Raw genomic sequence first — 1153433 nt, 5'->3', positions numbered from 1 at the left:
CATTTATTTCAGTTAATTTTTGTGAAAGGTATAAGGTCTGTGTCTTGATGATTTTTTTTTTTTGGTTTTGCATGTGAAAGTCCAATTATTCCAGCACCATTTGTTGAAATGACTAATTTTTTCCATTGAATTTCCTATGCTCCTCTGTCAAAGATAAGTTAGATATTTTTGCATGGGCCTATTTCTGGGCTCACTATCGGGCTCCATTGATCTGTCTGTGCATTCTTTTGCTAACATGTATGGTCTTGATGATCACAGCTTTACAGTAAGCCTGGAAATTTAGTAATGTCAGTCTTCCAACTTTGATTGTCTCCTCCAATATTGTGTTGTCTATTCTGAATCTTTTGCCTTTCCATATAAACTTCAAAATCATTTTATTCATATCCACAAACGAATTTTCTGAGATTTTGATTGGGATTGCATTAAATCTATAGATCAAGTTGGGAAAAAGTGACATTTTGGCAATATTGAGTCTTCTTTTCTGTGTACATGGAATAGCTCTCCATTTATTTAGCTCTTCTTTGATTTCATTCATCAGAGATTTATAGTTTTTCACATATAGGTCTAGTACCTATTTTGTTAGATTTATACTTAAATGTTTAATTTCTTATTGCTGATGTAAGTGGCATTACATTTTTAATTTTAAACTCCAGTTGTTCATTGTTGGTATATAAGAAAGAACTGTCCTTTGTGTAATAATGTCATATGCTTAAATTTTTCTATAATCTCTTATTAGTTCTAGGAGACTTCTGGTTGATTTTTGAGGGTTTTTTTTTTTTTTTTTACATAATATGTCATCTGCAAACAAAGATAGTTTTATTTGCTCCTGCCCAATCAGTATACCTTTTCCTTTTCTTGTCTTATTGCATTAGCTAGTACTTCCAGTACAATGTTAAAAAGGGATGATGAGAGGGCACATTCTTGCCTTGTTTTCCATCTTAGAGGGAAAGTTTGGAGTTTTGTTTTGTTTTGTTTTTGTTTTGAGACAGAGTCTCACTTTGTCACCCAGGCTGGAGTGCAGTGGCACCATCTCGGCTCACTGCAACCTCTGCCTCTGGGTTCAAGAGATTCTCCCACCTCAGCCTCCCGAGTAGCTGGGATTACAGGTGCCTGCCACTGCGCCCAGCTAATTTTTGTATTTTTAGTAGAAACAGGGTTTCATCATCTTAGGCAGGCTTGTCTTGAACTCCTGACCTCGTGATCCACCCTCCTCAGCCTCCCAAAGTGCTGGGATTACAGGCATGAGCCACTGCACCCAGATGAAAGCTTGGAGTTTTTCACCGTTAAATATGATGTTAGCTATAGGGTATTTTTTTGCAGATATTCTTTATCAAATTGAGGAAGTTTTCCCCTACTGTTAGTTTACTGGGAAGTTTTTAAAATCATGAATGGGTGTTGATGTTGTCTAATGCTTTTTCTGTATCTATTAATATGATCATATAATTTTTCTTCTTTAATCTGTTGATGTGATTGATAACATTAATTGCTATTCAAATATTGATCCAGCCTTGTATTTCTGCAATAAATCCTACTGGTTATGATGTATAATTTTGAAAAACAAATTATTGGATTTGATTTGCTAATATTTTGTTGAGGATTTTGAATCTATTTTCATGAGATATATTGGTCTTTAGTTTCTCTTTCTTGTAATGTTTTTATTTGGTTTTGGTATTAGGGTAAGCCTGGCCTCATAGAATAAGTTAAAGTTTTCCTCTGCTTCTATTTTCAGGAAGAGAATATGGAGAGTTGGTTTTAATTTTTCCTTAAACGTGGAATTTGTTAGTGAACCCATCCAGGCCTGGTGTTTTCTGTTTTGAAATATAATTGATCATTGATTTAATTTCTTCAATAGATATGGCCCTCTTCAGATTATCTATTTATCCTTGTGTGCGTTTTGGTAGATTCTGCCTTTCAAGTCTTTCAAGTAATTAGCCCACTTCATCTAAATTAAAATTGGACATAGATTTCCTTAATAATATTCCTTTATTATCCTTTTCATGTCCATGGAATCAGTAGCTACTGCCTCTTTCATTTCTGATATCAGTAATTTGTGTCTTCTCACTTTTTTCTTACCTGACTAAAACTTTATCAATTTTATTGGATGTTTTCCAAAAGCCAGCTTCTAGTTTTGTTGATTTTTCTTTATTGATTTCTTGTTTTCAATCTAAATCCCTTTTCAAATTGCCTTTAATTCTTACCTTCAACGAAAGAGATGAAAAGACAATTTATTTACTTCAATGAAACAACTGTCACTTCTTATCTGAATCCCATTGAATCTACAGGTATTTTAAGGCACTATTGACAGTCTGAGGAGTGGAGCAGTCGTGTCAGGAGTGAAAGGTCTTTCCCCTGGGAGCAGGAAGCACTTCAGCTCAGCTCAGGTGTTCATGGCTCCCCTTCTCCTCCTCTCCCACTGGGTAAATGTGATGACCAAGCAATGTTTAAAATAAGCTAGTGACTGGACACACACAAGAGAAACTTAGTGGAGTCCTCATCATTCACAGCCCAAGACTGGGCCATCAGACCTGAGAAGTGGGACGGATCTGCCAAAGTGCCCAGATTTCACTTTTCCAGAATCACGCGGAAGATCCCAGAAAGAAGAACAGCTGTTCTACTGAGATGTCAGGAAAGCCACTATGAGACCAGATACTGATTTAGTTAGCAAGTGTGCTGAGGGTGCTGGAGGAAGGGGTGCATCTCAAACAAAGCCAAGCAGTTCTCATTATCAATCCTAGCACTATGTTCCAGCTTTCCTACTGAAATCAGAAAACAAGTCTGTGAGCATCTTTGTGAGAGAAATACTCTCTAGGAGAAGACAAGAAACTCTGGTAGAATGTGAACTCCCATAAAATAGAGTATAGCCAGAACACAGAAATCTTAAGGAACTCTGCTGGAAAATAATTTAGCAAAGTGGCAGGAAGTCCTTGCGCCCTTAGGAAATATTTTATAATAATGGTATTGGTGTCTGGAGAAATAAGGGCTGCTCTATCTATGTTACCAACTGAAATGAAATGAGTCTGGCCCCTTCCCAGGTTTTTGGTGATGCCAGTGATTGTGAGACCAGAAATTCTGTGGTAGACAATTCATTCATTATGGCAGCTTCGTCACTGATGTGGACTCTCATATATGAGGAATGGGGCATGAGATGAATCCTGGAGAGGGTCTGTCAGACCAGTCAGCCTGTCATCCCTCTTGTCTCTAATGCTGGGAGGCCGTTTACCCACTACTGCTCTAATTCTGAACTTCTGTGAACAAACATTATCACAAATTGCTTCAATAGATGTTTGACCCCCCTGTTCCCCTCCAGGTGAAAATTATAGAACTTTTAAGCAAAAAACCTCTGTGCTCAAAATAATTGTTGCTATCTTAACTCATTTCATTGGAACATTTCCAAAAGACTGGAACCATTTCAGTTCATCTTACTTTTTTTTTTTCTCTCAGAGAAATAAAGAGGATCATGAATAAAGATTAAATTCTCTTTTCTCTCAGTTCCCTTAGGAGCTCACATGAGATCAAACCCTAGCCAGGAACATGATTATTTATCGTGAGACACTCTCCCTCAAAAGGAGAAAAGTGTTTGTTTTCTCAGACATTATCTATAACGAGTCAGTACTTTCATAGATTAAAATACTCTTCCAGATACGCTGTACAAGTTTTTAAAAATTATAATTGTTTTCTGAGCAATCATAAATTGTTTTTTCTATTTTACAAATGAAGAATTAAAGATGCTTGGGGAAAAACAGTAATTCCACATCAAAGACGAGAAGAGGTTTTAAGACGTGTTCATCGTCACTTGAGGGAAAGGAGTCAAATAAGTATCATTTGTTTGTTAGCTCTTGTGTGTGTGTGTTGGGGGGGATAGCTCTTTTGTTTCCAATATCTAATTATTAAATTGAACTGAGTCTGAAAAGATAAGAACCAGCTAGGAGTTGTGGGAATTTGAATTGCAGACCAATTTTAATGGACATTTTATTACTTCCATGTATTTACAATAACAGGAGCTTTCGAGTTATCTAGGTTGCTGAGCCTGTTTTCATGAAGGTGTTGTTAGCACGCTCTTGTTTTGACGGGAATATGAGTCACTGATGTTCTTTAAAATATGTTCTCAAGTAAAATGTTCCCATCACAATCTTGCTTACATCTGTAGAGTCACATGGTTAAAAAGGCAAACCTCTGTAAATCTGGCTGAATTATCCTACAATTCCAGAGAATTGGGTTCTGTAGTAATGAAGCTTTAGAACGATTTGCAAAAATCGGTGGACTGACAGCCTGGTCGCAGTCCCGGTCATGAAGCAAGCAGATCCCCACCTCCCCTTCTCCCTCAAGCTGTCCTCTGGTCTCCTGTGGACAGGGCAGACCACAGAGAACACAAGGTCTGCTCCCAGGAAATCAAGACAGAGCCCTCTTTAAGTGAAAAAAGGTGGAAGGAGACTGCTGGGAGACTTGGCTCACTTTTTAAGCTCGTTGGGCAACCACCTGATTCATCCAGGCTGTGCACCATGTATATTTCCACAATTTTGTATGACATATTGGAAATGCAGAGCTCCAATGCATGAATCTACCTTTCTATTCCATGGGGCTTCACAAACAAGGCTGTAGAATTTCTTTCAGAGCTTTCAGGCTGACATAGTTCCCAGTAAGTCATTTCCCATTCCATCCCTTCATGTCTCAGACCACTCTCATTCTCATTGCGTGTCACCAGCTCTGTGGGAACTGTTTCCCTCCTATCACTTGAACTCATCACTGACCCTTCTTTATAATAGTCTCTGTATTCTTTACAAATAGTAATCTTTACAAATAGTTTCTGTATTCTTTCCTCTTTTTTCCCCCTTCACTGTTCCTTGGTAATTTGTATGATAAAATGGGGAAGTTAATACTCATTCTGGGTATCTGACAAGATTGTTGCAGGGATTAAATGAGTTAATGGAAGTGTGAGAGATTCTTTGTGTTTGTCTTGTATTTATCTCACTCTGATACCTGTGAAGTCACCTTTTCCAGCAACCAAAACTAGCCTGATAGGAAAAAAACAACAACAAAAAACTATTTCCAAAAAAATAAAAGGCCTTGTATGTCTAGCTTTTGACCATTTCCCAGTATCAGTAAGTACCTCCACCATGGTTTATTTCAAGTGATTCATGTGACATGCATAAGTTGGCAGAATTCCTGAAGATACTTACCAATCAGCACTCAGGAATATGTATGGGCCAACTCTAGCTCAACACTGAATATGGCCCAGATTTCAAGGTTATCAGCACACAACAGCTTTGCTGCCCAAACCGTGTCCTGTTCCAGCTTCCTAACCTGTTGTGGGAAGACAGGGACCCTGAATGGAAGGACCAGCTGAAGCCATGGCAGAAGAACATAAATTGTGAAGATTTCATGGACATTTATTAGTTCTCCAAATTAATACTTTTGTAATTTCTTACGCCTGTCTTTATTGCAATCTCTGAACATAAACTGTGAAGATTTCATGGACATTTGTCACTTCCCCCAATCAATACTCTTGTGATTTCCTATGCCTGTCTTTACTTTAATCTCTTAATCCCATCATCTTCGTAAGCTGAGGATGTATGTTGCCTCAGGACCCTGTGATGATGGCGTTAACTGCACAAATTTTTCATAAAGCATGTGTGTTTAAACAATATGAAATCTGGGCACCTTGAAAAAAGAACAGGATAACAGTGATGTTCAGGGAACAAGGGAGATAACCATTAAGTCTGGCTGCCTGAGAGCCAGGCAGAACAGAGCCATAGTTCTCTTCTTTCAAAAGCAAATAGGAGAAATATCGCTGAATTCTTTTTCTCAGCAAGGAACAGCCCTGAGAAAGAGAATGCGTTCCTAGGGATAGGCCTCTGAAATGGCCACTCTGGGAATGTCTGTCTTTTACAGTTGCAGATAAGGGAAGAAATAAGCCCTGGTCTCCCGTAGCGCTCCCAGGCTTATTAGGACAAGGAAATTCCCGCCTAATAAATTTTGGTCAGACCAGTTGTCTGCTCTCAAACCCTGTCTCCTGATAAGATGTTATCAATGACAATGCATGCCCAGTGGGACATGAAACTTCATTAGTATTTTTAATTTTGCCCCGGTCCTGCGATCTTGCCCTGCCTCAATTTGCCTTGTAATATTTTATTACCTTGTGAAGCATGTGATCTCTGTGACCCACACCCTATTCGGACACTCCCTCCCTTTGAAAATCACTAATAAAAACTTGCTGTTTTTGCGGCTTGGGGGGCATCATGGAACCTGCTGACATGTGATGTCTCCCCCAGATACCCAACTTTAAAATTTCTGCCTTTTGTACTCTTTCCCTTTATTTCTCAGACCGGCCAACTCTTAGGGAAATAGAAAAGAACCTGCGTGAAATAACGTTAAATTATTGGGGCAGGTTCCCCTGATACTAACCCCAGACCAATTCTGCTACCTCCTCTGGTAATGAACTTCATGAGGGGCTGCCCCTCTGGACACAGCTGTCCCCTACCTACACCCCTGCTGTGTCCATTCTGGCCTGGATGGGGGAGTCAGGAGGAGGTGGTTTCCTCAGCATGTGCTGGCTCACAAGGACACATTGTTAAGTAATGAGGAATTCTGAAGCCAGATGTTAAACCATTGGTAGCTTGAAATAGGCTGTAGTGGGAGTATTTACACCACAGAAATTGGCAAGTGCTGGAGATTGGGAGAGCCAGGTTAGCAGCAAATCACAAGACTAAGATTTTCTCTTTCATCTACTGCAGCTGCCTGAGACCTGGATTTAATCTCTAACAAAAATTGATGGAAGGGAAGTTCATGATACAAAGACAAGTCTGTACTTGCGACAAAGACTCTCAATCTCAGAGTTCCCCCTGGACTGTCTCTTTGTTCTACTTTCTCTTCATAATGCTGAGAAGCAGCCCACTCTTTCATTGCTAGAAAGCATGCTGGTATATCCATGATGAGTCCTTTGTAGCAGTGACTCTATCTGCCGTAGAAAAAGGACATTTTTCCTGTCCTTTAGTCTCAGACCAGCCTCTAGAGTCATTTTCCGGCACAAGAGTGATCTCTTTCCAGAATGATTAATAGCATAAAATCATTCCCTCCAAGAAACTTGAACCTACACCCAGGGGCTCTGGAATGGCTTTGTGGTTCCAACAAAACAATCATGCAATAACCAAGCCTTGGAACATACCCCCAAACCAGAAACAGCCTTAGAGGCCCCACTCTGGGTTCAGATTGGCTTCACCTTGTTTAGACCAATTATTTTTCAGTCTTTTTTTATTAAATATTTTTAAAAGTCTCAGTCTCATCTTAGTGTCACCAGGTTACACAGACCTGTTCAACACTCTTTTAGCCCATGGCTGTTATGTTTTTATGATGCAATAATGGTTAATAGAAAATGTTTTTAGCCTGAAGTATGAACTTAGTGTTGAACATCACAGAGTTCTAGGAACCCATGCACCACGGAGAGGCCCTTGGGAAGAACGAGTCTGGAACCCTAAACCAGCTTTAACTATTCATGGAGAGTTGGCCAGCTTTAGAAAACCCAGAAATTGCCCCTCTATGAAATTTTGCCTGGGTTGATAGGTGCAGCAAACCACCATAGCACACGTTTACCTAGGTAACAAACCTGAACATCCTACACATGTAGCCTGGAACTTAAAAAAAAAAAAAAAAAGTAAAGAAAAAAAAAAGAAATTTTGCCCAGCATCCAAGCCAGATTAACTCCTACTGTAGACCTTTATGCCTTTGACCCTTAAACTAAAGGCACCTCCCTGGCAAAGCTACACCTGAACACATAGCAGGCTTGCCCTTTGGGATGACTAAAGAACCTAGAAACAGTGAGGAAAAGTGAAGGGGTGTCTATATCAGGGAGAGAAGCATTTGCAAGGCCAAAAAAGCAAGGAAACCTTTTCTTTGATGCCAGCTGTGAGATGAGGTCTTGAAAGGAAGATGGCAAAGGCCATGAAGCAACCCAGGACGGGGCTGCAGTCAGATTCAGGGGATTTAAGACCCTGCCACAGGTGGGATCCCACCTCTGGGGGCAGCCACCACTGACGGTGGCCCTAGAAGAAGTATGCAGAAGAGTTATGTGGCAGGAAGGGGCCCACATTTTTCTTATGATTTTCTTCTTATGATTTTCTCTGGGCCTCCTTTAACTTCTGATTGGCTCTGGGATATGGATCAGTTTAAGTTTGCCTGGTAAAAGTAAATCCTCCAAAATCATAAACACTTATGTTGAAAGTGCCCCAGGCACATTTTCCTAAGGTAACCCTAAGTATACTCAGCCCTCGGTATCCTCAGTTTCTGCAGCCATGGATTCAAACAACCATAGGTCAAAAACATTAGAAAAAAAAAATTTTTTTTAATAACAATAAAAAATAATACAAATTAAAAATGCAATATAACAAGTATTTACATAGCATTTACATTGTATTGGTATTATGTCATATAGAGATGATTTAAAGTATACAAAAGGATGTGAGTAGGTTATATGTAAATGCCATGTCATTTTACATAAGGGACTTGAGCCTCCTCCTGGAACGAATTCCCTGTAGACACCAAGAGACGACTTCATTTTGCAAGTAGCGTCTCTCTAACATTCCTTAAGACAGAAAAGCAAGCTGGAGAAACTATGATTTCCCATTTCTCATTGTGGAAACTGTCATGTGAATGTGATTTATTGGAAGTGGTGAGAGAGTAAGGAATGCTGCCTTGCCAACCATTCATTCTACATATTTCTTTCACAACAACCACGGGCCTTGCCATGCACCATCTTGGGAAGGATGACAGAAGGGACTCATACATTTCTAAAGGCAGCAGCAGCAGCCTTTGAAGGCAGCTCATCTGGGAAGCCCAGTGTGTGGGCATCCGTGTGGATCCTCCAGCTGACAAAAGCTAATGGGCTGGTGATAGAGAACTGGAAGGCAGTGAAGCAGAACATGAAACCTGCTCAACAGACCACATCCCTGGACAGAGGCAAACATGGTGTGTCTAGGCCATTTCAACCACAGGGTTAAAAAACATGCTTTCAAGTGTCCTTATTGGTAAAGTTGCCAATCAGAGACTCAACAAAATTTTTCTCTCTTTGGCAACTAAGTCCTCACCCACACGAGAGACTGTGTGACATTAAAAAAGACACAACCTTGAGTACCAGTGTTTGGCCTCTCTGCAAGTACTGTGATGGCTCAGCTAGGAACAGAGTCCTTGTGCATAACCACTCTCACAGTAAGAAAGATCATCTATAAATTTCTGTGTAGTCAGTTCACCCCAAAATGTACAGCTGATTGTTCAAAATAGCCTGGGACCATCCCCCTCTCTCTTGCTCCCTTCTTCATCATGTGGCCCACCAGCTTCCCTGCCTTTTCTGCTACAACTTCCTGAGGTCCTCAGAAGAAGCAGAGACTGGTGCCAAGCTTCATGTACAGCCTGAAGAACAAAATAAACCTATTTTCTTTATAAATCATGAAGCCTCAGGTATTTATCTATAGCAACACAGGCTGGCCTGAGTGTCCTCACAACACCAAAGGGGGTGATTCCTGCCTTATCCTGTGAGAGGGGCAGTGGGATGCTTCAAAGCATACAAGATGGAACCATAAAGCCTATATTCAAAATCCAAGATGTCCACCAGGGTGACCTTGAGGTTAAACTCTTTCTGCTTCAGGTTCACTGTTTGTAAGGTGGAGGGCAGTAATGGTACCCAACTCATGGGCCAATTAACTTAATGAGCTAAAGCATCTCAAGCTCTGAGACCAGTGTCTGGCTGATACAAGCACTCAGTAAACACTGCTAATAGTATTACTACCAATTAGCTAATTAGCCCTGTCTTTTCATGTAGGGATTTGTGGGGTTTGTTAACTTTTATTTAAGTTCAGGGGTACATATGCAGATTTGTTATATAGGTAAATTTGTGTCCTGGGGGTTTGTTTTACAGATAATTTTGTCACCCAGGTATTAAGCCTAGTACCCATTAGTTCTTTTTCCTGATCCTCTCCCTCCTCCCACCCTCCACTCTCTGGTGAGCCCCAGTATATATTCTTTCCCTCTATGTGTCCATGTGTTCTAATCATTTAGCTCCCAGTTATAATTGAGAACAAGTGGTATTTGGTTTTCTATTCCTGCATTAGTTTGTGAAGGATAATGACCTCCAGCTTCATCCAGGTTCCTGTAAAGGATATTATCTCATTCTTTTTTATGGCTGCATAGTATTCTATGGTGTTGATGTACCACATTTTCTTTATCCAATTTATCACTGATGGGCATTTATATTGATTCTGTCTTTGCTATTGTGAATAGTGCTGCAATGAACATATGCACGCATGTGTTTTTACGACAGAATGATTTATATTTCTTTGGGTATATACCCAGTAATGGGATTGCTGGGCCAAATGGTATTTCTGTCTTTAGGCCTTTGAGGAATTGCCACACTGTCTTCCACAATGGTTGAACTAATTTACACTCCAAACAACAGTAAATAAGCATTCCTTTTTCTCTGCAACCTCACCAGCATCTGTTGTTTTATTTACTTTTTAATAATTGCCATTCTGACTGGTGTGAGATGGTATCTCATTGTGATTTTGATTTGCATTTCTCTAATGATCAGTGATGTTGAACTTTTCTTCATATGCTTGTTGGCCACATGTATGTCTTCTTTTGAAAAGTGTTCGTTCATATCCTTTGCCCACTTTTTAATGAGGTTGTTTTTTTTTCTTGTAAATTTGTTTAAGTTCCTTCTAGATGCTGGATATTAGACCTTTGTCAGATGCATAGTTTGCAAAAATTTCCTCCCATTCTGTAGGTTGTCTTTTTAATCTGCTGATAGTTTCATTTGCTGTGCAGAGGCTCTTCAGTTTAATTAGATCCCATTTGTCAAATTTTGCTTTTGTTGCAATTGCTTTTGGCATCTTCGTCATGAAATCTTTGCCCATTCCTATGCCCTGGATGGTATTGCCTAGATTGTCTTACAGGGTTTTTAAATTTTGGTTTTACATTTAAGTCTATATTTCATCTTGAGTTAATTTTTGTATATGGTGTGAGGAAGGGGTGCAGTTTCAATCTTCTACATGTGGCTAGCCAGCTATCCCAGCACCATTTATTGAATAGGGAATCCTTTCCCCATTGCTTGTTTTTGTCAGATCAAATAGTTGTAGGTGTGTGGCCTCATTTATGGATTCCCTATTCTATTCCATTGGTCAATGTATCTGTTCTTCTACCAGTACATGCTGTTTTATTTACTGTAGCCCTGTAATATAGTTTGAAGTTCACTAAGGTGATGCCTCTAGCTTTGTTCTTTTTCCTTAGTATTGCCTTGGCTATTTGGGGTCTTTTTTTTTGGTTCCATATGAATTTTAAAATAGTTTTTTCTACTTCTGTGAAGAATCTCAATGATAGTTTTATAAGAATAGCATTGAATTTATTAATTGCTTTGGGCTGTATGGCTATTTCTAAGATATTGATTCTTCCTATCTGTGAGCATGAAATGTATTTCCATTTGTTTGTGTCATCTCTGGTTTCTTTGAGCAGTGTTTTGTAGTTCTCCTAGAAATCTTTTACCTCCCTGGTTAGCTGTATTTCTAGTTATTTGTTCTTTTTGTGGCAATTGTGAATGGGATTGCATTACTTATCTGGCTCTCGGCTTGACTATTGTTGGTGTATGGGAATGTTAGTGATTTCTGCACATTGGTTTAGTATCCTGAGACTTTGCTGAAGTTGTTCATCAGCTTAAGAAGCTCTTGGGCTGAGACTATGGGGTTTTCTAGATATAGGATCATGTCATCTGCAAACAGGAATAGTTTGACTCCCTCTCTTTCCACTTAGATGTCTTTAGTTCTTTCTCTTGCCTGATTGCCCTGACCAGGACTTCCAATACTATGTTGAATAGGAGTGGTGAGTGAGGACATATTTTTTGTGCCAATTTTCAAGGGGAATTCTTCCAGCTTTTGCCCGTTCACTATGATGTTGGCTGTGGGTTTGTCATAGGTGGCTTTTATTATTTTGAGATATGTTCCTTCAGTACCTTCATGTATGGGTTTGAATATGAGAGCACTGACACCACTGATCCTAGAAAGTCTTAGAACATAACCAAGTGAGTCTAAAACTTTCTCTTGTACAAAATGACACCAGTTTGGGTTTTTATTTTTTTTTTTTGTCAAAATATTTTGTGAAATTACTGAGGTCACTGACTCTTTGTAAATAAAAGCTTTTAACAAATTTTATAACATTTCCATAGACTTAGGACTCCCTAGACTGTGCCTGGGCTCTCTCAGTCCCCGATGTCCCCAACAAAGTTTACAGAAAAAACAGAAACAACATTGGAGGTGAATGTTGGAGGGCAGGAGAAGCTGGCTGAGAACAAGATGAATAGTTAGATAAAGCAACTCTCACTGTCTTCTGTTCGGACCTAATTTTACTTCCTGCGTTAGAGAAGGGCTGAGTGTGGGAGCTCTGGAGTCACCAGGTGGGGAAAGGGGTTCTGCTCTGAGCATTTCAGGACTTACGAAGACAGGGCCTCTCATCCAGACTGCCAGTGTCCTTTTATCTGCACTGAACTGTCCCTCCCTGGCACTCTGTCTTATGTCCAGTTTCTTTTTTCTTTTCTTTTTTTCTTTCTTTTTTTTTTTTTTTTTTTTTTTTTTTTGAGACAGAGTCTCGCTCTGTCACCAGGCTGGAGTGCTGTGGCACGATCTGGGCTCACTGCAATCTCTGCCTCCCAGGTAAAAGTGATTCTCCTGCCTCAGCCTCTTGAGTAGCTGGGATTACAGGCAAGCGCCACCATGCCTAGCTAATTTTTATATTTTTGTAGAGACGGGGTTTCACCATGTTGGCCAGATGGTTTCGATCTCCTAACCTTGTGATCCACCCGCCTTGGCCTCCCAAAGTGCTGGGATTACAGGTTTGAGCCACTGCGCCTGGCCCTTACGTCCAATTTCTAAAAACTGCTTTTGTTGTTGTTATTATTGGTTGGAGTGTTTTTGTTTGTTTGTTTTTGTTTGTTTGTTTTGCTTGATTTTAAGAAATGCATTTTGGTTATCTGGTCACATATCCCAATGCATTTGACCAATTACATGACTCGAGTCCTTAGAAAGTATCTTAAAAGACTGACCCCTGCACAAGACATTTAAGGAAGGACTTAGAACATAAGGAAATGTGGCTGTTGTCAAGGCAGTGTGAGCACTGCGCAAACTCTGACAAAGGACATGCCACTCGGCCAGTCATCTGTTTCAGAAAATGGCTTGGGGAAGAGTTTATGTATTTACAAATCTCTGCTGAGTAATAAAAGGAGCAAGCGGTGCACAGTATATGGAGCTGAATAAATAACACTGAAGCGAGGAGGGCAGAGCCCATAAAGTGTGCCACCTTATGTCACGGGAGCCACTGCTGGCTTTGCTAATTTATGATTGTTCGTGAAGCATCAAGGACACATGGCTGGGCTGCCTTGGAGGCAATGTGGATTCTGCAGCATCTGGTATGTGGAGGGAGAGACACAAAACATCAAAAGCCTTATGCAGAACTTTAGTGCCAGGTTGGACAGAACACACATTTCAACATCTCCATTCACACGTGATGTGCATTCACTTTGTTTGAATGCTGAAAATTACCACTTACTTCTGCCTTGTTGCACTTAGTTCAAAAGCACGTGACATAAGCATGTTATATTATCCTCTATTCTGGATCAATGACCAACTCAGACCCAAGGGCATAAATTAGAATTTTGCATTCCCATTTATATTATGTTCAAATTGTGACCTCTATTTTTAAAAAGTGAAATAATTTTAAAAAAAATCCAAGAAAGTTGAACTCCAAATTTGACTGTTTTTACTGTTAAATGACATGGTATGGTTTTCCTACCATTGACTCTGAAATCTTAAATAACTGGCCATTTAAAGCATGTCCATCCTTACTCACTAGGATGCGGAATAGCTGTCATCCCCTATGGCATTATCTGAACATCTGTGTTATGCTCCTGCAGTGCCACTAGAGGGAGCACAAGTTAGCTAACATACCCTGTTCTCAGCACTTGGCATCTTCGAAGATGCTCACAATTTGACTGGGGAGGACATAGCATGCATCCATCTTGGCACCTGTTCTGCAAAAATACTGAGTGAACTGGAAAAGAACTAGGTCACAGGACTCGAAGGACATCACTCTCCATCGGAGTGCCCTTCATTCCTGGAAATTCCAGGGCACATCAAGAGCTGACAGCAAGATGATACAGGGCTGTATCATCCGGTTAAGGAGTTTTAGGGCAGAGCATCCAGAGACACACAGGCCTCAAGAAGGGCAATGTGTCCAATTACCCTTTCCTGGGGTGGGGGTGGGGGTATGGATTCTGATGTGGAATCCAGCAAGCACCTTTGGAGAGAAGCGTAGTAGAGAAAGGGAGGTGTGAATGTATGTGTGTGTGTAGAGCAGGACACAAACTCTCTGATTGATGCGGTTCTTTCTGATGTCTCTTGTCAGATCAGCAACCAGGAAACATCTCCTGAAGTCTAACAACCGGAAAGAGTTTTCCAGTGAGAGCAGCAGCAGGGAAGCCTTTTGTTTGTTTGTTTTTAAACAATAGGTTCCTAGGAAATACCATCTACACTAATTTGGTGAAATTGATAAGTAATTTTTTTCTCCCAGGAAGAAAATAGAATGTCCAGGTTATGTTATCACTTTCTCGTCTATTTTCTACTAAGGAGGATCCCTCTTTTTTTATACTCAAATTAGACTGCAGAGTATGTTAGAATTCCCTAAAAGGATCTTGATGGTTTAAAAAAGGAGCCCAGAAAGTCCATTTTAGGGGCAGTACCTCTTTGGGAAGGCATTTTTTCGTTTAGCCATCACTTACAAAGTGCAGACTATATGCCAGTTGGATAAGACGCTCTTCAGGGGCAGGCAGACAGATAATTCAGTGTCTGGTATGTGGGAGCCACTCAGTAAGTGTTTGTTAAATGAATGAATGAGTGAACAAATGAATGAATGTCCTGATAGAAGAAAGTACAGACTGCTGAGGAATCATGAAAGAGAGATACATAACTTTTGCTGGGGTAGGAGGCACTGTGACTCTTGGGGGAAGCTAAGGCCTGAGCTGAGTCCTGAAGGCTGACTGCAAGGTGGGGATCAGGGGAGATGGGGGTGGTCGGAAGAGGTGGGGTGGGGAATTCTCGGCAAAGGGAGCAGTGTATCCATAGTGCTGAGATGTGAGGGAAAAAGTACCTTGAGGAAATCACAGGTAACTTAGGATAATGGGGACAGAGAGTTGAGCAAAAGATTACAGAGGTCTTCAGTAGCAGAATGAACTTCTAGGTAAGTTTGACATTGGATAGCATTCATAATAGTAATAGCAAACCACAGACTCAGTACTGGAGGCTTTATGCATATTAAAGCCTCACAAACCTCACAAAATTGAGATGGAGTTTTGCTCTTGTTGCCCATGCTGGAGTGCAATGGCACGATCTCGGCTAATTGCAACCTCTGCCTCCTGGGTTGAGGCGATTCTCCTGCCTCAGCCTCCCTAGTAGCTGGGATTGTAGGCACCTGCCACCATGCCCAGATAATTTTTGTATTTTTAGTAGAGATGGGGTTTCACCATGTTGGCCAGGCTGGTCTCGAACTCCTGACCTTACGTGATCTGTTCACCTCAGCCTCCCAAAGTGCTGGGATTACAGGTGTGAGCCACTGTGCCCAGTGACTACTTTTTTAACATAGAAAATTTACTTTTCTATGTTTCACAAACAAATATGTGTTTGTGAGTGTTAGACTCACAAACAGAGAAGGTCAGTTTTCTTTCTCCTTCCTTCCTTCCTTCCTTTTTTTGAGACAGGGTCTCTCTGTGTTTCCCAGGCTGCAGTGCAGTGGCACAATCCCATCACGGCTCACTGCAACCTCAACCTCCCAGGCTCAAGTGATCCTCCCACCTCAGCCTCCTGAGCAGCAGAGATCACAGGCACACACCACCACACCCAGCTAATTTTTGTAATTTTTGTTGACACAGGGTCTTGCTGTGTTGCCCAGGCTGTTCTGGAACTCCTGTGCTCAAGCAATCCTCCTGCCTCAGCCTCCCAAAGTGCTGGGATCATAGGCATGAGCCATGTACCCAGCCAGTATTCTTATTTCTTATTATCCCAGTTTTACAAATGAAGAAACTGAGGTGCAGAGGATTTAAGAAACACGCACAAAAATCGCATGGATTTAATGTATTATTGCTAGATACTTAAAGATGTGTCAAAAAAGGACAACAACTTAGCAGAAGTGTGTAATAAAGAGGCATTCCTACAGTCTTTCATAAGCTATTTCTTGGAGTAACTTTCAAAAATTGAAATGAATCAACCACTGGTTTGACAGACTCTGGCTTTATTGGTATTTAATTGGAGAAAAGTTATATGAGTCATTCTGTCTAAACAAAGAAGACCTCCACATCTTAGTCTAAATCATTCTCTAGAACTTGAATCTTGTATGGGGAAGTATAATATTACATATGACTTAAATTACTCAATTATGAGTACTAATAGCCAATTCAAAGATAACATAATGAAATAAATCTTCAAAGTTGAAAGAGAAGAGTTGGGAAAAGAAAACTAATCAATATTTGAACCCAGGGCAACTGCTTAACTCTTAGGGAAAGTATATACATTTGTATAATATAAAACTATACCCCTACCTCATACAGTTTAAAAAATTGAATTTCTAGATGGGCCAATATTTAACCATTAAATAATGAAACTATAAGAAAGCATAAATATACACATTTGTGTAATCTTACAATAAAGGAAGCATGAACATAAAGATCAATAAAGTTAATGAAAAGTTAAGTAAATTTTCTATGTTAAAAAAGTAGTCACTGGGCACAGTGGCTCACACCTGTAATCCCAGCACTTTGGGAGGCTGAGGTGAACAGATCACGTAAGGTCAGGAGTTCGAGACCAGCCTGGCCAACATGGTGAAACCCCATCTCTACTAAAAATACAAAAATTATCTGGGCATGGTGGCAGGTGCCTACAATCCCAGCTACTAGGGAGGCTGAGGCAGGAGAATCGCCTCAACCCAGGAGGCAGAGGTTGCAATTAGCTGAGATCGTGCCATTGCACTCCAGCATGGGCAACAAGAGCAAAACTCCATCTCAAAAAAAAAGTAGTCAAACTTTAAATGTATGCAAAAAAAACTGAGAAACAACATTTGCACCCTATTTGATACTTTTGTAAATTAATAAGAAAAATAAATGTCTCCCAATACAAAAAAGAAAGCAGGCAACAAAGCAAGAATAGAACATTTGTTTAAAAAACAAAAAGAGTTATATAAGTAACGAATGACCTAAAAAATGTTTGAACTGACTAGCTCACTAGTAATAAAAGAAGCTCCAATTGAAATATAATACCCAGTGAAATGGTCATCTTTTGTGTGTGTGTGTGAGAGGGTCTTGCTCTGTTGCCCAGGCTGGAGTGCAGTTGCATGATCACGGTTCACTGCAGCCTCAACCTCCTGGGCTCATGTGGTTCTCCCACCTCAGCCTCCCAAGTAGCTGGGACTGCAGGCACGTGCCAGTATGTTCAGCTAAGTTTTTATTTTTATTTTTTGTAGAAATGGAGTCTCACTATGTTGCCCAGGCTAGTCTCAAACTCCTAGGCTCAAGCCATCCTCCTGCCTCAGCATCCCAAAGTGCTGGGATTACAGGCATTAGCCACTGTGCCTGGCCTGAAATGGTCATCTTAATACATTATTGGTAAGATAGTGAATTGGTTTTAAATTTTTGAAGGAAAATTTGGAATATATAAAATATTTACACTAAAAATTTTTTTATTATGCTTTTAAGTTCTAGGGTACATGTGTACAACGTGCAGGTTTGTTACATATGTATACATGCGCCATGTTGGTGTGCTGCACCCATTAACTCGTCACTTACATTAGGTATGTCTTCTAATGCTATCCCTCCCCGCTCCCCCTACCCCACAACAGGCCTTGGTGTGTGGTGTTCCCCACCCTATGTCCAAGTGTTCTCATTACACTAAAGTATTGAAGGATTCAAACTCTGTTGTCAACATAGGTGATCTGGGTGGGAAGAATGGGGTTCACACATACGTGGATGTGGTAGGATGAAGGTGTTGAAGGGGAAAGGAGACAAATGAAAAGAAAAAAGGGCTGAACTAAAATGTGTGTGTGTGTGTGTGTGTGTGTGTGTGTGTGTGTACATAAGGGAATAGGGAAGAAGAGCGGGGAGACTTAGCTAAAAACTTTGAAAGAATAAAGTGTGATTTCTATTCCATATCAAAGACATTTTAAAAAGTTTATTGATATCTTTTCACCTAGTAATTCCATTTCAAGGAATTTATTCTAAGAAAATAACCAGAGATGCAAACAAATATTTATTCTCAAGGATATTTATTGTAGCATTATATATTCTAGTAAAAGCTAGAATCAAAGTCAATATGCAATAGGATGGCTTATAGTTACATGAAATATTACACCTGTAGGTGATAAATTATGATGTAGCCACTGAAAATCTTGATTTAAAATTATTTAAATTCATGAAGAAATGTTAACTACATGATTGTTCAAAGGTTTAAAGCTTTGTCTAGTATTATCCCAGTTTTATTTTTTTAAATTATATATTGAAATATAAGTCAAAAAACAACAGGGAAGTAAATCCAGGGCGAGCCTAGTAGCAGTTGGGTATAAGAGGCCATTTCAGGGCCGGGTGCAGTGGCTCACTCCTATAATCTCAGTACTTTGGAAGGCCGAGGTGGGCAGATCATGAGGTCAAGAGACGAAGACCATCCTGGCCAACATGGTGAAACCCCGTCTCTACTAAAAATACAAAAGTTAGCTGGGCGTGGTGGCGCACGTTTGTAGTCCCAGCTACTCAGGAGGCTGAGGCAGAAGAATCACTTGAACCCGGGAGGCGGTGCAGTGAGTCAAGATCATGCCACTGCACTCCAGCCTGGCAACAGAGTGAGACTCTGTCTCAAAAAAAAAAAAAGGGGGGCCATTTCAGAATTACTTTTAAATGTCTTCTATATAATTTTCCTTTTTCACTAAACTACAGAAGCTATGCACTCTTTTTCTGATTTGTAAAAAAAAAAAAAAAAAAAAAAAAAAAAAAAGTGAAGCATGTTTCCTGTAGTTTGCAAAGAAGAAAAAGTCTTGCCATCGAGTTTGTTCAGCTGAAAGTCACCCAGCCCTCATGTTTAGGAACTCTGGGACTAAATTGTGTTGGATTTCTCATGACAGAGAAGCGCCCTTTGTTTTTGCTTGGCATTAAACAATTCTAACTCAAATTTCATTTACAATTAAGTGGAATGTCTCATTGAGTAATGCGTTCTCATCTTCCTTGCCTTTGACTTTACTGAACTCCAGGCTGGTGCTTTGGGTCAGCGGTTCAAATTGCCATATTACTTGTACACATCATTCCAGACTTCCCTGTAAAATGGCAATGCCATTTTAAAATTTTATTTTTATGTTCTTTGGAAAGTCCTAGAACATTTTGCATAGTATAGTAGCAATTAAAAAATAAAGGCTCACATTCCCCTTGAGTAATGAATCATTCACAGACTGATGTTTCCCTTGTAAATGAGCCCATTGGCTAAGTGTAGTATATAAAATTCAACCTCTGCTTCACAAAAGTTTATTGCATCTATGTCGTAAATGGTATTTATAATTTATACTGAAGTTGTATGTGGAAAAATTTAGAATGGTTTATGATAAAATATGTGTGTATTTATATATACATGCATATACCCATTAGAACAGAATATGCACTTTTTTATGTTACTTTAAGTTCTGGGATACGTGTGCAGAACGTGCAGGTGTGTTACATAGGTATACGTGTGCCATGGTGGTTTGCTGCACCTATCAACCCGTCATCTAGGTTTTAGACCCTGCATGCATTAGGTATCTCTCCCAATGCTCTCCCTCCCCTTGCCTCCCACCCCCTAAAAAGCCCAGTGTGTGATGTTCCCCTCCCTGTGTCCATGTGTTCGTATTGTTCACCTCCCACCTATGCGTGAGAACATGCGGTATTTGGTTTTCTGTTCCTGTGTCAGCTTGCTGAGAATGATGGCTTCCAGCTTCATCCATGTCCCTGCAAAGGACATGAACTCTTCTTTTTATGGCTGCATAATATTCCATGGTGTATATGTGCCACATTTTCTTTATCCAGTCTATCATTGATGGGCATTTGGGTTGGTTCCAAGCCTTTTCTATTGTAAATAGTCTACCATAAACACACATGGGCATAGAACATGCACTTTCAATGGGGGTGATATCACTACCAGCAGGGTGAAAACCAGTTCATGGTTGGTGGGAGCATATAAAAAAATCTTAGCATATTATAATGGTTTGTGGCTCTTGGAAGCTCAACCCTATGAACAAAGTCTTATTCCTTAGTATTAAGCTTCTTTCATTATAAAGACAGGTAGCCTAATTTAAATCTAAATTAATTTATTCAGTAAACATTTAAATTTAATTTAAATTTGCTAACTTAATAAATATTTAAATTAAATTAAGCCTAATTAATTTTTCTCTTTAGCAATGCAAAAGTGAAAAAAATGGCTGAGAAACGCTGTGACAGAAGGCTAGATGACCCAGGTAGCAACAGAGTTTTGCAGTTACAATCTTCAATCAAGGGGACATTAAAATGAGAGTGGGAAAATGCAAGGTAAGTGATACAGGTGGAGGTAGAATATTATAGTCACAAGCTGGAGTTTTGTTTTATCATTGGCTCATCTATGAACATGGACCGCACCTCTTATCCACGCATAACATTCACTTACACACCTGCCTCTGTGATATTTTACCCACTGATCACATGGTAAGTATAAATACCAAGCTAGCAGGTGTACCCAAGCTCTCTTCATAGGATAATCATGGCCCTGACATACCAATGCTCTCACAATGTTGCCCCGATCTTAGTATCTCTAGGAGCATCTCTCCTGGCCTTGCCACTTTATAATGTGAACCTATGCACACCTCACTGGGTGACTTTCCAATTGTGTAACTGCCACAGAAGTAAAACTGCCCACAAAACTGTCACGCATTTCTGTCTCTGCGTGGTCTTCCCTAACCTCTATTTAGCTGCTTTGCTTCTCACCGAACTCCATTCCCTCTCTTCTCTAACTGTAACAGAAGATGTGGCGTTCCCCAAACCCAGCAGACGCCTGTGTCCCCACATTTGTTCTGTCTGCACTTTTACTTTTGTAGCACATCCTCCTCTCTCCCATCACTTCCTGATGAAATTTCACCTCATCTGTAAGATTCAACTCAGATGTCAGCTCCTGTAGGAATTCTTACTCAATTTTCCACACCCTGTCACCAATTTGTAATGAATATCTTCGTTTCCTGTGCCCTTGGTAGCTCATTACAGCACCTATCACATTCTGCTCATCTCAGGCTTGTGTGAGTGCATCTCTCTCCCACTTGCTTGCCACTTTTTGCAGGAAGGACAGCGCCTCGTGGATATTTCTTTTTGTGTGTGTGAGACAGAGTCTCGCTTTGTCGCCCAGACTGGAGTGCAATGGTGCGATCTCAGCTCACCGCAACTTTCGTCTCCCGGGTTCAAGCGATTCTTGTGTTTCAGCCACCAGAAACACAAACAATTTTTATCCTTTTAAACATGGAGAATCTCATCAACAGGGGTTTAAAAATAACCACCAGAACCTGGGTGGTCAGTGTTAATTGAGGACCTACCAAACAGATAGAATTCTGCCACATTGCCATCTACTTTGTTTTGTCTAAATTTTGAGAAACTAGGCCAAGGAAGAAGCTCATGAGCACGGTTCGCAGAAGGCACAGGCGCAGTTAATTCACTGAGTGTATGCTTTTCAGCCCACTGTGAACAGCTCTCTGTGACCCTTAAATGTGTTGAATGATCCAAGCCTTTATTTATTTATTTATTTATTTATTTATTTATTTATTTATTTATTTTATTGAGACAGGTTAGCACATTTTGAAAGGTGGGTTGGATTATTTATATTTTAATCTCTGCCAGTCCCTGGGATATAATTTTTTTAAAGCAAACATGGCTTTCAGAGGTAATACAGCCGTGCACCACATAACAATTTGGTCAATGACGTACTGCATATGTGTCGGTGGTACCAAAAGATTATAATGGAGCTGAGAAATACCTATTGCCTGGTGATGTCGTAGCCATGGTAACGTCATAACATCACATTGCTCGTGTGTTTGTGGTGATGCTGCTGTAGAGAAACCCACTGCACTGCCAGTTGTATAAAAATATAGCACATACAATTATGTACAGTTCATAATACTTAATAATGGTAAAAAATGACTTATAGTATGGTAAGGTAAATATATACTATTAGTCATTTATTACCAGTGTTAAATGCATACTGGTTTATGTATCTATCATACATACTTTTTTGTCATTATTTTAGAGTGTACTCCTTCTACTCATTAAAAAAAAAAAAAAAAGGTAACTGTTCAACAGCCTCAGGCAGGTCCTTCGGAGGAATCCAGAAGAAGGCATTATTATCACAGGAGATGACAGCTCCATGAGTGTCATTGTCCCTGAAGACCTTCCAGTGGGACAAGATGTGGAGGTGGAAGGCAGTGATAGTGATGATCCTGACCCTGTGTAGGCCCAGGCTAGTGTGTGTGTTTGTGTCTTAGTTTGTAACAAAAAAGTGTAAAAAGTTAAAAAAAATTTAATTGATAAATAGCTTATACAATAAGGACACACAAGATATTTTTCATACAGCTGTACAATGTTTGTGTTTTAAGCTGTTATCACCAAAGAGTTAAAAACTTAAAAAAAATTAGAAATTTATAAAGTAAAAAAAAGTTACAGTAAGCTAAAGTTAATTTATTACTGAAGAAAGAAAAATATTTTGTAGAAATGTTAGTGTGACTTAGGTATAAAATGTTTGTAAATTCTACATTACAATAATGTCCTCAGCCTTCACATTCACTCATCACTCTTTTACTGACTCATCCAGAGCAACCTCCAGCCCTGCAAGCTCCATTCATGGTGAGTGCCTTATACATGTATTATCATTTTTAATCTTTTATACCACATTTTACCGTACCATGTCTGTGTTTAGATATATTTGGATATATAAATACCCACCATTGGGTTATATAATTACCTACAGTATTCAGTACAGTAATGTGCTGAAAACATTTGTAGCCTAGAAGCAATGGGCTATATACCACAGAGTCTAGATGTGTAGTAGGCTTCACTTTCTAGGTTTGTGTGAATATACTATGATGTTCACACAATCACAAAATTGCCTAATGAAGCATTTCTCAGAATGTATCCCTGTCTTTAAAAATCATATGACAATATGGCTGTCTCTCTCTGTAATTTTTTTTTTTTTTGAGACAGGGTCTCATTCCATTGCCCAGGCTGCAGTGCAGTGGCGTGATCTCAGCTCACTGCAACCTCCACCTCCCAGGTTCAAGAAATTCTCCTGCCTCAGCCTCCTGAGTAGCTTAGACTACAGGCACACACCACCACACCTGACTGATTTTTGTATTTTTAGTATTTAGACGGGGTTTCACCATGTTGGCCAGGCTGGTATCCAACTACTGACCTCAGGTGATCCACCCGCCTCGGCCTCCCAAAGTGTTGGGATTACAGGCATGAGTCACTACGCCTGGCCTGTATGTCTCTCTTTTGATAATTACTTTTTGCTTTCAAACAAGATGGCTGGATATTAGCATCTGTGGTTTTGCAAATACAGCCTGGGTGATGCTCCCTAAATCATGATTGAAGAAAACAAAAAAACCCTTAAAAACACCCTTAAAAACATTATTTAAGTACAAATGTATCGGAGTCTGGAGTGCTGTACAGTCAGGTAAAACATGAATTCTTAAAAGAACTTCCATCTAGATAATGAAAATAATTGGAAAATTTGGTACAAGAAATACGTTTCTCGCAAATGCACAGCCCTCTGAGCATGCATGGGTAAAGGAGGCATAGAAACAGGGCTGGATACTCTCACTCTCTGCCTTATTGTTGCATAGGGCTTCACAACTAATCAAGTTCCTGGGCTGGAAGTCAGGAAAATAGAACACTAATTTTCCAGCTTAGCATGGACCAGGCTTGCTTGTTTGTCCAGCAATCGACGGTCACCCACTGTTGTAGAAGTATTCACTAAGTACAAATGTGCTAGGCATGGCTGAAGCAAGGAAAGATGTACAAGAAACCTAAACATTAAATTGAGAGGTAAGATCTACATACAAGAAATTTAAATATTGCTGTGATAGAGCATATGCTTAAGAACAATAATGAAACTTAGAGATGGTAAAATGCCCTAAAAATTCAGAAAAAAAGAAGCAACCAGGATTGTCTTAGTCAATCTGGGCTGTGTTATCGAGGAACTGAGTTTGAGGTCTGTGCAGATGGTTTAGGAACACAGCTACTCACCCTGGGTATTGCTTGTGAAGTAAACTCGATGCAGGTTTTAGAAATTAGAATAATGAGAAAGAATAATGCACTTTCCGAAGTCTAAATCCTTAAAACTAAAACATGTTCACGAGACACTCAGGTTCATCCCAACACTTGCACAGTCGAGGACAAGGGTACAAATACAGGCTACATACCAGATGACTAAAACATATAAGTGACAAAGGCAACCCAATCACCTTAACTAAAATCTGTTTTCTCTTCTGGGCTGGAAGATGATGGAACAGGTAACACTGGCCCCAGACCCATAGCTCTGGCCCAGCTTCTTCTCTTCCCACCTCTGGCTTCATGCTACTCTGCCAGGCTCTTATGTGCATGTGTTTGCCACTCCCTCCCCCACTATTTGGACAAGAACACAGCCATGTTCTGTCAACACTTCCTCACATCTACAGATTCAATGCAATTCTTATTAAAACGCCAACATCATGTGTCACAGAATTAGAAAAACCAATCCGAATTTCATGTGAAAGCAAAAAAACAAACAAACAAACAACAACAACAAAAAAAAACAAGAGCCTGAATAGCCAAAACAATCCTAAGCAAAAAGAACAAAGCTGGAGGCATCATATTACCTGACTTTAAATTATACTACAAAGCTACAGTAACCAAAACAGCATGGTACTGATGTAAAAATAGACACATGGATCAATAAAACAGAATAGAGAGCCCAGAAATAAAGCCTAAAGCCACATACCTACAGACAACTGATCTTTGAAAAGTAGGCAAAAACATACACTGGAGAAAGGACACCCTATTTAATAAGTGGTCCTGAGAAAACTGGATGGCCATATGCAGTAGAATGAAACTGGACCTCTATCTCTCACCATATACAAAAATTAACTCAAGATAGATTAAAGACTTAAATGTGGCTGGGCACAGTGGCTCATGCCTGGAATCCCAGCACTTTGAGAGGCTGAGGTGGGCAGATTGCTTGAGCTCAGGAGTTTGAGACCAGCCTGAGCAATATGGTGAATTCTTCACTCTACCAAAAATACAAAAATTAGCTGGGCATGATGCCCTGCGGTCTCAACTACTCGGGAGGCTGAGGTGAGAGGATTACTTGAGCCTGGGAGGCAGAGGCTGCAGTGAGCTGAGGTCACACCACTGCACTCCAGTCTGGGTGACTTGGTGGCACAGTAAGACTCCATCTTAAAAAAACAAAACAAAGCAAAAAAACTTAAATGTAAGAGTAAAAACAATAAAAATTCTAGAATAAAACCTAGGAAAATAAAACCTAGGAAAAACATTGGCCTAGGCAAAGAATTTATCACTAAGACCTAAAAACTAAAAAACAAATTCAACAAAAACAAAAATAGACAAATGGGACTTAATGAAACTAAAGAGCTTCTGTACAGCAAAGGAAGTAACAGAGTAAACAGATAACCTATGGCATGGGAGAAAATATATGTAAATGATGTATCTGGCAAAGGACTAATATCCAGAATCTATAAGAAACTCAAATAATTCAACAACAAAAAACAAATAATCCCATTAAAAAGTGAGCAAAAGATGTGAACAGACACTTCTTAAGAGAAGACATATAAATGACCAACAAATATATGAAAAAATGCTCAACATTGCTAATCATCAGAGAAATGCAAATTAAAAGCACCATGAGATATTATCTCACACCAATCAGAATGGCCATTATTAAAAAGGCAAAAAAACAACAGATGTTGGTAAGGATGCAGAGAAAGAGGAATGCTTATCCACTATTGATAGGAATGTAAATTAGTATAAACCCTATGGAAAACAGTATGAAGATTTCTAAAAGAACTAAAATAGAGCTGCCATTTGATTCAGCAATTTCTCTACTGGTTATATATCAAAAGGAAAATAAATCATTATATCAAAAAGACAACCTGCACTTGTATGTTTATCACAGCACCATTCACAATAGCAAAGATATAGGCCAACTTAAGTGTCCATCAACCGATGATTGAATAAAGAAAATGTGGCATATACATATAACTCACTGTAACTTTTGAACTCCTGGGCTCAGTTGATCTTCCTGCCTCAGCCTCCCGAGCAGCTAGGACTACAGGTGCATGCAAACACACTCTGACAGATTTTAAAATTTTTTGGTAGAGACAAGATTTATATAAATATATATATACTCCCAGGCTCAAGTATATATATATATTCTTTTTTATGGCTGAGTAGAATTCTATGGTATATAGACATAGAATACTACCGAGATATATATATATATATATAATATACATATATATAATATACATATATATATATACCATAGAATACTACATAGAATATACATAGAATACTACTGATATATTATATATATATATATATATACCATAGAATACTACTCAGCCATAAAAAAGAATGAAATCATATCTTTTGCAACAACATGGATGGAACTGGAGGACATAATGTTAAGTAAAATAACTCAGAAACATTCAAATACTGCATCTTCTCACTTAAAGTGGAAACTAAATAATGTGTACACAGGGACTTTGAGAGGAGAATCATAGGCATTGGAGGTGGGAGGGTGGAAGGGGGCTAAGGGATGAGAAATTACCCAAGAGGTACAATGTACACTATTCAGGCGATGGTTACACAAGAATCAAAGAAGCTCGTTAAAATTCAGATTTCAGGTTCCTGCCACTCAGAGATTTTGATTCAGTAGCTCTGAGGTGGAGACAAGTAACCCTCATTTTTACTAAGCACCCAAGATAATGTTTTGTTTCTGAGATGAGCTTTTACTATGTTGCCCAGGATGGTCTCAAAGTACTGGGCTCAAATGATTCTCTAGAGTAGTCGGGACTACAGGCCCATGCCACCACATTTGGCTCACCCAGGTAATGTTAACAGGGGTGGTCCACTGAGCCCACTGATAATGAACTTGTCTCGAGTAGCACCTTTTATGAAAATCTAACTACATTTGGCTTGAGAGTCTGCTCATATTAAAGGGTCAGATGACCCCTAAATTTGAGCAGGTTTGGGAATCTAGATTTCCTTCAACTTCTTTTAACCCTCATTAATGCCGTAATTGTTTACTGGGTAGATTAATATATGCAAACTGCTTTGGGTGCCTTGAAAGGGGGGCATTGTCTCAACATGGAAATAGATAAGTGAGTATTTGTTATAGGCTCTGAGGTTCCCAGAGGAAAGAAGAGCTGTGTGAATGCAAATCAGTGTTGTGCCCTGTGTAATTGCTGTTTTTAGCAGCTCTGAAGTACTGAACCTCAATGCTCAGTTAGACTCCTGGGAATCTGATTTTTCCAACTGGGGTAAGAACATGCAGTTTCTATCAAGCTTACTCTTTCAAAAATGTTAAATATTGGCTCTGGGCACCAATATCTGGAGAACATTATTACTGTACCTCTAAATCAAACTGTCCTTTTTGGTAACAATAAAAAAAATATGAACAACAACAACAAAAGGTATAAACCCAGCAACTAGGATACCTGGTGTTTCTAGGTTCTGATCTGTTGCTAAGTAGTTTTGTGACTGGGCAGTAGAATTACTTCTTTTCACCAGTTTGTGGATCAAATGAGATAATGGCTATGGAATCCATCTGGACATTGGGAAAGCATTCTTTATGTCATTCTAAATAACAATATCTCTCAAAATGGTACTCATGAAGTTTCTCCAGAATCTGTCAAGACTAAATGTTAGAAGATCCTAGGAAAGTTTAGGATGGCTGGAAGTAAGGGTTGGGGAGTCATGATGGAAAGGAATTGTGGCAGAGGCAGTGTCTGAAGGAAGGACAGCAGAGGTTGTGATTATTGTACCTACCACTGAAGATATCATTGAGTCAGAGTTTCTGTATTGACTCAAATCACAGGGCATAAAGGAGAAAAGAACTACTGGAAGCCAGCCACCTGTCAAATCTCATCAGCTCAGATGGTGGGCCAGGGAAGGCGATCCAAAGATGAGACACATCCAAAGGGTGGAGAGAGGTGGCAACTGCTGCTATCAATACTTGCAAAGCTGTTCTGTCCATCTAACTTAACTTCCCTGTTTATCCTTTTGTCTCTCATTCCATTTGGTTGTCTTAGATTTATTTCTTGTTTATATTGCAGTCGCTACAGTGGTTGCTTCAAATGATCCCCTCTCATTGCAAGCCATTGGTATCAATTTTGCCTCTAAGCTAGTGATTTCCACTCGGAATTTCCTAAATTACAAATGTAAAGGTAAATTGGTGTGGGCACGTTCTGTGGTCTCCTTTCTGCCAGCGTCTCTCTCTGTAATAAACACTGTGGGCCAGGCGCAGTGGCTCATGTGTATAATCTTAGTGCTTTGGGAGGCCAAGGTGGGTGGATTGCTTGAGGCCAGGAGTTTGAGACCAACCTGGACAAAATAGCAATACCTTGTCTCTACAAAAAAAAAAATTTTAATTATCAGAGTGTGGTGGCATGCAGCTGTAGTCCTAGCTACTTGGGAGGCTGAGGCAGGAGGATCAATTGAGCCCAGGAGTTCAAGGTTACAGTAAGCTATGATTGTGCCACTGCACTGCACTCCAGCCTGGGCAGTGGAGTGAAACTGTGTCTCTTAAACAAACAAAGAACAACAACAACAAAACACTGGCTTTGATTTGAATCCTGCTTTCTCACCTGTCTTCTCTCATGCTCTTTTTCTCTTTCCCTATTATCATGTGGAAAGTTATTCTTCCTCTCACCTCCACCCTCCATCTCTCCTCCTTTGTACCACCAGCCTGGCACTTTCTCTTCAAAGTTCCAAAATTATATTGCCTCCTAGGGATTACACATGATAGTCCAACATTGCCTCAAACTCTGATAATGAACCCATGCATCACTCCCCTCTGTCCCCTACACAATAAAACAAAACAAAACAAAAACCTAGATTGTCTTCTAGAGAGCTTCATTTCTTTTTGCTGTCCAGGCTCCAGACTCCAGAATTCAGAACCATCATTATTATTATTGTTATTATTATTTTAGAGACAAGGTCTTTCTCTGTACCCAAGGCTGAAATGCAATGGTATAATCACAGCTCACTGTAGCCTTGACCTCCTGGGCTCAAGCAATCATCCTGCCTCAGCTTCCCAAGTAGCTGGGACTACAGGTGCATGCCACCATGCCTGGCTAATTTTTAACATCTTTTATAGAGATAGGGTCTCACTATGTTGCCCAGGCTGATCTTGAACTCCTGGCCTCAAGCAATCATCCCTCTTTGGCCTCTCAAAGTGTTGGGATTACAGGCGTGAGCCACTGTGCCCAGCCCAGAACCATCTTCGACAACTCTGTCAACCCTTATATCTAAGAGGCTGATTATTAGGATTTTTTGTTTTAAGACTTTATACAGCTTTAGGAGAATTATACATCCAGTTTGAAAAGAATAAAAACTTAAGTCTAACCATGTGACTCACCTTCCGCCAAAATTGAAGCTGCTCTGGATCTAGTTAGGCTGTGATATGATTTGGATTTGTGTCCTCACCAAATCTCATGTTGAATTTTAATCCCCAGTGTTGGAGGTGAGGCCTGGTGGGAGGTGACTGGATCATGGGGGCAGGTTTCTCATGAATGGTTTAACACCATCCCCCTGTTGGTATCATCCTCGTGATAGTGAGTTCTTGGGAGATCTGGTCATTTAACAGTGTATAACACCTCCTCTACGTCTCTTGCTCCTGCTCCTACCGTTTGAGGTGCTTGCAACTTGTCCTCCTTCCACCATGATTGTAAGTTTCCTGAGGTCTCCTCAGAAGCCAAGCAGATACCAGTGTCATGCTTCCTGTACAGCCTGCAGAACTGTGAGCTAATTAAACCTCTTTTCTTTATAAATTACCCAGTCTCAAGTATTTATTTATAGCAATGCAAGAGCAGACTAATACAGGCTCCCTATGCCTACTGTCTTCTGCTCAGCACAGAAATGTGCAGGGCTGCTCTCATGTTCTCCACAGCCTGCTGATGTTAGGCTGGTGTAGCTCTTGCACTGCAATAAAAACAAGAGGGCCATCCACCTCTCAGAGTAGCATCAGAGAGAGAAGATGTTTGTAGACAAAGCTCTCCCTACCCAGTTTGATGTCCCTGAGGACTTCCTCCAGTGAGAAATGAATGTCTACATTCATTTCTCAGGTCTTCTTTAACCAGCCTGCTGTGTGTGTGTGTGTGTCTGTGTGTGTGTGTGTGTGTGTCTGTGTGTGTGTATGATCTCCAAGGGTGAGATCCAGAGAAAAACAGCAAACTTCAGACTCCCATCATTTCCAAAACAATAAAAACACTAAGAAAGTGGAATAATAATACTAATAAATAAAAGTTTCAGAAAATGAAAGTCTTCTAAGTTATTAAAATGAACAAAATTTAAAATAAACATTTCACATAAAGAAAACCTAAAAATAAAGGCAAAAAAGGCAAAACGACCTAAGCAGAATAGATAAACAAATGATATCATGAATACAATACTAAGAGACACAATCCATGAAAGAAAGAATTGATAATTTGGATTTCATTAAAATGTAAAATGTTTTTCACTTGACAGTGAAAAACACTGTCAAGACAATGAGAAGACAAGCCACAGACTTGGAGAAAATATATCTGATCAGGAACTGTTTTACAAAATATACAAAGAACTGTTAAAACTCAAGAATAAAAATAAAACAAGCTGATTTGATAAGACCTTAACAGATACCTCTCTAAAAAGATATATAGATTGCAAATAAGCTATAAAAAGATACTTCATATCATATGTCATCAGGGAAATGAAAATGAAAACAATGAGGCACCACTACACATGTATTAGAAAAGTCAAAACCCAGAACATGGACATCACCAAATGCTGGCGAGAATATATGGAGTAACAGGAACTCTCATTCCTTGCTGGTGGAGATGCAAAGTGGTATAGCCACTTCTGAAGACAGTTTGGCAGTTTCTTAGACATCTAAACATACTCTTACCATATGATCCAGCAATCATACTTCTTGGTGTTCACCCAAAGAAAAGATGTGAAAACTTATGCCCACATAAAATCTTGCACATGGTTGTTTATAGCAGCTTTATCCATAAGTGCCAAAAAGTGGAAGCAACCAAAATGTTCTTCAGTAGGTGAACAGATAAACTGTGGTACGTGGAACAATGGAATATTATTTGATGTTAAAAAAGAAATGAGCTATAATCCATGAAAAGACATGGGTGAAATGTAAAGATACATTACTAAATGAAAGAAGCCAATTACTAAATGAAAGAGGCCATATATTATAAGATCCCAAATATATGACATTCTGGAAAAGGTAAAACTACAGAGACAGTAAAAGGATCAGTGGTTTTTCAAGGATTAGAGGGGAGAGAAGGATGACTAGGTGGAGTCCGGATGATTTTTTAGAGCATTGAAACTACTCTGTATAATACTATAGCTGTGGATTCCTATTTATATGATTTGGATGTTTTTCCCCTCCAAATCTCATGTTGAAATTTGATCCCCAGTGTTGGAGGTGGGGTCTGGTGGGAGGTGTTTGGGTCATGAGGATTCCTCATGAATGATTTGGTGCCCTCCCCATGGTAATGAGTTCTTGCTCTATTAGTTCACACAAGAGTTGGTTGTTTAAAGGAACCTGGCACCTCCTCCTCCCTCTTTTGCTCCCTTCTCTCTTGCTCTCTCTTGCCATGTGACACACCAGCTCCCACTTTGCCTTCTGCCATGAGTAAAATCTTCCTGAGGTCCTGACCAGAAGCAGAGGATGGTGCTGTGCTTCTTGTACAGCCTGAAAACAGTGAGCCAAATAGACCTCTTTTCTTTATAAATTACCAGTCTCAGATATTCCTTTACAGCAATGCAAAATGGACTAACAAACCTATCATTACACATTTTTCAAAACCAATAGAATATACACCAAGAGTGAGCCCCAATGTAAACTATAAACTTTGGGTGATGATGCATCAATGTAGATTCAGCAATTGCAACAAATGTACCATTCTGGTGGGGGAGGTTGATAATAGGGTAGATTATGCATATGTGGGGGCAGGGGGTACATGAAACTTCAACCTTCTGTTCAGTATCGCAGGGAATCTAAAGCTGCTCTAAAAATAACATCTCTTTATAAAAAGATATACAAATAACTTTAAAGCGTAGAAGAACAAAAATAAAGAATAATAACTAAAAAGGCAATTTTTTTAAAAAAAACAAGGAATCATGAGGATGAGAAAAACATAGTGAAGATGGATGAGAACAGAAAGGAAGAAAAATGTAAAACATAAATCACCAGCACAAAGACAAACTCAAAACTGTAAAAGATTTTTTAACAAAAATTCATAGTAAAATAAATAATTATAAAACTCATAAAAATACAAAAACCCTTGGAAATGAGTCTTCAAAATGCTTTTTTAAGCTAGAACTTGTTTACCACAATGGGGATTGTAATGGTTAATATTAAGTGTCAACTTGATTGGACCGAAGATTACAAAGTATGGTTCCTGGGTGTGTCTGTGAGGATGCTGCCAAAGGAGATTAACATTTGACTCAGTGGACTGGGAGAGGCAGACCCACCCTCAATCTGGGTGGGCATCATCTATTCAGCTGCCAACATGGATAGGATAAAAGCAGGCAGATGAATGTGGAAGGACTACACTGGCTGAGTCTTCTGGCCTCCATCTTTCTCCTGTGCTGGATGTTTTCTGCCCTCGAACATTGGACTCCAAGTTCTTCAGCTTTTGGACTCTTGGATCTACACCAGTTGTTTGCCAGAAGCTTTCCAGCCTTCAGCCACAGACTGAAGGCTACACTGTCGGCTTCGCTACTTTCGAGGTTCTGAGACTTAGACTGGCTTCCTTGCCTCTCAGCTTGCAGAGGGCCTATTGTGGGACTTCACTTTGTGATCGTGTGAGCCAATACTCCTTAATAAACTCCCCTTCGTACGTACATCTATCCTGTTAGTTCTGTCCCTTTAGAGAACCCTGACTAATACAGGGATTCTGGAAGTAGAATAACAGAGGAGGAGAGCCTTCGGGATGAAGTTGTATAGCACAGTGTCTATACTCATGCCTATATCACATGACTAAAGGACACAGACTCTGGAGCTAGACTAGCATGAATCTAGTCCCTGGTTTTCCAGTTAATAGCTATGCTGCCTTGGGCACATTAGTTAACTTTCTGTGCTTTACCCAAATATAAAGATGCTGGTGCCTTCTTGTACAGCCTCTAGAACAGTGAGCCAAATAAACCTCTTATCTTTATAAATTACCCAGTCTCAGGTATTCGTTCATAGCAATACAAAGTGGACTAACATACCTGGCATTATACATTTTTCAAAACCCATAGAATGTACACCAAGTGAGCCCTAATGTGAACTAAACTTTGAGTGATGACACATCAATGTAGCTTCATCAATTGTGCAATGTAAAATGATTACCCAAATATAAAATAATGCTAATAAGAGTATTTATTTCACTGGAGTTCTTATAAGAATTAAATAGATAGACTGCTTAGGATAATGTTTGGACATCCTATAAGTGCTTTATAAGTTAGTGGTTATTAGTTATGGGTCTCAAACAAAATAGTTGATCTAAGTCTCCAAAATACCCAGGGCTTGTACAAGTTCTTGTACAAAAACAAAGTCTTATTCTATTATTATTCCCTTTAGACCCTAGCACGTAAAACATGTACTCAACAGCATTCGCTAAACTGAAAATAATTGAATTTTTAAATTTTTCTTGTCTAACAATTTTTTGGAGACTCACATTATACAAATGAGAGGTAGTTCTGTTCCTTTTAAAGTGAAAAAACCAAAGCTATTTTTTACTAAATATCAGTATATCCTGAAAGGTATACTTCAAGGGAACATCATCAACAACTACACTTTTTCTCATGATTCATTCTGTTGTAAGAAAGTTTCACTGATATTACCCATTGAATTCTTGACAATAATGTTTTAGTCTGTTTTGTGCTGCTTTACTAGAGTACCAGAGACTAGATAGTTTATAGAGAACAGAAATTTATTTCTTACAGTTATAGAGGCTGAGAAATCCAAGATCAAGTTACCAGCATCTGGTGTTGGACCTTCTTCCTCACATGGCAGAAGGGGGAAGTGCAAGAGAGAGCACACTCCCAGGAGCACCTTTTATAACAGCATGAATCCACTCTGCCCTCATGACCTAGACACCTCCCTTTAGGTCCCATTTCCCAACACTGTTACCCTCATGATTAAGTTTCCAATACATGAATTTTGGAGGGAATAAAAACATTCAAACCATAGAAGATATCATAATTCATTGTGTATCCTATAAGGGAGTTCCTTATTTTTTTTCCTAGTCAAAGACAAATTTCAGTTTTAGAAATATTACTATTATTTATGCCATATCCTTAAAAGCAATTATTTAAAAAAACCAAAGCCAAAACTAAACAAAGTGCATTGGCCTAGTACCTTCTGGATGTGTATGCATTTGCACATGTATATATGTATGCACACATAAATGAGAGTACACTGTAGGAACTGATGTGTATTCTTTCCTTTGTTTTATTATAAACATTAATTAACATCAGTAAATAATCACCTGTAGATTTTTTAAAACATATTATTACCATGACTTTTGAACTTCTTTTAGTACCAAAGGAAAGATAAGCCAAATGAAAAATGTTGAAAATTCCAGGATTCTGTTCCAAGATGGCCAAATCGCTCTGGTCTACAGCTCCCAGTGTGATCAATGCAGAAGATGGGTGATTTCTGCATTTCCAACCGAGGCACCTGGTTCATCTCATTGGGACTGGTTGGACAGTGGGTGCAGCCCTCAGAGGAACAAAAACAGGGTGGGCCATCTCCTCACCTGGGAAGCTCAAGGGGTCAGGGGATTTCCCTTTCCTGGCCAAGGGAAGCCATGACAGACTGTACCTGGAAAATCAGGACACTCCTGACCAAATACTACGCTTTTCCAATGGTGTTAGCAAATGGCACACCAGGAGATTACATCCCATGCCTGGCTTGGCAGGACCCACACCCACAGAGTCTTGCTCACTGCTAGGGCAGCAGTCTGAGATCGACCTCTGAGGCAGCAGCCTGGGAGGGGGAAGGGCGTCTGCCATTGCTGAGGTTTGAGTAGGTACACAAAGCCAGCTGGGGAAGCTCAAACTTGGTGGGGCCCACCGCAGCTCAGCAAGGCCTGTTCCCTCTGTAGATTCCACCTCTGGGGGCAGGGCATAGCTGAACAAAAGGCAGCAGAAACTTCTGCAGACTTAAACGTCCCTGTCTGACAGCTCTGAAGAGAGCAGTGGTTCTCCCAGCATGGTGTTTGAGCTCTGAGAATGGACAGACTGCCTCCTGAAGTGGGTCCCTGAACCCTGTGTAGCCTAACTGGGGAGAGACCTTCCAGTAGGGGCTGACTGACACCTCATATAGGCAGGTGCCCGTCTGGGACAAAGCTTCCAGAGGAAGGATCAGGCAGCAATATGTGCTGTTCTGCAGCCTCCGCTGGTGATACCCAGGCAAACAGGGTCTGGAGTGTACCTCCAGCAAACTCCAACAGACCTGCACCTGAGGGACCTGACTGTTAGAAGGAAAACTAACAAACAGAAAGGAATAGCATCAACATCAACAAAAAGGACATCCACACCAAAACCCCATCTGTAGGTCACCAACATCAAAGACCAAAGGTAGATAAAACCACAAAGATGGGTAGAAACCAGAGCAGAAAAGCTGAAAAATTTAAAAACCAGAGCACCTCTTCTTCTCCAAAGGATCACAGCTCCTCGCCAGCAATGGAACAAAGCTGGATGGAGAATGACTTTGATGAACTGACAGAACTAGGCTTCAGAAGGTCAGTAATAACAAACTTCTCCGAGCTAAAGGAGGATGTATGAACCCATCACAAGGAAGCTAAAAATCTTGAAAAAAGATGAGATGAATGGCTAACTAGAATAAACGTGTAGAGAAGACCTTAAATGACCTGATGGAGCTGAAAACCATGGCACAAGAACTATCTGTTTCATGCACAAGCTTCAATAGCTGATTTGATCGAGTGGAAGAAAGAGTATCAGTGATTGAAGATCAAATTAATGAAATAAAGCAAGAAGAGAAGTTTAGAGAAAAAAGAGTAAAAAGAAATGAACAAAGCCTCCAAGAAATATGGGACTATGTGAAAAGACCAAATCTACATTTGATTGGTATACCTGAAAGTGACAGGGAGAATGGAACCAAGTTGGAAAACACTCTTCAAGATGTTATCCAGGAGAACTTCCCCAACCTAGCAAGGCAGGCCAACATTCAAATTCAGGAAATACAGAGAACACCACAAAGATACTCCTCGAGAAGGGCAACTGCAAGACACATAATTGTCAGATTCACCAAGGTTGAAATAAAGGAAAAAATGTTAAGGGCAGCCAGAGAGAAAGGTCGGGTTACCCATAAAGGGAAGCCCATCAGACTAACAGCGGATCTCTCTCCAGAAACTCTACAAGCTAGAAAAGAGTGGGGGCAAATACTCAACATTCTTAAAGAAAAGAATTTTCAACCCAGAATTTCATATCCAGACAAACTAAGCTTCATAAGTGAAGGAGAAATAAAATCCTTTACAGACAAGCAAACGCTGAGAGATTTTGTTACCACCAGGCCTGCCTCAACAAGAGCTCCTGAAGGAAGCACTAAACATGGAAAGAAACAACCAGTAGCAGCCACTGCAAAAACATGCCAAATTGTAAAGACCATGGTTGCTAGGAAGAAACTGCATCAACTAACGAGCAAAATAACCAGCTAACATCATAATAACAGGATGAAATTCGCACATAACAATATTAACCTAAAATGTAAATGGGCTAAATGCCTGCAATTAAAAGACACACACTGGCAAATTGGATAAAGAGTCAAGATCCATCAGTGTGCTGTATTCAGGAGACCAATCTCACCTGCAGAGACACACATACGCTCAAAATAAAGGGATGGAGGAAGATCTACAAAGCAAATGGAAAGCAAAAAAAAAAAGCAGGGGTTGCGATCCTAGTCTCTGATAAAACAGACTTTAAGCCAACAAAGATCAAAAGAGACAAAGGCAGCCATTATATCATGGTAAAGGGATCAATTAAACAAGAAGAGCTAACTATCCCAAATATATATGCACCCAATACAGAGCACCCAGATTCATAAAGCAAGTCCTTAGAGACCTACAAAGAGACTTAGACTCCTACACAATAATAATGGGAGACTTTAACACCCCACTTGCAATATTAGAGAGATCAACGAGATAGAAGGTTAACAAGGATATCCAGGTCTTGAACTCAGCTCTGCACCAAGCGGACCTAATAGACATCTACAGAACTCTCTACCCCAAATCAACAGAATATATGTTCTTCTCAGCACCACATTGCACTTATTCCAAAATTGACCACATAGATGGAGGTAAAGCACTCCTCAGCAAATGTAAAAGAACAGAAATCACAACAAACTGTCTCTCAGACCACAGTGCACTCAAATTAGAATTCAGGATTAAGAATCTCACTCAAAACCACACAACTACATAGAAACTGAACAACCTGCTCCTGAATGACTACTGGGTAAATAACAAAATGAAGGCAGAAATAAAGGTGTTCTTTGAAACCAATGAGAACAGAGACACAACGTACCAGAATCTCTGGGACACATTTAAAACAGTGTGTAGAGGGAAATTATAGCACTAAATGCCCACAGGAGAAAGCTGGAAAGATCTAAAATCAACACCCTAACATCCCAATTAAAAGAACTAGAGAAGCAAGAGCAAATAAATTCAAAAGCTAGCAGAAGGCAAGAAATAACTAATATCAGAGCAGAACTGAAGGATATAGAGACAGAAAAAAATCAATGAATCCAGCAGCTGGTTTTTTGAAAAGATCAACAGAATTGATAGACTGCTAGCAAGACTAATAAAGAAGAAAAGACAGAAGAATCAAATAGACACAATACAAAATGATAAAGGGGATATCACCACTGATCCCACAGAAATACAAACTACCATCAAAGAATACTATAAACACCTCTACACAAATGAAAATCTAGAAGAAATGGATAAATTCCTGGACACATATACCCTCCCAAGACTAAAGCAGGAAAAAATTGAATCTCTGAATAGAACAATAACAGGCTCTGAAATTGAGGCAATAATTAATAGCCTACCAACAAAAAAAGTCCAGGACCAGATGGATTCACAGCCGAATTCTACCAGAGATACAAAGAGGAGCTGGTGCCATTCCTTCTAAAACTATTCCAATCGATAGAAAAAAAAAGGGAATCCTCCCTAACTCATTTTATGAGGCCAGCATCATCCTGATACCAAAGCCTGGCAGAGACACAACAAAAAAAGAGAATTTTAGACCAATATTCCTGATGAACATCGATGTGAAAATCCTCAATAAAATACTGGCAAACTGAATCCAGCAGCACATCAAAAAGCTTATCCACCACGATCAAGTCAGCTTCATCCCTGGGATGCAAGGCTTGTTCAACAAACACAAATCAATAAACGTAATCCATCACTTAAACAGAACTATCGGGAAAAACCACGTGATTATCTCAATAGATGCAGAAAAGGCCTTTGACAAAATTCAACAGCCCTTCATGCTAAAAACTCTCAATAAACTAGGTATTGATGGAATGTATCTCAAAATAATAAGAGCTATTTATGACAAACCCACAGCCAATACATACTGAATGGACAAAAACTGGAAGCATTCTTTTTGAAAACTGGCACAATACAGGGATGCCCTCTCTCACCACTCCTATTCAACGTGGTGTTGGAAGTTCTGGCCAGGGCAATCAGGCAAGAGAAAGAAATAAAGGGTATTCAATTAGGAAAAGAGGAAGTCAAATTGTCCTATTTGCAGATGACATGATTATATATTTAGAAAACCCCATCATCTCAGCCCAAAATCTCCTCAAGCTAATAAGCAAATTCAGCAAAGTCTCAAGATACAAAGTCAATGTGCAAAAATCACAAGCATTCCTATATACTAATAACAGACTAAGCGCCAAATCATGAGTGAACTCCCATTCACAATTGCTTCAAAGAGAATAAAATACCCAGGAATCCAACTTACAAGGGATGTGAAGGACCTCTTCAAGGAGAACTACAAACCACTGCTCACAAAATAAAAGAGGATACAAACAAATGGAAGAGCATTCCATGCTCATGGATAGGAAGAATCAATATTGTGAAAATGGCCATACTGCCTAAGGTAATTTGTAGATTTAATGCCATCCCCATCAAGCTACCAATGACTTTCTTCATAGAATTGGAAAAAAACTACTTTAAAGTTCATGTGGAACCAAAAACGAGCCCGCATTGCCAAGTTAATCCTAGGCCAAAAGAACAAAGCTGGAGGCATCACGCTACCTGACTTCAAACTATACTACAAGGCTACAGTAACCAAAACAGCTTGGTACTGGTACCAAAACAGAGATATAGATAAATGGAACAGAACAGAGGCCTCAGAAATAACACCACACATCTACAACCATCTGATCTTTGACAAACCTGACAAAAACAAGAAATGGGGAAAGGATTCCCCTATTTAATAAATGGTGCCAGGAAAACTGGCTAGCCATATGTAGAAAGCTGAAACTGCATCCCTTCCTTACACCTTATACAAAAATTAATTCAAGATGGATTAAAGACTTAAATGTAAGACCTAAAACCATAAAAACCCTAGAAGAAAACCTAGGCAATACCATTCAGGACATAGGCATGGGCAAGGACTTCATGACTAAAATACCAAAAGCAATGGCAACAGAAGCCAAAATAGGCAAATGGGATCTAATTAAACCAAAGAGCTTCTGCACAGCAAAAGAAACTAACACCAGAGTGAACAGGCAACCTACAGAATGAAAGAAAATGTTTGCAATCTACCCATCTGACAAAGGGCTAATATCCAGAATCTACAAAGAACTTAAGCAAATTTACAAGAAAAAAACAAACAATACCATCAAAAAGTGGGCAAAGGATATGAACAGACACTTCTCAAAAGAAGACATTTATGCAGCCAACAGACACATGAAAAAATGCTCATCATCACTGGCCATCAGAGAAATGCAAATCAAAACCACAATGAGACACCATCTCACATCAGTTAGAATGGCGATTATTAAAAAGTCAGGAAACAACAAATGCTGAAAAGGATGTGGAGAAATAGGAACACTATTATACTATTGGTGGGAGTGTAAACTAGTTCAACCATTATGGAAGACAGTGTGGCGATTCCTCAAGGATCTAGATCTAGAAATACCATTTGACTCAGCGATCCCATTACTGAGTATATACTCAAAGGATTATAAATCATGATACCATAAAGACACATGCATACATATGTTTATTGTGGCAATAAACACAATAGCAAAGACTTGGAACCAACCCAAATGTCCATTAGTGATAGACTGAATAAAGAAAATGTGGCACATATATACCATGGAATACTATGCAGCCATAAAAATGGATGAGTTGATGTCCTTTTCAGGGATATGGATGAAGCTGGAAACCATCATTCTCAGCAAACTATCACAAGGACAGAAAACCAAACATCGCATGTTCTCACTCATAGGTGGGAATTTGAACAATGAGAACACTTGGACACAGGGCGGGGAACATCACACACTGGGGCCTGTCATGGGGTTGGGGGCAGGGGGAGGGATAGCACTGGGAGAAATACCTAATGTAAACGATGGGTTGATGAGTGCAGCGGGCCAGCATGGCACATGTATACCTATGTAACGAGCCTGCACGTTGTGCACATGTACCCTAGAACTTAAAGCATAATTATTAAAAAATGAAAATTCCATAACACCTTTCAGGGTACAGCCTGCAAATGTCAGGCTTTCACTTCTACTTGGCTAAAATAGATTATTACAAGTGATTGACATTTTGTTAAAGAATGACGATAGTCTTGTCAGACCCAAATGAAATGATCGTTCAGCTCTTTTGACAATAGCTTGTGCCTTCTAGGCATATACACTCATAAATGTGCCTTCACAGACATCAATAGTTCGTAAATCATTCAGGCTTACATTTTAAAGAACAGATGCCAACAAATTTAAGGCCTTGAGTTACTTTATTTTGTCTTCTTCTACAGCTGAAGGCTGCTCCAAAGTTAAGACTGTCATCTGTTAAGTCACAGCAGAGATGAAATGGAAGAGAGTGATTGGGCTAAAGCAATTGGAAAAAGGAACAGTATACTTTTATTCTGGGTGCTTAGAGAAGGATAATTTAAGTACCTGCTATATAAAAAAAAACACCTCAGTGTGGTATTGGACAAATGTGTTTTTTGGTTAATTAAATATGAAGTTGTTTAATAGCTAGAGTTTGTCATATTTATTAGGAACATATTCTAGGGGTGAAGTTTTAGGGCAGAGTTTTTTTTTAAAGGAAAACTTTATATTTTAAAATAGTATTAGGACCAAATTATTACTAAACGTCACTTTTACTTTACATTAACTTCTGTCTCTATGATTCTTTACTTACTATTTATAGCATAATTCAAAGAATTAATCTGTTAATGCCTATAAAGTACTTTTTCTATCCCAAAATACCATGATAGGCAAAATAATCTAACTTAGGTTTTTTCTTTTAATTGTAAATTCACTAAAAAGAAATCTACTGCAACAACTTTGTGAAATAAGTGCAGAAACCAAAAACAAAAAGATTTTTCAGAATGTTCTCACATCATCTGTACTAGATAATAAATCAGATTCTTGGTAAAACTGTATAATTATAGACAAACTGAGAACTGAAATTGTTTGGTTCAACTGTAAAAGGAGTTAAACAGTCTGAGTTTATGAAAGCTCTTTAAGGGTATAATGAGAGGACTTGCTTCTATCACTTACATCACGCAAGGCTTTTACCTTGCATTTTACAAGTATCATAATCATCTTCTCACAGGCAGCATAATTCAACTGCATTTTGAAATTCTTAAAGATAAAGTAGCTTTGGAGAAAAATAAGTGAGGACAGCTGTAACTTATGCCAATGATGTCAAACTGGAAATGACAGTGTTTGTTATATAATCTGTTCATGCAATTGTTCTTTCTCTCTCATAGAAAATAATGTTGGTAAAGAAAATGTAGAATATAAGTAAAAACTAAAATTATAATCTCATCATTCAGAAGAATGTAAAAATGTAATCTCATTATTCAGAAAAATGTCATGTATTTGGTGCATTTCTTGAAAAATATAGATAGATAGATAGATCAGCAAAATTGAGACCATGCTGTATTTTCAGTTTTGCGTCTAATTTTTTGTATTTACATTATATTAGAAAATTTTCTCACCATTGGATTTGTTCTTTAACAGCTTATTTTTTTAATTGCTGAGTGACATAACATCATAGGTATAGACTATAATTTATTTAAAACATCTATTTTTGAACATGTAGGTTATTTCCATTTTTGATTTTACAAATGTTGATAAAATTGATGTTTGTGCATTAAAATCAATGAAATCTAAATCTTGTCAGTGATAACTGTTAATTATCTCTCAAATCCATCCATTTTTCTCCATTTTCACTGTGATTTCCATATTTACCTCATTTGTAGTATATGACTCTATAAATAGTTTCTTTGCCCTCAGACTTTCTCTCCTTGAGTTCATTTTCCACAATTCAGTCAAAGTAATCTTTATCTTTAATATTTCTTTACCTTACAAGGTTTGAGAACACACCATGTGTAGCAAGGATATGGGAAAACTGGCACTCTCATTTATTGTCAGTGGGAGTCTAAATTGGTACATTGTCTGTGGGAGGGAAATTTGTCATATCTATAGAAATTTTAAATTATGAATTAAAAATACAATAGCATTTGCTATAGTATAACTGAGAGCAATCCCACTATTAGAAATTTATCCTGCAAATACACACACATACATATACAGGTATAGAATAAAATTAATTTGTATAAAGTTTTTTCTGGTAACTTTTTTTTTTGTAATACCAAAGATTGGAACCAACCAAAATGCTCATCAAGAAACAAAGTAAATCTTGATGCATCCATCCAATGGATTACTATGCCACTAATAAAAAGGATAAGGAAGTGCTGTATAACCAAGTACAAATTCATATGGAATGAACTCCACGGTATATTTTTCAATGAAAAAAAGAAAATGCAAAATAATGTTCATAATATGCTACAAATTTTGTAAATTATAAAATAAGAAAGAACAAAGACCTTTATTGAATATGCACAGAATAACACAGGAAAGATACATAAGAAACTGGTAAAATTGGTTGCCTTCAGGGAAGTAAATGGCTTCCCAGGGGATAGGGTTGGAAGATAGAATTTTTGCCACATAACTTATTATTATCTTTTGAGTTTTGTGCCATGTGAAAATATTATTAATCAATAAAATTAAGTGTTTAGAATTTTAAATGAAGAATATTTAAACATGGTGAGAGAGAACATTATAAACAACATTCATGTATTGAATGAATAACACTTATTGTTGACAGATCTGAACATTTTGCTATGGACATGGTTGAATTGCCCACCTTCCTTCCTTGATCTCTCTTCCTAGCTTACCAGAGGCAGCCATGTTCTTGAACTAATGTTTATCATTCCTTAGATATATTTTAATTATATATGTATATAGTTATGTATATATACATAAACAATATTATAATAGTTCTTTACAATTTATCCAAATGTTAGGTTCGTTCTGCAATTTGCTTTCCCCCTCAACTTTATATCTTTAAGATTTATTTTTGTTTTGATAATATAGCCCTTGTTCACTCATTTTAACTGCTAGAGACTATACTAAGCCACAATTTATGTATTCATTCTCCTGTCATTTTCAAGTTTTTGCTATCAAGCAAAAGTGCAATAAACATTCATTTACTTATTTGTCCCATTCCATTATTGAGCAACTACTATATGCTGGGCTCTGTTTCAAGAGCCACAGATACAGCAGAGAAGAAAACAGATAAAGAGCTTGGCCCAAAGTAGAGCTTACATTTAGAAGAGACAATAAACTTTATTTTAAGATATTGCGTGTTAAAAAATGTTAAATCTGTAGAAAACATAGAGAATAGTAAGGATTATTGGAAATGATAGACGTAAGAGCACAATTTTAAATAGTTGGTCAGGGAGGGTACACGACTGACCTATTTCCCTGATAATGCTACATAGAAAATAATCCGCAAATCTCAATTGTTTACAATAATCTTTGGTCAGTGGGTCAACTGGACTTGGACTATGCTGTGGGTCGAGTTCAGGTCTGTCTCATATATGTCCTCATTCCTCTTGAACAAGGATGTGTTTTTCTCATGGTCAGTGCCAAATCACCTAAACATATTCAAGACCTCTGTGTCTTTTTTGCTAGCATTCTAATTTATAAGCAAGTCCCATGAAATAAGCCCAGGTAGGAAGGAAGCATACCACCCCCTACTTTAATGAGATTTGATCACCCAGATGTCAATGTTTAATTCTGTAGCAGAGAGGTAGTGAAGAGTTGCAAACTATATTCCAATCTGCTTCAAAGAACCTCACCGTGCAGGTAAAAACTGAGCAAGCACTTGAATAAGGCTGTGAGGTCAGTCTTGAAAATGTCTAGGAGAAGAACATCCAGGGAAAGTAATTAAGACAGTGCAAAGTCCCTGAACCTGGAACATGGCTGCAACATTCAAAGAACAATAAAGAGTCCAGAGTGATTGAAGTGGTATAAGTAATAGGAAGAAAGTAAGACATTAGCATAGAGGCATAATGAGGGGCCAGACCTTGGAGGACCTTGTCTGATATTGTAGAATTTTACTTTGAGATGGGAATCATTACAGGATTTTGAGTAAAGGAGTGAGATAATCTGGCTTCTGTTTTGAAAGGACTAAGGAGAATGGATTGTAGCGGGGCAAGGAAAGAAAGAGAGCATCTTGTTCAGAGGCTGTTGTAACTAATGCAGAGAAGTCTTCATGACTTGGACTAGGGTTATAGCATAGAAGTGGTGAGAAGTAATCAGGTTCTGGAGATGTAATGTGGAAAAATTTAAACATATACACAAGTATGCATAATAGTACCCATAGATACACCTTTCATCCATCTCAACAATTTACCTGGTGAGTGACTCACTAAACCTGGACGTATTTGTAGTAGCTACTTGAAAGTCCTGGTTGCTAATTCCAACAGATGTGTTATCTCTGTATCTGTTCCTATTGTTTATTTTCCCTGGTTATGAGTCACTTTTTTTTTTTTTTTTGCTTTAGCACTACTAATTTTTTAGCATATCTGGACATTGTGAATACTGCTTTGTTGAGAGTTTGAATATTATTTTCTTGTACAAAGTGTTGAGTTTTTTTGGCAGGAAGTTAACTGGAAAATGGGCTGGATCCTTCAGAGTTTTTTTTTTTTTTTCCAGATGGAGTCTTGCTCTGTTGCCCAGGCTGTAGTGCAGTAGTGCGATCTCAGCTCACTGCCACCTCCTCCTCCTGAGTTCAAGCAATCCTCCTGCCTCAGCCTCCCAAGTAGTTGGGATTACAGGCACCCACTGCCACGCCTGGCAAATTTTTGTATTTTTAGTAGAGACAGGGTTTTACCATGTTGGCCAGACTGGTCTCGAATTCCTGACCTCGTGATCTGCCCTCCTCAGCCTCCCAAAGTGCTGGGATTACAGGCATGAGCCACTGTGCCTGGCCTCTTTTTAAAATTGTTGTTTAGCCTATATTTCTAAAGTATACCCTTTTTTTTTTTTTTTTTTGAGATGGAGTCTTGCCCTGTTGCCCAGGCTGGTATGCAGTGGCAGGGTCTCAGCTCACTGCAACCTCTGCTTCCTGGGTTCAAGTGATTCTCCTGCCTCAGCCTCCTGAGTAGCTGGGATTACAGGCACCCATCACCACGCCTGGCAAATTTTTGTATTTTTAGTAGAGACGGGGTTTCACCAAGTTGGTCAGGCTGGTCTCAAACTCCTGACCTCAGCTGATCCACCCACCTCAGCCTCCCAAAGTGCTGGATTACAGGTGTGAGCCACCATGCCCGGCCAGGCAAACCCAATGTTTAAATTCAAACATCATTTGGCTGTATATTGCCTTATCTTTTTTCAGACAAAATTCATTTAATCTCTGCCTTCTCTGCCAATTCCCAACGTGCTCTATAGTGAAAAAACAAAGAGGCAAATTATAGGAGAGATTTATAACATAGAAAATGATTAAATTTTTACTCTATAACAATTTGTTCTTTCCTCTAAATTAGGCTTTCTTTGCTTTGACCTGAAAACGCAATTTGAAAATTCAATAGTGATTTAACCAATTCTCCTCAGAGTTAAACCAACATTACTCTTCTTGAGTTACAAATGGAGAAATTAAGGCACACCCACATGCTAAGGACATTTTGTCAATCTTGTAATTATTCAGGCATAGTAACACTATTATGTCAGTATTTTATTCCAGTAAATAAATTCTTAGAGGATCAGTAGTTCACATACCCTAGTTAATAACACTAGTAACATACACAATAAAGAAAAACCCAACTCAATACCAGTAGCATAAAATTGCAATTTAGATGTTTATAAAAAGCTCTCCAAATGCACATTATAAAAAGTCATAACAGAAGAACACAAATTAAATTCAGACTCTTTGATTGCTAGGACTACACCTCATTACAAGCTGTCATGTATTTCCTGGCTGAACTTTTGCATAATTGCTCTTGATTTCCCCTAATGAAAACTTAGAAATAGAAGATTATATTGTGAAATCCAAAAAATAAAACCTTCCAAATGATTACCTTGCAGTTCAATCCATTGGGTCATCAGTTTTCCTAGGGATGAGACATCAGGACTGTTTGACAATTGGGAACCAGGATAAGGGTTTACCTGGCTACTAGCTATGCAGGCAGCCATGCTGAGTACATTTTGATCTGGGGCTTCAAAGGAACTCCCAGGGGTCCACGTATGAGCTTCTGCAATTGTCTTCAAAATGTGATATCTATGTAGGCAAGTTTAACTTTCATCAAACTGTCACCTGATTCATGTACTCTTGCAGTTACTCAACAATAGTACTGCTAGGAGTGGTCAAATCAGGAGTGGAGGTGAGGGGCAGTGGGATTGTGAAGACAGAAGACTAGCTTAGACCCTGGTCAGAACAGGGGTGCACCGTGCGTTTCCTTGCCCTCGCTATCACTGCCTGGAGCCTGGAGCACTTTCCAGTAGTGATACCTGAGGAGCACAGCCATCAAGCCCCATCTGTGCCCTGCCCTTGCCCCTTAGGCTGTGCTACTTCTGTGCACTCCAGCCAACATTCAGCCCCCAGATTCATGTATCCATGTCCTCTTCTAAAACCAAGAGAGGCAGCTCTGTCTCCTTGCATGCCAAGCCCAAAGTACTAAGGAGTGCACCTGCCCTGGAAGCCTCCCTTAACCAGTGCCTCTTGGTAGCCAGTGTATAAGTACTCCAGCCTTCTCACCTCTCAGATGAGATAATTCTGAAATGTGTGTTTTATACCACTTCTCAGAGTTCCCCCATAAGAGTAAGCCCTGACAGCCCCCTGTGGTAGCTGACTTACTAACGCACATCAATTGGGAAATGGAATCAATTTTCCATCCCTGTATCACTTCCCCACACCTTTGTTTGTCTTCCCTGTACCTTCCAGGCAAACTATTTGTACTTGAACCCTTGTCTTAGGAGTCCACTTCTGGGGAAAACAGGACTAAGACCAGCCAACCCCTGATCTTTGCCCTTCAGCACTAGCAATTCTTTAGCAACCATCGGAATTTCTGGACAGTCGTCTTGAATTTACCACAGGAGTTTCCAAAGGTCTCAAGAAGAGCAGGTTTCAGAGAGAGCAGATGGTATTCTGTTCTCTTAAGAGGTGTAAGTTTCTTAGTCGATCTCTCTTAGATTGGGGAAAGCCCTCGCTGCATTAGTGGAAATTCTCTACAGATGCAAAATATCAGCCACAAAAGATGGCTTTGCAAGGTTATTTCAAAATATGTCAAAGAAATATATTTTGGGTAAAATATGTTGATTTCCTTCATGATCATGTGATGCTATACAAGAGTCAGGTTGGAATTTGTTCTTATTGCCAAAGAGTCTGTTTTGTCAGTCTTCAGATCTCTATTTTAACATTAATGCTCGTTAGTTTTGTCTAAACTCCAAAAGGTAGAGAATATCCATTCAGTTGACTGGAGGGTTTAGGATTTTATTTTTGGTTTACAATATTGTGATTTCAAAACATAACCTTTGCATTTATCTTCTATGTCCTATGTAAACTAAATACCAAATGGTTTGATACCATCATTCAATTCCTTCCATTTTATTATGAAACATTTCAAACATACAGAAAAGTCAAAATAATTTTACATTAAGCACCTATATACTCTCCACCTTGGCTCAACAATTAAAATTTCTCTACTTGATTTACTATGTATCTATCCATCTCTCCATTTCTCTATCCAACCATCAAGCCATCTTATTTTTTATGCATTTCAAAGTAAATAAAAACCATCAAGCTCTCCTCCTCAAAAACTTCAGCATATGCATCATTGAGAATCAATATTTGCTTATATATTTTTTTCTTTTGAGAAAGTGCAGAAACCTTTTAAGCATGTTACTTGAACCTCAAACCCTCATCAAGTATATTGTCTTTATCTTAGAAATGAACTCTCCATCCCCATTCCTTCAAAGTTCTGTTTTTTTTCTTATACATTAGTTTTACCTATTATAGAATTTCATATAAATGAAATCAGACAGCATGTACTTTTGCACTAAGCATAACATTTCTGACATTCATCCATAAGGTTTTGTGTTAGTAGTCCATTCTATTGTATGGCTGAGTAGTATTTCATAGCATGAATTTACAACAATTCCCTTATTGGTGGATACTGGAGTGTTTCCAGTTGGGGCAATTATAAATAAAGCTGCTATGAACATTCTTGTATAAGCCTTTTTGTGGATACATGTTTTTACTTCTTTTGGGTAAATACCTAGAAGTAGAATTTGGAGTACGTTGAGTTTTATAAGAACCCAAAGAGTTTGTACCACTTTACATGCTCAACAATAATATATGAGAGTCCTGTGTGATATTGTTAGGTTTTTTTGTTGTTGTTGTTGTTTTATGTTAACCATTCTGGTGGATGTATAGTGTTATCTCATTGTTGTTTTGTTTTGCAGTTCTCTAATGACAAAGAATGTTGAGCACACTATCTTAATTGCTGAAACTTTGTAGTAAGTTTTGAAATCAGGTGATGCCATTTCTCTATTTGTTTTCAAAACTGTTTTGCTATTTTAAGTCCTTTGCATTTTATATAAATTTTAGAATTCAGGTGGCAAATTTTTACAAAAAATATCTATGGGATTTTTATTGGGATTGCACTGAATCTATAGATTATATTGAGAAGAATTGACATTCATTATGATGTTAACAGCATGAAGTCTTCTAATTCATAAACATGGCATACTTCTCCATTAGTTTAGTTATTTTTTTATTTCTCTCAACAATTTTTGGAGTCTTCAATGCAGTGACTTCTGTTAAACTTATTCCTAAATAATTTTTTAGTGGTCTTAAAAATAAAGTTTTATCAATTTTATTTTTCAGTTGTTTTCTGTTAGTATATAAAAATACATTTAACCTTGTATCCTGCAACCTGATTTGCAAAGCACTTACATCATGAAAGATACTGAATTTTGCTAATTATTTTTACTACCACTATTGAAATAATCATGATTTTCTCTTTTATTCTATTAATATGACAAATTAAATGACTAATTTTGAATTTTAAATTAAGCTCCTATTCCTGAGATACACCTTATATGATCATGATGTATTATTCCTTTAATGTACAACTAGATTTGATTTGCTAATTTTTTTTGTTAGGGAATTTTGTATCTTTGTTCATAGTGATATTGGTCTGTATTTGTTTTCTCTTCTATTTATTTCTGCCAAGTTTTGTTATTGGATTATGCTAGTCTCATAAAATTAGTTAAAAAGTGTTCCTTGTGTTCTTTCCTTTATTTGCTGAAATAAGTTTCATAAGATTAGTATTATTTTCTCCTTGACTATTTGATAAAATCTACTATTGAAAGTCTCTTTGCCTGAAGTTTTCTTTGTGGTAAGGTTTTTGATAATTCAGTTTCTCTAGTAGACATAAGGCAATTTTGACATTCTCTCTCATCTTGTAAATTTTAGATTTCAAAGAATTTGCCTATTTCATCTAATTTGGCAAACTGTCAACTTCAAACAGTTATATTTCTTAAACATTCTTTTGATGTTTGTGGGGTCTGTAGTGATAACTTTTTTCATTTCTGGTATTAGTGATTTGTGTTTACCTTTCTTTTTCTTTCTTTTGTTAAATCAGTCTTGCTTTGGGTTTATCAATTTTGTTGATCTTTTTAAAAGACCGTCTTTTGGCTTTGTTAATTTTTTATTTTCTATTACATTGGTTTGTGTAATCTTTTTTATTGCTTTCCTTGTACACATGTTGGTTTTTAATTGCTTTTCTTTTTGTAGCTTCTTAAGATAGACTTTTAAATCATTGATTTGATGCATGTCTACATATTAAATAAAAAGAAATCTTTGTATTTTGAGAATATTTTTACATATGGAATACTTCCTTCTGTATTGTCATCAAATCAAAACAATTATGTTTTCTAACCAAAGAGTAGTCTCCCTCTAACATACATAGAAATGTATAAAAGGGTTTGGGTGAAAAAACTATTCAACACTTAACCTGTAATATAAATTGCTATACAATGAAATAAACCAACATTGGTTCTCTTTAATTTAAAAAAATCAGCTGGACATGATGGTCCACCTGATTTTTTAAATTAGGACTTGCAGTCCCAGCTACTCAGGAAGCTAAAGTGGGAGGGTTGCTTGAGCCCAGGAGTTTGAGGCTGCAGTGAGCTAAGAAGTTGCCACTTTACTCCTGCCTGAGTGACACAGGGAGATCCATTTCTAAAAAAAATTATTTACATGCACATATGAACAAATAAAATGATAATGAATGAAAAGATATATCTCTCTCATTCACACATTTATCTTTGATGTAATACATGCTCAGTATGAATATATTATGTACAATATACTCTAGATATTTTAGGATAAGGGCTAAATAGTGGGGGAAATAGGCATGAATGTGAAGAGTGAGGGTATTTCCCTCATCAAATGTCAGTGCATTTATGAAATGAGTGCAATGGCAAATAAAGATTTAATGAGAACATTGTAGAGGCCCTTGGAGATTGGACTGAAGAAAAGCTTGAGTAAATTATGGGTTGAACAAAATTTCAAGGCATTAAAAAAATGTACAGTAATCACAAGTCACTACTGCTTTCTCCTAACCTATTGTAAAGATGCAGCATGCACAAAAAGTATCATCTAGCAACCATCAATTTTCTCAGTCATCTTCTGGAGAATTCACCTTTATATCAATCAAAGATGTCATTCAATTTGCCAACTTTGGTACTTACACTTACCATATGTTTATGGTTTAGTGAGATTAAACTTTGCAATTTCCTAGCTAAAAATAGTTTTAGAATATCAATAAATAATACTGTTTGCTGTCTGTGTAGCATATTCGCTTGGATAATTAAGCACTGATTGTATTTTTAAATAAGAATACTTTCAAATTCCAAAAGTAGGGTTCCTGTGTCCATTTATTTTTTTAGGCAATTAGAGAACTTCTTCACTTTGATTATCTTATTTTAATTTTAGGCATCATGTATATGTTACCCTTTAGTGGGTGTCTTTATGGGAATCATGACTAAATCTCACAATAGGCTTATGAAATAGACATTTTTATTTCTAATTCATAAGTGATAAAACTGACATCCAGAGAGATTAACTGACTTCTCTGAGGCTCAACAACTGTGTTAATAAAAAGTATGTTGCTTAAAAAAGATTTAAATAAATGGAAATACATCCCATGTTCATGGATGAGAGGACAATATTATTAAGATGGCAATACTCCTCACATTTATCTACAAATTTTATGCAAGTATTATTTTTTAAAAACTCAGCTGCCTTTTTGGAAGAAATTGACAAGCTAATCCTAAAATTCATATAGAAATTCAATAAATTCATAAAAATCAAAACTATATTTTAAAAGAAGAACAAAGTTGAAGGACTCATACTTACTTATTTCAAAACTTCCTACAAAGCCACAGTAAACAAGACTTTGTGGTATAGCATAAGGACAGACATATATATCAATGGAATAGAATTGACAGTTCAGGAATAAACCCCTACACTTATGGTTGATTGATTTTTGACAACAGTGCCAAGACAATTCAATGGAGGGAAGAATAATCTTCTAAACAAATGTGCTGAGACAAGTGAATATCCACATGTAAAAGAATGAAGGTGGACCCTTTCCTCACACTATGAACAAAAATTAACTCAAAATGGATTACAGACATAAATGTTAGTGTCTAAAACTATAAAACTCTTAGGAGAAATGTAAGAGCGAATCTTCACAAACTTGGGTTAGGCAAAAGCACAAGAAACCAAATGCAGAAGTAACAGAAGAAAAGATAGATAAACTGAACTTTATAAAAATTAAAAACGTTTGTGCGGCAAATAATTACTAAGAAAGTGAAAGACAACCTACAGAATGAGAGAAAATATTTACAAACTATATATCTTGTAAGACTTGTAACCAGAATATGTAAAAACTTACACAATAATGAAAAAAATAACCCAATCTAAAGATGGATAAAGGATCCCAACAGACATTTCTCCAAAGATGATATACAAATTGTCAATGAGTACACAAGAAATTCCCAACATCATTAATCGTTAGAGAACTAAAAATCAAAAGCACAGTTAGGTATCATTTTACTCTCATTAGGATGTCTATAATAAAAAAGATAGACAACAAAATTGTCAAGGATATGGAGAAACTGGAATCCTCAACACTATTGGTGAAATGTAAAATGGTACAGCTGTTGTGGAAAACAATTTGGCAGTTCCTCAGAATGTTAAACATGAAGGAGCCACATGAGCCAACAATTCTACTTCTCGGTATATACCCAAGAGAATTAAAAACAGATATTCACACAAATATTTGTATGCAAATGTTCATGGTGGCATTTATTTATAGTAGCTAAAAAGTGAACACAGTCCAGATGTACATAAACTGATAAATGGACAAATAAAATGTGTTATATCCATATAATGAAAGATTATTCAGCCATGAAGAGAATAAAGCTCTGATTCATACTATCACATGTATGAACTTTGAATACATTATGTTAAGTGAAAGAAGCCAGTCACAAATGACTACATGTTGTATAATTGAATTTATATGAAATGTCCAAAATAGGAAAATCTATAAGAGACAGAAAGTAGATTAGTCGTTTCCTAGGACTGGGGTGGGGTAGCTTGGGAGGGGAATGTAGAGTGACTGCTAATGAGTATGAGATTTCTTTTTGGGGTGACAAAAATGTTCTAAAATTAGATTGTAGTAATGGTTACACAACTCTGAATATACTAAAAATTATCACATTGTATATTTTAAAAGGGTGAATTGTATAATATGTGAATTACACTTCAATATTGTTAAAAATTGAGATCGTATTTCTGACATTACAAACATAATAAATTTAACTTGTATTTATTCCCATTATTAGGAAAACATTTTTAGGGGTAGGTAAATCTGTGTCAAATATTTCATGTGCAAAAACTTCAGAAGCAAGACAACATTAGAATGATAACATATATGTAAACACAAGTCTATTGTACAAATGTGAACTTTGACTGGATTTGGCTACGATGTGTATAGAACTCATCAAAAGAAGTATATTTAAAATAATAACACTGGGTTTCATTTTTTCATATGGCTTTGATAGTTTTAAATCCATTGTATAGCTTTTACATGGACACATTGATCCTCTAGCATGCACAAACATAGCTGAGCTTCACTCTGACATTTTTCTTGAGGCTATTGTCATTTATTATTTCACAGAGTCAACAACATCACAGTTTCTCTGCTTTGGGAGAATTTGCCCTTCTTACAGAGCTATAATCAGATGGCTGCTGCTATTTCTTCTAATTCCTAAAACTATTACAGAGTGATTTACATTTTATTTTCAGCTCTTCTCCACTTGGACTAGATGCAAAATGGAAGCAATTTAAAATGCAGTCAATGAAAAACAGATCAGCAGGGTGTCTCGTTTTTGCATCCTGATGCAGGTTCCTTCTTAAAGCACTGTGCCAGGCTTGGGCCTAACTCTCTTTTGGAAATAGCCAATTTCATCTGGCTAAGTGAAGGATGAAGTGAGGTCATAACAAGGATTGCTGCAAAATGGTGACCAGAGGCCAGAAACATGGAGTATCTGATTGAGTTTGATGTTTCATTCCTTAACTGATTCTATTCTGTGTAAGATCTATTATTTTCCCATATTGTAGGGCTTTGAGGCACATGAACATAATACATTGCCAGTCATTCAGGAATCTCCTTTTGTGATTATTTCTGAATCTCTTACAGGGATATATTCCACAAAGGCACAATTTGGGTCACATTTTATGAAATTGTTGAGTCATATTTTTCTTTCTAGATTACAGAGATGAATCTAAATTTTCTATGGAAACTTAAAGGAAGAATAAATAAGAAGCTTGAGAGTGATTTCTAGGATGTCATTTAAAAGAGCTAGGCAATTCTTGATATTAGAAAAAATTAATTTCTGATGACCTCATCTTTAAGTAAATCCTTATAAGCATGGTTTCTACCAACGCATGCAAGTTCAGTGCAGCACAGAGAATGCCTGGGATCATGGCTTCTGTGTGTCTCCCAGTTTGGCTTCCAGTTAAATAATACACAGCCAGCTCTCTGATGATGCTCCACTACTGCCCATATGTGCCCCTCACCACTCCACAAAGAGTAGGCTAAGGTAGTTGGAAGGAGGTGGGATCTGAAAAATGTCTGAGTATATGGCTTGTCCTTATTGGGGTGTGTGTGTGTGTGTGTGTGTGTGTGAGATTTCCTAGCACCCTCAATACTCTCCCTTTTAACGGTCAGCACAGTACTGTTGCTGTCTGTTTAATCTCAGCCTCCTTTTACTACAGCATTCCTTCCAGGATTGGCCTCACCACGGTGCACCTTTACATTGCATGTTAGGACAACAATCTCATTAAATTCTGTTATTACACTATCATGAAAATATAGTTCTTTTTAAACCTTATGACTCTTGAATTCCTGTCCCTTCTTATTCATTTGTGTTAGGCAGTTCTTGACCTGAGGCCGGGTAATTTATAAGAAAAGAGATTTAATTGACTCAAGGTTCTGTGAGATATACAAGCATGACACCAACATGGCTCAGCTTCTGGGAGGCCTCGGAGCTTTTACTCATGGTGGAAGGCGAAGTGGAAGCAGGCATGTCACACAGTAAAAGCAGGAACAAGAGAGAGAGGTGCCACACTCTTTTAAACAACAAGATCTGGTGAAAATTCACTCACAATCACAGGGACAGCACCAAATGGATGGTGCTAAACCATTCATGAAAAATCTGCCCCCATGATTTAATCACCTTCACCAGGCCCCTCCTCCAACACTGGAGATTACCTTTTTTTTTTTTTTTTTTTTTTTTTTTTGAGATGGAGTCTTGCTCTGTCGCCCAGGCTGGAGTGCAGTGGTGCGATCTCGGCTCACTGCAAGCTCCGCCTCCCGGGTTCACGCCATTCTCCTGCCTCAGCCTCCCGAGTAGCTGGGACTACAGGTGCCCGCCACCATGCCCGGCTAATTTTTTGTATTTTTAGTAGAGACGGGCTTTCACCGTGTTAGCCAGGATGGTCTCGATCTCCTGAGCTCGTGATCCGCCCGCCTTGGCCTCCCAAAGTGCTGGGATTACAGGCGTGAGCCACTGTGCCCGGCCCGAGATTACCTTTTAACATGAGATTTGGGCTGGACACACATCCAAACTATACCATCATCCTTCCAGCTACTGATTCCTTAGAAGTATGGGCTATCTGTGAATATAATACATTCGAGAAGACTTTGTTGAAGGGAAGTAGGGATGGAGAGACAGCTACTTATTTTCCCAACTCCCCTGGGCCCTGGCTTATTGTATTCCCAAGCGATAAGAATTATAACAAAATGATCACTGGCTTATCATTTGGTCTTCAAACAAATGCCTCATACTTTGGATTTTTAATATGGCAGCACCCCACTTCTAGGTACCAGTTTTTGTATCAGCTAGTTACTTCTATACAAACCACTACCAAAATAAGTGGGATGAAGGAACAGTGATTTTTTTTCTTTTTTTTTTTTTTTGAGTTGGAGTTTTGCTCTTGTTGCCCAGGCTGGAGTGCAGTGGCACAATCTCTGTTCATTGCAACCTCTGCCTCCCAGGTTCAAGTGATTCTCCTGCCTCAGCCTCCTGAGTAGCTGGGATTACAGGCATCCACCACCATGCCCGGCTAATTTTTTATTTTTAGTAGAGACGGGGTTTCTCCATGTTTCAGGCTGGTATTAAACTGCCGACCTCAGGTGATCTGCCCGCCTCGACCTCCCAAAGTGCTGGAATTACAGGTGTGAGCCACCACAATGATTTCTTTAGTCCACAAGTCTGAGTGGATTGGGCCAGGCTTGGCAGGTCTCAGCTGGACTTACTCATGTATCCACGGTCAGCTCCCGGTTCAGCTAGAAGGGGCTTGTCAAATGAAGCCTCAGCTGAAAAAAGTTCTTCTGTGATCCATGTGGTCTCACCCTCTAGCACACCAGTTCAGACTCAACAAACAACAGCTGGACAGACTTATGAGACAGACATGCAGAAGCACCCAAAGCTTTCTGAGATCAAACTCTGGGGCCTTCAATTCTGCAGCATTTGTATTGGTCAAAGCAAGAGGAAATTCTAGCCCAGAGTCAGGGGGCGGAAAATAGGCTCTTGACAGAATAGGCTGTGAAGTCACATGGCAATGGGATATGGAGAGAGAGAAAGAAACAACGGCAGCTATTGTAAGGGGTGAGGAGACAGCAAATTATTTCCCAATTTTTCCAGAGATATAGCTTATTCCAAGGAGATTTTTTTTTTTAAAGATCTTCCATTTCCACATATTTGGAATGATAGAAAGTTAGTTCCTGACATCTTAGAGTCAGTGCAGCTTAAGGAAAAGCAGAAGCACATCTTCATTAAATTCAGACGGTTGGAGGCTGGGTACGGTGGCTCACATCTGTAATCACAGCGCTTTGGGAGGCCGAGGTGGGTGGATCACCTGAGGTCAGGTGTTCAAGATCAGCCTGGCCAACATGGTGAAACTCCATCACTACTAAAAATACACAAAAAAAATTAGCCAGGCGTGGTGGTGCAAGCCTGTAATCCCAACTATTCAGGAGGCCGAGGCAGGAGAATCGCTTGAACCCGGGAGACGGAGGTTGCAGTGAGCCGAGACTGTACCACTGCACTCCAACCTGGGCAACAGAGCGAGACTCTGCCTCAAAAAGAAAAAAAAAAATCAGATGGTTGGAAATGGGAGACCGGTGCAGCAAGCACATGCTATAGAGAGAACCCAGAGCTCAGTGATTCTGCCCTCAGCTTCCTTACCCCCTTGCAAAGGCTGTCTTTTTCAACCTTGTGCAGACATGCTTCATTTCATTATATAAATACAATATTAGTAATTCTCATTTATGAAAAAGAATTTTTCACTAGACTCTAATTACTGGATTGTAGAATAACAAGGTCTGTGCCAGATTCTGTCAACTACGTTTTATTTTATGCAAACATTAAACTCTCTTTCTATATACACAGCCTTCATAATTTGTTATTATCATAGACCGTCCTTTTCCAACTTAAAATATTGTAGTAAATATTGGCTGTAAGACAAAATTCAGCCGCTCCTGTGCTGAGACTTGACTGTCTAAGTCCTTGTCCTTCATCTGTTCAGGATCAGCAAAGCTTCTAAATTAGGGTTGCTAGATTAAGAAAACTCAGGATGACACTTTGCACGGAATCTACTTACACTAAACACTTACTCATTGTTTATCTGAATTTCAAATTCAACTGAGTATCCTGTATTGTATCAGCAACCCTATTCCATACGAGCAGGAAAGACACAGAGGAAAAATACAGGCATTGGGAAAGTAGCCCCTGATGAAGAGAGTGACACATTTAAGGCAGTAATAATAGGGGACTGACCGGAATTTCTATTATAATAATAATAATATCGTTAGAAGGACAGAACATTGTGAAAAAAATTATATTTCCTGGATTAGACATTGATAAGAGATTTGAGTGGTAGACATGATTCTGTTGTTAATTTTTATATGACTCAGGCAAATTAACATTTTTCCAGGTATTAAGACATTTAATATGCACAGTTTGTGATGAAAGATAGAAAAACAAGACTAATTCCTAAACTGAAAACTACTGCTCTTTTCTTCTTTTAGAGGTGAGGTCTCACTATGTTGCCCAGGCTGAGCTCAAGTTATCTTCCTGCCTCAGCCTCCTAAAGTGCTAGGACCACAGGTGTGAGCCACCACGCCTGGCCGTGGAAACTCCTGCTTTATATAAACAAGTAATTATGTTATTTTTTTTTCTTTTTTCTTTTTTTTAGAGACGGAGTCATCAGGCTGTCAGCAGGCTGGAGTGCAATGGCACGATTTCGGCTCACTGCACCCTCCTCCTCCCAGGTTCAAGTGATTCTCCTGCCTCAGCCTCCTAAGTAGCTGGGACTACAGGTGTGTGCCACCCTGCCCAGCTAATTTTTGTATTTTTAGTAGAGATGGAGTTTCACCATGTTGGCCAGGATGGTCTCGATCTCTTGATCTCGTGATCTGCCCACCTCAACCTCCCAAAGTGCTGGTATTATAGGCGTGAGCCACTGCGCCTGGCCCCAATTATGTTATCTTATTTTACACTGTGCTTTGCATTTTTTCTGAATCCGTTACATCTGTTTTACTTTTTCTCACAAAGATGCTGTGAGAAGCTATTCTGCATCCATTGATTTCTGTTATCAACACTGAGGTCCCTGTAGGTCCATTTGAATATCCTGAAGTCCGTAGTGAAGAGACTCCTTCCTGATGTCCAGTCTGGTGCTGTATCCATGTGACCACACAAACTCATAGAGAGGTGAGTTTTCAATTTTGCAGGCATTTTCCTTACCACCTTTCATGTAACACTTACGATGTCCTGCCTGCCTCACATTTGTCATGGCTAACATTGGAGGGGCTTTGAATTACCTCGCTTTCCTTCTCCATCCTCCCCCAACAGGAAAAGTAAAAGGACAAATAATCTCTCCTATCAGCATTGACCTTTATGCATCTCAGACCTTACACAAGACATTTCATATTGATTGCCAGCTCACAGAATTTACATGCTAACCTACCACATCAGTGTATTTTGTTGTCTTCTCTGACTGAGTTTGGAACTTGCTTTTACTAATGTGGTGATTTATTGCTACTTCAAGTTTAGTCCAAAACAAAAGTGCTTGTTTGAAGATAAAAAATTAAAATCTTCAATTTAGCAGTGAGATAATAGAGTTCAAAAACATTACCTTGGTTCTATTTTAAAAAGTATATGAGGCAGCAAAAGCACGATTCCTTTATCTCTAGTATGTTGTTTACAAACTGTCAGCTTTGAAGGTTTTTTAATATGCATTTTGAAGAGACAAGCACATTGAATATACCTTCCATTAGAAAGTAAATTGTAAGTTTTCAGGAGGAAAAGATCTATGGAAGAATTCATTGAACTATCTACACCATGAATAAGAGCACTTCTGGCATCACAAGCATTTATACAATACCGTTTATCTCAAGGGCAGTATAGTGGATTAGGAACTAGCAAACGTTATGTAATTCAATATAACCCTAATTAACCAGAATCACATTCTGGAATTCAGTCAGAGAAGTAGCTAAAGATACAGTGCTTTCTGTTCACAGTAGAAAAAGAAGGGGTCCCCAGTAGACACTGACTGATATTTATGAAACATCAGAGCCAGGTGCTATACTAAAAGCTTTACATGTAAAATTTTATTTTATTCTCACAAAAACCTTGTAGCTTAGGAACTATTATCACCTTCATTTTACAGATGAAAATATTAGAACACAGAAAGATTGGCCAAGATCCCATAATTAAATGTGACAGGACCAGGATGCAAACCCAGATGGTCTAAGTCAAGATTGCAAATGCAGAATCTACCCCTGATCTGCCTTTTAAATTAAATCACAGGTTCCAACTTCCAGTAATAGTGGAATAACTTGTATCTGACTACCCTTCTATAAACAACAATTATAAACACTGGGATAAAATACTGAAAACTGCTTGAACACACTAATAGACAAAAGCAAGCTGACAACAGAGAGGATGTGATCGAAGAAGGTAACTACATTTTTGCTATGCGCATTTATTTAGCTTTTTCCCTAAGTGCACATATTAGTACACTGATAAATATACCCGAGACTGTGTAATTTATAAAGAAAAATAGGTTTAATGGACTCACATTTCCACATGTCTGGGGAGACCTCACAATCATGGCGCAAGGTGAAAGACGCATCTTACATGGCAGCAGACAAGAGACAATAACAGAATCGTGCAGAGAAACTCCCCTTTATAAAACCATCAGATCTCGTGAGACTTATTCACCATCACGAGAACGGCACAAGAAAGACCCGCCCACATGACTCAATTACCTCCCACCTGGTCCCTCCCATGACAGGTGGGAATTGTGGAAGCTACAATTCAAGATGAGATTTAGGTGGGGACACAGCCAAACCATATCAGTGCACTTCTGGGTCTGTACAGTCTGTAACAAACAGAACTCAAGTAGAAAAGTCCACTTGCATTGGCCTAAGGAGTCAGGAAATGAAAACAGAGGAAGAAAATCCTAGAATAGAAAAAAAACTAAGGGAAGGGGAGCCCCTAGTCCTTGACTGACAGCTGAACTACATGTCTGTGGAATAAATCAAAGAATTCACTCTGAAAGGCTGAGTTGCTGAATAGTAGTTTCTGGAAACCAAGTTTCAGTTTGTGTCCAGTTTAGTTATAAAGGCTTGGGAAACGCATCTTGCTTTTTATTAGACGTCAGAAAAGACATGCCTTAGACGAGAAAAGCTGTCATGTCATGACTAAAAGATTTGCCCTATCCCCAGCATTAAAGGAAAAATAAAGACCTATTCTAACAAAGCTTAAAACCATGCCCATACAACAAGATCAGGGTCTTTTCCAGTCTATCTCTTGGATAGACCCTATGTTGGGCAATGAAATAAGTCCCAGTAAATTTCAGAGGACTGAATTCATATAACACATATATTCTTCGATTACAACATAATTATACTTGAAATCAATAATAAGGACATTTGAAAGGAAGCAACAGTCTTCAAAAGAAGCTCATGGGTCAAAGAAGAAATCACCAGGAAAATTTTTAAAAATTTAAAACACTATGCAAAAGAAAGCTGCTGTGTCTATATTAATACCTAACATTATAGACTTTAAAACAATGAGGGGTCTTTAGTAATAATGAAAGGCTGAATTCATTAAGAAGATGACAAAAATCCTACATGCCTGTGCATCTAATAAGTGTGCCACAAAGCAGAAATCAGCAGAACTGAAGGGAGAAAAGAACAATCACACAATTATGATGGGATATTTTAAAACCCCACCTATCTCAGTAATTGATAGAGCACTTACCTAGAAAAACCAATAGGGATATAAAAGATTTTAGCAGCGCTAATAATCGACCTGATCTGATTGAAATTTATAGAACATTGCACCCAACAACCGGAGAGTAAACATCCTTTTTAAATTCACTTGAAACATTCTCCAAGATAGATTACATGCTGGATCATGAAATACATTTCAAAGGATCAAAATAATACAGAGTATGCTCTGTGATCACAATGGTATTAAATTATAATAAGATATCTAGAAAATTGAAGAATATTTAGAAATTTAGCAACACATTTTTTAAATAACTGATATAGGTCAAAGAAGAAATCACAAGACAAATTAGAAAATAATTTGAGCCTTGGTGCAATGGTTCACACCTGTAATCCCAGCACTTTGGGAGGCTGAGCTGGGAGAATCACTTGAGGCTAAGAGTTTGAGACCAGCCTGGGAAACACGGCGAGACCTGTCTCTACAAAAGAAATTAGCCAGCCATGGTGGCGCGCATCTATTGTCCTAGCTACTCGGGAGGCTGATGCAGAAGGTTTGCTTGAGTACAGAAGTTTGAGACTGCAGTGAGCCACAATCATGCCACTGTACTCCAGTCTGGGTGACACGGGAGACCTTGTCTCAAAAAAAAAAAAAAAAAAAAAGAACCTCTATGAAAACCTACATCATACAAAATGGTGAACTATTGAATGCTTTGCCCAAAGACCAGGAACAATCTTTGGATAAGTATATCCAATTCCATAACTTCTATTCAAGAGTGGAATGGGATCCTAATCAGTAAAAGAGAAGGAAAATAAATAAAAGGCATTAAGATTAGAAAATAGAAATAAACTTTATTCATAGATGACATGGTCATGTGCATAAGTAATGCTAAGAAATCTACATAGCAACCACTAGAATTAAGTGAATTTAACATGATTGCATGATACAAGGTCAAGATAAAAAAATTTATTGCACTCTACATAATAGGCACAATTAGAGATTAAGATTTAAAAGTGGTACCTTTTATAAAATTATTTAAAAATTAAATGCTTAAGAATAAAATTAACAAAAGACAAGCAAGACCTGTATGCTAAAAAGTACAAAATGCGTGCAAAAAGTGTAGAGAGAAATTTTAAAAAGCTCTAAGTAAAAGGACATATATAACATCATGGATTGAAAGGCAGTATTTTTAGTATGTCAATTTTCCCCAAAGCTACTGGTTCAATACAATCACTACCTTATTCCCAGTAGCTTTTTTTGGTAGCTATTAAGTTCATTCTAAAATGTATATGAAAATGCTAAGGTTCTAAATTAGCCAAAAGAATCTTGAAAAAGAACTCAGTAGAACTTACTCCAATTGATTTAAGCACTAATTATAATACTACAGTATTTAAGATAGTTTGATACTGATATAAGACAGACAAGTAGATTAATGCTACTGGAAGAGTCCAGAAATAGACTCACATATTCAATTAATTTTCAACAAAAGAAGGCACCAAGGCAATTCAAAAACAAAAGTCTTTTCAACAAACAAAGCTACAATAATCAAATAAACATATAGGAAAATGTGATCCATGATCTCTATTTTAGACTATGAACAAAAATTACTTGGGGATGGATCATAAGCTTAAACATGAAGCTCGAAAACTTATAGATGAAAGCAGAGACTATCTATGCAGCTTTGAGTAGGCAAAAATTTCTTAGGTGGGCCATCAAAAGCACTAACTGTAAAATAAAAATTATTAGTCAATTGCAGTTCATCAAATCAAAAATATCTTTTTTGACACCATTAAGAAAATAAAAGGTGAGACACAGAGTGAAATTCTTGCAATACATGTATCTGACATATGTTCAGGAATATATCCAGAATATATATCCAAAATGTATAGAGAACTCCTATAATCAATATTTAGGCTTGGTGGGGTGAATCACATCTGCAATCTTAGCACTTTGGGAGGCCAAGGTGGGCAGATCACTTGAGGTCAGGAGTTTGAGACCAGCCTGGCCAACATGGTGAAACCATGTCTCTACTAAATAAAAAAAAATAAAAATAAAAAAATAAAAAATAAATAAAAATTAGCCAGGTGTGGTGGTGCACGCTTGTAGTCCCAGCTACTAGGGAGGCTGAGGCAGGAAAATCACTTGAACTCAGGAGGTAGAGGTTGCAGTGAGCCAAGATCACACTACTGCACTCCAGCCTGGGCAACAGAGTGAGACTTTGTCTCAAAAATAGATATAGATATAGATATAGACATAGATATAGATATAGATATAGAGAGATATAGATCTATACATAGATATATGTATATTTAAAAGGCAAGCAACCCAATGTCAATTGAGCAAAGAACTTAAAATGAACACGTTACAAAAAACAATATGAAATGTTTGTAAGCACATGAAAAGATGCTCAGAGTTACTAGTTATTATGAGGATGCTTGGTAAAACCCCCATGAGATACCACTATCCACCAGTATAATGGTAAAAGAAACAGAAACAAAAATCTGACTACCTCAAATGTTAGTAGGATACAGAGCACATGGAATTCTCATACATTGCTAGTGGGAGTGTAAATTAACCCAACCACTTTGGAAATGTTGACAATTTACCCAAGAAAGTCAAACATATATCTATTCTCTGCCTTAGCAATTCCACTCTTACATATTTCTTCAAAAATTAAAAAGTGAAAAGACATGACTCTGAAAAGCCTTGTGAAACAGAAAGAAGGTTCATAGCAGCTTTATTCATAATAGCCAAAAATTTAGAAACTACTAAAAGGGCAAGTGAATGGCTTTCATTTGGAATCCTACTCAGCAATAAAAAAGCAATAAACTATCAACACAACATGAATGCATCGTAAAAAGCATTATGTTATGTGAAAGAAACCAGGCCCCCAAAGAAGTGTGTAACGTTTGATTCAATTTTTTGAAAGTTCTAGATCAGGCAAAACTAAGCTATATTATTAGGAAACAGAATAGTAATTGACTCTAATGAGAGGACTGACCAAAAGAACAGGTGAGGAAACTTTCTGGGGTAGTGGAAATGTTTTAACATCTCTATGGGTGGTGATTCCACAGGTATACATGTGTGTCAAAATTCACTAAGTAGTATGCTTAAATGGGTGTATTTTATTTTATCCCAATGAAGTACTTAAAAGTTATGTAACAATTAAATTATGAATGGCTGATGCTTCTGCCATATCATCTCCCTTGAAGCATAAATGCATTTTTTTTTTTGAGACAGAGCTTCTGCCTTGTTGCCCAGGCTGGAGTAGAGTGGCAGGATCTTGGCTCATTGCAACCTCCGTCTCCCGGGTTCAAGTGATTCTCCTGCCTCGGCCTCCCAAATAGCTGGGATTACAGGCACATGCCACCACGCCTGGAAATTTTTTTTTTTTTTTTTTTTTTTGTATTTTTAGTAGAGACAGGGTTTCACCATGTTGGCCAGGCTGGTCTCGAACTCCTGACCTCAGGTGATCCACCTGCCTCGGCTTCCCAAAGTGCTGGGATTACAGGCGTGAGCCACCGTGCCTGGCCTGAAGCGTAAGTGCATTCTATGGCTTGAGAAAGCAGGATGCCACGCCCTTGAAGGGCACAGATATTCTGGTGTAGTGAAGAGGGTAGTGTCCTCGGGACAACTGCATGTGCTGCTTCTACCACAGGCCATGGCATGGATGCTCACTTGTCAGTCTGCAGTTCAGCTCCACAATCCCTCAGATTCGCCCCACTTACCATCCATTTTCCAAGAGGGGCAGCTCTCTGCTTGGAATGGTTTCCCCAGTGTCCCCGAAACTGAGTTGAAGCCTAAAACGCACATCTGAGCATCCATCTTCCTTCAGCCTTTTCCTTTCCTATACAAGTTTTGAGTTAGGCCTTACAATTCTGGACCCTGGATAGCAAATGTTGTCATTCTAGGTGACTCTAAGGAAGCTTCAGGTGTTTGTCTACTAACTCCGCATTCCGTGACATGTCCATCTCCTAAAGTAATTTTTAAAATAAGCAAATAAACAAATAATAACCTCTCTCAAACCCAAGAACATAGCTTTACAAAGCTTTAATACTAGGCATGATCGCTTATTGGTAATGACTTAATTCTAGAATCAAAGAATCCCCAAACATCCTTCTCACAACCAAGTATCAATCGCTCAGGAAATGTTGCAAAAGTTTCTTCTTAGTTCGGCTAAAACCAGGCTCTTGTCACACGACCAGGAAAGGTTAGGCTCGTGGACACACAGAAGGGTGAGGAAAATGGAATGTACTGTTCAAAAAAAAAGGAAAAATAATTCTCAGCAAAGCGAGAAAGAGTCATGTTAGCAGGTTTCCCGCCTCACAGATTGAATCCCAGGTCACCACGCAGGAATGTGAGAGGCCAGGCTCCTCCCCTGGGCAAACGATGCTAACTTCCCTAGGCTCCACCCCATCCTCCCAGCCCGTGGGTGGGCATTATTCAGAATCAGACGGGAAGGGGCGGGAGTCATCCGGGACCCACAGTACGGTTTTTCCGCCTTCCGGCTGTTTTAGACTTGGAGGCGGGGTTTCGCCAGGGACTCTTGGCTACCTTTTGTCTCTATAAGAAACAGTCAAACCATGATGATTTTCCAGTTTTAAGTTTTGATCATTAACATTTGCTGTGAATAACCGTGTTTCTGATACAAACTTCCTGGCTAATTTTCTTATATTTAATTTCTATTCAAAACATTTTTTCCTATGAATTATCATGTCCATTCTTATTTTAAAGCTCATTCGCTCAGCATTTATGGTAAATATGGCCTTAGCAGCTATTCTCACGTGAGTAGTTGGACCTAGGAGAATGCATACGGGGCTGGCAATCTGGAAATCTGGATTCTAGTGTTGGCTGTGTTATAAGGTAGAGATTTTGGGCGACTTCCAACCTTTTTGGATCTCTGTGTCTACAAATATAATACAAAGGAATTGGACTAAGCATTCTCTGAATTTTCCCCTCTATTGAAACCTTTGGTGACAGCGTAAACCCTAAAAGGGAATTATTTTATTTCTATTTTTCCGGCTATCATACAAGGATTCAGACGAGATGAGGTGGCGAAAATATTCAGGGACTTTAGCAGGGAAAGAAATGCTGCCTTTTTCATGAGGTTTTCTTCACTTAAAAGTATCACTTACTGAGCAGAGGGGTCTATTTTGTTCACAACTGTGTCCCTAGCACTTAAACCAGCGCCTGTGTAGACACTCAGTACACATTTGAGTGAAATGTAATTAAACATTTGCATAGGTAGTACAAGAAGGTTGTCCATAAGTGCAAGCACCCTATCTGTCTTACTCACTGCTGTACCCTGATGCCCAGAATGTGCTTGGTATATAGCATATGTGCAATTACTGTTCATGGGAAAAATAAATGAAAGAAAAATAGTCATTCTCACAAAAGTGTTACAGAGCAAGGGCTGAAATTCAAAATATCTGTATCTTCTTTGAATGGTTTTAATATCCAGATCAAGTGCAATGCCAACTATAGCGAACTCCCCTGAGGAGGCCTGGAAAGCTATTTGTACTTCTCCTTTGGTGGAATCCTGGTGGGCATATCTGAGATAAGGAAGGAAAGGACAGTGATGAGTACAGCGAAACATAAGCAGCACCAAAAACTCTTTAGAGGTTCTGGATGTGGCTTGATCTTTGCTTTACAAATATGCTGGGTCTAGAAAAAGCAAAAGTTAAGAAAGAAGTAGAAGCCAGTGGTGAAGATTTCTTTCCTAAGGTTGGAAACAAAAGCGATTGGTAACTTTTTTCCTAACGGCAGTAACCTCCTTTGAAATCTTTACCATTGGTTTTTACCTATTAACTTTTGCTTTATAAGGTCCTGGCACCTTATCTTTTATAACAACTATGTGGTTGGGAAAGACAAAAGAGCAACTGGGGCATTTCTAGCCCTGAGGATCTTGTCTTAGCTTCACTGAGCTACATACAAGTTATTCAGCATACCAATCAATTGCCTATGCTTCAGTCCTCTCCTCAAGTGAAGAAGTAAAAGTGTAAGCTCTTATAACAATTTAATGTAAAAGAGCTATTAATCATCATCATTGTTATCATGTTCCCAAAAAGCAAGACCCAACTATATGGTGTCTGAGGGATACCCACTTTAAATACTAAAGCATATTTAAGAGAGGTACAACTTGTAAGTAGTTAAAAGAATGAAAAGTACAAAACTGGAACAAAAGCAGAAATTTGTGGGGTACCTAACATAGCCCCAGGAAAGTCAGGGATGAGGCTTGCCTCAGGGAGCAGCTAACCCAGGGATACAGGGTGGTAGTAAGGCATTGCTATCTGTTTTTGTCTGTCTCTGGCCTCTTACTTTCTCCACTGTAGTTTTTCTTAGCTCTGATTATCTTTCTCCAATGGGCAGCGAACAGGGATGGGAAATGGCAGCTACCATTTCTCACAAAATGTACTGAAAGTTTATTGTGTGCCCAGTATTGTTCTAAATTTTTTAGATGTATTCACTAAAATTTCACCACTTTATCAGGTTAAGTGCTACTATTATCCCTATTTTACAGAAGGAAACTAAGAGACAGAGTCAAAATAAGTTGCCCAAGGTCACACAGATAAAAGTGGTGAAACTGGGATTCCTAGGTTTAGCCCCAGAGAGACGCTGTTTTTTTTTTTCCTCTGGCTTCAGTTGGGAAATCCTTAAAGCAAGACTCTTGAGTTGGTGACGGTCACCAGTCCTCTTCCGTCTTCTTCCCTTTGCCCAGGTGTATTCTCTAATGACAAAGCTGCTCCCACTAAATCAATATGCTTGGAACAGAAGAAGGTGCATTTCCCAGAGGAGAAAGGAGAGCTGGATTATAAAATCAGTATGCATTCACGCAGAGTCACCTGGAAATGAACCAATCAAAGGATACCTTTTGAGATGTGCAGGTTAAAAGGGGTAAATGACACCAGTCTCCTTGCAACTTGCTTCTCTTTCTCCTCAACAGTAACTTCCACTATACTTTGGAGATTTACCTTCTACATATGTGAGAAAGGAAAGAAGTGTGTGTGTGTGTGTGTGTGTGTGTACACATGTATGTATATACACATGGATATATATACCATTTTATATATATATAGGTATACATGGATATATATACATACATGTGTACTAAACTTATAAAATTTGCATTGCTTCGGTTTTTATACCATGCTAATGTTTCAGTAAAACAGGGCTCTGCCAAGATCACGCCACTGCACTCCAGCCTGGCGACAAAGCAAGACTCCGGCTCAAAAAATAAAAAACAAACAAACAAAAACAGAGCTCTGTTTTTGTAAACTAGCCATCATCAGACAGGCCTGTAGCATTTTATTGTATTTTGTCACCACATATTTGCTTAATATTCACAGCTGATAGAGGCACTTAACTGCTTCCAGTCAGTGTGATTCAGAAAAGATAAATGTTAATAACCTGTTAGAGAAGTTATGCCGAGGCATTATTGTAGAAAGGGAACTGCTCCTGTATCTAACTTAGCAATCTTATTTAGACATTCCTTTCTCAACTGAACATATCATTCTCTGTTTCTCAAATATTCTCCTAAGCAGCTCTTTTGTCTTTCTGTTGGTTCAGCCAGTTAAACTTTGGTATTTCTATCCAATACGTTTGAATGTTGCCTTAACATATGGAAGGCACATGCATTTTTTGACCTAGATAAAAGCTATGATGTTGGCTGTATAATACCCCTTCCCCTCTTCTGATGGAGGAAGTGCTGCCGAGTACTGGATTGGGCATCTTGACACCATCAGCCACCTCCCCACTTCATGAAGGGGTCCTCCTGTGGCGAAGGAGCCCTAGATGGGGAGACAAGGGTATGGGAACAAAAGGTAGGGGTCAGCTGGCCATGGGTGGGGAAGGTCCAGTCTGAGAGCTGCTATTCTGAAGTACAACCTTAGGGCATTTGCTATTCCTAGCATTTTTGCTGTCCTGAGGCTGTCCAGACATTAAGGCTGAGTTATGCTCCTTGCTTCAAAAGAAGATAAAATCTAAACAAGAGCAAGGGAATTAAATGGCCCCCTTTTGGCATTCAAAGCACTCTTGAAGCCCTTTTCAGAGACAATAGTTGCAAAAAGCTAGAGCTAGACTTTTTTGAGAGAAAAAGAGATTTTCAAGTCCCAGTGAGCCAAAACTTCCTGGAATCTAGGTTTATAAACTAAACATAGGTAGGAAAGATGAGGATATCATGTTCGAACATTTCCCTGGCTCAAAATGTTACCGGAAAGGGGTCTCAATCAGGACCTCAAGAGAGGGTTCTTGGATCCCACACAAGAAAGAATTTGAGGTGAGTCCATAGAGTAAAGTGAAAGCAAGTTTATTTATTAATAAAGTGAAGGAATAAGGAATGGCTACTCCACAGGCCCTCAGGACTGCCGGTTGTCTATTTTATGGTTATTTCCTGATTATATGCTAAACAACAGGTGGATTTTTCAAGAGTTTTCTGGGAAAGGGGTGGGCAATTTCCGGAACCGAGAGTTCTCCCTTAGACCATATAGGGTAACTTCCTGACGTTGACCATGGCATTGGCAAGCTGTCATGGCTCTGGTGGGAGTGTTTTTTAGCATGCTAATGCAATATAATTAGCACATAATGAGCAGTGAAGACCACCAGAGGTCGCGAAGTGAAGACGACCAGAGCAGTGAAGACGACCAGAGGTCACGTTCATCATCTTGGTAGGTTTTCGCTGACTTCTTTACCACATGCTGTTTTACCTACCCTGTTGCCAATTCTAGGTCACTGTCCCAACCTGTCATAAGTGAGGGGAACACACTCTTGTGTTGACCTTGTCCCTCATCTTGTGACTTAGAATGCAGCCCAGTAGGTCTCAGCCTTATTTTACCCAGCCCCTATTCAAGATGGAGTCGCTCTGGTTCAAACACCTCTTACAAAAGGAAGGCATGGAAACTTTTTCTGACCTGCACAAGGATGCAGGAGCTATTTGAAGCTAAGGAGCAGATGGTAGACTGAGTAGGGACCCAGTGCCTCAGCCACCCTGGCCCTTGTGTATATGTGTAGGTGTGTGTATGAGGGATGGGGCAGCAGATGATAGATTAAAGAATTGATAGGGCTTGTTTTTTATTTTTTGTTTGGAACTATCGGAAGGAAACCATCTCAAAAGCTTCCCCATACTTATGACAGGTTGGGACAGTGACTTAGAATTGGTAGTTGGTAGGCTGCAGAGAAAAAAAGCTCAAAATAGTACCTCTCTGGCCTGCCTGAATGAGGAGAGAGGCAGGTGTTTCCGCAAGTCTAGTGAGGGTCGAAGGAATGTAGAGGGGATTGGTGGATTGGAAGAGGCCTGAGGCCGGCAAGAGAATGCTGCAGAGTGTGCAGGCTTTGTGGTCCCACACCTGACAGAGAAAAAATGATATCAGCAATAGGCGCACTGTCCCCTCTGGAAGACTAGGTGGGACCAAGGAGATCTGCAGCAGGTGCGGAAGGACTAGAGATCACCTTACAAAGATCAAGAGTTTATGCAGATCAAAGCTGGTAGGACCCAGAGGACAGCACCAGGACGTGAACCCTGCTGTACACAGATGCCGTCCTAGGAGACAGGCAATACACAACAGAACTGATAGAGAATCTGAACTTTAAGTTTAAAGCTTGGATGGAGTGAGTAATTACCCCAAAACGGGATGTACTTCTAAACCAAAGAAACCAAATCTTCCTAGGCAGAATTAAGTGGGAACTTTGGAGCTAAGAAAAGTTCATTTTCCAGAAAAATGTCCCATCTCTATGAGAACTAAACTCTGTCCTTTTTTTCTCTTTTGCCCAAATTTTTTTCTTTTTTCTTTTTTTTTTGATACAGAGTCTCTGTTGCCCAGGCTGGAGTGCAGTGGCGCGATCTCGGCTCACTGCAAGCTTCGCCTCCCAGGTTCACGCCATTCTCCTGCCTCAGCCTCCCTAGTAGCTGGGACTACAGGCGCCTGCCACCACGCTCGGCTAATTTTTTGTATTTTTAGTAGAGATGGGGTTTCACTGTGTTAGCCAGGATGGTCTTGATCTCCTGACCTCATGATCCGCCCGCCTCAGCCTCCCAAAGTGCTGGGATTACAGGCGTGAGCCACCGCGCCCGGCCTTTTGCCCAAATTTCTATCTAAGCGGCCTGGGAGTCATGCTCTACACACCATAAAATCTTGCCAGATGGGTTGCATTTAACCCTATATAATACTTTCCAACCTGACTCTGGCATAACATCACATGACGGATAAAGAGGAAATCAAAATATTTTAACACAAAATATGTTTCTTTGCCATACTTTGAAATGATTCTGTGGAGTTGTCTTTTGTTGGGGGGAGATTTGCATCCTGTAAAGAATCTATTAACACAATGAAATATTTTCCCTTCCAGACCCTCCCAATCCTGAAGAGATTGAGAGTCTAGCACTTTTTACAGGTCTGAATAGGAAATATTTGCCACTTATTATCTCTAAGAGTGGCCAGTTCTGACATTTGATCTACATAATAAGTACTTTGGTCTCCACAACCCTTTCTCTTAACACAGACACTTCTTTCTGTTGATTCCAGGCTTTCAGATCATAACTTAATTGTTTCAACCAATTGACAATCAGAAAATTTTTTGGTTTTGCGTGTTTGTGTTTTTTTGGTTATTTTTTTGAGACAGTCTTGCTGTGTTGCCCAGGCTGGAGTGCAGTGGTGCCATCTTGGCCCACTGTAACCTCTGCCTCCCAGGTTTCAAGTGATTTTCATGCCTTAGTCTCCAGAGTAGCTGGAATTACAGGCATGTGCCATGCTGGGCTAATTTTTGTATTTTTAGTAAAGATCAGGTTTCACCAGGTTGGCCAGGCTAGTCTCAAACTCCTGGTCTCAAGGGATCTGCCCACCTCGGCCTCCCAAAGTATTGGGATTACAGGCATGAGCCACCGTGCCTAGTTGCCAATCAGAAAATCTTTAAATCTACCTATGACCTGTAAGCCTCCACTTCAAATTGTTCTGCAATTCTGGACCAAACCATGTATCAATGATTAATGTCTTATGTCTTCCTAAAAGGTATAAAACCAAGCTGTAACCCAACCACCGTGGGCACATGTCCCAGGACCTCTTGAGACTGTGCCTTGGGCCATGGCCACTAATATTTGGCTCAGAATATATCTCTTCAAATGTTTTACAGAGTTTGGCTCTTTTTTTGACATCTACATATATCAGCATTCACACAGAATTCACTCACAGAATCATAAGATATTCATAAGATACAGGAGACTTCAGCCCCAGATCAGTCTTACCAGTATCAGATCTAACCTATGACTGTACAAATAAACTAAAAGATCTAATTTTTAAGATAGCTTTTAACCAAAGGCAAACCCTCTTATTAAAAAGTCTTTCTTAGGATAAACAAGCTTGCTTGCTTTTTTCTTTTTTTTTTCTGAGACAGGGTCTCACTTTGTCACCCAGGCTGAGTACAGTGGCACAACCTTGGCTCACTGCAACCTCCACCTCCCCAGTTCAAGCGATTCTCCCACCTCAGCCTCCTAACTAGGATTACAGATGAATGCCACCATACCCAGCTAATTTTTGTATTTTTTGCTAGAGACGGGTTTTCACCCTGTTGGCTAAGCTGGTCTCGAACTCCTGATCTCTGGTGATCCACCTGCCTCAGCTTCCCAAAGTGCTGGGATTACAGGTGTGAGCCACTGCACCTGGCCCAAAGCTTATTTTGTACTAGATATCTCAGTTCACTTGTACAGCAGTGTCTTGTTGGTTGTTTTTGTTTTTGAGACAGAGTCTCACTCTGTCACCCAGGCTGGAATGCAGTGGCATGATCTCAGCTCACTGGCTCACTGCAACCTCCACCTCCCAGGTTCAAACTATTCTCATGCCTCAGCACCCTGAGTAGCTGGGATTACAGTCATGTGCCACCATGCCCTATTAATTTTTGTATTTTTAGTAATGACGGGATTTCACTATGTTGGCCAGGCTGGCCTCAAACTCCTGAGATACAGAAGGAAGATAAGGGGGCCTGGAGAATCTTCCACTGGCCTGCCCACTGGGTGGATGGGGTGGAGCCTTGGGAAGTTCCTGCCATTTGCAGGGGGAGGAGCGTGGTTCCTTCTCAATCTGTGAGATGGGGGCCTGTTAACAGGAACCTCTCTCACTTTGCTGAGAGTTTATCTTCCTTTTCACCCAATAAATTCCATTCTCCCTCACCCTTAAAAGCGTCTGCGTGTCTAACTTTTCCTGGTCGTGTGACAAGAACGCAGTTTTTTTTTTCTATGATATTTTTGGCATCCAGACATAGGGCGTGAGGGAGGGTGAGTATCACGCAAACCAAAAGATCATTTTTTTCTTTTGCTTCTAAGCCTTTTTGTCCTCATACCTCTTCTGAGGATAGAGAAAACTGTACCCCACCCCACCACAACAGCTGCAGGTGCACGTGGGATAGATCAGTGAATGGTGGCTCTCCTGCTCCCCTCCTGGCCAGGGCTGGAATGCATGGCCCAAGGGTGCCCAAAGGCAGGCTGGCCAGCTCCCTGCCACACAGCCACAGAGCCTTCCCCTCCCCCAGCCAAGGGGTCCCACTCCATCGGACAGCAATTAAGTTACTCTCCCTGGTGGAGGAACTCATTTGCAAAAGAATAAAACGTTCTTCCCCAGGCATCTTTTTTCTTTTCCCTACCCTGTCAGCAGTTGACTTTTAAGTGAGTTTTTTTTTCCCTTTTGGAAGACATTTTGATGTGCCAAAAATAATAGAGATCACTGTTTATATTCTCTGTAAAGTTTTAATTATGAAAAAGGATTTATGAGGTTGGTCTTGAGTTGTAGCCAATCTGGTGTGCTTTCCATGTCTTTCTGTATAGTCCGCAGCAAACTCTGTGGCAGGCCTCCATCTTGTTTCACATCTTTGGGAGTGTGGCCTGCAACCACGTGACAATGGTTTTGTTTTGGCCTCCGCCATTTTACAATGGTGGCCTGGGGTTCAATCCTGGTGTAGGGAATGAGTCCTTTCTGGTTTGGTATCTACGCAACCTTTGCTCTCTGTTCTCTTCCCCTCCACAAACAGCCTTGAATTTTCCTTTCTCTGAGCCTTTAATGAAGTTTGAAAGCCAGAAATATTGGCCCCCTGGCGTGGCTAAATTAAGGTTATAAGAGAGTTAAAAAGATTTTCTTAAAGAGCACCCAGGTTAATTATAAGTGGATATAAGTCATAAGTATATTTAAAAGGCCTTTACGTTTTTCTTTTCTTGGATCTTGTTTTGCTAGAAAGAGGTTTTTTTCTCAGTCGACTGAATTATTTTTCTCCATTTGGCCTTGCCACTCTCAGTGCCTACATGAGAGAAGAGAGACCTCTGTTTTCCTCACGGAAGCCCAGAAATTAAAAGTGGATAGATACCTCTCAAAATCTGTTTTTTGCCCCATTTATGGCTGTTTATTAGGCCTTAGAAGCTGCATGTTTTCCTAGCCCTGTTTCTTATTTTTTTTTTTTTTGAGACGGAGTCTCGCTCTGTCGCCCAAGCTGGAGTACAGTGGCGCGATCTCGGCTCACTACAAGCTCCGCCTCCCGGGTTCACGCCATTCTCCTGCCTCAGCCTCCCGAGTAGCTGGGACTACATAAGGCGCCCACCACCACGCCTGGCTAATTTTTTTTGTATTTTTAGTAGAGATGGGGTTTCACTGTGTTAGCCAGGATGATCTCGATCTCCTGATCTACCTGCCTCCCAAAGTGCTCCCAAAGTGCTGGGATTACAAGCGTGAGCCACCGCGCCCAGCCAGCCCTGTTTCTTTTTTTTTTTTTTTTTTTTTTTTTTTTTGAGACGGAGTCTCGCTCTGTCGCCCAGGCCGGACTGCGGACTGCAGTGGTGCAATCTCGGCTCACTGCAAGCTCCGCTTCCCGGGTTCACGCCATTCTCCTGCCTCAGCCTCCCCAGTAGCTGGGACTACAGGCGCCCGCCACCGCGCCCGGCTAATTTTTTGTATTTTTAGTAGAGACGGGGTTTCACCTTGTTAGCCAGGATGGTCTCGATCTCCTGACCTCATGATCCACCCGCCTCGGCCTCCCAAAGTGCTGGGATTACAGGCGTGAGCCACCGCGCCCGGCCGCCAGCCCTGTTTCTTAAAGGGCTCCACCTAGAGGCCAATAATCCAATTAGGAGATTGGCAAATGAAAGATCTTATGGTGACTGGGTTTTCTTCTGCCTGTCTCTGTAGCTATATATGTGTTGTGTGTGATGACTATAAAAAGACCTCTAATTGACCTAAAGGAAGATAAGCGCTTAGATCAAATATTTTTTAAAGGGAAGATAAAAAGCTGTGGTACCTTTCAGTTCATGTGACTTTAATCTTTGAGAAATAAAAACAGTATTAAAGATTACTGGCTAAAAGCAGATGTTGTCAAAATATAAATAGATTGGCTAAATTATGCAGGTCAGGTGCCGGGTTTGCTAAATGTTTTAAGGTTATAAGCTGCTTTTTGGATTTTGACAACTGTTTGACTTGCCTTCTCCACATTTGGTAAGGCCTGAGGACATACAGAACTAATCACACAATTAATTATGCTGGAAGGAGTAAAACCTTCGCTGCACCTGGCACACAATCAAAACAACTTGCCAAGTTTTACATTAAAGTTAAAAATTGCTAGGAGTTACCATTATAACATGTAATTGAAACTACTGGAAATAAATTTATATGCTAGGTGTGCAGGAACAGTAAAACGTGTTTTAGTGTAAGACTATAAGAAGGCATGGAAATGTAAATTCTTGCCTAGGGTTAAAGCCTTGTTTCGAATTAGACAGAATAAAGCTAAAAATTTGAATAAGTGGTGGCAAGACTGTCAAAATTAATCTTGCAAAAATTCTGTGTGTGAACATATGGACTAAATTCGAAAAGGTATTATATGGCTTTTCTGTAAATTGAACATTGAAATAAAGGCACAATAAGGTACTCTTAAGGCACGAATCTGTGCTAGCAAAATTTTTAAAGGGTTATAGAAAGTTTTTGCTTTTTATAAATTTCTGAGTCATCATTTTGGCAAAATAAATAATTTATGATAATCTGGAATTCTATTTCCTAACATCAAGTATTTTAAATCTCTAACACTTAACAGGCTTCCCAAAATCAAACCTCAGTTTCAAAATTGTCTTTCCTCACCCCTGGCTTTTGGATGCTTCAGAGGGCCCCTGGAGTATCCAAAAGAGGTAAACAGGATTATTTGACATGTTTAGGTACATGGGATTGCCAAAATGGTGTTCAATTATCTTTAGGTTAAATTTTGGTGAATGATACTAACGTAAGTTCCAAAATTGTATGGGATTTCTAAAATTCTAATGTCTAAAATATATGCTATTAACCATGATTAAGGTTATGTTAATTTATTGTAAACTGCAGAGATAACCAAACTTCCTTTTCAATTGTGTTTCCAACTGTAACTACCCTGGACATTTTGTTATTCACAGAAGATCATTGTCTTGTTTTAATCCTTTTCAAAAGATGGTTTATAGTAAGCTATAGGACTTGGACAGGTGCTCTCAAATACAGGTTTCTGATAACTTAGGAGATTGTGACAATGGAATAAAAGAAAAATGTACAGGACTCATGAAGAGCTAAAATCTTGACAAGTATCAAGCAAAACAAGGAGTTAACTAAATGACAGACTGAATTCAGAATGCTGAACCAATCTTTTTAACTTTTGCTTGGAATATTGCTAATCCTTGTTTTGTTTTTCAGAGTCAAGGAAACTTATTTTGAACTATTTATGGCCTTTAATAATTGAGTAAGTTATACTCCTGTGGACAAAATTTGGAGTATGTTTGTTTCTCTTTGCCTGGTTCCTGTAGAATTTGGAAACTATCGTGAGTATTCTCAATTTATGGCAATATAGTTGTTTGCATCAATGCAATTAAGAATCCATTTTCTTTTGCAAGAGAAACTGGTTTTTCTCTTTTTAGAGAAAAACTCAATTTAGAGAAACTGGTTGTTTTACCAAGGCTTTGACTAGAAGGGTATGCTTCCCTTTAAGGAGTCAAGCTCAACTTGCAGAGCCAATAAAAGGCCCTTGAGAAAACTGGCCTCATACCCTTGTCTACACAGTCCCTGTACAGGGTTCCTGGCCTGTGGTTAGTAAAGCATGTCACTTTCTAACAGGCCCAGGAGCTCCACGTTTATTTTGGGACCTTTAGAGGAGAGGATCATCCAACTCACAGGTATTTGAGGATACAAACCCATGGCTGGCCTTGGCTTCAAAGGTCTTGTAAACCCATGGCTGGGCTCAGCTTAAAAGGTCTTATCTGAGATTCCTTGTGGAACAGAGTTTCATCAAAGCCAGTCTAAAAGGCCTATGTAGAAATAGTTATTCTTGCTGCACTTTATGCAAATAATCAGGCCAAGTATAAGCCTAAATTTATTTTGCAAACAACACAGTCTTCTCATTTTTTTTAACAAAAATGAGGACCTGAGAGATAGAAATTATGTTTCAAAACTTACATCTGTCATTAAATTCTAAACTCATTAGTTATTTTTAAGTTTTTGCCTGCATTTTAGACTAACCCTACCTGGTTCTGTAAACCAACCAGCAATCTCTGGCTGTAGCTCAGAAAGAACAAAAGGGATGGGTAATGTAGAAATATGGATCAATATTCTAGTTCTAAACAATTGTCCTGCAAATCCTATCAGGTGATGGGAATAAATAGGATGCCCATCCCTGGAGGTTTTTTTTTTTTTTTTGGGAAAGTAAGACCAGGAGTGTTAACCAAAGCCAAGCACCACACACCCAAATCTTAGAAAGCACAACTATAGCCACCAGTTATCTGGCCATGTCACAAGACACCCTTTTTTCTCCCTTGTTAGAGGAGGACTCAATTCCACAGCTCACCTTAGCATTTGGATTACGATAAGGAGTCCACGCAAACCCCCTGAGACAAATTTTTGTCTGAAACTCAATGTCAAGCTTCAAGTCAAAGCTCTAGGAAAGAAAACTGTATCTGAGGGATCCAGAGGCAGATAATAACAGAAATTAAAACGCACAACACAGGTGAACATGGCTGATTGCTGCCAATTAAGCCAAGCTTCCCATTTCATGGATAAAGCTCACACTAGTATCACACTTATCCATAAATGAAGTCTAGGGAATTCAAGGCTATTGACTGCAGAGGATATTGGGCATATGTGGGTAAGAGCAGATCCTCCCACCTACTAGGCCCCCTGTTAATATGGTGAAAGCTGCTTTAACGCTTATGTGTGGCGCCCTGTCGCAGTCACCAGGACTCAGGGATACAAGGTCAGAACAAAGAAAGAGGAAGGCCTCACTTTCCCTCCCTCACATACCCCAAGTTTTTGCTAGAAAGAGAAAGAAACCAGGGTCACCTGCTGCACTCTTTCTAGAGGAGTAGCCATTCATCTTCAGTCTGTAACTGCTTTCAAATGCATCCTGAACCCCTGGGACTCCTTTGAAAATGAGTGTTTTTTTTTCCTTCCTCCTCTTCTGTCCCCTCTTTACTGATAAGTAATTGTGTCTCCGTACTACAGGACACTCCCCTCAGATGCATCCTCTAAACTAGAAACAGTTAACTTCCCAAACCTTAAACTGGTTGCCTTAGGATTGGGCTCAGTGGAAGAAAACCCAGAAACCTGACATGCTCCCAAACGGGCCTTTGGCTTCTCTTTCCCTGTGCAAACTGGTAAAAGGCCTTGGGATTTTTGAGTTGTCGTTACCCGCCCCCAGCCCAAACCTTATTTCGTTTTGATACATGTTTTCTAATAACCCGGTTTGTCTCTTCTTGCCTTCAGGCCATCCCACTCCAAATGGTCATGCAGTTGAAGCCTTGGATGCTGGCCCCTTCTGCCAAGGACCCTTACATAGACCTCTGAGGGAGCTCTGACTACCATTTCCTCAAAACAGTGCCCCCTGTCAGCAGGAAGCAGTTAAGATTGATCTTCATCCTTATCCTTACTCTGATGGCAGTGACATGTACTTCTTCAGAGGGAGGAATGATAGCTGCAGGAGGAAAATAACGGTGAATATCCCCAGAGAATCTCCCACCGGCCTGCGTGATGGAGGGATGGGGTGGAGTCTCGGGAAATTTGCGCTGTTTGCACTGGGGGAGGCTGGCCCCTTCTGTTCCTGGGTAGAACCTGGGATTCAAACTGTGAAATGGGGCCCCGTTAACAGGAACTTCTCTCACTTTTCTGAGAGGTTTTCTTCCTTTTCACACAATAAATTCCATTCCCTCTCCCCTTCAAAGTGTCTGTGTGCCTAACTTTTCCTGGTCGTGTGACAAGAACCTGGCTTTTTTTCCTACAACACTGGCCTCAGGTGACCCACCCGCCTCAGCCTCCGAAAGTGCTAGGTGTGAGCCACCGCTCCCAGCCTGCAGCAGTTTTTGACTTATTGCAACCACCAGACACACCATTAACTCCCAACACTCTTATTCCTTGAAAAGGTAAATAATTTTAGAGCTGGGCATGGTGGCTCACACCTGTAATCCCACACTTTGGAAGGCTGAAGAGGGTGGATCGCCTGAGATCAGGAGTTCCAGACCAGCCTGGCCAACATGGTGAAACCCCGTCTCTACTAAAAATACAAAATGTTACCTGGGTGTGGTGGCGGGCGCATGTAATCCCAGCTACTGTGTCCGGAATTGGCGGGTTCTTGGTCTCACTGACTTCAAGTATGAAGCCGCGGACACTTGTGGTGAGTGTTACAGTTCTTAAAGATGGTGTGTCCAGAGTTTGTTCCTTCTGATGTTCAGACGTGTCTGGAGTTTCTTCCTACTGCTGGGTTTGTGGTCTCGCTGACTTCAGGAGTGAAGCTGCAGACCTTCGCGGTGAGGGTTACAGTTCATAAAGCTGGCACTCCAGAGTTGTTCGTCCCTCCCGGTGGTCTCCCTTCGTGGTCTCGCTGTCTTCAGGAGTGAAGTGCAGACCTTCGCAGTGAGTGTTACAGCTCATAAAGATTAGCGCAGCCCCAAAAAGTGAGCAACAGCAAGAGTCACTGAGAAGAGCGAAAGAACAAACCTCCCACAGACTGGAACTGGACCCCAGCAGGTTGCTGGTGCTGACGCGGGTGGCCTGCTTTTATTTGGCCCCACCCACATCCTGCTGATTGGTCCATTTTACAGAGAGCTGATTGGTCCATTTTACAGAGTGCTGATTGGTCCGTTTTACAGAGTGCTGATTGGTCCGTTTTGACAGAGTGTTGATTGGTGCATTTACAAACCTTTAGCTAGACACAGAGTGCTGATTGGTGCATTTACAATCCTTTAGCTATACACAAAAGTTCTCCAAGTACCCTACCCGATTAGCTAGACACAGAGTGCTGATTGGTGCATTTACAAACCTATAGCTAGACACAGAGCCCTGATTGGTGCATTTACAATCCTTTAGCTAGACGGAAAAGTTCTCCAAGTCCCCACCTGACCCAGAAGCCCAGCGGGCTTCACCTCTCACTGCTGGAGAGGCTGAGGCAGGAGAATCACTTGAACCCAGGAGGCAGAGGTTGCAGTGAGCTGCGATCGCACCATTGCACTCTAGCCTGGGCTATAAGAGCAAAACTCCGTCTCAAAAAAAAAAAAAAGAAGAAAGAAAAAGTAGATCATGTTTTAAATATTTGCCTCGTGTAATGCAGAATTACTATTTACCTTTTGAGATTTTATTTTATTTATAGACCTTTTCTTAAGCTCAAAGAAGATGGTGTGACCCTATAACCATAGGCCAGAGGAATGAGAATGCCAACAGTGAAAGGAGGCTAAGGTGGTAAATCAGACAGGAGCTCGACGCAGAATGCAGCAGGCTGAAGTGCCGCTGACATGGCTTTCTTATTTGCCATGCAAGCTTAAAAAAGGAGAAATAAGGGGCATGCTCTTCACGGGGCCAGCTCTTATCTGGTGGGATGAAGAGTTACACAGCTCCGTGTTATCCTAACTGGGCAGCCTTCCCTGGCACCTCTCAGGCTAGCTGAATGCCTTTTCTCCTTCTTTGTCATCCTAGTATGACACTGTATTATGATGGCCTGTTTGTGTGTCCAGCCCTCTAATAGGTGAGCTCTTTTAAGTCAGTGATTTTTATTAATAACTTTAATAATCCTGATGCCTCGCACACTGCACAAAATTTAATAATGTAACTGTGGGACCAGAACAAACTGGGCCTACTCTCATGACAACAACATGTCAAGTTACCTTGTAGGTATAACAGAGCGAAATAACTGCATGTCATGTAGCCCAAGGATGCTCAAGGGAAAAAGCTTTGACCTCTGATAATGTCCGTAACCAGCCAATTTTCTCAGAACCAAGACTAGGATATGACCAGAACCTGAATACTGGAACTCTTTCAGAAGCAAGAGGTTCATTGGCCTGGAAGATCTTGTGCTAAGATCTGTCTCAGCATACTTCCAATCAGACCCTGTCAAGTCAGCATTCCTAAATTCTATCCCTAGCCTCTGATCCCTTAAAACTTTCCCCAGATCCCAAGTCAGGGAGCCAGATTTGAACCTACTTCCTGTCTTCCTGCTTGATGATTTTGCAATAAAGCCTTCCTTTTCTCAAAAGCCGGTGCCATGGTTCTTGGTTTCTGTCTACATCAGGCAGAGAGCCCATTTGCTCAAAAACAGTAAAAGCTCATTAACTGAGAACTGAGTAGAAGGAAAATAGGGAGGAAGAAGAAAGAGAAAAGAAGGGAGGAAAAAAGGAAGGAAGGAAAGAAAGAAGGGAGGAGGAAAAGGGAGAACAAAAGAAGAGAAAATAAGTAAACGGGAAAGAGTGGGAACTTCAGGGCATTGTGCCAAACCTCTGATCCCAAGGCATCATCCTGGCCTGACGTGAACTTGAAATTCTCTGGACACGGGAAGCCAGGACCTCTGTGCACTAACCTTGCTAAAATTCTCTCCTGCCTCTGCACTTTGCCAAAGTTGAATTGAATAGCATCCATTCTTTTCAGTTTCCACCCTAGAGCAACATTTTCAGTAGTAGAGTTATTCTGGGTTCTACAGGCAACAGAAATCAATGTCTGCCTCGTCTCTTTGACCTTGCATGTGAAGGGGAGCTTTTTTAGGTGATGCAAGTACAAAGGGAGAGTGAAGCCATAGGCAATTTGGACTGCTAAATATAGAGTGGCGCTTTTAAAAATGCTGTCTTGGCCGCTCTGAGTGTCTGGAAAGACCTGCCGGTCACTGGCAAGGACAAAGGATCAGCTTTGACTGGACTATCTGAGGATTCAAGGACCTATATGGAATTGAGAAAGATTATTTGTAGCATATCTTTGGAAATTGCCATGGCCAATTATATGCATCTTGCCTCCTGGCATAATTTCCCTGCAGGTGACCAATATAACTGTTTTTATCCCTGTTTCACAGCAGCCCTGAAAGCAGCCTGGAGTGACTAATCTGGTTTTATAAAAAAGTGTTGGGGCTCAGGAAATGACTTCCCAAAATATGGAACTAAACAAAAAGTCTCAAGATCCCTCTGACCTTTCCCCGACCCCCATCTCTCACACCTTTGTCTCTCCCAAAGCAGATGACGAGGCTATTCTCTGAAGTTCCCTTATCTGCCCAGAAACCGGACTTCCAAAGAGAAATCCAATTGCCTGCAATCCCTTCCTGGAAATTTCATTAAGCAGGGAAGATTAAAACTCATCACAGAGAAAAAGACTAAAAATTAAACACCAAACCTAGAGCTCAGACAAACTTTGAACTGTGTTTGTTCTCCAGTCCCATTCAATTCCCTAAGAGAATTATTTAGTTATCCCTATCTGAATATTGGGTGCATTCATTCTCCCTAAAATTTATTTACTCCTGCATTCCCCTCACCCCTTCTCCTATGAAGAAAGGTTTATAAGCACCTGGACCCCATTGGATTATTGAATAATCATTCTCCTGCAATTCTCCCATGCTATACATGTTAAAATAGATGTGTATGCCTTTTTCTCCTATTAATCTGCCTTTTTTTAGTTCATTTTCAATGAACCTTCAGAGGATGAAGGGGAAAGCTGTCCTTGCTCACCCCTGCACAAGGTAAACAACAACTGTGAGCTAGTGTCATTGCCCTGGGCATAGCTGCCATATAAGGGCATCCTGGGGAAGAGCACGTTGCTATGAGAAGAGAAAGTGTTACGAAATGATAGAGCATGACAAAAAAAGAGCAGATTGTTCATAATGGTAATAAATTGCCTAGAAGCCAGTAAAGTGAACTCTTCAGCTAAAGTCACTCTAGGCCACACAGTGTCACTCAGTCAGGTCCCTTTTAGGTAATGGCAGAAACTGGAAATTGACAAGGAGTTATTTCTCTGTGATACAGCTTTTACCTCCTAGCCTGTCATGTGACTCCTACTCCAAAGTCAGGAAAACTGGTTGCTGAATCAAAGCCAATGAGCTGAGCTTCCTCGGAGGTCTCCACAGGTGAGTTGGGCATATGAATAAAGAGAAGAGCCTGATTTGGAATTGCATCATATCCAAACGCCTTTAACAAGATAGACAAAGCTTGCTTTTCATCAAAATAAAAATCTGCCACATGCTTCTATCCTTGTGTCATGGTACTAAATTGTGTACAAAGAAATATGCACAGGCATTTTCTTGCTTTCTTTCTTTTTTTTTTTCTTCTGTTTTTGAGACAGGGTCTTACTCTGTCGCCCACGTTGGAGTGCAGTGTCATGATCTTGGCTCACTGCGACCTCCGCCTCCCAGGTTCAGGTGATTCTCCTGCCTCAGCCTCCCAAGTAGCTGGGATTACAGGCGTCCGCCACCACGCCCAGCTAATTTTTGTATTTTTAGTAGAGATGGGGTTTCACCACATTGGCCAGGCTGGTCTCGAACTCCTGACCTCAGGTGATCCGCCCACCTCGGCCTCCCAAAGTGCTGGGATTACAGGCATGAGCCACTGTGCCTGGCCCATATTTTTGCTTTCTAAGATAACTGAGTCAGATACGAAATATGAGAGGCAAGATTTTATTATGGCACGAGTTCTGGTGCCTGAATAGGTTCAAATTCATTTCCATTTCTCATTTTCAAGGTGGCATTGGGCAAGTTGCTTAAGTTCTATGACTCATCTGAAAAAGGGAGGCAAAAAGAATGCTCATTCATAGATAGGGTTGCACTGAAGATTAAGTCAGTTAATAATGTGCAAAGTGTTCAGAAATGTATCTGGCATGTGGTAAATCATGGATAAACAGCTGATATTCTAAATGCACAGAGCATAGGGCAATTTGAAGACCTTAATTGTGCAGAGTTGTACAGACAGGGACAGGCACAGAAAGAATTCACCCATGATCTGCATTCACTCATGAATTCCAGCACTCACTCGTGACCGGAAGCCAGGGCCAGCTGTCCAGGAGAGCCTGTCATCCCTCAGGCAAGCACAACCAGATTCTGTGGGGTGCAGGTGTACCGCATGTACTTGGCAAAATGTTGCTCTTATTTGTATGAATGGAACAGGCTGTCTCATATACTGAACCATAACTTGCTATTGCCTGGTTCCTCTCTCCTAGAGAACTTCAAGGAGATTGTGGTGGGCAAATCAGATGATGCCAAAACTCAGATATTTAGGGCCTAATGAATGCCCAGAAGGAATAGGAGTTGGCACTTGCCAGGTTTCTGTCTTTGAACCAAGTGCCAAATGTTTGAACAGTTTTCATAAGTATGTCCCAAGTCCTTCCCTTGATGTGTTAGACACTTTAGTGACAGCAGTGTGGCTGTGCAGATGAGTCCTTGGATTGAGCACAGTGTGGCTGACATGTGACTGTAGGCACTTCGGGGCAGACAGAATTAAAGGTATCCAAGTCTTATGCAGAGGGAGCTGTAGGTTTTGTCCTTAGCTCTGGGCCTTCCAGAACAAAGATCAGATCAAATAAGGTAGTTAATGATCCTTCCTGGCAGGAGGTTCCTTTAACTCATTGAAACAGTGTCTGGAAAGGTAGGATAAGGAACCTAGATACAGTATCCTGAATAGGATTACAATTGCATGAACCCATAGGACATCCATTCATTCGGCCAACAAATACTTATTCAGTGCTGACTATTCAAAAGGCACTGAGGTAGATACTCAGGTGGTTCAAATTTTCTTTGGCAAGATATTGAGCCTCTAAAAACAGTCACCAATAAAGGCACAGCCAGCAGCCAAGCAGTCCTGGAGTAGTGACTCCTATCCCCTAATGGAAGGGACCACCCACATTCTATGGTGATTGGTATCTCTGGAGCTGCTTGAAAGTGGTTCTTAGGGACACAAAATCTCCATTTAATAGTCTTATTTACTTGAAATAAATATATACACTGAAGCACAGCAGGCATCCCAGCTAGTATTGAGAGATCCACAGAAAGAACTCCAAAGTTTAAGCTGTTAATACTGTTGATCAGGTGATTTCTCTTGCCATACCTCTAAAGTTAGCTGAGATTCTCTTTGGAAGAGGATCACAAATAAGAGGGAGGGATTGTTAACGTTGTTTAGGAGCTGAATTATCATCAATTATCATCAAGAAGCTTGACTCTTCAGAGGGCTCAAGGATTAAGGCAAATTAAAATGCTTTCTTCTTCATCCTACCAAGAAGTTGAGTGTTCTTTCTTTATTCCTTTAATTGGTAAAAGAGTTTTATTTTGGCTTTATTTTATTTTATTTAACCTCTAAAAACCTGGAAATGTCATTTTAAAGCCTTGACATCAAAAGGTGACAGAGTCTCAGTGATGGGATGTGAGAAATATACTCTGCTGAGATCTACACAGAACTTTCCTCAAATCTTTACGCATGTAAATCCTTCAGTGCTCCATACTTCATATTTTTTTAAAAAGTACTAGAGGTAGAAATCTGTAAATTTAGTTCCTTGGAAATTGGAAAGAATTGTCTCTAAAAACTGATAATCAAGTTCTTAGTCCTCAAAAGTATATTTAAAGAAAACAGAATCATTCTAAAAAACCTAATCCCTATTTTTGAGATAATAATAGGGGAAGAGGCTGGGCGCAGTGGCTCACACCTGTAATCCCAACACTTTCGGAGGCCGAGGCAGGTGGATCACCTGAGGTTGGGAGTTCGAGACCAGCCTGACCAACACGGGGAAACCCCTCTACCAAAAATACAAAATTAGCCTGGCGTGGTGGCACATGCCTGTAATCACAGCTACTCAGGAGGCCGAGTCAGGAGAATAGCTTGATAGAGAGCCTCTAAAAGGACTCCCAGTTATCCCTGGCTCTGGACATTTATGCCTTTAAGCAAGACCCTCTCCTTGAGTGTGGGCAGGAGCCTAGGGACTCACTTGTAATAAACAGAATATGACAAAAGTGCTGACTATTCAAAAGGCATAGCGGATGTCCTTTCTCACATTAGGTTACAAAAAGACTGTGTAACCTAATGTGTAAACTGCCACCTCCCCACTTGCCTCAGATATCCCTCTGATCCTCACTCTATGGAAACCAAGCTGCTATGTTGTGAGTAGTTCCATTGAGAGACCTGCATATCAAGGAATTGATGTCACCAGCCAACAGCTGGCGAGGAACTGAAGCCCACCTGCTGGCTATTTGGCTGGTGACATCAATTCCTTGATATGCAGGTCTCTCAGTAGAACTACTCACAATATAATGTGTGAGTTAGAAGCACATCTTTCCCCAGGCAAGCTTTCAGATGAGACCACAGCTTCAGCCAACAGCCTTGTGAGAAACCTGGAGCAGAGGACCCAGCTAAGCTGCACTCAAATATCCAACCCACAAAAACTGTGAGATAATAAATGTTTTTGTTGTTTTAAGCCACTAAGTTTTCAGATAATTTGTGACACAACGATAGATAATGAATGCAACTATCAAGCCCTTAGAAGTGTTTTTAGCAGCATACTGGTGGTTTCTTGATACAGTATTTTGGTTAAGAATATAGTTTCTGAAGCCTATTTGTCTGGAATTAATTTTCACCCCTAAATCTTGTCATTTGTACAACCCTGGAAAACTTACTTAGCTTTTCAGTGTCTTAATTTTTAAAACTTTAAAATGAAGATAATAACTGATAGGGTTATTGTGAGAATGAAATGAGTCACTACATGTGAAATATTCTAAGAACTCAAACTCAGTAACTATGAGCTACAATTATTTTGATCCTCACAATAATTTTGTAAGGTAGTTAATGTTATTCTTCTTTAGTAGACAAGAAAATTGAGACCTAACCAGAAACTTGTATGCAAAATAGAACCTTCTCACTTACCTGAATATGCAAAAATCAACTTGAAATTGATCACAGACCAAAATGTAAGAGCTAAGACAGTAAAACTTACAGAAAAAACTTAGGAGAAAATCTTTGTGACCTTGTATTAGGCAAAGATATCTAGGTGTTTTTCTGCCTACTGGCTATTCTGAATAATGCTGCTATGAGGATGGATGTACAAGTATCTCTTTGAGATGCTGCTTTTAGTTCTCTGGGGTAACATATCCAGACCTGAGATTGCTGGACCATGAGGTAGTTCTATGTTTAGTTTTTTGAGGAACCTCCATACTGTTTTCCACTGTTTTACATTCCCCAAGAGCACAAGGGTTCCGATTCCCCAAAAGTGCACAAGCTTTCTGATTTCTCTCCATCCTTGCCAACAAGGCAACATAGCAAGACCTTGTCTTTACAAAAACTTTGTTTTTTAGTTAGCTTGGTGAAACAGTGTGCACCTGTAGTCCCAGCTGCTCAGGAGGCTTGAACCCAGGAGATCAAGGCTGTAGTGAGCTATGATCATGCCACTGTACTTCAACCCAGGCAATAAACTCTGTCTCCAAAAAAAAAAAAAAAAAGGGTACAGCAAAAATATGGTATTATAATCTTATGAGACCACCATTATATATGCTATCTGTCATTAGCCAAAAATCATTATGTCATTCATGACTGTAGTTGATAAAAAATATTTGTCCTATAAATGAGTGAAAGCAATGATCACCTATTAATATTCATTATTGTCAGCACATTTCTAACAATTTACTAGTGAGGGGGGCTTCTGGCTGATGAGATGGGGGGATATGGGGTTTGGGACAGAAGATCCAGACAGTCTGGGACTCACATAGACCCAGAGCCTAGGGGTTATTGCTAAGTCCTTGCAGAGAGGAACCCATTATTTTACTTGTAGTGGATGTTGCTATTCCTTTGGGGGCCTTCTCTTGGGCTACATTTTGGTTAAGCTTTGGTTCATTTTCAGTGTGACTTTGTTGCTGCTCAGTTTGTGTGTGTCCTATTAAAATATAATAAAATAAGTGGCTCTGGAACATTGGAGTAGTGAGACTAGCTTTTCAGCTGCAAGTGGAAAGATGGAGCCCTTGGTAGAGAAACGTTCTTTGATAGACACCCAGAGTAATTGCCAGCAGCAGAAGGTGGAGAAAAGCAAATACGTGTGATAAGCATACCCCACCTTTATTCTCCCCAGGTGATTTTGAAGAGTTTTTTTTTTGTACAAGCACAGGATGTAAGGAATAAAGTGCATTTGTATTAAAAATAGGTGCAGAATCAAACTTTCTAGCAACTAACAATGGTGAAAGTGATAGTTATCGGCCATCTGCTGAATGTGAGCACACGTGGATAATGGAGAGCTGAAGTGATTAATTGGGGTGGGCAGAGGTATTCTTAGAATCTGAAGAGTACTTAAAGGAACTGTGTACAGTTATTAAATGAAGTATTATTAAAGGGTATCCATTTAGTTGTTAAACTATTAAAATGTATCCATATAGCGTTGGTGAACGATATCAGACATTCAATACATAAATAAAATTATAATACTTGTGCAAATTCACAGAGCTTTCTCTCTCACCTCCAGTATCATTTCCCTACCTAATTATGTTGTGGCCATTCCCCAGTAGTGCTCCTGTTACATTGTCAGTATGGTAACTTACTTTTAAAGTTCTTTAGAATAAACATGTGATGTGTGTGCTAATTAGTTTTAATCTGAACATGAAAGGTGCTTAGTTAGCATGCAAAGTTTCTTAACCATCCATTGACATGTACTTGTTCATTCATTCAACTGTCAAATATGTACAAACTGCTTAAAGTTGTTGAGGCACTATTCTAGGAGACAAAACAGGTTAAAGCACCTGCCTCAGTAAAGCTCATGGTCTGGTCACAACTGATCATGACTTGAGGTGCTTACTTAGGACCTCCCAATATGGCTATCATATCCAGGGATTTGATAATTTGAAGGGATTTTAGAAATAATTTTTATATTGATAAATAGGTGGTGCTGAAAATATTTGGTGGACCAAAAAGATTCTCCAGCCCCTGCTTATATATGAAGACCAAGGTCTAAACAAGGGACAGACCCAGCAGCCTTATATGTTCAAGGCAGGCTTGAAGTGTAAGTTCCTGGTGCTCCCATTGGTCAGAGCCCTCCACTTCTTGGAGGACTCTGTCACCTGATCTGATTCTATGGCTGGCTGACCTTGCCCTCAGAGTATTATTGCCTCGACTTTGGAGCAAACAATTTATGCCAGGTGCCTGTTGGAGTGCCTGAAAACAGAGTGGAGCTTTGCTGAGCTTCCAAGAAAGGTTGTCTGAGGTTTCTGCAACTGCTTGCTGAAAGTGTTTGTACACTTGGCATAATTTGATCAAATATTTGCTTGCATTGTAATCTACTGTCTGAAAACAACATTATCAGGGAAGGGATATTTAAACCCTACCTTCCTCTCATTGCTAGAGGATACCCGCATTTACCAGAAACACATGCCAACTCAATTAGCCAAATGAACTGGATCAGTTCCCGAAAGCCCTGTGCTTTCTTCCTCACCAGACCTTTAGTCTTCAAAATGGTCGTGCCTGTGATCTCAGTTCCTTTTTTCTGCTGGACTCTAAGGGGTTAGTTAGATCTGCCAATTATTATTAACTATGCAGAACACTCACACTTTAATAGTTTAGGTCAGTTAGAGCTGAGCTCAATAGGGTAGATTTCAGGCACTGACAGTTGCTTAATCAGAGCTTGAAGTGATTAGGCAGCTGGGTCTTTTGATTTCTCCCAAAATATTCAACTCAGGAAGCTGTTCACTCTCCCAGGGTCATCCCAAAACATCGTCCAATGCCATGGCACTAACTTCATGGAAAATGACTCTTAATTCAGCCATTTTCCACAGAACTGCTTAATTTCCCATTAGTAGCATTTATAGAGTATTTTTTTTCTTGGGCATAGAATACCTTATTAAATGTTGCAATAAATCATCATTAATGATGACAACAAATAATTACTGAAAGTCACCTGTAGTCTCTTGAGAGTAGGGGTGAGAGTGGGCAACAGTGAGGTGCCTAAAGTACTTAGAAATAAACCCTCTGTATCACAGCAGGGATACATAAGCTCCTGTTAAGGAGACAGAGCTCTGAGATCTATGGCTGATGAACCTATTGAAAGTGAAATGCACATCCTGACATAATCACTGAGAAGTGGGAATGTGGTCCTGGAAATAGAAAACTTAATGACCCAGTGCTAAACAGACTCATGATACACATTAATAAATCTTGTGAATCTACAATATTTACAGCATTTTATTATATGGTATATACAATATAAATGCCATTAAAGGTTTATTGGCTGATTTCTATATCTTCTCTGCATTCTTTAGAATTGTTTTAGTGATTCTCTTAATCTGGGCAGGGTGCTATAACAAAGCACCATAGACTGGGTGGCTCACAAATAAGGGAAATTTATATCTCACAGTTCTGGAGGTGGGGAAGTCCAAGATCTAGGTACCAGCAGATTCAGTGTCTGGTGATGGCCTTTTCCTGGTTCATAGATGACTATCTTCTCACTGTGTCATCACATGGTGGAAGGGATGAGGGAGTCTCCAGGGTCCCTTTCATTAGGACACTAATCCCAGGGACTGAATCAACTACAAGAGGTTCCACCTCCTAATGCCATCACCTAGAGGGTTATAATTTCAACATATTAATTTTGAAGGACACAAGCATTCAGTCCATAGCTGTGATGGATCTACTTAATTCTAGAACATGACCCATATCCCCCTAACTACTTAATGTGAGCACAGTGTGTCGGGGGGGTCCTTGCCAAGGAGGAAGAGATGGGCATGGAACTAGTGCTTGCTTTAGAGTGATGCCGATGACCTCTATCCTTTATCAATGCTGCATGCAGCCTACTAAACATGGCAGGCCTGTGTTAACAAACACCAAAAAAAAAAAAAAAAGACTGGGTCAGAAGGAGTTGGGTAGCAAGGATGCGGAGAAAAAGGAGAGTCTCAAAGTTGGCAGTATCCATCTGTATTAGTCCGTTTTCATGTTGCTGATAAAAGACATACCCAAGACTGGGTAATTGATAAAGAAAAAGAGGCATGGCAGCAGGGAAGACAGAATGAGAGCCAAGTGAAAGGGGAAGCCCCTTATAAAAACATCAGATCTCGTGAGACTTATTCACTACCACGAGAACAGTATGGAGGGAACTGCCCCCATGATTCAGTTGTCTCCCACCGGGTCCCTCCCGCAACATGTGGGAATTATGGGAGCTACAATTCATAATGAGATTTGGGTGGGGACACAGCCAAACCATATCACCATCCAACTAATGTCTGCTTATTAGTCAGAGAAACAGAAACCAATAGGATATGTCTAGATACATAAGAGGAGATTATAAGAATTGGCTCACATGATTGTGGAGACTGAAAAGTCCCACAACATGCTGTCTGTAAGCTGGAGAACAAGGAAAGCCAGGAAGTCATTCGGTTTGAGTGCAGGAGAAGATGGATAGCCCAGATAAGAAAAGAGAGAATTTACCCTTTCTCCACCTTTTTGTTTATCTGGGCACTCAGTGGATTGTGCTCACTGACTCTGGGCAGTGAGGAGGATCTTCTTTATTCAGTCTATTGATTCAAATGCTTATTTTGAAACGCCTTCCAGAAATACCCTTGCAGACACACCCAGAAATAATGTTTCACTAGCTATCTGGGCATCCTTTAATTCCATCAAGTTGACACATAAAATTAACGATCACAGTCAGAAAGAAGATTCACTCTACCTTTATATATCCCTGCTGTGGAGGTGAACATAACAAGCTTTCAGAGCCTGATGACATTGAATATTCATATTACATAAATAACATCCCTTGTTTTCCTTCTTTTCTCCCTAAGCCATCCACTGATTATTCAAGTTCTATTGACATTAAGGCAAATTTTAATATTCTTTAAAATACTATTGTGTTCTGTTGGAAATGAAACACTCTACAGCCTTACATGAAAGTGGAGTCACAAAATTGAATGAGCCTAGATCTTGAATCACTATGTGAAAAGCCACCCACTCAACACACATTGGACTGCTACATCTTAAACTTCTACTGTATAAACCTCTGGATTTTTAGATTTATTGGCACAGAAGCTTTCATTACCTTAACTAATACAGGGCCCTAGCAAATCCCTCATCTTCTTAAACTTAATGACTTTTTACTTCTCTTTTCTGCTTCTGATAATTGTGGTGGGAAGATTTATAATCCCAGAAGAATAGAAAAGAATTATATTATTTCAAATGACACTGTTACAATGCAAATACTATGAATGTGGATCTACTGAGTGTACCACAGCACCTCTCTCCAGCATACTGTATGCTCAGCCAGCATCTGGAAACTAATGCTCTCTCAAAATTGGCCTATTACGTTTGAAAGTGCATTGACATATACAAGCCAAAAAATGTTTATGATGGAAAATTTCATCCTATATAATTTCCTTCACAAATCAAGGGTAATTTCTAAGATCACATAGGTATAGGATTTATAGATTTTATTTTGCTGGTAGCATAGGAATTACTAAGTAAATGATAGACTTTCTGTTTAATACAGTCCATTCCATGAAAATAACAGAGCGTAGCCTCTGCAGAGGAATTTAGATATAATAGGAGATAATGAACTATTATGTAATCTGTGCAATGAATTAAAATGAGTGCAATCAAGTATAATTTTGATGCCTTGAGAAAAAAGGTATTTGGTAACCAAAACGGTTAATAATGCTTCTTAAGGAAAAGCTCCTTAAAAATAAGCTTCCAAGTGCTTCAACAAAGCAAAATGACAACATATTGTGAATAATAGATTATTGCTGGGACAAATATGAAAATGAAGAACATCAGGATAGCATGATTGGCAACCAGCTTGTTTTTCTCTGTCTTCCTTGAGCATTTACAAGAGCAGAGATCTGGTGTGTTGGAACATCAGCTGGAAGGTGTAGAGGACTGTGTCCAAGGACAAGGGCTCTGGAGGCAGACAACCTTGGTTTCCATCACTCCCTGGTTACATATCATTGAGAAATTGACTTTTCTCTGTGCTAAACTTCATTTTTTCTCTCTATAAAATGAGAACATAAGGGTGTCTATTTTTTAGATCTGTTGTGAAATGTAAGACAAAATTACAAAAGAAATTCCACAGCAAATTACCTACCCAAAACTAAGCACTCACTAACCTTAGCTAGATGTACATTCAGAAAAAGACTAATACAAATACAAATAATAGAGAGTTGTCATGTCCTGAGATCCATCACAATGAGCCAACACTAGGTTAATCTGAGTACTGAAGATGATGGAGACTTTTTAATATTTCAAAGCACTTTTCACACTCTTTCATTTTGTTCCTCAGTTTTCACTGTACAACCCCCCCCCCTTTCTTATGAATGACAAAACTAAGGCATAGGCAAATTAAGTAAATTATATAGATTACATGCCTTGTTAATAGCAAAAGACTAGAATCTAGGTCTACTAGTTCCCATTATACTTTTTAACACTAACAGGAAGCATAATTTTGTGTAGTTAGCCTCACAGAGATTGTGTTATTGCAGAACTGTAATAAAGCACCCATATTAAATACCCCAGAAAGAAGAGAGTTTACATACACAGGATTTTGGGGTCTGTGCTGGAGATGGAATGTAGGTAAATGGCCCCAGTGTCCAGAGTTTTTACTGGGGTTTCATTACTGAGGCAGGAATGATTAAATCAATCAAGCTGGTCCAAAGTGTCAATCTTCTAATAACGTGGCTGATCTTTCTGGGGACCAGCCCCCATCCTGAAGCAATGTAGGGGGCCCATCAGGAGTTTCTTCCATAGCATAGTAAGAGCACTCCTGTCAGTCAGGAAAGCTCTAGGGTTTTTGAAGCTCAAGTTGATAACCAGCCACAAAGACCAGATATATTTTTTGTTATACCACACGGTATTTCTTTGAAAAACCCAAGCCACCACCTCAAGTACTTGGGAGGGAATTTATTACTGATTAAACCAAAGAAATACCCAATCCCCTGATATGGCTTTTAACAACTTCTTTTGACATTTGTCACTCATACAGTTTGTACTGATTTCAGAGGTGGAATGGTATTTTAGAGGCCCATCTGAGCCCCTGAGATAAGCTCTCATCAACAACTCTCTCTCTCGAGGGCTGGACAATGGGTCTTCTTAGAGACAGCTTTCCATTGGGCAGCCTTATCAAGTAGTCCCAAAGTGTAATACACCATCATGGATACATTTTACTCTATAATTCTTGCCTATGTTTACCAGGTTTTCAATGATGAACACAAGTGACTTGTTAACAGGAAATATTTTTTTAAAAAAAAGGAGTAGCAGCCTAATTATGGTATATCCATACAATGACACTATGCAGCAATTATGAAGAATGGAAAGAAGTCCAAAATATAGATTTAGATAAAAACATCAATGCTATATAGAATCATTATTAAATTTAAAATATGTATCTACCCTTACATATACATACACATATATATCTAACCATAATATAGCTTTAGATAAAAACATCAGTGCTATATAATCATTAACTTTAAAATATATATCTACCCTTATATGTACACACATACATAAATGTACCCTTACATATACATATAAACACACAAATATGTATCTCTATCCTTACATTATACATATATGTACATATACATACATACATATTTAACATATACATATTAAAAGTATGTATATGTATACATATATTCTTATATATACATATACACATATGTATGTATATGTAATAGGTATATATACACACATATATGTATAATATGTTAGGATATATATATATTTTAAAGTTAATAATGGTTATCTCTGGTAAGTGATATTGGGAGAGTCAGGAAACATGGAGGAAAATTGGCTTCTTCCCACTGGATACTCTTCTATAGGTTTAGTTTTTAATATATAGGTAAATGCAAATATGCCTTATTGTCATATTTTCTTCTTTATCTTTTTTTTGAGATAGGGTCTTATTCTGTCACCCACACTAGTGTGCAGTGGCTCGATCATGGCTCACTGCGTCCTTGAACTCCTGGCCTCAAGCAATCCTCCCACCTCAGCCTCCCAAAGAACTGGGATTACAGATGTAAGCCACTGTGAACAGCCTGTGCCAAGTTTTCTCTTTGTCAATGGCAGGGGGTAGCCACAATTAAGAAGTGGAAAAAAGGTATCTTCCCTACTTAGAGGAACTTACAAGCACTTAGTAAAGTCATATTTTGTAATAAAAAGCAAGATAGAAAAAAGAAGCAAGGAAGAGAGGACAGGAAAAGGAGAGGAATGGAGGGAAGGAGAAAGAGAAGGGGCAGGCATGAGTTCCATGACTGTGTACCGCATGTTGTGTAGAATGTGACAAATAACAACTATAACTAGTTCCTTTATAGAAACATAGCAAACTCAGTCATCATCCCTGACGTTATCATTATGTAGGTATCTAAGGTAGGTTTTCGCAAAAACTGTTCTTTTCTCTCTCTCTCTCTTTTTTAAATACAGGATCTTCCTTTGTTGCCCAGGCTGGAATGCAGTGGCATGAACTCAGTTAGTGGAAGCTTCTACCTCCCAGGCTTAAGTGATCCTCCTTCCACAGCCTCCCAAATAGCTGAGACTACAGGCGTATGCCACCATGCCTGATTAATATTGTTTATTTCTTGTAGAGACAGAGTCTCCCCATGTTGTCCAGGCTGATCTGAAACTGCTGGGCTCAACTGATCCTCCTGACTCAGCCTCCCAAAATGCTGGGATTACAGGCATGAGCCAACATGCCCGGCCAGCCACTGTTTTTGTAGTCAGGAGATTGCCACCATAAATTGTGTAGCCAAGGTGACAAAGAAGTTATTAATAATTTTATGACACATTTCCCTTTCCTTCTATGCCCCTTCTAAGATGTTTAAATTTATTAGCATAGTAATATGGATTTAATGACAACACAATGGAGAAATCTGGAATTGCAGAATGAATGGTGATGTTTCACTGCTTTCTGTACAGATAATTTTATCTTCATTAAAAGCTAGTGATTTAGGGGTACTCTTAAGATTATAAGCCTCCTTTTATAGAGCTTTGGAACAAACAAATGTTCTTAATAAAGAGCAGGAAGTGAGGAGGGGCTGGACTCAGAGGGGTGAGCTGTTAGGAGGCATTGTCTAGTCTCGGGACAGCAGGCAGAGTAATTGCTAACTGAAGGAAACTTCCAAGGATAACTCTGGGAGTCCTCATCTGGGCTGAAGACAGGACTACTACCAGAGGGGCAGTGGGATCAATGGGACTCCAAGCGAGTGCATGTCACAGAAGCCCTGGCCCTGGTCTCCCAAGGCAGGGATGCCTGAGTTCTACTTGTCATGTGTCTCTCTGGCTGACCACAGCTGGCTGTCAGGCCCAGCAAACATCTCTGCAGCTCTTTCCGGGGCAAAACGTCTCCCCTTCCAGACATCCAACTTCTTAATTCTCCTGACCTTAGAGCCCATCTTAAAACAAAATGAAAAACAAACCAGGGGATCAAGTTGCTGGATGACTCATTGCAGAGTTTCTCCTTCTTTCCCAATTACACAGGGTGTCTAAGATTAGATTAGCCAAGGCCAACAGTGCAGACTATTGTGCACCTGGCTAGCAGAGTCTTCCTTAGGCATTAAAGTAAAAACACTTGATCACATAACACCACCTGCCAACATTCAGCCTCCTCTGCCCATCAGCCTTGCTGACACAGGGAGTGGAGATTTGTGTAGAGAAATGACTCATTCAAATATGACTTAATCTAAACCGTAAGTGTATGATTTATTAATGTGCCACCAGGCCTTACACCAAGAGAGCCATTCCAGAGAAAAGTCCTTTTTCTCCTGAGAACAGTGCCAGCAGCTGGCTTCGTGACATTCTGGAAGCCCCGTGCAATGCTGTCAGGAGCATAGGGATTTTACTTTATCTCCCTTGCTTATGCTCCACATAACTGAAATATCTCACTGGAAGCTGCAGCAGTGCTGGCCCCTTGCACAGCCATATGTGACCACTGCAGAACAATCAGTTGGAGAGACAGTTTGGACTACATGGAGGGTGGAGATAAGGACAAAGTGAAGAATACACAGGAACCAGTGCCTCCTCCTGGAACTATGCAACTCCAAGCTGCTTCCATCAGCTGCTAGGTCCAGTAGGGAGGGACCTACTGAGAGGTGATTGGATTATGGGGGCGGTTTCCCCCATGCTGTTCTCATGATCGTGAGTGAGTTCTCATTTGATCTGATGGTTTCACGAAAGGCTCTTTCTCCTTTGCTTTCTCTTCTCTCTCCTGCTGCTATGTGAAGAAGGTGCCTGCTTCCCTTTCCGCTGTGATTGTAAGTTTCCTGAGGCCTCCTCAGCCATGTGGAACTGTGAGTCAATGAAACCTGTTTCCTTTATAAATTACTCAGTCTCTGGTATTCCTTTATAGCAGTGTGAAAATGGACTAATATACTTGCCCTTCATCCCAACGATGGATTTAAGACTAGAGACATTTCAAATAGTAGGTTTTTTGCCAAATGCCTTTCGCTGTAGAAATTCTATACATGGCCTTTGTCTGTTACACTGGAAGTCCTGCCACTTCTTAGATGGTGGAGATTAAAACAGCGATTTCTTGTGGTGGTGGCGGGGCTGGGGTTGGGAACATTGAGGATAAGGTGGGAGCTGCCCATCTCAGACACTACTGAGATAGTGGGATGGGCCACATAAATGTCTATGGAAGAGATGCCTTTGCCATACAATTCCTTCAACAAATACTCATTGATCACACACCATATCTGGGGGTGTAGCTGAGAACAAAACAAAGCTCCTGTTTTGAGGAGCTTTAGGCTGTAGAGAAAACAGAAAATAAACAAGCAAGCAAATGGATGTTTTTAAGTGGCAAAAGTGCTATAAAGGAAACAAGTAGTGGGATGAGATGAGGGGAGGAGAACTTCAGGTAAGGTGGCATCAGAGCAGGAAGCTGAACTGAGGGTGAGTGAGCTGAGCTCAACAGAAAGGACTGTTGGACTGAGCCAGCCACATGGAGATCTGGAGAAGGGAAGAGGGCACTACCATTTTGTTTTTGTTTTTTATTGGATTTAAGACGTCACTATTGTACCTCTAAAAGAAAAAAAAAAACTGTAATTATAATTGTAAATTACAAAATTGATTGTAAAACACATTTTGATAACAATGAATTAAAATATGTTAAATTACATGCCTTAGCATCAATATATTAGTTCAAAAGCCCAGAAGTGTTAAACAAGCTTAGTGCTTATCTAAGCAACTGAAAAGAATCTGATATGTTTATAGTTGGTGAATGACAGAGAAAAAGATATGAGGTTTCAGGGGGGCAAAAGGATAAATCTTGAGGTCTTAGTTTAATTAAAAACGGGTGATGATACCATTTACTGAGATAGGAGAGATTTCAGGTTGCCAAGATGTCAATTTCAGACATATTTTATATATGTTAAGTGACAATTAAGAGAAGGAGGGTTAAAAGGAGACTTAAGATTCAGTGAAAACTCAAGGTTTATGAAGACTTTTGCTCCATATCCATCAGGAAACCAGAAATCCCTGAAATTAATAGCTGAATAAATAGAATAAGGTCAACATTATTTTTAACACATATTTTTATGTCATATGCATACTATGTCACCATAATCAGTAAACTGTTAAAGTGCCAGAAAATGCTTCTACATCATTTTCATTCTGACAGGAAGTAGATAGAAATGGCATGTATCTACGAAGCCAAGTTCTTTCAAAATTTACAGCTTAATTTCTCCAATTGTTTAGAGTGATAAATTTTTCACTGAGGCCATTGACCAGCACAATAATTGTGTCTACACAGCATGTTTATATCAAATACCATTGCATCTGTTATGTCCTGTTCATGCTGTGACCTTCCCAGAAGGCAGTTAGGGATTGAAACTAGTACGCACAATAGTGTAGATCAGAAAACTGATGTCAGGCTCTAGTGACATGTGTAGGTACTGGCAGAACTGGAATTAGAACCAGATTTCTACAGTTGCACCCCTGGTTCTTTGCTCCAAATGCTAAAGCCCTTGGTTATTTGATTTTCCTGTTGTCTTTATCCTATCCCCAGGCTCTATTTGGGTTTCTGTAGTGAAATTAAGGATAACCTCATCTGCATGCTGTACTTTCTTAAATAGATTTTTCTAATCTCCCATACTCCCACAACCATAAATGACAAAATACAAGCATGCTTAGGATCATTGTGCCCCACAATAAAAAAAGCTGTTGCTATGTTTTGGAAACAGATCAATCTTGGTATTTAAGTGTTGTTTGAACAAAGATTAACTGAGCCTGTTCTCCTCCCCCAGGTACTCAGACCCAGAACATACTGTTTTCACTCCAAGAGTCTGAATGTCTCTTTTCTGAGAAAGATGAAGAAAAAGTACTTTTTTCATGAATTTAATACTCATTAAAGTCAATAGTCGGAAAGCCTGGCTAATTAGCAGACTTCTTCAGAGGACTTTAAATAATATAGTTACTGTATTTTTATTATATTGAAATCTCCAAATATATAAAGTTAGAATCTTCAAGGTGGGAGGAAGAGGAGAAATTGGATTTCTCTAAGCTCCCTAGTGATTCTGATGATGACTCATTTGGGGAAGTGCAGCATTGAATGGCCCTTCTAAAATGAGGACAGCTATTTTTTGGACTAAGCACCCCTCCCGACTCTCCCCATTCCTCATCCTCTCAGAGACTTCTCTCTCTCAGATTGCCCCATCTGTCTCATGTATTATAATCACTTCCCCTCTACTGGTTTCTTCTCATACGTTTAACTTGTTCAAGTGCCTTCCATCTTTAAAAACAGTCAAGGCACAGCCCTTGATTTAACCATAGGAAGCCCGCTCCCCACCACCCTGCCATCAGCTCTCTTCTTCCTGTGTAGTGAGCACTGCTTCTTTGAGCTTCTGAAAGCTGTAGTCACTGCCTCTTGCTGGTAACTGAAAGCACATTTCTAAGTTCGCATATTCCCTGACTTCTTGACAGCACTCATGACTCGCCATCTCCTTTTCTGGAACACTGTTTGCTTGGCTTTCACAATATCATGCTTTTCTAGTTCTTTTTCCTGTTTTGGACACTGCTTTACAGAGAATTAACATTCCTCTTTTTCCCGCTGACCCTGAATCAAGAAAGAATCATGTTTCTTTCTTTATTTTTTATATCTTAACTTTTGAGGGGTAGATTTTCAAGCATACATAAAAGTGAAGAGAACAGGATAATGAACTAGGTGTACACATGACTGCATCTTATCAGTGCAATACACACTCATATTACTTTTTCTATACTTCATCCATTTTCTCCCTGCTCCCTGACTTGGATCAAATCCCAGACATTACATTATTTAACCTGCAAATATTTCATCATATATATGTGGGAATATATAGATCTCTATCACTATATATAGTGAGAATTTCTTTCAAAGAAAAGATAATCACAATATTATAATCTCATCAAATGTAGTTGTTATAATTCCTTAATGTCAGTCTAATAACAATCCTGTTTTCACAATTTCTTCTCTTGTAGATTTTTAAAAATTAATTTTGTTGAATTGAAATCTAAATAAGATACAGAGATAAAGATTCATTGACATGTCCCTTAAGTATTTTAGTTTATAGGCTGTCCTACTATATTCCCTGCCTCTTCTTGCATTTTATCTTGATTCAGTTGAAAACTCTGGGTCATTTGTCTTATAAAGTTCATGGGGTCTGCAATTTGGTGAAGGTGTCCTTTTGGCATTATTTAACATGCGTCTCTGTTCCTTGTATTTTCTAGAAATTATTGGTTATATCTAGAGGTTTGATCAGATTTAGGTGAAATTATAAAAAGATTCCGTCATAGGTGATTTTGTGAAGTTCCATCAGAAGGTACCCATCTGGTTTTCTCTCCTTTTGTGATGCTAGCAGCCACTGAATATGGTAATCTACTCCAATCATTAACTAAATTTCTTTTCTGGAATTATTCCAAAAGAGAAACTTTTTTCATCATGCATTTGGTTGTCCTGAGGTATGATTGTATAGGAAAAACAGGATAACCTACTGATACTTTCTGTTTAAACTAGTATTCAAAATAATAAAAGTAGTCCCCTAGTATTATCTAAAGATTTCAAAAGACTTTTAAAAAAATTATTGATGATTTTATGAGCTCAGGGATTAAACATAGTCAATCTGTTTCAATCCCTTGCAGTTATTCCAATTAATAATCAAATTTTCCTGCCTTTGGCTTGCGGCAGCGTATTCATGTTGAATTCTGGGTCACTTTGACATGACTCCAGTTGTCTTTGATGGTATCCTTTTTGTGACAAAATGTCCCAGGATTATAATTTCCTGTCCCATACTGGGAAACAGCCAGTTCTCCAAAGAGCTCTGGAACCATTCAGTGAGAAATGTATTTAGATGCAACATTCTGGGTGCTAAGCATGCCCATTAACCTGATCAATCTCACGTCTTTCCTTTCTTTCAGCATTGCCAGAAAACTCATTTCTCAGTGACACCATTGTAATTACTCATTTGATTATCCCGCAATACACATATAAGAGTCTCAGGAAAACAGTACCATCAGCATTATATGGTAATATCTACAAGCACTTTAATATTTTCTTATTGGGGGTACACTTTTTTCCATAGAGAATATTTTACTAGGTAAGAACAATAATATTGATATGTTTTAATTTTTCTTGAAGTGGTTCTTCTGTATGAGGTTATATCACCAAGTAGATATACAGTTATAATGTTTGATTATTACACATTGCTTTTCTTAAAATTTAATTTTGTTTTAAAGCTATTAAAATCAGGTTTCTTAAAGAAAGATCCTCATTCTATCTGGATCAAAATCACTTTCAGAGCTAATTAAAAATGTGGTGTCCTGGACTCACGAAGCCAGAATTGCTGAGGAGATAGCCCGAGAATCTGAATTTTTAGCAGACATTTTTTTAGGTAAGAACTTCCCAATGATTTTGCCGCAAATGAATTAAAGAAGAATAGACACCCTCAGCTTTCTAGTGGCTTGTGGCAAAGAAAGGCACAAGCCCTGGGCTGATTGTCTTCCTGCATGAACGGCCTCATTCATTTCTCTCAGGTACCTTACCCGCAGGATCATTTCTGTGAATATCCATGAGGTGAAAAAGTCTGGGAAACACTGTCCTAGGTAACTTTTTAAAAAAATTTATTTCATTTTAATTTTTTTTTTTTAGAAATGGAATCTCGCTCTGTCACCCAGGCTGGAGTGCACTGACACGATCACAGCACACTGCAGCCTCAAACTCCTGGGCCTCAAGCAATCCTTCTGTCTCAGCCTCTTGAGTTGCTGGGACTACAGGCATGAGCCACTGTGCCAGGCTCTAGGCAACTGCTATGCACAGTGAAATTTGAGGACCACTGCCTTAAATATTGGTGTCCTTGGGTTCTTCTGTCTGGGCTAGATTCCTTACTCACTATTCTGCAACCCCAGCTGGGACAATTCCATCACTCCATAGCTTCATTTCCCATAACCACAGATTTGCTGGGTCTCATACCTGGAATCTACAGCCATGCCCCTCATTGTCTTTTGGCCATCAACTTTTAAATGTGTCCCAAAGGCTCCAAACCAATATGCATCAGCCCCAAGGTGGAAGACAAATCTCCATGTGTCCTAAATCAACTCACCTGGACTGTATCCCACCTTTCTGCAGTCTAGCAAATCATTTTAATTATAAATGAAACATTTCACCCCCACAAGACTATATTGTTATTAATGGCAAGAACTTTATCTTCTTCAGTGTAAATATTTCTCAGTAGTGTTATATTACATTTTACATGAAGGATACTCAACAGACAATAACGTCCACCTGAACTCATTTCTGAGCTAGCAGCAGAATTGGAAAGGAGTTTAAATTCACCCCTGCTGCTTAGTAGCTAAGTGACTTTAAACAAGTTATTCTACTAGTCTGATAATTAGGGTTTTCACCTGAAAACTGAGGGAAGCCAATTCATTTCATAGGGCTGATGAGGAAAAGCTTAAAAAACACCTGGAAAAAACCGCTAGGCTATGGTAGGTGCTCAACAATTATCAATGTCTTCCCCTGACATTTATCTTATGAGGGAGGCATTGGCCGCCAGTCACAGATGACAAAGTGAAGACTCAAACAGGCAACAAAAGAGGTTCTCAGTGTTATTTGGGGGTGGCACCCACCTTATAGGGTTCACGTGAGGATTTAATTAGATAACTCACGTACATTATCTAAGCTGAGCCTAGCTTGTAGTATGTATCCCCTTAAATGTAAGCTTCCTAAGAACAAGAATTTTGTCTCTTCTCTTCATTACTGGGTCCCAAGCACCTAAAATTGTGTATGCTGCATTGTAGGAACTCAATACATATTTGTTGATAACACGAATACTAATTCCCAATCCCCATTTTCAATATTTCATTCATTGTGAACCTAACATTGAGACACTTCTGCTCACCATGTATCCTGCCTGTGTTGGTGTATATTCAGCTCACCTTTGCTGGACACAAGAAATAAGGAGAAAGGGCTCCTGTTTAGTGGCTTGACAAATCAGCTAATAGAAAAATATTAAAATCCACCTGGGCAAAACAAAAAAGAAAGACATAGTGTGAGATGTAGCCAATCCCTGTGGGAGAAGGGGTTAAGAGAGAATATTGGAGTTGAACAGCACGACTCAAGGGAGCAGCTTTGAAACAATGAAAGAATCTAGAAATGATTATGATGTGGGTACATAGCAGGTGGTGGGGTAGAAAGGAGGCTGGGGGAAGAGAAAATTAGAAACAGCAGGGACAGGGCTGGCACTAGCACAGACAGTGAGGTGAAAGCTGGCACTGGAATAGGATTAGGCTATTAGAACAGCAGCTGATTGCAGTCAGGACAAATGGGCACTGAGCTGGTGCCAATAATGGCAGAAAATAAAGAAGAAAGCAAATAGAACCTGAAGTGGCAGTAAATTTAAAATTAGACAGATGAACATGTAGTCTAAGACCCATTTATTAATCCCTGCATTCACTCTTCCGTAGTAATATATACAGTCTTTACAGGGCAGGTTTCTTTCCCCTCCAATAACATGCTTGTATTTCCCCCAAATACCTTGAAGGAATAAACAAAAGAATATAAATTATGGCTTTTTTGAGCACTAAGCAATTTCTAAAGGAGTGCAAGGATCCCCTAATCAAGTAGCTGTGTATCAATAATAGGAGTTTTTAAAGGAGCAGATCTGTTGTGTGGGATAAGTCAGAGATTAGTGTGCCAGTGCTCCAGAGAAATGAGAGGAAGGTAGAAGAAGGTCTGCAGTAAGTAGATTTCAGTTTGTGCGTAATCAATGAGAACCTGCAACCTGGTAGAGAAGTTTAACATGCACTCTCAACCTTTGAAATGTTAAAAAATAGGATTGCTGTCAGAAAGTAAGACTCGTCTTACAAGATAAGTTTTTATCTCTATCTTTATTCAGACAGGAAACGCCACGAAGTGTCTGGATCAAAGAACAGACTATTGCTCACAGAGCACCTTCATAGCATTGTTCCTCATGCCCCCGTTGCCCAAGGGGATGGCAGGTTGAGGACCAGATGTACTTGCATGTTCAGGGGATGCAGCACAGAAGAGGAACTCCAAAATTATTATTATTATTGTTATTATTATTATTTTTGAGATGGAGTCTCGCTCTGTCGCCCAGCCTGGAGTGCAGTGGCGTGATCTCGGCTCACTGCAAGCTCCGCCTCCCGGGTTCACGCCATTCTCCTGCCTCAGCCTCCCGAGTAGCTGGGACTACAGGCACGCACCGCCACGCCCTGTTAATTTTTTTTGTATTTTTTTTTAGTAGAGACAGGGTTTCACCGTGTTAGCCAGGATGGTCTTGATCTCCTGACCTCGTGATCCACCCGCCTCGGCCTCCCAAAGTGCTGGGATTACAGGCGTGAGCCACCGCGCCCGGCCGAACTCCAAAATTATTAAACTCTGAGCGTCTGCAGGTGACTGACACATCTGCGCTTCCTTTCTTCCAGGGTGTGGGGAAGAGCGAGAAAAAGATTTCCGCTCTGGAAGGTAAACAAATACTCTCTGGAGAGAGAAGAGGAATGTCCCTAGCAGATGTCTCCAGAGAAGACAAGACTTTAAATTCCGCCAGGGAAATATACAATGTCTAACTTCTAAGGCACATTTGCCATTCAATCATGCTTTAACCCACGTTGCCAGAAATTTTTGCTCACTAGGTTTTGACTGTACAGGAATGTGAAAATATTCATGAAGAGTTGTTTTCCAATGCTAAAGAATTGATGTGTTTTAACAGTTGAATTAATTGTATTGATTATGATCACACCTACTTTTTATATATCTTCATTTCTAACGTTTCTGTACAATCCTGCCTTTCCACCTGATATAGTTAGGCCTTGTGTCATCAACCAAATCTCATCTTGAATTGTAATCGCCATAATCCCCACGTATTTAGGGAGAGACCTGGAGGGAGGTGTTTGGATCATGGGGGCGGTTTCCCGCATGCTGTTCTCATGACCATGAGAGTAAGTTCTCAAGAGATCTGATGGTTTTATAAGCGTCTGTCATTTCCACTGCTTGCACTTCTGTGTCCTGCCACCTTGTGAAGAAGGACGTGGTTGCTTCCCCTTCCACCATGATTGTGTTTCCTGAGGCCTCCCCAGCCTTGCAGAGCTGTGAGTCAATTAAACCTCTTTCCTTTATAAATTACTCAGTCTCTGTATTCCTCTGCAGCAGTGTGAGAACAGACTAATACATCACCACTTTATTTACTTTACTCTCTCCCCATACCGAGGTTTTCTACATTTTCTTTCTAGGTCTCTACAGTTTCTGCAAAGATCCTTTATGGAACTCTTAGGGAAGCTGGGATGTATAATAAATAAAGGGCTCTTTTCTTTGAGTCCCACACCCATTTTCTGTGTATAAAAATCTTCAACTCCACTTTTGTCTGTTCTATTTAAATGTGTGCACATTTCCTTCTAATGTTGTATATGAAAAAGAGACACCTCTTAGCAGTCTTTCATAGAGCAAAATTTTTTACTTTGATAAAATCTAATTTATCAATATTTTTAAATTTTATGGATCAATCATGCTTTTGAGGTTGAATTTAAGAATGCTTTGCCTAGCCCTAGATCCCAAGTATCTTTTAAAAATTATTTTTCTAAATGCATTATTTATGTTTTACACTTAAGTCTATAATCCATTTTGAGTCCATGTGTAAGATTTAGGTTAAGGTCAAGATTTATCTGTTTTTGTTGTTTTCTCTATAAATGTCAATTGCTCCAGCACTATTTGTTTAAAAGCCAATCTTTCCTCCGCTGAGTTCTTCCTATAAGTTTGTCAAAAGTCAATTTGGCATCTTTGTATAAGTTTATTTCTGGATTCTCTATTCTGTTTTATTGATCACTGCATCTATCCCTCTTGATTAGCTAGATAATAAATCCTACAATAAGGTAGAATTCTTCCCACTTTATTCATATTCAAAATATTTTAAAGCTATTCTAGTTTCTTTTTATTTCCATATATATTTTAGGATAATCTTATCTATATTTACAACATATGTTGCTAGGATTTTGATAGAATTTGTTTTAAATTTGTGTATCAATGTAGGGAAGACCTGACATCTTTACTATTACGTTGATCTTCCAATCAATGAATATGGTATATCTCTCAGTTTATAGCTATTGTCTTTAATTTATTTCATCATGGTTTTTAGTTTTCAGCAGAGAAGCTTTATACATGTTTTGTTATACATGTATAACAAAAGAAGCCTTATACACTGACATTTTATATTTTGAACAATTGTAAATGGTATTGTTTAAAAATTTTGTTGTCTATGATAGAAATAAAATTGATTTTTGTAGGTTTATCTTGTAACCTATGACTTGCTGAGCTCGCTCATTAGTTTTTTTATTGTGATAAAATATACATGAGATAAATTTCATCATTATAATCATTAAGTTTAGACATCAATTGCATTAAGTACATAAATGCCTTATGCAACCATCATCTCTATCCATCTCCAGACCCTTTGCATCACCCTAAAATGAAACTCTGTGCCCATTAAACAATAACTCCCCATTCTGCCCTCACCCCAGCCCTTGGTAATTACCATCCTACCTTTTATCTCTATAAATTTAACCATCCCAGGTAACTCATATAAGTGGAATCATGCAGTGTTTGTCCTTTTGTAACTGGTTTATTTCACTTAGCATGATGTCTTCAAGGTTTGCCTATGTCATAGCATGTGTCAGAATTTCATCCCTTTTTAAACTTAAATAATATTCCACTGTAGGCATATGCCACATTTTGTTTATTTGTTCATCTGTTGATGGGCATTTGGGTTGTTTCCACCTTTTGGCTACTGTGAATAATGCTGCTGTGATCATGGGTATGCAACTGTCTCCTGGAGTCCCTGCTATCAATTCTTGTGGGTATATACCCAGAAGTGGAATTGTTGCAACATATAGTAATTCTATGTTTAATTTTTTGAGGACCTGCCATAATGTTTTCCACAGTAGCTACATTGTCTTATATTCCCATTAAGAGTTCCAATTTCCTCACATCTTCACCAATACTTATTGTTTTCTGTTTTTTTAAATAATAGCCATCATAATAAAAGTAACATGGTATCTCATTGTGGTTTTAACTGCATTTCCCTTTTTACTGGATTGTTTGTAATATTGCTGTAATTGAGTTGTAGGAGTTTTTAAATATGTTCTGAATAATTAATTTCTTATCAGATATGTCATTTGCAAATATTTTCTGCCATTCTCTGGGTTGTCATTTCACTCTCTTGATAGTGTCCTTTGATGCACAGAAGTTTTGAAATTTGATAAAGTTTAATTTGCGTATGTATTTATTTTGTTGCTTATGCTTTTGGTGTCATATCCAAGAAATTATTGCCAAATTCAGTGTCATGAAGATTTTCCCCTGTGTTTTCCTCTAAGAGTATTATAGTTTTAACTCTTGCACTTAGATTGATCCGCTTTGAGTTAATTTTAGTATATGGGGTAAGACAAGGGCTCAAATTTGTTCTTTTGTTTGAAGATTCTAGGTCATTTGTGATCTTTAGGATTTTCTATGTAGACATTAATGTCATCTTCAAATATGAACAGTTTATTTCTTCCTTTTGTATATGTATGAATTTACTTTCCTTTTCTTGCCTTATTGCACTGGCTAGAGTTTTCAGTACTATGATGAATAAAATCAGTGAGAGCAGACACCCTTGCTTTGTTTCTAATCTTAGGAGGAAAGCTTTCAGTCTTTCATCATTAGGTATACTGTTAGTTGTAGGCTTATTATAGATGCTCTTTATCAGGTTGAGGCAGTTTCCTCCTTGGTTAAGACTTTCTATTTTTCATTTTCAGTTATGACCAGGCATGTTCATAACTGCTCATCAAAACTTTGAATTAGTGGCTGCTTTAACATCCTTCTCAGACAATTCTAACATCTGTTTTGTTGGTGGTGGCATCTATCAATTGTCTTTTTCATTCTGTTTGAGATCTTCCTTGCGTTTGGTATGATTTTTTTAAATATTATGTCATGAAACTGCATCTTATTTAAATCTTCTGTTTTAGTTGGCTATGTCTGACATCACTTCCCCAGGGGAAGGTGTTGTTACTGCTAGTGGAGGGTGAGAATTATGGCTCTCCACTGACATTGTGGTGGGATTGGTCCCATTACCACTGGGCAGGGTTGAAAGTCCTGACTTTCTGCTAGGCCTTCTCTGACTTCATCGCAGCAGGAGGAAAAGATGCCTCTGGAGTTGAAGTCAGGTTGCACTGACACTGTGTGTGTATGGAGGTAGGCTGGGGTGAAAGTGGAGACTCATTACCACATGGTGAGTAGTTTCCAGCTCTCTATTTGGCCTTCTCTGATACCACCCAGACAGGGACATTGGGGATACCTCATTACAGCCTAGTGAGGGTCAAACTCTAGGCTCCCCACTCAGTCTTTGCTATCATGGACACTGTAGGACCATAGTTTTTTCTGTGCTGTTTGCTTGATGTGTCTTCCTTGGACCCTGAGTTCCATAGCTGGTCTGCATTCCTCTCTCCACCTTTAAGACGTCTTCTTATGTTTATTTCATATTTAACATCCAGGGTGGTAATTAGAGGGAAGAATAGAGGGAAAAGTACAGTTGCACTTTGTTGTTCAAAGAGCAGTTTTGAACTGCACAGACCCATTTCTCTGAGCACACCCAGGGATGATTGTACTTGTATAAAATTTTTTTCCTGGATGCAGAATTCTCAATTGACTGTGAAAGTTCATAACAAAGAAAACAGTGGGGAAGACAAATCTGGAAATGAGGAAAATAAAAATTAAATAGTGAGACCACCCATGGAGCTTGTGGCAAAGCCTGAATTGAATCCGCTGTATCTTAAGATTGTGCCTCATTCTAAATTTAAGTCACCCTTCTCATTATGAAAGTGTCACAACTTCTCAGTAGGTGAGGAGACAGTCTAAATTTGAGAAAAGAAAGTTACAACAAAGGTTTTGAGCAAGCTGCTAAGTGGATTTATTCATGTTTGAGAAATCAAATATATGGTTAATGAGCTCTTTAACTAGAAGCCAACACTAGGGAGGAGTAGACAGAAGTCACGGGGAGGGAGCCCCCGGACATTTCAAAAGACTTTGCCCTGCAACATCTCCTCCACATTTAAGCTTTTAGGTTATTGTAGCCACATCACAAGCATGTTACCTACCCAGATATTGTCTGCGCATCATTCCCAAAAGCTTCCCTGGGTCTTCATAATATTAATGAGATTCTCCCCCAGGTTAGACCCCTTTGGCTTGAGTCAGAAACAGAATTAATCCGGGGGACAATCCAGCAGCACCCATCTCTGGGTTGCAGAAATATCTGAGGTGACCAGGCAGTGTTTGGAGTCCCCTCAGTTAGCTAACAAAGTGAGTTCACAGCTTCCAAGACCCCAGGCTTTCCAGGCTAATAAAGAGCTGAGGTTATAGGCTCTCCTTATCAAACGCTCTTTGGCAGCTGCCATAACCATTCCAAGTCTAGTCCTAGAATAGAAATGACGCGGTTTCAGGAGCTGACAGATGGAACTTTAAGCCTTCCTTCCTGCCACATCTGAAGTTCTTTTTTAAAAAAATAGAAAACCATGACAATAAACACTCCTTGAATGCCCTGTGGAAAAGTGTACTCCTCAGAATTCACTAAAGTGGGGTGAAGCAGTGGGTTGTGGTGCTGAGAAAACATCTCTTCCCCTCGGCAGTATATTGGAATCTCATAGAAACTTCTGTGGCTGGGAAGCAAACATGCTCTCTGCCCCATTGCTCTTATTCATCTTTAGACCTGATAATACAGTTTGAACTTCAAGTTGCACTTTAAATGGCATGCATTTTTAGCCAGGCACAGTGGCTCATGCCTGTAATCCCAGCACTTTGGGAGGCCGAGGCAGGCAGATCACTAGGTCAGGAGATCGAGACCATCTTGGCCAACATGGTAAAACCCCGTCTCTACTAAAATACAAAAAATTAGCTGGGCTTGGTGGCACATGCCTGTAATCCCAGCTACTTGGGAGGCTGAGGCAGGGGAATTGCTTGAACTCGGGAGGCAGAGGTTGCAGTGAGCTGAGATCACGCCACTGCACTCCAGCCTGGTGACAAAGCAAGACTCCGTCTCAAAAAAAAAAAAATTAATTAATAAAGGGCATGCATTTTTTAATTTTACCTAAGGAAAGCATCCATTTAAAGAGGCTGAGAGACCTAGTGTAGGAGCACTCAAATGATGTTTTAATTGTATTTTATTGCAATGTATATTGTTGTAAAGAAGTATGAAAGGTAACGAGGTGAGAGAGCTGCTCAGAGAAATAAAATAATGCCTCACTTGAAGAGAACAAAAGGAGACAGCTTTTTCATGCAGTTGGTTGGAAGTAGCTGAATGGAGGATCTAAAAAGTCAGATTCTGTTTCTTCAGCCTGGAGATGGCCACATGGTCAAGGATGCCGAAGGAAAGCAGCTCTCAAGAAAAACGTTGCTTACTCTAAACACGTCGGAACAAGCCAGTATCACACAAGCATTTATCTCTATGGATAAAACTAAATACATATTATGTTTTTTGGAACATTTTTGCCTTTACCCCTGAGATAATGACAATGACTTAGCTCATGGAAAGGTTGTGGGCATTAATTAATTAATTTTGAGGCAGAGTCTCACACTGTCACCCAGGCTGGAGTGCAGTGGCAAGATCTCGGCTCACTGTAACCTCTGCCTCCCGGGTTCCAGCGATTCTTCTACCTCAGCCTCCTGAGTAGCTGGGATTACAGGCATGTGCCACTATGCCCAGCTAATTTTTGTATTTTTAGTAGAGACAGGGTTTCACCGTGTTGGCCAGGCTGATCTCAAACTCCTGACCTCAGGTGATCCGCCTGTCTCGGCCTCCCAAAGTGCTAGGATTACAGGAGTGAACCACCGCGCCCAGCCTGTGGGCATTAATTTAAATAAAGTGTATGTGAAGTACTTACTTACCATCCACAAGGAGACCTAGACCTGAGGTTGTTTTTCTTATTCTCATATAATAAAGGTTGCATTCTGTGATGTAATATGGCTTCAATTTTAATTGTTATTTAGGCAACAAATAATTCTTCATCTGCACATGATTTTTATCAGCCAGGTGACAAGTCAAGTGCTATATAGAGGACGACCAGATGTCAATCAGAAAACTCGGTTCTGCTTATTGATGTCACTAATTGTATTTTGGACAACATATTTTCTTGCTTTATTGTTTGTTTCTTTTTGTCTTTGTTTCCTAAGTTACAATTGTTTCATACCTGAAAATCGAATACTTGTGAGTTGCTTTGAGATCTCCTGGTGATGGCTAGAAAAAAAATCACAGAAACAAATGCAATATCAGGATGAGAACAATTAAATACTGACAGGGTTGGTCCAGAAAAACATTCCTACTTATTTTTTAACCACACCATCCTTTGCTACTGCATTTCTTTCTACAATTTTGTCTCTCTGACATCTATGTCCCCCAATCTGACAACACCTCTCTTCTCTCAGGAGGACTAAGATCTTTCCAGACCCAAAAGGGTAAAAGTTCCCAGCTCTTTCCCTTCAGAAACAGAAAGTCAGATTCACTCATCTCTGTGGAAAGTACTCTTAGCAAAACGTTCAATGACAAACTTACTTTACCTTTCTTCTCACTTAATAGCCCTCTCGACCAGGCGCGGTGGCTCACGCCTATAGTCCCAGCACTTTAGGAGGCTGAGAGGGGTGGACCACCTGAGGTCAGGAGTTTGAGACCAGCCTGGCCAACATGGTGAAACCCCCTCTCTATTAAAAATACAAAAATTAGCCAGGCGTGGGGGCAGGAGCCTGTAATTCCAGCTACTTGGGAGGGTGAGGCACGAGAATTGCTTGAACCTGGGAGGTGGAGGTTGCAGTGAGCAGAGATTGTGCTACTGCACTCCGGCCTGGGAGATAGAGCAAGACTGTGTCTCTCACACACACACACACACACACACACACACACACAATAGCCCTCTCTTGACAGCAAGGCTTTCTGCTTTCCTGGGTAAGGGATCTCAGCACGGTTTTTTGACACAGGGAGGGTTTGGAAAAGGTCCCAAACATCTATGTGCCTGCAAAGTGATGGGCTCTAGAGGCAATGTCTCAGGGATCACATTATGAGTTTTCAAGCTCAAGATGACTTAACAGGCCTTGTACCCACCCTCAGTGCACTTGGCTCCCTTTTTCATCCAACAATTACTGGAACCAGTAGTGGTGTCCACTCAGACTGCACATGCCTGGGCACCATCCAGAAGAGGAAAATGTTTTGTGAGGCTCCCAGCCCTGAGGCTGCAGAGAAACCATGGAAGACCTGCTCATGAGCTCTGCAGTGGCCCTACATGGGGGTGTCAGGGGAATAGCCACGAAGGGTAGGACCTCAGAGGCTCATCACCCCATAATTGGCATATAACATTCAGAAAATAAATATTAATTGAAGAAATGGAGGGTGAGAGGGAATAGCAAAGCAAAAGAGACAGGTGACAAGAGAAGGGCTATTGGAGGTGTCAATTGATGTCAAAGAATAGAGAATTCCCCCACCCCCATCTCTTTTCTTTACCTTAAAAACAAAACACATTCTTTGGATATGACGGTATAAAATGTAAAATCCTGTTTTCCTGTAATTATCATGCTGACTCTTTCCTTCCAGGCTTTAATTGATTTGGCAGAAGCTCTTTGACCCCCTGCTTATAGGCTTAGCCATGTTCCAAACTAGGCTGATACTGGCCCTAGGTGTTGGGGGAGTGGCCAGGGGAGGGGGTTGGCGCATAAGACCTGGGCCAGTGTCCAGCCTTCTATTATCCTTGCTTGCTACTGGCTCTAAGGTAACTGTGGCATCTTGCAAATTTCATCCCCTACACTTGGGGATCTGTAGGGTCCTGTTACTCCCCTGCCTAAAAGCCTTCACTGGCCTCTCATTGCTCTTAGGATATAGAAAATCCTCCATCCCTTGACCTGGCGGGCTGCCTCTGTGGCCTTAGCTTTTAGCCTGCCTGCTCCTATTACTGTCAATGCTTGGGTCACATTCGGTCCCTCCTCATCACCATAATGGTCTTCTCCACTACAGGGCCATTGTTCATGCCATTGGCTGTGCCTAGAACACGTTGCCTTTCTTGTTTGCCTAGTTAATTCCTGTTCACTCATGATGTGCTGATTAGGTCAGATCTCTTTCTCTCTCAGGTTCCCACAGTGCTAGGCACCTTTCCCTCTGAGCACCTGGCACAGTTGCAATGTTAGATGTTGGTCACAGGTTGGCTTCCCTGGGGACTGACTCTGGGACTCTGAAGTTTGTTTAAAAGAGGTATGTTGGTGAGGAATCCTAGGAACAATCAACGTGTGTGAGAGAGGCACAAGGAGGAGTTGAACTGTGATGCAGTTGAAGCAGGCATCTCATGAGCCAATAGGGTGCACTGGAGCTAGAATGGCCCTTGAAGTTGCCTGGAATGGAACAGGAGGGCTGGACCTTTGTAACTCACATTGGCCATCACTGCATCAAGACTCTCCAGGTAGGAGATACAACCTTGAGCAGGAAAGCTTTCTTCAGTAGAGGGTGATTACTAGAACAGACTCAGCAGTGAGCCATTAGTAGGCAACACTCCCACCAGCTAGGGAAGGATGGGCCTCAGTCCTGAAGGGGTCCACTGCAGGGTGCACTACAGCATTTGTGTTATTTAGTCAATGCCTTATTCAATCACCATATTGCAAGCTTCTCCAGGAACTTTTTGTTTTATAAAGGCTTAGTGTAGTACTTGGCACAGTGCAGGATCTCAGTAAGTGTTTGTCCAAAAAAAAAAAAAATGAATCCAGTCTTGCTGTGACCCCTAATTAGGGCAACCGACTATTCAGGTTTGCCCAGAACTATCCTGGTTTTAGCACTGAAAGTCCTACATTTCAGGAAACCTTCAGTTCAGGGAAAACTGGGGCAGTTGGTCACTCTACCTTTAATATTCTTAAGTACTGTTTACTGACCCAGAACAGAACTCACCAAAACTGTTGGCATGCTCTGCTAATAATCCGTTTTCCAGGGATTGGCTGGAATTACTTCACTACTCTGCTCACCGTTAAATGGGCCAGTATCAACCCAGTTTGGAACATGGCTAAGCCTATGAAGAAGGAGTCAGATACTGACTTTAGTTTGGCTTTTCTACTTTCTATAAATAGGTCCTATCCTCCCTTTCTTTCAACATCAAGCCTCTGGTTTCTGACCTACTTAGCCCTTTCTGCTAACCCTGCAAGTCTGTTCAGATTCCTGATCTCAGGGCTCTCTATTGGGCCTATCCTGTTATCGCCAGCATACCTCTTATTCTCTTCCCACTCTTTTCCCATTCACGTGAAAACATGGACATGGTGTGATTTGTGGACTCCTGTTAGGTGTTGGAATGACTGTCTATCTTTTCAAAACTGTAGACTCAGTGGGAATTGCAGGCTTTCTGGATCAGAAGCAAGGTCAACAGTACAGAGAGGACACTGTGATCTGTGTCTCCATTGTGAGTCTGATCCATTCAGAGATAGGAAGATAGAAAACCTTGGGAATTCTGATACTGATGGCAAATCAGTCTTCCTAATTTGCTTTTGATGAAGTGCTGGGAGATCACTTATTCATTCAACAAATATTTCTGATCTTGGTAATTGTCAGGCCTTTGAGCCCAAGCCAAGCCATTGCATCCCCTGTGACTTGCACATATACACCCAGATGGCCTGAAGTAACTGAAGAATCACAAAAGAAGTGAAAAGGCCCTGCCCCGCCTTAACTGATGACATTCCACCATTGTGATTTGTTCCTGCCCCACCTTAACTGAGTGATTAACCCTGTGAATTTCCTTCTCCCGGCTCAAAAGCTCCCTCACTGAGCACCTTGTGACCCCCGCCCCTGCCCACCAGAGAACAACCTCCTTTGACTGTAATTTTCCATTACCTTCCCAAATCCTATAAAACGGCCCCACCCCTATCTCCCTTCGCTGACTCTCTTTTCAGACTCAGCCCACCTGCACCCAGGTGAAATAAACAGCTTTATTGCTCACACAAAGCCTGTTTGGTGGTCTCTTCACACAGACGTACATAAAATTTGGTGCCGTGACTCGGATTTGAAATTGGTGAGATGTTTCTTGGGCTGGTCGGTCTGAGGACCTGAGGTCATAGGTGGATCTTTCTCATGGAGCAAAGAGCAGGAGGACAGGGGATTGATCTCGCAAGGGAGAGTACCCCAACCCCTTCTCTCCATGTCTCTACCCCTTCTCTGATTTTCTGGGGCAGGGGCAAGAACCCCTCAACCCCTTCTCCTTCACCCTTAGCGGCAAGTCCCGCTTTTCTGGGGGAGGGGCAAGTACCCCAACCCCTTCTCTGCGTGTCTCTACCCCTTCTCTGCTTTTCTGGGGCAGGGGCAAGAACCCCTCAACCCCTTCTCCTTCACCCTTAGTGGCAAGTCCCGCTTTTCTGGGGGAGGGGCAAGTACCCCTCAACCCCTTCTCCTTCACCCTTAGTGGCAAGTCCCACTTTTCTGGGGGAGAGGCAAGTACCCCAACCCCTTCTCTCCATGTCTCTATCCCTTCTCCTTCACCCTTAGCGGCAAGTCCTGTTTTTCTGGGGGAGGGGCAAGTACCCCAACCCCTTCTCTCATTGTCTCTACCCTTTCTCCTTCACCGTTAGCAGCAAATCTCGCTTTTCTAGGAGTGGGGCAAGTGCCCCAACCTCTTATATCTCTGTGCCCTGATCCTTTATTTCCGCACCCCGACCTCTTATATCTCTGTGCCCCGATCCCTTATTTCCGTGCCCCAACCTCTTATATCTCTGTGCTCTGATCCCTTATTTCCATGCCACGACCTCGTATCTCTGTGCCCCGACCCCTTCTCTGCTTTTCTGGAGGGCAAGAACCCCCCACCCCTTCTCCGTGTCTCTACTCTTTTCTCTGGGCTTGCCTCCTTCACTATGGGCAAGCTTCCATCTTCTATTTCTCCTTCTCCCTTAGCCTGTGTTCTTAAGAACTTAAAACCTCTTCAACTCTCACCTGACCTAAAACCTAAATGCCTTATTTTCTTCTGCAATGCCGCTTGACCCCAATACAAACTCGACAGTAGTTCCAAATAGCCAGAAAATGGCACTTTGAATTTTTCCATTCTGCAAGATCTAAATAATTCTTGTCGTAAAATAGGCAAACGGTCTGAGGTGCCTGACGTCCAGGCATTCTTTTACACATCAGTCCCTTCCTAGTCTCTGTGCCCAATGCAACTCGTCCCAAATCTTCCTTCTTTCCCTCCCGCCTGTCCCCTCAGTCCCAACCCCAAGCGTCGCTGAGTCTTTCTAATCTTCCTTTTCTACAGACCTATCTGACCTCTCCCCTCCTCACCAGGCTGCTCCTCGCCAGGCCGAGCTAGGTCCCAATTCTTCCTCAGCCTCCGCTCCTCCACCCTATAATCCTTTTATCACCTCCCCTCCTCACACCCGGTCTGGCTTACAGTTTCGTTCTGTGACTAGCCCTCCCCCACCTGCCCAGCAATTTACTCTTAAAAAGGTGGCTGGAGCTAAAGGCATAGTCAAGGTTAATGCTCCTTTTTCTTTATCCCAAATCAGAAGTGTTTAGGCTCTTTTTCATCAAATATAAAAACCCAGCCCAGTTCATGGCTTGTTTGGCAGCAACCCTGAGACGCTTTACAGCCCTGGACCCTAAAAGGTCAAAAGGCCGTCTTATTCTCAATGTACATTTTATTACCCAATCTGCTCCTGACATTAAATAAAACTCCAAAAATTAGAATCTGGCCCTCAAACCCCACAACAGGACTTAATTAACCCACCTTCAAGGTGTACAATAATAGAAAATGTTGCAATTCCTTGCCTCCACTGTGAGACAAACCCCAGCCACATCTCCAGCACACAAGAACTTCCAAACGCCTGAACTGCAGCAGCCAGGTGTTCCTCCAGAACCTCCTCCCACAGGAGCTTGCTACAAGTGACGGAAATCTGGCCACCAGGCCAAGGAATGCCCGCAGCCCGGGATTCCTCCTAAGCCGCGTCTCATCTCTGCGGGACTCCACTGAAAATCGGACTGTTCAACTCACCTGGCAGCCACTCCCAGAGCCCCTGGAACTCTGGCCCAAGGCTCTCTGACTGACTCCTTCCCAGATCTTCTCAGCTTAGCAGCTGAAGACTGACACTGCCCGATCGCCTCGGAAGCCCCCTAAACCATCACGGACGCTGAGCTTCGGGTAACTCTCATAGTGGAAGGTAAGCCCGTCCCCTTCTTAATCAATACGGAGGCCACCCACTCCACATTACCTTCTTTTCAAGGGCCTGTTTCCCTTGCCTCCATAACTGTTGTAGATATTGATGGCCAGGCTTCTAAACCTCTTAAAACTCCTCAACTCTGGTGCCAACTTAGACAATACTCTTTTAAGCACTCCTTTTTAGTTATCCCCACCTGCCCAGTTCCCTTATTAGGCTGAGACACTTTAACTAAATTATCTGCTTCCCTGACTATTCCTGGACTACAGCCACACCTCATTGCCACCCTTCTTCCCAATCCAAAGCCTCCTTTGCGTCCTCCTCTTGTATCCCCCCACCTTAACCCACAAGTATAAGATACCTCTACTCCCTCCTTGGCGACCGATCATGCACCCCTTACCATCTCATTAAAACCTAATCACCCTTACCCCACTCAATGTCAAGATCCCATCCCACAGCACGCTTTAAAAGGATTAAAGCCTGTTATCACTCGCCTGCTACAGCATGGCCTTTTAAAGCCTATAAACTCTCCTTACCATTACCCCATTTTGCCTGTCCTAAAACCAGACAAGGTTTACAAGTTAGTTCAGAATCTGCGCCTTATCAACCAAATTGTTTTGCCTATCCACCCCGTGGTGCCAAACCCATATACTCTCCTATCCTCAGTACCTCCCTCTACAACCCATTATTCTGTTCTGGATCTCAAACATGCTTTCTTTACTATTCCTTTGCACCCTTCCTCCCAGCCTCTCTTTGCTTTCACTTAGACTGACCCTGACACCCATTAGGCTCAGCAAATTACCTGGGCTGTATTGCGGCAAGGCTTCACAGACAGCCCCCATTACTTCAGTCAAGTCCAAATTTCATCCTCATCTGTTACCTATCCTGGCATAATTCTCATAAAAACACACGTGCTCTCCCTGCTGATCATGTCCGATTAATCTCCCAAACCTCAATCCCTTACAAAACAACAACTCTTTTCCTTCCTAGGCATAGTTAGTGCACTCAGAATTCTTACACAAGAGCCAGGACCGCACCCTGTAGCCTTTCTGTCCAAACAACTTGACCTTACTGTTTTAGCCTAGCGCTCATGTCTGCGTGCAGCGGCTGCCACTGCTTTAATACTTTCAGAGGCCCTAAAAATCACAATCTATGCTCAACTCATGCTCTACATTTCGCATAACTTCCAAAATCTATTTTCTTCCTCATATCTGACGCATATACTTTCTGCTCCCCGGCTTCTTCAGCTGTGCTCACTCTTTGTTAAGTCCCACAATTACCATTGTTCCTGGCCCAGACTTCAGTCTGGCCTCCCACATTATTCCTGATATCACACCTGACCCTCATGACTGTATCTCTCTGATCCACCTGATATTCACCCCATTTCCCCATATTTCCTTCTTTCCTGTTCCTCACCCTGATCACGCTTGATTTATTGATGGCAGTTCCATCCGGCCTAATCGCCACACACCAGCAAAGGCAGGCTATGCTATAGTACAAGCCACTAGCCCACCTCTTAGAACCTCTCATTTCCTTTCCATCGTGGAAATCTATCTTCAAGGAAATAACTTCTCAGTGTTCCATCTGCTCTTCTACTACTCCTCAGGGATTATTCAGGCCCCCTCCCTTCCCTACACATCAAGCTCGAGGATTTGCCCCCACCCAGGACTGACAAATTAGCTTTACTCAACATGCCCCGAGTCAGGAAACTAAAATACCTCTTAGTCTAAATAGACACTTTCACTGAATAAGTAAAGGCCTTTCCTGCAGGGTCTGAGAAGGCCACCGCAGTCATTTCTTCCCTTCTGTCAGACATAATTCCTCAGTTTAGCCTTCCCACCTCTATACAGTCTGATAACAGATGAGCCTTTATTAGTCAAATCGGCCAAGCAGTTTTTCAGGCTCTTGTATTCATTGAAACCTTTATATCCCTTACAGTCCTCCATCTTCAAGAAAAGTAGAACGGGCTAAAGGTCTTTTAAAAACACACTTCACCAAGCTCAGCCACCAACTTAAAAAGGACTGGACAATACTTTTACCACTTTCCCTTCTCAGAATTCAGGCCTGTCCTCGGAATGCTACAAGGTACAGCCCATTTGAGCTCCTTTTTATTAGGCCCCAGTCTCATTCCAGACACCAGACGAACTTAAACTGTGCCCCCAAATAACTTGTCATCCCTACTATCTTCTGTCTAGTCATACTCCTATTCACCATTCTCAACTACTCATACATGCCCTGCTCTTGTTTACACTGCCGGTTTACACTGTTTCTCCAAGCCATCACAGCTGATATCTCCTCGTGCTATCCCCAAACTGCCACTCTTAACTCTTGAAGTAAATAAATAATCTTTGCTGGCAGGACTATGCTGAACCTCCTTAGGCACTCTCTAATTAGATGTCCTAGGTCCTCCCAATTCTTAGTCCTTTTATATCTGTTTTTCTCCTTCTCTTATTCCATTTAGTTTTTCAATTCATACAAAACCGTATCCAGGCCATCACCAATCATTCTATACAACAAATGTTTCTTCTAACGTCCCCACAATATCACCCCTTACCACAAGATCTGCCTTCAGCTTAATCTCTCCCACTCTAGGTTCCCACGCCGCCCCTAATCCCACTTGAAGCAGCCCTGAGAAACATCGCCCATTATCTCTCCATACCACCCCCCAAAAATTTTCGCCGCCCCAACACTTCAACACTATTTTGTTTTATTTTTCTTATTAATATAAGAAGGCAGGAATGTCAGGCCTCTGAGCCCAAGCCAAGCCATCGCATCCCCTGTGACTTGCACATATACGCCCAGATGGCCTGAAGTAACTGAAGAATCACAAAAGAAGTGAAAAGGCCCTGCCCCGCCTTAACTGATGACATTCCACCATTGTGATTTGTTCCTGCCCCACCTTAACTGAGTGATTAACCCTGTGAATTTCCTTCTCCTGGCTCAGAAGCTCCCCCACTGAGCACCTTGTGACCCCCGCCCCTGCCCACCAGAGAACAACCCCCTTTGACTGTAATTTTCCATTACCTTCCCAAATCCTATAAAACGGCCCCACCTCTATCTCCCTTCGCTGACTCTCTTTTCAGACTCAGCCCACCTGCACCCAGGTGAAATAAACAGCTTTATTGCTCACACAAAGCCTGTTTGGTGGTCTCTTCACACGGACGCACATGAAAGTAATCACTCCCAATATAAGATTCTAAGACAAAATATGAAACACAGAGAACTTGGTTTTCCTGGCAACTATGATTTTTTACTTCACTGGCACATTTCATTCTTACACTAAAAATCAAAACAATGAAAATAAAAATAGCCCCTTTTTCCCTCCACGTAGCTCATTGCATGCTGTACTTCTGTACTTCCTAAATGCAGTAGCCCTTCAATAATCTCCTTCATCTCTCTCCTTCACCAAAAAAAAATTGTTTTTCTATCCCTTCTCAATCTTTATGAATATATCTAAAATGGCTACTTAATTAATTTTGTTCAATGTTGTCCCGATGAATTCAGAGATTATTGGTATTTGTTCCATTCTAAGGAAGAATAAATTAAACTAATGAAGACATAGGCAGCCAGTCTGGCATCACTGAGCACACAGACCTAGTATTATTGACAGAGCAGGTGGAAATCTCCTGAGTTCTGGGCATATCTGCGGATGAAAACACAGTGCCTTCATTTTAGAGAGGTGCAAGACAGAAGGGCTATTGGAGACGTAAATTTATGTTAAAGAACAGAGAATGTCCCCTCTCTTTTTTCCTTACCTTAAAAACAAAACAAATTCTTTGGATATGATAGTATAAAAATACAAAACCCTCTGCTTTCCTGTAATTATAATGCTGGCTCTTTCCTCCCAGGCTCTCATAGCAATGTTCCCACAGATATCCAATAAAAGAAAGAAAAATCAGAGACATTGCAGTTCTTAAGCGCTATTAGGCAACTTTAAGGAATGTTCACGAGTACATATTTGTACATTATTTTATGTAGACGTGGCTAAGGAATAGTGTATGCAATTAGCAGAGTAACCCAAACTATTCATTATCAAAGAATCAGTGTGCACTGAGGTCCCTGCAAGACTATAACTCTACTGGATATCTTTCTTTGATGCTTCAGAAGGTACTGCCATCTTCTGCGTGGTCCCAGGATCACTTGTGAGCACTAATTATCAGTATGCAGCAAGAGCCAGTTCAAATAAATTCCGAGTTGGCGGCTTGTTTGTTATTACCTGGAAATACAGCTCATAAACTACAGCATTTAAATCCTGATGGGGCATAAAGAAATGTTTTAGAATTATGTGGGGAAATCTTTCCCTTGGGATAACTGATTTTTAAAGTGATCTTCACTCTGATCAGGTTTCACCTCAAGGACTGAAGAGCTAGCTCTCACTGCAGGCCCTGGGGGTGACCTCTATAGTCTGAACTCATATCAAGGGCATCTCGTGTCAAATGCTCAGTCTGCAGGGTGTCTTGGATAGACAAATAATTTTGGAAATGGATACATTTGACAAATCACCTTCACTGGTTAAATGAGGTGAAATAAAAATAAAATATGTTGCATAATGCATTATTATAAAATATCTGTAGATGCAATTGGTTCTGTAAGTAGCTGAGAACATTTTACCAAATAAGCCTTCTGAAATTAACACCATAACCACATAAGAATAAAATAGAATGGTATTAGATGTTACATTTGTGTGTGTGTGTGTGTGTGTGTGTGTGTGTGTGTGTGTGTGTGTTGGGTAAACCGGAATTTTATGCAGGACACAAACACAATGTTTGAATTATTGCTAAAAATTTCAGAAAGTACAGGTAAGCATTAAATTATACTATTTGAAATGTTTATCAGCACTATTATCTTGTAGGCAATTATTACGGTCACTATCCCTTCAATTTGGGTATCTACACAGACTCTCCTAGTCTTTTCATTCAAATTCTGCTATCAGAAGTCACCAAGTCCACCTTGTAGTTAAATCCAATGTCCTTTGCATCAACCTATTTGGACATTTTTCAGCAGTTGACACTTTGACCATTTTCTGAGTCTTAATATCTTCCTTCCAAATGTCAGACATTGTAGCCAGGCCTAGCGGTGCATGCCTGTGCTTCCACTACTTGGGAGGCTGAAGCAGGAGGATCCCTTGAGCCCAGGAGTTCAAAGCCAGCCTGGGCAACATAGCAAGATCCCATCACTGGAAAAAAGAAAAAAGTCAGGTCAGGCATTGTGATAGGTATTTAGCCCAGGTAATCTAATTTAATCTGTGTGAAAGTTTCCATTATACCAAACCCAACATTACCATGAAACAAACTTCCCTTCCCTTCCCTACATTTTTTGTTAAAGCACCATTATCTTAGTTTCAGGTTGGAAACTTCAGTATGTTTCTGCATCATAATCATTACGGGTTAGGAAGACATGTTAATTATGCGTTAAAACTGCCCTCAGCATTATTTCCCCCTTCTATCTGCTCTTCTTTGCTTCCCTTTCGGACTTTCATTACTAGAACTGCGTCCCAGCTGTATTTGCCAGCTCCAGTACCCCGCTCAATGATCCAGCCTGTGCATCACTGGGTGGGCCAGCCTTCCTAACACCATGCCTTCCATATTCATTTTCTACACACTAATGACAGTCTCACTTGACTGCACTCCGGACTCAGGTCAATCCTCAGGTCAAAGTACTCAGGAACTTCCGTCAAGTCTTCAAAAGCCCCCATCTCTCACTCTCCTGAACTGATGCGAGCTGTCACTACTCCTCAACATACTTTAGTTGCCAATATTATTATTTAATAAACAGGCTGAATGAAAAAATTCAGAATGGTCATTCGATAACACTGGCAATTAAATTGTATTATGATACATAATGGACCAGGCACTGTGCTAAGCGCTTTCCAAGAAGTCACTATGATCTTTATATCCCCCAAGGGGGTGGCTAGTAGGTGAGGAAGCTGAGGTTGAGAGGCTTGCCCAGGGTGCCACATCTGGAGACTGGCACAGGTGTGCCTGGTGGTGGCATCTCCACCTTGAGCCACTATGCTGTATCCCAAGTAACCATTCTACTGCTGCCTGGCTGGGGCCTTCACTTTGGCTTGTACTGGCCTCCTCAAATGCCCTCACTCTCAATCTCCAAGGACCAGGTGTCCCGCAAAACCTTTCCTAATGTTGGAATCAGAAAACAATACCCCAAATGAAGGCCTCAGAAGCAAAAGTTATTCTCTGACCTTCTTCTACCCTCCTGTCTTTCAATCCCAACTCCCCCAAGGCTACCCATAGAAACTAGAATCCCTCTTCTCCAAGGCAGGTCATAGAAACCGGAACTCCTTTTCCCCACAGCCAGCCATAAAACCGAAAAATATGACTTTGTGTCCCCCTCCAGTCTTTCTGTGTAAAAACTGGACATAAATAAATTTCCTGACCTATCTCATTTAATTGTAGGTCATAAGACCTCCATTCCAGGGAGGGCGCTGCCTCACACCCACAAGGAAGGAATGCGTGCTCAGAGAGGCTGAGAAGAATCTAAACAGACAGGTCTTGCTGGGTTTCCCCTCTTAGTCTACTAGCATTCGATCATTCCCTTTTGGTCCAATTATATTTCTATACAGCCATCCATACTTCGTTGAACTAAAGCATAAGAACTGACAATTTTACCTGTCTCTTTGGGTCCCCATTCTGAAGGCTCCTGTGTCACATAAAACTATGATCGAATAATTGTGTATGCTTTTCTTCTATTAAGCTGCTTTTATCAGCTGATTTTCCACAAACCTTCGGAAAGAGAAGAAGTTTTCCTTTGGCCTTGACATTATCCACCGGAACCCCCAGGGACCTCCCCCTCCCTTGAGTTTATTGTTTCGCTGACTCCTTGCAGGACACCAACTAGCACTGGAATTTCATGACCCTGTGTTGCTAATTGGTGTGTGTTTATACTCCAAATAAAAAACGGGCAATTTCCTTGAAGATCTGTGCCACATTTCACTTCCACAGCAGCGGGTATCATTTTGTGTTTTAGAAAAATGACTAAAATTGGTTTTAATAGTAGCAGCTAACAATTGTGAAAAGTGTTTGCTAAGCACCAGTTAGCAAACTGATTGCTTCGCATTCATTATTACAATCTGCCCCCAGAAAAGCTCCCTTCTTTTAACACTTGAGCTCTAACACTTTTAGACAACGCTTAGATTTACCTGTTTCCAGAAGAACTAAGCTCCCTTTAGAAACCATTTAATTCCATTGTCGTAGAACAGATGGGGGTATAGCGCTTAACGCGGACCCCTTCACGGCCTCCACCAGCTGACTAGGGGCTCCATGGCTGATCTGAGAGGTCTGGAAATATATAGCCACATGCAAAGGAACTGGGAGCGACAGCCCATAACTTAAGTGTGCAAATGGTGTAATATTACATTGAATTGTTTGCACAGAGATTCTATTTACCCATAAAGATAATGATTCACTGTTATTTATAGTTGTCTCAGAATACTGATTTTTAGTCATTGCTTAGAATTAAAAAAATTTAATAAGCCCAGGCTTTTAAATGAATGTAGTAGCTTAAATTGAATTTTTTAGAATGTTCCTTAAAAAGTGTTCACTTATTCAATGAACTCTACATTCTTTCTCTAGCCTCATTGATTGCATCTTTTTCTTTTTCCTTGGTTCACAGGTATAATTGTCAGGAAAATCATATTCACATCCATCTCTTCTCAGTGGGTTGTTTGTTTTAATTATTTTTTTTTCAGAGACGGGGTCTTGCTTTGTTGTCCAGGCTGGAGTGCAATGGCATGATCATAGCTCATTTCCACCTTGAATTCCTGGGCTTACGCGATCTTCCTGTCTCAGCCTCCCAATTAGTTGGGACTACCTGTACATGTAACTATGCTGGGTCAATTTTTTTTAATTTATGGGGTTATTTTATTGTTGTTTGAGACAAAGTCTTGCCCTGTTGCTCAGGCTAGAGTGCAGGGGCACCATTACGGCTCACTGTAGACTTGACCTTCTGGGTTCAAGTGGTCCTCCCACCTCAGCCTCCTGAGTGTGCACCACCACAGCCAGCTATTTTTAATATTGTTCGTAAAGATGGGGTCTTGCCATTCTCAGTGGATTTCACTGGGTCTGAGTGGCATCTTGCAACTGGACTTTTTACATATTATGTATGAAGGGAAATAAATACACAGGATGCTCTCATTTTACAACTTGGGTGAAAAGCTATTTCATAATCACTCGGCCAGATATTCTGCGTAACACTCATAAAATACTTCTCCTCTTTTTACCTTAGATATAGCCATGGAACCTTGAAATCTACAGACGTAAGTAACACAGATGATCAGCTGGAAAGAAAACAAATGTGAGTGCAGTGATTAGTCTCTTTAAGACCCTCCATAGTGACCGGAGAAGTGTTCCAGGTGGCACAGCTAGGTTTCCACATTGACCCACTGTGCTTGTCGTCCTTCTCCAGCCAGTGCCCCTTTTGGAGGGAGTCACCAACAGAAATGTGTGCTGTCAATGTCTGGCTATGCCCATGCCCTGGGCTCTGCTTCACTCTCCCAAGACAGGGGTCCCTGGGGCAGCCTGATCTCCTTTTCAGTTCCCCAAAATCTGAGGGAAAAATGATAGACTGTGACAAAAAGGCAATCTATTATTTTACTTTTTAATAGAGTTCTGCCAGCTCTAGCATGTGCCATAAATTACAGTGACCTTTAAAATCTCGCTTGGTCACTGCTGAATGGGTGAGAATAGGCTTGGTTCCAGTTTTTAAGGTCACACTGTCCTAATTTGCAATGCATCACACCATGTACTAAGTTGGTAACAACCGCTTAGAGGAAAGCTTTCGTTATGCAAGGGAGAACATCAAAAAGGGCACTTATCCCAAATGAATGCAGCAATTTAAACCAAAGATGTTTACGCAGGGCAAGAACAAAGTAAGGCAGGAGTTTGGGGTCAACTAGGCTGATGTCTTTGAACACCCATGAGCTCACTGGAAGGTCTGAATATCTGGTGGCCGATGGGCTCGGGGTGTCTCGTCATTGCTTAGAAGCGAAAATTAAATGCTGAGTTATGTGGGTGAAAATATGTATGTTTGCAATTACACATGGAATGTAAACCAAAGATACAATTCTAAGCCCCCTAACCACTAAATGGATCCCTCCTCTCAGCCAAGGGCATTCCAAAGTTAACCTGAAACACTAGTTCAGGCTGTGATGGAAATGAGTGGGTGGACATGCCTCCATGGAAGGAATTCAGACACAACTGACCAGCATGAACATTCAAACAGAGACCTTAAGTCTAACAAAACAGACTCTTTGTAGCAATAAGATGCTGATATGACAGCAGGCCCTGAAAGCAATAGAAATACTTTACCCCAAAATATATTTCTTTGATATATTTTGAAATGGCCCTGCAAAGCTGTCTCTTGTGGGGAAAATCTACATTTTATAGAGAATCCTCTTCTCTTTCTGGGTATTTTTTCTGATCTAGGAGAGAATTAACTAAGTCTGGCACCTTTTTAAGTCTAATAGGAAACCATTTACAAGCTATTCTCTCGGAAGCCTGCTACCTGGAGACTTTATCTGCAAAATAAGAACCTTGGTCTCCTTCACCCCTTATTTTAAACCAAACACACCCTCCTATTGACTCTGGGTCTTTAGATAAACTCTTTCAACTCATTACCAATCAGAAAAATCTTTGAATTCACCTATGACCTGGGAGCCCGCCCATCTTGAGTTGTCCTCCCTTTCCAGACCAAACGAATGTATATCTTACATGTATTGGTTGATGTCTTATGTCTCCCTAAAACATATAAAAGCAAGCTGCAGCCCAACCACCTTGGACACATGTCATCAGGACCTCCTGAGGCTGTGTCACAGGCACGTCCTTAACCTTGACAAAATAAACTTCTGCATTGATTGAACCTGTGTCAGATACTTTTTGGCTTACAGTCATTTATATAAATAATAAAACCAAGAGGATGAAAAAGACTCTCAAAACTAAGCTAAATTCTTCACCTAAAATAAATAATATAGACATTTATTTATGCAAGATTTTAGCAGTAGTGTCATCTTCATATGTAGACAGCAAGTTACTTCATGGTGGAAGATAAGATGTTTAGCCTGAGGGAATTTTCTAAGCAAAGAGAATTACCACTTAAAAAGGAAACATCTTAAAGCAAATTTTAACCATTTTGCATGGAAATACTATTCACTTACTTTATGTCTGTAAACATCATTTAATGTTGTCATGAAAATTGTGTTAATAACATTTCATTATGAAAATAATGAAAATCTTATCACAGTAGTGAAATCATTATGAAAATAATGAAAATCCATTTTTTTTCCGCAAGTTAAGTATTCATACTTTGTAATCATACTGACCCGAGTATGTTCTGTCATTGGCTTAAAATGTGGGTTTTCCACATTGGTAAAAATTTGCTAGGCCACCTGTGTGTGGTTTGTGGCTCTGAGTACACTGTGGCGCCCCCTTTGAGAGCAGCATGTTAGCTGCCATGAGGCTCCAGACTTAGTCAAAAATTGCTTTCAGTAAGACAGGTGGTCATGTCTCTAGAGGGTGTGACCATTTCTCCTTCTCAGTATAAAATAGAGTGGTCAGACTGTTCTACGCAGATGCTGAGTGCCACAGGATGCTAAGGGAATGGTGCAAGTGCTGTGGATGCTTTTACAGAAACTGAGAGACTGCTTACTATTTTAAGGCCGCCTAAGTGATTGCACAGTAATTATTGCCAAGTTGCATATGGAGACTTTTAAATTCTTTAATTGTGTCACCACAAATTGTAACGTCATTTATGTTGACACAAAATTTGGGTAGCAATTGTTAAAATAATTGAGAGGCCATTAGGCTGAGATGGCCTCAGAGCCCTTTGTTTCCTAGGTGAACAAATCCAGCCAAGCCCAATTCAACATAAACAGTTAAACAAACAAACAAAAAACCTTTACCAGTCAGAAACCACCAACAAGCCCAGGGATTTTCCAGTAGATCATATTCAATTAAGACAAATACGTAGCTGTAGCCAATCAAGCAATTGCTTTGCTTTGCTTGCATGTTCCGCCTATAAAACCCCACACCTCTTGCTGCTACAGTGAAATTCTCTGAACCTCTTCAGGCTTTGAATGCTGTCCAGTTCATGAATCCTTTAATTTCAAATAAACTCTGTTGAATTAATTTGTCTTAAATTTGCCTTTTAATACAACTCTCTCCTTTATTTTCTGTGGGTTGGAAAAACAGAGTAATAATTTTGTTAGAACTGTGTGCAAAGTAAGTATGTGTATGCCATGAGTGAAGCAAAGAGAGGGCTTACTTCTTTTTAAATGTGCTTTCCTACCAGGGCATGAAAAATACTTTAAAAAGCATTTTTATTTACTTCTGGGTCCTTTACTGCACTCCAAAAAGCTGAGTTTGCCTGACAGTACATATTAGATAAGAGAGATGTTAGGAAAATTGACTTCAGCAATTTTACATCTTGCCTCACACAAAAGGCTTTGATGCACCAAATTTCCACAATGTAAGACCCTTGCAAAATAAAAAAAAAAGTCACAATAGGAAAATCTCAAACATGCTACAGAGACAGATTTAAAAAGTTACTTGGCATAGTCAAATAAAGTAAATGGTATACTGTCTCATTTCAATTTCAACTATAAGTTGCTAAGAAACTTTTGTTTCTAAATTTGCCATATATACATTGCTGAAACTACATCCTAAAGGGACTGCCTTCCTAAATTGAGGATATCAGTATTTATCACAGCTCTTCCCAGCATGGAGGCTTTAACAACAACAAATACCAAAATAAATGTATTATGCCAGACAATCAGGAGGCTCTGCTCTCACTGAATTCTGAATAAGAGACAGATAATACTGTTCTAATTCTCCAACATGTGCTTCTGCCAATTTAAAACTTTTCTTCTTTGAAACAAATAGCTGTTTTTAGTAAGAGGTCAGTGTACTTTAAAGAGTTAAGAAGGTTTTGCATTGCCTATTTCCGTTATCTTGAGGTCTCCAGATTTGTAAATATCTCCTCATTCATTTTCCAAAAGGCCCATAAAGCTGGTTTGGAGAAAGTATGAGTGTGATTTTTTTCTCAGGTAAAAAAAAAAGTGACCCCATGTCAGTAATCTAAACATTACTCGATTTTTTTTGAAGTCAGACCAAATTTCTGTCTTCAGAAAATGTTTCTTTTTTCTCCCACTTGTCTTCTTCAACTTTTGAACAAATACTTTCAAAATATCTTGGTGGCATGACTACTATAGAAAGAAACCAGTGTCATAAATGGAGTGATCTGGGCTAAACTTTATCTGTCCTGGGAATCTTTTACATGATTCATTTAGAGACTACTCCCACCCCTTGGTCTCTCTTCCCTTGGATTTCTGAGAGCTTAGGAACTCCCACTCTGAGATACTCTGTGTTCTCTCCTCACGTGGAGTGTATCTGCTACTTTGAAATCAACATCCCTACCAGACACGTGTCACATTTAAGTTCACGCACAGGACCATGTCCTGGAATGATAAGGCTTTCTGCTGCTGTTCTACCCTGAGGGCATTCCGCAGGCATCTTAGGAACTCAATCTTGAAGGCTCAAGCTAAGCAAGTGAGTTCAGCTTGTACTCATCACCCAGAATTCTCTAGTAGTCACTTTTACCTCCAACTTCCCACTCTCTCGCCTCCAACTAAAGGGTTCCCAAGGTCAGTTCTGGCTTAGCTACACTGTTCATCTTCCACCTCCTTGTCATGCCTGCAGCAAGCCGAATTTCTGTTCTCTGAGAGGCTGACCCAGAGCTCCTCCTGGGTGACCAAGCTCGCTTCTCCCTGGGGACCAAAGGGCAGCATCATCGGCCAAAGACAAAAAGAAACCCTGGGGAAGACATCCTCCCTTACTTTCCTGCCTGCTAGGGTGGGGGCCGAGGCAAAACTTGCTCCTACTTTTCTACTTTGCCCTTCACATTAACAACAATCTGAAGGGCATTAAGGTTTAATGTGTTCTCTGCGGATTCAAACGAGTTCCTAAAATTAAGTACTACACTCTATTACTTATTAATCACATCTGATTCAGAAGTTTTTCTTCACGTACTTCCTCATTTTCTGGACTTTGAACTTCCCTCTCATGTTAGAGCCAAGCAGCTGTAGCAAACTAGCCATTATTTTTTCCTGCATTGCATAAAATAGAATAACACTCTCCAAGTGTAATCCAGCTTCTGTGATTTATATTGATGAGCATCTCAGGACTCTGCTCCACACCAAGGCTTGTGACCATCGGAAATGTTGCAGATCCAGTTATGGCAGGATGCATGCCTCTATTCTCCAAGGATTCTCTATTCTACCCTTAACCAATGATCTGGCCTCATGACAGCAGTCTTCTATTGCAGGGACATGGTCAGCAGGGAGGAAATATGCTTACGGGGCAGCACACTTGGATTCCTCTAAAAATCATATACTATCCCTCTAAAATCACCTATATTTTTCCATCTCCCTGTCCTCTAATCAGTAAGATATTTAAGCATGTGAACCCCTATTGAGATATTGGACAATCACTCTGTAATTCTTTCTGTGTGCATGGTAGTTAATAAATGTGTATGCCTTTTCTCATTAATCTGCCTTTTTGTGAGTTGATTTTTCAGCAAATCTTCCGAAGGGTAAGGGGATGCTTTCCCTTTGCCCTGCAGTTGGTAATAATTTACTCATGGCAGCACATGGTACAGAAGGTAGAAGGTTACTGAGCGAGTGACCCACTGTCAGGAGACTGGCCCGCGATCAAAGTGCTTGGCTGGCTCATCAGAGGGCGCTGATTTTGCACTGATTTTTACCAGCCCCTCAACCACCAACTCCTGGGCAGCCACCCATGGGAGGTAAGGCTCCATTGCGGGGGTCAGTGGACATTCATTATCACACAGGGGCTTTCTCATTTTCTTTTCTAAAATCCTTAATATAATAGTATCCTGTGTACGTCATCTAAATGTGACCTTTATGTTTTCTATGAAGGACTATATATATATATATACGTATATATATATATATATATACACACATATATATATATATACATATGTATATATATACATACATATATATATGTATATACACACACATATGTATATATATTCTACATAGAGGCACACTTCTGATATATGAAAGCATAAGATTACAACCAGCTGTGATTTTTATTTATTTTAGCTTCTAAATTTAAAATTCTCAGATTAATGTAACATAATCTGTTCATTTAGGGATTCGTGTTTAAGTTCTATGCTTTAGTGCTAGGTGGCTGCAAATCACAATGTACTTTCAAAACAAAGTATCTTAACCTTTTAATAAATCCTTTTCATAACCTGTTCAATTCAAAAAAATGTTTATAAACATGTTAGACATCTGACACCATTCTATCGCAAGAGGGTAGAAACATTTATTGCAGCAGAATACTATGGTTATTCACTCTCAAGTTTATTATTCCCCTTATTTTATTGTAGCAACTCTGGATTCTTTAGTATAAAGAGAAATCAAAAGAAACAAAATATCTATAGTCTTAGTTTCAGAACTACACTAGGATCTGGTGACCTAAACCATATGTACAGAATATAAACATATTTATACTTTATATGTACATAGTTAATGGTTACCTATGCATTATAAATAGTAAGTTTAACTTAGATTCTACAAAAATAATCATTTTGGGTGGGTACATGCAAACCAGTACACATAAACCTATTTATAAAACACATCTCTATGCTTTTTTTTTTTGCTTCTAAATATAAATTTTGCTATTTAGCCATCAGCTAAATGATCTAAATGCAAACCCCAAAGTTTCCAGTTAAAAGTATAAAATCTGCTTCTAACCACAGCAGCATACTGCTTCAAGTATTCTCCTCCTATGTAAGGTCGAGATAATTTTGTCACATATGAATTTTAGGTGGACATCTCATTTCCTCACATATTAGACATCCTGCTGGGGTCACAGCTTCTTTGTTCCATTTGTCTTTTTTTGTTGTTTTTTAATAAGACATTGCAAACAGTAGCTATTTCTTAAAGTGACATAATTTTCGCTTTTGCATTCTGATAAAAATGAACATACTTAAGCCTCTTCCTTGCACCCTGACCCTGGTGCTCTAGCATAATGCAACAAATCCTACGCTCAATGGTTTGCAGGGCCATCCACGCAGGCAGATGACTGGGTGGCCACAAAAGGCTCATTTTGCTTCTGGTCCTCTTTCATGCCAGCTGCCTGGTCTGTGATCGAGGAGAAGGACAGTTGGTCATGCTCTATGATGTGCACCTGATCCTCGTCCTTGTCCTTCTTCACATAGAACATTTTTCTGAATTTTTTCAGCTCATGGAGTTCACAGAAGGTTTCCAGAACTACCAACATGGCAATAAGGCCAAGTAGCAGGTAACCTGTGTGAGAAACAGGACACTGTCTTAGTGTGATCTCAACATGGATAAATCAAGTAGCGAGTGATTTACCTCCCCACCTCATGCCAACACAGTGTTTGTTAAGGAATAAACTCATTGCCAGTTTCTTAATTTTTAGAAGTGTTTTTAAGTTCATGGTTCAAAGAGGAACTACCCATTATTAAAGAGTGAAAGACAATGAAGAATGATTTAACCTCCTATGAACTTGGATTAGTTAGAATCACAGGCTGCAATTTTTGAGAAAAAAAAAATACTTGGGGCTGATGTGGCATTATTAAAGACACATAACATACTGCACTTACCCAAGTGTGATATTTTATGCAAGGAGGGTTTGCCACCTCTGCTTTATAATCAGTGGCTCACAAAAAGCCAGTGATGTTTTAGAAAAGTTTTTGTTTTATCATGGGGTGCTCGGAAGATTTTAAGCACTCAATACTCTTACAATTTCTATTATAGAATAAGAGTTTATAATAGAAATTGCAGTCTTAAATGCTATGGTTTGGCTGTGTCCCCACCCAAATCTCATCTTGAATTCCCATGTGTTGTTGGAGGGACCTGGTGGGAGGTAGTTGAATCATGGGGGTAAGTCTTTCCCCTGCTGTTCTCATGATAGTGAATAAGTCTCACGAGATCTGATGGTTTTAAAAAGAGGACTTCCCCTGCACACATTCTCTCTCTCTTTGCCTGCTGCCATCCATGTAAGATGTGACTTCCTCCTCCTTGCCTTCCACCATGATTGTGAGGCTTCCCTAGCCACATGGAACTGTAAGTCCAATTAAACCTCTTTCTTTTGTAAATTGTCCAGTCTCGGGTATGTCTTTATCAGCAGTGTGAAAACAGACTAATACACTAAACTAAATCAAAAATTTAAGAATGTATGTTGATATTAAATAGGTCCTTGTGCATGGCTATCTACACTTGCACCTAAATCCAGCAACAAAGCCAAGCTCTTCATTATCTCTCAGTTGTTTTTGGACATGTGGACTATTCACTGGCCAACATTACCAGTTTGTTACTGGGAAAATGAAGGATAACTGTTGACTCAAGTAAAATGTATTGCTTGGAATCTGTGATGGGAAATGGTGATTTAAAATTCCTTCCATCATTTTAAAAATGAGTTTTCAGAAAAAAAAATCATAAAAAGGAACAGAAATGTGAAGATGAAAACTCCAAGAATAACAAAAATTCTGATTTTATGTCCCAGTGGTAAAACATTTGAGAAGGATTTTCGAAAATGTATGAAGTAGGGAAGCTAAAATTGGCAGCATAACAGGAATAAGGAAACTAATTAACCACAGAATACAAAGTTTTAGTATCTTCAGAATCTGACTATAGGTTTTGAAAACAATATCGTGCATTCAGTGTGCTCTCCTGTACTTTAAAAATAGTAATGACATTGTTAGACTAATTGATGGATCTCTGTGTCTTTTCCTTTATTATTCTTATTACTATTTTTTGAGACAGAGCCTCATTCTGTCACCTAAGCTGAAGTACAGTGGCATGATGTTGGCTTACTGCAACCTCCGCCTCCCAGGTTCAAGTGATTTTCAGCTAATTTTTGTATTTTTAGTAGAGATGGTGTTTCACCATATTGGCCAGGTTGGTCTCGAACTCCTGGCCTTAGTGATCTGCCTGCCTTCGTCTCCCAAAGTACTATGATTACAGGCATGAGCCACCGTGCCCAGCCTCCTTTATAATTATTTTGTCAAACTCTTGAATGCTCACAAAAATATCCATGGGGTTTCAGACAAAAACAGGGGTATTTTATCCTGCCCACATCTAATATATCTTTGGAATATTCATTTGTTAGATACTCAGGTTCTTGATGCTCAAAACATAAACTAATTCTATGTAGATTGCTTTTTAAAAAATGATCCACATTGTAAGAAGTGATAAAATGTTATGCAAGGATTTAGTATTATATGAAACACTGAAGAAGTTAAGTGGTTGGGCAAAATTTATGAGAAGACAATTTATATAAGAGAAAATTATTGTAGCTAGCAAACATAATTACAGAAACATTCTACTTTCCAAGTCACAGAATAAAATAAAATAAAACAAAACAATCACCTATAATATGAAAAGAAAGTTAAGATAATGTTTATTTGGCTATCAAACTCACATACACAAAAAACATCTCTAATGCTACTGGCCATCACCACCCCAGGAGTGCTGAAACTGTCACACTCAGATAATGCTGGTGACGTGTCAACTCATAACAACATTTGGAAAGCACCAGGTCATTATGTTCTATGAGTCACAAAAAGGCGTATTCACTTTGCACCAGCAATCTCATTTCTTGGAAGAATATCAGAGGAGGAAATGTGTATATATACAAAAATATTCTTGGCCAGGTGGGGTGGCTCACGCCTGTAATCCCAGCACTTTGGTAGGCTGAGGCGGGCAGATCACGAAGTCAGGAGTTCGTGACTAGCCTGGCCAACATGGTGAAACCCTGTCTCTACTAAAAATACAAAAAATTAGCCGGATGTGGTGGCAGGTGCCTATAATCCCAGCTATTTGGGAGGCTGAGGCAGGAGAATCGCTTGAACCCGGGAGGTGGAGGTTGCAGTGAGCTGAGATCGTGCCATTGCACTCCAGCCTAGGCAATAAGAATGAAACTCCATCTCAAAAAAAAAAAATTCTCTACAATGTCATTTATAATACCCCTGAATTAGAAGAAAGCTAAATAATGAGCAATAGAGGCATGATTGGATTATGGTTTTGCCACCTGGTGAATACCATATGGGCTCTAAAAATAATACCTATGGTAGCTACAGGAAATATAAAATTATCCTAAGTAACCATTTGGCAAAAAAAAGTCTGTCGAACTTGTATGGTAGCCAGGCACTGTTCAAAGCATTAGGGATTTATGAGTAACGTCTGTTTTGGCTGAGCCCATGGTTTAAAGGAAATGTCAAAATACACACAATTCAACTAAGCATTTTGTAGGGTTAAGAATTACAAGACAGGGCCAAGACAGAGCATCTGGCTGCTTGAGTATCTACTATGATTCGCTAGAAAACGTGACCTGAGCCAAGTCGTAAATTGAAAAATTCTTAAGAAGGCAAGACAGAAATGAAAACAGTAGGTACATTATAACTGCAACTGTGTGCATGCTGAAAAGGACAGGAGGGCTCACACAGAAATGAACAGTTTCTTGAAAATGGATGGTTAAGTTTTCTATGATATTACATTGAATTTAAAATGAAAACTGTTAAAAAATTATAAATCCCTGACCATCTGAATTTGAATGCCCATTTTATTTTCCACACACAAAATTCTGGAAACAGTTAATAGAGGCGAACTTCTTCTAAAAAGAACCAGATGGACAAATGAGGTAAGCAGCTCTTTTAAGACTTTTCTGGTAAATTAAAGAGCATGATTGATAACACGCTCTATCCGAGGCCTAGTTTTCTTGGCCTTAAAATATTTAATAAAGTAGAGCAATCTTTTTTTTTAATTAACAGTTGGTTATCAAGTACATTCTGTATGATGTATTTTTTTTTTTTTTTTTTTTTTTGAGACGGAGTCTCGCTCTGTCGCCCAGGCTGGAGTGCAGTGGCGCGATCTCGGCTCACTGCAAGCTCCGCCTCCCGGGTTCACGCCATTCTCCTGCCTCAGCCTCCCGAGTAGCTGGGACTACAGGCGCCCGCTACCACGCCCGGCTAATTTTTTGTATTTTTAGTACAGACGGGGTTTCACCGTGTTAGCCAGGATGGTCTCGATCTCCTGACCTCGTGATCCGCCCGCCTCGGCCTCCCAAAGTGCTGGGATTACAGGCGTGAGCCACCGCGCCCGGCCTGTATGATGTATTTTTACACTGTCATTTATAACGCCTACATTATTAGTAAGAAATTCGTCTGTAATTTTAAGGTGTTGTGAAAAATATCTCAGTAATAAGATTTTTGCATAAACAGTTTTGAAGGAAACCATAAAATGAAATGGTTGAGAAGGTGGTAAATTCGGAAAACTTCTCAATGAGAAGAAAGCAATCAGTGCTTTTATGAATGACCCCTCATTGAGAGGTGAAGTGGAGCTTGCAATGGCAAAATAGAGACAGAAGCCTGTAAGCCCAGCTACTTGGAAGGCTGATGCAGAGAATCCCTTGAACCCGGAAGGCGGAGGTTGCAGTGAGCCAAGATCGCACCACTGCACTCCAGCCTGGGCAACAGAGTGAGAGCTGGGCTCAAAATAAATAAATAAATAAATAAATAAAATAAAGGAGACAGAAGGAGCAGCCAGGGAGCTGTAATACTCACACGTGATCCCAATCTTATAGAGCTCTCTGAATTTTTGATTGTAGCCTTCCCCAGGCACATAATCCCCCAGGCCAATGGTGCTCAGGGAAATAAAACAAAAATAAAAGGATTCCAGGAAGTTCCAGTCATCCTCCAGGACTGAGAAGACAGCGGCCGGGATGAAGAAGAAGCAGGACACAGTGACAAACCCAAGGAGCACGGCATGGACGATGGCCACCACCTGCTTGGAGAAGCCCCAGCGGATGTGGAAGTAGAGGACCGGCCTGCGGGTGACGTGCACGGTGATGCGCTGGACCACAGCCGTCAGGAACAGGAGGGTGAAGGGAATGCCAATGACGGAGTAGATGATGCAGAAGGCCTTACCTCCATCTGACAAGGGCACGGTGTGGCCATAACCTGCAAGGAGAACAAGGTCACTGAGGCGAAGAGGAAGAGACAAAGTGGCAAACACGTTTTTAAACAATATATGCCTATCATCTGCCCTTATTCCCCTCAAACCAAAGAGAACAGCGAGACTTCAGGTCTGCCACTTTAGGGGCTCTAGTATAATTGTCATGTCCCAGTAAAATTCAACAGTGGTCACCATAAGTTTGAAAGTCCACCATTCTTTGTAAAATCCAACCAGCAATTCCAACACATCAGGGTCTCTGGTCTTGAATTCACTATCAGGCTCAAACACAAGTTCTGTGTACTAAGAAGCTAAGGCCCACACCCATCTTAGACCATCAGGAAAAACTCATCCGAGGCTACCCACTTCACCAGGGCCAGTCTATCCCCTCCACCCCTTCAGTTCACTTTCCCCAAGCATCCTCATTAGTGTGTAAACCTCAGTCTACACTCACCTCCCAAACTACTCAGAATGTTCTAACAGGAATGACTGACAAATAAAGGTGTGTGAATAGAACCAAGATAATATGAGTCCAGTAAGAGGGTGGAGTAGAATCAATGAAGATAGAGATATCAAAAAGCGGAAGAAAAATGAAGATTAAAGCATGCCATGTCACAGGATCAAGCACTTGTATACAGCACCCTTGACATGAGTAACTCCATCTTAGAAAAAGACTCCATCTTACATTTCATAGGGCACTTTGCCAACGTGGACAAGATGTTATGCTTAATAAATAAAGTCTGCATCCAACCAGATAAGGGCAAAAACAAGCACATTCTGTCACTATCAGTCCTCGCCAGAGGACTCTGTGGCCATAAAAAGAGCAGGACATTGGTAGCTCAAAACGGCCATCTCAACTGACACTGCCTTGCTGTCAACTGTGATTAGCACTTGGCATTTGCCGGGAAGGCTCTGCCCCCACTGAAGACTCTTTGTTGCAAAACCTGTGGACCACTTGCCTGGCCCCGACCAGGGGATTCTTTGGGTCTTTGTTGCTCTCCCAGTCTCCCTTGACTGGTTTGTTAACCCTTCTTCTTGTCCCTTTTCTCTTGATGTTATATGTTACTTTGTTTGTTGTGAAATGTTTGATCTGTAACACTTATCTATTGATTAAGTATACTATTATGTATGGCTTGCAATACAATTGACTTGTGAAGTGGCTTGTGTGCCTGCAGCTCTGACTACCGAGTGAACAGAAGGTACTAGGGAGAATTCCCTCCTTGGAATTCCATGCAGCTCCTGGCTTTTGTGACTGAAATAGCATCAGTAAAAGTGTGACACTATGGAAAGGCACAAATGTGCATGGACGTGGTTATCTCTTACTCTGTACCGCTCATGAGAATACTTCTTGTAAAATATTTTGCCCAGTTATCTGGTTAAATGGCACATTCATAAACTGACACATTTCCCCCACCCCCCGGTCATTTCTGTATTTTCAAAGATGTCATAAATTCCACAAACATTGAAAAAATTACATTAGGACCAGTGGTTGAAACACATGTCTGTTTTACTTTCTACCTGGTTGAAGTTTTTCCCAAATCTAGCTAATCAGGGGACTCTTCATCCAACCAACGCCAACAGAGAACCCAGCTGGGCATGGGGCCTGGTGGCTATTTTTAAAATCTCATGAGCACTTCATCTTAAAAGAACTAACATGTCTGAACAAGTCAATTCAGGAAAAAGCCAGCTAAATACATTTTTTTTAAATGAAATTGGATTCTGAGAAAAATCCACACAGGTGATTATAATTGAAAAGTAGTTTCAAAATCTGATCTCTAAAATACACTCAGCTTAAAAATAAACAAACTCCTTAGTTGCAAATCCCCCAAATTCTCTGCCTTATACTTAAGGCTTATACAAGTGTGTGTGGTTATTAAAAAGCTTCCTTGATTATTCCCATGTACGGCCTCACCACGGCAGAGGCAGGGTTCTTGACCCACTGTCCCAGAAGGTACACAGTTTATGAATGAACTACGGCAAGGCCCAGGAATCCTCTGAGATTGTACATCCACTTTCCCATGGAGAGATTCCAGGGCTTTGATTCTCTCAAGGGGTACGCGTCCTCAAATGGTTAAGAACTACTCTTGTTCTGAGTGTTGGCTCCTGAATCCATCTGGTCCCTGCACACCCAACTGCTCCTGGAATGCGGTGACTAATTTTGGGCATCATATTGAAAGAGGGAAATGGGCAAGTTGGAGAGTGCCTTGAGAATAACATGAAGGATGGTGCCAAATAATGTTCATGCTACATATGGAAGCAGGAGCCTTTGAATGTTTCATTTTGAGAAAAAAAAATATGTGAAGGAAGAATGAGACTCGTTCTGAGGAAGGCAGCTGATATTACAGAACCACCTGAACTAATGGGAGCTACAACTTCAGCGAGGCACCAAGGAGGGATGATCCGATGATTGCAGAGATCTGGAAATAGAATCTGAAAAATGGAACTTTATTTAACCATAAAAAAGCCAACTGAAGGCCGGGCACGGTGGCTCACCCCTATAATCCCAGGACTTTGGGAGGGCGAGGCGGGCGGATCACGAGGTCAGGAGTTTGAGACTAGCCTGGCCAACATGGTGAAACCCCATCTCTACTAAAAATACAAAAATTAGCCGGGCATGGTAGCGGGCACCTGTAATCCCAGCTACTTGGGAGGCTGAGACAGGAGAATTGTTTGAACCCGTGAGGCGGAGCTTGCAGTGAGCTGAGATCGCGCCATTGCACTCCAGCCTGGGTGACACAGCGAGACTCTGTCCCCACCCCCCCGCAAAAAAAAAGCCAACTGAAAAGCGATTCGCAAATGTAGTTACCAGCTTGTGACTGAAAGTGTTAGGAGATATTAACAACAGTGCTCACATGACCAGAAGGTCAAACAGAAACTGCAAGAGATGAATTTAGCTTTGGCACTGATTTTGTCGAGAAAACATAAGATCAGCTGAGTCAGTTGGACTCCACGAAGGCCTTTAAGTCTATGATTTTATTACTTTTTTTGGTAGCCTTTTTATAAATTTTTATAAATCAGCTTTACTAAAACTGTAACACACAATCCAAATTTTCCATACCATCTGTTGCAATAAATTACATAATTTAGGTTCTAGTAGAGAAAAAAAAGTAAACAAACTTCTAGTTTAAAAATATTTTAGCTTAGGAATTTTCTCTCAAATTATGATAGCTCTTTTCATTAGAATGTTAACTAAATCTCATTTACTAAAATGTTATCTCCAAGCAATGAAGATAATCATTATAAGACTCTAAGACCTCTCTCTGCAGTAATGGCATTTTTATGCTAGTACTGTAAAAATATTATATATTCCCACTAAGAGATTAAAAATCACCACCACGCAGATCCTTACTGAAAGTAATTTTCCTCTCCTGATGTGTACATAAATAATTTTTTGGTAATGGAAAGTAAAATATAAAATTTACATCTCATTTGCATTCCATACACTTAGCACAGGCCACATTGAGTAAACCACCCTCTGCACCAACTACAACACAGCGCTTCGTTTGCAGTAGACGGCTTAATGCATCTGACGGAAACTTTCAGTCCTATTGAATTTTAATGAAGTCGTGAATAATTTACTCAAGTCCAGTCAATTGAACCTTCAGATAGATCATGAAGCAAAATTCATATTTTTAAATCTTATAATCATATTTAACTCCATTACAAACCACGAAGAATTTAGCAAAATGTTAATAGACCAGGCTTACTTGGGTTACATTTTTTTAAGGCCAGTCATCACATAATTTTTGGAACCAAAAGATTGAACATAACAAAGACTGCTGAAAAAACTGACCTCAAAATTAGTTATAATCCTGAGGCAAAGCTCTCACTCACTAATGTTCTTGTATTCTAGCCTCCTACTCCACAACTGCTGGGTTTCCTGTTATGAGCTTGCATCTGTGAGGCATGTATGAGTATACGTATAATGGGTGGTTGTAATGATGACAGTCCCCTACTAAATTTGCCTTCCCATCTGGCTACTCTAATTACAACAGCCCTGACACTATGCTGGCTAATATCCAATCAGGGGCTATGCTTCGCTAGATTTTTCTGGTATTTAAATGCTCCTTAATGAGGGCCAAGACAGAGAACCTTTCTGGGCTCCTATAGAGTACATCAGAGCAAGTCACTGATATGCAACTTCTTCACATACACCAGATGCTTTTGAGAAAGGTGTAGCTTACAATGGCCCCACGTTGTGACCCTGAGTCTGTAACAGTATCACTTATTTGCATTATTTAGTATGATATGGAACAATGTATACATTCTCCATTAAGTTAGCTTGATACATGCAAAAAGAAGAAGAAGAGGAAGAGGAGGAGGAGGAGGAGAAGAAGAAGAAGAAGAAGAAGAAGAAGAAGAAGGAGAAGAAGAAGAAGCAGCAGCAGCAGCTACGAAAGAAGAACCTCAGCCTCTCCACCTCAGCAGAGATACTGAAATCAGTCGCAATGTTTCCCCTTCTGTAAAACAGAATTTACTTTGCAGTCCTCGACTTCAGCTTATTAATTATCTCTTTCCCGCTGGACTGTGTGGCCCTGGAGGTAGACCACATCCTCTCCTACTTTAAATTTCTCCAGGATCCCCAAACACAGTGCTGTCCAATCTACAGTGAACCGTAACACCGGTGCTGTTAGTGACTTCAATGTCACATGGGTCAGAAACTCACTGTATGGTGAAACTCATTGCACGGTGATGAATAAGCTTCAGGTCAGGTTGACTTTTTCTGTGATTTTCATTTTGCACTTTGCTGGAAATAAGTTGTTTCATATTTTTAAAAAGTTAACTTCAAGATATCTTGCATACAACATGTCTTCATAATTCCCTTTTTTGACAGCCATACTTTTCATGGATAAACTCCGTTCATCCTTCCCATCCATGCCATGCACACAACAAGGAATGTACATCTTCCGTTATTTTGCTTATGTTATAAAAAGAAGTTTGCCAGAGAGAGAAGGCTCAAGGGAGCTCTAAATAGACTGAAGAGAAATGCTGACAGAATGAAAGTGGGCTACAGTCAATACACGCGACCAAGGAGGCACAGATGGTAAGAGGTCACAGAGGTAACAAGTCATGGCAGGTGCAAGTGGTCTAGGATTTTCTTGGGATCACTTTTTACTGCCTCATTCATTTAATACTTTTCTAAACACTTATTGTTGTTTCTACTCATTCATGAATCGTTTCTTGCTAACAAGCAAAGACAGAGAGGCAATGGCATTCCTAGTTGGGACATGGCATCAATTCTTTACCTTATAGTGGACATCTGAGAGAGGGACTAAATTAATACACCACACTTAAAAGCTAGGGGAGCCAGCAAACAACTCAAGTTCCACAGATGAGAACCTTGCACTTTTTGCAATGAAGTTTCCACTAAAAATGGCAGCGCAGTGAAAGAACGATTAGAAATAATAACTTAGGCAAGGGGAACTCATCATGCATCCATCAGTCTGAGGAGGTAGGTTCTGGAAAGGAGGGAAACGGGCTCAAAACACTCAATAAAAACAGCCACACCTAGCTGCTTGCCATATGTGTATAAGCTGTAGTGTATGCAGAATAATTGTGAACCTTCATAACAATTTCCAAATCCTAGAGTTGTTATTTCTACTCTATAAATAAAAAGACTGAGTATTTGAGAGTTTAGACAATTTGCTCAAAGTCATACAAATAACAAGTTGAGCCCATAATCTTTGCACTCTACCAATCCAGATATATTATATGATACAAAGGACACGGATGCATCAAAAGTCAACTCAAGTCCTAACATTATTTCTTAGGTGCTCTCAGTGAGAGGGTGGTGTTACTCGCTACCTGCAAAAGAAGAACAATGATGTCTTTCCTGTGGTTCCGTGAAGCTGATTCTAAGATAGTGAGACTGAAATGAGAGGACAGGAGAGCGCAAAAACAACGTTTAGTAATGAACAAAGGACCGTGCAACTCACACACAGAACTGGTTGGTGGAAGGTGGAGCCTAGGGTAACTCTACAGATATCAGAAGGTGGGTCAGCAAAACATCTATCAAGGGTCCGAGAACGTAGGCATAACCTACATGCCTTTCATATTCTTGAAATAGAGTTTGGAGCCACATAGATGAACTTCTGTGGTAAATAGTAAGGTCATCAATGAAGACTGTCCCTAAATTGTGACAAACAAACATGAAACATAACAAATTAGTGGTGATCTTCAAAAGTAGAGTTTCTGTGGCAATAATTAATATCAGTGATATAAGCATAAACTAAATTCCAATAAAATACTTATCTTCCTATTTAACTATTTAATGTAAACGATAACTCTCAAGGAATCCCTGTTTATAAATAAATATCTAATTGCAGAGATACCAGCTAAGTAAGATAGGATGTCCAACAGCCCAAAGAATGAGTTATATTCTAAAGACATTAACGTAAATATCAGGTAAAAGTAGAAATCAAAATTGTACATTATGATTATAAATTACTCAATATATAAGTATATTTTCATTGTAAAATATTCAAACAACACTGATGCAGCAAATGTCCCCTTGACTACTCATGTCCTCTTCAATTCTAGTTCTCTCCAGAGGTTACTGTTAGGAGTTTTCTTTTAACAGTATATCCTGGAGATGGCTCCATTCTGAAACATGAAAATGGCACTCATCTGGCTGCAGTGTGCAGTACTGTGTCTTCCAGGTGAGAACCAGCCCCTTGCCCTGATGTAGCTTCCTTTTCCTAAGAAGGTTCTCTTATCATCCTTGGCCTTTCTTCTGGACTTCTCATGTTTGTTTGTGTTTATTGTGTTTGTTTACTTAAATAGGAGCTTGCCGGCAGTGTAGTCAATGTACCACATAACGACGTTTCAGTCAATAATGGGCCACATATATGACAGTGGTCCCATCAGACTATACCAGACCTGAAAAACTCCCATCCCCTAGCAATGTCGTAGCCATGGTAACATCATAAGGCGATGCATTACCCAAGTGTCTGTGGTGATGCTGGTGTAAACAAACCTCCTGCGCTGCTATTTGCATAAAAGTATAGCACATACGATTATAGTGTATGTATATATATTGACAATGATAATAAATGACTGTTACTGGTTTATATAGTTACAATTTTTTACTAATTTTTATCATTATTTTAGATTGTATTCCTTCTACAGGACTTGCCTGAAGCTGGTTTACATTTGACATTTTTTTTAATAAAAAATATTTAAAATAAAAAAAATGTCAAATGTAAACCAGCTTCAGGAAAGTCCTTCAGGAGGAATTCAGAAGAAAGCATTGTTATCATAGGAAATGACAGCTCCATGCGTGTTACTGCCCCTGAAGACCTTCCAGTGGGACAGATGTGCGGGTGGAAGATCCTGACCCTGTGTAGGCCTAGGCTAGTGTGTGTGTTCGTGTCTTAGTTTTTAACAAAAAAAATCTAAAAAGTAAAAAAAAACTGAAAAATTTAAAAATAAAGCTTACCAAATAAGAATATAAAGGAAATACTTTTTCAGCAGTATAACATGTTCGTGTTTTAAGTTAAACGTTATCACAAAAGAATCAAAATTAAAAACATTAAAAAGTTTATAAAGTAAACAAGTGACAAAAGCTAAGATTAATATAATAAATTAAAGAAAGAAAATAAATTGAAGAAAGAAAACAATTTTAAATAACTGAACTTAGCCTAAGTGTCCAGTGTCTAGAAAGTCTACAGTAGTGAACAGTAATCTCCGAGGCCATCACATTCACTCACCACTTACTCACTCACCCAGAGCAACTTCAATTCCTGCAAGCCCCATTCATGCTAAGTGTCTCATACAGGTGTCCCATTTTAAAAAATCTTTTATACTGTATTTTTACTGTATCATTTCTAGGTTTGGATATATTTAGATCTCCAAATACCATGTGTTACACTTGCCTACAGTCTTCAGTACGGTAACATGATATACAAGTTTGTAACCTAGAGCAATATGCTATAGCATTCAGCTTTGTACACTCTACGTTGTTCACACAATGACAAAAACACCTAAGGATGCATTTCTCAGAACGTATCCCTGTCGTTAGGTGACGCTTGACTGTAGTCTCATGTAGTCTCATTTTCTCTCTTGGCATCTAGGAGTTAGCATACAGTCTCTTATATAAGGAACTGTTTTTGTTAGATGATTCTTGCTTAATATGTAGGTTTTTCCTTTTAATCTACCTGCTTATTAATTATGTGTCCAAAATTATGCAATCAAAAAAATCGAATTTTCTAATTTTAAAGTAAGCAATTTGGCCAAATTAAAATTTCTATTATACATGCTTTCTTTTCTAAGCATTAAACATTTTCAGGGTTCATTCTCTATGATTTAAAAACACATATAATTATTTATTTTGCCCCTCAAACTAGTAAATGAATGATATCCAACTCTAATGGATCCCTGTTGTCCCATTTCTGTATGGTTTCTTTTCCCTAACACTGTTTACAATTTAACTTTGAAATGTGTTGAACCTTTCTTAGCTTGAGAATTTAAATTATGATTATTTGTCCTTATTTTTTCATATTTTTAGAACTGTTTTTCCATCCATTTTAAAAATACGAATCCCTGCCATGTCTTTTCACACCACCCTCTGCATACTCTCACAAATGAAGATCATCTCATCAGGCCTTGCTTCCTAAAACTGAAATTTCAAAAGAAACACGTATGTTACATACAATTATTCAAATTCTTTATACTCCTTTTCTCCATTCTCTCTAAGCTGGTGAGTACCTGGTTGACAGTCCAGCTTTTGATCAGTCACCTTCTGCTGTAGGAGGCTAAGTTTGTCAAAGTGATAAAAAAAAAAATTAACACTTTTAAGTTATAACTTAGTAAAATTTGCAGTAAGATATTAAATGCTATAGTAGGACAGCATAGGTAACAGACCAGGCTGTCTTTCTCTCTCTCTCTCTTTCTTTCTTTATTTCTCTTTCTTTCTTTTCTTTCTCTTTCTTTCTTTTCTTTCGTCTTTCCTTTTTCTTTTTTCTTTCTTTTCTTTTCTTTCTTTTTCTCTCTTTCTTTCTTTCTTATTTCTTTGGCTAATCATCATAATTACACAGTTCCTTATGAAAACAAATTCTGTAATAATCTCTTTATCATCTCAGATCCCTGCAGACAATATGGCTTGGCTTGTTCAACGGTACCATCTACTGCACACTGTGATTTGATGTCTTGCTAGGTTACTGCGGGCAGATCATGGTAGCACAGGAACATGACCCACTACTGGATATGGGTAATAACCACATATCCAGCTTTTACCACATATCCAATTTTAATACAGCTTTCCCCCAATTCCAATCAGTCACATTTCGAAAACATAAGAATCCTACCTAAGGCTTTTCCATCCCAAAATTTACTGACACTGCCTTGGCTGCGGGGGTTGTGGATGAAGGGGGACAAAAAGCGATGAGAAAGCAGCTCTCGTGAAAAGGTGGATTTGTCCCCCTCTCACCAAGCTAAATTAAACTCATCCTCACTCATCCTCACTGCCCATCCTCCCAGACACAAACCAAATGGGCTTCTTACTCAGTACTGGCCATCTCTCGGGCAAGATTTCCCTTTAATATTTTCTTACTAAATTACATGAACAGATTAATTAGAAAAGACTTAAAAAACAACAAGCTATCTAATTCTCTGACAGAGTATATTTACAATGTGTTATGACTAGGACCAAAAAAAGTAAATAAAAGAGACTTAAAACGAAGCTTTGGGCTGGGCATGGTGACTCACACCTGTAATCCCAGCACTTTGGGAGACTGAGGTGAGAGGATTGCTTGAGGCCAGGAGCTCAAGATCACCCTAGTCAACATAGTGAGCTCTGTCTATACAAAAACTAAATAAATTAGCTGGGCATGGTGGCATGTGCCAGTAGTCCCAGCTATTCGGGAGGCTGAGGTGGGAGGATCAATTGAGGCTGGGAGGTTGAGGCTGCAGTGAGCCATGATCATGCACCACTGCACTCCAGCCTAGACGACGAGAGACTCTGTCCCAAATTAAATAAATAAATAATAAAGAAATAAATAATTGAAGCTTTGTCACCCTTGTGTGAAAGCTGATCACATGAAATGAGTCATTCTTGTCATACCCAACAAAGAATCAATAAGCCAAGGGGAAAAAGCACTCAGGGTGAAGAACATTGCTCCAAAAAACATAATTTTCTGCAGGCCTGGCAGCTGACACTGCCTGCAGTAACCTGAAACCAGTTTTGTCTAACGACTACTGAGACGACCTGCTGCAACTCTCAGACTGGGTTTACGCACCACCCTCACTTATCAGTTGAAGCCTGCCAGCTCCTCAAAACCTTACTGGTGCCAATGAAACTTCTCAAAGAGCAATATGCAACATTTCTCCTTTTTATAAAACCTCTAACCTTCTCTTTGTTCTTCAGAGAGAGCATTTTCAGTTCACACCGGAGACTCTCTCTTCCAGGTTTGTAAACCAGTATTGCCAGTGAAACTCTCTTTTCTGTTATCTAGCCATCCTGATGGTCCTTTGGATGACACTTGTTTAATCCTGTAACCCATTTGAATGCAGAGGTGTCAACATTACAATTACTGATGGTCTCACAAAACTGTCGTTTCCTTCAGCATCCTTTCCTAGGGACTTGAAATCCACAAAAGTAGAATGCTTTACGATTAACTGAAAATGATGAGAAGCAACCACCAAGCATAAGTTAAAGAGCTGTCCAGTATGCCCTTGGCATTGGAGCCGTTTTTTTTTTTTCCCACTTTACCTCAGTTGCTCCTCATCCAAGGGTATCTTAGTCTGTTCAAGCTGCTACAAAAGAATACCACAGGCTTATAAACAACAGAAATGTATTTCTCACAGTTTTAGTGGCTGGGAAGTCTCTGATCAAGGCACCAGCAGATTCAGTGTCTGGTGAGGGCTGCTTCCTCATAGACTTCTCACTCTAATCTCACAAGGCAGAAGGAGGAAGGAGTCCCTCTTATGTCTCTTTTATAAAGGCACGAGTCTCATTCACGAGGCCTCCACCCTCATAACCTAATCACCTCCCAAAGGCTCTACCTCCTGATACCATCACCTTGAGAGGGTGGGGGTTAGGATTTCAACATATAAATTTGGGAGAGACACAAACACTCAGACCATAACATTCTACCCCTGGCATCCCAAAATTTCATGTCCTTCTCACACGCAAAATGCATTCAGTCCATTCCAATGGTTCCAAAAATCTTAACTCATTCCAGTATCTACTTGAAGGTCTGTAGTCCAAAGTCTCATTTAAACAGCACCTACATCATATATGGGTGAGACGCAAGGTATGATTCATTCTGAAGCAATTTCCCCTCCAGCTGTGAGCCTGTGAAATTAAACAAGTCAAGGGGCTTCCAAAATACAATGGTGGGACAGGCATAGAATAGACATTTCCATTTCAAAAGAAAGAAAAGAATAGAAAGAAAGAAAAGAAGAAAGGATAGGTCCCTAGCAAAGTCCAAAATTTTGTCTGGAGAATAATCTTCTTTGGCTCAATGCTCTGTCCCCCAGGCCCACTAGGGCTGTGGTCCTGCTTTCCCAACCCACGGGCGTGGTGGCCCTCCCCAAAGGTTGCTCTGTGCCCTTGTGGCTCCAAGAGCTAGAATCGTGTCTATGACTCTACAGGTCTGGGGCTGCTGGGGTGGTCCTACCACTCGGCTATCCTGGATGTTGCTCTAGTAAGGGCTCTCTGTGGAGGTCCCATGCTTGCCTGCTCAAGCTTTTGCACATTGGAGCTGTGATGGAGGTGGCAGCCCCAATTACTTCTGAATCACCTTGAGCAACAGGTTCCACTTGGTTGACTAATCTCCTTATCAGATGGTCATTTGGCCGCACCCTTGGTGTTCTTTCCCAATGTGCCTTCTCATTTATTTATTTATTCTTTTTTAAGAGATGGACTCTCACTATGTTACTCAGACAAGTCTCAAACTCCTGGGTTTAAGGGATCCTCCTGCCTCCACTTCTCTAACAGTTAGGACTACAGGCATGAACCACTGTACCCGTTATCTCATTCTTCATAATATGGCTAGGGTGAGAATTTTCCAAATCTTTAAGTGCTGCTTCTCTTTGATTAACAATTCTGTCTTTAAATCTTTTCTCTCTTTTCACATTTTAATGTAGGCTGTCAAGAGAAGCCAAGCCACAACTTTCACACTTTGCCTAGAAATTTCCTTATCCAAATATGTAATTTCAGTGTTCACCGCTCTACCTTCTGCAAAACACTAGAATACAGGCACAATTCAGCCAAGTTCTCTGACGCTTTTTAAAAAAATTTGTTTTCTTTTACTTTAAGTTCTGGGATATATGTGCTGAACGTGCAGGTTTGTTACACAGGTATACATGTGGTTTACTGCATCTATCAACCTGTCATCTAAGTTTTAAGCCCTGCATGCATTAGGTATTTGTCCTGATGCTCTCCCTTCCCTTTCCCCCCCACCCCGATGGCTTTTTCTCCATTGTCCAATAACATGGTCCTCATTTCCCTCTGAGACCTTATCAGACTGGCCTTTATTACCCATATTTCTGCCAACGTTCTGTTCATGATCACTTAGGTATTTTCTAGGAGGATTAAGGCTTTCTTTATAGCTCTCCTCTTTTCTTTCTGAGCCTTCACCAGAATCACCTTTAAAGGTCAATTCACAGCAATGTAGGCTTTTTCTAGTGTGCACCTCCGAACTCTTTCCAGTTTCTACCCATTACCCATTTCCAAAGCCACTTCCACATTCGTTAGAAGCACTCCCACTTCTTGGTATCAATCTTTATATTTGTCAGGACTCTCTGAAGAAACAGAAGCAATAGGATATATATAGATATATAAGAAGAGATTTATTATGGGAATTGGCTTATCCAATTACGGAAGCCAGCAAGTCCCTTGGCATGCCGTCTGCAAGCAGAAGAACCAGGAAAGCCGGTGGTACCATTCTGCCCAAGTTTGAAGGCCTGAGAACCATGGAGGCCAATGACATAACTCCCAGTCCAAGGTCAGGAGAAGAGAGAAGTCTCAACTCAACAAAAGACAAATAGCCCTTTCTCTCCCTTTTTGTTCTATTCAGGCCCTTCATGAATTAGATAACGCCTACCCACCTTGGTGAGGATGGATCTTCTCTACTCAGTCTACTGATTCAAATGCTAATCTCTTCCAGAAACACCCTCACAGATGCACCCAGATGTAATGTTTTACCAGCTACCTGGGCATCCTCTAGCCCAGTCAAATTGACACAACAATTAACCATCAGTCAGGGAAGAGGTTTCAAAATGTAAGTTTTATTATTATTCAGGTATAGTGAGGCCAACAGACCAGGGGATATCTGTAATTGAAAAGACAGCTTGTTCAGGTTTCAAAAGTGGGGCATGCCATGCCATGCTGTGGGGGCACCTAGGGAAACATCAGTTGGTCAGGACACAAAGGAATCAAGGGGGGAACTTTACTGTGGTTTCTGCAGGAATAAATGGGTGAAGCAGCATAAGCAGGTTTAGGGTTAGCTAGTTTGAATCATTTCAGCAAGCTTTGGAATATAGGAGTTGTCCCAGTTGTCTGGTACCAGGCTCTGGGGTGACTGAGGCAGAGAATTAGTGGCTCAGAAGGTGAAAGCCTGATAAAGAAGGTGGCTGGGGGATGGGGCTCCAGAGTGTTCAGTTTGCATAGGAAAGGCATGCTCACAGGTGAGTCCTTTACTGTCCTTAGGAATTGGCCAGCCCTGGGAAGGGCAGTTCCTTCAGTGTCAGCAAAACCCAAGATGTCAAAGCATCAGAATAAAAAGATAATACAGAAGGAGTGTGTGACCAGAGCCAAGCTCTGCAAAGGCATGTCCACCAGCATGGCCTAGAAACAGTCCCAACCCAACCCTGAGGAGCTTGTTCTAGTAACCAAACCAGGAAGCATCCAGTGTACTGGATAGTTACAGGGGAGACGTGCTTGAAAGCATTTAGGAAAAAGTCAGGGAATGTGGTCTATGGATAGTTATGGCATGAACAGCATGAGCTCCTGAAACCTTTAAATCACCCCCATGTTTGTTACTTGTTAACTCTTGTTCCCCCTCACTCCAGACCTGTGAAGAGCATTCCAATGAAAAAATGAAAGGAAAGCATTCGGTATGTTATGCTTTAAAGGCATAACCTCCTTTAATCTTCACAGCAGCTCTTTCAGATAAGTATGCATATCCCTATTTTACAGATAAAGAGACTAGGGGGTTAAATAGTTTTCCAAAGATCTGAAAGCAGATGCATGATGGGGGCAGGATTTGAACCATGGGTTTATCAATCTATTATGTCTGGCCTCAGGGGTAGCGGTAAGGAAGAACAAGGAAAAATCAAAGAGGGGTGATGGCCAATGTAGAAAACAAAAGCTGGAGAAAGAAATCCCTGGATGTTTCCAGAATTTACTCTGAGATAGAATGGACCTAAGACAACAACCAAAGATCTAACCCACCCAAGCAGGAGCTCCCAGGAAAAACAGGTCTCAGCCCCCATGATCCCATGGCCTTCAGTAAGAATTAGGCTACAGCTTCAGAACACTTGTCCAGTCCTTCCTGGATCTGAGCCTGATTGTTGCTTGGCCCTGTTTGCTTTTAACTCATGGTGGCCTCTGCCTTGGGGTTACTCTCAGGTAAAGGCTACCTTTGTTGCCTCATCACCTTTGTTCACCTTTGGTCTAATCTAAATGAAATGTCCAGGTCATCCCTTGTCTTCCTGTTCCCAATTCCATGAGAATAGGAATAAGAGGGTTTATACAACCTCATGTGAATGTAATCCACATAAACGTCTTGTAGGAGACAGCAGCCTGCCAGAGATGAGGCAATGCCATCAACGTGTCCTGGCGTTCTCACACCAGCTCCTGCTGCCATGCATTTGACAGCACCTACCTCCACTTCTGTGTAGGAGTCAGCACACTGCACACGTCCTGCTCCCATCTGCCTGTCTATCAAACACAGACCCACCTTTCTATCTGGGACATTCGAAGAGAGAGTTAGAAACCTGACCCTGATTATTGCATAAAACAGAATAGCAAAGGGAGAATCATATACTATGTTCTAGTATGCCCCTTTTTCTTTCTTTTTGATATTTTCCCCTCTCACTTTCTTTACCATTTCTTAGAAATTTTAACAACAGGACAACAGAGTGAAGATAAGATAAAGAAGCTAACAGAGAGGATAAATCTAGTTTTTCCTAAAGCCTCAATATTTTAAACGAGGTTGCAAATCTATTAACCAAAGTGGTATTTCTTCCACATGCCACCTCCTCTGGGTTTGCTTTCAGGTTTGACATAATTATCCTGCAGCCATCACTACCCTTAGGTTTAAAAGTTATTATACTGTAAAGCCTTTTCAGTAATGCACTTTTAGAATGAGGTTTTTAAATTCGTGCTGTAGGCATTTTTCCCTGGGGCATAGATGCTGTGCAGGCAACTCAGGATTTAGATTTCTTTTCCTTCAAGAACAGTTGGGCACACTTTACCCAATGGAAGACAGATTGCAGAGGTAATGGGGGCAAACGCTGGATGACAAGAAGACGCACCGTTTACTTGATGCTGAATTTCCACACTCCAAACCTGCAAGTAATGAATATAGCTCTTGCTTGGTCCCAAAGCTTAACTGAGACTAGAAAGCAAAGTAGTCCTAAATTCTCGTATTATGTAAAGGGATGCGGGAACCCTGGATGCTCTGTAGAATCAAACCCAACCTCTGAGCCTCCATCCACAGGAACTCAGAGCAGCCACCTGCTAAGGCTTCTGGTGCCCCCGGGAGGGAAACGTGGCGTCCATTTTGCCCTGGTGGGAATCTCTGTATCTTTTGGAGGAAGACACTCTTGAAATGAAGTCAACAGTTTTTTTTTTTTTTTCTATTGTTCGAAAGACTTTATTTAGGGGAACGGGCTGAGGAATCACATTTGCTAAATTTGAATCCTGGTTCTGCTTCTTATTAGCTATGTCTCCCTGAAAAATTTGATGCCTTAGTTTCCTCATCTGTCAAATGTGAAGACTATTTCCTATCTCATGCAGGTGTTATGAGGGTTAAATGAAACAATCCATGTAAAACATTTAGTACAGACGCTGCACATAGGAAGTACCATGAAGTTAAACTCTTCTATTGCTGTGGAAAGAAAAAACTAATTGAATTATCTCCACAATAGGCACACCCTTTCATATTGGCCACACTCTTCCTAGCTATACTAGTTACAAATGAACTATATGCTCCCCTCTGTTCTCTGCACACGTTTTAATATTCCCCAAGTCCTTTAAGAGACCTTCTCCCACACTAACAGATGTTATTAAAGTGGTCCCTGACAGTAATTAAAGACTTAACAACAGTGCTTGGGAACGAATCTGATATAGAGGAACTGTGTGGCCACTCTGTAGTTTAGAATGACTACAATGACTCCCCAACAGAAAAATCCAAATGCGCTCTCTCAAATTCTTACTCCCCTCATTGCAAACTGACCCACTATGATAGCTGCTCACCAAGATCACATTCTTATCAGTAGATGCTGGTAAATTCTAATGATTAAAGGTTGGTGAGAACTGTAGGTCTCCTCTCCTAAAAGTTCTCTTCTAGGTGGCATATTACAAGGACAAGAAAGTGTCACATCACCTGGTGTACTCTCAGGGAAGTTCAAGCTCTCTCCTTTAGGCACTTGAAAGGCTCTCACAGCCAGATTCAACAATCTTCTAACCAAATCAGGAGATAAAACCCTCAGGACCCATCATTTAGTGGCAGAACACAGAAGAGGATGGTGTTCTAGACCTAGAATCCTGTTCTTAAAGATATCCATTTGCTGGGTGCCCAAAGATTTCATTCCCTGCTACAGTCTGAATGTTTGTGTTCCCCCAACTTCCAGATTCATATGTTAAAGCCTAATCCCCAATGCAATAGTATTAAAAGGTAGGGCCTTTGGGAGGTGATTAGGTCATAAGGATTCTGCCCTCATGAATGAGATTAGTGCCCTTATATCAGAGGGCAGAGGGAGCCTATTTGCCCCTTCCACCACATGAGGATGCAACAAGGCACCAGCAGAGAGCAAGCCCTTATCAGACACCAAAGCTTCTAGTACCTTGATCTTGGACTTCCCAGCCTCCAGAACCAGAAGAAACAAATGTATTCTTTATAAATTACTCAGTCTAAGGTAATTTGTTATAGCAATCCAAAGGGATTAAGACATATTTCTTCATGCAAGAGTAGAGGAAAAATATCTCCAGTCTATCTACATTAAGACATATTTCTTCATGCAAGAGTAGAGGAAAAATATCTCCAGTCCATCTACATAACTTGAAAACCACCCATTTCACCAATGAAAAATCACTTCCAGCACTCCTCATGCTTATGAAGGGAATTTCTAGTCTAGATACTTAAGCACTTGCTGAGACAGCCTCTGGAAAGTGGATTTCTAGTTAGAGTTTTTCAAACGCTAACTTTCCCTGAGGAGTAGATTCTTACTGAGAAAAATTCAAATGTTAACTCTTTGTCCCTAGGGTGCAGATTAATTGATAAAAATGTGATCACACCATCTATGCAGAAAAATACACCTTTTTACTCCTCCTAAGTGTTTGACTATGCTGACAGGACTTTCTCCTAGCAAATCTGGCTTCTCTTGGCTCTAGGTTATGGCTCAATCCATGTGAGATCCCTTTCAGAACAACCCTGAGTGGGGTCTTCCAAGGTCTTCCACAGATAGAGACTCATCTCTCCAGCTTGGTCCCAGAATAAAGAAGGTATGGAGCAAGGGCCCCTGTACCCACAAAGGACATGTGACTTGAGCAAGAAATAGACCTTTGTTGGCCAGGCATGGTGGTTCACGCCTATAATCCCAGCACTTTGGGGGGCCAAGGCAGGTGGATCACCTGAGGTTAGGAGTTTGAGACCAGCCTGGCCAACATGGTGAAACCCCATCTCTACTAAAAATACAAAAATCAGCCGGGTGTGGTGGTGCGCGTCTGTAATCCCAGCTACTCAAGAGGCTGAGGCAGGAGAATGGCTTGAACCTAGGAGGTGGAGGTTGCCCAGTGAACCAAGATCACACCACTGCACTCCAGCCTGGGTGACAGAGTGAGACTCTGTCTCAAGGGAAGAAAAAAAAAAAGCAAGCAAGCAAGAAAGAAAGAGACCTTTGTTATTATAACCCACGGAGAGTTTGGGACCATGTTACTACAGCATCTCATGGTTAAAAAAAAAATGTACTGACATGCCAGAAAAAAATAAAAAGAAAGTGGGTGAGGTATGTGGGATGGATGAAACAAGGATGGCAGGATTCAGACAGTTGACAGCTGGCTTGTGTATGCACTGTGTATTTGTTATCTAATTCTCTCTTATTTTGTATATGTTCGAAAATAACCATAATAAAAAGTTAAAAAGTTGCGGCTTGGAAATATGGACATAGGAACACAGTTTTTCATTTGGACAACCTCAGTAGGAAGTTCTAGATTTTCTTTATGCCTTAAAATTCTGCTTTTATAGAGACAGTACTACAAGTATATCTTACCACATAAACAGGAAATGAATTAGAATACAGAGGTATGGCACTTACAAAACATTAAAGTATAGTCAAATGTGATTTCTTAATTTGAAACCCTCCAAATCTGTGATGATTCCATAATATCTTCAGATGGAAGAATTAAATTTTTGGAATGTTCTTTGAGAGCACAAACTCCCAGGCTATAAGCAATTCAAAAGCACAGGGGCCAAATGGATGGAGGAGAATATACTTGGGGTTTTTTCCTCAGTACAGTTTGCAGAGATTTAAAGTAAATCAGCTGTCAGCTCTTGTGCAACATGGAACAGAATTCTTGGAAGAGCCCAGGCTCATCTGCCAGGCTGGAGGGGTGCAGACCAGGGAGCACCTCCTGGTCTTACCAACCTGTTCCTGGTGTGCAGTGCTCCAGAAAACGCAATTTCACTAAAGCTACAGGAGCTCACCCACACATGCTGAATCCGACTTCCAACATCCTGTTAACTACCATGGATGCACCAGGATCCTTCCAGAGCAGACAGCCAGAGTGGAGCAGAGAATTCATAGCCAAAACTTAAATGACAAGGCAGCCCTCCCTCCCTGTTGAGCATCGTGAGGCCCTAAGGAGAGCACCGAGGACTGAACAGACGATGAGCAGGTAACAAGGACAGGAGTTGGTAAAGGGCAGAAACTCTCCAATCCACAGCCATGGCTCCTGTGCCCTCCTCTGAAGAGACCTCAAAACATTCACCTCACCCTCCCCAAGGCAGCTGCAGTGTCCACCACAGGGTTACTTTCACCCTAAGTTTCTTCAACTCATGTTTCCTGAGCCCCAACTACATACTAGGCAATGAGGTTTGACAGCACCACTGACATTCACGTCTGAAGCAGCTGTGATTCATTAAACCAGAACAGCCTCCCTCAAGATGAATGGCTAGCAACGCTAAACCATCACACATACCCAGGAAAATACCAAGAGGATTTCATCTGGAACAAAGTCAAAAGAAAACGATTTAGAGGAAAGAAACAGAAGCACAGATGACATGCCGTTTATAAAACTGACACATTAATAAGTGGATCCATGTACTACATTCCAGAAGATTAAACATCTGCTTCAATAAAGTCACTTTGAATAAAATTTTCTAACTCTCAGAAATGCCAGATTTTAAGGGGAAATAGCAGAAGCAATGTGCCAATAAGAGGCGTCACTCACTGCTTCGAGTTTGGTGGGAAGATCTATAGGCTCAAAATGCACTCGCTTCCCCTCAGCTGGTTCAATGTGAGCTTCCATCCAAGCCGCTCTTCTCAAACAGGTCTGTCGTCTCAAGGCCACCAGTGGCTTCTATCTTCACAAATCCCTGAATTAATTCTATCCTCATCTTTCTCAACTTCTAAGGACCACTTGACTAAACTGAGTCCCCTGTTCTGCCTGAAACACTTTCTTCCTCTGGCTTCACACATGCCACATTCTCACTGCTACCTCCCAGTTCAAGAATTTCTGTCTGTTTCCCGTGTTGGTTCTTTCTTCTTGGTGACCCCACCACATTAGAACCCTCCAGGACTCGGCCTTCAGACCTTCCATCTGCTCTCACTCCCTGCACTCGGCTTTTCCTATCTCTTTCACCTCATGGCCTACCAAAATAATAATAATAATAATAATAATAATGGTGCCAACACCAAAACTGCGGCCACCTTGAGAGCTGAGGAGGATCAGTCTGGTCTACCTGTGACATATTAGCAGCATCTTATCCTCTAGGCAGCTCTCCCTGCGTGATTCCGTCTAGATCCATGCCTTTAAATACGGTGCTTACATTTGTGGTTTTTCCACCCTGGCTGCCCCTAGCCTCACCTGGAGAGTTCTTAAATACTTTAGAGATTTCATCTTAATCAGCCCAGGATGGAGCACAAGTATGGGTATCTTTTTTGGAAAGCTCTTCAAGAGACTCCATTATAGAGCTAAGGTTGAGACTCATGGATCGACACACAAATGACTCCTAACTTACTGACCTTCATCTCTTTTCTGAGCTCCAAATTCATACCTGACATCCTATTCAAACTTCCACCTTGAATGTGACGTAGGCATCTCAAAATCAATACGTCCATGAAAGAAGTCTTCACCATGTTACACCCTAGGCAACCTCCATCCCCACCATCACCTCTCACCTCTCACCCTGAAAACCTCAGCCCAAATTGTCCCTCCCCTAGTCTTCCTCATTTCAGGTAACAGTATTAGGCAATCTGTTTAGTTCTTCAGACCAAATACCAAGAAGCTTTTTTTTCTTTCCCTTGTCTCCAACATCTAATCTATCAGCACATCCTGTTGGTTCTACTTTCAGAATGTTCTAAATAGAGCACTTCTCGCTATTCCCACTGCTGTTGATGCAAGCCACGTGATTTTTCTCTTGGATTAATTTATCAGCTTCTGTTATTTCCCCCATGATTCCAATCCTCCACCCCCTAATGTACGCCAAGCCTATGAGACACTGGTATTCGTTTCCTGTGGCTGCTGTACAAATTACCATAAACTTAGTGGCTTAAAGCAACAGAAATGTATTGTCTCAAAATTTCTGCAGGGCAAAAATCTGAAATCAAGGTATTAGCAGTGCCTCGAAGCAGTCCCTCCGAAGGCTGTAGGGGAAAAGGCTTTCTTGCCTCTTCCAGTTTCTAGTGGCTCCAGGCTTCCTTAGCTTGTGACTGCATAACTCCAATCTCTGCCTCTGTCTCCACATGCCTTCCCCCTCTGTCTCTTCCCCTTTTCTGTCTTTTATAAGAATACTTCCCATTGGATTTAGGGCCCATCTGGATAATCCAGGGTGACCCTATCTGGAGATCCTTAACTTAATTATTTCCACAAGGACGTTTTTTCCAAAGAAGGCCACATTCACAGTTTCCAGAGGTTAGGGTATGCACCCATCTTTTTAGAGTCACCATTAAACCCATTACAACACTATAGGCTTATCTTTTAACAATAAAAATGATGTCATATCTCTTTTTTTTTTTTTTTGAGACAAAGTCTCACTCTGTCACCCAGGCTGGAGTGCAGTGGCATGATCTCCGCTCACTGCAACCTCTGCCTCCTGAGTTCAAGCAATTCTCCTGCCTCAGCCTTCCAAGTAGCTGGGACTACAGGCGCCCGCCACCACACCCAGCTAATTTTTTGTATTTTTAGTAGAGATGGGGTTTCACCATGTTGGCCAGGATGGTCTTAATCTCCTGACCTCGTGATCCACCCGCCTTGGCCTCCCAAAGTGCTAGGATTACAGATGTGAGCCACCTCACCCAGTCTACTTTTGAAATTAAAATCCCCCAATGATTTCCCATTGCAAATACTGGAAATAGAATGTAATCTTAAATTTCTTGAAATGGGTTACAGAACTCTACAAGATCTGGCCCCCGACAACCTCTTTGACCAAATATCTTACCACTGTTCCTCTTACCACATCCCTCTGGACAGAAGGGCCTTCTGTCTACTCTTCAAAAAGCTTGAGATCCTAGCTCAGGGCCTTTGCACTCACTGTTCCCCTGGTTTGATGCCTTCTGCACTCAGTCTTACATGACTGGCACCTTCTCTTCACTCAGACCTCAGACTAATATCACTGTCCCAAGAGAAGGCTTTCTGGTCACCCTTCCTATAATAGCCTCACTCCCTCCCCAGTCATGCTCAAGCTCAGTATCCTGTTTCAATTTGTTGTAGCCCCCACTACTATCTAATTGAATTATGTACTGATTGCCTTCCCAACTAAAATGGGGACAGGGAACTTGTTTGTCTTGTTTATCATTGTATGCCTAAGTGCTAAGAGCTGCTTAGTCAGAAGTATGTGCTTAACGAATATTTGTTGAATATATGAATTAGTAGGTACTATGGTCTGACCGTGTCCCCCACAATTCATGTCCTGGAAACTGAATCCCCAGTCCAACAGTGTTGGGAGTTGGGGCCTTCTGGGTGGTGTGTAAGCCATGAGGGCTCTTTCCTCATTAATAGGTTAAAGCTGCTATAAAAAGGGCTTGTGGGAGTGGGTTTATTCTAGCGCTCTTCTGCTCTTCTGCCATGTGAGAATGCAGGAAGAAGGCCTTCATCAGAAGTTGGTACCTCGATCTTGGACTTCCCAGCCTCCAGAACTTTGAGAAATAAATTTCTGTTTTTTATAAATCACCCAGTGGTATTCTCTTACAGCAACCTCAAATGGACCAGGACAGTAACTGGTCTGTTTAAGAAGCACCATGAACCCTCCTGAAATGGGTGGCAGTTTTATTGCAAAGAAATGTGAACTGCAACAGTTGTCTGAGAATTGTGGGACCCCGGGTAATTTTTGTCTTGTTATGCCATTTTTGTTTTTGTTTCTGTTTTCATATTCTAAATATTATTTGTTGACTATGACCAGGAGGCTGGGTTTGGGGTCGGGTAGAGGGGTGGACAGGAATTAGGTGAATTTAAATGCTGCCCTGTCTGGAGATGCTGCCAGCGGTGGTATAAGTGAATCCAGCCCTACCACATTCATGCACTAAGTAAGAAGAAGTGAAGCAGTTTTGGCTCCTCCTGCCAACCTGGTCTAAGACCTGGTGGGCAGCCCACACCCATTTATGAGGTCCAAGTCTCCATCTCTCTTCTTCTAACTTCTGTAAATAGGAAACAACAGGAAACACAGCCTGAGGATAAGATAAAGAGAAGCACTGCCTGGGAGGAGGTACAGTGTTTAAAGAGAACTGACCATAGGGAAAGTGCTGCACTCACAATAGAAGCTCATCACAGAAAATGTTTTACTGTGAAAGAAAATGCAAAACCGTGAGCTCATACATAGACATGGATTCCAGTTAGAGTGTAGTGAGTGGACCAGCTGCTCACCCCGAACATGCCCATTGGCCATTTTATTTCAACTAGTACCCACAGCCTCCCCACTCTCTGCTCAAAGTCCCTTACTTATACTCTTTAAGTCCCCACTTCTCTCACCAAATCCAGTCCTCTACTCCTAACCACTGTGGATGTGCCATAGCCACCTATAACCCCACATATGCATGACTGAACTAGCAAGCTCCCCTCAAACCTGCTGTGGCTCAGAGATCAGCTCTACTTCCCTGACTCCTCCTTCCTCATCACTGACATTAAAATGGCACCAAGAGGCTGGGCACAGCAGCTCACGCCTGTATACCAGCAATTTGGGAGGCCAAGGCAGGTGGATCACCTGAGGTCAAAAGTTCGAGACCAGCCTGGCCACCACGGTGAAACCCCATCTCTACTAAAAATGCAAAAAAAAAAAAAAAAAATTAGCCGGGTGCGGTGGCGCATGCCTGTAGTCCCAGCTACTCATGAGGCTGAGGCAGAAGAATCGTTCAAGCCCAGGAGGCAGTGGTTGCAGTGAGCCTAGATCACGCCACTGCACTCCAGCCTGGGTGACAGAGTGAGACTCTGTCTCAAAAGAAAAAAAAAATGGCACCAAGAGCCAGTGACTTTGGAATGATTTCCCGAATTCATTGCTTTTACTCTATCACCGCTGCTGTGTTTTAGTTTGGGTTGTTCTACCCGTCCATCCCCCACAGCATCACTTCCCATGGCCACAGGCTAAAGGGCAGATCCTGCAGGTCCTCTCAGTGTCCCTCACAAACAAGCCCTGCCCACCTGTCCAGCCTCAATGCTTGCCTGCGCCTGCATCAGAGAACCAGGACGTGGTCTCAGAACACCCCCTGCCCTTTCACACTTGCATGATTTTGTACATGCTGCTCCCTTTCATCTTTCTGACCTGTCTTCAAGCCCCTCAGGGCCAGTATCTGCTCACCTGCCCTTGTCCCCTGTCTGTCCCTACCATGGAGCAGAGGAAAGCTACACAGTTCCTTTTCTCACCTCCCGGGAAGGTTGCAGTGACCACATGACAGAGCTCTGGCTGATGAGATAGAAGTGGAAACCTGGAGGGAAGTTGGTTTGGGGGAATCTTTGTTTCTTCTTGCCTTTAACACAAACAACACATCTGCAGCTGAGCAGGCATCTCATGAGGTAGAGTGACTAGCATGAGGTCAAACCTAGAGTGAGAGACCAGAACATGACTCCCCAAAAGCAGGAAAAATTGCTGAGCTGAAGACAATGAAGAAGACGCAGGGGAGCTCTCTGCCCTCCCTCTGTTTGCCTAAAAACAGGAGACAGATGATTGACAAACACATAAGGTATCCTGCCCACCTCTCCACCAAAAGCTAACCACTGAAGACAGCTTTGACCCTCATCAAACTTGAGATGACACCAGAGGAACTGATATCAACAAATTTTATTCACTAATTTTTATCTGCCCTGCCATTTGTTCATCTGCTGCCCAAGCGGCTCCCTGCAGACACTCAAAATCCTTTTCCTTTGTCCTGTCACTTGCCTTGAATTTGTTGTTCTTTGTTGAAGATGCTATCTAAGCCACTGCTTTGAGTTACCATTCATGAGGTTTCTCTCATGGGACATGCACTGCTTGTGTTAATAAACTTGCTTGTTTTTCTCTTGTTAATCTATCTTTTGTTACAGGGATCTGTCTCATCAACTTATGAACTTATGAGGGTTGAGGAGAAATTCCATTTCCTCCCTGACCCCAGCACAGGAAGAAGGAATGGCAAGCCAGGAAGTGCCAACAGGACCCTGCCGTGTTAAGTGGGGATATAACACCCCATCCGCTTACTGCCAGACCTTACAGTGTGAGAACATTTACGTGTCCCTCCTATAAATTTAAGCCATTATAAATTGGGATTTTTGTTTACTGCAGCTGCAAGCAATCTTAATTGTACATCACTTGTATTACAATAATCAGTTTAGATGTTTCTCTAAGATACGAGCTGCTTGATTACTGAGTCTATCTGTATCTCTAACCCTGAAACCCTGGCATAGGGCTCTGCATGGAGCAAGCTTGTAGAAGCCTATGAAATTTGAGAGGACTCAAAATATAGAGGAAAGCAGCACTTTAATTAGAAGGTGGTGTGCTCTGGCTGAAGATTCTTCATTGTGACTCAGCCCTCCGACAGGCAGAAAGTAGAGTGAAAACACCTGGTGAGAGCCATACTCTAAGGACCTACAGAGTGTCCTACATAGAAAGTCTTCCGGCTTGTTTGTGCTTCCATTTATTTGCTGAAGAAACTTACCATCTCAGGATAAACTCACTAGATTTTAAGAGAGATGCCAATTTAGACCGACACCCTCGGGCATCGCCTATGAGAAAAGTAGAGCCTGTTGGCCAGGGACAGTGTGGCTCACACCTATAATCCCAGCACTCTGGGAGGCCAAGGCGGGTGGATCACCTGAGCTCAGGAGTTCAAGACCAGCCTGGCCAACATGGCAAAACCCCGTTTCTACTAAAAACACAACAATTAGTTGGGTGTGGTGGCACAAGGCTTTAATCTTAGCTACATGGGAGGCCGAGGCCTGAGAATCACTTGAACCTGGGAGGTGGAGGCTGTAGTGAGCTGAGATTGAGCTACTGCACTCCAGTCTGGCGACACAACGAGACCCTGTCTAAAAAAGAAAGAGAGAGAGAAAAGCAGAACCATAGCACAAGAGCCAGACCTGACCTTCATTCTCTACGTTATCCCAGAAAACCACTTCTTTTGGAACAATTTACAGGAGTACTTACTTAAGAGATTAAAAATACAAATGTAAAATGTTACCAAAGTTCCATCACAGGGAAATCAGTTCACATGAAAATGACTTTTGAAGTCAATTCACTTGATCATTAATATCTAACTATAATTAATTACTTCTAAGTCTGTTTTATCTTTCAATGGAGATGAAATTAGAATATAATGAGTCCGCTGAATTCAAGCTAATCAGTAGGTCAAAAGCAAGGTTAGGTTTCCTGAGAGTCCTTTAGAGTTCAGCAATAAGAATTCCAATTATTTCTTTATTACTTCACCTGCCCACCTGGCAATAAGTCAGTCTCGGCAGTTAAGTCCACACTGACACCAACACTGCATAATTGGTATTTCTTATAAATGTTTCCACGCCTTTTAGAAACTATCTATGGTGCAAAAAAAAAATTCTCAGAGGAATATGTTTCCAATTTATTCAAATGTTACCAAGAATATTTAACTCTTCAAACCAGGATTATTTGGTTTTCTCACTGCAGCTTCCCACACACCTGGTGGGATTCCAGTCTTTCTCATTTGGAGAAAAGAATTCTTACCTCAGACCTCTCTTCGGATGGAAAGCTTACAGTCCCCTTTGTAAATCCTCACTTGAAAAATGAGAATATTGAAGTAATAGCAACAACGCCTTTCCTCCTCAGCTTCTTTTCTATATGTCCCAATGCCCCAGACCACCAACTGCCCAGAGCAGGAAACAGGCATGGGAAGAGCCCCACAGAGGAGTCCCACCAGGTGTGTTCTGACGTGGCTCATGTGTAAGAAGGAACCAGCATTCAGGCACTCTGCAGGAAGGAGCTCTCCGGATAAATGCCAGGAGTACAAAAGCAAAAATGAGCAAACATGCAAACCACAATGCCACGTTCACGAGATGACCAATTGCCTCACAGTTGTGTGGTTTTCTTTGTTGTTTTTTTTGTAATTGAACAGCTTAAGAAGCATCAACTCTCTCCCTTATGATATTAACAAGAAAGAGAATCAAGTATTTGACACAAATATAGAAAGAATGTTCAATGCTTTGTCAGACGTTAGGATTCTTCTAGTTTAAATACTCTTGCCAGATAAATGAGAAGGACGCTTAGAAGTGAAAAAGAAGGTGCTGCTTATGGGAAAAATGGATTCAATTAGGCAACATAAAAGTCAGAAAATCAACCCTTCTCATATCTAATCAAAATACACAGGAATACACTTTGGTTCTGATATTCACATCCCTATGACATATCTACTATTTATCCAACTATTTGAAATGTTGCAGATTCTTCAAAGAAACACAGGACTAGATCCATGTTCTTGTCTTATGAAAAATATACTTGTAGAGTCAAAAAGCAAAGAACATTTAAAAATGCAAAACAGGATATTAGGGGCCAAATGAGTGGTTAAAAATATGCTATATAAGAAAGAAAAAGGAGAACAAGTACTGTGTGAGGTCAGTTAGCCCCTTCTTTGGACTTTGTCCTAATTCAGGATCATATGAGTGAAAAACTCAAGCCCTATATATTCATCTGTTTTTTGGGTGTGTTAGGACTGGAGCCCATCAGCCAGGACAAACCCACACATGGGTGCACAAATGTGGAGAGAAGACTTCCAAAGACTTGGATCAGAGGAACCTAATCATCCCTAGGCTTATTTTTTAATTTTCCCAAACAGTGAGTGTTATTTTTTTGTGGACATTTACCCCGAGGTAGTGGGAAACATGTAACTGCCACTTCCAGACATACACACTACCCCACAGAGCCAAATGTAGGAAGAACAAGCTGCTCAGCAGAATCATATGAGTTCCTCCCTTTCCAAAAATATTACTCTCTGGCATAAAACGTTTCCCTGCACATGGATGGCCTCACTTAGTCATCGAGCCCATGGATGCAGAGCTGGAGTGCTCATCACATGCTGTGTGTCCTCGGTTGGCTCCCCACAGCCCTGCACCTGTGCAATATGGCCACTCAGCCCCAAAAGGATGGCCCAGGGAGCCTCCTCAAGGGGAGGCCCTGAGGCTGGCGTCACCGTGGCCATCACTGCTCTGCAGCCTCCACAATCGGTCAACGATTTGCTTCACAAAGCTGCTGCAGAGCACAGTTTACCCTGCAGTGCTCCAGTCCAATCAGGCCTGGGGAAGAAAAACATTCTCCCTTCTGCAAAACCCTCATTTCTTGAGTTGACAATTTCATTCTTTTTTTTTTTTCTCTCTTTTTTAGGTATTGGTCATCAAAAAACAAGAGAAACAAGGAAAAGAGCCATTTTTAATTTTTAACTAATTTAATTTTTTCCATTTAAAATTTTAAAAAATTAATTATTTTTTTCCTGATAAAACCATCAGACCCTTCTTTGTGGGACCTCAGGAAAGAGCTTCAGGTGGGCTCACTGTCCAGGGCAGGAATACTGGAGTCAGGGGAAGAAGGAGCACCCAGGCCTCCCGGTTTTAAGGATCTCACATCAGACACTTACTTGGCTTTGTTTGTACCACTTAAGACATATAAGCTAACAAAGGTGAATAGCCACACCAGTATTTTACTAACTGTTATAATCAATGCCCCCTTTGGATAAACAACATAACAAAAATAAATATAACAGAAGCAGGAGAGGACAACCCTGTGTTTTTTTTTTTCATTTTTCCACAGCCCACGACATTGTCAAGCATTCATTTCTATAAATTGCATGATAAATAGTAAATATTAAATATACTACTGAGTCTTCAAATTGCCTATCCCTCTCCCTCCACAACCCATTGAGAATCACTGGTCTTAAGGGTTTTAAATATTGAGTCTATTCAGCCCAGTGAATAGAACCATTTAAAACGTAAAATGAGTTTCTTGCTCCTCCAATGATTGAATTGGGTTTGCTCTCAATCCTGAGGTTCCCAAAACGACATTACATTCCAACACTACATTGCACCAGAAAGCAGAATTCCAATCTGTAGGTTTTACACAGATGCAAACCTCATCACTGGTCACGTCATTGGAAGACACCAGAGTCATAAAATCTTCCATCAAAAGGCTGGTCATTCCGTCTTTAAGAAAAGATAAACTTGCATTGCCAAATGGAAAATTTTAATTTGAAGGAGCTGAGAGTCTAGCTTGAAAGAAAGGATGGTGAAAATTGAGAGATAGGCAGAAAAATTGGTATGTATATTGGTGAGTTTTTAAAAGTCCTTTGTTTCTAATTTTCCTTACCTTCTCACCTTACTGAAGAAATGGATGCCAACTGACATGAGCTCTTCTAAAAACCCACCAGCACATCTCCCATCCATAAAAATGACCTCAGTCTTCTGCTTCTGATGCCAGCTCGCTTCCTGGGTATGGGGTCTTAGCCCCATTCACCTGCTCAAAAACACAGCCCAGTGAACCTGCCTTGTTTCCATAACCATTACTGCTCTTCCATGTCACCATCTTTTTTTTTTTTTTTTTTTTTTGAAACAGAGTCTCACTCTGTCGCCCAGGCTGGAGTGCAGTGGCACGATCTTGGCTCACTACAACCTCCGCCTCCTGGGTTCACGCCATTCTCCTGCCTCAGCCTCCCAAGTAGCTGGGACTACAGGTGCCCGCCACCACTCCCTGCTAATTTTTTGAATTTTTAGGAGAGATGGGGTTTCACCATGTTAGCCAGGATGGTCTTGATCTCCTGACCTCATGATCCTCCCGCCATGGCCTCCCAAAGTGCTGGGATTACAGGCGTGAGCCACCACACCTGGCCCCATCTCACCATCTTAAACACCATCTCTTGATCCTCCACTTCCCTGCCACCTACTGCCCATTCTCCTGTGCCCCTTTGCAGGACAACATGTAGAAACCATGATCCCCCTGCTGCCTTCAATGCCTCTCCACCTCTCTCGTGATCCCTTGTCCTAGAGGGATCACCTGTTTTTCCTATGACATCACTAACCACCCCCCAGTCTTGTGATCCGATTCCTCCCTGTTCAGATATCTAATGTGAGGGAGACCAGACCCACACACCCAACTTCTTCCTCTGCATCTCCACTTGGCCATCACACAGGCATCTAAACTTAACAGATCCACAGCTGAGCACCTGGATTTTTTTCACCACCTCCCAACTTGGCTCTACTGGGGTTTAGCTCTTCTCAGTCAGTGGCACCTTCTTCTCACTGTTGCTCAAGCCAAAATCCTGCAGCCTCACTTATCTCTTGTTCTCTCTTTCACTCATTTCCAATCCACCAGCAAATCTTACTAGCTCTACCATTGAATGACATTCAGAATCCACCAACTCTCACTCTCCTGCTGTAGCCCAAGCCACGGAGATCTCTCTGAGGATTACAGTAATAGCTTCCCAGCTGGTCTCCCTGATCGGCCCCAGCCTCCCATAAACAGGAGCCACAGCAACCCTAAGAAAACAAGGATATCATGTTACTCCTCAACTTCACTCAACTAGGATATCATGTTACTCCTCAACTTCACTTGCTTACAACAAAACCTAACATCCTTATCAGGGCCCATAAGGTCCTACATGATCTGACTCCACTACTTCCCTAATCTCATCTGCTACGACTCCCCACTGTTTATTCAGCTCCAGCCACACTGGCCTCTTAGCTCGATACTAGGTATACTCCTGGCTCAGGGCCTTTGCACGTGGCTGCCCGCATGGCCTGAATGGTCTTTCCCCTATTATGCAGAGCTGGCTTACTCACCAACTTCAGGTCGCCTACTCAGAGAAGCCTACCCAAGTCACTGTATATAAAATATCAACGTTCTCTTCAATGCAAACCTTATATCACCTTTCAATGCTTTATTGTATTTTTTCTTAACACTTATTTTATGTAAAATATTTTATGCTTTATTTATTTATATTATTGTCATTCTTGCCTTCTGAAATAGATATTACATAGCAGGAATTTTAGTCTGTTGTTCCCTGATGTTCCTCAGCATCTAAAAACATGCCTGGCACACAGTAGGTGCCCCCAAAATATTTTGCCCAAGTATGAATAAATGGATCAGCAAATGATTGAATAAATTTCATTCGGCAAAAGCAAATTCATAGCTTAGTTTTTAACAAAAAAAAATTATTGGCTTATGGCTTATTAACATGTTATTAATCAAATCATATATAAAGAAGTATTATAATTTGAAATAAAAAATATATATAGTCGTGATGCCCTACTGGCTTAAAGCTTCCATTTTTACTCAACAATTCAAAAGCATGAAAAGCAACAAAAATGTTATGATCTTGGAGGCAGATTCCAGGTTGCCTTTAGACAAAGACTATCTGTTGTTTATTACCATATTTCAAGCCTAGCAGAGACAGGCTCACAGTGGAACTCAAAATATATGTGTGACCTGAATAAACACTAAATATGGCTTTTATTTTCTAGCGAAATATCATTATTTATTGTGCTTTTCTGTGTTGACTATACCCTCAGGGATATTCCCCATCCAACCAAGTACATACATAAAACATTTATATAAAAAAGATGATAATTTTTCCTTTCACAAATTGATAACTGCTGTTAACACAATCTTAAAGTAGTTTCTAAAAGAAAAAAAACACTTGGATATTTACCTGTTTTGGCTATTAGGAGAATTCTGTTTTAAAGAATTGGCCTAAGCGGTCCATAGGTTGGACTAGAGAATTATTTATAAGTAAACACTCTTCTTTCTTTTGGAGCTGGGCCAAGGAGTAGAAGCCTGAGTACGAGTGAGGGTTATAATATATATCAATTTAACTTGGAAAAGAAACACTTATTTCTTTGATGAAGTGTTCTGTCTGGACATAATGACCACTTCATACTCATATGCCTCAGCAGGACATACTGGCAAATTGAAAAACTTAATCAGGCTTCTGTCTGCTCCCAACAGATGATCTTGCTTTTCCTTCAGCTTTTCATTAAGTGATTCTAAGGAAGTGTAAATGCATGAGCATTAGCAACAGAAGTTTCCCTAGTGACCCTTATTACTAAAGAATAACCAGGGCACTTAATAAAGCTAAAGTCACTGTTGCAGAGCATCTGGTGGGCATAACAATCCCATGAGCCCTGCTTTGCTAAAAACTCTGCCTTCAGCCTCGTTGACTCTCTCCAACAGCCTCCATCCGGGACTGTCTGAGCACCTGGGTTTGAGTACCTGTACTGCCACTTCCAACTGCTGCACATTAAGCAGCCATTTATTGATACATTTTCTGGCCTCAGATTTCACATCTGAGAAACAGGAGTCATTAGTGTCTGCCCTGTTGTCCGCACATAAACATTTTAACTACCAAGAGAAGTGAAGTTTGTGAAAGCAGTTTAAGAACCTGAAAAGCTATACCAAAATGTATTTTCTTTTTCTTTTTTTTTTTTTTTGTTGTTGTTGTTGTTGAGACAGAGTAGCTCTGTTACCCAGGCTGGAGTGCAGTGGCGAGATCTCAGTTCACTTCAACCTCCGCCTCCTGGGTTCAAGCAATTCTCCTGCCTCAGCCTCCCAAGTAGCTGGGATTACAGGCACCCTCCACCACACCCAGCTAATTTTTGTATTTTTAGTAGAGACAGGGTTTCACTGTGTTGGCCAGGCTGGTCTCAAACTCCTGACCTTGTGATTCGCCCGCCTCGGCCTCCCAAAGTGCTGGGATTACAAGTGTAAGCCACTGCGCCCGGCCCAAAATGTAAATATTCTTATTGTGTGTGTCTATTTCTCATAGTCCCCTTCTCATCGTAGTCATTGCCAAGCACATGTCTTCACAATTTTTTTGTACCCAGCTATTAATAAATGAATACACTACTGCTGTGTTGCGGATGTGTGACTATGTTAATTTCACTCCCTCATGCTAGAGGCTAATGTTAGGGTTTTCCCCTAACACCTACCATTAACGAGGCTTAATGTTTTCTTCTTAAATCATGGGCTGTTTGTATCTCTTCCTTTAAAATCCTCTCTTCCAAGCCCAAACAACAACCAAAAACTATCCCTCCTAAAATGAAAAAAACATGGAATTTTAGACACTGGAAACTGCAATACTAAAGCTTGTGTCCTTTTCAGAGTTTTCCTAAACACTAAATAAATTTAGTATTTTACAGGGCATTAATCAAGATTTTAGACAAATTAGCACCATGACTTTATTTTTCTAGAGAGATAGGCCTATTTGATAATAGGACTTCAAATTTCACCTTACAGAATTGGTGGTTTAGGAGTGTAATGAAATCACATATTCTCAGATTCAAGAATATCCCTTGAATCCTTCAGAAAAACAAACATTAAGTTCATTGGGCTATCATCATTTCCCAAGGACATTATGTTAATCTAGCTTATTTTAACATGATAACCTACATGAAAATGCTCTGCAGAAGAATCCTATAATACATACTCCAATGGAGCTTTCTTCTAAAAATGTGGTGTGGTTTTTTTTGTTTGTTTGTTTGTTTACATACTTTGACAATTTCATACCTGTCAGAAGAAGGCAAATGGCAAATCCATCTAGTATGGGATAGATTTCTCAGGGTCACAAAAGAAACCAGTATTGCTTGTAACCTCCTCTTCTCCACCCCATGTTTCTCCAGGCTCTCATTGCTATTTTCATATGATTCACTCACTAAAAATCAACACAGTTATCATTGAAATGGCAGACAGAAGCAAACCCAAGTCAACAAAAATGAACCTCGTCTTTGTAAAGGCCAAGGAGGAAGATCTGGTTGGGAGCTGCAGGCAGACACAAGACACTGAGAAAACAGGTTTCAAAACATTTCTGAGAATAGAGAGGATGCTCTCCTTCCGAATGTCTTTACATGAAAAGACTGCCTAAGAGATGGGATGCCCCAAAAAACTAAGTCCTGAGAGCTGAACTGCTAATGAACCTGATGAGGGAGAACAGCAGGAGGACAAAGAAAGCAGAGTTGCCAGTCAGGAAGGTGCACACTGGGCTCCTTCTGAAAAGAGGCCCAAACCCACGATCCTCAGGAAGAAAAGCCAGGACCTCTAAGACCAGTGAGTGGACAGCAGAAGCACCAATGCAGGGAAGGACAAAAAAGTCACATCCAGTGTGCAGCACACACTATGTGGTCACCGAGTGGTAGCCATTACTGGAATCACTGAACCAGAGCCCCTTGTGAAGCCCACACAACAGAGATCAAACCACCACCAGGACAGCCAGCAGCAGCATCTACATTGAATCCTGACAAGAACTGTTGGCAGCTTAAGAAAAAAAGAAAGAAAGAAATCCAGTCCCGGTAAGGTTATAAAAAAATGAACCCTGAGGTTCATTAGTTCATTAACTGACCTTACCATCCTATCTGGTCAAAATTACTAATAAAATATTCTCCTTGCTCTATCCAGTAATTTGGTTGCTTGCATGTCAAAACTTATTAGCTTCAAATTAGAGCTCACATTTTTAGGGAGAAAAAAAAGAGTAGAAAACAGAGCAACGATGTTAAAGTGAATTCATGCAGAACCTGTCATCAAAGAAATCATTAACTTAAGCAGCAGCCTGTGGGAATAAAATGAGAGAGTTCCCTGAGCTGAGTGGACAGAGCACATATTAGCCCATGATAAGAAGCTTTTCAGCCAAATGTCCTATTCCCACTTAGCAGAAGACAACGCAATGTTTTCCTGTTCCAGTAAGCACAGCAGCACGCACGTGGAAGAGGGAACAGGATGGGTAAATTTTGTCATGGCATCTTGGGCAACTGCTGTCCAACTGACTTCCAGGGCTACAGCCAGGCTGAACTATGAGACCTCTGTCAAGCCTAATGCAGTGGTTCCCTCTGTTCGAGCCAAAGAGGACCAACCTAGAAGACAGTCTCAATCAGGGACATTTCCGGATGAAACTCCTCCCTCTACCTCTGCATTTAATGGGAAAAGGAGAATTACTTGCTTAAAAAAAACCAGAATCTATCAGCATGTAATCAGACCCAGCATAGGAACAAGGCTAATGTGTGAAAACAGTGAGCACATTTCTTTAGGAACACACAGCTAAATTCTAGCTCAGCCTCACTGCACAGATGAGGAAATGAGTGGAGAATGGAAACACTTAAAAATAAATGAATTGTCTTACTGTGTACCCTGACACACGCCACATTTTTAGACTTGCAGAGTAGAGATGATGAGTGAGGGTAGGGTAACTTTAGTGCACTCTTAGAAGGCTGTTTTCAAAACCATAATGTCTACAAGCAGGGAGAAATTCAGTTAGATTAATGGCAAGCTCACCTATTGCACATTCTTCAAGATACCAGGGCACAAACGGGAATGAACATTTTCTGCTTTTGAGCTGATAACCGTTGAGCTTAAAATCCTATCATTAAAGAGAAACACAAAGAAGCAGGCCTAATTAAATTCTGTGTCTCAGGGCAGTGATTCCCATTCTTCCCCAACAGTTAAACACACATTAGGGGTTCAGTGAGTGACAACCTTTCATATCTTGATGTTGTCAGAAACCCGCACCTGGTGGCAAAGGGAAACACAATGATAATCGGTCACCATCACGCCTATTTGAGTTAGCAGTTACCACGTAGGTATAAATAAAATAGACTGTGGATGATGGACAATTCTGAGAGCCAGAGATGAGGCACGGTCTTTTCCTTGTCAGAACATGTAAGAACAGAAGTAAGGGTGACATTATTATAGGGCTCATATTCAACCTACTATAATTGTTTTAAGTAGCTCTTTTGGAAATGCTAATATCTACCTCTCTCTTTTGCTGCAAACAAGCTATGTATCAAGTTTCTATGGTGCTCTCACTGCTCTGAAAGTGCACTTGACCAAGGTGACCTGGAGAGGTAGCATGTCTGACGTTGACATTTACCAGAGTGGACCCTCAGAGGTTAGATGACAGGTTATCAAGAGATTGAAAGTCTCATCAACCTGGTTTTGCTTTTCAAACATTTCCACATACCTGTGTATCTCCAGACTTGGGCATGAGTGTGGAAATGACTTGGCTAAAAGAATCACCTGCGCACATGTAGATTCAACATGGGACCTACTTCTTGAGTTCACAGCTTCTAAATAAAGTAACAAGAAGGAAAAGAAGACTTCGCAAGTGTGATTCTGTGCGTAGTTAAAAAAAATTCCTATCTGATGAGGAAGAAAACAGAACCAAAGGTCTGCACTTCTGAGCATTTCTGAGTTTTCATACAGTAGTTCTGTCATCCCAACTTCCTTGTCAAGAACAGACTTGTAATATTGGGAGCCCTAGAGCAAAAATGAAAATATTAAGAGATTAAAGAGAAGCCAGATATCCTTAATCTGAGGCCAATGTACCAAGAAGTTATCTTGAACAATTACAAAATGCAAAGCATTGTACAAAATGCAAAGAATGCCTGTTTCTTTTAAAGATGAGAGTAAACTAAAGCTTAGTTAAGTTACAACTCAGTGACGTAGGAACTGAACTGAAGTTGGGGTTTTGCTCTGACAAAAAATAATTTATTTAAAGCCAATTAACAGTATAAACACGATTGCAGCAACTACTCAAACGCTTCCAAAACTACTTAGAAGTACCCATTTGTAACTAACTGACACAGTAATTACAAGCAGCATCCTACAGGTACACCCTTGAGAGGTTACTCATCATTTTACGGCTGAATCCATGAGAATTCAGATGGTGGAACCAGCTCCCATTGCCCACCTCTCAGAAGAACACCTGATGTCTGGGGTCAGGCCGGCCCACACAGGTATCAGGAGGTGAAGAGACACAGAACTGGGGTTGTTCCCTTCTATATCCCCTGCCACATACACATCCAGAAAAAACTTATATTCCTACGTACAGCAACAACTTCGCTACTCACCCAGGCTTTCTAGTCGGGTTTGGGTTGTGAAATTCTTGGTGCGGCCGTCCAGGGCCGTCTCCCTCTTCCCGCCGTGCCCCAGAACCAATGAGTTTCCATTTATGTCCACCTAGGAGCTGTCCATGACAAGCTCCGCCCATGGTTTTCCTTCATCCCTGCGACTACGGAGCATCACACCCTGGCGGTCCTCTGGTCAGTGCAATCTCTTCTTCCGTGCTTGTGTTTGAATGACTGAGAAAGCTAGGCACTCTGTTGCCTAACTCCGGCTTTCCCTGTTTTAAGCCAGGTTGCAGGACAGGCTATTTATCACGGTGCAGGACCAGGAGCCCACAGAGGCTCCCCATTTTCTACTGACTCAAGTGCCAGATCTGCTTCCCACGTCTCACCTCCACCTTCAGTGCCTGTCGCCTGCTGCTGTGTGCCAGCAGGGAGCTTTGGCTCTGAGAGGCTGGCACCCTCACGGTCTCTCTAAGGCAAGGCTGCCTTCCACTTCTGGATGGGTGTGCTGAGTATATGTCCCTTTCCTTAACAACCCTCTTCCCCGGCCCACTCTACCTAACCTTACCATACTGCCTGTTTATCTCAGTGCGCCTACTCCATAAAGCTTCCCTGACCACTTCAGCCATCTCCCTATCAAAGTCCTACAGATGTTACCCACTTACCCAATTACCCAATTACCATGGGGTCCCATACAATTCAACAGTTAGGTCTCTACACCCTATGCAGCTTTCTGGGACTTTGATGTTTCAGTCGAGTCTCCCCAGCTGGCTGTGGGCTTTTATATTTCAGTGATTATCCCTTTACAGTATTTTTTAATGCATCCCCACATGTTGGGATGTACTCAGTAAATATTCCAAAGACCTAGGATTATAAAATGTTAGAGTTAGAAGGGGGTCTTACTTAGCCTTTTCATTGTATAGCTGAAGCAACCGAAATCTAGAGAAATCCACAATGAATTCTTGTCTGAAGAGAACCCAGGCCACCAATCCCCAGTTCAACGCTTTCACACTTCCAATCCGCACATTCACTTCAGTCTATGTAAGGTCATTCAGTATCTCTGAACATAAACATTTTCCCTAAAAATAATTCATGATTCTCACTTTTCACTACATTAGGTTGGGCTTTTAAAATTTATTATTATTATTATTATTATTTGAGACAGAGTCTTGCTCTGTTGCCCAGGCTTGGAGTGCAGTGGTACAATCTCAGTTCACTGCAAACTCTGCCTCCCAAGTTCAAGCAATTCTCCACCTCAGCCTCCCAAGTAGCTGGGATTACAGGCACCCACCACCACGCCTGGCTAATTTTTGAATTTTAGTAGAGATGAGGGTTTCACCATGTTGGCCAGACTGGTCTCGAACTCCTGAGCTCAGGTGATCTGCCCACCTCGGCCTCCCAAAGTACTGGGATTCCAGGCGTGAGCCACCACATCCGGCCGACTTTTTAAATTGTTACAATTCTTTTGTACTTTAGGTTCGGGGGTACGTGTGCAGGTGTGTTACTTGGGTATGTTGCATAATGGTGAGGCTTGGGCTTCTCATGAACTCATCACTCAAATAGTGAACATAGTATCCAATGGGTAGTTTCTGGACCCTGGCCCTCCTTCCATCCTTCCCTCTTCTGGATTCTCCAATACCTACTGTTTCCATCTTCGAGGTTGGACTTTTCAATAGTATTCATTCAGCCTGATATCACCGATGACAATTTGATTTGCCAGCTCCATTCCCCAAGCCAGTGATGGTTATGAGGGAATGCTCCCGTGAGATGGCACCACCCTTAGCTGAGCTTGTGTAGAGACTGGGACACTGAAGACAGGCAGAAGAAATTCTGAGGGCACACATACTCCACTGCCACTGGGTCAATGAGACACAGCCCAGACATCTGGGTAGAGATGACTAACACAAGTCAACGCACAAAACATAGTTCTGAGTGAAGCGAAACAGAGAATCTAGACAGGCAAGTTCAGGTGCCAAACATATCCTTTTAGCCTCATTCAGATTACAAATAACTCTGGTGTTCCACCAGAGTTGCTGAAAGAGCAAATATTGCTTTAGGTCACATCCCATCAACTACTAACAGAAATTTGCTTTTTTGTGCTCCCCAACTTTCTTAAAATTTTAGTTTTTTTTCCTTATTCCATCTTGGTTGGTTGGATTTTCAAACATCAGCTGCTCTGCAGTGGAGGGGAGGGTGAGATGGGAGTAGCAGTGGATGACAGATTGTGGATCCACACAACAGTGCTCTTCCCTGCTGTCTGGGGGTGCGAAACGGCTCAGCTCATCCGCACCCGCCCACCCTCCCACTGCGAGGTGCATCTGCTGGAGCTGGCCCGTGGGCGACAGACTGTTTTTCTGAGATGGCTCGTGTCAGAGCACTGGGTGGCAGGTAGGTAGCGATGTGGGCGCTTTGCTACTCAGAATTTCTGAGTCAGAATTTCTGAGTCAGTCTGACACCTAGGCAGCTGCGGAACAGCCTCTCCAGGTTCTTTAATTAACTTAATCCATCTAACCATGGTTTTTAAATAATTAAGTGCCTTGGTAACCCGTGTTCAAACATTTGAAGAATGTGAGTTACAACCATATTTTAACCTTTTAATTCTAGTTTAAAACACTTTATTTCCCTTCCTGTTATTTACAAGCTGTGGCTTCATAAAAAATACAGTATTTGAGGGAAATAAAGAAGATGTTTAGATGATCAATAATGAGCAAGGAGCCAGCCCTGTTATACTCATGGGATCATTTCAAACAGTAAAGCAACAATGCAGTAAAAATGAAAATCACTCAGGTGTTTTTCTGAGAGTCACATGAAAATCCTCCCATCAGTACAAACTGTAAAAATCGTCAATGTGTTTATTTGAACCTGACACACTCCTAAAATGTTTAGATTGTTTGTGAAAAAAAAAATCATGTTTTACTTACTTACTTCCTAAAAACAGAAACCACCTAGATTCATTCCTTGGTGGCTTTATTTAATATTAGCTACTCCTTAAAAGAGTACTGGAGATATTTATTTATTCTTTGAATTATATAAAATATAATTTTTATTAAACGATTATATCAAATACTAAATATCCTACTGTTAATTTTAAGAAAATATGAAGCAAATACTTCATTTGGGGGCTTTCTCTACAGTTTCCCAAACAACCTTTTGTAATATTAAATTAGAAAACAATATTACAGTTTAGGTACTCTTTCTTAGCCTGGAAGTATTTAACGCTGTTGTTAAATGTATTCATTAAATGGCAGATCAGCCCAGGGAACTCACATTCTCAGTCTGAATGACCTCTTCTTTCTTTTCTACTTACTGACATTCTAGTTTTCCTTCAAGGTCAAAATCAGATATCACCCCCAAAAGCCTTCTTCAGCCTCTGCAGTGAGTTAATCGATGTGTGTGATACAACATGACATCACGGCATGCTGTACCAACAGAAGGCACTGTCACCTACACTCCGAGTGTGGCCCTCATCACGCCCCATTAGGGTTTACTGTGTGCCTTGTGTAGATAGATCCTCCTGGACACCCAAAAGGGATCTCAAGTTCAGCAGGTTCTGGAACCTGCTTGAGATTCTTTATCCAACACCTTCTCCTTCCATGGCCTTCCTTTGGTCTGTAAAGAAGAACCACATTGCCAGGGGCTCAGGTCAGAAACCCGGGGGTCATTCTTCACTCTTCTTTCTTTTACCCCTCACATCCAATCCATCAGCAAAGCCAGATGGTTTGGCCAACAATATGAATCCAGAATCTGACCACTTCTCATCACCACTTTTCTGAGTCACCGAGAGGCATCGGTGGTCCGATGACCCCCTGGGTCATCAGAAGAGCCTCCTTTTAGTCTCAGCCTCAGCCTTGCCCTCCTACACCAGCCAGAGTGAACGCGTTGGAACAGTCAGTCAGATTGTGTCAACCCTTTGCTCAAAATCTCCTGGTGCTTTTCCCCTAGCTCAGATAAAAGCCAGATGTTTTGCAGTGGCCTAGGACATCCTACAGCATCTGCTCCCTCCCCTTCTTCCTGACCTCATCACTCCCCTCTTACTCAGCTCCAGCCACAGTCACTTTCTAGCTGCACCTCCAATAGGTGCCTTTGTTCTGGAACACAGCTCCCCAGAAAACTGCATAAGGCACTCCCCACCTCCTCTCACTCTTTACGTAAGTGCCATCTTCTCAGTAAGGCTTTCACGGGCAACTTTATGGAAGACTACGATCCTGGACTCTGCCCCCTTCACCATACACTAATCACACACTCCCCATCTCCTTTGCTCTGCATTGTTGTTCCTGAGCACCTATCACCACCTAACATCCTGTGCATTTCCCTTAGTTATCTCTTTGTTCATGCTGGAGCTCAGAAAATGATAACCCAAAATCAAGGTCCCAGAAGCAAAAGTTTTTCTCCGACCTTCTCCTGCCCTCCTATCTCTCACCCCTCATCCTCCCCCAGGCTAGCCATAAAATCTGGAATACCTCTTCCCCAAGGTGGATCCTAGAGACCAGAACCCCATTTCCCCAAAGCCAGCCATAAAACCATAAAACTTTTCCTCCACCTTTCTATGTAAAACTGGCCAATGAAATTATATGACCCATCTTGTTTGACTGTAGGTCATAAGAATCCCCATTCCAGAGAGGGTGCTGCCCCACACCCAGAAGGAAGGAATACATGCTCAGAGAGGCCGAGAAGATTCCAGACAGGCCTTGCTGGGCTTCCCCGCTTGGTCTTATAAGATTTAGATCATTCCCTTTTGGTCCAATCCTATTTTTTACACACCTGTTTATACTTTGTTGAACCTAAGCATAAAAGTGAATGGTTTCCCCTGTGTTTTTGGGTCTTCATTCTGAAGGCTCCCATGTCACATAAACTATGGTCAAGCAACTGTATATGCCTTTTCTCCTATTAATCTGCCTTTTATCAGGTGATTTTCAGTGAAACTTCAGAGGGTGAAGGAGAAGTTTTCTCTTGGCCCCTACAATTGTATCTCCGATCCCAACCCAGACTGACACATCCAGGAGGGCAAAAGTGATTTTTGTGGTTTTGTTCCCTGACATATCCCTAAGTGCCTGGAGTAGCACCTAGTAACCAAAGTGCTCCACAAATACTCAGAGAGGAATGAATGCCTCTCTTCTCTTTATATCACTTAGGGCCTTTTGTGGTGCACCGAGTACACATGAGGCCCCCCAGATATCATTGTTTTTATATGAATAGCTTCAAAACCCATTTTGGCAATGCAGGCCTCTGTTTCCTCATCAAGAGAATAAAGTTATATCTAAGGTCTCTTGAATAGAAGTAACATCTTTAGAACCTTCTTCATTTTTCAGAAAAGGCACAGATTCAGACATATGAAGAAATGTGCCTTAAGTTGCTCCTTTTGAGCACCTGTTGAGTGCTAGGGATGCCAAGTGAGGCCAAGAGAGGTGCTATGGGAACCAGGTGCCAGGTGAGGCCAGGTGAAGACAGGTGAGGCCAGGTGAAGATAGGTGAGGCCAGGTGAAGACAGATGTTACGGGAACCAGCAGGTAGAAAGCTAAGTGCTGTGGAGAAAGAGCGGGAAGAAATGGAGGAGGTGTCTGGGACAACAGAACTTGAAAAGAACCTGCTTCTCAGTAGCCCCAAGTCCTGTGTGTGCCTGGCTCAGCGCATCCTGGGGAGCACACTTTCCTGGGATAGGGCACTTCTGCCGCCTCCCTCCTCAGTGCATACTTCCACCAAAGACTCTTCAGACTCTATTCAGACGAAATGATGAAACCATTGTCTAAATAAGCCCCAAGAGGCTTCAGTGAAGCAGAGTGAATAGGGAACTGGGGCATCGACTTGAGTAAATAGCTTAACTCAGGTCACAGAGCCCCCCACATAACAAGAGATGACCGTAAACAACTGGAGCCTCCAACTCCAACTCTATTGATCATACTCAGAGAAATGAAACCTAACATGTTTTACTCTCTCTAAATCCCTTAGAAACATTCTACCTGCTTTTGTTTTGTTTTTTGACTTGAATAGTTTCAGGTTTACTTTCTTTTTTTTAAAGAAAGCTTTTTTGGCAAGGTGCGGTGGCTCACGCTACCTGTAATCCCAGCACTTTGGGAGGCTGAGGTGGATCACCTGAGGCCAGGAGTTCAAGACCAGCATGGCAACCAACATGGCAAAACCCTGTCCCTACTAAAAATACAAAAGTTAGCCGGGCATGGTGGCATGCGCCTGTGGTCCCAGTTACTCAGGAGGCTGAGGCAGGAGAATCACTCGAACCTGGGAGGTGGAGGTTGCAGCGATCTGAGATCACGCCACTGCACTCCAGCCTGGGTGACAGAGCGAGACTCCGTCTCAATAACAAAAAACAAAAGGTTTCTTTCTTCTTTTTAAAACTGACACGTAATAATTTTACGTATTTATGAGGTACACAGTGATACCTCAATACACATAATGTACAGTGATCACATCAGGGTAATTACCATATCCATCATCTCAAATGTTTATCATTTCTTTGTGTTGGGAACATTTAATACCTTTCTTTTAGTGACTTGAAACTATATATTACTGTTAACTATAGTCATTCTACAGTGGTATAGACAACCAGAACTTATTCCTCCTATCTAGCTGTAATTTTGTATCCTGTAACAAATCTCTCCCCATCCCCCCTCCCCGTACCCTTCCCAGATGCTAGTATGCTCCATTTACTTTTCACTTCTATAAAGCCAACCTTTTTTTTTTCTTGCTAACCATTTCCATTTGTTTTCATTATCTTCCATTGTTTCTTTTTGAAAAGATAATCCCAGAAGTTAGTGCATTAGAAAAACTGTTTGAGATTAACTTTTTTTAGCTTCCACATATGGGTGAGAAAATGTTGTATTTAACACTCTGTGCCTGGCTTTCTGTCCTCTGAATGCATCAGCCATGATTTCACCGACTCTCTCTGAGTTCCCTGAGAGCTTTCTGCCTAAAGCCCTTCCATGGGTACTAATAACTGAGTCTCAGAGGCAGCAGCGGGCAGGCTTTTATTTCACAAAGTTGGTCAATCCCAGTCAGAGGAGCTAATGCAAAAAGTTAGACTCTGATCTGGGATCAAGCAGACGGTAGCAAATTAAAAACACTCCCATGTCTAACCTAAGCAAATTAATCTCATCAATATAACAATCAGCTGTTTTCCAAATTAAAGAAGGCAAACATGAAAACCAGTAGAAAGTCACAGATAAGCCCTTCTGATCTGACTCAAGTTCAAGGAGACAATCCCACAGTCCTTTCAGGTGCACAAACTCTACATCTCCAACTCCCTATTCTCTTTCTTCCTCCATTCAGCCTCAGATCGGGGGCATCACCTTGCAATATGCTGCTGACAGAGAGTGGGCCACCAACTTTGGGGATTGAACAAAAAATAAGGGATCCATGCAAAAGAAACAAAGAAAGTCAGAGTACAGACTGAGTCTAGGAGATAGAAGTATCACAGGAGTCAATAAAACACCTCAAAAGTTGCTTGCTTTCCAATAAAGTGACAACCTTTATCTCCTGCCTTGAATAAGCCACCTGGGCATGACACAGTCAATGGAGAACTTCAGCACCTTAGTATTTCACGGATTTGTCAATAATACAATTGGAAGATGTCTTTGGAGAATAAAAGCCAGCAGGTGCAACTCTGAGTATGTCAGAGTATATGAGGCAGATGAGATTTCTGTCCCTGAAACCAACCTTGTAGTAAACTGAACCTTCTGGAATTGCCATTTTTATGGGTCAAAACAATTGAGTGTCGGCAATTCACATGCTCCAAAGACAATAGACACTCACACACAGCAACAGTCCAATGAGCAATGTCATAAAACAACTTGTTCTCAAAGCACCGGAGTTCCCAATAGGTTACTGCTTCAATCAAAGATTCTGTTCTTGATAGGACTTACAGTTATGTCATAAAAGAAGAGACATCATTTCTTCCAAGTTATTGATAATAGTAGCAGTATCTTCCGGGGGCTATAAAATGACAGTCACACACAGTAACACTCCAATGAGCAATGTCATAAAATAGCTTGTTCTGAGAGCACCAGAGTTCCCTTAGGATACTGGTTCAATCAAAGATTCTGTCCTTGATAGGACTCACAGTTATGTCATAAAAGGAAAGACATCATTTCTTCCACGTTATTGATAATAGTAGCAGTATCTTCCAGGGGCTATAAAATAGGCATAGATAATAACAAATTTATAGTTAAAAAAAAACCCCAAACCTTCAAAATACTAAAAACTGGTATGTTTTATAGACAGGTATGAGTTCACAGATTTAAACACTAAGAATCTCTTCTCTTTGACCATTATTGGGTGGAAATGTTTCTAGAATTTATTATACACTTCCCTGCCTTCTTAAGTAGAAACATGTTGAGATATTTTTCTTGATGATTCAAGGACGTGGATTACTATATTGCGCTCTAAAACAATGACATCCCATTCAGGTATATAAAATTGTTCGTTGCAAGACTAAAGACTTAAAAGATTCTGTCTCTTGTCCTCCACTATTTGTATGGGTTTTGTGCAACTAAATAAAAACTATCATGTACCTCTATATTAGTTTGCTAGGGCTGCCTTAACAAAATATCACCAGTGGGTGGCTTAAACAACAGAAATTTATTTTCTCAAAGTTCTGGAGGCTTCAAGTTCAAGATCAATGTGTCTGCAAGCTTCATTTCTTCTGAGGCCTCTCTTGGCTTGCAGATGGCCACCTTCTCACTGTGGCCTCATTTTATCTTAATCACCTCCTTAAAGATGTTATCTATAAATACAGTCACATTTTGAAATACTGAGGGTAGAACTTCGACATAAGAACTTGAGGGAGACGATTTGGCCCATAACAAGGTCTGATGCCCAGATGCTATTAAAGCTCAGGTTCTTAGACATAACTGCATTCAAATTAAGACCATGTCACTTCCGGCTTTGGGACCTAAGTAGAGAAGTTGTTCAACCTATTAATTTCCGTTTCATCCTCTGTAAAGTGAAGACAATGATACCTATATCTCATCAGTTTATTGCAATGCATGGAAATGAATATGTGTAAACATTGCCTGGCACATATAAAGGGTTCAATAAAGATGTTATTTTAAAATAAAATTTTAGTTTGGAATTTTTTAACTATTTATCTTTTTATAACCTGCCATGTCTATTTCCCCATAGCTGTGCCTTTCCCTCTGTAATTTCTTATATTATAGGCTTGAAAACCAGATAATTAAAACTTCTAGAATTAAATGTAAAGGCTCAAAATCAAGACCTGTGAATACAGAGCACAAACATCAGAATATGGGATTTTGGATCTCTCTTCTGGCTAATACAGAGTTTGCTTGTTTAATTTTATGTAAATTCTATAGTAGATATAATTTAGTATTTATTGCACATTTTAGATAAGATAATCACAATGTGAAGTGTAGACTGTCATCATTAAAGGAAAAAAAAAGCAGTGACACAAATTGGATCACAAGTAAGTGGCATCTGAAATAAACATTTGTTTTGAAAGTGGTTGGTGGTGATACATAATTTATTCAATGTTGCATACCACTTAGAACAACAGCACAAAGAAGTCTGAGAAGCTGAACTTTCTTACACAAAGTTTCCCAGAAGAAAGTGAAATATTCAGAATACTCTTAGCGTACCTTTCAAGTATCATTCTGAAGCAGATGTCAGCAAACTTTTTTTGTGAGACAGTAAATATTTTAGGTTTTGTGGCCACATGGTTTCTGTTCAACTATTCAACTCTGCCACCTTAGCCGCTAAGCAGTCATAAATGATACAGAAGCAAACAGGTGTGGCTGCACACCAATAAAACTGTGTTTATGGACAATGAAATTTGATTTTCATAAAACTTGACTGTGTCAGAAAACATTCTTTTTCTTTTTCTTTTTTTTTGTCCCAACCATTTGAAAATATAAAGCCATTCTTAGCTCAGGCAGTACAAAAACAGGTGGTGGGCTAGATTAGGTCCAGGGGCCCTAGTTCGCCCACTTCGTTCTACTCTTCACCCCCCTGCCCCCCCGCCCCCCCGCCCCCCTCGCTTAGACGGAGGAGTCTCGCTCTGCTGCCCAGGTTGGTGTGCAGTGGCGTGATCTTGGCTCACTGCAATCTCCACCTCCCAGGTTCAAGCAATTCTCCTGCCTTAGCCTCCCGAGTAGCTGGGATTACAGGTGTGCACCACCACGCCTGGCTAATTTTGGTATTTTTAGTACAGATGGGGTTTCACCGTGTTGGCCAGGCTGGTCTTGAACTCCTGACTGCGTGATCCACCTGCCTCGGCTTCCCAAAGTGCTGGGATTACAGGCATAAGCCACCGTGTCTGGCCCACTTCACTCTATTCTAAAAGCGCAACAAGTATTTGTTGATGGTAACAACACATTTGTACTACTGAAAATAATTTGACAACTAAGGATCAGTCCAGCATCCCCCACTGCCTCTTCCCATCTTCTTTATTTGAAAACTACCTATGTTGTAGCAGCTCCCTACCTGCCTTAATCAAAAGCCACTGTACACCAAGCCCAATTAAGTTCACTTACTGAACACTTTAACTAGAGTTTCAATGCATCTCTTCATAAATAGGGATAAAGCAGCATCCTGGCTAAAGGCACCAGGGTTACCAATGGCAGGAACAGGGGCCAGGCATGGTGGCTCATGCCTGTAATCCCAGCACTTTGAGAGGCTGAGGTGGGAGACAGCTTAAGGCAACAAGTTTGAGACCAACCCAGGCAACAAAGCAAGACCACGCTCTCCAAAGAAAAATGAAAAAAAAATTGGCCAGGTGCGGTGGTGTGCGCCTGTAGTCCCAGCTCCTCAGGAGGCTGAAGTGGGAGGATCAACTAAGCCCAGGAGTTAGAGGCTGAAGTGACCCACGATAGTGTCACTGCACTCCAGACTGAGTGAGAGAGCGAGACCCTATCTCCAAAAAATAAAAATAAACAAAAAGGAACAGGAACTGAGCTGTCACATGGATCCCACATTTACAAAGCAGCAAAAGGTACTAAAAGTTTGTATACTGCATGAATACAAAAATTATTTTTTGTTTTGTTTTGTTTTTATGTTTCTTTGTTTTTTTGAGATGGAGTCTTGCTCTGTCGCCAGGCTGGAGTACAGTGGTGCAATCTTGGCTCACTGCAACCTCCGCCTCCCGGGTTCAAGCCATTCTCCCACCTCAGCCTCCTGAGTAGCTGGAACTACAGGTGCATGCGAACACACCAAGCTATTTTTTGCATTTTTAATAGAGATGGGGTTTCACCATGTTGGCCAGGATGGTCTTGATCTCTTGACCTCGTGATCTGCCTGCCTCGGCCTCCCAAAGTGCTGGGATTACAGGCGTGAGCCACCGCGCCTGGGCAAAAACTGTATTTTTACCCAACAGTTGTCATCATAACATGGCCTTGCTTTGGGGAATGAATAAAGAAGTAAACTTTAGTAAATCAACATCACAAATTGTTCTTAAGAATGAACGACACTGTCCAAAGTTTTAGATGGCTACCAAAGTTTAATAATTATTTCTTACTCCCCAAATATCACCTGGACATTATTTCCTCAATCCTTGGGGAAAAAAAAAAAACACAGTATAGAAGTTCTGTGGGAAATTCTGCAGTCTATAATACCTCCTTTTTTTTTGTATACAACTCTTCTTTCTGAAAAGCTCAAAACTGTATTGCAGTGTTTCACTCATTCTCATAAGATTCCTATGCAGATGTTGCCGTATCTTTTAGAATGAAGGGTGATGGAGTTCAGGGCATGCGACCCCCAAACAGGGCACCTTAGCATTTGAGAAAACAGCAGAAGCAGGAAGATCATTCTCGCCTTCCTCTTAACCTTCTTCCCTGAAGCTCTGCCCTTCCTTTGAAGAAGACCCTCATTACAAGGGAGCCCATCCTATATCCTGAGAAAAGGAATGCTCTATCTTTGAAGACACAGAGATTCCAAGAAAAATCTGAACAAATAGGCCTTGCTAAATTCCTCCAGTTATTTAGCTTTTTAGATCATATCCTCTTTGTTCTTTTTTTTTCCCCCTCCAAGACAGAGTCTTGCTCTGTTGTCCAGGCTGGAACACAGTGGCTCAATCACAGCTCACTGCAGCCTCAAACTCCTAGACTCAATGCCTCAGCCTTCTAGGTAGCTGGGACTACAGGCACACGCCATCACTCCGGGCTAATTTTGTTAACTTTTAGTAGAGATGAGGTCTCACTCTGTTGCCTAGGCTAGAGTGCAATGGTGCAATCATAGCTCACTGCAGTCTTGAACTCCTGAGCTCCAGCAATCCTTCCACCCTGGCCTCCCAAAATGCTGGGAGTACCTGTGTGAGCCACCGTGCTCAGTCAGATCATATCCTTTTGTTCTCCAATCATTCGTCTACACAACTGTCCTAAAAATACATAAACTTCCCTGTTTCTTGGGGTCTTCATTTCTAAAGGCGTCTATGTCATCTAAAACTTATATTAACTAAATGTGTGTGCTTTTATCTTGTTAATTTGCATTTTATTATAAGTTCCCCGGCCATGAACCTTATGATGGGTGAGAAATCTTTTCTTTCCTACAAAGGGAAATAAAGAGATGTTAAATTGTTTGCTGGAAATAATTCAGAGTCTTTGGCAAAGCACAGAATGAGAAGACTATTGCTGAATTACCAACCTAAGCCTTCTTCCAAGTAGACCATGAAGACTTTACTCAGTTCCTTCCAGAAACGGAAGTTTGTACATTCTGGGGTGAGAAGATTCTGACATAAAAGCACTCATGGGCCTGTGTTACAACAATGACTACCAATAACAGCATCTTTGTAATGCTCATTGTTAGCATTCTGAATAAGTCAAGGATTGACTGTACTGATTAATTAGGTAACAATTATCTCAGTGATTTGCCTTCAAAAGGACTAGAAGTGTTAAGAAAAGAAAAAAAAAAAGCACAACATGTCTAATATCCACCCAAAAAACGAAAAGCGATTGCAACTCATTTTATTTGGTTGGCGCTTTTCCAGAAAATATTTTCCTAGTAATGAAGCACATCAGCTTTACTCTAAAAAATTGTCTGCTTCCAGCAAGTGATTTAAAATATTGTTTGTTTCCAGCACACAATTTAACATCTCTTTATTTCCCCTTGTAGGGAAGAAAAGATTTCTCACCCATTATAAGATTCATGGCCAGGGCACCTATGATAATTTGAAGACTTTAAAAAACATCAAATGAATCAAATAATGGGTAATTATAATTTTGAAACCTTAAGAAATATCAAATGTGTCAAATAATGGGGCAGTACAAAGCCAACAGAAGAGTACTTTTCATTTAGAATAGTTGTATTCATATAACAAGAATTCATTGATGTGCTAACTTTACAAACCAAGAGGCACCTTTTTCATTTAGTTTATCCTTAAGTGCCCCTTGCACTGATTTCTTAAATGAACACTTGTTTTGCATGAATACAGACTTTCTTAGGAACTACAAAGCAATCTGAATACCAATAATAAGACGTCTATTCCCACCCCACCCCTTTCTTAAACAGAAACTATCCCTTTTTCTAATTCTCCTCTGGGAAGAATATTTCATCTATTCAAGATTATAAACTAATTTTTAACATTTAATTAGACAATATGATGTTAAGACTATACATGAGTCACGAAAAATCCCACCCAGATAAAAGCAAACCTTTTTCCTCAAAACTGTTCTTATTCTTGTTCTATCCTCACAATATCATTAGTAAGAAAACACCACACGCTATAAGCATCCTTCGAAATGTTTACCCAACATTGTGACCCAGTTGTAAACTTTCTGTAGCCCCATGGAAACACTTACTTCTGGGAAGAATGAATGACTCTCAATATAGCACAAATATACTCCAAAGGAAAGGCATGGTGACTCCTAAATGATCTGAGGAACAGAGGACTAGGTAAAGACAATGGAGGCAGAGTTATGGAAAGAAAAATTAAATTGTATTGGCAAGGGAACAGGCATTCTTTGGAAAGTGAGATAACAGGTCTGTCTTGTCTAGCGCTACATTTAACAGTTTTTTAGATCTCACAATACAAGCTAGAATTCCACTTCTGTTTATTTCAGGGTAGATTTACATCAGTTTAGTAATTCACCCCAGACCTCTGAATAATTGTTTCATGTGATCTACATGAATAGTGTATTATTACTCATTACCAAGTAATTACCAAGATAGTCAACAAGATATAGCCCAAAGGGAATTATACACAATAATTTGGGTGGTGGAGGGGGGTGGGGAGGAAGGAAGAGTTGGGAGTCACACAAAGGGATGTGATTCACCTGTAAAGGTTGAGGGTGGGGGGTTACAAAGTGGTCCTGGCAGAGAAATCACAAGGCCCAGGTTCCAGGACGACACTGGTAACTAGGAAGTGTGTGACCTTGTGCATGACGAGATGGATTATTTCAAAGATTGGATCTCATAGATCAAAAGAAGGGACTGTGCTGAACGCTCTTTCAGATTCCTCCCACTGTCCAAATACCAATTGATATCTCCACTCTGGGTATGTGCCTTACTAGGTCCGGCTGGGGAAATTCGGCCTTCATTCATCTGATCTGGCACAGTGACCGAGCCCTGGGGCATGCGCCCGGCCTCATCTTTCACCTGAGGAGGCTCCTCCATGGCCGGGCGCCCCGCGGGTGAGTCGTACGGGGACGTGGCGCTTCGAAGTTTATGGGGAGCCTCGCACACCTCAAGTTGAAGGAACTGCTGAATCAGGGTGCCCCAATTAAGTCAGATCTTAGGCAATCCTATGGTTCCTTTACTCTCCCTCACCCTTCCTCCTACTCTGAAAAGAAACCGGATCGGCCTGTCCGCCCAGAGGTCACCTGGGAAGAGCAGAGTGATGTCACTCGGCTACCCCCAAAACTGCCTCCAAGGTACAAAAGAGCTGGAATATCTGTGCATGGTCCAAAGGGACGGCACACTCCGGAAGGTGACCCTTTAGAAGGTATTATTACCAGACTGCAGCCTCGGCCTCTGGGATGGGTGCGGGAGGAAGGTGGTGAGTTTCCATCATCCCGCTGCCTTGCCGCACGGCGGCCAGGTGCTGCTACACATTCAAACCCGACAGTTTGGCTTAGTGGGTTGCGAAAAAAGAACTCAAGGGGAGGAAGCACCTGCAGCCACCCAGGCCGAAGTTAGGGACCACTTCCCCAGAGTTACGGACGGCAACAACCAAGTCACGTCTGGAGTCACCTCTCTGGCTTCCGGCTCCGCAGGGCTTGCCCTCCCGAGTCACCCAGGCAGAGGCCGGGGACGCCAGTAAGGGGAAGGTCGGAGGGTCGGGAGGACAGTGAGGGGAGGCGGGCTGGAGGAGCCGGGATGGCGAAAGGTGGGGGGTGGGGTGGGAGGGTTAGAGGGGCCCGGGGCGCCGGGGCCGGGGTGTGTGGGTTGTGGGCGAGGTGGCCGGGGCGGCCAGGGGGCGCGCAGGATACCCTACCTGTGGTGGAGAGCACGGTGCTGGCGAAGAAGAGCGCGGAGGTGAAGTCCCAGTTCCAGTTGCCCGAGGCGTTGCTGAGCACCGACACGCCGTAGTTGCTGGCCTCCAGCACCCGGCCCAGGAACTGCTCCAGCTGCTGCTCAGACAGGCACTCGTGCTCCTCCAAGAAGCGTCGCTTCAGCTTGCGCAGCTCCTGGCGCAGCAGGTCCTCATAGGGCAGCTCCACCGAGGAGAAGACCACTGCGCCGAAGACCAGGTAGAGCAAGTAGCCCAGCACCAGGAAGCCGAAGCACCAGGCCGAGCGGTGCCGCTCCACCAGGCGCACGCACGAGCTGCCGGCCAGGGACTGCAGCATCTTCTCCACCGCCGCCGCCAAGGCCAACGCCGCAGACCGGCCGGAGCGCGGCCCGCCGCCTCTTCTGGCCCCGCCGCCCCCGCCCCCGCCCGGGCCTGGCTCCCGCCCGCCGCCCGCTCCCCCGCGCGCCCGCCCGCCCCGCTCCTCCGGGCAGCGCCGTCTTCCTGCGATTGGCTCTCTCGGGCGATGTTTTTCTTCCTTCTTTTCCTGTTTCCTTGCAATATAAAAAGCCCAGATGATGTGGCGCTGACGTGGTTGCCGGCTCAGGTAACCCGAGAGTCAGCGGAGACCGCGCGCAAACTTGGCCAGAGCGCCTGGGCTGGGCTGCCGGGGCCCGGGACGCACCGCCTTCTGCGCACTCCAGAGGTGGGGCGGGCGCTCGGTGGCGCCCAGACCCCGACCCGACAGCCACCAGCTCCTCCCGCTCCCTCCCTTCCTGGGTCCAGTAGCCAAACTCTAGCTGACCGCGCGCGGCGTGTGCGTGTGTGTGTGTGTGTGTTCGCGCGCGTGTAGTGTGGGCCGCTTCTGGTCAATGCGCTGGCCGTCCAAGCCCCCTGTCCAAGCTACTCTTGTTTCCCACTTATTTTCTCCCAATCAAAGCCAGTATTACAAAACAGCAAGCGCTGAAGTACTTTCCTTCTTTGTCTTATTGGTCGAAGGATTGAGCAATCTGGTGCCAGTAATGACGGTGAAAATACCAGAACATCAGAGTTGGAAGGCTCCTTGAATCAGTCTCCTCTCTCCCACCCATCCCCCTCACAAAAAGGACTTGAGGGAAAAGGAGAGTCTCAGAGAAGTCCTATTTCTGAGTTCGAATTTTCTAAAACATGACCTTAGGTTTTTTGGTGAAAAAACATCCCAAATGTGTCAACTGCCAGAAGAAACTGAGCTTTCCCAACTGTCACTTCTTTTTAAAGTGACAAAAATGTGGGCGAGGGTCAGCGAGCCGCCTGCTTGTGGATGAAAATAAAAATTGGTACACCCTTTCTGGAAAGGCAATTTAGCGACACGTCTCAAGAACCTTGAAAGGGTTTATTTGTTCTGATTCAGTGATATGTCCTAAGAAAAAACAATCAGAGAGGCACTTACTTACAAAGACTGGTCATAGACGGTATCTATATATACATACATGTAGTTGTATAATATAGTGCATACACATGTGGGACACACACACACACACACACACACACACGGTATAGATGAAATAATGAAGACTCAGAACAATCTAAATATTCCAAAATAGAGAATGGTTAAATAAGTTATGGCATCTCTACAGCATGGACACCATATAGACATTAAACACATTAAAGTTGTGTCTAAAGACTATTGAAGCAAAACTGTGTAGAATCTCAAATATGTAAAATATTTGTATTTTGTTACAAAATAAAATGACATCTGCATTATTAATCAACTGCATAGGAATAAAACTATCTCCTTGCAGTTGTCTTTGGGTAATAGTAGAGTATATAGATGACTTTCCTTTCTTGTACCTTTTAATATTTTTCAAATTTTCTACAGTGGATATATATTATTTTTGTAATCAGGAAAAACATTTAAAATACACAAAACTGAATTGTACAATTAATCATTCCAACACCTAGCTGAACATTTGCCTACTTTACTGAAGTTCTCTAAACAAGTCATATTTTGTATTTTCATAGAAACTTGTGCAAATGTCTAACATATATATCAGTGATTTTTCACTTTTAGTCAATAGCCTTACCTCCTACGTTACTCAAAAGATTGAAGCCAGCCCTCCACTTTACTTCTCTGTACTTCAAAATTTACTCATCGGTAATCCATTTCTTCCCTTTGCTCTTACCCCTAAGGAAAAAATGTACCTCCTTATTTTCAAGGTGAAAGGAAGCACTTACCACTCTCAGTCCTTCCGCCTCTGGGAACCCTTCCCCATCAGCAAGTGCCCTACTCTTTTAGAACTTGAATTCCTCCTTCTCCCTCAAGTCTCCATCCTACAATGTCCTTCCCTGTCCTGCTCTGTAACCCTTGCTTGCCCTATCCTATCCTTGATCTTTGCCTATTTGCCCTGTTCAGAGACCTCTTCATTCATGAGGCTACCCCCGGCCGTAGCAGACCCTCAGAATTCTCCTCCTGCCTGTCATGATCATTTTTCTCCCTATGTCTCTGCTCACCTGATTCCTTCTGCTTGGACAGTTCCTCCTCCATCTCCATCTGTAACACAGTTTATATCCTTCAGGACCTGGCTCACTCATGAAACCTGTGATTCCCCAACAGGATGTGAGTTCCTCTTCCCAAGACATACAACCCTTTGAATGCCAGATTGTGTGGGGTACTTGTGATGAACTGCAGGTGCAGGTGTGGTTATATCATCACACTCAAATATACATACATGTATTGTGGGAAAAAGAGTTTCTGGAGTGCCAGTTGAGTTGTTCTCCCCTGTGTGAGACACCCATGGGGAGCCATGGGTGACCTCTGAGGAGAAAAGTCTCCTTATTGCCTTCATGTCTTTATGCCCTGAGAGCATAACTGCTCGGGGGCATTCCACAGGCTGCTCAGGGAGATAACACGCCCTGGAAGCAGTGGAGTATAATCAAACATCTTGGCTCCTCCTGAAACCCGCTCCCACCCCTTTCAGTCCCAATAAGTTAAAGATCTTAAGTAGTTTAGACACACGCAATCTTAAGTAGTTTAGACACACGCCTTTGCTCAAGGAAATTCACAGAGACCACCACTGCTGTACATCTTATTGAATGACTCACAAGTTCTCCTTCACTGATTAATCCTTTTCCTCATCCCTTCCTCCCCCTCCCATCTGCCCTAAGAACAAAGAGCTTGTAAAACAATAAATTAGTTGGAGCCCAAGAGCTCTGGGCCATGAGCAAGCCTCCTACACAACGGTCCCCTGGACCCACCTTTTAAATGCTTATTCTGCCTCTTTCTAACTCCTGTGTCTCCGCTGGACTCGGGGTACCCGCCGGTTGGTGTGGGGCTGGTTCCCCCAACATGTATATGGCAGCTTTGAAATATGGTTGCAAATTCTTTGACAGTCCCTCACCAAAGGGTAGGGTTTCTGTCCCCTATCCTTGAAACTTGTGACTACTTCAACTGACAGAGTACATAAGAGATGATACTAGGTAATTTCCAAGGTTAGATGATAAAAGACCAGCAGCCTCCAACTTTGTTCACTGGAACAATCCCCTCTTGGAGCCCTGAGCCATCACATAAGATGTCTGATTAACTTGAGGCTGTCATGCTGGAGAGGCCACATGTAGGTGTTTCAAGGGACAGCCCAGTGAGCCCAGCTTCCTTATCATTCTCGCCAAGACACCAGATAGATGAGTGTAGCCATCTTCAACTCTCAAACCAGGGCATCCACCTGCTGAATACCACTGGGTGTCTTACCTCTGTCTATCTACCCAGGAACAGAACTCCCAGCTGAGTTCTGCCTGAATCCTGAGATATCATCAGATGGCTGTCTTAAGCCATCGAGTTTTTGGCTAGCTTGTTATACAATAATAGATAACTGGAACAACATGCATCTTGACTACATTGAATTTTAAAAATTATTATTAGAAGTTTTCTTCAGACAAATTTGCCATTTTCTCCATAGTTCACTTCTCTGGCTGAGACTCTGCCCCAGCTCTACATCACAACTAGGCCAAGGATACCAAATATTTTTAAATCATATTATCCTCAGACTACAAGTAGAAACTGGAAATATCATGGAAGTGGTCTGATGGGGGCATAGATCTCATCCTGCAGGACGAGGTACGTTGAGTGGAGCCTGGATATGGGGCTGGGAAATGCAAAGACTTCTGAGGTTCTGGCTGTCTGAGTTGATGGGAATCCTGATAACACAGGTTGGCTGCCTTCCTTCCTCGTCCTGGGCCACTGCTCTAGACAGATGCTCCTGTCTTCAAAGAAGTTAGCAATCTCGGAAATGTTAGAATTTTTTCTTCTAAAGTTTGAAATCTTTACTCCACATGATCTGTGTGTAACTCACTGCTGACTAGCTACTTCTCTCTGGACCTCCCAACACGGATTAAAGGGACCATACAAGCTGACATTTCTGCTGACTCACCCCCACCTAGCATGCCACACGCTATCCCCAAGCATGTTTTAGAAGAGAATGGGAATATGGAAGAAAACTCAGAGAAGAGTGCAGAGATACAAAAGAGGGGATCAAGGGGAGTAGGAGTGGGGGAGTAAAGAGAGTGGGGGAAGAGGCCATGGCTTCTTTCTGCTTCCTGCATCAGTGTCCCCTCTAACTGACATAATTTGTGGACTGGTGACCATGCTTTCTGAGAAACAAACTCTGGGCTTGGCACAGAGCCTTGCAAGTTAATCTGATGTAGAGCTAATGATGTAAATGATCACTACTGTGTTGTATGATACTTGGGCATCAATGGGCTTCATGACCTCAACAGGTTGAGATGATGAGAATAATTTGTAGAGACAGTGGTTCTATAGGAACTTGGGATCAAAAAGTGAAATTTACAAATACAGGGTTGGGAAAATCCAGTCAATCAGCAACAAGTACAAAAAGTTAGCATTTGCAATTCCACCTCTGGGTATGTACCCAAAATAATTGGAAGCAGGGACTTGAACAGATATTTGTATACTCATGTTCATAGCAGCATGATTCACCGTAACTGAAAGGTGGAAGCAACCCAAGTGTCCATCCGCAGATAAACGGATAAAAATTATGATACATACATACAGCCATATAGTATTCAGTCTTAAGAAGGAGAGAAACTCTGACACCTGCTCTACATTTGATGAACCTTGAGGACATTATGCTAAGTGAAATAAGTCATTCACAAAAAGACAAATACTATATGATTCCACTGGTATGTGTACCTAGAGTAGTGAAATTCACAGAAACAGAAAGCGAAATGGTGGTTGCCAGGGGCTGGAAGAAGAGAGAAGGGGGATTGATTGTTTAATGGGTATGGAATTTCAATTGTTCAAAATGAAAAAATTCTGAAGATAAATGGTGGTTGTGATTGCGTAACAATGTGGATGTCCTTAATGCCACTGAATTGTACACTTAAAAATGGTTAAAATGCTAAATTTTATGTTATGTGTATTTTATGGCAATCCTAAAAAAAGAAAAAAGTTAGCATTCGGATGGACAGAGGGGCCACATGCATTAATAGCAAGCTGAAGCTCTCCCACCAGCTGATGAGCTCCCAGGCTCTATCTGTGACATGGGGCCCTTGAAGAAGCAGACAGCCACCACTTCCAGAGAGTGCTGGGTGGTTCAGGTGGGGCACAGTACAAAGAACCTGAAAGACCTGGCACAGACGCAGATGCGAGGCACATGGCTGGTGATGGGTCTGGAAATTCTGCTTAGAGAAGTGGCTGAAGGATTCCAGGTGCTTTCCCTGAGAAGAGAAAACTTAGGAGGATCTGGTAGCTACACATGGAAAAAAAAATGTGAGTTTATTTTGTATGTCTTCAAAGGGCAGTGCTAAGATTAATGGGTGGAAGATACAGAATGTAACATTTAAAATTCACTGTACGAGAGAACATTCTATTCATTTGAGTTGACTGTCAATGGAATGAGCTGCTTCTAGAAACAGTGAGCTCCCTTTCATGAGTGTTCAAGCCGAAGGCAAACAATGACAAATTAGAGAGGTAGAATGAAGAGCATTCAGCCGATGTCATTTAAGGTTCTTTCCAAGTCTGAGATGTTATGGTTCCAGCATCTATAAGGTCAAGGGGAGGAGGAGGGAAAGAATGAACCAAGTGAAGCAAAAAGTCACCCTGAGATGCCTCTGAAAATTTTTGGATTCACAAGCAGGGATACCCAGAATGTTCTAGCCCTGAATCTCTAACTCCCCAGTGGTGCCACGTCCAGTTGTCAGGGAATACAGACGGAGCAGGCGCTCAGCTTCTCTGTTACCTTTGGCTGAGGGTGTTGCCAACTCCTCTTATTGTGGTAAGGTGGCTATGCTCTGAGGTGTGCAGATCAGGGCTCAGCCTCCAGACAGGGCCTGCCAGGAGGCAGCAGTGACAGATGATGCCCCTTCATATCCTCTTCCTGCCCACACAGGCCCATGGTGGCCTGACCACCGGTGGCCTGAGTGATGCTTATCATTTTCCTGCCTTCATCACTGTCTCTTACCCATGCCCTCCAATCACACTTTGCCTGTGAGTGTTAAATCATAATTGGTCCCTGCTCATGTCTCATTCAACACATACTCCATGGGTATGAGAGGTAAGGAGAGGAAGGAAAAGAAGAAAGGGCTGTCCTAGAAGCAAGTGAAGAAAGATGGATGAGAAACAGATCAAATGACAGGGGGAGGAGCTGAGGGTATTCCAATGCCATCCACTGCTCTGTCCTGTCATGCATATTTGGAAGGTGTCCCCAGCCCAGCCATGCACTCTCCCACCCTCCCTGTCCTCAGAGTACTCCCGTGCTGAAGTGAGATGGTCATCTCAATATTCACTCAGCTGCCTCATTGCTTTCTCCCAAACAGGCCCTATGTGTCAGCGCTTGGAATGGGCTCGCCCACACTTGTTTGCTCCCACGATTTCAGACCATGACTATATCGGGGGCGGTGGCCTTGATGCTGAAAAAGAGAAAGAACACAAAAGATGGATGATCTTTTTTGCCTCCTGGAGCAGTCTAGCCCTGGCTGCCAGTTATTATCTGTGCACTGAGTCTTATGGGCACTGGGCTGACACCTGGATGAACAGCACCTGAGCTGTAAGCTCTTTGACAACACTGGGCAATACACTTCATAAACCACTGTATTTGCATGTGACACGTGTCAGCAGCACAAACACAGGGCACTGTGTGGCATCAGGAAGCTTGCCAGCAGAGGGTAGTTTGATGCTGAAGGTCAGCTTTTTATCTTTTCAGGAACCTGCATATTCAGAAAAAAATTTTTCAGATCTGGGGACACTGGGATTCACCACTTCCTCCTGCTGAATTCTAGTGCCTGAATGAGATCTGCAAACATTCACTCCATACAGTTTTGAGTTTGCTACATTAGCAACTCCCTTAGATCCTAGAACAGTTCTGTTCCTTCCCTCTTCAGTGCCACTTTCACTGGAACTTTCCGTTACTTCAAGATCCCATTCGAATTGGCCCTTCAGGTAACCTCCTTTAACTACGTAAACATGCAAAAACCCATCTCTCCTCCATCTGAATTCATGCTACACATGCTCTCTGTTTGAGTCACTGGGTCCCTAACATGCACCTCCTAGTGTTGTTATTCACTAGGTCCCTAACATGCACCTCCTAGTGTTATTATTATTATTATTATTATTATTTGAGATGGAGTCTCACTCTGTAGCCCAGGCTGGAGTGCAGTGGCATGATCTCGGCTCACTGCAACCTCCGTCTCCTGGGTTCAAGTGATTCTTCTGCCTCAACCTCCCGAGTAGCTGGGACTACAGGCACTGTAGTCCCACCACACCCGGCTAATTTTGGTATATTTAGGAGAGATGGGGTTTCACCATATTGGCCAGGCTGGTCTCGAACTCCTGACCTCATGATCTGCCCCCCCGCCCCCACCTCAGCCTCAGCCACCGCACCCAGCCTGTTATTTTTATGAGCAAATGTATTGTCTCTCCACTGGATTGTACACTCTTAGGAGGAAACACATTAAAGATGTGTCTAAAGACTATTGAAGCAAAATTGTGTAGAATCTCAAATACGTAAAATATTTGTATTTTGTTACAAAATTAAACGATATCCGCATTATTAATCAACTGCATAGGAATAAAACTAGCTCCTAGCTGTTGTCTTTGGGTAACAGTAGAGTATATAGATGACTCTCCTTTCCTGTACCTTTTAATATTTTTCAAATTTTCTATGGTGGATATATATTGTTTTTATAATCAGGAAAAACATTAAAAATAAACAAAGCTGAATTGTACAATTAATTACTGCATCTCTTAGTTCTTTTTATTTTCTATAATATTCTTTCCTGTGATATGTATACAGTAAATATTTTTCATTTTTAAATTAATAAATATTCACAATAATTACACTTCCCTCAGGCAGCAGTGTATTGTTCAGTGGGAAGTATTTGTAGAACCATGGTTAACCACCCAGTGCTTATACCTAAATATTTGTTATTGTATTTAATGTGAGGAAATTTGCTTTTAGCACAGGACATGCCCAAGGAGTTCTAGACAGGGAATGATTTATTTGCGGAGTGATTCTGCTCTATTGGATTTTAGGATTCTCCATATACGATTGACCTTTGAACAACATGAGTTTGAGCTGTGCAGGTCCACTTACACATAGATATTTTTCAATAAGTATATTGGAAAAATTTTCAGAGAACTGCAGCAATTTGAAAAATCTCACAGATGAGTTGCGTAGTCTAGAAATATTTTTCAATTAAGAAAAATTTAGGTATGTTATTAATGCATAACACACATGTAGATACTAGTCTATTTTATCACTTACTACCTTAAAATATATACAAACTATTATATTAAGAGTTAAAAATTATGAAAAGTTGCACACACAAATACTTAGACCATATATGGCATCATTTGCAATTGAAAGAAATGTAAACAAATGTAAAAATGCAGTACTGAATCGTAATTTCATACAATTCACTGTAGTACTCACTACAGTGAATTTTATGCAATTAAAAATTTTGTAGTTTAAATCTTAAATTTATGCAGTTAAAAATTGTATAGCCACCTCCTGTTGCTATTGCAGTGAGCTCAAGGGTTGGGAGTATCAAACACTGAAAATGCCATACGATGCTAATCATCTCTGCGTGAGCAGTTCATCTCTCCAGTAAATGGCATATTGCAGTAAAAAGTGATCTCACAGTCTCACATATTTTTCATCATGTGTAGTGCAATATAATAAACCTTGATTAGCACCATGGGGCCCATAAAAAGTGCCACTAGTGATGCTTGGAGTGCTCACAAGAAGCAGAGAAAACTCATGATATTACCAGAAAAAGCTGAATTGCTTAATATGTACCATAGATTGAGATCTGCAGCTGTGTTTGCCCACCATTTCAAGATAAAAGAATCAAGCATTGAGAACCATTGTAAAAAAAAAGAAAAAGAAATTTGTAAAGCCATTTCTGCAGTTAAACTGCCATGTGTGAAAATCTTGCATTTTATGCAAACTATGTTTTTATCTTATATTGAAAATGCAGCAGCTGGGTGCAGTGGCTGACACTTGTAATCCCGGCACTTTGGGAGGCCAAGGCAGGTGGATCCCTTGAGTCCAGGAGTTCAAGACCAGCCTAGGCAACATGGTGAAACTCAGTCTTTCTACAGAAAAACCCACAAAAATTAGCCAAGCATGGTGCCAAGCCTGTAGTCCCAGCTACTCCAGAGGCTGAGGTGAAAGAATCGCTTGAGCCTGGGAGGCAGAGGTTGCAGTGAGCTGAGATCATGCCACTGCACTCCAGCCTGGGTGACAGAGTGAGACCCTGTTTCAAAAAAGAAAGAAAGAGAGAAAGGAAGGAAGGAAGGAAGATGCAGCTTTTTTGTGGGTGCAGGATTGTTATAAGAAAGGCATACCTGTAGAGGCTAATATGACTTAATAAAAAGTAAAGTTATTATATGACAACTTAAATAAAAAGGAAGGTGAAGGATCTAAAGCTGGAGAATTTAATGCCAGCAAAGGATGGTTTGATAGTTTTAGAAAGAGTTTCGGTTTAAAAAAGGTCAGGATAATAGGAGAAGCAGCTTCTACCAGCCAAGAGACAGCAGACAAGTTCCCAGACACCAGTAAGGAAATCATGGAGGAGAAAGGATATCTGCCTAAACAGGATCTTCATGCAAATAAAAGTGCCTTATTCTGGGGAAAAATAATGCCGCAAAGGATGAATATTTATTAGTACAGAAGAGAAGCAGGCACTAGGATTTAAGTCAGGAAGGGATAGGATAACTCTACTGTTTTGTGCAAATACAATTGTGTTTATGATCAGGACTGCCTTTATCTATAAAGGCACTAGCCCCTGAGCCTTGAAGGGAAAAGATAAACACCAGTCACCGGTCTTTTGGTTATATAACAAGAAGTCCTGAAAAGTGGGAATGCTTTTTCTGGATTGGTTTTATCAGTTCTGTCCCTGAACTCAGGAAGTACCTTGCCAGTAAAGGACTGCATTTTAAAGTTCTTTTGATATTGGACAATGTTCCTGGGCACCCAGAATCCCCTGAATTCAACATGGCAGCCATTGAAATGGTCTAATTGCCCCCAAACACAATGTCTCTAATTCAGTCCCTAGATTAGGGGATCATAAGGACCTTTAAGGCTCATTATACACAGTACTCTATGGAAGGATTGTCAATGCTATGGAAGACAGCCCTGATAGACAGAACATCATTTATTCTGTCTGGAAGGATTACACCATCAGAGATGCCATTGTTATTACAGAAAAAGCCACAAAAGCCATCAAGTCTGAAATAATACATTTATGCTGGGGAAAACTGTCCAGATATTGAGCATGACTTCCCAGGATTTATGATAGAGCCAATCAAAAAAATCATAAAAGAGACTGTGGAGATGGCAAAAAGGTGGGGGGCAGGGGTGAAGGGTTTCCAGATGTGGGTCTTGGAGGAATTCAAGAGCTAAAAGACACCACACCGGAGGAATTAACAGACGATGACTTGATGCAGATGAATGCTTCCAAACCAGTGCCAGATGATGAGAAAGAAGGCATAGAAAAAACAGTGCAGTGCCAGAAAACAAATTGACATTAGATAATCTGGCAGGCGCATTCTGATTATTCAAGACCATTTTTGGCTTCTTGTATGACATGAACCATCTATGATATGGGCACTGAAACTAAAGCAAATGGCAGAAGAAGGATTGATACCATATAGACTTTTTTTTTTTTAGGCGGAGTCTCGCTCTGTCACCCAGGCTGAAGTGCAGTGGCACAATCTCGGCTCACTGCAACCTCACCCTCCCAGGTTCAAGCGATAGAATCACTTTTTGAGAAATAAAAAAGCAAAAGACAGAGAGAAATTATGAGACGTTTCCATAAAGTTACACCAAGTGTTCCTACCTCTCCTGCCTCCCCTTCCACCTTCATGTCTTCCACCTCTGCCACCCGTAAGACAGCAAGACCAACTCTTCCTTTTCCTCCTCAGCCTACTAAACATGAAAATGATCCACTCCCACTTAATGAATAGTAAATATATGTTCTCTGCCTTATGATTTTCTTAATAACATTTTTTCTGTATCTTATTTTGTTGTAAAAATACTGTATATAATACATGTAACACACCAAATATGTGTTAATTGACTTTGTGTTATTGGTAAGGCTTCTGGTCAACAGCAGGATATTAATAGTTAAGTTTTGGGGGAGTCAAAAGTTATACGTAGATTTTTGACTACATAAAGGGTCAGTACCCCAACTCTTATGGTGTTCAAGGGTCAGCTGTATAAAAAAGATCTTTTGCGTTCTATTTAACCCAGTGGAAGGCAAAATTCCTCCATTAGACATTTAATTATCAATGTCTGCTGTGTCCTTAACAAATAATACAGGTTGAAGAATATAAACAGACAATTGATAATGGCAAAACTTTGTAGACAATTAACAGGCTGATATGAAAACTGAGAACTTGGCATTCTAAGCCAGATCATTTAGGCTCAACTACCGCTTGCAGCCACCTACTCTTAGTGCAGCCTTTGAAGAATGAAACAACCTTTCTAAGCCTTAGTTTCTCTTTCTGTAAAAACGCCAATAATAACCATACCAACCATTTAGGATTGGGAAGATAAACGAGGTATGCTTGTAAAGTACTTAGCACAATGTTGGACACAGAATAAGTGCTCTATAAATTTTTTCCCTTGTAAAGTTACAAAACAGGAAGGGCTGCCTTGTTTTGCCAGTGTGGAATCTCAGCACTGTATGTGGTGCCTGTCACAGAGTAGGCAAGAAATAAATATTTGTGCAATGAATACATGGAGGGATCAGGAGGAGGCCAAGAGTAGGAAGAGGGAATTGGGGTGGGGGGACTCTTTAGTGTGAATTCAGTGGGAGCCGCCGGGCGTGGTGGCTCATGCCTGTAATCCCAGCACTTTGGGAGGCTGAGGCGGGCGGATCACTTGAGTTCAGGAGTTCGAGAGCAGCCTGGCCAACATGGGAAAACCCTGTCTCTACTAAAAACACAAAAATTAGCTGGGCGTGGTGGCAGGGTAGTCCCAGTTACTCGGGCTCAGAAGGCTGAGGCAGAAGAATCGCTTGAACCCAAGAGGCAGAGGTTGCAGTAAGCCAAGATCATGCCATTGCACTCCAGCCTGGGTGACAGAGCGAGACTTCATCTGAAAAAAAAAAAAAAAAAAAAAAAATTAAAAAGAATTCAGTGGGAGCAAAGCTGGCTTTACTTTGTTTTCCCCTCTGCCTTTGCTGTCTTTCATCCTCTGGCCAAGCACTTCTTAGTGATGGCCTCTTTGTCTTCAAGAGCTCCATGTACATTCCCACTCTCCCTCCTGCTGAGGCATCTCTCTGCCTGAAATGACTGTCCTTCTCTTCTCTGGTAATCCCCAGTCCAAGTCTCCTGACTCCTCCAGGAAAGTTTCCCTATATGTCTTCCACTTCTGACCTCAACTCCTGCAGTGCTTAGGGCGGTCATTCATTTGGCATCATGACTCTTGCTTGTGAGGCACCTTTTTATCTCTCCATCTCTTCTCCTTGGCTGAAAATCTCTTACAAGATGCTCTCATAAAAAGAAGAGGAAAGAAATTTAGGCAATATAAACAAGCCAAGTCTACTACAGAGAACAAGTGGGAAGTGGAACCTGGAATTTGCCCAGTAGCTTCCATTTTATCTATGAAACAGGAGGGGAGATAATTGCTAAGAGTGATTAAAAAGAGGTTGAGTAGTGGGCTTGAGGAAAGATAAATGGGAGAGAAAACTGACAAGAAACAAAAGAGAATGTTGAGATGTGTTGAGAACACCACTGAGTCAGAGACTGCACATGTGCGGTGGTAATCACCTCTTCTGTTTTGCCATTTTCTTGGTTTTTTTTTTTTTTTTTTTTTTTGACACGAAGTATCACTCTGTTGCCCAGGCTGGAGTGCAGTGGCATGATCTCCGCTCACTGCAACCTCCACCTCCCAGGTTCAAGCAATTCTCCTGCCTCAGCTTCCCAAGTAGCTGGGACTACAGGCACCCACCACCACGCCTGGCTAATTTTTGTATTTTTTTTTAGTAGATACGAGGTTTCACCATATTGGCCAGGCTGGTCTCAAACTCATGACCTCGTGATCTGCCTGCCTCAGCCTCCCAAAGTGCTGGGATTACAGGCGTGAGCCACCGTGCTCAGCCCAGTTTTGCCATTTTCTGCAGCAGATGTCAGTTCTTTGAGTGACATGAAGATAGAGATTTGCTAGGTGAGGGGAAGAGTAAAGGAACTAGTGAATTGAAAGGCCTCTTTAAAAGGAGATTAGTTAAAATAATGGACCACAGTGTCTACACTGCATAGAGAAGGAAATAAAGGCAGTGAAGAGCTAATAAATCAGAAGGAAATGGAAGAATTACACAGCTGCTGGATTCCATGTGGTGGGAGACTGGTTATAGTTGGCAGATGGGAATGAAAGATGAAAAGAGAGGAAGCTGTAGTCGTAGGGGAGAAGACTTAGTTCAGAAGAGAGGGGTGAGTCCTGGGTTATGGCCATCTCTAGCAGTTAGCTATTGCCAAAGTGGAGGGAAGAAAGTCACTAGAGGGGCTGCAAGTCTAGTGTTCTGTTTATCCACGTTGAAGATGCATGACGAAGCCTGGACCGGGAGAGAGGAAGCCAACATGGCAAGAGCAGAAATCTTCAGGGTCTCAAGAATGAGTGGGAGGTTAGTGGATGATAGAGACAGTGGCTGAAAGAAGAAATACTGCGGTCAGAAGTGCCTGGCCAATTGAGGGTCCTTTTACTGAAGAAAGGAAGGGCAATTGTTTGAAAATTGATTCAGGGACTTTAGAAGGATGCGAATCCCATCTGCAGCCCTGAGGGGTAGTCAAATTAGCATCCTCCTCCAAGGGATGCCAGGACTATTCCAGGACAACCGAGCTTCAGGAAGGCAAAGAGGTAGAAGGTATTCTGTGTAGGCGTAGGTGCAGAAGTAGGTGAAATGGATTTGACTAAAGGGTCCCAGAGGGTACATGGAAAACTTTTCATAGGAGAGGAGCCATGGGAACTCTAGTTACAGGAAGCCCAGAAGAAACTGCAGGTGGGAGCAGAGGAGAGGAAGGATACATGGAGAGTTTACATTTTGCAAGGTGAGCAAGACAGAGAAATGCTGCCGCACAGAATGAACTGGTCTCGAGGTTTCAAAGTCAACTGTGGTAGCTTGAATGAAGTGCAGCTGAGGCTCAAGGTTGAGTGGCCCTGGCCACGGTCCACCTGGCTAGCAGGCAGTGTCTTCTGCTAACCCATCCGGTGTCCTCTACCCCCTCACCTAGTCTTCCCCCAGGCCCCACTGGATGCAAGAACAGGGTCATTTTCAACTTCAGGAATAATGTCACCGTAAACCAAACACCAACCTTGGCTGGTCTTTGTTACTATTCCCTTAATGCAGGCTGCACACTAGAAATTTTCATTCTAGATGTCCCAGTCACTTAATTTCAGAGCACTTATTTTTCTTTTAAATACTTTCACTTTTCTCTTTGCCTTTTTTCTTAAATGACTTCACTTTTATTTCATGCTTTAAAGTTTGTAGATCATTTCCATGAAATAATTCATTAGACAAATTCATTATTGTAATTTCATTACAATAACTAAGCAGGCCAGGCAGCATTATTCAATTTCCACAGATGAGTAAACTCAGACTTTGGGAAATCGTTTTTCAAGGGCATCTTTAGTTCAATGCTCTTTGGTTGTCACGAAGGGCCTGTCCTTTGAACTGCAAAGTCACAGCACATACTGACAGAGTTACTCTGAAACATGCAAAACGATTATGATGCCGTTGTGTGATATATTTAAAAATGAAACCTAAGAGTTTAGTAATAATAGCTTCCTGTTACTATTACTTTGTCATCTCTCAAGGACTTTTAAATCACTGAGAAATATATTTGTTCTTTTCTGAAAACCACATGAATGCAGATGACAGCGACAGATAATCAATCACGAGAATGATAAAGTGTGGTGGCTGCGCTGGAAACAATGAGTACGTTTAAAATCTGTTTAAGGTGACAGTTGTCTCTGAAAAATAGGAGTTGATGGGCCTCAGCCAGTGCTTCTAAGATTTTTATCATTCTGAGAGAGTAACTGCCTTTTCAATCCAGATTTTAAAAAGTCAGAAACTTCCTGAATGAGCAACTCTTAGAATGAACTTGGCACTTAACATGTTTGGAGATCTGGGAAGAAGGAAGGTTTTCATGGTTGTTTTCAATCTTATCTAAACATACTTGGCCAGAATTATAAGAAGTAAAAATACCCAAAGTGTTCATCCCTTAAAGCAAAACAGATGTCAATTAGGGATGCAGCATATACATTGTGATCAACTTGTAATGACCCCAAATCTTTATTGGGCTTTTTAGTAAGTATTTTGTATTTTACAGTATTCACCTGACTCATGATATTGTTGTTTTTGTAGGTAGGATGATGGTCTACCTGCAATTACATGGTTCAAAGTAATGTTTATCTAAAATATAAGACAGTTAAAGCTCATTCTTTGATACTCACTCCTCTATGCTACCTGAAAAATATCTTCAGTTCTCCTTCTCAATTTTTTATTCTTTTTTCAAGATAGGTAATCTGTAAGGCTCATACAAACACACATCAAAGATCTGCACCTGGACTCTTTTTTTTTTTTGAGATGGAGTTTCTCTCTTGTCTCCCAGGCTGGAGTGCAATGGCATGATCTAGGCTCACTGCAACCTCAGCCTCCTAGGTTCAAGCAATTCTCCTGCCTAAGCCTCCTCAGGAGCTAGTATTACAGGTGCATCACCATGCCCGGCTAACTTTTGTATTTTTAGTAGAGACGGGGGTTTCACCATGTTGGCCAGGCTGGTCTCGAACTCCTGACCTCAGGTGATATGCCTGCCTCGGCCTTCCAAAGTGCTGGGATTACAGGTGTGAGCCAACGTGCCCAGCCTGCACCTGGACTCTTGATCCTTTGGCTGACATTCCTCTCCACATCTAGATCACACTCCACAGCTCATTTCCTAGAGGAAACCTGTCATCCAGAGAGAAGGGAGAAAACAATTAAGAGACCTAAAAACCTGCCCAAGAAATTCTTAAATCCAGCTATAATCAACTAACACATTATTGCTTTATATTTATTCATCAGCCATAGTCATTTAAGTGTTAAATAAACAATGCAAACTCTGTCCTCTCCTTTAGTTACTTTTTATAGAGTTAAGGGGAACAAGAATAAAATACTCTTCTCCTCCCACCACCACCACCCCAGCATCATATCATACCCAGCTTGAGGGATTTCTTTACATAATCTGAAATGCTATAAATATATACTGTGGTTAGCTGATTCACATAACAAAAAAAAATGATTAAACATGTGTTATGCATCAGGAGACTGATGAAATATCACCATGGAAACTTTGATGCTGAGTTTATACGTGTAAAATTTTCACTTGCAAGATTACAGTTGCAAGTATCTTTGCCCAGATAATTGGGCTTCTTCATCAGAAGCAGGGAATCACCTTCCCATTTTACTAACCACCTACCTTGAACATTAGTCTAAATTGTCAGTATGATTTGTCATTTTTTTCACAGCTGAAGTGACAATAACAATCGTCCTCACATCTGTATTTTTCTATAAAGTTAACAGAGATAATTCACATGAAAGCATGATTATTTGGCCAATATGCATCACCTCAATGCGTGTTATAGTGTTCCTAACAGTGGTTTTATATCTTTCTATCTGTATATATATATATCTCCATTCTTCACCCCAGAATAGTGTACATTCAAGATTTCCAGCAGATTTTGGCATTCCACTTTTGACAATCGATTGACGATTTTCTTTTAAAGAATTTAAATGATGATATGAGGAAAGGAAGACAGGAGACCTGAAGTCAAAATCTCATCAGCCCATGATCAACAAACTCATCTAGTACAGATATTTACATGGGTTGTGCTTTATAATCAACCAACTGACAGAGATTACAACATCTCTGTCATGAGAAGCTTACAAAGAATGCATTATAAGAGTAATATCATTTTCTCCAAATGTTTTAGAAACATTAACAATAAACAGAAATACAACCAATAGGATTTGTAGTTTTTCATATAAGATAATAGCATATTTATGTATGTACAAATATCCTGTATTAAGCGTTAATAAAGTCCTTTATATAACTTAGATATGTATATATATGCATACCTACCTACATCAGTGTCCTTTAATTACACTAATATTAAGCAGAATTCTTCTACTAAATATTTAATGCCAACCAACCACAATCTATTGCATTAAAGTGCATTTGTCCTAAACATGATTTTAATTCATTCTGCAATAATAGTCATATCACTATTATCTATAAACTCCTGTCTGAATTTGTCAAGTCCACAGAAATTTTTAAATAAATGTTATATAGGAACTGGATTTAGACAACCCATGGTTATTATGTGTAAACGTCCTGTTGTGGAAATCTGATAGAAATATAAACAGTGAAAAAGAAAGAAATGACAGCTAGGTCACTACCAAACTGAGTTGAAATTCAGCCAGGCAATTTACTAAATTCAGTCTGTTTTTTATTGTTGTCCTCTTGCTGTCCATTTCAAATTGATTAAATATTTCTTTGAATCCTATACAAATTTTCATTAAAGATACAGTCATAAATAAGAAGCTTACTAATATCTGCTCAGTTTCCAAGTTTTAGCCTGCATTCCACCCTCCCCACAAAAGTTCATTATAGAAAGCTTCTAAAACACAAGAGAAGCCAGGCATGTGGGTTGCACCTGTCACCCCAGCACTTTGGGAGGCTTAGGAGGGAGGTTCACTTGAGGCCAGGAGTTCAAGACCAGCCTGGGAAACAAAGCAAGACCTTGTCTTTGAAATAAATAAATTTTGAAAATGCAAAATAAAACAGAAGACACATGAATACAGAACTGATTAAGGAGCACAAATATATTTCAGCTACATTAAAGATTGTATATAAGTGTATACAGTTATTAGCTTTTTGACAAAGGAGCCAAAGCAATCCAATGGAAAAATAAAGTACTACTAAACAAATGGTACTGAAATATCTAGATATCCTTTTTTTTTTTTTTTTGAGGCAGAGTCTTGCTCTATCACCCAGGCTGGAGTGCAGAGGCATGATCTCAGCTCACTGCAACCTCCGCCTCCCCTCCCAGGTTCAAGCGACTCTCCTGACTCAGCCTCCTGAGTAGCTGGGATTACAGGTGCGTGCCACCATGCCTGACTAATTTTTTGTATTTTTAGTAGAGGCGAGGTTTCAACATGTTGGCCAGGCTGGTCTCAAACTCCTGACCTCGTGATCCCCCCACCACGGCCTCCCAAAGTGCTGGGATTACAGGTGTGAGCCGCAGCGCCCGGCCAATATCCATATTTTTAAAAATGAAGCTCAGTCCGGGTGCGGTGGCTCACGCCTGTAATCCCAATACTTTGGGAGGCTGAGGTGGGTGGATCACGAGGTCAGCAGATCAATACCCTCCTGGCTAACACGGTGAAACCCCGCTCTACTAAAAATACAAAAAAATTAGCTGGGCATGGTGGCAGGCACCTGTCGTCCCAGCTACTCGGGAGGCTGAGGCAGGAGACTGGTGAGATCACGCCACTGCACTCCAGCCTGGGCGACAGAGCAAGACTCTATTTCAAAAAAAAAAAAGAAACTCAACCTCTATCTCTCACCATATACAAAAATAGATTTGAGGTAGATGATATGCCTAAATATAAAAGCTAAAATCATAATGCTTTCAAAGGAAAAGAGGAGAGTCTCTTCATTACTTGCTGTGATCTTTAATTGTATGGATCCACTTGGCTAGGCCACAGTATCTTACCCAGATATTTGGTCAAACACTAGTCTAGATGTTGTTGTGAAGGTATTTTGAGATGAGGTTAAGATTTAAAGCAGTAGACTTTGAGTAAAGCAGATACCCTCCATAATGTGGTAGACCTCATTCAATCAGTTAAAGATCAGTTAAAGGCCTTTAGAATAAAAGATTGAGGTCCGCTGAAGAAGAAATAATTCTACCATTGGACTTGAGCTGCATCAACCCTTCCTTGGGTCTCCAGCCTGCTGGTCTACCCTGCAGATTTTTGTACTTGCCAACCTCTACAATCTTGAAAGCCAATCCCTTAAAATCTCTCTCTTTCTCCCTCTATATGTGTGTGTATATATATACACACACATAATATATATGTATAGGTATTTATGTATATATACACATAATATATGTATGTATTTATGTATATATATACATAATATATGTATATGTATCATGTATATATACACATAATATATGTATATGTATTTATGTATATATACACATAATATATGTATATGTATTATGTATATAATATAATTTATGTATATAATATATGCATATGTATTTATGTATATATACATAATGTATATGCATATGTATTTATGTATATATACATAATGTATATGCATATGTATTTATGTATATATACATAATGTATATGCATATGTATTTATGTATATATACATAATGTATATGCATATGTATTTATGTATATATACATAATGTATATGCATATGTATTTATGTATATATACATAATGTATATGCATATGTATTTATGTATATATACATAATATATATGCATATGTATTTATGTGTATATATACATAATATATATGTATATGTATTATGTATATATATACACAATATATATATACACACACATAAAATGTGTCCCACCAAAGCATAGAAAGAGAGGTAAGAAGTCGTAACGTGTCTGTTGCATTTCATGAATGAATGAATGAATGAAAGAGTAAATGAATTCTGACTAAGAGAGATTTATTTATAAACACAGTACCATTTACATTAGAACCAACAAGAATGAAGTACTTAGAAACAAATTAAACAACATATATATATACACACACGCACGCATACACACACGTGCACATATACGCACACACACACCCTATTTGTTCTGTTTCTCTGGAGAATCTAGATAATACATTCAGGGATAGACAAAAGTTTCCTAGGTCATAGAAAGCAATAACCATAAAATAAAAGTAAAAACTAAAAAAATTTAAAATTATACTTCATAAAAATTAAAACTTTTGTTCATCAAAAGCCACTGTGTAAGAAACTATGAAAGCTACCACTGTTAAGAAGCTAGGCAAGCTATCGATAAGGGTAAAATGTTCACAAGATGTAATATCTGGCAAAGAACCGACATCTAAATACGTAAAGAAATCCCACGAATCAATAATAAAATAACAACCCAATAAAAACATCCAAATGATTGTAGCAGACATTTCACAAAAGAAGATGTACAGATAGCCAATAAGCACAGAAAAAATGTTCAATATCATTAGTCATCAAGAAAATGCAAATTACAACTATAATGAGCTATCACTTGACGCCCACCAGAATAGCTAAAATTAAGAAGACCCACATGTTGGCAAGAACCTAAAGCAAACATTGTTGGTGGAACTTTAAAATGGCACAACCACTTTGGAAAAAGGTCTGGAAGTCTCCTATAAAACTAAACTCACAGTTAACCTATGGGCATAAGCCATTTCATTCCAGGAGAAATGAAAATATATGCTCCCCCGCCAAAGACTTTGGTAAGAATCTTCATAGCAGGCTTATTTATATAACAGCTAAAATTGGGAACCACACAGGTATCCATTAATAAGAGAATGAATAAATAAACTCAATTGCCCACACACTGGAATACTACTCGGCAATGTGAAGGAAAAGAGAGATGGCTGATACACAAGACAGCATGGGAAGACGAAAGGAAAATTAACAGGGAAGGGGAATGAGAGAACTTTCTGTGGTGATGATAATCTTCTATATCGTGACAGGGGTTTAGATTACACTCATGTATAAGGTTGTCAAAACTCAGCAAAGCAGGCTGGGCATAGTGGGTCACGAAAAAAGAACAAATAAACTCCCCATTACACTTTATTGGAAAATATTATCTGTTTTTCCTAATTCTCTCTTAATCGTCACTAGCCCTTTAATTAAACATTGCTTTTAGTTTTTAAATGTGAATTTGAGAATGTTGACAATTTTCCTAATTTAACTTAAATTGGAGAAAACGCAGAGTTTTGCTTTAGAACTAGTGAATACACTATTTTGTGTTTTCTAATGTGTCCCACCAGGGCATAGAAAGAGAGGTAAGAAATCATAACATGTGTTTGTTGCATTTCATGAATGAATGAATGAAAGAGTAAATGAATTCTGACTAAAAGAGATTTATTTATAAACACAGTACCATTTACATTAGAACCAACAAGAATGAAATACTTAGAAACAAATTAAACAAAATATGTATACACTGTGTATGAGGAAAACTATAAAACTGTTAAAAGGAATCAAGTTTCTAAGAAATGGAATAAATGGTATTCTATGTTCATGGCTAGGAAGACTCAATATTGTTAAGATCAGTTTTTCTCAACTTGATCTATAGATTCAATGCAACCCCAATCAAATCCCCAGCAAGTTATTTTCTGGACATCAACAAACTAATTTTAAAGTTTATATGGATAAGCAAAAGACCTGGAGTAGCCAACGTAATACTAAAGAATAAAGAGAAAAGTTGGAGAAGTTACACTTTAACTTTACACTTTAACACTTACTATAAAGCTCTGATGATCAAGATAATATGGGTATTGGTGAAAGAATAGACAAATAGATCAATGGAACAGAACAGAGTCCAGAAATAAAACCACAAAATTATAAGTCAATTGATCTTTGACAAAGAAGAAAAGGTAAGGCACCAGAGAAAGAATAATCTTCTAGTTCTGTACAAGAACAACTGGACATCCACATGTAGAAAAAAATTAATCTAGACACTGACCTTATACCTGCCACAAAATTCTCTCAAAATGGATCATAGATCTATAATGATAATTTATGTAAATGTTTTAATACTGTTGAGATCATTATAAAGCAAAATATAAACCTTCAAGAAGACAACACAGGAGAAAAACCTATGGGACCTTGGGTTTGGTGATAGTTCTTACTATAACACCAAAAGCAGGATCTATGAAAGAAAAAATTGCTCATTTGCACTTTGCTGAAATCAAAACTTTCTGCTATGTGAAAGACACTATTAAGAAAATGAAAAGACAGACCTGGCATGGTGGTTCACACCTGCAATCTCAACACTCTGGGAGGCCAGGGCAGGAGGATTGTTTGAGCCCATGATTTTGAGACCAGCCTGGGCAATATAGTGGGACCCAATTTCTACAAAGAAAATGAAAAGACAAATCACAGGTTAGAATGAATTATTGCAGAATACATTTATCTTTCTATTTTTCTATCTCTCCTGGGGATCAAGGGGTTTTCTGATGTAAGGCTGATGGTGCCTTCTGTGGGAAGAAAAATGTCCTGTGTCCAATTCATGTCTTAAGAGAGACAGTCCATGAGTTTTGCTGGGACAGAGGCTTTAATGTCCGGGGTAAAACAGTCTCTGACACAGGGGGCAAAGTCACCTTCAGTGGCGAGATCTTGTGTTGGGATGATGTTTTCTGAGGTGATCTCCATCATCTCCAGTGGTGAGATTTTGGGCCAGGATGTCGCTGTCTGAGATGTGGGACTAGGATATCCTTTTCAAGTGGGTACCCACTTGAGTTGACACAGGCCTCACCAATGGCCATGTTTGGTTGAAACAATGGGGTACAGGAGGGTTGGGATCTCTGGATTGTAACCAATAAAAGCACCCAAACCAGTATTAATAAGACCAACAGTTAATAAAATGGTGGGTAACTGCACCCAAAAAGGTATTTTTGTTTGTTTGTTTGTTTTTGGTGGAAGTTTCGGTTCAAATGGGTCTCATACTAGATGAGCAGCTGTCTGACCTGTGAGACAATCTGTGGTTATTGAGTCCCTCTATCTGGCCTCCAGGCCTTATGGGATGGGAATAAAATATAAATTCATTTTAAATAATAGGTTAAGGCCTGGGGCAAGATAGATAACTTTGGGAGTTTATCTGTTGTATTGGAATTTGAAAAAGTTGTTTGAGGAGATTATTATGTCCCTCTGTTAAACCAGTTACCTGGGACCAATTAGGGATATGGAAGTTCTATTGAACACCTTTTGTAAGAGCCCAGTATTGATTCATTGAGTATTCCAAGAAGTAAAATGTGATCTTGGTTACCACCAGTATTTTCTGTAACTTTGAATGGAATAAGGCTTGCACTAGGAAGGCCTTAATATATGTGGAGATGTGATTTTGCTTTCTATTTTTAGTGTCTGTGAGGCAAGAGATTCCCAGAGTTTTTTTTACCTTAAAGGGGATAGTTTTCAAGTAACAGCTCAACAGTTTATAATAAATGGGAAGATAGGCCATTTGTTGACCAGGGCATCCAGTGCTAAGATGACTGCCTGAAGTTTGATCAAATGTGTTGTTTCTTGGGTCCCATCCTTTATCAGGGACATCCTGGTTAAGCAATGGAAAGCAGCCACATTCCACTAAGCTCCATGTGTATGATGGTTAACAGTGACATTTGCATTGTCTACCAATTCCCATTACTGTTCACTCAGTTAATCCCAAGGGGCTTTGCAGGTGATCAAGGGCTCTGGGGGAAGGGTGACTCCCTCCAATACCCTGGCATCTGGTAAGAGACTAAATTAAAGGAAGCCACACCCTTCTGCAGGTAGAATATGTCCTGGAGCCTAGGTTTGGCTGCATCCTGTCTTAAGAAGGTTTTGGTGGCCATGCCTAGCTTGTGGGGTGCTGTTTCCATGACCCAAAGCACAATGGACAGTGGGGCATGGAGGGCCTTAGGCTCAGGGTCTGTGAAAAAACTCTATTTCCAGGAAAGCTCCTAAGTGGCCAGCCATTTATTTTAATGGTGCATAGCATGAGGCTGAGAGGGACAATTTTCTTTTCTTTTCTTTTTTTTTTTTTTTTGCATCAGGAGCCTTGGGGCCACTAATGGCCATAATGCAGGGTTTAGAGACTCCAGGAGGCCCAGAAGAGATTACCAATGCCTCTACAGTGAAGGAGTGTTTTTTGTGAAGGCACTAAGAGGAGTGCCTGTTGATCTTAACTTATAAGTAAAGTTTGTAAATAAAGAAGATGTTACCACCAGAACCCAAAAGTACTAAGGGATATTGGGCTTATGTTTTTAGTGAGTGCATCAAATATACCTCCTTGCAACAGGATGTCATCGACGACTTAGTGTCCTGCCTGTGCTCTTGGAGAAGGTGAATGTCACTGAGATCTTGTTTGTAAAGATTGTGTGGAATGGCAAGGCTGCTGCAGTACTCCATGGATGGCCTGGAAAAGCTGTATTATGTCCCTTAGGAGGTGGAGACAAACCGCAGCTGAAAGGCTGTTGAACTGAATAGAACATGTTAGCCAATCTATAGAGCAAAATATTTACTGGTAGTTGATTGAATAGAATCAATAATTTTAATAATACTGGACATTGGGTATAGGGCCCTAATGGATAGGACCACAGCATTAACGTTGTAGTAATCCATCTTAAGGCACTTATTATTTTTCCCAGTTCGAGAACAGGCAAAATTCAAATGGACAAGCAGTGGAGATAATTACCTCTTAATTAATTAAGTTTTATATGTATACTGTTTTAATCCTTGGAGGTCTTGTTTTAACTTACATTGGGCCGTATTAACTATTTTAATTGGGAGTGCACAGGGTCCTGTTTTATGAAGCCAATTTGTAAATGCCAAAAAGTTAATTTTAATTTATTAGTCATTATGTTAGAACATCTCTGCCCAATATGGCATATCTTAGAGCAATGGGTACTATGACTATGAGAAATTTAGGCAAGGCTACGGGTAAAGTGAGGCATATCCACTTTTGTCTATATTATGGTTAGTTACCCTGTTAAAATTAAGCACTGTGTTTAAACATTTAGTGGGATCCGCAGGTATAATTATAACTCAAGTTCCAACACTGATTAAGTCCACGAACTTTTGTCAATCAGTGCATTTTGGCAAATGTTGAAGTTAAGTTAGAAACTATGTTGTATAGATACATAAGTCAATCAGAGCTTCTTAAAATCATTTTTGTTACATAAATTATTGAGTGTATAAATTTACTATATAAATTTTGGATTTCTCGTTTAATAATTAGAGAACTTTGTTTCAATTTACCTATATATTATATATACATATACAGAATTTATCATATATTTATACTAAAATATTTTGTATATGTATATATGATTGATTTAATTACCTTTTATCCTCCCCCCCATATCTAAGGGTTTGTTTACAAACCAGTAAATAATCTAGGGTTAGCATTGCATTCTATGTGCTAGACCTCGCATTTGCTTGGTAGAAAATGTTTTAAGTTTCCTTTTTTTTTTTAATCCTTGGACTTGTAGCTTTGTTGTTGTTTGGGAGATTGCTGTTGTTTTAGGCTTTTAAATCTGGAAGCAGCAATTTTGGTTTCTGTCTCTGGTTGATGAGAGGAAAAGAGTGGTAAGCAGCCGGGTGCCTCTAGGCAGTAGCCTCTTCTTGGGATGCCAGTAAACACCAGATTATCACTCCCTTTCTCTCCTTTTTCTTTTAAATAAAACCTTAATGGCCTGTGTTTAGAAGCGGCTGAAATGTTTTTCCTCTCTCTTCTGATGTTTACCTGACAAGCTCCTGGTGGTCCAGAGTGGCCCCTGCTGCGAGTTAATTAGGGTCGTAATTAAGGTCCCTTAGAGTCAGGGAGAAAGCAAAGGAAGGCGGCGCAGAGAGATTGTTATCGGCGACGTGCCAGGACCTCTCTCGGTGCTGCCTCACTAACGCAGTGGGCAGTCAGACTGTGATGTCCCTCTTGCGATCTGCTCAGCCTCTGCACTGATCCAGTGCACCCCCAGGCACAGGTTACCCCTCTCCAGGCACAGGTTACCCCTCTCCGCCTCTCGGTGACAAGCCATTCACCTGAGTGAGACCTTCAAAATACAGTCAATTTCACTGTGATTGGTACTTCTCATTAAGGGGAGTGATAGCAATCATTGTGTCCCCTCTTGCGGTGCTAAGGCTGTCAAGTGGTAGGTCCCAGGAAGGACTCGGACTTTCTAGGACCCACCCAGCTGAGGGAGGGGAGTTTTGGCAGCGCTCAAAAACAACAGGCTGTCAAAGCTGCTAACATACTTAAGCTTTATGAACTTAGGGATTTTCCTCCTCCTCCTCCTCTCTCTCTTCCATCTTTATTCATTGCTGTATCCTCAAAGCCTGGGATGGTACATGGCAAATAGTAACCACTTGATCCTTCATCCTTCAGTGGAAGAATTCCATTCTGAAACTATGACCAAATCTTCAGTGCTGTCCATAACTTGGTTCTAGAAGTTCAATTCTAGTAAATAATATTTATATTATTATGATTTTGTAAATACTGTTCACGGCAGGACCAAGGAGTATGCTAGCATAATGTTTCATTCTCTAAGAGACCAATGTTAGGATCCCAGAACCACTTAAAGAAAAATGTTTATTACATCAGTGGATTTTATTTTATTATACTCCGTCAGTTACATACAACTAGGCCACATTTCAGTTTGCTTTCTATTTGGACAAGTGGGTTTTTTTCACTATAGTTTTTGTTATCCTGAAGTTTTTCATTATTCTTCCACCTTGCATTAAGTACCTTTATTATAAAAAGTTTTTCTATCCTTTCAATCACACTACGTGTTGTTCTGGGGAGTGACATTTTCCCTGGCAATCCCTCTGGTGCTCCGGTCTTCCTACTCCAAACAGCGCTGGTGAATCTTTAGCTCTGCAGCACAGTGTTCACTCTGAGACTTTGCTGCTTTCCTGGCAGAAACCCCTGTTCCTGGTACCCCATACCTTCCACTTTCCGGGGTGATTTTCTAGTGCTCTAGAGTACATCTTCAGGTAGCTCCCAAAGAAAAGAGAAAGAATGAGAGGTTAACTCAAATGTGTGAAAATATCTTTAGTTCAGTCTTCGAGTTGCTAGTGTGGCCGAAACATACGATGCTGCATAAAATCATTTTCTATTACAGCTTTGAAGGCATTGTTCCATTTCTCCAACACACAGTGAAATTGATCAGAAATATGATGTCAGGGCTCACTCCTCCTCTGTTTTGAGTGACTCGTTTTCCTCTTGGAGAAATTTTAAGATTTTTCTCTTTATTCTCAGTGTCTATAGCTTTGCAAATATCCATCTTGCTTGGCACTTAATAAGTCCTTTCTATTTGAAGACAGGTCTTTTTTCAGCTCTAATGAAAGTCACCTGTTTATTTGATAATTTCTGCCTCCATTCTATCTACTGTTTTTGGAAATCCATTATAATTATGATTATGATTTTAGATTCAGGGGTACATGTGCAGGTTTATTACATGGATATATTTTTTAACAATGTGGTTTGGGCTTCTAGCATACTCATCACTGAAACTGTGAACATGATACCAAATAGGTAAATTTTCAACCCTCACTCCCCCTGCTCTGTCCCTTTTGAAGTCTTCAGGGTCTATAATTTTCATCATTATGTCTATGTATACCCCGTTGTCTAGTTCCCATTTATAAGTGAGAACATGTGGTATTTGATTTCCTGTTTCTGAGTTATTTTACTTAGGATAATGGCCTCTGGCTCCACCCTTAATGTTGCAAAGGACATGATTTTATTCTTTTTTATGGCTGCATAGTATTCCATGCTGTAAACACGCCACATTTTCTTTATCCAGTTGACTTATCCTATCAACTGTTGATGGACCCATAGGTTAATTCCATGACTTTGCTTTTGTGAATAGTGCTGTGATAAACATACAAGTTCAGGTTTCTTTTTTATATAATGATTTAATTTCCTCTGGGTAGATGACCAAAGTGGGGATTTCTGGGTCAAATGATAGTCCTATTTTTAGTTGAGAAATCTCCATATTGTTTCCCATAGAGGTTATGCTAATTTGTGTTCCCACCAACAATGTGTGTTTCCTTTTCTCTGCATTCACATCAACATCTGTTGTTTTTTGACTTTTTAGTAATTGCCTTTCTGATTGGTGTGATATGGCATCTCATTGTGATTTTAATTTGCATCTCTCTGATGATTAGTGATGTTGAGCATTGTTTTTATGTTTATGGGCCACTTGTATGCCTTTTTTTGAGAAATGTCTGTTCCTATCATTTGTCCAGTTTTTAATGGGATTGTTTGTTTTTATCTTGTTGCTTTGTCCAAGTTTCTTACAGATTCTGGTTATTACTTCTTTGTCAGAGACATAGATTGCAAATATTTTCTCCCATTCTGTAGGCTGTGTGTTTACTCAGTTGATTATTTATTTTGCTGTGTAAAAGACACATAGATCAATGAAATAGAATAGAGAATCCAAAAATAAAACCACACGCCTACAACCAACTTATCTTTGACAAAGTCAACAAAAATAAACAATGGGGAAAGAACACCCTATTCAATAAATGGTGCTGGGAAAATTAGCTAGCCGTATGCAGAAGAATGAAACTCCAGCCCTCTTACCATATATAAAAATTAAGATGAATTAGAAACATAAATGCTTGACCTGAAACTATAGAAATCCTAGAAGAAAACCTCGGAAAAACTCTTCTGGACATTGGCCTAGTCAAATAAGTTTTGACTAAGACCCCAAAAGCAAATGCAACAAAAACAAAAATAGGAAATCCCATTATTATTCAAATCCAGAATTTCCTAGGCCTATTTTTTACTCAAATTTTTTCATCACTTTCCTTGTGGCTCTGTGTTTTGTGAGATGTCTTTTACTTTGCTTTCTATTTTACTCATTTTTAAACTTAAAAGCATAAACTTAATGTCTAAAAACATAAACTTTATGTTCTCTGTTCTATTTTCATAGACTTGCTATTGTTTAATGGCTGAAATATCCTTTTGATTCTTGCTAAGTATCAGAGCAAAAGCTTTTATTCAGTTACATTATGTGCTCTGCACTATCTGTTTCCTCCAGGGCCCATTTTAATCTTTATTTTAATCTTTCTTCTTCATGCTGTGGTCTCTTTATATACACCTATCTACTTAAGTTGAAGAAAGCAAGCCTGAGATAATGGGTATGAATTATGTATGCAGGATTCCCCAGCCTAAGCTTCTCCCTTGATGGGAAATACTGATTGGGAACCTAATGTGAACATGGGGACTGTTTGCTTGGCTTCCTCTGATGGCAAGAAGACAGGTAGCAAGCTATTGAGTTATAGTCCCTGAAGATTCCAAAAACTAAGAGGAATTTACTTTCAGAACCAACATTATCTACATTGGAAGCCTCAACTTTCACTTATTTTGTTCAGTCTCTCAATTAGACTCGCTAATGGGGGCTATTTTTTATTAATTAATTAATTTATTTATTTTGAGACAGCTTCACTCTGTTGCCCAGGCTGAAGTGCAGTGGCATGATCTTGGCTCACTGCAACCTTCACCTTCAGAGTTCAAGTGATTCTTGTGCCTCAGCCTCCAGAGTAGCTGGGGACTATTGAGGATGGAAGGCAAACCACTTGTGCTCAGTGAAGCTAATCTGCTATTGACACAGGAAAATTTCCTTGACCCCTTTGCAGGCCTTGTGACAGGGGTGCCTCGCTTACTCAGCCCGCCACAGGTGAGTGGGTGCAGGAGCCACAATGAGTGCTTTTGGGTGCTGGCAGGAGCAAAACTTTGTGCAGCTCTGTGGCAGCGCCTAGAGGGGTACCTGCAATCCCTGAAGCCCCAGAAGGTGTGTGTTACAGTGCTCTTTTAGCTTTGCCATCCACAGATGGGTTAAGTGTTAAACAGCTCGGTGAGCCCTCTGCCTTTTCACAAGGGCAGAGGGTCAGTGTGACAGCCTTCAGTGTCTGCACCTGTGGCACCTGAGCTCTTGTTTAGCATCCAGGAGAATCCAGGTCACACAAACAAATTGAAGGGTGATGAATACAAAGTATTTTATTGCCAATGAACGTGGCTCTCAGCAGGAAGAGGAGCTGGAAGGGAGATGGAGTGGGAAGGTGATCTTCCCCCAGAGTCCGGCTGTCCCGGCCAGACTCCTCTCTGAAGCAACGTCATCAAGCCATCTCTCTGAAGTCAAGCTGCTTCTCTCTGATGTCAAACCACAGTCTCCAATGTCCAGCTGCTTCTCCTCTTCTCCCCTTCTCTGCCCTTTGGCAGTCGAGTCAGGAGTTTTATGGGTATAGGACGGGGAGCAGGGCAGGCCATGGTGGTTTTGGAAAAGGCAACATTTGAGTGGGAAAAACAGAAATACATGTTCTCACTTTGGGCCATGGTTCCAGGCTTGGGGGTGGGGCTTTGCCAGGGAGCCTGCCCTTTCCTGCCTAGAATTTCTCTGCCTCCTGTTCCTATCACTATTGCAAAGTCTCCCATTGATACAGTGCCTTAGACATCAAGAATTTCATTTCTCTTACATAACAGTCCAGTTCTGCTCCATGAAGTCATTCAGGGACTTGAGGTCCTCTTATCTTGTTTCTACACCATCTCCTAGAGCAGCACTTCTCAAATGTTAATGTGCATAGGAATCACCTGGAGGTCTTATTAAACTGCAGATTCTAATTCAGTTGGTCTATGGAGGTGCCAGGTATTCTGCATCTTTAATGAGCAGGAGCTGCTGCTGATGCAGATGCTGCCAACTGGAGAAGAATTTAAAAACCAGGCACTAGCATTGTTCTCATCCATACCATTGAATTTCCATTAAATTCTGTATTCCAACCAGGTGCAGTGGCTCACACCTGTAATCCCAGCAACTCAGGAGACTGAGGCAGGAGAATCACTTAAGCCTAGGAGATCTAGACCAGCCTGGGCAACATAGTGAGACCTCATCTCTAAAAAATTTTTTTTTTAATTAGGCAGGGGTGGTGGTGTGTGCCTGTAGTCCTAGTCACTTGGTGGGAGGAGGAGGGAGGATCACTTGAGCCCAGGAGTTCATAGTTACAGCGAGCTATGATTGCACTTCTGCATTCCAGCCTGGGCAGCAGAACAAGACCCCATGTCTATAAAATAATAGTAATAATGAACAAAATTCTGTATTCCAGCACAAGAGATGGTGAAGGAGTGAGAAGGCCCAAGCCTGAAAGCAACATCTTCATTTTCACTCCCCTGCCACTGGCGAACTTATAGTAACAGGCACACTAACCCAGCTATCAGTCTACCACTGTGGAGAAAAGAAAGACTGAATGTTGACAAACAACTGGCAGTCTCCACTATGTAGTGAGACTGAACTGGAAGTTTTAAATTTTTTTGATTTTTTAAAAATAAGTTGTCTTCATTAAATATTAAGTAAGAAAGCATTTATGTGTGTAAGATATAAAGAAAAATAGTAGAATGAAAACTGATATATTTATCACCTGAGTTTAACAAAAAGGATTACTCCCACTTTCTTTGAAGTGCCTTCTGAAGCCATCTTCACTTCTCTTCACTTTGATTTCTGTTCCTCCCACATGCAAAATACATTCACACTCTCCCAAGATTCCCAAGGGTCTCATCCCATTATAGCATTATCTCAAAGTCCACAAATTCATTCAAATCATCTAACCCAGCTGAGAATGAGTCCCCTGGGTATAATCCGTCCACTGACCTGTGAACTAAAGAGACAAGTCGTCTGGCTCCAACACACTGAAAATAATATGATGGGACTTGTGCAGGATAATTATAGACAATTATAGCACAAATAGTGAAAAAATGGGAGGTAAAAAGCAACCACTAGCTTATAAAATTCTGAAATAGAGCAAAGCAAATGTCGATTTTTTTTTTCAAGGCCTGTGATGTGGTTGGGATGTGTGTCCACTCCAAATCTCATGTCGAAATGCAATCCCCCATGTTGGAGGTGGGACCTGGTGGGAGGTGTTGTATCCTGGGGGTGGTTCCCTTCAGCACCCCCTTGGTGATGAGTGAGTTCTCACTCTATTCGTTCACATGAAAGCTGGTTGTTTAAAAAAGCCTGGCATGGCTCTTGCTCCCTCTTTTGCCGTATGATACCCCCCTGCTCCCCCTTTGCTCTCCTCCATGATTGTAAGCATCCTGAGGCCCTCACTAAAAGCAGATGCCAGCACCACATTTCCTGTAAAGCTTGCGGAACTGTGAGCCAAAAAAGCCTCTTTTCTTTATAAATTACCCAGTCTCAGGTATTCTTTTATAGCCACACTAATGGACTAATATCGCCTGAGAACAATCATTTGTAGTGTTTGGCCCCACGCCCCAGTTTCTTGGCTCTGCCTTCTTGGTGATTGACTCCACCCTCTAGGCTCTTAACCCTGCCCTCTAAGCACTTGGCTCTACCCCTTAGGCTCTGTGCACACCGTCTCACTCCTTCTCCATCCCTTGTGCTGTAATACAAATTTTATTTTTATTTTTATAGAGATGGGGTCTCATTCTGTCACCCAGGCTGGAATGCAGTGGCGCAATCACGGCTCCACCCTCTGAATTATCCTTAATTATTCATAAAATGTAGCAGGTGTTTGCAGTTGAGTTATTTATCAGCCTGCTTCCTGCTAGCAGAATTTGGGGGGATCCCACATTCCCTTTCATTTTATATTTTCTTTTTTCCTTTTTGTCTAAGATGGTAGTGTTTCTGCTGAAGCAATTTTCTCAAGAACATTGTGGATCCTGAATTTATTTCACAGGGATTCGCTCCGTTAGACAAAACCCACACTCCTAATATTTTTTTTATGTGAGCCCTTCTTTACCTTTGGCTTCTGCTGAGATAGCTGAGGGGCAGCCCTGTAAGTTTGCTAGAGGCCCTCTGTGTTGATTAAGAGGATCTGAGGGGGCACACCCTTCATCTCTTGATGGGGCCTCTTGTGTGATCTCTTGATATTTCTGTGGTTTTAGAAAAAGATGTGTTGTCAATCACACACCCAGCCTTTTCTCTACACCACACTTTTAGCAGTCTTTTCTGACACTTAGCACCTAATGCCATCTGGAAAGGCTGAACATTTTCAAAATCTCCTAGTCTTGTTTTTTTTTTCTTTTTATTGTTGTTGAACTGTTCTCTCCTCAATTTATCTTCCTCCTCTTGCATATTACAAGTGCCAAAAAGAAGCCAGGCAGCACCTTCAAATCTTTGCTTTGAAATTTCCTGAGCTATATATTCAGCATGACACATTCTGTTTTCCACAAAAATTCTGTTAAACTTTCTGCCTTTACAGAATAAGGATTCCTTTTCCTACAGTGGATGGGAAACGGTGAAGAAAATCACCATTAGAAATACACCAAAGTAATAGCATGCAACATCCTCCTAAGTATGCTCGAATCAATGAGTGAAAATCTGAGGAAAAACAGGATATTAAGATGGTTTCAAAGTTTCTTTCTCATAATGTTTATCAATCACAAAAGGAAAAAATGGTAACTCTACAGTAATGAAATCGGATGGACATCACTTAACCAAGTTATCAAGGACAACACTAAGGTAATGAGACATATTGAGATCATGTACACCAAAGAACACAACATCACTTCTGTATTATTTTTGCCCAAAAAGCGTAATGTCATTATAATAATGAGGAAATTTCAGAAAAATGCAAATTAAGATATATTCTCCAAAACAGCTGACCAGTGCTTGCCAGAGGTGTTATGGTCATGAAAGACAAGAACAGATGGAGGAAGGGTCCTGGATTGGAGGGAACGAAGAAGACACAGCCACCAAATGCAGTGGGGGATCCTGGATTAGATGCTGGAAAAGAAAAAGGACAAAAGGAGAAACTGGTGTCATTCAAATAATGTCCATAGTTTACTTAGTAGGATCATATCAATTGATAATCTCCTGGTTTTTATCATTGCATGATGGCTATGTAAGTTGTTAACATTAGGGGAAGCCAGGTGAAAGAGTTTACATGAGCTCCCTGTAATATTTTTGAAACTTTTCTAATTTAAAAATAAAAGCTGAAAAAAAGCAAACAGAACCCAGGAAAATACAACAATGACAATACATCATGGCCAAATGTAGCCTATTCTAGGCATATACATTTGATTTAATATGTGAAAATTAAATAAGAAATAGGCAGCAGTTGTGCTATCTATTTGCCCTCTCTAGGGGTATGTCCAGGGAAGAAGGGGTTCACCTAGTCATATCCCCTTATAAACTTGATAATAACAGAACGCCTAGGAAGCACGCTAACAGTATTTATTAGCAGGAGAATCCTTATCTGTTTTTAGCAATAGCAGATCTGTACTAATTATTTGTTATGAATAAAACATAAGATTAATGTATACATGGAGCATGATTTTTGGAAAATATTACATAGACTGTGTACCTATCTGATATGGTTTGGCTCTGTGTCCTCACCCGAATCTCATGTGGAATTTTAATCTCCATGTGTCAGGAGAGGGGCCTGGTGGGAGGGGATTGGATCATGCGGGAGGTTTCCCCATGCTGTTCTTGTGGTAAGAGTGAGATCTCTCAAGATCTGATGGTTTAAAGATCTGGTGGTTTAAAAGTGTGGTACTTCCTTGCGAGCTCTCTCTCCTGCTGCCATGAAAGACCTGCCTTGCTTCCCCTTTGCCTTCTGCCATGATTGTAAGTTTCCTGAGGCCTCCCCAGCCATGCAGAACTGTGAGTCAATTAAACCTTTTTTCTTCATAATGTACCCAGTCTAGGGCAGTTCTTTATAGCCATGTGAAAACAAACTAATACGGTATCTAAATATAAAAGGCAGATTTTAATTACCAAAATCACTTCTGTTTATGTAGGTGATATTCCAAATGCATTACTCTCTAAAACTCATGTGTTAAAATTGCGCCCATTGTGTTAAGATTTTTGGAGTTGTCTTGGTGATTGTAAATGTCTCTATGCTTAGCCTGTGCAAAGATTAAGAAAAAAATGAATGATAACATATTTTAGGACACCAGGAATACAATGCAACTTTCTTAAAATATTGAAAACTTTCCCTCTGATAGTCTGAATGAGATAGGGCATTATACTAGAGGTCTTATGAATGCAATAAGACAAGAAAAATAAATAAAAGGTATAAGAATTGAAAAGAAAGACATATAAAAATTAAAACTGGGAAATGCTTCTGACTATTAAACAATTACATGACTGTATATAAATTCCAAAATATCTAAAGATAAGACTTTTGATTCTAGGTAAGATGTGTTCGGTCATGGGAGGCTAACATTTTATCTATCTATAAGAACTAACTAAAAATGGATAAATTACAAGAATTAATTGTTAAATACAACAGGCAATGTTGGAAGTAACAAGTACAGGTGAACTAACATTCTGTGGAGAGAAGAGCCCATTCTAGGTGAGCTGATGACCACCAGCTGTTTCCTTCCCCGGTGGCATTTGCCAAGTCTGGGCCTGGGCTGAGGGTCATATTTAGCCCATGCAGGAACACAACATATAGGGAAAGAAAAAACAGAAAAGCTCTTGACAGTTGTTTCAGGATGGTGTGACAGATTGGACACTAGAGGAAATAAAAATGCTTGGCTATTTTCCCTACATGCAATGCTTCTTGAAATCTCAAGGTGTACAGGAAGCTAGGAGCCTGATGTGGAAAGGTGGAGTAAAATATCCCCCATTTGGGCTTGAGAAACAATGTCCCACTGTGAACAAAAACAAAACCAACTCCCTACTCCATCCCTTTAAGACATTTGCCTGATTTTGATTCTGTACTACATGAGGTGAGAGACTAAAGAGTCAGCTCTAAACTTTTGAAATGAAGGATTCTCATGAAATAGAACTACCAGTATTTCAATCAAAATTCTGTAAGGTTCATGCCTGAGAAAGCAGTGAGGGCCAGGCATGAAGGCTCATGCCTGTAATCCCAGTACTTTCAGAGGCCAAAGCAAGAGGATTGCTTGAGAAAGGAGTTCAAGACCAGCATGGGCAACATAGTGAGACTCCATCTCTACAAAAATAATTTTTTTTAAAGGCCGGGCACAGCGGCCTCAGCCACTCAGGAGGCTGAGGTGAAAGGATCGCTTGAGCTCACGAGTTCAAGGCTATAGTAAGCCATGATCATGGCACTGCACTCTAGGCTGGGCAATAGAGTGAGATTCCAACTCTAAAAAAAGAAAGAAAGAAATGAATAGAAGTGAAACTGATATGGATTGAGCCTCACTAAAACTGTGCCCAGTCCTAATCCTGCTCAAGCTCTAATTGGAATGAGGTGATGTTCCTCAGCCTATCTGTCTCAGAGAGAATTCAAAATGAAGGAACGCTTACCAACTCATGTTATAAGGCTAGTATAACTCTGACACAAAACTAGAAAAGACATAACAATAAAGAAAAATTATAATGCCAATATTCCTCAGGAACACAGATGCAAAATAATAGCAAATCAAATCCAGCAAAGTATAAAAAGGATAATTTCTTATGATCAAGAGGCATTCATTCCAGGAATTCATAACATAAGAAAATCAATCTTATTGACCATGTTAATAAGATAAAGAAAAATTTATATGATCATTTAATACATACAGAGAAAGTATTCACAAAATCAACACCCTTTCCTGATGAAGATTTAGAGTAAACTAGGAATATCAGGACAAGGCAGAAAGATCTTCTGGTGGAGGTTATCTATAAAATACTCATCACTAACTTTATAAGTAATAGTAAGATATTGAATGCTTTCCTCCTGAGTTATGTAAACAAAGATGTTCCTTATTAAGCACTTCTATTTAACATTGTACTAGAGTTTCTAGTTAGCATAACAAGCAAAGTACATATAAATTATAAATGACATGAACTTTAAAACTGTCATTCATAAGCAATATAATTATATACATAGAATATACAAAAGTCCAACACATATTTGAAGTAGTAAATGAACTTAGAAAGATCATTAGACACCGGGTTAATATGCAAGCATCAACTAAATTTCTATTTCCTAGAGACAAACAATTGAAAATTGAAATTATAAAAACATTTCCAGTCGCATCAAAGAACATCAAATGCCTAGTAAAAATTTAATGGAAGATGTTATGGTAGAAAGAACAATGGCCTCCTAAAGATGTTCATGTCAGAATCCCTGGAACCTGTGAGTTAATGCCTTACATGGCAAAAGGGGCTTTGCAGATGTGATAAAGTTACAGACTTTTTGATGGAAAGACTACTCTACATTATCCAGAAGGTCCCAGTCTAGTCACATGAGTCCTTAAAATCAGAGAACCTGGTTACTGAAAGAGATATGAGGGTAGAAGTAGGGTCAGGAAGATGTTACATTGCTGGCTTTTAAGATAGAAAAAGGAGACCATGAATCAAAGCATTCAGGTGGCTGCTAGAAGCCAGAAAAGGCACTGAAATAAACTGTTGCCTAGAACTTCCAAAAAGAATGCAACTCAGCTGCTACCTTGAGTTTAGCTCTGTAAGACCTATTTTGGACTACTGACCTCTAAACCTGTAAAATAATAAAAGTTTGTTGTTCTAAGCCACTATGCTTGTGGTAATTTGTTACAGCAGCAATAGGAAACTAACATAGATCTTGGTTCCAATACGCCATACTTTTGATACCAATACTCTATACTGTATACTTTTGTTGCTGCTGTAACAAATATTTAAAATTATGGAGAGATCTTTGGACTTAGGCAGTGGGTAGAGGATGAAGGAATTTTAAGGGACATTATAGAAAAAGCCTAGAGTGCCTTCACCAGGCTGTTAGGAAACTATTCCTAGTTTATTCTGAAACTTCATCATGAAAAGGTGTTGAACTTGTGAAATACCTTTTCTGTATCTATTAAAATGATCCTATAATTTTTTTCTTTATCTTACTAACATAATAGCATTGATTGATTCTTTTATGTTATGAATTCCTGGAATAAATGCATCTTGATCATAAGAAATTATCCTCTTATGCATTGCTGGATTTGATTTACTGTTATTTTGCATCTGTGTTTCTGAGGAATATTGGCATTATAATTTTTCTTTATTGTAATGTCCTTTTCTAGTTTTGTGTCAGAGTCATACTAGCCTGATAACAAACACTTGTAAGTGTTTCTTCATTCTGAATATTAATGTAATGACTGCTAGTGAGGACTGAGAAAGAAGTGAGCAGGATGGTGGAGAAAACCTATGATGTCTTATAGAATATAGAAATTGTCATAAACAGGCTATCGGTGGAAATATGGATGCTAAAGCATTGCTAATAAGGGTTCAGGAAGAAATGAATACAATGAGACTGGAGGAAATTACAACCTTGTCATATAGTGGTAGAATGTTAAGCTGAACTACATTCTACAGTTATGTGGAAAACAGAATTTGTTACGAACTTGGATATTTAGCTGAGGATATTCCCAAGCAAAGTATTGAATATGCAGCCTGGTTTCTCTCTGCTTTTCATTATAAAATGTGAGAGGAAAGAGAACTGTTAACCCAAAAGAAATCAGCACTTGATGATTTGGAAAATTCCCAGTCATTCTAGGTTATGAAAGATGCTAAACTTCAAAGAATCACAGGAAAGCTTGCTCTGGAGGGCAAATCAGGGGAGTAGCTGGACAACATTTCCCTCGTGGTTTGGAAGGAACAAAATATCTTCGAAGGAAGAAGGCATGTGATTCATGGATTTCCTTAGCTATCTCAGCAGAAGCCAAAAGTAGATATGGGGTTATCTAGAAACGACCTGTGGATGAGCCTCTTGTCTAATGAGTAAATCTCCATGACATATACCAGTGACTCACATTGTCCTTGAGAATTTTATACCAGCAAAAACACTGCCAACTTAGACTGAAGGAGACAGCGTGAAATGAAAGGCTATTGGACTCCTAAAAGTCTACAGGTAGAAAGAAGGCCGTAAAACTACTCAGCTGCAAACACGTGCTAGCCTTCATTGCAAAGGATAACTCAGAGGGCAGAGCTGATAGTCCAGAGGGTAAAACCCTAAGCCCAGAGGGCAGAGTTGTGAACCAAAGAGGTTTATCTGAAGGACTTAAACCTAATGTTGTTTTCCCAGCTTAATTTTGAAATTGCTTGGGACTGACGATTCCTTTTTTCTTTCCATTTTTCCCCTTTTTGAACAGGAATGCTTGTAACTGGTATTCATACCTGTACCATTTTATATTTTGAAAAAAACACATATTTTGAGCCGGGCGAGGTGGCGGGCGCCTGTAGTCCCAGCTACTCGGGAGGCTGAGGCAGGAGAATGGCGTGAACCTGGGGTGCAGAGCCTGCAGTGAGCCGAGATCGCTCCACTGCACTGCAGCCCGGGCAACAGTGAGACTACGTCTCAAAAACAGAAACAAAAACAAAAACAAAAAACAAACAAAAAAACACAAATATTTTCTCATATTTTCTAGTGTCACAGGCCCACAAATGGAGAAAAATTTGCCTTATGATAGCTCATATCCAGAGTCTCACCCATATCTGACTTAAATAATTTAGATGAGATTTTGGACTTTAAGTTGATGCTGCAATGGGCTGCAAATTTTGGGGATATTGTGTTAAAGGAAGCATATTTTGCACATGGAACAAATGTGAACATTTGAGGAGCAGGAGGTGGAGTATAGTAGGTTATGTGGGGAGTCACTGAAGCCTCTGTCCAACCACCAGCAAGGAACTGAGATCTGACAACAGCCATGTGAGTGGGTCTTCATGATGACTTCTTCAGAGGATTGCAGCTCCAGGTCACAACTTGACCGAACCCACATGAGTGACACTGAGCCAGAACCACTTAGCTAAGATTTATGACCCTCAGAGAACTATGTGAGATAATTAATATTTGTTGTTTAAAATTGCTAAGTTTGGGGGCAATTTGATATGAGGCAACAGACAACTAATATAATTTAGTAATTTTATGTAAAAAATAATGCAAGTATGATCCAAATGTCCATCCATTGATGCACGAATAAGTAAAATATTTCTACAATAGAATATTATGTAATCATAAAAAGGGATGAGATAGTGATACATACTGCATGATAGATTAACTTTGAAAGCATTAGGCTGTGTTCTCGCTTATAAGTGGGAGCTGAACGATGGGAACACATGGACATATAGAGGGAAACAGTGCACACTGGGGCATACTGGAGGGTGGAGGGTGGGAGGAAGGAGAGGATCAGGAAAAATAACTGATGGGTACTAGGCTTAATGCCTGTGTCACGAAATAATCTAAACAACAAACCCCCATGACACACATTTACTTATGTAACAATTCTGCCCATTCTGCACATGTAGAACTTAAAATAAAAGTTAAAAAAAAAGAAAAGAGAACCTTATGCTGAATGAAATAAGGCAGGCATGAAAGACCATATGTTTTTGATTCAGTTCAATGTATATAAAATGTCCAGAATAGGCATACGCATAGAGACAGAAAGTAGAATCGTGGTTGCCAGGGACTAGAGGAGGGAAAATGCAGAGTGACTGCTGATAGGGGCAAGACTACTTTTTGGGGTAATGAAAATGTCCTGGAATTAGATAGTGGTGATAGTTGCACAACTTTGCAAATATATTAAAATCTGCTAAATTGTACGCTTTTTAAAAGGGTGGGTTTTGTGGTTATGTGAATCTTATTTTGACTTTGAAAAGGAAGGGGAAAGAAAGAAGACAAGAAAAGTCTTTTGACATATGTATGCAAAAGTTAGAATTGAGTTAGAATTAAGAATTTTGTTTGTCTTTTATTTAAGAGATGCAGAAATTGTAGTGATGTGGGATGGCAGGGATGGGAGAGAAACAAAGGGAGCATTAAAAAAAATGGCTGAAGACTGTATTTCCTTCATGGTATTTAATCAACAGAGGCAAAAGACAGGTTAATTGAAAATACTTTCTGTGGCCAGCTCACGCCTCTAATTCCGTCACTTTGGGAGGCCAAGGTGGGCAGATCACTTGAGGTCAGGAGTTTGAAACCAGCCTGGCCAACATGGTGAAACCCCGTCTCTACTCAAAATACGAAAATTAGCTGTGTGTGGCGGTGTGCGCTTGTAATCCCAGCTACTCGGGAGGCTGAGGTGTGAGAATCGCTTGAACCCGGGAGGTGGAGATTGCAGTGAACCGAGATGGTGCCATTGCACGCTACCCTGGGCAACAGAGCAAGACCCAGTCAAAAGGGAAGGGAAGGGGAGGGGAAGGGAGGGGAGGGGAGGGGAGGGGAGGGGAGGGGAGGGGAAGCAAGGGAAGGGAAAGGGAGAAAAGACTTTTGTGTGTGTGTGTGGACTTTACACAACAACCTTCAGGTCTAATACTTTCTGAGACTGAAGCACAGAAGCCCTACTTTTATAAATATTGCAGAAGTATAAGACATGGTCTCTGAAATCAGGGCATTTAAAATTTATTTGGGGGGAAAAACTAAGAAACAGGTAACAAAATGTGATACAGAACTGAGTGCTAAGTTTCAAGATACAAACTATAAATCTGTAGGACCTTAGAGAGAAAGATCCAAGAGGGCAATTTCAGTCATTTCATCTTCAGTTGTTGTTATTTGAATAAGTTATATCTTTTATAAGAATCCAAGGGGTAAGCAGAGGTCTCAATTGAGCAAAATGGCTGTTCTACCAACCCCCTCTAAATGCTGATTAAATTTTCAAATATTAAAATAGAACCAAAAGCAGGTTTAATTTTTTAAGTAATACATGTTTATACAGTGTACACAATTTTAGACAGTACATAAGTTCCTCATATGTGGATATAAGCTCCTTGAAGCCTCTGGGTTTTGTGTCCCTCAATTTCTACCTGTACCTTACACATAGTAAGTAGCCCATACATCAGTTATTGAGTACTGAAACCCAAGCCTTTCTGGAACTCACCCTCTATCAACCCTTTCTGGGAATTAAGAATTACAATTCTTTCACTAAATGCATTCCACTAAAATGCCTAAAACAGTGTGTATCTTTAGTGAAGCATTTCCCTAAAATGCCTAAAACAGTGTTTGTCTGGTGTGAAAAAGTATGTCCTGTGAATACCCCTGATTATATTTAGCAGCACTCTTACACACTAAAATGGTCAAGATATAAAGAGCCTAGGGATCCTAGAGAAATAGGATTTCCTTCACAGAATATACTCCTGATTGTCCACTCTGGGTGTTCTCCTCAGCTTTCCTCCTAAATATTTATATACACTGCTCATACCTCCAATTTCCTTGACAGGTAAAGAGAGATCATTGTCAGAGCCTCATGCCGTGCAAAGCCAAATCACTGTGGAAATTTTTAAATAAATATAAGTCAACTTTCTCATGATCGATCTTGCTTTTCAGACCTCTTTGAGCTCTCTTATGTTTCTTCATTACACTTGTATTCTGGAATCCAATACTACAATATTGGGACCCAAAGCTGGGGAATGCCTATCAAATAAACCTTCTTTTATTTATTAATTTTTTTATTTGTTTTTTAATTTTAATTTTAATTTTTGGAGACGAGGTCTCACCATGTTGCCCAGGCTGGTCTCAAACTCTTGAGCTCAGGCCGTCCTCCCGCCTCAGCCTCCCAAAGTGCTGGGACAAACCTTGAGAGTGAGTGTAGCACTGTGGTTCAGAGCAAGGATACTGGTGCAGGACCCCCAACTCTGCTACTTACTACTTAACCTTAATTGCTCTGTGCTTTGCTTTCCTTATCTATGAAATGGGTATGCTACTAGTATACCTATCTCTCAGGCTTGTTTAAGTATTAACAGACACAATACATAGCAAGTTCTTAGAAGAGGACTTGGACACAGTAAGAGTTACACAGGTATTAGCTATTATTATGACTATACCTGGAAACTGCAGCATCTAACGGAACGATCTGAAAAATCTCTGCTCCAAAGTATTGAAACATTTATTATGTAGCTCTATATTGCAAGCCTGGGGCAGGTGTTAGGGGAATGTTTGTCACTATATTTATGTCAGATAACTTATGCTTGATTCCTGATTGTGAAGAAGCAACAGAGAAATAAGTATTAATCAAGGTACACTATTAACGGAAGGCATTAAGCTGAGTGATGCAACCTATAAATTCCTCATTCTGCATTTCTTTATTTTTTCTCCTCCTTACTTTCTCACCTCATTTCCCCTCTTCCATTCCTTTTGCATTTCTTTGATTAAAATCTCTTAAATCTACACTAATTTGTTTTTCTATGCTGAAACTGAGAAATGAGGAACTCCCAAAAAGGTAATATTAAAAGCAGAGTTAGTCTGATGTTGTAACCAGGACATTAAACTTTTAATTTGTTGTTCTATCTTGAAATTATTTTCCTTATTCTTAACTATAAAAAAAGAATGATCTACTTTAAATATGGCTGCATTTTACTGCAGAGGAAATTGCTTTGCCTTTGAAGTTTGCAAATCTGAATCCATTTATATTAAAACATGTCAAGCCATCTTAGTTTCTTACAGGCTGCCATCCAAGAAGAACGCATACTCCATTTGTTCTCTTTTATGACAATCCCCTTCACCACATACTATCATCCTGGCTTGCTCCTATTTTGGAGTTTTAAAAGCAACATAACGATTGAAGGTGCAAGAGAAGAGTGAGCACACGCTGTTGGAAAAAAAATGGCGCCAATAGACTTGCTCAATGCAGGGTAGCCACAAACCTTCAATTTGCAAAACACACACACACAAAATGCAGTATCTGTGAAGCACAATAAAAGACGGTATGCCTGTGTGTAAAATTATAGATGAAAACCAACTTTGGGGATTAAAAGACATTATAAAGACATGGCATCACAATTTAAAATGTTATTTCTTAGTTTTAAAATGGTGCTGGGGTTTGAACAGTGACCTGTCATTGTATTGCCAACTCTTTTTCCACATATGGAACACAGAAGCGGTTATATTGAAGCTAGAAAACAAAATAACGGGAAGGCAGTGATAAGTTATAATCACCATGGTAACCCAGCAGAGTGCATACATAAAAAATCTAGTAGTACCATCACAGAACCCTGTGTGCATAAAGATAGGGTTTAGCAATCTAGCTGTAAGAAAAAAATAACAGAAAAACCCCAGCTCATTCACAGCATCAGTATTTTTGAGAGCTCTCTGGAGTACTAGGCAAGTTTTATGTGAGATGAACAGTTAGAAAAAAAGAAAAAGAAAAACGTTGTCTGCCTTTAGGGGCTTTCCCTGTAGTTCACTTAATGGTGAATTTATTACACTTTTTGCCTTTCAATTAATTATCCCAACTGTTCTGTAAGCCCAAAACTATTCTGGGAACTAGTAGAAAAGATACAAGACACGGACACCACACTTTAATAGAAAATTAAAATATAGTACAAGGACAGCGCATCATTAAGTCCTAAAGGTGTTCTGTTCCTTCTATTCTTGTTTTCAATGTTTTCAAGTTCAACTTCCTCAAGGGAGAAGATAGTGTCTAGTTTATTGTTTTATTTCCAATATTCAATTCTGTGCTTGGTATGTGGTAAAGATTCAGGAAGTGTATGTTGAAGGAATGAACACATTTCTTGAAAAAGCTAAAGCTACCTCTGAGCAAACAGCTCATTTCCTGGGCACTATGCCAGCCTTATGCAGATTTGGAATTTTTCTCTGACTTTTTAAGTAGCTATTCTTAATAATAAATTGGGAATAACTATACCAAATATTAGCAAATCTTTGACTGTGATAATCATTGTTTATTATCTGAAATATCTCATTTCCTTAAGATGAGTAAGTAATTAAAGTCTGGAAATCACAGAAATCAGAAGAAATAGGATTACAGCTCTAATTTAATCTCATAGCTGTCCTTGTGTGATAGCTTAATAATATGTTAATCGTTTTTGCTTTGGTCACATACTGCCAGGTTCAAGAAAACATACACCACGTCTCTGCACATGAGTAAATCTATAAAAAGGTTTTTGCTTCTAGAGGCTGTACTGAAATATATTGATTTTTAAATGTATAAGGTTGCTTTTAATGCAGTTAGCACATCATTTATTCTATGAATGTAATGGAGCACTGTTAATGAAGCATGCAAGACCTAAAGTAAGTCTCTAGCCATGTGAATATTTAGAAAGGCGCTTTTCCCCCCTCTTTGCAAGTATGGAGCATATCCCAGAAAGCAAGCAAACTTATAGGAATTGCAAACCCGCATGCCTGCCTGATATGTTGGAGCACCCCCAGGGCAGGGCATGGGGACTCAGCGAAAACTGAAAGAGTTGGAGCTGGGCTGGGCCTGGTGGCTCACGTCTGTAATCCCTGCACTTTGGGAGGCCAAGGCGGGAGGATCGCCTGAAGTCAGGAGTTCGAGCCTGGCCAACATAGTGAAATCCTGTCTCTACTAAAAATACAAAAAATTAGCTAGGCGTGGTGGCGGGTGCCTGTAACCCCAGCTACTGGGAAGGCTAAGGCAGGAGAATCGCTGGAACCTGGGAGGCGGAGGTTGCAGTGAGCCGAGATAGCGCCATGGCACTCCTGCCCTCCAGCCTGGGCAACAAGAGCGAAACTGTCTCAAAAAAAAAAAAAAAAAAAGAATTGGAGCTGACCATTGGCCCCCAGGGACTAAAACACCCAGGATTTCCCAAAATAAGTTTCACTTCTCAACACATTTTGCATTGTCTGATTGGCAAACAAACTCACTCTGAAGAGTAAAAGACAAAGATGCAGCCAGGGGACATTGATACCAAATCACATAGTAAAGGGTGGACGTGAATCTTTTGGTCAAAGATCTTACTTTACATTCCCACAGGGTCAATTCCTTCCCTGCTGCTTTCTCTAAAATGTGTGCGTATTCTTCTCTCACTCGCAGCAATGCCTGATTCAACACACTGAAATCAAACACATTCATATATAATATCCACACCAACTGGAATAAAGATTACAAGTAGCCTCATATTACTTCAAGTCAGTTTTTGCTGCCAAATGAGTTCAGGTGAGGTGAGATTTTGCTGTCCAATGAATCTCAAAAAAAAAATTGGTGTTCATATCATTTTGGATTCTGGATTTGCAAGCGAGGGATTATGAAGCACTCAGCCACTCCCCACCACGTCTTATTATCCAGCCCTACCTCTGCCTTATGCCTGCTATGACTGAGAAGTTTACCAAAATGATGAAGGAGTCACATTCTCGTTTCATGGCTGCTATATCCAGGAAGTGCTCACATGGGATTCGATTCTCCAGGGTCAATAGCTTGGTGAAGGGCACCATTTCCCCCTCATACAAAAAAGCAGGGTGATTTTCTTGAGCATTCGAGTGTAGTCTACAACTGAGGGTCTGTGATGAGATGGTGGTTACTCAGCCAAGGAACAGGAAAGAGCTTCTAGACAGAGGCCCCAGCATGTGCCAGGGCTGAGGGGCCCAAATACAGGGTAGTTGTGAGGAATTGCAAGTGATGACGCTAAGGACAGACACAGGGACGAGATTGGAGCAAAGAATGGAAGTAGTGACGAGACTTGAGTTAGGGGTGGACGTAGACAATTCAGAGATGGCCTTGTATGTCATATGTCTCTTTATTCTGAAGGGCGTTGAGGAGGCGTGGACAGGATTTAAGCAGGTAAGGGACATGCTGAGATTTGTGCTCTTTTGAATATCCTATTGAATTTGGTATATCATACAGGATTTGTCATCAGATGCATCACAAGGAAGGACTCTATTATTGTTGCCTTTATTTGAATTATAACAAGGAAAGGCCATGAGGGTGTAGATATAGAAAACACTGGTGGTTACTTCCCAGTGTTAATCTTTTCTTTCTTCTTTAGTAATAGAATCTATGGACAGAGGGAATAATGACTACATTTCTTAATAATGCATGGGTCTAGGTATTGTGGTGAAGAAAGATATAAAAATCAGATTTTAAATTAAGATTTTTATTTGTTCCTGAATATATCAAAATTCCAGGCTTTCTTTCATGAGGAGTTTAATTTAAGAACCATTCTAGGAATTGCTTGTGATGACCGAGGGACAGAGGTCCCTGTGTTTAATAGCAGAAAGCAAAAAAGGCTTGGTTCTACTCACCAGGGAAGGAAAAGGTGGAGATTGTAGTTATAAGTCAGGAAGCTTCAGAAAGATTACTGGGAAAAGGTGTTGATAACTCACATACACTGGCCAGGGTTTGTCCAGTAAAGTATTAGGGGTTTATCACATTGTTGAAGCTTTTCTAACTACTGACATATATCACTGTTCTATTATGGAGGGTCATGGGGCTAAGCTCTGGCCAACGTGTTGTAAGTAGCCATGGTGTTTTCAGGGAAGGTACTTGTATTTCTCTCTTTCCTCCTTGCTGGGAGGCAGATGGTGAACAGCAAGAAAGAGGAAGCCTGGGCTCTCAGCCCTGTGGAGATGCAACACCATTCCCGGAATATCTATTTCTGGACTTCTGTTATATAAGAGAATAGTACATTTTATCTTGGTTAAGCCAGTTATTTTGTACTATCCCATACAGTCAATCTATTTCTAATCAGTGTGAGGTTACTGATAATTTGAGGTTTTAGTGGTAAAGATATCATCTCTTTTGTTACAAACACTCTTAGTTTGGAAATTTTCTCTTTTTTTTTTTAATAGCACTTTGAGTTGCTATTGTATTGTTTGGAAATTTTCAAAAAAGACTTAAAAAATATTTTCAATTACTATATAATAATTGTACATATTTATGGGGCACAGTGTGATGTTTCAATACATGTATACAATGTGTAATGATAAAATCAGGGCAATTAGCATATCTACCACCTCAAACATTTGTCTTTTCTTTGTGTTGAGAACATTTAAAATCTTCTCTTCTAGATATTTAAAAATATACCATAAATTATTCTTAACTATAGTCACCCTACAGTGCTATAGAACACTTCTAGAAATTATTCCTCCTATCTAGCTGTAATTCTGTATACATTAACCAACTTCTTCCTATCCCCACCTCCCTTCCACCTTTTGCAGCCTCTAGTAACCACTATTCTATTCTCTACTTCTATGAGATCAACTTAGATCAATTTTTTTAGCTTTCACATGTGAGAGAGAATACACAGTATTTATCTTTTTTTGCCTGGCTTATTTCACTTAACATAATGTTCATCAGGCTCATTCATGTGGCCATGAACAATGGGATTTCATATTTTATGGCTGAATTATACTCCATTTTTTATGGCTGAGTAGTATTCCATTGTACACATACATCACATTTTCTTTATTCATTTATCTCTTGATGGACAGTTAGATTGATTTCATATCTTGACTATTGTGAAGAGTGCTGCAATAAACATGGGAAAGCAGATGTCACTCTGACATACTGGTTTCCTTTCTTTTGAATATATACCCAGTAGTAGGATTGCTGGATCACATGGTAGTTCTATTTTCAGGTTTTGTGGAAACACCATACCATTTTTCATAATCATACAAATTTACATTCAGACCAAAAGTGTATAAAAGAGTTCCCTTTTCTCCACATCCTTGTCAGCAATTTCTTTTTTGTCTTTTAGATGATAGCCATTCTAACTGGAGTGAGATGATATCTCAGTGTGGTTTTGATTTGCATTTCTCAGATGTTTAGTAATGTTGAGCATTTTAAAATATACCTGTTGTTGATTTGTATATGTTCTTTTGAGAAATGTCTATTCAGATCATTTTCCTCTTTCTAAATTAGACAATTTAGGGTGGGTTTTTTTTTCTTATGAATTGTTTGAGTTCTTTGTATATTCTGCATATTAATTCTTTGTCAGATGAATAGTTCAGAAGTATTTTCTCTCATTACTCAGGTTGTTTCTTCACTCTGTTGATTGTTTGCTTTGCTGTACAGGAGCTGTTTAGTTTGATATAATCCTATTTGTCTGTTTTTACTTTTGTTTCTTTTGTTTTCGGGGCTTTGTCAATAAAATCTTTGCCTAGACCAATTCCGGAAGCATTTTCCCTATGTTTTCTTCTAGTACTTCTTATGTTTAGGTCTTTAATCCATTTCACATTTTTTTTAAAAATATGGTGCTAGATTGGGCTCTCATTTAATCTTCTGAATATGGATATCTAGTTTTCCCAGCAGCATTATTGAAAGACTATATTGTGATGCCTGCCACTTTATTCTTTTTGCCCAAAATTGCTTTAGGCTATTTGGGGTCTTTTGTGGTTTTATACAAATTTTAGCATTGTTTTTTTCCATTTCTGTGAAGAATGTTATTGAATTTTGATAGAAATAACATTGAATCTGTAGATTGCTTTAGATAGTATGGTCATTTTAATAATATTAATTCCTCCAATCCATGAACATGGGGTGTCTTTCCATTTGTGTGTGTGTCCTCTTCACATTCTTTTATCAGTATTATATATATATTATACAGATTTTTTTATCTCCCTTGTTAAATTTATCCTTAGGTTTTTTTTCTGTAGCTGTTGTAAATGGGATTCCTTTTAAATTTCTTTTACAGCTCATTCATTATTGGTATATAGAAACACTACTATTTTTGTGTGTTAATTAGGTATCCTGCAACTTTACCAAATTTATTTATCAAATCTAAGAGTTTTTAAATGGAGTCTTTAGGTTTTTCTATATATAAGATCATATCATCTACAAACAGATAAAATTTGACTTTCTCCTAACCAATTTGGATGCCCTCTCTTTGTTACTCCTGCCTAATTGCTCTGGTTAGGACTTCCAGTACTATATTGAAAAGGAGTGCTGAAAGTGAACATCCTTGTCTTCTTCTAGCTCTGAGAGCAAAAGCTTTCAACTTTTCCCCATTCATTATAATGCTGGCTGTGGTTTTGTCATGTGTGCCCTTTATTGTATTGAGGCAGATTCCTTCTACACCTAATTTGTTAAGATATTTTATCATAAAGAAATAGTTACATTTTCTGCATCTATTAAATGATCGTACGGTTTGTGTACTTCATCCTATTGATCTGATATATTATGTTTATTGTTTGCACAAGTTGAACAATCCTTTCTTTCCTGGAATAATACTATTTGATCATAGTATAAAAATATTTTGATGTGTTTTAAGATTTGGTTTGCTAGTATTTTGTTGAGGATTTTTGCATTTCTATTCACTAGGAATATTGTACTTCAGTTTTCCTTTTGTTGCTGTGTTCTTGTCTGATTTCAGTGTCAGGGTTATGCTGGCTTTGTAGAATGAGTTTGAAGAATTTTCTCTCATTCAAATTTTTGGAATAATTTGAGAAGAATTAATGTTAGTTTTTCTTTAAATGTTTGATAGAATTCAGCAGTGAAGCCATCTGGTTCTGGGCTTTACTTTATTGGGAGACTTTCTATTACTGATTCAATCTTGTTACTCATTATTGGTCTACTTAGGTTTTCTATTTATTTTTTGTTTAATGTTGATAGGTTCTATGTGTCCAGGAATGCATCCATTTCCTCTAAGTTTTCAAAATTGTTGATATATAGTTGTTCCTAACAGTAACTAATGATTTTTTAAAATATTTCTGCGGTACTAGTTGTAATGTCTCCTTTTCATTTCTGATTTTATTTGAGCCTCCTATTTTTTTTGTTCAGCTAATAGTTTTGGATATTGTTTATCTTTTCAAAAAACCAACTTTTTCTTTTGTTGATCTTTTGTATTTTTAGTTGATATTTTGTTTACTTTTGCTCTGATCTTTATTATCTCTTTCCTTCTAATTTTGGGTTTGATTTTTTCTTGGTTTTTTAGTTTTTTGAGGTGCATCATTACATCATTAATTTAAAATCTTTCTATCTACTTCTTTGATGCAGATGTTTATTACTATAAACTATTCTCTTAAGTACTGCTTTTGTTGTACACCATAGGTTTTGGTGTGTTTGTTTCTGTTTTCACTTGTTTCAAAAATTTGTAATGTCTTTATTACTTTTTAAATTGACCTATTGGTCATTCAGAAGCATGTTGTTTAATTTCAATGTATTTGTATGGTTTTGAAAGGTCCTCATGTTACTGTTTTTGTTTGTTTGTTTGTAGTTTTATTCCTCTGTGGTCAGAAAAGATACTTTATAAAACTGATACTTGTTTTGTAGCCTAACATGTAGTCTATGCTGGAAAATGTTCCATGGGCTGATGAGAAGAATATGTATTCTGTAGCTGTTGCATGAAATGTTCTGCAAATGTCTGCTAGGTCCATTTGGTCTAGAGTGTAATTTAAATCCAATGTTCTTGTGTTGATTTTTCTGTCTAGATGAACTATCCAGTGCTAAACGTGGGGTGTTGAAGTTCCCAAATATTATTGTATTGAGACTGATCTTTCCCTTTAGATCTAAAAATATTTACTTTATATATTTGGGTGCTACACTGTTGAATTCATATATACACATAGATACAATTATTATGTCCTTTTGCTAAATTTATACCTTTATCTTTATGTACTGATCTTCTTTGTGTCTTTGTATAGTTTTTGATTTACAATCTATTTTATCTGATATAAGTGTAGTTACTCCTACTTGTTTTGGTTTCTGTTTGTGTGGAATATATTTTTCCAATTCTTCATTTTCAGTCTATATGTCTTAACAGGCAAAGTCCAGTTTCTCATAGGCAGCATATAGTTGGGTCTTGTTTTTGTTTATTCAGCTAGTCTATATTTTTTAATTGGATAACTTAATCTGTTTACATTCAAGGTCATTTCTGTTGGCAAGAAACTACTCCTGCCATTTTATTAATTGTTTTATTGTTATTTTGCACATTTTTATTTCTTTCTTCCTTATCTATGGTTTATCTTTATGCTTTGGTAGTTATCTATAGTGATAAGAGTTGATTCTTTTCTCTGTCTCATTTGGGTGTCTTTACCAGTGAGTTTTACAGCTTCACATGTTTTTATGATGGTAGTCATTGTTCCTTTTGCTTCTATATGTATAAATATTTTTAGCATTTCTTATAATACTGGTCTAGCAGTGATACATTCCCTTAATTTTTGCTTTATTTCTGCAGGATAATTTTGAGCAATATTGTGTTATTGGCTGGCAGTTTTTTTCTTTCAGCCTTATCAATATATCATCTCATTCTCTCCTGGACTGTAAAATTTCTGCTGAGAAATCTGCTATTAGTCTAATGTAAATTACCTTATATGTCACTTGAGTCTCTTTTTCTGCTTCTAGAATTCTCTTTGTCTTGAAGTTTGATTATAATGTGCCTTGGAGAGAAGATTTTTGGTTGAATCTATCTGGAGACCTTTGAGCTTCCTGGCTCTAGATGTCCATATCTCTCTGAAGACTTGGAAAATTTTCAGCTATTATTTCATTAAATAGGCTTTCTATGATTTTCCCATCTTTCCTCCTTCTGGAAAACCCACAATACAAAGATTTGTTTACTTAATGGTGTTCTGTTGGCTTTCTTAATTTTTTTATTCTTTTCTTTTTATCTATTATTTCAAAAGCCCTATCTCCATTTCAGAAATTCTTTCTTCTGTTTGATCTAGTTGGTTGTTGAAGCTCTTGACTTTATTTTTTATTTCATTCATTAAGTTTTTCAGCTCCAGATTTCTATTTGGTCCTTTTCAATGATACCTATCTGTTTGTTGAATTTCTCATTCAGATCATGAATTGTTTTTGCTGATTTTGTATAATTATTTATTTTTATTCTCTTCTATGTCATTGAGTTTCCTTAAGGTCATTATTTTGAATTACTGCAAAGGAATTTCATAGATTTTTTCCTTGGAGTCTGTTAATGAGGAATTTTTGGAGGTGTCTTTTTTACTTGCTTTTTCATGCTTCTTGTGTACATACATTGATATCTGCCCATCTGGTGAAATAGTCACCTCTTTCAATTTTATGAAGTAGCTTTAGTAGGGAAAAACTTGTTCTTATAGGTGTTTCCTATCGTGTCAGTTGGGTAAGGTGCTTTGGTTTTGATTTTGGGTAGGTGCAGTAGTTTAGTCTCCTTCTCATTTCTTTAGCTGCAATCAAAGTCAGCAGTATCTATGAACTCCTCAGTGGTCTAGAATTTGGATATTTGTAGAAACAGTGGTGTGGATACACTGGGGGTTAGGGCCCAAAGGCAGGTCAGTTTTCAAGCCTTGGTAGAGGGATGTGCATCAGGTGCAATGGCTCTGCTTATTGTGAGGGTTGGGTTGCCAGTGGCAGCTGGCACCAAGTATGCCACCTCCTGGCCCCTGGGAGGCACATGTGGTATGTAGCAGCCCCACTGGCTAAAGAAACAGTCACTGACAGCAGTGTGTGCTGATCTGGCAGTTCTCAGGCCCTGGAGAGCACATACATAGGCTTCACTGGTCTTGGAGGTAGCCTTCCTGCTGTACTGGACTGCCTATTCCCTGGGGTATACAGTGCTGCATGGACTTGCATGCTGGGGTCATGGCTGTACCTCTGAGTCTACCTGGGGTTTTAGCATTGCAGCCTTTTGTGAGGGCACGGTAGTACAATGGCAGAGGTTTGTAGAGGCTGTTGGGCTCCAGGGTAAGACACACTCCAGCAGTAGCTCTGTTCTTAAAATGGTGCCATGCCATAGCAGTTTGAGTCCTGGTGGGGTGTGCGTGGGGGGGAACCAAACATGAGTTCTTTCTCTGGAGTAATACACCTGCATGGATCCAGACAGCTCTCTATACTGATCTCAGGGCCTGTACAGACTGTAAGGCCCTTCTGTAGCTAGAATTGTAGCCATCCACATTGGAGATGGGGACGGATGGAGCTTTCACACTTACACTTTCCCTCCAGTGGGGAGTCTCTCTTAGTTCCAAGCCAATCTTAAATAAGTGCTTTACTTCCCTCTCTGTGATGCTATCCCAAATTTCTGTGTTTCAGAGGATTTTTGTCTCTCCCTTGCTGAACTTCAGTGGTCTCCCTTAGACATTCTATTTAAAGTGCAGTTATTTAAAAAAAAACTGTAGAGATGGGGTCTCGCCATAATGCCCAGGCTGGTCTTGAACTCCTGGAATCAAGTAATTATCCTGCCTCAGCCTCCCAGAGTGCTGGATTACAAGCGTGAGCCACTGCGCCTGGCCAGAAATACAATTATTTCTTTGTTGTGCTGGTTCTTCTTTGCATCTCTAGTTTGCCATCATCTCTCAGATTAAGGTAGGCTTTTTAGTTGCACAAATGTAAGCCAAATATACACTCCCCATTGGAAGAGAAACCCATGTTGCCACCTCTTTGTGTTGCAGTAAGATTAAATGAGATAACAGTACCTTGAATACAATATAAACTCAATAATTTTTCTTCCTTTTTATACTTTTGATATTTAAAAGGAAATTTAGGTGATTCAGTAAGATAAATGATCATTTCTGATTTGCCATTTGTGGAAATCCAAATTTTCGTTGAGTCTGGTTAAAGATAATTACATCTGTACCTGAATGAATTTTTAAATGGTGTTATTCATCTTGATGAGTCTTATATTTGTGTGACATAAAAAGAAAAAAAATCTGCTGAAGAAAAAAGGCATCCATTGAACAAACTTGAACAATTTTTAAAAATACTCTTTGTTCCTTGGTATTAGGGAAATTCAATAAATAATTTTAAGCAAGTTAAGAACATGAAGAAAATAAACCTTCACATATGTGATCAAATGATTTTCAACAAGGGTGCCAGAATACTCATTGGAGATAAGGACAGTTTTTTTCAACAAGTGGTGCTGGGAAAACTGGATATCCACATGCATAAGAATGAAATTGGACCCTTACCCTAAAACATAAAGAAAAAAACTCAAAATGGATTTAAAAGCTCAAGTAGGACAAACCCCTATAAAATTTAGGAAAAAAACATAGGGGAAATCTTCATAATATTGTATTTGGTAATGATTTATTGGAAATGATACCAAAAGCTGTACAGACAGCAAAGGCAAAAATGAACACACGGTACTGGATGAAATTTAAAAACTTCTGTGCGTCAAATAACACTATCAACAGAGTGAATAGGCAATCTATGAATTGTAAGAAAATATTTACAAATAATATATCTGATAAGTAGTTAACACCCAAAAACATATAAAGAACTCTCACAACTTGAGACCGAAAATTAAGCTGGGAATGGTGGCTCATGCCCATTATCCAGCACTTTGGGAGGCCTGGGTGAGAGAACTGCTTGTGTTCAGGGATTTGAGAAAAGCCTGACCCATCCAGTGAGACCCCATCTCTAGAAAAAAAAAAATTTTTAAATAGCCAGGTGTATTAGTCCATTTTCACACTGCTATGAAGACATACCTGAGACTGGATAATTTATAAAGAAAAGAGGTTTAATTGACTCACAGTTTTGCATGGCTAAGGAGGCCTCAGGAAACTTACAATTATGGTAGAAGGCAAAACAGACACATATTACACGGTGGCAGGTGAGAGAAGTGAGAGCCAAGCAAAGGGGTAAGCCCCTTGTAAAACCATCAGATCTCGTGAGAACTCACTCACTATCACTAGAACAGTATGGAGGAAACTGCCCCCATGATTCAACTATCTCCAGCTGGTCCTGCCCTTGATACATGGAGATTATTAAAATTCAAGGTGAGATTTGGGTGGGGCCACAGAGCCAAACCATACCACTAGTTGTGGTGGCATGCACCTGTTGTCTCAGCTACTCAGGAGGCTGAAGTGGGAGGATCACTTGAACCTGGGAGGTTGAGGCTGCAGTGAGCCGTGATCATGCCACTGCACTGCACCCTGAGTGGCAGAGTGAGAACCTGTTTGTTTGTATGTTTATTTGTTTGTTTTTAATAAAGAACAAAGAAAATCCAAATAGCACCATTAAAAAGAGCAAAGGATTTAAATAGACATTTCTCCAAAGATGTTATACAAATTTCCCACAAGCATATAAAAAATTTTCAGCATCACTAATCATTAAAGAAATGTGAATTAAAACCACAATGAGTTATCACTTCATATCCATTATGATGGTTGCTATCAAAAGCCAAACAAAATAAAAAAACCCACAACTGTTGGCAAGTATATGGAGAAACTGGAACCCTTGCCCCACTGCTAGTGGAATATAAAATGTTGCAACCACTATGGAAAACATATACCTTCAAGAAATTAAAGGTAGAATTACCACGTAATCCAGCAATCCTACTTCTGGGTATATATCCAAAAGAATTAATAGCAAAATCTGGAAGAAATATTTGCACACTCATGTTCATAGCTGCATTCGTCAGAGTATCTGAATGGTGGAAGCAACCAGGCATTCATCTACAAATGAATAAATGACAAAATGTGATATATAAATATAACGGAATACTGATCGGCCAGAAAAAAGAAGGAAATTCTGACACATGCTACAATATGGATGAACTTTGAAGATATTATGCTAAGTGAGATAAGTCAATCACAAAAGGACAATACTATATTATTCCAATCATATGAGGTATCTAGAGTGGCCAAATTCATACAAAGAAAAGGTAGAATACTGTTTACCTGGGGCTAGAGAGTGGGGGAAAGAGGGAGCAATTGTTTAATGGGCAGAAAGTTTCAGTTTTGCAAGATGAAACATCTGGAGATCTATTGTACAGCAATGGAAATATACTTAACACTATTGAACTGTGTACTTAGAAATGGTTAAGATGGTAAATTTTATGTTATGTGTTTTTTTGCCACAGTTAAAAATAATAATAACTTTTAAATGGCCCCCAACTCTACTCTCTAAAAAAATGAATATTTTTACACATATTTTGCCATGATATAGAACCATTTGGAGCTAGGACATTTATCCTGAAATTGAATTCATAGGTAAAACAATTGGTCTTAAGTGGTTAGGAATTGGTCCAGTTTTCTGTATTGACATGCTTCCTGGTGCCTCTGTGAATGTGAATAGTTTCATTTATATTTCCCATCCCCTTTTCTCTGGTTTAACTGAGCTCACTGTCTTAGTACAAACAAGTTACTGACTACATCCACAGCAAAATAATTCTTAGCAATAAAAGAATTTCACAAAATTTAAAGATTTCATTTATTTGTGAAATTCTCCAAAGGGAGGGCAAGGTTTGAAGCAGGCTATCATTCTTTAATAAATTCAGTTCACCTGCATGCCACAGAATATAGGGTGTTCATTTTGACCTCTTGAGCGTGCAAATAAAGGGATTCACTACATAATTCTGACTTCTTAGAAATAATTGGTAGAAATGCATTGTCCAAATCTTACCACCCTCAAGATCAAATCACCCTTGTCTCTGATCTTTCTCCAGTAACTTCAGGTCCTAGTGTTCCCTTTTGTTTCTCTACCTAATAGAACTCATAAGTGAATGGTAAAATTGGTTGAATGCTATGGAGATCTTGAATAAAAGATCTTGATTGAAAGATCTTTGAGAGCAGTGACCATAGTTTATATCTCTTCTATGACTCTGGTGCTAGCACACTGTTTGTCATGTGATCATTCCGTTGTTCCTGCATTACCTATGACTAGTGCCCCCTTTAATCTTCAAATGTTACAGTTTACTCATGAGCTACATTACATGAGAGGGATATTAGTCCGACTCTGTAGAGTGGGAACTGGGATCTGGGGATTGTTCCTTTCCAAAGACATTAGTCAGCTCTCCTAGTTCTCTTATCCACCATGTGCCCATGCTTTCAGCTTTACCTAGTGCCTTCATTCATGATCTTTCCAGAGTTCTGTGTTTCCAACCAGCTTGCTTCTTGTTGGCTTCCACACACCAATTCTCCACAGGCTGAGGATTCATCTTTGCCTGACTGCCACTCAGTTACCACTTGTCCATCACTTTTCCATCTTCCCAAAGTTGGTAAGCGTGTTGACTTTTTTTTCCTTGTGTGTTTATGCCTTTGGTTTTTAAATTCATTCATTTATTTAAAACTATTAGGCCAGGTATGGTGGTTCACGTCTGTAATTCCAGCACTTCGTGGGGCTGAGGCTGGTGGATCACTTGAGGTCAGGAGCTTGAGAGCAGCCTGGCCAACATGGTGAAACCCTGTCTCTACTAAAAATACAAAAATTAGCTGGACATGGTGGCATGCACCTGTAGTCCCAGCTAATCCAGAGGCTGAGGGAGGAGAATTGCTTGAACCCGAGAGGCGGAGGTTGCAGTGAACCAAGATCACACCACTGTACTCCAGCTTGGGTGGCAGAGCGAGACTCCGTCTCAAAACGAACAAACAACCAAACAAAAAAAAAATTCATTTTCTGTCATATTAGTATGATTCAAGAGACAAATTTGTGTTTTTAATCTATCATGTTTAGCTGACCACCTCACTGTACCTTTACTGTCAAAGCAAAGTTTAATCCCGAGAATGTTCTATTCAGAGAAAAGTGGCATGGCTGTGAAGTTTGGAAATGAGGAGGGGCAAGAGATAAGATTTCAAGGGGATTCCTTTGCACTGACAAGGATTTCACACTAAATTCAGAAAGCAATGCAGAACTTCTGAAGAAATTTAATTAGAAATCTAAGACACTTTTATATGGTTTGGTTTCTCTCATCTTTAAACTCCCATTGGATTTTTGGTCTCCAGCCCAGCACAATCCAAAAGAACTATCTGAAATGATACAAATGTTCTCTATCTACACTATCCAATATGGTAGCAACTAGCCTCAACATATGATTATTAAGAACTTGAAATGTGACTAGCAAAACTGAGGAACTGAATTTCAAATTTTATGCAATTTAATAACAAATTTAAATACACACATGTAATTAGCATCTCTTGAATTAAACACCACAGCTCTTGCTTTTGAGATTTGATTTCATAATTTCCTAATTATTTCATTTGTTTCCATTGTGTAACCCCAAACAGAGTCTAAGACTCTAAAGATAGTGATCTGTTCTAATAATAACCTTGACTCACAGTTCAATAGCACATAGCAGGCTGGGCACAGTGGCTCACGCCTCTAATCCCAGCACTTTGGGAGGCCTAGGCGGGCAAATCACCTGAAGTCAGGAGTTCGAAACCAGCCTGGCCAACATGGTGAAACCCCGTCTCTACTAAGAATATATAAATTAGCTGGGCGTGGTGGTGTGTGCCTGCAATCCCAGCTACTCGGGAGGCTGAGGCATGAGAATCACTTGAACCCGGGAGGCGGAGGTCGCAGTGAGCCGAGATCACACCACTGTACTCCAGCCTGGGTGACAGAGGAAGACTCTGCCTCAATAAATAAATAAATAAATAAATAATGAAAAATAAAAAGAAATCAATAGCATGTAGCACAGAGCTATACATTGGACTTCTCCCTGATTATGATGCCCAGGGAAGAATTCTGAGCTGAGAGTCAGGAGTTCCAGTTTGGTCCTGCCACTAACAAGCTAGGTGACTTTGGGAAAATTTATTAATTTCTTGAGTCACAGTCACGTCAAAAAAATGATTAACAACTGGGTCCCAAATTATTTGTTACCAATAGTAGTTGCAGTGTTATTGCTTTTATCAATAAATGAGAGGAGCTGTGCAACCCTCTGAGTTTTGCATTTCCAGTGCAATTGAAGGGAAAGCTAGAGTGCTTGGAATTCCCTTGGGAGGACATGCTAGAAAAGGTTTGGGGCCGGGCATGGTGGCTCACACCTGTAATCTCAGCACTTTGGGAGGCCGAGGTAGGCAGATCATTTGAGGTCAGGAGTTTGAGACCAGCCTGGCCAACATGGTGAAACCTGGTCTCTAAGAAAAATACAAAAATTATCTGGGCATAGTGGAGCGCATCTGTGTTCCAGCTACTTGGGAGGCTGAGGCAGGAGAATCGCTTGAACCCAGGAGGTGGAGGTTGCAGTGAGCCAAGATTGCACCATTGCACTCCAGCAGAAAAAAAGAAAAAGAAAAAGTTTGGATCTAGTATTAGGAAGTTAAACAAGGAATCTGCACCGTGTATCGTCCCCTTCAGGGAGCCTCAGCACCTGTGTGCATCAGCCCTCTTCTGAAGAATTTCTGACAAATTGGCCAACATTCTGTATACCTCAAAGAGCCTCAGTACTTTGAAAATGTGAATTTGCCTGACCTGGCATCCTTCAATGGGCAAAGGAGGAGCATCTATGCAGTGTGTTAACTTCCTGAACCCATCAGACTTTTTGGGGTGGTGGAGGAGTTTGAATTTGATTTGTAGAAAGATCATAATCACTAATAGTATGGACAGATGCTGAAAGATATCTAGAAAGACAGTGGAAGCCCGAGAGCAGTTGAAACTATGAGTAAGTAAACAACCAGCAGAGAAAGAGAAGGACAGTAAAGAAAAATGATTAGTCACAGTAGAGCAATTGAATCACTGTAATAATAAAGTAATGGGGTAGTGAGTAAAGACCACCGGTGATTAAAGAGACTTCAAGATGACCTGATCACTAATTACCTCCTGATGACCTAATTATATCCAGTGTCCCTGAAGCCCAGCTATGTCACTGTATTTCTCACTTCCCAAGTCCTTACCTTGAGGTGACCCATAGACTCCTACTTTGAGGTAATCTAAGTACCCTGTGTTCCCTTGCATGCTAAAGAAAACCTAAATACAGAAATAAATGCTGACTTAATCAGTCTCTCTGGGCTCACTCACCTCAGTGCAACATTTTGGGGTTGAGCCAGATGACCTTCAAAGCTCTTTTCAGCTATAATTTTTATTTCAACACAAGATTATACTGGGGCAAAGTAGATGGTTTGCACAGCGGTGCTCTAAGAATATGAAAGAAAAAGAGGTCACCACAGCCTGGAGTTGTCAAAAAGGCTTTGTGGAGGGGTCACGGGCGTAAGAATGCTGCCTGGACCTCTAACTGATTCTAAATTTGACAGAAGCTCAGGTGAAGCGCACCGCAGTGTGAGCTGGTTCAATCCTTTTGTGAGCCTGTCTCTGCATAATAACTCTATTTTAAAATGTGGGTTTTTTCTCAATTACAAATATCTATTTATTGGAGAGGAAAATAAAAGAACAAAAGTAAAATCATAATTACCTCCATTACCTAGTGATGGTGATTATTAATAAATTCAACTATTTATCTCCTTTTCATGCTGTTTTCTTCTCTCTATCTCTCTCTCTCTCTGTTTAAAGTGATAGACAGAGTCTTGCTCTGTCACCCAGGCTAGAGTGCAGTGGTGTGATCACCTATCACTCACTGCAGCCTCCTGGGTTCAAGATGTCCTGCCACCTCAGAGTGCTAGAGTGCAGTGGTGTGATCACCCATCACTCACTGCAGCCTCCTGGGTTCAAGTGGTCCTCCCACCTCAGCCTCCCAAGTAGCTGGGACTACAGGCATATGCCATCATGCTTGGCTAATTTTTTCATTTTTTGTAGAGACAGGATCTCACTATGTTGCCCAGGCTGGTATTGAACTCCTAGGCTCAAGCAATCCTCCCTCCTTGACCTCCCAAAAGTGCTGGGATTACAGGTGTGAGCCACTGTTCCCAGCCTTCATGACCTTTTCACCCAACATGCATTGTAAATATTTTTTGGTCATTAAGCTTTTTATGAAAATTAGACTTTAATAGCACACAGAATTATGTCACATGGCTATACCAAAATTTAACTAAAGTTTCTCTCATTTTTCAATATTTTAAAAAATGCCTTGAAGAATATACATGAATCATGTACATTTTTGATACTTTTCTTGGATAAGCCACTGAACACAGATGTCTTCATCTGTTCAGGCTGCTATCACAGCATACCACAGATTGGATGGCTTATAAAAAACAGAAATGTCTTTCTCATAGTTCTGGAGGCTAGAAAGTCCAGGTCAAGGTGTTGATAGATTCGGTGCCTGGTGAGGGCCTGCTCCCTGGTTCATAGATGGCATCTTCTCGCTGTGTCCTCACATGGTGGAAGGGGCGAGGGAGCCCTCCAGGGCCTCTTCTGTAGTGGCACTAATCCGATTCATGGGGCCTCCACTCTCATGATCTAATCACCTCCCAAACCCTCCCCCAAATCCTACTACCATTACCTTGGGAGCTAGGATTTCAACACAAAATTTTTGGGGTGAGGACACAAACATTCAGCCCATAATGGCAGAATTTTGAACCTTCATAAAATGTTTCTGAGACTCCCTGCTAAAGTGTCCACCAGAAAAGTGGTGCCAACTTATGCTCCTACCGGAAAAGACTATGAAAGTTTTACACTGGGGTCGGTATTGAGTATTACCTTTTTCTCCAAAACTTTTGTCAGATTGCCATGTGATTATAAAATCTTATTCTATTGTCCACTTCTTTGATAATTAATGCAATAATCTGCCTTCATGTTTGATGGACATTTAAGTTTCTCCTTTTGTGAATCATCTCTTCAAACCATTTACCTGTTTTTCTATTGTTGTGCTTATCTCTTTCTTGCTGATTTGTAAGAACTCCCTGTATATAAAGGATATTCTTATTCTCATTTGTCTGTGTAAGAGTAAAAACATTGACATTTCCCTGCGGCTAAAAGGGAAAATGACTTCTCCCCCTCTTTTTTTTTTTTTTTTTTTTTTTTTTTTAGAACATTTTCTTAGAAAAAAAAAAAACTAGTATTTATAAATCCTTCCCCTGTCCCCTTGATATACAGGTAAATCTTTTTAAAGGCTAAACAAATTTCTTGTGAGCTTTATAACCCATCAATGTTTTTCTTAAGGGCCTGAGAGGCATTTCTTGGAAATATAAACATTAAGGAAGATAGTGCCCCTATTTTCTGGTTCCCGTGGGAGCTTGCTGTAAGCTTTGACTGATACTTGTCCTAGAGATAAGAGAAATTTTATTTTCTTTCAAATAAAGGCAATTAACCAGCACAGATGTCTACCCCAATTACCAGGTGAATATTAAGCAAATGGCTCTTGTCAAGTTCTCTTACATAAGGGCAGTTTATCATTATTCCTGGGAACATGCATGTGGTAGATTGCATCTACTTGGCTATATTAAAAAGATAGATTACTTTCTGGTTTGTAATCTCATTAGCATATCACCTGTGATGTGCATCACAGTCTGTGTTAATGCTTACTTAATAATAAGTTTGTTAGGCTGGGCGTGGTGGCTCATGCCTGTAATTCCAGCACTTTGGGAGGCCAAGACAGGAGAATCACTTAAGCCCAGGAATTCACAATGAGCCTGAGCATAGTAGGAGATCCCGTCTCCACAAAAATTTTTTAAAAATTTAACCAGATGGGGTGGTGTGTACCTGTAGTCCCAGCTACTGAGAAGGCTGAGGCAGGAAGACTGCTTGAGCCTAGGTGGTCAAGGCTGCAGTGAGCCGTGACCATGCCACGGCACTCCAGCCTGGGTTACAGAGCAAGACTCTGTCTCCAAAAAAAAGACCCCAAAAAGCCCAGAAAACATGTAAAGCACTTAGAACAATGCCTGACACCAGTAGGCACTCAAAAATATTAATTAATACTATCATAAAATCTCATTATTGCTAATATATTTAATATGGGAATATTTCTTTTTCTTTTTTTTCTTTTCTTTTTCTTTTCTTTTCTTTTTTTTTTTTTTTTGAGATGGAGTCTCACACTGTTGCCTGGGCTGGAGTCCGGTGGCACGATCTTGGCTCACTGCAACGTCCGCCTCCTGGGTTCAAGCAATTCTCCTGCCTCAGCCTCCCGAGTAGTTGCGATTATAGGCATCTGCCACTACATTAATTTTTTTGTATTTTTAGTAGAGATGGGGTTTTACCGTGTTGGCCAGGCTGGTCTCGAACTCGTGACCTCGTGGTTCGCCCACCTCGGCTTCCCAAAGTGCTGGGTTTATAGGCGTGAGCCATCGCGCCCAGCCGGGAATATTTCTTTTCTTCTGGAATAGCTGTTCTTAAACCAATGTCAGCATTATAATTGTTAGCATGTTAGAACAAAGAGATGGAGTTTGTTGTGTGAGCCTGTGAGCCTCAGTTTTTTCATCTGTTAATTCCTCACGGAATTATTGTGTGAATGTGAACATTGAGGGACATGGTATATTAGTTTGCTAGGGTTGCTGTAATGATGTACCACAAGCTAGATTATTGATGACTGTTGTGAGACTTCAGTTCTTGTCCTCTTAGTTTAAAGGAATTGAAACAGAGACACACAGCAAAAGAAGTGCAGCATACAGTAATTAATTGAAAAGGAAAAAGAATATTCTGAAAGTTAAGTGCAGAATAGACAGCACACCCTGAGAGAGAAAGAATTCAGAGCAGTCTGCTCATAAAGATGAGAGAGCAGAGACTGGCTCTAGGGAGACTCCCCTTATGGATTATTCACAAGGAGATGGAAACAGGTGTAACTGGTAAGCATGTTCTGGGTGGTCCTTGGGGTGCACCTGCGCAGTAACTGTACATGCTTGTTCATAGATTGCATGTCACATTAACATCTTAAATATCCACGCAAGGGTGTGTTTTTTACTATTATAATGAGCAAAGTGTCAGTTTGAGGACAAGTAAAATCAAAATGCTCATGCTTTCTAGAAGGGAAAGTCCCTACTGAAGATAGTTTTGCTTGAATGAGCTTGATTACAATGCAAATGATAAGGCTTATTGTGTTGACTGTACGGTCACTACCATTGCTGCATGCCAAGGACGTAGTCACTTCTTTGACTACCTATCCTGCCTCAGGATGACTTACACAAGAAAAATTTATTTCTCCTAGTTCTGGAGGATGGAAGTCTCAGATCAAGGTGTCAGCAGGGTTAATTCCTTCTGAGGGCTGTGAAGGTAGGATCTGTCATTGATTTGTAGGTGGCAGTCTTCATGTACACATGGAGTTCTCCTGTATGGCTGTCTATGTCCAAATTTTCCCCTTTCATAAGGACACCAGTTATACTGGATTAGGTCCTACCCTAATGACCTTATCTTAACTTGATCATCTCTTTAAATTTGTATTTTCAAATAAGACCTCATTTTGAGGTACTGTGGGTTGGGACTTCCAACATGTGAATGTGGAGATTGGGTACACAGTTCAGTTCATAACACACAGCAAAATCCTCTGTTCGTGGATAATGACAACTGTACCCAGGTGGAGTCATTTCCAGAGGACAACTCTCGTGTCCTATAAATAGAAGACTTGGAAATATTCCCAATTCAATTTTAAAGAGGTTTCATTTTGACTAGAGGAAATGGCCTTTGCTAGAGAAACAGTCATTTAAATTAAGTTCCTTTCTTCACCTTGTCTTTCTGCATCTGTTAACTAAGAATAAAATATCACACATGTGAACTCTACATAAAATTTAGAGGAACTTAGACATCTTTTAGGTTTCACTCTTATTAAACCCTTATGTATCCAGGAAAATTGTCTAGTTCTTAGCATGATTAATGCTAAATCTGCATGTCTGCGTAGATTTTTCACATTTTGATAACAGACTGTGCTTGAATTCAATTTACCAACACCAGAGCAAGGATGAATGGGGAAACAATACAATCAATAGATTTTTTTCTACTAAAGACAGCTGTGAATCACATAAAGGTCTTCATGGTAATTATACCCTGTGGCAACGGAACTCTACAAAAATCCCATCAATTTTACAGCACTTTGGTGTCTGCCCCATGGCTTAATATATGAATTATTGGGGAGCTTGTGTGGAGAATCAGTCATGAGCATGGATAGAAAAAGAAAAAGCTGTAGCTAGGCAGGAGAAATCTGCAAAACATTTTGTTTACTTGTACAAGGGAGGATGTTGGTGGGACCACTCCTAATCCTCCTTTTCATCCTCCCATTCTACCTGCCCTTTCTCCCAAGATTAATTTGGGATTTGCACTCACAACATAAGAGAATGCAAATGAAAAGTTCACAGAGTCAGGGAAAAAAGTGAAAAATAGCCAAGAGACACAATGGAATGCAATGAAAAGTCTGAGTGTCAGAGGAGATGTGGGCTCATATTTCTCCACTTTGAAGGATCTGAGCTCAAGATCATACAGTTGTTTCATCTGAAGTCAGACAAACCTAGGTTGCAATTCTATTCCTTTCATTAATAGACTTTGAATAATCACTTCATTTCTCTGAGCCCAGGGGTGAGTAATGCCCACCCTGCAGAAATACTATGATGACTGACATGTTCACACAGATGTGAGAGCAACCAATAAACGTCCAATCTGAATGTCTGATTCATTATCAGGCAAGTAAGGGATACTAATAACAAAGGCAAAATAGTAGCCAGTGATGATGGCCAACAACTTCAACATAGGAGCTGGCTTAAGGCCTCATGATATGCTCAATAATTTGCAACTAAAAGTCTCAGCTGGCCACAGAGCAGGGCTTTGCTACATGGTTGGACTTCTACGTTTTCCCTGCCTCCCTACTTGGCCAATGCTTGGTAAGAAACAAATGAATCAATAAAACAGTGTCGTAAACTACAGCAAGAAAACTGTGCTGTGCTTCTTTTGGTTGGGTAGATACAGGGTTTGATTTCTTTCAAGGATGATGGAATAGAAGCAAATGTCATGAACCTGAGAGGAACTAGCAGAGTTAGAAAGTGAGTCTATCCACAGAAGCTAGAATAAGGACTTTCAACAGCAATTTGCAAAGACATTTTCCCCTGTTTAGATTTGTCAGGAAGTGGATTAATAGAAAAATTCTCAAGTAATGGATCAACAGTTAATTCATTATTTGAATGCTATCCACACAGGCAAAAAGCTATAATATAACTGTAATCACCACCACACTGTGATTTCTTTAAAGAAAGTTCTTGTTTTGCTGGTTCCACAGCCACCTGGGAAAAAGGACTGTGAGTGTAGGAGGTGACTATTTCACTATGCACTTAATTCTGTGTGGATACAGAAAGTGGGTAGGCTGGAAATGAAAATTCTGTCATTGTCATCTTCGTAAAGACTAAGCTAAGTGGAGGAGGTGGAAGTCATTTGGGTGGCTGCTGATACAGAAAATGCAGTCTCTAAAATAATATAACATTAAACACATTAAATAAACAATGCACTTTCTTGAATGCATTTTATTTGATCTTTGATTATTTGCATTCCAGTTTATTCTGCATGCTATAACCTTTATTTCTCAGTTTTTTTCTTGTAGGCAATTTATACTTGACTTTGCTAATTTTTGCATTGGCAGTTATTCATCCTGGAAACCAGCATCCTGGAGGTGCTATTAACATTTTTGTCTTAAATATATCCATTTCAAAAACATGGGATGAGTTTGTATCATGTTCAGAAGACTATGCCATAATGAAAGCAGTAGAGATGGCTGAGACACAGTTCATATCCACTAGGATATCAAGCATCATTCCAGGGGAAGATGAGATTACTCACAACAGTGCAGGGAGAAGGTGTCTGGAATGGTTCTTGAAGAGATTGGTGCTTGCATTGAAATTTGAAGGATGGATAAAGCTGAAAGAGTCGTTCTAGACAGAAGAAGCAGATTGAACCAAAACTAAGAAGTGAGAAGGGCTGATGGATGAAACAATTCAAGCCATCTTGTTAATGAATCATCATCACCTTTTGAGATCTTCAGCGAAATTGCTGTAATAAGACAGATCAACAAGAAAAAAACAAACAAGTTATTAATATGTATATCTCATATATACATGGGAGAGAGAGAATCAGTGGTTCTCAAACAGGTGGCTTAGAACTCTGGCTTATATAACATCTTCACAAAGAACAATAAATTTTTGAAGAAATTAGAGGACAAAAGAAAGGGATCTTGAAACTTTAGAGGCAGCAAATTGTGGGAAGGCAAATATGGTGGATAAAGGCTGGTTAGTAAAGTTTGTTATGTAAATTCCTCTGGTACTGATTTTCAGGCTAAGAACCTAAGTCATCTCCATTGAGAAACCTTTGTCCTTCTTGGTAGAGGGGAAAGGAGGATGCCTTTACAAATTTAGGTCCTGCTTTTTTAGGTAAATAAGAGCAGAGCAGAGAGTTTTTCTTGTATCTACTTCTCAATTGCCTTCAGCTCAAAATAATCCTTATGCCAAAGTGGCATATTCTGCTTTCAAGTGCTATCATATTGTTTTGATTTAAAAAAAAAAAAACACCTTAAACAACCATACACAAAATATAACAAAAACTTCAACTGGGGTGAGTGACGGCCCATACTGGTCAAATAACTAAATGCAGTCAACATGATATATAAAATTACAAAGTAATATGCAAATGTAAAACATTTTCATTATCTTTAATCTGTTCTCACATATGCCTACTCCTGACATCTTTTTTTTTTTGAGATGGAGTCTTGCTCTGTCACCCAGGCTGGAGTGCAGTGGCGTGATCTTGGCTCACTGCAAACTCCCCTTCTCGGGTTAAGCAATTCTCTGCCTCAGCCTCCCAAGTAGCTTGGATTACAGGCGCCCGCCATCATACGTGGCTGATTTTTGTATTTTTTTATAGAGACAGGGTTTCACGATCTTGGCCACGCCAGTCTTAAACTCCCGACCTCGTGATCCACCCGCCTGACATCTTTTAGAGAGAAGATTTCTACACTGGACTGGCTCTGAAAGAGACTATATACAAGAAATATCGACACTGCCTACTTCCGGTTTTAGGTTTCTGGAATTCCTCCTCACTTATAAAGCTTTTGCCCTTTTAGACATCTGCGATTTCTGCCCACTTTTACAGGGATGGTGTATGTAAGAGTTAGCAAGATGTTCCCTATTCAAGTTCCAAAGGTAAAGGCTCTTTTGCCCCAGGACAGAAGCGAGAGAATCCGAAGAGCATCCTGGGGGTACTGACTAGAAAACAGCTAGTTTAGCCAGTGGAATGGGATAGGGAAGAAGAGAATAGAAATACTATTAGACTTGTTCTTGTAGAAGCAAAATCCTCACTGTTCTACATAACATAGGAATTATGTATTTTTCTAGCCTATAATTCTCAAACATAAATCTGATGTGTTACTTTCACTAAGAACCAGCTTATTTCCTGGTGATCGTCAGCTATATTTACATACACATGAGCAGAATTAGAAAAATATAAAATAATTTGAGACTCAAGTAAGAATAAGATAGCCCATTTTCTCTTATTTGTTCTATAGACAATATATACTATTGTCATTTTCTTTTTATTGCCTTAAATTCAGCTATAACAGGCCAATAGATCAATAAATGTCATTTTCTTATTTGACTAAAATCACAAAGTGAATACAAATTTCAGCCTTCCAGGCACAGAAATATACTAAATATCAAAGCATTAGGCACCCCATAGTATTACAGCAAGATACGATAGTATTACATTCCATTACAAGAAATGATGCTCATTTTTATTCCTTTTCTTATGAACAATTTCCTTTAGAATTTTTTTTTACTTTAAAATTTTAATCTAAGTGAGAATTACTATAAATGAAGCAATGAGATTAACAGCAAAAACCAACCTTACCATGTTCATCTGTCTTAGACACAACTGAAAGGGGCATTAAAGATTGTTGGTCCAGAGCCGGGTGCGGTGGCTCACGCTGGTAATCCCAGCACTTTGGGAGGCAGAGGCGGGCAGATTATCTGAGCTCAGGAGTTCGAGACAAGCCTGGCCAACATGGTGAAACCCCATCTCTACTAAAAATACAAAAATTATCCAGGTGTGGCCATCCATGCCTGTAATTCCAGCTACTCGGGAGGCTGAGGCAGGAGAATCACGTGAATCCAGGAGGCAGAGGTTGCAGTGAGCCAAGGTTACGCCACTGCACTCTAGTCTGGATGACAGAGCAAGAGTTGGTCTAAAAAAAAAACAAAAACAAGATTTTTGGTCCAACCAAAATCAGAAGATGGGAAGCATCATCTGTCAGAGTATCTGATATCCAAAGACAAGGGTATGGCACAAGGTCACACAGGATATTTTTTAGCGGAGCCCTAACTAGAGGTGGGCAAGTGTGAGCTGAGTGTGAGAGGATAGGCAGCCAGAGAGACACAGGTTCGGACAAGTATTTTCAGTGTGTTGCCGATGAAGGGGATGAATGGTAAGGGAGAGGCAGGGAAGATGTGTTATTATTTTTCATCTAAGGGAGGAGTGGTCAACTTAATGGCTGAGAAGAGAAGATGACACAGGGAGGAACCGAAGACTCCAAGCAGCGGCACAGGGAGAAGGAACCAGGAAAACTTGGAGGATGTGAATCAGGAGCAGAGGGAAGGAGTTTTCAACAAAAGTCAGACAGAAGTACCTCTTCCTTAGAACAAAGAGACAAGTACCTTGCTGAGCAGCCTAGAACAAAAGTGAAACCTGAGGGCACACGAAGTCGATACTAAAAATAAAAAATCAGCAGCCAGGTCCAAGGCTGTGGTCCAAAATCAGAGTCACAAGGTATCAGGAGGAGGCTGGGAGCTGCTAGGTGATGCCAAGAGCCCAAGGTGCTCGAAGTCACAGTTTGCATAAGGGCATAAATTAGGGAAAGCCAAAGGCATCAAGGAGTTAGGGACTGGGAAGATAGAAACTCGAACACTGCAAAAGATGAAAGAAGGGTCTAACCAATATGCCAAATAGTGTGTTCCTTGCATGGGACTAGAGTTTTTTGGGGGAGGACCACATTTATGGAGCACTTGTTATATGCCAGAACAAACCTGTGAAGTAAGGACTATGATTATCCCATTTGTACAAATGAGGAAAGTTAAGCACAGGGGGTGTTAAGGCGCTTGTCCCAGCTGATGTTGATAAGCAGTGCTGGAAATGAGATCCAAACCTGGTCTGACTCCAGAGCCTCAACTGTGCCAGGATACTGCCTCCCTGGTTCCACTAAGGTCTACTAAGAGGCAGAAGATACCACCTGGCACATGAGAAAAAAAAAGTCTCTGTGGTATACACATAGTGCCGAGAAGATAGGTGATCAAATCAGGGTTATTTAATGGAAAGGATTTGCAACAGGAAGACAGTACTAGGGATGACTAGAGCAACACATGAGTCATCCTTGCTTCCAGAGGCTGAACAAGCCCGGGTGTGGAGAGTCAAGGACTGTCAAGCCTGATCGCAGAGAATGTTAATGGGAGGGATGTGTCATCCCTACTCCCACGTAGATGGAGCTCCGTCAGCAAAACACTCCCAGCCTCACCCAGGGAAAGTGAGAGTCTTCCTTGATTGGGAGTTTGGAAGAAAAGTAAGGCATTATTTTAATCCTCTTATTCTTTCCTTTTTGAAAGGGAACCTGACTGCAGAGAGAACGTATTGTTGATTACTGTCAGCCCTGCAGAAGTTTACACACAGAAGCCTTGCCTGGTGGTGGAGGGCAGAGTGACCCAGCACTGCCTTGCAGGGGACCAGGCCCTGGGCCTCCTGAAGGTTCACTGAAAAATCAACTCACAAAAGGCTGATTAAGAGGATAAAAGGTATACACATCTATCTAATATATATACACGGGAAGCTTCAGAATGAAGATACAGCCCCACAGTGGGTACAGAAGCTTATATAGCATCTTGAGGTGACAAAAGAATGGGGGCTTGGATCCTGACAAAATAAGGATGGGAAAGGGGGAGGAGAGGAAACCTGTTGAAGGGCAATATGTGATTACTAGGGAGAATGAAGGGAGGGGGAACAGAGATTAACTGGTAAATAGTTCTTTTTGGAATTTGAGTTGGAGAGACAGACATTGTCTTATAAAGGATCTGTTCAGGTGTGGTCACATGTGGGTCTGCTTTCCTGCAGTAGATAATGAGATAACAGGAAAGAGAAGAAAAACCAATTGTTCTCCTTGGTGGTTCTGGACTTTAGGCAGATAAAGGAACTTCAGAGAGCAGCTTTTTCCCATGTTTTGGGAGAAACTGTGGAGGCTGGGGGAGGTCTGAGGGACCTTGAGGCTGCTTTAGTTCAGTTTGTCAAAATGCCGTATTTTGGAGTATTGGTTTCTGAGCCCCAAAATCCTCTAAGTGGATCGCAGCTAAGTATTAGGAAGCCTACTTGCCTGCAGATCTAAGCTGCATTCACCAACGCCATTTACTCAATAAAAATTCACCTGATATTTATCCCATTTCTCTATTGGCTTATAATGCTGGTGAAGAATAGAAGTATGATATTATCGTGCCTTCTTCAAGACCTTAAAGAGATAACAAGAGAAAACAATAGGGAAATAGTGTTTGACCCCAAATACCCTGTAAATGGCTTGGACCCTAAGGATCATTTTCACCAGGCAAAGAAAACTGAATGGCTCAGAGAATCTTGGCTGTCATTTAGCTTTGTCTGCTGAAGTTTTCTTGTAGTGCTTTTTCTTTATGAACACATGATGTGTTTCCCTGGGGATACACAGCATCACATTCCAAAACTGCTCTTTTTGTCACTTGTCAGTTAATTTTGACAGAATTCCTTTTTCTTGTCCATGAAGGTAAACACACAATAGATCGAGTTTCTTAGTCATCCAAGACAGCAATTACCTGGATCTTTCTTCTAACATTCAAGAATCTCAATCCAGTGACCAAGTGTGTATCCTGAGGTCCTCTATATTCCCTCCAGGAAGCCTATTGTGTCTTCTGAAGTTGAACTCAAGTTGGCATTCCCCGATATGCCAGAACTGCCAAGATGGTAGATTTCTTAACTCGGATGAAAAAGATAAAAGGTAGAGGAGAGGGGAATGGCAGTTAGCCGGTTTGTTCATGAGATTTCGTTTACCATAAAGCAACAAATTAACCCAGCTTTTGAATCATGATTTACATACAATAAAATACAAACCTAAGGCTGGGTGCAGTGGCTCACGTTTGTAATTCCAGCACTTTGGGAGGCAGAGGCAGGTGGATCACCTGAGGTCAGGAGTTCGAGACAAACCTGGCCAACATGGTGAAACCCCGTCTTGACTAAAAACACAAAAATTAGCGGGCATGGTGGCAGGCGCCTGTAATGCCAGCTACTTGGGAGGCTGAGGCAGGAGAATCACTTGAACTCAGACGGCAGAGTTTGCAGTTAGCTAAGATCGCACCATTGCACTGCAGCCTGGGCGACAAGAGCAAAACTCCGTCTCAAAAAACAAATCTAAGTGTACATTTTGATGAACACAAATTTAACCACATACAAAACAAAGTATAGAATATGTCCATCGCCCTTTACAGTCAATTTCTACCCCTATTCCCACACACGGAGGCCACTACTATTCTGATTTCTGTTTTTTAATTTTTCCATCACGTCAAGCATTTATCATTTCTTTGCTAGAAACATTCCAATTCTACTCTCTTTGTTATTTGAAAATATACAATAAATTATTGTTGACTATAGTCACCTTTTTGTGCTATCAGATACTAGGTCATATTTACTCTATCTAACTATATTTTTGCACTCATTAACCATCCCCACTTTTTCCTCCCTCCCGAATACCCTTCCCAGCCTCTGGTAATCATCATTCTACTGTCTATTTCCATGAGTTCAGTTGTTTCAGTTTTTGCCTCCCACACATGAATGAGAACATGTGAAATTTGTCTTTCTGTCACCATAGTTTAGTTTTGTTTGTTCTAGAACTTCAGAGAAATAAAACAAAATAGTATATACTCCTGCAAAGGAAAATAGAATCTTGGGACTCCAAACTTACCATGCCAACGGGAAAGTTAAGCTTGGAAACAGAGTGAAGCAAAAACTGCCTTCCTTTTGTTCCCAAACAGATAGCTGTAATTTCACAACCATATGTCACAGCCTCACATATATAAACCAGATTCTCACAACAATATAAGGTCGCATATCTCCCTAGATGGTCTCCCTCACAAATTGCTCACGAGGAAATTTCTTGTGGGCCCCCAGATCTTTCAAAATACATAATCCCCCTATAAAGTAGCCCTGAAACAGAGTTCTGTTAAATCTCACCCTGACAATTTCAATTACCAGCTTATCTTCACAGTATGGAACAAGGACTAGAGTAGAAATCATCCCTCTGCCCCTTCCCCACAGATGAATGCACATCTCGGCTTATCACATGTTTACTTTATCTCATGTAAAATGTAGATTTACAGAGCAGGAAATGAATGCATAATTGACTTTTTCCTCTACTCCCTCTTTTCACAAGTAAAATATAGATTTACTGATTGTTAATTAAAGCCTCTCAAGACTGTAACCGCTTGCCTCATTGCCTATTGATTTAGTTTGGATGTTTGTCCCCTCCAAGTCTCATGTTAAAATGTGATCCTCAATGTTGGAGGTGGGGCCAGATGGGAGGGGTTTGGGTCATGGGGACAGATCCCTCATGAATGGCTTGGTGGCCTACCCAAGGTAATGAGGGAGTGCTCACTCTATTAATTACCACAAGATCTGATTGGTAAAATATCTAGTGTCTTTCTCACTCCCTCTCTCACCATGTGACATACCTGCTCTCTCTTCACCTTCTGCCATAATAGCATCCTGAGGATTTACCAGAAGCAGCTGCTAGTGTCATGCTTGTACAGCCTGCAGAACCATGGGCCAAATAAACCTCTTTTCCATATAAATTACCCAGCCTCAGGTATTCCCTCATAGCAAGGCAAAATGCACTAATACACCCAACCCTCCTTCCTTTTATTTTTTTCTCTTTCCCCTCCTGCTTGCCCCTTTCCCTTTACGTACTGAAGTTCTTGAAACCCTCTTTAGAAAAAGCATGGATCACAGATGCTCTTGTGATTTGTGGTTTTCCCAGGCATGTCTTCAACTTTGGCAAACTAAAATCTCTAATGGATTGAGACTCCCCTCAGACACTTTTTCATTTACAGTCTTTTGTGTGAGACTTCTTTGTGCATTGTTTAGATTGATTTATGTCATTGTGTATATCAGTAATGCATTCTTTTTTATTGCTAATTTGCATTTCATTGCATGGCTATGTCATAATTGTTTATCCGTCATCCTGTTGAGGAACATGTGAGCACTGTCCCTTTTTTGGCTATTATGAATAAAATTACTATGACTATTCATGTACAAGATGTTTGTGGGCATAATATTAATTTCTCTCGGGAAAGGAGTCAGATTGATGTGTCATAGGGTAGATGTATGTTAACTTTATAAGTATTTGCCAAAGTATTTAAAAAAGTGCTTGTAACATTTTATACTCCTGCTAGTAACCTAGGAGCCTTCCAGTTGCTCCAGTTGTTCATATGGTTTTGTCAGTCTTTTAAATTTTGGTCATCTTAGTTTCTACAAAGTGATATGATAATATTAATTTGCATGATAATTTTAATTTGCATTTTCCTGAAAACTAATGATGTTAGTTTAGAACATCATATTAGAACACAGTTAGAACATATTTTCCTATGCTTATTAGATATTTTTATATCATCCTTTTTAAATTGCCTGATCAAGTTTTCTGCTTATTTTTAAAATATTGGTTGTTTGCCTTTTTTATTATTGAGGTGTATGAGTCACTTATATGTTCTCCATATGAGTCCTTTGTTAGATATTTGTATTAAGAATATTTTATTCTACTCTCTAATTTGCCTTTCAACTTTCTTAACAGTGTTTTAAAAAGAGTATAAGTCCTTGTTTTATCATGAAGTAGAAATAAAGTAGAATTTTTTTGAGATTAGTGTTATTTGTGTCCTAAGAGTTTTTTGTGTACTTTAAGCTCACAATATTTTTCTATGTTTCCTTCTAGAAGCTTTATGATTCTAGCTTTTATGTGTAGAACTATGATTTCTCTTTCTGTGTAGAATGAGGTAGGGCTCATTCTTTTGCCCTATGAATATCCAGTTGATATAGCACAATTGAATTGATTGGGAACCTTGGTTGAAAACAACCACTATATATACATATGTATGTACTTCTGGGCTCTGTAAATCTTTTCAAATGATCAATTTATCTATTTTTACCAGTATTATAAAGTCTTGATGTCTATGTCCTTATAGTAATAAATTAATGTCTTTTAATGATACTTTTTGTTTTTAAGATTGTTTTGCCTAGTCTCAATTTTTTTGTGATTCCATATAAATTTTAGAATCAGCTTGTCAATTTCTACCAAAAGGCGTGCTGAGTTTTTGATTGAGTAGTGTCAAATTTATAAATTAATTCATGAAATATTTGTACCTTAATATTATTGAGTCTTCTAATTTGTGAAATGTAGCACACTTTCTTCTACATGTGTTGTAAACCTTTAATATATTTGTATTATTTTTACTTTACATTGCCAATTAACTTTTAAATTTTTAAAAAATATATATAAATAACATTTTATATTTACCCACATGTTCACAATTTCCAATAAATTCAATTGTTTCATCAGGTATCATTTCCCTTCAGCTTTAAGAACTTGGCTTTAGCATTTCTTATAGGGCATGTGTGTTTGTGACACATTATCTCAGCTTTTGATTATCTGAAAATATGTCATTTTGCCAGACATATAGAAATCTAGGTTAAAATTTTTCCTATCACTTCAAAATACCATTCCAGTAACATCAAGTTTCCACTATTTCCCATGAGAAGTTAACTGCATCCTTATTGCTGTTCCTCTTTAGGTAATGTGTCTTTTTTTCTCTGTTGCTTTTAAGGTTTGCTTTTGTATCTTTGGCTTTCAGGAGTATGATTATGATGAATCTAGCTGTGGTGCTCTTCGTCCTTATTCTATCTAGGATTCCTGAATCTATGGGTCAGCATTTCTACCAAATTTGGAGAAAAGAAAAGCATTTAGCCAATAACTCTTGAAATATTTTTTCTGTCTTATTCTCTCTCTCATTGCCTTAGTTTGTTTGGGATGTTATTACAAAAGTACCATGGACTGGGCAGCTTATAAACAACAGAAACTTACTTCTCACTCTCTTAGAGACTGAAAGTCAAACGCAAAAGTGCCAGGAGATTTGGTGTCTGGTGAGGATCCAATTTCTGATTTATACACAACCATTCTCTTGCTGTGACCTCACATGGGAGAAGAGGCAAGAGAACTCTTTGGGTCTCTTTTATGAAGGCACTGGTCCCATTCCTAATCACCTAATCACTTCCAAATGGCTCCATCTCTAAATACCATCACATTATAGATTAGGAGTCAACCTAAGAACTTCGGGGGTATATAAACATTCTGTTTAGCCCTTGTTTCCTTTTGGGACTACCCATACTCATAAATTAGACTGCTTAATATTGTTCCACTAGTCACTAATGCTCTATTCATTTTTTCCCAATCTTTCTCTCTCTGTGCTTCACTTTAAATTATTCTATTGACCTGCCTTCAAGTTCACTAGTCCTTTCCTCTGTTTTGTTTAAGCTGCCAATGAATTATTGATTTCAGATGTGTTTTCCAATTATAATTTTTGTTATCTTTGTCACTGTTCAAACATCTCCTGACATTCTCAGCTTTTCACTCACTTTATCAATATTTTCCTGTAGACTTTTACATATATTTAGCATAAAGTCCTTAGCTGCTGATTGCAAAATCTAAGGCATGTATGGGTCTGTTTATTTTGTCTTTTTTTTCTTTTGCCCATTGGACACATTTTCCTCTTTCTTTATGTTTGTAGTAATTTTTTTATTGTGTAATAGAAATTCTGAATCGTGTTGTAGAGACTCTGGATTCTTTTATTTTCTTATGAAAAGTGTTGAGTTTTGTTTTAGCAGGCAATTAAATTACTGATGGATCATCTTAAACTTGCAGAGGTTTTCTTCGGGCAAATTAGCTTCAGTTCTGCCCCTAGTCCTAGGATTTATTCCCTAGCCCTTGGATGCCGTCTGCACTGTTAAGGCATGGTCCTTTTAGGTTCAATGGTAAATTCAAAGTGATACCAAGTCCCTCTATGTTAGCACTCCCAAACTGTATCTCCCCTGTGATAGGCATCAGCTGAAATCTCTGATAAACACTTTCAGACTTCTGGCTCTTGATTCTCCCCTGGCTCCTTGAGTTATTGCATATGGACTCAGCCAAGTGGGCTGTCTTGAGCCCCCTGTCTTGAGCCCCCTGTCCTGAGCCTCCTGTCTTGAGCTTCCTGTCTTGAACCCCCTGTCTTGAGCTCCCTGTCTTGAGCCCTGTGCTTCAAGTGACCGTGCACTTCAGAGTACTTTCCTTGAAATGTTCGAAATCTCCCTTTAGTGCTTGGGACTGGCTGGGTTCTCCAGTGCTGTCTTGGAGAACTATCTCAAGCTTGGACTGAGACCTGCATGGAGACAGATTCTAATTTCTCTTTTGGAGGAACTCTGTAACTCCCTATCATACAATAGGATTGACCAGATGGCAGAAGAAAGTTTGGGGCTTGTACCTATGGGGCCATGCTGGTCCCTGTGGCCAGCTTCAGTTCCCTGAGAATATCATGGAGAGCAGATCATGTCCACTAACTGGTGCAGTATTTCTTTTATGGGACAGCATGAGATCGAGCTGTCAGAATGGTGCTGACACACCTGGAGTCCTGTGCACCCTGGGGAAGCCCTTAAATTCTTGCCCATGTAATTTAATTGTACTTTCTTGAGAAAATAAGTGGCCTTGCTCTACATCAGTGTCATCAGCATCATCAATGAAGAGAACATTACTTCTGCTCCCTCCATCTTTCCGGGGGCATCTGTACACTCCTGTACTTCTGTCTTTCTCTACACTCCTTTTATTGGCTACCCCCGCCCCCACCCCACCTCAAACACATTCACCACAAGAGAAGGAATTTCTATTCTGTTTGTCTAGTGTCTAAGGAATTCCGTAGCAGCACTTTACTATGCACAGAGTTACAGGACCTTAGAAAGACTAATGAGAGGCACATTCCCTCTAGTGCTTCTAAAGTAAGCAGAGCCTCAGCAGACCTGGCCAAAGCCCCTCTCCCTATCCCAACTCTGATACAAGTCCTCTAAATTTGCAATTAAGAGGGTAAGGCAATGGCCATTTTAGATTATGGAGTGAGTGAGGAAGAAAGAGACCTCACCTTGGTTTCAAACGTAAGCCAGAACTTTCAACTTAGAAGATAAAAAACTTGATTGATAAACTTACTGATATTGATCAAGTGACACTTCATTTCTCATTTGGCAGTTATTTCCTGTTCGCATGTTCTCCCAGGCAAAAAGTGCAGAAGAAAAAGGGATAAATATATGTAGGATTCTGGTCCCCATACTCTCTGTATCCCTAACAATGATACAGGAGTTAAGAAGAAATCATTTAGGCAGATAGTAAGGGTATGGGAGTACTCAGTGAGGCTTTTCTCTTTAATAAAAAGCAGCCCCAAGTATTTTTTTTTTTTGAGACAGAGCCTCGTTCTGTCACCCAGGCTGGAGTGCAAGTGGCACGATCTCGGCTCACTGCAGCCTCCACCTCCCGGGTTCAAGCAGTTCTCTGCATCAGCCTCCCAAGCAGCTGGGACTACAGGCACCTGCCACCATGCCCAGCTAATTTTTGTATTTTTAGTAGACACAGGGTTTTACCATCCTGGCCAGGCTGGTCCTGAACTCCTGACCTTGTGATCCACCCGCCTCAGCCTCCCAAAGGGCTGGGATTATAAGCGTGAGCCACCGCGCCTGTCCCCCAAATCATTTTCTAACAAGGAGCAGCCTGTAAAGTTGAGCTGCAGTCAAAGACAAGCAAACTGGGAGCTTGCACGGGGGAATGCTGGCAGGAACTAGGGCCTAGACATGTTCAAGATGGCCGCTCTATCGTCCCTTCTCTTTGTGAGCCACGTGTACAGTAAAGAAGAGCAGACAAGATGGCAGGGATCAACTGGAAAGCCTATTTGCATAGTATGATTAGTGTGGGGCCGCCAGCCTTCCCAATCCTATGTAAACATCAGGCCTGATTGAACCAATCTATAAGCCCTGTGTAAATCAGACATTGCCTCCTCAAACCTGACTGTAAAACTCAGCCCATCCATCACCCACCGGTTCTTTACTCTCAGAGACCCCTTTCTCTATAGAGAAAGCTATTTCTCTTTCTCTTCTCTTCTGCCTGTTAAACGTCTGCTCCTAAACTCCTTATGTGTGTCTGCATCCTCAATTTTCCTGGTGTGCAATGACAAACCCCAAGGTATATACCCCAGACAACATAGCCACTTCAACAATTGTTATCATTCAATATCCAGTAATATCCATTTATTTTAGTTATTTGAAAAAGTTAAATAAATGGTCCTCAGCTGTGGCTGATTTTGTTCCTCACGGGACACTTGGTAGTATCTGGAGACACGTTCAATTGTCATGCCTGGAGGTTGCTGCTAGTGAGCATCTAGTGAGTAGGAGCTAGGGATGCCACTAAACATCCTATAATCAACGAGACAGTCCCCCACAGCAAGTACTAGGCTCAAAACGTCAATAATGCAGACATTGAGAAACTCCGAGTTAAATGAATCAAAACAAGGCTGTCATGCTGAATGTGTTTTTCCTTCTGTATTTTTCAAGAGAAAAATTTTAAATTATTCTATCCTAAAATATTTGCAAAGAGAATTTCAGTGGCAATGAAATACAGTTAAAAAAAGATGGAAAAAAGTAAGACAAATCTGCAATGTGTTTAGTACCTATGCTGGGCCCTTTGGTATACTTTCTATGATTAGGTTACATACTTGTCTTTTATTTTTGTAGCATTATTTATGACAGCAACATCATTCTCACAGCCCAATCTCAAATCAGGTAACTTAAATCAGGGAATATTATGACATTTTATGACATCGTATAAACAACAGTGAACGCTACTTTTGGAGGTTCTAATCTGTAAAACAAATTAATTTAGGTATGCAAAAGAAAATTATTGAAATTATTGAAATTCAACACAGATTGTTTATTTGTCGAAAGACCATTTATTCCATTTGAAATTTCAAAATATCAATTGGAGAGTTAGTAAATAATAAAAGAGTGAAGTTTCTTCACTCTTTTATTACTGCTTTCACCACTGTTATATTAAATAATGAATTTGACCTTTGATTGTTTAACTAGTACTCTAAAGCATCATACTTTGTATGTACAATTTGGTTAAATTGTCTTCAGCATAAGAAGAAACCATGAAAGGTTTTTTTGACCATTGTGTGTTTCAAGTGAACTTAAATTGGCAACCCCCTTAACACATTGAATAGATTTTTTTCAATTTTATTTTTTAGGTTTGAGAGAAAGACGTGGAGGAGGGAATCAATAGAAACTACATTTGAAACATTAGTAATTCCACAATAAATCTCCAGTTGTTCAGCAGCCTAGTAATTACAGGGCCAGAACCAAAGCAAACTATGAAAATATTCATGAACATCTAAAAGTCCAAGGCTCTATGTCTTTCCTTTTTACCACACGTATTGCTTTGTCGGTAAAGCTCTGCATAAACTATTGCATATGATGCAGTGAGTTACTCCCTGAGGCTCTGCTGTGGGGTCAGGGCCCGGCCTGAGAAGAGTGTGGTGACTGGCTGGCTGCCTTGTGGGCTCCTATCATCTTTAGCTGCTTCCCCTGACCATGAAGTTCATACTCCATGGGATTCCAGCTGAATTCTTTGGACAGAATTTTAAATCCTTGTTCCCCTTCCCCAGTAGGAAAAGCATCAAAAAACAATAAAAATAGTGCATCTGACTTTTTTTACCTAGGGAATGCCTAGAGGAGAAAATGATTTAATGAATCAAAGACTCTGGTTACCAGTGGGGCAGGATCCAGAACGACGAGGTCATCCATGTTTGCCTTTGGCGCTCCCAGTTTCGCCTCCTCCTCCTGTGTTGGTGCACCCCTGTGCTCTCTAGAATCGTACCCCACAACTCTCAGAGCACCTCACCTCACAGTCTAAACATCCTCTTCCTCTTCCCTCCTTCTGACTACAGGCGATGGTTATGAGGGCCACGTTCATTGTGCTGCATGTAAAATAATCAGGTAACCAGTTTTAGAAGACTGAATTTTAACAGGCGTTCTCTTTTGGAATGACAGATACCTAACTCATAGAAATGACCTGTAATCATGGCCTGGGTTAGGAACAAGGATTTGGAGGAAGAAAGTGCCTTCAAATCACCCTGCAAATAGTGTTGTCTACTCAGCCACAGGAAGACAAGCCCTGGGGATGCATTCAGCAGGCAGCAGGTCCCGCGGGTTCTACAGCTTCAAATTACTTGGAGCAAATGAGGCTTTTCAGGTAACACTATACTGAGTTCTAAAACATAATTAAAACGGATTTTGTACCAAATTCTATAAAATGTCAAAATATCTTGCCTAAGTAGCTTAACCAAATCACTCATAATAAGTGTCTCCAGGAATGGAACCTAAATTGGCAGAAAACAAGTTATAAGAAGGTGTGGTAGACAGAGTAATGGCCTTAAAAACTGTACACGTCCTAATTCCCAGAACCTGGGAATATATTCACAGTACATGGCAAAGAGGAATTAAGGTTGCTGATGCAATTAACTTTGCTAATCAGCTGGCCTTAACATAGATTTATTATAGTTTATCCAGATGAGGCAAACATAATGATAAGGGTCCCTATAACTGGAAAAAGGAGGCAGAACAGGTTGGAGTGATATGCTATGAGAAAGACTCAATTTACCATTGCTGGCTGGGAAGATGGCAAAAGGGGATCATGGCTCAAGAATGTGAGAAGAGCTGAGAGAGGTGGTTCACGCCTCTAATCCCAACAGTTTCGGAAGCCGAGACAGGTGGATCACTTTACTTCAGGAGTTGAGGACCAGCCTGGGCAACATGGAGAAACCTGTCTACCAAAAAATACAAAACTTAGCCAGGCATGGTTGCTCACACATGTAATCCCAGCTACTTGGGTGGTTGAGGCAGGAAGATTGCTTGAGCCCAGGAGTTTGAGACCAGCCTGGGCAACATGGCAAGACCTCATCTCTACAAAAATAAATGAAAAGTTAACTGGGCATGGTGGTGCACACCTGAAGCCCCACCTACTTGGGAGGTTGAGGCAGAAGGATCACTTGAGCCCAAGGAGGTCAAAGTTGTAATGAGTCAGGATAACACCACCACACATCAGCCTGGGTGACAGAGTGAGACCGTTTCTCAAACAAAACAAAACAAAACTAAACAAAACAAAAGAAATATGAGAAGCTTCTAGGAGCTGGAAAAGGCAAAAAAATGATTTTCCCATAGAACCTAGAAAGGAATGTAGCTTTGCCAACACCTTGATGTTAGCTCAGCACTATGTGAGACTTCTGACCTCCAGAAATACAAGATAATAAGTTTATGTTGCTTTAAGTCATTAAAATCATGAGAATTTAGTGAGAATCACTAAATTCCTACAGCAACCCTGGGAAACTAAAACAGATAGGTGTTGGAGCAAATGGTTCTGCATAGGAACCACTGTGTCTGAAATGCAGGCCTTGAGAAAGACACCCACCAGCAACTTGTGGCTATGGTCTGCAAGCTTAGCCCTTGGTGCCTACCTATGGGATAGAGGAAGCACCTTCTCTACCACTCCTAAATAGCCTGCAGATTCTGACTCTCCATTCCCACTGTCACCATCTCAGTCTAAGCCTTTGTCATCTTCGGTGTAAATTTGTGGGGGTTCAGTCAGGCTGGTGGGAAAAATTTTAGTTATAGAAAATATACACAAACCCTATTGGAAGGCCTGGGGGTTATTACATATAGTACTTGCCTGAAGGCAGCTTTGTCCCCTTAGTTAAATTAGAGTAGAAATGAAGGAATGTGGGGAGTTTATCTAGCTAGCTTGTTTACTCATATGGTCCTAAGACTAACCTTTGATTTATCACAGGTGATTAATTACTTTCTATTTGGGAAGTCTGCAATGTCAGTTACACTCTAGTGGTGTTGACTCAAGCCTTTGTCAATTAATCTTTACTGAATAAATGCTAGTCTTGCTGGCTAGCCGAGGCCTTGGTCGCAACTGTTTACAGCACTCTTCTGGGAGTCTGTAAGTGGCCCAGACACTCAGCCAAACTGGCTAAGCAGAATATCTGTGTCAGTGTACTGTATTGATTTATCATTGGGTCAGGGTCTGTGGGACAGACATCTACATAAATTATTTCAACAGCTCCTTGACTGGCTTCCCTTCTTCCAGCTTTGCTTGCTCAATGCCAAGCTCCACACTTTAGAAGGGGATCCTTGTATACCTGACTCACCACCCGAAGGAAATGTCTTCAGAGATGTTCACTGCCCCAGGTAGGGCCCATGCTCCACGTAAGGCCATCCGCTCCAGGTGTAATCGTGCCAGGCTCCATTGCCCAATATGTGGCAAGTCAATACATGGAGACACAAAGAATTGTAGCAGAGAAAGAAGTTTAATCATCAGGGATTCAAACAAGGAGGTAAGAGGAAATCTCACATCTGTCTTCCCAAGGAGTTTGGGGATAGGGATCTTAAGGGGTTTAGGATGGGTTGTGGACCTGGGGTCATGGATTAATGAAAGAGTAAAAGGTGAAATCAGGGGACAGGGAGATGAAGAAACTGTATTTTTGTGTTGACTTAGTTTTGGGGTCTTCAGACTAGCTGGCATCAGCCATTTTGCTGGTACTCAGGATCTGAAAAACATCTTAATTAATTTTTAAGCAAAACAGTCTTATGATTTTAACGTTAGAGATTCTATCTATAGAAATGATGGGGAAGCAAATGGTCAGTATCTAATGCTAGAATAGCTATAGGGACATAGGCCAGAAGGCTACCTGATTAATGCTTAACTGTACTTTTGCCTAAAGTCTGGCATGTAATTTTCCTTACCATACGGACACAGTTTCATGGGTTCACCTTAAAGAATACTAGGGCCAAGAATGAAATTAAGGCCCGCATAAAATGTGTTATAAGTCACATTAACAAACTGAGAAATAAAATATGTTATATTCTCCTGCCTTAGAAATCCAGACCCAAATTTAGAATTATCAGACTTCTCAGAGTTTCAGGCCAGAACATTTCTACATGAGGAAAGCTGGTACCCAGGCCCTCTATGTTCATGTACCAAGTCCTAAGTCCCTGATCGGCACCTGATCCCCTTCTCTCTTTATCCCTGGCCTGTTTCATATCATGAGGGATCATGCCAACTCCCTTCAAACTCCATTCCAACCCTTCACCAACAGCCACCCCTTGGCTACTCACCATGTCTACGAATACATGTTGGTGGAATGTCCTGACCTTGGAGGATGAACCCAGGGAAGAGGCTGCCCAAGACACAGGGGCAGATGCAGGGCCATAGTGGAAGGAATTCTGGGGACACCGGGACCCAGAGCATGACCTGGAAGGTAGGACAATGGGTTCCAGATGGAAACGTGTTCTTGGTCCTGCAGAGCATACTCCCCATGGGGAAGAACAACAAGAAGAGCATGTCCTAATATGTGAGGACCAGGGCACGAGCTCTTTTTCAATGGTACTGCTTCTCCACCTACCCAGCCTTACCACTGACCACCTCATAGCTGTGCTTAGTAAGAACAAAGCACATCTCACATCCTGTACCTAACAGGATACCTTTCACCTCTCTGCTCTTGCTGGAGCAATACTCATGTATGTGCTGTAAAGCCATTGATTCTTCATCTTTTTAAACTGTATTTTCTATTTTTTTGTGCCCCTAAACTTTTGGGCACAGCAAGCTGTTAATTACTGGTAATTGATTAACTGGCCTGATTTTGTGACATGAACATGGAGAGCATTAATTAAATTAAAGAATTGAAAGGCACCATGTTTTATTCATTAACAATGGGTAGAAAATATCAGACAGTCATGAGGAATATAATCCACTCAAGGGTCAGCTGTTTTCCCACCAGATATGAGGGCATTAGAAAGTGACAATAATAAAGACATGCCATTCTGGAACTAGAAGAGATATTCAGATCAGTGAAGTAAAATTATATAGGAACAAAAAGGTCTGTGCTAGCATCATGATCTCAGCAAGGTAAGCAGGACAGTATTAAAGGTGCTCTCACTCTCTGCCTGAAGGCTTCCTGAAAGTGTTAACAATATAATTACTAGACACTGAATCTTGGGGAGTAGTTGGAGTCTAGGTGCCCATTCTGACCAAGGAATCTGTTGACAGTGCTCACCTTGGTTTACCTTCACAAAGGCAGCATTTCCTTACTTTCAAGAAGCTTGATGTCTAACCTGGCCTCTTCACCATGGATAAAACACACACAAAACGAGAACTCAGTAGAACAGTGGCAACCCTACTGATTTTTAAAGGATGCGGATTTCAACAAAGAATCTACCCTGTTCTTCCGTAGAAGAGCCCAGTGGGTGGAATGATGCCCCTCACTCAAGGTGAGGGCAGAGCTTGCAAGAGAACTGATCATTAAGTCCTGAAAAAGGCAGTGAGAACTTACAAGGGCATGGTACGTTTTGTAAGATCTCACAGAAGACCCAGGTCACTGAAAACTGGAAGATGCATTTGCAGTGTAGAAAGCATTTTAGCTGGGTGAAACTGCACTAATTAAGATGCATCATGGGTAGAGGGGAAATTAAAGAACCAGAAAAGAAACAATTACTGTTTTAGAGACATAAGTGTCTGCATTCAAATACCAACTCTACCATTTATCATTTGTACTAACTTTGGATGACTTTGAGAATTTTTTTTTGTCTCAGGATTCTTATTTTTAAAAATGCAGAGGCTATTTGGTATCAGCATCATAATGGGATGCAAAATGAAACAGAATAATAATTATAAAAAAGTTTAGGACAATTTATGAAGAACTTGCATGTACTTCTTCTCATGTGGGATGCTGTTGCAATATATCCTTTTTTTTAAGGTAGATTGATCAATTCAAAGCATAAAATAAACTGATAAAAGTGGATGGTACGGGCACAACTGTAGATAATCACTAACTTGCAAACAACAATCTGGAAAGAAGAGGTGTTTTGTCCACCTTGCACACGTTATAAGTTTCCTCTAATCTGGCAACTTTATTATCCCCAACATCTATGGAATAAGTCAAATTCACGTATTACATAGACTCAGAGAATCTCAAAGGGCATAGAATGCATCCAAGGATGCCAATCTAACTCATGCAACCATATGTTGATGATCTGGGGGAGGAAAGCTTATAAGCATTGCAAATTGCTACCAGGCTATTGCAGCTTCAACGGCAATGTGGAGACTTATTCTTCCCACATTTTTGTTCCCTAAAGCAGAGTATATTTCAAACTTTTGAATCTTTCATTTCCATTTCTCTACCACAAGAAGATATAAAGCCGCTCAGACACTTGCCGGTTAAAGTACTTGAGCTCCAGGATAAATACTTAGGAATAGAGCCAGTCAGATTTGTCTCCCAGCTTTTGTCCCTTTTCTCTTCTAGTGAGGAAATTGCACCTCATTAGCTTTGTGACTTTAGAAAGCCACTTCACCTTTCTAAATCTCAGTTTCTTCAATTGCAAAGTAGTAATGATATTTAAAACACATCACTGCTATTAGGGTTGCACAGAGTAACCCTTAGCTTTTAAATCACTTCCAGAGTGCCTGGTGCATAAATAGAAGCCATAACTCTTATTATACCCTTTGCTCTTCACACTGTATTGTTTAGCTTCCTTGTTTTATAAATTATGGCATTGTTTATATAAAAATGAAATGCTTAGATATTCAAGTTAATGAGTTCTGACAAATGTATATACCTGTATACCCACTTCATACAACAAGATATTGTTTCCAACATTCCTGAAAGTTTTTTTGTGTACCCTTCCAGTAAGTTTCCCCACCTCCCATTGAAAATCATTTCTAAACTCTAGCAGATTTCTAGCTTAATCTAGCATCGATTACTTTTGCCTGTTTGTATGGTATATCAATGAAATTATATGACATCTCATCCTATGCATCTGCCATGTTCACTCAATTTAATGTTTTTGAGATTCATCATCCATATTGTTGCATATATTAAGCTAGTAGATTTCTGATTGCTAAGTATGAATATATTACAATATATTTAGCTATTTTCCTGTTGATTGACATTTGGATTATTGCTAATTTCAAGCTATTATTAATAAAACTGCTAACATTCTTTTCTTGCACAAGTTGTTTTGTTGATATATGTTTCCTATTTTTCTTTTTCTTTTTTTTTTTTCAGAGAAAGAGTCTCTCTCTGTTACCCAGGCTGGAGTGCAGTGATGCAATCATAGCTCACTGCAACCTCAACTTCTTGGGTTCAAGTGATCCTCCAGCTTCAGTCTTCTGAGTAGCTGAGATTATAGGTACTCACCACCCCACCTGGCTAATTTTTAAAAATTTTTTGCACGACAGAATCTCGCTATCTTGCCCAGGCTGGTCTCAAACTTCTGGCCTCTAGTGATCATCTGCCTTGGCCTCCCAAGTGCTGGGATTATAGGCACGAGCCACTGTGCCCAGCCTGTATATATGTTTTTATTATTATTCAGGGTAAATATTATTATTATATTAAATTAAATATTACTCAGGGTAAATGCCTAAGTGTTGAATTTCTGGGTCATAGAGTAGATACATGTTTAACATTATATATGCTAAATCGTTCCCTGAAGTGGTTGTATTATTTTTCACTTCTGACAGCAAGGTATAGGAAGCTCAGTTGCTGCACATCTTTGCCAGCCTGTGCTATTCTCAGTCTTTCTGTTATAGCTGACCTAGTGTATGTAAAGTGGTATTTTATTATTGCTTATTTTGAATTTCCCTGACTGCAGTGATTTTGAGCACCTTTTCTTGTGCTTACTGGTCACTGAGTTAGCTCCTTCTCACTAGGGTCTTTTTGAGACCTTATCTATTTTTTTTTTCAAAACTGGGTCTTTCTTTTAATTATTGATTTACAGGAAATTTTTAAAATATGTTATGAGTAAGAGTGTTTTTTTAGATATATAATGAATATTTTCAGGCTGTGATTTACCTTCTTATTGTCATAATGATATGTTTTTAAGAGAAAAAATTTTAATTTTGACATAATTCAATTTATGTAGTTTTTTCTTTCATTATTAAGGCTTCTTTTTTTCTAAGAAATCTGGCTAAACTCAGTGTGGAAAGATATTCCTTTATGTTTCTTTATGGAAGTTTTTTTTTTTTTAATTCAAGCTTTTACATTCATGGCTCTGATCCATCTTGAATTAGTTGTTACACACGGAGTGAGTAGGGTACAATGTTCAGCTTTTTCCCAACAGAGTATTCAGTTGTTCCAATACATTTTGTCTATAAGGCTCCTTTTTGTTTTTGTTCTTTCATAAAAATTTAAGGGGTACAAGTGCAGTTTTGCTACATGGATATATTGTGTAGTGGTGAAGTCTGGGCTTTGGTGTACCCATCACCTGGATGATGTACATTGTACCCGTTAAGTAATTTCTATCCCTTGCCCCTCCCACCTTCCTACCCTTCTGAATCTCCAGTGTCTGTTATTCTACACTGTATGTCCCCATGCACGCATTATTTAGCTCCCACTTATAAGTGAGAACAGGAGGTATTTGGCTTTCTGTTTCTGAGTTGTTTCATTTAAAATAATGGCCTCTAGTTCCACCCATGATGCTGCAAAAGACATGATTTAATTCTTTTTAATGGCCGAATAGTATTCCATTGTATACATTTATCACATTTTCTTTATGTAATCACTTAGGTTGATTCCATGACTTTGCTGTTGTGAATAGAGCTGTGATAAACATGTGAGTGCAGGTATTTTTTTTTACATAATTTCTTTTCCTTTGGGTGGATACTCGGAAGTGGAATTGCTGGATCAAATGGAGGTTGCAGTTTTAGTTCTTTGAGAAATCTCTATACCATTTTTCAGAGAGGTTGTACTAATTTACATTCCCACCAACAGTGTATAAGCATTCCCTGTTCTCTGCATCCTCACTGATATCCATTGTTTTTTGACTTCTTAGTAGTAACCATTCTAACTGGTGTAAGATGATATCTCATTATGATTTTGATTCACATTTCCCTGATGATTAGTGATGTTGAATATTTTTTTTCATATGCCTGTTAACTGTTTGCATGGAAAAGACTCCTTGGCAACTTGGACATAAAATAATTATTGGTTAATTTGCAGGTCTATGTCTAGACCCTGCTCTTTTTCATTGATTTATTTGGTTTGTCCTTATACAAATACTACATTTCCTTGATTGCTGTAGTTTTGTAGTAAATCTTGTTTAAGGTCACTAAAATAGGCCTATCTCTTCTTTCCAACCTATATGGCTTTTTTTTTCTTGCCTTATTATCCTACCTATGACTATCAGCATAATGTTGAATAAAAGCTATGAGAGTTGGTGTCATTACTGTTTTCTGGTTTCATGTAAAATATATCCAATATTTCACCATAAGTTATGATGTTAACTATTGGTTTTTCATAGATATTATGATAGATTAAAGAAGTTGCTTTTATTCCTAGTTTTCTGAGAGTTTTAAAAAATCATGAATAGGTATCAAGTTTTGTCATGTGCCTTTTCTGTATCTATCAAGTTACTCGTAAGATTTTTTATTCAGTTAATGTAGTAAAATATGCTGATTTGGAATGTAAGTAAGCCTTACATTCTTGAATTAAGTGTCATGCAAATGATATGTTATCCTTTTTATGTAAGGCTGGATGTGATTTACTAATTTTTGTTAAAGACTTATACATCTATGCTCATGACAGATATGGTCTATAATTTACCTCTTTGATGTCTCAAGTTTGGAGTCAGGGTATTGCTAGACTCATAAAATAAATTGGTACAGATTGACCTAAATGGAACTCTGAAAAATACTCACTATATAATCTAATTGCCAAGTCCAACCCCCATTATCAAATTAATGAGCAAAACGCAGAATAATTTTTGTCAGAAAAATATTCCTTTATTTTTCAATTCAAATAAACATTATTGATATGCACTCCTTTGATAACCGTCTTCTAAATTATAATTCTAAGATAGATAGGTAAATAAATAGATTTAGATGAAGACACACACCTTTGTTGCTATAAAAGTGACACACCCTTGCCTTCAATATTCCTTATAGATATTTTCTTTGCTTTGCCCTCAAAGACTCATCCTCAATAGCAATACAGTCTTTGACAAGACCAAAAGAGGGAAGACATAAGGACACACGCAAATAAAAGTTGTTAAAATTCTGCTATTCCATTCAATAATATAGCTGTACTCCAAGCATTGACAACATTTTAAACCTAAACCCGTCATTTCTAATACCACGATTTGCTCTGAACAGAAATATGCATAATGTGTGGAAAGTCTAGAAGTCCAACCGGGATGATTCAACTTTAAATAAAGAAGGCTACTGAGGCTATTCATACCATTATTTTGTCTCTTTGACTTTATCCTGGAGGTTTTTATATCCCCTGGGCAACACACCCCAGTAAAATTCAGGGTGGTGATAGGCATGCAGTTCCTTTGCAAGGTGGGAAGAGGGCTGCTTAAAAAGTGGGGACGGTAAAATAGAATTGTTGTTATGCCTTCGCCTCAGATGCTTTTGTAGATAGATCACTTTTAGAACACACTATATCCATGGAAGTTGAAAAACTGGAAAATGATTTCCAAGATTTTCTTGGAAAGTCTTCATGTGCCCCACAGCTATGCCTACAAGTGGGTGAAACCTTTCGGCCCTCTCAGTATCTCTTCTTTCCATTGTTATTAACAGAATCCCAGTTTCCTTTGGGGCATTGTGCACAGCTAAAATATTCACCTTGCAAGACTGACTTGCATTATGACCCAGTTATTGCTGATGAAATCTAAACTGAGTTGCTGGGATGGGGATGGAGTGCCTGTCTTTTGAAGCAATTGTTTTTCTAATAAAATGGAACCAATTCAGCTGGCACGTCCCCTCGTCTTTCACTTTCCCTCCTTTGTCTCCCTGGAATGCAAACAATCTCTGGAGGTGTAGCAGTCATCTCATGACCAGCAAAACAAAAACCACATGTTCATAATGGAAGAACAGATAAATCCAAGGAGACTGGGTCTTTGTTGATCACCTTAGGAGCCTGCACCAGCCTCAAGCTGGTACATCCAGATTTTTAATGCATGAGAAAAATAAGCCCCATTGTTTAAGCCCTTGTTGTCAGAGTTTTCATTTATTGGCTCCAAATCCTGAATGAAACAAGGGATGCTTTTCTTATCCATGCCTTGAGGAATACATGATTTAAATTTCCGGCCTGAAAGATTTTGCTAAATGCTATAGGGAATGCTAATGAACTGCTATGCAATTATATTTACATATTATTCTAGATGATAGTTTCTCTAATATAAATAAGACAAATTTATAAAATAAATGTTCTGAACATCAACTGAAATATTACAAGGTTTTTGTAGGCATCACTTTCTTATCATTTTCGTTCTTGGAAATAGTAAGCAGTCAGTAAATATTTTCCCAACAAATGACACAAAGGAGTAAAAAGGCCGATTTGAACATTATTTTTTTACTTAATAATAAGGACTATAATTAATGTTTGAGAGTAACTTGGGAAAAAAACTATAAATTCAATTCTACTGTTCATAAAGTAGTTATACATCACAATATCTGGGGGACTGGAAATAAAATACAATATAATTTAATATTTGAGTAATGAGGGAAACATCACCTGAAATGAGAATGATGATTTAAAACTTGCAACCTAATACATTTGTGAAAATTTATTAGTGAATTTCATCTAGTGCTATCCAAGATGATAGATCGTCAGAAAATTTGAAATGAATCACAATTATTATTCATTGAGGAAACAGCTAAATGTATTAGGAAAAATCTCAAAAATGGCATAAAAATAACATTCTCAGATATTCAATGATAATTTTCCCAAGTGTTTTATATGAATTATGTCATATAATTATTTCCATAACCCTAAATATGGATAATATTTTTTTCTATTTTATAAATAAGGAAACTAAGACATAGGCAAATTAAGTAAATTGCCTAAGTTCACACAGGTAATAAGTGATACAGCAGGATTAAAACCAAAGCAGTCAGCTCTATTGATGGTCTGGAAGTTACTTCCTATGCCTAAAGATGGCAATTATCAACACCAGATGCAACATAAAAATAACAACTGGCCAGGTGCAGTGGTTCATGTCTGTAATCCCAGCACTTTGGGAGGCCAAGGCGGGTGGATCACGAGGTCAGGAGTTCGAGACCAGCCTGGCCAATATGGTGAAACCCCATCTCTAATAAAAATACAAAAATTAGCCAGGCATGGTGGCAGGTGCCTGTAGTCCCAGCTACTCTGGAGGCTGAGGCAGGAGAATTGCTTGAACCTGGGAGGTGGAGGTTGCAGTGAGCCGAGATCACGCCACTATACTCTAGCCTGGGCGACAGAGCGAGACTCCATCTCAAAAAATAATAATAAAATAAAATAATGACCTGAGTACTTTGGAGAGTAAATAAAATCAGGCAGCTTCTGAAGAGAAGCCAACAGTTGGAAGAAGGAAATGGCACAGAGTCAGTTTCTCATTTTGAAATGGCTCTTAGCCTAATGTCAGGCTATAGCTGGTGCTGCACAGGGCAACTAAAACCCAGATAAAAACCCACAGTCTTTGTGGTTTGAGAAACCAGGGAACAGAGTTCAGGACACTCATATTCACTAGAAAGTGAGGAGAAAACTCTGGAGAGCAAAGGGCAGAGAGGGAGACACCAAGTATATGAAATTTTTCTAAGCCTTTGGTTGACCCCTGAATACACATCAACGTTGATGCACCTGGAGGCAACAGCTGGATGTGACTTGGAGTTGTCTCAGGTTGAGGAGATGATGTGAAACTTGTGATTTTATGTGCAATAATTAGGTTATGTTAGGCAAAGACACCTTTGGATATATGAGAAGAAAGGTTTATTGGGGTGGGTAGCCCACAGGTGTGATTTCAGAGAGGCATTTTGAAACAATCCTCCCTATTGGTAACTGCTCCTGGCATTCATGAGTGGTCCTGCATCAGCCATGGCTTCTGTATCAGTCAAGGTTCTCCAGAGAGACAGAATATGTATATATATGAAAGACAGTGTATTAGGGAGAATTGGCTTACACGATTACAAGGGCAAAGTCCCACGATAGGCCACCTGCAAGCTGGAGAATGAGAGAAGCTGGTAGTGTGGCTCCTAGGGAAGGCAGTAGGTAGCTCAGTCCCAGTTTGAAAGCCTCAAAACCAGGGAAGCCAGCAGTGCAGGCCCCAGTCTGAGACCAAAAGCTTGAGAGCCTCCAGGAGGCTCCAAGAGGTTGTTAGTGCAAGTCTCAGGTCCAAAGGCTGAAGAACGGAGAGTCTGGTGTCCAAGGGCAGGAGGAGAAAAGGTGTCTTGCTCCAGAAGGGAGAGAGAGAGAGAGAAGCAGCTAAGAAAACTGCTTGTCCTCCTTCTGCCTGCTTTGTTTAACCAAGCTCCCAGCCAATTGAACAACGTGGGCAGGTCTTCCCCTGCCTTTCCACTGACTCACATGCCAGTCTCCTCTGGAAACGCCCTCACAGACACACCCAGAAACAATGCCTCACCAGCCATGCAGGCATCCCTCAATCCAGTCAAGTTGACACCTAATATTAGCCATCACAGCTTCCTATGTCACTTTGGGTCTCTGGTCCTAGTGAAACAGGTTCTATCAGATTCTCTCTCCTAGAAAATTGGAAATTCATGAGAAAGCACATAAAGAATGGGGTCTCTGGGGCTGAATCACGCAAATAGCAGTGCTAGAGAGGAAAAGTTCACAAACTGGCTGAGTTCCCGGGAAGAATCTGCTTTTACCCTTCCCAACAGGGCTGAGTTGCTCACTTCTTCCCCGAATTCAGTGAATATGCCACTATTCTGTCAAAGAATATATATACATATATATATACATTTTGTCCCTTAAACTACTAGGAGTCAGCTTCTGTTACTTGCAGTCAAATGAGCCACACTTTGGTTATTTAGAGCCCAGAATTAATGAGGAATAGCCCTCAGTGATATGAATTTGAGAGTGGTCAAAATGTCACAACCATTGACATTCATCACCATGGTACTGCTGGAAACCTTTTATTCCCACCATTAGAATAACTTTGGGGATTAAAAGCATTGTCTCTAAAATGTCTTTTTTAAAGAATTAAGATTAATAGTAATGTTGGGAGTAGAACCCCCTAACGTATGCATGATACAACTCAAACTCATTTTTCAGGGCAAGTGGTCCGAGACAGGAAAGCTTTGCCCCTGAGGGGCAGGAAAAATGCAGCACAAGAAGCAGAGAGGCCAGCACACTGAGGGGGCAATCAAGGGAGGGGGGCTTTGGGAGTCTTAACTTTCTCAGCTTTACCTAGGAGGCAGCATAATGACTGCTATAAAGCCAGTATGTGATGTCCAGAAGATGAGGTCAGAGAGAGTGTCAGAGCCAGATCACTTAAGACCTTGCAGGCCTGGGCAGAGAGTTTGGATTTTTAAAAGTGTAATGGTAAGTCATTGAGAGCTGAGCATAGAAGAGTAAAATCATCGGATTTAAGTTTTCGAAAGATCACTCCAGGCTGGGTGCAGTGGCTCACACCTGTAATCCCAGCACTTTGGGAGGCCAAGGCAGGTGGATCACGAGGTCAGGAGATCGAGACTACCCCAGCTAATATGGTGAAACCCCGGCTCTACTAAAAATGCCAAAAAAAAAAAAAATTAGCTGGGCATGGTGGCGGGTACCTGTAGTCCCAGTTACTCTGGAGGCTGAGGCAGGAGAATGGCGTGAACCTGGAAGGTGGAGCTGGCAGTGAGCCCAGATCGCGCCACTGCACTTTAGCCTGGGTGACAGAAGGAGACTCCATCTCAAAAAAAAAAAAAAAAGATCACTTCCACTGACCCATGCACAATTGGGGGCAAGGGCAGATTCAGAAAATCAGGTAGGAGTTAAAACAATAATCCAGGCAAAGAGTAATGGCATCTTAGATGAAGGTGGTAGAAATGGGGGTGACAAGAAGTGCTCAAGTGCAAGATGTACTCCAGAGGTAGATCTTTAAGGATTTGCTAATGGATTGACAATGTGGTATAAGAGAAAGATAAATCAAAGATGATTTCTAAGTATTTGGCATGAGCAAGTGGGATGATCATTTGTTTCACCAAGATGGGGACTGTATCAGTCAGGATCCAGTTAGGAGGAAGAAACTATACCTGTTATTTTAACAGAGATTATTTAATATAAAATTTAATATTAAAAAATAACCTAGGCAAAGTGAACACCATGGTATCACTGAGGTAGCAACTGCAGGAAGCAACCACCACTCCCAGGGATGGAAAAACAAACAGAAGGGGTTGGAATTATGAATATTCAGAAGCGTGGAAGCAGGTCCGATGTAGCTGAGTACGATGAGAAGGGGGCACTGCTTAGCTGGTGCTATTGTCTCTCAGCTTAGAGGAAAAGCACTGCAGAGCTGGGACCCAGACCTCCCAGGTGATTGGTGTTGTTGGTTTCTCCAAGAAGACATAACAAAAGCTGGGAAAAACTGTGATCACTACTGGCATCAGGATAAACCACTGCTGCCAGGTGGAAAAGCATTGCCAGGGTTAGATTGACAGGAACAGGAAGTCAAAACAGGAAGAGAAAGTAAACCAGGAAGAAACCCAAAAGGAAGGAGGAGCAAGTTCCTTCTGTCTTCTCCAGAGTTAAAGTTTTTTTTCTCTAGCGCCCCCTCCTGGCAAAGCCTAACAGGGACCCACTGGCTAAACAAATGTGAGGAGACAGGTGGGGTTCAAGCTGAGAAATAGCTTAACAGCTGATAGAATTTGGATTCGGGGGCATGTTTTGGTAGGAAGAATCAAGACTTCTATTTGAGGGATCTATTGTGATGCCGAATGGAGATGTTGGGGAGAGAACAGGTTATACAACCAAGAGATGAAGGAAAGGTTGAAGCTGGGGTAGAAATTTGAGATTCAATAATTACCATGCTTGATTTGTTTCCATAAAAAAAGGAAACCAAAATAAGAATTAAAAACTAAATTATCAACACTGAATACTTTCCTTACTGAGCTATGTAAAAGCATGCTATGATTGTGATTTTACATAGGCTATGTACAGATAATTTTTCTTTTTGCTCAAAATTTGATAATGAAAGATTTAGAAAGAAATGGGACGATCCAAATAAAATGTTTCAGTGTGGCAAGATAAATTTAGGGCTTCGTATAATGAGGGGAAGAATCTCTAAATGTCCTCTGTTCCATGTGTTTTCTTTCAGTAAGCACTATATAGAAATAATCCCAGAAATATAATTGTTCTCTTTATTCCTCTTGATTTAAAGAGAGAATGTTTCTTTTCATGGCATTTTAATAAAATGCGGCATTATACAAAATATTGAGACATTCATAAATTTCTTTAACAGGACAAAAATAATATGATATATAGTAATTAGATATTTCCTACTTACATCATCCTCATTTGAAATGACCTTGAAACACTTTACAAAAGCTCTGAGTAATTAATAATAAAAGGAACCCTAGACATTGATAGATATTATAATTCTTCCCATTATAATTATGGAAAAAGCAAGATATTACACATCTTCCACTGTCCTAAGAAGTACTCATTTTAGGATTTAGACAGATTGAGCATGTTTGTTTATAGGGCTGTGTTGGGATGGCTACCATGGGTTTATAGAGTGGAAGATGAAAGAGTCTCCTGAGAAAGAATACATCCAGGAAAAGAGTTGGTACACAGCTATGTCTAATATTAGAGCCTTGGTCACAGTATGGGACAGGAGACTCAGTAGAGTCAGCGACCAAACTGTTCTTTTGACCTACCTCCATGGATTCATCTCTGAGTTCTAGAGAGAGATGAGCAGCAAATAAAAACTTACAATTTTTCTCACCAAAAGCTCTGTAAGATATTTATTTTTTTAACCGAGCATTTATTGCTTTTTTCTGCCCAGCATCCCTTACGTTCATATTCCGATAGCAGTACCTTTCCTTCTTTGTGGAATTTTTCTTACCCTCTCTTTTGTGAGGCTTTAATGGTACTCTCCATTTCAATATCTTATCCTCGGGCCACCACGATTGATGCAAGCAAAAGCACCTGACCCAAACTGTATCAAACAGTATCTTTGATAAGATTTTACATATCGTTACAGGATCTTTGGGGTGTTGCTTTTCTGGCCAGAAACCTCTGTGGCTGGTGGCACCTTTCCCTGAGTGTTGCTCGGGCCCACTGAGCTTGTTCCACTCACTTGGCCTGGCAGGCCACGCTCGGCTCACGCCACCAGCCTGGACCCCACGACTCTGAGTGGGAGTCAGGCATGGAACAGCAAGGGGTGTGTGAACGAGTGTGGGGTCCAGCCACTGCACACAGTCAGACACGACAGCTGCTGCCATGGCACAGGCAGCTCCAGGTGCTGGGATGGGTGCCCACTCTCTGTGAGACTGCAGCTGGACCAGGTGCACCACAAGCAGCTTCCCTGGCTGGCACCAGGGAATGCAGTGGTGCCCGGAAGCCTGGAGACATCAGGAACCACAGGGCCCCAAAGAGGGAGTCACAGACCTGGCTTTGGGAGCCTCCAGGGCTGGGATCCCTGAAGGGCTGCATCTTTTCTCTCCTTCTCTTCACCTGCAACATAGCAAGTAAGGGGCATGTTTCAGCCCTGTTTGTGTTACAGCTCTTTTAGCCTCATTTGGCAAGTCCCAAGTTCTTGTCCCTTGACCAGAAAGAATAAGGTATACAAACAAGTGGAGGGTGAGCAAAATGAAGAGGAGCTATATTGAGCAATGAAACAGCTCTGAGGAGACTGGCAGTGGGCAGCTTCTCTCCCTAGCCAGGGTGTCCCAACAAGTGTTCAACTCTCAGGAGAAAGGGTAGCTCATCTCTGCAGCTGGTCCTCTAGTCATCTCCCCATTGTCTCCCCATCCTCTGCTTGAGTCTGGCTGAGTCTGGAGGATTTTATGGGCCTCAGAGGGGAGGAAGTGCATGCTGATTTGTCCATGGGCAGCCATGGGTGGGCACAGGGAAAAGCACCATAAGATCCCCCTCTGGTCCACCAGACTGATGGCCTGGCTCCCAGGCTTCAGGTCCTCCCTGCTTGAAGGTGGGGCCTCTCTGGAGACCAGCCCATTCTGCCCAGGAGCCTGTCTGCCTCCACTATGGTTCACAGCACCCAGGCTGTTCATGGCATCCAGGCTGTTCATGCTAAGGGGCGCCTGAAGGCCAGTGTGGGGCTGTCCCCAGGGCCCCCTTTGCCTCCCTCCCGTGCTTATTGGTGCCCGAAGTCCACAGGGGCTGAGGTGGCAGGGGGCTTGCATGTCAGTGCTGCCCCGAGTGTGTGAACGCAGCTGGGCTGCAAAAGTGTGCAGGCTCATCCCCCAACTTTGCTCAGAGATTGGGAGAGGCACCAACAGCTGGGCCAGGCCATGGGAGCAGCCACTTCTGAGCCTGTGGAAGGCAGGGGGTCTTCCCAGACCCCGAAGAGCACAGAGATGCCTGGGTCTGGAGCCGTGGCAGGGCACCTGCAGCAGCACCCAGGGAGTTCCCACCCCACCAACTAGAAAGGGGCAGGGCTCCCACTTGTCCCCTGCTCTGCCAGCTCCCTGGAGTGACCTCGCCACACCTCTTTGCAGCCTGGGGCGGGAGCCTGGCAACTGGGGGAAGGATGACGTTGCTGTGAGTTCTTTCTGTGTCCCCGGGCTCAGGGGAGGCCTGAGGTTCCTCCTCACCCAGCTGGCAACTCTGCCTGGGTGTGCCTCTGGGAGCGCCTCTGGGAGCCCATCATGAGCACCAGTCCGGCCTTCGGGAGCTTCAGGCTCGGCAGTCACCCCAATGTGGGGCCGACCCTGAGGACGTGGCCCTGGGTGGCCCCGCCAGGGCTTTCTCCCAAGGTGCATGACTGGTTTGTGGGCACGGTGGCTGGCTGCTCCCTGGTTCCTGTAGTGGGAGCCCCTCCCACTTCCCACCCCGGGCCCCTGAAGCATGGCCCCAGCTCCGCCCCCCGCCGGCCCCCACACTCCCCGTGGAAGCGTGGCACCACTCCAGGCCCAGCTCTCCCTCAGGGCCCCTCTCTGCCTGCCCCTTCCGTACCCGACTGCTCTGCTCCCCCACCAGCTGGAGACTCAGCCCGGCCCCATCACGGCGGCCCGCAGGACGGGGGGCTCCGGGGACTGTCCACCTCCTCCCCATGCTCTCCCTGCAGCCGCAGCGGGTGACAGCAGTGACGTAGGGCCACAGTCTAGAGCAGTGGAGGCTCCGGGCCTGGGAGTGGTCCAGCCTGGCTCCGTGAGGGTGGGGGTGGCACAGTCGGCTGCCCCAGGACTCGAGGCACAGGGGACTCGAGTCACAGCGGTCCCACCTATGGTGGCAACCACATTACTTTGAAAGAGAAAAAGTAGTATCCCTCCTCTAAGGTTGCTAAGCTAGGATGATGTGAGCCTGGGTCAATGGCAGGCCATTTCTCAACAAACTCATCACATTCCCCATGAAAGAAATAACTTCATAGCAAGTGGGAATGAAAGCAATAGAAAGAGAGAGATGTGGGGCTTTGAAATGGGTGGAGATAAATATTGACACCAAGGAGGGAGGGAGTGAGGGAGGAAAGAAGAAAATGAAAGAGCAAAAGTGAGTCTAACATTGTTGAGGCTCTGAAGATTCTAAACCCATATTGTGGATTTTCTGATTATATATGATTCAAGAACTTCCCAGTTTCTGAAGTCCAGAGAATTAACAGAGATCAGCATAAAAGTGGAGGAAGGGCCAGGTGTGCACTGGCTCACACCTGTAATCCCAGCACTTTGGGAGGCCGAGGCAGGTGGATCATTTGAGGTCAGGAGTTGGAGATCAGCCTGACCAATATGGTGAAACCCCATCTTTATTTAAAAATACAAAAAAAATTAGCTGGGTGTGGTGGCTCATGCCTGTAGTCCCAGCTACCTGGGAGGCTGAGGCAGGACAATTGCTTGAACCCGGGAGGCAGAGATTGCAGTGAGCCTAGATGGCACCACTGCATTCCAGCCTGGGGGACAGAGCAAGACTCCATCTCAAAAAAAAAAAAAAAAAAAAAAAAAAGACAGTGGAGGAAGAAGATTTTTCCTGTTATACCAGAAAATAGCTGGCCCCATGGAGCCTTTATAGGATACGGCCACTAGCACCTCGAGTGCCTCAGCACATTGATAACTGCATCCCTGCAGGGACACATCCAGAGCACGCGACTGTCACAGGTCAGAGCCTGAAAACGGGCATCTGGAAAAACAGATTTAGTAGTAGCAAGATGCAGCAAATGTCATTAAAATTGCTACGGTCTGAATGTTTGTGTCACCCCCAAGTTCATATATTGAAACCTAATCCCCAATGCAATAGTTTTAAGAGATGGGGACTTTTAAATCATGTGGATAGAGTGCTCATTAATAGGATGAATGCCCTTATAAAAGAGGCCTGAGAGAGCTTGTTTGCCCCTTCTTCCACATGAAGACACAGAGAGAAAGCACCATCTAGGAACTAGGAAATGAACCCTCACTAGACACCAAATCTGCTATAACTTTGATCTTGGACTTCCTAGCCTCCAGAACTATGAGAAACAAATTTCATTGCTTGCAATTACTCAATCTTACCCAGTCTAAAGCATGTTGCAATAGCAGCCTGAGTATTCTAAGACAGAAATAGTAAAAAGAAGCTTTGAAAGAAGTTGGGGTGGGGGTGAGAGTGTTTTGACATATATAATAGCACCCTTGATGCTGACCAGACATGGCAATTCTCACAAAGTATATAATCATTGATGTACCCAGTTGTAGACATATTAAAACAGGGGTGGGCAGAGTATAGAAAAGGAGAGGAAAAAAATTAATGGATGTCATATGGAAGCATAAGTGAGACACCCTCTGAGGCCTCCTACAAATAGATCCAAATAGGAGCAGGTCTTTGAAAGGAAAGCAGTCTTTTTGGTGGTTATAACTGTAATTGGGACTCTGTTTTGTTTGTTTGTTTGTTTGTTTGTTTTGAGACAGAGTCTCACTCTGTCGCCCAGGCTGGAGTCCAGTGGCGCGATCTCGGCTCACTGCAAGCTCCGTCTCCCGGGTTCACGCCATTCTCCTGCCTCAGCCTCCCAAGTAGCTGGGACTACAGGCACCCGCCACCACACCCGGCTAATTTTTTTTTTTGTATTTTTAGTAGAGACGGGGTTTCACCATGTTAGCCAGGATGATCTTGATCTCCTGACCTCGTGATCTGCCCGCCTCGGCCTCCCAAAGTGCTGGGATTACAGGCGTGAGCCACCGCGCCCGGCCTGGGACTCTGCTTTGACTCTCAGACGAAAAGATCTGAGAAAAATGAATTACACAAAGCTTCACATTCCCAACTGGCAAAAAACAAAAAAGTAACCATGCCCATGATAAAAGGAAGAATAAGGTGCTTTTCTTGAGTCATTTTGAGAGGCAAGAATCACTGAGCAAATAAGATTGACACAGGCATGTCAATAGTACTAAAAACAGGTACTGACTAAGATTGCATCCTCGGGAGGATCATCTAAAACTGAGCTGAGCCAAGGTCAGGATCAGAGCCAACACCTAGAGGAAGCAGGGCAATCAGACTGTGAGGACTGATCCAAGGATAGCGCTCACAGGGGCTGGCAGAAGAAGCAAAGACAAATTTATTGCAGCAGGGCCTCTTTCAATTCCTTGAATGGAAGACTGAATTCACATAGTGTAAGGGCAAGAATATCTCAATCCAGAATCTGGGACACAAGTTTATTTCCAAGACCTCTTACAGAGGAAGAAGGTATTTGACTTGAGAACTAAGACACCCTTATAATCTCACCTTTCCAGTCTACTACTTAAGCTATAAAGTAAGAATATTGCTATATTTGTCTTTAAGGATAAAATGAGATGGGATGAAAGCACCATGAAAAGCTAAATGCATCAAAAATATGGAAATCATTGTAATGAGCAAAGCGTGGCAATGCCCTGTAGCCAAACTTGGCTGGACGCCGTCTCCCTCACCTTTCCATCTCTTTCCTCTCTTCTCTTGGTCTATGCTAACTCCATTTAACATAGAAAGGAATCCCATTCCTTTCTCAAATCACACAGGCCATACATATTGGCACACACACACACACCCTGGTATGTCATGGATGATGCTTGTCTTACCAAATCTGCACTAGTCTAGGAGTAGCTGCTGGTGGCTGATGTCTGTTCTGATTGACAGTGTCTTGCAGTACCAGTGATGAAAGATTTTGAAGGTCATCCCTGTTTGCCTGCATAGTGGTTTCTTTTTGCACAATTTTATATATTTTTTAAATTTTACTTGGGAGAGATGGACTATTGAATTTGCCCCTGTTCTCAATATACTCCCTGCCCTCCCACAAGGCCTTTTTGACTGGAGTTGAGGAGCATTTTACTGCTCAACTTGCACTAGGATATTTTAAAGAGAACAAATCTCTAAATAAATAATGGGGCTGCAAATAGACATGATATGATTTTACACTTTACTAATTGTAGACAAGAGACTGGGCGTGGTGGCTCACACCTGTAATCCCAGCACTTTGGGAGGCCGAGGTGGGCAGATCATCTGAAGTCAGGAGTTCGAGACCAGCCTGGCCAACATGGTGAAACCCCATCTCTATTAAAAATACAAAAATTAGCCAGGCGTGATGGTGTGCATCTGTAATCCCAGCTACTTAGGAGGCTGAGGCAGGAGAACTGCTTGAACCCGATAGTTGGAGGTTGCAGTGAGCCAAGATCGCGCCACTGCACTCCAGCCTGGGTGACAGAACGAGACTCCATCTCAAAAAAAAAAAAAAAAAAAAAAAGGAATTGTAAACAGGCATGTAGGCAGTCAACAGGAGTGCATTTAGAGAGTCTAGTCACTGGTGAGCAATATTTTCACCCCCTCCTCCTCCTGCCCCCTGGCTGCCCTTTAAGTGGAAGTGAAAGTTCCTAAGAAATTTATTGTTTAACATTTATAGGAAATTGCTCTTCTCATGTTACTATATGAACTTTGGTGAGAGGTAAGGATGAGAATTTTCTATCTCTGCCAACAGTTAATGTTGATAAAGGTTTTAATTTGAGGAGTTTTGCTAATTAAGTCATTAACTGATGTGAGAAAACTCTTAATGAGACAAATATTTTGGATGAGGGAATTCCACAGCATTTTACAATGCTTTTATTTAGAGCAGAAGTGGGAAACATGTTTCCGTTTACAACCACCATCATATTCAATACAGTAAAATAGATGCGGGTCATAACAGCAAGTGCCCCCATGTTGTCATGAAAAAGATGCTGGTGCCAAAGAGCCAATTAGTTGCAGCCCTTACTCTTTAAATAACCACCAGACATCATTTTCCGTCTGAAACCTCCTTATTCTGAAATATAAATGAGTAACTGATGAGCCAGTGAAGGAGAGAGATTTCCATCCTTCCAGAAATTCAGGTGTAAATGAATGGGGCTTCGGCTGGTGAAACCTACTCACAGGGAAAACATTAACATTTTAACAAAAGTGTAGGTAACTTTATTTTATTTTGGAGAGAAATGGAGTTAACAGTGAGGCATGTTGGATTTGAAAAACTGGTGATAATAGAAAGAAAAATATAATACATCAATACAGAATTTCTGCCTGCAAGAAGACTGAAAAAAAAGGGAAAAAGGCTTTTTCCTTCTCCCAACATCTGCCTCCAGGCTGAGAACAAATTATCTGTAACCATCAGAAAAGGGGCGGCTTTCTCTCTAATGTCAGTCAAGATGTGAGGATGAAAGAGACGGATGGAGCTGGAAACCATCATTCTCAGCAAACTATCACAAGGACAAAAAACCAAACACCGCACGTTCTCACTCATAGGTGGGAACTGAACAGTGAGAACACTTGGACACAGGAAGGGGAACATCACACACCGGGGCCTGTAGTGGGGTGGGGAGAGTGGGGAGGGATAACATTAGGAGATATACCTAATGTAAATGACGAGTTAATGGGTGCAGCACACCAACATGGCACATGTATCCATATGTAACGAACCTGCACGTTGTTCACATGTACCCTAGAACTTAAAGTATAATAAAAAAAAAACATATATATATATATATATATATATATATATAAAAGAGCACATCCAAGGGGCATCACTGAGGAGAGTTTTAATGAAGGGGCTACGTCAAAACTATGTGAAGGTCGATGAAAACCAACAAGGGGTTTATTGTACCTTGTAGGGCTATTGCCACCCTTAGACCCAAGGGACAAGCAGAGGGAGCCCACAGAGGAGCTCAGAGGGCACTTGAGGTTGGAGAAAGGGCCAGCTGATGGGAGTATGACCTTTGATGAAGATGTGCACTCGCTCAGGGTATCCTGGCAGAGAGGGATCCAGAAAATGCACTTGACCTTGCCTTTCTACCACTCTCTGACCTCTTCTCAGTGCTTCCAATGGTCCAACTCTAAAAGAAACCAGAGAACAAGGAACCTATTGATGCAGCACAAATGAATCAGCCTCCCAGGAACAAAACAAACTCAAGAAAGGCAGAGTGCATGCAGGGAGGTAAGCTGAAAACCTCCAGCACAAGTCTATGGGGTGCTTGATGCTTTCTAAGGTTGCAGTAATATATGCAACAGATGTACGCTTTCCCTCTCACTCTCTCTCTACACACACACACGAACACACACACACTGAGTTTTACCCTCTCCCCTAATTCTGCTATCCGTGCCTCTATTTATTCTGAAACTAATACTGTCTCCCAAACAGCTAAGGAAAAGAAAGGCAGAGGGAGAGTTCTTTAACCACAATTAAATTAAGTCTGAAATCACTTTGTATGTGTGTGTGTGTATTTATATATTCATATGGAAAATCACTCAATCAGTAATCAATACACACATAAATTTAAACTAAATGAAAATAAAAACACAAATATCAAACTTTCTGGAATGCAAGTAACCCAGTGCTTACAGGGAAATTGTAGCATAAAATACATATATTAAGGAGGAAGAAAATTCGAGTAGCTAAGCTTCCTCCTTAAAGATTGAGAGGAAATGAGCAAATCAAGCTTTAGAAAAGTAGAAAGAAATGGAATAACAAAGATAAGAGAAGTAATCAGTGAAATAAAAAGCACATGACAGATAAAACTAATACAAACAACAGCTGGTTATTTGAAAAATTAAACAAAATTAATAAAATTCTATTTAGACTGATAAAAAAGAAGGAAGACATGTTTTCCAATATCAGAAATTTAAAGTGATGCAAGGAGATCATCATAGATAGTACAGCTATTAAAGATAATAGAATATTATAAATAACTTTGTATCAATAAATTCAATAGCTTAGAAGAAATGGAACAATGCATTAACAGACACAAATTTCCAAAACTGACTCAACAAGCAAAAGAACATTTGAATAGCCTAATGTCTATTTTTAAAAATTGTATTTGTAATCTAAAAACTTTTCAAAAAAGAAAATTCCAGACCTCTACAGCATCACTGATGAATGCTCTCTAACATTTAAAAAAAGAGATAGAGGGCCAGGCGCGATGGCTCACACCTGTAATCCCAGCACTTTGGGAGGCCGAGGAGGGCAGATCATGAGGTCAAGAGTTTGAGATCAGCCTGGCCAACATGGTGAACCCCATCTGTACTAAGAAAACAAAAATTAGCCAGGTGTGGTGGTGCATGTCTGTAATCCCAGCTACTCAGGAGGCTGAGGCAGGAGAATCACTTGAACCCGGGAGGCGGAGCTTGCAGTGAGCTGAGATTCGCCACTGAACTCCAGCCTGGGCGACAGAGCAAGACTCCATCTCAAAAAAAAAAAAAAAAAGAGAGAGAGAGAAGTAGAATTCACCCTACACAAACTCTTTCAAAAAATAGAGGAGACAATGCTTTCTAGATTTATTTAATGTTACCAAGGCTACCATGGTTATAAAATCAGAGAAAGACATTATTAAAAAAAAAAAAGAAGAAGAAGAAAACCATAGCTCACTCTCCCTCTTGGACATAGACACAAAATTCCCTAGCAAAATATCAACCAATTGAAACCAGCAATTTATAAAAACAACAGCACTGACATTAGAGGCTCTGGAACTCTCAGTGAAGCCAAGGTAATGGGAGAAGGCACAAAAGGAAGCATCATCCCCATGGCACCTACACAGGTCTAGGGCTCAGCTGCTGAGCCCCTGCGAAGATGACAGCGTTGAGTCTCCACTCTGGTCTCTTGCCTCCCACTTCCCCACTCTGCCTATAGATTTCTATGGCAGCAACCGTGTTGATGCACTCAGAAGAGGATTCCACCTCTGTAAAAACATTTACTTTGAGGACATGGCCATGTATTTCTCCCAAGAGGAGGGAAGGTTCCTCAGTGATGGTCAGAGACTCCTATACCATGATGTGATGCTAGAGAACTTTGCACCATGGCCTCACTGGGACTTGCATCTTCTAAGTCTCATGTAGTTGCCCAAGTTGAATACGAGGGAGACCTCATGCTTCAGCCTCAGAGAAAGGGCCTGGGACAGAACCCACTCCTGTGCTCTCAAACACTGGCCTACACTGAATGTCTCTGGAGGTATGCACATATGCCTTTAGCAGTCCTTGGACACCAGCTTGTCAGTTGCAGTCAGATTTTCCTGAGTCTAGGCACCACCTCTGCACTGTGTTCAGCACCCCCACCACTGGTAAAACCCATTTGCAGAGGAGTATGTTGGAGGTCAGCCTCTCCACCTGTGCTACAGCTCAGCCATGTGCCCACTCTCTGGTTGTTGGTATGAAACAGAGGCTTAGGAGGCACTTCAGCAGAGGAATTCTGTGGAAGGAGAGTCACAGTGAGTCCCAAGCCCAGCTCATCCACCCAGAAGGCCCGCTGTGTGAAATGTGGGAGAGGGTCTTGAAAGATATTTGACCCGTGTGCCAGGGAAGGCATCCCGGAAATGGTACACCTATGGGGCATGAGGAAGATGGTTATGAGTCACTGCAAGCCTTCACCAGCATCAGGAGTGGTACAGTGGGGAGAAACCCTCAAGAAATTTTAAAAACATCTGCTCTTCTAAAGATACCATGGAGATAAAAAGCAAGCTACATACTGGGAAAATTATTCTTAATGCAGATATCTGATCCTAAATGTGGATCCAGAATATATAAAGAGCTCATAAAACTCAATAGCAAAAAATAATAATAATAATTTATTTAACAAAGGGCAAAATATTAGAAGACACTTCCCAGAAAGGTATGTAGAAATAAGAAACAGGCACATGAAAATATGCTGAATATCATTCGTCATGAGGCGAATACCATTTTTCTCATCATGGAATCTTTCACTCACGAAATATTCATAAGGCATCTATTATGTTCCAAACACTCTAGGCACTGAGAAATGATAAAAAAGATAAATGACTCCTCTCATACCATACACAAAAATTAACTTAAAATAAATAATAGGTTTAAATGAAAAGGCTACAACTATAAAACTTAGAAAAAAGCATAAGAGTAAATCTTCATGCCCTTGGGTTAAGCAAAGCCTTCTTATATATGACACCAAAAGCACAAGTGACAAAATAAAAAGTAGATAAATTTAACTTCATCAAAGTGAAAAATTGTTGTGCTTCAAAGAACATCATCAAGAAAGAGAAAACAACCTACAGGATGGGAGAACATTTTCACAATCTATCCATCTGACTAAGGTCTAGTATCCAGAGTTGACAAATAACTTAAACAAATTTACAAGAAAAAAACAAACAACCCCATTAAAAACTAGGCAAAGCACATGAACAGACACTTCTCAAAAGAAGACATTCATGCAGCCAAAAAAAATATGAAAAAAAAGCTCAACAACACTAATTATTAGAGAACTGCAAATCGAAACCAAAATGAGATACCATCTTACACCAGTCAGAATGGCAATTATTAAGAAGTCAAGAAGCAACAGATGCTGGTGAGGTGGCAGAGAAAAAGGAACACTTGCACACTGTTGGTGGGAGTGTAAATTAATTCAACCATTGTGGAAGATCTAGAAGCAGAAATACCATTTGACCCAGCAATCCCATTACTGGGTATATATCCAACGGAATATAAATTATTCTAATACAAAGATACATGCATGCATATGTTCATTGCAGCATTAGTCACAATAGCAAAGACATGGAATCAACCCAAATGCCCATCAATGATAGAAAAGAAAATGTGGTACATATACACCATGGAATACTATGCAGCTATAAAAAGGAATGAGATCATATCCTTTGCAGAGACATGGATGGAGCTGGAAGTCATTATCCTCAGCAAACTAACACAGGAACAGAAAACTAGACACCACACGTTCTCACTTATAAGTGGGAGCTGAACAATGGGAACCCATGGACACGTGGTGGGGAACAACACACACTGGGACCTGTCAGGGGGCAGGGGGAGGGAGAGTATCAGGAAGAATAGCCAATGGATGCTGGGCTTAATACACAGATGGGTTGATCTGTGCCACAAACCACCATGGCACACGTTTACCTATGTAACAAACCTGCATATCCTGCACATGTACCCAAGAACTTAAAATAAAAGTTGAAGAAAAAAAGAAAAGAAAAGAAACTTCACAAAATGGGAGAATATATTTCCAAATTATAAGTCTGGCAAATGACTTGTATCTTGATATATAAAGAATTCTTATAACATATAAATTGGAAAATCTAATTTAAAAATGTACAAAGGATCTGACAGATATTTCTGCAAAGAAAATATACAAATGGCTAATAAGCACATGATGAAATGCTCAATCTCATTAACCATCAGAGAAATGCAAGTTAAAACTACAATAGGATACTCCTTCACACACTTGAGGATGGCTATAATAAAAAAGACAGATAATAATAAGTGTTGGTAAGGAGGCAGGGAAATTGCAACATGGTGCAGCCACTTTCTAAAGCAATCTGGCAGATCCTTAAAGGGTTAAATATGGAGTTGCTATATGACCCAGCAGTTTCACTCTTAGGTGTATACCCAAGGGAAATGAAAGCATATGTCAACACAAAAACTTGTACATGAAAGTTCATAGCACATTATTCATAACAGCCAAAAAGTGGAAATAATCCAAATGTCATTGACTGATTATTGAATAAATAAAGTGTGATACAGTCATGCAGTGGAATGAAGTACAATCAGCTCTCCCTTTCTGTGGGTTCCACATCCACAGATTCAACCAAATGCAGATTGAAAATATTTTAAAAAACAATAAAAAATAGCAACCAACAATAAATATAATACAAATTTTAAAAATACGATATAACTATTTACATAGCATTTACACTTTATTAGGCATTATAAGTAATCTAGAGATGACTTAAAGTATATAGGAGAATAGGAGGATGTGCATAGGTTATATGCAAATATTATACCATTTTATATAACAGGCTTGAGCATCTGTGGATTTGGGTATCCACAAGGTGTCCTAGAACCAATCCCCCACAGATACCTAGGGACCAGGGATGACTGTACTGATATCATGTTAGGATGTTGAAACATTGTACTAAATAAAAGAAGCCAGACACAGAAGACCCCATATTGTGTATTCCATTTATGTGAGATATCCAGAATAGGCCAATCTAAAGAGACAGTAAGTAGATGAAGAGTTGGTTAGAAATTAGGGAAAGGGGTTGGAAGAATGAGGAGAGAGGGCTGATGTGTGAGTTTTCTTCTGGAATGATGAAAATGTTCTAAAATTCATTGTGGTGATGGTTGCACAACTCTGAATATACCAAAGACCATCTAAGTGTCCACTTTAAATGGATGAATTGTATGATATGTGAATTATATCTCAATAAAGCTGTTACATTTTTTAGAAGATACAGGAGGTCCTTCTTCATAATAGGACTTCATAACTAAAATGTCTGAATGTAGTGGGATTGGAATGGAGAAAACAAAAAGCAAACAAATAAGTATTCCATGAAATTTTGGATAGTGATAAATACCACTGAGACAACAGAGCAGGGTGATGCCATAGCACTGACTGCAGAAAGGTGTAATTTAAAGTGGATGGTCAGGAAGTACCTCTTAAGGCAGGAGTGGTGTGATAAAACGGGGAAGCCCTACAAATATCTAGGTTCAATGACTGCAGATTCACAAAGCCCACTTCATTACAACTCTTCAGAAAAATATGACGTCCCTATTGACACAATGTACATAATTGAAACTCAATGTGGGTAAGAGAAATGAAAATCTGGGACTATGATTACTAATTCCCTGAGCCACTTACATATTCAGTTAGTGGGTGAGAGATGGTATAACTAATTCTAAATAGTAGATAATCTCAGACTTTAGAAAGAAGCTGAAAGGCACCCCCTCCCAACATACACACAAAAAGCACCTACCATTCTCACACAGAAGTCACTTTCCCTTTGGTTCTGTCTCTGTGGCAGGCTGCCAAAGCCCCCCATTGAATGATGATGGTGGTGGGAAATGTTATAAATATTTCACAAAATAAAATTCATGTCATGGCTGCCACAGTGGTGTAAGGTCCAGGGAGCATATGCGTCAAGCTTAGTCACAGGCAGCTCTGCCAGTGTTGGGAATATGGTATTGACAGAGATGAGTGATGTGGATGCCAAAATGATGAAATTTATTTATGCACGCTTGGTCAAAATATAATTAAAAAGAATTGATCTATTTCAGCAAAGCCCAGTTTCAAGCGGATCTGCCCCCACTTGGAATCTCAGCATCACATGCTGCTGACACAGCCCTTGACCTGGAGCGGCGCTGAGCACAGATGGCTCCAGAATGCAGAAGCCATGGAAAGTTAGGGAAATGGCTCTGGGAAGTCCAGCCTGCATGCAGAAAGCCAGGTTCTCATAGAGGAGTTTTATCTTTAATTTATACTTCATGTCCTAGTTCTGACTTCATGGCCCAGGACACAATGTTGTTAGAGACAGAGTAATACCTTATGCTTTCTTTGAAGCTCAGTTTATCTATGAATTGGCTAAAATAATTTATTCACTGACATGCTCTCAAAAAATTAAAAAAATAGTTTACAAACAGAATTTAAAAGATATGAGATTGTGTTGAAACAGAGAACCACAGGATTTTAGGCCAAGCTTCATAGATTCCTTTGAAGAAAGGCGTTTAATGTGCTATGCTTCATTACTTTCAAATTGTCCCTTGTCACAGGCATAGAAAACAATTCACCTGTGTGCCCTACTACATTCATGAAGATAAAGAGGTACTATTCAAGGAAATGTTTAGAATAAAAATGTGTGGGCCAGGCATGGTGGCTCACGCCTGTAATCCCAGCACTTTGGGAGGCCGAGGCGGGTGGATCACCTGAGGTCAGGAGTTCGAGACCAGCCTGGCCAACATAGTGAAACCACGTCTCCACTAAAAATAAAAAAAAAAATTAGCCGCGTGTGATGGTACGTGCCTGTAATCCCAGCTACTTGGGAGGCTGAGGCAGGACAATCTCTTGAACCTGGGAGGTGGAGATTGCAGTGAGCTAAGACTGTGTCATTGCACTCCAGCCTGGGCAACATGAGCAAAACTCCATCCAAAAAAAAAAAGAAAGAAAGAATAAAAATGTGTGTATGCTACTTTTATTGAACTGAGTGCTGCTTTCAGCAAGATCTAATATAATAATCTACATTTTCAAAATATGTGTATTGAGGATGATGATTATTGTAGGACAGGAGTGGGACCTGGAGGGGAAATAGAAATGAAGGCATGTTGATGCCTAAATATTTGAAAATGATTAGTGAAGCTCTTAAACCATTAAGTGCAATATGTTCTACCCTGACATAGTGTCATGGAAGGCTAGATTTAAATGTAAAATTTTTGGACCAATGGAGTCTTGCACCAGAATGTGAAGAGACATGACCCCTGGCCCACCTTCCTTCTACACTGTCCAGAATCAGAGGGCCCTCACACCCTTGTGTGGTAGCACAGCTCATTTGTCCAAGCTCTGGTCCCAATAAAAGCTGCCTCTTGGCTACTCTTCAAACACTTGGATGGAAGGGCCTAGAGAGAGTCCTGTGTAGGTTGAAGGAGTGCACCTGGATTGGTGGCAGGGAATTCCAGCACTCTGGTTCCTGGAGTGTGGCCTCGAGGGGGACAGCAGCCACTGGGGTTGTGTCCTTGGCTCTGCTGACTCCTGGACCCATGGAGAGGAGTTCTCGCTGGAGGATAGCCGGAGTGGGACCCTTTCAAGCATAAGTACTGGGGTGGTAGCCTCTCATACCCAGGTCTAAGGCAGGACTGTTCACCTGCAAAGGATCAACTTTTTAAGGAAATTTCCCCAATGTTTTCTTAAAATAGAACATTTTTTGGCTGTGCGCCATGGTTCATGCCTGTAATCCCAGCACTTTTGGAGGTCGAGGCAAGGGGAATCGCTTTAGCCCAGGAACTCTAAATCAACCTGGGCAGCACAGGGAGACAGGTCTCCACACACGAAAAATTTTTTTTAATTAGCCAGGTGTGGTGACACATGCCTGTATTCTCATCTACTAAGGGAGGCTGAGGCAGGAGGATCCCTTGAGCCCAGGAGGTTGAGGCTACAGTGAACTGTGATCATGCCAGTGCACTCCAGCCTGGGCAACATAGTGAGATCCTGTCTTAAAAACAAAAACCAAAAAAAAGAGAGATTTGTATTGAATTTAAAAGACTTCAATTTTTTAAAAAAGAGAAAACACAGGTAATATGTGTCGTCAGTATGCTCAGTGCATAAAGGAATTTTCACATAGTGTAGGCTTTTATGTTTATAAGCTAATGCTTGATGACTTCATTTGGACAATTTAGTCTAAAGCACTGTTACATTGATCAGGCAGAAATCAGGTTTGTGTATGAATTATAAAGATAACTGATCTTGTTTTCTTTGCTTTGGAAGACCTGACCAATTAGTGTTGAGATTAGAATTCTGTAGAAATCTTCCTGTCTGAAAGGCCATCTGTTGGTGTTTGTTAAATTTATTCCCATATAGCTAAAAGAGAAGTTATTTCTAATTGCTATGCAGAAACAGCCACTGCCTAAAAGCTGACTACGTCTCTTAAGAATATATAGTCCTTACCTCGCTGGGCCCTAAGCCTGGAGAATATGGCAAATGTATGGAAAAGAATTTTTTATTCAAGTCGTTCACCCAAAGCATTAACAATCTCCTTTAATCCATGAGCACCAATGAGATTCCACAACCTTACTCTTCATTAAGGTGGCTCAGTAGAACTGGGCTGTCCTGGATGACCCATAGTCCTCTTAGCCTTGTCCAGGAGCAATTACTCAGTGTCCTTAACCCTTGCTTTGCTTTCAGTTGGCTGTGACTTGCGTGTGTACTTGTGTCTCTTGCAATTCAGATCAGTGATGTCGCAGAAAAGGACAATCTACAAAAGAAATAGTACTGTTTACAGTCATCAAAACAACTCAACTTACAGCAATTTTATTTGGCTAAAAAATGTGTATTGCACTTCTCCTTCCATTCTATTTTTCCTTGAAAGCCTTTCTATCTTCTTCAACTGAGACTTTCCTAGGATAAAGAGAATACAATCATCCTATGTGGCAGATATTCTGGCTAGCTATCCAATTTCCACATACTTTCTAAGAGAAAAGAGAACCATATTTTATTGGGGGTGTCAATGTGCTGAACTAAAAATACTTATTTGCTCAGATCTCCTTCCAGCTAGGGTTTGCCATGGGGCACAGTTTGGGTCCATAAGGTATGGGCAGATTTACCTGGAGAGCGTGTTCTTTCCTGAGTAATATTTGATTTGGAGAAAGCCCATTGGCCTTTAACTTTCACCTTTATTTCTGCGAGGAATCTGAATGTAAAGCATTTATCTTGCAATTAGGAGGACAAAAGCCACATGTTAGGAAGAGCAGAGTAGAAGCTGGAAAGAACCTGTGCCTTTGATTGCAAACTTGAGGAGCTGCTGTAGTAGCCTAAACTTCCTACAACCAGACTTTTAACCATAACAATCTAATGCTGACAGACTTGCTGTTAATCACAGCCAAGTGCATTCCTAATTCATACGTCCTTCCTGAATCAAAAGCCTATTTGGCGCCAAATAAACACAGAGTCCTGCCAAAAGAGCAAAACAGAAGAGAAAATTCTACTATAGACCTGGTGTATTATTCAAGAGTTGAAATGGTGTACAGGGAGGTTTTTTGTTTGTTTGTTTATTTGTTTGTTTGAGATGGAGTCTCCCTCTGTCGCCCAAGCTGGAGTGCAGTGGTGCGATTTTGGCTCATTGCAACCTCTACTTCCCAGGTTCAAGCGATTCTCCTGCCTCAGCCTCCCGCGTAGCTGGGACTACAGGCACATGCCACCATGCCCAGCTAATTTAGGGGAGGTTTTTATGGTCAATGTACTTTACTGTTTTCTAAGTCTTTGAAAATGGGTAATTAAATAACAAAACAAATGACAACTCTTAGTTAAACAGAATGCAACCAGAATGGGGTATCCTTCTTATGTTAAAAAGCAGAATTTATACTGAAGAAAAATATAACCTCACAATGATACATTTGAAGGAATAGTTACATCTCTATATGAATCACAGAAAGTATCTGGACTTTTGGAAATGAACTGCGTTATACTTTTCTTCTTTTTTTCTTTTTAATTTTGCCACACCTCACCTGGGTGCTATATACTTTTCTATAGCTCAGAAATTGTTAGCAAATAACTTGGTTTATCAGGTTGAATCTGCTCACCACAATACAAATAACATTCAGAGTTTGGAGAGAGTTGGTACCTTTAATAAAGAAAATGAATATATCTTTTTAAATCGGTCTTAATTGCTACTGGCAGACAATGGGGGGAAAGGCAGCTAACACAAGAACACAAAAGAAGCCTATGGGAGGAGAAACAGGGAGGGTATGAAGATTCAGAGCTTTGGGGACCCAGGTTCCTTCTGCCTTTCTGTTTCATTCTTCTTAGCTTATCTTCTGTTCTCAGTATCCTTCTGAAACTTGGGAGCTAGTGTTGCAGTCATGTCAGTTGCCCCGAGTTAAGTTAGGGTTTTCTAAGGAAGAAGGGAAATAGGTACATTGGGTAGACCAGCCGCAGTCTCTTCACTTCTTGGATTTTTAGTGCCTTTGGGCATTGTTCTCTGTGGCTTCTCATTTGCCCTCTGTGAGGTCCTTCCTCAGCATAACCCTCTTCCACTTTCCTCCGTGTCTGTATCCAAGGCAGGCATTGGAGAGTACTCTCTTCTTGAGGCTTCAAGATTTGCAGCACATTTTGTGCAAGGGGAGGAGAGGTAGGGGCAGGGCAAATTCATTGCTTTGGTTATCGACAGACTATTAATGCATTAATAGATAAGAGAAACCCAAAGCAAAGTGTTTTTTCTTTTTTTATACACACTCCTGACACCAAATATAGGCTATAGGAAAAATTGAACTACGTTTTTCTAGTCCACACTCTCACATAGTCACTCAATACCACTTGTGACACCAAATGTATGGGGGGTTTTCCCTACACACCGGAAAAAAAAATCCTGCAGATTCTGTAGTGGATTCTGCAGTAGACACAAGCTGGGTGTCCTCTAATTCAATTCAATTCTGACTCTATCTTCCTGGAGATGGCATCAGATCCCACAGGTCAGAGGCTCAGTCCCACAAGAATGCTCCCTACTTAGACTCAGTCACAAGTACTAGGTTGTCAACTACTCTTCTGCCTGGCTATGAATCAAGGTTCCAATAACTCCCTCCTGGAATTTGATGAATTTGTTAGAGTGACTCACATAACTCAGGGAAACACACTTATCAGCTTATTACAAAGAATGTTACAAAGGGTACAGATGACAAGATGCACAAGGTAACGTATGGAGAAAGGGGCACAGAGCTTCCATGCCCGCCTTGGGTACACCACCTTCCAAAACTCTCCCTGTGTTCTGCTACCTAGAAGCTCCTGAACCTTGTCTTTTGGAGTTTTTATAGAGAATTCATTACACAGATGAGACAGAGTACATACAAGACTTGCCTCCCACCCACTGCACCCCACCAAGGACCCCTAATGTAAGCTGGTGGGGAGGGGAGCCATGGTCAGCAAGGACCATCCAGATCTTGCACCATTAATCTTGCTCAACGTGCCATGCTCACTGATCAAGGGGCCTTAAGGAGACTAAGATAAGAAATGGCCCACCATAAGTCTTACTCAAGGTGCCATACTCACTGACTGTGGGACCTCGAGGAAATTTAAACAAGCAGCTCCCACTTTAAAACTTACTCAAGGGCATTAGCCCTATCTCCTGCATGCGTACAAGACCAGAAGAATGACCAATCCTTTACCTTAGCTTCATTATAACACTAAAAAATCACATCCAGGGGTGGAGATTTAACATGTGAATGAGATATGCAATGCATGAAGAAGCATATTATCAAACTGTGCAGGTGCCGGAAGTTTCCAGCCTCTACATGCTTAAACATCACTCCCAGCCCACTTTAGCTCCTTTAAAATTACTCTCCGTACTCTCTTCAGGGAGCCAGCCAGATAATTATCTCGCTTGTGCTGCCTCCCTTGTATTCAAACATAAGACCCAATAAAAGCCTTGTCTGGGAAACTTGCTAGACCTCATGTCAGTTTCTATAACACAACAGCCAAGAACCTGTGGTCAGTTACATAGCCATGAATGATTAATGACCAGTGATTATCATTGGTCATCAGTGATCAACTTAATCTTCAGCCCCTCTTCCTGCTCTGGAGGTTAGGGGTGAGAATGAAAGTCTCAACCTTCTAATCCTGAAGCTGACTAGGGGCACCTAGTTATTTCATTAGCATTCAAAAGACATTCTTATTACTCCTGAGATTCCAAGGGTTTTAGGATCTATATGTCAAGAAACTGGGATGAAGAACAAATATATACAGACATGCATCTCATATAATAAGGTGGTCCCATAAGATTATAATGCCATATTTTTACTGTACCTTTTCTATGTTTAGATACACAAAGAATTACTATTGTGTTACAGTTGCCTGCAGTATTGAGTACAGTAACATGCTATACAGGTTTGTAGCCTAGGAGCAATAGACTATCTACCATATAGCCTGGTGTGTAGTAGGCTATGCAATCTAGGTTTGAGTAAGTACACTCTATGATGTTCACACAACGCTAAAATCACTCAATGATGCATTTCTCAGAATGTATCCCTGTCATTAAGCAACATTTGACTGTGTTTCACAGTGTCACAAGATAGACTGGGGTTTCTTTGGAAATACTGTTTCCTCAAAAACTGAATCAGCTTCCAGTAATTTTGCTTTCAGTCAAGTTTTTTGCCTAAGTCGTCACAGTGAAAAGCTTTGCCTAGAAACATTTTAAATAATAGAGCTGGTTATTTTAATATATACCAAACTATTCTGATTTACTATTTATTTTTTCTTTCCATTTTGTTAAGGTATGTCTTTTGAGAATCGATGCTGCCCTCCCACCCAAAAACAAATAACAATCATGACTCAGGCTCCAAGGGGAATTTAAATTCTGCTGGCCAAAAAAGGTTGAAGCAACCATCCATCGCCAAAGTAAGTAGGGAAGGCTGGCAGGGAGATTCCAGAGGAAAAACAAAATAATCCAAAAGTGCTCAGAAAAAAAATGCAATGGAGTAAAAGCATTATAGACAACAGAAATTTAAGCCAGTTTCCTTCAGAACATGGAGAGCTGCAAAACCTTCTAAAAAGGTTGCTTGTGATTGACAGAATAATAGGCCCCCCGAAGAGATCCATGTCTTAATCCCTAGAACCTGTGAATATGTACGTTGCATGGAAAAGAGGAGTTCAGGTTGCAGGTGGAATTACATTTGCTAATCAACTGGCCTTGAGCTGGAGAGATGATTTTGTAAAATGCTGGTGGGCACATTGTAATTTCAAAGTTCTTAAATGGTGAAGAGAGAGGCAGAAGTGTCAGAAACAGAGATGGCATCATGAAAATGACCTTATGGGCCATTGTTTGCTTTGAAGATGAGAGAAAGAACATGAGCCAAGAAATGCAGACAGACACTAGAAGCTGGAAAAGTCAAAGAACAGATTATCCCCCAAGACCCCCCGAGAAAGAAACCTAGAACTGCCTATACCAGCCAGGCATGATGGCTCTCTCTTGTACTTCCCAGCACTTCGGAAGGCGGAGGCAGGAGGATCACTTGAGCCCAGGAGTCTGAGACCAGTCTGGGCAACATAGTGAGATCGTGTCTCTACAAAAAATGAAAAAATTAGCCAGCCATGGTGGTGCACACTTGTAGTCCCAGCTACTTGGAAGGCTGAGGCAAGAGGATCACTTGACCTGGGGAGGTCAAGGCTGAAGTGAGCTGTGATAGCACCACTGCACTCCAGCCTGCGCAACAGAGCCAGACTCTGTCTCGAAATAAAAAAGAAAAAGAGAAAGAAGAAGACAGAGAGATCTACCTACACCTTGATTTTTAGCCCAGTGAGACCCATCTTGGACTTCTGACTTCCAGAACCGTAGATAATAAATTTGTGTTGCTTTAAGCCACGTTTTGTGACTATTTGTTACAGTGGCAAATGGAAACTAATACATTGATCTATAAAGATCAGTTGGGATAATTTTTGACTATTTGCAGATTTAAGGCAAGAAGCAGACTTTCCAGCAGAGGAAGAATGGAATAAAGTAGTGTAGCATGCATCAACAGAAAAAAATATAAGGCTGGGCATGGTGCACATGCCTGTAATCTCAGCACTTTGGGAGGCTGAGGTGGGAGAATCCCTTGGCTGAGGCGTTCTAGACCAGCCCAAGCAACATAGTGAGACCCCATCTCTACAAACGATAAACATAAAAAACACAAATTAGCCAGGTGTGGTGGTGAATGTCTGTAGTCCCAGCTACTCAGGAGGATGAGGTGGAAGGATCACTTGAGCCCAGGAGGAAGAGGTTGCAGTGAGTTGAAATTGCACCATTGCCTTTCTGCCTGGATGACAAAGTGAGACTCTATCTAAAAACCAAACAACCAAACAAATATATATATGTATGTAAGACCAGAGCAGAGGCCACTCTGTAATCCTCATATGTATAGTAGGGCTGCTATCAGATTCTTAAGGGAGTTTGGTGACTTGCATCCTTTAAGGTTTTTAATATGCATGCATAATGTTGATAGCTTTTAATTTTTAAATTATATAATTAATGAATCAATACTGATATATTATTGGGAACCAGTATTCACATTTCCTTGGCTTCTTCCTAATGTCATTTTTTGTTGTTGTTCAATAATCCCATGCAGACAGCACCTTCCATTTAGTTGGCATGACTTTTTAGGATCTTCTTTGTGACAGTTTCTAAGACTTTCCATGTTTTCAATGATCTTGACAGTGTGAAGAACTACTGGCCAGGTATAGTGTAGAATGCCCTGTATTAGAATGTATCTGATATTTTTGTCATGGTTAGTATAGACTCATAGGTGCTTATTTCATACTTTGGGTTATAATCCAATACTACTTTAAGCAGGAGATAAGCTTTAATTGAGAAGAGTTGGCCTGATGCAGTGGCTCACGCCTGTAGTCCCAGCACTTTGGGAGGCCGGGGTGGGTGGATCATGAGGTCAGGAAACCGAGACCATTCTGGCTAACATGGTGAAACCCCGTCTCTACTAAAAATACAAAAAATTAGCCCTGGTGGCAGGCGCCTGTAGTCCCAGCTACTCGGGAGGCTGAGGCAGGAGAATGGCGTGAACTGGGAGGTGGAGCTGGCAGTGAGCTGAGATTGTGCCACTGCACTCCAGCCTGGGTGACAGAGTGAGATTACATCTCAAAAAAAAAAAAAGAAAAACAAAAAGAAAGAAAAGAGTTAGTGAAGCAAGTCCCTTGGAGTGAAAAAGTGTTTTATTTATTTTTGGCTCCAAGTTGTAAATCATTTCCTCTTTTTCTAGCGGAGAAGCCAAAGATACTGCATATTAACCACCCAGGAAACCAAACAAAAAACAAGGCTTCTAAGTAATTGGGTTGAAACACATTTCCAATAAGGCTAAAATTCAACTCTTTGATTATAGAAGGCAGATTTCCTGTGTTGTTTTTCCTCTCCTTCAATGCAAAACAAGAATCAGATTGTTGTTACTGTTGAATTGCTTTATTATTCATCCAAAATGTGAACATGGTTAGACAATTGTGAGAAGTAATAAAATATGGCAGGGACAGAAGGCAATGATTGTTCTTACTGTTAACTATTTTCCAATGTAGCTAAACTTTAATAAACATAATGGGGTGTTAAAAAATAATTTCTCACTTAAAATCTTGTCATTTTCCCCCAACGCTATAATAATCTCAGTATGATTTTTAATATTCATTGCAGTAGTTTGACAGTTGCCTCCCTATAGCAAACATTAAAAGTAAGTTTAAATAGTTTTCTAATATATTTAGAACCAAAGCATAATGAATAATTTTGTTTATACAAATAAAGTGTGTAGCAAGTTACAGATGAGTTAATGAGGAACTAGAAAGAAGATGGTGGCAAATAAGGAGGAGAGATACATGAGAGAGAAATTCAGAGAAGCTGACAGACAGACAAATGTGATTCTAGTTTTCTAAATGGGGAGAATGACCAGATTTCAGGTACTGAAGACTTTTGAGATTGACGTTCATCTCTGGGAACAATTGAGAATAAATTATTAAATAAACAGATTGTGATCCATTAAAAAAAATGGGTTGTTCCTGGAGTCCAATATGGATTTACTAAGAACGAGATATTTAAAATAATGATTTCTTTGTCATTAGGCTTAGGATAGATTAGAGGTATACCAAGGCTACTATACAACTTGAGTTCAGCATACCATTCAACAGAAAGCCCTGTGATATCCCTTTGATTAAGGAGTTGCTGGGAGGGTAGGAGGACAGCCGTTTTCATTAGATGCCTCATGTTAAAGAAAGCTACTGGCAGAGACATTATCCGATGGCTTCTTTTCAACCTGTAAAAGGTCTCTAGCAAAGCATCTCTAGACTCATTGTTTTTTTCTTTTTTTGGGACAGAGTCTTACTCTGTTGCCCAGGCTGGAGTACAGTGGGAAGATCTCAGCTCACTGCAACCTCTGCCTCCCAGGTTCAACCGATTCTCCTGCTTCAGCCTCCCTAGTAGCTGGGATTACAGGTGCCCTCCACCATGCCTGGCTAATTTTTTGTATTTTTAGTAGAGACAGGGTTTCACCATATTGGCCAGGCTGGTCTCAAACTCCTGACCTCAGGTGATTCGCCAGCCTCGGCCTCCCAAAGTTCTGGAATTACAGGCATGAGCCACCGAGCTTGACCTAGACTTACTTCTTGGACCTAGGTCCTTTGCCATTTTTATTTTTGATTGAAGACAAAGCAAAGTCGATAAATGTAGATGTGCCTCATCGTTTGGACGGATATCTCCTACGGTAAACTCTTAATTCAAAAGTCAAAATCATCCTACCAAAGAGATTGAAACCAATGAAAGGATACTCAACAGAAATGAAAACGTAATCTGGCATTTAATATAAAAAAATTAGAATCACAAATACAAAATGAAAGAGATCTGACTTTGCAGCAATACATTTTAAAAGGAATCTGACTTTTTTGGGGCCACAATTTAAAAATGGGTCAATTGTATGAGGTAATTAATTCACCCCCACCTCCCTGTTCCCTGCCCCTCCCTGCCAAAAAAGCCAATATTGTCATCCTCTGTGTCCAAGGGATAGAAAGTAAGATTATAGATCAAAATTCTATGCCCATCTATTGTAACTGTAACATTACCTGTTCCATTTTAATTTCTATATTTTAAGAGAAATATTTGCTCAGTATGATATGCTCAGAGAAGGTGTATTTAGAGATCTAGGAAGCAGAAGTAGTTTGTTTACCCCCAACAAGAGAAAACTGAAGGCAGATAGGATCATTGCCTTCAAATGTTTGGAGAGTTGTCTGGTAAAACAGCAGATTTGTTTGCGGTTAGAAGCAGCATCTACTTTAGAAAGCTAAGAGAAGTGAGGTTTTGTTTCAACATGCGGTAGTAATTAGAATTGCAGAGTGGGGGTAAGGAGGCCAGAGAGGGGATTGCCATGCTAAATGGGAAGCAGGTCTGGGGATTGATTTCTGAATTTTCCCCTATAAAGATATTCAGCATAGCTAAACTAAACTGCTTCTTTACACGCCTGCCTCACTCCTTTCCCACAAAAGAGAAAACAGGTGATCTCTTGCCAGGTCAACATTCCACAGATGGTTACCAGATGCGTACAGGTGCCACGTCCTGTGTGAGCTGCTGGTTTCCTGAGCACAGGGAGCTTATGCTCTTACAGGGGTGAGCTCGGAGTAGAATCCTTCCCCCTAAAAGCAGCTATGTTACTAATGGGAGTAATATCAAAGTCAACTCCCTCCGAGCTCAGAAGACTTTATCAGTGGTTGTTCTCTTAAGACTTCAACTGCAAACCTTCCTTTCTTTCTCTGTTTTTAATTGATATATAATATTGTTACATATTTATGGGGTAATGTGGTATTTTGATACATGCATACAATGTGTAATGATCAAATCAGAGTAATTAGTATTATATAATCCATCACCTCAAATATTTGTCATTTCTTTGTTTTGGGAACATTTTAATTTTTCTCCTCTAGTTATTTTGAAATATGCAATATATTGTTGTTAACTATAATATCAAACAATAGAACTTATTCCTTCTATCTAACTGTATGTTTATACTTATGAACCAATCTTTCTTCATCCCCACTTCTGAAACTGACAAATTGTATCAATCAATTGTATTTTGTATTAGGATACAAAATCAACACACAAAAATCAGTCATGTTTCTATACACCAGTAACGAAGTAGCTGAAAAAGAAATCAAGACAACAATTCCATTTACAATAGCTACAAAAATAAAACACGGCCAGGCACAGTGGCTCATGCCTGTAATCCTAGCACTTTGAGAGTCCCAGGCAAGAGGATTGCTTGAGCTCAGGAGTTCAAGACCAGCCTGGGCAACATAGCAAGACCTCTTCTCTATTAAAAATGAAAATAATTAACCAGGCAAGGTGGTGTATGCCTTTGTCCCAACTACTCAGGAGGCTGAGGTGGGAGTATAGCTTGAGCCTGGAAGATCAAGGCTATGTGAGCCATGATCGCTATTGGGGTATGAAGCAGCTTCCTAAATTTAGCAGTACTAAATTCTGGATACATACGCCTTTAATCTATTCCCTCCTCAAAGAGCATTTTTCCTCTTCTCCACGATTTTTATTCTTAACTACCCATCTTAATTATTTTATCTTCTTGGAAATTATATTTGAAAAGGCTGAAGGGGTATTCCATTTAAAAGTTTTCTGATTTTGTTGTGTGTGTAAAGGATGAGAAACATACACCCTGGAAAATCAACCTCTTTTTCTTCTCCCTCACTTCAGGGCATCTTGGGATTTCAAGATGCACACTGAGAGACTGTATTGGTCTTTCTAGCCTGCCCATCACGTTAATGTTCAGCTCAATACTTTTTTCTCTGTCCAAAAAGTCATATTGCTTTAGTATAAAGAGCATAATCTTTTCAGTTTTATCCTAAAAACTCTTTTTCATTTAGATTCATTTTTGCAACTGGCTGGCAAGCCCCACAGGCTCTGTCCTTGAGAAGCACATGGCCATCTGCTCCTTCTCTGCTCCTGGGAAGAGGGTGTGGGCTGCCACCCTCTGTGCCTGGTGCAGTGGCCGAGAAAAAGCCACCTGGTCTGTGCAGTAAAAGCCAGGTCTCCATGGGAACAGACCCAAGCACTGACTATCTGATCTCCCTTAGCTTCAGGCACCTTGCTGAGCCCACCCCAGGGCTACAGTGGTGCAGAGAGGAGGCAGAGCGAAGGAGGAGACAACCACTCCTCTCCACTGCTACTTTCAAACAAATGTATATGAGTCCAGAGAGGGTGCCCCATGTTGGAACCCAGCTCATTATTATTACTGCAAGTGTAGCTAAAAGCAGAAGCCACGTCCTCCAGCCAGCAGCTCAGGGCCATAAGTACCAAACTAACTAGTAACTGTTGAGCTATTCTTTAAAAAAAAAAAAGATTCCTTTTCTAAATCTCCTCCATACCTGTTCCTGTACCTCCAGAGTTTAAAATCTTTATGAAACCAGGAAACTTCAACACAGAGTTCACAGAAGAAACCTGGTAACTGCCTAGTTGGGAGTCCTCCTTAGAAGAAAGGTCTTCTGAATTCTTGCACTTGCATGTGAACCCCATTATTTTATTCTCTCTGCAATGGCACCCTCTATTCTCAGATGAGACCACAAGTTTTTGCATTCCTCTGATATCTGAAATGCAATCAGCATTGATTTGTAAGAGATGCTTTTGTAACCTTGAAATAAAGTAAAGAAATATACAAAAAAAATGCTTTTTTTATTTCATATGTTCTTCTCACCCTAAATATTGAAAGTATGTGTATTGAATACCTAGCATAGACTAGTTTCCGGCTAAATAGTTGTTTTGAATAATACTTTGTAATCACCCAATGGGTTCTTCTTGCCTGCTGCACAGGCAAAATCAATCCACTGAGACTGCAGCATGGCAGTTGAGAAAGAGGTTAACTGACAGAAGACCAGCCCACACAGAACTGGAGTTACCACTCAAATCAGTCGCCCTAAAGACTTAGAGACTACGGTCTTTATGGAAAATTTGGTGGGCAGGGGGCTAAGGAATGAGTGTTGCTAATTGGTTGGAGATAAAATCATAGAGGTGTGGAAAACGATACTTCTGTGCTGAGTCCCCTTCAGAGTGGAGGTCACAGGTGCAGTGGAGTCATGAGTCATGAGTCTGGGTGGGGTCAGTCTGAAAGATATCTCAAAAAAACAATCTTAGGTTCTAAAATAGTGATGTTATCTATAGGAGCAATTGAGGAAGTCACAAATCTTGTGACCTCTGGCCACACGATTCCTGAGCAGTAAAGGATTATAGAAACTATACCTACATCTTAGCAGAGTTCAGGCTTATCCCATGATCCTATTCTTGTGGCTTTTCATTAGTCTTACAAAGGTAGTTTCAGTCCCTGAGCAAGGAAGGAGTTCATTTTAGGGAGAGACTATTATCATCTTTGCTTTCAAATTAAACTATAAACTAAATTCCTCCCAAATTTGGTAGCTGGCCTACACCCGGGAGTAACCAAGGACAGCTTGGAGGTCAGAAGCAAGATGGAGTCAACAATGTCATATTTCTCTTGCTGTCATAATTTTGCAAATGTGTTTTCAAATCCCAGCTTGTGCTTCAGCACACCTCAATCCAGAGCTGTGAGCTACGGAGATAAGAAAAGGTCAAAAATTTCTCTAACTTCTTCCTGTTGACAGGAGGCATAGTTGGGGTATGGATCACCCCCAGGGTAAGAGGAGTGAAACCATCTTGTAGTTGTCTGTATGTATTCATGGGTGGCTGGTTGGAGTCCCAAGTTCTGCATGACAAAAAGCTCTTATCCGGAGCTTTAGGACAGCACTCAAGTAAGCAGTGGGCTATAAGACAAATAATGAGTCCTAACATAAAGAATGAAAACTCTAGCTTCAGGAATTCCTGCAGAACTGATATGAAGTCTTAAGGGATCCAGGTGAATGACCCCCAAGAACCAATCAGATATGAGGTAATCAGCAGAGACTCAACAACAATGGACAAAGCTGGAATTTAATAACAGGTATACTATGGTTTTTCTCCTACAGAATTTTTCTCTCCCCAGTCACCCATTTGTATCAAGGACAAATCATAGTAGGACAAATTTATTTGCAAAATAAGTTCCAACCCCATTATATGTGGCCTGATTATTTGCATAAAGTACAACAAAAATAATTATTTGCTGTATAGGATCTTTTTTTTAAAAAGTGGCTTTTTTTGGAATTGTTTTAATAAAGAATCTCAAATTAGGCCTTTTAAAAGCCTCTTGATACCAGACAAGGATTTATTTGTGCCTCCAAATACCTGTATGAATTGGGTGAGTTCCTCTCTTCTTGAGGTCTCAAAATAGCTTAGGGTTTCGGGGTCTGTCAAAAAGTGACATGCTACAGTTGCCACAGGTCAGGAACTCTGTACAGGATAAGGTATGAGGCCAGTTTTTTCAAAGGGCTTTTGCTGGCTTTATAGGTCAACCTCAATTCCTCAAAGCAATCTGAAGACATGTCATTCCAGTCAGAGCCTTGATAAAATAAGCAGTCTCTCCAAATGCGTCCTGCTACAAAAGAAAACTGATTCTTACTGAACTTCTGCAAGTAACTATATTGCCATAAGTTAAGATTATTCACATATCGTTTCCAAATTCTGGAGAAATTTTTAATGGCGGATGTGATACCTCAGTTCTTGTCTTCTGGTTTAAAAGAATTTAAGCAAGAGACACACAGCAAAAGAAATGCAGCATAGAGTAATTTATTGCCAAAGAAAAGGAATATTCTGAAAGTTAGGTGCAGAATAGACAGTACACCCTGAAAGAGAGAATTCAGGGCAGGATGCTCGTAAGGATGAGACAACAAAGACCAGCTCTAAGGAGACTCCATTTATGAGGGTCTTACATGATTATTCATAAGGAGGTGGAAACAGGTGTAACTAGTAAGCATGTTCTGGGTGGTCCTCTGGGTGCACATGTGCAATAGCTGTACCTGCTTGTTCATATGTTGCATGTCTCATTGGTATCTTAAATCTCCACCTAGGGTGTGATTTTTACTATTATAATGAGGAAAGGGTCAGTTTGAGGACAGGTAAAATCAAAATGTTCATGCTCTCTAGAAGGGAAAGTCCCTTCTGAAGATAGCTTTGCTTGAGTGAGCTCTATTACAACATGAATGATCAGGCTTGTTGTGTTAACTGTACAGTCACCATGGTTGCTGTGTCCCAAGGACATGATCACTTCTTTGACTACCTATCCTGCCTCAAAATCAGGTAGAGAGAAAAAAATGTGCTTCAAATTTTGCTCACAGGAGTATTTACTCAATTGTCAAAAACTGTAAATTACTCAAAAGAAGCTTGCTTGACTCTGAAAACAAAACAAAACAAAACAAAAAGAATCAGCAACATTTGTTTTTTGTTTTGTTTTGTTTTTTAAGACAGGGTCTCACTCTGTCACCCAGGCTGGAGTGCAGTGGTGTAATCTTGGCTGGCTCACTGCAACCTCTGCCTCCTGAGTTCAAGTGATTCTTATGCCTCAACCTCCCAAGTTGCTGGGACTACAGGCGCATGCCACAATGCCCGGCTAATTTTTTGTATTTTTAGTAGAGACGGGGTTTCATGATGTTGGCCAGGTTGGTCTCGAATTCCTGAGCTCAGGCAATCCACCTGCCTCTCCCTCCCAAAGTGCTAAGATTACAGACGTGAGCCAAGAATCAGCAACGTTTTAAGCAAAAAGTTATAAAAAGATTATTTCAGTCTTCTATTAGTTCAGGTCATGCAATTAATTCCTGTTCTACTAGATATTGGGACAGTAGTCCTTATGGATGCATTATCTCTCCGTGAGCATCCTGGAAGTTTTCCCTCTATTCTAATGACACAATTTCCAAAGATATCAGGAACCTGCATTCAAGTGCATCCCTCCTCCTCCCATAATCTTGTGACCTCTCATTAGTTTTACAAAGGTGTTTTCAGTCCCTGAACAAGCTGAACAAGGAGGATATCAGTTTTAGGGAGGACCTATTATCATCCTTGCTTTTAAGTTAAACTATAAACTAAATTCCCCCGAAAGTTAGGTTGGACCAAGGACAGCTTGAAAATCAGAAGGAAGATGGAATCAACTATGTCATCTTTCCCTTACTGCCATGATTTTGCAAAAGCAGTTTCAACTTCATCCCCACAACTGTCACAATATATCATGAAAGGCCAACATGAGATAGTTTGAGCAACTTTTTTCATTTTCCTCTTTGGAATATCAGAGTTACTGCTGTGAGAAGCAAGAGAAAAAAGCTCAGCAATTTGGAGAACAAAAATGCCTCCTAGGGATGTCATCATTTACATTTTTTTCTAATGAGGTCCCTTTTGATTGCTGGTAATGTTTTAATATACCACTGTTAAAAGAATCAATGAAGTTTCCTTATCCTTCTGGGCCTAAAGGATGTTGAGATTTTTCAAAAGTCAGAGCACACCATGGGATCTTAAAAGTAAGTCATTAGACTTGCAACAGCTCACTTAATCAGGCCACCTACTCCTAAATTATAGTCGTCAATTGAGTAGAAAATGAAACTTGGCACCTTCAACAAAAAGGATAGGATCGATATACTCATTTGTGGATTAGGCACTGAAATCAATATTTGCTTGCTAGAGTTTTCAGTGCACTGAAAATCATACCTATTTGCCCTCTGGTTTCTTATTTCTCTTTCAAATTGATCCAAGGTTTCATAAGAATTAGAATTACCTAGTTTTCTTATAGGCCCTACTGTGTCATCACTAAAGAGAAACTGGACCATGTGCCCACAGCTCAATCATGACATTGTAGGACAAACCAAAGGCATGCCAATCTCTAATCTCAGCAAACGGAATGCACATTTGCTTTAGTTATGTATCATCTTCTTTACCCTTGCAGGAAAATTTTAATTAAATAATAAAAGGGTTATCTAGAAAATGTACTATACTATTCAACACTCTAAAGAGACTGCTGAAAACTATGAACCAAAGAAAGTCTTTATCTCTTTAACCACCAGCCCCAAGCATAGGAGAATTTGGAAAGAAACACCCATGTATGTGCACACAAATACACACACACACATACACACATATGCTTCCAAGCAATATGGAGGGTTGATGGGAGGCTCAGCTTCTCCTACTTTAAATAACCACCCCTCTAATTGGTGGTTTCTGTGGTGGCATCCACTCATATGCAATGGGATTTGTTTAAAACTGGGGAAGTGAAAGAGTTTAGTAATGGGTAAATCTCAGAAGGAGAAGAGGAAAGAAGACAGCAGAGGATACAAGAACCATGGCATCTGCTCTCTCCCTTTGGACTGAATTTCAGCAACTGTAATTAAGAAGATGAGCCACAGAGGTAAGCAACCTGTTTTCATAAGAGATTTTTGGAAACTCTAGGTAAGGGCTGAGACAGATGGAACTGTTCTCATATACATGATTTAAGACTCCAGGCATAAGCAGTAATGACTTGAAGTCTATATAAAATAAAATAGGGGCTGGGCATGGTGGCTCACACCTGCAATCCAAGCGCTTTGGGAGGCCGAGGCGGGTGGATCATGAATTCAAGAGTTTGAGACCAGCCTGACCAGCATGGTGAAACCCTGTCTCTACTAAAAATACAAAAACTAGCTGGGCATGGTGGCATGCACCTGTAATCCCAGCTACTCAGAAGGCTGAGACAAGAGAATCGCTTGAACCTGGGAGACAGAGGTTGCAGTGAGCTGAGATTGCGCCACTGCACTCCAGCCTGGGAGACAGAGGAGACTCCATCTCAAAAAACAAACAAACAAAACAATAACAAGAACAACAAAAACATAAAATAGGGCAGGGGGATGGAAAGAGGGCATTTCTGTACATGCCCGCATAGAACCCAGAAGTGGTCCAGCACACCAGTGGCTGACCATTTGGCAAGCATCATGAGATCATTTTCTTGGCTTCTCTTAATTGGAACACAGTGGCCATGGTGAACAGCAGACAGGGCGGTGGAACTCTGCATGTCTCATAGTGGTTATAGAAAAGAGTCTTGTTTCCAGGCACATATCACACTTAACTAAAATGCTAGAAACAAATAACTAGGAGTCACTTTGAAAATGGTCTTGAGTTACTGAATATATGGAAGTTTGCAGTTATTGCAATTTTTCCATAAATGTATATGGCCTGATGAGCCTAGGCACTACTTAGAGGAGATATACTTCCACACATACATGCATACACACAGCCACACAAACCTATAGGGCTATATTCATGTTTTCATACCTATGTTTGTTGACAAGTTTATTCTGAGTGGTTATTTTATATACATTATTGTACTAGAAATTTCAGAGAATATGTGAAAAGTTGAAAATTGACTTCCGCTTCAATATGGCAAATGGACCATGGATGTTTAGGTCCTTTCTTTGCCAAAGCCCTGCTAGAAGGAAATGAAAGAGAATGTTCAAAATTATTATCCCAAAAGAGCAAAAATAATAAAAGAGGTGACAGAAGCATATGAAAGAGTCAAACTTACTTTTGGAATTTCCAAGAAGTTTGGAAAATTGGAGATGGAGTGAGCTACATGTCAGTCCTTTCAGCAAGGAGGTCCCATGGGAGTGAGGCTGTGGGTTCCCCAGAAGGCCCTACAGGCTTATTAGCTAGAGGTGCCATGTGGGGCAAAAAAGGCTGGAAACGGGGACCTTGGGTTGTACCCAGGGCTGTTGGCCCTCCCCAAACCTCTACTGTCAGAAACTTTCCTTCTTCTTCCCTGCAAGGGAACAGAGGTTCATTTTCTAGAAAAACTTAACTGGAGAAATCTAGAACTCTGTGACACTGGGTGGAGAGGGATGTGGGTTGAGACTGTGAGACTGCAGGTGGAGCAGTGAGTATCTCTATATTGAACCCAGAGCACATCAACTTGCTTCCTCTAACCCTGCTCCATGATGACACACAGGCCAGAACATACTCTCCCAGGCAAGATGTTGAAAACTCCTCTCTGGAGAAACTGAAAGGTCTCCTGTGGAGAAAAACTCTCCACCTACTGTCATTTAATGGTCCCCCAGCGAAAAGTTCAGTTCACTGACCCATTATCCCAGGTGATCCCCGGGAAGAAAGCCCACTAGTCAGTCAGTCCCATCAAACACATAGAGCTTCCAATCAGCCTTTTAGTGCCTCACTCTTATACAGGAGTGGACAGTTAAGGACCACAGCATTTGAAGAAAGCCTCAAACAAAAAGGAGAAAAACCAACACAGCAGCCTCAGAAAAGTAACTCGGAGAAAGCAGAGACAGCACAGACAAAAGAAGAAAACTAAAACGACAAAACAAATGATAATGAATACCCAGAGAAACAAGAAAAATATTGCACCCATAAAATAAAAACAGTTGGCTTAGGAAAAGGAAAAATGAGAGAAAAAAGAAAAAAGCCTGTAGAAATCAAAACTATGATTAACAAAAAGTCCTACCAGCACAGCTGCAATTGGGGCTTCTCAACCATGCCTTCAAAGAGGTAACCAGTCACCAAAGCTGGTGGAACCTACAACTTAGTGTTAAGTGCTTAACACTTTTTGTCTTTTGTTAATATCTGGGTTGCCACTTCCATTGTCTGCACCAAATACCATCTGGCTGCATGTGCTGGGAGAGAAACCTCACGGAGGAAAAGAACATGCAAAGGTCATCTTAATTTTCCTCAGGTTGGGATAATTTGTGTTCATGTTTCTGACTTGAAACCGACTTTAGTGATACAGCTGCATGTCTTCTTTTGATAGTAATTCCCAAACAGAGAAATTCCAGATACTTATGAAAGCTTCTAGACCAAGCTTGTTCAACCCATGGCTCACAGGCCACATGTGGCCCAACACAAATTCATAAACGTTCTTAAAACATTATGAGATTGTTTTGCCATTTTTTGGGTGTGTGTGCATCAGCTATCATTAGTGTAAGTGTATTTTTTGTGTGGCCCAAGACAATTCTTCTCTTTCCATGTGAATCAGGGAAGCCAAAAGATTGGGCACTCTGGTGACCATAGTTTGGAAGTGTGATGCTTCTGTACTAATGCTACTCACACTGAAATTAAAGCCATTAGTCTAAAAAACAGCTTTGATATAGTACTCTAATGTTACTTGTATTATCAAGCTATTATTGCAGCAATGTTGGATAACAAAACACCCAAAACTCAGTGGCTTAAAAAACTCTCATTTCTTCACATAATCAAAGGTCAGCAGGTTGGGATAGGCTGGACTCCTGCCTTGGAGCTCTCAGTTCTGAGCACCAAGCTTCTAGTGCACTCAGGTTTTCTCCATCCCGAGCTCAGGCATGGAGTGTCTCATACGTCTAAACCCAGCAGATCCCGGTGCATATAATCTGCTCCATGGGTTTCAGTCCTGGGCCCAGTCTAAGGGAGCAGCTAAAGTGTTCACTTTGGGAATGTTTTTCTCTGGAGCACACGAGTAAAAGTCTAACCATAGGAGCAAATGCCTGCTCACATTTTTTCAACGATCATCTCACTGGCCAAGGCAAGCCACATGCCAAAGACTAAAGTCAAGATGCAGGGAAGTGTATCCACCCTCTTAGAGGCCATGGTGATGGCAAGTGTGTAGATATAAGATATTGCCACCAAGGAGTGAAGAATTGGGACCAGCAATTTAATTTACCATGGTCTGCCCTATAGGTCCCAATTATTAACATATACCCCCACCTTCAAAATGCACTCACTTTCCATCATTAGACCCACAAAATCTCATCCAATCGCAGCACTTGACAACAAATCTGATCCTCATGAGGTCAAGATTTTATGTACAAATATATATGTGTAATATATATTTAATATGTACTATATATAATATATAAGTACATAGTTTATATGTTTATATAACATATAAAACACATTTAAACATATGTATTATATATAAATATATAAATAAGTATATATTATAGATATGTTTTATATATAAAAACATTTATATTTATAAACACATATTTTTATACAAAAAAAATATATATATATACATATATATATATATATGCCCTTCTTGGCAATAAGCAGATTTCTGTATAGGCTTTCTGACTATGGAAAGTTGGAGGGTATTTTGTAAAAATAAACAAATAACTTTAACAAAATTTTCACTAATCTGATGCTTTTGTAAAATAAATAAATTTTAAAAAGAAAGAAAATTGGAGGGCAAAGTTCTTTATTTTTTAGACGTGGTCTTGCCCTGTTGCCCAAACTATAGTGCAGTGACACAGTCATAGTTCACTTTTACCTGGAACTCCTGGGCTCAAATGATACTCCCATCTCAGCCTCCCAAGTATCTGGGACTACAGGTGTGTGCCACCATGCTTCGCTAATTAAAAAAAAAAATTTTTTGTAGAGATAGGGTCTCACTATGTTGCTCAAGGCTGGTCTCCAACTCCTGGCCTCAAGCAATTCTCCTGCCTCAGCCTCCCAAAGCACTAGGATTAGAGGTGTGAGCACCTGCCCAAGAGGTGTTTTTACATCTCTAACAGTCTTCGTCTCTTTTCATCAGGCTGGCAGGGTTTTTGCCAATAGAGCTCTCTCACAAATGTGGATTTTCTATGAAAGTGATTTTAGTCAACTCCATTTTGGAGTTGACTTAATTATGGGTACTTCTGAGACATCAGACTTCTGTAGGAACAAGTCTTATAACCTTTTCTAAGAGCCTCTTTGCCCACCTGAAGAGACCTACTAGCTTCCATCTTAAGCCTTTTCAGATGTCTTAACAAAAGATGTTACCCTTGACACACTTTTCACTCCAAGACTGTGTCATATTAGCAGCACCTTGGGTTTGGTCTGCGCCCTGAGGCTCTGTTATAATGGCCACATCTTTTATTTTGTAAGAAACAATTTCATTGTATAACTCTGCCCTGCAATTTCTGAACTCCCTAATATCCTTCTCAGTTCTGTTTGCAAACTGGCTGGTTCTTTGCTGAGTTTCTCTCTTCTTACCTGCAGTACCTCACAAAGCTCATCTAGTAGCAACCAGTTTCTGCTTTCAACATTCTTCCTTCATACTTCCTCACCCAAAACTAAAAGTTTTTTAGGTATGTTTTCTTTTTCCAGAGTCCCAAAGGCAAGCAGTTTTACCAAATGCTTTTCCACTACATGGTGTGTGGGTTACCATTGTTTAGCCTTCCATGGCAGTTGGCTTGATTTCTGCCTCTTATTATCAAAACTAATTCCAGAAATTTTGGTTCTTGTTATGGCAGTACCCCATTTTCAGTGTTAGTCAGCAAGTTCCACAATAATGATGCATAAAAATACTCAACGCTCATTGGCTGAAAAAGCCAAAATGTGTAGTTTCAGGTCTGTGGGTTGAGTGCAATATAGTTGAGCTTGGCTCGACTCCAGGCTCGTAAGGGTTTAGTGTGGCTCCACATGCCTCTCATGCCTCTTAATTTAGGAACCGGCCAGGACATGTGGTTGGCTCCATGTGCCTCCCTCTCAGACACGAGCTGAGGGCAAGGAAGAACTTGGAGCATGTTCTGCTCGTGGCAGGCTACCACGCTGTGTGGATATAAGCCCAAAGGCACAAACATATCTGAATGTCTCTGTCTGAACCATGTTCACCAACATCTTACTGGCCAAAGGAAGTCAAATGGCAAGATTCAAAGTTAAGGGGTACGGAAGTACACTCTCCCTACCTTGAAACCACAGTGAGGTTGTAAACCTACAATACAACTATAGGTGTGGGAAGTTGGGGCTCAAATTCCATATACCTCAGTGCTCTGTTTTGGTAAGATTACAAACTTAAATGTCCAAATTATTAAATCAAAATTCAGTTGCCAGTGTTCCTGAGAAATCCTTCTTGTTTTGTTGAAAGTGTGATCATACTAGACCAACTTAACTATTTCCTGCCTCCTCCTCTCATCAGAGACTAGATCATGTCTGTCTGTCCCTTCCCAGCTGCCTGGAATTTTTGCCACAGGCAGACAGATTTAAAGAATCAAGACTGATATCGACCTGTATGTCTAATATTTGATCCAACAGATTTCTGAGCTCTTTTTGAAATTCACCAGACCCACCCTACCCTCTGCCTTCTGGGTGGCCAGACTTCCGTTTCTGCCCATTTCTCTTTGACAGCCCTACCTAGATCTCATTTGTCATATTCAGTAGGTCCAAAGTTGTGTTGACTCACTGCTTAGTGAGGCTGGTTATTTACCTAGTGAAGGTCTTGTTTCTGTTTTCAATACTTGATGCCAATGTTCAGAAACTACTAAATTTCCTAGGTTTTTCTAGCTAAATAGATTTTGCATTTCCTAAAGATAATGAGTTTGAAGTCTTTTCCCCTGGAAAAATAGCTAATTTTGGCCCTATGGCACTCAGGAACAATCTTGTAAACATAGTGTGTGTCACTGAGGTAAACAGTGGTACTATCATTACAGGAATGGCGACAGGCTTCAGTGGCAAATGTGGACCCCTGGTGGATATGAAATGGTGGCATGAGGGAGGAGAGGAGCAGGGTATTCCTTGAATGGGAATAAAATATTGTTTTGTGTCTAGAGGGCAAGTGCAGCAGGTGTAAAGTTAATGAAACACAGGGCTCCTGCAGTTTGGATATTTGATTAGTAGGAAGAGAATAAACAAATTAGTCAAATATGTTTTCACTACCGAGCTAAGCACAGCAATGGATCTAGGTATTGTGAGGCCTGAAGCTAATATCATTTAAGACATCTCTTTAAGAAAAAAATACAAAATTGAGTTCAAAAGTGACTTTTTTAAGAATGTATAAAGAATTCATAACAAATTACAGGAATTTAGAAATTCCAGGCCTTTTTCTCCTCAGATCCCTTTAGATTTGCCAGAAATCTACAGAGAAATGCCTCCTCATTTCACCCTGGCTTTTCCTTTCCACCCAGAACATTCTATGGCTCCCATCGGCTCCCTGCTGGTGAGCTCTTGGGCAAATGAGAGTCTCTGAAGCTTAAGGTTTGCTAGCTTCACAGTAAACCTGCTTTTAGTCTGAGCAAACACATCATCAAGACAGGCCTGGCCAGCATCCATGCCTTAACATCAGGGCTGGCTTCATCAGCATGTGGCCTGTACAGTTGTCCAGTGCTTATGTTCAGAGGAGCCCCTGATATGGTTTGGCTCTGTCCCCACACAAATATCATCTTTAATTGTAATTCCCATAATCCCCATGTGTCATGGGAGGGACCAGGTGGAGATAATTGTATCGTGGGGGTAGTTTCCTCCAACCGTTGTCATGATAGTAAGTTATCACAAGAACTGATGGTTTTCTAAGAGGCTTCCCCCTTCACTCGGCTCTCATTCCTCTCTTTCCTGCCATCTTGAAGAAAGACATGATTGCTTCCCCTTCTGCCATGATTGTAAATTTCCTGAGGTCTCCCCAGCCATGCTGAACTGTGAGCCAATTAAACCTCTATCCTTTATAAATTACCTAGTCTTGGGTGTGTCTTTATTAGCAGCATAAGGATGGACTAATACAAGCCTGCGTCTTGGCTTACTGCTCTACTGTTAGCCATCATCTAGAAACTCCTAATAATTTTGTCTTTCAGCTGGTGTCTGGAAGTAAAGTGGATGGGTTAATGGAGCATGCATATGGGCAGGAGATATTCATGTCCACCCCTATTCCTTGCCACCCCATTCACATATAGCATTCCCAAGGTTCCATGAGTACAGAATGCTAGTGGACCCAGAATTCGTGGGAATCAGGGAGACTCAAAGAAGTGCATATGTTATGTCTATGCCTGAGTAAGTAAAGACTATGACAGCCATGAGAAGCTATGCTTTCTGTTCAAATCAGAGCTTGCTTTGAACATAGAAAGAAGACAATGGAGTTCTAAGAAACCCAAATGACCAAGAAATCCTCTTATAATCTTTCTTACTTGCATAATAACTTCCCTATATTAGCCAACCACTTATGCTGAAAATGACGTAGAAGGAAAAAGAAAGATAGGGCAACTACAGTCTTTTTTTCTTTCTGTCCTTCCTTGCTCATCAGTAAGCCAAAAGTGAAGAGTGCTGATGGCAATTGTACTTATTCAGAAGTGACATAGAAACAGTTGAGTAAGTTTTGTGCAGTTTTCACTGTTCTGCTAAGAACAAAATACTATTTGTGAAGGGCAAACACCCTCTGAAGATTGGCTGAAAATTGAACAGAAAAAAAAAACAGATTAATAGGAGGAAAGGTAATTAACATGCAGAAGAGTCCTACAAAATGAAAGAACTCAAGGAAATGGGCAGATAGCTGATGCTTTTATGCCATCTTGAGGTTACAGGAAAAAATAGGGGGTTGGAGCTTAGTAAATCAGGTTATGGTGGTGAAACAGGTTATGAGAGGGAGAGAGGATGAGATGTGGCTGGCAAAGGTGCTCTTGTTATGTGGATAACAGGTAGATCTCACAGGTAGCAGCTCTCAGAGAGAAGAGATGCTAAATGTTTCTTTCAGACCTTTTAAAGTGTCAGACTCTCAGATAATCTTTCCTAGCCTGGTGCCATCAATGCAGATTCTCTAAAGAGGCTAATATCCCCCACAGAAAACAGCTTTTCAAGGCTACTTCTGTAACCACCTGAAGGGTTCATTTTGCCCACTGCCCAGATAGAACTGATTTATCAAGACAGAGGAATTGCTATACAGAAAGAGTTTAGTTCATGCAGAGCTGGCTGAATTGGGAGACTGGAGTTTTATTACTTGAATCAGTCTCTGAAAATTTGAAGGCTAGAGTTTTTCAAGCATAGTTTGGGGGGAGGTGGTGCCTGGGGAATGGGTGCTGCTGATTGGATGGGGCGTAATCACAGGGGTGTGGAAAATGGTCCTTGTGTGCACCGAGTCCACTTCTGGGTGGGGCCACAGGACAGGTTAATGGGTCTGGGTGGACCCATCAGTAGTCAGAAATGCTAAAACCTGAAAAGACATCTCAAAAGGCCAATCTTAGATTCTACACTAGTGACTTATCTGCAGAAGTAATTGGGGAAGTTGCAAATCTTGTGGCTAATTTGTTAGTCCTACAAAGGCAGTCTAGTCCCCAGGAAAGAAGGAGATTTGTTTCAGGCAATGGCTGTCCTCTTTGTTTCAAAGTTAAACTATAAACTAAGTTCCTCCCAAAGGTAGTTCTGCCTATGCCTGGGATTGAACAAGGGCAACTTGGAGGTTGGAACAAGATGGAGTTGGTTAGGTCAGATCTCTTTCACTGTCCTAATTTTTTCACTATCACAATTTTTGCAAGGGTGATTTTATTTCTTTTTGCAGTCTCTCTGAATAGTCATCTCAAAATGTGTCAAAAAAGTATTTTTGCGGATGTAGTATTTTTATTTCCCTCAATACATATGCATATATGAGCTAAGAAATACGAATCATGTAATCTTGGTGATTTTGCATATCCGTTAAATGCTGTTACGTTTGCATTTAAAACTAGCATTCAACAACATAAATATGAATGGTAAAATTAACGCTAATAACATAATTTTTATTACTTAGAACATCATTAAATGACAAATTTTAAAATACCAGAACAACTCGAGAGACAGCAACCGTGGAAGAAAGAAAAGAAATGTGTATTTTAGTACCTTTACTTGTACGTTCTTTCTTTTGTTTTTTTCCTTTGCCCTGGACCCTACAAATTCCATACCCAGCCCTGCTTAATATGGATGGGTACTGTGCAGACAAGTACTTGTTGAGGTATACACTTTGCATTTTTACTTCTCTAATTCTTTGTCTACATCAGTCAATAGGAAAACAGAAAGATTATGACCAGACCAATAGATTTAAAGAATTTATCTTTTACTTTAGAGAAAAGATATGTAAACCAAAAATAAAATTCTAAGCCCTCCAACCAAATGCATGGATCCCCTCTTGGCTAAAGGGATCCCAGAGAAAGGTGGAAAGCTGAATTTCTGGTCATGATGGGAAGGGGAGGTTAGACATGCCTTGTTATATTCTCTCATTCTTGGAGTTTAGGCACATCTGACCAGCATTAACATTAAAATTGAGATCATACAACTGGCAAAACAGACTCTTTGTGGCAATAAGATATAGCATATCCAACCTGACTCTGCTATAGCATCACATGACAGACAGCAGACCCTGAAAAAAAATCAAAGTAGTTTATCCCAACAGATATTTCTTTGACATATTTTTAAATGGCCCTGCAAAGTTGTCTTCTGTGGGGAACATTTTGCATCTGTAGGGAATCTCCATTAATGCAGTCAGGCCTTTCCCTGATCTAGGAGAGATTAACTGAAAGTCTGATAACTTCAGAGAATAGTTACCATCTATTCTCTCTGAAGCCTTCTACCTATGAGCCCTCCTCTGCATAACAAGAACCTTGGCCTCCACAGCCTCCCTTATCTTAATTCAAGCATTTCTTTTCACTGACTTCAGGTCTTTAGATGAAGCCTAACTCTTTCAATGAATTGCTAATCAGAACATCTTTGAATTCACCTATGACCTGGAAGTATCCCTCCACTTCAAGATGTCCTTCCTTTTCAGGCCAAACCAATGTATACCTTCCATGTGTTGATTTATTATTTTTGCCTACAATTCCTGTCTCCCTAAAATGTACAAAACCAAACAGTAATCCAGCTGCCTTGGGCACACTTTCTCAAGACCTCTTGGGGCTGTTCCCCAGACCATGGTCATTCATATTGGCTCAGAATAAACCCCCTTTAAATATTTTACAGAATTTGGGTATTGTTTTGGTCAAAAAATAATAGGAAAAATGTGAAGAAATATTAGCATAAAGTATAGGGCCAATATTTACTGGCTGACCAGCTGATTCTCTACTTCCATTTTCTAATTCTTACTTTCTATGGAGTATTACAGCATAAGATCCTCACGTTGAATTTAAGTAGATATTGTGTATTTCCTTAAGATCATGCTTACTCAATAAATTATGATGCATCTGTGTGATGCATAATTATCCAGAAATTAAAATGGCATTTCCAAAAATAGTTAATAACATGGAGGGGAAAATAGGATGGAAATCTCTAAGTATAATGTCATCTTATCTTATTAGAAAAAATGTATGTGCATAAAAAACACAGAAAGAAAAATATCAAGTTTTCTTTTTTGAGAATTGAGATTTTGGATGATTTCTGTTTTTTACATTGTAACTTTCCATATTTTAAATGCTCTTCAATGATTGTGAATTGCTTTTGTAACAAGAAAACATTTCAGCAACATCTTATGCATCTTCCCCTTTTTAGTGTTTAGCATTCTGCTTAAAAGATAGAGGGGAGTCAGTCATTACTTCATGAATTTGAATCATCTCTAATTTGCAAGTGAAGCAGTTGAAGCTCCTCACATGTATGTGTAATCCTAAGTAGGGGAAAAGAGTTGTCTGGTATGACTAAGGGAAAGCAGAAAGAAAAGGCAGATAAGCTGCAAGCCTCTTTTCTTCATGGTTCAGGACACATAGCCCACCTGCACAAATAACTCACAATCTTCCTGCACCCAGATATCACCATTGCAAGTTAGCTCACTGCAACCTTGGTGTTTGTTGGGGTTCAATCAGGCTGGTGGGAAAAATATTAGAGATAGCTATAGAAATAGACACAAAACTCTCTTTGAAGGCCTGAGTTTGTGTAGCTTCAGATTGCTTGGCCGAAGGCAGCCAGGGTCTCTTTATAGGAGCCAGAAAGATTAGGGTGCAAGTACAAAGGCATGTGGGAAGTTTATCTTACTAACCTGTTTACGTATATGGGCTTAAGACCGACCTCTGTCCTACTGCGGGTACTTTCCTGCCTCCTACTCAGGGGTGGGCAGAAGTTTATTTATTATGGTGTTTGCTTTAGGCCCGGGAACCTGGCCTTTAATCTTTACCCTCTACTGGTGTTTACTCACAACTTTGGTTAATTAGTCTTAGTGAATAAATGGGAGCCTCACTATCTGATGGGGCAAGTTGCAACTGTTTACAGAACTCAGCTTGGAGCTTGTAAGTGGCTGGCACCCTCAGCTGGACTGGCAAAGCAGAATACCTGTGTGTCAGTGTACTTTATTCATCCGTCGCCAACAGGGGTCTGCAGGAACAGACACCCAGCAGCTAGTGCCCCCGCAAAAGGAGCACTGCCTCAGATGTTACCAGTGCTGCACGTAGCACTCTGCACCCTAAGAGCCACCCTATAACATTCCCTGCAAGTCTTTGTTTCCTTGCAGTCAGCTCCTCTTCTGCTGGTCTGCCCGTTGCCTCCTCGCAATATGTTTTCATTCTTTCTCCAATAAATCTGCCTTTCTTTACTTACAACCGTCTTGGTAAATTCTTTTACCCCTACACCAGCAGCCCAATAGTCATCACTCACTCATGATAATATACTTTTATATACCTGTAAAGTAATGTCTTAATAGTGAATCTTCATGTAAATATTGAAATTCTATCTCCTCCATTGTACAGTTTTTTTGGTGGAAAATCTTGCCTGGATTTACTTCACAAACTTTCAACTCCATACCCTTACAAACCTAATGTCACTGACCCTGTCCTTCCTTTCTTTGCTGTCTTGTCAGAGAAGGCTGCCTCTTCTTGTCAATCTCCCCAGGCCCACAGGGTTCACGCATGACCCTATTTTGCCAGTTAACCCCCTCTTTCCCATGCCCACTTTGTCAGGCCTCTGAGCCCAGGCTAAGCCATCATATCGCCTGTGACCTGCACGTATACATCCAGACAGCCTGAAGCAAGTGAAGAATCACAAAAGAAGTGAAAATGGCCGGTTCCTGGCTTAACTGATGACATTCCACCACTGTGATTTGTTCCTGCCCCACCTTAACTGAGCAATTAACCTTGTGAAATTCCTTCTCCTGGCTCAGAACCTCCCCCACTGAGCACCTTGTGACCGCTGTCCCTGCCTGTAAGAGAAAAACCCCCTTTGACTGTGATTTTCCACTACCTACACAAATCCTATAAAACGTCCCCACCCCTGTCTCCCTTCACTGACTCTCTTTTTGGACTCAGCCCGCCTGCACCCAGTTGACTAAAAAGCCTTATTGCTCACACAAAGCCTGTTTGGTGGTCTCTTCACACAGACGCACGTGACACACTTTTCCACTGGCTCCTTCTCCTCAGGGCATTCAACTTTCAGCATCTTTGCAAAACAGAGACTCTTCTCCAACCTCTACCTCCTTCCCTGCACAGTGAAAGTTTGAGAAATGTAGTCTATATTTGCTATCTCTACTTCCTTACTTCAATTTTCTCTCTTCAACTTCCTCCAATGTGACTTATGTTATATTAACAGGAAAACCAAACTCTGTAAAATATTTTAAAGAGATTTATTCTGAGCAATATGACAGACCATGGCCCAGAGAACAATCTCAACAGGTTCTGAGGAAGTGTGTTTGAGGTGGTGAGTTTACAGGAAAGCAATCTGGATCCAGACCCCAAGAGAGGGTTCTTGGATCTCATGCAAGAAGGAATTCAGGGCGAGTCTCATAAACAGAAAGCAAGTTTATTAGAAAAGTAAAGGAATAAAAGAATGGCTACTGTCACACACGTCCATGTGAAGAGACCACCAAACAGGCTTTGTGTGAGCAATAAAGCTTTTTAATCACCTGGGTGCAGGCGGGCTGAGTCCAAAAAGGGAGTCAGCAAAGGGATATGGGGTGGGGCAGTTTTATAGAATTTGGGTAGGTAGTGGAAAATTACAGTCAAAGGGGATTGTTCTCTGGCGTGCAGGGGCAGGGGTCACAAGGTGCTCGGTGGGGGGAGCTTCTGAGACTCATTGTCCAGGAAAAGGAATTTCACAAGGTAATGTCATCCGTTAAGGCAAGAACTGGCCATTTTCACTTCTTTTGTGGTTCTTCAGTTGCCTCAGGCTATCTGGATTTATAAGTGCAGGCTTGGGCTCAGAGCCCTGACAGCTCCTCCATAGACAGAGCAGCCCCAAGGGCTGCTGATTGCCCATTTTGATGGTTATTTCTTGATTATATACTAAACAAGGGGTGGATTATTCATGCCTCCCCTTTTCAGACCATATAGGGTAACTTCCTGACATTGTCATGGCATTTGTAAACTGTCGTGGTGCTGGTGGGAGTGTAGCAGTGAGGATAACCAGAGGTCACACTCTTCACTATCTTGGTTTTGGTGGGTTTTAGCCACTTACTTACTGCAACCTGTTTTATCAGCAAGGTCTTTATGACCTGTATCTTATGCCGACCTCCTATCTCATCCTGTGACTTAGAATGCCTTAACCGACTGGGAATGCAGCCCAGTAGGTCTCAGCCTCATTTTACCCAACTCCTATTCAAGATAGAGTTGCTCTGGTTCAAACGCCTCTCAAAGTCAGGATACAGTTTGGTTTTACACATTTTAGGGAGACACAAATTGCGGGTAAAACCACAAATCAATACATGGAAGGTGTACATTGGTTTAGCCTAAAGAGGTGGAATATCTTGAAGTGGGGGCTTATAGGTCACAGGTGGATTCAGAGATTTTTCTGATTGGCAATTGGTTGAGAGAGGCTTCATCTAAAGACTCGAAGTCAGTAGAAAGAAACGCTTGAATTAAGGGGGATTGTAGAGGCCAAGGTTTTTGTTATGTAGATGAAGCCTCATAGGTGGCAAGCTTCAGAGAGAATAGATGGTAACTGTCTCTTTTCAGACCCTGAAGGTATCAGACTTTCAGTTAATCTCTCCTAGATCAGGGGAAGGCCTGGCTGCATTAATGGAGATTCCCTACAGATGCAAAATGTTCCCCACAAAAGACGACTTTGCAAGGCCATTTAAAAATATGTCAGAGAAATATCTGTTAGGGTAAACTACTTTGATTTTTTTTCAGGGTCTGCTGTCTGTCATGTGATGCTATAGCAGAGTCGGGTTGGATATGCTATATCTTATTGCCACAAAGAGTCTGTTTTGCCTGTCCTATGATCGCTGTTTTAATGTTAATGCTGGTCCATTGTGCCTAAACTCCAAAAAGGAGGGGTATAACGAGGCATGTCTAACCTCACTTCCTGTCATGACCCATGGGAATTCAGTTTTTCTGAATTTTCCCAGGTTTCTCTGGGATACCCTTGGCCCAGAGGGAGTGTGTTTATTTGATTGGAGGGACTTAGGACTTTATTTATGGTTTACATTCTTTATATTCCATGGAAAGAATTCCTGCTAAAGTCTTCAGTGAGCACACAGCTGCCAGAACTGAGGATCACTTTGAGTCCCCTCACCTGGCCCTCCCTGCCAGCAGCACTTGCTGGTTCCCTTCTCTTTCTTGAAGCTCTACCTCAGCACTCGTCCTCCCACTTGCCCCCATCTGCTTCTGCTCTGTCTCCTTCACATGCTGACTTTTCTCTACCCACATGTTAAGTGATGAATTTTAAATTATATAATTAATACATTTCTATAGGTGTACAAGTTAAACATTGCAGATAAGGGTAAAGTTCTCCTTAAGAAGCCATTTCAATTGCCCAGGTCCATCCCCAGAGACAACCACTGGTATCGGCTGAAAAAATAATTTTCGTTTGAGGAATGTGAGTCCTTTTAAAAGACTCAGCAATGATACAGAATCAAACTGTGTCCTCGACAAATGGCTGGATAAAGAAAATGTGGTATATATACACAATGGAATACTATTCAGCAATAAAGTCATGTGACTTTTGGTTTTTTTTTGCAACAACATGGATGGAACTGGAGGCCATTTATTTATTTACTTATTATTTCATTTATTTATTTTTTTGAGACGGACTCTCGCTCTGTTGCCCAGGTTAGAGTGCAGTGGCACAATCTCTGCTCACTGCAACCTCCACCTCCCAGGTTCAAGTGATTCTCCACCTCAACCTCCCCAGTAGCTGAGATTACAGGCACCTGCCATCATGCCCGGCTAATTTTGTATTTTTGTAGAGATGGGGTTTCACCATGTTGGCCAGGCTGTTCTCAAACTCCTGACCTCAGGTGATCTGCCCACCTCGGCCTCCCAAAGTGCTGAGATTACAGGCGTGAGCCACTGGGCCCGGCCGAGGCCATTTATTTTTAAGTGAAACAACTTACAAACAGAAAGCCAAACAACACATGTTCTCACTTATAAAGGTGGGAGCTATTAATAAATAATGTGCACACATGGATGTAGAGTGTGGACTAATAGGCCCTGGTGTCTCAGAAGAGTGTGAGAGTGGGTGAGGGGTGAGAAATTACTCAGTTAGTATCATGGACATGATTCAGGTGATGGCTACACTAAAAGTCCAGACTTTACCTCTATACAATATATTCATGTAACAAAACTGCACTTGTACTCCTTAAATTTATGCAATTAAAACAAAATATCAGGCCCAGAGAGACATTAAAATGAGACAGCAACTGTGTCCTACTGTGCCCTTGGAGCTATGTATTCTTCTGTTGAAACTGCTTGCTGTTGCCACAGATTACTATAAATTAACCTAATAATGCTGCACTGGACACTATAACCCACACCGTAACTTAGCAGTGTATCACTAATCAATGTTATTTCTAGAAACCAATGAAAATTCCTAACAAACAACTTTGTATTAGCCCACTCCATGTCTCTCTTTTTTGCCTTTAAAAACCCGCTTGTAACAAAGGCAGAAGGGAGCTCATATCCAGGGTTAATTGGGCCTATGTCTTCCAGGCAGTTGTCCTCTCTTAGGCTCAAGTAAACTCTCTAAATAACATTACATGCCTCAGCCTCTTCCTTTTTAGTCAATAATGCTTTCTTTGTTTCCTTCCAGACATTTCTTCTGCCTTCACGTACATAGATGAAATGCATATTTCTATAGGAATATATAGTGCTTTGGGTCCTGTTTTTTCTAAGTGGAATTATACTGTACATTTTTTTCTAGGTAATAATTTTTTCCTTAAAGATTGTTTAATGCCAGTTAATATAAACCAAGCTCTTTTCTTTCCTGTTCTTACCTGCTACATGACATCTATGTTCCACTGTCAGTTTAAAATTTCTCATATGATGTCCATGTAAGATATTTCTAATATTTCATGATCGTAAATAAAGCTGCATTGAGCTCTCTGTGTGTGTATAGTTTTTGTGCACATTTGTGTTTCTCTAGGGTGGGTACTTACATTTTAATAGATATTCCAAAATGGTTTTCAGATAGACATACAAATTTACACTACAATTTGTGAGTATGCTCATTTATAACACCTACTTGCCAATGTGAAATAGCATAAAATTTGTTAATATTTGCCATTCTGATGGCTGTAAAATAGCATCCTTTGTTTTCATTTGCATTTCTCTGTGTGCCAATTATTAAGTTCATTTTCATTTGCTTTTAAGCCACTTGTAATCTCGCTTCTGTGAATTATCTGTTCTGTCCTTTGCTTATTTATCTTTTTTTGCTATTTGCATTTCCCTTGTTATTTTTAGGCATTTTTAAGACAGCCTTCATCTAGGCATGTGTTCTTTATTATGGATATTACAAATGTTTCTCCCTGTCCATGTGTTTTAACTATTATATATTTTGCCATTAAGATTTTTTTATTGTACTCCAAATAACATGTCTTTCCTTTCTGACTTTGCATTTGTGCCTTGTCTAATAAAGAAATAAAGGTTATCAGTATATATCTTCTGATTTTTTTCCTACAATGCTTTCATAGCCCTTATTGATTTATTTATTTATTTATTTTATGTATTGGTCTTTATACCATCTGCAATTTGGTTTTGTGTGAATGGTTCAAAGCAGTGATTGCATGTAAATTGTTTACACAAATAAAACATTTTCCCAATGCTAAATTCCCTTAGATGTATTCATGTATGTCTGGGCCCTATGTCCATTTGTCTAATCCCCCACTATGCCACCGTCCTAGTCATTCTGGCTTTGTAACACATTCACACCTAGTGGGCTATGGTCCCCCCATCCCTTCCCCACACACAATTCTCACACATACACACTCTGGATTTTTTTTGTTTTGAAAATTGTCTTGGCCTCTCTTACATACTTACTGTCTTACATGGATTTTAGAATGGCTTCGCCAAATTCCTCGAAAAAGTCATGTTATAATTTGTATTATGCTTGCATTGATTTTATACATCACTTTAGGAGAATCGATCTCTTTGCAATCTTGATATCCCAATTTACAAACATGATAAATGTCTCCATTTATTTAAGACTTGTATGTCTCAACTTTATGTGAATTTTTCTGGTCTTTTGTCACATGGGCCTTTTCAGGCTTATGTCTAGGTATTTTAAGGCTCTCCCCTCTTAGAATGTTGATTTTCCTTCATAGTCAGCCGTTGGTCTGCTTCTGGCCCACTAAGTCTCCTTGGATGCTCCAACTGTTACCATTATCATCTATATGTCGTTACCTCATCAACACCTGGGTTTCAGCTTAGACCCCATTGGCCTGACCTCCACATATAAACGTTCACCTGCAAACCAGAGTTTTCCATATAGATTTTCTACTGACACCTCAACCTCAACCACATCATGACTGCCCTTTTCCCACTCCCTGACACCTTCTGTTCCCTGTCTCCCACCCTCCTTGATGGAATCCCTTCCTTAGTGAATGATATCACCAATCACCCATGCAAAACCTTAGAGTCCTCATCACCTTTTCCTTCTCCTTCACCCTCTGCATGAAGTCACTTAAATCAGTCTTGTGGATTCAGCCATCTCAAACTATTGCCATATCCTCTATCAGTCTCACCCCTGCCAACCAATTCTTACTACCATTTTATCATCAACAACAACTTTAAATAGCTTTCTACATTATCTAGAGTAGATCAAGATGCTATAACTAATAGGCTACATAATGTACCATGTTGCTAATACAACAGATGTTTGTTTCTTGCTCCCACAACAGTTCAAGATATGTGTTCTGGATGGCAGATAGCTCCTACAATCTTGTCATTCCACCATCCCCTAGGGTCTTGGCATTTTCTGCACTTAGCTGGGAAAAAAAGGAAGAGTAATTAAGGGTGTATCATACCCACTGTTTAAAATCCTTGGTGCAGAAATGTATCTTCTGTGCACAACCTATTGAAAACCAGTCACATGACACACCTAATTGCAAAGGACACTGGGAAAGGGAATTTAGCCATACACTGGGCTACAATGTAAATATTTCTGTTGAAGGAGATAATGAATTTTCGGTGACAAAATATGGTTCCTTGACCTTGACATTGTCTTGCATAACCTCCATGACATTTTTTTTTTAAGAGATGGAATCTGACGCAATCACCCTGGCTGGAGTGCAGTGGCATAATCATAGCTCCATGCAACCCAGAGCTTCTGGGCTCAAGATGTTTCCGGAATTGGTAGGTTCTTGGTCTCGCTGACTTCAAGAATGAAGCCGCGGACCCTCGCAGTGAGTGTTACAGTTCTTAAAGATGCTGTGTCCAGAGTTTGTTCCTTCAGATGTTCAGACGTGTCTGGAGTTTCTTCTTTCTGGTGGGTTCGTGGTCTCACTGGCTTCAGGAGTGAAGCTGCAGACCTTCGCAGTGAGTGTTACAGCTCATAAACGCAGTGCGGACCCAAAGAGTGAGCAGAAGCAAGATTTATTGCAAAGAGGGAAAGAACAAAGCTTCCACAGCATGCAAGAAGATGGTGGGCGGGGGGCCAAGGCCAGGGCAGGGGCAGCGGCAGGCTCAGGCATGGAGGGCTGCAGGTCCCGAGCCCTGTCCCGCAAGGAAGAGGCTGAGGCCCGGCAAGAATTCGAGCATGGCGCAGGCGGGCTGACAGTGCTGGGGGAACTGGCGCACCCTCCGAAGCTGCTTGCCTGGGTGCTAAGCCCCTCACTGCCCTGGGCCAGCGGCGCCGACCGGCCGCTCCGACTGCGGGCCACTGAGCCTGCACCCAGCCGGAACCCGGGCTCGCCACAAGCTTCACGTACAGCCCTGGTTCCCGCCCGGGCCTCTCCCTCCATACCTCCGGGCAAGCAGAGGGAGCCAAATTCGGCCTCGGCCAGCCCAGAGAGGGGCTCCCACAGTGCAGCGGCGGGCTGAAGTGCTCTTCAAGCGCAGCCAGAGTGGACACCGAGGCCGAGGAGGCGCTGAGAGTGAGCGAGGGCTGCTAGCATGTTGTCACCTCTCAAAGAGATCTTCCTGCCTCAGCCTCTTGAGTAGCTAAGACTACAGGCATGTGCCACCATGCCCAGCTAACTGTTTTAATTTTATTTTTAGAGACGGGACTTTGCTTATGTTGCCCAGGCTGGTCCTGAATTCCTGGGCTCAAGTGATCTTCCCACCTCAGTCTCCCATTCATGAGGGATTCATTCCCCGCCCTCCATGACCTAAACACCACCCACTAGGCTCCACTTCCCAAGGTCACCATATTGGAGATCAAATGTCAGCATGAGGTTTGATGGGGATAAACAAATCTCATCCAAACAGCAAAGAAGGAATGAGGCACAGAAGCCCTGAGAGAATAAAGAGGTTCCCAGCAGAGAAAACATGGAGCAAGACCAAAGTGTGGCACTTTTGAAAATGATTTGTCTAATTGGAGTAAGAGATACAGTTGGCAGAGTAGCGAGGAAGGCAGAGGCCAGACCAAGTACAATGTCATGTGCTAGTCTCAAGAATTTTGCTTTAATCCTGAAGGAAGCTTTGAAGTGTATTTAGCAGAGACGTGATGGAATCCAGAAGTTTAGAGGGAAACACTAGAATGCAGTACGGGAGGAGCATCTCCCAACCCTGGAAGACTGGAGTCCAACCAGCATGTGCCAGGTTGTCTCTTCTCTCTGCTACAGTTCTTTATTCATTGCTACAGTTCCTTATTCACATGTAACTGTAGGCTCCCTTCATCAGTTTAGGAAAACAAATGAGGTCACATATCTTTCTAACTAGCTTCTTGAGCCACCACACAGTCAAATTAACTGGAACCCCAGGGTCTCCTTCTTAGGACCTTTTTCCAATTGTAAAAGAATCTTGGTGTTTGCTCTGCTTAATGGGGCGAATCCAAACAGTGTTCAGGAAAAAAAATATATAAAGAATGTCCCGAGCCTATGATAAGACCTTGGCTTTTATGTGCCATTTCTCCTATAGCTATTGGTCTGATCCATGCCTTCTCCAATATCATTCCAGGACCCCAAGGAAAACAGAGCTACATAGGAAGGAACTCCAATAAAGTGGCAACAGTGATCAGATTTGGGATTTCAAAAGGTTGCTCTGATGTCAGAGTACACAGGGTTGGACCAAAAGGGAACACAGCTAGAGGCAAGGAGATCAATGAAGTTGCCCATGCAGTGTTTTAGATGGAAAGTAATAGAAGCCTGAAGAAGGGAAGTGGGGATGGAGAAGAGGGCAGAAGCATGATATAGGTCAAAAGCATAAAATTGACAGCATCTATTGACTGTTTGGATGTAAGGAGTAAAAGGAAAATAAAGTTGATAGTTTATATAGACCTTCCTTGGGAACGGGGTAGATGCCAGTGAGATTCCACAAGATTAGGGATGCAAGAGTCAAGATAGGCTTGGGAAATGGTGAAGGCAGTTGATGATCTCAGGTTTAAGCGTGTGAAGTGGGGTGCATGGGGAAAAACTATAGGAATGTGTCTCAAGGTAGTCAGGTATATAAGCATGGAACTCATGAGAAACGTCTGGAGATAGGGATTTCAACTCACTGGTTTGTAGGTAATAGTTGAATTGGTGTGGACAAGAGCTGCAGGAAGAATTGTTGAATGGGATGAGGGCAGAACACTGGGGAACCCAAACTCTAAGGATTGAGCAAAGATGTCTGAGAAGGAGCACTACAGAGGTTGGAAAAGGAAGACTTCAAAAAGACAGCAATCAGCATCCTGCACTGCAAGAAGGCAGGTCAACTAACAAGGACCTGAAGTGCTTCATTAATGATCTTGGTGAGAGTGAGGAGTGGGCACAGAAGCTTGACCAAAGTAAAAGAGGAGAAACAATAAGGCCAGGGTTATTTTTCAGAAAACCAGGTGATGAGGGACAGCATGGAATAAAATGACAACTGGAGAGGGAGGTAGGGTCAAGAAATGGTGTGTGGTGTGGTGTGTGTGTGTGTGTGTGTATGTGTGTGTGTGTGTGTGTGTGTATGTGTGTGTGTGAATTTCTCTGCCACTTTTTTAATCCCACAGAGAGTGGCGTTCGTTTGATGTCTACAAGTCTTAGAAGGGCCACTGACTCCCCAGATGCCCCTCCTTCTCCCTTTACCTTAGGGTTATAACTGGGCATTCACTCGTCTTAGAATCCCCCTCTTTTTTCATAGGGTTTTGGGGACATCACATAGGATTCTAGGCCTTGGTGGGTTTGACACATCATAGCAGTCAGCTTATTCAGTCTCTTTTTCTTATTTAACTAAAGCTCTGCCCATGTCTTCTATAGTTATGGGAAACTACTCTCATCAGCCAGCCGTGGCGTAGCACCACACCCAGGGCTGTCCATGCTTGTGTGGTCCATATAAATAATCATTTCAACTGGGAAATTTTGAGAATAAAAGGAGTGTTGTTAGCAATGACTGACAGACAACAGGTGCAAATGGAAATTGTCCCCGTCAAATGGAGACATAGTCATAGACAGTCAGATGATCCCTACTCATTCTTCATATTTGCATTGTCACAGCTCAAAACACATGAAGGGATTTTATATACATTGTATTATTTGAGGCTTTTTAAGTAGCACACATTATTTTATTTTATTATGAGATGGAATCTCCCTCTGTTACCCAAGCTGGAGTGCAATGGCACGATCTCAGCTCACTGCAACCTCTGCCTCCTTGGTTCAAGCAATTCTCCTGCTTCAGCCTCCTGAGTAGCTGGGACTGCAGGTGCATGCCACCACACCCAATTAGCTTTGTATTTTTAGTAGAGACAGGGTTTCACCATGTTTGCCAGCCTGGTCTTGAACTCCTGACTTCAAGTGATCCTCCTACTTGGTCTCCCAAAGTGCTGGGATTACAGACGTGAGCCATCGTGCAGGCCCACGCATTACTTTAGAAATAAATAGGTAAAGGAAATCATGTTTGCAGAATCTGAGCTGGCACGGACTGCCTGGTGCAAACCCCTCATTTTATAAATGAAGATCCCAAGGCCCAGCTCTCTGGAAGCTCCAGTAAGACCTGAATAACTATCAGATTTGAGGTCCCTCCTACTTTAGATCCATTCCCCCAGCCTCCACCAATTGGGAGGGGAGCCAGAGGGGAGGGTGTCCATGGATTTGCCTTGGGAGGAAGAGCTATGAGGAAGTCTTCATGAATTTGTCCCTGAATGGCAGCCAAAGCAGGAAGCCTCCTAAGTTTGGAATGGGGGTCAGTGGAGCTCAGGATCTATATCCCGCAGAGCATATGGAGGCCCAAATCACTGTCTCCTCCTCTGGCTCAGAGTTTCCCTATTTCAGTCTGCACCTGCATCTTACATCCCACAACGAAGTGGAGCCTCTGTAGCAGTGGCAGACTACAGGTCTGTATTTACATGGGTCCGTATTTCATCTGCATCGTGACACCAGCCTCCACCACTTTCTGTGCCACCCAGTTCTGGGAGGGAAGAGATTTCATGGTTTTGATGGACTCTCTTAGAGCTATTTACATGCATGAAACAATTAGGAAAACAAAAATAAGGGAGCGTGATGATTAAGTTTTGATGTTAATTTGACTGGAATAAGGAATACCTAGAAATCTGGTAAAGCGTTTTTTTTCTGAGTGTGTCTGTGAAGGTGTTTCCAAAGGAGATCGGCATGTGAGTCTGAGAGGACTAAGTGGGGAAGATCCACCCTCAATGTGGGCAGGCACCATCTAGTCTACTGGGGACCTGCAGAAAACAAAAACAGAAAGGGCAAATAGGTTAATCTCTCTACTAGAGTTGGGATATATTGTCCCTCTCCTGTCCTTGGACAACTTCAGGCTCTCTGATCTTTGGACTCCACGAGTTACACCAATGACCCCTGGGTTCTCAGGCCTTTGGCCTTGGAATGAGAGTTACACCATCATCCTCTGGCTCTGATGGCATCACTCCTGGCTCTGATGCCTTTGGACTTGTACTGAGCTGTACTACCAGAATTCCCAGGTCTCCAGCTTGCAGACAACCTGTCCTGGGACTTCTCAGCCTCAATAATCATTTGAGCCAATTCCCCTAATAAATCCTCTCCCATCTACCTATCTATATCTACATCCATATCTAATCTATGTCTATATCCATCTCCTATTTGTTCTGTCTCTCTAGAGAATCCTGACTAATACAGAGAGTAACAAAGCATTTTTCTCATGTTTTATCTTTCATCTCAGAATCTAATTAATCACTTCCTTAATTACTTGAATGAGCCACTGGAGGTTTGGGGTCATGATTCCTGCTCTATTTATATCACCTTGTTTTTGATGAGATGACCCTACCTCTGAATACTGAGTCTAAACATACCAATAAAAAGATGAGAGACGGCCGGGCACGGTGGCTCACACCTGTAATCCCAACACTTTGGGAGGCCAGGGCGGGTGGATCACTTGAGGTCAGGAGTTCAAAATTGGCTTGGCCAACATCTAATTTAATAGAGATGACATCTAATTTAGTAGAGACGAGTGAAACCTCGTCTCTACTAAAAATACAAAAATTAGCCAGGCATGGTGGCAGGCGCCTATAATCCCAGCTACTTGGGAGGCTAAGGCAGGAGAACCACTTGAACCCAGGATGCAGAGGTTGCAGTGAGCCGAGATTTTTGCACCACTGCACTCGAGCCTGGGTGACAGAGCTTCATCTCAAAAAAAAAAAAAAAAAAAAAAAAAAAAAAAGATGAGAGACCTGTTCCAGGCCCTGTAGTTTTCACATTCTCTCTGAATTCATTATTCTTAAAACACTGTCTATTATCCACCCCTAGTCAATCAAAAATAAATAAAAATCAAAAAGAAAACAAGGAACAGGCTTCTCTTGTAATTGGAAGAGAGCTGTGAGCAAGACGAATGATCTGTGGGGACCTCCACTACGAATTACAGCAGAAGGCTTGCAATTACTTAGAGAAAGAAACTGCATGTTTATAATGTTTGAGTAGAAAGAAGCATCTCAGTACTCTTCACACTTAGTATTCAGCACAGTGATATTGCAGTGCTGGGCCAGTGGGGCAAAGGCCAGCCTTTCTGGAATTGTAACACTCTAAAGTGTCTCTGTACACTGTGAGACACGACCAGGTTCATCAGTCTGGGATCCCCAGGACCTCCAAGCATAACAAACGTGGCAGCAAGTCTCAGGGGCAGAGCCCCAGGCTGCACTTGCCAAGAAGCAGCTTCTGGGCTGCAAAGTCTGTGATCTGAGCAGAGAGAAGGTACAGAAGGAGAAGCTCTGGGTAGAGAGGTGTGATGCTGAACAAGGCCCCCTGCCTGCCCCATCTTTTAGCCTTCCATGCCCCTCTCCACTTCTCAGGTTTCCCTGAGGCTTCTCCCTCCTACTAATCTCCACAACAAAAACCATATTCCAACTCTAGCGACTGAGTAACAATAATGAGATCTATATTATTATGATCATGACTCTTCTTCTTGCTTGTTAACTGCTTAAGCAAACATGCTTTACTAGAAGGAAATCTAACACTCTTCTCTTGAGTCTTTCTCCCCTCTTCCCTCAAATTGCCCAAGCACCCTGGAGGTTTGGTCCAAGCAAAGTTGACCAAAGTGGGAGGAGAAGTGGTGTCTTTGGGGCCATTTGTGGCCTCTCATCAGCACCACATAATGTTGCTGACGAATACTGGCCCCTAGCCACAAGACCCACACTTGTCTGCTCTGAGCACAGCCTTGCTGCTCCACATTCCTGACATTCCTGCAGGGGGCTATGAAATAGCATAACAGGGCACCAAGTGATGCTCTCTTAGTTCACGTGTCTACGTGTAGTCACAGAAACATAACACTGAGCCCAGGGGCAGGTTCCAAAAGATCATTAACGCCTCCCAAGTGCTATTCTGTACACAAGCCAACCCTTTCCATGACCGCTGAAGCCCTTGTCTTCAGCCTGGGCCATCAGTATGTGTTTTAACATATAGTGTATTAGTTAAAAATTCAAAGTAGAGTAAGGCCAACAGATCACAAGATGACTATTGTTGAAAAGAGAAGTTGTTACTCAAGGTTCCCAGGAGGAGAGGCCACCTGGGGAAGTACCAGGGCTGGTCAGAGGCAGAGGGGGCAGGGGACTGTGGGTAAAAGACTTTACTGTGGTTTCTGCAGGAAGGAACAGGTAAGGCAGGGCACATGGGCTTATGATTGGCTGGTTTGAATAATTTCAGAGGGCTATGGGCTGTAGCAGCTGACCCTAGTTGTCTGGGGTGACTAGGGTAGGTGGAGAGTGTCCCAGAGTATGAGAACCCATGAGAAAAAAATATGGCTAGGGGTATGAGCTCTGGTTTGGTTGATTTGCATTTGAAAAGCATGCTCATGGGAAAATGACTGATGCTCTCTAGAGATCAGCAAACCCTGGGACGGCAGTCTCCCCAAGGTCAGCAAGGCCCCAGATGTCAAAGCACCAGCACACAGACCATAAAATGCATGGTTACCATACCATGTTGATGTTTTCTTTACTTAAGATTGTTTTATACCTGGGGCCTTATTTTCTCTTCCTGTCACTGGACACAGTTCAGGCCTTCCCTGTCCACTATCTCCCTGACATTGAGACTCAAAACTCCGGGCTTGGCCAGGCTCAGTGGCTCACACCTGTAATCCCAGCACTTTGGGAGGCCAAGGCTGGTGGATCACAAGGTCAAGAGATCAAGACCATCCTGGCCAACATGGTGAAACCCCGTCTCTACTAAAAATACAAAAATTAGCTGGGTGTGGTGGCGCACGCCTGTAGTCCTAGCTACTCGGAGGGCTGAGACAGGAGAATCACTTGAACTTGGGAGGTGGAGGTTGCGGTGAGCCGAGATTGTGCCACTGCACTCCAGCCTGGTGACAGAGCAAGACTCTGTCTCAAAAAAATAAGTAAATAAACAGGGCTTGAGTCTATTCCATTTTACAAAGGTCTTGGATTCCTTGATCTCTTAAAGAATCATCTCTCATACTAAAAGGTAAACTAGATTTTGCTAATGTACTTGAGAAATTAAAGCTCCTATATATACCTTTACTGCAGTCCAAATAAAAAAATATATAATTTTTTATTTTTTGAGCAACTATCAAGCACTGCCCCAGCACATTCATTTCTCTTTATAGTATTGGGCCAGACACAGATCTAAACCATTCCTTTCACACAGCTATGCCAGACCAGCATTTAAAAAATAAACGCTGCTACATACCAAGGGAAAATATTTCGTTAATTTTACTTCTACTTTAAAAAGCATCATTTTGTGGTACATTGTCTAATGTTATCTATCTTTACAAAAACCATGAGATACGTAATATCATTATCCAAACTTTACAGAAAACAAAACAAAACAAAACTGAGCTTAGAGAGGTAAAGTTACTGACAAAAGGCCGCCTAGCAGTTGGTTAGTATAACAATCAGTGCAAAGACCCAAGTTTTTATCCAACCCAGTCTTCTTTTCACTAATCCACTGCTCAGAAAACACAAATAGGGCAAAAACAGTTGTTTGCAGGGAACATATTTCTGATCCACTCTCTTTTACCTCAATGGATTAAAAAGGCATAATAATTAGAACAACTCATTGAAGCATTGTCCACAATGGAGAAGATTTGGAATCAATCTAAGTGTCCATCAATGGATAAAATGTATAAAGAAAATATGGTATATACATACAGTGTAATATTATTCAGCCCTTTAGAAGAAGAAATCCTGTCATTTATGACAACATGGATGAACTTGAAGGACAGAATGTTAAGTGAAATAAGCCAGGCACAGAAAGACAGATACTGCATAATCTCACTTATATAGAGAATCTAAAAAAGTAGAACTCATAGAAGCAGAGAAGAGAATGGTGATTGCCAGGGGCTAGCATGGGGTGCAGGGGAGAGGTGTGATTAGAGAGATATTGGTCAAAGGGTTCAGAGTTTTAGTTATGCAGGTTAAATACATTTTGGACATCTAATGTACAGCATGGTGACTGTAGTTAGTTAACAATACTGTATTGTATACTCAAAATTTGCTAAAAGAGTAGATCTTAAGTGTCCTCACCCCTACACACACACATAAAAAAATAGCAACTATGTGAGGGTGAATATGTTAATTAGCTTGCTTGTGGTGATCATTTCACAATGTATGCATGTATCCAAACCTCATGTTGTACACCATAGATATAAGCAATTTTATTTATCTATTATGCCTCAATAAATCTGGAAACTTAATTAATTAGCTAATTAATTGATTTTAAAATTAGTTGGAAGAATTTTGAAGCCAGAGAGATCTGGGTTCTGATCCCAGCTCTGCCACTTGCTCATTACATGACTTTGAGTTGCTTTCTCTGAGCCTCATTTTCCTTATCTATAAAACGAAGATGATAATAATAATGTCGTCCTATTAGCACTGCTGGGAAGATACATCTCAAAAGGCTCTGGCACAAAGTGGACATGCCACAATAATGCAATATTATTATTATATACAGAGGGTGGATATAACTTCACAGAAGTTCATTTCATTCATTCAACAAAAGTTTATTGAACATCAACTATGTGTGAGGAACAAGGAAAGAATTTCTAAATTAAAGATAGACAGTTAGGAAGGTGGAGACTGACAAACAAATAAATGCAATAAAGTGTCCTCAGTTGCAGGCCAGAGTGGTGGCTACACGAGAGAGCCCATTTGTCCCTGAGAGTGTCAGGAAACGTTCCACAGAAGAGGTATGTGGCTTCCAACAGGAGGGCAGGAGGGCAGGAATTAGCTTATAAAATGCCTCCCTTAATTTGATATCTCATTGTTTAAAAGATCAAGTTGAGAGCTAAAGTGAATTTTCAAATGGCAAAACTAGATTGAAAGCAGGCAAATTCACTGGGTTGTCCCAAAACCACCTAAGGGCCACATGAATTATCACTGCTTCAACTCGTTGTAGGAAACATGCATTTTCAACCAATTTATTTTTTTATCTTGCTCCAAAGACAACATTAAAACTCATAAAAACTAATAAGACAGGCCAAACACGGTGGCTCATGCCTGTAATCCCAGCACTTTGGGAGGCCGAGGCGGGCGGATCACGAGGTCAGGAGATCGAGACCATCCTGGCTAACAGGGTGAAACCCTGTCTCTGCTAAAAATACAAAAAATTAGCCGGGCATGGTGGCGGGCGCCAGTAGTCCCAGCTACTCGGGAGGCTGAGGCAGGAGAATGGCGTGAACCTGGAAGGCAGAGCTTGCAGTGAGCCAAGATTGCGCCACTGCACTCCAGTCTGGGCAACAGAGCGAGACTCCGTCTCAAAAAAAAAAAAAAAAAACTAATAAGACTGGAGATGGCCAAAAAAAAAAAAAAAACATGAAAACATTGCCAAAGGCACATCAAGAAATATCTGCAAACAGGACAATGCCAAAAGGAAGAAAACTACTCTGTGAGAATCTCACCAAAGTTAGCAACAAGCTCCTGGAAAATTCCAAAATGTAGACAAAAGTTATTACAAGCATAAATTATTTGACAAAAACAGCCTCCACAATCCATAAGAGTTATCAAAGAATGAAAAAATGACTGAAAATATTTATTTTTACCAATTAATTATTTTGGCCTGTTTTTTGTTTGTTTTTACTAAATTATTCTTTCTGTCCATTGCGTGCTGAGGGGAATCAGAAGAAATAGAATTTGGGCAGAGATACAAAGAGTCAGCGGGGAAGGAGGATGATGAGAGGAGGAGAAGCAGAGGAAAAGAAAAAAGAAGTAGACAGGTGTTTACAATGTTAAAAGTGAAGCAAAACTTAGAAGACATTCCATACAAACCCACATACGTACGTAGACTAACTTATTTTGTGATAGAAGCCAAGTCTCTCATTCTGTACTTTCCTCTCGGAGTGGTGTGTGATCTGCAGATACACTTTTCTCTCCATTTTCACCCGACATTTAAGTGGAGACAACTCTCCCATCTCTGCTGTTAGAGACAGTGAGGTTGTCTAGGCACACACTGTTCTAACACAACTGAGGGTTCGAGGCAGTCAGGGCACTGCATGCAAAGTCACCAGCATGTCAGCCCACAAAATTGAACACCCAGAGAAGCTCAGGGCTGACCCCAAAAGAGCCAAAAAGACTTCCTCCCCAAAATGCCTTCTTGCCTCACCCCCCCACCTGCTTTTTTTTTTTTTTAGACAGATTCTCACTCTGTTGCCCAGGCTGGGATGCAGTAGAGTGATTATAGCTCACTGCAGCCTTGAACTGCAGAGCTCAAGGGATCCTCCTGACTCAGCCTTTCACATACCTGGGAGTACAGGTGAACCCTACCACACACAGCAAATTTTTAAAATTTTTTGTAGAGATGGTGTCTCACTATGTTGCTCAGGCTGGTCTCAAACTCCTGGCCTCCAGCAATCTTCCCATCTTCCAAGTGCTGGAATTACAGGCTTGGGCCGCTGCACCCTGCCCTGCTCCATTTATACATGGCAACTCCCACTGTTAAAAATACGCTAACAAAGAACAAGCAAAATGTGACAAGATCATATTTTCACTTCCTTGCATTTCACAAATCGACTACAACCAGCTAAGTGGGACCTCAGAAAAAAATGTGGGCATCACTGTCTGTCCCGCAGCAAGGGCCAACCTTAGCCCATTCATTTGTCCAATAAGTGTGTGTTGAGCACCTACTACCTGCCAAGCCCTGGGGCGAGAGCAATACAGACTATGACCTTTCGAACAAAAGAGACTGGGTCCATGGGGAACGCTGGTGACAGCTGACCTTATGGGAAGGTGCTGCTGAGAACCAGCCCAGGGGAGATTCCAGCGCACAGACGGGCTGTGCCCCACATGTGGGTAAGGGGAGTCTTCTCAAAGAGGGGTGTCAGGAAGCAGGGGCAAACTGCAGTTTGTTCCCCAAGACTAGAGCCAAAAGCCTGTTGTGAGGCCGTTGCAGTGACGCAGCTGGGAGACAGACCATCAGAGCCCCAGCTGCAGCAATGGGTCTGGGAAGAGATTTAAAACACATTATGGGTGGGGAGAAGTAGCAGAGCTTGTGGCAGCCCCCAGGCCAGAAACGGAAAAGACAATTCCAAATATTTAGGGTATCAAAGATTTAACCAACTCAGAATTTAGTGACAATTACTGATTTGCTGCTTGATTTGAGCCAGGCTCATCTGCACGTTTGGGGCCTCTGCTGAGACAGGCTTCTGTCTGCACATGGTTTCTCTTCCTCAAGGAGACCAGCCTGGAGATAATCTCAGTGGAGATTATTGACAGATGACAATTTTCCCTACCTTGTTCAGGAGGCAACAGCATTGCAAGAGGGGAAGAGGGAAGCTGCAATGCCTCTCGAGGCCCCAGCTTAAGACACACACGGCATTCCTGTGCTGTGTTCTGTCAGTCTCAGTGGTCACAGGGCCAGCCCAGATGGACAGGTGGACCAAGAGGTTCCATCTGTACATAGGAGGAATGGCAAAGAATTTATGATCATTTTTAATTATCAGTCAGGATTCAGTAAGGATCTGCAGGTCCTGAGCCACCCACTCTATGTCTGACTTTCCCTCAAAGATACTCGGCTTCCCCCGTGTTTCCACCACTCAGGTGCGCTGTGACCAGGTGGCCTGTATCGTCAATGCCTGCCCCAGTTCAGAACTCCCCCAGGCCTCAAAATGCCAGATTGCCAGTGAGCCAGTGACTCCAGACCCCTCCTAAGGCTGGTTGAATAGGAAAGCAAAACCTTTGCATTCTGTCTGGCCATCAATCCAAGCCCTAACCTGCTTCATTGCTTGGTAGCCTCTTGATTGACTCCCTCTGTTACCCAAAAAAAAAACCGGGGTTCATTTGCCTGGCAAGTAACAAATGCCTCCTTAAGAGAATGCAGGGTTTTTTTAAATCAATTGTTTGTTTGTTTGTTTGAAAGGAGGTCTAATTCTGTCACCCAGGTTAGAGTGCAGTGGTGCAAACTAGTTCACTGAAGCCTTGACCTCCTAGGCTCAAGTGATTCTTTCACCTTGGCCTCCAAAAGTGCTGGGATAACAGGCATGAGCCACTGCACCTGGCCCCATAGGATAATTATTACTTGGTACAAGTAAGGAGTATAAACCAAAAAGTGTCTGAGACAGGTCTCAATCAATTTGGAAGTTTATTTTGCCAAGGTTGGGGACACACCCATGACACAGCCTCGGGAGGTCCTCAGAACATGTACCCAAGGTGGTCTGGCTGCAGCTTGATTTTAGGGAGACATAAGATATCAATCAAGACCTGGTTTGGTCAGGAAAGGTGGAACAACTCTAAGCAGAGGCTTTCAGGTCATAGGTGGACTCAAAGATTTTCTGATGGACAATTGGTTGAAAGAGTGTGTCAAAAGACCTGGAATCAATAGAAGGGAGTGTCTGGATTAAGATAAGGGGTTGTGGAGACCAAAGTTCTTATTTTGCAGATGAAGCTTCCAGGTAGCAGGCCTCAGAAAGAATAGATTGTAAATGCTTGTTATCAGACTTAAAAAGGTACCAGACTCTTAATTTGCTTCTGGATCAGGAAAAAGACCTGGAAAGGGAAGGGGATTCTTTACAGAATGTAGATTTTTCCCCACAAAAGACATCTTTGCAGGGACATTTCAAAGTATATCAAAAAATATATTTTGGGGTAAAATGCTTTGATTTCTTTCAGGGACTGTTATTTTTCATGTTGGTTTCTAATTGCTACAGAGTCTCCTTTTTAAAGTCTCTGTTTTAATGTTAATGCTGGTCATTTGTACCTAAATTCCAAAGAGAGGAGAGTATAATGAGGCAAGTCCAATCACCCATCCCCATCACAGCCTCAACTGGTGTTTCAGGTTAACTTTGGAATACCCTTGGCCAAGAGGGGTCCATCCAGTTGGTTGTGGGAGCTTAGAATTTTATTTTTCGTTCACAGGAGGATGCTGGGGTATGCTCCAAGCCAGTGTCTCCAGGAAGGAAAGTGACAGGAGGGTCTTATGGGGAGATGGAGAGGGGGGAGGGTGTGTCATTGCATGTGGAGGAGGTGTCCCAGTGGCACAGCCACAGTGAGTCATTGAGCCATCACATATGTTGCATGTTATGATAATGAAGCTATAGCTCCTCCCTGGAGTGGAGACTTTAGCATGGTAATGAGGAAACTTCACTTAGGTTTGTCTGTAAATTGCTGGAATCTGTCAGGAGCTGGTTTTCACCAAGTAGGTGACTGCATTCCACACTGGACTTAGGAAGAAACAGACTGCAGGGCAGGAAGCTGTAAAACAGGCTGATTGCTCAAATCGATTAAATTTCTATAATTGCTGGAGATCCTCCCTGTCTGCTTATACCTCCTCTACTTTTGATGATGGAAAAAACAAATTCTGCCAAAATGTATTTAAAGAGGTTTATTCTAAGCCAGTATGAGTGACAGAGGCCTGGACTACACAATCTCAAGAAGTTCTGAGAAAGTGTCCCCAAAGTGGTCAGGTTATGACCTGGTTTTATACATTACAAGGAGATGGGAATTTCAGGTAAAACCACAAATCAGTATGTGGAAGACATACTTTGGTTTGGTCGAAAAAGGCAGGACACCTAAGCAGAAGTTTGCAAGGCATAGGTGAGTTTTAGGAAATCTTTAGTTGACAATTGGTTGAAAGAGTTAAGCTATTGTTTAAAGGCTTGAAATTAGGAGAAAGGAATGCCTGAGTTAAGGTAAGGAGGTTGTGGGGGCCAAGGTTCTTATTATGTAGGTGAAGCCTCATAGGTGGTGGCCCTCAGAGAGAACTGATGGTACATGTTTCTTTTCAGACTTTTAAAAGTGTCAGACTCTCAATCTCTCCTAGATCTGGGAAAGACATAGAAAAGGGAAAGATGGCTGCATTAATGGAGATTATTGATAGATAATAATTTTCCCTACCTCAGTCTGCTGGCCTTGCAGCAGTCATTTCAAAATATGTCAAAGAAATATATTTGAGGGTAAAATATTTTGATTTATCTTATGATCTGCAGTCATGTGATGCTATACCAGAATCAGCTTGGAAAGTAAGCCACATTATATAGGGTTAATAAAATCCCATCTAAAGAGATGTTATGATTTGTAGGGCATGACTCCCCAGACCACTTAGATAGCAATTTGGGCAAGAGAAAAAATAAAAGATCAGAGTTTAGTCCTCACTTTAAATCAATCTCATTTTCCCACATTCCTCCTCAACCCATTCTATACCCATTCCCCTCGTCTGCTAGGAGCACCCCACCTCCATCCCCTGACCTTCAGCCTCCCGCTGCACCTGATTTTTCTCTGTGGACTCCTCTCTTAGTCTCAGACTTCATCGTAATGTTCCTAGTGTGGATACTTGCAATGCTTTTTAACATAACAATGAGGACACCTTGAAGATAAAGGTACTTGTTGACTTGATACAGATACTATAAAGAGAGCCCATTTTAAAAACTCCCCCAAATAATGAGTCATTTTGTAGCTCTTGTAGCATTATATCCTTTAAGATTTTATCCTTTGGTTGTTGCTATTTTTTTTAAATGTATGCAACCCTTTCTTCTGTGAGGATGAAATTTAAAGGCACATAAGAAGATTTTGAAAATTTTATACACTTTGAAGACAAAAAAATCTAAATATATGTTCAAAGCTAAGATAGTTGAGATTGGAGTCAAGGAAAAAGAGAATTTTCCCTTGCATTTATTTGGCATCATAGAAAATAAGCCATTTCACTCAAGTGAATTTTGCAGTCAATGAAAACATAACCCTTTAAGTACTTATTTAAATCATTTCTAATCAGTTAAGGAAAAAATGTATTTCCTTTTTTTCTTAACTGATGTCCTTGAGCCATAGGAAAAATGTATTTTAAATTCAGCCTTTGAATATTTAGGTGAGGTATAGTAATGCTAATTTAATATTTATCCTCCCTGAGTCAGGATCCCAACTGTGATGGCCGGTAGCCCCCAGACTGTGACAGAGGGATTGATATGGGTTGGCTGTGTCCCCACCCAAATCTTATCTTGAACTGTAGCTCTCATAATCCCCATGTGTCAAGGGAGGGACCTGGTGGAAGGTAATCGAATCATGGGGGTGAATCTTTCCTGTGCTGTTCTTATGATAGTGAATAAGTCTCATGAGATCTGATGGTTTTATAAAGGGCAGTTCCCCTGCACATGCTCTTTTGCCTGCCGCCATGTAAGATGTGACTTTGCTCCTCCAATGCCTTCCAACATATTGTGAGGCCTCCCAAGCCATGTGGAACTGTGAGTCCACTGAACTTATTTCCTTTATAAATTACCCAGTCTCAGGTATGTCTTTATTAGCACCATGATGAGAACAGACTAATACTGGGATAATCTGGGGCCAGTAAGGAGCAGCATGCTCTGCAGAAAACAGCACCAGACTACAATCTCAGTTCATGTGCCTAATTGCATAGTTTTAACTTATCTTTTTTTGTCTATTTTTTGAAGCCACAATAGCAAGAATTGATTGTTGTTTTCTCTTTCAATCATACACTATTTGTGCCAGCAAACTAGTCAATTAAATGTGTGTATTATGTAGATGGGCAATTAAAGACTCATTTTATTGAGTCCCTAACAGTCTCTCCTGCTGAATAAGTGCATGGGCTTTTTTTGTTTTTCTTGATGGTGATTAGTTTATCACTCAGATTTCTCCCCTACTTCCTCTTTTTATTTATTTATTTTTTAAATTTTGGGCTTCACAGAGCATTGGTTGCCTAAAGACTGAGATGTGCCTACAATGCTTGTACTTTACCTTGCTCTCAGAGAAAAGATAGATGTACATCTTCCTGTTCTTGGTGCCCTTCTATCCTTTCTCTGAGATTAAGGTAAATTGCAAATATTGTTATCAGTAGTGAATCTCTATGTGCCTGTAGCAACCTCAATTCTCGCCTCCTCAGAAGAAAGAATTCACCTAAGGGGAATAAGGCAGAAAAAGAGACAGAGGCAAGTTTCAGAGCAGGAATGGAAGTTTATTAAAAAGCCTTACCAACATAGTGAAACCCTGTCTCTACTAAAAATACAAAAATTAGCCGGGCATGGTGGTGCATGCCTGTAGACCCAGCTACTCAGGAGACTTGAGGCAGGAGAATCGCTTGAACCTGGGAGGTGAAGGTTGCAGTGAGCCAAGATCATGCCACTGCACTCCAGCCTGGGCAACAGAGTGAGACTTCGTCTTTAAAAAAAAAAAGCGGGGGGAGGGGAGAACAAAAGAAAGCAAAATACACATGGAAGAGGCTCAAGCAGGCATCTTGGAGGTGAAGTGTTCCATTTGACCTTGAACCTAGGATTTTATATGCTGGCCCACTTCCAGCATCTTGTGCCCCTTTCCCTTGGTTGTTCCCTTAGGGTGAGCCACTCACATGCACGGTTTCCTGTTTGCACATGGAAGGTGAGCATGCTCAGTGCGTTCACTGGAGTTGTGTGCATGCTTACCTGAGGCTTTCTTCTCTTTTCCAGTGGAATGCCCCGGGAAGGTCATGCTCTGCCATTTTGCCTCTTAATGGGCATGCTCGAGCCCACTTGCCCAATTCCTGAGATCTTATTGGAAGTTGCCGAGTACCAATTTCAGGTGTTTTTATCTGTTGGGAAACTGCCTTTCCCTGGCACCACCTGCCACCAATTATCATGTTAGAGAGGCAAGTGTAACAACTGCTGGACCATCACCTGATGGTCACCTGACATTCCTGGTGGGTGGGGGGAGCCCTCTCCTGTCCCACTCATGCCTGACTAGCTACCTACTGTAACAGTATAAGCAACTTTGTACCCTGCACTCCTGAGGAAGCCGAAGACGACAGGTAGTACATAGATCTCACTCCTTAGATGGAGAAACTAAGGCATCAACATGTGAGGGGATTTACCATTGACATGATTATTAGCCAGCAACATCAGGAATAGAATTCAGCCCAATATTTGAAAGAATGTTATAAAAACAATTCTTTCTTCCACCAATAGATATTTCCCCTTGAGGCCAGTAACCTGATTATGTATTCCTTTTGGACCCCATAATAAGCAGGACCTACTTCACCAGTTCAGCTCAGTATATGTCTCATCTCCATGGGGCACTCCCCAGTGGGCAATTTGGTCTCACAAGTGAGTTCTTGGCCATCCCCAACAGGAGATGAATTCTCAGGGGAGCTCAGCGGGATGCCATCGAATCTTTGTCTGATCAATTTCCATTGTTCTGATTTTACCCACCTCAACAGCCTTCACATCCTGAGCAAGCTGGCAGCTTTGTGAAGTGGCAGTATCATAGCCAGTGAGGTTTATCCAAGGCACGATTATTGCTAACTGAGCAGGCTTGCCTCATAAGTCCCTCAATAGTCAGAAAATCCACTGGTCATACAAATGTGAGTCTTCTGTTCCTTAATAATTTCTCAAATGAATAAATAAGTTGGTGTTCAGCCTTTTACTATCAGTTCTTTGAGCTTATTAGTCTGCCTCTAAGAGACAGGCGCAAAATTAAATTTCCAAGCTTGTAGGCTGAGGCTGGGCCCGGGAAAGTTGCCAAGAGATGGCGGGCCACCATGTGAGGCCTCTGGGGAAACATCAGGCAATCTCTCCTCTCTGGTGACAATGGACAGCTGCCAAAGGGCAGTTTAAATTTTTTCAGATACCTATGTTCCCTATTTATACTTATATGCTTTTTCTTTCACAGTGCAAATTTCCAAAAGGCAGCAATTATCCCTGATGGATCTTGTAAATCTCGCACAATGCTGAGTGCAAATGTGGGCTTAAATTCTAACTAATGGGCAATTGGTTTTCACTAGAGACCACATTTTGTCTTTCTAGCTGTACTGGCCTAAGAAATAAAATGTTCACATGGCCTTGTAAATACAAATAACCTCAAACAGCTGCAGTAATTTGTATATCAGTATGGAGCTGAGGTCCACAAACCCCACTAGCATTTATGGAGTGGTTTTGGTGTGCACAGATGACAGTTGGGCTCTTTGAAATGGCATAAAATAGAAAAGGGGTAGAGATGAGATATTGATGAGCTACTTTTGGGAGTTGACCGCATAAGGCAGCACTCACTGCCCAGTTCTGTAGAATTCAGACAGAAGTATCACAGAGTCAAGTGTAATACCTGAATAAAGGCCCATGGCTTATTTTTTTTTCCTCTCTTAGTTTGGGAAACTCCAACTATGTGTGGATTTATTTTTTATTTTATTTATTTTTTAAACAGCCTTTGCAAAATATGTGTGTATTTTTAAGGAGTTAAACAACATATGATTATTGTGAATACATTAAATAATAGGGAATCTTTCAAACATGGTTGCTGCTCTCAACAGTCTCTTAGGAATAGGCTTCCTTGTCAGGACACAGACTTATTTATTCTTTTTCTCAGCTGCAGGGTATCTCATGGGAATGAGGGGGTCCTTGGTTACAATGCACAGGGGAATCTCCTGTCCAAAAGTCTGGTCTCCCTCTGTTGTGTGACAGAATTAGAGGCCCACAAGCCTTGATAGGTCTGCATGGCTCTGGCTGGAGGTTATAAGTTTAATGTGGCCCTGGTCAGTAGCAGTCCTGCCTGCTCAGGAGCCTGGCTGCTGTGTCACTGATACAAGAGTGGGGCAGGGAAGTGATGGATAGAGAAAGGTGGGTCCCTGGCTAGGTCTCTACCCCCATGGACCTCGGTGAGGACAGGCACTCCTGCTTTCGTGCTAAAATGTTGCATTTTCCAAGACCACCCTGGCCTACCACACCCCCATCCTGGGCCTATAAAACCCAAGTGCCAGTGGGCAGACACACAGGCTTCCAAATGTTGAGAGCAGCACATCGGCGGAAGAAGACACAAGAGGCTGGATGGTGAGAGGAGGTTTAGGGAGCATGCCAGTGGAAGAACACACTGACAGACACCGGCATGCTGGCAGGCCATCCATCAATGGGACGAGGTGGAGTTTGGCTGGAGCAGTTGGAGAAGAGCCAGAGCCACTGAACGGCCCAACTCCAGGGGAAACCATCTCCCTTCTGGCTCCCCCATAGGCGGAGAGCTACTTCCACTCAATAAAACTTTTCACTCATTCTCCAAGCCCACATGTGATCTGATTCTTCTGGTACACCAAGGCAAGAACCCGGGATACAAGAATCCTGTCCTTGCAACAAGGTACAAGGTCTAATTGAGCTGATTAACATAAGCTCCCTATAGATGGCAAACTGAAAAAGCACCCTGCAACACACGCCCATTGGGGCCTCAGAAGCTGTAAGCATTCACCCCTAGACACTGCTGTGGGGTCGGAGCCCCACAGCCTGCCCATCTGTATGCCCCCCTAGAAGTTTGTGCAGTGGGGCACTGAAGAACTAAGCCACTCCCCCATCGCAGGCCCTATGAGGGGGACAGTGGAATCTTTCCCATTTCATTACCATCATCTGTCCCTTCCTACAGTGGTGACTTCACGTGGCAGAATGATAAAGATGAGAGACTCACACATAAAACAGACCCTTCTGGCTGAAGCAGGAAATCTCCTGCCCTCAGTGACTGCTGACTTTGTGGTTTGGACCTCTTATTTTTCCTTTTAGTCTCTCATTTTTCTATACTTGCTGTACTTTTGTGACCAGTGGCAAATCCATGTGAGCCTGCAGCAAACTTGATCCTTGCCTCCTCAGAGGAGGGAATTCGGCTAAGTGGCAAAAGTAGGTTTAAGACAGAGGGAGACACCAAGGCAAGTTTTGGAGCAGGAGTGAGAGTTTATTAAAAAGTTTTAGAGCAGGAGTGAAAGGAAGCAAAGTACATTTGGAAGAGGGTCAAGCAGGCAACTTGAGATCCAAGGGCCCCATTCAGCCCTTGGCTTGGGGTTTGGTACATTGGCATGGTTTCATGGTTTTCTTTTCTACTCCTGTCATTCTTCCCTTCAGGTGTGTTGTCACTCAACTGCCACATGCGCAGTGTCAGTCAGCACTCGGGATGGTGACTGCATGCGTACTGCATTTACTGAGGTTGTATGTATGCTTTCTAGGGGCGATTTTCCTTTACTGGTGGAATGCCCTCAGAGGAAGGTCATACATCCACCATTTTGCCTCTTAGCGTGCATGGATGGGCCTGATTACCCAACTCTTGAGATATTATCAAAAAGTTGTTGGTCACCATCTTGAGGTGTTTTCTATCTATTGGGAGACCGTCTTCCTCTGGAGCTGGCTGTGACCAATTATCATTTCAGACAGACAGTTTAACAACCAGCTGACCATCTCTTGATGGTTGCCTGACATTCCTGGGGAGGCCCTCTCCTGTCTTGCAAATGTCTGCCTAACTACCTAATCTAACACTTTCATTTACAAACTATCCCTTTGTTCTAATTTTCTACCAAGTTCAATATTAGTAGCTGAAATCTTCTTAGAATTAAATTATTTTCCATTTCCACCTGTTTTTGATTTTGATTTTGACCCCTATTTCCTGCAGACTGTGTATTTGAACTCTCCCTGAGGCCAAAGGACTGACAGCAGAGAGTTCTGCTCTTGCCTCTGTTGCCCTAGAGGGAGGGAAATGGGCTGGTCCAGCTACTGTCTAAAACTAATTTTGAAATCTTCCAACAGTTGGGAATCTAATCAATCAAAACACAACGGGAAACAAAAGCTTTTATCCTTATCCATTTTCAGCAAACGCATTATTTAAAAAACATTCGGTTTCCAGAGCTTCAGACAGAAATCCGTGTAGTTTGGGCAAGCACAATGATAAGCGATTTTCAGATGTTAATTGTAATTATGTTTCCTTTTCACCGAAACCTTCACAAGCAAATTCTGTGAAATCAAATGAAATTTTCAGTAGACTTTTCCAGACTTTTTTTTTCCATGTTGAAAGATGTAATATTTTTCAGCTGTGTTATAGCTCCAGTGAAATTACCTCCAACTGACAAGGTTAATGGAGAACTCATAATCTGTATATTTAATTCTAAGAAAATTTCAGCTGCTAATCCTGAGCTCCACAGGAAATTATAACAAAGACATATCGTTTCTAAGTGAAAGTATAGAAATTTTTTTCTTCTTCTACTTATAATTTAGGTTCCAGGGGTACATATGCAGATTTGTTACATGGGTAAATTGTGTGTCACTGAGGCTTAGTGTATGAATGATCCCATCCCCCAGGTAGTGAGCATAGTACCCAGTAGTTTTTCATTGCTTGCAGGCCTCCCACCCTCTTCTCTCAAGCAGTCCCCAGTGATATTTTTGCCGTCTTTATTTCCATGTCTATTCAACGTTTAGCTCCCAGTTATAAGTGAGAACATGCAGTACATTTGGTTTTCGATTCCTGCATTAATTTGCTTAGGATAATGGCTTCCAGTTGGATCTATGTTACTACAGAGGACATGATTTTATTCCTTTTTATGGCTGCATAGTATTCCATGGTGTATATGCACCACATTTTCTTTATCCAGTCCACCACTGATGGGCTTCTGATTGGTTCCATGTCTTTGCTATTGTAAATAGTGCTGCAATAAACATATGAGTGGTTGTGTCTTTTTGGGAGAGCAATTTATTTTCCTTTGAATATATATCCAGTAATGGCATTACCAAGTTGAATTGCAGTTCTGAATTCTTTGAGAAATCTCCACACTGCTTTCCACAGTGGCTGAATTAATGTATATTTCCACCATCAGTGTATAAGTGTTCCCTTTTCTCTGCAACCTCACCAGCATCTGTTGTTGTTTGAGTTTTTAATAGTAGCCACAGAACTTTTCAAATGTGTGATTAAGGCCAGATGTAGTGGCTCATGCCTGTAATCCCAGTACTCTGGGAGGCTGAGGCTGGCAGATTACTTGAGTCCAGGCGTTCAAGACTAACCTGGGTAACATAGCAAAACCCTGTCTCCACTAAAAATGCAACAAATGAGCCAGGCATGGTGGCACGTGACTGTAGTCCCAGCTACTCAGGAGGCTGAGGTGGGAGAATCACCTGAGCCCAGGGCATTGCGGCTGCACTGAGCCAAGATGGCACCACTACACTCCAGCCTGGGTAACAGAGTGAGGCCCCATCTCAAAAAACAAAAAAAAAAAACGAAAAAGAAAAAAAAAGTGTGATTAAGTCTCCGCTGCTCCCAGTCTCATCTCCAAATCCTTAAACTCATCTTGTACACTAAAGACAAGTGACAATTGGAAGTAATTGTTTGTCACATTTTGTTATCCTAGTCATTGGAAGAAAAGGAAGGCTGTAGAGACAGAGCTGCTTTGGACTTGGCCTTAGCTGGTGCAGGTGCTCTGGCCTATCCCCGGAGAGCTGCTTAGGCTCCGGAGAAGCAGGTGCATGTCAAGGCCCACCAGGCCCATGGTAGTGACATTTATCAGACACTGCCCTTGCAGCCTAGGGGAGCTAGTTTCTTTCAATCCACCCTGGCTGACTGGGGAAGAAAGGACAGGTTGAGGTCATCTGTCATGAGCATGGTATTTGCTCCTCATTGGCTCCCAGAGGCTTTCTGGAGGCTGCCTCTCATGGCCTTTCACTAGGCCAAAGGCATGGGAGGAAGACACCAGAACCAGAGTCAGCATGTGTGCCATTAAGTCCTGACTAGCCACTTACTGTCTGTGAGATTTGGGGCTAAATACCTGAAATCTCTGAGCCTCAAATTCTTCATTCTTAAAATGATGAAAATGTATGCTCTTTTGAAGGATCAGGTGAAGTCATAGAAATGGAACTACTTTATGCATTTTTGAATCCCTTTGTAAATGTCAGATTTGTATAATTGTTGCTAATGAAAGTCTCCTCTGGCAATAGTTCAAAGGCTGCCAACAACTGAGTCATATTTTTGACTTTAATCCAGGATCCTCCTGGCTGGAAGGCTGATTCTGAAGGAAAGCGAGTTTCCTCTGAGGAACTTGGAATAGAAAATTAAATTTATTGAATTAGTCATGTAATGCAGAGTGAAACACCACCCAGGAAGCACTTAACATGCTAGAGCAACCATCTCAAGTTTTCTTCTGATTATTTTAGCCTTAAAATGCTTAGTAGTGGCCAGGTGCGGTGGCTCACACCTGTAATCCCAGCACTTTGGGAGTCCAAGGCGGGTGGATCACAAGGTCAGGAGATCGAGACCATCCTGGCTAACACAGTGAAACCCTGTCTCTACTAAAAATACAAAAAATTAGCCTGGCGTGGTGGTGGGCACCTGTAGTCCCAGCTACTTGGGAGGCCGAGGCGGGAGAATGGCATGAACCTGGGAGGTGGAGCTTGCAGTGAGCCAAGATCACGCCACTGTGCTCCAGCCTGGGCGACAGAGTGAGACCCTGCCTCAAAAAAAAGAAAAAAAAAAAAAAAAAATGCTTAGTAGTGAACCAGGGTCAGGGATAGTGAGAGTTAATATTAAAACAATTTTTGTGGCTGCACCTGTAGTATTTATCTAAAGCATTCTGGCACATGCACATGGACACGTACACAGTATTTGGATGAATATACACAGCATGGAGGAAGAAATGAGCACGTAGATTTGTGTGAAGAGACAGAGGTTAAGGAATGTGATGAATCAGGACCTCTTTATAGCCATGGATGTTTTTCTCTTGGGGAGTTTTCATGTTCTTTCACCCACTTTGGTTTTGGTGGGGAGATACTGCTTTGACAGAACGGGTAGTGAGTGTGTTACCATTCTGAAACCTGGGGCTCGGGGTGACCTACTGTCTTAGAGAAGCGGGGGGGCTTATCACCAGCAAGGGAAGGAAAAAATGGGAAAAGCAAACACATTCTTGAAATGATAGCTTCTGGCAAGTCCCTGGTACATCCCCCAAAACTCCAGATTTTTTTAAGGAAATCCAGGCTTTAGTAAGAAACCAGGAATGTTCTGGAAACATTAAGGGAGGATAAAACCTCTGCTCCCGCTTAACCTCCTTTCACAGCCCTGAGGGAAGAATTGGCTGAGCTAGGCAGACAGATGGGAGAGAGCCAAGAACTAGGATAAGACAGCCAGCATCCTGGACACCACGTTCAACCATATTTACAACTTAAAATGGTGGTAATAAGTAGGTGTCTCCTTTTCAAGTGAACGTGATTTAACCTTCCAGCTTCTGTATGGTATTTGTGGAAAGGGTTATGAATTTAAAGAACTACCTCTATTCTATCTCAGAAACCTGACTCCAGTTTTACCACATTAGGAAGACAGTACAATATTCAAAACTGCATAAAACATGAACAATTCTCACCCTATACTAAATAAATTATCTGAATTTAAGATATTGAAAATGTATTCATCCGCCCATTCAGCAGCTAATTGACCCATGATGTAAAGATGCTTCTAAACTCCTTGGGAAAACAGACAGTTACCAAAACCGTGTGCCAGGTGTTTTGATGAGGGTACAAACATAGTCAAGGTGGAAGGGTCGAGGGAGGACTGGGCAAGGTTTCCCAGAGGAGAGTGTTTCAGCCCTGTACTAAGGCAGACTCACTGAAAGTGCCAGGCTGTGACAAGAGCTTGTGTCAAAACGTAAATCAGTACACTGCTTCCTTCTTCAAGAGAATCTCACTAAAAAAGAGAACGAACTGAAATAAATGGTCTGCTTAGAGATTTAGTTCACTTAGGTTCTGACACAAGCTCATCTTGTCGTAAACCAGTAACAAAGGGTCCTGGCCAGCAGCTGGTGTGTGCACCATACTTTGAGCACTTGTACTAAAAGACAATCAAGAGTCATCCAGGGGAAAGGAAGGAGGGGTGCCCCACAGAGAGAACAGCAGGGGCGAAGGCCTAGAGGCAAGAGAGGGTCTTCCATATTAAGAGAACTGCACAGTAATTCCTCTAGCCCCAGAGGGTGAGAGACCAGAAAGTTCAGCAGGGGCCAAGCTTGTTTTAAATTAAGGAAGCATGGACTGAAAGAAACCTAATTCTTGCCTTCATCACAAGCTCACGTCAGCCTCCCGAGAAAAGCCTTTCCGAAGCAAGCATTCAGCAGAGCTCTTAGCCTTGAGGCCAAAGGCGCCATTCCTTCCACAACTCTTGTTTCAAGGAAGCACAGGAAACCTTGCATTTAAGCAGAGAAACCCGCTAAGATGAGTCCAACAGCGACATCTATAGACCACATCTAAAAGTCTTGGTTTCGGAAAAACCCAATTTCTCTGTTATCGGAGTTATGTGAGTTATCAGAGCAGTGAGAAAGGTTTAGCTGCTTTTCAAGGAAAGAGAAGGAGAGAGAGAAGAGTTAGAGGGTTAGAGTTGCCTTTGTCCACAGTCTTTATCCCTGAGATCAGACATCAAGCAACCTGTGTGCGTATGGAAAAGGGTGTAGGGGTTACTGTTAGGACCACTACCCTTTTTTTTTTTTTTTTTGAGACAGGGTCTCACTCTGTCGCCCTGACTGAAGTGCAGTGGCGCAATCTCAGTTCACTGCAACCTCTGCCTCCCAGGCTCAAGCAATTCTCCTGCCTCAGCCTCCCTAGTAGCTGGGATTACAGGTGCACACCACTACTGCCCGGCTAATTTTTGTATTTTTAGTAGAGATGGGGTTTCACCATGCTGGCCAGGCTGGTCTTGAACTCCTGATCTCAAATAATCCACCTGCCTCAGCCTCCCAAAGTGCTAGGATTACAGGCATGAGCCACCGTGCCCAGCAAGACCACTACCATTTAAAGCTTGACTTAGCTTTAAATCCCTAAACAACCGAGACTCATTTATTAGCTTCTTTCTTGTGGGAACAAAGATATTAAGCCAATGTTGGTTTTCAGGTTCTCTGAGACAGAAGTGGAAAGTCGGGAAGTAAAAACGTACATAAAACAGGCCAGGTGCAGTGGCTCACACGTGTAATCCCAGTGCTTTGGGAGGCCGAGGCAGGAGGATCGCTTGAGGCCAGGACTTGGAGATCAGCCTGGGCAACATAGTGAGACCCTATCTCTATAAAAAATTTTAAAAAACTGGTCAGGTGTGGTGGCTCATGCCTGTAGTCCTAGTTACTCCGGAGGCTGAGGCTGGAGAATCGCTTAAGCCCGGGAATTTAAGTTTACAATGAGCTATGACTGCACCACTGCACTCCAGCATGGGCAACAGAACAAGATTCTGTCCCAAGAAACAAACAAAAAGCACACACAAAAATAAAACAAACCACGTATGGCCCATTGTGCCCAGGTCCAATCCCAGGAATTTCCCCTGGGAACACATCCCGATGAAGCATCTGTGAAAATTAGATGCTTATTTTCTTTTGCCTTCTGACCAACTTGTACATTCTTTGGATTCACGGAACAGTTTTTCTTCAGATGTTGTGAATATGACTCATTGATGCCCTTTCCAAGAATATTCAGCATTAAGTGGGTTTCCCAGGAATTTTTCTTCAGAATCCCAAAAAATAGGACACTGAATTTCTTCTCTTTTCCCTCCCCTTTCTGGCAGCTGTGCTCAGAAGGCAAGGACAGAGCTCTTCAATGTTCATGGGCCTGTGAGCTGCTTCCTGAGATGTGTAGCTTCTACTTAGGCATGGCAGGTAATAGATGGAATATACATATTTTTAAAAAGAAAAGTTAACTGTAGTAAAATGAGACTGTACTTAAAATACAGCCCTGGCCCGGCATGGTGGCTCACGCCTGTAATCCTAACACTTTGGGAGGCTGAGGTGGGAGCATCACTTGAGCTTAGGAGTTTGAGACCAGCCTGGGCAATATAGTGAGACCCCATCTCTACAAAAAAAAATTTTTTAATTAGCCAGGTGTGGTGGCACATTCCTGTAGAACCAGCTACTCGAGAGGCTGAGGTGAGAGGATCACTTGATCTCAGGATGTTAAGGCTGCAGTGAGCCATGATTGCATCACTGCACTCCAGCCTGGGCAACAGAGTGAGACCTTGTCTCAAAATATATATATATAGCCATGTTTCCCACCCATGAGGGCACTGGAGAACGTGCAGATCCAGAGGTGCTGAGATTCTGAGAGGAAATGATACCTTCTCATCCCTTATCTGGTAGAGAAGGACTCCTGGAAGATGAGGCTTTTACACATGACGCTCTCCAAGGACATTAAAGAAACAAAGGTAAGGTCAGAAGAGGCCAGTCTAGAAGGTCAAATTAAGGAGCTTGAGGTCCATTCTGCTTGTGATAGAGACTAGAGTTTTGTGGAGGAAAAGATAAGAGGAACGCATGACATCAGTAATTGTCCTTAAATCACCTGCTGTGTGTTCAGCAACAGGTTGAGCCATCTACACACAGAAACTCAGTTTCTAGGGCTCCTTACCTTCCAGGAGATCATGTATAATTTAGTTCCTGCTGAGTGGAACTTGACTTGACTGAATAGGTCTTTTCCTAGAAATTTCTATGCATATGGAATATTTTGCAACTAAAATTTTCAACAATTTATCCTCAATAATGCCCAGCGCTGTGATGAATACTTCATACAAATTTTTGTTATTATCATACTCACTTAAAAATTTTGGAAATTTGAGCTTTGAAGCTTTTAAATATTGCCCAAGATAAAGTAGTAAATGACATAGAGCTGGAATTCAGACTCCAGTCTTTCCTACTCCAGAAAACTCACTGTTATTAAGACTCTTCTCTGCCTCCAATAAGCATAATTTCAGAAATACATTATCAGCTTTTGGGGCTAACCCTCCCCTGGCAGTGGCTTACAATCCTTTGAAGATCATTTGCCTACCTACTCCTAAGTGAGGTTCTCTGCTCTAAAACAATTCTCATACCTCAGGCTCCCTTGTGGATGTTTGATATGGCTTGGCTCTGTCCCCACCCAAATCTCATCTTGAATTGTAGCTCCCATAATTCCTATGTGTTGTGGGAGGGACCCAGTGGGAGATAATTGAATTATGGGGGCGATATTCCCCATACTGTTCTCGTGGTAGTGAAGTCTCACGAGATTTGATGGTTTTATAAGGAGAAACCCCTTTCACTTGGCTCTCATTCTCTCTCTTGCCCACGCCGTGTGAGAAGTGCCTTTCACCTTTTGCCATGAGTGTGAGGCCTCCCCAGCCATATGGAACCATGAGTCCATTAAACCTCTTTTTCTTTATGAATTACCAGTCTTAGGTTTGTCTTTATCAACAGTGTGGAAATGGACTAATACAATATTTAAAGAAAAGTACAAATTTTAGCCTCATCAGATAACTAGCACCTTATATGCTGGAGATAGAGCTTCGGGACCGCTAATTATTAAATGCTTCACCTTTGAGATCATGCTAAAATCTGTAATCATGTGAGATATAAGTTGATCACACAGCTATCTTCCTCTCTCGAATTTCTTCCAAAAACAACTCACATTAAAAAAACATTTAGAAGTAATGTCCTTTTCTCTTGGTTTTTAGGGGAAAATATATCTAGGTAAGAATCATCTATGTAGGTGATAAGTGATGTAGTACATGGGTGATAAGAAGGCCTTTTTCTTTCTACTTTATGTAAGTTAGTATTAGAGCAATTTGGTATCATGGGAAGAACCCCAGATTAGAGGACAGGAGACCTGCATTTTGTCTCCTGCTCAGCCATCAGTGTGAACTTGTGGCTAGTTGCTTCACTCCCAAGGGCCTTCATTTTCTCATGGATTACATAAGGAGGGAATGGACTACATCATCTCCTAGGGTGTTTTCAGCTCCCCATTCTATCATTGTAAACATCCAATATCAATAAAAATTTTAAGGGTCTTATTAACACAGATCTTTCTCTTAGGTGATAAGTGTCCTATTTGTTTGATGGAAGCCATTTCCCTCCAAGAGTCTGCCATATGCTAATAAGAAAGAGTTTTATTTATTTATTTTTTCCTACCTGGCCACCTGCATTTGCTTTTCAAAGCTGGCAAGAAGAAACACACATGGCAAGTAGCTCTTATGTACCAGGCACTGTGTTAGGCACGTGCATTATGTCTTTGTTTCAAAGATGACGGGTGGAGAGGACCATGTCTAATATAGGTACTCACTCACCTGTGAAATATTTCTTGAGAACATCGGCTGGGTGCGGTGGCTCACGCCTGTAATCCCAGCACTTTGGGAGGCCAAGGCAGGCGAATCACCTGAGGTCAGGAGTTCGAGACCAGCCTGACCAACATGGAGAAACCCTGTCTCTACTAAAAATACAAAAATTAGCCAGTCATGGTGGCACATGCCTGTAATCCCAGCTACTTGGGAGGCGGAGGCAGGAGAATTGCTTGAACCCAGGAGGCAGAGGTTGCAGTGAGCTGATATCCTGCCATTGCACTCCAGCCTGGGCAACAAGAGTAAAACTCTGTCTCAAAAAAAAGGAGAAAGAAATATTTATTGAGAACTTCAAACCTGCTGATGATGTTTTAGGTGCTAGAGATACAGTAGCAAATGAGAGAGACAAAACTATAACGTGACATCATATAAACACCAATTAATCCCACTGATATTTACTGAATGCCTACCATATACCAAATACTGTGCTAGTTGCTGGAGGTACCAGAGTGAACAAATTCCTGATCTCATCAAGTTTTACAGCTCAGCCAACTGAAACAATGAATGGATAACACTTATAGCATAGAGTAATCTGGAAATACCAAAGAGATATGTAATAGAAGGAAACATACCTTTACCTTCACCAAGTCAAACCGTGAGTTAATCAAGCTGCTTGTGATGCTACTAATCTAAAATGATCTCTTTGTTTGGTTACTCAAGTACAGGACTGCTGCCGTTGATCTGGTTGCTTTTAGAATAGAAATTTAGGGGCTGGGCACAGTGGCTTACGCCTTTAATCCCAGCACTTTGGGAGGCAGAGGAGGGCGGATTATGAGGTCAGGAGATCAAGACCATCCTGGCTAACATGGTGAAAACCCGTCTCTACTAAAACTACAAAAACCAGGTGGGCGTGGTGGCAGGTGCCTGTAGTCCCATCTACTCTGGAGGCTGAGGCAGGAGAATCGCTTGAACCCGGGAGGCAAAGGTTGCAGTGAGCCGAGATAGCGCCACTGCACTCCAGCCTGGCGACAGAGCAAGACTCCATCTCAAAATTAAATTAAATTAAATTTAATTTAAAAATATAAATTTAGGTAGGCAATAAGATCTACAGCATCTCCACCTGCATGTCTTCATTTCTCTCCCTCTTCTTTTACAAACGATTTTTTTAATCACTACTCCCCTTCTCTCTTTCTGAGAGAAGCACTGATATACTTATTGTTCAAACCGCATTCCTTGAAATATTGGATTCCAAATAGTCTTGGGTCATCACCAGCACAGCATATTATGAATTACCCACAGGGAGCAAGGTCAAGAAGACAGCATTATCCTCCTTGATTCAGCTCAACTTGAAATTACTGGGAAGTGACCCTATTTTACATTCTCTTCAATCTTCCCAAGATTCTGGAACTGTATATAGTAAAGCCAGATGGTTGATATGCCTGGAAATTTTCCAAGCTCACTCAGGTCTAGATTTATGTAATTGATGGTATTTAAAAAAAGAGAAAAAAAGAGTCTAGTCAGTATTGAGAAAGCCATAAAATTGGAGCATTTCAGTAAATCATAGTGGGCTTGGTAGCCTGACTTCCCCAATTAACAAAATAAGACATTTTAAGAGGTTTGCTGTGGAAAATTCAAATAAGCTCTGAAAACACAGTATTAAATTACATTTATTTCATTATTTTTTATTGAAGGCTCTAAATTAGACTTCAGTTTTAAATACCTAGTTATGAGAATTTTAAATTCAGGACTATGAGAGTTTATACAATTGGGATTGATTCACTTGTGTGCCTTTTTATGTTAATCCAACAAACATATATTGGGTGCTTACAAAAGATAGAACAACTGGCTACAATGTGTAGGAGTTTACCATGAGAACAAGATGTACTTTAGCAGTAGAGGAGGGAAGAGACAGAGACATGAGATGAAGGAAAGTTAGGAGAGGCGGCCCAGGCAGATGTGAGAGTCTGTGCAATAGTCAGAGGTACGAAACCGCATTGCAATTTGAGGGAGCCACAAGTTGGAAATGTGGGGGAATAAGAAAGCAGTGGAAGGCATGGCTCGAAACCCCGGCCGCCACTAATGAAGGCGCTCCACACCAAGCCAATGGAACTACTGCCAAATTCTGTAACTGATAGAAGACACTAATATGTTTTAAATCAAAGGGATACAGGATCAGATTGTGTTTTAGGAAGGTTCATTGTTACCATTATTATTATAAATTTATCATCATATACCTAAGAGTTGATTTTGGGTCTGCTCTATCTTTGAAACTGCCTTTGCAAAAACTGTAACAGACTGGGTGCAGTGGCTCATGCCTGTAATCCTAAAACTTTGGGAGGCCCAGGCAGAAGAATTGCTTGAGTCTAGGAGTTCAAGACCAGCCTGGGCAATGTAGTGAGATCCCATCACTATAAAATATATTTTTTTTAATTAGCTGGACATGGTGGCGCATGCCTGTAGTCCCTGCTCCTCAAGAGGCTGAGGTGGGAGAACTGATTGAGCCCAGGAGGTCGAGGCTGCAGTGAACCATGATTGTGCCACTGCACTCCAGCCTGGGTGAAACAGTGAGACTCTGTCTCAAAAAATAAAAATAAAAAAATTATAACAGTGAGAAAATTATGGCAGTGAAAGAGGTCTGACCTAACCAATCCCCATTATGCCTTTAGCCTTCAAATTGCTCTTAATTATTCTTGGGCTTGGGCCAAGCTAACTTTGGGAGACATTTAGTTTACAGTTTAAATGATAATAGCCCTTCCTCAAAATTCAGCCACCTTTGTAATGAGAGACTACCAGACTAGGAGGATGAGAGGAGCCTGAATTCTGCTAAGGTGTAGACATAAACAATGACCTGTCATTATTCCAGAGGTCACGGATATGCAACTTCCTCAATTACTACTGCAAATGACATCACTATTGTAGAACCTAGAATTGGGCTTTTGAGATGTCTTTTCGGATTTTGCATTTCTGATGACCAATGGCTCCACCTGGACCCACTAACCCCCACCAACCACACCCCCATCCCCTCCACTCCTGTGTGCATGACTCCCTGGCCTGCCAAACTATCCTTGAAAAACCCTAGGCTCCGAAATTTCAGAGAGACTGAGTAATAATAGAATTCCAGTCTCCCTTTCAGCTGGCTCTGCATGAACGAAACTCTTTCTCTATTGCAATTCCCCTGTCATGATAAATCAGCTCTATCTGGGCAGTTACGTCGTCATGTTGATTAACTTTCCCTTAGCAGTAACTTCTCTGACTCTCCACCCCCTGGAAGCTGCAGTGGCCTTGTGCCTTCCTGTCAGTGGTTAACATCTTTAATGCAATCCAAAACCAAAAAGCAAATATATCTATTTAAAATAACTCAAAAGCTTAATGTTTTTGTAAGGCAAAGGATTATCTACTTGATTTTTATCTATTTTATGAATTTTGAGTTTTTTGAATGTGAATTAAAAACCAGTGAAGACATGTTTTCTGGTTTCAAAAGGCAATTACACATGTAATAATGAGTATGTCTACACTAAACTATTAAGCAGACTTTACTGCATCATAGGCTTTTAGCTGATAGAATTGACTCTTTATTTTAAGTGGCATAACCTAAGCTTGAAGGAATTTGTTTGGATAAGGACATCAGACCAGACTGATAAGTGAAATTGGTTAGTGCTGTCTCATCTGGAGGGTTTAACTTCTAAGACATTGGAACATAGATTGGGCCATGGCAATTTGCTACATTTTTTCTCTTTTTCAAAAGCCCAGTGATTCCCAAATAAGAAGATCTTGGCAGCTAATAAATGCCTCACCTATTTGTGATAGCAGACTTCAGGCAATTTTAAACTTTCTAATAAAACGCTTTGCAGATGATCTGGAGAAATTGTGCTTGGCATTGACAAATAAGTGTTATTATCATTCCATGAGGAGCCAGCACAGACCTGGCTGACAACTGATGTTCACTGACTGAATGAGCACAGATTTCCAGGGATTAGAGACTAGTGATATTTGGGCTCTGACAGTCTTTTACTTACGGTGAAAAAAAAAAAAATACAAGAATTAGATAATTAAAGAAAGGAAAAACTGGGAACAGGGACAAGGAAATACCATAGTACCTTGATTCTCAGCCAAAATGTGGGCTTTCATATGCAGAAGAATGAAACTGGACCCATAACTCTCACCATGTACAAAAATTAACTCCAGATGGATTAAAGACTTAAATGTGTGTCCTGAAACCATAAAAATTCTAAAAGAAAACCTAGGGAAAACTCTTGGCCTAGAGTTTGGCCTAGGCAAAGAACTTATGACTAAGACCTCAAAAGTACATGCAATAACAACAATAAAAAAAAAGGCAATGGAACTTAATTAAACTAAAGAGCTTCTGTACAGCAAAAGAAACATCAACAGAGTAAATAGACACCATACAGAATGGGACAAAATATTTGCAAACTATACCTCTAACAAAGGACGAATATCCAGGATCTATAAGGAATTCAAACAAATCAACAAGAAAAAAAAACAAACAACCTCATTAAAAAGTGGGCAAAGGATCTTCTCAAAAGAAGACATACAACCAGCCAACAAATATATGAAAAAATGCTCAACATCACTAATCACCAGAGAAATACAAATACAAGTACAAGAAAGCACCATCTCATATCAGTTAGATTGGCTATTATTAGAAGGTCAAAAAATAAATATGTCAGTGAGGATACAGAGAAATGGAAACACTTACATGCTGTTGGTGGGAATGTAAATTAGCTCAACCCTTATGGAAAACAGCATGGAGATTTCTCAAAGAACTGAAAATAGAGCTATCATTTGGCCCAGGAATCCCACTACTGGGTATCTACCCAAGGAAAAGAAATCATTTTATCAAAAGATACCTGCAATCATAAGTTGATTGCAGCATTATTCACAATAACAAAGTCATGGAATCAACCTAAGTGTTCATCAATGGTTGATTGGATAATGAAAATGTATACACTAAGGAATACTATGCAGCCATAAAAAAGAATGAAATCATGTCCTTTGAAGCAATGGATGAGGCTGGAGGCTATTATCCTAAGTGAAATAACTCAGAAACAGAAAATCAAATACTCTGTGTTCTCACTTATAAATGGGAGCAAACAATGAATATGCAGATGGAGATAATAGATACTGGGGACTTTAGAAGTGGGAAAGTGGGAGGGGGCTCAGGGTTAAAAAGTGGCCCATTGGGTACAATGTTCACTATTTGGGAGATGGTTCACTAAAAGCCCAAAACTCACCATTACGCAATATATCCACATAAGAATCCTGCACATGTACCCCATGAATCTAAAATTGGATTTTTTTTCCAGGCACGGTGACTCATGTGCATAATCCAGCACTTCAGGAGGCTGAGACAGGCGGATCACTTCAGCCTAGGAATTTGATACCAGCCTGGACAACATGGCAAAAACCTCATCTCTACAAAAATTAGCCAGGCATGGTGGTGTGCACCTGTAGTCCCAGCTACTCAGGAGGCAGAGGTGGGGGAATCAATTCAGCCCATGATGGTTGAGGCTGCAAGGAGCCATGATTGTGCCACCGCACTCCAACCTGGATGACAGAGTGAGACCTTGCCTCAAAAACAAACAAACAAACAAACAACAACAACAAACAAATGAACGAACATACAAAAAACATTAATAAAGATTATAAAACCGTCAAAAATAAATAAATAAATGAAATTTGGGCTTCGATATATTATCAAACGTAAGACAATTCCTTACCCAAAATGTAAAATAAAATTCTGTAGCTAGCCCTGATATTCACAGCACGTTATCAATACTTGGAACATTTACCAGCTGGTGAACAGCCGCTCCAACTTTCCCTTTGTTTTTTCTTTCCTCTATGACTTGCTGGTCAATAACATTCTTCTGTAAAGTTCTTCATAGACATTTTCTTTGGCAAGACTGTTCCTCACTTGGCTTTCTTCTACCTCACCTTTCTTTTTTGTCTTATGTTACAGTGGCAACATTTTATGATAGCAACAGTGTGGGTGTGATGGAATTCTGTTTTTTGTTTTTGTTTTTGTTTTTGTTTTTGTTTTCGAGACAGAGTCTCACTCTGTCGCTCAGGCTGGAGTGCAGTGGCACGATCTCGGCTCACTGCAACCTCTGCCTCCTGGGTATAAGGGATTCTCCTGTCTCAGTCTCCCAAGTAGCTGGGATTACAGGCACACACCACCACATCCAGCTAATGTTTGTATTTTTAATAGAGACAGGGTTTCGCCATGTTGGCCAGGCTTGTCTCGAATTTCTGACCTCAGGTGATCCACCTACCTCAGCCTCCCAAAGGGCTGGGATTACAGGCATGAGCCACTGTGCCCTGCCAGGTGTGATGGAATTCTAATCTCTCATTAAATAGTGCTTTTGGTGTTTAAAAAAAAAAAAAGAAAAGAAAAAAATCAACATTAAGACAAAGACAGGCTTTCTGGTTTCTCATTTTGATACTTTTATAAATATTCTCTACTAAAGCAGGCATTTAATAGACGACACCCTGCCAAGGTTTGTCTTCAACTCCTAGTTCCTTTAATATCACAGTGATGAGTAAAATTAAAATAAAATTATTAGAATAAAAATGTCACCTCAATAATTGAGTATAGAAGAGGAAAAATTATGCCACAAACCCATCTTTGTATGTTAATGATTTGAAGGATAAAAAGTAACTTATCTGTGGATAAGTGGATGTGTTAATTTCTTCAAGTAATGGAGCTATGCTTTAGCTATTGGGAGATGGAAGATATCAGAGCTATTTGTTTTCTGCTTATGACAATGCTGGGTTAACCTGATTGAAATTAACAGTCTTGCTAAGAAAACAACACAAACTGTAATTTTAAAAACCTAACAAGGATTTGAAAATAAAATTATACACCAATCACCCTTACTTACATTGTTGCAAAAATCTTAAATAAACTATCAGCTAGTCAAGTCCAGTGCTATATAAAAAGAAAAATACATCATGACCAAATTAGTTTATTCTGAAGTTGCAAACATGGTATAATATTAAAAAAAACTATCAATGTGATTTTCACGTTAACAGAAAAAAAGGAGGAAAAATGGTGCATTTATCTTAAATAAAAAAATCTTTTGGTAAACTACAACACCTGTTTTGGAATCAAACTAGGAAAAGAAGGGAAATTCCTTAATCTGATCAAAGATATCAACAAAAACTTACAGTGAATATCATTTGTAATAATGAAGGTTTTTTTTTGTTTTTGTTTGTTTGTTTTTGAGACAGAGTCTTGCTCTGTTGCTCAGGCTGGAGTACAGTGGTGCGATCTCAGCTCATTGCAACCTCCGCCTCCCAGGTTCAAGCGATTCTCCTGTCTCAGCCTCCTGAGCAGCTGGGATTACAGGCGCCTGCCACCACCCTTGGCTAATTTTCGTATTTTTAGTAGAGATGGGGTTTCACCATGTTGGCCAGGCTGGTCTCAAACTCCCGACCTCAAGTGATGACCTGCCCACCTCAGCCTCCCAAAGTGCTGGGATTACAGGCATGAGCCACCATGCCTGGCTATAAAGATGAGTTTTTAAAAGCTTTTCACTTTTCTACCTTTTGCACCTTGATCAGGAACAAGACAAGATTACATATCTGCACCACTGCTATTCAACATTGTCCTGGAGTATTAATGACTTTAACAAGTCAACAAAAATATGTAACAGAATAAATACTGGAAATGAAAAATATTATCATGATCATTTTAATAGCATATCCAAAAATTCTACAGATAATTATAGTTTACAAATGATGTTAATAAATCATTGTATTCTTATTCAATATAGAAAGCAATTCTATTTCTGCATACCAATAACAAAAGAAAGAAATTTAAATACCACTTACAATAGTATAAAATATCATCAAATGCCTAAGAATATATAGACGTAATCTCAACACTGAAAACTTCCAAACATCATTGATAGAAATTAAAGAAAACTTAAATAAATATAGGAACTTGTTATGTTTGTAGATCAGAAGACTCAAAGTTGTAAAGATGTCAACTATTCACAAATTGATGTAAATCCAAAGCAATCCCAACTTTAAAAGATCCCACAACGTGTGTGTGTTTGTGTATGTGTGTGTGTGTGTGTGTCTCAAAACTGGGAAGCTGATTCTAATATTTATATGAAAATAGAGAGAGTTGAGAATAATAAAAAAAGAACAAAACCTAATTTATAATTCCTATAAGATATTAAAACTTATTTTAAGCTACAGTAATTAACTCTTACTAGTGGAAGGGTAAACAAATAGAACAAACTAGACTTCAGAAACATATCTACATGTATACAGACTTCTGGTTTAAGATTTGATTTGCAGCATGTGACATTTACAGTTTTGCTCTAATGCTGTGCTCACTCTTCCACCCTCCATCATAATATAGTCAGATGAGATCCAGGCCATTTGGACATCCTGCAGAACGTCACATTGTTGTTGTACATGTGGACATTGTGTTGATTCAGTCAGATAAGCCCCAAGGTAGCTAGAATTCTGGAATCCTTAAGAAACACGCACCTGAATTGGGGTAGACCTGATTCCGAGCCCACACAAGTGGTTGTTGGCGGGACTAGTTCCTTTAGGATTGTTGGTCTGTGGGGCCTCAATTCCTCACTGGCTGTTGATCCAAGGCCATCCTTAGTTCTGTGTCTTGTGGTCCTGTTCACGGAGAAGCTCACAATATAGCAGCTGGCTTCCATCAGCATGGGCAAGGCAAGAAAGAGTAAGCAAAAGGGGACATGGTCTTTTGTAACCCAATCTAAGAAGCAACATCCAATCACTTTTGCCCTATGCTCTTTATTATTAGAGGAGTCACTAGGTCAGTCACTAAGACCAGCCCACATTCAAGGGTAGGGAATTGCATAAGGATATGAATACTCCAAGGGGAGAGTTGTTGGGATTCATTTCAAAAGCTGCCTGCAACAAACTCTGAATTGCCAATGTAGAAATGTTAAATGGGAAAAATTTACTTTGGCCCCTGTAGCCTTAACTCTTGGTTTAATGCCCTGCTGCAACTAAAATATTATTTTTAAGATTTACCATAGAGGAAATGAGGAAAAGAGGCTTATTCAAGTTTATCTTATCTAACATAAGAGGCACATGACTTAAGCTCACATTCTTGCTGCTATCTCAACATGCCAGCTCTTACTTCCTATGAAGAAGAAGGAAAGAGGGAAGACCTTCTTACCTACTGACAGATGTTAAAACTAAGCCGAGGTTTCCATGGAGTAGATGTACTTTTACCTATTCCTCCTACTAGATACACTAACCACCCCCCCCCAAGAGTTATATATAAAACAAATATCAGAAGACTCTAAACAATGACAAAAAGGAGGCAGTCTGTCCAGGGACCTTAAGATCCAAAGAATCACATGATTACATGATGGTGAGTTCCCTGGGGTTGTTTGCTTCATCTTCTGTTTTTGTTTCGTTTTGTTTTTGCTTTATATACTCCAGACCTAGAGATGAAGAAGCCAGCAACCTGGAATTGCCATCAAATGCTGACACAAAAGTTCCTACAAAAGCCAAGGAAAAGGGGAATCTAGCAAACCAGAAAACTTTTACACAACTACCACTCTACTTCAACAAGTATCACAGGTAAAACTGTACCTCCACTCACATCCCTACCAGCAAAGGCCAAGCAGAGAGTTCAGACTTTTACCCTTGCCCAGTTATAAAGAGGGTCCCCAACTCCCCCACTGCCATAGTGTCAGAGAAGGCTTATTAGGGAGCTAGAGCTTTTATCTCCATCAGGTGGTAATGAAGTTGTCTTCAGTTGTCAGTGGAGACCATGTTGGAAGCCTGGACTTCTATCTACCCCCACCCAACAGTAATGTGATGCCCCTCTCCTTCCTGCTGGACTGGTATTAGGGGAGGCCTAGTGAAGAGTCAGGATTTTTAACTATCAAAGGAGGCTAAGGGGGAACACAGACTTCTACTCCCACTTGGCAATAACAAGGTGGTGACCCACTTTCCCTGTCAAAGCAGTGTCCGAAGAAACCAGCTAAAACAGAAGGTATAAATAAGATCTAGAATCTCACAATGTAATAACCAAAATGTTTAATTATCAATAAAAATATCACTCATTCTACCGAAAACCAGGAAGATCTGAAATTGAATGGAAAAAAGGGAATCAATAGATACCAAAAACAAGATGGCAGGTATGTTAGAATTATCTGATAAATATATTATCTAGCAGATTCTACAAAATTAACAAATCTGATAAATTATCTAACAAAGCAGCCATCATGAAATGTTTCCATAAATAATTACAAATATGTTTGGAACAAACAGAGAACAGAGCCTCATCAAGGAAACAGAAAGTCTCACCAAATAAACAGAACATATAGAGAAAAATCAAATGAGAATTTTAGGACTGAAAAATGCAATGATCAAAATTAGACACTCTTCAGCAGCATACAGACATAAAAAAATTAAGAATTTATGGATAGGATCAGCCAGGTGTGGTGGCTCATGCCTGTAATCCCAGCACTTTGGGAGGCCAAGGCGGGCAGATCACCTGAGGTTGGGAGTTTGAGACCACCTATCCAACATGGAGAAACCCCGTCTCTACTAAAAATACAAAATTAGCCGGGCGTGGTGGCACATTCCTGTAATCCTAGCTACTTGGGAGGCTGAGGCAGGAGAATTGCTTGAACCTGGGAGGTGGAGGTTGTGGTAAGCCGAGAATGTGCCATTGCACTGGGCAACAAGAGTGAAACTCTGTCTCAAAACAAAAAAAACCTCATGGATAGGATCAATAGCAGAATGGAGGGGACAGAAGAAAGAATCAGTGAATGGGAAGTTAAACAACAGAAATTCCCCAATCTGAAATACAGAGAGAAAATAGACTGGAAACAAAACAAAACAAAACAAAACATGAAGAGCCCCAGGGCTAGGTAAGGCTATAACAAAAGATCTAACATTCATGTCATTGCCATTTGAGAGAGAAGAAAGAAAGTGAGGCTGAAAAAGTTCTCAAAGAAATAATAGCTGAGAATCTCCCAAATTTTGCAAATGATATAAACCTGCCGACCCAGAAGCTAAGCAAACACCAACAGGATAAACCCAATACACGTCAAGACACCATAATTAAACATCTGAGAACAAAGACAAAGAAAAACTCAAAAGAAATCAGAGAAAACAATACATTACCTATAGGTGAAAACAATTTGAATGCTAGCCAATTCCTCATCAAATATACTAGAGATCTGGAGGAAGTGGCACAATTTTTTCTGCAAGTGCTGACAGAAAAGAACTGCAATCTCAGAATCTTATATCCAAATAATGTTCAGTAATGACAGAAAATCAAGACATTCTCAAATGAAAGCAAACAGAATTTGTTGTTGACTGATCTACTCTAAAAGAATGGCTAAAGAAAATAATGTAAACCCAAAGAAAATAATAAAAGAAGGAAAGGAGGGGCCTATCAAGCTAGAATACTTTTAGACAAGAACCACCCTATTTTAGCTAAACATCACTGAAAAACCTGCGGCTCCATATCAGGACAACCAGCAGGAAAAAAGAATGTGGTAAGCAAAAATATAGGTAAATATGATAGATATTCATTCTTCCCTCTAGTTAGCTGAATTATGTTTGAAGTTGTAAGGGAAAAAAATGGCACTATCTGATGAGGTTCTAAATGAATATAGAGGAAATATTTAAAACAATTATAAACAGGGAAGAGTAAAGATGTGTAAAGTATGGAAAGTTTTCTATACTTTACTCAAACTGGTAAAATGACTACACCAGTAGACTATGAGAAATTATACAGTGTAATACCTGGAGCAAACACTAAATAAGCTCTGTTAAAAGGATACACTCAAAACCACCACAGATAATTAAAAAGGAAATTATTTACAATATTCAAATAACATATAAGAAAGCAGGTAAAAGAAAACTAGAGAAACAAAAAAATAGCAGAAAGATGATTATTAGTTTTAAAAAACAGAAAATAAGTTGACAAGGATATGGAAAAGTGTGCATTGCTGATGTGAATGTAGGAGCGTACAGTCACTATGGAAAATGGTTTGGTAGTTTCTAAAAAAAATCAAACATGGAATTATCATATGACCCAGCAATTCAATTTCTGAGTATATACCCGAAATAATTGAAAGCAGGGACTAGAATAGATATTTGTACATGCATGTTTATAGCAGCAGTACTCATAATAGCCAAGAGAGGGAAGCAATCCATGTCCATCCACACATGGAGGGATAAACAAAATGTTATACACACATACAGTGAAATTCAGCCTTAGAAAAAGAAAGAAAATGCTGACACATGCTACAACACGGATGAATTTTGATGATGTTATGCTAAGTGAAATAAGTCAGTCACAAAAGGGCAAACACTGTATGATTCCAATTACTTGAGATATCTAGAGTATCAAATTCATAGAAACTGAAAGTAAAATGGGGGTTGCCAGAGGCTAAGGGGTTCAGGAATGGGGGTTAATCTTTGATGGGTGTAGCGTTTCAGTTGGGGAAGATAAAACATTTCTGGAGGTGGATAGTGGTAGCAGTTACACAAAAGTGTGAATGTACTCAATACCATAGAACTGTACACTTAAAAATAATAAAGTTTATGTTATGTAAATTTAACTACATGAAAAAGTAGAAATGGAAAATAAAAAATAACATGGCAAACTTAAGTCCTGACATACCAGTAATTACTTTAAATTAAATAGTCAAGTATACCATTAGAAGACATATTAGTAATGTGGATGAGAAAACATGACTCAACTACGTACTATCTACAAGAAACTCACCTTAAGTATAAAGATATAGGTAGGTTGAAAGCAAAAAGATGGAAAAAAGTATATTATGCAAACATTAATCAAAAGAAAGTAGGAATGGCTATACTAATCAGATTAAGTTAACTTCAGAGCAAAAAAATTTACCAGAGGCAGAGACAGACATTATATAATGATAAAGGGATCAGTGCACCAACTGGACATAGTAATCTTAAGTGTGTATATACCAAACAATGGAACTGCAAAATATGTGAGGCAAAAACTGATAGAAATGAAAGGAGAAAAAGACAAATCTATAAGTATAGATGGGGACTTCAATGTCCCTCCCTCTATAATTGATTTAAAAACAGCAACAGAAAATCAGCAACCATAGAAAAATTCAACAAAATCATCAACAGATAAATTCTACTTGACAGTTACAGAATATTCCAACCCAAAACAACAGAATATGCATTATTTTCAATTGCCCATGGAACATATACCAATATATATCGTATCTTGAGCCATAAAACAAACCTCAAAAATTGTAAAAGAATTAAAATAATAAAAAAGTTCTCTGATCACAATGGAATCAAATAAGAAACCTATTATTTTCCTGTTGATAAATACATCAATTGATTTATTGATCTATTGATATATTGTTACTTTAGTTTGGATGTTTGACTCCTTCAAACCTCATGTTAAAATTTGATCGCTAATGTTGGAAGTGGGACCTAATGGGAGATGTTAGGGTCATGGCGGTGGATCTCTTATGAATGGCTTGGTGCCTTTCTTGCATCAGTGAGTGAATTCTCACTCTGTTAGTTCCCAAGAGAGCTGTGTTTTTTTTGTTTGTTTGTTTTTGTTTTTTTGTCCTTTTTTTTTTTTTTTTAACAGCTCTCTCTTGCTTCTTCTCTTGCCATGTAACCTCTGCACACACTGGCTCCTCTTCATCTTCTGCCACAATGGAAGCAGCCTGACACCCTCACCAGAGGACAAGCAGCCTGCAGAACGGTGAGCACCATAGTTCTTGTATATCCTACAGAACTGTGAGCCAAATAAACTTCTTTTCTTTATAAATTACCCAGTCTCAGATATTTCTTCATAGCAACACAAATGAACTAAGACAATTGTTACAAAAAAAATTATAGAAAAATTCCAAACACTTGGAAACTAAACAAATACTTCTAAATAATAAATGATTCATAGAAGAAATTTCAAGAGAAATTAAAAATGCATTGAACTGAATGAAAATGAAAATCAAAATTTGTAGGACGCAGCTCAACTTGTGCTGAGAAAGAGAGTCTCAGCACTAAAATACATGTATTCCGAAAGAGGAAAAGTCTCAAAGCAATCATTTAAATCTACCTCAAGAATCTACAAAATAGGAGCAAAATAAACAAAAATCGAGCAGAAGAAAAGAAATAATAAAGATAAAAGCAGAAATCAATGCAATTAAAAACAGAGAAGCCGGGAGAAAAACAAAGAACAAAGAGCTAATTCTTTAAAAAGATAGATAAAGTTGACAAACCCCTACCAAGACTGAGAGAGATTGAGAGAGATAGGAAGAGAGGGAGAGGATGCAAATTACCAAAATCAAGAACAAAATGAGGGATATAACTACAGGCCCTGAAGCATGGAAATGATAAAAGACAAATGCTGCAAAAAATTCTACAGACATAAATTTTATAACTTAGATAAAATTAACAAATCTCTAAACATGTACACACAACTTATTCAGCTTGCTAAATATGAAATCAACAATTTGAACAATGCTATAATTACTAAGGAAATTCATAATTGTAAACTCCTACAAAGGAAATCTTTAAGTCAAGATAGGTTCTGTAGAGAATTCTATCAAATATTTAAATAATTAACACTAATTCTACACAAACTCTTTTACAAAATAGAAGAGAAGGGAAACCTTCCCAATCCATCTTAAGAAGCTAATTTTATCCTGACACCAAAACCAGACAAAGATAGTGCAACAAAAGAAAACTGCAGACTAATATTCCTTGTGGTTATAGACTCTAAATATTAGCAAATTGAATTCAGCAATACAGAACTAAAGTGGAGCTGTCTCAACCTGATAAAGAGTATATACGTAAAACCTAAGCTAATACCATACTTAATGGTGAAAGACCGAATGCTTTCCTCTAAGGGTAGGAACAAAGCAAGGATGTCTGCTTCTACCCTTCTTATTTCAACATAGTCCTGGAAGTCCTGGCCAGTGTAATACGGCAAGAAAAAAAAAAAAAATAAAAGGCATACTAACAGGAAAAGATGAAAAAATAAAATAAAAGATGAAAACTGTCTCTATTTGCAAATGATTTAATTATTCATGTAGAAAAGCTCAAGAAATGTACAAAATCCTTCCAGGTCTAATATGTGAATTCAGCAAAATCACACAATTATAAGATAAACATACAAAATCAATTGCATTTCCATATAGTAGGAACAAACAAAGGGACACCAAAATTATAAATACAATAAAATTTACAATTGCTCAGAAAAATGAAATACTTTGATGTAAATCTAGTGAAATATATACAGGACTTGTATGTTGAAAACTATGACATGCTGATGGAAGAAATCAAGAACTAAATAAATGGAAAGAGTTGGATTTTCATGGACTGAAAGACTCAACATCTTTACTGATGTCTGTTCTCCCCAAATTGTTATACATATTTAATTAAATTTTTATCAAAACTCAATAAGATTTTTTGTAGATAGAGACAAGATTATTCCAAAATTTACATGAAAAGCAAAAGGATTTGAATAGTAAAACAATTTTGAAAAATAATAACATTGGAGGAATCAGTCTACCCAATTTCAAGATTTATTATGTATCTGCAGTAATTAAGACTGTGATATTAAAGGAGGATAGACACATAAATGAATGGAACAGAATAGAGAATTCAGAAACAGACCAGCACAAATATTCCCAAATGAATTTTTGCCAAAGGCACAAAGGGCAAGTGCACATTCACAGTCAAAAAGAAAAAAAAAAAAGAACCCTGATCAAAGTCTCATAGCTAATAAAAAAAGTAACTGAACATGGATCATAGACTTAAATGTCAAATGTAAAACTTAAAAGGAAAAAAATGAGAAAGTATTCTGGCTCTAGAGCTAGGCCAAAGTACTTAGGCTGAACACCAAACACATGATTCATAAAAAGAAAAATTGATGAATTGGACTTCATCAAAATTTAGAACTTTTGCTTTGTGTAAAACCTTGAGAAGAGGATAAAAATACAAACTACAGACTAGGAAAGATATTTTCAATCCATATATCTAATGAAAGACTAGTATCTTCACTTTGTAAAGAACCCTCCTAACTTAATGGTGAAAAAAAAATCAGTTTAGAAAATAGACAAAAGACATGAAGAGATGTTTCACTGAAGGGGACATACAGATGACAAATAAATCCATGAAAAGATGATGAACAACATCAGCCAGTATGGAAATGCAAATTGAAGCCACAATGAGATATCACTGCACACCTATTAGAATGTCTAAAGTTAAAAAAAAAAAAGAATAGTAACAACACCAAGTGTTGGTGAGAATGAGAAGAAACTGGATTGCTAACACCTTTCTGATAAGAATGTAAAATGGTACAGCCACTGTGGAAAATAACCTGGCAGTTTTTAAAAGCACTAAATATGCAGCTATCATATGACTCAGCCATGACACTCCTGGATATTTACCCCCCCTCAAAAAAATTAAAACTTATGTTCATGTAAAAACCTATACACAGTTGCTTATAGTAGCTTTATTAATAATAGTCAAAACCTGGAGGCCGGGCACAGTGGCTCACACCTGTAATCCCAACACTTAGGGAGGCCAAGGCAGGTGGATCATCTGAGGTCAGGAGTTTGAGACCAGCCTGGCCAACATGGTGAAACCCCATCTCTACTAAAAGTCCAAAAATTAGCTGGGCATGGTGGCGGGTGCCTGTAATCCCAGCTACTCAGGAGGCTGAGGTGGGAGAATTGCTTGAACCCGGGAAGTGGAGGTTGCAGTGAGCCGAGATCACACCACTGCACTCCAGCCTGGGTGACAGACCAAGACCCTGTCTCAAAAAAAAAAAAAAAAAATCTGGAGACAACCTAGATTTCCTTCAATGGGTGAACGTTTAAACAAACTGTGGTATCACCATATTATGAAATACTACTCAGCAATGAGAAGGAATCAAGTCCTGATACACACAACCAGTGAAATATGCTGAGTATAAACAAAGCTAATCCTAAAAGGCTGCGTCGTATTGTATGATTCCACTTGTATTACATTTTTAAAATTAAAAAACTGTACAAATGGAAAATAGATTATTGGTTGCTGGGGAAAGTTTGGAGGGAAGAGGAGATGCAGAGAGCAGTGAGTGTGTTTATAAAAGAACAATATTAAAAATCCTTGTAGAGATGGAAATGCTGTTTCTTGACTGTGTCAATGTCAGTATCCTGCTTGTTATATTATACTGTAGTTTTGAAATATGTTACTACTAGGGGAAAATGGATAAAAAGTACATGGGTGTTTATGTTTGCATGTGAATCTAGAATTATAGTAAGATAAAACACTTAATTAAAAAAAAAAAGCTAAACGGCCGGGTGCGGTGGCTCGTGCCTATAATCCTTGTGCATCATGAGGTCAGGGGATCAAGACCATCCTGGCCCACACGGTGAAACCCTGTCTCTACTAAAAATACAAAAATTAGCTGGGCGTGGTGGCGTGTGCTTGTAATCTCAGCTACTCAGGAGGCTGAGGCAGGAAAATCACTTGAACCAGGGAGTTGGAGGTTGCAGTGAGTCGACATCACGCCACCGCACTCCAGCCTGGCAACAGAGCAAGACTCTGTCTCAAACAAACAAACAAACAAACAAAAACTAAACATACAATTCAGGAATTCTGCTTGTTTCAAACTGATATATATTTGCTGTAAAATGGATAGGGAATTTAGTTTAACCATTTCTCATCTTAGGAAAAATTTCCCTAAGCACAGTCAGTAGAATATTCTGAGTACCTAGAGGTACCCAGCAAGATAAAAATTTGCTTTGATGGCAGCAGTTTTGTGCACTGTTGCTCTTAAAAACTACTGCTGTCTCTTTAATGTATCTGTCTCAAATATCAGCAAGTATTCAGACAGATAAGAGTTACGCTAATCAAGGACCCTCCAAACTTTCAAGAGTTGTTGTATCTTCTTTGGAGAAACAAGTCTTTTCCCATTAAAAAATATTATGAGTATATATATATATTTAAATTTGAATAAGTCTTTGTTCTGAGAATAATTTGTGAATTTTATCCCATCACTTGAGCTAACTAAAAAAATCTCTATGGTATAAAATATTCAAATTGGACCATTTCTTTGCATGTACTCTCTACTTGTATATTTCAACTTTGCATATGATTATTTTCCTCAGCCCCTTCATAGTTTCTTCAAAGCCAGCAAAGATGCAACTGCATCCACTAGCATTATGGGTAATAGTCTGATAGCCTGCAGTTTATTCTTTCATAAATGATGGTAACTAATAGGCTCTGGCAAAAAATATTCTTGGTGGCATTATTTTTAGGGTATGCTAGGAAACTGCTCCTTATGTTAACTTACTAGCACAAAGAAAATAGGTTGGATGTGGTGGCTCACACCTGTAATCCCAGTACTTTGGGAGGCCGAGGTGGGTGGATTGCCTGAGGTCCAGAGTTCAAGACCAGCCTGGCCAACATGATGAAACCCTGTCTCTACTAAAAATACAAAAATTAGCCATGCCCACCTATAGTCCCAGCTACTTGGGAGGCTGAGGCAGGAGAATCACTTGAACCCAGGAGGCAGAGGTTGGAGCGAGCTGAGATTGAGCCACTGCACTCCAGCGTGTATGACAGAGCAAGACTCTGTCTCAAAAAAAAAAACAAAAAAACAAAAAAACAAAAAAAAGAAAAGAAAAGAAAAAGAAGGCTTTGATTATGTCAGAACAATGATCATGCTAATTTTCAGATAATTAATTTAATTTTGAAATAAAAAAATTGTAATCACTATTGTCTATGGCCTTCACCTACATGATTAAAACAATTTTAAAAAGCCTTCAGCTAGGGCCAGGCATGGGGATTCATGCCTGTAATCCCAGCACTTTGGGAGGCTGAGGTGGGGGGATCACTTGAGCTCAGGAGTTCGAGACCAGCCAGGCCAACAATGGCGAAACCCCATCTCTACTGAAAACACAAAAATCAGCCAGGCCTGATGGCAGGTGTCTGTAGTCCCAGCTACTTGGGAGGCTGAGGCAGGAGCCTGGGAGGTGGAGATTACAGTGAACTGAGATTGTGCCACTACACTCCAGCCTGGCCGATAGAACGAGACACTGTTTCAAAAAAAAAAAAAAAAATTATAGTAGTCCCTCTTACTTTTACTCCTTCACACTTCCAACAGTCTCATAAGCACCTAATTCTTACCCCAAATCTCTTTCTACTTGAAACACCTAGGATGGTTTCTATGTACCTTTCCTAATCCTTATTGAAACAGAGATACTTTATTTAAATTACTTTAAAAGGTTAAATATTAACACCTCTTTTTAAGATTACATATCATACATTGTTAAAAGATAATTTAAATTTGTTGGAATTAATCCATTCTGTTTGCTTTTACAAACTAACAATTTACTTACAAAGAAATTAAACCTTTTTGTATACTTTTACTTTAACTTAGTGGTACATTACAAAATTAAGGTCTCTAGGAATGCCTCTCTTTGCAAAGTATGAGAGTTTTAAATCAATGTCCTCACAAGGAGGGGATGGCTGAAATTGCTCCCCAAAAATACCTGGAGATGTTTTTGGTTGTCAAACTGGGAGTGAAGATGCTACTGATAATCTCATGGATGGTGGCCAGGGATGTTGCTAGACATCCTATGAAGCACAGGAGAGCTCCTTACAGTGAAAGACTATCAGGCCCAGAATGTCGATAGTGCCAAGGCTGAAAAACTATGGTTTAAAGAATGCCTTTCTATAGTTTCATACTTACTGATTCTAGTCTTGGACCCTTCCACTGGCCTTTACTATAGTAACCCAAACTACTCATTTCCTTCTTATTTTATATCTGATAAAACTACTTTGGCTCCTCTAATTCCCAGAAAGTTTTGCTGCTTATCAGTTTATCCTTTCCTCTTGTGAAAACCCAGTTTCCACCAGGTATGTCATGGCCCATCACTGTGTGTTTCTTTGAAACATGATAATTAGATATGGGCAGCTGCCAGGATAGTCCAAGCAGATGAGACGAGACAGAAGGAGAACTTATTTATTTCTGTGCACAGGGTCACAAAATTTCAGGATTGGAAGGAATCTTAGAGAATGTCTCAACTCACATGCTCACATTAGATTCTAGAAAACGGAAACCCAGAGAGGCAAATTAACTCCTTCAGAGCTATTTTTTTTTTTTTTTTTTTTTTTTTTTTTGAGACGGAGTCTTGCTCTGTCGCCCAGGCTGGAGTGCGGTAGCGCAATCTTGGCTCACAGCAAACTCTGCCTCCTGGGTTCACACCATTCTCCTGCCTCAGCCTCCCAAGTAGCTGGGACTACAGGCACCCACCACCGCACCCGGCTAATTTTTTTTGTATTTTTAGTAGAGACGGGGTTTCACCGTGTTAGCCAGGATGGTCTCGATCTCCTGACCTCGTGATCCGTCCGCCTCGGCCTCCCAAAGTACTGGGATTACAGGCGTGGGCCAGAGCTATCTATTTCTATGCTAAAATTCTATCTAATAGCATTCACAGGACTTGTAAAAGCTCCCACCTTATTCCAGGATAGAATGTTCCTGAATAGAATACTTAACCAAAGATAGAAAAAGGTATTTTTCCCAATGCCAAGCCCACTCTTCTGGTCATTTAACCCCCAATACATCTTAACTCTGGATTAATTTGGCTTTGAGAAGTAGGTTTTTCATGCTCTTTGGGCTAGACACACCTCAGGACAGAATGATAGAGAAGGCCAGGTGCTTAAAATGTCTAATTCGGACCTTGCCAGCTCTTCTCCCAAGAGAATCTGTAAGAAACCTAGGATTAAACTCTGAATTTTTTATCTTTCCCAAATTCCTATCTAAGGGGTCTGGGAAGTCATGTCCTACAAATCATAAATTCTCATCAGATGGGTTTTATTCAACCCTATATATCATGACTTACTTTCCCTGACTCTGGCATAACATTTTCAGACAAGGAAGAAAATCAAAATATTTTACCCCCAAACATGTTTATTTGCCATATTTTGAAATGGCCCTGCAAAGCTGATCTTTGTGGGGGAAAATTTACATCTGTAAAGAATCTCTATCAACATAGCTAGATCTTTTTCTTCCAGACCCTCTGAATCCTAAAGAGATTAACTAAGATCTGAATAGGAAACATTTGTCATCTATTGTGTCTAATGGCAGCCACTATAAGACTTCAAAAGAACTTTGGTCTCCACAATTTTTATATTAACCTGAACACTCCCTTGTATCAATCCCAAGTCTTTAGACAAACTCAACAAATTGTCAACCAGAAAATGTTTAAATTCACCTATAACCCGGAGTCCCTGCCCCTCCACCCGCCCTCCCGCCCATCTTCACTTCGAATTCTCCAGCCTTTCTGGACCAAACCAATGTATTTCTTAAAGGTATTTGATTGATGTCTCATGCCTTCCTAAGATATATAAAACCAAGCTGCACCCTGAAGACGTTGGGCACGTGTTCTCAGGACCTCCCGAGGGCTGTGTCATGGGCCATGGTCACTCATATTTGGCTCAGAATAAATATCTTCAACTATTTTACGGAGTTTGACTCTTTTCGTCTACAAACCCATTGGTTGATATTACTCTTACATAAGTTTCAGCCACATTGATAATATACCTTTAAAAATGGAAATATCCTAAATGCCTAACAATGGGAAAGATATAAAAATAGATTTTAATGTATCAGTTTGATCACATTTGCTGGCATGAAAAAAGCTGATGCAGAAGAATAGTATTTACTGGCCAGAGATATCTAGAGATGTATTTGGTTGTCAAACTGGGAGCAGGGGTGCCACTGACATGTCATAGGTAGTAGCCAGGGATATTGCTAAACATCCTGTGAAGGATGTCCTAGAAAATATCCATAATACATCAAACATAAAAAACCAGATGATCAAAGAATATGTAGAGTGATCCCAATTTTGATTTAAAACTGTGTATATTATGGGAAAGATATCACAAGAATATGAACCAAAATACTAACAATGAATGTCTCTGGGTGTTGTAATTACAGGTGAGGTTTTACCTTTTCTGCACTTTTCAAATGTCCTTAAGTGAAACTTTTGTAATTTTTTTTTAAGAGATAGTTTCTCACTCTGTCTGCACTGTAGTGCAGTGGTATGAGCACAGCTCACTGTAACCTTGAACCCTGGGCTCAACCCATCCTCCAGCTTCAGCCTCCTGAGTAGCTGAGACTATAGTTGCACGCCACCATACCTGGATAATTGTTTTATATAGACAGGGTCTCGCTATGCTATCCAGGCTGGTCTCCAACTCTTGGCCTCCAGCAATCCTCCTGCCTCAGCCTCCCAAAGTGCTGAGATTACAGGCATGAGCCATCATGCCTGGCTGGTGTAGGCATCTCTGAGTTTCTTTCTGGGGGTTCGTGCAGAAAATCTGTTCTCTTGCCACTTCGAGCTTCTAGTGTCTGCCTGCATTTCTTGGTTCGTGTTCTTTCTCTCATCTTCAAAGCAAAGAGTAAACAGTGGCCATAAGGTCATTATCATGATGCCATCTCTGTTTCTGACCCTTCTGCCTTCCTCTTCCCACAAGTCACCACACCTGGCCTTTTATAATTTTAAAGAAATATTTTACTAGCAATGTTAACACAAAAGAGGCCAAAAGAATAAGAACTGAAAAGGGAACACAGGTCTTTGCAATCAAGAGGTCACTGATTTCCTCAGAACTACAATTTCTGTGGAGTGGGGAAGCCACATTTGTAAAGGATCCAAAATCCAGCATTTAGGAAATGGGATGTGGCCACAGACCACTGATACCTAAGATAGAGAACGACATCAGAAAATGAAGATGATGACCAGAGGCGGCACTGGGGTCCAATAAAATTATAAATTTGTTTCTGGTTTTTTGTTTTGTTTTCTTTTTGTAAGAAGAAACAAGACGCACTCATTTTTCTTTTCTTTATTTTTTTAAATATAGAAAATGACCCTGTATTAGATAAATCAAAAGAGATTTATTATAAAGGATTAGCTCATGACATTATGGAAGCTAAGTCCCAAGACTTTCAGGTTGAGTTGCAAGCTAGAGACCCAGGAGAGCTGATGATATAATTTCAGTCCGTAGGCCTGTAGGCTTGAGACTTAGGCCAAAGTGATGTTTTAGTTTGAGTTTCAAGGGAAGGAATAAAAATAATGCCCCAGCTTGAAGGCCATCATGCAGGAAGAGTTCCCACTTCTCAGCCTTTTTGTTCTATTCAGACCTCAGCTGGTTGGATTGCGTCCCCCGACCCCCACATTAGGGAGGGCAATGTGCTTTACTCATCCAGAAACACTTGCACAGAAACACCCAGAATGATGTTCAGCCCAATGTCTAGGGTACCCCCTGGCCCAGTCAAGATGACACATGAAATTAACCATTATAGACTCAATAGATAGAAATACACTGAATAAGGAGAGAAAGATCAGTTTGATGACACAAAGTTTTGGCAGAGAAGGGAAATCACAGAAGTGAGCATCAGGAGGTTAAGCTTATTAAGACAGGAGCCACTCACAGAGATAATTATAGCACAGAGGTGGGAAGCTATGGCACATTCAAGGGAATAAATAACTTTTCACATTTCAAGATAAAAAAGTTAGTAGTTTTAGGGACGGAATCCCACTAAATCCAATTCTTTCTAAGTGAAAAAAAAATGCATTTGTTTTAACATTCATTTGCAAAGTGGCTACGGAAATCACAAATTAACTGTTAAATTTCTTAATTTTGTTCTGTGTCTGAATACCCTAAAGAAGAATAAACAAATTATTGGTCTCCTTGAGTCTGTGTCTTACATTGCCATTTTCATTTTAGTCAAATTTTATTAAATTATATTAAATGCATTGTATTAGTCAGGGTTCTCTAGAGGGATAGGACTAATTGGATAGCTGTATATGTGAAAGGGAGTTTATTAATGAGAATTGACTCACACAATCACAAGGTTAAGTCCCACAATAGGCTGTTTGCAAGCTGAGGAGCAAGGAAGCGAGTCCGAGTCCCAAACCCTCAAAAGTAGAGAAGTTGACAGTGCAGCCTTCAGTCTGTGGCTGAAGGCCCAAGAGCCCCTGGCAAATCACTGGTGTAAATCCAAGAGTCTAAAAGCTAAAGAGTCTGATGTTCGATGGCAGGAAGCATCCAGCACAGGAGAAAGATTGAAGACCAGAAGACTTAGCCAATCTAGTCCTTCCACGTTATTCTGCCTGCTTAATTCTAGCTATGCTGGCAACTGATTACATGGCACCCTCCCAGATTAAGGGTAAGTCTGCCTCTCCCAGTCAACTGACTCATATGTTAATGTCCTTTGGCAACACCCTCACAGATACACCCAGGAACAATACTCTGCATCCTTCAATACAATCAAGTTGACACTCAGTATTAACCATGACCTGCATTTAATGATTTATTTAATTAAATATTATTTAAAACTAAAGCCTGAAGTTTCTATTAAAATTTATCCCTAAAGCAGATCCAGGATTCACAAATCACAACTCCAGTGCCCTGATCATCGCTGCCGCAGAAAAAGTTAATACCAAGGATTGTAAAAGTGTGAATGTTCTTTTTTTATTTTGGTAGGAAGACTTAGAAACATTTTTATACAAGAGAGAAAGTTCATAACCAAGACTACTTTAAAGAATCCTATCAAATTATCCACATGGAATATGAGTGAGCATAGCCCTGAGATGCTTCTTTCTACTCAATTATTATAAACATGTAATTTCTTTCTCTGAGTAATTGCAAGCCTTCTCCTGTAATCTGCAGTGGAGGTCTCCATAGATCATTCATCTTGCTCACAGCTCTCTTCCAATTATGAAAGAAGCCTATGCTTTATTTCTCTTTTGATTTTTATGTATTTGTCTATTGACTAGGGGTAGATAATAAACACTGTTTTGAGAGGAATAATGAATTCAGAGAGAATATGAAAACCACAGGGGCTGGAACAGGTCTCTCATCTTTATATTGGCATGTTTAGACTCAGCATATAGAGGTAGGGCCCCTGTTTATATACACAATTTTATTTTTAAAAAATGTATTGCAAAGTTCTTGAGCTCATATGAGGTATAGTGATTTATTAATGAAGATTTAGAATGATGTTTATTGTTCTATTCATGAATATAAAGATTCTTTGTAGTGTCCGGCCATCATTTCTTCTTGTACAGGTCTATAGCTATCATTTTATCACTATGTTCTTTGTTGTTAAATGTGTCATTCCTGGCTCATTTTATAGCTGCAATCACAAGAAAGAAGTAGCAAAGCTGTTATTACTCACAATGCCATGGCTCTTTGGAAGCTGTTGGGTTGAAGCAATATCATCCTTCCTGCTTCTGCAGTTCCCTAATAGCATGTATTTAACGCTGGGTATATCATCACTCCTGACACTGCTCTGCCCACCATGTCACTTACGATTATGGGTGTCAGTAGTTCTCACCAAGGTTGTTGTCGTGCTCCACAATAATGACCACTAAATGCAATTCTTACCTGCAGGAAAATCTGAATTAAAATTCTTTTTTTTTTTGGTCATGTTAATGTATTGTTTGGAATTTTTTAGCATAGATGTAGAGCAATACAACTTCCAACTGTGTCTTCTTTTCAACTCTGTAGGCCATCCAGGCTGGGTGCATTCCTAGGATGTGATTTCCTTCAGTGTGGAGTAAACCCTGCCTTTTACCCACCAACACCAGCAAGGAAGTATAGAAGACCAGTACCATTTACTCAAGGAATGTCCATCTTTCATTTGGAATGCCTTAAGACTTCCAGGAAGAGCATGCTATCACTACATCAATTGGAGGTGAGAGAGGACATCAGTTGGAGGGGACTGTTAGCTTATGGACAATGATGTTGAAAGCCTTGAGAAGGTGCAGAAAAGATAGGTAAGGCCATCCCCAGAAAACTGCCTGATATGGTATGGAGTCTGCAGAGGGCAGAAGGTGACCGCCCTAGGTCCCTGCCATGGGGGAGTAGGGGCATAGGGTAAAGGATACCTACCGACACCCCCCCCCCAGTGCCTTGGAGCTATAGATGAGAAGGGCCTGTGGTCAGTTGAGAGTCAACAGATGGGCCCAAACTTGGCTCAGAATGCAAAAGTAGGCAGTGGACTGTTGGAATCCAAATCCCTGCACTCCTCACTTCCAATGTGACTCACCCCAAACTAACTACTGTTCCTTACAGCTCAATCTTACCCAATACCGCAAAAGAAATACCATACTGGCCAACAGGAACTATCTGTTTGGGGCAGGAGGGAAAGGTGTACAGAGCAGGCACTGAATGCAGCCTTAGGAAATTTCTAGGAAGACACTTTCAGCAACCGGGACCCACACGTGACCAAGCGCCTTGCTTGGATGCCCTGGCCAGTCCCAGTCACTGGAGAGGGTATTTCTTCAAGGAAGATACTGCAATGCACTGGGGATGGGTGGTCCTCAGACACAAGACCTGGACAGGAGGGAAGCTTTCCTGGGTCCAAGAGTGGTACTAAAATTTGTGGTCAAATGCAGGGTTTGGAAGAAGCTGGAAGGAAACCTGGAGCCCTGATTTTCTAGCCATCTTATACTCACCAATAAAGAATGTTAATTCTATATTAATATTAAAAATTGTGCATATGTGTGTGTGTGCATGTGCATATATGCTGGGGTGAGTGGGGAGAGGAGAGCAAAAGAAAATACAAACATATTGATTTGAGTGCATAAGAGTATATCAAATATTACCATCATTCAAAAAAACTTCTATAAAACTAAAGACATCGAAACTTAGCTTCTGGTTTTACCACTCCAAACATCTACTACAGCTTACATTTATACAATTTTCCAGTGGAAGTTAGAAATAAAAGGTGTTTTCTACCAAACATCCAATGTGCCTTTTTGCCACTCTTTCTGATTTTCAGCTGTGCCTGAATCAATAGCTTCACCATTTTGATAAAGTCTGTCTTGGTGCCAATGCAAACTTTGATTAAAAGAGAAGAGAGTCTGTTAATCCTTCTTTCTCTAAAAGAATTTTTCATATTGTCATGATCTCCCTCAGTGTCCTCAGATTCCAGCCTAATTCCCTAGTTAAGAGGTTGTGTTATTTTTTCCTGGGGTAGTAAAACTTTAGTCGGCTTCAACAAAGTATCATCTCATCTGCACCTCCACCACCTGTCTATGATGCTGATTTCCAAACTCATGCTGAACATTAAGACGGTCTCCACGGTGGCAGGCTGGGGTCAATTTATGAAGCAGCAGGGAGTAGGTCCACATGACTGGACTCCAGGGTTTTCAATCAGGTAGGAAAGGTGAGATTAAGTTTCAGATGAAAAATAAAACAATTATGGTGGATTCTAAAACTAGAGCTGTGGACCCAGAGAAAAACAACCAAAATAGAAACCAAGCAGAAGTAAATATAAAAGCTGACAACAGGTGCATTCTTGGAAAATGTGAGAAAATGTTAACAGAAAACTGGCAAATATTTGTTTTAACTTTTTCCTTCTATAATCAACACAAATAGATTTTCCTACCAGACGGTGTGACTACACTGAGAAGAGGAACCAGGAAATGATTTTTAAAGAGGTAGTAGTCAGCATTAACGGCAGAAAATTAGTTGGTACTAGAAAATTTTTCACAGCTACTCACCCAATTACTTTACAATTGAGAAGAATTATTTCAAAATAATCAGCTATGTATCCCACAGCAAATTTACCAACAGAATTGGAACCATTTTTAGAAGAAAAAAGTTAATAGATTAAAATAAGAGTAGTTTATAATATATTCTTACATTCTGCAAGTGTTATTTTTTAAATTACAAACTGAGAGTGCACAGTTTTATACAATTAAAAGCAAAAACAGGAAACACATATATAGTGAGGGCTTTGTCAGCAAGATCAATGACTACACAAGTGACTGCATGTATCAAGGATGTGAAACACAAGCATGAATGTTAAAAGAAGAAAGACATAGATTATATTCACAGTATATTTAAAATAAAAAGCACCAAAGGCGTTAAAGATAAAAAAAGGAAAATGAAAAAGGAAACAATACTATTTCAGGGTAGGGGCATAGTTTAAATACTTTTGGTATTTGCCTTCTCAACAATGCACTCTGTATTAGTCCATTTTCACACCACTTTAAAGAAATACCAGAGACTGGATAATTTATAAAGAAAAAAGGTTTAATTGACTCACAGTTCCACATGGCTGGAAAGGCCTCAGGAAACTTAACAATCATGGTGGAAGGCAAAGCAGGCACATCTTACATGGCAGCAGGCAAGAGCGAGCAAAGAGCAAAGTGGGAAGAACCCCTTATAAAACCATCAGATCTCGTGAGAACTCACTCACTACCACAAGAACAGCATGGGGAAACCATCTCCATGATCCAATGACCTCCCTTCATTGACACATGGGATTACAATTCTAGATGAGATTTGTGTGGGGACACAGAGGCAAACCATATCACACTCTAAACAAAAAGTAACTATAGTAACAAAAATTGCTGTGAAAGAATGCAATATATTGAAAGAGCCAGGGTTTTTACTAAGATTCATGCTATAAATAAAAAATTCTGGCCAGAAGAAGAAAAACAAATATCTACAGATACCTAGAAAAGAAAAGAAAAAACAGATCTTGCTGCCTTTTTCTGTACTGGTTTCCTTAATTTCATACTGTTACTTTTAACACCTGTACATTGTAAAATGTTTCTGAGGAGACGACTTGGTTTGAAGGCTGCTCCTGGCAGTCATAGTTGAGTATTTATTTATAATCTCCTTCCTTAATTCCTGAGACATCAAGATTTTAATTCATGCAGGAAGGAAAACATGCTTTGCACTTTTCTTTTCTTTCTTTCTTTTTTTTTTTTTGAGATGGAGTCTTACTCTGTCACCCAGGCTAGAGTGCAGTGGCGCAATCTTGGCTCACTGCAATCTCTGCCTCCCAGGTTCATGCCATTCTCCTGCCTCACCTCCTGAGTAGCTGGGACTATGGGCACCTGCCACCATGCCCAGCTAATTTTTTGTATTTTTAGCAGAGATGGGGCTTCACTGTGTTAGCCAGGATGGTCTCGATCTCCTAACCTCATGATCCGTCTGCCTCAGCCCCCCGAAGTGCTGGGATTACAGGCATGAGCCACCATGCCCAGCCTCTTTGCACTTTTCTAACCCAAGTTCACAAAGGTCATAAGCTTTCTCTAAATTTTATTATCTTAACTCTCACATTTAGGTTTGTCATTCATTTTTAGTCAATTTTCATATATGGTGTGAGGTAGGGGTCTAAATATATTCATTTATGTATTGCTAAAAAGAAGAACTTCTGACAAATTAAAGGTAACACAGTTTGAGCAAAGAACAATTCATGAATTGGGAAGTCTGAGTTATGGTTTCAGACAAGGTAGGGAAAAGTAGAAATAACTACCCATTCCCCAGGCACTATTAAGTTCCAGGGTCAAGGGCAGCTAAGGCCAAGCCAAGAACACCATTTATTTAGATTGCATGTTTATTTGAGATGAATTTGATGAGGGGTAGATAAGACAGAAAGACCAGTGCTCCTCTGGCCCCTCATTCTTAGGTGGTACATTAGAGGGGCACAAAACAAGACCTGCTAATCTCTGAGATTTTGTTTTTTTGAGATGGAGTCTCGCTCTGTCTCTCAGGCTGGAGTGCAGAGGTGCAATCTTGGTTCACTGAAACTTCTGCCTCCCGAGTTCAAGCGATTCTCCTGCCTCAGCCTTCTGAGTAGCTGGGATTACAGGCGTGTGTGCCACCACACCCAGCTAATTTTTGTATTTTTAGTAGAGACGGGGTTTTGCCATGTTGGTCACGTTGGTCTTGAACTCCTGACCTCAGGTCATTCACCCCCTTGACCTCCCAAAATGCTGGGATTACAGGCATGAGCCATTGCACCTGGCTAACATAGACTTTTGGACACTTTGTTTTTTTGAGCAGTAGGAAATTTCTGAAACTTATTTTCAATTACCAAGAGAACAAAACGTTCAAAACCCTGATTTCCTTGTAAAGAAAATGTGTCATTCCACCACATGAATGACAAGCAGCATTTGAATATTTCATTAAAGAATGAGAATTCTCTGAATTAGCCAGAATGAAAGTACTCAGAACACCATGTGGTAGAATTTCAAAAGAATGACATCACACATATATCTACAGGCTCTTGTGTTACACACTTCATTATTCAGCAGGAAACTCACTGGCTACATTAACTGTTAAAGATTCCTTCTGTGATGAGAATATAAATTGCATACCAGAAAACAATCTTTCCCCTCAAGACACAGAGTCACTAAATCAAATATGTTTTGGTATTAAAAGTCCACCAAGAGTTATGATAGACAACAGCTAGACAAAGAATGAATTTTTCACAATGTGTACACCAATGAAAGAGAAATATTCATCATTGCTAGGAAACTTGAGCCAGTAGCTGGTAAATATCAGCAGGAATTCAGAATCTGATGTTAGAGCAGTAAATACCGCAAGTGCGTCTGCCCAGTGCACAAGATCTCGTCTACAGAGTAAGCATCAAGAGTTTAGCGTATGGTGTTAGGTTGCATTCTCAGGATGCTTTGAAGGTTCTGCCTGTTTCAAAATGAAGTTTTAAAATCACTTTACTGACATAAGAAGCAGAAAAGCAGCCTTTGACCCTGGGAGCCAGCCTGGTACTCACTGACAGGTCTTAGTGTAGCTGTGAGCAGACATGCACTCAAAGGTAAGCCTTGGTTAAGCCTGACATCAACATCAGACAAGGCTATTCTGTGACTGGGGTGGATCAAGACATAAACCAGACAATTTCATAATCATGTTTGAACACATGCAAAGCATGCACACTGTTCAGGCCACAAAAATAGAATTACTCCAGCTGCCTGATACTATACTCTCCAGGGCAAAGCCCTGCTTCCTTAAACCCTCCCCAAAACCACCTAATGCAAGCTCAAATCATGTATGCCCTTTCTAACAGCCTCTTAGAAGGGCCATTCAGAGACACCCCACAGTCCCTATGGTGTGGGTTCTCCCTTGCTGCAATGAACAATAAAACTAACTTTTTCAACTGCATGTGTGTTCCTGGATGGAGGATATTGATGGAGATACAGTTTACATTTGACAAAATACATATATTTTAAACATAAAGCTCAATGGATTTTGGCAAATATATACACCTATATAACCCCCACCAAAATATAAAAATGGAACATGTCTACCATTTTTGCCACTTTCCAGTCAAACTCCATATCACCTCTAGCCCCAGGCAATTCAAATGACCTGCTAACTCTCTTCTTGGGGTCCAAATACAGCATGTACTGCCTGGCTTCTTTCTCTCAGTTTATGTTATGTTAATGCAGACAGGTTTTGTTTTTTGTTTTTTGTTTTTCCCAGTAGGTGTGTAGTCTGCTTTCTTTCCTTGTCAAATTGCCCAATTTGGACCTCTTAGACAAGTGACGAAAGTAAACATCTTTGTCTTCTTATTACTGATTTTAGATTCATGGATTCAGTCTTTCACTATTAACTGTGATATGACCTGTAGATTTTGCATAGATTCCCACTATCAGGTTGAGAAAGTTCTCTTCTTTTTCTAACTTGCTTAGAGTTTTGATTATTAAGAAGTGCTAAACTTCATCAAATGCTTTTTATGCATCTGTTGAGGTGATCATATAGGTGTGTTCAAAAAATCTTCTATTCAGTGAATTACAGTCACTGATTTTTGAATGTTATACTAACCTTACAATTTAAATATAAATCCCACATGATTCAAGTGATCTCACTGGAATAGGTATGATCCTATTGATATTTAGCTGGATCAAATTTGCTAACACTCTGTTAAGGAATTTTGTGTTGATATTAGTGAGGGATATCAGTGCATAGTTTGCTTTTCTTGTCTTTGTCTGGCTATTGTATGAGAGGATGTTGATCATATAAAATGAATTGGGAAGTGTTTCTTATTCTTTTGTTTTATTTTTTAAAACATTTGTGTAGAATTGATAATACTGCATTCTTGAATGTTTGATAATATTCACCAGTAAAGCCATCTGAATCTGGAGTTATTGTGTTGTAAGGTTTTAACTATGAATTCAATTTATTTAATTTATATAGAGCAGGTTTTCAATTTCTCCTTGAGTCAATTTTGGTAATTGTGACTTTCAAAAAATTTGTCCCTTTCATCTAGCTTATCATTGGCATAAAGCCATTCATAATATTTTCTTATTATGCATTTAATACCTGTCAGAACTATAATAACATCCTGTAGTTCATTCATGATATTGGTAATTTTCTTATTCTAAAGAGGTTCTCCAATTTTATTTATTGTTTCAAATAACTGGCTTTGGTTTCCATATTCTGACCTTTTCTAGGTGATTGATTTCCACTCTTTTTTATTATTTTCTTCCTTGGCTCTTATTATTCTAGCTTCCTGTGGTAGAAACTGAGGTCACTGATTTCAGAATTTTTGTCCTATACAATGTATTTAAATCTACAAATTTCCCTTTGTAGCTGCATCCCATAAATTTTCATATATTGTATTTTCATGTTCATTCCATTCAAACTATTTTCCACTCTTTTGTGATTTATTGTGATAAATAATATTTATTTATTTATGGATTATTTGGATGTTTTGTTTAATTTCCACATATCTGGGGATTGTTTAAATATGTTTCTGCTGTAATTTTTTTAAAAATTGTGTTGTGGTCAGAAATCAATATATAATTTCAATTCTTTAAATATTTTGGGACTTATTTTATGTTACAGAATATGGTCTATCTTAATGAATGTTTCACATGTAATTGTAAAGAATGTGTAGTTTCTGGGTTTGGAATCAAGTTTTATATAAATGTTAGGCCAAGTCAAATGATAAGACTTCTTATTAAAATTTCTGCCTACTTTTTCTGTCAAGTATTGAGAGAGGGTTGAAATCTCTGACCATAATTGTGGATTTGTCTATTTCTCTTTCAATCCTATCAATTCTTGCTTCATGAGTTTGAAGTTCTGTTACCATGTTGTCTTAGTTCATTTGTGTTGCTATACAGGAATACATAAGGCTGGGTAATGTATGAAGAAAAGAGGTTTATTTGGCTCACAGTTCTGCAGGCTGTACAAGAAGCATGGCACCAGCATCTTCTTCTGGGGAGGGCTTCAGGCTGCTTCCACTCATGGTGAAAGGTGAAGGGGAGCAAGCATCATATGGAGAGAGAGAGGTAGAGAGACGGGGGAAGAGGTGCCAGGTTCTTTTCAACAACCTGTTCTAGTGGAAATGAATTGAGTGAGAACTCACTCATTACCACAAGGTGGCACGAAGTTATTCCTGAGGGATCCACCCCCATGACCTAAACAGCTCCCATCAGGCACCAACTCCAACACTGGGAATCCAACATCAACATGAGTTTTGGAGGGGACAAATATTCAAAGGATATCAAAGACACATACATAATTAGGATTTTTATGTCTTTTCCATGAATTGTTTCCTTTATTATTATGGAATGTCTCCCTTCATTCCTGATAACATCCCTTGTTTCATTTTATGTATTTATTTATTTTGAGATGGAGTTTCTCTCTTGTCACTCAGGCTGGAGTGCAGTGGTGTGATCTTGGCTCACTGCAATCACCACCTCCCAGGTTCAAGTGATTCTCCTGCCTCAGCCTCCCGAGTAGCTGGGCTTACAGGTGCCCACCAACATGCCCGGCTAATTTTTGTATTTTTTTTTCCTTTTTTTAGTAGAGATTGGGTTTCACTATGTTGTCCAGGCTGGTCTCGAACTCCTGACCTCAGGTGATCCACCCCCCTCTCGGGCTCCCAAAGTTCTGGGATTACAGATGTGAGCCACCACACCCAGCCACATCGCTTGTTTTAAAGTTTACTTTGCTTGTATTATTGCAGTTCCTCCAGCATCCTTATATTTGTGTAACAGATCTTTATTCAACTGGGTTCCTTTCAGGAAGACTTACTTTTTTAAATCCAGACTAACAATCTCTGTTTTTAATACGTTTTGAATATTTCTATTTATTGCAAATATCAGTATGGTTAAAATAAATCTGTATTCTCTTCCTTTTTGTTTTTTTTTTCTTTTTCTGCCTTTTGTTGAATTAATTGATTGATATTTAGTATTCGACTATTGCAGCTATTGTTTTATTAGTTATACCTCTTTGTTTTACTTTCATAATGATAACTGCATGGTTAGCTATATGCGTGTTTAAATTTTCAAGGTCTATAATTAAATAATATTATACCCCTTCACATTTAATCTAAATACTTTATAACTTTATAATTCCATTTCTTCTTGTAATCCTTTGCACTATCATTGTTATACATGTCACTTCTATATGTTTTGTGAAACCTTTACAAAACATGTAGAAGTAAAATGTATAACAAAAACATTTTAAAATAAAACTTTATTATTTTTACTTTAAAGGGTAAATAACCTTTCAAAAGTTTTTTTGAATGAGAAAAATGTTTTTAATATATGGGTTATTTGCAAGAGACTTACTATCTTTGATGCTCTTCATATCTTTCTAAGGATTCATATTTTCACCTGGTTTCCTTTCAGTGAACAACTTGCTTTAATGTTTCTTGTAGTGCAGATCTGCTAGTGATTTCTCTCTGCTTTCGTTTGTTTGAAAAAGCCTTTATTTCGGCCCATTTTTTTCTCAAATATTTTTTTCTGTCCTCTCATTTCTCTTACTTCTGGGACTCCATTTACATGGTAGGCTCCTTGATACTGTCATGGAGGCTCTATTTTTTCTGGTATTTTCTCTCTTTGATAGCTCCTATTGCCATAAATACAAGTTCACTGATCGTTTCTTCTCTACATCCTAATTGACTGTTAATCCAATTCAATATATTTTTCAAGTTAGATTATTGTATTTTCCACCTTTAGACATTTTATGTTGTACTTTGTTTTAGTTGTGGTAAAATATACATAACCAAAAAAGTTAGCATTTTAACCATTTTTAAGAGTATAGTTCAATGGTTTTAAACATTGCTGTCCAATCATCACCACTATCCACCACCAGAACTTTTTCATGATCCCAAATTAAAACTCTATGCTCATTAAACACTCACTCCCCATTTCCTCCTCCCCTCTGGCCTTTGGCAACCACCATTCTACTTTCTGTTTCTGTGGATTTTGCTACTTTAGAAATATCTTAAGAGTGGAATCATACAGTATTTGTTATTTTGTGACAGCCTTCTTTTACTTAACTAAATGTCTTCAAGTTTCATCCAGGTTAGAGCATGTTTCAGAACTTCCTTCCTTTTTAGGACTGAATAATATTTCATTGTATGGATATATCACATTTTGTTTATACGTTCATCCATCTATGGACACTTGGGTTGCTTACACTCCTTGCCTATCATGAATAACATTGGCATCAACATGGGTGTACAAATATCTGTTCAAGTCCCTGCTTTCAAATATTTTGTGAATATAACAAGAAGTGGAGTTGCAGGATCATATAGTAATTCTATTTTTAATTTTCTGAAGAATTGCCATACTGTTTTCCACAGTGGCTGCACCATTGCCTACCAGGAGTGCACAAGTTTCCTAGTTTCTCTACATCCTTGCCAACACTTGTTATTTTTTGTTTGCTTGCTTATAATATCCATCCCAGTTTTTGCAAAGTGATATCTTATGGTTTTGATTTATATTTCTCTAATGATGAATGACATTAGGTATCTTTTCATGTGCCTATTAACCATTTGTTTTTTGTTTATTTATTTATTTTGATACAGGGTCTTGCTCTGTCACCCAGGCTGTTGTGCAATGGTGCAATCACGGCTCACTGCAGCCTCAGCTTCCTGGCTGCAGCCTCAGGCTCCCAAGTAGCTCAGACCACAGGCACACGCCACCAGGCCTGGCTAATTTGTATTTGTATTTTTGGTAGAGATGGGGTTTTGCTATGTTTCCTAGGCTGGTCTTGAACTCAATTGATCCACCTGGATTGGACTCCCAAAGTGCTGGGATTACAAACCTGAGCCACCACACCTGGCCAGTTGGCATTTTGTGTTCTTCTTTGGAGAAATGTCTATTCTCCTCCTTTGCCCATTATAAAAAATAAATTGTCAGTATATTGTTTTTGTTGAGTGCAGGAGTTCTTTATGTATTCTGGGTATTAACCCCTTAACAGATAGATGATTTGCAAATATTTTCCCCCATTCTGGGGTTACCTTTATACTCTGTTGATAGTACCTATTGTGTATTTTATTTTATTTTAGACGGAGTTTCACTCTTGTTTCCCAGGCTGGAGTGCAGTACTGCGATCTCAGCTCACTGCAACCTCCACCTCCCGGGTTCAAATGATTCTCCTGCCTCAGCCTCCCAAGTAGATGGGATTACAGGCATGCACCACCAGCCCCGACTAATTTTTTTTTTTGTATTTTTAGTAGAGATGGGGTTTCTCCATGTTGGGCAGGCTAGTCTCGAACTCCTGACCTCAGGTGATCCACCCGCCTCAGTCCCCCAAAGTGCTGGGATTACAGGTGTGCGCCACTGCGCCCGGCCCCATTGTGTTTTTTATATCTGCCATTTCTGTTCTCATTATGCTCATGTTTTCTTTTAAATATTTGAGCATTTTCATAACAGCTTTTTAACTTTCATTTTCTGATTCTATCATCTCTGTCATCTATGAATCTATTTCTACAGATTATTTTTTTCTCTTGGTAATAATGAGTTGTATTTTCCTGCTCTTAGCATACCCACTAATTTTTGTTGTTGGTGCTGGACATTGTGAATTTTACATTGATGAATTCTAAATTTTGTTGCATTTATTTAAGCAATATTGGGCTTTTTCCTGGCAGGCCACTTCATTATTTGCAGATGTGTTTGGTCCTTTAGAGACTCATTTTTAATCATTTTTACAGTGGATCTATAGTAGCTTTTATTCAGGGGCTGGCTTAGCTCCTCTCTTAGTAGATGGCCCTTCTGGGGTCTCTACTGACTATCTTCTTTTCAGTAAGGTCTCTCTACTATAGCTTGGTGAATGTAAACAGCTCATAACCTTGTGTGTCTGGGATGAGTAGGCCTACAGCTCCCAGCAAGTGCTATCTCCTTGGAAGTTGTTTGTTCCTCTGGCCTCCTTGGAGACTTTTCCAATGCACGTGCAAATTGGGATTTAGCCAAAAACTCAACAGGAGTTTGGAGACCACCTATGTAAGTTAGCTTATTTTGCGCTTGGTAGCAAACGTCTCCTGTCATCTATGTATCTGTTCTTGAATTTATTATAATTGTTGTACCATTTGAAGAGTAAAGTCCTGTACTTTGTATCTAAAAAACAGATTTCTGCATAACTTCTTACATAAAATTGCATGTGCAAGTTATTACTCTGGTACACATGCTTTATTCTCAAATAATTGCTAGAGAAAGGTGAGTCTCTGCATGGCTCATGCTCTTGTTAAAGATAAGGTTCAGCAGCACAATTTGAGAAAATAGAAAGTATGATAACTTCGGCACTTATTGTAAGTTTTAGGTTTCTTGCTGACTTTTATATTTATGATATGAAATGCATCAATCATTAGATATAATTAATACATCAAATCTAAAGAAAAATAATTCTTATTCCTTTTTCATTCTGGTAAGCCAACTTAAAATGTGTTTTGAGATTGCAAAGCTAATTTTTGGCAAAATCTTCCCATTCGTTGTTACTTATGTTTGAATGAGGATTTTCTCAATTCTGGTTTAACCAAAAACTACTGAAATAAATTGTGTGTTATTACTAATTTAATACCACAACTTTTATTTACTAATTCAATTTAAAATGTTATGTTCTTTAAAAAAGACATAGTTCTCACTCATCAGTTTTATAAAAGATACATGTTGTAATTTTACATATCTAATATTTTTACTGATTAAAAAAAGCATTTAAAAATTTATTTGCCTTACCAAAGATTTCATTTTATAAAAAGGTTTTACAGCTGAAAAAAAAGTTAGAAAATATGGGACCTCAATTCATTTCTTAGAAAGCTCTAATTTCTGACCATTTGGTTTCAAGAAAGGTTCTAGGCACCCCTAACTGGTGGAAAACAAATAGAAAAAAAGTTTAAGTGCCATGATTTGAATACTTATACATAATGTAAAGTTATTGATCTCATTTTCTATTGTCATAAAAAGCCCATCTGAAATTAAGAGGAAAATATCACTGATGGGACTGCATGACCAAAGGAAATGTTGATGCTGTATAAATGTCCTCAGACAATAAATATAGATACAATTCCCTATAAATATATTACAACATGGAAAAGGTAGTTGATTACCCACTGAAATCAGTGTGTCTTAATGTGAGATCCAAGAAATATTAAATGATCCATAAACGGACTTTAGGGGTTCCATGGATCACCCAAAATGGTATCGAAATTTTGCGTACATAAATATTTTTCTCTAGGGGAGAAGGCCCATGGATTCCATTGAATACTCAAAGAAGTCAGTGCCCCCAAAGTGTTAGGTGTCACTCACTTTTTAACATTAAAGGGATAACTTTTAAATAGGTATCAATAACTGCACATACCCTTGACCAAGTAATTATCATGCATGGGAATCTATCCAAAGGTAATATTTGATGTAAGCAGATAGATATTTAATCATAGTAATGGTTAATATTGACTGATGGCTTACTGTGTGCCAGGGATTGTGCCAGGCATGCATTTTCTTATTTAATCCCCATTTGAACTGTATAAGATAGATACTATTATTATTGTTATATCATCTTAGCAAAATGAGGCTTTTGGAGTTTATAAAACTCACCCAAAGACACAGAACTTAGTAGGGTCATAACACTGTGAAAATTTGAATCCAGGCAATCTGACTTAGATCTGGACTCAACAATTGCAAGAAGCGGAAAAAGAATGCTTATCAGACTGTTTTATACAATGGTGATAAATGCTAAGTTATGATACAACCATAAGATAGGGTACCATATGGCCATTAAAACTCTTGTTGTAGAAAAATGTTGATTGACAATGGCAATGTTCTCCATAGATGGCTGCATGAAAAACAAGAGCAGTATGTTTTGCTTTTAGACGCCTATTCTTGTAACTATATACATAGAGAAAGAAAATGGAAAAAAGTAGACCAAAATGTTAAAATGTTAACAGTGTTTATCTCTAGGTGATATAATTTCACATTATTTTGTGCTTTACTGCCATGTCCATATTTTATCAATTTAGATTTATCTCTTTTGTAATTATCGTATAGAACACAGCAGTACTGTTATTTCAGTCCATTTCAGTGGATAGTGAGATGTGTGGACAAAATGTCACATTTAAAAGGTAGTTGTCCAGGCACGGTGGCTCACGCCTGTAATCCCAGCACTTCGGGAGGCTGAGGCGGGTGGATCACAAAGTCAGGAGATTGAGACCATCCTGGCTAACACAGTGAAACCCCCTCTCTACTAAAAATACAAAAAGATTAGCCGGGCGTGGTGGTGGGCACCTGTAGTCCCAGCTGCTGAGGAGGCTGAGGCAGGAGAATGGCGTGAACCCGGGAGGCAGAGCTTGCAGTGAGCCGAGATCCCGCCACTGCACTCCAGCCTGGGCGACAGAGCGAGACTCCTTTTCAAAAAAAAATAAAAATAAAAGGTAGTTTATGTAACCTCATTTCCTCTCAATTTTTTATTTATTTATTTTGGAGGGAGTGTGTGCTCATGGATCTTTAATATGTGATATTGGTCCCAGGAAAGTGAGTATCCTCAGGCATAATAACCATGTATAAAGCCAATACCTGTCTTTACCTTAAAAGAAGAATTGTGTTGTTTTGCATTACTGTTAATAATTATGAAATTCTGCATGACATATAACGGAATCAAAAGAACTGACGCACTGTCAGACCTGGATCAGTAAGACATGGGGTGTTGGGATGGAAAACAGTGATGCCACCAATTCACACATCCTTGGACACCAAATGTAACAGGCCTTGTTATAACACTGGACACGCTTTATAAAGAACCTTCAGGGCCAGGTGCAGTGGCTCACGCCTGTAACCCCAGCACTTTCGGAGGCCGAGGCGGGAAGATCACCAGGTCAAGAGATCGAGACCAGCCTGGCTAACATGATGAAACCCCGTCTCTACTAAAAATACAAAAATTAGTTGGTGTGGTGGTGCACACCTGTAGTCCCAGCTACTCGGGAGGCTGAGACAGGAGAATCTCTTGAACCCAGGAGGTGGAGGCTGCAGTGAGCTGAGATCTTTCCACTGCACTCCAGCCTGGTGACAGAGTGAGACTCTGTCTCAAAAAAAGAAAAAAGAGAGAAAAAAAGAAACTTCAGAAGGAAAGGAACTATACCCGCCCAGAACATTTCAGGATGATTTGTAATAATTAAAAGCACCAAAGAGAATCGTAAATGCAGTGATGTGAAACAAGCAAATTGAGGGAGATTTCTACCATTATCTCACATATATTTTTATGATGCACAAGACAGATTGCCATCTTTAAACTACATAAAATATTAATGCATTCTTTAATTTTGTTAGTCTTCTGTTAGTGAGAAAAATTTCCATATTCTGTAAGCAGGAGATGATGACCAGAGGCGAAGGAGACTTGTTGTCTAAGGAGTCCCTTCTCCACCCTCTGTCATTTTAAGTGCTATCCTCCTTTGAAAGTGAATCATTTTGGTAAGCTAAATAATCTTGATATTGGGGTGTGAGTGTATGTGAGTGTATGTGTATGAGTATTTATGTGTTGTGTATACTGGGTGTGTATAAGTGTGTTATAAGTTTGTGTATTGTATGTGTTTACGTATACATTGTGCATATAAGTGTGTATTATGTGTGTGTTTGTGTTTACGTGTGTTATGACTGTGTTGTGTGTATAAGTGTGCATTGTGAGTGTGTTCTGTGTGTTTTCATGGTGTGTGCATAAGTGTGTGTATAGGTGTGTGTTATGTATATGTGTTATGGATATTATGCATTGTGTGTGTCTTTTGTGTGTTTGTGTGGTGTGTATGTGTGTGTGATATCTAGAGTGATAAAATTGTATCTCCTGGGTCCTTGTCAGTAACCAGTTTTTGGCTGTGCCTATAGATGTGAAGTAGGGGTATCTCTTGCTGGGAGGTGAAGCCGGCTGGGCTTCTGGGTCGGGTGGGGACTTGGAGAACTTTTCTGTCTAGCTAAAGGACTATAAACACACCAATCAGTGCTCTGTGTCTCACTAAAGGTTTGTAAATGCACCAATCAGCACTCTGTAAAAACGCACCAATCAGCACTCTGTGTCTAGCTAAAGATTTGTAAACACACCTGTCAGCACGCTGTAAAAACGGACCAATCAGCAGGACGTGGGCGGGGCCAAATAAGGGAATAAAAGCTGGCCACTAGAGCCAGCACCGGCAACCCGCTCGGGTTCTCTTCCATGCTGTGGAAGCTTCGTTCTTTCACTCTTCATAGTAAATCTCGCTGCTGCTCACTGTTTGGGTCCGCACTACCTTTATGAGCTGTAACACTCACTGTGAAGGTCTACAGCTTCACTTCTCAAGTCAGCGAGATCACGAACCCTCTGGGAGGAAGAAACAACTCCAGAGGCGGCACCTTTAAGAGCTGCAACACTCACTGCGAAGGTCTGCGGCTTCATTCCTGAAGTGAGCGAGACCATGAACCCACCAGAAGGAGGAAACTCCGGGCACATCTGAACATCTGAAGGAACAAACTCCGGACACACCATCTTTAAGAAGTGTAACACTCACCGCGAGGGCCTGCGGCTTCGTTCTTGAAGTCAGAGAGACCAAGAACCCACCGGAAGGAACTAATTCCAGACACATTGCCACTGAGTAAATAGCGTGTTGAGAGTGTGTGTTGTGTGCTCCCAGTGTCCAGTATAAGACACAGCCTGTGACCAGTTTTCATTTATAAAATGACTATTAGAGGACATTTCTTAAGCAGGTACTATTTTTAGATGGGTTGTTGAGTGCAGCAGGGAAGTCCGCTTTCATCCTCTGTCTGAGGGTGATGGGCCACCTACTACTTGAAACATTTTGGTTCACTTCCACCTAGGCTGAATTTGGAGATCTAACCTAGCTGGGAAACTCCTTCCCTACTCAGAACAGATGTACAGAAAAGATACGTTTATAAACACCTCCCTGTTGTTTCTGTGTAAATATTACTGAAAAACCACTTCCTTTGCTCCCCTCATCTTTCCAGTATCTTTCTAAATCACTTCCACTGTTATTATGCTCTTTTCTTCTAAGGCTATAAATTCGGCTGCAATTCAAATAATCCACTGTGTTGGGCTTCCTTGTCTGTGAAGTAATATGAATGGAGTGCCATCTAGTGATCAGAAAGAAGACAGCAGAAACCCAGCCCAAAGGGTTCCACAGGAGTCTTTCATGTTTGCAAACAGATATGTTGAGTTTGGGTGATAAAGAGATGGGAGGAACAATTATTACCAAATTCACGAAATCATGTTTGCCGTTCTATAAATGCCTACCTGTTTCAGAGAAAAAGACTTGGCTATTTGAAAAATTCAATACCTGTTAAGCAATAAGACCTACACATTTTTCCAGTTTTTACACAACCATGGGTCACTATGGCTCACATGATCAAATGTAAGTAAAAAAACTTATTGGTCTTTTGACAGAATCTTTTTTTCAAACAAATAACATTTTCCTATAGATTTATGCAATACATTTAAATTTGTATTTTCTGTAGAAAACATTTCTTAATAGAATACACTAAAACTTTTTGGAGAGGGTATATTAGAATATGTTCTGGCTTTTTGACATTTAGAGTGATAAAATTGTAACTCCTGGGTCCTTGTCAGTAGTCCAGATTTTGGCTATTTTTATAGATGTGACATAGCAGTATCTCTTGCTACTAAGCAACTACTGCCAGGCTAGACTAACACCAGGAGGGACATGACATTGCTGACAGAGATCCTGCAGCCATCTGTAGGCAGCAGATGGGGTGGGGCAAGGTGGCCACTGAGGCCTGGAAAATTAATCACTATGTCTGAGGTCAAATGATGATCAAATAAAATATTGGTTCTCTGACCTATAGTTTTGGGGAATGGGGAATTTTAAATATGGTGTGTGCAGTATGCTCGCTCTCTCTGTACACTTGAGAAAAGAACAGGAAGGAGAAAAAGTAAGGAGTGATAGCATGATCTAAATCATGGTGTCATATTTCTGGATTGACATTGCCCCCTTGGGATTTTGTAGGTAGGTGGAGCTCCATAGGGCTGCTGCTTTTAATAAACCCGATGCACACCTAGCTTCTCTTCCCACTTCCACTTAGCGGGGACATTAAGTGCTGATAGCTCCAGGGAGTGGCATAATTCTTAGATAATATTAGCCCAAAAATTTTTGCTATGAATTAAGAAAAGTATTTGAGAAGTTTGATGTGATCTTCACTGCTTTCTACTTTCTGAGTCTTTCTTACCCACAAGTTATCATTCCTCTTTGCATCTCCTCTGGTTCTTTTTACTCTTTCCAAAAGAGCTTTCCTCAGTGTTTTTCTCTTTACATTCTTTCCCTGAGCTATTTAACATCTTCAACGATCACCAAAATTCCGATGACTCCAGAATCTCTGTCCAAGTCCGACTTCTGTCTCAAATTCCAGCTCCACCTGGAATTTGCTCGTTGGATACCTGTAACTTTTTCCACCATTCAGAACTGCAGACGTTGCCTGTCCAAAACCGAGCACCAATCTCCTCATGTTTCCTTTCCTGTGGGTGGCCCAGAATCTCCCAGCTGACTCAGCATTCTGCCCTAATGAACCTCTTGTTCTTTGCTTTCCACAGCCAGTTGTGCTGTTTGGAGATTGAGCGGTTCCTCTCACATACCCCAGTCCTCTTTATTCTTGCTAGAAAAGCTGATTAAAAAAAAAATCTTTTCCTCAATGGCTCCAGTTTTCCCTTCTCAGATCTACTTGACATACTAAATATATGGCACTCTGTTATGGGCTGCGTTGTTTTTTATGGACTAAGTTTTGTACCCCTCAAATTTATCTGTTGAAGTTCTAATTCCCAGCCCCTCAGAATGGGACTGTATTTGGAGATAGGGCCTTTACAGAGGCGATAAGGAAAAATGAGGTCATATGGGTGGGCTGATATGACTTCATTTTACCTTAATTACCTCATAAGAGTAAATGTAGACACAGACACATAGAGAGGGAAAACTATATTAGGACACAGTACAAGACAGGGAGAAAGGCCTCAGGAGAAACCAGCTCTGCAGACACCTTGATCTTGTTGATCTTGGATCTCTCACCTCCAGACTGCCTTCGGACTCTATCTGCAACAGCAGCTCTTCTCTGGGTCTGCAGCCTACTGCCCTGCCCTGCACAATTCACACTTGCCAGGCTCCACAAACATGTGAGCTAATTTCTCTCCTTCTTTGTTTTCTTCCTTTCTTTCTTTCTTTGTTTCTTTCTTTGTTTGTTTCTTTCTTTCTTTCTCTTTCTTTCTCCTTCCTTCCTTCCTTTTTTTTTTTTTTTTTTTGACACAGAGTCACGCTCTGTCACGCAGGGTGGAGTGCAGTGGCATGATCTTGGCTTACTGCAACTTCCACCTCCCAGGTTCAAGCAGCTCTCTGCCTCAGCCTCCTGAGTAGCTGGGATTACAGAGGCCCGCCACTACACCAGCTAATTTTTTGTATATATATATTTTTTAGTAGGGACAGGGTTTCACCATGTTGGCCAGGCTGGTCTTGAACCCCTGAAGGAGAAGGAAAAGGAAAAGGGGAAGGGGAAGGAGAAGGAGAAGAAGAAGAAAGAAGAAGGAGGAGGAGGAGGAGGAGGAGGAGGAGGAGAAGAAGAAGAAGAAGAAGGATAAGAGGAAGAAAATAATAATAATAATTGCTTCTCAGGCTGGATTCAAATCCAGCAATTTATTTGATCTCTCTAAGCTTCCATTTCATCATCTATAAAATGGGAATAATTCATTCATTCATTCTTCAAAAACTTACTGAATAACTCTTAATGATACCAATACATTCATGATATTGCAACTTCAGAGTGACTTGGTAAAGGGAGACCTGTAATTTCCAGATGCTGTTGCTCTTTACTAAAAAGACTGAAGGAAGAGAAAATTCACTGGTGGGAGTGAATCCAGAACTTCATCTGGGCTGTGTCCAGTTGAGATGTCTTTTAGACATCCAAGAAGAGGCAACGGCTAAGCAGCAGGATATATACAAGTGGAGTTCTAAGAATAGGATGGGTCGAGAGACAGAAATTTGGGGGAAAAAATGTATTTAAAGCCTATGGGATAAAAAATGTGAATTTAGATGTGTGATGTTAACATGGGCCAATCAGAAAGAAAAACTTCAAAAAGGATTTGTGATCAGCTTTGTGAAATATTACCAACTTACAAGATGGCAGTGTGAGGAGCTCTGAACCCAGTCTCCTGGGAAACAAGCATAACTCGTTAAGAAGAAAAAAAACTATTTGGAAAACAAACACATTTAAAGCGTCTGGAAATTGTCTTAAGCACATATAGCAAAAGAAGCCATCTTTATTTATTTATTTTTTAAACCTACTAAATCTTGGTAAAAACAGCAAGAGTCCATGACATTTGAGCTATGTTCTACTCCCTGTCTCCCTGCATACAACTCCTGAAATCCTTGCAATCTTCCTCACTACATCCCCACCCCCAATCCCAACTCAGCTTGGCAGAAACTCCACTCCAGACAGATTTGGACAAAAAGACAAAGCTGTTCCCTCAGCTCGCAACCATGGGATATGGTATTTCACTGGGTGACACAGGACACTAGCATTTCTTATCTCTTCCAACTCCACATTTAAGAGGCTAAATTTCTGGTGAGTGTGACCAAGAGGTCAAAGTCTCCTTTCCTCCATCCAGGCTCTACTCACAGGGTGGAGGCTCTATCCCAGGAAGAATCCTGGTTTCCCAACTGTCCTCACATGAGCTCACTTGGAGAGCAGAGATTCCACTCTGGGAGAGGCAAGCCAAGAAGATTAGAAGTTGCCATCCCACCCAACACTCAACATATGGCTCAAATATTTTGGCCAGAGGGAAAGATATTTCACAGGAACAGAGAGTTCCAAAGATGTCACCAAAGGAACTGATTTTATGTGAAAGTGTGGTGACGTGCAAGCCTCAGAACAGTCTCAAAAACCATGCTGTTCATTAAGAGCAACAAGCTAAACCATAGGCCATGGAGTTTATCAGAGAGAATTGTGAAAAAAGAAAGTTAACAGGACCCCTCCTGGGTCAGAACAAGCCTTAAAGATAGTCCCAAAACTACCCCTGCCTGAAATTAATTGGAGTAGACTGTGGAGCAAGATATGCCCCAGGGCATAAGCAAAAATAATAGAGCAATCAGCCAGCAATTACTTGGTGTGATGTCAAATGAAGCAGACAGCTTATCAGAGAGATCACGGAAAGAGACAGTTAAAGAGAGCTGTGCTAAAACCATGTCATCCCAGGGGGTTGTGTGCAAGGCCAAGCCTGAACCTTCTAAGGTGTGACACCAAAGGCTTCAAAGGCTTCACTTGGTGAAGGAAATAGATTTCTCTAAAATAGTCTAACAAATCACCATACAAATGAGCAAACAGCAACAAAAACAAGACCTGGAGAGAGGGTGAAGGGAATTAGTATCCACAGCTGCTACATTATACAGTTGACCCTTGAATAACATGAAGGTTAGGAGCAGCAATACCCAACACTCTTGAAAATCCACACAAGACTTTTGGCTTCTCAAAAACTTAACTACTAATAGCCTACTGTTGACTGGAAGCCTTATTGATAGTGTAAAAAGTCAATTAACACATATTGTGTATGTTATATGTATCTTATACTATATTCTTACAATAAAGTAAGCTAGAGGAAAATGTTATTAAGAAAATCATAAGGCAGAGAAAATGTCTTTACTATTCATTAAGTGGCAGTAGATCATCATAAAGGTCTTCATCCTTATAGTCTTCATGTTGAATAGGCTGGAAAGGAGGAGCAAGAGGAGCAGTTGGTCTTGCTGTGTCAGAGGTGGCAGAGGCGGAAGAGGTGGAGGAGGTGGAAGGGGAGGACGGAGAGGCAGGTGCACTAGGTATAACCTTTACTGAAAACTATCTGAGCTAAAATGGACCCACGCAGTTCAAACTTCTGTTGTTCAAGGGTCAACTGTATTACTGAATTGAAGAAAGAAATTCAATTTTTCCTACTGTGCACTCACAACATGCTTCTGACACCAGATGGAGCTTGGGGGGATTTTCTGACACATCAAGCAAGTAATCATTTCTGCAGCAGACACCAGATGTGTGTCCTCTAATTCAACCCAATTCTGCCACTATCTACTTGGAGATCAGATCCCATAGGTTGAGGGCTCAGTCTATCATACCTATCATCAGATCCCATAGGTTGAGGGCTCAGTCTCACAACATTGCTCTCTAATTTTGGTGCCAATAGCAAGCCCCAGGGTTTTTTTCACCTGTGCTTCTGACCTAGGAGCTATAAATCAGGGTTCCCAGGACCTCCTCCTTGGGTTCAATTAATTTGCTAGAGCTGCTCACAGAGCTTAGAAAAACACTTTTTGTTTACTGTAAAGGATATTACAAAAGAGAGAGATGAAGACATGTTTAAGGGGAGGTCAGGGGGGAGGCTTGTGGAGCTTCCATGCTCTCCCTGGGTTTGTCACCCTCCAGAAACCTCCACAAGTTCAGCTTTCTGGAAGCTCCCAAACTCTGTCCTTTTGGGATTATAAGGAGGCTTCATTACATAGGCATAATTGATTAAATCATTGACCACTGGCAACCAACTTAACCTTCAGCACTAGTTGAGGCTGAAAGCCTCAACCCTCTAATCATGCCTTGGTCTTTCCAGTGACCAGCCCCATCTTGAAGCCATCTAGGGGCTGACAGCCGCTAGTCAACTCATTAGCATACAAAAAGGCAGTTAACATTTTGGAGACTGCAAGGATTTTAAAAGTTGTATGCAGGGAGACAGGGATGAGGAACAAATATATATTTCACAATATCACAATTACCTAAACTGTTCAGTTTTCAGCAAAAAAATGTGAGTCATACAAAGAAACAGGAAAGCATAACCCATACACCAGGAGAAAAAGCAAACAAATAGCTTGTGAGAGGGCCCAGATTTCAGATTTAATAGCAAAGACTTCCAAGCAGCCATTATCAATTGTTCAATTTACTAGAGGAAAACATGTTTAAAGAAGTACAGGAAGGTCTGGTGACAATGTCTCATCAAATAGAGAAATACCAACACAGAGATAAAAAAAGAACCATATGGAAATCATGGAGGTGAAAATGTAATAGCCCAAATGAAAAATTTACTAATGTTTTGACACTAAATTTGAACTCAAGAATCAGAGTTTGAAGACAGATCAATACAGATCATATAATCTGGAAAAAAAAGAATGAATGAAAATAAGCAGAGCCACAGACAAATGCTGGATTCACTAGGTACACCAGCATGTGTAATGGGAGTAGCAGAAGAAGAGAGGAAAAGAAGAAGAAAAAAATATTTGAAGATATAATGGCTGAAAACTTCTCAAATGTGCTGAAAACATGGATCTACACATTCAAGAAATTCAACAAACTCCAAGAAGTATATATGCAAAGAGATCCATAACTAGATGTGTCATGGCAAAAATGCTAAGAGCCAAAAACAAAGAGAAAATATGGAATGCAGCACAAGAAAAATGACTTAGGACTTTTCACAAGCTAGCAACTCTGCATGGAGCATTCCTCATCCAGTGGACATCCTGGCTTCCTCAGACACTTCCCTGACACCTCCCACCCACCCAAGATTAGATGAACTCCTTTAATGCTATCAAAGCCCCAGTGACTTCACCTTTTTTTAACACTCCCTTCGCTTGTTGTCAGAATTGGCCGCATAGCTTGTGAGGCCCTGTGAAAGATAAAAATGAGGGCTCCCTCTTTAAAAATTATTAAGAATTTCAAGATGATGTTCACAGAGCATGAAAGTCAGGCTCAGGGACCATCTGAGTGTGAGGCTCTGTGTGACTGCACAAGTCACATGATGTCCATGCAGTTGCCCTGAGCACAGTTTCTCATTAAAACCATCCAGGCAGGGGACAAGCCTCATCTTCCTTGCTCTCCGCTACATCTGGTGTCTCTTTCGTGGTGCCTAACACAGTAGCCACTAAACGAGTTTGTCAGTGTGTGGAAGCTCCTCAATCTAAACTACTTACAGGAAGTCCTCACTTAACATTGTCTATAGGTATTTGGAAACTGTGACTTTAAGCAAAACAAGGTAACACAAAACCAATTTCACTACAGGTGAATTAATAAAAACAGCAGTTAAGTTCCTAGGGCATATTTCTGGTCACGAAAACACCACTAAATCGCTAAATAAAGACCCCAAACACTTCTAACACTAAACATTGAAATAAATGTTATCTATACATACATCTAAGATTAATGAAAACAATTTAAGGTAATTATATACCCAGTGATTCTGGTTCAGGGTCGCAGGTGGCCAGAGCCCATCCCAGCAGCTCAAGGCACAAGGTGGGAATCAACCCCATTCTATGGCAGGGCACACTCACACACCCACACTCTCACACTCAGACAATTGAGACACACCAGTTAACCTGGCATGCATGTCTTTGGGATGTGGGAGGAAACCAGAGTCCCTGGAGAAAACCCACGCAGACATGGGGAGAAAGTGCACACCCCACAGACAGCAGCCCTGGCTGGGAATCAAATTTTTTTCCTCGTTAATATTATAACAGAATGACATTGAATGAAAAAATGTTATGTGTGGACCTGCTATATTTTGCTTGGTTGTAAAAACAATAGCTAGTTTTGTTGTTGTTGTTGTTTGTTTGTTGTTTGTTTTTGAGATGGAGTCTTGCTCTGTTGCCCAGGCTGGAGTGCAGTGGCACAATCTCGGCTCACTGCGAGCTCCACCTCCTGGGTTCATGCCATTCTCCTGCCTCAGCCTCCCGAGTAGCTGGGACTACAGGCGCCTGCCACCACAAACAATAGCTAGTTTTTGTTCCACTCTCTGGTACCGATTACATTGTTTCATTCACAAATACTTCATCTTTCACTATGTTTCAGCATGTTGATCTTTGCAGAAGTAAAGAATAGAGACAGCTTAAGCCCAATTAAATTATTTTATGTGTATATTGCAGTTCTTACATAATTTCACCATATTTATTGTCTTAGTCCATCTGGGCTGTTATAACAAAATAACATAAAGTAGGTGGCTTCTAAACAACACACATTTGTTGCTCACAGTTCTGGAGGCTGGGAAGTCCAAGATGATGGTGCTGGCAGACTCTGTGTCTGCTGTGGGCCTGTTTCCTAGTGTATATATAGCAGTTTCTCACTGTGTCCTCACATGGTGTAAAGGGATAACAGCTTCCTTCAGGCCTCTTTTAAAACAGCATTAACCCCATTCATGAGAATTCATGATCTAATTACCTCCCACCTCTTAATTCCAAAACTTTGATGGTTACGATTTCAACATAGGAATTTTGAGGGACATATTCAGACCATGGCATTTATGAACCTATTGAACAGAATACCTCATTTCTCTGAGTTGATCTATCAGATATGCATATTTTACTCCTTTCTATTGCATTTTCCATTGTATTAAGTGTTATTAGCTAATAGTGTTTTATTTTTAAATAAGTACTGTGAAAGTTAATAATACAAATTGGGCAATTCTTGTCATACATACTCAGTTAAATCAGAACTGAGGGGCCAGAGAGGAAAACATACGTGGGGGACATAGCACCTACTCCACGAATGTATTTTCTCCAAGCCCAGCTGCTGAAATGGCCTGCTGTCACCCCAGGGCCAGTTTTACCTGGTAGCTGCTGAAGCAACAATTTGTGACTCTAAGACTTGTTTTAATTCCTGCCATGACTCACCAACCAGAGCTTGCCAGAGTCCAAAAGCTTCTCTAGTGCCAATGAGCTTTCTTTCAAAACAATATGTAACAATTCTTTAATAAAACTCCTGTCTCTTTGTTCTTTGGACATACTGAAGATCACCTGGTCTCTGTGTATGTCCTGAATTGCAATTCTTGCTTCCTAAATAAAATGTTTCAAATTTCAATATTTATCTCTATATCTTATTTAACTTCAATGGTACTCATACATTTTTAGACTTTTGACTTTTTGATGAGAGAGAAACTACCTTAGCTTTAGATAACATTTACAAAGCTCATTTGCAAGATGTCCTCATCTTCTACACCATGCTTACAACTATTAACCACAGGTGTGAACAGGTAGATGGTGATCACTTGACTCAGACTGGGTCTTTGGAAATTTACCAAACCTTTCTGTGTCTGTTTCATATCTAATGCGATAGGAGTAGTATTACTTATCTCACAGTTTGTTTTTTTTTTTTTTTTTTTTTGAGATTAAGTCTCACTCTGTCACCAGGCTGGAGTGCAATGGTGCGATCCCGGCTGACTGCAACCTCTGCCTCCCAGATTCAAGCAATTCTTCTGCCTCAGCCTCCTGAGTAACTTGGATTACAGGCGGGCACCATCATGCCAGACTAATTTTTTGTATTTTTAGTAAAGAAGGGGTTTCACCATGTTGGCCAGGATGGTCTCGATCTCTTGACCTCTTGATCCGCCCACCTCAGGTTCCCAAAGTGCTGGGATTACAGGCGTGAGCCACCATGCCTGGCTTTCTCTCACAATTTTTATTAAAGAGAATTACAGGAGTTGTCTTCTATAGGCACCTAGGAGGGTTCCCCATACTTAACAGATATTCAATGCACATTACGTTTTGCTCCCTCCCATGTGGTGGGGTAATGCTATGATCTCCATGAAGTCCTGCGATCTGCTTTCCTCATTCACTCAAGCTTTTATCACTTAGTAAGAATTTCTACATGTTAAGTGGTGTTTGAAATTCCTCTGATTTAAACATAAAATTAAACAATAAAATCAACATGTCTCCTTAATCACTGAGATTTTTTTCTCATACTCATTTCACTCTGCAAAAGTGTGTCTTCTGAAAAGCTGGACTTGCAAAACGCTCACCATGAAATATAACTTTTCAATGCATATGTAAACCAAAAAAATTTGAAATAAAACATTTCATTCTACCTTTTTTGATGTATTTAATTGAATGACTCATTTAGTGATTTTCAGTTTAATATATTTAGCAGGTTAATACCTGGCTTATTAAACAATAATCTTTATTAACACAATTTTTCTTATTGAATACAAAATAAACCATTGCAAACTATAGTCACAATAATCAAGAGAGGATCAAAGCTACTGAGCAAATAGACCAGCTATAAAAGTTTATTAAAAAAATAGACAACATATGTAAACATATTTTTCAGTCACAAGGCTTCATAATACAGCACATTAGGCCCAGGCCTTAAATCTCTGCAGTGAGAGTACCTTAATTTTTTACTAACAGTAATTGACTTATCTTTCAGTGAACATTAAGCCTACACAAAAATAAATAACCAGATTCTGCTAAGTTTACTAACACAGAAAATTGCAAATGTACAATAGATTGCAGCAAAAGTTAACTATCTGCAGTAACATGTGAGATTGAATTGTTATATTACAATTATTTTAATACAGCTTCATTTTGAAATTCATCATAATGTAGAGTTGACTAAAATAAAGCTAAAGGGGAATAATAACAGAGATAAACAAACACCCAGATCACATACACTCCCCAACACACACATGCAAACACACATTTACTAATATGCATGCACACACACACACGCCAACATACATGCACACACATACAGGGATGTTTTGGTAGAAGTAAAACTGAGGACATAGTTTCCATCCTTTTTCTTTCATGTATTGATGATTTTAGGTATATATTTCTCTACCCTTAAGCTGGAAGCTACGTGTTCCAAAAGGACTGAACACAAAGCAATCATAGTTTCAAATGTGATAACATTTTGGGAAAACCAAATCTCTGTTACATAATTCAATAACCACACAAAGTGAAGCCGAATCATAGAACAGATGATAAAACAAGAAAACGTATTAAGTATCTGAGACTTTGCTGCAAGAATCCAGAATGCAAGATCGTTTTCCTTAGGGCAAAACTTACCATGTTAATACAATCCTTTCATACTGTTTCTCATCTGCTGGATATACCTGTTAGGCAACCACAATGCTGCAAAATTGCCAAATAATATGATTTTCCTTTTCTTCTATTATAGGTGAGATATTTTATCACACAATTGAATTTATTTTAAATTGCTGACATTTCAGTTATTCAGTAAACCTTAAGCAAGGTGCAATTTTAAATGAAATATCAAGCAATGTTTTTAATTTAGTTTTTCATTGTTTGGAAAAATTTAAATGTCGATTGTCTGTCTTCTGAAGAGCCACATTCTAGAGACAGAAGGGAAGCACAATACATTTAACATAAGAAACCAAGGCAAATTTACCAAGCTCTCGGGTAGCCATTTCTGCACCAATAACTCTGGATTTGTATCATATATGTATGACCATAAAAGTGATTCATAGATAATTTTATTATTTAAATCCTGATCTGCTATTCAAAGATCCATTTCTGAAAATAATTCATAATATAGTTGTCGTTTCCACCATATGAGCTTATTTCAACAGATGTCTAACATTTATCCACAATTAAATGAAATGTGAAATAACAACAACATACTTAACTTCTAATAGTACTGTACTGCTGTTCCTTGAGTTGTCAGTGTCTTTGGGATTATTAGGATAATTATGCACTCAAATAGAGAAAATAAAATTAAGACACATGACTGTTTACAGTACATGATATCTGTGAAGAGCTAGGTATCTGTAACAATTTTTAAAAGTTCTACTGGAGAATGAAAAAGCTTTCCACTTCTGAATATCAAATAAAGGGCTACTGATGGAGGAAGAATGTTTTCTATAGGAAAAACCTAAAGATTAGCCTCACTCAAGGGGCACACCATGTGGTCTCAGTCAAATGGCAAGGACTGAACTTTGAACATCTATTTTGGAGTTCTAATGAATAAAATGCTTATAACTTATATTCAGTAAAGCTTTTATAAGTTACATTCCGTATAATTTCCTCAGAGAGAAATATCATTGCATAATTTAAGTGAGAACTGGACATATGCATTATCGGCCCACAGCCAAGGTTAGGTAGTTTAAACAGGACTTTATATCTATTCCAGTCGTCAGACTTTTAAGACCTTTACTTACTAATATCACATTATTCTTGCCAAGAAACTAAAGCTCTTTCTTGGCTTTTTGTTGCAAAAATGACAATTAAGAAAAGAAACTACAAGAAAAAAAAACAAGAAACAAGACAAGAAAAAGGAAAGAAAGGAAAAAAGAAAAAAAAGGAAGGAAAGAAACAAAAATAGTGAAGCTCATTACAATTTCTGTTGTGTGCAAATGGACAAAGGCATAAATGAGAACAAAAACATTAACATTGTGCTGAAGGTAATTCGACCCAGCATAGTTTTCATTGGTGCACATCTCTTGTTTTACACTTTTGTGTATTCCAAGTTATAAGAAAAGAATCCAGAGGAAAAACAATAGACATGGCTAACAGCAATCATATACATTTTTTGAGAAGCTGGATATATCTTACTAATTTAGGAACATGGCCACAGCTTTTGAAAACACAGCAGCATGAAACAGTTCAAAGGTAGATACATTGTGTTCATTTGTTCACCTTAAAAAAATGCTTAAACAACAGTAAGGCACTTAGTTTAAGACAGGAATTCTTTCTCCAGTTCATATATAGATGGCCGGCTGGTTTTGCTCCTCATTCTGCACAGTGGCACAGTGTAGTCCCTGCTCTGACCTTCCACGTCAGCATCCAGTAATGAAGGCACATGGGATTTAGTTCTCTCCTTGGCAGCGAGGAATTGGGTGGGATGTGGTCCTGGGCGACCCACTACACAGGCAGTCTGTGCCAGCTGAGACACTGCTGTCTGTGGGTAAGCCTGAGGCAGATCTGAGCGGCTTCTCAGGGAGGCAGGGCGACGCTGAGGCACGATGTGGACAGTGCTGTGCTTCTTGGGTGAGACCTCCCTTGGCAGATGACTGTGAGGAGCAGGTGAGGGGCAGAGTGGCAGTGCAGAGGCTCCAGTGGCTGAGATAATAGTTGCACCAGCTGGTTGAGAAAGCCAAAACAGTATGCAGTTAGAAAGAAAATGAGTTCTAAAACAATGAATATCAAGAAAAATAATTATGATGGCAATTCAACAAAGTGATAGCTTTAAAATGAGCTTCAACAAAAAACATGCATTCACAGGCATGATCATAGCACACTGCAGCCTCGAACTCTTGGCCTTAAGGACCAAGGAACTCTGCCTTAGCCTCTAGAGTAGCTGGGACCACAGGCATGTGCCACCACACCTGGCTGAAGTCCTGCAAGTTTGCAAAGAGTACTTCAACCTATGGAAATTATATTTGTAAACAGAGCTAAATAATCCTCACAGTGCTTAGGCCAATAAAAATTATGAGTCATTATAATGATATTATAACGGTAGCTTTCAAAATGGACTAGACTGGAATAAATTTAAGAGGTTTAAAAATGATGGTCAACATGATTAAACTTCACTGTAGATTATGATTTGACAAAACTGATGAAAATGGAAAAGCAGTTAGACTTTTACACGTCACCTCTTTTCTTGTTTGTACTGAAGAACTGAATAATGTTATTACCACTTTAGCAAATAATTATTGGCTTATAAGTTAGAGAAAAATATGCTTTCATATGGGATTACTGTGCTAGAATTTCTCCTTGTGCAATTATAAATTACCAATACTTATTGACCTACAGAAAGATAATAAACCAATTTATCTAAAGGCAATGAACAATAATATAGAAAATATCATATCCAGATATAATATTTAAAAAGAAGTAAAGGAAAAGATAAAAAGGATGAAAGCAGTTTGTCTTAATATAGCTTTATAACCAATGCTAGCATAGCATTTTACAATTTAGAAAGCATTTTTTGTATATATTACCTCACTTAATATTCATGACAGGTATATAAGGTTATTGCAATTATGTTCACATACAAAATAAATAATACTCAAGCTCTACAGAGCACTTAGTGTGCCATCTGACTTTTACCACGATCTCAATTGTACAGATTAGGTAAGTATAGTATTAGGTATGTATATTGTTACTGTCCCCATTTTATAGATGAAGAAACTGAGGCACAAAATGTTTAAGTGATTCGCCCAAATTCACTCAGCATATAAGCAGAGATATGAGCCCAGCTAGCTTCCATACTATTAACCATGACACTACAATGCTTTTTAAGACATTCAAACAAGAAAGCAGTCTACGTAATTTCCCCAGCATCACAAACTTACCAAATAGTACAACTAGAACTTGAACCTTTGTTCTATGACTCAAAATCCCCCATTCTTCCAAAGTACCCATATTATCTCCTCAAATGTCAGTATTTCAGTGCCACTTAACCCCAGAAATCTCAAAGCTGAGTACATTCTAGCACATGATAGCATGATCCAGTCACATCAATACTCACTGAATTTTAGGAATGGAAAAAATACCGCAGTGAGGAGGAGTGAGACACTGTGATACAGCAGAAGGATCCCGGGTTTAAATTCTGACACCACTACTTCCTAATTGTGTGACCTTGAATAACATTAATTTTCCGTAAGTTTGAATTCTCTTGCATATAATAGAGTTGCCATAAAAACTAAGAGACAATTTATGTCCAAGTGCTTTAACATCTATAAAGTGCTGTGGAAATACCACTGGTTGCCTTCTGCCCAAGCCCCTCTTGTTGAATAGACTAAAAAACTATTTAAAAATTTGATTTTCTTTTCTTTCAGAGATTCCACATCTGGACATAAACCTCATGGAACTGTCTGGTATAACATACATCAACAGGGTAATACTTGCTGTCATGGGGTGAACTGTGTCCCCACAAAATTCCTAAGCAGAAGCCCTAACCCTCTGTCCCTCAGATGTCACTGTATGTGGAATAGGGTCTGTACAGAGGTGATTAAGGTAAAATGAGGTCATTAGGGTGGGCCCTAATCCAATGTGACTGATGTCCTAAAAAGAGATTAGGACACAGATGATTAGGACACAGATGCACTCAGAGTGAAGACTGTGTGAGAACACAGGGAGAAAACGGCCGTCTAGAAGTCAAGGAGCCAGGCTGAGCTCAGAAGGAACCAACCCTTCAGACACCTTGATCTGACTTCCAGCCTCTGGAACTGCTGGACAATGAGTTTGTGCTGAACATCTCTCCATGCTGTGGCACTCTGTTATGGCAGCCCTAGCAGGCTGATCACCTGCTACACACAGTCCCAACAGAAACAGAACAATGACATGTACAGCAGTGGAGGAGACAAGGCCCGCAGGGAGGCGAGAGGCCAGTTTCAGTTCCAGCCCTCCCACTCATCCGTGGTTCTAACTGGGGCAGCTGGCTTGTCTTTCCCGTAACGTGAGGGGGCTGGGTGGTTATTCTCCATGTGTTCTTTCTGCTTTGATATGCTATTATAGGTTTCAGTTACTGAAATTCAATTACACTTTTCCCAGAATCCAAATCATAGTTAAAATCAAATAAGAGAAGGGTAAGGTTCAAAGATCTACATGAACAGTAAAAACAAATTATTAAATGTCATCACCAGGAAAAGATAAAATCATAAATCCATACTGTTTCACATACTAATCTCTACAGCAGTGTTTTATGCTTTTACCTAATTAATGCAACCTACTTGGGGTCGGATTTCCATCAGACATGGTCCGTCTGTGATGTGACGGTCTATGTTTTGAAGAAGCACAGTAAGGTACATTCCCACATGTCTGCTGTAGGAAGGAAGACGGCAAGTTTCTTGATACACTACAATCAGTGTCAAGTCTTGGCATGAGGGCTGGCTCACGACCACTTCCTGGGGCAGTGGGACAAAAATCCGGAGTGAGCATCTCAGAGTCACAAGTGACAGGTGCACTGTCCACCAGTGGATCTTCACTGTCCATCTGCAGCAGGCACTTTGTGGAGAAAGAAGGTGTGGAGAGGATGCCCAGGGCACTTGACAGTGGCAGGGAGGGTGGGCTGCTGGCCTCCCCACAGGTGGATGGCAGGCTTGTGGGAGGACTGGCGCTTCTGCGGGACTTGGAAGCCCGCTGGAAGATTCCCTCTCGTTTCTTCTTCTCTTCCTTGGGCAACGGTTCTTCAGCAGCCTGTGCTTTATGAAGCTCTCTGAGGTCCAGTCCCAGAGCCACCGATGCCAGAAGGACGGTGCACCCATACAGAGCTGACTCCGTTTTCTTTCTCTGGGGGGATCTACTCAGACTATTCGTAGGAGTCATCTCAATGGAGACTGTGGCAGCATTCGCAGAGGCTGCCTCCTCCCAGCTTTCAGCTTCTGCAGGATTCTCTCTCTGAGCATCTTTCCCAAGAGGTAGATCAATGTAGGCCTGACTAGGCAATTTTATTTGTTTTGGTTTTCTGTGTTCTAATCCATCAGGGGAAAGTTTTGGCTCTTCACAGGACCCTAAATAAAGGTATAAGTACATACACTGTAGTATCATTTTACAGCAAAAGTCATTTAAACAAGATTGTAAAATAAAGCTAAAATATAATAAATACATATTTTAAATCAAAACACATGCAGCCCTTTTCATTTCTGCAAATGATTCATCCAGGAGGGCTCCATGGAGCAAGAGTCTAGGGCCCTACAACTTCAGGTTCCCTGCAGATGAACCAGCAAGCTAGCCATCTGCTGTTTCCTATGCTTCGGGAAGCTGTTCTTCATCAGCTTCAATAATAGACACTATTGTAGAAACAGTCATCAAAACACAAAAACGCACAACCATAGGCACAAAATCACTAAATATGTCACCAAATGTGCTCTTTTCCTCACTTCACCTAAATACATGCATCAGGCTCCATTATCTACAGCTTTCCTGTGTATAAACTAACTGTTCTGTAGCAGATCAGCAGTTCTCAAAGTGTGTGGCCTGGACTGGCAGCATCTGCATCCCCTGGGAATTTGTAGAAATGTAAATTATTGGCCCACCCCAGACTATGGAATCAGAAATTCTGAAGAGTGGAGTCCAGCAGTCTGTGTTTCAGCTAGCCTTTACTGAAGTTTGGGGACCATTAAAATAGAAGATTCTCCCAAGAGGTTACAGAATCCCAAAGGTTACAAATTATACCCGCTTAAGAGGAAGCTAACATTCTTATCACAAAAGTGACAGCGCATAATTAAACAACAAACTCATTAATCTGATTTCCAAATAACATCTCTAATTTTTTCCAACACTACATCCTAGTATACCTAAACATGCTTGATGATCTAGACCAGGGGTCCCTGAACCCCAGGCCATGGACTGATACCGTGGCCTGTTAGGAACCAGGCTGCACAGCAGGAAGTGAGCAGCAGGTGGGCGAGTGAAGCTTCTTTTGCATTTACAGCCAGTGCCCATTGCTCACATTACCACCTGAGCTCCGCCCTGTGTCAGTTCAGCAGAAGCATTAGATTCTCATAGGAGCATGAACCCCATTGTGAACTGCACATACAAGGGATCTAGGTTGCTCCTTATGAGAATCTAGGATCTGATGATCTGTTGCTGTCTCCCATCACTCCCAGATGGGACCATCTAGTTGTAGGAAAACAAGCTCAGGGCTCCCACTGATTCTACATTATGGTGAGTTGTAGAATTATTTCATTATGAATTACAATGTAATAATAATAAAGTGCACAACAAATGTAATGCGCTTGGATCATCCTGAAACCATCCCTACCCCACTGGTCCATGGAAAAACTGTCTTCCATGAAACTGGTCTCTGGTGCCATAAAGGTTGGGGACTGCTGATGTAGACAATTTGGGGTGCCAGCTTTCTTTCTCCAAAGAACCCTGTGCTCTTCCCTGTGGTGCCTTTTGTTTGGGGTACCCTCTTTTTCCTTCCACTCCCTGACGTTGCTGACCCAAGCTCCCTTTTCCTTCATAAAGGAGAACCTTCAGAAGGAGAAGCTGAACCCAGGTAGTGAGTGCAAAGGTGCTTGTGAAATTGAGCACAGTACCAATAACAAATTCAATACATTTACATTGTGTCTTGCTAAGGCATCTTTAATTTGATCAAAGTACCAAAGAGTCTGCCTAAATGGTCAAGTATAAAGACCAATTTTATTTTCTGTGTTAGTAACCGTGCTTGAAGTTTTTCAACGATTTCCATCTCTTCAATCTTTTAATACTGAATACTGAATACAAATATAGAATATTGAAAGTAAATCATTATGATTCATTTAAATTAAATAGAAATTCCAGTGTAAAACTCTCCAAGGAGTCATTTTTCTTATTTATTTATTTATTTATTTATCTAGAGATAGAGTCTCATTCACTCTATTGTCCAGGCTGGCATGCAGTGGCACAATCTTGGCTCACTGCCACCTCTGGCTCCCAGGTGCAAGTGATTCTCTTGCCTCAGCCTCCTGAGTAGCTGGGATTACAAGCAAGCACCACCATGCCGGCTAGTTTTTGTGTTTTTCATAGTTAACCTGTTTCATTGGATTTCCTCATGTCAACAGGTGGCACTATAGCAAGAAGCCATACCCCTTAATCTCAGCAGAACTTTCAGGGGGGTCTATATTTTTACATCTAATATTTCCCATACTAAATTGATTTGGTTTTACATAATTAATTGTGATAATAATGTTTCTGGTAAGGAAGAAGAGTTACAAATTCCCAAAACCACGTGAAGCCTAATTACTTCCTGCCATAAATACTTGACGGAAAATAACTTCTGAATTTAAGTAAAGCTATAAGAAATGCCATTACTTGCTAATCTCCCCTCTGCTACTTTAATGACCACGTAAGACTGTAAAAGCAAAGCTTCAGCACAATCAGATGCCAAGGACTGCTCAAGCAAATCCTACCTCCTGAAACACATTTACCTGGCTGGTCCACAAACAATGAAGCCAAGGGCATGGTTTTCTGATTTTTTATTAAGATAGTTGACCAAGGACTGTTGCCATCGGAGAGAGGTCTTATCCTACAAGAGAAAAATGTTTCTTTTCATAAGATAGAAGCACACAACACACCAATTAGGTTTTGGTGGATACAGACCAACAATATTTTTAAGGTAGTAAAGAGAACACATTTGTACTCAGTTTTGAAGGGCTGACAAAGTACAAATAATACCTGAAAGTGAGACAGGAAAAATCTCAGAAATATTCTAACTGCTTAACTAAATAATAGTTAATTTAGCATGATAAATTCATCCTAGAAAATTGTTGATATTTATAAATCTCTCTATTAATTTACTTGCTTTTTGAAAGTCTGGCTGATGTGATATTAACACAGGAATGGATTTGTCATATTACACAATGAATACCACCAGATACCACACACGTACCTTTCTTTGCAATCTGTTCTATCTTTCATTTGAATGGAATTTGGTCCCCAGGTACAACCTTTTTTCTTAAAATTCCTTTTTACATCCTCAAATTCTTCTTGTCGAAAGACTGTGTTCCTTCCCCAAGTTTTATTGCTTTCATCTGAAGTCACTAAAAAGAACATTATTAACCATATTAACCACAACAATCATATTAACCAATATTGGCTTTGTTAAAAAAGCTAAATGAATCATATCAGTTGTGAAACTACCTTACTCAAAACATGAAAACAATGAGAAAATTATTTATTTCACCCAATCTCTGGTAAGTTTCTTTCTCTGATCATAAAAACATCAAGAAAAATGGAGTAAGTTAACAGAAAAGATACAAATTCGAGGTAAATTAGCAGCAAAGATTTGATTACTTTTTAATCTATTTATTTAGCATTTTGCAACAATTAGGATTTCATTGTAATTGGGAGGGAAATCACCAAACTAAACATGTAACTTAAAATGAACTTAGTACTCTAATTTTTTAACCAAATCAGTTAAAGTTTTGACCTAGAGGCACAAACATCATATATTTTTAAATTGTAATTTCAACTAATTTTTCATAAGTCGTCACAATTTATTTCTTTCTTTATTTTTTGGTCATCACAATTTTGCTCAGTCATGACAACACTTTGGTTACGGTTGCCTTTTAAAACTTGAAAATATTTAACAGTTTTCCATGTCTTGCTTTTTTCACTACCTCACAGGACGATGTATATTCCTCTTTAATATCCACATTTTGCTAAACACTTAGATGCTGTCCCTCTAATTTAAGTGCACTTGAAAGTGATTTGGGGCCAGGCGCCATGGCTCACGCCTGTAATCCCAGCAGTTTGGGAGGCCGAGGCGGGCAAAACACAAGGTCAGGACTTCGAGACCAGCCTGGCCAACATGGTGAAACCCGGTCTCCACTAAAAATACAAAAAAATTAACTGGGCATGGTGGCGGGCGCCTGTAATCCCAGCTACTCAGGAGGCTGAGGCAGGAGAATTGCTTGAACCCAGGTGGCAGAAGTTGCAGTGATCCGAGATCGCGCCACTACACTCCAGCCCAGGTGACAGTGCAAGACTCCGTTTCAACAAAAAAAAGGGATTTGGAAATCACTGGGGAAAATTGCTATTATTACTACACACTTAGGGGAAAAATATCTGAAACATACTAGATGTTCTAAAAACAGTTTGAAATATTATGATATACAATGGAATACTCTGTGACCATAATAAAAATGAGGTACAGATGATACATAATGTTTATATTATATTTAATATTACATATAATAAATACATTTTCATTAAAAATTATGTGTTTATAGATGCCTGTATATACACACATACATACACAGAGGAGAAGTTACTAAACACAGATACCAAACTTACTAAAGTGTTTAAATTTAATAGAGAGGATTGCTATGTAGAGGGAAATTTAACTCCTTTATATCACTTTGTAAAATTGGACACATTGTGGATGATGTTTGGTTACTTACATGTGTTTCAATATTTTCCAAATTTTAAAATACACATATATGTGTGTATATACACGTGTCTGTGCATATAAATGTGCTTAGGCCGGGTGCGATGGCTCACGCCTGTAATCCCAGCACTTCAGGAGGCCAAGGCGGGTGGATCATGAGGTCAGGAGTTCAAGACCAGCCTGGCCAAGGTGGTGAAACTCCGTCTTTACTAAAAATACAAAAATTAGCCGGGCGTGGTGGCGGGCACCTGTAATCCCAGCCACTCGGGAGGCTGAGGCAGGAGAATCACTTGAACCCAGGAGGCGGAGGTTGCAGTGAGCCGAGATGGCACCACTCCAGCCTAGGCAACAGAGTGAGACTCCATTTCAAAAAAAAAAAAATGTAGATGCATGCCTAAATGTAAGTGTGCATGTGTAACAATCTTGAATCAGCTGTTCATTCTTTTTATTAAAAGAGTTTTACAGTAGAATGACAGATAAACGGATCAGCAGTTTTCATTTAAGTGAGGGCAGCAGAACCGGAAAAGCTTTCAGCTGGGGGTTATTAGACCCAAGTTCATCTCGGCTATATGACTGACTGACTGATCTACACTCCCAGAGCTATCTACACTCTCGGCTTTAGTCTCCTCACCTTCGTCCCTTCCTACTTTCCTTCCCCTCTTGATTTGCTCCTCTGGTTTCTCTTTTGTTTCCACATTGATTGAACTTTTCCTGTACTAAGAGGCCGGAAACGGATGGTGAAATCTACACTCAGATGTGTCTGAATCCAGCTTCACCAGTTAGTAGCTACCAACTTGGGTCAGCTTAATGGTAACTTCTCTGTCCCGCATTTGGGGATCATAAAAGGGTCCACTCAATGAGGCTGTCAGAATTGAATGGGGGTGTGCACACACATGAAGACAAGAGGCATTCTTGGAGCACCCAGGGTCACAATGAAGATGAGCAACATCCAGGCTGGAGAACTTGAGCCAACAGCTGCCACACACAAAGCTGGCCCTGTGTGGACTGTCTCGATTAGAACCTTTCCACCATGTTACTTCTGAGAAGGAGCGCCAAGGATGCGCCTCCCTAAGCTGGCTGCATTTCAACTTTGGAGGGTTGGAATTCATTTGAAGTCCCAAATTATTTACTTTAACTGGTACACATCTTGGGCCCAGCCAGGCCTTCCCAGTACCACTTCCTGGCTTCTGTGAGGTGGTTTTCCCCAGAGCAGAAGGTGAAGACACAGGAAAGAGGGCAGAGGAGTGGCCAGGCAAAAGCAGGGGTGGCACGGTGTCCCATCTGCTCATCCCTTCGTGGAGCTGGGAGACCAGCCTGGGACCCTTTCTCTCTCCGTTAATTAGGCCTTTGCCTAGGCAAAGGCAAGGTTTGAGGTACGGTTTTATGCAAAATGCATTCTCAGAAAACCAAATCAGTTATAATAAATGACAGTCCTTTAAGCTCTAAAACTACAGCCTCATTTAGATCCAGTTTCTCTGTGGGGATCCTGGTGTCCGAGAACTTGCAAAAGAAATCTCTGCTGGTGCCAAGGTTTTCATTATCAAAAGAGGAAAAAAAAATGAGATTCCATGCAAGCCTCATTAGACAAAATTTTCTTTTGGATTTTTTTTTTCTCCAAATAAGGATGAGTAAACAGCAGGGAATTAAGTTTGGTGGAGGAAGGAGAGGATCCAAATGAATGGTTTACCACAGACTTAGGCTAATTACCACATTACTTACAGACATACGCATTAATCACATTCTTCTTTCGCTTAGCCTACTTTTAGGGGTTTATCTGGACTCACCTTTGAAAAAAATTAGTAATTTTATTTCATCCGCTACATTCTGATTCATAGCCTAACTGAAACTCTCACAATGCAAAGGTGCCAGGCGAATCAGCTGTCTGTACTGTCTCCTCCAGGATGAATGCTTGTTCTAAAACCAAAACACTACAAGGAATTTTTAAGTATTAGGTTGGTCAAACCTAAAGTGAATTAAAGTTAAATCCTGAAAAGCAAAAATTTTTTCCCCTCACGAAACAAAGAAAGAAACAGAAGTAATCCTGAATTCCTGATTTCATTTTTCAAAGTACCCTGACACAAATGGCTGATGATAGAATTAGGTTATGCTAACGTTGCGTGCAAGTGTTTAACAGAATGTCTCGAGATGTGGTGTTTCACTTTCTACTCCGGGGCCAGGTCGCATCACCAACTGCATAGCATCTAAAATTCATTTTTTGTGAGTAGAAGAAAATTAGACTAAGGAACCTATGCTCAAGTTTTGTTTCTCAAATAGTTGTGGCACCTACGAAATGTCCTACACTCATCTACAACCTGCTATGAAAACACATCTGCTCAATTTGAATCCAAGTCAAGTGAAAGGAGAGAAGTCAACACAGGAGCCCCCGTGGCAGTGCAGAAAGCTCACACTGTATGGCTCGGAGTCGGGGCATCATTGTGGGGCTGCTCGGGGGACTGGAACTGCTGCTGTTCAGGCTCCGCCGTTTGTCCAAGTTGGGAGAGGCCTGCACGGTTATCTTGTGCTGGAAATCTGTTGGAGGCAAAAAGGGAGAACTGGTATTTCATGGTTTTCCTTTATCTTCATAGCCATGTATTTAGCACACAGCAATAAAAACAAAAATGGTCAGACCCTAACTGCAAAGAATATTGCAGGATCGATTTCTTATTTTGGTTTCTTACTTCTCGGGGTTCAGGTCAATAAATAATGATTCTGAGCTTATATGTTGGATATAGTCACACAAATAATGAATCAGAGCTTATATGTTGGATATAGTCACACACATACACACACACACACACACACACACACACACACACAAAGGAAAATATGAAAGCCACGAATCATTGAAGAATTTATAACCTGGGAAAAAAGAGTTATCTGCATTCAGTCTGAGATAGTTAAAATTAAGTCTGAACACGGTGGCTCATGCCTGAAATCCCAATACTTTGGGAGGCTGAGGTGGGCAGATCACTTGAGGCTAGAAGTTCGAGACCAGCCTGGCCAACATGGCAAAACCCCATCTCTACTAAAAACACAAAAATTAGCCGGCATGGTGGCACACATCTGTAATCCCAGCTACTCGGAAGGCTGAGACAGGAGAATCACTTGAACCTGGGAGGTGGAGGGTACAGTGAGCTGAGATTGTGCCACTGCACTCCAGCCTGGGCAACAGAGTGAGACTCTGTCTCAAATAAATACACAAATAAATAAATAAAATTAAATTGAAATGGCCCTGGATTTAAATGAGTCCTGGTTCTCATAACATAACACGCTATGGACCTCAAACCAGTAAGGAACTGCTCTGAGCCTGTTTCTTCACCTGCTAAAGTGAACAACAATATTTCACATGGTGGTCGTGGTGTTGAATAAAACAGAAAATGTAAATTAAAAGCATTTTGTGCTCTAGGCATTCTACAAATGCTGGCTCTTATTATCTAACTGTAATATGGTAGAGATATACCAAGATCTATAGGTTCATATGGAAGAGAAAGCAATATTACCAGAGGAAAGAGGGGTGTGTCTGGGGAAACTTTATAAACTATCAGGAAAATCATTAACAACTTGGAAGGAGGTAAAAGACATTACTGGATATTCTTTCAGTGCAGAGCTGAGCTTAAGCTTTGATTGATTGCTTTTCTATGGACTGAGTTATTTTTATAACTAGGTAAGAGCAGAGGTTAACTTGTAGATTTTGTCTGGTGATGATGCAAATAACTTCCGTCTGGAGAAAAAGACAATCCCAAATGGTTCATTGCCATATTAGACATCAACCAGGTCTGCGTTTAACCCAGCAATCTAATCCTGCATTCCTCTATTAATTTGCCCATAAATATCTCACTCCTCAAATTCTCATTTGAACTGGTTCTACCTGATTCCTCAACGATTAATGAGTTTAATAAAAATCTTTGACATATGTTCATTTCATATTTGCAAGAGACCTATAACTTACCTTTTTGGAAGTTATACTTTAAAGAACTTTAATGAATGAACTGCTATTTGAGATGAAGAGGATTTGGAAGTTGGTAGGCAAGGACAGCTATCCAATTATTCATACTAGAAATCTGAATACTTTTCTTGATATTGTCTTTTCTGTTACCCTACATATCCACCAAGCACAAAATATCAGGTAAATTCTGTGCTATATATTTTTCTGCAGTAGAGAAATTTATATTCCAGGTTATGGAGTTAGCAAACTTAGATCTGAATCCCATTTCTACCACAGCCATATGAATTTCAAGAAAGTAACTTAAGGTCTTGAAGTCTCAGTATCTTTACTGACAAAAATGGAAAAGAACTAATTATTCCTATTTCACAGGACTGCTATGAAAAATTCAGTGCAAAGAAGTATAAAAAGTACTTACCACAGGGGTTGGGACATAATAAATGCTCAATAAATGTTTTTTTCCTTTTGTTCTCTCCATCTGCACGGCCAATCACCATGTCATCCCTAGCCTGCTACAATGCCTTGTGTCCATCTTCCTGCATCCACATTTGGCCCCCCAAGTCCACTTCACAGCAGCCAGATGCATTTTTAATATGCCTGACTGACATGTCATTCCCCTGCTTAAAATCCTTCAAAGGCCTCTCATGATTCTTAAGTTACAGATTAAAACTGTAACACATTCTGGAAGTCCCTGCAAACCTGAGCCTGAGTTCTTCTTTCTGCTCCAGCCTCATCTTGCCCTATTCTCCTCTCACTCGTCACAGCCTGGAAGAGGGGTCAGCTCACTTCTTCTGCAAAATGCCCCATTTTAGGCTCTGTGAGCCACACAGTCTCTGTAACAACTGCCTGACTCTGCTGATGTGAGAGAAAGCAGCCACAGTCAACACAAAGATGAATGTGTCCCAGTAAAATGATCTTTATGGATATTGAAATTTCATATCAGTTTCATATCATGTCAGGTGCAATGAAGTATTCTTCTTCCTCTTTGATTTTTTTCAAGCATTTAAAAGTGTAAAAACCATTCTGAGCTCATGGCTGTACAAAGCGGGTAGAGGCGGGATTGGGCCCATAGGGCAGTGTGCTGAACCCTGTTCAAACCACACTGAACTTTTTTCAATTCCTGGAAGAAACCAAGTTTCCTCCACATGTGCTCTCAGCCTATTCTCTTTCTTCATCTTCTGTATTTGGTAAATTCCCATATCACGTCTCAATTTAAATGTTACTTCTTTTTTTGGAGATGGAGTCTTGCTCTGTCACCCAGGCTGGAATGCAATGGTGCGATCTCAGTGCACTGCAACCTCCACCTCCCGGGTTCAAGCAATCCTCCTGCCTCACCCTCCTGAGTAGCTGAGATTACAGGCGCACACCACCACACCTGGCTAATTTTTTTTTTTTTTTTTTTTGTATTTTACTAGAGACGGGGTTTCACCGTGTTGCCCAGGCTGGTTTCGAACTCCGTTAGGAAGCCTTCTATGATCACCTTAGACCAGGTTACATCTCTGCACTAGTCACTGTCATGTGACTTTTCCCTCACAGCAGCTAATGATTATAGAAGCAAATAAGTATTGAATTATTAGCTTAAGTTCTGCCCCCTCCCTCAATATAAGGTAAGTGCTCTATGGGCAGTGACCATGACAGTCTCCATGACTTCAGACTGGCACAGTGCCTTGCACATTACAGGTACTTAGAAAACTTTGCTGAATGAGTACTTTCTCTGTGGGAAACATGAGTGCAGAGACTGCATATATGTTTTATAATCACCCCTAGTACTGGGGACACAGCAGATCCTCAGGTGTTTGTTGACGGAGAAAGTTATGCAGGGTTCATCTACAGGATCAGGCTGGTGCTTGAAGTGAGTTGCTGAGGAATACACAGCAGGCTGGAGGAGATTTGGAAGACAAACCAAACGGAAAGGAAAGACCAAATGGGAGGCTCCTCCATCTGCTGAGTCATACTTTTTTTTTTTTAAAGACAAGATTTTACTCTGTTATCCAGGCTGGAGTGCAGTGGTGCAATCTCAGTCCACTGCAGCCTTGACCTCCCCTGGCTCAAGCAATTTTCCTGTCTCAGCCTTCTGAGTAGCTGGTACTACAGGCATGCACCACTATGCCCAGCTAATTTTTGTATATTTTTGTAGAAATGGGGTTTCACCATGTTGCCCAGGCTGGTCTTGAACTCCTGGGCTCAAGCAATCCACCTGCCTTGGCCTCTGAAAGTGCTTGGGATGACAGGCGTGAGTCACTGCACCTAGCCCCAAGTCATTCCTTTTGAAAGACTTGACCAGGGCAGAGCAGTTGAGGTAAAAAATTGACTAGACTAGGTGGTGGTAGTTGGGGGAAAGAGGTGGTCAAAGAAAAAAAATTCTTAACCATAGAAAGGAAACAGTTTAGACTAAAGTCATTTATAAATGTTCAGCTAGCCACCTGATTGTTACAACACGACAGAAACAAATGCTCTGAGAACTTTTACAGCAAGAGGAGCCCTCCTGTCAATAACAGAAGAAAGCCAAGAACCAAGCCACAGGATCTGATTGACAAGTTATTTGGAACAAATGATGGGACAATAAATACTAAGCACAGATCAGGAAACCAACATGGAACACGTGGAAAGCCACGGGTGAGAGCAGCAAAGATACAAGGCTGCATTTTAACAACACCTAAGATTCAGAGTGCTTCCAACCTTCCAAAAACACCTAAATACTTCCACTTGAAAAGCATACTTTATGTTGTAAACAGAAAGAAAACATTCTTTTTTTTTTTTTTTTGAGACGGAGTCTTGCTCCTGTCACCCAGGCTGGAGTGCAGTGGCGAGATCTCAGCTCACTGCAACCTTGCCTCTTGAGTTCAAACAGTTCTCCTGCTTCAGCCTCCTGAGTAGCTGGGATTACAGGTGCCTGCCACCACGCCCATCTAATATTTGTACTTTTAATAGAGATGGGGTTTCTCCATGTTGGCCAGGCTGGTCTCGAATTCCTGACCTCAGGTGATCTGCCTGCCTTGGCCTCTCAAAGTGCTGGGATTACAGGCATGAGCCACCACGCCCAGCCAACATTCTTTATCGTAAACATCCTTGTCCCTTTGAAGTAGGGAAAGGTTGAGTCTGTGCCAGCTAAACATTTGGGAAAACTAAAGCTGAATTGTTAAAATGCCTGTGGCCTGTGCTCAGATTTTCTTTGTACTCACTAGAATAATGGTTCTCAAGATGCCTGGTCATAGCAGCTATAGTTCAATCACAGGCTTGAGTAAAACCTATCCTAGTATTTTTGCTGGCAATATGAATATTTCACTAACAAAGCTAATTGCCTCAGTGGGAGGCTTCCATTTGCAGATGAAAAGGAATGTATTCTCTAAAGAATCCAGGTGAGGTTATATGCTCTCTCCCATCCACCCTTCTACTCACTCGCATACCTGTGAGGTAGATGGTTTTTGCAGGCTTTGGACACTTCTGAAGCAATCAAAGTTAGAATGCCACTGCTTTAGTGACATACCAACTTTTGGAGGCTTTAAAGCTTTTGTCTTGTATTAACGTGTCCAAAAAACACAACTTCAGTTAAAAGTAAACATAAACAGAAGGAGCAATCAATATAGAGTACTCACAAAATAAAAAGATGCACTGTGACCATGCTTTTTTCTCTTGCAAATTCCAAGAAAAATACTACATAATCACAAAGTATTGTTTTAAAATTATTATCCTAGATTATTACTGTCTTACTTTTTAAGCATTAATCTTCCTTATTTGGTAGCCAGCCATGAAGAAATTCCAGGAGGAAAAAAAAATCACTTTTGAGGTTTCTATCACTAAATCACCATAGCTATAAATACCCATAAGATTAAAAACGATCAGCAGTAATTCTCGAGGACAAAGTTACAAGAGAATGTAATGATTCATATTTAATACCAAGTTTTTGAAAGATCTGCAGGCACAAATATTAAAGGTCAGCTTGGAGGACTCTAGAATATGTTTCGGAGAAATTCTCTAAGCTTATTATGCATAGGGAAAAATCCTGCAAAAGGAGTTCAAGAAGTTGGTAACTCCATGAAAGGACAGCATCGCTGTTCCATCTACCACTTATCACGTTTCTCCCTGAACAGTGTGCCATTTAACAGTATTAGAATTTGTTTCTCTTCGTCTTTTTGTTGACCCATAAAAATTATACATATTTATGGGGTACAGAGTGATATTTTGGTACTTGTTTACAATATATAATGATCAAGTCAGAGTAATTAGCATATGTATTACTTTGGGTATTGATCATTTCTTTGTGTTGTGAACATTCAATATCCTCTCTTCTGGCTTTTTGAAAATATACAATAAATTACAGTTAACCATATTCACCCTATAGTATTGCAGAATACCAGAACTCATTCCTCCTACCTAGCTGTACTTTGGTATCCATTAACTAACCTCTCTGCAACCTCCCCTCCCCTCAAGCCCTTCCCACCCCAATAACCACAATTCTACTCTCTATTTCCACGGACTCCAATTTTTTTCGCTCCCACATATATGTGAGAACATGCAGTATTTATTTTCTTGTGCCTGACTTACTTCACTTAACATAATGTCATCCAGGCTCATCCACGTTGCCACAAAAGATAGAATTTTATTCTTTTTTATGGCTGAATAGTGTTCCATCAGGTAAACACACCACATTGTCTTAATTCATTCATCCATTGATGGACACTTAGATTGATTCCTTATCTTTGTCATTGTGAATAGTGTTGCCATAAACATGGGATTGCAGACATCCCTTTGATATACAGATTTTCTTTCCTTTGAGTAAACACCTGGTAGTGGAATTCCTGGATCATACAGCAGTTCTATTTTTAGTTTTTTTTTTGAGAGACCTCCATACTGTTTTCCACAATGGCTGTACTAACTTACACTTCCATTAGCTATAGATAGCCATAAGATTTAAAATGATCAGCAATAATTCTCAAAGACAAAATTACAAGAGAATGTGTGTAAGAGTTCCCTTTTCTCCACATCCTCACCAACATTTACTATTTTTCGTCTCTTTGATAACAGCCATTCTAACTAAGGTGAGCTAGCTCACTGTGATTTTCATTAGCATTTCCCTGAGGATTAGCGATGCTAAGCATTTTTTCATATGCTTGCTGGCCATTTTTATGTCTTCTTTTGAGAAATGTCTATTCAGTTCCTTTGTCCAATTTTAAATCAAATTATTTGTGTTTTTGCCATTGAGTTATTCGAGTTCTGTGTATATTCTGTGCTAGTCCCTTGTCAGATGAATAGTTGACTAATATCTTCTCCCATTCTACAGGTGGTCTCTTCACTCTGTTGATTGTTTCCTTTGCTGTGCAGAAGCTTTTCGGTTCAATATAGTCCCAATTGTCTATTTTTGTTTTTTGTTGCCTGAGCTTTTGAAGTCTTAAGTCATAAAATTTTTGCCTAGGCCCATGTCCTGAATTGTTTCCCCTATTAAACAATACTAACTTAAAGAATTTTCTAGCAGATAATATTGAATGCAACTAACTCCCTGGATTTTAAGTTACACATGCTTGCTTTCTCTTCTATACTAAGCGGAATTCTCCAAGAAAAAAATAATTATTTTTATAGTTATCATTTCCCTTTTTGGATGTCTGTCCCATTCTAGGATATTGTACAAGTAAATATGCGTGCATGTGTGTGAGTTTAGGGTTGGAGCATTCTAATAGAAATTTCCATATTGGTACCAGTATTATTAATATTAAGATGATAATGTAGTGCCATCTTGTGGGCAGAAGAGGTAACTGTCATGCTAAAAATTCCAGAAACCAAATTTCATTCCTTGGTGATGGGTCAGGATTATAGCAGTAGATTTCTTGGTTATGTTTTAACTGGAATCTTTCATTAAGTGCCAAAAAGTAAATAAATGTGTAACTAAAATTTCTCCTCTCTTCTCAGGAAAAGAAAAGCTGTATAATACAATACAGGAATTAAAAAAACAACTCAGGTAAAAATAGTCAAATAATATTCAGTCTGCTTTGAATAAACTCAGGGTATTAGCCAAGGAACATTTGAGAAGAAAAGCAAGACTGAAAATCTGACCTCAGGAATGCTAAGATTTTGATTTAATCATTTTACCACTGAAGAGGAAAGAATCATTGGAACGATTTTCATTTTTTATCCCAAATTTACTTCCCTTTCCATCAGCTTCTTAATCCTTTCCACCTTCCCCAAAGTTTCCCAAGGGAAACAATAAATATTAATTTGGATAACACAATCAAATCACAGCTAGAAGAAAACTGACATAACTGAAAAATGGAGAAGAAAACTCACATCTAGTGCACCTCTGGATTTTTCTTTCCTCTATGTGTGAAGGCAGAAGCCTCATCATAAATAAATAGTCTATTCTCTATGGCTGACTGACACGTAAGACAGACCAGTCAGTGACCCTGCAAGCAACACTCCAGCTAAGGAAAACATCAGAAGAGAGCCTGGAAAAGGACCTTCCCCCAACACCCAACCCCAGAGAGGTTGAAGGTAAAAGTGATAAGGATCCACAGTCTATTCTCACCCCATCAAACCAAATAATCAATAACATATACTGGACTCTCATGATGACCACCTCATACTAGCACTTTTCTTTCTTTTTTTCTCTTTTTTTTTTGAGACAGAGTCTCATTCTGTTGCCCAGGCTGGAGTGCAATGGCACAATTTCGGCTCACTGCAACTTCCAGCTCCCGGGTTCAAGAGATTCCCCCGCCTCAGCCTCCCAAGTAGCTGGGATTACAGGCACCCGCCCCCGTGCCCAGCTAATTTTTTTTTTTTTGTATTTTAGTAGAGACAAGGTTTCATCATGTTGCCCAGTCTGGTCTCAAACTCCAGATCTCAGGCAACCCGTCCACTTCAGCCTCCCAAAGTGCTAGGATTACAGGCGTGAGCCACCATGCCCAGCCTTCTTTCTTTCTTTTTTTTTTTGAGACAGAGTTTCGCTCTTGTCACCCAGGCTGGAGTGCAATGGTGTGATCTCGGGTCACTGCAACCTCCACCTCCCAGGTTCAAGTGATTCTCCCGCCTCAGCCTCCCGAGTAGCTGGGATTACAGGCACCTGCCACCATGCCCGGCTACTTTTTGTATTTTTCATAGAGACGGAGGGGGTTTCACCATGTTGGCCAGGGTAGTCTTGAACTCCTGACCTCAGGTGATCCACCCACCTCAGCTAACCAAAGTGCCGCGATTACAGGCATGAGCCACTGCACCCAGATGTCATACTAGCAATTTTTTGATCAACTGAGGACATCTGCAATAACCTAAATTAGTCACAGGATTCTGCAAGCTTTCCAGTGTTTCATAATACATATTTTATAAGGCAATTTATACACACTCGACATAAAACAAAACTGTCACTGTTGCACTTTAAATCAAATTACCATGCCATTAACAAACATCTTAGGAAAACACTAGAATCCGTCCGAGCACTCTAATATATAATACATATAACACATAGGCAGGTATAGACATAGACATAGAGATATTTCATACAGATTCTATAAAAGTGAAGTCTGCATTGCTCTGTCATCATCCTGCTCTGGTACTAGAAAGAATCACAAAATACCATGGAGGTATTTGTTTTTTCCTTACAACAAGTAGAATATATAATATTAAAGAACTTAATTTAGTGAATCAAGCTATGTCTGCTATATTGATCGATATATTTTGATTATCAGTCAATAATATCTATATGTATTGATTGATTGATATATTTTCTATTCCCTTTAGTTTCTCCTAACACATTACTAAAATGATTTAGTAATCCTTGTATGTTGTTATCACAATGTTTAAAAAAGCTTCCCTAGATTTACTGGGTGATTTTTGTGTCTGAAGGATTTTAAACCTTCATGGGAAAGTACCTCAGGGTACTTGATATATTTTATTGAAAGTGCTGACAACAATATCAGTGTCCCAGATACCAGATGACATCCTAGATCCTTGTGGAAGCAATGAACGTAATGATGAAATATTAACAGTTTCGTTGTTTTGCATCTTCACAATGCCACATGACATTGGCTCAGTACGCTCAGCTAAAAAATGGTTCTGCTTCAATTTCAAAAGGAGTCAATCAGTTAATCCATCAATATGAAAGTACGCTGAGGGTTAGATCCTCGTGTGCTGTGACTACCACGTGCTCCTAATGCTGTTTCCTACATGGAATCTCATTAGGCCATTACATTAGAACCATGAATCTAAGCCTACAGCTGAAGATACTCATTCATTCACTGTTTTACAAAGTTACTTCCCTATCTCTTTCCTGGTTCTGATGAACAAAGAAAACTGATTAAAAGGAGGACACACAAAAATCTTTCAAAAACATAAAAACAAGATCATACCTGAAGGTAAACTGATTCGATGTCCATCTTTGAGCTTTAAACGACTTCTCTTAAACTTGCCCTTCCTCTTCTTTACCTTGGGCTTCTCCTGGTTTAGCTGGAATATCAGAATGTTAAGTTCCCGCTCCAGCACGTCGATCTCGCGCTCTGCCAGCTGCTGCTCACGCCGCTTTAGCAGCTCCTCCTGAGACTTCTGCTGCAGAGCCGCCCGAGTCAGCTCCTCTTCCCGGGATCGCAGCTCCTGCGACACAGATTCACACCCACCGGAATCATTCCCAGCAGGAAGAAGGGAATTCCGTCTATTACACTACACTGGCGACCCCTCGGCCACGGGCTCCTCCTGTGCACAAGGAGAAGCTGAAATTCCCTCTTCCTCTGCTCAAGCCCTGGTCACTCAGGTCCTCATGGGACGAAGGTCTTTGCAGTCAGGACAATCCAAGCCGAAACCTTTTCAGCGGATTATTCACTTAGATGACAGCCCAGGCCTCTGCACAAACGCCAGTCTCCTCTGTTAGTTTTATGATCCTAAAAGAGGCATCATAAATTTTCTACACTTGGTTTTTCACATTTCTCCCTCTTCATCTCTCACCTGACACATAAAATATGCATTAACACAGGGCAACAAAGTGCAGATGTGAATGACCCATTTCAAAATAAAGCCAAAAGTTCAAGCTCAATTAATTAAAGCATAATTATTTTAGTTACACAAGACTGCAGTTCAGACGACTTAGAATTTCTTTAGGGTATTTACAACTTTGCTTAAGGAATAAAACATCTTGGTGGAGAGAGTAAGGGAGAAAATCAAGCTAAGGTGTTAGGAGTCTGTTGAAGACCTGCTGGAAATGAAAATGAAGCCACCTCTAAAATTGCAAGCCAAAGGAAAATATATTCTGTATACAAAGAACTTTTCAGATCCCGCTGATACATGGAAATTATCACTTCATTACACATCTCAGGAGTTAGCTAACAAAAGTTCCTCTCTTATGATACTGATTAAAGTTAGACCTCATCTTGGTTTTGGTTTTTGAAGTACTGAACTTCTAAGAAAGAGAAAATCTAAGAATTAAAAATACTTTTATTCCTATTAGGAAAAATTATTAAACAGTAAAACTGAGGACTCTACAAAGTTTTAAAATTATATCCCCATTTTTATTTCATTTCCATAAAGTGTTCTGTTCTTTACCAGAGACATAAATATTCTTTGCAGTGCTGAACCAGTTTCTATTCTAAATTACTCTGCTAAGAAATCAAGCACTCACATAAAAATCAACGCATCTGCAAGCTTTTATTTACACTGTTCCAGATAAACTTAATCTTAGAATACCCTAATACCACAATCTTTGTTGGAAACTGCAGATGCCTTCTCAGGTGGAGTGTTGGGCTCTGAGCTTTGAGAGCTATGAGTACTGTGCAAACATTTCCTACTTTATATAAACAGGCCACACTTTAAATAGGCCCACCTCAACGATTCTGATCCATGAAAAAACACAGTAAGATTAGGGCTCCTGGAAGAAACTAGACCCAAACCAAGGGACTAGAATGCAATTCAAATCTACTAATACTTGGACTTTTTACAGACGGACTCAAAGAGTAATCTGAGCCTATCAGTACAATTATCGTAAAGAAAATAAACAGGAAGACCATCCTCCCACAAATAAATGGGACAATATCACGAAGAGACTAGGGAGAGCTAATAATAAAGAAATGTATTTATTCAGGTCAAACTGATTACGAATTTGGGGTGATTCTAACCAAAGTGGACTGAAATTCAGTTTTGAAACTTTCTTTAAATTTATTTCTTGAAACAAATTTCACAAGAAAAACTGCAGGAGAAATGATTTATTTTAGACCAAATGATGTTTAAATCACTTCAGCTAATATGCCTATCAGTTGGTTTTTATTTATAGACCAGGTGGGTGTTTCTTCATTACACCGTGTCAGATATAAATTATTATTTACTACTTGAAAAAAAGGGGAAAATGTTACATGTTAAAAAATCTGTAATCCATTTTTTAACTAGTGACTTTTGTTCAACTAGTTTGTCCAAATTGGACATTTTACTATAGTGTATTTGGAGGCAGAGGATAATTTCCAGTCACCTTTCAATTTCTAACTCATTAAAACTTTTTGTTAAGATATTACTTTTCAGTGATGTTGATATCAATCCAATTAGCTATTGTTAAATGAGATGGCATGAGAAAGCGATCAGAACAGCAAATCCAAGTAGGTTGTGTGTTGCTACGATAGTAATTGAATAAAAAAACATTTTTAATTCCAGGTCCCAAGCTAAATCATGAATCCCTGTGAACAAATTTGTGAATAATAAACAAAAAATCACTTGCCTAAGACTTCAGAAAAGAAAAAAATAAGATTGAAGAGAAAGCAGCAAAAGTAATCTTCCTTCTGAATAAATTTGAACACATTCAAAAGTAAATTTTAAAACTGGGGTATTAGAACCCTTTGAATACTTCAAAAGTATGAAGCACAAAAACATTCTTTCGGTTGATGAGATTACTAGCAGTAATATTTGTTGAATTGCTTGGCACAGGCCACTCTGGTAATGGCAAATCCAGATCCCTGGCAGTGGCTGTTAATCATTAACGGTGGCATGCCTCTGTGTGGGGGGTCACAGACAGGTGCATGCACAAAATGCACAAATACAGACACACAGAGATAAGGAGCCAGGAGTTTAGGGAGGACCCAGTATCTACGGAGGCTACGGCTTACTGAATAACACAGACCACAGCCAAGTTACTCACCATTAATTCCAAGTCTGATGCCTCCTACCTTAAGCAATCTGTGGACAAGAAAGGGAGATAGGGCACGTACACTATGCTTTTTACTTCATCAAAAAAGATGCAGCTGGAAACTTCGAAGCCAAAAAAAAGCATTATATATTCTTTAATTGTAAATCCAAAGGCTTACAGGGTAACATAAATGCTGTATTTCAAGGAACAATGCACAAAAATAAAACACAAAGTAAAAATAGACACTACTACATGGTAGCTCAAAAATCAACCAAAAAATAAATTACTACAAATCGCAAAGTAGAGAAAGAGCTGACATCCACCCTTGAAGCATGCTTTTATTTTAATACAACATATAATTATGAACTCACTAGAGATGCCTATATCTTCCAGTTTTATAAATAGTTGTCAATAATTAAAATACGTTAAAATAAGGCCGGGCCTGGTGGCTCATGCCTGTAATCCCAGCATTTTGGGAGGCCAGTGTGGGAGGATCACCTGAGATCTGGAGTTTGAGACCAGCCTGGCCAACATGGTGAAACCCCGTCTCTACTAAAAATACAAAAAAAATTAGCCGGGTGTGGTGGTGGGCGCCTGTAATCCCAGCTACTCGGGAGGCTGAGGCAGGAGAATCACTTGAACTCGGGAGGTGGAGGTTGCAGTGAGCCGAGACCACACCACTGCACTGCAACCTGGGTAACAGAGTGAGACTCTGTCTCCAGATAATAACAATAATAATAATTTTTTTTTTTGAGACAGGGTCTTGCTCTGTCGCCCAGGCTGGAGTGCAGCAGTTTAGTCATAGCTCACTGCAGCCTCAACTTACCAGGCTCAAGCAATCCTCTCACCTCGGCCCCCAACAAAGTGCTGGGACTACAGCTGCAAGCCATCACACCCAGCCAGTAACTAATTGTGAGTAACATCATTTCCAAATTTTAGATTCTATGATTTGAAGCTTTATTTCTTTCTCAAACGCTTTTCCTGCTCTTCAAAATCTTTTTCATTTTTGTAATTAAACACCTAATTTTAGAATTCCTGAAAACAATTTGGGGAAGTGTTAAAAAAAAAAAAAACAAATTAGAGTCTTTCCTGTATCATTTTAAGTCAACAAAGTGCATAAAAGTTTCCAAGAAACATGTCAATGATATCACTGGTAGTAATGCTTCACAGAACTGCAGGATGTCAAACCTATTCCAGTCAGTGGTGCTCCAGCCAGTTTTCCAAGAAAGCCTGGGCTAGGGAAACTCAGCTTCTGTGAAAGGTCACCACTTTCTTTTTTTTTCCTGAGACTAACACTTAATTTAGCACATACTAAGAGGTAGGGCTCTGGCTGCTTTGCATACAGGACTCACTTAAGCCCCGCCCAAGCCCTGAGGGACACAGGGTTACAGTGATGGCTCCAATGATGAGGAGGTACAGAGTAACAGAGTCAGAGGCCTCAAAACCATCAGGCACACCTAGAACTTAAAGTATAAAAAAAAAAAAAACCCATCAGGCACAAGAGCCCGAATGCCAACAGGGCTGTCTGACTCAGAGTTCCTGGTGGGGGGTGAGGGAGGTCTATCATATTTTTCAGAATCCCATAAAGACTTCCCATTCAGTCTTGTCCTGGAGAAGGAAACAGGCAGTCACCCAAGCAGTCTATTTCTCTGTCAGCCAGCTCCAAGTGCTAGCAAGTCGTTGACTTGGAGACCAGATTGCCATCCCTGCAGCATTCACCCAGAAGTCCTACTGCGTAACTCTGGAATAACAAGCAACTGGTTTCTTCTCTCCCTACTTGAAAGTCCTCCCCATGCATGGGCAGCCCCAGCAGTCCCCACCCCCTTGTGTGCTGTGTGTTCTTCCTGTTCTTGGACTCCCAGGCTCCCCCATCCTCTCCCATGCATGCCAGGAGGCTCCTTAGGACATGATGCTCGCAGTCAGACGCAACTCCATGGGTTTGAGCAGAACAGGGCAGGTGGGATTGGTGCCTCTCCTTGATGAACTCTAAGTACTCATTAGTGGTGTCATGGTCTTACGTTGCATTTACCTGTTGTGCATTTTTCAATGTAACCAAATACTGAAAAATCTAAGGGACAGAGTGAATTACCTGTATGTCTACTTTATTTTTTTATTTTTATTTTTATTTTTTCTTTTTTTTTTAATTATACTTTAAGTTCTAGGGTACATGTGCACAACGTGCAGGTTTCTTACATATGTATACATGCGCCCTGTTGGTGTGCTGCACCCATTAACTCATCATTTACATTAGGTATATCTCCTAATGCTATCCCTCCCTCCTCTCCTGACTCCATGACACACCCTGGTGTGTAATGTTCCCCTTCCTGTGTCCAAGCGTTCTCATTGTTCAATTCCCACCTATGAGTGAGAACATGCAGTGTTTGGTTTTTTGTCCTTGCAATAGTTTGCTGAGAATGATGGTTATGTCTACTTTAAAAAATGTCTTTAGAAGAAGTTGATTAGAAGAAGGCTGGTCTCAAACTCCTGACCTCAGGTGATCCACCTGCCCCGACCTCCCAAAGCACTGGGATTACAGGCGTGAGCCACCACACCCGGACATTAGTCTTTCTTAAATGTTACGTATAGCTCACATTTGTTTCAATGTTTAATATTAGAAGGGCTTTGGTCTTTATTTCAAAGTTTGGAGATGTGTTTGCAACCAGAAATATGTCGTGGGAACTTAACTGTTTCTATCAATCAGCCTATAGTAAAATTGGTTTCATTATACATCATTTCATTTATAGTCAGTTTCCAAGAGCCTATCCACAACATTGAGTGAGGACTTACTGAACTATACATTTTTGCATTGCGTAAGAATACAATAGGTTAGGCATCTGTTCCCCTGTTAATGGATATTCAGGTTGTTTTAAGCTTTGCACTATTACAAATGATGCCTAAGTGAACAACTTTAAGCACGTTTCCTTGGGCACATGTGTGAGTTTCTGAAGAATCTGTAAGCGGAAGTGGAACAGCTGAGTCATATGCCTCTATTACAGCGTAAGATTCATAACAGGAATCATAATATGTATATACTATAAAATTCATTGTTCACTTTCAATAATAATAATAATAATAATTGCTCATTAAAACAGTAATAATAATGATAATGGCCACTATCTCAATTATTAAAATAGACATCAGGCATATATTAACAAACTGTACTTAGGTTCATTAATGCCTGCCATGTGCTGAGTCCCATGTTCAATGCTGTGTATGCAAATGAAGAAGAATGTAAAAGCATAGTTCATGAACTTATTATCTAGCAGAAAGGACAGATCAAGAACAATTACGTCAGCAAGTATTAATACAGTATGACTTATGCCATGATAAGAGAAGCACAAGACACTCTGATCACCCACAGTTTACCCGATGGAGTAGAGTAGGGGAGGGAGCTATCAGGGACTGAGAACGGAGGGGCCACCATTCATGAAATGGGCACAGAAGCTAGGGAGGAAACAGGATCCTCAGCAGAGGAAAGAACGTGTGCCAAGGTTACAGGTCAGGAGCATGACATCATGGGGACTGGAAGAAATTCAGTATGGCTGGGGACAGGGGCGGTGGAGATGTAAGGCAAAATATGTGAGGAGAAAGGGAGTGAACATGGCAAAAAAGTGGGCAATGGAAACAAGGCTGATCAGATTTGCATTTTAGAAGGAGAAGGGGACAGATGAGGGAAGAAAGGCTGCACAGAGAGTGCCCAGTAAGGATGGTCCAGCAGCCATGCTGGTGATGAGTGAGGTTGGCAGGGATTAGGGCAGAAAATTGCCACTGATGGTCTTTGTCACACAGAAGACCACAGGAACACTGCAAAAAGACCCTTGAGACTGGGTACCTGGGAGAACAGTGATCCCATTACCACAAATAAGGGAAAGAAGGAGGGAAGGCACAGCGGGAGTCGGGGGAGCTTCTGCTTCAATGTCTGGCTTCAAGAGATTATATGCAGCCCCTTTTAAAAACTTGTCAACAAGGTCCAAATCACTAGCCTGGCATTCAAAGAATCATTCAAGGGTACAAACACCACATCCATCTCTGAGTTCTAGGACTCTGGCACTGTCCCAGCATGTAGTAAGAAAAATGGCATAACACTGAAACTCAAAACAATCTCCAACAGACACGTTCTTAAATCGCATTTTTAAGAAAACATTCTGTATTTCAGGGAATGCCTATGACATACTTTGTATTAATTTCTATGCCAGCATGCCAAGAGATAATGGGGAAGGGAGACAAATAAAATGATAAAATAATGACAATAAATGAAGCTGATTAATGCATACAAAGTGTCCATTATGCTATTTGCTCTCTCTCTCTTTTTTACTTTGAAAATTCCTCTAATAAAAGGGTATTTTCCCCAATTATACATATTGAGTACCCTTCTGTTTTATTTTTGTTTTATTTTTAACCTGAAAGAAGGTGAGAATCAACAAATATTGATATCTAAAGATATTTTTGAATAATGCTAACAGTGCTTCTTGCCTCATATTTTCCATAGTTTTCATAAATTTGAGTACATTATGCTGTTTAAAAATTTCTCTCACCTTTTCCTTTGTTCTCAACTCATCAAACATTTGTTGAATTTCTAGTTTCCAGTCATCTTGCATGGAATGAAAAGATTCTTGAGGCATCTCAGTCATCACTGCCCCTTCAATAGCAGTCAACTGTTCGAGAATTAAGGCAAACGATGGACGAATATGAGGGTCTTGTTGCCAGCATTCTAAAATAAACAAAAATCACATTAATACCATCTCTCAACGCAGTTTAGAGTTGCTAAGAAATGTTTTACACTGAAGTGTATTTCAACTTAACATTTGTCATTCCAAACTGGAAGCTTCCATTTATAGTATCTGCTCCTGAAGATTTTAAGAATCCATTGGTAATAGTTTGAATAGTTTATTTTACATAGTGTCCATGTCACAGGCATGCATAATAATGACCATTAGAGAAGGCTGTTGCTGTCTATATTATACCGCATTTAATAAATGGACGTGTGCTTCCCATGCTTTACTATGGATACCATGTTTCAGGGGGTTAAGCCACCATAACCAGATCATTTACTGATATGGAGTCATGTAACTCAAACAAAGCCTCTAAAATGTTATATCCACATGAGAAGTTCTAAAAATCAAAAATAGCCTAACAATGAAGGAAGGCAACTTGCGGCTTACAAAAAGAGTTAGTTAACAATTTTTAAAGATAAGGATAAAATAGACATGATCCTGGCAAAATCACACCTGTTAAGACCATAAGGCATTTCTGATCACTAATTCAAATTTAAAATAGCAGATTTGGAGCCAATTCAATACTGTATTTGAACTCTACTCATGTACCTAGTGAAAATGTTACTACTTTTCAGTTGAGTTTTATACATAAATAAGTCACTGATAAAACTGGATTGTAGGTAAGCTACTTAGTTCTTCAAAACTTTACCAGACATTCCAGATCAAAGACTAGGTTTCCAATTCTTAAAATACTAGGGTTACTTAAAAGTACTTGGAAATTAGAGTCACAGAAAATGCTTTTTCTGTTTTTTAAAAAATGATATTCTAATGAGAAATTCTTGCCCCCACAAAGACACACACACACACACACAATACCTTTCATGAGCTTGGCAAACGGCTCAGGGCAGGTGGATGGAATGGGCAAAGTGAGTTTATTGACTGCTACCCCATAAGCCACGGCGAGGCCATCAATGCCCCGATAGGGGACTTCTCCGGTGAGCAGTTCCCACAGCAGCACTCCATAGCTAGAAAGCAAGGATTTCATATGCTCAATGGGCTAAACAGTGTCTTTTCCTTATGACACACTTAGTGAGATAAACCCTTCAGTACCTTCATCCATTCCTAATAGGACACTCTATTCCAGAAAAGCCCCTAAATGGCTGACATCCCAAGGTGGGAGGTGGATTCTTCCCATCAACAATTCAAACACATGTAAATACATTCCATCCCAGAAATCCAGTATGCATTCATTCTAGGAATTAAAACTACTTCATGAATAGGAAAGCGTAAGAGTAGTACACAATTGAATTAAACAGGGTCCAGAACCAGGTCACACTTTAGGAGTAATGTGGCTGTTTTCTGTTTCTCTTTCTATCTCATTTTTCCCACACTTAAATAAAACCTCTTGAGGATTATTAGGACACCAAAGAGCACAGCCCCACAGAGATCTCATGGTGCATGCCACAGGGCTGACATGGAATCATGTTGATTAACTATTTTTAAATAGTTTTTTGAAACTGTTTATCTTCCTGCCTCTCTATATTTAGATGTGTTACTAATGTTTCTACCATATTGCTGAACAGTAAAGAACAGAAAGACATCAGTGTGGGCCCCCTTACACCTGCTGGCAGGACATACGTCTCTTTTTTGTAATGGAGGAAGCCAGGGTGAAATGGGAATAAAAAATAAGGCACAACTGCAGTCCCTGAGTTCTCCAAAGCATCATCACATGTGATGCAGATACAGCCACAAACAAGAACAAGCAAAGGCACAGAAGAGGATTTCTACATGAATGTTTACCATGAAGAGCCGAATTTCACTACATATCCATACCACATCCATACCACAGACTGATAGCCCAAATTCAATTTAGTACACAGGGACATAGGCACGAGTCTTCTGCATTGTATATATTTATTCTCTTCTGCTATCCAAGTCAGTACCTTAGTTTTCTCTTATTCTTCTTCAAAACATAAAGTACACGCAGATATCTTTTGTTAAGTAAATTTAAAGAATGAGAGTCACTCCAGATGATTCACTTGACTTCAGATTGAAACACATAAGCATATAAGTAACACTGTCTTGTCAAAAGACACAAAATTGCCAGGTACAGTGGCTCACACCTGTAATCCCAGCACCTTGGGAGGCTGAGGTGGGTGGATCACCTGAGGTCAGAAGTACAAGACCAGCTTGGCCAGCATGGTGAAACCCTGTTTCTACTAAAAATACAAAAATGACCCGGGCATGGTGGTGCGTGCCTGCAGCCCCAACAACTCGGGAAGTTGAGGCAGGAGAATCACTTGAACCTCAGAGGCAGAGGTTGCACTGAGCCGAGATCACGCCACTGCACTCCAGCCTGGGTGACAGAGCAAGACTCAAAAAAAAAAAAGACACAAAATTACAGCCAGATAATAGGAATAAGTACCCCTGTTTTAACGCACTGTAGGATGGCTACAGTTAGCAATAATATATCATATAGTTTCAGATAGCTAGAAGAGAGGATGTTCCCAACACAAACAAATGATAAATGTTTGAGATGAAGGATATGCTAATTACCCTGATCCGATCACCACACATTGTATGTATTGGAACATCACTATGTACCCCATAAATATGTACAATTATTTCAATTAAAAAATAAAAATAGCTGGGCATGGCAGTTCACGCCTGTAATTCTAGCATTTGGGGAAGGTGAAGTGGGCAGAATGCTTGAGCCCAGGAGTGCAAGACCAGCCTGGGCAATATGGTAAAACTCGTCTCTAAAAAAATACAAAAATTAGCTGGCCATAGTGGCAGGTGCTTATAGTCCCAGCTACTCAGAAGGCTGAGGTGGGAAAATCACTTGGGCCCGTGTGGATGAGGCTGCAGTGCGCTGTGATTGCACCACCACAGTCCAGCATGGGTGGCAGAGCAAGACCCTGTTTCAAAACTAAATAAATAAAATAAAAATTAATTAAAAGGAACAGTCATATTTGGTTTCCTTTTAAATTCTACTAATATAACTAGTGAAGCTCTATTCACTTTCCTAATCTTTTAAAACCTCATTAGCTTTAACTTTTTTTAAAATGTGAAATGTAGAAGCCACTGAATTATTTCTTAAGTGTTGGTTATACATAACCTTTTTTTTTTTTTTTTGAGATGGAATCTCGCTCTGTCTCCCAGGCTGGAGTGCAATGGCGCGATCTCAGCTCACTGCAACCTCCGCCACCTCCTGGGTTCAAGTGATTCTCCTGCCTCAGCCTCCTGAGTAGTAGCTGGGACTACAGGCACCCGCCACCACACCCAACTAATTTTTGTATTTTTAGTAGACACGGGGTTTCACCATATTGGCCATGCTGGTGTCCAACTCCTGACCTTGTGATCCACCTACCTTGGCCTCCAAAAGTGCTGGTATTACTGCTCACAAGCTATTTCTCCACTAACAAGGCCCTTAAAGCTGATCTTCAGTGAACTCTTCTATCAAATAATAGTGAGATCCACTCTACCATCTCAAAACATTGTTTTATCTCAAAAAGGAAATATATAATATATTTAATGTACTACTTGTAAATTATACAATGCTGTAACTATTAGCTAAAGTTAAAATCATTATTTTCCAAAGCTTATGTGTTTCCTTTTGATAATTTTCTTAAAAATCATCTATATTATAGTTAATTATAGGAGACATCTTCATAATTTCAAAAATAAGTAAACTTAACTCATAGATCATTCAACAAAAACAAAAAAAACTTACATAGAATAACTAAAATTGTCTAAATTCAAAGAAATTCCTATTAACAAATAACAAAACTTAAAAAAATAGCAATATAACTCTGCTTCTTGCAAGTTTCAGGAAATGAATAATCTAGGATGGATCATCTTTCCAGAGAGAGGAGGGCTTATCCCATGAAAAACCAATGTGAAAAGAAATGTAACTTTTTCAATGGAACTACTTCTAAAGTATAGTACACATTTTTCTGTTCTCTTAAACCAGGTAGAAGATAGTATAATGAAACGCTCTCCTGAGAACTCAGAATTGTAATGACTCAGGGCTGTGAGTCGGGAGTCATGGATCTCAGCCCTGGACCTAAAATCTGCTTCTTAGTAGTTTTACAACTCTAAGCAAATTTCTTAACTTCTCTGTGCCTCGGCTACTTAACCTGCAAAACCAGGATAATAAGAGCTGTAAAAATTAGATAACAATATCTAAGTGCATAAGACAATTACTCTGTAGTACAGTAACTGTTAGAAGGAAGGGAGGAGAAGAGAAGAAAATCAAGAAATATAAAATCACCAATCCCTAGCACTGCATAGGTAAAGCCATGCTTTTTGAATGAAACTTTTTTTTATGGAAATATCATCGAAAGAGACTTTACAGCAATGGTATCTATAATTCAAAGAGATGACCTGCCCTGCTTTTGCCCATCCGGATATCCTACAATGTGCTTTTGTATATGAATGGGTTCCGGAGATATGCAGAAATGTTTGACCCTACAACTAAGCAGCGCCAGGGATCGGTAGTTTCTCAGTTTTTTTAATAATACAGTCAGCTCTCCACATCTGCAGATTCAAGCAATCACGTGTGGAAAATATTCAGAAAAAAAAACAACAAAAAATAACAATACAACTTTCGAAACAATACAGAACGACAGCCATTTACACCACATTCACATTGTATTAGGTAATAATAAGTAATCTAGAGATGCTTTAAAGTACACGGGAGGATGTGCACAGGCTATATGCAAACACTATGCCTTTTTATATCAGGGACTTGAGCTAATTAGAAGAGGGGAGAGGGATGCCAAGCTAGTAACGGGAAAAAACCTCAGGTGAAAAGTAGGTAATGGAAAGAAAAACATATTAAATACAGAGGACCATTTCTGTATTTCATCTTTCGCCTTTTTTTTTTTCTTTTTTGAGACAGAGTCTTGCTCTGTCATCAGGCTGGAGTGCAGTGACATGATCTCGGCTCCCTGCAACCTCTGCCTCCAGGGTTCAAGTGATTCTCCAGCCTCAGCCTCCCAAGTAGCTGGGACTACAGGCGTGCACCACCACACCCAGCTAATTTTTGTATTTTTAGTAGAGACGGGGTTTCACCATGTTGACCAGGATGGTCTCGATCTCTCGACCTTGTGATCTGCCCACCTCGGCCTCCCAAAGTGTTGGGATTACAGGCATGAGCCACCATGCCCGGCTGGTATCTTCTGCTTTTAATGAAAATCAGATCATCGCACTTTGTAAATAAATCAATTTTGAGAGGTGACTTCTCTAGAGAATGTGTGGGGCTTAAAGGCCCATATTTTGGTTGGTTTTAGCAACTTTCTTTTCCTTTTTTTCTCTTCTGCTTACTTCTTGATTCTCCCCTGTTTATGATAGACAAGGTTGCTATAGAGCATGACCGCACAGCATTCGTATACCTGGTAATTACATAGTTTCTAATAAAAGCATAGTTTGTAATAAGATCTCATAGTCTTAAGATACATTATTTTGAATGTAATTGATTTACGATGTATTTTAATAGTTTTTAGAGTCTTGAAGTATAATATCTTAAAAAGATAGCCAATGTCACTTATGTAATTTGATATTTTCATATGGTTAGAAAATTACTAAATTAAATTACTAAATTACTAAAATTAGTCATTAACTCAATGAAAACACATTTAACGGTTTATAAAAACACACACGCTCAGCCTTCACCAGTAGACAGTCTAATTCATCAAGGGGTGAGGCTCAAGCACTTGTATTTTTCAGACTGGCCCTAAGACACTATAGAACCCTGATCCAACTGATAAATTTCTTAGAAGCTTTAAGTAGAACAATTAAATCATAATTTTAAATGCAGAAGATAAGCTTTAAATGGAAGGCAGTTTTATGGAACTTTTACTGACAGGGGTCTCTGCCACTGACTTCAGCTGTGAATTTGAGGGACTAACTTCTAGTGTTTCCAAAGATTTAAAAGGAAAAACAATTTTTGTGGAGCATGAATCTGAGAGCCAGGCAGACCTGGGTTCTTAAAAGGTTCCGGCACTTACAAGTACTGGACTCTTAGCAAGTATTTCTCTCTCTCATTCCCAGTTTTCTTTTATGTAAAAAAAGGGAAAAAAAAGTAATAACAAAATCCTAAAATTGTAATTTTAACCATGAGATACCACTTTACACCTACAAGGACGGCCCGAATCAAAAGGTCAGATGACAAGTGACAAGGAAGATGGAGAGAAATCGGAACCCTGACACTCTACTGGTGGGAATAAAAAAAAAGAAGGTGCAGCCACTTTGGAAAATGGTCTAATGCTTCTTCAAAGAATTAAACACAGAATTACCATATGGCCAAGCAATCTCACTACTACTCCTAGATATATAGTCAAGGAAACTGAAAACACACGTTCTCACAAAAATGTGTTCAGGAATGTTTGTTATCAGTTCTATTTGCAGTCGCCAAAAATTGGAAACAACCCAAATGTCCATCCAGAGATAAATGGGTAAACAAGATGTGGTACAGTAATACTCTATGATTAAGCCATAAAAATGAAGGAGGTATTGATCCATGCTCTGACATAGATGAACCTCAAATCATTAGGCTCAGTGAAAGAAGCCAGTCACAAAGGAATATTCTAAGATTCCACTGACATAAAATGTTCAGAATAAACAAAAGTCAAGATACAGAACATAAATGAGTGGTTGCCTAGGGCTGAGAGGGAAGGGGGAGTTGGGGACAATAGGTAAGGGGTGACAGGTTTTCTTTCTGCATGAAAGAAAATGTTCTACAATCAACTGGGATGATGGACACACAACTTACTAATATACAAAATGCCATCAAACTGTACAATTTAAATGCATCAGTTTCGTGGTATGTGAATCATATCTCAACGAAGCTGTTAAAAACAGAAAAAAATGGAACTTTAATGATTAACGCAGGATTTTATTTTGTTTTTTTACATCTATCCTTTTTTAAATTCTTTCTCAACTTTTATTTCAGATTCACGGAGTACACATGCAGGTGTATTACCTGGGTATGTCGTGTGATGTTGAGGTTTGGGATACAAATGGTCCTGTCACCCAGGTACTGAGCATAGTATCCAAGAGTTACTTTTTCAGCCCTTTCCCCGCTCCTTCCCTCCACCTTCTCTTAGTCCCCAGCGTCTACTGTTGCCATCGTTATATCCCTGAGTACCCAATGTTAAGCTCCTACTTATAAGTGAGAACATGTGATATTCGGTTTTCTATTCCTGCATTAATTCACTTAGGATAATGGCCTCCAGCTGCATCCATGTTGCAAAGGACGTGATTCCACTCTTTTCATGGCTGTGTAGTATTCCATGGTGTACGTGCACCACATTTTCTTTATTAACAGGATTTTATGAGCACTAAACAATGGCAAGTAAGTTCTAGGTGCATCATAACTATTAAACAGTGTGATTTTTCTTTGTTATTTTGTAATTGTTAGCATCCTTCTAATGAGACAAAGCTGAATGGAAAGTCAAAATAACCTGGTAATCCATTTGAGTGCAGCTCCCAGTCTTCAAATAGGAGACTTTAATCTTTAGATGATGCAATCTATAAAATGAAGGATAGGTCTAAATTTTTTTCTTAAATTCCTTCCATGCTAATATTGCCTGTGAGTCACAAGGAATCAAAAGTTTGTTAAAAATGTCAATTCAGGCTGGGTGCAGTGGCTCACACCTGTAATCCCAGCACTTTGAGAGGCTGAGGTGGGTGGATCACTTGAGTCTAGAAGTTCAAGACCAGCCTGGGAAACATAGTGGACACTCTCCCTCCTAAACCCCCGCTCCTCTACACACACACACACAAATTAGCCAGGCATGGTAGTGCACACCTGTGGTCCTAGCTACTCAGGAAGCTGAGGAGGGAAGATCACTTGAGCCTGGGAGGTTGAGGCTACAATGAGCCATGATTGCATCACGGAAAATTCACTTTAATTTACTGGCGCATCCTACAAAATCTTGGGAATTTAGTGTTAATTCAAATTATAACCAGTTTTAACTAAACTTGTGATTTAACTAGAAAGTTCTCCTCTGAAATGGAGTCATATGACAATGCAAACATCAAATTATCTGTTCCGTTGTCATTACAATTATTTTGATCAAAACCATAAAAATTCATTCAAAAAGGCCTCGACTATTTATGCTGAGAATTACTGAATACTTTGGGACTTACTGAAATAAAGCATAGCAAGCAGTTTCTGCCGATGTTTGCAAAAGGAAAGGCTCACCTCCAGATGTCGCTTCCCTTAGAAAACAAGGAAGACTTGATCACTTCGGGGGCCATCCAGGCATAGGTGCCTGCTGTGCTCATTTTGGTGGTCCTGTGCCATTCCCTCGCCAACCCAAAATCTGTAATCTTCAAAGTTTTATTGCAGATGTCATCATGTTCTATCTTCTCAAGTAGCAAAACTAAAGAAAAATCAAAAGTGAGACATTTGCATATTCTTTTAATTTTTCTGTCACAATTTTTCTGTGGCATGTAAAACACAATCTTCACTGTAGTTGGCAGAATAAACAAGAATAAACTTGCATTTTACCATTTTACTTACAGCACAGATTTTGTAGTCTTTAGTGGGTTATCTGTGCCTGAAGTTACAAGTTATTTTAAGACACAACTTAGAGCTCTTTATGAGTAGTTCTCTTTCTGAGAAAGTAAATGATTTCTAAGAGCAAGAAACATTTCCTGAGATATCACAAGTAGGATCAGAAGTCTGTAAAAATTTACCTGATATGAAAAAATACATTATTTTCTGACCTAAGTACAGAATGTTTTCTACTGAAGTGGAGAATATTGAAATTAGATGATATATTACCATAGCTGATTATTATCAAACATTATCTTACATTAAATTTGCAAAGTGCTTATAGATTCTTTAACTGATAAAGATAATGTAGGAGATATAATTGCTTTACTGGAGCTCAAAATGTAGCAAAAAGTAAACACAGTGGTCATCCAGTTGCTGGTTTTCTCAATGCCAGCCTCCTGCCAATGTAGAGGATGCACAGGGGGAACTCCCGGGAGTGAAGCTGATGCCAGCATCTGTCCCTGAGCTCTTGTGTAGCTCTGCAACTACAACAAATGTGCTTTTATTATTATTATTATTATTATTATTATTATTATTATACTTTGAGTTCTAGGGTACATGTGCACAAGGTGCAGGTTTGATACATAGGTATACATGTGCCATGTTGGTTTGCTGCACCCATTAACTCGTCATTTACATTAGGTATTTCTCCTAATGCTATCCCTCCCCCTGCCCCCCATCCCATGACAGGCCCCCGTTTGTGATGTTCCCCACCCTGTGTCCAAATGTTCTCATTGTTCAATTCCCACCTATGAGTGAGAATATGCAGTGTTTGGTTTTCTGTCCTTGTGACAGTTTGCTCAGAATGATGGTATCCATCTTCATCCATGTCCCTGCAAAGGACATGAACTCATCCTTTTTTACGGCTGCATAGTATTCCATGGTGTATATATACCACACTTTCTTAATCCATTCTATCATTGATGGACATTTGGGTTGGTTCCAAGTTGTTGCTATCGTGAATAGTACTGCAATAAAGATACGTGTGCATTTGTCTTTATAGTAGCATGATTTATAATCCTTTGGGTATATACCCAGAAATGGGATTGCTGGGTCAAATGGTATTTCTAGTTCTAGATCCTTGAGGAATCGCCACACTGTCTTCCACAATGGTTGAACCAGTTTACACTCCCACCAACAGTGTAAAACCGTTACTATTTCTCCACATTCTCTCCAGCATCTGTTGTTTCCTGACTTTTTAATGGTCGCCCTTCTAACTGGTGTGAGATGGTATCTCACTGTGGTTTTGATTTGCATTTCTCTGATGACCAGTAGTGATAAGCATTTTTTCATGTGTCTGTTGGCTGCATAAATGTCTTCTTTTGAGAAGTGTCTGTTCATATCCTTTGCCCACTTTTTGATGGGGTTGTTTGGTTTTTTCTTGTAAATTTGTTTAAGTTCTTTGTAGACTCTGGATATTAGCCCTTTGTCAGATGGGTAGATTGCAAAAATTTTCTCCCATTCTGTAGGTTGTCTGTTCACTCTGATGGTAGTTTCTTTTGCTGTGCAGAAGCTCTTTGGTTTAATTAGATCCCATTTGTCTATTTTGGCTTTTGTTGCCATTGCTTTTGGTGTTTTGGTTATGAAGTCCTTGCCCATGCCTATGTCCTGAATGGTATTGCCTAGGTTTTCTTCTAGGGTTTTTATGGTTTTAGGTCTAACATTTAAGTCTTTAATCCATCTTGAATTGATTTTTGTATAAGGTGTAAGGAAGGAATCCAGTTTCAGCTTTCTACATATGGCTAGCCAGTTTTCCCAGCACCATTTATTAAATAGGGAATCCTTTTCTCATTTCTCATTTTTGTCAGATTTGTCAAAGATCAGATGGTTGTAGATGTGTGGTGTTATTTCTGAGGCCTCTGTTCTGTTCCATTGGTCTATCTCTCTGTTTTGGTACCAGTACCATGCTGTTTTGGTTACTGTAGGCTTGTAGTATAGTTTGAAGAGAGGTAGTGTGATGCCTCCAGTTTTGTTCTTTTTGCTTAGGATTGTCTTGGCAATGTGAGCTCTTTTTTGGTTCCATATGAACTTTAAAGTAGTTTTCTCCAATTCTGTGAAGAAAGTCATTGGTAGCTTGATGGGGATGGCATTGAATCTATAAATTACCTTGGGCAGTATGGCCATTTTCATGATTTTGACTCTTCGTATCCATGAGCATTTCATTCACTCCTCACCTGCACCCTCCTACCTGGCCCTTCCAAGCACCTTCAGCTCCTCTCCCTTTGGCTGATCTGCCTCTGCCTAGAACCATGCAGAAATGTTCCCTAGGTTGTCCACGAGGCTCTAATGCAGCTGGAGGCTGCCACCCTCTCCTCTAGCTAATCCCTTCTATAGAAAGAGGAGAGGGTATCTGGTTTGCAGAACATAATCATAAAGAGGGTCATTTTTTTCAAATGTTAGTTTTAGTAAAAACTAACACTCCTGAGTATATTCTACCTGTCAGGTGAGGTTGTAGGTATTTTAATTACATAACCCATACGACAATGCTATAGGTAGATACTATTATCTCCACTTCATACATAAAGACACTGAGGAACAGAGATGTTCAGTAATTTGTCCAGGGTCACAGAGCTAAGGAGCAGTGAAGCTCAAGCAGTCTGACTCCAGAGCCTATGGTCCTAACCACTATGTACTCATTTAGTTGACAGCTTTTACTAATTTTTCACAAAATCTTTATTTATCCTTTGGAAATCTCTCTCTACTCAGGTGCCCATTCTCCTCCCTTTTGATTTCCTGCCATTGGTCAATTATTAACTGATCTAAATAGAGGCAGTGTAGAGTGGTGAGGAAATGCATGCAGTCTAGGGCCAACCCGCCTGGTTTGGATCCCATGTGCTTCTGCTTCCTTGCTTGTCTTGTGAATTACCATAGTACCTACATCATAAGATTGTAGGGAGGAGTAAATGAATACATGTGAAGTGCTCAGAACAGTGGCTGAGACATGGTAATTACTCTATAAGAATTTCACACACACACACTTTTATTAATGGGTTTGAAAGTGTTTTTAGCAAGCCTTCAAAATCAATTTCATGAACTTCAGGAAATCCTGCCTCTTTTTCAAGGCTTGAGATTTCACAATGGATGTGCATTTTGATTGTATTACATTGTCAAACATTTATAATATCAGGCAGTCATAGGAGCTAATGCAATTGGAGGGAACCCAATTGGAGGAAACCAACACTAGGTTTAAATGTGGAGGGTTATTTGAGTAGGGGCTTATTAGGTAAGTAATTGATACTGAATAAATACTGTTGGGTTACAACTTTTTTCCCCGTGTCATCTTGTAACTGAAATTTAGAGAGCAAGAACCATCTCTTCTATTCTTATTTCCATTATAGATATGAAGAATCCGATTTAGGATGGCTATATGTCCATGGTTACACAGTGGCTAAACAGTAAGGCCAACATGCTACCATTCTTACTCTTAATGCTATACTACATGGGGAGGGATGGAGAAAAGGAGGGTGAGAGAGGCAGGGAGGAAGGAAATCAGAGACCCACTTCCATTTGAAATAACCTTTCATTCTTCCTATCCATCTATACTGTCCCAATTTTCAAGGACCAGCTTCCTTAGAAAAACCCCCTAAGCATTCCACAAAATTGTGAATGATTTTATCTTCCCTATCATTTGCTACTCACATATGACATTATTTTGTCAGTTATCTTTTTACCTAAGACTTCTCTAACAAAGCTATGTACAAGCTACTTTAATCGCAGGAAATGTATTTTATAGCATTCTGCGAATCCTCCATATCGCCTAACATAGTTCCTTGTACATCACAATGTTCAATGGAATATCTTTTGTTAATGATACTTATCACCAATTCAAATAATAAGAATATTGCCCACCATTTACCAACCCTCTGCTATGCAGAGTTGTTTCCACACATTTAATATTTCATTTGATTGTGACACTAGTCTACCAGGCAGGAATATAATCTCCAGCTCAGAGCCTAGAAATGTTATCCAAGATCAAAGGGCTGAAACACAGAGCTGGAGCTCATCCCCAGCCCTTTTCTGTTCTGCTCAGAAGCTATTGGTTATAAGAAGAGGGCAAAGCAACCAGAAATCTCATTCTGTGAGATTAATTTTTGAATGTTCCATCCACATCAGTTAAAGGTATATTTATTTCTCAGTCCTTATTCCCTATGAATATAAAGAAAAATAAATACCTACAGAAAAAGAGATTTAGATCCCCAATCCTTTAAACCCTACATACTGAAACCACAGAAAGCTGAAACAACAACAACAACAAAATACAGGGGAATTAATTAGCTTTTTTTTTTCATCAGCTGCATTATGTTTTCCTTCTAGAAATACCATTAATTTCACCTTTAAACAATAATTGTTCCTATCACCAAAAGACCCCAAATTAATGATCAAAATGGCTTGCAGTTCTATAAAACTTTGTTTCTCAAAGCACTTTTATACACATTATCTCCTCATTCTTACAAACCTCCAGGCAGGCAGACATGAGAAACGACTGATGAAAATAGGCCTCAAAACACTTCCTTGCCTCCTTATCCACACCCAGACCCCAAGTAAGGGCTGGCAGCCCTTGCGATGCAAAGGTCAAAGAAAGTCTGCTCTAAATAATAAAAACAGAGTCAAAAGTGAGAACTAAAAACCAAACACTAACAAACTTCATTCCCAAATAAACGGATGGCAGCGTATGATATTAGCAGACTTGGTTCTGACAGTTTCAGAACACCAGCCCCCATTCCCCAGGTCCAGAGTTTCCATAGGAGCCAGGCACCTCCACACTGCAGGCTCACGGAAAACAAGTTCAAATCACACTCCAAATGTCAACCCTTTAGGGTACCATGAAAAGCCCATTGTTTTGGATTCCATCTCAGAGGTGTTCAGCAGAATTCCTGGAATTCCATATCTTTTGGACAAAGTGACTGAAACCAAAAATAGCCCATCTCACAACAGGTAATATAATGGGGCACACTGCCAGGTTTCAGCCTAAAGACACATGGTTGGCAGCCAACTTCCGCTTCCTGTCATTCACGCAGGAAGAACCACAGTGCACTAGCTGGTCACCACTGATTTTAATGTACAAACCAGGCAAACTAACCTTTTTGGCCACAGAAATGGTAAATTCTTGTGAGTATCCTAGCAACAACTGTTTGAGCACCCTTTCCTGTGACTTCAGTAAAGATTTTTGACCCTCGTTAGCCCCATTCTTTAACAATTGGCCTCTACAACCTTGTACTTAGCCTACTTATTCAACCATGAGGCACAGAATTTTTTCAGCTCCTTTGAAGTTTCACATTGGTATTTTCAGAATTATAGTATATAATGTATATTTTTAAAAAAGCAATTATTATGTACATCATGTTCTCAACATTGATGGGATCACTGTGTCCAAATTATTTAATGAGTCAAATGAGTTTCGATTAATCTTTAACTGGAAATGTATTATCCAAAAAAAGTCATAAGCAAGAAAACAAGTTGAGAAAAGCAATAATGTGAAAGAATATATTAACAAAAAACTTCATGAAACTTTATAAATTTCAACTTTGAGGACAATCCACAATTTATATGGAATGAATGATAACTTTCTCAATTTATCACATAGCATAGAATGTTTCTCATATTTCTTTTCACCCATTTCCTAGTGGCACCAGTTCCCCTTCACCCCTAGCACCATCTGCCTCCCCCTTCCCCTGACTCCCACCCCGGACACATACCCCACTCACTATCCAGCCTAGGGAGTAAAGCCCACACTTTCATTTTGGCCTCCGTCCCTTCTCAATCTCATTCTAAATGATCCTTCCAGCTCTCTTTTGTACTCTCCTGAATGAACCCTATATTCTAACAATTCTGTGTGCCATTTCTAAAATCTACAGCATTGCCTTTTTCTGTCTCCCCACTGCCCTGTGCCTCCTTACAGAATGGAATGCCTTCCTCTTCCGCCCTCTATAAAACTCACACTTCCTACTGGACCTCCCACTCAATCAGGGCACCAGCACTGAGCTCTTAGTCCAGGCTGCCATGGCATTAACTGTGAAGCCACTTACAAGTCCACTGGCCTTTGGAATCTGGACACTTCCTGCTCCAATATTAGATGAGTCTATAAGCAACATCTCCCCATTGCCTTTTGCCTAACCTCAGCTACTTCTCTGCATTCTAATACACTTAGACTGTACCTTGCCCGTTACACTTAAATCCTGCCTTATCTTCCTTATTACAATTTCATCTTATTAAATTGTAAGCAGCTTGAGGATAGAACTTGTGCCTAATTAATCTTTTTTTTTAATACTGCACAGCAACTGGCATTTTAACAGGCTCAAGTGTTTGCTGAATGAATGAGGAAATTAATAATGAATACTCTTAGGGAAGAATGAATATGAAGAAGATGAATTATTATAAGCTTTTTCTTTCATGTTAAGTCAGCTGCTAATTACAGAAAATCGATTCACCTCTACCCTCCTAAAAATGTATTAGGATCTGGACATTAAGAAATGAAGACTCTTGGCCAGATGTGGTGCCTCAAGCCTGTAATCCCAGCACTTTGGGAGGCTAAAGCGGGAGGATCACTTGAGCCCAGGAGTTCAAGACCAATCTGGGCAATACAGTGAGAACCAACCCCTACAAAAGAACTTAAAAAGTGGCTGGGCATCATGGTACTCGCCTATATAGCCCCAGCTATTTGGGAGGCTGAGGTAGGATTATGACTTGAGCCCAGGAGGTTAAGGCTGTCCTGGGCTGTGATAGCACTGCTGCACTCCAGCCTGGACAACAGAGAAAGACCCTGCCTCAAAAAAAAAAAAGAAGAAGAAGAAGAAGGAGAAGGAGGAGGAGAAGGAGGAGGAGAAGGAGGAGGAGAAGGAGGAGGAGAAGGAGGAGGAGGAGGAGGAGAAGGAGGAGAAGAAGGAGAAGAAGGAGAAGGAGGAGAAGGAGAAGAGGGAGAAGAGGGAGAAGAAGAGGAAGAAGAAGAAGAGGAAGAAGAAGAGGAAGAAGAAGAGGAAGAAGAAGAAGAAGAAGAAGAGGAAGAAGAAGAAGAAGAAGAAGAAGAAGAAGAAGAAGAAGAAGAAGAAGAAGAAGAAGAAGAAGAAGAAGAAATGATTGTTTTAAAAATAATTGTAGCAAAACAGTTATTTGAATATTCATCTATCAGTGGCATTTGATACGGTTGATCATTCTTCCCTGAAATACTTTCTTCACTGGTCTCCACACTCCTGATTTTACCCTTTACTTCTAGCTATTCTTGGGTCCTCCCTGTCTCCCTGACCTCTAAAGACTGGAGACTACGAGGACTCAGTCCGTGGACCTCTGTCTAGTTTTTTCTTATTTACACTCACTCCCTAGATAATCTCAGCCAATCTCAGGGCTTTACATACCTTTTCATGCTGATGACTCTCACATTCATATTTCCAACCTGGTTCCCCTTCATCAAATTTCAAAACTGCTGCCAGTATAGTCCTGTTAATATGTAAATCAGACCACAGCTCTCCTCTGTTCAAAAGTCTCTTGCGTCGTAGTAAAAGTCAAAGACCCTGTAGGGCCCCCAAGACTGCATAGTCTGAGGGATCCCTGCTTCTCCCTCATGTGCTGCTGTTCTGCCCACCTTCACTTTTCTCCCAGCACACTGGCCTCTTGTTTTAGAAATCTTGCAATTTCTGTTCTCTGTAACAAGCATGTTCTTTCCCAGATGACCCATTTCCTCACTTACTTAGATACTGCTGAAAATCCATCTTTTCTGCAAGACTTTGCTTAGACACACAATCTTTGACTGCTCACTTCAACATTTCCATCCTCCTTTGCAACTTTAGTTTTTATACTAAGCACTTACCACTCTCCAAGATACTACACATTATTTATTTTGCTTAATGTCTGTCTCACTCACTAGAATACAAGATCCTTAAGGGAGGAATTTGTGTCTGCTTTGTTCACTACACAATACCAAGCGCCTAGGAGAGTTCCGCATATAATATATGATCAACAAGTAACTGTTGTATAAATGAAAGAGCTAGCATACCAAATACAAGAAGACAGGCTTCTGTAAAGAAAAAACAGATGTGATAAGCTAAAACAGAACTTCACATTGCTCATATACTGAAATAAAATCCATCTTTCATGGGACAAGCCTTTACATGGACATGTAGTATACTCAGTTTTAATGAGAAAATCACTTACATTTCATTGTATGTAAAGTCTAGCTCTAAATTTCTATCATGTTAGTATTTTAATAGTCAAGGTACATAATAAAGCATACTGAGGCAGAAATCTTTCATAATATTCTACATTAATATATTAGCAAGAACATAACATATTTAATACAACCAGATGCATTATTTGCAGAAAATCTGAAACAAAATAAACCACTTAAAATCACGTGAAGCCAAATCTTCAGAAGTAACAATTCAAACATCCTATATGCCATCAAGATACTTCCCGAAATGGAATGTGATTTGCTCTTTTTCCAATAGCTTAAAAAATGCACAAACTAGTAATGAACCGTGGTAGTGAAACAGTTACAAGAGCAATTTAATACTTTATGCCTCCACCTTGACCCAACTTATCAACCCAAGTCACCAGCAGGCCTGCCAAAGTGTACAGATCTCAGCACACCTGCAGGGAACAAGGCTCAGAACTGTTTCCTCATACTGCAGGCTGCCTGGAATCACCCAAGTTAGCCAAATTAAAAAGACCCTCACCTCCAACCAAGATGAACAAATACCTGATTAAGTGACACCTGATTTTGCAGAAAGAATAAAAATAGTAACGTTATTAGGCTGTAAAGAGTTGTAGAAAATGTTTAGGTATCAATGAGTTCACACACACACAACATTAGGAAATATTTAAAGCACAAATATTTTAAATGTAAAACACTTAGAAGTGTTTCTAAGTAAAATATTAAAATGAATATAGTCAACAGCTTGCATTTAAATTTTGTCTTACAGTTTACTAAATTCTTTGACATATATGAGGAATTGGCAAACTAGAGCCCACAGGCTAAATCCAGCACAATGCCACTTTTGTAAATAAAGTTTTATTGGAACACTGCCACATTCATTTGTTTACATATTGTCAAGGATTTTTTTTGGCTACAACAGCAGAATTACATAGTTGCAAACAGAGACCATATGGGCTGCAAAACCAAAAAGATTTACTATCCGGCCCTATACAGGAGAAATTTGCCGACCCCAGACATACACTGTCTCACTTAATCCTCACGTCACCCTATTCAAAAAGCTAGTGGAGTCAGACAGAGCTCAAACCTACTACCACAAATAACACCATTTGTCCTCCAATGTGAAAGGAACAAACGCTCTGAGATGTTCCTTTTCCCAGAGTCATACGCCAGAATACATCAGGCATACTGTCACCTGGCTCCTGCTATGACTTACCATACATTTATCAGCAGACAGTTACTTGATTTGGATATAGTCTGTAGCCATGGAAGAATTTCTATATCAACCCAGATAACATATAAGAAGGAATCCATAAATCTGGTCCTCAGAACTGTAGCTTTCAAACTTTGCTGTATATCTATATTTGCTGAATCATCTGGAATCTTCAAAGAAAAATTATTGTTTCCTCATAAAGTAAGATAGACTAATGAATGCATATGGGTTAAATCTATGTTAAAGCACATTAGTGAAATGTTAATGGTAGAATCTAGGCAGTGGGATTATAAGTGAAATAATTTTTGTAAGTGAATAATTTTAAGGGATTTTTTTATTTTATTTTATTTTATTTATTTATTTATTTATTTGACGGCATCTGGCTCTGTTACCCAGGCTGGAGTGCAGTGGCACAATTTCAGCTCACTACAACCTCCACCTCCTTGATTCAAGCAATTCTCCTGCCTCAGCCTCCCAAGTAGCTGAGATTACAGGCACCCACCACCACGTCCGGCTAATTTCTGTATTTTTAGTAGAGACAGGGTTTCACCATGTTGGCCAGGCTGATCTTGAACTCCTGACCTCAAGTGATCCACCCACCTCAGCCTCCCAAAGTACTGGAATTACAGGTGTGAGCCACCATACGCAGCCTTAAGTAAAATTTTAATTTTCACTTAAAACTATGTCAGTTCTATATATTCCAAGATTTTCCAAATAAAATATTAGGGAAAAAATGCATCGCTTATTCCTAAGGTTCACTGAAGCAGAATATCCAAAAATGAGGCAGAACATGTTATTTTTAAAAAGTTCTCAGAGAGATTCTGACGCCACAATAGGTGTGGGAACTACTGCTAAAGAGTGTCATTCTGGATCAACAGAACTAATCATTTAGCCTAGAGGTTCTCAAAGTATAGTCTAGGGATCCCTGGGGTTCCCTAAGATGGTGACAGTGTGAATGCAGAAGCAGATATGAACATCCATCTGTCTTCTCCCAAAGTCTGGCATTAAAGTGAACTCTACAAGTGCAAATAAATGCCACCATCCTCATTAAATTTGTTTGGGAAAATATGGGGGTTTTCCCATTACAAATGCTACGTTAAGATGTAATGGGGTCTATTGTTATATTCATATTATTAAACATTTTTAAAATGTATCATTTTAAATTTCTAATATGATAAATATTAATTGCTATAAACCAAAGCTCTTTGGGAGTCCTGAAAGCAAATATTTGAGAACTGTTAATCCAGGCAATATACGGAGACAATAAAACACAAGTTCCAGGATCAGAGGTCCCAGATTTAATTCTTAGCACTCCCCTCTGATGGGTTGAATGACTTTGATCAAGTCAGTTAATCATTGAGTTCAGTTTTTTTTTTACCTGTAAATTGGGGATAATTAGAGCGCCACCTCAAAAGGTTGTAGTGACAAATAAATGAGGATAAATTGTGAGTAGTGCTCGGCATCTAATATGCCCTAAATAAATGTTAAAAACTCATCTTGTTACTATTAGGTTGGTGTACAAGTAATCGTGGTTTTGCAATTATTAATACTATTATTTAGTTAAAAGCACTCAACGTGAAGCAATATTTGGAGAAGATGAATTTTAAAAACTAAATTCACACTGCCAAGGGGTCAACTGTACAAATTTAAGTTTCAGGCTCCAAAATAAAGCCATCACAGCTCTCCCAGGTCCCCCACAAAACCCTCTGCCCATTAAAATTCCTTCATTGGGGTGCTTCTATTTTTCGGGAGCCCTGGATTGCCTCAGAGGGTTTGGGGAGCCTCAGAGAGTTTGGGGACAGTCATTAACATTTGGAGTTAAGATCATCAGCCTGACACGGTAAAGCTAGAGAATATTTTCCAATTTTGGAAGTAGTTAGAAATGTAACAAACCTGCACATTGTGCACATGTACCCTAGAACTTAAAGTATAATAAAAAAAAAAAAGAAAGAAAGAAATCAGAGAGAAAATGTAGTCTAAATTAATTCAGTAAACAAATTGTGATGCTAAAAACTAGGCTTGAATTGTAAATGATAAACAATGTGGTCAAACCAATGTCTAAGTAAGTTATTTTAGTTTTTATTATTGCCATTCTGACAATCTATGATAGTACAGTCATAAAGCAATGACCGCAAGCTTATGTTTCTCTCTCTGTAGATGTGTTTTCTTGCAGCAGATCATACTACACTACTCCTCAATAACCATCAATGGCTCTCCCTTGCCTCTTAAATAGTCCACACATCTTAGTATGGCATCCATGGCACTCACTGCCTGACCACATGCGAAATGCCTGTTTCCTTCCCCCCCAAAAAAACCCTTTCTCCACTTTTCATTCTAGTTACACCTAACTACTCATTGTTCCCTGAAAAAGCCATATGTTTTTATGCCAGTATTTACCTAATTGGCTTTAATGGGTTAAGAAACATTAAACAGATTTTCCCTACAGGACTTCTGACAGATCTCCCAAGAAACGAATACAGTATCAGAAATCAAGACAATCAGTCTCAATGAAGTTATATAACTTGCTCAAGGTCACACAGCTAGTAAATGAGGACACTGATATTCAAATCCAGATCTGACTGACTTTAAAGGCAATGCTAGATAGAGCCAGAGGTGGTGTCTCTTACATGTAATCCCAGCACTTTGGGAGGCTGAGGAGGAAAGATGATGGCTTGACTCCAGGAGTTTGAGACCAGCCTGGGCTACACAGCAAGACCTTGTATTAAAAAAAAAAAAAAAAAAAAAGTCCAGGCACGGTGGCTCACACCTGTAATCCCAGTACTTTGGGCGGCCGAGGCGGACGGATCACGAGGTCAGGAGATCAAGACCATCCTGGCTAACACGGTGAAACCCCATCTCTACTAAAAATACAAAAAAAAATTAGCTGGGCGTGGTGGCGGGCGCCTGTAGTCCCAGCTACTCGGGAGGCTGAGGCAGGAGAATGGCGTGAACCCGGGAGACGGAGCTTGCAGTGAGCCAAGATCGTGCCACTGCACTCCAGCCTGGGGACAGAGCGAGACTCCGTCTCAAAAAAACAAAAACACACACAAAAAAGCCAATGCTGTTTCCCTTAGCTGCACTATTCTGGTAGGTTTAGCACTTAAATGCTAGTGTGAAAAAGCAGGGCTTACAAATGACCTTCTTAAATGGGTAGAGCAGATAAATACTTTCCTCTGTCTCCTTTACCCTGCTTTGATATACTTGATAATGATTACAAAACTGATCAAATACGGATACTTTGCATAATTCAGAACTAACTAGCTATACCCCTCACAACTACAAAAAAATAAGACATTGCCTATTTTTTTTTTTAATTTTAATATTTGTAGTCCAGGGTCTCACCATGTTCCCCAAGCTGGTCTCAAACTCCTGGGCTCAAGCGATCCTCCCACCTTGGCCTCCCAAAGTGCCAGGATGATAGATAGGTATGAGCCACTACACCTGGCCAGCTACTTACTTTTTAATACGCAAACATGAAAATGATGGGGGAAGATGTGGTGACTCTTTTGTGATTGCCATTCTTCTAAAAGTCTAATCTTTCACTAACTTTGTTTCAAAAGCAGATGTAGATCTCAGTTACCATTGGGACATCTGGACTGACTTCTCTGTGCCTCCTGGAATAGGAAGCAGCTATAGCATGAAGCTACATGTCCTGAGTATAAGAACAGAAGAGAGAAGGAACTTATGTCTTACAACTGATAATAGTGAAATTAGTAGCTTCCCCAAATCACTCTGATGAGCTATTTAAACATCTTATCTGGAGATTACATTTTCCATAATTTTCTCAGATAGTTCTTTTATTTACACAGTACTAATGAAAAAAAGCTAAAACAAAATTTATATTCCTTTTGCAGTTTGTCATAGTAAGAGCTCCAAATGGCATTTCATAATAAATACAACTATTGTAGTTGTAAATAATACTGTAGATAGATAATAATTATTCCTAAAAGACTAAAAAAATTGAGATAATAAATGCTTAATCACTGACATAAAAAGTATAAAAGTAAGTAGCTACCATAATTTGTGGCTCAGTTCCCCATGGAAAGTTTATTTCCTCTTAAGAAAAAAAAAATAGAACACAATAAGCAACATCAAAAAAGAAAAAGGAAACCATACATGATGCCACATAATCTTACTTCAATCTTGCACTTCTGCAATTTGATAAATAAAACTCTTAAACAAAATTCTAATATTTCAAACCATCCTTGGGAATTCTTATATTGCAGTATTTTATCTTCACTGCCCCCTGGTAACCTCCCTGCAAAATACTTCCATTGCTACCACTCTGGGCAGAGTCGGTGCCTCCTCTCATATAGACAACCTTGAAAGCCATCACTTGAGCCCACTGCAGTCCGTTCTTCACAGAAGCCAGCACCATCACTCCAAGTGAAACCTCCATGTGCACAGCAGAGGGAGGCCTGCCAGGCCTGCCCCACGCATGCCTCTCCTCACCAGCCTTCTCCTTAGGCCTCCAATATGGAAGGCTCATTTTTGCTTCCTCTTTCCTTTGCCTGGGTCTTTGCTTGACGAATTCGTGGTCCTTCCTCGGAGTGCCTTCCCTGGAGAGCCCCTGTGTGAAACAGCACCCCCATCCTCCACTCTACCACTCTCCACCCCTTACCATGCTTAATTTTCTTGATGGCATTTTCTAATCTATTTGTTATTACGTGACTGCCATCTATCTTCCCCGTTAGACTAAGCTCTATGATGGCAGATTTGTTGTCATTGATGTCTGGCTTGCCAGTGTCCCTGAGGCCCAGAAGTGACTGGCACAGGGTGGGCATTCCAACAGTGTTGAATGAGTTCCAGCTCTCCACAATGTTTCTCTCTTCTGTAAATGCGCATAACACTGGCGATTTTCACAGTAACTCAAAGTTGCCTTGTATTGTTCTCTGGGGGGTGCCTATAGGTAGACTTATATAAAGTATTTTCTACTTATTTTGCATCCAGAAGGGAGTTACAGGGCCTAGTATTTATTTAAAACATAAATGTTGCTTAAAGCTTGCTAACTTGGCACAACTTTCAACCTGTTGCTACCTGTTAGAAAAGGGACAAAGTTGTTTATATCATTCACAACATATCAGCTATTATCTAGACACAGACATTCCCTCACAAGATATGATAAAACTTGAGAAGATCTACTAGAAAAGATAAAAGAAAATCTGTCAAGAGTAACATATTCTCTAGACAAATTTAAATATTTGTTTAAAACAGTAATTTCCACTGAATTGGCTCCAAGTAGTCTTCTATTAGCTCTTTGGTACATGAGTACACTTCGGAGTGAAAATAAAATTCAATATTGATTTTTAAAACCTTGTTTACGTTATCACTAACTCACTACCACCATTAGCAAATATCCAATAAAATCAAACAAAACATACTGCAATAGAGTATCTGTTATACTTAAAAGTCTAAACAAGAAGTCATAGCTTCATATATCAGCAGAGAATTTCAAATCTGCATTTATTCATTGAACAAATAAAATCAGACATTCAGGATAAAGACCATGTATGAGGCACCATGGTTTGCACATTCTAGACCCCAGTCAAACTCTTCACTTTATAGTAATTAAATAACTATGATAATGGTCATATTGTAACAAATACTTGGCCAGGCTAGTGACTAGCTAATTAAGTCTTTTATAAGAGTGCAACAATTTAAAGCAAAGGGAATCCTGCCTGACAATTATAGAAATTAAAATACTCCGGGAAGTTTGGCAATTTATTCTGAGACTGAAAAGTCTTTCAAAAACTAAGTAGCAGCATGTAATCACCATCAAATTATGTAATATCTACTGAATACACAGTAGTCTATACTCCACTATACAAGTTTTTCTGGTGTCAGTAAAAACTGTTCGGCCATAGTTATTATTCCAGGGTCATGTTATTTCTTTTTACCATTTAATAATATTAGGAGTTCTTTAAACATTTATATTTTATAAAAGTTTATAAAACTTTATAAAACTTTATAAAAATTTACTATTTGCAATAATTGCTATGGATTGTTGATTGATCCATAAATCCTATGGATTAACCCATAGGAATGGATAAACATCCTTTAAAACATGCTTTAAAAACACTAGCAAACATTCTCTACCCTGTGTTGTATGAACTTTGAAAAGTATTGCAACCAAACAAAACTAAGTGCAGTGTAAAAGTAATAGCTATAGGCCCTTTAACTTTTTAGCCTAAGGACCAGTACAACCCAAGTGTTTGCTTGTGTTGATGATTTGGATACATTTGCAGAATGTTGGGTTCTGTGTTGTCACAGAGTTGCTGCAACTGCCAAGAGGCAGGGGAAAGAATGAATGGTGCTGTTGATGTCCTTAAAATACCTGGTTCTGCAGAAAACTCCTAACAGACGCAGGCTTTCAGGACACCATTGGAAATAGGGCTTATGGAACACATGGACAAGTCACCCATTCTATGGCAGCACCTGGTCAGACGTTTCTTTTATTGAAAAAAATATATATATATTATCGAAAGAAAAGTATATTTTAGGAAATTGCGCTCTGTTTTTACTGTAACACAGTTCAAAAGCAAGCAATGCTATAGTCCTTCATGTGGTCTGTCAAAGTACTAAGAATACACCGCTACCAGTAACAACATATTTTGTTAGACTTTGCTCTCATCACCTAAGCAGATGCAATCTAAATTATAGAGAGACTTGGGGGGAAGGAGGATCATGAAATAAAACCTAATGCTTATGCTTAGCTACAACATTCCAATTATTTACAATTCCCAGTGAAAATGCTACATTAGTAATTTTCAAGTAAATTTCTTCTTGTCACTCTTCTTTAGGGACAATGTTTTCACTTGAGCTAGCTCCTGTCCTAGCAGGTTTCACAGGATTGAAAGACCTCCAGCTGTTGTAGGCCAATGCCAGGGCTGGCTGCATCCTTTAACCTTCCCTGGGATTTCATCTCATTATAAGAATATGAAGCGATCTTCAATATTAAAGAACCAACATCAAACAGCAATTCTATAGGCTCTTTTATACAGCAAAGTTTCATAGGATTTGCATTTAAGTCATTTGTCAGTTCTTTATTGACATCTGGAAAATCCACCCTGATTTATAAACAAAGTCAATGACACTGGCCAGGTCTTCAAGGTTTCAAGTACCTGTGCAAGGACAATGCACTTGTTATTAACCCAAAAGTGCATTACGGTGCACACCAGTGCCTCTTGTCTGGAGAAAAGAAGCCATTGAACCAATAATAAAATCATATTTCACGTAGAGACACTTTTTTTTTTTTTGAGACAGAGTCTCACTCTATCTCCTAGGCTGGAGTGCAGTGGCGCGATCTTGGCTCACTGCAACTTCCGCCTCCCGGGTTCAAGTGATTCTCATGCCTCCGCCTCCCGAGTAGCTGGGATTACAGGCGCCTGCCACTACGCCGGGCTAATTTTTGTATTTTTAGTAGCGACAGGGTTTCGCCATGTTGGCCAGGCTGGTCTCAAACTCGTAACCTCAGGTGATCCGCCCACCTCGGCCTCCCAAAGTGCTGGGATTACAGGTATGAGCCACCGCGCCTGGCCCATAGAGAGACATTTGAATGAAAACAGTCTTTGGAAAAGGTAAGAGACATGAAGTCATATTTTGAATAGGCAAACAGCAACCTCAATACAGCACTTGTAAAGTTGACGTCCCCGAGTGCATTCGGGGACTTTGATGAAGGCCACCGGGTGAAGACGGTCATGGGTTCCATATAATCTGCAGAAGGCCTCGGTTTGCAAAGTCCTACCCAGATGAATCACCTCTGGTATTGAAAGGCCAGACTGCCCCCTGAGGTTTCTAGGAGATCCAGGTATTTTACAAATGTTTCCTCTACAAGCAAGTCTGGTCTGAACTTTTTTAAAAAGCACCCAAAGGCAAGTCAAGGTTAAGCGTGTCACCAGCCCCAAAGCAAGTAACCAAGGACTAGCTGGACTTCCGAGCCCTGAAGGCCTGGGCATGAGTTGCTGCTGGCGCCCTAAGGCTGACTCCCACCTCTTTCCATCTGGTACTATGTCCTGTGGAGCCCGCCTGGGCTGGCACGGAGGTAGTCTTCCCCCACCTCCCTCTGGCCCCACTTACTGTTGCTGGACTTGAGGTCCCGGTGCAGGATGGGCACGAAGGCCTCCTCATGCAGGTAGAGCATGCCCCGCGCTATCTGCACGGCCCAGTTGACCAGCACGTGCGGAGGGATGCGGCGCGCGCGGCGGGGGCCGGGCGCGCGCGGGTCCGGGGCGGCGTTGGCAGCGGCCAGCGCTCGGTTGAGCGCTCCGCCGCGGGCGAACTCCAGCACCAGGCAGAGGTGCGGCTGCTGCAGGCACACGCCGCGCAGCTCGATGATGTTGGGGTGCCGCAGCATGGCGAAGAGCCGAGCCTCGCGCCGCACGCTCTCGGCAGCCGCCGCCGCGTCCTGCTCCGGGTCCTGGCGCGCCGCCTTCACGGCCACCTCCTGGCCCTGCCAGGTGGCGCGGTACACCTGCCCGAAGCCCCCAGCGCCGATGAGCTCCTTCAGCTCCAGCCGCTCGAAGGCGACGTGTACCGGGGAGCTGGGCCGCGAGGGCGGCGGCGCGGGGCTGGCGGCCGGGCGGCAGGGAGCCACGTAGTTGGCGGGGAAGATGCCGAGGCGCCGCTGCACCTGGCCTGCCCACCAGCCCTCGTCGCCCGACACGGCGGCGTCCTGCGACAGCACCTCCACCAGCTGGCCGCGCCGCAGGCTCAGCTCGTCCTCGCCGCGAGCCTCGTAGTCATAGAGCGCGGCCCACAGCCCCGCGCCCGCCGAGGCCGAGCCGCCCGAGGAGGTGGACGACGAGGACGCTGAGCCGCCGGGGGCTCCCCCGGCCGAGGACACCGGGGTGTCGGTCGCTCCCGCGGCGCCCCGCAAAGCCATGGGGGCAGCTGCGCGGGGAAGGCGGAGCGGGAAGCTGGGCTCAGCCTCCCGGGCGGCCGCGGGCGCGCATCGTCCGGCGGTGTGGCCGTCGGCGCCGGGGGAAGGCGAGGGGGTAGGAATCGCGATCGGTGACGGCAGAGATCACGGGCTAGCTGCCCAAAGGGTCCAGCCTCGGCCCGCGTTCCTGGCCAGCCGCCTCTGCTGCCGCAGCGGTCCCCGAAGCCGCGGGCGACGTCCCACCATGGTCGTGCCCAGGCCCTGCGGCCGGCCCGCCCGCCGCGCGCTCCTTAGCCAGAGCCTGGGACGCCCCACCCCACCCTAGCCGCGCCAGGGCCGCCCCGCCCCCTCCGGCTCCATTCCGCACCGCCCCCCCACCCCCCCGGGCCCGCCCCTAGGCCAGTCCCCAGGGCCTTCCCGCCCCTCCCCCAGCCGCCCCGCCCTCTCCAGGTTCATTCCGCCCTCCTTGACCCGTCCCGGGCGCCCAGTCTGCGCCCGCCCTATGGGACCGCCTTCCTAGGTTCGCCCCACCCTTCCCCACCAACTGCACCATCCCGCCCCGCCCTCGCCAGGTTCACTTCCCTTTTCTGTGCCAGTCCCCAGAGCCTCGTCCCGCCCCTGGCGCCCGGGCCCGTCCCCCACCACCTTGGGCCGGGCCCGCCCCCTGGGCCCGCCTGGCTGGTCCCACCCCGCCCCCGCCGCAGGTGCTCCGGAGCAATGGTGAGCCGCGCCCACATGGTCTGGGAGGCGGGATCGGCCGTCATCCGCTATAAATTTTCGGGAGAGTTTAAATTAAGCCAAAGGTAAGACTGAGGGAGGGGACGCTTCTCCAAGAAGCGGTGGGAGAGGGTTGAGAAGATGTGGGGCTTTAGGGTGTGGCGGGGAGAGAGAGAGTTGCAGTTCAGGGAGAGTGACAGAATCTCAGAACGGGCTACAGAAGAAATTGTAGCGCGGTGCCAGACCTGGGCCAGTGCGAGTGGCAAGTCACCATGCTAAGTGCGTTTGAGCCACCGTGCATCTCAGAACTGACTAGGTTACAGATCGCAGCGCAGAGTGACCCGTGGTCGGTATAGTCCCAGAAGCTCCATGATGGTAAATCCTTTGCTTATTTTTACTGTCTACTCAGATGGAAAATGCCCCAGTCTCCCTGGAAACCCACAGGTTTGGGTTTAGGAAGCATTGGCAATGGCTGGGTGCCAGACGTTGGTAGGTTACTGTGGCAGGTGATGAGGCTAAAAAGATAGAAGAGCTTAGTTATTAAAATTCTAAAATATTAGATTATCCTGTAGTAGGCCAGAATTTCCTAACGTGTGGATCCTGTACTTCCAATAACAGAAGGGACAATTTTAGATATTATGAGGATAGGACATACAGTAACATTCTGAGTTACATAAAGATAAATTTATTGTCTTTTCAGTTTTCTTTGTCTCTCAGATCAAACTATTTATTGGCTGTGTGACCTTGAGCAAGTTTCTTTATTTCTCTATGACTCAGTTTTCTCATCTATAAAATGGGAATATAATAAATAGTACCTACTTTATAGGGTTTTTAGGAAGACTAAATGAGTTAATAGTTTTACAGTGGGTCTTCTGCATCCACAGAATCAACCAACAGCTGGTCAAAAATGTTTTTTAAAAACCCAAAAAATAACAATACAAATAATACAAATAAAATACAGCATAACAACTATTTACAGAGCATTTACATTATATTAGGTATTATAAGTAATCTAACTATTTAAAGTATGGGCATACTTTGGAGATACTGCAAGCATGGTTCCAGATCACTGCAATAAAGCAAGTGACATGAATTTTTTGATTTCCCAGTGCATATATATACAAGTTATGTTTCCAGTATACTGTAGCGTATAAAGTGTGCAATAGCATTGTGTCTAAAGAATGTTTATACCTTAATTTTAAGTACTTTATAGGTAAAATGTGCTAATGATCATCTGAACCTTCAGCAAGTCATAATCTTTTAGCTGGCAGAGGTCTTGCCTCTATGTTGATAGCTGCTGACTGATCAAGGCAGTGGTTGCTAAAAGTTGGAGTGGCTATGGCAAATTCTTAAGGCAACTATGAAGTTTGTCACATGGATTGACTTTACCTTTCACGAAAGACTTCTCTGTAGCATGGGAAGCTGTTTGATACCATTTTAACAACAATAGAACTACTTTCAAAATTGGAGTGATCCTTCTCCCACCCTGCTGCTATTTTACCAACCGAGTTTGTGATATTCAAAATCCTTTTTGTCGTTTCAAAATGTTCATAGCATCTCCTCTGGGAGTAGATTCCATCTCAAGAAACTACTTTTTTTGCCTCTCCATAAGAAGCAACTCCGCTCCTCATCTGTTCAAGTTTGATCATGAGATTGTAGCAATTCAGTCACATTCTCAGTCTCCACTTCTCGGCTCATGCAAGCTCCGCCTCCTGGGTTCGCGGCATTCTCCTGCCTCAGCCTCCCGAGTAGCTGGGACTACAGGTGCCCACCACCACGCCCAGCTAATTTTTTTTGGTTTTTTTTTTTTTTGTATTTTTAGTAGAGACAGGGTTTCACTGTGTTAGCCAGGATGGTCTCGATCTCCTGACCTCGTGATCCGCCCCCCTCGGCCTCCCAAAGTGCTGGGATTACAGGTGTGAGCTATCGTGCCTGGCCTCAGTCTCCACGTCTAATTCCAGTTCGCTTGCTATTTTCACCACATCTGCAGTTCCTTTCTCCTCTGAAGTCGTGAACTTCTCAGTCATTCACGAGGGTTAGAATCAACTTCTTCCAAACTCCTGTTAATGTTGATATTTTGATCTCCTCCCATGAATTATGAGTGTTTTTAATGGCATCTAGAATGGTGAATCCTATTTACCTTGCCCATATCTCATAGCAGAGCAATTGCTATCTTTGGCACCTATGGCCTTACAAAATGTATTTCTTAAATAATAAGACTTAAAAGTCAAAGTGACTTTGTAATCCATGGGTTACTGAACGGGTGTTGTGTTAGCAGGCATGGAAACAACATTTATCTCCTCGTGCATCTCTAGCAGAGCTCTTGGGTGACCAGATACATTGTCAATGAGTAGTAATATTTTGAAAAGAATCATTTTTTTCTGAGCAATAGCTCTTAACAGTGGGCTTAAAATATTCAATAAACTGGCCAGGTGTGGTGGCTCACACCTGTAATCCCAGCACTTTGGGAGGCCGAGGTGGGCAGATCACCTGAGGTCAGGAGTTTGAGACCAGCCTGGCCAACAATCTCTATTAAAAATACAAAAATTGGCCAGGTGTGGTGATGCACACCTGTAATCCCAGCTACTCTGTAGGCTGAGTCAGGAGAATCACTTGAACCCGGGAGGTGGAGGTTGCAGTGAGCCGAGATCATGCCAGTGCACTCCAGCATGGACAACAGAGCAAGACTCCGTCTCAAAAAAAAAAAAAAAAAAAATTTCAGTAAACCATCCTGTAAACAGATGTGCTGTCATCCAGGCTTTGTTGTGCCATTGATATGGCACAAGCAGAGTAGATTTAGCATAATTCTTAAGGGCCCTAGGATTTTCAGAATAGTAAATGAGCATTGGTTTAAACTTAGTTACTGGCTGCATTAGTCCTTAACAAGAGAGTCAGCCTGTCCTTTAAAGCCGGGTCTGGACTTCTCTCTAGTTATGAAAGTCCTAGATGGCATCTTCTTCCAATAGAAGACTGTTTTGTCTACATTGAAAATCTATTGTTTAGTGTATCCACCTTCATCAATTATCTTAGCTAGATGTTCTGGATAACTAGTTGCAGCTTCTACATTAGCACTTGCTGCTTCACCGTGCACTTTTACGTTGAGATGACTTCTTTCCTTAAACCTCATAAGCCAACCTCTACTAGCTTTCTAACTTTCTCACCTCTCTCAGCCTTTCTAGAATTGAAGAGAGTTAAGGCCTTGCTTTGGATTAGGCTTTGGCTTAAGGGAATGTTGTAGCTGGCTTGATCTTTTATCCAGACTGCTAAAATTTTCTTCATATCAGCAATAAGCTTGTTTGTCTTTCTTATCATTCATGTGTTTATTGGAGTAGCACTTTTAATTTCCTTCAAGAACTTTTGCATTCATGACTTGGGCAACTGGTGCAAGAGGCTTAGCTTTCAGCCTATCTTGGCTTTTCACGTGCCTTCCTCACTAAGCTTAATCATTTCTAGCTTTTGCTTTAAAGTGAGATAGGTATGACTTTTCCTTTCACTTGAACACCTAGAGGTCATTGTAGAGTTATTAATTGGACTAATTTCAATATTGTCCTGTCTCAGAATAGGGAGGCCTGAGGAGAAGGGAAAGGGACAGGGAATAGCCAGTCAGTGGAGCCAGCCATTTATCACATTTATTAAGTCCACTGTCTGATATAGGTGTGGTTTGTGGTGCTCCAAAACAATGACAATTAGTAACATCAAAGATCACTGATCACAGATCACCATAATACATATCATAGTAATGAAATAGTTTGAAATATTGTGATAATTGCCAAATGTGATACAGAGACACAAAGTGAGCAAATGCTGTTGGAAAAGATGGCACCAAGAGACTTGCTCTTGGAGTGTTGCCACACACCTTCAATTTGTAAAAAATGCAGTATCTGCAAACCACGATAATTTGAAGCATGCCTGTATACAGGAGGATGTGCATAGGTTATATGAAAATACTATACCAGTTTACATATGGGACTTGAGCATCTGATGATTTTAGAATTTGGGGGACTTTAGTATGATAGTACACAAAAAAACATTAACACTTTCCCCAGTGGGGTATGAGGCAGCACCCTATAATCAAACACATTAATATTTCTGTCCTAAAATGTAAGACTATTCTCAGCAAGTGGGATAAATCAACACCACAAACAGCCTTATGTCATTTCAAGTCAAGTTTTGATGCCAAATGAGTTCTGGTGCCACCTTCCAAAAACAGGTTTTTATTTTCAGAGCTTCTTGGGTTTTAGAATTGTGGATGTTTATGGGAAGTGTTCAAGATACTTCTTCCCAGGCTTTGAGCTTGGGCAACTAGGTGGATATTAATGATATGAAATGACCTGGAATATTGTTTTAGAGAAAAGGTAATTTATTGGTGTGTTGCTCTGAGGCAACTGATTATAAAGATGGAACGGGAGAGAACCAGGAACTCAGAAAGACGAAGAAGGGTAGAGGAAATCGTATTTTGGAAGAAGTGTCCTAAGCAGCATGTCAGGTACTGAAGCAAACTTCGCTCTTGGGTCATGCAGAGATCAAGGGTGGGGAAGTGCTGGGGCAGGGTGGGGGTGCCTTTGACTTAGAACGTCCATCTGAAACTATATCCGTTTCATTCATGCTGGCTGACTCTGTGCTCTGCCCTTCTGCTGCCTGCCAAAACAAATCTCATCACGTTCCAGAGGAATCCAGTCTGCAGAATCTTCTAGGTTAGGTAGACTTTACCCCTCTCTTGAGTCGAACGCCTGGTACTAAGAGGAGTGCCAAGTGTCTGTAACCCTCCACACCACAACTCAGATTCCTCCTCCTTGATCACCGACCAGTGTGATTCTCTGGGACCTGTTCCCCATCTGGTACCTCTGAGCAGGAAACTGTCCCAGATGAGAGTCTGTCTTGTGCTTGATTATCCTAAAATGTATCATTTGTTGCTTCGGTGCTATTTTTAACCCCCCAAATCTGGCATTTGGAGAAAAGCATTGGTGTCGTGCCCTACTCATAGGCATGTACTGTAACCACATCTGCTCTTTCGAGTCCAGCACAATCCACCAAGGACATATATCGCAACACAAGAACAGAGAGCTAAGACAGAAATCGGGTGGCAAATGTATATTTAAACAGATGGTGGCAAGAATGAGAAAAGGAAAGAGTTTAAAAGAATTAGACAAAGAGGACAAAAAGTTAGTGTCCAGGAAAGAAGGAATGGCTGTATGGGGTTGCTCTTTTATATATGTATTTGGATTCTCCAATGCTGGTCTTGAAAGAAGAATCAACCCTTAAGAACCACCTTCTGTTTGGGAATCTTTAACTAATTACTGCTTCGCTTATTATCTTAGCTCAGCAGTTCTTAGTGTGATCCGAGGCCCCTGAGAGACCCCTGAGATCTTTTCAGGGGGTCTACAAGGTCAAAACTGTTTTCCTAATTCTAGGAAAATGTTATTTGCTTTTATTCACTCTGTTGACATTTGCACTGATGATGCAAAAAGCAAGGATGAGTTGCACAAACCAAGGTAGTGGCTTCAAACTGTAGTATTCTTCAGTGTCATGCACATGCAGTACAAGAAAAATGCCAGGTTCACTTTAAAATGTCCCTGACAAAGCAGTAAAAAATACCGATTTTATTTACTCTCAAATCCTCAGTACAGGTGATTAATATTCTATATGACAAAATGAGAAATGCATATAAAGCATTTCTGCACACCCAAGTATGATGACATTTTAAAGAAAAAGCACTTGACTGGGCGTGGTGGCTCATGCCTATAATCCCAGCACTTTGGGAGGCCAAGGTGGGCGGATCACTTGAGGTCAGAAGTTCCAGACCAGCCTGGCCAAAATGGTGAAACCCCATCTCTACTAAAAATACAAAAATTAGGCAGGCATGGTGGCTCCCGCCTGTAATCCCAGCTACTTGGGAGGCTGAGGCAGCAGAATCACTTGAGCCTGGGAGGCAGAGGTTGCAGTGGGCCGAGATCATGTCACTGAACTCCAGCCTGGGTGACAGAGCAAGACGCTGTCTCAAAAAAATAAAAAGAAATAAAAAGCGCTTGGGTAATTCTTTGAGTTGTACATTGATCTCACCTGCTTTTTTAATGGAACACCATTTTTACTTGAAAGAATGATTGATAGACAAATTATAATTATTCAGACTTGGATATTAAGAAGACATTTCACCTATAGTTCCAGCTACTCGGGAGGCTGAGGCAGGAGAATGGCGTGAACCCCGGAGGCGGAGCTTGCAGTGAGCAGAGATCGCACCACTGCATCCAGCCTGGCGACAGAGCGAGACTCCATCTCAAAAAAAAAAAAAAAAAAAAAAAAAGAAGACATTTTCTTGAAAATGAACAAAGTGAATCTCTTATTCCGTGGAAAACCACTGGCAGTATTTGTTACCAGTGTTAAAATTTGAGCTTCCAAGCAACAACCAGGATTTTAGAAAGCTTTTAGCTGCTAATATGAGCTCAACAACTTTTCAAATACTTACAAGACTTTCCTGATAAGATTGGTAGTGATATCAATTAATGAGATTTTTGATATTGGGTAATGAGATGTGGCAACATTTGGAAAATCTAAATAGCTCAGAGAACCAATATGTTCCAAACGACCAATGTCATTTTGGTATCTCCAAAGTATGCAAAAAGATCCATTCAAAGTGTATTAAAGAAAAGTTCATTAACAATGGTTTCACATTCCACACTGCAACTAATCTTTAAGCGACTACTACTTTTTTATGGTATCAAAGAATATCCATGGTTACCTGAAAAGGCTGTTAAAGATACATCTGCCTTAGAAAAGATTAGTGGTTATCAAGAGTTAGAGAGGTGAGGAAGGAGAAAGGGAGGAAAGGAACAAGTATAAAAACAGTAGCATGAGAGACCTGTGGGATGGAACTGTACTGTGTCTTGACTGTGATGATGGTTACATAAATCTGCATATGTGATAAAATCACATAGAACTAAATATACACACACACACACACACACACGAATGTATGTAGGACTGGTGAAATCTGAATAAAGTCATTGGATTTTATCAATGTTGACTTCTTAGTTGTGATATTGTATGGTAATTATGCATGATTATTGCATAATTATTGCATAATAATTATGCATAATTCCATTGGAGAAAATCAGGTGAAAGGTTTTAGGATTCCTCTGTATTATTTCTTACAATTGCATGTAAATCTACAACTCCATCCAAACAAAAAGTTAAAAAAATGCTTTGCCTTTTGCAAATACATATCTTTATGAGGCTAGAATTTCTCCATATACTTCAGCCAGGACAATATATTGCAACACGTTGAATGCAGAAACATATAAGACAATGCAGCTGTCTTCTATTAACCCAGGCATAAAAGAAATTTATAAACATATGAAACAATACCAGTCAACTTACCTATATGTTTTAGTTTGGGGAAAATGAATTATTTCTAAAAATGTATTTAATGTTACCATGTAATGGAATTATTAATGTTATCTTTAAAATAAAGCTATAAATAAATATTTTAGATGTCTCTGTTTTAATTTCCAATACAGAAGTGATTGATAGTTATGAAGCACATACACAAAAACTCTTTGAGGTTTTTAATAATTTTTAAGCACATTAAGAGATCCTGAGATCAAAAAAATTTGAGAATTGTCCACAAAGGGAAATAAACTCTGCCGATAAAGCACTTGTTCAAGTGAGGGCATAAGACCCTTTGTTCAAAACCTTGTGATAACACGGGCAGTACAGACAAAGCTGGGTCATTTAAGAAAGATGTTACTAAAGGCAAATGAGACTACGAAATGGAATTCAGCCCTCACATTAACCCAGAACACCTGGCTTTCTCTCTTGGGCTTCCACTTAGACCTGACGACCATAAGCTCAGAGCGTGATTATGCTTTTCCTCTCTCTTGCACCTGCTTTGACTTCAGTTTCCTGTCTGAAAGGAGCCTCAGTAGCTAATACCAGAAAAGATAATCCCTTTCATAGGAGATCTAATCTACCTGCGGGAGCAGTCATGACCCTAGAGAGGAAGAAGAGGAAAAAGTTGCCACGGGAATTGGTGGTGAAGAAACCTCTGACGTTTACAAATTCAGCTTCAGTAGTTCAAAACCATGGGGGGGTGTGGTTTACAGTGAAAAAATGAGGGATGAGGAAGTGGAGATGGTGGGCATTAATCCAGAGTTGTCCTTGCCATCGAGGGTCTTACAGAGTCAAGATAAACCAGTATAAGGAGATAGCAACCCGAGAGAGGGACAGGCTTTGTGGAGTGGATGGAGTTGTGGAGCAGCTGAAAGATGGTGGGTATCAGTGAGGAGGGTTGTGTGAGGTGGACAAATGTCCTGGATTCCTGGTCACAGGACATTCAGTGCTGAAGTCTTGGGGTGGCTGGTCACCCTCAGTATGAGAGAGTCTTGCAGATGAAACGTAAGTGGGGACTTCTGGGTGGGTAGGATTAGGTAAGTGAAAAGGGATGGGAATGGCTGGGCGCAGTGGCTCACGCTTGTAATCCCAGCACTTTGGGAGGCTGAGGTGGACAGATCATCACTTCAGGTCGGGAGTTTGAGACCAGCCTGGTCAACATGGTGAAACCCCATCTCTACTAAAAATACAAAACTTAGCCAGGCATGATGGCAGACACCTGTAATCTCAGATGCTCAGGAGGATGAAGCAGGAGAATCACTTGAACCTGGGCGGGGGCGGAGGTTGCAGTGAGCTGAGATTGCATTACCGCACTCCAGCCTGAACAAGAGTGAGACTCTGTCTCAAAAAAAAAAAAAAAAAAAAGAAAAAGAAAAAGAAAAAGATGGTGGGGGAGTGATGCAATCATGAGGAGATGGAGGAAGAAACTATTCATAGAGACACAGAACAATGATTATGGGTTCACCAGCCATTGAGGTCACTCAACTAGAGAAAAGGATATTTTCTTGGAAGGAGCTGAGAAAGGAAATATGAATAGAAAGACCTTAAAAATGGTCTGAGATATCTGGATATGAGGAGAGATGAAAAACTGCAGCGGTTAAAGGGAGGGGTGAGGAAAAATAGTCCCTCAAAAACTGTATGTGAATTCTTTAAAAAATGGAAAACTTTCTGGGATATAAAATGTTTCCCCCAACTTTTAGTTATTTTTCCCCAAACCTTTCCATTTCTAGAGGTAAAACACACAATTTTAGAGATTATTAGTAGCTCAATAGGATTGCCCATATCAGGCCCCGTGCCAAACTTCTTGAGACAAAAAGCATCTGGATTGGTATCCTGAAACTTTGGAAATGCCAGCTGTCATACTTACCTTGGATTACACTTGGGAGATAGGGCAAGTGTGTATGTGTGTGTGTTTTACCTGGGTGGTATAATTTGGTGTAACCCACCATCAGTTGCTGAGCAATACAAGGGAATATAACACTGCGATTAACAGCAAGCATATGCAGGAAGACATGGACTCCAATCTTGGCTTCGCCTTTGTTACTTGAAACCTCGTCTTTATTCCCCTTTGTAAAATGGTGGAATAATAGTATCTGCCCTGTGGTGTTGTTTTGAGGATTCATTGAGCTAATGCATTAAAGCATAGCATTTAACTAGTGCTAATACATATTAGCTGTTATTTTAATATTAGGTATTGTTTATGAAGGACTTATTGAAACAGAAAATTCAATAGAAGGCATATTTATCCCTTCTCCCCCCGCCCCTCATTTAGTATATTTTCCTACACCAAAGATCAATTTCACTGTGCCAAAAAAATTTAAACATTTTCCTTAGGATAGTCAGAATTAAAAGTTGGATTAGTAACTTCCAAGACTCTCAAGTATATCACATCTAAAAACATAATGCTTTCTGAGCAAACCAAATTATACATATATGAGATTAATTGTAACTTTTATCTTGTTGTCATCAGTTTTTTTTGTTTTGGTTTGGTTTGTTTGTTTGTTTGTTTGTTTTTGAGACAGAGTCTCGCACTGTTGCCCAGGCTGGAGTGCAGTGGCACGATCTCAGCTCACTGCAACCTTTGCCTCCCAGGTTCAAGCAATTCTCCTGCCTCAGCCTCCAGAGTAGCTGGGATTACAGGCACCCATCATCACGCCCAGCTAATTTTTGTATTTTTAGTAGAGACAGGATTTCACCATGTTGGCCAGGCTGGTTTTGAACTCCTGACCTCAGCTGATTCGCCTGCCTCAGCCTCCCAAAGTGCTGGGATTACAGGTTTGAGCCTTTGAACCCAGCCCTGTTGTCACCAGTATTCTGACTTACTCATCATGAACAATGCTGCAATAAATCCAAGTAATAAGAATATTCACTTGGTTTGTAACAGATTGGACAGAATATACAGAAAGATTAGTTTCATCATTTGATACCTATTTTTGTGAACGTCAAGCATTAATTCTAGTTATTTGGAATATAATGGTGAATAAAACAAAGTTGCCTGTTACCATGGAGCTTATATTTTAGCAGGATCAGATGAAAAATAGACAGGATGAATAAGTAAATTATGTAGTATGTTAGATTTGATAATTTCTTTATAAACATTAAGAGGAGTGTAAGAAAAGATGGGTAAGATGAGTCAGGAATGGGGAGGGGGTTAACCTGGTATTCAGTAGGGAGGACAGAGTAGCCTCATTGAGAAGATAAGATTTGAGCAAAGACTTGAGGGACAGGAGGGGTTTGGCAAGCAATTATCTGGAGAAAGTTTAAGTGAACAAATACTACAAGGGAGTGTTTCGACTTTCACATTATCTGAAGGCCCAGTTCATTATGTCAGTATGACAGCTGAGTAATTATAAATGAAGGAGGTGTTAGTAAAAAATAGCATGAAGTTCTTTTTGAAGGTCTTGTGAGCTTGTAAATTAGCCTTTTTCTCTTGACTCTGCTTCTCTGGTTCATTTTCATGCATTTAAAGATGTGGGGTCTTGAGCTTCAGTTTAGTGACAGGTTAAAACAAACAAACAAGTGAAAAAAAAGTGCAGTTAAACAAGTAAGAATAATGACAACAATGCTGATGGTGGTGATGATACGGTAACAGTAATAAGTTAACATTTATTGGCATCTGTTGTTAGTGTCAAAGCTTTGAATTCAGCCTGTGTTAGGTTACTCTTTATTCTCATAGCTTCAGCTACCTTTCAGCTTTAGACAGAGTAATTGTGATTTTTAGAATTTTTGTAACTTTAATCAGTGGACAGGACTGGAGCCCTGCCTGTTCATGCTTAAAGTTACAGATTATAGCAAGGGCCGCTGAAATGGACAATGAGCTACTTCATTCAATAATGCAACAATGTAAAAACCTGAGTGGTTCCAGAAAGCCCAGATCTTTTGTAAACCCTGGAAGATATCCTTTCTGAAGTAAACTATCAAGCTCATGACCTTGGACCTGAGATAGGAAGGCTGCCATTTACCCTGAGTTGCCATTTTTGCACATTTGTCTGATGAAAATTGGTTTTATTGTATTTACAATTCATTGGACTCTTTTCAAACATAATGACTAATTCTTCACAACCTGCTAGAAATATTAAACAAAGGACACAGAGGACAAAGATTTTTTTTTTAAAAAAAGGTTAGTCATCCTTCTAAGGTCACAGAGAATAAATCATAGAGAAATTGGTTTATACTTGCTTTGTTTGTTTTTTAAATGCCAAAAGTTGGTCATACTACCTGTTTTTGTGAGTTAACTTTCTTTCCCTGCGCAAATTTACTCTGTAGTGACTTATATCTTATTTGTTCTATGAAAATGATGGTTTTCTGTATATCAGGTCTATTTTTGGGAGGTGTAACTCCCTCAAAGTGGACTGCGACATTCATTAAAAGCTGAACTTACACCACTGACCATTTTAGAGACCTTGAGATTTTATTCAATTCTCCAAATTTTTCATCCACATATAAAATTAGACTAATATTAACATACCCCTTTAAGAATACTATATAATGACTACAATGAGAAGTAATGAGATGATAAAATTGAACAGCTCTTTTGAAATTCTCAGAAGAGAAAGACTAAATAAATCCAATCATTTATTTTGTTAATGCATGAAGCGTATGTTAATTTAGCACAATCTGTGTAGTTCCGGTTTCTTTCATGAAATAATCTCTGTTTTTTCTGCAGTATTTTAAAATATTTTCTGACATTTCTAAAGCACTCTTAAATTAACTTATCTGACCTTTTCTTCTCTTATATGTGAATGCGGAACATACCAGCTATGACTGCTCTGTTTGAATCCATTCCCGTTGCTGCTTTATCTAACCTCATGGTTATCACTTATTCTCTGTAAGAATTTTCAGTGCCCAAAGACATAGAATCTGCATTACGATGTGCCCTTCCTGAATGTATGGATGTTGTTGTTACCCTATAGGGTCGTCTTTGTTATCCTGAAGGCACTGGTGAATGTGAAGTACTTTGAAAACTATAATGTGCCATATAAATGTGAAGTATTATTTGTGGTTGCTACTTAATCACAGGGTCATTTGAAGTCTTCCTAATCTTTTACAATGTCACTTGATAAAGGTGAGGGTTCAATGAGTGAAAGTTTCCAGTAAGTATCCCTTTCAGGGGTATTTCCTTACCTGAAAATTATCTTGGACAAACTGGTTTTCTGTAATAACGTAAGAATATCTTTTTTTTTTTAAATAAAAGCCCCCAGCCTAATGCAAAGATTTCAAATTAAACATCTTGAAAAAATATTGACAAATTATGGTTTTGAGCCACAGCTTCCATTTATACAGAATATTGATTCTCCTTCATATTAACTTTGGTACTGAAAACTTTATTTTTCCTACTTAGATGGATTCTAACCCTACTTTTGAAAGCAAAGTTAATATTCTCTTAGCTGTTAATTATTCTCTTGATCAGTTGCCTCCATATTTTTAAATGTTTTCCACGTAGAAGTAACCTAGAAAAACTTGTATGTGTGTTCTCTTAGTTATTTTTATATACATATCTTTAAATAAAATGAAATAAAATACACATTTTGAAAAGGTCATATACACAAAAGGATAATTTGAAAAGTTAAAATTCTCCCCCACACTGTTTACTCCCCAGCCATCCATTTTCTTGCTTAAGAATTTAATTTGTATCTTTCCAGAAATAGATGTACACAATACATCCAGAGATAGATGTATGCATCTCTCTCTCTCTCTAAATATATATGTATCATATAAATTTAAAGGCAGGACATTAAAAGTTGCCTCATTGTCTTTAACTTTTCTGTAGTACTCACTGTCTGCTGCATAATCGTTTCTTTAATGACTGCCTTTGATGGAAATTTAGGCTACTTTCAATTTTCTGTTATCACATACAGCCCTGCAGCAAATATCTTCATAATTTGCCATTTGCACAAGTGCCTGCATACAAGTAGGTTAAATTCCTGCGAATGGGATTCCCGAGTCAAAGGGCACATGCATTTGTAATTTTGACAGATGTGGCTAAATGGGCCTCCACAGGAGCTAGGAAACTTTACACTCCCACCAGCACCTTTCTCAACACAGCAACAACTTGTCTTTTCCCAGTCTGATAGTGGCAGCTGGTCTCCCATAGTTGTAAAGTGCGTTGCTTATTGTGAGTGAGATTGCACATTTTTTCCTATGTTTGGGTCATTTAATTACCCTTACTGTGAACTACCTGTTATTTCTTTGTCCATTTTTGGTTGGTCTTTTCTTACTGATGTTTAGGAGGTCTGTGTATACTAACTTATATGTCTTGGTCATGAGGTTCACATATTTTTCCTGATTTGTCTAGATTTTTTCTTTTTCTTTCTTTCCTCTTTCTTTCTTCATTCCCTCCCCACTTTCTCTTTTTCTGTCTTGCTTGCTTGTTTTCTTGCTTTTACTTCTACATAGTTGAATCTGTTGTTGAATCTGTTCCTTTATTGTTTCTAAGTTGTAGTACAAATAGTCTTTCCCATTTACTGAAAATTATTTTCCATAGGTTTTCTTCTATTCCATACCACTTCCTGGTTCTCTGTTCCATCTCACTGACAAGTCTGTCTACCTATCCCCCCATGCCACAATATTATAGTGTCTGCTGGGACTAATCTTGGCTAATATTTTTTTCTAGAATTTTCCTGGCAATTCTTCTTTGCTTATTTATTCATACTGAATACAAACTACACTCATGCATGTGAGCAGTTCACAGATCAAGGAGCGGAGCATTGCCAGAAGCCCAGAAACTCCCTGTGCTTCCTTCTAATTGCTGGCCTGTCATAGCAAATTAAGTTTGCCTGTTTTCTAATTTCATATAAACAGAATCATATACTCCTTTGAGCTTATTGAGATCAACATTTTATTTCTAAGATCCATCCGTGTTGTGATGTGTAATTTTAGTTTCTTCCTTTAGGTTTTCAAAATTGAGATAATGTTAGAGTTATAAGTCAGTTTAGCAAGAGTTAGTATGACACTGAATCTTCTGGGTACACAGTGTCTATGCCTTTCCATTTGCTTAGTCTTTTTTTTTTCTTTCGGTTACATTTTAAGGTTTTCTTCATATGAATTTTTTTTCTAATCCATTGACTGATGGCCCAGAACAATATAAATAATAGTCTTACTAATGGACATCCAAAATTTCCCTATTTTACTAGACATCCTTTACATATTGACCATCCTTGTACTCTGGGGATGAACTCTCTTTGGAGTTTTATGTGTTGCTACATTTGTTTCTAATACCTAATTTGGATTTTTACATCATCATTCATAATTGTGATTGAGTGTAGTTATGGATTTTTATTGAATTTTTGGAATGTTTTATGCTACCTTCATACAGAGAATTTGGAAGGGTTTTTCGTCTTGTTTAGTGTTCTGAAATAGCTTAAGTTACATTGGAATTACCTATTTCATATTTCATAAAAGTTGATGTAAAAATCTGCTGTGAAATAACTTGGGCCTGGTGCTTCTTGAAATTATAGTTTTGTAATAATATTCTCTATTTCTTCTACAGATCATTTTTCTCTTATTTCAATAAATAAAGACTTTTAGTATCTTCTGGGGTATGATTTGACAATGTATATTTTTCTAGATAATTATCCAATTATATCTAGATTCTACATTTATTTGAATACTCAAAAGCAAAGTATTCTCTTACGATGTTTATATTTCTTCTTGTTCTGTTTGTTTTGTCCTTTTCATTTCCTTTGTGCCTATTTGTCCTTTGCCCTTTGTTTCTGCTTAAGTTGGCTATTAATTTATCTATTTTATTGTTTCCTATGCCCACCCCCACCAGCTTTGTAATTATTATTATTATTGTTATTTTGAGACAGAGTTTTGCTCTGTAGCCCAGGCTGGAGTGCAGTGGTGAGGTCTTGGCTCACTGCAACCTCCGCCTCCCGGGTTCAAGCAAATCTCCCTGCCTCAGCCTCTCAAGTAGCTGGGACTATAGGCGCCTGCCACCACACCTGGCTAATTTTTGTACATTTAGTAGAGACTGGGTTTCACCATCTTGCCTAGGCTGGTCTCGAACTCCTGACCTCAGGCCTCAGGTGATCTGCCCGCCTCAGCCTCCCAAAATGCTGGGATTACAGGTGTGAGCCACTACACCCGGCTGTAATTATTTTTAAGTTCTATTTGTTTTTGTATTTTCTACTGCAATTATAGTTATCAATACATTCCATCTGTCTTCCCTGGGTTTTTTGTTATTATTTTTCTTAATTCTTGATTTCAATGTCTAATATGTTTATTTTTATTGTTTCTTGTATTAATTAGGATAGGCTAAGCTGCAGTAACAAATGGATCCCCCAAATTTTGGTGACTTAATGCAGTAAAAATTCATTTATTTCTATTGTAATTTATTTCCATGAAAGAAGCGGATATTTGTGTGTATTACTCAGTTTTTCCATACTGAAGTTATTCAAAGCTTTGGTGTTCTGCTTTGAAACTTTAATTCTTTCTTCTTATTATAATTTGCAAAATGGAGCCAAGAACTGGCAACACATATAAACAAACATTTCTCCCCGCTCTGGAGCCATGGGCTTGGTAGTTGTTGGTAGGTCCTCCAAATTCCCGAAGGTGAGTTTTGCAAAGTCTTTGATCACCTCATAACTTGGGTCTCCATCTTTCCAGGCAGGCTGCCATGACTCCTTGTTCCTTAGTTGTTCAACAACTGCTCAGGCAATGTTGGCTCTTTTAGGTTTTATTATATTAGTACACTATTTCCAGGTAATAGCTTCTGGGTTAGTTATGGTAGGTAATACTATGGTAACAAAGAAATCCCTACAATTTAGTTGCTTAACACAATAAAAAAATGTTATCTTGCTTATTAGAACACTTGGGCAGGAACTCAGTTCAGCCATGTGGATGTTCTCCTCATAGTCAGAGACCCAGGCTGAGCATAACTTGCGGCTTCCTGCTATGGTTTGGATATGTGTTTTGGCTTCACCAAGTCTCATTTTGAAAGTGGATCCCAATGTCAGAGGTATTTGGGTCATAAGGGCAGATCCCTGGTGAACAGCCTGGTACACTCCTTGTGGTAATGAGAGAGCTGATTGTTAGAAAGAGCTGAGGATCTCCCTCCTCTCTCTTTTGCCTTCTCTCCTGCCATGTGACCTGCACACACCAGCTCCCCTTTGCCTTCCACTATGAGTGGAAGCAGCCTGAGGCCCTCACCAGAAGCAAATACTGACACCATGCTTCTTGTTCAGCCTGCAGAATCGTGAGCCAAATAAACCTCTTTTCTTTATAAATGACCCAGCCTCAGGTATTCCTTTACAGCAATACACAGGGACAGAGACACCTCACAGCAACTTTACTGTCATGAGCACCCAGCCAGCAGAAGGACCTGGAAGAACATCCAGGAAGCTGAATGTGCTGGGCCTGACAGGATACACACATCTCTCCTACTACTGTTCCAGAACTCAGTTGCATAGCCGCAACTCCCCAAAAGATGTTCTGGGAAATGTGGTCCGCATTATTCTTCAAGAAGGGGACAGTGGTTTCTGGTAGACAACCAGGGGTCTCCTCTACATATTTTTGATAGCATAATTATTTGGGTCTGTATATTTTCCTTTGAGCACTAGTATTTTTTCCCTTTTTGGATCCTATTGGTACTGATATACTATCAGTTTTCCATAAGATACATCAGATATTTCATTATTTTGATCTTTACTTATTTTTTGAACCAACAGGTTTTGAGCAAAAATTTTTTAAAATTCTAGATGATAGATATTGGTTTATTTCCTAGTTGGCTATTAGCCTCTAATTTTATTAAACTATGATCAGAAAATACTATTTATATTGGTTTTCCTCTTGTGAGTTCATTGAGATTTTCTTTCATGAATATAGACTCAGATTCTGTGAGTGCTCTGAGAATGTTTGAAATGATGGTACATTGTATATAAGTGGAGTTCATAGTTGACATACACATATCAATTATGTTATTTAGGAATTATTAATAACTTTATTATTTATTTGATGTGTAATGGGCAGAAAAAGGAGAATTGAATCCTTCTTTTGGTTGTTTCTTATTTATTCCAAAAATTTTTATTATTTTTATTTCTTTTTTAATTTTGAGATGGAGTCTCACTCTGTCGCCTAGGCTGGAGTACAGTGGTGCAAAATCAGCTCACTGCAACAACCGCCTCCCAGACCCAAGCAATTCTCACACCTCAGCCGCCTGAGTAGCTGGGACTACAGGCGCCCACCACCATGCCTGTCTAATTTCTGTATTTTTAGTAGAAACGGGGTTTCATCATGTTGGCCAGGCTGGTCTTGAATTCCTGACCTCAGGGGATCCGCCCTCCTCAGCCTCCCAAAGTGCCAGGATTACAGGCATGAGCCACTGTGCCTGGCTAAATTAAGTTTTGTATATATTTTTTAATTTTATTATTATTATTATTATTATTTTTTTGAGGGAGTCTCACTCTGTTGCCCAGGCTGGAGTATAGTGGCATGATCTTGGCTCACTGCATCCTCCACCTCCTGGGTTGAAGGGATTCTCCTGCCTCAGCCTCCAGAGTAGCTGAGATTACAGGAGGCCGCCACCACGCCCAGCTGATTTTTGTATTTTAGTAGAAGTGGGGTTTCATCATGTTGATCAGGCTGGTCTTGAACTCCTGACCTCAAATGATCCACCTACCTTGGCCTCCCAAAGCCATGGGATTATAGGCATGAGCCACCGCGCCCGGCCATATTCCAAATATTTTAACTGATAAATGTTGGTGCTCTTTTCTTTTGATCATGGACATTCATAACTTCAAATTTTGTATTGTGAATTTCTTTCCTTATGAAGATTATCTCATTTAATAATTTTATTTCATTAATTTTATTTAATAACAAGATTTTGAGCTTCCCTTATCACACACCCACCCAACATTTTTTCCTGTTTGTCTGAGGAACTTTTGCCTCTTTTTATTACTTTCAATTTTTCTGAGACACTCTTTCATAGGTGTATCTCCTATAAATAACCAATGCTTGGATTTTCTCTAAGACTCATTTGTATTCTTTTTGTCCTTTAATAAGTAAGTTAAAGCCATTTACACTTATAGATATTACCAACATATTTTGTGTCATTTTATATCACATTTTGTGCTTCATTTGTTTCTTTTACTTTAAAAAATATCTTTCACTATGTAGTTTGTGTTTTTTTATTATTTTGTTTTATGCAGCTTCTGAAAATTTGGAAGGATTATAGTTTTTGGCTTTAGAGTTATCTTTTTAAATTTAACATGTTAATTTAATCTTTTTAGATGTTCTCTATTGATTTCTTACTATAAACAGGATTAAAAATAGTTTAGTTTCACTTCTTTTTCTTCTCTACCACCCAGCTTTATCTGATAAGTTTATGTTTCTTAAGATTTACTCTTATACCACTAAATATCTTTATACATCTATTATTTGGTGTGTCAGAATTAAATATTTTGGGGCTTCTTACCTTTTCTCTTCTCCTATTTCTTTTTCTTTTTCTTTTTCTTTCTTTTTTTTGTTTTTTTAAACAGAGTCTTGCTCTGTCGCCCAGGCTGGAGTGCAGTGGCACGATCTCGGCTCACTGCAACCTCCGCCTCCTGGATTCAAGCAATTCTCCTGACTCAGCCTTCCAAGTAGCTGGGATTGCAGGCATCCACCACCATGCCTGGCTAATTTTTTTGTATTTTTAGAAGAGACGGGATTTTGTCATGTTGGCCAGGCTGGTTTCAAACTCCTGACCTCAAATGATCTGCCCGTCTCGGCCTCCCAAAGTGCTGGGATTACAGGCGTGAGCCACTACGCCCAGCTTCTTCTCCTATGTCTTTTGATAACTTTAGTTAGTTATATCATTTCTTCATGTATGGATTTGGTATCATTTGTGTTTTGTTCTATAATCATAAGCCATAACTTTGTTTTAGTCTTTATACTATATGGACTCAATTCTCACATCTGGCTTTTTGTCAGTTTCTCAATTCATAACTTGGTTAACAGAAGTTCATCCTTTGGTGACCTGTTCCAAGAAGACTCACGTGAATGTTGTCTTCTGAGTTCTCACATGTTATGTGGCCTTCATGCTTAAGTGACTGTTTTGCTTGGAGGTAATGCAGTGGTTCAGATGCAGCTCTGGAGCGTGGGCTCTGAACTCATTCTGCTGAGGTTTGAAACTGGCCACAATCCCTTAGCACACAGACAATTTACTTAACCTCTCTGTGCTTGTTTTCTTGCTTGTAAAACGGGAATGATTATAGCACCTTCCTCAAAAAGTGGTTTTGTGGACTCAAAGAGTGAATAGATGTGGAATGCTAATAATAGTACCAGACACAGAGAGATTATTCAATGGAAGCTACCACTGTCTCTTACAAAATTTTTAGATCCACCATAACAGTGCCTTAGTCTTTTTGTGTTGCTGTAAAGGAATACCTGAGGCTGGGTAATTTATAAAGAAAAGTGGTTTATCTGGCTCACAGTTCTGCTGGCTGTACAAGGGGCATGGAGCTAGCATCAGCTTCTGGGGAGGGCTTCAGGCTGCTTCCACTCATGACAGAAAGCAAATGGGAGCTGGTGTGTCACATGGCGTGAGAGAGCAAGAGAGAGAGGAGGGAGGTGCCAGGTTATTTTCAACAATCAATTCTCCCAGGAACTAAGAGTGAGAACTCACTCTCTCTGAGAATGGCACCAAGCCATTCATGAGGGATCTGCCTTCAGGACCTAAAGACCTCCCACCACACCCACCTCCACCGTTGGGGATCAGATTTCAACATGAGATTTGGAAGGAATAAATATCCAAAGTATATTAAGTAGCAAATATGTACATTGATCTTTCACAGAGGATTTTGTAACCATAATTTCATCAACTTCTCACATTATATAATTCTGAAGAAAATTCTGAGGTCAAGCTAACACTTTCCTTTTATATGTAACTTTATTTCTTTATCTATTTTTTATTGGATTACCCAACAGATTCTTTATCTTCAAATTTTGATAACTTTACCATAATATATATCTTTTTAAAAATCACTATTTTATTTTAAGGTAGAGTACTTGTAGAGAAAAATGCATGAAACATATATACACAGCTTAATAAATTTTTATAAAACAAATACTCTTGTAATCATGAGCCAGGTAAACATACAGAATGTTTTCATTCAGAAGCCCTCTGAGTGTCCTTCCTAATCACAACATTCTCAGAATAAATTGCCCCTTCAGAATTGATAAACACACCAAGGGAAAATCAAATCTCAAAATCTAAAATGAATAATTCTTCACAATCATGTGAAGGTGGTCAGATACCTTCAAGCACATATTTTGGTTTATTTGTTTTTTTGAATACAGCTTTATTGATGTATAATTCACATGCCATACAATTCAGCCATTTAACATGTATATTTCCCAATCCAATAAAAATATTTGTCCTCTTTCGAGCCTTTTCAGACTTGCTTAAAGATGTGCCCTGCTTTCCCCAGATAGATTGATTAAGTAATAAGCTTTTTCAGAACCTTGTGTTGTTTGTGTGATGTCACTAGTGTTGACATCCAAACCAAATTTTAGATGGGGCTTCATGCTACCAGTACTGGATATCTACATGTTGTTGCCCAAGACTTCTCTTTCCTTGTTAATCTTCTGCCTAGTTGTTTGATCCATTATTGAAAGTCAGGATATTAAAGTCTCTAACTATTGTTGTTGAATTATTAACTTATCCCTTTAATTCTGTCAGCTTTTGTTATTTACGTTTTGAGGTTCTGTTGTTGGGTGCATATAGGTTTATAACTATTTTATCTTCTTAATGAACTGACCCTTTAATCATTATAAAACGCTTTTCTTTTTCTTAGTAAAAACTGTTGTATCAAAGTCTATTTTGTCTGATATTAGTACAAATAAATAATAATAGCTGCCCACAAAACACTCTAACTCTCTTGGTTTGCTTCTTCTACCCTTTTACTTTCCACCTGTTTATATCCTTGAATCTAAAGTGTGTCTTTTCTAGCATTTGATCATGTTTTTAAATTCATCCTGGCAAACTTTGCCTTTTGATTTTAGTGTTTAACCCATTTTCATTTAGTGTAATTGCTGATAAGGTGAACTTACATCTGCCATTTGGATACTTGTTTTTATATGTCATGTGTGTTTTTGTTTTTCTCTTCCTCCATTACTGCCTCCTCTATTGTTAAGTGGATATTTTCTAGTTCATTCTTGTGTTTCCTTTACTGTATTTTAAAATTTAGTTTCTAGGCTGGGCATAATGGCTCATGCCTGTAATCCCAGTACTTTGTGAGGCCAAGATTGGTGGATGGTTTGAGCCCAGGGGATTGAAACCAGTCTGGGCAACCTAGTGAGATCTTGTCTCTACAAAAAATATAAAAATTATAAAAATTAGCTGGGCGTGGGAGCACACGCCTGTAGTCTCAGCTATTTGGGAGGTTGAGTGGGGGAGGATCACTATAGCCTGGGAGGTTGAGGCTGCACGAGCCATAATTGCACCACTTCACTCCAGCCTGGGTGATGGAGTGAGACCCTGTCACAAAAGAATAAATAAAAGAAAAATAAAATGAAATTTAATATTTTAGTGATTGCCCTAGAGATTACAATTAGCATCTTAAAACAATCTAATTCAGATTAATATTAGCTTCATTTCAATATTATATAAAAACTAACAATATAACTCCATTTTATCTCATTTCCTTTGTGCTTTTTTTTATACAAATTGTATCTTTATACATTATAAGTCCTTCAACATAGTTTTGTAATTCTTGCTTTACGATTTGTCTTTTAAAACAAATATGAGAATAAAGGAGCTATATACAAAATATTTTTATACCATAAAGAAACTTGTTCTACTACACAGAAGTCAGTTGCCCTAGAACCTTTCTTCATGTTATTATTATCATTGTTTTTGTCATTTTGGGGATGGGGAATGATATATCCATTGAATGTTTAGGTAAGTTAAAGTCCTCTTTTGTTTCTGAAGAAGTTCTTCAATTATAACTCATAATATTCCTTATATTCCATTATTTCTATTCTGTTATTCAGGAACACTAATTTGTGTAGAAGATTAAGGAAAAATAACCTAAAAATAAATGATAATAGTCACATGCAAAACACACATACAATATACACTGACCATACAAGATATGAAGGTGATCTTCACAAAATGTAATTAGGTGAAAAGCAGACCTGTCATTTGGGGGAACAAGCTTTCTGCAATATTGAATTTGCCCTGTTAAAATCCTTCCTTGCTTTGCAATACCAATAACGTATTTTATTTTACTACATTCTAAGCAGTGTTCTGGTGCCACCTAGTGCTACAAATGAGTAAAAGCCACTCTGCTTTTTCTTTTTCTCCCTTTCTCCTCTGCCCATCCTTCCTTCCTTTCCCTCCCTTTATTCATCTCATAATAACTGGCATTTTCTATTTCACATTTCACTGTCTGAATTATAATATGTGCTTAAAAGAGCCAAAAGATGTAATTTATTTTTTATGCTTACTCTTGGGTAAACACATTTGGGAAAATATCAAATTATCTTGGAGTAAAGGTTTAGTATTCTACCTATTAGGCATTTCCTCATTAACATAGTCTTTTTGTCGTCTGTATTTCCCTTCTTTGTGCTAACTGAATGAGGATTAGCCTACCTTTTCTCTGCCCCCTCCACATTCTTTCAGTTGTGTTCTGTGAGATCCTCATATCATTATAAATAATCTTTGCTTTACCTCTAACTGCTACACAAAATAATACTACCCCATGCTCATGCTCCTCTGTGCCACTTCTTCATATGTGTCCCCCATGTGCTGACACCATCCTGTCCACTGTATAATTCCACCTCTATTGGAAATGCATCACTTTATATTTCTGACCCCTTTAAAAAAGTTTTAAGAGTTTATGACTTTTAAGCTAGTAAAATTGAATAATAAAAAATAGATCATTCCAAAGAAGCCAAGAGAAAGCAAAGTGGAAAAAAGACAAACTCAAAATCGTGATATGATTAAATCCAGTACTATTACAACTGCATTAAATGTAACAGACTAAATATTCTAATTAAAGTCAAAGATTATCAGATCAAATAAAAACTGTATCCCAACTATATGCTGCTTATAAGAAACAAACATGAAGACAGAACATAAAGACACAGAAAAGTTAAAAGTAAAATGATACAAAAATATATAACCATATAAACACTAACCAGAAGAACCCTGAGGTGACTGCATTAATATCAGATAGAATAGAATTTAAATTTTAAAAATTCCTGGAGTGCAGCACACCAACATGGCACACGTATACATATGTAACTAACCTGCACGTTGTGCACACGTACCCTAAAACTTAAAGTATAATAAAAAAAAATTCCTGGAGATATTCTGCATGATTATAAAAGGTTCATTTCTTCAGAAAGATATAAAAACTTAATTTAACATAGTGTGTATATAATATGTATAAATGGCTTTATAGATATATATGTACATATATGATTTTTTGAGACAGGGTCCCACTTTTTCGCCCAAGCTGGAGTACAGTGGTGTGAACATGGCTCACTGAAGCCTTAACCTCTCCTGCTCAAAGGATCTTCCTTCCTCAGCCCACCAGGCAGCTGGGACTACAGGCACACACCACCACACCCAGCAAATTTTTGTATTTTTTTGTAAAGACAGGATTTCTCCATGTTGCCCAGGCTAGTCTCAAACTCCTGAGCTCAAACAATCTGCCTGCCTCGGCCTCCCAAAGTGCTGGGACTATATATGATTTTATAATGATCTTTGATTTCTCACTTAGTTCTGTAGAAAGTCCTCTGAACTCTAAATAATTTTAATTATTTGAAATTTATTGAGGCTTGATTTATGTTAAAGAATATGGTCCATTGTGTGTGTGTGTGTGTGCATTTGTATTTGACAAATCTTAAAAAGAATGACACCTCTGTCATTAACTGATAGAAAGGCAGACAAAAAGTCTGTAAGGATGAAAAATATTTGAGCAAATGATTAGCAGATTTAACTAGGGGACATTTACAGAATACTGCACTTTTAGAGTGCAGAAAAATCATTCTTTTTAAGCTGACACACACATTTACAAAACTAATCATATTCTTTGCCATAAATCAAGTCTGACAGTTATTAAGAGTATGTTCTCTGGAATTAAATGAGGATATAGATTATTAGGAAGTGCTCATATATGTCTATACATACTTAGAAGCAATATACTTCGAAATAATCTATAGGTCAAAGGAATCCTAATGGAAATTAGAAAATATTCTGAATTGAATGTAGTAAAATATATTGAAATTTTGAGAATGCAACTAATGTCATACTTAGAGGAAAATGTATAGATTTAACTGTATATATATATATATGATGGAAGGAGAAGCAAAAAAATGCAGGTGAAGCATACATCTCAAGAAGATAGAAAAAGTAAAACAAATAAGGCTGAGACACAGTACAAGAGAAACATAAAGAACATAAATTGACAAAATTAAAAAAAATCATTTGATAAAGAAGATGAAAAAGCTGAAATTTTTTCTTTGAGAAGACTAAATAAAATGAGAAATTCCTAATGAATAATCATGAAAGAATGAGATGGCACAAATAACTGATTTTAAGAATGAAAAGGCACAGACCACTGTGCATAAAAATGCATAGACATTTTTATTAAATCACAAGAGGATAGTATGACAAACTTTATACCAATAAAGTCAAATGAACAAATTCCTAGAAAAAAATATATTTACCAAAAAGATAAAAGAAGTAAAAAAATCAATTAGATCTAAAATTATTAAAGATATTACATTCAAAATTTATCTCAATGCTTCATCTGATTTGGTTATTCTCTAGGCCTGCTGTTTTGTGAACTGTTGTCCTGGAGATTGTTTTTTAATTTTCTTTCTCTCTTTTCAATTGCTTGTTCTTGGCTGGGCGCAGTGGTTCACTATAATCCCAACACTTTGGGAGGCCAAGGCGGGGGCATTACCCGAGGTCAGGAGTTTGAGACCAGCCTGGCCAACATGGAAACCTCATCTCTACCAGAAAAAAATATATAAAAATTAGCCGGGGGTGGTGGTGCATGCCTGTAATCCCAGCTACTCAGGAGGCTGAGGCATGAGAATCACTTGAACCCAGGAGACAGAGATTGCAGTGAGCTGAGATTGCACCACTGCATTCTGGCTTGGGCGGCAGAGCAAGACTCTGGAAAAAAAAAAAAAAAAAGCTTGTTCCCTTGGTCCTGTGACTTTATCTTTCTTAGTATATTCTTTCCTTTTAATGAAGCATATTTTCCAGTATCTCTGAGAAAGGGTGTACAAGAGTGTAGCAGCTATCTGTGGTGCCCTCCATCACACAGATTAGGGCTACCCTCAAATATATAATTGATTTTTGGATGTTAAGCCAACCTTGAATTCCTGGGATGAATTCTACTTGGTCATAGTATGTAATCCTTTTTATATGTTGCTGGACTCAGATTGCTAATATGTTTTTAAGGATTTTTGCTTTTGTTAAGGCAGGATAATACATGGTCAAGTTTTCGTTTCCTGTCATGTCTTTATCTGCTTTGGTATCAGGGAAATACTTGCCTTATATAGTGAGTTGGCAAGCATTTTCCCTTTATTTTCAGAAAGCATTTGCATATGATAGTCACAAGCTCTGTTAATGGTCAACATTCTCTTTTACTTTCCAATTGCTTCTCTGTAATACTGGCCTGCTATTTTACTCAATGAATTCTTCCCTCAAATCTCTTGAAGAATATCAATTATAATTTTAAAGGACCTTTCTTGTTTTCTTTATGTTTTCTATTTTAGTGGGAGCCATTCTTTTAGAGTACTTAGCTTTGAACTTTTAGTTATTTCAACATTTTTCAATTTTTGATATGTTGCTTGTATAATGTTTATAAATAAGAGTCTACATATATGAGGATTAGCAGCTAGTATTACCTCTGTGAGACATTTTATAAATCTCTCTTTCACTTCTCTAGCAGGTATGACTTCTCCTACTTGCTTATACTCAGAGCCCTCTAGGGGGTTACAAAAGAGCCTTTCATCCACAATAAAGTTAGTGAGCAAGAATGGCTTGCAGTCCAGCTGTTCATGGGGGCCCATGGACTAAAAGCAAACTGGCAGATGAGGGCTTTCTCTTGAGCTACATGGTGCAAGATCACCTCTTCACTAGTCTCAGTGGGCAGGGCACACCAAGACAGAGGCTGGGGTGGATACTTTAGTCAGCTACTCCTTGTCCAGGGCTCTAGACTGCTTCACATGCTCATGAGGGTCTGCTCTTTGGCATAGCCATATCTCAATCCTCTGCTAGTACGATCATAAGGAGATCTGTGTTTACTTGGAGTTGTAATTGACAGGGGGATGTACTGAAGGAGACCTTGGGAAATCAAGCACATTAGGGGATTGTACTGCTCTGCAAAGCTACCTTACTCTACTCCAACCCCACTGTTTATGTTGTGGTGTCTTGAACACAGCTGAGTCATTGCCCTTCTCTCCCCAGGCAGAATGCCCACCCTAGGGGCTGCTAGAGTAAACACACTTTGCTTAGCAAGCAACTCCTATCAAGGGAAGCCTGGATATGTCTCTGAACACGAAGCAGTACTGTTCTAGTTCCCATATCATTTCAACATTTCCATCCCAATTATTCTCAATTGCATAATATTTCAACTTTTACATTGTTTCTCTCATCCCTAGCTAATTCAATCATGGCTAACACTGGGTGCCAGAAAATGATGTGCAAAAATTCTACATAGAACACTATGAAACGTTATTGAGCAATCTTAATAAAGGAAGGATGTATCTTGTTCATTATGGAAAGGCTCAATATTGAAAAGATGTCAGTTCTCTCAAAATTTATTGGTAAAGTCAATACAATCCCACTCCAAATCCCACCAGATTATGTGCATGTGTGTAGATATGTTGACATGCTGAGGGAATAGCATCAGCCAAGGTGTAGACTCATGAAGAAACATGCAGTATGCAAAGAAGTACAAGCACTTTGGGTTTTCAGAGATGAGTTCAGAGATGAGTTTAAAGGGATTAGGTGAGGGCAGGGCTGTAGAGGGCACTTGGACTGTTGTTGTTGTTGTTTTCTGAATGTGATGGAAAGAATCTAAGAAGGAATAATCAGGTTGGATTTTTATTTTATATAGAGCACTCTGGCCTCCCTTTCACATGCTGTGATCTGTATTATAGGTAACTACATTTTCCAGGCTTCCCTGTACTATAACTTCCAGGCGGGTTTAGCCAATGGAAGAGACAGGTAACTGACTGGAAAAGAGAAGAAACCAGAGTATTCATGTTTGCTCCTCCCTTCTGCATATTCCCGACTCAAACCCATTCCCTTTCTGTCGTACCACCTGTGGCCGCTGCAGGTCCTCAAGGCTTCAGCTCTTTCCAGACTGCCCTGCCATGGATCTATCTCTTGCCGCCAACCTCTGGCTTGTGGCTTCTAACAATACTACTTGTTCCCACTGTTCTTCCAGTCCTAGGAGTGGTAGGTGCATATTCTGCTTTGTCTGATCCCTTGTTTGCTTTTTCAGCTTTCTCATTTCCTGTGTAAACTTATGTATGCTTTGAAAGCTAGAGTTGCTCCTTTCTTCCCTTCATTGATATAGAAGGTTTAGTTGGAGATACAAAAATTAGTTAGGAAGCCACTTTGATAGTTCGAGAGAAATTCTGAGGATGACTTGAAGTCATGGCAACAGGGATAGAGCAAACATATGTAGTTAATTATCATTTGGAAATAAAATCGATAAGACATGGTCACTGACTGGATATGGTAGTGAGAGAGAGGAGGATGAGAGGAGGAGGAATTTAGGTTTCCTCCTGGTTCTAAGTGACTGGGTGGATTGTGGTTTCATCGGCTGAGATCAAAATACAAAAGGCACAATGGAAGGAATTGCAGTAAGAGAGAAGACAGAGAGTTCACATTTGAACATGCTGAGGGCCTATGGGCAGAAGGGCACCCAACTGGATTTAAATCGAAATTCAGGAAAAAGTTAGGGCTGAAGATAAAGACTTTAGAGTCTCCAACATATGCATTACAGTGAAAGCTATAATGATGCCAGGAAACAAGTAGTCAAGAAGAAGCATACTTAGTTTTTTGTTTGTTTGTTTGTTTGTTTGTTTTTGAGATGCAGTCTCGCTCTGTCACCCAGGCTGGAGTGCAGTGGCATGATCCTGGCTCACTGCAACCTCTGCCTCCCAGGTTCAAGCGATTCTCAGCCTCCCTAGTAGCTGGGACTACAGGTGCACACCACCACACCCGGCTCATTTTTGTATTTTTAGTAGAGATGGGGTTTCATCATGTTGGCCAGGCTGGTCTCGAACTCCTGACCTCAGGTGATCCACCCGCCTCGGCCTCCCAAAGTGCTGGGATTACAGGCGTGAACCACCATGACTGGCCAGCATACTTAGGTTTTAATATTAAAAGCCAATCAGTCAAAACAAACACTTTCTTGACCATTGCACCTGCATTTAGATCACGCTCACCTCCATGGCCAGGCTCCTCTAAGGAGCAGCTGACTTTGCCTCCCTCTACTTTTGCATTCACTACACATTCAATCTTTTGTAATACAACACAATTAGGCACCTGCCCACTTTATCATCTTTAATCCTCAAAATGGCTGAGGCTATGTCACATTAGGTCACTCCTAATGGCTGTGTCCTAATAACAACCTTTGTACTTGGCCTCTTCTATGGCACTTGACACTATTAATCACGTCCTTCTTGAATTGTTCTTTCCCCATTTATTTGCTAATTTCAGATTCACCTTATTTTCCTCCTTTCCTCCCTCTTTTGTCCTGCTTGTGTGTTTAATCCTTGTAATTCACAGCCCTCTTGGCTTCATTTTTTTCTGGGACATTATCATCCCGTTTTATGGGACTATCTGCTGATCTCTCTCAAGTATAAATCCTATTTCAGAAACCTCCCCTAAGCTTCAGAAACATTCTCTCCCTGATGGCTTGCAAAGTCCCTCAGCAACTCAAATTCAGTGTAGTCATCTTTCACTGCTAATCTTCCTATATCTTATAAATGGATTAGTTTTACAGTATAGTCATCTCAACCCAAAATGGAAAATCATTACATTCCTTATCCCTTTATCTCCACATTGAATTGATCTCTAAGCCTTAAGATCATATATGATCCCTCAACATTTTGTCCCTTCCTGCTGGTTCAGGTGTTCAGCATTTGCCCCTGTACTATCGATCATGTCACATGCATGCTTCAGCCTTCCAGTTCTTGTCCATTGCCTAGGATAAGATCTGAAGAACTTTGTATGGCCCAGGAGACTGACCTTTGCTTATCTCATTAAGTTTCCTACTGTTCCGTTTCTCCCATTCCCAGCCCTACCTTCCAGACATGTTAGACTATCCTGACATTTTCCCCAAATTGCCATGCTCCTCTTTCCACATATACATGTGCCTGGAGAACTATTCCCACTTACATGCCTTGAGAGCTAATATTTAGCTTTAAGACCCAGTTCCCTGGTGCTTATTGACACCACCCCTCCCTCACAGACTTACACATGTCTTCTGCACTCCACAGTGCCCCAGTGCTTCCATATATCTGGATATGTGTCCATTTCTACAATATGATAACAGGCAGCACATTTTATTGCAAGTCTTTGATTTTCCTGCCTCCTCTTGTGGTTTATTAACTCCTTCATGGTAGGGACTATATTTGACTTACATTTGCTTTCTTAGTCTTCTGCAAAATGCTTGACACCCAGAAGGTGTTGAGTAAATATTTGATGAATCAGGACAAGTGAACAAGGACACAACCTCCATGTGGGAACAGACTGTTGCATGACCTTTCCTCCTATACCCATGCACGTGACGGCGCTCCTTTAATGTGGAGTTGATTGGTTGATTAACCCATTAAACACTTATACAGCACCTGGTAGGTTACAAGCATTTTGAGCAGATATACAAAAAAGCCCATTTGTTTACAAGCTGTGTCTTTAAGAAAATTACTCTTCCAGTACAGAAAGCAGCCATATTCCATTTTGATGATTCATTCCTACTGATGAATGTAAAGTAGAAGGAAGAGTGGTTATAGCTGATGGCAGACACACCATAGTGAGGCTTTTGCTGTAACTCAGTGGCCTTTCATGTCCTGGGCCCTCTCCTCATGATGGGCCTGTCCTTATCTTCGTTTCAGCCTGGGAAGGCTGGTGTGCCTTTACTGGGCCTGACTAGGGCAGCCATAAGTAAGTGCTGCTGCAGACCAGAACATGGCCAGGACACAGGCAGGCACACAAGTCAGAGGAGTGTGATGTGTTGGGACAGACCAGGTAAGGATGATGCAGGGAAGGCGTGTTGGGAATCATGGAGCCCTCTAATCTTTGTCTCTCCCTAAGGCTCTAGCTCACACAGGGCTTCTGCTCCTCATCCCAAAGGAAGACAAGCTCCTTTTTATCTCTTCCCTTTCCAAAACCCACTCTCAAAAGAGAATCTAAACTGTATCCACTGTAAATGATAAAATATATAATAGCTTAAAGATTATTAATTTTTTGTCCAGTGGGTCTTCCTGTCTAAACAGCATAGAGAGATTTAGACTAATGTTCTATATAGCCAGTTAAATACCTGGGATTATGTTCTAGGAAAGAGATAAAAAACTAAGGCTAACTGAAGCTCCTAAAATTTTATCAGGAAGGTGGTTATCTTCTTTCTCCACCAAGTTGGACAACAGGGAGTGGAGGAGAAACAGTCAGGGAGGACAGAAGATCAGTGGCAGAGGACCAGGTAGAGCTTAGATTAATAGAACGTCTGGGGTCAGCCCTTAATTAAGGAGAATGAAGTCGTGCAGGAAGTGCTCAGGAGAAGAAATTACTTTGAGTGCTGTGTGACAGGACCTTGTATGAGGTAAATACTTGGGTGCAAAAAAGGACAAGGACAAGGAACGTGTCCTGGGTCTGTGCCTTCTGCATGAGAACACCCTTGCACGTCCCCTAACAGGAGGATCAGAGAGAAGGGGAAGGGAAGAGGGGAGAGGCAAAAAAAAAAAAGAAAGAAAGAAAGAAAAAAAGAGCGAGAAAGAAAGAGAGAGAGAGAGAGAAAGGAAGGAAGGAAGGAAGAAAGAGAGAGAGAGGGAGGGAGGAGGAAGGAAAAAGAGAGAGAGAAAGAAAGAGAGAAAAAGAGAAAGAGAGAAAGAAAAGGCTGGAGGCACTCACAGAAATCCTTCTGGCCCCCAGCGAAGGCTAAGGAGGGACTGGGCGGGCGTTGGGAGGAGCCTCGGAAGCAACCTCTGAGCAGCCGCCTCTGAGCACGATGGGAAAATCCTTCCTCCCTCGGACATGGCGCTCACCTGCCCGGCCGCAGCAGCCGGCTCCGGCGCCGCGGTTCGCGGGTCCGGGCGGAAGAGCAGCTCCAGCTTCAAACGTGGGGTGGAAGGAGGCGGCGGGGGCGACGGCGGCGGCGACGGCGGGGGCGCGGCCCGCGGGCCCGGGTGTTAGACCTGAGGGAGCCTGGAGATCCGGCCGGGGCGCGCAGGGTGCAGCGGGGCGCTCACCAGCCCCGGGGCGCAGCCGGCATGGTGTCCCAGGTGCTGCAGCTGCTCCGGCAGGGCGTGTGGGCCGCGCTCACCGGGGGCTGGTACCACGACCCGGAGCAGAGCAAGTTCACCAACAGCTGCCACCTCTACCTGTGGCTGTTCCTCCTGCTGCTGCCCCTGGCCCTGCACCTGGTGAGTGGGGAGGGTCCGGTCCCGGGGAGCTGTGGGTATGGAGGGAAGAAGGAGAAAGGAACCACAGACGTGCCATCAGCCTCACGGGCTTTCGGGTTCGTAGAGATTCTTAAGAGACGGAAAGGGAGGGGCTTCAGAAATTTGGGACAGAGAACATGCAGGGAAAGGGGACTGTGAGGATTCACTGGAAAAGAAAAGAAGTAGACAGGACTGCGGGGGCTCGGGGACTCATTAAGAATTGATGCCGGATGTTAGGATGAGTCACTCTGCTTGTGGCAGGGAGCGTGCAGCCTGTTTTGTAGGTGGGTAACTCTAGGCCTTAGAGCTGGGTAGCTTGGGATAATGTTTGGTGTGAAATGCTGTAGATTGTAGCCAAGAGGAAAAACGAAATGTAAAAAGCAGACTCATTTCAGTTATTGTCCCCTTTTTCCCCCCTCACCTTCTTTCTTGTTTTGCTTTGAGAAGGCAGTTCAGTTATCAGTTACTCACATTGTAATTTCTACACCACTATGTATAGAAATCTGTAGGAAGATATAATAATGGATAAATCTAATGTACTTTATGCTAAACAAAGTATTACAACATTTAGATGGGGCTTGACATTTTAGTGGGGTTATGGTAAGTGAGTGCTTGCTGAAGAACTACATAGATGGCCTTCTTAGGTAAATTATACGTAATTAAAACAATGGTTTACCTGCTTTGAAAAGCTGTACAGGTAAGGTGTTCCATGTCTTATTAAACTTTACGTGCCAAGAATCTAATTTTGGTATGTCGGTTGGAGGACTTTATTCCTAACACATTATTTGATCATTTTTTTTACAGCAAAAATCGTCAATGAGTTTGCATGACTGATGGATTCCGAGTTTGACATTTGTGATTGGGTTTCTCTTTACTCTTTTTCCGGCAGTGTATCCAAAGGGTCAGAACTCTGGGTGTGAAGTCATGATGCCTAGGTTAAATTTTGGGTCTACTGGTTACCAGTTCTGTGACCTTGGGGAGGTTATTTACCATATCTCATTTTTCATTTTCTTATCTGTAAAATGAGAAAAAGTAATAGTACCAGATTTACAGATTGTTTTAGGGATTAAATGAGATAGTACATATAAAGCCACAGGTCTGTCTTGACCTGAGATTGGACTCAGGCCTTGGGTTTACAATTCTGTTCTGCTACTTATTAGCTGTTTGGTCTGATACTGAACTTTTCTAAAACTTAGCATTCATATCATTAAAACGGATGTGATCATCACAATCACCACTTCACAGAAAAATTAACCAAAATTATATATAAAAAGCATTAAATACAGAAACTGCTTGGAAACCCTGCAATAAATGCAAGTTTATTTCTTCTTTCTGATTCTCCGCACCATTTTTCTTAACCCATTTTTCCTTAGCCTATGGGCCCCAGTGGTTTCTCTTTTCCTAGAGGGACAGCATAGCAAAGTCATGAGGAGCACAGCCCTCACCAGGGTGAAATCCTGGTTCTGCTGCTCACTAGACCTAATATGAGCTTGAGCAAGCTTCACCTTCCTTGTTTGTAAAGCAGGGATAATTACAGTACCTCCCTTATAGGGTGAATATGAGAACTGAGTGAATTAATAGATGAAAGTACTTCTTAGTACCTGTCACACAGAGAGTGCTCAGTAAGAGATAGCCCTTTTTAATCCTTCCCCATCTTCTAAAATCTCTCCATCCTTATGTTTTCTGATTTAGCTAGAATTAATTTCTCTTCTCCCTTGCCCTTATACCATTCTGTATTTACTATTAGTTTTACAGCATTCTGTAGTTAGACTATTAGCATTAATAGTACTTTTCGAATTCTGTCTGGTACTTAGTTGTTGGAACATGTATTTCACTTCTATGTCTAGATCATAAGCTTTTTTGAGGGCATGGATTTTTATGTTGTTTATTCATCTTGGTTTTTCCTTGTACATAGCAGAGTGCTCTGCATTTGGTAACACTGATCTCATATATAATTAACTTGTGTGTCTCTTTCTTTTCCAACTAGCATTAAATAGTCTACCTCACTATACTTTTTGAATATTTCCTAAGAATAAAAGCAATATATTTTCCACCTATAATTCCACTCCTCAGAAACCACCACATTCGCATTTAATGTTGTGTTCCTGCAGATGTTTTTTCCTATGCATATGGGCTCATTTTTATAAAACTCTACTTAAGATTTGATGTCTACGTATGGTCAGAACCCTTAATTTCTACCTAACTATGCTTTATTGAGTAGCTTGATTTAGATCTTGTGTTTGTGAGTAGGAAATTGTCCTTCATTAATTTGCTTTTTGATGATATTTAAATGTAATTTTCAGCTAAATCTCAAAATTTTAGAAAGTAAAGTCTGAGACCTTAAATAATTTTGCTTTTATATCAGACTTTAAAAAAAAACAGATATGCCCAAATTGTTATATCTCTATGCCAGCATGCCTTTAACTATTATAGAATAATTGTATGTGGGTACAGTTACTGTTATGCTACTTTTTAATATATAGCCTGCGTTATTAAAAACATGACAGGTTATTTTTTTCTTGCTTTGGTCTTCTGGTTTCTGAAAGTGCCCTTGAAATAAAAGGCCCTCTTCCCCAAATGGAGGCTTTGTTCTTCAGATCTTCGTGCTTAAATATATTCCTCTGCACTTCAGTGTTGCCTGTGATTGTTAATGTCTTTTTCAATTTGTTCATTTACAATCATTTGTTCCAAGAAGATACCTGACTGCTTACTGACAGCAGGGGCTTAGTCAAAGTTCTGTGAACTTTTCTGTTTTCTTTTTGTTTACAATTTTAGTTTAAACATGTTTAAGAAAGTTTTGGTTGGGTGTGGTGGCTCATGCCTGTAATCCCAGCACTTTGGGAGGCCAAGTTGGGTGGATCCCTTGAGATTAGGAGCACAAGACCAGCTTGGCTAACATAGTGAAATCCTGTCTTTACTAAAAAGACAAAAAATTAGCTGGGCGTGGTGGTGCATGCCTGCAATCCCAGTGACTCATGAAGGCTGAGACAGGAGAATCGCTTGAATCCTGGAGGCAGAGGTTGCAGTGAGCCAAGATCACGCCACTGCACTCCAGGCTGGGTGACAGAGCAAAACTCCATCTCAAAAAAAAAAAAAAAAAAAAAAGAAAGAAAGAAAGAAAGTTTCACTATTGAAAGGATCCACTTTTTAATATAACAGATACTTTGAGTATTTTAAATATTTTTATTATTAATTATTGAGGCAAATTTATTTATAATCCCTAGAATGTACTTAGATCTGGGTGATAATGTGGAAAATAGTGATTAATTAGCATTTATAAACTATGTATATATTTGTGAGAAATGTTTGGAAATGTACAACTGAAAACAGTAAGTCAATTTGGATAACTTGGAAAGAGTATTCAGAGCAGTTTTCTTTACAGCAGGGGCATATGGGCATGATTCTGGCCTTGTGTAAGTTCTGAGAGCACTAGCCTCATGTCAAATACACAGTTCCCAACCTCCTTTTCTTTTGGACAAACTGAAAGATGGTTAGTCTTGAGAGATATTTAAATTGTCACTTATTACATGTGTTTTGTCTTTATTCTTTTGAGATGATAATTAATGGAGATTCAGAGCAGAGTGTTCTTTACAGCAGGGGCATATGGGCATGATTCTGGCCTGTGTAAGTCCTGAGAGCACTAGCCTCATGTCAAAAGACACAGTTCCCATTCTTCCTCTTTTTTTTTTTTTTTTTTTTGAGACAGAGTTTCGCTGTTGTTGCCCAGGCTGGAGTGCAATGGCGCAATCTCGGCTCACCGCAACCTCCACCTCCCGGGTTCAAGCGATTCTCCTGCCTCAGCCTCCCGAGTAGCTGGGAGTACAGGCATGCGCCACCACCCTGGCTAATTTTGTATTTTTAGTAGAGGTGGGGTTTCTCCATGTTGGTCAAGCTGGTCTTGAACTCCCGACATCAGGTGATCCGCCCGCCTTGGCCTCTCAAAGTGCTGGGATTACAGGCGTGAGCCACCATGCCTGGCTCGTTCTTCCTCTTATCAATTGTGTGGCCTTATGCAAGTCACCTTACTTCTCCAGACCTCAGTTTAATCATCTGTAAAATGGGGATAACACTTTCATTTTATAGGTTTAGCAACTGAGGTCCAGGGAGAGTCAGCTATTTGCCCACAGTCATCTATAGTCAGTGGTAAAATCCAGCATTTAGCTGAGGTCCTGTAGCATCCGAGTCTTTGGCCCTTCCAGGACATTATGCTGCCTGACATACTACATATAAGAGCACTTTGAAGGCTGTGAAACCGTGGAGCCACCTGCAGTGGAATTATGATTATGCCAGTGGCATTGTGGTCAACTCCACTGGAGAGGAAGAGTTGAGTGGTGGGAAGAATGGGTTGGAACTTTCACATCCTTCAAGACCCCATGCCGGGCAACATTAGACTTAATTTTCCAGGCCTGGCATATATGTTTGTATGGGCAGCCCTTTCCCCGCTTGTGGACAGAAAGCCTGTCTTTCGTTCTATGGCTGGAGCTTTCTGTTTCCTTTCCTTTAACTTTAGCCAGACTTGTTCTGTTTCCAGTTCTGCTTTTTAAAATTTAATCTTAGAGACCTTCTTTGATAAGACCTACATCATTTCTAATTGCTATAATTATAATTAATAGGATTATCTGTCAAGCACTAGCATAGCACTAGGCAAATAGTAAGCACCCAACACATTCTAATTGTTATTACAGCTAATTGGTGACATTTCTATGACAGTCTGCAGCCGTTTCCCATTCTGGTGTGTCATTATTTTTTCTTAGATCTCGATTCCTCTTTTTTCAATCAATGTTTTCCCAAGATTTTACTATAAAAAGTTTAAAACATACAACAAAGCTGAAATAATTTTACTGTGTGCAGCTATATACATAGCACTTTGAGTTTACCCCATGAACATTTTACTCTACTTGCTTTATCACCTTTCTATCCATTTGTCCATCCTTCTAGCGATCCCTTATTCTACTTTATTTTCTTGATGCATTTCAAAGTAAACTGCACACATCGGTCTGTTTCTTCCTACATATTTCACCTTGCATAATAAATTACAGTTTGATAGAAATTTAAATATACATTTTGAAGAAAGTTGCCATGGAGCTCTGGTTGTGGGCCCCATGCTCTAGGCATCTTGGATTATTCTACTCCTTCATACCCCTAACCCCCTAATACCCCAACCCCCTTCCTGAGGCCTAAGAAATGAAGGTCCAATTGGATATTCAGGTTTGAGAGTAGAATTTAAGGTTTTGCATTTCTTTGACCACCCTTCCTTCCTCCTTTACTTCTTTCCCCCCGCCCCCCAGGCTTCACCTAGACTTCCTCTCCTACTTTTAACATATAAGATGACTTAGTGTAAATTATGGAAAGGTAGCCTCTCCAAAGAGGCAGCCTTTCCTGGCCCATTTAATCCTGTCAGCAGGAGACCTTTGTGCAGCATGCAACCTGCGCAGCCTCGCATAGCAGGCTTGGCCCATTCCACATGATTGTTGTTATTCTCTTGAACTGCTTGGCACGTTGCCATTCTCAAAAGGTTACCTCTGTTCTAGTCAGTCCTAGCATTGTTATCCAGTTTCCTCAAAAGAAAGGCTTTCTCTGTTAATGGATCACATAGTCCATGCTTTCTTTCCTTTGACTCCCAGAACCTTGATATTTGGTCCTTCCACTTCTGGGGGCCTTATTTATTCTTGCATTGAGATGCCTGATCCTTTGCACTATCTCCATAATTTACCTGAATGTCTGGCTTCCTGCCTCCTGCCCTCACCTGCCTGAAGCAGAGTTGTATTTCAGGCGAAGAGCCTGCAGCATGGAGTTGCTTAAAAGGCATCCTTCTGCTCTTCCTAAGCCGGCGCTCGGCAAGTTCTCCCAGGAGAAGGCCATGTTCAGTACGAGCGCCAAGATCGTGAAGCCTAATGGCGAGAAGCCGGACGAGTTCGAGTCCCGCATCTCCCAGGCTCTTCTGGAGCTGGAGATGAACTTGGACCTCAAGGCTCAGCTCAGGGAGCTGAATATTATGGCAGCCAAGGAAATTGAGGTTGGTGGTGGTCAGAAAGCTATCATAATCTTTGTTCCCGTTCCTCAACTGAAATCTTTCCAGAAAATCCAAGTCCGGCTAGTATGTGAATTGGAGAAAAAGTTCAGTGGGAAGCATGTTGTCTTTATCGCTTAAAGGAGAATCCTGCCTAAGCCAACTTGGAAAAGCTGTACAAAATATAAGCAAAAGCATCCCAGGAGCCATACTCTGACAGCTGTGCACGATGCCATCCTTGAGGACTTGGTCTTCACAAGCAAAATTGTGGGCAAGAGAATCCGCGTGAAACTAGATGGCAGCCGGCTCATGAAGGTTCATTTGGACAAAGCACAGCAGAACAATGTGGAACACAAGGTTGAAACTTTTTCTGGTGTCTATAAGAAGCTCATGGGCAAGGATGTTAATTTTGAATTCCCAGAGTTTCAATTGTAAACAAAAATGACTAAATAAAAAATATATATTCACAGTAAAAAAAAAAAAAAAAAAAAAAGGGCATCTTTCCTGGGTCCTGGGCCTCCAAAAGAACTACAGACTCAGTCCCTCCAGATTTGGGCTGAATGCCATCCCATGCAGTTGTCTCTCAATTTTTGCTTCTCCGGATGGCTCTGTGGACGGCATGTGCAGAGGGCTTGCCTGTGTGGAGGGCTCTGCTTTCCTGGAGTACCTTCATTTGTTGCTGGGGCAACAGTCTTTTCAAATTGATAATTATTTTCTTGAGTCAGTTGCTCTCTTTCTGCACAGCTCCTCCCATTTATCCTTGTCTTCTGCCATTAGATACATGCATGTCGGTGGGCAGGATTTATGTCCTCAGGTTGTGTTTCTGTGTTTGTTTTTTCTTTCCATTCTGGTATTACAAGTTCATGACAAATTTTCTAGTAGTTAAACTTATGTCTCCTGCCCCACTCCCAGCTTTCTCAGGGCTTCTTGAGATTTCCCCCCATTAGTGATTGGCTGTATTTTGAATGGTTCACTCCTCAGATACATGGTATTTTTCCCAAGGGTAATGTCTAATACTTTAATACCCTATTATTTTTGTTTTAATTGAACAATCTAATTCACTTGGTGTTACTTCTTTTGTGTAGAAGCTAATACTTACTAGGTGATTGTTATTTTCTGGCTTTAATCATTTGGTCTCCTAAATGGTAAATTTTAAACATTAAATATCTTATTGCTATATCGTCTTCTCTAAATCTCCTTCCTATGTCCTCTGCAAGAAGAAAATGGACTCACTTTTAATGGTATTCAGATTTTTCCACATTTTTTGTCTAGTGCATTTTCTTCCTTTAGCATTTACAATTGTATTATGTTACTATTATTGGAATAGGTAAGAATCACAGCCAACGCTTCTGAGCACATATGAGGCAGACACTTTTTTTTTGTAAGAGCTTTGCAAGAAAGAAATCATCTCACCTTCATAGTGCCCCAGTGAGGCACCATCATTATTCCCATTTTACAGTCAATGAAACTAGCAAAGAGAGGTAGGTTAACATGCTTATGAATACATGGCTAGTCATGGCCTGACTAGGATTAAAGCCCAAGCATTGGAGTTCTTACCTGCTCAGCCATATCACTTCTAACAGGTCATTTTACAATGTGGGCATATTAGTCCATTTTCATACTGCTGTGAAGAAATACCCAAGACTGGGTAGTTTATAAAGGAAAGAGGTTTAATGGTCTCACAGTTTCACATGGCTAGGGAGGCCTCACAGTCATGGCACAAGGCAAATGAGGAGCAAAGTCACGTCTTACATGGTGGTAGACAAGAGAGCTTGTGCAGGAGAGCTCCCCTTTATAAAACCACCAGATCTCATGAGACTTATACACTATCATGAGAACAGAATAGGAAAGACCTGCCTCATGGCTCAATTACCTCCCATTGGGTCCCTGCCATGAGCTGTGGGAATTATGGGAGCTGCAGTTTAAGATGAGATTTGGGTGGGGACACAGCCAAACCATACCAATGGGTATATATTCCTTGCACATTGGCATGAAGACATACAAACACTAAAAATGTACAAAAGGACATATAATAAAAATATAACTTCCCTCTCACACTTATTTCTAGTTTCCCACTTGAGATGGAACCACTATACACAGCCTCTTGTGTTTTCTTGCAGTGGTATTTTATACACATGTGAGTGGAAGTTTGAATGTAAGGGGTCCTGAGTGTAATCATAAAGCAACTTTATTTGTCTTCCACTGTTCCTTTCAATTTGCCTTGGACAGGAGTTTTCTTCCCATATCCCAGATAAAAATATGGGTAACGCCCATGACTTCACATCACAGCTTATACAAATTTTATGATGGCTTTTAGCAACAAAATACAGACTTGATTTAGATCGCAGAATGTGCAGTTCCTTGGCATAATCAAAGCTACCATCATCCAGTCATTTCCAGGTAGGAAGGGACATGAGGATGGCACAGTCTTTCTTGCTCTCTTCCTCCCTCATGCGTTGACTGATGTTTCTGATGTCCTTGGCTTTGGAGAGCAGGAAGATTCTTTGTTGACTGTCACGGTGGTAAGGGGGCCTTGGGCTTTCAGAGCATGGCACGTGTTCCTAGTTGATTCTCTGGAGAGCTGCCTTTCCACACCCTCAGAGACTCTGTTCTCCTTGCCAGCCTTGTCTCTCTGGCGCTTGTCTTGATGAGGGCTGCTGTGTCTTTGCCCTGTCTGGTTGCATACTCTGTCCACCTCCAGCTTTCTTCTGTGCCAGTCTCCTCTGCTCCGTAGCCCATTCAGACATGATCTAAAGCAGATCTATACAGATTCTCGCGTACATAGTCCATGTCAACGTCCACATATTCCTTTCCCCACCACACTCTAGGAGGGCAGGCCAAGCTCATACCTCCATCAAAGCAGCTAGCCAGCCAGTCTCTGATCTTTCACCTTTTCTAGGAGGGAATCAGACAGCAGTCCACTGTGCCTTCTACCCCAACCCAAATGGTAGGGGGCTCATATTAGGTGCCTTCTACCCCCACCCAAATGGTAGGGGACTCATATTAGGTGCCTTCTACCCCCACCCAAATGGTAGGGGACTTATAAGTTTCTAAGTGGTCCCACTGAAGCGCTTCTCTTCTGACTGAGGAAGAGGATGGGACACAGGACTAGCTGCACACCAGCAGGCCTTTCCAAAAATCTTCATATACCCTTTTTTTCTAAATTCTATTACATCATTTTGAGTAAGGAATTTAGGATCATGTAACTCATCCTCATAATCTATCTAGAAATGTTTTTTTGTCCCAGAAATTTGCATTGGAATCTCTTATCCATCCTACCTTGGTTCCTTGGTCAACACTTTCATTAAAAATGTTATACAAATGTGTAATCATTTATGCATACATAGCCCTGTTGTCCCTCTTGATGGAACATCTTGGAGATCATGACACAAAGAGCCTCCTCATTATTCATGTCTGCATGGTATTCCAATATTTCTATAAAGGGCAACTTATTTGACTAGTCACTATTGAAGAATATTTAGGTTTTCAGATGATTTTTAACCTAATGCCATTAGTTGTATATGGATCAGTCAAGATGTGCTAGCTTATGCTGAAGTAATAACCAACCTAAACATGTGTTTGGCTTTACCAAGTTTTTTGTTTGTTTGTTTGTTTGTTTTTTTGAGATGGAGTCTCTCTCTGTTGCCCAGGCTGGAGTGCAGTGGCACGATCTCAGGTCGCTGCAACCTCTGCCTCGCAGGTTCAAGCAATTCTCCTACCTCAGCCTCCAGAGTAGCTGGGATTACAGGCATGCACCACCACGCCCGGCTAATTTTTTGTATTTTTAGTAGAGACAGGGTTTCACCATATTGGCCAGGCTGGTCTCGAACTCCTGACCTTGTGATCTGCCCACCTCAGCCTCCCAAAGTGCTGGGATAACAGGTGTGAGCCACTGAGCCTGGCCACCAAGTTTATTTTTAATTTTTAATTTTATTATTATTTCTTTTTAGAGATAGGGTTCATTGTCACTCAGGCTGGAGAACAGTGGCGTAATTGTAACTCACTGCAACCTCAAACACTTGGGCTCATATGATCCTCCCACCTCAGCCTCCTGAGTAGCTGGGACTTCAGGCATGCACCACCACATCTGGCTAATTTCTTATTTTTTGTAGAGACGGGGTCTTGCTCTGCTACCCAGGCTGGTGTCAAACTCCTGGCCTCAAGCAATCCTCTCACTTTGGCCTCCCGAAGTGTTGGGATTACAGGCGTGAACCACTGCACCCGGCCCTATTTTTTATTTATACTACATGTCCAACATGGTCCATTGGGATGTCAGGGGTATGGTTAGCAGGGGGTCCTGCTCATTATAGGTAGTTAGGAACACGGACTGTTTGAGTCTTCATTTTGGGTTGACTGGGAGCATTACTTGCTATCATCCCCCCCATGACCCTGGATGATCATACCAGTCACTATGGTTGAGGGACACTGAGTGGGTGTCATGCTGTGGCTCTGGAGGCTCCTGCTTGGAAATGGCAAATACTTCTTGCCTTCAGACTGCTTTGTCAGGGAATGTTGCATGAGCACACCTCACTTCAAAGGGGAAGGATAGTGCAATTCTACCCTGTGCCTGAGAGACTAACTGGACATGTTTGTTGGAGAGCACTTATGTCTATGACAACAGACTGAGTGCCAGATGTTCTGCTGGATATTGTGGAGGCAGCAGGAGAACAAGATGGATTGATGTCTTCTCCCATGCAGTTAACAGATAAACAGGCATGAATAACACAGTGATCATTGTTACCATAGGGGAAGTGCAGGTGCTGTACAGTAAAGATGGGAGATGGAATCTTGGCATTAGTACTTAGGGAAGGCTTCCCAGAGGAGGAAGTAACTTCTAATCTGAAGTCTGATGAATGAGTAGGAGTTAGCCAAGCAAAGGTGAATAGAGGAGGAACAGCATTTTAAGCAAGGGGAACAGCATGTATTAAAGCTGTAAGGTGTGTGAGAGTCTGACTAGTTTTGCTGTACCCTTTAAGAATATATGGGAGACATCAAGACACATGACCCCTGAAAACTTCAACAGGTGTCTCTTAAGGAAAAGAACATTCTCCCATGTAATTATCACACCCAGAAAAGTTATTCATATGATGGTATTGTCTAATATATCGTTCCTATCCAAATTTCCGTTATGCCAGCCAGTAATGTCTTAGAGAGCTGGGGTTTTTGGTTTTGTTTTTCTGTATCCAAGATTCAAACAAGGATCAAACATGGCTTTTAGTTGCCACCTATCTTGATTGTTCTTATTCTAAAATGAGTTATCTAAGCCTCTGTGTCAGTGTTGTGTCCTTGTCATCCATCATATCAGAGGGACAGAATTCTCCCACCTCTCCCCAACCCGCATCATTGGTTAAGGTAGTGTCAGCCAGATGTCCCTATTGTAAAATTACCAATTTTCCCCTTTGTGTTTAGTGAGTAATCTGTGGAGTGAAACCTGGAAACTCTTTATATTGTATTTCCAAAAGTCTTTCACCCAATAGTTATAGTATAAATTGATGATTCTGGACTAAAATAATCATTACAATGGTGGTTGCAAAATGGTAATTTTCTAATTTTCTTCCTACCTTTATTAATTGGTACTATTCTGTAAAGAAGAGTTTTTTTTTCCCCCGTCCTCATAGTTTTGTTGCACTTTTTAGTGTGGTCCCACAAATTCATTTTTTAATTCAATGGGAGTATAATCTATTCCTATCATCATTCTTTTTGATGTTCAAATGATCAAAAATTTGGCAAGTGAGACCTTTTCGTGGATATATCCATGAGTTTTCTTGGATATATCCTCATCAGTTTGTGAGCACGTTGTTGCTTTCTACCCAACAAGATATTCCTGGCTTAGCTCGTACTTTCCCTGCCCCAGCCCTGGAAGAATCAGCCATTTCACCAAGGAGCCATGATCCTTTTGGTGGGGAATTACATTTGGAAACCAAAATCTAGAGCTGCAGTAGTTGCATTTGTTGCTACTAGTTGTCTTTGCCTCTAGCCCCTTTCAGTAGACACAGCTAAAAGATTGATCAATCTATAGATTGAATGATTGAATAATCAATTAAAGTTTATTCTGAGACCTTCAATCCAATCCATATCAAAGGACTCTTTCTCTCCTTCCATTATTTCATATTTATATCTCCCTTCTCCCACAGTGAGAACTCTAGCTCACAACAATATCATTTGCTCAGTCCTAAAATATATACACGAATTACTACTCCCATAACACCACCATAGACAAATCTTTAAGGAAAAGTTCAAGACTGTTTAGAAGTTATTATTATTATTTTTTTTTTTAGAATACGCATCACCAGTAATGTACTGCCAGAGTAACATGCTCAAAAGTTACTTAGATGAATTATTTTCCAATTATTTTTTGGTTCATCTTTGTGGTTATGCTATCATTTGATATATAGTTAGGTTCACTTGTAGCTATATAATTTTAGCTTTTCCTCCGTCCTTGCTGATTTAATAATTTATACCAACATGAGGTATAAAACATTAACAGAGTTCACAAAACATATAAAAAGATATGCTGAATTACTTTATCAAAAGGTTTCTCTGAGTGCTGGATGGAAAGTAGATCAAAGAAAGGACAAAAATAGAAATGAGAGGTTCGGTGTCTATTTCAGTCACCCAGTCAAGAGATGGTGGTGGCAGTAAAGATGGAGAATCATGGATAGATTTTGATAGGATTTAATGATCAGTTCATTTTTAGGGTAGAGGCGTAAGGATGGGGGAGGAATCAAGGGAGATGCCTGATTATCTGGTTTGAACCAGAGGCGTATGAGGTGCCACTGACTGAGATGAAGGATGAAAGAGGATAGTTGGTAGGGAAACCGAACACCTAGTTTTACACATAGTAGTTTGGAGTTTCCTTTTAGATATCAAAGTGGAGATGTTGAGTAGATAGTTGGATATAGGTGTGGGGAGTTTAAAGGAACAATCTAAGCTAGGGATACAGATTTGAAAAATAATCAACATAGAGATGATATTTACCGCCAAGGGACTGGGTAACACTTCCTAAATAGAATGTGTAGAGCGGGAAATGAGTGCTAACAGTGAGGCCCCAGGAGCGCTACACTCAGAGGCAGGGCAAAGAGGAGGCGTCGGGAGACAAGGGAAGAGCAAGGAGAGCATTTCCATTGTGAGCAACTGTGTTGCTCGCTGCTGAGAAAACAGGAAATTGTGGTTATTTTTTGTTTTTAGAGACATTGACAAGAAACTTTCAGTGGTGTGTTGGGGAGCAGAAGCCAGACTGCTGTGGGTTTAAGAGGCAATGGGAGGTGAAGACAGTTCTTTCAAGCAGGGAGCAGAAAAAGGGCACACTATCTGGAGAGAGGTTTGGAGTCAAGGGGGTTTATTCCTCCCTCAAGATCAGAAGGTCCTTGAGAGTAGGGCTGTGATTTGAATCCCCATTGGTCCTTGGAATGGTGCTTTATACATAGCAGATAATCTAATCACTCTGCATTAATGGAATCTAACTCCATAAGGGAAGGCACAGTTTTGGTAGTGCATATTACAGACTGTGGTCAGACCCATTTCAGTAGACTCACCACAAGGTTGTGGCCAGAATCCAGATCTTTAAAAATGGAGCTGAAAAACAGAGACATTACTCTTGGAATTGGCTTGCCTTGAAGTTCAATTTGCCATTGCTTTCAAGATAACCTTTATTATTTATGTAGCAATTATGTATTTCCTTGTGGTACTTATATAATAAGTTAATTTTTTTCTATCATGGGAAACTTGGACTTTAAAAAATTATAGACCATTGAATCAGGCAAAAATAAATTTTACCTCATTTCTTGTTACTGACTGATATTAAGTATAGGAGGGAAATATAGAAGCTTTGGACTGTGAAGGACCTTACGCATTTCTTATTCTTATCTCTTAGTCTCTGATATAAACATTTAGATTGGATTTACTGTGTGTTTCAGTTCTTTCCCCAGATCTTTACCATCTCAGAAGAAATGCCAGATAACTAATAGCCCATTGGGATATAGTTCCCTATCAATAGACACCTCTTTCTAGGCTAGACTTGTCTTTTGTTATTTCTGTTTTCAAGACTACAATTAGATACTTAATAATCAGGGAAGAAGAAAAATTCCTGAATATAAGAAATGTCCCTGAGTAATCCCTGACACAAATATTTCACTCAGAAAACAGTTGTCTGGCTTGTTTCAGAAATACTTTTTCTTACTATATATCAACCCCTCCGACTGTGTACACAGGCAATAAAACACTTGCTGTGTTGCTCTGTTGCACTTGGCTTCTTCTTACAACAGCATATCTGAATTTATTATTCCGTAGTGTTGATGAATGATGAATAGATGATGATGATCATGATGGTGATGATCGTGAGAGATGTGAACATTTAAGTGCTTTTTATGTGCCAGTGTATTAATTATTTTATACTTATTGTCCTTAATCTTTGTAAAAATATTATTAAGAATTATTTTTCTCATTTCACAGAAGAAACAGATTTACAAAGGCTAAATAACTTCCAAAGGTTGTACAATTTGCTAAATTGAGAAAAAAAGATGTAATATAAAGTTACTATCATAAATGTTTATTTATTGACCAATATTTTTGACCAGCTGTTTGCTGGATACCAAGCTGGGTGCTGAGGGTGTAATGGAGAATAAGACAGACCTGGCCTCATCCTCATAAGACTTACCATTTTTACATGGCTCTAGGAATAAATAAGAATCAGTAGAAGAGGACCAGGCACGGTGGCTCATGCCTGTAATCCCAACACTTTGGGAGGCCTAGGCGGGTGGATCACCTGAGGTCAGGAGTTCGAGACCAGTCTGGCTAACATGGCAAAACCTCGTCTTTACTAAAAAAACAAAAATTAGCCGGGCATGGTGGCGCATGCCTATAATCCCAGCTACTCAGAAGGTTGAGGCACGAGAATCACTTGAACCCAGGAGGCAGAGGTTGCAGTGAGCTGAGAAGACCACTGCACTCCAGCCTGGGTGACAGAGTGAGACTTTGTCTCAAAAAAAAAAAAAAAAAAAGGTAATATGGAATGTGGTTTAAATAAATAACCATTCTCAAGAATTCAAAGGGATGTACGTTCAAAGTGAGTCACTGAAGCACTATTTGTTATAGCAGATGACTAGAAACAGGTATCCATTGAGAAGGAATTGGCTTAATGGATTAAGGTACGTCCTACAGTGGAGTAGTACACAGCTGTAAAAAAGGAATGAGAAAATAGACTGCTGTAGAGGGATCTCCAGATAACACTGTTAAGAGAAAAAAGCAGAAGATATATATAGACTAAAAAGGAGGGAAAGATGAAGCATACCTGCAATTAATTCTGTTTCAAAAAGACACATTCAAAAGATAAAACGTTAATAAGAACATAGTTACCTATAGAAGGAGGTAAAGAACAGGTGAAGGCAGTAGGACTGGAAATGAGGAATGAACCTTGATAGATTGATGGCATAACCAAACAAAATCTGTTTCATATGACTTTAATGACTTTCTAGGCCTCCTGATACAACATAAAGGCAAAAGAGCCACAAAGACATCTTAAATTGCATTCAGTAAGCTTATTAATAAGATTTGATACATATTTTGAAATTATTATATATGTAGTACAGGGTAAAGAAAATAATAAATCATGTTATAATATTTAGGAATAAGGATTTCAGCAATAAAAGAAAACAAACAAATACAAAATCAAAGGACTCACATAGAACCTTGTAATCTTTAAAATTATAAATATCAGCCTAGGGTGGTGGCTCACACCTGTAATCCCAGAATTTTGGGAGGCTGAGGCAGGCAGATTGCTTGAGCCTAGGAGTTCAAATCCAGCCTGAACAACATAGTGAAACTCTGTCTCTACAATAAAATATATATATATACACACACATATATATAAATATTTTACACACACACACACACACACACACACACACACAAACACAAATTAGCTGTGTATGGTGGCACATGCCTGTAATCCCGGCTACTTGGGAGGCTGAGGTGGATCACTTGAGCCCGGGAGGTCGAGGCTGCAGTGAGCTATGATCATGCCACTGCACTCCAGCCTGGGCAACAGAGTGAGACCTTGTCTCAAACAAACAAACAAAAAGAGCAATGTCATTCTGAAATCATGACTTATTTATTTCTTAAAAAAATTTATTTTTGAGCTCTACTGAAAAACCTAGAATCAGTGATAACCCAATGAGAATAGACAGATCTAGAACTCAGATTTTAGTCTCTGAATTCCATTTTCTTTTAAAAGAAACTAGAGCTCTTTGGAAAAAACGGTTTATTCCAGGTCTGGGCAAGAAAATGAACAAGAGGAGTCTTTAAAGAAGAATTATTGAAGAATACTAGGGTCATATTAAAAAGATAGCAGAGTAAGATTATAGATGCTGGCCAAGTATGTTCAATTTGAGCCCCAGTGAGATCATCATACAATGATATGCATTTAGGAGTGGGGTGCATCCTACAGAAAGGGGAGAAATGATACTGTAAAGAGGAAGCTAAAACTGGATGCCAGAGGGCTCATCTCTGCCACCCAGAGTAGATGGTATGTTAGCAACAAGACTTGCTCACAGGCCTCCAACCAGATTGTGGTGGGCTCTGGCATGGGACAGAGTGGAGGGCAAGTGTCTCCAGCTATGAAGAACTGCAGAATCAGAGCTGACACTGAGGAAGAGACATGCGATCTGACTCCTGTCCCTTGCTCATCAGAAAACCTTTCTAGAAATCTCCACTCCCCTGTACAGAAATGCCCATTCCCATCAGCAGGCATAATTCTCAAGACATTTCCTCCCTCTGACCCATGAGATTAGGGCTTGTGACCCCCTTTCCATCATGGTGATAAAACACCTCAGGAGGCGCTTGTCCCATTGACATGATGTCACTGCTGCAGGATCCTCTCTCTCCTCCAGCATTTTACATCTCAAGAGTCCCCAGAGAGGCCTATCAAGCAGCAGCCCAGATTGGGGGCCCTGATGCCTTGCTGTGAGTCAGCATCTTCTCTGCAGACTTGCCCTCCTCTTGGCTCTGTTGGCTCCTGAGGCAGGCACAGTTTGCCCTTGCCACTGTTTGTGGACCTTGAAAATAGGTGTGTGGGAGGCCAGGGCTTAACATGCTTGCTGCAGCCAAGAAAGGGCCCAGTGTTGACTGCGTGTCAGGTACTGTGTGCACACAAAGAGTAGACACAAAGAGTAGACTCGGGGAGTTTATAATTACTTGAAATAGAGTCCATAAAAGTGTGATAACTGTCTATGAGTGGTGCAGATAATAGCTGATTTGGACATCAGAGTGCTTAACACATAGTTTACACTGAACCCTTTACTAATTAATCAATAAAGAATGATAAACATAATCAGTAATGTTGAAAATAAGTTTGTATCCAGGCTTTCCTCATCTTTCAGTAGTCATTCATTGCTTCTTGGTGTTCTTTGCTTGGTTCCATTTCCCCTTTTCCCTTAAATATGGGTCTTCTCTTCAAGTCTGTCTCTATATTTCATCATCTCCTTTCTCCTGTGGAGAGTCAAGGCACCGTGTTGACTTCGCCTGTTGCATCTGTGCTAATGATCGGTGCCCTCCTCCACACTCCCCTCCATGTCTTATGCAATTTCTGCATCACAGTTGAAGCCAGGGACCTCTGGAGCCTCCAACAGCAGCCCCCGTTCTTTGGTTTTCTCCACCTGCTCTAATTGGACTGCCTTGACGCCAAGATAGGACAGCTTACCTGAGTGAGCCCTTCAGTTGTGTGCCCCTCTGTAGTGTTTAAATACTACTTTACCGATGTTAATCTGATCTCCCCATTTAGGTGTTTACTCCCTTAGGCCATGTTGGTTTGTGGCCCTGCCCATGGTAGAGGACAGCAAGCCCACTTCTGTGATGCAATGACCAAGAACCCTGGAAGCTCAAGGGGTCTTGACAATGAAAAGCTTTGAAACTAGCATAAGAAGTGCTGGAGAAAATTAATTGTAGGTATTTTGATAGGGCAGTGATGTGATTAAAATGGCGCTTGAGAGACACTATCTTGAAAGCTGTAGAGCAGAGGAGAGGAGACTGGCTAGCAGGCCACGCCAGGCCTCCCAGCAGGGATTGAAGGAGGACCTCAAGGGCTCAGCGGTGTGTCATCTGACAGTCCCACCTTCCCAGACTTATCCCACTCCTTTCTTCTTTTCTGCCCTCCCACCCAGGCAGTCAGCTGCACAGGCTTTCTTTGTGTCTCTAATGCTGATTTGTATCCTTTGCACACTTTGGCCCATTGTCTGGAATCTCCATGCTCACCTTTCTGAGTTAACTCCAGTTCACCTTCACTGCTCAAGTTCAATACCAGTTCCTTGAAGGATTATTCCCTGACACTCTAGTCTAGGTTAGGTTCCCTTGCTGGGCAAAAATAAATTACTTTTAAAATTAGTTGTCACTAGTGTGTGCTATATTGGAAGCTACTTGAAGACAAATGTTTGCCTGTTGCAGTCACAGTTCTACCCCAAAGTGCCATGCACGGTGCCTGGCACAGAATATGGAACAGTACTTGCTGAGCACCTGAAAGGCTAAATGAACGTGGAGCTTGATCATCTTTAGGATCCAGCTAACAACGTGGGACTTCTGCTTTGTAGCTTACTCTGGGCAGTGAACACGTTGCATGGATGAAATTTGAACTTGAGAGATATTCTAGAAGGGAAATCGCGAGCTCTCTGAGGAACTGGTTCTGCTTATTTCTTAACCTCTGTATTCAAACAGCAGGACCCAGTGTGGTGATTTGGTTGTTCATATTTCTCAGTTGAAAAATGTCATGCGTAATCCAAAGTGTTATAAAATAATAATTACTTTAAGAATTGTGATAAGATGTATATAACATAGAATGTCCCATCATAACCACCTTTAAGTGTACAGTTGAGCAACATTAAGTACATTCACATTGTTGTACAACCATCACTATGTTTCATCTCTAGAACATTTTTATCTTCCCAAACTGAAATTCCATTCCCGTTAGACAATAACTCCCCATTTCTCTCTCCCCCAAGCCCCCGGCAACCACCATTCTACTTTTTGTCTCTATGAGTTTGAATACTCTAGTTACCTCATATAAGTGGAACCATGCAGAATTTGCTTGTTCGTGATTGCCTTATTTGACTTAATATAACATCCTCAAGGTTCATTCATGTTGTAGCATGTATCAGGATTTCCCTCCTTTTCAAGAGTGGATAATATTCCATAGTATGTATAGACCACATTTTGTTTATTCAAAGATTTGTTGAAGGACATTAGAGTTGTTTCCACCCCTTGTCTATTTTTTCTTTTTTTTTTGGAGACAGTCTCGCTCAGTCATCAGGCTGGAGTGCAGTGACACGACCTGGGCTCACTGCAACCTCTGCCTCCCTGGTTCCAAGCGATTCTCCTGCCTCAGCCTTCTGATTAGCTGGGATTACAGGCACACACCACCATGCCCAGATAATTTTTCTATTTTTAGTAGAGACGGGGTTTCACCATGTTGGCCAGGATGGTCTCGATCTCCTGACCTCGTGATCCGCCCACCTCGGCCTCACAAAGTGCTGGGATTACAGGCGTGAGCCACTGAGCCCAGCCTCACCCCTTGTCTATTATAAATAATGCTGCTATGTACATGGGGGTACAAGTATCTCTTTGAGACCATGCTTTCATTTCTTTTGCATGTATACCCAAAAGTGGAATTGCCAGATCCTATGTTAATTCTATTAATTTTTTGAAGAAGTCCCACACTGTTTTGTGTAAATACTTTTTAAAATAACAATATATCAACTTAACATGTGTTACTTCCTTTCAGTATCACCTTATAAGAGTATTCATTTATTCCAGCTGGGTGCAGTGGCTCACGCCTGTAATCCTAGCACTTTGGGAGGCCGAGGCAGGCAGATCACTTGAGGTCAGGAGTTCGAGACCAGTCTGGCCAACATGGTGAAACCCCGTCTCTACTAAAAGCACAAAAATTATCTGGGCATGGTGGCATGCACCTGTAATCCCAGCTACCCAGGAGGCTGAAGCAGGAGAATCACTTGAACGCAGGAGGCAGAGGTTGCAGTGAGCCGAGATCTCACCACGCACTCCAGCCTGGGTGACAGATCGAGACTCCATCAAAGAGACAGTATTCATTTATTTGAACGATCTTGCCATTAATCCTAGTGGTCTCAGACCTTCCTTTTAGAAATGTTTTTGAAATTCTAACACTAGCAAAAGAGCCGTGGGAATAGTTTCTATCTGCATTTATATCACACTTTACTGTTTTTGAAGTGATTTTATAGAAAAATCAGTATATGTTTCACAGTGTGCATTCACAAATGTGATTTCATCAAACGCTGCAACAATTCCATGAAACAGATTGCCCCTTCCTCATCTCCTCATTGCTGGTTCTACTTCTGTCTCCATCTGTCCATCTACATGGATGAGTTTGTAAAATGTAGATACCAACTTTTTGCTTCTATGTTTCGCTAGCCTTCTGTGCTCTTCATCATGAAGATCAAAGTCCTAAGCCTAATGTCAAGATTTTTCATTTCTTACCACTTGCTTCTGACTTCAAATACCGCATGTCTGTGATTCCAAACTATTTGCTCTTCCTGGAAGGCCCTTTGCTTTTCTCATGCTGTTTCCTCTGCCTGGCTTTTCTCAGCATGCTTTATAGTTTTCAAATGTGTGACTTCTCTGAAATAGTTTTCTTGGTCTGCTACCCCCATTCCTCAGTCTGATTTAGGCACACCTGATTTGCTTGAATGACAGCACTTGCTACTCTACTTTGGAATTCTACTCTATACATCTACTCTCATGCTTGACTTTTGAACTTGGTATGTATAGGGACTATGTTTCTTTTGTCTCTATGCTTGGTACACTTTAATGCGTTTTTGAGCTAAGCAGTGATTTTCAACTGTGGGGAGGGTTGATTTTGCACCCCCTCTGGGACTGTCTAGAGATATTTTTGGTTGTCACCACTGGAGGGATTGCTACTACACCTAGTATGTAGAAACTAAGGATGCTATTGAATGTCCTGCAGTGCATAGCACCTACGTAGCCCCTCACAGCAAAAAACTATCTGGCCCAAGATGTCAGTAGTGTCAAGACTGGGAAGCCCTGGGCTAAAGAAGGAAGGTGACTGTTATGTAATATTAGTGGATGAAGTCCATGATTTTAGTGACCTTTGCTGCAGCATGTTAATACCCACTTGTAAATATTATATTGAAGTAGGCACACTGGTTCTAAATTGGGAGCAACAACTCCCCCCAAGGGGCATTGACAAATTTTGTTGGGACCATTTCTGGGTTTATCTCAATGACTTTATCACAATGTAATTTAAGTTAAATGTCCTAGTAGTATTAAAACAATGGGAGCCAGAGAAGCTAAACATCTTACACAATGGGAAATTATTAGGCTCAAAATGCCAAAAGAGGTCAGGCACGATGACTCACGCCTGTAATCCCAGCACTTTGGGAGGCCAAGGCAGGCAAATCACAGGGTCAGGAGTTTGAGACCAGCCTGGCCAACATGGTGAAACCCCGTCTCCACTAAAAATACAAAAAATTAGCTGGGCGTAGTGGCAGGCGCCTGTAATCCCAGGTACTCGGGAGGCTGAGGCAGGAGAATCGCTTGAACCCGAGAGGAGGAAGTTGTAGTGAGCCGAGATTGTGCCACTGCACTTCGGCCCTGGCGACAGAGTAAGATTCTATCAAAAAAAAAAAAATGCCAAAAGAGCTTCTCTTTTATTGAAAACCACTGAATGGGATGGAGCAGAAACCTATTGGACAATCCTTGGTAGTTATGGCCTTTGCAAGAATCAAACTAAACACATTTGCAGTTGGATAGAAGGAAAGAAGGATTCTGAGACATACCAACATCTGACTTCTTACTAGGTTGCTGACTAGCAGACTGGGCAAGAGAAGGAATGCAAAATCTGCAGGTGGGCATGGAGCTTGCACAGGGATCCCTTCTAGCCCAGCCTCTAAGGACCCTCCCACTTTGAGCTGTGGCCACTGCTCCTTCCATGGCTCACACAGCACTGCAGCTTCTGCTTGTTTGTTAAGCAGAATGTGTAAAGAAAAAGTTATTAATGCAACTCATTTTCATCTCACTGTTCCTTTAAAAATGATTATTACTGATTTTAATATTTTATTTTTAAATTATTATTTTTTTATATCCTCTCTAGTTTTTTTAATGATTTTTTTTTATTTCCATAGGTTTTTGGAGAACAGGTGGTGTTTGCTTACATAAGTAAGTTCTTTAGTGGTGATTTGTGAGACTTTGTTGCACCCATCACCCAAGCAGTATACACTATACCCAATTTGTTGTCTTTTATCCCTCACCCTCCTCCCACTCTTTCCCCCAAGTCCCCAGAGTCTATTGTATCATTCTTATGCCTTTGCATCCTTATATTTTAGCTCCCACTTATGAGTGAGAGCATATGGTATTTGGTTTTCCATTCCTAAGTTACTTCACTTAGAATAATGGTCTCCAATTCCATCCAGGTTGCTGTGAATGCAATTATTTCATTCCTTTTTATGGCTGAATAGTATTCCATGGTAAATATATACACCACAATTTCTTTATCCACTCATTGATTGATGGGCATTTGGGCTGGTTCCGTATTTTTGCAATTGCGAATTGTGCTGCTATAAACATGCCTGTGCAAGTATCTTTTTCATATAAGGATTTCTTTTCCTCTGGCTAGATACCCAGTAGTGGGACTGCTGGATCAAATGGTAGTTCTACTTTTAGTTCTTTAAGGAATCTCCACACTGTTTTCCATAATGGCTGTACTAGTTCACATTCCCACCAGCAGTGTAGAAGTGTTCCCTTTTCACTGCATCCCTGACAACACCTATTATTTTTTCATTTTTTGATTATGGCCATTCTTGCAGGAGTAAGGTGGCATTGCATTGTGTTTTTGATTTGCATCTCCCTGATCATTAGCGATGTTGAGCATTTTTTCATATGCTTGTTGGCCATTTGTATATCTTCTTTTGATAATTGTCTATTCATGTTCTTAGCCCATTTTTTGATGGGATCGTTTTTTTTTTTTTCTTGCTAATTGTTTGAGTTCCCTATAGATTCTGGATGTTAGTCCTTTTTGGATGTATAGATTGTGAAGATTTTCTCCGATTCTGTGGGTTGTCTGTTTACTCTGCTGATTGTTTCTTTTGCTGTTCAAAAACTTTTTTAGTTTAATTAAGTCCTACTTATTTACAATTGCTTTTGTTGCGTTTGCTTTTGGGTTCTTGGTCATGAAGTCTTTGCATAAGCCAGTGTCTAGAAGGGTTTTTCCAATGTTATCTTCAAGGATTTTTATGATTTCAGGTCTTCATTTTTTCACAGTACTTGAAAAGACAATCCTAAAATTCATATGGAACCACCAAGGAGCCCGCATAGCCAAGGCAAGACTAAGCAAAAAGAACAAATCTGGAGGCATCACATTACCTGATTTCAAACTATGCTATAAGGCCATAGTCACCAAAACAGCATGCTACTGGTATAAAAATAGGCACATAAACCAATGGAATAGAACAGAGAACCCAGAAATAAAGCCAAATACTTACAGCCAACTGATCTTCAACAAAGCAAACAAAAACATAAAGTGGGGAAAGGACACCCTATTCAACAAATGGTGCTGGGATAATTGGCAAGCCACATGTAGAAGAATGAAACTGGATCCTCATTTCTCACCTTATACAAAAATCAACTCAAGATGGATCAAAGACTTAAACCTAAGACCTGATTTTAATATTTTAACAAAATTGAATTTGAAGAATGTTGCTTAAAATTAACTGTAATATACTTCATTAAATTTGAACATTAATTGATATAGGCTTGAAAGTTCATGACACTCGTCATTTTCTATATCATTTGGGTTTGAGGGCACTTAATAAACAGAGTCAAGGAACTTGGTGGTAATGAACTCAGACATTTTAGTAGTAAGTTTTTGACTTTGTCAAGCCAAAACTATTTCCAAAATTCCTTATGAAAAATAAGTATTCAGTCTTGATTTAGATTATATATAAAATATGGTGTTGATCATGTATGGGTTATATTTTATAAACATTCATAATTTTTAATTTTCATTTTTAATTTTAAATAGCACATTTCTATTAGGAGACATGTGACATGGATTTCCAACACAACCTCAGTACAAATTTATGATTGATTTTGTCATTGCATTGAAGTTGACATAACTTTGTCTTGTATAAACTTATTGATTCATTCTGTTTATCTCAGTGTACATTAAAAATATAAGTATTATGTTAACTCTTACCATGGCCATTTAAAATGAAAACGACAACATGAGTTCAAATTTCTTGACTAAACTAAACATTCATTTACTAAGTTATCCATTCAATATTCTCTATCAGAAGAGAAGAGAGAAAGGTGCAGCTTTTTAAATAATTTTCAAAGTGAGTAAGTCTACAATGATTCTCATTTTAATGACTCTGCTGATATGGTCAAATCTAACTTTCTAACCTTTGGCTGTTTTTTTCATCTTACCATTCCCTGTAGCACCATCCTAACGGTCCAGACACTCACTTGTCACCTCTCTATCATCAATTTCTCTCATCAAAACTGCACACTAAGAAAGAGGTCCAGGAGCTCAACAAAATCAGAGCAGATTTCATAAGAAACAGACAGCAAACCCAACAAAAGTCAAATAGCAGGCCTAAGACAAAGTGTTCTATTCTACTTTTTTGTTCATCTTACTTTGCAGGATAGACGTTCACATAGAGCTAAATTTTGAGAAACTGTCAAATGTTTTGATTCCATCTACCTCATCATTTTTAAACAGGTATTTGCAAGGGGGGCCTATATCTAAGGGGAGCTGCATGGAGACCCCCTGTCCGTAACCTGTCGGGGGCAGGTTCCTGTATGTCAGGATGCATTCTGTACACATCTACGTCCAGGGGTTCTTGGCCTATATTCCTGTGATCCAAACTTCTGCTGGGCTTGTTCTAGTTTTCAACATATAATCACAAGTTCCAGATTTTCTGATAAAATACTAAATTTGTTTAGTTTATTTTTTCATAAAAGAAATGCATGAAATATGTAAGAAATATTATTTTGAATCTGAAAACTTGTAACTCCCTTCACATATATAAACGCAAAGAAATGATAGCACTTCTCTGTCATGTGCTTTTTTTTGTATACACACCTGTCCTCAATCCCTCAAGGAATTATAACTTACTTAAATAGGACCCAAGAGTCATACTTGAATGGCAGAGACAAGATACTAACATTTACCTGTGAAAGGAATGAATGAATGAATGAATGGGGATGGATGACCAGATGGACAAAGGTGCTCTCTCTTAATTTGATAAAATGGATGAGCAGAAAAGAATCTCTGTTAACTCTGAAGCAGATAAGGCAACTCATATTGCTCAGTCTGAATTCTATCTTTTTGGATGAACCTGTGGTTTTCAAATAGTTGTAGAACTTGTCAGTCTTCCAGCAGCTTGAGTAGGAGGTTCTAAAGCCCACGGATGGCATAAATAACCAGACTAAGCAGTTCCCCACAGCCAGAGGAAATGCTCTGGCATACAGCACAATCATCCCAGCACTCTCGGATGGGCATATAAATGTCAAACTTGAGTGTGAGTGTTATGTTTGGCAGATTAATGCTTCATTTATTAGGCCACATATTCTGAGTAAAAACATTTTTCAAATTATTTGAAACTTAACCTTTAAGCAGGAAAACTCAATTTACTTTAACCACATTGATGGGATAGTTTTAAATGTCCCTGCCTTCTCTGACAGTATATTGAATATCACAGACCATTTTCTTTGTAATCCTAGATATTATGCTATTGTAGTGATAGCCTCAGACATAACTGAGGTGTATTTGTGTCTCAGAAAATAATTGGAGAAGTGCCTTTGCTTTTTTATGGGTGCGTTTTCTTTTTTCTAGTTTTACTTCTCCCAAGACTTCAGCTGTCATTTATTAGGTCTTGTTACATTATTGTGCCTACTTCTGTTCATTCCTCATTTTCCCTTCTAGTTTCTGCTGTGGGCTGGGAAACTGAGTTTATTAGGCTTATTATGTGCCAGGTAAATGAATTATGCTTAGACCAAGAGCACAGAACATCTAGTGAAGCTCTGAGCAGCTCCCTTTCCAGTTAAGTTCAAGAACTTTATTCATAGACTTGGTGTCCCCATAGATAACACATCCTCTTCTGAGGCACTTAAGGGAGACAAAAGAGTCAAACATAAGGAATTCAGAAGATCACCTTTAGTGTGAATGAACTGATATTTGGGAATGTGACTGATATTAATATCTGCAGGCAAGTGGACTTCCTCACTGTGGACCCCAGAGTGATAGAGACTTACCCACTTGGTCAGGGGCACCATGCACAGCCTTGGGCCTCTTTACTTGGGGCCTGACACTGGAGGCCTTGCAGTATAGGAGCCACCCAGACACACCTTCTTGGCCCAACCAGCTCCTGAGAGAGAAGAAGGGGAGGGCATGAGAAAGACATGCCCAGTTCTGGCTCCCCAAATCACTCATCAGAAGTCACTAAGGGAGGAGGAAGTCATGGGGGTGGAGAGGCTGGCTATGTAGAGAGAATCATCCCCTCTTTTGAAACCAAGAAGTGGGGAGGAATTGTCTCCCTCTAACAGTGATGTGTTCTGACTGCCCAGGAAGGCCACACTTTTATTACTTTCTCCTGAGTCTCTGGTTCTCAGTCAGGTCATTGAAGTTGCTAGGTAGGTAACTTCCAGAAAGGAGGAGTTCTGTGAGCTCATCAACGCTGCAGCATGACCCACTTTACACCCAGCTTCTTCATGTGCAGAATGAATCTATTCATTTCCAGAAGACTTCTTCAAAATTAGCTTGTGAAAGCCGAGTGATAAAGTACCCTTATGAGGTACACATCAGTAAAGGATGAGCCCCCAAGAGTGTCCTTCTTTATGTCTGCAAACAGAAACCCTCAGCAGCGGTTGATTCTCACTGGGCATGGGCATTACTTATAGCTAATCCTCACTCAGCCAGATTTTTTATCTCTCCAGGCCATTCAAAAGATGGGAGGCAAAACCCATTGGCCTGTAGTTAAAAACCAGAGTGATGTAACACAGCACAGCTGCTATGGAAAATGGTGAGGCAGTTCCTCCAAAAATTAAACATAAACCAGGCGCGGTGGCTCAAGCCTGTAACCCCAGCACTTTAGGAGGCCAAGGCGAGTGGATCACCTGAGGTTGGGAGTTTGCTGCCAGCCTGGCCAACATGGTGAAACCTAGTCTCTACTAAAAATACAAAAATTAGCTGGGCTTGGTGGTGCGCGCCTGTAGTCCCAGCTACTCATGAGGCTGAGGCAGGAGAATTGCTTCAACTCGGGACGCAGAGATTGCAGTGAGTCAAGATTGTGCCACTGCACTCCAGCCTGAACAACAGAGCAAGACTGTCTTAAAAAAAAAACTAAACATCGAATTATCATGTGATCCAGATATTCCTCTTTTGGGGTATATACTCAAAAGAACTGAAAGCAGGGCTTCAGATATGTGTACACCCATGTTGAGAGCAGCGTTATTCACAGTAGCCAAAAGGTAGATGGAACCCAAATGTCCACCAATGGATGAATGAATAAACAAAATGTGTTCTAGCCATACAATGAAATATTACTCAGCCTTAAAAAAGAAGGAAATTCTGACACAGGCTACAGTGTGGATGAGCCTTAAACACATTATGCTTAGTGAAGTAAGACAGTCACAAAAGGTCATGTACTATATGATTCTAATTATATGATTTATCTAGAGTGGTCAAAATCATAGAGACAGAAAGTAGAACGGTGGTTGCCAGGGGATGGGGGGTGGGGAGAATGGGGAGTTAGTGTTTAATGGGTACAGTTTCAGTTTGGGAAGATAAAAATTCTGGAGATGGATGGTGGTGACGGTAGCACACAGGCAAGTGTAATTATCACTCCTCAGCTCTACATTTTAAAATGGTTACGATGGTAAATTTTGTATTATATATATTTTACCACAGTAAAACAAAAGTTTTTTTTTGTTTGTTTTTTGTGAGATGGAGTTTCGCTCTTGTCGCCCAGGCTAGAGTGCAATGGTGCGTGCGATCTTGGCTCATTGCAACCTCTGCCTCCCACGTTCAAGTGATTCTCCTGCCTTAGTCTCCCGAGTAGCTGGGATTTCAAGCATGCACCACCACGCCTGGCTAATTTTTGTGTTTTTAGTAGACTGGGTTTCATCACGTTGGCCAGGCTGGTCTTGAACTCCTGACCTTAGGTGATCCGCCCACCTTGGCCTCCCAAAGTGCTGGGATTACAGGTGTGAGCCACTGTGCCTGGCCACAAAAGTTTTAAAGAAAAGAGAGAAAAAAAAACAGAGTAGTGACTGTGAGGCAGCTAGAGCTATGAGCCTGAAGAAACAGACAGAGGTGGGTCCAATGGGAAGAACTGTAACTGCTTAGTTGGTAACAGTGTGTTGTTTTTCATGAAATGTTGTCATAAAACCTTGGTCAAATGAGTCATTATAATACTAGTTATATTAATAATGGGTCAGAAAACAACATAAAACTTTTCTTTGGCCAAGGATATGATGTTGAAAAATGTTGCCTCCCATTGTTAACTAGAATGTGTTAAAATGAAAAGCTCATAGAAATAAGAACTTGTAATTTCCCTTAGAACAAGAAAACGGCTATTCAAAAATATGAGTATACCTTACATCAAGGGGAAAATTTAGGAACAATTCATAACTGCTCATCTATGGCGAATCCCTTCCTAAGCCTTCTTTCTCTGCCTGCATTCACACCTCTATGGAGAGAAAATACTGGAAGCTAGAGGTCTTCTGTTTCCTGAGTATGATGATGTCTGCAGTCAAATGGCCTTGCAAGTGATTTTCAGGGATGTCCCTGGGCATGTGGAATTGGAGGAGCCTCGGAAGAGCATAATTGCATGGCGTAAGAAAGGAGTGTTTGGAGATGCTAGATTCAATTTGGAGGGTCTACTGAAGGGAGAGGTATTAATTAATTAATTAATTATGAATAAGACAGGGTCTCTCTATGTTGTCTAGGCTGGTCTTGAACTCCTGGGCTCAAGAGATCCTCCTGCCTCAGCCTTTTGAGAAGCTCGGATTACAGGCACGTGCTGCTGCACCTGGCTAGGGAGAGGTTTTTAAAGGAATTAAGAGATCAGGGAGTTTGGGGAGAAACAATGTACCATGCATAGCATGCTGTAAAACCTTTCTTCCAGAAAATTTTCAGTAAAATCTCTGTCTCCCACTATGGTCTGGTCAGGTCCATGGGCTGCAGATATGACAAAGTGCCAAGTGGTCCTTTATAGAGGATGAGGCAAGGGCCTGTTCTCACTTGGGTTGCTAGCTAGATGCTAGTACTCATGGTAACTTCAAATTCTAACTTCTTGCCCTCACTTAATTTCAGTATTACCAAGCTTACACTATAGCCTAAATTTATGAGGATAAACTGAAAAGCAATATCTCTCTGAATATTGGGGCATGCCAGTTTTTTTCTAAGTGAATTTTCCCAAGAGCCCTATACAATTTTTTATCTCTTACTCTTCTTCCCTTCCATTCTTTTCTCAGTGCCTTAGGGTTTTCTCAATTTATCTCTAATCTAATTTGAATGGAAGATTCCTCATGAAAATGGACCCCCCTGTTATTAATTAAGTATTGCTAGCTTCCACAGCGGCCACAACTCCAAATCTCAGTGGTTTAATGACTCAAAAGTTTACTACTTATTCCGTTATGGGCTCATCTTGTGTTTATAGGGGCCTTGCTCCGCAGAGTTACTCAGGTACCTAGTCTGAAAGAAACTGCATCATCTTATAGACATATCATCTGGAAAACATGTCTTCTGAGGTCACCAAGTAAAGAGGAAAAGAGTGGGATGCGGGAGGCACCTAGCTCATAATTGTCTAAGCCAGCACTTGTGCTCATTGTCCATTGGGCAAAAGTAGTCATATGGCCTCAGCCTCACTGCAAGAGAAGCTAGGAAATGAAGAGGAGAGGATGGAGTATTTAGTGATCACTAACTCTCTTTGCTACCCTTGCTGACTAGAGTACTATGAAACCCTAGTTACATGAAAATTCAACAATCTCTTGAATATAATTCCTTTTTTTTTTTTAGAGAGGGTCTCACTTGGTAGCACAGGCAGGAGGAGTACAGTGGCATGATTATAGCTCACTGTAAACTTGAACTCCTAGGCTCAAGAGGTCCTCCCACCTCAGCCTCCCCAGTAGCAAGGACTATAGGTGCATGCCACCACACCTGGCTAATTTTTAAATTTTGTAGAGATCGGAGGGGGGGTCTCACTATGTTGCCCAGGCTGCTCTTGAACTCTTGGGCTCAAGCAATCCTTCTGCCTTGGCCTCCCAAAGTGCTGAGATTACAGGCATGAGCCACTATGCCTGGCGGAATATCATTTTTATATAACAATAATCTGTTTTCACGGACATCTGCAGGTTTTCTTTTCCTTCTTACCCTCTTCAAATTAACTCTCTAGATTTAGCTTAAATTTTTGAAACCCAAAACTATTAGTAGTATTTAATTTAGTGGTATTTAAATTAGTAGTATTTTAACGTATTAGTAGTATTTAGGATGTAAATATAAGGTTTATATTTACAAATGCACCTTTTGTAAATATAAACCTTATCTGCTGCCAGGTAGTGGACCTGGCTTTATTATCTAGCTTGTATCATCTTATATAGTTATTCCGTCACTTATTTATTGCTTGCTTTATATTTATTTGTGGACTTTTCCCCCCATGACATAATAAGAGCGAGTTAAGTGATGGTGAAAATCTCTGACTTTATCTTTTACTTGTTGATCATCTTCCTCTTTCTTTTTTGTGCTCTGTTTGGCTATTCCATTTTAGGGACAGTCCAACTTGGAAGATAGACTCTTGCATGGGACCACGGCAAGCTGTACAGGGTCTGCTTAGGCATGGATATGGACTGGGCCCTGCTGTCTGCAAGCCTAGCTATGTTTAGGTTGAGGCACCAGCTACACGGATCACTGGATTTCTGATATTCTTTAGGGAAGTCCATTGATAAAATGGTCTTGCGAATCATTGAGGCTGTCCTGGATATCACCTTGGGACACTTGGGGATCTCTTTCCATCCCAAAGAATAGGAATGTAGTTTAGGAAGGACCAGAGAACGTGTGATAGTCCATGGTCCTGGAGAGAATTAGGAAGGTATATGGGAGATGCTACAGAGTGGGACAACTCCACGGGTCCCAGTGATTCTTTTCGTTTTGTTTCTTGAAGGGATTGCATAGAATTGAGCTGAACCTCACTATGGTCGCCATGCTCAGATCATTTGTCTCTGCTGGAAATATCCCTCTTCCTTTTGGAAGTAGTACCCTTTTGTGGTTCCCTGTGTGCAATACAACCCTAGGGAAATCCATGGCCTGCAGGCGTTATCGCAGTGGGAGGTTAGGGAGGGGAATGGGGGAGTGGTTACCCTAACCTTTCTCCCTTCTTTTTCCTTCTGTTCTCCACAAGGCTTTTTGTGTTTTGTTGTTGAAAACAAAATACATCTCTGGCCTTTAAGATGAGCTGCATAGGAAGATGCATTGGATTAGGCCATAGATAAGAGCTTATCAAACATGGAGGCCGGGTACAGTGGCTCACACCTTTAATCTCAGCACTTTGAGAGGTCGAAGTGGGCGGATCACCTGAGGTCAGGAGTTCGAGACCAGCCTGGCCAACATAATGAAATCCTGTCTCTATTAAAAATACAAAAATTAGCCGGGCATGGTGGTGAATGCCTGTAATCCCAGCTCCTCGGGAGGCTGAGGCAGGATAATTGTCTGAGCCCGGGAGGCGGAGGTTGCAGTGAGCCGAGATCTTGCCACTGCACTCAAGCCTGGGTGATACAGTGAGACACTGTCTCAAAAAAAAAAAAAAAAAAAAATGGAGAGGTTTCCTCGAATATATCTTTTGTTCTGTGGGGTTCCTGCCTGCAAATCAAATGTTGGTTATCAGTGCAACTACTACAGAACCTGAGAAACAAAAAAGACTTCAAAAAATAAAAAGCAGCTCTTTCTCCTCAAGTATTTTAACCAGGAAAACTTAAAAAATTAGTCTAATTTGAAATCTTGCCTAATTTATATTCAATAGATAGTCTAAAAATGCTTCCAGATTTAAAACAGAAAGAAAATCTTAAAAGCAAATGATTTTTCTCTGTCTTTTCCTTTCTTCAGGCTTTTCCTCCAAATGCGATCATTGTATTTTTCTACTGCAGTGCAGTGACTATATTCTTCACAATAATCAAACTGGTCAGTTATCGCCTACACCTCATGTTTGACAAAGGAGAAGTAATTCAGCAAAAGCCCTCCAGAAAGGAAGAAAAGCCAAATAAAGACAAGGAGGCCAAAGGTGAACACATAACTAATCACAGAAATCCAAGGTAATATTTTCAATTAATGTGACACTTCAAAATGTAAATGTTTTGCTCTTGATTAAAATAAGTTTTTTATCAGTGTTTATGAAATTACTAGTATAGGCAGACAGAAATATATGCATTTTTCTTATATTTCAGCATATACTTAAGCATAAAATTGATATTCATAATCAAGATGGTTTAACTGGCTTCCCAATAAATGTCTTTTTGGGAAGTCAATATGACCTTCTCATAAGATCTAGAATTCATTTGCCTTAGGCTTAGCACTGCAAAAAATTTCCCTTCACTGCTTTTAATGTTGTTATTTAAATGCTTAGAGCATGCCAGAGTATTTTAAAGAACAGCATTTGTGTTTGTTGATATAAAAGTAATACATTACATAGAACTGAAATATTAAGAGTAATTCTTGAGTTAGCATTCTTTTCACCATTCTTGTATTATTTCTTATAGCTCCTTAAGATAGCATGTCCTCTAATTTAAAAATAATGTTTATTATAAGATTTATCTGCTGCAGATGGTGGCTTATGCCTGTAAACCTTGCATTTTGGGAGGTTGAGGTGGGAGGATCACTTGAGTCCAGGAGCTTGAGGCTGCAGTGAGCCATGATCGTGCCACTGCATTCCAGTCTACCCAGACAGAGCGAAGCCCTGTCTCTTAACAACAACAAAAAAAGATTTATATGTAAGGAATATAACAAAATGGACTCTAGGAAAAAAAGTTTTTAGACTAGTACTAAAAGAGTCATGCTTCTGTTTGATAATATCGCTCACTGCTCTTGTGTTTCTCATGTTGGGTTAGCAATAATAGGCAGATTCACAATGGCAAAAAGGAAGAGGCCAGTCGAAACCTCTCCACGCCTCCCCTCCGCTGCAGCTCCAGAGGGCAAAGCATAACCTCTCATCACTCTTCTGGGCCATTGGTTAGTGGTCTTCTTTCCTGTTTCACCCTCTTCATGTGATTTCGATGTTGATCTCACCTAGAATGGGAGTGTTCAGCAGCAGTGATTGTAGCTTGCATGCTGTAATCACTGGCCCGTGTACAGTGGAATATCACATCCCAGGGTCTGGAAATGGCCTGAAGGGTGCCCTTGGGACCATAAAATAAATGCCCAGTCGTGTGTTCAAAGCACACTCTCTGGCCTTCCCTGCCGTCCACCTGCGCTGCTGGGTCAACCACACTGGGCAGAGAACCAATATGTAGGCCTTTGCTTCTTTCTGTTGTCATTCATTTAAGTCATCATATCTGCAGTGCCTTCCACCTGAAATGGATATCACCTCTGCTTTCCATTTTAAATCACACTTGTCTTTTTGGGAAGTCAATAAATCACCTTTTTTCTAGATTAACTTTGTTGAGCTCCATTCACTATAGTGTAAGTAGTGGCTTCTTCCTTCTTTGCTTACTTTCTTAGTAGCAAATCTCCCTTTGTCACAGTACAGTTGTCTCGGTTGAATGTCCACATTTACATATGTTTGTATCCATTCTGGGCCCCATTTTATAGAAGCTTAAGGAGAGTGAACACTGTATTGTCTCTCCCCTACATGCCATTTAGAAAATCAGTGACTGCTGTCAGTTATTGCCGACTGTCTGGAAATGGACGGTCAGCTGAGTCATCTATTGATTTTTGTTTCTTTCATTTGTGTAGGAGTTGTCAGCACAGGAAACTGTAGAAGATCTCAAAGGTAAACTGTTAATCATTTATATTTTATCACAGCACTATCCTCAGTGAAGTGAGAAATATTTTTATAAAACAGAATGCCAGTGGATTAATTGAAAATAAGAACTATACCTAAGACTGCATAGTTATATTTTGACTTTGTTTCTTTAACTCTTAATTTTAATTTTTTCTCATCGGTATTTGTATATCAAGTCTTAATTCAAATTGTGATATTTTGTTGATCATAATTCATTGTCATTTCTCCAGTCTATGCCTCATTTCATATGGCTTATAAAGAGCAGACATATAAGTTTTTTATTGATGATAAATTATCATCCATATAAAAATTTGTATTATAGCATATACATCAAAAAATGACAGGATAAATTGTACAGCATTCTGCATATCTGCCTTTCTTTCAAGTTACAGATTTTGTTTTGGGGGATCTTTCTTTTAACTTAAACAATTTTTGTTTTACATTTTTACTAACTTTTTTTTTTTTGTCTTTTGACTACCTGCAGAAGGCTTAGAAAAGATCTTTTGGAGGCCTGAATTAATTCCTTCCTTTCTCTGCAATTCTATTTTCTTTTCCACTACTACAAAGACAAATTTTGTGCACTATTTCAATTTTGAAAATAATGTAAAGTTTAATTCGCTCTAGAAAATAGCTGAAATTAGCACCATAGCCCTGAACCCCTAAAATGAAGTTTCTTTTTTCATCATTCAGTTGTATCCCATTATAACAATATGTAAAGGATTATCCATATTTTTTCTATATTATTGCTACTGAAATAAATTCACATGAGTTAGACTTCTAATATTTTAGTTGCACGTACAGCTTCATAACAACGTTACTTTATGTGTTTTATATACACATATACAAGCACATACCTTTTTCTTCATATGAAACATATTCTTCCAGATTAGGTGTGCTATAATAATCTTACATACTTTGAATATCTGGTCTGGCCTTTTAATTTCACCATTCCAATTAAAACAATAATTTTCTATTTTTTACTTGTACTAAGAATTGCAGTAGAAGTTTTACATACATTATTTCATTCTGAGTCATAGTATGTAAAATGTACAGGTAGCATTTAAACCCATACCTGGCTACTAAATCCAGTGTTTCTTAGCAACACTGCAGTAAAGCAAAGAATTCTGTTTTTTCCTTAGTCAAATCTTATAAAAGATACCATCCTAGTTGGTGGTGTTCTACAGTATTTTAGGGGATTTGGTTCCAGGACCCCCGTGGATAACAAAATCTGTGGATGTTGCTCACGTCTCTTATATAAAACAGCATAGTATTTGCTTGTAACCTACACACATCCTCCTGTATACTTTAAATTATCTCTAAATTATTTATAATACCTAATACAATGTAAATGCTATATATATAGTTGTTATACTGTATTGCTTTTCATTTGTTTTATTTTTATTGTTGTGTTTCAAGAATAATTTCACAGTGGGAGTGTTATTTTAAAAAATAAGTATCAATGCAGCCGTAAATAAGAATGAGTTCATGTTCTTTGCAGGGTCATGGATGAAGCTGGAAACCATCATTCTCAGCAAACTAACACAGGAACAGAAAACTAAACTCACTCATAAATGGGAGTTGAATAATGAGAACACATGGACACAGGGAGGGGAACATCACACACTGGGGCCTGTCAGAGGTGGGGGGCAAGGGGAGAGATAGCATTAGGACAAATACCTAATGCATGCAGGGCTGAAAACCTAGATGACGGGTTGACAGGTGCACCAAACCACCATGGTACATGTATACCCGTGTAACAAACCTGCATGTTCTGCACATGTAACCCAGAACTTAAAGTAAAATTAAAAAAGTATCTAATTCCATTAGTTGCTGGTGCTGTTTTAGTTTTGTTATTATTCATTAGGTCTTGCTCTTGGGCATTACTCATTCATTTCTGATGCTAATAAAGTTGCCATGTGTCATTTCAGGTGTCATTCTATTAGAAGACCATCCCATAGCACCAGTGTCATCTACCTCACCTGGTATCAAAGTGGAAAGCTTACCTGCGTCTCAAGCACACATGCTGGAAACCACGACCAAGTCAGTAATACCTGTAAAACCAGTTGCCACAGAAACTCTCATCAATGGTAAAGGAAAGGAAAGAGGAGGCAAGGGGCAGCCTCCTTTGCGCCACAGATCCGAGGGTGGCTTAGTGGATAAGGGACCCTTGAAGAAGTTGCCCCACCTGTCTTTGTCTCAGTATGACTTACTAGAAACAGACGTTTCTTTCCAGCCGTGGGGGAGTGAGAATTCAGTCCTGATTCCAGAACCTGTCAGTTGTCCCCGGGGCTCCATAAGGGAACGGGTACAAAGCAAGTCACCTCAGGACAGCCTGAGCAGCAGCTGCCCTCAATGTGACACCATCGTGGCCAAGCCTGTGGAGGAGCCAGCAGACACATCCTGTCAGGTAGATACCTCCTGCCAGGGGGACCTGCCCTTGCACCAGGAAGTGGACTCCTCAGATAGTGAGGTAGCTGTTACTCTCATCGATACTTCTCAACCCGGAGACCCACTGAGTCTACATGAGCCCATAAAAATTGTTATCACGATGAGCAGTACCCCAAACTCCATGACAGATTTGGAAAGCTCCCTCCACCTGAGGGTGGTTGGCACAGAGAAGACCAGTGTAAAGTCTGACGCTGAGCCCACTAACCCAGGGGCGGCCGGTTCTCCAAATGCCGAGCAGATCTCAATTCCTGTAATCACCCTGGACCTGCCTGAGGGTGGGGGAGGAGGTGTTCCCTGTCCCGAAGGCAATGGAAGTGAAAGGACTCCAGAGAGACTGAAGACGAGGGTATCCACCAATCAGTGTTCTGGCTACGGATCTGGGGAGGGGGGAAATGCCATCAAGGATCACAGTTCTTCATCACGGGAACCCTGGGAATCGGTGTCCCGGCTTACACCTGATACAGGCTCCGAGTCTAAGGTGGGGAAGGAAGGCCAGACTAACCTTGACCCATCGTCTTGTAAGTCCAGCCATGAAAAGAGGCATGCCCGGGTGCTCAGTGTGGACAGTGGGACAGATGTCTTCTTGAGTAAAAGTTCTGCAGAAATTGTTAACGATACAGAGAAAACAATGCCAACTTCCAAATCTGACCTAGAGGCTAAGGAAGGACAAATGCCAAATGAGTCCAACTTCCTGGAATTTGTCTCCCTGTTAGAATCCATTAATACTTCCAAGATGACGGCATCCAGTCAACTGAATGGCTCAGCTGAGCAGAATGAAGAAAGTGGGCTTCTCCGAGGTGCGATTCCATGTCATTTCCGTTCTGATGATGACATAGAAGGCAATACACCTTTTTGCCATTTGCCTTGTGTAATTTGATTTTGCAAATAGTGAGACAACTCTTGGGCAATCGTTTGTTGCTTGGCTTTCTCATCAATATTTGCTGAATGTACCGATACTAAGCTCTGTGATGAACATGTATACATATATTGTCCTACTCTACCAGGACACTTAAGGCATTGTCATAATTTTTTTGCTTCCCTATAGAAGGCAAGACTATTTACTCCCAGAGAAATAAGCAATTATATTTTACTACTGTGGCAAGTACTCGCAATAGATATTTCTTACTTTATGGAATAGATGCCTTCTGGGAAAGTTGATTCTAAGACAAATTTCTGTGAAGTGAATCTACTTTTCCTGCTGAGTTCTATTATAAAATACAGAATCCGCTAATTATCCCATGTTGTACACATAATAATAACAAACACTTCTGCCGCTCTTAATTTATGCCAGGCAGTGTTCTAAGCACTTTGCATGTATTAACGAGGGTGACTGTACCTTGTGGTTTGCCTGGAAGGGTTCTCATTTACACATGTTTTGCCAACATAATTATTAAGAGCACTGACTTTGTCTCTCAAAAGAGTCCCCAGTTTAGATGATAAATTATACAGTTACTCTCATATTAACTCACTTACTCCTTATATAACTTTACGTTATGGATATACCATCATCCTTCCTGTTCTTCGGATGAGTCTCAGAAATTTTCACTTGCTTTCCCAAGTATCTAGTAAGTTCAGGAGGTGCTGGAACTGAGATTTGATTCCAGGCAGTCTTGTTCCACAGTCCTTGCTCATAAAAATTAAATGATATTTCCTATATGAAGATAAGGTACATTTATTTTCAGGTTACTTAATGTCTCTGGGCCTCAGTTTCCTCATGGATAAAATGATGTTACTGGACTAGAGCTTTTATAAGGTCTTTTAGCTTTAAATTCTGTTACTGCTGTGATTTCTGAGCATATCATTTCTACATAGATCTGTATTGAGATAGCATCTGTATGGTAGGAATGCTGACTGAAAGTTGTGTTTGCATATGGTAGCTCATTTTCTGTGCTGTAGGTAGTAACGTTTCTTAGTGCTGGGATTTTTCCTCTGCTTTCTGGACAGCCAGGAGCTCCTCTGGCTCCATACTGGTTGCTCTGAGCAATTTTTTCTGATTCAGTTAAACTTTTTAACAGACAGGGCGGTATATAAAGCAGGAGTAACCTGAGATAAAAACTTTTGTATTTAAAGATTTGGGTGTTTATCATCTATCTAATATAAAGATTCATACCTCTAGGCTAGCACTGTCCAATAAAATTTTCTGCAGTGATAGAAATATTCCATATCTGCAGTCCAATATGGTAGCCAGTGGCCACAGGTAGCTATTTAATACTTTAAAAGGGGGTTGTGTAGATGAGAACTGGCATTTTTAATTTCATTAGATTTTAATTCATTTAAGTAGCCATGTGGCTATTGGCTACTGTATTAGCCAGTGATAACCCAGAGCGCATGAAGGCCTTCCCAGAAGCAGTGTGTCCAGTGGATAGAGCACTGACTTTGGAATCAGATAGCCCAAGGCCAGATTTTGGTTCAGTAATACCAGCTGGTTGAGCTTGGACAATTGATCAAATCCATCTGTGTTGGAGTTTCTTCTACAGAGCAGGAATCATAATATGTTGTAGATTTATTGTGAGGATTCAATTAGGAAAATATGTGAAAAATTTTGCTATTTGATCAATTTTAGTCTTTTATTTTTGTTTTCCCCTCAGGCTGTATGTAAAGTTTATTTGGTTTGCCTACTTGAGTTTTTGCTCTTCTTAATTTTTTCAGCCAGCCACATTCAATCAGAAGGGTTAAACTGGAAATTGAGGTTGTGTGCAGGGAGATATGAGGTATTCTATGGGAAGAGATAGGCTTAGTTATCAAGAACTTGAAGGTACAGCAGGAAGGGAGGAGTTGGAATAAATTACATGCTTCTTTTAGGAAAGGACAGAGGATTTTAATTGAAGAAAGAGACAGTGAATCTTTTAGCTCGTAGAAGGCCATCAACGTCAAAGGTGGCAAATTAGATGGTTTTTCAGTGATGCCATGTATCTTTGAGACTGGTAATATCCTTACTCTTCTTTCACTAAAGTATTTGTTATTATAATCTGAAAACCCAGTTTTTGAGTGTGTTTATAAAACAACATGTTGGGTGTTTAATGATATTAGCAGCTTAGGAAATGTTCTCTAATCTTTTTCCTGCTCATTAGTAGGACAGTGCTTGAACTTGGACCTGACTAGAAAAAGATACACAATTCTCCAGTTCTCTCTAATGTACTCTTATTTCCAGCCCAGGTTCTCTTCACAAAGCGCCTTAGGATTATTCTCAGGTCTCAGAAATATCCTAGAATTCAAGGCTATGGAAAACCACACACTTTTGAAAAGCCTTTAAACCATGTTTGTTTGCTTTTTTGTTTGACACAATTTTATTTTACTTTGTGGAAATAAATGAGGACCGCCCACATGAGAACAAGCAAAGTCTATTTATTCAGAGCTTGCTTATAGCAAGGGAGTCAGCGGTCATCGCTTGGGTTCAGCAGAGACTTAAAGGCAACTTGAATGAGAAAGCTTTATAGTGGAAAAAAAGGAAAGGCTTCGGATGTGCCCTGATTGGAGGTTATGGGCATTAGGAAGCTGGAGGTGGCTGGACTAGGAGTGAGTCATCCTATGTGCTTGGTTTGGTTTGGTTTTCTTTGGGTGGTCCTAAGTTGGAAGCAGGGACAGACATTAGGGAAGCTATCAGTTATGAATCAAGTCCTGGCCATTTCGGGCTAATTATTATGGGGGTTATTGTTTGGCTTCCTGGATTGTTTGCCAGAAATAGTGGTCTGACTTCCTACAAGCCTGACTTGTGCATAGTATATTGGCTTCCTGGGCTGGTTACTCTGGATAATGGGTTGATTTTCTCACCTGGTTGCTGCAGATTATTGGTCAGAGTTCTACGTTTATGAATAGTTTCTGCCTATTGTCCATTTGTATATTCAGTCTCCTAACTTCTAAGAATTTCTAGGGAAAGAATCATGAATGTATATAGAAATGCTTATTGAAAAATTGTCTATAATATGGAAAATTGAAACAATGTAAATTTATAGTCAGGGTCTATTTAAATTATACCATTATCAGTGTAATATTATATAACTACTATTTTTAGATGATGTAGATGAATATCCAATAACATTAAATATTTATAATAGTTTAAGATAAATATAGGTATAAAACCATACCTGCATTATGACTTCATTTTTGTAAAAAAAAAAAAAAGTGCGTATATCTAGGAAAAAGAGACTGGTGTGATATATATCAAATTGGCTCCAGTGGTAATATCATGATGGCAGGATTAAGAGTGATTCAAAGTTTTTTCTTTTGTATAGTTTTAAATTACATACAATGACTGTGTACTATTTTTATAAACAGAAACATTTCTATAAATGTATTTTTTAAGGAAAAAAGGAAAAAAACCGTCCATATGTTGACTTATGTAATGTACCCATTTAAGAGAAAAGGAGTCTAAGATATGATAAAGAGATGTGAACAAATGAATTCAAAGACACTTAGTGTAAAGCAGGAGAGCTGTGTCAATATGCCTTTCTGCGATTTTTTATGAGGCATGATTACTGGCTAAAGCTATTTGTTATGATAGCACTTTCTTATAAATGTGTTTCTGGAAAACTGTGAAAACTTCTATCTTGACAGGCTGTCACATGAAATGCAAACATTTTCATACCAAGGAAATTCTTATGGTAGTTTCACAGATGTGCTGAAAATGTTTATGTTCAGGACTCACAGAGAAGCCAGCATTGCTCCTCTAATTACTTGAAGTTTAAGGATGAATAACTTTGTTATATATGCAAGGATGTGATTTATATCCCACAGACACTAACACAGTTTTGCTTTCTGAGGGCTTAGGCAGATCTTGATAGACTTTTCGAATGGTGTGTCTTGAAAGAACTTGTAGGTTCAGGCTCAATTCTGTTCTCTCAGGCACAGGCTGTTGAGCTTAAGAGCCAATCATTTACTCAGAGTAAGTCATGGGAGTACAATGGTCCTTTTGATCTTAAAAGTGACTGTTGGAATGTGTCCACAGAAAAGGAAGGGCTGATCCTCAGGGACATATGCAGTCCATTTTGCATAATGGTATAACCTGAGACCCTTAGTGGTTTGTTGTTTAAAGAGGATTCAAAAAATGCAAAAAATAAAAACAATCAGTACCTATTGATCTTGGAATTCTCATTCATCTTAAAATGTTCTCAGGGCAAGGAATAGGTATTGTAGCTCTCTGTGTCCTACACAGTGCTAAGCATATTGTTCAAAATCAGCAGGCCGGGTGTGGTGGCTCATGCCTGTAATCCCAGTACTTCAGGAGGCTGAGGTGGGAGGATCACTTGAGGACAGGAGTTCAAGACCAGCCTGAACAACATAGCGTGCCCCTATACCTACATAAAATTTAAAAAATTAGCTGGATGTAGTGGCATGTGCCTGTCATCCCAGCTGCTTGGGAGGCAGAGATAGGAGAGTCACTTGTGCCCAAGAGGTTGAAGCTGCAGCGTGCTATGACTCCACCATTGCACTCCAGCCTCCAGCCTCCAGCCTTGGCAACAGGGCCAGACCCTGTCTCAAACAAACAAACAAACAAAAACAACCCCCGCCCCCAGCTATACTTAACAAGTATTTGCTTTATGAAGGGGACAATTCTAGCTTTAGCTTGAAAATTCAGTTTTGGAGAGTGAGAAGAAAGACTGATAAGATTTATAAATGGTAAAGGGGACCTTGTTCTGAAATAGCCAGATTTGTTTTTGTAATTTTTTAAAATCTGAAGTTATTCATTTATGAGATATGAACCTTTCAGACCTATGTAACCTAAATGGGTGATTTCCAGCTGGGCACATGTATGGTCACCGAGTTATTTCAAGGGAGTCCCTCAACCTGTATATAAAATAGTAGGTGTTTGTAGACACCTAAATAACATGTCTCAAACTTATACATACTTCTGTTTTTCACATATATGTAGGTACTTCCATAATTAAAAAAATGAAAAATTATTTAAAAGCCTTTTGCATGCAGAGGAGCTGCTTAGATTTTCTTTCTATTCTTGTTTCAGTTTTGGTAACTTATTTCCCAGAGTTTTCACATTGATTTATTTTATATTAAATTAACAAGTAAAGCAATGTTTTTCAGATAACTGTTCCCAGGAAAAAAAGGAGGAAATCCTGGAAAATGAAAAGCCCAGTGGACACAGTTCTAAGCAAGGAAAACCAGATTTGCAAAGTCAAGACCATACTAGCACCGGCCCCGCATGCACTCAGCCTGCCAAGACCACAGCCTTGTAAGGATAAGTTACTTAATTTAGTTTCACTTGGTCATAAAGCATGAGACAGCCTCATTTACTGGCTTCTGCTTTTAATGCTTTATCAAGGATAAGGAGGAACTTCTAATCATTTTTTTTGAAACTTTTATATGTGTTAAGTTTTCAGGGCAATAGACAAAGACAGATAATCTACAGGGTAACTTCCCAACAAGATAGTTCTGTCTTGCAAGTCATCAGTGGGCCTGAAACATCTGTACAAGAAGAGATATCTGTGGATGCTATGCATGTCTTCATTGATGAACATGGTGAGTCTTTGGAGCTCTTTACTAATGAACAAGCAGGGAAAACTGTCAGCTTTCTCAGGACTCAGTGTGATACCTTAGCATGAGTACTAGACTTGAGAACTGGAAGACTTAACCCTGTGGTTGCCCACATACTGTTCTTTGAATGGAGTGTGCTGCCTCCCATCTCGGGGCCTTTACACGTGCTGTGCCCCAGTGTGTGCTATTGATTTTTTCAGATCTTAGTCCTAAGGTAAGTTTTTCAGGGACACCTCTCCTGAACTCCCCAGACTTAATCAGTTTCATCAGTTTTTGTTGTTCTCTTAACACTCATCTCTTTCGTTCTTTGATAATATTACAGCTTGTATAATAATTTGATTAATGGCATTTCCCCCTCACAGTTATCAACTTCAAGAGGGCAATGCCCAGTACTTACTAAATATTTGTTGGACCTGTGTTGCACACCTGACCTTGATATATTTTTTCAGCACCTTGTTATAAAAAGGATTTAAAATAGTATACATAGAGAATTATAAAGTGGCAAGTTCAAAGTTCAACGGATAAGGGATATAGGTCCTAGTTTTTCTGGGATGGGTCTTGGCTTATGTATCATATAGCTCCAGTAGTGCTCGTTATTTTACTCGCAAAAGGATCCTGGTTTGGAGAATAAATTATATGGTTACTTTATCTGGAGTTCAGTAGTTTATAGTTTTAAATGCTTTTGCATGTGCAGAAATATAAGGGACTTTTACATCATAAAGAACAACATTAGCACTTACATGAAAGCCTCCACAGGGGCTGCGGTTGTCATTACAGTTTCTCTTGGTGGAAAACACCTTTGAGTTGGAGGGCCACCTTCCAGCTGCTCACAACAGACAAGGTTAATTATGCTTCCTGTGTCAACTGAAGAAGGCACTAGTAGGAGCTCTTCTGGGCAGAAACCGGATTTTCACACCTCAGTATCCTGAACTGCTTTAGTGGAGCTAATTGAGCTCTGCAAATTAATTCCATCTCTTGCTTTTCCTCATTAACAGACTGACACATCAGTCAGTGTGCTGTGACACTTGCTCATCTGCACAGTTGGAGGCAGAGATGGTCTCATGCGGTCCACCAATCAAAACTGTACTCTTAATAAGCTGCTTTTTGCACATGATACTGAGGTATTCGTATACCAAAAAATCTGGTTATATCCTAGCACAGATCATGCTGACACATGAAGAGAACGTATGTAAAGTGAATTAAGAGATGATACAAATAAGTCTATCAAAAGCAATTAAATAATAAGTAACCAAGTCAAAACTTGTCTAAGTATATTAGCAGGGAAGCAGGTCGAAGAAAATTTTCTTAGTAAAGTTTCTTTCAGACATCCTTCAACTTCTCATGATATATGTTCTGTGCAGAAATATAAAGAATGGACCCCGATTGTCAACAGTTATTATAACAGACCAAAATAAGTTTCCTTTTAACTTGAAAATTGTATAAGTTGAAACGATTCTATATGAATAATTATGTCATATTCTTTGCTGAAATTTTCTGATTTTACAGGGGAAATTAGATCCTGTTATTTAAAATCTGGAAATCAGAAAGAAGGCCCTTTACAGCCTCTACCATCAAATAATGACTGTCTCTCTCAGGCTCGGTGAGTGGAGCTTTGTTTCCAGGCTTGAGAGCTGTTGCATTGCTGGGAGACACAGCGATGAAGATAAAGTGAGGATTCTGGTTTAGAAGAAATGTGTTAATCCCTTTGTAGTTGTTAAGGCATGTGGTTTTGTATGAAAGAAAAAGGAAATCTGACATTGTGAAATAATGAAAAATAAATGAAACCATTTTCATTGTTGCTGCTTCCAAAAATGAAGATAACATGTAGGTAGTATAAATAGACAGGAACTCTGTATAAACATAATAATGTTCTCTTCAAGAAAGATGGTGATACAGCTCTCAAACACATTATTAAATTTGTCCCAAGGAGTGGACTAGAAATGTGGTTAGTTCTCATTTATTCTCATTTACAGTAATAAAGGCAAACTGTTTTACAGATAGATACACATCTTTTCTATTTTACTTCAGAATGCTTTGAATAACTTTCTTAATTATGCTGATATTAATTAGTTGATGAAGTTGATATTAAATTAGTTTGCATATCTGGGACATACGATGATTAATAGTGCGTTGGGAAAACTGTACGTCTTGTCAGTGGCAGACGGAATTCATCCTTCATCCTGGGCTTCAAGATTCTTTGTGGATAATCCATATGGCCATGTCTCAGTTGGTTGCTCTAAGTGTGGAAGTAAATTGTTCATGTATGCTTCTTTAGAATTATATGTATATTTGAGGATTTATGGGAGACTTTCCCGGTGTAACTGGAATGTCTTGTGCTTCACATCTAAACCTTAATTTCAGAGTCTGTGACCCCATGTGTCTTTCCAAGTTTAAAGTGTTCCCAAGGGTTTATGGGAAATTCAGGGGGAGGGGTCCTGTGTGCTTAGAGTAAAGGCTGTCTTTGTCCTTGCATTCTGGCCTCCAGGTGGAATGCTGTCGTGTACCAGCTTCTTAGGGCATTCTCTCTTTAAAGCCACTACTGTTTCTTACCTGCTTAGGAATGCTAGTGCCATTCAGGTAGGTCTGATGGGAACCGTAGGTGATGGCTCTCTCCCGCCATGCAGTCCTTCCCAAGCTTTGCATTAAAGCAGACTGCATGTGCCCAAAGTCACTCCTGTGGGGAAACAGAAATCTTGTTCATGCCCCACTTGCCGTCCACTCTTCCTCCTTTTCCCTCAGGTACCATGGACCAATCCAAACATCACAAACTTCTTCTTCTCCAGCCAACAGGCATGCAAAGTCCCCATGCAAATGGACACCCAAGAGGAGAGGGAGGTTTGCTGTCCACATCTTTACTCTAACCTCCAGGACATTCTAGACGTTATGATGGTTTGATGAGTTTAGTCATCTAAGATGGCAGCTTTCTCAGACAAAATATGTAATTGCATGAGAACGCAGCTTTGAAAACTGTCATATTATTCTGCAATTCCCAGCTAAAAGTTGAAGTTTTTCTAAGCTGAATTTAGAACAAATTCTTCTTTTATCCCAAAGTAAAGTTACAAGATTTTTGTTTTTAATTTTTTCCCCCCAGGATAAATATATGTCATTTTTCCCCTAGGTTAAACACTTGAACTGCATTTGTCAGTAATGGTAGTTAGAATAAGGCCATATATGCAGAGCCTTAAAGAACTGAAAATTTATAGTATCCAAGTAAAAATGAGAGAGAGGACCTATAGTGTTTTCATTAAGCCTCAGTTCCTTAGGCTCTGCCTCTTCTAGCATGACCTGTTAACTTGCTTTCTCCCCGTAAATTTCTCTCTATTAAACTTCCTCCAGCTTCTGCTTTCTTTCATTTCCTCTGCATTTCCTTTCCAGATTACAGCTCTTTTATATTTAACCTGCCTTCCATTTCCACAGCTGCCTGGACATAGGTTTGCCACAGTGCATTCAGCCTTGGTGAAACGGCTTTTGGTGAGGTTGTGTTGGGGTGCTGCGCGGGTGATGGACTGAGAGGCAACTGAATGTGTTGATGCTGAACTTTCTTGTGAGGCGTGTGGCTTGGTGGAGAGTCTCAGAATACCAGGCCCTTTCTTACGTGCCTTTTCAAGTCCACAGAATAGTCAGACCCCTTTCTATTACAGAGGAAGGAAACCCATCTCAAACAGGTTTAAGCAAAGTGGGGATTTTGCGGTGATGTAACTGAACAGTCTTGGGTCCATCTGTCTTCAGGAGTGTCTAGATAAAGAGGTTCAGATTGAGTCATTGGGGCCTAGTTTTGCCATTTCCATCGCTCTCCTGCTCCTCTGTTTTGACACCGTTCTCAAACACCTCACCCCGGCGGTCAAAAGACGGCTGTCGTTACCCTAGATCTCGTGTCTTCTCTCATCTAAGTCCAGCAAGAACAGTATGCTTCTTTCTCATAGATCCCATGGAAGGTCTCATTGTGTCTGATTGGTTCTGACTGAGCCATATTACCTGAGCCCAATCACTAAGACCAGGCAAGCACTTGGCCTGGGCTTACGTACACACACACAGCTGGATTCGAGGTTCCCCCGAGACTGGAAGGGGCTGGCTCTCCGAGGGATGTTTGGAGTTCTGTAGATAAAAGCCGGGCAGCAAAAATCAACAGGTGACCCCGAGGACTCTGTTTCTGGTGAAAAGGCAACTGAATTAATTACTGAGCTCCTGTAAAGAGAAAAATGTTCAAGTTTTTTGCAAGCAACTTTCCCCTTGAAGAAAATCTTTATTGAATGGCCCTAGTCACCCCTAGCTTTTCTCATGTGTGAATGCTCCAATGGGCAAGGTCTTGGTCCACCAGTCTCAGATAGCAACTTCTGGGTCTTTGACTATCTGCTCTTTCTCCAGCATTATTTGACAGGGTGTTGGTCTTAAGAGTTCTAGAAAAGGGCTGGGCATGGTGGCTCACACCTGCAATCTCAGCACTTTTTTTTTTTTTTTTTTGAGACGGAGTTTTGCTCTTTCACCTAGGCTGGAGTACAGTGATGCAATCTTGGCTCACTGCAACCTCTGCCTTCCAGGTTCAAGTGATTCTCCTGCCTCAACCTTCCCAGTAGCTGGGATTACAGGTGCCCGCCCCCACGCCTGGCTAATTTTTGTATTTTTAGTAGAGACAGGGTTTCACCATGTTGGCCAGGCTGGTCTCAAAACTCCTGACCTCGTGATCCGCCAGCCTTGGCCTCCCAAAGTGTTGGGATTACAGGCGTGAGCCACCACACCTGGCAATCTCAGCACTTTTGAAGGCTGAGGTGGGAAGATCACTTGAGTCTCGGGGTTTGAGACCAGCCTGGGCAACATGGCAAGACTCCATCTCTACAAAAAACAAAACAAAACATAGCAAAAACACCAAAAAACAAGAAGAGTTCTAGAAAAGAAAGACACATTGCCATGTGTAACTTCTCTTTCTTGTGCTTCAAAGATAAAGTGAAATAATACACATGGTTTGCTATCATATGTATAGTTAGTCCTTAAGATAGAAAATAGAGGGGACTTTGTTATGTGGTGTTGTGGCATTCAGCAGCCCATTTGGTCACAGGACATATACAGTGCTTCCTGTCAGATGCATGAGCACAAAACTCCAGTCCCTTCACTTAGCAAAATTACAGCATTGAAGCTGTTCCCTAGGCAGCTCTGGAAAAGCAGTTAAGGCACTACCATCTGTTTAATTCGTGCTCAGGAAAAACGAGTCAGTCCTATGTCCGTCAGACGATCTTCTGGATTTAAACTGCTGTCTGACAGGCTTAGGGTGGATATTCCGATTGTCTCAAACATCTCCCCAGAGTCTGACACATGGAAAACTGTGCTACCCATTCATGGGGGGCTAAGTTCTTTGGATTTGTAATAAGCTTTGTCTTTTGCAGAAGCCCATGATGTAATGATGATTTGGGAATCTTTGGGTTGGCTATCTGAAAGGAAAATTCTCAGAAAGCAGAATAAGAACCAGCTATCAGGCTCAATTTAGATTTTTGAATTTCTGAATTAACATACTAGTGCATGTGTGCACTCGTGTGAGTTCATGTGCACCTGGGGGTGTCATCGCTGTATCTCTAATGGTAAAGGTAAAGAATGGAACCAGAGCAGAGCCAGTGAAATGCCAGCAGGTCAGGATTTTGCCCCATGGAAGGACCAAGTAGCTTGTACCTTACCCCTGTGTTCCCATGTGCAATATTATGGCAGTTCGTGGCCCTGAACGAGGCACTTTCCTTCAGTAGTTCGGGTAGTAACAGCCACCATTTGTTAAACACTTACACACTAAGCTAAATGTTAAATTATCTAATTTTTCTGTGCAACAAAACTAAGGCTGGTGACACTAGCTCTGTTTTACAGATAAGGAAACTAAGACTGATTGCCAAAAGTGCTCAGCTTCATGTAGATACTAAGTGGCCAGTGGACAGGTGAGTCTCCCTCCCTGCTCCCATCCCCCACCATGGCGTCACAAGCTCAGGGTTCCTCAGAGCCCAGGCAGATGTGATAAATAGGTGAAGCTGGCCCAGTGTGGAATGGTAGAGAGGAGTGGTGATGACTGCAGTAAATCAGAGGGCATTCATCCCATCTGAAGGGCATTTATCCCATCTGAAGGGCATTTATCCCATCTGAAGGGCATTCATCCCATCTGAAGGGCATTTATCCCATCTGAAGGGCATTTATCCCATCTGAAGGGCATTTATCCCATCTGAAGGGCATTCATCCCATCTGAAGGGCATTCATCCCATCTGAAGGACATTTATCCTATCTGAAGGGCTGCTGCTATGTTAGTCTACTTATGATGGCTCATAAGTCCCAGGTGATAGGATTTTCCGTTTTTTTCCACAGGGAGCTAGAAATGCATATTTGTATCTAAAAGTGTATTTTGTTTCATGTTGTTGATTTTAAGTTTCTTTTGTTTGTTTGTTTGTTTTGTTTTTTGAGATAGAGTCTCCGTCTGTCACCCAGTCTGGAGTGCAGTGGCGCGATCTGGGCTCACTGCAACCTCTGCCTCCTGGGTTCAAGTGATTCTCCTGCCTCAGCCTCCTGAATAGCTGGGATTACAGGCGCGCGCCACCACAGCCGGGCTAATTTTTTTGTATTTTTAGTAGAGACGGGGATTCAACATGTTAGCCAGGATGGTCTCAATCTCCTCACCTCGTGATCCGCCTGCCTTGGCCTCTCAAAGTGCTGGATTGCAGGCGTGAGTCACCACGCCCAGCCGATTTAAATTTTTTTTAACAACACCACAGACCACAGGTTGTGCGTGGTTGGCTGTGGCCTGTGAGCTACCTGTGGTCAGCCTCTGCCCTGCCCCCTCCAGTGGGAAAGCAGCCTCTGCCCTCCTCCCTCAGCCCTTCTTGCACACATGTGCGGCATCCAGATGCCCCTAGGTGATTCCCTGCAGGCTCCTCCAAACCACCTTGCCAAGTTCTCCACTCATTGCTCCCTTTTGAAACTCTCATCTTTGAAAGCTCAAGTTACAATCTGCCTCTGTTATGCTTCTTTTCCTTCTCAGTCCTCTCTGAAATTCATCTCTTCAAGTTGCTGCCAGGAGGATGCTGATCACAGTCTCCCTGGTATCTCATTTATTTGTAGAGGGTTCTCATCTCTTTTTCTAGATTGCATACATCTAAAACCAGCCTTTGCTTAGCCCTTTATAGGTAGGTGCTCAATAAATGTGGGATTAAATCAAATGAATCATTGGAAATGACAAAGATGGCCCAGTTGGAGTTCTGGGGTGAGGGACAGCAGGAGAAGCTAAACAGGAGGGGTGGAGTAGGGCCCTGGGGCCCATGAAACCCGGTGGAGGAGTGTGGTTTGTTCTTTATGCAGCAGGAGTGATGGGAATCTATTTGCAGAGCAAAACAACCCTGATGAATGTGGGATTATCAAAACGACCTCAACAAATAAATCCCTCATCTTTGGTGGGACGGTTGGAGGGAGAGCCAGAAGCACTAGCAGTTTGCCAGATCAATGCATTTGAACACAGAATGTGATCTTCTCCTTTTATAAGTGGGAAGGTACAGCAAAATGAAACATGTAAAATGAGCCTTTTAAAACCAATCTACATAGAAATCAGAGGTGGAGACTCAAATTAAATTTTCCAGTCCTGAGTTTTTATTATTTTTATTTTTAATTTTTTTGAGACAGGGTCTTGCTCTGTGGCCTAGGCTGGAGTGCATTGATGTGATCTCGGCTCACCACAACTTCTGCCTCCTGGGTTCAACAATTCTCCTGCCTCATCCTCTCAAGTAGCTGGGATTATAGGCATGCACCACCACACCTGGCTAATTTTTTGTATTTTTGCTAGAGACGGGGTTTTGTCATGTTGGCTAGGCTGGTCTCGAACTCGTGGCCTCAAAGTGATTTGCCCTCCTCACCTTCCCAAAGTTCTGGGATTATAGGCATGAGTCACCGCACCCAGTCCAGCCCTGTGTTTTATTAGTTCATAAGGAAACAATTTTCCCTGTCTGTATGAAAGCTAACAACAGAGGAAAATCTGACACTGAGAATTTTACTTCCTTGAAATCAGAGGTTTAGTATCTAGCTATGTGAACACAAGTTTTGTCTCGGACTTATCTGGGTTCAAATTCCAGCACTGATATTTACTTTTTGTTTGACGTTATGCAACTTGCTTAACCATCTTAAGTATCCATTTTCTAACCAAAAAATGCAGATAATACTTCTGTAATTAATTCACTGGTTTGCTTTAAAAATTAAATGTGGGCCTGGTGTGGTGGCTCATGCCTGTAATCCCAGCACTTTGGGAGGCCATGGCGGGCGGATCACAAGGTCAGGAGTTCAAGACCAGCCTGATCAACATAGTGAAACCCCGTCTCTACTAAAAATAAAAAATTAGCTGGGCATGGTGGCACATGCCTGTAGTCCCAGCTGCTTGGGAGGCTGAGGCAGGAGAATAGCTTGAACCTGGGAGGCGGAGGTTGTGGTGAGCCGAGATCACGTCACTGCACTCCAGCCAGGGCAACAGAGCAAGACTCAGTCTCAAAAAAAAATAAAAAATAAAAAATAAAGGTGATAGTACACATGCAGTGCTTAGGACAGTGCCTGCCATAGAGGGTCCTCAGTCAGTGTTAGCTGTTGTTACTGTCTTTGGATAGAAGCAGGACTTCAGGTAAACTGCACTGTGACTTGATATACCAAAAGATGTTGACTTTTGTTTCTTGATTTTTATAACAAAATATCTGATTTTATATAACAAAAGAGACTTTTGGCCAGATGGAAGCCTTTCCTCTAGTGCTTTTATGAGTTGATTTATGTGATTTTAAGGCATTCCCCTTAAATACCTGTTGTATTCCAACATCTTGGCATGTATGATAATTTTAGAGTAGGTCCTTTAATATTATGTCCTTGGCTTTTAATGCAATTAGATTTTAAGTTTTCTATTACAGTAAACAAACATAAACTTTGATTTTGAACTTGGAAGGATGCCTACTTGGGGCTGTAAGCCATTCAGCCATGGAAGATATATTGGAAAAGCAGCCTTTTCCCCATAAGGTGACTTCAGTGGCTGGGACTGTCTCCAACTGGGCCATTAAACGGCTGATTCTTATTATTGGCAAAAAAGCCATTCCTCTTAGCTATTGTTGAGCCTTGTTACCGTGTGACAGTTTTATATCCCTGACTCCCAAGTATGAATAGGGAATTGTTAGTAATGTAACTTCCATGTCTCTTTGGGGATTCCTGAAGGAAACTGGGAGAGGAAACAAATTTCTCTCCTTGGCCCCACTGTCACTGTGGGAACCAGTGCGGTTCTTGTGGACTGCTGCAGAAACATAAGCAGCATTTTCCGGTTGTACAATAGCTGTCCATAGAGCAGGTATCTTTGGTAACATTACCTAACACAGTTCTGCTTTCCCCAGAAACCAGAATGAGGAAACTACAGCTTGAATTGCAGCCTTTAGAATTGCTAGTAGGAAAAACTGCCAGAGGATAAATCCACTTGAGTATTTTATTACCCAGAACACAAGATTGATTCAGTAGTTCAGAGCCAAAATGAACTAATTTGCCCAGAAAGTTGGAATTGCTAATCTGCCTAGAAAACCAAAGTGGAAGTAGGCTATCTGCCTAGGAAGTTGGAGGTGAAGCTGCTTAGAAAGTTGAAATGTGTTTTTGAGTGCAGAGGGTTTGTTGCAGAGTGAAGTTTTATTACTACTCAGTAGATCTTGTAATTAAAGCTTGATAGTTTCTCTTTTTTGTTCAGCAAATATTTATATTTCTTTGTGTATAAATGAATCCAAGTAATATAGCAGAGCTTTCTTCTATGGACAATCTATAACCATGTTTAAGTATTAATCTGGCTTTTACGGTGTCATAAGCAATCTAATGGAAATGCATGCAAAATGCATATCATCTGCTCCCCAGTGAAATCTGATTGGAAAGACATGATATTTACATTCATTTTGAGGATCTATAACTCACAAAATAGGCATGGTAGTCTACTGAATGGAAGAGTCATTCTGTAGCAAATTTGTTTGCAGTACTTTTTTGGGGGATTTTTATATCAAGGATGGAACTTCAACTTGTTTTTATTTAAAAAATAAGAGTAGGATGGTAATATAAATATTTATCTGAATTCACTTATTCATGGCTTTTGTTTTTGAATTATCGTAGCAAAGATCTAGCAGATATTTTTAGTTTATAAATTAGGCTTATGTTTGAAAGCTGCCGTATATCTCTGAACCCACTGTGTACCATACTCCAAAGGTGGATTGAAGCCCTGTACTTAATCTTTACTACCTCCTCAGAGTTCTTACTCTTTTGTTGACATTATCAGCTTCTCTGACCCTTATCTCAACAAAACCTCTTACTTATTGGGATTAACTTTCAGGAAAGTCCTCTAAAGCCACAATGTTTAATTATCTACCTGGTTCCCAAAGAAGATAAGCAGGCAGAAAACGGCAATAAATAATCATGTCTGTTTAGACTGTGTTTTTAACTTTAGTCAGAAGAAATAATAGTGACACTCTGACTTGGAATAGCTGAACAGGAATGTGAGGCAATAAAACAAGTCAACTAGATATTCAAAATGAAGAGTAAAACATTGTGACTTCTCTCGATATTAGATATACCCAGTACCATGTGCCATTCAATTATAGTTTAGAAATTTCGTCTTTTATTACAAATATTTGAGAGATGCATATAGCTGCGTCACTCACTTAATTTGGATAGTAGAGAGATAGGTATTTGCTGCTTCAAATTTGAAAAACTTGTGTGGGTTCTTGGTGCCTTTGATCACATGGAGGTGGAAAAGATTGGCAAGAAGCAGATGATCACCTGGGTCTACCTTGGAATAGTGTCTGCCCTCCCAAATTTCCATGTCCTTTCTTTTTGGCTTTCACTTTTTACTCTTTGCTCCTTTCACTGTCATTCTTATCTTGTTTTCTTAGACGTATTAGAAAGAGATTGTACTTTCACCCAGGCATAGAGGCATAAGGACGAAAGGTTTGTGAGGTTGATTCTAGAAAGACTTTTGTTCTCTGGGGCATTTTCTCTGAAAGCCTGAGAATTGGCCCTGCCGCTCAGTGTGGTTCTGTTCCGGTGGCAACAGCCACTGCTGCCACATGATGGCAGTCAGGTCCCATGCTCCCAGCCTTGCCTCACTTCCACGGTGTTGCTGCCTTTTTCTCCGATACTCACACAAATTTTACTGTCACATAAAAGGAGAATTGAACAAGAATCCCTGTTAAAATTCAAAATAACAGGTTATGGTTTTCAGAACAGTGCTGCTTTAGTTAAACATCCTACATGTTGAACATGTTGCTGGGACTTTCATTTCTGTGTCCCTCTATGCGCCTTGTGCCCATGTCCCTGGAGGAAGCCTGAAAAACAAGGAAAGAGGCAGAAAAAGGGAGGCCCTCTCTCTGAGAGTGATAGGCTATCGTCTTTAAACTCTGGGGAAGATGAAGAATTTCAAGAAATGTTTTTCCAATATCAGTGAGACAGTGTAGAAGAAGCACATGTATTTTGACTGTCTGTTGCTTGTAGAAGCTCAGATGGTGGAAACCTGGTGAGTCCAGTATGGTGGAATATCGTCATGGTCAATTTGAGGCCCAACTCCTTCCATACAGAAGTGCACTCTTCTGGCCCAGACTAGATCCTAGCCCCAGGCCCGTCTTTATTACCTTCTAGTGGCAGCACTTTTAGAAATTTCCACCATTAATCACTATTTCTGCTATTGCTTGGAGCTCAATCTAGCTTAAATAAACTTATCTCTGCTATAGCCCTGAACCAAACTAGTTTACCAAAGATTCACCAGAGAACGGGATAATTGAGACCAGATGTGCTAAGTATCGTGTACTGTAGTTCACAGAATAGTTACTACAGGCTTGGGATATTTCCATTTCCATTATTGTTTTGGAGGAAGAGAAAATGTCTCTTGAAACTTAACGCTTTCACTTTATATGTATTAATGTGGGAAACGCTTTGGCTTTAAGTTACTAAGATACTGTCTTTTTAGATGATTATGCTGCTCACAGTCTATAACTTAAAAAAAATGAGAGAGAATAAGCAGCAAATACTTGGAGAAGAGACGCTAGCAAAGAACATAGACTTTGGAATTATTCAAAGATTGCGCTCCTGTCCACCTGTCCGTTTCAGTGATTTTTGTGGACATCATCGTCTCTTTGGTACTTGGGTGGGCAAGCTGGATTATAACTACACTATCAGGACACCAGAGAATTATATCACATAAGGGAAACGTCTCCATTTGAGCAATGCTTACTGTAAGCATGTAACCATTTCCTCCTGGCCAAATGGAGAGCCCATATACACATGACAATACAGATGACAATACAGGTTTCTGATGCAGACATATACCAGTCATTAAGCTCAGAAGAGAATCTTTCTTATATGCCCATGCCTTGTCTGGAATACTCAACCCTCATAAAAGAGGTTAATTAAGAGGGAAGTTAATATGCTGTTTGAGACTGTCTTTATAAAATAAGGAGGATTAGGTGTGATTTGAGGGCAAGATACTCTTCCCCCATGCCTGCTAACAGAGACACCTGAAATTAATATACCATTTGCATAAAAGCATAGGAGTTATGTTGCTATTTAATATAAGAAAAAGCAAAGTCAATCCTATATCAACAAAAGGAAGTAAAAAGGGCCAGGGATGGTTATGAAGTACATAATATATGAAAGGCAGTGTTCACTGCTTTACATACATAGTCTGGTTTAGTTTTCACAATGATACCTACGAGGAAAATATCTTCCTGATTTAATAGGGAGGATTTAAGGTAGGAAGACAACATGCTTATAGTCACAGATAGTGAGTAGTATACTTTAACCTAGTTCTGTTTAATTCTAGAACTGACCCAAAAGATCTTAAATAGAAAATCAACCCATAGATTTTTTAAAGGATATTTAAATGGCTTATATAGGAAAATGATGTTTATTATTATTATTATTTTACAATCTGAAATGTACTAAGAAATATGGAAAAATTAAGCTGATATGTATTGATTGACACTTCCTTTGTATCATGTTTCCTAGCAGGACACCTTAGTAGGAGGAAGACTGCTCTAAAACAGCCATTCGTTACACATTATGTCGTAGTCAATTCTTAGTTTATTTCAGTTGGCGATAGAGGGTGCTGTACACCTTCTACTTTTTTGCACAGAAGCGTACATTTCTTTTCCCACTCTTGCCTATTTATGATCATTACCTACCTTACCTACAATGTAGTTAGCTTAATCTTTTGTTTGTAGTGAAGTTCTGGCATGTGCTCCGTTTAAGATATCTCTGAATTTGTGTCAACATTGCAATTTCAGTTCTGTTGTATTTCGATGTGAAATGACAGAGTTACATTACTCAGTGGCTTCCGTACAACGCAGAAGAGTTTGAATGAACATTGTTTTTATAAATCTAACTAATCTTTTTCTCTGTTAACGACAGAGATTATGCCACTAATATAGACAAGAAGGAAAAGCATTATTTTAGGAGCAAACATTAAATAATGGAAGCACAGGATTTTTAAGTTTTCAAACTCTACGTACTTACTCTACCTGGTTCACGTCCTAAACCCTGACTTCATCATGTTATGTTTCCTAAGCGGTTCTTTATATGAAGACTTTATTGAATGTATTGAAGTTTATGTTTATTTACATGTGTGTATGAAAGTTGCTTTTTTTTTTTTTTTGAGACAGGATCTTACTCTGTTCACATAGGCTGTAGTGCAGTGGCATGATGATGGCTTACTGCAGCCTAGACCTCCCAGGCTCAAGTGGTCCTCCCACCTCAGCCTCCCAAGTAGCTGGGACTACAGGCATGTGCCACCATGCCCAGCTAATTTTTTTTCTATTTTTGTAGCGCTTAGGTCTCACTGTGTTGCCAGGGCTGGTCTTGAACTCCTGGGCTCAAGCAGTCCTCCTGCCTCCCCCTCTCAAAGTGTTGGGATTACAGGCATCAGCTACTGCGCCCAGCTGTATGACAGTATTTTAAACACCATTCTCACAGAATAACTATTGGTGTGTTTATGAATATGATAGGAAGGAGTTAGGAAAAAGAAACATCCAAAAGATTGTCAGAAACTTTATCATGAAAGGTGTAGATTATAAATCAGAAGGGAATTTTGTTACTGTAGCATCTGCATTCTTAAGGAGCCTGTGTTAGACAGTGTGATTTGGGCTACAAGTAACCTTCTGTAATAAAATGGGCTGCACGATGAGATGTATTATGCCAGAACACAAGAGGCCCAAAGGTATGATCTGTTCAAGGTTGGTGAATTCGGAGGTTTAATGCTGTCATCAAAAAACTAGTTCCCTTCCATCACTCAGCTCTCCAGTACTCAAGTTTGTCCATCACGATAGCAGTATTTATTATTCACGAATCATGTAAAGGCCTGGAGAAAGACTGTCTTTTACTTTTGTTACTACTTAAGAACTATAGAAAAATTTGTCCGAGAGCTCTCTTAATCCCAGCCAACTCTTCTTTGCTCCCCAGTGACCTCTTAGAGTTGTGTTTCTTTCTCATTCCAAAGCCAAGCTCTGGCCAGGGTGAATGGCTTAAAGACCAGGATTTTTCCCTGGGGCTAGGGAAGGACCTCATGTCTCTTCCAAAGCAACAGTCTTGGATGACTTAATAAAATGGAGTTATGTTAGGAGACATTCTGTGAGAAATGCCTGTTGAGTAGGCAGCCAACATTGTCTCCTAAAAGTTATAGATACCCTACTAGAAAATCAGATAGAGAAGTATGTCCTAGTTTTTGCTTTCTGAGGCAAAGGAAAAAAATGCCAGGATTTTTTCCTTTGTAAAAATGAGATTGCTTACTATTAATTTAAGTCTTGTCAATCTGTGTGTGGTTAAAGATAAAACTATTTTAGATATAGATCACAACTAATTCCATCATGTCCTCTTGATCAATTACCCAAGACATTTCTTTTGTCTAATAAGTACTTACCTTGCTTTGGGGTGTGGTGGAGAGGAGATGCAGCTAGGTAGCAGAGGTGTTCATCTCTGTTTCTTCCTGGTTGGTGTCTGGAGAATTATCAAGCCCACTATTTGTTTTTACAAAATATGAGGCTAGAACTTGTTGCTAAGGCCTCCCCAGGCATTAAATATTTAAAAAAATTAAGGTTGTCATCTGTAGAACACCAGGCATCTACCTACCTGCCCTATGACACACTGCAACCCTGGGTAGCCTGAGTAATTTCAATGTATGCAGGGTAATTGACCTTCTACCTGAAGGTAGCCTTGTATACATAATTTTAAACTCTTAACTGTTTATGTAAGGTTGTAAAGTCTCATCCACTACCTGCTTTGGGCATTCCTATTGTCCTTGTGTTTGTGTATAATAAATAGATGACTTCTGGTATTACCAGGTAACCAAAGCTTTTGTTTTGCCCATCCTCAGAGAGATGCAGGTCAGCTCCTCCAGTACCACAACTTCTGAGAGTCAAGATCCGTCTTCTGGGGACCCTGCCGTCAGTGCCCTTCAGCAACAGCTGTTACTGATGGTGGCTCGCAGGACCCAGTCGGAAACCCCACGGGTACGTACATTCCAGAATTGCTGTTTGTGGATGTTCTGGAAACAGGGGATCTTAAAACCTTTTTCCAGGTTGGATTACTTGACAGGATTAGTCAGCTCTTTCCCTGAATTTTGCATCACGGGTTGTTGATATATCACTGCAAGGCAGTCTACTGACTGAATGTGAAAGGAAATCAGATAGATAGCAGCTAACCTTGGGTTGATATTAACAGGATTGCCACTGTCTCTGTTGCTTTTCAAATGCATTAGAAATTCATGCACATTGATTTTTGGTTGCCAGGATGCATAAGTCTCACAAGAGCTCACTGGATTAGGTTGCCTTTTTCTCCCATGGTTTGGAAAGTATCTTTTTTTTTTTAATGTATTATTGCCTTGTATATTAAATATTCAAAGATTCTTAAATGTTTGACATAAAGGGAGACTTTATTCTTGGGGCAAGTAACATTATCATCAAGAGGTCTAAAAATGTGAAGCCTTTCATTATTTTACTAAGAGATAACTTATTAATGTTCATTCATTTATCCAGTCGACCTTTAATGAGACTCTTGGGAGGCAGAGCCAAGGATTCAAAGCCAGAGATAACATGGGAGGTTAGTGAAACACGCAGACATGAAGTTAGAGCTGCAGATTCAATTTTGGGCATTTTGGAGGAGGGGTAATGGGGAAGGCTTCTTAGAAGAAGAAATACTTCGGTTAGGCCCTGAAGAAAGATTGGTTTCCATTGGTACAGATGGAGAGAAGAGGATTGTAGATGGTATGATGTCATGTGAGTGTCAAGTTTCTTTATTTCTGTTTACCTTTTTCCTGGAAATGTTTCAGTTCATTCTAGAAAAGCTCATCTTTGAAAAAATAATATAATTATATATATATATATATATATATATATATTTTTTTTTATGATTGCTTTGCCACATTTTTCCAAAGGATGCTCAACAATACAACGTGGCTGGCTGCAGTGGCTCACGCCTGTAATCCCAGCACTTTGGGAGGCCAAGGTGGATGGATCACCTGAGGTCAGGGGTTCAAGACCAGCCTGGACAACATGGCAAGACCCCATCTCTACTAAAAATAGAAACATTAGCCTGGCATGGTGGCACGTGCCTGTAGTCCCAGCTACTTGGGAGGCTGAGGCACGAGAATTGCTTGAACTCAGGAGGCGGAGGTTGCAATCAGCCAAGGTCGTGCCACTGCACTCCAACCTGGGCAACAGAGCGAGACTCTGTCTCAAACAAACAAACAAACAAACACAAAATACATTGGGTTGAAATTTATACACCATTACCCAGCTGTGCAAAGAAAATGTTGAGTTACCTTTTAGCTGACCACATATTGCTCTGAGCTCTTATACCTGTTGATGTGGGGAGTGTAGGGATGACTTAACTTAAAAGTGCCAGTTGCCAGATACAGTGGCTTACACCTGTAATCCCAACACTTTGGGAAGCTGAAGTGGGGAGACGGTTTGAGCCCAGGAGTTCAAGGCTGCAGTGAGCTATGACTGTACCACTGCACTCTAGCCTGGGGCAGAGTGAGATCCTCTCTCAAAACAAACAAAAAAAGTGCTAATTAGGGTAACTCAGCCCTTTCAGTCTTGGAGTTTGTGTGTGAACAAGTGTTTAATTTATTCAAAGAATCAGTCTTTTGGGACTGTTTATTCTCTTCCCTTTCATGTATTCAGGCTCTCCTCCTCCTCCTTTCCAGGGCCTCTGTGTGTTAGGGATAGGATTCCTAAACCTGTGGGTGGAAGTGGACCTGAGAGGGGCACTTCTGAGGAGGGGAGCATCCCCTTAGTCCAGTCACCGGGTGTACTGTGTGTTGTACCTGCCTGGTTTGGGTGAGGTGCTGGATCTGCCACTCACTGACCACCGGAGACCCTGCCATTTGCCCTAGCTGTGTTCTGCACACACTGTCAGCCCGTACAAGGTCTGTGAGCTCTGCCCAGCCCCACCCCCAGCTGCCAGTATGTAGTTCTCACCACAGCCCTAGTATGTGGGGGCCCTGTGGAATACGGGCTTTCCTGAGGGACTTGCATTTTCCCCTGAGATAAGCCCGGAAGTGCTAACTCCCTACCACCCTCCAGAACATTAGTGTTGAACCTTCAAGAAGGTTCCATGAAAGTATCAGGATAGCTTGGGAAGATGTGAATGCCATTGATTTCATGAGTAGAAGAGCTAGAGGAAACTAGAAACTTTAGATTATCAAATGTATACATCCATTGATTTAATATCTCAAAAATATCCCCGTTAGAGCAGAAACTTGAAAATAAGTAAATACTGCAAGAATAAATCAGAAATAGTCCTGCCATTCCTTATTTTACATTTGTAATCCTATAAATGTCACGATGATGCATAAAAACTCAACTCATCTGTAGCGTTTTATTGTTAGACACTTAACCAAATTCATTGCTTCAACCATTTAAACTTTAAGTAAAAAATTTTAAAGTTCTATATTCTAATATATATGGGTATGGAGGAGGAAAAACGAAGATTGCTAACCAGGCTCATGTTTAGACCCTAAGAAAATATTTACAAAGTCTCATACTGGGAAAATAATGTAGTTCTACTATTTGATTTCTAAATATAATTGATATCACCAGGAAATTAAATTACGTTTCAGCCACAAAATAAAAATTAAATAGGTTTTCTTGTCATTATCCAACAAATATTTGCTGTAGGCTGGCTATGCCTGCAGTTTTGTGCTAGAAGCTGGGTATACAATGGTGAAAAGACTCAGTCCCTGCCTACAAGAAGTTTAACAGCCAGTCAACCAATTCAACTCTATACAACAGAAATTCTGATTAGAATAGGCTCTGGTGGTGTGGGACACAGGAAAAGCTCCAGGCCAGGAAATAGGGGATCAGAGAGGCTTCCTCAGCAAGGTGACACCTCAGCTGAAATGTGGAGGATGAGTTGGAGTTAACCAAATAAAAGGAGATAAGACTATCTAGACAGAGAAACGACCTGGCCAAAGGGGCCTGGAGGTGAGGCTGAAAGCAGGTGTGCTCAGTGTTACTGGAGCCTGGAGGCACAGGGGAGCTATTTCTCAGAAGAGACTAGCAAAAGCAAGCAGGAGATAAGGCTCGGAAGACAAGACTTTAATCCCCTCCTTCCCCCATCCTCCCTGCCTCTCTCCTTCAAGTGCAGCACACGAGCTCTGGGAGTGCTTCCCCCGCAATGTTCTGCAAGCTCTTTCTAGTAAAGGATGGAATTCTGCAGGCTCTAATGGGCGGGTGGTCAGGAGGTGAGCCAAGGCCAGAGGAAGACTTGTCTGAAATTCCTCCCTGGTACAAATACAGTGTGTGTGTAGGGAATGAAGTGTCCCTGAAAGGGGAGCTCCCAGAAAGGGCTGTCACTTTTATAAAGGGCTGGTCACTTAAAATACACACACACACACACACACACACACACACACACACACACACACAGGAGAAGAGGAGGTTATTTTTCATTGTCATAGCTGTAGAGTTTAGCTCTCAAGCACAAAGGGAAGGGCAGAGCTTGGGGCATGGTTGGAATTGGTGAAAACCTGTTGTTTGAACTCAAGATTGGCATTCAGGGGTTTTGAATATTACCAATTAAAAATGTTGCATGAATCCATGTTATAAACTGGTACTTCTCTGTCACTAAGTTTATCCATCATGTGCTTCTAACCCCACAGAGTATATTCTGTAGACTCATTACCATGGTTTTTAAAATCTTACATTGTCCCAATATGTTATGGGCCAGTACCTGGGCAATCACCTTGAAACATTTTGCTTATTACACTGCTGGTTGAGAGGCAGGTGCAGTCTACCCAAGGGCAGCATAGGATCTGTAGGAATACAGCATTTTCCGCTTCCATTTACTCTCACCTGGATATGGTCTCCAACTCATTCAGCTTGTCTTACATTAAAAAATGAGATAGTATTGTATGTGAAAGTGTTTTGTAAACTCTAAAGCTCTATGCAAGTCTATGATAGTGGCATTATTATTATTATTATCATTATGGATAGCATGACGGTCAAGCATTGCATTGGTCCTAAACTGATGAGAATTGGTGAGAATTGCAAAGATAAGCACAGTGCTAGGCCTGGCTGACTGTTATTCTAGGTAGATATAAAGGTAGCATTTACATCACAATTTACTATCATTAAAACATTAACAAGAACTCATAAGAATATTGGCATTTACTAAAAGATGAAACAATTGAAATAATTATGGAGATGAAAAAGAGGAGACATCAATTATAATATCGTAACATTTATTTTTCATCATACATATTCATTTATTTGAAAGTATATTAATACTTTAAAAAGAAAAAGTAACATTTGCATCTTTTTCACTTATCATGTTCAGAAGTTCATTTAAATATGGATGTTCCTCAACTTAGAATGGGTTTATGTCCCTATAAATCCATCATAAGTTGAAAATATCGTAAGTTGAAAATGCATTTAATACATCTAACCTACTGAATATCATAGCTTACCCTGGCCTGCCTTAAACATGCTCAGAACACTTACATTAGCCAACAGCTGGGCAAAATCATCAAATACAAAGCCTATTTTGTAATAAAGTATTGAATATCTCATATCATTTATTGATGTTCTACTGAATGCTTATCACTTTCATAGTATTGTAAAGTTAAAAAATCATAAGTTGAACCATTGTAAGTCAGAGACTATCTGTAATAGGTTTAGAATCTACATGATTTGTTATTAATTTTGGCTGCTAAACATAGCCACTGTTATAATAGGATAATTCTACTTTTAAAAAAATATGTTTTATCCCTCAAAGTTTTGCTCACATCCAGTTATAATTCACATTCCACTTGTATGTTTTGAACACAAGTTATGTGCATGGCACTGGGCTAGGTACTCTCATATTTGATGTCATTTTATCTTTAAGAGAAGTCTTCAGGTTAGGCATTATTTCATCTGGGGGTTGAATATCTAAGGAAACTGCAGTGCAGAGAGTACTGGAACTTGGGGTGTTGAAGGGACCCTGACCCAGTGTTCCTTCCTAGTTGTCCTTTTGTCACTATTAGGGTCTCCAATGCTCACATCCTCCTTGGCAGCCACTCTGTGATTTCTCAAAATTCTATTTCTAACACCAGAGTCCCTACCAACCCTGCCTTCCCAGTGCTGAGTTTGATAGCTGTTAGGAGTTACACGTAGTTCCCCAAAGGACCACTTTTTCTTCTGTCTACTGTTCACTCTTCTACTCCTTCTCCCTATCCCCTGCCCTTTCAGGTAAAATCTACAGATACGTTCTGAGAAGCTGAGAACCTCTAATTATTTTCAATATCCACCCCCCAAGAAAACAGGCCAATAATTTAAAACCATCTGTGCCTGTTCTGACTTTGGGGAGGTTCTATAGAGCTGATCACTTACTCTCTTTCACATAACAGGGCCTATTATCTGTTTTCGTTTTTATTAGATATGGTTCATTCTCAAAATCACAAATCTGACTTTGTTTGTTTTAAATAACTTTTTATTTGTAACTCATTATTCCTCATCTTATTTTTGCCAGTTTCCATTATCTAGTTTGCTTTTCAAATTTGTGTTGTTAACTTGTTCTCTCACAATGAGACTATATGTATTATCTCTTGAACTCTATTTGTTTTGCTGTGAAGGTAGCTTTCTCTTTACTGATGAGCACTGCTTGATGTGTTGATTCACCTGGGCCCCCTTAAGCATGATTGTAGAAAGAGCCCAGACTTTGGCTTCCAGCAAATCTCTTCCTAATCTAGGACCTTGGGCCAGTGGCCTAATCTCTCAGAGCCTCAGTTTCTTTTAGAAAACTGAGCTATTGTGATCTTTTAAGGATTAGAGATAATATATGGCAAAATTATGACTTTACTAGTTGGTGGCAATTACTAATATCATCAAAAAATCTTATTTGTTATCTGGAACTCTTGAAAGTAGCATTATTTGAACAGTAGAATTTCTCAGGTATCTCAGAAGACATAGTCTTTTATTCTTAGATTTCAAAAATTCCACCAAAAATATTTCTAAAAGGTACCCTATCCTTCCCTGCCTTCTTAAGAAGAATATACTGATAATAATGTAAGTTGTTCTTGATAATTCAAATTCATTAAATGAACACTGGATATTATGATATAAACACTAATCCATATGGGGAGTGTGTGTAAATGCAATTATCTTGTTTTTTAAAAAGAACCTAAGTTCAACTTTTATCCTTTCCTTTGTCCTCGCTTTTCCTAAGCTCTTTCTCAGAATAATAGAATTAAACTTGCAGGCCCAACTTACTGGGCAATGGAGAGATGGTAAAATTTGCTTTCTTGGAGAGTTCTGCAGTGGCATTTAATGAAGCAGCTGCACTGCCCTCATGCATGCCAGGCACTTTGACATCAGTGACTTCCCCTATTCTTTGGCAAGGCTTAATGAATCAGAGACATAAACATCTTTTTTTTTGTCAGTTTGTCCATGCATTCATTTTTTTTCATTATTTAGATCACTTACAGTGAAAGATAAAAGTGATGAATATGAAACTCCTTCTCAGACTCCACTGAGGGTCCTCACTTACGCAAGCCCCTTAATTGTTGATGCACTCCAGGGAATGCCCAAGACCCCTTTACTCCATGCCTTCTCCCAGGATGTCAGTCCTACACTCTCTCGTGACTCACTTCTCTCTCCATACATAGATACAGATGTGGATACATTTATGCATGTGTGATGATGTTATCATGACTGGTTTGCTTGCCTATTCCCAGAAATTTCTAAACCCCTGTAAGGTAGAAACTCTCTCTTGTTATGTTTTCAGTTTTCAACATATATTACATATAGCATTTGGTTTATATAACCTACACAATAAGTATTTTGTTCAATGAGTGAAAACATGAATGATATTAAAATGATGAGAAATATTTGAATTTGAATTTGGTACCAGAAAATAGGCCAAGAATAATTGTTGTTACTCACCAAAACATGTAACTCTGGGCTTCTTTGATATCTAAGGCAAAAAAATAAAATTCTATGAACCTTTTTTTCCCATAAAAGAAGTGAAATCATTTCTTTTTTTCATTAATTTTTGAGGAGGTTTTTTTTTTAAGCAAGGATTTTCATTTAAGCAGCAATAAACAGCACAGTATGCTGGAATCTTTAATAAGTTTTTAAAAAGATGCAGGCATAGTCTTCATGTAATTTTTTAGATACTGACTTTTCCTAACAGCTAAGGGTATCATATGAAACCCCGCTTTAAGAAGGCATTTTTCTCCTATTGGAAGGAATGCTCTCAGCTCTTGCTTACCCTTGACCTGTTTATGCCTCATACATGGATTCTTACATAACAAGGACAGTAAACCATGGGCTCCTGTGCACCTGATTCTTATTTACACTGTTTGTCCATGTGGCTTCAAGGAAAAGGACTCCTTTGTCGGGGGAGGTTTACTATAAACCACAAGTTCATCATCATGCAAAGAAGCTGTTCCTGCTGAGATGACACCAGGCAGTTTCCGCAAAGCTCTCTTCTGTGTTGAAATAGAATTCCAGGCACAAGTAGCACTTACAATCTCAACTTTACTGTTATCATTCAGTCCAACTCATCCTGTATATTGCCTTCATGATAGATCAACTTTCCCTTCAGATGCCTTTTGCATTAATATTTGATATCCGGAATAACTCCATTTTCCATAGGCTGAGTAAGCAGATTAGCATCTGGAAATGGAGAGATGGTAAAATTTGCTTTCTTGGAGAGTTCTGCTGTGGCCTCTAATGAATGCATGCCAGGCACTTTGACATCAGTGACTTCTCCTAAGTTAGGAAAAAAGTTGTGCTGTCTGCCCATGTATAACCTTGTGCTTTGTAAGCCAAAGACAAATGTAGAAGTCCTTTAAAAGCCAATGTCACCTCCACCGCTGCTCTTTGTCCCATACTCATCCCTTTCTTGTCTTTGCCCTTCTTTTTAATCTCCTGTGTCTTATATTTGTCAGCCTAGAGGAAATCATAACCTTAAATCCATGTTGGAAAAGTGCAAGGCAAAACCAAACAAAAATACGGATTAGAATAATCCAGCAATTCTATTTCTGAGTGTATATCCAAAAGAATTGAAAGCAGGAGCTCGAAGAGATATTTGCACACCTGTGCTCCTAGCAGCATTATTCACAAAAGCCAAAGGGTGGAAGCAACTTCAATATCCATTGACAGATTAGTGGATTAACAAAACGTGATACAGACATACAAGGAGTATTATTCAGCCTTAAAAAGAAGGGAAATTCTGACACATGCTACAACATGGATGAAGCTTGAGGACACTATGCCGAGTGGAATAAGCCAGTCACAAAAAGGTTCAACTACTGTGTGATCTCACTTACATGAGGTACCTAAAAGTGGTTACCAGAGGCTGGGGGGAGGGTAAATGGGGAGTTGGGGTTTCAGTTTTGCAGGATGAAAGGTTCCAGAGATCTGTTGCACAACAGTGTGAATATGGTTAACACTATTGAATTTTACACTTAAAATGGTTATGATGGTAAATTTTATGATATTTGTTTTTCACCCACAATTAAAGATATATAGAGGTTAGAAATAGAAGCTCTGCAGGGGGCTGGGGTATCTAGAGAAGGCTTAAGATAGTAGCAAGAAGTGACAAGCAAACGGTCAAACAATGAAGGAGGAGCTGCATGGGAGCTTTGGTTTTAACAGCTTCTGTACACGGAGAACGGGAAACAAAACACAGGTGGGATGTCCAATAGGAGGCTCTCCACTTCATCTGGGACCTCACTGTTAGGATTAACTAAACACATTCTATTACCAACATCTTCACTAGGGGGACTACATGGAAAACTGCGTGTTCCCAACCTTGTTCCAGGCTCCTAAGAATCCCTCATTAAGTATTTGATAGACAAATCAATGAAGACTAATTTTTTTTTTTCAAAATTGAATTCTTTTCCACTGAATTAGAGCTAATAAGAGATGAATTAGGGGTTAAAACTTTTACTATCTGGGTCTAAATTTCTCCACATTTTAGTTTTAATGATTTAGATTTTTTCAATAAATATTTCAGTTTTTCTTATAGCAGGCTTCACCAATAACCTAGATATTGCCAATGAAAATCTTTTTACTCTTAGTAAAATTTGAATATGTATCTCAACATTAACACACTTTTCAGAAATGAAGTCATTTAAGATCTTTTATTGAATTCCTACTTTTCATAAGAACTATTTTTATAGCAGTTTCTTGGCCTTAATGAGCAGTAGCATTTTGACGTGATGAGTAGCAGAATTTTAATGGTACGTTGTAAAGAAATTGAAGTATGTTGGTAAGAAAAGCGCTTTTTGTTGATCATTATCCTTTTCTTAGAGTATTTAGTTTGAATGAAATATGTTGGTTTACATATCAGAATTTGAACATTTGCTTTTTGTATTTTTAAATTATGGTGTACATATATATGTGTGTGTGTGTATACATATATATATATATTTGTGGCCATGCCATGACAACATAAAGCCCTTTTTTCTGTTGTTTCTTTTGGTATCTAAAAGCATGTGAGTCAGGATCTGGAAGCCTCGTCATGTTCTTCAACACAAGGAAAATTTAACCGAGAGCAGTTTTACAAATTTATCATTTTCCCTGGCAAGTGGATTAAAGTCTGGTATGATCGACTGACCTTGCTGGCATTACTTGATCGGTAAGCCACTGAGCATGCACACACACTGTCGGAAGGCACACCGGGGACGTGACAGTGCCCACTGCATGCTTTCAAAGAGAACATTGTCACTTGCACATTTTCAAGTTGTACGCTTCCTTTGCTGACAACCCAAAGTTAAAGCAAAAAGATCCTGACAACAAATTGTAGTTCAGCAGTTACAATGAGAAATAAGAGAGTTACAATAAGTAACTCTTATTAATAATAAATTAACATATTAATAATAAGAGATAATGAGAAATAATAAGTTACAATAAGAAATAAGAAATGGTTTGTATTTAAGGTTTGTTTGGGCACAGTAGCATGCTTTGGTGTACTCACGTCTTGCCCTATTTTTGTGGGAAAGCTTGAGGCCCATCTGTAGCACAGGGCCTGGCTTGACTGGGTGTGGGCATGGGGAGAGGAGGGAAGATGAAGTAGGGTGATTTCTGCCTCTTTCCCGGACACCTTGGATTCTTATTGCTCACTTGTATCTGATGTACACTCACTTGAATGTTAATTTTTCCTTTAATCTCCTTTCCCCTTTCTCACCTCCTCCTACCACTGTTCCATACAGCAAAACGTTGTGGGGTTGGAGCTGTGGTTACTGGGTAGGGAGAAAGAGGAGGAGAAGTTAAGGTTAGTTAAAACATGATGGAGGCTGGGCATGGTGGGTCAAGCCCGTAATCCCAGCACTTTGGGAGGCTGAGGCGGGCAGATCACCTGAGGTCAGGAGTTCAAGACCAGCCTGACCAACATGGTGAAATCCTATCTCTACTAAAAATACAAAAATTAGCCGGGTGTGGTGGTGCATGCCTGTAGTTCCAGCTACTCAGGAGGCTGAGGCTAGAGAATTGCTTGAACCCAGGAGGCGGAGGCTGCAGTGAGCTGAGATTGTGCCACTGCACTCCAGCCTGCACAACAAGAGCAAAACTTAATCTCCCCCCCACCCAGAAAAAAGAAAACATGATGGAGATGGGCCTAAGGAGTGGGGGCTTCTCATTTGTATCTTTTCCTACCTCAAAATTTGCACATAACAGTTTATGATGTTCAGGGGCTGAGTAGCACTGACTACACGGTTGGCTTGAAAATTTCAGATGCTATTACTAATGCTGCCATAAGCAATTGCTGAGTTTCACAGTTTAATGCCAGCTCTTGGGGGCAGTGGAAAAACTGGTTGCCTGTCTTGTTGTCATTGGTCCCCCAGTGACTGGTTTTTATAGTAATGTCTTAAATAGTGTGATCACATATGAAAAAAACTATAGTCATGCAAAATTACAACAGTAAATTTCAGGACCCACAAGTCAGGGAATGGAGTTATAATGGTTTTCCTAACAACACTATGTTACCCAAGGGGCACACACTTAGAAGGAACATTTAATACTTAACTAAAAATCCAAGATAGTATATTCTGGTAAATGAGGCATTTTTGAAATATTAATTATTTTCTGTTAAAAAGAAATTATTGAAAGTTGGACTAGCTTGCATTAACCCTTCATGTCAAAACAAAAATAAATGTATCTATAGATTTGTCTGTTATTTTAAAATCTACTTGGTGACAAAAAATTAATTGGAAATCCATTGGAAGTCTAGGAAGGATGATGAGGATGACCGCACTTTTTAAAAGCTTATGTTTTCATTATTTTAATCACCTTTCTGGCAAGTTACAATGGGTTTTTAAATGTTGTGCTTAGGGATGACCTAGAAATAGCACCATTCCCTTATCCATAGATCCTTCAGCTGGTTGGGGAATCCCTGGACTCGAGTCAGCCTTGGGAATTAAACCTGGTCCCTACTACTTATTAGTGCTATGATCTTAGGATGGCTATGAAACCTTCCAGTGCGTCCGTTTCCTATCTGTTAAATGGGTATAATCTATACACAGGGAGGTTGTAAAGATTAAATCAATTTAGTCATTGAAAGAGTTCTTTAAATATTAGTTGCTCCTATTATTATTATTATTACTTGGAATGTGGCCCAGCTCCCAGAAAGAAGAAAAATTAAAAATAAATAAAATTAGGCTAGCCAAAGTAGATGTTGTCAAATCCAGACACTAAAATTTAGACTGTTAGTTCATAGGTAACATAACATTTTTTTTTTTTTTTTTTTTTTTTTTTTACTTTAGTTCTGGGATACATGTGCAGAACGTGCAGGTTTGTTACACAGGTATACATGTGCCGTGGTGGTTTGCTGCACCTATCAACTCGTCATCTAGGTTTTAAGCCCCACATTCATTAGGTATTTGTTCTGATGCTCTCCCTCCCCTTGCCCCCCAAACCCTGACAGGCCCCGGTGTGTGATGTTCTCCTCCCTGTGTCTATATGTTCTCATTGTTCAACTCCCACTTACGAGTGAGAATATGTGGTGTTTGGTTTTCTGTTCCTGTGTTAGTTTGCTGAGAATGAGGCAACGTCACTTTTAATTCAGAGCCATATAAGCCTACCAAAAGTCATCAGTTAGCAGGATTGGTGATCTGGTTTTATAATTTAGAGTCAATTAAAATAAGGAAAGGGACTACATGAACTCACAGCTCACAGTGAGGAAGGAGGAAGAAACCCAAAATACTGACCTAGAAAAACTGAGCTGTTTGGGACCTTTGCAAGGAGAGCATAATCCCCAAACAGGGCTGTGGGTCGGAATCATTGGGGAAGCTGGGTAAAAATGCATAATATGCATAATAAAAACAAACTGTAAGAGCTAGGCAGGAAGCGGAAGAAAGCAGTGGGTAACAAGCACTAAAATTGCAGTAATCATTGCTATAAACTCCCATAGATTAAGTCATCCTGCATGACATTCTTCAAAAGAGTCAGGCTGTTCTTCCTTAAAAATGTTTTCTTAGTCTTTGGGCAGTAGTTTCATGGTTCCTGCCGTTGCAGTTCCAGCTATTTGCCTGCAGTTCTCCACCTATTCTACTCAGATGTTTCTGGACTTGTCCTATTCTCCTTACTTATATTCTCTGATTTCATATCTTGCCATTACCCTTTCCTTCAAAACACTGAGGGTTTATTTTCATTTATCTAGTCGATCAGGTCAGCATCTGAAATAAGAAGTTGCCCTTCTGTGCATTATTTCAACATTTCATTCATTCAACAAATATGAACCAAAGCACCTGTTCCGTGCTAGGATCTGTACTGGGCACTGGGTATGGAGTGATAAATAAAACAGCCATTGTCTCTGCCCTTATGGAACTTACTTTCTGGGAGAGGAGAGAAAACTGTAATAGGTGCCATGAAGGAAGCACATAAAGGCCTGAGATAGAGAGACCTGAGAGGGAAGGGCACTGATGTTCGAACTGGTGGTTGGCAAAGGCTTTTCTGGGGAAGATACACACAAACTGAGATATAAAATGAGAGGTAGCTAGCTATATGACAAGTAAAGAGGAAATCATTCATGCTTCTCAAACTAAACTAATTGTCATCAGTTACCATGAGAACACACACTTATAGCTCTCATCCTTAAAAATCCTGTCTTAAAACCATCATTCTCAGCAAACTAACACAGGAACAGAAAACCAAACACCGCATGTTCTCACTCATAAGTGGGAGTTGAACAATGAGAACACATGGACACAGAGAGGCAAACATCACACACCGGGGCCTGTCAGGGGGTGGGGGACAAGGGCAGGGAGAGCATTCGGACAAATAGCTAATGCACGCGGGGCTGAAAACCTAGATGACGGGTTGATGGGTGCAGCAAACCACCATGGCACATGTATACCTATGTAAAAAACCTGCACGTTCTGCACATGTATCCCAGAACTTAAAGTATTTTTTTAAAAATCCTGTCTTACCCCACTTTTTTACCAGCCACTGTCCTGTTTCTCTGCTCCTCTTTGCAGCAAAACTCCTTGAAGGGTTGCCTGTGTTTGTTTCCATTTGCTCCTTTCATTCTCTAATAATCCTGTCCCATTCAGGCTCCCCCAACCTCAAAACTCCGTTGAACCTGCCCTTGTCAGGGTCACCGTTGATTCCATCTTTTTCTTCTCACGTTACTAGACTCATTTGGAGTATTTGACAGAGTTAATTTCTCCTACTGCCTGGTAGAGGTTCTCTTGGTTTCCAGGACTCAGCATTCTCTTGGTTTTCCTTCTGCCTTGTTGGTCACTGCTACATAGGAAGGGAAGATTTACAGGTTTTTCTGCCTCCTGACCCTTTAATGTTGAAGTCCCCAGTGGCTGCAAAGCTCTTGGTCTTCATTCTTTCTCTATCTGCCCTCCTTTCTTTGGTGATGGCATTCAGTCTCATGGCTTTTAATATGCCAGTGACACTCGGATTTATATCACCAACTTGGACTCATCTCCTGAATTCCAGACTTGCATATCTAACTACCAAATTGACATCTCATGATTTCAGGATGACATCTCACATCCAAGACTGAGCTCTTCATCTCAGCCTCACCCAAGCCTGCTCCACTTGTGGTCTTCCCCATCTCAGGTGATGAAAACTCCATCCTTCTGGTTTCTCTGCTTAAATATCTTGGAGTCGTCCTTGAGTCGTCTTTCCTTTCACACCTGCATTCAGTCTCTTGTAGGAAGTTATTTTCGCTGTTCCTTCCACGTGTATCTATTGCATCTTTCCAGTGTCAATGTGACCACCTGGTCTGAGCCATTTCATCTCTCATCTGGTTACTGCAATAGCATCTTCCCTGCTTCTATCCATTCATTCTCTTTGTATAGTATTTTTTTTTAACTTCTCACATTGCTAGACTCATTTGCCTAGACTGTTGCCTAGGCTGGTCACAAACTCCTGGGCTCAAGCAATCCTCCTGCCCCAGCCTCCCAAGTAGCTGGGATCACAGGTGCCCATCATGCTCAGCCCCTGTACACTATTCTTAACCCAACACAATATGTCTTTTCAACGTCACTGCTTTACCGACTGCCCAGCAATGGCTCCCCATTTCACTCAGAATGAAAATCAAAGTGCTCACAATGCCCTCAAGTCCCCCATGCTGTAGCCACTAATTTGTTTTCTGGCCTGATCTCCCACTATCCCTGTGGACTTTTCTCCATCCATACTGGCCTTCCTTTTGTCTTTCAAGCATGCCAGGCAATCCTCCAGCTTAAGACCTTTGTACTGGCAGTTCCTGCGCATGGAACATTCGTCTCCCAGATGTTTGCAGTGCCAACTCCCTCACCTTTTCTCTCGCCTGGTTCTATTCTTTTTTCTGTTGCATTTATGTTTACATATTGTATATTTTACTGAACTTTTTTGTTGATACTTACTTATGGCACCACTCACAGGAAAGGAAGCTCCCATCTCTTTTGTTCACTGATGTCAAAGCAGCTAGAACAGTGTGGAGCACTTTTGCTGCATGAAGGAAGAAACCAATTTTCCTTTGCAAATTGGCTCCCCTTCCTAATTTCTGCCATGGATTCTGCCATGATCCTTTACTTCTCAGGTTTTTAAATCTTGGAGTAATCTTTATTCTTTCAATCAGTCCTTCGTTGTCCATAATCCATTTGGAGTTCTGTAAGCCTCACTCTGAGTTGTGTCCTCGAGTCAGGGGTCCTTTCCTATTCCCCAGCCATGTGAGCTTCCCAGGCCCTCATTACCTCTCCTGGGAGTTTTGTTTATCCTTGCTCTGTTCTCTTCCCCATCCAGTGCACTTTGTAAACCTCTGCATGATAAATCTTTCAAAAGTACAGCCTTAGTCATGTCACTCTTTGCCTGGCAAGTAAACTTTTTAACCCGATATTTAAAGATAGATAAACAGGAAACTGAGGGAGAGAGGATTGGGAACCTGGGGGCAGAGGAATTGAATCCTGGCAGAGGAGAATTTGGAGGAAAAATATGTTTTAGGAACCTTATTCTTTGCCCTCCCCAAACAGAAAAAGGTTTTTTTTTTCTTTGAAATTTTATTTCAAAGACCTTTGGATATTTTTAAGTATCCATCAAAATGTTATGAGATCATGAATTTCATGGACCTCAACACACCAAATATATTGAGCACTATTAAAAGTGCACAGTGGAAAATAAAAGATACCCACAATTTCCTTTTTGCCAAATATATTTTGGTTTCCCCCGATTAAAAAAAAAAATTCAACTTGAGCCTCATGATTATCTGAATACTCAGCCTTTCTATATATTTCTATGTTATCTTTCTACCCTATTCTATTATTCTGTAATATATCAGCTGCAGTTCAGTCAACCAAATCACCCATTGTTTTCCTTCTGGCTGTTGTCCTCAGAGTTTCCCATCCTTCCTTGTTTAGGAGGCCCAAGGCTATGCCTCTCGGCAGCCCCAGCTCCAAACCTATTTTACTATAGTTATTTATTTTTCTATTTCTTTGAATCTGTGAAATCTGTATACGTATCTATCAATCAATCATCTCTATAGCTATCTATCTGAAATTATATATAAAAAGTCCCTATCAAATGATTCATGCATTTGTTCATTTCTTCAAATGTTTTCTCTTTACTGTTTCTCTCATTTTTGTTAGCTATTGAAGCATCAGGTGTCAGCATTAGATTCGGGTTCTTTTTCCCTCATTTTTTCATTCGTTAAAAAATGTTCCACAGAATGGAAGAAAATATTTTAAAAAACGAAGGATTGTCATCCAGTATACAAAGAACACTTAAAACTCAACAGTAAGAAAAAGGAACAACCCGAAAATGGGCTTAAGGCCTAAAGAAACACCCCACCAAGAAGATATACAGATGACAAATAAGCATATGAAAAGACATTCAACATCAATAGTCCTTAGGGAACTGCAAATTAAAGCAGCAATGAGATACCACTACACACCCGTTAGAATGGCCAAAATCCAAAACACTGACAACACCAAATGCTGGTGAAGATGTGGAGCAACGGGAACGCTCATTCACTGCTGGTGGGAATGCAAAATGGTACAGCTACTTTAGAAGACAATTCAGCAGTTTCTTATAAAACTAAACATATTGTTCACCACACGATCTAACAATCATGCTCCTTGGTGTTTACCCAAATGAGTTGAAAACATACGTCCATGCAAAACACTGCACATGAATGTTTGTAACAGCTTTATTTATAATTGCCAAAACTCAGAAGCAATCAAGATATCCATCAAAAGGCAAATGGATAAACAAACTGTGGTATCTTCATACAATGAGATGCTATAAGAGATAAAAAGAAGTGAGGCACCAAGCCACAGAGACATGGAGGAACGTTAACTGCATAGTACTTAAAGAAAGGAGCCAATATGCAAAGGCTACATACCGTATGGTTCCAACTATATGGTCCTCTGGAAAAGACAGAACTATGGAGACAATAAAAAGATCAGTTGTTGCCAGGGCTTAGGGTAGGGGAGTGATGAATAGGTGGGGCACAGATTTTTAGGGCAGTGGAACTTTCACTAGAGTTCTCATTTGGTGGAGACATGTCATTATACATTTGTCAAAACCCAATGTACACCACCAAGAGTGAACTCGGATGTAAACTATGGACTTTGGGTGATACTGATGGATAATGATGTGTTAATGTTGGTTCATCAGTTGATGTTGATGGTGGGGGAGGCTGTGTGCATGTGTCTGTGGGGAGGGGCTATGTGGGAACTCTGTACTTTCCCCTCAGTTTTGCTGTGAATCACAAATGTCTCTCAACAACATATCCTATTATTTTTTTTTAAATGTTCACAATTGCCTACTTGCTAGGCACAAAGTAGCCAAATATTCTTGTCTAAAAAACAATATCAGCTTAGTGGGGTAGAAAAACAGGTATATGAGCAAAAACTGGAAAGGTGAGAAGTATACTCAGAATCCTTGCGAATGACCCACCCAAACACCCAGGCCCCTTGTTCCCTGACCCTGTGGTCCATGCCGTCCCCTGTGACTCCATTTCTGCCACTTCCTTCCATGGCCTCACCCTGCATCTTATCCTCTCACAGAAGTCTTCCACCTCTGACATTATAATCCTGTCTCTGCTCATCCTTTGTATCTCTCTCTAACTTCCTCAGATGTTCCTCAGTCCTCTCCAGCAATTTGCCCCACCATATTTCTCTTACCTTGCAGCCCTTGCCATCTTCAGTTTCCTCCCTATTCTACCTAGGCTACATGATCCAGCCCTGTAGCCCCTTCCTATCTCTATCCTAAAACAGCCTTACATTGTCCTTTGCATACCCACCTGATAACACTCCACCTCTGGATGACCCCACCTCTCTACCCTATACCTTGTATGGGGAGTCCATACAAGAGTCACCCAGTGAGACAGTGTGGACCCGACACACCCCAGGGCAGGTCCTCTGCACTGTCAGGAAGTTGCAGCTCACCCTCAACTCTCCTGCTGGAGCTCTCCTGGCTCCTGAAATTTGACAGTAAACTCGGACACCAAAAGTTTTATCTGGAAATGATTGTCTGCTTAGGCCAGGTGTGAATGCATCCCCCTTACCACCCCCTTCCATTGAAAGGAACCAGTGAAGCTCTTTATCTGAAACACATTTCATGGTCATGGATGGAATCATTAACTACGTTTTGCCAGTAAACCCAGTTTAGTGGCCAAGCAGATCCAATGGGATGAGATTTTATTTGCTTCAATAACAAAAATCTGGTATTAAGTTGGATTTTGTTTATATAGCATGAGGAATAAGGAAAGAAAGAAACCCTAAAATCTCACAGGGGAATAAAGTCTTGCTTAAGGTAACTACTGTGTTGTCATGGTTCATTTTTTTGGAAACATGAAGGCATTCTGTTTAAAAATGGCAAAACTGGCTGGGCACGGTGGCTCACGCCTGTAATCCCAGCACTTTGGGAGGCCAAGGAGGGCAGATCATGAGGTCAGGAGATCAAGACCATCCTGACTAACATTGTGAAACCCCATCTCTACTAAAAAAAATAAAAAAATTAGCCGGGCTTGGTGGCGGGTGCCTGTAGTCCCAGCTACTCCGGAGGCTGAGGCAGGAGGATTGCTTGAACCTGGGAGGCAGAGCTTGCAGTGAGCTGAGATCATGCCACTGCACTCCAGCCTGGGCGATAGAGCAAGATTCCATCTCAGAAAAAAAAAAAAAAAAAAGGCAAAACTTACACTTTTTTTTTTTTTTTTTTTTTTTGCTTTTATGTATATATTTTGCACAGAACTGAAGACATCAAGGAGAATGTACTGGCGATTTTACTCATTGTCCTGGTTTCCCTCCTTGGATTTCTGACCTTGAGCCAAGGCTTTTGCAAAGATATGTGGGTGCTCCTCTTCTGCCTCGTCATGGCCAGCTGCCAGTACTCCCTGCTAAAGGCAAGACCACATCTAATTCTTACCAGTAGCGTGTGCTGTCACTAATGTAGCCTTGAAATCATGAGATGATGACACAGACACTTCTGATTTGTGTTTTAGAGTGTTCAGCCTGACCCCGCCTCACCAATACACGTAAGTTTCCAAATACAGGCAAGTAGCTTTTCTTGTCTGTCTGTGTTGAAGACAGGGAAAAAGCCAAAATCTAGTCAAAGGGCCAAGTCTGTACCTAGCTCTCTATACTGAATATAAAATAGAAATATCAAATATATATATATATAAGTGCATGGTGGCCAGCTTCCAGCTAAGTCTGAGAGCATGGTGTGGGTGGTATGGGGGAAGGTGTGGGGCAGTGGGTGGAGAGTGTGTGCAGAGTCTTTCCTATCCCACTGGATTCAAGTCAACAAAGATCGAGCAGTCTTGGGGGAAGACCGCAGACGTTGCCATCAGACTGCCTGTCTTTGTGTCCTGATTCCTCCACCTGAATGTTTGACACTGAACAACATACTGGGCCTTTTCATGCCTCAGTTTCCCTATGTGTAAATAGGTCTAATGGAAATGCCTACATGGATTAAATAATCCATTTAATGTGCTATAACAGTACCTGACACATAGAGATTGCTCAATAAAGGTTAGCTCTTATTATTAGTGATATAATTATATGGGCATGAATGATTATTCTTATTTTTAAAATTTATTGTATATACTTATGGGGTACAGGGTGATGTTTTGATATATGTATACATTGTAGAATTATTAAATCAAGCTGTTTGACATATCTATAACCACATATAGTTATCATTTTTTTTTCTGGTGAGAACATTTAAAATCTACTCTCTTAGCCGTTTTTGAGTATAACAGTGTATTATTATTAACTATGGTCACCACACTATACAGAAGATCTTCAGAATTCCTTCCTCCTGTCCAGCTGAAACTTTGTACCCTTTAGCCAATCTTTCCTCATTCCCCATCCCACTGCCTCCTGGTAACCACCATTCTATTCGCTTTTTCTATGGGTTCAACTTTTTTAGATTCCACATGTAAGTGACATCCTGCAGTATATTTCTTTTTGCACCTGACTTAATTCACTTAACCTAATAATGTCCTCTAGATTCATCAGTGTTGTTGCAAATGACAGGATGGTCTTCTTTTTTTAGGCTGAATGATATTCCTATTATATATATATATACCACATCTTCTTTATCCATTCATGTGTTGATGGACATTTAGGTTGATACCATGTCTTGGCTATTGTGAACAGTGTTGCAATGAACATGGTGATGCGTATATCTTTTGGACATATTGATTTTATTTCCTTTGGATATATATTCAGAAGTGGGGTTGCTGGATCATATTCAAATAGAATTAAAAATTCTATTTTTATTTTCTTTTTGAGAAATCATACTGTTTTCCATAATGGCTGTACCGATTTCTGTACCCCCTAGCAGTATAGAAGGGTTTCCTTTTCTCCAAATCCTTGCCAACACTTGTTATCTTTTGTCTTTTTGATTAAAGCTATCATAACAGGCATGAGGTAATAGCTCATTGTGGTTTTAACTTGCATTTCCCTGAATCGTTTATTCTTTTTACATGAAGCTAATCTCTTTATTCCACATTTTCACATATATTGTTACTTTTCATCTCTGTAACTTTGAGCTAATTCATAACAAAGACTCTGAGCTCACCTATGCTGATCTGTTGGTGCCCTGGCATTATTTTGTGAACTCTGAAACACACCCATGTGCTTTCCTCTGAGCCTGCTGCCCCTTTGCTCATCCATGGTGGCCTACGGGGTGGGTGCTATGGGACAGGCAGTGCCCCTTGCAGGCATCTGAGCCACATGCCTCTGTACCGAGTTCACCGCCAGGTAGACTCCCCAGCTCGCTAAGCAACTGTCTTTCCTTTGTTGTGGCAATCTCCTGTAGCCCTGGAAAACCCTCCCAATGAAAGAAAGCTTGATTTTTCCCTCTATTGTGCTTTTAAAAAAAATTATATCCAGGATTTAGGACCCATTTTTCAATCTGTGATAGCTCCTGTTTAGCTCATAGTAATTAAGAAAAGCTTATAATTGGACGATCACATGGCATACATTGCTATCTTGTTAAATTCCTCTGTTCCCCATAATTGGTTTACATGTAATACATCTTCTTTTATCCTAGAGTCTGAATGTCAAGATAAGTAGAAGCAGCATAATTAGGGTATTGAGATGTATTGTTGTGATTATCGTCAGAAATCTGGGTTAGGTGGTGTGAGAGAGATGTACAGCTTTGAAGCTTTTTTGTTCAAGCCCACCCTAGATGCCACATCACCATTCTCCTGCCTCAGTCAACTCTCCTCACTCCTAACTGCACTTCAGTGTCGCTGTTTTTCTGCATGACTCTGGGGAGGGGTGTTCTATGCTGTTAAACATTCCTTTCCTGCATATCCTTTCAGAAATAATGCAGGACATCCCAGTAAAGGTGGATGGCAAGTACAGCTGCATAATCCTTGTGGATTTGTAATGTCTGTTACTATGGCCCGTATGCCACTGCTCTAGGTTGGAGTTATATTATTTAGTTCCCAGAGGAATCAATCAAGCTGCTATTCCTTTATCTGAGCAAGCATGTCATATAGTGAGACAGTATGAAATCACTTTTGTAAGACATAGTCAGACATTTAACTATGTTTATTGCAGTAATTAATTTGCTTACACAGATTTCTAAGTAGATTAGTCTCTGATTTGAGTTGGCATTTCTCCAGTACTTCTAATGAAGAAACAAAATATGGTAGCTATAAAATATTTCTTGTTGCAATCTGACTGAACCATGTGGGTATTTAGAAGACAGATTTATTACCTCCCATTTGTAGATAGAAAGCTTTAGAAAGGAGATGGTCAGGATCGGGAACCCAGGTTTGGGACACAGAGACGATTCTCAAGCTTGCTGCTGATTTTTATTCATAAGGGGCTGTGAAAGGAACCAAACTGCTTTTCAGACGGCACTATTTTGCACATTTGTGGAGGGTAGCTGTTAATAAATTCAGCCAATTTTTGCTCTTAGAGTGATTGACAGACCTTTCTTTTTTGCGTGCTTCTAAGAGCACAGGTGGCATATTTTGAGCAAGTTGTTAAAATCAGAAGATAGCGAAATGAAAATAAAGTTTTTGCATAACACTGTGTATTTCAATTTTAAATGCAGAATGAATAATAATAGCATGGCAACAGGTATGATACAGTAGCCCCTGGGCTCAAAAGAAATTAGTTTGATTCTAAAAGAAAATAGGTCTGGGAGAGCTTAGAAAGATTAGGAGTTGGATACTGTCTAACTGAAACTTTGCAATTTGAGGATCAGAGATGGCAATATATTAATGGGGAATGAAGATATTAATTTGCTTACACAGGTGTCCATATATGTGTAACTGACAGTAACCACTAATAACCCAGAAAGCAAAATTCAGTAGAATATCCAAGAGACAGTGAAAAACTAGAGCAGTGTGCCCGGAATCGCCTGAGCAAGCCAGAGGCAGAGCTCGATTTCCCCCCTCCCCTCTACTGGCTGGGACAGCACCCGGTAATCTGCATTTTTACACACTCCCAAGTCATTATGGTGGAGGCAATCACAGATCACACTTTGAGAAATATTGGAGTAACCAAATGCATACAGGGTTCATATCTGAATGCAGCCTTACCATGTGTAAGCTGTGAGAGCTTGGGAAACTTACTTCTCTCAATCATAGGTTTTTCATCTGCAAAAGAAGAATAAATAATAAAACAGGATTGCAAGAGAATGAAACAATGCAGTGTCCCTGAGTGTTTAGCACCGTATCTGGCCCTGAAGCACTTAGCAATTGTTAGCAGTATTTTTGTGTTTGTGCAAAATACGGATAATCAGAATAACATCAGTTGGATTTAATAAAGAGTGCACTGGGTGGCCAGGCATGGTGGCTCATGCCTGTAATCCCAGCACTTTGGGAGGCCGAGGAGGGTGGATCACAAGGTCAGGAGTTCAAGACCAGGCTGGCCAAGGTGGTGAAACCCCGTCTCTACTAAAAATACAAAAATTAGCTGGGCACGGTGGCAGGCACCTGTAATCCCAGCTACTCGGGAGGCTGAGGCAGGAGAATCGCTTGAACCCGGGTGGCAAAGGTTGCAGTGAGCCAAGATCGCGCCACTACACTCCAGCCCTGGGTGATAGAGTGAGACTCTGTCTCAAAAAAAAAAAAAAAAAAAAAAAAAAAAAGAGTGCACTGGGCAATGTATGTAATATGCCTGGTGCAGGCTTTAGCGTATACTAAGTATACTAAGTCCTCTGTAAATGTTTCCTTTCTCTTTACATATGTGTCTTGATTCCTTACAGTACAAACTCCAAAGAGGGCTACAGCTTGTTATGCATTCTATTCAATTAACTGTTGCTACTATTCAGGGAGGACATTTGGTATCCACTTCAGGTTATGTAGAAATTATTGGAGATTATTTTTTGTAAGTAAACCTTTTATTTTAGAGTAGTTTTAAATCTACAGAAAAATTGGGAAAGTGGTACTAAGAGTGTCTGTATACCCCATTCCCAGTTTCGCTGTATTAACCTCAAGCATTAGTCACAATATGATACATTTGTTGCAATTAATGGACCAATACTGATACATTATTATTGAAGTCCACATTTTATTCAGATTTCCTTGTTTTTTACCTAATGCCCTTTTTCTGTTTGAGGTTCCCATCCAGGGCACCAAATTACATTATAATAGCCGTCTTGTCTCTGTAGGCTCCTTTTGGCTGTGACCATTTCTCAGATTTTCCTTAAGCCTGAAAATTATTAGTCTGATTCTAAAAGGAAACAGTTTCTGGCAAACTTAAAAAAATATATAGGGTGAGGTGGATACTGGAAGAAATCCAAGGAACATATATACTAATATGCCAGTATGCTAATAGTTTTTGATGATCTTGACAGTTTTGAGGAGGACTGGTCAGGTAGTTTGTACACTGTTTCTCAGTTGGGATTTTTCTTATGTTTATCTCACGATAAGATAGGGATTATGGATTTTAGGAGGAAAACCACAGAGGTAACATGATGGATCACATCACATCAACGGGACAAATTATCAATATGACTTATCTCTGTTGATGTTGACCTTGATCACCTGGCTAATGTAGTGCTTATCAGAGGAATGATTTTGAATGACATGAAATAATTTCTCAATACTCAATCCTAAGAAATAAGAAGGTCAACTTAGTTTTATGGATCTTGATGAAAAGTTCTCAAATAATATTCAATTGTGTCTTTGCTCAAAACAGTAGTAGTTAAAACAGAAACCATTTCAAATCATACTTAATTTCTACCATTGATTAAAGGCAGAATGTAGGTCACCACTCTTACTGCTCTCTTTCACTGCCTTTGAGGGCAGTGCTGAGACAGTAGGAAAATACGTGAACTAGGAGATAGCGGAGTGGAGTGCCCTGGACGGCACTTGATGAACACTTTGATACCCATTTCACTGCCCTCTTCCCTGGACAACTGCATCTGCCATTTTGTCAGGATTCACAGATCTGAAAGTTACGAAGTTGGACCTAACATAAATTGTTCTGTAGAATTCAACGATAAACTAAGCTTAAAGAATCTTATTTGCCTATTTCTTTTCAATTTTTAAAGTAGCCTATCACATTTCTGCTATATTTAAATTGACGTTGTACCTTAATATCTCAATAGTAAACCGGTGAGAATTATTTAACCCTTTGGCTACTGCTTCTCTTCCATACAAAGAGAATTCCTTAAAATATTTTGGATTCTCTTGTATATACAAAGTGTGGATCATAAAATATTTGCTGTGTAGGGTCACAGTGGGGTGGTGGGTGCCCGCCCCCAGCTGTCCTTGCTTGCTCCACATACAAGGGGAACCAAAGAGCATTATGAACATTTAGGATGGCTCTGAATGTACAAGTGAACTGCTAAAGCTAAAGTAAAAACGAAATCATCAACAGCCACCAAAAAATAATGTTTAATTAAACTAACCTACACCATTGTGAGAAATGATAAAACACAGCAAACCCTTGTTGCAGTGATGAGACTTCAGTGTACGTGACCATAATGTCACAGGGCAACAGCCGAGAAATGGGCAGAGAATGTCTGGGTTTTCGACACCTTCCGCAAGTTAGGAGCCCTTTTCTCTGCCCAGAGTCCTTTGAAAAAACTGACACCCTAAGACTATCATGGATGCTTTCCTCATTCTCCGAATTTGCTTCACATGAGTAATGTTCACATTCTGTGTTTAAAGAGTGGTGAGTATGAATGAAATTTTGTGATGTCAGGCTGAGTCCTTGGGTCTGGAGAATCCAGTGCCACATGCATGCCTCCCCATGGTTGGTAGAGGAAGCCAGGCAAATGGGGCTCCAGTCCTTACTCTGCCATGCTGTTTTCTGTTGGTGAGGCCTGGGACAGTTTCTTCATCCTTATGTCTCAGTTTACTCTTATCAAAATGAGAATAGTATATGCTTCTCAGGGTATTCTGAGGGTTCGCTACATGAATACACTTGAAGTAGGTAGGACACTCAGTGTCTGGGATGCAGGAAAGGCCAGACAAACATTAGCTGTTGTGGCTGTTGTTGTTTTATATCAGTTGTCAAAAAGAATAGCTGGTCAGGAGAGGGAGGCAGCAGTGAGCTATGATCATGCCACTGCACTCTAGCCTGGGTGACAAAGCAAGATCCTTTCTTTAAAAAAAAAAAAAAATCTGAATGTGGGGGAGACAGGAACATTTGTCAACTCAGCAGATGTCAGGGGCTCTCTTCTGTCCCAGGGAATGAAGCCTGGAGCTGGCACATGCAGCAGAGCTGAGAGAGAGGATGGAGGCAGCCTGGCCAGGCTGTGCACAGACCTCAGGTCATTCCCCTTGAGGCCAAGCCGTGTGCCTCTACAATTTTCCCAGACACCCCAGCTCCCTTACAACAAAAACCTTTCTCCCCACTTCACAACAACAGAACATTCGAAGCAGCTGACCATTCCACTGTCTCTAAGAGGATAATTAGGATGGCCTCGTCACTTAGCCACAGGCACCACTGCTTGCCACAGGCAGGACTCCTGGAGTTTTTGTTCGAGTCTCGAACCTTGCTCCTTCTCTGCACTGAGACTAGCATTTGGGTGATGAGACGGCTTATGGAGGTAGGGCTGATGGAAAACGCAAATGCACACAGAGATCTGCTTTTGTGCAATAGCCTTGCAAGATGCTCCCCAGCTGAATTCCACTGGTGCTCCCTACAGTGTATTTTAAGGTTAAAAGCAGATGGGGCCTGATGGTGTCAAATGAGTTTTTAAGAGATTATGATCAGACTTCAGCTGGCGGAGCTACTGGAATTTTTCTACTGGAAAAATTAAAAAATCAGTCCTTAGGAGATTTGATGATTGATTCATATGTGGCAGTAGGAATTGAAGAGCAGGGACATTTTATTAACAGGTGTTCTCAGAAATCAAGGCAAACAGAAGTAGTGGCCAGGCACAGTGGCTCACAACTGTTATCCCAGCACTTTGGGAGGCCAAGTCGGGTGGATCACCTGAGGTCAGGAGTTTGAGACCAGCCTGGCCAACATAGTGAAACCCCATCCCTACTAAAAATACAAAAAATTAGCCAGGCATGGTGGCGGGTGCCTGTAGTCCCAGCTACTCGGGAGGCTGAGGCAGGAGAATGACTTGAACTTGGGAGATAGAGGTTGCAGTGAGCCAAGATCATAACACTGTACTCCAGCCTTGGGCGACAGAGTGAGACTCGGTCTCAAAAAAAAAGTGGTTTGTGTGCCTTGTATTAGCAAAATGCTTAGTATGGTTTGGGGACCCAAAACATAGAATGGGAAAATGTGGTAAAGCAGTAACATGGTGATGAGGGCAGGCTTTTTGTGACAGTGCTATAAGTTTTGTTTCATAAATTACAAATAGAGAGAAAACCTTCCCATGCCCAGTAAAGTTTGACTTGGAAGATTCAAAATACTATCTCAGACTTGTTAAAGGCTAAAGACTTTTAATTTTTAGAATAATGTATTTTTAACCTTTTAATCAAAGAAAAAAAATCAGAGCAAGTGGAAAGTAGCTATTTAATGATATTTCCTAAACCATGCCAGTTTGAGGAAATGTCTCATATACATGTGTATTTGTATACTGCATCGTTATTTATACCAACACATTTATTTTGCTATTCACTTGATGAGAAATACATTTAGATTGAACTTGGGCTTTAGCTTCAGTTTTTAAAAATGCAACAAAAGTATTCCCATACCCATTAATCTATGACCTAGTTGGATTCAAAAGGAAATTTCATAAGAGTACAAGTATTCTTAAGACTGAACCTGGACTCTGGGCCAAGCATAGCCAGCCTCCATGGACAGACTGTGTTTTCCTTCCTCTTAAAAGATGGTCTTAGAATAGGACGATTTCTATTATAGAAGCAGTGGCAATTTAAATTGCATTTCTAAATATAACGTGTTCAAGGCAGTGACTTTAAAAATTCACATCTGAAACCATATCACTTTAATCCTTCCTTTTTACACTCAAGGCAGTTCATGAATTGCAAAAGACATTTTTCCCAATTCATTTTCATTGTTTTTTTCCCCCTGAATCTTATAAATTGTGCATTGATTTATGAGATGTAAATTTTTTGTTGGCTTTTGCCCTGAAAAGTTGATGTTGTATCTTTTCCTTAATTTTTCTCTCAATTCAAGAAGAATAAAAAATAATTCTACTTTGCCTCATAACAATAGGCATAGGGATAAGATCAGGTCTGCTAAATATTTGGTATCCCTCACAGGAAAATGCTGTGTACATAGTATAAATAACACTTTTTTTAAGCTGAATGATTCCACTGTGCACACTAAGACATTTTATGTAATCTCTGCAGGTATAACTTCATACCCATATTGTCTTGCTTTCTAAGAGACTGGGAAATTAAAGCCCACAAATTATAATTCTATTTCTTATTAATAGTGGCACCCAAGTGTAGAGCAAACAGTGGTTTAAATTAGTTTTGCACTTGGAATGAACAAGATGAATGGAAGTTTCACTGTTGGGGAAAGCATTGAATTAGATCTAGATTTTATCTCAGGATGGTAATTAAATTTTCAGGTAAATCTTGTTGAGAATGATAGGCATAACATTTTTTTTTTGATAGTCTCATTCTGGTTTGACAGAATAAGAATCAGACTTTTTTTTTCTTTTCTTTTTTTCCTGTTTTTTTTTTTTTTTTTTTTTTTTTGTATATGAATTGTGGTGTTTGGGGGAAAATGTGTTATATGTATAAGTTATATGATATAGTGTAAATTATTGACTATGAGGCTTTTTTCATTTAATCAAAATAAGAGGTACCATTCAGAAATTGTGTTTGTTTTCTAGGGACACAACCAAATCATAACATATAGCAGACCAATCTATTTTTGTGTGCTGTGTGGCCTTATTTTGCTTCTTGATACAGGGGCCAAAGCCAGGCACCCTCCCAGTTACGTTGTGTATGGCCTGAAGCTCTTCTCTCCAGTGTTTCTACAATCAGCTAGGGACTACTTAATAGGTGAGTTAATTATGGGGTTGTGGGGAAGAATATGGGGGTTGGGGGTATGTCTCCCCTTTGTCTTCTGAATTTCTAAGCTTCCTTACTTGATTATTGGGTGAAGAGATGTGCACTTTCCTCTTGGCTTGCATATCTACCGAAGACTGTCTGGGAGCCCAAGCCTCAAAGCATCCAACTATGGAATTATTTTTAAAGGATTTTGATATTTATGACCAAGAAGTTGCAGCACTATAATGTCCATTATAATAATGCCCATCCGGGCTGGGCACGGTGGCTCACACCTGTAATCCTAGCACTTCGGGAGGCCGAGGCCGGTGGGTCACCTGAGGTCAGGATTTCAAGACCAGCCTGGCCAACATGGTGAAACCCCGTCTCTACTAAAAAGATACAAAAAATTAGCCAGGCATGTTGGCGCATGCCTGTAATTGCAGCTACTCGGGAGGCTGAGGGAGGAGAATTGCTTGAACCCGGGAGGCAGAGGTTGCGGTGAGCCAAGATCACGCCATTGCTCTCCAGCTTGGGCAACAAGAGTGAAACTCTTTCTCAAAAAAAAAAAAAATAAATGCTCATCTGAAGAATGGTTGTTACGGTGCCTGCTGGGGATGGTTTTGCCATCAGGGTAGCAGCATGAATGGGCACGGTTCTCAGTCCAGGAGGAGTCCTGAATACTCAGATCACCCAGTCTTCCACCAATCCCTTTGCTTGACTTAAGGTTTAGGCAGTATTTTATATAAAACGCTCTGTTTAAACAAGTCACCTGCATACTGTATGGTTTTGAGCCCTGACTCTGGAGCCAAACTGCTGATGGTTTGAATCCCAGCTTTGCCACTTCACTAGGTATATGACTTTGAGCAAAACTTAACTGTGATATAAAGGCAAAAATATTGGCCACCTCAGAAATTACTGAAAATTTTAAATGAGTTGGTATACTTAGACATAGAGAGCAGTGCTGGGCACCAAGCATCAGCTGTTGTTGTCCCTTTTATGCAAAGTGATTGCTCCGGTATTGACCCGACGGCATATGCTCTGAGAATTCTTGCAGAGACATCCAGGGGTTTGCACACCTGCCAACTTGTTATTGTCTGTGATCACATTGACCAGCTGAGTTGATAAAGGGCAGCTTCTACCAACATCACTAGCTGGATCTCTCGCTTGCCAGCTGGAAATCTTACTCAAGAGACTGTCAAAGCCTTTGGTCCCACATCATCCTTTCCCAACTTCTGTGACAGCCCCCTTGAATCTCTCTAGTGGAACTAGGGAGAGTGCCCAGGTATGGTGTAAGCTTTGTTTGTGCTCCTTATAGGTGAAAACCCTGGTAGGCATTCTACCCTCTGGCTTCCCGTTCCTCTTCCTGCTGCTTTGATAGTGAACTCTTCATTCTTACTCCCCCAGTGCCCAACCCACCACAAGCCCACCTTTCTATGCATCCTCAACACATCTTTTCCTGTTACATCATTTGAGAAGCAGAGTAACTTCTTCTTCTTCTTCTTCTTCTTCTTTTTTTTTTTTGTTGGAGTCTCGCTCTGTCTCCCAAGCTGGAGTACAGTGATTCAATCTTGGCTCACAGCAACCTCCACCTCCTGGATTCAAGCGATTCTCCAGCCTCAGCCTCCCAAGTAGCTGGGATTACAGGCATGTGCCACCATGCCCGGCTAATTTTTGTATTTTTAGTAGAGACGGGGTTTCACCATATTGGCCAGGCTGGTCTGACCTCAAGTGATCCGCCCACCTCAGCCTCCCAAAGTGCTGGGATTACAGGCGTGAGCCACCGTGCCTGGCCAGAATAGCTTCTTAATGCCAAAGGATTACGCACCATGCTTCAGAGAACCTCTGAGCTCAATTAGGAAACAGAAACATGTTGGAAAAAAAATAAGAACAGATCCATAATTTGATCTCCCAGTCAGTGCCCTCCTGCCCAAGAATATTTGCTTCTATCCTTCCTGATATTTTTTACTTTACTTTTTTTTCAGTCCTATCAGTTGGAACAAACACATACACAACAAGAAAGGCCTTCTGTCATTCTTATATTTTATAACTTAGTGCGCCCATATTCCTCACTAAGTCGGCTGCAGTGAAAAAATCAGAGTTTGAGTAGACAGAGATGCTCACTCATGATGGCACACTTTGCAGGGCCATCCTTTCCTGCCATCTTCTTTTTGCAAACAGCAGTGTTGGAGTCCACAGCTCAAGGGCACATGAGGACCTGGAGATTAGAGAAGGAGAAAGCATAAAATAATTTTGGAAGATGTCCAAGAAACGATTGTCTATGTCAAAATGCTGCCTTTTCTCTCTCTGCACTCCACACTCCCTCTTGGGTACCCCCAGCCATCTTTTCCTGGGATCTTGAATGTGGGTTAGTGTTGATAGAGTGCCACCTCTTACAGGTCCCAGGGATCTGTGGCTTGAGCTGGAGCCGTAATTACTGTGGCCCCTTCTCATCCCTTTCTCATCCCCTTCTCACACATTGTGTTCCTTCCACTTGGAAGCTGTTCTGCGGCCTCCCCCGTCCTTCATTATGCTGGCTCATAACACCTCATTTCCCTAAGTTTGGCCCCATTGTCTATCCTCTCACTACCCACACTTTCATAGTCCTTAGCCCATTTTGTAGCAATCTGCTCACACTTGTAATATCAAAATAATGCCTGTCCCTCTCACTAGCTTATTCGCTCAGAAAAGGCAAAGCAGAGACCCTGCATGCTTTCTTACCACTCAATCCTTAGCAGTGTCTGGCATTTAGAGGCACTAAATAAACATTTGTTGAAAGGATGAACCAATGAACATTAAAGTCCGTGTTTTTTGTTTTGTTTTGTTTTTTTTTTTTTTTGAGATGGGATCTATCTCTGTTGCTCAGTAGAGTGCAGAGGCACGATCTAGGTTCACTGCAACCTCTGCCTCCTGGGTTCAAGCGATTCTTCCTGCCTCAGCCTCCCAAGTAGCTGGGATTATAGGTGCGTGCCATCATACCTAGCTAATTTTTGTATTTTTTAGTAGATACGGGGTTTCACCATGTTGGCCAGGCTAGTTTCGAACTCCTGACCTCAGGTGATCCACCCGCCTTGGCCTCTCAAAGTGCTGGGATTATAGGCATGAGCCACCATGCCCGGCCAAAAGTCTGCTTTAAGTACTAAAGATATTTATGTACAAATAACTTTTGGAATACTTCCCATTCATAAGTCAGATAAGGCTATAGTCCATTTGGACCGTTTAACTCAGCCCTTAGAATAAGTAGGGACTTAAAAAGTGCCTTTTGCCAATAATCTGTAGAAAGAGGTTTGGGGCATGAAGAGCATGATGTGTCTTCCATTTACAAATTGCTTTTCTGTACATGGGTATCTCCCTCATTCCTGGTTTTTAAAATTTTTATTTGCTACTGTAAAAAAGTCAACTTTGGAATAAGTGTAGTTGTCTTGGTGTGGCAAACTTACAATGGCATTGGGATGTGAGGTGTTATTAAAGCTCAAAAAATAAGACCTTAATGTCTTAAATAATTGTTAAAAGCCTAAGATTTTACTTTTAGCAGTAACCCTTGTTCTAGAATATCCTACTAGCTATGCATATTCTTATTTTATTTTATTTTTAAATCAATTTCATTAGGGATTGGAGAGGGAACATTCTTTTCCACTGGAATTCCCTTTCTCTCATTAAAGCTTCTGCCTAATACATATTTTTGTTTGCTTATCAACAGTGACAAGTAAAAATGGCGATAAATAATCCAGCAAGCCGATTAAATAACTTCTGGGGTAAAGATAAATAGAAAAATAGAACAATAGCAATCCCTATGGAATGAATGTGTTAAACATACTAATTTGCACTGAGCAGGAAAAGGTTGTGAAACAAATTTAGAACAAATGGGAGAGAAAGGAAAGAGATAGTGGCTTACACTACTTTTCTGACTTTACGTGGGAACACAAGGGCTACTTAAAGTCATTTCTTCCTTGTGGAACTTATTCACTGTCTATTCCCTCAACTAGCAAGGGATGTAAGTAGTCTAAAGCTGCTGCCATTGCTATATGGAGGAACTAGCAAGGAGAGAAGAAAAACATTGGGAGAAAACAAAAGGTTATTAGGAGGAAAAAGAAGTGTACAGCTCTAGGAAGCGTAATACTTCCTAGAGCCGCTGTAACAAAGTACTCCCCACTGGGTGGCTTAGAACAACAGAAGATTATTGTCTTGCAGTTCTGGAGGCCAGAAGTCCAGACTCAAGGTGTTGTCCTCTGAAAGCATTAAAGAAGGACCTGTTCCAGGCCGTTCTCCTTGGCTTGTAGGCGGCATTCTTCTCCTGTATATTTACATGGTGTCCCCTCTGTGCATGTGTGCCTCTGTGTCCAAATTTCTCCTTTTCATAAGGACACCAGTCATATTGAATTAGGGTCCAGATGGACCCTAAGGGCCTCAGCTTAACTCAATAATCTGCAAAGACCCTATTTCCAAACAAGGTCACATTTAGAGTTACTGGGAGTTAGAACTTCAACATCTTTTGTGGGAACATAATTCAACCTATAACGAGGAGCGTTTAAGAAAAAGGACAAGGGAGAAGAATTAGGTCCATGTGACATTTTTTCCCGTCGATTTATTGTGCTTCTCATGCTGTGTTGGGTACAAGTGGTCCTCCTCTGGCAGGTGCTAGGGAGCATGGAGTATTTCCTAGAGCAGTGTCTTGTTGGTGATGTATGGGTTACCCACTGCCACTCCTGGTTCCTGCAATTAAACCATCACCCTGTCAGAGCAGGAGGAGGTGGCAGAGGAGAGGGACAGTCAAGGAGCGAGGCCAGTCCAGTATCAGCATCTCCTTCTGCCTCCTTGTGCAGAAGAGATCAAATGCCTGAGCCAGTGGTATGAGATAAGTCAGGTGGACATGGCGCAGGTGGGAAGGATGGAGAAACTCCTTGTCATGTATAATGCAAGGAGAGAAACATCTCAAAGGAAGAAGGAAACATCAGATGATTGAAGGAGGAGAAATTCAGATGAATAAGGAGGTAGAAGCACAGAATAATATTCCTATGTAATTTCTTTTTCTTTTATGATCCCTCATATATGTTCAGAATATTACTCGGTGCACTTTTCCTTTCATTATAAGAAAAAATATTCTTTATTTTTATCCCCAGGAATAAGGTGAAAGTTATTAGTCCGCACTCATTTCCTGTGCTCAGTCTGAGACTGGTGACCTCTGGCTGGAATTTACATTACTTTCCTTGAGCAAAAACCTCTGAGTGAGACTGGCTTTGAAATTATCCTGTGGGTGAGAAAGCCAAAAGGTGTCTGATTCTTAGTACCATATTTCAAAAGGAGCAGTAACAAAACTAGAGCATGCCCAGAGGAGTGTGTAGCCACATGGCCTGTATGGGGTCTGGAAACTGGGTAATGGAACTGGGAATGTCCAACCCAGGGAAGAAACACTTGAGTGCTAGTACACACAATAGCTTCAGATCCTTAAAATGCTGCCAGGTTGAAGGGGAGGGATTTTATTCTCTTTTGTAGCCATAATAACTAGTTCCAGCAGATAGAAGATGGGTTACAGCTCAGTACAAAGAAGCCAGTAAAACGGTTTGGGTTAGAGCTGCCCTACCGTAGAATAGGTTGCTTAGTGAAATGAGTTCTCTGGCATGGAAAAACTTCAGGCACGATGAAATGTCCATCAGCTGTAGCCGGGTCCAAGCACTGGATGGGTTGTTTATCAAATGGCCTCTGCTCTGTGTTTTTTTGTTTTTGCTTTTTTCAGACCTGGGAGTTTTATGTTTTATTTTTGGTCCTTAGGTTTATAAATCCCTGCCAAAAATAATGCATCTTCAATAACGGAGACTGTAACTTTGGAGATAAGTGGAGGTTTTAGAACAAATCACTGGATTGTACTCACCTTTCCCTAAACACCCAGACGTCCCATTCCTATGTCTTGTTTAAAGGCTCATTTCTTGGCCTCAGTCCATATGAGGACATTTAGTTAATACACAGATAGGGCACATTGAAGACACACAATATATACATTCACATTGACTTCATAGGCTTTAGTTTTATTTCTGTGCCATTTTAATTCTGACTGCTTGCCCCTCAAACCTGCAAATATGGTAATTTATATCACTCACATTTGATAAAAGAAATAAGCTTAAGCTACTATATTTTTATTTATGAATTTTGCTTAAAAAGAAATGGAACTGTGCCAGAAGTTTCTGCATTGACTATAATTATTAAGGAAAATAAGAAGTTAGGAAGAAGTGAGAGGAAATTATAGGCCCACTCAGTGGTATGCTAACAGAAAATGTTTGTTCACAGGGAAAATTATGAACAGCCACAAAGACTTTTTTACTTCTGAAAAAAAAAAGGACAAAATAATTTCAGCAATTTCAAGTGTCATTTTCCTGAAGTCCTGGTAACATAACAAGCATTTGGCTGCTTTTTCCTTCACGTTCACTGCAACCTGACAGATGAGACACATGGACTCCCTCTTCCTCCCATTCCACCTCCACGACATTTATTTTAAAGACTAGAGCTTTCCTCCTCCAGGATGTTTTGGAGAGGATCTAGTGCATGGACCTCCTTGTTGACTGCTGTTCTTCCTGTATTGTTTCATTAAGTTCCAATTCTACACCCACAGCCAGAGCATCTCCAGGGATGACTTTCTGGTATTTCTTACCATTTTATCTTCCTCATGCCATTTTTCATTGTGTTCCAATTCTTTCCATTTCTTTGGGTTTTGTTGCACTGGCTAATGTATTTCTTATACAGAATATCTCTTTATCCTTGATTTACCAAATAGCTCCCAATATCTGGCTTTGCCTTTCATATCATTCCATACCTAGACTTTTCCCTGTGGTTCTTCATTCTCAGAGTAGTTTTTGTCACATACACATACAGCATTTGGAAAGGCAATTAATAAATCTCATTGGACCTTCCCTCTGCCCTGATCCGGAATTGGCAGATATAGCATAGCACAAAATTGTTATTGCTGGGTTTTGACCCCAAAGTAAAGAGAAGCTCTTCTCAGTTTGTTTGAAATTTTATGGAATTTTGTGGATTAAAATTTCTATGCTCATGACTATATGTTCTGTAATTAAATTTCTATTTATTTCTTGTATCTCTCCTTTCTATTGATAGAAACTGAAAAAGAAATGATGTCTTATATAGTTACGTATAGCATATCAGTATTTGTGCCTTTTTGTCTGCTTTGGTTGAGAAATAAACTGCTTTCAGATGCTCTACTTTTTTACAATATAGTTGAAATCTTGGCACAAAAATTATCACAACAAAATCACCACCTGTATCAAAACATGGCTCCAACACCAACCACAGCCCCTATTATTATAGATAGCCATGTTCATGACATAAAATTTTACTTTCACAAAGACTTGGAACAGTTCCTCAGTACTTTGTTCCATAGTGAATTTTAACCAACTTTTTTTTTTTTTTTTTTTTAATACTTTAAGTTCTGGGATCCATGTGCAGAACATGCAGGTTCATTACATAGGTATACCAACTTTTTTTTTTTTTTTTTTTTTTTGAGACGGAGTCTTGCTCTGTCGCCCAGGCTGGAGTGCAGTGGTGCAATCTCGGCTCACTGCAAGCTCCGCCTCCCGGGTTCACGCCATTCTCCTGCCTCAGCCTCCCGAGTAGCTGGGACTACAGGCGCCCGCCACCACGCCCAGCTAATTTTTGTATTTTTTTTTAGTAAAGGTGGGGTTTCGCCATGTTGGCCAGGCTGGTCTCAAACTCCTGACCTCAGGTGATCCGCCCACCTCGGCCTCCCAAAGTGCTGGAATTACAGGTGTGAGCCACCGTGCCTGTCCTGTCCTGTGTTTTTTTTATGTTCCTGTAGTTTTCCCAGTTTCCTTTCTCTTGCCCTCATCTCCCCCATGTCCAAGTCTACTCTTTCAAACTGAAGATGATTCTACTCTGACTCACCACCCCTGAAGTCTTTGCTCAGTCCTGGCCTTGTGTGCGTTCCTTTCATCAGTACTTCTTTCTCAGGATCAGCTCCTTGTATCCACAGACACATTTCCGTCTCAGCCTCCAGTTTCCTCCGGGTGAGAGGAGTCTAAGATTGCTTCCATGGAGGTTGCAGTGAGCCGAGATCGCGCCACTGCACTCCAGCCTGGGCGACAGAGCGAGACTCCATCTCAAAAAAAAAAAAAAAAAAAAAAAAGATTGCCTCCAGTATTCCTGGGTGGGGTGGTTTGGAAGGGGAGAGAGACAGCACTGCAGCAGGAGCCTTGGCAACACAGTTCCCCATGCTTATCGTCAATTTTGTTTGTTCATTTTCAGTATTTTTATATTGCTTCCCTGCTATTTCCCTCCTTGGGCTCTTCCCGCAAATCAACACTTTCTGCACTTATCTTTTGGAGCAAATTGACATGCTGTTTTTTGGTGGTTCTGGTAAGTCGTTTACATTCTATTCTTCCTGTAAAGGAATTCAGAGTTCAGATAAGGACTAAATAGCCTTAGGCAGGAGATGAGAGGCTAGTTAGGTTTTCTTTGTCCTGAGCATTTAAATGACTTCAGTTTGGATCAGTCTGGGTGATGATGGGCCTGTCCAGATTTCCTGTAGCCAAATTGGAAGAGGTCCACTTAGCTTGGTTGAGCGTAAGCACAGAGACAAGGAAGGGTAGAATTCTCTGTGATTTGGAATAGGTTTGAGGCCCTTCAAACTATTCCCTAAAAAAACACTCCGTGTGTGAATGTGTGTGAGCATGTGTGAGTGGATATAAGTGTGTGTGTGTGTGTGTGTGTGTGTATTTGAGCACACACATGCTCAAGTCTGGGAGTGCATCAATGTGGTGAGCCTGTGGGTTGACACTGTGCTGTGTATTGTGTGTGTACCTATAGAGACAGGTGATCTGTGTCCCTAAACCATCACTGTGACCCTTTTAATGTCATACTTTAGATTCAGACCAAGGTGGATATAATCTCACGACGTGACATAAATTGCTTAACTTTTCAGCCTACTCTTCTCTTCTCTAAATGGAAATAAACATCATAACCTCATAGGGTTGCTATAAAGAGTAAATGAAATCATGTGCATAATGCAATCACTGTTACCACCCCCATAACACATACACGTACACACACACACACACATACACTACATAGGGACACTTGCTTATTCCCTTTCCCGTCTCCTCTCTCCTCCTGCCTTCTCCCTCCTTCTCCTTCCCATTTATTCTATTGAATTGCTATCTAGGACCTTTTCCTTGACCACCAGCTTTCAACTGTAAGCCATGAGGTCTCCCTACCTTCATTCTGACACATTCACATGGTCTTTTAAGAACATTGTAAAGCATTCTTTCTGAGTACTTTCCTCTTGAATTTTTAGTTAATGGTAGTCTCTTTCTTGCACCTGTGAGTCACCCAGTGCCTTTTGATGGATCCCATAGATGTATTATTTACCCCTTCAGCAGGCATCTTGTATGCGAATGTGCAACCATCTCTTCACTGTTTTACATTTGTTGATTTTAAGAATGGCGGGTCTAGAAAAGAACTGTTGATGTTTGTGTTCCAGCTGTGTCTGGGATAACCTCGGCTGTTTACAGTGTGGCCCGGAGCGTCTTGGCTGCCGCCCTGCTCCACGCAGTCTGCTTCAGTGCAGTGAAGGTAGGTGTGAGGACCATGGGCCCTCATCCTTCTCGATTCATTAAATTAACTTATTTTTTTAAACAAATGAATGTTTTTTCCAAAATTACAAGAGAAATCGGATCTGTGCAAATCAGGGAGTGACTGTGTGGCTGAGTGAGGCCTCAGTAGTGTTAGAAGACAGGTCAGGATGCCTGGTTGGCCCTAATGTGAAAGGCCCCCCACCTCCTGGCCTGGCCTCCCCTCTGCAGATGTCTCTCTGCTAAGATCGGTTAGTGACAGTGGGAGGGGCTGCTGCTTAACATGTTGGTCAATGGAACCCATGTGTCTGCCTTCACTTCCTGAAATACCACTCAAAAGACAATAAAGGAATACAATTGCTTAAAGCTAGATAGACAAGAGGACAGAAGAGGATATGACAGCCACAAAATGTTAGAATCTAGAAAACAGAGGGACTATAGACTTACCCAGAAGGGGAAAATGCAAACCTAACCTGGCAGCAAGGGAAGCCTAAGATGATGAGAAAACAAGATAAACACGAACTTCAGAAAACACAAAGTTGTGTCAGGCAAGAAACGTATCTATTGTAGGTACCTGGCTCAGCTGTGAACCATATTTATATAGTAATCTGAGTAATCATCATGTTATATCGCTAATAGAAGAATGGGGGAGGTGAAGTGTGATGGAGGAGTTCCAAATCCTGTCTTCCATATTAGAAAATCAGCAAATAACATCTAAAATTGAAAATAAAAATCAAGAAATAGCACAGCAAGTATTTTATTTGAAAATATGGAAGTAAATATGGAGAAGAAATAGCTGAGTCATTGCCTTCAGGAAGCAGGAATTAGGGCAGGGGTTTGTGTAGGTGGGGAGACCACTACTGTTTGTTTTCAGTGTTGTAGAGCTGTAGAGTGGCCATTAAGTCTAAATATAACAGTATACATAATGTCCTCAGGGGCATCTTCAGTCAGTAACAAATAAATTAATATTATACATATTTCTGGACTTACGGTTTAACAGTTTAAACCACAGGTACTCCTTTGATAAAACAAAAATTAAATGTAAAAGAGTAAATAAAAATAATATATGTTCCAAAGTGTTTTTAATATAAATCACGTAACATTTCTTAACTCACTTTTTAAAAAGATTAACTTAAATCATATTAAACTGATCAATGTCAGTGGCAGAAAGATAATTGTTTATTTCCCTTTGTGAAAGAGAATGAATTCAACATTTTTCTCTCTCAATATTTCACAGTAATCCATGGAGTAATTATTGATTACTCCATTACTTCTATTCCTATCATATAGATATTTTCTTTCAGAAAAAAAGGGGAGGGGCCTGGGAGGAAGGTTTCTGTATCTAATATACAAAGGTAATTTATGTGCTTGTAGTGGCCCGTTTGTTACCACATTTATCCTGTCATGTAGACCAACAATTATCTAAACAGTGTTTCCGGTGTTCTTTCTTTTGACTTATGTTCCTTTATTTAATCATAGGATCCCAGGTATACTTCATTTAGGAAAAGTACTTGGATGAGTATTTTCTGAGTCCTTGTACTTCTGAGAACATCTTTCCACTGTCTTTTGGTAAAATGGCTGCCTATACAACTCTGGGGTCACAGGTGTTTTTCTGCAGGCACCTTAGTATATTGCTCTGTTGTGTTCTGGAATTATTTGTTTGCTTGTTCATTAATTTTTAAAAGTCAGGTTTAAAGTTCAGCTTTTGAAAATGTCCAGTTTGGTTAGTTTTAATAAATAAATAAATAATCCTACAATCAAGTTATGAGAGCATTTTCACCAACTCAAAAAATGTTCTTGAATTCCTTGTAGTCAGTCTCTTCCCCTATCTCCAGCCTCTGGCCACCATTCATCAGATTTCTGTCTTTGAAGCTTCTTTGGAATCAAATCTGTCAGGGCATGATGTATATACAATAAAATCCACTAATTTCAAGTGTACAGTTAGATGTATTTTGACAACTGTGTGTAGACAAGTTACCACCATCACAATCATGACACAAACTGTTCCCCCATCCAGAAGTATGTTTTCATGTTCACTTGCAGTCAGTCCCCTCTCCACACAATGTTTTTATTTATCCTAAGTGAATACCTGAGTGAGATTGCTAGATCACATGGTAAGTTTTTATTTAACTTTATAAGAAATTGCCAAACTGTTGTCCAGTTTCTATACCATTTTTCTTTTCCCTACCCTCACATAATCTTTGATTTCCAAGTGTTCTAGGTTCTTGCTGACAGTTAGTACTGTCAGGTTTTTCTTAAATCCATTCTCGTGTGAACCAGTATCTGATTGTGGTTTTAATTTGCATTTCTCCAATAATGAATAGTGTTGAACATCTTTCTGTATGTTTCACATTTGTATAACTTCATTGATGAAAAATTTGCTTGTCTTTTGTCCATTTAAAAATTATATGTATGCCATATTATTGAGACATAAGAGTTCTTTACATAATCTAGATACAAGTCCTTTAACAGATATATGCTACACACATTTTTTTTTTCAGGCTGTGGCTTGTCTTCTCATTTTTTTAACAGTATATTTTGAAAAGCAGAAGTTTTTAGTTACAATGAAGTCCAATTTATCTAATATTTATTTTATGGGTTTTTTTTATGTCTTACCTAGAAAACATTTACTTAACCCTAAGTCACAAATATTTTTGTACTACAAGTTTTATAGTTGTATTATATTTAGATTTGATTTGAATATACTTATATTTAGATTTGAAATCTCTTTTGAGATGATTTTTGTGTATGACATGAGGTGAAGGTTGAGATTTACTAGTACCATTTGTTGAAAACACTAACCTTTCTCCGTTGAATTATCATGGAACGTTTAGAACCAAAAATTAATCATTTCATTGTTCTGCATGCCTTTCTTTATGTTAGTATTACATTGTTTTTATTACTGCAGCTATATAATATGCTTTGAAATCAGATAGTGTGTCTCCCAATTTTATTCTTCTTTTTCAAAATTGTTTTTGCTATTAAAGGTCATATTTCTTCAAAAGTAAGTTTTACACTGTGTTTGACAATTCCTACCAAAATTTGCAAAAATTTTCGTTGGGATTATGATGAATTTGTAGATCAATTTGGGGAGAACTGACATCTTAACTGTAACTTTTTGATCCATGAACATGGTATATTGTTCCATATACCACAGTCTTTGTTACTTCGTTCTCAGGTCAGGAGTATTTTGTATCTTTCAACCTGAAACTATTGCACCTTTTTGTGCATTATATGTTATTTTAAATGGCATTGTGTTTTATAATTTAAATTTTCAATTGTTAAGTAATACTAAATACAATTTATTTTGTAATATTTCAGCCTTTATCTTGCAAGCTTGCTAAACAAATGTATTAGTTCTGGTAGTATTTTAGTAATTTCTTTAAGATTGTCTACCATAGATTGTCATGTCTATCAATAAACACAATTTTATTTTCCTTTCCAGCCTGTATGCCTTTGATTTCTTTTTCTTGCTTTATTGCAGTGGCTAGGACCTCCAGAGCAATGTTGACAAAGTGCTGAAATCAGACATCTTTGCCTTGCTCCCAAGTTTAGGGGAAAAGTCTTTCACCATTAAGTATGAAGTTAGCTATGGAAATTTTCCAGATGCCCTTTATTGGGCTGAGTCATTTCCCTTAGATTTCTAATTTGCTGAGAGTTATCATCATAAATGATGTTAAATTTTGTCACTTTTTTTCTGCATCTATTGAGAAGACCATATTGATTTTTTTTAAAGCAATTGTTAGGAAGAATTACATAAATTGTTCAGTGTAGAACCAACATTCCATTTAAAGGATGGGCCCCATTTGGTCATGCCATATTGCCTTTTTAAATATATTGCTCAATATTATTTACCAATATTTTGTTGAGAAATTTGATGTCTATGAAGTTTCTAGTTCTCTAATTTTTTTTTTTTTTTTTTTGAGATGGAATCTCACTCTGTTACCCAGGCTGGAGTGCGGCAGCGTGATCTTGGCTCACTGCAAGCTCCACCTCCTGGGTTCACGCCATTCTCCTGCCTCAGCCTCCCCAGTAGCTGGGACTACAGGAGCCCACCACCACGCCCAGTTAATTTTTTGTATTTTTTAGTAGAGATGGGGTTTCACCATGTTAGCTAGGATGATCTCAATCTCCTGACCTCGTGATCCGCCTGCCTCGGCCTCCCAAAGTGCTGGGATTGCAGGTGTGAGCCACCGCCCCCAGCCTAACTTTTCTTTTCTTGTAATGCTTTGTCTTGTTTTGACATTATGTAATGGCTTGATAAAATGAGTTGGAAAGTGTTTCCTTTTATATTATAAAAGAGCTCACATAAAATAGCTTATGTTCTTACTGAACTTTTTTATATAGTAATATTTGGTTTTATTGATCTCTTAGATGAGATGTATTCTTTTATACTCTAAGTGGTCAATTATCTCATAAAGATATTTAAAAATCTTTAAAATTATATTTCCTTTACGTTATTTTAAAAAATAATTTCTGCAATGTACATTTCTTTGTGTAGATTCATCTTTCTGCTTGCCATCATATTTCTCCTGTCTGAAGAACTTTCTTTAGGAAATCTCATGGTGCAGGTCTGCTAGTCATAAACTTTCAGCCTTTGTCTGAAACACATCTCATTTTGCCTTCACTTTTGAAGGATATCTTCACTGGTACAGAATTCTGCTTAAAAGCTTTTTTCCCCTGGTACTTTCAACATGTTCTGTTTTCTTTTGTCTTGTATAATTTCTGATAAAAAAATCTGCCGTTATTCCAATATTTGTTTCTCTGTTAGTAACGTTTCTTTTTTCTCTGACTGCCTTTAAGATTTTCTCTGTCTTTGTTTTCAGCCATTTGACAATGCTGTGACTAAGTGTATGGCGTTTTTTTTTTTTATTTTACTTAGGATTCTCTGAACTGTTTGATTTGTGAGTTGTTTTGGAAAATCTTTAGCCATTCTCATTTCAAATATGTCTTCTGCCTTGTTCTGTTTTTCTTTTCTTCTTGGGCCTCCAATTATATACATGTTAGATCATTTAATATTGCCCCACATCATTTGTATGCTATAGTCTTTTTTTCCACTCTTTTTTCCTTCTTTGGGTTTTAGTTTTAATAATTTTACTGACCTATCTTGAAGTTCACCAGTTCTTTCTCCTGCTGTGTCTAGTCCGATGATAAACTCACGAAAGAACCAACATTTCTATTTGATGTCTGTAGATAGTTTTCATTTTTCTTTCGAAATTACCCATCTGCACATGAATGATGTCCATTTCTGTCACTAGATTCTTCAACATATTAATCATAGTCATTTTAAAGTTGAGATTTTTGTAAATTATCTGGCTTTTTCTTGTTGTCAGGCTGTGAGCAGGACACTTGTGGATTTCTACATCTGAATTGGCATCACTTGTCAGTGTTTAGTTTTGAAGATAAAAACAATAGGGCTAAAATTTCTTTGTTGAATTTTTGTAGAATTCTTTCCTACAGTCTGAAGTTTAAAAGAAGTTAGTGGACTATGATTAGGCGTGGTTCTCTTAAGTTTTCTGGAGCACCATGCCCATTTTCACTTTTCATATTGAAAACTTTATCTAGAGGAAAAGTTTCCCTGTTATGTTTTGATTAATGACATTGTTGATTCTGTTCACATAATATGATTTAATTTTTCACAGACTTTAACTTTTGGCTGTCTTTCATGTCTCTCATTTCTTTTTCATCATTTTCCTCTCCTTATAGTTTTCCTTTGAGTTCTGGTACAGTTCTAGAGTTTCTCATTTCAAGAATGAAGAAATCAACAAATATTTATTGAGAAGTTATTGTGTACTAGGAATTATACTAGTTTATATATATACTAGTTATAAAATATAATTTATAAAATATAAATTATGTAAAATAATTTGATAAATTATAATAATATATAAATTTTATATATTATTGAAATATATTAAAATAATATATAATTATATATAATATATAAGTCTAAATAATAAATGCAAATTAAAATGTATTTATTGTTACAGTAAGAACTCTTAACATGAAATCTATCCTTTTAACTTTTTGTGTGCAATTCAGTATTGTTATCTGCAGGCATAATGTTATACAGCAGATCTCTAGAATTCTTTTGCACTATTATATATATTTTATATAATTTACTTCACATAGCATAACTGAGACAAGTACTATTATCCTAATTTTACAGTTATAAATTTTATTTTCTGCATTGTTTGCTGTTTGGTCTACTGATAAATTGCAGTTTGAAATTTGGCATTCATATTATTCGACCTTCATAATTGCTTGCTTAGCTTTAAAGTTGAGACTTTAAATCAGATATTTTCTAAAAATTTCTTTTTTTTTGATGTAAATGTGCTTTAGAAAGCTTCTGTAAGTGGTCCCTTTAGAGAAATATCTCATTTTAAGAATGCTTTTTGTTTGTCATGTGCTGTTTTTCCTCATTTCGCAGTGAGAATATGTCTTTGATAACCTAGCATCGTCTCTGTTCAGTTCATAGACCTGTTTTGTGTTTGGCCTGTAGAATGTTTAAAATTTTTTTCGAGCCAAGATTTAATATTAGGACAGTCAGTGTAAAAATATGATTCTCCTACTTCTCTTAAACAATGTGAAGATCCGGCAACACTGGGCTGACCTTCCCATTTGGTAACAACCTGCTGACACTGAATAGTAACTCACAGCTACCGCAAACTCACAGGTCTCATCATGTCCTATCATTTTTTATGCCTGAGCCACATAATGTATATATGTCACTTGGCTGCCCACATTGATGTTAGATTTTATGACTTTTGTCTTATAGTCAAGAAAGAATTGAACTGGTTTCTGTTAGGGAATTGTAAGACTCCTTGGTCAGATCTTTTCAGAGGTACCTCATGTCTGAAACACAGGAAGAGAGGAAAATGAAACAAAACATGTTTCAGTAATACACTACTAGTTCAGAGATGATTTTTCCCAGGGAAAATGTCTTATTGATGGAGTTTGGGGTAGTTATATCAGGAAGCTCATCACAGGCAGTAGATATGAAGAAATGCCTGGGACAGTGGTTATCTCTGTTTTACCCTCTTGGCTCTAACTTCTACATCCATGACCTGAATGAATAAATGCTGCCGCCTCTACGACAGCAGGAGTTGCTGCAGACTGCCCATCCACAGACGTGCAAGGCCAAGTGGTAAAATGTCTGCTAACCCCTTGGTCTATACTCACTTCCAGCCCTTCTGCCTCTCATTTAGGTGATGTTAGCAGAGGTCTTTTCCTGTTTACTTCCTCAGTGCACTACTGTCTTTCAAATGGAGAGAGGAGTTGGAGTCAGCCTTACAATCTTCTTTCAGTCTAGACCCATCTATAATATAAGGTCTGGCATAAATTCCTCAGGGTCTATGACTTGTGCACGAGTAACTTGCTCTGGTTCCCAGTGTGGTTTCAGGCTTTTCTCTTTTTGAATATTTTATTGGACACTTAATGAGCTCTAGGGAGAGGGAGATCTTGTTCTTGATGTTCTTGATGCCATTTGGACTGGGACCCCACACTTTACCCTTTGTGGCAACCCTGAATAGCAAACAGCATCTGATGTAAATATCATTGTACTTGATTAATGGAAACGGAAACATGCATGCTCTCTGTAACTGATGCAGAAGTTGAAACGTTCGTATTCTGTGATAGTCGACACATATTTATTTGTTCAGCAATAGCTCTGCTGGGTACTGTAAAGATATGGGAGGAGGAAAAGACATTCCTTTCTCCTCAGGAACTCAACATGCATTTGACAAATGCTGAACGCCCATAATTATCAGTTCAGATACTCTCAAAAGTAATGTGCATTCATGGATTGTTACACAACTTTTTCTTGCAAAATTCTTAAAGGGTTTTAGAAACTACTGAAGAATCTGGTATTCAAAAAATAGAGTATCTTGGGTTTTTACCTAGTTGCTGGACAGATACTGTTATTCCCTCACCTCCCCAAATGTGGCTCCATTTTCATGTCAGACATTGCTAATTGATCACAGCATTTTTTTCTAACTGAGGTCAGTAGTACCTCGGGCTGCCCAGGAGATATTACAGTCAGCCAGTGCCAACTGATCAGAGCCAGCCCAAGAGATAAACTCTATTCTCTATCCTGGGCTGAGACTTTTATTTCTGTTTTCTATTCAGTTTATGGCTTGTTATAGGTGTAAATCATTGTTGGATCAGAGTAAATAGATTCCATTTTGAAAGCACGCCGTTAACTCTGTGATGGAAAGAAACACTTCAAGAACTCTGGGGTTTACTTAGGTGTTGAAACAGGCTTTGACCAGTTGAAACTGGGGTGCTTTGGGAAGGTTTATTTCATCTCAGGGAGGTATTGACTTCCCTTTCTCAGCATAGAACAACGATCATTTGCAATAAATACTATAGTCTGTAGTAAAAAAACCAAAAACAAACAAACAAACCTTAATGTTCTAACCGTATTTTGAAGCACCTTTTGTTAAAAATAGAGCAATTTGAATTTCTTCCTTCTCCTTTGTACGTCCTGAGTTTTCTAATAGTCTCAGACTGACTCTCCACTTGAAGATGCAGCACCTATTAAATGCTGTGAATTGAATGAATGTGGTTAGCAAATTGTCAAGAGGGTCCTTAGGAAACAAGAAAAGCTCACCCATCTTCAATCAAACTCCCACTTACCCAGAGCCGTGATTCTACTTCTTGTTTAACGATGCTTTTGTTTATGCCTTTTATGCTTACTCTTTGCATTGCTGGAATTGATTTTTTTTTCCTTTCATCTCTAGTGCATCATGATGGATTGATGGATCCTTGTGAACCGTTTCAGCATGTCAGCTGCCTTGCTAGCAATACAGTTTTCCATATGGGTCATGATATATGTGTTTATTTCCTTAATTTTTATTATTATCACTTGGTAGAAGCAGATTCAGAGACCATGAGTTAATTTTGTCCTCTGGAATATTAATTAGGGAAAGAAAATTTGATTCCTCTTTTAATTTCATATTCTCTTTGACTCGTCCAAGATGGTACCAAGTAACATATAAATGGACTCCCTCATTGACTTAAATAGTATTTGACAGTGATCTACAGAAACAACCAGAATATTTGCTCCTCGGAGAAATAGCTCAGTAGTTAATTAACTGGGCTTTCTGTGTCTGGATAAACTATGATTTCTATTTTTTATTATCCTTTACAAAGAGATTTCTTTTTTATTAATGGCAAGGGGATCCAGAGGTTGAAGCACATTATTATAATTTAATGTTTCCCACGTATCCTTAACAACTGCTTGCGGGGGAGCTTTTCCTGTATTTCTTCTGGGTCCCACAGGATTGCAGCCTAACATCATGCTACTTTACAGGCACTCAGGGTTTAAAATCTAATTGTAAATGTAAAACAAACTCATAGTTCTAGATATTATTTAATGCTGAAGTGGACCTGAGATGCCTCCTAGTGCAATTCCTTCATTTTATTATTTAAAATGAGGAAGTGAACATCCAAAGAGAGATTAAGTAATTTACTCCGCATCACACACCCCACGTCCCAGATCTGTGTCTTTTCAGTCTTCCTTTTGTGCCATCCTCACTACCACACTTGAAGTATAAATATATTTGTCTTGTTGAAAGAACAGTTCACAGCATATAAGACAGTTGCAGATCAATGGTTCTTTAACCTACAAAATAATTTCTGAAGTGTCTTCTCATTTGCCCCTTACTATATCTCCATGTAATCGATAAGGAAGATATCAACATTCCTGTTTTCCAGTGGTGAACCTGAAACACAGAATGCTTACTTGCCTAAGGGTGCATGACTAATTCACATTGTTTTTTCCATTGTAAAATGGATTAGTAGTACCTACCGCATGTGGATGTTTTAAGAAGCAAATAGAATCAAATCAATAATGTCTATAAAGTGCCTGGCTAAAAGTTCCTGTTAAGTGGTGTGGGAGGCTGAATTCTAAGATGGCCTGAGACTCCTATCCCCTGGCATACATGCCTTGTACAATTTCCTCCCCTTGAATGTGGGCAGGACCTGTGAAGGGGATGGGATGTCACTCCTGTGATGAAGTTACATTATCTGGCAAACTTGAAGGGATTTCGCAGATGTAGTTATGGTCCCTAATCAGGTAACTTTAACTTAAATTAAAATTTAACTTAAAAGGGAGATTGCCCGGTGCGGTGGCTCATGCCTGTAATCCCACCACTTTGGGAGGCTGAGGAGGGTGGATCATGAGGTCAGGAGTTTGAGACCAGCCTGACCAACATGGTGAAACCCCATCTCTACTAAAAATACAAAAATTAGTTGGGCATGGTGGCGTGCACCTGTAATCCCAGCTACTTGGGAGGTTGAGGCAGGAGAATCACTTGAACCCAGGAGGCAGAGGTTGCAGTGAGCCGAGATCACACCACTGCACTCCAGCCTGGGTGACAGAGCAAGACTCCGTCTCAAAAAAATGGAGATTACTCTGAGTGGGTCTGACCTAAAAAGGGAGATTATTCTGAATGGGTCTGACCTAATCAGAAGAGCCCTTTAAAAGGGGGTCCAGAGGGCAGGGACAGAAAAAGCAGTAGAGACCCTCCCTTACTGGCCTAGAAGAAGTAAACGGCCAGGTTATTAACTGCTGATGGAGGTAGCAACATGGCAAAGACCCAGAGCAAAGGCCTCTAGGAGCTAGAACAGGTCCCAGTGGACAGCCATCCAGGAAATGGGGACTGCAATCCGACAGCCAGGGGGAGCTGAGCTCTGCCTACCACCAGTGAGCATGGAAGAGGACCCCGAGTGTGAGATAAGATCAGAGGTCCAGCCAACACTGACATTTCAGTCTAGGAGACCCTGGGCAGAGGACGCAGCCACACTCTGCTCAAGCACCTGACCTAGGAAACTGTGAGATCATACATTTGTGTTATTTTAAACTGCTAAGTTTGTGGTAATTTGTTACACGGCAATAGAAAGCTAATACCAACGATAACTATTCTTAGCATAAATAGTTGGTGGTTATGATGACTGTAACCACAATGTTAATAATGCTAATAGTAATAAATTTGAAAGTAAAACCTAAGTTTTAACTCACTTTTACTTATATCAGACTTCACATTATATTTTATGGCTAGAATTGTATCATTTCTAGCTGCAAGAGACCAGGAATAATAAGTCTTTTGGCTGTCTGAACAAATTGCAAGGAAGTATCTGCTGCTGAGGATGAAGGGGAAACCGATCTCAGCCAGCCAGCTCGTGCTTTCTGCCATGCTTCCCTTCCTGGTCAGCAAAAAAGTAGAATTGACCCTCAAACCTAGTTACTGCTGGATTATTATGACCCTCAAGCTTGATGGTGTCAGCTGACACTGATTTGGGGAAAAAACAGGAAGAATATTGATTGATAGCTCAGAAGTTGTTCAAAATGGAATTGCAATTGTTGAGTGAAGTAAGATTTGGACTTGGGGGTTTTGGTAGTAAGCCCCGAGAGCATGCTGGGATCAAATCCAGAAATGTAGTGACTGATGGGGAGTGAGGGATACAGAGAGGAGAGGGTAGGTGGAAAACAGCATTCTAGGCCCAGAATTTGAGCTGTTGTGACCCTAGTAGTGATGGAAGACAAAACTTGTTTCAGTGACACCAGCCAAAGTTTATCTTCTCTCTTCCAGAATCCTGAGGACAACATTGTCCTACTGATGTTCATTCAATCCTTGTTTTTTTCTGTATGTAATCAATTCTATGTGAAAAATATAGATACTTACCACAATAACTAGTAAAAGCCTGTTTCCTCATTGTAAAATGGGCAATACTTTTACCTTCGATGTGTTTTAAAAACTACGTGTGGTCGTGAATGTTAAGCAGCAAGTCAGGTAGTCGCTGCCGAATGCATGGGAGCTGTTGCTGTGTTTCTTCTTGCTTGTGCACACTTTTCATTGCTCCTTGAAGTCACAGACTGTGGTTTATATATGCTGCTTTTTATGTCCTATTAGTGTGTCACATAAAAGGTGTGCTACAAAAATCTTGGATTGAATAATTACAGATAACTTGCAAAAGGGCAATGAGAAGGAAAGTAAATGTTAATGTTTTCCCTGAAGTACACGTATTTGTGTGTGTGTGTGTGTGTGCATTTCTATGTATTTATCCATGTAGCTATAGATAGACTTGGATACGTGGGACCCGTTATTCTGTCTTGCCAGCTAACTATCTCATTTTTCTTCAGTACCTATCTCTAAAAGTGAAATACTGTCTTGATTCATAAACATATCATGTTTTTCACCAAAATGAAGAAAACAGTATGAAATAAGAAGAATCTACTCTTAGCAGATAGTGAAGTCTGACTTGCCATATGTGTTCACATAATTGTTCATTTATTTGCGGGACACATATTGACCTATAATTTAGGGTCAGTGTGAGGCACTGGGGGAGCCCCTTCTGGGGTGTTCAAGGTCCATGAGGAATATGGACAAGAGCTGCTACAGGGGTGCACTCTAGGGGTTCGGGGATGCCAGAGCCTAGAAGGTATCCATTGCACACCCACACGTGCCGGCCACATGACACTCCGCAGGCCGTGTGTGAAGTAAGAAGAGAGAGCACAGTTCAGGGACTGGGTGACACATCTTTCCCTACTAAATTTCGGGAACTTTATGGGCCCAGCGCTCCTTTTACTTAAAGATGGGATTCATGTCAAAAATAGACCTAGAAATAGGACTTATACAGAGTCAAAATGGTACAATCTCGTTCTTATTTTAGGATGTATAAAACCTCAATCTCAAAAATGTCCCTATGTTTAATGCGATAAAAAAATCAGTTTCTTTAAAAAGAAAGTATTTAAACCTGATATGAAAGGCATAGCAAAGCAAGAATTCGGCCTGTTGATATTCACTTTATAATCAAACACTCAGTTAGTCTGTCCCATAAATTCCAACATAAGAGGTGTCTAAAACTTCTAAGGAGAAAAATGCTGGAATTCAGACTGTGTTCAGAGTGTGCTTTTTTGTACAAAGCCGGACTGCCCTATGCATTCTCGTCAGATAATTCCCAAATGCATGTGAAATCTACCACAGAATTGTAGGACTATTAGACAGTTTTATTACTACCTCATAAAAATATTTCAAAACCTGTGGGAGTTTTATGAAACCAGCACTCATCAATCCTTATCATTCCCAATTTTGAGGCCCATGAGATGTGTCTCAGAGCAATTAGAGATGTTAATTTTGAAGCAAACTGTCACATGATAAATGCTTCATTATCTGTGGGCAACAGACCATTTAAAACTTTATCTCTTTCCAAAATCTTTATATCTTTAGATATACATTTGTAAATTTTAAATCTTTATAAAATTGATCCCTTCTTCCTCTGAGCCGTTGCTCTACATGTGTTTCAACAAGCCCTGAAATAGGCAACAAGCACTGAAATAGGCAGGTAGCTCAATAGGTTTCCAAACACTGTTGTGTGGATGGATGCATAAATAGATGAAACAGCCTGTAATGCTGGGAACTTGTAAGTTACAGTGATTATTAAAACATCCTAACCTTTTTTTTTAAATGAAAAGTGGTGAGATGTCTACATATTTTTCACAGTTAGCTATATACACGTTTAAGGTGGTGGGGTACATGGAGCACTGAATTCAGGGCTGTGGAGGCTGGTACTGGTCTTACCACCTTGGGCAAGTCTCTTTCTTCCTGTCTCCTTGCTTGATCAATAACTTGAGATGAGACCATCTCAGTTATGAAGTTCCTTCCAACTCTAAAGGTAATCTTTCTTGAAGATAGTGGGTTTTGGAAAATGGCAGTCTGCATATGAAGGGATAACCCATGATGTTGATAATCAAGTAATCTCTCTTGTCCTTGTTTCCTTGAGAAATCAACCTCCAATCTGAGGGATGTGTGTGTGTGTGTGTGTGTGTGTGTGTGTGTGTGTGTGTGTGTGTTTATGTATGTATACATCTGCATTAGTTGAAAAAGTGAACAGGTAACCTGGAGAATGAGGGTGTTTCCAGGAGAGAGCCTCAGAAGATCCAGGTGGTTTGCTTTGTTACCATGTGTCAAAACTCAGGGAAGGTCAGTTTTTTTTTTCTGAGAAAGAGTTGTGTGGAAGTGTGAGGTTGGGCAAGTAAACATGAAAATTAGCACCTGGAATATGGACTCCTTAACACCTTGTATCCCACCCTTTTCTTGGAAGAATAAGTGTGCCCCGCTGGCATAACTTTGCTTTTTCTTGTTGAAGGACATAAACATCCTTCTTCCTGCCCCTGTGGCCACATTGCCATTTACTCCTGTTCAACAATTTACCCCAAAGCTATTAGTTATCCTTAAAAGAAATCATATGTAATGGAAGAATGAATACAGACTTCTACTAATATAGGACAGAAACCAGGAGTGTAACAGCTGTCCTTGGTGTTTTTGTTGGAAATGTTTGATTAAATATCGAAGTAGAGAGAAAATGAGAGGAGATTTAGGCAAGGAGTATTGAGGGAATAAAAGTAGGTAAACTCAATTATCAAAATATATTTGGAGCCTGGACTTAATTTATTGTCAGCAAAGACCATCCATCATGGGTACCCCTTCTTTTCCAATTAATGAAAAACTAACACTGACATTCAACTTTGCTGGGGACAAGGCTGTTTTAAATCTCATTAAGAAAGGTGTCGTCATCCCCTTTTTACAGAATAGGAAGCTGAACCACCGAGAAATTAAGTGCCTTCCACAGAACAATTCATTTCAACGATGAGTGAGCCTGGAACCAACTTCTGCCAACACTTGTTCCCTTGACCTTTTCTCTGATCCATGTCATGAGAATTATTTCTAGGGTCTTAGTTACTCATTTCTCATAGGAATTTCTTCCAGGGTCTTCCTATGTATGGGCTACATGTGAGAGAAAAGGTTCCACCTTCACAAAATCATGAATTAAATACACAGCACTGGTTAGTGCAGATGAATCAATGACAAGAAATAGAAGTTAGCAGGTTCTTCTTCTTTGGAAAACGTTTTGTGTTTATTGTGTAATGGTCAAGTATGAAATGAAATAAGAGAAGCCCTAGGTGGATGGACAGAGCAGGGTGAAGTCAATGTAAGGATGGAAGAGCCAGCCCTATCTGCCCTGCTTGGCTCTTCCAGAAGCCCCTGCAGCGGAAGGACCACGTTCTGCATTTGTGTGCAGGGATCCACTTAAATGCCATTCCTTTGACTCATGTGAGCTTCTGCTTCCTGCTGTGTAGCCCCTCGTGTGCTCTGTGAGCAGCTCATTGTCCCCTCATCTGTCATACTTGACTGCAGTTATCCATGTGTCTTTCCTTTCCAAGACTCTCTCTGTCCTGTTCATGGTTATGCTTCTGGGTACCCAGCACATTGTAGGAATGAATGAATGTTTGATGCGTGGACTCTTAGGAAAGCATAAAACTCAAGTTTCAGAATAACTTTCCTGTTGCTGGGGGTACTGTTTGAAGGAATAATGAGAAGCACATAGTCAGGAGATTGCCTTTTCTCTGATAATCTCATCACTTCCGCAGCATTTCACTGCCTGATCCACATTTGATGTAAGCTACTCAATTCCTTCATCTTCTTTTCTTGCTGAAAATTCTTGTCCACATGAGTCATTATGAAAGCCCAAACCTTGTAGTCATTCTCGCAAGGATATGTCAGGGTGCTAACATTTGTGCCAGGTACCGGGGAAAGAAACATGTAAGGTTGCCCCTTGTTGGGGAGTCCGGTGTCTAATGTGAAGGCAGACAAGTAAATGGTGGGACTCAGTGAGAGGTGCCTAAGGTGTCATGGGGGATGGGCACACATAGGAGATGCTGCTTCAGGGATGGTGATGCCGGTAGCATCTTGAAGGGGATTGTGCCATCAGGTTGCCCCAGAATGTCTTTTCTAACATGGATAAAGTTGCCAGCTGCCTTTGAGTTCGAGCTAACAAGTCTTATTGCAGGTCGTTTTCATACCAAACATAATAAAAGAACATAGTGAAAGTGTTTCCACCATTAATTCAGTGAAACATGCTGAAGAGCTACTCTGTCCTTGTGACTTAGCAGATGTGTATGCACAACTCCTGTGGGCAGGTGCTCTCTGCTGAGGGGCAGAGCCCAGCTATGCCCCTGAAAAAAAAAGAGACACTTTAAATGCTACCCTAGAGATGTTTAAAGGTGATTTTGATGCACAAAGGAGGAGGATTCTGTTCTGCCTGGGAAGTCAGAGGAGGCAGCACTGAGCAGGTGGAACTTATACTGGGCACTGAAGCATGGGTAGGAGTTCACCAGGTAGAGGGGAATGGAATGGAATGGAATGGAGTCAGGACAGAAGAGCCCTCTGTGCAGATGGAACCATGTAGGCAAAGGCAGGAGGGCAGGGAGCAATTCCTCTTTCGGGTTTTGCTGCTGTGTATATCCTAAATGTGAGGAAGGATGCTGAAAAGGTGGGCTTATGCATCGCCTGTGGAGTAGATTTCATTTGGTTGGTAATGAGGAATCATTGAAAGATACTGAGTGAAGGGCACAGACATGATCCGATTAGCCTTTTGGAGAGGAGAACCACTCTGTCACTATACAAAGGACAGAGTGTGGGATCTGTGGGGTGGGGTAGGGTGTGGATACTGAAGGGTGAGTCCCCATTAGGAAGCATTAACAGTAGTCCTGGGACAAGACAGTGGAAGCCTTAACCAGACAGGATGCAATGGAAAGAAGAAGCAAATTGGAGCAGCATTGAAAATGTGTATTGATGGCACACAAGGATCAGGAGACTGTTGAGACGGTGGGAAAGAAACAGCTCTCAGGTGTCCGTCATCAAGTGGGGGCTGCATTGACCCCTCCCATGTCAAAAACTTAAATCACCTGGGTTACAGAAAAGCACCCTCACAACAACCATTGAGTAGGTATTGTTTTCCCTTGTTAAAGAAGAGGAACCCAATGGTCAGAGATGTCTAGTAACTTAGCCAGTGTCACACAGCTCATGGTAGGACCTCCACTCATGGGAGTTACCCGGCTTGACAGAGACTACTGAGTCATTCACTGATGACCAGGAGTGAAATGTGGAGCTCAGACCTTCGAAAGGCTGAGATGGCACTGAAATAAAAAAGAGGGATAGTGTATGCTATAGACTGAATGTGTCCCTCAAAATTCATGTTGAAACCTAATCCCCAATGTAATGGTATTGGAGGCGAGGGCTTTGTGAGGTGATTACAGATATTGAGGGAGGAGTCCTCATGAATCAGATCAGTGTCCTTGTAAAAGAGGCCCTAGAATGCTCTCTTGCATCTTCTACCATGTGAGAACACAACAAAAAGGCATCATCTAGGAGTCAGGAAGCAGGGCCTCCCCAGACAACAAACCTTCTCCTTCCTGCACCTTGACCTTGGGCTTTCAGTGCCCAGAACTGTGAGAAATAAATTTCTGTGGTTTATAAGCCACCCAGTCTATGATATTTTCTTATATCAGCCCGAACAGACTAAGAGTACAGTAGCTTTCAAGGGCAACTGGATCAAGGGGAAGGAGAACTTTTTTTATTTGTTAAAGATGTCAGCAACTGGCCGGGTATGGTGGCTCACCCTTTAATCCCAGCACTTTGCGAGGCCGAGGCAGGCAGATCACCTGAGGTCAGGAGTTCGAAACCAGTCTGACCAACATGGTGAAACCCCGTCTCTACTATAATAAAAAATTAGCTGGGTGTGGTGGTGTGTGCCTGTAATCCCAGCTACTTGGGAAGCTGAGGTATGAGAATTGCTTGAACCCGGGAGGTGGAGTTTGCAGTGAGCTGAGATTGTATGACTGCACTCTAGCCTGGGTGATAGAGAGTGACTCCAGCTCAAAAAAAAAAAAAAAAAAGTCAGCAACTTGAGCATTTTTATAGGCGGGGCAGAGGGGACCAATGAAAAGAAAGTAGGACATCCTAGTGTGAGGGGAGAGTTGGGCTCAGGGAAGGAGGAAGTACACCTCTCCCTTGGACACTGGAAGGGAAGGCGTTGCTGATGAAAACTCCAAAGAAAGAAGAGGTCCGTGCAGGATGCCTCATCACTGGGTTTGAGCTTTTCAGCAAAATTGGTGGGGAAGACATCTGCACAGAATTAGAAAAATAATAAATGCAGACATGGTACCTTAGAGTGCTGGAAAAGGCACCCCACCCTCGGGGAAGCTGATCTGAGAGGCATGCAGGGCGTCCTGGTGTGGGGAGCTGTGTGGAGAGTGCGTCTGGAGGCAGTGAGTCTTACTTCCTGACTTTGTAGCCATGCAGCTCAGCAGCCTCAGGAAGACTCAGCTCCCTGCAATTTGCTTTACAGGTACTGCTCTCGGGCGTTTAGACTTCCACAATGGGGAAGATAAAAGAAATACATTTTAATTTCTAGGAAAATGAAGCATGTAAAAATAAAATCACTTGCTCTATCCAGTGTATCATTTGCTTTTCCAGACTATTTTAGCAGTTACAGTGGACAACTGCTAAGCACACTTGACTCATTCATTTGTAGATTTCATTATAAGCACCACAATTAACCCATCTTAAAAAAAAATCTTGACAGAAAAGTATTTAAGTTCTTGACTAAATTCAGCTTTCAGAAGGCATCAGTGATTCTGCTGATGGTGATTGAGAAGATTAAATATGTAGATGTTTTCTTCTTGGTGTATGAGAGACATGTTTGTGTTGGTGGGAGCACCAGGTGTGTGTGGGAGAGGAGCTGGAGTCCCAGGCCACCACACTGGTTGGGGTGGTAACATGTATTTCCCATGTTCTGCTCTGCCAGGCCGAATACAATGTGTTGATAACTGACATCTGTGCTTCTATCAAATTAAACCTGAAGTGCCTCTTTTCATTTCAAATAACTTTGCTCTTTCCTCAGGTGATTATCTTTAATCTTTGTTAGAAATGCTTGTTCCCTGGTGCCACAAAGAAATAGCACTCGAACATAAATTTAATTCTCTCAGCAAGGCCATTTTTACTTCCTGCAGAAAGGGTGCTCTATGCAGATGGAACAATGGCGAGAGCACGCTTGAACAAAGGAAAAGCAGACATATTTATCCCTTACACATTTGGGTCGTCCTTACTGCTGTGTCTGGCATCCATTGGCTGGAGCTGGACCTCACAGTCTTAAACAGATACCCTATTTGCTAATAGCTTAACACTTTCTTAAACAGGTAAGTGCAAGGGAGAACAAAGAAGAAGAGAAAGTTGCTCATGAAAGGTTTAAGGAAGCAATAACATTTCCAAATAGGGAAGGGGCATAAGCTATGAGCTAAGACTTGCCTGGGCCTGTCCAGACATGCTTGAGTAAGCCAAAGCAACTAACTGGGCTAAAGTGTAAGAACTGATAGTTGATAGGAGGCTTTAGAGTAAGAAGCTATTATTCCTAGTGTCTATTATTATATTTTTAAACCAAGACAAGCTTTGAAGAGGAACTTTTCTACTTTCTACAATCTTTATCAGGTTTTCAGTTCATTAGTCTATTTAATCTCTTATGTCATTTTTACATTTTTTATGCCATTTAGACCATCAATTAATAAACATTGAGAAATACAATTATTATAATTGTTAATTATTATATTGAATTCAGAGGAGGGACACATGTTTAATATTACATTCTATAGAACATTCTAAGCTTAATTTCAGGAAAGATTCAGTTTTATTCTTATAAGTATGTATAATTAGTCAAAAAGTTCCTTATCAAAATCAATGTCTATAAACCAACAGGTGAGTTTTTTGTGTGCCCACCAGATGCTTATATGTCCGTGGGCAGGAATAATCATGGGAATAACTCATCCATCCAGCTGGACCTTGGGGATATTTCTAAATGTCTGATAGAGATCCTGCTATTCACACAGCTGTGGAGTGACTTGGCTAACTGATGTCTTTTCTTTAGGAACCGTGGAGCATGCAACACATCCCGGCACTGTTTTCGGCCTTCTGTGGCCTCTTGGTCGCCCTTTCTTACCATCTGAGCCGTCAGAGCAGTGACCCATCTGTACTCATGTGAGTGGTCTATGCCTGTGCTCTCTCATCACTGAGCTGGGGGCATAGTTCCTGCAGCTTTGTGCCCTGACTGAGATGGGCAGACAGCAATTCACTGCCCATTGTGATTTGACTCTCATTATTAAACTAGCTGGTCACTCACTAGAGGAGGGAAGGAGAAATACAGGACCAGCCAGAAACTAATAACAATTAAAAATGAACATCTAGCAAACATTTTAGTTTTGCTCTTTTGATTTTGGAGTAAAATGCACAGTGGCAGGAACAGAGGGTCGATAGCACCCAAGCCCTGTTGTGACTTTCCCTTGGGTGAGCTGGGTAAGAAGCTGCCTCCTCAACAATACCCTCTCTAGATCCATTAACTACATCCCTGCCTTTACTCTAGGCAGTTACCCTGGGGAGACTAAACCAGCACCTCTGAAAAGAAAGATTTTGTTTGATTTTATTGTTTTGTTGTTGTTGTTGTTCCCAATCTGGCCAACGTCCTCTGGATTTAAAGTGAAATTTGCACCAAAGTGTTAAAATGTATTTAATGTAATGCTTAGTAATGTGAAAGTATACATTACAATCTTCCCTTTAATCATATCTTTAAGTTTTGGTAACGTGTACTCTGGCACTGGAAATCTTTCATGTGATGCCACAGTGAGTTTAAGATATTGACAGTAGCATCTTATGTAATTTGTTTAAATTTATGAAAGATTTTGATTTAAGATAACCGTAACTCTTTGAAGACCAGAGACACCATAATTTTAGGCCATGAGGTGCAGTAGTGTGAAAGGCATGAAAAATGGGGGAAACAAAAGTTAAACATGGTTCACACAATTTTTAGTGTCAATTGTATTAGTGCAATGTTCACTTTTTGCTGCTAATTGTGAAGATGAAGCCCTAGTGGGCTAGCAGAGATGGAGGACCTTCCCCATGTCCCACTGCTGACAATAGAGGGCAATGATACTGCTAAGGTACTTGACTGCTCTCATTAGGATGAAATTTACAAATCAAAACACTATCTTTATGATCACTTGAACATGCACCTCTTTTTATTATAAATTTTTAAATGAAGAGAGCACTTGTTTTTGTCATGTGTGGGTGTGAGATCTAAGGTGAAGTTATTTACCGAAAACACTGTCCCAGGAACATCTTTGATGAAGTATTGTGTTTTTCCACTTTCAGGTCCTTCATCCAATGCAGGCTGTTTCCTAAATTTTTACATCAAAATCTGGCAGAGTCAGCTGCTGACCCTCTCCCCAAGAAGATGAAAGATTCAGTGGTGAGACATTTGCGTTGTGTAATGTAGCATAGGAGGGCCTCATCTTTCAGCAGAGATCAGGCTCTCAATGGAGCTCTAGGCAGGTGGACATGAGAAGGACTAGGACAGAAAGATACACCTCGCTTGGTACCTGGCACACTGGGCTGTTGAGCTGCCTGCCAGGTGCAGCCCTATTTGAAACGCTTGCTCTCCGGTGCTGTAAAGAATATCACTTGAAAGTAAATTTAACTTACTCAGCAAGGCCATTTTTATACTTTCTGCAGAAAGGGTACACTCGCCAGCAGTTTTGCCATGAGAGTACACCAAACAAAGGAGACAGGGTCATTTATAACCTGACACATCCACCTTACTGCTGTGTCCGGTTTCCATTGGCTGGAATGGGGCCTCACATTCTATATTTGTCCCGATTGGCTAGCAACTTAGAACTTTTTAGAAGAGGCAAAGGTAGAGGAGAACAAAGGAAGGAGGAAGTAACTTGTGGAATGCTAAGAAAGGTAAAAACACCTTTAAATAAGGAAGAGGATCAGGCTATGACCTAATGCTTGCTTGGACCAGTATAAGCATGCCAGAGCAAGTATTTAGGCTAAATTGTGGGAGCTAAGAACATAAAGTACATTGATTTCTTTATCACGGCTAGCAGATATTTAAGAATGTTAGCACAGGTCTTTGAATAAATTTTGCTTCTAAGAGAAGTTACTATTTATTCCTAATTAAATGGGGAGGAAAGTCTTTGAAGAGGAACCTTTACTTTATTTTTTTACAAGCCCTTTAGAGCATCTTTTTTTTTCTTTAGAGACAGAATCTCACTGTCTCCCAGGCTGGAGTGCAGTGGCATGATCTCGGCTCACTGCAAGCTCCGCCTCCCAGGTTCACACCATTCTCCTGCCTCAGCCCGAGTAGCTGGGACTACAGGTGCCCGCCACCATGCCCAGCTAATTTTTTGTATTTTTTTAGTAGAGACGGGGTTTCACCGTGTTAACCAGGATGGTCTCGATCTCCTGACCACGTGATCTGCCTGCCTCAGCCTCCCAAATTGCTGGGATTACAGGCGTGAGCCACCGCCCCCAGCCTAGAGCATCTTGATGGTGGCTGTTGTGCACACATGGTGTGGCCACTTAGGTGGCCCTCAGGTGGCTGCAGTTTGCCAGGATAGTCACATGAATCACATTCAGTCCGTTTTGTGTATTGCTGGCACCAAACAGCAGGTGGGCTCTGCACAAATGAAAGCTTGTCAGATAAACGTTTAGCCAACCTGCCCTCCTGATGTGGTCCACACACAGCTGTTCTCCACATCTTCTCCCCTAAGCACCATGCTTAGTTCAGAGCATTCTTTCAAAGTTGATGTCTGCATAGCGATTGCTTGGGGCCCTTGGACTTTAGACTTATGGCTGGGTCACAGAGAAGGGGGCAACCACACTGGGTGGAGCACGGGAGAAGAAAAGGAAGAAGGAGAGAAAGGAAGGAACAAGAGAATCCTACAACTATAAAATAATGATGCCATTTCCTTGTTCACCAGGATAAGGGCTCTGGACAGCTTCAAAAGTTCTTTTAGCAGATGTCGTTTCTTTGGTATCAACTTACAAACATTCATACTTTGAAACACAATGCTCATTAATTGTGTAAGCTCCCATACATCTGAGTATTGAGCTTGGAGCCTCTGATGTCCTTGACTCACACTTTTCCTGGTTTTCTTAGGAATGACAGATAAAAGGAAAAGAGAAATAGTCTGTTGATCCAGCCAGGACTGTGTCTCATTTGTCTTGATATCCACAGAGCCAGTGCCCGGTGTTACAGTGGGTGCTCAGTACAGTTCATGGAATTTCGATGAATTTAATTGCAGTCTGCCATTTCAAGACGACGTACAGGACTCACAGCCAACATGATAGCCTTAAAAAAATTCATACTCAGCTTTTGTGCCTTTGAGTGTGGTCAGAATTCAAACTAGTATTAAGGCTTTTTTTCCACTACAAGGGAATCAAAGGACAAATCACTTAATATGAGTAAGGGCATAGTTCATGAATTTTAGGAGCAGAGATACATTTAAAAGCAGGTTAAAAGTCAAAGCAGCTGGGCCTGATGAGATGGCAGCTTAAAAAAAAAGAGAAATATTTGACATAAGCCTAGCATCCACAACCTGACCTCTAATATTTATACCAGGAGACTTACAGGGAGAAGGTCAAACTGACATTCCTACAGCATTTTCTGTAAAAGCCGTAGGGTGGCCCAGAGTCTACCCAAAAGTCTCCCCATGGATATCTGAGAAAAACTATGCCCTTCAATCTTCCTTGATTTCATGACTAATGAAGATGCATTTCTACTTTCTGATTTATTGCAGTTAAAAAAAAGGTAGGAATTACAAGGAAATTTGACAAGAAATTTGCCCAGCAGAGGTTGATAGTATTTCATTGGTATAATTAGATGTGATGGGCTAGGTGTTGCCTCCCTTGGTTTTCATACCCTTTGAAATGCTTTGTACAGTGTGGAGCACATAACTTGTTAGGTGATTTAATAAGATGTTTGTGTTCATTTCTCTGAAAAGTCTCTGGCCTAATTATAATATTTTAATGGGAATATCACATTCAGCTTTTAGAGTTTGATATAATACCTTCTGTGACACTGTGCAAGCATAAACCCCCCTCCCATTGTCTCTGATTTTGTTTCTCTGTGTCTCCAGCTCTTATTTTCTCTGTCTGTCTGTCTCTCTTCTTGAGTTTTAGTCTGTATGAGAACCCCTCAGGGAGCCTCATTAGATTTCAGTTTTCTAGCCCTCTGCCCATATTCTGATTCATCTGGCCTGTGAGGGGGTCTGAGGATCTTCATTTTAACAAGAATGTTCACCCAGGTGATTCTGTTTAGGTGATCCACAGATTGCACTTCAGGAAACATTGATCTAGAAACAGAGATATACCAATGGGCCTATACATTTGCATATGAGCAAGATAAGTTATGCACACAAAGTTTATCACCAAAATTCATTACTTAATAAAGATATAAACTTTCCGCTAATGGTTTACCTGGTTAGTCTTTTTCTATTTGTCTTATTAGCACAGACTCTTTTAACTTTCATATCTTTGTCATTTTCAACACCCTTTATTATGTTTAGATTTGTTTGTTTCACTGTATCAATTTTCTTCAGTTCCTAGAAACAAAAAAAAGCCTATTTAATTCTTATGTGTAAAATTCAAACAGTCTTTTCCTAAATCATTGGTTATAATATCTAGATTTTTCTGGTCCCATGCTGCTAGATGTGGAATGTTGGAACAGGGGTTCTTAAGCTTCCTTTGAGAGTTGGAGTGTGAAGTACTATATAAAATGCCACAGTGAATTTAAAATGTTCAGTATATGAAAAGCTAATATATTTCTTAGTTAAACATGCACGGATTTACCATAAATCCAAAAATTTATATATAAATTTATATATAAATTTTTCATTTTTTTCTCTTTGCAGCCTTACACTGGCCAGAACTTCTAAAACAATATTCAATAATATTAATAGTTTGCTATTTTACATTATATAAAATATAAATTATATATTACATATTATATATAATTTATATAAAATATAAATTAAATATATAACATAATTTTTATATAATATATAATATAAATTAAATACATATTTATTATAATACTATATAATATATAAAATATGTTATATATTACATATAATATATAATTTATTATATATAATATACAAATTAAATATATTTATATATAATTTTATATATTATATATAAAATTTAAATTATATATTTGTTTTATGTATATATAAAATGAAAAGCAAAATAGTAAAGAGTAAAGAGCAAAGAGAAAAAGAAAAAAATGATGATTTATATGTGTATATAAAACTTTTCTGTGCATACTATATAATCAACTATGATTAATAAGAGTATTCATAAATACAACCAGAGAAAAGAAAATTTAGAAAAGCAAGAACTTTCTAACATACCAGAAATAACCTATGAAAATGTGATCCAACTCACAATACCAACAAAATGTCTGAATTGATAATGGAAATGATTTCTAACAAGTAGTGTCACAAATAAAGTAAACTAACTACCGCAGTTTATTAAAATGTAAATGATGTTCTGAATAAGTGGAGATAGACATAACCTGATTTTGGATAGGAAGGCTGAGATTTATAAAATGCCAATTCTTTCTAATGAATTTGTAGGTTTCATATAATTCAAAACAGTTCCAAAGGCATTATATTCCCAACATTGATAAATGATTCTAAGGTTCCTTTAGAAGAATAGCAGCTAATAGTTTTTAAAAACTTGAGAAAGAAGCATAAGAAAAAGGAACTTAGCACTTTTAGATTTAAGAGTGAAGACTGGGCTGGGCATGGTGGCTCACACCTATAATGCCAGCACTTTCGGAGGCCGAGGCGGGTGGATCACCTGAGGTCAGGAGTTCGAAACCAGCCTGGCCAACATGGTGAAACCCCATCTCTACTAAAAATACAAAATTAGCCAGGTGTGGTGGCACATGCCTCTAGTCTCAGCTACTTGGGAGGCTGAGGCAGGAGAATCACTTGAACCCGGGAGGTGGAGGTTGCAGCGAGATCGCGCCACTGCATTCCAGCCTGGGCAACAAGAGTGAAGCTCTGTCTTTAAAAAGAGAAAAAAAAAAAAAGAGTGAAGACTGAATAATCAGAAAAAAGTATGAGACTATCCAAGATCAGAGAATGGGATTAGTGGATCAGAAAAACACAGAAAGGAGACAGACTCTTTTATGAATGTATTATGTCAAAATTAAATGTCACAATCAAAAATTGATTTTCAGAGTCTAGTGTTGAGGTAATTGTTTAGCAGTGGGAAAGAAAAATGAATCTTATGTGCTAGTCCCTCGCCAGACACCAATGTAAATGAGAGAGGGATTTAAGAGTTTCAGAAAGTGAGAGAGAGGAAGAGGGAAAAGAAAACGAGGAAAGTCACGTGGGACTTTTTCATTTCTGATATTATGGCAGGTTACTGCTGATTAAAACTAAAAATTCTGAATAAAATACAAAAAAACTCTTCCTGAATGTAACAAAACCTGACAAAATAATAAGGAATTATCAGCTTAAAATCTTACTGAACAGGAGTACCTGGAGGAAGCAGGGCAGGAAGCTGCTTTTGCCCCAAGAGCATTTGCCCAACCTGGGGACCTTAAGCCTTGTTTTTCAGACCTCGAACTATGGAGAACAGGAATTGAAGCCCAGGTGGGTGTCCAATGCCAGACCATGGATCATCAGCCTGGGACACCAAAGTGCCACACTCTCAGAGTGAGGATGATCCTCAGGAAGTCAGCTCTACCACCCTCCACACCAGGAAGTGCAAGCAGACTCACCTCATGATTGAGCAGAATAAGAGAATCCTTGAGAAGTCATAAGTTTGCATGGATTTGCAGCACAAGTTCAAACAACTAGATGGCACCAAATCCCTCAATTTATGAAGACATTTAACGTGGTACCCAATTGGAAACGCCTCATGGCAGAAACAAACATAAATCCTTTCTAGAAGGTTGCCTTGTCCAAGTGTTTCCCAAACCAGTTTTTTTAGGGAAAATGCACAGCTTACTATAAAAAAATTTTAACCTAAACTTGGAAATAAGGAACCAGCAGAAACAGGTCTGCAAATATTTCAGATATTGGAAGTATCAGACACAGATTTTAAAACAACTATACTTAAGATGCTTAAAGAAGTAAAAGGCAAGCTTTAAAATTTATAGACCATAGAAAATATTTAAAACAATCCAGCATGTTTGAAAGAGAGCCAAATAGAATTTCCTAAACAAACAAACAAACAAATGAATCAATTGAAATATACACCACCACACACCCCACACATGGGAGATTAGATGCCTCTGAAGAGAGAATTAGTGAACTGAAAGATAAGGAGAGAAGAAAGTACCCAGAACATAACACTAATTGACAAAAGAAAAAAAATCAAGAAATTTGAAAGAGAAATGACTTGAAGGATAGAGTGAGAAAATCTAAAATATATCCAATCAGAATTCCTTGAAAAAGAGAGAGAGACTGAAGCATAATCAATATTTGATGAGATAATATCTGAGAGTTTACCAGAATTGATGAAAGACACTTATCTTGAGATTCAGGAATTTCAGTGAATCACAAGTAGGGTAAATTAAAGAAAAAAGAATCCGCACCAGACAAGCCATAGTGAAAATGCAGCATGCCAAGCACACAGACCAACTTAAAGCAGGTAAACAGAATGAACAGATCTCATTCAAATGGATGAGAGGCTGCAAGCTCCCTTATCAAGAGCCCTCATGGAAGCCAGAAGACAGTTGTTGGATATACTTAATGATGTGTAAAGAAAGTAACTACCAAGCTAGAACTTTACTCCTAGTGAAAATATCTTTTAAGGATAAAGGCAAAATAAATTTTAGAAAAACAAAAGCTCAGAGACCCTCATTACATGTAATTCTGAAGATATTTTTCAGTAGAAAGTGACCTTGTGTTAAAAGTAATTTGAGGAGAAAAAAAAAGATTTAAAAAAAAAAAGTGGTCTTGGATGGAAGATCTGATTTGCAAGTGAACAAAAAGAAAAGAAAGTGGCAGGTACATTGGCAAACCTGAGTAAATATTAACTGCATTAAACCATGATAAGACTATATAGTTGGCTTAAAAAATGTAAGGTAGAATGAAAATACATGATAATAATAATAAACAAGTTTAGACGAGAGGAGAAATGAACTTCAAGTCGTCAGAGGTCTTCGTAATGTCCAAGAGAAGAATAAAGATACAGATTGAATGTCCCTAATTCAAAAATCCAAAACCTGAAATGCTTCAAAATCCAAAACATTTTGAGCACCAACGTGACGCACAAAGGAAGGGAGTGTTTTGCATTTCGGATTTTCGGATGAGGGCTGCTCAGCCCGTACCATTAACTTTGGTCTGTGATAAATTAGGTATGCATGTTGGAATGTTTTGTGCAACTACTAAAGGAATAGAAACAAAGCATGTAGCTTCCAAATCCAAACAGAGGGAAAAACGGAAAACTAAAAAATAGAAGTGATTCACAAATAACAAAAGGAAATTGGACTAATATGTCATACTATACTTAAAAGTCAATTCCAGGTAAATTATAAGCCTAAATATGAGAAAATAAAACCTGAAAGCACTTAGAGTCATAATAATGGAAACTACTTTTATGATAGCAGTGTAGGAAATAATTTTTTAAAACAACACAAAAGATTCAAATTAATTAAAATTATGACCTTTGATTTATTATTTTAAATTTTACAGAAAAGAGACTAGTGTCTAGATGAGTATAAGATTCCTCTAAATCAATAAGAAAACCAGATATCTCCATTGAAAATAGGCAGAAGACTTGTACATACACTTCACAAATGAGGAAATATAAATGGCCAAAAACCATGAATATATGGGCAACCTCATTAATCATCAGAAAACTCCAAATTAAAATCACACCGACTCACCATTTCAAAACTACCAGACTAAAAAAAATGTAAAGTTCTCAGAGTACTAAGTGTTGACAAGTGTAGAGCAAGAGAATTCTCATGTATTGCTGGTGGGAGTGTGAATTAGTATACACATTTTGGACAAAAGTTTAATAACATAAAGTTTAAGACATGAATAGACTGCAGCCAGCAATTCTACTCCTAGGTACTTATTCTGGAGCAAATCTTGCACATTTGCACCAAAATACACATATAAAATTGTTCATAATAGCACCTTTTCATGAAAGTGCCAAATGAGTATTCTACAGCAAAGGAAATAAACTTATTACAGCTAAATGCAATGCATGAGTGAATCTTAACCACGTAATGTTGAGCAAAGGAAGCAAGACACAAAATAATGCATATAGTATGGTACAATATATTGAGTAAAAATGGGCAAAATTAAACAGCTTACAGTTGCATACCTAAGTCGTAAGTAGTGAAATCATTTTTTTTTTTCAAGCAAGAAAATGATTTTCACCAGTCAGGATTGTTGATGGGAACCTCCAGAAGGCGAGAGAAGGATTTTTGATCAGATAGCCACATACAAGAAGCTTCTAGGATGCTGGAAATGTTAGATTAATTGAACTAGTTGGTGGTTACAGAGGTGTTCACTTTATAATTATTAAACTGTACATACTTATTATATGCAATTTATGGTTACCTGTGTCACATTTTTTTTTTTTTTTTGAGACGGAGTTTCGCTCTGTCGCCCAGGCTGGAGTGCAGTGGCGCGATCTCGACTCACTGCAAGCTCCGCCTCCCGGGTTCACGCCATTCTCCTGCCTCAGCCTCCCGTGTAGCTGGGACTACAGGCGCGCGCCACCATGCCCGGCTAATTTTTGCATTTTTAGTAGAGACGGGGTTTCACCGTGTTAGCCAGGATGGTCTCGATCTCCTGACCTCGTGATCCGCCCGTCTCGGCCTCCCAAAGTGCTGGGATTACAGGCGTGAGCCACCGCGCCCGGCCCTGTGTCACATTTTAAAACAGTAAAATAAATTTTCAAAAAATATATTAAATAAAATCAAATATTTATCCAAAATATACAGAGAAAATGATTTTTCAGACTTAGGATCCATAAAATAAATAACACACACACAATACCCCGAGTTAGATTTAAGAACATAAAAATTTTAAACTTCTGTATGTAAAAAAAGGTGGAAAAATTTAAATAATTTGATACAGTACTTGTGGCAAACTTAGGAAAGTTAAATATCTTTCTAATACCAACAACCCTTATAATTTGATTTTTAAAACCCTATAGGCAAATTATATGTGTATCATTTGTATATAATTGTACACAAATATGTATATATCTGAGCTCCAAAATGAAGCCATTTGAAATTTTATATAAAATTTAGGAACAAATTAAGTAAATGTATGAAATAATTACCATTATTATGAATTTAAAAATGCAAATTAAAATGAGGTGGCATTTTTTTTGTACACATCATTAGCACTGGAAAAATTAGTGATGGTGCCAATTGTGTCAAGATGAAATCTCTTAGACATCATTTGTGTTTATGTAAATTATTATAATCATCTGGAAAAGCATAATTTATCAAGGATTGTGAAATGCTTACAACCTATGATAGAGTAAATGTATTTGCTAGAGTTTTTCTAGGAAATTAATTCAAAATATGAAAAAAAATTAGTATATAAAGATAATGATTTCAGCATAATTCATCATGGTAAACAATGGAAGGCAACCTAATAGTAGCAGTCAAGGGATGTTTGCACTATGAGTCGTTCAATTTCATTCACTAAATTAATGTTTTGAGTGATCACTATGGCATTGTATGTGTATGATATCACAAGATGGAAAATTATTTAACCACTAAATGATATTAGTGAGCCTATACAATTATATATATATAGCTTACAAAAGAAAATACTGTGGAAAAGGTAGAAAATTATTTGCACACTAAGATTAGATACTTATAAAATATGCATAGAAATATTCATATACATAATGATTATAGCTAGAGCCTGGTTTAACATCAACAGGAAAAATACTGGCTCAGAAAACACAAAAATACTAATACTGTTAATGTCAGGCTATAATGATTGTGAATGATTTTCCCCTCTCTTCTCTATGTTCTAGGGTGCTGCAATATTATTGTGTTATTCTATAATGGGAAACTTAATGAATAATAAAAATTACAAAGACCTAAATTTGCTTTTTGCTTCCATCTTGCAGTATATTCCCTTTCACACTCATTTTTGTAATATCTAACACAGTAGAATTCACTATTAAGACATAGGACATTTATTAAAAGGAAACAGATACTTAAACTCTTGTTTTTTAGATAAGTAATTTAACAGAGTCACAGATTTTTTTAACCTTCAAACGTGAAGGAAGAGGGCAGTACCAGTAAATTCTCTTTTTATATTACAAAACTAAGATCAAAATAAAATATACCTACCTGAAAAAACCTACATATATTTATATCTTATAGAAGGTGGAAAGGTATATACATTTAAATGAGCAAAAAGTTATTTAACAAGAAAACCAACCAAAGTTACAAACTTTTTAGAGCTTATTAAAGGCTGCTTTCACAGGACACAGTAGCAAGCTCTGAAGTTCAGGTGTTTTACAAGATTCCTTTTAAAGATATTTTTATTTTTTAAAGAGATTTTATTGTGTATATTTAAAGTATATAACACAATGTCATGAGGTACCTATAGATAGTAAAATGGTTACTATAGTGAAGTAAGTTAACATATCCATCATCTCGCATAGTTACCCATTTTTATTTGTTTTTGTGGCAAAAGCAGCTAAAATCTACTTATTTTGCAGGAATCCCAAATATAGTACAGTTTTATTAATTATAGTTCTCATGTACATTAGATCGCTGGAGTTGTTTATCCTACATATCTGCTACTTTATAATTTCTAACACACATATCCCCATCTCTACCTCCCCCATGCCCATGTTAACTACTGTTTTATTCTCTATCTCTGTATGTTTGACTCTCTCTCTCTCTCTCTCTCTCTTTAGATTCTACATAAAAGTGAAATCACGCAGTATTTGTCTTTCTGTGTCTGGGTTATTTCGCTTAGCAAAATGTGCTCCAGGTTCATCCATGTTGTGGCAAATGGCAGGATGTCTCTTTTCATAAAGGCTGAAAAATATTCCATTTACATTTATATTAGAATTTCTTTATCCATTATTTATCTGTTGACAGACACTCAGGTTGTTTCCACATCTTGGCTATTGTGAACAGTGCTGCAATACACGTGGTAGCACAAATGTCTTTATGGCATGGTGATTTCATTTCCTTTGGGTATATGCCTAGAAGAGAGGTTGCTGGGGCACGTGGTAGTTCTGTTTTTAGTATCTTTTTTTTTAAATATAGAGATGGGTTCCCATTATGTTGCCCAGGCTGGTCTTGAACTTGCAGCCTCAAGCAATCTTGCCACCTCGGCCTCCCAAAGTGCTGGAATTACAGGCGGGAACCAACACACCTGGCCTATTTTTAAATTTCTTTAGAACTTCCATATTATTTTCATAATGGGTTGCACCTATCTACATTCCCACCAAAAAAAAATATATTATTTTCCAGGATAAAATTTTTGGAGCAGAATAATATCTGCTTTTTGGTGGCTTTGGGGAAAAACAACTGTTTCCTTTTGATTTTGCTGATGGTATTTTCAGCAATATTAGGAGAGCAGTCTAGTTTCATTAACTAGCATCAAGAGTAAAAAGCTCAGTAATTACCATTTGCCATCTGTATATCTCCTTCAGTGAAGCGTCTGTTCAGAACTTTTTATCATGTGCAGCTGGGGATGTAGGAGGGTGTTGTTTGTTTATAGGTAAATGTCCTTTGTTGAATGTGGGTTTTATGAGTAGTAATTTTTTTTTCCCTAGTCTTTGGCTTGCCTTTTTGTAAGTGTCTTTCGAAGAGCAAAAGTTTTACATTTTTGTGATGTCCAATTTATTTAATTTTTTCTTTTATAGTTCCAACTTTTAGTGCTCCATTTAAGAAATCTTTGCCAAATCCAGGATCATTAAGATTTCCTCTTATGGTTGCTTTGAGCAGTTTGATGGTTTGTTAGGTTCATGATGTTGAGTTAATTACTGTATGTGCAGCAAAGTATCAAGATGTTTTTGTTATTGTTTAATTTAATTTATTTATTTATTTATTTATTTTTATAGTTGGCTATTCCATTGTTCCAGCACCTTTCATAGAAAAGATTATCCTTTTCTTCATTTAGGGGATTTGTCATTTCACCATTGCACTTTTGTCGAAAATCAATTGGTCATATATCTGTTGTGGCCTATTTCTGGACACTTTATTCTTTTCCATTGATCTAGATGTGTATTTGCACCAATACCATCAATACCATAGTTACTGTGCTTTGTAATAAACCTTGAAACCAGGTATTGTATGTCCTCCAACTTTTTATTTTTCAAAGTCGTTTTAGCTATTCTAGGGTCTATTGCATTTCCATGTACATTTTTAAATTAGCATGTTCGTTTCTAAAAAAAATTCTGCTAGAATTTTCATTACAATTTCATTGAATTTATCAATCAGTTTTGTGAGAATTGACTTATTAACAATACTGAATCTTCAAATCCAGGAATGCAGTATATCTCCCCATTTATTTATTTAGTTTATCTGTTTAGTTTCTCTCATTTCTTTACTGATGTTAGGTGGTTTCCGTCTTGCACACTTTTTTTCTCAAATTTATCCCTAAATATACTTTTAGTGCTATTATAAATAGTACTTTAAATTAAGTACATGAAAATATGTTCATCATTAGTCATTGGAAAAGGCAAATTAAAACCACAATTAGATACCACTCCATTAAGGTTTCTCAACCTCAGCACTGTTGACATTTTGAGCCTCAGAATATTTCCCTGGTTGCAGGGAAGTGGAGGTTGGGGGTGCTGTCTTGTGCATTGTAGGATGTTTGGCTGCATCCCTGGTCTCTAGCCACCAAATGGCAGTATTATTTCTTCCCTTCCTCAAATTGTAAAAACCAAAATGTCTCCAGATACTGCAAAATGTGCCCTAGGAGGCATATATTCACTAGCATGGTTAAAATTTTAAAAACTATTGACAAGACTATGGAGCAACTGGAACTCACACATGCTGCTGTTGAGAATGTAAAATAGTTACAACTACTTTGAAAACAGCTTGGCAGTTTCTTTTTTTAATTTTGCTTTTAATTGACAATAATTGTACACATTTATGGGGGTACACTGTGATGTTTTCATACATGTATGCATTCTGCAATGATGAAATTATGGTATTTAAAATATCACCTCACTTATTTATCATTTCTTTGTGGTAAGAATATTGAGAATCCTCTCTTCTAGTTATTTTGAAATACACATTATGATATTGTTACTATTGTCTTCCTACTATCCTGTAGAACACCAGAATTTATTCTTTCTAACTATAATTTTGTATTCATTGAACAATCTCTCCTCCCCCTTCCTTCTCCCCTCCCCAGCCTCTACAAACCACTATTCCACTCTGTACTTCTATGAGATTGGCTTTTTTAGATTCTACAAATAAGTGAACTCAGTGGTATTTGTCTTTCTGTGCCTGTCTTATTTCACTTAACATAATGTCTTCCAGGTTCATCCATGTTGCTGCTGCAAAATGACAGGATTACATTCTTTTTTATGGCTGAATAGTATTCCATGGGGGTGTGTTTGTGTATATCACATTTTCTATATATTTTCTATATATGATATATATTTCATATATATCATATGCAAAAATGGTATCATATATAAAATGTGATTATATATATTATATATTTATTGGTTTATGGCCACTTAGATTGATTTCATATCTTGGCTATTGTGAATAATGCTGTATTAAGCCTGGGAGTGCAGATATCTCTTCAACATACTGATTTTATTTACTTCGAAAAACACACAGTAGTGGAATTGCTGGATCATATGGTAGTTCCGTTTTCAATTTTTTGAGGAAACTCCCCATACTGCTTTCTATAATGGCTGTAGCAATCAAGATACATTTCCACCAACAGTCTGTAAGGTTCCTTTTCTTTCACATCCATACCAGCATTTGTTGATAATAACCATTCTAATTGGGATGAGATGGTATATCATTGTGGTTTTGATTTGCATTTTCCTGATGATTAGTGACGTTGCACATTTTAAAATATTTTTTGGCCGTTTGTATGTCTTCTTTTGAGAAATTTCTATTCACGTCCTTTGCCCAGTTTTTAATTGGATTATGGCAGTTTCTTAAAAAGTTAAGACTAAACCTACTACATAACCCAGCCATTCTTCTAGGTATTTACACAAGAGAAAAGAAATAACATGTCCAGGGAAATGTTCATGAATATTTGTTGCAGCTTTATTTAGCTGCAAATAGCCAAAAACTGGGAACAAATTCAAACATCTACCCACAGGTGAACAGATAAACACATTGTGGTATATCCATACAGAGGAATACTACTCAGCAATGAAAAGGAATGAACTGTTGACACAGACGACACCATGGATGAATCTCAGAATAAGTACACTGAGTGAAAGAAGCCAGACCATACATATTTTATGAATCTATGTATATAACATTCTAGAAAATGAAAACAAGAGGCTGAGGCAGAAGGATCACTAAAGACAGAAAGTCAAGGCTATAGTGAGGAAAGGGATAGATTAGGAAGAAGCAAAAGAGGAAACATTGGGGTGTAATGGATGTGCTAGTTATCATAATTCTGGTTATGGTTTTATGGGGATATATATAGTCCCATAATTTATATATATCCCCATAAAACCATAACCAGAATTATATATATGTTATATAATTTATACATGTAAAATATACATATAAACTTGTTAAGTTGTATACTTTTACTTTTTTGAGACAGAGTCTCGCTCTGTCACCCAGGCTGGAGTGCAGTGGTGTGATCTCGGCTCACTGCAACCTCAGCCTCCTGGGTTCTGCGATTCTCCTGCCTCAGCCTCCCGAGTAGCTGGGACCACAGGTGTGAGCCACCACAACCGGCTAATTTTTGTATTTTAGTAGAGACAGAGGTTTCATCATGTTTGGCCAGGCTGGTCTTGAGCTCCTGACCTCAAGTGATCCACCTGTCTTGGCCTCCTAAAGTGCTGGGATTACAGGTGTGAGCCACAGCGCCCGGCCTAAGTTGTGCACTTTAAATATATGTGGCTTTTTGGTACCAATTTTATCTCAATAACTATTTAGAAATTATAATATAGGAAAGAAATGGGTGGAGAGAACATTTTAATAAATAGAGAAAGGCTGTGTAATGGTCTGTATTTACACGGGATACTCATGACACTGATAGAAATCACAGTGGAATTCCCATATATCATCCAACTGTGAAAAAAAGGTTAATAATAATTCGAGCTCATTCCTGCTTCTGCTTTAAGAAACTTAGAAATGCAGCCTTCCTTCCTCCCCACTCCAGCAGTCATACTGGTGGCCGACTGTTTTCCTTTTAGACAAAGATGATTAGTCAGTTAAACATAACACATGATTTTAAATTAGAATATTCGGGAAAATGTTTATCTTCTTTCAGATAAACATTCAGTAATTTTTAAATGACATAAAACCATGTTAATGAAAAATAGGAGAGAAAAATTAACATCTCCCCACAGCCAAAAGATGCAGTGAATTACAGAATGTTCCTCTAGAAAGGTCTGGTCTTTCTTAAACATTTGGAATGATAGGAAGCAATATATGGCCTGTTGCTAAAGTAAATTTTTGGTGAATTTCTCTGATCACAAGCATTTCATAGATTCAGAATTAAATTCCTATGGTTATCACTGCCCCAAAATCAGACACCATTAATTACTATGAATAAATCTAGGGTCCCGACTTTTTCACTGTTTCTTTTTATCACTTTGGATGATAATACGGTCAGCAAGCCAGGAAGGAGCATGACTTGCAAGAAACCCCACATTTTAATTTAAAAAACAGTGATTTAAAAGGCATAAATCCCTTCGATATGAGAAAGGGAGGTATAAATGTATTGAAGATTTCAGACTTTTCAGGTAACAGTGTGATACCTTCAAATGATCAATAATTGTGTAATATAACTAATCCACCTCTACAGAGAGAAAAGAAGTGATGGTTCCTCCTGTTTGCTTTAGATTGTTCAGCCAGCAATATTGTGCTCCATTGGAGCTAACAGGCCATTCTCCATCTATCTGCATTCACAGCATTCTCAGGCTGAACTTTGCTTTGTTTTCCCTAGCCACTGCTTACACTACAGTTTTGTATGAAAAAGTATTAGTGAGTTACTGAACATTTCATTGTCTGCATGTAATGTGTGTACCTCTTGCATATATCTATGTATATATATAAATATAAACATACATGTATATATAAATATATGTATATATAAATATATATATATATAAAAAATAATTTTGAAGTGGTTTCTTTAATTCACCAGTGATCTGACTGGTAAATTAAAATGCAAAATCTGGTCTAGTCCAAAGCAATAAGAAACGTATAAGAGGTTTCTGTTTGTTTTAGCCAGGTTTTTGGAATGTTAAAATCCAAGACACCCTAAAGCCACATAGAGATGATTAGCACTTTGACCTCCTTTATCAGACCTTATCTAAGTCCCTTTGGGGAGCTCTCTGGGAATCTCATATCTGATCTGTGTTTGTGGAAACACAGATCAGATACAAGAACCTTACAAGAACCTCATGCCTCTTACTTGTGTAGAAAACCTTTCTTCTTTCTATGGTTAGCACCCAGACACTAACCTTGCAGTGTGTGATTCCTCTCCCCCACCACTCTCCCCCAGCCCACCTTAGTCTTCCTGAAATTCCCTAAGCAGAAGCTAATGAACAGCCCATCCAGTATGTGCCAATGAGTGTGTCAGGTAAGTGATGGGCTGGAAAAACAGTTTATCTTGGGTCAATGTCCTGCTGCTTGATTTACCTGGTTACACAGAGTTGCTGAGAGAAATGAAGAGTCGCCTTTACCGCTGGTTTTCTCTTTCCAGACGGATGTCTTAAAATGGGATCTCATCGTCTGCGCAGTGGTTGCTGTCCTCTCATTTGCAGTCAGCGCCAGCACTGTATTCCTGTCATTGCGAGTATGTATCCACCAACTTTGTACTCTTCCTGCCCCCTTATTCTCCTTAATAACAAAGCTGTCATGGAGCTACAGGGTATTGACAAGACACGTGAGCCAGAGAAAGAAAACAAAATGCCCGCTGAGAGGCTTAGGGAATGAATCCATGTACTGTGAACAGTTATGTCCAAGATGTGACTTGGTCCACATCACAGATAGGGTTCGATTGCTTTATCCTTACCCTTTCCTGCATCTGGGGAGCTGTTTTGTTTGCAAGAATGATGGCACATCTTGTGGAATCCACTGTGAGGACAGTTAATAGTCATATGGTGGGCTAACAGTGCTCTACTATGAATAGAGAAAAGAGGAGTCACCGTATCGGGGTGAGGCAGAGGTCACAGAGCCAAAAGGACTATGGGAAAAGGATTTTCAGTTAGAAAAACAAAGTGGGGAGCTCCAGATGGGATTCCTGGCTGTGGTCCTTCCAGACAGTTGCTTTCTCTATACAAAAATATTGTCCATCCATGAACTCCCCTTTTCATGAGGAAATGTCTGTGAGCTGCATGGGTTATTCTTCACCTCCTCATTGGAAAATTTTAAAAATGTATTCCAAGGGGCATAATTCTGTTGGCCTCTGTATTCCATAGGCTAGTTCTCCCTCACCCTCATAGTGGTTTCCAACACATGAACCAATTTCATGGTATAGAGAAGACATTTTCAGAGGCCTGAAACAAGAACTGAGTCTGGCTATCCGTTAAGAGGAAAAAGTGGAAGGACAGTGATGTTATGTATTATTCATGGGCATCCCTCTCCCCATCCTCTAGGCTAAGTAATGAGATTCTGCCCATTTTTATCGCAGCCATTTCTCAGCATCGTGCTGTTTGCCTTGGCTGGAGCCGTGGGGTTTGTAACACATTACGTGCTCCCTCAGCTCCGCAAGCATCATCCCTGGATGTGGATTTCACACCCCATTCTCAAAAACAAAGAGTATCATCAACGGGAAGTGAGAGGTTAGTAATATATCCCTCATTTAAAAAAAAAAAAAAGGAGGGGTAGGTATACATTAAACCGGAGAGCATGTGCAACAGTCTGAATGTACTTAATGCCACAGAACTGTACACTTGAAAATGGCAGATGGTACATTATGTGTATTTTACCACAATAAAAAAGAAAAAAGGAGAACGTGTACCTTAGAGTATATGGTATTTGTTCCCAGATATTCTAGCCAACCATAACAAGAAAGTTAAAGCCAGGTGAATCAGAAGAATGTTTTTTAAAAATATTAATTGGCTATTGGTATTGTGGAAAAATTATATCATTCACAGTTGAAGATTATGCTGTTCCCACAAAAACTGACTGGGGCCTAAGAAGAGCATCCCTTGACCATGCTCCCATCCTTCATGAAATGATGGGGATGGAGAAGGGCCTGACCAATAACTTTACACACTCCTGAACACTTGCATTTTCTTTAGCTTGCTTTGTTCATCTAGGCCTACACCTGTATCTACACGTGGTTGACTTGGCAATTTCCATGGGTGTCTCTGGCCATGATCATGTAATAGCCTGGTAATCACAACCATTTCACAGCCTTAGAGAAGAAATAGATTTCTTCTAGATAAGAAGTCTTCTAGAAATTTTTCTGCTAGATCTTTCCTTGCTCTGTAATTCCCTGTTCTGTGCTTGAATGGATGGAAGAAGACTGATTTATCCACAGTTTTAGACCCATCAAAGTTATTGCTCATAGATTATAACTGCTGTCTAATGCTGCTGATTCTGCACAGAGCTGTTTAGCCTATTGTAACTTCTCAGTTGTTAGCGAGTTATCTAATTGTCTATATGTCCAAGCATAAAGATAAGTGAGGGGCACCAAGGTTTGTGGACTTAAAGTACTGAACTCAGCCAAATTTGTCACCAGCAACTTCAGTAGACTGGTGTGACAAAAGGAAAAGGGGGAAAATAATTTTTAAAATAAATATGCAAGAGTCACTGAAGATGCTGTCCAGAATAGAGAGTGCTTCCATAAGGAACATCTCTGGGTGGGCACAAGGAGCCGCCTTAGTTAGAAACAGCCCAAGTAGAAAAACTGGCTTGTTCAGTGGAGAAAGATGGCCTCGTCGGGCTGCTGGGGTTTAGAAGTGCAGGGAGGGTAACTCAGACTTCTCTCCCCTTGGAGACTTACTCTTCCCACCTACAGAATCAGGAGCCAGCATAAAGATGGAGCTGCATAGTTTTAAACGTTCTGTACAATTCCGTGTACTACTGAAATGCAAATTATTATCAGTATTAGAAAAACTGAAAGAAGATAGACTCACAGAAGGTTCCATCTATAATGGTTTGTATATTTTAGTCCACTTGTAGAGGAAAGTCCCTACCCCAACAGGTGACTGCTTCTGGATACATAGAGGACCCTGATGAAAAAGACCAGTTTCTATAGAACTTCTGCAGCCTTCAGGTTATATTTCCCTTTCATTCAAAAACCTCTAGAAAGACTAAGTGTTGGTGAAATTAGTGGAGTGTTTTGGGGTTTGTTATTTTGACATTATTGTTAAGTTAGTTGATGAAGATTTGAAGTAAGAAGCTTTAACTGCATATCTATATCTATATTTATATCTGTACCTGTACCTGTACCAATACCTTTACCTATACATTTCCTTATATTTTTACTTTTGTCTATATCTATACCTTTACCTGTTTGTAACCTACACATTTGCCTATACCCATACCAATACTTACTTCTATACCTTTACCTTTACTTCTATATAACTTTATCTTTACCTATACCTGTACCTGTATCTATACCTTTACCTTTATCTATACCTATACCTTTATTTGTATCTATAACTTTCCCTGTACCAATGACTATACCTATACTTTTACCTTTACCTGTACCTATACCTGTGCCTTTCCCTATACCTATTCTTAAACTATGCCTATGCCCCTGTTAAATGTACATATTTAAATACCTTGGGGTGTGCAAAGAGAACCTGTGAAGCTGAAGGAAAGGAAAATGAGACAGATTAGACTTGGGCTTCCCTTAGTGTGTGGCAGTTCAGAGTGTAGAATTCAACAGTGAAAGATAGGAGTGGGCCATTAACAACTCGGTTTCTGGTTTTTTTGTTTTGTTTTGTTTTGTTTTTCTCTCCTGCATCTAAGACAGCCCCATTTAAATTAAAATCATTTAGCTATTTCAAGCCTACATGGCTCTTTTTAGTACAAGATTCAAGAACAAGTAAAGTGAGTGTGTTTGTGTTTCTGACTTCCCCTCTCGGAGGATGAGTGAGTGGGTGGCACAGAGTCCTTTTGTATCCCATAGAAGTAGGCTGGGAGGGGTCCACACTTGCTTACACAGTGTCAGGCAGAGGCTCTGTGCAAGTTTCTCACCTACCTACACTAGCTATTTATAAGCAGCCTGAAATCTAGCCGGGAGTCACAGGTTAGACAAATTAGGCACATGACGAAAAACAGATTCCATTTCAAAATTAGGTGTATTAGAAGGAAAACCCACAGACACAAAATTTAAAGATGATTTAAGCCCAGTTACCCATTCTGGTGCCATCTGTGTCCTGAATTTCCTTGCCTCTTCTTCCTGGACTTCTGCCTCTTAGGTTTTGACTCTTCATTTTTTTTCCACCAGCATCAAAACATGTACAGGTAACTCAGGCCAGGCACACAGCTTTTCATGTGAAAGTGATGCTCACATATTCTTTCTCATAGGAGCACAGAATATTGTCACTGGGAAAGAAGGCAGGGCAGAGCAGGACTAGCTAGTGTGTAGCCCACTGCTGGGACACAGTGGTTCCAGGGCAGACATCACTAACCAAGAACAGAGTCCTAGAACTGGGCTGGTGGCAGACATTTCTAATCAACTGGAACAGTAAGATAAGGCATATGTGCTGCCCCTGTCTTAGAGTTTATTATATAATCCTATCCCACCATTTTACATAGATGGAAACTGAAGCCTAGGGACAGAAACATAACTTGGGTCCCACTGATTTTGTGGCCAGTGAGTGACTGGAGCCCAGGTCATTTCACTACCCATGTTGCTCTCATTCTGGGTGGGCAATCATGTATAGACTGAATGTGGCTCTAAGGCTGTTTTTGCAATCATCACTACCCAGAAGAGCCATAAGGCTACAGTCACAGTAGGTCCTGTAAAGTTTGACATGCCATCTTCTCATGCTAACACTACCAGGCTTCCCTGATTTGATAGAGACTTTCCACAATCGATTCTAGGCATTCTTGTGGCTTCTCAAACACTCTGCTGTCCTTGCTCCTCCCTTTACTAAGGATGCCATTCCTCCAGCTTCACTAGACTGACACCAGGCTGCTCATGCTTCAAGTCTCTGCGTTTTTTGTTTGTTTGTTTGTTTGTTTTGAGACTGAATCTCACTCTATCACCCAGGCTGGAGGGCAGTGGTGCAATCTCGGCTCACTGCAACCTCTGCCTCCTGGGTTCAAGTGATTCTCCTGCCTCAGCCTCCTGAGTAGCTGGGATTACAGGTGCCCGCCACCACACCCGGCTAATTTTTGTATTTTTAGTAGAGATGGGGTTTCACCATGTTGGCCAGTCTGGTCTTGAACTCTTGACCTCAAGTGATCTGCCCGCCTTGGTCTCCCAAAGTGCTGGGATTACAAGCATGAGCCACCGTGCCCAGCCCACGTCTGTTTAAAATCGGCCCCTCCAGAGAAGTCTTGCCCCGACCACCTAAACCTGAATAGATTCCCCACTGCTCCCTGAGCCTCCCTTCCATAACCACTTGAAACCACTGGTGCCTAAGGTAGACTGAGCTCCATGTCAGCTAGCGCATACTCCTCCTCCAGTGCTCACGGCAGTGCTTGGGTGTAGAGAGGGAGGCTCACAAATGCTGAACTGCGTTTAATGTAACCATCATCACTTCACTCTGTAGTCGCTGGAACAAACTTTAAACTTGGTGCATATACTTCCTTTTGGCTTACTTTCCTTTCTGCATACTTTGAATATGTACTTCTACTTGGTAGAATGTGGAGATAACGAATAATTTTGGTATAAAATTCAGACTGTGATAAATGGAAATAGATATTATAACTGAAGTTGAAGACTGCATGTTGAAACATATCTTTTTTAGTCAATTTAATTCTTTACCTTTGAGACTAATTTATTGAAAGTAAATATTATCTCCTCCCAACCTTGATATGCTGTTTCACCAATATTTGAATTAGGAGAGTAAAATTCTATCACTTATAGTACAGTTCAGCATCAGATGAATCATGATGGTCATGGGGACACAACTGAGTTATATTAATGTGTATATGTGAAGTTGCTCTTTTAAAAAATTGCCATATTTCCCCCCAAGCTAAGTTAATCATGCTGAACATGAAGACAGCACAATAGGCAACTGCATATTATTCTAGCTTGGGGTTTTTGACACTAAATGTTAAAGGAGTACTCATATTTTTAGAAAATAAAGCAAATTAATTTTCCTGAATTATAATGATTCCAGACAAATGACTTTATTGATTGATCCCAGTCATAAAGAAGTACAAAGTTGGACCTGATTGAAAATTTGTTTTATCTTAAAACTTTCCAAAGGAATTATTTCAAAAAGCAAATATTGGGGTTGAGTCACATTTCACATGGTCCTCCAAGGTAATGTTTCCATAATATTATGATTCTTGGCTTTTAAGAATTAAAAATAGTGACCTGATTTGATGACTGTACTCTTACCATACAAATGGATTACAATGGAGTTAAAAGAGATTGAGACAAGGAATAAGTATGGTATTGAGATTCATTTATTTACTTGTTTATTCACATAGAAAATGCTTATGGATATACTAGTCACTCATTCAGAAAATAATTATTGAGTTCCTACAAGATGCCAAGCCCTGTGAACCAGTGACGTAGGAATGACTAAGATGTAGTTCCTGTCATCCAAAAGCTTATAATCTGGTAAATAAGCCTATGGCTGTGTCACCGTAGAATTGTGACTGCTACACACATACAGTAATGTGGGCCGTGACACTAGGTTCCGCCCTGCAGGAAAGACAAAGAAACAGTAGCTGGGCATGATGGTATGTGCCTGTAGTCCCAGCTACTTGGGAGGCTGAGGCAGGAAGATCACTCGAGCCCAGGAGTTAGAGGCTGTAGTGCACTATGATAGTGCCTATTGAATAGCCACCGCACTCTCGCACTTTAGCTGGAGCCCCATAACGAGTTTCTGTATCTTTTTTTTTTTTTTTTTTTTTGAGACGGAGTCTCACTCTGTTGCCCAGGCTGGAATGCAGTGGCTCGATCCCAGCTCACCCAACTTCCACCCTCTGGGTTCAAGCAATTCTCATGCCTCAGCTGCCCTACTAGCTGGAATTACAGGTGTGTGCTACTATACCCTGCTAATTTTTGTACTTTTAGTAGAGACAGGGTTTCACTATGTTGGCCAGGCTGGTCTCGAAATCCTGGTCTCAAGTGATCTGCCTGCCTCGGCCTCCCAAAGTGCTGGGATTATGGGCGTGAGCCACCGTGCCTGGCCAAGACTCTTTCTCTTAAAAAACAAAGTAAAAAGAAAGAAGTAAAAGGCTAATATCCTAAGTGAGGAGCTTACAATTAATTTCATGTATCATTGCTTAAATCTTTCCAACTTATTGATATGCATATAAAATGGAAAATATATGGAATTATATAATTAAATGTTGCGTTGATATCTGGTGCATGGCAGATAGTCAGTAAACATTGGAGGAGAAAATTAATGATTAATGCTTTGTAAATTCACTAAAGGAAGGTTTTCTATAGGCTGATAAGGGCATACAAAGCCTCTTGAAGTAAAGGGTAGTTTGGAGGATTCACATGTACCTCTGTGCCATACTGAAAAGCTTAAGCTATACTTTTTGGATGCATTAGAATACATTTAAAAGGATAATATACATTATAAAACACATAGGCCGGGCATGGTGGCCCACACCTGTAATCCCAGCACTTTGGGAGGCTGAGGTGGGTGGACCATGAGGTCAGGAGATCAAGACCATCCTGGCTAACACGGTGAAACCCTGTCTCTACTAAAAAATTACAAAAAATTAGTTCGACTTGGTGTTGCACGCCTGTAGTCCCAGCTACTCTGGAGGCTGAGGCAGGAGAATCGCTTGAACCCAGGAAGCAGAGGTTGCAGTGAGCCGAGACCACACCACTGTACTCCAGCCTGGGTGACAGAGCAAGATTCCCTCTCAAAAAATAAAACAAAACAAAACAAAAAAACACATCAATTAAACATCTATTTAAATTGTAATTTAAAAAAATCCACTATTACAAAACATTCACTAATGGGTCCCAAATTTGCAATTCTTAAATGAGATTTACTTTGCATTTTAGCAAATCTTGTCTCTCAGTTTACAGATAGACTAGTTTCTATGTGATGCACATGATTCTGAGAGCTCTTGCTTTTTATAATGTATTTTTCACTTATATCAAAATAATACATAGTATTAAAAATCAAATAGAACAAGTTGTAATGAAAAGCAGCAGATTCCTGTCAACTCCACCCTCCTGCCCCATTTCTGATTTTCCCTGTACAGAAAAAAAATACTTTCTGCTCTTTAAGGTATCTCTTCTGGTATTCTTCTAAATAATGATCATGTGCGTGTTCTGCTACTTCTTGGTATTTTAGATTTGTTTATCTACTGACTTTCCATTATAAAAGATAAGAATTTATCTCTCTTATCTTCCCTTATGCATTAGCATTTTCACTTTCCTCCTTCTCCTAATATAGTTTTAATATATTTGTTGAACTTCTACTCAGGCTCTTTTTTAACTCTTAAGTCTAAACGTTGTTCACCTCTGAGTCCAGTAGTATAGACCTTGATTATATTTCTTATTCAAATGTTTGTTTTTGTATTTGCTCACCATTCCAATAGCTATGTAGTATATTTCTCATTCCAACTTTCCACACAGACGAATCTGTCACATAATCTATTAGCTCCGTCCTCCCTCCCTGACTCCCTCCTGGAACCTGCTGCAAGTTTCTGTTTTTGTTTACTCCCTTTTTTGGAGTGAAGCTTGTCCTCAGTCGCCCCTGAGAAGAGGCACATGAGAAGAAACTTTCAAGAGCTCCTCTGCTCAAAGTGTTTTATTCTACTTCATACTTCAGATAGTTTGTAGTGTGTAGCCTGCCAGGGTGTAAGCGTTATTCCATTGTCTTCCAGCATCCACTGCTGCTGCTAGAAAGTCTGAGGTTTTTTGACTCTTCGTCTTTTGTTTGTGACTAGGTTTTTCTCTGCAGAAAGCTTTTGGGAAGTTTAGGAGATAATTATAATGTTATGGCCCAGCCTTGGACAAGACTGGGTGGGCTCAAACCCTGGTTCTGTCGCATATTAAGTGTGCTTCGCCATTGTGATTCAGTTTTGTCTTCTATAATTGGGAATTCCTACATTAAATATAAAATCAATCGAAGAAGAAATGTAGCACCTTTAGCCTAGTCATTGGCAGACAGAAAGCGCTCCCTAAGTGCATCCTCCTCCTCTTCCCAGGGTTCTGAAGTCTCATCAGTTTCACCTGACTTTGTGCCTTGGGAGGCTGAGGTGGGTGCCTGGCACCCATTGTGCTAGGCAGTTGGTGGCCCTTTATAATCTGGATGTACATGTCATACATACAGTTTTGAAATTTTCATCAATAGGTCATAGTGCTATCTGAATGCCTTATTTCACAGAATTTGCGCAGTAATTAAGTGAAACTCAATAATATATGTAAAAATGCTTTCAAATGTATCTAGTGTTAGTTAAAGTAACATGGCATGAGAGGCACTGTCTGATTTTGGAACATAAAACTATGCAGGGGTCTTTGGAAAGAGGCTTTCTTTGCTGTGGCTAGAGGAGGAAGGATGTATTCCTTACCTCGCCTTTTTCCCCACATAAGAAAGATGCTAGCTTCAGGAAGTAGTTAGAGACTTGGAAAACTCTTCAAAGTGTCTTTAATTCAAAATTACTAAAATAATTTGAAGCATAAACTGAACTAGTACTAGCAAAGTAACATAGTCATCATGTGCTATGATACTGGTATGGAAAGTGCATTTCAAATGCCAAATAAGTGACTTCGAGCTGAGTTTTTAGAAACCAGCCTGTCAGTTGGAAGCCTGCTTTATTAATTATTCTCTCTGTTGCTATTATTTTCCTGCACCCTCTCTTCCCCTCATTTTCCCTTCCTCCCTGCCAGGCACTCTCATACTCTGGCTGATCTCCTCTGGTCCACTGGGAAACTTATCTTCCTGCGTCAGTCTCCACAAGGCTGGAGGTGGCCGCAGGGGTTTGGCAGTGAAGCCAAGTTACACTGCAGCGGGAGGAAAAAGAAAAGTGGAAATCAGTTACCTCTGCTTGCAGCAGAGAGAGGCAGAGGGAGGTCTGGAGAAGCTCAGGCAAAACTGGGCTAGCATTAAAAAGGCTGGGCGCAGTGGCTCACGCCTGTACCCCATCTCTACTAAAAATACAAAAATTGGCCGGGCATGGTAGCAGGTGCCTATAATCCCAGCTACTCAGGAAGCTGAGGCAGGAGAATCACTTGAACCCAGGAGGTGGAGGTTGCAGTGAGCAGAGATTGTGCCATTGCACTCCAGCCTGGGCAACAAGAGTGAGACTTTGTCTCAAAAATAAATAAATAAATAAAAGATAGAAAGACAGGACTTGGGACAGAGCTCAATGGTTAGCTGCCAGCCTCAGATTCCAGCTCTCCAGCAAGCCACAGGGTGTTTATCCAAGACCCGTTAGGATTCTCTTAAATTGCTGATAAACCTAATGCAATATGGAGCTAAAATGAATGGTCAGTAGTGGGAGGGATACTTAAACAACTAACACTAAAAGTCAGGAAGTTTTAATATGCTGCGTGCAATATATGCACAATGGTCCTACAGTGGCTTTGGGCTATTAGCACAACAAACATGGGAAAGGCTAAAGAGAGCATTTTGAAGAATGATGTTAGTTCTCAGCTGCAGTCGGTGTGGCCACTGTGGTGAGCCCTGACTCAGTCTCCCTAAAGTAGGTCTGTTGGAATCTTATCAGAAGTAGCTTAACCTTCATAGCTCTCTAGGATAGGATGATATATGGATAGGCCATGGAGAAAATAGAAATGGTGTTTTTAAGTAACCTTGTAATTTAAATAACATACAAATTACACTTTACTTGAGGGAGGATTTCTTCTGAATTGGACATTTATTGAGCACCTGCTATGTCCTAGACACTGTTCTGGGCGTTGAGGATGCAAAAGTAAGCACGTTGTCCTTGCTCTTGGCAAGATGGTTATTCTAACGAGAAGCTCTGTCTACCCTGTGGCCACAGTGAGAGCATTTGGAATTCTCTCCTAGCCCTCTTCATGTAAAAATGTTGATCTAACCTTTTTCATGTGAAAAAGGTACAAGTGGTTCTATTCGCTTTTTCAGTTTTAAATATTATTATTATGGTTTGGTGTTAATTGAGGACCTTTCTGTCAAGAAGAGAAGGCACATTTCACACTGATTCTGCCGAGTTTCTCCCGCTTTTTGAGGAAATGTGAAGGACACATTTTTATTCCCACTGAACTAATGAAAAAAAAATCAATGGGATGGTTTTGGGGAAATGAACATTAAAAATATTGGAGTAAGACTTTGTATCAAATGAATTTCCAGATGTATTAAAGCTTTAAAATGTTTTTTAAAATGAAGGAAGAAGAAAGAAACCAGAATAGCACTGCAAGAAAATGTAGGTCAAGTTATATCATCTTGGTTGAGGAAGAGAAAAAGAATTTTCTAAGCATGATGCCAAAGTAAAAACCCACTAATTAAACAAATGAAAGTTTTTATTCCTTGAAAAACATAAACTTTAATATTCTGATTCTCTCACGTTGCTCTTCCCTACCTTGTATTTCTTTGAGAAATTTACCATGATGTTGAACCTGAATAATGTCTATCAATTCATTCAAAATATATTTATTGTGTTGCTGGGACTGTGTAGGATGCTGGGAACCTGGAGAGTAGATATTCTGAGAAAATGAAATGCCTTGGGCAGAAGCAAACCCAGTACCCTCCAAAAGAAGCAGTACCCACTGTGGGGAAGCACCAGCTTCTCCTCAGACTTTGTTCTACTAGGCGTCTTCTTAATTAAGTTATTAATCCATCAGTTAGTCAGGTGTGTTACCTGAGATTTCCTGAGTGGCCACTATGGACAAAGTCTGAATGCTGCCTGTGACTGAGAAGGACGGTCCTGGCCCCGCTGGCTGTGGCTGCAGCCCTCTGGAGAGATGGTCATTCATCCCACGGAAGAAAGTACAATGAAAGAAACACATAGGGGGTTGGGAGGGAGTGCAAGGGAGTCTTCATTTAGATCTGAGGGGAAAGGAAGGGCTCCTTGAGGAAGTGACGTGTAAATTGAGGCCTAAGTAAAGGAAATGGAGTAGAAAAAAATTTATATATATATAAATTGAGGCTTAAGGATAAGTGGAGGAAGAGGATTGAGGGCATGGGACTGGGCCATGGGCAGCCCTGAATTCACTTAATTGAAAAAGAAAAAATGGTGGACCATGGGTTCATCCTAAACGGAGATCAAGGGCTTTGAGCAGCAAGGATGATGTGACTTCCTTTACCCTGCATTCATTCTACTGGTTTTGTAAGTGAATCCTGTTTCTAGAGAATAAACAACATGTGTACATGTTAGTGCTAAGAACTTGATGATAGCTGAGATTTGACCCAGGAAGACAGATGAGAGTGAGAAAGCTTACAGAAAAAAGCAATTGTCTATAATAAGGGGATGGTAACAGCACAGATGTGTTCATTCCACTTTGCAGAGTCTCTCTGCCTCAGATGCCTCAGGGGTGACACCAGGGATAGTTGATTCAAGCCTCACCCCCACTGAAATGCATCTGGCCCTTATATAGCAGGAAGCCCTCTATCCTTGCAGCTTAAATCCTAATTCAAGGTTTGAATTGGTGAAGATTTTCTTTCTAAAGCTGAAAACATCCTGAGGATTTTTATTAACTTTTAATTATGGAGAAGAACTTATTTTAGTAGCATAAAGAGTCTAAACAAAACACAACCTGAAACCCTTTAAGACAATTTAAAGCTTTTAATTGTAATGAGTTATATATAAACTTGTAAATGGTATAATTAGTTTGCATTCTTTTTCTCAAGGACCTAATATTCCAGAGAAAAGAGAAATAATCATGCTAAAGTATTGGTTTTTTTATGGTCTCTTTGCATATTTGGGACATTACAGAAAGGCAGTTACAAAATATCATTGCAGACTTTCTTTTTGACTTTACTTTGTGTGAACCCTAACACAATCTGGGGATGCAGGAAGCACATTTGCCGTGCTGCTGCATGGGCAAGCCCTCCTTTTTCTAGCCTTTCATGGTTGGTGTATGTGAAAGGAGTGAGTTTAATCTTTGAGGAATCAGAATTCTGGACTTACACTTTTGTTTTAGCTTCTTCTTACATTATTATTCATCTTTTAATGTGTCCCTTTCTACTTCCAACTATAAACATTCAGTATGAGTTTCATTTATCTGTTAAATGTTTTCCTCATCTAGAGACTGAAGCGTGTCATTAGAATAAATTGCTGAGATTGGTAGGAGGATTCTAAGATAAGTAAGAATTAAAGTGAAATTAAGGCCGGGCATGGTGGCTCAGGCCTGTAATCCCAGCATTTTGGGAGGCCAAGGTTGGTGGATCACTTGAGGTCAGGAGCTCAAGGCCAGCCTGGCCAATATGGTGAAACACCATCTCTCCTAAAAATACAAAAAATTAGCCTGGCGTAGTGGCACACTCATGTAATCCCAGCTACTTCGGAGGCAGAGGTTGCAGTGAGCCAAGATCCCGCCACTGGACTCCAGCCTGGGCAACAGAGTGAGACTCCATCTCAAAAAACAAAAAAAAAAAAAGAAAAGAAAAAAAGTGAAATTAATATCCTGTCAATATGCAGCGTTAATGGAACCTGAAGTCAAAAGTTTGGGCTTGGTGATCTCTGGGTTTTGTTCTCTACTTTGTCATTTCTTGATATTTATTTTAACTTGTTTCCTCACCTTTTCCCATCTCTGCTTTGACTAGATGTTGTACTCAACACCCACCAGGAAAACCGTGCCTTGGGATGAATCTTTACCTGAAATGTTTTATTTCATTCCCGCTTGCTGGTGTGTGCTCATAGTGTAAACACATTTGCTGTCCTCTCATCTAGAGATGCAGAATTAATCCATGGAAAGCAGTGGTAGTTTTTATATGACATTTAGATGTCAGAAGCTGTCACTTTCATTCCTTTGAAGTACCGTGGGCAGTAAACTAGAGCTGAATTATGCAGTTCAACCTGGTTTCTAACTCAGTATTTTTTTGTGACTCTCCTGTTCCTATAAAAATAATAGTAAAGGTTTTGTAACTTATGAATTAACTGGTTTCCAGTTCCCCAAAAGATTTTTTCCCTTCAAAAGTCCAACGTAGAGCTCCTTTATAGCTATCATCTTGCTTTGCTTCTAAGTAGAGATTCAGTTATCACCTCTTAAAGATCCCTGGCCTCAGCCCATCTCCATATGTGTTATTGTGGCCATATAGAATGCAGGGCCTGCCAACAAAATGCTGTTCTAATGTCAGACAGCAGAATGGTACTTACAGTCCAAGTCTTCCTAAAGATTAAATGTTTTAATCACTTGACTTAAAGTTGTGTCTATGATATACGGTTGACCTTGAACAACACAAGTCTGAACTGTGTGGTCCACTTACACATAAATTTTTTTTTTTTTCAGTAAAAGTTATACCTAGTGCTCCTGTCTCTCCTGCCTTCCCTTCCACTTCCTCCACCTTTTCACCTCTTCCACCCCTGAGCCAGCAGGACTACCCCCTCCTCTTCCTCCTTCTCCTCCTCAGCCTACTCAACGTGAAGATGATGAGGATGAAGACCTTTATGGTGATCCACTTCCACTTAATGAATAGGAAATATATTTTCTCTTTCTTATGATTTTCTTAATAACATCTTCTTTTCTCTAGCATGCTTTATTATAAGAATACAGTATATAATACATATAACAGATAAAATATGTGTTAATCATCTGTTTATGTTACCAGTGAGGCTTCTGATCAACATTAGACTAATGGTAGTTAAGTTTTGGGGGAGTCAACGTTAAATTCGCACTTTTGACTGTGCAAGCGTTGGTGTCTCTAACCTCCCCCTTGTTCAAGGGTCAACCATAGTTTCACGTGCTCACACACACACCCCCCAGGTAGTTCAGATGGTTAGAATCTCACTGAATAAGTATTTCACTCTGAAATATTTGGAAAGGCATGGATAGTGAATTCAGAGCTTATCAGTGCTGTCTCTTTTATTTGAAATTCATTGTTTTATGTGTTTCTGAGATGAGTAAACTGAAATTCTTATGAAAAACCTACTTTTGTTGCCATGACCTGTGGTAAATCCTTGTAGACTGTAATGGGATTATGTCCCTCCACTCAAATCAATCTATCTCCACTCACTGGAAAATGTCATTTTCTAAAAGTAAATGTGACAAGCTTTTGAAAATCTAGTTCTTACTCCCCCATCCAAATGGTGCCCGGGCTATTCTACAGTGATGACCCAGCCACTCAAATGTTTCCTTTAATTCATATGTTTTTCTAATAGCACTGGGAAGAGATTGGCTTATATTTCTCTTCATTTACATTTTTTTTGCAGGAATATAGCTAAGGTTGTCATGTCTCTCTGAATTGGTGACAAATGTTGATAGAACTCTGTAAATGTATTTTTATAAGCAGGCTGAATTGCATTTGATGTGATGGCCTCAATCTGACACTGTTGATCTCTTATAAACTGAGAAATCAGAAAAAATAATTTTGTACAGAAAGAAACTTAACTGTAACTGATTGTACTTTATGAGAGATTAAAATAGGAAATGTTGTTTAATACGCTAGTTACTTTTTTTATTTCATAATCAGAAAAGTACTTCAAAAAGACTGCTTTTTTCCCCCAGAACCTCTGTTAAATGTAATTATCCAGAATTCCCTCAACCACTAAAAATGATAAGGTAATAATCATTTACCAAACCCCAACTCTCTGGCAGACATTCTAGTAGGTACATAGTACCTACCCTTAACAAATTCAGAATCTAGTGGGAAGATTCGTATTTAAGTGAATAATTACTCTATGATGTGACACTTCCTTAAATTATAGAATTCACAGGGTACAGTGATGGCGTGAAGGAATAACATTCTTTGCGTTGAAGCTAGAAGTAATAATACAGGTTGAGTACCTCTTATTTAAAATGCTTGGGACCGTATTTCTGATTATGGTTTCTTTTGGATTGTGGCGTATGAGCATTTCTTTAGGTGTCATGTCAGTGCTCAAAAAGCTTTGGATTTTGGAGCATTTCAGATTCCAGGTTTTTGGATTTGAGATGCTACACCAGTATATACAGAGCACCTGGCTCAATGTCTGGCAGACACCTAATGGTTATTCCATACATGGGACGTCAGTAGAGCACCGAAGGTAAGGAAGTGGTGGGGTCTGCCCAGGAGCAGTCAGCAAGGGGGTGCATGGCTTATAAAGAATTTTAAAACAATAAAAATACCAATTAAAAGTTACCCCTTTTTACTGTTACCATGTACTGAGAATTCTAAACACTGTCAGTGGTAAATCCTCCTCCTACCAGAATGATGCTTCAAATGCCCTGCCCCTGGCAGCCTCCGGTAGTGACTGTATTGGAAGCAGGGGGCTCAAAGGGGCCTGAGGTCTCCAGAAGGCGAGATGCCAGCCCTGTAAACAGATTAGGAATTTCTCAAGCAGAAAAGACTCAGGGTCATTCCAGGAAAGCATCTAGCACACGTAGAGGCACATAAAACATCACAGTTCACTCCAGTGCTGGGGGAAATAGAAGTTGTTTTCAATAAATGGTGGCAGTCAATCAGATATTAACATGGAAAAAAATGAGTCTTGGCCCCTGTCTTACACAATACACAATAATCAATGCTGGATAGTTTGCTGATCTAAATGTGAAAGATAAAGCAATAAAGGTCTTAGAGAAAACCATAGGAGAATGTGATCATGATCTTTTTCTCTTAAACATAGCACCGGCCAGGTGCAGAGGCTCATGGCTGTAATCCCAACACTTTGGGAGTCCGAAGCAGGCGAATCACAAGGTCAGGAGGTTGAGACTATCATGGCTAACACGGTGAAACACCGTCTCTACTAAAAAATACAAAAAAATTAGCCGGGCGTGGTGGCAGGCGCCTGTAGTCCCAGCCACTTGGGAGGCTGAGGCAGGAGAATGGCTTGAACCCGGGAGACGGAGCTTGCAGTGAGCCGAGATTGAGCCACTGCACTTCAGCCTGGGTGACAGAGCAAGACTCCATCTCAAAAAAAAAAAAGAAACAAAAAAAAAAAACAAAACAACAACAACAACAAATAGCACCGAAGGCCCTAAGTGGGAAAAAATGAGAAGTTGTAATATATTAAAATTATGTATTTCTTTTTTATAAAAGATACTATTAAGAGAGTGAAAATCTAACCATAAAATGGGAGAAGTTTTTCTTCATACATATACTGGCTAAAGACTCATACCTAGAATGTATAAAGAACTCCCAAAAATCAATAAGGAAAAGACATATAATCCAATAGGAAAAAGAACCAGGCAACAGAATGAAGAACTACTTCACAAAAGTGTGTATCCAAATGGCCAGTAAACATGTAAAAAGATACTCGTCTGCATGAGTCATTAAATAAATGTTAAATAAAACCATAATATGATACCACTCTACACAGGGCAGCATGGCAAAAATTAAGAAGAGAAAAAACATTTTGGCAAAGATGTGGAACAAAAAGGAACTCTCTGGTACCATCTGCGAGAGTGTAAATTGGCACAATACCTTTGGACAATTATTTGTCATTATCTGCTGAAGCTTGCTATATGCACACCTGATAACCTATGAATTCTACACCTAGTTATGTACTCTATAACTAGGTTTTGATGACTGGAGTAAACTTAAAAAGTTACCTGACTGAAGTAAACTTAAAAAGAAAAGGAAGATAAGGTTGTTGAGAAAATGAGTGTAGCTACATTTTTAAAAAATGAAAATATTTTCCGGGTAGTGCCTGGAAAATAACCAGCATCTGAAAGAAAATGTAAGGCCAAAAGAGGGTATTTTTTTCATGTTTTTGAGACAGGGTCTACGCTCTGTTGTCCAGGCTGGGGTGCAGTGGTGTAATCACGGCTTATTACAGCCTCAACCTCTCGGGTTCAAGCAATCCTCCTACTTCAGCCTCCCAAGTAGCTGGGACTACAAGCACACACCACCATGCCCAGCTTATTTTTAAACTTTTTGTAGAGACAGGGTCTCCCTATATTGCCCAGGCTTGGGGTATATTTTTAATGGAAGATATTATAGCAATTTTTTTTTCTGATGAGAATGATTCGGTAAAGAGAAAAAAATCCAAGTAATGCAGGAGAATGGGGGATCATTGCAAGAAACAAGTCCTCAAGTAGAGACAGATAAGAAGGATTAGAATACAGTGTACACATCTGGCTGGTTTAGGAAACAGTTTATCTGCATAAAAGATAATTATAATTTTTTAGGCAAAAGTGATTAAGAGCATGGAAGACAGAAAAGAAGGGATAGACATGCAGAGAGTGAGCACATGGAATCAACCCAGTTTAGTCCTTCAGTCCTTTAGTCTCCATGTATAGAGGAAGATCATCCAGAAAATGGTTCTCAAACTGGAGCATGTATCAGAATCACTTGTAGGACTCGTCAAAACACAGATTGCCTTGCCCAGGGCCCAATCCGCAGAATTTCTGACTCATTGGGTCCAGGATTGAATCTGAGAATTTACATTTGTAACAAATTCCTAGGGGATGCTGGTACTGCTGGCTCTGCTGTTCCTGAAAGTATTCCCTGAGGTCCAGGAGTATTTGCATCACTTAGAAGTTTATTAGAAATGTAGAATGTCTGGCTCCATTCCAGACCTACTGCATCAGACTCTGCATCTTAACAAGGGACTTATTTGCATGTTGATGTTTGAGAATCACCATTTAGGACAGTGTTTTTCAGCTTTGCCCCGAAGTGATTTCAACGTACAGCTATGAGAAGTGAGAAGAGCTGATTTAGGATGACTCTGGGTATATTGTCTGCATGGCTAAGTGAATGCAAGAATGTATGAGGAAGAGAAGGTGTGTACAGGTTGACAGCATTACGTTTGTGACATGTTGTATTTGAAAGTTCCTTTGGGACATCAGATGAAGCTATTCAATTGATTATTTAGATCTGAAGTCCAGGAGAAAGATGAGATATTGAGTTATAGATTTGAGTGTCATCAGCATGGAAGTAATAATTAAAGTTACGGGTGTTGAAGACATTAGCTCAAGAAGATAAGAAAAATAATAGGGGGAGAAGGAAAGCAGATGACCAGGGATAGGGGAAGAGGAGATGACAGAGGAAATGGGAGAAGAGTAGAGCAAAAGGTTTGAGCACAAGCTGGGGATGGTGGGATGGGGAAGCTAAGGGCAGAGTGAGTTTTCAAAAGGAGGGAGGATTTAGTGATGTTTTATGCGTCAGAAAAGTCCAGTAAGAGAGACTGAGAAGTATCAGTTATTTGACCATCAGGAGGTCACAAGAGGTCCTGCCACATGCATGTCAGGGCAAGGGTAGCTGCAAATACCCAGGGGCAGAGGTGTCCCCAGTAAGTGGGAGACACAGAAGTGGGAACATCAGATATTGACAAGCTTTCCAAGAAGCTGAGAAGTACAGAAAAGGCCAGAGTGAGCTCTAGAAGGAGGTTCAGGGTGGAAGGTGAGTTTTCCACACAGAGAAGACTGGGATCTTGCCACTTGCCTTGGGAAAGAGCTAGTGTTGAGGCAGGGAGTGGCTACTGAACCAAGATGGCAGGAGCACAGGATGCAGGACATGGATGGAGCTTGGCTTCAGGAGGAGCCAGTAGTAGATATGAGTATAAATGAATTTGTAGTTGGAGGGCATTTGTACCTCATAGACTTTATTTTCTCCCGAAAGTGGAGGTCAAAGACAGTTGCTGGGAGGGAATGCAGGAGTGGTCTTGAAGATTTTTTTTTACTACTCTACTACTGTAAGATGACTTGATGCTATGTGACAGCCCACATGCTTTCACAACAGATTAAAATCCTTTAATCTATATGTAAAATGTCTAATATGTCTAGACTTTATTGTGTATAAAACATTCATTATGAAATAACACATTTCCAAATCTACTCCAGAAAAAATTATACTTTGTCCATTAAGAATATTCAACATTGAATTCCTGCCCAACATCCTTGCTCTTTGAACTTTATTCTCCTCCCACTCTTCCTCCCTGTTTCATCTGTCACTAAAACTTCTTTTTATTTTTATCTGGATGATTTCTCATTGTCTCTTCTATTTATTAAGCTCATTGTTGGAGTGTTTGTACTGATAATACTTTATTTCCAATATCTTGAAGGACTTTCACGCTGTCTATTCTCACCATTCCTAGCCCATTCGAATGAATTCTTTTCAAGTAAGATTTCTAAATGCCAAGTCTCTCTTCATATACACACACACACACACACACACACACATATACATATACACACACATATATACCCATATATATATATACACATTTACACACACAGATATATATATACACACACATATATATATATTTTTTCTTTTTTCTGAGATGGAGTCTCTCTCTGCCACTCAGGCTGGAGTGCAGCGGCACAATCTCGGCTCACTGCAACTTCTGCCTCCCGGGTTCCGGGTTCAAGTGAATCTCCTGCCTCAGCCTCCAGGATATCTGGGATTACAGGCACATGCCACCATGCCCAGCTAACTTTTGTATTTTTAGTAGAGTCGGATTTCGCCATGTTGGCCAGGCTGGTCTCCAACTCCTGACCTCAAGTGATCTGTCCACCTTGGCCTCCCAAAGTGTTGGGATTACAGGCATGAGCCACCGCACCCGGTCTCTCTTCATATTTTTAATCAAATGAAAGTAGTTTTGTTTTTGAGTTACCAAGATGATATATTCTTATATAGAAATATGAGCCATATCAAGTAGAAAGTAAAATAGTTTCTATTTGTGTGTGTGTGTTTATGATACTTCCTGAGATCTGTCATGCAGAGCCCCAGTGAAGCTGATTGGAAACAGACAATTTGTATGCTAATCTTGGATAAGAGACCTGGAAGGAACAGGCTGTTTTGTCAGCTTGAACTTTTTCTCTTTTGTGAGTTGTTCTTGTGCAACCCAATGTAAAAACTACATAACTCTCTTTTTAACTCTAGGTCATTGTAGGGTAAAGTTTTTTTTTTTACTATAAATTGTTGAAGAATGTGATTCCAGAGGTGTAATGGAGTTGCCTGGCACCTTGCAGCTTTAAGCTTTGAGGCTTGCTGTGGAGAGCATGAAGCCCACAGCAGAGCTGGTTCATTTGCTGGTAGGTGGGGGCCCACTGCAGCCTCCCAATTACTGACAGACAGAGAGGAGGGGGCAGGGAATGAGAGGGGCCTAGCCGAGGGCCCTGGGCCTGAACCTGCTGTGCTCTCCTCAAGTTGGGAAGCAGAGGAGAGTCCTGGCTCTTGTTCCAGTTCCAAGAGGCAGGGATGAAGCATTTCCCCACCGCTGAATGTGACCTAAGGAAGTTTGTGCTCTGACCACTCACGCCAGCTGCTCCTCCTCCCCAGAGAGAAAAGCACGGGCTCCCCAGATGGGCAAGCATGCATTCCTCATTACCCCATCTCCTGCCATGAGGAGTAGGAGGTGGAAAGAACCTCTTCCCCATCAGCAGACTCAGAGGATGGGCAGGACACAAAAAACTAAGGCTCGAAAAGATGAAGCTAATAATTCAAGGTCATTCACTAGTGGTTGGTAGAGACTGAATGCAAACCCAGGTTGGTCTAACTTAAAACCTTAGCCCTTAATGGAAATAGACTTCAATCTTTGTGGTACTTCCTTTGTTGTAAGCACTCAGAAGAAGGTAATAGATTCATAGTGGCTGGGGTTTGGGAGTCAGCTGTGTCTTATTTGCATATATTGCCCAGGGATTTGTTTGTGGTTTAAAGATTAAAAAGGGAGAGAAGAAAGCCCAGAAACTAGCTTCAGCCACAGAAGTGAACCCTAGCTTAAAAGGAGACAGACATAAGGGATTTTTTCCAACTCTTCATCCTTCACCTTCCACCCTTACTACGCTAAGATGACTTGATGCTATGTGACAGCCCATTCATTGGTCTCAGTAAATTATATATGAAGAAATCAATTGACTTGAACAATTGGGATGCTGGCCTATATTACTGTATGTATATTATTATTTATGAACTGTGTAGAAGCAAAGCTAACAGTTGCTGCCTGGAAAAAAATGGTATATCATGTCTAGTATCACGAGTTCTTAATTAGCAGCTTTTGAATTAAAGGGGGGGAATATTACTTATTATTACCTGTACTTAAAGAAAAATACTTTGATCGGTGGTTGTTCTAAGTGGTTTTTATATTTCTTTCAGATGTTGCCCATTTAATGTGGTTCGAAAGACTCTATGTTTGGCTTCAGTGTTTTGAAAAATACATCTTGTACCCAGCGCTAATTTTGAATGCCCTCACTATTGATGCATTTTTAATAAGCAATCACCGGAGACTTGGTACCCAGTAAGTGGTTAATGGTTTATCTTCATAATGATTTGGGTCACATTTTCAAAATCGAGTGAATTTTCTGTAAACAATCTGCAGAAGAAGCCAACCTTTACCGACTGTGATTGGCCATGTAAAAATAAGCCATGGTGGTCTTTTACTCAAAACCCACTGGAGCTAGACAGTTATTGTAGAATGACTGGGGTGCAAATGAAGTTAGATCTGCTTGAAATGATATTGTGAATAAATGTCAGTAGATTTGAAAATCATCCTGCAGAAGCTTAGTCAGTGAGCCTTAATAAGAAGACGGAAGCACAGTGTGAGTCCAGGATTCCTGGAGTTCTTAACATCATGCTTAGAGCTTTATGAACTGCTTCATGTCATTTCATTTAGCAAATACTCTATCATTTTGTGCTTGTGGGAGGGGGAAATTAATCACTGTCACTGCTGTCTCTGAATTTATCAAGAGAAGCCTCGTAATTTAAAAACTGGCACAGAGACTTCATTCTGTCAAGATGCCCATGTCTTTCAAAGCATTAACAATGTACAGTCGAGTTATTGGTTTCATATATTAAAATTAATTCTGAATTTACAACATGGAAATCTCCTTGATAATCTGTAGATTTGTCATTCTGATGAAAGGCAAAAGTTGCTGGTCAAAGAAGTTGTTAGAGTAGGAGGATATAAAAGAGATTCTTTCCCAGATTTGCTCATTAGTCACGTTGCTTAAACACTATGTATCCAAGTCAACCCTGATGCATAATCCCAAACATGCTAATTCAAACCTGCTCTTCCTTTCAGGGTGTCATGAGGACAAATTAATTAATATTCTCCAAAGATTGAGCAGGCTAAGATAAAAGGCATTTTAATACTCTGTTGGACTTTGAGTAGATTCATAGTCACACAAAGCAGACACTAAATGAAATGATCCCATAACCTGTCCTTATTGAACTCTGCCTTCCTTCTAGTCCAGACCTGTTTCTGTCAGACCAGGGCAAGAATTCTATGTTCTTTGATACTTAAAATTCTAGACTTCAAATCCAGAGATGAGAATTAGTTTCACTGGATTTAGAAAAGCAGATGATTGGACTTCAGACCCCTTATACAGTTTAAGTGGGACCCAATCTAGGAGATGACCAGAATTTAGAACTTTGTGAGCTTCTCTAAGGCAGGGATTCCCAGTATGGTACAGTCCTGGTTGACCCTGCAACTCCCCCTGAGAACAAGGTAGAGCCTCAGTTTCTCGAATGGGAACACATATTCAAAGCCAGAGTAGCAAAGAAGGTACCAGTGCCACTCTGGGAAATTGAGCTAAAGGATTTAAAGTTTTCCCTATTCAACTTCAGGACAAGGACCTTGAGCTAAGCCTGTGGGGTTGAGGCCAAGTTGTTAGAGAAGGCAGATGCAAGGGCTAAGACTCTAGCAGAGTCAAATAAATAATTCAGAGAGGGTCCATTTAGAAGTAATATTATTCTCCATCCCCTGTAATTTTTTTCCAGACACTAAAGTCAGAAAGGTGCACGTTATCTATATAGCTGTGAATATCCTCAACTCCCAGATGATCACATCAGCAATTGTTTCACTCAGAACCCAAAGGTGGAAATTCCTTTCTATTCCTGATGCATCTGTAGAATTAAAAACAAAACATTTTTCGAGGTTTCAGGCACCCTACTAGACCAACTGTTCTCAAACAGGATAGCAGGAAACTCTATATTGGTATCACTTTGAGACCTTTTCTAAACCAGAGAAGCCCAGCCCCTCCCTGTGATTTTTGAGAGCCATTGTACTAAATAGTCACAGAGTGAACTTTTCAACAGCAGGCACTGTTTCTTATTCAACTTTTCAATAGCAAACCACTAGTAAGCGTTAGAAGGATGAATGCATGAACAACCAAGTAGGGGTCTGGTAAATTAATGAGTCGGTGAACTGGGGTATCTTGTTAGGTGCTTCTGTTTCTTAGCCTGATCTAAGAGGATGCTCTCCATCTGTTCCAGGGCATTGTTCACCAATTGCTACCTCAGCCTTTATAAAACCTTCAGCTAAGTGCAGTCTATCTTCACGTAACATCCTGGATAAGTTCTTGAAAACTGTGACTTTAATAAAAACCAATACAAAACTAAATAAAACAAAGTTTACTGTGGGCTAATTGATAGAAACAAGAATTATGTTCCATAGCGTATTTCTGGTCACAAAAACATCACCGAACTTCTAAATAAAGACCAAAACACCTTTAATGTTAAACATTGAAATAAATGTGAATGATACATACATTTAGGAAAGATTAATACAAACAATTAAGATAATTATTTACCCATATATTCCAATTCAGTGCATCCAGTGGCTGGAGCCTGTCCTGGCAGCTCAGGGTGCCCAGTGGGAACCCATGCTGGACAGGATGCCTCCCATCGCAGAACACACTCACACCCACACTCACACTCACTCACACTGGACCATGTCAGCACATCAGTGCACCTACTGTGCACACCTTTGGGATATGTGAGGAAACCGGAGAACTCAGAGGAAAACCCACACAGATATGAGGACAATGTACAAACTCCACACCGACAGTGGGGTCCTGGCCAGGAATCCATTTTGTTTTCCCATCAATGTTATACTGAAACAACATTGAATGAAGCAACGTTATTTGAGGACCTGCTGTATACAATGATCTATGGGTCATTAATGGTAGCTGTTACTATTGCAATGTTATAAAGGCCATGCACATGAGTCCTTAAGATCTCCCACAGTTTGAACCAGTCATCCCTACTAAACATAAAATGGATGCAGTTCATGGAACCTTGGTCACAGAAACAGAAAGTTAGATTTGCTTCTCAACTGGATTTTGCCTGAATAACCCAGAAAATCAGCAGTCTCCCCTGAAAACCAAAATATCCCTAAGTCTTCAGATACCTTATCATTGGGGTTTCTCCACAGGGCTTTGGCTTTCCACAGGGGTTTTTAGGTTTTTGTACCTTGGGCTGTTGTTAAAGGCAACTGGACCTGACGTCATCTTTTCATACTGTATTTTCATCCTGGGCATTAGTTGCGCACTGGAAAAGGAAGGCCAGTTATGGAGCAATGTTCAGCCTTGCTGCAGGAACACAGGGGGCTCTAGGTTGAGGCTAAAGACAGACTTTCCCATGTGATGTATGCATGGAATCAAGTGCTAGTTTTTCTCAGAAGCAAATCCAAGCCTGCTGTACAAGGCCTTGGGCAAACCACACCTCACACATCCTGGGGCAAGGTGGAAACAACTGCAGTCCTAGGTCTGAAGGCACAAAAAACAGCAGATTGAGGCATACGGAATTTCCAACATTGTATTTTTTATGACAAAAATGACAATTTTGTACTTCTTAAATAACCTCATTCTGGGATAAGATATTCATAATGCTGATAAGGTTCCTGAGTCCAAGATTCTTCTAGGTTTAGGGCAATTGAGGCATGGCCCCAGTTTTCTATACTGAGCCAGGGAAAGAAAGCCTCTCTTAGAAGTGCAACCATTTTCTAGAAATTTTCCCACCTCTGTCTTGCAGTTGCCAAATATCATAGCATGTTAGAATTGGAGGGAGTCTGGTGAAAATGTGCAGTGTCTGTCTTCAGAAAGCCAGGCCCTTCAAGAAGGCACTTGCCTGCTCTCTTGGGCTACACTGGCATGTGATCATTTGCCCTCCAATCTCAAGATGGATTGTTCATTGTTGACTTTATCATCTGGAGAATTGTACACATGACACATACTCCCTACATGGGTAAATAATAATAATCTGACTCCTTAGGTAAGAGCACTCAGGACTTCAGTCCTCAAAGCAAAATCCTAGAAGGGTATTTCTTTGCCTGTTTTGCTGAGCTCCTTAACTGAAAAGGCCCATTCTATGGGGGAAAAACACATTGATGATATAATTTTAAACAACAAAAAAGGGAGAGCAGAAACCTTATGTTCACTAGGATGACAAATATGCTGAGAAACATTGGAAGTTAATATGCAGAAATAGAAAAGGCTTTATGAAGATACTGGATTATTTTCTCTATTCAGAATTTCCTACCTGTTATGTCACTGTTCGAATTGGATTCTTTTCTCATGAAGAGGCATACACTGAGCTCACTCTAGCAGGGGCAGCATGTTGCCTGTTTTCTCATTTGGCATTAGGATTTCTGGGAAATGTCCATCATCACTGCAGTAGTGAATTCAGACAAGCTCAGAAGGAGCTCTGTGCCCTTGCTGGAGAACATGAGGGACTTTGAAAAGCATGTGATGGAAAGAAAATGTCTGTTGTAATGGCAAAGACACTGTGCTTGAGAGTCACTCAGGACTGAATTTCCATTTTTGTTCTGCCCCTTTGAGACCTTAGACAAGTTCCTCAAATTCCTTGATATTCAGTTTATACCCCTGTAAAATGCAGACAATAATGGGGCCCCTTAGATTGGCTTTTTGTGCCTGTAAAGTTCTTAATGAACCATCAATCCTGGAGAATTGTTAGCGAATGAAACTCATCCAGCAGTGTGCACACTGTCATTGATTGCATCTTTTCTTTTGTTTCCAACAGCTGGGACATTTTTCTGATGATCATTGCTGGCATGAAGCTGTTGCGGACATCATTCTGCAACCCGGTTTACCAGTTTATTAACTTGAGCTTCACTGTCATCTTTTTCCACTTTGACTACAAAGATATTTCAGAGAGCTTCTTACTGGATTTCTTCATGGTGTCCATTTTATTTAGCAAGGCAAGTGAATTAGCTATTTTCTTCATTTTAACATTTTAAAGGGGGCTGTTCTTATCAAATGTTTTAAGAGTTTAAAACTTATTCTTTATAAAAAAAATTATGGGAGGATATGAAATTGAATTATACATGTATGTTAAACTCTTGCTACCATTTGGGGAAAACTGCCCATGGAATGTAAGTATGCCATGTTATTTGCTAAAAATCACTAATTAAAATGAATTAGCCATTAGTGTGACTTGAAATTTTATTACCTTCTTCTCTGTTAACAATCTCATTGTAAGATTTCCCTAGATCTTAAAATGCTATGAATTAAAGATTAGCAACCAAGTTCACTGGTCTCTCCCTCCCTCCCTCCGTCTCTCCCTCCCTGTCTCCCTCCCTTCTTACCTTCCTTCCTGCCTTCCTGCCTCCCTCCCTGCCTGCCTTCCCGCCTCTCTGCCTTCCTGCTTTCCTTTTTTCTTCTGTTTTCTTTTCTTTTTCCTCTTGAGATAAATTTAAGGAACTGGTACCCAAGAGCAGGGTCTCTTGGAGTATTTCCAATACGCTTAGTTTGTCTGAAGTCAAGATTTCATCTGTTGAGCAACTTCATACATGGGCAATGAGAAATCCTACTTATAATTCAGGCAAATATATGGGGCTCGTATCTAATGTTTAATTAATGGGAGAGAAATAAAATCCTCTGGATACTTGGGAGTTCTCCATGACCATATCTAGCCTGATCACTGTAATGAAACCTACGTTTGTAAGCAGAAATAGAAAGAAATTTGGAACAACTCTTGGTAAATAAACTCAGTGATGATACAACCTCTTCCACGTGGTGTTCACACTCACACCGGCAGTTGAATACAGCAGCCACGGGGTTTCTTCTGGAGACTGACTTCAGCAACACCTTTCCCCTTTTAGTTAATAATTTTTTTAATTGTAAGTCTTTCTAAATTTTAAATTTTTAAAATTTTTTCACCTCTTAATCAGTTCTGTTCATCTTTATTTCTATTACTTACCTCTTCCTTCTACTGCCTTTCTCTTGGATTCTCTTAGGTAACAAAAATAAAAAACTCTTGTATCGTACTAAAGAGGCCTCATAAGTAATTCCCACCACCCCACCATTGCACGTGAATTTCTTTGTTTTTTATTTTAGAGAAAGAGTCTCACTCCTTCACAAACACAATGCCACTCACAGGCTGGAGTGCAGTGGCATAATTATTGCTCACTGCAGCCTCCAACTCCTGGGCTCAAGTGATCCTCCTGCCCCATCCTCCTGAGTAATTAGGACCACAGGCATGCACCACCACGCCTGGCTAATTGTTTTAAAAACTTTTTGTAAAGATAGGGTCTTGCTATGTTGCCTAAGCTTGTCTCCAACCCCTGGCCTCAAGTGATTCTCCTACCTTGGCCTCCCAAAGTGTTGGGATTACAAGCATGAGCCACTGCACCTGGCCCCAATTTCCTCTTATAACTCCAATTGGGCACTAATTTTCAGTGACCTACGTCCCTCTTGTGTCATCTTCCATTGGTTTCTCACCATTACTTCTGCAGCCTGCCCCAATTTCTGTATTTTATTGTAGACCCTGGCCTTGGTCAAACATTTATTTCCTGTTTGCTGAGTTCTGTTCTGTTCTGATTAACTTATCCCATTTTTCTACTGTTCAAATCACAGGCTTCCATAAGCTATTTTCCTTCATTAACTATCAATTTCTGTCATCTCACATAATAAATGTAACATTATATCCTATAATCTTTAAACTATTTGTGAAGTTACTAGAAATTACTTCACTGCTTGCAGGGATAAGAGTTTATCATCAGATGTAAAATGTGGCCTGGCACAGTGGCTCACGCCTGTAATCCTAGCACTTTGGGAGGCTGAGATGGGCAGATTGCTTGAGATCAGGATTTCGAGAGCAGGATGGGCAACATGGCGAAACCCAGTCTCTACAAAAAGTACAAAAATTAGCCAAGAGTAGTGGCATGCCCCTGTAGCCTCAGCTACTCAGGAGGCTGAGGCAGGGGAATTGCTCGAACCCAGGAGGTGGAGGTTGCAGTGAGCCGAGATTGCGCCACTGCACTCCAGCCTGGGTAACAGGAATGAAACCCTGTCTCAAAAAAAAAAAAAAAAAAAAAAAGATGTAAAATGTGCCAGAGGAGTTCAATCCTGACTCAGGCATTATTTACATTTTGACATGATGATGTTTATATTCCTTTCTGAGCCTCAGTTTCCTGTAAAATGGAAAATAATAATGGCAAGTCATTTAAGAGGATTTGTCAATATAACTGAAAAAAGTTAAGTAGAACATACTCTCCAATAGAAGGTCGTGTTTTTAAAGCTGTATGTAAGTAGAAAAAGGAAGTGACACACTGTGTTTGTGAAGGAATGTGGCCACTTTTCCACACTGAACTGTCAGTTTCATATCACCTTGTATTAGTGACTGGCCCCAGGTGAACAGAAGAGGAGTGAGGTTTCTTTCTGTAAGAGTCCTAGGCGTGGCTTCTAAATAATTCCATACCTGTAGTAAGAAGAGTGGCTTTCATTTATGGGAGCACAGGCCGCCTTTCCTCATCCTGACAGCATTCTGCACTGACAGCAGTCCACTGACAAAAATATGTGGCTCGAAGTGGGCATCTCACCAAAGGGGCTTTCAAGGGACAAAGAAAGGGAGTAAGCATGGCTGTCAGTCGTCCTTCTAGTCGGTGCAGACACTCAGCGACATCCTGTGTAGAATGGGGAGGATGGAACCTGACAAGGACGTGATCTAGGCTAGGTGCGGTGTCTCACGCCTGTAATCCCAGTACTTTGGGATGCCGAGGAGGGTAGATTACCTGAAGTCAGGAGGGTGGATTACCCGAGGTCAGGAGTTCGAGACCAGCCTGACCAACATGGTGAAACCTCATCTCTACTGAAAATACAAAAAAATTTAGCCGGGCGTGGTGGCGGGTGCCTGTAATCCCAGCTAGTCAGGAGGCTGATGCAGGAGAATCGCTTGAACCTGGGAGGAAGAGGTTGCAGTGAGCTGAAATCCCACCACTGCACTCCAGCCTGGGCAACAGAGTGAGACTCCATCTCAAAAAAAAAAAAGATCTAAAACGAAATCCACAAAAGCTTAGTTGTGCAGGCATTTGACTCACTTTGCCATCATCTTTTTGAAGCACCAATTAAAATATGAATAATTTCAGATAGAACCAGAGTGGCAGCTTTCTTATTTTCTCTAATTGAGGGAGCATTAGCACATATTATTTGAATAATCCACTCTTAGGCTGGGATAATGGCTAAGTGTCAAAAAAAAAGAAAAATTAGTGAGACAAAAGCAAGGAAAGTAGGCAGCAAGTCGGAAAGTTGGGGATTCTGAATCCTGGCCCATCTTGCCTCCCGCTAATGCTGGATCACTCTTTATCTTCAGAGAGCTGATGACAATGAGTTTTCTGGAATGAGAAGCAAGATCTTATTCTCTGATGAAAAAGAATATAGTGAAAGAAAGAGAGTGTTTGTGATTTTCCTGGAAAAAAGCCAGTGGATATTAGTGACAGAAGATGATTATATCAAGAAGTTCACAGTTAAGGTCCCCTGTAAAGATTCTGCCTGAAAGTCCTAATTGATAGCTCCTTTTCATTCTGCTCATTTTAATATTTTTTTTCAAAAAAAAAAGTCTCTTTGAATGTATTTCCTAGGGGCTTTCTAGAAGGCCCCATTGTTGTGCTTACAGGTAGTACGGCTCTCTGGGACAATTCCTTGCACAATGTGAAATGTTACTTGTCCACTAGACTCATGGAAGTCTTGCTCATGACAGGTCTTGTCCTCTGACCACTGCAGATGTCCCCCAGCCCTTCCCTCAGCCTTGCTCCTGTTTCACTAAATAGAGAATTATTGTTAGCCTGGCAGCCCCCCTCACAGAAGGGCTCTGAGGTTAATGAAGCAAGATTTGGATGGGCACTCAGTTTCCTCGGAAGAAAGGAGCTGCCCAAATATAGGACACAGTATTATTTTAAGTTGGTTGCCTCTAATCCTTTGGGCTTTATGGGTAGAAACAGAGGAGAGAAGTGATTAGTGAGAGAGTGAGATCAAAGCGCCAGGAGGCCAAGGAAGGAAACAGACAGCTTCCAGAGGGCCCAGGCCCTGCCCTCATGATATTCTCTACCTCCCTAAGCCCCCAAATCCCCCACTCCCCCTGAGGTCTGGAGGATGAATATTGCCTACTCTCTTAAGTCTGCCAGATCTGGAATAAAAAAAAAAGGGGGGGGTGCCGGGCACAGTGGCACACACCTGTAATCCCAGAACTTTGGGAGGCCGAGGCAAGCGGATCATGAGGTCAGGAGATTGAGACCATCCTGGCTAACATGGTGAAACCCCGTCTCTACTAAAAATACAAAAATTAGCCGGGCACAGTGGCGGGCACCTGTACTCCCAGCTACTCAGGAGGCTGAGGCAGGAGAATGGCGGGAACCCAGGAGGTGGAGCTTGCAGTGAGCCGAGATTGCGCCACTGCACTCCAGCCTGGGCAACAAGGCAAGACTCCATCACACACACACACACACACACACACACACACACACACACAAAAGTTGGGGGGCAGAAATATTGAGTTCCAAGGCTGGAACCCACCAGACAAATTAAGTGCAGCCGTGTATCGAGACGGTGGGTGAGACACTTCCTAGTGAATGGCAGCCTGGCTTTGCATGTGTGTGGATACGTGGGTGTGTTTGTGGGTGGGGGGGTTGAGGGGGTAGGAGTGTGTCCGGAATTGGTGGGTTCTTGGTCTCACTGATTTCAAGAATGAAGCTGCAGACCCTCATGGTGAGTGTTACAGTTCTTAAAGGCGGCGTGTCCAGAGTTTGTTCCTTCCGATGTTCGGATGTGTTCGGAGTTTCTTCCTTCTGGTGGGTTCGTGGTCTCGCTGGCTTCAGGAGTGAGGCTGCAGACCTTCATGGTGTTACAGCTCTTAAGGCAGCGTGTCTGGAGTTGTTCATTCCTGCAGGTGGGTTCGTGGTCTGGCTGGCCTCAGGAGTGAAGCTGCAGACCTTCGCAGTGAGTCTTATAGCTCATAAAGGCAGTGTGGACCCGAACAGTGAGCAGCAAAAAGGTTTATTGCAAAGAGTGAAAGAACAAAGCTCTCAGTACCCTGGCAGATTGCCACTGCTGGCTCTGGCAGCCTGCTTTTATTCTTTTATCTGGCCCCACCCACATCCTGCTGATTGGTCCATTTTACAGAGAGCTGATTGGTCTGGTTTATGGAGAGCTGATTGGTCCGTTTGACAGGGTGCTGATTGGTGTGTTTACAATCCCTTAGCTAGACAAAGTTTCTCCAAGTCCCCACCAGATCAGCTAGATACTGAGTGCCCATTGGTGCATCCACAAACTCCGAGCTAGACACAGGGTGCTGATTGGTGTGTTTACAATCCCTTAACTAGACATAAAGGTTCTCCAAGTCCCCACTAGACTCAGGAGCCTAGCTGGCTTCACCCAGTGGATCCCACACTGAGGCCGCAGGTGGAGCTGCCTGCCAGTCCCGCACTGTGAACCCACACTCTTCAGCCCTTGGGCGATTGGTTGATGACACCTGGTGCCGTGGAGCAAGGGGGCAGCGCTCTTCGGGGAGGCTTGGGCTGCCAGGAGCCCACCGCGGCGGGGCGGGGTGGGGGAAGCTTAGGCATGGCGGGCTGCAGGTCAGGAGCCCTGCCCCGTGGGGAGGCAGCTAAGGCCCGGCGAGAAATCGAGGGCAGCACCGGTGGGCTGGCACTGCTGGGGGACCCAGCGCACCCTCTGCAGCTGCTGGCCCGGGTGCTAAGCCCCTCACTGCCCGGGGCCGCTCTGAGTGCGGGGCCCGCCAAGCCCACGCCCATCCGGAACTCTAGCTGGCCCACAAGCGCCACGCACAGCCCAGGTTCCCGCCCACGCCTCTCCCTCCACACCTCCTGGCAAGCTGAGGGAGCCGGCTCTGGCTTCAACCACCCCAGAGAGGGGCCCCCACAGCGCAGTGGCGGGCTGAAGGGCTCCCCAAGCATGGCCAGAGCAGACGCCAAGGCCGAGGAGGCGCCAAGAGTGAGCGAGGGCTGCCAGCACACTGTCACCTCTCAGGAGGGCAGTGAGAAAGAACGGTCTCTGCATGTCCCTTCCTGAGACATGGGACCCTCCTACCACACATCCTTCTTCCTCGCTCCTTCATTTCCTCGATCCCTTCCCTCTCTTTATCTTGCTTCTTCAGTCATTCTTTTAAGAACTTTTGTTATTCATTGGTGACATTTCTGGTTGTCTGGGTCTTTAGGGTACAGTAAAACATGCAGATGAGGATATTTGGTTGCAAGGAATATTGACTGTTACAGGAGCAAAGATGACAAATACTCTTTCATGACCTCGCACTGGCCCTGAAAAAGTTCTTAAAAACCATAGTTGGCCGGGCACAGTGGCTCACGCCTGTAATCCCAGCACTTCGGGAGGCTGAGGTGAGTGGATTACCTGAGGTCAGGAGTTTGAGACCAGCCTGGTCAACATGGTGAAACCTCATCTCTACTGAAAATACAAGAATTAGTTGGGCGTGGTGCCACATGCCTGTAATCCCAGCTACTCCGGAGGCTGAGGCAGGAGAATTGCTTGCACCCCAGAGGCGGAGGTTACAATGAGCCAAGATAATCCCATTGCACTCCAGCCTGGGCGACAGAGCACGACTCTGTCTCAAAAAAAACCAAAACAAAACAAAAAAAAAACATTGTTTTTAAAATCATGGTAACTTTGGGTTGTCACAGGATGTAAAAGCAGAACTTGAGAAAATCCTGCCATAGGATCATTCTGCCAGCATTTCCAGAATACATTAGACATAAAATTCTACAGGCCATTAGTTCAACATGGGACATAACACTTTTGCCACTTAGGAGATGAAAATTAATGTATGAGGTTGTATTTATGATAAAGCTGTATGAATGATCGCACCAGAACCGTGATGTGTGGCTTTGTCATGGACTACCACGCTGGGTGTTCAAGTTATTTGAAATTGAAGTTTCTAAATGGCGTTTTCCTTATTTTGTGAGTACAGATAGAAAGTCTTGGATTAAAATTGAGCCACTTTTTAAAAAAATACATACTTATACAGAAGTACTTGTTCAAAATACTTTGTTCAAAAAAGCAATTGTTCATTCATTGAGCACTTACTGGGTGCCTGCCAGGCACTGGGCTAGGTATTATCCAAAGGTTATTAGTAATACAAATGATACCAAATGTTTGGTACTTTCTGTGGGCCAGGAACTGTTCTGAACACTTTGTGCATAATAACATATGTAATCTTCACAACAGCTTTGTGGGTGGATATGCCTCATTTTAAAGGTGAGAAAACTAGGCACAGAAATTAAGTGAATTGCCAGAAAGTCTCTTAGCTATACAATGGTAGGGCAGGATTCAAAGCCAGGCAGTCTGGCTGTGAGTCTGTATTTTGTGATACTGCCTTCCCTGCTTGGAGAGTTTGGAAAAAGAGGCAGACAAGTAAAGAGATAATTACAAGAAAGGATGATAAGGGAGGTGATAGTGGTAGAGTTTCAGGAGCACAAGTGCCCAGTCTAACCTGAGAGAACCAAATACAGTGCTCACCTTAAGCTTTCAGGAAGAATGAGTAAGTCAGGCAAAGAAGGCAGGGAGGAGTGAGTTACGCAGAGGAAGCTGCATGTGTAAAGGCACAGAAGCAAGAGAGGAGTTGGCACATTCCGGAAACCGTGAGAAATTTGGGAAGTGTGAAAACCTGGAAAGGGGAGTGGATGGTTGGGAAAGTGAGAGATGAACCTGGAGATGTCTATGAGATGGATCTCGAAGGACCCAGCGTGCCGTGCTACAGAGTTTGGACTTCATTCCTATATCAGCTGACGGCTGTTAAGCAGAGGAAAAACAGATCAGAATTGCATTTTGGAAATATCTCTTTGTGGAAGTGAGTAAACGATGAGAAGACATGGAGTCTTGGAACTGAATAGGAAATTATTGCAATCATCCAAGCAACTCATGAGGACTTGAACCGAGGTGGCAGAAGTGAGGGGAAGAAGGGAACAAATTCAGGAGGCGTTTGAGAGAGAATTGATTACGTTTAGTGATCAGATAGATACGGGGGAGAGTGCAGTGCAGGTGAAAGCCACCTCTGGGAGAGCTCTCAGCATACTTCAGTGACTAGATGAAAGGGGGTGTCATTAACTAGATTAGGGAATAATAAAGAAGAGAAAGACGTTTTTGGGAAAAGGATGTTAGCTTTGATGTATTAGATTGTGGAACGAGAGCCATAAAGGTCAAACATAAAAACCTTGAAAAAAGGATTTTTCTCATTTTATAATAATTTTTTAAATTTACTTAAGTAATACCTAAATATATTCTTATCATGATAAAATTAGAAAAGCAATGGAAAATACAAAAAAAGTCTGTTTTAATGCATATCTCTGTCTGCTTAACCCTAACCTCTTCCTATGGATAACTATTGTAAGTATTTTGGAATAAATCCTCCCAGTCCTCTGGTATATTTACACACACACACACACACACAAACACACACACACACCACACAAATTTAAAATATCAATAGGTTCATTCTGTACCTGCCTTTTACCTCCATTTTTGCTTAAAATATGTGTTAGAAGACTTTTCCATGACAGTGCATATCATGTTGCCTCTTCCTTTTGACCCCTGCAGAGAATGCTATAGCATATACCATAATTTGATGAGTTATTTCATTATTAACAGGCACCTAGTTTGTTTCCAAGCTTTTCTGTGGTACTTGGGACTTCTTGGGTCACAAACCACAGAAACCCAAATGAAACTGGCCTAATGACAAAAGATAATTTTTTTTTTTTTTAGACGGAGTCTTGCCCTGTCACCCAGGCTGGAGTGCAGTGGCGTGATCTCAGCTCACTGCAACCTCTGCCTTCCAACTTCCAGCGATTCTCCTGTCTCAGCCTCATGGGTAGCTGGGATTACAGGTGCACGCCACCACACCTGGCTAATTTTTGTATTTTTATTAGAGATGGGGTTTCACCATGTTGGTCAGGCTGGTCTTGAACTCCTGACCTCGGGTGATCTGCCTGCCTCGGCCTCCCAAAGTGCTGGGATTACAGACATGAGCCACTGCGCCCAGCTGACAAAAGAGAATTTAACAGTTTACGTAAGTTACTGAATGACCCAAAGGCATTAATGATGGCATTGAAGATCTGTTTTTATTTCTCCTTCTCCCCCATCTGTTGACTTCATAGTTAGACTGGCTGTCTCTACGTGGTGGTAATTGTGGTCACTAGCAGTTCTACATTTATAGCATTGTTTTAACTAATAATCCTCCCCCAAAAGAGAGAGTATCTTTCTTGATAGTTTCAGCCAAAGTCTTCGGGTGGGGGAGAAGTCTCATTGACGTTTTGTGTCACATGTTCATTCTTGAACCAGGTACAATGGCAGGAGGGATATGGGTTCCCTAGCTGATAAGTCCTGGACTGCCTGCCCACCCCTGGAATTTCAACCAAACCACCAGGACTAGAAGTCAGGGGAAGCAGATGGAAGTGGCTGGTGGCCACTGCATTGGACTACACAGAAGGTCATGTTTAACATACTGGTGCATGTGAGTGTTTTAGAAGCATAGACCGCCGGGATTGGACTTGCTGGGTCAAGAGGATGCTCTTGAAAGGATCTCAATAGAGAATCATTCCAAAACACTATTGCTACTAACAAGGATGACCAGCATTTAAGAAGCAGGTAGAGGAAGGAAGATGTAACAAAATATTGAGAAGTGACCCGTGAAACAAAATTAAGTACGGTATAATAGAAAGCAAGAAAGAAAACAGTTTTAAGAAAGAAGGAATAGTTCAGCAATGCCAGAGCCTTCAGAGATCAAAGCTCAACACTGAAACACTGAAATGCCACTACTAGATTTAGCAACAGAGAAGCCACTGGTGAGGTTGACACCATGGTGGTCCTGAAACAGAGTGAGTTCTTCAAGGTCAGGTACTCTGTTCTTCCTTCTTTGTATCCTCTGTGCTTTCTTTAGTGCCCTTAGTAGGGTGAGCTCTCAATACCTATTTGTAAATGACCAAGTATATTCATTGATCACAGATCAGTGTATTTAAATGTGGGTATTTGGGAGAATTCAGTGAGGCTGTCTTTCAGGGAAAACTCTACAATCACAACCACTTTAGGGCTGTTGATTCTTTATTGGTCCAGAAGAGGTGAATGGTGTTAAATATGATGTATTTATTACCTGTGAAGGATTTAGTCTACTGCCCTTGCAGGAATAAACATGCTAAATATGTGTGATGCAAAGACTAGCCTGCAATGTGCACTTAATGATGTAATGATGCCATCTCTACATTTAAAATGCAAGCGTTGACACTTTTAGTACAAGAATTGAGTCCTTAGGCATTCCCAACCAGGAAAACCATGAACAACAAATGTTATTTCCTCTGGTGCCATTAATCTTAGTGTGTTTCCCTCTGCTTCCTCCAAGTTTCTGGATGGTAACATCTGCATCCACCTGCTTCACAGGGTCAGTATGTGGACTGACTAATTCTCATTATCCTGAAATAAGGTGGTGGTCATAGCATCCCTACATTATCTTTTTGGTGAGATAGTTTTGACTCATGCTCCATTTTCAGTTTATTTTTAGCTCACTTTCCCTCACTGCGCTGAAGAATGGACTTGTCAGATTTATTGATCTTTTTCGTAATTCTGGAATTGTCAGTAAGGTCATTTCACAGTTTGCTGTCTGCTGGATAAGACTAACCCCCATAATAACATCAATTCATAAGGCCTAGTGTTCTTCATACCCTACGGCATCCCATCCGTAAGAAAGTACATCTGCTCTGATAAAACTTAAATTGTCTACAGCTTTCTATGGAAAATTTGTCTGGATTACATACCAGCCGCTTGGTTGTCATTTGAAAGTATAGATGATAAAGAAATAATGAGACAGAAAACGAGAATGAGAATGAGGAGAAGAAGGACCAGTGCAGTAGAAACTTTATATTCAACTAAATCTGGCAGGTGGTTGGTTGGTTAATTGAAAAAAATTAAGCAAGAAATAATAAATGATACCTCTATATACTTGTCTTTATTATAATAACTTAAAAACTTACACATTAACTTCCATTACCAGTATTCTGATGGAGGGCAAGGACTTCTCTTTGAGTGGGAATCTACAGAATGACTATATGGTCTTTTTCAGTGAACTATGCCCATGATACATTTTCTAGGGTGTTCAGTTTCCATTTCTGTTTTTTATTCTACTTGAATTGAGACAATGAAGGTTCCTTGTGAAACAGTCTGAAAGTAGTCCACATTTTCTTTCTTCCCAAATCTCTTCTCATTCATATCTAGGTCCACAACAATGTCTTTAGAGACTTGCCTTCATCAAGTCATTAACTTAAGCATTCCACTTGGTTGTGATAGACACAACTGTCTTTCATTTGCATTCGTATTACAAGAAGATTTTTTTTTTTTTTGAGACAGAGTCTTGCTCTTGTCGCCCAGGCTGGAGTGCAATGGCACAATCTTGGCTCACTGCAACATCCGCCTCCTGGGTTCAAGTGATTCTCCTGCCTCAGCCTCCCGAGTAGTTGGGATTACAGGCACCCACCACCATGCCTGGCTAATTTTTGTATTTTTTTAGTAGAGATGGGGTTTCACCATGTTGGCCAGGCTAGTCTTGAACTCCTGACCTCGTGATCCGCCCACCTCGGCCTCCCAAAGTGCTGGGATTACAGGTGTGAGCCACCGCGCCCGGCCAGATGTTTTTTAAAAGATGTATTTTGGAATAATTCTAGATTTACAGAAAAGACATGAAGATAGTATAGAGAATTCCCATATACCCCACACCCTATTTCCCTGTTACTTATATCTTATATTTGTATGGTACATTTGTCATAATTAATGAGCCCAAATAGTGTGTTACTATTAAAGTTCATACTTTATTCAGACATCCTGAGTTTGGTCTAACGTCCTTTCTCTGATGGAGGATCCCATTCAGAATACATTGAGTTATCCTGTTTCCTTAGGCTCCTCTTGGCTGTGATAGTTTCTGATGTTTTCCATGTTTGTGATGACTTGACAGTTTTGAGGAGTACTGATCAGGTATTTTATAGACTGTCCCTCAACTGGGATTTGTCTGATGCTTTCCTCGTATTTATATTAGGGTTATGTGTTTTGGGGAGGAAGACCATGTAGGTCAAGTATCATTCTCATCACATTATATCAAAGATTTATGGCCAGGCACAGTGGTGCATGCCTGTAATCCCAGCACTTTGGGAGGCTGAGGTGGGTGGATCACCTGAGGTCAGGAGTTCAAGACCGGTCTGACCAACATGGTGGAACCCCGTCTCTACTAAATACAAAAAATTAGCCAGGCATGGTGGCGGCCACCTGTAATCCCAGCTACTTGGGAGGCTGAGGCAGGAGGATTGCTTGAAGCCAGGAAGGAGAGGTTGCAGTGAGCCAAGATCATGCCATTGCACTCCAGCCTGGGCAACAAGAGTGAAACTACATCTCAAAAAAAAAAAAAGATATATAATATTAACATGAATCATCATATTACCATTAATGTTAAGCATGATTAACTGGCTTAAGTATCATAAGGTTTTTCCACTGCAATGTTACCCTTTTGTCCTCCTTTCCATCCTATATTCTTTGGAAGAAAGCCACTATGCACAGCCCACATTGAAGGAATGGGAAGTTATGTTTCACTTCCTTTGGGGGAAAGTATCAAAATTATTTGAATTCTTCTGCATGGGAGATTTGTCTCTTTATTCATTCATTCATATCAGTATGGGCTCAGATATTTATTTTATACTTAGGTTATAATCTATTATTTATTTATCTTGTTTCCTCGATTTTTTCAACTTTGGCTACTTGGAGCTCTCCAGTTGGCAGCTTCTGTGATATAATCCCATGTCTCTCTGTCTCTCTCTCTCTCTCTCCCTCTGTGTGTGTGTGTGTGTGTGTGTGTGTGTGTGTGTACTTTCTAACTTTCTGTCACTACAGGATGATCTAGGCTCATCCTCACATACTTCCTGAATCAGTCCTAGAATAAGCCATTTCTCCAGGAAACCCTGTTCTATTTTATTGGAAAACAGTTTGATCTGGGTACTAGATGTACTTATTGATACTGGGGTGTCATTGCATCTAGGCATTCTCAGCTGAAAGAGCAAGGAAATATATGTGTGTATATCATCTGTATATACACATATCTAGAAATATGTCTGTATGTCTGTAACTACCTGTATCGGCATTAAACTAAACTTGAGTTCAAATTAATGTTTTCAAATCTAATCTATTACTACATGGATCATTCTAGCCTTTTCCCCTTGTTTGCTGTAACTTTCCATTCCAATAGTGAGAAACTTAGCTTCTACCATCTGTCATCCATTTAGTTAACTGTTCAATTCCAATTCGCATGTACAGTCACCCGTTAGTATCTGTGGGGGACTGGTTCTAGAACCTTCTACTCCATAGAATTGCCTTTCTTTTATGCCCTTAACAACAACTAGTTGACCATATTTGTATGGGTCTTTTTCTTGAGCTGTTTTGTTCAATTAATATATGTGTCTATTTTGCTAATACCATGTTGTCTTGATAACTATCATTTTATAGTGAGCTTTGAAATAGTGTGATTTTTCCAACTTTGTTTTCTTCTTCAGTATTGTGTTGGCTATTTCATTTTTGTTTACTGTTGTTGTTTTGCCTTTCATACAAATTTCAGAATCAGTTCTCTAGATCTGCAAAATATCTTGTTAGGATTTTGAATGGGTTTATGCTGGATCTGTAGATCAAGTTGTAAAGAATCAACATTTTAACAATATTCGATCTTCCGGTCTATGAACATGAAATATTATTCCATTTATTTAGATAGTCTTTGGTTTCTTTCATCAGATTTCTATAGGTTTTTGCATATAGATACTGTACATATTTTATTATATTGATACACACATATTTTGTCTTATTTGGTGCTATCGTGGAGGGTGTATTTTTTTTTTTTAATTTTAAACTCCAATTGTTCCTTGCTGGCATATGAGAAAGCAATTGACTTTTGTTTATTGACTTCATATAGGGCAGCCTTGCTATGCTGACTTATTAGTTCCTGGACTGTTTGTTCTGAATCTTTATGTTTAGAGTAGTTTCTTTGTATCAAACTTATAGTTAGTAGTTGGTTCTTTTTTAAAAAAAATTGTTTTTGTTGTTGTTTCTTTTATTTTTTAATCTACTCTAACACTTTGTTTCTTAATTTGTGTATCTAGACCATTCACATTTAAATTGATTGTTGATAAAGTTAAATTAATGTCTATCATGTTTGTAACTATAATTTTGATGTTTCAAGAATGTTACATAAGTGGAATCATACAATATATAACTTTTGGGGATTGTCTTTTTCACTCACTTTTCTAAGACTTTTTCACACAATATTATTCATCCAGGTTGTTGTGGAGATCGATAATTCATTACTTTTCATGGGTAGGTACTTTTACTTTTGCCGTAGGTAGTTCCATGCTAAATTTTTATGGAAAATGCCAGAGTGGCTATACCATTTAATATTTCCACCAGGAATACATGAGTGATTCATTTTCTCTGCATCCTTGTCAGCATTTTCTATTCCCACTATTGTTTTATTTTAACCACTCTGGTGGATGTGTAATGATATCTCATTGTGGTTTTAATTTACATTTTCATAAAGGTTAGTGATGTGGAATATTGTTTAGGTGCTTAGTCTCCATTTGTATATATTCTTTGGTAAACTGGCTTCATACAGTTTTTGTATGGTCTAGATTGGATTGTTTGGGTTTTTACTGTTTAATTTTGAGAATTCTTTATATACTCTATACTCTTTTTTTTTCTTTTTTCTTTTTATTTCTTTTTTTTTTTTTTTTTTTTGAAATGGAGTCTCACTGTCACCCAGGCTGGAGTGCAGTGGTGTGATCTCGGCTCACTGCAACCTCTGCCTCCCGGGTTCAAGAGATTCTCTTGCCTCAGCCTCCTGAGTAGCTGGGACTACAGGCGCGTGCAACCACGCCTGGCTAATTTTTGTATTTTTAGTAGAGACAGCATTTCACCATGTTGGCCAGGCTGGTCTCGAACTCCTGACCTCAGGTGATCCACCCGCCTCGGCCTCCCAAAGTGCTGGGATTACAGGCATTAGCCACCGCGCCCAGCCCTGTGTACTCTAGATTTGATTCCCTTGTTGGATATGTCATCTGCAAATACTTTCTCCCACTCTGTAGCTTGTTTTTTCCTTCTCTTAATAGGGTCTTTCGTAGTACAAAAAGTTTTAATTTTAGTGAAGTCTAATTTATCAATAATTTCTTTTATTGATCATAATTTTGTGTGAAGTGCAAAAAACTCTTTGCCTGGTTCTAGACCCCAAGATTTTCTCCTGTTTTTTGTTTGTTTGTTTCCTAAGCCATTTTTTCGTTTTTTTGTTTTGTTTTGTTTTTGTTTTTGTTTTTTTTTTTTTGAGACAAGGTCTCGTTCTGTCACCCAGGCTGGAGTGCAGTGGCGGGATCTCTGTTCACTACAAGCTCTGCCTCCTGGGTTCACAGCATTCTCCTTCCTCAGCCTCCCGAGTAGCTGGGACTACAGGCGCCCACCACCACGCCCGGCAATTTTTTTTTTTTTTTTTTTTTTTTTTTTTTTTTGTATTTTTAGTAGAGACGGGGTTTCACCATGTTAGCCAGGATGGTCTTAATCTCCTGACCTCATGATCCGCCCACCTCGCCCTCCCAAAGTGCTGTGATTACAGGCATGAGCCACCGTGCCTGGCCTTTTTTTCCTAAAAGTTTTATACTTTTCGTTTTATACTTAAGTCTGTGATCTTTATTGAGCTAATATGAATTACGAGACTTAGGTAAAGGGTTATTTGTTTTGCTTTTGTTTTTAATTTTTTTGCCTATTTATATCTAATTATTCCAGCACCATTTGTTGAAATGACTGTCTTTCCTTCCTCGAATTGCTTTTGCACCTTGGTCAAAATCAGTTGCTCATGTTTGTGTGAGTATATTTCTGAGTGCTATATTTTATTCTATTGACCCATCTGTTTATCCCTTCACCAATACCAAGAAGTCTTGATTACTTTAGTTGTACTGAAAGAGTTGAAATTGGGTAGATGGATTCTTCCCACTTTATTTTTTCCCAAAATTGTTTTGCTATTCTAGTTAACTTTGCATTTCCTATAAATTTTAGGTTAATTTTTATTGCATCTGTAAAAAAACATACTTGCTGAGATTTTAATAGGAATTGTAAGCTTCTATATCAGTTTAGAGAGAATTGACATCTTTTCTATGTTGTCTTCCAATCTGTAACTACAGTAGCCATTTATTTATCTTTTGATTTCTTTCATTAGAGTTTTTTTAACTTTTAGCTTATAAATTCTGCACAAGTTTTGTTAGATTTACAATTTATGTGATCCTTTTTTTGAGTGACTATGAATTGAATTGTATGTTTAATTTCAGAATGTATGGTTTTATTGCTAGCATATAGAGATACAATAGATTTTTGTAAGCCTGAATTTACTTACCAGTTTTGGGAGGGTTTTTTTTTTTTTTTTTTTTGTAGGTGCCTTGAGATTTTCTATGTAGGTAACCATGCTATCTGTAGGTAAGGATCATTTTATTTCTTCCTTTCTGATCTGCTTACATTTTACTTCCTTTGCCAGTCTTATTGCACTAGCTAACACCTCCAGCACTATGTCAGATAAGAGTGGTGAGAGTAGATCCCTACCTTCTTCCAGACATTAGAAAGAAGGCATACAACTTTCACCAGTAAGTATGAGTAAGTTGTAGTTTTTTGTAGGTCTTTATCTAGTAGAGAAAGTTCCCCTTCTATTCCTATTTTTCTAAGCATTTTTACATAATGAAAGTTCCATTTTGTCAAATGCTTTTCCTATATTGGGTGATGTAATTCTGTGATTTTTATTCTTTAGCCTGTTAATAAGTGGATTACATTGATTGATTTTTGAAAATTAAACCAACCTTGCATCCCTGAAACAAAACCCATTTGGTTATGGTCTATAATTATTCTTTTTTTTTTTTTTGAGACGGAGTCTCGCTCTGTCGCCCAGGCTGGAGTGCAGTGGCGGGATCTCGGCTCACTGCAAGCTCCGCCTCCCGGGTTCACGCCATTCTCCTGCCTCAGCCTCCCAAGTAGCTGGGACTACAGGCGCCCGCCACTACGCCCGGCTAATTTTTTGTATTTTTAGTAGAGACGGGGTTTCACCGTTTTAGCCGGGATGGTCTCGATCTCCTGACCTCGTGATCCGCCCGCCTCGGCCTCCCAAAGTGCTGGGATTACAGGCGTGAGCCACCGCGCCTGGCCTATAATTCTTCTTAATTGTTTATGAATGCTATTTGTTAATATCTTGTTAAGAATTTTGGTCTATATCATGAGAGATATTGACCTATATTTTTGTGTATGGGGGTTGTGGTCTTTTTTTTTTTTTTCTTTAGACGGAGTCTCACTCTGTCGCCCAGGCTGTAGTCCAGTGGCGCGATCTCGGCTCATTGCAAGCTCCGCCTCCCGGGTTCACGCCTTTCTCCTGCCTCAGCCTCCCGAATACGGCTAATTTTTTGTATTTTTAGTACAGACAGGGTTTCACTGTGTTAGCCAGGATGGTCTAGATCTCCTGACCTGGTGATCTGCCTGCCTCGGCCTCCCAAAGTGCTGGGATTACAGGCGTGAGCAACCGCGCCAGGCCGGGGGTTGTGGTCTTTTGTGTGTATTGTCTTTGTCTGGTTTTGCTATTAGGGTAATACTAGCTTCAAAAAATGAATTGTAGTATCCCTTCCTCTCCTATTTTCTGGAGAGATTTTGTGGAATTGGCATTAATTCTTTAAACCTTTGTTAGAATTCTCCAGTTAAGCCATCTGGTCTGGAGAACATTTTGAGGGAGTTTTTAAATTTATAAGTTAAATTTCCATAATAGTTGTAGGGATATTTAAATTACCTATTTCATATTGGGTTTTCTGATAGCTGTGTTTTGGAAATGATCTGTTTCTTCTAAATTGACAAATTTACTATTGTTCTGTTGTACTATGTGTTGTTGTTCATAGTATTCCCTTATTGCCCTTTCTACATACGCAGTTTCCTTAGTGATACCTCCTGCTTCACTCCTGATATTATTAATTTGTGTTTTTCTTTGTCAGTCTTTCTAGAGATTTCTTAATTTTATTTATCTTTTCAAAGAGCTCTTTGTTACATTGATTTTCTTTATTTTTGTCTTATTTGTAATTTCATAGATTTCTGCTTTTATCTTTATTATTTTCTTTCTTCTCTTGGGATTTATTTTGCTCTTCTTTTTGGGGGGGCTCTTGAGGTGGGATGTTGTTATCAATTTGAGACTTTTCCTCTTTTCTAATGTATGCATTTAGTGCTATAAATTTCCTTCTGTGCACTGCTTTAGCTGTGCTCCACAAATTTTGAAGTGTTATACATTCATTTTCATTCAATTCAATGTATTTTTCTTATTCCCCTTAAGACTTCCTCTTTGATCCATGGATTATTTAGAAGTATGTCATTTTCCAAGGGTTTGGATATTTTTGTGTTATCTTTCTATTATTCATTTCTAGGTTGATTTCTTTATGGTCAGAGTACACTGTATGATTTCATTTCTTTTCATTTTGTTGAGTTTTTTGTTTGTTTGTTTTAATGTCTGTGTGTTTGTGTGTGTGTAGCCTAGAATATGGTCTATCTTTGTATCTGTCCATGGACACTTAAAAAGACTGTGCGTTCTCCTGTTCTTGGATAGAGTATTCAATAAAAGTTGATCATATCTTGTTGCATTATAATGTTGTTGAGTTCTGCTATATTGTTATTTTTTCTGTCTAATCATTCTGTCAATTGTTGAGAGTGGTGTGTTGAAGTTTCCAATCATAATTGTGATTTGTCTGTTTTTTCTTTCAGTTCTATCAGTTCCTGCTTCACATATTTTGCATTTCTATTGTTTGTTATATATACATTTAGAATTGTTAGATCTTGGTGGATTGATGCTTTTATCATTATATAATGTCTTTTCTGGTAATTTCTTTGCTTTCTCTGAGGTTTATTTGATAATGATATCACTGCTCCTGTTTTTGGTTGATATTTGCATAATACACATTTTCTCATACTTTTACTTTCAAACTGTTCATATCATTACATAGACAGCATATAGTTGAGTTATGGTTGTTATTCCATTCTGCCAATATTTGTCTTTAGTATATTTAGACCATTTCATTTAATGTAATCATTGATATGGTAGTGTTTATGTTTGTCTTTTTTGTTGTTATAGTTTTCAGTTTGTTTTTTCTCTATCTTCTTTCTTTTTGCCATGGATTATTTGAACTACATTTTCCACTAGAACTCTCATACATCTCCTGTATGATAATTCCAACATCTATGTTATATATGACTCTGATTCTGAGGCTTGCTGGCCCTTTAGTTCTCTAAACTACATTTTTTCCTGCCTTTTGCTATGCCCTTAATCTATTGTTCAAAGTTGAACCTGTTGTATCAGGTGACAGGAACTGAGGTAAGAAAGCATTTAATTTGAGAATTTATGTTACTCTAAGAGTTAGGCCATGTTTAACGTTGCTTTAGCCTTTAGCTGTGGGTCTCAGAGGCTTTAGATTTTTCTAGTGTCCTTGTTTTTGTCTCATCTTGACTTTCGGTTTCCCTTAAAGCTTCTCTTCGGAAACGGTTTATGTCTTGTAGCGCTATTATCTGGGATCTAGTGTTATTATATTGAGTTCCTGTTGGTGTGCTGGTAAGGTGTGGGGTAGGGGGAGCATTCTATTATCTTCCAATTAAATCTGTTTTTAATTGGGCCTGTGTCTCCGGGCTGTAACCTTCACAAATGTTTCCAAAGTGGTAAACTTTTTTTTTTTAATGCCCTCGACTTCCTTCCCTGGTTGTAGTAGTCTCAATCTATTTCCCTGAAGCCCTGACACCCAATGACTATGTTTCTTCCTCCCTTCCTCTTTCCAGTGAGATAAACTGGAGTAAACTGGTAGGGAAGGAAGTTCTTTCTCCCACGTGGGATCGGCTCCTGTGCAGTGCTGTGCTCTGGAGGATAAGCCTGTGTGTTTTGCATTGTTTAATCTTCCCCACCTTCTACCAGAGCCGTGAGGGGATGTTTCTTGATCTTCACCATGAGAACCTAGTGGGGTTTCTGGAAGTAAAACCCCTGAAAGTGTAGGCCCTTCCCTAAGACCGTGGTGCCTGTGAGTTTCTTAATCTCATGGTAGGCCACCCTCAGCCTGTATAACTTCATGAAAATTATCATTTAAATGTTCCTAGGAGTTTATGGCCACAGCACCTTTTGCCCCACAGAAGCTAATCTGCATTGTGACTTTCTGGATGCGCCTGTCGCTCCGTAGTCCAGAGTTTTCTGTGACCGCTGCAATATCAGTGATCTGATGGGTTGAGACGAGCCATCAGTTTTCTGTTTATCCAGCTTCTTCTTCTTGTAAAAATAACTTCCAAGCTTTTTACATGCCACAGCAGAAACCAAACGTCTCTGAAGTCTTTCTTTCAAATCACAAGCCATATTTTGTACCTTCTCTGCCCAAAACCCTGTAATGACTCACCACTTCATACAGAGTAAAAGGCAAACCCATGACACTGGCCCAGCACCAACTGGTCTCCGTTCTTGCTCTGACCTCCTCTTCTGTTCTTCCTCATGCCCAACCCAGGTAGACTTGCAGTTCCTCCACTATGCCAGATGTGCTGCCACTGGAGACTCCACGCTCTGTTTCCTTTGTCTTTAAATGTTCCTCCCTTGATATCCACTGGACTCGATCCTTTTTTGAGCCTTTGCTCAGATCTCACCTTTTCAGTCAGGTTTGCCCTGACCCACCCAGTTTCATATTGTAATTTTACCCTACTTCACCGTTCACCCCAGGTTTCCAATCCTTTCACCCTTTTAAGTACTTGCACTACTTTTTACCTTTTTGTCATAGCCGTCATCATCTTATAACACACTTTATAATTGTTTATTATATTATTGTATCTCCCACTATTATTAAGTTCCTTGAAGGAAAAGATCTTTGTCTCTTTTGGTTACTGATAGAACCCCAATTTGCAGAACACAGTCAGGCACAGAGTAGATATGAAATAAAACTCCGGAATGTTGAATATTGCTCTCTTACAATGACTGTTCATTAGCATATCCTAAGTCACTTACAGAGGCTGACTTGAACTCAGTGCTATTCGAGTCTGCACAGGCTCAGGAGTAAAGACTGGTTTGCAGAAGTTCCATGCAGCCACTGCATAGGCAAAACACATTTTCTGGGCTTTCAGGGATACATTTGCACTCTCAGCTGCCACCCAGGATGGTTCAGGGAAAGAATTTCACAAGCTCTGCACTATGCCTGAAAACAAAGAACACACACCTCTAGTGCGTCTGTGTTCCCAGGAAGACCGGAAATGCCTCAGTGGTGAGACCACTGCTGTATTTCTTTCTTTCCTACCTTACACAACATCTTACAAGAGGCAGGCTCGTAATAATTACTCAGCACATATTGACTGAATTCATTTGAGAGCTTCCGAGATGGAAAACTGTTTTTTTGAGAAATAAACTCTTAGCTTGGATGCAGGGGTTGGGTGGCGTTTTATTATTCTAGAGAGATGCTGACTCATAGTGGTGGGGGAAGGGAGTACGGGGAGAAGCAAGGCTTTTAGACTGAGCCTATGGATTACTTAGATTTCCTCCTCTGGCTTCTCAAGGTGTATGTTTTGATTTTCTTGGCTTCTTATGAATCTTGTTCAGCTGTCTAGCTGCTGCCTGCTGTCCTGTTCACAGTGGGGAGTTAGCACAGGGCCAGTAGAGCTGTGAGTTTGTTGCTCTGTGCTGTCTAGTCATCAGAATCCCTCTTGCAAAACCAGGAAGAATAAACCACAATCTGCTTCTAGCTGTAAATCTACCCTGGTGATGACAAGCTGATGTCACCCAACTGGCCAGCTCACTGCGTTGTGACCACAGCCTGTGGCTGCATTCTTAGTGTTGTATTGTGTAATTGCAGGAAAGTGCCTGCACAGAACCTACACATCCCTTAAAGATTTACAGCCTAACACATCCACTTTCTTGTCTTCTCCTCCCTAGGACGGCACCCACACACAAAGAGGATGATTTCCCTTAACTCAAACCATGCAAGTTACTGCAGTTCATCTCATGGGAGGGGCTGAAATACACGCTAGTAACTCCTCTGCCCTTCAGCCTTCAAAGTAAGAGTCAGCTTTTTCTCCCCATTTGGGACATCAAGCCTAGCATGTAAGACTTAAAATTTTTTTCTTCATTTTTGCTTAATTCTCATGCCAAAGTATACTATAATAAATATGTGAATTTAGTTATATTGTTCAAAGATCTACACAGACACATTCATCCCGCTAACACATCAAAGAAGTATTTACGAACGCCCATCTTTTTAAAAAGTTTGCAGCATTCTCTGCTGAAAGAGAGAATTCTCACTGGTTAAATGTTGCAGTCCCTCTGGGCAGTGATGTGCCTTCATTAATAGAGAGAATTGAAGAGCCAGAGCTGGTAAATCTTCTAAGGAGCAGGGAAGTAAGGTGTGCTTAAGGCACAAAGGCTACTTGAGTGGCTTCAGGAATTCAAGACAGGTGACAACTCTAGACTCACTTGCTGAAAGAATTTTGAAAACCTTGCTCATTCAGCACCTAGGAGTGCCCTCTGAAAGGCCCTCCTTAAAGTGCTTCCAGAATAGAGAACTCAATCTGGTGAAGCGCCAGGGAAGCCTTTTCCTTGCAAGGCTGACCACTGGCATGTGCCTTCCTGTGCTGGCTGTAGGCATCTTGTTTTATAGGATGTACATTTGGAACCTGCAGATTTCAATTCTATACCAGGTGCTCATATTTAGGACAAGATCTTCAAGGTCACAGATTTTCCCATTCTTTCTTTCCTTGAACTAGCAGTTTTGGAAGTACTTTGAGTGGTCCAAACCATGGTGTTTCTACCTTAGGTGAAGAAAGGCTATGAATGAGACTGAGATAGTTACTATAAAATTTGAAACATCCAGGGAGGAAGAGAGGATAAATACCTGTCTTATCAGAAAAAGCAGTGGCAATTGCAAAGATGTGACATGTAAATGAGAATCATGAAGTAATCGGAAAAATTCCATTGAACCCAAGCTCCTATAGCCTATGCGCTTGATGAACTGGAACAATACCTGAGGCCTTCAGTCACTTGTTTCACTTTCTGAAAAGCATTAACTGAAATACCTACTATGATCCTACAAATCTTCTAGAAGATAAAAGTAAAACTGTAAATAATACCAGTGCCTGCTGCCAATGACAGTGCATTCTAATGGGGGATGCAGGAGAGACAGACATATAAAAAATAATTTGGGGCTGAGTGTGGTGGCTCACACCTGTAACCCCAGCACTTTGGGAGGCCGAGGTGGGCAGATCGCTTGAGCTCAGGCATTCAAGACCACCCTGGACAACATAGGGAGACTCCATCTCTACAAAAAATTCAAACATTAGCTAAGTGTGGTGGTGCTACTTGGGAGGCTACTTTGGAGGCTGAGGTGGGATGATCGCTTGAACCTGGGAGGTTGAGGCTGCAGTGAGCCATGATTATGCCACTTCACTCCAGCCTGGACAACAGAGCAAGACTCTGTCTCAAAAAATAAAAAATGAAAAATAAATAATTTTGAAACAATCTCATAAGTGCAACCAGTAAAATAACCTGTATTTATGAGTACTTATAATATTCTGGTTCTTGAGCTAAAAATGTACATGGATGACCTCATTCAATCTTCACAATAAATTGCTGAGGTAGGTAGGCACCAGTCTGCTGTGCAGATGAGAAAACTGAGGCTCAGTGGACTGAAACCCATCTCACAACTAATAAGAGGCAGACCTAGCATCAGAACCCGGGTCTGACTCCAGTGCCCATTCTTGCTGCCAAGATTCTGTACGACTTTCCGTGTGATAAAAAATGATATGCCAAATATTTTAAGAGTCTCTAGAAGGAGACAAGTGATCAGGGCAGTGGAGAGAAGGATAACAGGATAATCTTTGAGGGGATGTCACTTTGAACTACTTCTTTATTCCATTTTATTTCTTCTACTGACATATTATTTGTGCCATTTAAAAGTCATTCTCTTATATTAGGAATATAAAAGTTAATTCGTCAGTATCTGCCTTTAAAGGTATATGTGTGGTGTTGTTACACTACACAGAAAGTGGTATATTATTTAAATAATATAAATTTAAATATATATTAAATTTAAATAATATTACGTTTAAATAATATACCACTTTATATGTAGTGTGAGGAATTTTAACATTATTTCTCCTTCCTTTCCTTTGTGCTATTATTGTCATATATTTATTCTTACATATGCTAAGAACACACAATCCGTTGTTTACTATTCTTGCTTTAGAGGAAAATTGCTCTTTTAGAGCAATTAAAAATTTCTAAACATGATTTTAATTTATTTATTTCATTCCCAATGCTCTATATCTTTGTGTAGATTCAAGTTTCTGACCTGAAGTTTTCTTCTGCCTGAAGAACTTTCTTGAACAGCTCTTGAGTGTAGGCCTATTGGCAAGACATTTTGTCAGTTTTGTTTGCATGAGAAAGTATTTCTCTTATATTTTTGAAAGATATTTTTGCTGGGAATAGAATTCTATGTTGATAGTTCCACAAGATGGCAGTTCTCCCAGCCATCTTAGCACTTTATAGATGTCCCTCTATGACCTGCTGGCTTGCATGGTTTCTGAGGAGTCTTCTGCAAGGCTTACCTTTGTTCTTCTCTGTGGAATATGTCTTTTTTCTGGCTGCCTTCAAGATTTCTTTTTGTCGTTTGTTTTCAGCAGTTTGAATATATGTCTTTTGTTTCCAGCAGTTGTTGCATATGGTTTTTGTTGTTTGTTTATTTATTCATTTGTTCATTTGTATATTTATGCTCCTTGGTACTATCTGATCTTCCTTTTTTTAATTTTTTTTATTTTTTGAGACAGGGTCTCCCTCTGTCACCCAGGCTGGAGTGCAGTGGCACCATCTCAGCTCACTATAACCTCTGCCTCCTGGGTTCAAGTGATTCTCCCACCTCAGTCTCCTGAGTAGTTGGGATTACAGGCATGTGCCACCACAGCCCGGCTAATTTTTATATTTTTAGTAGAGATGGTGTTTCTCCAGACCTCAGGTGATTTGCCCGCCTGGGCCTCCCAAAGATCTGGGATTACAGGTGTGAGCCACTGCGCCCTGCCTGATCTTCTGAATCTGTGGTTTGGTGTCTGTCATTTTGGAAATTTATTGGCTATTATTTATTCAAATATTTCTTTTGTTCTGCCCTCTTCCTCTTCTCTTTCTGAGGTTCAAAACATGCCTATGTTAGACAATTTGGTATTGCTCTGAAGGTTTTGGATACTCAGTAATGTTTGCAGTTTTGAACTCAGTTGTATTTTTGTGTGTCAGTGTGGGCCATTGCTGCTGACCTGTCTTCATGTTCACTGATTATTTCCTCGACTGTGTCCAGTGTGATGAACCTGTGGAAAGAAAGCCTTCTATATCTGTGACTGTGTTTTTCACTTCTATCATTTCCACTTGACTTTTTATTTTATAGTTTCCATCTCTCTGCGGAGATTACCCATTCAATCTTTCATCCGGCGTTGTTTTCCAGTACAGCCCTTAACATATTAATCACAGTTCTTTTAAATCCCCTGTCAGATCGTTCCACTATATGTGTCATCTCTGAGTCTTACTTTGATTACGGCTTTATCTTCTAGGAGTGAATTTTTTTTCTTGCCCTTTTGTGTGCCTCATAATTTTTGGTTGACAGCTGGATGTTCTGTGGAGGCCCATAGAGACTGAGGTAAATAGTTTTTATGCCTGAAAATGTGCATACATTTCCTTTGCTAGACTTCTGATATGGGGGGAGGAGTTGAATGAACCTAGTTGGCGAGTGGGACACTGTTGAGCTTTGTTGTTGCTGTGGTTATCCTCAGGGCATCATGGACCCTGAATTCCTGGAGGGATAACTTGTGTTCAGGTTGGAGAGTGAGGCGGGGTTGCCAGAGTGAAGTCTGCTGGGTCCCCAGCTTTCAGGCTGCACCTCAGAGTGGCTGCATGCTCTTATACCTTTCCTGTCCCTCTCCCATTGGTATATGTTTTACTCTTTACTTGCAACTTGTTACCTTGGTGGCAGGGGGTGGGACACGGAGGACATTCTGATTAATTTTCTAATGAAACCCCTTGGTCTCAGGGATGCATCCTGAGCTTTCCTCTCTCCCCTGTCTGTAATCCTGGGCCCAGCAGGTGTTCCTGCCCCTTCCTCAGAAGGAGAGTTTCTCATTTTTAAACAATCCCTTCCCTCCCAGCTGCAGTGAGTTTTCATCAGTGCCCTAAAGACAACAGCATTTATTGACCTTTCCTCCACAGATTACAATTTTTGTTCCATTGGAGAGTTGGCAGAAGGGCCCGGCTGAGCCGTGTGCTCCTGTGCATGTCTGCCTTTTCTCCCTTCAGGTCTGCGCCACATCAGACATGTTCTTAGGGTGCTCACCAGTCTTTTCTGTGAACACCCTGTAGAATTCTGAGAGAAGGAGCCGGCAATTTCTATGGCTCCCTAAGGCTTTACACTGTCCCACCAGCCCACACATAGCTGTGTTCACCAACTCATCGATTCCACTGGCCAAAATCTTCCCACCAGCTTTGGTTGCATCTGCCCCAGGTGAGTGAGTGCTTATTGTCTCTTTTCTCCCTGAAGGTATCTTTCTCTCCTCAGATTTTGGACTAGGTGTGGTACAGGAAAGGATTCCCAATCCAGACCCCAAAAGAGGGTTCTTGGATCTCGCACAAGAAAGAATTTAGGGTGAGTCTGCAGTAGAAAGTGAAAGCAAGTTTATTAAGGAAGTGAAGGAATAAAAGAATGGATCCTCCACAGACAACGCAGCCCAGAAGGCTGCTGGTGGCCCATTTCTATGGTTATTTCTTGAGTATATGCTAAACAAGGGGTGGAATATTCATGTCTCCCCTTTTTAGACCATATAGGGTAACTTCCTGACGTTGCCATGGCATTTGTAAACTGTCACGGCGCTGGTGGGAGTGTAGCAGTGAGGACTACAGAGGTCACGCTCATCGCCATCTTGGTTTTGGTGGGTTTTGGCCAGCTTCTTTACCTCAACCTGTTTTATCAGCAAGGTCTTTATGACCTGTAATTTGTGCCAACTTCCTCTCTCATCCTGTGACTTAGGATGCCTTAAGTGTCTGGGAATGCAGCCCAGTAGGTTTCAGCCTCATTTTACTCAGCTCCTATTCAACATGCAGTTGTTCTGGTTTACGTGCCTCTGAGAGCTGTCTGCTCTACAACTCAGTTCTGTAATGAGATTTTTAGAAAAGTCATGTATTTAAAGTTTGTGGGTTTTTTTTTTTTCATTGTAAGTGTGGAAGAAACATGCTTTACAGCTTTGTATATCCCAGAGAAGAAACCAGAAGCCTTCTGAAGTATTTTAATTTTACATGAAATTTGGATAAATTTGGTATATTAGAGGTTTTTGTTGGCAAATGTCAAAAATACAACTCAAAATTGAAACTATATTGCTTCACATAGCTGGAATGTCCCAGTGTGGATCATGATTGAGACATAGCCTTACCCAGGATAAATAATGTTAGCAGGGCTCTTTTTGTTTGTTTGTTTGTTTGTTTGTTTTTTCGAGTCAGGATCTCACTGTGTCACCCAGGCTGGAATGGAGTGGCTTGATCACAGCTCACTGCAGCCTGGATCTCCAGGGCTCAAGTGATTCCTCCTCAGTCTTCTGAGTAGCTGGGACTACAAACTGCACCCAACCTTGTTAATTCAAGTTACATAAAAAGGCTGTGCATGGTTTTGTGTGTGTGTGTGTGTGTGTGTGTGTATAATACATGTTCAAGTGCAGAAAATGCAGGAAGGATAACTCCTCAAATAGTCATTAACTGTGATTGGTACTGGAAGTTAGGTCAGAGTAAAGCAGATAACAGAAACTTTCACTGTACACTTTGTGTAACTCTGTACTTTTTTTTTAAGTTAACTCGTATTATTATATTTTGTTTTAAAGAGCATAAAGCATAAATGTGGAAAGTTTCAGTGTTTACAAGAGAAAGCTTCAGTTATATGGAAAAATCACTACCTGAACCATCTTATTCCTATATGTACTAGATTGATGAAATGTTATTACAAATAGAAAAATCTCAGGACAATGTGTAAGTTAGATATCCAGAGAGGTATGCAGAAGATTAGAGGGACAGGAGGGCATTACAAAAAGTTGCCTTATAGTTCATACATTAACATTGTTTATCTTGCTGAAATACCATGTGGGTAAAAGCAAGCAGCATGCATCCTGATAGGAGGTGAATGAACTTGGCTGTCATACCCATTTCCCAAGGGCAGGATTCGCTACACACAAGATTATAAGACCTTTAAGAGGGAGGAAGCCTGTAATCCCTGCACTTTGGGAGGCTGAGGCGGGCGGATCACGAGGTAAGGAGATCGAGACCGTCCTGACTAACACGGTGAAACCCCGTCTCTACTAAAAACACAAAAAGTTAGCCAGGTGTGGTGGCACGTGCCTGCAGTCACAGCTACTCGAGAGGCTGAGGCAGGAGAATCGCTTGAACGTGGGAGGCAGAGGTTGCAGCGAGCCAAGATTGCATCACTGCATTCCAGACTGGGCAACACAGCGAGATTCCATCTCAAAAAAAAAAAAAAAAAAAAAAAGAGGGAGGAGAGGAAGCCCCCAACAGAATCCAGGAAGCTGCTTCTTCTCCACAAGGAAGAGAGAGCTAAATAGAATACAACTCAAAGATGGAGAAGCTGTTTCATATATGGAATAGTTAGAGGAAGGCTAACATGGAATTAAAGATGCAGGAAACTGTAAAGGAAGACAGAGTGTGTGCATAAACTGTGTTGTTTCTACCACTTCACTCCAAGGTGAAATGAGCAGGATACTTAGAGAACAAAAGCATCTCTCCCTCGTCAGTCACTGTCATTATCTCCTGTTTCTTCTTTATTGAAGTCCACCCTTGCTTCCTTCCTCAATGGCCCACCTCCCCATACATCCTTAAGCTAAAGCTCCAGACCCCAACACATGCAGAAACACACAGACCCAGGATTACATTTAGATCCTAATTCTCAGGAGTCCAGAGGAGACCTTTGAGTTTTGTGCATTCCTACATCTTGGTAGATTATACAATTTCAATGTGCAATGTCGACTTCATTTGTGTTTATGGATACACTAATTAGCAGTCATGAAATATGACCTTAAAATAATATTTTCTGTCTAGTGTGTTCTCTTAAGGGTCTGAATGTGTCTGGCTGCATAAGGTCAGCTAATCAAAGAATCAGGGCTTGTTGCGTTTCCTTTATTAACGCCACATTTACTTGCCTAAGTAGCCTACTCCTGCTGGATACTATCATCCCTGCATTGTTTCTGTTTTTCTTTTTAGTTAAAATCTCCCAAACTGTACTTCACAGGTGATAAACTATTACCCCATGTTCCTTTCTCTCTCCTTATATTTTAGTCTCCCTTAGTAATTTTCTTTTCACTCTTCTGTTTTAGGTTAATCAGATTCATCTTGTTTAATGCCTCTTGTCTGAATAATCCTGAAATTCTATTGCTAAATACAGTGTTTATTGCAACATAGCTCTGGTATCCTCTATGAGGTTTAAAAAGAACTCTTTTATTACTAGTTTGTAAGGGATGTTTATGAATGGGTGTTGAATTTATTTTTCAACGTCCTTTCTGCACCAATTGAGCAACATACAGTTTTTCTTTTTTACTTTCTCAATTTTGTGAATTACATTAACATCTTTTCCTAATACTATATCATTATGAAGTGGACCAGATTTGATGATGATGTGTTTTTATACATTTATAGATTCATTTTGTAAATAGTTCATTCAGAGTTTTTTCATTTATATTCATAGATAAGAATATATTTTCTTTCTCATAATATCCTTGTTGAATTTTTACATTAGGAAATAGCCTGCCAATATGGACTGTGAAGTTTTTCTAAGATGCACATTTTAAGGCAATATCTTCTCCTCTACAGATTGCTTTACCTGGGTTCTAAAAGTTCTAGTTGGTACTACTGCTTTTCATTGTCATTCATTTTAAAATATGTTCTAATTTTCATTATAATTTATTCTTAACTGTTATTTCCATTGTTTTTATTACATGCAAATCCAAAGGATTGTGATTATTACAATTGTTATTTTGCCAACTTTTTATTATTGACTTCTAATTTAATTGTAAAACTGTGCATGATATTAATTTTTGGCATGGATCAGACTACTTTTGTACTTTAGTAAGGCATCAATTGTTTTAAATGTACCTATGTTTGAAAATTATATTCTTTCTCTTTTGGTTGGTGTAAGGTTCTAATATACATATCTCTTAGATGAAGCTTGTTAATTCTGTCGGTCAAATATTTCATATGCTTATTTATTGTCTAATTGAACTATCATTTTCTGAGCTAGGTATCTTAAAAGCTTCCCCTATGATTATAGATTTATTAATCTTTCCTTGTAATTCTACCTATTTTTACTTCAGATATTTTTGAGACTACATGGCTAAGTGTATACATTTCAATTATTTTATCTTCCTGGTGACACTCTCCTTTCATCATTATGTACTGCTATGTATTCTATTTTGAGTAAAAGCCTCAATATTTTGCTTACTATTAAAAGAGGTAAGGAAACTTTATTTTGGTAAAAATGTATTGATTTTTTAAAAATTATTTTGCCTAAAATTTTTAGGTGACTTTAATATTTCTTCTAAATCTAACAAGATTTTTATTTTTAAGGCAGACCGAGAGTCTGTATTTTGATAGGCAAATTTTATCTGTTTACATTTACTGAGATTACTGATATGTTTGGACTTTTTTCTACCATGGTATTTTTTGTTGGCTTTATGTTCATGATGCTTTTTCTTTGTCTCTCCACCTTTTCTTTCTTACCATCTATTGAACAAAATGAAATTTTTTGGTCCTTTTTTTCCTCTAGTACTTTGAAAATTGAATACTGTGTTTCTAGCCCTTTAGTGCAATGATTTGCAATATGTGGTCCCCAGACTGGCAGCATCAGCATCACCTGGCTTTTATCCAAAAGTCAGATGATAACAAATGCTGGTGAGGATGTGGAGAAATGAGAACCCTCTTGCATTATTGGTGGGAATGTTAATTAGTAAACCACTATAGAGAACAGTTTGGAAGTTCCTCAAAAAACTAAAAATAGAGTTTCCATATGATCCAGCAATCCCACTGCTGGCTGTATGCCCCCAAAGAAGGGAAATCAGTATATTGAAGAGATATCTGCACTCCTATGTTTGTTGCAGCACTATTCACAATAGCCAAGATTTGGAAGCAACTGAGGTGTCCATCAATAGGTAAATGGATTTTTTAAAATGTGGTACTTATACACAATGGAGTACTATTCAGCCATAAAAAAGAATTCTATCATTTGCAACAACATGGATGGAACTGGAGGTCATTATGTTAAGTAAAAAAAGCTGGGCACAGAAAGATAAACATTATATATTCTCATCTATTTGTGGGATGTACAAATCAAAACAATTGAACTCTTAGAGATAGAGAATAGAAGGATGGTTACCAGAGGCTGGGTTGGGGGTATTAAGGGCACATTGGGAGGAGGTGGTGATGGTTAATGGGTATAAAAAAAATAGAAAAAGTGAATAATACCTTGTGTTTGATAACATAACAAGGAGACTGTAGTCAATAATAAATTAATTGTACATTTGAAAGGAACTAAAAGAATATAACTGGATTATTTATAACACAAAGGATAAATGCTTGAGGGAATAGATACCCAATTTTCCATGATGTGATTATTACGTATTGCATGCCTATACCAAAATATCTCATGTATCCCATAAATATATACACCTACCATGCACTCACAAAAGTTAAAAACTTAAAAACATTATAAATGATGCTGGAAAAACTGGATATGTATATTCAGAGGGATGAAACATCTAGTTTCATCCTATCTCTCACCATACACAAAACTCAAATCAAAGTAGATTAAAGACTTAAATAATATAAGACCTGAAACTATGAAACAATACTAGAAGAAAACACTGGGGAAATGCTTCAGGACCTTGGACTGGGCAAAGATTTATTGAGTAAGGCCTCAAAAGCACAGACAACCGAGGCCAAAATTGAGAAATGGGATTATATCAAGCTAAAAAGCTTCTGCACAGCAAAGGAAAGAATAAACAAAGTGAAGAGACAACCCCACAAAATGGGAGAGAAATATTTACAAAATATTCAACTCACAAGGGATTAATAACGACAATATATTAGGAACTCAAACAACTAAATAGCAAAAAAAATTAATAACAATTTAGAAATGGGCAAAAGTTCTGAATAGACATTTCTCAAAAGAAGACATACAAATGGGCAACAAGTATATGAAAAAGTGCTCTACATCACTAATCATCAGAGAAGTGAAACTCAAAACCACAATCAGCTATCATCTCACCCCAGTTAAAATGGCTGTTATCAGAATGTTACAAAGGCTAGCAAGTAAGGGAAGCACTTATACCCTGTTGGCGGGAAAGTGAATGAATACAGTCACTATGGAAAACAGTATGCAGGGTCCTCAAAAAGCTAAAACTAGAACTGAAATGTCATCTGGCAATCCCAAGGCTGGCTATCTATCCAAAAGAAAAGAAATCGCCATATTAAAAAGATATCTGTGCCCCCATGTTTATGATAGCACTATTCACAACAGCCAAAATATGGAATCAACCTCAGTCCCCATCAGCAGATGAATGGATAAAGAAACCGTGTATATATACACAATGGAATTTATTCAACCATAAAACAAATAAAATCCTGTCAATTTGCAACAACATGATTGGAACTGGAGGACATTATGTTAAGTGAGATAAACCAGGCACAGAAAGACAAATGTTGTATGTTGTCACTCATGGGAGCCAAAAAAAAAAAAAAAAAAGAAAAATGAATCTCATGCATTTACTCCTGTGAGGAAGTTTTATCATCCTCCACTACTTTTTATGTTAGTTTCTTGTTTTTAAATTTTCACCTTACTGGAACAGTTTAAATTTAAATCCCACTGCCCTGTATTATGAGGACTTGAGGTTTTGGTTTATCATGGATGACAGATTTTTATCTACTCTACAGCAGGCAGAAGGCAAACTCTTTTTGCTTTTTTCCAGCACTGGTAAATGAAGTTTTTTATAATTTGCTCTTTATGGACATGGAACCTATTCAAATATGCTAAAACCCAATTCCTCAGCTCCTAAGACCTATATCCATGTCTGTGTTCCCTTTGGGTTGGCATGGTGTCAGTTCAGACTTAACCATTCTTATTTCAAATTACCTCTTTGCTTCTGACTGTTACAGGGGCTGGGGGAGTGCCCCCTTTTTTGAGTTAACTATTAATTTATTTTTTTCTTACAACTTTTTTGATTATATTATTTTTATCATGGATGGTATCCCTTATGCATTACCATGCTCCATGAAGCCTATCAATATTTTGCAAAGTCTGATGGATGCTATTTAATGGGCTCCCAACACACATTGTCTACTGAGGTAGAATCTGCTTCTGGCCTGAGAGTCACTCTTGTAATGAGTTATAACCATTGTCTGAAGATGTTTTTTACTTTACAAAATTCTATCTCATATTGTCAGCTACTATTTGGAAATATTTAATATCCCCAAATTGAATGATCATATTTTCTGTTAACAACTTGTTATTCTGGAAGAGTGGTGCTTCCCCTCCCCCAGAAATGGTGGCCTACATTTGAGATGTCACTAGCTTTACTTTTTCTATTCCTTCTTGAACATTTTTCTTTTCCCCATATCACCACCTATGCCTCAAAACATCTGATGGTTTTCCACAATTCCTTTGTTTCCGGCTTTTAATCCCTCAGCTGGGCTCCCTCCTCAATTCATTAACGTGGTTCCCTGTGAACCTCCAAATTTCTTCTCATCTTGTCTGCTCCTTTCCAAGCACTCAAGAGCCTCAGCTTCTTCCTGTTCTCTCACTTTGAACTGCATGCATCTTTAACTCAGCAGCCAGTTTCTGCGATGCCATTCAGCCTTGTATACCCCGTTAAGTTCAAATATTGGTAATTCCAAATTTGGGGTGAAATTAACTGAAGCTGAGAAAGAACTAACTGAATACAACAAAATGCAAAAAATGGCAAATGATAGAATGAATCTGGGAGATTAGTAAGGATGGAGAAATAGGCGAAAAGGTGATGAGTGGGATTTGGAGAGAAAATTGCACTTTAATCAAATGGATGTATAGCTTCCTAAGACAATGCCCAAATATAAGAAAATTCTGTAAGTAGCCAGTTATTTCATTGAGGGAAAGACAGTGTGTGTGGGAGGGGTGTCTCCAGACTGAAGATAGCATATGCCTTATTGCAAGTGTATTAGCAAAGAAAAGTTTTGGGGTCACCTTTATTTGGAGACATTTCTCTCAAGCTGGTTTGTGTATTTACTATCTATAGCAGAGATATAACAGCATGTCTAGGTCTAATTGAAAAGATATTTCCAAAATAGGTCATTTGAAATGAGAGTATTTATGGTGACTTTCCTTGGGAAACAGCCATAATTACTCCATTGTGATTTTCTTTTTTTTTTTTTTTTTTTTTTGAGACAGAATCTCTCTCTGTCACCCAGGCTGGAGTGCAGTGGCACGATCTCAGCTCACTGAAACTTCTGCTTCCCAGGTTCAAGTGATTCTTCTGCCTCAGCCTCCTGAGTAGCTGGGATGGGATTATAGGTGCGAGCCACCACGCTCGGCTAATTTTTGTATTTTTAGTAGAGATGGGGTTTCACCACATTGGCCAGGCTGTTCTGGAACTCCTGACCTCTGGTGATCTGCCTGCCATGGCCTCCCAAAGTGCTGGGATTACAGGCGTGAGCCCCCGCGCCCGGCCCTCATTGTGATTTTCTTTACTCTTTTCCTAGTGTTTTAAGTGGAAAAAAACCCAAATGATTTTGTTTTCTCTTATATTCCAGTAACTTGTAAAGTTTATTATGCATTTTCATAGCGCTGAGATTTAAGATCTTGGAAGTAGAATGTTAGGAGTGAGATAAGCTTCATAAAAACAAAGACCTCAAACTGTCTAAGGAGATGCAAGTTCATAGCTAATCTAAATGAGATTTCTATTTAAAGTACTTCAATACAATATTATAGTGCTTGCGGCCCTGCTTACTGGAAAGGTGTTGGTGTGGCTGTTTCCATTAAGTCTTATCTTAAATGTTTCATTATTTTATACACAATGGCCAGTGTGGTGCAGGAGGTCCCTCTTCATATACTTTTCTCATTGATGATCAATATTTAGGTTTTCTTTTGTGCTTAGAAATTGCTGTTTTGATACACACTCATTTTAAATTATTTTACCTGATTTTACCCTTAAAGAGAAGGGGAAAGTGTAAAGGGAAAATATGAAGTTGAGTCTTTTTAAACCTGGATCATGTCTCTCCACACTGTAAGAATAAAATACATGAGCCAAATCAATCTTTTTGGAGTTGTACATTCGAGAAGCACAAGTAAGCCAGCAGTCGGCCGTTTTGAGATCCCTCGAGTGTCATCAGGCTTTTTGGGTAGTATCATATTTTATTAATTAGGCTTTTTTTACTGAAAAGGATGTTTCAGGGCAGATCAGGTCCTTTTTTACTGTGTACCTGAAAGAACGTGGCTGCAGCCATAATTTTTCTGAATCATGGCTGCTGCTATAGTGTGTGATGTTCATGCTTGTGATCCTGCCCCTCTGCTGTCAGCAGGAAATCTTGGATAAAGGGGACCTTTCTGTAGCTGCTGCATGTCAGGCAGGTTCTTCCTATTGCTGTAGTTCACAGAAGGCCCATGGCCTCAAGGAGGCATGGTAAAGTTGGGTGAAAGAAATATCACTGGGTGGAGAATCAGGAACTTTGATCTCTGGTTTCAGATGGGCCAGTAACTTGCTGTCTGACCTAAGCAATCCACTTAATCTCTCTGAGCCTGGTTTCCTTCTCTGAAAAATGAGAGGACCTGGACTTGGTAAGTTTCAGTTTTGGGAAGAAGAGGGCTCTAAAATTACTAGGTTGTGAATAAGATATCCACTTGTCCTAACATTTATCAAACTCTTTTGTAACATTTATGTTTGCCAGGCACTGTTCTAAGCTTTTAACAAAGATGAAGCCATTTTATCCTCAGATGACACTTTGAGGGGGTAATATTATCATCGCCATTTTATAGATCCAGAAATATATGACCAGAGGTAGAGGTGGGATTCAAACTCAGGCAGCGTGCCCTTAAGCTGATGCTTTTAAATATTGGCATGTGTTAGCATCTGACTCATCTAGAACACATCCTTTTTCTGGTGGGCTTCATAGAGGAGCATTAAAATTACTGTGTTGTAGAGGAATCATTACTACATAAAGAAATGACATTCAGGAGATCTGGCTTCTTCAATGATTGAGAACAGTGGAGTCTATTTTATGAGCTTCATGTTGAAAGGCTTTACAAAGCATGTATTTTATTCTTCACAAAGTTCATGAAAAAAAAAAGAAGGCATAGAGAGTCATAGGAAAAGAACAAGGATACCTGGGGCTTTGGCTGCAATTAGAGCAGGAGAGTGCTTATATCTGGAATCCTTAGATGTCTGATTACTGGTTTTTCTTATGTGTAAATACAAGTTGCTGTGCTAAGCAGAAAATAATTGTAATGGATTCATTTAATCATAACGCAGCAAAGTTTAACTTGTTAGAGCTTCCAACTTGCAGATGAAGCTTTCCCTGGGGCAGCCAGTCTGATTATAGTTGCTGTAGCTGACCTACTTATCAGCTTTTTCAAAAGGTGGCTTAAATGCCTCCCAGGATACAGGAATACACAGAAAGCCTAACAGGAGTAACTTTCCATAACTCATGATTCATTTTTTAGGGCATTTGGGGGCAATACATCATATGAGGTAATCTTGTTCATGCTTGCAGTTTTCACCTAGACATGAGTCACAAGATTAATTCTTAATAACTCAACTAAGAATTCTTAATAGGGGGGTGACTAGAAGATTTCAAATCCAGAGGTATTTTTTCTGATAGAGTTTGATTAGGTACACATGTGCAGGAGAGCCCACCACCACTTTTCAAGACTTTTGCCCTGGTTGGTAACCCAGAAGTCATGTCTTCTCTTGGGCACTTGATGTGTTCCCCTTCTAGTTGGGTTAATGGTGGAGATAAAAGGAAATGATATTCACTTTTAATGCAAATCGTGTCTCTTCACAGAAGTGAGTCAAGAGTTTGAAGTTGTGTTAGAACTATCCGTTTCTTGATCTGTAGGAGTCACCTAATGACTGGTAAAAAGTAAGATGGTAGGGAAATGACTATATTTTATGTAAACTTGTAAGACTGGACCTCAGGTTGACAGAGTGACGGGTTGTTCTTTCAACTGACATACTCTCAAAGGCACTGGGGGCTGTGGAGTCCCATCTAAAATGGATTCAGGAGGCTGAAATCAACTCCAGGATTAAAACAAAAGTGGCCTTTCTGAAAGATCTTGGAAACCAATCGAGATCAATCCTCTATGGTTGATGCAAGTGAGTAAGAGTAAAGAAAGTGAAAAGTTATGAGCAAAAAACAAACTCCTCTTTTCCTTTCCTGGAATTGATATTTCCTTATAGCTCCCCAAGCCTGATCACATCATCTAGTTTTCCTGTCATTTTTCATTTCTTTGCTTTTTTTTTTTAATCCTCCCTTTATCTTCCCTGTTTCCCCTATTTTTTTCTTTCCCTCTCACTGTCTGCCACACTCCCTATCATTCTTCCATTCTCTTCTATCTAAAATTCTTCAGCTTTCACCTAAAACTCAGTGCTAGGTTTGTAACTAGAGGCTCTGGTAGACATGTTTTTAGGTCAGGGGTTCTATGCATAACCAGATGCCTGTGACTTCTTAAGGATTCTCTCTGTTTGCTGTGCCTTTGAGAGACCTTTTATTCTTGGTTCATATACTATGGCCTACCCAATAATGTTTTATTCTACTTTAAAGTTTTTCTCCTAAACCAGAATATTTATGAGAATCAGTAGAGACCAGAAAAGTGAGGCAGAGATTTGGAGAGGATTCTAATTAACCTCCTTTTGCCTCATTACATTTCATGGAACAAATCAGGGTCACCTCATCTTTGGGTTCCAAAATCACCAGGTTGGCTTTTCATGGAAGGGCTCAGTTATCTTGGTTCCTTGAATACTTTCTTAATGGCCCCATTGCCCAACCCTTGCCCTGTTTTCATTGTGACCTTCTGTTTTATATAATGGCTATTGAGCCTAATTAAAAATTATATTTTTTCTTCTCATTTCACATCATGGCCTTGGTGAATGTATTTTATTGTCTCAAATGCTAGTCAGTCTAGGAACAAACATGGCATGCTATTTGAAGTTTTCATTATGGAAGAAGATCAGATGTGGATTTTGGGGAGAGAAATCCTGGTGGGATACTGACTGACCGCATCTAGAAGTGACAGCAGCAGAATTTTGCATCTGGGATTCATTAGTCACTTCTTACCACAATGCAGAGATCTAAAGACAGAGTAGTCCATCCTTCTCTATCCTTCCCTACACAGTCATCATCTCCATCTCCAGTCAAACCACTGAACTGTTCACCGTATGTGAGGTCTCTCTTCTGTATTTTCCATATCTTCCCAAAACTCGATTTTTCCTTGTGCTGGCTTGTCTGGCCAATGCAATAGCTTCATATCCTGTCTTAGCTTTCTAAAGTACTTTGTAACTTGCATTTCAATGATATGGAGCTATTTTCTCCAGTAGGAGCAGCTGAAGAGGTAAAATGAAATTAACACGCAAAAACCTCAACAATGTCAAATGATGATAGGTTTCTGTGTGTACTCCCTCCAAAAGATCCAATATGAAGGAGGAAAGACCAAGGTGTGATTGTTCTTCTGAGAAAGGCAAAGAGATACACCATATATATAGGTTGAAATAATAAATCCGTTGAGATTAACCATGCAAGATTTCTTCTGATCAGCCTATTGCTGTTTCAAAATATCATTAAATGGCTGCATTCCACATGAGATGCAGGAAGATCACAGTAAGAGGGCAGAGAGTAGTTTCACTGCCCCTTCCTAACCTTGACAAATGTCCTTTAAGTGACCTTGATGCAGTTACCACTGTTGTCATTGTCCTCTCTGATGAATTTTTTTTCTTTTACTTTCAGCTCGGGGACCTGCTTCACAAGTTACAGTTCGTCCTGACATATGTGGCTCCTTGGCAGATGGCTTGGGGTTCTTCGTTTCACGTGTTTGCTCAGCTCTTTGCCATTCCTCGTATCCTTTCTGCTTCTATTTTCACCCTCCAGCTGAGATTCACATTTTACGGAAGCAAGCTTTTCATTGACCCCTGGCAATAAAAAGATTTTAAAGTCTATAAGATTACATTTTAATGGGGACATGAAGAGGCACTTTGGATCCCTTTAGGCCACTTAGCCTTAAAAGATATTTCTTTATTTTGAACTCTTCCTGCTTCTTAATGCATATTCAGGAGTTACTTTTATTTTTTCTGGTCCTTCCATTTCCCATGCCCAGATCTGCATTAAGGTACCCTGTCTTTTAAACTGCTTAAATGATTGGGTTGCCTTGTGCAAAATAGTGCAAATAAATTTGCTGTTATTAAGCATTGTGGATAGGTTTAATGCATTCAATACATTTTTATCAAGTGTATATTATTTTATAGTATGGTTATCATATTATACTTCAGTAATATTCAGAAACACAAGATTAGGTACAAACAGCATTGGGAAGACTAAAAAATTAAATTATGGTCTTTTAGTGGCTATTAGCCAAGAAGCCTTGGTTTCCATGTGTGTTTTACAATGTTTACATAATAGTTTTAATTTACTTCATAACAAATTTTGAGATGCTCCTTCTAAACATCACTTTGACATTGATAGCTAAGTTTTATATATGTGCACGCGTGGGTAAGGGGAAGCGGAGAGAGAAATTGCTTTAAAAATACTCTTGAAGAAAGAGATTAATTAAAATTTGACTCAGGCCTAAAATATGTCCTCAAAGGTTTTCCTTCCCAGTGAATTTAGAGTTTTTAAACCTGTGTGTTTCCCAGGAAACAGGGACCACTTGCATCAGAATCCCTGGAGGAACTAATTAACTAAGTAGATTCCTGGACCCAACTCATACTTTTTAAATCAAATTTCACTGGGCGGGATCCTAGAATCTGTCTTTCCACAAGCTTTCTTGGTGATTCTTATGCCATCAGTGTGTGTAAACCACAGTTCTCAACTCTGGCAATCCATCAGGGCTGCTGTTAGCTAACTTGAATGACCACTCAGAACTCTCTTCCATATGAAATTTACATAAGGCTCATTAAGACAATTCTTAAGGAATCTCTATGACCTTAACTTGGTGTACAGGAATGGAAACATACTTAGGATAATCCTTGAGTGATAATATATTTTATATTTTGAAAAATGATTTCTTCCAGGCCCTAACTTTTTTTAAAAAAAATGTTAAGCATACGAAGAGTGGATCTCACAATACACATTGTTCTATGTTGCTATTCTTAGATGTGCATTGATATTTCTAAAGTGTTTCAAGGTCATTTGGCAGAACAAGCTAAGGAAAATTATATACATGTTTGCAAAGCCTGAGCTTGTGCACCACCCTTTCCCTTTAGCTGCAATCATTTTCTATAAAGCCAGTAATTTCAGTTTTCCAGAGTCCTTTAAAACAAAAACAGGTGAAATATTGAGTTGATTTTTAATCTCTTTCTGACGTATTTCTAAAGTTTCCTCTTTAGAATTTAAAGCATGTTTATTAAATGAAAATGATTAGATTAATGCAAATTTGTTGTTGAGGAGTTACACCAAGAATTTAAAACTTGAGGTTATAATTCCTGATGTCATAACTTTGGACTTGCATCTGTCTGTAGCATTTCTTGTTGGTGTTTATGCCTTGTTAGGTGAATTCAATATTACTGATTATTCCTTGGAGTTCCACGACTGAATTAAGACTGTTGTGGGAACCATAATTTTCAAATACTTGCCCTATATTCGTGTTGAGGGTTCACACATGAGCACATGGTATTTGGCACTTAATAAGTCCTATAAGAATAAAGACAGCGTTAGGATTTATCTCAGCTTGTGCACAGTGAGCATTAAATTTACATACTTTCATGATATACAGACTAATTGTCTTACAACATGGAAACATTCGAGATGCAGATTTTATTGGGCATTTGGTGGTTCCATTTTACAGCACTCAGTGGATCCCCTTGTTTTGTTCCTAAGCCTGGCCCTGTTAGTGACACCCACTTCCACCCCTTCTGCTAAGATACAGAGCCTTCAAATTGACCTCCCTGGAGGCTGGAGGCTGGCCACTGACAGGATCTTTACCCTCTCCCCCGTACCCATGGACGGCCCCCTCATCCTTCATCAGTTGTAAAGGTAGATATTTGTTCCTTGGAGTCCAACATCATGCTGTTCAGAATATAATGAGATCAATAGTTGAAAAACTAGATATACATGCCACCCAGACAAAGCTATTAAGTTATTAAGTGTCAGCCCTGGATCTTGGCTTATTGTGAAATGTTAATTATTTTATCACTCTATTAAGAAGCTGTGGGCTCCATCTCAGCATTGAAAAGGGACTAATTTGCTCTGTTTTGGAATTGAATTAGCTTTCAGGCCAGCAGGGCACTGTTTGGTAAATTGCTTTTTCCAGTACTAGCATGTTTTCTCCCTCCATAGCCTCTGTTAGCTTCTGAGCTTGTAACCTCCAGGGAAAGATGAGAATATTCACCCTTTTAATATGTGTAGAGACCATGCAAGACCATTGTCTTCTAATAATTAGAAATACTTAGCCAGATTCTCTATAGTAAACCCGGAGATTGGGAGGGCTGCTTTCTACTTGGTGCATCCTTCTGCGCTTCTAATGATTTTTAAAAATCTGTTAATAATTGATGTTTTCTGGCTGGGCACAGTGGCTCACGCCTGTAATCCCAGCACTTTGGGAGGCCAAGGAGGGCAGATCATGAGGTCAGGAGATTGAGACCATCCTGGCTAACACGGTGAAACCCCGTCTCTACTAAAAATACAAAAAAATTAGCCGGGCATGGTAGTGGGCGCCTGTGTACCCAGCTACTGGGGAGGCTGAGGCAAGAGAATCGCTTGAACCTGGGAGGCGGAGGTTGCAGTGAGCTGAGATGGTGCCACCGCACTCTAGCCTGGGTGACAGAGCGAGACTTCATTTCAAAAAAAACAAAAACAAAAAACAAACAAAACAAATAATTGATGTTTTCATTTTAAGTGTGCTTTTAAAGGAGTGAGCATCTACCCCTCAGGTTAATCTCTCAGCTATTTCTCTTAGAAAGAAATAAAGAGGGCTTTATGTGCCTGCTCCTCTTAGTAGCTCTTCTTTCTTGGTACTGCCTTGCCAGTAGTAGTGACAGACTTTCATATTTGCCCAGAGTGTGCTATAATTCTTTACTGATCTTCCCCCCAAAAAAGATCCTCTCTATTCACTGCCACCCTCCCTCTAACCTGTTAAACGTCATTTCCTTTCCTACCACATTGAACTTTATTTTTAGACTAGCACAGTTTCCTCACTTCTTAAATTTTGGATAATTGTTTCTGGCATTTAAAAAATGTACAGTGTAATCTCTGGGGAAATTTTAGAATCAAAAACAAGAGCCACATCAGCCCCCCTTTTAATATGTGTAGAGACCATGCAAGACTACTGTCTTCTAAAAATTAGACAGACTTAGCCAGATGATCACATATTAGCACATCTGCCCAGCCCTGGCTCCACTTGGTTTTGTCCTGGTTCCTCTGCAAGCCCCATCACACCCTCTGTCCCCTGATGTGGGGACTTCTCCCTCTTCCATTCTTCTCAACACAGCCCCTCAGAAAACTCCACCTCTGACCTGACTCTGCTTTCTAATATTTTTTTCAATACCTTCACTCAATGATATCTTGCATGCAATTCCCTTTTCTTCCAATGATGAGGAGCATAATAGCTAATTTGTTGTGTTTTGTGGCAGAAGTATTTAGGTATTTTCAGCTTTCAGAAGAGGAAACTGATGGGTGATAATAGATATCACAGTAGCATATTGTTCTGTAGTTCTCTATTTGAACCTAGGTCAAAATAAAAAGAATTGGATTTAAATTGCAGCACAATAGAGATCTTTTTGATACCTAAACAATTCAACATTGGAATGGATTATTAATGGAGGATGTGACATTTTACTCTTGAAAATGCTTGGGAGTAAATAGAAAGTTTTAAAAAAAAAAGTCACTCTTGAAAAAAAAAAAATCATGATTTTTTTTTTTTTTTTTGAGGGAGGGTCTCACTCTGTTGCCCAGGCTGGAGTGCAACAGTGCAATTCTAGCTCACTGCAGCCTCAAACTCCTGGGCTCAAGAGATCCTCTCACCTCCGCCTCCTGTGTGGCTGGGACTGCAGGTGTGCACCACAATGCCTGGCTACGTTTTTTTAATCTGATTTTAAATCTACGAAAATGTATGTGAAAGTGTGGACAGCACAAGACTCACTCCCTTTTTTATATCTTACATATAAATAGGGCTGTTAGGGAATCCCCACTTCCACCCCCACCCCTTTATCACATAATTTGTTTAACGTTATGTTAAACTACTTAGAAGTCCGAGTTACTTCTATATTCTTGATAATGAAATGCAGAGTCTTCCTGTCTGTGCCAAGCATTTCTTTTTTACTCTCTGACAGAACTTTTGCAACATGGGTTACAGAAATAAGATCCTCCTTAGTTCAGCAGTGAGAGAGATACAGCTGTCAACAACTTCCCAGCAGGAAGATCAGCCTTGTAGGAGGTCAGATCAGATCTGTAGTAGAATGATCCAAGTCCTAATACCCTAGGACCAGGAAGGATGTCGATATTATACGACCTGGGCAGTCTGGCTCTCCACTGACTTCTGCCACCCCCATGGATTCTGGCCAGCAGTTCTCTCTTGTGCTTCCAACCACAGGCCCCACAGAACCTCTGCACCACAATGATGGTGAGTGATTGGCAGCTAGGAGTCTTCAGTGATGGAGTGAGACCTGAAGGGACCAGCTTGCTCAGAGAACTGTTGCTTCTGGCTCCTCGCGACTAATCACCAAGGATCCATTGGGCTTAAGCCAAAAGCAACAGACATGCTAAGTTTAATATTGAGCAATTACCTCTTTGATCAAGCAAGGTGTGTGAAATTGATGCATGCCAGTACGTGAGAAACTCATATAAGAATGCCTAAAGAAGCAACTTGGCCCACAAAACACTTACTTCATGTGCATGTGGTGTTTTTTGCTTAAAAACTAGATATGACTTGAATTGAACCAGTGGTGTTCAACATACGATATCTGTTTATCTGTGTATCCATCTACCTAGATAGATAGATGGATAGATATTTCAAACAGTGGGAAAACATTCTTCAAGAAACAGAGATGCTACCTTCCCAAACAGTTATATTATTTATTTTCAAAAAGTATCATCTAATATTAATTATTTACAAAGCTACTTGATACTTTAGCAAATGTACCCTAGTGTGTTTTGTTCAGCTAATAATCTTAGTGAAAAGAAACTGTTCTTTTCAATCCTTAGATATTAAACCTTTGCCATGAATCAGACTAAGACTGCTGAGATTTTTATGAGAATCATTTGGTTTACGTGGTGGTGAAATGAGACCTAGCAGGGTACTACTGAAAGTTTTATATTTATAAATCTATACATAGAGAGATTAAGTGTGTGTTCTTTGTTCTTTCTTTGGTGGAAAAAATGACTTTAGTGAAAACTCATCAAAATTTGAAATAATGTTTTAAAAATCTAAGAATCATAATTTTTTTTTTTGCCTTAACTCAACATTCTCAGATTCTGCCATGCTTTTCTTTCAGACGATTGCCACATCAATCTTTTCTACCCCATTGAGCCCATTTCTTGGGAGTGTCATTTTCATCACATCATATGTCAGGCCAGTGAAATTCTGGGAGAAAAACTACAAGTAAGATCCTAAAATCAGTGCTCAATTGCTTTTCTCCAGTTTGCACTTCAGAAGGCTCCTCTGCCTTCCTCTGTTAGGAGGTCCCTGGCTCCAGGCTTCCCCCTGCTGTGGGGCCAGGCCAAACCTGTCTCTCTTGATGACCTCCTCAGTTCATTGACTCAGCTCTTGGGTCTCAGGGATCTGGAAAGAACATGACTGATTTCAAATTAGCCAACGAATACTAGTCCAGGTTTCACCAGTTGTGAAGGAAAAGTGAGTTATCACTGCCAAATTTTCGTAGGTGACCTAGGGGAAGGTACAAGCCACTGTTAATGTCCTTTGATATGCCAAGATGGCCCCTGGATGGCATACTTTTTTCCTGTCTGTAGCATCCCTTCTGTGAGCATTCTAAATATACAGTCCTGTACAAGTGGGTAGCCATCACAGCTCTATGGAAAAGAGACCACCAACTTTTCTGAGTGCCATAAAACTTGCGGCATAAAAGTGAAGATGATTTCTTCACCTTTTCTTCACTATTTGGACCTGTCATAAATTTCCTTAAGCAATTGGTGATTGATGAAGTAGGAGTGTTATTCTTACGGGAAGGTGAGAAGAGAGAAGTAATGGTTCACCAAATAACCGTAAAGACCTCTTAATGATTTGTGGGGAAGGTCTTGAGAATAGCTAGCAGGGAAGGAAAGCATGTGTACCTGGAGGTCTTCAGCTGGGACAGAGACCTTTGCATTGCTCCATGTGTTGGCTTCAGCTGGGACAGAGACCTTTGCATTGCTCCATGTGTTGGGGCAGGTCTTCCATTTCAATCTCCTCTGCCCTAATTTATTAGCCATACTTGTGCTATTTATTACTTTTAAACCCTAATCCTTTTTTCCGTAATTTGTTTACATTTTGCAGAGTGCCAGCATTTTACAATGTGTCTTTTATGTCTCACAGAGGTCATCATTAAGTTAGACCTTTGGCTTCATGTGTCTCCCGAGAGATGGTTTATAAAATTTGCATCCTTCTGGCACAGGTGGTGTGGCTTAGGGATTAGAACACAGCCTGCCTGAGTTCACACCTCATCTCTCCCACTTAACACTGATAATTTCAGGCCTCCTTTTCCTCATCTGTAAAATGGAAGTAAAATCATAAGACCTACTTCATAGACTTGTGAGGAGAAAATGAATTAACATACATAAAACACGGAGAGCAGGGGCTGCCACAAAGTAAGCACCACGTGGGCCTGAGCTAGGATGATTATTCTCTGACTGCTCCGCAGGGAGGTTCCTGTCCCAGCTTGACCCATGCTAGTAGGTGTTTACCATGACTCGGGGGGATCTCCTTCAGACAATCTCACATTTAGGGGTGCCCTGGTGAAAACTAACCAAATCAGTGAGCCCTACTTCGGGCCCGTGAGGAGTTGAAGGAGGTCCTCAGGTTTCTGGCAGATTTCTTGTCTTCTAAGAGAGGTAGATTTTGCAATAAAAGTAAAGTTGTCTTGAAATTCACACATAACAAGGCTGCTCATTTGCATTTGTCTAAAGAGACATGCATATTTACAGAGCCAGAGAGTAAAAAAAAACTACCACAGTTGGCTTCTCTTTAAGCTTTTTTAGGAGAAAATAATTTGGGGGACCTTTTTGGAGCTCTGAAAGTCATGCTTCTGGAAAGTGCAAATACTTGTAAATAAGAGGAGGGGCATTTTCTCATGCTTTCACCTAAACAGGAAAGGAAAGTACAACATACTTAAAACTTGGTCCTCAGTACAAAAGATTTCTTTTTGCCTCCTATTCTCAGATAGGGAATCCGTCTTTCTGGCATGGGAAGATTCAATAGAAGTAAAACACCTCTCAGTTGAGTCAGAAAGGATTTTAAGTGTCCGCAGTGGAAAGGGGAATCTTTTTGCAGAGATGACATTGGAGGGAGGCATACTAACACCTGCGCAAAAGGAGTTAGGTGTTTTGTTATTTAGTCTCCTCACTTCCAAAATTCAGCCATCTTTGAGTGAGATGTTTGGGTCTGAATTGTCAGTTTATGTGGGTTACTTAAACATACGGACTTCTAGAGCAAGATTTATGTTTATTCAGTCCCACAAAGAAGTGATTCTGCCGCATTTATTCTTTTCATCAGTAAATAACACAGATATTAGCACTAGGTTCCCTGTATGTGTGTGTGGGGTGTCTGCCTCTGGCTGCCCTTCTCATGGGTTGGAAGAGGGCTTCAGGGTCTGTGGGTATGTACAAGGAAACCTGCCCTTTCCTAGGTCTTTCCAAAGGAGCCAAGTGGAAGGAAATTTTCAATTCTGCTGCAGGAGAGAGTTCTTGGTGCAAAACCCAGTCTGCTGAAGGTCTATTGTTGCCTTTTGTGAAGGCATCAGAACGCAGCGTCCTCTGGCCCATCTGCTGAAAAGATCAGTCGAGGGAAATCACAACAGTAGAGTGGTGGGTACCAGGAAAGGAAGTGACAGGAAATCTCATCTGGTCCTTACAAACACTCTGGAAAGCTCATTCTATCTATTTAAAACTTTTTTTTAGTTTCAAATCCTCATTAATGAGTTTTAGTGTTCTGACTGCAGAGTTTCTATGTGGCCGTTCTAATTACCGTCTTTTGAGTCTGATACAAAGGACCAGTCAGTTAACGTCATTTATCCTGTTTAATTTTGTACTAGTTGTTCCATCACTTTAAAAGGGCCGCCTGAAAAGACATTCTCGTCTGGAGCTTTAGTGAGCACATTTACCACCATGAACTGCCGCCACCAGGCTGGGGGTGTGTGTTGGAGGCCACCTAGCAGTCCCCTCTCCTGGCTTCCTCTTTCTTTTCACCTCTGCTCCCTCACTTTCCAGTCCCTTGGTTTTTATTGCAGATCTTTTAAAGCTGACTTTTGTTTGTGCAGGTCTCTAATGAGAGCTGCAGTGTAACAAAACCATTTTAATACTTCAAGGAAGTGATAAATAAATCACCAGTGACCTGATAATCACGGCTAGTCCCTTTTCTCCCTGAACTGGCCGGTCCTGAAACCTGCAGACCTCCTGTTCCCTGATTCTGTGCCTCACTAGGGCATATGACAAATGTGTCCCCTGTCTGCCTTTTTACCCTAGCCTCCTAACTAACCTGCTTGCTACTCTCTGCCCACACATAGCTCTAGGATAGCTGTCCTAAAACACAGCTCTCAGCTTGTCACTCTTCTCCTCAAAAGCCTGCAGTGGCTCATTGTGCCTGAGGAAAACGGAGAAATGCCATGTAGACCAGCACTGTCCAATAGGAAGTTCTGGATAATGGAAATGTTCTATGTCTGTGCTCTCCAATATGGCAGGTACCAGCCACATAGGGCTACCAAGCACTTGAAATGGGGCTAGTCTGATGGAGGAACTGAATTTTATTTTATTTTTATTTTATTATTATTATTATTATTTTGAGATGGAGTCTTGCTCTATTGCCCAGGCTGGAGTGCAGTGGCACGATCTCCACTCACTGCAAGCTCCGCCTCCCAGGTTCACGCCATTCTCCTGCCTCAGCCTCCCGAGTAGCTGGGACTATAGGTGCCCGCCACCACGCCTGACTAATTTTTTTTTCTTTTTTTTTTGTATTTTTAGTAGAGACGGGGTTTCACCGTGTTAGCCAGGATGGTCTCGATCTCCTGACCTTGTGATCCACTCGCCTTGGCCTCCCAAAGTGCTGGGATTACAGGCGTGAGCCACTGCACCCGGCTGGAACTGAATTTTAAATTCCATTTACTTTTAATCCACTTAAATTTAAATAGCCACCTGTGATGGGAGGCTACCATATTGGAAAGCACAGATATAGACCCTTCTTTCTCGAACTTTCTAGCCCATCTCCCACAACACTTTCCCACACATCATATACTGTGAATTTCCATTCCGAACCTCTCCTTGGATCTTACTCTTCATATAGAATGACCTTCCCTCCCTCAACCTCTTCATTTCCTGTCCACACCTAGTTGGCAAAGCCCAACTTAAATGGCAACTCTGCCATGAAGTTGTCCTGATCACCCCAATTAAAAATTATCTTTCCTTTCCTAAATTCCTCTAACAGTTTGCCTTTATGTTCTTGTTGTCTATTACTCAATAACAAATCTCTATAAACCTTAGTTTTTGTCTTAAAACAACAGGAAACAATTTATCATATCTCATGGCTTCTATGGGTCAGGAATTTGGGAAGGGCTGGGCTGAGTGGTTGTGATTTGGAGACCCTTATAAAGGTGGTGACTGGGACTGAAATAGGGAATCGGAACTGCTGGGGACTAACTGGACATCTTTCTCTCTTTTCGTGTAGCCTCAGAACCTCTCTGTGTAATCTCTAGGTGAGTCAGAATTTTGGCTTCCTGAGAGCATGGTGGCCTCAGGGCTTCAGCAAAAGTTTTCTAGTGAGTAAGGTATTAATAAAAGTTACATTGATTTTTCTGGCCTAGCCTCAGAAGTTCTGCAGCATCGATTCTCTCCCATTCTATTTTCTACAAGTAAGTCACTCACCCACCCAGATTCAGAGAAAGGGGAATTATATTCTGCCTCTTGGTAGATATATGGTAAGATTCAAGGGTGGTTTGTAGGATGGAGAGGTACTGTAGCAGTCATGTTTGGAAAAATAAATTTGCTGCTATGGCCATCAGTAAATTCTACCCAAGGTTGGTGTAGTCTATATATACCTTCAATTCTGAACTTGTTTAGTTTTCATTTTTGTATGCCTAATGGGGCCCTGCAAAAAGCAGGTGTTCTGTACTTTTTTTTTTTTTTTTGAGACGGAGTCTCACTCTGTTCCCCAGGCTGGAGTGCAGTGGCACAATCTCAGCTCACTGCAACCTCCACCCCCGAGTTCAAGTGATTCTTCTACCTCAGCCTCCCGAGTAGCTGGGATTACAGAGGCCCGCCACCACACCTGGATAATTTTTGTGTTTTTAGTAGAGATGGGGTTTCACCATGTTGTTCAGGCTAGTCTTGAATTCCTGATCTTGTGATCCGCCCTCCTCAGCCTCCCAAAGTGCTGAGATTACAGGCGTGAGCCACCACGCCTGGCCTGTAAATATTTCTTAAGTGAATTAAGTCTAACAGTATTATGTCAGAGGAAATAGAAATCCTAATCTGGCTTCACGTTTGCTGGGGTGAGAACACTCACTGCTAGACTGAGGTGGTCTTGACTAACAAGGTCTTTAAAAATCTGTCTTGATGAGCTCTGCCTGGTGTCTTTATTTTAATTCCAGGCAACAATAGCAAATGCAGTGTATAATAGTGCTTTGTGTTTATACATCCCCGTAATGTCAGAGCATTTTAGAAAGCTTTAGAAATACATTCTGATATTATGATTTATCATCCTGCTCTTTGTATATAAACAGTCACTAAATAACCAAACTTTGTCATTAACATGAAACAAATGTTTAGGCCAGAAATTACATGATACATGTGCCCAGTTATCTCAGCAAACATCTTTGTTCTAAAGGAGTTGACTATTTTCAGCTTTCTAAAATAATGAAAACTCCCATTAACAGAGATTTTGTTTTGATATGTCAGAAACCCTCTATAAAATGTAAAATACATTAGACCTACAGCGCTAGATGAAAGGGAAATAAAGCTTTCATGATGGTTACATATCTAGAATTCTATCCAGATTGGTTTTAAAATGTTACATTGTTCTGGGTGCTATCCTTTATGGCAAATGTGTATTAAGCATCATCTATGCGAGTGTACTGTGCTAGGCTTTACCTAGCAGGAATCACTCTGTGTGACTGGTCTGCAAAAGTATCAACTCTGCATCTGTATCCTTGGACCTGCCTTTCTCAGCAAGAAATAATTGGTTCTACTTAATCCTCATCTCTTACTGAGGCAGCGGTAGAACATCAGAAAGCACAGGCTTTGTGCTTTGTGGTTGGTCAAACCACAATTAAAATCCCAGCACATACGCTCGGTTAGGTGTTTGGGACGTTACTTTGTCTGTGAGCCTCAGTTAACTCATCTGTAAAATGAGATGATCACTCCTCAGAAGTCATACGCACCAAAAGAGACATGGTTTGCTGTGGTAAATGTGTAAGTCATTTCTATGTACAACATACCTTATCCTTATTCCTGACCCCATTTCATTTTCCTTTCCTAAATTTCTATCTTTTCTTATTCAGCTTTTAATCTAGTTGTAACTAAACATATATTATGTATCCCTGCAATCTACCTGAAGTCCTTTCTGAAACCGCAGAAGGCCATCAAATCAACAGGGGAAATGACACATCATATAGATCGTGTACCATCACATCCATAGCCAGCCTGCTGTGAGGTGCCCTATAAATATTATTTTTCCCTTCAGGCACCGTGTTTATTTTGATACCTGGGCCAGTCACTGAGCTCCAGTTCTGTTCTTCGAGCATCACAGCTGCCTTTATGGAATAATAGGCTCTCTAAGTCCCACGGTTTTATGGTTTATCTAACAACAAAATAAATGATAAAAATATTGTAACTAGTCTTAGTGAGCTCTCGTGAATCTCACTGTGTTGTTTTCCAGCGCCTTGTTGGTTTGTAATATAGACATAAGTATAGCACGGACCCTTAGGAATTACGGTAGCCCCTCTGTGCTCTGGACCATCCAGCCTCTTCTCGCTGCTGGTGGAGCGGATCTTGTGCCTTGCTCGGCAGCCCCTGTGAGTGCTGTTACAGCTGTGAGCTCTTCATTGAGTTGAATCGGCTCCTTGTGATATCACCTGGATACCCCTGCTGACACAGCATCAAGACGCTGAGTCCTACACCTGCTGCTCTTTACCAGTTTGGAGGCAGCTCTCCTTCCTTTGCCACCCTCTTTTTCAGGCCAAATGGTACAAACTGTTCCTTGTGTGAAATGGTCTAGACCTTGGAAATCCTAGTCGGCCTCATCTAGATGTTCAGTGGATTGCCCCTAACCCTCCCCACCTTCACCTTGCTCCAGAGGTCATCTAATTGGTTCTCAGTAGAAGGACCTATTCTGCAAATCAGGTGTCCTGCTATCATTCATGCCTCTTAAAATCTAAAATGTCTCATTATTTTACAAAATATTTGCTGAGCTGACCCTTCTTCATCCTGATCTTATGCGTGAGTGTGGTTTACTGAAAAGAGGAAGTTTACGTTTCCGCTCTCAACTCTCCTCTTACTGGTTTTAACTCAATATTCCAGCCCATAGAGGTCAGTTTCATTCATGTCATCTTTCACGCCTCCAGCCCCCTCAGTTTGGCAGCAGATGGGATTACCTGTCACCATCTGGAGTTTCATTCATGATTTGTATTAACAAATACCTGGCTTGATCAGGCAATCAAAGAAAGAAGTTCTCAACTTCACAGTTTATTTTTTAACTTTTTCCAAATGAATATTGCTGAATGCTTCCTACCCACTAAGCTGTTTTAAGGGTGACTTGTAAGATCTTTGCAAAGCATTGAGCTTCTCAAAAGGCAATTTTTTTTCTTAAGTACAAAGCAGGCCGCTTATTCTGGCTTATGGGTTAATAGTACAATGCAATTAAAAGCTGCCCTTCCTTTAAAGTTATGCCAGGGAGGGATTTACATATATTGACTTGCAGTTAAGTTACCCCATAATTTATTTGGATACGTTTGCAAGGTGCCTGGATATGCCATGACAAGGAACGCAACACATTTTTATTTGTTCGATGCCCTTGTTTTAGTTACTGCTGAGATAAATGTCATGAATCTCCTTTATCAGGAATCCGAAGTCTATTAGAGCTTTCAGACCCATACTTAGGTTGTACGTTGGGCCCTGGATCTATTATTCTTAATGGTAATAATAACAGTAGTGGGAGTGGAGCAGCAGTAGTAGCAGTAACAATGGCGATCCTCATCTTCTTGTATTTATTGAACATCTGCTCATCTTCTCTAATATATTCATTCCAGTCCTAACATTCACTCTGGAAGTAGACTTTCATTTTTCTTATTTGACAGATCAGAAAAAAGAAACTCAAGGAAGTTAAAGAACTTGCCCAAGGTCACAGAACAAGTGAGCAGCTGAGCCACGATATTAACCCAGGGCTGATCTTATTCCAAGCCCAGAACATGCTTCCTGTTATATCCTGAAGCCTCTCAGAGGACACACACACACACACACACACACACAAACACACACAGAATGCCAGTTAATGCATTTGCCCATGAGAGCCTTAAAAGGAAGGCACCATCACAAGAGCCCTGTGTGGCCAGAGAGGCCTGTCTGGAAAGGAAAGCAGCTGCAGCTCAGAGCCCCGAGGCATTTGCTCAGAGTAGGACAGGTCAGAGAGGCCTGTCTGGAAAGGAAAGCAGCTGCAGCTCAGAGCCCTGAGGCATTTGCTCAGAGTAGGACAGGTCAGAACCACTGCAGGTCAGAAGCAATGCAGCTTGCCAAGACCACCCTTAGAATCATTAGGCTGAGCTTTGAGTTTTCATACTCATCACTGGACCACAAAACATTTATAGCTCAAAAGAATGGAGTCCCTGTCTTCAGGCTGCAAGAAAGCGTGGTGAGTGGCCACTTTGCAAGTCATCAGCTTGCATGTTTGTCTTTTCCTTTTCCTGAAGAGAGGCTTCCTGATGCTTCTCCATGGCCCCGGCCTGGTTCTTACAGCTCCAGACGCTAAGCAGGGATGCATAAGAACAGGAATGAAGCCTCGATGATCCTCATGGACAACAAGTGACCATCCGAGGTTCTGAATACAGTCTCAGGCCCAGAAAGGGGGTTGAGCTAATTAATACAGATGCAACTTTTTATTTATTTTTATTTTTTTATTTTTGAGATGGAGTCTCACTTTACAGCCCAGGCTGGAGTGCAGTGGCGTGATCTCGGCTCACTACAACCTCCGCCTCCCAGGTTTGAGCAATTCTCTGCCTCAGCCTCCCAAATAGCTGGGATTACAGGCACCTGCCATCATGCCTGGCTAATTTTTGTATTTTTAATAGAGATGGGGTTTCATCATCTTGGCCAGGCTGGTCTTGAACTCCTGACCTCGTGATCCACCCGCCTCGGCCTCCAAAAGTGCTGGAATTACAGGCATGAGCCACCACACCCGGCCCAGATGTGGTAGCTTTTTAAATGGGTGATTTGAGAAATCCCTATTTGAGGCTATGACCTGCCCTTGATTTTCTAGGGTGTTAAATAACTTCACACATCTGGGAAAGGGATTTTCAAATGCTCTTATTTTAACTGGGAGCTAACAGGGAGTCTTCAGGAATCTTCCTCCCCAGGCAGAACTCAGAGTTGTCCAGATGGATACACAAATGAAAGTTTTGGGAAATATGAAAATGCATGAGATTCACTTTGAGGATTGCAGTGGACTGAATGTTTGGGTCCCTTCTCCCCCAGATTCATAGGTTGAAATGCTGACCCACAGTGCGATGGTATTAGGAGGTGGGGCCTTCAGGAGGTGATTAGGTCATAAGAGTGAAGCTCTTATGCATGGAATTAGTGCCCTCATAAAAGGGACCCCAGAGAGCTCTCTAGCCCCTTTTTCCTCCATGGGAGGATACAGTGAGAGTTTGGCATTCTGCAACCTGGAAGAGGCCCTTAATAGAACCTGAGCATGCTGACACCCTCATCTCGGACTTCCAGCCTCCAGAACTGGAGCAACATATTTCTGTTGTTTATAAGCCACCTGGTTTATGGTATTTTTTAAAGAGCAGCCTAAAGTGACTAAGACAAGATGCGTGCATGTGTGTGTGTGTGTGTGTGTGTGTGTGTTTGTGTGTGTGTGTGTATGGATGAAAATGACTTGTTTCAGCATTAACATGGTTTAGCTACTACAGGACCGTGTTTGGGGAGACAGCAGGTACTGGGATTGACAGGTATGGCCCAAGTAGGAATATGGACCAACTCTTGAACTTTCCAAAAGAAATAGAAATAAGGAGAAACCAGCCCCCCCAAAAAATCATAGTTATGTATGATAACATAGAAATGTCAAGATGGACTGAGGTACTGGAAAAGAGATCGAAGTTTGAAGTCAATAAATCTCACCCAACTGGCTGGGGACATATGGGACAAACCTGGGAACAGACAGCAGGGTAGTGCCTGCCTCCTATTTCATTTCACTCTGGGAAGACTTACATTAGGGCACAGGCAAGTGGGAAACAAACAAGTTCGTGAGACTATGGTCAAGAGGGCCAAAGCCAGAGAAAGAAAAGGTGTGAAGCCTGGTGTCCCAGAGGTATATTGTTCTTGACTAGCCAGAGTGAGTTCCGGGACTTTAGTGTTTGGGGACCAGCAGGGAAGGGAATTTCCTTCCTTCCCAGTGGACTTGGTGGTGTGGGGTGCAAGCCTATTGCTGTTAGCAGTCCTTTAGCACCACAAAGCAAGAACTGTCCTGAGGACACAGCGAACACAAAGGAAGGCTGGGCCGAGGGACACAGAGAATGATGACACTCCCCTATCCCCTGAGTCCACCGAGGCTTAAAAGGGCCTTTCAGCTTTGTGAGCCACTGAATTCTTTATTTCACTTAAGCCATTTTGAGTTGAGTTTTCTGTCACTTGAAATCAAAAGACTCCTAATAAAAGAAAGTAATGGCTTTTATCAAAGGAATCCTTCTCCCTTACCTTTTACTTTTTTTTTTTTTTTTTTGAGACGGAGTGTTGCACTGTCGCCCAGGCTGGAGTGTAATGGCATGATCTCGGCTCATTGCAACCTCCTCCTCCTCCCAGCTTCAAGTGATTCTCCCGCCTCAGCCTCCCAAGTAGTTGGGATTACAGGTGCCTGCCACCATGCCCTACTAATGTTTTGTATTTTTAGTAGAGACGGGGGTTTCACTACATTGGCCAGTCTGGTCTCAAACTCCTGACCTCGTGATCTGCTCGCCTCGGCCTCCCAAAGTGCTGGAATTACAGGTGTAAGCCACCACACCCGGCCACCTTTTAGTTTTAGAGAGTGATGGCGCAAAAGCATACCTTTATTGCCATAATTCTGTGTCACTAAGTAGCCTAGAATGCCAGAGAAGGTGCTGGCATCCATCCCCTATTGTACCTCCAGGGCTGAGTGGCAGACAAAAGAGCTTTAAGCTCCCCTTGCCCAATCACCAAGGTGCCCTGTGACTTAGGCTGGTCCTTCCACTTCCCTTCTCTGCCTCAGATTTCCTCACCTAGAATTTGTGTCTGAATGCTGTTACTTCTGAGAAGCCAAATTATGAACTTGACCCCATCCCACTGTTTTGCTGACGGATGAAGAAACTCTTGCATGTAAGGTTTGACACGTGAGGTATGGAAATGAACTATTATACACATATATTCCAGAAAACTGATGCTTTTGAGGAAGTCCAGTATGTTGAATTTCTCAAACAGCATTGCTTTGAGCTTATTATGCATTGTGCTGTTGTGCATAATTTTACTCAGGGTCCTGTTAGTTTTTGCTGAGCAGTTAAAGTATTTGAAAAGTGCAGAATAGTGTAGCCGACCATGCGACTGCAGGGAAGCGTTGAACGTGCCAGCTGCTTCCCAGCTGTCTGCTGCTGCTGATGCTTCAAGGTCACCCAGGAGCGAGGCTTTGTGAGTGATTCAGGTAGATGGATGGTCGCAGGGAGTGTAAGCCTTGTACAGCAGGAGGGCAGAACCCTGTTCTAAATCACTATAGCAAGTGAGAGGAGGATCCTTAGTTTGTCCAGCTTTTAGGAAAGTGTTAGAGATGGAACTGATTTATTCTAAACAAAGAAAGGCAGGACATATGCAGCTTTTAAATTTACATTGTCTTAAACTGTTTTACTACGTGGCTCAAATAAATATGATGCAGGAGATTTCTTAGGCAGATTTGAAACATCTGGACAGTGAGGGTTTAATCCCCAAGGCCAAGAATCCTGAGCATTTCTAATTAAAACGTCTTCCCTGAGATCGGCCAATACTCCAAGTGACTGTCACAGGACACTCCACGGTGTGTTCTCATTCTTTGTTATAACAGCAGACCACTGTAGGTACTGGGAGGCTTTTGCATTTGAGGCTCTGTGAGACTCATTCTGTAGGATTCTGATAGCCATGTGCTTGTTTAATCTTGTGACTCTGAGCATGTTTCTAAGACTGACTCTAATCCTACTTTATTGAAAGCAAAGACCTTGCCCAGGCCTTACATAGAGTTGCTGCTTCTTGGTACACAGTGCTCTTGATTCATGAGTGGAATTAATATATAATGTGAATATACAAAACCATTCTCTAATTTTTCTTGTCACTTTGGAAGCATTCTGTCATCATCTCCACTCCATAGGGCTTATAATGCTCTTTCACCTGTGGATTGCTGTGTTTGGCTCTCCCTGTAAACTAAATAGATGCTCCCTTTCATGATTTTTTAAATGAAAAGTGGCCAGTAAAGTCAAAATAATTATATACATGAGAATTAGAAAAAAATTACCCAGTAAAAATAAGGGCAATTTAATATTTATATTTCTTTTTATATTTTGTAATATCTTAGTAGGGTGCTTTCTAAATTGATTATTATTGGCTTTAGAGGTTGCGTAGTTGGAGCTTATTTGCCTGTAGTCAGGGAAGACTTTGTGAGAGAGGCATAGGACAGACTTGGGAGAAAGGAAGGAAAGAGAGATCTTAGTAGATGTTAAAGAAAATTGTTTGGGTAGGAAAAGTTTCAAAAAGCCTAATTTTAGGAGTAGTGCAGAATAGTAGAGCACTCACTTGATAGTTAACGTTATCACTGGTAAACAGGAGCCACTGGGGAAGGCTTCTGAGGGTGTTTTTCCCTGTTTTCCAAGAGGCTGTTTTAGGAAAACACCGGTGAGGGTTGAGGAGAGATGAGTGAACTCATTTTCTGTCAAATTTTGTCCCTGTGCTCCTGGAGTCAAGATTTGACACAATCTTAGTATTTGAAAAATCTAATTTAAAAACAAATGTAAAATATTGTCAGAATGAAAAATACTATTCCTTCCCCCCACCAAAATAAAATCTATACCCAGATGTACTGATGCAGTGACATAGAACTATTTCCTATTCATTCTTTGTCACTTATCCTTCCCTTGGGTGACTGGTCTGTTACAAGGCTAAAGTGACTACCTGTTTAGTTTTGCAGTAGGCAGTCATAGATGTGGCTCTGTGTTTTAATTTCCTACCAAAAGCCCTATGCTATGTTTATTTGCTATTTTAGACATTCAGAAAACTAGGGGTCAGAATAATGAGGTGATCCTCCTTTACACCCCTCAAATAATTTAATAAATCATAAATCAAATGAAAAACCAGAAATCATGTTTGTTGACTTACAGCTGCAGACTTGTTCTTGGGCACTCCCCTTCCCCTCACCTTGTCATTAGTGCAGTGTTTCCAAGCCAAATTATTTTACATGGGGTACCATATCATAAAAATGCAAACATGAGATGTCAAACTTGCATATAATAAATTTCTTCATTTATAAGTTTAGTCAAGGTGTAAATGATTTGACAAGGTGTCTCAAGATGATTGTAGAATAAGAAGTGTAATTTTAGTTGGATTTGATTTGGTAATAGATTTTAAGATTTAAAGTGAGCGAAGTACAGTGTTACACTTTTAGGAGTGAAGGAAATAGCAAAGGAAAAGTGAGGTCCGTCTGAGCAAGAAACGTTGCTGTGTGATTTTATTAACGCCAAATCCCTCAACTAGAAAACTGCACCGGGTATAATGGGCATTGTGTTCAGAGAATGTGTCTTCTCAAGTTGCTGCCTCTCCCGAGACAAGTGGCTACAAAAACTGAAGGTCCTGACTTAACTCATCACAGCTGAGTGTGTCACTGCACAAATTACTGCAGTTCCATTGCTAAAGATCATAGTTTCTTTTTGCTATATGGGGAAATGCATGTCAAAAGCCCGGTTCATCTTGATCCAAATCCTGTATACACCACAGGTAACTTATGAATGAAATAAACATGTCTTCATCCCCAGGAGAAGTTTCACTCACAACTCTAAATAAAACACTCAAATAAATGGCATTGGACCTCCCCTTTTACCAGAAGAATGTAACAGCCAGAAGTCGAAACCTTAAATCAGTCAAATTAAACTTGGGGGAAAACTCAGCAGTACTCTGATAATTTAATCTTTATGAATCACTTAAAACTGTCTGCCTCTTCATTTATTCAATTTCCCAGTTGGCTGACTTTTTGCCCAACAGCAAGCAACTTGGATTTTTTATTACTATTTTTATTAGTTGCATTTGCAGAAAGAGAAGAAACACTTTTCACCCCCTAAATATTTATGACTTTCCACTGAATGAATAGTTGAAGTTCATATTCTGTATTTAAAATATTGAGTAGTCTTGGATTTTTCTTGCTGAAATGGAAGAAATAATACTAATTTAAGGTGTAAGCACGTTAGAATCAGAGATACAAATTGTAGATGAATGCATGGTAGTCACTATGTTCAGGCCTGCTATTTGCAATGGAGATTTCTTTTCTGTTGTGTGTGTGTGTGTGTGTGTGTGTGTGTGTGTGTGTGTGTGTTTTAAGCTAACTGCAGATTCAAATGCAGTTGAATGAAACAATAGAGACAGAGCCCATGTATTCTTTACCAGTTTCCCCCAGGGATAACATTTTGCAAAACTATCACAACCTAGATATTGATGTTGATACATTCAAGATACAGAAGATTTCTATCCAAGCTTCAAATTAGTGACACGTAACAAACAAACAAACAAATACAAAAAACCAGAAGATTTCCATCACCACAGAGACCTCTCCTGTTGGAGAGCACACATACTTCCTTCCTGTCCCCATCCCTTCATAACTCCTGTCAACCTCTAATCTGTTCTCCATCTTTATAATTTTGTCATTCCAAGAATGTTATATAAATGGAATCCTACACTGTTTAACCTTTTGGGATTGCCTATTTTCACACAACATAATTCAGTGGAGATTCATCCAAGTTGTATGTGTCATTAGTTTATTTTATTATATTGCTGAGTAGTTCCGTGGTATGGATGTGTCAGAGTCTAATAAGTCATCCATTGAAGGACTTCTGGGTTGTTTCCAGTTTGGAGCTATTATGAATAAAGCTTCTTTGGACACTTGTTTATAGGTTTTTATGTGAACATAAATCTTCACTTCTCTGAGATAATTTCCAAGAATGCCATTGCTGTCTCATAATGTAGTATTTTTTTTAGTTTTCTTTTTCTTTTTTAAAGAAGCTGTAAAACTCTTTCAGAGGGGCTATACCACTTTACATCTCCACCAACAATGTATGAGAGATCAAGTTTCTTCATATCTTTGGCAGTATTTTCATGTTTTCACTATTTTTTATTGTAGCCATTCTGAGGGGTATACAGTGATAGCTCATTGGGTTTACTTTGCATTTCCTTAATGGCAAATGATTTTGATTATCTTTTCTTGAGCATATTTGCCATCTCTATAGTCTCTTCAGTGAAATGTTTATTCATGTCTTTTGCTCATTTTCTAATTGGACTTTTTTTCTACTGTTGAATTTTGAGAATTTCTTACCTATTTCAGATAGTTGTACTCTCTTAGATATATGTTTTGCAAATATTTCATTCCAGTCTGTAGCTTGTCTTTTCGTCCTCTTTTTTTTTTTTTTTTTTTTTTTTTTTTTGAGACGGAGTCTCGCTCTGTCGCCCAGGCTGGAGTGCAGTGGCGGGATCTCGGCTCACTGCAAGCTCCGCCTCCCGGGTTCACGCCATTCTCCTGCCTCAGCCTCCCAAGTAGCTGGGACTACAGGCGCCCGCCACTACGCCCAGCTAATTTTTTTGTATTTTTAGTAGAGACGGGGTTTCACCGTTTTAGCCGGGATGGTCTCGATCTCCTGACCTCGTGATCTGCCCGCCTCGGCCTCCCAAAGTGCTGGGATTACAGGCGTGAGCCACCGCGCCCGGCCTCGTCCTCTTAACAAAATGTTTTGCAAAGCAAAAGTTTTTTAGGTACACATTCTTTTCAAGCGTACATAAACTATTCTCCACAATGGACCATCTACTAGACCATAGAACAATCCTCGATAAGTTTTTAAAAACTGAAATTATACAAAGAATGTTCTCCGGCCACAATAGAATAAAATAGAAAATTAATAGCAAGAGCAAATTTGGAAATTTTCCAAATATATATAAATTAAAACACACAACCAATGGTTCTAAGAAGAAATCTCAAAGAAAATTAAAAACTACTTCAAGATGAATGAAAATAAAATATAATTTATTAAAACTTATGGAAGGTAGGAAAAGCAGTTCTCAGAGGAAAATTCATAGCTGTAAATGCCTAGATCTTTAAAATAAGGCCAGACATGGTGGTGTTCATGCCTATAACTGCAGCACTTTGGGAGACCAAGACAGAATGATCACTCGAGGTCAAAAGTTTAATACCACCAGCCTGGGCAACATAGTGATAGATGGGTCTCTTCAAAAAATTTTTTTTAAATTAGTTGGATATGGTGGTGCACACCTGTAGTTTTAGCTACTGAAGAGGCTGAGGTTAGAGGATTGCTTGAGCCTAGAAGTTAGAGACTTCAGTGAGCTATGATCACACCACTGCACTCTAGCTTGGGTGACAGGGGCAAGACCCTGCCTCTAAAAATAATAATAATAATAATAAGAAAGATATTACCAGGTATGGTGGCCTGTGCCTGTAATCCTAGCTACTCAGAGGCTGAGGCAGGAGGATTGCTTGAGGTCAGGAATTCATGACCAGCCTGGGCAACATAGTGAGACCTCTTCTCAAAAAAAATTTTTTAAAGATCTCAAATAAATCACCTAAAGAACTAGAAAAAGAAGAGTGTACAAAATCCAAAGCAAGCAGACAGAATGATTAGACTAGGGATCAATGAAAATGAAGAGTAGAAAAATGACAGAATAAATAAAATCAAAAGTTTGTTTTTTGAAAACATAAATTGACAAACCTTTAGCTAGAATGGCCAAGTTAAAAACAAGACTCAACGTACTATAATTGCTAATAAAAGTGAGGACATTATTACTAGCCTTACATAATTAAAAGGAACTATAAGAGAATTCTACGACCCCTTGTATTTCAACAAATTAGGTAACCTAGATGAAATGGAGAAATTCCTAAAGACATACAAACTACCAAAGCTGACTGAAGAATAAACAGAACATCTAAATAGACTATATAACAAGTATAATAAAAAGAATTAATCAGTAATTTTTTAAAAAACTCCCTACAAAGAAAAAGCCCAGGACCAGTTGACTTCACTGATGAATTGTATAAAATGTTGAAAGAAGAATTAACACCAATTATTCTCAAATCTTTCAAAATATACTGAAGAAAGGAACGATTCCTAACTCATTCTGTGGGGCCAGTATCATCCTGACACCAAAGCCAGAGAGTGTCATCATGAGAGAAGAAAAATTCAGACCAATTTTTCTTATGAATGTAGATGCAGAAATCCTCAAAAAATACTATCAAACCAAATTCAACACCTTATTAGGATTATACACTGTGACCAGATGAGAATGCTAGGGTGGTTTAACACATAACAATCAATTAATATGATAGATTATATTAATAGTATGGGAGAAAACCACACTTGACCATTTCAATTGATCCAGAAAAATCATTTTGCAAAATACAACACTACGTTGTGATAAAAAACATTAAACAAACTAGGATAAAAGAATGTCCTCAATCTGATAAGCCTAAATGCCCATCAGTGATAGACTACAGTAACTAAAACAGTATAGTACAGGTACAAAAACAGACACATAGACCAATGGAACAGAATAGAAAACCCAGAAATAAGGCCACACACCTACAACCTGACAAAAACAAGCAATGAGGGACAGATTCCCTGTTCAATAAATGGTGCTGGCATAACTGGCTAGCCATATGCAGAAATTGAAACTGGACCCCTTCCTTACACCATATGCAAATATTAACTCAAGTTGAATTAAAGACTTAAACGTAAAACCCAAAACTATAAAAACCCTGGAAGACAACCTAGGCAATACCATTTTGATATAGGAACAGACAAAGATTTCATGATGAAGACATCAAAAGCAATTGCAACAAAAGCAAAAATTGACAAATGGAATCTAACTAAACTGAAGAGTTTCTGCACAGCAAAAGAAACTATCCACAGAGTAAACAGACAACCTACAGAATGGAAGAAAATTTTTACAAACTATGCATCTGACAAAGGTCTAATATCCAGCATCTATAAGGAACTGAAACAAATTTACAAGAGAAAAACAACCCCATTAAAAAGTGGGCAAAGGACATGAACAGACACTTTTCAAAAGAATACATACATGCAGCCAAGCGTATGATAAAAGAAATGCTCAGCATCATCAATTATTAGAGAAATGCAAATCAAAACCACAGTGAAGTACCATCTCACACTAGTCAGAATGGCTATTACTAAAAAGTCAAAGAATAACAGATGCTGGGAAGTTGCAGAGAAAAAGGAATGCTTATACACTGTTGGTGGAAGTGTAAATTAGTTCAACCATATGGAAATCAGTGTGGCAATTCTTCAAAGACCTAAAAACAGAAATACCATTGGACACAGCAGTTCCATTACTGAGTATATACCCAAAGGAATATAAATCGCTCTGTCCTAAAGACACATGCATGTGTATGTTCATTGCAGCACTATTCACAGTAGCAAAGACATGGATACCATCAGTGTTGGGCTGGATAAAGAAAATGTGGTACATATACACCATGGAATACTATGAAGCCATAAAAAGAATGAAATCATATCCTTTGCAGAAACATGGATGGAGCTGGAAACCATTATCCTCAGCAAACTAACACAGAAGCAGAAAACCAAATACCTCATATTCTCACTTATAAGTGGGAGGCAAATGATGAGACCACATGGACACGGGAAAAACGCACACTGGGACCTATCAGAGGGTGGAGGGTAAGAAGAGGGAGAGGATCAGGAAAAATAGCTAATGGGTACTAGGCTTAATACCTGGATGATGATATAATCTATACAACAAGCCCTCATGACACAAGTTTACCTATATGACAAGTCTGCGTATGTACCCCTGAACTTAAAAGATAAAAAATAAAGAGATTAAGAGCAGCTAAAGTGGACATCCTTGCAGCTTTCCCAATCTTATGGGGAAGTAATTCAATTTTTCACCATTAAGTACAGTGTTGCTGTAGGTTTTCATTTTATTTTTTTATTTTTATTTTTTGTGACGGAGTCTTGCTCTGTCGCCCAGGCTGGAGTGCAGTGGCATGATCTCGGCTCACTGCAAGCTCCGCCTCCCGGGTTCACCCATTCTCCTGCCTCAGCCTCCCCAGTAGCTGGGATTACAGGCGCCCGCCACCAAACCTGGCTAATTTTTTTGTATTTTTAGTAGAGATGGGGTTTCACCGTGTTAGCCAGGATGGTCTCGATCTCCAGACCTCGTGATCTGCCCACCTCGGCCTCCCAAAGTGCTGGGATTACAGGCATGAGCCACTGTGCCTGGCCAGCTGTAGGTTTTTATAGATGATCTTTATCAAGTGAGGAAATTTGCATCTAATTCTATTTTTCTGAGAGTTTTTTTTTTTAAATCATGAATAGTATTGGGTCTTGTCATTTGCTTTTTCTGTGTTTATCTACATGCATATGTGATTTTTCTTCTTTCCCATGTGAGTATGGTGGCTTATACTGACTGATTTCTGTGCATTGAACCAGTCTTGCATCCCTGGAATAAACCCACATTGTCATGGTATATAATTATTTTTATATATTGCTGAATTTTATTTGCAATATATTTTTAAGGATTTTTGGATTTATATTATTGGAAGATATTGATCTTTAATTTTATTTTTTTCATGCTGTTTTTGTCAGGTTTTTGTATCAGGGTAAATACTAGCTTCATGAAATAAATAGGAAAGTGTCTCTTCCTCCTATAATTTCTGAAAGATATTAAGTATAATTATTGTTTGTTATTTTTTAAACGTGGTAGAATTCTTCAGTGAAGCCTTCAGAGCTTAGAGATTCATTTTGGGGGGAGTTTCTAAGTTACTAATTAAATGGCGTTAATAGTTACAGGGCTTTTAAAATTATGTATTTCATAATGAGCAAGTTATGGCAATTAGTGGGTTTTTTTGAGGAACTGGTCCATTTCATCAAGGTTGTAAAATTCATGCATGTAAAATTATTTGTAATATTCCCTATTATCTTTTTGATACTGGCAGGGTCTGTAGTGTATACAGTTATTTGTAATTTGTGTTTTCTCTCCCCTTTTCTTTGTCAGTCTGGTTAGAGATTTTTCGATGTTATTGATTGATATTCTCAAAGAACCAGCTCTTTGGCTCTTTGATTTTCTCATTTATTTTTCAATTTCACTGATTTTTGCTCTTTATTTCATTTCTTATGCTTGCTTTGGGTTTTCTTTGCTCTTCTTTTTCTAGATTTTTTGGGTGGGACCATAGACTATGAATTTGATACCTTTTTAATGTGTATATTTAGTGGTGTGAATTTGTCTTTCAACACTTCTTTAGCTATGTTCGACAAATCTTGATATCTTTATTTCCATTTTCTTTCAGTTCAATGTATTTCTATTTCTTCTTTTTTCTTTTTTTTGTGTGTGTTTCCATTTCTATTGAAACTTTATCTTTGACCCATGGTTTATTTAGAATTGTGCTGTTCAGTTTCCAAATGTTTGGATATTTTCCTGTTTTCTTTGTGTTATGTATTTCTAGTTTAAGTCCATTATGGTTGGAGAACAAACTCTGTATGATTTCATTTTTTAAGAATTTGTGGAGATCATTTTATGTCCCAGAAAAATGGTCTATCTTGGTACACTCTCTGTGGCCACTATAAAAGAATGTGTAGTCTACCATTGTTGGGTGGAGTGTGCAGTAAATGTTGAATAGGTAATGATGGTTGATAGTGTTACTGAGTTCTTCTATATTATCGTTGATTTTCTGTCTGGCCTTCTTATCAGTTTGTTAAGACATGGGTGTTTAAGTCTCCATCTATAATTGTGGATTTGTCTGCTTTTTCAGTTCTATCAGGTTTGGGTTCACGTATGTTTCAGTTGAGTTGTTTGACTTATGCATATTTAGGACTGATGTGTTTTCTTTGTGGATCAACCGTCCTATCATACAATGTTCGTTTCTGTCTTTGGTAAACTTCTTTGTTACGGAGTCTACTTTATCTGATATTAACAGCCATTTTTGCTTTTCTTTGATTAATGTTTGCATAGTATATATTTTTCATTTTTTATTTTCAGTTGGGCTATGTTACTATATTTGAAGTAGTAACAATATTTGAATTTCTTGTAAGTAAGAATATTTGAATTTCTTGTAGGCAGCGTAGGTCATAGTTTTTCATCTACTTGCTAATTTGTTCTGGTGTATTTATGTTTGGTGTAATTATTGACATATTAGGGCTTATATCTGTTACTAATTTTTTGTTTTGTTTGCTCTGTTTGTAATTTTCATTTGTTTTTTCCTGATTCTTGTATGTTTCTTGAACATTTTTCAGAATTCTATTTTGATTTATTAAATAAATAATATATTTTTGAGTGTATCTTTTAGTGTTTGCTCTAGGTATTAGCATTATATATAAATAATTGTTCAAAATCTACTGGTACTGTCATTTTACCTGTTCAAATGAAGTGTAGAAGTCTTTTCATGTCCATTTAGCTTCCCCTGCTTGTACCATGATGTCATGAATATTTTCTGTATATACACTTAGAACTATATTGACAACTATATAATTTTTGATTCAGACATTAAGCATAATTTAGAAGACACATGAGGAGAAGGACGTCTATTGTATTTACCCATACTTTTGCTTACTGTGTTTTTTCTTCCTTCCTGATGTTTTAAGTTTCATTCTTTTCTTTCTTTCTCTTCTTTTCTTTTCTTAGAGGACATTATTTACCTATTATTTCAGGGTAGAACATCTGTTGACACATTCTCTTAGTTTTTCTTCCTTTGATACATTCTGTTAGTTTTTCTTCCTTTGAGAATGCCTTGGAATGAAATTTTCTTCATTCCAAAAGGATATCTTCACTGTATATAGGAATCTAGGCTGACAATTATTTTCTTTCAGCACTTAAAAACATATTGTGCTATTTCTTCCTGACCTCTATGGTTTCTAATAAGAAATCTGCAATAATTCAGAATTTTTCCTTTTTAGATAAGGTGTTTCTTTCTTGTTGCTTTCAAGAGCTTTTTTTTGTGTTTATATTTTAGAAGCTTGACTATAATGTGTTTTGGTGTGAATTTCTTCAACTTTACTTCCAACTTCTCTCCTTCTGGGACCCTGATTTTAGTTCTTTAATTACAGTCCCATGGGTTTTGGAGACTCTGTTCATTTTTTTTCTTCAGTCTGTTTTCTCTCTGTTGTTCAGATTGCAGACAGCAGTCTGTTGTTCTGTCTTCCAGTTCAATGATTCTTTTCTCTTCCCTTCATTCTGCTGTTGGGAACTTTATTTTTAAAATTTTAGTTATTGGTCAGGCACTGCAGCTCACACCTGTAATCCCAGCACTTTGGGAGGCCGAGGCCGGTGGATCACTTGAGCTCAGGAGTTCAAGACCAGTGTGGCCAACATGATGAAACCCCATCTCTATTAAAATACAAAAATTAGCTGGGTGTGGTGGCATGCACCTGTAGTCCCACTTACTTGGGAGGTTGAGGTGGGAGAATCACTTGAACCCTGGAGGTGAAGGTTGCAATGAGCTGAGATGGTGCCACTGCACTTCAGCCCGGATGACAGAGCAAGACTCTGTCTCAAAAAAAAAATTAGTTACTGTATTTTTCAGTTGTAAAATTATTATTTGATTCTTCTTTATTTATTCTATTTCTTTGCCAAGTCTTGCTTTTTTTTTTTTTTTTTTTTTTTTTTTTTTTTTTTTTTTGCTGAAGCTCTATTTTTTCATTTATTTCAAGTGATCTTAATTGCTCATTGAAACATTTTTATGGCGGCTAATTTAAAATATTTGTCAGATAATTTCATCATCTCAATTTTGGCATCTATTGTCTTTTAAAATTCATTTTGAGGTCTTCCTGTTTGTTTCTGATTGTAAGTACTTTTCTATTCAACTCTGGACATTTTGGGTGCTATTATGTATTATGAGCCTCTGGATAATATTTACACCTTTGTTTCAGCTAGCTGTTACTGACACCATTCTGGCAGGAGAAAAGGGGTTGCTGCTTTGTTACTTTCAGATGGGGTTAGAAGTCCAGGTTCCCTACTCAGCCTCTATTGACTCTTGAGATGGGAGAGGGTGGAAAGTTTCTTGTTATTGCTTGATAGGGGGTGGGAGTTCAGATTCCCCACTAAGCCTTTATTGATACTTTCCTGAATGGGAGGGATAGTGGTACCTCATTACTGCTCCCCATGTGGCCTCCTTACCCAGGAAAATTATGAAAGTCTGAACTCAGTCTCTTTTGGCACCATCTCAACAGGAGGGGAAGAGGCACCTCATTATTGCCTGGCAAGGGAGGAAGTCTAGGTTCCTCACTCAGTCTTTGCTGGTGACACAGGATTCTTTGGGAGGCCACTTCACCAGGCTCCACCCATTCAGCCCAGCAGGCCGTGCTTGGTTTGCGCTACTGGCCTGGATCCCATATCCTGGGTAAAATGGTGAAGGGTGTGTGTGCAAGTGGGTGTGAGGTCTGACCACAGTGCACAGCCAGGCACACAGGCTGCTGCAGTGGGGCTGGGCAGGCAGCTCCAGATGCCAGCACAGATGCCTCCTTCATGTGAGGCTGCAGCTGGACTAGGCATACCACAGGCAGCTTCTGCCTTAAGTGCCCTCGCTGGATGAGGGGAATATGGTGGCACCTAAAAACTCAGAGATGCCAGCAACCAGAAAAAGCCCCAAGGGGGTGTTATAGCTTTGTCACAGCTCTGGCTCAGGAAGCCTGGAGGTCTGGGCCCCCAGAAGGATCACAGCTCTTCTTTCCCATGGTCCAGTGAACAGGAGCATGTCACTGCCCACAGCTCAGTGAGCTGGTCAGAGATGTGTGACAGTGCTTTTCACACCTGCCATTTGGTGGGTCCCAGGATTTTGTCCTGTGTCTGAGAAGAATGAGGTTATGTAGACAATCAGAGACTGAGTAAGGCAGAGAAGAGTTTTACTGAGTGACGGAACAGCTCTCAGCAGAAAGAGGACCCTAAGTGGGTACCCCCTACCCAAAGGTGGGTAGTCCCAAAGTGTGGCTGAGTCCAGGGTTTTTATGGGCTCGGAATGGGGGAGTGCATGCTGATTGGTCAAAAAGCACCATTCAATTGGCTGAAAGGCATGGAGGAAGTTCTCACTGCAGTTGGGGACTTTATCTAGAACTGGCAGCTTGGTTTTCAGGCTTTAATTTGTCTTTGGTTTGAAGGTTGGGTTTCACCAGGGACCCACCCCTATCTGCCTAGGAATTTGTCTCCCTTCTGCTGCTATCACTGATACAGATAGGCATAGGGCTATGGTTTTATCTGTGGTATTTGGCTGTTACAGAGAGGTTATGACCTACAATTTTCTGTCTTTTTAGCCTGCGCCTTTCCTGACTTTCAGGCTAGACAGATCAGGGGTTTGTTGATGCTTTTTTTTTTTCTTTTGCTTCTGTAGGTGTTTCTGGGCTACGTGAGGCAAAAATAAAAACAGAGAAACTCACCACAGTGTTTTTCCTTGGATCCCATGATGCCCAGATGCTCTACTTTTTCCTTTTACCTTTCAGAAGGTGTTTTTATAACATGTAAAATCCAGGGTTTTCGTTGTACCAAGTAGAGGAATAAGGAAAAATACACCAACTCCATATTTCCGGAAGAATACAACCAATCTGCATGTATTCATTGTTCTTATTCGTGCTTAGCTTTCTCTACTGCAGTTTCATATGGTATGATGAAAACATAATATGTTGGATACCAGTATTCTGTATAGGGTATTCTTTCATTGCAGGCCTCAAATAGACTTTCAGGAAATAGACTTTTACAATAACATTAGGAGGTAAGAGAATTGCCTCATTATGTCCATATGGCTGCCTGTGAGCACACATGTATGTTTACACAGAATCTTAGAAACTTCACCTTGAGGTAGGCTGAACACAGTGTGGTTGCCGAGTGTATTTTACAGTTTATCTATAGGATAATAGAAGAAACCAGAAAAGCACTGAGGGAATGTAAACAGAGAGAAAAAATGTTGATTCAGACCCTGTCATGATAAGATCCTTGTGGAGAGAGTGGTATAAAACTCAGCAAGCTTTATAAACATAAAATGAAAAAAAAATTTTAGTTTTTTAACTTAATAATTAATTACTTTGAAAAGTTGTATAACTAAGACTAAAATTCACAAAGATCAGTAGAAGACTTCTACACAGCAACAGTGGAGTAATATGTGGTTGTACTCCTATTTTTTCAGTATGGCTAACTTGTATTATCTTTTCTTTATGAAAATCTGGTTTAGAAGTTTTCAGTTCCAGAGATGTAGCAGACTAGATAATCTCAAAACTTTTATACCTGCTAAAAGTATCAAAAAATGATAGATGGTAAAATTCCTCCTAGATACATGTTTGAGCATAATAATAAAGTTGGAAAATTCCCAAGGGCTAGAAAGAAAGAGGGAGCAGAAAACAGCAAAACCCACTATCACTGCCTGGGAAGAATGGGGTGGGTGGTGGGTCGGGGCTGTGAGTCTCAGTAACATAGGGACTGACATTTTAAAATCTATGCCAGGCTAGGTGATGAAGCGTTAGTCCTACAGAAGCAGAAAGTTTCAACTAAGACTTCCACATAAAGCTGTAGCCCTGAAGGTCTTCCCCATCAGTGAAGAAGTGAAACACCCAACACAGAGAAGGAACAAGAAATCTCAACTGGTCAGAGAGAGGGAAGAGTGGGGACAAGTCTCCATTGTGAATGGACAATACTAATCTTTTGTCACATGCGGGCTTGGAGTTCAAAACGATACTACCCATATTTGGAAATTGTCACATTGAGAAGTTAACACAAAAATGGTACTGGTGTGTAAAACCCCTAGAGTTGCTGATGAAGCCAGTGTAAAATTATTCTTAAAGGACATGACATATCTTCAACTAATTCCACAATAAAAACTGACTGGAAAGGAGCTCTCAATCCAGTACTACGCAATACAAAAGAAAAATATTCACTGTGAACAAGAACCAGGAAATAAAATAAATAGCAGATTTCGACTCTCCAAAACTAAAGATAAGTAAAGAAATAATCATATATATATTTAGAATAAAAAGTTGTATAAGAAGAAATAAAACTAAAAGGCCAAGATGTTATGAAAAAAAAGACAAATTGGAACAAATGGCTTATAAAAATAAATGCATATAGTCATTAAAATGTATACTGTAATAGACAAGTTAAATAGTAAATTAAACACAGCTAAACTAGAAAGCAGTCAATCTAAGAAAACTGGCCAGAATGCAGCAGAGAAAGATAAAGAAATGGGAAATATTCCAGGGAGGTTAAGAGACTTAGAGGACAAAATGAAAGATGTCAACTAGAAGTCTAGAAGTTCCTGGAAGAAGGCATAAAACAAATAGGGAGAAGCACAGTTTTAAGAGAAAATAATAGAAAATTTTCAAAATTGATGAAAGACATGAATCCTCAATTTCAGGAATCTAAGTCATGACCATAATAAACTAAAATAAATTCACATTTCTACACAAAATAGTGAGGTTTCACAGCACTAATATCAAAAAAGATCTTTAAAGTATTCAGAAGCAACAGAAAGAATGGATACTAATTAATAACAGTATGTATGACCAATAGAAGAATTCTATACAGCAACAATGGAGTAATATGTAGTTGTACTCCTATTTTTCAGTATGGTTAACTTTTATTAGCTCTCTTTTCTCTCCCCCACTCTCATTCTCTCTCCCTGCCTCTCTTTCTCCTTTACCTTTTTTCCCTTTTTTAAAACAATCATTCTCATCAAATGTGTATATTTTTGTATGTTTGGTATTTATTTAACTACTCATTCTATTTGTTCAATAATTACAGGGCTATTCTTCTTCGTTGTTGTTGTTGTTGAAGACAGAGTCTTGCTCTGTCTCCCAGGCTGGAGTACAGTGGTACAATCTTGGCTCACTGCAGCCTCGCCTCCCAGGTTCAAGAGATTCTCCTGCCTCCACCTTCCGAGTAGCTGGGATTACAAGGGTGTGCCACCACACCCTGCTAATTTTCATATTTTTAGTAGAGACAGGGTTTCACTGTGTTGGCCAGGCTGGTCTTGAAACTCCTGACCTCAAATGATCCACCCACCTCAGCCTCCCAAATTGCTGGGATTACAGGCATGAGCCACCGTGCCCGGCCTCTTCTTTTGTTTTTATTCTGGAGTTACTTTTAGTATGTTACAGCTTTGTAGGGGATTACCTATTTCATTTATGTTTTCAAATTTATTGGCACAAAGTTGTTCATAGTATTGCCTTATTATTTCTGATTCTGTAGAATTGTCTTTATAATTTTATAATCAGACTATAGTGTAATGTGTTTAAAAATCAAAGAAACAATACAATTAGCATAATAACATAAACTATGAAGATGGAATATGACCAAATACATCTGCCTGGACACCCAGCGAAAAGACATACCTTAAATATGGTGACTTGGAACAGCTGAAAATCAAAGAATAAGTGAAAGCATTAGGCAAGTGCAAACAAATTAAAGCTACTGTTGTGGCTTAATATTGAACACAGATGTATTTGGGGCAAAAGCCATTAGGATTAAAAACATTTTATAATGCCAAAGACTAAAATTCACAATGAAAATATAAGCTATGAATATCAATGCATTAAGTCACGTAGCAAAACTTATATGGAAAAAAAGAAATTTTATTTAAAAAATAGAAACACAGTAGTGGTAGAAAATGTGACTCACTTTTCTTAGTTCATGACCCATCAAGTGATCAAAAATTAGATAAGCATATAGAAGAAATAAATAACATAATGTAACTTCAATATATACTACAGAATATATACACACATGCACAAACACATATACATATAGAAAATGAAAAAAACCTTTTCAGGTGCCCATGGGATATGAAGAAACACTGATTATATATTAGGCAATTAAAAAGGAGCTCACTTTCATAGTTCTTACAAACTACAATAGTAGTTCAATTTCTAGTAATGACATGCTAGGTGTTTACAACCAATTTTCCCCAGTGAGGGCAGCTAAAGAAAACTGGGTAAAATACAAAGAAAGGGGCTAGGCGCAGTGGCTCATGCCTGTAATCCCAGCACTTTGGGAGGCCGAGGCAGGTGGATCACCTGAGGTCAGGAGTTTGAGACCAGCCTGGCCAACATGGTGAAACCCCATCTCTACTAAAAATACAAAAATTAGCTGGGCGTAGTGGTGCATGCCTGTGATCCCAGCTACTCGGGAGGCTGAGGCAGGGGAATCGCTTGAACCCAGGAGGCGGAGGTTGCAGTGAGCCAAGATCGCACCACTGCACTCCAGCCTGGGCGACAGAGTAAGACTCTGTCTCAAAAAAAACAAAAACAAATACAAAACAATAACAACAAAAATAAATATAAAGAAAAAAACCAACAAAACTTTCTTTAAACTCAAAGTTGTTGGTTGCTCAAAACCTTCAAAGTACTGAAAATTCAGATCAAAATCCAGTAGAAGGAAAGCACCCAGCACTCATAACCATTTTTATTCAAGACCATCTGCCAAACCTGAAAAAAGAAACAGCCAAACTGAGCTGTTTGTGGTCTTGGAGGGCAAATGTATGAAAAGTCAAAACCCAGGCCCAGTAAGGCTGGAGGTCACCTGAAGGCGCTGATCCGAGGCAGTGCTCACCCTGATGGGTGTACAGCAGTATGTCCTCAGGAAATGTCTCGTGCCAAATCATTCTGAGCTGCGTGGTGACAGCAGAGTGCCATTGACTTTGCAAGAGCTAATACGATTGTTAGTAGCAGCAGCAATTAAGGGCAGAAAAACAAACCTAGCTGTACCTTGTGCATATAATCAATTTTAAAGGAGACAGTACCCCTGTATTTAAACTCTGGCTGCCTTTTCATTGTCCAGATTTCTTTAAGGTTGGTCTGCCTATGAATAGAATTACAGTCTATTTTTAACTCTGTCTTGGATTTGCTATATGAACAGACCCCCACCAAACTTCTCACTCCGGCCAGCAGTATTTCCTCACCAAAAAATAAGACAACTTTTACCATAGACTGTGTGTACTGACAAAGGGGAATTTGAAGCATTATCAATATAGAAAATTACTTTTAAATTATTTAAGTTGTTCAGATGAAACTGAGAGAGAAGGTGCTTGACTTAGAGAGACTGGCCATGGGGTGGAAAGGCCAAGTTTGAAGGGAAGAAGCCAGCTCTGCTCTCTGCATTTTGTATTAACATAAAAGAGGGGTGCTTCTCAGTAAGTCCGCTTCTCTGGAGAGTCCTGTTATACGACTCTTGTTCTGTAGTGCTCAGGACAGCATTAGCCAGCAATGCACAGTGACTTTGTCAGGCAAGTGCTAGGAAGACCATGCATGCAGACGCATGCCTAATGTGTACCAGGATTGCATGTTCCCACTGAGATTGGGGAGTGAGCTATAAGCCCTGTTTCCTCTTTGAGCTACAGAGCTGATGTTCATTTGATTGGACAGTTAAGGCAGAAATCCAATTACTGAGCTAATTAGCACCTTTGAGGGGTAAGCACCAAATTTACAGGAGGAAAGCACTGGAGAAAACTCAAATTACCCAGTGTGGCTGACAGTCCACCCTCTTAGAGAATGTGTGGAGAGCCAGAGGTCCTGGGGGTACACAGGCAGCTTAACTTAGTTATTGCTCATCAGAATTTAGACTGTGTTCTATAGGCTTCTGAAAAGATAGCTTTCCAGTGAACATAGTTTTAGAAGGTGTTTTAGTTCCCTAAGGAGTTTAGTAAATGATTTTCTTTTGTCTTAATCCTCCTTTAAAAGTTGTTTATTCTGCTGCTTGAAAATTCCATTTGTGGTAGGTCTTAAGGTGAAATTAAAATTCCATTTAGGGACTAACTATGCAGACGTGGGACTTCAGCCTTCATTAAAAAGAATTTTGTTGGTTGCTGGATTTTCTGCTACCCTGAGATCTTTCATTTTTCAAAGCTGCTATGAGAGTATTTGTAAGGAAAACTAAAGCTGTAATAGAACAGCATACTTGGGTTCACAGCCTTTCTGAAATGTAACACAGTATTTCTTCTCTCCAATCCATCCGTAGCATCACAGAACTCAACAGGATCTTGCCTAGATGGTTCCCAAATGTCTAAGACATACATGAAAAGAAAGAATACTTTTTTTTTCTGAAGACAAGCCTTTTCATTTATTCAAATTATAGTTCCAACCAAATATCTTTTTATCTGTTTTTATTCCCAAAAGACAAGTTCACAAAAGAAGGCTGCATTCTTAGGTTTCTTCTTAAGCACCATTTCTGACAAGTGCTTTTCATTTATTAAATTATACAGAATATGTCAATGATCATGTTTAAACATAAGCCACATATGCAGCATTGACTGGCAGCTAGTCTTGTTTCTTCTTAGCAAATATTATAAGGACAAGAACTTCAGAAGTAGCCTTATCTTTGACCATTCAATAATTTATTCTGCAAATATTTATTGAGTGACTACTATGTGCCAGTTGTGAGCAACAAACTTACTCTCATGGTACTTAGGGACTGATGTAAGAGTCAGATATCATCAGATAATTACACAAAGAGATGTATGATGTGGTGTAAAGTAAAGGCTCCTAAGCCAGCCTCCCTAGGTCATATTCTGGCTGTGCCACCTGTTAGATCTGTGACCTTGAGCACTCTATTTAATTTCTCTGTGCCTCTGCCTCATCCGCCGTGAGAATGGGTATAATGAGTACCTACCTCAGAGGGTAGTTTTGAGGCAATAATAAGCCAATACATATAAAGTACTTAGAACAGGCACATGACACAAGCAAGTGCTACATAAATGTTAGCTGCCATTGTTATGATTGATGTTAGCCTTGACAGGTGCTCCAAAAGAGAGGTACAGGTACAACATGTGAAAGAGAACATGACAAAGGAATCTCAAGCAGCACAGGAGTCAAGGCAGCTTCCCTGAGAAGGTGATACTTGAGCTGAGACTTGAAGGATGAGAGGAGTCAATGAGGAAAAATGAGTGGGAATGGAAAGGGATCCCTAAGTAGAGGGAACATTTGCAAAGGATACTGGAGAGGAAGGAATGACAGGACTAAGAGGTCTGGGCATGCTGAAGGGGTGGAAAAGGAAAACCAACAGGCTTGGAGCAAAGAAAGCAAAGGGTGGAGTGATAGAAAAGGCAGGAGCTGGCCAGGCGCTGTGACTCACACCTGTAATCCCAGCACTTTGGGAGGCCAAGGCAGGTGGATCATGAGGTCGAGAGAGCGAGACCATCCTGGTCAACATGGTAAAACCCCGTCTCTACTAAGAATACAAAAATTAGCTGGGCATGTGGCGCATGTCTGTAATCCCAGCTACTGGGAAGGCTGAGGCAGGACAATCGCTTGAACCCAGGAGGCGGAGGTTGCCATGAGCCGAGATTGCACTGCTGCACTCCATCCTGGTGACAGAGCGAGACTCCATCTCAAAAAAAAAAAAAAAAAAAGAAAAGAAAAGAAAAAGAAAAAGCAGGAGCCAGATGTGTTCAAGACCAGGCTTTCTACAATTGTCAGTGGGACCTTCATTATGCCCAAATCCTTAAGTAAACCCTATGTGTGATGCTGATATATTTGTGGAAGCCCTTTCTTAATGGCGAATATATCAGATTTAACCATATGAAATTGCCATTTTGTAGGTGATAATAAACAGTTGACTATCGTCAATTTCATAGGCCTGATGTCAATTTCATATTTCATTCTTTAAAGACCGCCACTCATTGTTGGAAATAAAAGGACAAAGGTAGGCTGGCATAGCCTCTCCAAGAGAGCAGATCGCTGCACTTACAAAGGGTTTTGGGGATGTGTGGAGTTCAAGGACTGGTGAGGTTTTGGAGGCATACATGGGTTGATGGCATCTGTATAGGTGGTTACTTGAAAAGCCTGTTATTCATCAGTTGCCCCTCAAGTCTGCAGTGAGTCGGCTAACTCTCAGAAGCCAGGGGTTGTCATGGACTGGCTGCCTTACAAAAGCTGTGCACTGAGGGGTGTTTACATGATGGAATAGGTTCAAAGCTGGTTCTAGTGGCCACTTGTTACCATGGCTGCAGATGATCCGAGAGCTTTCATTCTCATGGTTCAACCTAAGAAAGGTCTATAAGAGTATACCCCACTCTTGAAAGCAGGTGGTGGAGACGTTGACTACTCACCACCATTTCCTGAAATCAATTTGAAGAGAAAGATACCTTTGTGGACACTGTTCTCAAGTTCTGAAAGTGGGTAGCATTACATTGGCAGTTTAAACACTTGCTTTTTTTTTTTTGAGTCTTGCTCTGTCACCCAGGTTGGAGTGCAGTGGTGCAATCTCGGCTCACTGCGACCTCGGCCTCCTGGATTCAAGTTCAGCCTCCCAAGTAGCTGAGATTATAGGAGTGTGCCACCACACATGGCTAATCTTTTTGTATTTTTAGTAGAGATGGAGTTTCACACTGTTTGCCAGACTGGTACCAAGCTCCTGACTTCAAATGATCTGCCTGCCTCAGCCTCCCTAAGTGTTGGGATTACAGGCATGAGCCACCGTGCTCAGCCTAAATACTTGCTTTGATTTTGCAGATCTGGTGCTCCAAATTGATTAAGACACAAGACCGTTCTCTCCAAATCAGAGAGCTACTCATCTCTCCCTTCCATGTGTTTCTTGTACTGCTCCCTCTATCTCTTATCATGAGACTCCTCTCTTCCTGCAGTGTGGTAAAACTACAGCAATCGTCTTAACCTGTGAGATCTGTCACCTTTGCATTTTCCACTCATGCAGCTGGTTCTATAAACCAACTCTTCTGCTTGGGGGGATCTAATCATGACCTTTTACCCTTTTGTGGCCTCTTCTAGTACAAGGCGAGTGGATAATTCCAACACAAGACTGGCAGTCCAAATTGAAAGAGATCCAGGTAAGAAGATCTCTTCTCTCTTTTTCAACTATTTATTGTTGTATGGATGGATTCTCAAAAGGAAGAATTAAATACTCACTCTGTACTCATTGTGGAGACAATGCACATCTTAGTTAATCTGCTGAATGTGGAATAAAACTGTGCAGGTAGAGTGATCAAGCAACCTGATTTGGTTTGACAATGCATTGCTCCGCTATTTAGAATTGATTAGGACCTTGCTCAGTATTGCATACCCCTGTTAATCAAGACATTTTAGTTCGTGTGCAGTAAACCTCAAACACAGACTATAAACCTTGAGATTCGTCTTTTAGGAAAAAAAAATTCTTTGGAAAAACATCAGCATGATAATATCCTTAAAGGTAAAGCATTCCATGATCCAGGATCTAGAAGGTTTCAGAAACTTTGGTCAACATTAAGCTATGAAAGGATGTACCTGCTAGAAAATTATTTTACTTTTTTCTTTCCATAATCAATCTCCTTTTTTAACCATTCTATTTCTTCTTTCCTCATATTAGAATGCAAATTTTAACTGTTCTCTATTTTTGTCCTCCTCACTCCCTTCTTTGTGACCCAAAATCTGTCTAGGAACAATTGTATCGTGCTCATTATCTATATTTGAATTGCATCTACATGATTAATTCGAAATCAAAATTCGAAATTTGAGATACCTGGAGAGAGAAGCTTATTTTTTGTTGAACTTTATGTCAGTACAATGAGGGAGGAGAGGTACTGATATCTCTGAGGTGCAGCTGTGGGACTGTGATGTTACAAGGCTATTGATACAAGGCAGAGGGACAGTTTCCCAAGCACATTGTGCTGTTAGTTAATCATAGTTGCTGTCTCATTTTAATCTAATTATGCAAATGTGTGGTCAATGTGTTCTAAAAAGATGCCCTGAGTTGAATCTCTACTTTTAGTGATTTCAATTGTTTTGTTTTATTTAAATATTGAACAGTTTCAACAATTAAGCAAAGGCTAATTCTCTCATTCAGGCCTTTCCTTTCAAAGTGCCAGAGACTGAAAGGTGTCTTTAATTAGTGTCTCAGGATGCGTGCTGCTTCATTAGAGAAAATGAATACAGTGCAGGTCAAGGAGGCTTCATCTGCATAGAAGATTAAGCATACTGATACATTATTAGACTACATGGCATGAGTCAGCCCACAGAACAGTTTCTTTCCATTAATCATAATTAAGTTATAAATGCTCTAGTTTTGATTCAGCTTTCAACTGTCATGAGTGGCCAGCAAAGATACTCATAATTTGATAGTGTTATTCTGTAGATTTCTTAGAGGTGGATTGGTGATCTTCCTTATGTAAGCGCACTTGGGGCATCTTCACCTTCTTGTACCACTCCCTGCCTTCCGCACCCTGATTTTGCCCCAGTTCCCATGGATACAAAGCAGGGATGCTTCGGTCAGATCTGCAGTCTTCATCCCTGTCCTCCCCGAATGTCTGTCTCCACTCAAATAGACGATCCAGGAGGGAGCATTGAGTTTTGCTTTAGGCGTTTCCTGTTTAGGACAACTATGCCTATGGCTTTCCAGAGCCATAATTTCCTCTCCCAAAGAAAAGCTACTCCTAGAATAAAAGTCATGAACGTGAACATTTTGCCTAGGCTTCTCCCAATGCTTACTCCACCCACAGGACCACAGACCAGGAAGACTTCCCATGTTATCCAATCTTCTCTTTAAAAAATCTTATATCCCTCATCTTGAGAGATCCCATGAAAGGAGGGAAAAGAGTCAGGGCTCAGCAGGGAGGATATAGGAAATGCACTACGCACTCCTAATTTCACCCCCACTCAACACGCACCCCTGGCTGTCCACCGGGAAGCAAGGTATTCCATCATTCCATCTTCTTTGCTGCTTCCTCCTTCACCCTTCCTTGGATGTCATTATCCACCCAATTAAAATGGCCAAAGTTAAACAAACAAGCAACAGTGGACAATTCCAAGTCCTGGCAAGGATGCAGAATTAGAGCTCTCAATCACTGCTGGGGAAATGCAAATAGGGTACAGCCACTTTGGAGAACAGCAGTCCTGCTCCTAAGCATTTACTCAAGAGAAATGGGGAGAGTCATATTCACACAAACTCCTGTTCATGACTCTTGGTAGTGGTTTTACCCATAATCACCAAAACTGGAAACAACCCAAGTGTCCTTCAGCAGCTGAATGGATAAACAAACTGTAGCACATGCATACAGAGGGATACTACTCAAAGGTGAAACAGAACACACTCATATATACAACAGATGAATGCATTATTCTAAGCGCTGGTTATATGACTATGTGCATTTTTCAAGACTCATAGAATAGTACACTAAAATGGATGAATTTTACCCTACACAAATTATTCTTCAATAAACCTGAATTTTTAATTTATATATAGTTTAAGAACAAATGGTATCCATTTATATATAGTATAATAACTTATATGTTATATAATATGTCAAATATTTATTTGTATTTAACAAATAATACTAGCAATGATTGTTTGTATTATATATTATAGCACATATATATAAATCGATGCTGCTTATGGCCTATAAATTACACAGAGAGAATATTGAGGGAAAAAATTGGAGGGTCTCATATAATCCACTAAAATGTGGGAAGAACACATCTTTCCTCTTTTATGTATATAAAGAGTCTGATTTTACCCTTAATCAGATGACAACTCACTGTTTCCTAGGTCTGGATACACAGCAAGGAGTAGGCATTCACTGATCATATTTCTTGTCTGCCTTTAGGGAATGATGACAACAATCTCAATTCCATTTTTTATGAACACTTGACAAGGACCCTCCAGGAGTCCCTCTGTGGAGACTTAGTTCTTGGACGTTGGGGCAACTACAGCTCTGGCGATTGCTTTATTTTGGCTTCAGATGACCTCAATGCCTTTGTTCACCTGATTGAAATTGGAAATGGTCTTGTCACCTTTCAACTTCGAGGACTGGAATTCCGAGGTAAGAATTTCTTCATTGTAGAAACTGTTGAAAGTTGGTTGCTTGAGTTAATTATCAAGCAAAACTTTAGGAAGAAGTCACTGTTAAACAGGAAAAACTTAATGTCTTCCTACTGAAAGTGAGCTTGCCACCACTACCTTGATATAAATAAACTACAGTCATCTGAAGGAATAAAAACATAAAACATAGAATGGCATGTAAACTTGTGGATTAGCAAACCAGGACATTGGTTTTATTAGCAAATCAGGATATTGATTTTAATCCTTCTGGGAAAAACTCAGAAGCCACAGGAGGTTGTGGGGAACATCATTTGGGGTTCCAAATGGAGTCAGCCCGACCTTGTTCTGTGGGTCACAGGTGTTGGGATCTGTTGCGTGCAAATCATTTAAGGTCTTAGAGCTTTTCTTTCCTATCTGCAAAATAATAATAATGAGAATGGCTGCCTTATAATGTTGCTGTGTGGTTTAAATGAGATCATGTAGAAGGCACTTCATGAATCCTCATTGCTTTATGGTTATTGAGTCTGCCTGAATCTTGAAAGTATAACTCCAGTTTTCCCGCAAATGAGGAGCTGGAGTTATGCGGGATGCAGAAAGTGGCATAAGTGATGTACCTGTTGCCTTCTCCTATGTTGTTTATTCCTTTACTCATTGCATGTTTTCTGAACATCTCCTCTGTATCAGGCAGTGTTTCAATACTGGAGATGCAATGGACACGTGACATAAAAGAGTCTTATCACCATGAAGCTTACCCCCAGTGAGAGACACCTAAAGTAAACAAGTAAACAGACAAACTTATTATAGCTTGGAGCAGGTGCTATGAAAGAAGTAAATAGGGTTCTGGAACCCAAAGTCACTGCAGAGGATGAGGGTGAGGAGGTGCCACATTCAATGGGATGGTCGAGGAGGGCCTGGAGAGGAGAGCAGGAGGAAGAATGTCCCCAGTGCAGGGACTGATACCTGCTAAGTGCATGAGTCAGGCGGCATCTCAGAGCACTCCTGGCATCTGGGAGGACTCAAGTGACTAGGGCTGACCAGCGCTTGCGGCAACTTGACATGAGGCAGCTGGAAGCCCAGTAATGTGAGATCTCCCCGCCAGTGTCAGGGACTATATGTTATTCTCTATGTTATGGGGAACCATGTAGGGACTCTGGAGGAGGGAATGGTTGACCCTCTCTACACTTTAAGAGATTGGTCTGGTGGCTGTGTGGAGAATATACTGGGGGAAGACAAAAGTAGAAGCAGGGAAACCATTTAGGACTGCATTGTGGACACCCAAGCAGATGATGGCAGAGACAGGGAAGTGCCCAGAGACTGGGAGGTGGAATCAGAAGGGCTAGCTGTTAGGGGTGAGTAAGAGGGGAGGCTCTGTGTGCCCCCCAAGTTTCTAGATCGAGTGTCTGCATGGGCAGAGGTGTGTTTACTAAAACAGGGAAGCCTGGAAGGACTTTTTGGTCTGGTGGTGGAGGCATTCAGGTGAATATGCAAGTAGCTAGTACATACAGTCTCTTAGTTATTCAGGAGACATTTATTTAGCACTGATTACATGTCATGCACTAGTGTAGGTACCAAGAATACAGAAATGAAGCCCCCACCTTAAGATGCTGGGAGCCTCACAGAGAAGACAGGTATGGAAGGAGCTCATGTGAAATGAGTATCGCATGAAATGAATGTTATGACAGTGTCCTGCAAGGGCCAGGTTAAGGACCAGAGGAGAGGCACTGGTGTCAGGTTGGAGTCTGGGTCAGCTCAATGGAGGAGAAAGAGGAAGGGCCTTACCTGCTAAGGAGCAGCAGATGTGATGACAAAGAAGCACCAAGTCATCCGATGTAGTTCTCAGCAGGTAGTTTGGAAGTGGTTATAGGTAATGCTAGAAAGGTGAGCAGGAGCCAATTCATACCTGTTCAAACCCTCACTGTGACAAAAGGACATCTTTTAGCCAAAAACAAGTTGTCATGTTTTCCCAGATTGAACACCATTATCTAAAGATGATCAGTTATCTCGGTTCTTTGGATGAGAATCTCTAGCATTAGTTTTGTGAATATCCATGCCTTTTCACATTCCTAAATAAATGTTTACGAAATATTTTTTTTCTAGAGTGGTAGGTTCTGTGTTTTAGGTGTGCATTCCGTGCACTTTTCTGAATTTTAAGAATCTAATTTAGGGGGCTTAGTTTGGAGAAGGTTATTGAACAGGGAACTAGTGATAAAACTCTATAGAGTAATCACAGAAGGGATAATTCCCCTACATTTAGCACAGATGCCAGAAAATGTCACGAGAGATGGTGGAAATAAGTGTCTTCAGTGCAATAATACAATAGAACTGTCCTGCTCTCTGAATTTCTGAATCTCAGCTCTTTTGAGAGCTTTTCTTAAAAGTTCTTTTATTTTAGTATATTCCTTTTTAAATATAATTTCAATTTTCATTTTAGATTTGGGGGTACATATGCAGGTTTGTTACATGGATATATTGTGTGATGCTGAGATATGAGGTATGATTGGTCCCATCACTGAGGTACTGCTCATAGGACTCAACAGTTTTTCAACCTTTGTCCCCTTTTCTACCTGCAATGTCTACCAGTCCCCAGTGTCTATTGTTGCCTTCTGTATGTCCATTAGTACCAAACGTTTAGCTCCCTTTTATAAGTGAGAACATCTGGTATTTGGTTTTCTATTCCTGCATTAATTTGCTTAGGATAATGGCATCCAACTGCATCTACGTTGCTGCAAAGGACATGATTTTATTTTTCTTTATGGCTGCATAGTATTCCATGGTGTATATGTACCCCCATTTTCTTTATCCAGTCTACTGTTGATGGGCACCTAGGTTGATTCCATGTCATTGCTATTGTGAATAGTGCTGCAGTGAACATATGAGTGCATGTGTCTGTTTGGTATAACGATTTATTTTATTTGAGTATATATACCCGGTAATGGGATTGCTGAGTTGAAAGGTAGTTCTGATTTAAAGTGCTTTGAGAAATCTCCAAACTGCTTTCCACAGTGGCTAGACTAATTTACATTCCCATCAACAGTGTATAAATGTTCCCTTTTCTCTGCAGCCTCACCAGCATCTATTGTTTTGTGTTTTGTGTTTTTTGTTTACTTTTTAATAATAGCTATTCTGATTCATGTGAGGTGGTATCTCATTGTGGTTTTGATTTTCATTTCTCTGATGATTAGTGATGTTGAGCATTTTTTTCATGTGTTAGTTGGCCACTTGTATGTCTTCTTTTGAGAAGTATCTCTTCATATCTTTTACCCATTTTTTAATGGGGTTATTTATTTTTTGCTTGTTTGATTGTTTAATTCCCTTATACATTCTGGATATTAGACCTTTGTCAGTTACATAGTTTGGGAATATTATCTCCCATTCTGTAGGTTGTCTTTTATTCTATTGATAGTTTCTTTTGCTGTGCAGAAGCTCTTTAGTTTAATTAGGTCTCATTTGCCCATTTTTGTTTTTTTGCAATTGCTTTTGAAGACTTAGTCATAAATTCTTTCCTAAGGCCCATGTCCAGAATAATGTTTTCTAGGTTTTCCTCCTATAGTTTGAGGTCTTACATTTAAATCTTTAATCAATCTTGGGTTAATTTTTGTATATGGTGAAAGGTAGGGGTCCTGTTTCATTCTTCTGCACATGGCTAGCCAGCTATCCCAGCACCATTTATTGAATAGGGAGCCCTTTCCCCATTGCTTATTTTTGTTGACTTTGTCAAAGATCAGATGGCTATAGGTGTGTGACTTTTTATTTCCGGGTTTGCTATTCTGTTCCATTGGTCTATGTGTCTGTTTTTGTACCACTACCATGCTGTTTTGGTTACTATAGGCTTAGAGTATAGTTTGAAGTTGGGTAATTGATGCCTCTGGATTTGTTCCTTTTGTTTAGGATTGCTTTTGCTACTTGGGCTTTTTTTTTTTATTCAGTATGGATTTTAGAATAGTTTTTTTCTAGCTCTGTGAAAAATGACATTGGTAGTTTGATGGGAATAGAGTCTATAGACTGCTTTGGGCAGTATGGTCATTTTTTTTATTATACTTTAATTTCTGGGATACATGTGCAGAACATGCAGGTTTGTTACATAGATATACACGTGCCATGATGGTTTGCTGCACCCATCAACCCATCATCTACATTAGGTATTTCTCCTAATGCTATCCCTCCCCTAGACCCCCACCCCATGACAGGCCCCAGTGTGTGATGTTCCCCTCCCTGTGTCCATGTGTTCCCATTGTTCAACTCCTATGTTGATTCTTCCAATCCATGAGCAAGGAATGTTTTCCCATTTGTTTGTGTCATCCATAATATTTTTCAACAGTGTTTTTGTAGTTCTCTTTGTAGAGATCTTTTACCTTTTTGGTTAGATGTATTCTTAGGTATTTGTGTGTGTGTGTGTGTGTGTGTGTCTATTGTAAATGAGATTGTGTTTTTTATTTGGCTCTCAGCTTGAATGTTACTAGTGTGTAGGAATGCTACTAAGTTTTGTACATTGATTTTGTATCCTGAAACTTTCCTGAAGTTATTTTATCAATTCCGGAAGGCTTTTGGCAGAGTCTTTAAGGGTTCTCTGACTATACAATCATATGATCAGTGAAGAGAGATATTTTGACTTCTTTTTCTATTTGGATGTCTTTTATTTATTTCTCTGGATTGGCTGCTCTGGCTAGGACTTCCAGTACTATGTTGAATAGGAGTGATAAGAGTGGGCATCCTTGTCTTGTTCTGGTTTCAAGGGGAATTCTTCCAGCCATTTGTTTGTCATAGATGAGTCTTATTATTTTGAGGTGTATTCTTTCTATCCTTCATTTCTTGAGGGTCTTTACCATGAAAGGATGTTGAATTTTATTGAAAGGTTTTTTTCATGTCTAGTGATATGATCATGTGGTTTTTGTTTTTAATTCTGTTTATGTGATGAATCACATATATTGACTTGTATATGTTGACCCAACCTTGCATCCTAGGAATGAAGCTGACTTGATCATAGTGAATTAACTCTGATGTGCTGCCTAATTTGGTTTACTAGTAGTTTGCTGAAGATTTTTGTATCTATATTCATCAGGGATATTGGCCTGTCATTTTCTTTTTTTGTTGTGTTTCTGCCAGATTTTGGTATCAGGGTGATGCTAGCTTCATAGAATGCATTAGGGAGGAGTCCCTCCTCCTCAGTTTTTTGGTATAGTTTCAGTAGAATTGGTACTAGCTCTTCTTCTTATGTCTGATAGAATTCAGTTGTGAATCCCTCTGGTAAGTTTTTTATTACATATTCAATTTCAGAACTCAATATTGGTCTGTTTAGGGTTTTAATTTCTTCCTGATTCAATCTTGGAAGAGTGTGTGTTTCCAGGAGTTTAGCCATTTCATCTAGATATTCTAGTTTGTATGCATAGAGATATTCATAATAGTCTCTGAAGATCTTTTGTATTCTTTTAGGATCAATTGTAATGTCATCTTTGTCATTTTTGATTGATTGTGCTTATTTGGATCATCTCTCTTTTTCTTTGTTATTCTAGTTAGTGGTCTATCAATCTTCTTTATCCTTTCAAATCAACTTTTGGTTTTGTTGACTCTTTGTATGGATTTTGGGGTCTCAATTTTGTTCAGTTCTGCTCTGATTTCAGTTCTTTCTTCTGCTAGCTTTGGGGTTAGATTGTTATTGTTTTTCTAGTTCCTTTAGGTGTGATGTTACATCATTAAATTGAGATATTTCTAACTTTTAGAGGTAGGCATTTAGCACTATGAACTTTTCTGTTAACACTTCTTTTACCACATCCCAGAAATTTTGGTATGTTGTGTCTCTGTTTTTATTTGTTTATAAGACAGAGTCTCACTCTGTTGGCCAGGCTGAGTGCAGTGGCACAATCTTGGCTCACTGCAACATCTGCCTCCCAGGCTCAAGTGATTCTCCTGCCTCAGCCTCCCAAGTAGCTGGGTTTATAGGTGTGTGCCACCACACTCAGCTATTTTTTATATTTTTAGTAGAGATGGGGTTTCACCATGTTGGCCAGGCTGGTCTCGAACTCCTGACCTCAAGTGATCCGCCTGCCTTGGCCTCCCAAAGTGCTGGGATTCCAGGTGGGAGCCACCATGTGCAGCCTGTTTTTATTCATTTAAAAGGATTTTTTTTTTCATTTTTGCCTTAATTTTGTTGTTTACCCAAAAGTCATTCAGGAACAAGTTGTTTAATTTCTATGTAAGTATGTGGTTTTAAGAGTTCTTCTTGGTATTGATTTCTATTTTTATCCCACTGTGGTCCAAGAATATGGATGATATTATTTCCATTTTTTTTAAATTTATTGAGACTTGCTTTATGGCTGAGCATGTGGTTGATCTTGCAGTATGTTCCATTTACAGATGAGGAATGTATATTCTGTGGTTGATGGGTGGAGTATTCTATAGATTTCTATTAGGTCCAGTTGGTCAAGTGTCAAATTTAAGTCCAGAATTTCTTTGTTAGTTTTCCGCCTCGATGATCTGTCTAATGCTGCCAATGGGGTGTTGAAGTCCTCCACCATAATTGTGTATTGTGTGGCTGTCTTAGTCTTTTCATAGCTCTATAAGTACTTGTTTTATGAATCTGGGTGCTCCAATGTTGGGTGCATATATATTTAGGATAGTTAAGTCTTGTTGAATTGAACACTTTATCATTATGTAATACCCTTCCTTGTCCTGTTTTACTGTTGTTGGTTTAAAGTCTGTTTTATCTGATATAAGAACAGTGACCCCTGCTCCTTTTTTGATGAAAGCTTTTCAGTTTTTTCTGGAATTTAAGGTAAAATCTTTTAGAGCTAACCTAGTTGAATTATGAGTTGTAGTTTCTGTCACAAGTTCTGTGCCATTTTTAGCTTCTTTTTGCAAACTTAACCAATCTTTGAGTTTAAAGGGTCCAAGTTAATGAGATCTTAGAATTTTGCAGTGCTTTTTCTGTCTGTCAGCTCCTCATCACAAGCAGCGCTTCTTAATCTAGCACAATAAATGTTCTGGTCTCATCTTAGATCAATTATATCTTGAGGCATAACCAGCCACCACAGAACTTCGTGGTTTAGGATAGCAATGCTGTATTATTTCCCACTGTTGCATGGGTTGGCCAGTGGTTCTGCTGCTGCTGTCACCTGGGCCACTTGAGCAGTTTCATTCAGCAGGTAGATGAGCCAGGCTGGGAGGTCTAGAGGCTGGCTGCCAAACTTGGAGCCTTGTATCTCCTCCATGGTACCACTCAGTCTCCCAGAGGCCAGACTAGGCATCTTCACAGCCAGGTGGTGTTCGGGTTTGAAAAGGGGAAATCTGAACACTTCAAGGATTCTTACAGCCCAGCTTCCTGGACAGGCACCATGTCATTTCTGCCACATTCTGGTGGTAAAAGCCATTCCCAAGGACAGCTCAGATTCTGGTGATAGAAAAAGTGGTTCTGCCTCATTTGCACAGTGGTATGATTACAGGGAGGCGTTATTTGTCAATATTACAACAACATACCAGACTCCTTGAATTTCATCAGATGAAATACAGAAGGAGGCTTAGAACTGACAGATGTAGCCATCCCCAAGATAGAGGCAGAGATTATGTGAGACTAGACTGCCCAGGAGGATCTCTGCTATTGCTCATTGATATCCCTTCTTCCTGCCAGCCACAGTAGGAATATAACCTGGCTATAAGGGTCACTTTGGCACCATAGCAACGTCTTGAGAAAAAAATGATAGTTCCCTTGCCCCAATACCACTCACTCTTAAACAATACCTTTTTTTAAACCCAGTTCAGTTGTAGTTGGGGACACAGGGACTTTAAAAGAGCATATAGCTTGACAAAACCTAAATTATGCTTTTATTGTGGGAAGAATCCAGTTAACCTAAAATGGCTGTTCTGTTTTATGTCTCTTTGCAACATATAGTACAGTATTCCTAGGGAAGGTCTGTTTTATTTTACCTCCATGGATATTTTTTAGAGTTTTCTTTTCAGCATTTTCCTTTTCAGTTTCCTGTTTTCCAAAATAATGGCTTTATTTTGGTCAAATTTAATCTACTTCACCCCAACCTGAGGCAGTCAAAATATAGATGGGCTTGTTCTCCCTCCTGAAGTCTACTGAAGCCATCAGTGGAAACATGAAATGTTCACAGGATAGATTCTGACTTTTTCTCAGAAAATGAGAAATACACTCCAGAGAGGAGGCAAGCTCCCCAAGGCTGTGGACCAAGAAAGTATCCTGTCTTCCTCTCCCTGAAAGGGATGCATTTGTGTCAATAAGAGTTCTTGGTTGTGAGCTACAAAAATCAAATCTAGCTAACTTAAGTAGAAGAAGGATTTGTTGGAAGATGTTGCAAAGGGCACAGACTTCTGAGAAGGCTAGCAAAGCAGGCTTTGCAGCTATTGGACAAGGGCCAAGTCTAAAATCACACCACAGCTGTGAAGGAGTCACTTCTTGGCTGTTGAATCCAGACACTGGCATCATGTCATTGATACCATGAGCCTGGACACTGGACACTGCTACTGCCACCGCAGCTGCCCCCAGAAACTGGATGAACACCTCCCTTCCAGAATGCATTCCACATGACCCTGCTTCTTTGTGTCTCCAGCTCATTAGTCAATGTCTGATGTGGGTTTAACAGATTAACAAAGCCAAGATTTCACGTGTGTGCTCTAGATGGAAGGGAGCCTGGGAAAGAAAGTGTCTGACTCTTTAGTTTCTATAATGGGAGGTGGTGACTGCCTATCCCTGAGAGTCACAAAATGGGTAGATTAATTGAAGTAATGCTAGCTGCTGTAACTATTAGGCCCCAAATTTCAGTGGCTGATGCAACAGACGTCTGTTACACATTCATGTAGAGTCCAGTCAGTGAGTGGAGGTAGTGGGGAAGGGGATGGTTTCATTCTGCACTACCAAGGATTCAGGCAAATAGAAGCTCCACGTATTTCCTAGCACATTGCTTTCAAGACCACCTTGGACTTCAATACCAAGCTGGCAGAAAGTGGAAGATTGCATGGAAGATTGTTATGAGCTTGGCCTAACAATCTTCCCAATGATTGGGATACATCATTTCCTTGTACATTCTGCTGTCCACGATTGACATGACTACAAAAGAGGCTAGGAAATGCTATCTAGCTGAGTACCCAGGAGAAAAAGTAAAAGGCTTTGGTGAACAAAAAATAACTGGGGTAGTTCTGGTGCAGTACAAAATTGCCCAAACCTAGAATAGGGACGTAGATCTTGGATAGCCCAAAAGAATGATCAAGGTCCATGGCACATCCTATTTCTGTTGTCTGGTACCATAATGAATGATTGATACAAATTCTATATCAAGAATACAAATAGGACGGGTGTGGTGGCTCATGCCTGTAATCCTAGCACTTTGGGAGGCTGAGGCGGGTGGATCACCTGAGGTCAGGAGTCCAAGACCAGCCTGGCCAACATGGTGAAACCCCATCTCTACTAAAAATACAAAAAGCAGCTGGGCGTGGTGGCATGCACCTGTAATCACAGCTACTCGGGAGGTTGAGGCAGGAGAATCACTTGAATCTGAGAAGTGGAGGTTGCAGTGAGCCAAGATCACGCCATTGCACCCCAGCCTGGGCGACAAGAGTGAAACTCCGTCTCAAAAAAAAAAAAGAAAGAATACAAATGAGGAAGCACCATTTTTCTATTCTATTCTTTTGGCTCATATATTCCAGAATAGAAATAAACTATTTTCTTGTTAACGTAAGAAAACAGGATTGTAGTGCCCCCACTGCTCTTGAGTTCATGAGTATTACTTGCATCTACCTAAACGGGGAGCCTGTCAGGAAAACATTCAAGAGTGGAAAGATTAATCATTGGCTTTAAATCTAAGCCAAATTACAACAAAAGCCAAAATTGATAAATGGGATCTAATTAAACTAAAGAGCTTCTGCACAGCAAAAGAAACTACCATCAGCGTGAACAGGCAACCTACAAAATGGGAGAAAATTTTTGCAACCTACTCATCTGACAAAGGGCTAATATCCAGAATCTACAATGAACTCAAACAAATTTACAAGAAAAAAACAAACAATCCCATCAAAAAGTGGGCGAAGGACATGAACAGACGCTTCTCAAAAGAAGACATTTATGCAGCCAAAAAACACATGAAAAAATGCTCACCATCACTGGCCATCAGAGAAATGCAAATCAAAACCACAATGAGATACCGTCTCACACCAGTTAGAATGGCAATCATTAAAAAGTCAGGAAACAACAGGTGCTGGAGAGGATGTGGAGAAATAGGAACACTTTTACACTGTTGGTGGGACTGTAAACTAGTTCAACCCTTGTGGAAGTCAGTGTGGGGATTCCTCAGGGATCTAGAACTAGAAATACCATTTGACCCAGCCATCCCATTACTGGGTATATACCCAAAGGACTATAAATCATGCTGCTATAAAGACACATGCACACATATGTTTGTTGTGGCACTATTCACAATAGCAAAGACTTGGAACCAACCCAAATGTCCAACAATGATAGACTGGATTAAGAAAATGTGACACATATACACCATGGAATACTATGCAGCCATAAAAAATGATGAGTTCGTGTCCTTTGTAGGGACATGGATGAAATTGGGAAATCATCATTCTCAGTAAACTATCGCAAGAACAAAAAACCAAACACCGCATATTCTCACTCATAGGTGGGAATTGAACAATGAGAACACATGGACACAGGAAGGGGAACATCACACTCTGGGGACTGTTGTGGGGTGGGGGGAGGGAGGAGGGATAGCTTTAGGAGATATACCTAATGCTAAATGACGAGTTAATGGGTGCAGCACACCAGCATGGCACATGCATAAGTATGTAACTAACCTGCACATTGTGCACATGTACCCTACAACTTAAAGTATAATAATAATTTTTTAAAAATCTAAGCCAAATTAATAGATAATGCATGTTAGAAGGCCAATGGGGGCCATCAAGTTCAAGGGTTTTCAAAAGAAATGGAATCTATTGGATCGTAAATCCCATTTAACCATCATTTGTGTAGGTAGATACAGAAAGATGGGAAAGTGAGGGTTGATTATCCATTTCTGCTCTTCTTTAGTCAGTCAAGTGACCTAGGCTGATGGGTTAGTTTATTTCTATGAGAAGAGGAGAAAAATGAATGAGGAATCACCATGCTGCCAACAGCAGGAGCCAGGCAACTTGAAAATACTGTCTGAAGAGGTGAAGGAACAAGAATAGGAACAGAAAGCAGAAGGCGTTGGAGGGAGTTTCTTGTGAGAAAAGTAAACCCAGAGAAATGAATAGGCTTTCCTGAGGCTTACAGCAAGTTAGAGGTAGAGCTAGTCAAACCCGCATGGCTGTCTCTTAACCAGGACTGCCCCTTCCACCTCACGATTTCACCTTCTTCTTTCATTCCTCCTTTCAGGTATTTGTTTGGAATTTGTATCATAGTGTTTATTTAGTTCATTAAACATGAAATAACTGGGGTATAATTCATTTTGTCACTTGCATAGCCCCTTGAAAACTCCATATCTTTTTTCACTTAGGAAAACTCCTCACTTTCTATCAGAATATACAGAGCATCACTAGGGACTTGGCCTGTCAGAACCTTGATTTCTTCCTTAGAGCCTTAGTGTGATTCCTAAGTTTCTTCCCAGCTTTGACAGTCCATCAGTTCATGGGATAAAAAAGAATTCCACCACAGGACATATTTAGGGGAAAGTTGAACTTCTCCCTGTTACAGTGTGAAGATAATTCCCTCCCAGGGAGGAGATTGGATATAATTGATATAGCTCCCAGGTTGGGAGATATACCATGGCTAGAGGCCATGGCTGGTGTCACAGAAGTTGAGCAACTACTGGATCCCTGCTAGAACAAGAAAGGCCAGTGTGCCTTAGTATTAGTCTATCAGCTGGGGATAGGATTGGGCTTCAGAAGGACCACTGCAGAGAAGAAGCAGAATGGAGGAATTTCAGGCAAAGGAAAGAGGAGGGCTTGCTACAGTGGCAAGTGAGGGAATCCAAAGGGCTGGGATGAGGCTGGCAGGTTGAAACCCATGGTTGTTCATCCACAGAAGTGGAAGAGAAGAGAGAAAATATGGCACAGATGCAGGTAGGGGCAGATGTTACAGAGATGGAATGGGGAAGAATGAAGGGCGTAGGGAAATATACAAGTTGAATATTCTTTATTTGAAATACTTGGGACCAGAAGTGTTTTGGATTTTGAATTTTTTTGATTTGGAATATTTGCCTATACATAATGAAATATCTTGGGGACGGGACCCAAGTCTAAACACAAAATGCATCTATGTTTCTTATAAACCCTATATCCATAGCATGAAGGCAATTTTATGCAATATTTTTAATAATTCTGTGCAGGAAACAAAACTTGTGTACAATGAAGCATCAGACAATAAAGGTGTCACTATCTCGGCCACCTATGTGGGCAATCTGTGGTTGTTTGGAATCACCATCATTCCTGACTCTGAATTTATGTGCTACTGATAACCATTTATTTTCTTATAATTATTCACACATAAGGACTTAACAGTAAAAAACGTGACACACCATTAATATAGTGAATAAATACTGTGTCTGGGGTAACTGTGCCATTCAGTGTCATCACCAGAATACCTGGATCTGCTGTTAGGCAAGAGCAGCAGCAGACAGCTGCAGGCTCCCAGTCTCCACCCAGAGTGCTGGGTTTTATTAAAAGGTTAGTGTGCACTGAATTTTATTTATTTAGGTGGGAAGAAACATCAGAAGCAGTTGACAGACCAAGAAGTGGGTCCTGTAGGGAGGAGGAGGCCTTCTGCTGGGTGACTTTTATAAATGGCCGAGAGGGTTGTTTTCTCCTTGGGGACACTGAAGAAACTGTAGGCTGTGCACCCGCATTTTGACTGTGACCCATCACAAGAGGTCAGGTGTGGAATTTTTCACTTGCGGCATCACATCAGTGCTCAAAAGGTTTCGGATTTTGGAGCATTTAAGATTTTGGATTTTTGAATTTGGGATGTTCAACCTGTAGTATGAATGCTGGGCAGCATGAAACACTCACTTGAGATTAGTGATCATTATTTTAAAGAGAGATCTGTAAAGATTAATTACTGTGTGGTTTTTCTCTAAGCCACATTCAACATTGTGGATGTAGGCATGGAAGGGCAGACTTAGAGTTAACCAAGACTGGGTTGAACCAAGTGAGTGTCAAGAAGCTGAGAATGTATTTAATATGTAAGGTTGTGACAATGATTATAATACTTGGCCATGGAGTGTAAGCTGAGGATGAAGGGAAGTGAGGGTGTGAAAGAGGGAAGAAACAGGACTAATGAATCGTGGATCTGGGAAGGGTGCAAAGATTGTTGAAGTTGAACGATTAGAGGAAATGAGCTGGAAAAATGAAGTGGTTACTGGAAAATGGGATATTTCAAACTGATATCTTTAGAGGGAAAGCAATTTTTTGATAATCAAAGTCTAAGGTTATCACTGTGGGAATGACTGGCTGAGGTTCAGTGGAAGATGAGATCATGGCAGGGGTAGAGATCATTGCAGGGGTAGAGATTGGACCGGGCACCAGGATGTTGGAAAGAGCATCTCTATGTATATTGACATCCCCAAGAGTGACGGCAGGAGGCGTGGTGGAGAGAGTGACTGAGCTAGAGCCACAATCTTTACAGAAGGAGTGGGAATGACCAGAGAGGCCATAGGAGATGGCAATGAGATGGAGCATGGGGTTAGGGTGAGAGAATGGTCTGAGAGCATCAATGAGAAACACGAGGCTGTTTTCCAGTGCTGACCAAGTGGTGGGAGACATGTGTGAAAGGATTGTGAGATTTGGATGGGTGGGACAGTTAAGTTGGAATCAGAAAATGTAATTTATAGAGAGGCAAGGAAATTAGACTGCAGGGAATCCTGGGCTTCCCATAGCAAATGACGTGAACTGCATGCGGTAAAGCAGCATTCTCTCATGGGAGGATGAAGACAATCCTGTAATCTAAAGCTGGGTCATGTGCGTGGAAAGCTTTGAGGCAACTGAAACGAAGTTGATCTAGGCATGGAGGTATGTGTGCACAATCCTTATTAGTGTAAGGCTGCTACATTTTTCTCATGGTGAGATCTGTTTTCCAGAAATCGTCTTAGAGGAGGTAGGTCTTAGGAAATAGAAAAGAGTCATCTAATAAGACAAGTCTTTGAAAAGCAGGAGAAAAACAATGATACCGTAAATGCATGGTGACATATGGGCATTTGCCTTTTTAATTATTTATGTAACTACCTTTCCTCAACTTACTCATTTCTCAGTATTTCCTTGTGATACGTGATACGGCATTTGTATATATTTTCTACATTTCCATCAATCAAATATTTACAGTTTTTGCTCATCTAATAGTTCAAACAAAAAATAATAGAGATTACTTTGTTCTTTTATTTAAAATAAAGTTGTGATGAAAGTTATATTTGTGTTTGAGTGTTTGTGTTCATCATGAATCTCTGAGGTCAGGGCCTTATCCTTAGTGTCAGGTATGTGACCACATGGTTGGCAATCAATACATGTTTTCTTGATAACAACACAATAAATAATAATTTGAAAACCAAAGCCAGTTTGTTTTCAATAGCCTTACAAAGTTTATGCATTGAGGTTTTTTTATTACTGCAGACGATGAAAAATTAACTAAGTCAGACTCTATTAGACTGTGAGCCTTTCAAAGCCTGGGGCTTCATGGCTTATTCATGTAACTCTCCCCAGTGCATTGACTGGCTCATGGTAGGATGCCCAGTAAATATTGGTTGGATTAGAAGGTAGACAGTTGCAAGTTTCTTGAACACCAATTACATGCCAGGTACCATATTAGTTTCTTTACTTATATTATCAAAATATTGCTTATAACAGCTCTATAAAGTAAGTAGGTGCTATTACCCGACTGTCGACATGAGAAATCTGAGTGAATGAATTTAAGTAAGGTGCCCATGGCCACACAGTCACCAGTGGTAGAGGAGCATGAACACCTAGATGTGACTGACCCCAAGGTCCACGGCCTATCCGTAGACTCCCTGCTTGAGAGGGAAGGAACAGAGGGAGGAAGGTGGGTTAAATAAGGAGAGAATATGAAAGAAAAAAAGTGATTAAACATTTTCAGAAAGTATTTTTGGTTCTTGAAGTTAAACAAATAAAAGTTGGTTTTACCAGAATTCATTCTTAAAGGCTATTATGGTAGCACCTTTGTAAGTCACTTCTAGCAGCTCAGCTGTTTGAATTATTGGCTGTCTTAGCAATTTTGCTTTCAATGTTCATTCTGCAAGACTTAATTAAAGTCATGAAACCTAGATGGCTCTTATAGAATGAACATTGAAAGCAAAAGGCACAATTATCAGGATGTAGCTACACATTACCACCAGGTCTGGAAAATATCAAAAAATAGGATTTATGTTTCTGTCTGTGTGAAATGTTATCAGCCATCTCATAGTTTGGCTAACACCCCATAATCACTGGCCTGTGGGGACATTTAAAAATATCTGTGTAACTGAATCTTATCTAAAGCAAATCCAACCCAAACCTTTATCATAGCTGGCTAATCCATGCAGAGCAATAGCTTTCCCACTAATCTTGGAGTTATCTAGAATTTTCTCTGCTCTGTGACAACATTCAGGTCATTAGCAAATGCCTAGTTCTTAGGTCTTACAAATTGAGTAATCTTTCAAATCCCTTGGTTCCAAACTTACCCATACAATAATGAGTTCTCCATTCAGAATCCCTGACCACGTATTTTTCTTCATTGCATATTGTGTGACCTGTTAATAGGAGAGACGAAGCCATGTTTGTCTAGATAGCAAGTCTGGGAAGAAAAAGGGCTTCTTGCTGAACGTGAACAGGATCTGCATATCTTAACATTCAGCACTCAAACAAAAATTCATGGGAGAAAAAGAAGGTAATACAACTGCAAATTAAATATTCTTTAATTAGAATATTTATTCTAAGGACTCTTCTGAGTAGAGTTGAGTGCATTAGTTTTCACATCTTTAAACGGGGCAGTAGTAGGGGGAAATCATATCACTCACAGCGATAACTATCATCTATTTAAACATTTCTTATTCTTATGCTTCTAAACTGCCCAATGTGAGTTACAATGTATACTTAGTGATTTGGTTAATTTCATTTTCTCCCATGAGCTGGTTGAAAATAAATAAATTCAGGAAACTTTGGCTTGTAATTTGTCAAGCCTCATTAGACAGTGTGTGATAAAAGAAGAATACTGATTTTAAATTCAAAAGACCAGACCCTTCCACAAGAATAGTCTCTTTTGAGAATCAGTGCCCTGGAAACTACATCTGCATAACCAGGTTGATGTGTACATCAAATGAGATACTCTGAAGCATTCCTTTTTAAATTGATAAGTGTCACATAAATACATAGTGTTGTGAAATAAAAATTCTGTGAAAAACCAATGCTGCTTCATTTAAAGGTATTATAACACATTTAAAATCTGGCTTGCCAGACAGGTCACAGAAAAAACTTTATTCCTGTGGGCAGATCTTAAAGAATGTGAGGCTCCTTGGGATGTAAAACTGTTGCAATATAAAATCTGTGCTAGGCTCACAAAATCAAACAAGTTATAAATTATCCGAACCTACTTTTGTCTTTTTTGTCTATTGCATACTGGGCCAATACACTTCTAGGTTCCCAGTATCACATTTAAAAGACACACAAGGCCAGGCATGGTGGTGCATGTCTGTAATCCCGGGAGGATTATATGAGGCCAGGTGTACAAGACCAGCCTGGGCAACATAGTGAAACCCCATCTCTAAAAAAGAAAGAAAGAAAGAAAGAAAATCAATCAGGTAGGTGTGGTTGTGCCTGCCTGAGGTCCCAGCTACTCCAGAGGCTGAGGTGGGAGAATGACTTTAACCCAGGAGTTTGAGTGACAGTGAGCTATGATTGCACCTGTGCACTCCACCTTGGGTGACAGAGGCAGACCCCGTCTCTACAAAACATAAAATAAAATAAAAAAGACACACAGGTCCAGTGTTGCTGAAGGACTGGAAACTGGAACTAGGGGAGAAGTTGCCACTAAGGTAATAAAGAACTGAACCCATTCCGTGGTTCAACAAGCCGATCCTATTCGTTGTTTTGGTTCTTCTCTGTGGCCTTAGTCATGTAACTATACTATTAGCACTCTGTTTCCCTGTCTTTAAGATTGGATTAATCTAAACTGGATTGATTACCAAGTGGATGTGTGACACTTAGGGAATAGGAAATGTCCAGGACAGCTTCTTAGTGATGGTAATGATGGCAGTAGTCATGGCTCCTACAGTGGAGAGTGTCTCCCAAAGAGAGAGACTCAGTCTTTCTGTGTCTGGCCCTGATGGTTTCAGGGAAGCTGAAACCTCCAGAAGGTGAGTCTTTGCTATCGCAGGGAAAGCCCTATTCATCAGAATCAGAATTAAACAGCAGTCGAGAGAAGGATTGTCCCTTAAATTCCTTTGTTGAGTAAATAAAATCATTTTTACCTCTCTCTAGGGGCTCATTTCTTAGAAATTCTAGTATTTAAAACTGGAGTAAGAAATTTTAAGTTTGCAACTATAATCCAATAGATAGAAAAATAAATCTTTTAAGACCTAGAAAATCTCTGCATGAATTTTATTTCTATTGTGCAATCTTAAAGAAAAAGGAGGCTCCTTGAAATATAATTTTTTTTTTTTTTTGAGATGGAGTCTTGCTCTGTTGCCCAGGCTGGAGTGCAGTGTTGCAATCTTGGCTCTCTGCACCCTCTGCCTCCTGGGTTCAAGCGATTCTCCTGCCTCAGCCTCCCAAATAGCTGGGACTACAGGTGTGCACCACCACACCTGGCTAATTTTTGTATTTTTAGTAGAGATGGGGTTTCACTATGTTGGCCAGGCTGGTCTTGAACTCCTGACCTCAGGTGATCCACCCCCTCGGCCTCCCAAAGTGCTGGGATTACAGGCATGAGCCACCATGCCCAGCCTGAAATATAAAATTCTTACAATTCTTTCTTTCCACAAATTAAATATAGTGAGGTCTAACAAATACAGAGATGTCCTCTAAGAGCAGGTGGCTGGGAATAGATGACCTGAATGTTCCTTCAAGCTTATGTTCTAGGATTCTGTCCCCGGAAAATGAGTGTGGGTAGAAAAGGAGCTGAGAAAGTTCCCCGCCATGACGTGGAAGCTGCAGGAGAAGTTTGTGGGGCAGGGAGGGAGGGTGGTGAGAATCCCACTGTGACCTTCTTGAAAATGACAATCATTCAAAAACTTTTTAAAGTCTTTTTTTGACATTATTTCATTTGGTCACAAAGCAGCCCTTGATGTAACCAGTTGGCAAGAGGCAATACAAATTTAGAATTCTAGCTTTAAGAAAAATGTTATGGGGGCCCTCCTCCTGTTAATATCTCTACCACTATACATGCAGGAGGATATCAGAAGGGGCTACCAAGGAAGCTCGCTGGGGCTGAGCCCTGTCTCACACATCTTGTGTTCCCAGCCTGTAATGCGCACTCTGGGCTGTGGAAGTAAACTGCTCAGAGCTCAGAAATGGCCATATCTGATGGTCTCCTTTTTGTAGCCCTGATCAATTCAGGAATAACCTTATGTGACCACAGAAGGAAATACATTTTCTAATAATCCAACATATGTATCCCAACGTTTGTGCCTATAAGTCCCATCTGCAGTTTGAAAAGCACAGGCTAAGCTCTATCTATGTCTAAGAATGTCCACTTTGTGAGTGAGAGCGTGATTGTGCTTTATGGGTGGGTGGTTTGAGCTTTGTCCCTTCTCTAACATCCCCCTTGGTCACCTCAGTGCTAGGTATATGCAGAACGCCAGCTCAGTGCCTGGCATGCTGCAATGGCTAATGAAGGCAATGATCCTTTTAAAACTCAGCTAAAATATATATTCAGCATAGTTTTAAACATTTACAATGTTTTAAATGTAATCATATTGATGAAATTTTGGATTTTTTTATGAATCCAGTTAGATTCCTTTTTGTAGAATCCAATTTGATTATTGGGAACAAAAACTGCGGTTTGTTTCTCAAAGTACTCATATCAGTTACTAGAAGGGAAATTGAAGGACCAAGAAGCCCAATCTTGAAAATGTGTTGTGCGTTTCGACTTTAATGGCAATGTTCTCAATGGAAGGTTATAAATCATCCCAACCTTTTCTTTCAGAGCAGCTTTTCTGTTGCAGGGGACCATGTTTAACGTCCCTTTGAAGTCCCATTATCTCCATGTTTCCTCTTATCTCTTGGTAAACAGCCTGTACCTTAGTTCTGGTCCCTATCACTTTGTCCCTGAAATGAGACTGTGGGTGGCTGGTTTCCCCATCGCTGGTCTGTTCCCCTTAATCCCAGAGGCTTCAGGGGAATTTTCTTAAGTACAGCTTTCCTCATGTTTCCCTGGGACTTGAAAATCTCTTTTGCCTGCCTGTTACCTACAGAATTAGGTTCAAATGTTTCCCGTTTGATCTAACTCTAGCTTTCCCTTCCACTCTCACACTCTTCATGGATCCTGTCCTCTGGCCCAGGCCTCCCAGCCAGGAAGGTACCTCTCATGAGGCCTTTTGGGATGCAAAAAAAGGGAATATTTTGGTTTGATTTTTGGTTGCTGGACCTTCTGTTCAGGCAACCATTCTTCGGTTTCCAACTTTCCCAAGAAAATGCCAACCCTGCCTCCATCTTGGCAGGTGTGTCTACCAGCCACACAAATTAGCTACAATCCTGTGCCTCTCAGAGAGAATATATTAAAATTCACTGCCACTCAATACTTAAGAATTGTCAAAACTAGATGAAGATAAATTGTCTTAGTTCAGACTGCTGCATCAACTATACCATAGACTGGGCGGCTTAGACAACAAACATTTATTTCTCACAGTTCTGGAGGCTGGGAAGCCCAAGATCAGGTGCCAGCAGATCTAGTGTCTGGTGAGGGCCCATTTCCTGGTCTGCAGACAGCCATCTTTCTGCAGTGTCCTCACATAACAGAGAGAGAGCAAGTTCTCTCATGTCTGTTCTCCTGAGGGCACTACTCTCATTCATGAGGGCCGCACCCTCATAACCCAATCACCTCCCAAAGGCCCCAACTTCTTGTTTCTTTGTTTGTTTGTTTTTGGGACGGATTCTCGCTCTGTCACCAGGCTGGAGGGCAGCGGCACGATCTCGGCTCATTGCAACCTCCGCCTCCCGGGTTCAAGCAATTCTCCTGCCTCAGCCCCCCAAGAAGCTGATACTACAGGTGCACGCCACCACGCCCGGCTAATTTTTGTATTTTTAGTAGAGATGGAGTTTCACCATGTTGGCCAGGATGGTCTCGATCTCTTGACCTCATGATCCACCTGCCTCAGCCTCCCAAAGTGCTGGGATTACAGGTGTGAGCCACTGCGCCCAGCCAGCCCCACCTTCTAATACCATCACCTTGGAGGATAGGGTTTCAATACATTAATTTGGGTGAGACACAAACATTCAGTCCATTGCAGAAATTATACATCTCAAAGATTTCCTGAAAGGTATCCAGTTCTCCCAGTCCTCAAGAGTTTCTAGAATCTACTCTTGGATGATGCAAGGCCTCTGGAGAGCCCCATATGTAAGGCTGACTTGTTTTGACTACCTATAGAAATACTTTTGCTTTATTGCACTTCAACCATATTCTAGCGTCCTGCACCGTGAAATATTAAAACAGCCCAGCAAACCTTGTGCTTGCACTTACTGTGCAATGTTATTAAGGATGTTGTTCACCATATTGCACAATGTTCTCTTTATGAGGATCCTGGGGATATCATCTCTCTGGTGTCTTTGCCAGAAATAGCTATGATCCTTCCAAGGAATTAGTTTGTTTTTGCCTTAAAGACACAAGAAACCATTTATGTTTTCTTTCTACATTGGCTTCTGGAAAGCCCGGAGTGAAATCTGTGGATCACTTTTAGTAAATGTACTGGGTATCCTAGAATGCAATTAGGACCCTTGACATTGTTTCTGTGTTCGTATTTTTCTTACCTCTCATTTGCACTTAAATTTCTTCATTTGCTTTCATACTATGTATACCTTTTAGATTAAGTTTATTCCTTCTTGAAATTAGGTGGGAATAAATAAGTCTGGCTGGGCTTGGCATTGGTAGGTGTGACAAAGGTGTGACAGTGCAAACACAGCCACAATTAAAGGTGCCAAGAGTCAGTTTCAATGGAAATACCAGACAGAGACAGCCTTGCCAGCTTGACATTCATCTCTGCCGGGGCTTCGAAAGGTCACACTGTGTGGGCGGGTTGACCTTCAGCATTTCCTTTGGAGGGAATATGCTTTGAACCTTCTGAGTCTTCCTGAGAATATGGGCCTTGATTTACATTTGGACAACGCAATTAGTGCATTTTCCAAAATTACTGGGTTTTATTATTTTCATATTCTTTTTTAATATGATCCTGAGTGTGACTCTTTCACTCCTAAGAGCAGATTACCCAAGACTCACCTGAACTAAGCTTTTCAACTGTTGGCAGCTACGATGTATCTGTCAAGTCTAAGCCATCCTTCATGGCAAACTGTTTCCTCAACTGCCCTTTCACCAGTTTAGAGATACCCGTGTGTTCCTCATAGTCTACTGTGCTATTTCACTCAGATGGTCAGAAATTCAAATTCGCCATCTTCTCACATACACAGACACACACATGTGCATGGATACACAGATCACAGACTCACACACATACTCATGCAATCAGCCCTCCCAGTTTAATGAAAAGGGAAAAAAAAAAAAGCCCTGGCTTTCAGCTCAATGTGATAAATGGTAGAACTGGATAGAAGAATAAGGAAGGGGAAAATTGGAATGAAACTCACATTTTTGAGGTCTGCTGTTTAACCAGTTTTGCTAATTTCTTCAAGTGAAAATCCTTCTTTATGCTTTTTCTTTGTGTGATATATTTCTGAAAACTGTCGGCTGGGTGCGGTGGCTCACACCTGTAATCCCAGCACTTTGGGAGGCCGAGGTGGGTGGATCACCTGAGATTGGGAGTTTGAGACCAGCATGACCAACAGGGAGAAACCCCTGTCTCTACTAAAAATACAAAATTAGCCAGGTGTGGTGGCGCGTGCCTGCAATCCCAGCTACTTGGGAGGCTGAGGCAGGAAAATCGCTTGAACCCGGGAGGCGGAGGTTGTGGTAAGCCAAGATCGCGCCATTGCACTCCAGCCTGGGCAACAAGAGTGAAACTCTATCTCAAAAAAAAGAAAGAAAGAAAGAAAGAAAGAAAACTGTCTTATTTCCTCCATTGGAAGAGAATTTCTTCCTAAATTATATTATTAATGTACAGCAAGCCAGTGTTAATGTGTCACTGTGGCAGGCTGAGACCCCACCCCCACTGGAGCCTAGGGTTTGCAATCCAAGGGTCCCAGTGTGCAGAGCAGTCAGGTTATGGTGGTCATTACTCTCTGGATGCCTCACTGTTTATAGTCCAGTATGCATTTCTATACATCTTCACCAGAGGGAAGAAAAGTTGTATATTGGAGAATGAGTTAAGAGACCCTTGAAATGTTTAAAAAAAAAAAAAAAAAAGAATGCTTTCAGCCAAGAGCCAAAGCAAGGAGGTCTGGCAGAAAGACAAATGGAATCCGAAGATTTGGGATCAGGCTTTAACTGTCTCCCTTTTTATGAATGCAGCCGGCTGGGCTTTTCCCCTTCCTGACCTGGACTCCTATTTCATAGACTGTTATCCTAATAGCTCTGAATGTGCATTACGATTTGAAGGTTGTAGTTTTCAATCTCTGGCATATTATGGTCATCTCACTCCTGGGTTCTATATAGAGGCTTGGTCTAAACATAGCCTTTCTTTATCTGCCACCATATGTAAGGTAATACAATATACTGCTATGGAGTTCCTCAATTGGTGCCTGTTCAGACAGAGATCTGGATAAGAACTGTTTTATTTGTCCATTCAATCAATGCATCAACAACTTTGTTAGTGCCTACTAATTACCAGACACTGTGAATAATGATATGAGATCCCAGAAAAAGTGAATAATGAATAGGGGTGGGAGTGGGTGAAGCGAAATGTTTTGTGTTTTAATTAAGGCTCCAAAGACATGTAGAAAGATTCAAAGACATTCTTTTGGCCATGAGTGAATAACCAGTACTGAAATATTCTTACTATCATAAACAATTATAAAACTGAAAAATTACATTAATCAATACTTTTCAGATATTGGACAACAGGCAGTGCAGGGCCCTTATCATTGAGAGAAAGGAAATACACAAAATGAGCTTCATTACTGCCTCCACTTTCTGCCCAGAGGTGCTTTCTTGTTTACAGTATAGGAAGGTGGAGCCCAAACAAAGTACTGTGGTCTTATTGAACTAGGGGGATAGAATCCGAGTCCTGGGCTGCTGAAGTATGTGGACTTTGTAGGTCAGAGTACCAGACAGGAGTGAATTGCAAAGAGGAGCTGCAGAAATCTGCATGGAGATCCCCTTTCGTGATTAGATGGATACTAACCTGCTCTTGCATAGGCATAGCCTGACAGAGAATGGTAACTGGAATGACATGATATAAATAAAGACTATGTAGGCTACGCAGTGCTGAGAAATGTAGAAGCTCCAAATAGCCAGTGAGGAGACCTTGCTGAACATCTTGGGAATTTAGTTGAGACCCCCAAAAGACCAGGCTTTAGGAGTAGAGATATTATCCCCCTGGAATATGGACTACTCTGGACCTTCCCAGCCAAAGATTTAAAACAAGCTTTAAAAGGATCAAGCTGACAACCTGATGGGCAGATAAATTAACTTCCTGACAGAACATGGCTCTTTTAAAAAGGAAGACAAAAAGTCCACACTGCCAGGACTATAATATCAATGATATCTAGCATATAACAAGAGTTTCTAGATATGCAGAGAAGCAGAAAAAAGTGACTCTTAACCAGAAAAATGAAACTATAAATACAAACACACTCAAAGATTTTATAGTTAATAGAAAAAAGTTTCCACCAGGTAATACTATGTTTAGGATTTCAAAGGAAAAATGATCATAATGAATGAACATATGGAGAATATTAATAGAGAGGAAAAGTACACCAAAAACTTAAAATTCTAGAACTGAAAAAAATACAATGTCTGAAATGAAAATTCAGTGAGTGGGCTTAACAACAACAACAACAGAAAAGATCCATGAACTCAAGGCTGTAGAGACTATCCAGTCTGATGCAAATAATGAAAAGACTAAAGAAAACTTACAGAGACCCAATGTCTTGTGAAACAATATCAAGTATTTTAACATATGTGTAATTCAAGTCCTAAATGGAGAAGTGTGAAATAGGGGTGGAAAAGCAACTGAAGACATATTATCCAGATTTTTTTTAACTGATGAAAAATATCGATCCACAGATCCCAGGCCCTCAACACATCCCAAGCAAGACAAACACAAAGAAAACCAAACCTAAATGTGTAATAATCAAATTTCTGAAAATTAAAGGTAAAGAAAAATTATAAGCACATGTGAGATTTGTAATCGTCATCTTACCAAGAGCATGAGAGAGTTTAAAAACACATTTGCATTATATAGAGAGAACCAACAGTGTGAATTATCTCTGACTTATCAAAAGAAATCATACAAGCCAGAAAACAATGGAATAATATTTTTAAGTGCATAAAGAAAAATCAAAAACAAAAACTATCAACTCATAATTCTACATCTAGGAAAAATATTCTTCAAGAATAAAGTCAAAATTAAGATATATTTTCAGATTAAAAAAGCTAAGATAATCACCAACTGACCTGCACTATAAGAAACTTTAAAAGGCATTCTTCAGGCTAAAAAACAATATTAGATGAAAAATCGACTCTACACAAAAGAATGAAGATTGTGAGAAATGGCAAATATGTGAGCAAAGATTTTTTTCTTTTTAAAATCTTTTAGAATTGATTGTTTAAGCAAAAAATTATAAGAATGTATATTTGGGTTTAAATTACATATTGAAGTAAAACGTTTGACAACAATAATACAAATAACATGAGAGGATAAATATTCCATTGTAATGTCTTATATCATTGGAGGACTCATATGAAATTGATTCATAGTAGATTGTGATAAGATAAAGCACACAGATTATAACCCTTAGAGAAACTGAAAAAATAAAAGAGGTATGGCTAAAAAGCTGATTGAGAATAAAAAATAAAATACCAAAAGTTGCTCAATTAAAAAATAATGACTGGGCCAGGCACGGTGGCTCACACCTGTAACCCCAGCACTTTGGGAGGCCAAGGTGGGTGGATCACAAGGTCAGGAGTTCAAGACCAGCCTGGCCAATATGGTGAAACCCCATCTCTACTAAAAATATGAAAAATTAGCGGGACCTGGTGGCAGGCACCTGTAATCCCAGCTACTCAGGAGGCTGAGGCAGGAGAATGGCTTGAACCCGGGAAGCAGAGGTTGCAGTGAGCTGAGATCACACCATTGCACTCCAGCATGGGCGACAGAGTGAGACTCCATCTCAAAAAAAAAAAAAAAAAGGACTGGAAAGAATACAAATTTAAAAAGTTGGATAAATAAAAACAAATAGGAAAATAGTAGACTTTCACCCAGTCCTATAAATAACCACATTACATGTAAATGGATTAATCACTATAATTAAAAATTGGAGATCATCAGACTAGATAAAAAAGCAAGTCCTAACTACATGCTGTTTACAAGAGATGTTTTAACTATAAAGATCTGGAGAGTCTTAGGAACCCTCACACCTATTTGTTTTGTGCTATTTAAAAATAAAAAGATAGAAAGTTGCATTCCTTACAAACACTAATTATAGGAAACCTGGATTAGCTTTATTAATATCAGACTTCAAGATGAGGTGTATCACCACACTAAAGAAGTATATTTCATAATAATCAAAGAGTTAATTCATCAAGAAGACATAACAGTCCTAAATGTGCATACACCTGATAACAGAACTATAAGAAGCAAAAACTGACTGAATTAAAAGTAAAAACAGAAAAATCTACAATTATAGTTGAACACATTAACACTATAGCTTCAATAAGTGATAGAAAATTCACACAAAAATATTAGTATCTAGCATATTTGAATGATACTGTCAACCATTTTAAACTAATTGACATTTACAGAACACTTCATGTAGCAACAGCAGAATACAGATGTTTTCAAGAGCATTTGAAACAGTCACCGAAATACACCATGTGCTAAGCCATCAAATAGCTCTCAATAAATTTCAAGAGACTGAAATAATAAGTGTTCATTCTCCAGTAACACTGGAATTAAACTCGAAACTTACAAAAATGTACATCATAAAAATTCCCAAATATTTGGAAAATAAGCAACACACTTCTAAACTCAGGAGTCAAGAAAGGAATAACTAAGTTAATCACAAAATAACTGAACTGAATGAAAACAAAACGCAGCATATAAAAAATGTGTGGGATGCAACTAAAGCAATGCATAGAGAGAAATGTGCAGCTGTAAAAGTTTATATTAGCAAAGAAGAAAGGTTTAAAATCGAGATGTAAGCCAGCGTTTGGCAAACTAGGGTTCATGAGCTTAGAATGGCTTTTACATTTTTAAAAGGAAGAGGGGAAGGGGAAGAGAAAGAGAAGCAGGAGGAGGAAGAGAGGCAGCTGCAACAGAGACCACATGTGGCCCACAATGCTTAAAATATTTACTCTCTGGCCCTTTACAGAAAAACGTTAGTGACCCTTGACGTAAGTTTTCACCTCGTACTAGAAAAAACTGATGAATATAAATCCAAAGCAAGTAAAAGGAAGAAAATTTTAGAGATAAGAGTTGGATGTCTATGGTTTCTCTAGAAAATAGAGAAACATTGGAGGAAAAATAATGAAACTAAGTGATGCTTCTTTGGAAAAATCAAGGATGCCAATTTTCACCACTTCTGCTCAGCAGCGTACAGGAGATCCTAGCCTGTGCAATAAGGTGCCAAGAAAGATAATAAAGTCAAAAAGATTTTTTAAACTTCCAGAAATTGTTGCCTACATTCACCGTCTCTGCTTTTTCCCCTCCCGTTATTTCTTGAATTCACGCTCATGAGACTACCCCTCCCCCACCATTCCACCACAACCCGTCTTGCAAAGATCAACATACACCTCCATATTGCCAAATCTAACAGTTAATTCTTCATGTAATTTGACCTGTAAGCATCATTTGATGTAACTGATGTTCCCTCTTCCTTTAAACTCTTTTTTCACTTGTCTTTTGGGACTTGGTTTTCTTTCTAACTCACTTGCCATTTCTGCTCTATCACTTTATTGGGATCTCTTCACCTGTCCAACCTTTAAATGTCGGAATGCTCAGAGTTTACTTCTCAGACCTCTTCTCCATACTCTCTGTACACTCTCTTATTAGCATATAGGTGATTTGAAATAGCCCCTACGTGCTAATAACTCTCCTAGATTTTATAAATCTCCAGCCAGGGCTTGTCCCCAGAGCTTCAGATTCCTTAATCCAGCTGCCTCCCTGACATCTCCATTTTGATATATTAGGCACTTAAAACTTAACATATGTAAAAGTAAATCCCTGATCTTCCCTTCACTCCTACTCAAAGGCTGGTCCTCCTGCAATCTTCCTCTCCTCTGTAAATAGTAATTTCATTCTTCATCCTGCTCAGGACAGAAACCTTAGCATCATTCTTTTCTCATCTTTTCAATACCCCATGTTGAAATTCATCAACAATTCTCATCAGACTGCTTTCAAATGTATCCAGAATCTAATCATTTCTCACCACTTCCTCCAGCCACCCAGGACCAAGTCATCATTCTCTTGCATCTGGGTTCACTAACAGCTTCACAAGTGATGCCCTGGCTCCCACTCTTGTTCCCTCGACAGTCCTTTCTCTGGGCAGCAAGCCAGAGTGGTCCTCCTAAGACATAAGTCAGACCACGTTTCTTTTAAGCTAAAGCCATCCAACCGTTCCTCTAACTCATTCTAAGTTGGATCTGCCCCTGGCTACCTCTCTGCTTCATCTACTACTTTCCCACTTGTGCCCTCCACTATAGACTTTCGTGCTGCTCTAGGAACATATAATAAGTATGTTCCCACCTCAAGGCCTTGGACGTAGTCATCTGTCTGCCTGGAAAACCCTTCTCTCAGTTATCTGCGCTGAGTTCCCCCCGACCTCCTTCAGGTCTCTACTCAGACATCCCAGGGAGACCTTCTCCGATCCCCTATTTAAAATAGCTATTCCCACCCTGTCATTCCAGACCTTTTTTGCTTTATTATTATTTTTTTGTGTCTGTCTTCTTTAACCTGAACTGATAAGCTATACAAGGACAGGGATTTTATATATTTGTTTCATTGCTGTATTCACAGTGCATTGGATGCACTCAATATTTGGTGAGTAAAGTAAGGTATTCACTAGCTCATCAGTTTGTTTATTTATTTGTTTGTGTGTTTACTGAATTTCTACCTGCCAGGCACTGCCCTTAGGGAGCTCACAATCTAGTAAAAATAATAGGAACAACTACCATTTTTGCGTGGTGACTAATCACTTTGCATATGCCATTTTATTTCATCCTTACAATAGCCTGTTTTACAGATGAGGAAACAAGCCTGGACCAGTTAAATAAATGGACTAAAGTCAAGTAGCTAGTATGTACTACCTTTTTCAAAACCTGTTTGTCAACTACTGCCTCCCACTGAAATGATGTTCTTCTGTGTTGACATTTAGCTCATATCTCCATAAAAATTTTTAAATCGTTTAAATATATTTTCTACAGAGACTCAGACTGAATGTGAGTGAATAAAAGAGTTCATGATTATGAGAATTGTGACTTCTTTGGGGGACTTATTTGAGGACAAACAAATTTCCTGATTCCTCGACTCCCTTCAGCCTCTTCCCCTCTGATGAAGGCATGGGGAAATCCGTTGAAGCAAACATTCTAGCATGCCTTCTCTTCAAACTTCCTTCATGTTTGTGCTCGGCCAGGAACCTACTGCCAGCAGAGGGAGGTAGAAGCCATCATGGAGGGCGACGAGGAGGACAGAGGCTGCTGCTGCTGCAAACCAGGCCACTTGCCTCACCTGCTGTCCTGCAACGCTGCCTTTCACCTCCGCTGGCTCACCTGGGAAATCACGCAGACCCAGTACATCCTGGAGGGCTACAGCATCCTGGACAACAACGCGGCCACCATGCTGCAGGTGTTTGACCTCCGAAGGATCCTCATCCGCTACTACATCAAGGTATTGCTCTGTTTCCCAAACACCTAAGGCAGAAATGCTAGGATGGCACAGGAAGCTCCGAAAGAGCTCTGTCGAAAGCTAAATTTTGAAGCCTGTCATCCTCAGCTTCCGAATTGGAAACCCAGCCATCTGGGGAACCATTGCTTTTGGAAAAATCCTAGAGGGCTTTGATTTAACCTGAGATTTGTGCCCTGGGTCATATCCTAAGCTTAGGCACCAATAAGCAGTTTGTTTTCTTATCTAGGTCTTCTTTGTCTCTTCTACCACAGCATTATTTGCTTGTCCTGATGATGAGGACAAATTTAAATACCCTATAAATATTTCTAAGCCTCCATGTTTGAGTTATAAGGGTCAAATTAGATGCTCTGCACAGTGTCCACTTTAGAATCAGAATTATATTTTAAGCTCATAAGGAGAACTCAAAATGTAGCTAAACCATCCAGTCAGAATTGGCTGTGACAGCCTTTCCCCCTAACTCACATGGAGACTAATAACATATTTTTTCAGTTGCTCAGTGCCTACATCTGCCCAATTGTATTCAACCTCAGAAATCATGGCAGTTTGGAGTAAGTCTCCTGGAAAACAAGTGTGGCACCTGACTGAGGATGTGTAGTGTTCATCCGGGCTGAGGTGTTTTCTGAAGGGGAAGGGGCAGGCGAGAGCCGTGTGGCAGAGGAAATCTTCGCTGTGGGTCCTATTCTGGGAGTATGGGGGGACTTGGCATGGTGGAAGTCCTGGATGGACCACAGGAACGTCACCTCTTAATGCTGTTCAAAAAGAGGAAGCTCATCCGTCGGAGGCCACAAGGCCCTCTGCCAGCGTGCCGAGACAGGTGGTCCAGCAGAAATAAGAAACACAGAATGAAAAGATAACTTGGCACCTAAAGTTTTAACCAGCTAACAAACAAATGGCATTGAGAAATTTGGAATAAATCCAGACATGGTGGTTCACGCCTATAATCCCAGAGCTTTGGGAGGCCAAGGCAGGAGGATTGTTTGAGCCCAGAAGTTCAAGACCAGCCTAGGCAACATAGCAAGACCCCCCATCTCTACAAAAAAATTGAAAAATTAGCTAGATATGGGGTTCATACCTGTGGTTCCAGCTTCTCAGGAGGCTGAGGCAGGAGATTTGCCTGAGCCCAGGAGTTTGAGGCTGCAGTGAGCTGTGATTGCACCACTGCACTCCAGCCTGGGTAATGGGGATTCCCGAAATCCACAATAGCTGCTGAAGCTACATGGAAGCAGAAGATAGGCTGTGAAAGTCAGAAGGATAAATAGCTCTTAGATCTCATCCCCTAGGTGATTGCTACACAAAATGTTTGCAAAACCCTTTTCTGTGGCAGCATGTTTACAACAGATTTAGCCGTTTGTGCTCACCGTCTTTGTGTGTGCTGGAGATGCAAAACATTATATTCAAATTTCATACAAAACTATACATGTTTTGTCCAACCTAATGTAAATGGGGGAAGATTTGGGAAGCATACCAGGGAGTTATGCCTATCTTCTCTTTCTAGACTCTAAGCAAATTCAATATACCAGTTGTGTTAGATTTGGCAGTGAGCCATGAAATAAGAGTGGCATGCATGTTAGAAGCTTATTTCTCTTGGACTTTGATGATGGTTGGTATGGTAGCTTCCAAAATTTGAGTTCCACAATTTAAGTTACAGGCTTAAAGGGATAGAGGAAAGGACACAGAAAATGAAGACCAAGGGCATGCATCAGCAGTCTGTTAATGAGGTTCTAGGAAGCTGCCACAATATCCTCCTGTTGTATCCCATCAGCCGGAACATTGTCACATGCCACCTGGAAGAGGGTCTGGAAAGTGTACTTTGGGCAGCCATGAGCCCAGAATGAAATCGTGTGTTCACAGAAGAAGGAGAAAACAGATGATAAATGGTAACTAGCCATCTCTGTTATCTCCCTCAACAAGGAGAGTGTCCCTTGAGTATTTCCTTTAGTTTTCAGGAGGCAGGACAGGGTGGTTGCAGGAACAGCTAGATCCAGGGGCTGACTGAGCAAGAGGACTCACAGGCCCGTGAAGCAAGTGGCTGGAAGGGGGCAGTGAGGACCAGCAGTGTGGGTCTAGACAGCCACGTAGATAAGCCCTGGAGTTGACATCTTCCTGTTGCCTCAAGAATTAGGCTAGACTCATCCCGGCGCAGTGGCTCAAGCCTGTAATCCCAGCACTTTGGGAGACCGAGGCAGGCAGATCACTTGAGGTCGGGAGTTCAAGACCAGCCTGACCAACATGGAGAAACCCCATCTCTACTAAAAATACAAAATTAACTGGATGTGGTGGCACAAGCCTGTAATCCCAGCTATTCGGGAGGCTGAGGCAGGAGAATCACTTGAACCAGGGAGGCGGAAGTTGCAGTGAGCCAAGATCGCACCACTGCACTCCAGCCTGGGCAACAGAGCGAGACTCTGTCTCAAAAAAAAAAAAAAAAAAAAGAAAGAAAAAGAAAGAATTAGGCTAGACTCTTTCATCTGCTACCCAGAGACCTCCAGTATTGCCACTGGCTGTGTTTCCCACTCCCCCCCCATCTCTCACTGTTTTGTGTACACACTGTGCACACACTACCTGTGCTCCCTGCCCCACATGCTTGCACACTGCTTGCTCCTCCTGCAGGGACTCTCCTCTCCCTTCCACATGCCCGCAGCTTCTCTTCCAACCTCAGTCTCAACAGCTCTTCCTCACCAGCTGACAGCCCGGGGCCATGCCCAGCATTCCTCTCCCCTTGCTCTGCAAACTTTCCTACTTCACTCTATGGCAGTTCCCTAAACAGAGAAGCCACAACTGAGTCCTCTTTGGGTCCTCAGAGCTCTGCTTGATGACCTGTTTATTGCATGGCCCAATTTGTTTTTTTGTACTGAATGAACAAAGGTTCTGGGGAACATGGATTTGGAGTCTGGGCCATACAGTCTGGACAGAAGAGATCCTAATTCAGTCAAGGGTCTGGTGGCCTGCTGCAGGCACGAGTAGTGGGACTGGGGTTCAATACTGAGCCACATCCCTGCCTTTCCATGAGCCAGACACGTGGACAGGCCCAACTCGTCACCATGGGGCCAGCAGATCACCGTGAGTGGGAGAGAAGGGAGGAGGGATGAGAGTGAGATGCCCTGTCTGGGTCCATCCTCCCTGGCCTAACCCTGTTGGCTTTTACAGAGGCCTTGGAGGTTCCATGATTGGACGAGCTTTTTGATGCCTTCTTTCCTTGGACTGGTAGTTGATACTCACCTTTCTTTTTTCCTAACTGCTGGAAATGTGCCTCCCAGTCCCCTAGATGATTTCTAAGATGACAATTTGCCATTTGACAAATCCAGGATCATGTGCAAATGGAAAAGGGCTCAGGAAGGCTCCCCCAGAACCTGCCGGGTAATAGCTGGCTTGTGAGGAAACCATGCCCTCCACTCTGTTTTTTAAGAAAGGAGAGTGAAGGCAAAATGGGAGTTGCAGGTGGGCTAGGAGAGGCAGGCAGTGCATGGGTGTGCTACCTAGCATGGCGCCTCTCACAAGCCAGAGCCAGGGCAAACCTGGAGCAGACTCCCCTCCTCCCCTGCAAGCTAGTTAACTACACATTCCCATGTCCTACCCACACATTCGAATTCCATGGGCCTGGGGTGGGACCCAAGGACTTTTTTTTCTTTTTTTGAGAAAGAGTCTCACTCTGTTGCCCAGGCTGGAGTGCAGTGGTGTGATCTGGGCTCACTGCAACCTCCACCTCCCGGGACCCAAGGACTTATATTGTTTAATCAGTTTCCTAAGTGATTTGATATACAAGTAGGCTTTGGAGCTACTACAGACGTAATTGTGCCCCACAGAAACAAGAATGTTCTTAACTCCCAAGTCAGCACTCAGGATGGGGCTGAGATTTTTGGGCAGATGCCCAAAAACACGGTGCCCCCGTGTTTAATTCACATTGGTACTGCCAGGCCTATCCTGCGAGGTTGCCTCCAAATACAGCACTCAGTGCTTTTCTGCCCTTCAGCAAGGGGTGGCTTGGAACCTGCACTCATTCCCCAGTGCAGCTAGTTAAGGGAAATTTCAGGAGGGCTAACTGCCTATTAGAACAGAAGAAACAGCATTTTGGGGTTAAAAAAAAAGATGATTTTCTTCTTTGGCATGGTTGCTAGGTGAACAAAGTTGCCTTTGTAGCTCTGAATGACTTAAAGTTTCAAGAGTTTGATTTCATTCTGTTTATTATTTTCTTACTGGAAAGGCAAATTGAAAAGGAAGACAAATTTGAAATCATTCCTTTACTACAAAAGGAATTTTTTGAAATCTCCTAATAAACTGGGTCAGTTCCCCCACCCTGTATGAATATATTTGAAATCATTTCCTTCCTGGCGACTTGAGGTTTTCCCTCGTGTCTCCTCCATCTCTCTTCAGATTATTAGTGTTTAAAACCCGCTTAGCAGTCAAGGAATCTGCTGCTTTCTGTGTGGGCCTGGCTCTCCTGCTGTCATTGTTTCTGGGCAGCTCTTTTAGAAAGGAGACACGCTTATCACTGGCCTTGCAGAATGAGGCGCGAACAACCCGACAGGTTGGCCTGCCTGCCAGGCCCGCCTTCCTAGAATGAGTTGTCTGAAAGAATATGCTGATCTACAGTTAAAATGAGGAACCAGGAGAATCCCTGCTGGAGGAGCCAGATATTGTGAATTTATTCAGGAGGGGTCCTGCTTTCAGCACAGTCTAGGTTTACCCCATCAATTCATTGTCACTGCCCCGATTTATGTTTTACTTAGTGTTGTATCCACCTCATCCGGACAGATTCTGAAGGATTTTACAGTGTTCATTGACTGTGTCTCCGTGACAGAAGTTCTGCCTAGATTAAATGGAGATAGGGTATGACTTGCAAGCATTTGGGGTGGTTCTGTTTTCTCCCAGTGAGAAGTGTCGGTGCTGTGATTTAGAAAACTGAGCATCTAGCTGGGTTCTGTTCTGAAGTCAGCACTGCAGCGTTTTGCCAGACGGAGAGGAGGAAGTGTTAACCTCTGGGATTCAAAGTCCTCATTGACTATTCTGACTTCATCGGTTGTGGGGTTGTTTTAATTCCTCCCTAGCAATGAATGAAAACGTAAACTTTTGTCTTTCAGTCTTTGTTTGTTATTCCTATCTGGTATGTGATTAGGCCATGTTGCAGAAAAACTAGACCAGCTGTTCACTAGAGCTAGATGTTTAGAGAGACCAAATTTCTTTCTTCCCTTTGTAACGCTCAGCTGAGAAGCGGTGCTCGTGGACATGGGCATCGTTACTCTTTTGCTTGCAACTTTGGGCCGACGACTTAAACTGTCTTTAAATGATCCAGCCGGCAAGGAGACAAGAGAAAACCCTCCAGATTCAAAGTTTCTATTTGTGAATATCAGATGTGCACTCTGGTGACCACCACAGACACAACGGTTCTCCTGTCCCCTAATGCCATCCCTGTCCCCTCGCCCCTCTGCCTCAACCTCTCCTGGGCTGCTGCTACTGCTGCCACTGCCTGCCTCCCCTCTGAGTCCCACGCTCATCCTGCTTGCTGGGTAGGTAAGTCACAGATGTCAAAGGCATGACTGTTTTTCCACATATACACATATCAACGGGCCAGGCCATGTGCTGAGTTCCTCATATAGATTGTCTCATTCTAAACCTCAGAACAGCCGTGCAACGTGGGCATCATTAGCATGTCTTTCTTTCCCGCCTCTGCCTTCAGCTTCCTTGACCTCTTTCTCCATCACTCCCTCTCTTCCTTCCTCCTTATATCGAAGGGCTTTCCTGAGGCCAGGATGGTTATGGTGGGGTGTTACAGAGGATGGGAGAACAGGCACACTACTGAATTCTAGTTATTGTCTGCAGATTTCATTTTTCCACTTCCTCATTTTTGGGACAGGTAGACTGTGGAGCGTAATAGAAGGTGTGTCCAAAAGAAGGGAGAGCATCAGCCATGAACCACAGAGGAACCTCCCCAAAGTCCAGGCTGTCCTCAGTCCTCACAGCAGAGAGCCTAAGTCATGCATTTGCAGTTGTTTAGTGGAAATCACAGACTGTCTCTTCACCTGCTAAAGTCCTAAAAAAAAACCCTTGAAACCAGATACCCAAGTAAACTTGAGGCCTTGAGCTCTGGGTTTTATTTCCCAGACAGAGGGAGGGAAGAGCCAGAGAGGGAGGGTGGGGGCCCCCCTAGAAAAGGGTTTCTCAGCCCACTCCACTTACAAGCGTCAGTCACTGAAGACTTCGTTTCCGTCCACCCAATATTCGTTTTCTGCTTTCTCACTTAAAAAGAATATGTTTTTATAAACAGAGAAGAGCATCAATTAAGCGTTTGTTTCTAACAGGAGCACACATCCCTGCCTCCTTGCATCAAACACTGTGAGCCCTCCAGCCCCTCATGATTTCACAGTGAGATGTGCAGCCTCATTCCAGGGGTGCCCCTCAGCCTCAATAGCCTGGAGCACCACCTGCATTTTTCTGTTATAATGGAACTGCGGTGCACGCTGGCAGGGACTCCACAGCAGCACACCCTGATCCAAGCCTATCAGGCTTGGATTTTCATTTCCTCTGTCCCATTTCTATTTCTTGAGGCCAGGTGCTAGCCTTTTTGATGGAGGAATTTATTCAAAAACTACAAAATGGCTTTCCACAAAGCTGTTACTCATAATAATCAAGCCCAAGGGAGGCATTTTCCCCAAGTGGGACTCATAAGTACAGTGTCTGATTAAGAAGGAAACATGGGTTACTTGTGAATGTATCACAGATGTCCACTGTCTGGGCACTCAGGATTAAGTGTGTGAAGATTACAACAATTTCACATTGTCAATGCTTTCCATAAGAACTGTGTTGTTTTGGCTGGGCACAGTGGATCACCCCTGTAATCCTCGCACTTTGGGAGGCTGAGGCAAGAGGATGCTTGAGCCCAGGAGTTCAAGACCAGACTGGGCAACAAGATCCTGTCTCTACAAAAAAAAAAAACTAAAATATTAGCCAGAAATGGTGGCTTGCACCTGTAGCCCTAGTTACTCTAGAGGCTGAGGCAGGAGGATCGCTTGAGCCCAGGAGTTCAAGGCTTCAGTGAGCCATGACTGTGCCACTGCACTTCAGCCTGGGAATCAGAGAGAGACACTGCTGTCTCAAAAAACAAACAAACAAACAAACTGAAAACCCTGTTATTTTAGTTCATTAAATACTCATTGGCTAGGTCTCTGGAGGCAGGTCTACCCCAATCTCTTTCAGCTGAATCAACCTAGCCTAGGAACCACCAAAGCCTACAGCAACCCCGTCAGAGGGTGCTTTTGTGTGCTTTTCTCAGAAAGGATGGGGCTGACTGTCATTCTTCCTCATCATACAAATTATGTTCCATTACATTCTGTTAGCATTACGTTCTTCTCACTTTCCTCTTCCCTAAGATAACCCTTAAGAGAGGACATTTTAGAAATGTCTCAGATGAGTTCTGTGCATTACACCCAGCAGAAAATACAAGTGATACTATCTGTAGGGATTTCATGTCTCTTACTTTCCTGAGGTTGAAGATAACCCTTAAGAGAGGACGTTTTAGGCCAGGCATGGTGGCTCATGCCTGTAATCCCAGCACTTTGGGAGGCCAAGGCGGGCGGATCACGAGGTCAGGAGATCGAGACCATCCTGGCTAACATGGTGAAACCCCGTCTCCACTAAAATAGAAAAAATTAGCTGGGCGTGGTGGCGGGCGCCTGTAGTCCCAGCTACTTGGGAGGCTGAGGCAGGAGAATGGCGTGAACCTGGGAGGCGGAGCTTGCAGTGAGCCGAGATCGCACCGCTGCACTCCAGCCTGGGTGACAGAGCAAGACTCCGTCTCAAAAAAAAAAAAAAAAAAAAAGGACATTTTAGAATGTCTCAAATGAGTTCTGTGCATTACACCCAGCAGAACATACAAATGATACCACATGTAGGGATTTCATGCCTCTTACTTTCCTGAGGTTGATTTACTTTCTAAGATTAAATTAATAAATAAAATCTTCCTGGCTTTTTCTCTGCAGAGTATAATATACTATATGGTAACGTCTCCCAAACTCCTCTCCTGGATCAAAAATGAATCACTTCTGAAGTCCCTGCAGCCCTTTGCCAAGTGGCATTACATTGAGCGTGACCTTGCAATGTTCAACATTAACATTGATGATGACTACGTCCCGTGTCTCCAGGGGATCACACGAGCTAGCTTCTGCAATGTTTATCTAGAATGGATTCAACACTGTGCACGGAAAAGACAAGAGGTAGGTCAGGGAGGTGGGGGCTGAGGCATGGAATGTAAGTTTAATAAATAAAGAACATTGTCATGTCCATCTCTTTCTTATATTCTATGGTAGACTTTTAACATAGAGGATAGAAAAAAAGCACTATTTGGACAGATGTTTATTGAAGGTAAGCAAAATTAAATAGGAGAATCAATATACCATGTCTCCAATGAAGGACACTTAAAGATATAGATCCCTTTATGCAGTGCTCAGGGCCAGCGAAGTTTTAAGCCTCTATTATAACTTAAACATTTGAAGCTTCTTTGTTTAAAATTACATTTTGGGATTTCCCTACCAAGTGTGTCTGTGCTGAAATCAGGGGGATTTACTGAACATATTGAATCATGGACATGAAAATTCTATTTAGCAATCAGATGGTCCAACTTAACTTCTGTCATCGTTATTTTGTGTGTCTGTGCTGTTATTGCGTATGTGCTGAGAACACTTCTGGAAGTGAATCCTGCCTCTTAGAAATATAATCAAGAATTATGACAGTTTACAAAAAGAGGAGAAAGGGGCAGGGGAGGAGGAGAAGGGGGAGGGAGCAAATGAAGGGAGCAGGTTTACTTTGCTTCTTAGTATTTGAAAAGCTGAGTCCATGGGTTGTTGTTGGAAAATGTGGGTACAAGTTAGAAACAACTTCCTCAGCAGCTGATGCAGTCTGTGGCATGTCCTAGAAAGAGTAAACCAAACCACGACACTAGCCAAGGTCTGTGAGTTTCTTATGGGTGATTAAAAACAGGTGGGAGAAGAAGCAGGTGGCAGAAACTGCTTTCTCCAGACCAACCACAAAGAAGGTGTGATAATAATCTTAACTCATGCCAGGCCTCTTTCAGCAGTTGAGATATTCAAAGAATTGATTGATGTTGTCGGCTGTAGCTCCATGATGGCTCTGTCCATTCCTCAGATGGTTCATGGAATTATTTTATTTTCCTTGCAAAAGATATTTTGACTTTAAATTTCCTCTGCATCTCCCCACTCTCCCTCCCTTTTTTTTTTTTAAAGCTGACTTTGGACAACTTTTTTTAAGAAACAGAGTCTCACTCTCCTTAGGCTGGAGTGCAGCAGAATGATCATAGCTTATTGCAGCCTCAAACTCCTAGGATCAAGTGATCCTCCTGTCCTAACCTCCCTAGTAGATGGGACTAGAAGCACATGCCACAATGCCTGGCTAATTTATTATATTTTTTTATTTTTTTATTTTTTTGAGACAGAGTCTTGCTCTGTTGCTCAGGCTAGAGTGCAGTGACGCAATCTCGGCTCACTGCAGCCTCTGCCCCCCGGGTTCCAGCGACTCTCCTGCCTCAGCCTCCTGGGTAGCTGGAGGTGCACACCACCATGCCTGGCTAATTTTTGTATTTTTAGTAGAGACAGGGTTTTGCCATGTTGGCCAGGCTGGTCTCAAGCTCCTGACCTCAGGTGATCTGTCCGCCTCGGCCTCCCAAAGTGCTCAGATTACAGGCGTGAGCCACCGCGCCCGGCCACCTGGCTAATTTTTTAAAAAAATTTTATGGAGATGGGGTTTTGCTATGTTGCCCAGGATGGTCTTGAACTCCTGGGCTCAAGTGATCCTCACACCTTGGCTTCCCAAATTGCTGGGATTACAGTTATGAGCCACCATGCCCGAGCTAAAAGATTCCTTTAATTTGGTTGTTGATTGTGGACTTACAGTCTAGCAGTCAACCCACAGGGCTCCTTCTTTTAGGGAGAACAGAGGACTCTCCTTCACATTGGATCCAAGTTCTTTTTCTCTCCCTGCTAGACCATGCCTCTCCTTTGCATTGGAGAGTGTTAAGGTGGGCACCCATTTGACTGTAATCACTGCCCATCTTTATGACCTGAAGTGCCATATTTCAAATCCCAGAAAAGCAGATCATCAGCCCACATTGTAGGCCCTTTTCTCTCCTAAAATAACTTTTCCACTTTTATTTTTTTTTCCGTGTCCAACCACAGGAGAAACTGCTTCAGGAAGCTGAGCATTCCCTGTCTGTGGGGTCATCTTAGAGGGGACTGGATGACCACGTGGCTGACTTACAAAGCCAATGTCACTCTACATTTATGCCTGTGTGTTGGTACATATTGGAATCTGTGTGAAAGCTGAGTTAACTTCTTGCTCTTTCAGCCTTCAACGACCCTGGACAGTGACGAGGACTCTCCCTTGGTGACTCTGTCCTTCGCCCTGTGCACCCTGGGGAGGAGAGCTCTGGGAACAGCCGCTCACAATATGGCCATCAGGTACCTGGGGGGAGAAGTTAGAATCTCTTAGGTACAGGCACCCACTTTCACATGTTTGACAGATTTTGTCAATCATTTCCTTTATTTTGAAGCTGGACTTATTATACTACTTTCAGATAGTTCTTTTCATAATAAATTATATTGGGCCTACATGAACATTTTTTTTGATCACTGCTCTTTTGGAGTATTCAATTTGGAAATATCATTCACGTGGAATAGTCAAGACCCAGGGATTCTGGATATAGGACCTTCTGTGTTACAGAAGTCCTTGCAGATTCGCTGGGAAGATTCAATGAAATCATGCCTATGAAGTGCCTAGCCCAGTACCTAACAGAGTTGCTGCTCAGTGTTAGGTCCCTTTCCCCTAATTGTCTTCATAAAAGAAAATCCTCACATCTGAGCTCTAGTCCAGACCCTACTTCACCCCGTCTCCTTGGAGCTTTGATGAATTGGATGCCCCTTCTGTTTTTCAAACCCTTTCTCTACTGGGTCTCTCCCCTCAGTGGGTAAATAGCTCACGTCTGTCTTTTTAAAGAACAGAAACAAAATCAAACTCTGCTGGCTCTTTGGCACCCTGTGTCACTCGGGTGATGTTGTCCACCAAAGAAACAGTACTCATGCCAAACTGCTCTTAAAATTTCATCAGTCAGCTTCAAATCACCCAAATCAGTGGCCATTGCACAGATGTCCCCTTTTTTAGCACTATGGGCTGTGGTGCTGAACTCTGTCTGCCCACAAAGTGGAATCACCTTGATGAGTGGTTCTCAACCCCACGTGCACGTTAAAACCTCCTGTCAGGCTTTTAAATATCCTGATTCCCAGGATATTTAATCAATTCCATCAGCACCTCTGTGGGTGGGACCACACATCCCAAGTTTCAAAAGCTCTCAGGTGATGTCAGTGGGCAGCCAAGGTTGAGAACACAAACCTAGGGAGCTTAGAGAAGAAAGGGGGCCTCTACTTAGCCTCTGCCCGTCTGGGATTGTTTCTACTTGGACTTGCTTCATTGTGTCTATATTATATTATTGATGGTGCTCTACAAAAGAGGTTCTTTTGATATTGACTTGAGTGAGTTTTGTGACGTTAGGTGGGATTGTAAGCTTGTTAAGGGCAAAACCCACCTGTCTATTTGTTTAGCAACTGTCACAGTTCTGGGCTGTCAGGTAACCAAGCCCAGGGAGCCTTGTTGACTGTGTTTCCAAATGTCCTTCTTGAAAGGGGCAGCTGTGAGTCTACACTGGTGGCAAGTTGTTGGGAGGTATCATCAAGTAAGAGTTGTGAATTGATAAAGGGTAAAGTGTGTGGCTGGCAGCGCTTTTCATTTTCCTCTGGAGGCAGTAGCCTGGAGTCACCAAGAGGGACAAGTAAGAACCAAGGGTAGTTAGGATTTGTGATATCAACTACTCTTTCAACTCCCACGTCTCAGAATTTCATGATCGTTTTTACAGGTGAGAAATACCAAAACTCTGACCCTTAAAGTCTCATGTTAATGCCTATTTTAGGCCAATCTCCTGGGGAGGAGCTGGCTGGCCTCTGGTCTCTCCCTGTCCTCTTACCTGACTCAGTCTCACACTGGACTCAGGGCATTCTCTTTGTGGCCATCTGGGACTAAGCTTGATGATTGCCGCAGGTCTAACAGATGACTCCTCTGTGGGCTTCATAAAACATTGTGATGTGGCCCCTAAGATCGGGCTCCTTATTAAACTGTAAGCAGAGAACAGTGTTTGAGAAGGGCTTCATAGGATCTTGCACTTGAAATCACAAAATGACTCTTGAGATATTCGTAGCACCTGGGAAGATGATTAAAATAAGCTCTTTTGTTGGATCAATTTGAAATGTTTTATAAACTTCAAGTTGCAAATATTATCTCAGTTCATATCTAAGGCATTTTCAAAAGCTTTTTCAGTCTTGTTCTTTGTGTAACTTGTTCAGATATTCCTGATCCAGGCGTTTCTTGTTTGGTCTGCCTTATTTCTTTTTCTTTAATTAAACACCATGCTTACCAGCTGCTTTTTTAAACTTTGTTTTGATGGAATTTCCTTTATTTCAGATAGTTTCTCATACTCAATGTCAACTCTACTTGCTGCAGACATGGTGATGAGGTAACTCTGGGGAGAATCCTCTCAGTATTCTAGGGAAACACTTGACTATTTGGGACTGGTTCACTTCACCGAGAGGTTCCACCACATAGAAAGATCCTCCAAGACGCTTTCCTTTCAGTTTTTTCACTTACAAAAGACAACTTCTTTTACATCCCACCCTAAGCCCATGGTCTGAAGTCATGAAGTTCTGACCTAGTTGGATATGCCTGGGGATTGGGGTGGAGGATGCAGTGGGAGGGGAGGTTGGAGCCTGGCAGGGCCCCACCGCTCTTCAACCAACAGCTGGGATTTCTATTGAATCTGCTAGGGTGCCATAAATAGTTTGACTTGAAAAAAATAGTCTACAGAGCTCAAATTTTACACATAATTTTTATAGATACTGTTTAGGGAAAAACTCTCAAACCATGTTTTTCCTCTCTTCTCACACAAAAACAACAGTCATCAACACAGAAGACTTCTGTGGCCCCAATATATGTGGGATTTCTTCCTGCAAGCAAGCACCACTTCTGTGGTGAACTGTCCTCCAGTTCACTTCTGACACTAACCAGAGATGGTGTCAGAACCCACAGGTTGAAGGTTGAGGCCCACAAGTCTGGGCCACCTGAACTTCTGACTGGCTTCTACATGAGGGGTCCCACAATTCCCTCTTTGGGGTCAATGAATTTGCTAGAGCAGTTCACAGAATCCAGGGAAACACGTTTACTAGTTTATTATGAAGGATATTTTAAAGGATACAAATAAACAGCCAGATGAAGAGATGCATAGGGCCAGGTCTGGAAGGGTCTCGAGCACAGGAGCTTCCATCCCTGTGAAGTTGGGGTGTGCCACTTTCCAGGCAGGTGGATGAATTCTTCTTCACCTTCCTATCTACCTGCACATGTTCAGCTCTCTAGAAGCTCCCAGAACTGTGTCCTTTGGGCTTTTTATGGAGCGTCATTGGTTGTCCATGATTAAAGCTTGGACAGCTGTGCAGAAATGTGATTGGACAAAAAGGGCATTACCTAAACCCAGCAAGGCTAGTCTGCTCAGATTCTTCTTGGCCTCTCTGTGCAGCATTCTTTTCTCCAGAACATGTGCACGTCCTGCACATGTACCACGGAACTTAAAATTAAAATTAATTTTTAAAATGGGGTTTGGTTTAGGTTTTCTATGAAACCACTGTTATGAAGGCAGGGAGTTTTCTTCTTTTCCTAGCTTGCTAAAGCTTTATCAAGAAAGGATGTTGAATTTGTATAGAATTGGGGGGCATAATTTGGGTGATATTATTCTTCTTCTTTAATATATTAATGTTGTATTACATTAGTAGATTTCCTCATGTTGAAACATGCTTACAATTCTGAAATAAGCTCTACTTGGTCATGATATATTATTGTTTTTATACAATGATGGATTCAATTTGCTAATCTTTTAGTATGATTATATTCATGTGCAAAGTAAGAATGGCTCATAATTGTGTGTTTGCATATGTGCTATATGGTTGTATAACTTTAAAATGGGGAGTATGTCCTTAGGTGTACTGTAGGAGACCCAACAAGTCATTGTTACATAGTTAGTGCTAAAGCACATCAGGTGATGGTGAACACTGACTCTCCAGGCAGGTCTTAAACATATGCTTCACTTGACCAATTTGTTGGGGGAAATGTCTTGACTTTACAAAACTGACATAGATTTGATGGATAGTCCTGAAGAAAGAAAAATATATGCATGCAAAATTAGGGAGGATGAGTACATTGAAATTCATCTTAAATGAGATGCCAAATGTAAGTGAGCAAAAGACTACCTTTATATAAATTGTCTTTAAATAAAATGTTGATATGTTATGGAGATGGAATGGGTTCATATGGATGTGACAAGAAGACACTTATATTTTTTAGATTTAAGGTTTGGGACATACCTTCTTGGAAAACTGTGTCTCCCACTGAAGAAAGCCATCTAGATATAATGGGATGTTTTAGTAGGAAGTCAAAATAGTTTCACTGACCACAGAGTATGAGATGGTTTGATTACTGTCTTCAAATACATGAAAGGTGATGAGGTGGATTCTAGCTGATGTTCCATCCTTCGAGGTTAGGAGAAGATGGCTGCATTTTATAGAAGCAACAGGTTTGTTTGTAAAAGAAAATTTACTGACTCAGAGTAGAGTAAGCTTCCAAGAGGATAGAAAATTTAAAGCAAATTTGATCTTGAAAAGTGATAGGGAGACAAGCCAGACTGAAGTGTGCTCTGCCAAGCTGTGGCATGCTGCCTTGTTGCAGGAGGTCACTGTTGTGGTCTGAGGTCACTCCATCTACCATCTACCCACTCCTCCCACCCACAGCGTGTTGAGGAAATATTCTCTTCAGAAATCCAAGACATCATCTCAACTTCTCCTCCTGAGCTTCCACTGGAGATGAGGCCCCCACGGGGGCCAGCTGTCATGTCACAGTGGGTCATCTTGTAAAGGGAAATTAAGGTCCACTTGCCAGACTAAGGAAACTCAGAAATCAGAATCTGATAAAGTAAACAGGATGCAATATCTGACCTAGGAGATTAAAATCATGTTATCAAGCTAAAATCACAATCTTGGAACATGAGAAAAATATGTAAGTCTAAAGCATAGGGGGAAAAAATGATAGCCTACAAAGGAGCAGAAGTTTCTGGGACCTTAAATTCTAATGCAGTGTGGCAAAGCCCCTCCCACCTGGGCCTGGCGTATGGGCTCTCCTCCAGGTTCCAGCTCCCTGCTTCTCTGAAATGTCTTGCCATCTTTAGGAGACCCCAGGTTCTCTGGTCCCATGAGTCCAAACCTCAGAATCACAGAGGGAGCTTGATCAGAATACAGACCCCAAGCTCCATCGCAAACCAGTGACATGGACTCTCTAGATCTTGGATTTGGAAATCTGTGATTTTCAACAAGCTGCTGAGTGATTAATTCTTCTACAGCCAGCCCAACCCTGGTCATCAGGCCGGGCTTATGAAGGATTTTGCACCAGACAATAGTAGTTGATCCGCTTGATGTGGAGCCTCCGAGCAGAGAACTATTGCTGTTAAAACATCATGAGGTCAAACTACTTTACAAATATATTTTTAATTAAATTTTGCATTTTAGTTATTTCTATTTTGTTAATTATTATTTCACACTTATGATTTATTTGAAGCAATATCACCAATATCACTGAAATCCTTTAGCCAACATAATTTATTTCCAGTGATTATATGAGATTCTGCAATTCAAATGTGCTTAGTTTATATCTGAAGCCAAGGTGGCCTGGATATTAATTGCTGAAATATACTAGTTCAGGGGTGAAAATAACAATAACAGTATCAGTGAACACTTACAGCGGTGCCCACTAGGTACTGGGCAGAGTGCTAATGCAAGTTAGGAGAGTTAATGCATTTCGTCTTCTCTGAAGGCATGAGAGATGATGAGATAGGTATTATTGGCTCGATTTTGCAGCTGGGATTTCTGAAACACAGAGAAGTGATTTGTGCGAGTCTCACCATAGAGTCATGCCCAGACTCCAGAGTCCTTGCTCCTACTGGCCACACTGTCCCGCTGTCCACAACATCTCCCAGCAGTTAATCTCCATCTGCTGTGCAGGAACGCACCACACTCCCCCCAGCTCTGCATGGACACTTCCCTGGGGTGGCCCAGCTGCTCCAGGGCATCCACCTTCTCACCTATGCACGCTTCCTTGTGGACCTGTCCTGTGCTAGGTTGTGATGCTGAGAGCTGCTGACAGCACCTGCTACAGGCATCATGGCTCTGATGCTCTGGGTGGCCTGACCTCAGGGATGCTTCAACCCTGGGATGGCATCTTGCCCTTTCCTGCCAGCCCAGTGCTTTTCCGATAGGAGTTGCTGCCACTGTGCACCCTCCGTGCCCAGCTTACTTGGACACATCCACTGTGTCATTGAAGACACAGGCTTTGATCCCATAGGACAAGGTGAACACTGGACACTGGGGTGTATTTGGAATTGTCCCACCCCCTCACCAACAGGCACCCATTGTCTGCAGACCCCACTTGTGCACTGGGTCCCCCATGGAAAGAAATTCCTAGCAAGACCCTCACCAAGCCTCTAAATATGCCTGGCAGTAATTGATCTTATGAGTGAACACAGAAAGAAATTGATGACAATGAGGGCAAGAGACAAGTATCAGAACCAAGATTTAAGCTTCAGTTTGGAGCTCCTGGCTCCCATCCCTCCAACCCTGTAGGTCCATATGCCGCTTCTCAGTGTAGCACCCGAACTCTAGAGGAAGTGAAGCACCTTGGAGCTATTTGGGGGACATCACGTGTTCTTTACCGAGTGTTCTTTCTGAATGTTCTTTACCAGGTAGGAGAGAGCTGGGATCCCAACCAAAGGTTGTCTTGATTTTAGAGCCAATGGAGTAACTTCTTGGATAAAGAGTTCATGAAAGCAGTATTAATACACTCTCAATTCAGGGTCTGTGCAGGGTATACATACCAATTAGGAGGGTGAGATGGGGGTGAGTTCAAGAATTATACTCACAGTGCTTTCAGTATTGTGGCTCAACTGAAGCCTTTAAAGGGATGAGTTCATTCTCACACAGCTGAGAAGGCCTTTAAGAAGATGACTCAGGGCTGGGCACGGTGGCTCACGCCTGTAATCTCAGCACTTTGGGAGGCTGAGGTGGGTGGATCTCTTGAGGTCAGGAGTTCGAGACTAGCCTGGCCAATGTGGTGAAACCCTGTCTCTACTAAAAATACAAAAAAAAATAGCCGGGCATGGTGGCAGGTGCCTGTAATCCCAACTGCTCAGGGAGGCTGAGGTGGGTGGATCTCTTGAGGTCAGGATTTCAAGACTAGCCTGGCCAACATGGTGAAACCCCGTCTCTACTAAAAATACAAAAAAATTAGCCGGGCATGGTGGCAGGTGCCTGTAATCCCAGCTACTCGGGAGGCTGAGGTGCGAGAATCATTTGAACCTGGGAGGTGGAGGTTGCAGTGAGTTGAGATCACGCCACGGCACTCCAGCCTGGGCAACAGAGAGAGACTCCGTCTCAAAAAAATAAATAAAAAAAGAAGAAGATGACTCCAGTTACACATTATAAAAGCAACTCCATGTTTGCTAGAGAGGTAGGTGGCCTGGAAGCAGCTGTGGGTTTTCTCCTGTGCTTCTTCAGTGTGACATCAGATTCTGAGTATTTGCTCCCACCCATCTTACTCTCTTTCTCCACTTTTTCTGGCCTGTTTCTTCTCATATGAAAGGGTTGTAATAATTACATCATGCATCCGTGAGAATGAGAGGAGCCTATGGAATGGAAAGCGCTTAGTGACCCACAAGTCACCATACAAATGGAAGGTGTCTCCTTCTGTTTCACTTTTAGTTGCTCAGAGATGGTGCTAGTCATCTAGTTGCCAAGCTGGAGTACAATGGCTACTCGCAGGTGCTGTCAGAATGCACTACATCCTTGAACTCCCCACATCAGCCTTCCACGTCGCTGAGACTACAGGCATGTGCGACTGTACATGCCTTTGGATCATTGTTTTTGTTTGGGGAATTGCAGCAGGAGAGTGTGGTCAGGAGCATGGGATTGACTGCGAAACCAGTGTATGGTTGCTGGGTTCCACAGAGAGGAATAAGGCACACATGAAGAGAGCTTGCTGCAGTACCCAAGGTGGAGATGCTATCTGAGCCTGGGACAGTGACTAAGGTAGATGGGCACACACACTCTGAGTATTTCTGTTACTAATCAGTAAACATGGGACACCCAGCCTGCAAATCACACTTAATTGTTTACATATGTTCTACAAGCGTTCCATTTATGGCAGTGCGTGGCAGCAGAAGGCGCTTCACAATGCTAATCTGTAAATAACATAGTATGTACAGGCCTGTTTGGAAATTAACTAAACAAATCAGTCATTGTGCTGGAGATCCCCCTGTGAGTCCTGCAGAAACTATCCCCACATTAGAGCTGTTTCTCTCTGCATCCCAAGGTTCATTAAGACTTAAGATAAGGACCCCATTGTCCAATACTTGGAGCCCTTCTCCTCCACTGCTACTCTGTCTCTCTGAAAAAGCAGGGTTTCTCAGCAGCAGCACTGTAGACATTTTGAGCTGTATGGTTCTTTGTGGTGGGGGCTGTCCTGGGCATCGTGGAAATGGCCCCAGCCTCCAGCCAGAGAACAGCCATTTCCAGGAAGGTTGTAAACAATTGTGCTTTGCACTGAGGCCCCAGCCTCCCCTCTACATGCACAGCCACCAGCTATGTCATATGAAGTGGGTGAGGAACCAGAAGGACAGCAAGTGATGGGTTCATTCTGTGCCGAGTAGCGCAGTTACAGCCTACGCAGTACACTCCAGCTTTTTCCAGTTAAAAAGGAAATGTCCTCAAGTGTTAGCTCCTCATCGTCATCTGAAAGCGTGACATTTTTCTAATGCTGTTTTTATTTATGACAGTATTTAGCACTTCCATGGTGCCATGGAAGCTGGTGCCTGGTTATCTCATTGCCATAGTCTTTGGTCTTCTATGTGTGGACCTGCTCCCCTAACACATGATTACACATGTGCCGAGTTTTTTCAGGGCCCTGCCTGCCCTCTCTGCCCCTGTGGAATCCCACGCCACTGACTTCCCAGCTGACCGACTATGATAAGATGACCTGCTTCACTGACATCCTCCACAGGCGTGCGAGTGGGGGCTGTTTTAGTCCCCAGGAAGGCCAACCTTCAATGACTCAGATGCAACACTATTTCCCAGTAATAAAAGCCCAGCTCCAGCTGTTGGCCTGAGGGTGGGAGCCTGTCATTTCTCCATAGAGCTTTGAAAAGACATAGCCCTGTGAAGCTCCAAAACAGAAATGCACTGCAGGTGTCCTGCGGACCTCTGCTGCCCGCCACCCCCGCTTGGCTTGTCACAGCTCACCACCTTCCCCTCTTCATTCTCTCAGGGGGAAAAAAGCCAGGTAATGAAACACCTTCCTTTTAGGATGCCTTGATCTCTAAGGTGCTGTGGATAATTTCCCTGATCTAGTGGAATTCTAACTCAGAGTTTGTTTTCTACATTGAGAATCATTTCAATAATGGAATAGCATGAAGCACCACAATGTCTCATTTTCTCTGAAAATAGAAATGACAGGGAAAATATCCATTGTTGGTGGCCTTTGATGGAACTCAAGCCTCTTAGAGAGGCTCCTGTGGAGGCTGCCTTTCTCCTGCTGCTGAGTGAGCACTTGACGGCTGCCGGGCACACGCAGCTGGGCAAACACTAGGCTGATGCCTGCGATTCCTGGCTCTTCTCTTTTGTCTGTGGATGTTGCTCTGGGTGTCTGGGTGTTAATCTTCCTTTTCCACTATCCCCATCTCTACATCTGGAGAAAGCTTTTTCTCTTATGCATATGCCAGGCCATTCTGAGCAAGTATCATGACCCTCCGAATCCTTTCCTGAATAAATCCCACCCATTTTTCAGGAGTTAGCTCTCTCATTTTAGCACTTAGCTCCTATCTGATGCTGTGAGCATTTCCAAATGTTTTCTTTTGAGAGCAGGTAGCGGTCATTATTCATGTTTCGAAGCCTCCACTCTCGGCATCAGCCTACCTGCAGCCTGACTCTGCTGTTGTAAAACAGCCTTCTTGGTGCCTCCTAGGCAGTTGCTAAAGCTCACGGCCCCAGAAAGCTTTTGATAGCTTCTTGGATCCTTTTCTGGAAGATTCCAGGCTCCTCTAGGCCACAGCACCCCGAACCCCACCTGACCAGCCCCTGGCTGTTCCTGTTTCCCGCAGTCTGCTCTGAAGCCTTGAAGCCTCAGCGGCCTCTTTCTCAAGGGAGTCCTAGATATTAATGATAGTGGTACATTTCACGTTGAAATGCTAAAATAGCAATCAGTGGAACTATTTCCCTGATGTGCAGGTCTAATGCGCTGTGTTGAATCAGAAGCCTTGCTCAGTGAGCCAACTCATTAAATCCTTAGGAGCAGCCGTCCTCAGAGACTCCCTTCACACACATGCCCTGTTCATCCTGTCCCAGGCCGGCCCTGTCAGGGACGCTGTTTCTTGTACTTGCCTCGTAACTACCTCTTGGGGATGTGAGAGACCAGGGTTGTAAGAGGTGGCCGTGATAGAGAATATTTATAGAAAGAAAACAAAGCAAAAAAAAAAAAGGAGAAACTGTTCTTCCTCTCCTAGGAATGTAGGATGAGTTGCTTTCCCAAACCTACTCCCCAGGTTCATCCAAAATTTAAAGGCCCCAGGCTCTGAGAGATTTCCCTTGGGTGATACCCCTGTTCTCCATCCTGGCAACACTCAGTGATGTGTGGGAAATGGAAGCACGGCAGGAAAAACCTAGGAACCTGAACACCCGGATAATCTTGAAAGATCCCTCTTTTTTAAAAAAATACATAAGTGTGTGGAACTATAATTTTTATATAATCGAGTGTTGGCCAAATATGAAAGACAATGGAATTGAATTCTTTTTTTTTTTAATTATACTTTAAGTTCTGGGATACATGTGCAGAACGTGCAGGTATACACGTACCATGGTGGTTTGCTGCACCCATCAATCCGTCATCTACATTAGTTATTTCTCCTAATGCTATCCCTCCTCTAGCCCCCTCACCCTCCAACAGGCCCCGGTGTGTGATGTTCCCCTCCCTGTGTTCATGTGTTCTCGTTGTTCAGGTCCCACTTACGAGTGAGAACATGCAGTGTTTGGTTTTCTGTTCTTGTGTTACTTTGTTGAGAATGATGGTTTCCAGCTTCATCCATGTCCCTGCAAAGGACATGAACTCATCCTTTTTTATGGCTTCATAGTATTCCATGGTGTATATATGCCACATTTTCTTTATCCAGTCTATCATTGATGGGCATTTGGGTTGGTTCCAAGTCTTTGCTGTTGTGAATAGCGCTGCAGTAAACATACGTGTGCATGTGTCTTTATAGTGGAATGATTTATAATCCTTTGGGTATATACCCAGTAATGGGATTGCTGGGTCAAATGGTATTTCTGGTTCTAGATCCTTGAGGAATCGCCACACTGTCTTCCACAATGGTTGAACTAATTTACACTCCCACTAACAGTGTAAAAGCGTCTGTATTTCTCCATATCCTCTCCAGCATCTGTTGTTTCCTGACTTTTTAATGATTGCCATTCTAACTGGTGTGAGATGGTATCTAATTGTGGTTTTGATTTGCATTTCTCTGATGACCAGTGATGATGAGCTGTTTTTCATATGTTTGTTGGCCGCATAAATGTCTTCTTTTGAGAAGTATCTGTTCATATCCTTTGCTCACTTTTTGATGGGGTTGTTTTTTTCTTATAAATTTGTTTAAGTTCCTTGTAGATTCTGGATATTAGCCCTTTGTCAGATAGACAGATTGCAAAAATTTTCTCCCATTCTGTAGGTTGCCTGTTCACTCTGATGGTAGTTTCTTTTGCTGTGCAGAAGCTCTTTGGTTTAATTAGATCCCATTTGTCAATTTTGGGTTTTGTTGCCATTGCTTTTGCTGTTTTAGTCATGAAGTCTTTGCCCATGCCTATGTCCTGAATGGTATTGCCTAGGTTTTCTTCTAAGATTTTTATGGTTTTAGGTCTAACATTTAAGTCTTTAATCCATCTTGAATTAATTTTTGTATAAGGTGTAAGGAAGGGGTCCAGTTTCAGTTTTCTGCGTATGGCTAGCCAGTTTTCCCAATACCATTTATTAAATAGGGAATCCTTTCCCCATTGCTTGTTTTTGTCAGGTTTGTCAAAGATCAGATGGTTGTAAATGTGTGGCATTATTTCTGAGGCCTCTGTTCTGTTCCATTGGTCTATGTATCTGTTTTGGTACCAGTACCATGCTGTTTTGGTTACTGTAGCCTTGTAGTATAGTTTGAAGTCAGGTAGCGTGATGCCTCCAGCTTTGTTCTTTTTGCTTAGGATTGTATTGGCTATACAGTCTCTTTTCTGGTTCCATATGAAATTAAAATATTTTTTTCTAATTCTGTGAAGAAAGTCAGTGGTAGCTTGATGGGGATAGCATTGAATCTATAAATTACTTCGGGCAGTATGGCCATTTTCACAATATTGATTCTCCTATCCATGAGCATGGAATGTTTTTCCATTTGTTTGTGTCCTCTCTTATTTCCTTAAGCAGTGGTTTGTAGTTCTCCTTGAAGAGGCCCTTCACATCCCTTGTAAGTTGTATTCCTAGGTATTTTATTCTCTTTGTAGCAATTGTGAATGGGAGTTCACTCATTATTTGGCTCTCTGTTTGTCTATTATTGGTGTATATGAATGCTTGTGATTTTTGCACATTGATTTTGTATCCTGAGACTTTGTTGAAGTTGCTTAATCTTTCCTCTTAAGCCTCACTCTTCCGCCTCTTCCTCTCATCATTAAAAAAAATGGTGGGATTGGGAAATGCATGTTCTCTGAGAACCTAAATGACCCATTTGACATTTAATTTAGTTTTATTTCCTCTCTCCATATTGTGGTTGAATCCAATGACATAGCCCCAGAATGATACATAGAAATGCAAAGAAGAAGAAGAAAGTCTCCTGCATTACTCCACGGTTAGCATCATCGTCTCTGGGGAGCTGGTCGTCTCTGGGGTTTCATTGGGGTAGATGAAACTGTGTTTTAGCACTCTAACTTTGAGTGGACACGTGAGGCCAGTTCTGACCTGGAATCCTAGTGTCACATCCAGTGATTAAGTACTTTGGTGGCTCCTAAAATGACTGAAGACAACGCCCACGCCATGACACTAGCACTTATGAGGGCCCAAACATGGGCTGTAGGGGTAGGCACTAGGTGCACTGGGATGAGTCCTGTTATCTTCATTTTCTTGCTATATCAGCCTAAATGTTAAGATAATTCTTAGACAAATGGGAGACTCAAACTTTGCTCACAATGACAGGATTCTGAAATTTGTTCCATAGTAATAGGACTTTGTTTTGCAGCCTGGATTCTTTCCTGTATGGCCTCCATGTCCTCTTCAAAGGTGACTTCAGAATAACAGCACGTGACGAGTGGGTATTTGCTGACATGGACCTACTGCATAAAGTTGTAGCTCCAGCTATCAGGATGTCCCTGAAACTTCACCAGGTAAAAACCTATTTTATTTATTTATTTATTTATTTATTTATTTATTTATTTATTTATGAGATGGAGTTTCGCTCTTGTTGCCCAGGCTGGGGTGCAATGGCACAATCTCGGCTCACCACAACCTCCACCTCCCGGGTTCAAGCGATTCTCCTGCCACAGCCTCCCAAGTAGCTGGGATTACAGGCATGTGCCACCATGCCCAGCTAATTTTGTATTTGTAGTAGAAATGGGGTTTCTCCATGTTGGTCAGGCTGATCTCGAACTCCCGACCTTAAGTGATCTGCCCGCCTTAGCCTCCCAAAGTGCTGGGATTACAGGCGTGAGCCACTGCACCTGGCCAAACCTATTTTTTTAGAAAAAACTATCGCTCAGCTACTCGGGAGGTTAAGGTGGGAGGATAGCTTGAGCCCGGGAGTTTCAGGCTGCAGTGATCTATGATTGCGCCACTGCACTCCAGCCTGGGTGACAGTGCAAGACCCTGTCTCTTGGGGAAAAAAAAAGAAAAAGGATCAGCCTGAAACTTTAGGGGAAAAAATGGCCTTTAAAAATATGGTCTCCTTTCTCTGCACAGCACTGTAAGTGGGTTTATTACTTAGGTAACTAAGCATTGAAGCCGTCCAGATAGTCTTGACTTTAGCCAATGGTGATTTGCCCTCAAGAGCAGCTAGGCTAGGAGGTGGTGATATTCCACTAGAAGAAAGATGGGTATTGTGCAGAGACAATGACTTAGCAAAAGTGCCCAACCTATATCTAAAACTATATCTAAAGGTCAGAGGAACCTAAGCCATGAAGCTCTTTTCTAGGCACATTCCATTGGTTAGGGCAATGAGATAAAGAGGTGTCCTCTGTGCCGAGCTCAGGATTTGGAAAAAGAACAGGAGAGAGGAAGATGAGGAAAGAGCTTAGCTTTGGAGGTCACTGGCCAGTTGCCATCTGCATGCTTCCTGGGGGTGAGTTCCTCTGGTCCTTGCCCAGCCCACACCCACACTTCTTCCCACCAGGACCAGTTCACTTGCCCTGACGAGTATGAAGACCCAGCAGTCCTCTACGAGGCCATCCAGTCCTTCGAGAAGAAGGTGGTCATCTGCCACGAGGGCGACCCGGCCTGGCGGGGCGCAGTGCTGTCCAACAAGGAAGAGCTGCTCACCCTGCGGCACGTGGTGGACGAGGGTGCCGACGAGTACAAGGTCATCATGCTCCACAGAAGCTTCCTGAGCTTCAAGGTGATCAAGGTATGGCGGCCACACTTTCTGGGTCCCCTGTTGGCTCGTGTCTCTCTATCTGAGAAGAAATAGAATGGTGGTGGGCAGGGGGGCACTGACACAGGAGTCTCTGTGCCAGCATCCTCTGTTCAGAGGGATGTTCTGGAAGGAGCGCTGGCTGGCAAGTGGGGCAGGGCATGGTGCCAGGCTGGGTGCTGTGTTCCCCTGGCAGGATCACCCTCCACCTCACAGAGCCAGCACACAGACACAGACTTTGCCAAGAAGACCCAGTAGACACACATGTAAGTGAGAGTCAGGATATAGCTTATTTGTAAAGACTTTTTATTCTCTAGAACCCACACCTTTCTCTCATAAACCATTCCTGGATCCGAAGGCCTTATTCCCAATGGCTCCTCTTTTCATATAGCTTCAAATCACTAAGTGAAAACAAAAACTACTTTCTCTGCATTCTCTCTCAGTTTCCCCATGAAGATGGCATCATATCCGTCTTGCAGGATGGCTCTTCTGGCTTAACTGTGAAAAGAGCTTTACACCAAAGTTTTGTAGTCACAGATATTCAGTCCCAGAGCCCTGCTCTCTCATTGTAGTTAAAAACCAATAGATTGGCCGAGGCGTGTGGATCACCTGAGGTCAAGAGTTCGAGACCAGCCTGACCAACACGGAGAAACCCCGTCTCTACTAAAAAATACAAAATTAGCCAGGTGTGTTGGCACATGCCTGTAATTCCAGCTACTCGGGAGGCTGAGGCAAGAGAATTGCTTGAATCCGGGAGGCGGAGGTTGCAGTGAGCTGAGATTGCACCATTGCACTCCAGCCTGGGCAACAAGAGCGAAACTCTATCTCAAAAAAAAAAAAAAAAAAGAAAAAGAAAAAACCAATAGACTGGAAAACACAGGCCTTCTGCCTTTCTTCCCGTTCCCTCTCTGACCTGCAGGTTAACAAAGAATGCGTCCGAGGACTTTGGGCCGGGCAGCAGCAGGAGCTTATATTTCTTCGCAACCGCAATCCGGAGCGCGGCAGTATCCAGAACAATAAGCAGGTCCTGCGGAACTTGATTAACTCCTCCTGCGATCAGCCCCTGGGGTACCCCATGTATGTCTCCCCACTAACCACATCCTACCTAGGGACACACAGGCAGCTGAAGAACATCTGGGGTGGACCCATCACTTTGGACAGAATTAGGACCTGGTTCTGGACCAAGTGGGTAAGGTAAGTTTTTACAACAAATGCCTCTGTCCAGATGCTGGGGGAAGGTGTGGGGGATGCAGGGAGCTCTGTACTCCTGGTTCAGATTTCACTGTCAGCCACCATTTTCTCATATGATTAAAACTGCTACCCCCAAGTGGCATCGAACAGATCATTTGTTTCAGCAAGCAGTCTCAGATTATGAATCCATGGAAAATCTCATATGGATGAGAATCTCTTTCCCCCACATTTGCACAGGCTGAGTTCTTGCAGAGCTGCCAAGGTTATGAGTCTTTAGCAGTAACCATTCCACATCTGTTAGCAAGAACTGGAAGAACATCCCCAGCACACATTTCTCATCCAATAAGTCTTCTTACCTGGATGTAGTAATCAGTTGGGATGAATTCTAAGAAGTTTTGCCTGAAGACGACAGAGCTCCCTATCAAGCCTCAGTGCTAAGGGTTCTTATGGAAGGTTGAGACGGAAGCCCATTCATCCTGGTGCAGTCTGTTCATTTATTAGATGCTGAGGTTTGGGAACAACAGCCCCTCTTCCCACCAGCATGCCAGGTGGGCTACTCACCTGGAGAGCACGCTCTTCGATCCCGATTTAGGCAAGGCCATGGTGGTGCATTTAGGGGGATTGGAAGTGTGTTGCTGAGAATCCTCAAAGGACTTCTCCCTCCCACAGGATGCGGAAGGATTGCAATGCCCGCCAGCACAGTGGCGGCAACATTGAAGACGTGGACGGAGGAGGGGCCCCGACGACAGGTGGCAACAATGCCCCGAGTGGTGGCAGCCAGGAGAGCAGCGCAGAACAGCCCAGAAAAGGCGGTGCTCAGCACGGGGTGTCATCCTGTGAAGGGACACAGAGAACAGGTGGGTGCAGCAGGGGCCTCCAAACTATCGATGAAGTCCTATTTGGTCCCAGTGACCAATGCCCTGAGTTATGATGTTGTTTAAACCTCTGAGAGCACCTTCTTGCATTGGGACAATAGATGCCGGAAATTTGCAGACTCTTGTAGGTTCTGCTCAGGAAAACAATTCTCCATCTGTTAGATTCAGCTTTTACCATTTATCCATCTGTCCATGACCTTGGCCAGCCATTCATCTGTCTGTCCACCTGTCCAGGGGTCGCTGCATTCCATTCCATCTTTCCGTCTCTCACTCTATGACCGTTTGATGGTGTGCCTTCTGTGTCTGGCTGTGTTGTAGCTATTGGCCCATGTACTGTCTCCCTCTTCTCCAAGTGTCCGTGGGGCACACAAACAGGCCTCCTGCCTTCCCTCTCCTGCTTCTCACTGATTCTCACCTTCCTCCACTTAGACTTGACATTTCAGAGCAGAAGAAAAGAGGGCAGAAAGGGTGCCCACAGATAGGAACCTAGGAGGTGGCTGCAACCAAGCCTGGCTGAGTCTAAAGTTTAAAATTATGTTTAAACTAACACCCAAATAGTTATACTCCACCAGATGGATGAAGTTCCAAAACTCCACTGGTGGTCTGCACTGGGGAGGAGGTGGTTGGACTAGAAAAGGAGATCCAGAGGATGAGTGTCCTGGGAACATGAAAGAGATGGATGCTCTGCCCTGGTTCCTGCTGGTCCTTGGCTTTACCCTCTGGAGCATGTTAGTGGTTTTACTTTTTGGCCTCAGTTCTTCCTCACCATCCAGAAGCGTTTAATAAGTGCCTCTGTGCATGCTTCTCCTGCTAGCTCTGCACCAAATGAGCCAGGAGTTACAGTCCCTGCCTCCTGGGAGTGCCCAGAGCAAGGCAGAGGATTGAACAGAGACAGTAGGATGTATGCAAACATGAGCAAGATATGAGAGAGAGAAAGAGAGGATATATGTATAAATCAAAAAGTATCTGAGACAGCTGTCAATTAATTTAGAGGTTTATTTTGCCAAGGTTAAAGAGGTGCCCAGGAAAAAAGGACACAAGCGACAGACCCAACTGTGGCTACTTTTTCCAAAGAGGGTTTGGGGACTTCATTATTTAAAGGGGAAAGAATGGGCAATAGGGGAAAAAGGCGGGGCAGGGGATAAGGAAAAGGGGTATTTTGCAACCACTGTGACCAGCCTTTGAGGCTTTCATCAACCTTCACTGAATCCACATTTTACATGTAAAAAGCGTAGGTAGAGAAACAGTCAATTGTACATTCATGTCCAGCTCCGCAGATCTGCATTTTTACATAAAGTAAACATAGAGTTGAAGAAGGAGTCATGTGTGCCTTTGTCTCAGGTGAGCAGATGGAGGACTCCTAGTCCTATCTTTGTCCCGCATTTGTAAAGGTAAGCTGTTCATTTACATTGTCAGGGTGAAATTTAACAGAACTGTTTTAGAGTAAAGATCTTGGGGCCCACAAGGAATTTCTCTGCAAGCAAATTGGGAGGGAGACAGTTTTGCATGTCTCAGTTCCCAGGCTTGACTTTTTCCTTTGGCATATGAGTTTGGGGAGATTTTATTTTCCTTCCACAGATGCTAGATAGGTAGATAGGGACTGATTGATAGAGGACAGAAAGAAAGCTAGGTAGGTAGATAGATAGGTAAATAGACAAAATAGGTGGTATCCGCTGCTCAAAAGAAAGGAAAAAAGATCTCCCCCTGCCCCACCCACCCCATGCTGTTTACTCTGAGGCCCTGCAGGACACCTGCTGGAGGCCTCCCATGCAGCTCCCAGGCCTCCAGTATCTCATTGTTTAGTTAACATTTCTTATCACATGAAAAATGTGTTTCAGGATCATGGGAGTGACTTTCCAGGTGGGGAAATGCAAAGTAGCTTCCAAATGGTGAAATGCCTAAGCATCTGTCATTTGCCAGTACTTCCAGGTGACTTGTGTGGACTGGAGAAAGTCCAGAGTCAGGGGGGTGTGGCTGCGGGGTGGGCAGGGTCAGAGACAGGGGTCAGAGGTGGGGGTTCCAGAAGTGCTTCAGACCTGGTTTCTTGAAGCTTGGCAGAAAAGAAATTGGAGGCCGGGTGCTGTGGTGCACACCTATAATCCCAGCACTTTGGGAGGCTGAGGTGGGAGGATCACTTGAGGTCAGGAGTTCAAGACCAGCCTGGCCAACATGGTGAAACCCCATCTCTACTAAAAATACAACAAAAAATTAGCCAGGTGTGGTGGTGGGTGCTTGTAATCCCAGTTACTTGGGAGGCTGAGGCAGGAGAATCCCTTGAACCCAGGAGGCGGAGGTAGCAGTGAGCCGAGATCACGCCACAGCACTCCAGCCTGGGTGGGGGGAGAGGAGGGGGAAGAAATTGGAAACACCTTCTTCCCTTTCTTCCTATAAAACAGCACCTGGAACTGGCCTTGCCTGGAAGAGCTGGTGTTCCTTCCACTCCCTGGAGTCCGAACACCATAGGCAGTGAGCATTCCTTGCATTTACAGGAGCAATCACAGCTTCCCGTTTGTGGAAGATGTCAGAGCAGGATCTTTTTTTTTAAATTGGATTTTTAAGTTAAAATTTAATAATCAAACTATACAATCAGCATAGTTTAAAACTCAAAAAGGACTGCCTGGATTAAAACAAAAATCATGGGTTTCCCCCCTTCACCCCCCAGCAACATTCCTAATTCTCAGAGGTTACTGCTTCCAACTCTTGCAGCTGCTTTGTATTTTTGGGGCATCTACCTCCACATATTTAAATGACACGCTTACTCTGGAGCAGGATCTACTAAAGCCTAAACCAGCTGTTAATTTCTCATGAATGCTTCTTAAAACTTCCTGCCAAGGCCACCGCTGGCTTTCTACATTTTACAAGCAAAGGAGCATGCCTGGCTAAATACCCCACACACCACATGCCTTGGCCACACCTGCAGCCTGAGTTTGTCCCAGGCTCTGAGACCAGTTGTTGTCCTGCTTAGGGGGATGGAGGGTTGGGGAGATTTATGAAGCCCTGGGCCAAGCATCAGCTGCTTTGAACTCACCTGCCTTGCTGCCACCCTGCTCTTTCTCTGCCCCCCGGTGTATTCACAGCATCCTTGCTGCAGGTGATAAAATTTGATAACAGTAACAGTTCTCAGGTTCTACTCTACCAACACCATCCTGAGTACTTTCATGTGCACATTCACTGGATCCTCACCATGGCTTTTAGAGATGCAGGCAGTTTCACCCTCCTCATCTTGCAGATAAAGAAACTGAATGTATTAGTCTGTTTTCACACTGCTACAAAGGTACTACCTGAGACTGTGTAATTTACAAAGGAAGGAGGTTTAATTGACTCACAGTTCTGCATGGCTGGGGGGACCTCAAGAAACTTACAATTATGGTGGAACGTGAAGGGGAAGAAAGACACATCTTACATGGTGGCAGGAGAGAGCAAGAGTGAGGAAGTGCCACACTTTAAAACCACCAGCTCTCATGAGAACTCACTCACTATCACAAAAACAGCCTGGGGGAAACCACCCCCATGATCCAATCACCTCCCACCAGGTCCCTCCCTCAACACATGGGGATTTTTTTTGGGTGGGGATACAGAGCTCAACCATATTATTATGCCCCTAGTCCCTCCTAAATCTCATGCCCTTTCACATTTCAAAACCAATCATGCTTCCCAACCATCCCCCAAAGTCTTAACTCATTCCAACATTAACTCAAAAGTCCAAATCCAAAGTCTCATCTGAGACAAGACAAGACCCTTCCACCTATGAGCCTGTAAAATCAAAAACAAGTTAGTTACTTCAAAGATACAATGGGGGAACAAGCATTGGGTAAATGTCCCCATTCCAAATGGAAGGAATTAGCCAAAACAAAGGGGCCACAGGCCCCATGCAAGTCCAACACCCAGCTGGTCAGTCATTAAATCTTAAAGCTCCAAAATCTCCTTCAATGCCATGTCTCATGTCCAGGTCACACTGGTGCAAGAGGTGGGCTTCCAATGCCTTGGGCAGCTCTGCATGGGTACAGTCCCTGCAGCTGTTTTCATGGGCTGGTGTTGAGTGTTTGCAGCTTTTCCAGGTGCACAGTGCAAGCTGTTAGTGTATCTACCTTTCTGGGATCTGGAGGATGGTGGCCCTCTTCTCATAGCTCCACTAGGCAGTACCCCAGTGGGACTCTGGGGGCTCCAACCCCACATTTCCCTTCTGCACTGCCCTAGCAGAGGTTCTCCATGAGAACTCCGCCCCTGCAGCAGACTTTTGCCTGAACATCAGGCATTTCCATACCTCCTCTGAAATCTAAGCAGAGGTTCCCAAAGTTCCACTCTTGTCTTCTGCACACTCTTAGGCCCAACACCACATGGAAGCAGCAAAGGCTTGGAGTTTGCACCCTCTGAAGCAATGGCCCAAGCTGTACTTTGGCCCCTTTTAGCCACATTGGAGTTGGAGTGGTTGGGATGCAGGGCACCAAATCCAGAGGCTGCACAGAATAGTGGGGTCCGTGGCCCAGCCCATGAAACCATTTTTCCCTCCTAGGCCTCCAGGCCTGTGATGGGAGGGGCTTCCGTGAAGATCTCTGAAATGCCCTGGAGACATTTTCCCCATTGTCTTGGCTACTAACATTCTGCTCCTTGTTACTTATGCAAATTTCTGCAGCGAGCTTGAATTCCTCCCCAGAAAATGGGCTTTTCTTTTCTACTCCATCGTCAGGCTGCAAATTTTCCAAACCTTTATACTCTGCTTCCTTTTTAAACATAAGTTGTACTTCCAAACCATCTCTTCATGAACAAATATGACTGAACACTTTCAGAATAAGCCAGGTCACCTTGTGAATGCTTTGCTGCTTAGACATTTCTTCCAACAGATACCCTAAATCATCTCTCTCAAGTTCGAAGTTCCACAGATCTCTAGGATGGGATAAAATGCCGCCAGTCTCTTTGTTAAAGCACAGCAAGAGTGATCTTTGTTCTAGTTCCCAAAAAGTTTCTCATCTTCATCTGAGACCTCCTCAGCCTGGACTTTATTGTCCATATTACTATCAGCATTTTGGTCAAAACCATTCGGCAAGTCTCTAGGAAGTTCCAAACTTTCACTCATCTGCCTGTCTTCTTCTGAGCCCTCCAAACTGTTCCAATCTCTGCCTATTACCCAGTTCCAAAGTTGCTTCCACATTTTCAGGTATCTTTATAGTAATACCCCACTCTGCTGGTACCAATTCTCCATATTAGTCCATTTTCACACTGCTATAAAGATACAACCTGAGACTGGGTAATTTATAAAGAAAGGTTTAAATGACTCACAGGTCCACATGGCTGGGGAGGCCTCAGGAAACTTACAATCATGGCAGAAGGCGAAGGGGAAGCAAGGTGTGTCTTACATGGCAGCAGGAGAGAGTGAGACCAAGGAGGTGCCACACTTTAATACTATCAGCTCTTGTGAGAACTCACCCACTATCACAAGAACAGCCTGGGGGAACCATGCCCCCATGATCCATTCACTTCCCAGCAGGTCTCTCCCTCAACACATGGGGATTACAATTCAAGATCAAATTTGGGTGGAGACCAGAGGCCTAGAAAACTTAAGTCACTGCCCAGTGTCACCCAGCCAGGCAGTGGCCAGTCTGAGATTCATTCCCAGGTGAGCTGGCCCCAGAACTTGTGATCTCAGCCACCTTGCACCATCCCATTGTCCTGGCCCCAGGGATGCTGCTTCGAATGTCCTTGTCCCCAGCCCTGGGAATGAGTTGATGGAAACAAGCATTACTGAACACTGAGTGTGCCGCCCTTGCCTCCTGCCCTCCATCTGTGCAGCTGGCATGTCTCTGCCCAGCATGACTTTGTCCTGTCCCCTGGCTGGCAAGGGTTCCACTTATAAGTGATCTTCCTTCTGGCCCCACGAGCAGGCAAAGCTGACACCCAGTTCTTTCTGAAGCAGCCAGCAGGGGCTCCTTTACTTTCTCACTGTGGTCAGGGAGGGACAGGAGCAGAGCAAGGGACTGTCTCAAGTACCTTTCTGGCTCAAGGAGCTGACATGCTGAGGAAAGAAGGCACTGCAGCCTAGGAAGCTATGCCAAGGCTTTTATCCCCAGCAGAGGGTCAGAGAGCTGGAAGAAGACAGGGGAGATTGAACAAGGCCTGCTACCCCTTTCCCACTTAAAAGAAGGAAAAACCTCTCTCTTGCTATCATCTCTCTTGCTTTTTCTCCCTGGTCTTTCGTGCAGCTCCGACAACACACAAAATCGTAAATCTCCACAAAGCAAGTCAGAGTGATTTTATTTAAACTTAAATCAGTTCACGTTGTTCTTCTGTTGAATGATGGCTTCAGCTCAGAATGTGTGAGTCTGCTTGGGCTGCCATGACAAAGTACCATGGCTCAGGTGGCTTAAACAGCATGAACCTACTGTCTGCCAGTTCTGGAGGCTGGAAGTCTGAGATCCAGGTGTGGGCAGGCTTGGTTCCTCCTGAGGGCTGGAGGGGAGTGGGGTCCAGGACCCTTCCCTAGCTTGTGGTGGTTCACCGGCCATCTTAGGCATCCCCCGGCCTCGAGAAGCACCACTGAGCTCTGGCTTGGTCTTCACATCATGTTCTCCCTGTACTTCTCTGTGTCCACACGTCCCCTTTTTATAAGGACACTGGTCATCATGGACTCAGGGCCCATCCTACTCCAGTATGACCTCATCTTAACTAATGACATTTGCAACGACCCTGTGTCAAAGTAAGGCCCCACCCTGAGGTCCTGGGGGTTAGGGCTTCAACAGAGGAGTCTGGGGAGGGAACATGATTCAGCCCGGAACACCCACGCGCATCCCATGAGCACCCCTCCCCCGCAGGCCCCCATCTGGTCTGCTCTCTCTCTCACGCCTTCTCTCCCTTCTCTCAGCCCTCTCTTATGAGCCCACATCCCCAGCACACGGTCTCTTGCTGTCCCTCAACAGTGTCAAGCATTCTCCTTTCCAGGGCCCCCTCAGCTGCTGCCTCCTCTGTCCCCAGTGTCCCTCTCCCAGGCTTGCAGCTCCTTCGCTTACTCACACAGCCTCCCATCAAATCCCAGCTTATCCAAGAGACCCTGGCCAGCCTTCCATACAGCACTGCTGTCCCCCTGCCCCACTTTCTCCTCCCCTCCAATCCCTGCCTGATGCATGTGCCTTGTCTGTGGTCAGAATTTCCCATGAGCTGCTCACTGCCCGGCACCTAGGACAGTGCAGCCCACGGTGGACGCTCAGGTGGGCAGCCCTAACTTCTGCAGAGCCTGTGACAGGAGCACATGTGAAGACCACACCACCCTCTTCCCCACTCTCCCCACATCCTGCCAGGTGAGGGGCTGCCTGCATGCACTGGAGCCTCCCCATTCACATGCCCGTCTGGGGGTGCACGTGCCTGCAAGTAGGCCCAAGGTCCGCCCTGGGAGACGACCCTGGGGAAGAGGCCTGTGCAGGCCCCAGTTTGGGGCAGGGAGTTCTGGAGTCCTGGGAACCCAGCACACGGCCAAGCAGGAGTGGGTGGGAGCTGGTTGACGTGCTCCTGTCTCCACAGCTTCCTGGCCCTGTGGGGACAGAGACGGCTGCAGGGGCCACCAAGGGAAACCTCTGAGGTGCTGGGCTGGGTGGTAAGCATGATCTGGGCTCAGCAGACAAAGGTTGGACGAATGAGTGGATGGTTACCCCTCCTGGCCTCAGCCACTTACACTACAGCTTCCCTAGAGGGCGAGGGTGCAAAGCCCTTGGGTCTCAGAGTTGCAGCTGTAGGCAGGTTCTGTCACAGCCAAGAGCAGTGGAGCCAAGAGCTGCCGATCTTGTTGGCTCTCCTGAAATGTACCATCATGACCTTGGTGCCCCAATCCCCCGGCCAGAATCCCTCCAAGATGTGATTCAACTATCCAGAAGGCTCTCTAGCACTGACTGCGACCGGGAGCACAGAGCTTTCATTCCCCTCAAGACACTGCACCTGAGACCCAGTGTGCAGGTAGCCCAGGTTCCAAGGAGAGCAAGCCCAAGAAGGAGGCTACCACAACGGGAGGGGCGGCTCTGCCTGGCCCTGCCCGGGACACTTTGCGGAAACCACCTACCTGCCATTCCCAGCAGGCCATCATTCCCTTCAGGGATGTGAGGATAACTGGATTTGATTTCAGTCTCTGGCCTCCTTCTCACCCTCCTTCTAGTTAAGTAAAACAACCATGCCCGTCCGAGTTGAGACACACAGCTCCCAGAAAGGAAGCCAGAGACCTGCTTGGCCAGTGCAGGGGCGTTAGAGGCCAGTCTCCAGCTATGGGGAGAACATTCCCTGATCCCAGATCTTTGGACTTGACCCTGGAAGTATGGAGGAATCACCTTCCTATTTTCCTAACCTTTAGCTTGCCCTCCAGTCTGCAGTGGCAGCCCCTTGGGCCCATCTACAGGCGCTTGCCTATGGGTCTCAGCCTCTAGTCAAGATATTGATTAATTTTTTGAAATGCTTCTAATGGCCAAGTTTAAGAAACACTGTACCCACCCCGAACTTTCTGAAGCTCACTGGATTTCTAATCAGCGTTTTGGCATCTGGTCAGTTTTGCAGGTTTGTCCTGTGTATCCTTTACTTACATGTTAGTGTACTGGGTGCTGAGCTCATAGAAGTGATACAGGGGTCCTTTGCTGCAGAAAGGGCACATAGTGGAGAGGACCGTGCATCAGACAGTGACAACACAGTGTGCTGAGTGCCATTGGAGAGGTGGTTGGGGGCCTCTCAGAGTGGAGGACCTGCCTCTCTGGGAAGGGCATGACAGAGACCCTTAGCCAAGTAGCAAAGAGTGAGCAGTTTTTTTTTTTTTGAGACGGAGTCTCACTCTTTCACCCAGGCCGGACGGCAGTGGCGCTATCTCGGCTCACTGCAAGCTCCGCCTCCTGGGTTCACGCCATTCTCCTGCCTCAGCCTCCTGAGTAGCTGGGACTACAGGTGCCCGCCACCACGCCTGGCTAATTCTTTGTATTTTTAGTAGAGATGGGGTTTCACCGTGTTAGCCAGGATGGTCTCGATCTCCTGACCTCGTGATCTGCCTGCCTCGGCCTCCCAAAGTGCTGGGATTACAGGCGTGAGCCACCGTGCCCGGCCGAGTGAGCAGTTTTGAAGGGCGAATTTGAAACAAATTCTAACAAGGGTCTTGTTTTACTCACCAAGTCACCAAGACTCAACTCACATAACTGGGGACCCAACTGCCCCCACCCTTCGTTGGTCCTTGCCTCAATTCTGGTCAGGTATCCCAATCCTGAGCCCTTGCTAGAGGCTGAGCGGACTGGGGTCCCTCCTGCCTGAGACCTCACAGACAGAACTCCTCTCCCCAGGCCAGCCACGCTGTGCATCTGCTGCTGCTGGTGCACACAGCACTTTGCACCCAGCTGCCAGGCGCTCACTACGCCAGCCTCATCTAGGTCCTGACAACCTGCAAACGTCTTGCTGGGGTAAAAAGCATATGTCACAGCTGGAAGGGGAGTTGGCCTAGCAGTGGAGGCTGGTGACCTACTTACTGGTGAGCAGTTAGGAATTCATAACTAATCCGAATCCCAGATTGGAGAGGGAGGCTGTGTTCTCATATTACTAAGGAGCTACACCACGATTGTTCAGATAACATCAAAGACAAAGGAATTAAGTGCCACGATAATAAACCAAGGAGGGTGATTTATATGTAAGGTATTTCCATTCAGGTTCTAAAAAGGTTTTCCCTAGAAACATTCATAACTTGGTAATAGAGTTATTTGCAAAATAAGTTAAATTGTAAAATAATGATCTTGAGTAGCACAAATGCATTTAGCATGGTTTGCTTCCTTAGTGCTGTTCCATTTGCAAAATTAATTAAAAAAAAAAAAGAGCAATGAGAAAACCTGAAGCAATGAAATCGGGTGGCGGGGGAGTCCTTGTCTTGCACAGACTACAGCAGGCCACTTCCCTTTGACACACAGTGGGTTATTTGTCCCCTTGTTCCTGGAATTCTCTAGGAAGTTCCCCACCAAGTATGGGTGGTCTTCTATTGAGCATCACAATCACTGACTTGTGGATAAATGTGGAGTATTTTTGGACAGTGATCAGCTTTACGATAGAAATCACAAACACACGTCCGGCCTTGCCAGACACTGAATAAACTAACAAATCGCCCTCCTTATTTTTCATTCTGATTCATCAGGGTCCCTTTCCTCCTCTCCTTTTTCTCTGTAAGAGGAATATATTCAACTACTCAGCCGGGACCTTTCAGGCCGGCCCGAATGCACCCCTCCTGCAGCAGAGGCGGGTGGGCCCCATGCGAGGGGCTGAGCACACTCATCCCAGGGAGGGCAGCCCCGTCCTGCGGAAGCCCCCAGCACTGTGGGGCGAGCGCTCCTTACTGTCAACACACGGGCAGGAGAAAGTGAGATGGGAGCACCAGTGCCCTCTGCAAATGGGCACTCGACCATCACAGCATCCAAACTGGCACTGTGGTCAACAGGAGGCAGAAAGGCCCCTTCAGCCTAGGCCACGGTGGGGTGGGGTGGGGCTGGAAGGAACCCTGGAATCCCCTTCGTAATGTGTATCCCTAAGGAATTGCCTCTCACATGATGTGTCAGTTCTTGGGTTCTCCTGGAGGCAGCCACGCCCGCTTCACAATCACCAGATGCATAATGAATAATGGGCATTTGGGGTGAGGTGGAACACAAGGCAATGCATAGGACGTCCTTTCTGATACTCATGCCTCCGCCCCCTTGTTTGTCTTTATTTAATGCCTAATTGTAGCAGCTGCAGGGATATGCCCATGATGCCGTTCATAGAACCATGATGTCACTAGCTGCTCCCATCAAAATGATATTTTGCAATTAGCCCCTAGTGATCATGGATGCTCAAGTTAAGCAACCCGGTGTTCTAGCCAGCACCCATTTCCTCAGACTGCTTAGACTGCAAAGCTGAACCACAGGCTGCACAGGGCCATCACGCACAGAAGACCCCATGAAGTTATCCTGCTTCCAGCAGCATGGACACAACCACATCTTTGGGGGTAGTCCAGTCCCTTTTGTCAAAAATGGCCTTGTCTAGACAAGTTTCAGCAAAGGCTGGGGTGGCAGGGCCCCTGAGGGGCGAGGCAGTGGGCAAAGGGGCTGGCTGAGAAGAGCATGGGAAGCAAGGCCCAGGCCTGGCCAGTAGTTGCGGGCCTGTAAGGGAAAGCTATTCTGGAAAAGAGGCGAGGGCATGGGCTTTCAGCTCTCCTCCCCTTTCTTCTTTTTTCATGGCAAATAAAAATGACAGAACCCTGCACGTTTTCCTTTATCACTGCTGATCGGATGAGCATGGGAACCAAGGTCCTGAGCCAGGATCATATTTGGGTTTACTTTATGAGCCCAAGTTCTGCTGCTGGCATTGTCCTGGTTCGCCTGAAGTAAGCAGCTTCCAGGCATGTGGGACTTTTCAGTGCTAGAACCAGGAATGTCCTGGCAAACTGAGCAGATCTGTCACCCTGGCTGCAGCTTCTCACACTGTACCCCCAACCCCAGCCCCCACCCTTGGGTGCCCTTCAGTCGGCCCTTTGGTTCTCAGGACCTGGACTTGGCGGGAGGGAGTGGGTGAGGCAGTGGTCAGGCTTCCAGCTCTTGTCCCAGCCTTGCAGGTGGTGCACTGAGGAGGGGTCCTTGGGCCCAGGCAGAGCAGGCCACCTGCTGCACCACACAGGTATCGATGTTCATGACCCACCCGCTACAACTCTGTGTTCTGCTTTCTTTTAAAGGCAGGAGGAAAGGCAGGAGCCAGTCCGTGCAGGCACACTCAGCGCTAAGCCAAAGGCCGCCCATGCTGAGCTCATCTGGCCCCATCTTAGAGAGCCGCCAAACATTCCTCCAGACGTCCACCTCAGTGCACGAGCTGGCCCAGAGGCTCTCGGGCAGCCGGCTCTCCTTGCACGCCTCGGCCACGTCCCTGCACTCTCAGCCCCCGCCCGTCACCACCACCGGCCACCTGAGTGTCCGTGAGCGGGCCGAGGCGCTCATCAGGTCCAGCCTGGGCTCCTCCACCAGCTCCACCCTGAGCTTCCTCTTCGGCAAGAGGAGCTTTTCCAGCGCGCTCGTCATTTCCGGACTCTCTGCTGCGGAGGGGGGCAATACCAGTGACACCCAGTCATCCAGCAGCGTCAACATCGTGATGGGCCCCTCAGCCAGGGCTGCCAGCCAGGCCACTCGGGTAAGGGGCTGGGCAGGGCTCACCAGGACAGGCTGGGATGGTGGCACGGGCTCCTGGCCTGAGCGTGGCACCTGCCTTGCGTTCCCACCCTTCTGCCTGCAGAACCCCATCCCCTTCTCTATGGGGCTCCCAGAGTGACAAAGGACAGTGATTAGACACGAAGTGGCTTAGCTGCTCTTGAAAGCAGACAAGATACAGAGCAGATATCCTGTAAACGATAATGCCCAGGCAGGCACTGAAAGGAGTCACCGGATACAGAGGTTCTGCAGAACTGTGGCCATCTGCCCTACACCGGGGCATGACGGAGAATGCCCTCCACCCATTCACACAGCAGGACTCTTCTCACATGATTCTGGCCTGAGGGAGAGGAAAGGACACCTGTCAATGCTGGAGTTAGAGCTTCACTGCTTCTCAGCCAATCGATTTGACTTTAAAGCTGCTGAGATGGCCCACTGCTTTTAGGTATTTAAATACTAGACAAGGAGAGTTCTAAGGACTTCACCCAAATAAGCTGTTACTTGTCCAGAATCCCAAACCAGCTGAGATGAAATGAATACTTGAGCTTCTTCAGTGAGAAAAAAGTAAATAAATACCCAGCAGTGCTCCTATGTGACCTGGTAGACAGGGAAAATCGATGGTGTCAAGGCAAAAATGGGTCAGGTTTGGAGAGTTCCCCCACTCCTTTTGAGTGTTCAGGTTTTCCTTACCATGGCTCATGCTTTCCATCAAGCACCAGAGTTGCAGTGGCTTGGCCTCTGGTTCTGGGTGAGGTTATTTGCAGGTGGAGACGGGGGGCTGCACCTGAACATTTCTAGTGTCACCCTCCCTCTCCTTCATGGGAAACAGCTCTCCAGGGAAGTACCTTCCTGCCAGGGGAAGCCAAGGCTGGGCCGGCCGCCCTACAAGGAGCCACAGGATTGCAGCCATGGGTGCCACCTTTCATGGAAGGGGAGATTTATGGGCTTTCCTGGAACCCCCAGGCTGTCCTGGCCAAGAGGAAAGAGGTGGTTACTTCAGGAGTTTGACCTTAGTTAGATAACTAAAAGAATACATTTCCCCTCCCTTTTCTTTATTTCCTCAATAAAAATGTACAAAGTATCACCCTTCTCCATGCCCCAATCTGTGTTAAAGTCACAATCTATGGGTGTAGTTCTGGGATTCTGTCAAATTCTCCTTCCTGCTCTCCAAAATGGACAATTGTCGTAGGGACCACATGCCCCCAGAATACAATGGCCTCTGTGTTCTACTGGGGTCAAGCCTGCTAGAACTCAGCATTCATGACAGGGGCTAAGTGTGCATGAAGTGACACTGACTACAGCTAGAAAGCCAGGCGCACAAATGCCCCTTCCCCCCAGGGCCGCTCTTTCCAGCGCAGTCATCCAGAAAGGCCCACGTGCAGAGCCCCTGTGTCTCAGATGCTGCTTCAGTTGCCCGTCCTGTCCTCAGAGGCCACTGTGCTGGCCCTCTATCATTTGACCTGACTTTAGAACCTGACCTCAAGGATATGGCAGCGCTAGCCTTTAGCTCCCACAGCACGGATGGGGGTGATGCCAGTTAGAAGTGGGTAGTGAACGTTTGCTGAGCTGTTCACTGTTTCTCTCTTCTCTTTGGAAGCACCTCTCCGAGCCATGTGAGCCCCCTGATGCCACCGAGCAGGGGCAGCTTCATGACCGATGTCTGGCTGAGGCTGTGGCGGACACTCTCGGGGTTGTCTGCAGGAGAGCAAGCCAGGAGGACATGGGCCTGGACGACACGGCCTCGCAGCAAAGTGTGTCAGACGAGCAGTGACGGGCGTGCGGCCGGGCGGGGAGGCTGGCTCCCCCACACCTCCCACCTGCATTGCTCTCCCTCGTGCTCCCCAAATCACCACAACCAACCAATACCGCGATCCATGAGGGACTCCTCCTGTGGAAAAGGAGAGCTGTTCCAGAACACAGAACTGATCTCAGGTTTTTGAAAAAAAAAAAAAAAAAAAAAAAAAAATCAAACAACAACAACAAAAAAACCTCACATGATGGGGAAACAAAAAAAAGCAACAAAGAAGCCACACCACACCTCCCTGGCCAGGCACAGCGCTGCCCAGAGCGGCACACCGCGGACAGCACCACACATGTTCCAGAATCTGAAATCTCAAAAGCCATTCACTAACTTAAAACAACTCAACAGAGCCATGAAACAAATGCCCTGATGAAAATAAGACAACTGCATGTTACATCATCGGCACTTTATACATTACTGTTACCATGAAAAAGAAATGAACAGCAGCACGTCTGATACCATCAGCTGGGCAGATGCATTAAGGTTAAATCTAAGTGTCAAGAAAACCCTATTTCTTTATAATATTTATGCAGCTGTTAAGCGTAACATGGTGGCAGCTTCACAACAAGAACCGTGATCATGCATGCAGTCATGTCTCCAGTATTCTGTGAAAAGCCAGGATACGTTAGGATGTGAGTTTAGAAACTGAGTCCATTCGGTGCATGGAAATCCACCGCGGAGTCACACAATGCTCCTCACTGTAGTCCAGGCGATTGGTGGGCCGCCAGCACCCTGCGGGCTTCACAGGGACGCGTGCTTGTTCTCCAAGCCCCGCAACCCTTACTGTGCACACAACATCGCACACACCTTTGTTTTTGAAATTAAAATGTTTATAGTTATTGCTGCGTCCAGTGTTTTGAGTTATACTGAAGCTTCTCATTTCTACAAGTATATCTTTTATGGTGAGAACGACATTTGGGTAAATTCTGAGACAACTTTTCCCATCTTCAAGACCCCAGGAACCTGTATCCTTGCTGGGGTAGAGGTCCCAAAATGCAGTCCATAGAGTATCACTGGCCTGGTGAACCATCCCTTTTCAAAAGACAATAGTTAGAAGGAAATACTCAATTTTAAACAGTCACACAAATTTCTTCAAAGTATTTAGGATTTGGAAATTTGAGGAGAGGGTTGGGGGAAGGGTATTGTAGAGAATCTCTTGCCCCTTGGAAAGTAAATGGTAATGCTTTTCTAATTTTTTTTTTTGTAAACTAAGAATCAGCAATTAATAAAAGCAAGTGTACTCTATAATCACAGACAGAAGGTTCTTATTTTCAGGTCAGCACTCCCTAGAGGTGCAAACTTTATTTAATTTAAATGCAGTTGTTTGTCTAATGGGAAGCTGATAGGGCCTTGCTGCAGTTCTCTAAGGTGGCCAAATTAAACTTGGCTGGCAGCTCCTGTAATCCTCTTGGGCAACTTTACAGCCAAGCCCCAAGGGCTAAATGGCAGGCCTGGAGCTGTGAGTGTGGCCTCCCCACGGAGGGTGACTCCTTGAGTTCAGTGAGGAAAACCACGGTGCCTGGCAGTGGTCAGCCAGGAGTATGACTGGCCACTCCTTAGGCATCCAGAAGTAGGAAACACAGAAAGCATTCCACAAAACGGGGAATCTCCCCAAAGAGCTAGAAACCCAGGCTGGAAGGAAATGGCAGCGCAGGCAAGAGAGCAAGAGCACCCTGGGTGCTCCTCCATCCCGTTTCTCTGGGGAGGTTCATGAGGTGCTTCTTCAACAGTTATTCTGTTCATTGCTTATCACAGTTCACGAGTTCTCGTGGCATCTTTTGTGGGGAGGAGGGAGGATGAAAGTGACACAGTGTATCTACAACACTAAGGTCACATTAATCAGATAGGAATGCAGTGACGCTCTGCACCGTCTATGAGAGCGGGCATCTCGAGTGTGCATACCGAGGCACAGATGTGCACACACATCCGCAGGCAACTGCACCCACAGAGAAAAGGTGGCAGTATTGGAGTCACCCCAGGATTCTTGGGGGCTGTTTGACCAGCCATCAACAGTGCAGCCATACTTCTTTTTCTTTTTTATCGTGGTACACAACTTTTATATTTACAACTCATGAACTTGTTAATCTGGTCCTTCATCTAGTCAGCTATGTATCAGAAAGGACTTCCTGCAAAATGTTATATTCTAAGCCCCCATTTAGAGGAGGCATCCCTAAACTGACATTTCTTGCTAGAGTTGTTCAAATATTCTGCCAGTATATAGCTAAAGAGTTATTTTCCAGTTCAAGAGTTATTTGGGGGCTGGGCACGGTGGCTCACGCCTGTAATCCCAGCACTTTTGTAGGCTGAGGCAGGCAAATCATGAGGTCAGGAGTTCGAGACCAGCTTGGCCAACATGGTGAAACCCCGTCTCTACTAAAAATACAAAAAATTAGCTGGGCGTGGTGGCGGGTGCCTGTAATCCCAGCTACTCAGGAGGTTGAGGCAGGAGAATCGCTTGAACCCAGGAGGCGGAGGTTACAGTGAGCCGAGATAGCACCACTGCACTCCAGCTCAAGCGACAGAGTGAGACTCTGTCTCAAAAAAAAAAAAAAAAAAAAGAGTTATTTGGACACAGATCAAAATGGTTTCTCCTCTAAAGATAATATTAAAACCATAGCACTTGGTTTTATATAAATCATGTGGCCAATTTGGCATTATTGATTCTAAATTTTGCAGTGTGTTGAAATCATCTGGCAAGTAATTTGTTAAAATCATGCGATGCTTCAACTTCTTTGCCCACAAAATGTGCAATGCAATGCCTGTTTACTTAGCCCACCCGTCTCCAGCCTCATCTACCATGCTGTTTTGTCCCAAGTCACTATGCTACACAAGCATCCGCCATCAGCACACACACAGGTGTGATCCACAGACACAACCTTCTATGAATACGGTAATTGGCAGGAAAAGAAGAGGAGCAGGTCTGTTCCACATTTTCCAGCCCACCAGCGTTCCCACCCCCTTGATAACTGGAGGGCTGGGAACTGAGTGCCTGAATTTGCAGCTTTACTAGGATCTCTCCCTGTCAAGGCTGATCATCAGAGATGACACTATCCATTTAAAAGACTCACCCATCTCCCTGCATGTGCTTACCCTCACTGAGAGGTAAGAAGAAACAATTTATTAAACTATTACGTGTTAAGCAGCTGGCGGTATGATCTGCTAAGGAGGAAAAGGAAAGAATGATTTAGTAAATCGTGCTTCAAATCAGTCCTGATTCCTCCCATCCGACCTTGTTATTCTAGCTGAGATTCTTCATATAAGCAATACATGTTAATTCTGTGCTTTTCAAATTGAATTCCTCCCTGAGACTCATATCCAACCATCTGTTAGATATTTTGCTTTGTTTGAATAGGAGGCATTCCAAACTCAGGTATAAGAGAATCCCTGACTTCAATCTGCCCTGCTGCCCCCACCCCACCATCCGGCAAGAGCTCCTCACCTCAGCCGTGGCACCGACAGGGAGGTGGCGCTCAGCTCTGCTCCTCTCATCCTGGCTGCGTGCAGGGAGGGGACGGTCACGTGGAGTTCTGCCACGGCACCTCTTCTTCCTTTAAATCTCAGCATGACACTGTTGCTACAGGCTGTGTGCGTTTGGCCCTGAGTTCTAGTTATCTGTGAATTCATCTTATCCTTCATTAAATGTCATTGCCTTACAATACAGGGATTGCATCTGACATCTCCATACATGCTCCATGATCATTCTGTTTGACTAATACAACAATCATTTCAGGACCTCACCACAAGAGACACTAAACGTTCTTTGGATTTACAGCAGTTTATCACTGCTAAATGTCAACTCTGAGGTCTGGGGGCACAAAACACACTAAAAATGCTAAAGCCTCAAGAAGGACGCAGCAGGGAGTGATGAAAGAGTGAACTTTGGAGCCACGCAGACGTGGGTTCAAATCTCCTTTGTCACCGCTATCACTGTGCTCCTGAACGAACCACTTAAACACTCCAAGCTTGTCTCTTTACCGTTAAAGGGAAAGTGTGCAGAAGCTCCCGCAGCCCCAAGTGCTAGGGGCCACCCTGAATCTGTTCCACACAAGTGCATACTTTCAAGTAGGCAGTGACACTCCCACCCCACATAAGCACAACTGGCTTCAGTGATAAGCCCCTCAGACTAGCTATTTAACTTTGAAATAACCTTCACCAGCTTTCTTTCTCATTTAAGACAAAATCAAAGTCTACAAAACAGACACGGCTGAAACACCAAGCTCAAAAGGACAAGCACCAGAAGGAACATGGCCCTTGGTGTTTCAGATGCATGAAGGGCGGAAACGCAAAACGGCCTCCCGGAGGTGCCAGGAAAGGCTCCATCTTGATGGGGTCCCACTCCAGCTGGGGCTGACCAGCTCCACCACGCCTGGGTGCACATTGATGACATTTCCCCAGCCTGCCTCCCTATCTCTTGGTTCTCCTGAGGGCTGTGGTACTTTCAGATTTACGGCCAGGATCAGGTTCCCAGGCCTTTGTGGGAAGCCTCTACCCAACTCAGAGGCCGTGCCTCTCCTGGCCCACTGAGGCATGCAGCCCACACCGGTGTCCTGGTGATGGTGGCTGGAAGTCACAGCCAGCCTGCCAGACATCCTGAGCTCGGAACTCAGTCTCCCTGAACAGCCCCGCCAGGCAGGGACTGTGGAAGGAGATGCCCACTTCCTCCTCCTGGGCAGGTAGCCCTTTTGAGGGCTTAGTTCATAATCTATTAGGCCTCCCTGTTGTGGTCCCTCCAAGGCTAGGCAAGTCCAAGTCAAGCTTCACAAAGTTACCTCGGAAGAAAAGCGCTGAGGAAAGAGACACTGATGGAGGAACCAGACCTGGGCTGCGTGCCATTTTGGTTTTGATGTGAGCCCCTCCCGCCCCATTCACTGTGCCCCAGTGCCCAGCCCAGGGCTCCTCACCCGCCACATGCCCGACTTGTCCACAGTTAGAGAGAAGGCACACTGCTGCTTATACCAGTGGGTTTGTAGCCAATGCTAATTTGTTAAAAAAAAATCCTGGAAATTCATAGATCTTCACCAAAAATGACCTAAAAACACTGAACTGTTTATCACTCCAGTACCATCTACCACTTGGAGGGAAGTTTTTATCCTCTATCAGTTCTGGGGTTTCAGGGGTCTCTTCTACTTTCCTACTTCATTTTTATAGTACCCCTGTTATGGGCTGAACTCCGCATTGCTACACCATTATTCCTGATAAGCCCAGCCCCTGGCACTGGGCACTCTCCACAGTTGTGTGGAGTGGTTGACAGTTTCCTTCTGTGGTGTGACATCACTCCTGAGATGACAGCCACTTCCTGCTTTTCTGGAAGGGAAACTAGGCATAGAAAGATTCAAAATTGCTCCCGAGTAAACTAAGGCAAAGCAGTGCTCTTATGCAAACCCGTGGGCCTGAGCTCTTGTCATCTGGTCGGCTGAATATCAGATGCTATCAACACTTCCAAAGGTTGTGTATTCCTCCCACACAATGCCTCCTGTCTGTAACCATCAGATTTATTTTTATATTTATTAAGCAGTAAGCAAACAGAGTTGGGGGAGATGACCTAAAATGGTTTTCTTTTGGAATAATATTTTTTAAAAAATCAAATAACTGTTATCACTTTAAGTTGCATGAGGCTGAAGCTGCACCTGGAGAGGAATTTAATTTTCATGACATGCAAAACTGATTAGGCAGTGAACTCTTTCCTCCCGCTTCCCCTGAACACATTTATAAACTTCAACGGGGGTGAATTCCATCTAATACTCTGAAAACCATTTCTCATCTCACAGTTTACCCAAATCATGTGCATGACTGCAAGAGGAAATAAACAAGAAATCTTTAAGCATAGATAAGCCACAATGGATAGTTAATCTTGTACAGACAATCCAGCATTAAGGCTAATTTGATCTTTTAAACATTTTATGGGAAACAGCTGTTGAGTTTTCTCTAGAAAAGCCCACAAGGTTCCATAACCCCATAGGCATACAGCCTCGACAGGCAGGGCTCCATCAGGCTCCTCTTGAACTGGGCACTCCTTCACGGAAGGCAGGAATGCACGTGTCTTCACTTCCTGCTGCTCTGCACGCACGTCACGATATCTGGCAGAAGGTGGTTTCTGTTTTCCTTGGTGACCTGTGGGAAGAAGTGAGAGAACAGGCTTCAGAGCTCCTTTCCTCTTCTTCAATCTTGTGCTAGGTAACTCTCTAAAAGAAACGCCTGGAAGGCTGGGAGAGGGTGAGGTATGTTTTGTTACCCAGGCAGGAGGCCCAGCTCTTCAGGAGCACTCAGAAACAGGACAGGAATCACCGAGTCCCAGCATCAGTTTCTGCCAAGTGACAGCTCAAAAAGTCAAAGTGGGTTTGGAGCCCAGACAGATTTCAGCCAACCATGGGGAGAGCTGTGAAGTGAGTCCGACGAGGCACACCGGGACGGATGATGGGCACACAGGACCCCTGAGCACGACCTGTCCTGAATGGAAGGAACTCAACTGTTGGAGTGAAGCGAGGAGGAGAGCCTGGGAGCCAGCGGGGCCCAGGAGGGCACCCAGCAGAGCAGCAGTGAAGCGCCCAGGATTCTGGGATGCTCAGTCATCTACCCGCCTCTCCACAAACATCAAGTGCTCATTTGAAACATGGAGAAGTGGGAGAGCCAGAGACGTGAGGGTGCCTCCGTACAGACTGTTACTCAGGCCTCCTGACTGCAGTGTGTTCTCCAACACTTACACCATTACAAAATCAAACAAAAGCAACAAAGAGTTCACCAGAGCTTTACCCGATGATCTGTTTATTTTTCTTTCACTACCACACCATCCCGAGTGCCCCAGGGTAAAGGAAGGGCCATCTCTGCTCCCATCACAGTGCCTTCCTACTTGGCCCATATAATATCCATCCACTCAACACACGCTGATGGGGTGGAAGGGCAAACAGGAGCCAGGCACAGAGATGCGCATAGAGAAGCACCACAGGTAAGGACCCTGACCTCATGGAGCTCGCAGACCAGGACAGGACAGGCATGAACAAGGACAATGAAGGAGTCTGGGGGGCAGGCAGGAACAGGGGCATGTGTGGGGTCAGGGGCAGGAAAGGCTTCCAGGGGTGCTTAAGCCTGGATGTAATTTCGACAGGTGAACCATGGAAAAGGGGCTGAGCCAAGGTTCCCGGTAAGAGCAGGGAGTGCATGTGGAAGCCTTCTGAGGTTCAGGGTGGTTGTATCTGAAGAGGGGGCCTGGCATACAATAGGTGCCAATACATGTCTGAAGAGGAGATGCAGAGCGGACCTCGTCAATTCTGGTTCCTGGCACCTGCTCACCCTTCTTGGAAGAGTGCTCTGGTTGTCTTTAGGAGACTGTACGGTCTAGGAAACTTGCCCCCAGCCAACAAGTGGGCAAGCCAGGCCCTGGCAACTTCTCTGAGATCTGTACCCCAAGAGGAGTGACTGAGATCTGCACCCCAAGAGGAGTGAGCTCACGCAGCAAGTGCCAGAAGCTGATCCCATTTCTACTGGTCCTGGCTGCGTCAATCCCGTGATCCCATTTCTACTGGTCCTGGCTGCGTCAGTCCCGTGATCCCATTTCTACCGGTCCTGGCTGCGTCAATCCTGTGATCCCATTTCTACTGGTCCTGGCTGCGTCAATCCTGGGCGGCTGTGGCTCCACTTGAAATGAGGACAGTCAGCTTTTCCTTTGGCTTCATGGGACAGCTCCAAAGCCTATAAGGCTTTTTGATGCTGTTTTCACTTAAGTTAGCCAAAGTCCATTCCTGTTGTTTGCATTCAAGGAATCCACCTGAGGTAGAAAGGAGGCGACACAGAGGTGGGCACCACAGGGGCCCTTTTCTTCCACTCTGAGTTCAGCAGTGATTGCAGTAGCTTCTGCCTCCAGCCAGGCTCTGTGAGAGTGGACTGTGATACACAGCTGGAGAATTTGCTCTGGTCTTCTATGACACAGTACGGTGACTACAGAGTAAATAACAAGGTAGTGTATATTTCAAGATAGCTAGAAGAGAAGATTTTGAATGTCATCACCACAAAAATGATAATTTAAAGTGACAGATATGGAAATTACCCTGATTTGATCATTATACAATGTATACATGCACTGAAACATCACACTGTACCCCATAAATATGTACATTATATCAATTACAAATTAAAAATTAATTTGAAAATTGAGCAGAATGCAAACACTCCAATATTAATATTTTGATACTCCCTTTGATTTCCCTAAGATTATTTCTGAAAATTATGCAATAAAATGTTGATGTGCAACTCTCTGCAGTATTCACTTATGATATTCCCTGTTGAGAAAAGCACACTCCCAAATGCAAGAACAAGGATCACAGCATCTGCCAACCTCAGGAGTCTTTGCCTTATGTGAAATTCTAGTCTACTTTTTATTCAACAGCCAGAATTTTGGTTGCAGAAAGCCTTTCCTGAGAAGCTAATTAGAAGAGGGAACTGGGAGCTGGGAGCAGGAAAAGGAAATAAAGAAGACTGCAGAAAGAAGAAAGTAATCCCAACCATTCTTTTTTTCTGCACTGGAGCCTTAAGAGAAAGAAAGGAAGCTGAGTGAACCTGAACCCTTGCACCTGCCCAGTGGCTGTAGGGGGGCCCTTGGTAAGAATTTATCCTGGGCACAGTGAAGATAAGACTGTGAGCACCATGGGGTCAGAGGCCACATCTCATTCATCCTGTGACCTCCAGATCCAATCCCTTGCTTATTAGGAATGTTGGGGGCCCTTCCCACAGTTTCAAGGAAATGCATGTGGTTTTGTTTTGCTTTCTTGCACATAGTTGTATACTAAGAGGCATTTCTTCCCCTGCCTGCTCCATCCATGTTTTCAGGTCTGGGGTTGTTAAAGTCAGAACATAAGCAGGACCCAGTATCTGGTACTGCATCTGTGCCCAGCAGATGAGTCAAGTACTGTCTCTCGCCGTACCTAGGCCAACCAGATGAGAAGACAAATTTGTGATATCACCACCTCAACTTCTTATTTAAACAATCAAGAAGCGGGAAGGGGAGACTGAGCAGGGCATACAGACACTGATCATATTAAACAAGTTAGAAGGCAGTGAGGTAGCATGCAAGCAGCCTGGAAGATCAGATAATATCCACTCACTGCTGCCAAGAACATGTGCACCCCAAGGTCTAAACAAGAGGCTTAGTCATACTATGAAGCTGCCAGCTTGAAAAAGAACTAAAGTTGTTGATAACATTTTCAATGTTATGACATTAACTAGAAGGCAGCAAAATCAATCAATGACACACTCATTGGGATACAATGGGATAAAACTCAATGGGATACAATGGTAATAACCTCTTAGAGTTCTGAAAAACAAATTATTGAAGAACCCATAAGTCACCTGCTATGATTTGACTGTGTCCCCCACATTTCATGTGTTGGAAACTTAACCCCCATGCAAATAGAGGTGGGACCTTTAAGAGGTGATTAGGTCATGGGGGCAGCCCTCATGAATGGATTAATGCCATTATAGTGGGAGGGAGTGAGTTATGGCAGGACTGGGTTACTGATAAAATGATGTCTGGTTCTCCCTCTCTATTGTTCACTGCTAAAACTCCAGTGGATAGAACAGTACCTGACATACAGTGCGTGCTCAATATTTACCAAATAGATGAATAAAAATACTCCATCACCAATTTCTTCTACTGATGCTTTACTAGGTAATAGGAGGTGCCAAAGATTGTATCAGTGAGATTTTATTTTCCTTCTCAGGTACTGTTCTTTCTTTTCTTTTTTCAGCTATTTTTTTTAACACATCAGAGAATGTTATCGTTTTGCCTCAACTGTCAAACATAATTCTTCAAAAGTCAACAGAGGAAGAAAAGCCCACTACACTCACTCAGAGTTTTACTCTTCCCATTGTTCTTTCTTCCTTCCTGATGTTCCAGGTCTCCTTTTACCATTTCCTTTCTGATAAGAGAACTTCCTTTGGCCATTCTTTTAGAGCAGTTCTATTATGACAAATTCTCTTAGTTTTCCTTCATCTGTGAATGTCTTATAGAATTATGAGTCGACAGTTGTTTCAACACTTGGAAAATGTACCACCTCCTTCTGGCCTTCATGGTTTCTCCTGAGAAATCTGCTGTCACTCATATTGTTTTTACCCTATAGGTAAGGTGCTGCTTTCCTTTCACTGCTTTCAAGACTTTAATTTTCATAAGTTTGACTATGGTATGTCTTGGCATGAATTTGAGTTTATCCTCTTGGGGTTCACTGAAAATGTAGGTTTATGTCTTTTGCCAAATATGACAAAAATGCAGCCATTACTTCTTCAAACACTTTTTCAACCCCACACTCATCTCCTGTTACTACAATGATGTGAATGTCACATCTTTTGTTATAGTCCCACAGGTCCCAGAAACTCTGTTCATTTTGTTCATTACTTTTTCTTTTAAGTCTGCTCTTTGTCAGGTAATTTCTATTGTTCTACCTTCAAGTTCACTGATTCTTTCTCCTGTCATCTCTATTCTGCTGATGAGCCCATTCAGTGACTTTTTTATTGGCTATTGTATAGTTCTAAAATTTTCATTTGATTCTTCTATCTTCTAGGTTTTTGCTGAAACTTTCCAGTTCTTGCTGAGACTATTTTTCATTTGTTTCATGTGTATCTGTAATTTTATGAAGCATTTTTATGATAGCTGTTTTCAAATCCTTGCCCTATAATTCCACTATCTGAGTCACCTTGCTGTTGAGATCTGCTGATGGCCTTTCCTCACTCAGGTTTAGGTATTCCTGATTCTTGGCATGACAAATGATTTTCAGTTGTGTCTGTTGTGTTGTTCCTTAGGTCCTTAGGTTCCTAGCCAGTCTGTCTTTTTCTCTTCACTTTTCAGGTCTTCTTATGCTTGTATTATAAATAACATCCTTAGCAGGAAAAATAAACACAAGTGTGTCTACTCTATCTTGTCTAAAACTGGAAGAGTTCTCGGGTGTTTTTGGAAAGTACTCTGTTCACCCAACGTTATGAAGAATAAGTCAAGATAATATTACTAATTTGTGTGGTATATTTCCCCCATATCATGAGCTCAGTCTCATCTTCACACTATGCATATTCATTGGAAAGTACTCTGTTCACCCAACATTGTGAAGAATAAGTCTAGATAATATTACTAATTCGTGTGGTACATTTCCCCCATATCACGGGCTCAGTCTCATCTTCACACTACGCATGTTCAGCTGGTAGCAAGGGGACGCTGACTCTGACCCCTTTTCATAGCTCATTTTCTTACCTGGAATGTTCTCCCTTCTTTTTCCCATTTCCTCCTTCAAGAGCCAACTCAAGAACCCCTTCCTTTGGACACCTCTCCACTACCACTGCTCACATAGATCTCTCCCTTCCCTGCCCCTAGATTTTGATTGCCCCATGGTCTGTTTTTCTTGAGGGCAGAGATCATGCCTCACAGGTGCCTAAACGATGGACTAAGTACTGAATGTGAAGGGCACTCTCAAAAATGGATTCGGATACTTTATTGCATGTGAGCAATGGAAAGAACCCAAAAATATATCTAATCCAACACCTAAGTTTGCAGATAAAGAAAATGAGGTTCTTGGCCAGGCACAGTGGCTCATGCCTATAATTCCAACACTTTGAGAGGCTGAGGCAGGCAGATTGTTTCAGCTCTTCAATTCGAGATCAACCCCGGGCAACATGGTGAAACCCCATCTCTACAAAAAATGCACAAATGAGTCAGGTGTGGTGGCACATGCCTGTAGTCCCAGCTTTTTGGGAGGCTGAGGTGGAGGATGGCTTCAGCCTAGGAGGCAGAGGATGCAGTGAGCCAAGAGCATGCCACTGCACTCCAGCATGGGCCACAGAGACTAACCTTGTCTCAGAAAAAAAGAAAATGAGGTTCTTGATTTATAAAACTGGAAAAGGCCAGGCACAGTGGCTCACACCTGTAATCCCAGCACAGATTACTCTGGGCAACAGAGCAAGACTCTGTCCCTCCCCCTCAAAAAAATAAGTTAAATAAAAAATAAAATAAAACTGAAACAGAAGGACCACACAAACCCCAAAGCAACAACAACAAAAAAAAACAGGGTATGTCAGCCCCTATCTCTTACTTAATTAACTCAAAGCTAATTGTTTTATTTACAGATCATTAGAAGCAATGATTATCTTGCCTGGAGAATAATTTTGAGTCTCAGAGAGCGGAAGAAATGTGGTATGATCCTAAGACACAAAGTCTGTTTCTGGGCATCACAGTCAGCTCCTTTCAATCCTTCCTTAGGACTGTTAGATTAGATTAGTTTGTGGAACTAGCCAATCCCTGGAGTCTAACACTAGCAATTTCCCGGTCTTCCAGCCTAGAAGCTATCTGACCTCAAAACTAATTTTCTTTCATGATCTTTCACTATTCATTGCCTTGATTTCCATGGAAACTCTATAATCACAACCAAAAATGTAAAATAAGAGAAGACGACATGAAACTCTGAAGAACCCCACAGACTTTTCAGGGCTCTCAAATGTCACCTCCTTGAAGAGACCTTCCCTGATCGCCCTTGCTACTCCTGCCCCCAACTACCACATTGCCTGGTTTCTTTATTTTTGCCTTTATCAGTATCTGAAATTGCTTAACTTATCTGTTCACATTTTTGGTATTCAGCTCCTCCATTAGAATGTAAGCTCCATGAAAGCAGCGCCTTGGTCAGTCTCGTTCACCACAGTATCCCAAGACTTAGAATGACACCTAGCATACAGTAGGTGCTCAATCACTATTGACCAAATGAAGGAATAAATAAATCAATAAAGAAGCGCATACATTTTTCCAAGTCTGGCTGGTCTAACCCTAATGGCTGTTTACCACCACACTCCAGGATTCTTGGTGGCAACATGTGGATACTCCAGGATTCTTTGGTGGCAACATGTGGATACTGCCAGTGGGCCAAGGTGACATTTCACTCAGTGATTAAAATGATCATGAGGAAGGTGCTCACGGGTACTCACTCTCCACTCCCCCTGATAGGAGTGGCCCTGCCTGCCTGACTTGTTCACTTGGCACTTGCAGGGCCAGGGAGCTTTTAAACTGGGGGTGGGGAGTGAGGTGTGTGAGCAGAGCTCAGCCAAGAGCACAGCTACCACTGACTCAAAGAAACTAAGGGTAGGGGTTGGGGAGAAGCAATATCTGACTGAGAGGAAAACAGAGGGACAACAGGGAAAGAAAGGCAAGAATTTAGACAAAGTGCCAGCAATGCCATGAGTCCCTTCCGACTGGCTCAGACGCTGCCACTGGTCAACAAGCCCTAGCCCCTCATCTCTCACATGTGGTCTACAGCAGTGCTTCTCAAAGTGCGGGGGACCTAAAAACCACATGAGAACTTGCCAGAACAGATCATGGGGCCATCCCCCAGAGTTTGACTCCTTGGACCAGGGCAAGGCCCACTCCCAGGTGATGCCCATGCTGCCATTCTGCAAGCCTCACACTGAGTGGCACATCCTACAGATGCACTAGTGAATGTAGCAGCCACACGAGACCACAGAGCACCTCAGATGTGGCCAGTGTGACTGAGAATCCAAATGTTTAATTCAATTTAAATTTGATTATTTATGTGATTAAATAAATAATTCAATTTAAATATGATTAAATTTATTAAACATAAATAGCGAGATGTGGCTAGTCGCTACTGTTCTGAGCAATGCAGAGAGCACATTTCCCTCACTACTGGGAAGTTCAACTGGACGGTGCTGCTCTTCAGCACCTGGAAGCTGTGTCTCCCAACACATCCACAGCCTCTTCTCCCCACAAGCACAAGTGGGTCAGCTTTAAAAGGGAAATCTTTAAAACAAAACAAAAAATATTTGCCTCTGTATCCCAACCTGGCGCCTTTCAATCTGAGAAGAGATAAGCTTAGAACAAGCACCTTAGCTCAGGCAATTCTGATGCCAGAGAGGTCCTAGTGTCTGGTGAGGAGATGGAAGAAAAAAGCAGCCAGAACAACTGGGACCGTCAGGAGGCCCCCCCATAAGCGAGTTTGTTTTTTCATCAAGTAGAGGTATAATTTAAGTTCTATACATTTCTAGAAAATTAGACTCACCTACATTTCAGCATGGAAGGGAAAAAATGTTAACTCAAAACCAAAGAGATATTTTAGAGCCATCTGCTATTTTAGATCATCTGCTCCATTTCCACTGATTATGGAGGACTGGCTGTACTCACATTAAACACCTTCACATCCTTTCTGTTTCTGATTTCTTCTACAAGAGCCAGTGGCTTTCCTTTAGGAACTGGGATTGTGCCAAGGATTATAGTCCCTGGGGTAGACAGCGTCTGACGAACAGCTTGAATGAAAAGCTGACTGAAGAGCTCCATCTTCCCAATCTCATCGATGACGCACACTCTTTGCCCTGGGCCACTGCTGCAGTCGGCCTGAGAATGACAAAGACTTTCACTGGGACATCAGAGTCACATTAATCAAAGGGCCCATGGGTCCCACTCCCCAATCACTCACCAATGAGGTAAAAAAGACAGAAACCTTTTTACTGGATTTCAAAAAGTGACAGCATCCCACAGACCACCGCTGGTACTGTGTGGGAGGGGACTGCACAAGGGTGAGTCCCAGGAGCTGGGAATCATTAGGACTCTTGGAAGCTGGCAGCTATGCCTGTCACCAGTGGGATGTTCAAGGAAGTAACGGACATAAATTGGAATAAAGTCATGAGAAAGAGAATCTGAGATCTAAAGGATGCAATTGTACTTACTTTTTTTTCCCCTTTAGCCAAGACTTGTTTCCTTTTAATTTTCACTTTTTTCCAACAACGCTTATGGACCAGATCATGAAATACACAAACATCTACCTAGAGCAGTTATCTCCCCCCCAGCACGTAGGGAATCTCATATGGCTCAAAATGGAAAAAAGAGGCCATTATTATCAACAAAGGCTCCCATGCTTGCTGTCTCACTTTTTTTAAGCCTGAGGTATTTGGGTGCCACTTATTTTCTGGTTGTATATAAATATAAAGCTTGATCTCTGTCTTGGATCCCCTCTCTCGAATCACTCACTCTGGGGGAAGAGAAGTGCTATGCTGTGAGGATACTCAGGCAGCTGACGGTGAGGTCCACGTGGTGAGGCACTGAGGCCTCATGCCAACAGCCAAGAGGAAATGAACCTGCCAGCAACCACATGAGCAAGCTTAGAGGCAGGGCCCTCCCAGGCAAGCCTCAGATGACCACAGCCCCAGCCAACAGCTTGACTGCAACCTCAGAACCCCAGCTAAGCTGTACCTGGATTCCTGATCCTCAGATACTGTGTACAATAATGTGTTTGTTGTTTTAAGCTGCTAAATTTTGAGATAACTTGTTCCATAGCAACATATAACTAACACACATGTCCTCTATAGAAAGCCTTCCTGGGGAAGGCTGACAGGACTTTGGTTGATTCTTCCCTGGGAGGGACAAAACAGAACATGTAATAAACACTTCAATGAATGGTGAATGACAAATACACCTTATATATGTTTGTATACATGATTATTTTGAAAACTGTATGTAAAGCTGATTTACAAAGTATTCTTCACTACAGTTCTGATTCCTTAAATGATGACAGCAATATAGTCCTAGAGGGCATGTCTGAGTTAAGCTAGATTTTGTTCAAATTCCAAAAGCCAAAGCAGCATATGGTACAGTGTGGCTGGTGGTAGGGATCAGTGGCAACCAGGGGCAGCCAGTGACAGACGGGGCTGCGGGCCCAGATCCTAAAGGCCTTCGAAGGCACACACAGAGGTGGGAATCTTCTCCCACAGCCGAAAGAGTCTAATCCAGGGAGGATCACAAGTTGTGCTAGAAAGACTGCTGGCTGTGGAGTCAGAAACAAATGTTAGACTCCTTTTGGAATAGACAAGATAAGATAGTGGGTGTCTAAACCCCAGTTGTGATTGCACGGAAGCAGTACAGCAGTGTTTTTCAGACTTTTAAGTAAACAGTACTCTATTTTCCTACTGCATATTGTACACTTATGAAATATTTTTCCATTCATTTTATTAGCTAAAAGATCAATAAGGAGTCCACTGTAATCACCCAAGAGAGGTCTGAACAATCTCCGCACTTCTGTGTTTCTGACATGCTTCATTTTTGCCTCTCTATTAAGTTTATCTGTACACACGCCTGGTCTCCCCACTTAGGGCAGGTACATGGTTGTCCTCGTCCGCATCCTTCCTGGGGAACTCACCGATGTCCCAGAGCTGAGAAGTGGGGAGCTGAAGGAGCAATGTCACCCTCCACTGGTGGGGTCGGGGAGAAGGGCAGAGCATCTATGAAGTAAGTCACTACTTATTCCAAGTTTTTCCTCCAAAACGAAAGCCATATTTGGGAGAAATAAAACAGCTATCAACCACCTGTCTATGATAATAAAAACAGACAACTGTACAAGAAGGTTTCTGTCTTCCTGGGGGCATGCCACTCCAACTGACCCGACTGTTCCCAAGTGCTGTGGACATTTTGCTGCCCCCAGAGACGAAGAGTAATTGTGGATGCCATTCCTCTGGAGGCTGTCATCTAAAAGCCAAAATAAAACTTATTCTGGCACCTCAAAATGAGTTTTGGAAGGTGCCAAATCAGACAAGAAGTGATATGAAAGAATGTGTGTACACATGCACATGTATTTATTTGACTATATACATGAGGGTAGTAAAATGCACGTGGCCATGTGTAAATACACACGTACAGGTAGAAAGTGTGTGGCTCTTCAACAACCAGCCTTCCTGCAATCCTCTAGAACATTCACCAGTGAAAGCTCATCAACATTTATTTAAGTTTCAGCACAAAAGAATTTGGACACACATGTATACATTACTTTCTACCAATTGGAAATCCTCATTTTAAAACCTTAGCTTACATAAAATCCTCAATCTGTCCAGAATTGGGGAATTTTATAATCCAAGAACTTCAGGAATCTCAAAAATAAATCTGTGATTTTTAATTAAAAATGCAAGTTATTCATATTCAGTTGAGAGAAAGATGTCAGCTGCTGAGCCACTCTGAAGCATGTAGACACTCAGCCTGCTTTTCTAAATAGTACAAGATCATACACTCAAGGTCTTAAAAAAAGAACCACTATAACGTGTAACATGGTTTTATTTCTATATAAATTCAAGCAACTTTAGAGGGAAACAAAGAAATAAGTAAGTAAACAAACATTCACCCCCTTTACATTGTTCTAAATTGATAGAGACACAGACTTAGAACAATAGGGGCCCAGGTTTGAAGATGGTCAGGAACCCCTCCCCAACCCCCAGTGTGAGGAGAGTCCTAATGAGCTCCCAGAGAAACTCCACCTACAGCTGCTGGAGTAAGGAGTGTGTAAAAACTGTAGGTGGCTCTCAGCCACGTGGTCAGAATCACGATGTACACACCATCTGGGGTGTACACACCAACTGGGGAGCACCCTTTCCTCCCCTCACAGCCTCTCCTCAGAGAACAACCCAGGCAGCATTGCTTCCTAGTGCCACACCTCAGTCCTATGTAACACACTAGCCTTCCTGGCCACACCCCTCACAGGCTTCCACTTCAGCTGATTATAAATGTTCAGCCATGAAGCGCACTTTTAGTTTCCCTGTTCCGGGAGAGAAGATATTTCCTTAGATAGAGTCCTAAAATTGACCAGCCAGGGATAAGAGAAGCTACGAATAATTTTATAACTTTGGTTACACTCACCTAGTTTGCTTTCCAGAAAGATTAGAACAACAAATATCTTCGTACCAGTTATATCAGAGACCTGAAAATAGTGTGATTTTTTTGGGTCCTTTATTTTTATATGTACTTTTAAAAATACAAAGAACATATAAATATAAAATAATTTCATTTAACCAAAATATCAAACTGAGAGCAAGCTAATCCAAGTGGTCTTTGCCTTATTCTGAATTATTTGCATAATAAATGTTTCCAGTGGTATTAATGTTAATTTTAGGAGGACTGTTTGGATTGTTTTATTTTAATATCAGACACACAGACTAGCTCCTGAGCTTACCCACCTGGGACAGCAAGTATGGAAAGTCATGAAAGTGAATAAGGAGTGTCTCTCAGAAGTTAGGCAGCAAAACTGCAGCCCTTCGCCAAACAGCAGCAAGTTCTAGGGAAGCAGAAAGGCAAATGGTGCTAACAGCAGCCATCTCTGAGCCAGCCCACAATTCCTCACCCACTGAAGTTATTAGCTAAAAATGCAGGGCTCCGGTCATATTTTATGTGTGTTTATTCCAAGCCTTCAAGTCTCATAATCCCTTTGCTGTCTGGTGGCATATGGACTGTGAGTCTCCAGGGCATAGCCAGGACAAGGTGTCTAGACTGCCCGATGGCGCCTGGTAACCCGGCCCTTCCCCAGTCAAGAATACTCCGGGCAGAAGCTGCTCCCCCGGACATGCCAGAGATCCTCACCCCGGCACACAGACAGACTAGCTCTGAGGCTCTTCCTGGATGTCCTAAATGGCCTCTCGGGACTCACAGGGGCTCACCCACATGGTCACCCGACTGAAGAGCGCTTGAATGGTAGCCATGGGGTTTTCCAAGCTATCTTGGGACTGAAACAACACCTCCTGGCTGACAGTCAGTCCAGTGAGACGGAGAGCCCAGTACTCCTCGTCCTCCTCATGCTCTGAGCACTTGGGACTGGCCTGCACATTTGGGCTCCTGGGACTCCATGACAGATTACTATCCCACTCCGGACCCCAGCTCCCTGGCAAACACAAACCAAATTGTGAAGGGAGGCTCCTCTCAAGGTACTGCCATCCACCACCTCAATTAACTTCTCAAGAAAATAATCACTGCTATTGCTCTGCTGAGCACCTCCTAGGAGCCAGGGGCCAAGGCACTTTACAAGCATTACATTCAGTCCTCCCAGCAACTTCACATAGCAGGTAACAGCATCTGTTTCACAGATGAGGAAAGGAAATTAGGCATTAAGGGATTTACTCAAAACTCACTGAGAGCACAGTGACAGAGCTGGAGTCAAACCAGAGATCACCTGACTTCAAAGCTCTCTTCCACACCCTGTGTGCAATACGCCTCCACACTTTGATTCTGAAATAAAGAATAGCATCTAGGAAACTGACCTAACCACGAAGAAACTGCTTTCCTCTCCAATAAGAACGAATAGCACTCTGGTGTTTAGGGATCTATGGAGGCATAGGCACAAAACCTCAATTTATTTGGAGTAATCATATTGCTCTAAATTACTCGAAAATAACTCATATTTTGGGTCTGAGAATAATATCACCAAAATTATTTCATCAAGTATGGATAGCGAATGGCCCACTGCAGTAGGCAGATATGATAAAGTAAAAGGACTTCTCTCCTCTACCAGGAGCACACCCCGAGAAGACGGTGGAAGAGTTATGACCAGGTATCCTGATATGTCCACCTTCCTGCCAGTGTTTACAAAAACCAAATTAAAAAAAATTTCACTTGCTTAGTAAAAATTTTCATCAATATTTAAGCTTTTGGTAAATGTTTAGTATCTCTGATACCTGATACCGTTTTCATTAGAAACTGCCTGAGGAGAAAGAACTGATTGTTTTTCCTATAATAAAATGGTGATGGCTTTTCTAATGGGGAGGTAACCGGATACAAATAGAGAGAAGCACAGCTTAGAGTGGAAAAAAGCTTAACCATTATGGCATTTTTTTTAGTGCAGCTTCAATGTATAGTAATTTTATGTTTGTTAATTACTGCTCACCTTGCTAGAGAAACAATTTCAAAAGAGAGTAGTTAAATCTGCTTGCCAATTAAGGCCTCAAGAGAAAATTATTTTTATCTTAAGATGATCTAATAAAGTTTAGATAAAATTAGAATTGGCTAGGGGAAATCTGATGAGGAGGATGTGCATGGTCTCACACTATCTCCCCACTCACTGCTCATTAGTGTCAAAGAAAAAAATAGTAACTATACAGTGGAGAAATAGGACAAGTCCTTGATCAGGTAATCAAAATTAATATCACTAAACATCACACACCTCCAGATGAGATACTCGAGAAGGATGCATCATCACTTATGACTTATGGAGTATTCCAGCTTTATTTGGTCATGAGGAAACATCAGAAAAACTCCAAAAGATGAACGTTCTTTTAAATTGGAACTATATTCTTTACAAATGTCAATGTCCTGGAAGACAAAGAATGACTGTGGAAATGTTCCAAATTAACGGAGGCTATGGAGATGTGACAACTAAGTGTAACATCTGGAGGAAAAGAAATGTTACAAAGAATATTGTCAACTGATGAAACTAGAACACTAACGATAGATTAAAGTATTTTTTCAATGTAAGATTTACAGAGGTTGATAACTGTATTGATTATGTAAAAGCATATCCTTATTTTTAGGAAAAATATACTGAACATTTAGGAGTAAAGTACCTTGATGATTGCAACGTATTCTCAAATAGTCACCCCCTTCCAGCTTATATATTTATACACACACACAAACACACACACACACACACACACACACACACACAGAGAGAGAGAATAAGCAAACAAGGCAAATGATAAACATAGGTGACTCTGGATAATGAGAGTATACAGGTGTTCTTGCACTATTCTTACACTTATAACTTTCTCTAAGAGTAAAATTTTATCCAAATGAAGTTAAAAAAATTGTCAAAAAAAGAAAACACACACGTATGTACTTTCTCAGTACCAGACTCAAGAAAACAACCAACTCACCCCGTATGAACTTCCTCCTAATGGAGTGTGGTTTTAGACTGATACGCACGGGAGGCGAGACAGAAGGAAATGCTGGAAATGGGACAAAGTGAGAGGGAAAAAGAAAAACGGCAACAGTTTATACAAACTCAACCCCAGTCCAGCTTAAGGGACGTGTGACTTAAGGAGCATGCAACTTTTCTGTGTTTCTTGAGAGTGGACTGCAAGAAGAAAGACATGAAGGTGTCATAACCCAGGGCAAAAGCCTGCTTAGCATCTAAATCCACAGAATCTCGCCAACAATCAGAAATAATAAAGTCTCAGTCTCTGCTCAATAGAAATTATGAAGATTTGCCATGACAAATCTTGCAAAATGAACTGCAGAGTCAACCTCATGCTGAATTTTCACCTCATTTTCTTATGCTGATTCACTGCAGGAATGTCCTTACTGACAGTTTAAAAACTGATTTTCTGTTTGCGCCAGATAGCTTTTAATTTCCCTGGCTGATCCTGCATTACATACTTGTAATACATGAGGTAGAGAAACAGAAGCTGAGAGAGAACAAAGAATCAAATGCCACATTTGCTAACAGCAATGACAGAAATTCTAGCAATGCTGAGGAGCTTGTCAATCTTTCAAGAATGGATCCTGACTAGAACTTGGTTTTTCTACATTCTTTCTAAAGCCAAGTGGCCTGAGAGTGACCTAAGGAACACTTCCAGGTCGAGTCTAAAAAAACAAAAACAAAATACTTTTCCCTAGACAGGAGTCCTCTCACCTTCAAAGGAAGTTTCTAAGATTTTCCAAAGCAGAGCCTATTTCAGAACCAAAAGTAGATCCTGCTCTCAAAAACAAATATACTTTAAAGACTTATTTTAATCAAAACAGGAAAATACAAGGTTCAAACTATGTTGGTTTTCCCTGGGTGTTCTGATTTTAGCTTACTCTTCCTTTCACAGATCTTTGTAAAAAATGACACTGTTCACCTGGAAAACAGGGCTTTGAGTAGATGTCCTTTGTTCTTTAAAACATTATAATCTATTGTCTCCATTTTGTGTGAGTAGGAGATATGTTGAAAATCAATAAAATGTTACATCTTACATTGCATCAAATTTTAATAAAGCATTGAGGGTAGCTATCAAAAAGGCCATTATGAAAAAGGCCAGCATTATCTTATCAGCCTTGATCATTAGAAAACAGAAAAAACAATCCTAATTCCAGTAGCACCAGAAAATAGGAGAGCCCTATGAATAACCTCACCAATAAAAATTTTAAAGAAACAGATGGAGAAAGAGAAACATGTTTTGGGCTGTGGAGAATTAAGATTATCTGAAAAATTAAGACACCCTTTATGTCAAAATAACTATAGTCCCAATCACTCCATATAAGACATTTTTTTTAATGGATAGTAAAGTCTTGATTCTATAGTTCACTCCAGCTCTACCACTTACACAATTAGTGTGTCCCTGGGCAAGTAACTTTCCATTCTATGCCTCAGTTTCCTCATCTGTAAAATAGGAATAGAGTGATAGTGTTCTGAGGATTAAGTGAGTTCATGCCTGGCACGTAGTTCGCACTCAATAATAGTTTACTATTACAAGTGCCACCATTACTACAGTTTCTGAACAAGGCCATTTTTTGAAGAAGAAAAATAAAAACGATTACCATGGTAATTAAAATACTATGGTACTGATGCAAGGATCAAACAGATCAATGGAAGAGAACAGATAACTCTGAAACACTATACATACAAGCACACATAGTTTTAATATAATTAATTAAGCATAAAAAACTAATTAGAAATGGGTTATTTAACAAACAGTTTTAGTAAACTGGCTAAATATCTGGAAGAAAATCAGCTGAGAATCTCATAGCATATTACACTCAACATAATCCAAATGAATTGAAAACATAAATGTTTAAAAAAAGCATGCAGAAGAAGAAATATATAGGTAAAATTTTATATAAATTTGGAATAGGGACAGACTTTTCTCTACCTTGAAGGGAAAATAATCACCAAAGTGAAGTGCTAAACTGAGAAAAACAGAATCAATAATATAAAAAGGCTATCTGCTTTATAAAACATCTATTTAAGCCCAAAGAAAATAAATGGGAAGAGCAATGGATGAACAACTAAAATTAAGGAAAACTTAATGAACAACTGAAAAACATTTAACCCCATTAGTAACTGAAAAATGCAAATCAAAACAAAGCAGTGTGTTGAAAATAAGTAGAGTGCTCAGGGCTGGCACAGCGCAGCAAGACAAGCACACTCACACCCTGGCAGTGGGACACAAAGTCAACGCAGCACCATCAAGACCTTGAAGGTTCACACCCCACCATCTCAGACTTCACCTTTTAGACCCTCCCCAGGGAAACAATCATGGCTAGAGAAAAAGATTCATGTATAAAGGGTGCTTTGTTGCAAGGTTACTTACAATGGTGATACGGAACCTGAATGCTCAACACTGAGGGAGTAATAGTTAAATCAAAGATGAAAACTCATACCATGAAATAGGATGAAACCACTAAAATCTCCCAGCTTTGAAGATTAGCATGTTGTGAGACCATTCCCATGTCCCTCAATCATATTAAGGGAAACACACCAAGCCTATGAAACTATACATAACATTTTCCCTGATCCTGAATGACTGAATAAATAAACCAGGTATACAAAAGGGGCAGAAACAAAATAAGCTAACATTGGCTAACTTAGTGATAAGATTATGAGTTATTCACATTGTGTTTTTTATTTTTATTTTACATTTTTTATAATTTTTTTAACCATGAATATCTAGAACTTGAATACTCAGGAAAATAACAAATGTTGACAAATAAGGAAAGAGTTAACTCATGGAATGAAAAAAATTAACAGTCAACCCTACTAGAGGCTTTCCAAAAACCTTCCTGAGTCTAGAACACTTACCACACACACTCTATTTTTCTTTATTTCTCACGAGCGACCACGATGCTCAGGCTCCATTCCTGCCTAAAGAAACGTAACCAGGCTAGGCACAGTGGTTCACGCCTGTAATCCCAGCACTTTGGGAGGCCAAGGTGGGTGGATCACGAGGTCAGGAGTTCGAGACCAGCCTGACCATGATGGTGAAACCCCGTCTCTACTAAAAATACAAAAATTAGCCAGGTGCGGTGGCAGGCACCTGTAATCCCAGCTACTCGGGAGGCTGAGGCACAAGAATCGCTTGAACCCTGGAGGTGGAAGTTGCAGTGAGCTGAGATGGCGCCACTGCACTCTAGCCTGGCTGACAGAGCAAGACTCTGTCTCAAAAAAAAAAAAGGAAAAGAAAAAGAAACAAGAAACATAACCAGAGCAGTTTTGCAAGGTGAACCTGGGTTGTGCCTGGCCCTCCTGAGCCTCTCCTGGAGCTGCTCTTCAGCTCCCGGCCACTTTTTTTTTTTTTTTTTTTTTTTTTGAGATGGAGTCTTGCTCTGTCACCCAGGCTGGAATGCAATGGTGCCATCTTAGCTCACTGCCACCTCTGCTTCCTGGGTTCAAGCGATTCTCCTGCTTCAGCCTCCTGAGTACCTGGGACACGGGCATGTGCCACCATACCCAGCTGATTTTTGTTTTTGTTTTTAGTAGATACTGGGTTTCACCATATTGGCCAGCCTGGTCTCAAACTCCTGGCCTGAAGTTATCCACTCACCTCAGACTCCCAAAGAGCTGGGGTTACAGACATGAGCCGCTGCAACCAGTCCCAGCCACATCCTTACTTCCCCACCTGCAAATAGGCATAGCCCTGCTTGGCCTAATTAGAGAAGTACTTTTTTCTTATTTTTTTGTAGTATTAAAACACACACACACACATACATACAACCCTCAAACTATCTTTCACTCATACATATTGAAATTTCTTACACACAATGGATATTTCTTATTATCGGAATTTGTGTTTTCATAGATCCCAGCACTATGAACTAATACTGTGTCCCTTTATAAAGGGTTTCTAACACTTCCAGTTTACTTGGTTGTTTTCATTGCCAGTATCAAAAATGGTGTGTTTATACTCCCCAGTTTTGTTGCCTAATTATTTTAATTAATATTCTTTTCATTTTTTTCTTTAGTATAAAGACAAAACACTAGTTCCTTCTCCTTTCTTCATTCCCATAAAATATGTATGATGGGAGAAAAATTTCTGCTCCAGAAAAGAAATCCATGACCCTGACTGGGTGAGAATCCTATATTAGTCCATTTTCACACTGCTATAACTACCTGAGACTGGATAATTTATAAACAAAAGAGGTGTAATTGACTCACAGTTCCGCATTGTTGGGGAGGCCTCAGGAAACTTACAATCATGGTGGAAGGCAGAAGGGAAGCAAGGATATTCTTCACGTGGCGGCGGGAGAGAGAGAGTGCAGGGGAAACTGCCACTTTTGAAACCACTGGATCTCATGAGAACTCCCTCACTATCGGGAGAACAGCATGGGGGAAACCACCCCCATGATCCAATCACCTCCCTTCAGGTCTCTCCCTCCACACATGGGGATTACAATTCAAGATGAGATTTGGGTGGGGACACAGAGCCAAATCATATCAAATCCCCTGCCAGGAACTTTTTCTACATGGAATGTACATGTCTGCATTTGGCAATCAGAATACAAAATGTTGGGAGAAGTCTGTATTTCTTTATTTTTTAATTAAAAAACAGATTTATGCTCTGATCTGGTCAGCATATGATCTCTTATATAATCTTGCATCTAGACACTAAACACCTGTGCAAACTCTCCTCCCAGGATTTGGTCTACTCTGTCTGAGCAGGGTAAGTAAAAAATTCTTTGTATTGACCCAGTCAGTTCCTAAAACCAGAATCTTCACTTGGAATTTCATTTGAAGTATTTCACTTGACTTTTGAACATTTAAGTAGAGAGGAATGTATGTGACGGGAAAACAGCTAAAAAGAAAAGTACCATGTTCTCTGCTCCCGCAAAACACAGTGGCCACGAGAGTCCCCAGCACAGGAACTGAGGGTAAGTTCCAAGAGGAAGGAATTGGGGAAGAAGGAGGTGGGAGGAGGAAACACAGCGTAGGAAGAAAAGGAGAACTTGGTGGGTTCCAAGAAGCACAACCCCCTGCTGAAACAGACCATAAGATACCACCAGCCCTCTGAGATTAGAGGATATCCTCAGAGGCTATAGCTAAAATCTTCAGCAGCCTTTGGGCAACCACCACTACATACTTCAGCTGAGCTCTGAATGTCAAGGAGCAGAGAGGCAAAGATCTATGAAGACAGCGTGCTCACCAAAAAAAATGGCAAGTGCCAAGGGCCTCAGCCTGGCATATGTGGGAAGTCTGATTGAACCAGTGTGGCTGAAGAATGGCAAGATGAGGTCAGAGGTTAGTAAGGCCAGATATCACAGGGCTACAGGGCCTTCTAGGCCACTGGAAGGACTTTGGACTTTATTCTTGGTGCCATAGAAAACTCTGGATAGTTTATAGTTGGTTTTTGAGACAGGTCTGTATCATTTAATTTTCACAAATCAAAGTAGTAAGTCTGTAATAGATTAAATGACACTCACATTCCTTAACATGGTCCACAGAGCCCTGCATCTCATGGCCCCCCACCTCACCAAACTTACCTTCTTCACCTGCTCCTGCTCCAGGGCTCTGAGGTCTGAATGTATCTGTTCCTGCCATTTAGAATATTCTCCCCAGACCTCCCCACCCTGACACATACAAATACCCCAATACTAACTCTCTCTCCCCAATGCCCTCTCACCTGTTCCTTTCTGTTTAAATGTCATCTTCCCAGAACTCTTTCCTGGTCCCTTGGTCTAAAGTCAGTTCTTCCTGTCCCTCCCTTTCATAGCACCCTGTTCTTTTCTTTCACAGCATTAATGACCATGACAAGTATAAATTTACTTAGTGTCTACCTTTCCCACTAGACTAACAGTTTTGAAAGAGTAGAAACATGTCTGTTTTGTTCATGACTGTATATGCAGTACTTGATAAATATCTGATAAATAGATACATAAAACTACATAATCAATAAAACAAAAGCTGGTTCTTTGAAAAGATCATCTAAATTGACAAACTTTTAGACTGACCAAGGAAAAAAGAGAAGATTTAAATAACTAAAATAAAGAAAGAAGTGACAATATCACCAATCTTACAAAATAAAAAGCATTATGGGTGAATCTATGAACAACTATATGCCAATAACTTAGATACTTCAGATGAAATGGACAAATTACTAAAAGGTACAAATTACCACAACTGATTCAACAAAAAAATACAAAATCAACAGACCTATAAGGAGAGATTTAATTGGTAATTTAAAAGCTTCTCACCAAGAAAAACCTAGCCCACATGGCTTCTCTAGTGAATTCTATCAATTATTCAAAGAAAAATTAATACGAATCATTCACAAACTCTTCCAAAAATTAGAAAAGAAGGAAACACTTCCTAACTCTATTAGACCAGTATTAACCTGATACCAAAACTAAACAACAATATCCCAAGAAAAGAAAGCTACAGACCATATCTTTTGTGAATAAAGATGCAGAAATCCTCAACAAAATACGCCTGAGTAAACTCTATACAAATAAGACACAGTTAACATCATACATAATGGTGAAAGACTAAATACTTTCTTTCTAAGATTAGGAATAAGATAAGGATGTCTACTCTCACCACTTTTATTCAATGTTGGACTGGAGGTTCTAGCCAGGGTAATTAGGCAAGCAAATGAAATAAAAGGCATTCAAAGTAGAAAGAAAGAAGCCGTAAGATGTCAATAAAGTTTTTTTCTTTTTTAAAAAAGGTAATATAATAATATAATACGTTAACTGCTTACAGTACTTGGTAGGCATTCAATAACAACTGGCTATTATGTTCATATAATGACATTTTCTCTTCCTAAATGTTTGTTGTGCTGTGAAACCAGGTTAAGACATGACTGTGAGAAGACAGAGGAAAGACTTATCTTTGGGAATGTTGGTACCTGGGCATCAAGAGCCTTTCCAAAATAAAATATTTATATGTACTGAATTTATAGGAATTTATCTGTAGCTCAGAGTGATAGCAAATTATGTTGTTTATCCTTATTAAGACTCAATCTTTTCAATTGTAAAATGCAAAACTGGGGCCTTTAAGAGCAAAAGGCATTCTGTTTCCATGGCTAGCAATTCCCACAATACACTAAGAGCAGATGGGTTCAAAAAGCAGAAATCACGTACTCACATTCCTCAAGACGGGTAGTGCCAACTGCTCAAAAGAAGTCAGGTCGACCACATACTGCCCAACTCGGCATTCACGTTTTCCAGGTGGAGGCTCTAACCTGAAGGAAAAGACATTATGTTCTTTGTTGAAAAACTCCTGTATTGATTTCTGGTTTTTAGCTGCTCCACTGAGCCTCTGGCATTCCACATATGCTAAATCATCCTTAAAAATGACCAACACAAAATGCGGTGGTCTGTAAAGCTGATCAGGTTTTCTCTGCTTTGAACAGAGCTACCCTGTTCAAAGTGTCCACACCTCCAACAATGGGCCTTGCAGTTATGGCAGGGCTATCTCTTAAGGTCCAAGCAGCTACTGCATCAACAGTCTTTGAAAAGTGGCACCAGAAACAGGACTAAGAATTATAAAGTGAGAGGAGTTTATGACTTGGTGAACAAGTTTTAAGTAAAATATCACTTTCTTATACTTTTTTCATGTGATGGTTTCATTCTGTTTTCTTTCTCTGAGAAATCCCTAAAGGCCTAAGATTCTTGAGGATAGATGACAACATTTGGCTCAACCCTGTGCCCAGGGAGACACTCTCAACCTAAAGGGAAAGCAGATGGGCATCCAAGGACCCAACAGAGTATCTGCTTTTGGTGAATTTAGCTCTTGTTGAAAAGCTCCCAAAGCACAGATGGAAGGGGAGCTTAGATAATAGAACACCACAGAAATGAAATATCAGTACCCAACTCTCGATAAAGGCCCCCGGGTGCCGGACAACGTGACGACATCGAATCCTATTCTTCTCCCTCCCTGTCTGACTTCTTCGGTATAAAATCCATCAACAGGCACACCAGAGGATTTTAAAACCTCACTGGCTTTATGGATCAATGTTGTTTTTCCAACTCCTAAAATAAAAAAAAAAAAAAAAAAAGAAGAAAAGCCCATTAGGAAACATTCCCTTACTAGAGCACACACAGCACTTGTGGACTCTGAGGCAGCAATTATGGTGGGTAGAGAAATGGGCTGTAAATGGATTTATGAATATGAACTTCAATTTAATTTTGATTGCTCCAGGTGCTAAAAATGCTTAATTTCAAGTAGAAACAAGCATAATAAAAACACGAATGATATCTTGAGGTTTATTTTTAAATTGTGAAACATTGTTAATTTTGTCACGTACACAATCCCAGAATCAACTGAGAGGTTCCTGATGATATTCTCCCATGCCATTTGCATCCTGTGAAATGGTTTACAGTTCCCATTTTTCTGCCCAGGAAGTAACACTGGTCACACTTGAGTCAGGGGCTGGGAATTTAAGATTTCAGCTTTCAAGAGATTACAAACGGACCTACACTTAACAGTGGGAAAATCACTTTGTTCCTCCTTTGACTTACATTGTTGTAACTCCTGAAAATGTGTCTCTTAAATATCATTAGCATCCCTGTTAATGGTCACTTTCAAACTTTTTCATAACAGCAAGCCTATCAGGTTAGCAACTCCTTCCAACATCATCTTCTCCAGGGTCTCTAAGCATTTCTTCACCTTTATCCCCCACACCTTCCCCAGTTTGAACCTATGTACCTCTGCCCCCTCAGCCTCCCCACCTTGATCCTTCCTGTCCATCCAGCCTGGTCAGCTGACTACTCTGATGAACTCACTGGTTTGTAAGCACCAACAGGTGCTACCTAATATAGTAATACTCATCACTGACGTCATGGAGCCAGACACTGTTCTAGCACACTTTGGAAGCATTTTCTTGGTTAAGTCCTCACAACCATCCTCTGAGGCAATTACCATCCTTATGCATATTTTACAGATGGAGAAACTGAGGTACATGGTGGTTAGGTATTTTACCCAAGGCTATACCCCTCATAAGGTCCATACCTTTCAACAGGGGACTTTACCTGTCACCATGACTTTTTAAAATATGAGCCTTGTTCCCAATATGGATTTAAGTAAGTGGCATCATGACTACCCAACAATGGAAAGAGAGAGAAAACTCCTAGCATGTCTGCAAGTGAGCTATTTTGAGATACTACAGAGTTGCAAATCATGCTATTTCTAAGACTACCCACTCTTTTAAGCCTCCTTGACATAAAATATGATCCATTATTCTTATTTAATGTATCTATCTTCACACTTCACATTAAAATAATGGCACCTGGCTTTCTGGAACATGAACAGCAACACAACAGGATTCTGGCTACAGTAAGCCACAGTGAGCATGCAGCTGGTAGAACTGTGTAGAACATAAAATGATGACATTCTAATCCAGCCCTGGCCATCAGTAACAACTGCTTTAGGAAAGTCACTAAAGAATCTGTTTCATGCAAGTAATGGCATTGCCGAATGTGTAAGCTGCTACTTCTTTTCTGAAGGGCAATTTCAATGCGCCTGCCACAGCACCCTGTAGTTCATGACTAGGAATTCATCCTCAGGAAACATCAACAATACAAATGTGTGAAAGAGGACATTCACTGCAACATTCTTTATAATAGCAAAACACTGAAAACAACCTAAATGTTGATTGTAAGGGAATGTTAACTCATGGCACCATGTATATAATAGCACATAAATACACAGAAATACCATGCAACCATTAAAAAATATACTGCTTATATGTATTTATTAGCATGGAAAATAGACCACAATGTATGAAAATAATATATGGAAAAAGCAGGTTAATAGCAGAAACCATTCCATTATGTTTTTTTTAAAGAATGGTCAAGTACGTGTCTACAGAAAAAAAAAATGTCAAGAAGAATACAGAACAAAGATTTACAATGTTGATTTCTGATGTTCAAATTCCCTGTGATTGTCACTTTCTTCCTTAAACTTTTCTTGTTTTTTTTAATTCTTATACTGAATGGGTCTTACTCTTATCCTAACAAAAATTGCCGTTTATATTTTGAAAAAGATAAAATGGAGCAACGGTAACTATTCCTGTTCACAAAGGGTATACTGTGGGGACTGTATGTTGTGTAGAACATAGTAGAGCAATAAATAGGAAGCATTTGGGCAAAGTCCCTTTTGGCTTCTTCAGCTCTAGGAATCTTCTTTCAGTTAATTTTTTCTTCATTAGTTAAGCTGCTACCCCAATGCTGTCTGGATAAGAAATGACCTCTGCTTCAGGAGACCTCGAGATGATAGCTGTATACCAGGCACAAACAGATCAGAAAGCTCTGGAATTATTTTGGTTCTGGTTCTCCCCTAAGCAGATCCTCAGATAAAGATTCAAGTGCAGGTAGTTTAACCTGGGCAGTGACAACATGATGGACTGGCAGGGAAGAAATTCAGAAAGGGAAGGGAAGGACACCAGCATGAGGTGCACTGTCAAGCAAGTTCCACTGGGGGCAGCTGGAGCTTCAACCCCCTGGGGAATCCTAAGGGACAAGTCAGGGCAAGTGGCTCAGTTATCCTGTCTGAGGAGTGAGAAAGTAGGGAATTTATCAACTAACTTTCACCAATCACAGGTTGAAGGCTAATCCCAGGGCACAGGAATTCCCTGGCTCTTCTGGCCTGCTCTGTTTGCAGGCCAAGTGGGCTCCAGGGACCAGAGAAAGCCCTCCAAGATGAGTCATGGGTACAGACAGTTGGAAATCGGAAAAAATGCTAAGTGCCAGGGGCACTAAGAGGATATGCAACAAAAAGTGACCTCTTTGAGAGGAGACTTTACCTGATGGTCTGAACATATTGAGAAAACAGAAAGAAACTAGGCAAATAAAAACACCTGACAATAACTCCTAATGGGGAAAAAAGTTATGTGTAAAAGGAAAAAAAAAAAATTAGAGGGCATGGTGGTGCATGCCTGTAGTACTAGCTACTAGGGAGGCTGAGGTGGGAAGATGGTTTGAGCCTGGAAGGTGGAGGTTGCAGTGAGCCAAGATTGTGCCACTGCACTCCAACCTGGGCAACAGAGAGAGGCCCTGTCTCAATAAGAAGAGGGAAAAAAAAGATGGGTAAGGTGGCTCACACTTATAATCCCAGTATTTTGGGAGGCCCAGATGGGAGGATCACTTGAGGCTAGGAGTTGGAGATCAGCCTGGGCAACATAACAAGAGACAGGTCTCTACAAAAAAAAAAAAATACCCGGGTGTGGTGGCATGCGCTTGTAGATCCAGCTATTCAGGAGGTTGAAGTGGGAGGATCACTTAAGCCCAGGAGTTTGAGAATGCAGTGAGCTATAACTGTTTCACTGCACTCCAGCCTGGGTGACAAAGCAAGATCCTGTCTCTAAAATAAATAAATAAATGGAAAAGAAATCATAGATTACTATGTGGCTCTGTTGTGATTGTCTTTACATGGCCATAATACTGTAAACATTGACTAATGAAAATTACGCTGTAACTACATTAAGAAGAGAAGGAGAAAAGACAAAGGTGCGTGGGTTTGAGGACAGGTTTAAGAGAGCTACACTGTAGAATTATTTGAGTCTTTCAACTACGTGTAGGTAAGACTTTGATAAAGCAGAAACAAGAACCACCATCAATACAATCACGGTAACAGGACACCTCCATTAATAAAACACACAGTTGTCTTGGGGTCAGCCTGCTGAGTATCAAACTGCATTCCAAGTTTCAAATAAAGGATTGACAAACCAACTTTCAGAAAACAGTTCTTTGCAATACTTAGGAGTGACTTTAGATAGCAGGCATTTCTCAAACCACCCTCCTCCTCCTCACCCCCTGCTCCCCAACTCCCCCATCCAATGCCTGACAAAATCCCAAAGTCTGCAATATTAGCTGTAGCCTTTGCTACTTACAACTAAACATAATCATTAAAATAAAGTGAAAGAGAATTCTAGATCCAGGGTTACAGCCTTTGATATCTGAACCCACACTAAACTTCAAAATTAGATTTGCCTTGCAAAGGAGCTGAAGAAATCACTTTCTCCACTCTTAGCCCATCTATCTTTTTTTAGCCTATCTGATGCAGCCTACCTGTCCTTTTTAGTAATGCTTGATACATGGGTAGCGCCTTGGTTTAAAAGCACCTCCTCCTACACCTCTCATCTGACCTCAACGCTATCCTGCTTCTCAGATGAGAACTCCACAGGCCACAGGGTTGAGGGATCTGACAGACATCAGGAGGGGACAGCGACAGGAACAAGCAAGAGTGTCTGAGAAGGGCTCCTGTAGGTACCAAAGCTTCTCCACCTCTGGCCTCAGCTGTGGAGGGAATTCGTGGGGATGGAGATGGGGATGGGGGTGGGGGGATGAACTTAGATGGGAAAGAAAGGTTACAACTTCAGTTTCGCTGTCCTCCAACTAAAATTTACCATTTTTTTTTTGCACGATCAATGTAGCAAAGACCCACAGTAAGGAAATACCTGTGACTATCAACAGAAATTAGACATCTCCACTTCACATCGCGGTTGCCGCAGATCTCTTGAAATACCATTTGTGCAGACCACAACGTCAACACTACAGTAGGAGTTACCGCTGCCGCTGGCCCCTGCGGTTTCTGCCCTTCATCAAGAAGCCAGTCTAGGACCCCCTCACAAGTGTGTTCTAATCCTTTAGGCCCTGTGTCTTTTAAATCACGTTTTCCGGGAAGGAGTACAAACTCTTCAGACTACCAAGCCCGCCATTTAAATTGGGAACTTCAGAGGCCGGAGCCCTGGAGCCGGAGACCCTCCCCGACAGCACAAGGTCGCCCGCAGCCCGCGCGCCCCCACCCCCTCGACCTCTTGGAGGTGGGGATCCCCTCAGGGTTACCTGGGGGCCCCGTTAGGAACACGTGCCGGGCCATACTGGTGGGCGGGGGTAGGGGTTGCGGTCAGGGGAGCAGTCCAGGTTGGGGTCGCAATTCAGGTCAGGTCCGGACCAGGGTCGCGACTCAGGACCCGCCCACCGCGTGTCGCAGGCCCCGCCCCCAAGCGGTGCTTTGACCGGAAGCACCGCCCTCAAGACCACGCATGCGCCTTCTCCCGAGTCCCCGGTCCGCGCCTGCGCATTCAGCCCTCGGCATTGGCGCCTGTGCCGCGGCAGTTCCTATAGGCGGAGCGGGTTGTACGGTCTCTTAAGTTTCATTCTGGGTTCAGGGCTTTTGTGGGGTATTTGCAGAGATAAGTGCGTGAGAACGTCAGTTATTAAACTATTGCTGCTTCAAGTCAGCGCCATCACCCAAGTTCTGCCCCTTGACTCCGGACCTAGGAGCTGAAATTGCCCAAGGCTGCCGGGACAGCCCTTTTGTAGAAGGTTTGTGACCTGGAAGCATTCCTCAAAGGGGGATGCCATGTTAATGACTCCAACTTTGTTCTCAAACATTCCTGCAGAATAGAATCAGCTGGGGAGTTTTAAACTTGCTCTGATGCCTGGGTTTCACCTGCAGTAATAGGGAGTGTCAGAAGACAAAATTACAAGTTTAGTTTAAAGATCTAATTGGCTTATATTTAGGATCTAGAATCGAGAAATAGATCATTTCATAAAGCAAATAGAGTGTTCCAATGAGTTGTGCAGAGGAGGTTGGCTTTATGGGCAAAAAAAGGCTGAAGAACAAAACAAAGAGTGGGTATTTCAAAGTTACTTTCCTTATAGGGTTAAAACAGATTGGACTTCGTTATTGTACTGACTCAGGTTAACTACAATCTCCTGTTTTTTGGGAAAACGGGCCTGTTTCAAAGTTCAGTTTGGTTACATGGCACTTGGCACAAGTGACTCCATTCTGGTTTGGTCTAGTCTGCTAGGACCTAGTGCAGGAGGTTAGTCCAAAACAATGGCCTCCCATAAATCTTGTTTAACATGAGTAATTGGTCTTGAGCGAGTCTTGAGCACCTGTATTCTTTTTTCTTCTTTCTAAACTCCAGGAAGTTCCTGAAGTGCGCTAGGGTTGAGAACCACTGGTGTAGGCAGGCTTCCCGTCCTCAGCCATGCATAGGACGCCCAGTTTTCCCTCTTTACTTTCACACCAAAGTGTATAAAGATCTCCTCTTGCAAAGAATTAAATAGCTTCTCCGTCTCACTTTACCACTGCAAGTGTTCCGGCCAACGAATGACGTGGCAGTGGCCTTGGGCCACATTTACCTGTAAACTCTTTCAGTCTAACATGTGTACAGCTTAATTTGTAGTCAGTCGTTCCCCATCCTGGCTGAGAAAGCAGTTCAGTGAGTGCTCAACTTAATTGGTTTCTGCCCACACATGGACCTCTTGGTTTCCCTTTAGCCTGAGACATATGCCAGTCCAATGATTATCTAAAAAAACAAAGTTGGATTTGTAAAATATAGCTGTCATCACCATCATTTCTGCAACATTTGTAATGCTCTATTATTATAACAGTATACTATTTATTATCCCAACTGTTAATGTAGGGCCTTCCACCTTGATTTATTTTGCAGTCCATATATGTTGAATACAGTGAAAAGTTGATATAGTAAAGTAAATTCATAGGAGGAGCTTCCAAAAAAAAGGAAAAAAGTATATGTATCTCTTGTATCAAAAGTACTCGTTTTAAATGTTAATCAGATAGCATTTTCCATCACTGAAAAGCAGTTTGGATTTGCAAGGCTCACCGGAAGTTGGGTTCTTTTGTTTTGTTGCTGTGCCTGGAATTCTGGCATCAGTTTAAGTAGCTCAAAGATACATGGAATTCAGATATGGTGAATCAACGTCTCACAAAACAGAAAAAAAGACTCCATAGTTGAATGTACTTTATCCATGGAAAATGAATTATTTGGATGGTAGTTCCACGGATATCTTCTTGTTAGAAAATTCATTGATTTGATGCTTAATTTCTACAGTTTCCTGTATGTGTTATTAGGTAACAATAACAAAAAATTAAATAGCTTATATCTCTTAGAGATTAACAACAAAAGAAGATGGCATAAATTGAAACAAATTTTAAAATAAATGGGATCTTAAAGTACTGTACCATACTGAATCCAACTTTTGCTTCCTATCTAATCAACATCCAATGGACGGATGTTTGTGTCCCCCCAAAATTCATATTGTTGAAATCCTAACCCACAAGGTGAAGGTATTAAAGTGTGGGGCCTTAAAGAAGCAATTAGGTAATCAGGTCACTAGAGTGGAGTCCTCATGAATGTGATTAGTACCCTTAGAAAAAGGCGGGAGAAAACTTGCTTTCTATCTCTCTGCTCTCTGCCATGTGAAGATACGAGGAGAAGACTGCTCTCTGTCAACCAAGATGAGGGCCTTCCCCAAGAACCCAGTCGTGTTGGCACCCTGATCTTAAACTTCAGCCTCCAGAGTTGTAAGAAATAAATGTTTTTTTGTTTAAGCCACTCATCTGTGGTACTCTATTATAGTAGCCTGAGCTAACACACAAGGTAGAATTAATTACCTAAGGAACAGGTGATTCCAAAGATTTCTTCTGCAACACCTGGGTGCAGCCTCACTTATGACAGGATGCAGTACAGTTCTTTATTAAAACAGTTTGTAGGTACAACTCTACAGTCTCTACAATTATAAAATACCCTAAAGTCCAAAAAACACTGTTTATTTTGTTTTCATATCTACCCTTTTCCCAGAACTGTCCTAATTTTTAAACTGCAAATTCTGTGTCTTAGAAAGCCCCTCAATCCCGAGCAAACCAGGATGAATGGTCATCAAACTGTTAAAGGAACATTTGGGAAGTAAAGCAGAAGGTTTCATGTGGTTAAACAAGATAATTCCTTCTTACAAACAAGTCAAAGGCTAATAATACTTTATTGTAAGCTGGTTGTCTTGTCAGCGGTGGTTATAGAATGACTGTTTAATGCAGTCTGTACCTAAACTCTGAGCCATTCATACCCTGAGTTCTAATCTCTGTGCAGAACAATGTTCTATCCTGCCAGTAACCCAGTAGGACAGAAGCAGAGATGACTCTACACCCTCACCCCACCCCTTCCTACACCGCATGCCTGGATGTCCCCCACGCCCAGCTGCTACTGGCATCCTGTGGCATCTTCCTGGCTGGACACAGAACAAGAGTTCTGGCATATTTAGGGTACAGTTTCCTAAGTACAGGAAAACTGAAAACAGAACAAAGAAAAAGTATGGATGTGAAAATAACCAAGTGGGAAGAGAGACCATTGTGTTGTTTGGCCAGCCCACTGTTCATTTCACTGTATGGAAATAGCAGCTAAATTCTCCTTTTAGGAACCCCCTTTCTCCCAGGCTCTGTGATTGATAGGAGTGAACCTCCCTCCCTTTCTCATTATCCAAGGGGAATACATGACCCAAGCCTGGTCAACGAGATCATTCTATCTTCCCAGCCTCAGTGATTGACTCTGAGGAAGCATGTGACCCGGGCAACACATCTACCCCTAGCCAGTGGGGATCGAGGACAGCCACCAGCCACCATGACTGAAGCAGAGGGACAAGGGGAAGTGAGAGGGGGTGTGAGAGGCCTCCCCCGCATTCTCCCCAGTCACTCCTTGCTCATCCTCCAGGATGGGCTCAACTGTTACTGCTCCCCAAGGCTTTTGTGATTCTCCAGGCCCAGCCTCTGCTCCCTTGGCCTTCCCTTACAGCACCCCCTGATTGCTGGCATCTGCCTCTTCTCCTGCCACCCAGTTATGAACTCCTCCAAAGGTAAAAATCTAGGCTGGGTGCGGTGGCTTACACCTGTAATCCCAACACTTTCGGAGGCCAAGGTGGGCAGATCACTTGAGGTCAGGAGTTCATGACTGGCCTAGCCAACATGGTGAAACACCGTCTCTGCTAAAAATAGAAAAATTAGCTGGGTGTGGTGGCCCGGCACCTGTAATCCCAGCTACTCGGGAGGCTGAGGCAGGAGAATCGTTTGAACCCAGGAGGCAGAGGTTGCAGTGAGCCACTGCACTACAGCCTGGGCAACAGAGTGAGACTCCACCTCAAAAAAAAAAAAAAAGAATCTAAAAAATCTTGTGCTATTCATCTCTTTATACCCAGAATATAGCACGGTACTTACAACACATTCATCCATCACTGTGTACCAGGAAATGTACGTCCTGGAGATACAGCAGCAAAGAAGACAGTCTCTGTGCTGCTATAGCTTATATTCTGGTGGGAGACACAGACAGACAAGTACATAAATAAAATGCCACAGAGTAGTAAGGCCATGGAGGAAAAAATAAAAGGATGGGAAATGAAAAGGGAAGTGGATGTGCTACTCCATAGAAGGTGGTCAGGGAAGATATTACTGAGAATACAGCATCTGAGCAGAGAGTTGAAGGAAGCAAGCCCTGCCGGTGTCTGGGGGATGGCGGTCTAGAGAGAGGCATTGGCATGTGCAGAGGTCGTGACGTGGGAACACATGGCCTGAGAAGGAACCAAGCAAACCAGTGTGGCCGGAGCAGAGTAGGAGAGAGAGATGCACAGGAGGTGAGGTCAGAGGGGCTGCAGGTGGTTCAGGCCTTATAGGCCATGGTGAGGACTCTAGCTTTTACTGTAACAGCTGGAAAGCCATTGGAGGGTTTTGACCAGAAGAATGGCATTATGTAAATTCTTTTAAAAGGATCATCAGTCGTGTGTGTAGGAAATTGGCTACAGAAAGGCAATGGTAGAAGCAGGAAGACCAATCTGAATGCTGCTGTAATAATCCAGCTGCTACAGAAATAACGTTTGTGCATTTACTGGCACATGCTTATCATAGGTGCTCAACTGATATTTTCTTAAGCACATGAGTGAATAAGTGAATTATATCCCCATAGACAGCATGGGACTGTCAGGGAAGACAAAGAGCAGGGGCAGAGCAGCAGGAAAGTCCTACAGGCTTTCCCAGCTTTAAAGGACAGGTGGTACATTGAGGTAACCATCCGATAATCATCCTTGGGTGATGTCCCCATGAGATAGGCATAAGACTTTGCTTGACCAAGCAAGTTGGGCAGGTCACTCACCTACTAGGTGTTCCCCTTCGAATAAGAACAACGGAGCCAGGCGCAGTGGCTCACACCTGTAATCCCAGTGCTTTGGGAGGCCGAGGCAGGTGGATCACGAGGTCAAGAGATTGAGACCATCCTGGCCAACATGGTGAAACCCAGTCTCTACTAAAAATTCAAAAAGTAGCCAGGCATTGTGTCGCGTGCTTGTAATCCCAGCTACTCAGGAGGCTGAGGCAGGAGAATTGCTTGAACCCAGGAGGCAGCAGAGGTTGCAGTGAGCCAAGATGGCGCCACTGTACTGCAGCCTGGTGTTAGGGCGAGACTCTGTCTAAAATAATAATAATAATAAAAGAACAACTGTGTGTTAGTTAGTGCAACATACTAAATATTGGAACAGCCAAGCCCAAGATCACACCACTGTACTCCAGCCTGGTGTTAGAATGAGACTCCGTTAAAAAAAAAAACAAAAACAACAACAAAAAAAACTGTGTATTAGTTGGTGCAACATACTAAATATTGGAACAGCGGAGCCCCACTGGGAAGTCTCTGGTCACAATTCTGTGGTGCCACATCAAGCACACAGACATTGTCCTGTCAACCTCTCTTTACAAAGGTCACCTGAAGTTATAGAGCTAGACTAGGGAAGAGAAGACCAGCTGAAAGAATTGCTCTAAGGCATCCCCAGGGGTGCTGATGGGAGAAGCAGCAGTCTTACCTGTTTTGGGCAAACTTCTAGAATGGCATTCCAAATTTCTTGCCTTTCAATCTGTACATGCCATGCATAATTCCCAAGACTGTGAATATAATAGAAGATTCCTACTCTTGTGATTAGGTTACGTTATATGACCTTAACTTGACTTTAAGATAGAGAGATCATCCAGATAGGCCTGACCTTATCATAAAGTCTGGGCATTTTCTCTGGCTGGTGCCGGCACAAGAAATCAGAGACTTGAATCTGAAGATTCAACACGTTTTTGCAGACTTAAAGGAGAGAGAGCTATGTGGCAAGGGTGCAGATGGACCTTTGGGCTGAGAGCCAGCTGATGTCAGCAAGGAAATGAGGACATCAGTCCGTCAACCACAGAGACCTGAATTCAGCAGAGAATGAGGGCGAGCTTGAATCTGAATTTTCCCTAGATCCCTCAGATGAGAACTCAGCCATTCTAAACAGAAAACCCTGTCACACCATATCTGGGCTTCTGACCTTCAGAACTGTGACCTGATAAAGAGATGGAGTTTTAAGTTGTTACGTTAGTAGTAACTTGTGTTAACAAAAGACCATGAGATCTTCAGAGGAAAAAGTGAGAGTTTCATTTTCCATTAAAAAAAAATAAAAAACACTCTGAAGGTTGGGGGAAGCACAGCCTTTAATTCAAGTGAAAGTATGCCCTTCCACAAACAAAGGAAGGGTCCGACTTCATCAGAAAAGTTTCCTGCCTCGGTTCTCAATCAAGTCTGTTTATGCAAATGAAGGATTCAGATTTGCTCAGTTCCAACTGTTGGAAATAGTTGAGGCCTGATTGGGTGGTTTTCAAGCCTGAAACCAGAAGTCTCTGACAGATGTTTCTTCTAAACGTTAGGGTTCAGTGACTGGGGGGAGGGGGCATTTGGGCCACAGTTTATCTTGCTTTGATTACAGGAACCGTTCTGGCTCAGGGGTGGAAAGTGGGATGTTTTTCAAGAGCTGCCTTTCCGAGAACACAGGAGTGTGTGACCTCTCTTCTCTCACCCTGCTATGGCCATTTGGTTCTGTTTTACAAATGTGGGCGTCTCTATCAGCCACAGGAAGCCCACGTCATCTGGAGAGCTTGGGGTCTTATTTACAGCTTTATTTCACATTGGTGATGCAACAATAAGAATCTAATATCCCACCTACACAACTGCACCCCCACTGGAGACCTTTCCAAGCCAAGCACAGCCGCAGGCTCTGGCACGTGATGACTATCAAAGAATTTGTGAACATGTTTTAAAACTACTACACCTTAAAATAGACCTCCCACGAAGGAAGCACTTTATGTATTTTAACCTGCTGAATTCTTATAAACCTTGCAGGGGAAATTCCCCCTAAACTCCTCTCTATAAATAAATAAGTGAAGCCTTGGAAAAACTGAGTATCCTGCCCAAAAAGTCAGAGAAGTATTAGGTGCTAAGGGTGAGACGTGAACTCACGCTTAGCCTCTAATAGTAGATGCTAACTCACTTTTAGCATCTACTATAAGATGTGGTGCCTTCCAAGGTAACAGGAGTAATAATTGTGCGGATGTGTGTGTGCGCATGCAAGCACATGCATGGAGGTTTACAGGTTTGGGAAATATTTTTATACATCCCACTTTATTTGACCAGTTGCTTCACACTCACACATACTGTGTTGTGGTACAGGGATGGGGAAAATGGAGTTTTGTGGAAGCTTTGGCTCATAGTAAAGACCAGGAAGATAAGTGAAAATAAAAGACACTTTTCTGACTATGGTCAGTGTTCCTTGCCCTGGGCCACACTCTGAGCGCACTCCTTTGGCTGTGTTGTGTGTACTTTTTAAAAAGCAGGCCCATTATCAGAGCAGATGCAGAAAACCCTTGCAGATGACAGTCGATCAGCGTCACTGCAAGTGTCCACAAGAATGGTGAACCAGCCAAAATGAAGGACATTCTCGTTAACCTCATAACAAATAATGGCAGGAAACAAAGATAAGGGTGAGCTGTGAAGGACAAGCCGAGAAGTACAGGAGAAAAGGAGGCCTGTTGGCACAGCTTCTGTTTGGCTTTATAGTCATGAGGAATCCTGACACTGTGCAGCTACGTTTTGTTCAGGTTCATTTTCATTCGTTCCACTTGGATCCCATCAGTGGAGAATCTATTGTTTGCAAAATAACATGGCACTTGTTCTGGTTTGAATCTGCCTCTGATGAGTAGAGATAAAAAAAAAATCACTGCGTCTAATGAATATTCAACAGCTGATCTAAAGAGAGCTGGATATTGAATATACCTATCTCCTTTCCTCCCTCTCTCCTTTTCTCCCTGCCTCCTTCCCTCTCTTCTTTCTTTCCATCCTTTTATTCCTTCCTTTCTCCTTCCTTCCTCCCTCCTTCCCTCCTTCCCTCCCTCCCTTCCTTCCTTCCTTCCTTCCTCCCTCCCTCCCTCCCTCCCTTCCTTCCTTCTCCTATTTTGCTCTGGATACTGTGGTAAATAGTAGAGACCAAAGCTTCTGTAATGAGAAGACTAAGACAGTAAAAACAAACAAAACAACACTGCCTTTTATACCTGAGGCCCATTTTTGAAATAAAAATGTAAATGTCCAAGAGCTGCCATTTTTTTTATTATTCCAAAAGAGAATATCTTTAGTTGAGCTCCACGGTAAAGAGTTATTTTCCCACCCTTTTAGATTACCTACCTTATTGAATAAGTGTGTAGCAAGAGAGTTGCTGTTGCATTTTAACCACCCACCTTTTAATACTTCCAAGTATTTAACAAATGATAATAGTCAACATTCACATTGAGATTACTAAGTGCCAGGCTCTGTTCTAAAAGCATTGTAACTTCTATTGACTTTTTTAATCATCACAACACTTCTTCATTTTATATATGGAGAGACCAGGGTACAGAGAGATTAAAGGACTTGTCCATGTATCCATTCACAGCGATGCAGGCTGTATCCATTCACTCATCCATCCATCCATGCACAAGCATTTACATACACCGTCACAAAGCATTGCTTCGCAACAGGGATACATTCTGAAAAATGTGTCCTTTGGTGATTTTGTTGCTGTGCAAACATGGTAGAGTCTATTTGTACAAACCTAGGTGTTATAGCCTATTACACCTATGGATGTAATAGACTATAGGGTATAGCCTATTGCTAGGCCACAGGGTACAGGATATAGGCTATGCCTATTGCTCCTGGGCTACAAACTTGCACAGCATGTTACTGTACTGAATACTATGGGCAATTATAGCACAATGTTAAGTATTTGTATATCTAAATATATTTAAATACAAAAAGATATGCCAAAAACACAGTATGGTGATCTTTTTTAAAAAAAAACTAGAGACAGGGTCTCACCATGCTGCCTAGGCTGGTCTTGAACTCCTGGGCTCAAGAGATCCTCCCATCTCAGCCTCCCAAAGTGCTGGGGTTACAGGCATGAGCCACCATGCCCAATCACCCTTGTATATGTAGTCTGTCATTGGCCAAAATGCCATTATGCAGTACATGACTATATGCGTGTGTGTGTGTGTATGTGTTTGACATTTGCTTCAAACCCAGGAATTTGAGCACCAGAATCTTTTCTCTCATCCTCTACACTGTACTTCTGTTCATGGTTGCAGCTTTTTAACTTTTGTCCAGAAAACTAATTGAGGGCAATATCACAAAACAAGAAGGGTCACACAAGGACTGCAGACATGGTCCACTGGTTGCTCTTCCTTCTTCTAGGAGAACGAATTATATCATGGTGTGATAAGAGTTCTAAAATAGTTCTTATAATAGCTATGAGAACAGAAATAATGGAGGACCCTCTCTGCCTGATTTTAATCTCATTCTCCCCAGGACTTTCTAGAATAATGATTACTATCACATATGTCCTCATACGCAAGCCAACTTCAAGAATACTGGGTCAATCTGTAATCGAGGGGGCTAAGCAGGCTCACCATCTCACCCCCAAGTCACTTTGGGTGTGAGGCTGCAGGTCCTTGGAGGGAGCCTGTCATTGTCCTTGCGCTGAAGCCGAATCTGCTACATCATGAAGTATCCGTCTTCAGATGTAGGTGTAAACTCAATGGTATTTATTCAAGGTGCATTGTCTTGCCCTGTAAATCCTCTGCAGGGGAAACTAATTGCTTTTTAACTTGGTCAGACTGCATCATCACCAACATTGTTTGCAGAGTGCTGTGAGGGGAAAGTGGGCTGTGGTTTTAATTAGCTGTGTGCATCCCCACAGCAACATTGGCACCCCACACAGCCTCACTTGCCCTCTCGTATATTCCTGGTTAAGGGAATGGTTTCAGCTCCATCTGCCCAACAAGTGGATAAAGGCTTTGTGACTGAAAATTAAGGGAGAACTTTAGGAATCATTTCTTTTTCCTTTTATTGTATATCATCAGTCTTCCCAGAGGGGGCAATGTGCACTGACTCTTCTCCTGGGTTGAATTTCATCATCCCCTCTTAACACCATGTGTGGGCTCAAAACCTGTGGTGTGGATATGTGAAACATTGATTTGCATCTAACTAATAAATAACTTGTGGCATTTTAGGGCAGGTTCACTGCTAGTGAAACAGGGATTCTAGATTTTTCATTTCTATCACCCCAGTGTGGACAGATAGATAGAAATCAAGTGTCTGTCACTTATTTAATGACCTGTCCCATCGTGAGATCCCAACCTCCTGACCCCTCACCTTATTTCATAAGCAGAGTCCAAGCTGAGGCAAGAGTAGCATAAAGCTTTGCTGGGAAAAGAAGATAACTGGTGCCTCACCCTGTTCACTGCCCCACGAACCCTTACATTTGAAGATCTAAGGATAGTTGGCTGCTGGGTGTCGTGCTTGGAAGCAGTCTAGCAAGGTGCTAAGAATGTCTCCATACAACCTTAGTGCACGAGAATAGAGGTGATGGCATTGTTGTATGGGAGCAATAGGCCAATCTTTGACTTTCCTAGAGCTCCTGCTCCATATGGGGGAGATGCAAACTATTCTCATATGCCCAAGGGGACCACACTCCTCTCTGTCACAGGGCCTTTGCACATGCTGTTTCTGCCACTTTAAAGGCTCTCTCCCATATCATCTTCCCCTAGCTAACATGTATTTATCATTCCTGACCCCCTAGAACACACCAAGTGTTTCATAGTGAACAGGTCTGTGCAAACCTACCCCTAAAGGCCAAGGGAGCTGAGAAGCCAAAGAAAGAGGCTGACAAATCCAGTTTCCCATCAAGAAGCATTTACTAGGGACTTAGGAACAGAAACCTTGTCTTAGGTGGCTGCAAGATGTGATGGTGGATCCCTGCATGTTACTGCCAGACCCAGGGCTTGTATAGCATAAGGAATTTGCCTAAGGACAGGATTTATGGTAAATATGTGTTTACAGTAACATCAAGGTTGTTTTGACCTAAGAGCAGCATTCACAGTAAGTAGGTGGAAGTAGAAACCTTTTTTTTTTTTTTTTTTTGAGACGGAGTTTCGCTCTGTCGCCCAGGCTGGAGTGCAGTGGCGTGATCTCGGCTCACTGCAAGCTCTGCCTCCCGGGTTCACACCATTCTCCTGCCTCAGCCTCCCGAGTAGCTGGGACTACAGGCACCCGCCACCACGCCCGGCTAATTTTTTGTATTTTTAGTAGAGACGGGGTTTCACCGTGTTAGCCGGGATGGTCTCGATCTCCTGACCTTGTGATCCGCCCGCTTCCGCCTCCCAAAGTGCTGGGATTACAGGCTTGAGCCACCGCGCCCGGCAGGAAGTAGAAATCTTAGAGGTATTCCTGGAATGAGTGTTAATCAGAAGTCAACATGGCGGATGGATGAACATCCAAGATGGAGCTGCTTTTGCCTCCACACCAAGCGTCCTGTAGCCTCCTGAACTTCTAGTTCATTTCACTTATGATTGTAATTGAATGATGAGTTGTTTAAATTTATTTAATGACTTCCACTTCTGCTAAAATGAAAAAACCTTCATGAGAGAGGAACTAAATGAGGTTTATTCACTACTCAATTCCCAGTATCTAGATGTTCAATTAATGCTTGCTAATTAAATGAATTTCTAAACTCCGTAGTTCATTTTTCAGTGGAACATTTTTGAACTCCTCCTTTGTGTTAAAGGTCTTTGGGGGAAAAAATTACAAACGTATAGTAGCAGTCTACTGCACACACTAGCACTCTGAACAGATAGAATTGCAGTGTCAACAATCATACCGATCACCTCTAGTAAGTACAGAGTGCTTATTAGGCATTTTTGGGTAATAAAAGACGTATACAACAGGGTCTTTGCCCTAAAAATACTTATAATCTAATTTTAAAAACACATCAATGCACATAACACAATTAGTTAATGATACAAGTAAAATCTGTATAAAAATCAACACTATGGATACCTCACACCCACTAGGGTGGCTACTATCAAAACAAACAAACAAAACCCAGAAAATAACAAGTGTTGATGAGGATACGGAGCAATTAGGACCCTTGTGCACTGAGTTAGATCTGCTTAAGGTTCATACATTGCAAGTTGGTGATGCATTTTGTATCCCGTTAATATAAAAGACCTCCTTCATCTGATCTTTTTTCCTTAGTTTCTTTGTTAAAGAAACCAGTGGTTTGTCCTGTACGGTTTTCACAGCAGATACGAACACACAGTTTTTGGTGTTTATATCACCACGGCATTGTTTAGCTTCTCCCTCTGTTCCTGTATTCCTTCTAAATTGACCCAGTGACCTGCTGGTGAGCCTAAGTGCTTGTTGCCTCTCCCTGATGTGTCGAGATACAAGTGAGGCTTGTAGAGTTTCATCATCCTCAAGTAGCAGCTTCTCCTTCTCTTATCATCATTATCAAAAAACTGAAAGTTTATCAGGCTCACTTCCTACATGCCACACACTGTGCTGAGCATGTACACATATTGTCTCATTCAACATTTCACAATAGTCTTATGAAATATCATAGTACAAATTTAACATTCATTTTAGCCGCCAAGCATCTAAACTCTTTCCTATGTTTGGGGAATTGCCCACCTTATGAATAGGAGACAGAGTTTGCCTCTTTCTGTGCCAGATAGCACATGTCCAGCCAGAGCAGAGAGACAAAGGGAGCCAAGTTCCTTGTAATTGTTTGAGCCACCGAATTACTCTCACCCAAAGCCAGCCCTGCCTCGGGGCATATGAAATTATAAAGTCTCAGTATCGTTAGAGTCCTTGGCAATCAGAAAAAAAGTCTAACTGATAGGATGGAAAGATGCTTATGAAATAATGTGGAGTACACGAAACAGCATAGGATATTACATGTGCAATGTAATTACAAGTGTATAAAAATAAAATTTAAAACAGCTGCATAAAATAATCAGAAAAAAGTCATCAGAAAGAGTAATGGTCATGTGGGTGAATTGTGGGAAAATGAGTTAAATTTCATCACAATACTTTTCTGTATGTAGTGTCTTCCAAATTATAAATAACATTTTTGAAAATATGCACATATACACCCCCACTTCTACGCACACACACACAAACACATTATGTTGTGGGATTCAGGCATGGCCAGGAATAAGGACACTCATGCCCTACACATGCATTGTATCGGGTGAAGGAAGGACATCTTCTGGCCTGTTCTAATGCATAACTTGATTTGATTTCATTTCCCTATGTGACTACCGAGTGCTTTGCTGAAATTCAAATGTATCGAGGCATCTTTAGATCCATTACCACTGCGGATCAGTAATTGCCCTGAAAATGGCTGTCACTAAAGAAAAGGCATAGCCATAACCCTTTATGTGGGCTCTGTGCACTGAATTGGGAAAGCAGCTGAAAGTCTGCGTGTGGCACAGGAGATGCTGGGTGAGCTGAGAGGAGACCTTCTCTCATGCACAGATGTGCATGCACGGACTGCACCACATCTGCAGCTCTGCTTAAGATGAGTCGAGGGGAGGAAAAGCTTCACTGCAAATACAGTTGACTGAAGTTCTGAAGAAAGCAAGGGAGCAAATCATGCAGTAAGCTGAGGGAACAGTATTCCCAACAGAAGGAATAGCAAATGCAAGGTCTTTGAGGTATATTTAAGGAATGGGAAGGAAGCTAGTATAGCTGGATCAGAGTGAGCTAAAGGAAGGGTAGTAGAAGAGGATTATAAAATATTGTGTAATTTTTTTAAAATTACCTTTAACAGTTTAAAATTTATTTTATTTTATTTATTTATTTATTTATTTTTAGATGGAGTCTTGCTCTGTTGCCCAGGCTGTAGTGCCATGGCGCCATCTCAGCTTACTGCAACCTCTGCCTCCCGTGTTCAAGCAATTCTCCTGCCTCAGCCTCCTGAATAGCTGGGATAATAGGTGCCCACCTCCATGCCTGGATGATTTTTGTATTTTTAATAGAGATGGGGTTTCACCATGTTGGCCAGGCTCCTCTTGAACTCCTGACCTCAAGTGATCCACCCACCTCACCTCCCAAAGTGCTGGTATTACAGGCGTGAGCCACCACCCTCGGCCCCAAATTAAAATTTAAAACAGAAATGGGATCCCATATAACTATGCTTTTCACAAAATGATTGCAACAATTATTCAAAATTTAATTTATAGCTTACTGAGTGCATTAGTCAGGGTTCTCCTGAGAAGCAGAACTGATAGGATGGGGAGAGAGAGAGAGAGAGATTTGCTTTAAGAAATTGGCCCACACAAAATCTGCAGAGTAGGCCGTTAGGCTAGATAATTTCTTCTTGAACGAGGAGGTAAGTCTTCATTCTATTCAGGCTTTCAACTGATTGAATGAAGCCTACCCGCATTATGAAGGGCAATCTGTTTTACTCAAAGTCCACCAATTTAAATGTGAATCTCATCCAAAAACACCCACACCGAAACTTTCAGGAAAACGTTTGGCTAAATATCTGAGCACCTTGGCCCAGCCAAGTTGACACATACAATTAACCATCACCATGAGTGATGTGATCTGGTAATGATTTCAAGTAGCTTGTTCTGAGTTAAAGTTGTATGATATCTGTCTTCATCTTCAGTTCCTGTCATTGTGTGATTGCTGTGATTGTGTGTTGGGAGAGCATTTGAGGTCAGAGCCAGATGGCCTTCCTACTCTCTCGTGTAAATGGCCCTTCACTCATTCACACATCCATGGACAGACACTCTCACTCACTCTCGCTGAGGGGCCTGCCCAGGCGAAGGAGCTTAGCCAATGCTCTGCCTCCGTGGCGTTGAAAAACCTCTCACTGCCACACGGGTTACTTCTCTGGCTCCTTCAAGTCCATTTCCTCTCTTAAGAAATTCTCTCTATTTAAAGATGACTCCACTAATAGTCTTGCCTTCTGTGCCAGATATACTTTGATCAGAGAAACTGAGTTTCTGGGTGAGGGAGTCAGGCATTTATCATAAGGTTCATCCTTACACAGTTGTGGGAGCTGGTGGGGCCAGCTTGCCTCTTGTGTCCAGTGTGGAGCCTGCTGTCCCTAAAGGTCCATCAAGCTGCAGTTGGGAAGGGAAACTGTTAGAGACAATGAGGACAAGGACAGACTGGAGCCTGTTTCACACCATTTCCTGCCTCGGTGATGTGGGTGGCCTTTGGGAGATTCTGGCACCTTTGCCTCAAAGCTACACACATGGGCCCAGGGCCTGGAGGAGCTGAAGGAGGAGCCAAGAGTCCAGGTGTCCCCACAGCAACAAGAGAGCTGGTTGGTTGATCAGTAAAGACATGCAGAGCTGCCCCAGGCCCCTGGGATTGAACTGGCTCTCCAAGGGCGAAACACACAGCTGCTCCTCTACTGCTGCCTTTAAGTCTTACACAAGATGCTTCCTGTGGCCGAAGCTAACCCAGAAGTACAGTGGAGGGAATTCTGGAAAATGTAACTTCACCTTCATTAGGTTGAGACAGTCCAAAGTCATCACAGCCTTCCCAATGTCTAGGCGGCTTCCGCATACACTGCACGTAACCAAACTGGAGCTCCAAGTAAAGATGATGGTGAGATCATTCTTCTGCCCAGAATGATGCAGCAATTCCTTGTACAAGGGAAACAAACTTGCTAACCCTCCTCCCCAAAAAGGATAAAAAGTCCTTTTATCTATCTCTACTAAAAACACAAAAATTAGCTGGGTGTGGCGGCAGGCGCCTGTAATCTCAGCTACTCGGGAGGCTGAGGCAGGAGAATCACTTGAACCCAGGAGGTGGAGATTGCAGTGAGCCGAGATTGCGCCACTGCACTCCAGCCTGGCAACAGACCAAAACTCCATCTCACAAAAAAAAAAAAAAAAAAAAAAAAAAAAACCCACACAGATTGGGTGCAGTGGCTCACGCCTGTAATCACAGCACTTTGGGAGGCCGAGGTGGGCAGATCACGAGGTCAAGAGATCGAGACCATCCTGGCCATCTCTGCTAAAAATACAAAAATTTGGTGAAACCCCATCTCTACTAAAAATACAAAAATTAGCGGAGTGTGGTGGTGCACGCCTGTAATCCCAGCTACTCAGGAGGCTGAGGCAGGAGAATTACTTGAACCTGGGAGGCAGAGGTTGCAGTGAGCCAAGATCGTGCCATTGCACTCCAGCCTGGTGACAGAGTGAGACTCTGGGACTACAGAGTTCACTTAGTTCAAGTAGCTGAGACTACAGGAGTCTGCCACCATGCCCGGCTAATTTTTTATTTTTAGTAGAGAAGGGGTTTCACCATGTTGGGCAGGATGATCTCGATCTCCTGACCTCGTGATCCACCCGCCTCAGCCTTCCAAAGTGCTGGGATTACAGGCATGAGCCACCGTGCCCGGCCCCTCTTAGCTTCCCTTTTAATAAAACCACTGATGTACCTTCTTATGGAAACATTTATCCCCTGGGAACAAAGTGTCCTGACCAGCAGAGACTAAATTCATAGAGACGGAAGAAAAAATATTTTACTAGGAATAAGAGTGAGAAAAGTCACTCCCATTTCCACCCTTGATTTCCAGCCCCAGGAATTCTGGCTATGGGAAAAATAACAATATGATGGTCACTGATTTAGAACATATATTATGTTCTAAATATATATGCCATCTATATATGCCACACTGTATGCCATCCTACTGAGTTTCCAAAAGGCATTTCATTGTTTTGTGAAGCCAAGGGCTTCAAACACATTAAGATGAGGGATTCTAGAGGCAGGAATCTATTTGCCTCATTTCATGTCCTGAAAAGTGAATCCTATAGTCAGGAGCTGTGCTGTGTAAAATAACAGAATGATGGTGAATAAACCTTTCTATAATTCCATGGATAGTGTTTTTGGTCCCATCTAAAACTGGCCATTTTTTAGAATATTTAATAAATGGGTTGGAGTAGCAAGTGCAGATGAGGTATGTGTTGTCTCTTTGTTAGTGATAAGAGAGGCCAGCAGGGTGTGGTGGCTCATGCCTGTAATCCCAGCACTTTGGGAGGCTGAGGCGGATGGATCACCTGAGGTCAAGAGTTCGAGACCAGCCTGACCAACATGCTGAAACCCCGACTCTACTAAAAATACAAAATTAGCTGGGTGTGGTGGTGCATGCCTGTAATCCCAGCTACTCAGGAGGCTGAGGCAGGAGAATTGCTTGAACCCAGGAGGCAGAGGTTGCGGTGAGCCAAGATTGCACCATTGCACTCCAGCCTGGGTGAAAGAGCGAAACTCCTCTAAAAAAAAAAAAAAAGGCCAGATGCAGCCACTTGTTTTTCTTGGAAGGGATTTCTTGACAGAGTGAAACAACTGTTCTCCTAGAAATTTATTCAGGGTGGTTGTTATACCCCCTGGATTTTTGTGGGATTCTTTTCCCATCTTTTGTGTCATATTGAGATATCTGGAGTAACTGCTGTCAAGGATTCTGAAGCTTCTGAGATTTCACCCTCCTTGTAAGATAACAAGTTACTTGTCACAGTTTCATGGAGGTCAGTAGAAGACATGAGACTAATGAATCAGAGACAAAGGACTTTATTCCTCATAGCAATAATGGTAACCAGAATATCAGCATTTCTTGCACCAGTTCCCCAAGCCCCACTTCCTACAGAGCAACACAAAAAGGATCATGTGACACATGTACACACATTGGATTCCATTACAGGAACAAAACCCTGAGCTTTAGGAACCTGAGTCTTTTATAATGGGCAGTAAGCATATCTGCCCTTTGCTCCAGAAGCAGGCATCATTATTATTATACTGTACAGTATGCATGCCTAACTTTTGCTTTGGAGGGAGACACTGTGTCTTTCTTCCAAGTCTAGTCACTATACAAACTTCCTTGAAAATGTAGTTTAGAACAAAGTCAGTCAGTTCCTCTGTTTGCAAGGCCTGTAGAAATATGAAAAAAAAAAGTTATTTCCCAACAGTTGTTGCTTTCTGTTCACTTTCTGTTCACCCGGGAAAAATCAGCATGATATTACCAATGTAATGGGCCAGCTTGTTGTCCTGTGGAATGGAAAGTTGATAAAGTTCCCTGAGGACTAAAATATGACACAGGACTAGAGAGTGGATATAGCTGTGAGATAGGATAGTGAAGGTATGTTTCTGACCATGCTAGTTGAAAGAAAATGGCTTTTATGGTCCTTGATAACAGGTGTAGAGAAAAAAGCACTTGTCAGATCAATGCCTGTATACACTTGCTAGGGAAGTATTGATTTGATATGGCAATAAAACTACATTTGGAATAATACCTGCACTTGAAGTCATAGTATAATGAGATTTGCAATAATCACTGTCGTTCTCACAGATTCACCTGTTTTCTGTATAGGTCAAATAGGGGAGTGGAATGGAACATGGTAGGAATCACTATCTTCCATCTTTCAAGTCCCTGATTAGGTGGCATGAATCTTAAAATTCCTCCAGAAATGTAGCTTTGCTGTTAGTTGACTACTTGCTAAGTAGAGGCAGCTTTAGTGGCTGTCTTTTGGTCTTTCCTACCATAGCATCTCCACTTCACAGGTCACGGAACCCATGTCAGGGTTTTGCCAGTTGCAGAGTATATGTATCCCAGTTTTGCAGTCTGAACTGGGGAAATCACCAAAGGATGGGTCTGACCAAGTCTATGATGAAATGGACTTACATAGAATTGTAATTGATCACCTGACCTTCACAAGCCCCTCTTCTTACGAGTAATGTTTTTGCTCCAGAAATTAATTTCCATTTAGAGCCCGTGTTCAGTATTCCCTGAAAAGTTTGATTATTTACCCTTCCTCAACACATAGTCACTCTTGTAAATGGCCCTAGGTTCTTTTGAAGGAGGCTAGGAGGGAGATTTAGTGTAAATTTCTGCCATAAAGCAGGACTTCCTCCAGAAGGCTTGACCTCTCTTTCATTCAAGGGGCTCTGTTCGGCCTGGGACTAGGGTAAGGTAAGAGAGGGACTCTTGCACACAACTTAAGGAGATGATTACTGTTGGCACCTGCCTGTGGGCACCTGCATGACCCTGGGAGTGGGCGCCTTCTGAAGTTTTGCACCCCAGATGCCTTCTTGCCTCACTCTAGTCCAGGCCCTGAATTGACTCGAGTCTGACAGTTAGACAAGAGGTTGCAACAGTCTATCATGGTGACCCAATTTAGACTTCTATTCCCCAGATGTAAAGCTTTCTTGCCTATACAGGTGAAGATTTCAGTAAGCTGCTCAACTACTTCAGTTTCAAGGACACCACGATCAACACCAAAGACACTACAGGTTAGACTACTCTGGTGGCTGCTTGGGCTCTGCTCCCCATCACCACCTGTCCTCGTCTGAGATTCAGAGCTTCAGCTTGATTCACTGATCCACCAGGATCCCATCATCCTCAGTGAATTCAGGGAATCCAGTTCCATCACAACAGTTCCAACTGCCATTCTCGCCTAAAGAACATTTCACCACCACCTCCTCTGTGTCTAACCATCAAGGGCCAACAAATAGTCATTTTAGCAAGTCCACTACCAGGACAGGCCAGGAAAGACAGACGCAGGGTCTACAAACCATTATATTTTGTGTAAGTGGAATGACTCATCTTTGTCACAGAGTTCCCACTTGTAGAACAAGTCAAGTTTACAGCTCAGCAGTGTACCCATCAGATATTTGACACAAGGAGCACCATCTCATTTACAATTGATGGCGGCTGTGTGTGGCTGGTCTGCCTGCTGCCTGCTACTGTCACTCTGCTTTGCAGAGGCTCCGCCTTTGCATGCAATCCATGCCTGGATGGGTTAGGGAACACCTTATGTGCCTATGATGACACCCTTTGTCCCAGGACTAGTTGGCAAGACAATAAATTAATACCAACCCATAGTTGGTTCAGAGCCAGGACTAGTCTTGGGTATACCTTGGGGAGCCCATTTGTGTAAATCTTCCTGCAAAAACTAAAGAAAACAAAAGTAGGAAGAAGGGACATAGGCAGACGTTGCACAGGGTTTAGAAATAAAGAGCTCCATGAGTTTATTTCAAATTACATTTCAAAACCACTTTTACACCAAGGAATATGGCAGAAATTTGCACTTTTGCTCTAATCTCACTTCTTTTTGGGTGAGGCAAACATTCTCAAGTTTCCTTTCCACATTATAAAGGCTAACTTAGTTCTCCTCTGTGCCAGAAGGTTTGAATTGTTCCAGTGGTCTCTGGGTTCAAGAGTATCTAGGCATCTGTGTAGGTTTATATGGTTATAAATTACTTTTAATCTACTCATGAATTTAAGCCTTGAGCCCTTTTTAGAAGACTGAAACACTTTACTAAATTACCTCATGGTCTCCTCCTGCAATTAAAAACAACAACTTATAATTAATGCTTTTCTTGCTTTATTTAAAACATGTTTTGTTAAATTGCAAACTTAGAACATGCACATTTTGCCTATCTACTAGGTTTTACAAATAAGCAGTAGTTTAATTATACAAACAAAAGACAATTTTAAGTTAGAAAGAAAATTAATCTTCCCTTTCTTCCTATCTCTTTGAGAGAGGCTATTTTCCTTCTTCCTGCTCCCCTTAATTCATTTCCTTTGAAGCTCTTTTTTCTCCGCCCAGTTGCTTTCATAATAACTCTACTCTTTGGGATTTCAGGAGAAGTTTTAAACAGATAGATAACTTTTACAATACCTGTTTCTCTTTAGCTTATTATGGTTTCTATTTTGGAACCAGATGCTTCTAATATTGCTTGGGAAAATGCGTTTATTATGCATCAGGCTGTATGCTTAACGCATTACAGGCATTATCTCAGCTGATCCACATAGCAACCCTACTGAGATAGCCACTTTTTAAAATAAAGGATACCTACCCCTCAATTCGTTTTGACAAATGCATATCAATACAGCATTTTTATCACCCAGGAATGTTTCCTTGTACCCCTTCTTAGACAATCCCTCGTCCACACACACCCCAAACAGCCCCTCTTCTGATTTTTACCAAAATAGTTTCATTTTGCCTATTCTGGAATGTCATCTGGTATATACATTTGTGTGTATGTTTGTTTGTTTCCATTTATAACATGTTTCATATTAATCTGTGTTGTTTTTGTGTGAGTTACACCCTGGAGAGCCCATCTAAATGCCAAAGGCTTCTACAAAATGGTGAAGTCTCTTATTTCTTAATGCCTCATTGAATTGATGGTTCAGAGATTGCTACAAAGGATTAGTCAGAAAATGAAGGGCAGACAGCATGGACCTGTTAAACTGACATAAGTTGGTCAGGCGCAGAAGCTGACACCTGTAGTCTCAGCACTTTGGGAGGCTAAGGTGGGTGGATCACTTGAGGTCAGGGGTTCGAGACCAGCCTGGCCAACATGGTGAAACCCTGTCTCTACTAAAAATACAAAAATTAGCCAGGCACGTGGAGTGCACCTGTAATCTCAGCTACTCAGGAAGCTGAGGCACAAGAATCGCTTGAACCTGGGAGGCGGAGGTTACAGTGAATCAAGATTGCACCACTGCACTCCAGCCTGGGCAACAGAGCGACATTCTGTCTCAATAATAATAATAATAATAATAATAATCTGACATAAGTCACTGAAAAGGGTGGCTTTTTAAGTAAAAAAATATATTTTCTTCCTTCTTTTTACGTGTAACTCAGATATCTGGATTCCCAGGGACTTTTATTAGATATTATATGTTTAATTAAATCACATATAACATGAAATTACAAATGCAATAAAATTTACAATAATTTCCGGACACCACACTTTCAGCTTACTCCCTCTTCACATGGGACAGATTCTGTCCATTTTTATTTGGCCACCTGTTTCTGATGATCCACACCAGAAGCCAATGCTCTGCACTTCCACATTAACACCAGTGAATGTTTGGGAGGTGCATGGTGAATGCTGTTGGGATGAAGAAGTGCTGGGTATTGAGGGACACTTGGTACAGCGTCTTCCTTGTCAAGCTTGATTCCATTTGCCTAACTACACAATTATAGCACTGCTAGATGACAGAAAAGCTGTGTGCTTTTAGAAGACTCCTGTACCACCATGTTTCTCAAACTGTATACCTGTATCTTTAAGGGAACACACAGGAAAGAACAGCTAACAAATCAAGCACTTATCATATGCCAGGTTCTGCTCAATACACTACAACATGTATTAACTCACATGTCCTCATGTGAGGAGGTGGATCCTGTTATTACCTCTTTGTACACTCAAGGGGAAAGACCACTGTCTATCTGCCTCTGGTTTCAAGTGATGCTGGGCTCTCCCTTCTGCATTTCTACATAGCAAAGGGAGCTCTTGGTTTTGACACACTGCCTAGTCTGGCTGTATTACTAGGACTCAGGATAAGAGCTATTTGTAGTGGCACTCTAAAACCTTGACCTTCAATGTCCCGCAGTAAATTCCTGATTAAGTTTCAAGCAAAGAGTTTGGTTTAAAAAAATCATTCAAAGAATTTATGCTGTGCATTAGCTTAGTTCAGCTTGGACGGTACATTAATTTTGCCCTTATCACATTTCCCCTCTCCTGTCACAAACTTTGCTGATTGTTCACCTTCTACTCTTGGTTCCTGTACGAACTCCATGAGCCTTGGCACCTCCATGTATCTCAAGTTTCCTCACCTGTAAAATGAGAAAACCTTTGCTCCTCTGTGAGTCAGCTAACACTTCACTGGGATGCAGTCATTTCTTTAAAATGCTGAGAGAGATTAATGTGCCCAGTGAGTGTTAAATGGCAAGTCACTCTGAGCTTGTTGCAATGCGGCACTTCTAACTCTCTGTTAGTGCCCTGGTCCCCTCATGAGAGCCAAAACTCTTGACATTCTTATACGGCCTTCAGCAACTGACCCCTGCTCTTCTCCATGGCCTCATTTTTGGCTCCATCCTCTGAAACAGCATTTGGGCTTTTACAACAGGACCACCATGCCTCCAGGTGTTTCCTATGCAAGCCTGGGTAGTCGGAATGCCCTCTGCTCCGTCCAACTTTGCCTGACCACCTCCTGCTCTGCTCACTCAGGTTCAGCTTTGACATCACCTCCTGGGATACTGATATGGTTTGGCTGTGTCCCCACCCAAATCTCATCTTGAATTCCCATGTGTTGAGGGAGGGACCTAGTGGGAGGTAATTGAATCATGAGGGCAAGTCTTTCCCCTGCTGTTCTCATGAGAGTAAATAAGTCTCATGAGATCCGATGGTTTTAAAAAGAGGAGTTCCCCTGCACACGCTCTCTCTCTCTGCCTGCTGCCATCCATGTAAGGCGTGACTTGCTCCTCCTTGCCTTCCACCACGATTGTGAGGCTTCCCTAGCCACGTGGAACTGTTAAGTCCAATTAAACCACTTTCTTTTGTAAATTGCCCTGTCTCTGGTATGTCTTTATCAGCAGCATGAAAACAGACTAATACGGATACCTTCTTTACACCCCAAGTCAGGAACCAGAGCCCCCTGCTGTGTCCTCCCTTTATCACTGCACATCACAGACAGTATCATCATAACCTCTTTGCTTACCTCTATCCCTTCACTTCACTATGTTCCAATGTTTTTATTATGGAATCTACTGTGCCTAGTACAGTGCTTGACACATAGCTAGTGCTCAATAAAAAAAAATAATAAATGAGTGAATGGAAGTTTGGGAAAGGGTAGATTCTTGCTGGTTCTTCCAAGACAGAAAAAGGCAAGAGCTCCACAAATGTCCATTTTTGTGAACCTGGATAATTATTTGGAAGGGAAAGAGGAGGATCAGGCCTGGAGCCAAGAGAACCTGAATCATAACCTTGATGGGATTTAAACCTGAGAATCATGTGGATTTTTTTCTGAGTGACAAGGGAGAGTGAGTGGAGATCCATTGTCTAGGTGTTGCTGTGGGTGGCAAATTATTAGTTAGAAAATCCATGCAGTCACGTATGTGAATGTGAAAAATTGTGAGCCTTGCTGCCACCTAAGAATAAGACCATCCCATCATTAATCATGTGCTTTCATTTGCACTGGATCCCATCACAAAGGAATTAATGTCTGTGGCAGTCAGGTGGCTCTTAACTCCTTACGAAGAGTAATAAGGCTTTACTTTTTCATAAACATGGATGTGACACAGAAACTAATACCATCCAGTAAAGTCCAAACCAACTGCTTCCCACTAGAGAAGCTTCTCCTCTCCAGGAAAGCTTTACCCGGCCAGACCAGACTCTTTCTCCCTGGACCCATGGCAAATACAGACTGTTCATTTAGTGAATCACTCTCCCTCTTCTGTTCTCTTCTTGAAATATTTTTTCAACCTTCACGCTTTAATTTCTAACATGTTTATGTTCTGTCTAGCTCCTAGGTGGTAAGAGAGTGGATTTAAAATTGTAATCCCCCCAGGAGAGCAAACATTGCCCAGTCTTTTGCTTCTTGACCAAGGGAGGTGCTTGATAAAATATTTATTGATCTCACCATTGATTCCTCTCTCAGTCTCAGCACACATGGGTCACAATGGACAGTCATTTTTCATCTCACATTTGGCTTTCTAATAGTCCTTTCTTAAAGTGATTCCATTTGCTCATGTGAAGTGCAGAGACCTGGTCAGGCATGAAGAATACAGCTTTTCCTACTGCCTTTCCAGGCTCTGGCCATGGGCCCTGCCTGAGTGGCCCTCTGTCATCATGCTCTGCCAGCTCACTTCAAAGCAGTCTGGCCTTTTAAACAAAAGGCACAATAGGGCTAACAGAACAACCCTGCAATGTAGTTGAACATAAATGCATACGAAAATGAGACACAGCTTCTCTCACTCACCATGGCATAGTGCTTTGGGGCCTCTGGTGAACTTGAAGAAAACCCCAAGCCCCTTTCTTAGAGCTTTGATGTGCCACTGTAACAAATGCACAGCAGGACATTGCACCCTAGTTCGCATTTAAGCCTTCCTGTTTAATTTGAGCAAAACTCTCCTTACAGGAGAATTAAACAATAACCACATCACAGGGAGATCTTAAAGTATTAGCAAACATCTGCTGCAAGCGTCGTGACAAGCACATGGCCCTAATGGCCCGCAGCCCCCCTGAAGAAGAGCAGATGTCTGTATAAAGGATGAATTTTGTTTATAAGGTGTTTTTGGTATGAACTTTTTCTTTGGCTCTTGTTAAATGGAGAACTTAGCAACCTATTGAAAAGGCATTTTGTCTCCACCCTGTAGAGCCAAATTGCTTCCTTGCTCTTCTGACTTCCTGACTGCTGAAGGAAGTCTTGGTCTATCTCAGGCAGTTAGTAAAGCATTGTCAGAATGGCCAATGGTGCATTAACCAGACCTGTTATTCCTAGTGGTCAGTGCAGTCTTTAAACACAAAGCTGGGTGTTCAGAGACCTGAACGCTAGTCCTCCATTGCCATGGTTAGCTGTGTGGTCCCAGGTAAGTCACTACCCTGACTGCATGGGATTTTGCATCTGTAGAATCAGCAGTGGTCTCTTCCAGATGTATCATCTGGCACTTCTCTCTCATGCATTTCTCTGGGCTAGTAAATTCTTAGCAAATTTCAACCTCGCTGACACCCCAGTGAGATGGCCTCTATTCATTGGGTGGTAATGGAGGGCTCTAAGAATTATCTGGGGAATACTGTCAATGCATTATAAATCACCAGAGAGGCTGCATCAGGCTCGAAAGTGGATCTCTGCTAGCTCTGAAAAGTCCATTTTTATTTTCTGGCTTAGAGACATTCACAAGATATTTTTCAAATATACATTTCCCTTGAGCGGTGTGGTCTCTGGGATGTTCAGGTACAACAGAATCAGATGTCACAGAAATGTTAGGTCATTCCAATTCGCTGCAGTTCATCTTTGCAATTGTTAGAGGGCATGGCCCAGAAATACAGAAATGAATGAAGCGAAGAATTTTCAGTCTCATCCTGTCTATCTTTGCTCATGCAGACGCAGTCAGGCGGATGACTCTGTGACCTCTCACCCTGGATACTCTTGATATCCACATCAGTGGGGTAAAGGCATCTTCAAATTCTATTGTCTTGAACCAAGGATGAAAATGTTTCAAATCTTCACCCCTTCCTGATTCCCGAGGGGTCTTTTAATGGCCTAAGCAATGCCGTTAAACAAATAGTCCCCATCAACACGGAAGATGGTGATTTGTGGTCATTTTTCAGTTCGTTACAACAAATGCCAAGGCCCACTCCTTGCATTGACAGACACCCAGGAAGAGTCTTCAGGGCCTATAGATGAGATCAAGGTGAAAATTACTTTGAGATCAAAGTCTTCTCTGCTGCAGTGCACTGGAGGGCTTCTGAGTCCAGCCAGGCAGTGAAGGAAGACTTCCCCACCCAGCACCTGGCTCCTCCTGCCTTTCTGAACAGGGTTTTGATTTGTTGAACAGCTTAGGAAGTAAGTGTGGCTTTGCTTAAGACCGCCAGCTTCCATAGACTGAAACGGTAGATGTAACTTACCCCAAAAGACAAAGAAAAAGAAAGCAAGATAGCACACCCTTGGGTTGGTTTCTGGCAAGCTCTAACCACATCAATGCATAAAACTGTATCTGTGCCTGACTGAGCAAAGTGACAACAGTGTCACAGAATCTGATCTTGAGATTAGCAGCTGCCCCTCTTTTGGAAGAGCTGTCCTTCACCTTTACTGCAAGTTCATGATAAAGTGCCATCTTCCCTCCCTTTACAGCCACAGCAGGGATGTGAGCTACCAACTCAGCTGCACCTAGTATCCCTTGGATTGAGAGGAGCGCTGACATGTCCTTACTCACCCTTGCTCCAGGCCCACAGCCCACTTTCAGAGGATGATTAAAGCAGAGTGAGAATGAGTCAGGTTCTCTCCAGAAACCAAGGGTCTGAAGTAGCAATTGACTGAATGGGACCGGAAGAGTGATCTGGAAGAGTTAATGAGTATTCAACATTGCTGGGCTCTACTTCCTGGTTCAGCCTTCCAGGAGGGGAGAATGAATCTGACCCAAGATTTGTCGAGTTCTTAAACATGGCATTATTCGAAATAAAATTTCCCCCTTCATCCTCTTATTGCCAAGGAAGACACTGATTTTTCAAGAAAGAAAAGCTAATATGCTTGCATAGAGTGCAAATAGAATGTGTGACCAATCATTGGACTGACAGAATTTGCCATCATTGTGACAAAAGATTAATTCATTTGGTCAATTAGGCCTGTAACAAATCAAGACAAGAAATTTTTGAAAATCAAACTTTTCACTTTACTGAGTGATATGGTTTGGCTGTGTCCCAACCCAAATCTCAACTGGAATTGTATCTCCCAGAATTCCCATGTGTTGTGAAGGGGGACCCGGGGGAGATAATTGAATCTTGGGGGCCAGTCTTTCCCATGCTATTCTCATGATAGTGAATAAGTTTCACAAGATCTGATGGGTTTATTAGGGCTTTCTGCTTTTGCTTCTTCCTCATTTTCTCTTGCCACCACTATGTAAGAAGTGCCTTTCACCTCCCACCATGATTCTGAGGCCTCCCCAACCATGTGGAACTATAAGTCCAATTAAACTTCCTTTTCTTCCCAGTCTTGGTATGTCTTTATCAGCAGCATGAAAATTGACTAATACACTGTCATCAGGCACATTTATTCAAAATAATCAAATTACTATTCCTGAATAGACACATATAAGATTCCTTTGAGAATTAGCAAACTCATACCTCAATATTGCCAGTAAAATTCTAAATTCGTGAAGTAAAGGTCCATATTTTTTGCTGCATTTTTAACCGTCACATACCACAGTGTGAGAAGATGTGTGGTACATTATCTTAAAATGCTTCTTACTTCCTGAAAAATTAAGTCAGTAATCTAAAGATTTTACCACAATATTTTACACACAGAAAGAAACCCTAAAACTGTGTCTGGATTTTATTGCAAGAAAAGTAGGCCAGATGTGGTAGCTCATGCCTGTAATTGCAGCACTTTGGGAGGCTGACTAAGCCAGGAGGATTGCTTGCGACCAGAAGTTTGTGACTAGCTTAGGCAGCATAATGAGACCCTGTCTCGACAAAAATTTCTTTTGAAAAATTAACAAGCCATGGTAGTGCACACATAGGTACTCCCAGCTACTCAGGGGGCTGAAGCAGGAGGTTGAGGCTCCAGTGAAATATGTTGGTGCCACTGCACTCTAGCCTGTGTGACAGAGCAAGACCCTGTCTCTATAAAAAGAGAGAGAGGTAAGTGGCAAATAATTTTCGATTTTTACCACACCACCCCTCTTTTCCTTCAACTCTGTGAATACATAATGATTCTCCCTTGCTAGTTTCTTATGCCTTTGAAAAACAGTATTATTTTATAACGTAATCGAAACTGCCATGGACTGAATTTTATCCCCCCAAAATATTGAAACCTTCACCCTAATGTGACTGTAGTTTGAGATAGGGCCTTTAGGAGGTAATTAAAGTTAAATGAGGTCATAAGGGTAGGTCCCTAATCACACAAGGTTGGTGGCCTTATAAGAGGAAGAGAAAGAGCTCTCTCTCCAAGTACACTCAAAGAAAAGACCGTCTAAGGACACCATGAGAAGGTGGCAATCTAGAAGCCAGGAAGAGAGCCCTCACCAGAAACCAAACAGTGCTGGATTTTGATCATAGATTTTCAGCCCGCAGAACTATGCAAAATAAATGTCTGTTGTTTAAGCCACTCAATCTATGACATTTTATTATGGAAGTTCACATAGATTAATACAGGCAACTTTACTGGAAACATTATAAATCTTTTTTCCCTCAAAAGATAAATAGTTTCAATCATGGAATAGAAACCTTGTGACAAAAAACACACCTCCTCTCCCCTTTCTCATGTTAGGCAGCCCATTAGGGAATGCCAACATAAGTCATCAAATTGAGTTTGGTAATGAGTATTTTCTCCTTTCTTTTTCTCTTCCCAGTGAAACAACATTTCTTGTGGTCTCAACCATTCACAAAAAAATAAAAAGGAGGCCAACTACAAACACAAATCATACAAGCAACTGTAGTCAACAACATCAATCTTTCATTTAAATGTATGCCAACATAATGTTGGAGCAATACATATGGCGATGACCCATCGCTAAGGATACTATTTATAGGAAGTTTCAACACTTTGAGCCTCAAACACTAAGCCATGGCCAAAGCAGCAGCTTTCAAAATCAAGCTCACTGAGTTTTTCTTAAAATAACAGAAAGAAATCCCAAGATAGCAAAAACAGGCACATCTGTCAGTGCAGCAATTCCTTAAAATAAATCTCTCTCTCTCTCTGTCTCTCTTTCTGGATATATATACAAGATACACACACATACACACGCGCGCGCACACACACACACACACACACACATATATATGAAATGTTGTTTCATTGGAACTCTGGAGAACTTATACATACATCATGCCCATGACTATCTATGCTATCCATGAGTAAGGCTGGACCTATCATTGATTACTGTCATCATTAGCTCTATTTGGTAAGACTAATTCTGCGCAATTATTCTGTCAATAATTTTGAATACCTACTATGTGCTGGGAAAACTGCTAGAGGCTGCAAGGCTTTTGCACAAACAAAAACAGCTACCCATCTTTTGGAGCCTCAATCTTAATCTATTAGTGAAAAGGACATCTTAGTTCATAGGGCTTTAATGATTCTTTTTAAAGATGAGCTATGAAATTTATTCATATCCTCTACTAAAAAAAGTTTTATATACTCATTAAGGCAGAGATGACAAGGAGATTTCAACTCAAACCAACTCTCTGATGAAATGATTGTGGCTGCTTTGACCACTCCCATGAGGTGCAGAGAGAAAGAGACCCATTTGTGGCAGCTGCCTTGGGAATGGAGGAGGCTGGAAGTCCAAGATCAATGTGTTGGCAGGATTGAGTCCTTCTGAGGGCTGTGGGGAAGAATTTGTTCCATGTTTCTCTCCTGGCTTCTGCTGGTTTTCTGGCAATTTTTGTCATCTTTTGGCTTGTAGATGCATCACTCTGATCTCTGTCTTCATCTTCACATGGTCCTCTGTTTGCACACGTGTGTGTCTCTGTGTCCAAATTTCCCCCTTTTTATAAGGACACCAGTTATATTGGATTAGGGCCCACCCTAATGACCTCCTCTGAACTAATGATGTCTACAACAATCCTATTTTCAGATAAGCTCACATTTTAAGGCACTGAGGGTTAGGACTCCAACATATAAATTTTAAAGGGAGACACAATTCAGTCCGCAACAATTGTGTTGTACCATTGTCCCTAAGGTACATTCAGTAAGTAAGGAAATGGAGCAAGGAAAGGAGTTAAAGCTCCACACATGGTCCAGCTGGGGCAAAGGGGAGTTCTCTATTCTCTCTTTAGATTCTTTGTTGGAATTAATTTCCTCATGGTCTTGAGTTTCCAAAGGTAAGTGCTATCTGAAAACTCAAACCTTTCCCTAGATCTTTTCTTTAGAGATATTATCCACAGAAAGCCTGAACTGTGTAGGTTAGGCCAGCTCTGCTCTCAGCCTTAGAAAGAAACCCTTTCCCACTCCTTTCCTGGGAATGCTCTTCCTAATGTTTGCCTTTAGTTGATCGACAGGACTGTGATGGGGTGGAAAAAGGTGCCAGCAGGGCACTGGATGTCCTAGGCAGTGCAAAAGAATAAGGATAAAGTAAATAAAGGTTTAGAGATTGGGAGGAAACAAATATGTCATTACTCACAAGAGACATGATCATACATGTAGGAAATCCAAAGATAATTTTCACTAAAATATTAGAATTGAAAGAGAATTTAGCAAGGCCACTGGATATAAAATCAATTGTACATACCCAGAGTAATGGAGATGCACCTGAAAGACCTTAAATAACTTTAATAGAAAACAACACACACACACACAAAAATCAATTTTAGTTCTATATAACTGAAGTAAACAATTAAACTGAAAAAAAACCTTAAAAAGATATCATTTACAACAGTATCAAAGCATCACATACAAAGGAATAAATTTAATGATAGATTTACATAACTTTTATCAAGGAAAAAACATATTGTCTTAGTTCATTTGTGTTGCTACAAAGGAATACTTGAGACTGAGTAATTTACAAATAAAAGAGGTTTATTTGGCTCACCGTTCTGCAGTCTGTACAAGAAGCACGATGTCAGCATCTGCCTCTAATGAGGGCCTCAGGGAGCTGCTTCTCATAGAGCAACGTGAAGGGGAGCCACCCATTACATGGAGAGACAGGGAAGAAGAGAGGGAGAAAAGAGGTGCCAGGTTCTTTTTAACAATAGTTGTCACAGCAACTGAGTGAGAACTCACTCACTCCTGCTATAGTGGCACCAAGTCATTCACGAAGGATCCCACCCCAATGACCCAAACACCTGTCACCAAGGCCCCACCTCCAACACTGGGGATCAAATTTCAACATGAGACTTTGTGAGGCCAGACAAACTATATTCAAATCATAGCACACATCATTAAGAGAAGTTAATGATAATATAAATAAATGCAGAAATAAACCAAGTTCAAGAAGTAGAAGACCAAGTTTTGTAAATATGTGAACTTTGTTTTCAAACTAATCTCTAGATTCAATGCAATTCTGGTCAACATTCCAGTAGAATTTTGTGAAGTTTTGCAAGGTGATTGTAAAATTTGTATGAAAATGCAAACGACAAATAATAGTCAAGGAAATCTTAGAGAAGAACAAAGTGGGATGATTTTCACTGCTGGTTATCATAAATTATTATAGACTACAGTAAGTTAAAAGAGAGTGGTACCATGTGTGTATACACACACACAAACACACATACAGTTGACCCTTGAACAACATGGGTTTGAACTGCACAAGCCTATTTAAATGTGAATTTTTTGTTTTGAGGAGTCTTGCTCTGTTGCCAGGCTGGAGTGCAGTGGTGCGGTCTTGGCTCACCGCAACCTCCGCCTCCTGGGTTCAAGCGATTCTTCTGCCTCAGCCTCCCAAGTAGCTGGGATTACAGGCATGCACCACCATGCCCAGCTGATTTTTGTATTTTTAGTAGAGATGGGGTTTCACCATGTTGGCCAGGCTGGGCTTGAACTCCTGAGCTCGTGATCCGCCCGCCTCGGCCTCCCAAAGTGCTGGGATTACAGGCGTGAGCCACTGCGCCCGGCCCTTAAATGTGGATTTTTAAAAATAAAAGTTACAAGTATGCCTGCCTCTCCTGCCTCCCCTTCCACCTGCTTCACCTCTTCCTCCTCTGCCACTCCTAAGACAGCAAGACCAACTCTTTATCTTCTTCCTCCTCCTCAGCCTATTCAATGCGAAGACAACGAGGGTGAAGAACTTGTAATGATCCATTTCCACTTAATCAATAGTAAATATATCTTCTCTTCCTTGTGATTTTCTTAATAACACTTTCTGGCTTGCTTCATTATAAGAACACGGTATGTAATACATATACAAAATATATGTCAATGCTCCTAAGAATGAAGTTGCCTCCAAGTAGGAAAACTGAATATTGTTTTGTCTCAAAAGATTACACATCCAGTGCTTGAGAAATCAGGCAGGTGAGCAGCAGGACTAATAGAGTGGATTTGGGGGACTGTCTGCTACTCCCAATCAGTAGGCCTTGGTCCAGGAAGTCTTTTTTTATTAGGGGAGGGGTGCTATTTACAGCCCATCCTGCATATCTTCCCTTCAGCAGCTCTCAGGACTGTTCGTTTTTCTTGAACTCTTCATGGTGATGGGCATCGGTGGCCTTCTCTTTAGCAGGACACTGGTGATTTGGAAGGGACTGCTTAGGCTTCTTGGTGTCATCCACTCTAGGGCCAGGCCTTGGACTCTTCTTTGTTTCTCTCTGTGAGGGCATTGAGCCGTTGGGATCAAATGGGTGGTACCACACATAATCACACATGTTGGTGCACACAAGATGTCTCAATGTCTTTCTTCTTATTCTGATCCTCTGCTAGCAGCCAGGCTTTAGCTTCCTTGGTGGCAATGCATTCTATTTCAGCATCAGTGCAGACATCCACCTTGGGATGCACCCAGCATTGGGTGGGAAGCATCTCCTTGGCCTTCTTTGAGGAGCAAACATGTGTTTTCTGAAAGTTCATAGAGACAGTCCTCTGCACTCTTCAGTTTGATTTTCTGTTCCTGTGGTCCAGGAGCCCTTTCCTTTGCTTTGTCTTTGTCTCCATGTACTTCATCACGCTCATGCCTTCCTACCCTGGGTTGGTTTCTTCAGAAAATGACATCCTTGGCTGGAGGTCTTCCTCTTTACTGATCCCATCCATGCCCTTCTCCTCCTGCCCCATATACATACTACCTGTCTTAATCTGAAGGAAATCACCCACTAGAATGGCCTCCACTTGTACCCCCTCTCCCATCTGCAGGGCCACAGCTCTCACATGTCTAGTTTCTTCCTCAAGTCCTGCACCTCCCCGGTCTCTTTCAGCTTGAATCAAATCTCCTCTCAGTCTTGCTCATCTTCCTGCTGGCCCAGGGCGGGCTTGATGGAACTGGCCTCATGGTCTGGCCTCTGCAGTAAAGACATTTTTAGGTATGCATGATACTGAAAAACAAAAAGAAAAACTCTCCCACACATGCTTTCTCAAGAAGCTCGTGTTTGTACTCTTTGAAAACATAGGAGTAAATCTAGAAAGGCATTAACTTATATACCGGGTGCTTCAACAAGAGAGAGTGAAGCCATCTCCAGGATGATGTGAGAGAGCTCAGAAGATGGTGTTTGTACAACAGGCCCAGAGGGCAACCTCTCCATACAGGGCAAGGTGGCAGAAGGGTGCAAGATGGAGGTCTCCATGGATAAGAAAGAAGCTGGTAGGTTTTCTCTGCTAAAGTATTGAGAGAGAGGTATGCCTCCAGCAGAGACACATAGTACATCCAGAAAAATGCAATTTGTCCAAGAAAGAAAATATAATCAGGGTTCAATAAATAGCTCAGCCATAAATATTTATAGGGTCATAATATAAACATTAAATGTAAAGATTACTGTGCAACCTAATTGGGTAGAAAGGAATATGAGTGTGGAAAGAAAAACATGTTGAGAGATATGGGAAGTAAGAGCGTGAAACCATTTTTAAAATAGTAAATGGCAAGGATTTCCAAACTATTAAAACTATCAAGAAACAGCAGTGTAAGGAACGGCTAAAGTTAAAAATGTTGCCAGTCAGAAGTGAGAATTGGGAGGGGAGGAGCATGGCAGGAGACTGCTATTTTTCTTTCTAGAATGATTTGATATTTTAACCTAGGAGCAGTTATAACTTTGAAAAATATAAATGCTAGGTACAAGCAGGTAGAAGCACTACTAGTATAATTATTTAAGGCATATAGGTACAAGCAGGTAGAAGCACTACTAGTATAATTATTTAAGGCATAAGCCTATGGAAGAGATACACAAAAGTGATCTTGGTTGTGCCAGATTGGAGAGATTACTGGGAAAGTTTACTTTGTTGTAGTCTTAGGCAGTAGCTATAGCAAGAAAGAGTGGCAAATGCAGGCAGAGATACAGCAAGTTGGGAGGAAGTCTGGAAGGGCTCTGTCCATTGATCAAGAAGCTTGAGCCCTTGATCACAAAAGTGATCCTTTCTATCAGAAGGAATCATTAGCATAGAAAGTGAACTTGAAGTAGCCTAAGACTCAGGTAGGAATCTACGTAAGAGAGCCTGCGTTAGGGTCTTTTCCTTAAGGGAGCCCTTTATTTTATTTGGCAAATGGCTCACTGGAGAACTCAGGCTACAGAATTCTTCCTGGGAAGGTGGCTATCTACTTACTAACTCACACCTGAACTAACTAGCAGAAAGCCATCATGCCCGTCCATCCAGGCAGCCATCCAGCCATGCAACATTTTTGAGCCCCAGCTATTGGGCAGACATCGTGCTGAGTTCTGTGCCCCTGCTAAATGAAACGTAAGGGCAGTCTTGAAACCCAGCTCTAAACTTCCCTCCCCTTCCCACCCTGCCAGTGTCATCTTCTTACAGGATGTAAGGCTATGAGCTATGAGATGGTGAGAATTCATATTTCCCTTTCCCTTCACCTTCCTAAATATTTACTTTTCCTTTACCTGCCTGAGCAGTATGCTCAATATCAACACATGTTTTTAGTTCAATATGATTTTATTTAAAATGTGTACAGCTGAAGAAGGGATCTAATCTTTTGTTAAAAGAAACCAATTTTCACAGTATATATTTGGCCATTTTAGCTTTGTAGTGAATAATAACATAAAAGGAAGTTTCTGTTCAAGATCATCACTCCAGCACACTCAGCCAGGTGCTTGGCAAGATGACACATTTCCTGGTCTGAAGCTCACAGCCAATCCTCTCACCCAAGTGGGACACCAATACTCCTCCAGGCACACACACACACATGTGCGTGCGTGCACACTCTGTCTCACACACACACACACACACACGAGGTCTTATTTTCACTGCTCTACACGGAGCCCTGAGAATCCTTAATTTTAAAGTTGGGAAAAATGTGAAAGGATTCCTTAACTCACTGTCTGCGACAAGTCCATCTACCTTTTAACTCTTAACAACTGCAAGTATAAAATAGTTGAAATGTATGAGATACTCCATTTAATGGAACAACTCAAAAGTTAAAAAATTAGGTCAAGCAACATGCTTTAATATTTTTAAATGTTGCTTAAAACTTACTGAGACAAGAGATGCAGCACATTCTGGGTATTATAAACTCTCACTGACAACTGTGACATGACGGTCAAAAATATTTTAAAAAGAGAAGAAACCATACATATTGGTATACAACAATGTCTGCAAGGGAATGTCATGTTTTAAATTTTGTTAACTGAAATTAAACCTGAAAAAAAAACCCCAAAGGTCTACAAAACTGATACCCATGTCATTTTAAATGATGAGGTGGATTGTTTCCTATGCAGTAAAGTGAAGGTAACAAAAAATCCATACAACTTTCACATCCTCTTAAAAAAAAAAGTTCAGGTTATAGTCACTTTCACAGACAAGACATTTATAAACTATCTATATTATAACTATATAATATATAATATATAACTGTAAAAAAGTAAAGTAGATGTTCCTCTTCAAAGACTTTCCTCCCCATCTAATTAGGAATAAACAGCAACTTCTCTTAAAAGCAAAATTTATTCAAAGACCTGTGCTAACATTCTTAAATATCTGCTAGCCGTGATAAAGAAATCCATGTACTTTATGTTCTCACCTCCCACAATTTAGCCTAAATATTTGCCCTGGCATGCTTATACTGGTCCACTCAAGCATTAGGTCATAGCCTGCTCCTCTTCCTAATTTGAAGGTGTTTTTACCTTTCTCAGCATTCCACAAGTTACTTCCTCCTTCCTTTGTCCTCCTCTACCTTTGCTTCCTTTAAAAAGTTCTAAGTTGCTAGCCAATCAGGACAAATACAGAATGTGAGGTCCCGTTCCAGCCAATGGAAACCAGACACAGCAGTAAGGTGAACGCGTCAAGTTATAAATGACCCCGTGTCCTTTGTTCGGTGTCCTCTCAAACAAAGTGGCAAAACTGCTGGCGAGTGTACTTTCTGCAGAAAGTAAAAATGGCCTTGCTGAAGAAATTAAATTTATGTTCAACTGCTATTTCTTTACGGCACCGAGGAACAAGCATTTCTAATATAACTATATAATATATAACTATTGATATCAATTTATAAATATCAACACCTTTTAATCAAGTTCTTTTCTAGATAAATGTGGATACATCAACAGGGCCTCCCTTGGGTATTCTGTGCTCATCCCTTGAGAGATTCGTTTTAATGAGAGATTCCCAAGCTGTTTGACAAAACAAGGGTAATTAACAGGGCAGCTGTTCTTCTGACACCCAATAACATTGATAACAAGAGAAGGAGCCTTATTTGGTCAAAAGAGTCTACAGGTGTGACTGGGGCCTGAGTTCTGGTCTTGTCTTCATGAACATAGTTGTTTATTGTTCTCTGATTCAGTTTCCCATTCATTTTCCCTCATACAATCTATAAGAAACTTCCTTAAGGGAATAAACATTATTTTATTGATCTTTATTTTTTTCTTTGATAGCTACCAAATTGCCTATACCATTGCAAGTGTGTGTTCAGAAACATTTCTATTTGAATTAATGAACTGAGTAAAGTCAATCTCCCTGGCAATTACATGAATATAAAAATCCACTCCCACCTAGGTTCTGTTGGAGGACATTTGGGAGTTCCATTGTCTTTTACTAATTAAGTTCTCTGTTGATTTCTACCCTTCCTGATTCCATGTCACACTCCTTCTCTGTTGATTTATTTTTTTCCCCCTCCTGGCTCTGCATCCTTTCTTTCTTTTGAATATTGCCTTAAAGCTATGACTCTCAGCACCCAGTAATAGCTCACATTATGTAAGAGGATATTGTAAAAGTCTCTAAAAATTTCCAGAACAATAACAATTTAAATTCCCATCCATTAAAAACTAAATAAATAAACCATATTTAATTTGGGTGGAGGGAATTGGAGAGGAAGTTAGGGAATCAAATAAACAACAGGATGTTGTAATTTCCAGAAAGCTGGGAAATGTCTGCCACAGAGGCTCAGAAAAAGCCCATGTACTTGTATTAGTCCTGGGCACAATCATCTGTAGCAGCCCCTGATAGGAATAAATCTTGTTAAAACAATACTTTGCAAGGGGTGCTGCTTACCTGGTTTTGTCCATTCTGGGTACTGGAATCACGACAGTCAGAGTCCCAAAGTGGCCTCATGGGTCAGGCGGTCATTTAACAATACTCGGAAAGGTTCCTAAATTTGGTAATTCTGAAGTCAACAAAAGGTTCCTGAGAAACAACTGAACATTTTTATGCCTAGAAATTTAGAAACTATTCATTCTACTCTTATTCTACTAGTGGTGACACTTAAGAAGTATATTAGAAACTCAGAAACTAGCTTTTTCCTCTTTTCAACATCTGCAATAAAACATTTTCTATCTCCTCTGCAGGTTGTTTGTTTGTTTGTTTATTTGTTTGTTTTGAGATGGAGTCTTGCTCTGTCGCCCAGGCTGGAGTGCAGTGGTGCAATCTCGGCTCATGCAGTTGTTATTTTTTGAGGTGTCTCTCTTCCCTAAACTGGTAACTACTGTCCTCCCACCCCTGTTACCATGCACTCAGGAATGGGGCCACTGCAGCCGTTTACATGACCTTGCTATCTGGCCGGAGCTACTTAGACGTGGATAGTCCTTTTCCGGGTTTAGCCGCATTCCCTGCCCTGTATTTCACTCTATTTATCTGAATTTAATCTGAGGAATATAATACAATCAATCAAAATTATATAAAATTTTAGGCTGCTCTGCAACATCTCTTTCAATGATTATTTGATGTTTGCATCAATCATAACACAATAAAAGGAATTGGTTGGGCTTAATAATTCACTTTCAGTAGCACAGGTTGAATCTGCTTAATCCGAAACTCCGAAATCCAAAATGCTCCCAAATCTGAAACTTTTTGAGTACCAACATGATGCCCGAAGGAAATGCTATTGCAGCATTTCAGATTTCAGATTAAAGATGCTCAACCAGTAAGTATAATGCAAATATTCCAAAATCTGGAAAAAAAAAATCCAAAGTTCGAAAGACTTCTGGTCCCAAGCATCTAGGATAAGGGATGTCAAACCTATATTATGTTTAACATAGTTCTCTCTCTCTTTTTTAGGTCATTTAAATTTACTCATCAATTGGCCAATGTATAGAAAGAGATGACTGTTTTAAGGAGAGCTTGAAGGTGGTGTACTTTCTGGGTCCTTGCATAGTTTGAGAATGTCTTTCAGTTAACATCACACATAAGTGACACTTTGGCTGGATACGGTATTCCATTGCCTGTTCACTGTTTTGGAACAGGGTGCTGAAGAGAAGTCTGTTCATTCTTTGGTAGGTAGCTTTTTATTCTCTATATTTCTGTAGGCATCCCTGTCTGAAAATCTACATAATTTTGAGTTTATTCTCGAAATTCAAATTCTTCTCCCAGCTACGATTAAATATTGATCTCTTTAAAACATTTTTCCCTGGTGCTCTAACTGACACTACTGTCTAAACTTTCTTCCAATTATTATTTCTTACATCTACTCTCTTATCTTCCAGGATTCTCTATATTGCTTATATTTTAGTATTCGGTTTTTAAATGTATTTTGTGCTATGTGTTTGCTTTAAAATGTAGTGTATTGAGAGAAAGTCTGAAGTATAGTAATGCCAACAGATTAGGGTAAGATTTTGCCATTGAAAAGACAGTTTGTTATTCACAGTTCCCAGGAGGAGGGACACACCACACACCATAGGGAAGCACCAAGGTGGATCAGGAGGGCCAGGGAGACCGGGGAACTGCAGGCCAGAGCTTTTATTATTATTTCTGCAGGAAGGAATGGGTGAGGCAGAACATGCAGGCTTAGGCTTTACTAGTTTGAAAAATTTCAGCAGGCTCTAGGGCATAGGAAATGTCCTCAGTGTCTGATGTCTTGCCCTGCGGTAATAGGGCAGGTGGGTGGATAGCGGCCCGAGTGTGGGCTTTGTATTGTGGTTTGCATATGAAGGGTGTGCTCACAGATGAGTTGTTTACCATCTTTAGGAATTAGTTAACCTGGAGGGACAGTCCCTCTAGAGCAGGGATGTCCAATCTTTTGGCTTCCCTGGGCCACACTGGAAGAAGTAGAATTGTCTTGGGCCACACATAAAACACACTAACACTAACGATAGCTGATGAGCTTAACAAAAAAAAATTGCAAAATCTCCTAATGGTTTAAGAAAGTTTACAAATTTGTGTTGGTAGATTTGTAGATGTAAAATTCCCCTCAATCATCTTGAGGACCTGAATTTGACAATTTCCAAATTGTTCTTGTGTTTTTTATAATAAGTAGTGTTTTAGGAGACCTTTGTTCTAACTGCTGGGAATGTGCTTCTTAGCATTAACCACATTATCATTTAGCAGATCTGGTGGTTTTCTGTTTGGTCTTCCTTCTGGAGGGAGGTCTGCATGTATGTTAGTCCCAGCCTGTATCTGGATGGCTCACGGTTCAAATCTTCAGGCTCACATAAAAGGAGAAAGGAGAGAACAGATACATTTTAGGTAACTTTCCTTTGCCAGGTCAGAGACTCACAAATGGGAGAGAAGGAAGGAACTAGAATTTGAGCTATTTGTTGCAGGAAATGTCACCATGGAAGTGGCTTTCCTTTTGGTCTAGCAGTCAGGAATTCGTGGGGACAGTGTTCCTTCCATTTCCCTGTGTCACCCTCATTAAATCCAGCCATAACTTACCCCAGCTCTCCAGCTAGCGTTGGCTGAGAACAAGAGCCACTCTCAGGAGTGGAGTGGGTAGGGACAAGGATGGACTCAGGGAGACTGGTTGAAAGTCCACTGCAGCAATGCAGGCCAGAGGGAGTGGGAGCGACTGGATTCTGGGTAGATCTTGAAGCAGAATGGAAAGGATTTGCTGATGGTTGGGATGTAGAATATGGACTCTAGAATTTTTCCTTTTTTACATGAGCAACTAGAAAGAATGAGGTTGATATGAGAACTGAGATGTGAAGGACTGTGCAAAGAACACGTCTGTGGTAAAAATGGAGAGTTCGGCTCTGGATATGCAAAATTTGAGAGCCTATAGAATGTCAGAGGAGATGTTAAGTGTGTGAGCATGCAATTTGGAAGGCAGGTCTAGATATTAGTATGAAAGTCTTCCTCCTGTAGATGTCTTTAAAGCTGTGGGATAGGGGGTGAACACGGAAAGATCAAAGACCTCCTAAGAAGCTAGTTTTTGGAAACTAGAAAGAGGAAGGAAACCCGCAAATGAGACTGAGGCTGAGAAGGAGTAGCCCATCAAGTATTATAGGAGACACCGAGTGTGAAAAAACACACTTGAAGTGTTTTGTCTATTCTCTTACTCAAAAATAATCAACACAGAAGACTTCTGTGACCCAATATGTGAGGATTTCTTCCTACCAGCAAGCATGCAATCAATTCTGCAGTAGTTATCAGCACGTTGTCCTCCAATCCAACTCCATTCTGATGATGAATACCTAGAGGTAGCATCAGATCCCTCAGGTTGAGGGCTGTGTCCACAAGCCTGCCCCCTGTTTCCAATGCCTATGGAAAGCCCAGGTTGGGGTGGGGCTGAATCACCCATCTAATCCTGCCGTGGTCTTTCAGGTGACCAGCACCCATCCTGAAGCTACCTAGGGGCCGCCAGCCATTAGTCAACTCATGAGCATACAAAAAGATATCACTTTGGAGACTCCAGGGATTTTAGGATTCATATACCAGGAAGTAGGCCAAAGACCAAATATACACTTCACAATGGCAGAGACCAAAAGAGCAGGTGTCCTAGAGGCCCAGAGAAGGAAGTCTTTTGAGGAGGCAGCAGTCATCAAGACTGGGACACTGACCCCTGGATTTAGCAATGCACAGATCCGGATAACTGGACAAGAGTACACTGAGAAGACCGGGAAGAATGAAGGCCTAGTCAGGGCAGGTTTATGGAACGATGGGAGGAGATGCAGTGGAATGGGCGGGCAGCTGTCAGTCACAACTACCACTTCGGAAATGTAGCTGAGGGAAGCAAAGAAAAGACACAGCAGTGGGAAGAGGTGGCGGAATCTGGAGGGTTTTGCCGTTATCGTTGTACTGTCATTATAGCTGTTAGGAAGAGAGCTCTTGCTGCCCATTTATTCTCTAGGGAGGGAGAAGCCAATGACAGGAAAGATTGAAGGATGTTGTCTTGGAAACTGAGAGGCAGGCGAAGTGGGGGATTTCATAGTGGGATTTGCAGGACTTCTTCTGATGCTTCTTTTTTTCTCAGGGAAATACAGAATAAGGACAAGAGCTGAGATTGAGGAAGGGAAGGGTCTCTCTGTGTGTCCCATGAGGCCTACGCTACCTGCCAGCCCTGGGAAGCCTAACATTGCCACGGCCCCTCCTCCTTCAGGACTGTTTCTTTGCTTCTCCCTTTACTGAAAATCAAGTCTTTATGGGTTGAGTCTTTACCACTTGGTAATTTCCAGAAAGTTCCCTTCTTGCTAATGCCCTTTGCAAATTGCTGCTCTCTACTTTATGAATTAACAGGATTTATGCTTGATGTGGCAGATTTCTTTCTTTCTTTCTTTCTTTCTTTCTTTCTTTCTTTCTTTCTTTCTTTCTTTCTTTCTGTGCTGTCTTTCTTTCTGTGCTGTCTTTCTTTCTGTGCTGTCAAGGCGTGTCTTTAGAGGAAGACTTCATTCAACTTAATAACCCAAGTCAGCCAGTTTTCACGGAATGCCATGGGCCCCACACTTCTAGCCCAGAGTCTCAGCTAACAGCAGGTGCCCCCACCCAGCACCATCACGTTTTTTATGCAGCACAGGTAAATGCCCCCAGGAGCAGCAACTCTCACTGACATTCTCTCCTGCACTTTACCACTCAACCAGCGCATGCCCAGGTCACCTGGGTGTCAGGAACAGTCAAAGTAGCCCCCCATTGTGCTTGGAGGGCCATTGCCTTTGACACAAAAAAAAAAGGAGGAAAAGAAACATAAAGCTGGATGACTGCTCCCCATTTTGCCCCTGGTTGGTTATATTGCAGGGTAGAAGGCTTCACTTTATATTTTAAAGAAAAATAAAACTTTAACTGCTTCCTATATTAAAACCTCTATGACAAATTTAGTCAGAGACTTAAAAAGCACCATTTAAAAAAATAGACTATAGGGATGTGATCCATGTCGGAACCTACTTACCACTGCTGGCTACCATCCAGAAAACATGAAACAGTGTCCAAATTACATTTTTAGAAAAGGCTATCCTTGATAATATATAATATATCCTTTTATTCATTATTGAGACCCAAAGTTTAAGGCATTTGAGAATGTTTCTTTTAAGTAACAGAGCAAGGGGGATGGAGAGAAAGAAAGAGAGAGGAGAAAATGTAAGTTAATCTGTTTGGGGCAAAAGCTTTTTAGAAGCTCTGCAAAGAAAAAATACGAAGATAATAAAATAGCTGTTGGAAAAGAAATTCATTTTGATTGATTATAAATTACTCATTTGCTAATAAAATAGCTACACTGTAGCTGCCATTATGATTGCTACTATTAAAAGGAAATACTTAACTTGTAGGCACTATTATTACCAGTTAAAGGTTTCTGCTTTTTTTCTTAAGTCAAATAACAAAAGCATGGAAGGAGCAAATTAAAGTACCAGAAAAAGGAAAATCCAATTTGTAACTAAATTTTCCACAGGATGATTCTTTTCCCAGCCCCTTACTTCTTCTTCTTCTTCTTCTTCTTTTTTTTTTTTTTTTTTTTTTAGTATGTTTCTTCCACCCAGGTTTGTTCCAAATTAAATTCTGGTTTTTATCCATTTAAATGCAGATTCCTGAAAAGCAAATAATATGACATTAACAAAGAAGAAGAAACCCTGGCCCCGAAATTACCTAGTGAAATTGTCTTTGCTCAGGTGTGCGGGGTATTGGAGGTGTAATAACACTGAATAGAACAACTCCATCATACCTCTCCACGGCTGCTTTAGTGAGAATTGGTTGGATGTTAACTTGGGACTTTACCACGGCAAAGCAAAACCCTGTCAACAAGCACAGGCAGTGTGCAGTTCCCTCACACACACCTTGTGCCATTCAGCGCTGGGTTTTCACTGCCTCTGCAAGAATCTGCCATGCCTGGGGTAGATGTTGGGTGGAGACGTGGAGGTGATTGACAAGTCCCTAATTCCCAGAATTTCACAGTGAAGAAGGGAAGATCGATGTGTGTGCGAATGACCATAAATAGCGATACAAATTTTAAGGGAAATGAGGGTGCAATGAGGGAGAGAGAGATTGTGATGGGCCCCACCGGTGGAGGAGGCACAATTTGAAAAGAGCTTTGAGATGTTACAGGGTCTTTGACAAGCACAGGTGCTCAAGATGGAAATGTAGCCCTTCTGTGATAACTACATTTTCTAACCCTGAGCAGGTGTATATGTGGGGGAAGGGTGCCTAAGGATCTGTCAACTGAAAAATGGTGATGTTCATAAATCAGGCAATTTATTTCTCATAAAGGGCTGCAGCCTGCAGGGTGGCCACCCTGACAGGCTGGGAAGCAGAGCCTCCGGCCAGGCCAGCGCGGGCCAGCCTGACACTGTGAGGAAGGGACAAAGGGAACAGAAATTTATGCTGAGTGGGATGCCCAAATATACGTATTTAATAAGCTCTAGGAAGAGTCATGAATATCTATGGGAGGAGAAACATGCACGTGAGCGTTTTGAGCTTTATGCCCCTTCATGGGTCCCAGATACAAAAAATAGCAGCATTAACATGACCTGAGGGAGGAGTGGGCCCTCTGATGTCAAAAAGTGAAGCAGAGAGCACAAAAACATGTACTGTGGTGCATTCTTCATAGACTAGCCAGAACCATTCCCTGGCCAGTGGTCTCTTACCAGTCAAAAAAGGAGAGGTAGCATCTGGCAGTTTGTCAATATCAGTGGTGGAGTCCTTGGAAAAGACTTGTTTCTGTGAAGCCCTTGGAGAAGAAAGCCTAACTGTGGTTAGTAAGGGAGCGGGTAAAACAAGTGTCTGAGCCTCCATCCACCATGGCAGAGAACTCAGTTTTCAAGGTTACTCTGGGGTTCTCTTGGCTAGGAGATAGTCCATTTGGTCATTTGAGGGGCTTCAAATTTTATTTTTAGTTCACGGATTACTTGATTTAGTAGCCCAATTACATCAAAATTCTATCCCTGTCTCCTCTCTGCGGCCCTTGATCCAGTAGCTATATGGCTGCAGCTATTCCAGACATCATATCTAGACCCAACAGCTGATGAAAAAGAGCTACGGTCTCCTCTGGAAGTGCTTTCTTAGGAGACAGAAACCCCTGGAGATCTTTATCTCATTTCTTATTGTTGAGGCTGGAGTCACATGTCCCCTCCTGAATCAACCCTAGCAACAGGAAATGACATCATTGTCCTCAAACCCAACTGGCTCTTCTGTGGAGCTAGTGGTGGAATCTGCACCTCCTGAGGCAGGAGGCTGAGCAGGGAATGGATAGACACCTGAGCACAATTGAGGCTCTGACTGCAAGGAAGAAAGAGAAAATACGTGTTCTGTTTGCAACCAGTAGTATCTACTAATAGGCAAATTATGACCATTTGACTTGGAAATAGGAATATCCATTCTGTCATTGAGATCAGTGGTTCCCAAATTCAGCTTCCTCTGATTCAGTTCAAGACTCATGACAGAAGATGCTGACTCAGCAGGTCTGAGTGTAACTGAGCACAGCCTCGGCTGCTTGCTGCTTCCAAAGCCAATAACAAGGATGAAGTGCAGTGAAAGGAAAGTGACTTTAGTTCCAAAGCTAGCACTGGGAGTAGGGAAATGGCCAAGGCTCATGCTCTAAAGGAACCACTTCAAAAGTTTGGGCTGAGTACAGGGGTTTAAAAAGGGAACTTTGATATAGGAGGCATGCAGGGGTTGTGTGGGGGTATAGGGGATGTATGTCTTGTTTCAATGCCTATCTTGAGTTATGGTCCACCTGGAGCATAGGCTGGTGCCATCTCAACAATGGACAGCCTTTAGAGTGTCCAATCTTCAAGTGGGGGAGAATTCCACAATGGGGCTTTTACACCTGATTTGTTTCAAATTTGCCCGTGGAATTTCTTAACAAGCATAGAGTTAGATAAATGTGCATGGTATGAGTTTAACAAGCATACAGTTAGATAAATGTGCATGGGGTAAAAGAGTGTATGGTAGAAAAGGGAAGAGAGGGGAATTTCAAAGTAAATTTCAACGCTATGTGTTAAAACTAAGGGAAGAAAAGGTTTCTGTAATTTGCTTCCAGGTTTCATCTTGAGACTAGGGAGAAAGGAGAAAAAGAAGAAGAAAGAAGTTTAAGGATGTGTTTTGAAGCTAACCTTCTGGATTGCATGAGAAGGGCTCAGAAGTCTGCTGCCTGGGTCCATGCTCACTCAAGGGCTTTGTATGCTAACAGAATGATGTGGTGGAATGACTCAGCTCTCCTCACTGCCACTACTAACTGCAACGTGAACTCACTCAGCACACAACATGCATGAGCTGGTCTGTGCAGATACTGCACAGGTGCTGGGGCTGAAGCAGAGGCACTAATGGGCCTGGGTTTCCAGGGAAACTTATGCCCAGTGAGAAGTCCTTAGCCTCAATAAAATGAGATTCTACTAGAAGAGATTTATCAGTCAAGAATGGGTTTGAAAGCAAGTATCAAAAAGCCTGACACCAGTGCTTTGAATACAGAGGGATAGTCCTTATTTTACTTACCCCATAAATGTGGAAGGAGGACATGCAAAGCTGGTGCAGTTAGTCATAAGTGCCATCAAGCACCTGGGCACACTGACATCCAAGTGATCCCATGTAGCCGAGGAAGCATGGTCTCCCAGCAGGGCAGTGCCCAGAGGACAGAGTACAGTCCTTACTTGCCACTGTCCCCAGGGCGGGGCAGTGGGATCCTTTCCGCAGTGGCTATGTCCAGGTCACACCCCACTTCTTATCAACGTCTAAAGGAGCTTGATACCTTGATATTCTACAAACAGCAAAATGGCCAGGAATGTAGAACATCTCACCATGGACTAAAATATATGTAGCTTACTCTAGTATAATATAATATGAATATCAGCATGCATATATATGTGTTTAGGACTATGTATAGTGAGTTCAGTCATTAATTTTATTATGGTTTTAGAGGTTTAAGTTAAAGAAGCTCTCAAGCTATTAATTATATACCCCTACATAGATGTCTGGGCACATACAATAAATCACAACATGATTTTAGAATAAGCCTACCTCCTTCTATAGTAGTAAGGAACAGATTCAATTGCAAGCACAGCAAAACTCCAAATAAAAATAACTTAAATTTAAGACAGAATTTTTTTCTCTCACTCACTTAAACCTGGAAATAGACAGTCCAGATCTGGTATGTTTCCTCTACTTCCTAAAATCCTCAGGGACCCAGACTTGTTCTATTTTGTCACTTTATCAGCTCTGGGCCTTGATCCCAAAGGCGCTGCATGGTCCAATGTGGCTGCTCCAGCTCCAGTCATCGCATCACCAGCTCATTTCAGACAGCAAGAGCAAGGAAAGGAGAATAAGGTAATGCCCTTGTAAACCAAAAGTAACATTCTAAGCCCACCAACCAACTGATGGATCCCTCTCTCAGCTAAGGGCATTCCAAAGTAAACCTGAAAAGGTAGTTCAGGCCATGATGGGCAGTGGGAGTCAGGCATGCATCATTATACCCTCCTCCCTTTGGAATTCAGGCAGAACTGACCAGCATTATCATTAAAAGATATCTTAAGACTGACAAAACAGACTCTTTGTGGCAATAAGATACCAAATTCCAACCTAACTCTAGCATAACATCATATAACACAGAACAGGCCCTGAAAGAAATCACAGTATTTTACCCCAAAATACATTTCTTTGACATATTTTGCAATGGCCCTGCAAAGCTGTCTCTTGTGAAGAAAATGTGCATTCTGTAGAGAATCTCTTTCCCTTTCCAGGTCTTTTCCCTGATCCAGGAAAGAGTTAACCAAGAGTCTGGCCCCTTTTAGATCTGATAAGAGCACTGAAGCCTGCTACCTGGAGGCTTCATCATAAGAACCTTGATCTCCACACCCTCTTATCTTAACCCAGACACTCCTTTCTATTGCTTCCAGATTTTTAGATAATAACTTAACTCTTCCAACCAATTGCGAATCAGAAAATCTTTAAATCCATCTATGACCAGGAAGTCTCCCCTGCCCCCCGACCCCCTTCCCATTTCGAGCCAATGTACACCTTATATGTACTGATTGATGTTTGCCTGTAACTTCGGTTCTCTTAAATGGTACAATCAAGCTGTAAACCAACCACCTTGGGTACATGTTCTCAGGACCTCCTGGGGCTGTGTCATGGGTCATGGTCCTCACATTTGGCTCAGAATAAATCTCTTCAAATATTTTACAGAGTTTGACTCTTTACACTGGTACCCCAGCATTTTAAGGACCCTTTCCAGAAGTTTCCCACTACTCTTGTTGTAGCCCATTGGCTGAAATGCAATCATATAACCACACTAAGCTGTATGGGACAGGAGAGAATTAACTCTGGGTGAAACTGCCATTGCAAAATTATATCTGAGAAGGTGAAAAAGAGATCTGACCTAACCAACTCCATCTTGCTTCTAACCTCCAAGGTGCCCTTATTCATTCCTGGGTGTAGACTCAACTAACTTTGGGAGGAATTTAGTTTATAGTTTATAGCGTAAAACAAAGAAGATAACAGCCCTTTCCCAAAACAAACTCCCTTCTTGGCTCGGGACTAAACTGCCTTTGTAGAACTAACAAATTAGCCAAAAGATTATGGTTTAGGACTCATGCAGCTGGAGACTACAAGATTCTGACCCTTCTCAAATTGTTCCTGGGGATAACATCACTATTGTAAAGCCTCAGATCAGTGCTTGAGATACTTTGCAGATCCTGCACTTGGGGGATCAGCTGGCACCACCCAGGTCAATAAACGGGCTCATCTGATCTTGTGGGACCCTCCCAGGAACTGACTCAGTGTAAGACAGCTTCGACTACCTATGATTTCATCTCTGACCTGACCAGTCAGCACTCCTTACCCACTGGTTGCCCCCTACCCACCAAGTTATTCTTGAAACCGCCAATCCCCGAATGCTCAGGGAGACTGATATGAGTAATAATAAAACTCCCGTCTCCCATACAGCCAGCTCTGTGTGAATTACTCTGTCTCTATGCAATTCATCTGTCTTGATAAATCGGCTATGTCCAGGCAGTGGGCAAAGTGAGCCCGTTGGGCGGTTACATGGGTAGCCATATAGGCCAGGCTAAAATAGACAAGGACAGCTAGCAGGCTCAGCCTTCCCTCCTTGCTGAGGAATCACTGAGACCTCAAGCAAGAAGTGAGAAAGTCCAGTCCAGTCCTTTCAAGATCCTATTTCTCCTCAACCCGGGCCTGTGTCCCAGTGAATCTTCTCTGTGTTCTCTGGGACAAACCTGTCCCTGCAAGTAGGCACTGAAATGATATTTTCCTATATTTTCCAGAGAGAGGGGTGTGGGGGCTGTGGTATTTTTAAGTGACATGTTGCAGCCCCTACTTCACCATTAGAGGCATGCAGATTATAATGGATGGGCTGAGCTGGCTTGAAGGACCCTAGGAAGGGCAGACGCTGGTGACTTCTATTCCTAAATTAGCAGTGTAAAGTCAGTGCAATCCTGCCATTTAAGAGGATTTGCCTTTCTCGGTGCATCTCCCTAAAGTGAAAGCTGCAGGTGCTTATTATCAGGACTTGGCTTCCTGCTTTCGTTCTGTGCATTCTTTCTCTTTGCATAGTTTTAACAGTTGAGAAAGTGACATGGCCTGCTCTGGCATTTGACAGAAAGAGAGCAGATTCTAGGTCAGAGCACTTGAAAACGGCTCTCCCACTTTGCTGAAGCCTTGGGCTGTGACACTTGGCTGGCCCATACAATGAAATATGCCTTAACATCCTGTGAGTTTGATCTTCAATTAGTACCTGTGCATTATGTATCAATTATATGACCTCCTCCTAGCCCTCCCTTAGCTTTCTAGAATTAGCAGGGCAGACCTGGAATTCCACAGGGAACTAAAAAGGACACTGTCGCAAATAAGGAAATAGATCAAATTTCTAAGTTTAGCAGCGACTTCGCCTTCACACAGAGATTCCCAGAACGCCAAGCCTCGGTGCCAGTTTCTGCGGCCCGTGTCCTCTCCTTTGAAGTTCATGTACTACGCATAGCAAGGCTGGCAGCTCACACTATTTGTAGATGGGTGATAGAAACATTACCTATCCCTGCTTCCTTCTTGCTTTCCAACCACGAAATGGGGTGGGCTAGACCTCAGGGAGGCAGCTCCAGGAACTTCACCCCTGGCTCAGTTTCCAGAAATAATTGTAGTGAGCGCCCTAACCCCTCAGGGGCTGCATTCTAAATGGCTCCTAATATGCATGCCTGGGGCACAGATTCAGTCTCCTCCAGGCTGGAGGGGAGTGGAGAGTTCTGAATCCTAGCTCCTGTAAATTGATGTTAAGTTCTGTAAGAAAACCCTTTTTCCTCTCTATAATTTTTACCGGGCAAAGGAAAAACGCCCTAGTCATTCCATAAAGCCTAGATTTCCCCAAGAGATTTAAACTCTGTTTTGTTTGTTTGTTTGTTTTTCAGAGCACAGTTATTATGCTGCTGCATTTCTGTATAGAAATGCCTCACGGATCTATTTCTTGCATTTCCCAGGCTTATATGTTGATTCCCTGAAAACCATATCAAACAACTTTTACTTCAGCTCTTGCCACCAGAATTATTTCTTGGTATGTTAATCAGATTTTCTGAACCCTAAATCACGGCTCATTATCTAATGCATGTTCAGAAAATAAATGACTTAAATTATGACCGACCTTGAAAATCTGGTACATTTAGTTGACAAGTCCCTAGGTCCAGCTAGCCAAGTCCGTGTTTTTGGGTCGTCTGCCCTGTGGCATGAATAATAGCAACATTTATGTGCTTTCTATGTTCCAGGTACTGGGCTAAATGCTTCAAAGACACTCCTCAAAAGGGCTTTGACAGAAATGTTGTTCCTGGCTTGGGAGATGCAGTGCAGAATGGCTTTTCACATGCCATGGCCCATTCCCTTGCCTTCCTCCACCATAATGGAGGAGCAAGGAGAACAGCCTTCCCATCCTTCCTTGCAGCTGGGGATGACCATGTGACAGATTCTGACCAATGAGATACAAGCTGAAGTTTCTTCTCCTCTGGAGAAAATAACAAAGCCTTATTCAGAAGGATTGGTCTTGTCTGCCTTCTACCTGCCTGGAACTCAGACACAAAGCCCAGAGGAGCAGCATGAGGAAGAAAGTTCTTTAGAAAAGGAATTTAGAAAGAACCTGAGTCCTTGATCTCTCTCCTGAGCCATTCCACCAGCCCTGGACTTTAGACCCCCAGACACCTGGTTGTGTGAGATGAATATCATCCTTTTTAGTTAAGTTTGGTAGTTGAATGCTCCGTAACTTACAGCCATGTACTAGCAAATGCATAGCTCTTTGTCATGTAAGTGTCACAGGATCCTTCGGGCGTTGCCTTTCCAACCAGATACCTCTGTGGCCTTTACCCAAGTTTTGCTAGGGCCCACTGGACTCATTCTGCCCACTTAGCTTGGCAGGCTGCACCCAGCTCATGCTACCAGCCCAGATGCCATGCCTGCCAAGGGTGAGCCAGGTGGTGTGGTGCTGCAAGGGGTGTGTGAGTAAATGATCACAGGGTCTGGCCACTGTGCACAGCCAGGCACGTTGGCTGCGGCAGGGAAGGCAGCTCCAGGTGCAGGTGCCTGACTCCCTGAGAGGCTGCAGCTGGACCAGGTGTACCACAAGTGGCTTCCACTGCAGGCACTGGGGAACAGAGTGGCACCCGCAAGCTTGGAGATGCCAGGAACTGCAGAGCCCCAAAGAGGGTATTACAGCCCTGGCTCGGGGAGCTCCTAGGTCTGGGCTCCCCAAGGGGCTGCAGCTCTTCTCTCCTTCTCTCCCTTTTGCCCACAACATGGTGAGCAGGGGGTGTGTTTCAGCCCTGTTGTGTTGTTGTGTTACAGCTCTCTCAGTCCCGCCATTCAGCAGGTCATAAGTTCTTGTCTGACATCCAAGAAGAATGAGGTGTGCAGAGAACTGTACTGTGAGCAAGGTGAAGAAGTGCTTTATTGAATGACAGTACAGCTCTCAGGTGACCCAAAGTGGGTAGCTCCTATCTGCAGGCAGCTCATCCCGACAAGTGTGCAGCCCTCAGCAGAGAAGAGACCTGGAGTGGGTAGCTCCTTTCCTCAGGCAAGTCATCACAATGAGTGCAGCCCTCAGCAGATCAGCAGAGAGGAGACCCACAGTGGGTAGCTCCTATCTGCAGGCAGGTTGTCCCGACATCTCCCTGAGTCTGACTGAGTCCAGCTGAGTCCAAGGATTTTTATGGGTTCAGAAGGGAGAAAGTGCATGCTGATTGGTCTGTGGGTGGCCCAGAAAAAGCACCAGAGGTTTTCATTCCCGACTGTGGACTCCACATGGAATTGGCAGCCTAGCCCCCAGGCTTCAGGCCCTCCCTGTTTGAAGGTGGGCTTCACCAGAGACCTGCCCTTTTCTGCCCAGAAACCTGTCTGCCTCCTGCCACCATCTACATGTCACCCATGGTGCCCAGGCTGTTCATGCTGAGGAGTGCCTGCAGGCCCACACAAAACCACCCTCAACACCCCCTCGGCCTCCCTCCTGTGCTCCTCAGTGCCCAAAGTCCAGAGGGGGCTGAGGCAGCTGGGAGCTGGTGTATCAGCACTACCTCAAGTGCACACACACCTGGTCAGTGGTGACAGCACCCAGGCTCAGCCACAACTTTGCTCCAAAATTGGAGTGGGCGCCGGGAGTGGGGAGAGGCCAAGCAGTAGGAGCAGGCACTTCCAAGCCTGCGGGAGCAGGGGGCCTTCCCGGGTGCCCCAGAGCACAGGGATGCCCAGGTCCACAGCTGCAGCTGGGAGGCTGCAGCTATGCCCAGGAGGGTGAGGCTCCCACCCCTTCAACTCAGAAGAGGGCATGGCTCCCACCTGTTGCTGGCTCTGGATGGCTCCATGGAGTGCGCAGCCCTAGCTGTGCCTCCCCCATTGCAACCAGCGTCTTCACAGCGGCCACCCCAGATGGGCCACCCCTGCCATGATAAGGAGTCTAGGGCAACATAGGTTATGTCAGATAGGTTATGTCACTTGTTCAGTGCCACTCAGCCTACCAGTGGTAATGCTGGTGTACACTGAAGAAAATGACTTAGGTAAGTCTCAATCAGTTTAGAGGTTCATTTTGCCAAGGTTGGGAATGCGCCCAGGAAATGGAGACACAAGCCGCAGACAGTAGGACCTATGGCCTGCATTTTTTCCAAAGAGGAGTTTCAGGGCTTTAATATTTAAAGGGTAAAAAGTTGGCAGGAGAGGAAAGGAGGAAAGACAAAAAAGAGGGAGAGGATGGTCACATTCTTGTGAGATTTCGATTAGTGCTCACTGAATCTGCATATTGCATGTGAAAAGGAGAGGGTAAAGAAATAGTCAGTTATGCATTTGTCTCGTGCTCAGTAAATCTGTACTTTACATAGGATAAAGTCAACAGAGCAGAAGTAGAAGTTAAATATGAATTTGTCTTGGAGAGGGTGGTGTGGGAGATGATTTCCAGTCTCCTCTTGTCCCATGTCCATGAAGATAAGCTGTTAATTCACACTGTCAAGGTGAGGGAGGCCACCTGGAGAGACATGTGTCCTTTTATCTTGTAGCTGTCTATTTAGAAACAAAAGACCGATTTTTTGTGTGACTCAGCTTCCAAGCTTTCCTTTTCCCTTTGGTGTATTGAGTTTGGGGTCCCGGAATTTTATTTTCTTTTCACACTGACATCTGGGTGTGTCCAACGCCAGCATCTGCGCCTGAACAGCATGCTCTCTGCCTCTGTAAGAACTAGAAATCTGGAGTTATCAGGGGCGCAGAACACTTCTGCAGTCACTTCACCTGTTCTCTCTCGGTTTCCCAAGTAGTCCTGTAAGTTCAACTTCCCGTAAAGAAATCTGGTCCAGAATCTCATCAGGGTTGGCTGGGCTTACCTCCCTGTCTGTGTGAGCCTGGAAAGGCACATGCCCCAGTCCCAGCTAGGCCTAGGTGGGGCAGCCTCCCTGGTGTCTTTACCAGCCCTGTGGCATACACTTGTATATGGCCTTTCATGTAAATGTCTCTTTTCTAAAGGAGAACCCAGTTTTAGGTTCCCTTAAAAGAATTCTTAGCATGTTTCTAAAAACGCTTCAGGAATCCAGAGGGCAGCTGAACCCTTACTGATGATCTTCCTATGCCCCTGGAGTGAGCTGGCATATCCAGACCCACAGGGCCTTGTCTTTCCGGGCCTCATTAGGTAACTGGGCTGAGAGGCCCAACCCTTGGGGCTTCCTAACCTGTGAAGCTGGTCACCCAGTATTTACAACAGGAGGGTGGTGAGGCACCAGTTCTCAGTAATACAGAGTCTTCACTATGTGGACTCTCTGGAGAATATTTCAAAGCGTAATAGTAAGAGGAAATGCTCTTCTCCAGAGAAATCAGATAAATTTTATCTCATGAACACTGGGACTCATGAAATAGGTTATTGATGGGGTTCAGGACATGCTACCCCAGAATATGGCACCTTGGCATTTGAGGGAACAGCAGAAGCAGGAAAGTCCCTCTCACTGTCCCTCAACCCTTCTTCCCTGATGGATGTCATAAAACCCAGGAAAACCACTCTTCGACTTTCTCCTGCCCTTCTCCCCTGGAGGAGGTCAGAAAACCTTCATTTGAGAAGTGCCTTCCTTATACCCAGAGAAAAGGAACATCCTTATTTGTGAAGACACAGGGCTAGAGATGAGTCGGAACAAATAGGCCTTGCTAAGTTGTCCCTAGTTATCACCATTAGGTCATCTCCTTTGTCCAATTATACTTCTCCACAACTGTTCATTCTTTTTCAAAACTAAATATAAAAATAGACAAGTTCACCTGTTTCTTTGGATCTTCATTTCTGAAGGTTTCAATGTCATGAAAAACTTAAATACATTTGTATGCTTTTGTATTGTTAATCTGTCTTTTGTTATAGCCATGAACCTAACAATGGAAGAGGAAAAGAAATCTTTCTTCCCTGACATTATATATTCCTGATGTGACCTGCCTTAAAAAAACAAAACAAAACAAAACCCGGTAGCCAATTAGTATTTCACTTTAACAATTCTTTCTGCCCTATTTTCCTTTTATTATAATTTATTTGTAAAATTCTGTTATACATATATTTTTGGAGGCCACCTGAAATCTTTTCATGGGGAGGAGAATGGTATGTAAATAAATAAAAATTCACTCACCCAAGGACTTCACTGACTGCTCCTATCAGATGCTCCTTTTTCCATTGCCAACTTTCCTCAAACTTGGGATGGTCCCCTGGGACCACCCAAAATCTAATGGGTAGTGACAGCTTGTCCATCGCTCATACAGACTAAAAAAACCAACATCAGCTGAGAGTCCTCCTAGAAGAAGACATACGAGGCCTCCTGTCAAAAAGAAAGATGGACACAAGGTTTCTCAAATGTAATTAACTGTTTTGACAGGCAATTATTTTCCTCGTTCAATCTAACTGAAACATTCAGAGCCTGGCAGTCAGGGTTCCCAGGTCAGCATTTTTTCTTTTATCAGTGGGGTGCCTTTCTGACACCTGGTGACTCCAGCCACTGGGGTGAGGCGATTAGAATGGAGCTGGCAAGTTGTACCAGACAGGATTGCTGCAGTCTGAACCCTGAAGAGGCCAGCAGCATCACCACCTTTGCCAGGTAGGCCTGCCATTGAAGTACATTTTCAGAATGTATGCTTGTGACCCTGAGATTTTAATAGTGGATCTATATGTTAAATGGGGAAAAATAAAGAATAGAAATCTTGATCCAGTTATCATTATTGATTATTTCAAGAGTATCTCAACTTTCCGTTGATAATGGGAACCCAGTTCTTCCCACTATAATGATATTGCAGGCATTCTCTCTGCTTTTTTTCTTCCATGTGGTGGTTATTTAGGGACAAATGCTTTTAATCGTATTTTAAGATGCAATTTGTATTTCAGATTGATAAAACTCACCTTCAAGATGAAATATTGCTGAGAAACACTCCTTTTTCTTGGGCCAAACTTATTTTTACTTTCAATACTACGGTGGATTGTGCAAATGGTCATCAAGTCGTCTCCTCCCTGTTATCCACACCCTTGCACATAGCTTTGTAGCTCCTCCCATCCATAGGTGAAGTCTTCCTCCATCCCTATGTCTGGGTTGTCTGCTTGACCTTCTTTGGCCAATGGAACAGTAGAAAATGGGATGTAAGCCGAAACTGGGGAAGCACGTGTCCACTGGAACTTGTCCTATTGCTGTACTTGGAACCTTCCTGCACCACATGAGTCAGCCCAAGCTAGCCTACTGGATGAAGGTTGTCATGAATGTAGTCCCTTCATTCCTGTTGCTGGCCTATGGCAGCCCATGTGCAGAAACACAGCCTACAAGCTGAATGGTAGCAGACCACAGACATGTAAAGTGAGCCCAGCCAAGGTCAGCAAACAACCAGCCAGCTGAGCCCAACCCAAATTGGTAATCCACATTATGAGCTAATAGATGGCTATTGTTTAAACTACTAAGTTTTGGCATAGTTTATTACATAGAAAAAATTAACTGATTAAGATATCCGGCCTCGTGCATGGAAAGGAAAATTCCGGCAAGAATTTCTTAACCCCATGCTAAAGGATAGTCAGATAAGCCCTTGTCATTCAGGGGCTTATCTGATAGCACAGTGACTTAGAAGAGTTTTCATATTGGCTTTCAGTTCTGAACAAGTGCATACGATCTTTTGGGCTGGTTTACATTTTCTTTGGTGCAAAATTACATGTGACTGCAGTCTTCTTTAGCTCACATTAGTCCAAGAACTTATGGCAGAGACTGCTAATTTTCCTCCAGTATCCACTCTTCCCTTTGCAAAGACTGGAGCCAGACTGTCTGGTGATTCAAATCTCATTTCATTACTTATTACCTATGTAAACTTGGGCAAGTTATTCATGTCTCTGTGTCTGCCTTTCCTCATTTGTTAAATAGGAATAATAATGTATCTCCCTTGTAACATTGTTGTGATGATTAAAGGAGATAAAACAGAAAAAGCTAGCTATTTCACAGTAATTGATGTCTAAAAAATTCGATGATGTGAAATACAGGCCCATGTTTTTGCAAGGTTAATGAAATGACAGGGGTGAGAATGTGCAGAGAGCTGGCTGAGATTCCAAGTGACAGGGCTGTACAGTATAAATTCCTTCCTGTCCTGGCCACAATTTACCATTATGTGATGCCATCTGATAGCTCTATATCTTACATTTTAATGGGGACATTTAGGGTCCTGTGGATGGCTACATTTTTCAGGGTAGTAGCAGCAATTTAGAATCTTCCACTTAATTGGTGACTGTGTCATCAGCCTGATCCAGAGATATTGAGCAGGGATTATTTTATTTATTTATTTATTTATTTATTTATTTATTTATTTATTTATTTATTTGAGACAGAGTCTCACTCTGTCACCCAGACTGGAGTGCGATCTCAATTGACTGCAATCTCCACCTCCCGGGTTCAAGCAATTCTCCTGTCTCAGCCTCCTGAGTAGCTGGAATTACAGGCACATGCCACAATCCCCGGCTAATTTTTTGTATTTTTAGTAGAGATGGGGCTTCTCCGTGTTAGCCCGGATGGTCTTGATCTCCTGACCTCGTGACCCGCCTGCCTCAGCCTCCCAAAGTGCTGGGATTACAGGCGTGAGCCACCGCACCCTGCCGAGCAGGGATAATTTTAAGAATGCCAGGATTTGACCTCTGATCCCTGACTTCCAGAAATGGGGCTGACTACTATTTCCCTACTTAATCTATACCCCCTTCATGCCCTTACGAAAAAGGACAAATTCCTTTCTTCCCCCTTCACATATTCTAGTCCACGGTCTAATAGTGAACTACCTTCACCCATGCCGATGAGGGCTAACACCTTGAGAAATGGAAGACAAAGAAGATAAGAGGAGCTTGGGTCCCTGTGGAGCCTCGCAGAGCAAAGAGGAACTTTGCACCACCTATCAGTTTGGACTTTTACATGAGAGAAGTAAATCTCCATCTTATTTAAGCCATTGTTATTTTCATCTTTGTCAGCCAAACCAATATCCTAACACAGTACTGCTCTTATAACTAATGTCAGTTTTTTGAGTAAGTAGGGAGGCTAGATGCATTAGCTTTCTATTGCTGCTGTAATAATTTACCATACCTTAGTGGCTTAAAACAACTCACATTTATTATCTTTCAACTCTTGAGGGCAGAGGTCCTAAAATCAAGGCATTGACAGAGCTATGGTTCTCCTGGGACTTTAGGGGAGGAATCTGTTCCCTTGCCTTTTCCAGCTTGCAGAGGCTGCTCACATTCCTTGGCTCATGGCCCCTTCTCACATTGGTAAAGCCAGCAATGCCAGGTTGGGTACTCTCATCACATCACTCCAACTTTACTCCCATCATCACAGATCCCTCTGACCCTCCTCTTTTGCCTCCTTCTTCCATTTATATGAACTCTTGTGACTACATTGGGCCCACTCAGATAGTACAGAATAATCCCCCCATCTCAGGGTCATCAGATCCATAATTTTAGCTACATCTGCAGCCTTCATTCTCCTTTGCCATATCACCTAACAGATTCACTGATTCCAGGATGGGACATCTTTGGGGACCAGTATACTGTCTATCACTCTGAACAAACCATGCCCTTGTTCTGAGAACCACTTCTTCCTCATGTGCACTGAAGCCTGGAATTTTAATGTTGGAGAGCTATTCCTTTTTGTTAAAGTACTCTGAGGGAGATACGACTGAGCCTTTGAGACCCTTCAATTATTTAGCTCCTGTAATTCCGACTTTCATATTCTAAGGTAAATGAAAGAGAATTACAACCTGTACAAGTAAGTATAGATGAACTCGTATCTTCCTCCAAGATTCATAACCCTTCAGCCCCGGGACTTGTAGAGCTTATTTTTGTTTGTTGAGACTGTTGCAAGCTATTTACAAACTATGAGTCTTCAGCTCTCTTGAGCTAATATTAGGATTCAGGTCACATAACTGTCCACAGAAAGACACAAATTGAACCATGTTGCTTCTATTGAAATCCTAAGAATTCTAACTGCATTTTTTTAAAAAACTTTCTTTTACTATTTTTTTCTTAATTTCATGATAGGTATTAACTGCATCTTAAAACCTATAGTGTTTGCAAGTGAGACTGTTATTGTGAAAGAAGCATGCACTTTTGGGGCTAATAGATCTAAGTTGAAATCCCATCTCTATGATTCATTATTTGTGCAATCTTTTTCCAGTTATTTCAGCCTTCTCAACCTCAGTTTCTTCATCTGTAACATGTGTTTTTTACATACATTGTAGGGTGGTTCTGAGGACTATAGATAATATTTTAAAAACACTTCTAGTAGTTCATGTTTAGTAAGTAGTCGTGATTATTTATCCTCCAAGTATATATGCGCACTCAACAGAGTAGGCCCATCTTCCAAGCTGGCCTCTGTGAGGAATACAAAAGGTACAGAAGACACCTGCCATGTGAGGCAGTTGGGGCACTGTGATAAGAATTATCAATTAAAGCAAAAAAAAAAAAAAAGGGAGGCATATGATCTTGATCAGTTTTTTTTTTTTCTGGGCTTTAATGTCCTAATCTAAAAAATAACAACTAGATTAGATAAACCACAATGTTTCCTCCAGCAACGACTTTCCGTTGTGCTAAGAAGCACCCTCACTGTTGGTACGTATGACTAATCCATGAAATAAATAGGAATTTAACCAACTGAAAATGCTAGCTATGTAGGAAACCTCAGAGGCACAAGCCAAGAATGAAAAGTTGATCTGTCTAGTGCTAACCTCATAGCTGGAGCTGAGGACCTTGCAAATGACTTAACTGTCATTCAACCACATCACTTTTAGTGCCTCCTTTGGACTTGCACTGTATCCTGGGGCCAAAAGGCACTGTGAACTGGAACAAAATGGTAGGCAGCTGATTTAAGGAGAAATTGCACACAAAACACATAGGAGGCCGTCGCTTCAGCCACAAAAGTGCACCAAAGGGAAGCATTTAATACTGCCAACTGAGTGTGGAGCTAAATTATAGCCACTGGAATGCCATCGGTGCTGAGTTAGTCATCCAACACTAATGAAAATCTTCCATTTGTTCACAATATTTTCTGATATCTTTCGCTTTTTGTCCTTCTCTTTAGGAAATAATAGGACATTTTCAACTTGAGTGCTGTTGTATTTGAGGTTTTCTTTTAATGTACAATTTTCTACCAGATCACAGCAAGAGTAAATTATATGTCAACCAATGATTTCATAACAAAGGTAATTTCCATTTGATGAAAGGAACAAAAGGTGGCAATGTAGTCAAGAACATCCTTTTATGCAAAGTGACGGGCTCAAGTACAAAGCTTAGGAGGATCAAGCCCAGAAACAGCTACAAGAGACAGGCTGTGAATTTGAGGCTGCCTATAGTGACAGCTCCCTGAGAGGATGAGAAGGGCCAGGAAGAGGAACCTGGGGAGGCTGACCGACATTTCTTTGTGTAAGTACTAATGGGAAAGCTAGCAAACTCAAACTCCATGGAAAATAAGAGTCCATGCCTGATATACACAAATACAGAAGAGGTTGTCATACATGTGGAATTTCAACAGTTTGAGAATGCAGAGCGCTTAGTTGATAGAGATGCACAATAAACGTTAGCTGGCAAATAGTCCCTGTTTATTGAGTCAACCCAGTTGTGTTTTCTCTCAGTGTCCCATTGGGAGGCCCTGGAATCAGAAATTACCTGCCCAGCTGGGCGTGGTGGCTCACGCCTGTAATCCCAACACTTTGGGAGGCTGAGGCAGGCAGATCACTTGAGGTCAGGAGTTCAAGATCAGCCTGGCCAACATGGTGAAACCCTGTCTCTACTAAAAATACAAAAATTAGCTGGGCATGGCCGGGCACGGTGGCTCATTCCTGCAATCCCAGCAATTTGGGAGGCTGAGGTGGGTGGATCACGAGGTCAGGAGATCGAGACCATCCTGGTTAACACGGTGAAACCCCATCTCTACTAAAAACACAAAAAATTAGCCTGGTGTGGTGGCGGGCGCCTGTAGTCCCAGGTACTCGGGAGGCTGAGGCAGGAGAATGGCATGAACCTGGAGGCAGAGCTTGCAGTGAGCCGAGATTGCGCCACTGCACTCCAGCCTGGTCAACAGAGCAAGACTCCGTCTTAAAAAAAAAAAAAGAAAAAATTAGTTGGCCATGGTGGCAGGGGCCTGTAATCCCAGCTACTCAGGAGGCTGAGACACAACACAAGAATCGGTTGAACCAGGGGACAGAAGTTGCAGTGAGCCGAGATGGCACCACGCCACTCCAGCCTGGGCGACAGAGCAAGACCCTATCTCAAAAAAAAAAAAAAAGAAAAAGAAAAAGAAAAAGAAAAAGAAAAAAAGAAAGAAAGAAAAAAAGAAATTACCTGCCCAATATCTGGACAAAAATTTTGGAAAATAGGGAAACATCGCTTTTCAGAGTTTTGGCTAAGATCAATTGGAAAATAGGGAAACAAAGCAGCTTTTATGATTTTCCTTCTACATTTCATTCTCTATCTCTTATGGCAGCCAAAGATGGAGAGTTGATTAGAAACTATTTCTGAAGGGAAGATTAGCCTAAGAATTAAGTATAGAAACAACCTATATTTTCTTGGCTCTGGGCTTTTGCCTCTTCTATGACCCAAGTTATCCTTTTTCATTTTTACTGAAGTGTTTCCAAAAGGAGGTTTAGAAGCAGCTTAGCACATTTTAGAGTTTACATTGAAAATAATCACGTTTTCTTTTCGAGTTAGCAATGCCATTAGATTGTTGTAGGAGCAGAAAGCTTATAGCTTGCCCAAGGTTGTCATGAATCAACCAAATCGGCCTTTCGATTTCTAGCTTCTTCTTTCCCAGGTCCAACGGGGTACATTTTACAATGAAGTAATCATCTTTTTTGAGGCTATGTTTCTATTGAAACTTTAGATTATCTATGTGATTATAATTGTTCAAAAACTCTTAAAGAAAGATACACTTGGATAAGAGTGAAATCACATTTCGAAGATTTCCTTTGCACAGAGTCAATCACCAATAAATGTTTATTCAATGAAATAAAATTAGAAAGGAGAGCAAGAGAAAGCAAAGAAAATAAAGAAGAAGGAAGGAAAAGGGAGGGAAGGATAACGGGAGGGAGAAAGGAATAGAGGGAAGGAGGGAAGAACTAAGGAAACTGGGGTATTACCTCCCTAAATACAACCGTTTCTAATTACTGTTCAAAGTCATTTTAAGTAGCTTTAGTACTAAAGCCTTGTTCACTCCTTACCTGCAGCTATCCAAAAAGAAAGCACTGATTTTCCCTGCATGCCTTCCTTATTCACCTCCTTTCTTATCCTGTGCTCTTGATTATTATGAGCTGGGGTATGGGGAGAGGGCCATGCAAGTAGGGTTGCCAGATAAAATATAAGACAATGAGTTCAATTTGAACTTCTGATCAACAACAAATACTTTTTTTTAGCATAAGTTGACCCCAAATATTACATGGGGGCATATTTATACTAAAAAAGTATCTGCCAATTTTTTTTTTTTTTTTTTTGAGACAGAGTCTTGTTATGTCGCCCAGGCTGGAGTGCAGTGGCACGATCTCGGCTCACTGAAACCTCCGCCTCCTGGGTTCAAATGATTCTCCTGCCTCAGCCTCCCGAGTAGCTGGGATGACAGGCACGTGCCACCATTCCCAGCTAATTTTTTGTATTCTTAGTAGAGACGGGGTTTCACCATGTTGGTCAGGCTGGTATTGAATTCCTAGCCTCAGGTAATCCACCCACCTTGGCCTCCCAAAGTGCTGGGATTACAGGTGTGAGCCACTGTGCCCGGCCTCTGCCATTTATTGGAAATTCAAACTGAACTGGGCATCCTGTGTTTGGATTTACTGTCTGGCAGCTCTGCTTTCAGGCTTTGCACTTCATGCGGCTGCAGTCAGGGTCGCCCTTGAGATTCTCATCTGGAGCTTTTGGGCGGTCAGCGCCCAACCCTCAGACTCTGAAGGGGCTCCCCACATCCCCTGAGGTTCTGCAACCCTGGCAAAGTTTCTTCCAATCTGGGGAAAGAATCTTTCCTTTCTACCACCCTGCTTTTCCTGCAGAATTTCCTGCCCTTTAAAATTAGCATTTGTATATGAGTTGCATCTCATTAAATTACATAATGATACACATAAATCATCACGGCTGGACTTTTTTTTAACGTCGTGCTTTTTGTTTCTCTCCCCCATAATCTGAATTGGAACACACAAATAAAGGTGTTTGGGCCTTTAAAGAAATATAGAGTGTCTCCTTTCTGGTGTCTTTCCACTTGGAGGTGCCTAGCAGCTCTCTGCTCTACCCTGCAGCAGCCTCTAAGGATAGTTTCCACACAGCCCAAAACACCCGTAGTTGCATAGCCTCAAAACGAGAGGAGAGAGTATCATACTCAGAGGCCCCCATGCTCTTAACTCCCGTGTGGAGGGCTGGACCAGAGCCTGCAAGACAACTAGGCTCATCACTTTGCTGTCTTAGAGGGAATGAATTATTGAGACATTTCATTGCTTTTTGCCAACTTAATGTCTACATAACCTACTCATTAAAAATAACAAGATTGAAACAGTCAATAATTTGGTAACATTTAGGAATCAAGAACTACACGCACATGCACACGCACACACCCACAGACATATATGCATCTGTATGACTTGCTTCTGAGATGGTTCTTTCAACAGACAAAGAGATGATAAGAACTTGAGGAAGCCACACAGCACCCTGCAGAGGGACACTCGGGTGTGGACGATATCCACAAAGTTACAGTCACTGGCACGTAGGGAATTCTTGACAATAAAAATTAGAGATGATTAAATGAAATGGTTTAGTGATGATGTCTTTGCAAATGGTGATGCAGAAAAAGCAGATATCCTTGAGCTCTATCATAGCAAGTGCTGAGTCAGCCTGGAGAGAATCAGAAAAGTAGATGGAGCCCATCTGAGATGTCCCTGGAGCCAATCCCCCGAGTGAACTACTAACAAGAGAAGTGTTAGGAGGCAGAGAAGGAGGCTGTGCGGAAGAAAGAGCAGCACAACCTCCACAGTGGGGAGCCAGTCTAGACCACAGCGAGGGGAGTGGGGAGGGCATGGCTTCACTGCACTTTGCCCCACCAGCCACACAGGATAGGTGGCCTTTGCTATAGTCACTAAACTTTGGCTGGTGCAAGACAAACCAAGGTGCTAGAGGGAAGAGAGTGACACCTGTAGAGTGATCCGAGGCTTGGGAGGCCAACCCACATCCACCTTTTGGATCTACTACTTCCTAGCACTGAATGAAATCTGCAGGGTAGTTGAAGGGAACTGGTGAAATAAAAGTGACAGACAACAAACAAATAAAACCTGTTGGCATCCATTCAGTCAGAGGAGCCAGGTTTCCAAACTTAAGAATGATTTGGAGGAAAAAGAGCATCCAGAGAGAGAGAAGCTGGTAAGCAGAGCTCTGTGGTTTCAAGCTCTTTGTCCTCGGACAATGTTGCTTAACTTGCAAAGCCTCGGAATCCTCACTTGCCAACAAGCTGATGAGGCTGACAACCTGCTTATTGGGAAGATTGAGTGAGGTCATGAAAGTAAAGCCCTTAGCTTACTTAGTGCCTGGCCTCTAGGAAACTCTGAGCAAAGGGGATTATGATTATGATTGTTACATAACCTAGCTGGGGCAGGGCCCTTCATTTCCCATCTCCATGCAGGTAATTTAGTACTCTGTGGGAAACTATCAGGTAGAGCATTGTGCAAGTTACACATTGATTCATTGAGCTGAAAATGGGGCTGAAGTCCAGCCAACCCACCCCTCTCCCAGGGTTTGTCATTTTCCCAGAGGGGCATCATTTTCTCAGTTTGCACAATGGCATTACATGGGTTAGTGGAGGCCCTGGAATGAGGGCAGACTTGACCACTGCATAATGCTTTTTTGGGAGAGGAATATGTTTTTACCCCCAAGCCCAGCCAAGGTTCTCTAGAATAAAGATGACTATGAGTGCTTATCCTCTTCCTTGGTGCCTCTGGCTTTATCAGTCTCCCTGGCATGGCTGTGACCTCCTATTACACCCTCAGGATCACAAATACCCAGGTGACTACAATGGAGGTAATTCAAAATGGTCAATCTCCAAGCAGAGGTTGTAACTTGGACAAATGTAGTTGTCCCCTTATGCCACATGACAGCAGGAACCCACCACAGACTGAGTTCAGAATGGAGGGCACTCCTTGAATCTGTCTCTCTTTCTTTTTTCCATGTTACATTCTTTTACTTTTCTTTTCTTTTTTAGAGACAGTCTCACTCTGTCACCCAGGCTGGAGTGCAATGACACAATCAAGGCTCACTGCAGCCTTGAACTCCTGGGCTCAAGCGATCCTCCTGTATCAGCCTCCTGAGTAGCTTGGATTACAGCGCATCACCATGCCCGGCTAATTTTTTTAATTTTTGGTAGAGACAGAGGTCTCGCTATGTTGCCCAGACTGGTCTCAAACTCCTGGTCTGAAGCAGTCCTCCCTAGCTTCCTAAAGCCCTAGGATTACAGGCATGAACCACCAAGCCCAGGCAACTACATCCTTTTTTCTACAGCCCTTTCTTTCAAGTCCCTGAGGCTAGTGGCTTCAGCCCTTCCCTCAGCAAATTCCACTCTTTCCTAAAAGTTGGGGGGGATTCTGAAGCTCATTCCAAAGCCCTGAGCCCCAGGCTTGATCCACATAATTCTCTCCCCTTTCAGGCATTCTGTACTAGGAGAGGGAGAGGGAGAGGAAGAAGGGTCTAGTCTTAGGAGTTGGAGCAAAGGTACCAATTCTTTTCAAATCTGCCTCCTGACCAGCGAGTCTGGAGGCTGATTTTCTTACCAGTCTAAGAAGCCAGCACATGCCACCAAGGCCTGCATTAATTCTCTCTGGGAGAGAGCACAGTCTAATTTCACAGTGGGGAAAGAATGCTTCTGTAATTCTTGTAGATGGGACCTTGCCCCTTGTGAAACAAAGACCCCAGCATTATTGGGCTAAGAAGCACTTGACTCTTTCCCAGAACTGGCTTCCACTCCGAGAGAGTGCATTAGCTGAAATGACTTTCTATCTTTTTGCCATCCTGGCTGAGTGGCTCTGGGCTCATAAGAGATGATATGTTTTTAATTCCATAATATTCTTCCTAGTTGATGAGTTTTTAATTTTTTTCAATCTAGCTTACTCTACTGCTATGATTAACAACAGTCTGTTGCTAGCCTACAGTCTATATACTGAGATTGCCCAGAAAGAATTAAAATTCTTCTTTGCCCAACAGTATTATAGTGATCACCCCAGGTAAGGGGTCTTAGGTTCCATTTGTAAAATAGAGCAGAAAACTACCTCCTTTCCATCTTTCACGACATCAACTCATGAGGATGAGTAGATGGAGATTTAGGGAATCCTTAGAAGGCAATGGACATGTAAAGAATTATGGTGATTAAGCTAAAACAAGCATGAAGAACATGTACTCCACTCATGTGATGTTATTAATGACACACCAGTAGAGCAGTGGCTGGGCCAATGTATGTGCTCACAGATGAATCAGGTCTGACTTTATAACAATTTTGCAGAGAGACCTGGAATGCAGTGTATGTTGGATGAGGAGAGGAAGCTTCCTCAGGGGTTAGAGGGTGTCATTGTGGTAGACTGCTACTTCAGGGATTCCAGTGAGCCCACATTCCAATAATCTTACCTCTATAGAGCTTCCTCCCACCCAGACTGTCACTAGCTTTGGCCAATGGGTGTCAGGAAGCACATAACAAGCCAAGCCTTGAGTTCACCTATTCTGCTGTAAGGAAGCCTGGATCATCATGTGGAGAAGGCTGCGTGGAGAAACACCCAAGCCTTTGGCCATGGCCCCACCTCAGCTCCCAGATGGTGGCTGCTGGCTCATGCTGGGCTGGGGCCATGCGTCTCTGTCCCAGTACCCTAGTGGATATCACATGGGGCAGAACTGCCTGGTCAACTCGTACAGTCATGAGAAATGTAAGTGGTTGTTTTAGGGTGGGCTTTTTTTGTTTTTTTCTGAAGTTATCGATGACTGAAGCACTCTTCTAATTCAATTCAATTACTATTTCTTCAGTGTTTACTTTGTGCAAGGCATGACTCTAGGAACTGCATGCCAACTCCCAGCAGAGGTGCCAGGCAATGAAGAACAGACAAAAATAGGGAAATATGGAGGGCTCAGATGGAGTGCCACCTAAGTCCCTGGCCCATCTAAAGGAGCAGATACAATGACCAGCCGAAGCCTCAAAGATAAAGATCTGCAGCTACAAATGGGCCATTTCTTGGGCATCAAACTAGAAGTAGAAGCAGTTTTAAAGTGGGAGCAAAGCCCAAGGCAGGGTGTTAACACCAGAATTTAAGGATAATTTTAAGGAAACTTGATGAGGCTGACAGGAGAGTCAGTCAAGATGCACACCCCTAGTGAGGCAATGTGAGCTCAGCATTGACCAGGACATCTGAGAAGCCTAAAGCTGCTTGGACTCAAGTTGTAGCTTCCTTTTGGCCATTGCTATGCTGGTGCAGCTGCACTGGGCAACGTTTCAGTTGCTAGTGGGTGCAGCTTAGGGAGAAGTAGAAAAGTGTGGAGTGACCCCTCAACATTGAGGGAACTCAAGGCAGAAAGATGCTGAATTGTCCATCTTTCAAAAGGGCATTAATTATACTGCTTAAGGATCTATAGGGAAACCCACTATATAAGAAGAGCTGGCTGTGGTTCCCATTCATTCATTTCAATCAATCAGCATGTATGATTGGAAGCCCACTATATGCCAGGTGTTTGTTCTAGGCTCTGGGCATACAGTGGCAAAAAGAAGATGCATTCTCTTCTTCCCATAGACCTTACATTCTGTGGGAAAGGCAGATAATAAACTTTGAATCAAGCATCTAATGTAATGTCAGATAGTGAATGTGCTTATAGAGGCAAATGAAGCAGCGTAAACAGGTAGACAGTAACAAGGAACTATTTGAGGTTCGACAGAAGGCTTTTCCAAAGTGCTGAGATTTGAGCAGAGAGAGAGTTAGCCATACAAATATGAGGGGGTGAGGGGTAGGAAGGAAGAAACAGTAACGCAAAGGCCCTGAGGACACCATGACTTTGTGCGTCCTTGAAGAACAGCAAAGAGGTCAGAGTGGATGGTGTGGAGTGGGCAAGAAGATGACATATAGGATCTGGGGTAGAAGAGACAACCAGCCCATGTAAGTCCTGGTAAGAATTTGGAGGGAAAAATCAGTGTATTGGAAGGCATTGCAGAATACCAAATAAAGGAGAGACATGCCTTATTCTATTTTTTAAAAGAAATGCTTTGGCTGCTGTCAGATATGGGACTATAATGGGGTGGGAGGAGGCAGAAATGAAAGCAGACAGATTGTCAGGTGGCTGTTTGACCTGTTTGATGGCTTGGACTAACGGGTGGTGGAAAGGGTGGTATATTTTAGATGGAGATGACAATACATGCTGATGGGTTGGATATTGGGGATAAAAGGTGGGCATGCAAGAAGAGAGGGGAATTAAGACCAATTGATCGAGATGCCAAGGGTTTAGGCCTGAGTGTCTGATGGTATCTTCCACTGGAGTGAAGAAGATGGGCTGGGAAGAAAGATGGGGCATCATCAGTGTTTAACGGGTCAAGTTTGAGATGTCTACTCAACATCCAAGTGAGTTTGAATGAACGCTTAGATGTAAGATTCTGGAACTCTAGAAAGGTCTTTGCCAGAGAAATAACTTTGACATTCCTGAGTGAATAGATGGTATTTACAGCTATGATGAAGAAAGAGGATTTAGAGTATAGAAAGAAAAGAGAGACAGGCCTAAGACTGTGATATTCCCAGGTCAGGAAGATGAGAAGGAACCTGCAAAGGGTCTGAGAAGTAGCTACCAGTGAGGTGGGAGGAGAACCAAGATCAAGCAGCCTCCCAGGAAGTTGAGAGAAGTGGGTGGTTGCTGTGTTCAACAGCACTGAGACGCAGAGAAGAACAGGATTGGGAAACGTGGAGGTCATTGGCAATCTTGATACCAGGGTTTCCTTGAAGTGATGGGTCTGGGAAGTCTGGCTGGAGTGGGTTCAGGGGAAAAGTGAACTTCTCCTCAAAGGCATTAACTATCAGAGAGAGCAGAGAAATGAACCAATAACTGGGGTACAAGGACATAATTTTACTTAACAGGGAAGATATTTCAGGAAATTTCTATAATAGGAATGATCTATCAGAAAAGAAGCAATGACCAAGAAACAGGAAGGGAAACTTATGGAACAAATGGAGGAGTTGTCTTTTCAGATAAAAGCATACACCATTCACTCAAGTAACTTAACCTCCTCATGCCTCAGTTTCCTTACCTGAGAAGTAGAAATGATCATTGTATCTATTACACAAGGTTTGATGAGGATTAAGTGCATTAATGCATATAAAACACTTAGAACTGTATGTGGACTAGGAAACAATGAATAAATGTTAGCTCTTTTTTTTCTTATTGTCATCCACTGTAACAATACAGTGAAAGGAAAACACGTATCCTGTGGAACCACAGGATACATATGGATTTGGTGATGAGTGAATGAAGACATTTTCTCCTGTGAGCTTCTACTTTCTTAAAGTGAGATCATCACGGAGAGGAGGGGTGGCATGGCCAGGACAGTGTAGTAGGATCTCGAGGCATGATGAGGACCTCCTGGGGCTCTGTGTTCATAATGTTAAAGCAAGATCCATCAGCATGTCCTTGTGTTGTTTTGCAGCTACAGTCAGGGGCTCAGATGCAGGGGTTGGGGAAGTGGAGAGGCAGAATTAACTACATTTGGGGTTTTGACTAGTGAGTGTGACAGGGGAAGAGAAATTATAATAATGGGCCATGAAATCTAAACTAGATGGGAGGGAAGTGACGCTATTAGGAGAGATCCGGACAGACAGTGGTCTGAAGGACCAAAGGATCAGAGGTCCCAGCAAAGCAAAGAATTTTTGGAGTGAGAACCTAGGACAGGTGAGCCTAAAAGTGAGAGAGGCTCTGGTTAGAGAATGAAATGTTGGAAATCAAGGTTTTAGAGCTGATCTGGTCTGAATAATGACAAGACAGACTATGACCATGAGATGGGAGGCTGGGATGGGGCAGAATTAAGGAGGGGAAGGATCTCAGGGGCTCGGGGTTTGGGATGCTTGTCGATGTGAACGTTGATGTTGCCAAGAAGCAGACAGGAATTGAGGGAGAGCGAAGGCAGTGGGATAGGTATAAGATCATTAATGCATTAGGGTGCATGGCTGCAAGTTGAATGACTGAAAAAAGGAGGAGTAGTGGCAGACAGCATAATCAGATGGCATTTTCTTCAAGGATCTGGGCTGTTTCCTGTTTTGTTTTGTTTGCTTTTGTTTTCCAGTGGAGAGAAGAAATGGTCTGCAAGGAGCAATGAGGAACAAGAAGGCACTTGTGTCACTCCAGGTCCAAGTGCATGGAGTATGGGAGAAACAAAGCAAGCTACAGTTTAAGAGGGCTGAAGAGGAAGCGGAGTCCTCTGGGGGCGCTGTGTTTCAGTTGCAGCAAGAAACAGGAGAGAGATGGCGATGCAATATTGTTAACCATGGGCATCTATAGTTCACAATATACTGAGCACCAGAACTTATTCCTCTTATCTAACTATAACTTTGTACCCATTAACAAATCTCTCCCCATCCTTCCTTTTAATGTTCTCATCATAAGAAAATGATAAATGTTTAAGGTGATGAATATGCTGAATACTCTGATTTGATCATTACACAATTTATACATGTATGGAAAATGACACTATACCCCATAGTATAGTTATTATATGCCAATTATAAACAAAATAAAGACTAAAAAAGGAGAAAGCAACGGGAGAGAGCTTTTATTGAAGCAGTTAAGAATATAGAGGATTTAAGCCAGGCGCGGTGGCTCACACTTGTAATCCCAGCACTTTGGGAGGCCAAGGCGGGTGGATCATGAGGTCAGATCGAGACCATCCTGGCTAACACGGTGAAACCCCATCTCTACTAAAAATACAAAAAAAAAAAAAAAAATTAGCCAGGCGTGGTGGCAGGCGCCTGTAGTCCCAGCTACTCGGGAGGCTGAGGCAGGAGAATGGCATGAACCTGGGAGGCGGAGCTTGCAGTGAGCCGAGATTTCGCCACTGCACTCCAGCCTGGGCGACAGAGCGAGACTCCATCTCAAAAAAAAAAAAAAAAAAGAATATAGAAGATTTAAACTGATAACAAACCAATACTTTTATAGAGCTCAGCGCAGAGGTTTAGAGGATTGAAGAGAGCTGGGAACTTGGGTCAGATTAAGGGATGTGCAAAGAAGCCATATGGAGACAAAAGTCTAAGTGTTGTTGGAAGACCCTGGAGGCTTGGACTTTGCGTGGGAAATGAGGTTAACAGGGACACAGGACATTAGGAGAAAGGTGCAGCTGGTTTCTTAGGGAGGGAATGGGAAGGTCCTCTGGAGCCCGCCATTTGCCTTTTTAAAGCACCTAACAAGATACCCTGCAAATCTGCCCAAGCATCCTGGAGCTCAAGCATATAAGTATCAGCTGCAATTACCAGGTGACCAGGGGAAGAACCAAACAGAGCCAAAGACAATCACTAGAGACAAGAGAGTTGGAAGTGAAATGTGGGTCGGCAGAAGCTGAAATCAAATTATCACTCAGGTAGGTGGTGCAACACCTTGCTACTGAATGTCCACTTAGTCCATTCATTTTGGGCCATCAGACCCTGGGCACAAAAGTACTGGCTGATGTCAGTTGGAAGTCCAGGAGACAGGAGAATTCTCTGATGAAAGAGCTGTTAAACTGACTGTGGCTGAGGCCCCTCCTACTCATTCATTCATTCACAATCATGGAAAAAATGAGCCATCTTTGTTAAGGTATCCTTTGGAATTAAGTTTGCACAATGGTCTTGTAATGGGCAGAGCATTCACTAAAGTTTATGGCAATGACATCCCAGGATGTAACAGTGAGTTTTGTCTGAAGTAGAGTATAAAGGAAAGTTACTAAGCAGAAACTAGGCATTAGGGCCAAACCCTTCTACATTCCCCCAGTCTTCAATTCCTGATCAGGCATAACACACATCCCTATTAAGGCTGGAGAGAGATTCTAATTGCCAGGATTCTGCATCAAAATGCCAGTTTGGAGACAAGCTGCCCCCAGATTGTGTAGAATTGACAAGCTGCAGCCTGCTTGCCATTTGGGAACCCAAGGTGCCGGATCCTTCCTGGAGCTCCCTGGACTCTGGGGACAAGGGAGGATGACTATTTCCAGGGGGTCCCACACGGCTGGTCAGGAAGGAATTCTAATGACTGACCAGGCTTGACTCTCAGGCTTTAGGACCCAGATGGAGCTGGACCTCCAGGTGAAAACATCATTTCAGGCCCTTGGTCCAGGCTGTGGTAGGTGGATGCTGCAGACGGAGCCCTTCTCAGATGAAGAAAACATGTTTATCCAGTAAAAAAAAGTAGGAGAGTTTAGGGTGTGTTTGGAAGAAAGGCAGGGAGTATAGTTATGTAGCCCACTAGGTCTATGAAGGAAGATATAAGTCTGGATTTGATTCCGACAGCTTGGACCTTGTGACATTTCTATTTGTAATTATTACACTCTCTGATTTTCTTCCTGGTGTGAGAGGAGTCCGGGTAGGCACTGGGAGGAAAAGTGTTAAGTAGGTTCAGTTTCAGCTGTGAAGTTAATTTTCAGGTCCACTGAACAGATCTCACAACAGTGCTGTTTCTTTAGTAGTGCGGTGTGCTTGGAACTGACATAAATCACCCTTGGTGCCATGTTTACACCCATTCTGAACCAGGGCAGAGTGGGATCCCTCTTTTTATCCATGGTGAGGTCTGAATGGCAGTAGGTTCTTGGCTTTTTTTCAGAGCCAGGATGACATAGACTCAGGAACTATCATTAGATGGGGAGCAAAATGGCAGAGAATGTAGAAATGTAAGGAAAGGCAAAAGGAGAAGAAGTAAGTGACTAAAGGTTTTCAAGCTATTTTTAGCAGCAGAATTCTTTTTCCCCAGTGAAATCTTAGGCAGAAGCTCTGTTAGTACATCTGCATTGCTATGAAGGAATATCTGAGGCTGGGTAATTTATAAAGAAAAGAGGTTTGTTTGGCTCACGGTTCAGCATGCCATAGAGGTAGCATGGTGCCAGCATCCACTTCCGCGGAGGGCTTCAGGCTGCTTCCACTCATGGTGGAAAGCAAAGGGGAGGCACGTGCAGAGATCACATGATGAGAGAGAGAGGAAGTGAGAGAGAAGTAGGGGGGAAGGTGCCAGGCTCTTTTTAACAAGCAGCTCTCATAGGAACTAATAGAGCGAGAAATCACTCATGACCTTGGGGATGGCACCAAGTCATTCAGGAAGGATCTGCCCCTACGGACCGAAACGTTTCCCACCAGGCCCCACCTCCAACATGGTGGATCGAATTTCAAGATCCTTGGAGGAGACAAATATCCAAACTATATTAGGAACCCAGTACTGGGTGGATGAAGACAGTAGCTCTGCCCCCTCCCCGAGCCCAGTAAACCCCTACTGTCACTCAGGCAGCAGCCTCAGAGGGGTCTCAGTCCACCCATGGCATTGTCAACACCCCACTGATTTTCCTCTCAGTGACCAGAGGAAAACTTTTAGAATTTTAAGCTTTGAAATCCTATGATTTTTTTCAGCCTTAAACCAAAAGGAAATTCTGACACATGCTATAACGTGGATGAACCTTGAGGACATTACGCAAAGTGAAATAAGCCAGTCATAAAAAGACAAATCCTGTATGATTCTACTAATATGAGGTCTAGAGTAGTCAGGTTCATAGAGACAGAAAGTAGAATGGTGGCCTGTGGGAGGGGGAATGGGGAGTTGGTCTTAAATGGGTATGAGTTTCTGTTCGGGATGATGAATGAGTTCTGGAGATGGATGGTGCTGATGGTCGCAGCACAATGTGAATGAACTTAATGCCACTGAACTGTACACCAAAAAATAATTAATGTGGTAAATTCTGCGGCATGTATATTTTCCCATCGTAGAATAAGGCAAAATTCTACAATTAAGAGCTGGGGAAAAACATGCAGGAGAAACAGCCACAGTATCACTTGAGGTTTTCCTTCCAGTGACATTTTCAAAACTGAAACTGACGCCCCAGGCAATCATCTTTTTGCTGAAGATGCCCAGCCTCCTCTAAACCTTCCAGAATAGCCTGGTTGAAAACAAAAACAGAGAAAACTCTAAGTACCGTGTGTGATGAGACCCACGAACACCGCAGTTCATCCATTTGTTCTCTGTATCCTGCCCTTGTGGCTCCTCCCCCTGAACCAAGCCATACACAGACTCAACAAGTTGCCCATTTACTGATCCCTGGGATTAACCTCCATGTTTTCATCTTAACTTGGCTTCAAGACACTTTCAAAAAAGGTAGGAAGAAAGTGACTGAAGGGGGGAGTATATGAAAAATATATGCTTGAGTTCCCCAAAAAATACTACCTGAGGCCAGAGTTAACATGCAACTGTCGTACTAGGCATTCTCCTACCAGGATGCAGGAAAGAGCAAAGGGAAAGATGGGGAGCCCCTAGCAGGATGCACTACCAACCAACCTCTACTGACTACTCGGTCACACGAGGCCATCTTTTCAGAGGCTATAAGGCTAAATATGTCTCAGAGCAATGGGTCCCGAAGACAGAAAGGCGGGAAGAATTCATCCTTTGGCTGTTGTTTCCTGTTGGTCATAAATTGTTCTGCAGAGTGTCCCCCACACTTTAGGTTGAGCATGTGTGGTCACCTTGTGGGTCATGCAACAGCTCATGTCTCAGCATCAACTGGGAAGGAGACACAGGGCATAGGCTCCAGGCATGAGTGAGCCACGGTGGGGCTGTGCTGACTGGAGTTGGTCACAGCCTGTGCAGAGCTGGTCACCACGTGGTGACTGGTTCAGAAAGAGGCCAAAGACACAATTCAGCAACGGAGTTACTTTTCCCCAGTGAAATCTTAGGCAGAAGCTGTCTTAGTACCTTTGCATGGCTATGAAGGAATGTCTGAAGCTGGGTAACTTATAAAGAAAAGAGGTTTGTTTGGCTCACGGTTCTGCAGGTAGAAGACACCAGAGGTGGGTGAAACCAAGGCATCCGAAGTGACCCGGGAAAGGTGTATGGTACACACTGGGAAAAATCGACTACAGAAGGAGCAAGTTCACACTCAAAGAAGTTCCAGGCCCCAAACCGCCATGAAGATCAGAGGAGGGAGAGGTCAATTAGGCCTGGATGATGATGAGGGAAGGTTTCCAGAAGAGGAAAGAGAAGGCATCCAGCCTGCATTGTGTGCCAGACTTATTACAGATGTCAAGGGATTTGAAGTAGGCCCCAAAGCATGAAGAGAATTTTGGCAGATTGTCCTCTTTATTAAAGCAAACGTGCATGTAATTTTGTTGTCAGTATTCGTTTGTTTTGTGAAAGGCTTTTTTCATAAAATATAAGCCACAATAAAACTCAGCTGAGCCCAGATAGACTTATCAGATATTCCAATGTAGTGAAATCTGAATTACATATGAACATGGTGCTCGGTCATCAGGATGCAGGGGAGCCCAGGGGACCAGGAGGTTGATGGCGGTGACTGAGCCAGGTGGAGTTGGGCTAGGAAGGAATCACTAGGGAGGCGAATGCTGGGCTGTGTCCAAATAGGGAAGGATGGGGATTGGGCAAGGGGAGGCTTGGGGGACAGCCATTTGACATGGAGAAAATGACCCTGAAAAGAGGTGATGCTACAGATCCTCTTCTGCCGAGGGTAACTAATCGTTTTCTCTTTAAAATGACTCTTCAGGGAATCTTCAGGTAGAGTGATTGGTAAACTAGAAACCAGATGAATAACAATATTTCAGGCCAAGCAACTTTATTTTAGTGTTATGCTTGTCCTTTTTAGCACCCAACATGCCTGTCAATGGCTCCCAGCCCCTCTTTCTCCAGCTCAGGGAGACTCCAGGGAACTTATGAGCTAGAAGCAAACCAAATTGACTAACCATTTGAATTTCTCAAAGGAACTCCAAGCCTAAACCCAGGCCAGATCTGTTCCACAGAACACTAAGGGAATTAGGCACACCAGCATTATGTATGCACAGTCCTTAGTGACAAGTGAGACTCCAGGGTCCCAGGGAACCAGCCACGTCTAGGCCCAAGAGAGTGAGAGGAGTAACCACTGAGTTTCTCTCCGGACAAAGTTGTGAAGAAGGCAGGGCTCATTCTAGTGATCCCTTGACCACTTTGCTGAGCCTCCTCCTAGCCTGACCAACCACCCCTATAGAGCAGGGACTTTCCTGTATTTAGCACTGAAAGTTCTGCATTCCAGGAACCCCTCAGATCCCGGAAAACTGGGACAGTTGGCCACCCTACCTCCTCCTGAATTCCAGAAGCCCTTCTTCTGTGAGCTCAGAAACGTGCCCTCCCCAGGTGTCTCAGGGCCCCTGCCTGGCAGAACTTTTGCCCTGGACATTCTCACAATGCCCACCTCTATCAAAACACACCTGTCTTCTATGCCATTTAAAAAAGATGTCCCCAAATCCAGTAAAAATATGGTTCAAAACCCCTAATACCATCAAGGCTGGGGAAATCATAATAATGTAAATGGGTAGAGTGGTCAAAGTTGTTTCATAAAAGCACCTTATGTTGTGTTCTTTCAACATTCTCTGTTTGCATTTTAAGCTTGTGTGACTGCTTGTCACTTCCTACAAGGTGATGTCTTCCTCATCTTCAGTGCAATAAACAGTGCATGTACAGGGACAGAGAGCAGACGCGTGAGCTCCGTGTTGGGGAGATGGCAGAGAGGAGTGGGAACTACCCCAGCGGAGAATTCCATTCTGTGGAAAGGAGTTCCTGCAGCCCCAGCGGAGAATTCCATTCCGTGGAAAGGAGTTCCTGCAGCCCAGCACCTGCCATTGTTGCATGTAGGAGCATGCACCCAGGGTGACCACATTTGCTGATTCTTTGAGGTCAGCTGGAATTTGAAAATGTTATGTGAAATCTGCTTTAAGTGGTAATGCACAATTGAATATATATTTTTTAAAAAAATACAATGTGGCTCAACTCTGTGGGGGAAAACCAAAAAATGTCCATGGGTCACACTTAGGTCACAGGCTGCCCGTTTGTACCATGTGGATTAAACTCCACAGCAATTATTATAATTTTCCTCTCTCCCCAATCCCTAAATTGTGATACTGACATCTTGACATTTTAAGTCCTGTCTACGGACACCTGCTGGTTTTCAGAAAGGGTCCCCGTGGCAATCTTGAGGAGGCAAAGCTGCAGCCCTCACACTGCCTCGGGCTCTCCCCACATTGCTGCTTCTGCCAGGCATGGTCCAGCTCATGCCTACATCCCTGGAGCAAGCCTCTTTCATCCCTCCATTCCTTCAACAGCTGTCAAAGGAACAAAAGAATGAGCAATGAGCTAACCACCTTGTCAGACTGGAGTTGCTGTCACTAACCATCCCATCTCCCCATCTCCTAACGATTCTCAAGAGCCATGCCATGGAGTGGGGCCCAGCCTACTTAAGATGAGAACCATCCTCCTCTTACTGAACAGGCGGCAGCATGCTTCTAGGGTAATGGCCCAGAGAGCTGCCTCAACAGGCACGAGCAGAGACACTATTTGAGGATACAGCTATTAATGTAGGGTGGGGGAGGCAGTCTTATTTGCATATTTAAAAATTTTGGCTTAAGCTAGGAAAAGAGGAAGGGGGCAAAAAGAAAACTCTGCACTTAAATACAGTCAAAAGAATTCCTTGTTGAAATGATCTACAGTTAATGAAGAAGGCGCTATATCCTCTAGCAAAAATAGTAGTAATAAGAATAATAAAATCTCAGTTTGGGATTGCTCAGCTAATGGGCCAACGTGATAGGCTAAACACCTGCAGATGCTTTGTAAAAATAATAATTAAAAACTCATTTCAAAGATATTATCATAATAGAAAGGATTATCTTATTAGGCTGTGTTGACTGGGATCTGTGTTTTATTAGTGGGAGCCAGCAGTTACATCACGATATTTAATGAGTTAGATCTGAGAAGCAGGGATCCGCTCCCCGTGGTTGTTAATCCATTCCTACATATGCACATCACTTTTGTTCTTAAGAGACTAAAACCTTCTGCCAACATTATCTTACTGGTCTGGAAAAGATGACCCTGTTGTGTGGTCAGCTGTCATGGAAGACAGAGCCCTTCCTTTACGTATTTAGAGAGACAAAGAACAGAGACTCTCATTCCAGTGGCAAGCTCCAGCAGGCACAGAGAGCAGCCTGGGTATCTTCTTGGAGGTTCACAGTCCACTCAGTCCTGCAGGCTGCCATTCTAGGAGCAGTGGCCTGCTTATTCTCCAGAATAGACTGGGCAACTGCCCGTCATTTTGTCAGGCTTCCCCTTCAATTTAGGCTTCCTTTGTCAATCTCCATTGAACACATCAGCTTCTCTTCATAGAAGTTATTACACAAAATTTATTCCTGACAAACTTGATCCTCTCTTGGTATTTTTAAAATGCTATATAATTCTCTCACTTGCAAACAGCCTAATGTATCTGTCGTATCTGTGACAGGTGATGGCCTGAGGGGATCAAATATTCCAAGATCTGTTGAATTCAGTGAATGTTTCTGCATGAATAGTTTTGCATTTTATGCCACAATGACTGGAAAATTGAGCAACTGATAAATTGGACATCAGATGAATAACGATATATCGGGTCAAGCAACCCCAATTTTATGTTGGTATCTCTCACTAAAACCCAGTTTGAGAATGAACCAGGAAGGCCTTGGGCTCAATCTGGAATAGGTCTTGAAAATGAACCTGGTTTTATTTCTGGTCTAGTGTGCAGGGTGAAGTGTGCATGCGCATATACACCACACACACCCCCCAGACACGACACATATACACAAACAGCATACTCATACCATACAATACATATATCACATACAAACACAACACCCCCCCCCCCAGACGCACAAACAAAAACAATGCACACACACCACATGCATGGACTAAAACTACTGTCCACAGAGAGGAACTGCTTGCTCTCTTTCCAGGAAATGAGAGGTGACAGCGTGCTGGCAGTCCTCAGAGCCCTCACTTGCTCTTGGCACCTCCTCTGCCTGGGCTCCCACTTTGGCAGCATTTGAGAGCCCTTCAGCCCCCCCACTGCACTGTGGGAGCCCCTTTCTGGGCTGGCCAAGGCCGGAGCCCACTCCCTCAGCTTGCAGGGAGGTGTGGAGGGAGAGGCACGAGCGGGAACCGGGCTGCGTGCGGCGCTTGCGGGCCAGCTGGAGTTCCGGGTGGGCGTGGGCTTGGTGGGCCCCGCGCTCAGAGCAGCCAGCCAGCCCTGCTGGCCCCAGGCAATGGGGAACTTAGCACCCGGGCCAGTAGCTGCGGAGGGTGTACTGGGTCCCCCAGCAGTGCCAGCCCACCGGCACTGTGCTCGATTTCTCGCTGGGCCTTAGCTGCCTTCCCGCGGGGCAGGGCTCGGGACCTGAAGCCCGCCATGCCTGAGTCTCCCACTCACTCCATGGGCTCCTGTGTGGCCCGAGCCTCCCCGACGAGCACCACCCCCTGCTCCACGGCACCCAGTCCCATCGACCACCCAAGGGCTGAGGAACGCGAGCGCACGGCGCAGGACTGGCAGGCAGCTCCACCTGCAGCCCCGGTGCGGGATCCACTGGGTGAAGCCAGCTGGGCTCCTGACTCTGGTGAGGACGTGGAGAGTCTTTATATCTAGCTCAGGGATTGTAAATACACCAATCAGCACCCTGTGTTTAGCTCAAGGTTTGTGAATGCACCAATTGACACTCTGTATCTAGCTGCTCTGGTGGGGCCTTGGAGAACCTGTGTGTCGAAACTCTGTATCTAACTAATCTGATGGGGACATGGAGAATCTTCGTATCTAGCTCAGGGATTGTAAACACACCAATCAGCGCCCTGACAAAACAGGCCACTGGGCTCTACCAGTCAGCAGGATGTGGGTGGGGCCAGATAAGAGAATAAAAGCAGGCTGCCCGAGCCGGCATTGGCAACCCGCTCGGGTCCCCTTATACAATGTGGAAGCTTTGTTCTTTCGCTCTTTGCAATAAATCTTGCTACTGCTCGCTCTTTGGGTCCACGCTGCTTTTATGAGCTGTAACACTCACTGTGAAGATCTGCAGCTTCACTCCTGAGCCCAGTGAGACCACGAGCCCACCGGGAGGAACGAACAACTCCAGACACGCTGCCTTAAGAGCTGTAACACTCACCGCGAAGGTCTGCAGCTTCACTCCTGAGCCAGCGAGACCACGAAGCCACCAGAAGGAAGAAACTCCGAACACATCTGAACATCAGAAGGGACAGACTCCAGACGCGCCACCTTAAGAGCTGTTAACACTCACCGCGAGGGTCCGCGGCTTCATTCTTGAAGTCAGTGAGACCAAGAACCCACCAATTCCGGACACAGAAAGACATATGTCCTCTTTTAAGGCATTTCAATTGATTAAAATCCACCCAAGATAATCTCCCTAATTTAAAGTCAACTGATTAAGGACTTTATTTATATCTGTGAAGTCTCTTCACAGAAGCACCTAGGAGAAAGTGCGTGCATGCTACAGAATGCCTGCGTCTTCCCTTCCACCCTTTATGAGAGAGTATCTGGTATAGCCCACCCCTCTCACATACTGGGAAATTCTGGGGAATGTACCCTAGCCTAGCTGAATTGACAAACCACAAAGCCATCATAACAGCATAACACACACACACACACACACACACACACACACACACACACACCACAATGAAATAAGAAATAGCATAGGCAATGAGACAACCAAATAAATGGAGGCTAGAATAGATGAATATGTATGTGCACACATGTGCATTTGTGATCTAGTTTCCTCTGGCCCTTGATGGACCAGCGGTCCCCTCAGTCTGTGACTGAGATGAAGGACAGAAAGAAGTACTGCTGCTCTGGTCAGTCTCAAAAGACAAAAGATGCCCCCTGAATTCCAGCTTGACCATATGAGATCCTTGCTTCTAGGTAGCAGATGGTTGTCATTTTGTACAACAACAATCAATAAAATATATAGTCAACTATGTTGAAAATGTCCACAATGGTCCCACTGGGCATGGTCTGACCAACCAAGCATGAATTTTTTAAGAAAACTGAGTCTCTTTTTGGTTAGAGCATGTTCACTTTGGGCCAGGGGCAGTGGCTCATGCCTGTAATCCCAGCACTTTGGGAGGCCGAGGCGGGTGGATCACGAGGTCAGGAGTTCAAGACCAGCCTGGCCAAGATGGTGAAACCCCATCTCTACTAAAAATACCAAAATTAGCCAGGCATGATGGCAGGTGCCTATAATCCCAGCTACTCAGGAGGCTGAGGCAGAGAATTGCTTGAACCCGGGAGGCGGAGATTGCAGTAAGCCGAGATTGCACCACAGCACTCCAGCCTGGGCAACAGAGAGAGACTCTGTCTCAAAAAAAAGAAGAAAAAGAGCATGTTCACCTTGATTTTTCTGTCAGGCCAGGATTGGACTGTTTTTCTTCTGTTAATAGGACTCTGCTGTTGATACCAAGCGTTGTTGAAACTCAGCTCATGCTGAAACTCACATCTAAAGACCAACACTGGCTTTCAGGTATTTCATAGAGCATGGCTCCTATTGTGTGATTGAACACCACTGCATTCTTTGAATGAGTAATTCTATCAGGTCATGGATCTCAAATAAAACAGCCAAAAAAGGTGGGGGGTAGAGGAAAGAAACCATGGCTTCTTGGGATAATTATTTCTTTGCACGCATTGAGTATTCTTAGTGAGAAAGTGTGGTGGTCATTACTGCTATGCCTACTCTCGAGTTTTTGAAGCTCACCCTAACCTAATTAAGTGTCTGTTTGCCCTTAGGCCCGGCATGTTCACTAGATGAGGCAACAGCTGCAACACTGCCAGAAACCACGGGAAGGGCGAAATATTTGCTGGTTGCTGCTATTTGAAGCCTTGCCAGAATCAACAATGATGGTCTTAGGCATTATCAGCTCATTTTAAAAATGTATCCTGACAGATGCTGGTATGCTCCTCCTGAGAGGCACACATCAGTTCTCATGGCCCCCAAAGCAGTGGGATGGGGTTGTTCAAAAGTTCAAGTGGGAGAAGGTGTTGGAAACTGATCTATTCCAACTCAGTTAAACAGGGAAGTGTGGAGAGGTTGCATGTTTGGTCTTATTTGGGTAAAGTAGACAAAGCAATGCCCTCGGCCTTCAGTGTACACAGGTGACACCTGTAAGAATTCATTTAAATGCAGGTTTCTAGGGCACACCCAGAGATTTTGACTTAAGTTTTGGGGGACATAGGAACATACTTTTTTGTTTTTTTGAGACGGGGTCTCACTCTGTTGCCAACATCTGCCTTCCGGGTTCAAGTGATTCTCCTGCCTCAGCCTCCTGAGTAGCTAGGACTACAGGCGTGCGCCAGCTAATTTTTGTATTTTTAGTAGAGACGGGGTTTCTCCATGTTGTCCAGCATGGTCTCGATCTCTTGACCTCAGGATCCGCCTGCCTTGGCCTCCCAAAGTGCTGGGATTACAGGCGTGAGCCACTGCGCCCAGCCAGAATATACATTTTTATAAGTGTTTTACAATGTGATTCCAATGAAGGTGGTTTTAAGAGGCACTAGTGTAAAGAAGAGAGTTTAGAATCTTGAACAGAATCTCAAAAAGCTGTTTTAATTTTATATATAGTTTTAAAATTTAGCAAGAGGGGGCAGAACCCATTGAAGCAAGCTATAAAATCTCATTGAAAGGCACAAAACCAGAGCCAAAATGAACTGGGAAGTTTACCTCGTGCCCAATGGGAGAACTTACCATTGAAAAACAATCTCCCTTAATGAATTTGTATTTTGAAGGTAATCTCAATCGGAATGCCAATGCATTTGGTGTTTTCTGGAACTAGTTTGGAGGGGTGGGGAACATGCCTTACCAGATAAAACTATAATAACCCTAATCAAAATAGTAAGGGGTTGACAAAGAAATGGATGATTAGATCAATGAACTAGAACAGAAAGACAAGAAAGAATACCAAGAATATATAATCAATGTGACATTATTTGCAGTGAGAAAAAAGATGTTTAATTGTTTATCTGTCAGGAATAAAATACAGTAGATTTCAATTTCACTCCATGTGCAAAAACAAACCTAAGATAAATGAAAGATCTAAATGCAGCAATTGACCAATAAAAGTATCAGAAAATGTAGGCAAATATTTGTATAACCCTGGGATGAGTAAAACATTCTTACACATGACAGGAAATTCAAGATTTATAAAGAAAATATAGGACATATATAACTATATGAATTTAAAATATTCTGTATAATGAAAGATATCATAGATAATGCCAGAAATCAAATAGTAGGAAAAATTATTGAACACACATATGGCAACCAAACAGTTAATATTCTTCATAGTCAAAGCCTTCTAAATATTGATGCAAAAAGGACAAATAATGCAATAAAAAATTGGCAAACTTTAAAAAACTACTAGGTAAAATTTAAAATTTGTAATAATGTCTGTCACTGTTAAGGTTGTAGAAAAAATTAGTACCTGCTTACGTTGGTGAAGGAGGTACAAACTTTGGCTTCTTGGCAGTATTTGTGTATGTTATAGAAATAACAGTGCCAAAAGACAAAAGGAAAAGAGCTAGATGCTTATTGCAACTTTATATATTGAGTTTCAAGAAAGAAAGAGGGAATAGGGGGACAGGGAAGAAAGTGAGAACTACAAATAAAATCTTAAGCCGCTCAACCAACTGGACAGACCCTCTCTTGGCCAAGGGGACCCCGGAAAAATCTTAAAAACATGATGGGGTGGGAGGTCAGGCAGGCCTCATTAAGCACCTTTCCTTTTGCAGTTTAGCCACAACAGCCCAGAATTAATGTTAACATAGAGATCATAGGACTGACAGAATGAACTCTCTGTGGCATACCTTCCTGTCTCGCCTTTCCGCCTTCACAGTGCTTGCTCATGGCCTCTACCGGAGGCTACACCTCCCAGCCTGTCAGGACCCTGCAGGCTCTAAGCCTTTATAAAAAATAAAGCCTCCTTTCTAAATGTATACATTGTGTGATTTTTCAGTTGACAGAAGGAATGAAAAAAGGAGGGAAGGTAAAGTGTACATACACACACACACAAGGAAAGAAAAAGAAAAAGAAACAACCGGAATATTCCTCAAGAAGAAAATGGTTAATTATGTTACATCCAAATAATGGCTGTTGTTCAGCTTCTGAAAATAGATCTGTATACATTAACCAAGAGGAAAATCCATGATATATGTTTAGTGAAAAAAGAACACTTCCATATTGTGCATGTGGAATACGTTACACTTTGGGCAAAAGAGGCAGAAAAAGAGAGAGAGAGGGAGGGAGGGAAAGAGACAGGAACAGAGGGAGATTTATAGACATACCATTGTGAAAGGATGAAATTGAAGGGAAACAGGTGAGATTAATAACCTTTTACTTGATTAACTTTAGATGACAGGCCCCATGTATTAAGATACTTTTGTCAAATTATAACATGGTTAAACAAGGCTGACCAGGATGGAGAGGGGCCTGGAAGCCATGGTGCCTTCTCCATAAGATGTGTGAGAATGGAGAGAGAGAATACAAGGAAAACACATAATAAACACTCAATCTTATATAGGCTTCAAGTAACTACAAGTTTTGCCTGGAGAAGAGATGATAATTGGAGCTTCAAACATGAGAAGAGACAGTATTAGAGTCTGTCCTCTGTCAATGTTGAGTGGCGGCTGCTGGAAAGTAGGTTGCAGGTGGAAAAAAGAGAGGATTCCCAAACCCATGGAGAGCTCCTACCACATGCCTCAGTCGCCCTAACAGTCTTCCTCCGGGCGTAGCCTAGGAGGTAGGACCAGCCTGTTTTTAGGGATCCTTCCAAGTCAAGTGTCACATTCAAGGTACAAGTCAAAATTAGTTGGCCAATTGGAAAGTGGATCAAAGATTCCTCCCATACTTACTCATTCCAGTTGTAATCAATCAGGGTCAAGAAAGGAGGATTAGAAGGATTCATGAGTGATTTCATGGCAAGATTTTGTGACACTTCAAATGGCAATTTTTACTGATGGTGACCTAGTTAGCACATACTGTACTATGGTAGATGTCAAAACCTCAATCTTCCATGCACAGGTTTTATTATCAAAAGTCCAAAAGAATTTTGTTAATTGGGTGAGTCTGCAAGCAAAAGGCTCATGAAAGCATAGCCTTAGATAGAGTCTGGGGGGTGTTTATCTCCCACGGTAGGAAAGCACTAGAGAAGCAGTGTGGTCACAGGTGGCTGACATGTGTCTGTGTCGCATGGATCTGCCTTATCTTCTCTAGAAGTTGGAAAACATAACACAATGAGGTAGAGTGGGAAGAGTGGCAATTTTTAGAATCAGTTCAAGTGCTGGCTCTGCAACAGGTTAGTGAGTCACAATGAGTGAGTTATCTACCTCTCCAAGCCTCAGTTTCCTTATCTGCAAAACAGGAGTGATGCCAGATTATAAAGAAAAAAGGATACAACAAACACATCCAATCCCCAGGCTGTAAATAGGCACTTACTAACATTAGTTTCTTCCTACTCTCTTTTTTGATAGCACGTTTCTGCCCACCACTATGTTCTCAGGAAATCAAAGTGGAAGATTGCAATTGCTCTGTCTGACCCCAGTCTACTCTCTCCTGCGTGCTTGTTGTTGTCCTTGTGGTGTGAGCCGGGCTTCTTCAGGGAAGCAGTGATGCGGCGCAAAAGGAACACATGCGTGCATTGCTGATGTACATTCTGTGGGAGAGACAGACGTGAGGCTATCTTTGGATTTCCATGGCTTTTATAATTGGGGTAGTCATACATCATTTACACTCACATAAAGATCCTGTTTTTAGTTTAGAAAGGGTTGTTTTAACATTTTTTTTCATCATTACACAAGTAAAGCATATTTTTGGTTGAAAAATTTAAAACTACCAAAAAGCCGATAGGAGGAAATGAAATCCATCTATAATTATACCACCTAGAGAGAACTGCTTTTAATGTTTAGGTAGGCATCATTTGAGATCTATATGTATAGATACAAATATAGATAGACACTTAAATAGGTATCTAGGTATATAAATAGGTATATAATAATACATTCAGTAGATCAAAATAGATAAATAGTATATTAAAGTATCTAATAGGTAATTTAAATAGATATATAATAATAAATATATTTTATTTAAGATATAAATAGGTATCTAATAGTTTTATTATACCTAACTAGGTATATAAAGATGTCTGCTGTAGAAATATACATGTACTATTTGAAATGCATGCTGATTTAAAATTACTGCAAAAAGAAAGTGCAGACAACTTTGCCTCTGGGAAAATGTAATCTTAATGATACATGCACCTATTCTCTCTCCATTCAGTGCCTAATGTGGGTGATGACTGTGAATAAGGACATAAGGGAAATATCACCGGAGGGTCTTTCAGAGGCCCGAGGAAGTAGGATTCCAAGCAACAGTTTATGGTCTTCTTTTTTTTTTTTTTTTTTTGAGACAGAGTCTCAGCCTGTCGCCCAGGCTGGAGTACGATGGCGTGACCTCAGCTCACTACAATCTCTGCCTCCCGGGTTCAAACGATTCTCCTGCCTCTGCTTCCCGAGTAGCAGGGATTATAGGCACCGGCCACCATGCCCAGCTAATTTGTGTATTTTTAGTAGAAATGGGGTTTCCTCATGTTGGCCAGGCTGGTCTTGAACTCCTGACCTTGTGATCTGCCTGCCTTGGCCTCCCAAAGTGTTGGGATTACAGGCGTGAGCCACCGCGCCCGACACAGTTTATGGTCTTCTTATTGCAGGTCTGTAAGCAACAACTTCCTTCCTGGCTCTCTAGACTCTCTAGAAGAAAGAGCAAAATTTCAGCGTTCCCTATGCGTGTTTGAGAGCATATGACAGCCCAAGAGGAGATGTGAAGAATACCATGGAGAGTGCCAGGGGCCCATCTGCCTCCAAGCATGTTGAGATGGTTGACAGCAAGGAATAAGCATTTACAAGATGGCTAGACAAATAAAATACCATGACAACATGGAGTAAGTCTGGATAGAGACACTGTCACTGATAAATAAGACCCCCTGGTTCATGGAGTCCCTCGGAGCCTAACCACAAAGATGGACCTTAGAGATCGGAATAATTAAGTGTTTGTTTTTTATGACTAATGATAAGACGGCATATGGGCATATATCCTGTGGGATGAATATTTTACACACTTAACCTTATTAAAACAGCTTGGGTGGGTAGATTTCTTCAGGCAGTTTTAAAGCATTATGCTATCTCCAGGAAAGCAAACGTCTTCTGGCTATTGTGTGAGCAGATGGGAAGTGCTGAGAAAATCTGGAGATCAGACTCTTTGGCAACCATAGCACCCTATTAAATTGGTTTATACAATGATGGATACCCACAATAAACTAACAAGGTGGTTTCTGAAGTTGCCAGAATTTTCTCTTTTTTTGTATTTCAATTATAAAAACAGTAAAAATAATCTGTACATTTGTCTTTGGGTATATACTAGAAAGGTGAGAGAAAAGATAAGGGAACTCAAAGACTTTCTTAATTCTAAGGCCACCTTTGCCCGGATGACAAGCATCCCTTTTACGGTCCTTTGCTACCTAGCCATTCTGCTAGCTTATACTCAAGGAGGTTGTGATAGATCCAGCATCCAACTTCAGAAACCAGTCGATCATTTAATTCTTATTAATTATAAGAAGAACAGAACTATGCCATTCTGTACCTTCTTAAAGATAGAAACTACTTTAGAACAAAATTTATCCATGTTTAGTACTTAATTCAGGCAGATTTCTAATGTTTAACTATCTAACTGGAGGTCAAAGATATCAAAAGTTGCTAATAAGATCTAACATAATCAATACCATTCTATTGCATTACAAAGCCAAACTTTGATGGAAGTCAAAGCCCTATTCAAGACATTTCACTGAGCATACAACTTCAAATCAGTTCATTGATTGTTGTACATTTAAATCAAGCCGTTAAATTAACTTGACTGATCCTTCCAAGTGATCATTTATATTGAAATGAGCTGTTTGGGAGGGTGATGCAAACACAGCTTAAAAGCCTTCACAAATAGTAGAGTTGTGTTGGTGGTGGTGGAGTTTGTTGGTTGGTTTCGTTTTTTTTTGTCTTTGAGACAGGGTTTCACTCTGTCACCCAGGCTGAGTGCAGTGGCGCAATCACAGCGCACTGCAGCCTCGAGCTTGACCAATCCTCCCACCTCAGCCTCCTGAGTAGCTGGGACTACAGGCATGCATCACTAAGCCTGGGTAATTTTTAATTTTTTTTTTTTTTTGGAGACAGTCTTGCTCTGTTGCCCAGGCTGGAGTGCAGTGGCACGATCTCAGCTCACTGTGCAACCTCTGTCTCCTGGCTTAAAGCAATTCTCCTGCCTCAGCCTCCCGAGTAAGCTAGGACTACAGGCACACACTGCCACGCCTGGCTAAATTTTTGTATTTTAGTAGAGACGGGGTTTCAACGTGTTTCCCAGGCTAGTCTCGAACCCCTGAGCTCAGGCAATCCTCCTGCCTCGGCCTCCCAAAGTGCTAGGATTACAGGCATGAGCCACCACACCCAGAGTTTTCTTTTTTAGACATGTTCTCACTCTGGTTGCCCAGGCTGGAGTGCAATGGCACAATCTCGGCTCACTGTAGCCTCGACCGCCTGGGCTCAGGTGATTATCCCACCCCAACTCCTCGAGTAGCTGTGATTACAGGCGTACACTACCACACTTGGTTAATTTTTTGTATTTTTAGTAGAGTCGGGGTTTATCTATGTTGCCCAGGGCGGTCTCAAACTCCTGGACTCATGCAACCTGCCCACCTCAGCCTCCCAGAGTGCTGAAATTACTGGTGTGAGCCACTACGCGCGGCCTAGTAGTTTTTAGAGGCCCCAGGGTTGCTTCCTAAATGACTGTGACCTTACTACATTTTATACACAACTGAACAAAGCACGAACTCTCAGTTCTATTCCAGCTTCACGGAGCACCAAGAAGGAAATTGTTGCTTAAATATTTGCAAACGAAAGTTTAAAAGACCATACAGTGTTGTTAAAATCCAGTTTTCACTATTTCTGAGTTGAACCTCTGACACTTCTACAGGTATGGCCAATGAGAAGAACCTGCATTCAATGTAGAGAGAACAGGATTCTTGTGCTACTGGAAATCTTTAACAATTATAAATCAAACAGAGATTAGGCTTTTAGAATAACATTCTCACATAGAAAATTCCTTGATTGGCCATCTAGGTATATTCCCTGGCTTGTTTAAGCAAAATCAACCTTGTGCCATTCTGCACGACAACAGCTCTGCCCAGCAGTCACCAATCATCATTAGAACAAGGCTTAGGAGTCAGTGATTTCACACATTCTTCTGTTATCCTTGAGCATCCCTGGGCATTTTCAGTGGATAGCCATGAGAAACAAAAAATCAATTTGCCACTGTATAAACTGCCAAATAAGAATCATGACAGTTTATCCAGCCTGTTTGTGAAGATGCCCACAAACCCTATAGAGATTCTGCCAGCCAGCTTAGGCCGCAGGTCTCCATCCTGCCTTTGCGAATGTTCTCTCCCCCATGGCTGGAACCAGGTAATTCTCACTGCAGGCTCAGCAATGTGCTTTGTCCCTGGAATCAATTTTGGTCTGAGGCAGGAGGCATTAGGCCAGTTCCAAAGGTGATATTCAAAGGATATGCACATATACACACACACATATATATACACACAGACACACTCATACATGCATGACACACCCATGCATACACATAACGTTTGTTGTTGCTGTTGCTGCTACTTTGACCTGATGTGGTAACTCCGTTTCTCTAATCAAGCTTCCCTCCTGGGCATTACTTCTAGGTTCTGGTCTAGGATCCCAGCACACTGCTGATTCTGGGTTTCTACTTATATCATCTCTGTCCCCTTTCTGGGACAAGAGCCCTGCAGCCTATAGACAGATGTCTGCTACACTGACTATCATTCAAAAAGACTGTGTACTGCACACTCCAGAGCACCCTCCCTTTGTAAGAACTTCTTATTGGAAGACATTATTATGTCTTTCTGTCGCCATTTTGAACCCTTTGCTCGCACTGAGCATGGATGGCTGTATTGACTGGACACTTTGCTTTCCCATCATACCACCACTTCACAGCACTTTCAGCTGGTCCCTCTCATCTGGGTGCTCAGGTGGGTCCGGTTCCAGGACTTGGCCATTTCCCACTTTCCAGAAATATTTTAGAAATTACTAAAAACTCACTGGGAGTAAGAGTTGCCAGGTTTAGTAATAAAAGCACAGGATGCCCAGTTAAATTTGAATTTAAGATAAACAATGAATAAGGTTTTAATATAAGTATATCCCATACAATTATAAAATGCTCTTCATTGTTTATGTGAAATACGAATTTACCCAGGTGTCCTGTGATTGACTTGGCAGCTCTATTTGAAATGCCATGTTGAGTTCACAGATGCCTTTTGAAGATTGCAGCCTCTGGGGTCTGTTTTCTTACTAAAAGCTTAACGCTTGGGGCCGTTCGCTCCACTACCTTGCTCACACCTCCTCCAGGAAGAACAGAGTTGGCTCTGCCCAGCAGCCACCTCTATGCTGTGGAGAAATCTTGCTCTTCAAAGCTTTTCTTGCTATTGGATATGTGGAGTTCTTTGAAGTGATAAGACTCAAGTTCTTTGTCTGGAGGAACCACTGTCCACTGTATTTCCAAGTTTCTTAAGGATTCCCTTGCTCAAGGAATTCTAACAGTATCCAGGGCCCTGTGCTGTCTTTCTGGGCTTCAGGGTGTCGGGAAAAGCAGTGCTTAGCTCTCTTTCTCACTTTGGACAGAATGTGAACATTCCTCAGTCACTCAGTCTGAAACCTCCCTTGCCCTTCTCTCTTGTGTTTAATCTTCTCTGGCCCCTTTTCCACAGACCTTATCTCTATTCAGTTCCAGTCAGTCCCACAGGCAATTGCATTTGTGGTTCTACTTCTCCCAAGTCTTTCTAATTCTCAGCTCTTTCTGAAATTGCAATTACCTGGGGAGGTTTGAGAAAATAGCTGTGCCTGGTCCATATCCCCAAAGATGCTATTTAATTGGTGTAGAGTAGCTGCAGGCATTGATAGCTGCAAAGGCCCACCAGGTGATTCTACTACCATTCAGTGGCGTCTGGCCCCTGCTTTAGGGCTTTCCTTCAGGACTGAGGACTCCCTGGTGCAGCTGCAGTCCAGGTGTGGGAGCAGCAGGCTGACTCGGTGCATTCAGGGGCCACATTCACCCCAGAACATCATTATCCTTCCCCAGTGCCATTGCAAGTCATTTCCTACAATACTGTCACATGTCCTCAAATCCTTCCCAATAGAACAAAAGCAGAAAATTATAAAAGTACAGTCCTTTGGGATTTTTTTTCTGTAAATCTCATTGTAATTTGGGTACAATTGTTCGAATTTTTTGTATGAGCTAAACAATCCATATCTCCATCCCCAGTTTAAGACTGGGCTTGCATATTCAGTACAGAACATGAAATGAAATACATAATTGTATAGTAATCATTTTATTCTCAACTATATTCAATTACATGTTAAGATAAAATCTTCATAGCTCAATTTACTGTCCCCGATTGTACTTATCCTCTATTTTGCCCTCCTTCCCTCACTCTGATGCTCTTTATCTGCCATTTTCAAACATTTCCCTTCAAAATGGTTTGAAAGAAAGTTTCTGGAGTGATAACCTGCTCCTACCCCAACTGTTCTCTTGAGTCTATTTGCTAACTGTGATTTAAAATCATTCTCTTTCTCCCTATCTGCTGGTTTGTTTTTTTTTTTTCAGTTAAAAAGGGTCCAGTCTTCTTCACTGTACGTATCACCACCCCTTCTGTCTCTGAGGCTGAAGGATTTCTAGGTAGTTAGCGTCTGTATAATATTGCTCTTCTTTACCAAATATTGGGTAGATAGTTGTGGAGGAAGGGAGGCAGGGAAGAAGAAAGGAAGGAAGGAAGGAAGAAAGAAAGAGAAAAAGGAAGGAAGGGAGAGCAGGGAAGGGAGAGCAGGGAAGGGAGAGCAGGGAAGGGAGGGAGAAAGGAAGAAGAAAAGAAGGAAAGAAAGAAAAGCTCACTTAGCAAAACCTGAAAATAAGCAATATGCAGTAAAATAAAATTCAGTTTTTAATGATTTCCTACATTTCGATTGTCCTAGAATTTTAGCATTCTCCAGAAATGTATTTTCATTGAGATAAATAGAAATATCCATGTCACATAGTTGAAAGGTTAAAAACCTTCGTTCATCTCACTAGGGAAAGTAATGGGTCTTCAGATAAATTAGGCAAAGCTAAAATGCTTACACACCTCACATAGTCTTTGCCATACAAGTGTGAATTCAAGCCAGAAATGGCTATCATTATACACCCTCATTTACAGGTCAATATATGGCACATGATAGATACTCAGTGTTTCTGAAGAAAAGAAGAAAAACTAATTGTATCTTGCCATTGCTGTTTCTTCTAATTCACCTGCTTAATGCTCAAAAATATTCCTCCAAGGATTGTCACTTTCTTACCTCCGACATTTTAACTTCAATTCTTAGAGTGTTTCTTGGATTCTCCATGCAGTGTTTCTTCCTCTCTGATTTTTCTTTAGAGAATGCTTTCTGCACCATTGCGTATAATCCTGTTAACCAAGGATTTCTGCTCTTTTCCACCCAAGTGCAAGATATGATGTATTTTCCTGAGAATTTAGAGTTAGAGAGGGGAAAAGTCATCCAGTTATTCTGCCCACTCCAACCCCTACGTCCCATCCCAAGATCTTGAAGCAAAGTTTATTTTATGCTAGCTCTGGTGAGCTAGCTGGCCCATGGTCTAACCTGTTGCTCTTAATTATTTATTTATTTATTTATTTTGAGACAGAGTCTTGCTCCGTTGCCCAGGCTGGAGTGCAGTGGCACATGATCTTGGCTCACTGCAACCTCCGCCTCCTGGATTCAAGCGATTCTCCTGCCTCAGCCTCCCAAGTAGCTGGGATTATAGGCACATGCCACCATACCTGGCCAATTTTTGTATTTTTAGTAGAGATAGGGTTTCACCATATTGGCCAGGCTGCTCTTGAACTCCTGACCTCAAGTGATCCACCCACCTCAGCCTCCCAGAGTGCTAGGATTACAGGCGTGAGCCACTGCGCCTGGTCCTGTTGCTCTTAGTTAAAAAGGAACTGTTGTTTTTGACAGCTCCCTTAGGTTTGAACTTCCCTACACTGTTTCAAATAGTCGGTTCCTTTGGAACGCTCTGGAGCACTCTTCTTATTGACTGCCTCTCCTCCTAGCAAAACATCTGAGCCACTACTCTGTGCTGGCTGGGAGATAGCCTCTGGTCTTCTCAGCTTTCCTCTCCTGATGTTGAATCCCTGCTTTATGATCAAGTTGAGATGAGGAAAAAAGGACCCCAGTATTTTCAGCCTTCCCTGATTTGGGGAGAGCCTCCATTTCCTGAGGACTGGCTAGATAGAGGAAGGTAGACCCTGACCTCTCAGGGGAATGAGAATTTAGGCTTTCACCAGGAGTGTAGCCTCTTCAACTTGAGGTTGGAAGGAATGAGAAATGATGGCAGCCTGGCCCTTCCAGTGAGATATAGTGATGCCTGACTGGAGCTAAGAGTATAGGAGGCCCTGCCTTCTTGGTCCCTACCTGCTGGGAGTGCAGCTTCTGTCAAACCCACCAAGCTGACAGGAGGTAAAGGGAGAGGGAGGGAGCAGGTGGTTGTGGCTCAGATACCACAAACACACTGTTCTTCCTGAGTTTTAGTAGACTTTCTGGGATAATTATTTGTCATTTGCTGTTTATACCATTAGGAAAATTTTCAGAGATTTTACATAGTTGTTTGTTTTTTCTCATTTTCAATAGTTTTGCTTTTTTTCACTGGGGAGTGGGCCCAAGTTGCTTCTTACGCTGCCGTCTGGGAAGTATATCTTCCTGTTGAGACTTTTCCTAAGAAGCTTGATTAAGGGCTTATCCTGTATCTGTAAAGGTCACAGGTTTGGGAGTCTAATGCATCTGGGTTTGATTCCAAACTCTGCCACTGACTAGATGTGTGACTATGGGGAGTCACTTATACTCTCTAAGCCTTGGTTCATCATATATAAATGGTGCTAATACGAATAGTTATTTCAAAGAGATATCCAATAACAGAATCAAGTGCTTAATACAGTGCCTGGCACAGCCTGAGCTCCTAATACACATCAGCTGTTATTTGTTTAAATCTTACAGGAAATGAGGAGCCACTGAAGGAGTTTAAACCAGACTGTGTTATGAGGAGATCCACATTTTAGAATGATCCCTCTCCAGGGCAGGTCAAGTGATTAGGAAACTTGCAGTGGTGCAGAGGAAAAACAATGAAGCACCACAACGAAGCACAAAAGCTGGGGAGTGATGAGTGGAAACTGCAAAAGGAGCAGTGGGGAGGGAGTGTCGATGGGATTTGGTGCCCAGATAGATGCAGGGAGTGAGAGTGAGGAAAAGGAAGTGTGAGAGATCTGCCTTAGGTGTGGGTAAAGACTTCAGAATTCTCATGAATCAAATCTTCCTGCACTCTAGCCTTGGCCTTCCAGGCCCTCACCCCTGAAGAGTTGGAGCAAGCTTCAAACCCAGGTCCTCTATTTCCAGACTCTAGACCTTAGAGGTCTGGGGTGGTTTGCTTGTTTTTTGTTTTGAGACAGAGTCTCGCTCTGTTGCCCAGGCTGGATGCGGTGGTACAATCACGGCTCACTGCAACATCCACCTCCCGGGTTCAAACGATTCTCCTGCCTCAGCCTCCCGAGTAGCTGGGATTACAGGTATGTGCCACCATGCCTGGCTAATCATTCTATTTTTAGTAGAGATGGGTTTTACCATGTTGGCCAGGCTGGTCTCGAACTCCTGACTTTGTGATCTGCCTGCCTCGGCCTTCCAAAGTGCTGGGATTATAGGCATGAGCCACCGCACCCAGGTGGTTATTGTATTTTAATGCCTTGAAAGTAACTCAGCCTTTACCTTCCCATGAGACAGACTGAAATAAGAAAATAACAACAACATCAAATGTTGGTGAGGATGTGGATTAACTGGTGGGTATGTAAAATGGTACGATGACTCTGAACACAGAAAACTTCTTAGAAAGTTAAATATGTACCTACCCTATAACCCAGAAATTCCACTCCTAGATATTTATTCAAGAAAAAGAAAATGTCCCAAAAATATTATCCAAGAATGTTCATTGCAGCTTTATTTATAATAGCTCCAAACTAGAAACAGTACAAGAGTTCATTGACTAAAAAACAGACAAGCTCTCTGTTGCTATATTTATATGACAGAATATACTCCTTATCAATAAAAACAAATTACTGATACATGCCACATGCAACATGGATTAATCTCTAAGACATCATGCCAAGTGAAAGAAGCCTTACACAAAAGCATGCATACTGTTTGATTCCACTTACATGATATTCTACAATAGGCAAAATGAATCTGTGGTGATAAAAATCAGATCAGTGGTTTCCTGAGAGTCAGGAGCAGGGGAATTGACTGGGAAGAGGCACAAGAAGACTTTCTGGTGTCACGGAAATATTCTATATATTGAAAGGAGTGTGAATTACATGGGTATATAATTTGTCAAAAATGATTGAACCATAGACTTAAGATCTGTGTCTTTCACTGTTTGTAAATTATATCCTATAAGAAAATTCTTAAAAATTAAGCAAAATCTCATCTGCAATCTTGACACTTGCCTGCTATTCTGGTGTCACCCCAAGGCTAGCCTTGGCCTTAGTGCCAGGCACTCCATAGCATATTATTTTTTCTACCCTATCTCCAAAAAATGTGGATTTACATAGCCTTAATCCAAGTAAAAGCCAATAGAAAGAAGAAAAAAATATTCACTCTCCATTAAAAGCTAGAAGAGCTAACATAACAGTAAAAGTCCACAGAAGAGCTCCCTTTCTAGGATATGGTATCCTTTCAGTAACCTTGAAATGTGGAAGTATCAGGGCCCAGAGTGGACGGGTCACCCAGCTGAAGATGCCTCTGGCAAATCCTGTCCTGTGCTGTATCCTGCCTACTAAATCACACAGATATTATTCAGCATAAGTCCTGGAAGAGTTTGAATAACTTTCCAAGGGTCCACAGCTGTGGATTATGCATTTTATGATCCATTAGAGCACTACTTAATTATGCGTTTTTCAGAAGCATAGTAAAGAGAAATGGCTTGAGATTCTTCTTAGCTTGTTTTATGGAATGAGAATTAAGCTTCTTTCTGACAACACTCCACGTTGCCACTGGAGCAATTAGATTTTTGGGTATGGTTTCTTTTTTTTCTTGACTACCCCAAGCAACAATAGATATTAATAACAGTGACAGCAGAAAATGAGGAACTTGCCCAATGAGTTATGAGACACATTTCACTGTCAAAAACTATAAGCTCATTTGTTCTCCCATTAATAATCCAGACCCTTGTCCTGAGACTTGCTGATACTATTAGACTTTCTCCCTCTCTGATGATTCAAACCCACATCTGAACCCGCTGTTGGATCATGACGTCAGTTCCTTGCAGTTGTGAATTGGTCTATGAGCCATGGATACATGGCTTCCAGTAAGTCAAAATTCTTTAGAGATGGTTGAGATCTGATTTTTGTTTCTCCACTTTCAAGTCATTCTTTTATCTCATGCATGGTTTAATTTCAGTCTCTCCAGCTAAAGTGGTGAATCATACATTAACCAGATGACTGGACTGTGTCGCACGACCATTGCAATTTACCTTCCATATGGGCATCGCTTTAAAAACAACCACCATCCTTACAAGCAGTACTCATTTCCAAAAGCTGGTGAACAAGCACATTATTTACAAAGTATGTAATCAGGAAACTCGATCCAACTCATTAACTGTATGACATCCCACTCTTTATTTAGACAGTTTACTGGCTGTGGACTTTCATATGGGATCTGTCATCTACACTTCCTGATAATAAAATTTAATTGAAATTTCATTCCTGTACAACAAGATGCCAGTTTAACAGATGGTCTGTAATTGTTATGTCCACATATTTTATATTGGATGGTATCACACACAATTTCACACAACTGCTATTCATTTAAATGCTGAGTTCATTTAAGACATTTCTTTCATATTAAAAACCTTATTGTTTAATATTACTGTAAAATATATCATTAAAATTGATTAGTTAAAATTGAAAAAATGATTAAAACAGTCCTCCTGAAACTAAAAGAATAATTAATGATTATGGTCTGAACTGCATTCCTGAAGAGAGTGAAAATATTTGTACAGAAACATCTAGATTTGTGTGTATGAGGCAGAAATTGACATATAGGCATGGCAGAAGATAAGGAATGTGACATATTTTAAGAAATGATCTAACCAAACCTCAGCCTGTATCCTCATCTATAAAATAAGCACTTAGTTTCTGTTCTGACTGTAAATTTCGGTGCTTTTTTGATCATTCTAAAAATCTCATTTATGTTCTTCTTTAATCTCAATTTTGAATCCACTGACTTAGTATTCAGTACTTTGTACTCAGAAAGCCAAGAATTCTCACCCTTAAAATTGGGGTGGGAAGGGGTTTGCAGGAAAGAAATACATCAGAGGCACCGAATACATAGGGAAGAATTCCAAATCCTTTCATATAACCCAAGTGTCATTCCATCCCAAGTGTCACATTCAGTGCAACTTGAGTACTTACCATTAAGATAATTTTAATCGTTAATGTAATTTCTGAGAGCATTTTAAAGGAACTTAGCAGTATAGTTTGAAAGTACAGGAAATTCGGTCTAGTGTGAAAAGCTGACTTGCTTCTCCTTCATAATGGTGGTATCCTCAACCTCCCTTTTCCACCTCCTCCCTCAATAATTTCAGTTACCTACTGCTCACAATTTTTCTATCTTTCCCACTCAAAATCTGTTCTCAGAAAAGGTTTAAATAAGCTCATTCACTTCAATATAGAAATAACTTATAAGACTCAAAACAACAATTTCCCCAGGGGTATTTGCATTTTAGGCAGATCCCACAGCTTTCTGAAATGAAATAAGACTCTCCAATTACGCAGTGCCAAGCACTGATGGGGTAGAGAAGTCCTGGAGTCTCTGAAACTGTACCGTCCCCTTGGTGACTTTCTTTACATATTCCTACATCTTACCCTGCACTCTATATTTAAGGAACAAACTATTTAAATAAGGAAACATGCCATCAGGCTTTTCTGTGAGGGGATGAAGAAGAAAATAAATGGAAAAGATGGGGGAAGTGAAGAGACCACAGAAGGTGTGGAAAATCCACACCAGAAGTCTTGGAGAAGTAAGTTACCAAGTGATGAAGAAAAAGGAGAGGAATACAGGGAAATTAGTTGAAAATGGTTTCAACCCCCCATGAGCTTGCAGTATGCCAGAAGATATTCTAGTGATATTATTTCAGTATATATCTGCTTATCCAGAATGGCTGTGGATGAGGCACTCTGGTGATTCCATTCTCATTTTCTGCTTGGATTGGAGTTAGCATTTACTTTCTAAGAGGGAATGAAGCCATGCTTGTCTTAGTCACCATTATAACCCCAGCACTTAGCATAAGGCCTGGCATACAGTAGGTACTCAATAATTATCTGTTAAAGAAATGAGTGAATGATTTAGCTGCTGTCAAAAACTTGTACACAATAAAAGTATCTTGAAAGAAATAGTTTTCTTTCATTATTGTTCTTATATCTTTCGGGATGTTTTTCAGGCTTTCGAAGGGTTTCAATCCCACTATTAAAATGATTATTATTGTAAATGTACAGGCCAGAGATTTAGAAAATTGAACTAAATCAATATTATGCCAGGTATAGGCTGAGGCATTAACATTAAACTTCCAGACTACAGAGTCTATAAGACTTCTGCATATAATTGACAGTTGTCTGGTATTGCTACGTGAGAGAGATACCGAATTTAACCTCAGGCACATCCCACTCTTGGCCCTAGGGATCTTCACTTTTCCAGTTGATTTATAAAATGCAAGGCATGCAGTGGCATAGGGATACTATTCAAATATACACATGGGGATACTATTCAAATATACAGACAAACAAAGAGAGCAACTTTTTTTTTTTGTACACTTGGCACGTGCTGAACAGTACTAGGCTCTTATGGATACACGGTGAGAAAGAAAAAGTCCCTGCTTTTAAGGGTCTCAAAGTTAAGACACTCTTAGGACCTCCTAAGTTCAGAAAAGAAAGATTACATCTTCTGTTCTTCTGCTGTATATCTATGAAATTAGACACTTGGCCTGGATTAAATTGTAAGGTCACTTCTAATTATGGCACATACAAATAAATCTTTGGGAGTGATGTAAGTAGGAACGGCCAAATAAGAACATCTGAAAATCTGTTCCTCTATCGAAGAAATAAGGACTGTAGGAAAAAAATCAAATAATCTTTTTCAGAACTTTGGAAATAATCAAAGGCTTGCAAAAATCTGAGGAGAATTTATTCGAGAAAAACAGTTACATCTTAGTAAAAACAACAACCTTTGGGGTGGTGTAACTTGCTCAATTCTCAGAACCCTCTCCCCAGCCCTCTATCCATAAAAACCAACAAATGGTCAATCAAGATATTCATGAAAACCAGAAGACCAGTAGTCACTGGAGAGGGAACAATGGGCTTCTATCTCAAGAAGAAATAGGAAATCTAAATAGATCTAGAACAAGTAAAGATGGTGAGTTATCAGCAAAAAATACTTTCCAAAAAAAGAAAAGCCCAATTTCAGATGGCTTCACTGGTAAATTTTAAAAATGTTTAGAATAGACGTAGCAACAATCTTTCATAAACGCTTCCAAAATTTACAAAAGCAGGGAGGTCTTTCTGAGTCATTCTCTGAAGGAAGAAGTATCCTGATAACAAAGCTAATAAAGCCATCACAAGAAAACTACAAACCGATACCTTTTATGAATATAGAGGCAAAAATTAGCCACAAAATATAAGTAAACCAAAGCTAACAACATATGAAGATTATACAAATAATTACACACCCTAACCAAATACAATTTATCCAAGACAGGCAAGGCTGGTTTGATATACAAAGATTAGTTAATATAATGCACCACATTAATATAATAAAATAATAACTACATGATCATCTCCATAGAAACAGAAATATTTTTTGACAAAATACAATGGCTTATAATAATAAAAATACCGAAAAACTAGGTATAAAAGACAACTTCCTCAATGTGATAGAAGGTATCTATGAAAAATATAGCTAACATCATACTAAGTGGTAAAACACTGAATGCTTTCCTCCTGTGATTATCAAGAAGGCAAGGATGCCTGCTCTTGCCACTTCTATTCAAACATTATACTGGAGGTTCTATCCAGAACAATTAGGCAAGAAAATGAAATAAAAGATATCATGATTCAAAGAAAGAAGTAAAACTATCTTTACTTGATAATGAAATATTTTATATACATACATACATATATACACATATATATACACACATATATACAACTAATTTTGTATATACATACATATATATACACACACATACAACTAATTCTAAGGAAATTTTAAAAACCCAAACTATTTGAACTAATAAGTGAGTTCTGTAAGGATGCAAATATATAATCAATACATAAAAATCTATTGAATTTCTATATGTCAGCAATGAACAATCCAAAAATGAAACTAAGTAAATGATTTTATTTTAAAATGCCCTCAAGGAGAATAAAATGTTTTGGGATAAATTTTTTAAATCAGATGCAAAACTTGTACACTGAAAACTTCAAAGCATCATTGAAATAAATTAAAAATCTAAATAAATGGAAAGACATTTTCATGTTCATGAATTGGAAGATTTGATATAGTTAAGATGGCAATGCTCTCCAAATCCAACTATAAATTCAAAGCAATTCTTAAAAAATCCCAGCTGCATTCTTTGCAGAAATTGACAAGATGATCCTAAACTTCATGTGGAAATAGAAGGAACCAACAATAACTAAAGCACTATTGAAAAAGAACAAAGTTGGATGACCCACATTTTCTGATTCAAACTTACTACAAAGTTATAATAATCAAGGTAGTATGTTAATGACATAAAGATAGATATATGGATAAATGAAATTGAATTGAGATCCTATAGAGAAAAACTTATATTTATGGTCAGTTGATTTTAGACAATGATGCCAAGGAAGTTCAATGGGGGAAAGAATAGTCTTTTCAACAAATAGTACTGGGACAACTGGATAGCCACATGCAAAAGTATAAAGCTGGACTCCTTCCTTACAGCATACACAAAAAATAACTCAAAATGAATCTTAACTCTAAATGTAAGAGCTAAGCCTATAAAACCCTTAGAAGAAAACAGAACTAAATCTTTGTGAATTGGATTGGGTAACATTTTCCTAGATATAACACCAAATGTAGAAGTTATGGGCCGGGCGCAGTGGCTCACGCCTGTAATCCCAGCACTTTGGGAGGCCGAGGCGGGCGGATCACGAGGTCAGGAAATCGAGACCATCCTGGCTAACACGGTGAAACCCCGTCTCTACTAAAAAATACAAAAAATTAACAGGGCGTGGCGGTGCTTGCCTGTAGTCCCAGCTACTCGGGAGGCTGAGGCAGGAGAATGGCGTGAACCCGGGAGGCGGAACTTGCAGTGAGCCGAGATCGAGCCATTGCACTCCAGCCTGGGTGACAGAGTGAGACTCCATCTCAAAAAAAAAAAAAAAAAAAAAAAAAAAAAGGTTAAGAAAAAGCTGGATAAATCATACTTATCAAAACGAAAAACTTTTGTGTTTCAAAGAATACCATCAACAAAGTGAAGAGCCACCCTCGAAATGAGGGAAAATATTTCCTCTGTATATAAGTAATATGTATTTATTTTCTTTGGCTATCTTCACATTTTTCCTCTTTATTTTTTGTTGTTAGCAATTTGAATACGACACATCTAGGAGTGTGTGTGTATGTGTGTGTGTGTTGTATTTATATTGCTTGATTTTCTCTATGTTTCTTGGATTTGGGATTTAGCATCTTTCAATGATTTGGAAAATTATCAGCCATTATCTCTTCAAATATATCTTCTTTCTTCTTCTCTGTTTTTTCCCCCTGGGATTCCAATTACATGAATATTAGACTATTCAATATTATCCTATAGCTCTTGGATGTGGCATTTTTTTATTCTTTTTTTTTTTAGTTGGCATTATTTCTAATGGCCTATCTTAAATATACTAATTATTTCCTTATCTGTGTCAAGTTTATGATTAGCCCATTAAAGACATTCTTCATCTCTGTTACTCTATTTTTACTTCTAAAATTTTTATTTCCTGCTTTCTTATAATTTCTATTGCTCTACTGAAATTCCTCATGTCTTTGTGCATGATGTCTACCTTATTAATTACTATATTGATCATTGTTTTTCAATTCTGTCTGATAGTTTCAATATCACGTTCATTTCTAAGTCTGGTTCTGTTGATCAATTTGCCTCTTGTCGGTAAATTGTTGGCCAGGCTGATATTGAATTCCTGGTCTCAAGCAATCCGCCCACCTCAGCCTCCCAAAGTGCTGGGATTACAGGCATGAGCTACTGGGCCTGGCCACATCCTGTTTCTGCTAGTCTTCAGAGTGAAGGCTGAGACAATCTAGTCAGTCGTTGAGCTGGATTTGAGTTTTGTTGCTATGATCACGGTCAATGAACCACAGGCATTATTTTCTAGTATTATTTTATGTTTAAGAATTATTCTCTACATTCTCATTTCACTGTCATCTTTAAGCTTTACCTGTGTAACTGAACCTCAGAGAGGGTTTTTTTTCTTTTTTTTTTTTTTTTCTTTTTTTGGGATGGAGTCCGGCTCTGTCGCCCAGGCTGGACTGCAGTGGCACGATCTCGGCTCACTGCAAGCTCCACCTCCCGGGTTCACGTCATTCTCATGCCTCAGCCTCCCTAGTAGCTGGGACTACAGGCGCCCGCCACCACGCCTGGCTAATTTTTCTGTATTTTTAGTAGAGACGGGGTTTCACGGTGTTAGCCAGGATGGTCTCGATCTGCTGACCTCGTGATCCGCCCACCTCGTCCTCCCAAAGTGCTGGGATTACAGGCATGAGCCACCGCGCCCGGCCGCAGAGAGGGTTTTGTTCCATGCTCTTGCTCCTTCCCCAGTGGTAGATTTGCTGTTATTTGTTACTTGACATTTGCTAACTATGGAGTAGGGGGATGTTTTCTGTTGTTTTGATTCATCCACAGTCTTAGATAAGCCCTGTGTCATTGGGTGTCAGTGGTGGAAAATTCAAATGGTCCTGGCCTATTTCCTATGGCAGCCAAACTCTATCTTGTATGTTTGACATATCTTATGTGAGTTTCCTGCACCATCCTCCGTGGTAAGACATTTCTAATGATCAGAATCTACAACAGAGTGTTGTTCCCTCTCCTTCAAGTGTCAAGGGCTTTTGTCCCTTGGTTTGCCCCAGCTGAGATGTGTCTTCCTCTCTGTCCTGGGAACAACATTGTCATCTTTCCCCCAATAGCTTAAGGCTTTTGTTCCATAGGAGAGATGGAGAAAACGAGTCTGCGGAAAGGGGCACTTCATGCCTTCCAACAACGGTGGCCACCCCCCTCTTCCAAGTGTGTACCACTGAGGGAAGCCTTCTCGGGTTTCTGGGTCTGCCCTGAATCTTTCTTGTGAGCACATGGTGAGGTTCATGGAGAAGAGTCTGTGAGCCAGTGTGAACTCGCCTTATATCTGAGACTCCCAGGGATTCTATGCTGTTGTGTGAGCTTATACTCAACCTTTAGCAATTTATTAAAATATTTGGCTGAAATCTTCTGAACTATATCAGGGGTAGTGTCTCCTTTCTCTCTCACAGGTAAGCCAGGGTTATGATGGCTCCTTAGAAGTGCTTGTTTTTTTTCTTAGATTTCAGGTATTTGATTGCCCTATGACCTCAGATCTCTGATAAATTCAAGAAAATTATGATTTGGGAGGTTATCTAACTCTTTCTTGTTATTAGAAGAAGAGAGGCTCTCTTTCCAGGTTTTTACATCCTCAGCAGAAGCCAGAGGTCCACGACAAGTTTCTGTAAGCCTCCTCAAATGCTTTTGGAATAAAACATAATACAAAATAAATAAAGAGATAAACAAAATAAAACAACACTGCAACCAGAGGTACAAGTAATATAGGATAATCTTGGTTAAAAAGTAACAAAATAGAGGCCTTTTTCTAAAAACATTAAATAGGAACTGCAAGGTAGTAAAAAGTACAAACTATGAAAAAACTTTTAAAAATTCAGATGAATTTTACCTTTTGATTTAAAAATGTATAAAACTACATATTTCTAGAGTATGCTTTCCTATCAATATGCAAAAGATAACAATTAGAGCCGGGAGCTGCAATATGAGGCTGAAGGGTCTGGCCTCTAGGGCTACAGATTGGGAGACATAAAATAGATTTATCTTCAACACTACTCCTTTTCTCTCCAGTTCTCTGGCCTTTGAAACTCAAGGTTAAATCAAAATTAATTTCCTTTAAATTGCTTAAAGTTGCTTTTTGACTGCTCTGAATGTTAAAATGGGGCAATGGGCTAATATGTAGTGAATGTCTACAAGATGCTAGACTAGGTTTTCCAACTTCAGTGTATAGTGGAATCACATGGGGATCTTGATACAAATACAGAGAACCTTAGCTGACCTCCGTGCAAGTGGGCCTCTGTATTCCTTATTAATTTATAGGTGATTATGACACTTATCAAAGTTGAAGAACCACTGTCCTAGGCACTTAATATACATCCTCCTATCTAATCCATTATTTTACTAAAGTAAATAGTGTTACACTTATTTTACTGATGGGGAAACTAAGGCTCAGAGGGACTAAACACCCAGCCCAAAGTCACAAAGCAAATTAGTGGCAGACCCGGTACTAAAACCCAGATGTGTCCACCTCTAAACTCAGGTGCCTTTAGCTCCACCTCACAAGGATCCACTCTCTCTCTCCACTTTTTCAAGAATGGTAGCAAAGGGCAATCTATCTTCCTTGAGCCTAGATAGCAAACCAACACCGTGTACCAGTTTATAAAGATTATTTTGTTTTGCCTTTTTAAAAATACAAACACAGTGGATTATAAAGGTCTTCTTTCCTAGAGGATCCATTAATTGAAACTCCATTACATTGCTCTCCACAAGTCTTTGAGAAAGCTGAAGAATTTTCAGAAACACGTAATTAAGACTCAGAGGGGAGGCCAAGATTTAAAAAGAACTTCCAAAAGACCAAGTAACTGCCAACAAAGCTTCTCGAGGGAATGCTTTCAGACAAATGAGGCGTGAATATAGGTGGGTTTTTTAAACTACCAGGAAGGAAGAGGGATAAGAGATCCCTGTGAGTACAAACAATGTCAATTAAGGCCAAGAAAAGAAAAGAATATATTACTGTCAGCCAGAGTCAAGGGAAGAAAGATGGCCTTTTACTGGTGTGTCGGGAGAGAAATGAATACCAGAGAGGATCATTCGAAACCTATTAAGAAATGAAGGGAGAATTAGATCAACGGTCCTATTGGGAAGCTCAGACAGCAAAACAGTTTTCTGTCTGCCAGTGGGAAGAGCAACAGAAATTAGAACAACTTACAAACATCTTTATCCAAGAGATTTGGACTGGAAGGAATTGTAAAAATAAGATGAATCTGTGTCATTGAGAAAAAAATTGGGAAGATGAAAACTTGGTGGGATTAATATTTAACCTTAAAATTCAATTCAATTCTGTCCTAGATTAGAAGGCCCATGACTTATTTTCTACCAAAATAATAATAATAATAACTTTGTTTTGAGCTTTGTGTCATATGTTGACATTAATCTGAATTATCAAAACAACCCATTGGGTATTTAACTGATTCCCACACCTAGAGTCCCCAGTAAGTTTCCTAAAAGTGCTCTGAGTTTTCTGTGTTGAGGGATATATAAGTATAACAAAGGCTCTGGCAGGTTCGAAAGGAGAATTTTCACAGTGTATCTGAGGTCACTGCACCTTTCCTCCGTATGACTAACCGCATCTCCCTGGTCTAAATGACTGGTCAGCTGCTGGGAATTTCCCACTTTAAGCAATCCCAGCACTTTGGGAGGCCAAGGCAGATGGATCACTTGAGGTCAGGAGTTCAAGACCAGCCTAGCCAATATGGTGAAACCCAGTCTCTACTAAAGATACAAAAATTAACCAGGTATGGTGGTGCGTGCTTGTAATCCCAGCTACTCGGGAGGCTGAGGCAGGAGAATAGCTTGATCCCAGGAAGCAGAGGCTACAGTGAGCTAAGATTGCGCCATTGCACTCCAGCCTGGGCATCACAGCGAGACTCCATCTCGAAAAACAAAACAAAACAAAACAACAAACAAACAAACAAAACAAAAAAGTTGGACTTCAATATGTCTTCAAAAAGTATCCTGTTTATTGTGTCTCATTTGATTATAGTAATTGGTTATTTATTTTCAGATCAATGCTTTTCAAACTGCATTTACATTAGCCAGTTATAAAGTCAATTTAGTATGTTCCAGCCAGCATTAAAAAAAAATAGAATACAAAAAACATTCATATCATTCCTTACTCAATAGTGAATGTATTGCTTTGTGACATACTTGTGTATGTGGGCATGTGTATGTGTACACTGAGTCACAATATAACTTTTTTTTTATTTAAAAAATTTTTTTGAGACAGGGTCTCTGTTACCCAGGCTAGAGTGCATTAGCGCAATCATAGCTCACTGCAGCCTTGACCTCCTGGACTCAAGTGATCCTCCCACCTCAGCCTCCTGAGTAGCTAGGACCACAGGAACAAGCCACCATTCCCGGCTTTCTTTCTTTTTTTTTTTTTTTAATTTTTTGTAGAGACAGGGTCTTACTATGTTGCCAGGGCTGGTCTCAAACTCCTGGCCTCAAGTGGCACTCCCACCCCAGCCTCTCAAAGTGCTGGGATTACAGATGTGAGAAAGATATGATGCCCCGCCATTTATCTCTTACTGGGACAGGAAGTTTGAAAGCCAGTGCTCTATATCATGCTCCAAGAGGCTTCTCCATGGTTGTGCTATCTCTAGCTTCTCTCTCTTCTAATCTGTCCTGCACCTGACTGTAAAACTAATCTTTTTTACAACTGTACTTTGATTATGTGACTTTTATCCAGTCATTCTTTCCTTCATTCAACAAATATTCGGCAAATATCCATTCTCTATCAGATGCAGGGCTTCCTTGCCCCATCCCCACCTTACACCTGCCTTCCATAAGGAGAGAGACTATAAGTGACTATAAGTATTCTATTGCACAGGGCTAATTCCAAGTTCAATAGTCTGCACTTTATTCCTGCTACCAATTATGTCAGGATTAAATGCTTCTAATCTATCAAGATCCTCTGAGCGAGATCTACTCTCTCCATCCAAGCTTCTTTTTCTTTGTCAGTGTTTGGATCTAGCTAGCCTTTTCTACCAACCTGAATATCTCTCTGTGTGCTATGTTAATTCGGACTCCAGTATCCCTCATCCCATTACTAACGCCGTCCTTTCTTCACTCTTCAGCAAACTCTCTGCAGGGCTCCCGGATCTCAGACCCTCCTCCTCCCTTCACAATGCACGGCCTTGCCATGGGCCACATCTGGTCATCGTCCCATTTCCCTGCCCCCTTCTAGCTCCAGTCATCAATGCAGAATTCCTCGCTGCAAAACACTTTCTAGTCCATTGTTCCTTTATTTAGAATGTCTCCAGGGATTGTGTTCCATCACTTTACTTGAAAGCCTATTTCACAGTCTAGTAGGTCTCACTGTCTAGAGACTTTTTATCTTTCTCTAAAAATTTTCCTTTCTTAATTTTAATCTATTATTTCTAGTTATACCACTGATCCCAGCATTAATAATACTTCAAATTTTGACAAAAATAAAATACTTGCTTTTCCTCACTTAACCTCAGACTGTATTTAAATTAATCTTCCATCGTCACTTAATCTTACTGCCCATTATTGAATTCTAGCAGTTAATCATCATATGTATTGCTGAAAACAGGACAATTCAAACTAAATGCAGATGCAGCCCAATAGGAGAACCATAATCTTGCTCTTGCTGGAAAAACCCAGGAATGAAAATGAACTGTACAATCTTTAGTGACCCGGCCCTGTTTTATTTCCTTCTGACTTTATCATAAAAGGAAATAAAAACATTTAGGGAAAACATTTAAAAATGTGCAGGTATGGCATGTTTTCTTTTGTATGCCATCCTCCATCTGTTTCCTTTGTTAATTTGGTCACATTTATTGAGTTTCTACTCATCCCAGGCCCTTTATTAGGAGCTGAGGATCAAAGGTAAGATCAGCGCCAGGCAAGGTGGCTCATGCCTGTAATCCCAACACTTTGGGAGACACTGCAGGAGGATTCCTTGAGGTCCAGAGTTCCAGACCAGCCTGGGTGACATATCAAGACCCTGCTTCTACAAAAGTAAAAAACAAAAATTAGCTGGGCATGGTGATGTATCCCTGAAGTCTTAGCTACTTGCGAGGCTGAAGTGGGAGGATTGCTTGATCCCAGGAATTCAAGGTTAGAGTGAGCTGTGATCACACCACTGCTTTCCAGCCAGGGCGACAGAGCAAGACCCTGTCTCCAAAAAAAAAAAAAAAAAAAAAAAAAAACTGGTGAGTAAGACCATCAAGCTGCTCACTGTCCAGCAGAGAAATAAACTTGTCAGCAGATAATTACAGCACAGGATCATATGACTTTAAATGGACTAGAAGGAATGGCTTGCTATGGTGGGAAACTTCAGCTTTGGTTCTGACAGGGATAAGCAGAAATTTTTCAGATAGAAAGAGAAGGAAGACTATTTTAAACAAAGTAGCAACATGTGCAAATGTAGAGAGGCTTGAAGGATGATGGGTGTCCAGAGAATAGTGAAAAGACAGGGAGGCTGGAACCTATGGTACATAACTAGTAATGATCAGAAACGACCTTGAATATCTGTGAAGGATTTAATACATGCTAAAGAGTTTACACTCATCCTGAAACCAACTGCACATCCGTGGGGGTTTTTAACAGTGGGGCATGTCTGAATCTCACGTTGGAGGTGGGGCCTGGTGGGAGGTGATTGGATCATGGGGGTTGTTCTTGGTTGTTCTTCATGAATGGTTTAACACCATCCCCTCGGTGCCATTCTTGTGATAGTGAGTGTGACTTATCAAAAGATCTGGTTGTCTAAAAGTGTGTAGCACTTCCCCCCGCCCCTTTGCTCCTGCTCCTCCCATGTAAGCAATGCCTACTCCCGCTTCACCTTCCGCCAGAAATGTAAGTTTCCTGAGGCTCCCCAGAAGCTGAGCAGATGCCAGCATCATGCTTCCTGTACAGCCTGTAGAACCTTGAGCCAATTAGACCTCTTTTCTTTATAAATTACCCAGTCTCAGTTATTTTCTTATAGCAATGTGAGAACGGACTAATACAAAATGAAAATGGTAATATGTTCTACAACCTTGAGTTTTATCCCAGAAATGCAAGGTTTTTAATGTTATAAAGTTACTCAATGTAATTATAAAAGCAATTAATATAATAGTATGGTAAATAATAACAGAATCCCAGAATAAGAGGAAAACATGTGATTATCTCAATAGATACAGTAAACATATTGTAAAAATTTAACACCCAGGGGAAAAATCCTTAGGAAACTATAGAAGGGAACTTCCTAAACTTAACAAAGGACATCTATGAAAAACCTACAACTAATTTCATTTCTAACAGCAAATGTCTGCTGTTCATGACTAACAACCAATAGCAAGGAACAAGGCATAATCAAGGACAAGGCAATGATGTCCTCTCTCATCACTACTATTCAAATATTTCTGAACTAAACTGCAAAAGCACTATTCATAAAAGAAGACAAAAGTTTGATAAACACAACCTTATCAAAACTTTTTAAACTTCTTACAGAGAAAGAGCTAGAAATGATAAGTTTAATGGTAAAAGATGCCACTGAGAAAATGAAAGACAAGCCAGAGTGGGGAAATTATTAACACATTTATCTGCCAAAGGGCCCATATATAGAATACATAAAGAATTCCTATCACACAATAAGTAAAAATACAACCCATAAAAATAGGGGCATAGGACTTGAGCAGACTTCATACTCCACAAAAGAAGATAAACACAGAGACAATAAACTCATGAAAATATAATTAACATCATTAAGCCTCAGGGAAATGCAAATCAAAACCTGCCAATGAGCTACCACAAAACACCAAACACTGTAAGAATGGAGCAACTGGAACTCTAATGCATTGCAAATGAGACTCTAAAATGGTACAATCAATTTGGAAAATATTTTGACAATGTCTTATAAACTTAAACATAGACTCCCCTTTTGACCCATTGGGTCTGACTTAACAGAAAAGAAAAAATATGTCCACAACATGACTTCTACAACAAAGTTCAAAGAAGATATATTTATAATACTGAAAAGTTGGAAGCAGCCCAAATGTACATAAACAGGAGACTGGATAAACGATGGTATGTCTGTACAGTGGAATGAAGATTATGGAATAAGAGGTGTAGTTTGAAAAAGAAAATTTTTTTTTTTTTTGAGATGGAGTCTTACTCTGTCACCCAGGATGGAGTGCAATGGCAGGATCTTGGCTCACTGCAACCTCCACCTCCTGGGTTCAAGCGATTCTCTTGCCTCAGCCTCCCAAGTAGCTAGGATTACAGGCACACACCACCATGCCCAGCTAATTTTTTTTTTTTTTGTATTTTTAGTAGATATGGGGTTTCACCATGTTGGACAGGCTGTCCTGGAACTCCTGATTGCCAAGACCAGCTTGGTCATGGAGACCCTAACCCAGCAGCACTAGAGGAATTAAACACACACAGAGAGAAATATAGAGTGCAGAGTGGGATTCAGGGGGCTGACAGCCTTCAGAGCTGAGAGCCATGAGCAGAGTTTTACCCACATATATACTGACAGCAAACCAGTGATAAGCATTGTTTCTATAGATTACAGATTAACTAAAATGGGAAACAAAGGGATGGCCTCTGGCTAGTTATCTGCAGCAGGAGCATGTCCTTAAGGCACAGATCGCTCATGTTATTGTTTGTGGTTCAGGAACACCTTAAGTGGTTTTCCACCCAGGGTGGGCCAGGTGTTCCTTGATCTCATTCCAGTAAACCAACAACAATCTTCAGCGTGGGCATCATAGCCATCATGAGCATGTCACAGTGCTGCAGAAATTTTGTTTATGGCCAGTTTTGGGGCCTGTTTATGGCCAGATTTGGAGGGCCTGTTCTCAGCACCTGATCTCTGGTGATCTGCTTGCCTTGGCCTCCAAAGTGCTGGGATTACAGGCATGAGCCACTGCACCCAGCCCCCCAATTTTTTTTTTGCAAAATCATATATCTATTTTCAAACAAACTTTGCACAGGATTCCAATATTAGAACACATCGGAAATGGAGCCAATACAGATGACCATGAGCCCTAATCTCTTTGTCCTTTCTCACGGCCTTTTCTGCATCACACACAGCCCTCCTCCACAGTAAATCCTGAGCCACTTTCTTGACATTCATGGGTTTTTCAAAGACAGTATGAAGTGTTCCATATTAGAACCTGTCATTTTCCTTGGCCAAATGACTCAAAGCCAGACCCTACTGAGAGTGGTTTATAACCTTTCATTTGAATGCAAAGGGCATAGCATCATTATTTATTCATTTAGCTGGAAGAGAGCTAAATATTTCCAACAGATACCTGCAGCCTGAAAGCACTTGTTAAAATATACAAAACAAAATAAATGCAGAGATGACGAAATATTAAAACGATCACCTTTTGATGTCACCCCATCAGACAAAGTCAGAAGAAGAACCTGAATCATATGCCATATTCTAAAACTCATTTCCACATACTCATTTTTGTGTGTGTTAGATTTGTTTCTACAATGTCGCATTTCATGACCCTTAGAGATATTTTCTGCCTAGACTCTACATCCTTTTGTTTTTTCATGCTAAATTCTATATTTCTTTTAATTAAAAATTATTAATAAGAAAAAAGCAGAACTATGACTGATACTTATGCATATAGCTGTGATATTTAAATAATCTAAGCCTATATGAAAATGCCTTAATAATCAACAACAGCAAACACAGAGGGTCAGGGATCTGGTAATCCAAACACATTTTTCTTCTTTTGTTCTACAAAATAAAAAATAAATATTTTTCACATCTGTATATCTTCAATGGGAAAATCTAAATATCTAGAAAACTAACTTAATTGTTAATCTAGGCTAATTTCAAGATTTGGCAGGAAGCTAAGTTTGTAAAAATGTACCCAGTTTTAATATGTTATGAGGCTAAGAAATCAATTCCAAATTCTTCCTTTTTTTCCTCCAAATTGAGATTGCAAGATGAGCTCAACCACAATTGCATACAGACCTGTATCATTTTATACTAGAATGCACTTTGTTGATTCTACTAGTCTTTTTTTTTTTTTTTTTTTTTTACTTTTTAAAATTTAGATTAAGGGAGTACATGTGCAGGCTTGTTACATGGGTATATTATGTGATGCTGAGGTTTGGGTTTCTAGTGTCCAAGTGAACACAGTACCTAATAGGTAGGATTCAACCCTTGCCCCCACCTCCTTCCACTCTTTTGGAATCCTCAGTGTTTATTGTTCCCATCTTTGTGTCTGTGTGTACCCGATGTTCAGCTCCCACTTATAAGTGAGAACGTGTTGGAGTATTTGGTTTTCCGTTTTCTCTGTAATTCACCTAGGATTATGGCCTCCAGCTGCATCCATGTTGCTGCAAATAATATGATTTCATTCTTTGTTATGGCTGCATTGTATTCCATATTGCATATGTACCACATTTTCTTTATTCAATACACCATTGATGGGCATCTAGGTTGAGTCCATTTCTTTGCATTGTGAGTAGTGCTGCAGTGAACATACAAGTGGAAGTATCTTTTTTTTTTTTTGTGAGACAGAGTCTCACTCTGTTGCCCAGGCTGGAGTGCAGTGGCGCTATCTTGGCTCACTGCAACCTTCACCTCCCGGGTTCAAGCAATTCTTCTGCCTCAGCCTCTCGAGTAGCTGGGGCTACAGGCATGTGCCACTGCGCCCAGCTAATTTTTGTATTTTTTAATAGAAACAGGGTTTCACCATCTTGGCCAGGCTGGTCTCGAACTCCTGACCTCATGATCCGCCTGCCTCGGCCTCCCAAAGTGCTGGGATTACAGGCATAAGCCACCTAGCCCGGCCAACAAGTGCAGTTATCATTTTGATAGAACAATTTATTTTCCTTTGGGGCTATACCTAGTAACGTTGAATTGCTGGGTGGAATGGTAATTCTGTGTTTAGTTCTTTAAGAAATCTCCAAGCTCTTTTCCACAGGGCACTGAACTAATTTTCATTCCCACCAACAGTGTATAAGCAGTCCCTTTTCTCTGCAACCGTGCAACATGTTATTTTTTTACTTTTTAATAATAGCCATTCTAACTGATGTGAGATGGTATCTCATTGCTGTTCCCCTTTATTCATCAAATGTTTTGGTCAAAATTGGGGATAACATATATACATACCTCAGGCAGCAGCTGATACTTGTAACCCTCGCTGTGTTTCTAGTAGAACTCTAACATACTCCTTACGGAATTGTCTCCTGACCTGAGAGTGTTTATCTGGACATAACTTCCTTGAGCTGTATTAAGAACCACACCTTTCAACTCTGAATGCCTTATCAGTCTAAAGTTACAAAATAACCTAGCATATTGATTTGGATGCTGTTCTACTGCTATTATATGACTCATCTACAGAGGATCCATGGAGCAAAAGACAAAAAAGACAGCTAGCTGGTAAAAGAGGATACAACAATGACTCATAAACATACGATAAAATGTTCAACATCACTAGTACAAAGGAAATGCATAGAAAAAAATTAGATATTTTCACTTGCTTTATTAGAGATTTTAAAAAATCGTAATTATTGATGCTTCCAAGTTTTTGTGAGATGGATACGCTTATACACTGCTGGGGGGTGAGGAGCATACATTTATATAATCTTTCTAGACAGCAATTGGAATCTATCTGGCAATATATCAAAATCTCTTTAAAAATGTTTATTTCCTTGGTATCTGTTTAACTTAGTAATTCTATTTGGGAGCATTTGTCCTGAGAAAATTATCCAAAATATAGTAAGAGATTTATGAATCAACAGGTTCATCATAATATATATCTTATAATAGCAAAGATTGGAAACAAATTAAATTCTCAAAACTCTCCTCCTTTGGAAGGCAACCACGACCATCTTTGTTTATTCTCTCATCTTCTGTGTTCTCTCAGTGGGCACTCTGCTAGACTCATTTGTGCTGACTGATATGTTGTTCTATAGAAATTATTTGGTTGTTTCTTCTCTGTGTCTCCTCACTATCCTTTCTACTAAACAGACCATATGCAATTTGAAGGCAGGATCTTTGGGTTTTTCCCCCATAAGATCTAGTATAGGGTAATCAGAAGAATCTGGAATCTGTTAGGAACAACATGACCCTGATCATTTTCCATTTAAATTCTTCATTGCAGTGGGCCCAACAGGGGCAGCATAGCCCCATAGCAAGAGAGCTTTGCCCTTTTGGTGGGGTGGGAGGGTGAGTACATTTCATGACCATGGTATGAATGGTTTGAACCATGAGCCACAAGTTAACAGTACCTTGGCTTAAACTGTATTCCATGTTTAAGAGGTGCCACTCCTCTGTCCTTGTCTTGGAGTGCAATAATGTACCACAGCCCAAACCTTTCCCATACAACTGAGAGTATGCCCAGTTTACAGACATGAGTGTCTACAGTCCACCAAAGAGAGTGAATTGCCCTGGTGTCACTGGCTTATTTTTATGTTTGTCTTCTCACTTCTCTGCACTGTGAGCTCCTTGAAGGCAGAAGCTACAACTTTGTAGCTCCAGGATGTGGAACAGTGTGGCTTATAGCAGGAGCTGAAAATTCATTTAAGTCAAGGAGGAGAGCAGAGCATCCAGGGTCAGCAGGTGAGGCCATGGGATACATCCAAGTGAGACAGGAGAAGGGAAAGAATCATTTCTAAAGGAAGTTATTCTTAGGCTGATGGGAAAATATGCCTTTAGAGAAAGTACAATCACAAAAGTAGTCTAATAGGTGTTATTATGGAGGCCATAAAAATAAAGTATTTGAAATAAAACAGATTAAGGAAGAGAAGAATGCTCATTAAGGGTCAGAAGGGATAGAAGAGAAGACTCAAAAATGTCAAGCCAGCTGGGTGTGGTGGCTCACACTTGTAATCTCAGAGCTTTCACAGATGGGAGGATTGCTTGAGCCCAGGAGTTTGAGACCAGCTTGGGCAACACAGTGAGACCTCATCTCAAAAATCTTAGCCAGGCATGGTGGCATAGTCCCAGCTACTAGGGAGGCTGAGACAGGAGGATCTTTTGAGCCTGGGAGGTCAAAGCTGCAGTGAGCTATGATTGTGCCACTGCACTCCAGCCTGGAAAGCTAAAGTTAACTGAAAACATACAAAAATTAAACAAACAAACAAAAGAACAACAACAACGACAAAAAAAAAAAAAACCTCTATCTCAGTAAAGCAAAAGAAACATGAACAACATTTTTAAACACTTCGTATTTTAGGCAACACTAGAATGTGTAGAAAGTCCTGGAATTTTGTCAAGAATGTGACAGACGGAGATTGGGACAATGTCAACGAACAGCTGTCACTGATGAACTACTACTGTATTTCTATATTCCTGAACTGTATCCATCCTTACAATCACTGATCCACGGAATAAAACCCGGTGGTAAAGAATGTCACAGAAGGTAGAGCAGGGCTCTTTTATGCTCAAGGCTTGGGTCTAAAACTGACAGAAAGGAGCCTCCAGTTCCCTGCACTCCCAAAGAATTGCAAACAGTGGAGCTGGTGTCATCTACAGGAGGGCTCTCTGAGAGATATTCCAATCAATTCTGCTCCCCTCACTGAACCTCCATTCTACCATGCTCCTCCACAATCAACATGAGCAGAAAACTCAGAGTGGGATGAGGAGGAGGATGATGGGAGAGAGAGGAGAAACATCCATGGCTTCGTGAAGACAGCTGGGCTTTCTCTCTCTCCTCACCATGGAATAGTTCCTCCAGCTCCTAGGTCAAACCAAATGGGGACATGCTGTAGGACATGCAGTGTCAAACCTTCATAACAGACTGAGAAGGAGACTCTAAAAGAAAATGATATTTACTTGGGAATGGCTTTGCAATGGAAATACACGTGCCAGAGTAAACTATGCAGATCATCAGGAAGGTTGAGGCAAGGGACAGTTTTTGAAGGCAAAATGAAAAGAATTACATAAGTTGTTTTGAATCAATTATCCTTGGCTGTAAGGATCAATAACAAGGGTGGTGTCAGTCCAAGGTTGGACAAGCAGTTGCTGGACAGATGTCCTTGCAGAAGTATTTTCTCTGTAAGGTTTTGGTGGCCTTTGTGCAAGGTTGTGCTTTTTTGCAGAGTTTGTTTGTGATAGTTCTTATTATCAGGCATACAAGCTTGAGAAATCCCCCATTATGGCCTTTCCCAGTTCCAGTTGTCACAAGTGACTCTATTTTGATTCTGACAACTTTCACATCAGCCTGTGGGCCAAATCCAGCCCACCATCTATTTTTGTAAATAAAGTTTTATTGGAATCACTTCTCGGCCTTTTGGCTAAGACCAAGTGCAGAGTTTTATTGGAACACAGCCATGCCCATTCATTTTCATATTGTCTGTGGCTGCTGTCTCACTACAACTTCAAAGCTGAATAGTCAAAACAGAGACCATATGGCTCACAAAGCTGAAAATGTTTACTAACCGTTCCTTCACAAAAAACGTTTTCTGACCTCTATTCTAGAAAAGTTACCTACAGAGACTACTGGTGCCAGAAAAAGGGAGAGATTGGCTTCCATTCTGGGTTGGAGCAGTAAGTTGGTGATAAGATCAAAATGTTCAGCTGGACCATTTATAAAATGGGGCTGAAAGGTCATTAAGAAGCATGAAAGCAGAATTTGGCAAAGCACAGATGAATACAGGGATTGGAAGAAATAAAATCATTTGAGATTTAAAGCCCACCCACCCATCTCTTCCCTCCAGGAATTTAGACTGTGAACTCTTTGGATGCATTAGATTTGGTTTTATTGAATAATTTATTATACATTTTTATTTATTTCCTTTACTAATTTTTTTAGGAGTACTCTTATTGGGTTGAGCAAAACTTGCTTTTATTTATAAACTAGAAATATTCTGTCTCTGTATGCCTAACTTTATCAATTTTGAGTTTGCAGATGCCCAATATCTGGGACCTAGGAAACAAAATGGGCTGAGCAAAATTCTAAGCTTCAATTTTAAAAGCTAAGATTTGCTTAAAAAGAATTTCTGCAATGCTTCAAAACAATAATAGTGTGTCCTTCGTCACCAAATGCTGTACAGAATGTTAAATTTTACCTGGCTTCTGCCAAGCGTTCTTAGAACAAGCATTTATTATAGATTAGTTTTATTTTACATTAATGGGTGTCTAGGAGAGGGAGGTAATAGCACTTGAGGCAATTTTGTTTTACTATGAAAATTATTTAAGCCTTTAGAAGACGAAATTCAGGGAAATGTACTGTCTTCTCAAAAAATATGTGTTTATAACCCCAAATACAGGAAAAGCTTTTTGAGGAAAGTCATTTTGCTTTGCAAAACAGATTTTCAAACTATTAAGCAAGATAAAAGGTCACATTGACCGTTTGTTTTAGATAATTCATTCATTCCTGGCCAGGATTTTATAAGATTAAAAGAGTGTGCTTCTGAAACAGAAAAAAAAGGACCACAGCATTTATAAACTAGGAGGTCCCTAAATGCTGGAGATTATTCTGATTCCAGAGGGAGCATTAAGGCAGCAATGTAAACATGTTGCTGGTAAGTGAAATTACATTTCAAGCTCTACGCCTTGCCACTCCAAACCTAAATAAATGAATAAAAATTTTCTTCTAACTTGAGATATTTTTCATAGTTACTTCCTAATGTTATTTTAAAATAGCATCAAAAGCTGAAATTCAGTAAATAATATTCTGATCATGCTGTTTACTCAGCAAAAGAGAAGAATTGCCAGAAATCAAGTGCCATCCACATGTCAACTAAGGTCCCTCTGTCCCTTGGAGACCTAGCTAAAAATGACTGCAGTCGTCTATTCCGTGGCCTTTGAGAGGCTTCCTTCACCACCCACCATGGTCAACCTTACCTCTCACCCCCATTTTGCAAACTCCTCTGACTTTACTTCCTCTTGCTTCTCTCTGTTGGTCTTCCATATCTGCATGTGTTTCTTAGTTTGGTTCGACTCAGTCCAGATATACAGCCTAGCCCCACCACAGTCTGAAAAAAAGCACCACTCGCCTTGTACATGAGCTCAACAACTTTACTAAAAATCTGGAGAGCAGCGAGGAGTACCAGGACAGAACACGTGATTTTCCACTATCTCTTGGCTTCTACCCTCCACTCTTTATGTTTCTTTCTTGTCCCTCCCACCTCCACATGCCACAAAGCAAACTGCAAAGTCATCCTCCTGTCACCTACGAAAGTTCTATCTTACCACCTTTGAATTACAGTTTCACAAACAACTACAGTTTTCTCCAAAAGTATTCTGATAATTGAAATGTTCTGTCTTATTAAAATAGCATGAAGCATGTTCTTGTAAGTTTTGGAGACTGAAAAACAGAATCAGTTATCTGTCTTCAGCAGCAAAATGTCAAATAAATTAAATTGATAAACATCATTGACTTTTACAAAGCCCACCTGTACAATGCTGTGTAATGTCTGGAACTCCAGTGATATTCTTTCCTTTAAAAGTTGGAGCCTATACTTACCTGGGAGGGGAGATACCATGATCCATGATCACAAAGATGGTTTTCCCAGGGCAAGGCTCATCCATTGCACTCCAAATGTGCTGACCACTGCAATTTCCTCAAATGTAGGAAACTCAATTGCATAATGTGTGGCAGTGGGAGACTGCGTTCATGCTTTCCCTTGTTTAAAAAAAAAAAAAAAAGTTGGAGCGTAATTCTCTCCATCCTCCCAAAGTGGGCTGGACTTAATAACTTGCTTCAAATGAATACATTGTTTTGGAAGTGATTCCATGTGACATCCAAGGCTATGTCATAAAAAGGACAGCTTTTCTCTGGCTCTTTCTCTGGGGTAGGCTAGTTGCCATGTTGTGAGAACACCCAAGCAGCCCAATGGAGAAGCCCCAGGATAGACAGCGTAGCATGGAGAAGAACCAACTTGCCAGCTATGGGAATGGACCACCTTGAGTCCTCCAGTTGCAGCCAGGTCTTCAGTTGATTTCAGCCATGGCTGATATCTTGACTGCAAACCACCCAACTAAGCTGTTCCTAAATTCTTGACCCACAGAAACTGTGAGAATAATAAATGCTTGTTGTTGTTTTAAGCCACTAAATTCAGGGGTAGTTTACAGAACAATATATAACTAAAACATGTAGATACTAATACAACTTTCTTGGAAAAACAATTAGTTTTTATAAATGAATGAATGTGTGAACATTCAAATCAGAGCATTACCAGAGAAAGAGAATTAGTTAACTAGGGGATCATTTCTTCTAGTGATGCTTTCCTGACTTCCCCAGAGCTGTGCTTCAAAACTTTCACCTGTGGATGGATCATCCCGGGACTCAACTGTAAATGAAGATTCTGATTCAACAGGTCTGAGAATCTGCATTTTTAGCAAGACTCCAGGTAATGTCAACACTACTGGCTGATGGCTTTTTGTCATGGCACTTACCATGGACTCCATTCATCCTAACACCTGGTGTTCAAGGTTATAGGTGACTTTGTGTCAGAGGCACTGGTGGTACTGAACTTTCCCCAAGTCCTGTGCCTCTTGAAAACAGGGGAGATTACAAAACTAGCCCTTCCCAACACACACCTTCAGTGTTCCAAAACATGACTTCTTGCAAGGAATTCCCCTTCCCCATAAGATTTAGATAAAACCCACCGATGACCTCCTTGTTTACCTATGACAAGGTCAGACACGGACCTTCCAATTCCCATTCTGTGTCTCATGAATGATTAGCCATTGGTCCCCACTGGCCAGTGTGGACAAAATGCCATCAATGTGACTTGACCAAACTCTGCTCAGGCTCCTCACCTTCCCCCAGGCCCCTGGACTTTGGTCCTTTCTTGCATGTAGGAATGCAGAACAGCCTCTCTATAAGACCTGCTCCAGAGAATGCAATGGCCACAAACAGAGACTGAGCCACTGTTTGATCATGCCACTGCCTCATCCCACTCCCCCACATGCTTCTTGGTAGGCTTCTCTACTCCTTATGAAAGAAAGACCTTTTTCTGCTGACCTCAGAGATGCACACTGATCCCATGGTTATGGCACTCTCTGCATTGCTATAGTCTCCTTCCCTAATGCTGCAGTTTCCTTTCCTAGAGCAAGAGTCTCCCCACCCTTGTTGCAATAATCCTTTTGCATATCATCTCTCCTTACCTGAGGTCAATTTATTTTCTCTTTGCTTTTCTTTTTTTTGAGACGGAGTCTTGCTCTGTCGCCCAGGCTGGAGTGCAGTGGTGCAATCTCGGCTCACTGCAACCTCTACCACCCAGGTTCAAGCAATTCTCCTGCCTCAGTCTCCTAAGTAGCTGGAATTGCAGGTGTGTACCACCAGGCCCGGCTAATTTTTGTATTTTTAGTAGAGACCTGGTCACCATGTTGACCAGGCTGGCCTCGAACTCCTGACCTCAGGTGATCCACCTGCCTCGGCTTCCCAAAGTGCTGGGATAACAGGCTTGAGCCATCTTGCCCTGCCCCATTATGCTTTGAGGGATTTACTTCTTTGGGTTTGAGATGTAGATCCCTTGAAAATCTAGAATCTCTTGTCTGAATCTACAGTAAGAACTGCTTTTCCCACATGATTATAATCACCTTCTTAATTATCTGTGTCTCACAGTAGATTGTAAACGGGGACAACAGGGACTGTGTCTGACTTATTTCTCATGTTCCCCTAGACTTTTACAAAGCATTCATGTGGTTAAGTGCTGTATATGTGCTGAACAAGTGAATGATTATTAGAAATATTGATGGTAGGTGCCATGTTTTGAGATGCTGGAATATTTTAAAATGTGCAATTTACCTACATTGTTTAGGAAATGAATATAGATAAATTTAGCCTAGTCATTTGACCATATATCTCTCCAAATTGTCCTTTCAGTAAGAAGTCTCATATTCAAAATGGGGTATTTGGATAATCAGCATCTAAGCTTTGTTTCCATTGTGAATGAGTCTCCACTAAGCATGGCCTATGTCTCTGAAATAAAAGTCCTTCAAACCACAGGATCTCAGCACTAGAAAAATATTAAGAGAAAAATTTGAAAGAAATTTCCTAAACACAGTGCTAGGAACAGTCAATCACAGGAGAAATCTTTTCCCACTGAGCAGTATATTGCTATCAGAACCTGGGAAATAATAAGCAAAGTACATTTAAATGGAAAAAATTACTCCTTTCAATAACTCTAGCTTTCGAAGTATGTATAGAAAGAAATTCAGAGCTAATGGATCAACTTTAGTGAGCCTAAGCAAAAACCAATTTGGAAAACCCACACTTCAATTAACCTGAAATGAAAACTGGGGTGACAGAAAAAAAGATACAGCTAATAGAAGACATTAAATTAGTGCTTTTCTTGACCCAAGAGACAAAAGAAGAAATAAATTTATCATGATTTACCTTTCACATAGAGGAAAAAAATCTGAATACTTTCCAAAATATTAATTTGTTTCCAAAGTGCTTAATGATTAGGTATATTCCTTTTTTTTTTTTTTTTTTGCAGCTATTGTAAAAGGGGTTGAGTTACTGATTTTTGTGGGCTTTTTTTGTTGTTTTGTTGTTGTTGTTGTTTTGAGATGGAGCCTCGCTCTGTTACCCAGGCTGGAGTGCAGTGGCACGATCTCAGCTCACTGCAACCTCTGCCTCCCGGGTTCAAGTGATTCTCCTGCCTCAGCCTCCCAAGTAGCTGCGATTACAGGCACGCCATCACAGCCCCGCTAATTTTTGTATTTTTAGTAGAGACAGGGTTTCACCGTGTTGGCCAGACTGGTCTCAAACTCCTGACCTCAGGTGATCTGCTCACCTCAGCCTCCCAAAGTGCTGAGATTACAGGCATGAGAGACAATGCCCGGCCTGAGTTGTTGATTTCATTCTCAGCTTGGTCGCTGTTGGTGTATAGAAGAGCTACTGATTTGTGTACATTGATTTTGTATCCAGAAACTTTGCAGAATTATTTTATCAGTTCCAGGAGCTTTCTGAAGGAGCCTTTAGGGTTTTCTAGCTAAACAATCATATCATCGGCAAACAGCAACAGTTTGACTTCCTCTTTACCAATTTGGATGCCCTTTTTTTCTTTCTCTTGTCTGATTGCTCTGGCTAGGACTTCTAGTACTATGTTGAAGAGGAGTGGTGACAGTGGGCATCTTTAAGGAAAACTACAAAACACTGCTGAAAGAAATCATAGACAACACAAACAAATGGAAACACACCCCAAGCTCATGCTCGTGGATAGGTAGAATCAATATTGTGAAACGGACCATACTGCCAAAAGCAATCTACAATTCAATGCAATTCCCCTCCAAATATCACTATCATTCTTCACAGAATTAGAAAAAAAAAATCCTAAAATTCATATGGAACCAAAAAAGAGCCCGCACAGCCAAAGCAAGATTAAGCAAAAAGAACAAATCTGGAGACATCACATTACCTGATTTCAAAGTATACTATAAGGCCATAGTCACCAAAACAGTATCATACTGGCATAAAAATAGGCACATAGACCAATGGAACAGAATAGAGAACCAAGAAATAAACCCTAATACTTACAGCCAACTGATCTTCAACAAAGTAAACAAAAACGTAAAGTAGGGGAAAGACACCCTATTCAACAAATGATGCTGGGAAAAATGGCAAGTCACATGTGGAAGAATGAAACTGGATCCACATCTCTTAGGTTATACAAAAATCAACTCAAGATGGATCAGGAATTTAAATCTAAGACCTGAAACTATAAAACTTCTAGAGACAACATAGGAAAAACTCTTCTAGACATTGGCTTAGGCAAGGATTTCATGACCAAGAACCCATTTAAGCAAATGCAGTAAAAACAAAGATAAATAGTTTAGACTTAATTAAACCAAAGAGCATTTGCACAGCAAAAGGAACAGTCAGCAGAGTAAACAGACAACCCACAGAGTGGGAGAAAATCTTCACAATCCATACACCTGACAAAGGACTAATACCCAGAATCTACAATGAACTCAAACAAATTAGCAAGAAAAAACCAAACAGTCCCATCAAAAAGTGGGCTAAGGACATGAATAGACATTTCTCAGAAGAGGATATACAAATGGCCAACAAACATATGAAAAAATGCTCGACATCACTAATAATCAGGGAAATGCAAATCAAAACCACGATGCGATACCACCTTACTCCTGGAAGAATGGCCATAACCAAAAAATCAAAAAATAGGCCTGGCATGGTGGCCCACACCTGTAATCCCAGCACTTTGGGAAGCCGAGGTGGGTGGATCACCTGAGGTCAGGAATTTGAGACTAGCCTGACCAATATGGTGAAACTCTTTCCTGTCTCTACTAAAAAATACAAAAATTAGGCAGGCATGGTGGTGCACGCCTGTAATTCCAGCTACTCAGGAGACTGAGGAAGGAGAATTGCTTGAACCTGGGACGCGGAGGTTGCAGTGAGCCGAGATTGTGCCACTGCACTCCAGCCTGGGCAACAGAGCAAGACTCTGTCTCAAAAACAAAACAAAACAAAAAAATAAATAAATAAATAATAGATGTTGGCATGGATGCAGTGAACAGGGAACACTTCTACACTGTTGGTGGGAATGTAAACTAGTACAATCACTATGGAAAACAGTGTGGAGATTCCTTAAAGAACTAAAAGTAGATCTACCATTTGATCCAGCAATCTCACTGCTGGGTATCTACCAAGAGGAAAAGAAGTCACTATATGAAAAAGATACTTGTGCATGCATGTTTATAGCAGCACAATTTGCAATTGCAAAACCGTGGAACCAACTAAAATGCCCATCCCATCAATCAATGAATGGATAAAGAAACTGTGAGATATATATAGATACACATACACACACACATACACACACACACACGATGGAATACTACTCAGCCATAAAAAGGAATGAGTTAATGGCATTCACAGTGACCTGGATGAGTTTGGAGGCTATTATTCTAAGTGAAGTAACTCAAGAATGGAAAAACAAACATCATATGTTCTCACTCATGTGTGTAGGCTAAGCTATGAGGATGCAAAGGCATAAGAAAGACACAATGGATTTTGGAGACTCAGGGGGAAAGGGTTGGAAGGAGGTGAGGGATAAAAGATCACAAATTGGGTGCAGTGTATACTGCTTGGGTGATAGGTGTGCCAAAATCTCACAAATCACCACCGTAGAACTTATTCATGTAACCAAGCACCACCTGTTGTCCAATAACCTGTGGAAATAATTTTTTTTAGAAAGAAAGGGTGCTTAATGAGACTTTTGGTCTACTTACTGATCTAAAGAAAACATATGGTGGTAAATGGTTTGAAAACACAGCTCAAATTATTTTCTCCCTGCATCTATGCCCTTTTGCAGTGTGAGTTTGTAGCTCCTGGCAACAGAGGTGTAGTTTTTTGTTTTGTGTGCGTGTGTTTTTCCCCACCCATTGTATCTCAACTAGCCTTGTGACTTACTTTGACAAGCAGAATGAAGCGCATGGGATATTGTGTCAGTTCCAAGTCTAGTATCAAGAGGCTTTGCACATTCTGTTCATTCTCCTGGAACCATGCCACTACCATTAAACCAGCTTGGACTTTTTCTGATGATGCTGGGAGCCATGTGGAAGAAAACCAAGGTGCCCCAGCTTGCTCACAGCCAGTTCTGGAAGCAAAAGTATCTGGCCTGCCTGCAGCAAGCCGAAGACTCACTAGTGAGCCCAGGCAACACAGACCAAGTCAGAACCACTTGGCTGACTTGAGTAATGAATCATTGCCTTAAGTTTTTGGGTGTTTTTCCAGTTCACTCATAAAAAAGATTCACTCATTAATTGTCAAAGAAATTAAAACTAAACCAGCAAAGTCGGACCATTTATTGTCTAATAGATGGATGAAAATAAACAAGGATGTTCATTCACAGAGTTTGTAATTATATGGAAAGCTGGAAGGTGCAACTTTTTTAGAAGACAATTTGGCAATATGTATTAAATTTTCAAATGTGCCAGCTATTACTCTTCTTGGATAGTATTCTAAAAAAAATTATATAAATATGTGATGATTTATTAACCTCATTTATAACACTAATGTTAGAGAATCAATGTGAATGTTCTTCAACAAGCGATGTGTTTTTAAAAAATATTATGGTATATCCATGCAACGGAGTACTGAGCACTCATTCAAAATGATATTTATTTATGCTGACATGGAAAGACTGCCACACTATTGTCACTGTTATTAAATGATGATTAGAATAATAGGATATTTCTATTTTTTGACATTTAACAAAAAAACTATGAATAGAAAGTATTTAGAACAATATGCTTTGAAATATCAGCTATTATTTCTAGGAATGAGATTATAAGTGATTTCCATTTTCTGTTTATACATCTGAATAACTTAATTCTATTGATTGATTAATTGATTGATTGAGACAGGGTCTCACTCTGTCACCCAGGCTGGAGTGCAGTGGCGCCATCATGGCTCACTGCAACCTCTGCCACCTGAGTTCAAGTGCTTCTCCCTCCCAAAGAGCTGGGATTACAGGCCTGAGCCACCGCACTGGGCTGAATCATTTAGTTTTAAACAAAAGTATTTGTCATGCTTAAATTCTGGAAAATTATGTCTACTTTTTAAATGGTTTTAAACTCCTTTATTAGGTACAACATTAAACTAAATTGACCTGTTTGATTACAGGTTTTTATTCTGAGAATGCATTTCTTTGTTGTTGACAAAAACAAGGAAATGCTTTCTTCAGAATAAAGAAATGCGTTCTAATTTTATTTTATTTTATTTTATTTTATTTTATTTTATTTTTCTTTTCTTTTTTTTTTTTTATTATACTTTAAGTTTTAGGGTACCTGTGCACATTGTGCAGGTTAGTTACATATGTATACATGTGCCATGCTGGTGCGCTGCACCCACTAACTCGTCATCTAGCATTAGGTATATCTCCCAATGCTATCCCTCCCCCCTCCCCCCACCCCACCACAGTCCCCAGAGTGTGATATTCCCCTTCCTGTGTCCATGTGATCTCATTGTTCAATTCCCACCTATGAGTGAGAATATGCGGTGTTTGGTTTTTTGTTCTTGCGATAGTTTACTGAGAATGATGATTTCCAATTTCATCCATGTCCCTACAAAGGACACGAACTCATCATTTTTTATGGCTGCATAGTATTCCATGGTGTATATGTGTCACATTTTCTTAATCCAGTCTATCATTGTTGGACATTTGGGTTGCTTCCAAGTCTTTGCTATTGTGAATAATGCCGCAATAAACGTATGTGTGCATGTGTCTTTATAGCAGCATGATTTAGAGTCCTTTGGGTATATATCCAGTAATGGGATGGCTGGGTCAAATGGTATTTCTAGTTCTAGATCCCTGAGGAATCGCCACACTGACTTCCACAATGGTTGAACTAGTTTACAGTCCCACCAACAGTGTAAAAGTGTTCCTATTTCTCCACATCCTCTCCAGCACCTGTTGTTTCCTGACTTTTTAATGACCGCCATTCTAACTGGTGTGAGATGGTATCTCATTGTGGTTTTGATTTGCATTTCTCTGATGGCCAGTGATGATGAGCATTTATTCATGTGTTTTTTGGCTGCATAAATGTCTTCTTTTGAGAAGTGTCTGTTCATGTCCTTCGCCCACTTTTTGATGGGGTTGTTTGTTTTTTTCTTGTAAATTTGTTGGAGTTCATTGTAGATTCTGGATATTAGCCCTTTGTCAGATGAGTAGGTTGCGAAAATTTTCTCCCATTTTGTAGGTTGCCTGTTCACTCTGATGGTAGTTTCTTTTGCTGTGCAGAAGCTCTTTAGTTTAATTAGATCCCATTTGTCAATTTTGGCTTTTGTTGCCATTGCTTTTGGTGTTTTGGACATGAAGTCCTTGCCCATGCCTATGTCCTGAATGGTAATGCCTAGGTTTTCTTCTAGGGTTTTTATGGTTTTAGGTCTAACGTTTAAATCTTTAATCCATCTTGAATTGATTTTTGTATAAGGTGTAAGGAAGGGATCCAGTTTCAGCTTTCTACATATGGCTAGCCAGTTTTCCCAGCACCATTTATTAAATAGGGAATCCTTTCCCCATTGCTTGTTTTTCTCAGGTTTGTCAAAGATCAGATAGTTGTAGATATGCGGCGTTATGCGTTCTAATTTTAAATGAGTATAAAATTGGGGCCAGACGTGGTGGCTCACGCCTATAATCCTAGTGCTTTGGGAGGCCCGGGCAGACGGATTGCCTGAGCTCAGAAGTTCAAAACCAGCCTGGCCAACATGGTGAAACTCCATCTCTACTAAAATATAAAAAATTAGCTGGGTGTGGTGGTGGATGCTTGTAGTCCCAGCTACTCGAGCATCTGAGGCATGAGAATTGCTTGAACCCGGGAGGCAGAGGTTGCAGTGAGCCAAGATTGTGCCACTCCTCTCCAGCCTGGGCAACAGTGTGAGACTGTCTCAAAAAAAAAAAAAAAATTAAAGATTCCTTATTTGTTTTTGTAAATATGAGAGGGAAAGTTTCCCATACATCAAGAATGGCCTGGAAATAGCAGTATATTAATCAGTAAATTTTGGTGTTTCAAACGGAGATGTTTGATCCAGAAAAACTAAAGAACATTCATCATGACACAGATTTGTTTTTCCATTTAATCAAATCAAGAGGGTCTTTCAATATTTTTGTAAGAGGGCTGGAAATAAAGAGGAAACTTGTGCAAATTAATCAACAACATTAATCAAATGCCTACTGTGTACAGGAATTATTCTGGTTGCAAGTGAGAGACCTATAAATCTAAAATGGTCTTTTTTTAAAAAATGAGTTTACTTGCTAATGCAATTTAAGAGTCCAAGAATTAACTCTTTTCAGATGTATGACATAAGACTCAACGTGACCAGGACTGTTTCTGTGTTTTTATTTTTTGGTGTTGGCTCCTCCTCGGAAAGAATCTCTCTTGTGATTGCTTCCAAGATGGGTTCCAACATACTTCATCATTCAGACCCAGTGGGAAAAATACAATGTTCCTCCCAGAACAGTTTTAAAACATTTCCTGATGTGAAATCATGTGCCATCCAATTACCCTTCCTGGAAGAGTAAATATGCTTGCTGTTTTAAACTAGAGGTGGGAGTAAGCTCTTCAAATCACAATGCTCAGGAGAAGTGATTGAGGAGCTTTCCCAGAGGAAAATTACAGTAAACTGTTATAGCTAAAGAACAGTGAAGGGATTCTAGGTGATAAAATTAATAGATGTTCACTACAGTCCTCTAGAAGATTATTTAGAGAATAAAAAGACTTTTAAAATGCATTCTGAGCCACAAAATTATCACATAGAAGCAGGGAATAAACTACAGATACATGAAAAATAATTGCAATTAAAGACTCAGAATTCTAAATTATCACATAGAAGCAAGGAATAAACTACAGATACATGAAAAATAATTGCAATTAAAGACTCAGAATTCTAAGTGGTAAGTTAGTTGTACAAATAACAAATGCATCTCAGAAGAGAAAACATCACTGTGTGTTTCAATGATTAGCCAAATGTTATCCCTTCATTTAATGGTTTTGGTAATAGCATGATGCTTTAAAATGTTCCTGCTCAATCTAGGCTTTTTTGAATTCTTGAGTTTTAACCATGCCATTAAGTGATTTGTCTTTGGGCCTTAGACCCAAGATGTGAGGTTTTGAAATAATTTTCCTGTGATTGCAATAAAGATAATAAATTGATTATCATTTGAAATGCTTTTCCATTGAGTTTGAATGCCTTTCTTTTTTCTTTCTTGAACATATATAATGGAAAACATCTTTATAATTATTCCCAAGTACTGAAATTTTAATCTCCATTTTGTAATTGAAATTTTCTCTGCCGCTAAGTGGTTTTTCTGGATCCTTAACAGGCTAAGAACATCTAAATGTTGATCATTTTCTCAAGGGAAAAGAGGAAAAACATATATAGGGAGAGTAAGTCTTTGTTGTTATTGTTGTTGTTGTTGTAAAGAAAATTCTGTCTTCAGTTTCCATTGCCATTTTTTTGTGAACCCTTTTTAAAAAACACTACTTTTTTTTCTTACTTAAATTGCCTAAGTATCTATTCATTAAACGAATATTTATTGAATGCAAAACATCAGCATATGCCAGCCTAATAGAAGCTGTACTAAAAGCTGCATATACAGTGGTGGACAAAACAGTCATAAGTCTCTATCATCAAAGAGTTTATAGTCTAGGGAAGAAGACACAAAATAAAAAAGTAAAAAATATAAACAAATAGAAAAAGCTATTGATATGTTATATATTATAACATATTATTGATATTATATGTTGTAATAAACTATAAAAGAATTAACAAATGCAATGATAGAAAATAATGCGGTGTGGGCAAGGTGAGATTGAGAAACTTGATTTGATAGGATTTTCATAATGCCTCTCTGAAGAGGTGACATTTAAATAGAAACCTAAAAGATGAGAAGGGCATGTGAAAAGCAGAGTAATAAGTACTCTGTGTAGGAGATCGAGAGTTCCCTGCAAGGTGAACAGCTCAAGCAAAGGCCCTGGGGTGTAAATGAGTTCTCCATGTTTAAGGAACAACAGCGGGGACGGTGTGCCTGGAACATCAGAGGGCAAGTTGGAGTGAGGTATGAGGTGCATTTGGAGAGGCAAGTAGAGATCCGACCATATGGGGGCTTGTAAGCCTATGATCAAGAATTTGGATTTTACTGAAAATCCAAAAGAACTAAAAGAAAGAACTAAAAGAACTAAAATACTAAAAGAACTAAAATACTAAAAGAACGCCATTAATGTGTTTTAAGCAGTGAAGAATTACGGCCCGATAGATATTTTTAAAGATAACTCTGTCTGCCATGCAGTGAATAGATTGAATGGGGCAAAGCTGAAAATGGGAAGAACAGTAAAGAGGCTGCTGTAACACTTAGCCATGGCTTATTTCAAGGTGTGGGTAGGAAGCAGTGCCACCAGGATGGGTTGATGGATTGGATGTGGAAGGTGAATAGAAGGGACAATGATGCCAGTTTTCTGGCTTAAGTCATCAGAGAGGTGGTGGCTCTACAAAACTGGGAAGATGCATCAGTCAGGATCTTGGCAGGAAACAGATGGTACACTCAGACAAGATCACTGATGAAAGTTTAATGGCAGGCGCTGTTTACAAAGCAGTGGACAGAGTTAAGAGAAACAAACAAGGGATGGTGAAGGACTCCAGAACTACCAATGCAAGGAGCCATTATCCTTCCTAGGTCTGAAAGGTCAAGTGGAGTAGTCAATTCCTGAAACTGAGAGTTGTAGTTGTAGCCAGAGCTAAAAAAAAGAAAACAAAAAAAAGTTCCATGAAAGTTGTGACTTTCATGTAGAAATGCAGCCACTACCAACTCAAGGCTGGCAGGAAGGGAGCCAGGGAACTCAATACCCCAACTTTTCTCTCCTCCTGCCCTCCAATCTCCTGCCCGACCTCACCACCAACAAACCCGAAATAGAAGCCGAAATCCAAAGTTGACCACTGATGCAGCCTATACAGGTAGCAGCATCCTGGGCTCAAAGCAGGGTGGAGAAAGGTACAGAGAGAATAGAGGGTGCAAATGGAGAATGCTCAGTACCCATAGCTAGTAGAGGAACTATTTTGGGGAGTGGGAATCAAAAGTCACATTTTGTACTCATTAAGTTTGAGACATCTGTGAAACATAAATTGATATTTCAGGTAGAAATATGAGTCTACAACTCGGAAGAGAGATTTGCATTGAAAATTAAAATAGGGAAGTTATCAGCATCTAGGTTGTTTTTAAAGCAATAGGAGAGATGAGATAACTGAGACAGTTTAGAGAGAGATTTAAAAAAGCAGGAGTAAGAGCTAGAATCCAGTATTTGGATGTAGAGTGAGAGTCTAGAAAGGTAGTGGAAAAATTAGAAGAGTGGGATGTCAAGAAATGCAAGAATGGAAAGTGGCAGAAGATATAGTAAGTAGGTAAGTATGTTGAATGCAACTGAGAGGTCAGTAAAATAAATACAGAAATGTGTTCATTGGAGTCAGTGAAAGTAAATAGACAATCTTTGACTCCTTTTTTACTTTTCAAAATCATATTTTTAAAAATCTTTAGGCCAGGTACAGTGGCTCACGCCTGTAATCCCAGCACTTTAGGAGGCCGAGGTGGGTCAATCACGAGGTCAGCAGTTCGAGACCAGCCTGACCAACATGGTGAAACCCTTTCTCTACTAAAGATACAAAAAGTTAGCCGGGCGTGGTGGCACATGCCTGTAATCCCAGCTACTCGGGAGGCTGAGGCAGGAGAATCACTTGAACCTGGGAGGCAGAGGTTGCAGTGAGCCAAGATCACGCCACTGCACTCCAGCATGGGTGACAGAGTGAAATTCCTTCTCAAAAAAAAAAAAACAAAAACAAAAACAAAAAAAAACTTTAAACAACTTTACATGTTTTATAAAAGTATATAAAGTACACTAAATTTTAAAACTTTAGGAAACAACAGCAGTCCAATTGATATTTTTAATCATATATTAATAAAATCAGGTCCCCAAACAATGTGAGCACCAAGTTCTACCACAAAGAAACACAAGGCCCAGACATGTTTATAGGCAAGTTTTACCAACCCCTAAAGGACAAATTACTCCAATATGTTAAGAAATCTATTTCCTTGATCTTCATAAAGTGACCCTATAATTCACATGGAAGAAAAAGGGCCAAAAAGAGTCTAGAAATGCACTTTTCAAAGTGTGATTAGAAATTCTTTGGGGTTCCCAAGAACCTTTTGGGAAGGGTCAGGACGGGGTCCATGAGGTCAAAACCATTTTCATAATAATGCTGAAACGTTATTTGCCATATTCACTCTCATTCTCTCATTAGTGTACTGTGGAGTTTTCCAGAGGTTACATAATATGTGATATCATGATAGATTGAATGAAGAAGCAGGTAGGAGGCTCTAGCTATCTTCAATTAAACAGATATGATAATCTAGCTATCTTCTATTAAGCCAGGCATTTTTTAAAATGGCAAAACTGTAAAACAATGCCATTCTTCTAAATGTTTGCTTTGGAAAATTTATTACCTTTATTTTGAAAATGTTATATTAACATGTAATGGGTTTGCTAATATTACTTTTAAATGAATTCATAAATAAGCATTAAATATCTTAATTTTTAATTTCTAATAGAGCAAATATTGATGGATATAATCCACATTTAAAAAACTCTTTGGAATTTTCAGTAATTTCTAAAAATGTAAGGGGTTCCTGAGACCAAAAGTTTAAGAACTTCTGGCTTAGCATAAAAAAGGAAGAAAAATAGAGGGTAGCCTTTTCTCTCTGAATATCAAGACTGACTGTAAAGCTAGGGTAATTAAATATATAGCAGTAAAAATGAAAACATTTATCCTTTGCCAGTTTTGGGCTAGGAGGTGAAGAAACAAGAACTCTCACATGCTGCTAGTGGCATGGTGAATGGTTCAACTGCTATGGAGAGTGATTTGGCAATGTTGAAGATATGCATAACTTAGGGCCTGGTATTCCAGTTCTACATATAAAACCCTAAGGAAATTCGAGCGCATGTGAACAGAGAGACAAGAATATGAATTACAGCACTGTTTCCATTAAGGGAAATCTGGAAACAACCTATGCATCCCCCAGTAGAAATGGGAAGGAAATACAGCAAGCCTAGAGCAAGAGTTACTCCTTGGAAGGGAGGCCAAAGCAATGGGGAGGGGAAACAAAAGACTTTCAGTTGTGTCTATTTATTTATGAGAAAATAAGGGAGGGAGGGAGAAAAAGAAAGACTAAAAACGCAGTCCAGTGTCATCACTGAGTTAAATCTGGGTGATGTGTACATAGGAGTTCGTTGTGTTATTTATTCTTCTGAATGTTTGAAATGCTACATAATAAAAACAAGCTACTGGGACCACATTCATTTGCATTATCCTTCTGTATAGTGCACACAGTGAAACTGGTTGCCTACGAAGAGAATGTTAAAATTTAAATTCAGGTACAAAGTGGTCTAAATATACACCACAGTCTAGCTCTTCCTAACACTCTGATAGTGTTAAAGGAAGTTTTATTTGTTGTGGGTTTTATAACCAAGCTATTTGAAGGAATGCAGTTGAAGCATGGAGATCAGAGCGTTTCAATCTTCTGGTGTCTCCTAGGAGGTGCCATATGTTGGAACCATTGTCAGCCAGAAAAACATCCGCTACAAAAGTGCATCCTTCTGGGGGAAGTCAGTTTGCATAACTCATCCAAGAGTAAATTCAGACAATGGGGCAGCATCAAGAATGGGCAGTGATATCACCCTGGTCTGTGGTCATCTCCATTCTTAAGCCAGGTGGATCCAAATATTATCAGCCAAGTGGATTGGTTTGAGAGATTATCAAAATAGTTCTGTCTTGGTTTACACCTTGAGATAGCAGGGGACTAAGCAAGCTAGTTTCATGGATGATTATTCCCAGCGTCCAACCTCCAAATTTCTGGATAGCAGAGTAACTCTTAGCTAAGCAGTGAGGTAGACAAAGTATGAAACACCCTAATTGGTAAGATAAGAATTTATGCTAGTGTTGATTATTGTTTCTATTCAATTCCACCTAAATTCATGAAGCATATATGCTATGGTTTGAATGCTTTCATCTGCTCCAAAATTCATGTTAAAACTTAATCTCCAATGCAACATATGAAGAGATATGGCCTTTAGGAGGTGATTGAGTCATGTCATAAATGGAATTAGGTGCCCTTATGAAAGGGCCTGATGAAGGGAGTTCATCTCTCTTGCTCTTCTGTCCCTTCTTCCATGTAAGGACACAGTATTCATCCCCTCCAGAGGATACAGAAACATGGTACTATCTTGGAATTGGAGATTGGGTCCTCACCAGACACTGAACCTGCTGGTGCCAGGATATTAGACTCCCAGCCTTCAGAACTGTAAGAAATAAATTTCTGTTTTTTAAATAAATTACCCAGTCTGGTATTTTATTATACCAGCACAAACGGACTGAGACAATATATTTTGTGAAGACACTATGCTAGCCTCCTTGCTAGTGATTAGGGAGAAAAAAATGGAATAAGACATTCTCAACATACACATCTGTACAGGTAGTTGGCACAGGTAAACCTAATTTTATTTATTTAAGTTAGCACTGCCAACTGCTTTTCCATAAGGGGACACAGAAAACTCTGCAAGGAAAGTTCTTGGACTCTTCCCATAACACTATAAAGGTCACTCTTGGTTATGTAAATAGAAGTAGAATAACATATGTTATGGGTTGAACATTTGTCACCTTCCAAACTCATGCTGAAATTAATTGCCATTGGAATGGTATCAGGAAGAAGGACGGTTAAGAGGTGGTTAGGCCATGAGGGCTCTGTCCTCATGAACAGATTCATGTCATTATCATGGGAGTGGGTTCCTTATAAAAAGATGAGTTTGTCCCCCTTTTGACTCTCTTTCGGTCACTCACCTTTGGCCATGTTATGATGCAGCAGAAGTCCCTCTCTAAGTGCCAGTCCCTCAATCTTGTACTTCTTAGCCTCCAGAACTGTGAGCCAATAAACTTCAGTTCATCTAAATTCCCAGTCTGTGGCATGCAGTTATAGCAGCATAAATGAACTAAGACAACATCTATCGGCCTACAAATCTCAGATTCTTTTTGTGATTCTGTGGAAATGGAGAGAGGGAAAGTAAATTTACATGGAGATAAGTAGGCTTCAGTGAGGAATAAGATAAAGCCCATGACCCTTTCTCTTTAGATGATTAAAATTATTAGGAACTCTGAGGTTTTAGGATAATGTCAGTCAAAGTTCTCTTGTAGGAAAGGACCTTAAAAACCCAAGAAAACAAGGAAAGTAAGAACCTGTACTAGTGATCCTTGTTCCACACAGAATATATAGATCGTGATGAGGAAGGCCTTTAAGACAACTTCAGACCCAGCCACCCCATAAATGTTAGCTCGTGAGTAAAAACCATAATCACTTGTACCTTGGAGATCTGTGTGGCGATCAGAACCAGAGAGGCAACCGGTCTTTAGGTGCAACACTGTGTCACAGCAATAGAAGCCACAGCAGTTGAAAACCAAGTCTAGTTGGTGGGCAACATGGCCTGGCATTTGTCAAGAGCAACCATGCAAATAAGGCCAAGTAAGCTTCTCAGGATCTTGGACCATTTAGGATGATGGAGTTCATAAAAGCTTGGTGCTGGATTTCCTGCTAACATAAATATATGGAGCTAGAATAATCCACTGGAATGTAAAAGGGGGATTGTTATATTTATACCCCACACTAGTGCAGGGGGCCATACTGGTTACACTTACATATCCCAAGAACATCGGCAAAACAACCCATTTGAAGGGCATAGCACTACTATAGAAGTCTGCAACTAGTGCTAAAGAAACGTTATTAAGAAAGTCCTTTGGGAGGCCAAGGCGGGTGGATGACAAGGTCAGGAGATCGAGACCATCCTGGCTAACATGGTGAAACCTCATCTTTACTAAAAATACAAAAAATTAGTAGGGTGTCGTGGCGGGCGCCTGTAGTCCCAGCTACTCAGGAGACTGAGGTAGGAGAATGGCATGAATCCGGGAGGCAGAGCTTGCAGTGAGCCGAGATTGTGCCACTGCACTCCAGCCTGGGCAACAGAGTGAGACTGTGTCTCAAAAAAAAAAAAAAAAAAGAAAGCCAATCTTTATAAAAATCCTTGGAAATCACCGTAACTGACAAGAACAGAGACAGTTAATAAATGATTATGTATTGTTCAATAATTTCATGTTACATACTGAAAATACTGTATGCAGAATCACATTAGCTCTACCTCCTAAGAGTTGCTATGAGTAATCCTGTATACAAGTGTTAGAAGCCAAATTTGTCAGTAGTGTGAAATGTAGGCATTTTAGTTCAGACTGTAAAATTAAAATTTTAAAGATAATGTTCTAGATTCTGAAGAGAAAATGTGTAACCCCCAACAGAGAATGCTCCAGTATGATACACATAACTATGTCCACAAAGGTAGTGCCAAATACTATATGTACTTGGATAACACAATGGAAAACATGTAAGCAATTGGATTTGCCTCTACCAGCTTGGAGTAACAACCAGGGCCAGCTATACAATTTGTGGCACTCTGTCAAAAATGAAAATGTAGGTCTTATTGCTCAAAAAAGGAATAAAAATAGATCTTTCTTAAAGTATCTAAAATATAAAGCTTTTTCCTTTCTTTCAAAGTCTCCCCCTCTTGATTTGCCATGGTGTTTTTCAATGGCCACTTGCATTATTTTTCCGTTGCTGCATAACAAATTAGCAGCTTAAAACAACAGCCATGTTTTCTGATAGTGTTCATGAGTCAGGAGTCCAGGCATTGCTTAGGTAGGTCCTCTGCTCAAGGTATCTAAAATAGTCAGATGTGTAAAATCAAAGGATGGAATGGTGGTTGTCAGGGGCTGAGATGAGGGGGATATGGGAAATTATTAATCATTGGGCATAAAGTGTCAGTCAAGCAAGGTTAATAAGCTCTAGAGAGCTGCTGTGCAACACTGTGCCCACAGTCAACAAGAATGAATTGTATGCTTAAAAATTTGCTAGAAGCGTAGATCTCATATTAAGTGTTCTTACCACAACAAAATAAAATAAACTGGAATTTAATCTAATGATAGACTCTGATTCTGGAAATGATATTATAAGGATTGAAGAAACATTATTTTTCTGAGATTTATGCTGAAAGTCTTTCAGTTTCTCTATGAAAGTGAGAAAGGCAATGAATATGGAAAACAGCCTGTTTCCTCATCTATATTAATACTTAGCTCACAGGGTTCTGGTAAAGATGAAGTGAAACAGTGGAAGTCCTTCATAAGCTGTAAAGTGCTATTCAGTATAAGAAGACGTTAGTGTTAAAATTAATGACAACAACACATCAACAAATTATTAACAATCCTATTTGCCAATGAAAAATGAAGCCATAATTTTAGTAAGATCCTGCCTCTCACACTGGTTTTTAGAGGTTGACAGTAGGAACTCACACTGTGATCAGTGAGGTAGGAAGAGGGCACCAAGAAATCACTGTAGAAAAGAAGCACTAGAATGGAAGGAAGTTTCCCCTGAAAATATAAGTTCTGCCCTCCGACATACTTGGCTTCTGGCTATTACAGAGAATATCAGGGATACAGAGTACTTTGCTAACAAGAGGCGTGCATGTTCCTACTCAGGACTTTTTTTTTTTTTTTTTTTTTTTGAGATGGAGTCTCGCTTTTGTCGCCCATGCTGGACTTTCTCAGGCGATTACAAAGATCTTTTCCCTCAGGTTAATAAACACTATCCCAAAGTACTTGGAAATAGTCTTAAAAATGTTGGATATGCAAGAAACAATTTTCAGGCCAACTCTTTTGAAAATAGACTCCTCTGTATCTAAAGCAATCCACTATTTGTTACGTCATTCTGAGTCCAGAATTCAGTCCCAATTCACTCCACAAGGTTGACGCTGAAATTGTTAGTAATGAGATACAGTACTCAAGGCAGCTGATGGGTGTGAGACTCTCTGTGATTGAACAGCTTCCCTTAATAAAACAAATTGTGAAGTGCTCCAAGGTCTTCAGTAAAGAAGAGCTGAACGAGAAATCTTTGGGTAAAAAGAAGGGACTTTCTAAAAGGCCCTATATATTTTTTCTCAGTCTTTTGATAATGTAGACTCTAGGGATATGCTGCTCTCCCTTTAGGATTTCTGCTCAATTATAGCCACAACCAAAGTCATTTCCTACTGCTTGTATGGATCAACTAGAAGATCCTTCAAAAAGAACGATATTAAAAACAAGAAGCACATAGAAAGGGACATAACATAGAGTATCCTAAATAGTCAAGCTATAAGTATAGGTTTCTGATCCTGCAGTCACCGACTTACTGACTCATGGACCTCTTCTCTTCTATGTTCTTTCTGAGTATGACCTTCAGCTGTTACCTTGTCTCACTATTGCTCAGGAGCTCATCTAATCTCCTGTGCTGCCCTGTTCCTGTAAAACACAAACTTCCTTTCAATTTAAAACCCAAATCTTTTCATGGATTTCTGCTACCAAGGGCTCTACTACTCAGTTACAGTATCTGGCCTGAAAGCTAAGTCTCATCCCTTCCCAACTCGTTCTGTAAGTTTCTACCTATTTTATTATGATGCATTATGACAGCTCCTTCCCCACTCACCCCATCCCCACCCCAGACCTCAAGGTATTCAAAGGAAAGAATAAACATTTTTTGTGTACCTACTATGAAAAAACATGGACTATATATAAACAGGAAAAAAAAATTGTTTAGGAGGTTTTAAAACAACCTCATATAGGAGGGGCTACTTACCTAGATTTGCAGGGAAACGTATGCTTCCCAGCACTGATACACCACTTTCTTGCTCTTTTAGAAAATTTTGTCTTTACTGGGGACCTGGATCAGTGTTTCCTTTCTTTCTGTATAGTAAGGACATTTTGTAGTCCCCTCTCCTAAGTACTCTGCACAAAGCTAGATGCCCCATTTTGCTTAGTACTCTGAGAAGGGCTCCTTCTTCTGCTTGGTTTTGTGGCTGTGCTCTGTGACCTAAAGTCTTCTTGCCTGGCCAGAAGTCTGTGCTGACTCTTTTATCACCATGGACTTCTTTTGCCTTGCTATGCTATAGGAAAGTTGTTTAAACTTTCTGGAAGAAAGACTTGATTTCTTGACTGAAGTTTTAATTGAAAATGCATCCCCCTAGGCTGGAATACAGATACCACGGTGCATTCTTTGTAATATCATTAAATACATCACCTAACACTCACTCACACTCATTGTCATATATGCTATATATGTTATTTGACTCAATCCTGAAACCAATTCTATAATGAAGAAAGTCTCCAAGGAGTAAAATAATCAAGGATGCAAACGCCATTTGTCTGTCTCCAATGACCAGGTTTATACCATTTTAATTTGCCACTAGGGTTAGTAGTCGCTCCAATAACATTGAGACAGTTTGAATATATGTTTTGGTGTCAAAGGTGAAAAATAGTTTTTCTCCTTGGTCCCAATACCTATTCTAGTAGGTAACCTTGAGCCCACCCCAGCTTCTTGCCTGTCCTCAGGGTTCTGCTTTTCCCTCAGTTGTCCCTTAACCTGCTCCTATGCCCAAGCCCTGCCGACCAGCTTGAACTTTTTCTGGGGCTCTGTTGGAAAATACCATCTTCTCATTTCTCCAGAAGCATTCTCATGGGGCTGTGTTGAAGAGTGGATTTGTAACCAATTTTTTCATCAACATAATCTCAACTGCTTTGTGTCTTCCAGAAGTTCCTCAAACTGGGTGTCTTGTCCACCACCAGCATTTTCCTTGTTTTCCAAGGCTACTTCGGGTGCATTCATATTTTTATGTCTGTCATTTCCGTGGAATTTTGGAAGGAAAACACTATAACCTTTCCTTAGTACACAATTTTGAAGCAAAACCTCTTATCTAAGTTTTCTAATTTTTTTCTAGAATTATTATAGTTCAGTATAACAGAGATCTGAGAAGAGTTTTTAAAAACAACGAAATACTTCTAACACTAAGGCTTGGCACTCCAAGCTAATGAAGATCCTCCTGAAGTCTGTTACTTCCAGGCATGACAGTTAGGTCTCCAGAGAAAATCACTTAAGAAAGCCTTGGTCCTTGACCAAATGAAGTTTTCCTTGTATTGTTTTAGGTTAAAAATAAGAAAAGAATGACTCAGCAAGTTTTGGCCTATATATTGTCATTCTGTACAACTCCCTAAATATTTAAATCTAAATTAAAACATAAACCGACTGAAGAATGTCTTTCTCTAGGCCCAAGGACAGTTTGATGCAGGAAATTTAAATATTATTTATATGTTGCTTTGTTATGAAATTTATCTGCCTTGCCAACAAGTGTGGTAATTTAAAAGCTGGGTTTTTTAATTAACAGTCTTGACCTATATTTTGCTACCAATAAAAGTCTGGTTCCTAAATGTAATTCCATACTAAATTCACTGCTTGTACATGAAGAAAAATCTAAATTAATTGACATGTAAAGGAGTGGCTCTCAGCAGAAAGCCATAATAATTGCATGATAGAAGTTTAATATCATTGTTCTTTGCATCTGAAAATGTCATCAATAGCATGCATTGTAAGTGAAGGGAAAAAACCCAGCGTACTGTATGCATCTGCACAGCCCTCTGCAAATGTTTATGGGAACAGTTCAGAGGACTTATTATTGGTGGTTGGTTCCTAAGCTGTAAACATTCAACATTACATAGAGGTAGGTCTTAACATCTTTTCTGTGGCTCACTTTGCATTTTAGACCCTCTCCCACTCAGCTTTGTCCATAGCAGTTTAGACACCCATGATATTCAGAAGACCTTTTGGAAGGTTTGCAATAGCTTGGTTTTACAATGAAATGACAGTCTCCCTTATTTGTGACTTGAAATACTATTTCATGTTTCAATAATTTTAAGCAACTAAGGAGATAAATAAGGCTCCATGAATAGTATCTATTACAAAATTCTTTTAAAATAAGCTTATAGATTGTAGAATTAAAACATGGAGTAGAATTTGTAGAATGTAATAGGAAGGACTAAATACATGAAAACAGATATTTTCACTAGAATTAGACTAGAAGAAACAATTATCACAATTCTAGAAATAAGTATTCATGGATTAACTCAAAGAGAAGCGGATTCAGCTACTCAGCTTTGTAATTTAAAGTGCATTAGTTTTTTGGTCTTGTTGTACCTTAGACTTGCTAAATTAATCATTTTACCTATTCTTACCACAGACAATGACTTACTCTCTACCAAATAAAACGTTGGTTTATAAGGAATTATTTCTTTGATGATTCTGATATTGCTTATATTTTTATTGTCTCTTCCATAGTAATGACAAATTGCTATTAAACAATTTACACAGTTCACATCATTAAACATCTAGTTACAATACCTGGCATTACAATATTTTGATTTTGTGAAATGTTATACTATATGCTTTATATTTTAGAAAAATTAAGATCATAGCCACTAGCCACAGAAACCTTTCATATCTCAAAACTTTAACTGATATAATTTCTCTGCTTATTATTTTCAATAATTTAAAATATTCAAAATGTCATGACTACTTACTAGTGCTCATTTATAACCTAAAATAATCTGTTATTCCTATTGCTTAGAATTCTATTATTATACTTAGCATTTGAGGCTCTCTGTAATCTGGCATTTTCCTTACTCAACAAATGTCCTTTCTACCACTCTGTAGCATGAGTGGATCATTCTATTCAAGATAATATTTTAAATTGTCCCATAAATATATCAGGCTCATTCCCATCACTCTTTTATTCATATTGCTCCCCAAAATGTAACATCCTCTTCTCTCTTTTTACCATCTATCTATATTCTAGTATTATGATCATTCAGAATACCTATATAATTAATTACCTTTAAAGAAAGGAAATTAGAACCTCACTTCATACATTCAAAAACGTTAGATATATTAAAAAGTCTAAAAATTAAAGTATAACACAGCTAGAAGAAAATATATGTAAATATTTGAACACAGAATAAAGTCTAAATATAAAACCAATGGAATAAATTATAAATTATCACTGGATTTCATAAAAACAAAGTTCCATACACTAAAAATAACCATTGAACAAACTGAAATGACAAGAAACTGAACTCCTATATCAGAAACTGTATAAAAGATACCTTCTTAAGTTTCCCTTTCCAAATATTTCAGAGAACACCTGAAGGCTATTTATACCAAGCAAAACAGAAATATTACAGTCAAATATATTTCCAATAAGGATTTTCTGCAGGTTTATTTTAGGGAATCTGCTTATTTTTGCTGCTTAATTCTAAACCCTCCCATTAGGTATTTTAAATGCCTGGGCTTCGTTTTTTTCAACAAATGTTTTTATTGCACTGCAGCCACATGCCAGGAATTGTGCTAGATACAAAAATGCACTGATGTGTAAAACAAATATGATCCCATCACACAACTGAAGCCTAGTGGAAGATAAACTTTAATCAAGTAATCACACAAATTGTGGCTTATAAACAAAAGGTGCAGGGCACTATGAGAGCATATAAAAGCAACTTCACCTATTGGGGATATGGGATATGTATATGTCAAGGAAGACTTCTTATCTACATACAACTGTAAGCTTTTAAAACAGCAGGGCTCTATCATAAATAGATTCTGCACCTTTCTGCATCTAACACAGTAAGTCTTCTATATTTGTTAAATAATTTGTTCCAATTAAAATTTGAGGCTGTCCTTACTAACTAGCCTTCTTTTTCAGTGGTGTGCATGAAGTCAGCTTTAGAATGATCAATACTGTAGACTAGACACTTTAAGAGAGACAATTTAGAAAGACACACTTTTATTCTTATGATTAAACAATTTAAAAAGAAATCTGTTTATATGATTTAATAATCAATATTATCAGATTTAATGGTAAAATACCATTTAAACATCAAAGGAATAACGTTAATTCATATTTCTTTAAAAAATTATTCACATAATTCATGAACTAAAACAGCTTTAAAATTTTTTTCACTAACAGTACACATAGGTCCTTGAAAGTTTTTTAAAAGCATGTATTTTTACATTGTGTATCCTGGAAGTTTATTTATTACTAATTCACAAATATCTTTGCATTGCTTGGAAATATTTAGTGAACCAACATCATCATTGCCTTCTTCAAAGTGATCTGATGTACTGCTATCCAGGACATTAAGTTCGGACACATTTGAAGGCAGGTAAGAACTCACCTGGGATGTTTGTGGTGACTGGCTTTTTTCTAAAGATTTCCAACTACTTCTTGTTTTAACAGAGATGTCTTGAGCTCTCTTTGTAATTTCAGAATTGTGCATACTATTTTGATCTATCTGGTTTTCTTTTTGTTCAGTCCAATGTGTTGAAGATAAATCACTAGCAGAGATACTAGATGCTTCCTCCAAACTTTTATCCTGAGTCTTTGAAATATGAAATTTTCTGTATGAGTGTACAGGTGACCCGGCTGAAAAAGGTGGGCTAAGGATAGAACTCCTGTCACTACTATTTTTCTTTTTGGACACTCCTGTGTCACTAGACTTGCTTGTATATTGACTATGTTTTGGATTTTCTGTCCTTGAACTGCTATCATGAGCTTTGAAACTTCTGCTGGTGTCCTCACTGGTACAGAAATCTTCAGAATAGCAAGGGCTAGACAAATCATCTGAATACTTCAGTTCTGAGATGTTTTCATAGCAACTATTTTTACCTGTTCTCTTGTCACTTATATCAGCCATAAGAATGTCATTATCTGTGGTTTTGACCTGTCTAATATCTATTTCCTTATCTACAATTCTGTCAACAACAGCATCCTGTTGGAAAACACATGGACTTTGGATTTTCATTTCCACATTTCCTCCCAGAATATTTGTAGGGGTAAGCCTTTCTGGAATAATGGAATTTGCAGGACTCACAACTTCTTCCAATGAAACATTATTGATTCTATTTTTACTACAATCAACTGTCTTTTTTTCAGTTGCATATTTCAGTTTAGTTTCTTTACTTGTGCTGGGCTCATCAAAAACTCCACTGATTTGTCTTGAGGTATCACTATTTTCAGTGAAAGATGCATCTGAATCTAAATACTTATCTTCAGGCAGTTGTGGCTTCTGACTTTGTTCTGCAGAGCTTAATAGTTTAACTTTGGATGACGGAATTCTGAATTTTGTACCCAACATTTGTGATTGTCTTTTTCTATATAGTTCTCTTTTTTCATGTACCACCAACATATCAGGATTTGTCAGCTTTAAACGTAGTCTTAGTGTATTTGTTAAGCCATAAAGTAGCCTCCCTTTTGGAACTCTTTTATGGAGGGCACCACTGCTCTTTTCAGAATATTTATCTTCCTTATAGTTTTCAATTTGGTTCTTTTTATACTGAAGACTCACTGACTTTTCACATCCCCCCACAGAACGCTTATCCTTCTTGGCTTCAGACCGGCATGTGGATTTGGCAGAAGATTCGGGTGACTTCTTATCCTCAGTCCTATATAACCAGGCTAGGTGAGGATGTATATGAGCAGGACTTGTCACAGGTTGGTCATATAACAAGGACAACTCAACTAACAAAGCATTTAACAAAGGCAACTGCCTTATTGTATTAATTCGATTTTGTTCAGTTTGACATGTTTGATTAGTTGCTCCTATATTCTGAATATGTGGAGGATTTACAAGCATTGGAGGATGTTCGTGTGCTGCAGAACTTGGATGCTTTAGACAACTCCTGTGTGCTGGGGGATTTACACGCTTTTTTTCAGGAGAAGCATCATCCATTTCCTCAGGTGCATTCATTTGAGGCTCAATGGTGATTTTAGCCTGTGCAGGGGGCGGTTTTTCTTGGGTCAAGTTAGTGTAATACAAAGGAGGAGGGCAAAATATATTGGTCTCCATGTCCAATTCTGTGACTTCCTCATTTAGGGAGCTAACATTTCTCCCATTGCCAGCACCTGAACATGTAACAACAGAATTGGTTTTGCCATTCTCCACAGAACCCACATTATCACATTCGGCCTTACTTTTAACCATTTCCTTCAAATCCTTCTGTGCCTCTGGGATTTCTAACTCCCCCAGCGGCTTATCAGCCTCTTTTGGGCTTGGCTGTGAGGCTGGCTGCTGCAGCTGCTGTCTTTCCTGCTGGGTTTGGGGACTGACCTCCGCTCCTCCTCCTGTGCGGGTGAAGGTGAGGGGCCGCTCAAGTTGGCTCAGCAGGCGGCTTCCCAGGTCAGTCAGGCGGTAGGCCAGTGCAATGTCCCCAGTCCGCTCGCCCACTCGATTATGCAGGGGGAAACGTCCCCGGTGACGGTGGGAGCATCCGGAGGCGGCCGGCCCCACGACCCTGTGCGCTGCGGTGGCCAGCGAAATGTCGCAGGCCCCCAGGAGCTGTGGGGTGGGCGTCGGGCGCCCAGGGGGCAGCTGCAGCAGCAAGGTGGCAAGCGGGGTCCGCAGGAGCCGGCAGTGCAGGGTAGCAGGCTGCAGGCGGAAGAGGCAGGACTTGCCGCGACCGAAGCGGATGACACCGGGCCACGGTTCGGCGGCGGGAGCGCCGGGGCCGTCAGGAGGGTAAACCAACAGCGTGGGGAAGTCCAGCAGGCGGAAGGCCACGGCGGGGCACAGACCGCGCGGCGACGAGGCCTCCCCCTGCTCCTTTTCCTCCTCTTCCTCCTCCTGCTCCACTGCGGCAGCGGGGGACGGCAGCAGCCGGGCTTCCAAACGCACCCAGTCCACCAGCAGCTCCAGCGAGAAGAGCCGCTCGGACAGCGAGGCCGCCATTGCTGTTGCCCCAGGAAACGCCGCCGCGGGCTCCGCAAACGAGAAGCTGAAGCCCCGGGGTCTCACGAGAAACCGGAGCAAAAGGCATCGCTGCCTGCTATCTCGCGAGATTTGCGGAAGCGCTCCAGCGGGTCTCGGGCGGTGTCTGCTTTGGGGGTTTTGCTGCTCAATGTGTTTGGCCCCTTTGTATGCATACTTGTGAGCCGTTTTTTGCCACCAACCTTGTATTAAGACAATTGATGATAATGCTGAGGATATAAGTGGTAAAAGACAGTGAGTTTTTTGGGTAATGGTTTTATCACTGCAGATCTTATGTAACTTGGGGGTCAGATCAATATACCTGAGGAATATTGAAAGAAAATCAGGACTCTCCTTCCTTTCCCATGCTAAACAGAGCCAGTTAGTTAACTGTCCACAGTGGGCCATCTCTGTGTCTGCTGTTCTACCCAAAAGATGGTGACACTGCTGGGATGGCCAGGGAGCCCCTGCCTCATCAATTACAGTAGTACTGAGACAGACACACCACACACACACGGAGTGTGAATACACTGGCAAAAACTCTCCTTGGCTGAACTTTGGTCAGGCTCATCTAAGCCTTCTTTCCGACTAGGCCTTGACCTTGGCTTCCAATCCTGTGGACCCTGGATCACCGAGTTGTAGCAAAGGTCTCGCTACGGCTGTTGAGAGAGAACCCCCAACCCTTCATACCTGATTACCGTCGATACCTGATCAAATTCTTCATTTTCTATCATTGGTATCTGACCACCCTGGCCTGGCTTCAGCAAGAATCCTATTAGGCCTGCTTAATCAGAACCCTCCCACCCGTGATGTTCCCTATCAGTAAGTTTCCATCCACTTGACCTGACGCCCCCTTGGCTTTAAATCCCCACTTGTCCATGCTGTAATTGGAATTGAGCCCAGCTCTGTATTGAGGTCTCTTTTCTCTTATTGCAGTAGTTCCTGACTACAGTGTTTTTGCCACTTCAACTACTGTCTGGCCCTGTTTTTTATTTGACAACATTTCCAGCTAAGCAATCATGATGCATGAGAGTAATGTTAATGATTCCATCAATAAAACAAATGTGTGTACATAAATATACACACATCTACAGAGACACACAGAACTTGCTGCTCTATCCAGATATTTTAAGAAACATACTCCTAACCTCAATGAGCTAGCCAGCTAGGAATCCAAGGCCAGTTTTTGGAGAGCCTTGAATGCCATGGTAAAGAATTTGGACTATATTCTGTCCAAATTTTTTTGATTGAATAAGTACATCATAGCAATATTTGGAAATGTATCATGGGGAGGAATACAAAGGATGGATTCTACTAATTAGAAATTGGATTCAGAGCAATCTATTAGAAGACTACTGCAGTGGTCTAAGAGGCAGATAATTATGACCTGCACATGGTCAGGACTAGTGGAAATTAAAAAGAGGTGGCAGAAGAGGCATTTGTGATGGAGGAATTTTAAAATTTGGTGAATGGGAAAGAAAAGTCATGGGTGAAAAACTTCTGCTACTGAAGGTGAAAATATTGAGGAGGCACAGATTTGACGGAAAAAAATACTTTGAGTTTTGAGATATGTAAAGCTTGAGGTACCTGCTGCTGGGCATTATATATGTACCGCTTTATTCAGCTTTATAAATTATAGTTAAATTATATTGCTTCAGTGCTCAGAAGAACATTGTGAAGCTCAAGAGAAATTCAGAACTGGAGGGATATGATGCTTTAGTGTGAAGACGTGAGAGAGAAGTCTCATTGCAATATATAAATACAAGATACTTCTCGGACCAGATGCGGTGGCTCACGCCTGTAATCCCAGCACTTTGGGAGGCCGAGGCAGGCAGAACACGAGGTCAAGAGATCGAGGCCATCCTGGCCAACATGATGAAACCCCGTCTCTACTAAAAATACAAAAATCAGCTGGGTGTGGTGGTGCATGCCTGTAATCCCAGGTACTTGGGAGGCTGAGGCAGGAGAATCGCTTGAACCAGGGAGTTGGAGGTTGCAGTGAGTGAGCCGAGATCGCACCACTGCACTCCAGCCTGGTGACAAAGCGAGACTCCATCTAAAAAAAAAAAAAAAAATTACAAGATACTTCTCTTGGCTTTGAGAATCTTGCTATATACTTGCAGAGGACACATATCAAGCAACATCCTCAATGGATAGATGATGTAGAGCAATAAAAAAAAGACATCATCACAAGTGAAAAGCAATGAGGTATTGAGTCCATGTGCGCCAGAGAAATACAGTAGACAAAATTCCTCTTAGAAGATATCCTGTAGTTAGCCTTTTGAGTAAAGTTAATAGTGTGCACTAGTAGCACTTGTATGTCTCTTACATATGAATAGAAAAAGCGAAGTCCCTCTTCTATAAAGACATTATTTCTGCAATATGTAGTTTCTGCAATGATAATAACTTCTCTACCCAGCTACTCTACATGACTGGTATTATAATGTATGAATAATATTTTATACTTGTAAATAATGCCAAAAGTAACAAATAAAATTTTGCCATGACAAATATTTTCCCCATGTTTCTACACCACACATGGAGAAGTAGCACAGTGCAGTAGCTGAGCGCCTGGGTTCTGGAAGCAAACTACCTGGCTCAAATCCTGGTTCTGTGACCTTATACTAGTTTCTGAACTCTCTGTGAATCATTATCCTCATTTGAAAAATATAGTTACACTAACTACCTCATAAAAATATTATGTGTGTTAAGTGAATTAATACTTACAAAACTCTTAGAACAGTGCCTAGCATATAGTAAATATTTGTTAAAATAAATATTGTTTTATTTATTATTTGCCACATGGCACACTTTTTAGCTGAGTGTTTAAAACACTGCTATTGTAGTTAGCAAAAAAATAATTTATCCAACGTGGGCCCATTATTTTCAATCTGTAAAAGGTTTTATGCTCTGTATTTTATTTTTCATGCAGGAGCTAGCTGTTTTTTTCACAGGTCAAGGTCAGGCTAGGCAAGAGACTGGATTATTGAACTATAAAAAGCTACTGTCATTAGAGAAAGAAGTAGGGAAGGACACAAGTGAAAAGTATGAGTTTCAGTGTGTGATATGCTGAGTTTGATACATGATATACATCCAGGTAGATAGATCTAAGTTAGATATATGGATATGAAACTTACAAGAGAGATCTGGGCTGAAAGGATACATCAAAAGTTGGATGTCAACCTAATTTCTTCATATAAGACCTGAATTAGTATAGTAATGAGACACTATTTTCTTCTTTTATGTAAATTACTTTGAAACAGTGCATGTTGCAAGAATTTTGGGTTGATCTCTGATGATCAGATATGATGTTAACTACTTTTTCTAGGGGAAATAACTTTGGGGTGAAAAGGGGCAAAGGAAGTCATCATCATTAACTAAAGGTAGTACAGCTTCAAGACATGATGGGACTAATAATTTGGGCTGGAAGCAGAAACCAAATTAGTAAAATTCACTGAGCTGTGTGAGTCTGGCTCTTTAGAGGCAAACCTGTTTTCATAGGGCTGTGGACCCCAAGGAATAGATTCAGCAGATGGATCATTGTAGCAAGAGTTGTAACAAAATGGCAGTCGTTGGAGTTAAGTGGGAGAGCAGTTGGTCTAGTTTGGAGCAGAAGTCCAGATATATAGGAAATGTCATGGGGGCTGGAAAACCCAAGTGCATGTCATGGATGCAACCTAATCTACTCAGCTTCAGAAAATGGAAAGGAGCTCCTGGGCTGTCGAGGGAAGTGACATGGCTATCCAGTTGTGTGCACTGAACAAACACTGATTAGGAGAAATGTGTGTCTAGTTGACATGAAAATGTCCAAGACTTACTCTAGAAGCACCAAATACTAATTCCAGGTCTCACTATCGGGGACATCCTGCTGCCTACAGACTTCCTTGCTTAATCAGGATGAGCTCTAGAACCAAGTATAACCACCCATAATTGGCAGAGACAGAGGGGACTGAAGACATCCTATCCCGCCAGGTGGAACATACAGAGCTGAGCGAAGAAGAACCTGTGTGGTTCTAACTAGGAGGAAATGAAATTCAACATCCCTTATTTCAGAATAATTCTTTACACCAGTGTTTCCTTTCCCCAACAAAAAGAATATAACACAAATACCACATGATCTTACTTATAAGTGGGAGCTAAACATTGAGTACACTTGGACATAAAGATGGGGATAATGGACACTGGGGACTACTAGAGGGGAGAGGGTGGAGAAGGAGGGTTGAAAAACTACCTATAGGAGACTATGCTCACTACCTGGGTGAAGGGATCCTTTGTACACCAAACCTCAGTCACCCGCCATTTAATAAAATAATGAAAGACCTAATAAGAAATAATTCTACAGGAAAATGTCTTTAAAAAAAAACCAGAAAATGTAATCTGCAATCTTGAAAGTAGAAATGTGAAGAGACCAAGTGAAAGTCTTTTTCCCTCGACCATGGTTTAAAATCCCTAGCATATGCTCATTTGCATGGCAAGCCTGGGAACCTTAGCTCTTAGAGTTCCTTGAGAGACAGACTGGGAAGTTGGGAGTTCTTATTGCAGCTCTCTTTCCCTCAGGTCCTCTTCTGTTGTCTCCCAAGGACTTGCATTTCAGGATTCTAGATACATATTGTATTTCTGGAGCAAGACAATTTCAATCAGGAGAAGCCTATTTCTAGTCATTCATTCAGGACTTCAGATAAAAGCCTGTTTTAAGCAGAAAGCTGCCCTGCCTCTAAGACCTGATTATAGGCTCCTGAAATCTAAGCCAGATATCTTCCTCTTTACTAACTGGGTTACAAATGGACCTCACACAACTTAAACACCACAAATGACCAGAACTTTAATAACATTCACCTTGACGTGTTTCATTATTGGTAAAGATGATATGACTCTGTCTTCAGAATAAATCTCCAGTGTTTGAATGTGGATCTTTTTCTTTGTTTCCAGTCTTTTCATTCCCTTCTATTTCTAAACTTCTGGAAAGGGGGAATCATAGCTTTTCCATGTGTTGTCATTAAATCAGGGGCAGAGTTATGATCAGAACATGATTACCATTTCCAATATCACAGATACAAAATAGCTGTGGTAAATAAATGCAAATAATCTAAAAATATTCTGCAAAATGGTACCAAGGCTCTGCATTGCATTTTCAGTTTTTATTTTAAACTTGCTAGAACTTGATATTGGAAATTCATTCACTTGAGAAGAAGGACAAGGAGAAAGATTAGAGGATGGAAGGAAGGGAGGGGCTGGGGGTTGGAGAGTAAACAAAGGAACTACTAGAGATTAAAGAGAAAGAATGGCCTATACCCCACTCCAATAAATCTCTCTACCAGAAAGGAAGGGGAAAAACAAATTATGAAGCATCCTAAGGTATTGGAAATGTACGAGTTCATTAATAAGCAAAATCGTATGTACAATTGGTAGGAGTGGTTTAGTGAAAATTATTTGACTGTCACTGGCAATTAGAAATGTATCATAGTGGAGGCCGGGTGCGGTGGCTCACGCCTATAATCCCAGCACTTTGGGAGGCCAAGGCGGGCTGATCACAAGGTCAAGAGATTGAGACCAACCTGGCCAATATGGTGAAATCCCGTCTCTACTAAAAATACAAAAATTAGCTGGGCATGGTGGTGCGTGCCTGTCATCCCAGCTACTTGAGAGGCTGAGGCAGGAGAATCTCTTGAACTTGGAAGGCGGAGGTTGCAGTGAGCTGAGATCACTCCACTGCACTCCAGCCTGGGCGACAAGAATGAAACTCCATCTCAAAAAAAAAAAAAAAGAAAGAAAAGAAAGAAAAGAAATGTAGCATAGTGGAATCAACATAGTCTTTGAAGTTGAGCAGTCCTCGATTAAAATATCAGCTTCTCCATTTTATACCCATGTAATTCTAGGACAGGTTCTTCAACTCAGGGAATTTTCCTCCCGTGTTATCTTACAGATTTTCAAACTATGCTGTGCATGTTAAAATGCAGAATCTTAGGTCCATCTTCCAGAGATTTTGATTTCCTAGGTCTCAGGCAAGGCCCAGAAATATACATTTCTAGCTGTCATCCCAGATGATTTTGATACAGGGAGTTACTGGACTTTTCTTTGAGAACCACCATCCTAGTTTCTGGCACATTGCAGATAACCATATTTCTGTCTTCTGCATTTGTAACAAGTATATGCTGATCATATAGTAGTATCATATACAACAAGTAGTATAATCATGCCAATAAAATAGTATGAAAGATTTATGTAATCATAGCTCCTTCTTTCACACTTTCAGTGTGAAATGGAAGAAATGAAGTAGGTAACCTTTAGCAATGAAGCATTACTGTCAACATGCCACCATGCCAAGAGATGCCGATGTAGCAGCAACAACAGCAGCCTTAAGAGAGAGACAGCTTCCCATAAAGTACTCAGAAGAAGCTTCAGAAAGCCCCCAGAGGAAGGTAGTTTATGAGAAACCCCCTTATAAGCAGAACGCTGCCTGCCAAGACACCAAAACCACTGTTCTGCACCAGGAAAGACTGACTATGGGTTCCTTGGACAGAGTACCCTCCTGCCTTCAGTTAGCAGGGAGGGCTGAAAGATAAAATCTTGCTCATAAATTCTTTCCTTTCCATGCACATAAACACCGTTAGGTATTTTGGCCTAGACCACCTTGTCAAGGCTCTGTAAATAGTTGCCCCATGTAATAGAATTAGGTTTAAATTGGGTTTATTTTAAATTACTTGTTAAATAAAAATTATAGGAGGCCATTGTTTTGGACTAAGCTCCTGCACTAGGCCCCAACAGACTAGACTAAAAATCAAAATGCTGTCATTCGCACCATAGTTACAGGTCACCAAACTGAAACTAAGTTATGTGACTCTATCAGGAGAAAGGGATAACTGCTTTAATCCTTACAATAAAAAGTAATGTGACGTTAACCAATTGGTTATTTCTCTATTGTTCCATTTCCCTGCTCCTGCCTTACAAGGAAAGTCACTTTGAAATGAACAATTCACTTTGTGTTCTTGGGTTCTGCTTTCTCGGGCTGTTCTCTGTCTATAAAGCTGACCTCTTTGGCTCAGCTCCGTGAAACACTGATTCTATTTTGTGGAATGAAGTGTTTTCTGATTCTAGAATAGCAAATAAAGCCAACTGAGATCTTTAAACTAAATTTGTTGCGATTTTGTCTTTTGACACTACTCACTCATAATTTAGATTCTTCTAAAAGATAGCCAGCTGTTCTTTTCATAATTAGTAAGATATGGGAAATAAATCAAAAGTCTTGATAATTGTAGCAAGCAGATTTGTCCTTTAGGAGACGCTTACCAAAAACGGGAGTTGGGGTACACTGAAATAACTCTATAAATAGCTGCCAGTTTTATCGAGCTTATCATATGTGCTTGGCATTGCATTTGGTCTCTTACAGACTGTGTTTAATCTTCATAGCAACTCCAGGAAATTATTGGCATACTCATAAGGAAACCAATGAAACTAACTTGGAGAGCTTAAATAATGTATTCAAAGTTACACAGCAAGAAAGTGGTAAAGTATCATTAAAATACATTTCTGCCTGTCTTTTAAAAAAATAGCTTGTGTTCATCCCACTAGATTCCTTCATCTTATTTGTTTATGCTCAAGGAAAGTATTAATGTACAGGAAACTGACACTATCCAATTGGAACATGCATTTGGGGGTGCAAAGGAGCAATTTAATAATACAACAAAGAAACAAAGAAGCAAATGCTGAACATCTTATGTTCTGTAAGAAAACAGAACCAGCTTAAGTAACAAATTAGGAGCATGTAAAAGGGGGAGGTAGAGAAGGGGGTTGCTCCAGATTAAGTTTTTTTTTTGTTTTTTTTTTTGTTTTGTTTTGGGATGGAATCTTGCTCTTATTGCACAGGCTGGAGTGCAGTGGCGTGATCTCGGCTCACTGCAACCTCCACCTCCCCGGTTCAAGCAATTCTCCTACCTCAGCCTCCTGAGTAACTGGGATTACAGGCGTGCACCACCATGCCCGGCTAATTTTTGTATATTTAGTACAGATGGGGTTTCGGCATGTTGGCCAGGCTGGTCTTGAACTCCTGACCTCAGGTGATCCACCAGCCTCAGCATCCCAAAGTGTTAGGATTACAGGCATTAGCCACCAAGCCCAGCCCAGATTAAGTTTTAACAGACACAACCATCAAATGTAACCTGTGCACCTTCTTTGAATTCTTAAATAAACCATCTGAACAAAACGGCATGTTCGAGACAACAGGGGTGATTTCATTACTGACTGCTTTTAGATGACACAAAATAATTATAGTTTAAGGTTAGGTGTGTTAAACTCATGAAGGTTAGCTATGTTGATGGAAAAACCAAACTCTGTAAAATATTTAAAGAGGTTTATTCTAAGCCAATATGGGTGACCATGGCCAGGGGTTGGGGGACAGTCTCAAGAGGTCCTGAGAAAAATGTGCCTGAGGCCGTCAGGTTACAGGTTGGTTTCACACATTCAAGGCAAACCGGAATTGTAGGGAAAATCATAAGTCAATAAATGAAAGGTGTACATTGGTTCAGCCTAAAGAGGCAGGATATATCTTGGAATGGGACCTTACAGGTGGATTCAAAGATTTTCTGACTGGCAGTTGGTTGAAAGAGTTATGCTCTATCTCAGGACTTGAAGTCAGTGGAAAGAGATGCTTGAATTATGATAAGGGGGATTGTGAAGATGAAGGTTCTTGTTATGTAGATGAAGACTCCAGGTAACATCCTTTAAAGGAAATAGGTTGTTTTCCTATTTTCTTTAAAATAGGAAAAATATTTTCTTTAAAAAAGAAAATAAATGTTGCTTTCCAGACCTTAAAATGTATCAGACTCTTAGTTCATCTCCCCTAGATCCAGCAATGGCCTAGTTGCATTAATGGAGATTGCCTACAGACACAAATTTCCCCCAGCAAAGACAGCTTTCGGGGCCATTTCAAAGGATGGCAAAGAAATATATTTTGGGGTAAAATATTTTTATGTCCTTCAGGGTTTTCTGTCATGTGATGCTATACCAGAGTCAGGTTGGAATTTGGTATCTTAGTGCCACAAAGTCAGTTTTTCAGTCTTATGATCTCTGTCTTAATGTTAATGCTGGTCAGGGGTGCCTAAACTCCAAAAAGAAGGGGTGTAATGAGGCATGTCCAGCCTCCCTTCCCGTCATGGCTGGGGCTTCAGTTTTTTAGGTTGCTCTGGGGTCCCCTTGGCCCATTGGGGAGGGTTTCATTCAGTTGGTTGCTGGAGGGCTTAGGATTTTATTTTTAGTTTACAGCTATGAGAATACTCATGCAGATAAGAGCTGCAAACTGAAGTAGTAGGACTGAAATGACAATGCCTGAAATTTGCTTTATGATGCCTCAGGGAAAAAGAAAAATGACATAAGAAAAGCCAATGTGGCAAAGTCTTGACAATTATGGAATCTGTGGGGTAGGTATATGGAATACATGGAGTTACTTATGGTTTTTCTGTACTTTAGTGGATGTTTTAACCTTTTTATAAACTAATAGTGGATTTTTCTCTCACAAGTTTCAGATTAGCCGTGAAAGACTGTGAACTTGAGTATAGCGCCAGATATCAGTACTGTAGAAACTAACCACAATGTATAATCATGTTTCCAGGGGAAACGGCTTTTTACTGCTGGAGCTGTGAGAATCTAGAATATCCAGAATTAAGTTCTGATGGCTGTCCTGAGCAGCTACTTCAAATGAGGGGTATTTGTAAGTAGGTCATATATAAATAGCATGCCTCCTTTTTATAGGTCTTAAAGGCCAAGTATGTTTGGAATTCCTTCTGCCCTTGCTTCATTTCTCAATGCCAGCCACTTCAAGGTGGGGGGACAGGGTGGCAGGAAGGGGACCCTCATCCCCTCTTCTTTTGTATGTATATATTATCTTTTAATTTACTTCCCTTTCAACCAGCTATTTTAGGATGACAGCCACAATTTACATTGACAAGTTTATTTTTCTTTAAAACATACATGTGTTTATCATGTTTTGAACTGGAAATTCAAAAAGTAAATTCAGATCAGTAGATACCACGCTTTGTTTTTTTTTTTTTTTTTGAGATGGAGTCTTGTCTGTCGCCCGAGCTGGAGTGCAGTGGCTCGATGTCGGCTCACTGCAACCTCCACCTCCCGGGTTCAAGCAATTCTCCTCTCTCAGCCTCCCAAGTAGCTAGGATTACAGGCAAGTGCCCCCATGTCTGGCTAATTTATGTATTTTCATTAGAGACCGGGTTTCACCATGTTGGTCAGGCTGGTCTCAGACTCCTGACCTTGGGTGATGCACTCACCTCGGCCTCCCAAAGTGCTGGGCTTACAGGCATAAGCCACCACGCCTGGCCGGTACCATGCTTTATATGTATCATAAAATGCTGGAAAAATGCTGGTACCATGCTTTATATGTATCATAAAATACTAAGATATATGTAGCATAAAATGCCAGCATTAAAAAACTCACATAAAATGCATAAAATACATAGTGACGTATTTTCAAATTTTAAATAACAAGAACATGAAATAATTTACCTCCTTATCAATACAGGGACCTTCAAGACCAGATCCCAAGCAACTTATCCACTTTTATTTCTACCATTTGCTGTTCCTTGTTTATACACTCCAGTTTTCCTATTTTCAGTGCTAGTGTCTATGGTTTATATTCCCTTGACCTTGATTGCCCTCCTCTACTTCTCCACAGATCTTAAACATCATCTTTCTTTAAAGTCTAAATCAAATGTTATGTCTTTTTAAAATTCTTTCCTGGTAGTCCTGGCTGTAAGTGATCTTTTCTTTTCTCTGCTGCACTTAATCTCCTTTGTGAACTATTACTTCTGTCTTGTATTATTACTCTTACACACATGAGTTTATTGCCTGTAGTTCTCTATAAGCTCCTCGACAATGTTATTTTTAAATTTTTGCATGCCTACAGCAATGAACACAGTACCTTGTTTCTAGACATAGTATTTGTATATACAATACTTGATAAATTAATACATGAAGAATATAGTTCCTTATGGGACTTGCTTGTGTAGAACACAAAGTTCAGAAAATATAATGAGCTAAAAACTTACAAATATTTAAAACAAAGCTATGATGCTTCCCAGTTTGCAGTGTTCTTTGTGTAGAATGTGTTTTATTGAAACCACAGAGAAGCTCATAGAGTGTTCAGGACTTTTCAAAGAGGCCCTACTGTGTTCAATTTGCCTTAGATTTTGAAGTTATGGTTGACTGAATCCAAAGCCTTAGGTAGTTAGATTAAAGTAAACAGGATTAAGTGTTCTTCTCTCCATATTGATTTTATGACATGCAGGACTTCTCTGCAGGTTTCCTTTCTGTGCAAGCACCGGAAGTGAACATTCTCTGAAGATTGCTCAGTGCCCAGAAGACAGCAGGAGGCATGAGATCCCTATTGCAACCACGGCTGAGGTTGTAAATGACACCGTGCAATTGGAAGCTCTGCCTCCTTTTAAATGATTACTCTTAAAAGATGCAACCTCCAAATGAAACTGTAATCCAGCCTAGCTAAAAATAGACTCCCTGTTCACTCAGCTTAGATTTTCTTAAATTGTTCCTCCCTTTCTTTGAAATGTCAGTCTTCTCTTTTTTTTCTCTACTTCCCACCTGCATAGCCTGGCATATTAGGGCAGTGCTACTTGTCATAAATAGAAAGAACTAATATACGAGGTGAGCTATTCAACTCACATGTCCCAGGCCCCACATGAAGGGCCATGGTCATACCTCCCATCCATTAGGATGGCTACAAGCGAAAAAAACGGAAGATAAGAACTGTTTCCAAGCATGTGGGGAAATTGGAAGCCTGCTGTACCACTGGTGGAATTATAAAACAGTGAAACTGCTGTGGAAATGAGTTTGGTGGTGACATGCATGGAATTGTGTCCCCAAAAATTCATACATTAAAGCCCTAACACCTAATATGACTGTACCATATTTAGCTATGAAGCCTTCCAAAGATAACAGGACGTTGAATTAGAGCCCCACACCATAGGTCCTTCTCAGCTTATATTCTTATACGGACACCCAATAGAATGGGTTTCCATATAAGAAGAGGAAGAGCTATTAGAAGTGTGGGTCCACCACCCACCACATAACTCCATGCTGATAGATCACCCTCTACCCACACTGCACCTCTATGCTGATAGATCACCCTCCACCCACACTGCACCTCCATCCTGACAGATCACCCTCACACACACTGCACCTCTATGTTGATAGATCACCCTCCACCCACACTGCACCTCCATCCTGATAGATCACCCTCCACCCACACTGCACCTCCATCCTGATAGATCACCATCCACCCACACTGCACCTCCATGCTGACACATCACTCTCCACCCACACAGCACCTCCATGTTGATAGATCACCCTTCACCCACACTGCACCTCCATCCTGATAGATCACCCTCACACACACTGCACCTCCACCCAGAACATACTTTCATGCTGAAAGAGCACCATTCCTTATCTCACCTTTATCTTCCCTCTACTTTTTCTTGTTTCTTTAATATACTCATAGCTCCTTTGATCTATCAATGTCTTGAGATTACTTTAGTTAGCTTATAATTCTTATAATTAATTTGTGGGTGTTTGTGAATGACTATTATTGCTGTCAAATAACAATTAAAATACACTGTAATATGTTTTCTTAAAATGCCTCTTCTATAAAATGAAATTAATATTATATTTCATTTACTCTAGCAGGCATTGAAAGAAGTATTCTTTTTTTTTTTTCTTTTTTTTTTTGAGATGGAGTTTCGCTCTGTTGCCCAGGCTGGAGTGCAATGGCGCAATCCTGTCTCACTGCAGCCTCTGCCTCCCAGGTTCAAGTGATTCTCCTGCCTCAGCACCCCCGAGTAGCTGGGACTATAGGCGTGCACCACCACGCCTGGCTAATTTTTGTTTTTTTTTAGTAGAGACAGGGTTTTGGCCAGGCTGGTCTTGAACTCCTGACCTCAGGTGATTCACCTGCCTAGGCCTCCCAAAGTGCTGGGATTACAGGAGTGAGCCACTGCACCCGGCCTAAAGAAGTATTCTTGTCTCTCCTTGAATTACATTATTTATGAATGTTTATTTTATCCTCCAAACCTAGATGTTTTTGTTTTGTTTCGTTTTGTTTTGTTTTTTTGAGACAGAGTTTCACTCTTGTTGCCCCAGGCTTCAGTGCAATGGCGCAATCTTGGCTCACCGCAACCTCCACCTCCCAGGTTCAAGCAATGATTCTCCTGCCTCAGCCTCCTGAATAGCTGGGACTATAGGCACCCGCTGCCACACTCGGCTAATTTTTGTATTTTTAGTAGAGACGGGGTTTCACAATGTTCGTCAGGCTGGTCTTGAACTCCTGACCTCGTGATCCACCCGCCTCAGCCTCCCAAAGTGCTGGGATTACAGGCGTGAGCCACCACACCCGACCTGTTTTGATTTTTGATTTCATGATTTTTCCTAGGGAAAATTGTATGACTCATTTTTGGGTGTTTTTTTCCAATGGTGTACATGTTAATATGAATGCATTTGTTGTAAATTTATTTTGTAATTTAGATTTTCCATGATTTTAGATTTTAGATGACAACAGATTGATGTATAAAACCTTATTGCCTAAAAATCACTAATTTAATGAATTCGTACTAAGCAGGGTAGGGAGAGAGATAATTTGGGATTTTATGTTCTTTAATTTTATCAGCTTAACTAATAATTTCAATGCTGGATACCTAATTGAATAAAAACCATGTAGCCTTGGTCCCTTTATATTGTGGCTTCTCTGAATTCCATAAGCATGCTCTAAAAATTTATTGTATATTCATGTACTGGACTGTCCCAGAGACTTTTCACAAAGCAGTAGCTCTCTATTAGGTTTTTATATTTAAATGATAATCAGTGCAAAAATCACTTAACTTGGCACTCACTACAAATTAAAGAAAACAAGCATTAAGTATATTGAAAATGTACCCAGACAAAATGTAAAAATGTATCATGGACATATTTATAAAACTTGAGAATTGCAGACACTCATAAAGATTTTAACATTTTAGCATTGAATTGTTCTCCAGTTCCTGGTTTCTTTTGTACCATCTTCTGTTGATCAGGAACTGAATTTCTGACCTATGCAACAGCAGAGTCAATGCAACTTTTTAATTTGACACCTTCCTAATTAAAATGAGATCAGGATATATCATTTCATATGAAGGATCATTGTCTTTTAAAAAGCCAAATATAATTCCGTTCAGTTTCTCTGCACTCTAAGTAAAAAGAATAATAATATTACAATCCCACAAATAAATGTGACTCCCCCTTCCAGTTCCTTCACAATTCTCCTAACCTGGAATATTATTTTCCAAGGGTTATAAATTACAGATTCTTTAGAGGGCAAAGTGCAGTTCCTTTGCTTGGGGCTTCAAGTACAAGGAGTAGATTTCCTGTCTGGAATCACTGGAAAGTCAAAACAAATCTTAATTTTTAACTTCCTTATAGAATTATTTTCTTTTTCAAAAAAGCAAAATGATAGGTAAGTATTTTGCCATAGAAACCTAGGACAGAAAATTCCCCAGAGATAGAAAATTGTTTGGCAGGTTGATGCCTGAAAGTCCAGCTCTGTAAGTTCCACCTGTGGTTCCAGCAAGAGTCGACCTGGAGGCAGCCCCGGTCCTCAGGACCTTAGCTTTCTAGGGTACGCATGGGACAAAATAACATAATAGGTGATCCTACTTCACAGAGATGATGTGAAAACCAAGGACCTCAGGTTGGAAAAGATTTCAAGCACCTCAGAAAGTGAGGACAATAAAAACACTAGTGATTATTACTATAACAAGTATAATAGCATATGATTCTGCAAGTGCAATGCTGTGGCCCGGTGGGTGCTTACTAAATATTAATCAAATGAATTAATGCACAAATAAAAGATTCATGGTTTTAAAATAATTCAACAAATCACTTTAATGTTTCCAAGATTGAGAAGTATTACAAATATTTTAATTGTTTTTATTTTATTTTTTAACTAAAAAATGTTTTATTTTTTTATCCCTAACTTTAACCCTAATGTTGTTGTTTTTTAAATGTGCTTTCACACAATCTATTTCCCAAAATTTCTAAAATACTCTATGAGGGGCCAGTCGCAGTGGCTCATGCCTGTAATCCCAGCACTTTGGGAGGGTGAGGCAGGAGAATTGCTTGAGCCCGGGAGTTTGAGACCAGACTGAGAAACAAAGTGAGATTCTCTCTATAAAATTACCCAGGCTACTCAGGAGGCTGAAGCGGGAGAATCCCTTGAGTCCAGGAGTTCGAGACTGTAGTGAACCGTGATTGCACCACTGCAGTCCAATCTAGGTGACAGAGTGAGACCCTGTCTCAAAAAAAAAAAAAAAAACAAAAACAAAAAACTGTATGAGGCTATGTTGTGCATTTTCTGGCCTTACCATTGACAGAGCTAATAATGGCAACTCTATTTTAAAAGTCTCATTCATGGTGCCTAACTATGCATCTCAAGTATGTTAGCCTTTATTAATCAATTCCATGTTTCTGTTGATATCCAAGGAAAGCAACACTGGATTTTGTAATCAGGATGCTCTTGCCAGATGTCCTTGGACACATGTGGGCAACAGAGAAAGACAGCACTAGGAAGATGAGGAGAGCCTGAAACTGGAGAGTCAATGACAAGATTGTATAATTAGTGGTTTCCAAATTTATTGCACTTGGAAACTCTTATTTATCATGAGGAAAACTATAATGCATTTTCACATAATGTCAGTTGAAATTGTACTTGAGAGGCTGTATCACATACAGTGGTTCCTAAAATGTTGTCCTTGAAACAGCAGCGTCAGCATCACCTGGGAACTTGTTAGAAATGCAAATATTCAGACTCCACCTCAGACCTACCACATTAGAAATTCTAAGAATGAGGTCCAGCAATTTGTGTTTTAATAAGCCCTCCAGGTGATTCTAGTGTGGGCCAAAACTGGGGAACCACTGGTATAGTGGCTAATATGCTGCTATGGTTTGAATATTTCCTCCAAAACTGATGTGGAAACTTAATCTCCAATATGTTAGTATCAAGAGGTGAGGTCTTTAAGAGGTGATTAGATCCCCAGGGCTCTGTCTTCATAAATGGACTAAGCCATTCATGGATTAATGGGTTAATGGATTAATGGATTATCATGGGAGGGGAACTGGTGTCTTTAGGAGAATGGGAAACTCGAGCTAGCACGTTTGCACACCTTTAACATATGATACCCTGCACTGCCTTGGAACCTTGTAAAGTCCCCACCAGGAAGAAGGCTCTCACCAGATGTGGCTCCTTGACCTTGGACTTCTCAGCCTCCAGAACTATAAGAAACTTGAGCTTAAGCTCAATATGAGTAAGAGAAAATTGAGTAAGACACACGGGCTGTGAAGATGCCTACATTTAAATCCCAGCTCCACCAACTCACCAACTGGGGACTGAAGCATGCCTCAGTTTCCTCACCTAAGAAACTTTAATAGTATGGTTGATACAGTTGTGATTAATTCACATTAAACAGTGCCTGACAAATGATAAATATCCAATAAATATAAGTCACTATGAATCTTTCAGTATTAGAACAATGCTTGCAAGCCTACTGGTTTGAAAATACTTTTTGCTATCCCTGTATCTTGGGATCTGCTCTGGGAATCCTCAAGGTGAGTGTCACAGCAGAGTACACTGAGTTGCCAAGAAAGTGGCAGGACTGTCTAGACTGTCGGGCAAGATTAGCATGCTGTAGGGCAGCCAGGAAAGCACAGCCAGTATTGGGTCAAAGTTGGTGCTGCAGCTGGGCTCTCCGGGAGCAGAGGCTGAAGTGGAGTTACAGGTGCAAGATGTTTATTAGAGACCAACACCTGTGAGGAGAAGGGGGCGGAAGCAGGAGTGAATAGAGGAAGATGTTGAACTGTGATACAGACCCAGTGAATCTTTGGCCGACTTGGTGGGAAGCTCTGGAGCTATGATTGCTCATCAGAGTGTGCCCTGGCTGGCCAAATAGTCCCGCTGGAAGGTCATGGACCTTGGACCAGGTGGCCTCTGTGACAGAGGCAGATCCTGAAGAAGCAGGCAGCAGAGCAGCTCGTTCTTCCTTTAAGGAGGATCGGGGCAGCCCACTCCCTGCTTACCACAGTCAGTAGCAGGAGATTCAAAGTAAAGGGAGAGACAAACTTGAGAACTAGATAGGCAATTCATTGAACTGTAGATCTCATTGAAGCACTTCACTCTGCTTTTTAGCCACTATAACATACACAGACCATTATAGTTCCAGGTACTACACTTAAGGGAGTCATGTTCTAAAACCATGACAGTTGCCACCTGGGACTCTTGAGACACATGAGATGTTGCATTGTTAAAGTGAGTTTCTATGGCAGTGATTCTCAACAATGGGGCACGCGCACTTACAGAAGAGCATTTCAGAAGGTGAGGGGCACCTGTGCTGTTTGCTCAGGCAATCCTAATATGCCTTCCAAAGAATATCACTCCCCAAGAGAATTCCAAGTCTGAAGGAACTTAAAACTATACCATATAAGTTGAGGAAATTCTAATGTTTAGCCTGCAAAAGAAAAGAAGGTGGATTTCAGATGAAATAGGTATGTTAGTGAGACTTCTCAAAATTAAGTAATATATGGATAAAGGAAGAACAGTCAAGGCTGGTATCGCCTGAGATTAATTTCACCATAATGTTAGCAAAATACATAAAACATAAAGCCAAGCATACATTTGAAAAGCAAAAATAAAATATCTATTAGTTAAATACAAAAAAGCCAATAAAAATGCATAACATTAATTTAACGTGGTGGCTGATTCTGCTTTGATGGAACTAAATAACCCTACAGTATGAATATGGTACTGATGCTATAAAGCTATTGTTTTTAGAGTTGGCATGCCACCATGTGCCATGAGATCACTTAATTTTGCCACCACTTCCTTCTATTCAAACTACTACTTAAATTATAGGCTGGTATATAGTTAAATCATTTAATTATATAGCATGAGGCAATGCCATCTGGCATTTATTCAGCTCAAATGCATCACTTCTGAATTAAGCCTGCTCTGTTCTCTTCTCCTTTCCCCAAGTATAAGACATTGATTGATTCTTTTCTCACAAACATCCTTTTTTTTTGGATAGCTGTTCTTTCGCAACTCCTTTGTGCCAATGAGCAGCAAAGCATAGTACCTTACCCTCCAAAGGAGTCCCCACGTGATCTAGAATTGACAAGCAGAACACTCATTCCCTTTGGCCATGTAAATGGGCAAGTGACTCCAGCAGGTGCAATTAGATCCCTTCCGTGGTATTATATACTTGGCTACTGAAAGAATGTAGCTCTTTCTTTCCTTTAAGGTTGCTTCACATGAGTGTTATAAACCTTGTGCTCTAATATGGCCATCCCCACCACACCTCACCCTCAACCCACTTCCACCTCCGGAGGAGGAAGCTTTTCAGTAGCTTCACAAGAGTTGGCTTTGCAGGCCTGCGTGAGCTCAATAGAAGAACTGGCTGACACTGGCTGCTGCGCCCCGGAGGCTCTCTCTTTCCAGAAATGCCAAGTTCTTGAGCAAGGAGCTGCCACCATTACAGCACCACATAGATGTCTCCTATAAAAATGTAGCACACTACTGGGCACGGTGTCTCACGCCTGTAATCCCAACACTTTGGGAGGCCGAGGTGGGCGGGTCACCTGAGGTCGGGAGCTGGAGACCAGCCTGACCAACATGCTGAAACCCCGTCTCTATTAAAAATAATAATAATAAAAAATAATAAAAATTAGCCGGCCGTGGTGGCGCATGCCTGCAATGCTAGCTACTCGGGAGGCTGAGGCAGGAGAATCGCTTGAACCTGGGAGGCGGAGGTTGCGGTGAGCCGAGATCGTGCCATTGCATTCCAGCCTGGGCAACAAGAGCGAAACTCCGTCTCAAAAAAAAAAAACCTAAAGAGCTTCTGCGCAGCAAAAGAAACTACCATCAGAGTGAATAGGCAACCAACAGAACGGGAGAAAATTTTTACAATCTATCCATCTGACAAAGGGCTAGTATCCAGAATCTACAAAGAACTTAAACAAATTTACAAGAAAAAATCAAACAACCCCATCAAAAAGTGGGCAAAGGATATGAACAGACACTTCTCAAAAGAAGACATTTATGCAGCCAACAGACACATGAAAAAATGCTCATCATCACTGGCCATCAGAGAAATGCAAATCAAAACCACAATGAGATACCATCTCACACCAGTTAGAATGGCGATCATTAAAAAGTCAGGAAAAAACATGTGCTGGAGAGGATATGGAGAAATAGGAACACTTTTACACTCCTGATGGGACTGTAAACTAGTTCAACCATTGTGGAAGACAGTGTGGTGATTCCTCAAGGATCTAGAACTAGAAATAGTATTTGACCCAGACATCCCATTACTGGGTATATACCCAAAGGATTATAAATCATGCTGCTATAAAGACACATGCACAGGTATGTTTATTGCGGCACTATTCACAATAGCAAAGACTTGGAACCAACCCAAATGTCCATCAATGATAGACTGGATTAAGAAAATGTGGCACATATACACCATGGAATACTATGCAGCCATAAAAAAGGATGAGTTCTTGTCCTTTGTAGGGACATGGATGAAGCTGGAAACCATCATTCTGAGCAAACTATTGCAAGGACATAAAACCAAACACCACATGTTCTCACTCACAGGTGGGAATTGAACAATGAGAACACTTGGACACAGGGTGGGGAACATCACACACCAGGGCCTCTTGTGGGGTGGGTGGAGGGGGGAGGGATAGCATTAGGAGATACACCTAATGTAAATGACAAGTTAACGGGTGCAGCACACCAACATGGCACATATATACATATGTAACGAACCTGCACGTTGTGCACATGTACCCTAGAACTTAAAGTATAAAAAAAATGTAGCACATTATAGATGTGGAGTCCCTGCATACTGCGTGCATTCTCGCACTGCCTGGCCCTGGCACATCTCTCACCGGGATAAGGAAAGTCTGGGAGACTGGTGTATTCTGTCACTTCTGGCTTGAAAGGTTTTTCCTCAATTAACCATATTTGATCTTTGCAGGACACAGGGCTTGTGGTGTAGGTGTCCCTGTCTCTTTTGCAAAGCAGCTAGTTTGGATTCAGTTTTTATGATTGGCAACGGAGTCCTGACAAATTTAGCCCACGGTAATAAGACCAGCCCTACTCAGCACCACTGCAGTCACAGACCCAAGCGCAAAGCCAAGCCCTGAAAACTGAATGGTAGCACTTGAGGTTAACCGGACCATTCAGACTGTCCAGATATGCATCCCACACAAGCATAGGTCAGATTACCATGCTTTGAAAGTGCATGCACACGCAGGCACATGCAGATGCACACACAATCCTTCAAGAGAACTCAGAGCCCTACGACTATAAATGTGAGCCCGGTTTGAGAAACGCTTGAGCTAAGTAACTAAGAACATGCTGTGCCCGGAGTTGTAATGATGATCCTTTCGTGTTCATCCCAATGACAAAGTCAGGACTTTCCATGAAGCTATCTATACCTTGTAGCTTTTCTATTTTTCTTAGCTCTTTCTGAAGTATAAAAGCTCCAGTTTTAGTTAATAATATTAGTTAAGGAGAATTCTGGTCATATCAAACTAGACATTTTTCAGAAATTCAGTTTATGAAGTTGTAAAGTTATTTGCAACTGTGAGGATATTTGGATGGAGAAAAATATGACCTCTGTTTTTTTTTCTTCAAGAGCAAGAGGACACACTTGTGTTCCTAAAGAAATCTCTTTGAGTTATAATTTTAGAATTTTTAAAGATGGCTCAGGAAGTGTATTGTGGTAGGGGTGGAGGAGCTTTCCAAGAATATACCACAGGTTTAAGTCAGGGTTATGCTAGACTGGCAGAAAATTAATAATTTGGAGCTTCTCCTCAGATATAACCTTAAAGTCAATGTGGGGGATTCTAAGTTAGCACAAGTGTGCCTTTAATATTAGCCTTAAATCTAAAGTTCAGTTATTTGTGGTTATAAGATATTTCAAAATATAGACTTTACAAGAGTGAAAACTATTATCCCAGTTCACCTTGGCCCAGTTCTAAGTTGGGTATATATTTGATAGGAAGCAGGACAATTTAGTAGCAGTAAATACAACTTGGGGCTAGAAGACCACAATTCTAGTTCTGTTCTGCCCCTCATACGGCCATGGACGAGTTAGTTAACTCTAAGTAGGTGATTTCAAAGTGGGGGCATGCATGTGTTTGGGATGACCCCCTGGGGTAAGGAAGGGGAATACCAGAATTTCTAGTTATGTCTATTTTCATTAAATCATTTTAAAAATTTGAGCATGTGGGCCAGGCGCGGTGGCTCACACCTGTAATCCCAGCACTTTGGGAGGCCGAGGTGGGTGGATCACAAGGTCAGGAGATCGAGACCATCCTGGCTAACACGGTGAAACCCCATCTCTACTAAAAATACAAAAAATTAGCTGGGCGTGGTGGTGGGCTCCTGTAGTCCCTGCTACTTGGGAGGCTGAGGCAGGAGAATGGCATGAACCCAGGAGGTGGAGCTTGCAGTGAGCCGAGATCACACCACTGCACTCCAGCCTGGGTGACAGAGCGAGACTCCATCTCAAAAAAATAAAATAAATAAAAAATAAAAATAAAAATAAATTAAAAAAATAAAACTTGGCAGGGTGCGGTGGCTCACGCCTGTAATACCACCACTTTGGGAGGCCAAGGCAGGTGGATTATGAGGTCAGGAGTTCAAAACCAGCCTGGCCAACATGGTGAAACCCCGTCTCTACTAAAAATACAAAAAAAATTAGCCAGGCATGGTGGCAGATGCCTGTAATCCCAGCTACTCGGGACCCTGAGGGAGAGAATTGCTTGAACCCGGGAGGTGGAGGTCGCAGTGAGCTGAGATCATACCACTGCGCTCCAGCCTGGGCGACAGAGCAAGACTCCATCTCAAAATAAATAAATAAATAACAAACTTTAAATTAACCAATTATACAAGCTGATAAAGAAAGGAAGTGAAAGCTACCTACAACTACTGTATTTCAGGCAAAAGAATCTTTGATATATTGTTAATGTTCCCCAGTGACAGCTTAGCCATACCTATCAAAACTTTTATGAATACATCTTTGATTCAGCTATTTTACCTGTAAGATCTCATCTAAACAAATCATAATGTGCACAAAAATTTATCTACAAATATGTTTATGCCAATACCTTGAATAAAATCAGTTATTCATTCCGTGCTTACCATGTGCCGAGTGTTATGCTAAAGTTGTAATATACATTATCTCATTTCATCCTTGTAAAAACCTCATGAGGCACTCTGTTCATAATTTTCATTAGCAAAGAAGACTTGGCCAGGTGCGGTGGCTCACGCCTGTAATACCAGCACTTTGGGAGGCCAAGGTGGACAAATCACCTGAGGTCAGGAGTTCGAGACCAGCCTGGCCAACATGGTGAAACCCCATCTCTACTAAAAATACAAAAATTAGCCAGACGTGGTGGTGGGCGCCTGTAATCCCAGCTACTCGGGAGGCTGAGACAGGAGAATCACTTCAACCCGGGAGATGAAGGTTGCAGTGAGATGAGATCACGCCACTGCACTCCAGCCTGGGGGACAAGAGTGAAATTCTGTCTCAAAAAAAAAAAGAAAAACAAAGAAGACTACTCAGACTTAGCCATTAGGTGAGTTACTCACAAATGCACAATTAGTAAGTTACGGATCCAAGCCATCTATCCCCAGAACCTGATATAACAGCAAAAAGAAAAGGAAAAAACAACCACATAAACAAGAAGTTTTTTAAGTCAGTTATAGCATACAGATTATTGTGAAAGCATTTACTAGTGGCAATGCAAAAAAATAATTAAGAACATTGCAAAAAATGTTTCTAATGTATTTACTAAGTGAAAAAAGACGATGCAAAATATTATGTACTTTGTTATCTTAGTATTGATAAAATACACAATAAAATGTTAATAGAATCTGACTTTAGATGTGGCTATATAGGATTATTACAGATACTTCTCTATACTTTACATTTTCTACAATTATATGTATTACTGTTACTAAAAATAAAATAAACAAATTAGTGAATAAAATGAAAGAAGCATTTATGTCCATAGCTTGGCTCCTGACATGTGTTCTAAAGTGGTATGTACATATTTTACATATGAATGTAAATATGTAGAATGCTGAAGTCCAGTATCTTCATACCCATCTTTTCTCCATATTTTCCTGTACCTCTTTTATTAATATTCAAACATGTATATATTTTTTAAATCTATTATAAATGTTTTATCATTTAAGAAGAAATATATAAACACATTAAAATTCAAAATTCAACAGAAGGGTGCAAAATAAGAAATAAACTGTCCCTTCAATCTCACTCCAGAACACCCATTCCCAAAGGCCACCATCCCTGACCCTTTCTGTTTTTGGTTCTCCTGGTGATTACCTCCAAAGCTCAGATAATATGCTTATGTGTCTCTTAAGCAATTTGCCACCTTCAGATAGCTGATAATTCTTTTGATTCTCCAGTGTGATGGATAAGGAAAATAGCTGATACAAAGTATTGTATTCTTTGTAATCTTAGTTTTCATAAAATATACAACCAAAATGTTAATAAGACCTGTCGCTGGTTGAGGGATTATAGGGAATTTTTATGGTTTTCTTTGTTTATTTCTCTATATTTCAAGTTTTCTACAATCATCCAGTCCAGACAGTTTTATAGGTAATTTCCAATTTAAAAAAATGGGTAATGAAAATGTGAATGTCTTCATCTAAACTTTATAAGCTGAATTGTGAAAAAAAATCTATCTATCTATCTAGAGACAAAACTTCTACAAATCAAATTAGCAATAGACAGAAACACAATTCTTGTAGGAGAATTCAACATATCAATGACATCAAATAGACTTTTTAAAGAAAAATGCTGATCACTTTGACATACTATTATGACACTGATTAGACATGTTTGGGTAAGAGCCAACGTATTTAACAACAGACAAGGACTGGCTACAGAAGCCAGTCCAATTAGCATGATGCCCACTTTAAACAACCAGGACATACTCACCAGATGGGTCAGTCTGAGTTCTGGCTTGAGTCTGGTCATAGGGCTAGAAATGGTGAAAGGAGGTGGGGATACTGCTTACGGGGATCATCACCCCTCTCTGGGGAGGCCATTGTGGTCTCTCCAGGTCAGGAGAGACTCACCTCCTCAGAAAGGGGATGGAAAGCTGCTCCAATTCGTAAAGAGGACTTGGCCTAATTGAGAATTTCAGGAAGTGTAGAGACTAGAGTGAAGTAATCAGAATAAATACCATTTAAATGAAGTGTTGTAAAAACTCAAAGTTAGTGCAAAAGGATCCATAATGAACAAAATATCAACATTTTAAATAAAGACATGAAACCACAGGCCAAGTTTACTTATAGAGGATATGATATAAGAATCCTAAAATAAGATACTGTGGACTTCTATTGGGGGTAGGATGGGATGGAAGTGTAGTTTTGAGGCTTTCTCCCATCCTTTTTAACCCTTACCTCTTAAAAGAACTATAGATTCCTGAGGAAAAGCTATGGGATTGAATCCTAGGCAGTCTTATCTCCCTCAGTCTCCCATTCCTATGGAAACCAATACCAAGGGCTCCTGTGATCTGTGATGTAGGTACCACAGTCACACTCAGCCGGGTGACCTGCCCCTGCACCCAAGGAGTGATCTCCCACCCTGGGCTGGGTCATTCCAGAAGCCTTAACTAGAATGAACAGAATTTGTCCCGTACTGGGGACCAAAGGGGAAAATGCAGGTGACGTTAGCTAAATAAATGTCACGAAGTCATGAAGTATGGCTATAAGGAACAGGCTTTATTGGGGAATGTCCACACCAAAGATCAACAAGAGAAGGCACAAGATCTTCCCTTCTGTCATCATTCCACAGCGAGGTGTACAGGGTCCACAGCGCTAAACGACCGAGATGCTGTGTCCAGGGGAAGACTTCCTCTCCCCACCAGCTACTCTATCTTTTTATAGTGCCGGCATGAGAGTGGTCTTGTATGGGGGATATGTTTACTACCAGAGTTAGACACAAAGCTGTCTGTGCTTTGAAGCTAGGTCTTCAGGGAGTGGTCAACTGCAGGCACCTTGTGGTTTCGAGCTATGGGGAAAGACAGTACCCAGACCTTGAGAGCTCGAGTCCTGGCCACAGTCCCTCCCAGGATGGAAGAGGTGTCTTCAGCTCTGACTGGCTCACAGCCTGACAATCTGGGATTTCAATCATCATTCACTGGATAATCTTGCTGGTTTCTAATAATTAGTTTTCTTTTCCAAAATCATCTTATGTGCATTTACCTGTTTATCTTTTCTGATAAGACTGCTATGATCTGAATGTTTGTGTCCTACCCCCGACTTCTGCAAAATTCCTATGCTGAAACAAGGTGGTGGTGTTAGAAGACAGGGCCTCTGGGAGATGATGAAGTCATGAGGGGCCCACTTTCATGAATGGGATTCGTGCCCTCATGAAAGAGGCCTAGAGAGTTGCCTTGCCCTTTCTACCATGTGAGATTAAAGTGAGAAGATCATCATTTATGAGGAAGTGGCCTTCTCAAGACATTCAATCTGCCAGTGCCTTGATCTTGGACTTTCAGCCTCTGGAACTATAAGAAGTAAATTCTAGGGATTTTTGTTTTGGTTTGTTTGGGTTTGGTTTGTTTTTAGTTTTTTTTTTTTTTTTTTTGAGACGGAGTTTCGCTCTTGTCGCCCAGGCTGAAGTGCAGTGGCGTGATCTCGGCTCACCGCAACCTCCGCCTCCTGGGTTCAAGCGATTCTCCTGCCTCAGCCTCCTGACTAGCTGGGATTACAGGCAGCTGCCACCATGCCCAGTCAATTTTTTGTAATTTTAGTAGAGACGGGGTTTTGCCATGTTGGCCAGGGTGGTCTTGAACTCCTGACCTCAGGAGATCCTCCCTCCTGAGCCTCCCAAAGTGCTGGGATTACTGGTGTGAGCCACTGTGCCCGGCCTTGTTTTGGTTTTGTAGAGATGGAATCTCGCTGAATTGCCCAGGCTGGTCTCAAACTCCTGGCCTCAAGCAATCCTCCTGCATCAGCCTCTGAAAGTGTTGGGATTAAAGGTGTGAGTCTCTACACCAGACCTGTTCTTTATAAACTACCCAGTCCAAGATATTTTATTATAATAGCCTGAATGGACTAAGACAGACTTTAAACAGCATAGCTTTATACCTGGAAAATGCTGAGTATTGTCTGAAAATATTGATATCTTTGTATTATTACAATTCTAATAATAATGTCTTATTTCTGTCAGGTTTTATTGCATTGACTAGAAATTCCAGAACAATGTTAAAGAATAATGGTGAAAAAAAGTATCATTGTTTTGTTTCCCATTTAAACTGGAATGCTCCAGCTTTTACTTTTGTTTTTATTATTATTTTTTTTTAAATGGAGTCTCCCTCTGTCATCCAGGATGAAGTGCAGTGGTGCAATCTCAGCTCACTGCAACCTCCGCCTCCCGGGTTCAAGCAATTCTCCTGCTTCAGCCTCCTGAGTAGCTGGGATTACAGGCGTGTGGCACCACCCGGCTAATTTTTGTATTTTTAGTGGAGACGGGGTTTCACCACGTTGGCCAGGCTGGTCTTGAACTCCTGACCTCAGGTGATCTGCCTGTCTTGGCCTCCCAAAGTGCTGGGATTATAGGCGTGAGCCAGAGCTCCCAGCCTTGTTTTGTTTTTTAGCAGTTTAATGTGAGACTAGCTATTGCTTTAAAATATTCTTTATGTCTAGGGACTATCAGTTGATTAAAGAATTTTCTTTAAATAGAAGAAAGTTTAAAATTGATTGGCTTTTTGCAACATATATATATATATATATATATATTTTTTTTTTTTTTTTTTTTGAGAGGGAGTCTCGCTCTGCTGCCCAGGATGGAGTGCAGTGGCGCGATCTCGGCTCACTGCAACCTCCGCCTCCTGGGTTCTCACCATTCTCCTGCCTCAGCCTCCCAAGTAGCTGGGACCACAGGCGCCCGCCACCACGCCTGGCTAATTTTTTTTTTTTGTATTTTTTAGTAGAGATGGGGTTTCACCATGTTAGCCAGGATGGTCTCGATCTCCTGACCTACTGATCCCAAAGTGCTGGGATTACAGGCGTGAGCCATCGCACCTGGCTACAACATATATTAAATTGATTATATATTATGTGATTTTCTGTTGATATAAGGGTAAAGAAGGAAAAAGAGTGAATGTGAATGTACAGGGCACATGCATATGTAAAGCAGATATTATGCTTGACTATAACCAGGTAGAGTAGGGAAGGCAGAGTCCCTTTTAGATCACAGCCCCACTCACTGTGTGCCCAGCAGTGCCCTGGACTGGAACACTTCTCTGTGGAATGATGAGAGAACAGGGAATCATGTGCTTCCTCTGCTAATCCTTGATTTATATTGTTTCTCCATAAAATGCTTTCTTTAAATTTTACAACATCGTGGCAAATGCCCTGACTTACCTTGCCACAGTAATAAAAAGAGATTTGCCCAAATTTATGCTACAATTATTAAAGCAATGTAGAACTGGTGCTAGAAGAGACTGATGAGTGATTCAGAATATAAAATTCTGAAACAGATCCTAAAATAGATAACTGATATATAGAGTATGATGACGATAGCATCATAATCATCAGGAAAAGGAGGCATTGTTTTATAAAAGGTGCTGAGAAGTGAGAATAAACTAATTATTTGGGAAACTGATGTTGAAATATTTTATCCACTCATTCAATATAATAAGAACAGCTAGATCAATGAATTAAACGAGAAGTCCGAAAATCATAAAAAGGGAATAAATGTAATGTCTATATAGGAAAGAGGTTTTTTGTTTGTTTGTTTGATTTTTGAGACGGAGTCTGGCTTTGTCACCCAGGCTGGAGTGCAGTGGCGCGATCTCGGCTCACTGCAACCTCTGCTCACTGCAACCTCTGCCAGCCGGGATCAAGCCATTCTCCTGACTCAGCCTCCCAAGTTGCTGGGCGCTTGCCACCGCACCCAGTTAATTTTTGTATTTTTAGTGGAGACGGGGTTTCACCATGTTGGCCAGACTGCTCTCGAACTCCTGACCTCAGGTGATCCACCTGCCCTGGCCTCCCAAAGTACTGGGATTACAGGCATGAGCCACCGTGCCTGGCCAGAAAGAGTTTTTTAAGCTAATGCAAAGGAAGATGTCACACAAGAAAGCATAATGAAATTGACTACATAAAGATGTTTCCCTCAAATAGAGCAAAGAATTCCCACAAATCAATAAAAAGTGCTAATATTCCAATGAATAAATGGACAAAGAATATTTATTAATAATACAAATAATAAGCTGCTGTAACAAAATTTTTTTTTTAAATATCGTAAAGAGCATAGAAGTTTCTATCTCTGCCATCTAACTATCCCAGGGAGTGCCCCGGGGCCGCTCCTTTCCTCACAGGCAGAAACCTGGATGACTTCCAGATTGTTGCTTCCCCCTACCATAAGGCATTTTCCCCATCTGCATGGTTGAAGATGGGCTGTGGAGAAATCTGCATAGCCAGTGGGAAGAAAATAGACAGTTCCTCTCCTTCATGTGAGATGAAAGTTGCACACATTGTTTTGTTGAGAATTTGGTGACATATGCACACTCAGCAAGGGAGACTGGGAAATGTGTTGGGTCCTGTGGCCACATGTCTGGCTTTGCTGTTCCCATAAAAGGGGAGAACAGCCATCTCTGCCATTCACTTAAAGGAAATACACATTGTCAATAAACTTGGGGAAAATAGAAAGCCTCATTAGGAAACAAAGAAACATGGGGCTGCTTGCAGTGGCTCATTCCTGAAATCCTAGAACTTTAGGAGGCCATGGTGGGAGAACTGCTCAAGCCTAGGAGTTCAAGACCAGCCTCGGCAACTTAGAAAGACCTTGTTTCTAGAAAAAATTTAAAAAGTTAACCAGATATGGTTTTGTGTATCTGTAGTCCCAACTACTTGGGAGGCTGAGGTGGGAGGATTGCTTGAATCCAGGAGTTCGAGGCTGCAGTGAGCTATGATTGTACCACTGCACACCAGCCTGAGTGACAGAGGGAGACCCCACCTAAAAAAAAAAAAAACACACAAATAAATAAAAAAAACCCATGAATTAAAGTTAACATAAGACTTTTCATCCATCAAATAAGCAAAGATTCTTTAAGATCAGAATGCACTGTGCTGATGAGTGGCAGATGTGGCACTGATAGGTTGCCTATGGGGGATGCAGATGTAAATTGGTATAGACTTCCTTGAAAGCGATTTGGCAATATAGCCAAGACCCTTTAAATATTCGCATCTTGGAGTAATAGGCAAACGTATCCACATAAGTGGGTGATATAGAAAATTCAAGACCAGAACACAGTATATATGGGTATTATATTAATAATGCTAACTTTTATTGAAGGTTTACTATGAAGCAGACTCACTGCTGAGTACCCTGCATGTATTACCTAATTTATCCTAGAACTGGGCTTATGAGATACTGTATTATCCCATTTTACAGATGTGGATATAGCTTCAGACAGGTCAAGTCACTTGCATACGATCACAATTCACAGGTGGTTGAATTGTGAGTCAAATCCAGGTCTTCCTGACATCAGAGCTCTAGCTATTTATAAAGATAACATTTTAAATTACCAGGGAAAATGATGGTTTTTAATACACAGTATTAGGAAGACTGGGCTTTCCATTTAGAACAAAATCATCTCTTAGACTGATGATTTATAATCATCTTCAGGTTATGAACCATTTAAAGAATCTGATGAGAGATATTGATCCTCTTCACACATTCTCTCTCTCTCTGCATATAGGCAAGTGTGCGTGTGTGTGTGTGTGTGTGTGTGTCTGTGTGTGTGTGTGTGTGTAGTCTTCCATGCAGTTCTGATGGATTTTGGAGCCAAAAAGCCATGAACTTGAAAATAACCCTAAATGATAAGCTATATTCATATCAACATAAATTTATGGTGGATTAAAACTTTAAATCTAAAATTTAAATATAAATGTCATCTTTGTGTGAATATAGATAAGGTATCCTAATCTCCAGCCTTTGTTTCTTAGTCTGGAAAAAAAACTGGGAGTAATGATATTTGGCACAAAGTTTTGTCATGATTAGACAATCACGAAGATAGCTGGGCGCAGTGGCTCATGCCTGTAATCCCAGCATTTTGGGAGGCCAAGGCTGGCAGATCATGAGGTCAGGAGATCGAGACCACCCTGGCCAACATGGTGAAACCCCATCTCTACTAAACTTACAAAAAATTAGCCGGATGTGGTGGCAGGCACCTGTAGTCCCAGCTACTTGGGAAGCTGAGGCAGGAGAATGGCGCAAACCTGGGCGGTGGAGCTTGCAGTGAGCCGAGATTGTGCCACTGCACTCCAGCCTAGGCTACAGAGTGAGACTCTGTCTCAAAAAAAAAAAAAAAAAAGAAAAAAAGGAAAAGAAAATAAATCATGAAGACTAAATGGGAAAATACACACACAGTATTTCACAGGATCTGGTACATTAAAAAATACTCGGTGAAATTGAATCCTCTCTCTCTCTCTCTTTCTCTTTCTTATTCTCCCCATCTCTGTATATGGTTGACCCTAAAACAATGTGGAGGTTAAGGGTGCCGACCTCCTGCCCAGTGGCTAATTTGCATGTAATTTTTGACTCTTCAAAAACTTAACTACTAATAGCCTACTATTAGTAGTAGTTGACCAGAAGCCTTACAGATAACATAAACTGTCAACTAACATATATTTTGTATCTTATATGTATTATATACTGCATTCTTACAATAAAGTAAGCTAGAAAAAGGAAAATGTTATTAAGAAAATAAGGAAGAGAAAATAGATTTACTTTCATTAAGTGGAAGTGGATCATCATCAAGGTCTTCATCCTGGGTGTCTTCACATTGAGTAGGCTGAGGAGGAGGAGGTGGTCTTGCTATCCAGGGGTGGCAGAAGTGGAAGAAAATCTGTGTATAAGTGAACCAGTGCAGTTAAAACCCTTCAAGAGTCAGCTGTATACACACACACACACACACACACACACCCCTATATATACACACACACATATGTATGTAGATATATTACATACAGATTTTAAGTAGATATATGCATTTGTGAAAAAAGTTTCATAAATTTGGAGGTGTTAATAATTTTCTCATCATGTCACCAAAACAGGCACCTGAAGGGAAAAGATAAATAGATTTAATTAATTTTAAATGTAAAATTTTTATTTCTTAAGAACTTACTACACGAATACATTCACTTTTTCATTCAACAAATATTTATTGAACATCAACTGTCTTCCAAGCACTGTTCTAGATACTGGGGACACCGCTGTCAACCAAACAAACCCAAATCCCTGCCTTTGTGGAGCTGATACTTTGGTGGATGGCTAAGACTCACCTGGAACTTACTGAAATGGGAGTTCCCCGCACCCACCTCGCAGGACATGTGACAGGGGTGTGGCTGTAGGTTTGGCTGCCTGGAGCTCAATCCCCTTACGGGAGGGGATGCATGCAGACAGGCAGGTGCAGGAACCAGGCAAGTGCTTTTGGGCTCCGGCGCCAAGGCAGCATTCAGGGGTGGGTGTCTGCGACTCCCAAAGCCCAAGTCGGTGCATCTTACAGTGCACTCTCTTAGATTTGCCGTCCCCGGGTGGCTTAAGGGTGAACCAGTTCAGTGGACCCTTTGCCTTTTTTGCAGGGACAGGGGGCCAGTGTGATAACTTTCTGTACCCTGAGCTCTGTACAGAGTCCCAGTCACACATGGACTTGAAGGATGAATGTGGGGGTTTTATTGATTGGTGGAGGTGGTTCACAGTGGGATGGAATGGGAGCTGGACAGGGGATGGAGTGGGAAGATGATCTTCCCCTGCAGTTTGGCCGTCCAGCAGCCGATTCTCTGACTGTCCCCAGCCGAACTCCTCCGGATGTTCCTTCTTTTCGCTCCTTCTCTGCCGCGCTGTTCTGCCGTTTGTCTTGTCTTCCTCGTCTGCTTCTGGAGCGTGGGGTTCAGGGTTTATATGGGTACAGGATAGGGGGCATGGTGGGACAAAAGGCAACTTTTTGAGCGCAAAAACAGGAATGCTTGTTCTCACTTAGGGCCGCGGGTATCCAGGCTTGAGGGTAGGGCCTTTGCCAGGGAACCACCCTCTTCTACCCAGTGTTTCCCTGTCTCCTGTCCATATCATTTCCATGAGCACAGCAGGGTTGCTCACTGATTCAACCCTGGAAGAAGCATCTTACTGGTGAGGAAACTGGCGAGGTAACAGTACCCAGGGAAGGGGACGAAGGGCAAATTTTTGTGTTTCGTCTTTCGAGCCTACTGAGGAAGAAATTCTCAAGCACCAGAGCAAGGGCTTAAATGATGGGAAGGGTGGCAGAGAGGATTGTAAGCCAGGGGAGGGGACACAGTGGGAAGTCGGCTAGAGATGCCAAACAGGGCACAAAAGGGACAGGCAGAGCCAATGAGAGGGTGCAGAGCTGATTACCGGGTCCAAGCTGCATGTGCAGGAACAGCCAAGTCCCTGTATGTTGGGGCCAGGTGGAAATCAATTTGCAATGGCTATTTCCCACGTATTATTTCTGGAAGCATGTTTTGGGGCAGTACCGCTGGGATGGAGAAAGGGCTCAGGTCAGGATGATGCCATCCACTCCTGGATCATAAACTTGGATCTCAGAGAGTTTCATGTACTTTGGGGATGTGTAAACTACTTACTTGTTATGGGAATTATGTCTGTAGAAGATGGAAAAAACATTATGTGAGCCTTAATGAGTTTGGTTATATAGGAGTGTGATTTCTATCTCATAAATAATAAACAATCCCCTCAATATGCTAATTCCAACTCTCTTTCAATTACTCATGTTAATCTTGCAAAGAAAATAATCAAGAAAAATATGGAAAATGCCATCTCCCTGTTGGAATGAAACATCTCCTAGATGAGACAGCATCTCTGCTCCAAGGTTTGGAAGCTTATTAGCTGTATCTGACTCATTGGTTCTTCTATGTCGACAATCCCTCCTTCAAAATCTAATCAATGTTAAAATGAAACCTGAATTTAATTGAATAACACATGTCTGTTCTAATAAGATTTGTTGAATTTGAAGTGGAATAAAAGAACCAAGTTTGAAACTAAGAAAAAAACTGAAAAATTATTCCCATCTGCAATAGTCACTTTTTTTTTTTTTTTCGAGATGGAGTTTCACTCTTGTTTCCCAGGTTGGAGTGCAGTGGTGGTATCTCAGCTCACTGCAACCTCTGCCTCCCAGGTTCAAGAGATTCTTCTGCCTCAGCCTCCTGAGTAGCTGGGATTACAGGCGCCTGCCACCACGCCCGGCTAATTTTTTTGTATTATTAGTAGAGACGGGGTTTCATCATGTTGGTCAGGCTGGTCAGTCACATATATTTATTGATATTTTTTACTGTGATATCTTTTAAAAGAAAAACTACCAATGTGTATGGGGAGTAGGTCACCTTTTTCATGTCACATAGAAGGCGATTTAGACAGATGAATAGGAAATCAGTAGGTCCTATGTAACTTTATTTCCCAAGTATTTTACTAGATCTTCTTTTCTTCCTTCCTGATGTTCCTGCCTGAGATAAAATCTAACTCCCATGCATTGCTCTCATGATCAGACTCCCTTCCTCCTTTCCAAACTAGGCCTCAGCCATTGGATTCACTGCGCTCACCCTGGGGTGCGGGCACACTGAATCCTTGTAGTTCCTTGAACAGCATTTGCTCTCATATCCTGTACATCTTTGCACACACTGTGTTTTTCCCCCTGAAATTTTCACCTACCTTCCCCTCCCTGTCTATCTCATAAGCACAGTTAGGAAGATGCTAACTTTGGAGCTGGATGGTCTCTGTTCAAATCCCTGCTTTGTTACTTCCTAGGTATATAAGCTTAGGCAAGTTCATCTATCTGTGTAGGCCTCATTTTTCTTATCTGGAAATGAGGATAATATGAGTATTTAATTTCATGAAGTTGCTATGAGAGTTAAATGAGACAATGCATGTGATTGGCATTATATATAATATGTTCTAAATACTCAATATTGTTTTAGCCATAATTATGGTTACAAGTATTATTACCATTTGCTCATAACAATTCTATTTATCCTCTCCATGTGGCAATCCTCTTTGCTGGGGGTGCAGGGTCAGAGATTCATGGGGAAGGGTTGTTGGTAACAACAATGATCAGTGCCACTGCCTAGTTCCTATGGGTAGCTCAGGAAATCCTAGAGATGTGGAGATAATTTTGGTGATGAGATGGCAGCTGATGACAGGCTCTTCTGTCTTTCACTATGTTTGTTTATAAGACGAAGCCAGAACGTTGGTTCCCATGCTCCTTGGGAGCAATGAACACCAAAGAAGCAATGAATATATGGCACTGAGTGGAATATGTCCGGACTGAGAGTGAGGAACTTGGGTCTCTAGCTTTAACTCTGCCATTAATCAGTTATCTTTGGGCAAGTGACATCAACTCCCTGGGCCCAGATCTTATTTAAAAAACAAAACAAAACAAAAGAGGACTGCATTCTGCCATCTCTAAGTACCTTTCCAACTCTGGCATTCTGGGATTCTACGCTGGGAAACTCACTCTGTATTTGCTGTTTGTAGGCTCATGAAGTATCATGGTGTGTGCCAAGTCAGGACCCTGCTCCATATGGTATATGGAGAGGCCAGGCAGTGCCACAGTATCCAATATCATAACTAGAAATGGGCCTGGAAATTCTGAGGCATATGGTTTCCCTGCCGTGTTTCTGAATCTTATTGCTATGTTTTCTTTTGTTTTGTTTTGAGTATTACTTACTATGTAAGATAGAAAGAGAATCTTTTTCAATGCACATGGTTAAATAAATAAGACCTTTTAAAATCATGCTAATGGGAGATCAATAGCATATTATCCCCTCATAGAAGTTGCTAAAGTCTAACAAAGAGTCTACAGGAGAGTGTCAGTATCTTTGTTATTTAAATCAGTCTCTTTTACTTTTTATCCACCTGGCAGTGCATTCTCGGAAAGGGCAATACAAATGTTTTATTGTGTTGTTTAAGATGCAATGGGCCAAACAAACAAATAACAACAAATGACCTATACGAACATTCCCAACAAGTCATTAAACTACATTTCTTGATGCGTACAGAAGGTTTAGGAAACATAAATTTGCTGTCTGAGATCCCTGATGTACGTCTTGGCTCTAACACAGATGAGCAAGAAGTCAAAAATAGAAACCACTTTGAAGAAACTCTGGGGCCCTAAATGCAAGTCCCCTTGTAAGATGTCTTTATTAACGCAAAAAATCCTCCAAGCTTCCTCCCCTACAGTCATGACAGATGCCTTTGAAAGTCTCCCCACAGTGGCAAGACTTCTGAAAATTTCTTCCTGCACTTTGTGGAGTTTACAAAAACTATGCGAGTAACCTCCACTGCATTTGTCAAGCAAGAAGTAATTGAAAACAGCAGGTAGTTGTGCCTTAGTCACTAAAAGAAGTCTGCCAATTGATGCATGGGGTGCTGAGGCTGGGAGCTCCCATTAGAGCTCCTGGGTGGTATTTAGGTTCAGTAAATCCCCTGTGTGTCTGGGTAACTGGATCCCTAAATCTTGAGACTATTTTCATCCACTAAGAAGAGAATTGGAGTAGTATGGAATCTACTAAAAAAACTTGCTTTGTTTCTAGATATTTATTAAATGAAACATTGTAAGTATGATTTTGAAACGTCTTATGTAGCCATGTACATTGAAAAAACATCCTCTTTCTGTGGTAGGTGGTGAGATTAAAAACAAAACAAAACAAAAGAAAATATAGCAGTAAGATTCAGAAACATGGCAGGGAAACCATATGTCTCAGAATTTCCAGGCCAGTCCTATTTCCAATTACGATATTATACTGTGGTCCCCAAATTCTTATAATGTTCAAGAAATCCTAATAGCATCTAGACAGTATAATTTAGACTGCCTCTTATGTACAAAAAAAGATATACAAAATCCTTGTTCAACCTGATCTGTGTTTCAGAAAATATAAAGTATCTTAACACTATAGTGTTAAGCATCGGATAGTCTCCTAAAGGTGTTGGTCAGAAGAATTGAACCATAACCTGGATGGATCTATTTAAAGATAGATCAGATGAGAGGCAAGAGGTGACTAAAGAAATTAAAATTTAATTCTTAGCAGAAAAGTTGAAAGTCTTTGCCATACTTAATCTACAGTAGAAAATATTAAGATATGTAATAATTTCCACAAGAAATATTATTGACAATGAAACCTGTAATATATATTATTTACTTGACATTTGGTGAGAGTTGGCATACCACACCCAATAATGGATTTGTGCAAATTCATTCACATGCTCTTGAGCTGCATGCTTTGTGTGTCCAGCAGTATGTAAGTGCTCCCACAGTGAATGGAGAGAAGAGCACAAGCAAAGGCATGGAAGCTGGACACACCCTGTGCCTTCTGAGAGCCTCAAGAGTGCTGGCTGGCATTGTCAGGGCATGGCGGGGATAAGAAGCTACAGTAGGAGCTGAGGCTGGAAGGGCTGACAAAGTTCAGATCACGTAGAGACCTCTGCCCTTTGTGACCATCTGTATACCATGAGGTGGTAGCTGAGGGATAGATTCTCTGACTCTGGAACAGATATAGATGTGCTGGCTTCCAGATGCTGCTCACTTCAGCTTTACAGATATATTATATTGGTGGTGAGTCTCCCTTCACATCTAAGTGTAGAAAAGGAATTATGGAATTGACCACCACACAAAAAAATAGGCTAAGTGTTAGGAAGACATTCTTGGCTCGAGCAATAGCAAAATGCAATTTTAAATAAGTTCTTTTTTTTTTTAGAGAGAGTACAATTGTCCATCAAGCAGGAGGATGGAGAAAACAATTTTGTGGATGACTTTCTCACCCTGTGCTGTTATGCTATTTTGAAGCAGAATAATTACAACTGGGAACAAAGTTTGCTTAACAAATGGCAGTTATTGAAACATTGCCTCTTTTTCCGTGGCTTCTTTTGTTGAGAAAGTTCAGCCAGAATCAAACTCAAGAGGGAAGGATCCTGGAAGATATGTGGATCCAAGCACTGATGGAGTTGAAGAACTAATAACATATTATGGGCTTCTGCTAGACTAGAGGGTGTTTGTTTGTTTGTTTGTTTGTTTGTTTGAAACGGAGTCTCCCTCTGTCGCCCAGGCTGGAGTGCAGTGGTGCGATCTCAGCTCACTGCAACCTCCGCCTCCCGGGTTCAAGTGATTCTCCTGCCTCAGCCTCCTGAGATTACAGGGACTACTGGGATTACAGATGCCCACCACTTTGCCCGGCTAATTTTTGTATTTTCAGTAGAGATGGGGTTTAGCCATGTTGGCCCGGCTGGTCTCGAACTCCTGGCCTCAGGTGATCTGTCTGCCTGGGCCTCCCAAAGTGCTGAGATTACAGGCGTGAGCTACCACACCCAGCCTAGACTAGAGTTATTTAAGGAACAAACGCTCCTATGAACCCAGTCCAATAGGAAGATCACGTCTTATTCTGGCTGTGGGCCAACGTTGTAAATATGGTGCTAGAAATGCTTATGAGAGCACATTTCAGTCAACTCCTCATGTCTAACATAAACAACGCTTTAGGCCAAGGTCGCTAACCTTCTCAAATGGGGTATGCATTTTCCTAAAAATACAATATTCAAAGATGTAACTATCATTTGTGATTTTTTTCTTAAAACTAGCTTTTTTCTTTCAGATTTTAGAATAGCTCTCTCCAACGTCTCATTTGTCCCAAAGCCTGTTGCATAATTCTAATGACTTATGACTTTCAGAAGTCTTCCAAGACTTATGACTCAGAGGTGTGCCTGGGGTTGGTGGTGCAGAGTTCTTACTTCCTGTAGGCCGGCACCAAGTGCTCCCGGCAGATCTACCTTTACAAAGAAGCAGATGCCAAAACCTTGCCCCTCTTGCCCCTCGGGCTGTGCCTGATCACTCAGTGCCATCTGGCCACATTGCTGTGGAGGGAATGCTCTTGGTAACTGTTATTGCTGCCTGGTTATGCGTTGGCACTTTACAACAGTACAGGGAGCTGAGCAAAGCAACAAGCCGTCTCAAAAAAACTAATTTCACTAAATCTCCTTACAATACACGTATGAAAACTTTTTAGAGCTTTTTGGAAGGAAAAATAGATTCAAACTTCATTACATGTGTCAGGAAAAAGCAAAAGTGATGCCTATATTGCAGAAAATGAGCTGTGGTCACTGTTTTTTGCCATTTAGGACCTGTGTTACTGATAGAAGAAATGAAAACCCTCTGGACCCAATAAGATGTTGGGTCTTTCCTTTCTGTTCTCTTCTTGCTCCTCTGCCCAGACCCTCTGACATCTTGCCCAAGTTGACAAACACAAATAGGACTGGCCTTCCAGAACCCTCAAAATGGCCACCTCTTCCCACCTCTTCTTGAACTCTCCAAGTTACAAGTCACTGCTCCTTCTCTTGAACTCCAGGATCTCTCTGTCTGAACTTTCTATCTGACTTTAGAATTAGCATTTGTAACTCCTCTTTTAGATAATTTGCTTATTGACGCTGTGGTCTGGACTGTGTTTGATTCATTTGTACTTTCTCAGTTCCCAAGTACTCAGTGAAATACTGGTGAAACAATTTCCCAGGACTGTGACATTCTATTTGTGGGTGCCCTTTAAGTAAACTGTTGGAGAAAAGCAAAAGGAAAAATACATGATCTCACGCAAACAGGGTCCTCACCTGCCAAGAAGCTGTTTTGTGTTCTCTTGTTAGAATAATTTATCTAAGTTTAAGAGCAAGGATTTTTTTTTTTCTCTTGGGCAAAGTATGCACATGGCTGCTGCAGCAACAGCTCAAATAGACCCTGGCTTCCTGCTGAGGGCCAGAGGGGAAGACAGGGAGAGCACGTCTGGAGGAATCACCCAGCTGGGTGCCCAGACATAGCCACCTGCCTCCTGCCCCATGTCGAGGTGATGTGTCACCACACTGGAGACGGCTGATTTGGGTCACACCGCATTGCAGGCCCCAGATTGGAAACTGTAACCAGAAGAGCATGACATTTTAAAATATCAGTAGCACATCGGGTAAATGATTAAACCTCCCAAACAAGGAGTGTTTTTCTCCACGTCTACTCCAACACAGACTCATCTTCAGACCACTTCACATTAAGCAGTAAGTAGAAAAGAACTTGTCATGGGCAAGAAGACAGAATAAAACCTTACAAAGAGAAAGGGAGAGGGGGAAAACGATAATTTAAAAAGGAATTTTAAGGGGATGGCTGGAGCCGATACCCGCCCTTCCACGTTAGACACTCCTCTGACCCCATCAGTCCTCACTTCTTGTTTTCCAAAACCGTGCTTCATGAGAACAAGATTCCTTTTCCATTCATTTTTTTTTTTTTTTTTTTTTTTTTTGTAGAGATAGGATCTCGCTATATTGCCTAGGCTGGTCTCAAACTCCTGGTCTCAAGTGATCCTCCTGCCTCAGTCTCCCAAAGTACTGGGATTACAAGCGTGAGCCATTGGGCCCCGCCTAGATTAGTTTTTATTATAACGTAATTTTTGGTGTGAATTTCACCATTTCCTATGTTCAGAATGTAGTTTCCCCATCTAGGAAGTGGGATAGTAAAAAATTCCTTTTACCAATGTCACAGACGTGGCTCTAGCTCAGTGCAAAAGGGATGTTAACTCTTCCAGGCCTCAGGGTGCCAGTAAGTGAGTTACTTAAGAGTACTTAAGGGCATCCTGACAGCCTGATAGTTTTCCAAAAGAGGTACTGCATTCTCGGGAAAACCCTTCTCATTCCGTTTTAGTTAACAGAAACATTTTTATGGAAAGATCAATTTCACCTTGAGATTTAGAAGAGTGCTCCCTGTGACTACAGAAGGCAGCTCTCCCGGGTATTCATAGGGCCCTTAAGTTAACGTGTTACTTGGGTAGCAAATGAAGCACAATGGCTGAGGTCACAATGTCCTGTTTCCATTAGTTAATTTCCTAGAGGTTCAAAGTAAAGTCATTCGTTAATTGGTGCTCATTAAGTGACCTAAAAGAGTAGGTGCTGCTTCTGCAAAGGTCAACTTAACTCCCACAGTGCAAATTGCACACAGGATAAAATCTGAGGCAAACTGATATCCCCAGTCTTGGAGAAGTGGGAAATACTGTGGACTTGGTATTTTCTGCCTCAGCAGGCTTTACGACAGGTGTTCCGGCACTCAGGAATTCACTAGTGATGTTGTTTAAGCTATTTGAAAGCAAAGTGTTTCTTCCCCCAGTCAGCCTATTGGATGGTGCTCAAGCTGGGTGGTGCTAAGGCAGATTGAACACCCATGTGCAGTATGTTATTGCTGCAACAATTACAACAAACCATTTGTCTGTAAAAGTGCCTTCTGTTGTTATTAGGTCATTAACCTTAACTGTATCAATGTGTTCCCAGTTATGTAACTGTACTAGCAGGTCTGAATATCCCACTATGGAAGAAAATGCTCACACTTCATGCCTCGTTGGTGCCTAAGAAAAGCTCCAATCCTAATAACCCAGTCCCAGTGCTTAGAACTACCCAAGGTGCTATAAAAAGGGTGGAGGGAAAGCTGTAAAACCCACAATCAATAAAACAGAAATTTAACAGGGAACTGCAAACACAGATCTTGCCAGAATAAGCCCCAAAGTTCAATTGCTTTGTTTGAAGACTTAAAAAGCAAAAATAAACCTAAAAATTAAACCAGATGAAACCACCAAACAGGGACCTCAAACACACTCAGTCTTAGTCCATTCCAGTTTCAAATTGGCCATTGTCCCCAGATTACTTTTTCGAAACTTTAACCAAGATCAATGACTGTAAGCCAAGCTCTTAACAAGGGTGCTTTTCTCCTGATTTTGGTTGACACTGTTGCAAAAACAGACAATAATGCTATTTGGCAAATTGGCAACAACATTTAAGAATCAGTTTTAACAAGGAGCAGTCTGGTAAATTGTTAAATACCTCATTACCTAAAATGAGAAGGGAGAAGCCTTGGGTTATAAATGTATCTTTGCCTTCTTGGATAAGGTAACTAGATATTTACAGTTATGGAGCAGGTAGGCAGATTAAATGACAGTGTAATCACATTTTAAGATTATGTAACAATGTAAAGCATTTTGAAGTCAGTGATTCTTTTTTGTTCTTGAACTTTCTATGTTTCAACTTCCTGAAACAGAAAAATAGAGATTGAGGAGGAAAGGCATGCTATTGATCACATGGCCTCTCTGAACTTCGGTGTTTCCAACATAATAAAAAGAGGTAATCCCAAATCTTTTCTAGTCTTTTATTTTTAAAGTTCTCCAAGCATTGTCTTTAAAGGCAATGACAGAAGCAAACAGGCAAATTTTCAAATAAACCAAATCCTTATCCTAAATTCCTTTTTCTCGAATCTAAAGTCACTCATCTGCCTTGATATTTGACTCACAACAGAGGTCCCCACTTGTTGATTTCAGGGTCACTTAAGAATTTTTGAAGGAATATTGCTACAGAAACAGCAGGGGTTTGGTCTGGGTCCTGCTGCTTGCTGCACAGAAAGCCTATGACTGAGACAATGATTTTGCCAAGGAAGAAGGCTTTAATTGGGTGCTGCAGGCAAGAGATGAGAGCTCAGTCTCAAATCCATCTCCCTGAGCAGCTAAACTGAGTGATTTATATAGCAGAGAAGAATGTATCAATGTGTAAGAAAACAAGAACTAGGGAGGGGCAAGGAAGCAGTCATGATGAGTCTGGGGTCTGGCATCTCATTGTCTGGATGTGGTGATGTGGTGAGTTTCAATTCTTTGATACTTTTTTTCTTTCTCTTTTTTTTTTTTTTTGAGAGGACTGAAGACCATTTCCTGAGGAAGGAACTCAGATAAATCAAACATTAAGTTTCAAGCTTTAAGAACATAAGGGTGGATTTCTATGTCTATCAAAAAAAAAAAAACAACATCTATGGGACTATTGGGTCAGTTTCAATATGAGAGGTAAAAAGATATAAGAAGCTATATGAGCTGAGGAGGAGACCTCACCTTAGGAGATAGTGGATTAAAGCAAGGTACCTCTCTCGAAGAGTATTGCAAGTGTTTTAATTTTTTTCCTCTGGAAATACCTCATCAGCTTGATGGCAGAACACGAAAAGTTACTAGAGCTTATACAGAAAAAAAGAAGGGGAGAGGAAAGCTTTTTGGGGAAGATAGCTTTAAGATTGAGGGTTGTTTTTGAAGCCACCCACTGGCTTAATGACAATTGTCAGAAACATATGAAAGAACAGTAAGACTTCTAGCCTAGGGTATTCAGGAAGTTAATAGTTTTGCTTTTTAATCTCATCTCTCCCAGCGAGATGAGAAGTGTAGTTCCAGACCAGGAAACCTAGTCAGAACAGAGCTGTTTGATTCTGAGATGAACAGAATCTATGTTGTTATCTCCACCTTTTATCTTCATCACAATACATTTGACCCTTGAACAAGTTGGGGGTTATAGACAACAGCCCACCACACCTCCCACAATAGAAAGTCCACATATAAATTTTGAATCCCCCAAAATTTAAGTACTAATAGCCTACTGTTGACTGGAAGCTTTATCGATAACATAAATAGTCAGTTAACACATATTTTGTATGATATATGTATTACATACTACATTCTTTTTTTTTTTTTTTTTTTTTTTTTGAGATGGAGTCTCCCTGTATTGCCCAGGCTGGAGTGCAGTGGCACCATCTCAGCTCACTGCAAGCTCTGCCTCCTGGGTTCACGCCATTTTCCTGCCTCAGCCTCCCAAGTAGCTGGGACTACAGGTGCGTGCCACCACACTCGGCTAATTTTTGTATTTTTAGTAGAGACACGGTTTCACCATGTTAGCCAGGATGGTTTCGATCTCCTGACCTCGTGATCCACCAGCCTAGGCCTCCCAAAGTGCTGGGATTACAGCTGTGAGCCACTGCGCCCGGCCACATACTACATTCTTATAATAAAGTAAGTTAGAGAAAAGAAAATCATAAGGAAGAGAAAACATATTTAATATTCATTGAGAGTAAGTAGATCATTATTAAGGTCTTCATCTTCATTGTCTTCACATTGAGTAGGCTGAGGAAGAGGAAGAAGGATGGGTTGGTCTTGTGGTCTCAGGGGTGACAGAGATGGAAGAAAGTCTGCATATAGGTGAGCCCGTATAGTTTAAGCCCTTGTTGTCCAAGAGTCAACTGTATATTATCTTATTTCTTCTTAAACTTCTCTTTATCTCTATTTTAATTCTTGATGCTATATGTTTAGTTTTTCTCTCCTTTTGTTAATAAATCTTTAAAACTTAAGAATGTTATATTTTTAACATAGTAATGGAAAGATAATTTTTTCGTATATAAAAAATTAGAAAGTTATTCTTTTGTGATAATCCTTGATTTTCTTGCTAACCAACATATACAATGATACTCCTTGACTGTAGTCTCCATTGATCTAAATCTGATTTGTAGAGGGAACTGGATAGAGAAGAGTTCTAGAATTTCTGCACACTTTCTTTGGCAGCTGGCTGGGATAGCAAATAGTAGGGTAAAGAAGGTAAAGAAACAGGTATGTCAGACTTAAGCCAACAGAGCCAGTAGGGCCAAATGCCCATTTATAGGTGAAGACCCAGCTGTCACGAAGTTTCCAACTGCTCCATTGCACAATGATGGTATGGATAACAGTGTGTGTTTCTCATACATTTAAATGTATTCAAGTTAAAGAATTGTTTTTTGTAAATACCTATCATGTTAAAATGTCCTTCCATTTATGAACCAATGATAGTAGATGATTTTTATTCTTCCATGTGATTTTAGGATAAAGAAATTGGGCAATCCAATGTTAGTTGCCAGAATTATCATGTGAAATCTTACTCTTCTAGAATCTAAAATATTAGAAGCACTGCGATAGTGAGATATGGGGAGTAACATAGCCAGAGACAGGGAGTAACATAGCCAGATATGGGGAGAGTAACATAGCCAGATATGGGGAGAGTAACATAGCCAGATATGGGAGAGTAACATAGCCAGGTATGGGGGAGTAACATAGCCAGAGATGAAGAGTAACATAGCCAAATATAGAGAGTAACATAGCCAGAGATGGGGAATAACAAAGCCAGATATGGCAGGAGTCACATAACTACATATGGGGGAGTAACATAGCCAGGTATAAGGAAACTAACATAGCCAAAGATAGGAAATAACATAGCCAGATATGAGGAAAGTAACATAGCCATATATGAGGGGAGTAACACAGCCAAATATATTGGGAATAACAACCAGAGACAGGGGGTAACATAGCCAGATATGGGGAAAGGAACATAGCCATGTATGGGGGAGTAACATAGCGAGATAGGGGGAGAGTAACATAATCACATATGGGGGAGTAACAAAGCCAGGTATAGGGAAAGTAACATAGCTATAGACTGGGGTTAACATAGCCAGATATAGGGGGAATAACATAGTCAGATACACAGAAAGTAACATAGCCAACGACAGAGATTAACATAGCCAGAGATGGGGAGTAACATAGCCAGATATGGGGGTAGGAACATAATCACTTATGGGCAAGTAACATAGCCAGACACAGAGAAAGTAAAATAGTCAGTGATGGGGAATAACATAGCCAGAGACGGGAAGAAACAGCCAGATATGAGGGGAGTAACGCAGTCAGATATAAGGAAAGTAACATAGCCAGAGATGGGGAGTAACATAGCCAAATATCAAGGGAGTAACATAGCGAGAGATTGAGAGTAATGTAGCAAGATATGGAGAGTGTAATATAGCCACATATAGGAAAGTAACATAGCCAGAGAAGGGAAGTAAGATAGCCAGATATGAGGGGAGAAACATAGCCAAATATACAGAGAGTAACATAGCCAGATATAGAGGGAGTCACATAACCACATATGGGAGACTGACATAGCCAAATATATGGAAATTAACAGAGCCAGAGATGGGGGAGAAACATAGCCAGTAATGAGGAAAGCAACATAGCCATATATGATGGGAGTAACATAGCCAAATACAGAGGAAGTAAAATAAGCAGAGATGAAGCGTAACATAGCCAGATGTAGGGAGAGTATCATAGCCACATATGGAAAAGTAGCATAGCCAGAGATGGGGAGTAACACAGCCAGATATGGGGAGAGTAACATAGCCACATATGGAGGAGTAACATAGCCACATTTGGATAAGTTACATGGCCAGATACCGGGAGAGTAACATAACCATATATGGGAGGAGTAACATAGCTATAGTAGCCAGATTTAGGGGGAGTAATGTAGCCAGACATAGGAAAAGTAACATAGCCAGAGAAAGGGAGTAACACAGCGAGATATGAGAAGACTAACATAGCCATATATGGGGGAGTAACATAGCTATGTAAGAGGGGAGTAACCTTGCCAGATATGGGGAGAGTAACAGCCACATATGGGAAAGTAGCATAGCCATATACGAGGGGAGTAAAAGCACCAGATATGGGGAGTGTAACATAGGCATGCATGAAAAAGTAACATAGCTGGATATGAGGGGAGTAACATAGCCAGATATGGGGAGAGTAATATAGCCACATATGGGGGAGTAACATAGCCAGATATAGGTAAACCAACATGCTAGGGATGGAGAGTAACATAGCCAGATAAGAGGGGAGTAACATAGCTACATACAGAGGGAGTAACATAGCCAGAGATTGGGAGTAAAACAGCCAGAGATGGGGAGAGTAGCACAGCCACATATTGGGGAGTAAAATAGCTAGATATGAGGGGAGTAACATAGCCAGAAATGGGGAGAGTAACATAGCCTCATATGAAGGAGTAACAGAGCCACGTATGAAGGAGTAACATAGACATACATGAGGGGAGTTACATAGCCAGATATGGGGAGACTAACATAGTCACATACGGGGGAGTAACATAGCCAGAGATGGGAAGTAACTCAGCCAGACATGGTAAGAGTGACATAGCCTCATATGGGGGAGTAACATAGCCATATATGAGGGGAGTAACATACACAGATATGAGGGGAATAAAATAGCCAGATATGGAGAGGGTAACACAGTCACATATGGGTGGGTAACATAGCCAGCTATGGGGAGAGTAACATAACCACATATGGGGGAGTAACATAGCCAGATATAGGGAAAGTAACATAGCTAGAAATGGAGAGTAACATAGCCAGATAAGAAAGGAGTAACATAGCCAAGTATAGAGGAAGTAACATAGCCAGAGATTGGGAGTAACATAGCCAGAGAGAGGGAGGGTAACATAGCTATATATGGGGGAATTACATAGCTGGATATGAGGGGAGTAACACAGCTAGAGATGGGGAATAACATAACCAGATATAGGTGGAGAACATAGATATGGGGGGAGTAACATAGCCAGATATAGGTGAAGTAACATAGCCACATATGGGCTAGTAACATAGCCAGATATGGGGATACTAACATAGCCACATGTGGGACAATAACATAGAGATGGTGAGTAACTTTGCCAGATATGTGGAGAGTGCAGTCGCTTCATGTGGGAGCGTAGCATAGCCAGATAAGAGGGGAATAACATAGCCACATGTGGGGGAGTAACATAGCTAGATATGAGGGGAGTAACATAGCCAGATATGGGGAGTGTAACATAGCCACATATGGGGAACTATCATAGCCAGAAATGAGGGGTTTAACAGCCAAACACAGGGAGAGTAACAGGGCCACATATTGGGGGAGTAACATAGTCAGATATGAAGGGAATAACATAGCCAGAGATGGGGAGAGCAACATAGGCTCGTATAGGAGAGTAACATAACCAGATATGAAGAGAATAACATAGCCAGAGATGGGGAGAGCAAAATAGGCTCTTATAGGAGAGTAACATAGCCAGATATGAAGGGAATAACATAGCCAGATATGGGGAGAGTAACACAACATCATATGTGGGAGTAACATAGCCATATGGAGAGCAGTAACCTAGCCAGATAGGAGGAGAATAATAGAACCAATTATAGAGGGAGTAACATGGCCAGAGATTGGTAAGTAACATATCCAGATATGGGGAGAATAATATAGCCACATATGGGGGAGTTACATAGCCAGATATGAAGGGAGTAAGATAGCTAGAGATGGGGAATAACATAGCCAAAGGTACAAAAACATAGTCAGAAATGGGGGAGTAACACAGCCAGATATAGGGGAGTCACATAGCCAGATATGGGGGGAATAACATAGCCAAATATACAGGGAGTGACATAACCAAAGATGATGAGTAACATAGCCAGATATGAGAGGAGTAACATTGCCAGAAATGGGCAGAGTGCCATATGGGGAAGTACCATAGCTAGACATGATGGGAGTAACATAGGCAAAGATGGGTAGAGTAACATAGCCACATATGGGGGAGTAACATAGCCATATATGAAGGGAGCAACATAGCCATATATGGGGAGAGTAACATAGTCACATACGGGGGAATAACAGCCAAATACAGAGGGGGTAACATAAACAGAGATGGAGACTAACATAGGCAGATAATGGGGAGTAACATAGCCAGATATTGGGAGACTAACACAGCCACATATGAGGGAGTAACATAGCCAGAGATGAGGAGCACTTAGCCAGATATGGAGAGAGTGGCATAGCCTCATATGGGGGAGTAACATAGGCACATATGAGGACAGTAATATAGCCAGATATGGGGCAAGTAACATAGCCTCATATGGGGGATTAACATAGCCATATAGGAGGGAAGTAACATAGCCAGTTATGGGGAGAGTAACATAGCCTCCTATGGTGTAGTAACATAGCCATATATGGAGTAATAACATAGGCAGATATCGGGATATTAACATAGCCACATATGGGGGAGTAACATAGCCAGACCTGGGAAGAGTAACACAGTCATCTATGGGGGAGTAACAAAGCCTCATATGGAAAAGTAACATAGCCATATATGGGGGAATAACATAGCCAGATATTGGGAGACTAACATAGCCACATATTGGGGGGTAACATAGTCTGACATGGGGACAGTAACACAGCCACCTATGGGAGAGTAACAAAGCCACATATGGGAGAATAACATAGCCAGATATGGGGATACTAACATAGCCACATTAGGGGGAATAACATAGCCAGAGGTGGGAAGTAACATAGATATGGGGGGAATAACATAGTCAGATATGGGGAGAGTAACATAATAACATATGGGGGAATAACATAGCCAGATATAGGGGAAGTAACATATCTAGAGATGGAGAGTAACATGGCCAGATATGAGGGGAGTAAAAGACCCAAGTATAGAGGGAGTAACATATCCAGAGATTGGTAAGTAACATAGCCAGATATGGGGAGAGTAACAGAGCCATATGGGGGAGTTACATGCAGATATGAGGGGAGTACCATAGCTAGAGATAGGGAATAACATAGCCAGATATAGGTGGAGAAACATAGTCAGATATGGGTGAGTAACATAGCCAGATACGGGGGGAGTAACATAGTCAGAATTGGGGGCATAACATAGCCAAATATAGAGGGAGTAACATAACCAGAGATGGAAAGTAACATAGCCAGATATGGGGGAGTAACATAGGCAGATATGGGAGGAGTAACATAGCCAGATATGGGGGAGTAACACGGCGACATGTGGGGAAGTAACATAGCTAGATATTAGGAGAGTAACACAGCCAGAGATGGGGAGAGTAACATAGCCAGAGATGGGGAGAGTAACATAGCCACATATGGGGGAGTAACATAGCCATATATGAGGGGAGTAACATAGTCATATATGGATTGAAAAACATAGCCACATGTGTGGAATTACCATTGCCATATATGAAGGGAGTAACATAGACAGGGATGGGAAAAGTAACATAGCCACATATGGGAGAGTAACATAGCCGGGCATGAGGGGAGTAATCTAGCCACATATGGGGAAGTAACATAGCCAGAGATGTGGAGTAACTTAGCCAGATATGGTGACAGCGACATAGCCTCATATGGGTGAGTAACCTAGCCACATATGGGGAGACTAACATAGGTACATATGGGGGAGTAACATAGCCAGAGATGTGGAGATTGTCATAGCCTCATATGGGGGAGTAACATAGCCACATATGAGGGAGTAACATAGCCAGTTATGGAGAGAGTAACATAGCCACATATGAAGGAGTAACATAGCCAGATACGGTGAGACAAACATAGCCACATTTGGGAGAGTAACATAGCCAGAGATGGGGATTAACTTAGAAATATGGGGAAAGTGACATAGCTTCATATGGGGAGTAACATAGCCAGATATGGGGAGAGTAACATAGCCACATATAGGGAGAGTAACATAGCCATCTATGAAGGGAACAACATAGCCAGATATGGGGGAGTAACATAGCCAGATACGGGGAGAGTAATATTGCCACAAATGGTGGAGTAACATAGCCAGATATGGGGAGAGTAACATAGCCATATATAAGGGGAGTAACATAGGCAGACATGAGGAGAGTAACATAGCCATCTACGTAGGGAGCAACATAGCCAGATATGAGGGGAGTGACATAGCCAGATACAGAGAGAGTAACATAGCCACAAATGGTGGAGTAACATAGCCAGTTATGGGGAGAGTAACATAGCCATATATGGGGAGAGTAACATAGCCACATATGAGGGGAGTAACATAGCCAAAGTTGGGGAGAGTAACACAGCCACATATGGGGGAGTAACATAGCCAGAGACGCTGAGTAACTTAGCCAGATATGTGGAGAGTGTTATAGCCTTACCTGGGGAGCAACATAGCCACATATTAGGGAAGTAACATAGCCAGATAGGAGGGGAGTAACATAGCCAGTTATGGGGAGAGTAACATAGCCACATATGGGGAGTAACATAGCCGGATATGGTGAGACTAACATAGCTAGATAGAAGGGGAGTAACATAGCGAGTTATGGGGAGAGTAGCATAGCCACATATGGGGAGTAACATAGCTGGATATGATGAGACTAACATAGCCACATATGGGGGAGTAACATAACCAGAGATGGAGAGTAACTTGCCAGATATGGGGAGAGTGACATAGCCTCATATTAGGGAGTAACATAGCCATCTATGATGGAAGTAACATAGCCATATATGAGGGGAGTAATATAGCCATAGATGGGGAGAGTAACATGGCCACATATGGAATAGTAACTTAGCCAGATATGTGGGAAGTAACATAACCAGATATGGGGAAACCCTGACACATATGTGAGAGTAACAGCCAGAGATGATGAGTAACATACTCAGATATGACGGGAGTAACAGCCAAATATAGAGGTAGTAACATAGTCAGAGATGGGGAGTAACATAGCCAGATATGGAGAGAGTAACATAACCACATATGGGGAAGTAACATAGCCAGATATCAGGGGAGTAACATAGCCATTGGTGGCAAGTAACTTAGCCAAATATGGGAGGAGTAACACAGCCAGATATGGGGAGTGACATAGCCACATATGGGGGAGTTAACATATCCAGATATGGGGAGTAACATAGCTAGATATGGGGCAGTAACATAGCCAGAGATGGTTGGAATAACATAGCCAGATATGAGAAGTAACATAGCCAGAGATGGGGGGAGTAACATAGCCAGATATGGGCAGTAACATAGCCAAGTACAGGCATAACAAAGCCGGAGATGGGGAGTAACACAGTTCTGTAGAGAGTGTGTATTTATGTGTGGTGTCAGTTAAAGGGTATTGTATTCGTTTCCTGTGGCTGTGATGACAAATTACTACACATTTGGTAAATTAACAAAAATTTCCCTCTCAGAGTGCTGGAAGCCAGGTCTGAGATTAATGTGCCAGCAGGGCCAGGCTCCCTCCAGAGGGTCTAAGGGAGTTCTCTGTTCACCATATCCAGCTTCTGGTGTTGCCAACATTGCTGCACGTCCTCAGCCTTCCTTAGCACTTCCGTCTCTGCCTCCAACTTCACATCACCTTCTCCTCTGTTTGCGTCTGTCTCTCCCTTATAAAGATGCTTGTGAAGACTGTCTTACCTAAAGATCTTTAACTTAGGCATATCTGCACAGACCCTATTTCCAAATGAGGTCACATTTACAGGCTTCCAGAATTAAGATGTGAACATACCTTTGAAGTCATTCTCAGCCCACCTCAGGCATCAAACCTTATTCAGGCCAGGATCACCTCCATATCACCTGGGGGATCCAGGACAGAGAGATGCTGATCTAAGTGCTAGCATGTATGTAATATATCTGACAGTGAGTTATTACTGGATTTAATGGCGCGATGTCTACACACGACATAAAACTGTTGGGAGGGTGGGGTAGAGAGGCAAATTGCAACCTGAACTTAAGAAAAAGTTGAAGGTTTGATGGCATCACCATGTATTTTATTGAACTTACCTATAAATTATCCTGGATACTTTACACACCATTATTTAAACTATATTTTATGTAATTTTTTTCTTAGATCAAATTGTCTTTTTGTAGTAAATAATCTTTGAACAAATCTTAACTCTAGAGAAGGTCTGTTTCTGAGTTCTTGAATGTTTACAAATACTTTTATATCATTGCCCTACCATTTGAATGCTTTTTGGTTGGATATGAAACAATTGGTTTAAAAATAATTTTTCCTCAGAACATCTCAGAATGTTTTTATTTTGAGATAGGGTCCAAATCTGTTGCCCAGGCTGGAGTGCAGTGGTGCAATCACAGCTCACTGCAGCCTCAACTACTGAGCTCAAGAGATCCTACCACCTTGGCCTCAAAAGTGCCGGAATTACAGTCATAAGCCACCATGCCTGACTGTTTTTTTTTTTTGTTTTTTTTTTTTGAGGTGGAATCTCGCTGTGTCATCAGGCTGGAGTACAGTGGCACGATCTCGGCTCACTGCAACCTCTGATCCTGGGTTCAAGCAATTCTCCTGCCTCAGCCTCCCAAGTAGATGGGACTATAGGTCCCTGCCACCATGCCTAGGTAATTTTTGTATTTTTAGTAGAGACAGCGTTTCACCATGTTGGCCAGGCTGGTCTCGATCTCTTGACCTTGTGATCCACCCACCTCAGCCTCCCAAAGTGCTGGGATTACAGGTGTGAGCCACTGCGCCCGGCCCAGATTTTTTTTCAACATACAGTTTTGCCAATAAGAATTTCGATGACAACATAATTCTAATTTCTACATAGGTAATCTATTTTTCCTCTAGGAGTTTTTCGAAATATCTGTATTCTCTATAGCTCTAAGACTTCATAAAGATACATTCTAGCCTGGGTGCAGTGGCTCATGCCTGTAATTCCATTAGTTTGGGAGGCCATGATGGGAAGACTGTGGGAGCCTAGAAGTATGAGACCAGCATGGATAACATAGTGAGACTGTCTCTACAAAAAATACAAAAATTAGCCATGCATGGTGGCATGCACCTGTGTTCCCAGCTATTCAGGAGGATGAGGTGGGAGAATGCTGTGAGCCATGATGGCACCACTGCACTCCAGCCTGGATGACAAAGTGAGAATGTCTCAAAAAAAAAAAAAAAGATACATTCTAGATGCATCTTATCAATTTATATTGCTTAGGGATTATTATTTCTCTTATAATATATGTGGGTGGCTCTTTTTATGTAAAAAAAAAAATCTATGTTTCTCTTCAGCTATGATAAATTTTTATTTTTCTTTATAATTTTCTCCATTTAATTTTTTTCTATTTCTGAAACCATATTAGATATGTTGGAACTCTTGAAATGAGCTTTCCTGTCTTTGAACTCTTTCCCCATCTTTTTATCTTTTTGCTGTATGTTTTGGAATATTTCCTTAACTTTATCTTTTAGGTCACAGGTCACTAAACTACACTAAACTGTAGTCCATGGGCCGAATCCAGTCCACCACCTATTTTTGTAAGTAAAGGTGAATTTTGTAAATAAACTCTTTCTTGTTTGTATAGTATTTTGTAAATAAACCCTTTCTTCTTTGTATATTGTCAGGGACTACTTGCCTACTACCCTGGCAGATTGAGTAGTTGTGACAGAGACAACATAGTCTGGAAAACCAAAAATATTTAAAATCTGGCCTTTCACAGAAAAAAAAAAAATTCTGACCTTTGTTTTAGGTCACTAATTTGTCCTTTATTGTGCCTGTTCTTCTATTTATTCCTTCCAGTAAGTGCTCTATTTTTGTAATTCCATAATCCTAAGAACTATTGTTTGTCCTCTGTTTCTTTTCCATAGAAGTCTATTCTTGTTTTAGGGGGCAATGTCATCTTGAATCCTCTGGAGGATATTAAATAGAAAGTTTGGCAGTTCATTTCTCTATTGTGGATTTTCTGTTTTCTCTAGGGTCAATGTTCTGTCTCTTTCTCTTACTTCCTTTTTAATTTAATGGTTTCCTCCCTTAAGCATGTCCGTTTATGCCTAAGGATGAAGAACTGGATGAGTTAATACCACATAGGTGACCAGTGTGGGTTTCCTCTTCAGTTGAGGAGGGAGTCACCGGCAGCGGAGCCCTGCGTTCTGCAGACGGCTCTTTAATTACCCTGATCATTGCCAAAGGGCCTCCTTCTGCTCTCCGTAATTGTTAATACTCAGCTTGGAGTTTCTCTACAACTGCTCTTGTCTTCCTAGTAGGTTTTTTTTTTTTTTTCTGTGTAACATGTTGGGCTGTGGTTTTCTCTGTTTTTGTCAATGTAATCCCATCTGCTTTCTATCTTCCAAATTCATTTTAATTTCAGGATCTCTCAATATCACCTCTATTCTTCCTGTGCCATCTGAATGTAGTCTTAGAAGATGCCCTTTTCCTGTCCCTGGAAAGGATTCAGGGTGAAATGGGAAGTACAGGGTGGCAGACCTGTGTGCTCTGATCTACCTACTTAGCGTTTTAGATGAGAAACATTATCTGTAGCAATCTCCTATTTGCTTTAGGAAAGAAGTTCTTTCCCACTAGCCAATTTTCTAACTAAAGCTCATCTATTCAAAAATAAAGCTTTAAACAACTTAACCATTATGATGTAAATAGCATTTCAAATATGTTATTCACTTTTCTGCCTTCTTAAATAGAGGATACTCAACATCATTAACCACATATTTACACAAGATCATCGTCACAATATGTTCCCCTTTCTGGGTGGTAATGGAGTGAACTTGGTCCTTGATTTTACCTGGCCACATCAAGCAGCTCCTGTGCTCTTCATTTATGACTTCTAATGCTCCCCTGTGTTCTTGCTGAACTTTCTACTTCTAATTTTCTGTGGAACAGGAAACCACAGGGCTATGCATATTACAAAAATATATACTGTGGATAATTGCCACTAAGACTGGGGGCTAAAAGAAGAAGAGTGTGGCTTGGTGAAGTGTCTTTCTGTAAACTGTTTCAGGTACGTGGAGGCTTTTTGCGTGCTTCTAGACCCTGAGGTTTTATTCAAGTAGATGAATGTTTACTAGGAGTCTGACTCTGATCAAGAGGGATATTTCTGTGCTAATGTTTTGTCATTAAGTAAAAAAAGTATACACATTATATATAAACTATTATACATAAACAAATTATTATATATACATATAATACATATTATATATACATACAAACTATTATGTGTGTGTATATATATATTTACACATATAAACACACATAGGTACTTTCACTCACATAGTCATGTGTGGCTCAATGGCAGAAAATGTGTTCACACATCTTTGTGTGAACATCAGAAGTACTTACACAAACCTAGATGGTCTAGCCTACTACACACCTAGGCTACATGGCACCCACTATTGCTCCAGGCTACAAATCTGTATGGCATGTTACTGAACTGTACTGTAAGCAATTGTAGCACAATGGTAAGTGTTTGTGTATCTAAACATTTATAAACATAGAAAAAGTACAGTAATAATACAGCATTAACGACAAAAAAAAAGATATTTCTTTGGAGGGCACTTACCATGAATAAAGCTTATAGAACTGGATGTTTGCTCCAGTGAATCAGTGAGTGAATGTGAAGGTCTAGGACATTACTGTACACTCTCATAGACTTTATCAACACTGTACACTTAGGCTGCACTACATTTATTTAAAAATTTTCTTTCTTCAATAATGAATTAACCTTAGCTTACTGTAACTGTTTTACTTTATAAACTTTTTAATTTTTTTAACTTTTGACTCTTTTCTAAAAAGACTTAGCTTAAAACACAAACACATTGTACAGCTTTTCAAAAATATTTTCTTTCTTTATATCCTTATCCTATAAGCTTTTTTCTATTTTAAGCATTTTTAACTTTTAAACTTTTCTGTTAAAAACTGAGACACAAACACACACATTAGCCTGGGCCTACCCAAGGTCAGGATCATTAATATCACTGTCTTCCGCCTCCACATCTTGTCCCACTGGAAGGTCTTCAGGGACAATGACACGCATGGAGTTGTCATCTCCTGTGATAACAATGCCTTCTTCTGGATTCCTCCTGAAGGACTTGCCTGAGGCTTCTACCATTAACAGTTAAGTTACAGTTACAGTTAACAGTAAACAGTTAACAGTTAAGTGATGTTTACAGTTAACTTTTTTATATAAGTAGAAGTACATTCTAAAATAATGATGAAAAGTATAGCCTAATAAATACATAAACCAGTAACATAATTGTTTACTATCATTATCAACTATTACATATAATAAATAATGATATGTGCTAGATTTTTTTATGATGGCAGTACAGTAGGTTTGTTTACACCAGCATCATCACAAACGCATGAGTAACATGTTGTGCTACAATATAACGATGGCTATGACATCTCTAGGTGATAGGAATTTTTCAGCTCCATTATAATCCCACAAGACCATCATTGCATATTTGACTCATTGTTGATTGAAACATCATTATGCACAACTGTACTCTCAAATACATGTAATGTTCTCATATATACTCTCACACACATATACTTTCTCTCTCAAACAAAAAATAGTGTGTCTCTTGCCGAAGTAACCACCTACAGGGGAAAAAGAACTATTTTCTGCATATGAGTATAAATCTCAATATAAATCCCCACTTATTTATAAAATGTGAGTAACAGGCACATTAAACCACCAGAGTTATGTTAGAAACAAGAGCTCGGAGTCGCAAGGAAAGCGAGCACTCAAATGAAGGATTTCTCAGCAAGGCAAATTTACTTCTGCAGAAGGATGCTGCTTGCACTTGTGGCCACTGCAAGAGCACACGGAACAAAGGAGGGAAGGGGTTTTTATCCCCAATGTGGTTAGTCCCTGCTTTGGTGTCCTGTCCACATTGGCTGGAGTAGGACCGCACAGGCTAAACTGACCCGACTGGCTACTGTTTAAAATTGAATATGGCTAATTAGGCGGGAAGGGAGTGGCTGTCTGTTATTGTACAAGGCATGTTTGGGCATGTCCAGGTGGGGCAAATGGGGGAAGGGTAATTTTGGCAGGAAGGGTAGTTTCGGTGGGAGGGGCTGTTTACAGAATGGGTAGCCAGGAGTAAAGAGGACTCTTTCCAAATAAGGAAGAGATGTGATTTACAGAGTGGGACTGGCAGGAGAAGTTGTTTACAAAGCAGGTAGCTTAGGAGAAGGGACAGAGAAGTTGATCTTGAGAACAAAGAACGAGGAAGTCAGAAATTAGAACTTTGGAAAGGACTTACTGTATCTGACAGTTAAAAGCTAATGTTAATAGAAAATTCTGGAGCTGCATCTAGTGGTGTTTCTATTTCTTTCTGCAAATTAACTTCTTTCAACAAAATCTGCAGAAGAGGCCGGATGCAGTGGCTCACGCCTGTAATCCCAGCACTTTGGGAGACCGAGGCAGGCAGATCACCTGAGGTCAGTTTGAGATCAGCCTGGCCAACATGGTGAAACCCCATCTCTACTAAAAATACAAAAATTAGCCGGGCATGATGGCATAGACCTATAATCCCAGCTACTCAGGAGGCTGAGGCAGGAGAATTGCCTGAGCCCGGTAAGCGAAGGAGGCAGTGTGGTAAAGTGGAAAAAAGCATTGCTTATGAACCAAATAGACCTTGCTTTGGATTCCAACCCACCACATGTGAATTTCATAAACTTTAAGTTACTTGACCTCTCTCAACCTATTCTTTCAAGTATAAATTTAGGAAGATAATGCTCGCTGTGATATACTGTACTCTGTAATATCTAAAGAGTATAGGGCAGTCTTTTTGGTCTGACATTCAAGGTCTATACAATCTGGCACCAATATATCTACTGCTACAGCTAATGTACTCACTACTGCCAAGCTACCCCATGCATAACTTTTATCTACATCTATATCCATCTATCTTAGTTTGTGTGTTGGGCAGAATAATCTCCCCTCCCCTACCCCACCACAGCCCCCCAGAGAGCAAGTCTAATCCCCAGGACCTGTAAAATGTTACCTTATTTGAATAAAAGCATCTTTGCAAATATGAAATTAAGGATTTTAAGATAAGGAGATCATCCTGTATTATCACAGTGGGCCCTGCATGTCCTCACAAGTTTCCTTATAAGGTAGAGGGAGATTTGACACTCAGACACAGAGAAGGGAACCATGTGATGAATGCAAAGACTGGAATGATGCAACCACAAGCCAAGAAATGCCAGCAGCCAGTACTGTAGTAACTCCATTAGTGGCTACAGTGCTAATTTAGTGCTAATGGTTTGTCTCCTTAAGAGATGGTGCTGTACCTAGCGCTTGCTGCAGATCTCTCGTTTTCGGCACTGACAGCATCCAGGCAGATCTGGTGAACTGGAACCATGCTGTCGGCCCACATACCTATTGCATCCATCTTTGCCACTGTAACTACCATGCTAGCTGGAAGAGGCAAGGAGCAGAATCTCCCTAGAGCCTCTGGAGGGAGCGTGGCTCTGCCAACATCTTGCTTTCAGCCCAGACTGATTGCAAACTCTCCAAAACTGTAAAATAACCTATTTCTATTGTTTCAAACCACCCAGGTTGTGTAATTTATTACAGTAGCCCCAGGAAATGAATAAAATTTGGGCTTGCCCAGAAGTTAATTCCAATATAAGACTTTGAGTGCAAGTTTTCTATGGGAGGTGACACCAAGAGTCACTGTGACAGCCTGGAGAAGCAAGGGTGAGAAGAAAGGAAAGCGAGCAAAGGGAGCATCAGAGGCCGCTGTGCTGTGGGCTACTGGGCAGTCCTGTAAGAGACTGTGTGGACCATGCTTCCCAATCCCCGCACTGAGCAGTGAGATAGTTGGGGTATTGATCCATAGTTCCCATTTCTCATTGGTCGAGGGTCATTTCTGGGGATATTAATTCTCCATCACTGCAGGCCTCCCCTGTATGCAAGTGGAGCATACTCTGCAGCAAGAATATGTTCTCAGGCAGAGAGAGGCAAGAAACCATCAGACAGGAAGAAACATGGTGAGGGCCCTGGACTTTGTTGGAGTCCACCATGCAGCCTTCTGATCCACTTGTGCCCCAGAAGAATTCCTTTCTGTTCTGTCACTGAGTCTTCAAATTGGTGGCCACTTGCAAACCCAAGAAGACCTATAACAGGGAGGTTAGTGGGATGGGCCAATATCCTGATGCTGCAGTTGGATCTGAGGCCATAATTAATACTCGTCGACTCCCTCTTCTACCACCTGTGTTTGATTCTTCTCACTTTTGCTGACTTTTTTGCTGGTCTTAGTTAGCGTATCAGGTGTGACCCAGAATTTGATCCCTGAAGGGTCTGAGCTTCTAGAGACTTTTCCCTGTTGTCAGGCCTGGTTGGTACAATTGTTCTTTCATTGTCATCAGCAGACATGGAAACAACTAGAAGTACCCCCAGAGAATCCATCTCTTGAGTTCCAAGTACAGTCATCCCTGTGCCTTTATGCATCAGCCTCTCTGGATTTTCATAACCAACATCAGTTACTCATGCCAGTAGAGTAAATGCTTTCTTTGCTGCTGGTCTATCATCATGGAGGCTCAAATTAACCAGGCTACAGTGTAACTTTAGGTTCAGTGGAACCCTTACTGTTTCTCCTAGTGGAAGCATTCCATCCCTGAAGGCCGCATCTTCTAATACAATAGACCTTAAAATTTTAGAAATGGATGCACAAAAACCCCAAGTAAGTTCTGGAAGTGAAAATGATGAGATCACTTCTACTCCTTGATTTCTGGATTGTATATTCTTGCTACTGGGGACACAGCACCCTATAATTGCTCTTGGTTCAATGTATACCACATCTTGCCCCAACCACACGGGATGGCACACCACTGGCATCTTTACTGAGCCTCTCAGGGGCCATTCCAATATTCTCTCAGGCTGACAACTTATCGGAATAATACAGTTTTTGATAGGACCAGTGGATCTCATGGCAACATGCCCATTGTCAAACCTCATTCCATGTGTAAAAAGTAGAGATTCCTCTTCAAAGACTTTCCTCCCCAACTAATTAGGAATAAATAGTAACTTCTGCTAGAAGCAAAATTTATTCAAAGACCTGTGCTAACATTCTTAAATATCTGCTAGCCATGATAAAGAAATCAATGTACTTTATGTTCTTAGCTCCCGCAGTTTAGCCTAAATATTTGCCTTGGCATGCTTATACTGGTCCACGCAAGCATTAGGTCATAGCCTGTTCTTCTTCCTTATTTGGAGGTGTTTTTACCTTTCTCAGCATTCCACAAGTTACTTCCTCTTTCCTTTGTTCTCCTCTGCTTTTGCCTCTTTTAAAAAGTTCTAAGTTGCTAGCCAATCAGGACAAATACAGAATGTGAGGTCCCATTCCAGCCAATGGAAACCAGACACAGCAGTAAGGTGGACGCGTCAGGTTATAAATGACCCTGAGTCTCCTTTGTTCGGTGTCCTCGCGTGGCAAAACTGCTGGCGAGTGTACCAGAAAATAAAGTAAAAATGGCCTTGCTGAGGAAATTAAATTTATGTTCAAGTGCTATTTCTTTATGGCACCAGGGAACAAGCATTTCTAACACATGTAAAGTGGATCCCGTGGTTCATGGCAATTTAATGTGAGATCCTATGTTGGAAAATGACTCTTTAAACCTTCAGTTAATGATACTGAGTGAAGCAGTGCAGGCAGGGATGGCGACCCCATACCCAGAATATGTATCAGAATAAAGACAAATTACTGCTCACTTCAGGGTGGAAGGTGTCCCATGGAATTAATTTAGCACTAATGGTTTGTCTCCTTAAGGGATGGTGCCGTACATAAGGCTTGCTGCAGGTCTGTCATTTTTGGCACTGAGAGCATCAAGGCAGATCTGGTGAACTGGAGCCCATGCTCTTGGCCCATGTATCTGTCACATCCATCTTTACCACTGTGACTACCATGCTCAGGGACCCCTTGTGCAAGTCCTGGTGTGACCAAAGAGAGCTGGATGGAGCAAAAACAGTATCTGCTACACTGACCTTACCTTCTTTTGTCCAGTTTCCAAATGGGAAGAGCCCTAGCTTTCGGTTTTGTTTTCACTTTTCAGATTCAGTTGTCAACACATAGCCCTATCTTCGTGACCTTTTGTGTTCTCGAGAATCTCCCGCTAACTTATATTTTTTCTTTCTTTCTTTCTTTTTTTTTTTTTTTTGAGACAAAGTCTTGTGTCATCCAGGCTGGCGTGCAGCAGCGCAGTCTCTGCTCACTGCAACCTCTGCCTCCCGGCTTCAAGCAATCATCCTGCCGCAGCCTCCTGAGTAGCTGGGATTATAGGCGCGTGCCACCACTTCCTGCTAATTTTTGTATTTTTAGCAGAGACGGGGTTTCCCCATGTTGGCCAGGCTGGTCTCGAACTACTGACCTCATGATCCGCCCGCCTCGGCCTCCCAAAGTGATGGGGATTACAGGCGTGAGCTACCGCACCCGGCCCTAACTTATATTCTCACCTGCCCACTTTCAAAGTTTCCCCTTGCTTTACGAACATGCTCAAATCTCTCCCATTCCTCCTTAGAAACAGTTCCCTTCGCTAGTTAACATCAATTGCTTTCATTAATTTATTCATCAAGGATTTTTTAAATAAGTATCATATGTCAGCCATCTTCTAACTGTTGTGGATACAGTGAATAATAAAACAGATACTGTTTTGATTCTTATGTAGGTTATATTTTAGCAAGAGGATTGGGAGATGTCATACAATTAACAAGTAAACAAATAGAAGATAATAAGAACCAGTGCTTAGTGTTGTGAAAGAGGTCAGCAGATAGTGTGGTTAGTAAATTTCTCCAGCACAGTGAAATTTCAGCTGAATCCTGAAGAATTAGAAGGGGCCAATTATACAAAAAGACAGGGAAAAACTTGGCTGACATAGGGAAAAATCAAGTGCAGAAGTTCTGAAGTGAGAAGAGGCCTGAAATATTCCAGGAACTGAAAAGGTACCACACTGAGTGTGTATTCATTGAGCAACCATTTCCGGAGTGCCTCCAGACACCAGGCTGGAGATACAATTGTGAAGAAGATGCAGCACCTTCCTTCAAGGAACAGGAAACACTAGTGGGAGAGGCAGATGATGGAGGACTCAATTTCAACGTACGTTATTGCTTTACTGAGAGGCTGCGAGGGTGCACAGAAGAGCTGCATAGGCTCAGCAGAGTCCCAGAGAAGACAGCATCTGTGCTGAGTTCAGAAGGACCAGAAACATTATGAGGCCAATGGGGAAGAGACTGGGCAGGGAAAATAACTTAAAATAAAGCAAGAGTCGGCGGGGCGTGGTGGCTCACGCCTGTAATCCCAGCACTTTGGGAGGCCGAGGCGGGTGGATCACCAGGTCAGGGATTCAAGACCAGCCTGGCCAAGATGGTGAAACCCCATCTCTACTAAACATATAAAAATTAGCTGGGCACGGTGGCAGGCGCCTGTAATCCCAGCTACTCGGGAGGCTGAGACAGGAGAATCGCTTGAATCCGGGGGGCGGAGGTTGCAGTGAGCCGAGACCGCGCCACTGCACTCCAGCCTGGGGGACCGAGTGAGACTCCGTCAAAAGAAAGAAAAGAGAAGACAAGACAAGAGAAGAAAGGAAAGGTCACAAAAGAGTGTGAAATATGGGGTCGCTGCAAATAGTTGAGTGTGACTGAAATAGGGAGTATGGGGGTAAGGAAAGATGTGAATAAAATGCTGGGCAGTCACTAAGTACCCCATGATGAGGGCGCCAAATGCCATGCTAAAGAGTTTGGACATCAGACATAGGGTGAGAGAGCACTGAAAAGGCTGAAAACAGGGGAGTATGTGAGTGGACTTGTATTTTAATAGGATCACTTAAATGCAGAGAACTGACTGGAAAGGGGCAAACCTGAAAGCAAGATGACCAGGGAATGGGCAGGTGCAGTGATCCAGCCAGTGATGAGGTGGCCCCATGTATTAGTCCGTTTTCACGCTGCTGATAAAGACACACACGAGACTGGGAAGAAAAATAGGTTTAGCGGACTCACAGTTCCATGTGGCTGGGGAGGCCTCACAGTCCTGGTGGAAGGTGAAAGGCACTTCTTACCTGGCCAGGCAAGAGAGAATGAGCTTGTGCAGGGCAATTCCCGTTTTCAAAACCATCAGATCTCGTGAGACTTATGCACTATCATGAGAACAGCAGGGGAGAAAACGGTCCCCGTTATTCAATTACTTCCCACCAGGTTCCTCCCATGACACATGGGAATTGTGGGAGTTACAGTTCAAGATGAGATTTGGGTGGGGACACAGCCAAACCATATCACCCCAGGAGAGTGGAGATCAGTCATGAGATTCCACAGTTGCTGTGGAAGCAGAATCTATAGAACACAGCAGCTCAACAATCAACAGGGCTTTGAAGTGGAAAGGGAGTGGGTGGTGGGGGGGTGTGTGGCTTTAGGGTCTCTGGCTTAGGAAGCTGAGTCTCCGTAGTGCCATTCATACAGATGGAATGAGGGAAGAAGCAGTTTCATGGGAAAGTAGTAAATTTGATTGAGTAACAAGAGCTTGGGGGATCCAGAAGAGAGCTAGGTTTGCAGTTCAGGAGTCCAGGAGAGAGTCAGACTGAAAACATAAGCCCATGGATAGTCAGTCATTGAAGCCATGGGAATGAAGATCACCTATGGGAAACACAGATAGAAGCGAATGTTACCACAATGAAGTGTGGTCTATACAATTAATTGCTGCAAAGAGGTCAGGTAAGATAAGGACTGAAAAATAGCCATCGGGTTTAGTAACAACAATGCCTTTGGTGACATTGGAAGTAAAAGTGGCACAGTAGGCCGGGCGCGGTGGCTCAAGCCTGTAATGTCAGCACTTTGGGAGGCTGAGGCAGGCGCATCACGTGGTCAAGAGATTGAGACCATCCTGGCCAACATGGTGAAATCCTGTCTCTACTAAAAATACAAAAAAATTAGCTGGGCATTGTGGCGTGCCTGTAGTCCCAGCCACTCAGGAGGCTGAGGCAGGAGGATTGCTTGGACTCTGGAGGTGGAGGTTACAATGAGCCGAGATCGCACCACTGCACTCTAGCCTGGCAACAGAGCGAGACTCCGTCTCAAAAAAAAAAGTGGCACAGTAGGTGCAGAACACTGTACAGAATGTAACAAGTAGCCACGAGGCAATGAAGACAGTGCAGACAAGGCTCATAATGCATGATTCTGAAGGAAAGGGGAGAAATAATGAGGCTGTCTAGTGAGGAAAGTGGAGTGGTTGAAAAAAAATTCTTTTTAAAGACAGATGTGTCTGGAACACATTTAAATACTGATAAAAATAGACTAGAGCATTGAGAGAAATCGAATGTGGTTATTTTAAATTTGGGACTAAAAGAGCTATAAGGTAATATGTTAGCCAGATATAATTTTTTTCACTTTAGAAAAAGTCAGTTTGATTATAATAGGTATGATTTACCATACCTGCTATGTGCCAAGCACTGTACTGGGCATTTTATGTCTCCAGTGATTTTATGTTTAAACAACATTAGGAGGTAGGCATTGCTATCATTGCTATCATTATTTTTCAGATGAGAAAATGAAGATGTTATGTGTCTTTCTCAGCCCATGAGTAGTAGATTTTCAGTTCAAATTCCAACCTTTCTCCAAATCCATATTCCGTACACAGCACCACCTCTCAGCATATATTTGCTATGTGGTAGCAGAATCCTTGGTGAATGAGCATCGAAAGGCATGTTTTGATCAGGCTGGGAAATGAGGAGAGAATGCGAAGATCTGAAAGGATCCCCTGTCTGGAATAAATCTTGGTAAAAGATGCTACGAAAGCTGGACCTAGGACAGGAGGATATGAAGAGCAAAGGGAGACAGGCAGAATGAGAATATGGTAATAGCAGAGGTACCAAAGCGTTGTGTAGGGGAATAAAGTCCAGCAAAGTGGGGAGGAGCAGAAAAGAAGAACCCACGTCCTAGGCCAGCCTACACAGCACTCCTGAGCAGGGGAGATCTGGTAATTACGCTATTGATTTTACACATCTGGATAAAGGAAATGCCAGTGATAGGCTGCTGACAACCACCTTTCTCTACTACGCTCCTTATGTGCATATCCAACCACTTATTTGAAACCTCTACTCTTGATTTCTCAAGAGTAGAATTCTTTCCCAAGCCTCCCCATTTCAGTAAATTATTCTACCTTCTATCCAGTTGTTCAAGAAGTCATTCTTGACTCTTCATTCCTGTTTATTCCATATAATCATTATCTTTGCTGTGTAGCAATATTACTAGAAACTTAGTGGCTTGAATCATACTTCTGATCTCAGTTTCTATGGGCAGGAATACAGGCATAGCTTCCTCTGCTTCAGGGTCTCTCATAAGGCTGCAATCAAGGCGTTGCCCAGGCTGCAGTCTCATCTGAGGCTCAAGTGGGGAATTATCTAATTCCTCATAGTTATTGGCAAGATTCAGTTCTTTGTGGGTTACTGGACTGAAGGCCTGAGATCCTTACTGGCTATTGATCAGACATCATTAATTGCCATAAGGGCCTCTCCATACAGAAACTTGCTTCATCAATGCTAGCAAGGGTGAGAGCTAATAAAGAGTCTGCTATCAAAACGGACATTTGGATCTTATGTACTGCATTCACAGAAGTGCCATGCAATCACTGTTTCTATATTCTGTTAGTTAGAAACAAGTCATAGGCTCACCCCATATTCAAACACAGGAGACTTCACAAGGGCATGAATATCAGGAGGTGAGGATAAACAGAGGTCATCCTAATGTCTGCCTACTACATCCCATCACCCAGTTCATTGCTAAGTCTTGTGAACACTACTCCCAAAACGCCCCTTGCATTTGTTCATATTTGTCCATTGCCAGGGCCACCATCACCAATTCAGGGACCATCTCTCACTGGACAATTCTTTGGTCTCCTTTGTTTCATTCTTTCCTCTCTGAAGTCTATTCTACACACTTAGATTGTATAATTTCTCTTCCATAGTTTAAAAGTCCTCCAAAAAGTTCCCACTGATGACAAAATAAAATTGAAATTCCAACAAGACCCTACATTTCCTGGCCTACTGGCCTCTGACTTAATCTGATTTCATATTCCACAACTCAGTATACTCTGAGTGCCAGCTGCTTATGGTTCTCCAACTCCCTGAGTTTATTCCTGCTTTTCAGAATTTAATCTTCATATTTTCTCTGCCTGAAATGTTCTTTCCCCAGGTCTTTTGCAAAGCTGTGCCTCCCTTATCATTCAGCCCCAGCCCAAGTGACATGTCCTTGGAGAGGCTTGCCCTGCTATATTAGTCTGTTTTCACACTGCTATAAAGAATACTACCCAAGACTGGGACATTTATAAAGGAAAGAGGTTTAATTGACTCAAAAGTTCCACATGGCTGGGGAGGCCTCAGGAAACTTACAATCATGGCAGAAGGGGAAGCAGGCATGTCTTACATGGTAGCAGGCAAGAGGAGAATGAGCAAAGGAAGAACTTGCCAAGCACTTATAAAACTATCAGATCTTGTGAGAACTCACTCACTATCATGGGAATAGCATGGGGGAAACTGCTCTTATGATCCAATCACCTCCTACCAGGTTCCTCCCTGAACACCTGGGGACTGCAATTTAAGATGAGATTTGGGTGGGGACACGAAGCCAAACCATATCACCTGCCCAAAGAGAAAGGGAGGAACCAGGATGATTTCCAGGCAATCACCCAAGCTATCTCTATCACATTGCCTCTTTTAATTTTATTAAAGCCCTTATCATTCACTGTCATTTTCTTGTTTACTAATTAACTGTCTTTTCTTTTATTCGAGTTTAAGATCTGTGAGAGCAAAATCCCTGACTTTCTTATTTTCCACTATATATTCCCATTATCTAGAATCAGGCTTCAAATATAACAGGCACTGGGTAAACATTGCTGAATGAATGAATGAATGAATGAATGGTCAATTAATTAATGAATCAAATTACCCATTCTGGGCTGTCTTTAGATGTCTGCACAACATTAATAATTTTAAAACTGGGCTGGGAATGGTGGCTCACTCCTGTAATTGCAGCACTTTGGGAGGCTGAAGGTGAGAGGATCACTTGAGGCCAGGAGTTCAAGAACAGCCTGAGCAGCATAGTGAGACTCCATCTCTACGAAACAACAACAACAAAATAGTCAGATGGCCAGATGTGGTGGCACACTCTCATAGTCACAGCTACTTGGAAGGCTGAGGTGGGAAGATCACTTGAGCCCAGGAGTTCAAGGTTGCAGTGAGCTATGATCATACTCCTGCACTCCAGCCTGGGTGACAGAGTGAGACCATGTCTCTAAATAGATTAAAAATAAGTTTAAAAAACTGAAGTCCTTTGGTATGCCCTTATTTTATTGGCATTGAGATCCAGCCTTTGAAAGTTTCCTCCACCATTTTTTAGAAAGATTTCATAGCCCATTCTTTGATCATCATTTACTTCCCATGTACCCCAAGACGTATTTTATATCACAAAATTAACAAAATGCTTTCCTGGAACAAAAATGCCACCACAGAAGGCATTTTGTCAGGGTCTTCAGGGAGCCAAATTAACCCAGTGGACCTAAAGAGAGAGCATCTCCATCATGCCTGCAGGGACTGACAGAGAAGATAATCTCAGTATTCCTTGGCCACAGCTGTTCTGTGGGCATCATAGCTGGTTTCTACTATGATGTCTCTTTCACAGGTATGAACGTTTCTGTAGGAAAATAAAGGGTTGCACCAAATGAAAATAAAAGCAACTCACTGAGAAATAATGCCATGTGGGAGATGGAGTGGAGTCCAAGAAAATTAAAAACATTCCAAGTTACTGTTTTGGTTTGTTCTGTTTCTCGTTCTGATGAGGCCAAATGATTGACATCTGTTAGACACTCCTTTGTGTTTCAGAGCTGATGTCGTACCCATTCAGAATTTAAAAAGAAAAGCTAATCATGATTATTGCCTCATGGTGTATATCAGTCTGCTGAAGGATTTTTCTGAAGTGAATACATGTTTTTTGGCAGCTCTTGTTTGGGGGAGAGAGCCACCTGCTCTAATTCTTCATCTAGTGGAAAGGTTTGGCACTATCCTCTGTTGCTCTTTAAACCAATACTAACAAGGGAATAATAGGAATATGAAACAAAAGAAACAAACAAGGAGAAATATCTCTTCTATTGGTGTAGCCATCAAGGTCTACTCAGAAAAATAAAGCCCAGATGAAACAGTTCAATGGTAAGGATTTAATTAGGGGAACTAGTTAGGAAGGTGCTGGAAGAGCTGAAGTGGCCAACAAGGGGCAGTGAAAGAAGACATCAGTTCTTTGCATCTCAGAGGAGATTCAACTAAGTGACTTGCCCCAAACAACTTGATACATCAGATTGGCAATAGCGGCAAGCTGCGACCACACAGGAAGGCGGTGTTATGGGTCAAATTGGATCCCCTCAAAAAGGTATATTGAAATTAGGTCATCACAAATGTAATGACTTAAATTAAAATTAGGTTAGACTGGAATAGTGGGCCCCTAATCTAATAGGACTAGTGTCCTTATGAAAAGAGAAGAGACACAGAGATAGACATAGGGGCAAGACGGCCTTCTGATGACAGAGACAGACTAGAATAACGCAGCTGCAAACCAGGGAATGCCAGGGATTGTGGCCACCACCGGAAGCTTGCAAAAGGTGAGGACAGATTCTATGCAGAGTCCCAGAGGGAGCACGGCCCTGCTGACACCCTGATTTTGAACTTTCAGCCTCCAGAGCTGTGAGACTATACATCTCTGTAGTTTTAAAATACCCAGTCTGTAGCACATTGTTAGAGCAGCCCTGAGAAACTAATATGAAGGGCGTATTCAGAATCCAAGCCCAGGACCACTTAGGGGAGGTGGATTTATGAGATGGCCCAGGAAGAGGCTAGGGTCATGGAGGGAGGGCCTAGCTAGTAGGATCTGGGACTGCAGAGGAGACTCAGTCATTGCTGGAGAAGCCACGGAAGCAGGTGAGTGTCAGGGAAGGAGGGAGAAATACTCTGGCCTCTCTATTCCACTCATCCTCCCAGCTCCTGCCAGTGCCTCTCTGTTTCTGAATCTAGTTAGAAACCAGTTGGCACAAGAGTCTGCAAAATTGTTGTTTTTGGGGGCAGGGTAAGAAATAAATCTGAGTAAAAAAAGGCAATGCCTGTCACTCTAAGGGGCTGTCATGTTAGGCTGGCATGTGCACTGGATGTTCTGTTCTCTGCAGCCAAGTCGGGAAATACAGGATATCGATTACTGCACATACCCTAACAGCAGGATTGTGGAGGTTGTTTGAAGTGAAAAAGATCCTAAACACAAAGGCAAAATATTACAAGCCACTGTGGTTTCATTATTAAAGGCATTTGTCCAATGACCTGGAGTCAAGAAAACTGCCACAAATTGGATTTTTGACAATTTGGATGTTGGATTTTGGACAAACATGGTTCACTTTTTCTATCATGTTATGAAGAAGAATTGAAACAATGATATGGGGTATTGCTATGAAGAAACGGAGAAAATTTAGGGCCGAAGACCTACAAAATTTGTTTTTTAAATAGAGAGAGAAACTTCTCCTTCACCCACTAAAATTGCCAAAATCAAGAAGGAAGTGAATAGATGCTAGAGTGATATTTATTTCCCGACCCTATATGACTCCCCTGGACCTAATGTTCCACAGTAAAAATTAAAACAGTATATATGCAGCGGTGATTTGCAAAAGGACTGGAAACACTTGTGGATTTAAACAAATGCAGATACTTAAAATAAAAATCCCCACCATTCTTTAAAGGAAGCAGCATTTGGTAATGAACTTGAGATAAAGTTTTCTTTCTTTTGAAATGGAGTCTCACTGTGTCGCCCAGGCTGGAGTGCAGTGGTGTGATCTTGGCTCACTGTCAGCTCTACCTCCTGGGTTCATGCCATTCTCCTGCCTCGGCCTCCCAAGTAGCTGGGACTACAGGTGCCCACCACCACGCCCGGCTAACTTTTTGTATTTTTAGTAGAGATGGGGTTTCACCGTGTTAGCCAGGACGGTCTCGATCTCCTGACCTCATGATCCGCCTGCCTCGACCTCCCAAAGTGCTGGGATTTACAGGCATGAGCCACCGCGGCCAGCCAAAGTTTTCTTTCATATAAAACAGAATAATATAATATATGTGCATATATTTTATAATATATTTTAATATTTATAGGTAATATTTTAAAATTTGTGATAAAAGAAGGCATACACATTTATTTGCCAGGACAAAACTCTTCTTGGAACACAACATTTATGAAATTAGTCCTTGCATAGGTGACGGTAGGCATTGTCTCTAACCAATATCTTGTTCTGACTGCTAATCTTTTTTTTAAAAAGGGCACCACAATCAATCATTCATCAAAAATAACAGGCAGCAAAGGACTGAGGTAATGTGATTGTTGCTTTCCAAAGTTTCAAATTAGCATAGAAATAGAAAGTAAGCTATCACACCACTAAATAATTAATGTGGCCACAGCAAACATAGGAGCTCTCAAGGAGGCCTTTGACATGTGTGGGATGACAGTACATTCATGGTCATTACACCTAACTATAACTTTTTGACCTTGCTGATTGAAGTGAACGTTACAAGTTATAAATGTGATATTCTGTTGGAAAAGGTTGAGGTTTTTAAACAGATCCATCAGTGTCATGTTCAAACCACAACAAACATGAAATGATAAACAAATTTGAAACCCACAGGAAGACCTCCAAAGAGCCTACATGCTCACATGCAAGCAATGCTCACTGCAGCACACTGCAATGGGGCGTGGGCCTGGGACACAGCAGGACACAAAAACTCCTCTGGGGCCGGGCACGGTGGCTCACGCCTGTAATCCCAGCACTTTGGGAGGCCGAGGTGGGCGGATCATGAGGTCAGGAGATCGAGACCATCCTGGCTAACACGGTGAAACCCCGTCTCTACTAAAAAATACAAAAAAAAAAAATTAGCCGGGCGTGGTGGCGGGCACCTGTGGTCCCAGCTACTCGGGAAGCTGAGGCAGGAGAATGGCGTGAACCCGGGAGGCGGAGCTTGCAGTGAGCCGAGATCGTGCCACTGCACTCCAGCCTGGGCGACAGAGCAAGACTCCGTCTCCAAAAAAAAAAAAAAAAAAACTCCTCTGTAGGGTGATATAAATCCCTCCACATCTATACCGCTTAGTTGTAAAATAAGGGAAGGGAGAAAAAGACAATCAAAACTGGCAGTGGCACTCAGGAATGGAGTGTCAGAAATAGATTCTTGAGCAGAACCTTCAAATAGATCATGAATCAAAGAGGAGAAGAAAAAAGAAATGTGGGTTGCAAATACAAAATTAGCATAAACCAAGAGAACAGACTTTATGTAGAGTGAGGAAGATAAGTGTTTCTCTTGAGTGTCCATAAAAGTGTACCCTGGGAGTACCATGGACACTTTCTTACCATGCCCCTGGAGGTTTCATACTAGGCAGCATGCTTTCATAGTAGGTGGGCATAGACAGGCTAAGTGCCTTGTCCAAAACAACCCAACACATCAGGGTAGAGCTAAGATGGGTCTTCTCAGTCCCTGAGTTTAAGGACTTCGATCACTTAATCGAGTCATGCTGCAGCTCTCAAAGACGACTTGACTTCCTGCGGGTCCAAAGCACATTACCAACTTAATAAGTAATGATACTAAAATGCAAGAAGGCTACGTGTGCACAGTGTCTATCCCCTGCAGGGTCCCTGTATGACCATAATAAGTTTTTATTGCTGAGAGATGGAAAGGAGAATTTTTACACAAAAATCAGGATGGGCAGAGCACTGCCCATGTACATTACTTAAAAACAAACAAACAAAAAAACACTCTTCCTAGTATTTAATATCCAAATGACTTACTATTTGTTTGTCCCCTGAGAAAATATTTTATTGAAAGCTACATAAATGCTATTCTGGTGATTCTTGTATAAAACAGCGAATCCCAGTTACCATCTCTTAAAGAACACAGATGCGGATGCACTTCACCTGGGTGGCATGCTCACCATTTAACCAGAAGGCTAGTACACCTTGTTTACGATTCCCAAAGGGAATAGAGCAAAACTTGCTCTATACTAAAGGCAAAATAATGAAATCTGTTGACAAAACGCCATCATAAAAAAAAGATAATATTAACCATTTATTAGGTTCTAGGTGAACTAAAATTTGAGCAAAGGGGTGAATTTACTCTGGGGGTTGGTAGAAGACAAGAATGTTTGTAGACTGTTTAGAAGGGAATCTAGTGGTAAATTGTCACCCATTTTTCTGTGTATGTCAGGCAGTTTCATTAGAAAAATCTCTGCTAGTGCACTGATATTCTCCCACAGCTGTGGCCAGTAAGTGTGTCATAGTTACCGATGCCAATTTGACAAGAAGGCTGAAGTGAGTCCAAGTGTGGGAGTCTTACCTTCTTAGTAGGCTCCATCGTCTCCACTGTGTAATCTGACCAACTATTCCACTTCAATATACTTTTTTCGCTATAAACACAAAAGTATTTCCTCTCAGCTCTACACTCCTCTAAGAATATTACTCTTATAATGTTAAGAAAATCTTTGTAGTTATTTGAAAACAGAAAAACGTAACAGGCATGTCCTACTGCGGAGGAATTTTAAACTGTATTCAATATTTATATTGAATGATTTGGGCATCATTTTTCTGAAACTAAGACATGTAAGGTAAAAACAAATAATTATGTTAACTTTGCCAGAACCAAGAATTTCAGGATAAGTGATTAGAGTCACAAATATAAAATCAAAAAGTAAAATTTCTCTGTCTTCTATTTCAGCTGACTATGTCACTATGCTCGTAAGGTATCCTTTTCTTTTAAAAGTGCATATTTTATATAGCCTTGTCCACTGAAAGGGGCAAAGAAATATGGAGCAAGGAGCACGTCTAGTGCTCAGACTGTGATCTCGCAACATCGTTTCGCACGTGAAGTCTCTTTGGAGAAATGACTGTGTCAGATCTGGTTCAGGAAATAGACAAGATGAGCTAGAGCATCTTATTATACTAGAACATAAGAGAAATCTTTTAAAGATCACTAGGGTGATGTCAAAAGGGTTGAGAAGCCAAATTAAAGAGACACCCTCACTAAAGATGGGACAGTTGGGTTCTCAAAAAGGATAGTAACCGCAAATAATATTTAGGCTTCTAATATTGTATCATTCATGAGTTCAAAATGATACTGAAAATGAGCCACCATTGGTCTTTGGTCACATTTAGCAGATGTTAGGGAACTATTCTAAAACTGAGAAAACAGTCAAGCATTTATTCTGCTTTTCCTTTACAAACTATGCTTAGGGATTATCATATAGCTCATGAAGAAAAGTCTTTCTTTATAGCAGCACTCCAGCTACTAAATGAAGAAGGATTAATATAATGACATCATTTCAGAACTCCTAGTAAAGTAATGGATGTAGGCAGTGATCACCAATGACTGCTAAAACTGTTAGATGAGAAACTGATGGGGAACTTTAAAATTATGGAAAGACTGACAAGATTTGACCCAGCAATCAATCTTAACATCCCATAAAGGGAGATAATCAGACATTATGTGTCTCCTGATGAAAGTACACAACTATGAGTCATTCCTGCCAAAAAACAGAAATTTAATCTGATAAATCTTCCAGATTGAATTGCCAGCTTTTAAGAAAACAGAATGCGTTAAATGACACCATGAAGATGCAATTAGTAAAATTCATAGGAAAAATGACCTGGTTTCTTTAATCTCTTCAACAAACACATTGAAAAGAAAAATATAGAGAGGGAAATCTATAGATTAAAATAAACAAGAGGGGCCTGGCGTAGTGGCTTAAGCCTGGAATCCCAGCGCTTTGGGAGGCTGAGGCAGACAGATCACTTGAGCCCAGGGGTTCGAGACCAACCTGGGCAACGTGGCAAAACCCTGTCTCTATAAAAAATACAAAAATCAGCCAGGCATGGTGGCATGCAACTGTGGTCCCAGCTACTTGGGGGCCTGAGGCAGGAGGATTGCTTGATCCCAGGAGGTCTAGGCTGCAGTGAGTCAAAATCACACCACTGCACTCCAGCCTGGTTAACAAAGTGACACCCTGTCAAAAAAAATTTTAAAAAGAAAGAAACTTAAGAGTTATATCAACCAAACGCAATGTGTATCTATTGATCCTGATTCAAATAAACCAACTGCTGTAAAATACTTTGAGATAATCTTAGAAATTTGAATAGATTGAATATTTTATGATATTAAGAAATTATTAATAATTTTATGTGCGATATTTATGTTTTGATCATGTTTTAAAAGAGCCCTTGGCCAGGTGTGGTGGCTCACACCTGTAATCCCAGCACTTTGGGAGGCCAAGGTGGGAATCACCTAAGGTCAGGAGTTTGAGACCAGCGTGGCCAACATAATGAAACCCCGTCTCTACTAAAAATACAAAAATTAGCTGGGTGTGGTGGCGCACCTGTAGTCCAAGCTACTCAGGAGGCTAAGGCAGGAGAATTGCTTGAACCTGGGAGGCAGAGGTTGCCGTGAGCTGAGATTGTGTCACTGCACTCCAGCCTGGGCGACAAAGCGAGACTCTGTTTCAAAAAATAATAATAATAATAAGCCCATAACTTGCAGAAATACATAGTAAAATATTTTCAGATGAAATGATGTGTCAGGGATTTGCTGGAAAAGAACTGAGTTTGGGAGGGAAACAATGGAACATTGGAGGAGGCATTTGTGCAACAGTATCAACCACAAGTTAATAATTATTGAACTAAGTAACAAATACATGAGAGTTTATTATAGTATTTTCTACTTTTGTATGTGCTTAATAATTTTATAGCAAAGAGTGGAAAATACGAAATCTCTAAAAACCAACGTTATTCAAATGCTTACACTACCAAAAGTTAAAATTATACACACATTATTCTGTTCATGTTTCTCTCCCATTGTCTAAGATCATTTTATTTATTCTAAATATTATGGGAGAAAATTTGATAACATCTCCTCGGCCTCTTTAATGATTAAAAGTAGAATTGAGGTCTCGGTGGACCTAGTGCAGCCACAAATTGGACCCTAAAGGAAAAGATAGCTTGGCGCTACCTTCCATTTGTGAACATAGCTCTTTAAATAAGTGGTAGCTTAAAATAACTTGCCTTTGGGGATCATACTCAGTGAATATAAAATGATGAAACAACAATCCTTAAGCCGCTAGAGCTGGGGTGGGACCAGGTATCGTAGCATAATAGAGCAAGTGTCATAACATCAATGACTTCCACTGTGTGGTACAGGAGAGAGAATTTTTAGGTCTTTCTCAAGCTGAAGGATGCTCTTTTTCTGCTCTCCTTACAGAATAGAGTGATCTGTGATATCTTCCCACTAATCCCAAGTCAGGAGAGAGAGAGAATGAAGATCCATTGCTGTAGAGGAACAAACTGAACGTGTTGAAGGTCCCGCAAGGCCAATGTGGCTGGAATGCAGACACAAAGCCAGGAGGAACAAGAGATGGGGCTGACAAGAGAGGCAGGAGTCAGATCTCATGGGAACTGTCACCTGCAGGTAAGAGGTTTGGACTTCATCCCACATGCGATAAGAAGCCATTGTGGGTGTTTTAAGCTGGCAAGGGCAGTGGCTAGATTTGCCTTTTTAAAAATTCACTCTGGCTGCATGAGGTAAAAAGGATCAGAGAGGGACAAGCATGGAATCATGTCAGAAATGTAACCCTCTCACCAGGCACAATGGTAACCTGGTGGAGGTGGTAGAAATGGAGAGAAGTAGGTAGATATGAGATATAATTTGGAGATAGAATAGACAGCACTTGTGTTTTTTTTTGTTGTTTTTTGTTTGTTTTGTTTTTGTTTTTGTTTTTTTGAGACAGAGTCTCCCTCTGTCACCAGGCTGGAGTGCACTGGCACCATCTCGGCTCACTGCAACCTCCACCTCCCAGGTTCAAGCGATTCTCCTGCCTCAGCCTCCTGATTAGCTGGGACTACAGGCATGTGCCACCATGCTCCATTAATTTTTGTATTTTAATAGAGATGGGGTTTCACCCTGTTGATCAAGATGGTCTCAATTTCATGACCTCATGATCCGCCCACCTTGGCCTCCCAGAGTGCTGGGATTACAGGCATGAGCCACCATGCCCAGCCAGGACTTGTTGATGTATTGGTTAAGGAGGATCACAGAGAGAAGTTTCAAAGGTAACACCCAAATTTTTTCGTATGATCAACCGGAAGAAGATATGCATTTATAACTAAATGAAGAACACAAGAAAACAGGCATATTTGTGACCAGAGATCAAGAATAAAGTTTTGAGCATATTAAGTTTGAGATGCTGATTAATCTGTCCAAGGGACATCCCAGTGATGATAAACAGAAGTTAGAATGCACATCTGGAGTAAAGAAATATCATCAGGCATTTAGGCCGGGCACGGTGGCACACACCTGTAATCCCCGCACTTTGGGAGCCTGAGGTGGGTGAATCACCTGAGGTCAGGAGTTTGAAACCAGCCTGGCCAACATGGCCAAATGCCAACTCTACTAAAAATACAATTAGCCAGGAGTAGTGGCCCATGCCCGTAATCCCAGCTACTCGGGAGACTGAGGTAGGAGAATTACTGGAACCCTGTTGCAGTGAGCAGAGATCGTGCTATTGGACTCCAGCTTGGACAATAGAGTGAGACTCCATCTCAAAAAAGGTGGAGGGATGGGCGGGGGAAAGAAACATCATCAGGCATTTGCACAAGGTGGAAAGGTGATAGCCCCTAATGTTGATCAGAGCAGGAAGTATTAAAAGACTGGGTGGGATCATAGAGAGAGAGGCAACTGAAGTTAGAAGCCCCCGGAACTGATAAGACCCACCATATTGACCATCTTAGGCTGTGGCCCTCCAAGTCCCAGCCACACTAGCAAATACAATGCTCCTCTAGTGAGTTCTGTCGTTCCGCAAACATGGGACACCTTCTCAGCTTTCTGAGGAAGCTTTCCTAGGATGAAGTGATTCTTCTGCCATCCTGTAAGTATGACTCTGAGCTTTGAAGACAGGGCTGACCCAGGGGAAGCCCAGGATTGGGACAGAATTGACTAAGATCTTAGGATAGTGTCCAGGGACCAGATAAATTTTTTTGGTCTTTCTTAAGGAAGCCTCTTATCAAGGTAATTATTGTGAAAAGTAGGAAATGATTTGTGGTACTGCCCAGGAAGCCTCAAATATTGCTGGAAATCATTAATCATATTAAGGTAGGGGCGTGCCATGCCCTCTTTAGAAGTACAAGTGCCTTCTTCAGCAGGCAGAGATTTTACCCAGAAATTTTACTCTGACACTCTCAGATAAATATTTTTTAGGTTTGGGTTTGGAGTCAAAGCTGCAAACGTCATCAGAGTCTCATGGGATACCAGAATGAGAAAAGTAGTCCAAGTAAACATCTGTTTTCAATCTTTTCAGTGTTGCAGACCTCTTTGAATACACCATGAGCACTGTGGATTCTCGCCTCTGGAGAATAAAAATCACATACAGAAAAGTTCAGACAACTTTAAGGAGTTTGAAGAATCCCTGCTAGTCGTGGACCCATCTGGGGTTGGTGGATTCCTCACCATGACTCTTTGGATTCAGAAGTCATATAAGATGCAGTTTAACAAATATTGGAAGTCAAATGAGCATTCTGCGGAAAAACAGCTTCTTCCATACATCATCTTCTGGAATATCCCAGATCTGGAAGAGGTCACAGGAATGTCCATTCATAGGGAGCTCTACCTGGAGCTCAGAGATGATTGAGAGAGGGTATTCATCATGGATGTGTCCAAGTGAAGGTAGTTTGGAAAGAAACAAAGTTACCCTTTTTTCTCACTAAACATCTTAGGGTCCCCATTAGCAGGAAGGAAGGAAGAGGACAGGTGAGCTCCCTGGTATTGATGTATTTACAGAGAACCTAGGCATCAGCCATACATACAGAGGACACTCATTTGGCCAGAATTTGGGCTTTGACTTTAATTAAATTCCCTTGCTCCCAATAAGACCTCTCTTAATCTGAAAACAATTTGTCATAAGTGATGTACCTGCCAAGACCTCATGGCAAAGAGGCAGGGGGTACCTAGTAAATGTTGCTGACAAACTCCAGCATGACTCTAAAGGGACAGTGGCTTCCTTTGGATGGTCATGTGCTGCTGCTGGACATAGCAATCAGAAGGACAGTGGTGAACACCCAGGAGTGAACCAAGATGCAAAGTTCAAGTCCGAGGGAAGAAGGGTGCAGTGCGGAAGAAGGGAAGGCAGATGCTGCAGCCCTGCCTACAAGCAAGGAGGGAGCCATTAAGAGCCCCAAGCTGGCCAGGCGCAGTGGCTTGCGCCTGTATTCCTAATCCCGGCACTTTGGGAAGCCAAGGTGGACGGATCACCTGAGGTCAGGAGTTTGAGACCAGCTTGACCAACATGGAGAAACTCTGTCTCTACTAAAAATACAAAATTAGCCAGGAGGCTGAGGCAGAAGAATTGCTAGAATCCGGGAGGTAGAGGTTGCAGTGAGCCGAGATCGTGCCATTGCACTCTAGCCTGGGCAACAAGAGCGAAACTCCATCTCAAAAAAACAAAAAAGCCCCAAGCCTACTTTATCAGACAGAGGAATCAAGTTGTATTTCCTTCTCACCAAGAGACGCTGGAAAGCTGTAATCTTACACCAGTGGAGAAAGTGAGAGGAAAATAAACCCTTTCTAAGGATGAATCCTGAAAGCCTTTCACAGACAATGCTGCTTCTATAAGAATGACCTGTGATGGCTAAGCCATCACAGTCTTCATTCCAATTGACATTCTAGGTAAACCTGCGCACAACTTTTTCTGTGTATTTTCCAAAAAAGGATCATTTTATAAAGGCTCAAGTTATTTACAAATATTGTGCGTATTCTTGCTGTTTCTCAGTTCTTTAAGAACCATACAGACATATTGCCTGGATTTTCACCAGCCAATATGAATGTGCTCACCTTCCCTTGGGTGAGACCACACAGGCACAACATGCGGCTCAGGATAAGTTTTATTGAACGTTTAGAGAGCTAGTTAATTAATTAATTATTTTTTTGAGATGGAGTCTTGCTCTGTCGCCCAGGTTGGGGTGCAGTGGCGTGATCTCAGCTCACTCCGCCTTCCGGGTTCAAGTGATTCTCTTGCCTCAGCCTCCAGAGTAGCTGGGATTACTGGCATGTGCCACAACACCCAGCTCATTTTTGTATTTTTAGTACAAACTGGGTTTCACCATGTTGGGCAGGCTGGCCTCGAACTCCTGACCTCAGGTAATCTGCCCGCCTCGGCCTCCCAAAGTGTTGGGATTACAGGCGTGAGCCACAGCTCCTGGACCAAGAGCTAGTTAATTTAAAAAATAGTTTACAAGTTATTTAATAAATGAGAAAATGGAAACTCAGCCCCAAGGGGAAACGGGATTCTAAGTTTAACTTCCTTAGGCAGGTCCAGTTTTGTGTGGTTTCTGTGGTATGGGTGAGTGGTTATCACACAATTTGATCTCATGAGTAAAACTGATGCAGGAGGACTTTTGTTCACTCTGTTTTATTAATGAAATGAATCCAGAGCTGCTTTTTTATGCTAAAGACTTTAGAGTAAAGACATAATAAAGACAGCCCTTCCTCCTCTTGCCTGAGGGAATTTAGGAAGACATTCCTTGAGGAATCTATTTAGGGCTTTGGAGACAGGAAAGGTAGCAGGATATGGTAAGAGCAAAAGCATCAGCTACAGTAGGTAATGCCTGGGGTTGTTGAAACTGAAGGAAGAAAAGGTTTCCTGTACAAAAACCAAGCACCGTTTTATTTTAATGCTCAGCCGAGACCCCTTCCTGAGAAAACCAGCCACGTCCGTGATTCTTGAAGAAGGTAGTTCCTCTGAGCCCTGTGTTCGCCAGAGGCCTGGAGGAGTAAGTGAGAAGTAGAGGGTGCTGCCAGCACGAATGCTTTGTCATTTAGAACTGCCCAGGGAGCAGTTATAAAACACACACCTGCAAATTACAAGAGGATGGCATGGGCTCACAGGTGCAGCAAGACATGAAGTGACATCTGTCCTCAGCGTCCCTTTTCTTGGAATGCTCCCATGTAGAACCCTATGTCACTTTGAACGAACCTCTTTCTGAAGTGCCTGGGGAGCTCTATCTCCAAGCCCCTACCCTAGGTACTTGCCTCTCCACCCAACCCCACCCCAGTACTGACGACTCATCTTAGGAACTGGAGATAGTGAAAGACAAGACCAATTGAGCATTTGGGTGGGAGAGAACATGGCTTACATGCTCTGCTAATCTGGGATCACATTCTTCCCTACAAGTCTGAAAGCTAAGTGACAGCCCCAAGTCTCCCTCTTAGCAGGTTAGGAGGGGAAGCACACCAAGAGGCCTCACAACTGTGTGTGGAATCACTGTGTTCTCAGTGAGGGAGAGAAAATAGAGAATTTTTAAAGCATTCTCCCCAGATAATAGAAGTTTTGATTCGTTCTTTCCCAAGACAAAACCAAAAGTTTGTTTAAATCTTGTTTCGTACACACATTGAGGAGAGCAACTTTGAGCATCTACTGCATACTAGGCATTGCACTCTGTGTGGGGCAATACAGGGGTGATATGGGGCGGAATAAGGCAACTCGAGTGGCCACTAGGTGTACTGCAGAGGTAGTTAACCTGCACTTTGACAAGGCTCCCTCCCCTCCCCTCCCCTCCCCCCTCCCCTCCCCTCCCCTCCCCTCCCCCCCTCCCCCCCTCCCCTCCCCTCCCCCCCTCCCCCCCTCCCCCCCTCCCCTCCCCTCCCCCCTCCCCTCCCCTCCCCCCCTCCCCCCTCCCCTCCCCCCCTCCCCCCCTCCCCTCCCCCCCTCCCCTCCCCTCCCCTCCCCTCCCCTCCCTTTCCCTTCCTTTTTTTTTTTTTATTGAGATGGCGTCTCGCTCTGTCGCCCAGGCTGGAGTGCAGTGGCGCGATCTCGGCTCACTGCAAGCTCTGCCTCCCGGGTTCGTGCCATTCTCCTGCCTCAGCCTCCCGAGTAGTTGGGTCTGGGACTGCAGGTGCCCGCCACCACACCAAGCTAATTTTTTGTATTTTTAGTAGAGATGGGGTTTCACCGTGTTAGCCAGGATGGTCTCGAATTCCTGACCTCGTGATCCGCCCACCTCGGCCTCAAAGTTCTGAGGTTACAAGGAGTGAGCCACCGTGCCTGGCCCATTACTTTTTTTTTTTTTTTTTTTTTTTTTTTTTTAAGGCAGAGGAGTCTCTATCTCCCAGGCTGGAGTGCAGTGGCGTGATCTCTGCTCACTGCAACCTCCACCTCTCAGGTTCAAGCGATTCTCCTGCCACAGCCTCCCAAGTAGCTGGGATTACAGGCGTATGCCACCATTGCCCGACTAATTTTTGTATTTTTAGTAGAGACGGGGTTTCGCCATGTTGGCCAGGCTGGTCACAAACTCCTGACCTCAAGTGATCCACCTGCCTCGGCCTCTCAAAGTACTGAGAATACAGGCATGAGCCAACGCGCCAGGACTAATTTTCATTAATTTTAATCTTTCTCTTTTTATAAAAGCATTTAAGTTTCTACATTGTCTTCTGAGGGTTAGTTATGCTAGGTTTCAGTTTTGATTGCCTTTTTGTTCCAAAGTTTGTCTAAGGATATATTTCATAATTTCAAAGTATTAACTTCATCACTTTTTATTATTTATTATAACTCTATTCTAACTCTATTGGATGATGATAGAAATGAACTCTCCTTTCTTTGTTCCATCAACCTAGAAAATAATTTTTATTATCTATTTGAGAGATTATAGATTCATAAATTTCTTTACGTTTTTAATTTTTGTCTGTTACTTATGACTGATTATGAAAGAGTTATATTAAAATTTCCCAGTAATATTACACTTGTATACAGTTCTTTTATTCCTAATAAGTTTTGCCTCATATATTCAGCTGCTATTTTTTGTGTGCACAGAGGTTTATGAGTTGTTATAATTGTCTGGGTTGTCTAAGAAGCAGACACCGAGATAGAAATGAATAGGGAAGAATTGTATTAGGGGAAATGCCTAAGAAATAAATTGGAGAAGGAGTTGGGAGAGGCTGGGAGAGCTGTCAGATCATAATGAAGACTGACCCTAAGAAAAGGAGAGAGACAAGAAAAATAGAGTTGAAGTGTTTTCAACTGCTGTGAAGTCTAAACATTCAGCACTGCTGTCTGGAAGTCCTTGAGCCAAAGTTGGCTGTCCAAGAGTCTTGTGTCTTCCAGGAATGGGCCTAACTTACTATGCTATTGCTCTTGTTTATTGCCTGAGAACAGCCTCTGGGAAACCTGGCCCACCACGAATGGGGTGATAGGTTTAGAGGGCAGTGGCTGGTGCCCACTGTCATTGATGCTCCCTGTAGTTGGAAGTCAGGTAGGTGTATTCTAATGACAATCATTTTCATGTACCTTCCTCAAAAATAAACACATTCAAATTTTATTAGCTGATTATTTTAGCATTTTCCAAACCTACTAGATCATGGAATCTTTTTTTTTCTACAGAACTCATGGAGCACATCCTGAGATGTGCTTTTCTAGTTGCACATCCGTAGGCATTGCCCTTGGTCATGTGTAGAGCATTTTACTAATGATACCTATGACAACAGAGAAAGCAAGTATGTTGAATTTGCAGCAGTAATGTACAGCAAAAGGGAAAACAAATTCAATAGATTTTCAGAAGTCTGTCTACCTATGCAATTATGTTCCAGTTCTAAAAGGCTCTTTGAAAAGCCTTTCATAAATCCAAAGTAAGAGAGCCTGTTTTCAGTCTGCAGCCTCCAGGTACATTCCTACCAAAATGGACATGGGTCATGACTTTGAAGTGTTAAAACCAGACACACATTTTCCTAGCTGATGTTTGTTCTGTAAGCATCTAAAGTTTTTGAGACAGTTAATCCCGACCCGAAGCTCTGAGGATCTCTGAAATTAGTTTCTGGTAACTTCTTAGATGTCATGCCATCCCACATATATTTGTCTCTTCTCACTTTGATTTTGTGCAGATTCAAATGGCCATGAACCCATTCAACCATACACAGCTCGAGACAGAGGTTTCCTTGGCAGTAGCATCACCTTGTTCTGTCTTCAAGTTCTCTAACTAACTCTTGGCTTTAGAATACTTAGTCTAATAAACTAAAGCCTAAAAAGCTACCTCATCTAATAATAGGGTTGATCTTTCAACCACGTACACCTCTTTTCCTTGTCTTGCCTACTATTGTCAGTTGCATAGACTTTTTTGTTCACCAATGTTTCACTGTTTATCCTTGAGAATCATTCCTACTGTCAAATGACTCATCTCAGCTGCATATGCCGCATTTGTCATTTCCTCACCACTTTCAATTTTTACAAGTGACTTACTTTGTTTTCCTTATAATCTTAAGTCTCTAGGTATGAACGCTTTCAATATTTTCTCAATAGTACTTTTCAAATAGTATGCATTTAATAATGTCCTTAAAACAGCTCAATAATAAGCACAGACCAATAAAGAGTGTGACAGCTGGCCAGGCGTGGATGCTCATGCCTGTAATCCCAGCACTTTGGGAGGCCGAAGCGGGTGGATCACCTGAGGTCAGGAGTTCGATACCAGCCTGGCCACCACTGGTGAAACCCCATCTCTACTAAAATAGAAAAATTAGCCAGGCGTGGTGGCGTGTGCCTGTAATCCCAGCTACTCAGGAGGCTGAGGCAGGAGAATCACTTGAACCTGGGAGGCAAAGGTTGCAGTGAGCCAAGATCACGCCACTGCACTCCAGCCTGGGCAACAAGAGTGAGACTCTGTCTCAAAAAAAAAAAGAGTGTGACAGCTGAGTATGCAGCCACTGATGTCATCTGTTGGTGGCAGTGGGACCTGAAACAATTTGCTCTAATGGAAAGCTTTGCTTATATCTACACATGTTTATTGGTGGAAAACTCATACAGAAAGATGATTCTGTATTAATCTATATAGCTAGAGGCAGTTTATAAGTATTGCCACATATGGTTTTCTGGTCCCGCTGGAGACAGATCCTTTAAACACAAACAGGGAAAGAATAGTAATTATGACTTCAGATACAAAACCAATTTACCTTAAAGTCTCCTGTAAATTAAACCAGCTTTGATCCACCAATCCTGGCTCATTGGTGACCTGGGTTTTATTCCTAATTTGATTCAGGTAGCTTTAGCTTTTATCTGAATGGTACCAATCTTCCACTAATAATCTGGCATTGACACATACAATTCCTGGCTTCATCTTTGTATATAAATAATAAGCTCTAACCTCAATCAAGCTGGTGATGTCTTTGCCTGAGGTCCCAAGTGTTCTTTTAGTAAAAGGCTAGAATTAATTTAATTGATAATAAACTTCACCTGGACACCAGGTTCTTCCAGGACCTGCATTTGGTTGGATGGTTCTTAGTTGTTTCCTTGAGTTTCTTTCCTTCTTTTTTTTTAGAGACAGAGTTTCACTCTGTTGCCCTGGCTGCAGTGCAGTGGTGTGGTACAAGAATAGCTCACTGCAACTTTGAACTCCTGGGCTCAAGTGATCCTCCCATCTCAGCCTCCCAGGCAGCTGGGACTACAGGTGAGCACCACCATGCCTTGCTAATTTTTAGATTTTCTGTAGAGACAGAGTATCGCTGTGTTTCCCAGGCTGATCTCAAACTCATGGCCTCAAGCAACCCCCCTGCCTCCGGCTCCCAAAGTGCTGGGATTTCAGGCATAAGCTACCATACCTGGCCTGGCATCCCCTCTTTTACCACGGCTGGGATCACTTGGCTCCCATCTATTGGCCTAGGACTACCTTAGTCCCTATGATAAATCTTGATGTTAGACAGGATAAAAGCACATCCCTCCAGCCCACAACATTCCCATACTGTGTGGCTCGGGGTCTATCCCCTCCCTGCTGCTTTTTGACCTTGTGAACCTAGTCTGATAACAAGAGTAGAGTCCTATTGCTATCACTCCATCTACACCTTCCACCACCTCTGTAACTAAACAGAGACAGTGTAATGTCAAGAGTACCAGATTGGCTCAAAGGACACAATCAACAGAGTGAAAAAACTATGGAATGGGAGAAGATATTTGTGAATATTGTGGGATTGTGGGCCCTTATTCCATGAGACCTTAATATCCAGAAAACATAGCTACAACTCAATAACAAAAAAGCAAACAAATCCCATTAAAAAATGGACAAAGGACTTAGAGATTTCTCCAAAGAAGAAATACAAGTGGTCAATAAGCACATAAAAAATGCTCAACATCACTAATCATTAGGGAAATGCCAATTAAAACCATCTTTCACCCATTAGAATGGCTACCATAAAAAAGATAAAATAATAAGTGTTGGCAAGGATATGGAGAAATTGGAACGCTTGTACACTGTTGGTGGGAATGTAAAACAGTGTAGCTGCCATGAAAAACAGTACAGCAGTTCCTCAAAAAATTGAAAATAGAATTACCACATGATACACCAATTCTACTTCAGGTACATACTGAAAAGAATTGAAAGGAAGAATTTGAAGAGATATTTGTACACTCATGTTCATAGCAGCATTATTCACAATAGCTAAAAAGTGAAAACATCCCAAGTGTTGGATGAATAGATAAGCAAAATGCAGTATATACATACAATGGAAAATTATTCAGTGGTAAAACAGAAGAAAATTCTTACACATGCTACAACATGGATGACACTTACAGAAAATATTATGCTGTGAAATGAGCCACTCACAAAAAAGAAAAAGACTGTATGATTCCACTTATAGGAAATATCTAGAATAGGGGACTTCATAGAGACAGAAAATAGAATGGTGGTTGCCAGGAGCTGCGGGGAGAAGGGAAAGGGAAGTTGTTTGATTAATGTCGTTTCAGTGTGGCAATATGAAGAGTCCTGGAGATTGGTTGCACAACAATGTTAATGTACTTAACACTACTAAAATGTACACTTAAAAATAGTTGATTGGCCAGGCGTGATGGCTCACGTCTGTAATCCCAGCACTTTGGGAGGCCGAGGCGGGCAGATCACAAGGAGTTCAGACCAACCTGGCCAACATAGTGAAACCCTGTCTCTACTAAAAATACAAAAAAATTAGCAGGGTGTGGTGGTGGGCACCTGTAATCCCCACTACTTAGGAGGCTGAGGCAAGGAGAATCGCTTGAACCCAGGAGGTGGAGGTTCCAGTGAGCCGAGATCGTGCCACTGCACTCCAGTCCGGGCAATAGTGCAAGACTCCGTCTCAAAAAAAAAAAAAAAAAATTAAGATGCTACATTTATGTTATGTATATTTTACCAAAAACATTTTTTTGAGAATGAGCACAGCAGAGGACCTGAATAGATGTCTCAACTCTGATCTTATTATGCATGTCACTAACTTCTTTGGAATTCGGTTCTCTCACTGTTATCACTAGAAGCCTAATTATTCATATTTACATCCCAGGAACACAGAGAATTCAATGAGATCATCCATGGAAAATTACTTTGTAAACAATACAGAATTCTTCTGTAAATGTAGATATTGTAGAAAGTGAAGTAGAGTTCCTCTTCAAAGGGACTTTCCTCCCTGTCTAATTAGCATTAAATAGTAACTTCTCTTAGAAGCAAAATTTATTCAAAGATCTGTGTGAACATTCTTAGATATCTGCTAGCCGTAATAAAGAAATCAATGTACTTTGTGTTCTTAGCTCCCACATTTTAGCCTAGATATTTGCCCTGGCATGCTTATACTGGTCCAAGCAAGCATTAGGTCATAGCCTGTTCCTCTTCCTTATTTGGAGGGTGTTTTTACCTTTCTCAGCATTCCACAGGTTTCTTCCTCCTTCCTTTGTTCTCCTCTGCCTTTGCCTCTTTTAAAAAGTTCTAAGTTGCTAGCCAATAGGGACAAGTACAGAATGTGAGGTCACGTTCCAGCCAATGGAAACTGGACACAGCAGTAGGGTGGACACGTCAGGTTATAAATGACCCTGCTTCCTTTGTTCGTGTGTGCTCTCATGGCAAAACTGCTAGTGAGCAGCACTCTTTCTGCAGAAAGTAAACTAGCCTTGCTGAGAGGTCTTTTGTCTCAGCATTGATTTTTGCGACACTGAGCACCCATTCCTAACTATATCAACAATAAAGTATACAACTAGAAATGTATTAGTTGTCTCTAAGAAGACAATTAGTAGATAAATTTGAGAGAAATTTGTAGAGTTAAAAGAATCCCAGGAACCTGCAGTACAGCATGGATATGCAATTCAAGTCAAAGCATTTTAGTGAGAACTTACCATACATCAAGCACATCCTAGGCACAGGGAACAAGAATAGTCTCTCTCTGTTTGCTGAGCATAATATGATCACAGAATTTTTTAAAAAGCTATAAAACACCGTGTTGAGGAGGGAACACAGAAGGCTGTGAGAGATCATGGACGTCCTGAACGAGGCGGGCTTCTCATAGGAAATGACATCTAACCTGAGGTGTGAAGGCTGAGTACAATTTCACCAGGCTGAGAGGAAGGGAAAATCAAAACATACATAACCATTCATAAGAGATGACACAAAATGTGTATACAAGAGAATGAATAAGAAATAGTAGAAATATTAGAAACGTTGAGTAAAATTTCTGAAGGTTGAGTTAAATTTCACCAGACCAAGAGGAAGGGAAAATGTGTTCTAGGAAGATGAAACAACTCGTGAGAAAGTATGACGGTAAGAGGAAATCCTGATATGTTTGAGGGGCTGAAGAAATTTCTCTACGAAGTTTGGGAGAGGAAAAGCTGAGAGTTAACAGGAACCTCAGCTCACACCGAGACCTTTAAGCTATATAAAGCTGTTAACATTTAACCTGTAAAAAGTAAAGTAGAGGTTCCTCTTCAAAGACTTTCCTCCCATCTAATTAGGAATAAATAGTAACTTCTGTGCTAACATTCTTAGATATCTGCTAGCCGTAATAAAGAAATTAATATACTTTATGTTCTTAACTCCCACAGTTTAGCCTAAATATTTGCCCTGGCATGCTTATACTGGTACAAGCAAGCATTAGGTCATAGCCTGTTCCTCTTCCTTATTTGAAGGTGTTTTTACCTTTCTCAGCATACCACAGGTTACTTCCTCCTTTCTTTGTTCTCCTCTGCCTTTGCCTCTTTTAAAAAGTTCTAAGTTGCTAGCCAGTTGGGACAAACACAGAATGTGAGGTCACGTTCCAGCCAATGGAAACCGGACGCAGCAATAGGGTGGACATGTCAGGTTATTAATTACCCTGTCTCCTTTGTTCGGTGTACTCTCTTGGCAAAACTGCTGGTGAGTGTACCCTTTCTGCAGAAAGTCAAAAAATGGGCTTGCTGAGGAAATTAAATTTATGTTAAAGTGCTATTTCTTTACAGCACCAGGGAACAAGCATTTCTAACAAACCCAAAGTGCAATATGATGCCATCGAAGAGTATTAAGTGGGTAATGCCATCATCAGAACTTTGTTTTGTGAAGATCATTCAGTTTGTAGGGTAGAAGAGTGTATTGGGGTAGGCAGGGGAGGAGAAGTCCAGGCATAGAAATGTCATACTGAAGGTTGTTACAGTAATCTAGACCCATGATGATGGAGGGAAAATAGCATATACATTCAAGCCAGATTTAGGAATAAAAATTGACAGGACCTGGTAATGTATTAGACATAGAGTAAGAAGGAGAAAGAGGAGTCAAAGTGATGGCTTGGGCAACTGTCAACATGGCATTACCATTTTTGGAGAAAGGGAACACAGAACAAGCAACATGTTCAGTTTTGGATGTTTCGAGTGTGAAATGTTTGAGGGCCAAGCAAATGGGATGCGCAGGTCAGGTGAATGCACTGGTTTAAGATGATTGGGATAGAAATTTGAGACAGATATATAGATGTGCAAGTCATTAACGGGTAAAGGGAGTCAAAGCCATGGATGTGTAAAGGCACTGTGTAGTACTGCAGGTGAAATAAGAAGACAAACAGAGGATTTATTATGAGACTGAAAATCAAAACATACATAACCACTTATAAGACAGGACACAAAATGTGTATACCAGAGAATGACTAAGAAATAATAGAAATACTAGGAAAAGGGAAGGACATATTTTCTCAAAAAGGTAATAGTTTATGTTTCAAGCTGGGAGAAAAACATCATCTATCCAATGAAAAATAAGAAATGAAGGAAAAAATTCAAAAGGTACAGTAAATGGAAAATGTTAAATAAGATGTCAGAAGTATTTTTTATTATAATAAAAGTAATCAGAGTAAATGTAAATGGATTTTAAAGCACCCACTGGATTTAAAAAATAGAAGAACCTAATATGTTATTACAAGAGACAAACTTGAAACAAAAGAAAACAGAAAGATTTGAAATGAAGATTTTATTTTTTTTATAGCTACTAACTTTTTTTTTTTTTTTTTTTTTTTTGAGACGGAGTCTCGCTCTGTCGCCCAGGCTGGAGTGCAGTGGCGGGATCTCGGCTCACTGCAAGCTCCGCCTCCCGGGTTCACGCCATTCTCCTGCCTCAGCCTCCCAAGTAGCTGGGACTACAGGCGCCCGCCACTACGCCCGGCTAATTTTTTGTATTTTTAGTAGAGACAGGGTTTCACCGTTTTAGCCGGGATGGTCTCGATCTCCTGACCTCGTGATCCGCCCGCCTCGGCCTCCCAAAGTGCTGGGATTACAGGCGTGAGCCACCGCGCCCGGCCAGCTACTAACTTTTGTAGCACTTACTATGTGCCAGGCATTGTTCTAAGCCTGTTCCAAGTATTAACTCATTTAATCCTCATAACAATACTATAATGTAGTTCCTATTAATATCCCCATTTACTAGATAAGGAAATTGAAGCATAAAGGTTACGTAATCATTCCAAGATTTAAAAAAAACTAGTAGTAAGTGGCAGAGCTGAGATTCAAACCCAAGTGGTTGACCCAGATTGAGAAAGATATACAAATATGGATCAAAACAGACATGGTATTCAAATTTTAATATCTGACAAAATAGAACTTGAGACAAAAAAAACATATCATACCAATCAAAAAGGGACATTAGATACTGGTGAAAACAGCACTAATTGTTTTTGGGGATTTCTAATATACCATTTCAAACCAACAGGTCAAGCAAAGGAAAATAAATACGTCTATAAAAGATCAGTTTAATTATCATTTTTTTCAGAGAGGTTTTCCTAATCTACCCTTCATGAATTAACTCTGACCACAGATGACCTGAATTCTCTATCACCCTTATTCTGCTTTATTGTTCTCCAATGCAGTTATCACTACCACATATATGTGTGTAAGATGTAATGTGTTGTTTACTAATTTATTATCAGCACCAGCAAAATATTGCCTCCATGAAAGGCAGGAATTTTGTTTTGCTCACCACCTCATATGCCTAGAACAGTGTGTAACAAAAAAGTAGGTACTGAACATTCATTGAAAAAATTAACAAATAGATGAATCTAAATAATACAATCAATAAGATTAATGTATAAGTACTATGTGTACATACTCACCCTCAATAGATGTAGAAAACATTCTCTTTTGAGTGAAAATGGAATAGTCAGAAAAATTGGCCACGTGTGAAGCCATAAAATAAGCATCAAGAAATTCCAAATGAAAATATCATAAGATAATAATAATAAAATATAATAAACATCATACTAGTAACAATAATTATAAATCAATACTAAAGGTATCTGAAAAATGTCAGTAACATACTAAATATTACACTAAATAATAAGCTAAATGTTTAAATAGTGGATCAAAATAATTTAAAAGACTAAAATGTTAAAAATTAGTAACTGATTAGTAAGTACTAATTTAACTATGCTAACAAACTAAACTAAATTAAAAGGAACTAAACAAATAAAACTAAATGACTTAGCTAATAAGTAAACTAAATTAAATACTGAAACTAAGTTGTACAAACTAAACTAAAAAAAAAATACTATCCCAAACACTTGAGATGAAGATAAATCATAAGAAATGCTATAACACATAGAACTGAATTACTGTGAGTTATTTACTTGTCAAAATTAAAGGGACATAATAAAAGCATACCTAGAGAGAATTTTATAGTTTTCATACATTTATCAGGGAGAAAAATGAACTCAGTAAGAGCAAATGAACTCAGCTGAGCACCATTGCCTGCACCTACAGTCCCGGCTACTTGAGAGGCTGAGCCAGGAGGCTCACTTGAGCACAGGAGTTTGAGGCCACAGTGCACAGTGATCACATCTGTGAATAACCACAGCACTGCAGCCTGGGTAATATAACAAGACTCCATCTCTTCAAAAAAATGAAATAGAAGGAAAAAGAAAGAAAGAAATAATGTTAAGAAGAGAACAAAATTCTGCTCAGGAAGTTGTCTAATATTACTTGAAGATAGACTGTAATAAATCAGAGATGTATATTTTAAGCCCTAAAGCAACTTATAGAAAAGTAAGACAAGAAGTATACTCCTTGAGCCAATACTTGAGCAATCATAATGGAATCATAACATATATGTAATCAATCCAAAAGAAGGCAGGAAAGAAAAGAAGCAAAAAAGGATGGTCAAATAGAAAACAATCTATATATATGGACATTTTGGTGTCTCCCAGTGAAAAAGTTGGCTTTCTGACGGTAAAACCCATCTGCCAACAGATCCTCCCTCCACATACAGAGTTTGCTTTCAGCTTTTTAATTCCTTTCTCTTAAATATAAAAAGACAGACAAGGTTTACTAGACATTTGATCAAGATCTCTATTATGAAAGATAACAATAAATAGCCATGTACAATGGAATGGAACTACTTGGAAGGCTGAGGCAGATTGCTTGAGCCCAGAAGTTTGAGACCAGCCTGGGCAACATAGCAACAGACACCATCTAAAATATGAAACAGAGAAACACAAGGAGAAGAAATATTCAAAATGTGTATAATTTTTATCCTCAAAGAAAGCAGAGAATATATTGCAACCATAGAGCAAGAGAATATGTTTTCAGATTCATAAAACTAGACTGAACTTTGATAAGTAAAATATGTTAACATAGGTTTTTCTAAATTATAAGTGGATTAGAAAATAAAGTAAGAAATTCTCTCCAAATGTGAGAACTAAAAGACAAATACAAGGAAAGTGAGAGAGAATGAATAAAATGGAGGATTCATCCAGGAGATCTAATATCTGACTAGTAGACATTCCAGAAAGAGAAAACATGGAAAGTGAAGGGGAAGAAAGTATCATAGAAATAATACAAGAAAAGTTCTCAAATAGAAGCATATGAGTTTCCAGACTGAAAAGTAATTCTCCAGGATAATGGTTGAAATTAGAAAGGACCCACCCTAAGTGGGACCTTGCCCACTAGTAAGGCATACCTGTAGAATTTAGGGATAAAGGGGATCCTAAAATCTTCCAAAAACAAAACAAAACATAAACCTCAAGTCACATTTAATTATTGAGAATCAGAATGGCCTGGGTTTCTCAAAAAGAACACAGGGAATTTGAAGACAACTGAGTAATGTCTTCAAAAATTCTAAGAGAAATATTTTCTAACTTATAATTCTATATTCAGCCAAACCATCAAACAAGTATTGGGACATAATAAAGATATTTTCTGACATTCAGACCTTCAAAAAAGTTATCTCTATTTGTTCCTGTTACAGCTCTGAAAATTAAAAATTACTTCCACCAAAATGAGAGAGTAAACTAAAAAAGGAGATTCGTTGTTTAGGAATCAGGGATGTAACACAGGAGAGGGGCAAAGGGAACTCACAGGATGGTGGATAAGGAGAGTCCCTGGATGTCAGCTGAGTATCTGGCCAAGAGAACAACCAGGGCAGACTGAAGCTGAAAGACAGCTCCAGGAGAGAGATGTTGAATAATAATAATAATAATAATAAACTAATAAATGGAAATGAAAATGGAAAAAAAATCACTTGATGGCTTTAATACCTTGAGAGGAAATTTAGATTTCTGTGGGAAATTTTAAGGATGATTTAGCATAATACAGAAAAATGAGCAAAAAGGACAAGAATTAATTTCACTAATTACAAGAAAGGAAATGTAACAATATTGCTTTACATGATTCAACTGTAAATAATAATTATGCAATCAAAGTAATATAAACTCCCACAATTGATTTTAACAACATAACTGGGTTCAGGGACAGTGGGGGTGTGGGACTGTGTATATGTGTTTTGGGGGCATGGGGAAGAGCCAAATTCCATCTTTTATGATAGAAAGTTAAAGACAATGTCTAAATTTGAAATATGAAAAACTATTTTTTTAAATCTGTCATGTTTTGAACGCTTATGTCCCCCACAAAATTCATATGTTGAAATCCTAACCCCCAAGGTGATTAGGAGGTGGAATCATTGGGATGTGGTTAGGTCATGAGGGTGAGGCCTTCATGAATGGAATTAGTGCCCTTATAAAGGAGGCCTTAGAGAGCCAGCTAGCTCCTTCACCCATGTGAGTCTGGAGTAAGATGACAGCCATCTTAGGTAGCCTTGATCTTGGACTTTCAGCTCCAGAACGGTGGACAATAAATGTCTGTTGTTTATAAGTCAGCCAGTCTATGGTATGTATTTTGTTAGAGCATTTGGAACAAAGACCAGGTGCTATCTGTCTTTGACAAAGTATAAATCACAAGACATAGCTGAGAGAGTGAAAAGTGATGCCATTTGAGGTGTGGGAATTGGGAAATAGAAAAGTGTGGTGAGGGAACTGCTCTTTTATTATAAGTCCTATAATAAAACAGTGTTTTTGTTCAACAGTTTCTGTGTTACTTTGATAAAAAATTAAAATCACAATTAGATGAAATTGTGGGACGGATGGTAATGAATCCAGATCGTGAGCCTAAAGATCTATCCAAAATGATTCTAATTTCTAGAGTGAAGAAGCAAAAGCAGGTTTTGGCAGGGAAGTAATAATGGCATATCCTGGGAGAGCTCTGAAGCCGGTTTTCTAGAGAGTAGCTGAGAAATGCTGCAGCGTCTCACACCCACACAGCCTGCTACCCCGTTGCTACCTAGATCATGTTTTCCAGTGAAATATTGGCAGGGGAAACATTGATTTATCACTATTTTATAAGGAGAGAATTTGGCAAGGGCCATGGATTAAAACGTACACAGAATATAGGTCTTGAAACTGGAAAATGTCCACCTGGATTTGAAGAGAATTACAGCTAAGTGGGATAGCTATTCCTTCAATAAAGACATACTGAGCATCTAAGTGTAAAACATTGTGTTAGACTTTGGGTGGGAGGTGCTTATAAAGATTAATAGGCTGCAGGCTCAAGAAAGTTACAATTTACTGGGGAAGATATGAGCACATGGAAATTAAATAATAAGATGTCACAGTCAGTGTATCAAATCATTTAAGCGGGGTCTCATGAGCAGTTCAGCTTGCCCTGATATTCTCAGACATTTTGAATGAGGAGAGGTACATAGTGATGCATTTTAGAATCCGAATTGTGTATGTCCCAAGAGAAAGAAAAATGGGAAATAATGACAATATATTCTGTGAAGCCAAGCTGATCTTTTCCAGAACTGTGTTTGCACCAAAGGAAAAAGACAGAAAGTCTAAGCCTGAAAAACAGAAGAGGAAGAGAGAAAGAGACAGGGGAAAAAGAGAGAGAGAACATTAAGTTAGGAACACTGCAATAAGGGACGTAATGTAACTAAATCATTGGTTACAACCCACAGAACCAGTTTTAAGAAATAAGAGAATGGAGGGGGTCATGCCTTGTGTATGTTAATATTTATTTCCACAAAGAATTATAATTAATGTGATATGAATCAAGTCTCACCACAGTGGGTTGCCACATGGGGTGCTGGCCCATATCTTAAAATTTTCACATACTAACTTTTTGCTTAAAATAAATAGGGTGTAAGCTGGTGGTTGCCATTTTGATGTAACTTCTGTATTTTTGTGGCAATAGATATTTTTACCTGAATTTTAATTAATACTTGAGTTATATTTGACAATCCTTTCACTGCCTTTTACTTAAGTAAAAATACCAGTGAAATGTGGCTTTCAGAAAAGCAGAGAAGACCATTAAAATGGTAAATTCTGAAGATAAAAAGTGTTTAATAACTAGTAAATCAAGATGATTAGTTTTTTAAAAGAATAAAATATACGCATATCATGGAGTGGGAGGAAGTAGTTTGGGAACACCATGAGAACTTGGGAAAACATTTGTTTGCCCAAGAAGGTGCTCTGGTTTTGGGACGGGAGAGATTACAACACTCACTGATGGCTCAAAGAAGGGTAAAAGAATGCGGCTCCAGGAAGGTGAGATATGATGAAAATACCAGGACATTTCAAACATAGATGCATGATTAGAGAAAGAAATTTGACAACAATTCCTTAGCTAAGAGATTTATCAAGCAATAATAATAAAAGCACAGTATATGGAATCTTCAAAAACAGAAATTTAGATAACTTAAAAATATCTATGTATCATTGCACCCATATCTCTTAAGAATAGCCAAAATTATTGAGCTATTGAAAGGCAAGGCCATGATTGCCATCAATTTAGCCAAAGGAGACAATTGTGAAGCGAAATAAGAAAAACAATGAGCATTTCAATGAGGACAAATAATACAGCAGTGGTTGAAGTAAGAAAAATATTTGGAAAGTTCTTCATGTTATTTGTCTGTTTGCATTGTTTGTTGTTTTGCTTTTCTGTTGCACTTTGACTTTTCTCTGTGATATATAAAAATTTAGGAATAGAAATATGTGGTCACTTGCGTCAATGAAAAATTCCATATTGTAGGCCGGGCACAGTGGCTCATGCCTGTAATCCCAGCACTTTGGGAGGCTGAGGCAGGCAGATCACCAGAGGTCAAGAGTTCGAGACCAACCTGGCCAACAGGGTGAAACCCCGTCTCTACTAAAAATACAAAAATTAGCTGGGCATGGTGATGGGTGCCTGTAATCCCAGCTACTCGGGAGGCTAAGGCAGGAGAATCACTTGAACCTGGGAGGCAGAAGTTGCAGTGAGCCAAGATCGTGCCACTGCACTCCAATCTCAGTGACAGGAGCAGAACTCCATCTCAAAAACAAAAGCAAAAACAAAAAACCTCATATTGTACTAATAGATACAGAATGAGAAGCACTGTGTAGGCTTGCTATTCATCTGGTCTGAACCACCATTTTATGACTATATTTATGGCCCTGGTGGGTTAATGTGCATCTGTCCAGTCCCATGGGCTCCTCTGTTGAAGCATCTGAGTGAGCAGGGGATGGACTGTAGGCTGGACCAGCAGGTTCCATTTCAGCTCAGGGCCCCAGACATCAAATGCACAGTTAAACTGCGGGTGCAGACAGCTCCATGAAGAGCCTAAAGTAACCATCTCTGATGAGCTGAGAATAGGGAATTCATTTCCCAGTTTCCCAACATCCTTGTTAAACTTCCAGGGAGGGCCACCATCTTCTGTCACCAACCCAGATGCCTGTCTGGGAGCCCCTGATCCTCATCAAGTAACACCGCACTAATGCAAGACCTAACCATTCCACCCAGGGCGGCCGTCGCCATGGGATGCACCTGGTCATAGTTACTCAATAGTCTTCCTGGAAGAGGTCCCTGATGTTTCTTCCACTCCCCAAACTGTAAACTTTGCCAGGAAGCAAGGAAATGCCCTGTGGAACATTTAACTGAAGAGTCAGCAAAAGACAATCACACAGGTCAGGTGATGACTCACGCTTTGCAGCTCATTTCATCCCTTTAGGAAAATCCATGCTCTTTCCCTGAATCCCCTGAAATAAATTGCAAAGGTTTAGAAAGCCTAAAAATAAGTGCTTCTCCAGTCCAGAGCTGTCACTAGAAGCTAACTCCCATGTTGGTTTTAATTTCCTGTCTTGTAACGTTTTCTAAATATATGCTACTCTTTGCCACCTCTTCGGAAACTGCCATTAAACTGTGATTTGTGTCTAGTCAAGAAATGGAGGCACAAAATGGTCAAGTAACATTTTAACATTTCCTAGGTCATACATGTAGTCAGGATGGGGCTGGAATCCTAGCACAGACGGGTCTGCCTCTGCCCCTATTTCTTCATGCCACCTTCTTAATAACTTTTAGGCCGGGCGCAGTGGTACGCCTGTAATCCCAGCACTTTGGGAGGCTGAGGAGGGCGGATCACCTGAGGTCGGGCGTTTGAGACCAGCCTGACCAACATGGAGAAACCTTGTCTCTATTAAAAATACAGAATTAGCCAGGCATGGTGGTGCATGCCTGTAATCCCAGCTACTCGGGAGGCTGAGGCAGGAGAATCGCTTGAACCCAGGAGGCAGATGTTGTGGTGAGCCGAGATCACGGCATTGTACTCCAGCCTGGGCAACAAGAACGAAACTCCGTCTAAAAATTAATTAATTAATTAATTAAATAACATAACTTTTATCGGTCTCATCCCCTAGTTCTCTAAATTCCTAGAGCATGCCCCTCACTGATGGCCCATGCCACTCCATTCAGCTTCTAATACTCTTCTGATTTCGATTCAAATAAATTCCAATAATACTCTAATTTCAAAAAAGAACTTTATTGACTATTTCAAAAATGTTATTTTATTTCCCAATGAGCTTCTGGGCTTTTTGAAGAGCTATATTTCAGAATGATCACTGTGGTCCTGTGGGTAGCATTAGGGCCCACTTCTCCATGGACAGACAAGACTTGAGCATGGTGGCAGGGTTTGAAGCTGGTCTGGAGTACTAGGTGCATGATTACCCTGCTACACAACTGGTTCCCAGGGTACAGGGAGTTAAAGAGCTTCCCAAGGGATCTTGGTCTGCCTGTAGACATGGTTAGTAGACACATTCCTTCATCCAATAAGACTAGGGAGAGAATGCCCAAAGAAAGATAAAGGTTTTCCATCAAACTATGAAAATCTTTGTCCCCAATATTGGCAGTAATGTTTTCTTCTAGATACCAATGGAAACATCCCTTTCATGGTACTGCCAACAATTTTCTCAACAAAATATCGTGTTGATGGATCATGGATGCAGCTTACATTCTCCACTTTCTTTTTTGTTTCTTTTTGTTTTCTTTATTTTTATTTTTATTTTTTTGAGATGGAGTCTTGCTGCATTGCCCATGCTGGAGTGCAGTGGCACGATCTCGGCTCACTGCAACCTCCTTCTCCCAGGTTCAAGTGATTCTCCTGCCTCAGCCTCCTGAGTAGCTGGGATTACAGGTATGCGCCACCACACCAGGCTAATTTTTGTATTTTTAGTAGAGACAGGGTTTCACCGTGTTGGCCAAGCTGGTCTTGAACTCCTGACCTGAAGTGATCCGCCTGCCTCGGCCTCCCAAAGTGCTGGGATTACAGGCATAAGCCACCATGTCTGTCCTCTACTTCACTTTCATTCAGAGCGGATTGTGAGGAATTGCATCTTTGGTAGTCTTTTCATTGCTTTTTTTTTTTTTTAGCCTTTTTTTGGTTAGCCTTTTCATTGCTTTTTTATATTCTAAAATTAAATATAAAATTGATTGAATGCAAACAACAGTAGTGACAAGGGGTTACAAGCTTGTGGTAATAAATGGCCTGAATTTATAATGGCCCTAAGTTGTAACTCTTCATAGAGTCCTCAGCCCCTCAGCCTCACTCTGGCATATCTCAGTTTCTCTGTTATTCTGCTCTATGAATGATCTCTATAGGGTTCATTAGTTCTTACATAGAGTACTTGATTTTGAAAAAACATGAGGTATCCATCTTAGTTTCTCACCCAATAACTGATTACTTCCTCTCCCCCGGATGGCTGGTATCATCCCACTGTACAGGTTCAGTAATGTTCTTGTTCTCCACATCTCTTAGTCTTTAATACAAATACAAACGTTATACAAAGTTTGTTCTTCCAGCAGGTAGGGCACAACATGTTCAAACAGGAAAACTGGGTTTCAGTGGCAGCTTGCCAGATTAACCAGCTAGTGAACTTGGCCAAGTCACTTCACATCTCTGAGTCTTAATTTTCTTATTTATAAAATAAAGATCAAAAATATATTCCTAAGAATGCTTAGCCCCAATGATGTAAAGATGTTTAAAATTATAAAGTGATATACAAATAGAATGGATCAATATTTTGATTTTGTGTTTCTTCCACAGATTCTCTAAAAGCAACAAAAAAGTAGTGAGTTCCTGGATTAGATACTCTGTGGGGTGCTAGGGATGTGAAAACATGTCTCCTTTTCTTGTTTTCCCTTTCACATGAACTACCTTGACTGCTAATTTTATCTTCTCAGATTATATCATTTTCATACGATATCTCAAATCTTTGGTAGATTGGAATAATGCATTAATAAATTAATAATTAATAAAAGAAAATAAAATAATTAATGGTACAAGGCACAATACCTCCTCAAAAGGAATGTATATCCCAACAAGAGGACACGACAATATTTTTAAAGACGATTTCACAACATCAGGGACGTTCTGAAAGCCCTGAATGAGTGATGGAGATGGTACAGCTGCAGGAGAGATGGGAGAGATCGCTAGAAGACATGAAGTGGGAAAAGGCTTCGGAGAGCAGGTAGTGCTCCTGCAAGGTCTTGAAGCCAATGAAGATTGAAGAGAGCCTTTCATCCCAGAGAGGGAGGTGAACAAAGATTCAAGCGCAGAGACGGGTCAAGGGTATTCAGGAGGAAGTAAGGCAGCCTGGAGTTGAGAGAAAGGACACTGAAGTACAAGACAGAAAAATGACTTTTCAGAGGCTGAAAATGTACCAAAATGTACAGGCTACTGGCTCTTGTCCACCACCACTTCCGCATTTGCACAATCTGAGAATCCTGTACAATCTGTGAGGCTCAGGAACAAGCCACTTGGATGGGGGTCAGCAGGCCTGGGTGTCCTTACCAGCTCTGCAAGTCACAAACATCTCCGAGCTTCATTGTTTTTTCCAGAAGAGCAGTTCTCCACATCCATATTGCAACACATTGGAATGTTTAACAAGTCATTTGTTACTATTATGAAATTATTAAAGTAGGTGAATATTTTAATTAGAAATCACTTGTTTCAAAATTTCTTGAATGGAATGAAAGAAATGGAAAAGGGAGTGTGTAAGTCCATGAGAGGGGGTGACCTATGTCACAGCACCAATAGTGCTGTTCTAACATAGAGGGAATGGGGAGAGACCAGTGTCCTAGAACATAAAGGCGTGGTTCTATATTTCAAAGTGCCCCATAACAAAGAAGTAATAAGACGACTAGGTCTGGACTGTGCCTATGAAGGTGGAAAGTCTGAAGACACACTTGCCTCTGGAGAGTATGTAGTCAGTACTCAGGCACCGGGTAGCTCCTCAGAAGGAAGGAGCAAGAGGCTCTTACTGGTTCAGAGGCAGCTTGTCTCGGGATCTCAGACGTGGAAGGCTGGTGTGGTTCTGATGCATGCACAGCCAGGATTGACTGGGTTTGCAGCTTTCCTTTCTCTTTTCTGTTCTAATTCTGGAGGTAGAACTTGATGCCTCCTTTGAGTCCTCTGCTCCTGTTTCCTCTGTTCCCATTTCCTGTTCCCGATGGATCCTGAGAAATATGTGAACACTTCAAATGATGTTTGACATTATTGAAAAGGGCCCTCTCTAGAGAATACCTTTTATTATGTGAAACATCTTATTTGTGATACGTACAGCACTTGTGTTTAAGCTGTTGCCAATTTATATTTGTGTATGCAGTATTAGTTTTCTTTGAGAGGCGGCCAGTTAGGACACTTATGTTGCTGAGTACCCATTACATTGTGAAAGATACCCCAAGGCTAGCTGATTGTTCAGTTTTTCCAGATTTTCTGTCTTACTGCTAGTGCCAACTGTGCGTCTGGGCATAAACCAGACCCTGATTCACCAAAGGCTGGCCATTGTCTCTTCCTCTTACCCATCTATTCTAACACACCTTCAGTCACCCAGAGCCCATAGAGTGCCATCAACAATAGCACACCTTACACGAGAAGAAAGATGAGACTTTCTAGTTTACTAGAAAGAATGCAAGTGTGAACATTCTGCAGTGAGGAAAACAAAAACCAGAATAGAAAAACACCAAAAACTTGGAATATTCCTCTTGGTTTTCATTGAGTTGATAGAGTGGGCTCTTTAAGGATGGGACGCTTTACACAATACATCAGGTCATGAGTTCTCAGCAGGGGCCAAAAGGGACACATTGACAAAGGAAGACATCATTTTCATCCAGCAGATTCAGGGACGAAGGGATCTGTTTTATTGATGCAGTGCTGAGTCACTTAGCAGCTGACTCATTAGCAGCCATTAGCCAGCCCACAGTCAACAGAAAATGAGCACAATTGTGCAATCTTTACAGAAGAGAATTTACAAATTAGGGTTGGCAACCGAACTGACAGATCTGGGACTGTTATCAAACAGAGGAGACTTTCTGCCTGCTGACTATTTTGGAGACTTGAACCCAGCAACATGAACACCCAGGAAGCTGTTGCACACTACATACAGGTCAAACAAGACTCCTTTAAACTGATGTTTTTCTGTCTGTCTCTGTTTGCTCCTTGTATGAGATTATGCCATTACATTTATGCACTAAGCAGACAGATAATACTATTAGTTCTGATTTCACTTGGCTCCTTAAACACCATACAGGTTACTAACAGAGCTGTTTTAATACATATTGGCTCTTTGTGTCATGCCAAGACACAGGTGTCACTAGGGGACACAGGGCTGGAAACTTAGCCAAGCATGAATGGCCCAGAAGGATAAGACTGGGATGTCTTCTAAATAGGGAGAGGAAAACGACTACCATAAAGCCAGATAAGGCAACAGGAAGTGTTCGCCAGGCTTTCAGCAGTGGGAAGTGCTACCATGGAATCCTTCTCACTCTGGTGGCCAAATTTACTTGATTTCTACCTTTCATCCAACCTGGTGCCCCTATGGTGGGCTTCACTATGAATTACTCAGTGAGACCTCTGGCTAGTCCTGCCTTTACCTTGGTACCCCCACTCTCTCAAGGTCAGGTTTCCCTGACTGATCACTAGCTCTCTGAAGCTCCAGCCTGGTAGGTAATTGGGCACCTGTCTGAACCTCAGATCTATTTTTTTTTTTTTTTTTTTGCGCGACAGAGTTTTGCTCCTGTCGCCCAGGCTAGAGTGCAATGGTATGACCTCGGCTCATCACAACCTCTGCCTCCCAGGTTCAAGCGATTCTACTGCCTCAGCCTCCTGAGTAGCTAGGATTACAGCCATGCGTCACCATGCCCAGCTAATTTTGTATTTTTAGTAGAGATGGAGTTTCTCCATGTTGGTCAGGCTGGTCTCAAACTCCTGACCTCAGGTGATTCGCCTGCCTTGGCCTCCCAAAGTGCTGAGGTTACAGGCATGAGCCACCACGCCTGGCGAAAACCTCAGGTCTTTAAAGTCAGATGGTCCTGACAAGTTAGCCTTACCAAGAGAAGACGTTCTGCCAGGTAGCACTGGCTCCCAGCTATGAACCCTAGTTTCTTCTGCCATTTACTGGCTGCATACCTTTGGGCAAATGACTGAAATCCCTAAGTGTCTATTCCTCCATCAGTTACATGGGAATACCACTGCAGTTCCATTTAGCTCCACAAGACTCCATTTACGCAACAAATATTCATTGATCACCTCTGACAAGCCTGGCTCTGTGCTAGGCACTAGGGACACAGTGACAAACTGTAAACTACGCAGATAAGGTTCTTTCTCACATGGAAGGAAATTTACATGTTACCTAGGGTGGGAATGGGCAGGAGGAGACAAAATAACAAAGCAAACAAATTTACCTCGTAATTTTTGATAGTAACACATGCTAAAAAAACTAAGAAAGAAAGATACAGAATACAATGATTTGATAAAGAGTGACCAGGGTGGAGGTGACAGGATTTAGCCAGGGAGGTCGCATTTGATATGAAGCAATGCGAAGGTACATTGTGAAGATATGATGCGTGGATATGAAGACCACCTTGTGAAGATGTGGAAGCGCAGCAGTCCAGGTAGCAGAAAGAGCAGGAGCCAAGGTCCTTAAGCAGGAATGAGCTTGACTTGCTCTGAGGACACGTGGGGGAGTGTTGGACTCAGAAAGGTAGGTGATCCAGTGTGCAGTAGCAGATGAGCTTATCTGACAGGCAGAGCCAGTCATGTGGGACACTGAAACCACAAAAGGAGCCTAAATCTTAGTCTATATTCAGTGGTGACTCTGGGAGGAATTTTCCACAGGGAAGTGACATCGTCTGCGTTGCATTTTAAAAGACCATCCTGTCTGCTTTATAGGGTGGGGATTATAGGAAGAAGTGAGTGTAAAAAGAATAGTTAATAGAGTATGCATAACCCAGGTAGGAAATTCTGGTGGCTTGGCTTGGACTAGAATAGTTTCTGGAGATAAGGAGAAGTTGACACAGCAGGGATTCATCTTGGAGATAAAGCCAACAGGTTTGCTGATGGATTGGATGTGAGTGGATGGGAAGGAAAGAAATTAAGGATGATGCCTAGATTTTTGGCGAGGTGTCTGGATGGATGGTGGTAACTTTAAATAAGATGAGGAAGAACAAGTCAGGGCTATTAGGGGAGGAAGGTCAGTGGCAGTAAGAGTTTCCCTGGAGCCAGGTTAGTTTGTCATTCTTCTTAGCCAAGTGAGGTTGTCAGATTGGCAGTTGAATCTACTCTACGTTTGCAGCTCAGTGGAAAAATTAGGGATGGAAATTTTTTTTTGTTTTGAGACAGCGTTTCACTCCTGTTGCCCAGGCTGGGTGCAATGGCATGATCTCAGCTCACTGTGACCTCCGCCTCCCGGGTTCAAGCGATTCTCTTGCCTCAGCCTCCAGAGTAGCTGGGATTACAGGTATGCACCACCACGCCCGGCTAATTTTGTATTTTTAGTAGAGACAGGGTTTCTCCATGTTGGTCAGGCTAGTCTCGAACTCCCTACGTCAGGTGATCCACCTGCCTTGGCCTCCCAAAGTGCTGGGATTACAGGTGTGAGCCATAGCGCGTGGCCGGATGGAAGTATTTAAGTACGTAGATTGTTTAAGGCTCAGCTCTGTGCTAGACAATGCATATCATCATTCATTCATTCAACAGGCCCTGTTCTAGGCACTGGGGTTACAGTAGTAAACATAACAGACAAAAAGCCCTGCCCTCATGGAGCTGACATTCTAGCAGGAGGAGAGGGGCAACAAACAAATATGTGAATGAAATGTATGTTAAGGAAAAAAAGAGCAGGAATTATAGAAACAGGGATGCAGGTTGAAGATAGAGGATCAAATTTAAAATCAGTGGTTAGGGAAGGCATGTTTGAAAAGAAAAAGACCTGAGTGAGGTGAGGGAGTGAGTATGTGGTTACCTGGGGAACTACATTTCAGGAGGAACGCAGGCAGATGTGGAGAGGGAGCAGGTGTGGGAGTGCAGGCAGGTGTGAGTTCTCTCAATCCCAGCCCTTCCCAGTCCTGTGCGGGTTGTCCATCAAAGCTATTATTGCTCTCACCACATCTATCAGCCAGTGGTTGAAGGGGTAGCCTGTGAGTGTCACCAAGTCCACTGGCTCCTCTGCATTGAATAGACTCACTTGTTGACTGATGGTGGGCTGCACCACCCGGGACACTTGCCCTCAGCAGGTGGCTTCTCCACCAAGCCTGCAGGCGTGAAGAGGAAATCCCACAGGCGTGAAGAGGAAATCCCACAGCCCAGGGATGAGCACCACCTGGAACTCACAGGAAAGGGCACTGCTCTGTGCTCACTGATACTGCAGCCCCAGAGGGTAGGATTCCTCTAGAAAAAAAGTAAACAAACAAACAACATGTTCCCTAAATCTTTGTCTTGGGCTTAAGCTTTTCCCTGCTCTTTGTATCTGTCCTCCATTCCTGACAATATAGCTGGGATGCCCGCCTTTGTAACAAAGCCTGGCTCAGGCAGATGCACATCTTCTGGGACTTCAGCTTTGTCATGCCCTGGCTGATCCAGCCACCATACTAGCCCCTGCCCAAGGCCCTGAGTTCATGGCTGCCATTTCCTCCTGTTTCTATGGGTAGCCTCGACTTACCCGGCAGGTTTTGGAGCCAACTGGCCTGAGTTTGTTTCCTGGCCTTTATCAGCCATGTGACCTTGAATCAGTCAATTTCTTTCCTTTTTTTTTTTTTTTTTTTTTTTTTTTTTTTTTGAGATGGAGTCTCACTCTGTCGCCCAGGCTGGAGTGCAGTGGTGTGATCTCTGTTCACGGCAACCTCCGCCTCCTGAGCTCAAGCAATTCTCTTGCCTCAGCCTCCCGAGTAGCTGGGATTACAGATGCCCACCACCACGCCCGGCTTATTTTTGTATTTTTACTAGAGACAGAGTTTCACCATGTTGGTCAGGCTGATTTCAAACTCCTGAACTCAAATGATCCGCCCGCCTCGGCCTCCCAAAGTGCTGGGATTACAGGCGTGAGCCACCATGCCTGGCCAGTCAACTTCATAAGGACTGTGTTTCGTCATCTGTAAAATGGAGATAATAACCCTGTCGATGTTTTTGCAAGACATAAATGTGTTACTACATCTGCAATTATTAGTCCTGTGCTCACCATGCATTTGGTGTTCAAAATAAAATGTATTATTATTGGCTAGTTATCATCTGCCCTTTAAATAGATATAAATAAATATTGTAAAGTACTGCCTGTGACAGCAACAGTAGACGTCTGCCCCAGTTGTGTTTAGGCAACATGCTGGCTTTTAAAAATGCCAATAATATATTTTATTTAATGAACATATCCAAAATATTTTCAGTTCAATGTGAACAACATAAAAATGAATGAGATATTTTACATTTTTTTATTATGGTAAAATATATAAAACATAAAATTTACTATCTTAACCATTTTTATGTGTACTGTTAAGTGGGATTAAGTTGATTCTCATTGATGTGCAACCATCACCACCACCCATCCGCAGAACATTTTTTATCTTGCCCCAAAATATTAAACGCTTTGCAAGTTTGTGTGTTATCCTTGCACAGGGCCCATGCTAATTTCCTCTGTGTCATTCCAATTTTCAGTATCACTTCCAATATTACTTGTTATCCACACAAACACCACACCTTGGCCTTTTAAAGGGGTTCGCCGATGGTCTGAAAGTGAGCAACAAGTATTAAAGTACTTGTCTTACAGAGTAAGTTAGCTTTAAACCTCATGCAATTTTGCATGCTAAACATGCCTCAGAAACTCCGACTGTGGGTTCTGTGGACATACATCTTACTGTGACAACTATAGCTTGAACATTTTCGTTTTTCACTCGACCACAACTAACTTAAGGTGTGTCGTCACCAGTGTGCTTTCTCATAGGGTCTATTCCTGACTAATTGGAGGCATTGTGTTAGTAAATTCTTCTCAAACAAATATATTCTTTCCACAGATCTCAAATCTGAGTCCTTTATGGAGGCAGTGTTAACTTTCTATTGTAAACATTTGTTATTCAACTCCAGATCAGAAACGAAACGGTTATTGAGATGAAGTGCAGAAATACTTTTTTTTTTTCCTTTCTATTCCACATGACTTTTTAAAACTCGGTTCAGGATAGAAAAGAATGCCTGAGTTAGGATTCAGGGATTAACTACCACCCACAGGCTCACTTATAGGTACATTGAGAAGTGCATATCCCCACGTCCCCTTGAGGCTGGGTGTGGCCATGTGGCTTGCTTGGCCAGTGGAATATGGGCAGCAGTTACCTTGCCCCAGTCAACTCTGAAACTGTGTGTGAAGCTAGTGGTGTCATAAAATGATGGATCCCCCATCAGCCTGGGATCCTTAACAATTACAAAGAGCAGAGGCCCTTCCTGCCCAATGGTAGGTGTGTAATACAGCAGCAATAAGGTTTTGAGTATTTAAACACCTGAGATTTGGGGATTATTCATTACAACAGCATAATCAACCTTAACCTGGCTAATTCAGGAGCCAAGTAATAAACACAAAAAATTCACTAAATCATGGAAGGCCTTCCTCCTTTTCCCTGCCCATCAACACTCCTCTGACAAGCATTATAAACAATAGAACAAATTCTGAGAGAAAACCTCCTTTGGTCATAATTTTAACATGGCTAGGTTTTTTGTTTTGTTTTGTTTTGTTTTTGTTTTTGTTTTTACGGAGCCTTGCCCTGTTGCCCAGGCTGGAGTGCAATGGCATGATCTCAGCTCACCACAACTTCTGCCTCCCGGGTTCAAGCGATTCTTCTGCCTCAGCCTCCCGAGTAGCTGGGATTATAGGCACATGCCACCATGCCTGGCTAATTTTTAGAAGAGATGGGGTTTCACCATGTTGGCCAGGCTGGTCTCGAACTCCTGACCTTGTGATCTGCCCGCCTCAGCCTCCCAAAGTTCTGAGATTACAGGCGTGAGCCACCACGCCTGGCTTGATTTTTTTATTTTTAGTACAGATGGTGTTTCACCATGTTGGTCAGGCTGGTCTCGATCTCCTGACCTCGTGATCCACCCGCTTCAGCCTCCCAAAGTGCTGGAATTACAGGCGTGAGCCACTGCACCCGGCTGGCTAGCTCTTTTATGTTGTTGTTTTTCCAGCTCAGGTTTGGTGATGTAATGGAACCTTAAAATCTGACCAGTTTGGGGCCGGGCGCGGTGGCTCACGCCTGTAATCCCAGCACTTTGGGAGGCCGAGGAGGGCGGATCATGAGGTCAGGAGATCGAAACCATCCTGGCTAACATGGTGAAACCCTGTTTTTACTAAAAATACAAAAAATTAGCTGGGCGTGGTGGTAGGTGCCTGTAGTCCCAGCTACTCGGGAGTTCTGAGGCAGGAGAATGGTGTGAACCCCGGAGGTGGAGCTTACAGTGAGCCGAGATCACGCCACTGAACTCCAGCTTGGGCGACAGAGCGAGACTCCATCTCAGAAAACAAAAAAAGTCTGACCATTTTGAAGTTTCAATCCTCTGAGGTAACATGGTTATCATGGTTGGTGTCTGGGTGTATCTGTCTCTCAATCATCTTCATGACATTTTCATCCATTTTTCACTTGACAGATAAATTGGGGCTGAAAGTGATGTTCTTTATTTTTTTTCAAGTTAGAGAAAATATGCTCCCATGTGAGTCGATTCTCTTTCTAATTTGAAACTCCAAGCTAGACACCTTCCAAAGGTGAAGATGTGACAGAGGGTGATCACTGGGATTCCATCCATTTCCTGCTGCCTCACTTTTAGAAAAGCGGGAAGGAGGCTGATCCTCATTTAGTGCCTACAGCACTCAGGCACTATGCATATTATTTAGAGTAGCTTCCAATGCAATCTCCTGAAAGATTGGTTCTTAACTTTTCCTTAGGTCGCAAACTTCTTTGAGAACGTGTTGAAAACCACTGAGCCTCTCTTCAGAAATCAACACACAAAAGTTTGCATTCAACGTAAGGATGTTTGCAGGGGTCATGAACCCCAGCTGGGCTCCCTTCGGATGCATTTCTGCCTGTTCTAGAGAGATGTCATGTGGCAGAGAAACAAAATGTAAGGAAATCACACAATTTAAAAACCCGAGTCCCACTTATCAAACACTTGCTAGCTGCAGAATCTGAGCAAGTCACCTGACACTTCTGAGCCCATCTTCTTTTAATACTGAGTAATCTCTCCTGAGCCTGCTCTGTGCTGCATGGTGTGTTAGAAGGTGGAATGCAGCTACAGTGATGCTTAAGACCCACTGCCTGCCCTGAGAAAGCTCACAGGCTAGTACACTAAGGGAGACAGGATAATACACAACTATAGAGGAGAAGCAACCCTCTACCTCTCACCTATACTAACCCCCCCACCTATCCACCCCCCGAGAGCCAGCTTCCAGGACACAGACTGGGTCCCATCTGCCATGGGGTGGGGCTGCAGGTTTTACAAGGTTTCATTTGGGCATGGCTGTCTGATTCCTCCTGTTTCCGTACTTCAGCTGTGGACACACCCAATTCTGCTCTCTCCCTTGGGCTGGCTTGAGAGAAAGGCAGAGCCTGTCCCTCTAGAATGGAGCCTCTGGCTCTCTTTTCTCTTTTTCACAAATGAACAGGCTTTTCATTTGGGGTTCAACACTACATTTACGTTTGGGGATCCACAGAGGCCCCATTTAGGCCCACAGGCTCATCCCAGTGCTGCAGTCCATAAGGAACTTGGCTGAAAATAAAGTGAGCGTTTGGTTTCTCACCCATTATCACTCATTTCATTTGTACATCTCCCTCAGGGAATCAGGCGGGAGGGAGTGTGCTTGGCAGATGAAAGTTCAGGTCTTCCTGAGTCCTCTGATATAGGGGCAATGCCCAAACCCCACACGAACACTTTAGAAAGAGTAGCCAGGACACAATCTGATCAGTGCTCTGGTGGCAACATGGGCTGTGTGCTCTGGAGGCAGAGAGGAGGAGCAACTCAATGTGGGGTAATGATGCCGCCTGGCTGACCTCTCAGCTGTGAAGAGGGCATGAAATGAATTGCACACGGTCGCTTTGCAGATTGTCTGGATGAAAGCAAGATGCTACAGTCATTCGCCAACGTTGACATCAGCCCCTCAGTTTATCTCAAGGGGAATGGGGCTGGCTGGAGTATCTACTCCCTTCCTTTCCTGACTCCCCCTTCCCCAGGCCCACCCCCATCCCCGCCAAGATGATTGTTCTTTAGTCAAGGGGAATGAATATCTATCTTCCAACACAATATGCTTTCCAAACCCTTTGAGCTTGTGCTTCTCTTCTTTCTTTTCCTTTGGGAAATAAGATTCTGGGTCAGAAAGTCTTCTAAATTTAAAGAAATTACTTAGAGAAGAACATCTTCTTTCTCTGCTAAGGCTAAAAGCAAGCCTGAACCCCCATGCTAATGAATCTGCAATGCTAGGGCACATTCAGAAGCTGCCCAGAAGAAGTGGATGGAAAAGATGGTCTGATTTAACTGAGAGTAAATTGTGCTCAAGTGATATGCAATCTCTCCAAGGCAATGTATAACTCAACTGCAAGCTTTCCTCATTTTTTCCCCCTACTTCATCTGCTTTCCTACTTAGATTCTATGGACTAAGTCACACGGCATTGAAGAAAGTCACATTACATCACAAGCGTGGACACACCTTCTCCCCACCTGGGGCAATCTGGCTGTCCCTACTTAGTCCACAGAGATGAAGACACAAACAAGCTCCTCCTCTCTTCTATTTATCTTCAAAATGGCTCCTGTAGATGTCCAAGCCTGTAATTTCTCAAATCTGGGGCCCCATCATTTACATGCTTTGCTTTCAACTCTATAAAGTTTTCCTGTGCCCTAAAGAACAGGAGCCCTGTTTGTTCATGTGCCAGTTTGGAGAGCCAGGACCTAACTGCAAATAATTGAGCACATGTGCAGGAGTCTCAGGAGCCTGTATGTGGAAGTTTGAGCCTCCCCAGCTGAGCTTCCAACTGACTCCCACAGTACCTCTCAGTCTTGCTTCTGGCACGGAAGCCCCAGGCTTGAGATCTAGCTATGTGGCATTGGACCCAGCCCAAAGCTATAGCCCAGGGTGGAAGAGAAACAGCTCGATGTTTTCATCTCGTATTGCAAAACAAGACAAAGCCTTCTATCCTTTTACAATGAGATAAGAAGACTAGAATTTATACCAGTTTGCAAGTTAATTGTCCAGAATGTAAAGAGATGCAATCTGCATAATTAATTTGCATTTCTGATGGCAGAACAGAAATTCAGTGACTACCAGTGTAACTTAGGAGAGTAAGAATTATCTCATATGAAAAATGATTAGGCTTAGCTAAGACCTGATGACAAGCCGAGACCCTACCTCTGTTACATTAACATAGTATTTATTCAATCATTCAATCATAATCTTAGCACCTACTTGTATATGCCAAGCTGGGCACAAGATACTAAACAAGAGATAATTCCTGCCCTCGTGAAATTCAGTCTAGTGCAAGGTATAGACAGGTGAATAGAAATCAAAGTATAGTGTAACGAAAGTTGAATGTTGGCCAGTTAACAAAAGAACAGCAATTTTTAGCCATAGCAAATGACATAATCTTTTTTTCAAAATATAAGGAACTAAGGCTGGGTGCGGTGGCTCATGCCTGTAATCCCAGCACTTTGTGAGGCTGAGGCGGGCAGATCACGAGGTCAAGAGATCGAGACCATCCTAGCCAACATGGTGAAACCCTGTCTCTACTAAAAAACACAAAAATTAGCTGGGCGTGGTGGCATGGGTCTGTAATCCCAACTACTCGGGAGGCTGAAGCAGGAGAATCACTTGAACCTGGGAGGCAGAAGTTGCAGTGAGCCAAGATCATGCCACTGCACTCCAGCCTGGCAGCAGAGCGAGAATCTGTCTCAAAAAAAAAAGAAAAAAAGTAAGGAACTCCAAGGCAAATAATCCATAGACTATCCTTAAACTTCATGAGGTTAAATGTCGATCACTACACACACGTGACTTATGGTTGTCTACTTTTATGAATTATCTATGTATTTATTAAGAAAGTTGTAAAAACAAACAATTTTTAAAAAAACAGATGCCCGAACAGGTTTTGGAGGCTCAGAGTGGCACTCTGTTTTATGCTAGTGAAGCAGGAAACTACCCCTCATCCCTTTGCAGGTGGAAACTGGAGTGTGGGCGTGGGAACTAACCAGGTGCTCTGGTGCTGGCGGAGGTGAAGTCCACTCACTTGAACCCACTGTGCTCAACCCCCCCACAGGAAGGACCACGCAGGTGAACAGGTACAGGAGCCGAGGTGAGTGCTTTTGGGCGCTGGTAGAAACGAACTCTATACCAGCCCCAAGGCAGCGTCTAGAGGGGTGTCCACGACCCCTTAAGCCCCAGAGGGAGTGTTACAGTCGGTGCTCTTTTAGCTTTGCCATCTGCAGACGGCTTAAGTATTAACAGCTCAGTGGAGGGTCAATGTGACAGCCTTTTGCACCCACACTTGTGGCTCTGAGCTCTTGTCCAGCATCCTTGAAAAACAAAGTTGCATGAATGAGTTGAAGATGGTAAATGTGGGGGATTTTATTGCCAATGAAAGTGGCTCTCAGCGGGATGGGGAGTTGAAAAGGGGACACAGCAGGAAGATAATCTTCCCCCAGAGTCCAGCTGTCCTTGGCTGGACTCCCCTCTGAAGCTGCACCATCAAGCTGTTCCTCTGAAGTCAAGCTGCTTCTCTCCAACGTTCAGCATAGTCTCCAATGTCCAGTTGCTCTTCTCTACTCCCTCTGCCTGGGGTTTTTATGGCCACAGGATGGGGAGCGGGGTGGGTTGGGCCATGGGTGGTTTTGGAAAAGGCAACATTCAGGCAGAAAAACAGGGATGTATGTTCTCACTTTGGGCTGAGGTTCCAGGCTTGAGGGTGGGGCCCTTGCCCGGGACCCGCTCTCTTCTGCCCAGAATTTCCCTGCCTCCTGTCCCTATCACTAGTGACATCATCTCCCTTTTATTCGACATTATCAACAATCCCACCCAATCTAGGCATCATCAGTTAAGGTTCCGTAAGGACATGCTGTAGACTTGTGTGAGGAGTAGCAGAAGTGGAGACATAATTTGAGGAAGCCGACTGCCAAGCAGAGTCATCCAGACACCCCGAGGTGATTTGCATGGTCGTATCTTTGCACTCTTTGCTTTGCGGGGGAACCAGGTGAATGCCTCCCAGGCAAAGTGCTCTCCTCTCTCTCCTAATGGTGCCATGAGCAAAGCTCTGCCTGGGCATCCTCGTGCCTTGAGGATCAGAAATTGAAATCACCGGCAATGTGAACCAAGCCTCCTCAGCCTTCTTTAGCCAGGGGCAGGGCTTCCTTCTGAAGTCCATTTCCCCCCTGTTTTCCTCAAGGCTCCCTGGTCACTGGGTGATGTGGCCATTGCCTCATGTGGACCTTCATATTTTGTCAGACAGAAGATGCTTCTGTGATCTGCAAGCTGTTCTGCAGGTCTTGCTCTCTCTCCTGCATTCTTTTTTTCCCTTCGTTAGGTCACGGTGAAGTGTTTCTGCAGCTCTCTTAAACTTTCTACTAACAAAACACTTTGGCCTCATTTCTATTAGCTTGTCCTTAGGGCACCTCTGTGAGGCATCTCAGTTGTTCCTTATGCAACACAAGCAACCTGCCTCACAACTCAAATCTTGGCTGTAGGGAGATGGCTCTACTAAATGCTAACATGGGGCAAGAGAGAACAAAAAATTGATTTTTTTTCTCTTCAAGGACTTTGAATCTGGTTAAGGACACCAAACATTTATGGATTTAAAAAGAAACAACTTCGTCTCATAAACAAGAAATAGTCTTCTCTGCTTCTAGAGCCCTTTGTCCATGAGGGCATGGTAGCAATATTTTTATTCCATTGGATGTTTGCCCCTTTGTTTTTCTATGAAGATGGGCCCCATGAGGGTAGACGCACATCTTTTCAACTTCTCATTCCCAGTGCTGTGAAAGAAAATAGAATCTCGGGACCCCACACTCACCATGCCAAAGGGAAAGTTAAGGTTGGGAACCGAGTCACAAATCCTGCCTTCCTTTTGTTCTGGAGCAGATAGCTGTAATTTCACAACCCCATATCATAGCCTCATTTCCTCTACTCCCTCTTTTCTCATGTCTATAATACTTAATCTTAAACGAAATGTAGATTTACTGAGCATGAGACCAGGCATCATTGACTTTTTCATCTACACTCTCATTTCACATGTAAAATGTAGTTTACTAAGGCTCATCAGAGCCTCACTAGAATGTAACACCTACCTCACTGCCTACCCTCTTTTTTCCCCTCCTGCTTCCTCTTTCCTCTTTAAATACAGAAGTTCCTAAACCCTTTGGAAAAATCACAGGTCACATATGTCCCTGCAACTGGTGTTTTTTCCCAGGCATGTCCTCGACCTTGACAAAATAAACCTCTATGGATTGACACCTGCCTCAATCACTTTTTGGTTGACAATGCCCATCATGGTGCCTCTTACATGGGTATTCTATAAGTATTTGTTGGATGCTAAATTTGTTGAGAGGTAAAGTGGCTGAATCAACTTCTTCACATTGACTGCCCTTGGGCAGAAATAGTTTTCACCCAGATACTTAACTGTTCAGAAATCGGTTGCACACTGTTGATGAGAAACAGAAGCTTGGGATGTTCATGTCAGCCAACATTTCCTCATTCTCCAGGAAGTATCACTTGAATGAGGTTCAAGGTAGCAGAATGGCAAGGACAGTTCTATTCAGTAACCATTAGGTGGCATATATAATATATTGTGTGCGTGTGTATTTATAGACATATATACAGATTTATATTTATGTGTATATATATATTTATTGATTCACACATTTACACATGTATAATTTGATTTCAGGAAACACCGAGACAACCCCTACTAAAAATATATGTTCCTATTACATCCCCCTAGTCAAGGGATGAATGTGGCAGAAGGGGCTTATGAGGAAAAGAAGGGCTCATATAATGTGTTAGGAAGTGGGTGTTCAGAAGCAGGAATGTCAATCTAGGAAAGGGGACCAGGGATGAAGGGATTCCAGGGTAGAGCGCAGTGATGAGAGTTGCTAGTAATCCTGTATATTTAGAAGACCTGGGAAGAAGAGGGTCTGAGAGGCTTACCCATGGGCAGGTGAGAGGGATTGGGGCCTGCAGTCATTCACCACTCGCTGCAGCTGCGGGGTGAGAACTGCTGATCCCCATCCAGGCGGAGCTTCTGGCAGAAAGTGTGCAGAGTCATCAGGTGCACATGCTTGGGATTTGAAACATCTCGATTCAAATTCTAGCTCTGTCATCAGTCAACTTGGGAAAAAAATATTTCACTTCTCTCAGGGCTTTTTCTTCATTTCTAAAATGAAGCTGCTATTCAACCTGGTAAGTTGTTGAGGAAATTAAATAAATAACAGAAAACTCAATATGGTGCCTGCCACATAGAAAGAAAGTAATATATGGCAACTCTTACTAAAAGTTATTTTTGGGTGGGCATGGTAGCGCACGCCTGTATTCTTATCACTTTAGGAAGCCAAGGTGGGAGGACCGCTTGAAGTCAGGAGTTCAGGATCAGCCTGGGCAACATGGCAAGACCCTGATCTCTAAAAAAAATTAAAAATAGCAAGGCATGATGGCTCATCCCTATAATCCCAGCTACTTGGGAGGCTGAGGCAGGAAGATCACTAGAGCCCAGGAGGTCGAGGCTGTAGTGAACTGTGATCACACCACTGCACTCCAGCCTGGGCAATAGAGAGAAACCCTGATTCAAAAAAAGAAAGAAAGAAAGAAAGAAAAAAAGAAAGAAAGAAAGAAAGAAAGAAAGAAAGAAAGAAAGAAAGAAAGAAAGGGAGGGAGGGAGGGAGGGAGGGAGGGAAGGAAGGAAGGAAGGAAGGAAGAGAAAAGAGAAGAAAGAAAAGAAAAGAAAAGAAGCCAATATTGCAGGGAGAGGCAGGTCATCTGAAGATGGCTGGGTTCTCATGGTAAACTGCTGGGATGGGACTAGACTTTGACCAGACAAGAAATTACAGGAGACATTTTATCCTTATTAGTATTCAAAGACTTCTGGGAAGGAAAACATTGTCAACATCATTACACAGTTATGCCTTGGTTAGAAATAACTTTTTCTGAAAGCTGGTTTTGATTAAGAAAGGGAGAAGTGAGAAAGGACATGGACAACTGACTGCGGGGAGAGAGATTGTGGGAGGAATTTCTGAGTTACAAGACATAGAAGGGTTGTCCGAGAAAAGCATGCTGAAAAGAAAGTCTTTTTGCTTTCCCACTTTGCTGCTGAGTAGACGGGGGCCGGCCCTCCTTTGGTAGCTGAGTGTGACTTCCTCACCTTCCCCACCCCATTCTGCCCTGAGTGGAAGTGACCAAAATGCGCCATTTCCTGCGGCAGGGCGTGCTACATCAATTCCTCATCGGGTAGTTAAATCCTACCTCCTCTTTGTTTTTCTAATACCCAGATGTTATTCAGAACTTCTGTTCTCCTCAATTCTCTTTTCCCATGTTGGAATTAGGACTGAACAGATGGATTTAAGCCAACTTGATTCTGTCAATTTGGGAGTCAAATCTCGCGAGTTTTTTTAAGAGACTGTGGTGAAAGAAAACCCAAAATACTCAAAAGAGCATTATTCTCAGGATACTTCTGATTTATCTGGAGCCAGAAAATTAAAGCCATTTATAAAAGGCAGATTTCTGCGGAAAAAAAACAATTTTATCTTCCTCTTACCTGAAAGCCAGATTGTATTTAGAATGTGCAAATTGGAAGCAGATTGAATAAGTGCTGCTGCTCAGGGTTTGGGCCGTTTTAATTTGAAAAAAAAAAAAAAAAGCCAAACTTGAACCAATCGATTTGTCTGCTCTTGGGAGCTTATCTGTCATGAGCTATTATCTTATACTGTAGTAATAAACACGCCTTGCCTACTGAAGAGAGGTGTGGAGTTCCATAAACTTCTAAGAGGATATTCTCAAGGGCAACAGTTGCCAACATATGTCCTAAGAGGAACTAGTTCCCTGGGATGGTAATGCACTATGTGTGCTAACCAAGCTTGGAAAATACCAGATTATACAAAATAAACTCAATTTCTTTTCCTCAGGAATGTTCAGCCTTCAATATAAACCTAATATACATATTTAATATCCATTCACTGAGATTTTTCTAGAGTGAAGAGTCAATATTCAGCATTTTCCAAACTAATTCGACAATAGAGTCCTGTTCTCTGAGAATGGTTTTGAGAGACTCGCGTTCCATGGACCAGATGTTGAGAAATACTGCACAAAAGTCATTAGTCTACTGATGGTTAGTATGTGGTTAGCTATTTAAAATAATAACACATTTGCTGGCATTCTAGATTCTTGAGCCTTTTACCACCTGAGAGACAAAAGCTCACCACTATTTGTAGCAAAATTAATCACCACTTTTTGGAGCTAATTGACTATTAAATTGGCATAATTCATACATGGAAGATACATGAAATGCATATATAAAATATCACTCGTTTTGTTCTGTGGATGAGGTGAGTAGAACCTGGCAATTATCAACTGAGCAGATTTTCCTTTGTAGAAGATTCTAGCCTGCAGAGACGTATGGTGGACAACTTGAAATCAACCAAGATAATAATTTCCTTTATATTGATTAACATTCATTTCCATCCAGAGAGATGTGCAGGGGAATATATATTCCTGCCTGAAGAGAGGAGTGCAGAGTTCTGTGAGCTTCCATGTTGATAGTCAGTAGGGTGATACTGCCTGAAGATTTAAAGATTCTCAGATCACCATTATATATTGGGAAACAATGAACACACACACAAACACACACACACACACAAACACACACACACACACACACACACACACACTGCTCCAGTCTGTTAAAAGATGAGAAAAGTAAAACCTAAATATGCTTGCCGTTAGAGTAGCAAGAGCTGGGATTTTAAACTCAGTACTTCCGACTCTCATTCCAAATGAAAATAGAGTTTTTGCAGATACCCATATTACAAAACGTTAGAAACTTTTTAAAAATGAGAAAATCCAAGTATATTTCTCAATCTCCTGCTCAGAGATTCCTCTGCTCGATCTCCATGGTCATTTTCCAAGAAAGCCTTCAGATCCCAGGCATAGTAAAGGCTGCTAGAAAGAAAAAAAGCAAATAAAACTCTCCCCTCAAAGAGACTCAAATCTAGGGTAAATTTTAAGGAGCCAATTATACTGTTTGCACAGGGATAAATTATGTAATAGAAACATAAACAAACTGCTGAGATGGAAAAGCAAGATTCGGTTATGCATAGAAGCTGAATTTGTCTTTGAAAGATGGATAGAATTTTAAGATATGAAAGAAGAGAATGTTGGTTTACCAGTTGCCCAAAAGGGCATAGTAAGTCAGAAAATGAGGTGTGCTGGCATTTAGTAACAGGTCATTACTGGTGACTAACAAAACCAGCCTGAGAGGCAAAGAGGACTCTGTGTCAATTCCAAGACATCTACATGGAAGTAAGAGCTAGTGAGAGAGGTAACGAACTTCAAGTAATGAGACTGAATCCCAAATTACAAACTGCTCAGGAAAAACAAAGCATAGGAGATAAATATGTAGGGAGGAAGTTGAGTGGATAAGGAGAGAGGGCAGCCGGACCCAATTCTGATGGATGATTTGGGGTTTCTGGTTTGGTCTTGATTTTCAGAAACTGGCTGGATTTCCTCCTCTCTCTGTAAGGCAGCTTAAAAACATACTGGGGAAGTGACAGAGCCAAGGAATAATGAGCAAAGGCACAGAGGTGAGAAAGTGCCAAAGGCCTGGAAGCAGCTGGGGTGTTCAGGAATCAATGAGTGACATGCAGTTCCCCCTCGGTATCCATGGGGATTGGACCTGCGATCCCCCGAGGATATTAGAATCCACAGACACTCAAGTCCCTTATGTAAAATGATGCAGTATTTGCATGTAACCTACACGCATCCTCCCATAAACTTTAAATCATCTCTAGATTAGTTATAATACCCAGTACAATGTAAATGCTATGTAAATAGTTATTATACTGTGCTGTTTAGGGAATGATGACAAGAAAAATGCCTAAGAGTCCGTGTATGCTTAGCATCCTTTTTTATTTCCAATTTTTTTTTTTTTGCCTTTCTTTCTTTTTTGTAGACACAGGGTCTTGCTATGTCACCAGGGCTGGTCTTGAACTCTGAGCCTCAAGTGATCCTCCTGCCTCAGCCTCCCAAAGTGCTAGGATTACAGGAGGGAGTACCACACCCAGCCTATTGAATATTTTTAATCTGAGGTTTGCTGAATCCATGGATGAAGAACCCACGGATATTGAACAGAGCTCTAACTGTAGTGGACTCTGCCCTCTTTTGCTCAAGAGAAAATGAAACAAAACAAAACTGGATGTTCATCTAAGAGAAAAGAGTGAAAGTGCAGACCAGAACCCCATCTCTGCTAAGGGAATGACCATCTCAGAGGTCAGATTTCTCCAACTGTGAGTCAATGCTTTCTTCCGAATGAGCCTTGGCCCGAAGAAGCCGTGCAGTGAATGACCTTCACGCATTAACTCGGAGTCTTTTTGGAAAAGTGAATGCCGTTTTTAACCATAAGAAGGGCTGGTCCTGACAGGTTTGAAATTAAGAAGGCCTCATTGTGTGTGAAGGGCTTTGAAGTACCACCCGAAGTTGCTCTTGATCTTTTCTGTTCAAGTAGAAATATACTATGAATTCATCCTGGAATCATAAGCTCCTATTGGCATTTAGTCTGGAAAGAGGGCAGGGAAGAATTCAAAGAATGAATTATAATGAAGGAATGTTAGGCATATGATATCTGGGTAGGGGAGGTCTTACAGAGCTGAGCAACTTTCCTCTGATGGCTCACACCTGTATTCCCAGCCCTTTGGGAGGCCAAGGTGGGAGGACTGCTTGAGGCCAGGAGTTTAATAGCCTGGGCAACATAGTGAAATCCTGTTTCAACAAAAGAGAAAAAACATAACTGGGAGTGATGGCCTCAGGAGTCTGCGGCAGGAGTATCACTTGAGCCCAGGAGTTCAAGCGCTGTGACTGTGCCACTGTATTCCAGCCTGGGCAGCAGAGTGAGACTTTGTCTCAAAAAAAAAAAAAAATGGCCCATGGGCACTATCAGCTTCAGGACAGGTGCTACTCCCCTACAGCACTCAGGGTGTTGATGCCATTCGCACAGGGCTTGGGCATGGGCTCAGAGGAAGGGTAAGCTGGTGGTAGTCAGAGTTGAGCTAATGCTGCCCTTGAGCCATGGCTGCTGCTGCTGAGTTGAGTCACAGCCCTGGAAGGAGTGTGGGGCTTACATGTACTGTCGTCAGAACCAGCTTCTGCCCAGCACTGCATTCTCAGTCAGCCCTGGCTCTGGGACAGGTGGTCCCCAGGGAAGCCTGAAACATCGGGACTGCAGTTCTCTCTTTGTTCTGAATTAGTTCAGATGCATTTTACTGAGTGTGTGTTTCAGGGGTGTTGGAATATCATCAGCAAGCCTACCAGGGAGGGTGCAGACGGGCTCCACCAGGCTTCCTAAGGAAGGAAGTCAGGACTGGAAGAGAACATGGGCCCCAAGAGTCGGCACTCAACTTGCCAGCCAAGAGAAGTATTCCGTATCTCTGGGGTCAGCTTTTCCTGAGGGTTTGTACTCTATTTAGAAATGTGTTTTAGTCATGTCCCAACCGAGAGATATGATCATCAAAAAGCCTTGCAGTCTGGCCATCTGGACACTTGGTTTCTTTGGGGTTTTTTAATAAAGGAAGGACAGAAAAGTCAGCATGTGGCTGGGACATCTGGCTGCCACCATAGAGTCTGGGAAAAGACAGGCAATGATGACTAGCTGTCCCCTGCAACTAGAGTCACATCTCTGCAAAGGAAAAGCTTTCTCTTCTTGAAAGTATCATGTCCAAAGCCGTTTCTCAAGTGAGTTGAGTTCTTCTTGAAATGTCACGTACAAAGCCGTTTCTCAAGTGAGTTGAGTTCTTCTTTATGAATGCCCACCAGACATTCATCAGAATAGTGTCCAGCATTGGGAACCCGAGCTCTTATGTTCCCATTGGAGTGCTTCAGTGGTGCGCTGATGACCTCATGTAGAGGTCTGATGAGAAGCTATTGCACTCAAATCCACCTATTGATTCCAGTTCATGGAACTGACCGAGGCCTTATAAGCTCCTTGCCACCAGCACGACAGGGAGCCCTCCCTCGGAGGGAGCCATGGAAATCCTATAGAGGGCTTACTTCTCTGGCACGGGTGTAATCAATTTCTTCATTCACTCACTTAACACATATTTAGCAAGCACCTATTGTGTGCCAGGCACTGTTCTGGGTGGCAGGAAGCCAAAAATAAGTAGATCCTAGTCTGTACAAACTTTTAAAAGAGAGAAAGCCCTTTATAATGGGAAAGGTATTTGATCATCCAAACCAGGGCTGGATTTGGAATATAGGAAATTGTGGAATTGATTCACTCTGTTACCAGGATAAACAATATGTTTTGCACCCCAGTATTTTCTTTTTTCAGAATGAGGGGAGTGGACAAGACAGCACTCTTCAGGGAGGCAGTTGTCAAGGCTGGGCTTTGCCTCTAGAATTCCCTCAAGATAAATTGCCAACACCTGGAGCGACAATGACCATGGGCCTGTAGCTGACTGTCATCTCAGCTGCCCGCCCTTTCTACACAGAGTGAAGGAGAAAGACTGGATTCCCAGCAGGCCTGAGACACATGAAGGACCAGCTACTTAGGACATGAAAGAAGAATGCCAGTATTTATGGAGCACCTTCTATGGAGCAGAGCCCGTCCACCTACTCCTTCAGGGTGTTACTTGCTTCATCTTTAAAGATGAGGAAACTGAGGCTCAGAGAGGCTAAGCAGCCTGATAGAAAAGGGCAGAGCCAGGAGTCAGATTCAGGCCTATGAGGCTCCAGAGCTCAGGATGACCTCAAATACCACAAGTGAATACATGAATGAATGAGTCATGGAAGAATGGAAGACTGCTTTTGACGGTGGTGCAGCTGATGCTGCTAGGGTCTAGTAATGTATTTAGTCTAGATTGGGCACAATTCATGGGCATTAGAACTGCAGGTGGGAGAAGCAGATGAAGCTTGGTCTTTATGTGCTCAGTGCATCCTGTTGGTTTTGCCTTTCTGCAGAAATGAGTGGAAGCTGAAGACTGAGTGGCAGTGGACGGGAGAGGGACAGAGCCAGGCTCTGGGAAGGTCAGCTGGCAGCACTGAGACTGAGGGAATGGGAGGGACTGAAGAGAAATTTTCTGAAGTTAGCAAAGAGGTTGTAAAGGAGGAAGGAGTGCAAAAGGAATGGGCAACTAATGCTAGAAATATTGCAGGAAAATTCATAAGACTTCCTGACTGAGTGTGTAGGAAATGTAAGTAGAGGAAGGGATCACAGCTGGCTCTGTAGTTATTTATTTGAGCTTATGCTTATTAGTGTTGGCTATGAGCCAGAACTTACTTAGCTTGTCCTATCTGGTCTTCTCAATAACCCCATGAGATATATTCTATTATCATCATCTCCTCTTAATAGATGAGAATGCAAAGAGGCACATAGAGATCATATAAGATTTCTCAGTATGAGGGACATCTCCACCTGGATAGCTTCACCTCAAACTCAACATTTTATAAACTAAATCAACCATTGCTGCCCCCAATTTGCTCCTCCTTTTAGCTTCCCTGTTTTAATCAGTGCCATAATCATTCTTAGTGGCTCAGGGCCAAAGCTTGGAAGAAATATGTCATGTTTATTCATTCATTATATGTGCTTCCTACAAGCTAGGCACTGTGCAAGATGCTGGGATTACAGGTAGACAATATTGGTCCTGGCCCTTAAGGTGCTTAGAGTATGCTGAGGGCCAACACAGAAGAATGGCTGGGTCCCACTGTAGAAGAGAAGCAGGACGTCTCCAAATATGGCAAGCTGCTGTCTTCACATTTCTGCTCAATCTCAGTTATGTAATAAATATGCTTTAAAACATTGTCTCAGCATTCTCCACCTGACCAGCTCCACTCTTAATTCCAACTCACAAAGCTAATACCACTAGAAATTTCTGCAAAAAACCTATAGATTTAAAAAAAAAATTCTGAGCAGCTCAGTTTCCTGTAAGAGTTTTCCTAGCAGAGCCACAAAATTGATAAATAAGGATCCTGGGCTCTATCTAATGCCTTTATTGCTCTTATGCTTCTGGGAGGTATTCATTTATTTTCCACTATGTCCTGGCTATTTCCGAAAATGTTAAAAGCATATTAAAATGGCACGTGTAGGATCAGCTCTGAGTGATGGAGTAGGGAGAATGGGATTCTCAGAAATCTAGAACTAAGAGGAGACTACTAGCCATAAAACTTATCCCTAAATTCCCTGACAGCCTAGAGAAAAAAAGAAAACAGAAGCTTTTATTGTAAAAGTGGAAGCAAAATTTAGCGTTAGTAGAAGCACATCTCTTTCCAGCTCTGATCCTTAGAGTGCTCTATGCCTCGCCTTCCCCACTGGCTTTCTCACTGTGTGAAACAGGTCTGTTCCTATGCTATCCCCTACCAGGCGGGGAGCCTCTTGAGAACAAGGACTGTGTCTTAGTCAGTTTTTCTCCAGATGTTGGCCTGTAACAGACATTTGATAAATATTCTTTAGTGCAGAACTGAACCAATGTCTGTATAAAGGTAAGAGGAAGGAAGGAAGGGAGGGAGGGAGGGAGGGAGGGAGGGAGGGAGACAGAGAGAGAGAGTTACCAATATACAAAGCAACTTTTTTTTTTTTTTTTTTTTTTTTTTGAGACAGGATCTCCCTCTGTCACCCAGGCTGGAGTGCGGTGGCATGATCATGGCTCACTGCAGCCTCCACCTCTCAGGCTCAAGTGATCCTCCCACCTCAGCCTCCCAAATAGCTGGGACTACAACCTCAAGCCACAGAGAGAAAATTACCAATATCCAAAGCAGCTTTTTTTTTTTTGAGACAGGATCTCCCTCTGTCACCCAGGCTGGAGTGCGGTGGCATGATCATGGCTCACTGCAGCCTCCACCTCTCAGGCTCAAGTGATCCTCCCACCTCAGCCTCCCAAGTAGCTGGGACTACAGGCTCATGCCACCACACCAGGCTAATTTTTGTATTTTTGGAGAGACAGGGTCTTGCCATGTTGCCATGTTGCCCAGGCTGGTCTCGAACTCCTGAGCTCAAGCAATATGCCCGCCTCAGCCTCCCAAAGTGCTGGGATTACAGATGTGTGCCACTGCACCCAGCCCAAAGCATTTTTCAGATGGAAACTCATAAAAACTTCTCTGACAACTCCATCCAGAATTAATTCTCTACCTCCTTCTATGTTATCTTGGTGTGTGTGTGTTTTTTTTAACCTTTGATTATAGCACATCGTGGTCTGATCACAGTGCCTTATCTCCTCTTGCTGCAGCCCTAGTGCCTGTGGTTAGATAAGCACTGGCCCGGCCTGTGTTTACCACCTACAGCACCGCTGCGATTTATCAACCTGGGGTCAGAGTCTGACTTCATTAAGGGCAGTCAAAAGAAGGTACCATAGGTTTTTGTGTCCATTCCACATGAGGAGTTTCAAAGTATGTTTTGAAGAAGGTCCACATTTGGGGATTAATTGGAGACCTCCTTGAAGTGACTCTTCTAGGAGACCCCATATTTATCAGATATACGAGTTTTTGGTGTTTGTCTGAAAATAAAGAAGTCTTTGTACCTAAGGTTCTTTTTTTTTTGAGACGGAGTCTTGCTCTGTCGCCCAGGCTGGAGTGCAGTGGCACGATCTCGGCTCACTGCAAGCTCTGCCTCCCGGGTTCAAGCCATTCTGCTGCCTCAGCCTCCCGAGTAGCTGGGACTACAGGTGCCTGCCACAATGCCCAGCTAATTTTTTGTATTTTTAGTAGAGACGGGGTATCACCATGTTAGCCAGGATGGTCTCCATCTCCTGACCTTGTGATCCACCCGCCTTGGCCTCCCAAAGTGCTGGGATTACAGGCGTGAGCCACCGCGCCCAGCCCCTAAGGTTCTTATTGTCTTTAGTCTCCATCCAACTGAAAGCATGATGGGGATGAAAACCCTGGCTTTTCTGTCCCAGCAGGGACACTGTGTATGACTGGCCCCTCCATCCTGTCTCCTCTCCACTCCCCAGAAAATTCCAAGGTGCTCAGGCTTTCTCCAGCTTCGCCTGTCAAAGCCACTCCAAAGGAAGGGGGACCTGTACTGGCCACATATACACTGAGGTTTCAAGTGACTCACCTACCTCAATGGGCTCCCCTTCCCTTGCGCAGGGGGTAAGGGGAAGACCACCCTAGAATCTTTGTTTCTACTTTCATCAGAGGTAGGAATTATTTTTAGGCAAGGCCAGATGAAAAGGTGGGCTGGCTGGGCAGCTCCCTTGGGGCAAATTTGAACAAGGCATAAACTATCACTGAGATAAATTCAAATTATGGTGCTTGTTAACTTCAGCTTCCATACACAGCTTCTTTCACAGCTGGTGAAATATAAGTTGATCATTTTTCATTGAAGTTGGACAGAGCCTTAGGAAAGAAACATTTTTAAACAGACTTTCCCCGAGCTACCATGACTACTAAGAATTTTGAGATGAACACGGGGTAAATGCAATTAGCTGAAGTTCAGCAGTTCACTGAAGTCCAGAGACCATGTAACACATGGCATAGCTAGAAGGAAGAAGTGATGTATTTTGTTATCTGTGTGTTCAAATCATTCAATGTGCCTCCCAAGGAGTACTCCAGATCAAAAGAAATCTGAGAATAGATTTCCAGAAAAGTGAGAGAAGTCTTGCCAACTGTTTTAAGATTGTTGATTCAGTTTTGGTCAGTGCTGATTACTAAACTAACATGTTTCTACGTAAAATTTGTACTCAGAGAAAATCAGTTTCTGTCTCTCATTAATATTATTGAACATGAAGTTTCAAATGTCAGGCTCCAAAACCACGTGTCCTAACTAGAGTCTCGGTACATTTTCATGCCCTAATTCACAGCTATAGGCCAGGACTATGCACACACGGGCAAGCTGAAGACACCACCTGTGACATGACTGCAGAACTCCATTTGTCTTGTGATACCATTCCTGTGTCCCATTTAAAGCCTGTGGCCTGCTTGTTCCGATATCCATGAACCTGCCTCCTCCCAGCAGTGGGTGCTTGCTGTGAATCAGTCGCTCTTACCTCTAACACCTCCAACAGCATGCTGTCACTCCCTTGTATGCAGATCTGCCTATTTTTACCAGTCTATAAGCTCCTTAACTAAGTACAAGGACCACTTATTACTTTTATTTCATTTTCTAAGAGCTAACACAATGCTAAACACATAGTCGACAATAAATACATGTCTGTTGAATTAAAAAGCTAGTAGATGAATTAATTATATAGATTTGACTTGTTGCCTGCTTACACTTGTAACATCCACCAAACCCACCTACATGTTAGTACTTCCAGTTCTGGCTCCAACACTCTCTCTGCCTTGTCTTGCCTTATTGCGTCTACACCCTGTATGAATAAACAACAGTCTTCAACCAAAGGAAGTGGTGGCATTTCAATCATCACGTCAAAGGTGGGGAAGGTTTGAATGGAATGGGAAATGAGGAAGGGAGGAAAAGCAAGGAAAACCTTCCACAGGGCCCTTAACGTGCCTCCTGTACCTACTGTTTTCTCTGCCTTGAATGCATTTTATTCTTCCTCCTATTACTCCCCATCCTGGCAAAAACAAAAATAAATACTAACCAAACCAAAAAGAAAACTATTACCGTCCTTCAAAGCTTTCACCAAAGGACACAAAACCTTCCGTGATGACCCCAGCCAAATTAGTTACTAACCACCTTCCTCGGCAATCTTAGTATCTTTTTTGAGCCTTTGGTTGTAACATCTCCTGGCACTTACTCCGGGGTCTTAGTTGTTCGTGTTCATTTCTCAGCTCCATAGCTAGATTGCAGCTCACCCGAAAATGAGTTTTTCTTTTCATCTTTTTATTCCCTTAAGTGCCTAGCACAGTTGGTGTTCCATAAATATTTATTGTATTAAAGTGAAGAATGCTACAAAGTTACCATTAGAAAGGAGGCATAAGTTCTGGTGATCTATTATTGTACAGTAGGAAGCCGTGGGTTACAAAAGAGCTAGAAGAGAGGCTTTTGAATGTTCTTACTACGAATAAATGATAAATGCATGAGGTGATGGATATTTGGTCATTATTTAACATATATATATGTATGGAAACATCACGTTGTACCCCATAAATATGTACAATTAAAATGTGTCAATAAAAATAAAAATAAACAATAAAATACAAAATGGAAGGATAGCAAGGCCTTCCAGAGTGAAGACTTTGGAAGGACAATGCTGAATTGAACCTGAGTTGCGTGGCCTTTGTTTAAATCTATCCTCATCTGTACAACCGTGGGTGCTATTACCATATTGCTGACTTATTAATGCACTTCTAGCTTCTGGTTATCCCACGCCTGTTTCAAAGAGTCTTTAGTATTGTAATGATTTCACATACTGGATTAAATTAACAGAGATATGAAGCCACTTCCTTTAAAACGCCTAAATGAGGCCGGGCGCGGTGGCTCACGCCTGTAATCTCAGCACTTTGAGAGGCCGAGGCGGACGGATCACGAGGTCTCAGGAGATTGACCATCCTGGCTAACATGGTGAAACCCTGTCCGTACTAAAAATACAAGAATTTACCCAGCCTGGTGGCACGGGCCTGTAGTCCCAGCTACTCGGGAGGCTGTGGCAGGAGTATCGCTTGAACCCGGGAGGCAGAAGCTGCAGTGAGTTGAGATTGCACCATTGCACTCCAGCCTGGGTGACGGAGCGAGACTTTGTCCCCCCAAAAAAGAAAAAAAAAAAGACTAAATGAGAGGCTGGCAGAACCGGAAACCCAGGGCCCCTGACTCTGAGCTCTCTGAGCTCCCCATCTCTAACCCAGCCTCTAACAACTGCAGCCACTACAGCAGCAATAATGCCCTACACTTCTGTGGCACCTTCTTCCCTAGGCTTTCATGGAATTCTATAAGCAGTAATGAATGCGGTTTAGACTGTACACTCCATTGTATACCCTGGCCATCAATTAATTAGTTAATTGCCAAGCTAGGAAGGCATGCTTTGTGTATAATTTTATGAGGGCACGTACCAGGGTGACTCATATTTGCAGGTCTACTCAGAGGTACACACATGCTGTGGCAACAGAAACCATCCCACAGCCAGCAAGGCTTCCAGGGACCTCTGAGGCAGGTGCTGTTTATTATAAACTTCCCACTTTACAGTGGGCGGAATGAATCACCAAAAGGCCGAGGAGCTTTTCCAAGGTGTGAGGAGATTGGTCTCAAACTTTGTTTGAAGGCTGTTCTGTTTGTTCAAATGTGTTTCAAAGTGTTCAGAGGAAAGGGTTCGTCCTCTTCAAACAACCCGTGTTAACAGAAAACTAAACCGTAAAGTCCTACTAGAACTTGACACTGAACACTGACATGGGAGGTGGAGAGGGCAGAGGTTTGAGAGGCCGCCTGTGTCCCAGTTGAGTCTGGTCTGCAGAAAGGAAGCTAGCTGGTGACTCCATGTTCTGAGGAAGTTTTGATTGAGGGGTGTGGACAGTAAGCTCTGAACTTTTTAAAAAAAGATCTTTTGGTTTTGCTTTTAATGGGCAGATAAGTATTAGATATATTAACTGTGTACAACGTGATGTTTTGATATGTGTATACATTGTAAAATGATTACCACAAACCAACTAATTAACCTATCCATCACCTCACACAGTTTTTGTTTTGTTTGGAGATGAGAAAACTTAAGGTCTGCTCTCTTAACAAATTTACAATATGCAATAAAGAACTGTTAACTATGGTCCTGTAATCACCCATTAGCTCCCCAGAATTTATTAATTAATACACTAGATCCCTAGAATTTATTAATCACAACTGAAAGTTTGTACCCTTTGACCAATATCTTATCCCACCCACCCAGCAACTAGCATTCTAATTTTACTCTTGCTTCTGTTAATTGAATTTTTAAATATTTCACACACAAATGAGATCGTGTGGCGTTTGTCTTTCTGTGTCTGGCTTATTTTACTTAGTATAATGCGCTCCAGCTTCATTCATGTTGTGGCAAATGGCAGGATTTCCTTTTTATGGCTGAATAATATTCCTTTATATACACACACCAAAAATTTCTTTATCCATTCATTCATCAACAGACACTCAGGTTGTTAGCATGTCTTTGCTATTGTGAATAATGTTTCAATAAACATGGGAGTATAGATATCTCTTCAAGATACTGATTTCATTTCCTTCAGATACATACCCAGAAGTGGGATTGCTGGATTTAAAAATGGGCAAAGGACTTTAATAGACATTTCTCTAAAGAAAACATACTCACGGCCGACAGGTGCATGAAAAGCTGCTCAGCTTCACTAATCATCAGGAAAATGCAAATATAAACCACAATGAGATATCACCTCACATCTGTTGGGATGGCTATTATCAAAAAGATAAGAGAGAAGAAGTGTTGGTGAGGGTGTGGGCACATGGGAACCTTGCACACTGTTGGTGGGAATGTAAATTGGTACAGCCATTCTGGAACAGTATGTGGGTTCCTCAAAAAATCACAAAGAGAACTGCCATATGATCCTAGTCTGCCTTTAACAGAATGTAAACCAAGAGTGTCTGGTGGGCTCCAGAACTAACTGGCAAGGCCAAGAGGCAAAGCTTTGCCTGCAGGTGCCTTTCAGTGCAGGATTGTGTTAAATGCAGTAAGCACGCTGGGGAAGGCTCTTATGGGCAGGTGGTGCCAATGGGAACCTGGAGTCTTTGGAGTGAAAATCAGGGGTGAGGGTGGGGTGAATGGAAATCTCAGTAGGGCATTTTGCACATTTATGCATTTATCCTGCACTCACATTAGCGGGTACTGCATCAAGATTTTAATGTATTTCATATTGAGTGTTTTAGTGCTAAATATTTAGAGAAACAGTTTACATTTAAAAATGTCATAACATGCAATTACAAATGCCCTAAGATCTTACTGAGTCCTCAGTTATTGTCTCTAGTTCTTGAAGGCCTACTGCCTACAGTCCTTATTCAATTAACTTTATTTTACTTCATTTTTTAACCACACAGAAACTTTCTAAACTCTTTACTCTTCTGGGTCACATTTCTGAACCAAAGGGGGACATCACTATGGTGAAGACAGTGTACTCTATCCTCCTAAGCTCCGTACATCCTATATCTCATGGTATTAATATCTTACCATATCAGAGCATATAAAGTATCAGACTCCTACCCAGGTTGTGGCTACCGTGGTTAGCAGGCCTGGGTTAAGCATCATGATCATCACTAAGAACTTCTTCCATGTTGACCCTGAGCCATCAACCAATGCTTTCTGGAGATGACTGTTGAATATTCAGCCAGCTGTGACTCTACCTAAGAGAACTCATGTGGCTTATGTGTCACCATTTTATCCATAAAAACACCAAGAGGGGCTTAAGTTGGCATGATACATTCTTAGTAAATCTGAGCTGTCATCAATAATTTTATAAATGTTGACAAACCATCTGCCTAATAACCTGTTGTGTCATTTTCCAATATATTTTCATAGTTTGAGCAAGCTTGGCTTCAGGGCTGTAACCAAGAACCCCATTTTCTTTAAAAAAAATGAATTATTTTTTCCTTTTCCCCTGAAGACCGCCTACTTAGCTCTTCAGAAATGTAATGATAACCTTTACCATCTCTCCAGCAGACACTCTTACCTAACTATGTGTTTGCTTAGAAGTTCCAGGGACAACTGAACCTTGAAACACACCAGGCACCTGTGGAACTCTCACCCACCAGGAGATTCCCTCAAAACAACATTCAATTTACAACTCAACCCTGCCCATGATGATGCCAGCCAGACCACTGGATGGATAAGACATCAAAGTAAGTCATGCAGACCCCCACACCCCCTCACCCTGTCCCCTGTGTTCCATTCAGGCTAAGTCCCTTTTCAAAGCCTCTGCTTTCTTCCCCAAAAGCTCGAGCCATTTCCTTAAGGCAGGAGCCTGTACTGTTTCCCCTCAGCTAAGCTCTGAATAAAAGTCACTCTCTTTCTACCACCGTTGTGCTTGTTATCTGAATTTGCAAGTGGTAAGCAGCCGGGCCTGCATGAAACTTCAAAGGCCTGAGTAGGTAGGGGCGCTAAAGCAGATAGAATCAGGGTATAGCTGTAGGACTGGCCTCTGATTTGACAGATGATAGGCAGCCAGTCTAATATATAGTACCGAAAAAGGCATGGGAAAATTGGGGCTTGCTTTGAGCTGGCACCCACATTTAAGGCAGCTCAAGTTAAAGGGTTAATCAGAGCAACACAAGCCAGGAGAGCGTGGTTTCTCATCTCAGGCAGGCAGCATTCCCAGGGTTCTGAGTGAGCGGTCCACTGAATGCAGGACCTTAGCCAGAGGCTGTCGGTTCAGGAAACTAAAGTAAGCTGCTGGAGAGGTCGAGCTGGCAAGAGTGTTAGGAAAACTATCAGAATCTCAAACAAACAGATTCTAGGGTAGAGTGGGATTCCAGTTGCACCAGAAAACTGGAGTTACTAATCAAAAGACCAAAGGCAGAAACCAGGTAAACAGGGTCAACAAGTCAGAAGTCTGGGTAACGATGCAACATGTGCCCTAGCTCCTGCTTTGTACCCAAGATGCTAAGGTCCCAGGTTCGTGGTCTCCACCCAGTCAATCCTGATGTCCTGGTAGATGGGTGAGCAATGGCAGGTGCTCTTGGGAGCAGAGGCGGTCAATTCTGCAAGTAGAGCTGAGCAGCCCTGGAGGAGTAGAAGCCAACAGTGATCCCTATCAGGGTGAAATGTTCTGCCTTTCCTCCATCTTGAAAATCAAGACAATACTTACCTTGCTTGGATCTAATTTCAAATTGCGTATTTCTTCAAGCACTGTTAGTTAAAGATAACAATTAGTGTTGAGTTAAAATTATGTTGTGATCTTAATGAGGGGTCATTTTTTATAGAGAAAGTAATAAGGCTTGAATCAGGGACTATTTTTGCTTATCTCAATGAACCATGGGTGAAAAAAACTGATCTGCTAGATGCGTGCAAGCATTAACAATCCTTACTGGCTGTTCCCCTGGTGGTGTTACCATTATGGGAGACATAGCAGGAAATTATTACCTTCTTTAGAATTCAACTGCCAAATTAAACCTATTTAGAGACAACATGTCAGAGTGTTCAGCACTCCCTTCTGTCTTTTCTCTCTCTCTTTCTTTACAATTTTCTGCTTTCCTTCCATTTTTTCCCTCCCTCCCTCCCTTCCTTCCTTCCCTCCCTCTTTCCTTCCTTCCTTTTTTCCTTTTTTCTCTCTCCCTTCCTTTTTCCCTTTCTGTTTTTCTTTTCTTTTCTCTCTCTCTCTCCCCACTCCTCTCCCTTTGAGTCCCATATGCCAGACTGTTCGGGCACAGGGAAAATGACCTGCCTGAGAAGAGGGACTGAGGCAGCTGCTCACTGGGTATGACAGGAAAAAAGACCAGGGGTGTCTGTCTCAAACCAGGGCATTGGAGGAGGCTTCCCAAAGGAATCAAGTCCTTAAGGAATATAAGATTTGACCAGATGGAAAAGAGCATTTGATGTAGAGGGCATCACAAATTTGGAGACCTAGGAGTGTAAAAGAGTGTGGCTCATTTGAGGAACTGTTGAGTGTGACAAGGCCTGGCACAAAAACACAGTGCCGGCAAGGCACAGTGGCTCAAGCCTATAATCCCAGCACTTTGAGAGGCCAAGGGAGGAGGATTGCTTGAGCTCAGGAGTTTGAGGTTGCAGTGAGCTACGATCACACCACTGCATTCTAGCCTAGACCCTGTTCCAAAAAAAAAAAAAAAACACCCCACAATGAGAGGAAGCTGTACTACATTGGGTGTCCAGCTTGCGGGGCAGCCAATTTTAAAACCAGTCCTGGTCAAAGCCTCCTCTGCTCATTTATATTAATAGTTTCTGAGTGTAAACGTTTATAATAAATAATGCCAGAATGTCACATTTTTTTTTCTTAAAAGACAGTAAAGAGCGTCCATGATGGAGAAATAACTTCTTTCACATCATGAGCTTTCCTTATCTAAACAGAACTCTCTGGAGGAACTTGGCCTGTCCTCTTGGCTTCATATATGATTAAGGTACAGCTAGACAGTAGCTCCTTTCCCACTACATGCTGAGTGGGATTTAGGTAGCCTGGGCACATGCTTTTATTTTGATGTATGGATAGTTCATGTTGGGAAGGATAGGCACAAACTTAAGGAGCATACTTGGCTCCTGGGGGTCAGGAGAGCCTGATGAGGCATGTTCTGCATCTCTAGATGCCAAAGGCCCCGGAGAGCGCAGTGTGAGTACCAGAGGGAGCTCTGGAAATGAATACCAAAGACTCCATCTTCTTCCTCTCTTGATAATGGCGCCAACTCTCTAATTGGGTGTGAGATGTGTTGTTGACAGGAAGAATATGGAATAGGATGGAACTGGAGATAATAGGACCGTGTGGACAGGAGTGCCATCTGTAAACTCTGGGAAAGGCGCCTGTCTTCAGCTGGGCTCGGCTGTCTGCTCTTTTGTGGTTATCTAGCTCTGCAAGAAAATAAAACTTAAGTTCCTTTAAATTTCCCTTAAGTTACCTCCAAGACCTAACAGAGGCCAGGGACACCAAACATGAGGGTGATTAACACCAGTAACATAACGGTTTTGGAGCAAGGATTAGAGCAGGAAAGTGATAGAAGATATAGCTAGAGTCAGGGCAAGGGCCAGACCTGGAAGACACACCATGAAGAAAGGCTCAGGAAGTTGTTTTTGTCTTTTTTTTCTCCTTTCTTTCTTTAGTATCATCACAGTTCCAGACTTCCTTTTTTTTTTTTTTTTTGAGATGGAGTCTCGCTCTGTTGCCCAGGCTGGAGTACCGTGGCGCGATCTCGGCTCACTGCAACCTCCGTCTCCCGGGTTCAAGCAATTATTCTGCTTCAACCTCCCAAGTAGCTGGGACTACATGCACCTGCCACCACGCCCGGCTAATTTTTGTATTTTTAGTAGAGATGGAGTGCCACCATATCGGCCAGGCTGGTCTCGAACTCCTGACCTTGTGATCTGCCCGCCTCGGCCTCCCAAAGTGCTGGGATTACAGGCATGAGCCACCACGCCAGGCCCTCAGACTTCTTATAATGAAAAATGGAATTTGAGTTGGAGACGAAGAGCTCATTTCTGGGATAACATTTCAGGGACAAAAAGATAAGAGCAGTTAACTGCCGTTCACTAATGTAAACTTTCCTCAACACTGCAGACCCATTACTTTTGCCTGATATTTCTTCAAATTGTTATTTTTTTAACTATTGGCAATATTTTATTTGAGAAACAATGGGTTTTGAGAATAACTGCTCTACCATTGGTTATTACATTTTTATGACATTTTAGAGAAATAGAAAAAGAATAATACATGGTGATGTAATTTTTTTTTTTTTGAGACAGAATTTTGCCCTGTTGCCCAGGCCAGAGTACAATGGTGCAGTCTCAGCTCACTGCAACCTCCGCCTCCTGGGTTCACACTATTCTCCTGCCTCAGCCTCTGGAGTAGCTGGGATTACAGGCACCCACCACCACGCCCAGCTAATTTTTGTATTTTAGAAGAGATGGGGTTTCACCATGTTGGCCAGGCTGGCCTCAAACCCCTGACCTGGTGATGTAATTTTTAATGATTTGTTATTGCTCTTTGGCTCTGATACCAAGAAAGGGGTATAATTTTTTCATGGTAATCCACATTCTGAATCTTAATACCATTTCAAAAGTTGGGACAGGCAAGAACAAGCTTATCATCATCGGTGGCATAAGACAAGGCTGTGCCCTGCTCCTTCCACTTCACGTCCTTTTTAATAACAGAAAATCACCCTCAGATGAACTAGACACATGCCTCTGCCATGGAGAGATGGAGCAGTATCCTCTATGCTCAGGTTAGGCAGAAGCTATTTTGAAAGACATTAGATTCTGGTAAGTCACGTTGTCATAAAGATGGCTTGGAAATAACCATTCTGTGAAAAGATCATTTATTATTTGGGAGAGATTTTGAGAAGGTCATTCATTTTATTCTTTAATTTTTGTGGGTACATAGTAGGTGTATATATGTATAGGGTACATGAGCTATTCTGATATAGGCATGCAAGGTGTAATAATCACATCAGGGTAAATGGGGTGTCCATCACCTCAAGCACTTATCCTTTCTTTCATTACAAACAATCCAATTATACTGTTAGTTATTTTTAAATGTACAATAAATTATTGTTGACTGTGGTCACCCTGTTGTGCTATCAAGTACTAGAGCTTATTCATTCTTTCTAATTTTTTTTTGTACTCATTAACCACCCGCCCACCCCCACTACCCTTCCCAGTCTCTGGTAACCATCACAGTCGTTTTTGGTTCCATGGCATATTTTGCAGCTAATCCATGCTGATGGATTCACAAGGAGGCCATTTTGCTCAACAGACATTTCACAGATGCAATTTAAAGATTTTCCCATAGCCCTGGTGGGGACAGATTAGTACAACTTATTTTGAACCTTTTCCAAGCCAACGTCATCTGAGCCTTGCTTTACACTGTAGCACCTGAGGGACACAATCAAGCTCTTATTCATTTGCTGAAGCGGACCCAGGACTGCTTCCTGAGGAAAATTGTGACTTTACCTGAAGAAAAAAGAGTAAAGACATTTGGGGTAGAAAATCAGAAGCCCAGAATAAATAAAACCCTGTGTACCAGGGTCGACAAGAAGTTAGACTTTTTTGGATATGTTTCTCGGAGGAAAAGGTTCTTATTCCATACCAGGTGTAGCACCTAGGAAGTTAATCAGTCACAGGTGATAATGGAATTCTTAGTTGTAGACGAGACCACCTGGGGCTGGACAGGCTACATAATTTGTGAAGTCCAGTGAACAATGAAAAGGCCTGGAGTCCTTGTCCAAAAATTAGACATTTCAAAATGGGAAAGCAGAACATCAGTTTAAGGCTGGGGACCTTCAAAACATGGGGCCTTTGCAATTGTGCTGATTTCATGCCAATGAAACAGGGCATGACTGCAGGGAGGAAATGGAATGAAAACAAGAGTTAATTATGGAATTCTAGGAAAAAACTAACCTTTATAGGAAGGTAAGAGAGAAACCAGCAAAGATGGTGAGATAGGGAAGTCTGGGAGGTAGAAAAAAAAATCAAGAGTGAGTGGTCTCTCAGAAGCCAAGGGAAGTCATACTTTTAAAGGGAAACCACATGGACGTTCCTATGTATCCTTGCACTTCCCGTACACGGGCAGAAAATACGCATCTAATTGCTGCAGGATGAGGTCACCTGTCTCATGTTACTAAAGGCCAGCTAATGTAAGTACTCAAGAATATCCTTGCCTTTCATAGCTAGGAGGTCATCACTGAGCTGATTGAAAAAAGTCTCAATAATAAAAGAGCAACAGCCAGATGTCAGATTGTGTTGTGCTGAGAATGGACAGGGCATTGAGATAGTGGAGACAGCACCAAAGACCTACCCGCTGAGCTTGAGGAGAAAGGATTGAAAAGAGGGGAGTACCCGGCGGCAGATGTTAAGCTGCGAGAGTTGTTACTGTTATTGATGATGGTATTTTGTTCTTTTTTGATTGCTTTTAAGCGGGGGAAGACTAAAGCATGTTCGTATGCAGAAAAAAAAAATTCAATAGTAGAAAGTGAAAAGGCAGAAAAAGAGAGGAGAAAGGAAAGAGGAGAGAAAAGGGAAACGGATAAAAGATTGGAAGAAATAATTCCTGAGTAGTTGAAAAGCACAGAATCCAGGTGGTAAGTCTATAAAAACAGCACAGTTAAGGCATTGGGTGAGCTGAATGTTAAATATATTGGTAACTTGCAAGTATTCCTGAGCTTTACAAAAGACGTTATATCAATCAGAAAGTAGTAACAAGAATAATAAAGACTCAATGTGAAATCTTGGCAGGGTAGCCCTCAGGTTGGGGTTTTTATTTTGTGGGTGTGTATACCAGCCTGCGGTGGATGACCTGCCATTTGGACTAAGCCATTCATTTTGAAAGAAAGGGAGAGTATATATTCAAATGTGAGGGAAAAAGTAGGAATGAAATGAATGATGAATATAGGCACATTTTTTATGAATATGGTTACATTTGGGGGCAAGAGACTTGGAGGTAGGAACTGAAGTATTCCATGCTTTCATTCTTCCCTTATTTCCTATATGAAGTAGGAAACAAGGTCATTTGCTGAGGATAAATACTGAAATACCTAGTAATAAAAAAACTTACTTTGATTCATATAGTTCCTTTTTTTCTACACACTTCAAATTTCTTTAGCAACTGCTACTCTCGAACAACCTATTCTGGTATTTTGATAGACCGTTTCATTGTATTAATTTCTGTTCCCACTAATATCAAAGAGAAACTTGAAACATTTCTACAAAGACTTAACTAATATCAGAAATAGGTTTTCTCTCTATAGCATTTTATAGGGCAATCATTTCAGAACACATAGAACTCAGAATTAGACCATGATGTCTGGAAATGTAAGACTATTAGAGCAAGCCCCTCACAGCACTGGTTTCCCTGGGAAAGAATATTGTTCAAAATATAGCTCTGGATGGGAATTCTTCTGTTAATTTTACTTCCATATTATAGTCAATTCCATTTCTTTTCTGAAGAAGGGTCATATCTTAGTCCAAAGAGCAGCTTATCCAGCATGGTTTAAGATTCACAACAACCAAGTAAAGCTCCCCACCTAAAAGGGATATAAAATCCTTCAATATAAAATCCTGCCAGGATTTTATATTGAATCTTTATTATTCTCATTGCTATTGTCTCATTGATGTAACCTCCTTCATAAAGCTCAGAAATATTTGCAAGTTAATAACATATTTAATATTCATCCATTCAGTTCTCCTCGTGCCTTCCTGGTGCTATTTTATAGACTGAATCTCCTTTTAACTTCTATATAGTTTACTTAATTATTATTCTTATTATCCATTTCCCCAAATAGAATGTAAACTCTGTGTCCCCAACACCTAGAACCATTTCCATCTATAATAGGCCATTCATTGAATATTTGTTGGAAGAATAAATGAAAATACATGTTGAATATTTTCTATTTCAGTGTATCACATTAACTCACATATAGTTGTGCAGAATAATTTTCCATTCTGTTCCTATTTCTCTGGGCTTAAATTGGTGATAGCAGATAGTCTTTAAAAAAACATTAACAACAACAAAAAACTTTTTTTGTTTAGGTCTAGGCCAAGAGGTAGTTACACCCAGCTGATTTGCCCATCTCCGAATCACAAATGAAGGATGGAGTAAATCTACCTAAACAGAGAATCTAGAAGAGCTACAAGCGGGCAGTTTCATATGGTTTGACTTGAAAAAGTGCTATGTGTTTTACATTTTATTAAGTCATTTATTTCACAAAATAGCTTTAGGATATAATAATTATTGTTCCCATCTTACAGAGGTAGAAACTGAAGTTCTAAGAGGTTACATTGACCCAGTTAGAAAGCTAAAAAGTACAAAGTTTGAATTTGAGCACAAATCTTATTCTCAAACCTGAGCTCTTTTCAAAACTGTTTGAGAATTATTCGATGAAGTGTATTGTACTGAGAAAGAAATAAATAGAACAAAGCAAGATGTATTTCACATTTACAAAAAAAAAAAGGAAGGGAAAAGAACTTATGCCTGCAGTTTTCATCAGTAATTCCAACATGGAAAACAAATCTATTTCCAATTTGGCAAAGCCCTCTCAGTGAACTGATATCTTGGCTTGGATATGAGAAGCCATGTAAATATAATTCAAAAATTATGAGCCATTGAGAAATAATTTCTAGATACAAAAAAAGTCTGAGGCAACCATCCATTTCTCCACACTACGACAACGAAGGTCGCTTCTCTTTGTTCAGGGCCAAGTTCCAAAATTTATTATCCCTTTAATTCCACCTCCTCAATCGTGATTCACATAGCTTCATCTCCTGCAGACTCTGAGGAGGTGCAGGGTATGAGTGGGTAGCTACATCATAAGTCCAGCTCACTCTCCTACCCCTTGTTTCCTTTTTCTCTTTTCTTTTTTGGCTTTTATTTATAAACCACCAAAACATCTGGCCAATTTACTTAAACTCCAGATGTTGTAGCCCACTTCACATTGCTACATTTTTTTAACCGAATGTATTAGCTTTATGGTAAATATAGCCTGAGTGAAAGTGAGTGAAGGTTGTCAGCTGATGGAAAATGAAACTAACTGGTAATCAACAATCAACATCTGCTCCTCATTTTTCTATTGCTTCCTGGCTCAATCAAAAATAATGTGCCTAATCTTAGAAGAAATTCCTAGAGAAGTAGAAATCACTTAACAATCTTTACCTTATCCGCTTCACAACCTGAAAGAAGCTAGACATGGCCAGAATCAAAACAGGATCTGTATCAGGGAAATGGCCTGAGTTAGACTCACACATTGCACCATGAGGATTAAATTAGGATAAGTATTCAGATTCAAAGTTGTCAAAACCATTTTGTTACACCATCTCCATCATTCATGTTTCCTTTCCAACTTATCCCAGCATGTTCACGATAAACTTCCTTAATTACCTTGGTACAGTGCCATCCTAGGGGAAGTAATAAACAAATGCCTCTCAGTGCTCTTGGACTGAGAATTGAAGCACCAATCCAGCCTTCAGGTGCCATGGTGCAAAAGGGGTCTAGTCCTGTGTTCCATGGTGACTATAGTCCTTGACCTATGTCCCTGGTCCAAAGAGACAATATGGTAGCCAGATTGGTATTGGAGAGATTTAAACTAAATCACACTTTATGCCTTTTCATATGATTTGGAGCTAATATTTTCCTAAAGGTTCTATCCGGTAAAACAAGACAAGGAAAAGAAAAGATACAAGAACTAGAAAGGAAAAAGCAAACCTCATTATTCACAGGTGACCAGATTATTATGTAGAAAATCCAAAAGGATCTACAGACAAAATATTTAAATTAATAAATAAGTTTATTTAGAATCATAAATTTAACACTAATGATTATTTTTCTTATACCAACAATAAGCAGAAAATGAGATTTATAAAATGACACCATTTACATTAGCATTGCAAACCATCAAACACTTAGTAATAAATATACTAAGGCATACAGAAACTATGTATATGTGCAAGACATATGCACAGAAACTATCAAACATTACTGAGAAAAATTAAATAAGAATTGAATAAATAAAGGAATATATCATGTACACAAGGGTGTTGGGGTCTTCTGAGCCAGGTTGTAGTTTTCTGAGTGTATTAAATTATGATAAGTAAAGCCACAAATGTATGATTTTTGCACTTTCTGCTTGTAAGTTATACTTGCATACAGTTAATAAAAAGTAAATTGAATAACTTGTCTTGCAATGCTAAACAAATAAATACTGGGTTGAACCATCTGAAATTGCTGTTTTTGTAGTTCAACAATCGTCAAATATAGGCAATAGTTACATAGGAAATGTAGGCAATAAGTAAATAGATAAAATAAATGTTTTATGTTCTATATTACTTGTAAATCATAAAATCATATATTTTTGTTTTCTCTTTGTGACTTTTAGTGGTCACTATTTGTACTATTAAACGTGTTTCTAAGTCTACAGCTACAACTATAGCATTCTATCTGTAAGGAAAAAAGTTTTGACTTTTGACCCATTAACCAGAAATCAATTAATCTGAGCTTAATAGGAATAGTCACACATATTTCATTATGTGTGTTATTAGCTCTGTCGCCCAGGCTGGAGTGCAGTGGCGCGATTTCGGCTCACTGCAAGCTCTGCCTCCCGGGTTCACGCCATTCTCCTGCCTCAGCCTCCCAAGTAACTGGGACTACAGGTGCCCGCCCCCATGCCTGGCTAATTTTTTGCATTTTTAGTAGAGACAGGGTTTCACCATGCTGGCCAGGATGGTCTTGATCTCCTGACCTCGTGATCCGCCCGCCTCGGCCTCCCAAAGTGCTGGGATTACAGGTGTGAGTCACTGTGCCTGGCCATTTCCTTATATTTAATATGTATTTCTTCTAAGCAGAAAATAATTGTTTACCTACTCTAAAAATCTTTTTCTTTTAATTAAATCTGTAGTTCATTTAAATGGAATGTAATCATGATTTGTTTTATATTTGTCTCAGCGTTTTCTGTTCTTATTTTCTTCTTTCTTACTTACTTTTGGATTGAATAAGAATTTGTATTATATCCATCCCCACTATTGTACTCTATCATACTGTTTGACCACTCTTGTAATAGTAGAGGCTACCCAGTGGTTAGAACATCCCTCCTAGACTTACTAAAATCGAATATAAATCAGTACTTTTTCCACTTTTTGTACAACACAAAGGACTTAGTATTCTCTATCATATTTCACTACATCCCATATTATATACTGTTTTTAAATTCTCCAGATAATGTTTAACCATATGAGATATTATCATTATTGATTTTTATAGTCAATATTTGTTTAGATTTGCCCACATATTTACCATTCTGTTACTCTTTATTACTTCCTGAGCTCTGAGTTGCCACATGAAATCATTTTCCTCATTCCAGCATAGCTTCCTCTAATACTTATTTCATTATGAATCTGCTGGTGATGAATTCTCCTGATTTTTAATTTAACTGAAAAAAGTATTTTTACCTTAATTTGGAAGACATTTTTACAGGATATTTTCTTTCAGCACTTTGAAAATACCATCATCTTCTTGCTAAACAACTGACTGCCTGAAATAAATACTGAGTGAATAAACAAGCAAATCAAAGAATGAAGGAATGGAGTTATGTCAATAACAAATCCCATTTCCCTCAGAAGAGGGAAAGGAAACCAAAAGCATGGGGGGATGTGCATGTGTGCACACACACAAGCACAGGACACACGCACACACACAAGAACAAGGTCACATGTTCAATGCATTCATCAATAAATTCCTTAGTTTATTAAATGATTTATCTTTCTAATTGGAATATTACTATACTAGATACTATAATACAAAATGTGTAAACATGTTCTTCTAATTGTCCTTGGAGAGCTTATAATCTAAGCTCTGAGAAATATATACTTACTTATTTAACAGGTAATTTTAGGCCGAGCTTGGTGACTCAAGCCTGTAATCCCAGCACTTTGGGAGGCCAAGGCGGGTGGATCACCTGAGGTTGGGGTTCAAGACCAGCCTGGCCAACATGGTGAAACCCCGTTTCTACTAAAAATACAAAAATTAGCCAGGCGTGGTGTCAGGCGCCTGTAATCCCAGCTACTCAGGTGGCTGAGGCAGGAGAATAGCTTGCACCAGGAAGTCAGAGGTTGCGGTGAGCCTCAGCAGCAGAGTGAGAGTCCGTCTCGAAAAAATAATTTTTTAAAAAAGTAATTTTATACTACTTTGAACCTTTCTCAAGGACCAATCACACTACAATGGCTTTTAAAGAAAAGTTGCCAATATACTTACATGGGCCCATACAGCAAACCTACAGACTAAAGCAAAACAAATACTCACTTAACTGTGGAAGGAAAAAGGGAAGCAATTCAGCACTTCTTACATGATACAGATTGATACTTAGAAAAACAACGGTAAATTTTAAAAGCAGGATAGCAATAAAACAATAGAATAAATGAATTACTGTTTAGACATGAAAAACATAATGCACTTTTATTTATTTATTTATTTTTTTTGGACATTGAATCTCACTGGGTTACCCTGGCTGGAATGCACTGGCGTGATCTTGGTTCACTGCAACCCCCGCCTCCTGGGTTCAAGCAATTCTCCTGCCTCAGCCTCCCAAGTAACTGGGATTACAGGCACGTGCCACCATGCCCAGCTAATTTTTTGTATTTTAGTAGAGATGGGGTTTCACTGTCTTGGCCAGGCTGGTCTCGAACTCCTGAGCTCAGGCAATCCGCCTACCTCAGCCTCCCAAAGTTCTAGGATTACAGGCATGAGCCACCACACCCAGCCTTATTTGGTTTTTACTATGCTGGGTTTTTTTTTTTTTTTTTTTTTTTTTTAGAATAATCGTCTTTACAAGTGATTATCTTTGGATAAAGAAAACACAATATGGAAAAAGCTAGAGTGTGCTGAGAATCTTTGTGTTTAGTAGCAGAATAGAGTCTAACCCACACTTGCTCAGATAAACTTTGGGTTTTGGAGAGGTGGCGGGGGGTTGATTTTAGAAATGAGATCTCTCTATGTTGCCCAGGCTGGTTTTGAATTATTGGTGGAGCCATTCTCTGCCTCAGCCTGTATGGCTGCAATTACAGGTGTGAGCCATTACACCCAGCAAGATAAACTTTGAGCTGGGCAAAAATGTAGTTGATGCCTCCTGTATATATTCATGTTGACAAGACAGAAAATAAACATTCAGGCTAAATGGAAGTGGGGGAGGGGGTCTGCTGATGAACCAAGTGCTCCTAGAGAGAATGAATTCAGAGCAGGCTTTTCTAGAAGAGTGGCCTGCTGCAGGCCTAGAAGAAGGAAAGCATTTTCAATGGAGTGTTCTCTCTGTCCTGTTTTCTTGACATAGCTCCACCAAATGGATGCCTTGCTGCTGACAGCAATACTCAGCAGTCTTAAGCAGGGTGTAAACGTCCTCTCCACTCCCACTCGTTTAACTCACACGTCCTCATTGTGGCTCTCCATGTACCTCCAACCTTTCAGCCGTGGACCTGGCCTCCTCAAGCTAACCCAGCCCCTTGCTTCTCTGTTTCTCATTTGCTGGCACCTCTCCACAACTGACCATTGCCATGTGTTCTGGAACATGATCTGGAACGTGTCCTCTGGCTCCAGGCATTGCGGCTGCTACTCTCCTGCTTCCCCTGAGCCCCACACAGGCTCTCCAAGGCTCCTTTCACAGGGAGGTGGATTGGAAACCCAGGGTGTGTGTGGACAAAGATCGTCAATGAGTCTATAACTTGGAAATGGGAAAATTTGCACTCTCACTTTCTTCTTTTTTTTTCCCTTGGTCTGTAAAATTAAAACCCTTTTTCTGGACCTTGCTATCGAAAAGTATTTATATGTTAGCCTGTTACAGTACAACTGTCAAACATCTGAAAACACTGAATACAAAAAGTTCAGTGAAAAAGGCATGAGAGGTGGAGTGTGTGTTCTTTGTAAGTAAAATTTCACAGGAAGAAGAAAACAGGACAACCTTTGAGAGTAATTAACATTGTTTTCTTCTATCCTGTATTTGGTTGAGGATATTCTATATTCTATGACACTGTGCTCTTTTTCTTATTTACGCATGCTAGTCTTGTCATCTTCCAACATAAATGCAAGTGCATGAAGCAAAGGGACATGTCATGCAGTTTCTTTATAATTCCCAATACGTGTTTCTTTATAACATATGTTAAATATTCACTGTTTATTGAATGGGTCCATTTAAGACAAGCTACTTCATTTTTCAACATCTCCATTTTGAACATCCTTCAAAAATAAAGGATGATGATCTGTAAGCTCTACCTCATGTTTTTTAATAGTCTGGATTCATCTGTTTCCTCTTCTCCATGGTTTTATGGCTCTCTCCTGGCCCATCAATTACATGGTAGTAATCGGCTTTTCCAGAAGAAAGGGACCAAATGAGATAACTGACATCTCCCCCAATCTTACAGCACTGGGGTTCAGTCATTCTCCTCTTTAATGGACCTTTCCCCCAGTCTCCCTGCCCCTAATATAAATTATATGCCATATGTATTTCCAATGAACTTCTTTATCTAAATGGGTGAGCAGCAGGAAAGCTGGTTTCTAGTGTGCCATTCACAGCAGACCTTTTGGCATTTATCTACACAGCTCTGTGCCCACCAGCCTCATGTTAGATGTGCTTTTTGTTCAGTCCTTGTGTTGGGAAGGTGACCACTCAGGACAGGTTGGGTGACATCTTTGGCATTGGTCCTTGCTTCTCTTGCCCATGCACTCGTGCAATGGCATGCAGAGACATAAAGGACTATTAATTACAAGGGACTCTAATCAACTGTGTTAGGAAATGCAGTCCAATGATAACCATTCTCCAGATGGCTTGCTAAGTACTACATAGGCTATTTCCAAGTTCAGGTTTCTCCTGAGTCTCTTGTACTGTATGGGGAAAAATATCACTCTTCTGTTATCATTAATGGAATGTTATTTGGCATGTGCCTGTCTTCAGGAAAGTAAAAATCTCTAACTTGAGGCCATTCATCTATTAGGTGGTTCTGTCTATTCCAACGGGTTATAGCTGTTGGCCAGTTTGGTTATTTAGAATATTCTTAAACTCAAGAGTAGCTGCACCTCAGAAGCCTCTTAGGATACTTCAAGGCCAATTGAGTCAGGTAGACAGTTCCCTCACAATCACTCACTGATAAGCACCTATCAATGTAATGGTCTAGGGAGATAATGGTTTACAGCCTATGACACTGTTCATTGCTAAACCATGTATGTTCACTCTCTGAGATCTCAGTCTAATAGATGAGATCTCACCATAAATTGTTAGAATTACCCAAAGCAGAGGTCACAAAGTACAAAATGGCAGACAACTCTTAAAAATCATAAGATCTCCCATAAAATATATGCTTATAACTTGTCTTGAAAAGCTGGGAGTTCTGGTATAATTAGGTAGCATGACTTCCATCGACTAAAGGTAAGAAGACACAGTAACTCCTCTCCTCCACAGACAGGGTATGGACTCTCAGATCACGTGTCTGGCTTCCCTGAACACTTGAGGTTGTGAATCCCATAACTCCCTTCGAAAGTCAGTTACTAAGTATGAACTTGGCTGCAAAGAGCCAGGGGTCCTGAACGTGTCTAGGAATGGACAGACAGGCATTACATTTAGAAGCAGGAATATTTGAGCTTTGCTTCAAGCTCTACCCATAGGACCTGGCCCACTGTGATCAGTCGTCATAGAATTACAGAGTCATAGAGATTATTTAAATCTTCCCATCTCTCCCCACACGTAACAACCAACTTTTCCTACCTCCAGTATTACTTCCATGCTCAGACATAATATTAGATCCTATGACAATGTGCTCTTTTTCTTATTTACGCATGCTAGTCTTGTCATCTTCCAACATAAATGCAAGTGCATGAAGCAAAGGGACATGTCATGCAGTTTCTTTATAATTCCCAATACGTGTTTCTTTATAACACATATTAAATATTCACTATTTATTGAATGAGTCAATTTAAGACAAGCTGCTTCATTTTTCAACATCTCCATTTTTCACCCACAAGAAAAAAATTATCCTTTGAAACCTCTTAATATCACTTGAATCCTTGAATCTATGTGGCACACGGTGAGAGATTATTTTGTAGAAATTGCTTTTCTGCCAAGAGCTGCTTCACATATGCAATGCATTGTATTAAAAATAAAATTTTGGTACATTTTAGTGAGACACTCTGGTGTAAATGCTGTAGAAGGCTCTTGTGGTTAGAATAAATCTTCAAGATGAAAAAACTGTGATTTTTGTGTCCATTTTGAGAAAGTCAATGGGCCTGGAGGAAATAAATTGCAGTAGTGGAGGAAAGTGCCTCTCTAGATATATTGATGATTTTAGTGTGAGTTGCAAAAAGCTTTTTTGAAGGATAAAATACATAAGTACTACAGAGAAGGTGCCAAAGTTGGGTGAAACAAGGTTTTTGTACACCTTCCCCTTCAGTGTTTTAAAGCATGAGGTGAAGAAATTAGATCCGAGTGGGAAATCTTATGTTATTTAATACTTCTCTTCGAATAAGCTGGTATGTTACCTCTGCTATTATTATTGTCAAGTTGATTGAAAACCTGTAAAAGGCATCAGTCAGGCTGTGGAAGTCTGAAAACCTGTAACAGGCATCAGTTCAGCTGTGGAAGGCTGAAAACTTGTAACAGGCATCAGTTTGGCTGTGGAAGGCTGACTTACCAAAACAGCAGCTGATTCACAACGTTTCCTGTTTTACCTAAAGTCATTTTGCTTCCTTTAATTCAGAACATGTGGCTTTTGCTGAATTAATACATCAAATTTATTTCATCTGTTAACAAGACTATAGTAGTTAATGGTGGGCAGAGGGTAGGGAAAGGATACATTTCCCCTATTGCTATCATAAAGGACTGTAGTTACCAGCTTGTTGCTGAAAGGTTCTAAGGAGAGAGGTCTGTGTTTACCCAAGTCACTATCTTTTCTTTGTGAAAATGTGTAAATGGTCAGCTCAAAGCAAAAATCTCCCAGCCCTTAAGAGTCAGCGTTGAATCTGCTCTATTCAGTGAAGATTAACTATTTGCTTATATCCCAGAAAAACTCATTTTGAAATTGCCTTAAAGAGGATAAAAATCCTGGTTAGCCACCAACGCAGCTTTATGAAATACAAACCTGGTCAGGCCAATCAAGTCCTTTTCTTTGATGAAAATAAGCCAGGGAGAACCCCAGAAAATCACTGGTATCTTAGCTTCACAGAGACTTTTATTCTGGTCTATGTATCATACGAAAATACTAGGGCTACACGAGCTAACTTAGCTCATAGTTATTATATGACCATACACATGGTGGGGAATTCATGTGCAAGAGAGGACTTTTAAAAATAGCAATACCAACTTAAAATTTCATGGCAATCATTGCTCACAGGATATTGGTTCTAGACCCAGCACTGCATAACCCCTGGATGGTGGAATGAGAGTATCCTTCATTGGTTTCGCAGTTAACACTAAGATATGTGGGGCAGAGATCTTGAAATATAGGACTATAGGAATTTATTGTGTTTTCAATAAACCGGCAACTTGAACTAAGAAAAGTACATCAAGGGCAGAGAAAATGCATAAATACAAGACAAAACAATTCTATATACATAAATGGCAGGAAAAGATTGAGGGGCTACAGTAGATAAGGAGCTGATGTCCTATCAGTAGGATAAAAAGGCTGAGTGCATCCCAAGTAGGAACCATAAAGTACTGCATCAGAACGGGACCTGAATCCATACTAACAGAATTCTGAGTCCCAGAAAAAAATGAGCTAGAGTAATTGGAGAGAGTGTACAGCATACCTCCAAACACAGTTTTAAGGAACAGTTAAAGTTTTGGCAGTATTCCGTTTCTAAAAGAAATGGCTGAGAAGTGATACTACAGGCTTCGTGAAAACAAAAGCCATTAATTATATGGTAAATTTTCCATCTTCACTGAGATGCAAAGAAAGCCACAGGGACTGAAGCTATAATATAAGAATTTATGTATTGTGCCTTTGGAATGTTATCAAACACTTTCCATTTTAGTTCCTTCTCTGAACTTGTTTAATTCAGTCCAGGAAAACTGAGATGTGATCCTGCCGAGAGCTAGAGTGGTCAAGATGATTTTCCCTGGTCCTTTCTAGATCAACGTTTGCATACCATTTTCATAGGCCTTAGGACCTTTAATTCTCAAGATATCTCCACTGTGTAGGAATTATTAGTCCCTGGTTACAGATGTGTATGCCAAATCTCAGAGAGATGAAATTTCCCCTCTGACCTTGAACTCAGATTTACCAACTGCAATTCTCATGCATTTTCAATGATGTCTTGCTGCCTACAGTTACAAGAAAATAAATGTGTCTCTTTCTCTTGTTATAAATCCTTGCAAAGAAGAGATGAACTGTGATGTGTTTCGTAAGAGAAATTGTCCCCCTAGGCTTCTTTCTCTAAGGCAGAGATCAAGATAGCATAAGCAAGTGTGCAGCCCTCAGGTTTAGGGGAAGGGCTGGTGGATGAGAGGCTTTGGAAAATTATCTAGTTCATTTTCTTCTTCTTTTCTTCAGCACAGTCTACTTCTGGATCAATCATATTATCTATTTATGGAGGACATTTAGGTGTGAGATACATAGTACCTATATCTTCCTGAAGGCTGTCTTCAGCTTCTCAATTTGGGCTGCTGTGTGTGTGTGTGTTTTTTTCCTTCATGTCTAAAGTTTAAGAGCTCAGATTTTGTCTTACTGTGTAGCATAAAGATGCTGAGTCTGATACCAACTGCCTCCATGTCACATGGCCAAGCAAATGTCACCATGATTTGTTCACTTGGAATTGATCTGAAGATATTGCAATAGGTCTTTTAAAATTGTTTCCATAATTATTTTTATGTAGAATTCAAAGTTGTCTGTTATCTATTGTGAGGAAAAATCAGTTAAAAAGAAGGATTTCATTTTTGGCAGGGAAAGCAATACAACTGGAAGTGCAATTTCATCACATTCCTGGAGAGATTATATGGTGGCCATTTCCCAATCAGCAATACAGAGGGGAATTTATTTTCTATTCAAAGCTTTCCTTTCTAATGCATATATTACAAACATTCTAAATTAAGAACAGGATCCTCTTTTGAAACCAAGAGAGTTTAGAACCAATGTCTTGCATCATTTCTCCTGAAACAGAACCTCTTCTGAATGTGTATATTGTACTGCGAGCCTCGATGTCTGCTTGCCCTCATCTGCACCTGGACTGTAGCTACTGTGAATGATGATCCTTCGAACACTGTGATCCTGGGGAGCCCTTAGAAGTGGGCTCCTGCTTCTAAGTTTACAGCAGCTTCTTTGCACTAAGAATTTATTCCCTGGGCCATCCTTTATTCTGCATTTGGGCTTAGTCTCTAGTAAGTACATAGTAGTTACCTAGTAATTTAGATTGGTGATTGACTTATCCCAATATAATATGGATCTGTACATTGCGGCTGCAAGTTTATGGGGGAAAAATGAATCACTGATTTTTTTTTTCATTTCTCCCAACTCTGAGCATCAACAATGCTTCATAGAATTTTTTTTAGGAACAGAAAATAAGCATAAATTGATTATCTTTCCCTCAGTCTTTCCTAGTTTGGGGTCAAATAAAAGACTTGCTTTTAATTTTATCTGTAGGATGTTTTTCCGTAATAATATGGATATCTCTTAGAAATGCCATAGTTCATTTGCTTGGTGGAAGCTGGTTCAATAACACCATTATATATTTATGTGGTTTTGTGGGGAAGTAAAGATCAATAGAGGTCTTTCCAGCCATGTGACTATAATGATGGTTTTCTTTTCCTGCTCTATTTATTATTTATTAAATACCTCGTTGTGAACAACACTGTCCTAGGTCTTGAATGTGATTGAATAAGAGGACTGTAGACGGGCCCAATTCGGTGTACTGATATCATTCTGAAACTTTGGATTTTATTGAAATGTGTTTAAAATTATAGAAGACATGCTTGTGGCAAACACTTTATCAGTCACTATCACGTTTCAAGATAACATTGAACCGCAAATTCAATGCAATGTGTATCTATATTCTTTGGAAATGTACCAAATTTAACTAGAAACATTCAACATTTTCTGAAGTCCTTGTGAAAAAGCACCTAGGCAGAGAAATGCTAAATGACCAAGACTAAGCTAAAGTATATCTATTTCATTGGGTCTACCCTTTCATAAACTGTGAACATTAGATATGTTTAGTGCGGATATTTTCCCAAAAAGCAAAAAGGAGAGAACTGCATTTTTACAAAATGTAAGAGAAGAAATGACATAGGGGTGGGTCTTGAATGTGCAGGTCAGAAAGCTGAGAGTCTTGTCTCAAGCATGGGAACTGTGACATGGATAAATTACTCATGGCGGTTGGGCACAGTGGCTCACACCTGCAATCCCAGCACTTTGGGAGGCTGAGGCAGGCAGATCACTTGAACCCAGGAGTTGGAGACCAGCCTGGGGAACATGATGAAATCCCATCTCTACAAAAAATACAAAAATTATCTGGGTGTGGTGGCTCATGCCTGTAGTCACAGCTACTTGTGGGGCTGAGGTGGGGGGATCACCTGAGTCCAGGAGGTCAAGGCTGCAGTGAGCCATGATCAAGCAACTGTACTCCAGCCTCGGCACCAGAATGAGACCCTGTCTCAAAAAAAAAAAAAAAAAAAATCACTCTTGGAGTCTGCCAGGATTCAGAGAACTAGACAGAGAATTTCAAAAATGGAAGAATTTCTTGAATTGGCCCCGGGCTCTTTACCACGAGTTAATGTCATCTTCCTCCTGGTAAGTGTTTGACCTGGGGAAGGAGAAATGTATAAAGCTGGTTTGAGTTCCAGTTTTCACCAGACACTGCGGAGTCTCTTGCAGCCCTGGCTTCTCTCTGGCTGGTGTGTTCTCTCCTGCACCATCCTGCCCTCAGCTTTCTTTTCACCTGTTCTTTGAGAGAAAAGAGGCTGAACTTCTGACTTTGTCCTTGCTGAGATGATAAAGACTAATGAATGCCTTTGAAGCCATTCACAGCATGGTAGCCTGAGGTCTTGAAGGGTTCATTTCCTCTCTTGTGGCTATGTGGTTTCGAAGTTTCATGAAGGACCGTAGTAAATAAAACATGACATATGATCAGACCTCAAAGTGGACAGAAACTAAAGCTGTATTTACACATTGTATCAGTGCTGGGAAAGGAAGGTAAGGAAGGGGAGGGAAGACAGGTTCACGTAGATGATCTCATCAGTCATTTATTCCCTAAGTGGAGGTGAGCCCTGCTGATTCTGAGATTATTCTTCTCTGGTGATGGCTTTCCTAGTGACAGGGACATGTCCAGCCTGTCACCGATTACCCATGGAGATGAGGCAGCGTCCCTCTGGTGCTATCTCTTTTCCCTCTAAGGGGCTCTTCCAGGTGCCTTTGTTGCCATGGTTGCTCCTGAGCACACACAAGATGCTAAAAATAAATTCCAAGTGAAACTTTCCAGCTGCCTGGTAAAAGAGTTTTCTGCTCTCTTTATATTTACATCCAATTGGCTTACAGTTGATATGCTCTGAGAAGCTGGATCAAATACAGATGCCATGCCCAGAATCAGCAGATGGGCTGGGGGTGGAGAGAAATTGTATAGGTTAAAGACTGCCAGGGGAGTCAAAAGCCTCCACTCCATGACCTTGCCTAACCATGTGCCTTTGAGAAAATGGTGTCATTTCTCAGGGTGTCAGTTTCTTTACTGGGAACTGCAGTGAGTATCAGAAGAACATTCTCATTTTAAAAGTGCACTTATGAGTTCTGATTTTGAATCTAAAACATTTCTGCATACTAGACCTCACTCCTGTATCAACTCTGTAAACTTTGGCAGCCAATCACTATTGTCCCAAATTATCATCTAAGAGAACTTAAAAAGTATGCCTCATGTGACTTGATGCCATCATTCATATGACAAAAGTCACACACAGACACACAGATGATGGTTGTGTTCGTTTTCCCATTCATGCACTATTTTCCTCATCCAGTAAATTATGACTGTGTTTTTTTAAGTCATCAGATTTCTTTTTTAATACAGCCAGCATTGAACTGAAAGCTATTAAGAAAAGTAAATGCCTGAGAGCATTAGGTATCAAATTAAAAGAATATAAACTTGGAATGAGATGATATTAACATAATAGGAATAAAATATCAACACAAAATATTTGTGTGTTTTCTGATTACAAAAGATGTCTATGTGAACTCTTAAACTAATTGGAAAAAAATCTCTAAAGTTAACATTTGATTTTTTACTAACAGTAGTCCTGACATTGTATAATTTAATTTCTGAGTTATAGTAATTCTGCTAATCTGAGATATAAGAAGAAGGGTGAAAAAAAAAACCCAAGGGATAATGGGAAATATGTCCATGAATTAGATGGAAGTCTCCCTGTGACTAAATTATGTAGCTAATTAGTGCCAAAAATATTTAATACGCACCAAATGTGAAGGATTCAAAGATTCAGCTAAAATCTACTTGGTAATCTTCAGCTGTGCCCGCTCAGGGCAGCAGCTACTAGAATTCTCTAGTTACAGAACAGAATCAGAGCCTGAAAAAGGTTAGGCAAGATCCTATCATCAGGAGATACTGTTTTCAGCAACGTTTATGCCGTCTGCTGGTTTTACATGTTCCATTCCCTTATGTGGAGGAATGATTATCATCCTTTTAGGGAGGGCACAGGGGATGGTTTTTTATTATTAGCTGTATGGAAAGTAATTAAACTTGGTAAACCTTCAAGCTTTATGTTCCAAAATTAACTCTCCTGGGCTTGGAAAGCCTTCCTAAATGACAAGAGGGTATAAGAATTGCAATGTAGAGCAGTGTAAGAACACAGATCTGAGGAAGGGTGGAGCTTGGGGACCTCATGGATTTGCAAGCAAATTTAAAAATAGAGGATTCCTTAGGAACTCTGAAAGATATTCAAATGGAAGGAAGGTCATGCTTTGAAATAGGGAGAAAAGGGAGTCTTCCACTAGCTATTGATAAAAGGCAGAGAAACTGCAGAAGGGAATGAAGGTTGCATCTACAATGTCTCATAATGCCAAATAGACCTAAGAGTAAGGCCTCTGCTTTTCCTAGCTGCAAACCAGAGATGAATAAGCAGAATTAATTTGTAGAGTGCATCCACTTTAGTAAGTGCTTTAGTTATTGAACAGGTCAAGGCCAAGATTAGAACTTAGGGCAACTCAATGTATAGAGCCTTTCAGGCAGTAGGCAGAATTGAGATCATCTATTATATATATGTTGATATCTCCCTCCAAACTTCCCCTTGCACTTAACTTCTATTGTGATATTAGGACAAGAACTAGAGGAGCTGCAAGAGATATAAGCTAAGTATGAGGTTGTATGTAGTAGGATGTAGTAATGGGGAAATTAGCACATGGAATGACTGTGATTGGATGATCAATAGTTTATGTCAGGGCCATCACGTAAAGGGTAATGCAGGACAAATGCTGCTGTACAAAGTGGCAGGTGAAGCATCACAGAATACAGAAGACAATTAATTAACCAGGTAATCGTTGCAAGACTTTTCTAAATTAGACCTGTCTATTTGGTAAATAGCTGATGGATAAATGACCCTCAATTCATTCTTTCAACAAATATTCACTGAGTGTCAAATTTATATAAGACATTGTGATAAAACCCACACTATAAAGATTAAGTGATCTCGGCCGGGCGTGGTGGCTCATGCCCGTAATCCCAGCACTTTGGGAGGCCAAAGCAGGTGGATCTCCTGAGATCGGAAGTTTGAGACCAGCCTGACCAACATGGAGAAACTCTGTCTCTACTAAAAATACAAAATTAGCTGGGCATGGTGGCACATGCCTATAATCCCAGCTACTCGGGAAGCTGAGGCAGGAGAATTGCTTGAACCAGGGAAGTGGAGATTGTGGTAAGCTGAGATCATGCCATTGCACCCCAGCCTGGGCAACAAGAGCGAAACTTTGTCTAAAAAAAAAAAAAAAAAAAAAGATAAAGTGAGCTCTTTTTAAGTAAGTTACTTAAATAAATGCCTATACCTTCTGGGAAAACTCACATTTTTTAAACTAGATTTTAAGAGAGAAGAGTGTGTTTGAAACAGAAGCAGCAGTCTGAGCCAACAGTTGACAGCAGAAAATCACAGGCACACCAGGCTAGAGGCAAGAGGACAATTGGACCAGAATGAGAGATGGGCATGGAAGGTTAAGCATTGGCCCATCATGGAGGGAGGTATAGAAAATGAAGTTTTCAGGGAAGGAGGTACCAGTAAAGATTTCTGAACAGAGACGTTGCAAGAACAGAGCTGTTGTCAAGCTTAATTTGGTAATGTTATATATCAAGCTGAGTTGGCCCAGTTTGTTCAAGTTGATAATTCAGGGGTGGAGGGTAGTGGGAAGAAGCAGTAAAAATGAGTTTACATGCTCACAGAATGACGGAAACGTGAGGTTCATTGGACACTTCAGCTGGGAAATGCATATCTAAGCAAGACGCCACCACTAACGGGTTAGAAGACAATTTGAAGAACAGGCACACACAGGAATTCAGGGGTTTGTTTTTTTGTTTGTTTGTTTTGTTTTTTTGAGATGGAGTCTCACTCTGTCACCCAGGCTGGAGTGCAGTGGCATGATCTCAGCTCCATGCAACCTCTGCCTCCTGGGTTCAAGTAATTCTTCTGCCTCAGCCTCCCGCGTAGTTGGGATTACAGGCATGCACCACCACACCCAGCTAATTTTTGTATTTTCAGTCAAGATGGGATTTCACCTTGTTGGCCAGGCTGGTCTCGAACTCCTGACCTCAAGTGATCCACCTGCCTTGGCCTCCCAAAGTGCTGGGATTACAGGTGTGAGCCACCACACCTGGCCTGAATTCAGGATTTTTTTTTTTTTAATGTGAAA

The 1153433-nt window shown here is 40.8% G+C and overlaps 5 protein-coding genes, 8 long non-coding RNA genes, 1 other non-coding gene and 4 pseudogenes across 37 annotated transcripts, besides 61 other annotated features; 7 read left to right on the top strand and 11 right to left on the bottom strand.

Annotated features, from left to right (window-relative positions):
- Positions 1–70070: 70070 nt before the first annotated feature.
- On the bottom strand, positions 70071–80770 carry LOC124904552 (uncharacterized). The gene is made up of 2 exons (XR_007066947.1): positions 80312–80770; positions 70071–75053 (listed from the first exon to the last, which is right to left on the bottom strand). It is a non-coding gene; the product is annotated as an uncharacterized LOC124904552 (long non-coding RNA).
- Positions 73645–74416: an enhancer, noted in NCBI's record as "NANOG-H3K27ac-H3K4me1 hESC enhancer chr1:233866565-233867336 (GRCh37/hg19 assembly coordinates)". NCBI's record gives its function as "activates a minimal SCP1, AML or CMV promoter by ChIP-STARR-seq in naive H9 embryonic stem cells {active_cell/tissue: H9 hESC(naive)}" and the evidence as "EXISTENCE:reporter gene assay evidence [ECO:0000049][PMID:30033119]".
- Positions 74417–75187: an enhancer, noted in NCBI's record as "NANOG-H3K27ac-H3K4me1 hESC enhancer chr1:233865794-233866564 (GRCh37/hg19 assembly coordinates)". NCBI's record gives its function as "activates a minimal SCP1, AML or CMV promoter by ChIP-STARR-seq in primed H9 embryonic stem cells {active_cell/tissue: H9 hESC(primed)}" and the evidence as "EXISTENCE:reporter gene assay evidence [ECO:0000049][PMID:30033119]".
- Positions 80054–81253: an enhancer, noted in NCBI's record as "BRD4-independent group 4 enhancer chr1:233859728-233860927 (GRCh37/hg19 assembly coordinates)". NCBI's record gives its function as "activates an origin of replication core promoter dependent on BRD2, P300/CBP, MED14 and CDK7 cofactors, and independent of BRD4, by STARR-seq in HCT116 cells {active_cell/tissue: HCT116}" and the evidence as "EXISTENCE:reporter gene assay evidence [ECO:0000049][PMID:35650434]".
- Positions 95839–97038: an enhancer, noted in NCBI's record as "MED14-independent group 3 enhancer chr1:233843943-233845142 (GRCh37/hg19 assembly coordinates)". NCBI's record gives its function as "activates an origin of replication core promoter dependent on BRD2, BRD4, P300/CBP and CDK7 cofactors, and independent of MED14, by STARR-seq in HCT116 cells {active_cell/tissue: HCT116}" and the evidence as "EXISTENCE:reporter gene assay evidence [ECO:0000049][PMID:35650434]".
- On the top strand, positions 97719–108503 carry LOC107985362 (uncharacterized). Of its 4 annotated transcripts, XR_007066946.1 has the most exons (4): positions 97719–102462; positions 102735–102827; positions 102970–103038; positions 105880–106523. It is a non-coding gene; the product is annotated as an uncharacterized LOC107985362 (long non-coding RNA). The 4 variants fall into 4 exon arrangements; XR_007066945.1 differs by having other exon boundaries at positions 97719–98054; positions 102970–108503; XR_007066944.1 differs by having other exon boundaries at positions 102970–108503.
- Positions 114205–115034: an enhancer, noted in NCBI's record as "H3K27ac hESC enhancer chr1:233825947-233826776 (GRCh37/hg19 assembly coordinates)". NCBI's record gives its function as "activates a minimal SCP1, AML or CMV promoter by ChIP-STARR-seq in primed H9 embryonic stem cells {active_cell/tissue: H9 hESC(primed)}" and the evidence as "EXISTENCE:reporter gene assay evidence [ECO:0000049][PMID:30033119]".
- Positions 115035–115864: an enhancer, noted in NCBI's record as "H3K27ac hESC enhancer chr1:233825117-233825946 (GRCh37/hg19 assembly coordinates)". NCBI's record gives its function as "activates a minimal SCP1, AML or CMV promoter by ChIP-STARR-seq in primed H9 embryonic stem cells {active_cell/tissue: H9 hESC(primed)}" and the evidence as "EXISTENCE:reporter gene assay evidence [ECO:0000049][PMID:30033119]".
- Positions 115865–116694: an enhancer, noted in NCBI's record as "NANOG-H3K27ac hESC enhancer chr1:233824287-233825116 (GRCh37/hg19 assembly coordinates)". NCBI's record gives its function as "activates a minimal SCP1, AML or CMV promoter by ChIP-STARR-seq in naive H9 embryonic stem cells {active_cell/tissue: H9 hESC(naive)}" and the evidence as "EXISTENCE:reporter gene assay evidence [ECO:0000049][PMID:30033119]".
- Positions 125500–126001: an enhancer, noted in NCBI's record as "NANOG hESC enhancer chr1:233814980-233815481 (GRCh37/hg19 assembly coordinates)". NCBI's record gives its function as "activates a minimal SCP1, AML or CMV promoter by ChIP-STARR-seq in naive H9 embryonic stem cells {active_cell/tissue: H9 hESC(naive)}" and the evidence as "EXISTENCE:reporter gene assay evidence [ECO:0000049][PMID:30033119]".
- Positions 127150–127772: an enhancer, noted in NCBI's record as "NANOG hESC enhancer chr1:233813209-233813831 (GRCh37/hg19 assembly coordinates)". NCBI's record gives its function as "activates a minimal SCP1, AML or CMV promoter by ChIP-STARR-seq in naive H9 embryonic stem cells {active_cell/tissue: H9 hESC(naive)}" and the evidence as "EXISTENCE:reporter gene assay evidence [ECO:0000049][PMID:30033119]".
- Positions 132721–191129, bottom strand: KCNK1 (potassium two pore domain channel subfamily K member 1). Of its 2 annotated transcripts, XM_011544184.3 has the most exons (5): positions 175321–175599; positions 174432–174727; positions 173747–173831; positions 138245–138640; positions 132721–133964 (listed from the first exon to the last, which is right to left on the bottom strand). In XM_011544184.3, exons 2-5 carry the CDS (start codon positions 174495–174497, stop codon positions 133705–133707), a joined length of 807 nt encoding a protein of 268 aa, XP_011542486.1. In that variant the 5' UTR covers positions 174498–174727; positions 175321–175599; the 3' UTR covers positions 132721–133704. The 2 variants fall into 2 exon arrangements, with proteins under 2 accessions (XP_011542486.1, NP_002236.1); NM_002245.4 differs by lacking the exons at positions 173747–173831; positions 174432–174727; positions 175321–175599 and adding an exon at positions 190709–191129.
- Positions 168674–169223: an enhancer, noted in NCBI's record as "OCT4-NANOG hESC enhancer chr1:233771758-233772307 (GRCh37/hg19 assembly coordinates)". NCBI's record gives its function as "activates a minimal SCP1, AML or CMV promoter by ChIP-STARR-seq in primed H9 embryonic stem cells {active_cell/tissue: H9 hESC(primed)}" and the evidence as "EXISTENCE:reporter gene assay evidence [ECO:0000049][PMID:30033119]".
- Positions 177074–177123: an enhancer, noted in NCBI's record as "active region_2744". NCBI's record gives its function as "activates an Ori minimal core promoter by ATAC-STARR-seq in GM12878 lymphoblastoid cells {active_cell/tissue: GM12878}" and the evidence as "EXISTENCE:reporter gene assay evidence [ECO:0000049][PMID:35858748]".
- MIR4427 (microRNA 4427) lies at positions 181016–181083 on the bottom strand. Its single transcript, NR_039625.1, has one exon. It is a non-coding gene; the product is annotated as a microRNA 4427 (primary transcript).
- Positions 190103–190162: an enhancer, noted in NCBI's record as "active region_2743". NCBI's record gives its function as "activates an Ori minimal core promoter by ATAC-STARR-seq in GM12878 lymphoblastoid cells {active_cell/tissue: GM12878}" and the evidence as "EXISTENCE:reporter gene assay evidence [ECO:0000049][PMID:35858748]".
- Positions 190633–190692: a silencer, noted in NCBI's record as "silent region_1965". NCBI's record gives its function as "represses an Ori minimal core promoter by ATAC-STARR-seq in GM12878 lymphoblastoid cells {active_cell/tissue: GM12878}" and the evidence as "EXISTENCE:reporter gene assay evidence [ECO:0000049][PMID:35858748]".
- Positions 191033–191102: a silencer, noted in NCBI's record as "silent region_1964". NCBI's record gives its function as "represses an Ori minimal core promoter by ATAC-STARR-seq in GM12878 lymphoblastoid cells {active_cell/tissue: GM12878}" and the evidence as "EXISTENCE:reporter gene assay evidence [ECO:0000049][PMID:35858748]".
- Positions 191351–192003: an enhancer, noted in NCBI's record as "H3K27ac hESC enhancer chr1:233748978-233749630 (GRCh37/hg19 assembly coordinates)". NCBI's record gives its function as "activates a minimal SCP1, AML or CMV promoter by ChIP-STARR-seq in naive H9 embryonic stem cells {active_cell/tissue: H9 hESC(naive)}" and the evidence as "EXISTENCE:reporter gene assay evidence [ECO:0000049][PMID:30033119]".
- Positions 191463–191562: a silencer, noted in NCBI's record as "silent region_1963". NCBI's record gives its function as "represses an Ori minimal core promoter by ATAC-STARR-seq in GM12878 lymphoblastoid cells {active_cell/tissue: GM12878}" and the evidence as "EXISTENCE:reporter gene assay evidence [ECO:0000049][PMID:35858748]".
- Positions 197666–197785: an enhancer, noted in NCBI's record as "active region_2742". NCBI's record gives its function as "activates an Ori minimal core promoter by ATAC-STARR-seq in GM12878 lymphoblastoid cells {active_cell/tissue: GM12878}" and the evidence as "EXISTENCE:reporter gene assay evidence [ECO:0000049][PMID:35858748]".
- Positions 203207–203708: an enhancer, noted in NCBI's record as "NANOG hESC enhancer chr1:233737273-233737774 (GRCh37/hg19 assembly coordinates)". NCBI's record gives its function as "activates a minimal SCP1, AML or CMV promoter by ChIP-STARR-seq in naive H9 embryonic stem cells {active_cell/tissue: H9 hESC(naive)}" and the evidence as "EXISTENCE:reporter gene assay evidence [ECO:0000049][PMID:30033119]".
- Positions 216390–217250: an enhancer, noted in NCBI's record as "NANOG hESC enhancer chr1:233723731-233724591 (GRCh37/hg19 assembly coordinates)". NCBI's record gives its function as "activates a minimal SCP1, AML or CMV promoter by ChIP-STARR-seq in naive H9 embryonic stem cells {active_cell/tissue: H9 hESC(naive)}" and the evidence as "EXISTENCE:reporter gene assay evidence [ECO:0000049][PMID:30033119]".
- Positions 230498–230720: a silencer, noted in NCBI's record as "fragment chr1:233710261-233710483 (GRCh37/hg19 assembly coordinates)". NCBI's record gives its function as "represses an EF-1alpha promoter that drives an FKBP-Casp9 reporter gene in an ReSE screen in K562 erythroleukemia cells {active_cell/tissue: K562}" and the evidence as "EXISTENCE:reporter gene assay evidence [ECO:0000049][PMID:32094911]".
- Positions 286518–286812: an enhancer, noted in NCBI's record as "tiled region #5532; K562 Activating DNase matched - State 12:CtcfO". NCBI's record gives its function as "activates a minimal TATA promoter and a strong SV40 promoter by Sharpr-MPRA in K562 cells {active_cell/tissue: K562}" and the evidence as "EXISTENCE:reporter gene assay evidence [ECO:0000049][PMID:27701403]".
- Positions 333598–334485: an enhancer, noted in NCBI's record as "OCT4-NANOG hESC enhancer chr1:233606496-233607383 (GRCh37/hg19 assembly coordinates)". NCBI's record gives its function as "activates a minimal SCP1, AML or CMV promoter by ChIP-STARR-seq in naive H9 embryonic stem cells {active_cell/tissue: H9 hESC(naive)}" and the evidence as "EXISTENCE:reporter gene assay evidence [ECO:0000049][PMID:30033119]".
- RNU4-77P (RNA, U4 small nuclear 77, pseudogene) lies at positions 356454–356609 on the top strand (annotated as a pseudogene).
- MAP3K21 (mitogen-activated protein kinase kinase kinase 21) lies at positions 420087–477511 on the bottom strand. Its single transcript, NM_032435.3, has 10 exons — positions 476402–477511; positions 458613–458793; positions 451280–451428; positions 450224–450399; positions 442942–443182; positions 433075–433197; positions 429169–429319; positions 428708–428805; positions 425525–426304; positions 420087–422930 (listed from the first exon to the last, which is right to left on the bottom strand). The coding sequence occupies exons 1-10, from the start codon at positions 477204–477206 to the stop codon at positions 422524–422526; spliced, it is 3111 nt and encodes a 1036-aa protein (NP_115811.2). The 5' UTR covers positions 477207–477511; the 3' UTR covers positions 420087–422523.
- Positions 433117–433617: an enhancer, noted in NCBI's record as "H3K4me1 hESC enhancer chr1:233507364-233507864 (GRCh37/hg19 assembly coordinates)". NCBI's record gives its function as "activates a minimal SCP1, AML or CMV promoter by ChIP-STARR-seq in naive H9 embryonic stem cells {active_cell/tissue: H9 hESC(naive)}" and the evidence as "EXISTENCE:reporter gene assay evidence [ECO:0000049][PMID:30033119]".
- Positions 476868–477067: a silencer, noted in NCBI's record as "silent region_1962". NCBI's record gives its function as "represses an Ori minimal core promoter by ATAC-STARR-seq in GM12878 lymphoblastoid cells {active_cell/tissue: GM12878}" and the evidence as "EXISTENCE:reporter gene assay evidence [ECO:0000049][PMID:35858748]".
- Positions 477208–477507: a silencer, noted in NCBI's record as "silent region_1961". NCBI's record gives its function as "represses an Ori minimal core promoter by ATAC-STARR-seq in GM12878 lymphoblastoid cells {active_cell/tissue: GM12878}" and the evidence as "EXISTENCE:reporter gene assay evidence [ECO:0000049][PMID:35858748]".
- Positions 477257–477408: a silencer, noted in NCBI's record as "fragment chr1:233463573-233463724 (GRCh37/hg19 assembly coordinates)". NCBI's record gives its function as "represses an EF-1alpha promoter that drives an FKBP-Casp9 reporter gene in an ReSE screen in HepG2 liver carcinoma cells {active_cell/tissue: HepG2}" and the evidence as "EXISTENCE:reporter gene assay evidence [ECO:0000049][PMID:32094911]".
- Positions 477698–477997: a silencer, noted in NCBI's record as "silent region_1960". NCBI's record gives its function as "represses an Ori minimal core promoter by ATAC-STARR-seq in GM12878 lymphoblastoid cells {active_cell/tissue: GM12878}" and the evidence as "EXISTENCE:reporter gene assay evidence [ECO:0000049][PMID:35858748]".
- Positions 477906–821800, top strand: PCNX2 (pecanex 2). 9 transcript variants are annotated; one of them, XM_047430870.1, is made up of 34 exons: positions 477906–478006; positions 542072–542277; positions 543070–543190; positions 543914–543950; positions 545891–547207; positions 552447–552594; positions 552736–552881; positions 554403–554496; positions 568255–568390; positions 577864–578009; positions 587051–587204; positions 587304–587336; positions 596546–596717; positions 604971–605081; positions 606205–606296; positions 626060–626169; positions 627337–627433; positions 643872–643964; positions 644802–644952; positions 665380–665521; positions 670045–670222; positions 709372–709480; positions 715045–715174; positions 747945–748003; positions 750752–750967; positions 779836–780089; positions 788081–788314; positions 790458–790570; positions 803554–803698; positions 804700–804930; positions 805856–806130; positions 806797–806984; positions 818695–819143; positions 820758–821800. In XM_047430870.1, exons 2-34 carry the CDS (start codon positions 542168–542170, stop codon positions 820929–820931), a joined length of 6165 nt encoding a protein of 2054 aa, XP_047286826.1. In that variant the 5' UTR covers positions 477906–478006; positions 542072–542167; the 3' UTR covers positions 820932–821800. The 9 variants fall into 9 exon arrangements, 8 of the variants coding, with proteins under 8 accessions (XP_047286826.1, NP_055616.3, XP_047286828.1 ...); NM_014801.4 differs by lacking the exon at positions 477906–478006 and adding an exon at positions 509510–509909; XM_047430871.1 differs by lacking the exons at positions 477906–478006; positions 543070–543190 and having other exon boundaries at positions 542172–542277.
- Positions 509415–509794: a silencer, noted in NCBI's record as "silent region_1959". NCBI's record gives its function as "represses an Ori minimal core promoter by ATAC-STARR-seq in GM12878 lymphoblastoid cells {active_cell/tissue: GM12878}" and the evidence as "EXISTENCE:reporter gene assay evidence [ECO:0000049][PMID:35858748]".
- Positions 510075–510124: an enhancer, noted in NCBI's record as "active region_2741". NCBI's record gives its function as "activates an Ori minimal core promoter by ATAC-STARR-seq in GM12878 lymphoblastoid cells {active_cell/tissue: GM12878}" and the evidence as "EXISTENCE:reporter gene assay evidence [ECO:0000049][PMID:35858748]".
- RPS7P3 (ribosomal protein S7 pseudogene 3) lies at positions 515744–516409 on the top strand (annotated as a pseudogene).
- Positions 518197–518696: an enhancer, noted in NCBI's record as "H3K27ac hESC enhancer chr1:233422285-233422784 (GRCh37/hg19 assembly coordinates)". NCBI's record gives its function as "activates a minimal SCP1, AML or CMV promoter by ChIP-STARR-seq in naive H9 embryonic stem cells {active_cell/tissue: H9 hESC(naive)}" and the evidence as "EXISTENCE:reporter gene assay evidence [ECO:0000049][PMID:30033119]".
- Positions 518697–519198: an enhancer, noted in NCBI's record as "H3K27ac hESC enhancer chr1:233421783-233422284 (GRCh37/hg19 assembly coordinates)". NCBI's record gives its function as "activates a minimal SCP1, AML or CMV promoter by ChIP-STARR-seq in naive H9 embryonic stem cells {active_cell/tissue: H9 hESC(naive)}" and the evidence as "EXISTENCE:reporter gene assay evidence [ECO:0000049][PMID:30033119]".
- Positions 536520–536599: an enhancer, noted in NCBI's record as "active region_2740". NCBI's record gives its function as "activates an Ori minimal core promoter by ATAC-STARR-seq in GM12878 lymphoblastoid cells {active_cell/tissue: GM12878}" and the evidence as "EXISTENCE:reporter gene assay evidence [ECO:0000049][PMID:35858748]".
- Positions 543599–543678: an enhancer, noted in NCBI's record as "active region_2739". NCBI's record gives its function as "activates an Ori minimal core promoter by ATAC-STARR-seq in GM12878 lymphoblastoid cells {active_cell/tissue: GM12878}" and the evidence as "EXISTENCE:reporter gene assay evidence [ECO:0000049][PMID:35858748]".
- Positions 543709–543828: an enhancer, noted in NCBI's record as "active region_2738". NCBI's record gives its function as "activates an Ori minimal core promoter by ATAC-STARR-seq in GM12878 lymphoblastoid cells {active_cell/tissue: GM12878}" and the evidence as "EXISTENCE:reporter gene assay evidence [ECO:0000049][PMID:35858748]".
- Positions 546176–547375: an enhancer, noted in NCBI's record as "BRD4-independent group 4 enhancer chr1:233393606-233394805 (GRCh37/hg19 assembly coordinates)". NCBI's record gives its function as "activates an origin of replication core promoter dependent on BRD2, P300/CBP, MED14 and CDK7 cofactors, and independent of BRD4, by STARR-seq in HCT116 cells {active_cell/tissue: HCT116}" and the evidence as "EXISTENCE:reporter gene assay evidence [ECO:0000049][PMID:35650434]".
- Positions 552906–553106: a silencer, noted in NCBI's record as "peak771 fragment used in MPRA reporter construct". NCBI's record gives its function as "represses an SCP1 promoter by STARR-seq MPRAs in K562 erythroleukemia cells {active_cell/tissue: K562}" and the evidence as "EXISTENCE:reporter gene assay evidence [ECO:0000049][PMID:32103011]".
- Positions 562018–562312: a silencer, noted in NCBI's record as "tiled region #15021; K562 Repressive non-DNase unmatched - State 22:ReprW". NCBI's record gives its function as "represses a minimal TATA promoter and a strong SV40 promoter by Sharpr-MPRA in K562 cells {active_cell/tissue: K562}" and the evidence as "EXISTENCE:reporter gene assay evidence [ECO:0000049][PMID:27701403]".
- Positions 569731–570252: an enhancer, noted in NCBI's record as "H3K4me1 hESC enhancer chr1:233370729-233371250 (GRCh37/hg19 assembly coordinates)". NCBI's record gives its function as "activates a minimal SCP1, AML or CMV promoter by ChIP-STARR-seq in naive H9 embryonic stem cells {active_cell/tissue: H9 hESC(naive)}" and the evidence as "EXISTENCE:reporter gene assay evidence [ECO:0000049][PMID:30033119]".
- Positions 570253–570776: an enhancer, noted in NCBI's record as "H3K4me1 hESC enhancer chr1:233370205-233370728 (GRCh37/hg19 assembly coordinates)". NCBI's record gives its function as "activates a minimal SCP1, AML or CMV promoter by ChIP-STARR-seq in naive H9 embryonic stem cells {active_cell/tissue: H9 hESC(naive)}" and the evidence as "EXISTENCE:reporter gene assay evidence [ECO:0000049][PMID:30033119]".
- Positions 624891–626090: an enhancer, noted in NCBI's record as "MED14-independent group 3 enhancer chr1:233314891-233316090 (GRCh37/hg19 assembly coordinates)". NCBI's record gives its function as "activates an origin of replication core promoter dependent on BRD2, BRD4, P300/CBP and CDK7 cofactors, and independent of MED14, by STARR-seq in HCT116 cells {active_cell/tissue: HCT116}" and the evidence as "EXISTENCE:reporter gene assay evidence [ECO:0000049][PMID:35650434]".
- Positions 625372–625561: an enhancer, noted in NCBI's record as "active region_2737". NCBI's record gives its function as "activates an Ori minimal core promoter by ATAC-STARR-seq in GM12878 lymphoblastoid cells {active_cell/tissue: GM12878}" and the evidence as "EXISTENCE:reporter gene assay evidence [ECO:0000049][PMID:35858748]".
- Positions 675652–676162: an enhancer, noted in NCBI's record as "H3K27ac-H3K4me1 hESC enhancer chr1:233264819-233265329 (GRCh37/hg19 assembly coordinates)". NCBI's record gives its function as "activates a minimal SCP1, AML or CMV promoter by ChIP-STARR-seq in naive H9 embryonic stem cells {active_cell/tissue: H9 hESC(naive)}" and the evidence as "EXISTENCE:reporter gene assay evidence [ECO:0000049][PMID:30033119]".
- Positions 676163–676675: an enhancer, noted in NCBI's record as "H3K27ac-H3K4me1 hESC enhancer chr1:233264306-233264818 (GRCh37/hg19 assembly coordinates)". NCBI's record gives its function as "activates a minimal SCP1, AML or CMV promoter by ChIP-STARR-seq in naive H9 embryonic stem cells {active_cell/tissue: H9 hESC(naive)}" and the evidence as "EXISTENCE:reporter gene assay evidence [ECO:0000049][PMID:30033119]".
- Positions 689434–690633: an enhancer, noted in NCBI's record as "CDK7 strongly-dependent group 2 enhancer chr1:233250348-233251547 (GRCh37/hg19 assembly coordinates)". NCBI's record gives its function as "activates an origin of replication core promoter dependent on BRD2, BRD4, P300/CBP, MED14 and CDK7 cofactors, with strong dependence on CDK7, by STARR-seq in HCT116 cells {active_cell/tissue: HCT116}" and the evidence as "EXISTENCE:reporter gene assay evidence [ECO:0000049][PMID:35650434]".
- Positions 724823–725322: an enhancer, noted in NCBI's record as "NANOG-H3K4me1 hESC enhancer chr1:233215659-233216158 (GRCh37/hg19 assembly coordinates)". NCBI's record gives its function as "activates a minimal SCP1, AML or CMV promoter by ChIP-STARR-seq in primed H9 embryonic stem cells {active_cell/tissue: H9 hESC(primed)}" and the evidence as "EXISTENCE:reporter gene assay evidence [ECO:0000049][PMID:30033119]".
- Positions 725323–725824: an enhancer, noted in NCBI's record as "NANOG-H3K4me1 hESC enhancer chr1:233215157-233215658 (GRCh37/hg19 assembly coordinates)". NCBI's record gives its function as "activates a minimal SCP1, AML or CMV promoter by ChIP-STARR-seq in primed H9 embryonic stem cells {active_cell/tissue: H9 hESC(primed)}" and the evidence as "EXISTENCE:reporter gene assay evidence [ECO:0000049][PMID:30033119]".
- NTPCR (nucleoside-triphosphatase, cancer-related) lies at positions 821353–854624 on the bottom strand. Of its 8 annotated transcripts, none has more exons than NR_138027.2 (5): positions 854103–854393; positions 849516–849678; positions 848792–848888; positions 835117–835326; positions 821353–827072 (listed from the first exon to the last, which is right to left on the bottom strand). NR_138027.2 is itself a non-coding variant. In NM_032324.3 (5 exons), the coding sequence occupies exons 1-5, from the start codon at positions 854522–854524 to the stop codon at positions 827004–827006; spliced, it is 573 nt and encodes a 190-aa protein (NP_115700.1). In that variant the 5' UTR covers positions 854525–854624; the 3' UTR covers positions 821353–827003. The 8 variants fall into 8 exon arrangements, 3 of the variants coding, with proteins under 3 accessions (NP_115700.1, NP_001316381.1, NP_001316382.1); NM_032324.3 differs by lacking the exon at positions 854103–854393 and adding an exon at positions 854491–854624; NR_138024.2 differs by lacking the exons at positions 849516–849678; positions 854103–854393 and adding an exon at positions 854491–854624 and having other exon boundaries at positions 848788–848888.
- Positions 826282–827481: an enhancer, noted in NCBI's record as "BRD4-independent group 4 enhancer chr1:233113500-233114699 (GRCh37/hg19 assembly coordinates)". NCBI's record gives its function as "activates an origin of replication core promoter dependent on BRD2, P300/CBP, MED14 and CDK7 cofactors, and independent of BRD4, by STARR-seq in HCT116 cells {active_cell/tissue: HCT116}" and the evidence as "EXISTENCE:reporter gene assay evidence [ECO:0000049][PMID:35650434]".
- Positions 852036–852245: an enhancer, noted in NCBI's record as "active region_2736". NCBI's record gives its function as "activates an Ori minimal core promoter by ATAC-STARR-seq in GM12878 lymphoblastoid cells {active_cell/tissue: GM12878}" and the evidence as "EXISTENCE:reporter gene assay evidence [ECO:0000049][PMID:35858748]".
- Positions 852036–852680: a biological region, named in NCBI's record as "H3K4me1 hESC enhancer GRCh37_chr1:233088301-233088800".
- Positions 852181–852680: an enhancer, noted in NCBI's record as "H3K4me1 hESC enhancer chr1:233088301-233088800 (GRCh37/hg19 assembly coordinates)". NCBI's record gives its function as "activates a minimal SCP1, AML or CMV promoter by ChIP-STARR-seq in naive H9 embryonic stem cells {active_cell/tissue: H9 hESC(naive)}" and the evidence as "EXISTENCE:reporter gene assay evidence [ECO:0000049][PMID:30033119]".
- On the top strand, positions 853686–857015 carry LOC107985361 (uncharacterized). The gene is made up of 2 exons (XR_001738525.2): positions 853686–853907; positions 854079–857015. It is a non-coding gene; the product is annotated as an uncharacterized LOC107985361 (long non-coding RNA).
- Positions 853809–854348: an enhancer, noted in NCBI's record as "H3K27ac hESC enhancer chr1:233086633-233087172 (GRCh37/hg19 assembly coordinates)". NCBI's record gives its function as "activates a minimal SCP1, AML or CMV promoter by ChIP-STARR-seq in naive H9 embryonic stem cells {active_cell/tissue: H9 hESC(naive)}" and the evidence as "EXISTENCE:reporter gene assay evidence [ECO:0000049][PMID:30033119]".
- Positions 854349–854890: an enhancer, noted in NCBI's record as "H3K27ac hESC enhancer chr1:233086091-233086632 (GRCh37/hg19 assembly coordinates)". NCBI's record gives its function as "activates a minimal SCP1, AML or CMV promoter by ChIP-STARR-seq in naive H9 embryonic stem cells {active_cell/tissue: H9 hESC(naive)}" and the evidence as "EXISTENCE:reporter gene assay evidence [ECO:0000049][PMID:30033119]".
- Positions 854349–854902: a biological region, named in NCBI's record as "H3K27ac hESC enhancer GRCh37_chr1:233086091-233086632".
- Positions 854803–854902: an enhancer, noted in NCBI's record as "active region_2735". NCBI's record gives its function as "activates an Ori minimal core promoter by ATAC-STARR-seq in GM12878 lymphoblastoid cells {active_cell/tissue: GM12878}" and the evidence as "EXISTENCE:reporter gene assay evidence [ECO:0000049][PMID:35858748]".
- Positions 880462–881661: an enhancer, noted in NCBI's record as "CDK7 strongly-dependent group 2 enhancer chr1:233059320-233060519 (GRCh37/hg19 assembly coordinates)". NCBI's record gives its function as "activates an origin of replication core promoter dependent on BRD2, BRD4, P300/CBP, MED14 and CDK7 cofactors, with strong dependence on CDK7, by STARR-seq in HCT116 cells {active_cell/tissue: HCT116}" and the evidence as "EXISTENCE:reporter gene assay evidence [ECO:0000049][PMID:35650434]".
- Positions 880836–880895: an enhancer, noted in NCBI's record as "active region_2734". NCBI's record gives its function as "activates an Ori minimal core promoter by ATAC-STARR-seq in GM12878 lymphoblastoid cells {active_cell/tissue: GM12878}" and the evidence as "EXISTENCE:reporter gene assay evidence [ECO:0000049][PMID:35858748]".
- LOC105373201 (uncharacterized) lies at positions 886766–895935 on the bottom strand. The gene is made up of 3 exons (XR_949282.2): positions 894390–895935; positions 892180–892276; positions 886766–888041 (listed from the first exon to the last, which is right to left on the bottom strand). It is a non-coding gene; the product is annotated as an uncharacterized LOC105373201 (long non-coding RNA).
- Positions 887711–887770: an enhancer, noted in NCBI's record as "active region_2733". NCBI's record gives its function as "activates an Ori minimal core promoter by ATAC-STARR-seq in GM12878 lymphoblastoid cells {active_cell/tissue: GM12878}" and the evidence as "EXISTENCE:reporter gene assay evidence [ECO:0000049][PMID:35858748]".
- Positions 895936–897764: 1829 nt separating the features above from the next.
- On the bottom strand, positions 897765–989906 carry LOC101927711 (uncharacterized). 5 transcript variants are annotated; one of them, XR_949278.3, is made up of 6 exons: positions 989468–989906; positions 988950–989146; positions 973056–973214; positions 946767–946933; positions 909378–909563; positions 907579–907962 (listed from the first exon to the last, which is right to left on the bottom strand). It is a non-coding gene; the product is annotated as an uncharacterized LOC101927711 (long non-coding RNA). The 5 variants fall into 5 exon arrangements; XR_949279.4 differs by lacking the exons at positions 907579–907962; positions 973056–973214; positions 988950–989146; positions 989468–989906 and adding exons at positions 897765–897854; positions 900754–901015; positions 961658–961970; XR_949280.3 differs by lacking the exons at positions 973056–973214; positions 988950–989146; positions 989468–989906 and adding an exon at positions 961658–961966 and having other exon boundaries at positions 907579–907788.
- On the top strand, positions 973048–973218 carry RNU1-74P (RNA, U1 small nuclear 74, pseudogene; annotated as a pseudogene).
- A 5399-nt stretch (positions 989907–995305) lies between the features above and the next one.
- On the bottom strand, positions 995306–999819 carry MAP10 (microtubule associated protein 10). The gene has a single exon (NM_019090.3). It carries the CDS (start codon positions 999783–999785, stop codon positions 997068–997070), a length of 2718 nt encoding a protein of 905 aa, NP_061963.3. The 5' UTR covers positions 999786–999819; the 3' UTR covers positions 995306–997067.
- Positions 998830–999426: an enhancer, noted in NCBI's record as "H3K27ac-H3K4me1 hESC enhancer chr1:232941555-232942151 (GRCh37/hg19 assembly coordinates)". NCBI's record gives its function as "activates a minimal SCP1, AML or CMV promoter by ChIP-STARR-seq in primed H9 embryonic stem cells {active_cell/tissue: H9 hESC(primed)}" and the evidence as "EXISTENCE:reporter gene assay evidence [ECO:0000049][PMID:30033119]".
- Positions 999427–1000024: an enhancer, noted in NCBI's record as "H3K27ac-H3K4me1 hESC enhancer chr1:232940957-232941554 (GRCh37/hg19 assembly coordinates)". NCBI's record gives its function as "activates a minimal SCP1, AML or CMV promoter by ChIP-STARR-seq in primed H9 embryonic stem cells {active_cell/tissue: H9 hESC(primed)}" and the evidence as "EXISTENCE:reporter gene assay evidence [ECO:0000049][PMID:30033119]".
- Positions 999636–999715: an enhancer, noted in NCBI's record as "active region_2732". NCBI's record gives its function as "activates an Ori minimal core promoter by ATAC-STARR-seq in GM12878 lymphoblastoid cells {active_cell/tissue: GM12878}" and the evidence as "EXISTENCE:reporter gene assay evidence [ECO:0000049][PMID:35858748]".
- LOC107983960 (uncharacterized) lies at positions 1042830–1071618 on the bottom strand. The gene is made up of 5 exons (XR_949277.1): positions 1071544–1071618; positions 1070565–1070753; positions 1055109–1055259; positions 1050930–1050997; positions 1042830–1042914 (listed from the first exon to the last, which is right to left on the bottom strand). It is a non-coding gene; the product is annotated as an uncharacterized LOC107983960 (long non-coding RNA).
- Positions 1055745–1056944: an enhancer, noted in NCBI's record as "MED14-independent group 3 enhancer chr1:232884037-232885236 (GRCh37/hg19 assembly coordinates)". NCBI's record gives its function as "activates an origin of replication core promoter dependent on BRD2, BRD4, P300/CBP and CDK7 cofactors, and independent of MED14, by STARR-seq in HCT116 cells {active_cell/tissue: HCT116}" and the evidence as "EXISTENCE:reporter gene assay evidence [ECO:0000049][PMID:35650434]".
- LINC01744 (long intergenic non-protein coding RNA 1744) lies at positions 1062520–1077981 on the top strand. The gene is made up of 4 exons (NR_110683.1): positions 1062520–1062868; positions 1069485–1069534; positions 1074454–1074660; positions 1076546–1077981. It is a non-coding gene; the product is annotated as a long intergenic non-protein coding RNA 1744 (long non-coding RNA).
- Positions 1077982–1082984: 5003 nt separating this feature from the next.
- LINC01745 (long intergenic non-protein coding RNA 1745) lies at positions 1082985–1087164 on the bottom strand. Its single transcript, NR_146922.1, has 3 exons — positions 1087143–1087164; positions 1086347–1086565; positions 1082985–1083115 (listed from the first exon to the last, which is right to left on the bottom strand). It is a non-coding gene; the product is annotated as a long intergenic non-protein coding RNA 1745 (long non-coding RNA).
- RNU6-1211P (RNA, U6 small nuclear 1211, pseudogene) lies at positions 1104927–1105031 on the bottom strand (annotated as a pseudogene).

This window comes from Homo sapiens, chromosome 1 (assembly GCF_000001405.40).
Source record: "Homo sapiens chromosome 1, GRCh38.p14 Primary Assembly".
Lineage (NCBI taxonomy): Eukaryota > Metazoa > Chordata > Mammalia > Primates > Hominidae > Homo > Homo sapiens.
The sequence above is the reverse complement of the archived record's forward strand: the minus strand, read 5'-3'. Positions and strand labels throughout refer to the sequence as shown.

Bases quoted from the DNA above. Each gene is read 5' to 3' on its own strand.
- KCNK1 (NM_002245.4), bottom strand. From the start codon at position 191,063: ATGCTGCAGTCCCTGGCCGGCAGCTCGTGCGTGCGCCTGGTGGAGCGG. The intron at 138,641-190,708 runs GTAGGGTATCCT...TTCTCCTTGCAG, and splicing joins CACCGTGCTCTCCACCACAG to GTTATGGCCACACCGTGCCC. The intron at 133,965-138,244 runs GTGAGTATTACA...TTTCTCACACAG, and splicing joins CTATAAGATTGGGATCACGT to GTTACCTGCTACTTGGCCTT.
- NTPCR (NM_032324.3), bottom strand. From the start codon at position 854,524: ATGGCCCGGCACGTGTTCCTAACGGGGCCCCCAG. The intron at 848,889-849,515 runs GTACTGATATTT...CTTTTCCTTCAG, and splicing joins GGGCCTTTATCGAGAGTTGG to GTTAGAGCCTCCACCTGGAA. The intron at 835,327-848,791 runs GTGAGTACGTGA...TGTCATTCTCAG, and splicing joins CACTACCCGTCTTGAGGAAT to GCCGACTGCAGCAGTGGCCC.
- MAP10 (NM_019090.3), bottom strand. From the start codon at position 999,785: ATGGCGGCCTCGCTGTCCGAGCGGCTCTTCTCGCTGGAGCTGCTGGTG.
- MAP3K21 (NM_032435.3), bottom strand. From the start codon at position 477,206: ATGGCTTTGCGGGGCGCCGCGGGAGCGACCGACACCCCGGTGTCCTCG. The intron at 458,794-476,401 runs GTAAGTGGGGCC...ATTTTTCTTTAG, and splicing joins GGACCTCAAGTCCAGCAACA to TTTTGCTACTTGAGAAGATA. The intron at 428,806-429,168 runs GTACGTGTGTGG...TTTCTCTTGTAG, and splicing joins AGAACAGATTGCAAAGAAAG to GATAAGACCTCTCTCCGATG.
- PCNX2 (NM_014801.4), top strand. From the start codon at position 509,757: ATGGTGTCCCAGGTGCTGCAGCTGCTCCGGCAGGGCGTGTGGGCCGCG. The intron at 643,965-644,801 runs GTATGTATCCAC...TTTTTATCGCAG, and splicing joins CTGTATTCCTGTCATTGCGA to CCATTTCTCAGCATCGTGCT. The intron at 709,481-715,044 runs GTATCCTTTCTG...CAACATTCTCAG, and splicing joins TCAGCTCTTTGCCATTCCTC to ATTCTGCCATGCTTTTCTTT.